Below are 1,153,433 nucleotides of genomic sequence, written 5' to 3' on the forward strand. Positions count from 1 at the left end.
AACTCGTTCAGTGGAAACATGCTGCCAGTTTGGAGATGGCGACATCAGCGGCGTGCCCAGTGCGGACTACTGGAATTCCAGGGAGTCACCTTGCGCGCTGGAGGCCGGCCGGCGGCTTCTGCTGTAATTACGGCCGTCTGGTTGGCAGCCGAAGCCGCGCCGCTGCATTTGGAGCAACCGGAGCGGCGCTTGCGAAACAACCGGAACGCCGCTCCTCAGCTGCCCTTTAGGCGGTGCTCTTGAGTTGATGTACACCTGTCCTTCCTTCAAAAACTTCCTGTCGTAAATGCTGCCAAAGGACGATTTCTCACCTGTGACCATAATCTGACTGTTGGTGACGTCAAGTTTATGTCTCCAGCAGCTCATCAGTCTGCAGATTATTTTTTAGGGAACAAAGAACGTTGCTGAAAATAAATATGGGATTTGAATCAATCGCTTTGTTTATATTTCTCAAACTACAAAATGGAAACCATGAAAACGAAAAATCTGAATTCGGCAACTCGTCTTACATCATCCGCATCCGAGCTAAGTGATGTGAATTATGCTAACTCCTCACCATCAATGGGTTTGCCAAATTCCAGAACACATGAAATGTCTTTTGATATTATTTTGATGTCTATATTAAACAGAAAACATTAACTTTTTACATTCCTTACACACCACTACTCTGATATGCTAGTGTTCTATCCTCTATGCAAAACATATGACATGAGCGTCTGTTGTTAATGAAGTATGCTTCTGTCATTACATAACGTCTAAACTTCGAATGGTTCAAGTGGCTCTGAGAACAATGGAAATTAACATCTGAGGTCATCAGTCCCCTAGAACTTAGAACTACCTGAACCTAACTAACCTAAGGACATCACATACACCCACGCCCGAGGCGGGATTCGAACTGCGACCGTAGCGGTCGCTCGGTTCTAGACTGAAGCGCCTAGAACCGCACGGCCACAGTGGCCGGCGTCTATACTTCGAAATCTTCAAATTACGACTGTAGCGTCACGATAAACTAATTTCTTTTTAACTGATTATTAGTCTTTATGAATGTTTCTAACATGCCCGAGCAGTAATTCTTATGTTCAACATTAAAAAGAAAAGCTTCAGTTGTAGGAAGTGAGTCTTCTAAGAAACGCTGTATACTACAGTATTGTTGGACATACCATAATTAGAAAATAAAAAAAAATAGGCCCAGATCTGGAATCGAGCTGTCTATCTTGAGTGTTCTAACGCAGAACTCTACCTACGCTCTAACTACACAGCACAGCTACGCAGTACTGAATGACGGTCACAGTCGTAACGTGCTGGATTGCAATGGTCCCTAGATGCCTTTCTTAGACCATTTCCCACCGCACATATGTATGGCATGAAGAGCACGTAATATGTGTTACGTATTGGCGTCAAATTTCCAGTCCAATATCGAATCCCGTATTGTTTTTCTGCAGTGTATAAGGATCGCTGTAAGGAAGTAGATCACTTGAGTGCAAATAAATGGAAGCTTTTCAATGTCGTGTTATCAACCACGAATTAAATGCGAAAAAAATAATGACCGCAAATCAAGGAGCCATGACTTCCTTCTTGAAATGTAATAGAGGACAGTTCTCATAGTGACGTACGTTAATAACTTCTAATTTGTTTTATATTTGCAGCTTGACAGGGATTCCCAATATCTCCCCCCCTGCCCCGCTCGAAATTATGTTGCTTCGTGACAGTAAACCAGTACGATGGACGAACTAATGGTAATACTGGGCTGGCCGGTGTGGCCGTGCGGTTCTAGTCGCTTCAGTCTGGAACCGCGCGACTGCTACGGTCGCAGGTTCGAATCCAGCCTCGGGCATGGATATGTGTGATGTCCTTAGGTTAGATAGGGTTAAGTAGTCCTACGTTCTATGGGAGTGATGACCTCAGAAGTTAAGTCTCATAGTGCTCAGAGCCATTTGAACCTTTTTTTTTTTGGGTACTACTGGTTGTCCAAAAAAGGGGAAAAAAACGGAAGTGAAGAAGTATAACGCATCTTAGCTGGGGAGCCTAAGAGACGCTGCACTCGATCAGTTAAGGAGGACTGGGGAAATGGAATGGCCATGAATTTATGTATAAGGCATACTGGCGTTCGCCAACAATGAATGACATACACAACAGAAAACTGTGATCGGACGGACTGGCAGAGTTTTGAAAGCACTGCGTCATCTCGTTCAAAGGTAGAGACCTATATAATGGCAGATCATGCAAAATTTGTAATTTTTTCGCTCTTGCTTTGGTTTTTGTCTACTCCTCTCACCGAGCGAAACTACTTCTGCTGCCTATGCAGCGTAACAAAACCTTGCTAGACACTCCGTATACACTTGAATAAACTGAATCTCCCAAATAGTCATCAAGATAAAAAATATTAGTAAAAAATAAATTACTTCTGAAAAATATTGCTCGGCATGGTAAAAGTACTTTCCTCCTCATAAATTCTCGTGGCTTTGCTAAAGGAATGCCACACCTTCCCACATGCGCAGCTCATTGTTCCGTGTAAATGTCAAGGACGTGTTGGCACAGGGATGTGGTGCAAGAGTACAAGGAAATGGAGCGTTTCCTCGCGGTTCTCAGTATAGTAAAACATTACCCACTTAAATTCTTTAACGCAAAGCTTATTCTACTTCAACCCGTAATAGCAGGATCATGCCATACACTAACAGGGTGAACCAAACTTGCCACACTGCATTCCTTAAATGCTAACAGTACAAAAATGACTCTATGAAAATTTCGTACTGTGCACAATTTCGGTAAAAAATGTAAGTTAAAGAAAGGCAGTTTGCAACTCTTGCAACAAGTCTCTTCAGTCAATATTTGGTCACAACTGTGCAGTTTTTGTAATGGGTAGAATTCTCCGTTAGAATACTCGAATTTCTAGAATCAGATTACGATTCTACATTCAATTTCTTCATTTTCTAGATTTAGACCGCCTGATTGTTTATCAGACTTCTTAATCGATATACCGCAATTACAGGATTCATTATAAAAAACACATATAATTATTTAATACAAACTCAGAAATTACAGCATAATTGATTTCATATTTCGCTTTTAAGACTTATTTTTCTTTTAAATGTATACTCTGTTTTCTTCCACGCAGCACACGCTTACATGTTTCCCAGTTCATTAACGTGCGGTCACTGATAGTGTAATTACGATATTACAACTGCCCACACTTACTCTACGTTTAACATCTCAACATTGTTAAATTTTTTTAGTTATTTCAGTCTTGTGACAGATAATTTCTTTTTATTTCTTTCTAAGCGTTTGTTACTCTCCATGTATATTTCAAACATGCCTGAGCAATAATTCGTATTTTCAACATTTAAAAAAAAACTTTAGCTGTAGGAAATGAGTCATCTTAGAAACAGTGTTACCACAGTATTACTGGACATACCATAACTAGAAAATACAAAAAAGGCAGATCAAGATCTGGAATCGAGTTGTCCAACTCGAATGTTCTAAGGCAAAACCCTACCGACCCACTAATTCCTCAACACAGCTATGCAGTACTGAATGACGATGTTTGAAGTACGCGCAATTGTAGCGCTGGGTAGTTGGCTTTATTGGACCTCCGTTTCCCACCAAAAACATGTACGGCCTGAAACTTTTGCCGAGGTAGTTTTGACTGTCGCTGTACAAGGGTTTGGCCAGTGTCGTCCGACGGCGCAAATTTTGGTTCCCCCATTATAAAAACAGGCTGTCCCGGAAGGGACATTCAGCGATATGACAGGAACGATCATTCGAAGAAAAAATGTGCAATAAACATGGGTTCTAAACTGCATATCTTAAGAGGTGTGAGTTGTGCACCATCTTCAATCTGCGGAACAAATCTGTTCTACTGCAATCTCTTTGCTTTCCATATTCTAATAGATGCTATTATGGATCAAAAGAGGACGAAACTTTCCGGTAAACACGGGTTGTGAAGTGCATACCTTAAGGAAAGTGTGCAGTTATTCATCTTCGCTACTGTGAAAACCGTCTCTTTCCAACAAGTGCTCATAGCTGCTAAGGTATGTATTTTAGAGTCCACTTTTAGTACCCTTTTTTGTTTCGAAGATTGTATCTTGTCATATCACTGAACGTATATCATTGTATTTATAATAGGGGAACCATATTTATAGTAGGGGAACCAAAATTTTCGTACTCGGACGCCGTCATACGCAGGTGTAACAGGGAAAAGTGCATATATATTTTTATATCTGGTATCTTAATACATACACGCACCAGTGTCTTGGTTGTTTTATCTTTGTGACGAACAGTGTTCCCACAAATACGTAAAAACCTTTACGGCCTGATGTTTTCTGCACGGTTGTATTGTACCACTAAGAAGACTGCGCCTGGCAGTATGGACTAACCGTTTCACCGTCACGTGTCGACACTTCAACGTCTGACGTGCTGCCCATGGGAAAATAACCATCAATGGGTTGCTCTTGCCACATGTGCTTGGAGGTATTAGCCAACCTAAACACATTCGACTTATGATGGCTATAATTGTTAGTCTATAAACGATGTAAAATAATTCCAATCCCAAAGAAAGCAGATGTTGAAAGATGTGAAAATTACCGAACAATCAGTTTAATAAGCCATAGGTGCAAAATACTAACACGAATTCTTTACAGACGAATGGAAAAACTAGTAGAAGCCGACCTCGGGGAAGATTAGTTTGGATTCCGTAGAAATGTTCGAACACGTGAGGCAATACTGACCTTACGACTTATCTTAGAAGAAAGATTAAGGAAAGGCAAACCTACGTTTCTAGCATTCGTAGACTTAGAGAAAGCTTTTGACAATGTTGACTGGAATACTCTCTTCCAAATTCTAAAGGTGGCAGGGGGTAAAATACAGGGAGCGAAAGGCTATTTACAATTTGTACAGAAACCAGATGGCAGTTATAATAGTCGAGGGACATGAAAGGGAAGCAGTTGTTGGGAAGGGATTAAGACAGGGTTGTAGCCTCTCCCCGAAGTTATTCAATCTCTATATAGAGCAAGCAGTAAAGGAAACAAAAGAAAAATTAGGGGTAGGAATTAAAATCCATGGAGAAGAAATAAAAACTTTGAGGTTCGCCGATGACATAGTAATTCTGTCAGAGACAGCAAAGGACTTGGAAGAGCAGTTGAACGGAATGGATAGTGTCTTGAAAGGAGGATATAAGATGAACATCAACAAAAGCAAAACGAGGATAATGGAATGTAGTTGAATTAAGTCGGGTGCTGCTGAGGGAATTAGATTAGGAAATGAGACACTTAAAGTAGTAAAGGAGTTTTGCTATTTGGGGAGCAAAATAACTGATGGTGGTCGAAGTAGAGAGGATATAAAATGTAGACTGGCAATGGCAAGGAAATCTTTTCTGAAAAAGAGAAATTTGTTAACATCGAGTATAGATTTAAGTGTCAGGAAGTCATTTCTGAAAGTATTTGTATGGAGTGTAGCCATGTATGGAAGTGAAACAAGGACGATAAATAGTTTGGACAAGAAGAGAATAGAAGATTTCGAAATGTGGTGCTACAGAAGAATGCTGAAGATTAGATGGGTAGATCACATAACTAATGAGGAAGTATTGAATAGGATTGGGGAGAAGAGAAGTTTGTGGCACAACTTGACCAGAAGAAGGGATCGGTTGGTAGGACATGTTCTGAGGCATCAAGGGATCACCAGTTTAGTATTGGAGGGCAGTGTGGAGGGTAAAAATCGTAGAGGGAGACCAAGAGATGAATACACTAAGCAGATTCAGAAGGATGTAGGTTGCACTAGGTACTGGGAGATGAAGAAGCTTGCACAGGATAGAGTAGCATGGAGAGCTGCATCAAACCAGTCTAAGGACTGAAGACCACAACAGCAACAACAAACGATGTAAATACATATGGCAAGGAACTGCTGTTGTCAGTTAAAAGCTAGGCTCTTACAAATGTTCATATAACTACTTCTTATGTCAAGATCGCAAATTACTGCAAACACAAACATTACCGGTTTAAGCACGTTATTGTCTTCAGGTGTGACAAAAATTCACAAAACTTCATGTTACATAAAGCAGTTATAATATAATTTTTTGCTAAAGAATATTACATGCATACTTGCGAGTAGTATGGACAATTCAGGTGACACTTTTTATTCAAAGTTCTAGATGCACTTCTACACGTAAATGAAAAATGTTGGCTGTCACATAAATAGGCCTTTATGGATAAAGACAAATCACTAGCTTTAGAAATCTACATCTACATCTACATGATTACTCTGCAATTCACATTCAAGTGTTTGGCAGAAGGTTCACCGAACCACAATCATACTATCTCTCTACCGTTCCACTCCCGAACAGCGCGCGGGAAAAACGAACACCTAAACCTTTCTGTTCGAGCTCTGATTTCTATTATTTTATTTTGATGATCATTCCTACCTATGTAGCTTGGGCTCAACAAAATATTTTCGTATTCGGAAGAGAAAGTTGGTGACTGAAATTTCGTAAATAGATCTCGCCGCGACGAAAAACGTCTTTGCTTGAATGACTCCCATCGCAACTCGCGTATCGTATCTGCCACACTCTCTCCCCTATTATGTGATAATACAAAACGAGCTGCCCTTTTTTGCAACCTTTCGATGTCTTCCGTCAATCCCAGCTGTTAAGGATCCCACACCGCGCAGCAATATTCTAAGAGGACGAACGAGTGTAATGTAAGCTGTCTCTTTAGTGGACATGTTGCATCTTCTAAGTTTCCTGCCAATGAAACGCAACCTTTGGCTCTCCTTCCCCACAATATTATCTATGTGGTCTTTCCAACTGAAGTTGTTCGTAATTTTAACACCCAGGTACTTTGTTGAATTGACACCCTTGAGAATTGTACTATTTATCATCACGACGCTATTGGATAAAAAAGTTATGTATTTCTTACCTTACGTCTCTTCGACGTCACTCAACGAAAACACTCGTTTGGGCGCTGTATTTGTACAAGGATGACGAAGTTAGGGTTTCCTGATTTATACTTAAGCCTTCTTGCCTTTTTCCTAACCATTTCAAAAATATGTTGGCGTGATTATAGAGCGCCATAGTGTTTTTCTACATCTCTCCCCTCCATCTGTCGTCCAGGTGGACGATAATTTCTTGGTTAATGGCCTTAACGATCATGAGACGTCCTCCCTTCTCACTTTCTCTGAAAACTTTTCCTCGGATCACCCTATCTAAAAATATTGTGTGGAGCAGTACGAATCTTGGAACACTAGAGTAAAACACGTCTTTTTAAACGCAGGAGAAATGGGTAAACCGTGACTTGCCCTAAAAAGTATGTTCACATACCTGTGGGGTTTACTGCTCGAGAAGAAATCTAGAAATTTAAAACGAGAACCTGATACAATCATCTTAAATAGATGGCTTTAATGAAGACATTAAAACTTTACCTTATAATATTACCTTATTATTACGTCACTGGGAACAAATCTCTTTCTCACAAGAGTATTAGGAATGATGATGCTGACAGAACATGCACAAAATAAAAAAAAAAATGTTCCTGCCTCCCCAGCCGACTCAGTTGTCCAGCACAATGTTTTGAAGCCTGTCATATCCAGCTTACATCTACGAGTGATGGTTCGTCCTGAAATCGTCGCCGCTACTGCAGAAAGGCAACATATTTTATGTCTGTTACGTATCGAAGACACAAGTAAGACAGCAGATTATACTTCATCGTTGCTTATAAGGCGTGGTCAACTGCTTCTAGAAAAGAGCGTTGGTCTTTTATCCTGACGGATCTCTTGTCTGTTGTCTGGCGGTGACACAACGGACTACAGTATCAAAAATTTGATGAGTATTTACTGACATTTACACACAGTTTGATGCTCAAAACGGCATCAGATCTCGAAACCATGACAATTACAGAATAGGTTATATCAGTAAATCTGTGATATTTCTTTACGTTCTTTGCATGACTTTGTAACTTTGCACATTGGTAAATAAAAGGTACATGTGTGCGTAAGTCTTTATTCAACGTGCAAGAACACAGACGACTTCTTAAGTCGTTTAAATACTTACATACAAAAATCTTACAGTAAAGTATTTGTACAAATATTGACTTCTCTCAAACAGAGATAACACTGAAATTAAATGGCGTAATGTGTAACACGTATTCCCCTCTAAGTATCTGTGAATGACATTGGGCCTCTGAGAGTTCGAGGAAATTACAGTGTGTGTACAAAACAGAGTGACACTGAGATGTGAAACATTATACAGTATGAATGATATCTCATTCTTAGTTCTTATTATGGGCGTAATAATTAAGCGTAGTTTAGCACCATATACATTAATTCAAGGAAAAGTAGATTTAAAATTTATTACGCGTTCATAACATTGACGTGTGAGAAGTTTATGAAAAGTCGCTTGCGATGACAGGAATACAGGTTGGTTCCTTACCGTGCTGTATTAAGGAACGTAGAAAGGAAATAAAGTGATCTATTTTACATTTTGGTAATGCTTTATTTATAGAAAAACTGTTTGAAAATTCACTTCTAAAATACTGCAAAGACTAGAAAAATAATGAATAGAAAATGTACGGTCCTGTTCAGCGGCGTAACTCTGATAAATATTTTATCAAATTTATAGGTGAAATAACTTTTACTACAATTTAGGTCATTCTGAAGTAATAAAAGAACTAAGCGATGCATGTGCGGCCCGAAGAATCTGTTGAAAAGGCTCACTACAAAGGGTATAGTAAAATACGGGTAGAAAAGGCGCATATCGTATATATGCTTGCAAGAGACATTGGTATCACTTTTAGTAATGGCATAGGTGAAGGAGGAAGATAAAAACATATGTTTCAGCAATCCTTAAAATATTTCAGTTAAAGTTCCCGTTTATATTACATACATAAGTAATATATGTTTGACACTGCGTCAGTTTGCTGCGATCTGGAAGTTATATTATTCTTGAAGAATCCGAGTTAGCCAAGATCTCTAGCAATTTATTTTGACCAGTTTCGAGAGATCTACGGTGTCATAATCGGCTCTTGTAACATTATTAGTTGTACATGCTTGTTACAATACTGAATGTCACGTAGTGATGCTGCGTCAAGTACAGCATGGCAGAAAACATCAGCTAGTCATCAATACAACAACACACAATTAAAACATGTCACTGTTGTGCTGATGTCCCAGCATGCACTCAAGTGCGATAGGACATCAGCACAGAATGCTGTATATTTTAACTGTGTGTTATTTTGTTTGTTGCGTCTTACTTGACGCAACGTGATTATATGACATCCAGTATTGTAAGAAGAATGTACAACTCACAGTGTTATAAGATCCATTGATGACAGCATAGATCTGCGGAAAGCGGTTTTAGCAATAAAAAAATTGCTAGGTGTCTTGCTATCTTGATTCGTCGAGAATAACACGTATGAATACTTCAACCATCAAACTAATGACGTCTGCTCCAAATTTATATAATTTATACAAGAGAGATAAAGCTGTATAATGTTATTAGGGAAGTTGTTAGATAGTGTAAACAATAGGATAGTTCTTGGTTCCTAAAACAGGAATAAGGTATGTTTAATATGTAATTTCTTTACATCATGTATCAACATGTCTGTCGGTCACCAAGTTATTCAACGTTGTCAGAATAACCTTCTTTGACGTTTAATCTGGGTGGTCTCGTGCTATCATTCCAGTAACGAGCTCTCAACTTAAACCAGTGGCGACCTCCATTGACAGGAACAAATATTTTCGTTGGCACGATGCAGTGGCCAGTCTACCTCCTGTTTTAATAACGAGAGAAATATGAGGAGGAAGGACTGAATATATGTGGTGTCACTTGGGGATACAATAAATAAAGCATAGGTTTTATTGGTGGAAACTTCGTTAGGGGACAGAGAAGAGGAGGTCAGCGACCGGAGTAGGTGATGGTGTAGGACCCAGTGTTGACGTCAAAGTTGCTGGCGGGGTGGCCCCGGAAGATGTTGGGATCGACGCTGATGGGCGGCCGGGGGTACGAGGGCTGGTTGAAGTAGCGGTGCTGCTGCGGGGGTGGGTTGTAGTAGTTGTTCTGCGGGGGTGGGTTGTAATAGTTGTGCGCCGGCGCCGGAGCGGGGGCGGGCGCGCTGTACTGTGGGGGCGGTGGGGGCGGCGGGGGCGGCGCCGAGAAGGCGGGCCGGGAGCGGAAGCTGCTGCTAGGGCGGCTGTTGTAGCCCTCCGACTTGTAGTAGACGCTGGGGTCCTCACGGTACTGACCGTCGTCGTAGCCGTCCGGGTTGTCGTAAGACGGCGACGCCGTGTTCTGCAGCGTCGGTGGAGGCACGTTGATGCCCGTACCTGCAACCACGCACACAGCATCGCGCTCAGCGTACAGTGTACGAACAGAGGATACAATATAAGTTGTCACTGACAGAAGGAAATTCTAGGTTATACACAGTACAGGGCAAAGCTTATCCATTATGGACATTGTTGAACCCGTGACTGTTAACTGAATGTAAATACATAAAACTGCGACCACTCACTTTCTTGAATAGTTATTTACCTTCCACGAACCGGCTTTCCAACCTTTTCAGGTTCATCTTGAAAAGGTGTTTGGAAGTTGTCACATCACTATTTCTCGGTGCTGGCCTGTGACAGTATGGGCGGCTTTATACTGTTAGTGTCCATCTGTCTGCTTCCATTTTAGTGGCCAGTTGGTACCTCAAAAGAATGGTTCAAATCGCTCTGAGCACTATGGGCCTTAACATCAGAGGTCATCAGTCCCCTACAACTTAGAACTACTTAAACCCAACTAACCTAAGCATATCACACACATCCATGCCCGAGGCAGGATTCGAACCTGCGACAGTAGCGGTCGCGCGGTTCCAGACTGAAGCGCCTAGAACCGCTCGACCACTGCGGCCGACAGTTGGTACATCACTTCACAAACTTTGACACAATCTTTGAGCATTTACTCTGTAATAGCTAAACTTTGCCAGTATCCAGCATGTGCTATACAACTGTTGCTGAGTATAGCACATGCTGGATGCTAGCAAAGTTTCGCTATTACAGTGTAAATGCACAAAGATTGTGTAAAAGAATGTGAAGTGATGTACCACTTGGCAGCAGACAGGTGGGCACTAACAGAAAAAAGCCGCTTATAATGTCACAAGACATCACCCAGCATTACGCTAGAAATAGTGATTTAATTTCCAGATAACCATCTGAAGATGAACCTGGAAAGGTCCGAAAACCGGTTCAACGAATATTAAATAACTACCTGGCAGATTAAAACTGTGTGCCGGACCGAGACTCGAACTCAGGTCCTTTGCCTTCGGCGGGCAAGTGCTCTACCAACTAAGCTACCCAAGCCCGACTCACGCCCCGTCCTCATAGCTTCACTTCCGCCAGTACCTCGTCACCTACCTTCCAAACTTTACAGAAGCTCTCCTGCGAACCTTGCAGAACTAGCACTCCTGAAAGAAAGGATATTGCGGAGACATGGCTTAGCCACAACCTGGGGGATGTTTCCTGAATGAGATTTTCACTCTGCAGCGGAGTGTGCGCTGATATGAAACTTTTTTAATCTGCCGGGAAGTTTCATATCAGCGTACACTCCGCTGCAGAGTGCAAATCGCTTTCTGGAATAAATAACTATTTAAAAAGTGACTGGATGCAGTTTTATGTATTTACATACATTACAGAGTTATTGACAAGAACCTCCGGGGTTTCAGAGGACAACTACATAGAAATTATGACGTACAGGAAAATGACACATTTCAGTGGATAGAACATAACTACAAGTTTCGATTCGTAATACGTGGTGTGGAATAATTGTAGAGCGCCCTGCCAAGGAGGGGATACAGTTTTAGCCATGTGATTCTCATGGGAAGAGTACGCATGTGCTGTATTGTATGCTAGACAAGTGGACGTACCACTTATTGAATCACATCACATCATCACAGACTGTTTGTGACCGTCGACTGACAAGCTGTCCTATCTAGCCGGTATGACTCCGCTAACGAAATGGCAGCCAAGAAGGAAATAACCTAAAATATTCACTTTTGCAGTGTACGGTTTTTTTATACTAAACATCCTGCCACCGACTTAAATAGCGCAGAAGTTTTCTGCACAGAACAGAAAACCTCACAAAAACAGCAACAGACTAGAGTAGAACTATGACCAAAAAAAATAGCCACTTCCGAGACTGGTCTATGCCAAAGCTACAAATTCTCCAAAGGCTGGCAGGAGATCTTTGGACTGATTACTTTCAGGAATTGCAAGAAGCGAAAATTACATGGGTAGATGGGCATTATCAGGCGAACTGGGTGCTGCACGATTGTTGACAAGAGAAAACTATCGCTCTCCCTCTCTGTCATGCAGTGTCACTGTGCACTGTGCGTTATGCGCTATACACTATTTAGGAGCTCATGAAGGCTAACGCACGTTCACTAAATAAGACCAATTTTTGGTCCAAAATTTCTTAGTGATATAATCTTCTACACAGTTTTTAGTTTAAAATATTTGTCTTCACATATTTCATCCTTTGTTTGTTGTTACGAGGCGTGTTTTTTAAGTCGAGTCCGTTTTGTTGTAGACACTAGTAGGACGAGCTCCTGCCGCAACGAGCGCGCGCGTCGTTTACCGGCAGGCCTCTGGAACAACTGTGCTCAGTTTCAGCTCTGTAGCTTAACTGTGCGGTTCTCTTCTGTGCTTTCAAAATTTTCTAGGTTATCGCCTCGCCCACTGCGTGTGGGGATCGCTCAGTAATACGGTTTTTGTCAGCAAGGAACCTGTCTCCTGCAGAAATTCATCGACAGATTTGCGAAGTGTACGGTGATACTGTTATGAGTGAAAGCAAAGTGCGGAAGTGGATACGAGAATTCTAAGATGGCCATGACATCGTCCATGATGAGGACCGCACCCAGTCGCCCTTCTTTGAGTACAGACGATTTGGTACCTTCAGTTGAAGCGACGATTTGTCAGAACTGGCGCTTCGCAATAACAGGTCTCTGAAACGAATTTCCTGACATGTCGAGAATCTGAACACCTGAAGTTTATGAAATTGTGCTCCCGTTGGGTCCCGAAACTCATAACTAAAACCAAAGATTTGAGTGTGCGACGAAGTTCTTGACTCGTTATCACGAAGAAGGTGACGGCTTCTTGAGTCGGATCGTAACTGGAGACGAAACATGGGTTTAGCCCGCCGGAGTGACCGTGCGGTTCTAGGCGCTGCAGTCTGGAACCGCGTGACCGCTGCGGTCTCAGGTTCGAATCCTGCCTCTGGCATGAATGTGTGTGATGTCCTTAGGTTAGTTAGGTTTAAGTAGTTCTAATTTCTAGGGGACTTATGACCACAGCTGTAAAGTCCCATAGTGCTCAGAGCCATTTGAACCAATTTTTTTGAAACATGGGTTTCGCATATCACGCCCGAATCGAAGCAACAGAGCATGGAATGTAGACACACACACTCGCCTGTAAAGGTGATGGCCAAACAGACTCTGTCCCAGCCAAAATCATGGCGTTGGTGTTTTGGGACAGGCATGGTGCTTTGCTGGTCGACTTCATGCAACGAGGAACCATTATCAATGCAGAAGCATACTGCCAAACCCTGAGAAAGCTACGCGTAGCGATTCAAAACAAAAGACGCGGCATGCTGACAAAGGGAATTGTCCTTCTCCATGACAATGGAAGACCTCACACTGCAGGTCAGACGCCCAGTTTATTGGACAGTTTTGGGTGGGAAGTTTTAGTCCACCCACCCTACAGTCCTGATCTAGCGCCGAGAGATTACCATCTAACGCGTTACAATGATGACGACGACGTGTAAACAGCAGTGATCTCTTGGTTGTCGGAGAAGGGGGAAAGTTTTTATGGGGAGGGTATTTTAAAACTGGTAGAGAGCTATGACACGTAGAATGAAATTTTCACTCTACAGCGGAGTGTGCGCTGATATGAAACTTCCTGGCAGATTAAAACTGTGTGCCGGACCGAGACTCGGACTCGGGACCTTTGCCTTTCGCGGGCCAGTGCTCTACCAACTGAGCTACCCAAGCATGCCTCACGCCCCGTCCTCACAACTTTAATTCCGCCAGTACCACGTCTCCTACCTTCCAAACTTCGCAGAAGCTCTCCTTCGAACCTTGCAGAAGTAGCACTCCTAGAAGCAAGGACACTTGCCGGCGAAAGGCAAAGGTCCCGAGTTCGAGACTCGGTCCGGAACACAGTTTTAAACTGCCAAGAAGTTTCAGGTATGATACGTGTTTGAACAAACTTGGCAACTGTGTCGAAAAATAGAGTAAAGTATGTGTTTACTTTCTGAAAATAAATTTCCTTTTTTGAAATAAACTTCTGTTGTGTACTTATTTTTACACGGACTTCACTTAAAACAAACAAGGCTCGTATAACAAGAGTTTTTTTCCTTCTAGCGCGATCAAAAGGAAAGTGAACCAAATTTTTGCCGTCCCTATTTGGAGTTGCCCGTGACGACTTCGGGTTTTTGAGGTACGGTGGCCTCGCTGGACGACTCGTAACAATCCTGTCAAGGGCAGAGTGAGGTCGCAAGGAGATGAAGGTGAGCGCGGCAGCTGCGCTTACCCGCGGGCTCGAATCCCCGCCTGGAGGCGCCGTACTCGATCTCTCGCAGGTGTCCCGAGTCGTCGACGTAACCGTACTTGCCGTACACCTCGCCCGTCGGGTGCTTCGTCTCGATCTTGAAGGAGCCGTCGGCCGCCTCGTAGCCGTAGCTGTAGGAGCCGTCGTCGTTGTGCCGGTTGATCTGCTTCAGGATCGGTACCGGCGTCGTCTGTGGGCCCTTGTACTGCGCAGCCGCCACGGCGGCCAGACACACCACCTGTCCCAACACACACACACACATACCCGTTACATCACACAACCGAGACTTTGACCACCAGTTTTCTTAGCTGCTAGCGGGTCTTCATCTACATCTACATCTACATACATACTCCGCAATCCACTATACGGTGCGTAACGGAGGGTACCTCGTACCACGACCAGCATCTTCTCTCCCTGTTCCACTCCCAAACAGAACAAGGGAAAAATGACTGCCTATATGCCTCTGTACAAGACCTAATCTCTCTTATCTCATTTTTGTGGTCTTTCCGCGAAATGTAAGTTGGCGGCAGTAAAATTGTACTTTAGTCAGCCTCAAATGCAGGTTCTCTAAATTTCCTCAGTAGCGATTCACGAAAAGAACGCCTCCTTTCCTCTAGAGACTCCCACCCGAATTCCTGAAGCATTTCCGTAACACTCGCGTGATGATCAGACTTACCAGTAACAAATCTAGCAGCACCCCTGAACTGTTTCTACGTCCTCCCTCAACCTGACCTGATAGCGGTCCCAAACGCTCGACCAGTACTCAAGAATAGGCGGTATTAGTGTTTTATAAGCGGTCTCATCACAGATGAACCACATATTCCTAAAATTCTACCAACGAACCGAAGACGACTATCAGCCTTCCCCACAACTGCGATTACATGCTTGTCCCACTTCATATCGCTCTGCAATGTTACGCCCAAATATTTAATCGACGTGACTGTTCAAGCACTATCCTACTAATGGAGTATTCAAAAATTACGAGATTCTTTTTAGAATGAGATTTTCAGTCTGCAGAGGAGTGTGCGCTGATATGAAACTTCCTGGCAGATTAAAACTGTGTGTCGGACCGAGACTCGAACTCGGGACCTTTGCCTTTCGCCGGCAAGTGCTCTACCAACTGAGCTACCCAAGCACGACTCACGCCCCGTCCTCATAGCTTTACTTCTACTAGTACCTCCTCTCCTACCTTCCAAACTTAACAGAAGCTCTTCTGCGAACCTTTCAGAACCAGCACTTGCCCGCGAAGGCAAAGGTCCCGAGTTCGAGTCTCGGTCCGGCACACAGTTTTAATCTGCCAGGAAGTTTCATATCAGCGCACACTACGTTACAGAGTGAAAATCTTATTCTGGAAACATCCCCCAGGCTGTGGCTACAAACCGATGTTAAGGACATGGGTCTGTAATTTTGAGGATCCGTCCTTCTACCCTTCATATATACAGGCGTCACCTGCGCTTTTTTCCAGTCGCTCGAGACTTTACGTTGGGCAAGAGATTCGCGAGAAATACAAACTAAGTAAGGAGCCAATGCAGTAGAGTTCTCTCTGTAAAACCGAATTGGAATCCCATCAGGACCTGGAGATTTATTTTTTTTCAACCCATTCAGCTGCTTCACAAGCCCAGGGATGTATATCACTGTGTCCTCCATACGGGAATCTGTACGAGACTAAAACTGTGGTATGTTTGTACGACCCTCCTGCGTGAAATATTTCTCAAATGCTAAATTTAAAATTTCAGCTTCCGTTTTGCTGTCTTCCGTTGCCAGGCCAGACTGATCAGTGAGTGACTGGATGGAAGCCTTCAACCCGCTTACCGATTTTACATAAGACCAGAATTTCCTTGGGTTTTCAACAAGATCTTTTGCTAAGGTATGACGGCGGTAGTGGTTGAATGCTTCGCGCATCGCTCATTTTACATCAGCACGAATCTCTACTAACTTTTGGCTGTCCTCATTATCCCGATCTTTCTTGTACCGCGAGTGCAACTGTCCTTACTTCCATATTGTGTGGTCGCGATCTATTAAACTTTAACGTGTCCGACGTTTCGTCCTAAACTGCGCTGGATATGTTCAGAGGTGCTCCTGGTTCTACTGTCTCTCCAGCTGACGGGTTGGGCGCTGGTGAGCGACTTAAATACTGTGAAGAAGGGCGCAGTACCAGTTTACAAGTGGCTGGCACATGCATGCGTGTAAGAGATTAAACTTAATTATCGAACTGCATGTCAAAGATAAAGTTTGTATATCGATTTGTAGAGCTGCTTCCCATATATCACTAAATTTCATGTCTTCTTCTCTTCTGTCAAAATTATCACCACGTTTACATATTCCGATTTATTCAAGAATAAATCCAAAATGAACAAGCTTTATACCAATGAAAAGAGGAGGATTCAAAGTTTTATTTCGTAATGTTTGATATCACTTTGATAAATTTAATAATTTGTAATTAATTAGTTATTAATAATTTTTTAATAATTAGAAATGTGATAAATGTTAATGTGACCACCGTTGGCTGCACAGCAAATATCTATGCAGTAGCCAAACTCGTCCCACAAACGCGAAAGCGTATCTATTGTTACTGAGCCATGGCAGCAATGATCCGGTTCGGAAAATCGTCCAGAGTGGTTGTTAGAGGCGGGACGTAAACAGCTTCCTTCACATAACCCCTTAAGAAAGAGTCGCAGGGTTTTAGATCAGGAGGTCTCGGTGGTCGGAAGAATAGAGCCAGGTCCTCAAGTCCCTGCAACCGATCCAGCGCTGAGGAAGCGAGTCATTGAAAAAGTCTTCTACATCACGGTGCCAATGGGGCCGAGTTCCATCCTGTTGTAAAATGAAGTCCTGGGAATCTTCTACAACTTGAGGGAACTGGCATTGTTCTAAGATGTCCAGGTACGCGATGAAATAAGGCCTATACGGTGCCCAAAGCTATACTCAAGTTACCAGCGAAAACTCCTTGAAACTCCTAGTTCATTATGAGATTGGCCTGTTCAGACAGACAGACAGATAAGAATGCAGTCAAACATTAATCTAGGGTATCTTCTTTCTGCCACTCGAATTTGATGAATTGAAGCTTATGCGTTGCCCCGAGCTACACGTAAGTTACTACTGAAAACCGTATAGAAATCCACCTAGTAGTTCTGGAGTTAACGTGTTGAAAGACGGACACAATGGTTTTACAGTTTTATTATTAGAGTAGATTTTATCTGGTAAGATTATGGCCTTCGAACCCTCCCTTACATGTAACAGACATATTCTGGGAGTTAACACTACAATATGCATAGATATGAGCAATATGCAAGGTGATTTAACTAAGCTGTTTCTCTGAGATATTTCCTGAACCTTTTAAGATATCGTAATTCTGTTTTCTCCCAAATGGATCGTGAAAACGTCCTCATTTCAGAGATATCGGTATAAACTTCGCTTTTTCAAATGCAACTATAGTAATTTCTCCTGTTAATATGGGAGCTCTAAAAGCGTTTCACTTCCAAAATTCATTTACGGAGACGTTCAAATGTTCGGAACTGAATATTTGTCTGTTTTGGACGTGAAACCATTTGTTCTCTTACGCGAAGCTCGCGCCAGGCTGACGAGGCTCTCCAGCTTGATGCACCTAAGAGTGTCTACTTACTTAGCGGAATAGTGGGAAAAATTAAATTTAAAATATACTACTCACACGTGCTTACATGAGGCTGAACCGAGAAGCGAACTGGAAGCAGAGAATGGTTCACCAGTTCACTACGGTAACAGTCCTTCTCTGATTTGCCATAGCTTTTAACAAAACGTTTACGTCAAAAGTTGAATTAAAATATAAAAGAGTGAACTGAGCTATAGAGATTGTTGAATAATATCTTCGCATCATGGACATACTTACATTGTAACATAAGGGAAATAACAAAGCTGACATTGACTCTCCTGTACTAGTATACACTGCATTGCCCGTGGAAATGTAAGTATTCCATTTGCTGGAGGCCACAGTAAACAAATGGAAACACAACGATAACGCACACCCATCGTTCACTAAGTAATGAAGCTAAACTAATAACTATACAGTGTTTCGAAAGGATAGGCTAGACACAGTTGGCGGTGGCATGTTTATTGTTGTTACAAGTAGTTTATCTTGTAGCGAAATTGAAGTAGATGATTCCTGTGAGTTAGTATGGGAAGAGGTCATTCTTGGCACCCCGAATGCAATAATATTTGGATCCTTTTACCGACCTCCCAACGCAGATGCTATAATTGCTGAAAGGTTCAAAGAAAATTTGAGTTTAATTTCAAACAGCTACCCGACTCATACAATTATAGTTGGTGGTGACTTCAGTTTACCGGCGATATATTGACGAAAATACATATTTAAATCCGGAGGTACGCATAAAACATCATCCGAAATTGTGCTAAACGCGTTCTCTGAAAATTATTTCGAGCAGTTAGTTGATGAGCACACTCGAATAGCAAACGGTCGTGAAAACACACTTGACCTCTTTGCAACAAAGAATCCTGAGCTAATAACGAGGATCAAAATGGATACAGAGATTGGTGAACACGGGGTTGTTGCAGTGCGACTGAATACTGTAACCCCCATATCCTCCAAAAATAAACGAAAAGTATTTCTGTTCAAAAAAACTCATAAAAATTCGGTTGACACCTTCCTGAGAAACAATCTCCACTCCTTGCAAATTAACAATATAAGTGTAAACCAGATATGGCAAGAACTCAAAGAAATAGTATCGACAGCAATTGAGAGATCTATACTAAATAAATTAGCAAACGACGGAGCTGATCCCTCATGGTAACCAGACCGGGTCAGAACACTGTTGCAGAAACAACGAAAAAAGCATGCCAAATTTAAACGAATGCAAAATCTCTTTTACAGAAACTCGAAATTTAGAGCGGAGACATCAATACGAGGTGGTTATAGTAGTTTCCACAACGAAACTTGGTCTCGAAACATTGCACAAAACCAAAGACATTCTAGTCGTATGTAAAGTATGCTAGCGGCAAGACACAATCAATTCCTTCTGTGTGCGATAGAAAAGGAAATGCTATCGACGACAGTGCTTCCAAAGGAGAGTTACTAAACACAGCCTTCCGAAATTCCTTCACCAATGAAGACGATGTAAATATTCCAGAATTCGTATCAAGAACAGCTGCCAACATGAATAACGTAGAAGTGGATGTCCTCGGAGTAGTGAAGCAACTTAAATCACTTAACAAAAGCAAGTCTTCCGGTCCAGGCTGTATACCAGTTAGGTTCCTTTCAGAGTATGCTGATGCAATAGTTCCATTCCTAACAATATATACAAACGTCCGCTCGATAAAAGATTCGTAGTCAAAGACCAGAAAGTTGCACAAGTTACACCAATATTCAGGAAAGGTAGTAGGAGTAACCCACTAAATTAGAGGCCCATATCACTAACGACGATATGCATCAGGATTTGGGAGCATATATTGTGTTCGAACATAATGAATTACCTCGAAGGGAACGCTCTATTGACACATAGTCAACATGGATTTAGAAAACATCGTTCTTGTGAAACACAACTAGCTCTTTATACGCACGAAATGCTGAGTGCTACTGACAAGAGATTTCAAATTAATTCCGTATTTCTAGAGTTCAGAAGGCTTTTGTACTGTACCACAGTAGCAGCTTGTATTGAAATATCGTCTCAGTGTGTGTGTGTGTGTGTGTGTGTGTGTGTGTGTGTGTGTGTGGATTCGTGGTTTTCTGTCAGAGAGGTCACAGTTCGTAGTAATTGACGGGAAGTCATCGAGTAAAGCAAAAGTGATATCTGGTGTTCCCCAAGGTAGTGTAACAGGCCCTCTGCTTTTTCTTATCTACATAAACGATTTAGGAGACAATTTCAGCAACCGTCCTAGGTTGTTTGTAGATTATGCTGTCGTTTATCGTCTAATAAACTCTTCAGAATATCAAAACAAATAGCAAACCGATTGAGAAAAGGTATCAATGATACGGAAACTGACAATTGATCCTAAATAATGAGAAGTGTGAGATAATCCACACTAGTGCTAAACGGGATCTATTAAACTTCGGTTACACGATAAATCAGTCAAATCTAAAGGCCGTGAATTCAGCTAAATACGTTACGAATTACAATTACGAACAACTTAAACTGAAAAGAACACATAGAAAATGTTAAATGTTTTGGTGAAGGCAAAACAAATACTCCATTTTATTGGCAGAAGACTTAGAAGATGCAATAGATCCAATAAAGAGACTGCCTACACTACGCTTGTCTGTCATCTTTTGGAGTAGTGCTGCGCGGTCTGGGATCCTTATAAGACAGGATTATCGAAGTACATCGAGAGTTAAAAGAAGAGCAGCACGTTTTCTACTATCGGGAAATAGGGAAAAGAGTGTCACGAAACATGATAAAGAATTAGGTTGGACATCATTAAAACAAAGGCGTTTTTCGTTGCGGCGGAAACTTTTCAAGAAATTTCAATCACCAACTTTCTCTTCTGAATGCGAAAATATTTTGTTGACGCCGACCTACATAGGGAGAAAGGATCATCATAATAAAATAAGGGAAATTAGAGGTCGCACGGAAAGATATAGGTGTTCGTTTTCTCCGGGCTCTTCGAGATTGGAATAATAGAGTGTGATTTGCGGAGTATCCATGTAGATGTAGACGTAAGGTGATGAGAAGAGGAAGGACAAACAATTCTCAAACGCGCAGCAGCTGTTGATGTGTCGTTAGTCCATCATTACGAACAACAGAATAACAGCACAGCAGGGTCAGGAAACATCCATGATCGCCTACAGCGAACATTTCAGAAGTCCACTTTCTGTAAGACAGTTGATGACAGTGTTTTGGGACATGAAAGGTCCATGGCTAATTCATTACTGTCCTAAATTTCAAATAGTGAACAGTGATAGCTGACGTGAGCTACTGCGAGCTATAAATGCCAAAATCAAACTAAGAGGATACGACAGAGTAGAAAAGGTGTTATTTCAAATGACAATAATGTTTGCCGTCATATAGCTGCGAAAATGTAGCGCACTGAAAATCCATGTTTTGACCCTCTGGAGCATCCACCATACAGTTCTCACCTAGTCCAGAGTGCTTTTCACCTGCTTGGTCCAATGAAAGATCGCCGGTGTGAATCCAAGTTTTAATCGGATTACAAGTCACAAAGTTAGAAAGACTAACTATGTGACGACATGATGTATAATTCATTGACATGGTTTATACCACACCAGGATGTTCAGAGTACATAAACTGAGCGTATCTAGCAGGACGAAGCTGTCAGTGGATTAATCACATCTGAAGATGACAGCAGAAGGCCGTAATCAGTAATGTGAGAACTGTCATTATGAGTTGATCTTATAGTAATAAATAATCATTATATAAACATTTGTAAGCCTCAATAATGTCCATCCAAAGATATGATGCGCCAGATACCTATAAATATTTTGTGCCTTTGCTTATGTGGGTATCATCTCCCATAGACTGATGACCACAGCAGTTGAGTCCCATAGTGCTCAGAGCCATTTGAACCATTTGAACCATCTCCCATATCGTAAAGTATTTCAGAGATGCTGTACACACTAAATGAAACACAGTCAATCTTCATAAAGCCATATCAGAAACACTGTATGTCCAAGAACAAAGCGCCCCCTCTGCTCAAAAACACGTTTTCTGATTTTGCTGTTTCAATATCGCCTTATTTTCCGAAGACGTGGCATAAGTTGTTAATTGACACAGCTTCTGCTGTTAGTTGTTGCTTGAACCTTCTGTAAGTGTCGCTTAATCGTTCTCTGAGTTAGTCAAGTAAAGTATGTCGTGTTCTGTGATTGAAAAAGTGTTTAAAGTTGAAACTTGCAACAGCGGCTTATTTGAGAAGACTCATGAGAGTTATTATCAACAGTTTGCGTGCTCCATTATTCCTACCAAATTTAGTATTTGGACATTGATAACAAAATGGCAATGTCTCTAACTCTGGAAGTTATTGCCAAGATTTCAAGGGGAAATTACTGCTAGACCGAGAAAAACTCTCAGGTCGGTTTCGCAACTCATGTGTTAAGCGTACATCTTACCATTTTCATATTAAATTTAATAAATTTTACTGAATTCATCGCATTTTTTCTCAGGCATTAAGCCATTTATAAAGAAAAGACCGTTAAGTACTGCGAATGATTGGGTAAAAGAGTGTTGAATTGAACGAACACGGTATTTGAGAACGATGAAGCTTCGTTTCAGCTTTCTATCTGCTCAGTCTAAATAGTCAGACCAGTCGCTAGTGATCTACCGTCAATTTATGCATCAAGTACGTCTTAACGGCGAAAAATGGGAGTTTGGTGCGCGGTCCCTGGCAGGCCGCCATTCATATTTGGAGATTTCGGTTAAGACGAATTTCGCAATGATTCCGGTTCTTGACATAGGCGCAACATCAAGTACCAATAACGTGCCACTCATCAGCTTGTTTAGTTGGCACCAGCTACAGTCGACATAAAAACCGATGTACGAATTACGGATGTATTGTGTAAATGTGTTTTTGAGAGTGTCCATTCGAGTGACGGAAAGCAATTCGAATCCTGATATACTAGCTGTAATTTGTTTGTTGTATTTCGCAGGTGTACGTTGTAGAGAAAAGCGGGTGTAAGAATCAACAGGAGACAATAAGAAGGGAGGACCAAAAACGAAGTTCTCGGATTAAAAACATCACACAGGGGTGCATTGTTTCTCACAGTGTTTCCCTCTTACTGTTCACTCCGAAGCAACGATGGAAATAAAATACAAGTTCAAGAGCGGGGTTAACATTTAGCGTGAAAAAATATCAATCGTAAGAGACGCTGATACCACTGCTATGTTCCGTGAAAGTGAGGTAAAATCACAGAATTACTGTATGGAATGAACAATCTGCTGTATACAGATTACGGATTTAGAGTAAACTGAAGGAGGACGAAAGTAAAGAGCTGTACCACCATCAGAACGGGGGACCACAAAGTGATGTAAAGGAATCCTGCTACCTCGGTAGCAATATCGCATATGACAGTCGAAGAAGGAAGGAGGACATAAAAAGCAATTAGCACAGGAAGAAAGGGCTCTCGTAGCTAAACAAAGTGTACTAGTTTCGACCACAGGTCTAAATTTGACGAAGAGGTTTCTGAGAATCTACATATGGAGCACAGCTGTGGACGGAAATTAATCATGGATTGTAGAAAACCTCAAAAGAAGAGAATTGAAGGGTTTGATATGTGACACTATAGAAGGATTGTGAAAATTAGCTGAAGTAAGAGGAGCCTATGGAAAATATTGACCAAAGAAGGGACTGAATGAGACGAAATTTGTTAACATGTCAGGGAGTAACTCTCATAATACTAGAGTTAATACATGTAGGGGAAAACAGCTATTGGAGTATAACCAAGAAACAACAGAGGATGTTGAGTGTAAGTGCCGCTCTGAGATGGAGAGGCTGGCATCGAAGGGTAAATCGTGACGGGTCGCATCAAACCAGTCAGAGGAATGATGAATAGTTCCTCCACCTCTGAAAAAAAAAAGTGGAAATATTTCAGCCACCAATAGCAATTGTCGAAGAACACGTCTCTTTCATTGCTAATGTGTGAGACATTTCCTGTCCTAACGATCGCTGCTGTAACAGTCGTCCTTTGTCCAGCATGAATAATTTATGCTGATATTAGTGCATTGTTCTGAATGTCAGACAGCGGAGGCCAGGGAGGGTGACATTTCCCGCCGACCTTGCCTGCCGTTCTCACTTGCTGTTACTCTGGAATGCCAATAACGGTAGCAGCGAGCTGTTAGCTGCTCTGACCTGCCACTCACCACGTGACGCTGTTGTGTACTCACTTCCTTCTCTCCGGACGTCTTTCAGAGTAGGCGGTGAACGCGAGAAGCGGACTTGGTCGAAAGAGCATAGCAGTTTGAGCTTTCACAAGGCTGTTCAGTGAGCTACGCAACAATAACTCAAGTTATGAATGAGCACGGTAACAGTGTGCTCACATGGAATAAAACCTTGAAATGTCTGGATAAGTTACCAGATGTGGACTGTACTATTCATGTTTCTTTGGGAAGGAAGGAACGTGTTTTTCGGGCTGTATGGTCTTTGAATTTGATAAAAGCTTTGTCTAAGTTAATAAGGAGGGAATTACTTGTTTTGCAAATCAAACTGCCTTTTCCTGCTGCTAATTATTTTATTTAATCCATAAGCGTTTCGCCTTCTACAGTTTTAAGGCATCATCAGTGGCATCTATAATGATACAGTTTTGTTAGTTATAGATTATCAAAAAGTTCACTTCTATAACTAACAAAACTGTATCATTATAGATCCCACTGATAATGCCTTAAAACTGTAGAAGGCGAAACGCGTATGGATTAAATAACATAATTAGGAGCAGGAAAAGGCAGTTGGCAGTTTGATTTGCAAAACAAGTATTTATATGCTTGCTGCGGAGGATGGCCACACAAACAAACTTGTTAGGAGGGAATTAACTTAGTTTGCTTCTAGAACATACTTTAACTTACCTTTCCATGTAATAACCACCGTTACGTACTACATTTCTGTATAAACATCACTGATACCCGGCATTTTAAAGGTGTGGAATTAAGCTTTGGCAGTCCCACGTATTCCGCCTGATTTGTCACCAAGGTTATAGCTGCGTCTGGAGAATCCAGGTCGCCTACAGAAAAACTGTCATGCAGATATATTTTATAATTTTAAACATGGCTGCGCTTCAACGACTCTGCCTAATGAAATTTCATATGATTGTAAAATAACAGCCAACCAGGTGCAGTTTATTAACGTTTTATCATGGTTTAGACAAATAAAAATTTGTCTCGTTCAGAAGGGAAATGGACTCGTAGAACCACAAATTGTAGCCAAAAGGCTGTTGCCTACTGCAGTGTGCATTTCAACCGCAAATATCAACAGTTAAAATGCGTAACTGAAGACAACAACCCAATGGTGCAGGGCTTTGTCGTAAAACTTTTAAAATAAAACGCATGTGCTAATGGATCCAGTATGGCACATCGTGTCACCAGCCACGTACATGCCATACCAAATGCCAGCTGGATCCAGTGTCACGTCTGTTTTGTTTTAAAAGACTTACGTCAAAGCCAAACTAAATCTCAGCTGGATCCATTGGTGTTTTATTTTAAAAGTTTTACGACAAAACTCTGTAGCCACTGGGCTACTACGGGTCCAGCCTTGACGTGCCAAATTTCACAAATGTACGGCGTGTGGTCTGCGGGCGTGGCAATTTCCTGCCTGTCACTCGGGTTTGCTCGATCCTTCTCGGAAGTAACTGGAATAGAGCACAATTTATTTAGCATTGCGGTCAGTTCAGCAGCGCTATTTACGCTTCGCTGTTTGTTCATTGTATGAAGGAAGTCCACAGGTGCAATGGCTGTTTGCTCAAAAAGAGGCAATCTATCGATCTATCGTCACAATCCATGAAAATGAATGGAAATGACAGAAGAGAGGGTTGAGAATTCTCAGCTCGCATAAGTGTCGAGTACTGCTTATTTGCTACGAAACGACATTACAGTACCGCACAGAGAGAATTTAAACATTTTGATGATAACGAAAGCGCAAAAAAATCACAACGATCGACAGAGGGGATGCATTGCTGCAAACATCAAGACATACTATATGCTAAATTTACAGACAGAGAGTACTTGAAGAAATTGGTGGTAAAATTCGAGAAGTGGCCATCATTATACCGCTGTCAGTTGCGACAGTTTTCAATGGAAATGAAAGAAAAGTACGGAGACTTGATATATTAAGTTGAAGTCAGGGGGCATGCCCGGAAAGATTCTTCGATTTGAAACTAACCGTTGTTGAATTTATGAAGTAAAAAGTGTGGAGGAACGAATATTAGAACATCCGGAATGGATTGCAGACTTTGAATTTTAAATGGACTTGACTACACAGTGCCCACAGTAAAACATTGCAAGATAACTTCTTTCTGATTTGATGGGGATGCGTTTAAAAAGAAAATCGAGTTTTGGAAGGGATACAGTCTGACAAAGACAGTCCAGTTCCCTAAGCTCACCAGAGTTAAAGAAAGCGTGAGGTTTGAAGAATTCATTGTGGCCTTGCAGAAATTAAGAGGATAGTTGTATAAACGTTTTGAGGTCACTGTCAGTCTTACATCTCTGTTCGAGCTCTTTTGGAGATCGTTTGATTTTTAGATGAAATCACCCTGTACATGTGCAAACGTAACTGATTAACCTTCCAGTTTCAATGATAAATATTTTTACGTTAGAACTGTCCAGGACGCCTACATTTCCTTCATCTCCATTGAGAGGTTGCAAAATTGCTGCATTATTTCGATCGACATATTCAGATGAAAAACTTTTTTCTATTACCAAACGAAATAAGTCAGGTGTACTTGGCCACCTGAGTCCGAAACTCTGTAGAATTGTCTGCGTCTGTCCTCTGTCCGTATGCCGACAGTTTGTAACAGATAAAATGTATATTATGTCTTCTGCTCACCAAAAGTAATTAATTAGTACTGAAAACTTGATATGTTTGTGTTCTATGTTGTTGAGAAGCGTGAAATCAACTGCACTGCCATTTAAATGCAGCGCGTTCGTTGATTTCCCCTCTTCCCCCTCCACGCGCTTGGACAGCGTGGAGTGGCGGTCGGGAAAATGTGATGCGAAGCTGAGCACTTGGGCTCTCGGGCCGGGACATAGCCCGCGAGCCGAAATCTGGGGCACCTCTGTGCTGCTGAAGACAAATTTCTATTTATCGAGACCGTGGTAAAGGGTTCATAAACCTTTAACGCTGCTACTGATTGGCTGTTATTTTCCAATCCTGTGAAGTTTCATGCAGGTATTCCTTCACATTTGGATAAAAATAAAAATCAGGCTGTTATCATGATTGTTGTATCAGTCTGAAGCAGAAGAATCCAAATTGTACACCAGAGTGAGAACACAGCTAATGTGGTCAACAAACGTGGTTCATGGATCTTACTCTTTACAGTGACACTATACATAAATTACAGCATCTCTACTATGGTACACGAGCAGCACGATGCATCTGTGCGGAACAAATTTCTTTGTATAGAACTCCAGATTGTCCAATGCTCACGACCGTCTTCCCCGTCTCAGAGAAGAACGGATTTTTACTACGTGTGTCTCCATACCAGATATAACCAAACTCAATGGATTGTGAGACTGACTAGGGTTGTAATTTAGCGGATGCAATGTAAACCTCAGAGCCTGATCGCAATGCTTAACGAGCAGTGTGCTACCTTGCGAGCCAGCGGGGTGAGCTGTACATGGATTCAATCCACATGGAAGATTAACGCTCGCTGGTGGTTTTCATCAGATAGCCTAAGTGTGGGTTTTAGGCGATTTTCCACGCTAATTTTAGCAAATAATGGTAATGGGTTGGTCCTGAATCGCTACCTCAGAAAATACGATACACGAACAAAATATGTTATGCTGACCAAAGCTTACGCGTTTCAGACTTAGTGATACAGTTCGTAACAAGACTGGTGAATATGCGAAAGAATCCTGCTATCTTGGAAGCAAATAAGGCATGATGAATAGAGCAGAGGTTAGCACTGGCAAAGAGAGCATTCCTTAGCGACAAGAATTAGCACTAATTTTAGGAGGATATTTGGGGATTTATGTGAGGAGTATTTATACACTATGAGTTTTCACCATGACATAGATGTAGCGCCTTTGATTACTAAATAAAACGTCCTGGGCCCAGGTTATAACGAAGCTAGTGGTTAAATTTTGAATAAAAGTCATCGGCAATGGCGGCCAAAGACTTTCGGCGTGAGAAATCACCCTCGTTCTCCCAACAGCCATGTCAAAGAGGGCAGAGGAGCGGACAAAGGTTCAGCACATTCTCTTGCCCTCGCGGTGCGAAACTGCCCTTAAAAGACTGAACAATCTGCAATGATTAATGGTATGAAGACGCATAAGCCAACAGAAACCACTGCACTGATGACACATCATACGTAACCACGAGATATGTGATCTACGATTAATAAACTGTCATAAAATTCCTCCCACTGGCTAATGATACAGGATTAGTTCCCCATTAAAACTGCCAGGAGAGTCCGCCAAGAGGTACGTATATTAAATAATTAATGAAAGCGTAATATTCTGTGTGTCGAAGATTCGAATGTAAGAAGTCTTTAAATGAGGTAGGGAAGCTAGAAAGTCAGAAGGAAAATGCTAAGTATCAGTCTAGATACACTGGTGGTCAGCGGTGAAATAAAAAGGAGATGGTCATGTATATATCAAAATGAGGAGAAAAAAAGTGCAACGGGAGTAGGATTCGTCATGTACAGGAAGGAACGACAGAGACTTAGCTACTGTGAACAGATCAGTGATACGTCCATTTCCAAAAGCGACGACAGTAGACCAACGCTAACAACAATAGTTCAGATATATGTGTCAACTTCAGAAGCAGAAGAAAGGTAGAGTGTATGAGAATATTGAACGAGTAACAACCATAGGTTAGTGGAACGCTGTATTAGGGAAAGGAACAGAAGACAGAGTTCGGAAAAATATGGAATCGATAGCAGGAATGAGAGGGGAGAAAGTGTAATTAAGTTCTGCAATAAATTTGAGCTAGTAAATGAGATTCAACTGTTTAAAATGACGAGGGAAAGAAGTGTATTTGGAAAGGGTCTGCTTGGAAAGAGTGATAGGAAACAAACAGCAAAGAATATGAATCGGTAACATCAAATATGAGTCTGTAAGGACGAAGATATGGATCAAACATTGATGAGACTGAAAAACATTGTACGACACGCCATCGACAAATACAGGGTGGTCAGAAACAGTCGGAAAAGCATGTAAAGGGTATTTCAGGGTAGGTTATGCTGAGAAATAATTGTTAAAAAAAGATTTCGATACGTTGTGCTACCAAACTGCTCGGTCGCTCATCTTGGTGTGATGCTCGATAACTTCTTGAAGGCTTTCTATACGGTACCGAACTATCGTTTAGAACACAAAATACGAGCACACCGAGTAACAGACAAGATTTGTAATTGGATACAGGACTTTCAAGGAGATAGCTTTCAATTCATTATTCTTAACGGGAAGAAATCGACATATGAAAAGATAATTTCTGGGTATATCAAGGGAGTGTTGGAGGTCCATTACTGTTTATAAAATGCATATAAATTATGTGGTAGATAACATTGGAAGTTCCATGATGCTTTTTTTTCAGACAATGATCTTGTCTATAGAAAGATTGTAGTGGTAGAAGTAGTAGGAAAATATAAGAGGATTTGAAGAGGATCAAATATTGGTGCAGGGACTCGAAGTTGACCATGAACGTAAGTAAATACCCTAACATATCGCCGATAAATAGGCGAAGAGAGCCATTATTGTCCGACTACATTATTGGCGAAACTGGAAATAGTAATAACAATAAAACAACTGTAAGTGACCTACTGAAATGAAATGGCGTGTGACGAGGGCCTCCCGTCTGGTAGACTGCTCGCCTGATGCAAGTCTTTCGATTTGACGCCACTTCGGCGACTTGCGCGTCGATGGGGATGAAATGATGATGATTAGGACAACACAACAATGGTTCAAATGGCTCTGAGCACTATGGGACTTAACATCTATGGTCATCAGTCCCCTAGAACTTAGAACTACTTAAACCTAACTAACCTAAGGACATCACACAACACCCAGCCATCACGAGGCAGAGAAAATCCCTGACCCCGCCGGGAATCGAACCCGGGAACCCGAGCGTGGGAAGCGAGAACGCTACCGCACGACTACGAGAAGCGGGCGTCAACACAACACCCAGTCCCTGAGCGGAGAAAATCTCCGATCCAGCCGGGAACCGAACCCGGGCCCCTAGGGTTGACAGTCTATCGCGCTGGCCACTCAGATACCGGGGGCGGACAGTGACCTACTGAAAGTGTAGGAAATTTTCAAATGTGTGTCAATTCCTAAGGGATCAAATTGCTGAGGTCATCAGTCCCTAGACTTACACACTACTTAAACTAACTTATGCTAAGAACAACACACACGTCCATGCCCGAGGGAGGGCTCGAAGCTCCGGCGGGAGCGGCCGCTCAATCCGTGACATGGCGCCTTGAACCGTGCGGCCACACCGAGCGGCGAATGTGTAGCTACCACCGAAAACTAATAGTTGGAAAAACAGATGCCCGACTGAGATTCACCGGAATAATGTTAAGTTAATGTAATTCATCCAGGAAGTCTAACAAAACATAAGTTCAGTCGATTCTTGAGTATTATTTATAAGTATGGGTCGCTTACAAAGTCGGATTAATAGAAAAGGTAGATAAGATCCAATGAAGAGTGGCTCGTTTCGTCACAGGAATGTTTACTCGGTGTGAGAACGTCACGAAGATGGGCAGGAAACTCCAAGACATTCGCTACAAGAGAACAGTTCAACTGAGGCTGAATGCTGCATAGTAGATATTGTTGTCACACCCTTCATGAACAGGTTAAGCATTTTCGAGCGGGATAAGGCAAGATCCCACACTGTAACTCACATTAGAAACTCCCAGAGGAATATCCTATGATTGACAGGCCTGACCAGTGGTCCGATTTTCCAACTGTAAAGGATGTCTGGGATGCGGTGGGCACACGTGTACTTTCATACAAGCTTCCAGACAGCAGACTTCACAAACACACCCAGTATGTGTTTCAGGCATGGTGAGTAATTCCTGAAGGTGACATTCCCAGGTTGTTGGCATCCACGTCATGACGCCCGTAAGTCTGCTCATGCTTGTTGGGTTGACACCTTGTGCTGATTTAATGAAAATTTAACATTGAATATTTTGGTTAGGTACATTCCACAGCCTTTAAGTAAATGAAAAACGCATTTTAACCAACAGATGTTTTTATTTGAATCTTGTCATCTACTTGTTTCGATCGTGGAACATCTTCACAGGATATATGAGATCTGTTTTTGCTTTACGTCCTTGAAGATGGTCCACGGCCGAAACCTGCAGTATTTAGGTTCAAATAAAAGCAACTGATGATTAAAATACGTTTTTCCGAAAATTTAATGATTTAATACACTTTCACGACGATCGTCTGCACAAAGCTTGTTAAATGGTTGACTGTTGCTTCATGCTATAGCACGTTCTGTCAGTGCATAAAATTAAGGAAATATTCTATGCTTAATGCAGTTGAACCACCACTGTCGATACGCCACTTTTGGCGTATACAGTGATTTTTTATTGCTACGCATCTTTGGGTGACTTTGTTGTTGACAGGTCTAAAGAGCAGCGAAAGTGGATTCCTGAGGCAGGAGACAGTGGTGCCAGCGCCTACGCTGTTAGGCCGCCAGCAACGCGCGTTTCGCCGGTCGAGCGAGCACGGGACGAAGTGGAGCGGTGAGGTGAGGTGAGGTGGGCTTAGGGCGATGAGGGCAGCGGGAGGCAAGGAAGGCGAGGCGAAGCACACGCCTTTGTGGCTCTCAAGGCCCGCGCTGACCGCTGGCATTCCGCGCTGGGCAGGTCCAACCTTGGGTGTGGCCAGCAGGTCGCGTGTTGCTTGCAAGCTGTTGCCAGGACGCGGCACTACACCTCCTCTGCAGACAAGAAAACGACGACGGCCGGCCGTGGCAGACCAAACGGTGGACTAAAATATTCGCACACAACGAAAGTTGTCGGAAATCAGTTCGGAAGCAAAGAATTCGTATTGAAAGTTCCGTCGACGGCTAGATCATTAGTCACCAAGAGCAAGCCTGTATTGCGGAATGATGGGGAAGGTTGCAAAGGTACCATCCCGACATTTGCCCTAAGTGATACAGCGAAACCACAGAAACCATAAGTCTGGATGACCCGATAGAGAAGAATCGTCCTACCCAATGTGGATCCAGTGGCTTACCACTGCGCCACTCAAGTCCACAGATAATGCAACAAATGAAATGTTCAAGGAAGGAATGGGCGTTCGGTAGAATGTAAAGATCCAAGGGAGCACAGAAGAGGAATGAGGAATGGAAGGGAACATTCAGGGCGTCATTGACAGAGATAACTCACACGTGGAACGATTTTAAAACACGTTGGTCATAATATCTTTGAACGGACAGTCGTGGCAAGTATCTCTGAGTAAAAAATACGAAAAGCTCTTTCCGGAAGTAATTATAGGCCAAACACACACCTGTCAAGGCGTCCGATACCACAGAAATAATAGAAATCGAGAGAAACAGCAACTGTTGTAAATTAGTGTGAGGTTCATTACTAGCTTCACAGTTACGATATAATACTGTTGATTATCAATTTCGGCCGTTAGAAGGCATCTTCAGATCTACAGAAATGAAAGAAAAATAAAAAAAATATATTAAGATGTGAAACTACTGCATTCAACTAAAACGTTGAGCACATTTGGCTCACAGTAGATCTGTGGTGAAGCACATGCCCAGGCTCGTCACTTTCCTCGCCACAGATCCACTGTGAGCCATATGTGCTCACGTTTTTAGTTATGTTAACATGTTAGTTCATGGTATGATCCTAGGTAAAAATCGTGGTTGGGCATCCATCTGAGTATGTCACATTACATCTGAGAGTGGTCTGTTTATGACTGAAACTGGTCGTTTAATACAGTCACAATACAGCTGTGTGCAATTCACGATATTTTAAAAATTTCTAGATTCTGTAAATCATTCTCTCCTCAAAATAATAGTTATTTTATATACCCACACCGCTATTTTAACTCCCAAGAGTACTTTGCAAGAGTAAATATATTAAATATGATCAAGATTGAATAAGTTAATAAAAGAGAACATATTTTAAAATGTATTCCGCTACAGCAACCACATTAATATCCAAAACAACAATGACAGAAATGTAAACCGTTAATTATCGCACTATGTAGCGTTCAGCGACATTAATACAATGCTTTCAGCATGGGTCGTTGAAGTGCGTGAAAGGAATTTGTTTCCAGTGTTCGAATGGCTGCTCGAAATTAATAGTATTAAATGCAGGTTAGTAAGCAGTTAGGAAAGATTTGTATGTTTAATGTTTCATGAAAGGGAAGCAGTGGTTGGGAAGGGAGTGAGACAGGGTTTTAGCCTATCCCCGATGTTATTCAATCTGTGTATTGAATAAGCAGTAAAGGAAACAAAAGAAAAATTCGGAGTAGGAATTAAAATCCATGGAGAATAAATAAAAACTTTGAGGTTCACCGATGAGATTGTAATTCTATCAGAGACAGCAAAGGGCGTGGAAGAGCAGTTGTCGGAATGGACAGTGTCTTGAAAGGAGGATATAAGATGAACATCAACAAAAGCAAAACGGGGATAATGGAATGTAGTCGAATTAGGTCGGGTGATGCTGCGGGAATTAGATTAGGAAATGAGACGCTTAAAGTAGTAAAGGAGTTTTGCTATTTGGGGAGCAAAATAACTCATGATGGCCGAAGTAGAGAGGATGTAAAATGTAGACCGGCAATGGCAAGGAAAGCGTTTCTGAAGAAGAGAAATTTGTTAACATCGAGTATAGATTTAAATGTCAGGAAGTCCTTTATGAAAGTATTTGTATGGAGTGTAGCCATGTATGGAAGTGAAACGTGGACGATAAATAGTTTAGACAAGAAGAGAATAGAAGCTTTCGAAATGTGGTGCTACAGAGGAATGCTGAAGATTAGATGGGTAGATCACATAATTAATGAGGAGGTATTGATTAGAATTGGAGAGAAGAGAAATTTGTGGCACAACTTGAGTAGAATATGGGATTGGTTAGTAGAGCCTATTCTGAGGCATAAAGGGATCACCAATTTAGTATTGGAGGGCAGTGTGGAGGGTAAAAATCGTAGAGGGACACCAAGAGATGAATACACTAAACAGATTCAGAAGGATGTAGGTTGCAGTAGGTACTGAGATATGAAGAAGCTTGCACAGGATAGAGTAGCATGGAGAGCTGCTTCAAACCAGTCTCTGGACTGAAGACAACAATGTTTCATAGTTTAAGCCAAAATTTATCAGTTATTCTCGAAAATAAACACTATAAGAAAATTAAAAAAAATGTGGAGTTAAACAGAATGGGTATTAATTCACTGTAAGTAAGAAGAAGCATTAGTATTCTGTGGATTTCGTATACAACAATACTGTTTCGATATTAATATCAATTGTTGGAGACATGCTGTGCATAATAACTAAGAGTACAAAATAAACATTTCCTGAAGTAAGTACAAAAATTAAATAGCTCTACAGTGTTTCTAACGTTTAAAAATTTTATAGTGCAGTAATTATGATATCTTCTACACACATGTAAACAAATACAAGAACAGCAAGTTGGGGTAACTCTCTGTAAGCGGTTACAAAACATTAATAATGGTCCTAATGGTTCAAAAGTTTGTAACTTTTGTGCAAAAATAAACATATTTGCCTGGAAATAAATAAGTTGAAGTAGAATTTTCGTTGGGGTGATTTTCCAAGGGCAAATGCAGAAGATAAATATTGGCTATAACGCTCCCGAAATTTAGAACTTTTATGCACAGGTAGTCACACAATGTTCCTTAAAGTTATTAAGAAATATTAATAATGGCCTAAATATTTGGGAAGTTTAAAACTGTTATGTACAAATAATCAAAAAAGTTTGAAAATAATGAAACTGAAATAAAGTTGAAAGTTAGTTATGCACCGTTAAAACTTTCATGTAAAAGTAATGACGCAATATTGTTAGTAAGCACACTGAAGTATATGTTGGGATGACTTTCAGGAAGGAATAGAAAAATATGAGTGGTGTGGCTTTAATCCTTGGGAAATTTGAAACTTCCATACACAAATAATCATGCAGGCTTGTCAGTATACATACTGAAGAGAAACTGTCAGTTTGATGATTTTCAGGAAATAGATTAGATAAAAAGTGGCTTTAATGCAGGGAAAGCCTGAAATTTTTATACAGATAAACATCTTAGTGTATAAATAAACAAGGTGACGGATGTTTTTGTGAACTGTTATGAGAAATAAATGGTGACTTTAATGTTGCTGAGGGTTAAAACTTAGAAAACCAAGTAATCATGTAAGATTGCAATCGCACAAATAGAAATAAAACTGATGTAAGTTAGAAAGGGAGGGTAGAGAAAGCGAGGAGGCAAGACAGAAGCGACTTACGATAGCGAGCGTGGCCGACGACATGTCTTGCTGTTAGCGTGCGTCGGGCCGGAGTGCGGCGGCGCGGCCACACGCCCTGTATATATAGCCTCGCCTCGGCCGACGCCAGCCAAGCCAAGCCAAGCCTCGTCGCTGTCCACCAAGGCTGGGGCGCTCCAAGGCTGCGGCTGGGGCTACGACGGCGACAGCAGCGGCACCACTCATCTCCTGCGCCGGGTGGGTGTGCGTGCTGGGTGTTCCTCCCTGCGTGGACCGCGGACAGAGGCCACGCGTCCTGAGGATGTGTTCACAAACGCTTCCTGCTCGCCTCCGTACGGCACCCGGCCCTGACACTCCTTACACGTCCGCCGTTTCTCTCTTTCCGCTGACGCAGCTGTGACCCACAGGCTACGACAAGTGAGCTTTAGGTGCTACCATCGTAATTCCTGTTGAGTTGCTGTCCAGCTTTCGACTGGTGCCTCCGGCTGCAGTATTTGACAATCACAAGTACCAGATTGGCATTCAAATCCTGTGACCGATAACACAAATGAGCAATGGTTTAGGTCAAACAAAATGAGGCAGGCTGCTGCTGAAATATTACGAATTGACGCATGGTGTTGGGAATGACAATTGAATCTCAATGTAGACAAGTGTAATGTGCTGGGAATACATAGAAAGAAAGATCCCTTATCATTTAGCTACAATATAGCAGGTCAGCAACTGGAAGCAGTTAATTCCATAAATTATCTGGGAGTACGCATTAGGAGTGATTTAAAATGGAATGATCATATAAAGTTGATCGTCGGTAAAGCAGATGCCAGACTGAGATTCATTGGAAGAATCCTAAGGAAATGCAGTCCGAAAACAAAGGAAGTAGGTTTCAGTACGCTTGTTCGCCCTCTGCTTGAATACTGCTCAGCAGTGTGGAATCGTTACCGGATAGGGTTGATAGAAAAGATAGAGAAGATCCAACGGAGAGCAGTGCGCTTCGTTACAGGATCATTTAGTAATTGCGAAAGCGTTACGGAGATGATAGATAAACTCCACTGGAAGACTCTGCAGGAGAGACGCTCAGTAGCTCGGTACGGGCTACTGCTGAAGTTTCGAGAACATACCTTCACCGAGGAGTCAAGCAGTATATTGCTCCCTCCTACGTATATCTCGCGAAGAGACCATGAGGATAAAATCAGAGAGATTAGAGCCCACACAGAGGCATACCGACAATCCTACTTTCTACGAACAATACGAGACTGGAATACAAGGGAGAACCGATAGAGGTATTCAAGGTACCCTCCGCCACACACCGTCAGGTGTGTTATGGAGTATGGATGTAGATGTAGATGTAGAACAAGGAAAAAGAAAAATCCAATGAGGGACCGGTGATTTCGAATGATGAAATTAACACATTAATCCTTCATATATTGAATTAAATTATATTATATCATAAAATGTATCTTTGTATGTATATACGTACGTTCCACATTCTCTCTTGCTACACACAGCTTACAGTCTGAGAAGAGTTGTGTAGGTGTAAGAACAATCTACCTACAAAACGGCTGGATGTGCAAATACGCAGACTCCACACAGCCAGAGTTGAAGAATGAGATCAAGCAGTGACTAGCAACAAAACTTTATACACATTAAAATTGCTACACCAAGAAGAAGTGCAGATGATAAGCGGGTATTCATTGGGCAAATATATCATACTAGAACTGACATGTGATTACATTTTCAAGCAGTTTGGGTGCATAGATCCTGAGAAATCAGTACCCAGAACAAAGACATCTGGCCGTAATAACAGCATTGGTACTCCCGGGCATTGAGTCAAACAGATCTTGGATGGCGTGTACATGTACAGCTGTCCATGCAGCTTCACCACGATACCACAGATCATGAAAAGTAGTGACTGGCGTATTGTGACGAGACAGTTGCTCGGCCACCATTGAGATCTGGAGAATGTGCTGGCCAGGGCAGCAGTCGATCATTTTCTTTATCCAGAAATGCCCGTACAGGACCGGCAACATGCGGTCGTGCATTATCAGGCTGAAATGTAGGGTTTCACAGGTACCGAATGAAGGGTAGAGCCACGGGTCGTAACACATCTGAAATGTAACCTCCACTGTTCAAAGTGCCGTCAATGCGAACAAGAGGTGACCGAAACATGTAACCAGTGGCGCCCCATACCATCACGCCGGGTGATACGCCAGTAAGCTTCCAATGTGCGTTCACCGCGATGTCGGCAAACACGATTACGACCATCATGATGCTGTAAACAGAACTTGGATTCACCCAAAAAAAAAAAGACGTTTTGCCATTCGCGCACCCAGGTTCGTCGCGGAGTACACCATCGCAGGGGCTCCTGTCTGTGATGCAGCGTCAAGGGTAACCGCAGCCATGGTCTCCGGGCTGATAGTCCATGCTGCCGCCACCGTCGTCGAACGGTTCGTGCAGATGGTTGTTGTCTTGCAAACGTCCCCATCTGTTGACTGAGGGATCGACACGTGTCTGCACCATCCGTTACAGCGATACAGATAAGATGCCTGTCATCTCGACTGGTAGTGATACGAGGCCGTTGGGATCCAGGACGGCGTTTCGTATTACCCTCCTGAACCCACCGATTCCATATTCTGCTAACCAAAGCGAGCAGCAATGTAGCGATACGGTAAACCGCATTTGCGATAGGCTACAATCCGACCTTTATCAAAGGCGAAAACGTGATGGTACGCATTTCTCCTCCTTAGACGAGGCATCGCAACAAGGTTTCACCAGGCAACGCCGGTCAACTGCTGTTGGTGTATGAGATATCGGTTGGAAACTTTCCTCATGTCAGCACGTTTTAGATGTCGCCACCGGCGCCAACCTTGTGTGAATGCTCTGAAAAGCTAATCATTTGCGTATCACAGCATCTTCTTCCTGTCGGTTAAATTTCGCGTCTGAGGACGTCATCTTCGTGGTGTAGCAATTTTAATGGCCATTAGTGTACATAGTTTGAAACCTTTACGAAACATCTGCTCTCTGACAACCCCAACAAAATGATGACTGGAAAAAATGTTTATCGCTTACTACATTTTCGATGTTCATGGAGTAAAGCTTCCACATGAGGCACGACATTTTAATTAGTTATTTACTTCTTTACTGCTAAACATATTCGCGAGACATTTTATAGTCACATACACCATTGAATGTACCTGCTAAATTATAGCACTGTCAGACACATATTTCGGGAGATGTGGCGTCATAAACATTGAGTTGTGTGAAATTGAAATTGCAGGCTGAAATTCGCTAGACTTACAGATACAAATACATGTGAAATATGTAAAATGTATGTAATATGTCCAGACAAACCCACTGGTGAAAAGGTCCTCCTAAACCCCTGGATTTCAACCAATTTTGAATACATATTACTTACTATCTGGAAAGAAATACCGTAGGAGTAAGAATCTGCAGCCTTCTATTGGGGTGGAGTTATAACGTGGCGAGAGACGGGGAAAAAGAAGACAGACAGAGAGGAGGAAGGAGAATACGGAAACTGATAGTAGGAAGGAGGAGATTTAGAGAGAGAGAGAGAGAGGAGGTGATGGACAGGGAAGAGGAAGAGATGGAGAGAGAAAGAAAAGAATAGGACGTGGACAGACAGAAAAGGAAGGAGGAGAGGAACAGCGAGAAGGGAAGGAGACTGACGAATAGAGGGGGATAAGGGACGTCGTCAGAGAGGGGAGGGGCAGATGGACAGAGGGACAGGCGAAGATGGACAGAAAGTGAAAGGTGGACAGAGACAGGGAGGTGGGGGACATGGACTGAGAGGGGGAAGGGGGATACGGACAGAGAGGAGGAGAAGGAGGCGATGGACAGATAGAAGACTGGAATAAATAGATACCCAGCCAATGCCAGGTAATCACCCAGTAAGGAATAAAAATATTGATATACTAGTAAATTGCAAAATAGATTATTAAAACTCTCCTGAAAACAAGTAAGTGCTCAAAATGAAATGGGAGTGTTTGGACAGCTACTTCAACAATTTAGGGTAAGAATTACATGGAAGTCAAAGTAAATCTGATATACGGTATTCCTCACCATAATGTCAGAAAGAGAGTAGCCAAATTATTTGAAATCCTTGGAAGAAGAAACTGAAACAAGAGGGACATGCTGAATCTTATTTGAATAAAACTACTGAAGTCATTAAGGACGTAAGAGGTAAGAAATCACTAGGCGCTGGCAATATCAGTATCGAACTTCTCAAACAGACATTACACGGTCTGTTACAGAGACTTCTAAGCTTTGTGATCACTGGTCGACAATCAGAATATGTACCAAGAGAGTGGAGCAAAGCTCTGATGTATACATTAGGTAACAATGCAAAATTTTCAGTAATTATACTTCAAAATCATTAATAAAAAATTAGTCCTTATTATCGGTACACGAATTTCAGTTGCACAGCATGGCTTCAGAAACACAAAATCATGTTCAGACTAGATTTTTACTCTCATATAAAGAACAAAAAAATAGAGAATTTAATTTACTCAGTTACAATGTGTTCATACATCATAACAAGGCATCTGATAATGTGAAACGAAATCTGCTATATGGAAAATTAGGAAACATAGGAATCCCAGCGCACTCAAGGTCAGCTCTTGAGGATGTGTAAAACAATATAAAGTTTTACCCTATGAAATGTTAATTATCTCAGAAAACATTAACGACACTGTCAGACGTCATTGTGAACGGTCATCTGCACGTTTCAGTATTTACATTCACTATGTTATAAGACACTGTCATAAAATGAAAAGAATATTTTTGTTATTAACAACATAAATTTTAGAACTTTATTGTTTGCTAACAACCAGGTCAGAACAGGCAATAATGAAAATGACAGACCGCGAGAATTACAAGCACTCATAGCGAAAATCGTAATAAATGTAGAAATAATTGGCCAAATAAGTGAATATGACTATCTAATGTATCATTTTAAGTATACTAAACCAAGTAATTTAAGCTTCTAAGATTTTCGCATTTCTGTGCCACACTGCAACGAACATTAAAACTCCATGTTCTAAACGAAACCGTGCTCAGACAACACAAACTTATTTCTTCCATTATTGTCAGTATGGATGCAAACGTTGGACCCTAATTTCTGGCGGAGTGAGACAAATCGTATCGTAAAGAGATTTCTCTACTTTGAAACGGTACAATCGTTCCTAGATCGTGAGAAGGTTATTGATATTAGCAAGTAATTAAATGTGGAATCAAGTCTTATGAAGGAATACAGAATAGATTTCAGGAATCACGTTCAACATTTGGAAGACAACAGAATCAGTAAGATTGCTTTGTAGTATGGTAGGAGAGGAAAACAAAATATGGGTGTCATTTATAAAAACGGCGTGAACAGCTCTGAGGCGGACATCCATGATGTCGATGATGATGATATATTTCGAAGTTTTTTGGGATATTTCATCAATCGTTTGATGTAGAGGACCTAGTACGTTGATGCTGAAGTATACATCATCAAGAATCTTCATTATCATCATCATCACCAATATCATCATCATTTACTTTAGGGGCCATGTCTACGTGTGGGTTCTGCCCTATTGGCTTCCTTCTCTGGTCATCCCAACATCTTTTGGCAGGGTTCAACAGTTGTCGTTACCCCTTCAATGGCTCTGGTTGAATCATTTTCGCATGTGCAGAGAGTTCCTCTTATGGGGCAACTGCAGCTGTACAAGTCAGTTTTTAAAAATGAAGAAAACCGCAGGGTAGTTCGTTAATCCACATCTTTTATTGGGTACACGACCGGTTTCGGAACCGTTAACAGTTCCATCAACTGGTGTAAACTGCAATACCAAAAATATTTTGTTACGCTCTTGGCGTAGGGGTACGAACAGATCTGTGTCACAAAAATAGTTTAATTAATTAGGTCATTATCGAGGTAAATTAAAATGTCCGTTTAAAATAATATTTTTCCTTTTTTTCTGTGCAGTTATTGGCTTTTAATGTGTGATGGTTCCGTCTCCGTTCTGCTGGTACTTCCAACTGTTCCACATAAAACAAGTCACCAATCTCATGACGGTTTTGTACCGCGCCTGCGCTTGGGTCGTTTGGCTCGTCTGCGGATTCTGTACACACGGCTATTACAACTTTGGGGTGAGAATGACGTCAGATGCTTAAGTGATTTTATTTGTAAGTAATATGCTGTTCTCTCTTTTAATGTTTTTTAATTTTGAAATTTTATCAGAATAGTTCCTTATCTGATATTCCAGATTTGAGGATTCCCTCTCTTGCGAGTGTAACACAATGTTTTTATTATTGCAGCTTACACCTGATGATGGAACTGTAAATGTTCCAAAACTGGTGGTGTACCCAATAAATGATTGTGCCTCAACAGCTGTCCTGCAGTTTCTTCATTTTTCAAAATTTTCGAGTGTATTCCTGGACTTGTTTTTGTTATTCAGAAGATCTGTAACAAATTATGGACGAGGAAGGAGCTCCCTCCCATAATGCAGTTAAAACCCTTCATCTCAAAACGAATACTGAAGTGGATGTGAACCTGACAAGAGAGTCATTTAACAAATGGTTCAAATGGCTCTAAGCACTATGGGACTTAACATCTGAGGTCATCAGTCCCCCAGACGTATAACTACTTAAACCTACCTTACCTAACAACATCACAAATATCCATGCCCGAGGCAGGATTCGAACCTGCGGCCGTAGCAGATGCGCGGTTCCGGACTGAAGCGCCGAGAACTGCTCGGCCGCAACAGCCGGCAGTCATTTAACACCTGCGTTATTTTTATGTACTTTTATACACAGTATGTAACTCGTTTAAGTGCAAATACTTATGTCGATAACGGAGGACGGTTACCGAACAATATTACGTCAGTGTATGTCATTTGCAGAGTAATAATTATGGTTATTGCAAGTTGTAGGTTTTTGGCTGGTTAGTTTCTCCAAATATGTGTGGCAAGAGAAAACCATTAATGCTTATTTCTCCTGGGCAGCAGGTCATATACGGAAGTTTGGACACGTGGACCGAAAACAGTCAATCTATACTGACGAGCATGGTCCACATAATGGTGAATTCACATCGATGCAGAAAACAGCAGATCGATAATTTTGTCATATGTTTGTGGGAAGACTGCTCGACGCAGAGAAAAAACAACCAACACACTTATGATAGTGTACGTATTAATATGCTACATACAAAAATATCTGCACTTATACTCTCTAAACCCCTTTTCCTAACTTAAAAATCATGTTTTGTTCTGCAATACTGCAAGGAGGCACCCAAGATTAAATTAATCTTTGCAGATGTCGTTGTACTAACAGAATGAGAAGATGATTTGTGTCCGTGCTGTCCTAATAGAAATGGTTTCCCGACGCCATACATTCCAATCAGAGGCGATCTGATAAATAGTAGACATCGACTGTACCGTATGGCTTTCGAAAGCCACGAGACGTCCGTACGTCGAACACTTGCGCTCGTCCTAGGGTGCAGGTTTATGCGTGTGGAAACATCGTTTCTGTTATAGTTAATACACACCTTGGACACTGTGGACCTCTGGAATCCAAATCCTTGTCAATTATCCCATATGCGTCCACCCATTCACCATACACTTGTCTGTATGAGATTGCGCAGACATTTTTGCGACATTCGCATCATATGCATCACCTAGCAGCAACACTTGAACATATACACCTCTTATCTTCAAGTGGTACAACCCACCCCTTAGCTATCGACCGGTCACTTCAGTTTCAATTTAGACAGTTCCAGTGACACCGACTACAAATGTTCCGATTAAAAGATCCGAGGATTGCAAAGCCAGTGCTGAGTCAATAGTAAAACTTCGGAGAATCACGGCGGTCCTAGTAGTCACTTATGTAGAAAAGCGCTGGACCCTGACAGAAAAAGATAAATGAAGAACCCGCGCAGGTTTAGAGGCATGACTTCAGAGTGACCAAGAAATGATCACATGTGAAATGAAGATATAAGGCTCAGATAAGGTGTAAACACTGTACTGGAAGAAACTGAAGCACAAAATGACTCACGCATGTTGAAGTAATGGCCGGTGCCCCAGAAATGTCTGACAAGCGTCGAGGGTTTGTAGAGGGTGTCTTGAGGGATAGATCGAGGATAGTAGCCCGTATCTGGAAACATCATCCAACTATGCTAGAGAGAATCGAAGTTATAGACGCCGGCACTTACAACTAGGCCTGCGAACACAACAGCTAGCTCTATCTTCTCCACTCGGGATCGTGGCAACCTGTCGCCACCACTGAATAACAAAGAACATTACGAGTCGTTCCACCTATGGTCCGCCAGTGTACGAAGTCACGTTTGCTGCCAAATGGTTTGCCTAGTGGCAGGCGCCAGTGCCTATAATTTCTTCAGTCGAGAGTTCCAAGCTGCAACCGGACATCCAGCTAGCACACTAACTTTGCGTCAGGGGTCAAAAACAATTGAATACAATGTTCGAGCATCTCCTCATAAGCCACACATTTTATAGTCAATACTAAGCGACGCCTAAGGTCGTCAAACAGTGACGCTGCTGGACAGTATAAAAGATACCCACGTCAAATGGAGTTGGTTAAGCTATTGTCCTACCTGTCAAGACCGGGAAGTGGCTTTCTATCTGTAAATCGCACTGAGTGCAATGTCGTATGAAATCAGGAAGAAAACATAATTATATTTGACCAAATGAGTTATCTGAAAATGCTCAGCTAAATATGACTAAATGCTTCAGTAGGACTAATCAGGAAAATAATTTTATTCAAGATTTAAAGCATTTCTCAAGCAAGAACAGCTATTACCATTATTCACAGAAGGTGAAAAGTACCCGTTGAGCACCTGTTGACGGAAAGACTATCGAATCATACACCATGAAAAGGACGTTTGTGAAATCGAGGTATTCTCTCCCTGAAGTTTAGCAATAATTTAACAAGTAAGGCCCACCTTAACAATATGTCTGATTACCGGGTTAGATTTTTTAATAAGTTCTGTGGACTTGAGTCTGTCAGGAAGAGGTCAGACGTGGTTGCTCTAGCGAACGCATTACAAATTCAAACACTGTCTACAGCAGTGGAGGAAAACGCAAAGACATCACATAAATTCCATGCAGTTGCCATCAAGCCTGGCTTGTGATAATTCATTTTGGTCAAATTCTGTTGAGCACAATCACAAAATCATAATGAGGGTTCCGACCGCTGTGGGCGAGCAGTTCTGGGCGCTTCAGTCTGGAACCACGCGGCTGCTACGGTCGCAGGTTCGAATCCTGCCTCGGGCATGGATGTGTGTGATGTCCTTAGGTTAGTTAGGTTTAAGTAGTTCTAAGTTCTAGGGGACTGATGACCTCAGATGTTAATTCCCATAGTGCTTAGAGCCATTTCAGCCATTTGTTGCATTAGCCCTGTGTGTTCACACACACTTGTACTCTGCCTATAATTAAAGTCTGATGTTAGTTCCGCCACAGTTCGCAGCCTGTCCTGTTTTACTAATCTTCCCAGCCTCCGACGTCCGACATCTATAATGAGGTGTGCCACCCAACTCCACGCCGTTTGGACGTGGTTTCATCTCGGTTTCGCCACGTGTTGAAGACACTCACCACGGTACACCCAGAAAGTCGTGCAGTTCCAGAAAAGCTCTTGTCGAGCCGCCGGGTCATCAAAATCCACCCTTGGTTAAACTCAGATAGATTGCGCGCCATTCCCATTCTCGACACGGACAGCACACTCCCTGATACTACGTGCGTCGTCCGTGTGTCTGAGTAGCAACCATTCCTCGCCAGTCGACGCTGTTGTCTCCTGGATGGGTCTATATCGACAGTGAGTCTTTGGTCATAATTTTCTGGCTGATCTGTGTATGAGACCGAAGAGGGATCAATAAGACTGGCAGACCAAGAACGAAGTGCTCGGTTTAAAAAGTGTGTATGGCAACGACGCAGTCCTTCACCCATATTGTTCAATCTATACGATGACGAAGCAATGACGGAGATAAAAGAAAGATTCAAGAGTGGGATTAAAACTATGAGTGAAAAGACGTCAGTGATAAGATTCGACGTAGCCATCATTAGTGAAAGTGAAGAGTTGAAGGATGTGTTGACTGGAACGAAAAAACTAATGAGTGCAGAGTATGGATTGAGAGTAACCCGGGAAAGACTAAAGCATTGAGAAGTAATAGAAATGAGAATAATGAGCAACTTAACGTTAAATAGGAGGTAACTTAGCAGACGACAGTCTGCTAACCTACAAGCCAAATAATCCATGACGGGTGAAGCAGTGGGAACAGAAAATGCACAGTGGTACAGGCGATGGGGACACTCCTGCCAAAGAGAATTTTAGTAATATGATATATAGGCCTCAATCTGAGGAAGAAATTCTGAGAATGTATTTTCGGAACACAGCGTTCTATAGTAGTGAATTTCGGACTATGGGAAAAACGGAAGAGAATCGAAGCGTTGCGGAGTCGTGGTACAGACAAATGTTGAAAATTACGTTGACTGATAAGCTAAGAATGAGGAGCTTCTCCTCAGATTTGGCGAGAAAAGAGATTTATGGGAAACAATGACAAGAAAAAGGGTCAGGATGATAGGACATGTATTAAAGGACCAGGGAAAGCCTCCACGGTACTAAAGTCATCAGTAGAGGGTAAAAACTCTAGAGGAATACAGAGATTGGAATACATACAGCAAATAATTGAGGATGTAGGATGTAAAGGCTACTCTGCTGCAAAGAGGTTTGCACATGAGAGGAATCCGTGGCGGCCGCATCAAACTAGTCAGAAGACTGTCGATTAAATCATAGTTTTGAATGGTTTCTGATCGTAATCTGTATGTGTATTTTGAAACTGGTAGAGTTAACTTTATGTACCTAGCTCTCTATCCACGTGTCACAGACATGATACGTGAACTGGAGTGGCAATCATTAAAACAAAGGCGTTTTTAGTTGTGACGGGGTCTTCTCATGAAATTTCAATCACCAGTTTTCTTCTCCGATTGCGAAAACATTCTGTTGGCACCCACCTACAGAGGAAGAAATGATCACCACGGTAAATAAGAGAAATAAGGGCCTGCATACAAAAATTTAAGTGATCGTTTTTCCCGCGTGCCGTTGGAGAGTGGAACGGTAGAGAGACAGCTTGAAGGTGGTTCGTTGAACCCTCTGCCGGGCACTTTATTGTGAATAGCAGAGTAACCACTTAGATGTAGATGTAGCACTTTATGCGACGGTATTAGAAGTGAGGATAATTTAGTGGGGTGATCAGCCGCTCTGGAGGTTTACAATTAATATATTAAACTAGTCATTTAATTTTGATATTTAAGCCATAACTTTCCAAAGAGAGGACGGCAGTTGCTCTGTCGCACCCGTTATAGAAACGACCTGCTGCTACGTTATACTTCAGGAGTGATTCAAAGAAGACTCAAAAGTAAATGATACTATGCATCCCTTTTCCTCAGTCATTGAAAGCTATGGAGTTGTTCGTTTTATTACCGCGACCTCAAACTTCGGCCTCTGCCGCTATGCGTAGCTAGTGAGAGGCAAGACACGCGTGGCATAGGCAATGCTGGCACCTTGGGCAAAGGCGGAATTTGTGAAAGCCACTTCTCCGATTGAAGTATCTCAAGGTCGAAGACTGCTGTTACCGCTATTGACGAAATTCTGCTTTGATCTGATACAGATCATAACGGGTAGCTGTGAGCTTGCAATAAATTACTTATTTGTACAGTGTTAGTTTCACGATGATATCTCGATATACAGGTATACTTTAAACGCTTCAGTGGGGGTGGATATTTTATGCCATATGGAGTGCGATGTAGAGAACTTTTCTTCCAGTTTCCACAGCAGCGAAACACTCCCTGACACTACCAAAAACTTTTGCGCTCAGATGTCGATGTATATAAGTTGCCTCCATATCGTCTATATCAAACACCTTGTTACTGAATGGCGTAGTACACTCCCAATACATGAACCCAGATACCAGTCTTCCATCTGAAAAGTTTGTGGCTGATCTATAACTTGTCTTAGTTGAAAATGGTTTTCAGAGACCGTTACCAGTCTGTGAAAAACCTTTCGATATTTTTGAAACAGTCACGTTCGATTAACAAGCAAAATGGCTTTAAACTTTTATAAGTTATTAATGGCTGCCTACCAGCTCCGAAGTTTTATAACTCTACAAACACTACAGTTCAGTACATGCTGAAAGGTAATTCGTGCAAGTATTAATTAATTATGCAGTGCAGTAGTATATCGATTATCCGATACAATTAGGGACGTTAGGGAGTTCGGATAACAGATTTTTTGGGTAAGCGATAATTTTCGAAAGCACATTGTACCAGTTTTCATGGAAATATGAAAGAAATGACGGAACTACAGTATATTAATGTTGTTAGCAGGAGTGGTGGGGTATATGAAGGGCATGAACTGGAGCGTATCTGGAGTGATAACTGCGAAGAACACTAAAATGCCACGCACTCATGTGAGACAGCGTTATCGCAGGTGCCGCAATGTTACACCTGGCGTCTTGGTGTGAGGAGCTATCTGGTATTGCTTCAGGTCATGGCTAGTAATAATTGAGGGGACTCCGAATGCCTAATGGCACGCCACGGGCACCCTGCGTCATCAAATGTTTCGATTCGTGCGACGGTATCGTTGTGCCATTATACAACAGGACAATGCTCGTCCACGGCCATGTATGGTACGTGTCCCTATGAGCTCTCTCCGTGATATTAACGTACTCCTGTGTCAGGCAGTTCCCAGATGCGTCTCCGATAGAATGTGTGTCCGACCAGCTTGGGCGCCAACTAAGTCCCATTGTTAGTATAAAGGATATCAAGGGTCAGTTAAAGACGTTGTCCGGCCAGTTTGCTCTTGCCAATGAAATAACTCATGCATCCAGGCCGGAAAGTATGCAACATTCAGTGATAAGTGCGCTTATACTGCCAAATACTAGTGAACTGAACTCGATTTTGCAGACAGTAAAATAACATCATATACCTTGGACGTTTCATCTCGTTTTTCTTCCACTTATTGCCAGACTGCGTACTTTGTTTCATACATGTTAACAAGTTACACGGAGAATTGACCACGTAGCCTAGTTTGGAAAGTTAAAAATGGTCGTACAATTACGTTATGAGAGGATTAACGGAGTACATCGACAAAGGTCAAAGGAGGGCAGCACGTTTTGTATTATCGCAAAATAGTGGAGTGAGTGTCACTGACATGATACAGGATTTGGCGTTTCTCGTTGCGGCGTAATCGTCTCACGCAATTTCGATCACCAACTTTCTCCTCCGAATGTGAAACTATTTTGTTGACGCCAAGCTACACAGGGAAAAAGGACCATTATAATAAAATAACGGAAATCAGAGGTGCATAGAAAGATACAGGTGTTCGCTTTTTCCTCGAGCTCTTGGAGATTGGAATAATAGATAATTATTGTGAAGGTTGGTCGATGAACCATCTGCCCGGCACTTAAGCGTGATTTTCAGAGTACCCAAGTAGATGTAGATGAAGATGCCATTAAGGAAAAGAAATCCAAAATTTTTTGTTTGGTTAAGAGTCGAAACGTTCATTTACAGCTACATCTCACAGTCCTTTTAAAGACACTAATTGGGCGGTATTTTGTTGTTCTAACCAATTCACAGCCGTGAAAAGCTTCCTCAGTTGTTGGTTCTTTCTGAGAATAGTCGTTGGCGGAAGGCCTTTCTTCATCATCGCAAGGGTCTTGGTCGTCGATGAAACTAATTTGTAGTCCGTCAATTCTTGATAGGCAGTGTCCTCCCAGTGTCATCAGCATCCCATTCGATTCAATGCGGAATATTTTCCTGATCGTATTCTTTAAAAGCCGCAGACCCTTTAATCAGACATACAGTTCGGATACAAATTGACCAAAGCGGCCAGCTAAGTGCTGGCGTAGTTTCGACAGGGTGTGCATAAAAGTTTGAATTTGCCGATTGGTAGCACAAATAAGTGTCTAAATAACAACAGGGTTCCTTATTCTTTATTATTTTATTTCGACATGTAGTGTTATGTTGACTGGGAGTGTGCTTTCTGTGTGCAGACGCAGGAGGCGCTAACCGCAGTTCTCCAACCCCTGAAGACATTGTTGCTCACCTTTAGCCGTCTGCAGGCTGCTGCTTCGGAGCGGCGATGGAGAAATTGGTGCGTCACATTGGGCGCTCCAAGTATCGCTTGGGTCGCTCTTGAGCTCTGCTGCCGACGCACCTCCCAGAGTACGCTATGGGAGAGGAACAGTGCTCACCGCAGCGTGAGTGAGAGCTCGTAAACCGTCCGGGTCCCTCGACGTCGAGAGTGAATTTTGGGGCTGGCCGTCTGGCCTCACCCATTCGCCCGACGAGTCGACAAGTAGCCTAAGGTTCAGGAGAGCTGGTGCAGGCACACATAGGGCGGGTCTACCACACTACTGGCCATTAAAATTGCTACACCAAGAAGGACTGCAGATGATAAACGGGTATTCATTGGAAAAATATATTATACTAGAACTGATATGTTATTACATTTTCACGCAATTTGGGTGCATAGATCCTGGGAAATCAGTACCCAGAACAATCACCTCCGGCTGTAATAACGTCGTTGATACGCCTGGGCATTGAGTCAAACAGAGCTTGGATGGCGTGTACAGGTACAGTTAGCTGCCCATGCAGCCTCAACACGATACCACAGTTCATCAAGAGTAGTGACTGGCGTGTTGTGACGAGCCAGTTGCTCGGCCACCATTGACCAGACGTTTTCAGTTGGTGAGAAATCTGGAGAATGTGCTGGCCAGAGCAGCAGTCGATCTTTTTCTGTATCCAGAAAGTCCCGTACAAGACCTGCAACATGCGGTTGTGCATTATCCTGCTGAAATGTAGGGTTTCACAGGGATCGAATGAAGGGTAAAGCCACGGGTCGTAACATATCTGAAATGTAACGTCCACTGTTCAAAGTGCCGTCAGTGCGAACAAGAGGTGACCGAGACGTTTAACCAATGGCACTCCATACCATTACACCGGGTGATACGCCAGTATGACGATGACGAATACACGCTTTCAATGTGCGTTCACGGCGATGTCGCCAAACACGGATGCGACCATAATGATGCTGTTAACAGAACCTGTATTCATTCGAAAAAATGACGTTTTGCCATTCGTGGACGCAGGTTCGTCGTTGAGTACACCATTGTAGGCGCTCCTGTCTGTGATGCAGCGTCAAGGGTAACCGCAGCCAAGGTCTCCGAGCTGATAGTCCATGCTGCTGCAAACGTCGTCGGACTGTTCGTTGTCTTGCAAACGTTCCCATCTGTTGAGTCAGGGATCGAGACGTGGCTGCACGATCCGTTACAGCCATGCGGATAAGATGCCTGTCGTCTCGACTGCTAGTGGTACAAGGGCATTGGGATCCAGCATGGCGTTCCGTATTACCCTCCTAAACCCATCGATTCCATATTCTGCTAACAGTCGTTGGATGTCGACCAACGCGAGCAGCAATGTCGCGATACGATAAACGGCAATCGCGATAGGCTACAATCCGAACTTTATCAAAGTCGGAAACGTGATGGTACGCATTTCTCCTCCTTACACGAGGCATCACAACAACATTTCACCAGGCAACGCCGGCCAACTGTTGTTTGTGTCTGAGAAATCGGTTGAAAACTTTCCTCATGTCAGCACGTTGTAGGTGTCGCCACCGGTGCCAACCTTGTGTGAATGCTCTGAAAAGATAATCATTTGCATATCAAAGCATCGTATTCCTGTCGGTTAAATTTCGCGTCTGTAGCACGTCATGTTCGTGGTGTAGCAATTTTATTGGCCAGTAGTGTAGTAATCAGGAGCTTCAACTTCCCCTTAGGGAAACAGCATCCAAGGTTGGAAAGAAATCCAATATGTCGGTGGACGCCATGCGAGAAACACAGAGGTCCTGCCAGCGGTTTTCGAGTGTAGAGGGTGAAGGGTGCAGCCATAGTCAAGCTATGGCTCAGGTTGGCAACAATGTTCCCTGTCGCTTAGTTTCTCAGGCTGTAGTCTGTTCCTACAAGCGACTGACAGTAGTAATGTCCGGTACAGGCCATACTCGCGGGGTGCAAGCACAACTTACAATCTGCAGTATCATCTCTAGGGTTTGTAATCTCCGACTTGCCTGCCCGGCTAGCCGCGCGGTCTAACGCACTGCTTGCCGTTTGGGAAGGCGTGCCTGTCCCCGGCACGAATCCGCTTGGCGGATTAATGACGAGGTTTGGTGTGCCGGCCACATTGTGGATGGTTTTGGTCCGATGTGGGGCGGCGGTGGGGTGGATGGACGGTTGTGGCCTGTTGTGGGGTTGTGAACCACTGAGGGCTACGGCGGGACTAAGCCTCTCCTTCCTTTCTAGGTCGCCAGTTTAATACACAATACACCATCTCTGGCTTCCTAACCAGCCTATTCAGTTACGATAGAAATTACAGTGTTCGAGCATGCCTAATGAAACTCCACAGTCAGTAAGGCTATTGTTAGCGAAGGAAAATAATAGCGGTCAGTAGGAGGAATGTGTACCCCCAGGCCCTTCTGAAAGGCCGCGCGAGGTATCCGTCTTGTCACGGCCCGCGCGGCTCCCCCCGGCTGAGGATCAAGTCCTTCCTCCGGCATGGGTGTGTATGTTGTCCTTACCGTAAGTTAGTTTAAGTGAGGTTAAGTAGTGACCTCAAAAGTTTGGCTCATAAAACCTTACCACAAGTTTCGAATTTTTTACCTCCTGAAGGAAAAATCCATTCTAAAGCTAATCTAAATACTGATAATAATTTTGAAATGGGATTAAATTTAGTGCATATGCTCATGAATCACACAGGGGGGAAAAGCATACCACGTAATATTTAAATGGAAAAAAGGGACAACTAAACTGTCGCCAGACCACCAGAGTAATTAATATCCAACCTCCTAAGAAAAGTAATGGCAAGGAACATTAATCAAACAATCAATGACGTATCACACTTTTCCACAACACAACAGTTCACGAGAAAATAAACGAATCAGAAACCACTGAGCCTGCAGATACCCACTCTCCAATAGCAAATTTTGAAAGCAAAGTTAGACGAAGTAGCTGGCTAAACAAATGACCAACTTCAACTGAAGCTTTGTTTCGTGAAAGATTACTTCAAGTAACCTTAGCGTAACGTAATACAAGATTTGGAAAAAAGACAAACAATTTAATTTTAATTATTGAACGATTGGGCTGCTCTTACTTTAAGCAATGAGCAGCCGATTTGCTAGTAACATAAGAACAACAAAATACGTATTAATCCATCAGAAGTCACTAGCTAAGCTAAACAGAGAATAAATGAAATTTCGTACTCTTAATTTGCACTGTATCTCTAGTTATTCGTTGTTGCCAGAGAAATCTTACATTACTTCAAGTGAGTGCAGATAATATTCAAAATTGCAAATTAGGTAAGCCTCTGCTGCGCAGTACAAGAATGAAAAGTTACTGGGCAATAAAATTTAGACTGAAACTGGTCGTTAGCAAAAAAACAAAACTGGCAGTAAATAGTTAATCAGTTTTCATATTTTTACGACACTCTGTGACTGCTTAGAAAGGAAAGAAACTCTGCCTGTTGATAATGTCTGAGGACAATGACTACACAGGTGCCCTACAAGTTTTAACTATTGCAGGTTATTATTCAAGAAAGTTAATCCTTCAAGTTTGTCAAAGAAATGCCACTGGGTAATGCCTGTACACTATTAGCAACAGTTAACAGCTTTACTATTATATAGACGTGCAGACGATGAAGAATTTAGCCATTGACAACGCTGAGCTGCTGCCGCTGGCTGAGAACCACGAGTCGTCTCCAAAGGAACGGATAATTATGGGTCAGTCAATAGTTAGAATTGCAGCTTCCTCCGCCTGTCCACTCCGATCGTGCGTTCAATGTTCGTTGGTTAAAAAAGTAGGTGCGCCTACATTGGCGCCATCGTAACTGCACACTGCGTACGCGGGAGCGCCCAAGAAACACTCCCGCACTCGTTCAAGACTCCAGCTGCTGTCTTTTCAGTGTGCTCGAAGCGTGACACAGACTCTACATACGCAAAGATAAAGATCGGCACAATTACTGCCATTTCGTCATTGCTATCGATACATTCAAACAAAGTTCACTTGCCGATTACCCAGCAATTTACAATATTTACACTATAATTACGGTTGATGATATATATCCACAAATAAATATACTATTACATGCATTACATATACTATCTGATCAAAAGTATCCTCAAAAACATACGTTTTTCATATTAGGTGCATTGTGCTGCCACCTACTGCCAGGTACTCCATACGAGTAGTCACTAGACGTCGTGGGAGAGAAGAATGGGGCGATCCGCGCAACTCATGGACATAGAACGTCGTCAGGTGATTGAGTGTCACTTCTGTCATACGTCTGGACGCGACATTTCCACACTCCTAAACATTCCTAGGTCCACTGTTTCCGATCTTATAGTGAAGTGGAAACTTGAAGGGATACGTAGAGCACAAAAGCGTACAGGCTGACCTCGTCTGTTGACTGACAGTAACCGTTGACAGTTGAAGAGGGTCGTAATGTATAAAAGGCAGACATTTATTCAGACCAAGACACTGCAATTCCACACATCACGCCGATGAATGCTAAACGACGCCTCGCTTGATGTAAGGAGCGTAAACGTTGGACGATTGAACAGTGGGAAAACGTTGTGTGGAGTGACGAATCACGATACATGATGTGGCGGGCCGATGGCAGGGTGTGGGTATGGCGAATTCCCGGTAAACGTCATCTGCCGGCGTGTGTAGTGTCAACAGTAATATACGGAGGCGGTGATGTTACGGTGTGGTCGTGTATTTCATTGAGGGCGCTTGCGTCCCTTGTTGTTTTGCGTGGCACTATCACGGCACAGGCCTGCATTGATGTTTTAAGCACCTTCTTGCTTCCCACTGTTGAAGAGCAATTGGGGGATAGCGATTGCATCTTTCAACACCATCGAGCACCTTTTCATAATGCACGGCCTGTGACGGAGTGGTTACACGATAATAACTACCCTATAATGGACTGGCCTGCACAGAGTCCAGATCTGAATCCTATAGAGCACCTTTGGAATGTCTTGGAACGCCGTCTTCATGCCAGGCATCTCTCATCAGTGCATCACTCCGCGAAGAATGGGCTGCCATTCCCCAAGAAACCTTCCAGCATCTGACTGAACGTACGCCTGCGAGAGTGGAAGTTGTGATCAAGGCTAAGAATGGACCAACACCATACTGAATTCCAGCATTACCGATGGAGGGCGCCACGAACTTGTAAGTTATTTTCAGCCAGGTGTCCGGATACTTTTGATCACATAGTGTATAAAATATAGTTTCTGTAATAAAGTTTACATACTCATAAACAGCAGTATATTACATCAACAGATATAAAACTGCGAAAAGTATATTGGATTGTGCGGATGGTAGTTTATCTGCATTTTCGGTGTTACCAGTTGATTGGGATCTTTGGTTTGGCGCATGGTGGAAGGTCTGAACCAGTGGATCCGTCGATTTCCGACGGTCTTGGCTGCAGATTTTTGGACCTGTTATGAAGTGGAGAACTGTAGGATTCCCCATCTATGGGTAGGCGATGCACTTCTCAGAAGAAGCAACAACTCGACAACTCGGGTAGGAAAGTACTTGCGGAGCGCTTCCTTTGGGCTAGGCCCTAGTTTGAGGTTCGCCATCCAGCATAACAATAAAATGACAAGACATTCGTAACAGGCATCTGTGAACCTACGGATCTAGTTTGAAAATGATGAAATATAAAGGCAGTGTGCCTGCAGTAATTTATCAAAACCGTGAATAAGCTAAGTCAGGATGGTTGGATTACAGCCTCTAAACAATGTGTGTGAAATCTTATGGGACCTAACTGCTAAGCTCATCAGTCCCTAAGCTTACACACCGAGCGGGGTGGCGCAGTGGTTAGCACAATGGACTCGCATTCGGGGGAACGGCGGTTCGATACCGTCTCCGGCCATCCTGATTTAGGTTTTCCGTGAATTCCCTAAATCGCTTCAGGCAAGTGCCGGGATGGTTCCTTTGAAAGGGCACGGCCGATTTCCTTTCTCATCCTTCCCTCACCTGAGCTTGCGCTCCGTCTCTAATGACCTCGTTGTCGACGGGACGTTAAACATTAATCTCCTCCTCCTCCCTAAGCTATCCTAAGGACAAACACGGACACCTATTCCCGAGGGAGGACTCGAACCTCCGCATGGACCAGTCACACAGTACATGACTGCAGCGCCTTATTAGAGCCTCTAACACCGGGAGGTCAGTCTGTACAAACGAGCACAACCATTTGGTTTACCCACACTGTAAATCAGGCTATTGCTTATCCATTTCTGCAAAAGAACTTACTTCATAACACAAAAAGAAAGAAAAGAAAAAAAGAGTTGCTTCTGGTTTCCAGGTGTGTAAAGACAGGTTATTCTGAAGCGGAAAGATCGTTCGCTCCTTTCCCTCAGAGAGCTGCGCGGACCCAAAACAAAAGCATCGTACCGTAGCGAGCGGCCCCCTCGCTCCAGTTATTATATCAGCGGCCGCGGGCGCTTGCATTGTTCACCCGGCGTTTCGTCACGTCAGCGGGCGACTCCAGTGTCAGCGGGGGAAAGTTCTGGAAACGCGAGGCGCTGCGCTGCGTGCCACAGTGACTCAGCTTCCGCGGCTTTGTTGTTGGCGCTGGGCCTTGATCTTTGGAGGCACTTTATCTCCACATCAAGTTCAGCGCGAGTCACTTGTCGCGCAGGCACGCAAGCGTCCAGTGGACGGTCGCAGCAAGACGCCGCGCTGGAACGCAGCCGCGTGAATTATAGCGGCTGGCGGCCTTGTCGGTGTCCACCCCGTATACAAAGACGAGTTGTTACTCTCCGGTCATTGCACACAGCACGACTGCTTCTCAAGAATCTGCGCATATTACTCGTTCTGTTAAAATTTAATCATTATCGGTAACTCAACGAGCACGGCTGAATAGAGGCCTTTTACGGTCTTTAATTCAGGCCTGGATCCATGGTTAGGTTCTGATAGGATCACAGCTTATTATTCCTCCCTCCCCTCCCCCCATCCCCCCTCCCACCCACACAACGCCAATTGCCAATGTGCCGAAGATGCCAACGATTATAACAATAGTAACAATGTATCAATAAAATCAGTACTGACACGAATTATTTTTGGAAGAACAGAAAAAGTGGTGGAATCCGATCTCTAGGAAGATCAGTTTAGGTTCTTGAAAATAATCACCAAATGACTTATTTTGCAAAAGAGGTTAAGGAAAGGAAACACACGTTTACAGCATTTGTATACAATCTAAGACAAAAGTGGATGTACCACGAACGAATTACCAGAATGTAACCAGTAGATGTAATGTACATAAACAGATAAACAAACCATTACAGTTTCAGAAAAGTTGGATAATTTATTCAAGAAAAGAGCTTTACAAACTGAGCAAGTCAGTAACACATTGATTCACCTCTGGCCCTTATGCAAGCAGTTATTCGGCTTGGCACCGATTGCTAGTGTTATTAGGTGTCCTTAGGGATATCGCGCCAAATTATGTGCAACTGACGCGTTAGATCGTCAAAATCTCTGGCTGGTTGTAGGGCGCTGCCTAAAAGGCTAGGCACGTCCTCAGTTGGGGAGTTGTCTGGCAACCTCGCTTGCCAAAGTAGGGATTGGCAACCACGAAGACAACCAGTGGAAGCGCTCGCCGTATGCGGACGGACATTATTTTGCTGAAATGTAAGCCCAGGATAACTTGCCATCAAGGGTAACAAACGGGGTGTAGAATGGCATTGACATATCACTGAGCTGTATTAGTGCCACGGATGACTACCAAAAGGTTCCTGTTATGAAATTAGATGGCGCACCAGACCATCACTCCTAGATGTTGGACGGGTGACAGTCATTTAGTATCCCCCGCTGTCTGGGGCATCTACAGACACGTCTTCGGCCTGGAATCTCATTAACTTGAGTAGAAGCGTTTTCACTGATGAGTCCCGCATCGAATTAAGCCCCTATGACCCATTTCCGACCCATTGGGATAATTCCTCCGTGGTGCACCTTCTTTTTCTTATAGTGTATCTTGGTTGAAATACATTCTTTGAAAATATGAAGGAAGGAAGGATTCAATAAAGGGAGCGAAAGGTTGTTTGCAGTTTGTTGAGAAACCAAAGTGTAGCAAGAGATGCTGGATAAGAAAGGGAACTGTGCTGAAAAGGAAATGAGACAAAGTTGTAATCAGTCACCGGAGTTATTCAGTCTGTACATTGAGCAAGCAGTAAAGGACATCAATGGAAAATTTGGAAAGGGAATTAATTTTCAGGGACACGAAATACATATGTTGGAGACATTTGATGTCACTGTGCTTCTCTCGGAGATAGAAAAGGAGTTGACAGAACAGCTAAACGGAATGAATAGGGTTTTGAAGACATGTTACATGATGAAGACCATCAGAGGTAAAACAAGGGTAATGGAATGCAGTCGAATTATCTCACGTCATGATGAGGGAATTAGATTAGAAAATCAGACATCAAAAGTGGTAGATGGGTTTTGCTGTTTGTACAGCACTGTAACTTATGGTGGAAGAAGTAGAGAGAATGTAAAATGAAGACTGGCTATATCAAGAAAATATTATCTGAAAAAGAGGTATTTGCTAAAATCAGTTGAAGAATTGAGTGTCAAGAAGTCTTTTCTGAAGGTTTTTGCCTTGTATGGAAATGGAACGTAGACGATAGACAGTTCAGGCAAGAAGAGAACAGAATCCTTCGAAATGTGTTACTGCAGAAAAATGCTGAAGGCTACATGGGCTCCGGGCGTTGTGGCCGAGCGGTTGTAGGCGCTGCAGTCTGCAACCGTGCGACCGCTACGGTCGCAGGTTCAAATCCTGCCTCAGGCATGGATGTGTGTGATGTCCTTAGATTGGTTACGTTTAAGTAGTTCTAAGTTTTAGGGGACTGATGACCTCAGATGTTAAGTCCCATAGTGCTCAGAGCCATTATTTCGTTACATGGGCAGAACGTACAACTAATGATGACGCACTGAATCGAATTGGGGAGACGACAGTTTGTGGCAAAACGTGACTAAGAGAAGGAAGGGGTTGATAGGGCACATCCTCAGGCATGAACACACTGAGGTGACAAACGTCATGGGTTAGCGATATGCACATAGTATCGCGTACATGACGTATAAAAGGAGAGTGCACTGGCTTAGATGTCATTTGTACTCAGGTGATTGATGTGAAAAGGAATCAGAAGTGTTTACGACCGCACGAATGGAATTAACAGACTATGATCGCGGAATTGTAGTTGGAGCTAGACAAATGGAATATTACATTTCGGAAATCTTCAGGAAATGCAATACTCCGACATCCACAGTGTCAAGAGTGTGCTGAAAATACTAATTATCGGCCATTACGTCTCCTCACGGACAACACAGTGGCAGATAACCTTCAGTTAACGACCGAGAGCAGCGGCGTTTGCGTACAGCGCTAAGAGACAAGCAACAATGCTTGAGTTAACCACAGAACTCAGTGTGGGACGTACGACGAACGTACCTGTTAGGACAGTGCGGCTAAATTTGGCTTCAATGGGCTATGGCAACAGACGACATGGCCTGCAACTCCTCCCCTGGGGTCGTTGCCATATCGGTTGGACCCCAGACGACTGCAAAACCGTGGTCTGGTCAAATGAGCGTCGATTTCATTTGGTAACAGCTGATGGTAGGGTACAAGTGTAGTGCAGACCCCAAGAAGCCATGGACCAAAGTTATCAACAAGACGCTGTGAAAGTGGTGGCTCCATAATGGTGTAGGCTGCGTTTACATCGAATGAACTGGGTCCTCTGTTCGAACTGAATCGATCATTGACTGGAAATGGTTATGTTCGGCCATTTGTAGACCATTTGCGGCCATTCGTGGACTTCATGGTTCCGGTCAACGGTGGGACTTTTATGGATGACAATGCGCATTGCCACCGGGCCTCAATTGCTCCCAGTTGGTCTGAAGAACATTCTGCACAAATCGAGATCGCCCGCCATGAGACAAAGTTGAGGGGTCATTTCGTGCACAAAATCGCGCACCGGCTATAGAGGCAGCATGGCTCAATATTTCTGCAGGTACCTACAACGACTTGTTGAGTCCATGGCACGTCGAGTTTGCTGCACTACTTCCGACAATAGGAGGACTGACACGAAATTCGGAGGTGTCCCGCGACATTTGTCACCTAAGTGTATAGTAAGCAGTGTGTAATTTACGTAGGTTGCAGTTGTTATACAAAGGTGAAGAGGCTTGCACAGCATAGACTAGCGTGGAAGCAGTCTTCTGACTGAAGACCACATTAACTATAATAAATTGTGTAAAATACTCTTCTAAACATTCATGGTGGTGTCTGATTGTTCTATATCGTGTCTCCCTACCACTTTCGCGCAACGACGCTCTGAGCGTGTTTTTTAGGGAATTAACTAGTTTGAACCTGGGACCTGTTGCTGGTAAGGAGACGCCAGACCACACATGACATGTAGAATTCAGAAGAGTTCAGTCAGACTAGCGATGATATAACCAAATACTAAATGATCTCAGCGTCAGCTCCACTGCACTCCCTGTAAAAGAATCTTAATACTAACTAAATATAGTGGAAAGGGTTCAAGGCTTCCCTATTTTTAGTTAGCTGGTAAAATAACGAAGAAAAAGCAGTTAAGTTTACCATTTGATAATTTTATTCTACTTCACAAAACATCGTTTATAAATTGCAATATAGATAAAAGGAAATGTTTCAATACAGGATGGTAAAAACCAACTGCGTTCAACAAAAATGTGAACGAATATTCCCTGAAATGGTTTCCAAGTTCTACAATGGATCGAAGGATGACCTATGCCATATCACATCTATAATCTATGTTTAAATTAAGTGTCACAAAAGAGAAAACTATTAAAATGGTCTACAGTGACCCTCAATTATCTTCAATTACTTATCTAACTTGTCGTAAATTACAGTGGCTGATGTGGCTTCTCAATAACTATATAAAAGAAAAATCATCGCGTTTCAGATCTTTTCTTCAAGTGGCAAATGTGAACACCATGAGTTTTAATTAACGATCGACACTAGTATTACGCAAAAAAGGGGTGTAACAGATGAGTCTTCTACAGTTCTGAGTGAAGCCTTATGCGCTCAAAAATGCGGCATCGCGTGCGTTCATTACCTTGTCGGTGTTTAGGCAGCGTCAGGGCGACAGCGGCCGGCGCAGCAGCCATCCAGCTCGCCGTCTCGGAACCAACCCTCTCTTAACTTCTCCTTACTACAATTTACCGAAGTTAGTTTAAAAAACTATCTGGCTATGTTTTCATCTGACCAATCAGGGTCTCAATGTTAACCTTAATCTCCGCCTACAAAATTCTGTCTATCCAATGAGAAACGTTATACTTTTCGTGGTGGGGCAATGTTTTTGAAGTTTGCAACGTAACAGAGACACTAAAAAGTCTCACGCTAAAACTTGCGGGTGGTAGTGGCCATTTTTGTGTTATCGTAAGATCATACTGCTTTTCTGGAGGGCTCTATCTTTTAACATGGGCTGGAGGATTGTCCTAATGTAACAGACACGCGAAAAAGTCTCACGCTTAAACTTGCGGGTGATAGTGGCCCTTTTTGGGTTATCGTAAGATCTATACTGCTTTTCTGGAGGGCTCTAGCTTTTAACATGGGCTGGGGGTTGTCCTTGACGTACCTGAGACGCGAAACAGTCTCACGCTAAAACGTGCGGGTGGTGAGCCCTAGTGGTTAGCTGGAGAGGGTTCCGTCCCTTATCGTAGGGCCTTCTAGCTTCACACGGTTCTGCTCTCGGCTTCTGTCCTCGTTTCTCCCCTCGGAACTGCGTCTGCCTCACGGTGGGAAGGTACGACATGCATTTAGGCATTATTGTGTTAGTCTGTGGTATTCCATTTGCTCACTTGTTACTCGTATTCCTTTGCTTAATTTAATGTCACGATTTATTCGAAGCTATATGACATACTAGTAGATTTGCTTATTATGTCAGGGTTTTCATGGAAGGTGTTGGATTTGCCTGACACCTTACACTCTAATATGATAATAATAATCTGCTTACATCAGTGTCTAGTGTATCAGTTTAGCTTCACCAACTGCGACATAATCGCATATACAAACAGTGATTCAATACTGTAAAATGCTTTTTTATTCCAGTCTCTGATCACAATATGAGGTTTTTAGACGATGACCGGTTTCAGTCTGTAGTGACCATCCTCAGATCTTTTTTACACCATGTCCTAAAGTGATACGACCATAATGCCATCGTCAAAACATATAAATATAATCATCATAGCATCGTCACATTGATCTAAAATATGGTGTAGAACAGGCCACATATTCCACATAGTGATTATTGCCAACTAGCTACTCAGATCTGAGGATGACCATTGTAGACTGAAACCGGTCATCGTCTAAAAAATTCATATTGTGATCAGAGACTGGAATAAAAAAGCATGTGTGAAAAGCGTATGTTTCAAAATTTAATTTAAGAACTGTAATAGCAATAATTATCACTGCTTTTATGTCACAATTTACATAACATGAAATTGAAATCTGTACTTACATTCATTAGCATTTCACTTAGCACTTAGACAGTGAATTCAGGTCTGCAGAACATGGCATCCTCACGTGTAAATTGGGAGAATGATATTTTTCCACTCCTTTCCATCACCGTGTGTGAAATCAGTCACTGTTTTGCCTTTCTTAGTGGCGGGTCTTTCCCTTTCTGTCTTCTCTTGCTCATGTTCCTGCGCCTTCCTCGTTCTACCTGTGGACTCAAGAACCGTGTCGGATTTGTTGTTGAGAGCAAGTAGGGTCGTCCTGTGTATGTACCGATTTACCTGGCTTCAGTGGCACCCGTCGCGCCTCAAGCGAATCCACGTGGAGCTCAGCTAAGCAACTGGAAGTATCTTGTAGCACGTTGTCTTCTAAGATTATTTCCCATTTTTGAGACTTTTGTTTTCATTCACTTTATTATCCGAACTTTGAAAAATTTGGTGACTCATATCTGGAAAAAAAGTACGTGGTTAGTTAAACAGTCTTCTTGTGTGTGTGTGTGTGCGTGTGGAGAGGGTGGGGTGTGTCATCATGACCATCAGCACATTCTACCCCCCCCCCCCCCTCCTCCACTCGCCCCCCTCCGCGCCAGCCACCCCCCCTTTCCCCGGCCCCTTTGGAACCAAGCCTGCTTCAGCTGTATGTATCCACATTTCCTCTCACATGTTTTTTAAAGTCATCTACTGACCTACCGTTAGGTAAATGTCAGGATCAATCCGTCTTGTTGTTGTGATGGTGGTGGTGTAGGTGTTGTTCAGTATGAAGTCTGGTTCGATGCAGCTCTCCACGCGAGTCTATCCAGTGCAAGCTTCTTCATCGCTCCATAACAACCAAAGCTTCATCAATTTGAAGCTGCTTATTGTACTCATGCCTTGGTCTCCTTCTAGAATTTTTATCCCCTCCCCGTCTCCTTACAACATACTTGCATCCCTTAGCAAACTGGATATTCCTTGATGCCTCAGGACGTGTCGTATCGACCGAGTGGTTCTTCTAATTGTACCACTAATTCGTTCTTTTTCAAGTACGATTCCGTACTTTCTCGTTGGTTAGTCGATGAACACATCAGATTTTCACCTTTCTTCGACAGCACATTTCAAAAGCTTCTGTTCTCTTCTTATATCAATTTCTGGTCTACTTACCGTCCACGTTTTACTTCCACACAGGGCTTCCCTCCACATAAATACGTTCAGAAGGTCATTTCTTGTTTATTCCAATTCAGCAGATAACTTCCACGTTCAGTCTACCACCCTATGGGCTTGCGACATGTCCTGCTCATTTTCATTATAATCATTGTTAGATCTTCCATATTATTTTCTTATCAGAGCTATCTGTTTACACGTCTCTCCTAAGAATTCAGGAAATGTATTTCTCCACTGCTTGCCCAAAACGAAGTTTAAGAATAGTTTTTCGCATTGAAAACCTCTTTCTCGCTAGCATAAGTTACAATGAAGCGCCAAAGAAACTGGTATAGGCATGCGTATTGAAATACAGAGATATGTAAACAGGTTTCTACCTGTTTACACGGTAACGCCTATATGAGAGAGCAAGTGTCTGTCGCAGTTGTTCGATCAGTTACTGCTGCTGCAATGGCACTTTATAAAGATTTAAGTGAGTTTAAACGTGGTGTTGTAGTCGGCGCACGAGCGATGGGACACAGCATCTCGGAGGTAGCAGACAAGTGGGGCTTTTCCCGTACGACCATTTCAACAGTGTGCCGTGAATAACAGAATTCCGGTAAAACATCAAATCTCAGACATCATTGCGACTGGAAAAAGACCCTGCAAGAACGGGACCGATGATGACTGAAGAGAATCATTCAGCGTGACTGAAGTGTAATCCTTCCGGAAATTGCACCAGATTCAATCCTGGGCCATCAACAAGTGTCAGCAAGCGAACCATTCAACGAAACCATATTTATTTGGGCTTTCAGAGCTGAAGGCCCAGTCACGTACCCTTGATGACACAAAGCTTTACGCCTCACCTGAGCCCATCAACATTGAAGTTGGACTGTTGATGACTGGAAACACGTTGCCTGGTCGGACAGGTCTCGTTTCGAGTTGTGTCGAGCGAATGGACGTGTACGGATATGGAGACACCCACATGAATCCACGGACCGTGCATGCCAGCAGGGGACTGTGCAAGCTGGTGGAGGGTTTGTAATGGTGTGGGGCGTGTGTAGTAGAAGTGATATGGGACCCCTGATACGTATAGATACGACTCTGACAGGGCAATTTATACCATTTGGTCGCTCGCTGCAGTCCTCGCCCTGGGTGACGACTCCAGCGACCGACCGAATGGTGTAAATTGCCCTGAAGATGACCCCACCGCGTGTTAAAACCGGTTGGTGGCAAAATAAAAAAATGCGATTGTGAAGGATATATATTTCCTGTATCAGTTGCGGTCGTTGTGAATATTAACTATCTACGTCGCTTTTAAAAATGTATGTATACTGCTGTTTCGGCTAGTGCTGTCATCTGATATCTGCAGTTAAGATCAGAGGAAACAGAGTGCGACAGGCGTTTGTTATACAACAACAACGTACAAAAGGTCAAAAAGTTTACAAAATGGTTCAAATGGCTCTGAGCACTGTGGGACTTAACATCGGAGGTCATCAGTCTCCTAGAACATAGAACTACTTAAACCTAACTAACCTAAGGACATCACACACACCCATGCCCGAGGCAGGATTCGAACCTGCGACCGTCCACTCACCAAAATACTTATAACTCGCATTGGAGGGTTCAATATCAGTGTTAAAAATGGTTCAAATGGCTCTGAGCACTATGGGACTTAACTGCTATGGTCATCAGCCCCCTAGAACTTAGAACTACTTAAACCTAACTAACCTAAGGACATCACACACATCCATGCCCGAGGCAGGATTCGAACCTGCTACCGTAGCAGTAATATCAGTGTTAAACCTTTGCCAAAAGGTCCTACTGTTCGAGAGTATTTTTGAGCGTGAAATACAGAATGTTACACCGAAATTACCTATTTTTTGAGGTCGTTTCAAAATAGTAAATCTTTCTTTGTGTCATGCCTGACCGATCCGGAGCGTGCAGAGGAACACAAAGTTACTACCTAATTTTTGTCAACGTTTGGCGCGTTTTCGTTATGTCATAGTTGTTCGACCAAGCGAAATTGGAAACAGCTGAGGAGACATTAAATCCATTGCATAGTCATAGATAATTTCGTCCTATTTACAAGGAAGTAGCACAATGCGCCAAGAAGATAAAAGCATGACATAGGCAGTTTGTAGACACCAGCAGCATTCTGAAGCGGTATGGAGGGGATCAGCACGTCACTGAAGATTAAGTCGAGAATGTTCGCCAAGCGGACCAAAAAAGTCAACGCAAATTATTTCGTCAGGCTTCACGAGAACTTGAGATGCCAAGTTTAACGATTCATAAGGTCCTCCAAGTCGGTTGCATTTGTATTCGTACAAGCTGCAGATTCCCCAGGTCATAAAGCCCGATTACAAGTAACGGCGATATGGATTCGTACTGTGGTATACTTAACCAAATCTACCGGAATAGCGCTTTCTTATCAAATGTACTGTCTCTTAGACAATGAATCGGCATAACATTCGCAGTATCAGAGAAGATCTACAAGATAGCCTAAAAGTTAATGTTTTGTGTCGCCTCTCACGCGACAAGATAAGTGGGCCGTTCTTTGCTGAGGAGGCTGTCACAGGAACGACGTACATAGTAATGTTGGGGGTGACTGATTTTCCCCAGGTTGGAGACCTGCAGCCAGACCTTTGGTTTCAAAAAGTTGGTGCTCCGACTCACTGGTCGTTGCATCTAACAATTCCACGGTGCTAGATTGGACGAGAGAGACCCATGAAGCGGCCTCCACGTTCTCCAAATATCGTGATATTGGATTTTTTCCCTGGGGCTACGTAGAGGACGGGGCGTTCACCATTTCTGAGCGGGATCAAATGGTTCTCAGCACTATGGGACTTAACATCTGAGGTCATCAGTCCCGTAGTACTTTAAACTACTTAAACCTAACTAACCTAAGGACATCACACAAATGGCAGGATTCGAACCTGTGACCGTAGCGGTCGCGCGGTTCCAGACTGAAGCGCCTAGAACCGCTCGGCCACACCGTGAGCGGGATCCTCAAGGCCTCCGTACTCGAATTTTGGACGTCGTTGGTATCATACCTTCGGAAATATTGCAATAGACCTGTCTGGAAATTGACTACATACTAGACATTGTTTGCATCACAACAGTATCTCACGTGCAACTGTTTTGATTTGATGAAAATACGTTTATTACATACACTGAAGCGCCAAAGAAACTGGTATACGCATGCGTATTCAAATACAGAGATATGTAAACAGGCGTAATACGGCGCTGCTGTCGGCAACTTCTACTTAATACACCAAGTGTCTGGCGTAGTTGTTAGATCTGTTATCAAGATTTAAGTGAGATTGAACATGGTATTATAGTCGGCATACGAGCGATGGGACACAGTATCTCCGATGTAGCGATGAAGTGAGGATTTTCCCGTACGACCATTTCACGAGTTGACCATGGATATTAGGAATCCAATAAACATGAAATTTTCGACATTGCTGGGGCCGGGACTAACGACGATTGAAGAGAATCAGTCATCTCGACAGAAGTGCAAGCATTCCACAAATTGCTGCAGCTTTCAACGCTGGGCCATCGAAACATCATCGATATGGGTTTCGGAGCCGAAGGCCCACTCCTGTACCCTCGGTAACTCCACGACACAAAGCTTTACGCCTCGCCTGGGCCAGTCAACACCGATATTGGACTGTTGATGACTAGAAACTTGTTGTATCGTCGGACGAGTCTCGTTTCAAATTGTATCGAGTCAGCAGGGAACTGTTGAAGCTGGTGGAGGCTCTGTAACGATGTGGGGCGTGTGCAGTTGGAATGATATGGGACACCTGATACGCCTAGATACGACTTCGATAGGTGACACGTACGTAAGCATCCTGTCTGATCAAGATGATCGATTCATGTCCATTATACATTGCGACGGACTTGGACAGTTCCAGCAGGACCACGCGAAACTCCATACGTACAGAACCGCCACAGACTGGCTCCAGGAACACTCTACTGATTCTGAATTTAAACACTTCCGCCGCGCGGGGCACCCGCGCTTTCTATGGCGGCTTGTCACGGTTTGTGCCGCTCCCCCCGTTGGAGGTTCGAGTCCTCCCTCGGGCATGGGTGTGTGTGTTGTCCATAGCGTTGGTTTAAGTTAGATTAAGTAGTGTGTAGGCTTAGGGACCGATGACCTCAAATTTCCAAAATAAACACTTCCGCTGGTCACTAAAACCCAGATATGAACATTATTGAGCATATATGGGATGCCTTGCAACGTGATGTTGAGAAGAGACCTTCACCCCTTCGTACTATTACGAATTTATGAACAGTCCATTAGTCTTTCGCATATGTCCGGAAGAACCGACACTATTTTGATTTTGCAGCCACTGTGAATCAAGACACACAGGAATAAAGGACATAAGCTGCCAGTGGGCACTGATTATATCAATGGGGAAAGATGATAATTTGTGCGAGACTGGGATTCGAATCCGGATATTCTGCTTACTAGTCAGATACACTGACCATTGTGCCATCCGGACGCGGTGGTCATCGCACGCCTCGTGTCATACATGGATTGTCGGAAAGAACAGACACCACATTCAGCGAGAATACACACCATGCTCTAACTCTTACGGGAATCAGCGAGATGCTGCGAGTAATGAGGATAATGGGCAAGAGACATTACACCAGTAGTAGGTGCGTCAGTTCTCTCTGCTGAAAAAACGTCACACTCGATATTTTTCGATTACAGCGAATGGGAAGCAATAGGTTGAGAAAACCGTACGTATTTTTTAGCGTAGAATCCGAATATGTAAAAGAAAGTTGGGGGGGGGGTTCCATTTGGAAAGACAAAGTGGTGACCAGTTGTAGCACAGACAGATGTCCCGTTTACTAATATTAACTTTTCATCTAGAACTTTTTTTATACGATCCCTAGTTTTCGAGATATTTAAATGTCTCAAGTTAAAACACTCTGTCAGCCAAGGCACAAAAGATGGATTTGTCCAACTGAAATTTTCATTGACGCTATAAACGTTTACAAATTAAGGTCAATTGACATTACCGTGCCAGCCGCGGTGGTCTCGCGGTTCTAGGCGTTCAGTCCGGAGCCGTGCGACTGCTACGGTCGCAGTTTCGAATCCTCCTCGGGCATGGATGTGTGTGATGTCCTTAGGTTAGTTAGGTTTAAGTAGTTCTAAGTTCTAGGGGACTGATAACCACAGCAGTTGAGTCCCATAGTGCTCAGAGCCATTTTTTAACATTACTGTGCAGGAAAATAACATTGGCGTGTGGATATGTTTTACGACATTTGCTTTTGATACCGGTTAGCAAACCTCTCACAAGCAACTTGTAAGTGCAAAAGAATAAATTCAGAATTTTTTCACAGATTTAATATTTGTGTACTTTTGTTTTTCGGATCTCTAACTGATGGACAGGTTTTAAGATGCCCGGCGAAATACGTGAATGTTATTTTCGTGTAGCAAAGGTCCAGGTGTGGCAACCGGCTCCTCTGGCACGCGTTCGGCATATTGAGAGCAAGATCGGCTGGGCTGTAACCGACACGGACAGAGGTCAGCCAATGCCAAGGTTAAGCACCTGCTACCACCTCCACACGGGGCGTGACATTTTCAAAACATAGCGCCACATGTCGTTCTGAGTAGCCGTCGTGAAGTTGTTCTGTCTGCAGAGTAAATCGAAAAGAGAGTAAAATTATGTGTCCTAATCTGTGTAACTGAAACTGCACGCGAAAAAAAATAATTAAAAGGGCTAAATTCAAGTTGAAAATACTTTTTCCCATCAGTACGAGAAAACATGGATGAAAGAGATTACACTACCCTTGAGCGAGTGCAGGCAACGCCTGCAGCGTAGGGGACAGCCACTGTTAGAATAGATTGTAGAGCAACCGCAACTATTACATGTCTCACTTGTCAGACGAGAGCTACTTCAGAGATCTGGGAGCCAACGGCTACATGTTAAATTCGTCTGGCTGTGTACAGTGTCGGCGTCAGACACAAAAATATTTTTTAACGACCATTCAGCCACCAAATACTCGAGCGATATCTGATTGGTTGCTTCTGACTGAAAGCTCTCTGGTGATACTTGTTTTATGGTCATTAGGCAGTGGTACTAGGCATTTCTCTGTATATATCGTTTCTTCTCCTAAAGCTGGAGACGTCATCAGATGCTATACAGACTCAGATAGTGGAGCTGGTTTAAGTTTGAAACTTTTGCATTGCCTTCATAACCTCTGATGATATCTTCAACATTAGGAGACGAAACGTTAGGTAAGGAAATATTCGTTGGACCACTGCCCATTGCACATCAAACAATGTTCTTCAAGACGCAAATACCGGCCGTGTAAGCGTAGACGGTGTGATAAAAGCTCTTTGTTTCTTACGCAAAAATTTTCACATGTTAAAATTTGATAAAGATGTAGTACAACAAACACATTAAGCTGCCATGTGACCTTCTTTTAATTACTTGTCTCTTTTCACACCAGTCATTTTACATACATATATTCTAGGACAAAACAAAACGACGCAACACGATGGAATTATCTGAATGGGACGGAAATCCGTAGATCTGTTGAACATGTGCTGACTAAGAAATTATTAAAATCTCAAAAACTGGATCATTTATATAAGAGAGAGAGCTTCACAAAATGAGCAACTCAGTAACGTGCTGTCCACCTCTGGCCCTTACGTAAGAAGTTATTCGCCTTGGCGCTGATAGATAGAGTTGTACTATGTCCTCCTAAGAGACACTGTGCCAAATTCTGTCCAACTGGCGCGTTAGATCGTCAAAATCCCGAGATGGTTGGAGCGCCCTGTCCTTAATGCTCCAAACATTCTTCACACGGGAGAGATCTGGCGAGCTTGCTGGCCAAAGTAAGATAAGGCAAGCGCGAAGAGAAGCAGTACAAACTCACGCCGTGTGCGGGAAGGCATTTTCTAGCTAATATGTAAGCCCGGGATGGTCTGTCATAAAGACCAACAAAGAGGGGCGTAGAATATCGTCGACGAACCGCTGTGCAGCAAAGGTGCCGCCGAGGACAGACAAAGTAGTCCTATTGTGAAAACAGATGGCACCCCAGACCATGGCTTCTGGTTGTCGGGCCGTATGGCCAGCGACAAGTAAGGTTGGTATCCGGGACCTCTTCGCCCTGGAATCTCATTGACTGAATTGTCTTCCATGATCAGTCCAGCTTCGAACTAAGCCCCTATGACTAGCGAAGTATCTGGAGGTGCCTCCGACCAGTGGTGAGATACCAACCTGACTGTCGCTTGCTGTACAGCCTGTCAACCAAGACTGATGGTCTGGGGTCCCATTTCTTTTCATACCCGGACGACTTTGGTTGTCATCTGCGGCACCCTACAGCACTACGATATGACGGCCATATTCTACTCCCCGTTTCGTTGACCTTCATGGCAAGCCATCCTGGGCATCCTGGCCTTACATTTCAGCAAGATAACTCCCACCCGCATGAAGTGTGATAGTTTCTACTGCTTGTCTTCGTGCTTGCAAAGCCCTGCCTTGGCAGGAAAGGTCACCGGATCTGTCTCCAAATGAGAACATTTGGGGCATTATGGGCAGGGGCCTCTAACCGTCACCGGATTTGACGATAATTGCGCCAATTGGACAGAATTTGGCACGATATCCCTCAGAAGGATATCCAACAACCCTGCCAATCAGTGTCAAGCAGAATAACTTCTTGCATAAGGGCTAGAGGTGAATTCACGCGTTACTGACTTACTTAATTTATAAAGCTCTTCCTACTGAATAAATCGTCCAATTCTTCCGAAATTAAATCATTTGTTTGTCTGTACATGTACATCTCACCTACCGATTTCTGTCGTATTCCGATGACTCCGTCGTGAGGAGCCTCCTATTGTTGTAGAGTGTATTTACCCTATCAATTATCATTACAGTAAAGTTTTATGTAGCTAACACATTTTTTATTCGCAGTGAGATAATAAGTTTCGTCGTGGACAGATTGAATGATCTAATCTCACCAAGATTGACATTTCCTGATTGTTTCCACTAAATGCAACAAACATTTTGAAACAACTGAGATATCCTATTGGATGCGGATGGTGAAAATACTTGTAGTCAAACAGCTAGTCTCCCACACATAATGGTATTTCAGTGGGAGATACGAATTCAAATCACAGTCCAGCATCAAATCTTTCAACGTCTGTAATTCAATCAAGTTCAAATAAAACAAGAGCCCTGTTCCTTTAAATGGCTATCGGTTAATCAAATAAAATAAAATTTTCTAATCTAAGTAAGTTTACTGGCAACAGTATTTCTGTTTACCATGACTCCCGACTATGTCATTTCCCAACGTAAACCGGCTCTGCCCAGTTGGTAATGAAGTAACGTGATGTTTAATGCGGATTCTCAATTATAACGTCTTTCTCTTGAGGTTACCAGAGGTAAAGTAAATCTGTTTGTCCCTCTTAAAAGTAAATGGCTGAACCTACGCATTGCACCTGTGATAGTTCGTTCCACCAGACCATTGTGGCCACATTTTCCAGCACCAGGAGTATTCTGTAGCGGGTCATATGCTTAAAACATTACTAAGAAAATATCCCCTATTTCCCAAACACGTTAGCTCCACAAATTCTGATTCTAGATTCATGCTGATGTATGAGGTACATTCAGCTGAGATGCATTAATGGGACACTTCATCCAAATTTAGTTTTCATAAACGGTGAGTAGAGAGTTGGCGTAGTTGATATACCAGATGAGTGTCAGATGTTACTGCGGATGATTGAAACACGGAGATATTCAATGTAACTGGTCATAGGAGCCATTATTTTAGAAAGTGCTCAATTTGTGAATTATTCCCATGCTGCTGTGATGAACTGTCATTACTTCACGGAAACCAATGTGCTGTCAACAGGACACGATAGTAAATAATTGCATCAATTCGTGTGAGAAACTAAACACAACAGAGTGCCGATATAAACAAACGTATTACCGGGAATGAACATTAAATAAGAGCGTGGAGAACCTATCTACAGCGTTACAGAACGAACTTCATAAACAAAACCATTCAGCAGCAAGCAGTCTTGGTATGGGATTGCGCACAGAACTTGGTACCTTCCCCGCTGACCACTCGCAGAGGCAGAATCAAGCAGCTAATATGCATCTGGTCATCTCGTGAGAAGCTGACACATCTTCAGCGAGAGAAATACTGCCTAAGCTGCTGTAGTCGTCAGCTAGAGATGGCTAAATGAACCTGCTACACTACAAAAGGAATCAGAAATGAAGTTTACTGTTATAAGGTGGCTATACAGAGGGGTCCATTGATCGTGACCGGGGCCAAATATCTCACGAAATAAGCGTCAAGCGAAAAGCTACAAAGAACGAAACTTGCCTAGCTTGAAGGGGGAAACACGATGGCGCTATGGTTGGTCCGCTAGATGGCGCTGCCATAGGTCAAATGGATATCAACTGCGTTTTTAAAATAGAAACCCCCATTTTTTATTACATATTAGTGTAGTACGTAAAGAAATATGAATGTTTTAGTTGGACCACTTTTCGCTTTATGATAGATGGCGCTGTAATAGTCACAAACATATGGCTCACAAGTTCAGACGAACAGTTTGTAACAGGTAGGTTTTTTAAATTAAACTACAGAACTTAGGTACGTCTGAACATTTTATTTCGGTTGTTCCAATGTGATACATGTACCTTTGTGAACTTATCATCTCTGAAAACGCATGCTGTTACAGCCTGATTGCCTGTAAAAACCACATTAAAGCAATAAATGCTCAAAATGATGTCCGTCAACCTCAGTGCATTTGGCTATACGTGTAACGACATTCCTCTCAACAGTGGGTAGTTCGCTTTCCGCAATGTTCGCACATGCATTGACAATGCGTTGACACATGTTGTCAGGCGTTGTCGGTGGATCACGACAGCAAATATCCTTCAACTTTCCCCACAGAAAGAAATCCGGGGACGTCAGATCCGGTGTACGTGCTTCGACGACCAATCCACCTGTCATGAAGTATGATATTCAGTACCGCTTTAACCGGACGCGAACTATGTGCCGGACATCCATCGTGTTGGAAGTACACCGCCATTCTGGCATACAGTGAACTTCTTGTATTAACATCGGTAGAAGATTACGTAGGAAATCAGCATACATTGCACCATTTAGATTGCCATCACTAGATGGGGGCCAATTACTCTTCCTCCCATAATTCCGCACCATACATTAACCCGCCAAGGTCGCTGATCTTCCACTTGTCGCACCCATCGTGGATTTTCCGTTGCCCAATAGTGCATATTATGGCGGTTTACGTTACCGCTGTTGGTGAATAACGCGTCGTCGCTAAATAGAATGCGTGAAAAAAAATCTGTCATCGTCCCGTAATTTCTCTTGTGCCAAGTGGCAGATCTGTATACGACGTTCAAAGTCGTCGACATGCAATTCCTGGCGCATAGAAATATGGTAAGGGTGCAATTGACGTTGATGTAGCATTCTCAACACCGAAGTTTTTGAGATTCCCGATTCTCGCCCAATTTGTCTGCTACTGATGTGCGGATTAGCCGAGACAGCATCTAAAACACCTACTTGGGCTTCATCATTTGTTGCAGGTCGTGGCTGACGTTTCACATGTGGCTGAACACTTCCTGTTTCCTTAAATAACGTAACTACCCGGTGAAGGGTCCGGACACTTGGATGATGTCGTACAGGATACCGAGCAGCATACATAGCACACGCCCGTTGAGCATTTTGATCACAATAGCCATACATAAACACGATATCGATCTTCTCCGAAATTGGTAAACGATCCATTTTAACACGGGTAGTGTATCGCGAAGCAAATACCGTCCGCACTGGCGGAATGTTACGTGATGCCACGTACTTACACGTTTTTGCATATTACAGAGCCATCTATCACAAAGCGTATAGAGTGGTCCAACTAAAACATTCATATTTCTTTGCGTACTACACGAATCTGAAATAAAAATGGTGGTTCCATTTAAAAAAACAACGCAGTTGATATGCGCTTCAACTGTGGCAGCGCCATCTAGCGGGACAACCATAGCGCCATCTGGTTTCCCCCTTCAAGCTAGACGAGTTTCGTTCTTTGTAGATCTTACGTTTTATGCTTATTTCGTGAGATATTTGGCCCGGTCACTATCAATGGACTACCCTGTATGTATATGTGAGACTCACCAGAGCTTGGTAGCGTTGAATCATGGACTTTGTGCTGCCTCTATTACTCCACTTGGGATCGACTAATTATTCACGTCGGTAATCAATCGAGAGGGAACTTCTGACTTACTTTCATGAACGATTTGGCAAAATTCTTCTACATATTCCTCGCCAGTTTGGGCTTACCTCCCATTTTTTATTGAATATTAATGACATTATTGTTTGCTTTTTGTGATAGATTCTTTTGTTCAGGCTGTTTTTTACAGTTTATATTTGCTTACATTTTTGTCTAGTTGAAGAGAGATTTTTGTAACAATAAAACTGTAATGTCCTTGATTATAAACTTAATTTTGTTGTTAGAATTCTCACCTTCTCTTTCCCGTATTTGGGGACTCCAGAAACATGATTGTGTTACTATGGACTAGATTTTGACTGCATTAATTTCTTAGTAGTCGGGGAACTTGCTGGCGTTGCATGACCCTTTTTTGGTATCTGTGTTCATGGAACCAGCCTTTATTACGAGAGTCCAGGCGTGGCAGGCACTTCAATCGAACTTTTCTTCGAAATTCAGATGGCGTGAAATGGTGTACCGTGCCTGCATTTTTATAGATAGAATAGAGAGTTCGTTTGATTAAAAGTCGTAATTAATGTTCATTACTAGTAAAAATTAAGAATATGAAAATAAATAATTTTGAAGGAATCATAAAAGCAATCAGAACAATCATTTCAGGTTATAAACTGTGTGTTTGTGTGTTCTGGTCTACTCTGTTGTGACTTAGGGACCGAATGGTTTGGTACGATGCTCTAGCTTTTGATAAGGGGGAGAGGTGTACCGTTTGGTGAGGATAGAGAACTAATGCCATGGCAATGAACTGAGGATAATTCTATCCCAGCGTGTCGCAAATGGTTAACCATTCAGAAGAAAAGGTTGGTTCATTGGGAGGGGGGGGGGGAGGGGGGGAAGGTCACATATTAACGTTACAGAATTCAGTGGGACTACTTGGGAGATGGATGGTGGTACTTACGGCCGGATCCCAACAGTATGACTTACAGGGACATCAAGCACTGTGCACCCAGTCAGTAATGAGAATAATGGGCAACCGTGCTGAGACTGAGTAACCAGGGTAATTTTGAGTGGCTGCGACGGTGTGGTGACAGTGTGATAAGAGCCACAGTTACATTGCGAGGAGTTGGAGGTAATTTATAACTCATCTCGTACATCCATACTAAAGAAAACAAAAACTTATGCGAGTTTTTCTTTTGGTGAAGATTTGTGAAAGATTCAGTGTATATGGTTTTCGTTCGAAAAAGCATTGTATCAGTAACTCGAGGCACACTCGTAAAAAACTGGGAGGTGTTGTACTATCGTCTGGATGTTTGTCATGTGTATGTTAGAGTGTACAATGAACATCTCTGAAAGATAGATGATAAATTTGATCCCAAGTTTAATTCTAAAAAGGACGTCGAGGCTGTGTGTACATGCTTGTTAATGATGTACTCTCGCAAAATCGGGTGGTTCTTTCGGGAATAAACAAAAGCTGGAGTTGAAGGTTACCTGTGCAACTGGGAATTATGCTTTAAGTGTATTTCACTAAATTTCTGCCTTACAGTCTGAAAACTGTCTGACTACTAAATTACGAATGCAGATTCCGATCTATAATAGGGCTAGCTACCGTGATTTAGAATATGAACTTATTAGTGCTTATTACTTTTTAGAAATGTGATTTTAATTAATCTGAAAATCATCTAACTGTCTATAAAGTAGACTGCATAAAAGAAGAATTTACAAGAATACTCAGAAAGTCAAAGTGTTACGTAATTTAAATGAGCCCTGTTACAAAACACTCATCTGTTGAATTTACATTCTACATCTACATCTACATTTATACTCTGCACGCCACCCAGCGGTGTGTGATGGAGGGCACTTTACGTGCTGCTGCCATTACCTCCCTTTTCTGTTCCAGTCCCGGGAAGAACTATTGTCTGAAAGCCTCCGTGCGCGCTCGAATCTCTCTAATTTTACGTTCGTGATCTCCTCGGGAGATATAAGTAGGGGGAAGTAATATATTCGATACCTCATCCAGAAACGCGCCCTCTCGAAACCTGGCGAGCAAGCTACACCGCGAAGCAGAGCGCCTCTCTTGCATAGTCTGCCACTTGAGTTTGCTAAACATCTCCGTAACGCTATCACGGTTACCAAATAACCCTGTGACGAAAGGCGCCGCTCTTCTTTGGATCTTCTCCGTCAACCAGATCTGGTACGGATCCCACACTGATGAGCAATACTCAAGTATAGGTCGAACGAGTGTTTTGTAAGCCACCTCCTTTGTTGATGGACTACATTTTCTAAGGACTCTCCCAATTAATCTCAACCTGGTACCCGCTTACCAAAAATTAATTTATATGATCATTCCACTTCAAATTGTTCCGCACGCATACTCCCAGGTATTTTACAGAAGTAACTGCTACCAGTGTTTGTTCCGCTATCATATAATCATAAAATAAAAGATCTTTCTTTCTATGTATTCGCAATACATTACATTTGTCAATGTTAAGGGTCAGTTGCCACTCCCTGCACCAAATGCCTATCCGCTGCAGATCTTCCTGCATTTCGCTACAATTTTCTAATGCTGCAACTTCTCTGTATACTACAGCATCATCCTCGAAAAGCCCCATGGAACTTCGGACACTATCTACTAGGTCATTTTATATATTGTGAAAAGCAATGGTCCCATAACACTCCCTTGTGGCACGCCAGAGGTTACTTTATCGTCTGTTGACGTCTCTCCATTGATAACAACATGCTGTGTTCTGTTTGCTAAAAACTCTTCAATCCAGCCACACAGCTGGTCTGATATTCCGTAGGCTCTTACTTCGTTTAATAGGCGACAGTGCGAAACTGTATCGAACGCCTTCCGGAAGTCAAGGAAAATTGCAACTACCTGGGAGCCTGTATGTAATATTTTCTGGGTCTCATAAACAAATAAAGCGAGTTGGGCCTCACACGATCGCTGTTTCCGGAGTCCATGTTGATTCCTACAGAGTAGATTCTGGGTTACCAGAAATGACCTGATACACGAGAAAAAAAAATCTTCTAAAACAGATCGATGTCAGTGATATAGGCTTATAGTTTTGCACAATTGTTCGACGACCCTTCTTAAAAACTCTAATTACCTGTGCTCTTTTCCAATCATTTGGAACTTTCCGTTCCTCTAGAGACGTGCGGTACACGTCTGTTAGAAGGGGGGCAAGTTCTTTCGCGTACTCTGTGTTGAATCGAATTGGTATACCGTCAGGTCCAGTGGACTTTCCTCTGTTAAGTGATTCCAGTTGCTTTTCTATTCCTTGGACACTTATTTCGATGTCAGCCATTTTTTCGTTTGTGCGACGATTAGGGAAGGAACTGCAGTGCGGTCTTCCACTGCGAAACAGATTTTGAAAAAGGTGTTTAGTATTTCAACTTTACGCGTGTCATCCTCTGTTTCAATGCCATCATCATCCCGGAGTGTCTGGATATGCTGTTTCGAGCCACTTACTGATTTAACGTAAGACGAGAACTTCCTAGGATTTTCTGTCAAGTCGGTACATAGAATTTTACTTTCGAATTCACTGAACGCTTCAAGCATAGCCCTGCTTATGCTAACTTTGACATCGTTTAGCTTCTGTTTGTCTGAGAGGTTTTGGCTGCGTTTAAACTTGGAGTGAAGTTCTCTTTGCTTTCGCAGTATTTTCCTAACTTTGTTGTTGAACCACGGTGGGTTTTTACCGTCCCTTACAGTTTTACTCTGCACGTACTTGCCTAAAACCCATTTTACAATTGCCTTGAACTTTTTCCACAAACACTCAACATTGTCAGTGTCGGAACAGAAATTTTCGTTTGGATCTGTTAGGTAGTCTGAAATCTGTCTTCTATTATTCTTGCTAAACAGACAAGCCTTCCTCCCTTTTTTATACTCCTATTAACTTCCATATTCAGGGATGCTGCAACGGCCTTATGATCACTGATTCCCTGTTCTGCACTTACAGAGTCGAAAAATTCGGGTCTGTTTGTTATCAGTGGGTCCAAGATGTTATCTCCAGGAGTCGGTTCTCTGTTTAATTGCTCGAGGTAATTTTCGGATAGTGCACTCAGTATAATGTCACTCGATGCTCTGTCCCTACCACCCGTCCTAAACATCTGAGTGTCCCAGTTTATGTCTGGTAAATTGAAATCTCCACCTAAGACTATAACATGCTGAGAAAATTTATGTGAAATGTAATCCAAATGTTCTCTCAGTTGTTCTGCCACTAATGCTGCTGAGTCGGGAGGCGGTAAAAGGAGCCAAATATTAACCTAGCTCGGTTGTGTAGCCTCCACCCATAATAATTCACAGGAACTATCCACTTCTACATTACTACAGGATAAAGTACTACAAACAGCGACAAACACGCCACTACCGGTTGCGTGCAATCTATCCTTTATAAACACCGTCTGCGCCTTTGTAAAAATTTCGGGAGAATTTATCTCTGGCTTCAGCCAGCTTTTTGTACCTATAACGATTTCATCTTCGGTGCTTTCTATCAGCGCTTGAAGTTCCAGTACTTTACCAATGTAGCTTAGACAGTTTACAATTACAATACCGATTGCTGCTTGGTCCCCGGATGTCCTGACTTTGCCCCGCGCGCTATGAGGCTGTTGCCCTTTCTGTACTTGCCCGAGGCCATCTAACCTAAAAAACCGCCCAGTCTACGCCACACAACCACTGCTACCCGTGTAGCCGCTTGCTGCGTGTAGTGGACTCCTGACCTATCCAGCGGAACCCGAAACCCCACCACCCTATGGCGCAAGTCGAGGAATCTGCAGCCCACACGCTCGCAGAACCGTCTCAGCCTTTGATTCAGACCCTCACTAATGGAAAGCTCTTCGTAGGAGTCTGTCAAAAATATTCTTTTAGGCCCTTCAGCAAATTCTTAGCCCGATACGGATAACGTGACACTGCTCTGAATGCACTCCAAATGATGATCTCAAATAAAACACTGAGCGGCATTTTACCTTGTTTTTATGTTATTTCAGCAAAAGAGTTTATTATTATCTTTTGAAAATTATTAATTACTGTTCACGGGACAGTGCAAGGTGTGGGAGTACACATTTTACCGCACATGTTTCTTTGAAGAGCGGGGTTATGCTTTGCGCAATATTTATAAATGACAAAATCAGAATTTTTGTTAATGACACAAAAGTAAACTCCAACTAATATGAATAATCACCATCTCTCTCTCTCTGCACTGTCATACTCGATAATATCTGCTTATAGAAAATATATCTATTAAATTTCTTGAATTTCTAATACAATATTATTTAACTAATCTAAATGGGGAAGGCTAATTAGAATAATGAACACTTGATTCACGGTTTCCCTTGATTATCGGCACTTAGGTATTATTGGACACAATGAAATCTTTGCATAGCAATAATTTATGAACTGGAACTTGTACCAACAAGCTTAAAACAGTTTAACTTTTTATGATGTACTTAGTAAAATCAAGTAACAAATCATTCTTCGTCCTCTGGTTACACATCATGGAATGTCTCAAATAGAAATTTCAGCGCGGCACATCCTCTGTCCAAGCTGCTCATTCTGCCATGATACAACACCCTCTTCGCACGACTCCACAACTGCTACTGCAGAAGGCTGAGACTGGACTCGACTGTTACCTAATAACTTGCCCGCGCTTCTCTCGTTAATACAACCTCTGGAAACCAGAGACTGTGTATCGCTCATGTGTTCAGCATGTAAATATATCTGAAGTGACAATATTCCGAATAAACAGATAGTTTTAATTACATTTGTATTCAAAGGTGCACCAAATTGGAATATACCAAACTGTCTGCGACTTATAACAAACCAACTGTGATTTAGTAATATTTCATTCAAAGTACAAACCTTTAACAGTCTACGTATAAGTTTACGTTATCTCAAGGTTCTGTCTTCTTTCACGTAGAAATTATTTGCTTGTATTTCTTTCTAAAACAATCTGTATATTAAAGTTGAGATTCGAAGAGATGGAGGACGACATCAAACCATCCTGTATACTACTGACATAAAATAATTTTTTGGGCTTCTTGAACTTTCGGAGCGTGCTCTACCTTTAGGAGTTTCAGTGCATTCTTTTCTTCGCAGTTTTTTCATTTTCTTGTGGAGGAGAATATCTTGAAAACCTCAACATGTCCGCGAAAGTTCTTGAAACAAATCATGTCACAGTATTTATATTTCGTCGTAGATGTCCCTATGAATAAAGCAAGGGTACCTCGTCATTGCTACTCTGGGTCATTTCAAACTCTCGAATGAACTATATTACGTCAGAGGTAGGTACACAGGCGCCTAGGGAAAACGTTAACAGGCCTTAATACGCTACCATGTGGAATTAAGCTCGAATTCGATCGACCAGTGCTAATAACATAAAACCGGTTATTTTTATTTTCTCGTCTGGAGATTCCAGTACGTTGAGAAATAAGGTTGTAAGACCGCCAGCCTTGAACACACCACTAGAGAGCCTCCAATAACCTCCAGAGCTATTGGTTATAAAGCTGCAAATTTGCAAAGACACAATTTTATGTTACTTCCGTCACTCATTAGTAGCTAAATGTATTATTATTATTATTATCTTCCGATTAAGGTTTACCTGTGAGGATAAATAAAGGTACAAATGTAAAGAAAGGGCCACAAAAAATAGGTAGAGCCAAATGTAGTTGAAATCTTAAGAAATTGGTTTAGCAAGCAAGTCAGAAAAAAGCGTCAAATACATGTCATTTACTACAAATCTTCCATCTTTTAGAAGAAAACTGTGGTGCAGTTCAACGTTTAACCAAGAATCTATTATTCGACTACTATCTTTTCTCGGACAGGATCCAAGTTTTCGCAATGTAGCACATGAAAGGGGCAAAGGCGGAAATTTTAAAGCGACTTTGTAAGCAAATAGTTTTAACAGTCGGAAGCGACAATGTTGCTTTAGAAAAAACTTAATCTCATTGAAAACTGAAAAAATATTAAGAAAAGCTGTTTGATGCAGTTCCGAAAGCAACATAGGACCGTTGCTATTCACAATATACATAAATGACCTGGTGGATGACATCGGAAGTTCACTGAGGCTTTTTGCAGATGATGCTGTGGTGTATCGAGAGGTTGCAACAATGGAAAATTGTACTGAAATGCAGGAGGATCTGCAGCGAATTGACGCATGGTGCACGGAATGGCAATTGAATCTCAATGTGGACAAGTGTAATGTGATGCGAATACATAGAAAGTTAGGTCCCTTATCATTTAGCTACAAAATAGCAGGTCAGCAACTGGAAGCAGTTAATTCCATAAATTATCTGGGAGTACGCATTAGGAGTGATTTAAAATGGAATGACCATATAAAGTTGATCGTCGGTAAAGCAGATGCCAGACTGAGGTTCATTGGAACAATCCTAAGGAAATGCAATCCGACAACAAAGGAAGTAGGTTACAGTACGCTTGTTCGCCCACTGCTTGAATACTGCTCAACAGTGTGGGATCCGCACCAGATGGGGTTAATGGAAGAGATAGAGAAGATCCAACGGAGAGCAGCGCGCTTCGTTACAGGATCATTTAGTAATCGCGAAAGCGTTACGGAAATGATAGATAAACTCCAGAGGAAGACTCTGCAGGAGAGACGCTCAGTAGCTCGGTACGGGCTTTTGTTAAAGTTTCGAGAACATACCTTCACCGAAGAGTCAAGCAGTATATTGCTCCCTCCTACGTATATCTCGCGAAGAGACCATGAGGATAAAATCAGAGAGATTAGAGCCCACACAGAAGCATACCGACAATCCTTCTTTCCATGTACAATACGAGACTGGAATAGAAGGGAGAACCGATAGAGGTACTCAGGGTACCCTCCGCCACACACCGTCAGGTGGCTTGCGAAGTATGGATGTAGATGTAGATGTAGATTCTGTCCACAGACAAAAATGTGGAATGTTATCGATCATAATTTGAAGACTAGTCATCTGCCTACTAGTTTTCGTCCTGCTCCTTCTTTTTCCACAATTTTTCACCTACTTAGTGGCGGCTATTGTAGTAACTCTAATCACCACTGTCGCAGCATGGTCTTACATTTTGTATGCTTGTAAATAGTGCTGTAGTGAACGGTTGTCCATAACAACAGATTTAAGTTAGATGTTACTCACATGCCTCGCAGGTTTATTCCATTTACATTGGGTTTATGTTACGTTTCTATATACAAGGTCTCCCAGAACTAGAGGTCAAGATTCAATGAGGCAACGGAAGCAGAAAAGTTGAAGTAGAGATGCTGTATTCCATTTTCTGTGGGAGGTACAGTACATTTATTGCGCATTCATATACGCTGTCAGAAGCTCCCATGGTCGAGGGGCAGTATCTTTGATTAGTAATCAAAACTTCCTTGACCCCGGATTCGAAACCCGGCACCGTTTAGATTTCCTTTAGAAATCAGCATTGGCGGCCGAAGACTTCCGGCGTAAGAAGACACCCTCACACTACAAACGGGCTTGTCAAAGAGGGCGGAGGAGTTCAGGAGACTCTCTTGTGCTTGGGGTGGGAAACTTCTCCTAACGCCGGAAGAATAAGCAATGATCAACCGTATGAGGATGTAGCAGGCAATGCAAAGCACTGGACTAAAGACACATAACGTGTATCCATACGACATGTGGCCTGTATCTGAAAAAGTGTCATGATTACAGGAGAATATGGATTTGGTACAAGGAATGAGAGAGGAGAAAGACTAATCGAGTTCTGTAACAAAATTTCAGCGCGCAATAAGGAATACTCAGTTCAAGAATCACGAGAGGAGGAGGAGTACGTGGAAAAGGCCGGATGATACGGAAAGATTTCAGTTAGCTTTCACCATGGTCACACAGAGATTTCGAAATCAGATACTGGATTGAAAGAATTACCGAGGGGCAGATACAGACTCAGATCACAATGCAGTAGTGACGAAGAGTAGGCTGAAGTTCAAGAGATTAGTCAGGGAGAATTAATACACAAAGAAGCGGGATACGCAAGTACTAAGGAATGATGAGATACACTTGAAATTCTCTAAGGGTATAGATACACCAAAAATAAGGAAAAGCTCAGTAGGCAGTACAGTTGAAGAGCAATGGTAATCACAGAAGTCAGAAAGAAAAACATATCTACAAAGGAGAAATTTGTGAAGAGACTATGGGTAACAGAAGAAATAGCCTACTTCAGTTGATCGATGAAAGAAGGAAGTACAAAAATGTTCAGGGAAATTCAGGATTACAGAAATACAAGTCGGTGAGGAATTAAATAAATAGGAAATGCAGGGGAGCTGAGACGAAATGGCTGTATGAAATACGTGAAGAAGTCGAAAAAGATATCATTGTCGGAAGGACTGACTCAGCATACAGGAAAGTCAAAACAACTTTCGGTGAATTAAAAGCAAGGTTGGTAACATTAAGAGTTCAACGGGAATTCCACTGTCAAATGCAGAGGAGAGAGCAGACAGGTGGAAAGAATTCGCTGAAAGCCTCTATAAAAGGGAAGATTTGTCTAATGTGATACAAGAAGAAACAGCAGTCGATTAGAAGAGATAGTGGATCCAGTTTAGAAAAGAATTTAAAAGAGCTTTGGAGGACTTAAGATCAAATAAGGCAGAAGGGATAGATAACATTCCATCAGAATTTATAAAAACATTGGGGGGAAGTGGCAATTAAACCACTATTTACATTGGTGTGTAGAATGTATGAGTCATGAGACATACCATATGACTTTCGGAAAAATATTACAGAGGGGTCGAGTGGATGACGCCTCTGCACGATATTAGGAATCGTCTGAAAGTGGTCTTGGTGCTAATAAAACATGATTATTCAGTGAATCGTTTATTGTGACAAATTTATAAAGGGTGATACTCTTTTGTCCGTGGTTGCCTCCCGATTGGTTCATGGGCAGACTCTCGGTGTCGAACGGTGCGTCAGTCCTTGCGCCTGCGTCCTAGCGAAACGTTGTTCCTCTTGCGTCGATACAGATGCTTAGAGTCAAGCCTGCTACACCATGGATCGTGGTTGTGCGGTAGCGTTCTCGCTTCCCGCGCCCGGGTTCCCGGGTTCGATTCCCAGCGGGGTCAGGTATTTTCTCTGCCTCGTGATGGGTGGGTGATGTGTGTTGTCCTTAGGTTAGTTAGGTTTAAGTAGTTCTAAGTTCTAGGGGAGTGATGACAATAGATGCTAAGTCCCATAGTGCTCAGAGCCATTATTTTTTTTCACCTCTGCGCCACGCCTGGCTGGTATTGCGCTGGCTGAGCTGAGACAAGACTTACTAAAACAACATGGTAATGGAACGGAATGTCGTCGACACGGACTTCATCGTTTCCATTCACCTGAACCGTTCTCCCCTACTTGGAGCTAGGGCTCTGGTATTTAAAAGAGCTCTCCGTAGTTGTATGGGGCAACGGCCTTGCCGCAGTGTATACAACGGTTCCCGTCAGATCACCAAAGTTAAGCGCTGTCGGGCGTGGCAGGCACTTGGATTAGTGACCATCCGGGCCGGCATGCTCTGTTGCCAATTTTCGGGAAGCATTCAGCCTCGTGGTGCCAACTGAGGAGCTACTCGACCGAATAGTAGCGTTTCCGGTCACAGAAAACCATCATAACGACTGGGAGTGCGGTGTGCTGACCACACACCCCTCCTATCCGCATCCTCATCTAAGGATGACACGGCGGTCGGATGGTCCCGATGGGCCACTTGTGGCCTTACGACAAAGTGCTCCTGCATAGTTCTATGAGGTGCGGTTTGCTAGCGATGACCGCATGTGGCCTTGCGGTTCTGCTAGCCTTGCTTTAATTCTCACTTAGCAGCTAATTAAATTGGTCTATGAGTGTTTTCGCTAGCCGTACTATTGTTTCTTGCGACATTCCGCCGCGCGAACAAACGTCCTTTTCTGTTTTCCCTCTGCGTGTGCTCTCTGTCACTCAGCTACTGCAGAGTTGCAGACTGTGCTGCTCGTCTGTCATGCATCACAGTGATTCCTGGGCCGTCATTAATCGTGGCGTAGCCAGCCTATCTTACGTCAAGGTGGTTGAACTCCGTTAAAAATTTTATAACTTGGAACCTATATTATTCTTTGCCGTAACAATGTCATACACACAATTCCGAAGACTGCAAGAGCTGAAAATTTCCAGAATAATCGTACTATCAGCTTAACGGTTCATGCATCCAAATTGGTGACAAGAATAATATACAAAACAACTGAAAAGAAAGCTGAGGATGTGTTATATGACGATCAATTTGGGTTTAGGAAAGGTAAAGGCACCAGAGAGGCAATTTTGACGTTGCGGTTGCTGATGGAAGCAAGACTAAACAAAAATCAAGACCTGTAGATAGTGTTCGACTATGTAAAATGGTGCAATGTGTTAGAAATTCTGAGAAAAAGAAGGGAAAACTACGGAGGAATATAATATATACAATACATACAATCCTATATAATATTAGAGCGGACGACCAAGAACGAAGCGCTCAGATTAAAAAGGGTCTAAGACAGGGAAGTAGTCTTTCACCCCTACTGTTCAACTTTACATCAAAGAAGCAATAATGGAAACAAAAGAATGGTTCGGGAGTGGAATTAAAATTCAAGGTGAAAGGATATCAATGATACGATTCGCTGATGACATTACTATCCTCAGCGAAAGTGAAGAATAATTACACGATACGCTGAACGGAATGATCAATCTAATGAGTACAGAAAACGGACTGAGAGTAAATCGAAAAACTACTAGAGTAATGAGAACAGCGGGAGAGTAGATGAAGTTAGGAAATCTACTACACAGGCAGCAAAATAACCAATGACGGACGGTCAAAGGAGCACATCAAAAACAGACTAGCACTGGGAAAAGGGGCATTTCTGGCCAAGATTAATTGTGTCAAACATAGGCCTCAATTTGAGGAAGGCAGGGTACTGAAACATGGACTGTGGCAAAATCGGAACGGAAGAGAATCGATTTATTTGATATGTGGTGCTGCAGGTGAATGCTGAAAATTAGGTGGACTGATAAGGTAAGGAATGATGACGTTTTGCACAGAATCGAAGAGGAAAGGAATACGTGCAGAACACTGATAAGGAGAAGGGACACGGTTGTTGGACATCGGGTAATGACTTCCATGGTACTACAGGGAGCCGCAGAGGGCAAAAACTATAGAGGAAGACAGAGATTGGAATACACCCAGCAGATAATTTAAGACGTAGGCTGCGAGTACTACCCTGAGCCGAAGAGGTTGGCACAGTAGAGGAATCTGAGGGGGGGGGGGGGGGGGGCGAGAGGGGGGGAGCGGCAAAGACTGATAACTCAAAGAGGAAAAAGAAAACACCGCAGAGGAATTATCCGATGGGACGGAAATCGACAGATGCGAAGTACATGTACAGGCGAACAAATGATTACAGTTTCAGAAAATTTTGATAATTTTTTTTAAGATCAAGAGCTTCACAAAATGAGCAAGCCAGTGATGAACTGGGCCACTTCTGCGCCTTACGCAGTTATTCGGTTTGGTATTGCTTGTCAGTGTTCTTCGTTGTCCTCCAAAGGGATACCGTGACAAATTCTATCCAATTAGCGCGTTAGATTGTCAAAGTCCTGAGCTGATTGGAGATTTCTACTCACTATGCTCCAGACGGTCTCGATTGTGGAGAGATCCGGCGACCTGGTTTGCCAAGGCAGGGTTTGTCAAGCACGAAGACAAGCACTAGAAAGTCTCGCCAGTGCGTGTGGGCATTATCTTGCTGAAATGTAAGCCCAGGATGGCTTTTCATGAAGGGCAGAAAAACGGGGCCTAGAATATCGTCGACATACCGCTCTCCTGTAAGGCTATCGCGGATGACAACAAAAGGGAGCCTGGTCTAAAAGAAATGGCACCCGAGTTCATAACTCCTGGTAGTCGGTCGGCGAGGCGCGCGGCAGTCAGGTGGTATCCCAACGCTGTCCGGGGCGTCTACAAACGCGTCTTCTCTGATTATCGCTCGATCCTCACATTCTGACGTCTCTCTAGGTCGACCGCTCTCTTCTTGACGCGGTGTTCGGCCGTGCTTCATCCATTCCTCCCAGCATCGTAGAATACTGACATCCTTCATTCTTTAAGTCCAGCTACATATCCTCTCTCAAATGCTGACATCTGCTTATATTGTTGACACGTCTGTCTGCAAGACCCACGGGATGAAATTAGCAAAAGCTTCATAGCCTGATATTGACATGTCCTCTGTTTACTATGCTTACTAGCTGCGCGGTTAAACTGCGTTGCAGCGTCACACAGTCATCCATCGGCTGCCAAAGTTTACAGTTTTGAATTTACCATCGAAATCTCTGTGAATATCAGTTTGTGAGCAATTTGTATAATTCCTTCGTGATGGTAGGTGGTGGTAAATTCCTATGGGATCAAGCCACTAAGGTCATCGGTCCCTAGCCTTACACACTACTTGATCTAACTTAAACTAACTGACGATAAGGGCAACAGACGCACCCATGCCCGAGGGAGAACTCGAACCACCGACGGGAGAAGCCGCACGAACCGTGGCAAGGTGCCCTAGACCACGATCCTTTGTAGTGCATCGCTTTTTTTTAAAAGTGTACTTCGTTAGCAGCGCACTGTTTATCTTGTTCATCTGTTTTCTTTGCTTCTTAGGTCTGCTTTGTTGTGTCTGATAAGATCACGAAAAGCGTGACAACACTCTGACCAAGCTTGGGAACGCTCTCGAGAAATGATGACAATAATGGTGAGTTGCCAAGTATTTTTTGGTCATCATTCTTCTGACTGATTTGATGCGGCCCGCCAAGAATTCCTCTCTTGTGCTAACCTCTTCATCTCATTAGCACTTGCAACCTACGCCCTCAGTTATTTACTGGATGTTATCTAATCTCTGTCTTCCTCTACAGTTTTTGCCCTCTACAGCTCCCTCTAGTACCATGGAAGTCATCCCCCATGTCTTATCAGATGTCCTATCATTCTGTCCCTTCTCCTTATCAGTGTTTTCCACATTCTCCTTTCCTCTACGATTCTGCGCAGAACCTTCTCATTCCTTACCTTATCAGCCCATCTAATTTTCAACATTCATCTGTAGCAACACATCTCAAATGCTTCGATCCTCTTCTGTTCCGGTTTTCCCACAGTCCATGTTTCACTACCTTGCAATGCTATACTCCAGGCGTACATTCTCAGAAAATTTTTCCTAAAATTAAGGCCTATAATTGCTATTAGTAAACTTCTCTTGGCCAGGAATACCCTTTTTGCCAATGATAGTCTGCTTTTGATGTCCTACTTGCTCCGGCCGTCATTTGTTATTTTACTGCCTAGGTACCAGAATTACTTAACTTCATCTACTTCGTGACCATAAATCCTGATGTTTTCTCGCTGTTCTCATTTCTACTACTTCTCATTAGCTTCGTCTATCTTTGATTTACTCTCAGACCATACTCTGTACTCATTAGACTGTTTATTCCGTTCAGCAGATCATTTAATTCTTCACTTTCACTCAATATAGCAATGTATTCAGGAATCGTATCATTAGTATCCTTTCCCTTGAATTTTAATTCCACTCCTCAACCTTTCTTTTATTTCCATCATTGTTTCCTCGATGTACAGATTGAACAGAAGGGGCGAAAGGCTACACCCTTAGGTTTGTTTATAAATAACTCATCTGCTAGCAGTCACGATTTTCTTTATTTTATTTTTCACTCGACGCGGTTCGGGAAGTGATTACCATTTTCAAGTGCGTTTTTTTGTGTTTGTTGTGTCATTCTTACGTGATGTTCTCGATGTGTGCGATTCTGCTTCATTTTGTTTACTATACTGCAATCTAGAAAACACACGCGGTTTTTAGTTGGTTGTCATCTTTTTGAGTAGTTAATGGCGAAATTTAGAAGAATTTGTACCTAGAGATCCCTTATGGTCCATTTGTGCAGAGTCCCACACACACTAAACATCACATAAAACTTTTAAACATCTAAAACATTTTTCATAAACAATACAATGACACAGATGTTCTTACAAGTAGTCAACAGAGATGACATTATAGGTCTTCCACAGAGAATGGTATGTTTTTGTACAGAGGCTATTTACCTTAACAATCTGGATCATAATTTACTTATGTCTCTTTTACAATTGTGCTTATTTCTATGTGTTACTATTTTTATTTAAGTATACTATCGAAACATTTTAAGAAATTCACTGATTCACTTTAACATTTTATCTTCATATTTTCTGTGATGTGAACGTATCTCCATTTCCTCTAGCAAATCCATTTTATGTCCTGTATTTAGTCGGGGGAGTACTTTAACATTTTGCGCTAGTTTTCCAAATGGGTGTCCTTTAGTACGTACATATGTACAAATGGACCATAATGAATCTGTAAGTACAAATTCTTCTACATTTCGCCATTAACTTCTCAAAAAGATCGACAACCAACTAAAAATCGCGTGTGTTGTCTACATTGCAGTAAAGTCAACAAACTGAAGCAGAATCTCACATATCGACATCACATAGGAATGACATAACAAACACAAAAAACAGCTCTTGAAAATGGGAATCATTTCCCGAAACGCGTCGTATGAAATATAAAATAAAGCAAAATTGTGACTGGTAGAAGATGAATTGTTTATAAACAAACCTATTGTTTTCACAGTCGGAGGCTTTTAGAACCATTTATAATGTATCAAATGAGGCTACATCCTTGTCCTACACCTTTTTAATATGAGCACTTCGTTCTTGGTCGTCCACTCTTATTATTCCCTCTTGGCTGTTGTACGTAATGTATATGATCCGTCTTTCTCTATGGCTTACCACTACTTTTCTCAGAATTTCGAACATCTTGCACCATTTTACATTGTCGAACGCTTGTTCCACGCCGACAAGTCCTGTGAACGTGTCTTTATTTTTCTTCATTCTTACTTCCATTTTTAACCGCAGAATTGCCTCTCTCGTGCCTTTACTTTTCCTAAAGCCAAACTGATCGTCATCTAGCACATCCTCAATTTTCTTCTCCAGTATTCTGTATATTACTGTTGTAAGCAACTTGGATACATGAGTTCTGAATGTCAGATGTAAACCGTCTGCAACCGGCGGAGTCTTTACTGTGAACCGGTGGGTACGTGTTAGTCGGCTGTACGGGATCACTCCCAAATTTTATGCGACCTTAACTACACGGACAAGCGTGTACAGAGCCATAAAGAAAGCAAAATACACAGGCAAGTTTCAGATATTTCTCACAGGGCTCCCCAACAGGATACGACTTCCCAAATAGGGAACGGCTCGCTGGACGAGAATTTCCGACGTACGTGTTACTCGCTAGTAGAGAGTGAGTCATTTCGGGACCAGCCGCTGAAGGAGTCCGTAATACACGGGGAACTCTTTTCTTTACGAAGCCGTACGACCTGACCCCTGCAAGTACACGCCCACAGTTGCGTTCCCACGCCGTGCGGCCGCTCTCCGCCAGGGTCGCATAGCGGATTGTCCGCGCAAGCTGCTATCCGTGGAGCGCAGCGCGTCCTTCTGCCGATTCACAGAACTGTAACCCTAACAGACAAAATATTAATCACCCCTTCAAGAAGCACGATGGTCGCCTTGAAGCGCTATACGTTGTTTATTGCTGGTAACAGTTGGTCGTGTGAACCGTCTACAACTGGCGGAGTCTTTGCTGCGAACTGGTGTGTGCATGTCAGTCAGCTGTATGGAGTCATTGCAGTAAGACAGGTCGACGTAGAGACGTGACAGATAGGGGCTGGAGTGATTGCATGTGTTCACGGCCACACTGTGCATGAAGTTGCCCGATTTATCGCCGTGTCAGAGTGGACTATCCAACGAGTCTACTAAGAATGGTTTAGCACTCGGAACATTGTAATACGGCGCTAGAATAGTGGCGGTAAGAATATCCTAACTTACAGGGGCTGGAGACTAGTATCACGCCTTGCAAATGGGAATCTCTGTGAAAAAATGATCATGAAAAATAGTTATAGACAAATATTGTTGATATCTGTGGGCTCTCTGTGGAACGTTGAATATTGTATTAACTAAACCAAACACTTTTTTAGCTTTATTTCACAAACTCTGTCATTACTATACTATCAAGGTCTCTGGTTACAAGCTAATTTTCCAGTACATAACTGATCCGATAGATGAGAATCAACCAAAGATAAACAGGTCAACTTTTTAAAAGATCAGTTCTTGACATACGCTGTAAAAGTTTGCTGACAGTTTTAACGTAATTACATATGGATTTACAAAAGTCGTTAAGACAGGATTTACAATAACTAGGAATGTACATATACTGGAGTAAAGTTACGGATAGGAATTTTGTTATCTGACTGAAGGCACTGAGTTTTTTCTTCTATATATGGGTTGCAATATTCTGCAAAAGTGAAAAAAACTGAAATTGCACATTCAGTAATAAACGTGGGGAAACACACATCTGTTTCTTAATTTCTTAAGTTTCTGACTGAGTGTACTTTATACCCTTCCCACATGCCTGTAGCACTTAGATAACTATGACGTCATTGTAGTTTTCATGTATGCGATGTTCGGTGAAAGATGAATCTGGTTTCTGTAGCGTCCAACAACTATGCCGTTCTCTGATGTTCTCTGAGCCTAGGGCAATCTGCATTGCATGTGTACCCTCGGTTTGACAAGTACTAAATGGTTCAAATGGTTCTGAGCACTACGGACTGAGGTCATCAGTCCCCTAGACCAGGAACTACTTAAACCTAACTAACCTAAGGACATCACATACATCCAAGCCAGAGGCAGGATTCGAACCTGGACCGTAGCGGTCGTGCGGTCCAGACTGAAGCGCCTAGAACTGCTCGGCTACACAGACCGGATGACAAGTACTCTTCATTGATATGTGCGTATATTGCAGTTTTGCAGTTTGTGTTTTTGAGTCCATGGGGCTTTAATACTAGCATTGATGGTGGTCACGCAGTGATTGAAATCAACTTGCACCAGAAATAAAGATTTCTACTTTAACGACCAATGGTGACCCTTCTTTTATTATTAATACTGGGGTGGTGGCGGTGACGCACTCAACTCCTGACAGTGTCCCAACTCTTACGTAATTTTGTCGAAATTGCCAGTAGAGATAACTTTTACAGTGTAAGTGAAAAATCGTTATTTTATAAAATTGACTTGTTTATCTTTGGTTTGTTCTCATCTTTGGGATCAGTTATGTCCTGGAAAATGAGTTTATATAGGTGGTTCAGTGATAATAAAGTTTGCGAAATAAAGTTAAAAACGTGTTTCATTTAGTAAATACAAACTGAGAATCAGTATGTTTGTTCAGTCAGTGGTCGCTGAAAAAATTCACTTAGAAACAAGAATGTACAATGTTAACATGGTTTTGCGCCCTATCACGGAGTACGCCATTTTTTTTCTGTTCAGATGATTTGAGACAGGGTTGTGATAGCTGAAACCGGTCATCAGTTAAATAAAAAGGAACTGAATTTCGCAACTTTGGCTGTTTTCTACACAAAAAATTCAACATTAGTTACTGCTGTAACCGAATGTAGGTGGTACACGTCATCCAGTTTCAGAGTGAATACTGTAAATGGAACTGCATGGCATGGACGTTTAGAGGGAAAATGCCATTGTGCACATACCGTATATCTGCACGTCTTCAATGGGCTAAACAACACAGAAAGTGAACAGTGGGTGACGTGAAACTCGGCGTGGTCGGACGTGTCTCGATTTTGCCTCTTTTTCTAATTGTGCAAGCCGTCGATACCACTGGTGACCCAATGACGCACTTAACACGCAGTGTGTAGAGGATGTAGTTCAGGGTACTCTTGATTCTGTTTTGCGGTTGTTTTCCTTTCCAAAACTTGGGCACATTCATTGAGGTTAACAAGAAGTAGAATCTTAATTTCAACATTCTAGGTGCTTATGTATTACCCTTTCGTCTATATCTTTATGATTGTCGCGCTGTGGACATTTCCGACTTCCAAGATGACGACATCTGTTCTTACAGGACTACACACATACGTTTCTGGTATGACGAACACATAAGCACCCTATCAGGCCTCGACTGACCCTCTAAGTCTTTCCCGTGGAAAAGTCCTGGAACTACGCTGCGCAACAAAATAAAAGGATCACGTTTTCGAAACCCCGTAATTGTCTTCCAATGCAAAGCAGAAGTGTTAACATCGACACATGCGTGAATGAAACGGCAAAGTGTTCCTCTAAGACCTGTCAGTTCGGCAACACCCCATGTGGCTCCCGCCCACCTTCACTGAGCATTTTAAAAATGTACGTTTACTGAGACAACCTACGAAGTGGCCCTAGGCGATTGCTAGCAGACCTCTAGGATTGAAAGGTTGTCGAGGGCTAGCCTGCCTGCAGGCCGTCAGGACTACTTCATGGGATTTCTCAGTAAAGGTACACTTTTAAAATTCTCAATGATGATGGGTGCATGCCACCGAGGGTGTTGCCAAACAGGCGGCTCTTAGAAATACCAAAAATGGCCCTGAGCATTATGGGACTTAACATCTATGGTCATCAGTCCCCGAGAACTTAGAACTGCTTGAACCTAACTAACCTAAAGACATCACACAACACCCAGTCATCACGAGGCAGAGAAAATCCCTAACCCCGCCGGGAATCGAACCCGGGAACCCGGGCGTGTGAAGCGAGAACGCTACCGCACGACCACGAGCTGCGGACTCTTAGAAATAATCTTCAACGTTTTATTCGCACATGTGTCAATGTCTCACCTCGCCTCTCATCCACTCTCATGATCACGCCATAGGAGGGTTGAACACAGGAGGGCTGAAAATGCGTAAGCTGCTTTGGATAGCGCTCAGATTTTTCCTCTCGTGTGAGATGTCCACGGTGGTGTGGGAAGAATTGTGGTGAAATTGGGTCCCAAAGTGAAATTAGTAACCCACCTTACAGCACGCATGAACTTTTGAGATGTGGCATTTTCTTCGCATTTGTGGACACCTTGCTGTTTGAGGCCACGCCCGAGTGACATCTCAGAGCGCAACGCTTCTGTAATGTTACAAGGCGTAGGTTCCGTTGAGCCAAATTTCAAATTTTTGTGTCAGAATGGGAGACAATTACGGAGTTTCGAAAAACTGATCCTTTAAATTTGTTGCGAACTGTATCTGGAATGGTGGGTGACAGTTTGGTAGATCTAGAGGATGTAATCAGCAATGAGTGTCTTCAGTCGAATACGGTATACCAGAAAAAACACTTAAGTACTCTCTTAGTTGGCCCGCCCGGTTAGCCGTGACCGAGCGAGGTGGCGCAGTGGTTAGCACACTGGACTCGCATTCTGGAGGACGACGGTTCAATCCCGTCTCCGGCCATCCTGATTTAGGTTTTCCGTGATTTCCCTAAATCGCTTCAGGCAAATGCCGGGATGGTTCCTTTGAAAGGGTACGGCCGATTTCCTTCCCCATCCTTCCCTCACCCGAGCTTGCGCTCCGTCTCTAATGACCTCGTTGTCGACGGGACGTTAAACACTAAACTCCTTCTCTCTCCTCCTTAGCCGTGGGGTCTAACGCACTGCTTTCCGGTCGGGAAGACGTGCCAGTTCCCGGCACGAATCCGACCGGCGGTGTGCCGGCCAATCTGTGGATGGTTTTTAAGGCGGTTTTTCATCTGCCTCGGCGAATGCGGGCTGGTTCCTCTTATTCCGCCTCAGTTACACTATTCGGCGATTGCTGCGCAAACACTGTCTCCACGTACGCGTACACCAGAATCACTCTACCATGCAAACATTGGGGCTACACTCGTCTGGTGTGAGACGTTCCCGTGGCGGAGGAGGGGAGGAGAGGTCAACCGGGGGCCGAACCGCACAATAACCCTAGGTTCGATGTGGGGCGGTGGAGGAATGAATGGACTGCTGTAGGCTGTTGCAGGGTTGCGTACCACTGAGTGCTTCGGCGGGAACGAAGCCTCTTCGTCGTATCTTGGTCCCCAGTTCCATACAATACAATACAATACTCTCTTAGTTGACGAATAAAGACAATTATAAAAAACTAGGAGCGGTATTAAACGATACTGGTGTGACATCTTCTGTGAATGAATAATTTTTGCCTAGAGTGCTTATTACGTCCCAACATGAAACATAAAGATATTCTTCACAATGTTCCACGTTACTTATGAGGTCCATTGATGCTAGTAATTATGGTGACCACTGGCATTACGTTCCACACATTGTTATTGAGTTACAGTTTTAGATAATAGTGTTTGTGTCCTTGAATATATTCTCCTACGAATCTGACGCCACAGTAATACTTGACATTTAAGAAAAACAACTTCTATAGGAATCAAATTTTTTTGACAACCTGCCACGACACCGGATTGGTCAGGCACCAAAATAGTAATTTAAGAAAATGTAGCAGCTTTCGAGCGCACTTTCACATTTTTCACATGTGTAAAAGTTATTGAGCCTTAGGGTGCATAACTCAAGGGCCCATTTCTTACAGCTTGGTTCCAGTTTTCCTTTGCTTTGCTTCTATCTAGCACTGCTCTGAAGTAACACCCGTTTCTCCCAGGTACCAAATTTCATGAAGTTGGATACTATGTCATTCGTTAACTGTTGTCAAATCACTGGAAAAAGATTCCACGATTGTTCGGTTGAACATAGAAGCTCGTACTTAGCTAGTCGCTTCCGATTTCGTAATGAAAAAATCAGCGAACCTGTCATTTTTGACATAAGAATCATCCTGCCAAGCTTTAGGACATTTAATATAAACTGTCATGCAAAGATAATAAGGCAAAGCTTTGATCTTTTCTGGAGTTAAACTATGATAAACATCGGCTACTTGAAGACTGTCGTCATCAAAAACCGTTTCCTATTTGGGAAATAGCCAACGGTGGTGGAGGACAACTTATCTTATCAGTGCCAATTTCATCTCCTGGAACTTTCTTACAATATTTTACTTAGATAACCAATTTAACCTTCATTTTCAGTTTTACGAGTTAGTAAACTCACATTTCTACCCCCCTAACTGCTGCTCTGGAGCAGCTTCTAACGATTTCTTCTTTTTTTAAAATAATTTCACAATATCTTCAACTGAAAAAATGGAAAACACTACTAAAAATATACCTGGTATGCTCAAAATTTTTACGACAGTCAACACGGAACAGGCCATTGAAACATAATCCAAACTGTAAAAGCAGATTTTGCCCGCACCCTCATAGCTGAAGCAGAATAGCACTGCGCAATGATTGTAGAGTAATAGAAAATAGTTGGGATCTAGACTTCATTGAATACAGAGTGAGTAATGAGAATTAACATACATGAATAAATGAACACTTACAGACACAAAAACTCGATAAAATCCAGAAAACTGTCAGCAGCAACTACAAACTGCTTACACCCTATTCTAAATATTGTCATCGTACTGTGATATGAGTTGAGACCGCTAGGTAGCAGCAGCAGCTTAGAACTAGAGATCAGAAATGAGCTCCGCATACTCGCTTTAAAGTCGCTAGCGAATACTGTGATGTCCTGTGCGAAATCTATTCAGAGGGTGTCTAACAATTTCGTTTACATATACACTCTTTTGAGGCGTTACCGAACCTGTAACGACAGAACCAGAAAACATGATATGAGGATGAATTGCTGTCTCTGAAGGCCAATTAATGATTAAAACAAATTACGGAAATGAATGATAAGCTTCACAACTCACTGTTAACCAACGAACGCAAGTTGCCATGGCTAAACGATTACAAAAAGAGGCACATTTATTTTTTACTTTTTTTTTTCACAGAGATATAACAGTGACGTTGCTCTGTGTCCAGTTTTCGGTTGATGCAACACATATGTTTACTCGTGGTCTACGGGGATAAACAAGAATACAACAATATTGTTTCTGTTGGTCGAAATTTGTATGTTTTTCCGTTTTTCGTCTAAAGCGTGGACGGTCAAAAACTTGTAGCAGATATAACTCTTCCTCTAAGGGAACTCATATACAGTTGTGTACTTTGCATCACTTAATTTTCGTCTTGCACCCACCACAGTCTCACAAAATACAACTTCGTTAGCCGGCCGGTGTGGCCGTGCGGTTATAAGCGCTTTAGTCTGGAACCGCGTGACCGCTACGGTCGCAGGTTCGAATCCTGCCCCGGGCATGGATGTGTGTGATCTCCTTAGGTTAGTTAGGTTTAAGTAGTTCTAAGTTCTAGGGTACTGATGACCACAGATGTTAAGTCCCATAGTACTCATAGCCATTTGAACCATTTGAACAACTTCGTTAAAGGCCGTCTGGTCCTAACAATAGGTTAATTCGCCTTCTCAGTGCTACTTTACAGCGGCCAAATCGTGTTCTCATCTTCTCTACTAACAGCAAATCACGACTAGCTAGCCTTACACTCCCACATGCTTCGTAAGAGAGAACGAGTCGACGAGTTCTCAGACTCGTCATATTTGTGGAACTACAGCGGGGACAAAGGGAGCCTGTTTGCACTAACGTTAACAGCGGTGCTTTGGTTTGTGAAGTATGCAGGTTGTAACACTGGACTCGTGCTCGCTCTGGTTCTGATGTCTACAGAGAACGGAGACTCGTGCCGACCAACCAGCGCGACAACCTCATCCGGTCTCCACTATATCTCTCTGTTGATGTAATACAACATCAGAGTCGCAAAGATTACTTTACATAAGAAACCTTCAGTGTTAGGTGTTGAATCTTCAATGTTGAGTGTAGCCTCTAGCAACAGTTATACGACCATACTGGGCTGTGGCTTCCCTCAACAGGATGCCTAAGAGGTGTTTCTACTCGTCGCTGCCTGGTACTCTCTGGAAGTTGATGCTCTCGTTGGCTATGTCGCATCAACAGACAAGGAGACTAATGGAAGAAGACAACCTCTGCTTCTCTCACTGAGGACTCCAGTTGCATATTTAAGCACAGCAGCAGAGACAGCTGTGATCCCATCCTTGATGTACGATCACGTGTATCTTCTCTGAGTTACTGGTACCAACTACGATGCACAAATTCGGCTGACACCTCAGTCCTCCTGTGTAGGACAACTGATCGGAAAGATTATGTTTTAATTCTTTCAATGGTGTTTGTAACGTGTTCACAGCTTGTCACTGTGTATCACTGCATTTATTACACTCAGCTTCAGTTTCGCCGATGACTTCTTTTTCCACTTGCTATCCATGTTGAATTAATAACTACATTCCTTAGTTTGGAGAGCTTCATCGCCACAGCATTTGTTAATAGATGTATGAAAACAGCTTTTTTCCTTCTCTGTAAATGAACATTCAGCACTTCTGACTATTATGTGCTTTCTAGTAGGTTCAGTTCCCAGTGTATTCTATTCCATATTTTAGAACTTGCTGGTTGGATAATGAATTACAGATTTTGAATTGAAAAGGGCTTTCGACTTTTAACTGCGAAGTCACATGGTTTAAATGGCTCTGAACACTATGGGACTTAACTTCTGAGGTCATCATTTCCCTAGAACTTAGAACTACTTAAACCTAACTATCCTAAGGATATCACACACACTAATGCCCGAGGAAGGATTCGAACCTGCGACCGTAGCGGTCGGGCGGTTCCAGACTGTAGCGCCTAGAAGCGCTCGGCCGCACCTGCCGGCCTCGAAGTCATAATAGGAAGTTAATGAAATACTTTTACAGCTGGCTTACGAACTGACACCATCCAAGAACACTGAAATAAACTTTCTAGCAAATTTACACTACTGGTCATTAAAATTGCTACACCAAGAAGAAATGCAGATGTTAAACGGGTATTCATTGAGCGAATACATTGTACTAGAACTGACATGTGATTACATTTTCACGCAGTTTGGGTGCACAGATCCTGAGAAATCAGTACCCACAACAACCACCTCTGGCCTTTATTACAACGGCCTTGATACGCCTGGGCATTGAGTCAAACACAGCTTGGATGTCGTGTACAGGTACAGCTGCCCATGCAGCTTCAACACGATACCACAATTCATCAAGAGTAGTGACTGGCGTATTGTGACGAGCCAGTTGCTCGACCACCATTGACCAGACGTTTTCAGTTGGTGAGAGAAAGGAGAATGTGCTGGCAGGGGCAGCAGTCGAACATTTTGTGTGTCCAGAAAGGCGCGTACATGACCTGCAACATGCGGTCGTGCAGTATCCTGCTGATATGTAGTTTTTCGCAGGGATCGAATGAAGGGTAGAGCCGCGGGTCGTAACACATCTGAAATGTAACGTCCACTGTTCAAAGTGCCGTCAGAGCGAACAAGAGGTGACCGAGATGTGTAACCAATGGTACACTATACCATCACGCCGGGTGATACATCAGTATGGCGATGAAGAATACACGCTTCCAATGTGCGTTCACCGCGATGTCGCCAAACACGGATGCGACCATCATGTTGCTGTAAACAGAACCTGGATTCATCCGAAACAATGAAGTTTTGCCATTCGTGCACCCACGTTCGTCGTTGAGTACACCATCGCAGGCGCTCCTGTCTGTGAATGAGTGTCAAGGATAGCCACAGCCATGGTCCATGCTGCTGCAAACGTCGAACTGTTCGTGTAGGTGGTTGTTGTCTTGCAAACGTCCCCATTGCTGACTCAGGGTCGAGACGCAGCTGCACGACCCGTTACAGTCATGCGGATAAGATGTCTGTCATCGCGACTGCTAGTGATACGAGGCCGTTGGGATCCTGCACGGCGTTCCGTATTACCCTCCTGAACCCACCGATTCCATATTCTGCTAACAGTCATTGGATCTCGACCAACGCGAGCAGCAATGTCACGATACGATAAACCGCAGTCACGATACTCTACAATCCGACCTTTATCAAAGTCGGAAATGTGATGGTACGCATTTATCCTCCTTACACGAGGTATCACAACAACGTTTCACCAGGCAACGCCGGTTAACTGCTGTTTGTGTATGAGAAATCGGTTGGAAACTTTCCTCATGTCAGCACGTTGTAGGTGTCGCCACCGGCGCGAACCTTCTGTAAGTGCTCTGAAAAGCTAATCGTTTGCTTATCACTGCATCTTCTTCCTGTCGGTTAAATTTCGCGTCTGTAGCACATCTTCGTGGTGTAACAATTTTAATGGTCAGTAGTGTAATAGTGAAAGTTATTAGTTTATTTTCTCCTCAGTGGGACACGGGTAAGACTGGTTGTGGATCACGCTGGAGTTATCGTCCGATGATGTTCCAAGGCAACATGTCGATACTCAGTAGTGTGTGTTGGGCTACAACAGTGGTATATGGAAGAGAGTTATCCAGTTGGAAAACACCCTTTTTAGGCATGCCTGACTAATATCAACTCACGACGTCCAGTCTCCAAGGTAACTGACGCTAACGGTTATTACAGCAGGTATTTAAAGCAATCCTGATGTGAATCTTTGCACCGGTGCTAGTAGCACCACCCCCATGCATCTGGTATGAAATTTGAATAGACACCACCTTTCAGATGTAGAAACATGCCTACCAACTTTCTGTTATGTCGCACAAGTCCTTTTTGGCGTAGTGATGATCTTTTCGTCTGCGTAGTTAAACTGGTGATTCTTGTTCGACACGCGTCTGTTGTTAGATTTACATTTGTAAATGATGTACCTAAATCTTTAAAGCTCCTAAGCTCTATTTTGAAACAGTCTCTTTAGCTCATCATGGACAGAAAACACTTTTTTACTAAAACAACGGTGGCATTTTCCACTTTTTTGTATTTATGTGATTTGGTCATGCCTTGTTTCAGACTTCTAGGCCATTTTAAAGTGATTTTATGGTTCTCAAATAGAAAGCTATCCTTTGCATATTCAAATTTGAGCGTCTTTAAATCTGTGTTTTCTGTTTGTTTTGTTCACATACTTTCTCTCGTTGGTTTGGTGGCTTGAAATTTGTCAAAGATATAACATCTTTGTAAGTATCAAGCCGTCAAACCACCAGCACAGCATTTGTGAACCAAACGAAGGGAAAACACAGATTTAAAGATGCTGACATTTCAATATGGAAGGCATAGTTTTCTACTGCAGAATCACAAAATCACTTGAAAATTGCCTAGAAGGCTGAGACAAATCGTGAACAAATAAAATTAATACAGCAAAAGTTGAAAATGCCACCTCCTTTTAATAAAATCATTGCTGTGGTACCCGGTACGGAAAAAAAAGCTTTCATGCTAAATTTGCTCTTATACTCACTTTTTTTACGATCATCTACAGCAGGGCGACCAGCCTTTGAGTTTATCTGATCCACATTGTAAGATGTCGAGTAATATGCTTAAGACCAACAATACCCTCTGAGAAAAAAAGGAAAACTTCACTAAACTAAACTAAAATATAAGTTACAGGTTATGCAGTAGAGTGAGGTGGTGACTAAAGATAGCGAGGAGTGATTGAAGCCTCCTCTAGACATCGGTAGCTTAATCTGAGTCACGCTAAATCGCGGAAGAATGCATCGCCGAGATCAAAGAGTAAACCTGGTTACACACTGCCCAAAAAAGTATTACCTTTTCGAAACCTCTAATTGTTTCCCACTGCGATGCGTAAGTTTTAAATTTGGCTTGAACATGTCCATAGTCTAACATTGATGGTGGTGTCTGTTTGTTCTATATCGTGTCTCCCTACCACTTTCGCGCAACGACGCTCTGAGCGTGTTTTTTAGGGAATTGACTAGTTTGAACGTGTGACCTGTTGCTGGTAAGGAGACGCTAGACCACACATGACATGTAGAATTCAGAAGAGTTCAGTGAGACTAGCGATGATATAACCAAATACTAAATGATTTCAGCGTCAGCTCCACTGCACTCCCTGTAAAAGAATCTTAATACTCACTAAATGGAAGGGGTTCAATGCTTTCCTATTTTTAATTAGCTGGTAAAATAACGTCGAAAAAGCATTTAAGTTTACCACTGGAAATTTTATTCTAGTCACAAAACTTCATTTTTAAATTGCACTATTGATAAAAGGGAATGTTTCAATACAGGATGGTAAAAACCAACTGCGTTCAACAAAAATGTGAACGAATATTCCCTGAAATGGTTTCCAAGTTCTACAGTGGATCGAAGGATGACCTACGCCGTATCACATCTATAATCTGGTTTAAATTAAGTTTCACAAAAGAGCAAACTATCAAAATGGTCTGCAGTGACCCTCAATTATCTTTAATGACTTATATAACTTGTCGTAAATTCCAGTGGCTGATGTGGCTTCTCAATAACTATATAACAGAAAAATCATTGCGTTTCAGATTTTTACTTCAAGTGGCAAATGTGAACACCATGAGCTTTAATTGACGATCGACACTAGTATTACGCAAAAAGAGGGTGTAACAAGATGAGACTTCTGCAGTTCTGAGTGAAGCCTTATGCGCTCAAAAATGCGGCATCGCGTGCGTTCATTACATTGTCGGTGTTTAGGCAGCGTCAGGGCGGCGGCGGCCATCACAGCTCCGCTCACCTCGCTATCTCGGAAGCAACTTTTCTCCTTACTACCATTTACCGAAGTTGGTTTAAAAACAACTATCTGGCTGTGTTTTCATCTGACCAATCAGGGTCTCAATGTTAACCTTAAGCTCCGCCTACAAAAATTCTGTCTATCCAATGAGAAACGTTATAATTTTCATGGTGGGGCAATGTTTTAAAAGTTTGCAACGTAACAGAGACGCGAAAAAGATTCACGCTAAAATTTGCAGCTGGTGTGGTCCTTTTAGTGTTATCGTAAGATCTATACTGTTCTTCTGTAGGGCTCTATCTTTTAACATGGGCTGTGGGGGTGGTCCTAACGTAACAGAGACGCGAAAAAGTCTCACGCTAAAACTTGTGGGTGGTGTGGCCCTTTTTGTGTTATCGTAAGATCTATAGTGTTTTTCTGGAGGGCTCTAGCTCTTAACATGGGCTGGGGGGTGGTCCTTGACGTAACAAAGACGCGAAAAAGTCTCACGCTAAAACTTGCAGCTGGCGTTGTCCTAGTGGTTAACTAGCGACTTGGGTGTCCAGTCCGTCCCTTATCGTAGGGCCTGCTAGCTTAACACGGTTCTGCTCTCGGCTTCTGTTCTCGTTTCTCCCCTCGGAACTGCGTCTGTCTCTCGGTGGGAAGGTATGACATGCATTTAGGCATTCTTGTGTTAGTCTGTGGTATTCCATTTGCTCACTCGTTACTCGTATTACTTTGGTTAATTTAATGTCACGATTTATTCGGAGCTATGTGACGTACTACTGGATTTGCTTATCGTGTCAGGGTTTTCATGGAAGGTGTTGGATTTGCCTGACACCTTACAATAGATAGCATATCTCTGCAATAGTACAAAAATGTGTCGCCAACAAGGTTACTCTCGGGATCAGCGACGCTTCAAACAGCAAAGAGTCGACTTATGCGAGAAAAGGATCACAGCCCAGAAGCTTATGGGTTGTGAAGTAGGTTAGTGATGCAATATTGGCCCCAGATTTCACTGAAATTCTGCTCAGTGTCATCGTAGAGGTCTCACACGATGGCAATGTCATCATACCCTCTCTTACGTTTCAACCCCTTCTTTTGACGCCTCTGTGATGGAGATCAGAACAGCGACACTCAGCATTGAAGTCACTTCTTCTTATGAGTGGCCGAGGAAATCACAAACCGTCGCTCGGAATTGACAATAAAGTTCCTCAGGAGTGCCATAAAGGGTATCAATGAAACCACCACATCCCTTGCCAAAGTGACCCTTCGAGGTCAAAAGCGGCAGTTCGCAATGCGATGAGCACCAGGACGACGTACTGGACAACGTTCGACACTGCTCGCACACCACAGACGATTCAACCCTACTATAAAGACATCGTGGGACTGATATTCTACTGAACGTTATCTAACAGCTTTGGAGTGTAGTGCAGTCGCTGTTTTTTCCTATCTATACAGTATGAGTCTACCAGGAACCGCACAAATCCGTTCGATGAAATGTGAACATGGTCCGAAGCAGCAAATGATGTTTATGCTTTTTCAGCGTTCCCGTTTGGCGCCTTTTGTGGCATGATCATAGCGGGTAACTTTTGATATGTGCGTGAATAAAACGGTAAATGGTTCCTCTAAGACATTCCACGTTGGCAACACTCTCGATGCCACCCACACACCTTTGTTCAACACGTTAAATTGTAGCTGTGAGAGAGTTCGACACCCATCAGCTGATGGTGTTTCACAGCTGCTCTACGCTCTAGGGTAGGCAATCCGTTCGACACCTCTTTGATGGGGCTACTGTCCTGTTGCTTATGACACTGCGAACTGACGTTTTCGAAGCAAAATATATGGGAGTCAACGCCCAAAGAAAAGGGTGGTTTAATTGACACCCTGAGGGCTTTTAGTATGTGTACTAAGCGGCGATGTATCTGAAATGTTTTCCTCAGCCACCCATAAGAAAACCGCAGGATTTCAGTGCTGGGTGTCGTGCATTGGCGATCGGTTATCATGTGCTACCTTGTGTCAATGTGCTACATTGTGCCATTTCTCTTCCAATGGTAACCAGAAATGGCACTAAAGATACGGCATTTGTCTTGCTGATATACAAAGAAAACGGACAAAAATATATATCGTAACACTCTCTCCGCGATAACTGAAAGTCAGTGTCGGCTGCTCCTGTTTCGAGCCTCCCTACGGCGGGGTCATGGAGGGGTGCTAAGTTGATATGTGCGTGAACAAAATGGCAAACTAGAAACCAGTGCTAGGATCAACTCAGAGAAGAGACGCATTTATCTGTTTGCAATTGTTCATGCTGTGATGTGACGTCATTCCTTCCAACACTAGGAGTCCTACGTTGATCACAGCAACAGATCAAAATTTTTCTTTGCAATTGGGTGAGCAAGCGTGGAGTATGAGGTTTTTATGAGGGCTGGGTAAAGCAACGGCTCTGTGGGTTAGTATTTAGCAATATTGATTCCTAGTTTCAAATGATAGAGCGCAGCAATCAGGTAAATCTGGATATCGGCTAGTGCGTAGCCATGATCAGTGCACTATTTTATGATAACAATGGGTGCGCTAGTACGTCAGTCACCTTTTTTTTCAGGCTTCTGTCACAGTTCATTGAAGACTACACACAGTAGTCCTGAACGAACTGCGACAGTAGCTAGAACAACAGGGGACTGACGTGCTAGAACACACATTGGTACCTTGAAATAGTGCATTGATAATGGTTAGACGCCAGCCGAAATGAAAATTTTCCTAATAAAACATGAAAGAAATGTACGACGGACTGCTGTGCTCTAGCATTTGAAAGTCATATCAAAGTCGTTGAGTGCACTCACATTCCAATTGGAAGGTAACTTGACACGGTATTTGTTGGCTCACGTTTGGTGTCCATTGCTACTAATATGTATTTTTCATCATTTCATTTTCTTCCCCACAATCTTAAAGAATTAATTATAAAATTTAAATATATTGTAGAATTAATATATCCAATTTAGTTATAATCATCACCCTTGTAGGTCAAAAGGGTATGATCAACGATGTCCAACCCGCAGCCCATGGGCTGTATTCAGCTCAGAGCAAGTATCAAAGCGGTCCAAGACGTGAGCACCCACCACGCGATCGGTAAAATAAAATCCCATAAAAGATAAGCTACTAATTCGAAATATTTGCTGATTTGTGGACAAAAAGTTTCCGTCTCACGGTAATTTATTGTATTCGAACTGGGAAAGTGCTCAAGAATTCTGCAGCAAACCAGTGTTTGCGGATTACCGTTAACATTAATCAGGATATTTATTTTAACATTCTCGTGACCCAGGGTTGCTCTTTCATTTTCGTCTTCAATATGAAAATGCTGTGGATACTCCCATGTTCCAAGATGTCGGTATCCGCGTTCACAGACCTGCCACACATGCGTTATTGGTTTGACGAACTCTAGGGGATGTTATAGTCTTTTGGCCGGTCCGCAGAACCACGCAATCGTTATACCATAGCAAACGTCTGGGATTATTACGAACAAAAAGGGAAGGAAGATTACAGTTTAACGTCGCGTCGACAGCGCCGTCTTGAGAGTGGAGCTCAAACTCGAATTTCGGAAGGGTGGGGAAGGAAATCAGCAGTGACCCTTCAAAGGAACTATTCTGACATTTGCCTCGACCGATTTAGGGAAATTGCGGAAAATCACGGATGGTAGGACAGGGATCTGTACCGTCGTTCTCCAGAATGGGAATCCAGTGTGCTGGCCACTGCACCACCTCACTTGGTTTATTTAGAATAATTGTTAAAGGGTAACAATCAACAGCCCCACAGTCTCACTTGAAACTTCCTGGCTAATGGAGCCGTGGTCGGTGTATTAAACTTCCTCCTAACGTTTAATCTACGACTGCGGTAGATCTTTTCATAGGTAAAGCAGCAACCCGCAACCAGAACTCGAGGAAGCGCCGACGATATAGGCAGTGTAGGGGACACCGTAATCCATCACATAACGACGGCTCCAAGATTGCTCTGGTAATGCTAACATTTTTTATTGAAAGTAGTCGACCATCATTCTTATGGTGCAAATATAATATCTGAAGTTTATCTAATTTAACAACTAACCCTTTTCTGTTAAAATTACTTCGGTGGTTTATTAACCTCATTAGCCTTGTCTCATTGAAATTTATTTCATGATCGCGCTCTTGGGGAACATGTTCCGCTATGTCTGATTTGCAGATGCTTGGTTTGTCGGGCGCTCAACTGCGCGGTCATCGGCGCACGTTCCAAGTCCCAGTTGTTACACAGTCCAAATTTTTTCTCAGTACAATCTAGTCACTGTCACGAATAATGATGATGATGATGAAATGATAAGTATAACGCAAACACCCAGTCCCCGGCAGAGAAAATCCATAACCAGGTCGGGAATCGAACTCGGGACCCCGTGATCCAGAGGCAGCAATGCTAGCCACTAGACCACGAGCTGCGGACGCATGTCTGATTTATCCGTATGCTTCAGGTGGCAATTGTGTTGAAACAGTCAGCTGCTACCGCTGCTTTTCGCGGCACCTATATAAACAAGCCTACATGTACAAGGAATTTTATATACACCACTTGTAGCCGAAGGATGCCGTGCGTATTTTTCCTGTCTTAAACATCCTTATATCTTCATGAGTAAGCTGAGTAGACTGTTAAAACAGGAAGGAAGGCGTACTGTGGCGGAACTAACCTCTGACTTTAATGCTGGACAGAGTACACGTATATCTCAAGATACTGTGCACCGAACATTACTAACGATAGGCCCCCACAGCTGGCGATCCATGCATGTGCCAATGTTAACACCACGACATAAGCAACTACGACTGTAATGACCACTAGACATTGGCGCAGTGGCAGAGCATTGCATGGTCTGATGAATCCCGATACCTTGTTCATTCTGCAGATGGACAGGCCGTTGTCCTCCAGGATAGCACCAGGGTCAGCTCCTTGGAACTTGTACTACTGGACGGAGACAAGCTGGAGGCGGCTCCATTATGCCAATTGTAACAATGGGTCCAGTGGAGCTCGCGCAAGGCATCATGACGGTCAAGGAGTACCATGTCACAAGGCCAGGAGTGTGATGGAGTGGTTAGAGGAACGCAGCGGCGAATTCCAATAGATGTGCTGCCCCCCCCCCCCCCCCCCAACTCACCAAATCTGAATGTGGTGTGAGATCTAAACGTGGCGTCATAGCTCTTCGGCCCCTTCCCCAAAATTTACGTTCATTAAGAGACTTGTGTGTGCATATGTGGTGCCGTTTCCCTCCAGCAACCTGCCAAGACCTCAGTGCTTCCATGCCATGACGCGTCGTTGCTGTTATCCTTGTCAAAGGTGGAGACAACAGCTATTGGGTAGGTGGTCTGGTCATAATGTTGTGGTTGATCAGTGTATATACACTATGGTCCAACATCCCGTCCCCTCGCTTGATAACAGTCACATGCAAAAAATTCAGTTGGTCATTATTCTCCGTCTCTATAGTAAATTGGGTTTTCGGATTTATACTGTTGACATGGATGAGTGGTATAGGGTCTCCCATCAGTGCTGTACGGTCTCCCGCCCAAGAAGTAGCGAGACACCTTGCGTCATTGCTGTAACCTTGTTTGCTGGAGTCGACAGTAATATTAAAAATTCGTATCAAGTCATGTTAGTGGGCCCAGGTGATATCCTTATAAGTTTTAACGATTTGCCGTTATTTACCATGATTCCGGGCAACGGAGCTGTCTCATGTATAGCAGCTATTTTTCCAATAGAATAACACGGTATTATCATGTGAGCATGTATAAGAGAGGCTATTGAAATTTATAAACACCATAATAATTTTAATGGGAAAGAGGAAGACACTACATTATACAAAATTTGGATGTCAACATCGGTCCGCCTGCCGGAGTGGCCGTGCGGTTCTAGGCGCTGCAGTCTGGAGCCGAGCGACCGCTACGGTTGCAGGTTCGAATCCTGCCTCGGGCATGGATGTGTGTGATGTCCTTAAGTTAGCTAGGTTTAATTACTTCTAAGTTCTAGGCGACTGGTGGCCTCAGAAGTTAAGTCGCATAGTGCTCAGAACCATTTGAACCATCAACATCGCTCCGTAAGAGCAATCGATAATGGTGACATTACCAAAAGTAGCCTCGAAGGCTACATCATGTGATCGACTGGTCTATATTCAGTACTCTCTTGAATTCTGCTTTTGGTTTTCCGCTTTACCTCTGAAGCTGTCTCCCGCAGATGGAGATGAAACGTTAGAAGAAAGATTTTATAGATCGACTACAGCCTATTAGCCGGGAAGTTTCTAGTTAAATCTGTGCCGTTCGAGAAAGGTTACGTTGTATGAATCCCAGAATTTGGTACCTCGTATCGTGCAGTCATCACTGAATAGTTCAGCATGATACTGTATACCTGAATAAATTTGTGGACACCATTTCTCTCGGAATTAGTAGGATGGAACCGGCGTTACACGATATTAGCGTGATGTCCCTGAGTATAACTAGCTTTTGTGCATTTTGCTTACTTTTTATCATTCTGTGAAATCCGTCTTAGCACTAGTGAAAAAGACGTCGTTTGCAATTTTTTGCTTCAAGACCAAAGATAATGTATTTTTGGAATGAGTTCGCAATTATTATGAATTTTTACATGGTACAGTCACATTAATGTGACCACCGTCTATGTTCAAGGTCACTGTGCATTAAAAACTCACAGCCGGCAGATGGCAGCACTAGCAATGGATGGTACATGAAGCGTGTCGAAAACACGCGGGAAACAATGCAGTCGTTTGTCGTAAAGCGGAAACTGACAGATTTATATGACATTCAAAGTGCATTGTCATTGGCTTTCGGGCCGAATGGAAGCATTTTCGAAACGGTTACGTTTGTTAACTGAGTACGTACTGTGGTTAAAGAATACTGTTCGTGGCAAAATGGTACTATCCAAAACCGACGCCCGGGCAACTTTGTCGCTCCACAAACCACATATAAACTGGTGGGCGATGGCTACAGAGATGTGTACTGGCACATATACCTACAACTGTTCACCAACTGACCGCCAAAATGAACCAACGGGCTACCAACAATGTCTCCTTAAAGACCGCCCAGCGAACGTTGCTGCGTGTAGGTCTCTGAAGAAGGAGCCTTTTTCAGGCACCCATACTGACTGTTGTTCATCGGTGACGATACTAGAATTTGCAGGTCAATTCCGCAATATCTTCAATAAACTACCACAAGAATTCAAAAATCTTAACAGTAATTCACGCGCTTTGAAATCGAAATTACAGAATTTCCTCATGGGCCACTCCTTCTGTTCTGTTGAGGAGTTCCTTTAATAATTAAGCCGATTCCTATGTTATGTTGTTGACTGCATGCACATAAACTTACGGCTTGTCTTTTTTTGGATCCATAATCATTTTGTTTTATCTGGTATTATTTTTATATTGTAATTTCATGCACTGAAACGTTCCATGATCTTTGTGATTTGCTCTTCAATTTGGTCCTACGAAACTAGTCCTGTAAAAAAAGTAAATAAAAATTGAAGAGGGGCATCAGCATTAGGGCTCATGAGACTTGGAGTTATCTCCTACGACTGTTAACGAAAGCTTGGTGAAAGACTTTTTAAACAGAATCATCGAATTTTAATTTATCACTGAATGTGCAACTGTATGGACAAAGACTGGAAGTATCAATATTTATATGTTGAATATTATCCCACGAATCACTGCGAAAAGAGTACTGGTTCAATATATACACCCAACTGAAAGATTTCTGTTGAGCCATGTGAATGAGAGAAGAGAGATTGTAGTGGACTCCATGTTGTAATAACTTTTCATAAATGCAATTATGAAAAACTAATAATGCACTGACACGTTTGTTTTGGTGTTTATTTTCAGGAGTCTATGGTAGTGATTTTAGATACTGTTGTGTCGAAGAAGTTGCAGTTTAGCCTGTGAACGGGAGAAGGTGATCTAACATTACGAGCCCGACTGTTGGAGTGTACGAGCACTTTACAACGCCACTATAAAGTGACTGCAGAAACTTTTATATAAGAGCACACAGTTTAAAGCTGTTGTATGCCTCCGCTCAGAAATAAATAGCAGTATCAGCAACAAATATATGGAGCGGTAGTATTGTGTTTCTTGAACCTAAGTTTTGCATTGTATTTTGTCCTTCAGTGGAATCGCAATACGAACATACTTTTTTGATACAAATAAGGAGGTAAATAACTACATACTGCTCTTAGGTCTAAGATTCTCTTACAGCTCACATACCGCAGGCATCGCGTGAGCAATCCATCGACATTACATCTGCTCGAACACACTAGCAACAAATTCTGTAATCATGGATCTCTTAGAACCTATAATCAATATTATCAAGTAAATGAAAATGAGCTAGAAGAACGAATAAGTTGATGTTAATGGGACATATAATTAAAAAGAACGGGTGTCACAGACACATCACTAAACAGGCTGTATATTGGAATATGTATTTTACTGTAATATCATTAGTGTAGGAATAGTGTTAATTTACATATATGTCAAGCTATTTAAAGAACAGTATAATTCGGTGTGGGGCTGCTCGAGCTGTGATTGACTGATGTATGAAGATTTTTACGGTGAAGGGGGTTTCCTTCAGTGCAGGATGGTGACGGGTGGTGTGGGGGAGGGGGAGGGGAGAGAGTTACGAACATTTATCTATAAGGACAGTTTCTAATCATCTGCAAGCCTTCGTAACAGCAGAATAACACGGTTTTAGTTCAACGATGTTATTCGAGGTGTTATTTCACACACATCATGAAACAGCCAGTAGATTAGAATATGTATTTTACTGTAAAATCATTAGTGTAGGAATAGTGTCAATTTTCATGTATGTCAAACTATTTAAAGAACAGTATAATTCGGTGGGGGGCTGCTCGAGCTGTCATTGAGTGATATATGATGATGTATACGGTGAAGGTGTTTTTCTCGAGAGCAGGATGGCGGGGTTGGATAGCAACTATCATTTATCTTGAAGAGCAATTTCTAAACATCTGCTACCCTCCGTAACAGCAGAATCACATGGTTTTAGTTCAACGATGTTATACGAGTTGTTACATCAAATAATAATCTCACACTTCCCTACATTTTTTTTAAAAAAAAAGTAGAAGTGTGAGATCTTTTTTTAAAAAATAGGAGAAGTGTGAGATTTTTTTTTAAAACACTAGGAGAAGTGTGAGATTATTATTTGATGTAACAACTCGTATAACATCGTTGAACTAAAACCATGTGATTCTGCTGTTACGGAGATGTTTAGAAATTGCTCTTCTAGATAAATGATAGTTGCTATCCAACCCCGCCATTCTGCTCTCAAGAAAAACACCTTCACCGTATACATCATCATATATCACTTAATGACAGCTCGAGCAGCCCCCCACCGAATTATGTTGTTCTTTAAATACCTTGACATACATGTAAATTGACACTATTCCTACACTAATGGTGCCTTCGAGCAGATGTAATTTCGATGGAATGCTCACGCGCTGCCTGCGATATGTGAGCTGTATGAGAATCTCAGGCCAAAGAGCAGTGTTGTATGCAGTACGAACTGTGTAGCAGTAGGAGTAACTAGTTGCTTGCGAGTAGTCTGGTGTATCGTGTTGGCTAGGCCGGTCGTGGTGGAGCGATGGCGGAGCCTGGGCGTTGTAGTATAAGGTAAAAGCAGCGTCGCGTATATGTAGTATTGTTATATCAAGTCCCATGTAAATGTTTTTAAAAAAAATCGCTTAATAATAATCTTTCTCATAAAAAGTAACTTTTGATAATCATTCATTTCAATTTAAAGAATTTACTAATTTCTTCAATCCTTGGTCATCCCGATTTTTGAAAAGAAAAATTAGTTGTTTCCTTTTATAAATAACAAATCTATCGGCCAGCATTGAACTGAGCTGCGCCAGAAAAGTTTCTTATAGGAGCAGATACATACGCGTTATCCGGCGACCTAATTGAGGTAAGATTTTTCGCTTTATTCATAATGAATTTTCAGGGCCATGACGCAGCACTGCTGACGTCCAAAATTCACCACTTTAAATTCAAAGTCAATTATTGAAAGGTTATAAGTGTGTCGCAATTTAATTGAGAGGTTAGTCACATTATATTATTGATAGGTTACGTAATTTATTTATTGGGATTTTACGCTAACTGTCAATGTTATAGTTATATTTTTTGCTGCTGAGAGGTTTAGGAATTTTTCTGTTTTGAGGTTAGACCAAATGTGAATATTACTCATATTATTTTATTGTGGGGAGGTTACACTTATCGACAATCGGCCAGGATCGTATTTTTGTGAATTTCTGAGAAGTAGTCAGTTATATATCTGCTCTTATTTACTTAAAGGTTACATGGAGTTTGTATCTGGCTCAACGCATTTACTAACTTGTCGTTCTTTCACAGATCATCGGCAATTTATTGCTCTTTGTTGTAATTGTATTTGTTCCATTTTTGCTTTGTTTTGTTTGATTTAGTGCTTAGCTTTGATTTGTGAAAATACCGCGAAAAACTGCTAACAGTACATCGGGATGTGCAATGAGTGAAAAAGCCGACTCGCATAATTTGACCGCTAATACTAGCGACACTCAGTGTAATAGTGATAATCCTTTAATTACAGACAATCAGTGCGTGCCGATCACTAGTAATGATTTTAATCCTAATGGTGAACTTTAATAACAGACAAAATCTTAATTATCAGTATCCTCATAATTATCAGCAACAGCAAAGACAGTTTGGCAACAGTAGAGGTTTTTTCCCCCTAACATCAACAAAACCAGTCGGTTAGGATACCCAACCAACAATGTAGTCTGCAAGGTCAACCAAGCTTTAATGTTGCGCCGTCTATACGTATAGCGTCGGCTCCGCCAAATAGTAACGCACAGCAACAAGGAAATCACTACGTACAGAAGACACATCATTTCAATTCCTATCCCAACGCGCCGTATAGCAGTGATTATCATGACAGACGTAAGAGTAATGAACACAGTTTTCAGAGTAACAGTCGGTCTTAGCAGCGGCAGAATCATCCACAACAACAGATTATTATGAAGGAACCAGACAGTCGGTATCATTTCGAACCTAATACGTCAGGAGGAAATTACAGAACAGTACAAATAGTCGAGATGCCACAGCATCCTCCCGCAAACAACAGCACGTCAGAAAGAATTTGACTAGATACAGTACAGGTTGCATTTTCCAACAACGTAAGCACTACTTTTGACACGCAGAATGTTATTTACGAGAATGTTATAACTTTTGACGACATCGGAGATACTCTTTTCCATAAAAACCAGTTATTCAAAAAAAAACATTTCCCACCCTGTCATTGAAGTAAAGATCGGATCATCCACATTTTCAGCAGTAATCGATTCTGGATCACCTATGTCAGTTATAAATGAGGAAACTTTCAACGAATGTAACAAAGAGAATACCTATCCTACGTTACCATTAGGCAAAACTAAAGTAAAAGGAGCAGTATCTGGTAAAGGAGTAGATGTAAAATTACACACACACTTATCATTTTGTATTGCAGGTCATACGTTCCACTCTAATTTTTGGATTGTTCCCTTATTGACAACAGACGTTATTTTAGGTACAAGTTTTTGGTACAACATGACGCAATTATTGACTTTCAAAATTCCTATTTAATGTTAAAGGATGAGAATGTACAACTAGCATTAGAATTTCAGGACGCTTTATCTGCAGATGAACAGGCAATTAATCGAACAGAGGTCTTTTCTACATTGCGTAACACGAACTGTCATTCCACATTCTCCACACATACGTACGTACACAACTATAATACACTAGACGAAGCCGAATATGACGTTATACAAGTGATTTCTAATAAGGTTAAACAGAGCAGTACAAATACAAACGACGAACTTACGCAACTACGCAAAATTCTTTCACAGCAAGCTCCAGTTTTTGACAACATCACTGGTACTATGTCCGGTTTCATGAATGAATTTCAAGTTAAACAGCACAACGCATTTAAAGCCAAACATTACCCTATTCCTTATATTCGCAGAGAACAAGTTAAGAGAGAATTACAAGCTATGCTGGATCAAGGAATTATTGAACCGGCAGTTAGTCCGTACATAAACCCGCTCCATATTGTTAAGAAAAATGATGGCTCACTTCGCCTCGTACTTGATTCGCGTCACGTGAACGACATTATTATTAATGAAACAGATCGCCCACAGACACTAGAACTTCTACAGAATTTTCGTAGTAATGCTGTTTATTCCACATTAGATTTGAAATCGGGATTTTGGCAAATTCAGCTCCATTCGAACTGCAGACGGCTTTTCTCTGTTTTGATGATTGTTATCAACTTTGCAAATTACCTTTCGGTTTAACAATTTCTTCAGCAGCATTTATGCGCGGTTTGAATAGTATACTTCCGACAGAACTTAAAGACAGAATCACAACGTATGTAGACGACATTCTTATTGCAGAAGCTAACTGGTCTGAACATAATTTGATTCTTGAATGACTGTTGAAAACTTTTCGTGCACAAAGACTCACAGTTAAACTTAGCAAATCGCACTTTGGCAAAACTTCTATAAAATTTCTTGGACATGTAATTTTAGCAGCAGGCATTGCGCCTGACCCAGAAAAAATTCAAGCTTTACGTGACATTACTGTTCCAACAACGAAGAAACAACTACGCAGCTTTCTGGGTTTAATTAATTTTTTCCGTAAATTTATTCATTACTCTGCTTTAGACACCCCTAGATTACGCCAGTTGACGGGTAAAAACGCTATTTGGTTGTGGGATAGCCAAGCACAGTCTGAATTTGTCAATCTAAAACAACCTTTGTTGAACGCACCACTTTTATCACGCCCAGATCCTATCAGAAATTTTTCCATTGCCACCGACAGTTCTAACACAGCTTTAGGCGTACACATTTTTCAGAAAATTGAAGAAGATGGTACTACAGTAATTAAAAACATCGCCTTTGCAAGTCGCATTCTGTCACCTGCTGAATGCAATTATTCTGTTACAGAATTTGAAACATTGTGTGTTGTATGGGCATTTAGGAGATTCAGGCATTTTCTTTATGGAAGACATACTACCGTTTACACATATCATAGAGCTATACAGTTTTTACTTTCAGCTAAATTTACATATGACAGGTTAAGCAGATGGAAACTTTATTTACAGGAATTTAATTTGACAATTTTTCACATTCCCGGTACACAAAATGTTGTAGCAGACGCACTATCCCGTTCTCTCAGCAACAATCAGCAAGACATCGCAACCAACTTCTGCCAAGCAAATTTTAGCGTCATGTATATTCAACAAGTTGCATTCGAAAATTTCATTTCGGCGTCATTACAGGATATACACATGAGCAGAGTAAAGACAACGCAAGGAAAGAAATTAAACATCTTTGGCAAGATAGGAATAACGTTACCATTAGAAACCATTACACTGTACGCAATAACATCCTGTTTCGCCGCTCTCACCCTGACAGCAGCAGTTGGTTATTATGCAACCCTGACGAACTTGTTAACAAATTAATTTGGTATACTTATTTAAGTTACGCGCATTACGCAGCCACAAAATGTTTTCTTAAACTGAGACAGAACTGTTATTTTGCCAACATGGAGAAACGTTTTCGACGAGTTTTAGCGTCGTGTAAAATCTGCCAGAAAGCTAAATCAGACACGACTTCACATATTCCTCCGTTACATCCCATTGTACCTGTTGAATTGAGACACTTGGCCGCTGTAGACATTTTTGAACCGATTCCTAGAACTAATAGAGGTTTTTGCTACATCTTTGTCGCTGTTGAACTCACTTCGAAATTTGTTACCTTCATTCCGTTGCGCAAAGCTACTGCTAAATCTATTTCGAATGCATTTGTAAAACATTTTTTATTTCATGTAGGGCATGTATTGAAAGTAATTTCTGACAATGGACCACAATTTCGATCTGCAATGTGGACACGTATGTTACGAGTTAGAAACATTTCTCCGATCTATATATCCAAGTATCACGCTTCTTCGAACCCTTGTGAACGACTAATGAAAGAAATTGGTCAACTATGTAGAATATACTGCCATAAAAAACATATTGATTGGGATACACACATACTCTCATTCCAGGATGTAATTAACTCCATTCCAAATGAATCTACTATGCTATCTCCGACTGTTATATTGAAAAATATTGAACCACCTAACAAAATTAAAGAATTAATATTCTTTCCTACATCTCGTCGACTACGCCACCATGAAATAATTGACATTACACTCAACAACATCAAACGTGCCTCAAAGCGTCGGAGAAGACAGCAAAAACAGGTTTGTACACGCCGTGACTTTCACATAGGACAGAAGATAGTACACACACATTATTTATCCAATAGAGGAAAAAGTAGATGCAGTAAATTTGAGCTTCTATACGCAGGCCCATATAGAATTTGCAGCATTCCTCACCCTAATGTAGTATACGTCGAAACTTTGAGAACCAGAAAAAGCAAGGGCAATCACCATATTTCCAATATTAAACCCTTTATTGAAAGAACATACTTTATGATTTGTCGCAGTGTAATGCCATTTGCAGATATTTATATGAACACTTGCTGATGATTATCATATTTTTTCCTGGCAAGTGCCCGGCAAGGTGAGGTTACCAGGTCGCTTTTCTTGTCGTTATATATCAGACCGTGCACATTTTCCATTTTTTGTGTAAGTATGATTGTTTTCCTGTTGAAAGTAGAATTTTTCTCTTTATGCACTATGAAATCTTTAAGATGTAATAAACACCAGTTGACTTCGACGTTTTTCCTTATGATATCTCAATATCTTGACTATTCTACATTTTTTGCAACTACATTATGATACTGTGTGTACATTTTTTGCACTTGAAAACTGTCCATGTTTTTGACCTAATACGTTTTCTGTCATGCTATGCTGTATGCTTAGTTATATCACTAGAAACAAGTTTTTATTTAATGGGAAAATGAATTAAACGCAAGATATTAATCCATATTCATCATTTTCAGAAAGCAATAGCGTGTAAAAGAAATGAATTAAACAAACCACAGTGGTGTACTATGATATGGAAATTTTACCATCGGAATGAACGAAAGAAAATGCAATACCGTCTCATGAAGAGTAAATGGATCAGAATTAACAAGTATTAACAAGAATATACTATACACACTGTATAATAGCAGTCATAGCTAATTATTTTTCTTTCAGAATACGAGACGATTTATGCAGGCTGTCAGACAGAACTACACATGTTAATTTTAGTGATGAAACATGCTAGAAGTAAGAAACTGTATACTATGAATAGTTGTATGAAGTAAATGGTAATACGAATAATGAATAACGAAGTGTCAATTTTTTGCAGATGATAATAAATGATGATGAATAGTTGTATGAAGAATATGGTAATATGAATAATGAAGTTTTTCTTTGCAGATGATGATAATGATGAAGTTATTATAATATGAATAATGAAGTTTTTCCTTGCAGATGAGAATAATGATGAAGTTTATATATTTACTATTAGTTAAGAGATGCTATGTAGTTATTTAAGTATTTGTTGCAGTTCCTTCTGACAGTATGTCTTATGTCAGACAGCATAATGGCTGAATGTTTTCGGAAAGACAGCTAGAGTACATACATATTGAGTACACGTTTCATTAGCTGTTATTTCAAAGTTTACTACTTTTCACCATAGTATACATTTTTTTCTTTCAGCTCAATAATCCATTTTGTATTTTTTCTAGGATAAGTTTTTCATGATATTAATATGCTATAAGTACTTAATTATTAAATCTGTTCTAGTACTTCCATTTTTACCGAGTTGTGTCTATCATTTATGAATGTGATCACATTAAGGTACTTGTTTCATAATCTTGCTACAGCTGACTCATGACAAATGACGTTATTAATCCTTATTTCCAGCAATAAGTCAAAAGCAAATATTTTCATGTCCCAGCAAATAATTATCGATCCCAACGCAATGCATTGCTAGCAAAAAAAAAAAAAAAAAATCTCCATTTCCAACTATTACCGGTATACAACTAAATAATGCTACCAGTTTAAGATATATTTCTAGTCCTAAATATAATGCAAATTTCTCTGATGTATTGAATCCATTCTCTCTATGCATTATTGGACTACAGATCTTGAGTAATAGTTACAATGTCTTACATTTTAAATATGTCTAATGTCACCTGCATGATATCGTATATAAACACTAGCAGCTTGATGCTACATGCAATAACTCTTGTTTTGAATGATGACTCCTGAATGATGCACAATAAATGCCTTGTCTCTGGCCAATGAATGCCAATAATTACAGTAATGACATGACTTATGATTCCAATGATTGCTGTTGTAAGATGACTTATGCGTAAATGCTATGTCAAAGATTACTGTAATGAGATGACTTATGAATGATGTTTTGTAACACTGCATAAATGTATGCGAATGATTACTGTATTGAAATGACTTATGCATAACTGAATGCCAATGATTACTGTAATGAGATGGCTTATGCATTAATGCAGTGTCAATGATTACTATAATGAGATGACTTATGCATAAATGCAATGACAATGATTACTGTAAACTGTAATGACATGACATGATGCCGATAATTACTGTAATGAGATGAGCCATGAATATGCTAGGCCATTAATTACTGTAATTAGATGACTTAATGAATAATGCTCTGTAATAATTACTGTCATGAGTTTTCTTATGAATGCTAATAATTGCTGTAATGTGATGACTTATGCATAAATGCTGTGCCAATAATTAACTCTTGTTTTGAATGATGACTTCTGAATAATGTATAAAAATGCTTTCTAACTGGCCAATGAGTGCCAATAATTACTGTAATGAATTGTCTTATGAATGCTAATGATTACTGTAATATGATGACATATGCATAAATGCTATGCCAATAATTTCTGTAGTTAGTATTTTGTTATACTCTATAAATGCTATGCCAATGATTACTGTAATTAGATGACTTATGCATAAATGCTATGCCAATAATTACTGTAATTAGATGACTTATGAATAATGTTTTGTAATACTCCATATATACTACATAAATGCTGTGTAAATAGCCAATGAATACCAATAATTATTCAGATTAGTTGATACGCTAGTGTAATTCTGAATGATGACTAGCATAAGACTTAATGTCCTTCACCTTCTGTCCTATTTACCAGCAATTACTGCAATATCAGTATGTCCTGTCCATCCTCATTATCATGGAGCACTTTACATAGTTTTCGCACTACGTTGCTGTAAGAGTATGGATTCTACAAGAATGTGGTGTTGAAATAACAAGCTGTCCACCACCTTGAACGATGGAGATGTTATTATGGTCCTGCTGTTTGGTATACCTAATGTACTACCAAAATGATAACATTGAATATTAATACAACATTTCAGTGTCTTGGCTACACTGATAAATACTTCAGCGAGGAGAAACTCAGATTGTCTCACTTGGTGTTGTGCTTCTGTAGAAAGATATGGACTTTTAATGCAGCTATGTGCAACCTACTGTGCTACAACCATGATGCAATCCTTCCCATTCCTTTCATAGTTCTTGTAAAATGGTAAAGACTTATACAGTGCGTTTAAATTCTTGTAAAATGATAAAGACTTATAGAGTGTGTGTGCACTTTATGTCATTGGTTAATATATTTTGTACTCATTGCGTATATACTTTGTCACTTCTGAATATGTTTTGTACTCAGTGCATGTGCACTCTATTGAATTTCTTAATATGTTCTGCATTTATCAATAATGTATATACTCTGTGCTGTATCCTTAGTAAACTACACTCCTGGAAATGGAAAAAAGAACACATTGACACCGGTGTGTCAGACCCACCATACTTGCTCCGGACACTGCGAGAGGGCTGTACAAGCAATGATCACACGCATGGCACAGCGGACACACCAGGAACAGCGGTGTTGGCCGTCGAATGGCACTAGCTGCGCAGCATTTGTGCACCGCCGCCGTCAGTGTCAGCCAGTTTGCCGTGGCATACGGAGCTCAATCGCAGTCTTTAACACTGGTAGCATGCCGCGACATCGTGGACGTGAACCGTATGTGCAGTTGACGGACTTTGAGCGAGGGCGTATAATGGGCATGCGGGAGGCCGGTTAGATGTACCGCCGAATTGCTCATCACGTGGGGCTTGAGGTCTCCACAGTACATCGATATTGTCGCCAGTGGTCGGCGGAAGGTGCACGTGCCCTTCGACCTGGGACCGGACCGCAGCGATGCACGGATGCACGCCAAGACCGTAGGATCCTACGCAGTGCCGTAGGGGACCGCACCGCCACTTCCCAGCAAATTAGGGACACTGTTGCTCCTGGGGTATCGGCGAGGACCATTCGCAACCGTCTCCATGAAGCTGGGCTACGGTCCCGCACACCGTTAGGCCATCTTCCGCTCACGCCCCAACATCGTGCAGCCCGCCTACAGTGGTGTCGCGACAGGCGTGAATGGAGGGACGAATGGAGACGTGTCGTCTTCAGCGATGAGAGTCGCATCTGCCTTGGTGCCAATGATGGTCGTATGCGTGTTTGGCGCCGTGCAGGTGAGCGCCACAATCAGGACTGCATACGACCGAGGCACACAGGGCCAACACCCGGCATCATGGTGTGGGGAGCGATCTCCTACACTGGCCGTACACCTCTGGAGATCGTCGAGGGGACACTGAATAGTGCACGGTACATCCAAACCGTCATCGAACCGATCGTTCTACCATTCCTAGACTGGCAAGGGAACTTGCTGTTCCAACAGGACAATGCACGTCCGCATGTATCCCGTGCCACCCAACGTGCTCTAGAAGGTGTAAGTCAACTACCCTGGCCAGCAAGATCTCCGGATCTGTCCACCATTGAGCATGTTTGGGACTGGATGAAGCGTCGTCTCACGCGGTCTGCACGTCCAGCACGAACGCTGGTCCAACTAAGGCGCCAGGTGGAAATGGCATGGCAAGCCGTTCCACAGGACTACATCCAGCATCTCTACGATCGTCTCCATGGGAGAATAGCAGCCTGCATTGCTGCGAAAGGTGGATATACACTGTACTAGTGCCGACATTGTGCATGCTCTGTTGCCTGTGCCTATGTGCCTGTGGTTCTGTCAGTGTGATCATGTGATGTATCTGACCTCAGGAATGTGTCAATAAAGTTTCCCCTTCCTGGGACAATGAATTCACGGTGTTCTTATTTCAATTTCCAGGGGTGTAAATAAATTATAGAAAAATTGGTTGCTCATGGCAAGTCCAGTTGACTCACCATCGCTGCCAAATTTTTGCCTCCCCAGTGGAGGGTTATGTAAGAGGTCCATGATTAAAGAATTTGTTGCTAGTGCATTCGAGCAGATGTAATTTCGATGGATTACTCACGCGCTGCCTGCGATATGTGAGCTGTAAGAGAATCTGAGAGCAAAGAGCAGTGTTGACTGCAGTAGGAACTGTGTAGCAGTAGGAGTAAGTAGTTGCTAGCGAGCAGTCTGGTGTATCGTATTGGCTGGGCCGATCCTGGTGGAGCGATAGCGCAGCCTGAGCGTTGTAGTATAAGGTAAAAGCAGCGTCGCGCATATGTAGTATTGTTATATCAAGTCCCATGTAAATGTTTTTAAAAAATCTCTTAATAATAATCTTTCTCATAAAAAGCAACTTTTGATAATCATTCATTTCAATTTAAATAATTTACTAATTTCTCTAATCCTTGGTCATCCCGATTTTTTTAAAGAAAAATCAGTTGTTTCCTTTTATAAATGACAAATCTATCGGCCAGTATTGCACTGAGCTGCGCCAGAGCAGATATATACGCGTTACCCGGCGACCTAATTGAGGTAAGATTTTTCAATTTATTCATAATGAATTTTCAGGGCCATGACGCAACACTGATGACGTCCAAAATTTACCAGTTTAAATTCACAGTCATTATTGAAAGGTTATAAGTGAGTCGCAATTTAATTGAGAGGTTAGTCACATTATATTATTGATAGGTTACGCAATTTATTTATTGGGATCTTAAGCTAAATGTCAATGTTATAGTTATATTTTTTGCTGCTGAGAGGTTTAGGAATTTTTCTGTTTTGAGGTTACACTAAATGTGAATATTATTCGTATTATTTTATTGTGGGGAGGTTACAAGGTTAATAAGCCGATTCACTAATAACTATATCCTGCTTGATTTTATCAGTGTAAGTGTACAGAACGGTCAGTTCGACGCATTTAGATATGTAAACTTTTATTATAGAATATTTAACAACATGATATTCTTTGTTGGTGGCTACTGTGAAATGCCATTAGCGGACACATGGTTAGTTGTGCATCAGAAAATTATTTATCACTCAGTAAGTGTAAGCATTTATGGTATGATGATTGGTTCCATTGTAAATTGCTGTTGTTAATTTTTATACGATGTACTGCATTCCGTTGATTGACGTTCTTGAATTTACTGAGTATGTCTTAGAGGACTCATTTCAAGTTACTAAAAATGTATGCGTCCGCTTGTAAACGCCAAGGCGACAAGACCATGCCGCTCGCTCGCGCTAATTTGCTCATTGTCCGTAAGCACTTTCAGTGCCTACTCAAAGGAAACCATTTCCAACGTTCTAGATTTCTGTTCATATTTACTCGGATTCAAACCCCATTGACCGTGTATTATGTTCCACTGCAGCCTCGGGATTCTCTCAAGACTCGTTAAGTTACTGTTTTCTGTTGTGAGCGCGTCCTGGTCACACTGGCCGAACGGAATCTATACCTCGACTGTCGAACAACTTGTTATGTTTAGATACAGCCAAGGGTTCGGCCCTAGACTTGTTATGTCATAAGTTCATGTTTCGAATATACGCTGTGGGTTCATCAGAAAACGAACTTGTATTATTGGGCTTCCGTTAATGCTAATGTGATAAAATTTACCACAGATTTAGAAAATCTAACAGCTGAAGAAAAAGGCTACCAATGTAACATACAATAATCAAAGACTACATATATCGTTGACAAGACGTAACCGATAATAGAGGGAACTTATAAGGGTGCGTGGCTCTGTTCCATGTCACAGACATTCCTATCGTTAGAATCGAAATCCTGTCGGAATTTAGGCGATTGTAAGTCGTGGTATAAAAACCGCAAACCAAAACAAGAAAGGTACACATAGCAGTAATACACAAACCGCCCATTGTCAGGACCTAACAGCTTATTTACAGATTTTTTAATATATTAGGTTCTTGTATCATCATATATGACCAACCACCGATCAAGCGCTTTTGGGGGATCTCCTATAAACACAAATGCGAAAATAATAGAAAAATTGTTACGGAAATCAAGTTTGCCAAGAATCGACAGCAGACTATCAGCTTTCATTAATCAGAGATAACGGTCAATGTCTGACATATCCCGTGTAGCGCATCTGTTGTAAACATATCACGACTAACTGGATCGGAAACAGCATAAACAGCAACCGTCTTCAAATACATCTTCGACAACGTTGTACAACTCAGATAACTTATAAAGAAAAACTAAAACCATTTACAGTATAAAGTGCGTGGATATAAAAAATATCACCATACTCCATAAGACAGAATCAAACCGGATCTAACAAGAATTCCAACATTTACGCTATGAAGCATTTAACAAAAGCGCAGAAATTATTGCTCACTGAAAAAAACGCAAGGTGATGAGCACGGAATTGCTTAGGACAGACTCAACAATTCATACGAAGAGAGCTAACCGAATTTCTCACTGAAACATGGGAAATCTTGGATCACAGACTATCAATCCCATCTAGGAACGCCTTGAAGCGTATAACCAGCTCTAATGTAAAATGGGAACCTGCACTTCGAAACGAAGGAAACATTGTCATAGACAGTCAAATGAAAGCACGAATGTTCCGAGAAATTATGACAGTGACGTACAAAATACCCGGCGATCCTCTCATACACAAGTAGTATTGACGCCAAATAAAAAGCAACTTAAGCGGCGTTCTAAGAACACCAAAAGTTTTAAACGGATAAAATAGACTTTGTTCCTATATACAACAGAATAGATAGCAATCGTATACGCAAAGGAAGAATTCGGCTTCTGGGATTGATGACTTCTGCAGATACGTGCAGCACAAAACACAAATAAATAATGCGTTGCTCCCTGTGTTCGGCGCAGCGTTGAAATTTAAACGACTACCAACCGAACGCAATATAGCAAAGGTAATTATGTTACTAAAGCATGGCAAACCATTGAAAAACTTAACTCACATACACCAATCACTTTACTACACGCATCAGGTAGTTGGAGACAATATTAAAAACGACTCTACAAAGTTTTTGAAAAACAAAAGATAACTACTGATTTAGAATACAGCATTCTACTACTGATCCTGTACTAAATATCTGTAGCAATATAAAAAAAATTAATGAACTTTACAGACTGCGTATCGGCTTCATATTTAAACATAGAAAAGGCATTTAACAGAGTGTGGCGCCCCGGACTGTACCATAAACTAATCACTTTCGGTATTCAGAAGCCGTACAACTACTCACCTTAATCCTAGACACCGGGTCCATAGCCGCCATAGTGGGTGACAAACATTCTGAGCTTTTCATCCCAGAAGCGGAGTACCACAGGCAGCCATCGTATGGCCATTGCTATACAGTACATACAATGTCGGCGTGACTCGCCCTACTCACTGCGCTATACGCGTATGACTCTATAGAGTGACGTGGCGAAAGTCATGGGATAGCGATATGCACGTGTACAGACGGTGGTAGCATCGCTTACACAAGGTATAAAAGGACAGCGCATAGGCGGAGCTATCATTTCTACTCAGGTGATTCGCGTGGAAAGGTCCCCGACATGATTATAGCCTCCGCACGCGAATTAAAAGATTTTGGACGCGGAGTGGTAGTTGGAGCTAGGCGTATGGACAATCCATTTGTGAAGTCAATATTCCGAGATCCACAGTGTCAAGAGCCTTCCAAGAACACTAAATTTCAGGCGTTACCTCTCACCACGAACAACAGAGTAGTACACGGCCTTTACTTAACGACCGAGAGCAGCGGCGTTTGCGTAGAGTTGTCATTGTTAACAGACAAGCAACACCGCTTGAAATATCCGCAGAAACCAATGTAGGACGTACGACGAAGTATCCTTTATGTGAGGGAGGCGACATTTGACGTTAACGGACCATGGCAGCAGACGACTGACGCGAGTGTCTTTGCTAACAGCACATCAACTGCAGCGCATGGTCTGTTCTGGTGACCGTATCGGTTATACCCTACACATCTGGAAGACTGTGTCCTTGTCAGATGAGTGCCGATTTCAGTTGGTAAGAGCTGATCGTAGGGTATGAGTGTAGCGCAGACCCCACAAATCCATGGACCCAAATTGTCAACAAGCCACCATAATGGTGTGGATTTTGTATACGTGCAATGGACTGGGTCGTCAAACAAACATTGACCGGATATGGTTATGTTCAGCTTCTTTGAATTCATTTGCAGACATTCACAAACAACGATGGAATTTATAAGAATGACAGTGCGTCTTGTCACCAGGTCACAGTTGTTCGCGATTGGTTAGAAGAACATTCTGGACAATTCGAGACAATTATTTGGCCATCCAGATCACCCAACGTGATTAACATCTACATTTATGGAACACTTTTGCAATTACGGATTGGCAGCAAGGCTCAGTATTTCTGCAAGGGACTTCCAACGACTTGTTCAGTCCAAGCCATGTCGAGTTTCTGCACTACGCCGGGAGAAAGGACGTCCGATTTGATGGAAATGGAAATGTATGACTAGGGCCTCCCATCGGGTAGACCGTTCGTCGGGTGCAAGTCTTTCGATTTGGCGCCACTTCGGCTACTTGCGCGTAGGTGGAGAAGAAATGATGATGATTAGGACAACAAAGCCCAGTTTCGAAACTCTCCGGCACAGCCTAGAATCGAACCCGGGCCCTTAAGATTGACATTTTGTCGCGCTGACCACTCAGCTACCGGGGGCGGACGTCCGATATGATATTAGGAGGTATCCCATGCCTTTTCTACCTCGTTGTATGTTAGTGCTACGAAAAGACAGTAGAAAGCCCAAAATAAATGAATACACATTACATGAAGTAGTTAGAAAAATGACTCGGCCTGTTGCTCATAAGAATGCCATTTGTCATCTTGAGACAAAAGTTTTCCTATACAGACATAAAAATCAAACAGAAACGCCATAAAATAAAAATTACGGGGAAGAGAAACAACGTTAATATCGAAAGATAGGTCTCTTGGGCTCTGGGTACTGCTTTGACCTGAAAGCCTCACTTTGACAAAACCGCAGCGACAGACGGAGTAGATTGTTAAAACTGATTAAAGGATGCATATACTGCACTTCAAACCAAACATGAGTTTGTGAATACAAATCATTCATTAGAGTAGTTTCCAAATACTGTCTGCAAAGCTAACCTAAACTATACAATAGTATTATTCAGCACCGAGAAAAGAATCCAAAAAATTGCTATAATATGTAGCACAGATATTCCAAATAACGTCACAAACGAAACAGCTTGTATGAAACCTTGAAAATATCAATTCAACGAAACAACTATTAAAATCAGATCGAACATGCTAAGTACCAATAAAGTGACTACGACACTAGTTAAAGATAAAATGTTAATTTTCTGTTTTCCATTTTTTTTCAGTACAGTTACCCACCACTGACAATAGCCTCACATCCGCGACAGACGTTGCAGGAGAAGCGTTTTATGTCATGGAGAGATTTACTACGGACATTCCGAGAGAGCACTTTCTGTGAAGAGTCGAGCAACATGTTACTTCGTCCTACACACGTCACAAAGGGAAAAGCAAATTAGAGCTAATACGGAAATTTACCGATAACTATTTTACTCGTGTGCGGTTTGCGAATGGCAAAGAAAGGGGGCAGACAGATGGAGGTACCTGCATCACACACCATAAAGTGGCCTTCGGAGTATTGATGTAGATATTAGTGGAACTATCACGCAAAGGCAGTCTAACAGTGGTGCTTAAATGGTCGCCATAGTAGTTAGTTAGACAAGCGGTGGCCAACTTTTTCGGCAGGCGGGCAAAATTTTAGAAAGGGGATTTCCCCATTGGTCGCACTACCAATTTTCATTTTGTCAACCTAAACGAGCAAGAATTATTTATTTATTTTTGAAAAAAATAAAACAAAGATGAGCGAGAAGTATATTTATTAGATAATTTAATGAACACAATTATAATGGAACGTCTGGTTTTTTTTACTGGATTTTTGACAACTGAAGTTGTGCTACACGCAAAGAGTTTTGCGGATGAACATCAGTAATTCGTCTTCTCATCTGTGATACGATGTAATTCATCCCACTACAAAACTGTTCACATACGTAAGTGTTTCCAAATAATAAAATCATGAATAAAGAATGTATGTAAAACGCCAGATACTTCTTCTCGTCCCCATATGCTTTATAAAATATTTCCAAAGCAACCTACTTAAATTTCTTCTTAAGTGTACAAAACAATGTATTTCGCAGCATTTCTTTTATGAATGTGCCAGTAGTGAATTCTTATCTGCGGATAATTGCGAGCAAATGCAAAAAATGAAAAAAAAAAAAACAGACGATGTTTCTTACAATCTTGTAATCTGTTTTCGAATTCGAATTTCAAGTCAAAGAAGCATATTAAATCGCTGCCACCTGCGTGATATCCGAATTATTTAACGGTGCTGGGAAAACAGTGAAGTTTTTCGTTTTTAACTGTTTCTCCCAAAAACAAATTTCTTTTGACATTCGGGAATGTCATGTATGACATTAATCAACTGATCTTTTGAAACTTCCTGGCAAATCAAAACTGTGTGCTGGACCGAGACTCGAACTCGGGACCTTTGCCTTTCGCGGGAAAGGGCTCTACCAACTGAGCTACCCAAGCACTACTCATGCCCTGTCCTCACAGCTGTACTGCTGCCAGTACCTCGTCTCCTACCTTCCAAACTTTACATAAGCTCTCCTGCGAACGTTACACACAGTTTTGATCTGCCAGGAAGTTTCATATCAGCGAACACTCCGCTGTAGAGTGAAAATTTCATTCTAGGTGCTGATCTTTTCCTTGTAGCTGAGTGTTAATGTAATTTGGGTGGATAATTATATTGACTAAGAATGCAAAGTCGGAAAACCTTTTCAAGTAATGATTGTATATCATGCTTCAAATCACTCTTTTCAAATTATTGGCATGAGTCAGCCACTTGCATTAAATATAACGTTGTCATGATCAGAATCCAAAGACTTCAGAACTTCTTGGGTATGACGGCAATACAATCTTTTCGACTTAATAAAGTTGACTATTTCACAACAACCTTTCTGACGCCGTCCATTTTGGGGGACTCGGCACATAAATTCTCTTGACGGATAATGCAACGAAACTTTAGCATCGACGTATTGCCATATTTTCAATAAATAGATACAATGTCGCTGATTCTTTTTCTATTACTAAATTGGCATCAATACCCCTGAAATAAACAGTCACAACGGCGGTATCTGCCATATCTGTGCAGTCACCCAATGCTAGAGATTACATATGAACTCTGATGCAGAATTTAAAAAAAAATTATTTTCAGTTTTGTTTCCCAATGTCGCTCAACCGTCTGGCAAAGGTTTGAGGAAACAGGCTCATTTTTGAGAAATCCCTTTCCTTTTCTGGTCACATAATTTAGCAACGCCATCCAAGCATCCCTTAATCATTCCGCTTTCCGAATATGGCTTTGATTTTTTTATTAGTGTCATAGCTACTGCATAAGCCACTTTTACATAGCATGTTGAGCCGGCCGCTGTGGCCGAGCGGTTCTAGGCGCTTCAGTCCAGAACCGCGCTGCTGCTACGGTCGCAGGTTCGAATCCTGCCTCTGGCATGGATGGGTGTGATGTCCTAAGGTCAGTTAGGTTTACGTTTTCTAAGTCTAGGAGACTGATGACCTCAGATGTTAAGTCCCATAGTGCCTAGAGCCATTTGAACTATTTTTGAACCATAGCATGTTGACTATGAATGTTTTGTAAACAGCAGTTGTTGTTCAGAAAGTTTTATTTCTATGTCGTTTCCTTGTCTTGTCGAAATAGTCATTGGTAGATATCTTCCATGCTTCTATATGAAGACGAGATGTCAAGATGTGGTGTAACGCTGTTACCGAAGATCTCGAAACGTTCTTGAGAGATTTACTTCACATTATTATGGATTACCCTAATAAATATTCGTATGGACATGGGCTATATGCACTAATCAGACAGAAAACTATGACCACCTAACTAATAGCCGGGAAGTCCATCTTTGGCACAGTTAACAGCGGCGACGCATCGCAGCAGGGAAGCAGTGGGGCCTTGGTAGGTCGCTGGAGGGAATTGGTACCACATCTGAGCGCCCGTAAACTCCGGGGACAGGGTGATGAGCTCTGACACCACATTCTCTCACATCCCAGATTTGTTCAATCGAGTTCAGATCTGACCAAATGGGGGGCCAGCACATCAACTTAAACTGTGCACTGTGTTCCTCGAACCACTCCATCACATTCCTGGCTTTATGACATGGCGCATTATCTTGTTGAAAAACCCCCCGCCCATTGCCGCTCCTCTGTCACTGTAACCCTCCGTCTCTCCACTTCCACACCATCTTCTCCATCAGGGCAATTTCCAGGACCTCCGCCCCCCCCCCCCCCCAGATTTTGAACTTCACTGTGACATCTACCCTTCCTTCCAACTGTAACCTGGCCTTGTTTCCCCCGAGCCCCCTCCCCAGAGCACAGTTTTTCCTCTCCCCTCCTTCTCCCAAGGCGGATTTCCCTCCGTCCGCCTGGGTCCCTGCACCCTCTCCTCAACTGTTTCCCTCCCACGCCCTTCTCTCCCCAGCCTTCTCTGCCCCTCCCTCCCTCCTCCTTTGTCGCCATGCCCCGGCAGATCCTCTCAGTTTTCTCATCGTAATCAGTTTGCTACGTCAGTGTTGTGTTTGGTGCTGTTCTCCTGTGCGTGAAGAGCTGTGATTATAATTGTGTGCCGGTCGGGGTGGCCGGGCGGTTCTAGGCGCTACAGTCTGGAACCGCGCGACTGCTACGGCCGCAGGTTCGAAACGTGCCTCGGGCATGGATGGGTGTGATGTCCTAAGGTCAGTTAGGTTTACGTTTTCTAAGTCTAGGAGACTGATGACCTCAGATGTTAAGTCCCATAGTGCTCAGAGCCATTTGAACCATTTTAATTGTGTGCTGGACTTGTGCATAGTGTTATTGTTATGTGCTACGCCGCCCGTCGAGACACTTATGCTCTGGTGTTCTTTAATTGTCCCAGTGTGGTTTTTTGCGTGTGCTTCTTTTTTACGGTTTTTATATCCATTTTACAGTCGCACCCTTTTTGTCTGTTCTCTTCTGTAGTTTTCCCCATTTTTATATCCATGTACGCTATATTTTCTTCTTCCTGTTATTTTTAATGTCTTCTTTGTAGAATTGCTGTCTTTCGGCTGAAGAGCAGCGCATAGGCTGCTGCCAGCCCGCGCCAGATGGGGCATTGAAACACAACAAAGGAAAAAAGAAAACTCTTTGAAAAATGGCACTACGGTCGGAAACATGATCGTCATGAAGAGATGTACGTTTTCAGTAACCAATGTATGATACTCCTTGGCCGCCTAATTTTCCCCAAAGCATAATGGAGCCGCTAACGTCTTGTCTCAGTCTCTCAGTGCAGCTATCAAGCAGCTGTTCCTCTGGAAGATGACGGATTCGAACCCTCCCATCAGCACGATGAAGAAGGTCTCGGGATTCACTCTGCCGCTGTGCCAACATCCAGTGCCGATGGTCATGTACTTGTCTGAGTCATAGTTGCCGATATTGTGATGACATTGGCACATGCATGGGTCGTCATCTGCCGAGACCCATCATTAGGAGTGTTTGGTCACTGTGTGTTCAGAGACACTTGCACTCTCCCCAGCACAAAAGTCTGATGTCACAGTTTGCCACCTGTCCTGTTTTACCTGTCTTCCCAGCCTACGACGCCCGATTACCTGTAGTAAGGGGTGACCGCCCAACCCCATGTCGTGCGGACGTGGTTTCACTACGTGTTGAAGACGCTCACAACAGCGCTGTTCGAACACCCGACAAGTCGCGCAGTTTTCCAAATGCTCGTGCCGAGCCTCTGGGCCATCACAATCTGCCCTCAGTCAAACTCAGATAGATCGAGCGCCTTCGACATTCTACCCGCGGACAGCACACTCACTAATATGGGGTGTTCAAAAAGTCTGTCCGCAGTACCGTATGATTGTTAGCCGCGCGTGCCGCATGTCGTAGTGAATATACAGGAATGAAACTCAGTGAATTACAAGTTATTACTTTACTGAATATTCATTTTCACTTACACGTTTTCACATTAAATGTTGAAAGTGTCCTTCCTGTTGTTGAATGCACAGTTCAGTTCGTCTAGTCGTGTTTCCGAACACAATCTGTAACATTTCTTCTGTAACAGAAGCAGTGAAAGTGTATATTGCAGTTTTCAATTCATCAATTGATTTTGGACGGATTTTATAGACAGTTGCTTTCTCTGCACCTCAGAAGAAATATTCAGGTGGTGTTAGGTCAGGCGATCGTGGAGGCCAAAGTCCCTGTGAAATTGTGCGATCACCAAAAACATCAGCAAGCAGTGACATTGAAACGAGAGCTGTATGCGCGGTTGCACCATCCTGTAGAAACTAACCGTTCGGTATTTCACTTAACACAAGTTCTCCTATTAATGGGTACAGAATATCGCTGCAGTATCGGTATGCGTTTATTAATTCGTTGAAACACCCAGGCAGGCAAACAATCATACGGTACGCGCGGCTAACAATCGTACGGCACTGCGGAGAGACTTTTTGAACATCCCGTACTACATGAACCAAGAGCGTGTCTGACGGTCAGTATTTCAAAAATGGTTCAAATGGGTCTAAGCACTATGGGACTTCACATTGGAGGTCATCAGTCGCCTAGACTTAGATCTGCTTAAACCAAACAAACCTAAGGTCATCACACACATCCATGCCCGAGGCAGGATTCGAACCTGCGACCGTAGCGCTCGGCCACAGCGGCTGGCTGTCAGTTACTCCTGCCAGGCGACGCTTATATCGCCTACACGGGTTCATGTCGATAGCAGGTCTGTGGTCATAATGTTCTGGCTGATCAGTGTATTCTAATACATTGATACAAACAGATGAACCCCAAAAATCTTGCACAGCAAACATTGCGGAAGTGGAATGTGCTGCTGATGTGCGGTTTCACAGAATGGGTTGGTAGCCAGGGTCTCGCAATAATAGCCAAAAAAGAGATTGTAGCAATACCTGGAAAGAGTGTTTTTATGTGTTGTTGTTGCCTTCAGTTCTGAGACTGGTTTGATGCAGCTCTCTCCATGATACTCTATCCTGTGCAATCTTCTTCATCTCCCAGTACTTACTGCAACCTACATCCTTCTGAATCTGCTTAGTGTATTCATCTCTTGGTCTCCCTCTACGATTTTGACCCTCCACGCTTCCCTCCAATGCTAAATTTGTTATTCCTTGATGCCTCACAACATGTCCTACCAACCGGTCCCTTCTTCTAGTCAAGTTGTGCCACAAACTCCTCTTCTCCCCAATTCTATTCAGTACCTCCTCATTAGTTATGTGATCTACCCATCTAATCTTCACCATTCTTCTGTAGCACCACGTTTCGAAAGCTTCAATTCTCTTCTTGTCTAAACTATTTATCGTCCATGTTTCACTTCCATACATGGCTACACTCCATAAAAATACTTTCAGAAACGACTTCCTGACCCTTTAATCTATACTCGATGTTAACAAATTTCTCTTCTTCAGAAACGCATTTTCTTGCCATTGCCAATCTACATTTTATATCCTCTCTACATCAGTTATTTTGCTCCCAAAATAGCAAAACTCCTTTACTACTTTAAGTGTCTCATTTCCTAATCTAATTCCCTCAGCATCACCCGACTTGATTCGACTACACTCCATTATCCTCGTTTAGCTTTTGTTGATGTTCATCTTATATCCTCCTTTCAAGACACTGTCCATTCCGTTCAATTGCTCTTCCAAGTCTTTTGCTGTCTCTGACAGAATTACAATGTCATCGGCGAACTTCAAGGTTTTTATTTCTTCTCCATGGGTTTTAATACTTATTCCGAACTTTTCTTTTGTTTCCTTTATTGCTTGCTCGATATACAGATTGAATTACATCGGGGATAGGCTACAACCCTGTCTCACTCCCTTTCCAACCACTGCTTCCCTTTCATGTCCCTCGACTCTTATAACTGCCATCTGGTTTCTGTACAAATTGTAAATAGCCTTTGGCTCCCTGTATTTTACCCCTGCCTTTAGAATTTGAAAGAGAGTATTCCAATCAACATTGTCAAAAGCTTTCTCTAGGTCTACAAATGCTAGAAACGTAGGTTTGCCTTTCCTTAATCTTTATTCTAAGATAAGTCATAGGGTCAGTATTGCCTCGCGTGTTCCAACATTTCTACGGAATCCAAATTGATCTTCCCGGAGGTCGGTTTCTATCAGTTTTTCCTTTCGTCTGTAAAGAATTCGCGTTAGTATTTTGCATCTGTGACTTATTAAACTGATAGTTCGGTAATTTTCACATCTGTCAACACCTGCTTTCTTTGGGAGTGGAATTATTATATTCTTCTTGAAGTCCGAGGGAATTTCGCCTGTCTCATACATCTTGCTCACCAGATGGTAGACTTTTGTCAGGACTGGCTCTCCCAAGGCAATCAGTAGTTCTAATGGGGGGCCTTGTTTCGACTCAGGTCTTCCAGTGCTCTGTCAAACTCTTCACGCAGTATCGTATCTCCTATTTCATCTTCATCTACATACTCTTCCATTTCGATAATATTGTCCTCAAGTACATCGCCCTTGTACAGACTCTCTATATACTCCTTCCACCTTTCTGCTTTCCCTTCTTTGCTTAGAACTGAGTTTCCATCAAAGCTCTTGTTGTTCATGCAAGTGGTTCTCCTTTCTCCTAAGGTCTCTTTAATTTTCCTGTAGGCAGCATCTATCTTACCCCTAGTGAGATAAGTCTCTACATCCTTACATTTTTCCTCTAGCCATCCTTGCTTAGCCATTTTGCACTTCCTGTCGATATCATTCTTGAGACGTTTGTATTCCTTTTTGCCTGCTTCATTTTCTGCATTTTTATATTTTCTCCTTTCATCAATTAAATTCAATATTTCTTCTGTTACACCTAGGGTTTCTACTAGCCCTCCACTTTTTACTTATTTGATCCTCTGCTGACTTCACTATTTCATCCCTCAAAGCATCCCCATTCTTTTTCTACTGTATTTCTTTCCCCCATTCCTATCAATTGTTCCCTTATTCTCTCCCTGAAACTCTGTACAACCTCTGATTCTTTCAGTTTATCCAGATCCCATCTCCTTAAATTCCCATCTTCTTGCAGTTTCTTCAGTTTTAATCTACAGTTCATAAACAATAGATTGCCCCTGGAAATGTCTTACAATTCAAAACCTAGTTCCTAAATCTCTCTCTTACTACTATATAATCTATTTGATACCATTTAGTATCTCCAGGTTTCTTCCATGTATACAACCTGCTTTCATCATTCTTGAACCAAGTGTTAGCTATGATTAAGTTATGATCTGTGCAAAATTCTACCAGGTGGCTTCCTCTTTCATTTCTTAGCCGCAATCCATATTCACCTACTATGTTTCCTTCTCTCGCTTTTCCTACTCTCGAATTCCAGTCACCCAAGACCATTAAATTTTCGTCTCCCTTCACTACCTGAATAATTTATTTTATCTCATCATACATTTCATCAATTTCTTCGTCATCTGCAGAGCTAGTTGGCATATAAACATGTACCACTGTAGTAGGTGTGGGCTTCGTGTCTATCTTGACCACAAAAATGCTTTCACTATGCTGTTTGTAGTAGCTTACCCGTACTCCTATTTTTTTTATTCGTTATTAAACGTACTCCTTCAATACCCCTATTTGATTTTGTATTTATAAACCTGTATTCAACTGACCAAAAGTCTTGTTCCTCCTGCCACCGAACTTCACTAATTCCCACTATATCTAACTTTAACCTATCCATTTCCCTTTTTAAATTTTCTAACCTACCTGCCCGATTAAGGAATCTGACATTCCAAGCTCCTGATAACGACGTCATCTTGAGTAGTCCCTGCCTGGAGATCCGAATGGGGGACTATTTTACCTCCGGAATATTTTACCAAAGAGGACACCATCAGCATTTAATCATACAGTAAAGCTGCATGCTCCCGGGAAAATTTACGGCTGTAGTTTCCCCTTGCTTTCAGCCGTTCGCAGTACCACAACACCAAGGCCATTTTGGTTATTGTGGTTGCGCCTACGGTACGGTTATCTGTGTCGTTGAGGCACGGAAGCCTCCCCACCAACGGCAAGGTCTATGGTTCATGGGGGGAGGTATTTTTATGCACACTTTTTTAAATGCAGGCTTCTAGTTTACATCGTTTACGAGGTGTCGTATTCTGAAAAGTTTCTGCACCGATCCTTGTTTGTGTCATTCAACCTACATTGTTGCTAGGTACGAAGTTGCTTTGTTTGCTTAGAGTGTGGTTGTGTGTCCCTTCAGTGCACTGCGAGTTGCTAGTCAGTTTGGGTGAGACAGTCCAAGAAAAAGGCAGTGAGTGGAGTATGAGATTTAAGAACCGTGAAAAAGCCAACATTCCCATTGCGTAAGGAGAGTGTTGGTAGAAATCAGGGCGTTCTTGAACGGTGTATGCGGCAGGATATCCCAACAGACGTCAACCATCTCAGCAGTTATTTATTAGCTTCTTGAAACAGTTATGTGAAAGTGATAGCCCAACATCTAGATAATGTAACAGAAGGAAAGAAGTGACGACAAAGAGGCGAAATTAATGTTATTGCTGCTGTTGCAGTTATCCGCACGTTAACTCCCACGCAGTCGCACGAGGAAGTGGCATGAGTCAAGAAAGTGTCCAACGCATTCTCCATTGACCTAGGTTCTATCCCTATCACATCTCTTTCCATCAAGAACTGGATGAAAATTTTGGGAATCATGTTACATCTGTACATCGGCATTAAGGCAGTGTGCTCCAGATGTACCGCGTATCTTGCTTAATGATGAAGCCACGTTTACGTATCGTGGCCAGGTAAACCTCCGAAACATTCATTACTGGTCTGTTGACAACCTACGTTTGCTTCGTGAGGTGGACCGTCAGCGTCCATGGAATGTAAACGTTTGGTGTGGGATAGTGCATCAGTCACTCATAGCCCCGTTTCTCTGGATGGAACACTGAACGTGCAGGAGTATCGCAGCCGCCTTGCACACCAGCTTCCACGGCTTCTAGAAGACGTTTCTCTGCAGAGTAGGAGAAACCTGTGGTACCGCAGTGCACGAAGTACTACAGCGTGTTTTCACGAATTGTTTCCGAATTGTTGGGTTGGACGCAAAGGACCTTAACCTTGGTCGGCGCATTGCCCAGATTAGGGGTCTGTAGACTTGTGGGGAAATCTGAAAGACGCCGTCTACAAGGAGACACCAATTACACCCGATGATATCGAACTACGTAATATTGCAGCCTCCTCGAACATCTCCGCTGAAATGTTAGCACGTTTGCAGCAGCCGTTCCACACCAGATTGGAGGCATTTATTGTCGCTGCCGGCGGTCACTTGAACACATTCTTCGATGATTAATTGACTTGTTACTGGTCAGAATCCTCATAACTAGTATATGAATTCGTTTTATTATTGCTTTGTTATTTATCACAGATGTTGCACAAGTGTCGGTGTCTTTTTTCAAAATAAGGTATCTCGTAAGCGACTCGAACTGGAATCCTACAACAAACACCACTGATATTCTAATGGCTCAAATGGCTCTGAGCACTATGGGACTTAACTTCTGAGGTTATCAGTCCCCTAGAACTTAGAACTACTTAAACCTAACTAACCTAAGGACATCACACACATCCATGCCCGAGGGAGGATTCGAACCTGCGCCCGTACCGCCTAGAACCGCTCGGCCAGATATTCTAATCAACCGTACATTCTGTCGGTTAATGTCAATGGGCTTTGTCTCATTTCAAATATATGTTTGTACAAAAAGTACAATCTCTAAATATTATTGCAATATGTTGAATGGGTAACAATACGAGCCGCTCACTGCCAGTCCATTCTGTGAAAACTACACGTCAATAGCACTTTCCATTTCCGCAATATCTGCGTTGCAAGTGTTAGGTGATTCGCCCTGGCCGGCCGCGGTGGTCTCGCTGTTCTAGGCGCTCAGTCCGGAACCGCGCTACTGCTACGGTCGCAGGTTCGAATCGTGCTTCCTTAGGTTAGTTAGGTTTAAGTAGTTCAAAGTTCTAGGGGACTGATGACCTAAGATGTTAAGCCCGATAGTGCTCAGAGCCATTTTTTTGATTCGCCCTGTATGTAATATATAACGGGGAACCGTTGGCAGAAAAAAATTCGAAAATTGCTTGCCGGTGCACCTAACAATTTTACGTGACCCTCTAAAAATATTCAACTGTATGTAATGCATATAAGCGTACATATGTGGTAAATAAATTTATATAACAACGTTTCTCCTTGTATTTTGCCGACGGAAAAGAAACACACCAACATTGCTGGTAAACCTTTCAGGATGTGAGGTCGTGGCCCAAGAAACTCTTGTGTTCCTGACGTTTCGTCGAGAACTGCACTGGACGCTGAGTCTCAGCGGAGGTGCGCCTCTAAAAGATGTCCAGCGCAGTTCTGGACGAAACGTCACAAACAGAAGAGTTTCTTCGACCGCGACCTCACATACCGAAAGGTTTACCAGCAACTACGTCATCCAGTCGTGAAAGCCTTCATTCTCTGAACAACACCAACGTAAAGAAAAGCTGTTATCATGTTTCTAGATCTGAAACTTGATGTTAGTTTAGCTTTCTCGACAGTCGTGTAAGAATGGGGGTTTTAACGCCATTATGAGGATACGAATCATGTTTACGTTAAAGACACTTTGAAAGGCCTTTAGTGTCAGTTATCTTTGAGGTTCGACCGTGATGAGCTGATATTAGTCAAGAATGTCTTTAACACCTTAAGACAATTACGTTATTTTCAACACCTCGGTGAGTTTGAACGAGGTCGTACAATAGAGCTGTAAGAAGCTGAATGTTCCTCCTGCGATAGTACAGAAAGAGTTGACAGGAATGTAGCCACTACGGGAGTGCATGACTCCTGACGGCGGCGGCGGTTGTAAAAGGACCGGGCTGTGAAGAGCCACGTGTCACTACTGAGAAGACGACTATCGTGTTCGGTGCGTGGCTCTGGCGCATCATACTGCAACTGTAGCAGCAATCTGTGCAACATTTAGCACCGCAGTGATACAAAGAACTGTTGCAAATCGGTTACCTCAAGGAGAGCTCCGGGTAAGACGCATTGCATTCCACTGACCCCAAACAACCGTCATTTGCGACTTCAGTGGTGTCAAGTGACAGCTCGTTGGAGTGCAGATTAGAGGTCTATTCTGTTTTCTGATGGAAGCTGGTCGTGGTCGTGCGGTAGCGTTCCCGCGCCCCGGTTCCCGGGTTCGATTCCCCGCGGGGACAAGGATTTTCTCTGCCTCGTGATGACTGGGTGTTGTGTGCTGTCCTTAGGTTAGTTAGGTTCAAGTGGTGAAACGTCCCCTTAGAAAAATTATACAAGACTGGTCTATGTGAAACGTCCTCTTTGAACAACTATACACGAATGTGCTTAAACTGACACCCAATATTTTTAGCGCAACGCAATCTGACTTTCAATAATCCCTACAAAAGAATGGCTCTGACTAACATTAACCTATACGTTTCACAAATCACTTACCTCACAATAATCTTCGTTATTCAAGCTACTGCAATACAGCGAGCGCCACTACCGCCAGCTAACTAAAAGATTCAAACTACGGAAGTCACTAACTACTGAGGCACAGTTAGCAAATGAAAGATTTTAATAGAGAACAAACAATGTATTTACCTTAATAGTCATAATATATATATATATATCAGTTCATGACACCAATCCTTACAAATTTCAAAACTCCGCCATCTCTCTCCCCACGTCCACCACTGCTGGCGGCTCACCTCCAACTGCGCAACGCTACGCCCTGTTCACATCCATCTGCCGCTGCCCAACACTAGAATGGCAGACAACAATGCAAACCAGCCACAGACTGCACACGGCACAGCCATGATTTTCATACAGAGCGCTACGTGGCGGCGGCGTTACCAATAAAAGAAACCTAAACAGCCTACTTACAGTAGTTCTAAGTTCTAGGGTACTGATGACCATAGATGTTAAGTCCCATAGTGCTCAGAGCCATTTGAACCATTTTTTGGAAGCTGGTTTTGCTTCGGTGCCAGTGATGGCCGTGTGATGTTTAGAAGCAGGCCAGTTGACGGCCTGCAACCAACCTGTCTCCGTGCTAGACACTCTTGACCTAAGCCTCGAGCTATGATCTGGGATGTGGTTTGGTACAAATGGCTCTGAGCACTATGGGACTTAACATCTGAGGTCATCAGCCCGCTAGAACTTAGAACTACTTAAACCTAACTAACCTAAGGACATCACACACATCAATGTCCGAGGCAGGATTCGAACCTGTGGCCGTAGCTGTCACGCGGTTCCAGACTGAAGCGCCTAGAACCTCAGGCCACACCGGCCGGCATGTGGTTTGGTATCATAGCAGGATTCTCTCGTGGTTGTCCCACGTACTCTGACTGCAAATTTGTACGTCAGTCCGGTGATTCAACTTGTTATGCTATCATTCATGAACAACATTCCAAGGAGTGTTTTCCAACAGGGTAACGCTCGCCCACATACCGCTGTTGGAACCCAACATGCTGTAAAGAGTGTCGACATGTTGCCTTGTCCTGCTCGGTCACCAGCACTCCAATCGATCACAACGAAGACATTGGACGACATCTCCAGCGTCATCCACAGCCAGCATTAATAGTGCCCCTATTGACCAACCAAGTGCAACAGGCATGGAACTCCATCATACAAACGACATCCGGCACCTGTATAACGCAATACATGCACGTTTGCATGCTTGCCTGGCGGCTACATAGGTTATCATTGTTAAAATATATCTACATTTGCAATGGCATTCTTCGCGCTTACATTAACTTCTGAATTTGCAATGGTGATCGCTTAGATATGTTACCTACGGACATGTAACCCCGAAATTTTATTACTCTTCACTAATTGCTTTTTGGTGTTACGATTTTTTTTCCCTTCAGTGTATGTAAATCAACATGGTTTCCACAAACAGAGATCTTGCGAAACTCAGTTTGCTCTGTTCCTCCATGAGATCCATAGGGTTGTAGACAATGGCTCTCAGGTTGACGCCGTATTTCTTGAATTCAGGAAGGCATTTGGCAACGTCCCGCACTGCCATGTAGTGAAAAATATATAATCTTATCCAGCGAGGGAGCAGGTTTGCCACTGTGTTCGGGACTTCCTTGTAGACAGAACCCAACATGTCGCTCTTCGCTGTTAACGGAACAAAATCTACAGATGTAGAGGAGTAGCCCCAAGGAAGAGTGACAGGACCGTTTCTGTATACAATGACTGAACTAGTGGAAAGCTTCGGAAGCTCGTTAAGTCTACGTAACTGCATTGACGACGTTGGGAAGAAGTACGAAATTCCAGTGCCGGTGCTGTACAAAAGTAGAATCGCACTTGTTCACATTACATTACATTACATTAGAATTTCGGATTTATCGGTAGACAACAGACCTACGAATTACAAATTAAATGTCTCCCCTGTACTGGAATAGCATCTATGGGACGTAAGAGCACAGGTGTTACATATGGACGACGACAAATGGAAGTTTCGGTCTAGCCGAGGGTTGTGCTCGAATAACCGAAGTAGTTAAGGAGACCATTCGCCTAAACCGCGAAATCTGGGTTCGAGTCCCTGTTCGGATCAAGTTTTCACTGTCGTCATTACATTATACAGCCTGAGGTGGTTCATTTTGGAAACTGCATATACATTTAGTCTCTTTAAGAATGTTTGCGGATTGTGCGGTTCTCTATAAGAAATTAGTAACGCCAGAAGACAGTACCGATTTGCAAAATGACTTTCACAGGACTGATGAATGGTGCAAGCTGTGGCACCTGACCCTAAAGTTACGAGGATGTTACAAATGAAAACCTTAAATCTGTAATAACAAATCGAAATTTCGCGCCGTTATCCTGTAAGTTAATAAGCGTGCTACAAACAGCGTGCAGAATGACCTGTAGGTGGCAGCATAGTGCAGGTGCACACATACCGTCGCAGTGTCAATATAAAGATGGCCGCCCCACTTGCGACTTGCACAAGGGAAGAACAGCGTTCTGTTATTCGATTTTTGCGTAGTGAAGGTGTGAAACCTATTGAAATTCATTGACGAATGAAGGTTCAGTACGGTGATGTATGTTTGTCACAGCTGCAAGTCTACGAATGGAGTAGGAAGTTGGCAAATGGTATGACTTCAGCGGAAGATGCTCCTCGTCCAGGTCAGGCACAGCGAGTTGTGACTCCACAGAACATTGCAGCAGTTGAAGCCACAGTGAAGGAAAACCGCCGAGTGACATTGTATAACATTTCAGCATATTTACAGATTAGTCATGGGTCAGCACACCACATTGTGCATGATGTGCCCCAGTTTCACAAAGTGTCTGCAAGATGGGTGCCACGGCAGATGACTCCTGACATGAGAGAACGACGTGTTGATGCTTGTGAAGAACTTCTTCGGCGCTTTGAACGAGAAGGCGATGGCTTCTTTGTAAGAATCGTTACTGGGGACGACACCTGGGTTCACTTCCACCAACCAGAAACGAAGAGAGCGAGCAAGGAATGGCGCCAATCCTCATCACCAAAGTGATTTCCCTATGTTTGGACCACTCAAAGACGCAATGGGAGGAAAGAAGTTCCGTTCTACTAAAGAGGTACGCCACGCAGTGCATGAGTGGTTGTGCGGACTACCAAAAGAATTTTTTCTAAACGAATTTATGCACTTTGAAAACACTGGAGGACTTGCATTGAGCGAGGGGGAGATTGTGTTGAAAAGTGACACAGCTTTGTACCACTTCTGCACAATAAATAATAATTTAAAAAATATTTAAGGTTTTCATTTGACTCACCCTCGTAAATAAATGTAACATATTGCACATACTACTGATGACAAATTGCTGGAAGCAGGATCTACCTTTAAATGTCTACGACTAACTACCCAGAGTGCCCTTAAGTGGAATGAGCACATAAAACAAACAGCAGAAATAGCAGGGGTCACATTGAGATTCATAGGTAAAATCTTAAGAAAATGTATGTCACCCATGAAGAAAGCGGCTTATTTGACGTTCGTTTAATTGACTCTGGAGTATTGTTGGTTAACCTGGGATCCTTAATAGGTCGGACTGATTTTTTTATTTTTCGAGTCCAGGAGATAAAATAATTACAAAAAATTATAAGTATTTATTCACGTAACAAAAATTTGCAAAATTAAATATGTACAGTAGTATTTATGACACAGTTTCAATAATATATACAGACAAGCAGCAGATAAAGAAGCAGCAAGATGATTATACTTTTTGACGGGCCCAGTATTCGGCGGTTATCACAGCAGTTTCGATGGCTGCAAGAAGATCACAGACAGTGCATGCAGCCGGTAGCTTCCTGCAGACTAGCACATGTCGTTCGTCCTGCACGTCACCACACTGACAAGTTTCCTCCTCATTACTGAAGCCTCATTTCATGAGGTTGGCTTTACACCTTGACGCCCCAACTCGCAGTCTGTTCAAAGTCTTCCAGGTCACGTATGACAGGCGTGAACCTTCGGCTGTTTCCTCCTTGACCGTTATGTGATTGTCTTCAGCTAGGGAGTCTCGCCAAAGCTCCTCTCTGCGAGTTCTGGGAGATGAACGAATTGTCATAGTTTTGTGTAGGAAGCTTTTTCTTCTGTTGAGGGTCTTGTCCGAACAAAGGATGTCTGATATACGAGACTGACGAGATCCTACGAATAGCGGCACGCTTCGTCAAGGGGTCGTTTAGTCGGCGCAGAGCTTTACAGAGATGCACAACAAACTCGAGTGGCAGACGCTACTAGGGAGGCATTGCGATATTTGCTATTGAAATTTGGAGAGAGTACTCTCCGGAGAGTGTCAGACAACATATTACTTCGTTTCACATACATCTCGCGAAATGACCAAAATGAAAAAATTCGATAAATTAGAGCTAATACAGAAGCTCGCCGACTCTCGTTCCCCACACGCACCATTCGCTAGTGGAACAGGGACGGGTGGGATCTGTTAGTGGTACCAGAAGAACACTTCGCCACACACCGGGAGGTGGCTTGCAGAGTATTGTTGTAAATGTAGGTGTACACTCAATGCATGCACTTGAATTGCAAGAGTTGCGGGGAATACACGTGGACAGTGCGATTGTTGCGGCGTGTGCGTTGCGCCCAGGTGAACACGCGCGTCTAAGCGGTACCAGCACCTTCTGACAAGAGCCGTAGTCGTGCGATGCGCTGATTTAGCGGCGGCTCCGTGCAGCACGTCCTCGGTGCAGTAGGCGACGAGGGCGTGGAGGCGGAGGCGGCGGTGTAGGCGTGGCGGATACCTGCCGGCGAGCGGGGGCGGTAACGGCGCCTGCGCTGATTCACGCCTCTTCGCGTCGTTGCCCGCCTGCCCGCCGCGGCCTTCGCTGCTGCTGACGCCTCTCTGAGGACAGCGGCAGCCGTAGCCGCGTGCTTCCCCACGGACCATCCAGATCACTTCCCCACACGCTTACGGACGTGGCCAGAGCTCCCGGAACCTGCTGGATGCCGAACGTCACTCATTTCCTGCAGAACACAGCTTACAAGGAGACGGCACGACCGTGGGGTCCGGAATTTGTCCGAAATTTTGTGTGGTGGAAGAGGACCCCAAACACCTCACGTGGTTAAAATATTAGGACGCGCTACTAGGAAAATCACGAGAAAAATCGATGCAAAGTTTCTTAGGTGCCTTATGAGTATAAAATGTTAGTCGAAAGCTGAGCCGCCGTCTGGCCTACACGGTTAGCGGACGGACCATTCCGCTAGAAGTCTCGAGTCCGATTCCTCTTCCGACACTTTTTTTTCCTTCTGTTGCTTGCAGAATTGCAGCGCATTGTTACAGGAGAATCGTGAAATTAATTCCTGGGGAGACTGTATAAAAATTCATTCTATAACTCATCATCAGTTATCGTCACCAATATTCCTAGACATGATTCAATGTACCTTGTTTGCCTCAAAATTATCAGAAACTCAAAACATTTTCGTAAATGTTAATGGGGCATATTTTTGTACAGATTTATTGCAAAAGCCCTCTCGTAAAAAAATCCGCTTTTATATACTGCGCAAGATGTCGCAAAAATTATTGCATTGTTTGTTTTTACGATAATTACCACTGCAGTTCTAATTTATAATTATTATATGTATAAAAATTGAATGTTTCTCAGTCGAATTTATTATTCTGATTAAAAACCCAATGATTCTCCTTTTATACTTTACAATGAAAAATGGAAAACCCACCGCCATGAATTATGTTGTTGGGCAAAAAGAAAATAATTTTTATTCGAAAGTGTAACTAATTTGTTAAAGATAATGTAGGTCTGGGAAACTTTCTGAATAATTGGTGGAATAACAAAAGAAAGTGAAACAGTAGAAAAAAGTGCCAGAGAAGGAATTGAACCCGAGACCACTGGTGTAAGAGACCGACCCATAAACATCTACGCCAGACGGCGCTTCGGCAACTGATTAACATTTTATAGTCATAAGGCAACTAAGAAACTTTGGATCGATTTTTCCCAGGATTTTCCGGGCAGTGCGTCCTAATATTTTAACCACGTGAGGTGTTAGGGGTCCTCTTTCATCACACAAAATTTCAGACAAACCCCCGACCCCACGCTCGTGCCGTGTCCTTGTTAGACCATAGATGATATACTGAAAGCAGCATCTCGACCACTGACGGGCGGCGGCATCCCTTTGCAGGCAGCTTATTGAGACTCCATGCTATACTCGCAGGACAGGACAAGTATTAGGAACTGTGGAAGGGGTCCAGAATGAGCGGCTGTCAGCTACATTCCAAACATAACACTTTATTTAGTTGTCCAAACATTACAGCGCAACTTCTAAGTAAGCTTGACTATCGACAGAAAACGTCTTTAATTCTAAAACGGCTGAAAGCCCATGAATTATATATATATATATATATATATATATATATATATATATATATATATATATATATATATATATATATATAATTTTTTTAGACAGAAGGCTCTAGGCTTTAACCTTAAAAAGTCTTTAAGGACAACCGATTCAAGACTTGACTAGTCACATAGATTATTAAAAGCTCTGAAAGCTGATAAATTTAAAACAACGTAACTACAATAACCTTCCAATAGACAGAAGGCCCGAGCTTTATGATCAATAAGAAACCTTACTCCAGAACGGCTGAAGGCCTTTGATTTTAAAGACACAATTACAAATATATAAATTCAAACCATCGGCTATTAGCCATTAAAAATACACAATTAAACGCCAACAAGAAAGGCAGTGTAGGCAACGGCGCTCAGAAGTTTCCAGATATCTTAACGTTCGCTCAGGTGAGACAAGTAGTCGGCAAAACTATACTCGATCCGCTGGCAACACAACCAAGAGACGGTCAGGGGCCCACCGACAAGACGACTTGCTAACCACCGACCAGTATAGGAGAAATCCAAAACTAAAACGTTACAGATGTAGCCGCCCACAACCAAAAATACATTAAGCTGTCATAAACTACACGCCATGTTGGACAGCGACAACAGGTGAGGAAAGGACACTGGCCGAATTTACGTCAGCGACCAGGGCAGGTAACCGGAACACTAACAGCAACAAGGCAGAAAATTCCGCTGGTGCACTTGAATTTCAAACCGACAAATATAGTTAATTCCACCACACGGGCCGGCCGAAATGGCCGAGTGGTTATAGGTGCTACAGTCTGGAACCGCGCGACCGCTACGGTCGCAGGTTCGAATCCTGCCTCGGGCATGGATGTGTGTTATGTCCTTAGGTTAGTTAGGTTTAAGTAGTTCTAAGTTCTAGGGGACTGATGACCTCGGCAGTCACAACAAGATGACGCAAACCTGTCCGACAACCCTCATGCCGCCCCGCCGAACTCGTGCAATGGTGCAATGTGCGAACATTCTCATTAGATATGCATGAAATGTTTTGACAACCGTGAGCTCTATGACGTAATGACGACAGTGAAAATTTGTGCCGGACGGGACTCGAAACCAGATTTCGTCCTTTGGCTATCTGAGCACGGCTCATGGCCAGACCAAAACTTCCGTATGTCGTCGTTGCTGCGTCACAACCTGTTCTCGTACACACATTATGTAATTCCCACAGAGGGGAAGGACATCATAATTGAAACTCGCTGCCCGGTATCGGCGGATAAACACAACATTGCAGTGCCTGTGCTGTTAAGTGGGACATTGCATCGCTCTTCTTAACAACACAGGTCTACAATATCTCATGCATTCTCAATCGAGGTGAACGACGAATCACAGTGTCAACAGCATCTCTGCACAACTGTGTTGGTAGTGCTGACACATTCGCCCACCAGTTGGTCTCCTCAAAGGTGTGTGCCCGCTGGGGTAGTCGCCGCCTAATAGAAGACCACAAAGAGCAACCAAGGTCCATCCGGAAGGAAAGGCTTGCGCGTTGCGAAGCTGATGATGACAATTTTTCTATCGAACATCGTTACAGGCGATGAAACACGGGTTCATCACTTACAAACGGAAACAAAACGGCAATCCATGGAGTGGCGTCACATCAGCTCTCTCACAAAGGAAAAGTTCAAAGCGGCAGCCTTAGCCAGTAAAGTCTTGGCGAAGGCCTTCTGAAACTCTTAAGAGGTCTTTCTGTTTGACGTCCATCCTAGCGGTGAAACGATCAACTCTGAAGTGTGCTCTGCTAACCTCTGCAAAGTGAACAAACGACTTCAGAGAGCTCGTCGTCACAAAAATGCAGACGAACTTCTTCTTCTCCATGACAACTCAAGGCCTCACACAAGTCTGTTCATCCGAGAGGAGCTCATAAAACTTTATTGGACTGTTCTTCCTCAGCCACCCTGCACCCCGGGTCTAGGACCTTCCAGTTTCCATCTCTTTGGCCCATTGAAGGTTGCACACTGCGTGAAGTAGTATTTGGATGATGCGAGGCTATTGATGCAGCAAGATGTTGGCTCGAACGTCGACCAGTAGTGTGGTACCATGTGGGCCTACAGGCGTAATGCGTACGGTACAATGCCGTCAAAATGGCTCAAATGGCTCTAAGCACTATGTGACTTGACATCTGAGGTCATCAGTCCCCTAGACCTACAATTACTTAAACCTAACTAACCTAAGGACATCACACACATCTACGCCCGAGGCAGGGTTCGAACCTGCGACTGGAGCAGCAGCGCGGTTCCGGGCTGAAGCGCCCAGAACAGCTCGGCAACAACGGCCAGCCAAGGCCATCACACTGAACAGAGATTGTTGAAAAATAGAGTTTAAAAAGTGGGAATAATACAGAGCATTGGAATGTGAATAAAACCAACTTGCTTACAGAACGAAACTCCCCATGTCGTACACTAAGGTGACAAAAGTCATGGGATACTTCCTAATACCGTGTCGGGCCTTCTTTTGGCTGGCGTACTGCAGCAACTCGACGCAGCATGGACTCAGCAAGTCTCTGGAAGCGCCTTGCAGAAACATTGAGCCATGCTAGCTCTATAGCCGCCCATAACTGCGGAAGTGTTAAGTGTAAAGAAGCAAGATTTTGTGCATCAACTGACCTCTCGATATGTCCCACAAATGTTCGATAACATTCGTGCAAGGCGACCTAGGTGGCCAAACCATTCGCTGAAATTGTCCGGAATGTTCTTCAAACCAGTCGCAAACAACTGTGACACGGTACATTGTTATCCATAAAGTTACATCGTTGTTTGGGAAAATGACGTCCAATAATGACAGCAAATGGTCTCCAAGCTGCCGAACATCCAGAGCACTCAGTACATTCAGGGTAAAGCAAACACCGTTATGGGGCCACCACCAGCTCCTGCAGTGATTTTTTCACGACTTGAGTCCATGACTCCGCGTGGTGTCCGCCACACTCGAATTCTAACATCAGCTCTCACCAACTGAAATTGGCTCTAGTCTGACCAGTCCACTGTTTTCCATTCGTCTAGGGTCTAAGCGAAATGGTCACGAGCCCAGGAGAGGCACTGCAGGCAGTGTCATCTGCTGTCATTGCCCATTAACACCAAATTATGCCGCACTATAGTAACGGATACGATCGTCGCACGTCCCTTACTGATTTCTGGGGCTATTTCTAGCAGGGCTGCTTGTCTGTTAGCACTAACAACATTACCCAAACGCCACTGCTGTCGATCGTTAAGTGAAGGCCGTCGGCCACTGTGTTGTCCGTGGCGAGAGGTAATGCCTGAACTATGGTATTGTAGGCATACTTTCAACATTGTGGATGGTGGAGTATTGAATTTCCTGATTTTCGTAGTGGAATACCCCATGTGTCTAGCTCCAACTAGCACTTGCGTTCGAAGTCTGTTAATTCCCGTCTTTATAGTCATAATCACGTCGGAAACGTTTCCACATGTATCACCTAAGTACAGCTGAGAGCTCTGTTTATGCACTTGGCTTTTATTACTTGTGTACGCGACATTACCTCCATCTGAATATGTGCATTTCGCTATCCCAAGACTTTTGTCGCCTCATTGTATAACGGGCAGTCATTGAAAATCGGATACCGCCACAACGGGTCCATAGAGTGTTTCCATTCAAAAATAATCACCATCCGACTCGGAAACAGGCCTATCAATTCATGTTTCATAAAGCTCATCAGCCGCTGATGCATCAACAACTGTACCCTCTCTTCCACTTCCTCGTCCGACTGTAACCGGCATCTGCACATGTATCTCTTATTTTTTCGGGTTAAGTTAGGGTATTTAAAGCGTGAAGTTAACGAGCGATGTCGTTTCCAAGCAGATGCGAATGGACTTCTATTTGAGAGTATTTATTTTGCGATTAACTAGGATAACGGGAAGGGGCACTACGTAAAGTGTCTCTGGATACGTTGGGAACTTGAGACGTTCACGGACGGTGTCCGAATAGCCGAGGCGATCAAGACGACCGTTAGTAAGAAAGAGGAGAATCCGGGTTCGAGTCCCGGCCCGACACTAATTTTCATCTGCCCCCACTGACGTATTTCAGTGACCACTAGCACCTATGTTTACATTTCCTTTGGATCACATACAATGTGTGTTTAAGAACTCATATTTACTGGAGTTTAAACTACTTCATATTACCGATAAAATGTCCATGAGTCCGAACAAGAAAGAAAACTCGCCCAGGAAATCGATGTTAGTGTCGGAACGACCCAGAGAACTGTACAAAGTGATAGTCGTACAAGAACTGAAAAATACTGATCATGGCAACAGACTTCCACTTCCCACAATTTTGCTCAGGACATACAGGGCGGTTATAATTAAACTGACGGTCTTCTGAGTGCTGCAATACGAGCTGCACAAATTGCAGAACACTGAAACATGGTAGATGTCGTTCACTGAAGCGCCAAAGAATCTGGAATAGGCATGCCTGTTCAAATACACAGATATGGAAACAGGCAGAATACGACGCTGCAGTTCGCAACGTCTATATATCTGGCGCAGTTGGTAGATCGGTTACTGCTCCTACGATGACAGGCTGTTAAGATTTAAGTGGGTTTAAACATGGTGTTATAGTCGGGGCATGAGCAAAGGGACACACAGCATCTCCGATGTAGCGATGAAGTGAGGATTCTTCCGTACGACCATTTCACGAGTGTAAAACATCAAATGTGCGACATCTCTACGGCCCGAAAAAGATACAACGGGACCAATGATGACTGAAGAGAATCATTCAACGTGATAGAAGTGCAACCTTTCCGCAGATTGCTGCAGATTTCAATGCTGGGCCATCAGTCAGTGTCAACGTGCGAACCATTCAACGAAACAACATCGATATAGGCATTAGGAGCCGAAGGTCCACTTGCATACCCTTGATGACTGCACAACACAAAGCCTTATAACTGTTGATGACTGGAAACGTGTTGGTTCAAATGGTTCAAATGGCTCTGAGCACTATGGGACTCAACTGCTGTGGTCATTAGTCCCCTAGAACTTAGAACTACTTAAACCTAACTAACCTAAGGACATCACACACATCCATGCCCGAGGCAGGATACGAACCTGCGACCGTAGCAATCGCACGGTTCCGGACTGCGCGCCTAGAACCGCGAGACCACTGCGGCCGGCGGAAAAGTTTTGCTTGGTCGGGCGAGTCTCGTTTCAACTTGTATTGAGCGGATTGACGTGTACGGGTATGGAGACAACCTCATGAATCCATGGACTCTGCATGTCAGCAGGGAACTGTTCAACCTGGTGGAGGCTTTGTAATGGTGTGGGGCGTATGCAGTTGGAGTGATGTGGGACCCCTATACGTCGAGATAGTATTCTGACAGGTGACACGTATGTAAGCATTATGTCTCATCACAGCATCCATTCATGACCATTGTGCATTCCGACAGACTTTGGCAGTTCCAGCGGGAAAATGGGACACCCCACACGTCCAGAATTGCTACAGAGAGACTCCAGGAACACTCTTCTGAGTTTAAACACTTCCACTGGCCACCAAACTTCCCATACATGAACATTATTGAGCATATCTGGGATGCCTTGCAGCGTGCTGTTCTCTACCCCTTCATACTTTTACAGATTTGTGGACAGTCCTGCAGGATTCATGATGTCGGTTCCTTCCAGTACTACTTCAAACATTAGTCGAGTGCATGCCACGTCGTGTTGCGACACTTCTGCGTGGTCGCGGGAGCCCTACACGATATTAGGCAGGCATAACAGTTTCATCGGCTCTTCAGTGTATTATTGACATGTGAACACGAAAATTGAAGTATACATTTTTAGTATTAATTATACAACGAGGCCACTGGAACTTACATAATTCGAAAGGTTCTTTGTCATATTTGTGCACAACGAAAAACATGATGCGTTTACGTTGTCGTTAAGAGTGGTAAAAGGAAGTAGATGCTTTCATATTCATAACTCTGATGGTACCTTCTCTATCACGCACTGATATCTCCACTTTGCGAACACTGAAAACTGAAGTGCTACCTGAGTACCGATCAGGTGCTACGGAAGAAAAGACACACGACAGTAAGAACGTTTCGTTATACCACACTGTAGAGACGTTAATGCTTATATGGTTCATTGACAGTAACACACGCAAACCGGCAGCTACAATGCGACAACTGCTAGGTCGATGATGATATCAACAGTGGAAATCAAAATATCTTATTAACGTTGTTTGTTGGCTGCGTTATTCCGCTTATTTTTCTGCGCTAACGGGTCGGACTAGAAGACAAAGGGCTGGATAAATTTAATTTTTGAGTAGACAAAGTAATAATTAAAATGTAGACTTTGATGAAAGTAGTTATATTGTTATTTTGAAAGATAGATGTAAATGTGCACTGAACGTGATACCAAATAATTTTGATAGTTATCACTTCGATGTGATGAATCTACAGTACAGATTCTTTGATGCAAATCATTTCGCATCTGAGATTTCTTTATGCAATACAATGGTTCAAAATGGCTCTGAGCACTATGCGACTTAACTTCTGAAGTCATCAGTCGCCTAGAACTTAGAACTAATTAAACCGAACTAACCTAAGGACATCACACACATCTATTCCCGAGGCAGGATTCGAACCTGCGACCGTAGTGGTCGCTCGGTTCCAGACTGTAGCGCCTAGAACCGGACAGCCACTCCGGCCGGCGCAATACAATGGCATTCACATTGTATTGTCAAATTTTTTTTAACGGTCTGTATCAAGGACACACTTTAAATAATCCAACAACTAAAGAGAAATACAACAGTCGACTCAAGAATACTCATACCTACAATGCAGCATTTTCTATTGGTCAGTTCCATGGCTAAAATTTCAAACAGAGTTTTACATGTAGAGTATCACTCACAGATCAGATCCACTGACTCACCTGGTCGAATTTCGACCACAGGCGACACTGGCTGAAAAAATAATAGTTCCACTTTTTGCCATCAGATGAAAATATAACGCTGCAAGCATTCAGAATGTGAAATGTTTCTTGTTTTCTTTTTTTGTGCTTGGTGATGTTTGTTATTCTTTGTGAAGTGACTGTTGGTGTAAAAGGTTAAGGAGGTTAGGGTTTTCCGTAAGAAATGCAATGGATATTGAGAAAAAAGGTCGTGCACTGCTGATAAAGTTACCAGAACGGCAGCAGTAGCAGCGCCCGAAGATAGGCTTCAATGCCATAACTTTTTGAACTTCGTTTTTGCCACGTATGGAAATTAATGACATGTGGACGCGAAATGTTCTTCGAACGGACGAGGCACATTTTAGTGTGTACGGTGCCGTGAATGAAGAGAGCTGTCAGATATTGGGCTCTAATCCGCCGTATGTTGTGCACTGGCCCCAGTTTATGCGACTGTGTCGTGTGGTTCCATATACTCCTTCATTCTAGGTTCGTTCTTCTTCGAGGAGATGACACCACACAGGCCTGTAGGTGTACAGTGACATCTGCACATCATAAGGACCTCCCTGAGCAACACGCAATTTCAGTTTTGCAAAAGCACAACTGTGTCAAGATCACTATTTTCATGCAAGATGGGGCGACACCACATGTCACTTGCCAGGTGAAAAATTTGCTTCGAGAAACCTTCGGTAACTACTGCATCATATGTAGGCAGTTTCAAGATATGTGCCCTTCCCAGATCTCCCGATGTAAATGGAGGTGGCTGCTAGTCATGGGGATATCAAAAAGATCGTGTCTGCCAGGGATGTATGTGAAATCATCCTCATCTAAACTGTAGCACTCGACGACATATCGTGCTGCGAGAAACTATCATCCATGGCGTGTTACTGTTGCAGCATATTCCTGAGTCATCAGACTGCATTGAAGACGTGTTGTAGTTCCTAGCCATGTAATAATAAACGTGCCATAACCACCGTTATCATGTGTTCGTTCCTTATTCTCCTTTTCTCATACCATATTATGACAGTTTACAGCGCTCGTCATGTACAGTACGATGGGCACAGCAGTTTGGAACATGCAGATTTAAAAAGAAATTGAACCTCCATGAAACAATCTATGCGTGTTCCAGTTTCCTGAAATATGTAGTGCATGGAATTCGCATCAGGCTGTGATTAGTGCTCAACGATGTCCAGGTAAGTGTTTGTTAATTGACTTGGTTCAATGAAGAAAAACTGGTCTTACAATTTTTTTGCTGACACATTAACTTCCGGTGAATCACACTGAAGTTCAACCGCACACGAAGGATTTTCTATGCTCATATTAGAACATTGTGCCGGTTAACCGTGCACTGGTGACAGAACAAGAACAGTAAACTACACTCATGCTCATAAATGAAGGATAATACTGATACATGGTGAAACAAGGCTCTGTTTGGCGGTTTGCGGGTTTAAATTACCTTGGGGTAGGACCATGCGGTGCATTTGACCTGCATTCGACGCACGGTGGCGCTGGTAGCAGTCCACATAGGCAGAGGTGTGTTGGTGCATGCCAGAGTACGGTGCGGGGAGAAAGTGTGCAGACGTTTGCAGACGTGCTAATGATGACTGTGTGTTGAAATGACTCAAAGAACAAATATTGATGACGTTATGAGGGGTAGAATACTAGGGCGACTGGAGGCTGATCAAACACAGCAGGTCGTAGCACGGGTCCTCCGTCTGCCACAAAGTGTGATCTCAAGATTATGGCAACGATTCCAGCCGACAGGAAACGTGTCCAGGCGCTACATTACAGGACATCCACAGTGTACAACACCACAAGAAGACCGATATCTCACCATCAGTGCCCGCAGACGGCCACGGAGTACTGCAGGTAGCCTTGCTCAGGACCTTACAGCAACCACTGGAACAGTTGTCTCCAGACGACTGAACAGACGTGGTTTATTCGCCTGGAGACCTGCAAGATGCATTACACTGACCCCTGGTCACAGGAGAACCCGTAAAGCCTGGTGTCAAGAACAAAGTACATGGGCATTGGAACAGTGGTTCCAGGTTATGTTCACGGACGGATGTTCACGAACAGTGATTCTCGCCGGGTTTTCATCTGGGCAGAACCAGGAACCTGATACCAACCCCTTAATGTCCTCGAAAGGGACCTGTTGAGGTCGTGGTTTGATGGTGTGGGGTGGGACTATGTTTGGTGCACGTACATCGCTGCATGTCTTTGACAGAGGAACTGTAACAGGTCAGGTGTATCGGGACGTCATTTTGCACCAGTATATCCACCTTTTGAGGGGTGCAGTGGGTCCCACCTTCCTCCTGCTGGATGATAACGCACAGCCCCACCGCGCTGCCATCGTGGAAGAGTACCTTGAAACGGAAGATACCAGGCGAATCATTTGTCCTGCCTATTCTCCAGACCAAAGCCCCATCGAGCACGTCTGGGATGCTCTCGGTCGACGTATCGCTGCACGTCTTCAAACCCTTACGACACTTCAGAAGCTCCGACATGCACTGGTGCAAGAATGGGTGGCTATACCGCAGCAGCTCCTCGACCACCTGATCCAGAGTATGCCAACCCGTTGTGCGGCCTTTGTACGTGTGCGTGGTGATCATATCCCATACTGATGACGGGGTACATACGCCGGAAACAGTATCGTTTTGCAGTACATGTGTTTCGGGACGGTTTTCTCAACTTACCACCAATACCGTGGACTTACAGATCTGTGTCGTGTGTGTTCCCTATGTGCCTATGCTATTAGCGACATTTTTGTGTAGTGCCACGTTCTGTGGCACCACATTCTGCAGTTATCCGCAATTTATGAGCATGAGTGTAGTAACACGCATTTGTCGGCTTACGATTCACTGCGCTAGCGTAACGATGGACATTTTGCAGTTTATTTTGCATTTCTTAGTATTTTTGTTGATGTATCGCAGTGTACCTCAATAGTTGCTGCCGTTTGTAATGGCTGTGTTCATTTTTAATTGCTTTGTGCAGCATTCTTAGTTTATCGGCCAGTGGGTGCATAATGCAAACAATAATAATAAGTATAATCGAAAAGAAAGATTAAAATAGGTAATTCTAGAAGTAGAGAACATTTCGATCGATCACCCGTTCGCCGCGGAATTCTCTCCGCACCAACCTTCCCGTAGTTCGCTCCAGCATGATGCTAACACCGAGCAGGAACGGTTGTTTACTGATTGTTTGTCCCATTTTAAAATGTTAGATAATATTGACAATCTCGGCAAGTGTGAGATTCGAGTGTAATACGTTTTCTGAATGCATAAACGTCCACCCATCGAAATTTAGGTACACGAAACCCACGTTTGTGGTTATATGATGAATGTTTGATATCATATGAACGAATACTCATGATGAACACGGATCAGGGCACCATTTAGTTTCTCAGGAAGTGAGAAAAAAATTCATTTGGATGAACTGTGTCCGCTGGTGGACTCAGTGCGTGCTTCCCTGAAATTTTGCTGTCAGCTCTTTATCATGTTTCTAGTGATATTTTGGCCTATAGAAAAGTTCGTGACACGTAATTTCCTCGAATTTTTACAGATGAACGCAAAAAAACAATGAACGGGAGATGCACTGTGTAATCTTACCCTCCCACACATCGCTATTAAAATTCTTTGTTTCTGCACAAGTTTTGAAAGCTTCGTGAAGCGTAAGACATACAAAAGAAAAACTTTTTACTTATCTTCATTTTCTCTTCTTTTTGTTGGCTGCAGTTATTGCGTCTAGGGGTACATTCTTGCAACTGAAATTTTGGTTTATAACGTTGTGGGTTCCTGATGACTAAATAACTGGTGAAGACTTGCCTGTATGGTTCTTGAATTTTATTCTTTGTCACATTTTTCAGTATCGCACCGTCTTTACAATTTCCACTTCTGTCACATAACAGATTTTGCTATCAGTGACACAATCAAAACCACGTGTGATTCCATCTGAGGCATGCCCACTACTACTCACATTCTGTGGTAATGAAATGAAGTCCTATGCTTCTTGAGAGAGCGTAGGAGAACGATGAGGGAGACCCGCACTGCCGTGCTAGGCGGTCTTCTAGTGTAGGTGGTCCTCCAACCATAAAGGGGAAGAATGGTGATGACGAAGACGACACAACAGCACCCAGTCATCTCGTGGCAGGTGAAAATTCCTGACCCGGCCGGGAATCAAACCCGGGCCCCCGTGCTCGGGAAGCGAAAACGCTGCCGTGAGACCATGAGCGGTGGACACATTCTATGGTACTCACAATATTCCAAACAATTTACAAAACAGAAGAGTTTACAAACTTTATTGACAAAAGAAGAATGATCACCAAGATATAACATTATTTTATATATGAATCCGGAACTAAATTTAATAATTATCATTAGAGTGTGAAACGAATAATATGAATTTATACCAGAAATTTCATAATTTCAAATATTTCTAAAAGAACAATAATTTTTACTGTACATACAGATTGTAACAAATTCATTTACTACTTACCATTAAAATTGCTACACCAAGAAGAAATGTAGATGATAAACGGGTATTCATTGGACAAATATATTATACTAGAACTGACATGTGATTACATTTTAACGCAATTTGGGTGCATAGATCCTGAGAAATCAGTACCCAGAACAACCACCTCTGGCCCTAATAACGGCACTGATAAGCATGGGCATTGAGTCAAACACAGTGTGGATGGCGTGTAGAGGTACAGCTGCCCATGCAGCTTCAACACGATACCACAGTTCATCAAAATCATTGGCTGGCATATGGTGAGGAGCCAGTTGCTTGGCCACCCCTGACCAGATGTAGGGAAGCAGCCTACTCACGCCTTATAAAATTCGCATCAGTCTTTCCATTGTGTGCCAGCCAGTCCAATGTAACTAGCTCTGACATCATAAATGTTGTGCAACATTTTAAACATCATGTAAATAACCTGAAACGTTTCTAGCATGTCAGGAGTAATACTACATCAATAAGTGTTGAATATCAGTTCAATAACTTTCATCATTACCGAAATTTGGACGTTTTTCTGTAAAAATCATTGGCACAACAGAAAAGAGCTAGAAACTTAGTAGAAACAGTATTCTGGATCTCACAAATTAAAATTTTAGTTGAAATTCATGATTTTCTGGTTTTTGTCTTAGAAATTAAGGAAGCAAGATAGATTAAGTAGGCGAATAAATAAAGCTAGGATGTTTAAAGTTAAGTAGAAGGGAGATCCGCGACAGTCATAAAAATGTGAGAAGTTTCAACAGAATAACTATAAAACTATAGCTATAGCGTAACTCCTAAGAGCAAGTTCAGATCTCGTCTACTGCATGTAGTGTAATTAAATTAATTCTCTCGCCCAAAATATTTGACTTACCCACATCAGACTGTTATTATGATTACTTACTTGTGTGCTGATTGCACAATTAAATTGAAAGCTTCATCGGCCATCAGCAAAGGAAGCAATGATTTATTCGATAAAGTGGTGCATTACTAGCCCAGCGGCTAGTCGGGAGAGCGGATTTCATCAGGCGTTCCCTTAGCCTTCCGCACCGCGGCTTTATATGTAGGATCACTGCGCGAGGAAGAAGGACCCCAGTTCTCTCCAGACGCTGATTAGCGCACCGCCTGTGCCGGGAGTCGCGTCGCGTCGGTATCGTTGATATAAACAGCCTCGGATGCAGTAATAAGTTACTCGGGATACACATAACCATGAAATCGTTTTCGAGTGAAGTGTTAATTTTGGGATGACGTTAATGATCTATCTTTAGTTTGCGTATGTCGTATTTTCACGTGCCGCCGCAGGACAGACATTCTAGCATTATTAGCGTGACGTTTGATGAACAATATCATCTAATTATGGCGAGCATTCACTTAAACATTTAATTTGAACAGTTATAGTTGCTTCAGCGCATTAGCCTCTGAACTGCTCTGGTAGCTGGATTGTGTGGATTCTTTTTGGTCTGTGACTTTCAGAATATAGTGAACATTCTGTAGAGAGAATGGTTGTTGATTATGAATCCAGACAATCTCCTAATTCCTCAGAGCTGTAAGCTGTAGCTACACTCCTGGAAATGGAAAAAAGAACACATTGACACCCGTGTGTCAGGCCCACCATACTTGCTCCGGACACTTCGAGAGGGCTGTACAAGCAATGATCACACGCACGGCACAGCGGACACACCAGGAACCGCGGTGTTGGCCGTCGAATGGCGCTAGCTGCGCAGCATTTGTGCACCGCCGCCGTCAGTGTCAGCCAGTTTGCCGTGGCATACGGAGCTCCATCGCAGTCTTTTACCTTGGTAGCATGCCGCGACAGCGTGGACGTGAACCGTATGTGCAGTTGACGGACTTTGAGCGAGGGCGTATAGTGGGCATGCGGGAGGCTGGGTGGACGTACCGCCGAATTGCTCAACACGTGGGGCGTGAGGTCTCCACAGTACATCGATGTTGTCGCCAGTGGTCGGCGGAAGGTGCACGTGCCCGTCGACCTGGGACCGGACCGCAGCGACGCACGGATGCACGCCAAGACCGTAGGATCCTACGCAGTGCCGTAGGGGACCGCACCGCCACTTCCCAGCAAATTAGAGACACTGTTGCTCCTGGGGTATGGGCGAGGACAATTCGCAACCGTCTCCATGAAGCTGGGCTACGGTCCCGCACACCGTTAGGCCGTCTTCCGCTCACGCCCCAACATCGTGCAGCCCGCCTCCAGTGGTGTCGCGACAGGCGTGAATGGAGGGACGAATTGAGACGTGTCGTCTTCAGTGATGAGAGTCGCTTCTACCTTGGTGCCAATGATGGTCGTATGCGTGTTTGGCGCCGTGCAGGTGAGCGCCACAATCAGGACTGCATACGACCGAGGCACACAGGGCCAACACCCGGCATCATGGTGTGGGGAGCGATCTCCTACACTGGCCGTATACCTCAGGTGATCGTCGAGGGGACACTGAATAGTGCACGGTACATCCAAACCGTCATCGAACCCATCGTTCTACCATTCCTAGAGCGGCAAGGGAACTTGCTGTTCCAACAGGACAATGCACGTCCTCATGTATCCCGTGCCACCCAACGTGCTCTAGATGGTGTAAGTCAACTACCCTGGCCAGCAAGATCTCCGGATCTGTCCCCCATTGAGCATGTTTGGGACTGGATGAAGTGTCGTCTCACGCGGTCTGCACATCCAGCACGAACGCTGGTCCAAGTGAGGCGCCAGGTGGAAATGGCATGGCAAGCCGTTCCACAGGACTACATCCAGCATCTCTACGATCGTCTCCATGGGAGAATAGCAGCCTGCATTGCTGCGAAAGGTGGATATACACTGTACTAGTGCCGACATTGTGCATGCTCTGTTGCCTGTGTCTATGTGCCTGTGGTTCTGTCAGTGTGATCATGTGATTTATCTGACCCCAGGAATGTGTCTATAAAGTTTCCCCTTCCTGGGACAATGAATTCACGGTGTTCTTATTTCAATTTCCAGGAGTGTATAAATGTATTTCTCAGATGAAGTGGGCACTAGGAATTCTAATTACAGGCTTCACATTTTGCTAATCACTTTCTGGTTGCCAATATTGTAGCTAAGCAAACAACAGCATTAAATAAATAATAGGAACATTTATTCTATTATACCACCCACCTCCCACACAGATGTTTTTAGTTGGTGAGAGATCTGGAGAATGTAGGGTTTTGCAGGGATCGAATTAAGGGTAGAGCCACGGGTCGTAACACATCTGAAATGTAACGTTGACTGTTCAGAGTGCCATCAATGCGAACAAGAGGTGACCGAGATGTGTAACCAATGGCACCCCATACCATCACTCCAGGTGATACGCCAGTATTGCGATGACTAATACACGCTTCCAATGTGCGTTCACCGCGATGTCGCCAAACACGGATGAGACCATCATGATGCTGTAAACAGAACCTGGATTCATTCCGAAAAAATGACGTTTTGCCATTCGTGCACCCAGGTTCGTCATTGAGTACACCATCGCAGGCACTCCTGTCTGTGATGGAGCGTCAAGGGTAACTGCAGCTAAGGTCTCTGAGCTGACAGCCCATGCTGTTGCAAACATGTCGAACTGTTCGTGCAGATGGTTGTTGTCTTGCAATCGTCGCCATCTGTTGATTCAGGGATCTGAAACACAAGAAAAATTCAGCTTATAGCTGTCTTTTAAATTTACCCAGAAAGATTATGAAGTTATCTAAAAAACATTAACAACATACAAATGTTCACATTATTATCAGCTCATTGCCATCCATTGATAAAAGAAATTACAGCATTACATAAATTGTATTAAAATAGAGACACCTTCTCGGCTCATTGCCATCTTGTTCAAAATAAATGACTGAAAATCACTCTTGTACGTACACTTTCACTATTACAGGAACAAACAATGGTGACTCACAATACCAACAGGGGCTTCCGTTGTCCATTAAGTGGTCTTGCTTGCTTAGTTCATCTCAATTGGTGCTGAGTTTGACAAGTGTCTGTCCATTCTCAGTCTCCAACCCTAGCCTACAGGACCAGTACATTTCACGTAACAATAGAAAATACCTTATATTAGATTTCTAATAAAAGTTAACTAATCCCTGAAATAAACTTTTGATTATACAACACAATGAATATGTACATGAATAGACCTAAAAAGTAAACTTCATTCTGTTTGAATGCAGTGCCACTGTTTATAATCATATGGCTAGGGCGTTGCCCGCAGCGTATGATGGGTCGATGTCCATTCACAACATGTGACGTCCAGTACTAGCGCCGTGACTCATTTATACAGATGCCAGCTCTTGCCATACTCTTTAACTCTGACAGACATCTCTGCACCATATAACTGTTTCATTACACAGACTTATATGACTGCACCTCCAACTCATTCTCATACGTTATTTCTAGATTTTTCAATACAGTATCATTTTAGATATTATGTAAAACAGTTTTCTTAATCATTAATAGGCACACAGTTGCGAGTCACAGGTATTGAGAATAAATCTCTCAATGAAAAATTTGGCTGTCAGAAACGTTGTGTCACTCAACAGTTAAAGTTAACATACCTTTCTCTTCTCGTGTAAGCGTTGTTACTACTTCTATAACCAGTGGAACTGTATTAATGTGTTCATATGTGTACACTTCTGTAATCATTCCTGTGTCAAAAGTCGTATGTAAGTATTATGTGACTCCATGCAGGGCTGTCTGAACTATTCATTGCCAGCATTGTAGTTTTCTTACTTCTTATTATAAACCAGTGAGCTATTCTCCAAATTTTATATAATGTGGCCTTATCTTTAAATCGTAATTTTATTGTGTCTGTGTCCCTTGAGATGCTGGTGTTGTGTCTTGCTCACGTCAATAACAATACGTCTATTCTCTCGTACTTCATAACCAGTTGGCGGAACCACTTCGCCAATAAATACCTCCTTAATAATGGGCCGACTCACGCATCGCCTTGTACCTCAACTTCCTCATACTTCATAAATAATGGGAAGACTTACACGTCGCCGAATAATTCTCATCTCCTAACTTCTTCATTTACGATTGGCCGACTTACCTGTCGCCTAATAATATTTCTCCACAACATAAACCTCTTTGGCAGGACCATCCCTTGCCTATAAATACATACTCTCTTGCCTCAGCGGAAATTGCGTCGCTGGCAATTCATACTTAAGAATATAATATATTTATTTCCACAGAACGTAACACAACTTTTGCACTAATAATCTCCTGGCATCGTTTTCTGCCAACAAATCTCATTCTTTCGTCATGTTCATTAACCTAGTTTAGCGTCGTCCTCTTCTTCAGCAACTACTAGCTTGGGTCTGTAATAAGAGCCCATATTTCTCTTATTTGCTACTTTTTCCATATTTTTCAAACATAATGCGTGATATGTAGTACTTACTAGTTCTAAAAATTCAAAAATAAATCGTTCCAGTGTATACTTTCTGATAGATGTAATACCATTAAAAGCTTTTACTGATGTTTCTTAAGGCAACATAATACTGTGTTCTCTAGCTTCTGTATCTGTGACGCTATACTTTGGTGTTATAAAACTCGCTGTTCACATATTTTCCGTCAATTCCTGTTTTTCACCCATGCAATGCAGATGTTTATACTGTTGGGTTACTATGCTGTCCCTAGTTATGTTTGTTGTCACAAATCTGGTAAAAAATTGTAATAGCCACGGATAGAGAAGAATGTAAAGACAGAATATAGCTCAGAATGAAAGAAGAGGAAAAACGAACAGCATGAAAGAAAATGAAGTAATGCTGTCAGTTAATTCGGGTACCTGGTAGTCGTCATCTACCCAGCAATGCAAAGAATGCTATTGCCCCCTGAGGGTTACTAATGTTTATAGTATTTTTTTATGTCTAGGATATTGTAGAGTCCTTTGCTTACTCCCGTTTTTATGTTAGCTACTTCCACACCATTGAGGTGTGGTATCCTAATTATTTTGTATGGCCCTTCATACAATTCATGAAACTTCTTAATTTCAGAATTTATCTTAGAAGATCTGTTTCTTGCCTTGATCAATACCAATTCGTCAATTTGATACTTCCTTCTCTTAACCTGCTTGTTGTATTTACTCTTTTATCAGCTTTCTCTTTAATTCTGCTTAAAGCTAAGTCCCTTTCTTCACTAACTGGGAGATCACCTCTCGGTGGAAAACTTACTGTTGCTCAATAATACTAGGTACTTTCTCACCTGTCAATAGTTCTTGTGGAGGTATTTCTGTGGTAGAGTGAGGCAACTCATTTATAACTCTCTCGAACTCTTCCACATAATCTACCCACATGTGATTCTTTTTGGAACAGTAAGCTCTAAACAGTCTGTTTATTTCCCTCATCATCCACTCATGACTGGGGATGGTATTTGGATATGTACATAGGCTTTATGTCAAGATCCGGCAATGTATTTTTCCAACACTCTGATGTAAATTGTGAGCCATTATCACTAATTACCCCTCTGGTTTTCCCACCTTCATTACATAATCGTTCCTGATTTTGTCTGAGACTGACTTACCTGTTGCTCTTCTTATTGCACATAGTTTTACGTGTTTTGACACCATATTCAACACAACAAACAAATATTTATAACCTCGTTTTAAAGTGGGGAGGGGACCATGCAGATCGACACATATTTTTTCTAACCCCTTGGTAGGGATCATACTATGCATCTCTGCTTTGTTATTAGAATTTGGTGCTTTAGTTTTCTGACACACACTGCAGGATCTAAGAATTTTGTACACCCTCTTTCCTAAGTTATTAAAGTAACAACTCTCCTTAATTTTGTCTGCACATTTCGTAGCACGAAAATGAGCATACGTAAAATGCAAAAACGAAACAAGCCTCTCAATCTCATGCTCTGGCCAATAGATTTTCCACTGTTATTTCTGTGGATCAGCCCTACGGTATAATATTCCCTTATGTATGATATAGTATTTCCTCACTTTGTCACTAGTTTTTCCACTCCATTCAGCTTTGATCATTTTTATTATGTCATCTCTATTCTGTTCCCTTCTCAAATTTTTCACTATATCCTTTATTTTTTCTTCGTACTTTACTTTGGTTAGGTACAGTATGGAAACCTCTTTCTGTCCTGAATCATTGAAATCTGCATTATCCATACCCAATGGCAATCTGGATAATGCATCTGCTACAGTGTTATTTTCCCCCGGTAGATATTCTATTGAGAAATCATACTCTTGCAGCGCTAAAGCCCATCGTGTTAGCTGATTATGACTTAGCCCACAATCCATCAGAAATGACAATGCCTTATGGTCAGTGAACACTTTAACCTCCCTTCCCATGACATAATATACGAATTTCTTAAATGCCCATACCACAGCGAGCGCCTCTTTTTCCGTTACAGAATACCTTCTTTCCCATTTATTCAGTACACGACTAGCAAATCCAATAGACCTTCTTTTTGTTGTGTCCCCGTTTTCTACAAACTGACAAAGATGAGCTCCGAGTCCATATTCTGAGCTGTCAGTGAAAATACAAAAAGGTAAATTTAAATCAGGATGTGACAAAACAATAGCATTACATAACTCATCTTTGATAGCTTGAAATTCTTGCTCACACTCCATTGTCCAAATCCATGTGGCATGTTTCTTAGTTAATTCTAGCAGAGCATTCGCATTAAGTGCTTGATTCTTCGCAAATTTGCGATAGAATCCGGTGAGACCGAAAAAGGCTTTGATTTGCTTCTTGTTCTTGGGTCTTGGAAAATTTCTGATGGCTTCTATTTTTTCTGGGTCTGGTTTGATGCCTTCAGCAAATATTAAATGCCCTAAAAATTTGATCTCTCTCTTTCTGAATTCGGACTTATCAAGGTTTGCACTTATATTGTTCCTCTAAAATTTCGATAGAACATGTTTAAAAATGTCATTGTGTTCCTTCCAACTTTCTGCAGCAATCAAAATGTCATCAATGTACACTGTAATTTTGTGCAGCAATTGGTCACCAAGAACTTTGTCTGACATACATATAAAAGCAGAAGTAGATATCTTCATATGAAAAGGTAACACTCTAAATTGGTAGCTTCGTCCACCATAAACAAATGCAGTATATTTTCTACAATCTTCTACTAGAGGCATCCACCAAAAGCTGGCGGTCAAGTTCATGCTTGTTAATATCTTGATGCCACAAAACTTCTGTACAAGCTCCTCTAGTACCTCAGGCCTATCCATCTGTGGTAAAATAACTTTATTTAGTGCTGTGGCATCTAATGTTATCCGCACCGATTTATCTTCCTTGGGGACAATGACGAGAGGGCTACAATAGTAGCTTTGAGAGCGCTCAATAATCTTCCACTCTAACATTTTCTTCATTTCTGTACCTACTGCTTCCCTTTTTGCGAGTGGAATGGAATAAAGCTTAAATCTAAACGGATCATGTGGCTTCATCTTGAAACCTTATTAGTAATCCTTCTTGCACCCTGGTTTCTTTGAAAAGGCTTTTCTATTTTGCAACAATACATCTTCCAGCTCATTTGCCTCTATTTCATTTAACCCCTCAATAATTGCCAGCCTTTAGCGGATTCTGACCTCAGTACCCACCTTGTCATTTGATGTTACTCCCACAAACAAACATATGCTCTCTTCTGGTTCTACATTCCAATACATCTGTCCTTTTATAATTTGCAGTCTATCATCATTACAGTTACTTTGTGTGGCCTTATTTCCCTGGAACTTAAATTCTTGTTCCTCCTCTTCTTCTTTTATCTCCATCACACCTTTTGCAAAATCTAACACTACTCTATTAGCAATTAACCAATCTATTCCCAAAATTAAATTGACACAGAGCCCGGAAACAACCATTGCACTCACTGAAAACTTCCTGTCATGCATGGTAAACTCTAATAAAATTTGCTTCTTTATAACTTTACTTCTAGACCCACACGCTGTAACTACTTTGACCCCTTGAACTGATAACTCTGGGACATCAGTATTTTTCTTTATCCTTTCATACAAATTATTTGAGACAGCACTGATCCGACTACCAGAATCTAAAATCGCAACTGCTTTCATGCTCTGAATTTCAATTTCTATAGCTGGTTGGTAAACCTCCTTTATTTCCTGCCTATCTCCGTCCATGAGTGCATTTTTTATCTCATCCCTTTCGTCACAGCCCAAGAACCTTACCAGTGGTCCGTTACATTCTGCCGTTCGCGACTGGACCAGGTCCGAACCACCCACTAGTTTTCCGGCTCCTCCTGATTCCTGTCTCTTTCAGGAGCATGATCCCTTCCATTGTTATGATATTCTCTATTTCTACCATAATATCCTCCTCCATTCTTAGCCCTCTGAAAAGCACCTCTCCCTCTTCTTGAAGGACTGCGACTGTAACGAGGCGGCCTAGTTTCCTTTCGGACGTGACGCTCGTCGCTTCTGTTTGTGCCTCTGCTTCGGCTTGACTCACGGTCATTACGGCGATCTGCACGCCACCTGTTCCTTCTCCAGCCTTCCTGCACTTGCTTGTTGCCTGACCACTCATCTAACTGCTCGAGGACGTGCACTAAGTTATTAACATCGCTTTTGTTTGCGTTGATTAACTTCTCTTCTACAGGCACTGGAAATTTAAGTATGATTATTTCTATGAGGTCTGATTATCTTAAAGGTTCAGTTAAGTGTTGATTCTTTTCCCAATAGTGTTGAAAAAACTCTTTGTAACTGTTAGAACCACTACTAGCAAACTCCTTCCCTCAAAAATTTCACTCGGACGCTATTTTGTGTGCTAGTAGACCAGTATTGATTTAAAAATGCTTGTACAAATTCCTTGTATGTGATACATGTGTTACTGACCCCGGTTCCCCATGATATTACGTCTCCCTGAAATCTACTTGCCACAGCTTTTATTTTTTGTTGTTCTGTTATATTTTCAGGAAGTGTACCCTCGAACTGTTTAATAAAATCAACTGGATGTATGTTACCTCTACTAGAGAAAGGATGGTAAACAATAGTGGGATTTGTTACATCACTAGCATGTACCCACACTCTGTCCTTACGTTTGCCAGGAAATTGCTTAATTGCTTGCTCCAATTGCTTCAATTTATCTTGAATCGCATCTGTGGTACAATTACAAAGAGCAGTTATTTGAGAAACCTTACGACTAAGTTCCTGCTGCTCATGTTTGATGTTTTCTAACTCACTTAACTGCTGTTCATGTTTATCATTACATTCTTTAGCAGCCTTGTTTTGCTCGTTTATTACTAGGCTAACATTACTACTTATTGTTGATATTACACAATCCTGAGCCCCCATATCATCATACAGCTTTTTAATTTTACAATCAAACTTCTGATTTATCTCAAATTACATAATTCTAATTTATTGCCCCATTCTTTTGTTTCTCGATCTATTTTACTGGAACAAGCCTCAGTTTTAGCTTCAAGTTTTGATACCTTTTATTCTAAAGTCTTAAAATTGCTATTGATTTGAGTCAGTACTGCATATGCTTTCCTGACATCACCTTTTGTTTCTCTTAACTCAGCTTTTATCTCTGATTTAGTGTCATTTTGCCCTTTAGCTGTTTTATCTATTTTTTCGTTAGTTTCTCTTAAAAGTAATAATAACACAGATAACGTATTTTGTTCCTTGCTGATTTCTATTTCCCCATTATCTACTGTTGGCAATGTTTCAATTGAAGCAGTGCCATCACTTAATCTGTGTGACTCCACTGGTGGCTCATTTGCAATGTTGGCGTCAGATTCAGTGTGTCTGACATCATCATCCAAATCTACTACGTCCTTGTGGTCAGGAGCGACAGTGTCTACATTTTCAGTATGATCATTTAACACAGAATCAGCATTTTCCGAAACATTTTCAGTTTCATTATCTAAACTTTGCAAATTATCTGATAGATCATCAACAATGTTATCTATTTGCAAGTTTTGTGGCTGATCGCCATCAATATCTACCTGATCCCTTTCCCTACTTCTAAGAGGATATCTTTTTTTTTTTAAATTTTCTCAGACATTTTACACTTAATATAATTTACAAATTTTAGCCAAATATGTTTAAAGAGATCAATTTTAGACTTTGAAGTTAAAATATTATTCTACTGTCCGTTACAGAGATTAGCTATTTGCGCCAGAATAACACTTACTCTTCGATGCTAATCTGCGTGCTGCCGTCGAGAAGCTCCTTCTCTGCTCTGGCTGCTGAAGCTGAAGTGTCGTACTGCTACTGATCTCGCCCGCTGCTAGCTGCCGAACCTCGCACCTGACGCGGAGAACTGCGGCCGCTGGCTCTGCCTCCCCGCGCTGCGTTGGGACGCCTCGTAGCACGTCGAAATCTCGATGAAAATGAAACGTAATCCCATAGACCGCGCACACGTATTTGATTTTCTGTCACTTACACTTTAACACTTTCAGCATCTACTACACACGTACTTATGTTCTCATGAATAAAAAAAAAAAAACTTGTCTGTGGCATCAAAAATCAAAGTTCAACTTAAGTTCAAAATAGTTCAAACACAGTTCAAAAATTATTTGAAACAGTTCCCACACATTCCTATTGTCCTGTAGTAGCAGAACAGTCACTTTAGGTGTTATAAATTTTTCCAAGAATTTTTCACAGTTCTTGTACACCTTACTAACCTGCTGTCTTCATGATGATGATGTCCCCAGCGCTGAAAACAGCACGCAGGTCGTGGATTCTTTTTCTTGAAGCTGAAGTTAATTGCACAAGGAACTGCTGCTACGAATAAACTATAACTCATTTGGCATTCCACTCGCGTTTTTATTGATATAGACACCAGAAACTATTCTTGATCATAACGTATTGAACATATCTTTTCACATTCATTATATCTGGCTAAAATAACATGAAATACATCCTGCCACAGACAACATGTCTGTCTACTGGAACGGTCAGAACTGGAGAATAAAATTACATGAATCAAATACTGCTATTACAGACAACACGTATGTACCTAGCGACGGTCGGAACTGTAGTAAATAAAGCTGCATGAAACAAATACTGCTATAACAGACAACATGTATGTCTACTGGAACGGTCAGAACTGGAAAGCCGGACTGCCCGAGACACTTCGCGCTCCAAGCCAGAAAGAGATAACGTTCACCTATACGAGATTCAAGATTAATCGTGGTATCGGCCACTTCTATACAAAAAAGGTTATGGACGAAAAGTGTGTCCCATTACAACTGTCTCATCGCACTCGGTACAAGAATGTTGGTGAAGAGCTTTTGAACCACATTGTTACTACTACGAAAAGAATCGTTCACGATCCCCAAGAAAACCAAAAAACACCAAATAGATTCGAGTACCAAAACTGTCATCGCCACAGTGTTCTGGGATCGAAAGGGCGTCCTTCTCTTCGGCATTACGGCCAGAGGAGACCGTGTGAATGCTGCTGCCTACTGGCAGACGTTCCACCGACTGTGCAGTTCCATTCAAAACAAAAGACGACGACTGTTTTGTACAGTGGCTTTGTGCTTCTTCACTACCACGCTCTCCCGCGTTCTTCTGCGTTGACGCAGGATTTGCATCGGTAGTTTAAGTGGGTGCTTTTGGAATATCCACCTAAGGTGAGACCAGAGTGATTATTATCTTTCTCCCAACATGAATTATTTTTTGGTCGAAATGCACTATGAAACTAACAACGAATTGAAAGAGGACGTTAGTGACTGGTTCAACAACTTGATGACAAGTGGGTATGCAAAACGCATAGGATAGGTCATAAAGTGCTACGATAGATGTTTAAATTGGAAAGTCTATCACATAAAAAAATAGTTTTTTCTTCTTCGTCTTCTACTTCTTCTTCTACTCTTACGTCCTTTCCTGCCATACACAGGATGATGTTTCTGACAAGTTTCCTCCACTCTTCTCCAGCCTCCATGAGATCCTCTGTCAGTTATTTTTCCCTAGTACTCTCGAATTCAGTCTGCCCACCTCGTTTTAGGTGTTTCTCTTTCCCCGGAACGCTCCAACTCTCCTTGGTAAATGACTTTGTTCTTTTCTCACGATATGTCCACAGCACTGGAGTTTTCCCCCCTTGTGCTTTCTTGGTGACCTCAACAACTTTATCGGTTCTTCAGCTACATGTACCCTATTGCACTGGTTCTTTGTTGTTATCCATGTCTCTGCTCCACACAACAATGCTGGCCATACCGCCTGAGTTACTTTCCTTCTCCTTAACTCTGAAGATTATGTTTTGACTACAGAGGACTCCAGACCTCTTTCTTCGATACCACAAACCAGCTAGCACAGTGTAATCTATCTCGCAACCGGGCTATTTGAAGGATTCCGTCCTCTAGGCTCTCCCTATTGATCATCATTGTCACCTCCCTACTTTCAGAGGCATAAATACAACGTTTTGCTTGTGTTGATCCTAATCCCTCTCTCCTCCAGTGCTCGCCTTCAATCTTCAGTGTGCGCTCCGCACCGTCTTTTCTGATGCTATACATAACAATAACGTCTGCAAAGAACATAAATCATGGTGCTCGATCTCGAATACCTTCTGACAGGACGTCCATAACAAGATTAAAGACGTAGCGGCTGGGCGCAGAACCCTGGTGCAAGCCGACACGAACTGCTATCCAATCTGTCGTGCTCACACTGCTTCTTACCTTTGTTCTTGCATCTTCGAGGATATTTTGCACAAGGCGTACCAAATGCTTCTGTACTAGCTTCTTCTTCATACATCTTCGCGTTTCCTGTCGTGGCCCTCTGTCATATGCTTTCTCTAGATGTATAAAGGCCACATGTAATTCCTGAGTCTTTTCTGGATAATTTTCCATACTCTGGCTCCTATTGCTCATATTCCTGAAAATTAACTGAGATATAAGACATGTTGTGAGATGAGTTTTCTTTAGTTATCTGTATAAACAAAAATGTGAATGATTGATTGTTCAAAATCCTAGATCTCCGAAAGCTCTTCACCAATTGCTTTAAAATTTTGGTACAACGTTGCATTCGAACAGACGCTTATCTTTATATAGTTATTGGAGCGCCACCTAATTATATAGAAATATATATTCAACATAAAAGTACTTAACCGATGTACCAGAGTTTTATTCGTTACTCTAATCAACATTCATATGGACATAGGCTGTAAATCCTTTAATATATATGATGTATACAACATATGAATATTTTATAAAGGGGAAGCGTTGTTGCCAATAATGTCAAAAAGTTCTTGACCAATTTACTTCTTATTTTTACATGGTAGTCTAATGACCATTCTGACAGACGTAGGCTACTTACTTTTTAATATATATATAACATGTGATTTCGAAATTGGTTTGATAAGTCTGGTAAAAAAGCAATAAAAATGTTCGTTTTATAAGCATCTCACCTTACCTCTCGACAGTCTGCTTTGAAGGATGTACACATGGTCCAGTGATCCTCCAGCTTTTTCTTCCCATTGGAAAAATAGGATCTTTCAGATTCTGCAAAATACCCTTTGACTGCAACTACCGCTTCCTTATTTGACGAAAGTGATGGGATGGAGGAGATAGAAAGGGAGGGAGGAGAAGGAGATGGACAGAGAGAGGGGGCGTGATGGGCAGAGAGAAGGGGGAGGATGAGGATATGAGTAAAGAGAGGCGAAGAAGGAGATGGATGACAGCGGGAAAAAAACACGATGCACTAGAAAGGAATTATCGCAGTCGAATGGGACGGAAATTGGTAGATATGATGGACATTCACAGTCAAAAAAGTGATTACAATTTTCAGAAAAAGGGATGATTTATTGAAGAGAACTAGCTTCACAAACTGAGCAAGCCAATAACTCATTGTTCCACTTCTGTCTCTTACGCAACCAGTCATTCGGCTTGGGATTGATTGACAGATATGTTGGATGTCGTCCTGAGAGGTGTCGTTTCGAATTCTGTCCAACTGGTGTTTTAGATCGTCAAAATTCCAAGCTGGTTGGAGGGCCCTGCCCATAATGGTCTTAACATTCTCAACTGGAAAGAGATCTGGGGACCATTCTGGCCAATTTAGGATGTGGAAAAAAAGAAGAGAACCAATAGAAACCCTTGCCGTCTGTGGGCGGCACTGACTGGAGTACAACTGTCTTCAGTGATAAATACCGCTTCGAACTGAGCCCCGATGACCAGTGAAGACACGTTTGGATACTCCCTGAACAGCAATGGGATGTCAACCTGGCAGTCGACTGCCATCTGGCCTGACAAGCAGGAATGACGGTCTGGGGTTCTATTTCATAGCAGGATTCCTTTGGTTGCGTTCTGCGGCACCCTTACAGGATAGCGGTACGTCGACGATATTCTACGCCCCATTTTGTTGCTCTTAGTGCAAGCCATCCTGGGTTTACATTTCAGCAAGGTAACACCTGCCCATATATGGCGAGAGTTTCTCCTACTTGTCTTACGTCGGCTTGCAAAGTCGTCAGATCTTTCCCCAATTGAGGATGTTTGGAGCATTATGGGCAGGGTTCTTCTACCAGTTTCGGATTTTGGGGATCTAACGCGCCAGTTGCTCAGAATTTGGCACTATATCCCCCACGAGGACTTCCAACAACTCTATTAATAAATGCTAAGCCGAGTAACTGCTTGTATGAACGTCGGAGGTGGATCAGTATGTTACTGACTTGCTCAGTTTGTGAAGCTCTTGAATAAAACATCTAATGTTCCTGGAATTATAATAATTTGTTTGCCAGCACACGTACATCACGTCCACCGCCCCTTAGAGGCATTCAGTAGTTGCGAAGCATTGCCGGGTTCGGTCGTCTTGAATAAAAGTGAGTGGAGTAAGAAACGTTATTTACTTGTAGAAAGAGCCTTGTAGCGGCGACGTGTGAGGATGCAGGACCCCTCTAACTGGAGCCCTGGGTCCTGTGACGACCTCGCTCTTCGTCGCCTCCCATATTTCAGCCTAACCCACGGCCGCGCTCGGCATTTGTGACCTGCTCCGACGCTTCCCACGGCCGGCGTTGAGTGCCCATCCCAATGGTCGGGTGGGCACTCCTAATATATGCGACGCGCTGTCACTTTAACCGGTCGACGAGTTTCGTAAGCGGCTGCGCTCACGGGCACTGCGTTCGCCAAGTTCCCTGCCTCCCCGTTACGGGCAGCTCTTCTTGGCGCCGGTCCAAGTTCGCCTCACCACGGATGGGCGTGCCCTTGGTTGTAGGACAGTGTGTAGGTCATAACGAGAAAGTATGAAGCCTTACTTCTGATTGAGACAATCGCATACAACACACAGTGGCAAGGCTAAAGATAATTTGTATTGTGTCGCTCACCATGGTTCGGATTTTAATGACAAGTCATAATTTTTTTCCTGAAGTTCAGGGTATATTTTACAACAATTCATAGACGAACCCATGTATTGTAGTGTAGAAAAATGTATTTTATTTGCATATGAAATTTTTTTAGTAGTAAGTCATATTTCGGTGGCCGGAGTGGCCGATTGGTTCTAGACGCTGCAGTCTGGAACCGCGCGACCGCTACGGTCGCAGGTTCGAATCCTGCCTCGGGCATGCATGTGTGTGACGTCCTTAGATTAGTTAGGCTTAAGTAGCTCTACGTTCTAGGGGACTGATGACCTCAGAAGTTAAGTCCCATAGTGCCCAAAACCATTTGAACGATTTTTAACCATAGTTCGGCCAACGTCTGCCATTATAGGTCATACACTCCTGGAAATGGAAAAAAGAACACATTGACACCGGTGTGTCAGACCCACCATACATGCTCCGGACACTGCGAGAGGGCTGTACAAGCAATGATCACACGCACGGCACAGCGGACACACCAGGAACCGCGGTGTTGGCCGTCGAATGGCGCTAGCTGCGCAGCATTTGTGCACCGCCGCCGTCAGTGTCAGCCAGTTTGCCGTGGCATACGGAGCTCCATCGCAGTCTTTAACCCTGGTAGCATGCCGCGACAGCGTGGACGTGAACCGTATGTGCAGTTGACGGACTTTGAGCGAGGGCGTATAGTGGGCATGCGGGAGGCCGGGTGGACGTACCGCCGAATTGCTCAACACGTGGGGCGTGAGGTCTCCACAGTACATCGATGTTGTCGCCAGTGGTCGGCGGAAGGTGCACGTGCCCGTCGACCTGGGACCGGACCGCAGCGACGCACGGATGCACGCCAAGACAGTAGGATCCTACGCAGTGCCGTAGGGGACCGCACCGCCACTTCCCAGCAAATTAGAGACACTGTTGCTCCTGGGGTATCGGCAAGGATCATTTGCAACCGTCTCCATGAAGCTGGGCTACGGTCCCGCACACCGTTAGGCCGTCTTCCGCTCACGCCCCAACATCGTGCAGCCCGCCTCCAGTGATGTCGCGACAGGCGTGAATGGAGGGACGAATAGAGACGTGTCGTCTTCAGCGATGAGTGTCGCTTCTACCTTGGTGCCAATGATGGTCGTATGCGTGTTTGGCGCTGTGCAGGTGAGCGCCACAATCAGGACTGCATACGACCAAGGCACACAGGGCCAACACCCGGCATCATGGTGTGGGGAGCGATCTCCTACACTGGCCGTAACCTCTGGTGATCGTCGAGGGGACACTGAATAGTGCACGGTACATCCAAACCGTCATCGAACCCATCGTTCTACCATTCCTAGACCGGCAAGGGAACTCGCTGTTCCAAAAGGACAATGCACGTCCGCATGTATCCCGTGCCACCCAACGTGCTCTAGAAGGTGTAAGTCAACTACCCTGGCCAGCAAGATCTCCGGATCTGTCCCACATTGAGCATGTTTGGGACTGGATGAAGCGTCGTCTCACGTGGTCTGCACGTCCAGGACGAACGCTGGTCCAAGTGAGGCGCCAGGTGGAAATGGCATGGCAAGCCATTCCACAGGACTACATCCAGAATCTCTATGATCGTCTCCATGGGAGAATAGCAGCCTGCATTGCTGCGAAAGGTGGATATACACTGTACTAGTGCCGACATTGTGCATGCTCTGTTGCCTGTGCCTATGTGCCTGTGGTTCTGTCAGTGTGATCATGTGATGTATCTTACCCCAGGAATGTGTCAATAAAGTTTCCCTTTCTGGGACAATGAATTCACGGTGTTCTTATTTCAATTTCCAGGAGTGTATTTCAGCCAGATGTTCCTCAAAACGTGTGAAGCTATCGAGAGAATAAAAAACTTGACAACTGCTTCTTTGTTTGACAACTCTATGAAGCTACGGAGGCTGGATGGTCTGAATAGAGATAAAATCATATGGTGCTTATTACATGGCTAACGCTGCCAAGGCACTTAAAATTGTCTGACATAGTACGGTGTACGTTACTTGCCTGGCACATGCGTTACACAGAGTTCTACATCTACATCTACATCTACATACATACTCCGCAATCTACCATACGGTACGTGGCGGAGGGAACGTCGTACCACAACTGGCATCTTCTCTCCCTGTTCCACTCCCAAGCATAACGAGAGAAAAATGACTGCTTATATGGCCCTGTACGAGCCTTAACCTCTCTTATCTTAACTTTGTGGTCTTTCCGCGAAATATAAGTTGGCGGTAGTAAAATTGTACCGCAGTCAGCCTCAAATGCTGGTTCTCTACATTTCCTCAGTGGATATTCACGAAAAGAACGCCTCCTTTTCTCCAGAGACTCCCACCCGAGTTCCTGAAGCTTTTCCGTAACACTCGCTTGATGATCAAACCTACCAGGAACAAATTTAGCAGCCCACCTCTGAATTGCTTCTATGTCCTCCCTCAATCCGACATGATAGGGATGCCAGTTGCAGAAGAAGTGCCCAGTTAGCCCGATGAAGACAAATTAATATCCTATGGCAAGAAAATCTGTGTGATAGTTTCGCTATAGGTATAGGAATCCACCACTCCTCCCTCTTCAGCCTGGTCTTACACGGTGGGGTCTCGGTTCATTGCTGCTGCGTATTACTGCAACAACTAAACCAAAGCAAAGAGAGTCTTTCGTGAGCTTGATAGCGATGAATCAAGTGCCATCAAAAGTGCGAAAGAGGTTTTTACAGAAACTTTGACTGGAAGCTTGGCATACATCAACACCAGCTTTTACGTGGTATCAAAAGCCTTCATGTGACTGAAATCTCCTGGTACTCAACTGTGTGACGGCCTGGATATTGCACAACTTGCGCAGAGTGAGCTGGGTCGAGCTCCTGGTCATGTGGCTGATAAAGTGAACAACGAATTGCAGATTCTTCTCCAGCGGAGTCCTGAATATTCTGCAGTGCGCAGAATTAGTGACAGTCTTTCCGGGTTGCCACAACGCTTGAAGACAATGAACCAAAGCTGTCCTGTAGTGACCTCGCCGCCTTCCAGTATGCTCCTGTGACGTTCTGTGATGTGAAGAGGAGCTTCTCCCCGGTCCTAAACTATCCTGAAAGACAACCATTGGTTTTTGAAAATGGAAAACGTGAAAATGCGCCTTGTTAAACAGTGTAAAGGCATGGTTTTGTTGTTTCGTTAGATGTAATTATTTTCATTTTGCTCCATGTTTTTTCAGAAGCATGCAGACATTTCAAAAATAAGTGATAGTCACACTGGAAAGAGGAAGTCTGTACTCACAATTGGTTCAGAAATGAATTTTGTGTTACATGGTGTACAAAATAATCAACAAAAATGGTTCGAAATAAACATATGCAGTCATATTTTATATTTAAGGTGATTTCGGATCTGTGTGCAGCGTTTGCTGCAAGTATTGTCTTCAAGCAAGTATAACCCCAATTCCAGTGTTATAACCATCTGCCACTGGCTACTGCAAAGACCCAGCGTAATTTTAAATTTAGTGCAGTACAGAAGGAACTGCGCTCTTGCTTCTGTTTTTAATGCTATATGTTCTAACATTTTATATGTGCATCAGCCCTACGTAGCAGTCTTTACGGATGGGTCTATGCAGATGTACTCCATTGGTTGCTGTGTCGGTTATCCTAATCGTGTCCTCAAGGTTCGACTGCCTCAAGAATTCGCTGCCTTCGACGCAGAATTATGTGCGACCTTGCGGCCACTGGAGCAGATGAGACGTTCTTCCAGTGCTAAATTTCTTGTATGTCCAAATTCCCTGAGCGCCCTTCACTCTCTCCAACGTTTGTACCCAGCAAATAAAGTCAGCCAGAATACCCAGGATGTCCCCTTCCAAATACGACGACTGGGGAAGGAGTTGTCATTCTGCTGGGTACCGGGGCACATGGGTATTGTGGGGAACGAAAGGGCGGGTCTAGCAGCCAAGGAGGCGTGTCGTGATCCTCAGGTATTTCACCGTGCTATCCCCCCAGCATGCTGTCACCTCGGTGTTGAGGTACAAAGCCATGCGCCGATGGAAAGACGAATGGCTGGAAGTGACTGACAGTAAGCTCCGTGTAGTAACGCCCACAACTCGGCCGTGGTGTACTTCCCTCCAAACACATAGAAGGGACGAGGTCGTCCTTACTCGTCTTCGCATAGGCCACAGTCCGCAGATGCATGGATCTTGCTACATAGGGAGGACCCTTCAATGTGTGGCGGTTGAGATGCAGAGATAAACGTACGCCACATTTTCTTGGATTGTGTTTTATTTTCGAACCAGCGGTCCGCGGCAGATTTGCCGCAGGATCTGCTATCTACTTTAAGTAACATTCAAACGAATATGGTTAGAGGTTTTAAAGTTTTGTGAACTGTCCAACAGTTCAAAAAGATTTTAGGGAGAAGTTTTTAATGTGTCTATAGAGCGAGTGGTTCACCCTAGCTTTTTGAAAGTGGTGTGTGTGTGTGTGAAATCTTATGGGACTTAACTGCTAAGGTCATCAGTCCCTAAGCTTACACACTACTTAACCTAAATTATCCTAAGGACAAACACACACACCCATGCCCGAGGGAGGGCTCGAACCTCCGCGCGGCTGTAAGTGGTCGGCCAATCACATTTCCCTGTACTTTTCTTTTAATTCTTGTGTGTTTTGTTTTCTCTGTGTTTTAATTTCACATATACTCCTTTCCCTTTTCCTAATCTGTTTTGGCGCATGAGAGATAGAGTGAGTGTTTAGTGAGTCATTTCGAGTGCATGTGTGTGCAACAGTTTTAGAGTTTATCTACACATTCGTTTGTTTTGATAACTGCAAGGGTGTTGATGATATCGATGTTGAGCGCCCATAAGATCCAAACAGTACAACAACAACAATGTATGGGTTTTAGGTCACAATTTATTCCATATTTCGCTGCTTTTTAGGCCAATTTAAATCCGAGCCCTATTTGCCACGTGGTCCAGACTGCTGACTGTTATTACTGCTACGGCAGAAGCAACGTGAGTCGTTGCTCTAAAACTTTCTCTGAATTGCAGGTTTTATATTAAACATACTTCGTGGAGGTTCCGACGTACCTTCATGTTTGTGTTGCGACTTCCACAGATCTTCACTATTTTGCCGGAGCTCTCTGCACAGTTCACAGACAATATTTCCTTTTCCTTTCATAACCAACTGCTAAACAACCGTAAAAACTATCTCGAAGATAAGATCTATGGAATTTTCAGGCTCCGATGTCACATTTCCAAACTCCTTAGCTCAACAACCTGTGCGTTTTTGAGAGGTATTTAATACTTGTAGTGCATTTAAAATTAGTTGTGACGTTTGCTAGCTCTGTATGGAGCGACTGGAGGGTAACGTAGGCGCCAGTGTGAGCTGACGACGAGCAGATGACGATAATGCCAGACCTACTCCACTGCGTTAACAGCAGTTGGCCGATCTGCATTTTTCTGAAACAATTGTAAAGAAATTATTAGCTAAAAACGTCTGATTCTCGCAAATGTAATAGGTTAATTTGTCAGCTTCATGATGAACTGTCTAGCATTTCGGTAATACTCATAGTTATATTGATATTTCGATTTTAGGTAATCTACTGCAAGAAATTCTTTCAGCTTGAAGTGAAAAATAAGAGTTGCTACCAAATTGTGTGTTAGGTCATATATTGCTTTATATGAAGTGTAAATAATATGTTGAATTATTATTTAAACTTTGAGAGATACCGCTATCTGTCTCCACTTGTGAGAAAATGGAACTTACGTAAACCACTCCGTTACGAACGCACTTGCGAAAAAGCCAGATAGAAATATTCATAAATCCCTCGTAATTTATAAACAGTTCGAAGTGTCGAAACAATATTTTAGAAAATGATAGCACACAAAGAGCCGAATATTTTTCCACGTCATTAGAATGCGAAACTTCCATATCCATCGCGATATTAAAGGAACCACAGATTTTCTTCTATGAATAATGCAATTTTTAAGTACCACCGATAGCTGACGAAACGAAACTTGCTGGGTGTTTTGCAACACTGTAAGTGAAGAAGTTAGGCGGTTTTATTGTGAGAATGGGCTTTTTCATAGACTGTTGATCTGACTTGCTCTCAGTTACTAGTTTAATAACATACTCTTTGAGGATTCTGTCGCAATTACAAATGCAATAGATTGCCAGTGAGATGCATATGTGTGAACTATGCTGTATTTTGGTAAAAGAAGCAGATTTTAACATGGTAACAAGAGAAGAATTATTCAAAATTCATCATAGTACTCTCCTCACGTACCTTCTAGGTATGGCTGATAACTCGAGATGCGTCCTCTGGGTAACATTTGCAAAGGCTTCTGTTTTCACCACTTTAACCTCAATCGGAATGAAATGAGCGTGATAGTGAGGAAGCCTGATTAAACTATGTGCATTTGCGTTTGACAGTTTGTCGATCTGGTACTGTGCGATTTTTGAATTGTACAGCACTAAAAGTTCCATTAACTTCGCCTCATACGGGCTACATTCAACTTTATACAGTGTAGCATTCCTTTTTACCAAGAGCAAAATATTCGCTTTCCTTCACTGTATTGTTGTCGCTTTAGCCATCACAACAGAATGATACGGAGCATTGTCCATTGTTATTATCGAATTCGGGGAAAGATTTTGCAGCAGAACATTATCTCCACCGCCAGTGAATGTATTCCTGAACTTCCACTTTTATTGAGGATGTTGTATGTTCAAACGCTGTGCACTGGTGTTATTAATGCAACGCTAACACAAAAAAACATTTGTTCACAACACATGACGACGGCAGAACAAACACCACTCTACAACGAGGGACGACGTACGCAGACACAACTATTGAGCGCAACTACATTGTAATGTTTATTCACAACATGGCTACAGTCATGGTGCCATCTAACCGCGTGGTATTAGGCGTCTTGCCACTGTTCACGCGGTTACCCCTGTTGAAGGTTCGAGTCCTCCCTCGGGCATGGGTGTGTGTGTGTTGTCCTTAGGGTAAGTTTGTTTAAGTTAGATTAAGTAGTATGTAAACTAGGGACCGATGATCTCAGCATTTTGGTCCCATAGGAACTTACCACCGCCATGGCTACAGGGGCTCTTTACCAATCATACCGCTGGTGGCATGGTAAGAATAGCCGGTTTGCTATTGCTGTTACCTGGACAACTGCGTCACGTCCCCTCCGGTGACCCAACCGTCTAAAGTCGCAACTGATTTTAAACGCACTTCATACGCAAGTATAAATGCAAAAACTACCAAATATGAAACGTTATCTTCAGCACACGCTTAATAATTTTCATTTTTTCCAGTTCCGAACTTGATAATTTAATGTTTATTGTGAGTGTTCAGTCCATGGCGTTTATGAGTTTACCTGACGGAACAGTGATGTTGCAGTGACGTAACGGGTTCTGTGCTGTGATTGGCTGACAGAAACCAACCGAGCAGCATCCCTATTTATCATGTGCGTGTCTGAAGCTAACATGCCATATCAGGTGCTTTCCGTATTTACACTTTCCCATTACGAAAATATGTAATTAAGTGCTACCCCACAGTAACGATCTCTTTATTTTTAGTACGATTTATTTTGCTGAAATGTCGCAAAATGTGACGTTGTTTGCTACATATGTTACCAGTCCACATTGAGCTGCTTTCGGTCTCATGACATACTGCAAGTGTTCACAAGAAAATAAAAATTAACAAGAATTCAAACACAACACACTAAAAAAACATGCCAACAAACGACTTCATCCCGTGAAGCAATTTTAGAGGAATAATTTCAGTAAATCTCTTGCACTATTCCACTGTTTTCTCCACTGGCTCTTCTATGAACCATCCAGCATTTTTTAAGTTGTTGAAAACAAGGAATTTATTAGCGACTGAAAGTAAATGGTAAGTATTTCACGCCCTTATTCGCTTCAATCACACCTGAAACTGCTGCAAAATGGTAAAGTATGTTACCCTATACTACTGCACTCCACTGACGCATTTACTGACTTTGCGTAACTTTTCTACGGAGGATAAAACTGTCAATGCCAGAAACATAAATATATCTTAAACACTTTCAAAACATTGATATTCAACATCGATTGTGAAGCATGATCGCATAATAGAAACAAACAGGAAGAGGGGTTCGAGAGTGAATATTTAGTTAGGACGTAACCTAACCACTGTTGATTCCCCTTCATTGTAAGCAACACAACCTAAAATAGTACTGACATTGGTAGGACACCCATAGGACGAATAAACTGAGCTAACCGAAATTTCAAGGCGCAGCCGTGGGTAACACTAGGTACTAACCATTCGAACAACGGTAGGAGCTAGAAAAAGATTAAAAGTTACTATTTCAAACAGGGGAGTAAACTTTCGAAACGTACCATAATAATTGGAATCCTGTAATTTATGTTCAAGGCTAGTTCGAGATTTTTTTCCACACACATCATTTTTCGCCCCCTTTCCCCTCAGACATAAGTTACATTTCATTCCGCCTTTTCTCATATTTTTATCAACACCAACTCCGTAGCTTAAAGGCCACGATTATCGCATGGTCGATCTGCGTTTGATGTTTTAGTCACTGCAAAGGTTTCAAATGAAAAGTTGCAGCAAGATGTGAATAACATGACATTTATTATTTATTTATCAGTATTTATTATAATAAAAGTTGTGTTACCCGTGACCACCGCCTCTGTCCGAAGTCAACTTAGAATAACCGCTCACAGATGGTAGGTGCTGGCTCTAGCGGTGGAGGGTATATAAAGCGTGCCGTGGGGGAGGGCGAAGGGCGGAGGAAAACCTATGCACTTGCTGTCGTTATGTGGAAACGGAGCGGTTTATCTGATGTCCAATAGGGTTTGATCGTTGGCTTTCGGCTTCGTGTGCCGCTATGGATAAATTATACCGTGCATGGCAAAATGGCGCTATGCAAAACCGGTGCCGACGAAGCTGTTGTGCACCACGGGCGACAGATGACAAGGGTGAACGACGACTTCGGAGATGTGCAACTATTGAGCAACTGACCACCCAAATGAACCAAAGAGCTAGCAAAAGTGTCTCCTCAGCGACCGCCCAGCGAAGCTGTTGGGTGTCGGCCTCTGCAGCAGGAGCCTGGTTCATGCATCCTGGCTGACTGCTGCTCAACGACGCTGAAGGCTGGAATCTACACGCCAGTACTGGAGCTGGACGTCCACTGAGTGGCGACAGGCGGCCTTTTCCGATGAATAACGTTTAATGCTACATCTGGCAGATGGACGCTGGCGTGTACGTCGTGAAATGTCTGAAAGCAAACGCCCTGCAACAATCGTCGGAAGCATTCAAGCCAGACGGCATTCCCAGGGTGATCTTGTCATTCTGGAAGGCACAATGGATCATCAAATGTACTGTATACATCTATCTTTGGGTACCATATCCATCCCTAGATGCAATTTGTTTTTCCACGCCACGATGGCATCTACCAGCAGAACAACGCAACGTGTCACACAGCTCGCAGTGTACGTGCATGATTCGCAGAGCACCAGGATGGGTTTCCCGTAATCCTCTGGCCACCAAACTCCGCCACACACCGTTGGGTGGCTTGCGGAGTATAACTGTAGATGCAGATTAAGATGAAACAACACATGCTGTTACGTACACTGAGATGACAAAAGTCATTGGATAGTGACATGCACATACATAGATGACGGTAGTATCGCTACACAAGGGGCGTTGGCGGAGCCGTCATTTGTACTCCGGTGATTTACATGAAACGGTTTTCGAAGTGATTGTGATCACATGACGGGAATCAACAAACTTTGATCGCTGAATGGTAGCTGGAGCTAGACGCATGGCACATTCCATTTCGGAAATCGTTAGGGAATTCAGTATTTCGAAATCCACAGTCTCAACAGTGTACCGAGAATACCACATTATCTCTCACCACCAACAATGCAGTGGCCGACGGCTTTCACTTAACGACCGAGAGCAGAAGCGTTGTGTAAAGCAGTCTGCGCTAACAGACAACAATACATTAAATAACCGTAGAAGTCAATGTGGGACGTGCAACGAACGTACCCCGTAGGACAGTGCGGCGATGGCCGCAATGGCCGCAGTGCCTTTCTGTAATACCTCGATTTCGCCTGCAGCACATCTGCTGGTCTCGTGACCATATCGGTTGAGCACTAGACGACTGGAAAACCGTGCCCTGGTCGGACGGGTCGCGACTTGTATTGGTAAGAGTTGATGACAGGATTCCAGTGTTGAGTATACTCCACTATGGCCGTGAGCACAATTTGTCAACAAAGCACTGTGCAGGTTTGTGGTGACCCCATAATGGTGTGGGATGTGTTTACGTGGAATCGACTGGGTCCTCTGCTCCAACTCAGACGATCATTGATAGTTATGTTCGGCTACTTATAAACCATTTGCAGCCATTCATACACATGATGTTCACATGGAAATACGCCTTGTCGCCGAGTCACAATTGCTCGTGATTGGTTAAAAAACATTCTGGACAATTCGACCGAATCATTTGGCATACCAGATCACTCCCTTTCCTGTTCCAGTCGCGTATGGTTCGCGGGAAGAACGACTGCCGGAAGCCTCCGTGCGCCCTAGAATCTCTCTCATTTTACATTCGTGATCTCCTCGGGAGGTATAAGTAGGGGGCAGCAATATATTCGATACATCATCCAGAAATGCACCCTCCTGAAACCTGGACAGCAAGCTACACCGAGATGCAGAGCGCCTCTTTTGCAGAGTCTGCCACTTGAGTTTGCTAAACATCTCCGTAACGCTATCACGCTTACCAAATAACCCTGTGACGAAACGCGCCGCTCTTCTTTGGATCTTCTCTATTTCCTCTGTCAACCCGACCTGGTACGGATCCCACACTGATAAGCAGTACTCAAGTATAGGTCGAACGAGTGTTTTGTAAGCCACCTCTTTTGTTGATCGACTACATTTTCTAAGGACTCTCCCAATGAATCTCAACCTGGCTACCCGCCTTACCAACAATTAATTTTATATGATCATTCCACTTCAAATCGTTCCGTACGCGTACCAGTGTTTGTTCCGCTATCATATAATCATACAATAAAGGATCCTTCTTTCTATGTAATCGCAATACATTACATTTGTGTATGTAAGGGTCAGTTGCCACTCCCTGCACCAAGTGCCTCTCCTCTGCAGATCTTCCTGCATTTCGCTGTAATTTTCTAATGGTGCAACTTCTCTGTATACTACAGCATCATCCGCGAAAAGCCGCATGGAACTTCCGACACTATCTGCTAGGTCATATATATACTGAAAAGCAGTGGTCCCATAACAAATGGCTCTGAGCACTATGGGACTTAATATCTGAAGTCATCAGTCCCCTAGAACTTAAATGTACTTAAACCTAACTAACCTAAGGACATCACACACATCCATGCCCGAGGCAGGATTCGAACCTGCGACCGCAGCGGTCGCAAAGTTCCAGAACCGCTCGGCCACACCGGCCGGCTCCCATAACACTCCCCTGTGGCACGACAAAGGGTACTTTAATGTCTGTAGACGTCAACATGCTGTGTTCTGTTTGCTAAAAACTCTTCAATCCAGCCACACAGCTGGTCTGATATTCCGGAGGCTCTTACTTTGTTTATCAGGCGACAGTGCGGAACTGTATCGAACACCTTTCGGAAGTCAAGGAAAATGGCATCTACCTGGAAGCCTGTATCTAATATTTTCTGGGTCTCATGAACAAATAAAGTGAGTTGGGTTTCACACGATCGCTGTTTCCGGAATCCATGTTGATTCCTACAGAGTAGATTCTGGGTTTCCAGAAATGACATGATACGCGAGCAAAAAACATCTTCTAAAATTCTACAACAGATCGATGTCAGCGATATAGGCCTATAGTTTGTTCAAGAAATGATCTTTACTAACTTTAACTAATACTATTCATTGTTTCCATGGAGTAACCAATAAGAAAATGCTCTTTACTCGTAGAAAAGCAACTTATATTTCACTAATGCTGGTGTAACGGCATAAACAGATCTTGAAAACAATAACTTAACTGTTCTAGTCCTCGTCTTCTACATCTGAGTGCAAAATATCAGTCATTATAGGTACCGGTTGGCTAATCAAACATTTTCTACTGGAATGATTCATAGTCTTGAATGTACACTTCAACTTTCTTCAGATCCTCTACTTTATTGTCTTCCTTATGAATAACTCTTCTTCTGAGGAGAGAAGTGGATTTGGCTGTTTTTGCATAACTGAAGGTATTCATAACCGATACAGTGGTGAATGAGCTGGCGTCTACCCTCCCCTTCGTCTGATTGCTGTATCGAAATATCTTGAATGTTTCCCTTTCTTTCTTAGGGCTTACTCGACCAGAACGTTAATTGGACATTGTGATCTTCTTATAGAAAGAGAGCCACCAACCTGTGATTGAAGGCATATCATCACTCACCATTTGCTGAGTCTTGAATCACGATTACAGGGTAGAAAATTACGTCTGTGAACAGGGAAAAAGTGCTTGACTGTTTCAAATCCATCACTGTCACACCAGCTTAACAAAAACTTCACTGCATGTTGTTTGTGTTTTGGCCTATGGTACCATCACTGAAAAGTATTCATTAGGAATTCTGCCTCAACCAATTCTCTCTCCTTGGCGTTGAAGAACGAGGGCTTACCAGCCATGGAAGAGAGAGAGGGGGGAGACAGAGGTGACGATGGAAGAGGTGTCTGGCTTTCCGTCCTCCGCTGACGTAACCATCTAATCTCCGATTAACTCGGAATGTCCTGCTTGTCTTGTCTTTACTGAAAAATAGAATAATTATTTCGAAGAACTTAATGAGGTTGCAACACACTGCCTACACACGTACACAGGTCGATGAACTACTGTGAGAGTGATTCATTTCATATAAAGCTCTTCTTAGTACTACTGTCGTGCTAGTTTCCTAAAAAATTTCACAGAAACGGACTTTTTCATCCGAAAGAGTGACCGTTAAGTTGTCTCCACGGAAGATATCGCCGAGAGGTGCAGGGAGAGAGAGAGAGAGAGAGAGAGAGAGAGAGAGAGAGAGAGAGAGAGAGAGAGAGATACTGCACGTCCAACTGTGCTTTTCGAAAAGTAGGGTCTCTGCTATGAGTCTATGTAAGTCATTCATTCATTCACATGTCGTGTTTCTTAAATCTCATCCGCGTTTATTGATATTCCAGCATTTGACAAAGATCGTACTTATAGGTAATTTATGTACTCCAAATTATCTTCCACATTAAATTTCTCTCGCAGTCATGCTTACTGCATTATATTATATATAACTGATGTTTTCTTCATTAGTGATTGTTAAGTATTACTTATTCCCATTTTGCAATACATGTGTTCCTGTGTGATGATTCGTTAAGCACCAATTAGTATAATTGTCAAACACGAGTGCACGAAGCGTTGTTATAGAGCATTCTACAATTTTGTGCCAAATTGTAATATAACGGGTGCTCTGTACCAGCACACTGTAACTTTAGCTTAGAATATAACGGCTCCTGTGTGTCCATCGATTTGAAAATACTGCCAAATACATATGCCCGCAGCATCACCCAAATTATTCAGAGGGGCAGAGTTAGTTGAATGAGCCGCTCATGCAGCATGTTGTAATTTTGGCTCAGAATATACTGGCTACTTGACCCAAAATGTAACGCATGCCGTGTATCATTGTAATTTTCGCCCAGAATAAAACAAGTCCTGTGTGGTGATTCGTTTGCCACCACCTTCAAAATGCTGCCATGGCTACACTCCATACAAATACTTTTAGAAACGATTTCCTGACACTTAAATCTGTACTCGATGTTAACAAATTTCACTTCTTCACAAACGCTTTCCTTGCCGTTGCCAGTCTACATTTTGTATCCTCTCTACTTCGTGCATGGATGTAGGACGGATAGAAGAGGCCCAGGAGAAAGAACGTTAGCTGTTGCTCGGTACCGACTCGAACGCAAAGAAGAAAGCCTACCAAGGTTACGAACCCTGGAAGTAACAATAGTCGACGTCAATACAACGTACGGACAAATAACAATGATTGTCGCACACTTCAGACCCAACGCCCTTGAAGCAGTTTTCGTATGTGACAGCATTGGTGCAATGTGCAATTCGAGGAACATCAACCTAACGCGAATAAAACTATCCGAACTCGAAGAGAGTTTGAGTACGATAGTGTGGAGCCCTACTGCAGCGACACACCTGCTGTGGCCGGAAAACCATCGCCCGGATGTCTTGGACAAAATTTATGGACCTCCCGCTGGAACCAAATATGCTCCACAATATGACGTCCGACCATAACCAAGTATTCCAAGTCCCTAAACGCTCCACGTACATTACTAAGATCAACGGAAACCAACTGGATACAATTCTCCCGCTATTTCAGCAACAATATCCATCTTGTTTGCCATCGTGCATCGGTAGAAAAAATGGATGAAGCAGCCACTTACCTGGCAAAGAAAATCTCCAGGGCGCAAAACTGGCGACCAACATCACAACCGTACAAGTTTTTCATCAGGTGTGATAATCGCGTCTTCTTGATTAACTGTCAGAATAGAAGGGCGTGTGTACGGTGGCAGAACCTAAGAGACCTGAGACTGAAACGTAAGACGAAACTAATCGGACCAGAATTTACGCAAAGACTTCGCGAATGGCGCACCGAGATGTGGGAAGACCAAGTGAATAAGTTTATACTCCAAACCTGGGACGAGTAGCAGCTAGTCAAGTGACTCCGCACGCTGAAAACATACAAACAGCCATTAGTAGGACGCGAGCATTAATCTATGATACACTTGCGAAAGCGGAGGGTGTTGTTGGTATTTACCAGGAGCAAACCAGCTCAACAAAACGATTGTGATGACATTGAAGAGCGCTGAGTTGACCATCTATCAAGGAGAATCTTAACAGGCGCACACACTACAGAACACGAACATCAACGAAGTAACGGCCATCTTAAGAATATTGGAATTACACAAAACACCAGGCGTAGATAATGTGGCCAACTAAAAGTGAAACGCCTGCCCATAAACCACTGGTTCTGTTGATGCAATAACAATGACGGAAAAATCACAGTACCAAAAAATAATTCATGGAGAGTAATGAAATTCCAGGAATATATTTGTTTACGTAATATATTTAAGTGATTAATATTGCAGGACCATAGGTTAATGTAAGCGTGAGATAAACCACTGTAAATGTGAAATGCTGGTACATTAATAACACCGGCCGCTGTGGCCGAGCGGTTCTAGGCGCTTCAGTCCGGAACAGCGCGACTGTTACGGTCGCAGGTTCGAATCCTGCTTCGGACATGGATGTGTGTGATGTCCTTAGGTTAGTTAGGTTTTTAATAGTTCTAAGTTCTAGGGGACTGATGACCTCAGATTTTAAGTCCCATTACCATTTCTGACGATTTTTATTCAGAAGTTTAGCAGTGGCCGGAATCGAACCCAAGACAGAGGACGTTTTGATTACTAGTTAAAGATGCTACCTCTAGACCACGAAAGTAGCAGAAACTGACACTGGTGGTAATACTTCATAATAAAAGGAAAACGATGGGCAAGGACTTTGCGAAATATCTGCGAATGTGTTGTTACGACGTGATCTGCCTTCAATATCAAATATTGTCCTAGTTAATGTAAATGTATTAAGTTTTTTAACTAAATCGTCATCTAAATGGAATCAAAGTTCTCACAAGGCCTACTTTAACAAGGGATACAATAATAAATTTCCACGTCACATATTGTAGTCTATTATACACAGGTGTCTCTTAAAGCAAACGAGTCATCATCGCCCTGGCAACGGCCTTCCTACAGAGGACGCAGAAGTGAACAAGTATTCATGGAAATCCCTTGCCTGTTTGATGAGAAAATGTCTCTGAAGATGACCGAATCAACAATGATCAATGGCTTGAGAATGCTGAAGGCAACGGAAACCACTGTGTGAAAGATGCGCTATGTGCATGAACAGGCCTGTAACTGAAAAAATGTCTTGCTGGTCTCCCCAGTCACAAAAGATTCCAGACTAGTCCCCCATTCGGTTTTCCGGGAATGGAATGCCAATGGGAGGTAACAATGAGATACGGACGGAACAACTAACTGAAACGTAACATTCTACGAGTCGAAGCGTGGAATGTCAGGAGTTTAAAAGTGGTAGAGGTAGATAGAAAACCTGAAGGGAAATTCAGGTGCTCAGTCTATATATATGCTGGTTAGTAAGGAGAAATGTAAAGATAAGGACTTCAGACCAGACGACTACAGGGTAAAAGCAACAGCAACAGAAAATCGTATGAACACGCGATCTAGTGTTACGAATAGGAAGGGAGGGCAAAGTGAGGTTTTGTGGATAGTTCAGTGATGGGGTTGTCCTCATCAGAATCGACAGCAAGCCAACGCCAACAACAATAGTTCAGATACGCCTGCTGACGTCGCAAGCAGCATATGAACATTTATAACCTATTAAGATATTGAGCAGGTGATTCAGCACTTAAAGGGAGAAGAAAATCAGGTAGTCATGGAGGAGTGGAAGACGATAGTACGAGAACGAAAGGAAAAAACGGGGTTTCAAGAGAATATGGACGTGGTAGATGGAACTAGACAGGAGAAAGATTGAATTCTGCAATAAATTTCAACTATAATAGCGAATACACTGTTCAAAAATTATAAAAGGTAGTATACTTGGAAAAGGCTGCGAGACATGGTAGATTCATGCTAGGTTATATCATGATACGTCATAGTCTCTAGAATAAGATGTCGGATAGTAAGGCATACTCTGAAGCAGACATAGACTAAAATCACAGTTTCGTAATGAATAAGAGTAGACAAAATCGTAAAAGAATTGTCTAGAAAAATCAATGCGCAAAAAATGATGACAGTCGTTTCAAATTTTCTAAGGACATAATGAATTCTAAAGTAGGCAGTTCAGTTGAAGGGCACTGAGCGTCTCTATAAAGGGCAGTCACAGATGTTGCAGAGAGAAACATAAGTGCATGGAATGTATTGGCTAAGAAACCATGGGTAACAGAAGAAACACGTTAATTGATCGACGAAAGAAGGAACTACAGAAATGTTCTGGAAGAGAAAGGCATACAGCGTTACAAGTAACATAGGAATGAAATACATGGAAGCTGCCAGGAAGGTATGACGATATTGATGCAGGAAGAATGTGAGGAAATCTAAAAAGAAGTACTCGTCGAGACGACTAATTCAGCATATGGTAAAGTAAGAACAACTATTGATGAAATTTAAAAGCGAAGGCGTCACCAGTATAAACTGAAGGCCTCTACGACGGGGAGAAACTACCTAAATACATGGCAGAAGACGAAATAGAAGTCGATACGGAAGGCGTATGGGATCCAGAGTCAGAGTCAGAGTTTGTTAGATTTTTAGAAAATTGCGATGAAATAAGACAGTAAGGACAGGAAACATTTTTGGAATTCGTATAATCCTTAGGGAAGTGGAGACCCAAAACTATTGCTATGTATAATGTATAAGATTGGAGACATATCATCCACTCAACCTCAAAGATACCAAGGGCAGATAAGTGGGAGAACTATCGCACTATTAGCTTGACATCTCACGCATCCAAGCTGCTGACAAGAGTAATATACAAAAAATGGAAAAGAAAATTGCTTATTGATGACGATCAGTTTGTCTTTATGAATTGTAAAGCATCCAAACAAGCAGTTTTTATTTATTTGCCTCCAGAGAGTGTACCTTATTTAGCCATCTAAAACACATGATTAAATGTGTACTGAACTGTGTGACAATTATACATAAATTCATATTTACAGACGTAAGAGGTCAAACTGTCACAATTTTTTCCACCATCAATTGATAACAAAGAGACTGAGAGGTTAAATGAGACAGTTGTGATTTATCAATTCACCCCATTATGAAAACTGCGTCACAAACAAGACATAAAAATTAAAAATGCATACCGTTAAAACGTACAGATATTTCCCAATACTATTGAGGAAATTATTAACCACTTAATAATGTAGAGTGTCTTTGATAAACGCAAGAGAAGAAACTAACTGAGGTAAGTGATATCCCATACTCAGCAGTGTCTTCGAAAATTTCAACCTTTCTCAGTGAAATTTGGGATAAAAAAGGAATGTGTACTTCACATCAGCTTACAATTCAGAATGACACTCACACGCAACAGAACTGTAAATGTTTCTTCAGTGTAGATGGAGAGGAAAAACGACATGGTTGAAATGGAGTCGAATGGTGATGGATGTCGTTGATCAGTCGAGATGTGTCCCCACAAACTACAGTTTTGCAGGAGCCCAAAGTCATAACACCGCACAATAGCCACCTTTCGTTTCTTGAGGCAGGTTCCACTTATCTTGGTATTGATGCTTTCCATGGCTCCTGATCTCACGTAAGTTGTAGGCATATAGCAATTTCAGGTCAAGGAGAGTGCCTATAGAGCCGGTTTACTTCACTAATACGTCAGTTTCCTTACTATAGCAGATGACAGTGTTGGAACGCACACACAGTAAAGGGATGGTTTGCCCCCTACACATTCTGTGAATGTATTGTAAAACGACATACAGTATATAACAGTTTGTTGTTTCTTAACATCTCCAGTAATGAATATTTTTAAGAACGCTATGGAGGTCAGACACGATTAATGTTTATGAGAAGGGAATGGAAGACACAAACTTCAGTGCTTTTAAACGTGTCACTATCTTGGCTGTAAATATAGAAATGCCTATAGGAAGATGACCTCAGCAGTTTGGTCCCTTAGGAATTCACATACATTTGAACAGTATCGGCCTGCCAAATCAACCTACATCTCTTGTGGGGAAAAAACGGTTTTCTGGGCCCCTTCTAAAGGGCCCTCAGTTTTCTTTCCCATTCTTCCCTATATTATTCTTGTCAGCAGCTTGGATGCCTGAGCTGTTAACCTAATTCTGTGATAGTTTTCGCAAATATCTGCCCTTACTGTCTTCGGAACTGAGTGGATGATATTTTACCGGAAGATTGGTTTTTCGTCGCCAGCCTCATAGATTCTAAACATCAACTTGAATTCTCATTTGGTTGCCAATTCCCCCCAATAATTTGTTTGATCTCAAGTCTTTCAGAACTCCTTTAAATTCTAACTCCAGTACTGTCTTCTTTATCGACTCCAGTTTCTTCTTCTACCACGTTACCTCATAGAGGCCTTCAATGTTCTCTTTCCATCTATCCGCTCTCTCCCCTGTATTTAACAGTGCACTCTTAATGTTACCACCCATGCTACTAATTTCACCAAGCGTTGTTTTGACTTTTCCATATTCTGAGTCAGTCCTTCCAACGATCATTTGTTTTTCGAATTCTTCACATTTTTCATCTACTCATTTCGCCTTGGCTGTCCTACACTGTCTACTTAATTCAATTCTAAGTGATTTATATTCAGTAGTCCTGTCTTCCCCTGAAGATTTTTGTACCTCCTCCTCTGGTCGGTTGGTTGAAGTATTTCTTGCTTGCATCTATGTCGGACTGTACAAAATCTGTGATAGTCGTTTTAGAGGTGTCAACATCTGTTCAACCAACAACCTGCTGTGGTACTCGTAATCGCAGTATCCACGTATTAGTAAACTTCAAATCCGCCTCATCAATCCTCAGTACTTCTGTACCCAACTTCCTTCCACACTGATTCTTCTGGAAGGTTCTCTTACACTTCAGTGTATTTTTTATAATTATGAAATTTTGATCTGAGTTTGCATCTGGTCTTTGGTACTCCATAAAATGAAATGCCTGAATTCTGAGTCTATGTCTGACCATAATTTGATGTGCCTGGAATGTTCCCGTGTCTCCAGGTCTTTTGTAAATACACTCCCTCTTCTTGTGATTCTTGAATAGAGTGTTTGCTATTACCAGCTGAAATTTGTTACAGAACTGAAGTGTTCTATCTCCTCTTGCATTCCTAAGTCCTAGAATATTATTCCCTAACTCTTTCATCTGTTCCTTCCTCTACAAAACCGTTCCAGTCCCCCATAATTATTAGATTTTCGTTTCCCTTCACACACTAAATTATCCTTTTAGTATTGGTTCAAATGGCTCTGAGCACTATGGGACTTAACATCTATGGTCATCAGTCCCCTAGGACTTAGAACTACTTAAACCTAACTAACCTCAGGACATCACAGACATCCATGCCCGAGGCTGGATTCGAACCTGCGACCTTAGCGGTCACGCGGTTCCTGACTGAAGCGCCTAGAACCGCACGGCCACACCGGCCGGCTATCCTTTTAGTATTCTCATATGCTTTCTCTATCTCTTCATCTTCAGCTTGCGACGTCGGCATGTACACTTGGACTATCGTTGTCGGCAGGATTTGCTGTCGACTCTGATGAGAACGGCGCTATCACTGAACTGTTAATAACAACTCACTCTCTGTCCTACCTTGCTCTTCATAATGAATCCTACTCCCATTATACCATTTTCTGTTCCTATCTCATAATCACCTTACCAAAGGTCGTTGTCTTCTTTCCATTTCACTTCACTGAGCCCCACAATATGTAGACTCAGCCTTTCTGTTTCCTTTTTCAGATTTTGTAGCTTTCCTACTACGTTCAAACTTCTATTGCTCCATGCTCCGACTCGTAATTGTTATCCCTCCGGTGGCTATTGTATATTTTTCTCAAGGTCACCTCCCCCTTAGCAGTCTCCTTCCGCAGATTGGAACTGGGGGACTAACCTGAAATATTATGCCAATGGAGAGTTCATCATGACACTTTTTCAACCATGCCATATTTCCTGTGCCTAAACAAGGTGTAACGTTAATGCAGAATTTTCCATTACCTTCTGCATTCTAATGCTGTTGACCATTGTTGATTATCCCGCCTTGTAGAAACAGTTTCCACTCCAAGGGCAAGAGAGTGCCCTGAACCTCTGTCCACTTCTCCGCCCTCTTTGACAAAACTATTGCCAGAACAAGGGTAATTTTTTATGCTGGAAATCTTTATCCGGCATTGCTGATGATTATTATTCGAATTTAAATAGTGACTGGATTCGAAGCCGAGGGCCGTAAAGTGTTTATTATTACTGAAAGACACTACATCTAGACCATGAGTTCACTCTCCTGTCACATTGATGCAAAACTTTTGTTGCACATATCTGACGACTGTATAGGTTTGTGATAGCATTTTACCAAACGTTGCTTCACCCTTGAAAAGGACTGATAACGGAGATCGGATAATTATGGTGTTGCGCAAAAAAATGTGAATATCTATAGAAGACATACGATTGTGTCATTTTCCCCAACGACTCTCATGACATGACATTGTATAAGCTTTCTAGTAATTCGTTGTAATAAAGATATAACGTATAACATAGTTCTCTTTCAGCAGTCATTGTGTAGTGAATAGTTTTTTGTGTTAACTTACATAATTCATGGTATGTTACTTAAGGACACATTACTCTACGGCACTGATATAAAACTAATGAGACGTATGTTCCTGTCACATGGCCTCACATTTTACCTACATCTACTTTTACATCTACATGGATACTCTTCAAATCACATTTAAATGCCAGACAGAGGGTTCATCGAACCACCTTCACAATTCTCCATTATTCCAGTCTCGTATAGCGCTCGGAAAGAACGAACACCTATGTATTTTCGTACGATCTCTGATGTCCCTTATTTTATCGTGGTCATAGTTTCTCCCTATGTAGGTCGGTGCCAACAAAATATTTTCGCATTCGGAGGAGAAAACTGTTGATTTAAATTTCGTGATTCCGTCGCAACGAAACACGCCTTTCTTTTATGATGTCCAGCCCAAATCCTGTATCATTTCTGTGACACTCTCTCCCATATTTCACGATAATACAAAACTTGCTGCCCTTCTTTGAACTTTTTCGATGTACTCCGTCAGTCCTATCTGGTAAGGATCCCACACCGGGCATCAGTATTCTAAAAGAGGACGGACAAGCGTAGTGTAGGCATTTTCTTAATAGATCTATTATATTTTCTAAAAGTCCTGCCAATAAAACGCAGTCTTTTGTTAGCCTTCCACTCTACATTTTCTCTGTGTTCCTTCCAATTTAAGTTGTTCGTAATTGTAATACCTAGGAATTTAGTTGAATTTACAGCTTTTAGATTAGACTGATTTATCGTGTAACCGAAGTTAACTAGTTCCTTTTACCGCTCGTATGGCTGACCTCACACTTTTTTTTTTTTTTTTTTTTTTGTTTAGGGTCAACTGCCAATTTTCGCACCATTCAGATATCTTTTATAAATCGCTTTACAATTTGTTTTGATCTTCTGATGACTTCATTAGTCGATAAACGGCAGCGTCATCTGCAAACAACCTAGTCGTTTATATAGATAAGGAACAGCAAAGGGCCTTTAACACTACCTTGTGGAACGCCAGAAACCACTTATGTTTTACTCGATGACTTTCCGTCAATTGCTACGAACTGTGAGCTCTCTGACAGGAAATCACAAATCCAGTCATATAACTGAGACGATATTTCATAAGCACGCAATTTCACTACAAGCCGCTTGTGTGGTACGGTGTATGTTCTTATAAACATGCTATTGAGGGTTTAGAAAAATTATATATGGTAATTAACATGTACAGAATTTGCGTTATGTCTAGACAATTGAATTGGAGAATGTTGGCCTAGAATATAGTTTCAGCCTGTGTTAACTGCTGGCCAGAGTACGAGGAAATTACTGAATCTCTGTGAGAGAAGGTGATAATACTTTTGCTCCTTTTTAAGCTTAGAACAGATGAAGCTCTTGCAAAAAGTCATCAAAATAAAACGTATTTGATCTAGTAACGACTCAATACTGATCTAGTAAAGAATCAAGAAGGCCAAGAACAGAAATTCCTCCCGACTAGAAAATCGAAAACATCTTACTGGACATGTTTCTGAGAACAATGAACAAAAAGGAGTTTCAAGGCGTAAAATGTCTTGTTATAAGCATAAAATAGTTGTATTGTGTAAAAAATACGATGTCACTGTGTGATGCGAAGACAGAAACTGTTTCAAAAGTTTCATAATGCAGGAAGCAACCACCTTTGATACTGTTTGTCCTTTGCAATGGACACTGTGTAAGAAAATAATAGATCTGTTTTCAGTTAATGTATTGGATTCACTATGTTTCTACCACTCACATTACCGACCTCAGTGAGCAGATGTTTTTTTTCATGTCTGCTATTAAACTGTCTTTTAAAGGATGAATTGATTAATAAATTAATGCCAAGTTATTTTTTATGTTATGCTACTAGCACTAACTGCTTTATCGCAGACTCAGCATCCATCGCCGGGCGTACACCGATGCGCCCAGTCTGGTCGGTACGTCCAGCCATTAATACGACATTCGAATGCATCCTAGATGGGGCAACCTCTGCGTGTCGGAAGCGAGCGGCTGACGCGTTGCTCTTTCCAGATACGGCGAGGCCGGACGCGGAAGAATTCCGCGTAACTGGAGCTGCCACAGCCGCAGCCACGCCGCCGGCGAGGTTGCGACTCGCCCAGAGCGATGACGCAAGCACCGCGTCACAGGCGAAAGCTACACACCTCGCGTTCCACGCTGACCGCAGACGCGGCCGTGAAAAGCTTTCCGTGTCCCGGGGGAGTGTAGCAGCTTTTAACACTTCCTTTATCCCGCAAAAGAGCAGCCAATTCATCAAGAAGGACGTAAGTGCTTTCGCCGGCCACGGTGGTCTAGCGGTTCTAGGCGCTCAGTCCGGAACCGCGCGACTGCTACGGTCGCCGGTTCCAATCCTGCCTCGGGCGTGGATGTGTGTGAAGTCCTTAGGTTAGTTAGGTTTAAGTAGTTCTAAGTTCTAGGGGACTGATGACCACAAATGTTAAGTCCCATAGTGCTCAGAGCCATTGGAACGTAAGTCCTTTCCCTCTCTCGCCCCGACTGGAATCTGGAATACACTGTTTTTATTGTTTATAGAATTCTCATGCATTGTAGAAGTGATTACCTGAGATTTCTCTAAAGCTGTTGTATAACCAGTTGTAACATTGTGTAGGTGACTGCAGTGAGTCAAAATGGTTCAAATGGCTCTGAGCACTATGGGACTTAACATCTGAGGTCATGTCCCCTAGAACTTAGAACTACTTAAACCTAAGGACATCACACACATCCATGCCCGAGGCACGATTCGAACCTGCGACCGTAGCTGTACGCGGTTCCAGACTGAAGCGCCTAGAACCGCTCGGCCACCAGAGGCCGGCGCAGTGAGTCAATACTGAAACTTTGGCGATTCCTGTATAAGCTGACATTCCATAGTAGTCTTAGTTTCTTTGTCCCCTTGCCCGCCTCCCTTGTCTGCCCCTCTTGCTCATCCCCCACCTTTTGCCTGTCCTCCTTGCCCACTGCTCTTGCCCGCCCCCCTTGTCTGACCCAATTGCTAGTTGGTTCTGGTTTATATGTGCTATCGTGTGCATTAGCCAGATCCAAAGTATGTCTGGCAGATAGTATTGGCAGCTCTTTACCCTGAGTCCACCCCGAGGAGGCAGTCTGATGTTACACTCCATGGCAGAAGCATGGAATCTCTTCATTGATGGAGTAAGGCTCCACCCCCAAATTGCGATTGCAGAGCAGCCAGGCAAACCATTCGTCACAATGTTATAGAACGTCCCAACAGGATCTATCGTGGTACTTCCGATGATTCGCTGATGACAGCGAATCACACAGCTGATTACATTAAAAATCTAGATGCCCGTTTGTACATTATGTGTGTTATTGTCTGCATTACATTCTCACGTGGAAGAAGGTGTATTTAGATAGATGACGAACACTGACTTAACGAAGGTTTATTCACCACTTGCACATTCAAGAGCGTGGAGCGAACTGCCTCCACCCAGAACACATACGTTATATTTACAGCCACAGAACATTCCAGTACAATGATTATTCACATTTGTGGATACATTTACAATGCACTCGAACCAAATATAGAAATTAAAGTTTTACAGCTTAGGTGAGTTTTGAACTCACGATCCTCCATGCAACAGTCTACTATCATAACCACTACACCACTTCAACTGTGCTACTGAGCTTTTTCTGCGACAATATTTAATACTGTGGTTAAAAAAAAAAACATGCAATAAATAAATAGATATTTTCACGTCTGTATCAATTTCGGTTTAAATTGCTACAGGCATTCAAGACCACTGATGGCACATGCACACACACACACACACACACACACACACACACACACACACACACACACAAACACACACACACACACACACTCATTCATGTGGTGGAATAATATTCATGTAATTTAACAAGATTTCTGTAATATTGAAAATGAAACCTTAAGCTACAATTTCACTCATACGTACGATTATAGGGTTTTGTTTCCAAAAGAACCATCTGGATTTACGAGTATGTATTTCTGAAAATATCATAAACTTAGAAGTTGATATCCTCGATGTGGCGAAGCAAATGAAAGCACTGCATAAGGCCAGCCTTTCCGGGCTGATTGTATACCAGTCAGGTTCCTTTAAGAGTATACTGATATAATTGCTCCACATTTAGCAACTGTATACAACCGCTCGCTCGACTAAAATAGGTATCTACAGACTGGAAAGTTGCACAGTTCACACCAATATTCAAGAAAGGAAATAGAAGTAATGCACTTAATTTCAGACGCATACCATTGAATACAATTTGCAGTATGACTTTGGAACGTATACTACGTTGGCACATTATGAATTACTTAGAAGGAAACGGTAGAAAACCTTGTAGACAGGGTAACCATAGCTGTGACTAATCATCTTGAGGACTTGAAGAAATGGCTTCTTAACCCCCAAGATAATCAAGAAAACGTTCTATTATCACATAGTACGGATTCAGAAAGTGTTAGTCTTCTGAAACATAATACTCACAAGAAGTAATGAGTGTTGTCTACAGTGTGTCTCAAATTGATTCCATATTTCTAGATTTCCAGAAGGCTTTCGACAGCGATCCTTATAAACAACTTCTAATCAAATCGCGTACCTATCGTCTATCGCGTCAGTTCTGTGAATGGGTTCGTACATTCCTGCCATAAATGTCACAGTTCGTTGTAACTGACGCAAAGTTATCGAGACAAACAGAAGTAGTACCTAGCGTTTCCCAAGGAAGTTTTGTAGGTTCTGTGCTGTTGTCTACCGTCCAGTAAAGTCATTAGAAGATTAAGACCATTTGTCAAATGATTTAGACAAGATACTTGTACGGTGCTAAAAGTGACAATTGACTCTTATGTAGTGAAATGTGTGAGGTCATACGCATCAGTACTGAAAGAAATCTGGTAAATTTCGGATACACACGTTGCAGGGATGGAAAAACCTCAGATGATTAAAAGTAGTGTTTAGTTTTAAATGAACTGCGTTACGAGTAAATATTATACGTGTATACCACACAAGTGCAACAGAGCCTTATGAATGTAAAAACTATTTTCTGGGCATATAACGTTTCAGGGGTGGCGGGGCGGCAGGGGGGGGGGGGGGGGGGGAATTCGAACACTTGAAGGACAGCACGTCGCGGATTGTGATCCTGCTCTTCTCTTATTCGTAGGTCTGCAAACTGAAAAGCAAACAGACGAATCCCAACTCTATCTACCCCAACAAGTCACAAGAAACAACTATAGAGTGTTTCACAAAGTTATACCGACCATTCTGCAGTGCACCATATGAATCGCAGCAGAGGCAGTGCGCAGAGGTTTCTGAGGGCTGTTAGTTATCCACAGTGCGTTAACACTACATGGGATAGAAATACAATTTACTAATAATGCATCGCAAGCAAAGCACGTCGAAATGATGTATGGAAATCTCTTACACTGCTAGATATCTCAATTAACGTTTACCACAGCTGTTATGTACGTCCGAGAAGGGCAACCACCTCCACCACAAAGTCTGCTCTCTTTTCGGTTTACAGACTATACCTTTCCAGCATTTCCTGTCCATTTCTCTTACGTAAGTAGACGAAATCACAAGCCAGTGTTCATACAAGTGGAACTATTTTCACTTCATTACGTAAGAGTTAATGTGACGTTGTTGGGCTGTTATGTACACAAGCTCAGCAGTTGGAGCTGTCAACTGGCCACCACACTGAAGAGCTTGTCCCATGTGTGACATGTCGTCAGTATGTTGTCGACAACGTCTATTTCACTGCCTCCAGTATCTACGGAAGGAATGCTTAGCCCTCCTGACATTTGGAGAGGCCCTGAAGCTTAAATTGGCTCCTTCTGTAACAAAAGCAGGTCGCCTAGGTGTTATGGAACTTCAAATATTTCAACGTAAGTTAATTAAACCACTGCGAAAGATCACTCCCCTAGACCTTAACACGGTGAGTCCCATTGCGTAAGACATGTTCACACCCACCTTGGAAGATATACTGTGGATCGATGGCAAGAGGCTCCACTCGGTGCGGTCCACTCTATAAGTGCCAGTACTTCCTGAATGGAAGGGATCATTCATTGGCTCAACAGCGAGTGTTCACAACATGGTTACATGTCTTCACAGTACTCTTTCAGTACTCTCAAGTTACCTCATTTACCAAGGTAATCCCTTTCCCACCAGCATAACATAGGTCATTGACATCACACCTGCAAATTAAAGACTTCGTCGCCATTCACACTTCACTGTCATTCTTTACAAGAACGTTTATTACATAAAAGCTCACTTAAAAACTGCAAATAAGTACTCAATAAACGTCAATAATTAAACAAATTCTCAGTGAAGTTATTTTGTCTACTCACATAACAGAATTGGACTGGAAATGCCGTGCAGGTATAGTCTGGCTGTAAACACGTGTTGGGGTTAAATCACATCTCACGGATGAACGCTAAAACTGCGGTACAGGATACCTAAGAACGAATTTCATCTTTAGAGCGTAGAGCAGTATAGAGCCTGTCCTTATGCGCCTCTTGCGTTTGTATTATTAGTAATTCGTATCTGTATTCCATGTAGTTTAACGCACTTTGTCGAAGATTAATACCCCAGAAATTTCTATGCAGTGTGTCGCTCGTGATTTATTAGGCGCACTGTCGGCGGGACGGCACACCCCGTAGTTGCTTCTTGTGACGTGGTGTGGGGTCTCGCTTGATTTTTCTTCGGTTTGTAGACCTACGAACAAGGGAAGTGCATGGCCACAATCCGACGACCTGCCTTGCTCCTCTCTTTTAACGTCATCTCACAATCTGTCACCTTGTTACATCCAGGACTCAATTTTTGGTTCACGTGAAATTGTTTGCAAGAAGTCCAATAAATGAAAGCACTGTCACAGGTTTTTTCTATGATTAAGAATCGAAAGATGTGGAGCTCCAATTAATACCTGGTACGCCACTTAGTAATAGCTCTGTCCCAAAATCCATCAGACGATGACAGGACATGCAAGAGACTGCCAGTCGTATACGAGTCGCCAGCATGTCTTTGAACGGGTGCAAAGTTTTTCTAGAGACCTGTAGTGTGTCCATAACAGTTCTCAGGGAAGTAATAATAAATACTGTACATTTGGTAAATATTTTTTATATGATACGTAAACACTACAAAAAATGGAAATTTCGAGATTCAACCATTTTTCCCCATATACTTCTCTATCTCACTCATGTTTACGCCGTTCCAGTCCGCGTCGTAGAGTTTTCGTGAAAACTTCGTGGTGAAGTCATAAGTGTTACTTATTAATACGTAATTTAGTTATCAACTGAATTCAACTAAATACCTTGGTCTTACAATTACGAACACTTAAATTGGAAAGAGCACATAGAAAATGTTGTGGGAAAGGCGAACCACAGACTGCGTTTTATTGGCAGAATCCTTAGACGATGTGACAGATCTACTAAGGAGACTGACTACACTACGTATGCCCGTCCTCTTTTGGAGTACTGCTGCGCGGTGTTGGACCGTCACCAGACAGGGCCGGCCGGAGTGGCCGTGCGGTTCTATGCGCTACAGTCTGGAACCGAGCGACCGCTACTGCCGCAGGTTCGATTCCTGTCTCGGGCATGGATGTGTGTGATGTCCTTAGGTTAGTTAGGTTTAAGTAGTTCCACGTTCTAGGCGACTGATGACCTCACAAGTTAAGTCGCATAGTTCTCAGAGCCATTTGAACCATTTTTGCAGGCCTCTTGCAGCCAGCATGCCGACTCGATGTAGAAGGAAATTATGGGGCTCTCTATCGAAGGCCTGATTGAAATCTGTGGGGACGAAGGCCGCTCGCAGGCGGCATGTCGAGTCGATCGCTATTCTCTGCAGCCGCCGGTGGCTATTTATATGTTGGCACCTCTCCGTTGCGACTTCTGTACCGAGACGACGAGTATATCTTCTTCATAGGGCCTGGCGATGATCTTGTAGTAGGCGTTCAACATTGTAAGTGGTCGATAGCCTTGTTTACTTGTATGAGGACTCATTCGACGCAGGTACGCGGTATTGTGCAATCCAGGGACATGAGTTCTCGGAACATTGTAACCCAGAGGAGCATCATAATGTCACGGAAGGTCTGGTTAAACTCGTCTTGTAATCCACCAGGCTCTGGTGAGGTATGGACAGCACCTTTGTCCAAGATATACCTTACCTCCTCAGACGAGACCTTCTCCATTAATGTCGTGTCGATAGTGTGCGTAACCTGTCGTAGCGTTTCGACAGTGTCCTCGTCGTCTACAGCTCTTTCCTGATAACGATGTCGAAACTGATCCTCCATGACTTTCACTGTTGTTACTTGGGTCGTACAGTAGCGACCTTGTTGCGTTGTAAGGCGTTTGATTGACTGTCTTCTCGGCGCACGCCCGCCACGATAAGGTGCACGGTCGTGTCGTCGCGAATGAACTACGGAGCCTTCTAACCGGCGCGACGTCAACGATAATGTGTGATCCTTCATTGGTTGACATTCTCGTTGTCTGTCCAGTGATTGGGGTAGAGTGTTGAGGCCCCTGAGCGCCGCATTGTAAAAGTTAAGGTTTGCCGGTGCCACGTAGTCGTGTCCTTACCAAACTGTATAAATGGCAGATTGCCGGTTTGGCATAGAGGAGCCGTCACGACAAAGTCGATTGGTATTGGCAGCCACGTCGTTCATATCTGGCTCAAGATGCGGCGACTTGCCGACGGCAAGCCGTGCCGAATCCCAATCCGGGGAGTTTAGTGGCCAGAGGAGAACGGTGAACTCACACTGGTGCTCTTCGAACCAGACACGTACTTTGCGAGCTGTGTGACATATTGCATTGACCTGCTGGGAGATGCCATCATGCCGAGGAAACACCAATGTGCATGCAGGAGTGGACTTCGTTCCGAAAGATATATGCATTCATGTGCTGATTCATTGTACCTTCCAGAATGACGGAATAGCCCAGGAAATAATGTGGACCCTTCCGACGATTGTTCGAGAGTGTTTGCTTTCAGACGATTCACGCCATACACGTCAACGGCAATCTTTCCAATGGAGCATAAACATGATTCATCAGAGACAGCCACCTGTCGAGGTGCACTATGGGCGAGCAAGTTCCATCCTTCGTCGCCGATGAACAGCAGATGGCATAGGTGCTGTGAATGCCCACATGCAGCAACGTTTGCTGAACGGTTGTTGACGAGACACTGTTGGTAGTACCTTGGTTCATCTGGGCAGTCAGTTGGCCAACAATTACACGTCTGCTTCCCCGTACACATCTCCTCAACCCTGTTTCACATCTCTTATCTATGGCCCACAGTGTACCACAGCTGCCTCGACTTCGGTTTTGGATAGCTCCACGTATGCATTCTCCTCTAGTCATACCTGCTTCGCCACTTTCCACTTTATATTGATTTCGTTTTTTTTTTTTGTTATCTGTATTTTATTTTAGCTGTACTCTATTTTTAGCTGATTCATTTGCTTCTTTCCGTAAATAAATCTAACGAGCGCATAAAGGCATGTTACTGTTTAATTAAAAGACATTGAAAAGTGCGCTACCAACTGTCTCATTCTACCTTCCTCACCACCTTTAAAAAATTCTCCAAAAAATTTGGTATGCAAACATATACGGACCCTTTTTAACATGCAACTCGCCTCTCAATCCCACAACCTTTCCTAATTGCAGCTCGCTCACGCTCACTAGTCCTTCGCTGTCTCTCTCATTACCATTTACTCCCACTTGACCTCTCTCAACCACTCATTCATCCCAAATCATGGTCATCATCTCTTTGTGTCTCTATGTCATCGCCTCCTGTCTCACAGCCACACTAGCCTTCGTTCTGTACTACTAATAGTGGGTGCTGTCACTGACATTGTCTCACTCTTACTCTCTATTATTGCTGCTATCTCATTCATTCCTTCCACCTGCTGCTATCTCTTCTCAATATCATTATCTCTCTCTTCCCCGATGTCATTGCCATACACACTGTCCCTCATTATCTCTGGCTCTCACCAACTTCCACTTCCTTCTTCTCTCTATTCCTGTCCATTCGTAGTGTCCCCTTGTCTCCTTCCCTGTGACTGTTGTGTCACAGTCTACTATGTTCCAGTGCCACTGTGCTGGCATGAGTGGCCGAGCGGTTCTAGGCGCTGTAGTCTGCAACCGCGCAACCGCTACGGTTGCAGATTCTAATCCTGCCTCGGGCATGGATGTCTGTGATGTTGTAATTTTTCCTCCTATCCATTTAGTTCTCAATTCGTCCGAGCAATCAATCATTCAAGATTGGAAACACAGTCATAGCTCAGTCATTCAAAATGATTCAGAAATTTTACTTGTTAGAATGAAATCAGGCGATGATTCTTCTTCTCTGCAGGATCGTGCTTTGCGGCAGGGTGCTAATCTGTACAAATAAAATGCCTCGTAATTTTGGGAGCGTTGTATAATCAGTCGGGAAACCTCAGATCAAGCGGATATTCGGCTTTGGTGAAGTTTAACCTTCCGAAGAAGTAATGGAGCTCTTGGATTATTAAATGCAGGTTCGTATCCAGTTTTCGGAAGTTCCCTTCTGATTAAGAACTACGCAATACATCGATGAATATCATTAATTATCAATTGTCAAATACACACCTTTTGTTTGAAGGAACAATATATATATTTCCCTTTTAATTGTACAATTACGTACCAGTTATCTTCGGTCATAAATCTCAATAATCAGATTACAATTCTTCAAAGAAAGCTGAGGCTAATCGGCACGAAGACAATCTCGGAAGCTTTTTTCTAACAACAAAGAATAATTCTAACTACAAAGAATAATTATGCGCTCATGGCATAGCTATTGTATGAAACTATTTTGCGCTTGGATTCTGCGGGTATGAAGATAGAAATTTTGTAAACGTCATTCAAGGGTAGAATTGTATCAGAATAATTCATCGAATATAAAGAGATATTACAATGTCCTTAGGTTAGTTAGGTTTAAGTAGTTCTAAGTTCTAGGGGACTGATGATCTCAGAAGTTAAGTCCCATAGTGCTCAGAGCCATTTGAACCAGTGCCACTGTGTCCCTCTGTTTCGCTTCCACTGCCATTTTCTCCTTCGCTCTTTCTACACCCCAATCACTGTCTAATGTCAATGTTTATTATTTTTCCGTCCCACTGCCACTGACTCTTTCTCTCTCAGGATAGAAAAGGACGAATATGTTCGTACATCAAAATTTTTAAATGTGCTGAGCAAGGTAGAACGAGGCAGTTGGTACCCCATTTTTCATTCCGAGTCTTAAGTTAAACAGGAGCATATTCTCCTTTTTGTGCTACAATAAGAGTATTTTTCCGCCGACTCCTCTAGTACAGCAGGTTATGTCAGTCTTATCAAAAGAACTCTCTGGGGCAGTAAATTTTTGATAGTTTACCTACGTGAAATTGAACTAACGATAAACTAAATTTTACACCGCAGAGCGGATTTTACGTGCACAAAAATTTGGCATGTGCTTCAGAACTGCAACATGAGGCTTCCAGAACGTTTCTGATGATGCCGGTGACACTTAACAGCTTATTTACCCACGCTACGTCATTTTATCAACTACGTTTTCGCCTCACGCCGGATTTTAGGTGTACAAGTAGGGTAAATTTGAACCTCTCTATCTCGAAAAAGGGAAACATATCAAGAAAATTTTCAAGATTGTTCGAGATTGGAATCTTAGAAATACATTGTAAAAATTTTTGCCATTTGCTGCTTATAGTCGTCTTGGAATCCGTGGCTCGGTGTTGGTACCCATAAATGATGTGTTTGGGGTGTTTCTCAATAAGGGATAAACATTTATGAAAATCGGAAGATGCCGGTTCTAGATAAATGCCTAGAGAATATACCATTAAAATTTGAGCAATTTGATGCTGGTAGTTATGTAGATATCCTATGATTACTGCGAAACAATGATGAAAAGCGCTTTTTTCGGATTTTCTCAGAAACCGCTCATGAACTAAATGGTACCCCCATAAGCCTCTTAAGGCGTGTCGTAGATGACATGTAATGCAAAGAAGAACCATGATTATTGCTTCAAGAGAAGGAAAGATTAACCCGTGGTCTAGCGATAACGTCTTTCATTCATATTCAGAACATCTTCGGTCCCGGGTTCGTTCCCCGCCACTGCCTAAATTTTGATAAATAATAAGCATTGGCGGCCGAAGACTTCCGGCATAGAAAGTCAGCCTCATTCTGCCAATGGCCTTGTCAAAGAGGGCGGAGGAGCGGATAGAGGTTCAGGGCACTCTCTTGTCCTAGGGGTGAGAAATTGCCCCTAAAGGCGGAAGAATCGGCAATGATCAACTACATTAGGATGCAGAAGACAATGGAAACCACTGCATTAAAGACACGTAACATGTATCTACAGGACATGTGGCCTGTAGTTGAAGAAGTGTCGTGATGATCTCCTCCGGGAGGGGACTGCCAAGGGGGACGTTACCATGAGAAAAAGATTGAATAATCAACGAATGGATAATGTTCTACGAATCGGGGCGTGGAATGTCAGAAGCTTGAACGTCGTATGGAAACTAGAAAATCTGAAAAGGGAAATGCAAAGGCTCAATCTAGATATAGTAGGGTCAGTGAAGTGAAGTGGAAGAAAGACAAGGATTTCTGGTCAGATGAGTATCGGGTAATATCAACAGCAGCAGATAATGGTATAACAGGTGTAGGATTCGTTATGAATAGGAAGGTAGGGCAGAGGGTGTGTTACTGTGAACAGTACAGTGACCGGGTTGTGCTAATCAGAATCGACAGCAGACCATCACCGACAACGATAGTTCAGGTATCCATGCCGACGTCGCAAGCTGAAGATGCACAGATAGAGAAAGTGTATGAGGATATTGAAAGGGTAATGCAGTATGTAAAGGGGGACGAAAATCTAATAGTCACGGGCGACTGGAATGCAGTTGTAGGGGAAGGAGTAGAAGAAAAGGATACACGAGAATATGGGCTTGGGACAAGGATTGAAAGAGGAGAAAGACAAATTGAGTTCTGTAACAAGTTTCAGCTAGTAATAGCGAATACCATGTTCAAGAATCACAAGGGGAGGAGGTGTACTTGGAAAAGGCCGGGAAGTACGGGAAGATTTCAATTAGATTACATCATGGTCAGACAGAGATTCCGAAATCAGATACTGGATTGTAAGGCGTACCCAGGAGCAGATATAGACTCAGATCACCATATAGTAGTGATGAAGAGTAGGCTGAAGTTCAAGACATTAGTCATGAAGAGTCAATACGCTAAGCAGTGGGATACGGAAGTTCTAAGGAATGACGAGATACGTTTGAAGTTCTCTAACGCTATAGATACAGCAATGAGGAATAGCGCAGTAGGCAACACAGTTGAAGAGGAATGGACGTCTCTAAAAAGGGCCATCACAGAAGTTGGGAAGGAAAACATAGGTACAAAGAAGGTAGCTGCGAAGAAACCATGGGTAACAGAAGAAACACTTCAGCTGATTGATGAAAGGAGGAAGCACAAACATGTCCCGGGAAAATCAGGAATACAGAAATACAAGTCGCTGAGGAATGAAATAAATAGGAAGTGCAGGGAAGCTAAGACGAAATGGCTGCAGGAAAAATGTGAAGACATCGAAAAAGATACGATTGTCGGAAGGACAGACTCAGCATACAGGAAAGTCAAAACAACCTTTGGTAACATTAAAAGCAACGGTGATAACATTAAGAGTGCAACGGGAATTTCACTGTTAAATGCAGAGGAGAGAGTAGATAGGTGGAAAGAATACATTTAAAGCCTCTATGAGAGAGAAGATTTGTCTGATGTGATAGACGAAGAAACAGGAGTCGAATTAGAAGAGACTGGGGATTCAGTATTATAATCGGAATTTAAAAGAGCTTTGGAGGACTTACGGTCAAATAAGGCAGAAGGGATAGATAGCATTCCAACAGAATTTCTAAAATCATTAGGGGAAGTGGCAACAAAACGACTATTCACTTTGGTGTGCAGAATATGTGAGTCTGGTGACATACCATCTGACTTTAGGAAAAGCGTCATCCACCAATTCCGAAGACGGCAAGAGCTGACAAGTGCGAGAATTATCGCACAATCAGCTTAACATCTCATGCATCGAAGCTGCTTACATGAATAATATACAGAAGAATGGAAAAGAAAATTGAGAATGCGCTAGGTGACGATCAGTTTGGCTTTAGGAAAAGTAAAGGAACGAGAAAGGCAATTCTGACGTTACGGCTAATAATGGAAGCAACGTTACAGAAAAATCAAGACACGTTCATAGGATTTGTCGACCTGGAAAAAGCGTTAGACAATATAAAATGGTGCAAGCTGTTCAAGATTCTGAAAAAAATTAGGGGTAAGCTATAGGGAGAGACGGGTCATATACAATATGTACAACAACCAAGAGGGAATAATAAGAGTGGACGATCAAGAACGAAGTGCTCGTATTAAGAAGGGAGTAAGACAAGGCTGTAGCCTTTCGCCCCTCCTCTTCAATCTGTACACTGAGGAAGCAATGATGGAAGTAAAAGAAAGGTTCAGGTGTGGAATTAAAATACAAGGTGAAAGGATATCAATGATACGATTCGCTGATGACATTGCCATCCTGAGTGAAAGTGAAGAAGAATTAAATGATCTGCTGAACGGAATGAACAGTCTAATGAGTACACAGTATGGTTTGAGAGTAAATCGGAGAAAGACAAAGGTAATGAGAAGTAGTAGAAATGAGAACAGCGAAAAACTTAACATCAGGATTGATGGTAACGATGTCAATGAAGTTAAGAAATTTTGCTACCCAGGCAGTAAAATAACCAATGACGGACGGAGCAAGGAGGACATCAAAAGCAGACTCGCTGTGGCAAAAAAGGCATTTCTGGCCAAGAGAAGTCTACCAATATCAAATACCGGCCTTAATTTGAGGAAGAAATTTCTGAGGATGTACGTCTGGAGTACAGCATTGTATGGTAGTGAAACATGGCCTGTGGGAATACCGGAACAGAAGAGAATCGAAGCATTTGAGATGTGGTGCTATGGACGAATGTTGAAAATTAGGTAGACTGATAATGTAAGGAATGAGGAGGTTCTACGCAGAATCGGAGAGGAAAGGAATATGTGGAAAACACTGATAAGGAGAAGGAACAGGATGATAGGACATCTGCTAAGACATGAGGGAATGACTTCCACGGTACTAGAGGGAGGGAGCTGTAGAGGGCAAAAACTGTAGAGGAAGACAGAGATTGGAATACGTCAAGCAAATAATTGAGGACGTAGGTTGCAAGTGCTACTCTGAGATGAAGAGGTTAGCACAGGAAAGGAATTCGTGGCGGGCAGCATCAAACCAGTCAGGAAAAAAAAGGAAAGAAGGTAATTCTCCGCAATATTGAGAGTGGTAGTGATGTTCAGTCCCAATCGGGCACTGTTAAGTGGGGCGTTCCCCAAGGCTCGGTACTGAGGCCCGTGCTGTTTCTTATTTATATAAATGATATGCCTTCTAGTATTACAGGTGATTCAAAAATATTTCTGTTTGCGGATGATACCAGCTTAGTAGTGAAGGATCTTGTGTGTAATATTGAAACAGTATCAAATAATGTAGTTCATGAAATAAGTTCGTGGCTTGTGGAAAATAATTTGATGTTAAATCACAATAAGACGCAGTTTTTACAGTTTCTAACTCACAATTCAACAAGAACCTATATTTTGATCAGACAGAATGGGCATATTATAAGCGAGACAGAACAGTTCAAGCTCCTAGGCGTTCGGATAGATAGTAAGCTGTTGTGTAAAGCCCATGTCCAGGATCTTGTTCAGAAACTAAATGCTGCTTTATTTACCATTAGAACAGTATCTAAAATAAGTGACACTTAACACGAAAAGTAGTCTACTTCGCATATTTTCATACGCTTATGTCGTATGGTATTATTTTTTGGGGTAATTCTTCTGATTCAAAAAGGGTATTTTTGGCTAAAAAACGGGCTGTTCCAGCTATATGTGGCGTAAGTTCGAGAACCTCTTGTCGACCCCTATTCAATAGTCTGGGAATTCTGACATTGCTCTCACAGTATATATTTTCTTTAATGTCGTTTGTTGTTTGCAATATTAGCCTATTCCTAAGAGTTAGCAGCTTCCACTCAGTTAATACTAGGCAGAAATTCAGTCTGCATGTGGAATGTACTTCCTTAACTCTTGTGCAGAAAACAGTGCAGTATTCTGCTGCATCCATTTTCAATAAGCTATCACAAGAACTCAAAAATCTTAGCAGTAGCCCAAACTCTTTTAAGTCTAAACTGAAGAGGTTCCTCATGGCTCACTCCTATTCTGTCGAGGAGCTCCTGGAAGAGCTGAAAAATTAAGAAAATTCCTGTGTTACATTGTTGATTTTCTTTATTTAAACTTACTTGTCACCTGAATATGTTTTTTATATTTCATTTTATCTGTTTCTAATATCGTGTCATAATTTCATGTATTGACTTGTTTCATGACCATGGAGACTTTTCCTTAATTTGGTCCCATGGAACAATAAATAAATAAGTAAATAAATAATAAATAAACTAAGCGCAAATGTGGAAACTAGAACTGTGTTGCTACGTAAGTGACTGTTTTCGCGGCAACAGTGTTATCGTGAACCATGGATATTAACAGCAAATGGACTGTCTGACTTCGCTATTAGCAAATTTTAGCAAAGAGAATGTTAATTTAAACTAATCACAATGTATGGACTGTGCCAAATTATCATGAGTGAAAGTTGCAGCTGAACTAATACGATCTTCAAGTGCTGCATAAATAGTTTACTTTTTTCCGGCCAACGAGAAATGGATGCTATGCAACTTATTACCACCGACAGCCGAAACAGGACGTAAGGAAAGAGGATATATTAATGCCAAGGACACGACTGGATGCACCTATAGGATTCATATCAGCAACTTCAAACATCCTGTGCCGCCATCGACATATCACGCCGACCCAGAACAGATAAGACTCAAACAGTTCCTCCATTCTAGAAATTCACAATTGTAACTTTTAATTTCTTTCTGCTTTGTAACACACTATCTCTTCATGTTTCTCTCCGCAAATAACAGTAGTGTATTGTGAAGACTGCTCAACTTCAGTGATTGTTGACTCCACAACTAAGAGTAGTTATTGCCATCATTTATTTGTTATGCTTTTCAGTGTATGTTTACTAGTCGTTGTATGCGTTGTGTGTGTCCTTTGGAGAGGTGTGCTTCGACGTGTATATATACAGTCGTTTAGGCAGGAGAATTTATGTGTTGTACTGTGAAATGTCGCCGGATGTGTAAGTTGAGGCACCCGGCATTAAAATTATTGACACCAACCAATTAGAAAGAAGTAGCTTACTCGCCATTCGTTCAAGCTACTGTATTAGAGCCTATCTTTGTTTACATGCCACTTAACATCAGAGATCCATTCGTTCATGTTTAGATGCATATTTATCTGGGTTTAACTGTTACTGGCAAGCAAAATTACAGTTTAATGTGTCTTTATTTATCAGATTAGCTTCAGAGTGTTTTATTGGTCTCACTATCAAGGGATTTTACTATCAGAATTTTAACAGGATTGAGGAACTTCTCATATAGATGTTTGCTTTTGATATTTCCGGAAGTAAAACGGGTTCTTGAGGTTTATACTATATTAATTTACCTCATGCAGTTATTCTTCAAACATTTTCTGATTATAAATTCACGGTCATAGTAAATCTCCAGGAACCGTTTTCTACACACGTTCCTATCCTGAATGAAAGTGAAAAAGTATTACATGACCTGTTGAATGGAAGAAGTGTAATGAGTACAGAATATGGATTTAGAATAAAAGTAATGACAAGAAGCAGAAATGAGAGCAACTAGAAACTTAACCTCAGGATTGATGTTCACGAAGTGGTTGAAGTTAAGGTATTCAAATACCTAGGCAGCAAAATAACCAACGACGGACGGAGCAAGAAGGACATCAAAAGCAGACTAGCACTGACAAAAAGGACATTCTACTAGTATCAAATGTATACTTTAGTCTGAGGAAAATATTTGGGTGCCGGCCGCAGTGGCCGAGCGGTTCGAGGTGCTTCAGTCCACAACCGCGCTACTGCTACGGTCGCAGGTTCCAATCCTGCCTCGGACATGGATGTGTGTGCTGTTCTTAGGTTAGTTAGGTTTAAGTAGTTCTAAGTCTAGGGGACTGATGACTTCAGATGGTAAGTCCCATAGTGCTCAGAGCCATTTGAACCATATGAAGAAATTTGGAGCACATCGTTGTGTGGTTGTGAAACATAGACTGTGGGAAAACGGTAACAGAAGAGAATCGAAGCATTTGAGATGTAGAGCTACAGTCAAATTTTGAAAATTGGGTGGACTGACAACGTAAGGAATGAGGATGTTCTGCGCAGAATCAGAGAGGAAAGGAATGTGTGGAAAACTCTGACAAGGAGAAGGGGCAGGATTATCGGACGTCTGTTAAGACATGAGGGAATGATTTCTATGGTACTAGAGGTAGTTGTTGAGGGCACAAACTGAAGAGGAAACCAGAGATTGTAATACATCCAGCAAAAAATTGATGACGTAGGCTACCAGAGCTGCTGTGAGATGAAGAGGTTGGCGCAAGAGAGGAATTCGTGTTGGGCCGCATCAAACCAGTCAGAGGAATGAAGACGCAAAAAAAAATAATAATAATAATAATGTCTGTATTTCACCGTAGTTCACCAATGTTCAGCTCGCTTTTATATAAAAATCGCAAATGAAGTACAAAAAATTCTTCTGAACGAAACATTCACATGTGCCAGCCTCTACACTTGATACAAAGCACCTAGTCTTTTTCAAATAATTCCAGACACATAACGTACTTTTTAGTCTCCTCTATTATCTCATTGTTTCCAGTAAATTATAGTTTTCTCCCGCGCTTTGTAATTGGTTTTATATGGCCACCTTTAGTGTGTTTATTTGATTTGGAACACCCGACATGAGTTCAGCTTCCTCTTTCAGACTTTTTTTCTGACTTCAATTTCTTGTCTTCGGTGGCGATCTTCTTCTGTTTAATTGTTGAAAACGCTTCATCTACCACCCTCGCGTCATGTTGTTAGACATAACCTTGCCCACTCTCATTTTCATGCACTCGTTATTGGATTTTCCTGTAACCTTTTTCTGATTTTCTGTCTTTTCAAAAGAAGTACGATGGAAATATAATTTAAAATTTGAAATTACTTCTGGCGTATAGCGAAAGACAGTCGGTGACCGGTGCAGCACAACAAATGTGCAGTAAGATCTAGTCGTATTGTTCGTTCTTTTACAGGAATTATCATGAAACGCCTGTCACATGTCATTCCGTTACATAGCATAGATAACCGACATACAACAGCAAAATTATGACCATCCCCTGTAACAGAAATCTCTTCTGCCGGACTGATGCCTACCCTGAAGTTAGATTGATCAGCAGGGACAGTCGGACAACATATTTCTCTAAAAACGACATATCTTGGGGGCCCAGCCACTACCTCGCATCCCTCAAACACGAGTGTTCAGTAAGTAATTCAGTCTTCTTTTCACGGCCAATTTCGGTTCAAAAAATTGTTGTGGACATAGAGGAATCTTTCCGCTTCGTTTCCTGTAGTTTCATGAAGTTCCGCTTGGTGCCAGCGCTATACGGAGCTTTCAAAATTGCGTCTGCAACGAAGATGTCTTTCAAGCAGAGAGCAGTCATTTAGTTTCTTTTGGAAGAAAATCAGAGCATCACAGGCGTTCATAGGCGGTTGTGGAGTGTCTAGGGATGCCTGACAGTGAACAACAGCACGGTGAGTCATTGGCCGAGACGTCTGACATCATCGCAACAAAGTTGCTCAAACCTGTTCGATCTACAGCGTGTCGGCCGTCCGCACACAGTTGTGACTCCTGCAATGTTGGAACGTGCGGACACTCTCATTAGAGGTGATCGACGGATCACAGTCAGACACACGCACGCTATTGCGCATCTTTGTTGATTGTGCTGAATCACTTGTCCACCATTTGGGGTACTCAAAAGTGTGTTCCCACTCGGTTCGTCGTCACTATACAGAAGGCCATAAAAAGCAACGAAGGACCATCTGCGCGGATTTGCTTGTGCGTTACGAGGCTGATTGTGGCATTTGTTTTGTCCAACATCGTCAGTTCGAATCGGAAACTTTTGGCAATCAATGAAATGGCGCCACACCATCTCTCTTCCGATGAAAAAGTTCAAAGCCGCACCCTCAGCCTGTAAGATCATGGCGACGATTTTCAGAGACTCTGAGGGGTTATTCTGCTTTATGTATTCCCTCATGGTGCAATGATCAACTGAAATGTACTGTGTTACGCCCAGGAAACTGAAGAAACGACTTCAGCGTGTTCGTCACCACAAAAGTGAAAACGAACTTCTCGTTCTCCATGACCACACAAGGCCTCGTTAACTCTCATCACCCGAGAGGTGGACTGTTCTTCCTTATCCACCCTACACCCCGAATCTCGCACCTTGAGACTTCCATATTTTTGGCCCAACGAAGGATGCACTTGGTGGGAAGCAGTACGTGGACGATGGGGAGGTTATTCATGTAGTATGACGCCGGGTCCGATGTCGACCAGTAGAGTGCTTCTACGGGCATACAGGCCATCCAAGTGTGGCAGCATAAGGTACTCACCTTGAAAGGTGATTACGTTGAAAAATAGTGTTTTGTAGCCAAAAAAGCTAAGAGTAATAAAGTGTATGTTTCAACCTGTTTTGCGAAAAGTGTTTCATTGCTTATTGAACGCCTCTCCTAAATAAGCTGACTTTCCTTGGGACCTTGAAAAGACCTTTAGAAACAAATCAAAGTCGATTTATCGTAGAGTGGGTTGTTGTAGGCTTTATAGGTTTTCCCCTGCGACAAAGGTATGCCTCCAAACCTGAGGCTGACATGTGGAACACCTGCTTTAACAGGCACGAGTGTACAGTCACTTGTTTCAAGGAGTGTAGTAGTTCTTATTAAGGTAGTCCTTGGGTGAAATTTACGCCCGACTATATGGGGACTTAAATGAAAAATTTACAATTAAAATACATTTGCACTATCTAAGACAATGTTTGAAAACGTCGGCTAGTAGCTACACGAACGTCATTATATCATAAGCGGCTCGTTTGCGGCCCAATGTTTACTGAAACAGTTCATCTGCAGTATTATCTCGTACTTTCACTAGCGTGAGTTTTCTGCTCATTATTTTTCACTCTATAATCATGAAAATGTTTTAACTTGGGCGCCTCTGGCACACCATTCAGCTTAGAGCACCAAGAGGCCTAGAGATATCCTTGCGCCTTAAACACATCCTGTGCACGAGTTATACCATTTCCTTCGCCTTCAAAACTGTGGGCAAACGTTTCTATATTCATACGACGGTAACCCTTGAATTTATCTGGATAATTTCGTAAAGGTTATCCGGCTTCAAAACATTCCCCTGAACATCTACTTTCGTTAAACTGGTGCACCCATCACTGTTTCATAACTCTCCTACCAAGGGAACGCTCTTCTTCTGAAGAAACCAACATCAAAAAGATCACAAGGCACATCGAATCAGAAGACATAAGAGTCCAGTGCAGGTGTGGTCTAAACTGCTAAAAGTAATAAATATTCCAGAATTCGAATCAGAAACAACTGCCACATGAGTAACTTAGAATTACATATCCTACACGTAGCGAAGTAGCTGAAATCACTCAGATTGTCTAGATTGTATACTACTATACTAGTCAGGTTCCTTTCAGAGTATGCTGATGCAATAGCTCGATACTTTTTAACAATCTCATACAACCGATCGCTCGTCGAACAGTTCATACCTACAGACTGGAAAGTTGCACCAGTCATACCAATACCCTAGAATGAAATTATGAGTAGTCCGCTGAATTTCATATCCCTATCACTAATGTCGATTTGCGGTAGGAGTTTGGAATATAATCTGTGCTCGAAGATAATGAATTACCTAGAAGAAAACTATTTATTCACAAATACCCAACACAGATACAGAAAAAACATTGTTAAGAAACACAACCAGCTCTTTATTCTCACGAAGCCATGAGTGCTATTGACAGAGATGTTGAATTGATTCCGTATTTTTAGATTTCCAGAAGACTTTTGACACAGTTTCTTACAAACGACTTCTGATAAAATTGGGTACCTATCGAGTATCGTCTCAGTTATGATACGGGTTTCGCGATTTCCTGTCAGAAAGCTCACAGTTCGTAGTAATTGACAGAAAGTCATCGAGTAAAACAAAAGTAATATCTAATGTTCTCCAAGGAAGTGTTACAGGCCCTCTGCTATTCTTGATCTATATAAACGACATAGGAGACCGTCTGAGCAGTCCCCTTAGGCTGTTTGCAGGGGATGCTGTCATTCAGTATCCTGCGAAGTTCTCTGATGATCAAAACCATTTATAAAATGATTATGGCTAGGAAAGTGGAAACTGACACTAAATAAGTAAATTTGTGAAGTTATCCACTTATCCACATGACTAAAAGAGGAATCCGCTCAATTTGAGTTACACGATAAATCGCGAATTCTACCAAATGCTTGGGGATTACAATTTCGAATAACTCAATTTGGAACGATCAGACAGGTAATGTTGTGGGCAAATCAAATAAAAGACAACAGTTTATCGGCAGAACACTTAGAAAATTCGTCTTGCCTACCAAACCGAGTGCTTACACTACGTTCGTCCGGCCTTATCTGTAGTACTGTTGCGCGGTGTAGGATCCGCATCGCATAGGACTGACGGAGGACATTCATAACATTCAAAGAATGTAGCTCACTTTATGCTATAGCAAAATAGGGGAGAGAGTGCTACGAATATGACACGCGGATTGAGGTGCCAAACTTTAAATCCACGGCGATTTTTGTTACGGCAGTATATTCCTATGAAATCCCTATCACAGACTTTCTCCTCAGAATGTGAAAAATATTTTGTTGGTGACCACTTACATAGGGAGAAATTATCATTATAATAAAATAAGAGAAATCAGAGTTCGCACCAAAAGATTTAAGTTTTTGTTTTTCCCGTGGGCTGCTCGAAAGTGGAGCGGTAGGGAAATAGCTTGAAGGTGGATCGATGAAAGCTCTGCCGGGCGCTTAATTGTAAACCTCAGAATAATCATGTAGATGCAGTTATAGAAGCATTGGTAACCCGGACACTGGTTCTCAGTTGCAAGTTGCCTATCTAATGGCTTCCAGATGCAAAAAAGTTTGAGTTTCAGTATTTTACACAATTATTGAGAAAATTTTAAAAAATTAAAATGCCCTCGTAATGTGCTCATTAAGCGTTATAATCGCACATTAAAGATTTACCACAATGATATAAGTATTAAAGTTAGATACAGTTCATATGTCTTCGGACAGCATCAATCATGCCGCACAAATTATCCAGACTATATCCATCCAGTATTTGAGAATGTGATCACTTAGAAACTTCCATCACACTTTACACATAATTTTAACTTTACTGAAACTTTCTCTTGCTGACTACCCGTACTAAATAATGAATGGAAAAAAGTTATTGGTTACTACACTTTTTTCTGTTCGTGCAGTAAAACCTTGTCATCAAATTTTATTACTTATTCTAGCCGCAACACGTTTTGCAGACAGTATCTACATATACGACTGAATGCATTACCAAATTATATGGTTACACAACATACAGTGAAGTAGATATGATATCATAAACATTGTTATCATAAATATTGCGACACGTGAAAACTAACTTTTCTAAAAATGGAGAAAATTAAACAATAACTGATTACAACATGCTTGGTATCACGTGGTTTGCATAACAGGCTTCAATAGAACTACACGATACACCACCCCATTTGCCAACTTCGGCCATTCCGAAGTCAGTCAATATTGCTACAGCCACCTGACAATAAATCAATTTCATAAGAAAATCGACAACAATTACGATCAATTTTCTCTAATTCGTTATTGCTTCACGTTCTCAAATTTAATCACAAGATGCAGTGTGCAAAATTTTAAATTGTGTTTCAATTCCCTGCCCTCAAACAACTTCACTTTTTCCTATTTGTCCCTCTCTATAGTCCAACGAGTCGCTTTCGACAGCATAATAGTTACCAGTGAATCGCTTTATTTCGTCGCTCCATGCAATTACCCAGTGACGAAAACAGGAGTCATTCCAGTGCGACTTGAAGTGCCGGCCGCTGTGGCTGAACGGTTCTAGGAGCTCCAGTCTGGAACCGCGCTGCCGCTACGGTCGCAGGTTCGAATCCTGCCTCGGGCATGGGTGTGTGTGATGTCCTTAGGTTAGTTAGGTTTAAGTAGTTCTAAGTCTAGGGGACTGATGACGTCAGATGTTAAGTCCCTTGGTACTTGGAGCCACTTGAACCATTTTGAACTTATGAAGTCTTATTCCATTTCGCACTCATTCGTAATAAGACGTTTGAAGTTTTTTTCTTCATGGGAGTACGATTCTTTGAAGAATAAGTGGGAGGGAAGGCGGATATTGTACTACGAACTTTGAGTTGCTGTACTCAACCATGGATTTTTGTTGTAATAGCCATTTAATACGTAAATGTCCATTTGATACGTAAATGTGAATAAGGAGAGAAGTTTGTTGCGAATGATTGGTGAGCCGGTGAAAATAAAAGAATAGAGTAAGGAACATACAGTGATGGAAGACTTAATTATAACTGTAATTAAAACATAGGTGGTCGGGACACGTGCCCAGGAAAACAAACCGAAGATAAAATAAGAAAGTTCTTTGTTGGATTCGAGGATATAAGAAAAGATCTGGATGTTGACGTAATGGAAGGTGAGAAGGTGACGTTAGAAATGCTTATTGCTGAAGACTGTAATGAGTGATGGAAAAGACTATAGGAGGTCTTTCACGCACGCGTGAAGATGACGACGATGATAATGATTATGACGATGACGGATGAATATTCAGTGAAGTGTGTTGATACCCACATATTTATTGTTTTGTCAGGTAGCATGTTCCTGTTGACACTACTTGATCCAGTCCAATAAAAATCTAAATAAGAAGTAACGAAATTACGAAATATATTCTGGTGTCAGCCAGTAACTGTTTCCTGGCTGGAATGCCAGTACTTTAAAATTAATTATATTATAATCACACAGAAGTAAAACGGATATATCCTTCACGTTTTTGCGCAAGCTCTTTTTCCTTTTTCGCTTGAATTATTTATGTACATTAAGACTGCTTCGAATAGAAGTGGTGCTTAAATAGGTGTATAAAGCTCACAGCCTTACAATGAGGCAAAATGAAAGGGTTTTCTTTGATGTGTAGCGTTAATTCCCTGTTATATCATTTGGTAATCTTATCTTTTTCACTTCGGTTCAAAAGCATTTCCGTTGTAATTCATTAGCTTACGATTTGTTGCAGAACTACGACGATGCCAACGATACAATCAGTGACACAGACTATTTCATGTTTCAGAAAGGAACGGAAAAATTACTCGCATCAAGTATTAAAATCAACCACGAAACACGAAAATGTGGAAACGTGATGTAACATGTAATTACAGATGCATGTGATAAATTCATAAATACGAAACATTAAAAAGGAAATATCAACGTAACCAACACAGAAAAACATTACTAATCGCTTAGGGACAGTTTGTTTTACTGCGGCACAAAAGCCGAATATGCCGCTGAGAAATGTGCAAATATTTGAGTAGTAAGAGGTACGGGATAAGAAATAGCGTGAATTTTGTCAAAGCTACAGTATTTTGCAGTTAATGTTTTACATAAGCCTTTTAGCTCTACCAGGATTCGCATCAGAATGCGGCAACTTTTTTGCGTCCCTGGCCTGCGCGAGAGAAATCTAGCTCAGTGCCACCTGGCGGTTTCTTGTCGAACTGGGAGGTTCTGTTGCGCCGGTACAGGTGGCGCTCGGCTTCAGTCGTTCCTTAAATGCGTGAACATAGCAACCACAAATAATTCACAGGAAGAGTGACACAAAGTGTCTGGGTGTGACCAAAATCAGTTTCATCTGGTTCACGAAACATTTTTAAGGTACTAATCTCCTCGGAACTAGCCTGTGAATGACTTGAAACCTGTTCTTCCATTTACGGTTGAATAAGAATTTTTCAACGTCGTAGTCTAGAGGGAAGATTACTCGTTTGACAGGTTTCGTGCATCAAAAGACGTGCCGCCTTTGAAGACATCACTTTTTGTATGAAATATAAGAGTATTAAACAACTTTTGTGCAAGCATCTGTGAGATCTGCATATCAACACGTTGAGGTTAATACCTGAAGTTCGTTGTCTTCTTTGTAAGGGCGTTAACCCCAAACTACAGTTCCTTTGGCAGCATTTGTAACAAAAAATCTCAGATTCCAGTCGTAGCATGTCAAGCTGTAAAGTGTAAGTAAAAAAAAATACCGCGTCTATAGTGACTGTTAATACAATACAAAACTCCTATTGGATGTTGTTAAGATGATCAAACTGCAGTACCACGGAAAAATATATAATATATGAAGCAGACGAAGTAAAGATTCAAACTTAATATCCTTCTTCGAAGAGAACTTGACATGATAAGGTAGAAAGAAATGAAGGGAGGAAGTTGCTGCATACTAAGTACTTGTATTATAAAGGAAAATGAGAAGCACAAATATTGCCTAGATTAAAGAGACTTCACATGAGCTCTACCTCACCTGTATCTCCAGTTTTCTTGAACAGGCGTTTTTCCTAATAAATTATTATAACTGCAGTATGCTGATACACACTAATGTCATTTGTAGCCAGTAAAGTACTTGAAATGTTGAGGAACAAGTAATTATTATAACTGCAGTATGCTGATACACACTAAGGTCATTTGTAGCCAGTAAAGTACTTGAAATGTTAAGGAACAAGTAGCCTGTGCCTTACGAGCGTTTATTCTTGCGTTTGCTACCAAAGGCACTCGCAATACCGCTTTTGACGCAGACACATCTAAGCAGATGTGGTTTTTTGGTGCATCTTTGATTTTACTTCAGCTAACAGCTCCCTATGACGAAGTCCCACTATTGACACATTTTCTTCGAAAGGAATCGGCGAGGTAGGCAATGATTAAGGCAGTGCATTCCCATTCGAAACGAGCAAGGTTCAGCATCCACTGCAGCCATCAATACTTACGATTTCAGTGTTTTTAGTAAATCTCTTAAAAGGGTGGCTTTCCCTGTCGGAGGTTCGAATCCCCCCTCGGGCATGGGTGTATGTGTTGTCCTTAGAATAAGTTAGTTTAAGTTAGATTAAATAGTGCATAAGCTTAGGGACTGATGACCTAAGAAGTTTGGTCCCATAAGAAATTACCACAAATTTCCAAATTTTCCAAATCCCTTAAAATGAATGCAATGATGGTCCCTTCAGAAAGACAACAGATAGTCTCAGGGCTGCCCACGACCACTCTGAACTTCGTCTGTAACGATTTCGTTGTCGACCTTAGATTAAATCGTAATGCGGCAGTATACAGTTACTCGGGGTCCATCACTTAAGTTTATTCTGTGAGTAATATTTTATTGGCAAATTTACATCGTAAGTTATTATAAATTACAACAGGTGTAGGAAATGTTGCCCATCCATTTGGACGCATTTGTCGACACGTTTGACCATGTTTCTGTCACCACACTGAAAGGAGTCTGGATTACTAAGGCCAGAGGATCGTGGTAGCCATAATCCTGTCGAAATGATTCTTTCACCAAAAAAGATCCGATAGCATATCCATAGTAGAACAAGCTGTATGGCAAATGGCGCCATGCTGTTGAAACCAGCAATAACGCTCATCCGCCTGCAATAAGGATATGAACTGTTGGATAATGTGTTGTTAGACGGCAACATCCACAGTCGTTTCCTGAAAGACGTGGCTCGTTAAAACTGACCTTTGTCTGACACGTATGTTATCTAAACACTGAGCCTGATTCACAATTTTTTTAACTAAATCCTGAGAAACGTTTTTCACTGGCGTTTCCTTTTCAAATTCCTTCGCGAACTTTCCTCGACACACGTGATGAGATTTCATCACAAAGTAAGTTTCTATAACGAATACACGTTCTCCAACAGTTAAGCTCATTTTTACAACCAATAAGGCACGATTACGTAACTTTGTTCAAAAGCCAATGCTCAACAGTGAGTGGCACACCTTAAGTGTGCAGCAGCAAACAGCCTCCTGTTCCAGCCCCGGTCGCACCAACAATATAAATATTATTTCACCCATTTCACACCTATAGCTGTGTATGCATTTCAGCAACAATTTTCATGTACCTACTAACTACTGAAAGATGGGGTCTCTTTTAAGCTGAACACTGCACGTGCCAGCGGCATGTTACGTCTCTGCTATCATAGAAACACTTATTTTAAAGTCTGGCCACCCCCTGCATGTTAACGATGTATGACTAACCCAAGTGCCGCTGCTTCGGTCGCAGGTTCGAATCCTGCCTCGGGCAAGGTTGTGTGTGATGTCCTTAGGTTAATTAGGTTTAAGTAGTTCTAAGTTCTAGGGGACTGATGACCTCAGGTGCTAAGTCCCATAATGCCCAGAGCCATTTGAACCATTTTTGAACCAACGCAAGTTTTGACTTAACGTAATTATATCCGTTTAACAGTTTACACCACATAGCAGAAAATGGCTCTGCAGTGTAGACTGTACAGCAGTAAAAATACAAAAGAAAAGGATATTCTAATCCAGAGTACGACTTGTTCAGATAAATGCCATTCTGTACGTAATCGTCTAGCCAAGACACACCTGTCTGACTTCTGCTTCTTGCCCTGTAATTTCGAGAGGGGACGTGTTTGAAACGCACATACTCACGTTGTCAGTGTGCCTAAAATAATGCAGACGAACATGTCAAATTTTATGCGGTTGTTAGGAGCAGTATAACGCAACTTTGAGTTAAGTTGCTGTAATTTTCTTCTAATTAGAAATTACTATAGAAATACGTGCTGCACTACATCAGTAATTATTAATGTTTCTTTTCCTCAAAACATATTAAACAAATTATCGTCAAAGATGAAAAGTGTTATGTCTACATCCACATAAACAATAATGCATAACCAGTTCTGAATATCTTCGATAAAAATTATAACCCTTTTTTTGGGTGCAGGAATCGGTACAGGAATTTGATTAGTTTTATCCGCACATCTCTTCTTAAATAAAACATTTGAAAATTTAGCTCTGTGGATTTGTCTGATGCAGTGTGAAAAATGTATGGTGCAAATATCAAAGCATTATATCACAGATATCTGAGAAAAAGGTACATAAATGTCAATTATGCCTTCTCATACAATAATAGGAATCAGAGACCGAGCGGAAAGATTTAAGAGTCCGTTTTTTACACGCGTTCTTCGAGAGCGAAACGGTAGAGAACTAGTTTGAAAGAGATTCAAGGGATCCTCCTCTAGTCATTAATTGCAAGTAATCGTGTAGATGTAGATAATGCTACAGAATTGTACTTAGGATCTTATTTGTCCTCAAGACTTGTCTCCTAACTTCTTTTCTTTTGCCTTGTTTCTACTCCTCGGCCCTGAATACATATTTCAGTTTTAGAAACACGACGATGGCCAAATTTCTCAAGAATTGTTAGAGTGACTGCACCAACCCTGAAACTCAAACGCTGTAACATTTTCACTCTCCCTACTTTTTCCATGGTTAAAAACAACTACAGCATCAAATGATGCATGCTTTACAACAAGAGATGCTGAAAATGTTTCCTTGGAACAGCAATTCCAGATTAGCCCATTCAGAGACTCATTTAGATATTGAGTTTTGAGATTTTCCATTAACAAACATCCTCAGTAGGTCAGGAACTTGAATGTGCGCTTTATAGCATTTATTACACATTCAGGAATTATTAGATTACATTAGATTAAGTTTTTGTTCCACAGACCCAAAAATGACTTGATTCTCGCGGATGTGGCATATGTCAGAAAGTATAACATAAAACATATAAAACATCTGAATATAATACTCAATTCCCTGATCATTGGTCAGAAGAGTGTCAAAATAAGCGAATACATTACAGTAAACTGGAATAAACTGGAACTGCTAAACAAACTGCTTGACAAACGAAAAAATGGCTGACATTGAAATAAGTGTCCAAGGAATAGAAAAGCAACTGAAATCACTCTACAGAGGAAAGTCCACTGGACATGACGGGATACCAATTCGATTCTATACAGAGTACGCGAAAGAACTTGCCCCCCTTCTAACAGCCGTGTACCTCAAGTCTCTAGAGGAACGGAAGGTTCCGATTGGAAAAGAGCACAGGTAGTCCCAGTCTTCAAGAAGGGTCGTCGAGCAGATGCGCGAAACTCTAGACCTATATCTCTGACGTATATCTGTTGTAGAATATTAGAACATGTTTTTTGCTCACGTATCATGTCGTTTTTGGAAACAGAGAATCTACTCTGTAGGAATCAACATGGATTCCGGAAACAGCGATCGTGTGAGACCAAACTCGCTTTATTTGTTCATGAGACCCAAAAAATATTAGATACATATGTATTATATACCTCCCGAGGAGATCACGAATGTAAAATTAGAGAGTTTCGAGCGCGCACGGAGGCTTTCAGACAGTCGTTCTTCCCGCGAACCATACGCGACTAGAACAGAAACGGGAGGTAATGACAGTGGCACGTAAAGTGCCCTCCGCCACACACCGTTGGGTGGCTTGCGGAATAGAAATGTATATGTAGATGTAGATTTACAGAAGTAATACACTGTCTGAATGAATAATAATTACGCACTTTTAATAGACTTATCATACATAAAATACCTAATCTTGTCTATTGTGACCAAGTGCTGTCGAAACTGAAATTAACAGACATTTTTACTTCTGCCAGTCTCACAGTCTCTGCTAAGATATTCATTTATAAAGTAGACTGTTTAAACTGTGCTTTATCTGAAACCAAGTTTTTAATGGATGCTTGCAATTTATTGAAAATTTGTGTTCCTGAATATTGGACGCTTTTTGGACCAAGGTCAGTGACACAGATCTTCATGTAGATCGTTGTTATTCCTAGTATCGAGACTATGTATTGGGATATTGGTTGGAAACACAGACATATTATTTGTAACAAATTTCATCAATAAATAAATATACCGAGAAGCGATGGTTAGAATACCTATTTGTTTGAGCAGGATTCTACATGAAGTTCTTGAATGTACACCACAACTGAGTCTTATTAGACGCTTTTGCAGTCTAAAAACTTTTTATCAGTTTGACGTGATACCCCAGAGTATGATCTCATATGACATAAAGAATAAAGTATACAAGTTTTTTTTATATTTGTATCCCCTACTTCTGATGTCATTCGCATTGCAAATACATACTTGTTTAGGTTCTTCAGCAGTTCTGAATTTACTATCGACTTGTAATCCCAGAAATTTAACAATGTCAACCTCTTCTATTTGCATATGTTATACACATGCTGGAAGGAAATATCTTACAGGTTGTGAATTGCATATAGTGGGTCTTTTCAAAATTTAATGACAGTAAATTGATGGCAGTGAAAATTTTATTAGCAGTCATTTCTATACCTGGACCTGACTTTCTTTTTATTGTAATGTTTGTATCATCGGCAAACAAAACAAACTTAGCACCTGGCAATTTAACAGATGAGACATCGTTAATGTACACTAGAAAAAGCAATAGGCCCAAGATGAACCTTAAGGAAAACTACATGTCATAATTCTCAATCAGATGAAGGTTCGTTGCTTACTCCACAGGTATTTCACAGCGACACTCTTTGTTTCTTGTTGGTCAGGTAAGACTCGAACCATTTTGTAATACTATCAGCGACACCATAATATTCTAATTTACTTAAGAGAATGATGTAATTCGTGCAGTTAAAGGCATTTGACAAGTCACAGAAAACACCAGCAACGTCTGATTTGTCATCTAATGAAAAAGTACATTTTCACTGCACATCTAAACAGCCTTTTCTATGACTGAGCCCTCAAGGAACCCCAACTGTGACTTGGACAATACATTATTGGCAGTCAGAGGCTCAAGATGATGCCTGAACACAACCTATTCAAATATTTTTCAAAAAGGGTGCAAAAGTGAAATTGGCCCCTGTTCTTGTAAAGATGCTTAAATTCAGCATATTTTAGTTAGTATGGAAAAGTTTCATTCAAAGAGAGAGATTTCACCAATAACCTAAGATGGCACACTCTTTCATAAACTTCGTTGATATATTATCATAAACACTAGAATACTTAGATTTTAAGGGTTTCATGATGGATGCTACTTCTTTGGAGGAGTGAGTGTCATTTCCACTTCACTGAATTTATAAGTAGAGACTGACATCAAGCTACCTATCAAAAATTTATGCAAGCGTTGAAGAAAACAAGCTGCAACTAAGGGCGAAGTAATGTCAGTTTGTTAAAAGTTTGTTTAGTCGTATCTAGTAGGATATTACAATAGACTGATTATTCTCAGACGATATATGTTTCTACCACATGCCTTTGTTTAGCAAATATGCGATCTCCAATTGTAGCGTGAGCCAACTTTTGAGCTTGCCCAGACACACGTGTCTAACAAGTGTCTTTTCGTAGAAGGAAAAGAACCGTAAACTTTAAATCGTGACACTGCACAGAACACATAAACTTTTGTGAATGTCTAATATGCTTTACGGTAGCACGGGGATTCTCTGTCCTCCAGACTCGCGCACTGTATAAGCGATCGAGGGGTGCCGACACGGTAGCTTAGCGGGTTCGTTCAGAGGAGGAAAAACCCCCTATGTGATATATTCGACGGTGAACCTGTCTTGCGACGTCCACCCATACCAAATGACGAGAAAAATGACGAAAAAAGTCAAAAAAGGTAGTAGTGTCTTTGACTAGTAATCATAAAGTCCTCGATCAGGGTTCGAACCTCTCCATTTCTTAAATTTTGGATGAAAATCATCAACAATGAAGGCAGAAGACTTCATGTATAAGAAGTCACCCTCGTTCTGTCAACGGACTTGTGAAAGAGGGTGAAGGAGCTGACAGAAGTCCAGGACGCTCTCTCACCCTTGGGGTAGGAAACCGCCCCTAAAAGGCGGAAGAATCAGCAATGGAAAACGCTATGAGGACGGAGAGGGCGATAGCACCACTGCCTTAAAGACACATTATCAGAAAAGGGAAGTGTTAAGGCTTAATCTAGACGTAGTGAAGGTCATCGAAATGAAATGGAAAAATGACGAAGATTTCTACTCAGATGTGTGTAGGGTAATATCAACAGCAGCAAAAAAGAGTATAACGGGAGTAGGATTCTTTATGAATAGGAAGGCAGGTCAGAGAGTGAGTTACTGTCAATTGTTTAGTGACAGAGTTGTTCTCATCAGACATCATAGACAGCAAACCAAAGCCCACAACGATAGTTCATCTATACATGCCGATGTCAAAAAGTAGAGAAAGGTAGAGAAAGTATACGAGGTTACTGAAAGGGTAATTCGGTACTTAAAAGGGATACGAAAATTAATAGTCATGGGGGGAATTGAATGCGGCTGTAGGGGAAGGAGTAGAAGAAAGGGTTACAGGAGAATATGGGCTTAGCACGAGGAAAGAGAGGAGAAAAACTAACTGAGTTTTGCAATAAATTTCATCTAGTAATACCTAACAATCTGCTCAAGAATAATAAGTGAAGTAGGTATACTTGGGGGTGATAAGGGTAAATTTCCGCGAGATTACATAACAGTCAGGCAGAGATTCCCAAATCAGATACTCGATTGTAAGGCGTATCCAGGAGCAGATATACAGGGTGTTATAAAAAGGTTCCGCCAAACTTTCAGGAAACATTCCTCACACACAAATAAAGAAAGGATGTTATGTGGACATGTGTCCGGAAACGCATAATTTCCATGTTAGAGCTCATTTTAGTTTCGTCAGTGTGTACTGTACTTCCTCGATTCACCGCCAGTTGGCCCAATTGAAGGACGGTAATGTTGATTTCGGTGCTTGTGTTGACATGCGACTCATTGCTGTACAGTACTAGCATCAAGCACCAACAGGTTAGTGTTCATCACGAACGTGGTTTTGGAGTCAGTGCAATGTTTACAAATGCAGAGTTGGCAGACGCCCATTTGATGTATGGATTAGCACGGGCCAATAGCCGTGGCGCGGTACGTTTGTATCGAGACAGATTTCCAGAACGAAGGTGTCCCGATAGGAAGACGTTCGAAGCAATTGATCGGCGTCTTAGGGAGCACGGAACATTGCAGCCTATGACTCGCGACTGGGGAAGACCTAGAACGCGAGGACACCTGCAATGGACGAGCAATTCTTCGTACAGTTGACGATAACCCTAATGTCAGCGTCAGAGAAGTTGCTGCTCCACAAGGTAACGTTGACCACGTCACTGTATGGAGAGTGGGAGAACCAGTGGTTTCCATACCATGTACAACGTGTGCAGGCACTATCAGCAACTGATTGGCCTCTACGGGTACACTTCTGCGAATGGTTCATCCAACAATGTGTCAGTCCTCATTTCAGTGAAAATGTTCTCTTTACGGATGAGGCTTCATTCCAATGTGATCAAATTGTAAATTTTCACAATCTTCATGTGTGGGCTGACGAGAATCCGCACGCAATTGTGCAATCACGTCATCAACACAGATTCTCTGTGAACGTTTGGACAGGCATTGTTGGTGATGTCTTGATTGGGCCCCATGTTCTTCCACCTACGCTCAGTGGAGCACATTATCATGATTTCATACTCTACCTGTGCTGCTAGAACATGTGCCGTTACAAGTACGACACAACATGTACTTCATGCACGATGGAGATCCTGCACATTTCAGTAGAAGTGTTCGTACGCTTCTCAACAACAGATTCGGTGACCGATGGATTGGTAGAGGCGGACCAATTCCATGGCCTCCACGCTCTCCTGACCTCAACCCTCTTGAGTTTCATTTATGGGGGCATTTGAAAGCTCTTGTCTACGCAACCCTGGTACCATATGTAGAGACTCTTCGTGCTAGTATTGTGGACGGCTGTGATAGAATACGCCATTCTCCAGGGCTGCATCAGCGCATCAGGGATTTCATGCGACGGATTATGGATACATGTATCCTCGCTAACGGAGGACATTTTGAACATTTCCTGCAACAAAGTGTTTGATGTCACGCTGGTAAGTTCTGTTGCTGTGTGTTTCCATTCGATGATTAATGTGATTTGAAGAGAGGTAATAAAATGAGCTCTAACATGGAAAGTAAGCGTTTCCGGATACATGTCCACATAACATATTTTCTTTCTTTGTGTGTGAGGAATGTTTCCTGAAAATTTGGCCGTACCTTTTTGTAACACTCAGATCACAATGTAGTAATGATGAAGAGTAGGCTGCAGATAAGAGACTAGTCAGGGAGAGGCGCAAAGAAGTGGAATATAGATTTACTAAAGAATGAAGAGATACGCTTGAAGTTCTCTGAGCCTGTAGATACTGCAATAAGGAATAGCTTCTTAGGCACTTCAGTTGAAGAGGAGTGGGCATCTCTGAAAAGAGCAATCACAGAAGCTGGGACGAAAAACGTTGATAAAGGGAAGGTAACTGCGAAGAAACCATGGGCAAAAGAAGAAATACTTTAGCTGATCGATGAAAGAAGGATCTACAAAAGGTCTGGTAAAATTCAGGGATACAGAAATACAAGTCGCCGAGAATGAAATAAACAGGAATTTCAGGGACGCTAAGGTGAAATGGCTGCAGGAAAATGTGAAGGAATCGAAAAAGAAATGATTGTCGGAACGATTATCTCAGATGTTTAACAGTCAAAACCACCTTCGTTGAAATTAAAAGAAATGGTGAATTAAGAGTGTAATGGGATTTGCAATGTTAAATGCAGAGGAGAGAGCGGGTAAGTGGAAAGAGTACATTGAAGTCCTCTTTGATGGGAAAGACCTTATGAGGACGTGGCAGAAGATGAAACAAGAGTCACTACAGAAGAGATAGGGTATGCAGTATTTGAATGAAAAATTAAAAGAGCTTTGGAAGATTTAAAAACGAATAATGCAGAAGGGAAATATAACGTTCCGTCAGAATTTCTAAAATCACTGGGCAAGTGGCAACAAAACTACTACTCACATTGGTGCGCAGAATGTATGAGTTTGGTGATATACCATCTGACTTTCGGAAAAACACTATCCACGCAATTATGAAGACAGCACGAGCCGATAAGGGCGAGAATCATAACATAATCAACTTAACAGCTCATGGATCCAAGTTGCTGACAAGCATAATATCCAGACGAATGGAAAGGAAAATTGAGAATATGTTAGATGACAATCAGTTTGACTTTAGGAAAGGTAAAGGCACCAGAGCGGCGATTCAGTGGTCGACGTGGATGACGGAAGCAAGACTAATGAAAAATGAAGACACGTTCATAGGATTTTTCGATCTGTAAAAAGCGTTCGACCATGTCAAATCGTGCAATATGTTCGAAATTCCGAGAAAAATAGGAGTAAGCTATAGGGACACACAGGTGATGTACAATATGTACAAGAGCCAAGAGGGATCAATAAGAGTGGAAGACAAAGAATGAAATGTTCAACATCTACATCGAAGAAGCAATGACCGAAATAAAAGAAAGGTTCTAGAATGGATTTAAAATTCAAGATGAAATGACGTCAGTGATAAGATTCATTGCTATTTTCATTGAAAGTGAAGGAGAATTACAGGATCTGCTGAGTGGAGTGAATAATCTGATGAGTATAGAATGTGGATTTAGAGTAAATTGAAGAAAGACGAAAGTAATGAGAAGAAGCAGCAACGAGAAGGGCGAGAAACTTAACATCACAACTGGTGATCACAAAACAGATGAAGTTAAGAAATTCTGCAGCCTAGACGACAAAATAATCCATTTCTGACGGATCAAGGAGGACATAAAAATCAGACTAGCACAGGCAGAAAGGGGATTCCAGGTCAAGAGAAATCTATTAGTATCAAGTATAGTCCTTAATTTGCAGAAGAATTTTCTGAGGACGCACGTCTGGAGCATGGTAGTGAAGCATGGATTGTGGGAAAACCGGAAGTTAAGAGCATCGACGCATTTAGGATGTGATGCTACGGAATAACGATAAAAATTAGATGCACTAATAACGTAAGGAATGGGAAGATCCTCCGAAGAATCGACGAGGAAAGGAATACTGTACATGAGGAACACCGATCTACTGACAATAAGAAAGGACAGGATGATAGCTTATATGTAAGGACATCATGGAATAACTTCCATCCTACCAGACGGGCTATAGAACGTAAAAACTATAGAGGAAGACAGATACTAGAGTACATACAGCAAATAATTGAGTCATAGTTTCGAGGTAAGAAAACTGGCACAGGAGAGGAATTCGTGACGTGCCGCACCAAACGAGACACAAGAGTAATGACTCAAAGAAATACCTTTTCACTACGCCATTCACAAAAATGTTGCTTCAGTACTGAAGATGAGTTTTTCACAAAACCTATCCACTTTCATAAGGCGTTGCAACTGTGCCGGAAATCCAAAACATCTCACTTTCTCATCGAGCGTCAGTGCTGTTCGCAATTGCAAGTAATATGGCTTCAGCTTCAGTCGTTCCTTTAACATTTTCCAAACGGACGGTTGTGGTATGTTAGGTCTCTGCGTACTTTGTCCGTCGACGTCTATGGGCAACGTGCGAAAGTCGTCCGCACGCGGTCACCTGTTTATTTCACTCACTGCAAGCCGACCCATTTATTTCCCCTTGCAGAAGTATCCTGAAACTTTAAACTGCGTGTACCACCGTCGAATGGATTTGGCAAGTGATGGATGTTTGTTGAACTTCGTTCCGAAGTGTCGTTGCACTTTTGTGGTAGACATGTGAATGATTTCAAACAGAACAATACGCTTTCTCAAATCCTTTCGCCATCTTGCCTAGCCCCTCATTGCTGCACTCTCGTGGCAGAAATTTAAAGTGCGGCTGCAACGATATTACACTTTCTGAGCTTTTCTATATGGGTTTTGAATTTTGTCAATGTGCCTACAGTGAAATTATGAAATAGCTTCATTCATTTATAATAACTTTGTATTAATTGCCTTCCCTAAACAGCTGCCTGCTGCATCTAATTGGTTCTAATGCTTTCCCAAGAAAACTCCGAGGTATTCTGAACTTGCGTCTTCCCGACGCCCACCAACGTCTCGTGTCTCGTTCATCAATCGCTGTCGAGAAAAAACTACCGTAAAATTCCTCAGTTCACTGGATAGTGATAAATGCAGCTTGATTCCTATCAACACCATGCAATAAAGTTGTAATCTGTTCTTCTCTTTCCTGGTATGCTAGGAAAATTCTCATGACATTGCAAAAAAAATTGGTTCTCTGTACTGACTGAATGCAATACGAAGGTCAGCAAGTCGACACATATGATTTAGAGTCTGTGGCATTAGTCTACCTCGAGACAGATCAATATGTCAAATGGGTTCACTACAGACTCCATATCATTTTTAGAATCCCCATTCTGCACTCTGCACTCACATACCCTCAGGGGTAGTAGCCTACCAATTACTAGAGCGACTCCGGTGGGATCCTGATAGGTTTCTGAGGACGTAATTATAGGACCTAAGAAATAAATGTATTGGTGTATGGGGGGCATAAATTTCGTAAGTGCACGTTTGTTTTTTGGAGGGGGGAGTGTGAGGAGATGAATGCACAATCAACTGTTTTGAAATGTATACTAGAAGTGTTACATATGTATTTAAAGGAATTATAATGTTTGTCTTTCTTCTTTTAAATTCAGGAATGTCAATAATATATAACGAAATGATGGCCATCCTTAATGTTTTACAACTCGTCGTGTACCTGGACCAAGTGAGTCGCTGCAATCGTTATACAGTGAAGTCGGATGCTTCGAAGATGGTGTTCAAATTCTAGGAAATCAAATTCATATTATCTCTGTTTCCTCTAAATCGCGTAAAACAAGAGACATGATGGTTTCTCTGAAGATGTTCCATCTCTAAAATACACTTTACAAGGGGACTTTAAACCTTAATCTATCGTTTTTTGTAGTGGGTTTCTGTCTCAGTGCTTCCTGTTTTTTGTTATTATTATTATTCATAAAGACTTAATATGCACATCCTTTTTTGTCCAGGTGGACTCACATGTTAAGTCGATGAGCAAAAGTGTGTGGCGAAGCACCAAGACGCCGTAAATATTTCCAGTTTTCTATGTAACACACCTACTTACACATGACAAGCAATTATGGATTAAAATGCATTTAATATTTGGATTTCCACTTGTTTTGCAGCGGACTGAATGGCTTACCATGCAGAAGAATATGCAGTTATGTACTATAAAATGCTTCTCCATGACAGGTTTGTATTACTTTTCGGAAGATAACAGCTATTATAAATTCATGAATTATTTGTAGACTGGTGCTTCTTCCACCCTTCTTGTGAACATGAAAGACTCTTCCACTGCCGACAAACTGTATTCTACACTTAATTTTTTCATCTTCACAGCATCCGTGTGCCACCCTTACAGGAATATGGCGTCGAGGCGATGTGACTCTTGAATCGTATATTTTTTAAGGGGCATCAGTCTGTAATTTGAAAATTTTGAGTTTATTACTTCTTCATGTACTACACTGCACAAACTGACATTAAAGGGGTAATTGTCCATCAGTTAGTGCACATCGGTAATGCTTCTGAGAAACCAATGTTAGTTTCACAGGAGTACGAGTCAATGGCTCATGGCCTTTTCAAAGCAAATAGGCATCTGTTGAGACTCATATTCATTTGGAAACAAAGCTTACGTAGCTGCATTGACGACGGCGCATATCACCTAACACTTTCTACTAGCAACCCTAGATAACGTTACCAGTAGTGTTGACAAGAAAACAATACGCTGTAACTGCTTTAACTATTGTACATTGTTTCTCTGTTACCCACGTAACTGAAGTAGAAATACACTATGTTTATCTGTTTATTTAACCTGATGAGATTAGGTCCACCAGGCTCTCTGTTGCACCGGACCAAGCTTTAACACAAAGAGTATCACTTTTTACATCGTAGTTACCTAAAAATGACAATTTTAATATGAAAAATGGCATTAAAATTATTTGAGTGTCTATGGTGATAATGTGTGTAAATAATGCTGAATATGAATTAATGTAGGCAATAGTGCCAGTACTTGCACAGCTGTTGATGCTGAAACTAACATTGATGATAGTACTACTGCTACTAATAACAATGACAATATTGATAGTAATGATACTGACAGATATGAGAGGAAGTCTAGAAGTAAAGGGACTTCTGCAATTTCTCGCCTTAGGGGTTGATAACACTGTTTGTATCCAGTGCTGAATGTTATCGAGGGCAGTGATTCGCTTTTCGTTTTCGGAAGGTGTTAAACCTACGGAGATTATTATGGAGAGTATGGAGACAGCTCTTTATCATGGAGCAAGATCTACGAATGGATAGAGCACTTCAAGCAGAGAAGAACTTCTGTATGTGACGAGGGAAGACCAGGCAGACCATCGACGTCAACGACTGAGGACAATTTGGAAGTCGTTGAGGATATGGTGATGGAAAACAGACGAATCACAGTTGCCGAAATAGGCTATGTTTTACATATATATATATCATGTTTCAGATTATTCCATCTTAGACGACAGACTAAATTTTCGGAAAATGTGTGCAAGCTGGGTACCGAAAGAATTTTCCGTGCAGCATATGGCGCAAAGGATGCTTCTCTCTCGTAAAACACCTGGCCTGTTATCATCGCGAGGGACATGGATTTTTACAGTAAAGCGTTATTGCAGACGAAGCGTGGGTTCATCATCAAGAACTGGAAAGTGAGGCTGCGAGCATAGTTTGGAAATACCCATCATCACCAGGACTTCAGAAATTTAAGCGTCAACCATCAGTTCATAAGATTACGTTAACTCCACTCTGGGAAACGGAGGGTGTGATATCCGTTCATTTCACCCAAACAGGCGAAACTGCGAACGTTGATAATTATTGTGATTTGTTACGAACTAAATTTAAACACGTAATTAGATTCAAACGTCGCGAGAAACTGCAAAAAGGTAAATCAAGACTCTCGGTCACATTCTGCCAAATGGTCGGCCGAAACAGTAAAGAATTTGTGATTCGAATTGCTGGAACATTCGGCATACAGTCTAGACCTGGCTCCAAACCATTTCAATATGTTTGGACCATTGTAGAATCTCTCAGGGATAGAAGATTTTCAGTCGATGCATTGGTTACAGGTGCAGCCCAAAACCTTTTCTTCCGACGGAGTTAAAGAAAATGTGAAACGATGGACAAAATGCGTTGAAGTGCACGGAGGTTACGTAGAAATATTATGCATGTTTCAGTTTTCTGTCATTGGAATAAATATTCCTTTTCTAAAAAATTCCTTTACTTTTTGACTTCCCCTCGTATATAAAAATATTATATGTACAAAATAGATGCTTTCTCATAAAGGAGTTCTCGGGCAAGGAATTAAAGAAGCTTGCTCCAGCTTAGAAGACTGGGAAATGAAAATCTGGTTTGAAGGTAGGACGTACAAGGGTAACTAGAGCGTACAGAGCAATGATAGTTTCTATTGTTGTTTTAATGTGTGTGTACTGTCTTATGAAGCTGGAGATGTTATTTAGTTCTGTAACATAATGTGAGAAACTATTCCAGAGTCGTGTTCCTGTTAGTGAGAAGGACTTCAGAAAGTGGTTGAAAAATGGATTCGGACAGAAAGGATTTTTCTCACATGGGAACGGGTGTTTCTGCCATGTTGTTCAGAAAACAGCCTGAAGTTCAGGGAGAGATACGAGGGACAGTTTACGTTGATAAAACGTACAGAAGATAGAGGGAATGGAAATATCTGCGCTTTTCAGCATGCAGGCGGTATAGCTGTGCATATTTGTGAAATACGATCGAAGAGCCGAACATCACAGATGTAATGATCACAGGCGTTCCTAGCTAGTACCAGCCGGAGTAACGTTTCCTGAGAAGACCTTGCAGGATAACATCGGTGTGATCAATAATTGCAAGTACACTCACGTTCAGAAAAAACAGAACACCTTGACCGACTAGGAAAGTACGTTCATATCGCAGGACACGTACATTAGTATGTTCCGCAGAAATAATTAGCATCTGAACCATGTCTGTCCGCGGGTTCAATGTCAACATCGATACCGCGGCGCAACACCACCAACCCGTAAAATGTGCCTGGGACTCTCATTGTCGCTATAAACCAAGATAATGAATCAGTGTGACTTGATCAGGTGTGTAAGATACCTCGCAGACGTTTGCTCAATCCGTGCCACAAGTCATGACTTTGGAAGAGGGCGCATTATTGATATGAGAGAATGTGACGCATGTGGGACTACATGTTGCTGGTTTAGCCCTATATCCTACACCATTTGTGATAGTCCACACAGGTCGATTTTGAGATTGTCGATAGCTGTTTTAAGGTTTATCGGTTTTGCACTTAGATACCACTTTAAGTCACCAGTGCACATGTGGTATTTGCAGTAGGACAAAAGTGATGAAAATCATTGACATAAATCAAGAGTGTAGGACTTAACACTTAACCCTGGGGGACGCCCGACACTGTTAACAAGAATGGCATCAGATAGTGTTTTCGGACGAATCCAGGTCTGTTTGCTTGACAATGATGGCCGCATTTTGGTTCGCTGCTGGCGCGGGGAGCGGAATCACAGTGAATGCAATCCTACAAGGCATAAAGTGCCTACTGAAGGCCTTATGGCGTGGTGTGCTATTAGGTACAACCACAAATCACAGTTGCTGCATGTCCAGGGCACTGTGAACAGTGGAGTTACATGAATAACATCCTGTGACCTGTAGCCATATCGTTTCTGCACAACACCCCAGACACCCTTTTTCGCCAAGCCAATACACGACCACATGTTGCTGCACGAACACGAGCCTTCATGGTGTTACAGGATGTCAGCCTTTGGCCCTGGCCCAGCAGATTACCAGACTTGTCGCCGATCGAAAATGTGTGCGATATGATGGAATGACAGGTGCAGCGCTGTGACCCAATTCCAATCAACAAAGATGAACTTTGGAACCAGGAGAATGCAACATGGATGGCTGTACCACAGGTCGCTATTCGCGCCTTATACGCGTCGTGTGCCTGCTGGGCGATACATGCTGAACCGAAGTGACTGAAATGCTAATCATTTCTGCAGAACATGTTAATGCACATGTCGTGTGAATATGAATTTCTAACTGTAGTCGTTCAAGGTATTCTGTTTTTTTTTTTTTCCTGAAAATGACTGTGTAGGTGTACAAGTGTCTTGTTCAGGTAAAGACAGAAGAGCATTTTATATTTTTGTAGCTCTTACAGACCTTCTTGCACATTGCAGTTATGTGTTCAGTCCTACCTAGGTTTCCATCTACTATTGCTCCTAGACTCTTTTCTTAAGGAGAAACATTGATATTTGTCTCATTTAGGATTAAAGGTTACAAAGATTCTCAATATTTCAGGCTAATGAGCCTAGAATGTCCAACCCAGTACAGCTTGAGTTTTGGATAGGTGAGCTTTAGCCCTATATCCTGCACCCATTGTGACAGTCCATACAAGTCAACTTAAGGTTGTCGGTACCTGTTTTAAGGCTTATCGGTTTTGCAATTAGATACCAGTTTAAGTCATCAGCGTACATGTTGTATTTGCAGTAGGACAAAACTGTAAAACATCATTGACATAATCCAAAAGAGTGTAGGACCAAACACCGAACCCTGGGGGACGCCCGATGCCACCGCCTAAATTGTGACTTTATGGTGACAGAAGTGACGCAGTGCTGTCAAGGCGGCAGAGATGAGTGAAACCACTGCAGTGCACTTCGTAATTAATTTAGCGTGACAAGTTTGGCTATTAAAATGTCAAATTCTACAGTTTTAAAGGCTTTGCTGAAGTCTATGAAGCACACGACACTTGCTTCTTCTGCTTCCATGGCAAACTGCAGGTCATCTGATATCTTCATTAAGGCAGATCATGAGCCGCGATATTTGTCGACACTCGATTGATATTCATCTAGTAGGTTGTTTGTAGTCAGGTAGTTTCGTAGCTGCTCATGGACTGTATATTCTAAGGCTTCGGGTGGTGCAGGAAGAATGAAAACAGGTCGGTAATCAGAGAGTGCTGTGGCAACTTTTTTTTTAGTTGCTATATAATCCCTGTTTCCAGACGTCAGGGAAAATACTTGGGGATAAGGAGTGGTGGCAGACAGTTTTTATAATGGGCAGTTGTGGGTTAATAATAGTCTTCATCATTTGGGATGTGTTGCCATAGTTGCTAGTAGATGCTTATATGATGCACATGACGTTATTGCAACTAAAATGCGTTATATTGAAATTTTCGTGGTACTGTAGCCATACGAAATAATCAGTGCGTGTTACGTTTGTGCTTCTCTTGTCGCTGGAAGTAATGCTAACTACCGGTTCAGTTCTTCTCTTGGCGCAATGTAATTAGCTTCAGCTACCACTCTGCTTATACCAAGAACACAAAGGTTTTCCATAGGACAGCTAGTCTGTTTCTGTTGTCAGTTAATGTATGCGGATTCCTGAGTTCTGCTTTTTCACAGCTTGATTGACTCTGTTCCGTTTCTCTTTGTAAGCGGTATGGTTTTCATACATGCTGCGGAGATTTTATGGCCAATATGCAACGGCTCTGAGATTCATGAACTGTTTCAGTTCTTCATTTAGCCAAGGTGCAGTTCTCTTTATTACCTTTCTTGTCTTTATGGGAGCATATTTATGATACAGTTGAGTAAGTTTGTTTGTTAATCGATGAAGTTCTTCGTTTATGTCCAAGAAGGGAATAGAAGACATCCCCCAAACTATTTATTGTACCTCAGGTGCAAGTTCAGATAAATTAATGTGTTTAATTTCTAGGTGTGTAGTCAGTTGTAGTTTTCTTCTGGGATATTCTACGAATGCGTTATGAAAGTTATGTCATAGGGAGACACGCCTAGTGCAGATGATTGAGACGTCTGAATCACTCTGTTCGGGGATTTAGTTGCAAGTATGTCTGTGAGAGTGTGACTATTGTTTGTGTGATAAAGCAGGAGAAAGTTGAAGTAGTGACACGTTTGAAGAAGGAAGCATCCGCTTAAATTTCACACTTGGAGAACTACTGCATAGAAAATTGATGTTAGTGTCAACAGCTATAATTATATACTCATATATCGTTTAGAGACATGAAATGAATTTTCGAAGCAGACAAAGTTGACTAGTGAAGGGGTTTGTCTACTCCACCAACTCATCTGTTGCATTTATCATGTCTTAGATGTGGCCATCTAGATCTACTGAATTTTCATGAACACCTGGTTTGAGCCAGGTCTCTAACTGAAGTATTACATGGAGGTCTTTATCTTGAAATGTATAATATAACTCGCTGAGATGAGCTGGCAAAGATTGGATATTTACATGTAAAACAACGAACTTGCAAAATACGCGAAAGTGTCACTGCTGGACAGTGGCAGCTTTGGGTCAGTGCTGGCAACGGAAAAATGGACAGGGGTAGGTAATGAAGTGGAGGAACAAGGATTCCTGGAAGTGAAAGCGACAGGTATCTTTCGACAGGAGGGAGGTTTTGCGGTCAAGGACCACCGGTTTGTAGCGGCCATTAATCAGTCAATTGGTGACATGAAAAGAAACTCGCTAAATCGAGCTAGAAGAACCTGTGCACAACAATAATGAAAGTAAGATAAAGAGGAGAAAAACAGAGTGTACATTAAGGGTGCTAATGATGAGTAACGGCAATAATGTGATGATAAATATCTAGATAAAATACCAGGAAGTAAGAGGAAGTTGGTACTGTAATTGACAAAATAAATAACAAACAATAAAAACAGTAATTAGTAATGACGTAAAGCAAAACAGTTAACACTTTTGTTATGTTATGGTGATAAAGAAAATTTTCTTGGTATTTTTATTTTATTTGACAATGACGGGTTTTGACAGAATCTTACTGTTATAATTAGATCTACAATGTACCAAAAATAAAGCCATTACAAAGGGAATTTATTACTGTGTACAAGCGCATGTATCGCTTATAAGAAGACCACAAGCATTTCTTAACAGATCTTTAAAAAATTCTTATTAACATTCATACATGTCACCAATACAGTGAGAACACTTTCCATTCACCAATACAGTGAGAACACTTTCCATTCACAGGAAATGAGATGACGTTGTCTTGTCAACACATAAAAAAAGAACACAAAATATCGTGATCAGCAGCTGTGTGCCCAGGAGTGGAGGTGAACAAATAGAACGTATAGACGTGGCCCAAGGAACAGCATACGTTACAGCATCGCGAATTTGATATCCGCATAAGTACTAACATAAGGCAAATATTTTCAGCTCTAGGGTGAATAGGTAGATACATACCATATTGTAATACAGTAAACCACAATTTGCAGTCCATAGCATGAGCTCACAGACCGGAAATCCACGAGTACATCAAGAATATTCTTTGCCGGCAAAACAACCAAGTCACCAGAGAACAGTCTGGCTCATAAAACAAGCATGCTGGGTACATAAATACGTGCCCTTACACGTCACATTCATTAAAACTGACTGTTACAAAAAAATTAGAAAAACGTTTTTGGTACAATTACAAAAGTATTTTACAATTTTTACAAACTTTTTTCTTTTGCTTTTCTAAAGAAAACTACTTCAGATATGTTGCTAAAAACTTTAAAAATAACAAAAATTTAAAAACAAACTTATTTGGAAATAAAATGTAATAAACCTTAAATAATTAGGTTGAATGCATACGATACATCATCAAGCCATAGGTACCCAAGAGTGGCAAGTATGAGAACGTGACACCAGTAAACTGTCACAAGCTTGCAGGCTGTAATAACTTCTAACCTTTGCGATGGGAATGACAACAAAAACTACTGCATTTACAAATACATCAGCGAGCAGTAGCACCTAATTACCACCAACAACTTGCCATACTTACATCCCAGGATATTCAGTCACTTGTATACACTGTATGTAAACATTTGTAGATAAAAATAGTCAGATACATGAATAAAGACCGGAATACATTAGATTCACAGGAACATAAATCAGCTGCAACATGTCTTCTTGGTCATACATATTAGCCAAAGTACCTACAGCACAAATACTTGTAATGCACTTAGGCTAAAAACCTATTTCATTGTGTCACTGATGTCGTTGTGAAATAAAATAAAAATACCAAACGATCATGGCTGCAGAAGATGTTCCTATTCACCAATGACACATCTCTCCAAATGCACATGTGTAACTTCTGTTGAGTTACACAGTATACAGAAAAACTGTAAACAAACAGTAGCAACAGCAAGAGTCGACATACTCTCAGCTCCTAAAGCACAGGCTTTCAAATTCATTTGCACTGCAAACTGGTCCTTTTTCCAGTTTTGGTCTTTTCAATTGTTCTTGCACCATTTATCAATGTATTTTGTAGCGCCAGTTTCAAAATCACTTTGTTCAAAATGTTTAATCTTTCAGAGGTGAGATCCTCTCGTACTGTGAGACCTGACTGTTTCAGTTACTTCTTTGCTTCGAAGATCTCAGATCTTTTCCTGTGTGACATGAACTTCACTATTACTGGTCTAGGTTTTGTAGATCCTGGCGTCGTACATCCCCCAGTACGACCTGTTTCAATGCCATTCAGTGTCACCTTCTGGCCTAGCTTCTCGCAGACAAGTTTCATCACTAAATCGTCTGTGTTGTCTCAGCTGTTCTTTGGAATTGCCAACAGTGTGAGATAATTGCGTCTCTGATATTGTTCAAGTTCGTCAGACTTCTCGACCAGTTTGCGTTCGAGCAGTTGTGCTCTATCCTCGATTTGTATTGATGATTTGACGGATCTCGGTTGAGAGATAGCTGCTACTGAAATATTAGACTTCGAGCCAGAGGGGCAACTGTACCACAGGAAGACCAGAATTACTGAACGCAAAGAAAGGCGACATTGTCTGTCAGCACTTTTCACATTCTGTTTTTGATACCACAGAAGTTTTAAACAATCCTCATTAACTCTTCAGTCCAAGCAGCACACCATCTGTCCCCAATTTTTTTCTTTCTTTTCCAGCATACTGCCCTAACAACAGGTCAGCGTATCACTTCTACAATTTATGGTTTTACATTTTTCATGGTTTCATACTTTCACTATTTTGCTTTCTATTTTGATGATGCTTTAATTCACGATATTTTATGTAATACCATTTCTATTATTTTACTGTTTTATGTCTTTTACTATTTCATTTTAAACAAATTATTTCATGCAATTTTGCCTTATATAATTTTAGAGTAAAGCCATAATAGTTTTATGTTTTCAGTTTCTCACACTTTGAATATTTTAAGTGACTAACTCAGTTTTAGTTAGTATATATTCCATTTTCGTAATTTACTACAGTTTGCGTTTTACAGTTATTCACATCCATTGATCTACACATTTAATACTTAGAAAATTTGTGCATAATATTACTTTTTCCATTTTTATTCTAAGACTTCCTTTTTAAACTCATAACATCACACTATTAGCCTCCACCCCCTCCCTCCTACTTGCCTTCTTTCCCATTTCCAAATTCTCCTCATTCCATATCATAATTTTACAATTTTATGCCTTTTGCAATTTACACTCCCACTTTTCTACACTTTTATTATTTTAATGAGGAATTTCTACGTAATGGTAAAATTTCATAACTTTAGCACAGTACCTAATTTGCTACACTCAAGCCATCTCTCCCTCTACCCATCTCTGTTTCCTATCGTCCCACTCAGTGTCTCTCCAATTCCTCCTAACATCCTCCCCTCCCCCACCAGTCAAGCAGCCCCTTCTCTCTACCTCCGCCAGATACCAGTTTAAACCGTTGACCACAGCTGCAAAACACAGTACTCTGATACGAAGTTCTGGCATATGTACCAATTATTGCTGAAGGAACTACATAGGGAATTTTACATTTACGTGCAATATTTTTCTGTTGTTGTTGTGGTCTTCAGTCCTGAAACTGGTTTGATGCAGCTCTCCATGCTACTCTATCCTGTGCAAGCTTCTTCATCTCCCAGTACCTACTGCAACCTACATCCTTCTGAATCTGTTTAGTGTAGTCATCTCTTGGTCTCCCTCTTCGATTTTTACCCTCCACGCTGCCCTCCAATACTAAATTGGTGATCCCGTGATGCCTCAGAACATGTCCTACCAACCGATCCCTTCTTCTGGTCAAGTTGTGCCACAAGCATCTCTTCTCCCTAATCCGATTCAATACTTCCTCATTAGTTATGTGATCGACCCATCTAATCTTCAGCATTCTTCTGTAGCACCACATTTCGAAAGCTTCTATTCTCTTCTTGTCCTAACTATTTATCGTCCATGATTCACTTCCATACATGGCTACACTCCATACAAATACTTTCAGAAATGACTTCCTGACACTTAAATCTATACTCGATGTTAACAAATTTCTCTTCTTCAGAAATGCTTTTCTTGCCATTGCCAGTCTACATTTTATATCCTCTCTATTTCGACCATCATCAGTTATTTTGCTCCCCAAATAGCAAAACTCCTTTACTGCTTTAAGTGTCTCACTTCCGAATCTAATTCCCTGAGCATCACACGACTTAATTCGACTACATTCCATTATCCTCGTTTCGCTTTTGTTGATGGTCATCTTATATCCTCCTTTCAAGACACTATCCATTCCGTTCAACAGCTCTTCCAAGTCCTTTGCTGTCTCTGACAGAATTACGATGTCATCGGCGAACCTCAAAGTTTTATTTCTTCTCCATGGACTCTAATACCTACTCCGGATTTTTCTTTTGTTTCCTTCACTGCTTGCTCAATATACAGATTGAATAACATCGAGGATAGACTACAGCCCTGTCTCACTCCCTTCCCCACCACTGCTTCCATTTCATGTCCCTCGACTCTTATAACTGCCATCTGGTTTCTGTACAAATTGTAAATGCCTTTCGCTCCCTGTATTTTACCCCTGCCACCTGCAGAATTTTAAAGAGAGTATTCCAGTCAACATTGTCAAAAGCTTTCTCTAAGTCAACAAAAGCTAGAAACGTAGGTTTGCCCTTCCTTAATCTAGCTTCTAAGATAAGTCGTAGGGTCAGTATTGCCTCACGTGTTCCAACATTTCTACGGAATCCAAACTGATCTTCCCCGAGGTCGGCTTCTACTAGTTTTTCCATTCGTCTGTAAAGAACTCGCGTTAGTATTTTGCAGCTGTGACTTATTAAACTGATTGTTTGGTAATTTTCACATCTGTCAACACCTGCTTTTTTGGGATTGGAATTATTATATTCTTCTTGAAGTCTGAGGGTATTTCGCCTGTCTCATACATCTTGCTCACCAGATGGTAGAGTTTTGTCAGGACTGGCTCTCCCAAGGCTGTCAGTAGTTCCAATGGAATGTTGTCTACTCCAGGGGCTTTGTTTCGACTCAGGTCTTTCAGTGCTCTGTCAAACTCTTCACGCAGTATCGTATCTCCCATTTCATCTTCATCTACATCCTCTTCCATTTCCATAATATTGTCCTCAAGTACATCGCCCTTGTATAGACCCTCTATATACTCCTTCCACCTTTCTGCTTTCGCTTCTTTGCTTAGAACTGGGTTTCCATCTGAGCTCTTAATATTCATACAAGTGGTCCTCTTTTCTCCAAAGGTCTCTTTAATTTTCCTGTAGGCAGTATCTATCTTCCCCCTAGTGAGATAAGCCTCTACATCCTTACATTTGTCCTCTAGCCATCCCTGCTTAGCCATTTTGCTCTTCCTGTCGATGTCATTTTTGAGACGTTTGTATTCCTTTTTGCCTGCTTCATTTACTGCATTTTATATTTTCTCCTTTCATCAATTAAATTCAATATTTCTTCTGTTACCCAAGGATTTCTACTAGCCCTCGTCTTTTTAGCTACTTGATCCTGTGCTGCCTTCACTACTTCATCCCTCAAAGCTAGCCATTCTTCTTCTATTGTATTTCTTTCCCCCATTCCTGTCAATTGCTCCCCTGTGCTCTCCTTGAAACTCTGTACAACCTCTGGTTCTTTTAGTTTATCCAGATCCCATCTCCTTAAATTCCCACCTTTTTGCAGTTTCTTCAGTTTTAATCTACAGGTCATAACTAACAGATTGTGGTCAGAGTCCACATCTGCCCCTGGAAATGTCTTACAATTTAAAACCTGATTCCTAAATCTCTGTCTTACCATTATATAATCTATCTGATACCTGTTAGTATCTCCAGGGTTCTTCCATGTATACAACCTTTTTGAACCAAGTGTTAGCTATGATTAAGTTGTGCTCTGTGCAAAATTCTACCAGGCAGCTCTTTCATTTCTTTGCCCCAGTCCATATTCACCTACTGCGTTTCCTTCTCTCCCTTTTCCTACTACCGAATTCCAGTCATCCATGACTATTAAATTTTCGTCACCCTTCACTATCTGAATAATTTCTTTTATTTGATCATACATTTCTTCATCATCTGCAGAGCTAGTTGGTATATAAACTTGTGCTACTGTAGTAGGTGTGGGCTTCGTATCTATCTTGGTCACAATAATGCGTTCACTATGTTGTTTGTAGTAGCTTACCCGCATTCCTATTTTCCTATTCATTATTAAACCTACTTCTGCATTACCTCTATTTGATTTTGTGTTTATAACCCAGTAGTCACCTGACCAGAAGTCTTGTTCTTCCTGCCACCGAACTTCACTAATTCCCACTATATCTAACTTTAACCTATCCATTTCCCTTTTTAAATTTTTTAACCTACCTGCCCGATTAAAGGATCTGACATTCCACGCTCCGACCCGTAGAACGCCAGTTTTTTTCCCTCCTGATAACGACATCCTCTTGCGTAGTCCCCCCGGAGATCCGAATGGGGGACTATTTTACCTCCGGAATATTTTACCCAAGAGGATGTCATCATCATTTAACCATACAGTAAAGCTGCATGCCCTCGGGAAAAATTACGGCTGTAGTTTCCCCTTGCTTTCAGCCGTTCGCAGTACCAGCACAGCAAGGCTGTTTTGGTTATTGTTACAAGGCCAGATCAGTCAATCATCCAGACTGTTGCCCCTGCAACTACTGAAAAGGCTGCTGCCCCTCTTCAGGAACCACACGTTTGTCTGGCCTCTCAACAGATACCCCTCCGTTGTGGTTGCACCTACGGTACGGCCATCTGTATCGCTGAGGCACGCAAGCCTCCCCACCAGCGGCAAGGTCCATGGTTCATGGGGGGGGAATATTTTTCTACCATTTAAAAAATAATAGATAATTCATATTTATTTTTCTTTGTTTCAGATCTGAAGATGATCCGGAGTGATCGAATATGATATGCATTTAAAATATGTGCAACTGAGACTGAATAATAAAATGGGAATTGTTTTAAATACAGTTGCTGTTCTCTCTTGACGACCCTCTCGGCTGTAGTCATACGAAACAGTTGTATTGTTGTTCCTAGAATGAGCAGTGATCTGAGTAGTCACACTTTTGTTCTGGACCTGAAACGTGATCCGTTGAGTGCGCCAGAAAAACTAGCTAATCCATTAGGGAATTGTAATTAATTCAAACATAATGAAGGACTTGGCAAAACATTACTTTCCTAAGGAAAACTTATCGTTCTATGATGAAATTTTAATGTGGCGTGTAATGAACGACAGCTAAGACTACTAGTTGAATGAACTGTCAGACACTGACTATTGTTGTAGAATGATGAATCAGATTGTGAAATGTAGAATTATGCTTGTTTTATTGTATGCAGTGAAGATAATGTTGATATTAATAAAACGGGTGTGTTACTTCACTATCCTTTAAACGTATTTTCTTAAGTCACCAGTTTCCTGTTTTTAATGATTAAGTGCATTACCGAAATATAACATTAGGAATTCAATCTCTTGTCTGACACCTTCGTTTGCATCACATAACATGACAATGTCAACAAAGATTCCCACATAAAATTATTTCACAAATTAAGCAGTTTTTCCCAATTTCTCATGAATGTTTATCTGCTGACTTATGTGTCTTTAAAAATATACGATTCGATTGCGTATCTCGTTGTGGCCTGTGTAGGGAATGTTACGAACGGTTGCAATATCACCTGCTGCATTTCGCCTCACCTTAGATGTAGGCGAAAGGCACACCATGATATGAAGACTCTTAGTACCTTAATAACGATCACGGGTGATCAAACTTCATACGCTTGAGGTATTGTAAAACTGTAATCTGTATATTTTAGCAATGGATTTTGTTCTTCTGTGTGAAAATGAGTGAGTGTGAAAGTGCAGCACTATGGCTTAGACTAATATTTCCTATAATACATTTACGGTCCATTTTTTTTTAATGTAATGTAATTGATCTCCAGTTAGTTCAGTAAGGGCGCTGATGACCTCACTGTTACGCACGCTATACATGCTACCAACCAACCCTAACAGTAGAAGTATGGCTCCAAAGGTCCGATATCGTGGTTTGTTGGAAACGCTAGATAATGAGTAAGGTTCCACAGCGGATTGTCGTGTAGTTGGGAACTGAGAGATAAATATAGGAAGAGCTAGTGGAAAAATCCTCTAGCGCGGGTTACTATAGTTTGGCAACTGCTAGTAGTAAGGTACATATTATAGTCTAATATTTCGTGCATAAATAAAAGCTGCGCTAGGCGGCGATCGCACATAAGGATGGACGAAAAATCTATTACCGCTTTTCCAATATTACGAGTAGTCTAAATTGCCATGAAACTGATTTTTTTTCTGCTGAACTGAGAAACACAAAAGACGCCACAATGGCTTCCGAAGGTACAGTGAGAGATGTCGAGAAAGCTGATGATATTACCTTTTAACCGTTGTTAATAAATTCATTTTTGGCGAGAGTATGATTTTCTTTGGGTGTCTTAATAGAACTCGCTTTTATCGAATTGTATCTAGTTGTATGAATTTTTATTTTAATGTTATCACTTTTATTTGGCTTGTTTTAAAAGCTGATAGCAAAGTGTTAACTTGAGAGAAGTAGGGGCAATATCACAATAGTAATAAAAGTTGAATACTTTATTTTTCATAGAAAGTATAAGATAGTTGAGTGATTAAGTAAATAGTGTTATGTATTTCATATTTAATAGTATTTAATGAAATGATTATAGTCTTGAAAATTAGTATAGGAGTAGGCATTCTTCATTAATAAAAATTTACCTCCTTTGAGTACTCCTAAAGCAAACATTTCTGCATTCGCTACACGTTATACAGTCTTCTGGGACGGGCTGACCATAGATCTTATGATGGACACTGCTATACACTTCCTTTGGAATTGTTTCTTTATTGTTTAAATGTTCTTGTTCTGTTTTGTGTGTTACTTACGTAGTTTTACGTTTATCTAATTACCGAAAGTGAATTCGTGTTTTGGATTCAGAGTATTTTGTATGTAAACCACATAAAAATTCAGATAGCAAAGAATGTCAATCAGAGCTCTACGTTCTCTTCTGCGCATCAAAATCCTTAGTCGGCTAATAATATTAACTTTCATTTTTAGACTGCGGTTTGGGCTTTGTGCAGGTCTAACATTCTGCGTGGTGTCTGTTTGTTCTAAGTCGTGTCTCCCTACCACTTTCGCGCAACGACGCTCTGAGCGTGTTTTTTAGGGAATTGACTGTGACCTGTTGCTGGTAAGGAGACGCCAGACCACACATGACATGTAGAGTTCAGAAGAGTTCAGTGAGACTAGCGACGATATAATCAAATACTTAATGATTTCAGCGTCGGCTCCACTGGACTCCCTGTAAAAGAATCTTAATACTAACTAAATTTAGTGGGAGGGGTTCAAGGCTTTCCTATTTTTAGTTAGCTGGTAAAATAACGTCGGAAAAATAGTTAAGTTTACCATTGGAAATTTTATTCTACTCACAAATCATTGTTTATAAATTGCACTATTGATAAAAGGAAATGTTTTAACACAGGATGATAAAAACCAACTGCGTTCAACAAAAATGTGAACGAATATTCCCTGAATGGGTGGAAGGATGACCTATGCCATATCATATCCATGATCTAGGTTTAAATTAAGTTTCACAAAAGAGAAAACTATCAAAATGGTCTACAGTGACCCTCAATTATCTTTAATTACTTATCTGACTTGTCGTAAATTACAGTGGCTGATGTGTCTTCTCAATAATTACACAACAGAAAAATCATCGCTTTCCAGATTTTTACTTCAAGTACCAAATGTCAACACCATAAGGTTTAACTGACGATCGACAGTAGTATTACGTAAAAAGGGGGTGTAACAAAAAAAAAATGGTTCAAATGGTTCTGCTCACTATGGGACTTAAGATCTGAGGTCATCAGTCCCCTACAACTTAGAACTACTTAAACCTAACTAACCTAAGGACATCACACACATCCATGCCCGAGGCAGGATTCGAACATGGGATCATAGCAGTCGCGCGGTTGCAGACTGACGCGCCTAGAACCGCTCGGCCGGCGGGGGTGTAACAGATAAGACTTCTGCAGTTCTGAGTGAAGCTTTATGCGCTGTTATGGGGCATCGTGTGCGTTCATTACAATTGTCGGTGTTTAGGCAGCGTCAGGGGACGGCAGGCGGCACAGCTCCACGCACCTCGCCTTCTCTGAGCAACTCTCTCCTAACTTCTCCTTACTACAATTGACCGAAATTGGTTTAAAAAAAGCTATCTGGCTGTGTTTTCAATTGATCAATCAGGGTCTCAGTGTTAACCTTAAGCTCCGCCTGCAAAATTCTGTCTATCCAATGAGAAACTTTATACTTTTCGTGGTAGGGCAATGTTTTTATCGTTTGCAACGTAACGGAGACGCAAAAAAGTCTCACGCTAAACCTTTCAGCTGGTGTGGTCCTTTTAGTGTTATCGTAAAACCTATACTGTTCTTCTGGAGGGCTCTATCTTTTAACATGGCCTGGGGGGGGGGGGGTTTGGCGGTAAGGTGGCGACCTGTGTGTCCGTCCCTTATCGTAGGGCCTCCTAACCTATACGATTCTGCTCTCGGCTTCTGTTCTCGTTTCTCCCCTCCGACTGCGTCTGTTTCACGGCGGGAAGGTATGACATGCATTTAGGCGTTCTTATATTAGTCTGTGGTATTCCATTTGCTCATTCGTTGATCGTTGGTTAATTTAATGTCAGGATTTATTCGGAGCTATGTGACATACTGCCGGAGTTGCTATCATGTCAGGGTTTTCATGGAAGTTTTTGGATTTTCCTGACACCTTACACAGGGAAAAACACAACAGGGTCCATAGAGCATGGATGACGACTATGATAAAATTCGTACCTGTCTGCCGTCAGTAGTACTGATGAAATCGTTGCTCAGAGGCACATAAATTCTATAAACGGTTCAAAACCTCATCGAATTCTTCTCTCTTTAAGTAGTTTTCATGTGCCTACATACGAGAGGCGTTCAATAATTAACGCAAGACATTCTTTGTGTCGCCAAATTGTTGCTAGAAAAAATGTGGAATTTGTTGTGAGACGTCGCGAAGTATTCCCACTTCAGCGCCTGTAGTTTCATGAAGTTCCGATAGTTGGTGACGCTGTACGTAGCCTTCAAAATGACGTCTGTGAAGGAGATGCGTGGCAAGCAGAGATGTGCCACCAGAGCGTCGTTGATATTCAGAGGCGCTTGCAAAATGTCTACGGAGACCTGGAAGGCAACAAAAGCACGTTGAGTCGTTGGGCGAGACGTCTGTAATCATCGTATCAAGCTCGCTGCCGCGTCCCTGAGCGCCACACACGCCTGAGACTCCTGCAATGTTGGAACGCGCAGACACTCTCATTCGAGGTGATCGACAAATCACAAACACATCGCTACTCAACAGAACGTCTCCGTTGCTCGAGCTGACACACTTGCGCACCACTTGGGGTACCCAAAGGCATGTCCGCTTTAGGTACCTCACCGCCTAACAGAAGACCGTAGAAACCAACAACGGACGGTTTGTGCGGAACTGCTTGCACGTTACGAGTCTGATAGCGACAGTACCGTCACAGACGATCGAACACGGCTTTATTACTGCGAACTGGAAACAAAACCGCAATCCATACAGTGGCCCCACAGCTGCCGCTTCTCCTAAGAAAAGTTTCAAAGCCGTTCCCTCAGCCTTCATGGCGACGGTCTTCTGAGACTTTGAGCAGGTTGTCCTGTTTGATGTCTTCCCTCACGGTGCAACTCTGAAACGTATGTGCTACCCTCAGGAAACTGAAGAAACGATTTCAGCGTAGTAACGAACTTCTCCTTCTGATGTTAAGGCCTCACAAAAGTTCATTCACCAGAGAGGAAACTCACAAAACCACACTGGACTGTTCTTCGACATCCAGCCTACAGCACAGGTCTCGCACCTTCCTACTTCCAGCTGTTTGATCCAATGAAGTTTACACTTTGTGGGAAGCAGACGTGGATAATGGGGAGATTATTGACGCTCCAAGACCTGGCTCGGACGTCGACCAGTAGAGCCGTCTCAGTAAGACGGAGTTATGCCGTCGCATTGAACGCAGAGAGAATGTTCAAAAATAGCAGTTTCTAGCCGATAGAACAGAGAATAATATGATGTATTGGAACGCTTAATAAAAGCAACCCGCTTCAAAACAAAAGTTGCATTACTTATTGAACGCCCTTCGTAGTTCACCAAATTTTTCTTGCCCGTTCCATGAACTCCTCTCCGGGTTCACCGTATAATAAAAATTAAAATACATTCCATCGGTGAAATTAATATCCCTCTCCTCCATAAAAGACGATATATTTAAACCCAGAGCAACTATTTCTTCAGCTTACAACTTTCAATAAACGCTTACTGACGTCGAAATCTTTAAACATTAAAAAACTCCACTGCATCCAGTTTAATTATCATGAAGGTAAGAACATCGATAAAAACCTAACGGAGAAGACCGGAAGGACGTTGCTCTGAAGGACGTTCGACAGCGCGGCACGTACAGGGTGTTTCAAAAATGACTGGTATATTTGGAACGGCAATAAAACTAAACGAGCAGCGATAGAAACACACCGTTTGTTGGAATATGCTTGGGACAACAGTACATTTTCAGGCGGACAAACTTTCGAAATTAGAGTAGTTACAATTTTCAACAACAGATGGCACTGCAAGTGATGTGAAAGATATAGAAGACAACGCAGTCTGTGGGAGCGGCATTCTGTACGTCGTCTTTCTGCTGTAAGCGTGTACTGTTCACAATGTGCAAGTGTGCTGTGGACAACATGGTTTATTCCTTAGAACAGAGGATTTTTCTGGTGTTGGAATTCCACCACCTAGAACACAGTGTTGTTGCAACAAGACGAAGTTTTCAACGGAGGTTTAATGTAACCAAAGGACCGAAAAGCGATACAATAAACGATCTGTTTGAAAAATTTCAACGGACTGGGAACGTGACGGATGAACGTGCTGGAAAGGTAGGGCGACCGCGAACGGCAACCACAGAGGGCAACGCGGAGTTAGTGCAGCAGGTGCTCCAACAGCGGCCTCGGGTTTCCGTTCGCCGTGTTGCAGCTGCGGTCCAAATGACGCCAACGTCCACGTATCGTCTCATGCGCCAGAGTTTACACCTCTATCCATACAAAATTCAAACGCGGCAACCCCTCAGCGCCACTACCATTGCTGCACGAGAGACATTCGCTAACGATATAGTGCACAGGATTGATGACGGCGATTTGCATGTGGGCAGCATTTGGTTTACTGACGAAGCTTATTTTTACCTGGACGGCTTCGTCAATAAACAGAACTGGCGCATATGGGGAACCGAAAAGCCCCATGTTGCAGTCCCATCGTCCCTGCATCCTCAAAAAGTACTGGTATGGGCCGCCATTTCTTCCAAAGGAATCATTGGCCCATTTTTCACATCCGAAACGATTACTGCATCACGCTGTCTGGACGTTCTTCGTGAATTTGTGGCGGTACAAACTGCCTTAGACGACACTGCGAACACCTCGTGGTTTATGCAAGATGGTGCCCGGCCACATCGCACGGCCGACGTCTTTAATTTCCTGAATGAATATTTGGATGATCGTGTGATTGCTTTGGGCTATCCGAAACATACAGGAGGCGGCGTGTATTGCCTCCCTATTCGCCAGACATGAACCCCTGTGACTTCTTTCTGTGGGGACACTTGAAAGACCAGGTGTACCGCCAGAATCCAGAAACAATTGAACAGCTGAAGCTGTACATCTCATCTGCATGTGAAGCAATTCCGCCAGACACGTTGTCAAAGGTTTCGGGTAATTTCATTCAGAGACTACGCCATATTATTGCTACGCATGGTGGATATGTGGAAAATATCGTACTGTAGAGTTTCCCAGACCACAGCGCCATCTGTTGTTGACAATTGTAACTACTGTAATTTCGAAAGTTTGTCTGCCTGAAAATGTACTGTTGTCCCAAGCATATTGCAACAAACGCTGCTCGTTTAGTTTTTATTGCTGTTTCAAATATACTGGTCATTTTAGAAACATCCTGTATGTATAGAAGCCACGAATTGTCCCCCGCTGCAGTCATGGACTGTGCGGCTGTTCCCGGCTGAGGTTCGAGTCCTCCCTCCGGCATGGGTGTGTGTGTTTGTCCGTAGGATAATTTAGGTTAAGTAGTGTGTAAGCTTAGGGACTGATGACCTTACCGGTTAAGTCTCATTAGATTTCACACACATTTGAACAATTGTCCCCGTGATCAGCCGTTACCGGAAAAGAGAGAAATTCAGTATGTGTAGTCATAAAAGAAATACATATTTTAACATACACGGTCCAATCACATTAACGAGAGCACCGCCTATGTTCTACGTCGACGCGCAATAACCGCTCACTGACGGCAGGTGGTGGTATTACCAGTGGAGGGTATTCAAAGTGGTCGTTGTAATGCGGAAAGGGAGCGATTTATCTGACGTCCAAAAAGGCATGATATAGACTTTTGGGCCAAGAATGGAAGCAATTACGAAACGGCCTGATTTGTAAACAGTTTGCGTGCCATCGTGATTAAAGCATACCGTGCATGGCAAAACGACGCTATCGAAATCAGGAGCCGAGGCAACAGTGCTGCACCAGGGGCCATAGCTGAACGCGGTGAATAACGGCCGCAGAGATGTACATTGGAGAATAGACGTGCAACCACTGAGCGGGTGACCGACCAGATCAATCAAGGCGCTACTAACAGGGCTACTCAACGACCGCTCAGGGAATATTGCTGCGTATGGGACTCCTTAGTAGGCGCCTGGATTATACCCGGCTGTTTACTGTTAATCGTCGACGAAGGCTGGATTCTGCAAGTCATTGCCGCAACTGGACATCGACTGACTGGCGACAGGTGGCCCTTTCAGAAGAATCACGCTTTATGCTCCGTCAGACAGATGTCCGTTGGCAGTGTGAAACGTCTGAAAGCAAACACGCTGCAACAACCGTCGGAACGGTCTAGGCCGGAGTAAGGAGCATTATGGTCTGGGGAATGTTTTCGCGGCATTCCGTGGATGATCTAGTCATTCTGGAAGGAACAGTCGATCAGTAGAAGTATGCATCTATTCTTGCGGTTGATGTTCACCCCTACACGTAGTCTCCTTTTTCCTCGGCGCGATGGTATCTACCTACAGGACATGCCTTTTCGTGCGTAGTTCAGAGAGTACCAGAATGCGTTACCTAACTTCCCTGCCCACGAAACTCCCCGGATCTAAATCCAATCAAGAATATGTGTGAGGACCTAGATAGGACTGATTGAGTCATTTAACCTTAACAGAGAAACGTAGCGAAGCTGGCCACAGCAATGGTGTCTGCATGTCTCGGCATCCCTGTCGATATCTTCAAGTGTAACTGACTCCTTTCCCGCACGTCCCGCGGCGGTCCGTGCTCCAAAAGGTGGCTATTCCGGTTTTTGACAAGTGGCCACATTAATGTGACTGGACAGGGTATATACATAACTTGCAAAACGGCTCACTTGTACGTTCCGTCTGAGGCAGCAAACGCCTCCGACAATTTCACTTGGTAACAGCATGGATTCGTCCCCTCAAACTTGAACTGAAACGTGGGAATATGAGCAGAAGGAATTAGTGGTTTGGGCATTAGAGGCTCGAACACTAGACGAGACGATAGAGGAGTGTTAGAGGAGCCGGTAGCTGACTGCCATTTGTGGCCCTTTTTCGTATTTTACTGATTTTGGGCAGATGTAAGTGTTCGCAATGCGCAGTTGAAGTGGTTCAAAAGGCTCTTAGCACTATGGGACTTAACATCTGAGGGCATCAGTCCTCTACACTTAGAACTACTTAAACCTGACTAACCTAAGGAGATCACACATATCCATCCACGAGGCAGGATTCGAACCTGCGACCGTAGCAGCATCGCGGTTCCGGACTGAAGCGCCTAGAACCACGTGGCCACGACATCCGGCACAATGCACAGTAACTCGATCTCTACTCTGAGCAGCTGGCTCGTAATATGCTTCAGGTATGCAACCTGGATTTTCTGAGTTAATTCCCATTTGTAAATAGCTCCGTTAATCTTGAAACGGAGAGCTGCACAGATAGCCTGGTGCTTCAGTCGCCAAGAAGTGTTCCTTACATTTAGCAGTGTTAGCGTGACTTTTCGTTGAGGTAATTCGTGATTGATTTAATCTTGTTCCTTGATACCTTTTGACTAACTTATTGATACATAACCAACACTGATTCAGAAAATATCGTTCTTGTGCAACACAACTAGCTCTTGATTCCCATGAAGCAATGACTGTTGTCGACAAGGGATCTCAGATCGATTCCATACTCCTACATTTACAGAAGGCTTTTGATACCGTTCCTCACAAGTCACTATTATTCGAATTGCGTGCATATGGAGTGTCGTCTCAGTTGTGCGACTGGATTAGTGATTACCTCTCAAAGAGCTCACAGTTCGTAGTGATAGACGGTAAATCATCGAGTAGAACAGAAGTGATATTTTGCGTTTCGCAAGGTCGTATCATAAGTCCTCTGCTGTTCCTGATTTACATAAATGATCTAGGTGATAATCTGAGGAGCCCCCTTAGATTGTTAGCAGATACTGTAATTTACCGTCTAGTGAAATCATCAGACGATCAATTCCAATTACAAAATGATCTAGAGAGAATTTCTGTTTGGCGCGAAAAGTGACAATTGGCACTAAACAGAGAAAAGTGCAAGGTCATCGACATGGGTTCTAAAAAAAAATCCGATAAATTTTGCGTATACGATAAATCACACAAATCTAAGGACTGTCAATTCGACTAAATACCTAGAAATTAGAATTACGAGGAACTTAAACTGGAAAGACCACATAGATAATATTGTGGAGGAGGCAAAACAAAGACTGCGCTTTGTTGGCAGAACACTTGTGAAAAAAACCACTGAAGAGACAGCCTACATTACGTTTGCCAGTCCTCAGCTGGAATATTGCTGCGCGGTGTGGAATCTTTACGATAGGATTGACGGAGGACATCGAATAATTGCACAGAAGGGCAGCTCGTTTCGTGTTATCGCGCAATACGGGTGAGAGTGTCAGTGACATGATACGCGAGTTGGGGTGGCAGTCTCTGGAACAAAGGCATTTTTCTTTGCGGCGAGATCTATTTACGAAATTTTAATCACCAAGTTTCTCTTCCGAATGTGAAAATATTTTGTTGACATCCACCTACGTAGGGAGAAACGATCATCAAATGAGAGCTCGAACGGAAAGATTTAGGTGTTCCTTTTTCCCACGCGCCATTCGAGATTGGGATGGTAGAGAAGTAGTATGCAAATGGTTCGATGAAGCCTCTGCCAGACACTTAAGTGTGAATTGTAGAGTAACCGTTTAGATGTGGATGTGGATATAACTTTTGTGAAACTTAAGACTAAATACCATTATGTTATAGGCAGACTTCACTATTGCAAGATCGTTAACTTGTCTTGTGACTTTGCACGGATCGGTCACCAGTAAAAAATAAATATATCCCAGTCAGTTACAAAGTGCTGCTCTGCTGTGTCAACGTTTGTTCTTTGCGTACAGTGGCCGGATTAGACGTTATGACACTGAAGTTTTACGGAATGATACAGTGAGAAGATATGAGCACACATGTTCCCTTTTGTCGGTAAGTGAAGCGTTCTCATAGAGGTCCTGGTGCAGAATCTACTTTTATTTCATCCGAGACTGTTTCAAAGTAAACTATAATCGTAAAACTGCCTCGTTCACAACACAGTTTGTGACTGCAGCTATATTTCACCAGCAATCCATTCCCGATCCACGAATCTTTAAAGAATCGCACGCCCATCCCTAAAACAGCTTTACTTTGGAAGCCGCTAAATAAACTCAGTATCGTATAGTGTGGAAAATTTGCACTCCATTTTAAGACTAGTTTTTCTCGCCTCTCACTATCAGGTAGTATTTCCTGAACTATACGTTCAGTCGCATTAATGTGACCACAGGCTATGTTCGACGTGAACGTGCGGTAACCACTCCCATCTGTCAGGTGGCAGCACTAGCAGCGGAAATGGTTCAAGTGGCTCTGAGCACTATGGGACTCAACATCTATGGTCATCAGTCCCCTAGAACTTAGAACTACTTAAACCTAACTAACCTAAGGACATAACACACATCCATTCCCGAGGCAGGATTCGAACCTGCGACCGTAGCAGTCGCACGGTTCCGGACTGCGCGCCTAGAACCGCGAGACCACCGCGGCCGTCACATTCGTGATCTCCTCTAGAGGTATAAGTAGGGGGAAGCAATTTATTCGATACCTCATCGAGAAACGCACCCTCTCGAAACCTGGCGAGCAAGTTACACCGCGATGCAGAGCGCCTCTCTTGCAGAGTCTGCCACATGAGTTTGCTAAATATCTCCCTAAAGCTATCACGCTTACCAAATAACCATGTGACGAAACGCACTGCTCTTCTTTGGATCATCTCTATCTCCTCTGTCAACCTGACCTGGTATGGATCCCACACTGATGAGCAATACTCAAGAATAGGTCGAACGAGTGTTTTGTAAGCCACCTCCTTTGTTGATGGACTACATTTTCTAAGGACTCTCCCAATGAATCTCAACCTGGCACCCGCCTTACCAAGAATTAATTTTATATGATCATTTAACTTCAAATCGTTCCGTACGCATACTCCCGGATATTTTACAGAAGTAACTGCTATCAGTGTTTGTTCCGCTACCATATAATCATACAATAAAGGATCCTTCTTTCTATGTATTTGCTATACATTACATTTGTGCATGTTAAGGGTCAGTTGCTACTCCCTTCACCAAGTGCCTATCCGCTGCATATCTTCCTGCATTTCGCTACAATTTTCTAATGCTGCAACTTCTTTGTATACTACAGCATCATCCGCGAAAAGCCGCATGGAATTTCCGTCACTATCTACTAGGTCATTTATATACATTGTGAAAAGCAATGGTCCCATAACACTCCCATGTGTCACGCCAGAGGTTACTTTAATGTCTGTAGACGTCTCTCCATTGAGAACAACATGCTGTGTTCTGTTTGTTAAAAACTCTTCAATCCAGCCGCACAGCTGGTCTGCTATTCCGTACGTTCTTACTTTGTTTATCAGGCGACAGTGCGGAACTGTATAGAACGTCTTCCGGAAGTCAAGGAAAATGGCACCTACCTGGGAGCGTGTATCTAATATTTTCTGGGTCTCAGGAACAAATAAAGCGAGTTTGGTCTCACACGATCGCTGTTTTCGGAATCCATATTGATTCCTACTGAGTAAATTCTGGGTTTCCAGAAATGACATGATACACGAGAAAAAAAAAATCTTCTAAAATTTTACAACAGATCGATGTCAGAGATATAGGCCCTTAGTTTTGCGCATCTGCTCGGCAAATAGACTTGTGCGAATAGACGTGCAGCTGATCGGCAACTGATCGGCCAGATGAGCCAACGGGCTAACAAACACTGACTCGTGAACGACCGTTCAACGAACGTTGCTGCTTACAGGCCTCCGCAACAGGCGCCTGTTTCATGCAGTCATACTGACTGCTGTCTATCGGTGACGACGTCTGGAATATACACGCCAGTGCAGTAACTGAGCGTCCAATGAGTGGAGAAAGGTGGTGTTTTGAGATGAATCACCTTTTGTGGTCCATCGTACAGTTGGCCGTTGGCTTGTACAGCGTATAACAGCCGAAAGCAAACAGCATGCCTGACGATGGGGTGTTATTGGTGTTAATGTTTTCATAGCATTGGCTGGCTAATCTCTTCATTCTGGGGAGCACAATGGATCAACACCAGAATGCTTGTATTCTTGAGGAGCATGTCCATCCCCACATGCCGGTTATTTTTCCTCGCTACGTTGGCATCTACCAGTAGGATAATGCAACGTGTCACACAGCTTATAGTGTACGGTGTGGTTCAAAGAGCATATGATGTACCTCTTGCATTTCTTGCTTTTATGTTTTCGTTTTCTTCAAAGGCAAGTATAAAATATGAAGGTGCAGCCCAGTATAGAACCTCCGCCTACCGTCATATTTTTCGTTTTCAAATGTTAAAAAAAGATGTTTTTCCTGTTTTTCGGTAAGAGGAGGGACTCGCTTTCTGTTAATGAACGAAGGTAGACGCACGTTCGCCGGCCATTGTGACCGAGGGGTTCTAGGTGCTTCAGTCCGGAACCGCGCTGCTTCTACGGTCGCAGGTTGGAATCCTGCCTCCGGCATGGATGTGTGTGATGTCCTTAGATTAGTTAGGTTTAAGAAGTTCTAAGCGAAAGGGACTGCGGACATCAGATGTTAAGGCCCATAATGCTTAGAGCCATTTGGATCAAGACGCACGTTATTTTACAGCGTAATGGACGATAGCCATTTTGATTACGAAAATAAGTAAAAAGTCTGTTTTTATGATGTGCCTCTAAGGAGGAATATAATATTATTTTACAAGTGAAAAGTTGTAAGAGTCGTTATTCCAAGTAGTACTGTAATGTGTAAAAACCCAAGGAGCCCACCTGTGTACTTCGGAGTTAGTAGTAGTAGTAGTAGTAGTAGTAGTTTTATTCATCTGTAGATCTCTTTTTACAAGGATATAGGACATGTCAAAGTATTTACAAGCTTAGATCAATTTACAATAAGCTAATTCGTATACACATATATTTACAGACTTCTAGTTAGAGACAATCATTAGATTTTACTCCTGGTATACAATAATTTATTTACAAATAACTCATTAAATAATGTAATGCCACACTATTCACTCATATTTCACTATCAATCACTGCACACACTATACACACATTGTTTCATAACACTTCACTCACTACATACACACACACACACACACACACACACACACACACACACACACAGGTGATCCTTGGGCCATTTTCTGTACTGCAAGTTCCCATTTGCTATCCTGAAAAACTGAGTCAGCATCCCTTCATAATGAGTGAGATGTTGAGCTCAGAAAGAGGAAGAGGTGTTAGTATTGTGCTATGCATAGCTTGAGGGGAGAGTGTCTCTAGAAAGGAAAAAAGAAGAAAAATAATAAAGTGAAGGTGTTATGTGGAATATTGGATGTTTTATAATCATCATTATTATTATTATTTGTTTGTATAACATTTTTTTATCAAACCCCTACTCTGCTTTATCTAAGTAATCCTTCAATGTATAAAATGTATTGCATAACAGGTACTTTTTAGCTGCCTTCTTAAATAAGTGTATTTTTGAAATTTCTTTAAACTCTTTTGGTAATTTATTGTACAGTTTTATTCCTTGGTAGAAAATGCTGTTTTGAGTTTTATGTTTATTTTTTCTTGGTAAATGTAAGTTGAGTCTATCTCTTGTTGCATGGTCATGGACAGAGCTGTTTGTGCAGTAATTGCCAATGTTACTTTTGATGTGTACAACTGACTGGTAAATGTGTTCACATGGAGCAGTTAAAATTCCCAGTGTTTTGAACAGATCTTTACAATGAGCTCGACTACTATTTCTGGTTATTATTCTTATGGCTCTTTTCTGGAGTTTGAAAATTGTGTTCATATTTTGTGGATTTGTTCCCCAAAAAAGAATGCCATAGCTAAGAATTGAGTGTACATATGAATAATATGTAACTAAAAGACACTGCATGTTACACACAGATGATAGAATTCTAAGGGCATAACATGCTGATGACATTCTGTTTGCAAGTACCTTTGTGTGTTCGCACCACTTCAGCTGAGAGTCAATATTCATTCCTAGAAATTTTGCATTTGTTACACAGTCTATAGAGGTGCCATCTACATTTAATTTAACATTGTCATTTTTCCTCTTCAAACTGAAGTTCATGGCATTAGTTTTCTTTATGTTTAATGTCAATTTGTTGCTTATTGACCAATCGTAAACTTCCTTGAGAGTTTCATTTGCTTTCTCGGTAAGGAGTTCTCTTGTTCTCTCAGTGGCTATAATATTGCTGTCATCAGCGAAGAGAATTTTCTCACCATGAGTAACACTACTGGGAAAGTCATTGATGTATATCAGGAATAGTATCGGTCCTAATATGCTACCTTGTGGAACCCCTATATTAATATGTTTTGGTTCTGATAAGTATTTTACTAAATGTTTAGATCTATTTGAAGCATGTGTTATCTCTACTCTTTGTACCCTATCTGTTAGGTATGATCGAAACCAGTCATTAGCTACCCCTCTTATTCCTAATGCTTCTAATTTATTTAATAGAATCTTGTGGTCGACTGTATCAAAAGCCTTAGAAAGATCCAAAAATATGCCTGTGACACACTCATCTTTATTAAGAGCATTAAGTACAACTTTTGTGAATTCTACTATGGCTGACTCCGTATTTTTGCCACTTCGAAAATCAAACTGTGATTTGCTTAAAAGATTGTATTTATTCAGATAATTCATTAATCAGTCTTTCATAATTGCTTCTATTATTTTTGAGAATGCTGACAGCAGGGAAATGGGCCGGTAATTTTCTATGTCTTCTGCATTACCTTTCTTAAGCAAAGGTACAACTCTTGCCTGTTTTAGCTGCTCTGGAAATGTCCCTGATGTGAAGGATTCATTTATTATATTTGTTAATGGGCCTTGTATAATCCCTATGCATTGTTTCAGTACACACATTGGTACATCATCTAAGCCTTCTGACTTTTTATTTTTTAGCTTTTGAACAGTTTTATTGACTTCATTCTCTGTGGTTGGAAGTAACATCATTGTATCTAGTGCAACAATTTTGGCAGGTGTTATGTTTGTTTTGGGGAATTTTTGCTGTAACTTCTCTGCAATACTTGAAAAATGCTCGTTTACATAGTTTGCTAAGTGTTGTGGATCATTTATTACCTTATCCCCCTCCCTTAGCAGTATGTTATTCTGCGTTTGTTTGCCTCTCCCCGTTTCCTTTTTTATAACATCCCAGACTGCTTTGCTTTTATTCTCTGCGTTATATATTATTTTGTCATTAAATGACTTTTTTGCAGCAATCAGCACCTTCCTATAAATCTTTTTGTATCTATGATAGAAATTTAAGAATTGTGGATCATTGTGAATCTTTTTCATGGAACTGAGGTGTTTAAGTGTTTGGGAGGACTTCTTAATACCTGCTGTTATCCATCTGTTTTTGTGAGATGTTGATACAGTCATGCATACTTTTGGAAATGCTGTTTCAAAGTTCAATTTAAACAATGTGGAGAATTTGGAGAATTTCATATTCACATTGGTTTCCTTATACACTTCATCCCAGCTTTGTTTTTCTAGTTCTTTTGAAAAATCTTTTATTTTGATTTCTGATAGATGTCGTTTATAGGCTTGTAGTTATCACGAGGATCCGATTACAACAGTGTGAAGAACACGATCAAGATTTTGTATGTGGATACGGCGATCGGACGTAGTATTATTAATTGGTAAGCAGAAATCTACAACAAGAGAAAGATTATTTCATTTATGTGGAACTAATATGAAAAGATTTCTTACCCATTCACAGGCTTATAGTGTTCGTCTGACAGGTCGGATAATTTCATAGGAGGCAGTACTCAAAATTCCAATTTCGGACCACCTCTTTGTTATTTTCGTATAAGCCATTAATTAATTTCATTATTTCCATATATTTTTTATTATACTAACCAGCATGAGTTTCCCACACTCCTCTGGCACCAAACTCCCCGGATTTAAACCCAGTCGAGATTCTGTGGGACCACCTTGATCATGCTGTTTGCGTCATGGGTACTCAACCGATAAATCTGGTGCAAGTGACCACGGCAGTGGAGCCAGCATGGGTTTACATCCCTGTCCGTACCTTCCATAACCCCACCGACGCTCTTGCTACAGATCTGCGCTCCAAAAGGTGGTTATTCAGGCTTTTGACACGTGGCCACATCACGATTTATGGACCGTGTATATGTTCTACAATCATATAATTTTTCAGTGATATAATTATGTGGAAACTGTCTGCTAAATGTGTTGCAAATAAAGTTAATAAAGAAACCATAAATTAAAACGTCATACCTGATGCTTAGTGGTACTTGCCGGGACAGCGAAAATGCAGTACCGAGGGGCTTTTTTCCTTTCATTAATTTGCAGTGAGTGTCAGCGAAAGTTTCGAAAAGTTTGAAAGTATGTGTAAAGTTTGTAAGAAATCGCTAAGTGCTCTCATCCTCAGATAATAATCAACTGTAGTCTGAATAATACGCGCGCCGTGACTTACGCTCCCTCAAGACAAGAACACAATATCTGAAACACGTACTTGTCTTTCTGCGTTAAACCTGTAACTTAACATGATACCTCTTAATGAGAATTTATTCAGTCCTTACGTACAAAAATGAAGCCGGTGTATGTTTGTGCTCGCGAAACTCTGAACTCCGTCAGTTTATTGACTTGAAGGTTTGACTCAGCCTTACATACGAATACGTTCATGGTTTTACGTATCTATTTTTAAATGTGTAAAATAAGCAATAAATCAATGGAAAACATCGTTGCCAAAAATAGAAAAAAGCTCTTGGCCAATTTACATCAAATTTTTACGCGATACTCTAATGAACTTTGGGACGGGCATAGGGTACATATTTTAATATAGGCTGTATTTGAAGTAGATCAGTCAAGTACTTTTTGAGATTTTTGGTATATATATATATATATATATATATATATATATATATATATATATATATATATATATATATATATATATTGAAGCAATGTATTATTTTGTTTTCTTGTCACAGATGGTTTTCACTTGAAACAGGAAAGATGCCTTCGCGGCTCATCGCCTTATGATTGGAATATTACTATAAAATCTGAACTTGCAGTAACAATAAACAAATCTCAAGGTCGGAACGATAGGGAGAGATGGGGAGGGGGAGGGAGGGGTGCGAAGAGTAGAAATGGACAGAGGGGTGGGAGGAAATGAACATAGGGGGAGGAAAGAAGGAGATGGGCAGAGAGAGGGGGCAAGAGGAGAACGAGAGAGAGGAGGGGGAGAAGATGGACGGAGACAAGCGGGAGGAGATGACGGATAGAGAGAGGGGAAGGAGGAAGAGAGGAAGAGTGGGAGAGAGGAGATACACATAGGGGAGAAGGAGACTAGTAAGAAATCCAGTTCCCATACGCATTGTGCATTTCTTTCTTTTCAATATAACCACTACAACGCGGGAGCAGGTACAGTTAGTAATTGTATAAAATACTGGAAATCAAATTTTTGTAGTTCCTGTAGGCGTTAAAAACGCAATCTGCAATATGGCTTGGATGATTAGGTGACATTTATTAATATGGATTGAATATGCATATAATTAAATTAATCCAAATAATGCAAATAATTAAAATAATACAAACTAGGTCATATTGTGAGTATACAGGCCTCCTGCACTGGAACTGAGATGCACCTGTGTATGTAAGTAGTAATGAAACTTTAACGTTCTTCGATGGTTTCCCACGTTACCAGTTTGTATTCGTTTAAGACTAGAACTGCATGATTCCCACAGTCGAAAACAAAGATACCTTTACGTTCAGAAGCGTGAGAAAAGAAAATGTGATTCAGTTGAAAGTGCGCTGCAGAACCGCTTAGTTAATGGTTGCCAACACATTTCTACGCAGTATTGTCCACATGTTACAGAATTCCTGGAGATTCGCGACGGAGACCTGCTGCACCGCTAGCCTGATCACAATAGCCGAGCGAACGGCTGTTTTTATTGGCGTCTGAGTAACAAGAAGTGCTTCGGGCTGAGTGCGGCATTCGACACGTAGCTGCACCTAACAGCTGGACTGTGACTGTAATAGGCGAGAAGAAACGGCGCTACGGCCGTGGCACATGCGGGGGTCATTAGGTCGTGCTGCCTCGCTATTAGAAGGTGCTAACGACATTCTTAACGGTGCAACACCCTGCCCCCAGTCATTGTACGACCGTTCTACGTCGATCAGTCGTGAGCTGATGCCGGGCCATTTGTCACGCCATCCTGCCTCATGAGGGAGCAGTTACAGTCAACGTGTCACGTTTTAAAGAGAAGGAAACTTCTCGGAACGTGCTTAATCCACCATTCAACTAAATACACGTCTGTTTTCTCTTTTGTTTTTGCTGTTTGAGCAAGAGTAGTCTGGGAAAATAAATGGTATTCGCTGAGCCCACGGCATAGAAAGTCGGAAAGTACCGGGTGATCAAAAAGTCAGTATCAGTTTGAAAATAAACCACGGAATAATGTAGATAGAGAGGTAAAAATTGACACACATACTTGGAGAGACATGGTGTTTTAGTAGAACAAAAAAAATTAAGTTCATAAAATGTCCGATAGATGGCGCTGGACAGCAAAACGGCAGTAACTGTGCATGACAATCGCGTATAAAAGGAGCTATAATGAGAGAGAGAATCAGACGCGCCATCAGTCGCAGCATGTTGACGTTACCAGAAAAGGCGCTTTTAGTGAAGCTGTATTATCAGAATGGGGAATGTGCTAGTTCAGCGTCACGATCCTATCGCCATAGGAAGGGGATTCGAAAGGGTAAAGGTCCGTTGACAAACGCAGCTGTAGCGAGAATCATTTCGAAGTTCGAAGCCACGGGTTGTTTAGACGACAGACCCCGTAGTGACCGACCGAGCACAAGGCGTAATGCTGCTGACACAGTTCAGGAAGAAATGGAGACTGTAGCGGGTTCGTCTATGCACGGGGAAGTCAGCGCTCGTGCAGTCGTACGTTGCACCGACATTCAATACACTACTGTTTGGTTGGCACTGAGGCGTACCCTCCGATGCTATCCGTACAAAATCCATTGGCATCATGAACTGTTACCAGGAGATTTAGTGAAGCGGAGGGCATTGGCGGTGTGGGCGTTTCAAAAGATGGCGCAAAATGCCGATTGGCTGAGTAACGTGTTGTGGACCGACGAAGCTCATTTCACGCTTCGAGGGTCTGTCAACGCCCACAACTGCAGAATTTGGGCTAACGAATATCCTAGAACTGTCGTGGAAACTTCATTGGACGACCAGAAAGTCACGGTATGGGTTGGATTTACCACTCTACCGTTGTCGGGCCTATTTTCTTCCAGGAAATGCGTGATTCTGGTTTTGTAACTGCTACCGTGACGGGTGAGAGGTACGCCGATATGTTACAGAATCGCATCATCCCCAGCCTGGCTCAGAAACACCAGCTGGAACGTACGATGTTTATGCAGGACGGCGCTCTACCCCATATTGCTAGACGCCTGAAAGATCTTTTGCACACGTCGTTTTGTGATGATCGTGTGCTCAGACGGCACATTCGTCCAGCTTGGCCTCCCAGGTCCCCAGACCTCAGTCCGTGCGATTATTGACTTTGGGGTTACCCGAAGTCGCAAGTGTATCGTGATCGACCGACATCTCTAAGTATGCTGAAAGACAACATCCGACGCCAATGCCTCAAAATAACTTCGGACATGGTTTACAGTGCTGTTTACAACATTATTCCTCGACTACAGCTATTGTTGAGGAATGATGGCGGACATGTAAAGAACATCATCTTTGCTTTGTCTTACTCTGTTATGCTAATTATTGCTATTCTGATCAGATAAAGTGCCATTTTTCGGACATTTTTTGAACTTTTGTATTTTTTTGGTTCTAATAAAACCCCATGTCACTGAAAGCATGTGTGTCAGTTTGTACCTCTCTATCTACATTATTCCGTGATTTATTCAGTTTTCGGGCCTTTATACTGACTTTTTGATCACCCGGGATTTAAGCCACAGTGTCGTTAATAATTTGCTAGGTTAGCAGATAAACGTGAGGCAACACCTAAATGGAAAAGAAAACCAATTCAGTCCTTCTACTTATCTACGAGCTGAAAGGAAAGTCTACGAATTTTTTGGCTGAAAATTCTTAAAGCAGACATTAATAACATTCTGCATCTTTATTCCTCAAGTCTGTAATTTATTTCTCAGCGTAGTCATCCCCGCGACGAAGACATATCTCCCAATGGGAGACCAGTTTGTCGACATCATCACTGCAGAATGTTTGACCGTTTTGTTGGAGCCACAGCCTCACCGCTGCTTGCACTGCTTCATCACTATCAAAGCGTAGTCCTCGGAGCTGTTCTTTAAGTTTTGGAAACAGATGAAAATTAGGTTGAGACAAGTCGGGAGATGGGGTCAAGTCGGGACTGTAAGGAAGACGGTCAATGACAGCGAACCCAACGCGTTCGATTGTCGAAGAAGTCGAAGTACTCGTGTTTGGTCTGGCGTTACCATGCTGAAGCAGAAGGTGCTCCATAAGTGGACGAACTCTGTGAGCTCTAAACTCTATTACAGCTCAATGTTTCATGTAGTTACGTTACGTACCCCCATGTTACACGCTGCAATTCCTCAAGTGACAGAGCGCTTCAAATACATGAAGAACAAAGATGTAGAATGAAACTTCCTGGCAGATTAAAACTGTGTGCCGGACCGAGTCTCGAACTCGGGACCTTTGCCTTTCGCGGGCAAGTGCTCTACCAACTGAGCTACCCAAGCACGACTCTCGGCCCGTCCTCACAGCTTTACTTCTGCCAGTACCTCGTCTCCTACCTTCCAAACTTAACAGAAGCTCTTCTGCGAACTTTGCAGAACTAGCACTCCTGAAGGAAAGGATATTGCAGAGACATGGCTTAGCCACAGCCTGGGGGATGTTTCCAGAATGAGATTTTCACTCTGCCAGGAAGTTTCATATCAGCGCACACTCCGCTTCCTCTTAATTCGCCTCTTCTTCTTCTTCTTCATCGTCCTCCTCCTCCTCCCCCCCCCCCTCCTCGTAGTACATCTCCTTCGAATCCTCCTCCTCTTACTTCTCCTCCTCTGCTTCAATTCCTTTCTTCTTCCACCTCCTTCAGTCTCTTCTTCTTTTTCGTTATCTTCCTGTCGCTTTTTCCATTTTTTTGTCCTCCTTTGGTCTGTTACTGTAATGAGTTTATTTTTAAAATCTCTGAATACTATAGCAGTCAGTTACTCCCTTCTCATATCAGTGTCTCAGAGGCATCTCAGCGAGGAAGTTGACACGTTGATACGATGGAGAAGAAGAGGAATACGAAGAAAAAGAAGAAAAGAAGTAGAAAAATAAAAAAAACAAGAAGAAGAAAATGACGGGTAACTGACAGATTTGTATCTTACCGCTGTCTGGGTAATCTCCAAACAAGTCTTCAACCTGGAATGTCATTGACTGCAGTATAACTGGCTTCAGTGATGAGTTCCGCTTCGAACTGAGCCTAAATGATCAGCGAAGACTTGTCTGGAGACGCTCCAGACAGTGGTGGGATACCAACCTGTGGTCTGGCGTACAACAGATAACCGTGACTGGTGGTCTGCCGTGACATTTCTTTTCATAGGATGACTCATTTGGTTGTCATTCACGGCACCCTTACAGCACAGCGGCACATTGACGATATCCTACTCCCCGTTTTGTTACCCGTCATGCCAAGTCATCCCTAACGTGCATTTCAGCAAAATATTGCCCACCCGCACTTTACAAGGGTTTCTACTGGTTGTCTTCGTGCTTGCAAAACCCTACCTTGACCAGCAATGACTCTGTATCTCTCCCAAACTGAGGACATTTGGAGCTTTATTAGGAAAGCACTCCAACCGGCTCAGGAGTTCGACAATTAAAGCGCACATAGGATAGAATTTGGCATGATATCGCTCAGGAGAACAACGAAATACCTCTACAGTCAATACCAAACCGAATAATTGACTGCATACGGACAAGAGGTGGACCAACCCATTACTGACTCAATTTGTGAAGCTTTTTCCCTTGAATAAATCACCCAGTTTAACTGAAATTGTAATAACTAGTTAGTCTGTACATTCTACAACACATATAACGATTTCTGTCCCGTTCTGATAATTCCTTCGTCATGAGTCTTTTTTTGTGTCGCATGGTGTATATACACTCCTGGAAATGGAAAAAAGAACACATTGACACCGGTGTGTCAGACCCACCATACTTGCTCCGGACACTGCGAGAGGGCTGTACAAGCAATGATCACACGCACGGCACAGTGGACACACCAGGAAGCGCGGTGTTGGCCGTCGAATGGCGCTAGCTGCGCAGCATTTGTGCACCGCCGCCGTCAGTGTCAGCCAGTTTGCCGTGGCATACGGAGCTCCATCGCAGTCTTTAACACTGGTAGCATGCCGCGACAGCGTGGACGTGAACCGTATGTGCAGTTGACGGACTTTCAGCGAGGGCGTATAGTAGGCATGCGGGAGGCCGGGTGGACGTACCGCCGAATTGCTCAAAACTTGGCCGTGAGGTCTCCACAGTACATCGATGTTGTCGCCAGTGGTCGGCGGAAGGTGCACGTGCCCGTCGACCTGGGACCGGACCGCAGTGACGCATGGATGCACGCCAAGACCGTAGGATCCTACGCAGTGCCGTAGGAGACCGCACCGCCACTTCCCAGCAAATTAGGGACACTGTTGCTCCTGGGGTATCTGCGAGGACCATTCGCAACCGTCTCCATGAAGCTGGGCTACGGTCCCGCACACCGGTAGGCCGTCTTCCGCTCACGCCCCAACATCGTGCAGCCCGCCTCCAGTGGTGTCGCGACAGGGCTGAATGGAGGGACGAATGGAGACGTGTCGGCTTCAGTGATGAGAGTCGCTTCTGCCTTGGTGCCAATGATGGTCGTATGCGTTTGGCGCCGTGCAGGTGAGCGCCACAATCAGGACTGCATACGACCGAGGCACACAGGGCCAACACCCGGCATCATGGTGTGGGGAGCGATCTCCTACACTGGCCGTACACCTCTGGTGATCGTCGAGGGGACACTGAATAGTGCGCGGTACATCCAAACCGTCATCGAACCCATCGTTCTACCATTCCTAGACCGGCAAGGGAACTTGCTGTTCCAACAGGACAATGCACGTCCGCATGTATTCCGTGCCACCCAACGTGCTCTAGAAGGTGTAAGTCAACTACCCTGGCCAGGAAGATCTCCGGATCTGTCCCCCATTGAGCATGTTTGGGACTGGATGAAGCGGCGTTTCACGCGGTGTGCACGTCCAGCACGAACGCTGGTCCAACTGAGGCGCCAGGTGGAAATGGCATGGCAAGCCGTTCCACAGGACTACATCCAGCATCTCTACGATCGTCTCCATGGGAGAATAGCAGCCTGCATTGCTGCGAAAGGTGGATATACACTGTACTAGTGCCGACATTGTGCATGATCTGTTGCCTGTGTCTATGTGCCTGTGGTTCTGTCAGTGTGATCATGTGATGTATGTGACCCCAGGAATGTGTCAATAAAGTTTCCCCTTCCTGGGACAATGAATTCACGGTGATCTTATTTCAATTACCAGGAGTGTATATAAATATACAGGTGAATCGAATGTCATGTCCCATAGAACAAATTACGTGAAACAGAACTCCACCGAGAAACCTTCACAGGCGGTAGTGTAAATCGAAACTAGACAAAATTTTCTAGTAAACATGTACTCTAAATGCATACCTGAACACCTATGAGCATTTGTTCATCTTCTCTACCATGAAATATATTCCAGCTAATGAATAAGAATTCATAGTTCTTAAAGTAAGACCTTCCTGTTTCTCCTAAGGGACATGACTTTTGAATTACCCTGCGTATGCTAGCATTTTCTATGCAGTTTTATCTGCATTGATATTTGACACATATATAGCACCATTTTCTCCTCCCCTTATCTCTGTTCATCCCATCCTTCTCGCTTCTCTCTCTGTCCATCTGTTTCTGCCCCAGTCCCATTTACCCTCATGCTCTCTTTTCTGTCGATCCACTTCTGTACCCATCTCCACCTCCCCCCACTGTGCACAGTGTGTAGGTGGAGCCCATGCAAAGGAGGTCAGTGGAGCAGGCCAATACTAGACCCATAACATAACTGTCATGTAGGGTGGCCTGTAAGTCAGAGCCTTCAAAACCCTTCATGGTCACTGAAAAATTGGCTGATCTGAAAAGCTGGCAGCCCAAAACTAATCCCACATAACATGCCTGTAGTGCAGGGCAGCTTACTTGTCAGGGGCTGGAAATAAAATTTCTTGCCTGTGTCTCCACTCTTGTGTGCATATAGCACATAAGTACGTTACATACATCTCCTCCATCGTCTCTGTCTGTTAGTTTCCTCCACCTCCATCTCTTTTTCACTTGTTTCTTCTGCCATCTCTCTGGCAATATTCTCCTCCTCTTTTTCATTTCATCTCCCCATCCCTTCCGTCTGTGGTCACCACCACCCCTTCTGTCTGTCAATCTCTTCCTCCTCCTCTTCCTTTTTCTGCTGCCCACTGACCCTCTCCATCTTCCAGTTGCCTCTTATACCTCTTATTCCAGCTGACCAATCTCTATCGATCATCTCCTCCCTCTCTCTCTATCCATGTTTACGTCTGCCTCTCACAGTTCTTCTTCTCCTCCTTCTCTTCATGAACATATCCTCCTAACTCTCTGTTTGTATGTTTATCTTGTGCTCCCTGTCTCTCTTTCTTCCTTCCCTCCATCCCCCCAAGGTTGACAACATTAACTGGAGCCAAAACTAGACAATTCAAAAATGTATTATTATTATTATTATTATTATTATTACTGTATTACTGTTATTTTTATTATTATTGTAATTCACAACACATTCCACAAAACATACATTATAGCTGCTACAACAGGAAGTATGCATTTATTTAACGTGATACTTACTATTAATATTGCGAATCCAACCATTTCTGGGAGGCCCTATTTCTTATGCTAATTATAATTTGAAGTTACGTACCATAGCTACAACCACAACGGGGGGGAGGGGGGTATCTGTTGAGAGGGCAGACAAACGTGTGGTTCCTGAAGAGGGGATGCAGCCTTTTCAGTAGTTGCAAGGGCAACAGTCTGGATGATTGACTGATCTGGCCTTGTAACAATAACCAAAACGGCCTTGCTGTGCTGGTACTGCGAACGGCTGAAAGCAAGGGGAAACTACAGCCGTAATTCTTCCCAAGGGCATGCAGCTGTACTGTATGATTAAAAAATGATGTGGCGTCCTCTTGGGTAAAATATTCCGGAGGTAAAATAGTCCCCCATTCGGATCTCCGGGCGGGGACTACTCAAGAGGATGTCGTTATCAGGAGGAAAAAAACTGTCGTTCTACGGATCGGAGCATGAAATGTCAGATCCCTTAATCGGGCAGGTAGGTTAGAAAATTTAAAAAGGGAAATGGATAGGTTAAAGTTAGATATAGTGGGAATTAGTGAAGTTCGGTGGTAGGAAGAACAAGACTTCTGGTCAGGTGACTACAGGATTATAAACACAAAATCAAATAGGGGTAATGCAGGAGTAGGTTTAATAATGAAAATGGAAATAGGAATGCGGGTAAGCTAGTACAAACAGCATAGTGAACGCATTGTTGTGGCCAAGATAGATACGAAGCCCACACCTACTACAGTAGTACAAGTTTATATGCCAACAAGCTCTGCAGATGACGAAGAAATTGAAGAAACGTATGATGAAATAAAAGAAATTATTCAGATAGTGAAGGGAGATGAAAATTTAATAGTCATGGGTGACTTGATGTAGGAAAAGGGAGAGAAGGAAATGTAGTAGGTGGGTATGGATTGGGGCTAAGAAATAAAAGAGGAAGCCGCCTGGTAGAATTTTGCACGGAGCACAACTTGATCATAGCTAACACTTGGTTTAAGAATCATGAAAGAAGGTTGTATACATGGAAGAACCCTGGAGATACTAAAAGGTATCAGATAGATTATGTAATGGTGAGACAGAGATTTAGGAACCAGGTTTTAAATTGTAAGACATTTCCAGGGGCAGATGTGGACTCTGACCACAATCTATTGGTTATGACGTGTAGATTAAAATTGAAGAAACTGCAAAAAGGTGGGAATTTAAGGAGATGGGATCTGGATAAACTGAAAGAACCAGAGGTTGTACAGCGTTTCAGTGAGAGCATAAGGGAACACTTGACAGGAATGGGGGAAAGAAATACAGTAGAAGAAGAATGGGTAGCTTTGAAAGGTGAAGTAGTGAAGGCAGCAGAGGATCAAGTAGGTAAAAAGACGAGGGCTAGTAGAAATCCTTGGGTGACAGAAGAAATATTGAATTTAATTGATGAAAGGAGAAAATATAAAAATGCAATAAATGAAGCAGGCAAAAAGAACACAAACGTCTCAAAAATGAGATCGACAGGAAGTGCAAAATGGCTAAGCAGGGATGGCTAGAGGACAAATGTAAGGATGTAGAGGCTTATCTCACTAGGGGTAAGATAGATACTGCCTACGGGAAAATTAAAGAGACCTTTATAGATAAGAGTACCACTGGCATGAACATTAAGTGCTCAGATGGAAACCCAGGTCTAAGCTAAGAAGGGAAAGCAGAAAGGTGGAAGGAGTATATAGAGGGTCTATACAAGGGCGATTTACTTGCGGACAATATTATGCAAATGGAAGAGGATGTAGATGAATATGAAATGAGAGATACTATACTGCGTGAAGAGTTTGACAGAGCACTGAAAGACCTGAGTCGAAACAAGGCCCCCGGAGTAGACAACATTCCATTGGAACTACTGACGGCCTTGGGAGAGCCAGTCCTGACAAAACTCTACGATCTGGTGAGCAAGATGTATGAAACAGGCGAAATATTCTCAGACGCCAAGAAGAATATAATAATTCCAATCCCAAAGAACGCAGGTGTTGATAGATGTGAAAATTACGGAAGAATCAGTTTAATAAGCCACAGCTGCAAAATACTAACACGAATTCTTTACAGACGAATGGAAAAACTGGTAGAAGCCGACCTCGGAGAAGATCAGTTTGGATTTCGTAGAAATACTGGAAGACGTGAGGCAATATTGACCTTACGACTTATCTTAGAAGAAAGACTAAGGAAAGGCAAACCTTCGTTTCTAGCATTTTTAGACTTAGAGAAAGCTTTTGACAATGTTGACTGGAATACTCTCTTTCAAATTCTGAAGGTGGTAGGGGTAAAATACAGAGAGCGAAAGGCAATTTACAATTTGTACAGAAACCAGATGGCAGATATAAGAGTCGAGGGACATGAAAGGGGAGCAGTGATTGGGAAGGGAGTGAGACAGCGTTGTAGCCTCTCCCCGATGTTATTCAATCTGTATATTGAGCAAGCAGTAAAGGAAACAATAGAAAAATTCGGAGGTAGTATTAAAATCCATGGAGAAGAAATAAAAACTTTGAGGATCGCCGATGACATCGTAATTCTGTCAGAGACAGCAAAGGACTTGGAAGAGCAGTTGAATGGAATGGACAGTGTCTTGAGAAGAGTATATAAGATGAACATCAACAAAAGTAAAACGAGGATAATGGAATGTAGTAGAATGAAGTCGGGTGATGCGGATGGAATTAGATTAGGAAATGAGACCTTTAAAGTAGTAAAGGAGTTTTGCTATTTGGGGAGCAAAGCAACTGATGATGGTCAAAGTAGAGAGGATATAAAATGTAGACTGGCAATGGCAAGGAAAGCGTTTCTGGAGAAGAGAAATTTGTTAAATCGAGTATAGATTTAAATGTCAGGAAGTCTTTTCTGAAAGTATTTGTATGGAGTGTAGCCATGTATCGAAGTGAAACATGGACAATAAATAGTTTGGACAAGAAGAGAATAGAAGCTTTCGAAATGTGGTGCTACAGAAGAATGCTGAAGATTGGATCACATAACTAATGAGGAAGTATTGAATAGGATTGGGGAGAAGAGGACATTGTGGCACAACTTGACCAGAAGAAGGGATCCGTTGGTAGGACATGTTCTCAGGCATCAAGGGATCACCAATTTGGTATTAGAGGGCAGTGTGGAGGGTAAAAATCGTATACGGAGACCAAGAGATGAATACACTATGCAGATTCAGAAGGATGTAGGTTGCAGTAGCTACTGGAAGATGAAGAAGCTTGCACAGGATAGAGTAGCATGGAGAGCTGCATCAAACCAGTCTCAGGACTGAAGACCACAACAACAAGAACATTTCTTTTCTGACTTCACAGTTTTAACAAGCTCATTCCGATTGTCTTATTTGAAAAATTTAGCAAATTCAGAACATTTAATACGGTAGTTAATTCACAATTGGTTCAGCTTTCACCATTTGCACTCTCACTCTGTTCCTTTCACTTCTCCATATATTTAGCATTCCACTAAAAATCTGCTCTACTAACGCATTAGAAGGGGTAGTGTTCGCACATGTTGAACAACTTTCAGTGTTTGCATGTATTAAAGAATGTGATCCTTTTGTTTGAAATGCTTGAGCCTGGTAAGTCCTTTTGAATGATAAGACGTCATTCAGTACACATATTTCAAAAAGTAGATCTTCACGGTTTATACTTCCGTTGAAATAATCTGTAAGTTTTATTATAGTTTCCATTTTAAGGGGCTTTTCGTGATTTAAATGAGAGCTAAGCTACAATATTGACTTCTCACAGAAATTAAACCATTTTTCTAGATATTCTAGAATCCTCATATAGACTTACTGAACTTCTGTGACAAATTTTGCTTGTCCATATTGTGGACATTTTTTTAGCTCGTGTAATGCATTGAATCTGAAGAAATTACTTCTTTGCCTATTAATAATTTCTGTACGTAACTTCAGGAATACAGAATATATTTTAGTTATTTGTATATATTCATTTTCAACATTTCTTATGATTGTATTAAATAAATGCATAACATTGGTGCCAAAATAAATGTAAATCTCTGGGAGTGCTACTTCATTATCTACTTCACTGTCGTTTTCATAGGCTACAAATGCGCAAATAAGTTTGGTAGTATTGTCTTCAACCTGGCGTATAAAATAGTACTTCAATATTGGTCAGTTATGAAGTAATCTATCTACAGCAAAAAAATAGTCAAAAAGCGTGTAGGGACATGCCGAAGAAGTGTGGAGTATTCTGACTGCGGGAACTCAAAAGAGTTCTTCGGCACACTAACCAGCTTCGCGTTTGAAGAGATTTCAAATTACCTTAACCACAAACGATTCAACATCGTATGGCAGTAGTTTTAGTCTATATTTCGTAGTATTGTGCACTATGTGCTTGTGACAATATGGTGCAATACGATGTGATGCCTTAAACATTTTTTTCAACTCCATAAAAACAGATTGGTTTTACCTGTTGTTGACGGAACAATTGTCGGCAACTTAAGCAACTGGCTGCGATCCTAAAAGACCAACCTTAATGATTCTCTCTTTAAGGTTATTGGCTATAGAAGTTTATGTTTCGTCAGCATCTTCATAAAAATCTATAACGTCTGAAGTCATTCCCATCTCTTGGTCGAAGTACCAGTTAGAAACTGGAAATAGTGTCATACATCCTTTGTTTGAAGCAACACAGGCAATCGAGAATGGAGTTGAACTAACTTTCTTTAGAATTTGTTGCAAAGAAGGTGGAGCCAATACGCTCTCTATTACAGCCTCAGCTTTAGTCCGTCCACAGTGAATTTTGCATGATAGTTTTGAATCTTGAAACAGAAAGTGAGATAAGAGAGCATTTCCACGGTCTTGTGAAAGGTAACTGTGAAAATGTTTCACTCCATCATAAGGTAATATGAGTTCCATTGGTGACACTTCCTCTTCCTGACTAGTTTCCACTGGTACGAAATACCTGTTTCTTGTAGCCTTTTGTCAATGAAATGACACTTACGGTGCTGTTTTTTTTTTTTACCTACTGCATTGATAAGCTCAATATAATACGATGTTATACACATACTCGTATGAGTGAGTCACTACAATGTCGTTCTTAGACACTTTAGTTCTAAACTAAACGCATGCATTGTGCGCTTCATCTAATACAGCTAAGATAAAATACTTCACTACATCAATCAGCCGCGAGCAACAATGGGTGTACTTTACGCTCCCATTTGTTCAATAGCAGCATTCCTTTTAAAATTAGTAGGTCTGTATTGGGTCAAATGGCTCTGAGCACTATGGGACTTAACATCTGAGGTCATCAGTCAGGTAGAACTCAGAACTGCGTAAACCTAAGTAACCTAAGGACAATACACACATCCATTATCGTGGCAGGAGTCGAACCTGCGACCGTATAGGTCGCGCGGTTCCAGACTGAAGCGCCTAGAACCGCTCGGCCACTCTTGCCGGCCAGTAGGTCTTTATTGCAAGAGCTAATAATAAAATGAAAACAAGACGTTTTCAATGCTTGTTTGGTTATTTTTTGCCGCTATATGTAATATAACTATGCATAAGAATAAACAGACGTAAACTGATATTGTAACTCTGCTGTACTGCCCAAGTGGAAGAGACATGCAGCTGTCATGAGAAAATACCAGCTATTATTGGGCTGTCTTTCCTCGTTCATTGTTATTGGAGCGGTCTTCAAATGACTTGAAGACAACGGACAAGATGGATGAAGTTTAGGAGGAGATCCTGTACATACGTGCATCCCGCTTTATATGTATGTTTGTGTGTGTGTGTGTGTGTGTGTGTGTGTACAAATATTTTAGAGGTATAAATGCAGCTATTTTTGTTTTTGGCTAAGGATAGTGTACTGAATGTCAGTACTTACTTCATTTGCGGAAACAAGTCCACTCTTCTTATTTGACAGTACTGATAAATTCAATTCTGTAAAAAATTTAAATGATAAATTTACGTATTCCCTTTGTACCGTAACCATTAAAAATAAAATTTGCAGATAATGTCACTGTTGCAGTTAAGTAATTAAAATAAATATAAAGTGCGATAACACTATGTCATTTTTTAAATGAAGATCCTTCTAGTTTATAAGTGGTCGTTGTGAATCACACCATATCAGCCTCGACAAATGTTGTCCTCAGCGTAATTAATATATCTACCTCTGGTATAGGGACAGTAAATATATCTGATGTTAATACCCACTATTACTACACCAAAGCATTTGATTCCTACTTGCAAACAAATCGCCTCTGTGCAATGTAGCATACATGGTGCCATATATAGCCCACTACTAACACACGTTGTTCCTTTCACAGACAATAAGTGACAAAAAATCTCCCACCATGCATGACCATAACTTAATACTCTATTTCAAATATTTTATCACCTTCACACTCTTATCGCAATAATAATCGTAACTGGTGTATACCTCAGTATGCCCAATAGTATTTAAATACTCGTTTCATTCACTATTCTTAAGGATTATATTCTTTCCTCACGTGCCAGTATAGCTAATAATTTTTCAATTACAGAAATGTGAAAACACAAATCAGTTCAAAACTTTCTAGGTTTAATCATGTTTCTCGAACATCTAACAAGACCATTACACTACAATAACAAATATAATCAACATTCAGTTTCCTGTGTATTTCTCCCTCAAGAAGAACATTTTACATGCCTTGATTTAATTGTCCTTTTTACACACGATACAAACTTCACCTTCTGGGTCAACACAACAGATAGATTTCAATTCCTTCCTCTCAGGTTCCTTCAAGGTTTAACCTACCATAGTCAACTATGTCTTGTATAATCACCCCACAATATTTCTCAGCCAAGGGTAGCGACAACCTGTTGACCACTCTCAGTTTTCTGGCAGCCTACTGTAGTCTAACACATTTCCTATTCTATTTACATAATCAGCAAAACCAATGTTACCCTGATTCTCTGAACAGATGTTCCTGAAGTTTGGTTTGCCATCACATTTACGAGGCGCACATTCCAGGCGGTTGAAAAACCCATTGCCCTGTATAGTTTTGTCTATACTATTATGTTCGGCCTCCTGTCAGTATCCAGCTACTATGCATTCTTATTTGCCTTACTTCCATAGCACTCTCCCATAGATCTACGTCTCTCAAGACCGTCTAATGGATCCAGATAATTGAGCAATCCTTGTAAATTGGTAAGGCCCTTATCTATTACCTGTTCTCTTAAAATATGGGGTAATGTACTAACCAGTATAAGTACAAGTTGCTCTGAACTTAGCAGTTCATCCAAATATTAGGCTGGATTCATATATCTTTCAAAATATGGCCTGAGTTTCTCGTATCTGTATATTTCCCTGGACCCAGAATTTCTTTTGACTAAAAACGGATTTTAAAGGCTGCTTGGAACTCATAGGCGAAGTACTGATGCTAAGCTGTGATCGCATCGACCCTCTGTCCATAATCATGTTGTATAAATGGAGACGATGTTTTAACTACTGACGACGCCAGAATGAGATTTTCACTCTGCAGCGGAGTGTGCGATGATATGAAACTTCCTGGCAGATTAAAACTGAGTGCCGGACCGAGACTCGAACTCGGAACTTTTGCCTTTCGCGGGCAAGTGCTCTACCAACTGAGCTACCCAAGCATGACTCACGCCCCGTGCAGAACTAGCACTCCTGAAAGAAAGGATATTGCGGAGACATGGCTTGGCCACAGCCTTGGGGATATTTTTACTGGCGACGCCTTTGGCAGAATTGCTTTATGAATCTCCATTGCAGGATGTGTATTTTAGTGTATTTTACTTCTGATGAAGGTATATTTAGATATACCGAAACCGTGGTCAAGAGTTTTAATAAATCTTTATCCTGCAACTGTTTTGGCTGTCATCATGTACCATGAAGAATTTCTACAGTTGCTGTTTCAGCCATGTTTAAAATCTTTAGGTGAACTTGGCACTGTTTTCCGGGAAGAATGGAAACCATCAGGAAATGTATTGGTCCATTCCGAGACTACTGAAAGCTGTATTGAATGGGAATGGTGTTTCGCATGAGGCATGGTAATATGTTGTGTTTGTGACGTTTCCATATTTTAGTTCATCCCCTGAATGTCGACTAACCTTTGAGAGTAGTCTTAAGACTATGACATCTAGCCACATTGATTTTCGATCTGTTCTTTGGGCTGAGAACTGTTTCACTCCTTACGTCAAACAAAACAATCTTACTTTATTGTCAATTGCTGCTTATCAGGTACTGATATTCATTGTAAATGTTTTCAGCCTTTTTTAATGAAATCATCTCAGTCTGAAAGGAACTTCGTTACTGAATACAATTTCTGTCAAAGGCGACCTCGCGTCAGTAAATTTGATTTCCCTCTTTGTGAACCCTCAAGTACGACTTCCACCAAATGAAGTACATTTAAGCGGTGTATTTAATCTAGAAGTACTTTCTTGTTCGAAATGTCCCAACGTACGAGGGTCACTCCAAAAGAAATGCACACTATTTTTGTAAAAATACAGTTTTCATTCCGCATGTGTGAATGTTTGACAGTGTGTAGATACATCCTTCCCGCTTGTTTTCAAACTTAGTTCAAACTGTTCCTGTTAGTGGCGCCGTCACAGCATGTCTTCAGGAAGGCTGCTACAGTTGACGTTCGACAGAAGCAACGTGCTGTCATAGAATTCCTATGCTGTGAAAACGAGAGAGTGGGAAACATCCACAAGAGGTTGAAAAAGGTGTATGGAGATGCCGCTATCGATCGCAGCACAGTTAGCCGGTGGGCAAGCAGATTACGTGATGGGAGCGGGCACGAAATATTGAGGATTGTCCTCGCAGCGGCAGGCCTCGTACTGCACACACTACAGACAATGTGCAGAGAGTTGACTAATTGGCGACTGCTGGCAGACGCATCACAGTGAACGAATTGTCACGCTACGTTGGGATGGGGGAAGGAAGTGTTTGCAGAATACTGAAAGTGTTGGCGTTAAGAAAGGTTTGTGCCAGGTGGGTTCCCAGGATACTGACAGCGGCTCACAAAGAAACAAGAAAAACGGTACGCATCCAACTTCTGGAACAGTACGAGAATAGTGGAGATGAATTTCTTGGAAGAATTGTGACAGGTGATGAAACATGGCGCCATCATTTTTCAGCAGAGACAAAGAGGCAATCAATGGAGTGGCATCATGCAAATTCACCCAAGAAAAAAAATATTCTAAACCACAACTTCTGCTGGAAAAGTTAGGGCTACGGTGTTTTTCGATTCCGAAGGACTCTTGCTTGTAGACATCATGCCAAGTGGAAACACCATAAATTCTGATGCATATGTGACGACACTGAAGAAACTTCAACCTCTACTGAGTCGTGTTCAAGCACATCGGCAAAAGCAGGATGTTTTGCTGTAGCACAACACTGCACGGCCACATGTCAGTCAAGAAGCAAAGGAAACGATCACAAATCTTGGATGGACAACAGTGAAACACCCGCCTTACAGTCCTGACCTGGTTCCATGTGACTATCATCCCTTTGGGAAACTGAAAGACACTCTTCGTAGAACAAGGTTTGAAGATGATGACTCCCTTGTGCACGCTGCCAAACAGTGGCTCTAACAGGTTGGTCCTGCATTTTACCGTGCGGGTATACAGGCGCTGGTTCCAAGATGGCGTAGCGCAGTTGAGAGGGATGGCAATTATGTGGATAAATGAAAATATTGTTCCTAAAGGATATATCTACACATTGTAAAACTTTCAAACGTGTAGAATAAGAGATGAATTTAAAAAAAAAAAACTATGCATTTCTTTTGGAGTGACCCTATAGTTACCGTATCATAGTAATACAAGATTATGCTTCTATCCCTGGGCCATGATACAAGAACTTTGTTTCGATACTTTTCAATTACCATCAGCACTGAAAGAACAAGGACTCGTGTGAGCTGGCGACCCACACTACGTCAGCGAGAAGTATGCACGCCTGTTAACGAGCCCACCGGTTCTTCATCGGAAGCCAGCACACAAGTCAAAATGATGTAAGCGATACATAGTCGTCGTTAGGCTTTAAGTGCTTTCTACTTTCTCTCTGTGCTACGTGTTGAACAATAATTTTCAAGTGAAATTTACAGTGTGCCTGTGGTAGGTGGCAAGAAAAATAGTACAGTATCGCGTCGTTAACGTAGCGTACGGTTGTTGACAATCATTAAAGCCGTGCACTGTGCAGCTAATTTTTCCCTCATGTACGTCTCCGTACTACCTTATTGTTCAAGCAAATATATTTAATGCGGACAAGTCTAGATCCGGAAGTGCTGAGTGAGTTAGTGAGATAAATAATTGTTACGAGTGAGCAGCTTTCTTTGTGTTAGCCTATTTCCTAAAACAATGGCACACGCCATTCGCTCTACACGTCAGCCATATTTATGAAGCTACGCCACTGGCTACAAAAACTCGATGGAGACGATAATAAGCGTAAGGCCGATAAAATTTTCAGTGAAAGTATCATTAATAATGTCCGAGTCTCGTATCTGACGTGCCTAATAAACGAATTAGTAAGCTCGGATAAAAGCTCATAGTGATTCTAGATACGAACTGCAGTTTGCGTCGTAAATCGCAACAAACAAATGAGTCAGACACTTTCTTTCTTGTTTATACAGAAGCTAAGCTCATAGAAGAAAATGTTAATCTCATTCCTAAAATATCACGCAGGTCGCTACGAAGTATGTAAAGTTAATACTGTAAAACCATAATTTTTTCGTATTTTTTCCGCCGTTGTGCAGTTATTTGACTGGTGTTGCGGTAGTGTTATTTACGGCCCACTGCGTAGACGTACGATTAAAAATCACAGAACAACATTAAGTAACTGATTATTAACTCGAAATTCCAATGGTGATAACATTCGTGTAGAAAGCCGAACAAAAGTTGTTGCATTTAGCTTGTAGATCAAGCCTTTGACAGATTATTATTTATGTTTTAACTGTGGCCCAGTGGATATTTTCTATGTATTTGAAATATTTGTTTGTATACTGCACTGATAACTTCTTCAGGGTTAGGTGTACGGACACGTAAAGCTATGCGAAAAACACTGCATACTTAGTTCAGTTCAGCAGCGTTCAGTGTCTGGACCATTGCTTTAGCTGTCATACCAATCTCAAGTTTATGGGGAAATTGAGCCGTTTGAACTGAAAAGGTAAGTCTGTGTGTATTATTGGTATCCTTGGTATCAAAACAGTTTGTCCAGTTCCACAGATAGCTATTATTATGCAAGCGATAAAAATATTTTTGACATCAATTACTCACTGTCTTGTTTTGTTGTCAAGTCAGGGTGTCTTCAAATTTCTCAATAAAAATAGGTGATTCAATTTTCAGTATTAATTTATGCCTTGGAGCTCCAGGCGGCGCAAAGAAGTAGGGTAATGCACTGTTTTTTATGTTTCCAAGACCGTTTCCGCCAGATCCGACATTCGCGAGCAGATTAATTAAAAATGCCTTTACAGTACACCTAGGCCCATTTAAAAAAGGCATTTTCTCCTTGTTGTTGTTGGTTGATGACTTTATCAAGTTGTAAACATTTATTGCTCATGATTCAAATAGCAGTAACTTTGATCGATCTGTAAAAGTCGGCAATGATACTCCATATTGGTTGATGTTCTTATTTTAGAATGTAGCGGTAAAGAATATCCAAAATGTGTTACAGATTTGCCTGATAAGGATTTAGTCTCTTTATTCAAGTCAAGTAAAGTTTCATCAAATATATTTTGGTCGCAATTTACATCATCCGATGACAGTTCCTGACGAGTGGAATGCTGTATGTCTTGAGCCATGCTGCGACGATGATTTTGCCAAAGGAGCATGGGGTTGGTAACAGCACAAAACGGAATAATCATAACCAGTAAGTGCCTCTGTGATTTTACTGTACAAAATATCACAGGTTCGGATAGCGTTTTCTGCCATCTTCTTGAGACTCATCATCAAGCAGACCCATGGCTTCGCAAGCCCCTCACCGCTAGATGGCAAGGACATCGCTTTCACGGATTATGGCGCTAGTAACTTCGTGAAGGTCAATTTTCTGGCGCATGTCCTTCATTTGGGCATCACCTCGGTGATTTTTGTCTCCCTAGCCAGTTATCCAACCGGGAAAAGATGACCTACAGTTTAACGCCAATCTGAAACTCATTCCATTTCTTGCGAATGTCTACATCATTGAGAGATAACTGATAGGCTGTAGGTTACAAAAACAGAAATAAGAAACCGTGGTTCGACCTTAATTTGATACCACGACTTTTTATTACAAGTGACGCGCTTTACCACGTGAGTATCACTCCTGAACCAGATTTGCCTCCCAGTAAATCAGACCCACAGTTCATCATGGAATCCGAACCACGTCTCGCTTCTGGCGAATTTCAGCATCACGGAGAGGTCACTGCTAGCTTAAGATACTGAGTGAGAAATCAGTGTTCCGACATTCGATTCCGCAGCTTTTCAGTTTTCAGACACGTCCTTTACCGCTCACCACCAGGCTCGACTCGACTCAAGCTTCGTTGGTCACTGGCGTTGTGGCGGCTGTACCACTAAATAACAATGTCATCATTTCCACAGTTCTACCGATATCCACGAAATACTTATATAAATTATATACACGACCTTGTTCATGAATCTGATAGTCAGAGCTCGTTCAAAATCAGTACAGTGGTGCCTGATGTTATCCTGAACGTACAGACAGAAGGTAGCAGGAAACGTACATTTATGTATTATATAGAGAAGAAAATATGAGAAGAAATAAACAGCTTATTAGAGGTTAAGTGCAGATATTTTTATTGGTCACTAGAACAGTGTACTGAATAACACTACTTCAGTATTTACATCATTTGCCGAGTAGTAATTATAGCTACTAGGAATAGCATTGTTTTAAGTTGGTTAGTACCTCCAAGTGCATGTTGCAAGAGCAAGCCATTAATGCTTATTCTGCCCTGGACAGCAGGTCACCTGCGAAGTTTGCACGCATACTCTCAAAACTATCAGTCTGTACTACGTGTAGTCCACTACATCAGTAAGTTATGCGACTTGGGTTGCGGGAAGAGTGTTAGACTGAGAAAAAAAACACCTAAAACACTGAAGTGGGTACATATTAAGTTACCAATTGTCGCAGTATTTACACAGAAGTGTGGGCTCTGTCGTAGGTTCGTGAGTAGTGGGTTACGATGTGGGATTGTTTCAAAGTATTTTCATTGGGGGGGAATAAAGTGGGAAAGCCAGTGGGCATTCTAGTGAGATCCTCTCCTGGGAATGCAGAATATGTAGTAGAAATAAGTTGATAGAGGAGCAGGAGCGTAAGATTTGTGCCCTTCAGGTGCGGTTACAACGCGCAAAAGAGGAACTAGATAGGTTGTGGAGGGTGGGGGGTGGTGGGGAATGGGAGCTGGCAGTTGGCAAGAAGGCAGCTAGGGGGGGGGGGGGGTATTCAGACAGTTACACTTTGCGTATGTGCAATAGATTTGAGAGGAGCCTCGTGTAGCTGTCGATGTAGGGAACAAGCAGCAGTCCTCAGCAGTTAGGAGGCTTAGGTCAGCTGCAAAGTCTAATAGAAAGAAGATGGTTCTGCTGCTGGGTAGTTCGCATGATAGAGGTGTGAGCCAGCAGTTACAGGAAGTGTTGGGGAGTGAGTACCAGGTCACCAGCATTGTGAAGCCTAGTGCAGGGTTGGCTCAAGTGACTGACAGCGTAGGGGAGCTATGTAGGAATTTTATGAAGGATGATCAGGTACTGATGGTGGGTGGAGCAGGGAACAGTCTTGATAGAGACGGGGAATGTGATGTAGGTAATGACCCGGTAAAGATAGCTACTCAAAGTGGTGGCACTAATGTGCATTTCGTGCAACTGTTTCATTATTGGCTTCATCTTAATGTGGCTTTTAGGCGTGGCCGGCCGTTGTGCCAGAGCGGTTCTAGGTACTTCAGTCCGGAATCGCGCTGCTGCTACGGTTCGAATCCTGCCTCGGGCATGGATGTGTGTGATGTCCTTAGGTTAGTTAGGTTTACGTACTTCTAAATCTAGGGGACTGATGACAGATGTTGGGTCCCATAGTGCTTAGAGCCATTAAAACCATTTTTGTTAGGCGCTTTAACATGGGGCTCGAGAGGGCACTGATGGCAGAGGACATGGGTCACATCTTAGTGGCAGTAGATAGGGATTCACTAGGCATGGCCTGCACCGCACTAGGTACGGGAAGGGGAGGCTGGCAAAGTTTATAATTGACAGTGTAGTGGGTGGTGGTGACAGTGGGATCACTCATGGAAAAATTCCTGTAGTAGTTGGTGTTAGAGCTGCACCTTTTTTAGATTGAAGCCAGCCGATAGGTATACCTGCTTAAAGGAAGTCCCTCTAAGGGCTCACCTTCAAAGGATGTACTGTTTCCAAGTAGAGAAGGAATTAGCATATTTCATTAAAATACAGGAGGATTGAGAGATAAAGTTAGTGAACTACTTATAGATGTTGACTCTGAAATTATACCTATATCGGAGAACAACTTAAATAATTCGATAATTCAGAGGCTTCCTTTACCAGCATACAGGTTAGCTGGCTGTTTTTCAAGGAGTTCCTTGCGGGATGGGGTAGTGGCTATGTACCTAAAAAACAGTACTCCATTTGAGTCCATAGTTGTGTCACGGCGCTGCACTAAACAGACATTTGAATACTACGCAGGGGCAGTTGAATTTAGTGAAAGTATACTTCCAGTTGTTGTTGTTTATAGACTTCAGAACATTTCTGCTCAAGCTAGACAGGGTTCTTGATTCAATTTGTAGAAAGAACCAGAAATTAGTCATATGTGGCGACTTCAGTGTAAATTTTGTACATGATGGTGCAAGAAAAACGATGTTGGTATATCTCATAAATTCATACGATCTGATGCACATTGTGTTTTACTATTCGAACGGTATATGAAGTGATGATCGTTCGACACGAAAATTAGTCTCCTTCATTCGCTTATGTCGTATGGAGTTATATTTTGCGGTAACTCTTCCCACTTTAAAATAATAAGTGGTGTAAGTTGACGAACCTCTTGTAGACCCCTGTTAACGAGTATGGGTATTTTGACACTGGCCTCATAATACATATATATTCCTTACTGTCATTTCTTGTTAACAATGTTATCTTATTTCCAAGAATAAGCAGCTTTCACTTATTTAAGATCGGCAGAAATCAAACCTGCATTTGGATCGGACTGCCTTAAGTCTAGGGCATAAAGGTGTGCAGTATACTTTTGCATCCACTTTTAATAACCTACCACTCGAATTCAAGAATCTTAGCAGAGATCCGCGCGCTTCCAAGTCGAAACTTAAGAATTTCCTCGTGGGTCACTCCTTTATTCTGTCGAGGAGTTCCTTGAAAAATGAGGCTGATTCTTGTTGTATTGTTGATTGCGTTTACTTAAACTTATGGACAGACTTTTTTCGGGTTCATAAGTATTTACTTTTATCTGTTATTACTTTTATGTTGTGATTTGACCTTGGAGATTTTCTCCTCAAATTGGTCCTACGGTGCTTCACGTGTAAATAAATAAGAAAAAAACGTATACCCCTAACACCCTGTAGAATCTGTCGTTCCAGACTCGCGAGAGAAAGGAGGGGGGAGAGGATGTGGCAGAACTTCCGCCCGTTTCAGCCAAACATCCCAACAGGCAAGGAGTGGGGCAGAGGGGATACAGAATGAAAATATTTGACAGGATATCTTCAGTTTCGGCATTAGTATGATGATCAAGAGAAGCTTCCTGACGACCTTAGTCAGAGTATGGGGTCAGGAACTATTTTAATTTATTTTTGTGACACACAGTCCATGGTTTCAGTCAAAAATTAAATTCTTGTATATACACTCCTGGAAATGGAAAAAAGAACACATTGACACCGCTGTGTCAGACCCACCATACTTGCTCCGGACACTGCGAGAGGGCTGTACAAGCAATGATCACACGCACGGCACAGCGGACACACCAGGAACCGCGGTGTTGGCCGTCGAATGGCGCTAGCTGCGCAGCATTTGTGCACCGCCGCCGTCAGTGTCAGCCAGTTTGCCGTGGCATACGGAGCTCCATCGCAATCTTTAACACTGGTAGCATGCCGCGACAGCGTGGACGTGAACCGTATGTGCAGTTGACGGACTTTGAGCGAGGGCGTATAGTGGGCATGCGGGAGGCCGGGTGGACGTACCGCCCAATTGCTCAACACGTGGGGCGTGAGGTCTCCACAGTACATCGATGTTGTCGCCAGTGGTCGGCGGAAGGTGCACGTGCCCGTCGACCTGGGACCGGACCGCAGTGACGCACAGATTCTCGCCAAGACCGTAGGATCCTACGCAGTGCCGTAGGGGACCGCACCGCCACTTCCCAGCAAATTAGGGACACTGTTGCTCCTGGGGTATCGGCGAGGACCATTCGCAACCGTCTCCATGAAGCTGGGCTACGGTCCCGCACACCGTTAGGCCGTCTTCCGCTCACGCCCCAACATCGTGCAGCCCGCCTCCAGTGGTGTCGCGACAGGGGTGAATGGAGGGACGAATGGAGACGTGTCGTCTTCAGCGATGAGGGTCGCTTCTGCCTTGGTGCCAGTTATGGTCGTATGCGTGTTTGGCGCCGTGCAGGTGAGCGCCACAATCAGGACTGCATACGACCGAGGCACACAGGGCCAACACCCGGCATCATGGTGTGGGGAGCGATCTCCTACACTGGCCGTACACCTCTGGTGATCGTCGAGGGGACACTGAATAGTGCATGGTACATTCAAACCGTCATCCAAACTATCGATCTACCATTCCTAGACCGGCAAGGGAACTTGCTGTTATAACAGGACAATGCACGTCCGCATGTATCCCGTGCCACCCAACGTGCTCTAGAAGGTGTAAGTCAACTACCCTGGCCAGCAAGATCTCCGGATCTGTCCCCCATTGAGCATGTTTGGGACTGGATGAAGCGTCGTCTCACGCGGTCTGCACGTCCAGCACGAACGCTGGTCCAACTGAGGCGCCAGGTGGAAATGGTATGGCAAGCCGTTCCACAGGACTACATCCAGCATCTCTACGATCGTCTCCATGGGAGAATAGCAGCCTGCATTGCTACGAAAGGTGGATATACACTGTACTAGTGCCGAAATTGTGAATGCTCTGTTGCCTGTGTCTATGTGCCTGTGGTTCTGTCAGTGTGATCATGTGATGTATCTGACCCCAGGAATGTGTCAATAAAGTTTCCCCTTCCTGGGACAATGAATTCACGGTGTTCTTATTTCAATTTCCAGGAGTGTATAAGGACGACCAAGAACTTCCTGTTCGAGGGCGTTGTTGCGCGATATATGCAAAGTTCCGGGTCTCCGATGAGCGTATATGAGCACCGACGTGCGGGCAAGAGATTAGCCTGGGATTCGTGCCTTTCCGACGTGCGTCTGATAAATCTGGAAACGTAAACTATGGTAACGGTATTACCAGCTCGTCAAAATAGGACCAGCGTGCTGTTATTATTACCACGACTGCCAAAGGACAAACTCTGGTAGACATTCGTCGAAGAATGAAGAATATGTATGGAGCAGTTTTGTCGCAAACCACCGTTCTCGAATGAAATCTGCGCCTAGAGGTGCTGATGCTTCTTAATAACGCACGTGCAGGTATCGCTAATGCCGTAACGCAGAAGTTAGGCCAACTCAAGTGGGAGGTACTCGAGCACCCGCCCTATAGTCAACATCTCCCCCTGCAGTTATCACACCTTCAGTCCCTTAAAAAGCGCCTTGAATGGTAGACGATTCCTGTCGGACGCGGATTTACAGCACGCAGTTACGGACTCACTCACGCAACAGGGCACAATGTTTTACCAAATGCATGATACGCCAGTGGGATGACTGCCTCGACGCTCAAAGCGATTTTGTCTTATTGGCATAACGATTCTGGACTGTACGGCCTTCTAACAGACACTTTTTGATCAAAGCTATTGTATTAGTGTCTAGGGGTGATACAACATGTGAACTCTGAGAGTCTAGTAACCAGGTGTGGTGCATCTGCGTACTACCTACCAATGTAATCAGATAGAGTGATTTCCAACAAGAAATGAGTGTCTCTCAGCGGAGAAAGACATTTTAGAATCTAGGTCTAATTATGCACCGAGCAGTTGACGGGATTGTAGTCAACACACATTGCGTACAAATGCCACACAGTGGCTATCAGCTTCCGGCTGTCAGCGAAATAAACAACATTATAAAAGGCTCCTAGCGTCACAGGCCAGCGTCAGCGAATATTTTGTCTCTTGGTGTGATCTATCACCCATAGACGTTTGATGCAAAGATCTTCAAACGTCCTTTATTATATTTCATGTGACTATGAAAAGTTTCAACAGAGATTGTTGAATGCTAAGTCAGGAAGTGGTGTGTGTGTTTAACAGCACTTGTAGACTGTTCCAAATCCACGGTGTGAATTGTTAACGAATGTATATTTGTAGCAAAGATCTTCTTCTCTAAAACACCTATCTCAGGATATAATCTGAAACATACTACGTTTGGATAGCGTAATCAAAGTTTTAGTAAATAGAGTGATTTCTACACTGGCACTTGCTGTGAATTACATGTGTAAAAGTGTTGAAGTGCTTCTGTTCACAAAATGAAATCTGGGAAGATCATTTAAATGCTACAACTATCGAACAATGATGAGTAATATTTCTAAGGGCGATGAGACTGGGGGAGTTACTTCTACTACAGTAACTTCAGACAAAACGGACAAACAACGCAATTGGACCATGGCCTTTGGTCGCCAACGTGGGATGGCGATACAACAAGACTGACAGCTGAGCTGTTTCACTGGACACTGATTGTTAAAAAGTTTTCCTCTAATTAGTTTATTCTCGTGAGTTCCCTCTCGTAATTTTTTTGCAAATAATAATAATAATAATAACAATAATAAATCTGTAATTCTTCCTCTGAATTTACGTGCAAGAGTTCTTACGGTTCTCATGTGTCTCACGTAGCTTTGTCTGTGAATCTTTCCGAACTCTTTTAGTAATTTCAAACATTAAATTGAATTAAATTTGACACTAAATGATTTTAATAGTAACTGTAAGATCTATAAGTGTACGCTTCTTTTTGACATGGGTTCCGTTATAGTGTCATTTACCTTTCTGGGGTGATTCTTCTTGTCAGTATTTTCCATATATTCCTTTCGTTTCCGATTCTGCGGAGAATGTCTACACTCCTTACCTTATCAGTCCACCTCATTTTCAACATTCGTCTGGAACACCACATCTCAAATATTTCCACTCTGTTCCCGTTTTCACACAGTCCATATCTCACTGCTCCAACAAATGCACATTCTCAGAAATTTCTTCCTCAAATTAAGACCTATGTTTGCTACTAGTGCACTTCTTTTGGCCAGGAATTCCATTTTTTGTCAGTACTAGTTTGCTTTTCATGTCCACCTCGCCCTGTCCGTCATGGATTATTTTGCTGCCTAGGTAGCAGAATTCCTTAACTTCTACTACCTCGTAATCAAAATTTTGCTATTGAATGTCTTGGAATTCTCATTTGTGCTACCAATCAATACTTTCGTCGTTCTCCGGTTTGCTTTCAACGCATATTCTGTACTCATTAGACTTCATTCCATTCAACAGATCCTGTAATGCTACTTCACTTCCACTGAGGACAGAAACGTCATCTACGAATATTATCATTGATACCACCTTGAATTTTAATCCCACTCTTGAATCTTTCTTTTATTTTCGTCATTGCTTCTTGGATGTGCAGATTGTACCGTAGGGGTGACAGACTGCATCTTTGTCATACACTCCTTTTTTCTGCATATAAATGTCTGTTTGCAGTGTTTTTGAACGTTATTCCTTTATTTGTGTATTTATACAAAGTTCATATCGATGTTAGTGGTATTTTGTGCAATGCTTATGTAAAACACTCGTGTCGTATAGATCCTCCAGTAAACCAGTTGGCTTGAACGAATCAGCAAAGAGCGTACTTTCTTTGGCAGAGAGCTTAGATACGAGAAAACTCTAAGTCATACAGATAAATGTTGAACAGATTTTACCTACGTCTCAAAAATTATCATATTGCAATATTCTAAAGGCACTATGGGAAATTATTAACCTTCAACGTTGAACAGCAATCAAAGTTTTAGTCCAAGTCTGTGATTTGTTATTAGTGATATTTTTCATTTTATAATTCTTGCTCGCTTATTTATTCCAATGCAGTACTGACAAGGCGTCAGATTTTCATTCTATGTTGTCTATGTTGTCATTTTTGTCAGTTTCTGCTCAAATTGAAACATCATTTATTAATTAATATTTATTAGTTAAAATTTTACGTGAACACGGTCGTTTCTGGTAGAAATAATAACGGAAAGGATCTTGTTTCGTCACAAGCGCTGTATAAGATTCAGAACTGCCAACAGGCTGTCATGTGACTCTCTACCTCTGGCGTATCCAGGGCGGTGAAGTGGTGTGCATATATCATTCAGTTATATGGAATCAATACAGCAAGGTGGGTGGACGTTGATAAGCGACTGAGAGGCAGATATGAACCGCTGTGTACGGACGCGCCTGTCTCCTCACCGTAAATGAAGTAGCACAGTTTGATTGACGTGTAAGTGTAGAATGTCTGTCGTGTCTACAAGGAATGGTATATCACTTGCAGCCAAGTAACACGGCGTAATAAAACGTTGGTGCCCAAAAATAATCCTAACCGACAGCAATCGGAGACGAGAGATATACCTTGTTTCAGGCGCGACAAGAATTGCTGCTGTCAGTGAGTGTACGCCCATATCAAACAAACCTGTATGCAACTGACATTTGGAGTCGGGTACTTCGCTCGAATAATACGTGTCGAGTAAACAGCACCGAGAGTCGGCTCGCCGACAGCGTCTACCACTGTATGGCAAGATCTCAGATAGTCAAAAAAATGGTTCAAATGGCTCTGAGCACTATGGGACTTAACATCTGTGGTCATCAGTCCCCTAGAACTTAGAACTACTTAATCCTAACTAACCTAAGGACATGACACACATCCAAGCCCGAGGCAGGATTCGAACCTGTGACCGTAGCGGTCGCGCGGTTCCAGACTGAAGCGCCTAGAACCGCACGGCCACAACGGCCGGCCTCAGATAGTCGCTCTCTGGCAGGTAAGACGTTCTGTGTAGATGACAACCTCTATCTCTAGAGAGACGCTCACCATAGCTCTCAGATAAAAACAACTTTACCGGCTTTTTTGGTAGAGGTGTGATTACTCTCTGCTGAGAAGCCATATTGAGTCCCAGATCTGTGCAGTATTTCGCAGTTTGTACCCTACTACATCTTGCTAATACATTGTACAGTACTCACGCACATTTTAAACTAGACTACCTACGAAACTTCGTGTTCTTGGCTATAAATTTGTGATCGTGGCATGTTTCTGTGTGAAGCAGTCACCCAGTTTACCTACACTCCTGGAAATTGAAATAATAACACCGTGAATTCATTGTCCCAGGAAGGGGAAACTTTATTGACACATTCCTGGGGTCAGATACATCACACGAGCACACTGACAGAACCACAGGCACATAGACACAGGCAACAGAACATGCACAATGTCGGAACTAGTACAGTGTATATCCACCTTTCGCAGCAATGCAGGCTGCTATTCTCCCATGGAGACGACCGTAGAGATGCTGGATGTAGTCCTGTGGAACGGCTTGCCATACCATTTCCACCTGGCGCCTCAGTTGGACCAGCGATCGTCCTGGACATGCAGACCGCGTGAGACGACGCTTCATCCAGTCCCAAACATGCTCAATGGGGGACAGATCCGGAGGTCTTGCTGGCCAGGGTAGTTGAATTACACCTTCTAGAGCACGTTGGGTGGCACGGGATACATGCGGACGTGCATTGTCTTGTTGGAACAGCAAGTTCCCTTGAAGGTCTAGGAATGGTAGAACGATGGGTTCGATGACGGTTTGGATGTACCGTGCACTATTCAGTGTCCCCTCGACGATCACCAGAGGTGTACGGCCAGTGTAGGAGATTGCTCCCCACACCATGATGCCGGGTGTTGGCCCTGTGTGCCTCGGTCGTATGCAGTCCTGATTGTGGCGCTCACCTGCACGGCGCCAAACACGCATACGACCATCATTGGCACCAAGGCAGAAGCGACTCTCATCGCTGAAGACGACACGTCTCCATTCGTCCCTCCATTCACGCCTGTCGCGACACCACTGGAGGCGAGCTGCACGATGTTGGGGCGTGAGCGGAAGACGGCATAACGGTGTGCGGGACCGTGGCCCAGCTTCATGGAGACGGTTGCGAATGGTCCTCGCCGATACCCCAGGAGCAACAGTGTCCCTAATTTGCTGGGAAGTGGCGGTACGGTCCCCTACGGCACTGTGTAGGATCCTACGGTCTTGGCGTGCATCCGTGCGTCGCTGCGGTCCGGTCCCAGGTCGACGGGCACGTGCACCTTCCGCCGACCACTGGCGACAACTTCGATGTACTGTGGAGACGTCACGCCCCACGTGTTGAGCAATTCGGCGGTACGTCCACCCGGCCTCCCGCATGCCCACTATACGCCCTCGCTCAAAGTTCGTCAACTGCACATACGGTTCACGTCCACGCTGTCGCGGCATGCTACCAGTGTTAAAGACTGCGATGGAGCTCCGTATGCCACGGCAAACTGGCTGACACTGACGGCGGCGGTGCACAAATGCTGCGCAGCTAGCGCCATTCGGCGGCCAACACCGCGGTTCCTGGTGTGTCCGCTGTGCCGTGCGTGTGATCATTGCTTGTACAGCCCTCTCACAGTGTCCGGAGCAAGTACGGTGGGTCTGACACACCGGTGTCAATGTGTTCTTTTTTCCATTTCCAGGAGTGTATTATACGAAGAGGACGAACATCAATCAGCCTATTTCGAAAGTTCTAGATTTAAACAATGCAATGCAGCAAATAGTACACTAAACACTTGCTAACAGGTCCATTCCTTCCAAATTTGAGTGCCGGATTAATGGAAGTGCCGAATTATTGGGAGTGTTCTAAATTTAGTGAAAACACTTAGGGATTACACTTTGGATTTAATAAAGACACATTCATTTTCATATAGAAGTTTGTCCCGGAGTGTATACTTATACAGTAGTATCACTCGCTATGAGGCATTTATAACTGTTGCAGTGACGATACGCGACAGCAGTACGCTTTGTCACGCAACGGTTTTACAAGCATTACATCGGTACTGCACGTATTTGGTTGTTGCATTATGTACTTCACGAAGACGTCTGCAGCTACAGCAGCAGCCGTGTGAGGCATTTTCATGTTCTCTCATTCTATGTCCTCTTCTTTATCGCTTTCATCATAACTTTCCGCCGGCCAGAGTGGCCGAGCGGCTCTAGGCGCTACAGTCTGAAACGACGCGACCACTACGGTCGCAGGTTCGAAGCCTGCATCGGGGCATGGATGTGCGTGATGTCCTTTGGCCGAGCGGCTCTAGGCGCTACAGTCTGAAACCGCGCGACGACTACGGTCGCAGGTTCGAATCCTGCGTCGGGCATGGATGTGCGTGATGTCCTTAGGTTAGTTAGGTTTAAGTAGTTCTAAGTTCCAGGGGACTGATAAACTCGGAAGTTAAGTCCCATAGTGCTCAGAGTCATTTGAACTATAAATTTCCTGTACGCTTTTATCTCTTCGTCCGTTAAAGTTTGCTCATAAACAGTTGCTCGTCCTACATTGAACTCAGCAGTAATGCCTTTCTGCGATGAACCCCAATTCAGCTCGTCTCTAATTTCGAGTTTCTACTTGAGGTTTACCATAGTATTTTTCCTTTTATGAGTCATGATACGGAACAGTAAAGAATGCCACAATTTCAAACATGTGTAGCATTCTTTCACGTTGTAATTACATAACAACCCTTTTCACACGAGAGTTCGTTATTGTATGCGACTTTTCTGCCTGAGTGACTAGAAACTGGATGTGGGAAGGATTACAGTGAGGCTGGATTATTGATGGGCGGATTGGCGAGAATTTAATATATATAAAAACATCATAGACATATTAAACAGAACTAACAACAACAAAAATTGTCACAGGTCATACTCGATTTCACGTTAATATGAATAAACGTCTACCGTCATTAGTTGGCTGATTGAAATGGGCAAAGGGACCAAACAGCGAGGTCATCGGTCCCATCGGATTGGGAAAGAATGGGGAAGGAAGTTGGCCGCACCCTTTCAAAGGAACCATCCCGGAATTTGCCTGAAGCGGTTTAGGGAAATCACGGAAAACCTAAATCAGGATGTCCGGTAGCGGGTTTGAACCGTCTTCCTCCAGAATGCACGTCCAGTGTGCTAACCAGTGCGTCACCTCGCTCGGTCTACCGGTATTGTCGGGACAGTTGAAACTACTATCGCGGCGGATACTCATGGCGGAGTGAATCTCAGCTACATGTAGGCAAAAATGTAATGAAGAAGGCTGCCAGGAAGTGGATTCAGGAAGAATGTCTGTATTTAATTAGTTTGTACGAGGAAAGGCAAGCGTTACGGAATGCACTGTTACCGGACCACAGGAACTGAGATAAAAAGCAAACTTTGTTGGCTGAAACGGCTGCAGTTTTTAGTACTTCAATAAAAGAAATTTCGCACCATAATATCCAAAATTAAGGATTAGGCAAGCATTTTTATAACTTACACTACTTAACATAAAGCAACGAGCGAATTTATGTTTGAAAGTCATGACTTTGGAACTCGGAAATTGTCATTTCATTTCAAGTAGTACACCTGTATCTATAATTTTATATGAGTGATATTTATTGATTATATTTCATTGGGTGTTTAAGAACTGACCTGTAGGAAGTGGTTCCTTAAGTCAATACAAGTAAAAACGCTCAAATAAATCTGTGTCTGGAAATACTTCATTTCTCAGATATTCACCCCATTTGGCCTTTGAAGGAGTAGGGGTATCAAGCTGAAATCAAGTGTAATGTAGTTTCATTGTAATTGTGACTTTACCAAATGTTAAAGAGAATAAACGTACTTAATGCTACAAATCGTCGTGTCAAAAAATGGTTCAAATGGCTGTAAGCACTATGAGACGTAACATCTGAGGTCATCAGTCTCCTAGACTTAGAACTACTTAAACCTAACTAACCTAAGGACGTCACACACATCCATGCCCGAGGCAGGATTCGAACCTGCAATGGCCACAATGGCTGGCAATCTTCGTGTCACAAGAAGTCTGTCTTTAACACTAATACTAATAGATTTACGTATAATGACGTCTAGTTTGTCAATTATGGGTCCATTTATAAGGAGTAATATTTCCAGATTCATCGCTGACATTATCCTAACATTTCGATATTGTTGGAGCTCTACAGCGAGATACTTGCATGTTTCACAATCATACCGCCACGTAATCCATTCTCTCATCCAGCACGAACGCGCTCGTTTGTGGTTTTTCCTTGCCACTAAAAGAATGAAAAGTGCAGCTGTAGCCTGACGCTCTTCCATCGCTCTTTCACGCCGGAACAATCTCGCGGAAAGTGATCTCTCAGCTCCTCCAGACCTTGTGGTGTGCAAACGCTTCCGACATTTGCTCTCACAAGACTCTCAGGCACTTCAGAAAGTACTCACAAGTAACTGTCCACAGTAACTATCAGTGAAAATTAGCCCTTAGTGTAGACAAGTGTGCGAGTACTGTCTGAGAAAACCAAACTGTCTGAGAGAACAGAGCTTTTATATGATTCCCTGCCCTAAGGGTCACTGCTTACAGCAGCAGTTAAAACTGTACTTTTTCAATGGCCGAGTCAACACAGGTACTGGGCAGTAGCTGACTGTAGGCATGGAGTGTGGACCCACGAACAGCGATTTTTCCATTTTTCGTATGATGCAAGGCGGCGAGTGTCCTGACAGTTCAGTGATGCATTTAATCCGCGATGTGTGGAGCATGAAGTTCATGTCGGAGGAGACTCGATGACGTTTCAGTCGTGTCCTTCATCTCATACATTCTGTCTGCTCTTTCCCGTTACTGTGAACATTCATCACTTCATTTATTATAACATCCACAGTGAACAAGCGCTGACGTTTCTTCTGCATCTTCAAAATTAGTACATTGTGGACACTTCCGTCACCCAAGGTTACGACTGCCGTTTTCAAGCAGCTATACAAGTACATTCCTGGTGTAACGAACACCCAGTCATCCTATAGCAACTCGATTTGCATTGTATTTCACCCCTTCTAAATACAACAGTAACTGTATGAGGCTGTTGGGGGCGGCAGGTGAAGCGTAGCAGCCATAATTCTCAAAATGTTTTAGCTATGGCTCAAATGGCTCTAAGCACTATGGGACTCAACTGCTGTGGTCATTAGTCCCCTAGAACTTAGAACTACTTAAACCTAACTAACCTAAGGACATCACACACATCCATGCCCGAGGCAGGATTCGAACCTGCGACCGTAGCAGTCGCACGGTTCCGGACTGCACCTAGAACCGCGAGACCACCGCGGCCGGCGGTTTTAGCTATGCAGAATCTAAAGATGGTACGGCTGAAGAAACTTGTGCTGTCTCTTCCTTGTCAAATTGTGGCCATTGTCTAGGTTAGAAGCGTTGGTACACGGTATTAATGAGACGTCATCTAAGGGTGACTAATTATTTGTCCGTTATGCTTATCATGCAGGAATAGAGAACTATTTTAATGTAGGAACCATACAGTTTTGTATACAGATGTCATGATTATTGACAGAAAATGCGAACAAGATCAGAAATTGTTTAATTTCACTTTACCGTTTCCGGGTGATCGATCTACCGACTCCAGAAGTTTCATACAGGATTAAATAATTGGCAAATCGGCGTCAAATAAGGATCAGAGGATAAGGACGTCATACAAGGAATAAGTAAAATATACAAAAGGTTAACTCAGCACAAATGTACAATGGCTGGGCTCCAAACGCGTATAACAGATTCCTTAGGAATGAAGTTCAACATATGAGTATCAGAAAAACCACATATCGCCACCTGGTTCCGCTCTCTCCCTTCTCTCATCATCATCGTCACCATTATCATCATCATCATCATCATCATCACTATCATCATCGTCATCATAGAACACAAACATTACACTACACACGCTTCACTACTCACACACTCACCGCATACATGTAGTATTACAAATATTGTAATGGAGCAAGTTGCAAATAAATAAATAAAAAGCAAGTGACAGACTGATGACTTGAAATGATTTTTTTGTATGTCCATCCTTTGACTGAAGGTCTTGGGGACCATGGCCGTTTGCTATTTTAAGAAAATGAAACCCCTGTAGCCGTCCTTATGATCTTATATATTGTGTAGTTACCAGTTTCAGCGCTTCAATGCGCCGTCGTCAGGCAGTAGCCGATGCTGAAGGGGTTAACACGATCCATCTACGCCGCGCATTAGCCACCAACAGAACTGGTTTATGCAGACTATCTGTAAACATTCGTGTCAGCACTCCAACCATTAACTGCTAACTGGCTAGAGAAACATTGTCACGCCTCTATGCCTAATAGGACCACTAGCATCCAAAAATCTTATAAAACCATATAAAATGCTTAACCGAAAATTTAGAAAGACACTCATATATTGTGTCAGATGTTTCACAGCTAAACAAGTAGTAATACAAAAATAAAATCACTTGTAAAGGGAGTTAATTAAAAGCCAGGTAAATAAGCCTGTTTTATTACCTGCTGATGTTGACGCCATGGGTCGATGGAGTAGTGGCAAGTCACTGAACGTTTGAAGTATCCTGGAGGCGAGGCTGCAGGCGGACCATAGATAGCGGAAACGCAAGTTAAATCCACCGACCCGGAAGCGTGCGAGGGTCCCCGATGCATGTTTACGAGTTGACTTCGTATGCAGAACCCGTATCCATAGCTTATGTAAATGCTGGTTAAAGTCTATCAAACAATTACTTGAAAGCTAGCACAGCGTGATAACAGTCGCTTAATGTAGGTATTTTAACAACTGTGATAGTTAACTACTTCACTAACCTGTAGCCTGAGGCTATGAACTGAAATTACAGTTAGTAGAACGCCAGAAGTTAGGTTATTATGATAGATGTAGTGAAAAGGGACTGTCCTATTTGCTATATCGATTTTCAAGAAATTTTGGCCAAAAGTGCGTATGAAGTAGTGAATTTGATAAATGTACTCAACCTGTGTAGTATTGATATAACCAAATTCTTCGTAAGTCTATTCTTGAGACCACAGATGTTGCTCAGAGAGGTTTCTTCTTTTGAAGAGAGTACTATACAGTGTGTGTTAAACAGTGTGGCAATATACTTGGTTGGAAAAGGATGGCAGCTGGCCTGTCGTGCAGTGGAGGCACCATTATTTAGAAAGGATCTTGCAACAACTTGTTTGATGAAAAATACCGAGTAAGTTGGAGTTTAGTAATGGTGGAATTAGTAAGCCAACGTATTAGGTAATCAATTTTTTTTTTGTATTTGTGTAGTTTCTTATTGTTAGAAAATTGCGTATGATTGTAATTTGGTGAAGAAAATTTTGTAATGCGATATATGGTTTTGTCTTATAACTGAAACAAGTATCAAGAAAGTAATTGTGCACACGAAAATTACAAAGGAATATTTTGCTAACTTGTCTAGTTGTCAGAACTTTATGAAAATATGTATTGTTATTCCGGCTTAGTGAAGTATAATTTAACTTGGGTCTTGGTCTCATTTATCAGTTGTTAGGTTTACTTTCTCTTTTCTCATTCCTTACCTATACGAATACATTTTGCATACTCGCATTGCACATCACGAGTTGTGTGCTGTACAGGCATTTTTGCGAAGATTGGTAAGATATCTTTTCCGGCCGGTGTGGCCGTGCGGTTCTAGGCTCTTTAGTCTGGAACCACGTGACCGCTACGGTCACAGGTTCGAATCCTGCCTCGGGCGTGGATGGATGAGATGTCCTTAGGTTAGTTAGGTTTAAGTAGTTCTAAGTTCTAGGGGACTGATGACCACAGATGTGGCCCACTCGTGTACCCTTGATGATTGCACGACACAAAACTTTACGCCTCACCTGGGCCCGTCAACAGTGACACTGGGGTGTTGATGATTGGAAACATGTTGTCTGCGCGGACAAGTCTCGTTTCAAATTGTATGGAGAGGATGGACGTGAACGGGTATGGACACAAACTCATTTATCCATGGCCGTAGCATGTTAGCAGGGGACTGTTCAAGGTGATGGAGGCTGTGTAATGATGTAGGACGTGTGCAGTTGGAGTTATATGGAACCCCTGACATGTCTAGATACGACTCTGGCAGGTGACGCTTACGTAAACATCCTGTCTGATCACTTGCATCCATTCATGTCCGTTGTGCATTCCGACGGACTTGGGCAATTCCAGCTGGACAATGAAACACCCCCCTACACGTCCAGAATTTGCTAAAGAGTGGCTCCAAGAATATTTTTCTGAGTTTAAACACTTCTGCTGGCCACCAAACTCCCCAGACATGAACGTTATTGAGCACATCTTGGTTGCCTTCCAACATGCTGTTCACTCCCTCGTACTCTTACTAATTTAATGACAGCCCTGCAGCATTCATAGTGTCAACTCCGTTCAGCACTGCTTCAGTCATCAGTCGAGTCTATGCCACGTCGTGTTGCGGCACTTCTGAGTGCTCGTGGCGGCGCTACACGATGTATGAAATGAAATGTCGTGTGACGAGGGCCTCCCGTCGGGTAGACCGTTCGCCTGGTGCAAGTCTTTTCGATTTGACGCCACTTCGGCGACTTGCGCGTCGATGGGGATGAAATGATGATGATTAGGACACCACAACACCCAGTCCCTGAGCGGAGAAAATCTCCGACCCAGCCGGGAATCGAACCCGGGCCCTTTGGATTGACAGTCTGTCGCGCTGACCACTCAGCTACCGGGGGCGGACTACACGATGTATGTACACCTGTCACTCCAATCATTGCTCTGCGCATTATGTCAACCCCCATCTCCAGCACTGGCACCCGGCCTGCCTGCGATCGAGCAGATACCGGGAATGATGGGCAGACTGCTGGCCCAGTCTTCATTTTTGACACATCCAAAAAGTATTTGTGACAAGTGGTGAATCTACTGTAGAAGGCCTGTTTCCCGAGAAGCCGTCCGACACTCCCAATGTTGTCTTAACTTCGGACAGGGTGATGTTCAACTCTGCCAGCCCTGTACACATAGCTCATCGTGACATTTTTGTTACTACTATGGAACTACCACATTCACGTTTGAACGAAAGCAGTTTACCATTGGATAATACTTCTGTAATTTACAGTACTTACATAAAATATTAGGATCGTTGTAAAAATATGTATAATGAATTGTAGATTCTAACTACAGCAGCTGTGTACTCATAGATTCGGACATCAAAGAAAATATTAGCCACTAGCTGTACCGGCTACACTTTACTGTGGCTCAATCTGCTTAAATGGAAAGGAAGGTAAGAGGAAGTATACGTTTCTAACATGTATGGGAACTGGATATACTTCCTGATATCCCTCTCTCCCCTGTCTTTGCCCCTTTCTTTGTCCATCTCCTCCTTCCTCCTTCCTCTAACCACGAGCGTTGTTCATTGTCACTGCCAATTTGGATTATGTAGTAGTATTCTAATGATAAACCACACAACTTTCCTGTTTACTATCAGAATTTCACTATATATATATATATATATATATATATATATATATATATATATATATATATATATATATATATGATAGTAAACAGGAGAGTTGTATTTATGGCTTGTTGGTTTATGATTAGAATAGTACTACAGAATCCAAATTTGCAATGACAATGAACAACGCTCGTGGTTAGAGGAAGGAGGAAAGAGTAAATGGACAAAGAAAGGGACAAAGACAGGGGAGAGAGGGATATCAGGAAGTATATCCAGTTCAAATACATGTTAGAAACGTATGCTTCCTCTTATCTTTCTTTCCATTTAAGCAGACTGAGCCACAGTGAAGTGTAGCTGGTACAGCTGGTAGCTAAACATCCTGCCTCGGGCATGGACGTGTGTGGGATGTCCTTAGGTTAGTTAGGTTTAAGTAGTTCTAAGTTCGAGGGGACTGATGACCTCAGATGTTAAGTCCCATAGTGCACATAGCCATTTGAACCATTTTTGACACCTGTGGTCTATGAAGCAAAAAAAAAAAAACTTACATTGGTCTATAAATCCATGAAAGCCACAGTGCATGCGCGCCGCACCAGAGTTTCAGTATACTCTCCCTCTTTTACACCACGGGCTTAGTCGGCTACTCAATTGACATTACTAGTTCAAACTGTTCAATGTGGGTAATGAGAGAAGAAAGGCTTAAGTGTAGAATACAATCTAAATTCAGTCTTTACAAGTACGCTAATTTCGTAGTACGAATGGCAGTTAAACAAACGATATAATTGTTAATTTTATGCTCTTGAAGTACAGAATATCTTGAGGTAGCAATTACACAAATGTCAGTTTTACATTTTCTACCTGCAGGAACAAGGGGTTACTCATATTTTTGTGAGCAGACGAAACTATGTTCGTCCTGCCGTAACTACGTGGTTGTGTAACGGAATGTAAAGCCGTGCAACAGCAGGATTGAGTCCCGTAAATACAACGTTACGCTTTCGGTGGAGCAAGCCTTCCAAGAAGCCTGCAAACATAAGATCAGTACTGTGTAATAGACAAAATAAATGTGAATATCCCTCTGAAAACGAACCAGTAAGTTTGAAACCAGTAAAGACAATATTTTGTGTTAAACAAAGTACCAGTAAATAAAAGTGTTCGGATACTGTTTGTGCTTTTTGTATGATAAGCAGATACATCAATTTGGCATACTTTATACATGTTCTTATTTCGAACAGTAAAATAACGGCCCGTATATCTTATGTTTAATTTATCCCATCTGAAGCATCCTACATTTGACAGTTTTATCACATTCAACACATTAGATCTAGTGTTGTCAATATTTTTATAAGCTTTCATTGATTTTTTATAAACTAGTGTGGTCCTTAACTGTACGAGTTTAGGATGCATGTGAATGCTAGAATTCTGACTGTGTCCTCAACAAATTTATTCGTGTCGTTGTGATGCATGGGCATGATAGAGGTCATTTTCTCGCCTCAAGTGCTAACCTTGCTGACAGTGATTTCTCCTGTTAGGTTTAGAAGCACGGAATTAGTTAAGTTTTATACTCTGCAGCCTAGTCGGGCGCTTGGAACATAATAATTCTGCAGGTTTCATGCGGAAGACCCTTTATTGATGGCCTGGCGCTGGAATGGATGTTCGCTTGACAATGAAAGATTTTATCTGTAAAGACAGCAAGATAAAAGATAGTGTTACACGAAGAAAGAATAGGCGCACGGTTACAGTAGGTTTGCTGTCCTGCTATGGCATTGACTGTCGTACATTTGTTTGTGTGCAGTCTTTTTAATTCGATGCGACGCATGTAAAGTGGTTGAATGTCATTGTGACAGTATGAGTGATTGTAGTTCGTTTAAGTTTTGACTGGGTTAGTGTTAACTTACAGATTATATAAACTAAAACGTTGACAATATAATTTCTGTCTTTCGGATGTTAACTTAGCTAGTAATTTTATGTAAAATTCAAAGTTATGTCAAAGCTGGTGCCGACCGATGTCATTTCACCACATCCTGGAGAAAGTGCACCAGATGGCACTTCCTGTTATTGTTTTCTGGGTATATATTACTACAGTGACAAACTGTGGTTGACTTTTTTAGTGTCAGAGTACCACAAACGAAGTTCATTTATAGAAGCCACATTACAATTTCTATGTATCAGATTTTAAATAAGAATAAAAAAATTGAAGTCGTACACCGCATAGAAGATGCATGGATGCAGTTTACAGATAACGTGAAAGCGGGTGGCTTTCCCAACAAGAACTCAGTTATTACAGTACCATACGCCAACCACCGTTACTAATTCTGCCTCTCGTGAGCATGTTAGAGCCACAACTCGTGCAGCTGTTACGGGAGTTATGCATTCCCTGCGTACTGTTATAAGCGAATTAACTAGAAGGTTAATTATAGCTTACCACAGACCACTATTTGCTTCACCTGACTTGACTTTACAATCTACTAAGCAATTACAGACGAACTCATAGAAACTCCTCGAGATATGTTGTAATGTGAAGTAGAATGATCACGAAGGCTCAACCGTATGTAAAGCAGGCGGCATATCCCAGCTGACTGGTAGGAGACTGCAAAAATACAACCAGTCTACATAGGTGGTTTTAAACTGGAGAAGAAATGCAACAAATGTCAAATTGGCAAGTGTAGCACCTACTTGGATATGCAGATGATAAACATTTCAGCACAGCCGCACAAATTAAGCTAATTATCATCTGTATATATAAAAAGAAACGTCCTGACTGACTCATAATAGCCCAGCCCAAACCGCAAAGGAAAGAAACTTGAAATTTCGAGATGCTGTTTATCTTGAACTGTAGGCATCTTTTAAGAAGTGATTGTTTGAAATTGACCCGTGAAAGTCTGAAATGATTTTTTGAAAATATATCGCTATTAAGACAACTTTGAAGCTAGAAATACAACAACTCGTATATGGTTTCCCGCTCAGTAATAAATAAATACCTAAATCTTATAAAACACTGAACAGCCAAGATTGCATAAAGTATTTTCTATTTAATTCAACCGGTTTCAAGGAATGAAAGAAGAAGCTGCCTGGTAGAATTTTGCAAAGAGCATGAGTTAATCATAGCTAACACTTGGCTTAAGAACCACGAAAGGAGGTTGTATCTGTGAAAGAGGCCTGGAGACACTGGAAGGTTACAGATTAATTATTTAGGAACCATCTTTTAAGCTGTAAGACAATTCTAGGGGAAGATGTGGACTCTGAGCACAATTTATTGATAATGGGCGCTAGATTAAAACTGAAGAAACGGCAGAAAGGTAGGAATTTAAGGAGATCGGACATGGATAGACTGAAGAACCAGAGGTTGTAGAGAGTTTCAGAAAGAGCATAAGGGGAAGGTTGACAAGTGCAGGGGAAAGAGATGCAGTAGAAGAACGGGTAGCTTTGAGAGATGGAATTGTGAGGGCAGCAGAAAACCAAAAAGTAATATGACGGCAGCTAGCAGTAGTCCTTGGGTAAGAGAAGAGATATTGAAATTAATTAATGAAAGGGAATATATATAAATGCAATAAATCAAGCAGGCGAAAAAGAATGCAAACGTCTCAAAAATGAGATCGACAGGAAGTGCAAAATGGCTAAGCGGGCATGGCTAGAGGCCAAAATTTAAGGATGTAGAAACATATTTCACTAGGGGTAAGATAGATTCTGCCTACAGGAAAATCAAAGAGACCTTTGGAGAAAAAAGAATCGCCTATATGAATATCAAGAGCTCAGGTGGGGAACCAGTCCTATGCAAAGAAGGGAAAGCAGGAAGGTGGAAGGAGTATTTACAGAGTCTATACAAGGGCAATATTACGGAAATGGAAGAGGACGTAGATGGAGATATAAAGGGGCATGCGTGAAGAACGGAAAGACCTAAGTCGCGGGAGAGAATAACATTCCGTTAGAACTTCTGATAGCCTTGGGAGAGCAAGCCATGACAAAACTCTTGCATCTGGTGAGCAAGATGTATGAGACAGATGAAATACCCTCAGACTTCAAGAACAAAATAATAATTCAAATCCAAAAGAAAGGTGTCGACAGGTGTGAAAATGACCCAACTATCAATGTAGTAAGTCACATTTCAAAATTCTAACACAAAATCTTTACTGACGATTGGAAAAAGTGGTAGAAGCCGACCTCGGGGAAGATCAGTTTGGATTCCGTAGACATGTAGGAATACGCGAGGCAATACTGACACTACAACTTATTTGAGAAGATAGGTAAAGGAAAGGCAAACCTACTTTTCTAGCATTTGTAGAGTTAGAGAAAACTTTTGATAATGTTGACTCGAATTCTGTCTTTGAAATTCTAAATGTGGCCGGGTTAAAATACAGGGAGCGAAAAGCTATTTCCAATTTGCACAGAAACCAGATGGCAGTTATAAGAGTCGAGGGGCCCGAAAGGGAAGCAATGGTTGAGAAGGGAGTGAACACAGTTTGTAGCCTATCCCAGATGTTATTAAATGGGTACGTTGAACATGCAGTAAAGGTAACCAAAGAAAAATTTGGAGAAGGAATTAAAATCCACGGAGAAAAAATAAAAACTTTGAGATTTGACGACGACATTGTAATTCTGTCAGGGACTGCAAAGAACCTGGAAGAGCAGTTGAACGGAATGGATAGGTCTTGAAAGGAGAATATAAAATGAACATCAATAAAAGCAAAACGAGGATAATGGAACGTATTCGAATTAAATAAGGTGATGCTGATGGAATTACATTAGGAAATGAGATACTTAAAGTACTAGATAAGTTTTGCTATTTGGGAAGCAAAATAACTGATGATGGTCGAAGTAGAGAGGATATAAAATGTCGACTGGCTATGGAAAGAAAAGCATTTCTGAAGAAGAGGAATTTGTTAACTTCGAGTATAGATTTAAGTGTCAGGTAGCGTTTCCTGGAAGTATTCATAACGAGTGTAGCCAGGTATGGAAGTGAAACATGGAGTATTATAGTTTAGACAAGAAGGGACTAGAAGATTTCGAAATGTGATGCTACAGAAGAATGCTGAAGATTAGATGGGTAAATTACGTAACTAATGAGAGGTACCGAATAGAATTGGGAATAAAAGGAATTTGTGCTAGAACTTGACTATAAGAAGGTATCGGTTGGTAGGACACATTCTGAGGGATCAGTGTATCACCAGTTTAGTATTGGAGGGAAGCGCCGATGGAAAAGATCGTAGAGTGAGACCAAGAGATGAATGCGCTAAGTAAATTCAGAAGGATGTAGGTTGCTGTAGTTGCTTGGAGATGGCAAGGCTTGCACAGGTTAGAGTAGCATGGAGAGCTGCATCAAACCAGCCTCATCAACAGCATGCTGTCATCTTCAGGTCTTAAAATATTCTGTCGTAAAAAGTGTTCTTTTTACGCTGACCTCACGCACAAGATGTCAAATGTATGAAAATAGCACATTAGAATAGGTTCATCATCAGTAAAATGTCTAAAAACATAAAACACTTGCGCAATATGCCGGACATATTCTAAACAATGCGAATCCACTTTAAGTGGCGTATAAGATAGTACCTCGTACGCTTCGGATGACACGGCGGTCGGTCAGTACTGCATGCCTTTCCGAGGTCTGTCCATGCGCCGTTTACTTCATTCCTGCGTAGCGCTCCGTAAACAGATTACTCCACTACATTACCAAATGGACTAATTATTGATGCCTCAGGATGTGTCTTATGAACCTCTACCTTGTTTTAATTCCATTTAGCCATAAACTTGTTTTTCCTCCCACCGAACTCAGCAGGCTTGCCCCTCATTAGTTGTTTCGTTTTCCCATCCAACATTCGGCAGTATTCTGTAACACAATATTTCTAGCTGCTGCCAGTCTGCGTTTCGCTCTTCTCTAATTCGACAGTCATATGTCTGTTTGCTGCCCAAATAGCAAAACTAATCTACTCCTTATCGTGTCTCATTTTCTAATATAATTATCTCAGAATTACCTGATTTATTTGGATTACATTCCATTAGCCTTGTTTTGACTTGGTTGACGTTCGTTTCATAGCCGCTTTTCAAGACACTATCCATTCCATTCAATTGCTTTTCTAAGTCCTTTTCCGTTTCTTACAGAATGAAAATGTCTTCGACAAACTGCAGAAGTTTTATTTTATCCCCCGAAACTTTAATATACTTTCCAAATTTAACCTTGGTATCCTTCACTACTTGGTCAGTCTAAGACCGAATAACATCGAGGAGAGATTACACTGCTGTCGGGCTTTCTTCTCAACCCCTACTTTCCATTCATGCACTTTAACTCTCTTAACTGAAGTCTGATTTCTGTACTATTTATAAATAATCTTTGACAGCAGTGTTTTATTCCTGCTGCCTTCAAGATTTTATGTAGTGTAATTCAGTCAACGCTGTCAAACCTACATTTATCCAGAACCCAAATTACTGTTCCCCGAGGTCTGATACTAACAGTTACTTCATTGGTGTCAGTATTTTGGAATCCTGCGTTGTTTAACTAACGGTTCTGTAGTAATCAGAAGACTCTCATGTTAGTAAATGAAATTAATACGTTTTTCATGTCCGTGAGTATTTGCGCACCAGGGTGAATAGTTTGCTGGTGCCTGGCTCTCCTAAAGATCTCTATAATATTCTCAAAGGCCATATTTCCATTTGTTTCTTCCAGAGCTCTGTCGCATTCTTCTCGCATCCCCCATCTGATTTTCATTTACTTCCTCTTTTCTACAGCATTATATACTAGTTCATTTCTCTTATATAGGTCTTCGGTACATTTCTTCTTCCTTACAGCTTTTCCTTCTTTGCTTAGTACTGACATATCATCTAAGTACTTAATGTTTATACAGCTGATTCCCTTTTCTCCGAAGTTCTCTTGAATTTCCCACTCCGTACGTGCTTGTGCAGGCTTTCATTTCTCCTAGAGTCATTACTGCTTAGCCAGTTTGTATTTTCTGTCAGTCTCTTATTTTGGACACCTGTATGTACTTTCGCTCCTTTCATTTGCTGCAATACATATTTTCTCCTTTTTCGAAGAATTCAATGTCTCCTGTGTTATCCAAAGATTTCTACTAGACCTGGTCATTTTACCTCTTTGATATTTTGCTACCTGCGTTATTTCACCTCTCAAAGCTCCCCATTCGTCTTCTACTGCAGTCCTATCTCCGTAATTTCTTACATTTTTGTCAAATCTTAAATTTTATCTGCTGCTTACAATCACTTAATATTTTCAGAGCCCATATGTCTTATGACTTAAAATCTGGTTTAGAAATCTCTGTTTACCATTTCATTGTCTCGAGGACTCTTCACGTACTATCCGCTTATACAAGGTTCTTAGATCAATTGTTACTTATGATCAAACTGTGCTCTGTGCAGAATTCTACAAGGCAGCTTTCTCTTTCATTCATTTACACCAGTCTGTGTTCTGCTACTACACACATCAAAAAACGTTTTGCATCACCTCGGTTCCGAGAGTTCCGGAACCTGTACAGCAAACTGGAATAGAGATCAACATGAACGTCATTTCCGCCCTTTTTATTGTTCATAAAAACCAGACATTGCATGTTGTACCACCATACAGAGAGATCTTCAGAGGTCATAGTCCAGATTGCTGTATACACCATTATTTCTAATACCCAGTGCACGTCCTCTTGCATTGATGCATGCCTGTATTCGCAGTGGCATACTATCGACAAATTCATCTACAAGGCAGGTCCAGATTTTCCCACTCCTCAATGACGATTCAGCGTAGATCCTTCAGAGTGGTGGGTGGGATACGTCGTCCATATACAGCCCTTTGCAATCTATCCCAGGCTTGTGTCGATAGAGTTCATGTCTGGAGAACATGTTGGCCACTTTAATCGAGCAATGTCGTTATCCTGGAAGAAGTCATTCACAAGATGTGCGCGATGGAAGCGCGAATTGTCGTCCATGAAGACGAATGCCTCGCCAATACGCTGCCGATATGGTTGCACTATCGGTCGGACGATGGCATTCATGTATCGTTCACCCGTTACTGCGCCTTCCATGAACACCAGCAGCGTACGTCAGCCCCACATAATGCCACCCCAATGCAGCAGGGAAACTCCACGTTGCTGCACTTGCTGGAGAATGATTCTAAGGCATTCAGTCTGACCGGGTTGCCTCCAAACACGTCTCCGATAATTTTCTGGTTGAAGGAATATGCGACACTCATCAGTGAAGAGAACGTGATGCCAATCCGTAGGTTGCCCACTGCAGTAGTTGCCCTTGGGCGGCCTGAGCGAGGCATCTCATGGACAGTTCCTGTCTCTCTGTATCTCCTCCATGTCCGAACAACATCGCTTTGGTCACTCCGAGACGCCTGGGAACTTCCCTAATCGAGAATCCTTCCTGGCACAATGTAACAATGCAGACGCGATCGAATCGTGGTATTGACCGTCGAGGCATTGTTGAACTACAGACAAGACGAGCCGTGTACCTCTTTCCTGGTGGAATGACGAACTGATCGGCTGTTAGACCCTCTCCGTCCAACAGGCTCTGCTGATGTATGGTTGTTTACATCTTTGGGTCGGTTTAGTGACATCTCTGTACAGTCAAAGGGACTGTGTCTGTGGTACAATATCCACAGTCAACGTCTGTCTTTAGGAGTTGTAGGAACCTGGGTAATACAAAAATATTTTTCATGTGTGTATGTGGATTAGTGTCTGTCTTGCATACAATAATACATTCGCTATTCTGCTGATATTAGTTTACCAGCAGTCCAGTTTTGTTATTGTTAGACCTATTCCTTCATAACCAATAACCAATACTTGATTTTGTGTTTATTACCCCGTACTGACCTGATCAGAAGATCTTCTTGACATGCGACCTCTTTCCCTAAATGCCACTGTATGTGACTTCAAGCTATTCATTTCCCTTTCTAATTTCTGTAACTTACCCACTTGATTAAGAGTTGTAACCGTTCTCAGATGCTAAAGTCAGTTTCTCGGAGAGGTCAAAGCACCTCTCTCATGAGAGTACATGTCGAACACTTTGTCATTTGGTGGATGAGGAATGCGTTGCTGAGTCTACCGAGATGTGAAACTACCTAACAGCCAGCTAGGGCCTCTATCACATGGTTTGTTGTTTAATCATTATTGCAGACCATTATTATAATATACAAATACACTGTTGCTACAAAGTGGAAATGGTCCACATTAAAATCCTTGTTCTAAATGAAAAAAAAAGGCCGAACTATTGCAGCAGGCGTATGAGTGTTGATATAACGTAAGATTGCTTGGATTTTTAACAAAATGGAGTTGTATGACTACCTAACGTTAACGCACGACTTCAGTGTGCTGAGGGCTGTTGTTAGGGAAGTGCTGATGTTATAGTAACCAACAATATGTCCGTTCTATCTTCCTCGACAAGTTTGCTTTTCGCGCCAAAGATGACACAACACAAGTGATTGTAACAAGTGCAAAAGACTACTGCTGTCGGCAGTTCGTCATTGTTTTGGGACGTCGTGGTGTGGTGGAGGGAGGGAAGAAGGTGGAGCAGGTGGCGACATGCGGAAGCGAGTGACAGTACGGTTAAAGTGTCCTTCGGCTGACCGACGTTCAGGTAACTGTACCATAAAGTATATGCAGATATTATCGAATTAGAATTGGTTCCTACAAATAATATTAACCCACAGCTCTTCAACGATTCCTTCTGAAAGTTTTGGAGTATAAAATACAGGGTGGTCCATATGAAGTTTCGTATGACATTATCTCGAAAACTATACATCGGGTATAAGTAGTGGGTAAGGCAAGTTCGTAAGGGGGATATCAAATGATACAACACATGACCCCTAGCCCACAACCCATTGTGTGGGACGGGGGCAACTTTTAGATCTTAAATGGAAACCCCTCTTTCTTATTGCACATTCAGATTCTCCATAAAAAAAGTAATCAAGTTTTATCTGAAACATTTTTTTCAACCATGACAGATGGCGCCGAGATCGAGAAAACTTAAAATTGTGGAAGAACTCTGATTTATTTAGAATGATCCGAGAACGTCGCATCAAATCGATACAAAATATGCACCAATTCTTTCATTACGCCAAATTAAGCTATGTCCGTACAAAATGTACTGTATCCTACTTTTAGCGTTACCCAGGAACAACGGCCTGGACGTAGTAGAATGATGTTCCCTTGGGGCGCTTCTTTAATGTGAATCCTCTTGCTACTCATATGTTGGGGTACTTAATTAACGAAATTAGTCACGCATAAATTGTTCAAAGTTATCCCCATTTGCTTCAACGCATAAAGTCAATCGTCTGCGAAAGTTGTCCATAGTTTTGAGCAGCACATTCCGTGGTACGGCTAAACACACTCTTCGCATGTGTTGTTTCATATCGTTTCGGGTTGTGGGCTATCTTTCATAAACAATATTTTCTAAATAACCCCACAAGAAGATGTTAGGTCTGGTGAACGTGGAGGCCACTGAATTGGTCCGCCGCGTCCTATCCACCGACCACAGTACCGTAAATTTAAAACGTTCCGCACATTTTTAGCATAATGGGGAGCTGCTCCGTCATGTTGGAACCACATCCGTTGCCTAGTTTCTAAACCAACATCTTCTATTAGCTCCAGCAAATCATCGCGGAGAAGTTGTAAATAAGATTCCCCAATAACATTTCTGTCAAAAATATACGCTCCTATGAAGTAACCATTTGAAATTACACAGCAGACAATTAATGACCATTTGTGTTGATCGTCAACGGTTCTGTGTCAGTGTGGATTGTCAGGGGACCAATAACGACAATAATGACCATTTAATTCACCAATGTTTTTGAATGTGGCTTCATCGGTGAATATAATGTACCTAAAAAAATCAGTGTCACCTCTTATCATTTCCAAGGCCCATTGGCAGAAATGCACGCTTATTTACATACAGGCGTTAATGCCTGTGTCAGTGTGATATTATACGCATGATATTTATGTGCCTCCAAAATCCTCAAAACAGCTGATTTCGGTATTCCAGTTTGTCTCTGAATCGCACGACTACTAATTTCGAGATCCAGTTGAACAGAGGCGAGAACGGTAAGGGTACGAGCGTCATTTTCATTGTATTCGTGATGACAAGATGGACGGTGCATGTATCCATTTTGAGCTAGTTGAGTGCAATTTCGAATAATGTTTTCGCTTGAATGTCGTCTGTTTGGCAAACGATCCGCATGCAGTTGCGCAGCTGCAGCGTAATTGATATGGCATTCACTTAAAATTAACATCTTATCAACAATCTCTGTAAGAGGGCAGTTAGTCATGTTTCGCTAAAGAATAATTTACTTTCTTCAGTTGATGTTTACGGTTCACAACCTGAAAGTGAAGTGTCGTCTAATCGCATTGCACCGACCTTAATACTGAGCCATAGTTCGCAGTCTGACCACAGTAGCGCCAGAGTCGGGTGATTAATGCAATTGTAAAGAGTTCCCTAACTAGATTTTAGTACCATTCCGCATTTTGTAACGAAATAGCTTAATTTCGAGTAATGAAATAATTGGTGCGCATTTTGTATCGATTTAATGCGTCCTTCTCGGATCATTTTAAACAAATCGGAGTTCTTCCCCCCATTTTAATTTTCTCGCTTTCAGCGGCATCTGTCAATGGTTTAAAAAAATGTTTCACACAAAACTTGATTACTTTTTTTATGGAGAATCCGAATCTGCAATAAAAGTGGGGGTTTCCATTTAAGGTTTAAAAGTTGTCCCCCGCCCCACCCAAAGGGACGGGGGCTGGGGCCATGTGTAGTGCCATTTGCCGTCCCTCTTTGAGCTTACGAACATGTCTTACCCACTATTTTTACCCGATGTATAGTTTTCGAGATAATCTCATCAGAAACCTAAGATGAACCAGCTTGTATATTTGCAGCAGCACTGCTGATTTGCACTTTGTCTACTAGAGGTAGACGTACAGGGCCTTCAAAGGGCTATAACCTATGCTATGTCTGATTATAGTTTTAATTAGTTGCCTGTAAACTATGTGGATATGTATGTTGAGCATGTGATTCTTTTGCTCTGCTCGAGTACTGCCTATTTGTCGTGAGAAAATGGCATTTGAAAACAGGAGGACGGATGTCGGGGTAGACACATCGTAGACGACGTTTGTTGCTGGTGGTTGGCAGTGCAACACAGCAATTCTGTACTAAAAACGGGGAATGGCAGCTTTGTACAGGAATTTTCACGGTTCAGGTTAGATACTGCTAAAGGTTACAGAGGGGATGCAGTAGATCATGTTTTACATAGGAGCCCATGTCAGGAAACGGCGTCCATCGACGCTACAGAGAGTGAAGTTATACATATAAATATATAAATATATGTACATACATGTACGTACGGGGGGAATCCGTGATGATGTACAAGGATGGTGGAGAAGGATAAATGTATCTGAGGTAAGCATCCCGCTAAGTGTGACCGTTCTGATACCTCAGACGTGGTACTAAGTACCAAAACTAGGAAAAAAGTCCATTAAACATGGGCTGTAAAATGCACACCTGAGAAACTATGAGCACTTGTTTGTCTTCGCTGCTGTGAAACACATCTGTTCTGCTAAACAAGTGGTCTCTTTTGTTAGCTCACTGCCCGCCCACGTCACAATCCTGCTAGTATTATCTCATCTGTGCGGAAAGATTGTGGCCATTGAATCCAAGGCGCAAATCACGGCTTGCTGGCTGTTACGTATTTTTTTTCTTTTTCTACGATTGGTGAGAGCACCGTTATGCATGTCATTTACACTCCAGTACCATGACTAGCATTGTGGCAAGAGGAGGACACCGACCCTGGCATTATGGTGAGGACGCACAGTATAGAGACTACACGCTACTGTGGATCATATAACAGAAGAAATATTGTTGATCTAGGCGCTACAGTCTGGAACCGCGTGACCGCCTCGGACATGGATGTGTGTGTGATGTCCTTAGGTTATTTAGGTTTAAGTCGTTCTGAGTTCTAGGGGACTGATGACCTCATATGTTAAGTCCTATAGTGCTCCGAGCCATTCTGAGCCATTTTGTTGTTCGTTATAAATGCAGTGAATACCTCTACCGCTCCTGCCCAATGTCAATAGTGGCGGTATCAACACAGGTGGGGGAAACTATTTGCTGCCCACTTTGAATATTTCTTGTGTGTTTCTTTTAATAAAAAGTACTTGTCTTTAGAAACGACATTATTCGGCTTCCTGCCCTTGTTTACAAGCATATTGTAATGGAAATTTGTGGTGAAGCCTTATGGGACAAAACAGCAGCGGTCATCGGTCCCTAAGCCTGCACACTACTTAATCTAACTTGAACTAACACTATGGACAACACACAAACCCATGCCCGAGGGAGACTCGAACCTCCGACGCTCGGAATACTATAATCTTATTGTATCTCTTCTACGGTATCCATATAGCGACATAATCCTTTTTAACCGACAAGGAAGTCTTTTTATGTCGGTGTTGGTAGTTAGCAGCCCAGTTCTATTGAGCGTAATTGTTTACATTGTAAATTAATGATATATAAATTTAATGTGTGTGTGTGTGTGTGTGTGTGTGTGTGTGTGTGTGTGTGTGTGTGTGTGTGTGTACATACTTGGACTTTTCGCCGTTATTTCCAAAACTACTATAATCTTACACTGTCAGACTCGTCTAAAGCAGTTTTACAGCGATGTCATTGTTCTTAACAGACTAATAATGCAAGAATAATTTCCTCATATATTTGATACGTATCAAGAGTATATTTGTTGCTAATTGTTTAATATGGTAAGCGATGTGTTTGTTGAAATATCACACTCTGTTTACTGTGCTAACATTTAAAGTCTCGTATTTATGTGTGCGTAGTGGATGATCTTGAAAAGTGGGAGAAAATCTGTCAAGAGATGTTACGACCTATAAACGGCAACGACTGGGGCTCATGCCTTGGAGTGCTTAGAGAAAATGTCATTGTTTTTAACAAACTAGAACACAGGAACAAGACTTGGTACATAGCAATAAATTACTTGTTTAAATAATGTGTATGGTAATTGTTAAATTGTAAAAGTCTCACATTTATGTCCCTTTGTTTGATGATCTTGGTAATTGGGACAAAATCGGTCAAAAATGCAACAAATTACATTAAAATAGTAAACTGCAATGGAAAGTGGTCAACAGCTCGGTGTAACTCTTTGAATAGCCCCCAATTTTAAAGTCACACACTATAGTGTCACAGTGCATTACGTAATTTTGGATAAAAAATTAAGATAATACTTACCGCCATTTTTCAAGTGGGATGAATCTGCACCTGATCCCTCTGATGACCCTTTCATGATGGTGCATAGACATCGAATGACGAATCTCAGCGATTGGACTAGAAATAAAAGGGGCAGGAGGACCGCCACTTTTATTGGCCTAGATCATTGGGGGGGGGGGGAGGGGGGTGCTTTTGATTCAGGTACTTGCATGCCCAGAAAGAATGGGTGACCTTCATTTCCCCACCATTTTATACAAATGCCCTAGAAGTATGAGCTGCAGAGTGGTAAGAAGGCTATTGAAGAAAATGACTGGTATCAGAGTACATCCTGACTTGAATGTAGCCTAGGTTACACTGCCACCTTGAAAAAAGTTACCGAGTTGAACTATTGCGCTCCTGTTACATCGTTATTGAGATGTGTGTGTGTGTGTGTGTGTGTGTGTGTGTGTGTGTGTGAATTCCTAAGGGACCAAACTGCTGAGATCATCGGTCCCTAGACTTATGCACCACTTAAACTAACTTATGCTAAAAAAAAAAAAAAACACACACACACCCATGCCCGAGGGAGGACTCGAACTTTCGGCGGGAGGGGGTGCACAATCCGTGACATGGCGCCCCAAACCGCAGGGCCACTCCGCGCGGCTTGTTCAGATGTATTGAAAGAAGAGCAGTAGAAGAAAATCTATGATGATGAAAGTAATGTATAATTTCACTCTCGTTATTAGTAGGAAGACATCGTATGTGCTACTTGGTCGTAATAAGTAGTAATATTCATTCCCTGTGAATGTATTTTTCTGTCAATGCCTTTATTCTTTACACTGAACTTCAGTTTTGTAATTTAATCCTAACTGAAGCTCAATAGTGTCGTCACCAAACGTGACGTTACATCTTGCATAGTTGCTACTTCTTGACAGAGGTATTATACAGAAACACCAGCATGTGGTAAATATGATCATATTTAATAAATTGAGTCTGTACTATAGATTATCTTACAGACAGTTGATATACGCACAAAGCATCTAAGTTAACAAAGTGACGATCACCACATTCTTCAAATAAGCTTGAGTTTTCCTTTCAACAACTTTCACTCCCTGTCCCTGTTAGGCGGGCTATTGTTGAACTAACTGTATTTTCACCCGAATATCCCAGTAAACTTGGGATGGGGCGGATGGCATTCTCATGTGTATGCTATGCCTGGGATATCGGGCGGTGATATATCGAAACCTCGGAGTGAGTTAAGCTATATTTTTCATCGAAGGTTGTTCAACGCATATAACGGGAGCGTCGCTATTTTGTGTACATATAATCAGATATTATTATTATGATTATGATTATTATTATCTAACTCATAATAGAGAGAACTATGCCTTACTTTATTTTTCAAGCTTTAAAATTTACAACATAAGATCAGCACCTACCATTTTTTACTATGAATTTGTTAAAGAAATTTTAACTTTGTGAGTTATGTATTTCCGTAATCTCCTCTCACTCTATAGTAATGTCGGTAGAAAAATAATTCTGGAACATTCTCCTGTTCGTACTTTTCGTTGCTTGTTTTGTGTTTGTATGAGAGATTTTTAAGTGCGGAAATAGAAAGCAGAAACAAAAGAAAATGCATCTCAAAAGCTATGAGTGTAAACATTTAAACCAAACAATAGTAAAAGTGTGAATGGCAGTTATTGTGGGAACATCCCTGAACCACTGGTACCACTACAAATTTAAAAGCCTAAATAACGTGGCAACAGTGACATTAACCTCTGATGTATGGACCGAAAAATGTCAAACTAAAAGTTTTATGGGTGTTACTGTCCATTATGTGCTTAGTGATAGGGATGAAATAAGTTCAGTTTCTTTAGAACTTTTTGAGCTCTCAGAATGGCATATCCCAGACTGTACTTCTAATGTCCTGAAGAAAACTTTATGATTAGGTCAAAGCTGTATTTACCAACAGTAGAGCAAATACGATCAAGGCAAGAGTATCAAGTTTTGTCAGTAAAAGTATATCCACTGTTCTGCTCGTATGTTACATCTTGTACGTACAAAAGCATTATCTTCCGCAAAAGGACTCGAAGATATATTAAATGTAACTCCATCTTTGGCTAAGAACTGAGGAACAGGGGATGGTCGATGAATTAAAATAACACAGTACCAACAGCCATTATCTTATTTGGCAACGACTTTCTACTTTCCATTCGCGTCAACTTCAGGACCATACAACAAAATTACAAGACAGCAGATAAATCAGGATGTTATACTTAGTGTTACATAATTGAAACAATTGTTACATATTTAAGTGTAGAAGAAACCACTAAGAAGTAAATTATTCAGGTTATAACGAAAGTTACATCATGAATTACATCATGGTATGCATACATAAAACAAGAACATCAATCACCTAAGAGAAATAACTAGAAAACAGCAGTGTCGGTGTAATGCAAACAGTATTCCTATACATTCATACGTCCAGTACGATAAACGAGTCTGTCGATCGACCTGCACCAGTGGCAAGTGAAGTTACTATTTGCATTGTGGTTGACCCTCACCAGTGGTCCAGTGGGAGGTTGCCTCTGAGCGTTTTAGGTGGGTCGAAGTTAAGGCCTTGTCGGTTAGTCTCACAAGCAGTTTCCAGGTGTTGTCTGCGGCCGACACTGTCTATCAACCAGATGCAGTCGCGTTTCCTGTTTCAGACGAAACCTCGCAGCCTGCAAGATCTTCGCAGTCACCGTAGGTGGGCTGACTGGTAGTTGGGAGCTCCAGTGTCAGGCGCGTTATGGGGGTCCTTAGGGACATGGCTGCTAAGGAGAGGACGAAATCCAGTATGCATACCGGGTGGAGTCATTCCAGACGTGGAATGGGACCTTCCAGATGCCAGAAGAGCACAGGTTGCAGCCAACTGCAAGTGGTGACTCACACCGGCATCAATGATGTGTGGCCGCTTTGGATAGGAAGGAATGCTACCTGGTTTCTATAAGCTATCAGAAGTGGTAAAGGCTTGCTTGTGAGATGAAAGCAGAGCTCAGCATTTGCAGCATAGTCGACAGGACCGATCGAGGACTTCTCGTACGGAGCCGAGTGGAGAGTGTGAATCAGAGGCTCTGGCGATTCTGAGATTATGTAGAGTGCATATTCTTCGTCTTGTGCCGTAGGGTGGTGGGGTTTCGGGTTCCGCTATTAGGTCAGGTGTCCGTTACACGCAAGAGGCGACTACTCAGCTAGCAGGGGCTGCGTGGACTGGGTGTTTTTTTAGGTCAGAGGGTCTCAGTGAAACACAAAAAGGGCCCTCAGGCTCAAAGGGTGCACGTTCAACTCGGGAAAAACGTAGATCTAGGGACTGTTGGTAAAACAGTCGTAAATTGTCATACCTGTGTTGGGAAAGTACCAGACTAACAGAAAGCACTGATGCTCCAGCCGTTATAGGCACTGATAGCTGACTGAGGCCAGAAATAAGCTGAGCCGCAATTTTTGCATAGAACCTAACGGTGTTCAGAAAGGACAGACAAAATACAGTTGGCGGTTGCGTGTTTGTTACTGTTAGTAATAGTTTCTCTTGGAGCGTAATTGAAGTAGGCAGTTTGTGTGAATTAGTATGGACAGAGGTCAATCCTGACAACCGGAATAAAACAGTAACTGGATCCTTTCACCGACCTACCAACTCAGATGATGCAAATGCTGAAAGGTTCCAAGAAAACTTAAGTTTAATTTCAAACATGTACCCGACTCATACAATTTTAGCTGATAGTGACTTAAATTTATCCATCATATATATGTTTCAATCCGGAAATTCACATTAAACGTCACCGGAAATCATGCTGAATGTATTGCCTGAAAGTTACTTCGAGTAGTTAGTTCATGAGCTCACTTGAATATTAAACGGTTGTGAAAAGATACTTGACCTCTCAGCAAAAAATAATCCTGAGCTAATAAAGAGCATCAGAACGGATACAGAGATTAACGAACACCGAGTTTGTTCTAGCGAGACTGAATACCTTAACTCCCATATCCTCCAAAATAAGCAAAAATATATTTATTCAAAAAAGCAGATGAAAATTTGCATGTCTCCTTCCTAAGGGACAAATTCACACTGTAAGTATCGACAATTTGGTTTGAATTCAAAGAAATAATATCGACAGCAGCCGAGAGATTTATACCAAATAATTTAACGAACAGCGGAGTTTTAACTAAGCTCGAAACTTAGCGCGGACTTCAGTGCGAGATGCTTATAATAGCTTCTACAACGAAATCTTATCTCGGAACCAGAAAATCTAAACGATGCTAGCAGCATGACACAATCAATGCATTCCCTAGGTGATAGCAATTAAAATACCATCGATAACAGTGTTACTAATTCAGAGTTATTAGCACATCCTCCCGAAAGACGAAGTAAATATTCCAGAATTCGAATCAAGAACAGCTGGCAACATAAGTTAGACGTAGAAATCCTCGGAGTAGCGAGGCAACTCAAAACACTTGATAAAAGCAAGTATTGCTGTTCAGACTTTGTATTAATTCGGTTCCTTTTTTAGTATACTGATCCAACAGCTCCATCAGCACAATCATACACAATCGCTCGTACGACGAAAGATTTCTATCCAAAGACTGGAAAGTAGCACATGGCACACCAATATTCAAGAAAGACAATAGGAGTAATCCGCTATATTACAAGCCTATATCATTAACATCGATATACAGCAGGATTTTGGAACATACATTGTGTTCGATCATTTGAATTGTCTTGAAGAGAACGGCCTATTGACATGTAGTAAGCGTTAAAGACGTATTTAGAAAACATCGTTTTGTGGAGAAGCTCTTTACTCACACGAAGTTTGATTGTGTCGAGAAGGGATTTCAAATTGATTCAGTATTTGTAGATTTCCAGAAGGTTTTCGACATCGTACCTCACAAGTAGCTTCTAATCAAATTGCTTGCTTCTAGAATATCGTGTCAGTTATGCGACTGGATTCAAGATTTCATTTCAGTGAGGTCACAGTTCGTACTAACTGACGAAAAATCGTCGAGTAAAACAGGAGCGATTTCTGGTGTCCCTCTCCAGCTCCTTATCTCCATAATTTATTTAGGAGACAATAGGAGCAACAGTCGTAGGTTTTTTTCTGACCGCGGTGTCGTTTACCTTCTAGGAAAGTCATCAGAAGATCAAAACGGATTGCAAAACGATTTAGAAAACATTTCTTTATGGTACGACAACTGGCAATTGACCCTAAATAATGAAAAGTGCCAAAAGGAGCCCCTTGATCTTCGTTTAAATGATACGTCTGAAGGCCCTAAATTCAAGTAAATACCTAGGAATTATAATTATGAATGACTTAAGCTGGAGGAAAGCTAATCCAAGACTGCGTTTTATTGGCAGATGCAACAGATCTACTGAAGATTTGCCTGAACTACGCTGTCCGCTTCTTTTGGAGTACTGATGCGCAGTCTGGGATTCTTGCCAGATAGTCTTAACGGAGTACATCGAGAAAGTTCAAAGAAGGGCAGCACGTTTTGTATAGTCGAAAAATAGAGGCGAGAGTATCACAGATACGATAGAAGATTTGGGCTGGACATCATTAAAACAAAGGTGATTCTCGTTGCGGCGTGTTCTTCTCACGAAACTTCAATCACAAACTTTCTCCTGCGAATACGAAAATACTTTGTAGAGGCCGATCTACGGAGGTAGAAACGATCATCATTATAAAATAAGGGAAATAAGAGCTCGCATGGGAAGATATAGGTGTTCATTTCTTCGGCGCACTGTTTGAGAGTGGAATGACAGAGAATTATTTGCGAAGATATTTCGATGGACCCTTGCCAGACACTTCAGTGTGTTTTACGTCCAGTTTAAGTTATTCATAATTGTAATTCCTAGGTATTTAGTTGAATTTAGAGCCTTCACACGTATCATTTAAACGAAGTTCAAGGGGCTCCTTTTTGCACTTTTCATTATGTAGGGTCAATTGCCAGTTGCCGTACCGTAAAGAAATGTTTTCTAAATCGTTTTGCAATCTGTTTCGATGTACTAGGAGGTTCCGTAGATATCCGATGCAAAGAGAGAAGTGAAAAGCGAGCCGTGCTGCAGCTCGCTCTGGTGCCGTTTCTAGGTTTAGTTGGTGTAGTTACGGTTATGGTCTTATTTTTGTGTTGATTGACGCCACTCCATTTGCAAGCATAGTCTGTCAGCTAGTGGCAGCAGTGGCGGTTATCGATATCTATTAGCGGTGGTTCTATCTTTGTGGCGACGTTGTTGTGTTTCCGGGAAGTGTGAGTCGGAGGTCGGTTAGGGACGCACGAGCAGCCAGGTCCGCGCAGCGCAAGAACACGCCGGGACCACTGGCGGCATCCATGCACTGCCGGATGGAAGGGCTGTCAACCGGACCCAGGACGTTTAAGCTGAGTGAACCTTAATTGAAGTAGTGAAGCCTCCACCATTGTGAGATCTCGCCATTTGCTTGCGCGCTCCTACTCGCAGTGTCGCCTTGACGAAGAGGAGCGAGTCGAGCGTTTGGGGAAGGCAAACCTAATTAGCCTTCCGCCACTGCTTATTATTATTTCTTGCATTCTATATGTTCTTATTTGTGAAATTCAATCCGTGGTGTTTTTCCTGCCTAGTGGCCGCTAACGCCCCAGTTACCTGCCCTGGAACTTAGTGTATGTTACGGAAGTGTAGTTTTCCTCGCCTTACCGCTGCTGTCCGGTAAGGCGTGTCGCTCGACAGGTTCCTTGATTTGGGGGTCAGGTGGTGTTTTTTTTTTTCCCCTACGCTGGTAGTAGTGGTTCCTTTCTGTTCTAAACACCGGAGTCTGAAGACGTAGTGCTCACTACCGTTTACAGCTTGTGTTTGTTTTTCCATCGCTACATTGGTCGTCGGACATTAGGTAGATTTGGCTAATGATTATTGGTCATGAGTTTAAACTGCCACTAGTCTGAGTTACCATCTCGTGAAGTGGATGCAACTCTTTGCTGCCTATCTCATCGCCTGCGAAGTTTTGGGGAACTTTCCCAGGTCGATCCTTCGAGCAACGTCTGTGCCGCCCTCCCCCCCCCCCCACCCCCCCCTCCCATGGTTTGGTCAGATATTATGATCTTTTTTTAATAACTGCAATTTTACGTTTGAAGATGTTTAACTGGTACTTGAAGGATTGCTAGTCAGGCCTTCAGGCGTGAAACAGTTTTTAACTTGTTACTATTGGAGCCTTCAGACGAGGAATAGTTGAATCTGTTGTCATTAAGGCCTTCAACCGTGAGTGTCACTTATCTTAAAATTTTAATTAGACAATTGTATTCTACCAGTGAGATTTTGATGACTGTTCAACCGTAACTATACCAACTAAACGGTGCCAACCTAGCAATGGCACCAACGTGAGCTGCAGCACGGCTCACTGTTCACTTCTCTCTTTGGATCGGATATCTACGGAACCTTCTACGAATACTGGTGCCTTGCCTACTACACACACGAGTTGTACTTGCTATCATTCATGCGAGTGGTGAGGGTACTCTAACGTGTTGATTTATCAGTTTTTGAGTATCTGAAACCTAATGAATGTTCTCTCGTATAACCCACTAGTTTGGTTTTCTGCCTAGTCTATCACATGTGGTTTGCCTTACGAAGTTCATTGGTAAAAGGTACAGCCTGCGTTATTTCGTTTCTGTTACTTTTCCTTAAAATTTCAGTCCATACTGTTTTTTCTTTACATCTTGCCTTGATATGAACTGTTATATTTATACAGTTCCTCGTCAACACCAACAGGTTTAACGATTGTCTGGAATTTGAATTTAATCATTCTGCCTATTTTACCACAGTTAATTTAAAGGACAACTGTTCATACATATTCTAGATTTTAAATTACGGAGATTTTTTAACTATGACAATATTTGGGACGCAGGGGATGCATTCAGCAGGACTTATTTACTTTTTATTTTTTATTTGTGGTTTCACCTGTGGTATACGAAGAACAATTTGTATCATGGCTTTGGTGGGACATTATTACTAGTTACGGTTTTCTATAAACGATATTCTCCAGCAATTTGTTGTTAGGACATCCTGTTTGAAATCAATGTTTGTCCCCACCTTCCGAATAGGGTTGTTACACAAAGGTGATAGTACAGCCTTGCTGTTACACTGATACCAGGAGTTGAGACACATAGAGGCTAAGCTACCTCACTCTCCTATCCTTCTTTCTGCATTTTTTGTTTTCAATGATCTTATAATATGTGCTTCGTTCTTTCTCGGTAGGACACATGTTGTTTACAAATGTGGTTTGCATGATAAATTCATACATTTTACCAATCTTGTGTTTGACTATGTTCTTTCGGCCCATTTGGTGATCACGGAGAGGCGATCCCAGGTACGATACAGATTTTTATTAATTATGTGTTGATCAGGCTTTAGCAGTAGTATTTCCCACATTCCGTTGATTCATACTCCCGTAATCCGCTACTACATTTGTTGATTTGTTATTTCGACCACTGGTTCCTTCTGATTCTTTGGCTTATTTTCTTACACTGAGCTCTTCGTGTTAGTTGTACTTAAACGGCGACAGCTTCGCATTAGACTATCCACTTGATCTCATGACGTGTCTTATCATGCATCTCTGGCATTTTTAACTTAATTATTATGCAGAGTGCATACAGGAGTTTAAGATTTTGCTGCTGGACGCTCATAACTGCTCACTGTTTTATTCCGTTGTTGTCAGTTCCAGACTGTGAGCATGAACTACATCTTACACATTTATACATTTATTTTTGGGTGTCATAATAATATATGGATTTTAATATCGGTTTTAATCTCTTTTAGTTACTTCCTTGCAGAGTACCATGTAAAAGGTACATCTTGCGTCATTTCATTTGGTTAATTTTCGTAAATATTTCAACCCACACTGTTTTCGCTATACCCTGTTGACTAAGCATGCACAGTTGTATTTATGCAGTGCCTCAACGCTAACAAGGTAACGATTGTCTTTAGGTTGGAGTTAGTCCTTTTGTAGATTTTACTGTGGTTAGTTGTTACTTCTCTTGATTATTGAATGCACACATTTAGGTGAATTCAGAGAATGTCGCAGCAGTGGCGGCCAACAATTGACGTACATCTGCTACACTGAAAATGGAAATAACTCGGAGGAAGGCTGCTCTGCACACATATGAACATTAAATAAAATCAGTTATTAATTATATTCTTAGATAACTAACACGCATTATCACATCGGAGACTGTTCCATACATGTAGAAAAATGTTGGCGTACCAGTATGCGTGTTATTCTTCCAAGAACTCGAATAGAAATAAGTTTTAATAGTATCACAGTATTTAAGCTACAGTGAACATAGTATTGTCTTTTATCTTGTTGAATCACAGATACGACTATTATCTTAGTTTATTGGATTATGTGCTTTTGTCACTTAGTGTCTTTCATAGGCAAGAAAATATTTATTTATCACTTCTTCCCTTTCCATGCGACAATACAATTTGTAGACAATGAATATGTCTTATCAATACCTGAATTTCATTGACACTACTGTTCTGTAGTTATTTCTGTTAGGTAACTGATGTTCTTGTTTCATGAATGCATATCATATTGTATGTTCATAGTATATCTTTCACTGTAACCTGAATATTTTACTTATTGCTGGTTTCTTTTGCTTATATGCATTAATATGTATCATTAGTTTCATTTATGTAATGCTATGTGTGACAATCTATTATGTATTTATCCGATTTCTTGTATCTTTATTGTCTTTATTTATAGGCCTGAAGATCATGTCAGTCAAAGCTAGTTGCCCAATAAAACAGTATCAAAATAACGGCTGTTGGTACACTATTGTTAGATTTCAAAGACATATGCATCAGATTCATAGCTCTAATTACTTGGTTAAGGCACAATGTAGCCACGAGCTACCATTTGAGGAAGTTGACAGAACGAAGACAAAGCTAATTTCTGACCTTCCAATAAGATAGTGTAGCAGACATCATATGACATTATCATTACTCATCGTTCAAATCTGGATGTGGTTTCAACAGAGGAGTTAGAGAACCTCATGGAAGTCTTGGATATATATATATATATATATATATATATATATAATGAGTAGTACAGTGATTCCCACAGAGAAAAAATATGTGGTCTACAATGGAAGCTTTGTAGCCTGAGGGGTCTGTAGCAACAAAACTTAAATAAGGTATGTGTGTAAGTTTTTTTCCTTGAAATTAGTAATTAATGTGGTTAAGTAAGTAATGATGGAATTATTTCTAAGGGCTAATTGGAGAAATGGCCAAGCGCTTTCAAAAAATGGAGAGCATGCCAATCCTTGACCTTAGCTCATTATTGGATCAAAGAATCAAAAGATGCCTATTTTTCAAATCCAGCTGATGTTAAATTTGTGAGAAAAGTGAATAATACGCTGACTGAAGTGTAGAGCGAAAAATGTGGCTCTGAGACAGGTGCTAGCACTTCAGCAGATAAGGTTTTAGTAATATACGGCAAAATCTAATAATGGAAAAAGTAGTTATTATGTATTTAGATATGGAATTCTCCTTGTGAAGTGGCTTCCAAAACATTGCCCAAGAACCGTGTAAGCTAAAATGAAAGTGACACTGTGAAGGCACTTCGCTAGAACTATCAATATATTTATGAATGCCAGCCCCTGGTCACGAAACAACCCCTTAACAATCTAGACGGAAATATCTCAATGTAGTTATAGCCTGTATTAGAGAGTTAGGGTATATTGATCGGTTGTATGGACTTCATTCCCAGCGGGAAGATTATTTTCAAAATCTAGTGAAGTGGTTTCTTCTCAGGGAAGTAGATTAAAAGGAGAACATGGCAACATACAAACATTTTTATATTTTTAGAACATAGATTTTCAAAGTGATAATTTTGTAATTTACATCACCCATATTTTGAGTGATTTTCTTTTTATATCTCGTTTTTCTAACTGCTTTTTCATATACTTTAGTGCCACTTTTTGATTATTTGTATGTAAAATAATGTATATATACTAATACATCTCTAAATTTATCGAGTATCCATGTCTTTGAAAACGCTAACCTCCAAATCTACACGATGAATTTTCGTAGGGTGTGGGGCACTGTGGTCTTTACTTCATCAAAATCGGATCAATGAAAAAAGACGCTATCTTGAGTTAAATTTTATCTGCCTGCATGTCTGTTTGAATAAGATAATCTCCAAACCTACCAGACTAATTTTTTCACCTGTAGCTTTAGTGTGGCTAGGGGCTCACTATAGTCTATACTTCATCAAAATCGGGTCACTGAAGAAAGAGAAATTCATACATGTTACAAAAATGTACAGTGTACTCGTATATGTATGTATGTATGTATGTATGTATGTATGTATGTCCCATATCTTTTCCGAAACCACTGGACCAACTTCAACCAAACTTGATACACATACCACTTACCGTTTGGAAAAGACCACTTCCTACCAAAGGGGTAAGAGTGCGGATGAAAAAGAATTATACCAGACGACTAGCAAATGCCCAAATTTTTTTCATCCAGTATTTGAGAACGAGAGCACTTAGTGACTTACAATAAATTTCGCACATAATTTCAAACCTTTAAGAGCTTTTTTTGCTGACTCCCCACATAACGACGAAAGGAAACAGTTTTTGAATTTCGGCTTTTCATTTTCGCAAAAGGTACGAGGCTTAAATTTATTAAGTCTTTACTACTCACTGTAGATGCGTCAAATTTCGCAGACACTGCTCACATATACCGCTGAATGTACATGTAAAATTATGTAATTGTACGACACATAGTTCAGGATATATGACGTCTTAACTACTGTGATGCGTGAAAAACCACCGCACCCTGCATTACTTTTAAATATGTTATTACTAACCCGCTGAACCGATTTCGATAAAATTTGTAAGGAGTTAGCGGGAACCCTTACGAAGAACATTTGCCACCTGAGAAAGTATATAGTAAAATATACTTATTGCTTTGAAAAATATTATGCGAATTAGGGACAAATATTTACTCTTTCAAAAAACTATTTTAATGTATCTGCAAAATTCTATCATCGTGTGGCACAGGAAAGGTGCAGGAGGAGACAGACGGAAAAAGGAAAGAGGACGAGATGGACAAGGGAGAGGTAAAATTGGTAATCGAGCATGTTTTAGAAACCTCTTGAGGGACCTAGGTATTTTACACTTACATGCCAGTATATACACACCCTAATCATGTTTGCGGTTACTAACAGGAATGAACTGCTCAAATCACTAAACTAGGTCCACTATCAATCACTCCGCAAAATTATTTCACTTGCCAAAACAGGTTTTCGTGTTTATAATCCATCATGAGCGGCATTTGATGCAGAGAGACAAACAACTGTTTCTGCTTCGATTTCTACTGCACACATAAAACAGTAATATAATTCCACTTATATATATCTGTGGCATACATTCATTCATATAATTTCGTAAATTGCAATTTTTGTTAGTTGGCATGTGGAGGCAGAATATACAAAACGTATGAGATTGAAAATTAATACATCATATCACATCGAATCAGACAATTTTTACGTGCTTGACACAGTCTCCAAACCGTAATTATTCTTGAAATTTTGTACATACTTCCTACTCTGTAACTAATTTTGTTCATTAAGTATGCTGCCTGTTTTTTTCATATGTGAGTATATTTGCATTTCATCTACATTGTTCAAATTATTCAATAATCTGCCTTTTTCTGCTTTATGGAGAATAACTGTAAAGCTGAAAACTAGTTTTGGCAAATAAAACATGATGTGTTGAATATGTATCTTAATAGAAAGCGTTAATCCACGGTCGCTCGCGTATAGTCTTGTCACGCGATAACTCTCATGTTAGATTTTTCTAACAATGAGATGTTGCACCTTTTTTATGTCTTTATGCCAGACAAAGAAACGTTTATACAAAAAAATCATTTCTTTATTATGAGCAAAGAATTATAAATTAGTATGAACATGGTATGGAACATTTAATTTGCTAAAGTTAAAAATGTTTTAACATGCAAAGATTTCAAAAACTTTTTTAAATATAATTACAACACCTGTGTGAACAGCAGTTCGTAATTTTAAAGCAAGTGATGAATTAAGGTTAACCACACTCCTTTTTACTCGTCAGTTTCAGATATGGCTTCTTGTGACATACGCTTCTGCGAAACAAGAATACTTAATGCTGTATATTCTTTACAGATAGGACTGGAACAATTATGGCAGCGATGCTGTGTGAATCTGTTTTTCCTTTTAGGGCAGTAGTGACATCTTGTTTTTTTCCTTCATTCATTTTCTTCTTTAGCTGTCGGTAGTTTGCAAATGTTTACAGTACCTTTTATTTTCTCCTTCAATCGGAGTGATATCCTCGGTGTCGACATGCGTTTGATCATGTTGGCTTTACTAAGCATCATACTCAGTTCTGTGATGAATCTTCTCCATGGAATTAAGTCATTTGTGTTTACCTTAGATATTATTTGAGCATTTATTGCTCCGATGTTCAACACGCTGAAAAACAGTGTAAGAGGCGAGCGGTTGCTTATTCTTGAAACAAAATATTCTGATTTCAAATGGTCTGCAACATCTACACTTCCTTTCGTGAGACTGTGAAATGTAATGACTTCAGGTTTGTTCGCTTCGCCACTGTCAGCGTCTATAGCATCGATGCTGTGCACGGTGGATAACATTAGAACATCCTTTTTCTTATTTCTTTTTTGGGACCTATGAGAAAATCAAGCCGTTGTTGCTTGGTTTTTCCAAATGCGAATATGCTGCTGTTTAGTTGCCTACACTTTACGTCCAGAAGTTGCGGTGGAATTTCTCTTTTATTCTTCCGTAGAGTACCTACTACTGTGTGTCGATGATTGGCGTAAATTTTCTTAGCAAGTGATATAGATGTAAAATAATTGTGCATCGTCACGTTTCTGCCTGTTTTGTCAATCGGTCGAATCAATCGTATCACCACGTTCTCTGCATCTTTGGGTACTTCATATGGCCCAGTAGGGTGCTTTCCAGCATATACTTCCATATTTAACGTATAAAACGTTCTATCATCTCAGAACTCATACACCCTGATGCCATATTTTGGCACGCTTGTTTTCTATACACTGCCTGAATTTGCAACGTCCACGGAATGGTTCTAACATCTCGTCTATCGTTGTCAATGCACCGGTACTATAGCTCTTTTTGCAGACGTCCACAAATTCGTCAAATATTTCTTTAATAGGTGCCAGATTATGTTTTCTCTCTCTGAGCTCTCTTAGATCTGTCGTGAAAACCTACAGCTTGGAGAAGGGTGTGGAACCTTCTTTTGCTCATCGATGCAATAAAGAAAATCTGGTGCAGTCCCATCAGCGGCCAATAGCTCATCAGTATTGAGATGCTGTGCGTTTTTCACTCCTGCGGGATATAATACACCAAAGAAAGCATATAACTCTCCAAAATCTGTTCGTGGGCAGTCTCCAGCACTCCGTGAATAAGATGCTGCCATTCTGACAAGATATTGGTTTGTGTATTCCACAATGCGACCACCTACACTATCTGGAAAAAATAATTTCCAGCATTCCAAAATTTTCGAACTTTTTGGAACACCCTTCACACCTGGGAGCTTTGTTACAGTATTCTGACGGGAAATTTTTGCTGGAGGAGCGTGTTTCTTCAACCTTTCTGTTATTCCATCCTTACCAAGAAAGGTTTTACGATCTGTATATCGAGAAACAGCTGCAGCAGAAGAATCAGATTCGCTGTGTGACTGATCTGTTGCGGTATTGATCTCTTCATGCTCAGGCGGTGCGTCAGTATCTTATGACTGATTCTCTATGTAAATATCCTCGTCCAGTGGTTCATCTAGCCACTTCAATATCTGTTCGTCTGACATGATTTCTTCCCTGAAAAGTTTTATATATGTTCATATACGACAGAGAATGTCATGTATTCTGTATAAACAACAGCTTCATTCAATTCGTAAAACCTAATAAGGATACTTACTTTTCTTATAGAAGACGTAACATACGCTAAACGCTTTCAGGAGGAAACAAAAGAACACAGCTGCATGTTACAGGTACAAGTAACAGACTAAAAGTGAAGCAAGGCGGTATTCCACGGAAGGAGAAGTAATTGTTACGTAAAGACTCCCGTGTTAGAAAAAATCTAACGCTGCGCCTCACTTCAAATAATGGCATAGCTACCAAACTATTGTTAAAATTTGACTGTCGAGTCACAGATTAATTGAAGCACGGGATATGAAGGAAAGCATTTCTACATCGTCAGTTCGTTAGCTTTGAAATGTGCTGGAGTATTTCAGTAAAATCATAAATGTAGGATTTTTTTATAACAACGTGAGTGATCGTGTGTTACGCTAAGGTTCACTTTGAGATTCACTTTCACACACTAAACCAAACTGACGTAGATAACCTTCATGTTTACGCCGGTTTCAGCCGAATGACGAGGTGCAAGAGATGGCGCTGTTGTGGATCCGACAGCGGGCGCCCACGTTCTACGAAACAGGCATCGATCGCTTCGTCTCCCAGTGGGACAAGTGTCTTAACGTGTGTGGTGATAATTTTTGAATGGAACCATTCCATGCTCCCGCTGTTTCCAATTTGACTGCCACTCATACATTTCCCCTCCTATACACTTCCATAACAAATACGAACTTAACCGTGTATTCTTTCTTCTGTACCATATACTCACAAAAAGTGAATTTTCGTTATTTGTTATCTTACTTGACTCTAGAATTTTAATAACTAGCAGTGTAGTTAAGGCAGACGAGACGAGCAGATAAGGACTAGTCAGCAGCTCCTGCCGATGAAATAACTCTTGGGTGCGGTCCAGACACGCCTCCACTAACGCTCCACTTTGATCTACCAACAAATCCTAAACGCCTCGAGGAAACAGTGTCTAAGGGGTAAAGTGCTCGTGACACGTCTGGAAGTCTTTTCTGAGCTGTCACCTGGCCTTTTCCAACTGTTGGAATTATGTACCCCTATGCAGACATACATCTGCCAAGGGAAACGGCACTAACAAATCCGTCTTCTGAACTATACAGGGTGTCTCTCCTAAGAAACGTCAGGCGCATTTGTTCTGGCGTATCGGCAGATATTTGCAATTTAATGTGTAGCTGGAGTCAGCCAAAAGAAACAATGTTCATGTACTGGTAGATAGGACAGCTTGGCTGTGGAAGTGGAAGGGTAGTCCATTTTTTTGTAGCCCACAACATAGACAACAGTATTCACAATTACAAGCACCCAAGCTTTAATGATCTTCCAGCAATAAAGGCTCTTAACAAATCTCAATTAAGCAAGGACATAAACTTGATTACAAACATGTGTTAACCTTCAACCAGTGAATAACCCCAATAAAGAGTTACCAATCAATAAAACGTAGATAAGGACTGCTTTACAAGAATGCTTAAATTAAGTAAAATCATGAAAGCTAAGTTACAAATTTTACGTTAAGCTTCAACAGGTGAATAACTCCAATAAAGAATTCTCATTTAAATAAAACATAGATGGGAAAATCCCTTACCAAAATGCTTGAATTGTATAAAATCATAAAAAGCTGAGTTACAACTTTTCTCACAAACTACTTAGGAATTTACAGCAGATAAACAAGTTTGATCTGTTTAAGAAGAAGGTAACTGCCAAGTGCAAGTGACCGAAGCCACTCTGAGCGGACGACCGCCCCAACGCTGGTCATCAACCATCATCGTCACGGCCCAGTGGCCACCGTGCTAAAACAGACTGACGTTTCGGTAAGCGACCGACAGCAGCACAGGAGTAACAGTGACTGAAAGTCGGCGTACGCCTTACGAAACACAGCACACCCTGAAGCGGGAGCAGGCACAGCTGACTAGCGGCCATACAACCGCGAGCAAACAAATCTCACGCGGCCCGTACTAACGCGGGAAAAGATAGCGAGCGACAAGACGCCACGCGCAAAGCAGCGACCGTGCTCCTACCCCTCGACCACAGAATGTGCCCTGCCTCCTTATCTATACAATTTATAGCACACAAGAAACGATTTAATAATGGCATTAGTTCAACGCAAGATCAGTTAACAGTTAGGTCCAGTAAAGATTTACCAACGGATTTACCTTCAAACCAACTTTCGGACCACAGGCGGAAATTAGTAAACTTGGCATAAGTTTTCACCAGACCGATAAACAAGAAATCAAATTAAACAGTTGCCTAAAATAGAATCACGATACACAAGCCCTTCAAGACCTTCCTATCTTACTCACAGTTATCATTAACGGCGAAACATACACAAATGAATGAGAAGAAATTCACCACTGAAAGCAAAAAAAAAAAAAAAACACAAAGGTTAAATTAATTAATTTGCAGACGAGCCAGTCACTGAAAGCTCAGTTCCACAAGATTAGGACTAACCTCACTCGGCAGCAATACATTTGTGACACTTGTGTGCGTGATAACTAGGTTGCCCAAACAGGAGTCCAAAACACAAAACAACAGGTCACACGTTAGCTGTCTTGTTCTCGGGTACTAGGCACCACCGGGCTAAAGCAATCGCGACGAAAAACAAACCTCTGAAATTACAGCTGCCTGCACCGAAACAATGCGTCAGGGTGCATGAACGTAAAGCACAGGCCACTGTTCCAGCCGGAGCGTAACCTTTTCAATGCACTTACGGACAGAACAACACACGTGGGCATAAAGGGAGCAGCAGATGCGTACCAAGCAAACTATACTGCGCCAAAATACGACCCACGTCACGTCCACAAACCGGAGCACTGCTCCCGGAGATGGTGTCTGCTCTCGCTGGACTGCCGCAACTCTCTGTCCCCCGGAAAGCGATGCTGACTGCCGCCTTGCTCAACGCTCCCTTCTCGGCCATGCACAACTCTTCTCTTGTCGCCTCAGAGTGCGGCCGCAACGTCCTTTCTCCCCTGCTGTCCGCCCCGACTCCCGTACTCGCACTCACTCCCTCGTTAGGACCCGCTCCGACAGGAGGCGCTCGAGATCGCATATAGTGCCAACCTCAACCAGAGGAGTAATCGATAGCGTCTTGAGCCCGAGAGTTCATCACATCTTTCATAACACACCTAGTATCAACAGAAAGCGTCGGTTTGTTACCAGTGACAGAACAAATTTTATAGCAGAATTTTACCTGGTCATTCTACAGAGTGGTCCCGCGCTAGTCCAGTGCGATATTGGTTTTATCGATATGCATTAAGAGGGACCGTAAGGCACGAAGAGCAACCAGTAACCAGCAGCAACGGAGTAGCGCTGTTGCATGGCATCAGCAGTCAGTGCAGGCCACGGGGTTGCTGGTTACTGGCTATTCTTCGCGTTGTTACTGTCCCTCTTAAAGCATATAGATAAAACCAGTATAACATTTGAAACAATGGCTCTGAGCACTAAGGGACTCAACAGCTGAGGTCATCAGTCTCCTAGAACTTAGAACTACTTAAACCTAACTAACCTAAGGACATCACACACATCCATGCCCGATGCAGGATTCGAACCTGCGACCGTAGCAGTCACGCGATTCCGGACTGAAGCGCCTAGAACCGCACGGCCACCGCGGCCGGCATAACACTTGACTAATACGGAACCACTCTATGGTTTGGAATGGCCAGGGAAAATTCCGTTTTATTTATTTATTATTTTTTTAACGGGTAACAAACCGACGCTTTCCGCCAACACCGAGAGAGTTCTGAAAGACGTGAAGAGCAGTATTTATTTGGGATGATCCTAGCTACACAATGCAAAAACGAAATTACAGATATCTGCCAAAACACCAGAGAAAATGCGTCTTATTAAATTTAGGACTGACAGCCTGTACGTCTACCATTCCGGCCACAAATTGACGATGGTAACCACTCTTCACTTGAATAGAGAGCACAATGAATCGTTAACATAAGATCTACATGGCATGAAAAACACAGAACTAAAGGGTGACAAAATAATCTGGATCGTGAAATAATTACAATAAGATTGCGACAATACTGCCTTTTGTTAGAGAAGATGCTGGGAACGGCCACCATTAACGCCGAAGCAGCGCTGTGCTCGATTTATCAAAGTGCGACACACACGTAGCAGCCCTGTCTGAGGGAGAACAGTAGCAGAGATTTTTTTTTGTTCTGATATACGTCTTACAATGTATGAATATCATTTGAGTACACCTTACCCTTCGATTTACTCCCACAGTTAAAAATTGGAAGGAGCGAGATCGGACGATCGAGGTGGCCAGGAGATTGCACTGCCTCTAGTGATTCACCTCTCCTAAACAAACACCTCATGCACTCGTAGCAACGTCTTCCAGGCGATGTGTGCTACTGCTCAGAATTGGTAAAACTATCCATACAGGCGTTAGGCCGCCCTAAGTTGATCCACACATGGATCAAAGAGTTTCTGGTCATACTGCTTACCGTTACCAGTTCGATTAAAGAAACGTGTTACGATACGGGCACAAAACGTTGTGCATCGTACACAAATCTTGAGACTATGAAACTCGCTCTTCAAAGTACTGATAGGGATTTTCTGATGTATACTAGCGTATATTCTGTGATTTCATATACCCAGAGGGATTTAACAAGGCCTCATCTGAAGAAACGAAAAACTGAGAATCGAAAAGTCCCGATTCCACTTTATTCAGAAACGTCTGGTAGAACTCAATACGCTTTAAATCATGCACAACAGCAAATTTATAAGGATAAAAATGCGTCTCCTTTTTGATAATATTTCGACACGACGATCCGTTGATTCTCCTTTGCACACATAAACAGCTTTCAGATTTCGTCGGACTTGGTGTCACGCTTTCCTTTACTCGACATCTTTTACGATGGTTACGGTTTTTATTCGCTAAAGAGCCCGTTTCGACCCAATTTTGCCACTACATTTTAGATGGCTGACTTTTATGGAGGTTTTGCCAAAACATTTTCAGAGTTGTGCAAACAGTTCTTCACACGTTGTTCACAAACTGTGCTTTACATAACAATCGACAATGAACAAACGCTGTATTGCTGTGAGCACCACTTTGTGTTCCATTCAGCTGGTCACTATTGTCTGACCCATGACCGATGGCGGTTCCCGCAGCTCGAAACACGGGCGGTAATTCCATTGTTGCTTGTTCCAGGCGAAGGTTGCGGTAAGCGCATACACGTGCTCTGCGGTCGAAGAAAGCGTGTATACTGCAAATTATGTCTTTCGCTTGCTTGTGCGGAATTTGTCGCTAACCACTACCATTATCCGCAACAACTCGCAACAAATAGAACAAAAATTCACTAAATAACTCGCTACGATCAAGTTTAATGCTCGCATTGGCTAAGACATTCACAACAGTCCACTGAGAACACTTCTGAATGCTCATTACCCTTGTCGGGTAATGGGTGACGTAGATGTGCAGAGCAAACATAAACTCGACGGCCACTGCAACTAATCATGTCTGATCCTCTCACTCCAACGTAATGTCACGGCAAAGTCCTCGGGACAGGGCATGGAAAAGACGTGCATGCGCAGGCATGTAACGGCAACAGGTTGATGTAAAAAAAAAAAATCACGGTTCCCAGCATTTTCTATCTTGGGCAGTTCTGCTCCTATTTAACAATGTTTAATTCCGAAACAGCCTACTAAATACTTTCCTGGGCATTTTTATTTTGCCAGCATGTTCAAATACGTTCATTTCTGGATCTCCCGATTATGAATAACGTACGTGATGACAAGTCAGTCGAGAGTTTAGTTTCATACGGTTCATTCTTTCCGCTTCTTATAAGTTTTGTTTCAGAGAGAAGTGTATTTTATTACCTGTCGCATTTAGAGTCGTTCCTAAATTGGGAACTTGCCAGTACGGGCACTGAGTAACGGTGTAGTTTTTAGAAAAGTCAGGGATATTTCGACTGCTGACATTACTTTGCGTTTTTCCGTCCAGTATGGCTGGTAGTCTATACGGGAAACTTAAGGCGCCCACCATGTAACACAGCAGCTGAGATAAGAAAAGAGATTTCAAACCAGGACTTTCAGTTACCAATTGTTGTAACAAATCCATGACGTCATTACGAAATGTCTTCTACAAACATATGTACCTCGCGATTTGGTTCATTAGAACCATGTGTTATTCGACCGACGGAACAAATTATATTTATTTTCGAAATGCATATTGAGAAATTATAACGACACTTGTTTAATTTTGACGAAGTAAAATATGAAAATACGAGGAAATGTCAATAAAAATGTATGAACTGCTTGAACTGGTTCCATTCCGTACATTGAGTTGTTTTGCATTCATGAATTTGTAAGCAAAGGCCAACTTGCAAATTCGAAACATATCAGGTTATAAATCTAGAGTTAAGGTCATTCTCAAAACTAACTGCTTTTCTCGTTAATAACGTTAATCAGTGTGCGGTAACCGTTGTGTAATTCCAATATGTTAAGTAATTTGTACAATTACATGTTCTAAAGAGCATATACCTCGTATGTAAGTGTATAGATACTCCTGTGTTTCGTCTCGGCCGCCAATGGCTGTGAACAATCCTGTCCAACCATGTGTCTCTTCCTTAGCATTTGTCAAGCAGTGTAATTATGAACACAAAGAAAAGGATAACGCTTATACTCAGAGAATATTGAAATAAATATTTTGGTTTATGTTCACAATAATAGGAATGAGTGGGTCCAAGTCATGGTTAGAAAACACCCCGAAAAGAACAGAGAGCCTCTTCTATTCTACCTCCCCCCTCCCCCTCCCCCCCCCCCCCACTGTAGGCTCATCCCTGCTTTTAACATGGCTAAATCTCTACGATTTTGATAATAATAACAGTAAAATATGCAGTTGTTGGTATATCACAATAATTCGTTGTTTAATAACAATGAAGTATATAAAATATATTATAATACTTTGTTATATCAATGCTTAGTACATCATTTTAGCATAACGTCCAATGTACTGAAATTCAGAGATCTAATCTTTCAAAAAGCATACTTCCAAATATTCGAGAAGTACATGTGTCATGCATTTAATATAAGAGCTATAACAGCAACAAACTCTTATAACTTTTCCAACGTCATATCTTACACGATATAAAATAGAAGTGTCTACACAACTACATCGTATTTCACTTGGCACTGCGATTGTGAACCCAGGTTTGTAGACTGTCTACGCGAGCGCCTGAGTAGGGGGGGGGGGGGGTGAGGTGATTTTTTTTTTTCTGTTGTTTTCTTCAACGTTCGGAAAGTCCATGTCTGAAATAAAGGACTATTGCGAGTAGTACTCATACCCTGAGGGTTCTCTAAAAGCCTAATTACATGTACACATATTTCATCTACAGCTTTTGATTAGCGATTTTGCTAGTGTCAGAATACGTGATATAAGTGCCTGTATCTTTTGATTGTAATGACTTAGTAGCTTACATTTTTACACGTCAAGCAACCATACATCGCTGTATTAGACATAAATTTCAAACTGATGTCTGTACCTATTCCTACGATAGAGGCGTCTTAACAGATGGATAGACAGACGGACAGCAAAGTTCGGGGATGTTACCCAATAGTCTCGTATAGGGTACCTAAAGGATGCAACGTTCTTGAAATGCTGTACAACACTTCAAGCAAATGACATCAATAGTTTTATTTCAATAAAGCAGATTGACAATACTTAACTCTGGAATCCCAATGGTGTCGCAAGCGATGGGCGACATGCAAACGAGAAATGATCTTCGCTGTAGACAATTCCATGTATGATGGACATACAGTTTGTGGATCACAACTAAATGATATCGTAGCACTCTCTGCTAGGACGTGTTAATACCCTGCGAATACTGCCCACTAATGTCCAGCCGAGGCTGGCAGGAGTGGCGCTTCTAATCACTTTGGCAAGGTGCCGCTCCTGTTGTGGTGACGTCCTGCTTAGGGCACTGTTGGCTCAAGTCGCCTCACCACCTTCTCTGGTCTTGCGTTCCTCATCTTTGTTCCGGCGCTTTCGGTTACGCCAGAACAAAAGTGATCCTTTAGGTGTTCCGTTTTGTACCGATCGACGTACGGAACCCTAAGAAGCTCTCGGTTGTGATGGTACTTTTATCACTGAAAGTTAGCTGCGAACTCTGGAAATGACGAAAAAACAGAAAGACGTCTGGCTAAAGAATTTACTGCTTTTATACTAACGAAGCGAAGATGCAATAAAATGGAGGTATTCACTATTTAATGAATTAGCGTCCCATCGGTTTACTCTCCGTTATTTACAACCTTTCCGTTATAGTGTTGAAGTCTCATTCTCTCTGTTGTAGATAACGCATAAACCAAAGAACAAGGAGGTTTAAACAGTGGTTATAGTGCAACTGACCACATACACACCCTGTGTGAGGTACACTACTGGCCATTAAAATTGCTACACCAAGAAGAAATGCAGATGATAAACGGTTATTCATTGGACAGATATATTATACTAGAACTGACTTGTGATTACATTTTCACGCAATTTGGGTGCATAGATCCTGAGTAATCAGTGCCCAGAACAACCACCCCTGGCCGTAATTACGGCCTTGGTACGTCTGGGCATTGCGTGAAACAGAGCTTGGATGGCGTGTACAGGTACAGCTGTCCATGTAGCTTCAACACTATACCACAGTTCATCAAGAGTAGTGATTGGCGTATTGTGACGAGCCAGTTGCTCGCCCACAATTGACCAGACGTTTTCAATATGAGAGAGATCTGGAGAATGTGCTGGCCAAGGCACATATCCTGAAAGGCCCGTACAGGATCTGCAACATACGGTCGTGCTTTATCCTGCTGAAATGTAGGGTTTCGCAGGAATCGAATGAAGGTAGAACTACGGTCGTAACACATCTGAAATGTAACGTCCACTGTTCTAAGTGCCGTCAGTGCGAACAAGAGGTGACCGAGACGTGTAACCAATGGCACCCCATACCATCTCACCGGATGATACGCCAATATGGCGATGACAAATACACGCTTCCAATGTGCGTTCATCGCGATGACGTCAAACACGGATGTGACCATCGTGATGCTGTAAACAGAACAGGGATTCATTCGAAAAAATGACGGTCTGCCATTCGTGCACCCAGGTGCACTCAGGTGTTCCTGTCCGAGCTGATAGTCCATCCTGCTGCAAACGTCGTCAAACTATTCGTCCCCATCTGTTGACTCAGGTATCGAGACGTGGCTTTACGATCCGTTAAAGCCATTCGGATAAGGTGCCTGTCATCTCGATTGCTAGTAATACGAGGCCGTTGGGAGCTAGCACGGCGTTCCGTATTACCCTCCCTAACCCACCGTTTCCATATTCTGCTAGCAGTCATGGGATCTTGACAAGCGCGAGCAGCAATGTCGCGATACGATAAGCCGCAATCGCGATAGGATACAATACGACCTTTATCATAGTCGGAAAAGTGATGGTACCCATTTCTCCTCTTTACACGAGGCATCACAACAACGTTTCACCATGCAATCAACTGCTGTTTGTGTTTGAGAAATCGGTTGGAAACTTTCCTCATGTCAGCACGTTGTAGGTGTCCCCACCGGCGCCGACCTTGTGTGAATGTCACAGCATCTTCTTCCTGTCGGTTAAATTTAGAGTCTGTAGCACGTCATCTTAGTGCTGTAGCAATTTTAATGGTTAGTAGTGTAATTAGTCGAGCCAATGAAAATGAAATGCCACTACGCCTAACTTTTATAGACTGTGAAAATGCTTTCAGCCTGTCAGTTACAGAGCTTTTATACAGGCACTGACAGAAAAATTTGTGGAAACAAAATACATGCACATACACCTCGATGGTTTCTCTCGGAATATGGATACAAAAGAGGGAACTTTCGCTTTTAAGAGGAGTAAAGCAAGGTGACCCTATATCCCCGAAACTATTTATAGTGATCCTTGACATGGTAATGTCCAAAAATAAATTGTAAAGAGAAGGGAATCCTAATAAATGGTAAAAAGACTCACTAAGTAGATATATGAAGTTGATACAGCAGTCCTAGCCAACAGATAGAATTGTAATCGTCTACAAAGGATTTATCAGACAGCTGTGGAGAAGTGGGACTTAAGATGATCATGTGCCGGCAGGGATGTGGAGCCATGCCGTCACCTTTGTGGTGGTCAAGCTGCGCTGCGTTTCTTGGTAGACGATCCACGGCACGTACAGTCCGATAGAGGTGGCCCACAGCTTATCGATTGGGTTTTAGTCTGGGGAGTCGACAAACTCAGCCTGCTGCTCTTCGAACCATACACATATACTGCGTGCCTTTTCACACACTGCATTGTCCTGTAGGTTAATGCCATTGTTCCTAGGCAAAACACTAAGGATATATCCATTGTGTCTTCCAGAATGACCAGATCACCCAGGGAATGCCACGAAAAAATTCCCCAGGCCATAACGCTCCCTGGGGTAGCAGCGTGTTGGCTTTCAGACGTTTCATGCTGTACACGCCAAGGACCATCTGTCTGATGGGGCATAACATGCGATTCATCTGAAAAGGCGACCTGTCGCCCCTGAGTGGTCCTCCAGTTACAGTATTCGCGTGCAGATTCCAGCCGTGGTCACCGATTAACGGCAGTCAGCATGGGTGCATGAAGCACGCTGCTGCTGCGGAAGCTTATACACAATAACTTTTGTATCAGGGTTTTTAAGGAGACATTGTTAGCCCCTTTGTTCATCTGGGCGTCAGCTGCTCAACACTTGCACACCTGTTCGCCCACAGACATCTGCGAAGCTGTCGTTCACACCTGTCATCTATGGCCCTTGCTGCAACACAGTTGCCTCGGTGCCCGTTTTGTATAGCGCCATTGTGCCACACACTGTGTACTTTCACCAGGGCGACACGCAAGCCGTTTAAAAATTTAATGGTTTCGGAAATGCTTCCATCTTTGGCCCCGAAAGGCAATGATCATGGCCTTTTGGACATCAGATAAAGTATTCCGTTTCCGTTTTACGTCAACGACTGCACCTTTCTCGCGTTCACCGACGGGCCTTATGTACCGTCCATTTAGTGTTGCCATCTGCAGTCTGTGCATGTGGACATCGAACACAGGCGGAAGTCCCTTTAATTCGACTGCACCGTGTATAGACAAATGCTTTCATTATTTTTATTAAAGGGGATGTCTGACCCTCACTATTCCGTCTCCTCCACTGTTGGATCCACGCCTGGAAGCGCTGTAACAAATGTCTGAAGAGGCCGCGTACAGAATCACGGTTGGAGGGGTGGGGGAAAAAGGGAGGGTCTTAGTGTTCTGTTCCTATTTGAGCTAGGAAAATGGGGTGAAACGTATTTCGGTTGGCCGGACCAGCGGCCTTCTGTGTAGCCTTTCGAACTCGAACATTAGTCATACAGTAGGTTCAACATGGCTCTGAGCACTGTGGAACTTAATATCTATGGTCATCAGTCCCCTAGAACTTAGAACTACTTAAATCTAACTAACCTAAGGACAGCACACAACACCCAGTCATCACGAGGCAGAGAAAATCCCTGACCCCGCCAGGCATACAGTAGGTATGTTACAGTATATTAAGCAACGTTTGAACGACGAACCGTAGCTGGAACCCAGGCAAATTGTGCGAATCGATTAATTCCCGTTTAAAAGATTTTAATTGGGCTGAAATTAGTGGTCAGTTGATGACACCATTTGTTGTGCAAAGAACACATTTTACGCGCAAAAACAGTCACCCTCATTCGGATTTTACTTGAATCAACAAGTCACCCTTAAATAACACCGGACTGGAGCGAGACTGATGGCCAAATCTGGTCCACTGGTGTGTCGGATCTTGGTCTAAGGTAAGTTTTACTCTTTTGAAAAAGTCTTGCTTCAGTTTTTCTGGGAGATTTTCTAAGCTCGCTGCTTCCACACTTTAAACTTGTACGAGTCTGTTCAGACTTTGCACGAAGGTAGACAAATGGATGAATGAAAATGAATTTCTTTTACAATTACTAATGTGTTGTCTGTTCTTTCGGACGTGCTTCTTTAGTTACTTTAATTATGAAAACTTTTTATTCAGTAATCTTTATCCGTTGTCGAGATATCTGGGTTTAATGTTCTTCTGGGAGCTTTTTACACGCGCAGATTCTATGCATGAAAATTGTACGAATATATTCAAACTTTGAGCGAAGATAGTAAATGGATAAAGTCAAATCAATTATTTCTATCCAATAATCTTAATTAGCTTTCTAGATACGATGGTTTAAATTAGATTTACATGAAGCGCGTAAATTTATTTCTCGTGCGAATTGAATCTGTGGAAACTATTTAAATTAAATCAAATAAATAAAAAATGCATTATTTCTATAGAATTGAAAACTCACTTTCAGAAATCTAGCTTCATTCGGATTCTACGTGCAAAAAACATGTTTCTGTGAGTTTTCCACGCACGCCACTTCTTTGTTTCAGACTTATGCGAAACGGTTCAAATTTTGTAAGAAGACATATAATTAGAGATCGGCCTTTTGTTTTGTGAAAGCTGTATCCATTGCTGCAATGTGGTTCGAAAGACAAAGAGTCATCCATCGGAACAGACGTCGTCGGAGTCAACAAAAATCTACATCGGTTGCCAAGCTATGGAGGAGTAATGTCAGAATTATGTTAGAGTAAAAGTCGGGAACCAGAAGTAAAAATGCCCCTTCGTAGCAAAGGTGAATAGGCCCTGGTTAGAGTTAGGGACGTGGAAGAAGGGAACTAGCTTTTCGATTTGTCTAGCAGCTTCGAAGACCTTTAAATCGAAACATCTTGACATATTCGCACTTTTTTACGAGTTAATCCCTCTTCCCCAGCACAGTGTGCTCACTTAGACACACCCATTACTATATGTAAGAGGTTATTAAGTTTGAACGAGCAACACAAACCTGGCTGCACTTCTTGTTTCTGTTATTTTTTATTTGTTTGCCTATTTGGTAACGCTAATCAGAAGTCCTTCTCAAGCAAAGAGACAGAAATTTGTGTGCTCTTAGAAAGTGGCTACTTCGGCAAGAGCCGAGAGAGGGGGTACATCTGTAACAGACAGTATCCTAGAGTGAGATGAACGAATCCTAATTTTAATGACGCGTTGTGTCATATTGCACTACAAATGCCATATTGCTTAGCGTGATGGCATGTGTCGTGGTATACGACAAGACTTCATGTATCGTGCTGCTTCACTTGTCTGTTGGTATAATCCTAACAAGTAGAAAAACCCGAATAAGTCAAGATGTTTTTATTTAAATGTCTTTGAAACTGCGAGATAAGTCGAAAAGCTAGCTGTCTTCCTTTGCATCCCTAATTCCGCCTAGGACATATTCTCCTTTTCTCGTGCTACGATAGAGGCGTTTTTCATTTTGGTTGGTTGGTTGTTTGGGGAAGACCAGACAGCGAGGTCAACGGTCTCATCGGATTAGGGAAGGACGGGGAAGGAAGTCGGCCGTGCCCTTTCGAAGGAACCATCCCGGCATTTGCCTGGAGCGATTTAGGGAAATCACGGAAAACCTAAATCAGGATGGCCGGACGCGGGATTGAACCGTCGTCCTCCCGAATGCGAGTCCAGTGTGCTAAGTTTTTCATTTTGGCTGTAAATGTTGTTGACTGAGACTCTTCGGAAGCCAGTACAGGGTAACCAAGCACGTAACAGGACTTGGCAATACGATTCCGCCCTGACTCTCAGAACTGTATATTCCCATTCAGCAGACTCCATAAGAGGCTATTAAGTTTGAACGAGCAACACAAACCGGGTTGCACTTCTTGCTTCTGTTACTTTTTATTCCTGTCCCTATTTAGTAACGCTAATCAGAATTCGTTTTGAGGCAGACAGCTTTCCATTTCGGCTTATCTTCCGAGTTGCAAATGGAGTAACAGGAAGCCCTTGACGGGCACCGTATATTTGACAGCCAGCCTGTTATTATTACGACCGTTCTCGCCGCGCGAGTATGGGAAGCAGCAGTTACATGTCGCAGTTAAAAGTGGCCATCGATTAGCAAGGCGGCAGTTAAAGGCCACAGGCACGGGCAGGCACGGGCATAGGCCTGTTAGGGCCTAGAGATCTCCGCTGCTCCACCAGTAGTTGCGGGCGCGGCAAAGATCAAGGCCGCCGTGTTCTCGCGCTCCCACGCATACCTCCGAAGCTTATTAACGTCTTGCAGAAGCGGCGCTAACAGATTTCGGATAATATCCCAACAGTCATTGTCTTCCTCCGATGATTCTCAGATTGTAGGTCCCTCAGTGTTCTGACTGCACTTTCATGTCCCAGCCTTGGCCTCAGAGGTTACAGTATAGCGAGAAGCACACCTAACAAAGGGTTTGTTTATTTATATTTTACACGCCGCGTCTCGGGAAGTTATTCCCAATATCAAGTGCGTTTTTCTCTGTGTACTTTGCCATTTTTACGTACTCTTTTTGACGCGTGGGGTTTTCTTTGTTCAGTTGACTTTAAAAGTTCTTTTATGGTCCATTTGTGCACAGTCTCAAACATGTTAAACATCACACACTGTTTTCTGTACACAGTAGACATCGAGAATAACTTTCATAAACATATGCGACTTATTCTCGATATATAATTGATCAAATTATACAATCTTCAAAGCGTCTTCGTTCAGGATTTAACGAATGTTGTACCGTGGTTAGCTTACAAACACTTTTTATTCATCGATGTTCAGAATGGTTGGAAGCGATCTACATCGAATTCCTCTTTTGTGGCAAGCAATTCATCTCGGACTAGCACTTCCATCCTACGACATCAATTATTTGTTTGATATACAGAGTGGTCCATTGATCATTACCGGGCCAAATATCTCACGAAAGAAGCGTCAAACGAAGAAAAGTACAAAGGACGAAACTTGTCTAGTTTGAACGGGGAAACCAGATGGCGCTATGGTTGGCCCGCTAGATGGCGCTGCCATAGGTCAAACGGATATCAACTGCCTTTTAAAAAAAATAGGAACCCCCATTTTTATTACATATTCGTGTAGTACGTAAAGAAATATTAATATTTTAGTTGGACCACTTTTTTCGCTTTGTGATTGATGGCGCTGTAATAGTCACAAACATATGGCTCACAATTTTAGACGAACCGTTGGTAACAGGTAGTTTTTTTAAATCAAAATACAGAACGTAGGTACGTTTGAACATTTTTATTTCGCTTGTTCCATTGTGATACATGTAGCTTTGTCAACTTATCATTTCTGAGAACGCATGCTATTACAGCGTGATTACCTGTAAATACCACATTAATGCAATAAATGTTCAAAATGATGTCCGTCAACCCCATTGCATTTGGCAATACGTATGAAGACATACCTCTCACCAGCGAGTAGTTCGCCTTCCGTAATGTTTGGACATGCATTGGCAATGAGCTGACGCATGTTGTTGGGCGTTGTCGGCAGATCACGATAGCAAATATCCTTCAACTTACCCTACAGAAAGAATCCGGGGACGTCAGATCCGGTGAACGGGCGGACATGTTATGGTGGTTCGACGACCAATCCACCCGTCATGAAATATGTTATTCAGTTCATCCGCACGCAAGCTATGTGCCGGACTTCTATCATGTTGGAAGTACATCGCCATTCTGTCATACAGTGAAACATCTTGTAGTAACACCGGTAGAATATTACGTAGATGATCAGCATACATTGCACCATTTAGACTGCCGTCGATAAAATGGGGGCCAATTAGCCTTCCTCCCATAATGCCGCACCATACATTAACCCGCCAAGGTCGCTCATGTTCCACTTGTCGCAGCCATCGTGGATTTTCCGTTGCCCAATAGTGCATATTATGCCGGTTTACGTTACCGCTGTTGGTGAATGACGCTTCGTCGATAAATAGAACGCGTGCAAAAAATCTGTCAACGTCCCGTAATTTCTCTTGTGCCCAGTAGCAGAACTGTACACGGCGTTCAGATTCGTCGCCATGCAATTCCTGGTGCATAGAAATATGGTACGGGTGCAATAGACGTTGAAATAGCATTCTCAACACCGACGTTTTTTGAGATTCTTGATTCTCGTGCAGTTTGTCTGCTACTGATGTGCGGAATAGCCGCGACAGCAGCTAAAACACCTACTTGGGCATCATCATTTGTTGCAGGTCGTGGTTGACGTTTCACATGTGGCTGAACACTTTCTGTTTCTTTAAATAACGTAACTATCCGGCGAACGGTCCGCACACTTGGACGATGTCGTCCAGGATACCGAGCAGCATACATAGCACACGCCCGTTGGGCATTTTGATCAGAATAGCCATATATCAACACGATATCGACCTTTTCCGCAATTGGTAAACGGTCCATTTTAACACGGGTAATGTATCACGAAGCAAATACCGTCCGCACTGACGGAAGGTTACGTGATACCACGTACTTTTACGATTTGGCTACTACAGCGCCATTTATGGCAAAGCGAAAAAAGTGGTCCGACTAAAACATACATATTTCATTACGTACTACACAAATATGTAATAAAAAAATGGGGGTTCCTATTTTGAAAAAAGCACTTGATATCCGTTTGACCTATGGCAGCGCCATCTAGCGGGTCAACCATAGCGCCATCTGGTTTCCCCCTTCAAGCTAGACGAGTTTCGTCCTTTGTAGTTTTTTCGTTTCATGCTTATTTCGTGAGATATTTGGCCCGGTCACTATCAATGGACCATCCTGTATTAGAGCCACTGCGTGATCTGCAGGTTTTACCCTCTGCAGCTCCCTCTTCTCTCTAGTGGCATGTAAGCCATTCTCTGATGTCTTAACAAATGTCTTATCGTCCTGTTCCTTCTTCTTGCCAGTGTTTCCCGTATATTGATTTCTTCGCCGATTTCTGCGGAGAAGCATCTCATTACGTATCAGTCAACTTGTTTTCAATATCTTTCTACAGCACCACATGTTACACGCTTCCATCTTCTTATTTCCCGATTTTTCAGTAGACCATGATTCGATATCATACAACGGTGTGTTACAAACTTACGTTATCATAAATTTCTTCCTCAGATTAGAGTCGACAGTGATACTAGCAGAGTCCAGTTGGCCAGGAATACGCTCCTTGTCTGTGCTAGTCCGCTTTCTATGTCCTTGTTTTGTTTGTCATAAGTTATTTTTGTAGCAGTATTCCTTCTCCTTGTTTAACTGGTGGTTCCCTATTTTGATGTTAACTTTATCGTTAATCTCATTTCCAAAATTCATGACTAATTTTGTCTTTCTTCAGTTTACTGTCAACTCACATTCTGCACCCATTAGGCTGTCACCACTGACAGCCTTTCACCCTGAATTGTTATCGTGCTCTTGAACCACTTCTTGCTAAATGAAAGATGCAACAGACATCACAACCTAGGACCTTATTTCTCTGATTCATATATTTCATTTCCACTGTTTCCATCATCTAAGTTATGTGATTCCTCATTAAGAAATTATCGATTTATTCTTTTCTACATATTTCGCTAATCATATTGGCGACAATTTGTCATCTAGCGGAACGTCTTAGTAGGTTCACAAATGTAATACATTTTCTCTGTGAATACCACTTACAAAGCTATAGATTTTTTTGAAATCTTAATGTAGAGCAAAATTTGGTAAATGTAACCCCATCGCATACAGTTTATCCAGTAAGATATTCTTCTGTGGAGTGCTGTTCAGTTTCTTCTTTATTGTGAGAGCGGTTTCGGTGAAGTCAAATACCCAATGAGATATACTTGCGCACCGAAAAAGACCGTGTTAAAAAGTTAATATTTACAGGCAACATTTAGTCATCTAGCTTTGATGGACTAAGCATTATACTCACATATATTATATTTTTGACTGTTTGGTTTCTTTATGTATGTATATAACTTCTACTATTAAATGTCGCGGCATAAAATCAACAAAAATTATTTTAGACTACCAAGAGTTGACACGTAGGAAAGATTTCAATTTTTTTTAAACCTTTGTTAATCGACAGTACCATTAATTCACTTGATAGATGGTCGACCGAGCGAGGTGGCGCAATGGCTAGCACACTGGACTCGCATTCGGGAGGACGACGGTTCCATCCCGCGTCCAGCCATCTTAATTTAGGTTTTCCGTGATTTCCCTAAATCGCTCCAGGCAAATGCAGGGATGGTTCCTTTGAAAGAGCACGGCCGACTTCCTTCCCCGTCCCTCCCTAATCCGATGAGACCGATGACATTGCTGTCTGGTCTCTTCCCCCAAACAACCCAAGCCATAGATGGTCGAACATTTTTGTCGCCTAATCGATCATCTTCTGGCAGAACACCTAAAATTTTTATTTGGATTACAGATACGTGTCTTTATCTATTTATTTATTTATTTATTTTTTGCAGTTGTGCCATAAGAAGACTGGCTCCGTCGTAACTAGTTTCTGAGTAATAAGAATAAAATAAAGATCTTTTACAGCTTTGTGTGTTTATTTTAAAGGAAATATCTTTTACGCAGGCTGTGACGCAAAATTCTAGAAGACTTGTGGGTACACCCTTTGCTCATTATAATGAAGAGCACGCTTAAGTCGTCGATAGTCAGTCTATTTCTAATCCTAGTGTTGTATTTGTGAACGCTTCTATTACTTTCAAATAACGCACTATTCTTCACGAGAAACTTTGTAGGAGGGTAAATATATTGTATTGTTGTCGACACAACTAAATCACGTTTCTGTGCTTTGAATACTTGTGTCTGTATGCAGATTTAGACAAACAAATTATTATACTCCATAAACCTAAGAGTAACGTAGAGCAGCTTCCTGAGATAATTCTGCCGACAGTATCATAAGGTCAAATTCCGCTTCTCTCTCCTGTGAACTATCTCTCCAGAATGCTACAATTCACGACAAATGCAAAGAACTAGAGCATATTTCAAGAAAATTCTTTTGGGTATGTGAGCTCGTGGTGATGTGGTAGAGGTACCGACTTTTCGACTACTATAGCAGGCAGCGTTCATCAGAATCAAGCCTTGTGATTAGTGGTTAGTATTTTCATCTGTTATTGAGTCCCTGCCCTTGCAACCGTAAGATAACTGACCGTTCACTTACAGGATCAAACTCATTGCTATGAATAATTGATGTTTATATCTATTAGTGGTCATTCACGAATTCTTGACCGTTGTTGTGATAGCTTTCGTAATGGGCGCTGTGGGAACGTAAACATCTCGACGTGGCCACATTTTCACCCTAACACCCTCTGACCTCGCTCTGTCAGTGCCAATGCACCAGCAATTGCCTATTGCATTTCACTTCCGTTTCAAGAAGTTTGCAGCTAGGTGTGTTAATAATCACCCATTACACAATGGAACGTAAAATTTGTCGTCAGATTCTGAAATTTTGCTGCATTGTAAGAGAAATTTTAAGACAAGACACTATAATCGAAAACATGGAGCCTGCTGCTGTGGCCCAGCGGTCCTATGCGCTCCAGTCCCAACGGCGCTGCTGCCTCGGGAATGGATGTGTGTGATGTCCTTAGGTTAGTCAGGTTTAAGTAGTTCTAAGTCTAGGGGACTGATGACCTCAGATGTTAAGTCACATAGTGCTTAGAGCCCGTTTGAAAACATGGAAATAAACCGGTAACTCTTTTAGATATTTCAACGACGTCCTTAGGTAAAGCGAAAAGAAAACAACAGCTTGTAGAAACAGGTAATCTTCGACCGTGATCAGGCGTTTACATGTTTCCCTTTCCTCCTCACTTTCCACATTTATTCGTCACTCTTCTACCACCAATAAACTCAACGCATGTCATAAAATTAAAATCCGTTTGTCTTGGGACCAATATATCAAACTTCTCTTTTTTTCGAGTATTAGTAAACAGTAAATATGGATAGAAAGCTTACGTCACCTACATTTCACATTCGGTGGGTGAACTCAGTCTAATCCTTTCTTGAACGACGTTATGAAGTGCGAAGTGCTTAAGTGTTTTGACTGACAGAGCAGATCGAATAGATCGGTGAAATTTACGAATAACTGACAGACAGTTTTATTCAGGCAATATCAGAACATCACACACAAGATCGTAATTTTTAACTCAAGGGTCTGGAAGGATTAGAGACTTCTTCTAACAGGCATGGTTCGGCAAATGCGAGTAGATTTTGAAACTCGTTAGGCATATGTATACCAGCTGCCAAGTCACAAGCCTTTGAAACATTTTACTGGAAAATTAGTAATGCAGTGGATGATGAAAGATTGGCAGAAGTCCATAGCAGTAATTTTATGTTAAGTAGCATACAGATGAAGCATTTCAGATAGCGTTCGGTGGTTGGAAATTACTGTTTGTGCACGAATGACACGTGGTGGTGACCGCTAATAGTTTTGTCAGGCTTAAGACACGAAACAGAAAAGAGTTGTCCCAGCCGACGACGCAAGCTGCCACAGATAGTCCCAAACCAGGATACACAGATAGAGAACAACATATAAGACTTTCTAGCTGACGGACCTTGTGGCAGAGTGGTACTAGGCGCTTCAGTCTGGAGCCGCGCGACAGCTACGATAGCAGGTTCGGATCCTGCCTCGGGTATGGATTTGGGTGATGTCCTTAGGCTAATTAGGTTTAAGTAGTTCTAATTCCTAGGGGGCTGATGACCTCAGATATTAAGTCCCATAGTGCACAGGGCCATTTGAACTATTTGAACATTCTGCAGCATTACTGTATGGTTAAATGATGATAGCGTCCTCTTGGGTAAAATATTCCGGAGGGAAAATAGTCCCCCATTCGGATCTCCGGGCTGGGACTACTCAGGAGGGCGTCGTTATCAGGAGAAAGAAAACTGGCGTTCTACGGATCGGAGCGTGGAATGTCAGATCCCTAAATCAGGCAGTTAGATTAGAAAAATTAAAAAGGGAAATGGATAGCTCAAAGTTAGATATAGTGGGAATTAGTGAAGTTCGGTGGCTGGAGGGGAAAGACTTATGGTCAGGTGAATGCAGGGTTATATATACAAAATCAAATAGGGGTAATGCAGGAGTAGGTTTAATAATGAATTAAAAAAAAAAACAGGAATGCGGGTAAGTTACTACAATCAGCATAGTGAACGCATTATCGTGGCCAAGATAGACACGAAGCCCACGCCTACTACAGTAGTACAAATTTATATGCCAACTAGCTCTGCAGATGACGAAGAAATTGATGAAATGTATGACGAAATAAAAGAAATTATACATGTAGTGAAGGGAGGCGAAAATGTAATAGTCATTGGTGACTGGAATTCCAGAGTAGAAGAAGGGAGAGAAGGAAAAATACTAGTTGAATATGGATTGGGGGTAAGAAATGAAAGAGGAAGCCGTCTGGTAGAATTTTGCACAGAGCATAACTTAATCATAGCTAACATTTGGTTCAAGAATCATAAAAGACGTTTGTATACATGGAAGACTACTAGAAGGTATCAGATTATTATATAATGGTAAGACAGAGATTTAGGAACCAGGTTTTAAATTGTAAGACATTTCCAGGGGCAGATGTTGACTGTAACCACAATCTATTGGTTATGAACTTTAGATTAAAACTGAAGAAATTGCAAAAAGATTGGTATTTAAGGAGATGGGACCTGGATAACCTGACTAAACCAGCGATTGTAGAGAGTTTCAGGGAGAGCATAAGGGACGGATTGATATGAATGGGGGAAGGAAGTACAGTAGAAGAAGAATGGGTAGCTCTGAGGGATGAAGTAGTGAAGGCAGCAGAGGATCAAGTAGGTAAAAAGACTAATAAATATTATAAGAAAGAAATATTGAATTTAATTGATGAAAGGAGAAAATATAAAAATGCGGTAAGTGAAGCAGGCAAAAAGGAATACAAACGGTTCAAAAACGAGATTGACAGGAAGTGCAAAATGGATAAGCAGGGATGGCTAGAGCACAATGGTAAGGATGTATAGGCTTATCTCACCAGGGGTAAGATAGATACTGCTCGCAGGAAAATTAAAGAGACCTTTTGAGAGAAGAGAAAAACTTGTATGAACATCAAGAGCTCAGATGGAAAACCAGTTGAAAGCAAAGAAGGGAAAGCAAAAAGGTGGAAGGAGTATATAGAGGGTCTATACAAGGGCGATGTACTTGAGTAAAATATTACGGAAATGGAAGAGGATGTTGATGAAGATGAAATGGGAGATACGATACTGCGTGAAGAGTCTGACAGAGCACTGAAACACCTGAATCGAAACAAGGCCCCGGGAGTAGACAACATTCCATTGGAACTACTGACGGCCTTGGGAGAGCCAGTCCTGACAAAACTCTACCATCTGGTGAGCAAGATGTATGAAACAGGCGAAATAGCCTGAGACGTCAAGAAGAATATAATAATTCCAATCCCAAAGAACGCAGGTGTTGACAGATGTGAAAATTACCAAACAATCAGTTTAATAAGCCACAGCTGCAAAATACTAACACGAATTCTTTACAGACGAATGGAAAAACTAGTAGAAGCCGATCTCGGGGAACATCAGTTTGGATTCCGTAGAAATACTTGAACACGTGAGGCAATACTGACCTTACGACTTATCTTAGAAGAAAGACTAAGGAAAGGCGAACCTACGCTTCTAGCAATTGTATACTTAGAGAAAGGTTTGGCAATGTTGACTGGAACACTCTCTTTCAAATTCTAAAGGTGGCAGGGGTAAAATACAGGGAGTGGAAGGCTATTTACAATCTGTACGGAAACCAGATGGCAATTTTAAGAGTCGAGGGACATGAAAGGGAAGCAGTGGTTGGGAAGGGAGTGAGACAGGGTTGTAGCCTCTCCGCGATGTTATTCAATTTGTATATTGAGCAAGCACTAAACGAAACAAAAGAAAAATTTAGAGTAGGAATTAAAATCCACGGAGAAGAAATAAAAACGTTGAGGTTCACCGATGACATTGTAATTCTGTCACAGACAGCAAAGGACTTGCAAGAGCAGTTGAACAGAAAGGACAGTGTCTTGAAAGGAGGCTATAAGATGAACATCAACAAAAGCAAAACGAGGATAGTGGAATGTAGTCGAATTAAGTCGGATGATGCAGAGGTAATTAGATTAGGAAATGAGACACTTAAAGTAGTAAAGGAGTTTTTCTATTTGGGGAGCAAAATAACTGATGATGGTCGAAGTAGAGAAGATATAAAATGTAGACTGGCAATGGCAAGGAAAGCGATTCTGAAGAAGATAAATTTGTTAACATCGAGTATAGATTTAAGTGTCAGGAAGTCGCTTCTGAAAGTATTTTTATGGGGTGTAGCCATGTATGGAAGTGAAACGTGGACGATAAATAGTTTGGACAAGAAGAGAATAGAAGCTTTCGAAATGTGGTGCTACAGAAGAATGCTGAAGATTAGATGGGTAGATCACATAACTAATGAGGAGGTATTGAATAAAACTAGGGAGAAGAGTAGTTTGTGGCACAAATTGACTAGAAGAAGGGACCGGTTGGTAGGACATGTTCTCAGGAACAAATTTAGCATTGGAGGGCAGCCTGGAGGATAAAAATCGTAGAGGGAGACCAAGAGATGAATGAATACACTAAGCAGATTCAGAAGGATGTAGGTTGCAATAAGTACTGGGAGATGAAGAAGCTTGCACAGGATAGGGTAGAATGGAGAGCTGCATCAAACCAATCACAGGACTGAAGACCACAACAACAACAATTTACAAAATCATGTCAAAGATGGTAAACTTAGAGATGATCGACTGATCGACTTCGTTGTATAAGATGCATTTTGTAGCCTTCTTCCGTGGCCTAGTTATAGTCTTGTTGAACCATACCAGCTTCACACATTGCTAAAGGAATCTCGAGCAGCAGGAACTCGGTACTCGGATTCGGACAATGTTACGACTGACACGTGTGGCTGCAAACGTAGATATCTATGTACACGCCAAGCAGCCTTCGGACTGCTGACTGCAGCCGCTAGGAACCTTCAACACAGATCCGAATCACGTGTTAATTTGCTCTTACTCTCCTGTTGCTAAATAACTGGTTCTGCAGCTGCACTTGCCATACTCTGCACGTTGTCACAGCGACTGCGCGAAAGACTTGATCAGCTACAACGTATCACTTTGCTTCCAGTAATTTTTACGCGATTACCATACCTTTGATTGCCATTCGAGTTATATTCCAGAGACGCTTGCGAGCTTAGTTCGAACGTCACTGTAGCCGTTTTTGTTCTACTTGCTGACAATTAGAAAGCATAAAAGCGTAACCGTCGTTTGATGTTCTCAACACCCGTAAAATCTCCTTCTGCGATAGCCAGTTTCTGAGATGGATTTTGCGTAGACTTCATTAGAGCGTTAGCGCTTATGTAGCCCATTAATTAGACTAAAGATTGAGAATGAAGAGCCAAAGAAACTGGTACACCTGCCTAATACCATGTAGGGCCTCCCGAGCACGCAGACGTGACGCGACACGAAGTGGCCTGGAATCGACTAATGTCTGAAGTAGTGTTGGAGGAAATTGACCTGCAGGGCTGTCCATAAATCCGTAAGAGTACGAAGGCGTGGAGGTCTCTTCTGAACAACACGTTGCAAGGCGTCACAGATATGCTCAATAACGCTGATGTCTGGGGAGTTTGAAGTTCAAACTCATAAGAATGTTCCTTGAGCCACTCTGTTGCAATTCTGTCGCATTGTCCTGCTGGAAATCCCCAGGTTCGTCGGAATGTACAATGGACATGAATGGAAGTAGGTGATCACACAGGATGCTTACGTACGTGTCACATGGCAGAGTCATGTCTAGACGTACACCATTGCACTCCAATTGCACACGACCCACACCATTACAGAGCCTCCACCATCTTGAACAGTCCCCTACTCATATGCAGGTTCTATGCGTTTATGAGGTTTTCTCTATACCCGTACACGTCCATCCGCTCGATACAATTTGGAACAAGACTAGTCCGACCAGGCAATACATCATTTCCAGTCATCAACAGTCCAATGTCGGTGCTAACGGACCCAGGCGAGGCGTAAAGCTCTGTGTCATGCAGTCATCAAGGGTACACGAGTCGGACTTCGTCTCCGAAAGCCCACGGTAATGATGTTCCGTTTCATGATTCGGAAGCTGACACTTGTTGATAGCCGAGCATTGAAATCGACAGCAATTTGCGGAAGGGCTGCTTTTCTGTCACATTGATCGATTCTATTCAATCGTCGTTGGTCCCGTTCTTGCAGGATCTTTTTCCGGCCGCAGCGACGTCGGAGATTTAATTTTTTACCGGATTCCTGATATTCACGGTACACTTGTGAAATGGTCGTATGAGAAAACCCCATTTCTTCGCTACCTCGGAGACCCTGTTTCTTATCGCTTGTGCGCCGACTATAACACCACGTTTAAACTCACTTAAATATTGATAAGCTGCCATTATGGCAGCAGTAACCGATCTAACAACTGCACCGAACTCTTCTTGTCGACCGCAGCGCCGTGTTCTGTCTGTTTACATGTCTCTGTATTTGAATACGCACGCGTATACCAGTTTCTTGGCCGCTTGAGTGTATTTCACGATAGGGCTTCAGCCTCTCATTGTAAATGGAATTACGCGGAAGAGATTCAAAGGTAATGTAACAGCGAATTGGTGAAAGAATCCGTAGCGTGAGGTTACTTACAACTATGGATTATTTGTCGATCCGTATCAGTGAAGTACTTAAGAAATACCATTATCATTTAAACCGAGGTTAACTCCAAATAGATGCACAAGTTTCGTGATTTTATCCGGAAAGCTAGAATTTCATAGTCGTTATTCAGAGTAGTTCTATTTTGATAAGCGATGAACCTGCTTATCGTGTCAAATATAAACGTTCAGAATATTCAAATTAAAGCCTATAATAATTAGATACATTTTTCAGTTCGAATTGCCGCCAGATAAGAGTGGTATTATCGTCGTACTGAATACTAGAACCAAGAAAGAAAGCACAGTTTTAGTTACTGGAATTCAACACCAACCGCACTTTATCTCCTCCTAATATTTCTGTTATAAACTGTTTAGCCATATTCTGAACGAGCCGTAAAGATTGACCGTCCTTCCATCCACTTTCATATATACCCGTAGGATTAGTCAATAACTCATTGATACACGGGAAAATCATTATGTAAGAACTGCCACACTACTGCTGCTCCTTCTGTAAAGAAAGTTGTGCAACAAATTCTGGTCGGCACGGCAAAAGGACCGTTGGCTGTGAGAGCAAACTATTGCGAGTGTCGGGTTACACATTTCATCAGGATTGAAGCCACTAGCAACTGGCATCCCAGAAACCTTAATCCCAGATGGAGGCTGAAGATTATGAGACACAGCGACCCGGATTTTCTGGTTAGTTTTGATGTTGTGTCGTTATTTACCGAAGTTCCACTTGCAGAATCGTTAACCCTGATTACAGAACATATTCACAAAAATTTCATAACCTTGTTTCAGGGTGTGATGCCCTCACATTTTATTTAATTAGCACTTTTATCAATAAACTGAATTGGTTGCAATGGAATGTCATTTGTCACCCTTCGTTGGTATTTTTGTGTAAGTAGCAAGGGTAGAACGAGACTCCGAAACAACGTAGACCTATTCAAGAAGGGGTCATGATGTCATATTTCATTTTATGATACTGTGCACGTCATATTCATATAGTTAAGAAATGAGTGTCACCGCGCTTTCAGCTATCTAGTTTCAGCTGCATGTTAAGGTCCCCCACCAAAAAGACACATGTAGGTCAATGCGAACAGAAGGATTTTTAAGGTTCTTGGTAGGGTATAAGATGAGAAACAAATAAATTGTACTGAAACGTTATTAATTTTTGTATACACTGTTCATTTACACACAGCACTTTCTTTGTGTTTGCTTGGCATAGTTTTAGCGCTATCCAATTTCGTTTTTGACTTATAATTTAAATCTAAATTAGAAACATGTATTTTGGTATCCAGCCAGTAATTTAATAAGTAAGAAGATAAGTTCTCAAGTTTTGGCATGTATCTAATTCTTTTACTGTAAAATATCTGTTTCATGACTTTGGGAACTATTTCTGTTCCTTCCTGCAGTTCTTTTAGCTGAGAACGTTTGGGAATTTAATTTTGCGTCTTATTTCCTTCGGTACAGTTGTTAAAACGTTCCACACCTTCCTCTGTGCGCGCTAACAGCTCTTTGCTTATATACTCTAGTGTAATTCCTGTATGAATTTACAACTTTTGCAAAATAATATGCATTAAATGTACTTTTTGCATCAGTTTTAATCTCTGCAGATTAAACTGTTGCTAGATGCACAACGTCGAGTCCACCACATTTAGATGCGGTGTAATCATCCTTGTTAAGCTGGTCGAAATGGGAGTGAAGCTTTATAAACCGAGAGAATCCCCAATTTTTGGCCAGTACTCTAGGACAGGGCCTCTTAGCAATGTTATTAACAGTAAATGTAGATATCTCACACTCTGCACTTGTACCCAGATTTCTCCATGTATTTTGTTAAAGTAATATATAAAGCTTGACTGCACATCTGCAATAGATTCTTCTTTTTCCACTGGCAGTTTATATTCATCTGTTGTGACATTTTTTTTCGCCATATATTCCAGTTTTAGTTTTTGCAATTCGACATCTTCCATTTCCAGTTTTATGTTTGCAACACCTAACTCATTAACTGCACTTAAAGGAGTAATTTCTTTAATGGGAAATGGCTTAAGTCTGTTTTACACTTTGGGTCTTTTTCTTAAGACTTGTGGAATAACATGGTTTGTGGGTATCAGTCCTAATTTGGCCATATCTGTGTTGGATGGTTGTGCCAAACTTAAGTCACCAGTACTGATGAAACGCTACCTGAAGCGTGTTATTAGGCCATCCAAATCCCTTTACTCCTCTCCTATCTTTGCGGTGCCCAAGCCATGTGAGAGGGGAGGATTCATGTTGTTGATTATCGGCACTTAGTGAATAGGAAATCCTTTACTCGATACACTTTTTTGATTTGCACTGTTTCTCGTAATTCCAAACATCTTTTCGTTATTTGACCTAAATCAGGCTCTTACCAAAACCCTCTCGCGGAGGAGTGAGTCTTTCATGGTCTTTGCTAGTGACTGAACACTTGAAGAGTATGATAAAGTTCTGTTTGGACTGTCAACGGGGGCAGGCAGCAGTGCTGTCCAGTATCTTGGATATGGTGTAGTCTGATTATAAGTTTGAGTGATGATTTAATAATTTTTAGTCAAAATTTTCCTTTAGCTTGTAGGCCCCATTAGAGGGATCACGGATGGAACGAGTCACTAGATGGGTCGTATGTATTTCAGCATTTTAGTTTAAAGTCAGACGTAGCCGTGTCTCGGAACATGTCATGGCAGATGGACTGAGCCGAATATTTTATCAGGAGTTGTAGGAACAGTTGGATGATGATGAACCTCCTGGAGAGGTCACTCTGGAGTCATTAGATAGTTAAAGTTGTACCATTCTCAGTGGTTTCCCACTTATCTTTAAGGCTGTTGCCATACAAAAGGACGGGGACCCTCAGCTGATGAGCATTAAGGAAAGGGTGGGGAATGAAGAAAGCCGTCAGTCCCTATTGTTTGAAGGGAACTTTAATGTGTTGCACTCTATGGGAGAAACAATGTGAGAAAATCGTGCTGCAGGACACTTATCATGAAACCCCGGTCACAGATCATTTGTGAGTGCTCCTAACGCAGATGTAAGTTAGATAAATACTTGTTTGGAAAGGCGTGGATAACGGATCAAGGAGTTGGTGCTAGGGTGCAGTATTTGAGGAATCAGCAAACAAGCGTTGAATACTCGACAAGGGTTTCTGTCTTGTAATGTTGCTATTGAAATACGCAAAAATTATATGTTCATAACGTGGGACCACTCCCATATTCCACAGAGTTGGCAACTGGTAATTCTTCGTTTGTCTTAGACGCGTTTGAGCACTTCTGCTGGTTGCTTCCCACTAGTTATATTACCACACTAACGCCTGTAAGGTGACGTGTATTTGGTACCCTTGGGCGTGCTGCGTTTCGTAATTTTCGCGTCTAAGTAGGGGTAGCTTATAGTACAGCCATGTCCTATTATCAAAACTCTTCCCTGGTGAAATGGATGAATTATAATTTGAGGGCAGCCATGATCATTCTCCATCACAAATCTGCCCTATTTTGGAGTGCACCCGTAATAGCTTGAGTGCACCCCATGCGAAAAAAAAAGTCAGTACAGTGCTGTAGACGGCTGATCTCGCTGAAACCAGAGGATCAGGTTTGGGTGAAAACTTCTGACACGACAAATGGTGGAGCATATCAAATTAATGCAAAGCTTTTGCTCAGGTTGTGGGATATACCTGGATGTTGTTTCGTCACCCTCACACCCTGTTGGTGAGGAATCCCCAAAATAGAAGGATTTTTAGGAAGCATATATCTTTAGTTGAACCTCATGTGAGAGAAGATGCACCTAAATAAGAATGTAGACCTATGCTGGTTGATCTAGTGCTATGAAATGCGCGGTGGTCACCTCGGCTTTGTGCAATAACTAGGTGAACTTGTGTTACCCCACGTAATCAGATTATGAATTTTCTTTGTCTCTCCGTGAGTATGATAGTTTCTCAACCAAAGACTAATCTATGAAGCTGTTTTCTCACTACTTTGTATTGTAAGGTGAAACTGAGAATTTGAGGTTAATGTACAAGTGCGAAGTTTCAGCCATTGTTCGCTCCCCACGTACTTGAGACTGTGGGGCAGGATGTGCCAACCTGAAGTCGTCACAAGTTGCGAATACTTGAATTCCTGCGTGCGCTTCTCCCGTGCTTGCTGCAACGCGATACCGCGAGTAGCAGCTGCTTCTTACCGGGTAAGTCGGTAAGTCAGAGGAGTGGTCTTCTTAACTGAGCCTTCAGCCGGGAAATATCGACTATTCGACACGCTCTTCCTGCAGGACGCCACTCGCCGTACTGCTAAAGTCATCTACATGGTCCGTAGCGGCGAGAGTGGCGGTTACCATCAAAGATTAGTGTCATTTGTGTACTAGTTTGCGTGCTGCTGTCCAAATTTGTTGGTCGCCACTGAATGGCTTGGCTGATGCTTTTGTGCGGCTGCTGTGCCTGGGTACTGACAATATCTTAATTCAAGCAATGTTAACTGCGTAGTAGCTGCTTGAAATTACTGGGGAGTAACTCATTTGAAAACTGAAAACTCTTTCCAATTGTAATATTCAGTCAAATTTTGTTATCTGTGTTGCTAGCAGAAGCAGTTATTCTAGGAATGGATAATGGCATGTTCTACATTATATGGGTGTATCGCAACACACTGTTCACTTAAAATATTTCATGGTTAAAAGCGTGCGTTCTCTAAAATCTTTTATGTTGTGATTCTAACTTGGATAATGAAGTTATAACGTTATACAAGTCATCAATTGCAGTTAAATATTTTAAAATTCTGTATTATTATAATTGTGTGAGAAACAGTTGTAAGAAACATTTACTAGAGGTTTTGGATCTGAAAATTTTAATAAATAAATCGTTAGTGGGGGCTCTTAAAATTATTTTAAAAAAATGTGTTTGTTGGAGGTCGAAACTGAAATAAACTGCTTTAAAGGAATGCGTCACGCCCACTTCAACCTGGCCTTTCTTCTTACTAGAAATTTTACAATGGTATTAATGAAAACAATGCCCTAGATTGATAAAAAATATTTCTCGTGCTTTAATATAATACTTTTGTGATATCATCTTCGATGGAATTTTTAAGTAATTTACAGGCAAATAATAAAAACGGTTTTCAGTCTTTTCTCTGTTTTGATTGTTTGGAAGGTTGACCTGCGCACCTGTCAATTTTCAGATATACTAATTACCCCAGTAAACATACTGCGCCCGCACCTCGTGGTCGTGCGGTAGCGTTCTCGCTTCCCACGCCCGGGTTCCGAGGTTCGATTCCCTGCGGGGTCAGGGATTTGCTCTTCCTCGTGATGGCTGGCTGTTGTGTGGTGTCCTTAGGTTAGTTAGGTTTAAGTAGTTCTAAGTTCTAGGGGACTGATGACCATAGATGTTAAGTCCCATAGTGCTCAGAGCCATTTGCACCATTTTTGAAACATACTGCAGAGCACTGTAAACACGACGCAGCATCTATTCTGTGAGCTACGTTCGTTGACTCCATGTGGAAGTGGTGGGAACAGAGCACAGAGGCACACATTGTAAATACCGTTTGTTAGCGTTTAAAACATTTGCACAGATTTGCACAAAGTCAAATACACAATGTATACTGTAGTTCTATATTTTAGTCTCCAGCCTGGCAGTGCTATGTTCTTTTGACAAGGAAGACGTTAAAATTTCTCTTGGATGCATATCCCGACACTTGATAATATCAATAAGGTAGTTTCCGATGTCTTTTTTCACTCCAGAACTCGTGATTTGACACATGAATTTGTTACATATCTTTAGAACTGCAAGTCATTCACCGTAAGCACTCTGTTCCACTTGTGGTATCGTTATTTAGAATCACATAGCTATTTACCATTTAGTCTGCTTGCATAAAGAAGTTGTAGTTTGGTATTAGGCAGTCGCACATCACCATTTTAGCGTCAGCCAATTCTGCTTCGTATGGTTTAGCCCTAGGTTTTTTATATTCTATCGAAATGGTTTCCAATACTTATTTGATGAGTTTTCCAATATTCCGTTTGCTGTAACGCTTCATTCCCATGCAGGACAGATTGTAGCTTTGCCTTGACGCCATTTCTCGCAGACGTGTACTTGGAGGAGAATTTGCTATGCAGATAATAGTTTATTGACCCATACATCTCCTTCTTTAACCTTACAGAACTGCCCTTCTCTAACTCGTCAGATATTCTGGTCACCGTAATGTTGCCATAAGACGTTCTCTAATGGGTGAAAGCGTATTTACATTCTGCTTGCTAAGGACTGTGCAATTTCTGGTGTAGTATATGTTATCAGTATCAATAAGAAGACTGTCCAGGTTCTCCAATAATAGCCACAAATCAAAGCGTACGCCAGCTGATCTGCACTTCTTCCACAGTAGTTGCCAGATGATTAGCACTTTGGAGGAATCAATGTTGATGTTTTACATTGTCACAGACGACTGATCAGATGCAGCTATCACGCTTCCTTTTATACTCCTTTTATACTCAAAAGCTGAAAGGTGGCAGTCACGTGATCTTTCAATCACACCTTCTAGATCTTGTTGCACCTGCAATCCCTCTCACAGATGTCTTGCACAGAAAATTGATCAATTGGGCTGTGAGTTTCCAGTACGACTGCAAGTACAACCAAATTAGAATTGTCTGACTCTAAAATGGATGTACTGAGGGAAAAACTGCGTGGAATATTGGAGCAGTTTCGTGTAGGTGGCTATTACCAAACGGCGTTGGATATAACGCAAGATTTGCTGGCATTTTGAACAAATTGGAAGTGTGCAGCTGCCTAGTATGAAACCAAGGAGATAAAATATGAACAGTACTGTGATTGTAAATAACTATAAGACATTTGGAACGGACTCTTAAATGTAGGTGACCTCTACAGTCAAGTGATATAACAAATATATGTGTTAAATCACAAGTCCAGTACTGAACAATGACATTGGTAACCATCTTGTTGATTTTATAAAATGTCCAGACTTGCATCTGCAAGAAATTTTTACGTCTTCCTCGGCTAAGAAATATGTACTACCAGGCAGAAGCCTACAATTTGCAACTACAGAATAGATCATATGTTTGACCCTGTGCAAGTCTGTATTAGTCTTTTAAAGATATTTGCAACGTTTTCTACAGAACTCTGTTCCCATCATTTGGTGTCAAGTAACGTAGCTTACAGAACAGAAAATGTGTGGTGTTTATAGCTTTCTACAGTTTGTGCACTGAGGTAGTTAGAATATTGACTGGTGATCAGGCCAACCTTCCAAACAGTCGAGATCAAGAAAATATTATAAAATATCCGCACGCAGTTTTAGTTATTTACCTGTGAACAATGTGGAGATTCTTAACCCAGACTCCAACAAAGACAATGTAAATATTACACAAAGTGTTACATAGAGAAGGAGAAATGTTTTCCTCTATGTAGGGCACTGATCTCCGCAACTCCATCAAATATAGATACTGCCAAATCAGGACTGGTACTCACAGACAATGTCATTCCATAAGAACTAATGTATTGACCTGACATAAACCATTCAACATGTAAACGCGGTGAACTGGACGGTGTGCATCTAAAACCGAACCTCCGTTTCCGGGGTGTAAAACTGTTGCACTAACTACGTATACTGGACACACTTTTGGAAAAGTTGTAAATTTTAAGTTCGAAAGAGAAATTGCACAAGATGGTGTAGGAGATGTTAGCGTACACATAGGTTGATACGGGAGACATTAACAGTAGTGTCATGCAGGATATAAGAGGTAAAACTCAGTTCCGAAACGCTATCTGCTGGAAGAATTGCTGGAAGGAACAGACCTGTTGTTGAAGCCATAAAAACAGATATTTTACAGGAAAAGTATTAAGCACATATTAGATTTGAGAAATTACCTTTTTGTACTTGACAGATTACTGGCTGCAGAACGAAATACATAATTCTATTGTAGATTAAAATTATAAGTTAAACACTACTGCGGATGTTGTTAAAACTACACAAAAAATATAAATAAAGCTTTCCTGCGTGTGAACATACACTCCTGGAAGTTGAAATAAGAACACCGTGAATTCATTGTCCCAAGAAGGGGAAACTTTATTGACTCATTCCTGGGGTCAGATACATCATATGATCACACTGACAGAACCACAGGCACATACACACAGGCAACAGAGCATGCACAATGTCGGCACTAGTACAGTGTATATCCACCTTTCGCAGCAATGCAGGCTGCTGTTCTCCCATGGAGACGATCGTAGAGATCCTGGATGTAGTCCTGTGGAACGGCTTGCCATGCCATTTCCACCTGGCGCCTCAGTTGGACCAGCGTTCGTGCTGGACGTGCAGACCGCGTGAGACGACGCTTCATCCAGTCCATAACATGCTCAATGGGGGACAGATCCGGAGATCTGGCTGGCCAGAATAGTTGACTTACACCTTCTAGAGCACGTTGGGTGGCACGGGATACATGCGGACGTGCATTGTCCTGTTGGAACAGCAAGTTCCCTTGCAGGTCTAGGAATGGTAGAACGATGGGTTCGATGACGGTTTGGATGTACCGTGCACTATTCAGTGTCCCCTAGACGATCACCAGAGGTGTACGGCCAGTGTAGGAGATCGCTCCCCACACCATGATGCCGGGTGTTGGCCCTGTGTGCCTCGGTCGTATGCAGTCCTGATTGTGGCGCTCACCTGCACGGCGCCAAACACGCATACGACCATCATTGGCACCAAGGCAGAAGCGACTCTCATCGCTTTAGACGACACGTCTCCATTCGTCCCTCCATTCACGCCTGTCGCGACACCACTGGAGGCGGGCTGCACGATGTTGGAGCGGAAGACGGCCTAACGGTGTGCGGGACCGTAGCCCAGCTTCATGGAGACGGTTGCGAATGGTCCTCGCCGATACCCCAGGAGCAACAGTGTCCCTAATTTGCTGGGAAGTGGCGATGCGGTCCCCTACGGCACTGCGTACGATCCTACGGTCTTGGCGTGCATCCGTGCGTCGCTGCGGTCCGGTCCCAGGTCGACGGGCACGTGCACCTTCCGCCGACCACTGGCGACAACATCGATGTACTGTGGAGACCTCACGCCCCACGTGTTGAGCAATTCGGCGGTACGTCCACCCGGCCTCCCGCATGCCCACTATACGCCCTCGCTCAAAGTCCTTCAACTGCACATACGGTTCACGTCCACGCTGTCGCGGCATGCTACCAGTGTTAAAGACTGCGATGGAGCTCCGTATGCCACGGCAAACTGGCTGACACTGACGGTGGCGGTGCACAAATGCTGCGCAGCTAGCGCCATTCGACGGCCAACACCGCGGTTCCTGGTGTGTCCGCTGTGCCGTGCGTGTGATCATTGCTTGTACAGCCCTCTCGCAGTGTCCGGAGCAAGTATGGTGGGTCTGACACACCGGTGTTAATGTGTTCTTTTTTCCATTTCCAGGAGTGTATATGCAAAAAGCAATAAAGTTTCTGTACATCTTTATCTGTTTCTTAGTCGCTCCCCTACTGAAATCCTAACAAGCCTCCGATTTACTTTGAGTTTCACCTGTCTTTCGGATGGTGCGAGTAAGTGGTGGGTGTCCTGGAAAAGTAGCTGGAACTAGGAAGCTAAGAGCAAGGCGATCCCTATTCACTTAATGACCAGTAGAGGCGGCGTTTTCGTAGTGCTAACAGATAAGCAACACTGCGTGAAATAACCGCTGGAATCAATGTGGGACGTACGTACGACGGACGTATGCGTGAGGACAGTGGGGCGAAAATTGTCATTAATGAGCTATGATAGCAGACGACTGACGTGAGTGCCTCTAAGCACGACATCGCCAGCAGCGCCTCTCCCGGGCTCGTGACCGTAACGGCTGCACCCTCGACGACTGACAACCTGTCGCCTGGTCAGATGCGTTCCGATTTCAGTTGGTATTAGCTGATGGAAGGGTTCGAATGTGGCGCAGACACCAGGAAACCATGGACTCAAGTCGTCAATAAATCACTTTGCAAGCTGGTGGCGGCCCCATAATTGTGTGGGTTGTGTTTACATGGAATGGACTGGGTCCTCTGGTCCAATTAAATAGATCATTGTCTTTATACGGTTCTGTTCATCTACATGGCCAGGGGCCTTGCCGCAGTGGTAACACCATTGGAGACCACCTGTAGCCATTCAGGGACTTCATTTTCCCAAACAATGCGCCATTTAATGGCCACAATTGGTCGAGATTGGTTTGAAAAATATTCTCGACTATTCGCTTGAAGGATTTAGCCACCCAGATCGCTCGACATGAATCCCATCAAACATTTAGGGGGCGTATTTGAAAGGACAGTTCGTGCACAAAATCCAGCAGTTAAGGACGGCTATAGAGGCAGCATGGCTAAGTATTTCTGCAGGGCCTTCCAACGACGTGTTGAGTCCGTGCCACACTGAGCTGCTGCACTACACGGGACAAAATGAGGTGGTATACTATGACTTTTCTCAGCACTGTGTGAAGGCATCTCTGCCCAATAATTAGTTGCCGTAAGTAAAACTAAATTGAAAACATAGAGCAGCTCTTCCAGAACGCACTGATGCCGGTTCAGTATTTTTAAGGTGAACAGTTTGCCCCTTTGAACGAGTTGAATCAAATGTAAAATTAGGCGAGCGTTCCGTTCAACGACGTGGCATCTCCGCCATGTGCCTCCTTGTGGATTCTACCCAAGTGTCAGCCACAAAGTAATTTTGAATTGACTGTAGTGTCTTCTTGCCCAGGTTTATTGAAAAAAAATTGTAGCAGTGGGGAGTTTCCTTAGCTGCTACGATAATGCAGAGCCAGCTCTTCGTTAAGTGCCTAGCAGAGAACACCTGTTCGATGTTGTAAATTGCGAAACTGTGCAGGGTGCTTCCGGTGTACCGTGCCGGTTATTTTTGTCTATAACGCTACGTTCCATCTTTAGTGGATAAGCTGCGTCTCGGGCGGACCGATAAGACCGAATTGTATCGTGAGTTTAACATCTCTTGACACCAATGGAAAACGTATGAAACAATTTCAACTTCAAATGTTCAAATGAGAATATGTGACAAAACTGTTAGCCTACTTTTGGAGATGTGGAATGTAATCATTTTTATATATTTTTCGATATTGAAAAATCTCTTCCGAGGAACACGCAATGCTGACCCATTGATATGTTAACGCTGAATAAGATAAGAGACATTTCCTTTTACTTTATCATGTTTGCAATGTACATTTTTCACTAGTTATTAAGTTGATGCATAAGGTTGTAATGTTTTTGTTTTGCATTTTGATGTTCCGGCTGCTGTGGGTCTATTTATCGATTGTCATTTTTATTTGCAGTTCAGTGTCGCTGTCTAAGTTTACATACAGCAATTATGTCATATGGGGATAGTGAGTGGAGCTGTGGACGCTAGAAAATGGAGTGTCAAGTGGAGAGATCGGAACATTTCCGGCATATTCTTCTGCTTGAGCTCAATAAAGAGATGACAGCAGGGGAGGCTGTCAGAAACATTTGCGCCTTGTATGGAAATAATGTCACGGGACAAAGCACCGCGAGAAAACAGTTTTCTAGTTTTAAAGGAGAATCGTTTTGAAATTAGTGACTCTCGACGTTCAGGCAGACCTTGGGGATTTCACGAAGATCGGTTAAACGCACTAATCCACAATGATCCACGTGTGTATTAGAGAACTAGCAAACGTGATGAACTGCAATCATTTCACCGTCGTGAGACATTTGCATGCAACGGGGAGCGTTTAAAAGTCGGGTGCATAGGTACCTCATGCTCTAAAACAAAATCACAGAGATCAGTAGGTGGTCATATACGTATCTGTTCGTGCTCGTCATCAATTGGCTTGTGAACAGCACCGACCATTCCTATCCCGCATCGCTACTGGTGACCAGAAATGGCGTCAAGGGCTGGTCGAGCCAAGCAAAGCAGCAGCTCCCCGTACAAAGACCTGCGCGTAGATAATATTATGCATCTGGTGGAACAGTGATGGCGTGTGGTCCTATGAATTGCTACCCGAAGGCGTACCTATCACTGCTGACATTTCTTATCAAAGACTGAGACGTCTTGAAGACGCAATCAAAGAACAATGACTAGGGAGACTGCATGAAGTGATGCTACTCCACAATAATGCCCGCGTTCTGCCCGGCTGACACCGATCGGTTCTAGGCGATTCAGTCTGGAACCGCGTGACCGCAACGGTCGCAGGTTAAAATCCTGCCTCGGTCATGGATGTGTGTGATGTCCTTAGGTGTCCTTAGGTTAGTTAGGTTTCAGTAGTTCTAAGTTCTAGGGGACTGATGACGTCAGATGTTAAGTCCCATAGCGCTCAGAGCCATTTGAACCATTTTGCTAGACTGACAAAACAGACTATACATGAGCTGTGTCGGAAAGTAATTCCAACCCACGTTATTCATCTGATATTGCGATTTTCACCTATTCCGCCCTGTATCGTTAATCTTCAAGGAACGTCCTTTCCAGATGAAAATGCGCTGCGACCATGGCTCAACAAGTTCTTCTCCTCAAAATTATGTGATTTCCACAGTCGTGGAACAGAAAAGTTACCGTACCTCATCGTTGGCAAACTGTTGTAAATAGTGCAGCAGAATCTACAGTATTATAAATGAGCGAAGTCTCTGTTACACTATGTGATCAAAACCATCCGGACACCCCCAAACACATACGTTTTTCATATTATGTGCAATGTGCTGCCACCTATTCACAGGTACTCAATATCAGCGACCTCAGTAGTCATTAGACATCTTGGTTCAAATGGTTCAAATGGTTCAAATGGCTCTGAGCACTATGGGACTCAACTGCTGTGGTCATTAGTCCCCTAGAACTTAGAACTACTTAAACCTAACTAACCTAAGGACACCACACACATCCATGCCCGAGGCAGGATTCGAACCTGCGACCGCAGCAGTCGCACGGTTCCGGACTGCGCGCCTAGAACCGCGAGACCACCGCGGCCGGCATTAGACATCTTGAGAGAGCAGAATGGCGCGCTCTGCGGAACTCTCGGACTTCGAAAGCGGTCAGCTGATTGTGTGTCACTTGTATCATACGTCTGTCCACACTCCTAAACATCCATAGGTCCACAGTTTTCGATGTGATAGTGAAGTGGAAACGTGAAGGGACGCGTACAGTACAATAGCGTACAGGCGGACCTCGTCTGTTGACTGACTGAGACCGTCGACAGTTATAGAGGGTCTTAATGTGTAATAGGCCGACATCTGTCCGGCCCATCACACAGGAATTCCAAACTACATCAGGGTCAACCACAAGTACCATGACAGTTACGCAGGAAGTGAGGGAACTCGGGTTTCATCGTCGAGCGGCTGCTCATAAGCCACACATCACTTCGAAGAACGTCAAACGGCGCCTTGCTTGGTGTAGGGAGCGTAAACATTGGACGATTGAACAGTGGAAAAACGTAGTGTGGAGTGACGAATCACGGTACGCGATGTGGCAATCCGATGGCAGGGTGTGGGTATGGCGAATGCCCGGTGAATGTCATCTAACAGTGAGTGTAGTGCCAACAGTAAAATACGGAGGCGATGGTGTTATGGTGTGGTCATGTTTTTCATTTGAGGGGCTTGCACCCCTTGTTGTTTTGTACTATCGCAGCACAGTCCTACATTCATGTTTTAGTACCTTCTTGCTTCCTACTGTTGAAAAGCTATTCGGGGATGGCGACTGCATCTTTCGGCACGATGGAGCACCTTTTCGTAATGCACGGCTTGTGGCGGATTGGTTACACGACAATAACATCCCTGTAATGGACTGGCCTGCACAGAGTCCTGACCTGAATCATATAGAAGACCTTTGGGATGTCTTGGAAGGCCGAGTTCGTGCCAGGCCTCACCGACCAGCATTGATACCTCTCCTCAATGCAGCACTCCACGAAGAATGGGCGCCGGCCTCTGTGACCGAGCGGTTCTAGGCGCTTCAGTCTGCTGTTGCTACGGTCGTAGGTTCGAATCCTGCCTCAGGCATGGATATGTGTGATGTCCTTAGGTTAGGTTTAAGTAGTCCTAAGTCTAGGAGAATGATGACCTCAGATGTTAAGTCCCATAGTCCTTAGAACCATTTGAACCATTTTTTGAAGAATTGTCTGCCATTCCCCAAGAAACTTTCCAGCACTTGACTGAACGTATGCCTGCGAGAGTGGAAGCTGTCATTAAGGCTAAGGGTGGGCCAGAACCATAGAAAGCACCATACTGAATTCCAGCATCACCAATGCAGAGCTCCACGAACTTGTAAGTCAACCAGGTATCCGGATACTTTTGATCACATAGTGTATGTGTAGCCGTTGTGTTTATTAAACTTATGGAATAACGCTACGAACTTATGCACCAACGCAATATTAAACTGCAACTGTTCTCGTCAATGATCGACAACTTATAACACAGTTTCCTTTTTTTTTTTTTTAATAATCCGTTACTATTAGTTAACGCGTACCTGCAGTTGTAACACCGGCAAAGTCTCCCCGCCTAAGGATTCGTAGATTTAATACCAGATTTTCAGCATTCACTCTCGAGGTTGTGCAGTGGGGCAATTGTTTCAGTATGTGTCTCGATTGCAAACACCTACCTTCAAACAAACCAAAAGTTAATATAAATTCATTTTTTTCGAGATTGTGTCTCTATTATTGTTTTTTTTTCGTTAGTACTTCTTGACTCAAAACTTCCCTGTAAAGTAAGTTTTCACTCTGCTACATTTTATCAAACTGCTCTCATTGCTCTTGACGAAACTACCTGCGGAATTACAGGAAGTTCTGGGTAGCAGAGAGTGACGGAAAGGATGTTCTTCCTTCACCTCGTTATCCCTTTCCTTAAATATATATGAGATCTGTGTCGTATTTGTATTTACAGTGTAGACGAATGTAATGGGTGCGAGTGTAGTATTATGTTTGTGTTGTGTGGTGATAATAAGAGAAGGAAGATGATGAAACCCGATATTGGCACAAAGCCTACTCCTCTCCAATAGCACGAAGGTGTCTGCTGAGCTTAACGTCCCCATACAATGGCGGGCTAACCATCAACATTATCACGTACCCTCACTTCATGAGACATGGCGGATAGGTTTGGAATTTAATCCAGACCATTGGCGCAATACTGGTGGTCAGGAACTTTATGCTATGAACCTTTCCTTCCGTTGCCAGCCAGATAATGACAGCGAAAATGTCATCCACCACCCCAGGTTGGAACCGGTTTAGCTCAGTGTCCAGTACCGACGCCCGGTAATGCAGGCACGCTAGTGATAATCAGTTCTATCTCTCTCTCTCTCTCTCTCTCTCTCTCTCTCTCTCTCTCTCTGTCTGTGCGTGTGCGTGTGCGTGTGCGTGTGTGTGTGTGTGTGTGTGTGTGTGTGTGTAATTGTGTTTGTGTGCGTGTGTGCTTCTGAGTGTATGTGTTTGTGTGTGTCTGAAATGAAGTATAATCCCTACTGTCGTCGTAAACTGTTCCGGTAATCCTGCTTTGCTTGAACTGCGCACCAAATTTATGTCGTGCAATGGCAAAGCAAACTTGAAGCACGATGGCGAAATGTTATTGATGTCAGTAGAGGCATTTGCGGTGGTTAATGCAACAATACGGAATATCATCACAGAAATATTTTCATTGTCCGACCTTGGAGTGCGAGATCTAAATTTAATACCCTCTGACTCGACACGCTCGTCAGTAAACGCTAACATTGCGAGACGTATCTCAACGCCCTCACAGCTGAATATTCATCGCGAGCCATTCGCATTCAAGCAGCGCCCGCGTCTCCACCATTTACAGCCTGATAGTTTGTTTAACGCTCTGCCTCACACCCCAGGCCTGTAATTTTAGTTTCTGCCGACTTTGCACTTTCACGAAGTTGCAAGTAATTTTTACTCTTCATTCAAGCACGACTGGCGCAATTTCTCGGGTCATCTGCATCCGCTTCTAGACCAGAGACGCACTACATTCAAGTACACTGCTAGACAATTACTAAGGAATAGTGTTCCGCTCTACCAAAATTACAGTTTGGTAGTATACGGCATAAATGATGCGCTAAATCGTAGGATTACTGGTAGTATTGATAGGGAAAGAAACTAAATGAACGTGTAAGAGAGAAAATGTGAGCCGACGACTTCTCTTCGTTTTTTGTCTGTTTGGTTATCTGTTTTCCACATAATTAGAACCGCATATCACTGTGTTAATACGGTGTCTGTGTTATAACCGTAGAGAATATAAATTGCATTTATAAGTAATAAGAATTTGTTGATCGCATAACTTCTGCACTTTTATGTAACCAAAGCAGTTACTATTGATGCAAGTACCGTATACATGCACGAACATAAGAAATATATATAATATTTGTGATTTCGTACTCAGTATAACGTTCTTCTTCATGATCAGAGGCAAGAGTTTCCTTGAAGATGTTCATGAATAACAGGTTTTTCTTTAAGTTCGAGGAAATATTGAAGCAATATCTGATATATTTGTATTTCACTTTTTTATTTTACCGTTTTTTGAGGAAATTGCATTTTCTAATGCTTTATGATAAACCTGTATTGCGTTCTTAATTTTTACTAAAACTTCCCTTTTTTCCACTATAAAATCAACAATTTTAATAAAACCTGAACTAAACATGGACAGTTTCGGTATTGATATAAATACGGTTTATGTTTAAGTAACAGATATGAGGCTAACTATGTAGAAGAAAAATGCCCCGTAGGTTACCCAGCTCATTACATGTCCTCGCTCAGTTTCTAGACGGTTCACTGCTTCCTGTTTTTAGGGGAATCGAGTAAGATTCTCTCCGCTTATATGGAGAAAGCGATCGATATTAGGTAACGCCCAATAGGTATGCAACACACCCGTTGTACAGGTAACGGGGCTACGACCTTAACTCACCAAAGCTACCAGCAAAACTACGGTAGTCAACGTTTGCTTTTGGTAGTTTTGGTAGCATGCAGTAGTTTTACAATGTCACATAGAATGGCTGGACTTGCTTTATTCTACGAAATTACTAGAACGTGAACTGTTATGCAGTCGAAGTAATATGAATGCCACTAAATAATAAAAATTCGAAGAATATTCACTGAAACTCCAGAAATATACCGTGTACTGCAATGAAAAGACCTCAGACGTAAGCAATAGAATGGGAACAGTTGGTTGTTTCGAGAAATTGCGCAGTAAGGTTTCAATCCCCCCATGAACCATGAACCTTGCCATTGGTGGGGAGGCTTGCGTGCCTCAACGATCCAGATAGCAGTACCGTAGGTGCAACCACAACGGAGGTGTATCTGTTGAGGCCAGACAAACGTGGAGTTCCTGAAGAGGGGCATCAGCCTTTTCAGTAGTTGCAGGGGCAACAGTCTGGATGATTGACTGATCTGGCCTTGTAACACTAACTAAATAGGCTTTGCTGTTGTGGTACTGCGAACGGCTGAAAGCAAGGGGAAACTGCAGCCGTAATTTTTCCCGACGGCATGGAGCTTTACTGTAGGATTAAATGATGATGGCATCCTCTTAGGTAAAATATTCCGGAGGTAAAATAGTCCCCCATTCGGATCTCCGGGCGGGAACTGCTCAGGAGGACGTCGTTATCAGGAGAAAGAAAACTGGTGTTCTACGGATAGGAGCATGGAATGTCACATCCCTTAATCGGGCAGGTAAATTAGAAAATTTAAAAAGGGAAATGGGTAGGTTAAACTTAGATATAGTGGGAATTAGAGAAATTCGGTGGCAGGAGAAACAAGACTTTTGGTCAGATGAATACAGGTTTATAAATATAAAATAAAATAAGGGCAATACAGGAGTAGGTTTAATAATGAATAAAAAAAGTAGGAGTGCGGGTAAGCTACCACAAACAGCATAGTGAACGCATTATTGTGGCCAAGATAGATACGAAGCCAACGCCTACTACAGTAGTACAAGTTTATATGCCAACTAGCGAAGCAGATGATGAAGAAATTGATGAAATGTGTGATGAGATAAAAGAAATTATTCAGTTAGTAAAGAGAGACGAAAATTTAATAGTCATGGGTGACTGGAATTCTACAGTAGGAAAAGGAAGAGAAGGAAACGTAGTAGGTGAATATGGATTAGAGCTACGAAATGAAACAGAAAGCCGCCTGGTAGAACTTTGCACAGAGCATAACTTAATCATAGCTACTTCGATGCGAGATGCCTTTAATAGGTTCCACAACGAAACATTGTCTCGAAATTTGGTAGAAAATCCGAAGAAATTCTGGTCGTATGTAAAGTACACAAGCGGCAAGATGCAGTCAATACCTTCGCTGCGCAGTGCCGATGGTACTGTTATCGACGACTGTGCCGCTAAAGCGGAGTTATTGAACGCAGTTTTCCGAAATTCCTTCACCAGGGAAGACGAATGGATTATTCCAGAATTTTAAACACGAACATCTGCTAGCATGAGTTTCTTAGAAGTAGATACCTTAGGGGTTGCGAAGCAACTCAAATCGCTTGATACGGGCAAGTCTTCAGGTCCAGATTGTATACCGATTAGGCTCCTTTCAGATTACGCTGATACTATAGCTCCCTGCTTAGCACTCATATACAACCGCTCGCTCACCGATAGATCTGTACCTACAGATTGGAAAATTGCGCAGGTCGCACCAGTGTTCAAGAAGGGTAGTAGGAGTAATCCATTTAACTACAGACCTATATCATTGACGTCGGTTTGCAGTAGGGTCTTGGAGCATATACTGTATTCAAACATTATGAATCACCTCGAAGGGAACGATCTATTGACACGTAATCAGCATGGCTTCAGAAACATCGCTCTTGTGCAACGCAGCTAGCTCTATATTCGCACGAAGTAATGGCCGCTATCGACAGGGGATCTCAAGTTGATTCCGTATTTCTAGATTTCCGGAAAGCTTTTGACACCGTTCCTCACAAGCGACTTCTAATCAAGCTGCGGAGCTATGGGGTATCGTCTCAGTTGTGCGACTGGATTCGTGATTTCCTGTCAGGAAGGTCGCAGTTCGTAGTAATAGACGGCAAATCATCGAGTAAAACTGAAGTGATATCAGGTGTTCCCCAGGGAAGCGTCCTGGGACCTCTACTGTTCCTGATCTATATAAATGACCTGGGTAACAATCTGAGCAGTTCTCTTAGACTGTTCGCAGATGACGCTGTAATTTACCGTCTAGTAAGGTCATCCGAAGACCAGTATCAGCTGCAAAGCGATTTAGAAAAGATTGCTGTATGGTGTGTCAGGTGGCAGTTGACGCTAAATAACGAAAAGTGTGAGACGATCCACATGAGTTCCAAAAGAAATCCGTTGGAATTCGATTACTCGATAAATAGTACAAATCTCAAGGCTGTCAATTCAACTAAGTACCTGGGTGTTAAAATTACGAACAACTTCAGTTGGAAGGACCACATAGATAATAATGTCGGGAAGGCGAGCCAAAGGCTGCGTTTCATTGGCAGGACACTTAGAAGATGCAACAAGTCCACTAAAGAGACAGCTTACACTACACTCGTTCGTCCTCTGTTAGAATATTGCTGCGCGGTGTGGGATCCTTACCAGGTGGGATTGACGGAGGACATCGAGAGGGTGCAAAGAAGGGCAGCTCGTTTTGTATTATCGCGTTATAGGGGAGAGAGTGTGGCAGATATGATACACGAGTTGGGATGGAAGTCATTACAGCATAGACGTTTTTCGTCGCGGCGAGAGCTTTTTACGAAATTTCAGTCACCAACTTTCTCTTCCGAATGCGAAAATATTTTGTTGGGCCCAACCTAGATAAATAGGAATGATCATCAAAATAAAATAAGAGAAATCAGAGCTCGAACAGAAAGGTTTAGGTGTTCGTTTTTCCCCCGCTCGCTGTTCGGGAGTGGAATAGTAGAGAGATAGTATGATTGTGGTTCGATGAACCCTCTGCCAAGCACTTAAATGTGAATTGCAGAGTAGTCATGTAGATGTAGATAGAACACATGGTTCAAGAATCATGAAAGAAAGTTGTATACATGTAAGAAACCTGGAGATACTAGAAGGTTTCAGATAGAGTATATAATGGTAAGACAGAGTTTTAGGAACCAGGTTTTAAATTGTACGACATTTCCAGGGGCAGATGTGGACTCTGACCACAGTCTATTGGTTATGAACTGTAGATTAAAACTGAAGAAACTGCAAAAATGTGGGAATTTAAGGATATGGGACCTGGATAAACTGAGTAAATGAGCGGTTGTACAGAGTTTCAGGGAGAGCATAAGGGAACACTTGACAGGAATGGGGGAAAGAAATACAGTAGAAGAAGAATGGATAGCTTTGAGGGATGAAACAGTGAAGGCAGCAGAGGATCAAGTAGGTAAAAAGACGAGGGCTAGTAGAAACCCTTGGGTAACAGAAGAGATACTGCATTTAATTGATGAAAGGAGAAATTACAAAAATTGAATAAATGAAGCAGGGAAAAAGGAATACAAACGTCTCAAAAATGAGATCGGCAGGAAGTGCACAATGGCTAAGCAGGGATGGCTAGAGGGCAACTGTAAGGATGTAGAAGCTTATCTCACTAGGGTAAGATAGATACTGCCTACAGGAAAATAAAGAGACCTTTGGAGGAAAGATAACAATTTGCATGAATATCAAGAGCTCAGATGGAAACCCAGTTCTAAGCAAAGAAGGGAAAGCAGAAAGGCGGAAGAGGTGTACAGAGGGTCTATACAGGGGCGATGTTCTTGAGGACAATATTATGAAAATGGAAGAGGATGTAGATGAAGATGAAATGGGAGATAAGATACTGCGCGAAGTGTTTGACAGAGCACTGAAAGACCTAAGTCCAAACAAGGCCCCGGGAGCAGACAACATTCTATTAGAACCACTGACAGCCTTAGGAGAGCCAGTCCTAACAAAACTCTACATTCTGGTTAGCAAGATGTACGAGACAGGCGAAATTCCCTCAGACTTCAAGAAGAATATAATAATTCCAGTCCCAAAGAAAGCAATTGTTGACAGATCTACATCTACATTTGCATCAATACTCCGCAAGCCACCTGTGTGGCGGAGGGATCTTGAGTATCTCTATCGGTTCTCCCTTCTATTGCAGTGTCGTATTGTTCGTGGAAAGAAGGATTGTCGGTGTGCTTCTGTGTGGGCTCTAATCTCTCTCATTTTATCCACATGGGAGCAATATACTGTTTGACTCTTCGGTGAAGGTATGTTCTCGAAATTTTAACAAAAGCCCTTACCGAGCTATTGAGCGTCTCACCTGCAGAGTCTTCCACTGGAGTTTATCTGTCATCTGCGTAACGCTTTCGCTATTACTAAATGATCCTGTAACGAAGCACGCTTCTCTCCGTTGGATCTTCTCCATCTCTTCTATCAACACTATCTGGTACGGATCCCACACTGCTGAGCAGTGTTCAAGCAGTGGGCGAACAAGCGTACTGTAACCTACTTCCTTTGTTTTCGGATTGCATTTCCTTAGGATTCTTCCAATGAATCTCAGTCTGGCATCTGCTTTACCGACGATCAACTTTATATGATCATTCCATTTTAAATCATTCCTAATGCGTACACTTAGATAATTTATGGAATTAACTGCTTCCAGTTGCTGACCTCCTATTTTGTAGTTAAATGATGAGGGATCTTTCTTTCTACGTATTCGCAGCACATTACTACATTGAGAGTCAGTTGCCAATCACTGCGCCATGCGTCAATTCGCTGCAGATCCTCCTGCATTTCAGTACAGTTTTCCATTGTTACAACCTCTCGATGCACCACAGAAACATCTGCAAAAAGCCTCAGTGAAGTTACGATGTCATTCACAAGGTCATATATGTATATTGTGAATAGCAACGGTCTTATGACACTCCCCTGCGGCACACATGAAATCACTCTTACTTCGGAAGACTTCTCTGCATTGAGAATGACAGTGCTGCGTTCTGTGATCTAGGAACTCTTCAACCCAGTCACACAATTGGTCTGATAGTTCATATGCTCTTACTTTGTTCATTAAACGATTGAGGGGAACGGTATCGAACGCCTTGCGGAAGTCAAGAAACACGTTCACGTTATCTACCTGTGAACCCGTGTCTATGGCCCTCTGAGTCTCGTGGACGAATAGCGCGAGCTGGGTTTCACACGACCGTCTTTTTCGAAACCCATGCTGATTCCTACAGAGTTGATTTCTAGCCTCCAGAAAAGTCATTATACTCTATAGTTCTGCACATCTGTTCGACGTCCCTTCTTGAAAACGGGGATTATCTGTGCCCTTTTCCAATCCTTTGGAACGCTACGCTCTTCTAGAGACCTATGGTACACTGCTGCAAGAAGGGGGGCAAGTTCCTTCGCGTACTCTGTGTAAATTCGAACTAGTATCCCATCAGATCCAGTGGCCTTAGAAGAAAGATTAAGGAAAGGCGAACCTACGTTTCTAGCATTTGTAGACTTAGAGAAAGCTTTTGACAATATTGACTGGAATCGTCTCTTTCAAATTCGGAATGTGGCAGGGGTAAAATACAGGAAGTGAAAGGCTATTTACATCTACATCTACATCTACATGACTACTCTGCAATTCACATTTAAGTGCTTGGCAGAGGGTTCATCGAACCACAATCATACTATCTCTCTACTATTCCACTCCCGAACAGCGAGCGGGAAAAACGAACACCTAAACCTTTCTGTTCGAGCTCTGATTTCTCTTATTTTATTTTGATGATCATTCCTACCTATGTAGGTTGGGCTCAACAAAATATTTTCGCATTCGGAAGAGAAAGTTGGTGACTGAAATTTCGTAAAAAGGTCTCGCCGCGACGAAAAACGTCTATGCTGTAATGACTTCCATCCCAACTCGTGTATCATATCTGCCACACTCTCTCCCCTATAACGCGATAATACAAAACGAGCTGCCCTTCTTTGCACCCTCTCGATGTCCTCCGTCAATCCCACCTGGTAAGGATCCCACACCGCGCAGCAATATTCTAACAGAGGACGAACGAGTGTAGTGTAAGCTGTCTCTTTAGTGGACTTGTTGCATCTTCTAAGTGTCCTGCCAATGAAACGCAACCTTTGGCTCGCCTTCCCGACAATATTATCTATGTGGTCCTTCCAACTGAAGTTGTTCGTAATTTTAACACCCAGGTACTTAGTTGAATTGACAGCCTTGAGAATTGTACTATTTATCGAGTAATCGAATTCCAACGGATTTCTTTTGGAACTCATGTGGATCATCTCACACTTTTCGTTATTTAGCGTCAACTGCCACCTGACACACCATACAGCAATCTTTTCTAAATCGCTTTGCAGCTGATACTGGTCTTCGGATGACCTTACTAGACGGTAAATTACAGCATCATCTGCGAACAACCTAAGAGAACTGCTCAGATTGTCACCCAGGTCATTTATATAGATCAGGAACAGTAGAGGTCCCAGGACGCTTCCCTGGGGAACACCTGATATCACTTCAGTTTTACTCGATGATTTGCCGTCTATTACTACGAACTGCGACCTTCCTGACAGGAAATCACGAATCCAGTCGCACAACTGAGACGATACCCCATAGCTCCGCAGCTTGATTAGAAGTCGCTTGTGAGGAACGGTGTCAAAAGCTTTCCGGAAATCTAGAAATACGGAATCAACTTGAGATCCCCTGTCGATAGCGGCCATTACTTCGTGCGAATAAAGAGCTAGCTGCGTTGCACAAGAGCGATGTTTTCTGAAGCCATGCTGATTACGTGTCAATAGATCGTTCCCTTCGAGGTGATTCATAATGTTTGAATACAGTATATGCTCCAAAACCCTACTGCAAACCGACGTCAATGATATAGGTCTGTAGTTAAATGGATTACTCCTACTACCCTTCTTGAACACTGGTGCGACCTGCGCAATTTTCCAATCTGTAGGTACAGATCTATCGGTGAGCGAGCGGTTGTATATGAGTGCTAAGTAGGGAGCTATAGTATCAGCGTAATCTGAAAGGAACCTAATCGGTATACAATCTGGACCTGAAGACTTGCCCGTATCAAGCGATTTGAGTTGCTTCGCAACCCCTAAGGTATCTACTTCTAAGAAACTCATGCTAGCAGATGTTCGTGTTTCAAATTCTGGAATATTCCATTCGTCTTCCCTGGTGAAGGAATTTCGGAAAACTGCGTTCAATAACTCCGCTTTAGCGGCGCAGTCGTCGATAACAGTACCATCGGCACTGCGCAGCGAAGGTATTGACTGCGTCTTGCCGCTTGTGTACTTTACATACGACCAGAATTTCTTCGGATTTTCTACCAAATTTCGAGACAATGTTTCGTTGTGGAACCTATTAAAGGCATCTCGCATCGAAGTACGTGCCAAATTTCGCGCGTCTGTAAATTTTAGCCCATCTTCAGGATTTCGCGTTCTTCTGAACTTCGCATGCTTTTTCCGTTGCCTCTGCAACAGCGTTCGGACCTTTTTTGTGTACCACGGGGGATCCCTTCCATCTCTTACCAATTTATGAGGTATGAATATCTCAATTGCTGTTGCTACTATATCTTTGAATTTGAGCCACATCTCGTCGACATTCGCATAGTCAGTTCGGAAGGAATGGAAATTGTCTTTTAGGAAGGCTTCTAGTGGTACTTTATCCGCTTTTTTAAATAAAATTATTTTGCGTTTGTTTCTGATGGATTTGGAAGAAATGGTATTGAGCCTAGCTACAATGACCTTGTGATCACTAATCCCTGTATCAGTCATGATGCTCTCTATCAGCTCTGGATTGTTTGTGGCCAAGAGGTCAAGTGTGTTTTCGCAACCATTTACAATTCGCGTGGGTTCGTGGACTAACTGCTCTAAATAATTTTCGGAGAATGCATTTAGGACAATCTCGGAAGACGTTTTGTGTCTACCACCGGTTTTGAACAAGTATTTTTGCCAACATACCGAGGGTAGGTTGAAGTCCCCACCAACTATAACCGTATGAGTGGGGTATTTATTTGTTACGAGACTCAAACTTTCTCTGAACTGTTCCGCAACTGTATCATCGGAGTCTGGGGGTCGGTAGAAGGAGCCAATTATTAACTTTATTCGGCTGTTAAGTATAACCTCCACCCACACCAATTCGCACAGAGTATCTACTTCGACTTCACTACAAGATAAACCACTACTGACAGACACCAACACTCCACCACCAATTCTGCCTAATCTATCTTTCCTGAACACCGTCTGAGACTTCGTAAAAATTTCTGCAGAACTTATTTCAGGCTTTAGCCAGCTTTCTGTACCTATAACGATATCCGCTTCTGTGCTTTCTATTAGCGCTTGAAGCTCAGGGACTTTTCCAGCGCAACTACAACAGTTTACAACTATAATTCCGACTGTTCCTTGATCCAAGCACGTCCTGTAATTGCCAAGCACCCTTTGACATTGCAGCCCATCCCGCACTTTCCCGAGGCCTTCTAACCTAAAAAACCGCCCAGTCCACGCCACACAGCCTCCGCTACCCGTGTAGCCGCCAGCTGAGTGTAGTGAACTCCTGACCTATTCAGCGGAACCCGAAACCCCACCACCCTATGGCGCAAGTCAAGGAATCTGCAGCCAATACGGTCGCAAAACCGTCTGAGCCTCTGATTCAGACCCTCCACCCGGCTCTGCACCAAAGGTCCGCAGTCGGTTCTGTCAACGATGCTGCAGATGGTGAGCTCTGCCTTCATCTCATAAGCAAGACCGGCAGCCTTCACCAAATCAGATAGCCGCTGGAATCCAGAGAGAATTTCCTCAGATCCAAAGCGACACAGGTCATTAGTGCCGACATGTGCCACCACCTGCAGCTGGCTGCACCCTGTGCTCTTCATGGCATCCGGAAGGACCCTTTCCACATCAGGAATGACTCCTCCCGGAATGCACACGGAGTGCACACTGGATTTCTTCCCCTCCTTAGCCGCCATATCCCTAAGGGGCCCCATTACGCGCCTAACATTGGAGCTCCCAACGACCAGTAAGCCCAACCTCTGCGATTGCCCGGACCTTGAAGGCTGAGAATGATCCTCTGAAACAGGGCAGGCAGCTGCATCTGGCTCAGCCAGAGACAGTGCCTGAAACCGGTTTGTCAGACGCACCGGGGAGGCTTTTTGGTCAGCTTCCGGGGACGCCTTTCGCTGCCTGCCACGCCTTGGAACGACCTCCCAATCAACCACAGGCGAGGGCTCAGCTCCACTGCGGGCAGCAACCGGGGCAACCACAGCGGCAGACCGATCTGGGGACAGACGGGATGAGGTTGACATCCCCGTGATTTACAATTTGTACAGAAAGCAGATGGCAGTTATAAGAGTCGAGGGACATGAAAGGGAAGCAGTGGTTGGGAAGGGAGTGAGACAGGGTTGTAGCCTCTCCCCGATGTTATTCAATCTGTATATTAAGCAAGCACTAAAGGAAACAAAAGAAAAATTCGGAGTAGGTATTAAAATCCATGGAGAAGAAATAAAAAGTTTGAGGTTCACCGATAACATTGTAATTCTGTCAGAGACAGCAAAGGACTTGGAAGAGCAGTTGAACGGAATGGACAGTGTCTAGAAAGGTGGGTTTAAGATGAACAACAACAAAAGCAAAACGAGGATAATGGAATGTAGTAGTGTGAAGTCGGGTGATGCTGAGGGAGTTAGATTAGGAAAGGAGGCACTTAAAGTAGTAAAGGAGTTTTGCTATCTTGGGAGCAAAATAACTGATGATGGTCGAAGTAGAGAGGATATAAGATGTAGACTGGCAATGGCAAGGAAAGCGTTTCTGAAGAGTATTGATTTAAGTGTCAGGCAGTCGTTTCTGAAAGTATCTGTATGGAAGTGAAACATGGACGATAAATAGTTTAGACAAGAAGAGAATAGAAGCTTTCGAAATGTGGTGCCAAAGAAGAATGCTAAACATTAAATGGGTAGATCAAATAACTAATTATGAGGTACTGATTAGAGCCGGGGAGAAGGGGAGTTTGTGGCACAACTTGACTAGAAGAAGGGTTCGGTTGGTAGGACATGTTCTGAGGCATCAAGGGATCACCAATTTAGTAATGGAGGGCAGCGTGGAGGGTAAAAATAGTAGAGGGAGACCAAGAGATCAATACACTAAGCAGATTCAGAAGGATGTAAGCTGCAGTAGAGAAGAAGCTTGCATATCTTAGAGTAGCATGGAGAGCTGCATCAAACCAGGCTCAGGACTAAAGACCACAAGAACAACAAGGTTTCAATAAATTCTCATAAATAAGATACTTCTAGAACAAGTACTTCCAGAGTAGCGACATATTTTTAAAGTCGTAAATTGTATCCAAAATTTTATTCCTCATTATACGTCAGTTTCTTACTTGCAAACTGAGTGAACCTGACATCAGTTTCCATTGACTTCCCATTGTCTACACGCTATGCTAGTTAATGAAACGTTACAGTAAAACCTCCACAGAAAACTTAAAAAGTCCACATTGTTTCCATTTATGTTACTGTGTGTTACCAATACGAGGTGCATTCAAGTTCTAAGGCTCCCGATTTTTTTTCTCCGGACTGGAAAGAGAAACATGCGCATTGTTTTAGAATGAGACCGCGTTCATTGTCAATACGTCCAAGAGATGGCCGCACAGTACGGCAGATGGAATTTTACGGCCAGCAGCGAGAATGAGAACTGTTTTAAATACTTAAAATAGCGACGTTTCCCTTACTTGAACAACGTGCAATCATTCGTTTTCTGAATTTGCGTGGCGTGAAACCAATTGAAATTCATCGACAGTTGAAGGAGACATGTGGTGATGGAGTTATGGATGTGTCGAAAGTGCTTTCGTGGGTGCGACAGTTTAATGAAGGCAGAACATCGTGTGACAACAAACAGAAACAATCTCGGGCTCGCACAAGCCGGTCTGACGACATGATCGAGAAAGTGGAGAGAATTGTTTTGGAGCATCGCCGAATGACCTGAACAGATCGCCTCCAGAGTTGGCATTTCTGTGAGTTCTGTGCACGCAATCCTGCATGACGACCTGAAAATGCGAAAAGTGTCATCCAGGTGTGTGCCACGAATGCTGACGGACAACCACATGGCTGCCCGTGTGGCATGTTGCCAAGCAATGTTGATGCGCAAAGACAGCATGAATGGGACTTTCTTTTCGTCAGTTGTGACAATGGATGAGACGTGGATGCCATTTTTCAATCCAGAAACAAAGCCCCAATCAGCTCAAGGGAAGCACACAGATTTACCGCCACCAAAAAAATTTCGGGTAACCGCCAGTGCTGAAAAAATGATGGTGTCCATGTTCTGGGACAGCGAGGGCGCAATCCTTACCCATTGCATTTCAAAGAGCACTACGGTAACAGGTGCATCCTACGAAAATGTTTTCAAGAACAAATTCCTTCCTGCACTGCAACAAAAACGTCCGGGAAGGGCTGCGCGTGTGCTGTTTCACCAAGACAACGCACCCGCACATCGAACTAATGTTACGCAACAGTTTCTTCGTGATAACAACTTCCACGTGATTCCTCATGCTCCCTACTCACCTGACCTGGCTCCTAGTGACTGTTGGCTTTTTCCAACAATGAAAGACACTCTCCGTGGCCGCACATTCACCAGCCGTGCTGTTATTGCCTCAGCGATTTTCCAGTGGTCAAAACAGACTCCTAAAGAAGCCTTCGCCGGTGCCATGGAATCATGGAGTCAGCGATGTGAAAAATGTGTACGTCTGCAGGGCGATTACGTCGAGAAGTAACGCCAGTTTCATCGATTTCGGGTGAGTAGTTAATTAGAAAAAAGATCGGAGGCCTTAGAACTTGAATGCACCTCGTATGTGAAAGAAAAGAAGTGTAATAACCTCAAAAATTAACCTAGGGCTCAGCACAAAATAAAATGAATTTTGCTGTCATTTTATTACCGCAATTAAACCATGCAATGCCCATAACATTTCGGCTATCACAGTGTCATGGAAATTCTTGTAAAATATGGTGAGGGGCACAAATTAACATTTTTAACTTTCTCAAGGAATTATTCCCATGTTCCTGATTAGCAACAACATTTGAAGCGCATTGGAGTTCAGGACCAGACTCAGAACGTTTATCCGAGTTGTAGTTACCGACATAATCGTCAGACTTGTACAAATTTCCCCTAATAAGCTTACGATTCTACTACTGGCAGCCATGCTTTTGACTTGCGACTGTTTACACGCAAACGTCTTTACAGAATTGCCATTACTGAGAAATTAGAGACAGTGCTAGTATTTCTCGTTTTATCGTGGAGCTGTCAGCTATTAGGAATAAAGCACACCACGTACCATGTTTTACATGGAATAACTCATTTTCTCACTGAGTGTCCCTTACCACTGTTCACAGATGAGGTCTTCATATGAGAAACATCTGCAGTGTAGGTTATTTGATTTGCGTCTCTTTAAGCCAGTGCTGTGGAAACATGTCACCCGTGGCAACTTCTGCCCTCTCAGCCAGTCAGCTACCCGTAGTTGCGCAACGCGCGCGTATAGCTTGAAACACACTTGGCTCCTAGAGTAACGCATGTGATACATGCAGGCCTCGGTTCTAGGCGCTTCAGTCTGGAACCGCGTGACCGCTACGGTCACAGGTTCGAATCCTGCCTCGGGCATGATTTCCTGTCAGGAAGGTCACAGTTCGTAGTAATAGACGGCAAATCATCGAGTAAAACTGAAGTGATATCAGGTGTTCCCCAAGGAAGCGTCCTGGGACCTCTACTGTTCCTGATCTATATAAATGACCTGGGTGACAATCTGAGCAGTTCTCTTAGGTTGTTCGCAGATGATGCTGTAATTTACCGTCTAGTAAAGTCATCCGAAGACCAGTATCAGCTGCAAAGCGATTTAGAAAAGATTGCTGTATGGTGTGTCAGGTGGCAGTTGACGCTAAATAACGAAAAGTGTGAGATGATCCACATGAGTTCCAAAAGAAATCCGTTGGAATTCGATTACTCGATAAATAGTACAATTCTCAATGCTGTCAATTCAACTAAGTACCTGGGTGTTAAAATTACAAACAACTTCAGTTGGAAGGACCACATAGATAATATTGTCGGGAAGGCGAGCCAAAGGTTGCGTTTCATTGGCAGGACACTTAGAAGATGCAACAAGTCCACTAAAGAGACAGCTTACACTACACTCGTTCGTCCTCTGTTAGAATATTGCTGCGCGGTGTGGGATCCTTACCAGGTGGGATTGACGGAGGACATCGAGAGGGTGCAAAGAAGGGCAGCTCGTTTTGTATTATCGCGTTATAGGGGAGAGAGTGTGGCAGATATGATACACGAGTTGGGATGGAAGTCATTACAGCATAGACGTTTTTCGTCGCGGCGAGACCTTTTTACGAAATTTCAGTCACCAACTTTCTCTTCCGAATGCGAAAATATTTTGTTGAGCCCAACCTACATAGGTAGGAATGATCATCAAAATAAAATAAGAGAAATCAGAGCTCGAACAGAAAGGTTTAGGTGTTCGTTTTTCCCGCTCGCTGTTCGGGAGTGGAATAGTAGAGAGATAGTATGATTGTGGTTCGATGAACCCTCTGCCAAGCACTTAAATGTGAATTGCAGAGTAGTCATGTAGATGTAGATGTAGATGGATGTGTGTGATGCCCTTAGGTTAGTTAGGTTTAAGGAGTTCTAAGTTCTAGGGGACTGATGACCACAGATGTTAGGTCCGATAGTGCTCAGAGCCATTTGAACCATGCAGGCCTCTGGCAGCATCAGCAGTGGTTGCTAATAGGCAAGATGCTGCAACCAATTCATCTGTGATACTTCTACAACACGATTATTTTACATTAATTTCACATGGTAAACTTATGACGATTTTATATTTTCTTAGACTACTTCCAACGGCTGTAATAAATAACTTGGAAGGTAGGAGGTGGGCTACTGGCGAAAGTAAATCTGTGGGAATGGTTCGTGAGTTGTGCCCGGGTGATTCACTTGATAGGACACTTCCCTGTGAATGGCAAAGTTCCCAAGTCCGATTCCTGGTCTGACACACAGTTTTAATCTGACAAGATGTTTCATATCAACACAAGCTGCCACACAGACTTAACATTCATTCCGCAACCTATAACACATTGTAAAAATTCATGACAATCAGCTGAATTTATCAGTTTCTGTAATATGCCATATTCTCGCTACCTGTGCGAACAAAACGAAAAAAAACTACAGAAAAGTATGCACAAACATCGTTACGTTAATGATTAAATACTAAATAATATTTCCAAAGAAAGACTAACATGTCATTACAAATATCGACATGGAAATCCACATTTCAAATATAAAGTTATCATAAATGTGCTATTTTAGCAATGCAGTAAACATTCTAACACAGAATAAGAAATGACCTATTAGACAGCAATTGATGACTGACAGTGATTTTGTTAGCATACAGACAACTCAGAGACCAGAGATCATACTTCCATGAAGGACCCATTTCTTTCCATGCAAGAAGTTAAAAGTAAGTTTTGTCGTAGGTTTCTGAATTTAGTATTGCTGTTCCAAATTTTCTGCGATGTATATCCCTGTTTCACAAATTAAAGTCGCAACGCATTGCATTGCGGTGTTCAGTATTCTGTAGTCATTCAGCAGTTTCCACCAGTGCTGAGCTTCCTTTTGGTACCCAATTCATTTCCACTGTTTTGTTTCACTACAAAATGTACTTCACCACGCACTATTCTACTGTCTTTATTAGCATTTACACCTATTAGTTTACTTATGCATGCACTCTGGACCAATGACATCGACATATCGGACTTTGCAAACAAGAATTTCACCACTTTTTGTTACGATTTGAAACTGATTAGTGTGAATGCTTAATTTCGTAATGTGCAAATGGCACTTGCATTGTCTTGGACATGTTGTGTCCACAATATGACACTGATTACACAACCATCTTTAATGCAACAGCATTTATGATCAGAACTTAACAACACGTTTCATTCAGAGACTTTTAAATGAGACTCCCCTTGTGTTTGCGAAAGCACTGACGTTGTCATCAGGATTTCCAAGACAGATTGAGCTGTCAGAGAACCGTGCCTAAAAATTGCCTAGAAATCAAGGTAAAACTTGTTTGAAAGTATGAACTGAATATATAACAACATTTTTTAAGACGACGCTAGTCTTTCAACCTCAGTAGCCACGTTTTCTGTTTATTGTGTGATTACCTAGATTCAGGGATTGAGAAGTCCTGTGGCAAGTAACGGTGTTCGTTCTAAAGGTACTTAACATGTAGTGATGTACTGTATATAGCGGCTTTGTATTCACATATTAGGTAAATGTTTTCTTTGAAAAACAGCAGTGTATTCAAGTAAGTATTAAACTACTAAAATGACATGAACAGCAATCGTTTATTCTAACTGAAGAGACAGCTGGTATTTTTTGAAGTAACGCCTTTCCTTCTGATTTACAAGATGGTTTCAGGTGCATATGTTATATCTGGTTGTGTAACTGTTTTGCAGCTGTATACATACTTTTTTGTTGTATGTGGTTTTGGTTGTGTAATTTGCTTTGTTCGGCTATTTTATTTTATTTTTCCACTCTGTTTTCTCATTTAGACTGTGTGTTATGATTTCACCTAAATATTTAAATTTATCGACAGTTTTGATTTCCTGCTCTTCTATTGTAATTTTGTTTGCAAGTGATGGATCAGTTAGTACAATCTCTGTTTTTTCAGATGATGTTCTACGGCCGTATTTCTGTGATATTTCTTGTAATAATTTATCTTGTAGTCAGGTCTCTTGAAAATACTTGGCTATGAGAGCAAGATCATTACCAACTCCCAAGCAGTTTAAACTTACATCATTTTTCTCACTTCCAGTTCTTATTTTCTTATAGATATCCTCGTACCATTCTCTCATTTCACAGAGTGATCAGAAATAGTCTGGAAAGTTCTTGTTGCAGGGTAGGCTAAACTGAGAAATATTTGTTACGAAAAAAAAACTCGATACGTTGTGCTGTTTCCGAGTTAATCAGCACTGAAGTTAGGCAGGCAGGCAGTTGCGAGCCCATATTCAAGTGGCCCTCTAGAGACAGTGTCGTCAAATACGAAATCTTCACGGGTTATCAGCCAAATGGCGTCGTCTTCTAGTCGCAACGTTTCAATGGGTTGCGTGTCCATCATCTTCAGACGAAAATGACGGAGACGCAATCCATTGAAACGTTGCGACTAGAAGACGACGCCACTGGGCTGATAACCCGTGAAGATTTCATAGCTGAAATACGCCGAGAAAGCCTTCAATCGTAGTGCCGTCAAATGTGTGCTTCGTTTGGTTTCCTAAAACCGAACAAGAGAGCGATACAAAAGGTGGGCATCGGACGGTAGTAAGGATCGAATACGAGCGAAAGCCTGAACAATCACGGATGCTATCATCTAAGCTATGAGAACAATTGGTGGTAATTTTTTCTGGCGGACCATCAGAATTTGCGAGCCAACAGCCAGACTGGCTAACTTCGATGCTAATTAGCTCAAGAATGGTGTAACTTATCAAATTTTTTTTCCTAACAGTTATTTCTTACCATAACCTATCCTGCAACACCCTGACAGGCTTTTCGTCCTGTTTAGGCCACACTGTATATTCCAGTGCGCAGCTGAATAATAATGGTGACAGGCAGTCATCTTGTCTTCATGTTGTTTTTATGAGGAATGCTTCAGAAATGTGTGCACTAAATTTGACTTTTGATTTGGTGTTGGTTAAAAATCAAATTCTATTAGTTTAATTAGTTTTGCATAGAGCCCTAGCGTTCTGTAACAATTTTAACAATGTAGGTTACGGAGACAGTCATTTGCCTTATTTAAGTCTAAAAAGGTGATTGCCAGAGATTTGCTCCGTTTCCTGCAGTATGCTACAATCAATTTTAAACTAATGATCTGCTCTGCACAGTTCCTCAAAATGTTCAAATGTGTGTGAATTTCTAAGGGACGAAACTGCTGAGGTTATCGGTACTAGACTAGCACACTAATTAAACTAATTTACGCTAAGAGCAACACACACACTAATACCCTAGGGTGGACTCGAACCTCCGGCATAGTTTCTCCTTGGTTAGAACTCTCCCTGGTCTTTCCCTAATTCCTGTTCCACTTGTGCTTTCATTCTTTGATATAGCATCTTCAATCTTGTATGCACAGTCTAGATCATAAATTTCCACAATTTGCTCGTATCTTCTAAGTATGTCTCTCAAGTCGTTCCACATCCTGGAAAGTTCTGCATCTTCGTTGGATCTGCGGCACACGATGACAGTGAATGAATGAATAATAACGTGGATTATTTCAGACGGGAAGTTTTGTAGTGATTAATCGTGGATCAAGGAGATGATCCCCAGGGACTCCTTCATCATTCTTGAAAAAAAGTATCTTCGAATGCTTTGCTGCGTCAGGTTTAAGAGATATCTCAAGATTTCGTCACTTCTGCCACCGTCTTCTTTAGGAGGCGACAGTGTAACGTCGGGATGGCGTCATGGAAACGACTAGGAATTTACGTATACTGCCACAAATTATGCCGATATCTGCCGTAGAGGAATGCCAGTTGACCCACTGATCTCGCTGGAAAGTAAACAAGTGTCGTCTTTTGGCATGGAGCGCCCTCATTCATGTAACACTAGGACTACAGCCAGCGTCCCCGTTAAAGCTGATGTTGCATCACCCGAAATCAACTGTTCCCTCGATGACAGAATCTCAGTGGATCGGCACAGACGGCATTTTTCTTATCGTATGAAACATAGCTCTATGCTTGTTTGAGAGGCACCCACCGCTGATTTTTTAAATTTTGTCTGTAATGGATGAGGTCGTGGTTGTTACAGCCAATGTTAAAATGTCCAGTCAGAGTTTCGAAATACTATAGCAAGAGATAAACTGGAACAGTAAGGTGCCATTTCACAAATAAACGTGACACGTCAACCGGAAAAGGGAAGTTCATTTTAAAACGTACTTCATATAATATATATTTCTTTAACAGGTGAGGTCTGACTTTAAGAAAATAAAAAATACAGATCTCGACTAATAATAAATCGAGTAAATGTTTAGTTACCGGAACAGGCAATGAGCTACTACAAAAAAACAGAGCGAAATACATGGGCAACTGTAAAGAGCGTGCTCAGATGAATACATCAAATTACCAATAAATAGACTGATGCAAAAAAGGCCGCTACACCAAGAAGCAGTTGAGCGACGTAAACGGAAGTTTTTAGACGTCTTTCTACATCTGAAAGATGATGTCTGTTCAAAGTTCTCGTCACCCGCGTTGGCGTGGCGCTAATAGCGCCACTATGAGAACGCAAATCAAGCTTGCTTTAAATACGCGTTGTAACGGTCGTGAGCATTAGTTATCTTTGAGACTGGACGTGGTGAGTTGATGTTAGTCCAGAACACCTTTAAGGCGACAAAGACGCCGTTATCAACAACTCATCAACTTTGAATTAGGGTCGTGTAATATGGCTACGAGAAGCTGGATGATGCTCCTGTGATACTGCAGAAAGACTTGATAGTAGCAAGAAGACCAGGCAGTCACATGGCACTATCGATAGGGAAGACCATCGTGTTCGATGTATAGCTCTGTCGCATCGTACTGTATCTATACCAGCAATGAGAGCAGCAGTTGGCACCACTGTGACACAACGAACTATAACTATTCGGTTACTTTAAGGGAAGCACCAAGCCAGCGTGCATTCCACTGACTCTAAAACACCGCCATTTGCAACATCAGTGATATCAAACGAGAGCTCTTTGGCGGGCGTGGTAGAGGTTTGTTGTGTTTTCTGGTGAAAGCTGGCACCAGTGATGGCGTGTGTTGTTTAGGAGGCGGCCGGCTGAGGACCTCCTAAACAACGTATCTGCGTACTAGACACACTCGCCATAAGCCTGGAGTTATGGTCTGCTGTACGATTTCGTATAACAGCAAGAGCTCTCTCGTGGTTATACCGCGCACTCTGACTGCAAAATAGTACGTCAGTTTGGTGATTCGACCTGTTGTGCTGCCATTCAAGAACAGAGTTCCAGCGGACATCTTCCAACAGGATAGCGCTCGTCCACTTACCACTGCTGTAATTCAACGTGTTCTATAGAGTGTCGTCATGCAACCTTGTCCTGCTCTGTCAACAGACCTGTCTCCAGTCGAGCACATTTGCAACATCATCGGACGGCAGCTCTAAAGTCATCCAAAAGCAACATTAGCTGTCCTTTTACTGATCAACCAAGTGCAATAGACAGGTAACTCCACCCCACAAAACGACATTCGGCACCTGTACATCACAATTCAAGCATGTTCGGTTGCTTGAATTCAACATTCTGTCAGTTACACCGATTTTTAAGGTACCAGAAATTCACATTTGCAATTGCTTACCCAGCGCTTACATTAATCTTGCAATGTTAAACTGTTAAATGTATTACCTAGATAAATGTATTCTTACCTAGACGAATGTATTCCAGAAATTTCATTGTTTTACATTAATTACTGTTTGGTGCTGCGATTTTTGTTTCCTTCAGTCTATTTAACATACCAATTTTATGTGAAAAATAAAAACAGGGAAATTATGTAAACGCTGATGTCAGGTGGTTCTGGCACTAAATAAATCCAATAAAACACAACATGACTTCAGTTACTACTTGGACAGAGGAAAATATTTCCTCAAAATATGCACACATCAAAGAAAGCTTTGCATCACCTCGGTTCAGAGAGTTCCGGAATAGAGATCAACATAAACATCATATTAGCCATTTTTATTTCTCATGAAAACCATACATTGTATGTTTTACAACCAAACAGCGAGACATTCAGAGGTGGTGGTTCAAATTGCTGTACACACCGGTACATCTAATATCGAGTAGCACGTCCTCTTGGATTGATGCATGCCTGTATCCGTTGTGGCATACTATCCACAAGTTCATCAAGGCACTGTTCTTCCAGATTGTCCCTCTCCTCAACGGCGATTCGGCGTAGATCCAGCAGAATGGCTGGTGGGTCACGTCGTCCATAAACAACCCTTTTCAATCTATTCCAGGGATGTTCGATAGGGTTCATGTCTGAAGAATATGGTGGCCACTCTAGTCGAGCGATGTCGTTATCCTGAAGGCAGTCATTCACAAGATGTGCTCTATGGGGGCAAGAATTGTCGTCCATGATGACGAATGACTCGCCAATATGCTGCCGATGTGGTTGCACTGTCGGTCGGAGGAGGGCATTCACGTATCGCACAGCCGTTACAGCGTCTTCCATGACCACCAGAGGCGTACGTCAGCCCCACATAATGTCACCCCAAAACTTCAGGGAACCTCCACCTTGCTGCACTCACTGGACAGTGTGTCTGAGGCGTTCAGCCTGACCGGGTTGCCTCCAAACACGTCTCCGACGATTGTCTGGTTGAAAGTTTGGCATGCCATCGACATTTCCTGTCTCCCTGTATCTCCTCCATGTCCGAAAAACATCGCTTTGGTCCACTGCAAGACGCGAGACGTTTCCTTTGTTGAGAGCTCTTTCTGACACAATGTAACAATGCGGACGCGATCGAACCGCGGTATTCACCGTTTAGGCAAGGTTGAACTACAGGCAACACGATCGGTGTACCTCCTTCCTGGTGGAATGGCTGGAACTAATCGGCTGTCGGATCCCAACTGTCTAATAGGCGCTGCTCATGCACGGTTGTTTACGTCTTTGGGCGGTTTTAGTGACATGTCTGAACAGTCAAAGGGACATTGTCTGTGATACAATATCCACAGTCAACGTCTATCTTCAAAACTTCCGCCACACACCGACAGGTGGCTTGCGTAGTATGGATGTAGATGTAGACTTCTGGGAACCGGGGTGATGCAGAAAAATTTTTGTTGGGTGTATGCAAATTATCAAAAGACTTAAGTCTCCTGCGTTAGCTGCTGGATACGAAAATTAAGACGATTCCATATTTCGGCGATCCGTCTCTCCGCCATATTCAGAAGAAAGTTGCTGCTGCTGCTGAGACCCGCTGAGATCTGATGCCAAGGCTGCAAATCTTCGTACCGTACACTGCGCATGCGTCGCCCACCGTAGTTTCTGTCTTCCGAGACTGGGCTGCCAGCGCCGCCATTAATAAAACACCGACGGCAACGATGTGTCGCACTCAAAGACTGTTTCCAAACACTGGAGCTGGCTGCACCAAAGAGCATTTTGTTTTGCGGGGTGGTAGAGGGTACCACGTCCTGCTAAGAGGAAAAATATTGTATCTATTAATCAAATTGTCTGCCAGCCTAATTTCATCTGCCTCTTAATAAACACTGTGGTGGTGCTGCACAAAGCTTTAAATTTTGGTCCCACGCAAAGAGACTTCCTGTTGCAGAATTTATCTGCTCTGTATAACAAGACCTACACAGCCTCCGCGAGAACCAACGGAAGCAATGAGGCAATAACTGTCCAACATATTGTGTCAGACTCGACCGTAGTGCGATAACATCTGCAGAAAGAGCAGTTATTCTTTCCTTTAGGGATGATAATGTAGTAACAGTTTTACCAGGCGACAAGAGAAATGTCACGGTTGTTTTGACATGGGATTATTACATACATAAAAATGCATTCATGCTACTTAACAATCTGGCTTACAGGAGACTATCTTCTGACCACAAAGAAACGATTAAGCGCAAGAATCTTTCAGTACTGAAAAAAAGATCACTTTGTCCGAAGATTTACGTAAGAAACTTCATCCATCTGTTGTCGTGTCGCCTATTTTATATGGTCTGCCGAAGTTACATAAGGAAGGAAAAAAGGAAGGACGGAAGATGGGCTTTAACGTCCCGTCTACATCGAGGTCATTAGAGACGGAGCACTAGCTCGCAATGTGCCAAGGAAGACAATCAGCCATGCCACTATGGCTCTGAGCACTATGGGACTAAACTTCTGAGGCCATCAGTCCCCTAGAACTTAGAACTACTTAAACCTAAGTAACCTAAGGACATCACACACACCCATGCCCAAGGCAGGATTCGAACCTGCGACACTAGCGGTCGCGCGGTTCCAGACTGTAGCGCCTAGAACCGCTCCGCCACTCCGGCCTCAGCCGTGCCGTTTCTAAGGAACCATCCCCTGATTTTCCTGGAGCGATTTTGGGAAATCATGGAAAACTTATATCTAGATGGCCAGACGCGGGATTAAACCGTCGTCCTCCCAAATGCGAGTGCAGTGTGCTAACCACTGCGCCACCTCATTCGGCAGTTAGATACGAAACATGTTCTCTTACGCCCAGTTGCTAGTAATTTGTGTAACCCACTCATAACTGGAAGAAATACACTCTCAGAAACAAAAACGACGGACCAAGGAGTTATTACCACAAGTCACAAATTAATATTCTTGCAAGGATCCACGGTAAATGCAAAATTGTTAGCTTTGGCGGTCGATGGATGAATGTCTGACGCTGCAACGCTATTTCAGCGCAAAGCTTACAACTATAATGAAGAAAGAACGTGTCAGTACCATCGCATAAACTCTTTCATTCCGAGTACTCAATTGCGCAGTAACTATGTCTGGCGGACAGGTGCGTAACAAGATAAGCAGACGTCAGCACTTGAGAAAGGATTTGTAGTTGGCTCAAAGAAGCCAGTGGGAGTAATCGGCGAATCGCTAGACATTTGAATAGGAGCAGTGTCACTATTCGACGAACTTGGGTGAACCCTGCATCAAGAAGGGAAGCGGTCGCCCAAGAGAGATGAAAGAACATGAGGACCAAGCAATCGTCAGAGAGGCGCTTAGAGCCCACGATTCTTCATTATCAACTATCGGACTTGCAACTGGTGCATCTATGTCCACAAGGACTATTGACAGGCGGCTCACTGAAAGGCTCCTTACGCTGGCTATCACTGACTTCCGTACACCAAGAAGCCCGTTTGCAGTGCTGTTGAGCACACCCAGCCTATAATAATAGAATAGAATAGAATAGAACTGACTTCAGTGATTTTTCCCGCTTTGAAACGAGCCCCGATGACTACCGAACGAGTAAATCTGTAGACAACATAGTTGTGTGCAGATAACAGCGATTGGTTTACTTATAATCAATTATTCAAAATGACAGTCACACTCGCATTCTTTACTTTGTCGCTAACCGGTTTCAACCCGCGATGGGGTCATCTTCAGGGCAATTTAGACCTTTGGTCGCTCGCTGAAGTCTTCACCCTGCCTGTGCACGGTTGGTAACTGTGCCTCGACGATGTTGGATGGAAACAGGTTGGCGACAAAATAAATAATGCGATTGTGACTTTCATTTTGAATAATTGACCCTCGGCAGCGTTGGGATACTAAACCCTACGCCGCCCGTCAGACGGCCGGCCCGACAACCAGTGGTGATGGTCGGGGGTGCCATTTCTTTTAATAGCACGACCACGCTGGTTGGCACAGCGGAACGTTGGCGATATTCTACATCCCGTCTTGATGCACTTCATAGCATGCCATTCCGGTCTTAACATTTCAGCAAGATAATGCCCGCCCGCACATGGCGAAAGTTTCAACTGCTTATCTTCGAGCTGTGAAATAAAAGTGGCATTCTACAGATCGGAGCGTGGAATGTCAGGTCCCTTAATCGGACAGGTAGGTTAGAAAATTTAAAAAGCGAAATGGATAGGTTAAAGTTAGATATAGTGGGAATTAGTGAAGTTCGATGGCGGGAAGAACAAGACTTGTGGTCAAGTGAATAGAGGGTTATAAATACAAAATCAAATAGGGGTAATGCAGGAGTATGTTTAATAATGAATAACAAAAATAGGAGTTCGGGTAAGCCAGTACAAAAAGCATAGTGAATGTATCATAGTGCCCAAGATAGACACTGAGCCTACTACAGTAGTACAAGTCTATATATGCCAACTAGCTCTGCAGATGACGAAGAAATTGAAGAAATGTATGATGAGATAAAAGAAATTATTCAGGTAGTGAAGGAAGAGAAATATTTAATAGCCATGGGTGACTGGAATTCGACAGTACGAAAAGGGAGAGAAGGAAACATAGTAGGTGAATATGGATTGGGGCTAAGAAATGAAAGAGGAAGCTGTCTGGTAGAATTTTGCACAGAGCTTGGTTCAAGAATCATAAAAGAAGGTTGTATACATGGAAGAATCCTGGAGATACTAAAAGGTATCAGATAGATTATATAATAGTAAGACAGAGATTTAGGAACCAGATTTTAAACTGTAGGACATTTCCAGGGGCAGACGTGGACTCTGACAACAATGTTTTGGCTATGAACTGTAGATTAAAACTAAAGAAATTGCAAAAAGGTGGGAATTTAAGGAGATGGGACATGGATAAAATGAGTAAACCAGAGGTTGTACAGAGTTTCAGGGACAGCATAAAGGAACAATTGACAGGAATGGGGGCAAGAAATACAGTAGAAGAGGAATGGGTAGCTCTGAAGGATGAAGTAGTGAAGGCAGCAGAGGATCAAGTATGTAAAAAGACGAGGGCTAGTTGATATCCTTGGGTAACAGAAGAAATATGGAATTTAACTGATGAAAGGAGAAAATATAAAAATGCAGTAAATGAAGCAGGCAAAAAGGAATACAAACGTCTCAAAAATGAGATCGACAGGAAGTGCAAAATGGCTAAGCAGGCATGGCTAAAGGACAAATGTAAGGATGTAGAGGCTTATCTCACTAGGAGCAAAATAACTGATGATGGTCGAAGTAGAGTGGATATAAAATGTAGACTGGCAATGGCAAGGAAAGCGTTTCTGAAGAAGGGAAATTTGTTAACATCGAGTATAGATTTAGGTGTAAGGAAGTCGTTTCTGAAAGTATTTTTATGGAGTGTATCCATGTATGGAAGTGAAACATGGACAGTAAATAGTTTGGACAAGAAGAGAATAGAAGCTTACGAAATGTGGTACTGCAGAATAATGTTGAAGATTAGGTGGGTAGATCATGTAACTATTGAGGACGTATTGAATAGGATTGGGGAGAAGAGATGTTTGTGGCAAAACTAGATTAGAAGAAGGGATCGGTTGGTAGGATATGTCCTGAGGCATCAAGGGATCACAAATTTAGCATTAGAGGGCAGCATGGAGGGTAAAAATCGTAGAGGGAGACCAAGAGATGAATACACTAAACAGATTCAGAAGGATGTAGGTTGCAGAAGGTACTGGGAGATGAAGGAGCTTGCACAGGATAGATTTGCATGGAGGGCTGCATGAAACCAGTCTCAGGACTGAAGACCACAACAACAACATTAACATTTTCGTAATTGTCAGACCCTACCTTGGCTAGTAAGGGCGCCGTACCTCTCCCCAGTTGAGAATGTTTAACAATGTTGTTTTGACAACCTGACGAGTGAGTTGGACTGAATTTAGCACGATATCCCTGAGGAGGCCATCCAACAACTCTATCAGTCAATTTCAAACCGAATAACTGCATGCATATGGGCCGGAGGAGTACCAGCCCATAACTGATTTGGCAATTTGTGAAGCTCTCTCTTTCTCTTGAATTAATCATCCAGTTTTTCTGAAATTGTAATAATTTATTTGTCGGTACATGTACATCATATATACTGGTTTCCGTCCTATTCAGATGATTCCTTCTTGGAACGTCGCATTTTTTTCTGAGTGTATAAAATTTCTTGTTAGTATGGAAAGGCTTACATCGGCCGTTCGATTGACACAGTTCAGGTGAGCTACGTCCCACATCGCCATCACACGAGGCTACAGCATCTGAAAAATAGGCGGTAGCAGAACCTAGATTAAACGAAGTATGCGGGATTACCTTTGACGAGAATGTGGTAGTGGTCTGTACATCCTGGTTTTTTAACGGCATAAAGAGGCAATGGAAATTAGCTTGGCAGACAATATGCATAATCGAGACAATGGTTTTCCTCTATGCAGGATTTGGAACCTTGTACTATCCCGCTTCAAAAACAACGTTCTTCAGTGTGGCCAACATGAGTGCTCGAAATATTCTTTTAGTTGCTGCCAGTGTTCTACTATGGGCGGCACCTCAAGCCCAGTCTTGGAGGGCAGAAACTGTGGTTAGCGGAGCAAGCGTCGTGTGCGGTACGGAGGCCTACAAAGGATGACAATTTGCAGCCTTGGCATTAGTTTTCTGCGGGACTCATCAGCAGCAGCGCTCTACTTATGAATGCGAACAGATGGATCGTCGAAATATCGAAACATGTTGATTATATCATCCAGCAGCAAACCCGAGGGGCTATTAAGACTTATTACGCCAGTAAATCCTACGAAGCACATAAAAAAGACTTAACTCACGGTTCAGTGAATCACTGTGATCGCAGCAAATCAGAAGTGACAAGGAACGCCTATAATACAATTTGAAATGGATTATTTTGACTCTGGTAAATAATCAACTAAGGCCAAAGCAAAAGTAGCAACATATATAGACTGATACTTAAATAGAGACTACCAAGGCTAATACTCTAAAGGAATCTATAAATATAGTTCATATAATAAACTCCTCAAGGCTTCAGTTAAAACAACAAGCAGTTCTCGCCCTTATCTGCTCTTAGTATCTACGGAATTGTGTGGATGCTATTTTTCAGAAAGTCTGACGGTAAATCACACTTCTCACACATACTAAAAGCTAGCATTGCCACTTCCCTCAATGATTTTAGAAATTCCGAAATAAGTTATCTATCCTTTCTGCCTTATTTGATTTCAAGTATTCCAAAGCTCTTTTAAATTCTAACAAATACTGAATGCCCTACGTATTCAATAGGGATTTCAATTTCTTCTTCTATCACGTGATCAGAGAACTCATTCCCCTCATAGAGGCCTTCAGTCTGCTCTTTCCACCTGTCCACTGTCTCCTGTGTGGAGAGTAGTTTAAATGAGAATGTCCAGACTGTATACCAGTTAGGCTCCTGTCAGACTATGCTGATACAGTAGCTCCATACCTAATAATAATATACAACCATTCGCTGGACGAAAGATCTGTACCCAAGACTGGAAAGTTGGACAAGTCACACCAATATTGCACAAGTCACACCAACACTAAAGAAAGGTAATCTACTAAATTAGAGGCCCGTATCATTAACGTCAACATGCAGCACAGATTTTGGAACATATACTGTGTTCTAACATTATGAATTACCTCAAAGTCAACATGGATTTAGAAAACATCGTTCTTGTAAAAAATATCTAACTCTTTATTCACATGAAGTGTTGAATGTTACTGATAAGGGATTTCGAATTGATTCCGTATTTCTAGATTTCCAGAAGGCTTTTGACCTGTACCACACAAGCGGGTTGTAGTGAAATTGCGTGCTTGTGGAATGTCGTCTCAGTTATATGACTGGATTCGAAATTTCCTGTCAGAGAGGTCACAGTTAGGAGTAACTGACGGAAGGCACTGAGTAAAACAGAAGTGATTTCTGGCGTTCTTCAAGCTAGTGTTATAGGTCCTCTGCTATTCCTACTCTACACAAACGATTTATGAGCCAATCTGTGCAGACATCTAAGGTTGTTTGCAGATAGCTGGCCCTGAGCACTATGGGACTCAACTGCTGTGGTCATCAGTCCCCTAGAACTTAGAACTACTTAAACCTAACTAACCTAAGAACATCACACACATCCATGCCCGAGGCAGGATTCGAACCTGCGAGCGTAGCAGTCGCACGGTTCCGCACTGCGCGCATAGAACCGCGAAACCACGGCGGCCGCCGTTTGCAGATGATGTTGTTTATTGACCAGTGAAGTCATCATAAGGTCAAAACAAATTTCAAAATGATTTAGAAGAAATATCTGTATGGAGCAAAAATTGGCAATTGACCCTAAATAACGAAAAGTTGTCACCCGCGTGAGTGCTAAAACGAATCCCTTAAATTTCGATTACATGATAAATTAGCCAAATATAAGAGCCGTAAATTCAACTAAATATCTAGGTATTAGATCAAGAACAACTTAATTTTGGAAGTTTGTTGTTGCCTTCAGTCCTGAGACTGGTTTGATGCAGCTCTCCATGCTACTCTATCCTGTGCAACCTTCTTCATCTCCCAGTACTTACTGAAACCTACATCCTTCTGAATCTGCTTAGTGTATTCATCTCTTGGTCTCCCTCTTCGATTTTTACCCTGCACGCTGCCCTCCAATGCTAAATTTGTGATCCCTTGATGCCTCAGAACATGTCCTGCCAAACGGTCCCTTCTTCTTCTCAAATTGTTCCACAAACTCCTCTTCTCCCCAATTCTATTCAATACCTCCTTATTAGTTATGTGATCTACCCATCTAATCTTCAGCATTCTTCTGTACCACCACATTTCGAAAATTTCTATTCTCTTCTTGTCCAAACTAGTTATCGTCCATGTTTCACTTCCATACATGGATACACTCCATACAAATACTTTCAGAAGCGACTTCCCGACACTTTAATCTATACTCGATGTTAACAAATTTCTCTTCTTCAGAAACGCTTTCCTTGCCATTGCCAGTCTACATTTTATATCCTCTCTACACCGACCATCATCAGTTATTTTGCTCCTCAAATAGCAAAACACCTTTACCACTTTAAGTGTCTCATTTCTTAATCTAATTCCCTCAGCATCACCCGACTTAATTCGACTACATTCCATTATCCTCGTTTTGCTTTTGTTGATGTTCATCTTATACCCTCCTTTCATGACACTGTCCATTCCGTTCAACTGCTCTTCCAAGTCCATTGCTGTCGCTGACAGAATTACAATGTCATCGGCGAACCTCAAATTTTTTATTTCTTCTCCCTGGATTTTAATACCTACTCCGAATTTTTCTTTTGTTTCCTTTACTGCTTGCTCAACATACAGATTGAATAACATCGGGGAGAGGCTACAACCCTGTCTCACTCCCTTCCCAACCACTGCTTCCCTTTCATGCCACTCGACTCTTATAACTGCCATCTGGTTTCCGTACAAATTGTAAATAGCCTTCCACTCCCTGTATTTTACCCCTGCCACCTTTAGAATTTGAAAGAGAGTATTCCAGTCAACATTGTCAAAATCTTTCTCTAAGTCTACAAATGCCAGAAACGTAGGTTTGCCTTTCCTTAATCTTTCATATAGGATAAGTCGTAAGGTCAGTATTGCCTCACGTGTTCCAACATTCCTACGGAATCCAAACTGATCTTCCCCGGTGTCGGCTTCTACCAGTTTTCCCATTCGTCTGTAAATAATTCTCGTTAGTATTTTGCAGCAGTGACTTATTAAACTGATAGTTCGGTAATTCTTACACCTGTCAACACCTGCTTTCTTTGGGATTGGAATTATTTTATTCTTCTTGAAATCTGAGGGTATTTCGCCTGTCTCGTACATCTTGCTCACCCGATAGTAGAGTTTTGTGATGACTGGCTCTCCCAAGGCCGTCAGTAGTTCTTATGGAATGTTGTCTACTCCGGGGCCTTGTTTCGACTCACGTCTTTCAGTGCTCTGTCAAACTCTTCACGCAGTATGGTATCTCCCATTTCATCTTCATCTACATCCTCTTCCATTTCCATAATATTTTACTCAAGTACATCGCCCTTGTATAGACCCTCTATATACTCCTTCCACTTTCTGCTTTCCCTTCTTTGCTTAGAACTGGGTTTCCATCTGAGCTCTTGATATTCATATAAGTGACTCTCTTTTCTCCAAAGATCTCATTTAATTTTCCTGTAGGCAGTATCTATCTTACCCCTGGTGAGATAAGCCTCTACATCCTTACATTTGCCCTCTAGCCATGCCTGCTTAGCCATTTTTCACTTCCTGTCGATCTGATTTTTGAGACGTTTGTATTCCCTTTTCTTGCTTCATTTACCGCGTTTTTATATTTTCTCCTTTCATCAATTAAATTCCATATTTCTTCTGATACCCCAGAATTTCAACTATCCCTCGTCTTTTTACCTACTTGATCCTCTGCTGCCTTCACTACTTCATCCCTCAGAGCTACCCATTCTTCTTCTACTATATTTCTTTCCCCCATTCCTATCAATTGTTCCTTTATGCTGTCCCTGAAACTCTGTACAACCTCTGGTTTACTCATTTTATCCATGTCCCATCTCCGTAAATTCCCACCTTTTTGCAGTTTCTTTGGTTTTAATCTACAGTTCATAACCAATAGATTGTGGTCAGAGTCCACATCTGCCCCTGGAAATGTCTTACAATTTGAAACCTGGTTCCTAAATCTCTGTCTTACCATTATATAATCTAACTGATACCTTCTAGCATCTCCAGGATTCTTTCATGTATACAATCTTCTTTTATGATTCTTGAACCAAGTGTTAACTATGATATCGTTATGCTCTGTGCAAAATTCTACCAGACGGCTTCCTCTTTCATTTCTCTCCCCCAATCCATATTCACCCACTATGTTTCCTTCTCTCCCTTTTCCTACTGTCGAATTACAATCACCCATGACTATTAAATTTTCGTCTCCCTTCACTACCTGGATAATTTCTTTTACCTCATCATACATTTCTTCAATTTCTTCGTCATCTGCAGAGCTTGTTGGCATATAAACTTGTACTACAGTAGTAGGCATGGGCTTCGTGTCTATCTTGGCGACAATAATGCGTTCACTATGCTGTTTGTAGTATCCTATCCGCACTCCTATTTTTTTATTCATTATTAAATATACTCCTGCATTACCCCTATTTGATTCTGTATTTATAACCCTGTATTCACCTGACCAAAAGTCTTGTTCCTCCTGCCACCGAACTTCACTAATTCTCACTATATCTAACTTCAACCTATCCATTTTCCTTTTTAAATTTTCTAACCTATCTGCCCTATTAAGGGATCCGACAATCCACTCTCCGATCCGTAGAACGCCAGTTTTCTTTCTGCTGATGACGACGTCCTCTTGAGTAATCCCCGCCCGGAGATCCGAATGGGGGACTATTTTACCTCCGGAATATTTTACCCAATAGGACGCCATGATCCTTTAACCATACAGTAAAGCTGCATGCCCTCGGGAAAAATTACGGCTGTTGTTTCCCCTTGCTTTCAACCGTTCGCATTACCAGCACAGCGTTGGTTAGCGTTGCAAGGCCAGATCAGTCAATCATCCAGACTGTTGCCCGAGCAACTACTGAAAAGGCTGCTGCCCCTTTTCAGGAACCCCACGTTTGTCTGGCCTCTCAACAGATACCCCTCCGTTGTGGTTGCACCTACGATACGGCCATCTGTATCGCTGAGGCACGCAAGCCTTCCCACCAACGGCGAGGTCCATGATTCATGGGGGTAGGAATTTGGAAGTAACACATACAAAATGTTGTGGGGAAGGCTAACCAGAGACTACGTTTTATTGCCAGAACACGCAGAAAGTCTAACAGATCTATTAAAGAGACTGACTACACTATGGTTGTCCATCCTCTATTAGATTAGTGCTGGGCGATGTGGGATCCTCATCAGATAGGATTGACGGAGTACAAAAAAATGGTTCAAATGGCTCTGAGCACCATGGGAATTAACATCTGTGGTCATCAGTCCCCTAGAACTTAGAACTACGTAAACCTAACTAACCTAAGGACATCACACACATCCATGCCCGAGGCAGGATTCGAACCTGCGACCGTAGCAGTCACGCGGTTCCGGACTGAACGCCTTAACCGCGAGACCACCGCGGCCGTCGACGGAGTACATCGAAAAAGTTCAAATAAGGGCAGCACGTTTTGTATTATCGCGAAATAGGGAAAGGGCGTTATTGAAATTGTACATGATTCGGGGTGGACATCATTAAAACAAAGGCGTTTTCCGTTGCGGAGGAATCTTCTCACGAAATTTCGATCACCATTTTTCCGCCCCGAATGCAAAAAGGTTTCGTAGAAGCCACCTAAATAGGGAGAAACGATCATCATAATAAAATAAGAAAAAGCAGAGTTCACAGGGAAAGATTTACATGTTTTTTCCGTACACTATTCGAGATTGGAATAATAGAGAATTATTGTGAAGGTGGTTCAATGAATCCTCTGCCACGCACATAAATGTGATTTGCGGAGTATCCATGTAGATACAAATCACATTGCCTTCTTAATGCTACTGCCCTTAATTTTAATTTAGTGCAAGAACTATGCAAATACCAGTACCGTAGTTGCAATGACAACGGGAGGCCTGGCAAACTTGTAGTTCTTGAAGAGGGACAGGAGCCTTTTAGTGGTTGCACTGGCAACAGTCTGGATGATTGAAAGATCTAGCCTTCTAACATCAGCCAACACAGCGTTAATATGCTGGTGCTGCGAACGGCTGAGACCAAGTGGAAACTACAGCCATTATTTTTCCCGAGGACAGGTGGTGTAGTGTATGGTAAATGATGAAGGCATCCTCCTTAATATAATATTCCGGAGAAGCAATAGACCCCCATTCGGATCTCCAGGTGGTACTGTTCAAGAGGGTGTCATCCGGAAACACAAAACTGTTATGGACTATAGAATGTTAGATCCCTTAATCGGGTAGGTAGCCTAGAGAATCTGAAAGGAAAATCGATAAATTGTGGAAATTAGTGAGTTGGAATGGCAGGAGACACAGCAGGGCTATAAATATAAAAACAAATGGAGGTTATTCAGGAGTAGGTGTAACAGTTAATAAGAGTATATAACTGCGGGTGTGCTGCTATTAACAGCACAGTGAACACATTAGCCAAAACATGCATGAAGACAACACTCGCCGCAATAGTACAACTTTATATGACGACAAGTTTTTGCAGATGATGAAGAGATTCAAAGAATGTATGATGAGTTAAAATAATTTATTGAGATAGTTAAGGGAGATGGAAAGTTAATTTCCATGTGAGACTAGAAATCGGGAGTAAGAAAAGGAAGAGACGAAAAAATGGTAAAAGAACATGGATTGGGGGAAAGGAGTGAAAGAGCAAGTCGACTGGTAGAATTTTGCACACAGTGTAATTATAGTCTTTCCATAATTAGTTTAGGACTGTCAGTGTGGACGGAAGTGTAAGGGAGGGGGGGAGAGGGGGGGGGGGCGTAGGTAGCCCACGCTGCAGGCTCAGGCCATTCTCCGCCAATACCGTGCTGCCTGCAGCCGCAGCAAACCCGCAAAGTTACCGAACCTTCATCCCACGTCACATTATTTATTGCTTGTAATGAGCTTCAGTAGCTGTCGGCGTGCTGTCGATGGTGATCGTTGCGCCCTGTCACATTCGGTGTGTTCGCTTTTACGGTTGTTGCAGTTATTCATTTATTTGTTATTACTGTTATTTATTATTCGTTGTGACTGTTATTCGTCGTTACCATCATCAAGGATGACTGAGAAGGAAATGTTAGACATTCAAATGGAAAACCGGACAACCATCGAAACTTAATCCCTGTGGAAAAACACCATATGGAAAAGCGGGTTACCAATATCGATTCGTTTGCTGAGGATGTGATTCGTCGCCATGTTTAGATTAGTACCGCAGGAACGAACATCTGACACTCAGGAGATTACTGGTCATACTCCTGGACATTTTTAAGGCAGTAGAACATCTTTGTTCACAGTTTTGCATTGCCTGGCTTTCACTATGGACATTTCTGTGTGTGTAAGCTGTTGATGGAGAGGGCGGACATAGCTGCACGGCGATGACGATTTTTAAGGGACATCTGCAGCATAAATATCGACGAAGTGATTTGGGTTGGTGAAAGGTGGACACGTTCTTGTCACGCAGTGAAGGAGAACTGGGCACACCTAAAGGAACAATGGAAATGCGTTCTGGAAAAAGGGCAGGCTTATTTTTCGTCATGCAGGCAGCTCGTAACGTTTTCTCCCAACAGTCTCCTGTTTCTTAAGTCGGAGTAAACAGAAGGTTATCACGAGGAAATATACCATGTTACATTCACAGTAGGTGCATTACCTCTTGGTGAAGATAGTTTTAAAACTGTCTAAATCATGGTCAAGATTAAATAAACCTGCGTTTTGGAACTGGCTGGCTGTTATTTCCAGTCCACTGAAGCTGTTGTAGGGTTAACTTCGTGACGGCACACATACTTGCAGGAACAAGTATGGCAAATGAAATTGTAGACACCAAGTCTCATTAATGAAACTAGGGATATTTATGAATGATTTAGTAAAACAGACAATGTTTTATTTCACATTAGAACTTAGTCTCTAAATATAGCACAAAGTAGTTCAGAATATTGAACTGAATGTGTCGTGACTTCTTTCGTTCACATACCACTAAACTTGCAAGTAAATGTTGGAACTAGTACATTTAATACAGAATCCTCAAAGAAAAGTAATAAGTCGTGACCTGTTTCTTCTCAAAGGGTTCCACCGAACAGGTGCGTAAATAACTGTTGAAAAGATTTGTTGTACTGCCTTGCTATTACAGTTTACTTTTTTTCAGTATCACTTTGTTTCAGTAAGCATAGGCCTATAATTAACTCGATTTTGAGGAAATTAGAAAAGTAAATTTCACCAAATTGTTCGAGCTTTGTGACAAATGTTTTGCTGTATATAGAGGAAGGTTGTTTTAACTTCGGACAACTACATATCTCGAAAACGACACATCCTGTGAAAAAAACGTTGCAGGTGAAACGTAAATATTAGCAAATAAGACATCTATCTGTGCAACAATCGGCCACCTCCGAACCACCCCTGCTGCTTGGGAAAGTCATTTTTGTTTTGGGGGACGAAGTGAACGTTATGCATCACATGTAACTCAGAGTATCTTGTGTCAGACACAACTCCGCTTTGGAGTCTTCCACATCTCGAAAATTCGATACCATCGTCAAGAAATTCATTTTCGTTAATTGTTTATGCCGTATAAATAATCTGCTGACTAAAATTAAACTGAGATAAAACATAGTGTAACTCTTTCAATTACCTTTTCATCCTGGTACATTGAATAGCTCTGGAGATTGAGCATGTGGCTTACATGAGAAGTGGCAACACTGTTGCAAGCATCAACGTGTTACTGCCGAAATGTCAATCATAAACTAATTCAGAACAGAGTGTAGTCACATTTATCATGTACAGTCGTACATGCTGGTACATTAATAACTAGTGTAGCAGCTAGAATGTTGAATGCAAGCATGCAGACGCGCATGCGTTGTGTTTTACAGGTGCCGGATGTCAGTTTGTGGAACAGAGTTAAATCGCTGTTGCATTTGGACGGTCAATAGATGGACGCGTAACGGTGTTTGCGGATGAAGCCGGGGTTGTCGTCCGATGATGTCCCCCATCTGCTCGTTGGAGACAGAGCTGGTGATCGAGCAGGCAAGGACAACATGTCGACGCTTTGTAGAGCATGTTGCGTTAAAACAACGCTATATGGGTCAGCGTTATTAAGCTGGAAAACACTTCCTGGAATGCTGTGCACGAATGGCAGCACAACAGGTCGAGTCACTAGACTGAGGTAGAATTCTGCAGTGTGGATTCGTGATATAATCACGAGAGCGCTCCTGCTGTCATACGAAATCGCACCCCAGACGATAATTCCAGCTGTATATCCAATGTTTCTGGCACGCAGGCAGGCTGGCTGCAGGCCTTCAATTGCCCTCCTTGTAACTAACTGGCAACGATGGGGAGCCACCTATCAGGAAACGCAACAAACGTCCTCCGTGCCTTCCAATAAGCTCTCGCTTGACATAAATGAAGGCGCAAATGGCGGTCGTCTGGGGTCAGTGGAACGTACGCTACAGTGCGTCTGGCTCTGAGCTGTCCTTGAAAGAACCGATTGGTAACAGTTCGTTGTGTAACTGTTGTGGCGACTGCTGCAGAGATTGCTGTGGCAGATGCAGAACGGTGCGCCAGAGCCATACACCGAACACGATTGTCTTTCATCTCGGCAGAGCCACGTGACAGTCCGGAGATTGTTCTTTCTGCAAAATCTCAGAAGGAACATTCTGCTTCTCGTAGCTCTATTGCACGACCTCTTTCGAAGTCAATGAGGTGTTGTTAATGGCATCGTAGTGGCCTAAAGGTCGTTCTTGACTAACATCAACTCGCAACGTCCAATCTCAATGGTAACTGACGCTCACGACCATTACAGTGTGTGTCTAAAGTAAACTTGATCTGCATCCTCATAGTGGCGCTACTACATAGTGGCGTAGTCTTATGCGACTAGTGCGAAATATGGACAGATTTTAGCTTTCAGATGTAGAAACATGTTTACCAATTTTTTTAATGTCTTACAAGTCCTTCTTGATGTTGTGATTCTTTTCCATCAACATAGTTTTTACAAAAGCGAGCGTGTGTAGTGCAATAAATGACGAGACAACAAAAAGAGTACACCACATTTGTCTTACTTAAGTTTCACAAGATCCGTACTATGTAAGAAACAGTTCACAAGACAATTTATTTACGGTGATCTTGAAACCTACAAACATATAGTAAAGAATGTTGTGTCTTTCTAAGGACTAAAATTGCTAGCAAAAAGCTGACGACATGATCAGCTTCAGGAAAACGGCATATATCGACACAATGACGTGAATTTTTCTTCTATATACTTCAAGCCAAATTAGTCATTGAGTGTACAAAAAAGTAAACTGGTATGGAATGCACTACCTACACTGTTTAACGTACCAAATAAGCCACGTCAAATACAGCTCCCGAGAAATACTCACAAACATGATATAAAATGTCTAAAGAACTTAAAACTGTTTCTAATCAAATAACAAACCAGTACTACAATTCTTGCTCCATTTGTGCGACAGACGCTAGAGCGACCAACGGAGGATTCTTCAACAGTATTCTTTTGAAGAAAAAGTAATTATATTTACGAGGATATTCGTGTATTGGAAAGTCCAGTGTCGTATAAGACAGTGCGAATCATTACACTCGCTGCAAATGGGATGCATGTCAAACAAAGAATCTGTGATAATGAGAAAAGACTGCAACAGAAATTCAGTATGTTTGTTTTAACTTGTGAAAACTAAATATCTCGAAAACGACACGTCGCACGAAAATGAAATGTGACAGGTGAAAAATTAATATTAATAACGGGGACAATGTGGATGGCGATCAACATTTAATTTTCCAATGGAAACCCCCTATTTTTATTTTTGGGCTGCTATGCTAAATTAAACGTGCTCAAAACATTGTCTTACATTCGTGGTAGATTGGGCTGTAATCGACAGATATCTAATGTGAATGTTTTTGCAATTAAAAATCGACGCATATGATTCTACATTGATATGAAAATCTATTGCGGCTGGTCTCGGCGGAGGTTCGAGTCCTCCCTCGGGTATGGGTGTGTGTCTGTTTGTCCTTAGAGTAATTTAGGTTAAGTTGTGTGTAAGCTTAGGGACTGATGACCTTAGCTGTTAGGTCCCATAAGATTTCACACACTTTTCATTTTTTTTTTTCGTAAATCTATAACATTGCATTCTAACGGTTGACATTTACGTTCAGAATTTAATTTAGTGTGCTAAATTTGATTATACAATACAATTTGTTTGTCGTTTAGATGCCTGGTTAGAAACTACGACGGTGAAGTAACAGTTTTCTGTTCCCATCGGGATGCATGATTTCGGTGAGTCCGCTTTCCTCTCACCACTAGTTTGCCTGATTTCGGTGAGTATCTATGGCAGGTGTGCCTGTTACTTATTACAATGGCTGTGGTTTGCATTCCTACAGTAGCAGCATAGCGATCACCGGATAGTTACGACGGTTGGATGGAAACACACACCGAAATCGTTTACGCAGATGGCGTGGTTCGAGGGCGGCGACCGAAATCAAACATTCCGATGGTTTGGGCACTCACGTCATTCAGCCTCTTAGGGAATCGAAAACTACTTTACCATACAAGTAGCTTATTTGTCGGAAATGTCAATGTCTAGCCATGTTGTTTGTACAGTTCAAATGGTTCATATGGCTCTGAGCACTATGGGACTTGACTGCTCTGGTCGTCAGTCCCTTAGAACTTAGAACTACTTAAACCTAACTATCCTAAGGACATCACACACATCCATGTCCGAGGCAGAATTCGAACCTGCGACCGTAGCAGTCGCGCGGTGCCAGACTGTAGCGCCTAGAACCGCTCGGCCACATCGGCCGGCGTTTGTACAGTACAATCACGTTTGCGGCACTCGGGTGGCGTTAGAGTATCAGTATCGACCATAAGAAGACAAAGGCTTGCATTTACATCGCAAATGAAATGAAGCATCAGATGTGTTGGTTCTTAATTGCAAGAACAGGCACACTTGGTATCTGTCGGTTACATCACCATCTACCACGAATGACAGTCAGTAGGTTTGGTAAATCGTACGTATTTTTGCAAAGAATCCGAATATGCATTCTCTATTTTAAAATACGAAACTAACCCCGCCCATGCAGGAGGGATGGTTAGAAATGGTTCAAATGGCTCTGAGCACTATGCGACTTAACTTCTGAGGTCATTAGTCGCCTAGAACGTAGAACTACTTAAACCTAACTAACCTAAGGACATCACACACATCCATTCCCGAGGCAGGATTCGAACCCGCGACCGTTGTGGTCGCTCGGTTCCAGACTGTAGCGCCTAGAATCGCACGGCCACTCCAGCCGGCGATGACTAGAAGATGAGTGGTTGTTGCATAGACAGATGTCCCCTTTGTCAATATCAATTTTTCATCTAGAACATTTTTTTTCGTACGTTGCGTCGTTTTAGAGACATTTAATCGTCTCAAGTTAAAACTAACACGCTACATATGTTCCTGTTTTTATATTGTCTTGCTTTCACTGGAATAAACTGCAGTTTTACACAACTTGGGGAGTATTTCCTCATGAACACTTTGAAGCTTCAGATAGTCAAATTTCGAATTTTTTACATTTATTCAACGATCATTCATGTCTCTCGTTAACTTGCTATTTCTTGGGACGCAAAATGTTGTAACTGAAGGGTTATTCGTTAGTACCTATGGAGTTTCAAAAGTCGACTATGCGAAAACTGCGAGACACACAGAAAATGCATACATATCAGTGGATAGAGCTTATCTCCAAGTTGTAAATCATTTTACAGATGCTCGGTATGGACGCCATTTGTGGAGATGCGAACGTCCGTACGTTTGCGTTGAGGTCACTGATTCGAATTGCCGGGTAATGATTCTTCTTTGGAGATTGTTCATTAGATCGCCTTTCTGCAGGCAGAACTAGTTCGATGTGTAATGCGAATTAGATTATTTGTCCACATGTTCTGACACACTTGCCCCCAAATCAACTACTCCACGTCGCATATTAAGAAGCGAATCCTGGACAGCCGCTCTAAATCACATAAAACTTGCATTGAAAATATTGTGGAAATGGAAAGTGCTATTGATGTGCTGTTTTCACAGAATGAACTGATAACCGGGGGCTCGAATTATTAGCGAATAAACAGATTGTAATAACAGTTAGAAAGTATATTTTATGCAAATATATTTTTTCAAGTTTAACAGTGCCTATTAACGTCAGTAAACTGAAAGTTGGGTAAATTAGAATGTCCGTTGTATTTGTTATAGATTCTGGTGCAAGCCATTTACAAGATATCGTATTTCAAAAAGTGCAAGACTGTGCTGTATTGTGGTAGCGCACATGAAAGAACACCATAAGTGTATACATAAGGTATGTAGATTCTGACCAGTGACGAGACAACTGACCGCTACAGGTTGTGTTCAAAATGACCACAGGCAGCGGCAATGTACGCTTCCAGTCTGGTATGGAACTACCGCTGCACATGTGGTGGCATTTGAGCGTGGATTTCCGAGTAGGCTGCAGTAATACGTCGTTGCGTATCACTAGACGTAGTTGGTATGACCTTGCAGACACCGTCTTTTCAGCTCTTCCCGGAGAAAAGAGGCTACAGGCGTCAAATCCGGGGAACAGGTCAGCCAAGTTACTGGTGGTCTGCATCCAGTCCAATAACTGGGAAACATTTCGCGAAGATACGCTGCAGTACTTCGTGCGCTGTGGACTGAACGGCTAGCACGTTGGCACCACAGGTTCCTCATTGTCTGTAGAGAAGCGTCTTCTAGCATCCGTGGAAGATGGACTGGTAGGACTCTGCGATACTTGTGCGCGTTCAGTGTTCCCTCTGCGAAAAACGGGCCTCCGAGCTGATAGTTCAGTATCACACACCACACATTTACACTCCCTGGAAGGTGATGTTCCACTTCACGAAGCCAACGGGGATTGTCAGCAGACCAATAGCGCATTTTTTGGTGGTTTATCTGGCCGTGATCGGTAAATGTAGTTTCATCACTAAACAAGATTTATGATACATCCTGAATGTTGTTGTTGTGGTCTTCAGTCCAGATACTGGTTTGATGCAACTCTTCATTCTACTCCATCCTGTGCAAGCTTCTTCATCTCCCAGTACCTACTGCAACCTACATCCATCTGAATCTGCTTACTGTATTCATCTCTTGGCCTCCCTCTATGATTTTTACCCTCCACAGGGCCATCCTATACTAAAGTGATGATCCCTTGATGCCTCAGAACATGTCCTACCAACCGATCCCTTCTTCTAGGGAATTTGTGCCACAGATTCCTCTTCTCCCCAATACTATTCAGTACCTCCTCATTACTTATGTGATGTACCCATCTGATCTTCAGCATTCTTCTGTAGCACAACATTTCGAAAGCTCCTATTCTCTTCTTGTCTAAACAATTTATCGTCCACGTTTCACTTCCATACATGGCTACACTCCATACAAATACGTTCAGAAACGACTTCCTGACACTCTATACTCGATGATAACAATTTTTTTCTTTAGAAACTCTTACCTTGCCATTGCCAGTCTACATATTATATCCTCTCTACTTCGACCATCATCAGTTATTTTGCTCCTCAAACAGCAAAACTCATCTACTACTTTCAGTGTCTCATTTCCTAATCTAATTCCCTCAGCATCACCCGATTGAATTCGACTACATTCCATACATCCGGAATAGCCCGGGCATTAAGACAGGCAGGATAAGACATCCGGAATAGCCTGTTTTAATGCCCATATACGTAAGTTAAAACGATTCTCATTATCGTTTCTACACATTGGACAGAGATGTGATAGGGATGGAACCTATGTCGACGGGGATTACGTAGGACACTGCCTGGTTCATATCACTTCCTCGTGCGACTGCGCGGGAGGAACGTGCGGATCAACTGCAACAGCGGCAACAACATTAATTTCCCCCTCTTCTGTCATCACTTGTTTCCTTCTGTTAGTTGCTAGGTATTACACTACCATCTTTATGTAACTGATTCGAGAGATTGATAAATGAATGCCGAAATGGTTGACGTCTATTGGGATATTTCGCCGCATACATACACCGTACAAGAACGGACTGCATTCTTCCTACACACTCCATACATCAACCAGCATGTAAGCTTCTTCTGCAGTGGAGAATCCCATCGTCCACTCACGACTCAGTGCTTGAACTGTCACATTAACTGACTAGAAAGTCGCAGTGCACTCAAGGAACCCGCAAGCACACTGCAAGTAAACACAACGACATCGTTTCTAGCAACTATGCAGGTTGTATGACACAGGTACGTGTCGTTATGGACACTTTTCAGAATACGATATCTCGTAAACGACTCGCACTAGAATCCTCCAACAAACATCACTGACACTTTAATTTACCCTACTTTTAATTTGTTTATGTCAATAGGCATTGTTCCTACTTCTAATTTGTTAATGTCAATAGGCGTTGCGCCATTCGTTTGCACAAAAATACACTTTCTAAGTATTATTACAATCTAAGCGTTCTGTGAAATGCACACATCAATAGCACTTTCCATTTCGCAATATTTGTGGTGCAATTTTCAGGTGATTCGCCCCGAATGTTACAATATGGCTTCTCCTCGATTTAAGGCGATATTGTCGCTGCAATTATCATAAAATAAACACTATCGCAGGGGAGTGTCGCGAAAGTGTAATTTATTCTGTGTTGCTGTCTCGTGATCTTCTTCTTTCACGGACAGAACTCAGAACCCCTATTTTTTATTTTTTTAAGAGTCATCAGCCTCTTGACGTACGGTGCCGTCCGTGACGAGTTTTTCTCTTGTGCCAGTCTCTTCATCTCTGAGTAGCACATGCAGCCTAAATCGATAATCATTTGTTGTTTTTCTGTACAGCTCCCTGTAGCAGAATGGAAGTCAATTCCTAATGTCTTAACAGGCGGCCTACCATCCTGTCCTTTCTTCTGATCAGTGCTCCCCGTGTATTCATTTCCACTCCGATTATCTGGAGAATCTCCCCAATCCTTACGTTGTTAGTCCACACCGCGATTGCTTAGATTCTCCTCTTTTCAGGTTTTCCTACAGTCCGTGTCTCACGGTCACACAACGCTGTGCTCCAAACGCACATTCACAGTAATTTCTTCCGCAAATTAAGGTTTATGTTAGTACTAGCAGACTTCTCTTGACCAGGAATGCCCTTTTCCCCAGTGCTATTCCGCTTTTTATGTCCTCTTTGCTCCGTTAGTCATGGATTGTTTTGCTGTGTAGGTGGCAAAAAAATGGTCCAAAAGACTCTGAGCACTGTGGGACTTACCATCAATAATCATCAGTCCCCTAAAACTTAGAACTACTTAAACATAACTAATTTTAGGACACCACACAACAACCAATCATCACGAGGCAGAGAAAATCCCTGACCCCCCGGGAATCGAACCCAGGAACCCGGGTGCGGGAATCGAGAACGCTACCGCACGACCACGAGCCGCGGACTGTAGGTAGCATAACTCCTTAACTTCATCTAATTTGTTATCAACATGTACAATGTCAAGTTTCCCGCTGTTCTCGTTTCTGCTACTTATCATTACTTTCAATTTTCTTCGATTTAATCGCAGTCCATACTCTGTACTCATTAGACTGTTCATTCCATACAGCAGTTCCTGTAATTCTTCTTCACTTCCACTGGCGATAGCAATGTTGTCACCGAATCTTATCAATGATATCCTTTCACCTTGAATTTTAATCCCACTCTTGAACCTTTCATTTATTTCCGTCATTGCGTCATCGATGTGTAGACTGAACAGTACGGGTGAAAGACTATATCCCTGTCTTCCACCCTTTTTAATAGTCTTATTGTTCTCTCTTGGTTCTTGTACATTGTATACTATCCTCTTTTCCCTATAGCTCACCCATTTCTCAGAATTTCAAACATCTTGCACCATCTGAAACTGTCGAACTCTTTTTTCCAGGTAACGTCTTGAATTTTCTTCAGTCTTGCTTCCATTATAACCCACAACGACAGAACTGCCAGTCTGGGGCCCCAACCCTTCCCAAAGCCAAACAGATCGTCATGTAACACATCCTTAATTCGTCGGAGTCCTCCCCCGGGCATGGGTGAGTGTGTTGTCGTTAGCGTAAGTTAGTTTAAGTTAGATTAAGTAGTGTGTAAGCCTAGGGACAGATGACCTTAGCAGCTTGGTCCCATAGTAACTTACCACAAATTTTCAATTGTTTTTACATCCTTAATGTTCTTTTTCATTCTGCTGTATATTATTCTGGTCTGATTGTGCGATAATTCTCGCACTTGTCGGCTCTTGGAATCTTCGGAATTGTGTGGATGAAGTTTTTCCGAAAGTCGAATCGTATATCGTCAGACTGATACAGTCTACACACCAACCTGAATAGGTTTTTTTTGCCACTTCTCCAGTTATAGATTGTTTCATGATCTCTAAACACATGTCATGCCATTCTTCCTCCAGTCAAGATTTTCCACATGTTTGTTTCTAAGCCAATTCCGCGGAGAATCTCTTCATTTCTTATCTTATCAGTCCACTTAATTCTCAACTTAATTTTATAGCACCACGTCTCAGACGCTTCCAATTTGTTATTTTCTGGTGGTAGCATATTTTCGATTTACTGAAGCAATTGGAGGCTTTTCATGTGAAGAAGAGTTTCTATTGATGTTCCAATAAGACTTACTTTATTTTTTTGCCAAGAAGGTTGAAGGGGTAGGGAGCTGGTTGGGGTGTGGTAACGTGCTGGGGCCACAAAATAACGCATACTTTAACAGCAGTTTATTATTAGAAGCAATTAAATCTGCACAATGATAAAATACTGGAATACTGGGAGCACTGATGACTAATGAATAAGGCGAAGAATACGGGACTTAAGGTCAAGGTTATCACATCAGTTTCAGAAATGCTTGGCTGCAAGATGATAATTTGAAAATGAAATGACACAGTTTCAAAAACTTTACAGGTTATTCATGCAGATATGATTTCATGTATATAGGCTGAAGCGGCAAATGAGAATTGGTACCAAGGCGGCGTCTCCCGCTTATTACGCTCGTGCTTCAGCCACCACGCCATGGTGACGCAGCGGTTCACACAAGAATATGGATTACCCTGGTACACCTCCATCCTTGATCCAAATTCTCACTGCCGACCCAGTCTACTTTAAATTCCCCCTTACCCACGAACAGAGTTCCCGAGGCTCTCCATTTTCTGGAATAGCACCTCAGCATCGAAAGTAAATTGGGTATCTAGCCTGAATATTAGGAGCAGGTACTTACATATCTCAAATGACACAGTTTCAAAGACTTAACTGGCTGTCATCTTATTTGTACAAGTACCTGCGCTTAGGTTTCAGTCTGGATCCCCGATTTATGTACGATGCTGAGGTGCCAATCCAGAACTTGGACAGCCTCGGCAATTCTGTTCGTGTGCAAGGAGTAATATAAAGCAGATTGGGGCGGCAGTGAAAATTTAAACTGAGGAGGGATGAGAACCAGGGTAACCCGTACAGTTTTGTGTTGCCTTAGTGGCTAAAGCATCTGCCTCACAAGCAGGAGACTCCGGTTCTATTCACGGCGTTGGTACAAATATTAACTCAGCGCTTCAGTTCATAGAAATAAACTGATTTAAAAAGGTTACAAATGTTGTCCCTACGTTGGCGGACCAAAATACGTAATCACAGATCAAGAACATCAGTTACACTTGGAAACCGTACAAACGGCTTTAGCCCCAATGAAAATGCCTACCACGGTAAACAATTATAGTACTAAAATTTTACATACAAATTTCATTAAGGAATGCGATACCTCCACCATAAAGACCAGTTTATGGCCGCAATGACTAATCTTAAGTGAACAGTATTTCACTACAGAGAACTATAATAACATTTAAGACAGATACAGGACAGCTGAATTAATGGCCGGAGGTAACTCAAACAAGTTTTAAAATTTGTGCAGATGCTTTAGGATTTACGAGAAATTTTGTTAAAATAACTATTTTGAGGGATCTTAAAATTACATTTGAACACGCCTCCATGGATAGGCAGGTTATCAGACTTATGAACATAGTGAGCCTTACGGAACAACGGCACCCACACGCTAGATCGAAGTTACAACAAAGGCCGCCTCTAGACTGTATTGCTTATAGTTACGTAAGCGAGATTTAGAATAAATCATTTGCGTTCAGTCAAAAGTGAAATTAATTACAAATATAAAGATTTCCTTGTGTATACCGTACATAACAGGAATGCAGAACACCGAAGCAAGGTGAACGCTTAATCTCAAGGGATTTAGGTAAGCAAAGAACTGCAGTAGCAGACCAAATATAAAAAAAGAAATCACTTAAGCTCGGCCTGTAGAAACAGGAATCAAACAACCCACAAGATAATTACCAAACAGACGAGTAGTTCGAGAAACAGCCCACAACAAGTAATGCCAAAGATGTAGCATATATTCCTGAATTCCAATCAAGAACAACTGCCAAGATGAGAAACATAGAAGTAGATGTCCTCGGTGTAGCTAAGCAGCCTAAAACACTTAATAAAGGCAAGGCCTCCGGTCCAGACTGTAGACCAATCAGGTTCCTTTCATATGGTGATACAATAGCTCCATGTATAGCAATTATATACAACCGCTCGCTCACAGAGAGTTCCGTACCTAAAGAGTGGAAAATTGCTAAAGCCACACCAATACCCAAAAAGGAAAGTAGGAGTAATCCTTCGAATTACAGGCCCATTTCACTAACGTCGATTTGCAGTGGGGTTTTGGAACATATACTGTGTTCGACCATTATAAATTATCTCAAAGAAAACGATTTATTGACACATTGTCAGCGCAGATTCAGAAAACATCGTTCTTTTGAAACACAACTAGCTCTTTGTACTCGTGAACTAATGAGTGCCATCGACAGGGGATGTCAAACTGATTCCATATTTTTAGATTTCCAGAAGGCTTTCGAGATCGTTCCTCACAAGAGTCTTCTTACGAAACTGCGTGCCTATGGAACATCGCCTCAGTTGTGCAACTGGATTCGTGATTACCTGTCAGAAAGGTCACAGTTCGTAGTAATAGACGGGAAGTCATCGAGTGAAACAGATGTGATATCCGGCTTTCCCCAAGGAAGTGTTATAGGCCCTCTATTGTTCCTGATCTATATTAACGAAAGACAATCTGAGTAGTCCTGTTAGATTGTTTGCAGATGATGCTGTCATTTACCGTCTTGTAAAGACCAAAATGAATTGAAAAATGATTTAGATGAGAAATCTGTACCGTGAGAAAAGTGGCAATTGACCCTGAATAAAGAAAAGTGTGAAGTTATTCACATGAGTACTAAAAGAAATCCGCTAAATTTCGTTTACGCGATAAGTCACAAAAATTTCAAAGCGGTAAATGCAATTAAATACTTACGGATTACAATTACAAATAACCTAAATTGGAACGATCACATGGATAACGTTGTGGGTAGAGCAAACCGAAGACTACGATTCATTGGCAGAACACTTAGAAGGTGCAACAGGCCTACTAAAGAGACTGCTTACACCACGCTTGTCCGCCCTATTCTGGAGTATTGCTGTGCGATTTGCGATCCGCATCAGGTGGGACTGACGGATGACATCGCAAAAGTTCAAAGAAGGGCGGCTTGTTTTGTACTATCGCGAAATAGGGGAGATAGTGCCACAGACAATCATTAAAATAAAGGCGTTTTTCTTTGCGACGGGATGTTCCCATGAAATTTCAATCACCAGTTTTCTCCTCCGATTGAGAAAACATTCTTTTGGCGCCAACCTACATTGGGAGATCATCACGATAAAATAAGAGAAATTAGGGCTCACACAGAAAAATTTAAGTGCTCGTTTTTCAGGCGCGATGTTCGAGAGTGAAACTGTAGAGAGACCGCTTGAAGGTGGTTCATTGAACCGTCTGCCAGACACTTTATTGTGAAAAACAGAGTAATCACGCAGATGTAGATGTGGTATTGGACTTTAGCAGACTCAGCTGTACAGCTTTGTTACTAAAATAGACAACTTTTACGTAGGTGTATGAGGAATTTACTTGACAAAATGATTTCGTGAATGAAGTAAGACCAACCAAAGCATACAGTGTGGTCCCTTTCCGGATTTTCCTGAATTCAGGAATAGTTAACTCTCCTGTAAAACACACACACACACACAAGCTGAATTAAACACTATTCTAATAAAATGCAACCGCCAATGAATACAAATCTGGCAAGCACTGCAAACGTTAAACGATATCATGACAAAATACAAAACACCAATTAATAAAGCAAGGTTGGTAAACACTGAATAGGCAATTTGTCGGGCAAGTGATGTACAGTTAATTTTACAGAAAAACTTTGCTGTAAGCGGGGGTTTGCGTAGACAACCAACCCATGCTGTCCAGTAACCTGTTGAGTAGGCAATAAAAATCAAACTGGATGCATGTTCGCCACCAATCGTGAATATATGCCCAGAAAATCAGCCAAACACAACCTGGTAGAAAAATACAAACAAGCACCTTCCCTCCCAACAGAATATTTGAGGAACGACAGTAAATACACCTGCTAGACCCTAAAGGAATGAGAATGCAGTGGCTCACACATTAGTTACAAGCAAATCACTGCCCGTTACAAAAGACCTCGCCATATACTCCACTTTACGGTGTTGGAAATCGGTGTAAAGGGAGGATTCCTACGAAGGTAATAGTACAATATCTGTAGCATACTGTATCGAATCTATAGTAATAAGATAATAAAGACCTAAACAATCATGACGGAATTACATAGCTTCTTTCATAACACGAGCACTAAAATAATGCCTTTGCCTTTCCTGGATGGAAATGGTTTAAAGGCATTCACTATCCTGTTGTGTTATTGTATTCTTAATACTTTGTCTAACCTCCGTTCTTCCTGATTACCTCAAAAATTCTCTTCGGCTTTAATTTTGCTAGGATTACCAGATTCTCGCAGTGAAATTGAAGCTCACTCTTCTCGTACCACGCTTTTCAGCTCACATAAGACCTCAAATTGCATCACACTGTGATAAATGTGCCTTGAAAGTATTCTCCAAAGGTTTTCCATGGGGGCTACGCGCACGTCAAGGCAAGTCATCTACATGTTTGTCTTCAAACCACTTTTTGTTTTTAGCAAAACATGCATGCATGAATTATCTTGTCGCCTACGTACTAACACACAGAAATCAATTATGTCTTTAATGCCTCAGCGTAAATGTTAAAGCTCATTTTAGTGTTCAGCCAAGCAATGGGTCATTTAGTTTTAGGGCTGAAGGCTGCCCAATTCATAACACTTCCATCAACATTATTTCTGCTCATTCATACCTGCTACCCTGTTGTTAGATCACAGGAATAATACTGATATCCAGCAGGCCCACATAAATTAAAATTCTTTTCATCACTGAAGATCACCTTACCACATTCTGAAATCCGTGGAATATGTTTTTCAGCAAACTCCAATCTAGCAGGCAGGCGGCCTCTGGTATCCCAGCAACGGGGCAGGGACATACACAGGCCAGATACAATGGGTTACCGAGCGCCAAGACTGCCGTACGCTCACATTACGAAGAGTTGACTTGATTCGCTTCCACGAAGTGGTTACTTTCTTTGTTTTCCGTGCAGTTCATTTCCTTCCATGAAGAATAGTTTCCAGAAGGCGTAATAAGGACGAGAAAAACTTTAGTACATGCCATAAACTTCAGACGATGGACGTGTTTTTAAGTGTAAGGCAAAAATCAATAAATGGAAAGGTTAAATTAAATGTCAGATTACACGTGCATTCCACACAGGGTGTGACAACTAAATTAAGTGTATCCATATACTCCTGGTGAGTTGTCACCTCTGAAATAATCTTGAAGAGAATGAAGGCACATGACCATCAACGTAATTTCGGGTAAAGCTGGGTCTATAGCTCACTTGATCATGCAATACCTGGTGACATGTTTTTGGAAATTTAGCTTCCATATTCCTAGACTTCTGGAAAGCATTTTACACATTGTCCAACTGCTGACTGTTAACTAAGGCTCGAGCATACGGTTTAGGTTCACAGATATGAAAGTGGCTCGAATATTTCGTAAGTAATAGAACCCAGCACGTTGTCCTGGTCGGTGAGTGTTCATCAGAGACAAGGATATCGTGAGAAGTACCGTACGGAAGTGTGTGTGTGTGTGATAGGACCGTTCTTGTTATAATAATAATAATAATAATAATAATAATAATAGTTTATTTCTCCATAATAACTTCTATAGTTGTGGACATAGTCAGTCAGTACATACATGAACAATAATAATAGTTTAGTAGTAGAAATAAAGTACATACAACATTAAAAATCCTTGATGGAGTACAAACATTTAGCAATTAACAGCTGCTTTAATTATATTGTAAATATGTTTCCTTTTAACATTTTCATGGTATTTGGCAGTCTGTTGTAAAAAAATCTTCCAGCAGAAAATGGATTATGATCGGTTACTTTATTTCTGAATTTTATGTGGTAATCCTCTTTCTTCCTTCTATTATAACTATGGATATCACTATTTATTATACTGTGCTCCATATTTTCTTTTACAAACAGTACAGTCCTTAGAAGATATCATGAATACACTGTTAGTATATTATACTTAATGAAGTATTCTCTACAGGATTGACGTTCACTAATATTTGCTATTATCCTAATTGCTATCTTCTGGGCTCTAAAAGCCCTATCCATGTATACCGTTGGTGCCCCGCCCCAAATCTCAATACCGTATTGTAGGTGGGAGTGTATAGTACCAAAATTTGTCTTAAGACTGGTGACGCTATTATGCTAGAAAGGCGTTTTAGCAGGTAGGTATTACATGAGATTTTTTACACATGTAGCTGATGTGCTCCTTCCATGTAAGATGTTCATCAACTATAATACCCAGGAATTTACATTTATCAATAGTTTCAATTGATAACTCTGGCTCAGTATCCACGTTTTTGTAATTTAGCATAAACTCCTTTAGAATTGTCTTTTGCTTATTTAATGCCAATTTATTTTTAGTCATATATTCTGTGATGAGGCTAGTGTTCTTCATATCATTTTGCACTGCTAGCTGTTTTGTATGGCCCCAGCTTATGAAGGAGGTGTCGTCGGCATAATTCACAAGGTCTGCATTTTTTGGAATTATTATATCATTGATGTACACAATGAACAGAAAAGGTTCAATAATACTTCCCTGAGGGACTCCAGAGTTAAGAATTTTATAAGATGATTTTACTGTTTTTGTAAGTCCCCCGGGTGTATGATACAACTTAACACATTGTCTTCTGTCAGCAAGGTACGATCTTAACAAATCTAATGCCACTCCTCTGACCCCATAAGTTTCTAACTTTTGTTGAAGAATGGAGTGATTTACAGTATCAAAAGCCTTAGATAGGTCTAGAAAGGTGCCAATAACTTTGTTTTCATCATCAAGTTTATTCGATACTGCTTGAATAAATGTGGCTATGGCTGTTATTGTAGACTTGCCCTTCCTGAAACCGTGTTGAGAACTTTTTAATATATTGTACTTAGAGAAAAATTATTCAATTTGATTAAGAACTTACTAAGTTCTGATGTCAACTGCATACGCCTATAATTTTGTACAACAGTAGTTTTTTCCTTTTTATGCACTATTTCAGTGACTTTTAACAAGTCAGGAAAAGACCCCTGTCTGAAAGAGCTGTTTATTAAATGTTGCAGTGGCTTTATTAACTCATTACTGCATTCTTTCAGAAATTTGGCTGAGATGTCATCCCAGCCACTGGATGTACTTGCTCTTTTAAGTTGGAAATGGTTCTCAGGATTTCCTGTTCTGCAGCACACCTCAGGAAGAACAAATTACTGACATTACTGGGATTTAGCACCTGCGTTGGATTGATCACATCCTCCTTACTCATCTTACTAAATTGATCTATGAATCTCTCGCACACTTCTTTTGGGTCACTAACCAATTTTTCTTTGCCCCTTATTATTACGTTGTTACACAATGCCTTGTCATTCCCCTCACTTTCCTTCTTTACTATATACCACGCTGTTTTGCTAACATTACGGGATTGACTCATCTTTTCTGCATACTTCTGTGTCTTTAATGTCTTAAGTGCTTCCCTATAGGTTTTTCTACAGGCTTTGTATTTAGACTGAAAGTACTGCAGTTTGGTGTCTTTGAAAAGAATATATAGATCATTCATGTCATTCTTTAATTTCATCACGTTAGGGGGGAGTTTAAGATTCCTGGAACTCTCAGTTTTCTTTAGTATTTTGACCCTTGGGCATACTTGATTTAGAGAATGGGTTAATGTTGTATAAAATATTTCCCACTTCTCATTAATGTCTTTTGTTGCATTTAGACCTACCTGATACCAGTTTATGTGTGCCAGTTTTTCCTTTAATGCATGATAGTCAAGCTTTCTTTTATAAGTAAATTGTTCCTTATGAGATACTATTTCTTTGTCAGTGTGAAGCTCTAAGACTAATGCACTATGATCCGAAATGTGGTTCTCAACAGTTCAAACTACAAGGTCCTCCTTACTTAAGTGTGTAATAACATGGTCAATATATGTCTGAGAGTCACCTTAAATTCTTGTTGGTGTTGAATTCACGTGGTTGTAATTATAGGACTGTAATGTATCAATACATCTAAGGTAAGTTACACTATTAGTTAACAAAATCACGTATTGTAATTCTCACCTGAAAAATGAAGTACTGGCAGAAGCAGTAACATAGCAAGACTCCGTAACAGCTAAAAAATACTGCTAAAAACTAACTACAGTTAGTCCAAAGAATCTGGGTTCATACTCTCAACACAAAATGCCAAGGAAACACATAACTCAATCCTTAAGTTCTACAATTTCAGTTAGGGAGAAACTTATCAAAGAAAACTATTATAGACTATAATATGAAAATTCATTTAATCTCTTAAATTCCATGGTACAGAAGATCAGTCAATAGAATAATTATTAAAAACTCGACTCTAAGAGGGTGAAGTCGACCAACAATGCGACACAGAATTAAAAATAAACTTTTTACCTCATCAAATAATAGCTTGCTCTTCATTTCAAAACCTTTTTATGTCCGGATGTTATCTAACTGTTGGTCTAAGTCATCTTTCCTCCTCGTAATAAATCTGCAACTCACATATTTCCAAAAATGTGTCCATGCATCACGCAGTACACTCAACGAAAAATGCGCCTGCTGCTCACCGCAGCCATGCACTACTGACTGTCAAAGATCCTTCGACTTCACAGTCCTGCCATCGCAGTCACAGATACTGTTGCCTGACAACTGTTTCTCTGATCACAGTTCTTCAAATATATCATTTTCCTTCACAAATATTAACTCATCCATAACAAATTCGAAAAGTAGCCGTCTTACATACCTGTTATGAGAACGGAATACTACATTTACTTATTTTTCAACGCAATGGGCGTCAAGTTCAATGTTCTTATGCCACGTGCAAGGGATTCTTGAGGGCGTGTTCATAACCAGTGCTTCCTCATCCTCAGCGAACTTTGAGCCCATAAGAGCTTGTTTTAATGTGTGAAAAATGAGATATTTTCAAGATGCGACATCCTGGGAGTACAGGAGGTGGCAGACAAACTTCAGCTCTCCCTAAACACATCCATGCGCCTTTCTTTGATTTCTGATATTAAATGTTTTGGAATTCACCTTGTATACACTTTCTTGAAGATCAGTACGTCGTGAACATGACGATGGGCTGATCCAACACTAATGTTTATCGATGTTACATTATTACTCACCGTAATATAGCCTTCCTGTTTTGCCGTATCAGTTCATCCATCTCGCAGTGTTGTTCTCCGTGACTGCACAAACGGAGCGTCGTGAGCGTGGCGAATCTTCGACACTTCTTACACCGTGTTTGAACTTATCTGCCCACTCGGACACTTGCGTTCGACTCAACTTTCGGCGTACTGCACTGTCATCCGACGTTGACTTTAGGTTGGCTTCAACCCTTCAGCTAACAAAATTTCTGCGCCTTATTTCACTGAGTCCCTGTAGGCGAAGCAGGCTTGCCAGTCCCATCTGATAACAGTTCCAGGACACCACCAAAAAATAAAAAAGAAGCACTAGCTTTGTTGAAGTTTTGTATTTTCCATATTACTTTTCCTGTTATTCATGAATGGACCTTGTATGTCCTTAAATCTCGCCACTAAATATACAGGTGAAGTAGCGGCTAAATGACTGGTGAAAGACTAAGTACAAAAAGCTATGGGAACTCTGCACTGAACAAATCTCTTCGCGCAAAACTGCGCCCTCTGTGTAAAATTAAATTACTGAAACCAAAAATGTAATCACGAATCAGTTTGTATAACACAACTCTTCTGAGAGAAACAAATGAAGCATCATCACATGTTGAAATTACTCTGTCAAATACCAGACTCCAAAATCTAACACAAAAGTTGAACAGAACAATTCCCTATGGCGGCCGGTAGTGCAGTGAGTTGCCACTGGCCTTTTTCACCCGTGGCCCCCAAAAGGGGGTGGAGGAGTGGGCAAGGGGAGCATAGGAACGGACCTGTTACCGGCAGTCAGCCCTGTTCAGTGGCGTTCGGTGGCAACGGTACACCTTTGACACTGATTTCTCTTTTCTGTTTTACTGGTCAGCAAGATTAAGGTTACGTTGGCACTACTCACACACATTACTTTTAACTCAGGTTCCCCTCACGTAACTTCCAAAATCAACTAATTATGCATTCAGAATTGTTCAGAGGAAAGGGCAGGGAACATATGAGCACACCCATGTACACTATAATACACTGAAGTGACAGAAGTCATGGGATAGCGATGTGCACATACTCAGATGGCAGCTGTAACGCGTATACAGGGTTTCAAAGGGCAGTGCACTGGCGCAGCTGTAATTTTTACTCAGGTGATTCATGTGAAAATGTTCCGGATGTGATTGTGGCCGTACGACGGGAATTAACAGACTTTGAGCGTGGGATGGTAGTTGGAGCTAGACGCCTGGGACATTCCATTTTGGAAATCCTTAGGGATTCAGTGCTCCGAGCTCCACAGCGTCACAAGAATGCCGAGAACACCGAATTTCAGGCATTGGTTGTTAACACGGACAAAGTAGTAGCCGACGACCTTCACTTAACGACCGACAACAGTGGCGTTTGCGTAGAGTTGTTAGTGCTAATAGAAAAGCAATACTGCGTGATATGACCGCAAAAATCTGTGTACAAAGAACGACGAACGTAGCAATTAGGACAGTGCGGCAAAATGTGGCTTAACGGGCTATGGCAGCAGACGACCGATGAGAGTACCTTTGCTAACAGGACGATATCGGGCGCAGCGCGTTTCCTGACCTCGTGGCCATACCGGTTGGACCCTACACGACTGGGAAACACCGATTTCAGTTGGTAAGAGCTGATCATAGGGCAAGAGTGTGGAGCGGACTCCACGAAGTCGTGGACCCTAATTGTCAACAAGGCACTTTGCAAGCTGGTGGTGGCTCCATAATGGTGTAGGCAGTGTTTATATGCAATGGAATGGGTCCTCTGGTCCAACTGAACCTATCATTGACTGGAAATGATTATGTTCTATTACTCTGAGACCATTTGCAGCCATTCATGGACTTCATGTTTCCAGACAACGATGGAAGTTTTATAGATTGCAATGCGCCACGAGTAACGTTCTAAACAATTCGAGGACTCCACGAAGTCGTGGACCCAAATTGTCAACAAGGCACTTTGCAAGCTGGTGGTGGCTCCATAATGGTGTAGGCAGTGTTTATATGCAATGGAATGGGTCCTCTGGTCCAACTGAACCTATCATTGACTGGAAATGATTATGTTCTATTACTCTGAGACCATTTGCAGCCATTCATGGACTTCATGTTTCCAGACAACGATGGAAGTTTTATAGATTGCAATGCGCCACGAGTAACGTTCTAAACAATTCGAGGTAATGATTTGCCCACCCACATTTGGGCCGACATGACTCCCATCGAACATTTATGGGACGTAATCGAGAGGTTAGTTCCTGCAGAGAATGCTGCTCCGGCATCACTTTCGCAATTATGGACGGCTATAGAGCCAGCATCACTCAATATTTCAATGATTTGTCCAGTCCATAGCACGTCGAGTTGCTGCACCAAGCCCAGCAGAAGGAGGTCCGACATTATACTAGGAGGATTCCGTGACTTGAGTCACCTCAGTGTAAATAAACACATATTCCAATTCAGTCTTCCTCCGGAGATCTTTTATTAAGGCAAAATAGTAATAACGGTGCAGATTGTATATTGTGAACACGCTCTGAAATTCAGAAATGATGTTTATGAAACTACGCTTACAGTATCGTTTCAATAAAATTTCAGTATCATAGATTACAGAAATATGACAAGAACTAGAAAGAAGCAACATGAACGAATTGGGAATAAAAAAAAACTTTTAAGAACATAATACTAAATGCTGAAGACATCCGTGAGAGAAGAAGAAAGGAATCGGCACCAACATTGACGAGAGAAAGGAAAATGCGACATTGGGATGAAGTGGAGCCGTACGGAAAAGATAAGAGACAGTTAAGGAAGAAGAGAAAGTTGTTACTTGATCCTAGTTGGTCAATACGAAGTTAAGAAGATTCTGTGTGCACAGTTTGAGTCTGCACAGTAGATATTTTGTGGAAACGTCTGCATAAAATCATAACAACTGTTTCGTATTAATATGTAATTTAATTATCACTCTCTTTAATACAGTGGTTACACAAGGCAGTCTAACGGTTACATAATAGATACATTACAATTTTGGACTGTTACTGGCCGCTATACATCGGATGTCCTAGGTACGTAATCACTTTGCGTCGTTACATCATATTTATTACGACGCTGCTGTTGCTTTCTCATTCGTCCTGCAATGTACTTTTTACGCCCTCTGGATTCCTTTCGAAGCGAACTTCCCTATGACTTGCCTTTTCAACAACTCCGAGCATATTTGCAAGTCATTTGAGACCAAATCTTTGATTATTTTGTAATTTTCCATTTAATGTGGATTTTGTCTTGTATTCTGGCAAATACTTTTATTGTGCTGATTAAGACTTTCTCCACGTAGTAACTGCTTCATCGGTTCACGGGCGCCCACAGTATTATCCGAAGCGACGCCCGTGAAGCGATGAAGCAATACCTTTATTGTCTCACTTTCCCGACGCAGGAAATACAGTATTTGTACCTGATCTGCTGTCTTTGTCTACGTAATATGCCTTCAGCTGCTTGCAGCCCATGAAAGCGGGCCAATTAAACCGAAAAATAGATTTCTTCAACCTTAGTTTCCAAGATTTAGCTCTTAACATCCGTAATGCCCAAATAATGGTATAATCCCCGATTATAACATGATTTTTAGGATAGTTTCAGAAAATTAGTATAAATAGGAGAATACTGGTGATTTTTTGTAGTATTCAACTACTTAGTACTTCTAGAGAAAAGCAGCGAACGGTGGGCGGACTAAGTTTTCTTTTATTTGACTGTTTAATTTATAATTTTGATGCTACATATCTTGAAACTGAATGATTCAAAATTTTTCAATCTTTGTTCAATTTCTACGTTTACTACATAAAATAACCGATTTTCGGTCTTTTGTTCCTGTTATTTCAGAAACTGTTTATTTCGAGCGGTTTTAACTGTCAGCGATATCCGCCATTCCTACTGACCACTGACTACTGTTGGGATTTGGAGTCGAGTGTGTGTGTGTGTGTTTGTGTGTGTATGTGTGTGTGTGTGTGTGTGTGAGCAAACGTTACGGCGGCTGTACTATTCGGTGTAGGCAATGCAGCGCTCACAGTATCTTATTTCCTCACCGAACGTGAAATTATTAATGTACCGTGACTCTAAGTGCAATGCAGATCAGAATGTGTAAATAAGAAGATATTTTGTTAAGTTGTTTATGTAAAGTGTTTTATAAACAAAGATCATTATTAACCATTTGAAACGTGTAACTAGTGACATTATAGTCGAACATTTATTTAAGCATTTGATAGCAGTTTGTGGCTTCGTCTGCTGTATTGTTTTCGTTTATTAAAAGTCGCTGGCATCCCTGAATATTAAACTGGACTTTATTCGGTAGTTAGAGAACCTTAGCCTACTCAGTAGTAACTTTTGGTACAGTCTCACACTGAGAGAGACGAACTCCATGACCTACGAGCTACTTCTGCGCAGGGACATCGGTAGACGATACCTGGTGGACATTTAGAACGTTTATGTTCTTTGTTGATGTGACAGATCAAAGCTATATTCCCACGCACCACTCACACCCTGCATTCAAAGTACTAATTTGGACACGTGCGCGTAATCTGTGGTAATAAGGAGGAAGGAATACTGCAAGATGCTAGGACGCTGATTGCATCGAACATTGATTTATGTTGCAAAGGTTAAACAACAGTTAGCTCCCACAACCACAATACCATCACCAATCGTATTATTTCCGCCGTAAGGGGCTCAGGCATAACATGTGTAAGTGGAGTGTACTGTAATTGACGTCGAAAACTGACATGGATATAGTATACGACAGTAGAAGCACAAACATTCTAGTACACATGGGACCGCAAACAAGCCGTTTACGAAACACGTGCGAGTGTGTCACAGTGACTTCTGAGACGCCCGGCTTAACCCACCGGATAGGACAGGTAGTTGAAACTGTGGAAAGAGGCCAAAATAAGGGGCTGTCAATTACACTCCAACATACAATATTACAAGAGCCTAAAAGAAATTAAACACACAAATTTAATCCTTGGGACATAATTACCGGCTGAAAGCCATTTTAATTGAAAAACGACTGAAGGCCAATAACATAAAACGCCGCATAATCAGAAATTTAAAAGGCAAACCTTATCTTACAACAGTTCTTTATTTAGGCTGAAGACCCAAAGAATCTGAGAGTTTCAGAGCGAAGAATTTGAGTTCAAATGGCTCTGAGCACTATGGGGCTTAACATCTGTGGTCATCAGTCCCCTAGAACTTAGAACTACTTAAAACTAACTTAAGAACATCACACAAATCCATGCCCGAGGCAGGATTCGAACCTGCGACCGTAGCGGTCACGCGGTTCCAGACTGAAGCGCCTAGAACCGCACGGCCACACCGGCCTGCCAATTTGAGTTCAAAATCGGCTGGAAGCCCAACTCTTGAGGTTAGAATACATCAATTTGAAAAAAAATAAAACAAGCCCTTACGTAAAACAGTTTTTAATAAACCAAAACTCAACCCAAAACAGAAATTTAGAAGGCAAATCGGCTGAAGGCCTAACACTTAAAAATCCATGTTGTTGTTGTTGTCTTCAGTCCTGAGACTGGTTTGATGCAGCTCTCCATACTACTCTATCCTGTGCAAGCTGCTTCATCTTCCAGTACCTACTGCAACCTACATTCTTCTGAATCTGCTTAGTGTACTCATCTCTCGGTCTCCCTCTACGATTTTTACCCTCCACGCTGCCCTCCAATGCTAAATTTGTGATCTCTTGATTCCTCAAAACATGTCCTACCAACCGATCCCTTCTTCTAGTCAAGTTGTGCCACAAACTTCTCTTCTCCCCAATCCTATTCAATACCTCCTCATTAGTTACGTGCTCTATCCATCTTATCTTCAGTATTCTTCTGTAGCACCACATTTCGAAAGCTTCTATTCTCTTCTTGTACAAACTAGTTATCGTCCATGTTTCACTTCCATACATGACTACACTCCAAACAAATACTTTCAGAAACGACTTCCTGATACATAAATCTATATTCGATATTAACAAATTTCTCTTGTTCAGAAACGCTTTCCTTGCCATTGGCAGTCTACATTTTATATCCTCTCTACTTCGACCATCATCAGTTATTTTACTTCCTAAATAGCAAAACGCCTTTACTACTTTAAGTGTCTCATTTCCTAATCTAATTCCCTCAGCATCACCCGATTTAATTTGACTACATTCCATTATCCTCGTTTTGCTTTTGTTAATGTTCATCTTATATCCTCCTTTCAAGACACTGTCCATTCCGTTCAACTGCTCTTCCAAGTCCTTTGCCGTCTCTGACAGAATTACAATGTCATCGGCGAACCTCAAAGTTTTTACTTCGTCTCCATGAATTTTAATACCTACTCCAAATTTTTCTTTTGTTTCCTTTACTGCTTGCTCAATATACAGATTGAATAACATCGGGGAGAGGCTACAACCCTGTCTCACTCCTTTCCCAACCACTGCTTCCCTTTCATGCCCCTCGACTCTTATGACTGCCATCTGGTTTCTGTACAAATTATAAATAGCCTTTCGCTCCCCTGCCACCTTTAGAATTTGAAAAAGAGTATTCCAGTCAACATTGTCAAAAGCTTTCTCTAAGTCTACAAATGCTAGAAACGTAGGTTTGCCTTTTCTTAATCTTTCTTCTAAGATAAGTCGTAAGGTCAGTATTGCCTCACGTGTTCCAACATTTCGACGGAATCCAAACTGATCCTCCCCGTGGTCTGCATCTACCAGTTTTTCCATTCGTCTGTAAAGAATTCGCGTTAGTATGTTGCAGCCGTGGCTTATTAAACTGATAGTTCGGTAATTTTCACATCTGTCAGCACCTGCTTTCTTTGGGATTGGAATTATTATATTCTTCTTGAAGTCTGAGGGTATTTCGCCTGTCTCATACATCTTGCTCACCAGCTGGTAGAGTTTTGTCAGGACTGGTTCTCCCAAGGCCGTCAGTAGTTCTAATGGAATGTTGTCTACTCCGGGGGCCTTGTTTCGACTCAGGTCTTTCAGTGCTCTGTCAAACTCTTCACGCAGTATCGTATCTCCCATTTCGTCTTCATCTACATCCTCTTCCATTTCCATAATATTGTCCTCAAGTACATCGCCCTTGTATAAACCTTCTATATACTCCTTCCACCTTTCTGCCTTCCCTTCTTTGCTTAGAACTGGGCTGCCATCTGAGCTCTTGATATTCATACACGTGGTTCTCTTCTCTCCAAAGGTCTCTTTAATTTTCCTTTAGGCAGTATCTATCTTACCCCTAGTGAGATAAGCTTCTACATCCTTACATTTGTCCTCTAGCCATCCCTGTTTAGCCATTGTGCACTTCCTGTCGATCTCATTTTTGAGACGTTTGTATTCCTTTTTGCCTGCTTCATTTACTGCGTTTTTATATTTTCTCCTTTCATCAATTAAATTCAGTATTTCTTCTTTTACCCAAGGATTTCTAGCAGCCCTCGTCTTTGTACCTACTTTATCCTCTGCTGCCTTCACTACTACATCCCTCAGAGCTACCCATTCTTCTTCTACTGTATTTTTTCCCCTATTCCTGTCAATTGTTCCCTTATGCTCTCCCTGAAACTCTGTACAACCTCTGGTTCTTTCAGTTTATCCAGGTCCCATCTCCTTAATTTCCCACATTTTTTGTAGTTTCTTAAGTTTTAATCTACAGGTCATAACCAATAGATTGTGGTCAGAGTCCACATCTGCCCCTGGAAATGTCTTACAACTTAAAACCTGGTTCCTAAATCTCTGTCTTACCATTATATAATCTATCTGATACCTTTTAGTATCTCCAGGGTTCTTCCACGTATACAACCTTCTTTCATGATTCTTAAACCAAGTGTTAGCTATGATTAAGTTGTGCTCTGTGCAAAATTCTACTAGGCGGCTTCCTCTTTCATTTCTTAGCCCCAATCCATATTCACCTACTATGTTTCCTTCTCTCCCTTTTCCTACACTCGAATTCCAGTCACCCATTACTATTAAATTTTCGTCTCCCTTCACTACCTGAATAATTTCTTTTATTTCATCGTACATTTCTTCAATTTCTTCATCACCTGCAGAGCTAGTTGGCATATAAACTTGTACTACTGTAGTAGGTGTGGGCTTCGTATCTATCTTGGCCACAATAATGCGTTCACTATGCTGTTTGTAGTAGCTTACCCGCATTCCTATTTTCCTATTCATTATTAAACCTACTCCTGCATTACCCCTATTTGATTTTGTGTTTATAACCCTGTAGTCACCTGACCAGAAGTCTTGTTCCTCCTGCCACCGAACTTCACTAATTCCCACTATATCTAACTTTAACCTATCCATTTCCCTTTTTAAATTTTCTAACCTACCTGCCCGATTAAGGGATCTGACATTCCATGCTCCGATCCGTAGAACGCCAGTTTTCTTTCTCCTGATAACGACATCCTCCTAAGTAGTCCCCGCCCGGAGATCCGAATGGGGGACTATTTTACCTCCGGAATATTTTACCCAAGAGGATGCCATCATCATTTAATCATACAGTAAAGCTACATGTCCTCGGGAAAAATTACGGCTGTAGTTTCCCCTTGCTTTCAGCCGTTCGCAGTACCAGCACAGCAAGGCCGTTTTGGTTAATGTTGCAAGGCCAGATCAGTCAATCATCCAGACTGTTGCCCCTGCAACTACTGAAAAGGCTGCTGCCCCTCTTCAGGAACCACACGTTTGTCTGGCCTCTCAACAGATACCCTTCCGTTGTGGTTGCACCTACGGTACGGCCATCTGTATCGCTGTGGCACGCAAGCCTCCCCACCAACGGCAAGGTCCATGGTTCATGGGGGTAAAAATCCATAACAATATTTTTTTAAAAAAACCAAAGGCCGTACGTGATACAGTTCTTTGAACTAGGCTGAAGGCCTTAAGAGCAAAACAACTCAAACTCAAAATCGGCTGAAGGCACAACACTTAAAATTCAACAACAATGAAACCTTTAAAATGCCAAAGGTCTTACAGGAAACATTTCTTTAAATTAGGCTGAAGGCCTAAAGAACCTTACGCCATAAGGACAAAACAATCTTAGTTTTTTTTAAATGTAGCTACAAGTCATACCAGTACAAACAGTAGGAACAAAAAAAGAAGGAAAGTATACCCAAGGGCGCTCAGGTGTTCGAGGTTCGGCGTGGAATTCAGACACTAACACTCGCTTCGGTGAGACAGGCAGTCGGCCCAACGATTCTCAATCCGACGGCAACCCAACAGACAGACATTCAACGGACCAAGCCACAGGATAACTTAACTTTCGCGTCCGATATCGGTGAGTCACGGACCTCGTAACAATGGGAACAGTCCCTCTCACTCCGGCCGCGCGTGGACGCCTCTGGAGTTCTACCCGGAGACAAGTTGCCGGGGCCCAGTCGGCTGTCTCTGGAGTTCTACGAGGCGATACAGATGGGAATGACTCCTAAGTTGCCGGGACTCGATGGCCACCCTCTCGAGATGTACCGGGCGATGCAGACGGGAGCTGCTTAGGGACGCGAAGACCTCCCTCTGGAGTTTTATCGGCATTTGCTGACGTCAGCCTTGATGGAGATCTGTTGCGTTTTATTGTGTCCCATGGTGCAGTTCCCTGGGGCCTTTCTTGAAAACTGATTGTACCCATTCATAAACGACGAGGCAGATCATGATCTCCGATTTTCGCCTGTTGACCATACTCAACAGTGACACGAAGAATTTCACTCGACAGCTGGTGGCACATCTCAAGCGGACGGTTCGTTATGTCACTTCACAAGACTACACATCGTTAAGAGGCTATAATAACATGTGCACTGTACTTTATCGGAATTGGGACATGATTGCGCCCACAAAATACTTCGGGTCTTGAACTCCCTCGACTTAGCTAGCCCTTTTACAGGGTTGACCACACGTTCACCTGTTCGTGATGGCGGTACTACGACATATGGCGTACCCGGATTCCATCACAGAGATAGTGAAGCGTCTTCGTTGTGGCGCGACGTCCAGGATGTTATGCAACGGTCGTCTAACGCCGGTGATCATGATGTAGCGCTCGGTGAGACAGGGCTGTCCTCTCTCAGCGACATGGATCGTCTTCACTTTGGAACCGCTGTTCTGTGGCCTCTGACAACGCCTGATGGGGATGACACTCAGCGGACACACTTTTTGCCGCGCTGCCTTTGCTGACTATCTGGTACTCCTTTTGTGGCGGCGAGCCCCCCCCCCCCCCCCCCCCTCCATGGGCACAATCCGTTGCTTGGGCAATGACTGCACAGTTAACCTGGGCACTCGACAGTTCTCAACAGCAGGCGTCTATTAAAACAGATCAAGGGACTCTTACAATGGACGCGATATTCAAACGTCTACTTGGCGTCGCGCGTTCAGTGTGTTGCACAGATGCTTCTGATCCTGCTATCTCTAGCCCGGGACATGCTGGCGTCTTTGGGATCCTTTGTCATTATGGGCATGCTGTTTAATATTCACTATCAGTCCCTTATCCTCAAGAGGGACATAGGAGGCTTGAGCGTTTTTCATGTTCAGGACAGAGCGAAGGCCTTATTTTTAAGTTCCCACATGAAGATGTGGCGACATTGTGTGATATGTCTTACAACTTTCCTGCTGGAGGCCTTAGTGCCGATCTCTCTCTATCCCCTGGCGCTGATGTTGGACACCGCAGCGCCTTTCTCCTACAATGACCAGTTCTTCCTTCAAATAGGATACATCTGTACAGCACTATTGCCCACACGCTTGACATCAGCGAGGGCCATATACACCAACCTGCAACTGAGTGGGCCGGCCGCTGAGACCGAGCGGTTCTAGGCGTTTCAGTCTGGAACCGCGCGACCGAATCCTGCCTCGAGCATGGATGTGTGTGATGTCCTTAGGTTGGTTAGGTTTAAGTAGTTCTAAATTCTAGGGGACTGATGACCTCAGGTGTTGTAAAGTCCCATAGTGCTCAGAGCCATTTGAACCATTTGAGCAACTGAGTGGGGCATCGAAGCATCGAACGCGAGTGAACGGAAATGTCCCCATGCACAGTGACGTGTTGTGTGGCAGGTGGTGAACGCCGCCACTCTTGATACAGATGTTCAGTCAGCTAGGTACATGACGGTTAATGTGAAGCAGGTGTGCCAACCCCGCCTACATCAAATTCACAGCGTGGACTTTCCATCTAGGGTCATCTGTGGAGTGATGGATGCGAATGACCATCACCTTGTCTGTGGATTGGCGAAGGGTGTTTGGCATTTGGTGCACCAGATACTGGTCTTTCTAACACGTCTGAGTCTCGACCGGATAACTGCACAAACGCTCGTCTTCCCTGATGAGACTATTATCCGAGAAAAAACACGAATTGTATGGCATGAAGACTTCGTCACGCCTTACACTGTATGTTTGGTGACGGTGAGAAGACAATCCTTGATATTTGGCGATACTTAAACAAACTGTTCGATCCAACGTAATTCCTAGTACCAGCCACACTTCTCAAATTTTCTCTAGATCGCTCTCGATAAGCCACCTCGCAGCTGGATTATCCATGACAGGAGAAGTTTCCTTGATGCAATTTGGTCATCTTGGATACTATGCCATCCACCCTTCTTAGTTATGAGGGGGAAAATGGGACTTCGTGACAAGACATATACAGGGTTGTCCTTCTGAAAGTTTCGGATGAGATTATCACGAAAACTATACATCGGTTAAAAATAGTAGCTAAGAAAAGTTCGTAAGCTCAAAGGAAGACATCAAATGATACTACACGTGACCTCCAGCGAACTATGGCTCAGTATACTGAGCCATAGTTCGGTGTTTGGCCACGGTAGGGCCACAGTCGGGTGAGTAATGCAATTGTGAAGAGTTCCCTAACGATATTTTAATACCGTTCTGCCTCCCTCCATCAAAAACTGTGGCGGGTAGTACGCATTTTGTAAAAAAAAATAGCTTAATTTGGTGCACATTTTGTATCGATTTGATGCGTCTTTCTCGGGTAATTCTAAATAAATCGGAGTTCCTCCAGAATTTTAATTTTTCTCGATTTCAGCGCCATCTGTCAACGGTTTAAAAACATGTTCTGACAAAACTTGATAACTTTTTTTTTAGGGAGAATCCGAATCTGCAATAAGACATGGGGGTTCCATTTAAGATTTAAAGTTCCCCCCAACCCACCCAAGGGGGCGGGGGCTGGGGGTCACGTGTAGTATCATCTGATGTCCCCCTTTGAGCTTACGAACTTGACTTACCCACTGTTTTAACGCGATGTGTAGTTTTCGAGATAATCTCATCCGAAACTTCAGATAGACCACCCTGTATATCGTTCTGGGTCAGAGGCAGGAAACTTGTTTTCGATTTCCCGTTATATTCTGCAGCTGTCTTTTGTCTCATTTCTATAAAAAAATTGGTTGATAGCGAAAGGTACCAGGTTCGCGTCCATCTACTTCCAAGGTTCTTTGTTATACTTTTCGTGTTCTAAAAGTTCTGGGTTCTTCTTAATAGTTTAATAGAATTATTACCTACGGTAGTCAATGTGTCTCAATATAAATAATTATTTGCTGCAATTCTTATTGCAAAGTCCAATGACTGCAAGGTTTCTCCACAGACCAGGAATATCAAGGTAAGTGCCAATCTATGTCAAAAGGTAAACACAAGTTACACACTGGAAGTTTTTGCTATTATGAAACTTTGGTGCAAAATATGTATTCCTATCTCTTGCTTACAATAACCGTCTCTTGTTTTTATCTTGTAGGTAATTATATTTTTCAATGATGGTGAGCAGATTAGAAAAAATCTCGTCTTCCATTAAAATGAAATTACGAAACTAATTTTTATCTTAAAATGTACGTGATGAAGTACGTTACTTCAGAGTGATCGTAGCTAATGCAGCATCGGGAATATGGATAGTGTAGATCAGGTAACTGAGATTAGATAGTGTACTTTAACTGTATTAGATCTCAAACAGAAAATGGCATGAAGATCCAATTGAGTTAACAAATAACTTTTAGTAGTATGTGTGTTAGATCGTTGTACAGCATCATTAGTTATTGAAGCCGTCGAAGAGTCCCGAATCTTTGTCGTGATTTCCTCCAGTTTCCTTCGACAATGGCTGACAATATTAATGCACCTATTTTAGGATTGTCTATTTTCGTAAAAACCCTGATTTACCCGCCAGATACCGCAGACTGACGCTGGAGAGCGCTGAGGTCGCAAATCACGATGAGGAGCACGTAATTTTCCGTAAGATGTATCAGGCTGTTTCAGAACGTGCAGCGGACACTACGCCTGGCGTGCTTCGTTTGAGGACGTCATACTAAATGATAAAAAATGTACCAAATACGAAGTTTAATCTCACACAATATGGCGGCTCCTAAGATTTGTTTGTGAGTTGAAAACGATGTCCCTCTTCATGTTCCACACTACGAGACGAAAATCTGACATGCTGCATTCTTCATTACAAGGTCCGTGTAGTAGAAAGTGGAATTCCACGCTGTTAGACGTCGCCAGATCCTCGTCCACGTACATTTTAATGTCCAATGAGAGGACATCTTAAAGTCGTCGTCACGCGGAGCGTGGATTCGAGCGTTGAGCGTGCCGAGTATCTGACGCCGTAGCTTGGAAAAAGCACGTAGTGGTCTTTTAGAACGCGTAGAGCAATATCTAGCACGTCAGATATTCTGAACGTGCGTTAGAACGTCGACCAATGAGAGGGAAGAACGCCACCTATTCCACAGGACGCCATATCTCTTCAGTATAGGTGTACGAGAAGCCATACTGGTTTTCAGTTGAAGCCGTTTCGAATATAAGCCATTTTTAAGCACCAGAAAATTAAGGGTTCCTCTAAAGCCCGTTGTCAGTTGTGCGGAAACGTTATGTTGGTGGTTAAAGAATTATATTAATTTGCGTTTTATGGAAGTATGCAATTTCGAGGCAACGGCACACTGATGATCCATCTAAAGCCATTGTTCTTGGTTCAGTTAGTTGCAGTTAAATGTCAGTTAATAACATAAGTTAATAACAAATCTACGATTATATGTTTCAGGAGACGATAAGAAGCAAAATATGGTCGTACCTGACCCATAGGCGGAGTAGCCTAATGAATAGAGACAGAATTGTAAGGCTGCTGGTTCGTGTCTCACCGGAACGAAGAATCATTTTTTACTAACCTTCGCGTTTTCGAATATGCTCTGATACTTACTTGTTAGTTTAACAGAATTGTACGTAAATATAAGCGTCCACTTTCTGAGGAGTGAGTTTCTTCGATTGGCTTTATCTACAAGACAGCTTGTACTACTTGCACTAAGATGTTTTGCACTTTCTGGTTCCAAGCTTCGTTATTCACATATTATAAAGATTCTGGTACTGACCGAGAGGGGTAGCCGCGCGGTCTTGGGCGTCTTGTCACGGTCCGCACGGCTCCCCCGGCGGAGGTTCGAGTCCTCTTTCGCGCAGGGGTGTGTGTGTCGTCCTTAGCGTAAGTTAAGTAAGATTAAGTAGTGTGTAAGCTTAGGGACCGATGACCTCTGCAGTTTGGTCCCATAAGACCTTACCACAATTTTCAAAAAAAATTTTCTGCTGCTGTGAAGGTACGGTGATGAAGTATGAATGATCTTAGGGTTTTATTATAAAAAAAATGAGAGTAATGAAATAGTTTTTATCTGATGCGGAGAACTGTTGTAAATTTGTACAAAACTATTGCAATGGACCTTTTGTAAGCCCTTATTGACTGAACGTGGTACATTCCTTTTTGTCTTACACTGAAACGGCAAAAGCCACCTCCTAATACTGTGCTGGACCTAGTTTTGCCCGGCTTAATGCAGCAACTCGACGTGAGATGGACTCAACAGGTCACTGGAAGTCTCCTGCAGGAATATCGAGCCACGCTGCCTCTATAGCCGTCCACAATTGCGAAGGTGTTGCCGACGCTGGATTTGATGCACGAACTTCCTCCACAGAACTTCGATGGGATTCATGACGGGGGACATGGGTGGGCAAATCATTCTCTAGAATTGTTTACAACGTTCTTCAGATCAATAGCAAAGAACTGTGGTCCGGTGACATGAAGCATTGGCGTCCATAACATGAAGTCCACGGATGATTGCAAATGGTATCCCAGTAACTGAAAATAACCAATTCCAATCAATGATCGGTTGAGTTGGACAAGAGGATCCGAACCCTACCATCAGCTCTTACCAACTGAAATCGGACCTAATCTGACCTGAGCCGGCCGTTGTGGCCGAGCGGTTCTAGGCGCTTCAGTATAGAACCGCGCGACCGCTACGGCCGCAGGTTCGAATCCTGTCTCGGGCATGCATGTGTGTGATGTCCTTAGGTTAGTTAGGTTTGAATAATTCTAAGTTCTAGGGGACTGATGATCCCACATGTTACGTCCCATAGTGCTCAGAGTCATTTGAACTAATCTGAACTCGATATGGTCTTCCACGTCTAGGGCCCAACCCCGATGTGGTCACGAGTCCAGGACAGGCGCTGCAGGTGATATCTTGCCGTTAGCAAAGACACCCACATCGTTCCTCTGCTGCCATAGGCCAAATTCCGCCTCAGTGTCCTAACGGATACGTTCGTCGTGCCTACCACATTGATTTCTGCTGTTAGCACTGACAACTCTACGCAAACGCCGCTAGTCTCGGTCGTAAAGCGAAGGCCTTCGGCCAATGCGTTGTCCATGGTGAGAAATAACGTGTGATATTCGGTATTCTTGGCACGAGCGCGCTAACGCGCTGCTTCCTGGACTCGGGGAGGCCGCCGGCCCCGGAACGAATCCGCCTGGCGGATTAACGACGACGGCCGGTGTGCCGGCCAGCTGGATGTGGTTTTTAGGTTGTTTTCCACATCCCCCTAGGTGAATACCGGGCTGGTCCCCCCGTCCCGCCTCAGTTACACGGATCGCAAACATCTGAACACTTCCGCACTATTCCAGGAATTAAACTAGTCGCAGACAGTTGGGGTACACTGATTCCTTTCCGGGGGGGGGGGGGGGGGGGGGGGTACAGGGTGGCAGCAGGATGGGCATTCGGCCACCCCTTCAACAAATATTGCCGCATCCGATTAAGCATGCCGACCCTGCATATCCGCGGGAAAAACGGCACAAGCAAAAGAAAGAAAGAAAAGAATTAAAGGTTTGGTATTCTTGGCACATTCTTGACACTGTGAATCTCAGTACACTGAATGCCCTAACAGTTTCCGAAATGGAATATCCCATGCGTCTAGCTGTAACTGCCAGCCGCGGTGGTATAACGGTTCTAGGCGCTCAGTCCGGAGCCATGCGACTACTACGGTCGCAGGTTCGAATCCTGCCTCGGGCATGGATGTGTATGATGCCCTTAGGTTAGTTAGGTTTAAGTAGTTCTAAGTTCTAGAGGACTGATGACCATAGATGTTAAGTCCCATAGTGCTCAGATCCATTTGAATCTAGCTGTAACTACCATTCCGTGTTCAAAGTTTGTTAATTCCTGTCGTGCGGCCATAATCACCTCGGAAAACTTTTCACACGAATCATCTGAGTGCAAATGACATTTCCGCCAATGCTCTGCCCTTTTATACCTTGTGTATGCGATACTACCGCCATCTCTAAATGTGCTTATCGTTATTCAGCGATATTTGTCACCTCAGTATATAAGATATTCATGGATATTAAAGTTTTCATTTATGTGTACTATAGACAGAACAACACGACTAGCATTTGCATAAGCAAGGAAATGTTCGTTGTAATGGAATCAATGTAGGAGTTTTACGCCTGCCCATTTCGTAAACAGTATGATGTGAGCCAGATGAAGCCGATTTTGAAACTGATACGTCTCTGCGAAACTGGAGCAATGTGTAAGCTAAAGGAAAGGGCAGAACTGTTTATAAAACAGAAAGTTCTAAATGAACTACATGACATTCATTACGTGACAACGTTCTTGCATCTATGTTTCAAGGAACAATTAGTTTTCCCCGAAGGGAGAAGAGAAAAAATGTGTGAAAAATATCAAATAACGTTGTTGATACGAACGTAACTAAAGATATCATGCCTTCTCCCACAAAAAAAATTGAAAATTGGCGAACATCCACCTCAAAATCGAAAGATGAGGTTGAGAAATATATGAACATGGCTAGTCCAAACGAAGAGTTCACAGACCTTCTTTCATGGTGGAAAACAAATTCGTGTGTTCTGTCCAAACTCAGCAAAGGGGTTTTCTGCATACCTGCTAGTAGTGCCTCGAGTGAAAGAAATTTTAGTAAGACAGGGATGGTACTGACTCAGAAAAGAAGTTGTCTAGACTCCGATCGCGTTAATGATACTCTCATCATCTGTAACAGTAAGAGAACCAAATCAGCAAAATTTGAAGCAAAGAAGCAAAGGCATCGACAACTGGTTTTCTGAGGTGTGTACGTAATCAAATATAATATTGAGAAGTGATAAGTAATGACTGCACAATTATGCAGTGAAGATTAAATACTTCATACTAAGTAATGTAAACTGTTGTATAACTATGGTACTAACAGGAGAACAGACTCAACTTCAGTGCAATTATCTTCAGAAATGGGACTGCTGAATTAAGTTTTCAGATCAATTTGCGAGACTATATTGTACAATATTTGTTTTGAATACGTACACTTTCTTTCAATTAATAATTCAAGAACAGTCATAATCGCATTTATTATTGTTACAATAGCGCCAACCGGTTTCAATCCGACGTAGGGGTCATCTTCTGGGCGTTTACACCATTGGCCGATTGCTGGTGGTGTCACTCCTGTCTACATAACGGCAAAAATTTCTTTAAATTAAATGAATTTATTATTGTGTACTACGGTCGTTTACATCGCTTGAGTAGCAGAAAATTAGTTGTGTATAAAATGCTACTTCTTCACTAAATAACAGATTTATTTCAACGTAATGTTTAGCACGTGGATCACATCTTCAGCTGCTGCTTCAAATCGTTTTTCCTTTGAATGCTAGTGTACGACTGCCAGTACAACAGTCTTTGGTTGATCAGTCAGTTAGTTAAATGTTCGATAGGTCATCTGAATGATTCTTTTATGGAAATGATGTGGAAAGAGTGTCTTTTTTTCTTTGGCTACCACCTTTTCAATACACATTCATCAATGGAACAGAAGGAGTTATCCAGGGGAAGTGATTTTTAAGTGCGATTTAAAACTCACTTTGCTACCTGCCAGACATTTTAATTTTTAAGTTCGATTTAAACTTACTTTGCTACCTGCCAGACATTTTATGTTATTGGGCAAGTAATCAGAGATATTTGTTGCTGCATATTGAACTCCTTTCTGAGCCACTGACATCTTTAATAATGGGTAAGATCTTTTTCCCCTCTAGTGTCCTCCCTATGGACATCACTGTTCTTCTCAAACTGTAATGGGCTGTTTATGACAAATGTCATTAGGAAACATATGTATTTTGACGGCGCAGTTAAAATGCCAACCTCCTTGAAGATTGTTGTGCCTACATGATTTCCGTGAGTGAAGATCGCATGTTATTTGTACTGCTCTCTTTTGTGCAATCAGTACTTTCTTTCTAAGTGATGAGTTATCTCAGACCATTTTTCCAGAAGGCATTTCTCTTTGTTGAGTTCAAGCATCATAATCTTAAGGTTTTTTCAGCTTTAGCAACAGGTGGATCCGGCTTTTGCACTTTTTCTTGTGTCTCTTGCTGTGATTTGTATATTTTCAGTCAGAAAACACGGCATATAAAAATAAAATTGCAAGGCAGTTATGGTTAACAGAAGGGTATCAAACGATACCAAACGGTAACTACGTACAGTGATTAATACATTAAGCACCTATGACCTGAAAAGTGGTCGTTTCCTTCAAGCGTTCCAAGTATGTAGCTACAAAGCCTGCGAAAGACTGTTTGTAAGTCCAAAGCACCTGCCTTCTCGAACATTCTACCTGTACAGCGTTGTTGCAAAAGTGAAATATCTCTTATAGAACAAGGGCCTACAACAAAATAAAAATAAAACACAAAAGTTACACAATTACCTTTGATAGCAAACGTTACAAAATCAACCCTGAAACAGATAATATGTTAAAAACCTTGCCCTTGTTGACGGCAATCTTTAATGCTGACGGAGGTCGTAGTAAATACAATGAACCGTATTAAGACGTCAAAGAGTGAAGAAACAGTTGGACAATAGCTAAATAAAGAGGAAGAAATAGACACAAGCATGAAGGCAATAAACGTCAAAACATTTCTAAAATGAGACGTCACTTTAAAAACAACCGTAAGTACAAAACGCACACACACAAAATTCAATATTAATATCTATGGTAGGCAGGAAAGTGGGTGGCTAGTTTTCCTTGTTACTGCTAGAAATGACTTCGTGTTAATGCTTAGCTTAGACCCCACAATAATCGTATTTTCATGTAGAAAATAATTTACAGTGGTCATCTCTTGCTTTATCATAACGTTTCACGATTTCCCTTGTCCCCGTTACATGACAGTTTCTGAGTAACCTGAATGCCACCACTGACAGCAGTTTTACAGGAAACTTTGGCAGCTTTACTTTTATAATTACTTGGACTTATTTGTTCGAATGTCTCAGTTTTGATTCATTCGACCGAAATTTGTCTTAAATCTCCTAAAATGCATTCATACATACCAGCACAACTGTGAGATATCACACGTGCACGTCCTCAATAGTACACTTGTAACTCGGACAGCCGCACGCAGTACGAGCCGCGTTCGGAACGGCCCCCTGCGACCGACGGCGCTGAAGGTGGCAGCCGAAATTGTCGCGTCGCCTCGTTATCGAGACCGCCGCGCTCTCGGAACACGGCAATGTCGCAGGCAGCATTCTCTTTGCTCAGTCCCGCTTACGAGAACGAGTGGGAATACGGCGACAGCTGAAGGCCTCTAACACACACACACACACACACACACACACACACACACACACACATATATATATATATATATATATATATATATATATATATATATATATATATTATGTATCGCTATGTGTTAAGTGTGTTTAGTCAAATAGCTTACTGCATTACCTAAGAAAAATTCTTCAAATACGACACGTGCACTTGAAAAACTCCGTGTTTGTCTGCTAATGTAAAATAATCTATAAAAATGCTAATGTTCGTTTCCATTCTTAAATCTTCGGAATTAGTTCACCAATTGCTTTCATATTACAGAATGTTGCCATCGATTTCGCGCATGTGTTTATACGCAGCAATGACGATACGACTGCGAAAAGTTATAATAGGGCATTTGACTGTGTTCAGGAAATCATCTTACATTGTTAATTACGTCAGTATCTGTTTGAATCTGCTGACCGTAACATTTATATTCTTACTGTATGAGAGAATGGATTGTGAATGAATCCACAGACGTTATTTTCGTGTCCATTATTAAATTTGGCTAATTAATGTTTATTCACATTCCGCATCAAAGTGAGAAGAAAGCCAAAATGGGGGAGAAGCGTTCATCCAGATCGAAAACGTGCAATTGCAGAATAAAAGGGACTGGCGTAAGGTACTCACTATTTGCAACTAATGAGAATATTTTCAAGTATTCCTTCGGTGTTCATCACTTAATTATCAACACCATCTCTTTGCAAATTGCCACTAGAAACAAAATCTTACATACGCACTGCAGGGAAAGTGCTAAAAAACGGACACAGATCGCTCATGCCTCAGGGAATGTTATTATTTTATAGTTGTTTCTTCTGCAGTTTATTCACTAAAGGGAAGAGGCTTCAAGGTCTCTTTTTGAATTGTTACATCAAACTGCGTGCCATTGTTTACATCTTCGGCTTCAACATACTAGATAGGCCGACGTATGACGTAATAAGCCCATAAAGCAGTCGGAAAAAGAAGATCGGTGGCGCACCAGGGGGGGGGGGGGGGGGGGGCGAGCCTCAAAGTTTTTATACCTACTAAGAGTTTTTCTTTTGTTTCCTTTACTGCTTGCTCAATATACAGATTGAAGAAAATTGGGGAGAGGCTACAACCCTGTCTCACTCCTTCCCAACCACTGCTTCTCTTTCATGCCCCTCGACTCTTATAACTGCCATCTGGTTTCTGTACAAATTGTAAATAGCCTTTCGCTCCCTGTATTTTACCCCTGCCACCTTTAGAATTTGAAAGAGAGTATTCCAGTCAACATTGTCAAAAGCTTTCTCTAAGTCTACAAACGCTAGATAGGTAGGTTTGCCGTTCCTTAACCTATTTTCTAAGATAAGTCGTAGGGTCAGTATTGCCTCACGTGTTCCAACATTTCTACGGAATCCAAACTGATCTTCCCCGATGTCGGCTTCTACCAGTTTTTCCATCCGTCTGTAAAGAATTCGTGTTAGTACTTTGGAGCTGTGACTTAGTAAACTGATAGTTCGCTAATTTTCACATCTGTCAGCACTTGCTTTCTTTGGGAATGGAATTATTATATTCTCCTTGAAGTCTGAGGGTATTTCGCCTGTCTCATACATCTTGCTCACCAGATGGTAGAGTTTTGTCAGGACTGGCTCTTCTAACGTCGTCAGTAGTTCTAATGGAATGTTGTCAACTCCCAGGCACCTGTTTCGACTCAGGTCTTTCAGTGCTCTGTCAAACTCTTCACGCATTGTTGTATCTCCCATTTCATCTTCATCCTCTTGCATTTCCACAATATTGTCGTCAAGCACATCGCCCTTGTATAGACCCTCTATATGCTCCTTCCACCTTTCTTCTTTCCCTTCTTTGCTTAGAACTGGGTTTCCATCTGAGCTCTTGATATTCATACAAGTGGTTCTCTTTTCTCCAAAGGTCTCTTTAATTTTCCTGTAGGCAGTATCTATATTACCCCTAGTGAGATAAGCCTCTACATCCTTACATTTGTCCTCTAGCCAACCTTGCTTAGCGATTTTGCACTTTCTGACGATCTCATTTTTGAGACGTTTGTATTCCTTTTTGCCTGCTTCATTTACTGCATTCTTATATTTTCTCCTTTTATCCATTAAATTCAATATTTGTTTCGGCAATTCATTTTGTCATCTTCAGGCCTCATAGTCATCTAAAAAATTATCGATATTGCCATATAGGGGCCATATGTTTCTGGATGTCGACAAGTGCTCCCTTCGAAGGAAGCACTTGGGAATTCACGACATCCAGAAAAATATGGCCCCACTACGACAGCATCGATTATTTTTTAGAGCTGAATATGAGACGTGTAGATGGAATAATGAACTGCCGAAACTGGTGGTGAAAACAAAATGAAATAGCTTCTCCATTGCACGGCTGTTCGACGAATTTCATTCTTAAATGAAAAGTTCCTCTCGGCTCACTGGAAGGAATCCTGATTACGATGATGATGATGGTGCAGAAGTAACTCGAATGCAGTAGTAAGACGTCGGCCGCTCAGGTGCTACTTCCTGGACTCGGTTAGGCGCGCTGGCCCGGGATCGAATCCGCCCGTCGGATTAACGACGCGGGCCTGTGTGCCGACCAGCCTGGATGTCGTTTATAGGCGGTTTTCCACATCCCTCTAGGTGAATACTGGGCTGGTCCCCACGTCCTGCCTCAGTTACACGACTCACAGACATTTGAAACACATCCGCAATTTTCCATAATTTACACTATACGCAGACAGATGGGGTACTCTGATTCCGTCCCGGGGGGTACAGGGTGGAGGCAGGAAGGGAATCAGGCCACCCCTTCAATTTAACATGCCAAATCCGATTTAACCACGCCAACCCCGCGCGGGACAAAGGCGCAGGAATCGATGCACACGACGACTGAAATGTGCCGGCCCCTCTGAACTACCACTGACCCAGTGGAGGCGGCGGAATAATACTCTTTGGCGCAATCTCTGGCGCTGTGACTCACAAGGGAACCTCCCCATCGCTACCCCCTCATATTTAGTTATAAGTTGGCACAGTGGATAGGCCTTGAAAAACTGAACACAGATCAATCGAGAAAACAGGAAGAAGTTGCGTGGAAATATGAAAAAATAAGCAAAATATACAAACTGAGTAGTCCATGCGCAAGATAGGCAACATCAAGGTCAATCTGAGAATAGGAGCGTCGTGGTCCCGTGGGTAGCGTGAGCAGCTGCGGAACGAGAGGTCCTTGGTTCAAGAAAAATTTGGGGTAGGTATTAAGATCTATGGAGAAGAAATAAAAAGTCTGAGGTTCGCCGATCACATTGCAATTCTGTTAGAGACAGCAAAGGACTTGGAGGAGCAGTTGAACGGAATGGATAGTGTCTTGAAAGGAGGATATAAGATGAACATCAACAAAAACAAAACGAGGATAATGGAATGTAGTCGAATTAAGTCGGGTAATGCTGAGGGAATTGGATTAGGAAATGAGACACTTAAAGTAGTAAATGAGTTTTGCTATTTGGGGAGCAAAATAGCTGATGATGGTCGAAGTAGAGAGGATATAAAATGTAGACTGGCAATGGCAAGGAAAGCGTTTCTGAAGAAGAGAAATTTGTTAACATCGAGTATAGATTTAAGTGTCAGGAAGTCATTTTTGAAAGTATTTGTATGGAGTGTAGCCACGTATGGAAGTGAAACATGGACGATAAATAGTTTGGACAGGAAGAGAATAGAAGCTTTCGAAATGTGGTGCTACAGAAGAATGCTGAAGATTAGAAGGGTAGATCACATAACTAATGAGGAGGTATTGGATAGTATTGGGGAGAAGAGGATTTTGTGGCAGAACTTGACTAGAAGAAGGGATCGGTTGGTAGGATATGTTCTGAGGCATCAAGGGATCTCCAGTTTAGTACTGGAGGGCAGCGTGGAGGGCAAAAATCGTAGAGGGAGACCAACAACAACAGCAACAACTGAAGATCGTAATACGGCCTCTGACAACTGAAGAACGTAATACGGCCTCCACCGGTTTCAATAATCCTCATAGGAAAAAATAACCTTAGGGAAACATGTTTGTTTTGATATTCCGTACAACCTCCCAAAGTTTGTCGGTTTAAATACTTTTCACCCTGTACACCTCGACAACATCAGGGGAACGGCGTGGTGGGAGGCGTATGCAGGTTAGCGAAATGGTTAAGGGTGGCTGGGGCTCCGACACGCCGCGAAAAGGCCCGTCAGCGGCCGGTAGTTGACAGGGCTGGAGGCTGGGGGCGACCTTGCGGCTGCCCCTCCCTGCGCCGAGCGGCCGGTCCGCTGCCGTGGCCAGCTGGTGGCCTGGGCCGCTGGTGGGCAGCGGCGCGGCGGCAGGCGCGCGCCGGCGAGCGCTCGGCAGTCAGTGTGAGCCCGCCGCGGCCGTGCCATGCTCTGGTGCTGCTCCCCGTAGAGCGAGCAGGCGACGCGAGGCGAGGAGCACCAGCAGCGCCGGACAGCGCACGCCACGACGACATGAGGCCAACCCTCGTCGCAGCCGCCCTGCCTCTCCTGCTGGTGAGTCACCGTCTCTCGTCTCCTTATACTCGACACCGCTTGTCTCTGACGTTCCTCCACCACCAGCCAGTAGCACTGTCAAAATACCACCCTACACCAAGCGGAGTCCGCCACCAACAACGCAGGGTAAACCTTCGTCTTAAATTTATACGGACGTTATTTGAGGGCCGCTACAGTATTAAAAGGTTGTAATGAAACAATACAGAGTATTCTGCAACAGTCACCTACTACCCATATCTCATTAGCGCGACGCGTTTCGGCAGCATGGTGCCATCATCAGGAATATTCGCTATTACTTTTATATTGTAATTAACATGAAGTGAGATTCGTTTCCCTTGCTGCGCGTGCCAGTGAGGTTGTGTTTCGGGATTGATACCTGTTCGGGAAGATTAATGTGATGTAGTGTGTACATTACATAATAAGCATTTGCTTACAATTTCGTTGTAATTTCATTTTCTGGCACACAGAGCGCAGTAACACGTACACTGCAGCTTAATATTTTCACAATCATTTGTTTACGCCAATCCAAAGAGTCGTAAAAACTAAGATAAACTAGTTTCTATTACTTAAATAGAAGTATGCGGTGAAGATGAAACATTTAGATCTGTTTATGTGATGACAAATATTAGATGACTAGCTGATAAAGACATTTTTTTTTTTCAATGAAGTAGGCATTCAGCATTGGAGAAGCTTTTACGAAATTCAATATAATTAGTTTCAAGTTCATCTTTGACAATGCCACTCTTCCTGGCGAAAATTCAGAAAATTTGCTAAACGGCTATTATTTTCTGTTTTCTGCTGACTCGTGTCCAGAGTCCTGCGCTTTTAAAAATCATAGAATAGATATATATTCACCATGATTGAGGATTCGCCTTATTGTGACATTTTCAAGCGATAGCTTACTATGAAATGTGTCAATGCATGTCATTCCTTTTAAAGAGGACACTATCCTCATGTTAAACGATATTAACATATTCGTTGTACATGCCACGGCAGAACTCTTCGTCATTTACGTGAAGTAAAGTGCTAAACGGCTATTATTTTCTGTTTTCTTCTTACTCGTGTCCAGAGTCCTGCATATATATATATATATATATTCGTGTTATTGTGTCATTTTCAAGCGATAGCTTACTATGAAATGTGCCAATGCATGTCGTTCCTTTTAAAAAGGACACGATCCTCATGTCAAAAGATGTTAACATATTCCTTGTGTGTGCCACGGCAGAACTCTTCGTCGTTTATGTCAAGTAAAGTAACACTACATGTAATTATTGCTACCGAGTCCACGCCATCTGTGCACGTAATTTCTACGGCGCTCCCACCAGGTGCTGCACTTGACAACTACGTCAACAAGTACGTCAGCGTCTTTTGTCAAAACTACCAGTGACCATACCATTATTCTGTCGGCCAGAACGACATAAACTGGATGACGGGGAGGGGGGAAAAATATTCACACATGAATTTTGGACTAAACGTAACCGAGAATGCTTTGAACGTCAGTTGTAAACACGAGTAACTCTAACTAGTCACATTTACTGACCTTCCCACTAATCCTTTCAAAGAGTTATACTTTTATCATCAAGAGGACGAGAGAAATTCTTACTTATTAGTTTTCTGAGCAACTTGTTATAGTTTCATTTAAGTTTTTACGTATATCGTGGACCACATTCACGACAGCTAGACGCGACATGGAAGGTGTCAGCAGACTTACAAACATAGTCATTTATATACCTGGATTTCTTTGTTGAAATCGTATCACAAATTTTGATAAAGATAACGCAGACCACAAACTGATACCGGTGGTTCTTCGTATTGACGGAGGTACCATGATTCAGTCGGCCATGGTGATACTGTGTCTTGCGATAACCGGAGTAGCGCGGAAAATTTTTAACTGTAAATAAGAACAGCTTACGTTAGGCTTAACCTTCATTGCTTTCAATTTTAAATGTAGGTAAAAGTGTCCGTAACGAGTCACATTTATTAATATTAACACTTGGCGTTTCGGAAAGTGACAAATAAATCGTCAGATGGATGTATTTTAATTAATAAGTCAAGTTAATTTGTACATACAACTTTTCTCGGCAGCCTTTGGTACAGACTGGGCACTCACCATAAAGGAAACAGCATGACCGTCTTGCATCGAAACTCTTTCGTTGCGTTTTCAGCCTTGGATCACATACGTACTTATCATAACCGGTCTCGACTTGTTTGTAAGTCATTATCAGATGGTGTGCTTAAAAGAAAGAAACTGTATAGCGAAACAATAGGAAACTCAATTTCAAATCAAACTATCGTCAAGACCAACAAAAATTACAAATCTAGCTTCTTCAGGTTAGTTTGATTTGCAGTTTCGTGTTCTAGTATTATGGTATCCTATTTTATCTTCCTATTTAAACACAGCAACTGATGATAACTTACTAAGGGCTCTAAACCGGTTACACTGCTATGTGTGCGACAATAAAAGAATGTGGCAGTATAGTTTAAATTTTTTTCCATTTCTCGTGGACCATATTCGAGGCATCTCGCTAAGATGTGCATCGTCTCATAAAGTTTACAAATAAGTCACAATTTCTGTCATATCATAACTATATTTATGTAACTACATGTCTTATAGTTCTTCGCCTACAGCAAAGTTTGATAAGTGTAACAACCGTATACAGAAAACATCTATTCAGAAATCCATTTGTGAAGCAGGATGAGCTTCCAAGCTTGAAATCAATGTCTTTTTAAAAATTTCATTGTCTACCAGCATATTTAATTCACAAGAGAGGTGGTCTTTCAGTGGTTGTACAGAAAATATTCGTAGTGAGGTGTAAATACGACTCGAAAAGCAGCCTGTGACATCTGGAAGACAGGGTCATAGATCATCCAGAACAGTCCTACGTACAAACCACCTTTGACTTTTTACTTTAAATAAATACACCTGAAGATTGAGGTGCAATCCTTCGAAACACCCAGGGAGAAAGTTAGCTATTTTCAACTCAAAAACACCTAGTACAATGCGAAACACTTATGTAGGATCCTGAAGATTGCAGAGTGTACGCGAAACGCATTTTATCAATTCCACTGCGTTACAATGTTTAAAAATTGCATGAAGCATTAAGTATTACGCTAGTTTCGGGAAATTCTTATTCACTTATTTCAATGAAATCGACAACAGTGACTGGCTGTGTAACTTCAGTAGCGATACTTTTCTTTTTTCGCTAACATACCGGAGTTCAGTTGCATAATTCCGCACTTAACACTGATTAATAACAGATATCGTACCTCTATTGCCTGCTCCTCTGTGTAACATCTGTAGCTCAAGGAAGGCTTCTTCCATTCATGCATAGGTCGACCCTCCCTATTCCATCCTTCCCAGCGATCCTGACGTATTGATCGCCCCAGAATTTTTCCTTTTTCTATATGATGCGGAGATTTACGAGTTTTTGTTCACAGACATAATTCATTTAATTGTTTCTTTGAAACAACTTACCATGAACTGCTCAAGGCGTGTTAACATTCAGTAATGCGAAAAGAAACGTGTAGTATTCCTTTCTTTGTTTTTACTCCTTTTCTTCTGCTTCATTTTATTTTCAAACGTGCAATAACTCAGGAGTACGGCCTTACCAATGGATACATATTCCAGATTTACATGACGGTTATGTTTCAAGGCATTACTCTCACTTTGTATCCGTATTGGCTTCTGATGTACTACTTTTCCTTTCAATGTAATACCTGAACTACTAAGAATTGCACCTCTACTGCTGGCCACATCGTTTTAGTTAAATGACTACTAAGAATTTTTAGATGTTGCACAACGTAAAAGGATATGGCGAAATCCACGTCTAGTGAAAAAACTCTTGACAAATGAGACGCGCAAGATTGCTCAGATATTATACGTGTCAGCGGCATAATATGCCACGACGACTGCCACACGCGTAACTGTTCAACATTTCAGAGCAACTGGATGAGACTTGCTCGAGGCGCGACATGGACGAGCATACCAGAGAAGGAATATGCCCTTGAACTTGTTGCGCCGAAATGCTGATGTAACTCCAGCAGTACAGCGAATGTGAAATTACCAAATGTTTGGCGATAGTCTGTTATTGTCTATTAATTTATTAAACAGACTTCACCATGCTCAGTTTATGTGTCAGTGCGAGTAGACGAAATTTCCATGAAATTGGTTTTCGAAATGGTAGTTTAAGTCTATCAAAGTGAAACGGATGTCCAAACCGTAGAATATTACTCTGTCACCCATTGAAGTGTTTCGTAGTAAAAGTGTCAGCGCTTTTTTATTTGTAATTTAGGAAATATGTTTGATAAGGAAGAATATAAACAGCATAATTTAAACCTCACTGAATTTTCTTCACTGTTCTAATTTGACTTCGAGGAAGATTTCGAATCAACTTAGAGGTACCAACTCGGCTGACTTGTTTGTTCAGCTTTAATATTTCAATGACAGTAGTCTGTGAACCTAGTTTCGGAAAATCACTATTTTATTTAGCTTTCTGGTTTCATGATGACATGAATTTCTTCGTATTCTATGCTATTAGTTTAAGGGTTTCGGATGTATTCACACTCACTCTTATTAATCTAATTCACAAATTTATTACCTGTTTTCTTATATCTAGTCTTGGTGGGCGGTTGGTATAACTCTTTTGGGATCTGCGGAATGCGGTATTATCCTCAACAGCATGAGTAGAAATCTCAGTTTTTTTGTTTACTGGTTATTATATTTCATTGGACTGTAATACATAAAGTTTCATTGTGCCAAAAGCTATGATTATTTTTCGTACATTAAGCTATCAATAAGGGAACTCGTCAGGTTGGACTGAAAAGTAAGTGATTTCTATCATTTCGTAAGCATTTGCTGTGGATACCATATAGTTAACACATATTGAAGCATTAGTATATATCAGTATAACACATTAACGTTAGTACATACAGAAAAGATAGCAGGGCGTTACAACATTGCATGTTAAAAAGCAATGAAAACGCTTTTAGATTATTGAGAAAAAACGCAAAAAACAGTATGAATAAGCTGATTAGTTCTGGAACAATATGGCGAGAAAAAGGTAATGTTTAAACAACACTTTGTTATACCACTACTGCCTGATAGACAGTCCGAGCTATAATAATGATCCTCGAAGAAATAGCTACTCAATTATATGTGCAAGTAAATGTCATCAAGATTATGAACTATTGGATATTTTTAGTTGGCATGGCATGGCACTGTTCGTGTACAATGACGCTTATTAGTCGCACTGTCGCGATGTGTTCTATTCACCGTTGTTGCTGAGTAACCTTTATCAATCCAAAAGCAACCAATTAAAATAGCATAGTGTGTAGAACAATCAATTGTGTAGTATTTTGTTTGGAGTACCTTTCCAGTAAGGATCAGTCAGAGCAACACGTTGGCTTAGGGGAAGAACAGATGAGATAAAAATCAGTTAGAAGGGAACGTTGTCTTTATTCCGCCATTTTTAACATTTGTGTTGACGACACTCTATGGAAATTGGATATATATCCAGGAACTAAACTAGGTAAGAACATACTAACCTAAGAGCATTACCATTTTCTGATGATAAAGCTATATTGTTAGAAAGCGAAGATGACCTCCAAATGTGGGGTGAACCAAATATGTGAGGAACAGGCTACAATCCTGACACTTCGTTTTGTAAGAAGAAAATTATGGCCAGGTAAATATTCACTATGACCGAACATAGTAAACAGCTTCGAAATAATTGGGTAATCGTTACATTTTAAACATCTTAGATGTGACACAAGTTTTCATAATGATAATAACATGCATAAAAAGCTGCACAAACTTCTAGCAACATTTAGAACAATAAATAAAAAACCTACGAAACTCGAAAAGATTCAAGAATTGTTCTTCTCTTCCCTCGAGTACATCCCATGTTGAATGCCATCCACTTCGTCAGGATTTAAGAATTATATTTTAAAATTTAGTCTTGTGGCCGGATGCTCTTCCCGACACCACAGACGACAAGTTAACCTAAGGGAGGGGGAGGGGGGACAATCTTTCTGTCAATCGTGTACACTTTATTCTGTGTGTTATCGTATGTTAACTGTTCGTGTATCGTATAATCTGAGCTGGAATTCGGGGATCAGCCTCGCATTTGTCTAAACGAGCGTGGAAAACTGCCTAAAAACCATAGGCTGGAGGGCGGTACCAGGACACTGTCATTAATCCGCCGCGCGTGTTGAATCTGCGTATGGATCACCTCCCTGTCTCGAAAACTAGGGCGTTGCGCGTTACACTATAGGTGCAGATCGGAAAAGACTTAAGAATTAGAGCACATAAAGGCGTGGTGAGTAGAAAATCGCGAGTTGGGTAAAAAAGAAGCAGAGATGAGATTCTTGAGGAGATTAAAGCGTTATACAAAAAACTGTGAAGTGGGGTACCTGCTTCTAATGAGGATGCAGCTCGAATGCAGAGATAGGCGGAAATACTATGTGAAGAGAACGAATTACTGAAGACTACAGGTGAAGATCATGAACTACAATTCGAAAGAAGAGACACAGGCAGAGCAAGGGAAACACGTACATAAAATTCGTAAAGATGGAGCAGACAGATCTAAGACAACGAGGACGTCGACCTACAGTTTGCAGATTCAGTTCGAAAAACCATGTAGTCCCCAGAATGATTCACTAATAAGTGCCCTTAACACGTGCCACACCGCCGCGGACAAAATGAAAGCCATTCGTTTGAGACTGAAAAGATATCGCAGAGCGCATCGTTCCCGCAGACGGGAAAGCTAGCAGGAAACAGAAAGTTCGTTTGGCGTTTGACGGACGAAAGATAAAGGCAAACTCCAGAGGTCAGAGTTGTCAATAAGAGGCGCGTGCTAGGAAATTACACGCAATTGCCGACATAATCGCTCTTTCACTTGTAACGAAAGAGGTTATGAAACGCGGTGTCGCCGGTTTGGAGGACCTGGACTACGCTGCGCTACTTTCCACAGCCGCAGTTGTCCGGCCGGCAGAAATACCAGCTGCGACAACGCCCTTGCAGCAGCCTCCAACGCAGCGTAGAGTGACTGCTGAAATGTGCTGAACTGTTTTCGCACTTATACTTACGAGGATCCCTACAACAAATTCTCTAAGCAAGGGACACGGCTTTTTACTCATGAGTAGTACCATAAGAAACCCATCGTACTCATAAAAGAGTGAAAGAAAAATGTCGATACCTTCAGATTTAAAGAGACATTTTTGATTTCAATCCTCCTTCCATCCACGTCCTCACGTGTTTATGTCTGACCAAAAAAATGAGGCAAGTAGGAGGAGGAAACGAAATGAAACCTCGTGGGGAGAAGTTTCGTAGTGTTATATCACTGATTACAAAATCGACTCAAATTAACAAGGCATTTGGCAGTATGAAACCACTTTATGACGTGGCACCACCATTGGCCTCATTCAGTTGGGAAGAGTGTCATAAAGCCGTTGTGTTCTCTCCTGAGGCCAGATGGCCCAACACTGATGTAACTGGTCCTTACACTAAGACTTCGTTGACGTCCGAACTGGTCCAACACATGTTCTATTGGGAACATACCAGGATTTCCTGCTTCTCTTTGGAGTACCTCAACATAACGCAGATAGTTCATAGAGACGGGTGGCCAAAGTAGACGAGCAATCTTCTTTTAAAAAATGGCACCAAGATACCGTCACATGAGAGATAACACGTGAGGACGCAAGACGTCCGTGCTTCCGTGATGTACGTTGTGCAGTCAAGAGTTCCCTCATACACCGTGACCTGAAGTTATAGAGATGGCAACCCACAACAAGACATCTGTGCCTCTCGTAAACGAGAATGAGACCTCTCCCCAGATCGCCACCATAGTTGACTTCCACCGGAGGTTGGAGCCCTCCCTCGGGCATGGGTGTGTATGTGTTGTTCTTACCATAAGTTAGTTTAAGAAGTGTGTACGTCTAGGGTCGGATAACCTCAGCAGTTTGGTCCCCTATAGATTCTTACACATTTAAACATTTTGAGCTTAGCAGCAGACCAAGTTTACCATAGTAGTGCCGAGTCTCTTCTCATCTCTGAACACACTGGTACCCCATTAATCACCAGTCCTTGCCTTCCGGTCACGGCACCAGTTGAAACGAAACCATTTTTTTTTTGTGGTGTTGTCAGCAGCCTTAGCATGTGGCGGTAGCACCCTAGTCTAGCTGCCGCTAGCCTCTGAACAATGGTGCTGGATGACACAGAAAGTTTCCGGGAGTCCGCTGCTTGTTCTGACTTGGCAGGCGCAGATTTGAAGTGCTTGAAAGATGCTTCGTGCGTAATATGACGAAGCTTCCTTGTGGTCGGCTCACATGGTCTGTCGGAACCTCGACAATGAATAAACCTGCTCGACATGGAGCCCTTCATCAGGGTACTGTCGTATCCGAATGCCCTACAGAACTGCATGATTCGACCAACGGTCAAACGAAGATTCACAGTGAGAACCCTTTCAAACCCTGTCTTGTGCTGATGACGCTGTCTCTGACTACTACACGACATCCCAGTATCCTTCCCAATCATCGCTCCACAACTGATGCTTTCCTCGCCCTACACAAGGTGTCTCAAACCTTTTGGGTCAAACTGAAACGGGTGACAGTGGGTCCACAACCGACTATTTTGACATAGGTTAGTTGGTTGAATAGGGGTAGCGGACAAAACAGCGATCGGGGTAGCGGACCAGCGAGGTCAACGGTCCCATCGGATTAGGGGAGGATGGCGAAGGAAGTCTGCCGTGCCCTTTCAAAGCAACCATCCCGGCATTTTTCTGAAGCGATTTAGGGCTCAAATGCCTGCAAGCACTATGAGACTCAACATCTGAGATCATCAGTCCCCTAGACTTAGAACTACTTAAACCTAACTAACCTAAGGACATCACACACATCCATGCCCGAAGCAGGATTCGAACCTGCGACCGTAGTAGCAGCGCGGTTCCAGACTGAAGCGTCTAGAACCTCTCAGCCACAGCGGCCGGCGAAGCGATTTAGGGAAATCGTGGAAAACGTAAATCTGATTGGCCGGAGGCGGGATTTAACCGTTGTCCCCCCAGATGCGAGTTCAGTGTGATAACCACTGCGCCACCTCGCTCGGTTTGAGATAGGGAACCAATGTTCGAAAATGCATATTTATTGTGTTATGGACGTGCACAGCGTACACCGCATGAAAAGAACGTAACTCAAAGTGACTGTTCAAACTAATTACCGCCAGTCTCAATGCCTTCATGGCACATGGCCAACGGCACATGAAGTTCCGCCGCATTCTCTCAAAGGTCCTTGTTGTCTGTTGTACCGAGAAACATGCAGCCTGGACCGTAACAAGCAGTACTTTATCAGTTTGCACGGGGGATTAATATACGAAAGCCTTGATGTGACCCTAGAAGAAAAAAGTCCAGAGATGTGAGATCCGGCGATCGCACTGGCCATGGTCGTAGGACCTCCCCCTTCAATCCAACAATGGGGTTATGTGCTGTTCATGTGCACGTGAACATTAACATCGTCTTGACACCACGTCCTTTCACAGACAACAGAGGTTACAGTCTCTAAGAAGTACGCAGCACGCTTAGCAGGAATAACAGGTAACGTGGACCAGTCAACAAAGTCCTGTTAAGTGATATTCGCTCAGATGTAGCGAGAAGTCGTTTAATCACCAATCTTCTACCTCGGTTCATAAGGCCAGTGAATCAACCTCTACAGCCGAGGTTGCTAAGACAGGCCTCGAATCGGTGGTATTTGGCTATAAACTCGGTGATAGAAGAAACTTTCAGCATAGTTATCTGGCCAACAAGGAGTGCACAGGCAATGGCGCTATGTACCTGATCACCAGACTTGGTGCATACGTCCGTGATTAAATTGCAAGGCACTCCGCAGCGCCTCAGTAAGTGAAGTCATTGTCCGTCGGATGGGGAAGTCAATCCCGGCGGCTCCTTTGGTGCTACTAGGGAAGAATAGGCTATGTGGAGGCTTCCTTTCTCTCGTCATCACCATACAGCACAATATATACTCACAAATTACAGTCACCTACACTCATCAAGTACACTTAACTCAAAACTCTAATTTCAGAGTGGAAAGAGACAAATGTGTGCACGTACGAATGCAAGCTCATGGGTGTCATCAGCTCCAACACACTCCAGCGTACATTTTGCTTAAGACATTTATGTGTTTACACTCATCAATTTCTAAATATCTCGGCTGATTTCCGGAGAACGAAGTGAAAGACTAAAAATATAGTAAATAGCAAAAATTTTTGTAGAATTACAAGTTGCGTTTAATACATAATACTTTTCTGTTTCTTGTCCGAGGGCCTGCACTTGTGGGTGGCCTTACCGCCTGAACGCTTGCATTCCAGCCAGGAAAATGATGACATGCACAGGTTGGCAGTGCTTGCTGCCAACAACAAAGCCGACATGGTTCACGAATCCACTGATAGAACGTGCAAACCACAGGAAGTTGAGTGTGACGAGAGAAAAAGTGAATGACCGTGCACTAAGACTGACTTTCCCAAATGTACGTGGGAACTGAAGATACAGACAGCATTCCACCATTATATGCTCCTGTAGCCACAGTCTGCAGAACTGTCAGACGTGTGATCATAGAAGTAGAGCTAAATGTAACACTGACAACGATGAGCACGATTCCTACGAGTAAAACAGGCTGCGGCGCGTACGTCACGAACGTAGTCCTGCGATCTGGTTCAAATGGTTCAAATGGCTCTGGCAACTATGGGACTTAACATCTGTGGTCATCAGTACCCTAGAACTTAGAACTACTTAAACCGAACTAACCAAAGGACATCACACACATCCATGCCCGAGGCAGGATTCGAACCTGCGACCCTAGCAGTCGCGCAGTTCCAGACTGAGCGCCTGGAACCGCTAGACCACCGCGGCCGGCAGTCCTGCCATCTCTCGCTCGCTCAAATCACTAGGCAAACTACGTTTCTACATCTGTTAACTCATAACTAGGCGTGTCCGTACAAACGAAAACTGAATCTTCTACTGAATTCCGTCATTATGGACTCTTACTGTTATTAGTCCTATAATGATGGGAAGTCCATGGGCTTACGTATAATTTGTTACGGCTGTACTGGCGTACAATAAAATAAAATCGTGCTAAAATGATTATCAGTTGAGGCACCACTTCCAGCATGTAATGAGTACTGCTTAGCAGAAGAGACTAAATGCTATAAACAAGCCGTTATACCACTTATATCGAGTACTGATCTTCAATTAAATTTTGCTGTAGTACTGTTAAACAGTAAGACTTCATAACTGCAGATTCCAGTGGATGATGCAATTTTCGTTAGTACTTACACGCCCTGATGGGAGTTAACAGGTTTAGAAACGCATTTTGTGTGCTGAGCTGAGCGAGCGAGCGATTTCAGGACTGCCATCGTGACGTACGCGCCGCGGTCTGTCTTTCTCGTGGGCCTCGCTACCATTTTATCTACGTCTACATAATTACTCCTCAAGCCACCGTGCTGTGCATGGCACTATTAGTCATTCCCTCTCGTGTTCCACTCACAAATGGAGTAAGGGATAAAGGAATGTCTGTATGCCTCCGTAAGAGCCCTAATTTCTCTTAGCTTATCTTTGGCCCCTTGTGCGAAATGTGCTTTGTCGGCAGTAGAATCGTTCTGCAGTCAGCTGGAAATGCCGGTTGTCAATTTTTTCTCAATATTATTTCGCTCAGTAGAGTTTCCCGGAATGAACGTCGTTCCTTCTAGGGATTCTCATTTGAGTTGAGGAAACATCTCCGCAATTCTTGCTTGTTATTCGTACCTACCGGTAAAAAAATCTAGCGGTCATTCCTTTGAATTGCTTCGACGTCTTCCCTTAATCCAACCAGGTGGTGATCCTAAGAACTCGAGCAGTAGTCAAAAATGGGTGGTACTAGCATTCCACATGCGGTCTCCTTGTGGATGAGGTACACTTCTCTAAAATTCGTGAAAAGTCGACAGTTCACCCTCCCTGCTGCCGTCCTTGCACTCTATTTTTATTCTGTATCGCTCTGCAGACTTATGGCTAGATATTTAATCGACATGACTGTGTGAAGCGAGGCAGCACAGTACTAACGATGTGATTGAACGTGACGGGATTCTTTTTCCTCTTCATCTACGTTAACTTAGCTGCCGTTCATCACACCAACTAGAAACCGTGTCTAAGTAATCTTGTATCCTCGTACAGTTACTCAACGAAGACAGCTTCCCGTACTCCACAGCATCATCAGCAAAATGGCTCCTAGCACTGTGGGACTTAACCTCTGAGGTCATCAGTCCCATAGAACTTAGAACTACTTAAACCTAACTAACCTAAGGACATCACACACATCAATACCCGAGGCAAGATTCGAACCTGCGACCGTAGCGGCCGTGCGGTTCCAGACTGTAGCGCCTAGAACCGCTCGGCCACTCCGGCCGGCGCATCATCAGCAAACAGTAAACAGACGCAGATTGCTGGTCACGCTACACATCAGATCATTTATGTATACAGAGAATAACAGCGATTCTATCGACTTCATCACACACTTTCCTGTGGCACACCCAACGATACGGACACCGATGAACACTCGCCATCGAGGACAAATGACTGACTTCTATTACTTAAGAAATGTCCGAGGTAATCACATATCTGGGAACCTATTCCATATGTTCGTACCTTCATTAACAGGCTTCAGTGGGGCACCAGTTATCTATCACTACGGAACATACCCGTTTCCCACCATCCATTGTTTGCAGGATGTCATGGGAGATAAGGACAAGCTGAGTTTCGCGAGAGCGATGCCTTTTAACTCCGTGCTGATTTGCGGACAGAATCTTTTTCGTCTCACGGAACTTTATTATACACTCATGCTCATAAATTAAGGATAACTGCAGAATGTGGTGCCACACAACGTGGCACTACACAAAACTGGCGCTAATAGCATAAGCACATAGGGAATATACGCGACACAGACCACGGTATTGGTGATGAGTTGAGAAAACCGTCCCGAAACACATGTGCTGCAAAACGCCACTGTTTCCTGCGCATGTACCGCGATATCAATATGGGATATGATCACCATGCACACGTACACAGGCCGCACAACGGGTTGGCATACTCTGGATCAGGTGGTCGAGCAGCTACTGGGGTATAGCCTCCCATTCTTGCACCAGTGCCTGTCGGAGCTCATGAAGTGTTGTAGGGGTTTGAAGACGTGTAGCGACACGAGTGCGTCGACCGAGAGCATCCCAGACGTACTCGATGGGGTTTAGGTCTGGGGAACAGGCAGGCCACTCCATTCTCCTGATAGCTTCTGTTTCAAGGTACTCCTCCAAGATGGTATCTCGATGGGGCCTTGCGTTATCGTCCATCAGGAGGAAGGTGGGACCCACTGCAACCCCTGAAAAGGCGGACATACTGGTGCAAACTGACGTCCCGATACACCTGACCTGTTACAGTTCCTCTGTCAAAGACATGCAGGGGTGTATGTGCACCAATCATAAACCCACCACACACCATCAAACCACGACCTCCATACAGGTCCCTTTCAAGGACATAAAGGGGTTGGTATCTGGTTCCTGGTTCACGCCAGATGAAAACCCGACGAGAATAACTCTTCAGACTATACCTGGACGTCCGTGAACATAACATGGGACCACTGTTCCAATGACCATGTACCGGTACTGTGTTCTTGACATCAGGCCTTACGGGCTCTCCTGTGACCAGGGGTCAGTACAATGCACCTTGCAGGTCTTGGGGAGAATAAACCATGTCTGTTCAGTCGTCTGTAGACTGTGTGTCTGGAGACAACTGTTTCAGTGGCTGCGGTAAGGTCCCGAGCAAGGTTACGTGCAGTACGCTGTGACTGTATGCGAGCACTGATGGTGAGATATCGGTCTTCTCGTGGTGTTGTACACTGTGGACGTCCCCTACTATAGCGCCTCGACACGTTTCCTGTCTGCTGGAATCGTTACCATAATCTTGAGATCACACTTTGTCGCACACGGAGGGCCCGTGCTACGACCTGAAGTGTTTGACTATCCTCCAGTCGCCCTAGTATTCTACCACTCATAACGTCATCAATATGTGTTGTTTGAGTCATTTTCAACACACAGTCACCATTAGCACGTTTGAAAAGGTCTGCACACTTACTCGCTGCGCAGTACTCTGACCGCACCAACACATCTCTGCGTATGTGGACTGCTGCCAGCACCACTGTGCGACGACCGAGGGCAAATGCACCGCATGGTCATACCCCAAGGTGATTTAAGCCCGCAAACCGCCCACCAGAGCGTTGTTTCATCATGTATCAGCATTATCCTTAATTTATGAGCATTATTGTATTTATTATATTCAGAATATGTTCAAACACCCTACAGCTATCAGTAAACTATCCATATTACGGCCACGCTGACCTTCCTTCTAATTTTAACTCTACAGCAAACTGATGTAAGGATATTGATATGTAATTTATAGGTTCGGTTTCTTTAACCTTCTAATAAACAGAAGTTACCATCGTTTTTTTCCAGTGGCTTGATCTTCACGGTTAACGGAAGGTTGACGATAAATGCAAGCTAAGTATGAGGCCAGTGCAGTAGAGGTTCTAAAACCGAACTGTGATTCCATTCAGACCTGAGGACTTATTTCCATTCAGTTCTTTCAGATGCTTGTTAAGCTTTAGGTTATGCCAGTTAGGTTGTCCTCGTTGTGGGACTCTGTGCCACAATCAAATGACGGTGTATTTGTACTTCTCCCGCGTGATTGATTTCTTAAACAGGGAGTGTGCTACACTGTTTTGATCGAGACTGGTCGTAATTAGTAGAATCCAAGATTCCACGACTGATGACCTCAAATGTTCAGAATCCACGGCTGATGACCTCAGTCTTGGCTCTAATGGCTCTAAGCCATTAGAGCCAAGAATCCACCTCAAAATGATGTTTCGAAACCCATAGATTGTAAAACTATCGTTAATAAATACATCTGAAGTAAAAGAGCAGAAATTATTTTCGTCAGTATTGAAAAGCTGACATAACAAGGCAATTGGTTTGAACGTAACGTAGGTATACAGTAGGATTCAGGTGGAATAGTAAGTATTTCAGTAGATGGGATTATAGACAGTTCGAATAACACATTCGACGAGCGTCTTATTATCACTGGTTACCCAGAGAAGTTTTCATTTCACGTGTTGGAACTCAAATCGCTGTGGTTTAAATTATCGATTGTTGTTCTTGATCTACACTCCTGGAAACTGAAATAAGAACACCGTGAATTCATTGTCCCAGGAAGGGGAAACTTTATTGACACATTCCTGGGATCAGATACATCACATGATCACACTGACAGAACCACAGGCACATAGACACAGGCAACAGAGCATGCACAATGTCGGCACTAGTACAGTGTATATCCACCTTTCGCAGCAATGCAGGCTGCTATTCTCCCATGGAGACGATCGTAGAGATGCTGGATGTAGTCCTGTGGAACGGCTTGCCATGCCATTTCCACCTGGCGCCTCAGTTGGACCAGCGTTCGTGCTGGACGTGCAGACCGCGTGAGACGACGCCTCATCCAGTCCCAAACATGCTCAATGGGGGACAGATCCGGAGATGTTGCTGGCCAGGGTAGTTGACTTACACCTTCTAGAGCACGTTGGGTGGCACGGGATACATGCGGACGTGCATTGTCCTGTTGGAACAGCAAGTTCCCTTGCCAGTCTAGGAATGGTAGAACGATGGGTTCGATGACGGTTTGGATGTACCGTGCACTATTCAGTGTCCCCTCGACGATCACCAGAGGTGTAAGGCCAGTGTAGGAGATCGCTCCCCACACTATGATGCCGGGTGTTGGCCCTGTGTGCCTCGGTCGTATGCAGTCCTGATTGTGGCACTCACCTGCACGGCGCCAAACACGCATACGACCATCATTGGCACCAAGGCAGAAGCGACTCTCATCGCTGAAGACGACACGTCTCCATTCGTCCCTCCATTCACGCCTGTCGCGACACCACTGGAGGCGGGCTGCACGATGTTGGGGCGTGAGCGGAAGACGGCCTAACGGTGTGCGGGACCGTAGCCCAGCTTCATGGAGACGGTTGCGAATGGTCCTCGCCGATACCCCAGGAGCAACAGTGTCCCTAATTTGCTGGGAAGTGGCGGTGCGGTCCCCTACGGCACTGCGTAGAATCCTACGGTCTTGGCGTGCATCCGTGCGTCGCTGCGGTCCGGTCCCAGGTCGACGGGCACGTGCACCTTCCGCCGACCACTGGCGACAACATTGATGTACTGTGGAGACCTCACGCCCCACGTGTTGAGCAATTCGGCGGTACGTCCACCCGACCTCCCGCATGCCCACTATACGCCCTCGCTCAAAGTCCGTCAACTGCACATACGGTTCACGTCCACGCTGTCGCGGCATGCTACCAGTGTTAAAGACTGCGATGGAGCTCCGTATGCCACGGCAAACTGGCTGACACTGACGGCGGCGGTGCACAAATGCTGCACAGCTAGCGCCATTCGACGGCCAACACCGCGGTTCCTGGTGTGTCCACTGTGCCGTGCGTGTGATCATTGCTTGTACAACACTCTCGCAGTGTCCGGAGCAAGTATGCTGGGTCTGACACACCGGTGTCAATGTGTTCTTTTTTCCATTTCCAGGAGTGTAGTTTTGGAGCTGTGCTTGTGATCACGTATTTGAATTTTTCAGTTGTGGCTGTGGTTCAAAAGGTAATCAGTCGACTGGTTCTGTTCTGTTACCGCATCATCTTATAGGACTCCGTCTTGTAGACTTTCTTGAAAATGAGCTTCCAGCATTTTGAAAGGGGTAGCAGTAGCTACAGGAATGGAAATGTTCTTACAGCGTGACGGGGCCTCTACACATTAGAGTCATCAGATGACAGACGTGTCATCTAAACCTAACATACCCCGGAAGATGAATCGGCAGAAATGATCACGTTTCTTGGCCCGCATGGATCCTGGACCTTTCACCTTTACATTTTAGCCTGTGGGGATGGTTGAAATGCGAAGTTTACGATGGAAACTTAAACACAAGAGACAAACTTCAAAAAAATGTGTGTGAAATCTTATGGGATGTAACTGCTAAGGTCATCAGTCCCTAAGCTTTCGCACTACCTAACCTAAATTATCCTAAGGACAAACAGACACACTCATGCCTGAAGGAGGACTCTAACCTCCGCCGGGACCAGCCGCACAGTCTATGATTGTAGCGGCCCTGACCACTCGGCTAATCCCGCGAGGCACAAGAGACAAACTGATTGTTAGGATTACAAATAGTGCTGCTTTCATAAAAGTTCATCAAGAGAACCTCGGAAGATCTACACTTTGTGTTGTCAAGTGAATTTGAAAGTGCATTGAAGTCGGAGTAGGAATTTATGTAAACCAACTTCTAACTAAATCATCTGCTTATTGCTTAACGCCTTGTGTGAATATTTGTTTGGGTTACGTTCTAACAAGCGTATGTCTGCAACCAATAGAAAAATCTGACGTATGAAATGTTTCATTCAAATTAGTCTTTACTGCCACTTCCTAAAATATTTAATATTGCTCACCTAATGTGTTGTATACGCCTGCACCGTTTCGTGGGCATATCATGGAAGCTCAAAATTTGTCGATTGCACGGTCACTTCACGCTCCTCTTCAGATTTCTTCTTCAGTAGTCGATGTTACGAAGCTTCTACTGGTATCTTCCCCTGACTATTCTGGTGCCCGTGGCTGGCTGAATCGTGAGTCAAGTGGAGACACTGGGAGTATCCTCAAGAAGATCTCAGCAGGGTAGGAGTAAAAGGGTGGGCTATTGGAGAGGAAATTTGAAGAGGACATGACACAACCTTGGAGCCCACAAGGTCTTGCAGGCACAGAGGTAAGGATGCAACTGGTGCCCTGATGTAGCTACTGGTATCTGCTTTGGACTATTCTGGTACTCGTGGCTGGCTGAATCGTGAGTCAAGTGGAAACACTGGGAGTGTCCTCAAGAAGATCTCAGCAGGGTAGACCTAAAAGGGTGGGCTATTGGAGAAGAAATTTGAAGAGGACATGACACTGCCTTGGAGCCCACAAGATCTTGCAGGCACGGAGGTAAGGTTGCGACTGGTGACCTGATGTAGCTACTATTATCTTCTTTGGACTATTCTGGTGCCCATAGCTGGCTGAATCGTAAGTCAAGTGGAGACACTGGGATCGTCCTCAAGAAGATCTCAGCAGGGTAGGCCTAAAAGGGTCCGCTATTGGAGAAGAAATTTGGACACGACACGGCCTTGGAGCCCACAAGATCTTGCAGGCACTGCGGTAAGGATGCGACTGGTGCACTGATACAGCTATTGGCGTTGTTAGTCACTTGTCGTTGGCTCTAGTGATGTGACAGGGCATCCCTCGTCGACACGTCCTCTTACGTGGCCTCCAGGTTAACGTGTCACCTCGGCTCAAGGTCAGGGCAGGGTTGGCCGTCGTGGACATGAGGCCAGGTGCAGCGGAGGGTCAGACGGAGTCGGTGCAGTGGGCGCCCGTCGCCGGCGAACCTTTGCGCCTAGCAGTCCGCCCGCTGCGGCTGGTGGCTGGTGGCTGGTGGCTGGCCCACTGCGAAAGTTGTTCCAGTTCTGGGCCGCAGTTGCGCACTACCTGGGCGCGCGGCGTCACGTGACCGCCGCTGCAGCCCGACCCGACCCGCTCCGCTATAAGGACGCCGAAGTCGCCGCCTGCTCGTTCACGGCTCATTCAAAGTAGCCAGCTGGATAGCGGTGGAGTTGGGTGTGGACTGTGTCATAGCTCTGCTGACGGCCTGCTCTTTACTTACATAACTTGGAAAAACGCTGTTAGGAGAGGTAAACCGATGCACCATACGTTATATTAACAATTTGTTACGAGCAGCTCATGAAAGCGGTTCTACACAGTGTTGTTCTTGACCCCATTTATTTTGCACGCTGCAATTAATCGATTAATCGTAATTATACTGTAATGTATCACAGATATACCGATATTTCTTTCACGTCAATCAACTTTACATAATCGATTATCTGTTCAATTAATTATTTCATATTTTCCTTCGTTGTTTTGCTATTCTTTCCATTTCTACAAGATGAATATTAAAAAAAATTGACAAACTACAGGGTTGAATTCCTGACTGGAAATGGAAGAAAATAGGTCCAATGATCATGTGTCCAGAAATAGACGGTGTGTGTGCAGCGACGACAAACACAGTTCATAGCTGCAACGCATCTACGTCACAACAGACGTTCAAAGCAGCCTCCATGGAATTGAAGGTGACAGGGATAGTCACGGTTGTCATGCAGGTTAGACTGTAAACCTATTTGTCCATCGCTGACATAGAAGACCGCAACCCTTCTTTCCTTCCTGTCTGGGGAAGCTGTGCAGTGACTAGGGTACATGCAAAGCTTACTGGGACAGAGTAAATACTAGCTACAATTAAGTCGATAATTCGATAGTAATACTCGCATTTTAATTTGATACCCCCCACAACTGACAAAATTTACAAAAAAATGTGAATTTCTTTGTCCACCCACACACTCCTCAGAATGGCACGTTAACAATTTGCAAATATATGATGAATGCTCCAAAAATCATCTTACGCAATAGCCGGTAATTGTGATTCTTTGACTTGTCAATGTTGATACCGTAAGAAACCGTTAGATCACAGCGACTTTGTATTATCGTAAGGAAGGTAAGAAAAACATCTATCAGTTGCAATCCCATCGGTTTTTCTTATTTTTTCTATTATCCTTGCATATCCAGATTTCAGATGTTGTTGTTGTTGTGGTCTTCAGTCCTGAGACTGGTTTGATGCAGATCTCCATGCTAATCTATCCTGTGCAACCTCCTTCATCTCCCAGTACCTACTGCAACCTACATCCTTCTGAATCTGCATAGTGTATTCATCTCTTGTTCTCCCTCTACGATTTTTACTTTCCACGCTACCCTCCAATGCTAAATTTGTGATCCCTTGATGCCTCAGGACATGTCCTACCAACCGATCCCTTCTTCTAGTCAAGTTGTGCCCCAAACTTCTCTTCTCCCCAATCCTATTTAATACCTCCTCATTAGTTGCGTGATCTACCCACCTAATCTTCAACATTCTTCTGTAGCACCACATTTCAAAAGTTTCTATTCTCTTCTTGTCCAAATTATTTATTGTCCATGTTTCACTTTCATACATGACTACACTCTATACAAATACATTCAGAAACGACTTCCTGACACTTAAATCAAACAAATTTCTCTTCTTCAGAAACGATTTCCTTGCCATTGCCAGTCTACATTTTATATCCTCTCTACTTCGCCCATCATCAGTTATTTTGCTCCCCAAATAGCAAAACTCTTTTACTACTTTAAGTGTCTCATTTCCTAATCTAATTCCCTCAGCATCACCCGAATTAATTCGACTACATTCCATTAATCTCGTTTTGCTTTTGTTGATGTTCGTCTTATATCCTCCTTTCAAGACACTGTCAATTCCGTTCAACAGCTCTTCCAAGTCCTTTGCTGTCTCTGACAGATTTCAAAAATAATTAGCCATCTTCGGTGAATCTGAGTGAGTTATAATACAACAATCTCCGAGCAGTACAAGGCACAGTATGACTTTACTGGTGTACAGGCAGAAGGAGCCTGTCAAGAATGTTGTCTTGATGCTCATCTTACTGCGAACTGTCGTTTTGGACCGCGAAATATCTGGGAATCAACACCCAGAAGGGGGTGATTTACTTGACGGCCTTTATGCCACCGTATGGGCGGCGGTGTGTCTGTAATGTTGTCCTCGGCCACCTATAAGAATGCTCCATGATTTCAATGCTGGACGTAGCGATTCTGATTTCAGTTGCAGAAGGGTCAAAAGAAGGGTTGAAATATGGCCAAGACCCTCCCATCACGTGGCATTGGGCAGAATTGTGGTTATATTTGGTGCGAATGTGTCATCATTTACCTGTCTTACACTTCACATGAACTCTTGAGCTCTGACCTTCCGCATGTGTCGACACTTGGTTGTTTGAACCGTCGCCGAGCCCGAGGAGATGTCGGAGGGTGCTGCGCTTTTGCTCCATTACAGAGGAAGGTTGTAGGTTTGAGACAAATTTCAAACTTCTTGCTCCCCGTGAGGTTTCGAAAAAGTGATACTCTAAGTGTTTATAAGTGTTTATAACTGATGATTGTCTCTAACTGGAAGTGATCATATAATGAAGAAATTTTTATCTTGCGGGAGAACGATGAAATTTTTCAGACTACCAGTCGCTTATTGAAAACTTTATCATATTTCGTCTGCCTAAAAATAAATTCTGTATCTTAAACGGTTCCTGAAGTATTTGAGGTGAACAGCTTAGCTGAATCACTCTATTTGTGATATACATACGTGATACACACGTGATGAATAACAATCATATTCATACTTTCACTCTGTGTAGTAGAGTTTTGAGGCATGCAGATCAGCACTTGTGAGAGAGGAAGAAAGTTATGAGTCTGGCGTGAATGCTTACAATGTCTTCAAGAGCGGTTGAGGTAGCAACGGCTTTTAGCCATTTACACGGAACCTGTTTGACTTGGAGGCCACGAACGTCTGTGGTGTCTACAGAGATTGAATCCCCGCCACACGCCGACTCGCCAGAGTGCACGACACCCGTCGCTAATGGCAGCGAAGGGCAGAACGATAGGTAGTACCGAGCAGGTGGAACGCTTTGCTGGAAAATGCAGTCGGAGAATATTCCCCGAGTGCACTATTGTTACAGTGCTAATGACATCAAAATGTATCTTACGATATCGTTACACAAAGCACCTAGAAGACCAGTTACCCAACCTGACGCTTCGCCACAAAGGAATGCTACAAATTTCACACGATTAGAAACAAGTGACAGGTAACGTATCAAGTTTCATCCAGAATAATCAACTGGATACAGAGTTAGTGCTCTATTATTGGGAAAGTAGTACAGAAAACGTTCTCCGCATACGATGCTATACGTAACGTCTAGAGCTAAGAGCTACATCTTACAGTTTTCAAGGTCTATAGCGACACTAGGTACCTAACATTTCACAAGCGTGGCGGAGGTTAAATGGCTCTGATCACCATGGGACTTAACATCTATGGTCATCAGTCCCCTAGAACTTAGAACTACTTAAACCTAACTAACCTAACAAAGTCACACAACACCCAGTTATCACGAGGCAGAGAAAATCCCTGAACCCCGTCGGGAATCGAACCCCGGAACCCGGGCGCGGGCAGCGAGAACGCTACCGCACGACCACGAGCTGCGGACACACCTCCCGCACATTCCATGGAAGTTATTTCTTGAAGTCTTAATACATAACCTCTCTTCCTGTTCCTTCTCCTAGTCAAAGTTTTTCTCGTGCTCGTCTACACACCGATCCTGCTAAGAATCTCATCTATTAAAAGGCCACCTAATTTTTAATATCCTACACTAGCACCACATCTCAAACGCTTCGATTCTCTTTTTTTCCGTTTTTCCACAGTCCATGATTCACCTCCGTACAGCGCTGTACTCTAAACGAACATTGTTATAAATTTCTTCCTCATGATATAGTATATGATTGATATAGTAAACTCCCTCTCTGTATTATTCTGTATGTCCCACCATGAACGAGTGGTTAAGTATAGGGGGAAAAAAAAGCGAACGCATATTGATTTAGTCCACTCGTGCGGATTTGTTTGTTATTATTAAACTTGTTTATGTTGCGGTGATCTTTCTTTTCCGGGGAAGTGTTATATTTACGCCGAGCCCTTGTTGACAGAAAAATTTCTGCCAAGTATAGCGATACTTCCGCGTTGTCGAATTGCCTCAGCTTTGTCTACGATGTCTTAAGAGGTGGAAGGATCTTTAATACTCCGGTTCATCCAATTGTTTGTAGAAGAGAGGTAAACAGAGCGTGATCAAAGCACTCTGGAACGACATGTTACACAGAACAGGGCAGTGGATAAGTCGCAGAACTTGCCAGCATTATGGCATACAACATTGCACTGAGTGATCCTACTGAATAACTTGATCAGTTTACTTCAATGTGTGCCGTAGGAGATGGGTGGCTTGTGGTTCGGGCTGGACAGTTGTGAGGCGTGGGTTCGGTTTTACAAATATTTTATTAATCACATTCTTATTGGCAACAGAGAAATGACGACAAATAGGACCTGATTTGCAGAAAAGTAGAGTTCTTGAAGACAAAGCTCAGTAAGAGAATAACAACATGAAATATCTTCAAATAATGAAAACAAATCCAAATTGACTTCGACTCAGCAAATAGAATAGGGACAATAATCGCTTACAATAATAGTTTACAATATCTGGCCCCTAGCCAAAGGCCATAAAAACTACACTAAAATTAACTCCTGCAATAAACTGCATGATAAGAAACTAAAACACAACTCTCTGAATTAATTAAGGTTACAAACATTAGAACTCAACTAAATAGGGATCTACGACCACTCCCATCACCAACTAGTCAGTAAAGCAAAGTTGCCTGCAACTACCTGCCGAAATACCGGCGCAAATATCTCAACACAGTTTATTGTACAATTTGACAAACAAAATACATTACTCACAGGGTAAAATCACAAAAAAACGGTAAAATGGCATAATCAGTATCAGTGACATTCATAGCGTAATGATAACGGGATCATCTTCTGTTCAATGGCGCACAAAAACTCAAACAGTGTCTAAATAACACAATCAATATTACATTTGCTGGTAGAGCAAAATACTCAAGCACAGCGTGCCACCGACAGCCTCAATATGTTACACCTGGGCACCTTCCGTGTGTTCAATCCACAGTACACTATGCTGCATCACTAGACCGATCATGTACTGTTGTCGGACACTAAAGCATCCAGTTAGTCCTCCTCTTGTAATCTGGAAGCCATTATCTCCGCAGGAAACGCCGATCTCTCGCCGAGGGAAAGGACAACAACCGCCCAACTGCGTTTCTTTTATTTTCGTTTTTCGTACACAATGGCCACGCTCCGCTCTCACCGTTGGTGAGGTGCTTTGGCCTATCCACTTGAAGACTAGCTCTTGACTCTCCAACAACCCACTCTCCAAGTACTTTACGGGCAGACACCGGAACGCATGGAGAGCACCGATTACAGCACGCGTGGCATCACGAGTAGCCCCTACTGCCCTGCAGACAACTCCGGACGGCTGTTCCTTGCCGCCACCGGAATCAAGTCCAAATGACTCTGAGCACCATGGGACTTAACATCTGAGGTCATCAGTCCCCCAGAACTTAGAACTACTTAAGCCTGATTAACCTAAGGACGTCACACACATCCATGCCCATGGCAGGATTTGAACCTGCGACCGTAGCAGTCCCACGGTTCCGGACTGAAGCGCCTAGAACCGCTCGGCCACACCGGCCTGCGGCATCAAGTCCACAGCGCGCCAAGGCTCTACTGCTCTGTCCGGCTGTCTGCTGGTCAGTCCATGACTGTGGCCTGAGAGCTGGTCAGACCAAGACTCCCTGCTCGCCTTGCCCTATCCAGGCGCCACAAACACTGCCGACCACGTACCCTACACAAGCGCTTGAGCGAGAGAACCGCTAACGTAGCCGGCTGGGCGGGGCAAAAATTCAAAACATACAATACATTAAAGAGCCAAACAAACTGGCACACTTGCGTAATATCGTGTACGGACACCGCGAGCAAGTACAAGTGCGGGGAAATGATGTGGCACCGAATCGACTTAATGTCTGAGGCAGTGCTGGAGGGAATTGACAGCATGAATCCTGCAGGTCTGACCTTAAATAAATAAGACTACGAGAGGGTGGAGATCTCTTCTGAACAGCACGTTGCAAAGCATCCCAGATGTCCTCAATAATGTTGATATCTGAGGAGTTTGGTGGTTAGCGGTAGTGTTTAAACTCTGTAGAGTGCTCCTGGACCAACTCTGTAACAATTGTGGGTGTGTGGGCTGTCGCATTGTCCTGATGAAATTGGCCATGTATGTCGGAATGCACAATGGCCATGAATGGATGCAGCTGATCAGACAGAATGTTTACGTAAGTGTCTCAGAGCCGTCCCATATCACTCCAACTGCACACGCCCCACACCATTACAGAACCTCCACCAGCTTGAACAGTCCCCTGCTGTAATGGAAAATCCATTGACTCAAGAGGTTGTCTCCATACTCGCACGCGTGCATCCGTTCCATACAATTTCAAACGAGACTCGTCACACCACACAACATGTTTCTAGTCATCAACAGTCCAATGTCGGTGCTGAGGGGGCCAGGAGAGGCGTAAAGCTTTGTGTCATGCAGTTATCAAGGGTACACGAGTGGACCTTCGGCTCCGAAAGCCGATATCGATGATGTTTCGTTGAATACTTCGCAAGCTGTCACTTGTTGATAGCCGAGCATGTAAATCTACAACAAAATGCGGAAGGATTGCACTTCTGTCATGCTGAAAGATTCTCATTAGTCGTCGTTGGTCCAGTTCTAGCAGCATCTCTTTTCGGTCGCAGAGATGTCTGAGATTTGATGTTTTACCGGATTCCTGATATTCACGGTACACTCTTGAAATGGTCGTACGTGAAAATCCCCACTTCATCACCACCTCGGAGATACTGTGTCACGTCGATCGTGCGCCAAATATAGCGCCACGTTCAAACTCACCTAAATCTTGATAACCTGCCATTGTAGCAGCAGTAACGGATCTAACAACTCCGTCAGACACTCGTTGTCTTTATAGGCGTATTCTGCCTGTTTACATATCTCTGTATTTGAGTACGCATGCCTATATCAGTTTCTTTGGTGCTTCAGTGTATAAAAATCTTCCAAATGTTTCGCTTATACAGGTTGTTCCATTTATTTGATGACCGCACGCGAGGCGTTGTCTTTGCCGGCCACCGGCCCTGCGCAAGCCGACCGAAGGCCTCCCACGTCTCCCTGTTAATGCCGCACTACGCACTTTTCCGGCCAGTGTCATTCCGACAGTGAAACAAACATCTCGAGTGTAACAGCGAAGTCAGCGTACACAACAATGAAGGGACTGAATTATTTCACTCAGCATATTCGTTGCATATGAAAGTTTTGTTTCCTTGACGTAAGATTATCAGAACGACTGTAAATTTTTATACCACCTGAAGCCAAAATGGAAAATTTACTTTAGCAGAGCTTTGCGTCTTTGCTACGATAACGTTGGTTTCTACTCATAGATGAAGACAGCGCCTCGCTCTTACTTCACTCTTGTTTCTTAATGTAGTCATGTCTCCATAGTGGTAAGGGTTCATAGAACACGTAGCTGAGCCGTCATTGTATCTGACTGCCATGCGGAGGATCCGGGTTCGATTCCTGCTCCTGCCAGCGATATCTTGCTGTCGTACAGACTGGTGCCGTGTGAACTTTTCCTCTTAAGGAAGAAATGGTTCAAATGGCTCTGAGCACTATGGGACTCAACTGCTGTGGTCATTAGTCCCCTAGAACTTAGAACTACTTACACCTAACTAACCTAAGGACATCACACACATCCATGCCCCATGCAGGATTCGAACCTGCGACAGTAGCAGTCGCACGGTTCCGGACTGCGCGCCTAGAACCGCGAGACCACCGCGGCCGGCTCTTAAGGAAAACTGAGGAACGAGGCGAATCGGAAGTAGCACCTCCAAGTTCGGAAAGCTGACAGCGGTTGCAACCGATGTGTGATCACATAACTCTCGACATCGAGTCTAAATGACACCGATAGTCAGAGAACGACGCAGTGGCCAGCCAACATCACGTCGCCGTCAAGGTATGATCGCGAAATAAGTTTGTATTTAGTTTTATCATTTGCAAATTTTGGCCCAAGATACCTGTCACCACCTGTACAAAGCACACTATAGGATCGCATTCCATTCTATAAAGGACAACTACCGTACTTCTGAAGCAGTATCTCAGGGCATCGTTTGAATTCATTTGCACAGCATTTTTTTTTTTCATTTCTTAAGAATTTACCATACTAATTACAGGAAGACTCCTGACACGCAAAAACTATATAAAGTTATTTTGATCCCTTGCCTTTGTCGTCAGCATTCTGTAAAGATCACTGGGACAGTTTTACGGAGAGCTTTTCGTGAAATGCGTAAAATATCCTTAACACTTCATTCTATACTTATTATTCGCTTATGAATATGACAAATTATAGCCAGCTAAAATTCTAATGTGCTTATTCGAATCACAATTAACTATACTTAAATTTACACTGTTTTAATCGTCATATCCCCAGTCTGTAATGGGCTGCATTCGGATTACTGACACTCTTGTGTAAATATCACACGTTCTAAGCACTATTCATGATATAATGTCTTCAGTGGAGGCAGCATTGTTTTCTTCCCTAGTTTCAACGCAAACTAGAAAACTGGTAAATCTTTGTTACTCACTAAACTGGCCGGTTCTCAAATCTCGATCGTAATATCGATTATTCTGTTTGAACACAGCTTTTAACTTTAAATATTACGAAACTGTATAACGGGAGGATCACCATCAATAGTTTGTTATGCCTTCAATTCATCCGACAACTGAAAGAGATACCTAATTGTTAAAAACACAGACAACTTAGACACGACTCATGTTCGTGGTATGGATCCTCTCCTTCCCATTCCGCCCCAATCCTACGGGAGGAAAATATTTAGATAAGCACCATCAAGTGAAGATATCTGGCTGACCATGTTACCATTATCTAATGAACCCAAACGTCGGTATACGCATTTTGAAATTGAGATGCATACATTACAGAACAACGTCGAAATCAATCAAAACAAGCATTAATGTCGTTAGAATAAATATTTTTATAGACACCTCAAACCACTGCATTTTCTATTGCACGAACATTAAGAAGGTACCAATAATACGGTTCTACTCGTCTACCTAACTATGGTCCATATGAACGACGTTAAATTCGTTGTCGATCCAGATCACTTCGAATCTCTGTTATGAGAAGGACTAGTGATGGTATAGAAGTTTGCAATGCGCTGATCTTATGGGTTGAATCCCAAATCTCTGTCTAATGGAATAAATATATATCATCTTACTTATGTTGGTTCATCAACAGGATAGTTGCATTAAGCTTGCTCAGTCCCTTAGTGCTAGACGGAGAGAGGTGGGCTGAACTGAAAGCGAATTTGTTCATTTCATTCCCATAGTTATCCATAATATCACAAACACAAGGCTACAATTCATAACCGTTTATCATGTCGTTCACACAACGCCTATCCACCTCTGCATAACTGATCTACAATTCAAAAGTAATTGTTTTACAGAAGGTTAGCAGCACCAGTTTGAGAATATTTATCGGCCGTAGCACTTCGGAAAAATGAACTCCTAAATCTTTCCGTGCGAGCTCTGGTTTCTCTTATTCTATTATTATCGTTGCTTGTCCCTGTGTAGGTGGAAGTGAAAAGAATATTTCGGCATTCAGAGCAAAAAATTAACGACTGGAATTTCCTGAAAAAGTCTCGGCGCTAAGAAAAAGACCTTTTTTTTTTAAATGTTTCCCACCGCAAATTTCTTTTCGTATCTGTAACACTCTCTCCACTTTCCGTCACTATTTTGTATGAATCAAGAGCCAGTTGAGTTTGACAAGAAACGATGTTTTCTGAATCTTTGCTTATTATGGGCCAGGTATTTCATAACTTTCTATTACAAACCGATGTTAGTTATATAGTACTATAATCCAGCAAATTACTTCTTCTTTCTTAGCCGGCCGAAGCGGCCGAGCGGTTCTAGGGGCTACAGTCTGGAACCGCGCGCCGCTACGGTAGCAGGTTCGAATCCTACCTCGGGCGTGGATATGTGTGATGTCCTTAGGTTAGTTTGGTATAATTAGTTCTAAGTTCTAGGGGACTGATGACCTCCGAAATTAAGTCGCATAGTGCTCAGAGCCATTTGAACCAGCCACTTCTTTCTTTTCTGTACTGGTTTCTCCAAGGCAGCATTTCAGTATTCAGATGGAAATCTTTCGTCTGAAAGTGATTTTATATGACTGTTAAGAATCGCTATTTCATGAGCGTTCTCTGAAAGCAGCATACTTTGTGTACATTGTGGACCGGAAGACTTGCCTTCATCAAGTGACTTAAGTTGCTTTGCTACACACACAGAATCTACTTCCAAATTACTCAGCTTGGCAGTTGTTCTTGATTAGTCTTTCAGAGTATTCAGTAGATCTCCTCTGGCGAAAGAACCTCGAAAAACCGTGTTCAGTAACTCTGTTTTAACAGCACTGTCGTCGGTGACATTACCATTAACGTTGTGCAGTGAAAGTCTTTGGACCTTCTGCTAGATTTCGATGATGATGACGGTGATGTTTATGATGAATAATGATATGTTTGTATGTGCGCGCGACGTCATGATCATTAGCGCCAGTACTAAAATAAAACTACAAAGAAGGACAGAAATGACGGTCTAAGAACGTGCACACACACACACACACACACACACACACACACAATGACGAAAATCACGTACTTTGGCACATTTCGATACAGAGTTTCGTTGAGCAGACTATTAAAAGCATGTGGCTTGGAATTCCTCAATAAACATCGGAAAACTATAGCCAGTCTTGCTTGCATTTCTTGCGTTCTTTTAAATGTGGCAAGCTTTGTTCATCATTGCTTCTGCCATAGTATCGTGATCATTTTTTTGTATCATCGGGGTCTGTTCCGTCTCTTCTTAATTTACTTTGTATAAAATTCTTACCCGCCAGCAGCACCGTTTCTTTGAATGCGAATGTATGCGAATGTCTTTTGGAAGGATGGAGACTTAGTAATTTTATCGGCTTTTTAAACAAATGTTTATTGTGTTTACTGTTGGCATTTGTATGGTACAGATATCTATTCTGAGAAAATATGGGGGTTTTTACTTCCATATTTCAGTGCCTTGCACAAACACTCACGAAAATGGTCGAAACTTTCGTTTCCAAACTAAAGAATAGGCGCAATGCGTTTCTGGGTGGTGAGGCGTCATACGCATACAGGTTCATTGACCCAGGTTACTTGCCGTAGCTGGATAGTGTTTGGCCGTTAAGTCATTTCTCCGTAGAAACACGGCAGCTGCAGCCGCGAAGTACCTATTGAGAGTGTCCAACGACGCGTGTCTGCTCAGACCGCTGGACCGGTGAGCAGTACCGTTACCAAACGCCGACTCACAAGGCCTCCGTCCGCCGGTGTGCGGTTTGCCCGCAGACTCGAGGTACCAATTGCTCCAGTGCCGTATGGCGAACTCTCGAGCTCTTACCGAATGTCGCAAACGTTTCTTTGACTGGAAATCCTAAGCACAGTGTCACGATGAAGAAAAAAGTGGGTCTGTTACGGCACCGCGGCCGCAACAGGATCGCCGCGCAGAGGGAAATGCGTTCCTCGCGACCAGCGGTGTGCATCGTGCACGTGCGGGTAGTGGGGGAAGTGCTGGAGGGGAAGGGGGGAGGGAGGAGGGGAGGGGCTAGAGGGGAAACTGGAAGCAACAGCGCCGGCCGCTAATTGGCTTCTCGTTCACACGTCCGCCAAACTCGTGATTAACAGCGAAATGAGCAGGAACCATACTGCAACGTCAGTTTGTTTAGATTGGCTCGGAGGCGTCGTGTTGAGTTTTCTTACATTTGAAGCTATGGTTTTCTAATCGTAATAATTGTCACACCTGCCCAAGTGCGTGTGATGAGAGTACCTACGGGGTGGAGTAGAAACTGATAATAAAATCAGAACAGTTTGGGGACGTAAAATCCAGCAATATTTTCCAAGGATCTGTAAGTCGGAAATACATAGTTGTGGAGCTACGACCACAAAACAACTGCAAATCAACGAGGAGAGAAAGGACTTGGTTACATATAAATCTGCTCACCCCTGCTGGAAACTGTTATGTTGAATAGTGCAGTTAGTAGTGAAGTCAGCTGAAGATAATGATTTCTGCTGAACGGTCAGAAATAGACAAACTTTACATTTCTGTCAATGTCTGGTTAGGTTAGACGCTGTAGTTTTTTATTATAATAAGCTGTAGTGCACTACGGTTCAGTGTTTTAAGTTCTGCTGGCATTCCAGAGCGCAAATGAACTTCTATTCGCACTACGTGCGGCCTATAAAAATGGTGAAAGATAAAATCTAAAATCTTTCTTTTCTCAAGTCAATTTTTTTACGGCAGGTTTTCGAAATTCCAGTCTTAAACATCGCTACAGTCTTTATTTTTGTCATTTATTGGCCTTAGGGGCGTGCCCATGTACCCAACTCACTCAAAATATTATACAATAGTTTGTTTTTCACAGTTCAGTGTATACATTACTTTAAGTCGTAGCTTGGTACGAAGTTACATAGACTTAAGAAATCGCTACAGAGTTGACGTCATCGAAGAAATTATTGGATGGGCAAAAACGCCATTGCAGGCATTCCGAAACACGGGACAAACACCAGTCAAACTTCCTCATGTTCTCCTCTAACTTTATAAGCTTCCTCACGTTCTCCTCTGACTTTATGCGATTATCTGCTCTGACTTTATGCGATTGTCAGCTAGCTCGCCTCCATTCTGTATAGTGTCATGTACTGATGTACAAACCTCATTGAGTTAGCCGGCTGGAGTGGCCGAGCGGTTCTAGGCGCTTCAGTCTGCAACCGCGCGACCGCTACGGTCGCAGGTTCGAATCCTGCCTCGGGCATGGAAGTGTGTGATGTCCTTAGGTTAGTTACGTTTAAGTAGTTCTAAGTTCTAGGGGAGTGTTGACGTCAGATGTTTACTTAAGGGAAAAGAACCGGACAAGAGTGACTAGGACGCGAGCGCCTAGGGTTCCGAGCAAAATTTTTTTTGTGTGTCAGCAGTGATGAGTGATTATCAAAATATGTAACATAAATTTTCGTATCATTTGAACGCGTTGACTTATAACCTTAAATTTATTACACCACCAAGAGACCTTGGACCTTAGTATTTGACGTAAATTGGTATCTCTGCTCGTTCTTGAGAAGAAAGTTTTTAAGAGATGGAGCAACAAAGTGATCCTAAAAGTGTTACGTTTTTACTGACTGAGGTACGAAACCCTAAACAACATATTTTTATTCTATTTTGGACGATATAACTGACTTCAGATAGCCACTCGCAGCTTCGTATCGCATGCAATGGCAAGAAAGCCATTCCTGAGCGTTAAATAAGCATGTTCTTATCGTACGCACGTAGATATCTTGTTTTTCATGGGACCACCTTGTAATCCTCACATACCTCATACGTGCTAGCTGACTTGAATGTAACAATGACTTTAAAAATCCTAGATGATTATGAGGAGAGCTTGAGGAAAACATGTTTGTCAACTGACAACAAAATATTTACCAGTGGGTAGCAAGAGATTCCGTGATTTTCCTCATTAAAAATGTAAGTTGTGAAATTCTCATCCAGTTTTTCCGAACTGTTGCTACATCAACATTGGCATAAACAATACTCGAGTCAAAAAACTGTACTACAATTTGTTACTGAGGAGTCGCACGTTCTACATCAGGGGAAATCAAATAGTAAAATCACGAAAACATTTATTCGTTAACCGTATTGTATTTTATTTTAGTAAGTACGTCACTTCTAACGAATCTCCCGGGATGAACGAGGTTTATTGACCATAATATAATATGTTAGGAATATTGTACAGTTTTGTAAATACCTTAAGGGTGAAGCTGTATCCGTAACAAAGAGCGTACCACTGTTTCTCAGTATCGTTTGTGATGCCATAGATAACATAAATATCGCCATGAACAACTTTTGGAAGTGAACAAACAGTCCATGAGGAAGCCAAGGACCAAATTTTGCTTCCTGGTGCAGCCTCAAGGAAGTGGCAGCCCACGCGTCTGGAAACGGCGAGGACCCCTCTGTTGTGGTGCGTACGCTGGCCCATTCGTGAGAGCTGCAATTAACGTTTGGTCACACACCGAAAGAGCCCGCCGGTCCAATGACACACGGCCGTATTTAAAAGAACTCGCCCTGTGTAAAGATCACGGCCGTGTGACGTATGGACCAACTTGATCTTCGTGCCATTTAAGTTGCGATCTGACTTGTTGATTGCGTAAGCGCTATAAAGTAAGACTTGAATTTCATGTAACAGGATATACATGTTGCAAAGTATAAGTTAAGAGGACATGCGAGATACCTGTTATTGATCCTTTATCTCCAAGTTAGCCTCGTTCGCTCGTTTGACCGTGATAAAGCTAAGATCATTTTTTGTGGCCATCTACCACAATGGAGGAACAGATAAGTGGTCAACGGCTCGTCGACAGCTGTATCATTAGAGACGGAGAGCAAGCTCGGATTGTGTCAAGGATGGGAAAGTAAATTGGCTGCGCCCTTTCAAAGAAACCATTCAGGCATTTTCCTGAAGTGATTTGGTGAAATCACCGAAAATCTAAATCAGGACGGCCGCACGCGCATTTGAGCCGTCGTCCTCTTGAATGCAAGCCCAGTGTGCGAACCACTGCGCCACCTCGCTCGGTGCTCGTTTTGTCTGTAATACGAGGTAATAACAGCCACAGATTACAAGGAAAGCGAGTAAAAAGTGATTATAAGTATGTTCATTAGAGGCGGCTTTCGTAATGTGAGCTAGTGTCATGTACTGGGGAAATACAAATGATGAGTTCCTAGTGAAGATTGCCAGCTAACGCTAAATAGAAATAAATTTAAGGCTGATGTTGTGCTCATTCAGGAAGGCATTTGATACAGTTTAGAGTTGTCGTTTACGGAAAAGAATTGAGAGCTAATCTATTACCTGGGCAGATTTGTCACTAGATTTCGGAGTTTCTTGCAGGTAGAACTCAACTCTTGGCTCTTAATGGAACAAAATGGAGATATCTCAAGGTAATTTCAGTATTAGTCGAAGAAATCAGTATGGGACCATTACTATTTTCAATATACAGTGTGGCCGCAAGTACCCCAAAAGAGGATGACAATATTGATCATGTGACGTCACCCGGTGACGTACCTCGCCGCACATGCAGCGGTTGGTCTTGTCGATCCTAGACTCGCTTTCAGGGGGCTGTGATACACATTGCTGCACAACGTTGCAAATTTCGATTTTTTTTTAAATTGGGATCTGTCGTAAATGTAGAAGTTAAAAAATACTATCCTCGCTCCAAACAAGCGAAGTGTTCTTATTTCATGATTCTTCCCCTTTTTTCTTTTCTTTTTTTGTTTACAGACATTATTCAGTAACGAAAACGTGGGTCATTTATTGGTAGCTACAGAATTCGGAAGTTTATACTCATTTACTTGTGACTCAGTAGGTAAGTATTTGTTGTACTGTAATTTGGAATATACCAGTGGAGACAACGGGACCCATAAATAAAATGATAAATCTTATCTCACTATACACACATAATCGTCTCACGCACATACGCTCGGAGCCACACCGACAGGAATACTTACTTGCCTTGAATTGGGATGGTCATGTGCAAACAAACTGATAGGCTCAACACGCTGCATGTACAGCGACGTACATCACCTGTCATCCTCTTTTGGGGTATTTCCCGACATCTGCGGTCCCACGAGTCTCAACATTATATTACCTGTCTCAGCGTCATCTACGTCGCTTCGGGAGGTGTTTATTAACGTTAATAAGAATCATTCAAAGCAAAACGAGGATAATGGAGTGAAGTCGAATTAAATCGGGTGATGCTAAGGGAATTAGTTTAGGAAATGAGACGCTTAAAGTAGTAAAGGAGTATTGCTATTTGGGGACCACAAGAACTGATGATGGTCGAAGTAGAGAGGATATAAAATGTAGACTGGCAATGGCAAGGAAAGCGTTTCTGAAGAAGAGAAATTCGTTAACATCGAGTATAGATTAAAGTGTCAGGAAGTCGTTTCTGAAAGTATTTGTATGGTGTGTAGCCATGTAAGGAAGTGAACGATAAATAGTTTAAACAAGAAGAGAATAGAAGCTTTCGAAATGTGGTGCTACAAAAGAATGCTAAAGGTTAGATGAGTAGATCGCATAACTAATGAGGAGATACTGAATAGAATTGGGGAGAAGAGAAATTTGTGGCACAACTTGACTAGAAGAAGGGATCGGTTGGTGGGGCATATTCTGAGGCATCAAGGGATCACCAATTTAGTATTGGAGGGCAGCGTGGCGGGTAAAAATCGTAGAGGGAGACCAGCAACACTAAGAAGATCCAGAAGGATGTAGGTTGCAATAAGTATTGGGAGATGAAGGAGCTTTCACAGGATAGAGTAGCATGGAGAACTGCATGAAACCAGTCTCTGGATTGAAGACCGCAACAACAACAAGAGTCATCTCTTCATGCTAATGACACGATGGATAACTTCGGAAGCTCCATGAGGCTGTTCGGAGATAATGTGGTTGCCTCTAAAAAGAAAAGGCAGCAAAGCCAGAAGATTGCACTGAACTGCAGAAGGACCTGTGGAGGATTGAAGATAGGTGCAGACATCTGCAGTTGACCCTGAATGTGAATAAATCTAGTGTATTGCGTGACTTAAGAGAATCTTAGATCTCAGCCGCAATCCGGTTTTGAAATAAATCCAGTGGCGACAGTGACATTTTGTGTCAGACTGGGACTCGAACTCTTACTTTCGTGTGTGTGTGTGTGTGTGTGTGTGTGTGTGTGTGTTTGTGTGTGTGTGTGTGTGTGTGTGTGTGTGTGTGTTTGTGTTTGTGTGGACATGTCCGAAAGAACAGGCATCAGGCATACACTGTAAGACAAAAGAGAGATACACTACGAAGGAATTACTGAATGGGACGGAAATGGGCCGCACATGACGTGCAAACAAGTGATTACAATTTCAGGAAAAATGGATGATTTGTTCAAAAGGAAGAGCTTCATTAATTGAGCAAATGTGACGCTTTGGACAATCACTCCTGCTTATCGGACAATACTGTGGGCGACAGTCAGTTTGGAATCCAACCACTGTCCGGCTGTCTGTTCTTCCACGGTCATCGGGGATAAGTTCGAAGCGGGAACTCATCCCTGAGGACATACTCCAGTCAATGAGATTCCAGACCGAAACATGTCTGGAGACACCCCAAGCAGAGGTGGGATGTCAACATTACTGTCACTCGTCATACAGCCCGACATCCACGAGTAGTGATCTAGGGTGCCATTTCTTTTCATGGCAGGGCCCGTTTGGTTGTCCTGCGCAGCACCCTTAGAGCACAGCGCTAAGTCGGAGATATTCTACGCCCCTGGGCTTACGTATAAGCCAGATAATGATCGGTCGCACGCGACGAGACTTTATACTGTTGGCTCTATGCTTGCAAACCGGCCCTCGGCCAACAACGTCACCGGATCTCCCTCCAGGTGACAACGTTTGGAGCATTATGGGCAAAGCCTTCCAACCATCTCGCGGTTTTGACAATTTAATGCGTCAGCTGGACAGAATCTGGCACGATATTCCTCTAGAGGACATCCAACAACTCTGTCAGTGAATACCAAGCCGAAACCACTTGCATAAGGACCAGAGATGGACCAACGCATTATTCGGATCCTGCTGTGTCTGGGTTGTTACTATGGATTATTGGCAATGTGAGTTTCAGAGGCTGGCCAGATGCCCTTGCTGTCGGCACCCCGTACCGTGAGCAAGGCTGAGGGCAGACTCGGATAAATGGTGAGTTCCTTGAAGAAGCACAGTTCACGCACGAAAGACGTCGCCATCTCTGTTGGACCTAATTCTTGTTTATCAATAGACCCCGGATGGCGATTCTAAACTCCCATGTATAAACACTTTCAAAATTCTGATTTTTTTACAAACGAACATTTATGGATGAAGACGGAATACTTTAATTATGTTGGTTTTACTAGTTGTAGAAAATTCCTGTAACGTTAATGGCGCAATATCTCCTTTGTGTGTGTTATAGTGATATGATTTTGCTGATATATTCATTGGTACAAAGTAGATACTGTCTACAAAATTCTCTACGAACAGAGATAGTACTAAAGCAGTAAAAAGTTAAAACGTCGTGCCTGATACATAATTTTTACTGAAGTAACAAAAAAAAAAGTAGTAAGCGATAAAATTTCTTCGTTTCATTATTTTCTGATGCGTACCAGCGAGAAAAAAGGTTTCGAAAAGGTTTGAAATGTGTGAATGTTTGTTGGAGGTAACTAAGTGGTCTCATTCTCAAATACTGGATGAATAAAATGTGGGTAATTTTCGCACCTTGAGTTACGCTACCCCAAGACACATACACAGTTTCTGGCTATAATACTCGACTTATTGTATTAAACTTTTAAGGGCAGATTACACCACTTAATGAGCAGATTATGGCTGCATTTTAAATGTGAAAACTTGCTCAATAATGTCATGAAATACTGAAAATCTAATTATTATCGTTCTTCGAAGTCGTTAGATAGGGTTCCTGCAACTGGTGGTTTGTGGCTGTTTTACCCATTTAGTGACATAGACTGTCTATGAGCTGGATCACTTACCATGTTGATTCAGTCGAAGAGGTAGCAAACATTCAAGGAAGAGTTGCTATAATAGGTATGAGTTTGTTTACTTGGCGACAGAGTGTCACAGAAATGCTGAGCTAACTCCAGTGGGAGTAACAAAAAAAATATTGTACATCGAGGAGAGACTTACGTAATTCTGAGAGCTTGCATTGTGAAATGGGTAAGAAAACGTATTACTTAACCCAGTATATATCTCACGTAACGAACACTACACCAAAGTTTTTCTCGCTGAAACTCCTCACCAAATAGTGAGGGGTAATGCTTACAACTTTTCACTGTTCATGCTGTTAAGCTGCACCTTTCTTCTTTATTTCCGTATTCGCCACACTTCTTGCGGTCACATAACCCGAATGTACCTGCAAAATTGTATCACTGCATGACTCATAGTTTCGATTATGTGACGTCATAAACATTGAAAACAGTGCAAAATTAGCCTTTCTTGAAGTTGAGCGCAAACTGTCCAGATGTTTGAAGCTGTTTTAAAATTGGGATTCATTTCTTTAAATAAGCAAGTGTGGAGTTACTGGCGAGGCTGCGTTCACAGTCAACAGACGCCGCCCAAGAGGGTGCTCAATGATATTAACTGTCAGCTTGGTCACAATACGAGCCTTCTCCTTCGTCAGTTTTCGGCAAAATGAAGGGTATTCGTGGCAATTCCATAAATGAGGTTAAAATCTAGTCTAAGCTATACCTAATCTTTGTTTGTCCACCCTGGTAATAGGTGGTTACAAGGACTTCGGTTGTCCAGTACGAAATGAAAATTAAAACGCAGATAGAGTCGTCGGTTGCTGAACGAAGGATAGTGTCGTGGAAACCAGAGATTACGGACACCGGTTATTTAATATTGGCTGCTGTTATGACTGCACACAAGATTGGATTCCTCCCAACCGAAACAGGTTCCCTAAATAAATTAAGTATAAAAGAGACGTCTGCAGTTGTCTTAATTTTCATTTCATAAAAAATTGTTCAAATGGTTCTGAGCACTATGGGACTCAACTTCTGAGGTCATCAGTCGCCTAGAACTACTTAAACCTGGCGACATCACGTTCGGGCTGTGAGAACGAGCACGTGCTGGCGTACTGATTTGAAAAGTTCGGCCGTCTGCGGCCGATGTCGTTAGTCAGGGGAATTCCCAAATGTTGGTGCCACTGACCGCAGACTAAGTGGAGAACTACTTTCCTTGAGTCTGCTCTATGACTAAAGCCGCTGGTTTGCTGTGTGTAACTCTGCAGAGGCTTCAATAGCTACAGCTACGACTAAAGCCTCCGTCTCTTACCCCGACACAGCACCTGACTCATCCGGAGCGCAGAGACGGATTTTCGCGACCTCGGCAGGCTAACCGCTGTCGAAAGCCGCACACTCACCTCCATGCCGGAGAGGTCGCCACATGCCCGAGCGGATACGGCGATGAGTGTCACGCTGGCTCTGCTGACTTCTGACCTCCCATACCTCCTCCTCTCTGCCCTACCGGCTCACCGTTGCTTATCTGTGTGGCGCAGTGCTCGTACCGACAGTGAGATCTGTGTCAGCGGACTGCAGTGTAATTCTATTGGACTTGTCGATCTGCGAGCAGTGAATCTGTTACTGTTGTCTGGCTACAGTAAGTTGACCTTTCGCACTGTGACTGTCTGGAATGGAAGAAGGCGTGTGTTTATTCTGCATTAGACTGCCATCGTGAGAGGAGAGGTGAGGGGAAGGCAACACCTACGGCCTCCCACTGTACTGGCAACTCTACCCGTATTTTCTGCTGGTACTAAATCAGATTTAACACATGCGGAAATACTGACAGTACTCGAAGACAAATGTGTATCTTGCAACTACTACCGATTTGCTCCACTACTGGCAGCACAGTCAAAAGGATCAACTTATCGTGGCAAAATTGCAATCGACTGATTCAGATGAGAACTCCATTGTAAACTATTATCTAACATTATACGCAGGATGTAACATGACAGGTGCTATCGGTCAGTAGACACAATTGGTTGACACTGTCCGTCCCAATCCATTTCGATCTTTTTACTCTACTAGTTTTCTTCGTGTGGTTCACGTTTTCGTATTAGGTTCGTCTTTCAGAAATTTTCCACAGCCTTACTACACTACTGGCCATTAAAATTGCTACACCACGAACATGACGTACGACAGACGCGAATTTTAACCGACAGGAATGATTAGCTTTTCAGAGCATTCACTCAAGGTTGGCGCCGGTGGCGACACCTACAAAGTGCTGACATGAGGAAAGTTTCCAACCGATTTCTCATGCACAAACAGCAGCTGACCGGCGTTGCCTGGTGAAACGTTGTTGTGATGCCTCGTGAAAGGAGAAGAAATGCGTACCATCACGTTTTCGACTTTGATAAAGGTCGGATTGTAGACTATCGCGATTGCGGTTTAACGTATCGCGACATTGCTGCTCGCGTTGGTCGAGATCCACTGACTGTTACCAGAATATGGAATCGATGGGTTCAGGAGGGTAATACGGAACGCCGTGCTGGATCCCAACGGCCGCGTATCACTAGCAGTCGAGATGACAGGCATCTTACCCGTATGGCTGTAACGGATCGTGCAGCCCCCAGATGGGGATGTATGCAAGACAACAACAATCTGCACGACCAGTTAGACGACGTTCGCAACAGCATGGACTATCAGCTCGGAGACCATGGCTGCGGTTACCCTTGACGCTGCATCACAGGCCTGCGATGGTGTACTCAACGACGAACCTGCGCCCACGAATGTCAAAAGGTCATTTTTTTCGGATGAATCCATGTTCTGTTTACAGCATCATGATGATCGCATTCCTTGTTTGGCAACATCGCCGTGAACGCCCATTGGAAGCGCGTATTCGTCATCGCCATACTGGCGTTTCACCCGGCGTGATGGTATGGGGTGTGATTGTGTATGCGTCTCGGTCACCTCTTGTTCGCATTGACTGCACTTTGAACAGTGGACCTTACATTTCAGATGTGTTACGACCCGTGGCTCTACCCTTTATTCGATTTCTGCGAAACCCTACATTTCGGCAGGATAATGCACGACCGCATGTTGCAGGTCCTGTACGGGCCTTTCTGGATACAGAAAATGTTAGATTGCTGCCTTGGCCAGCATATTCTCCAGATCTCTCACCAATTGAAAACGTCTGGTCAATGGGGGCCGAGCAACTTGCTCGTCACAATATGCCAGTCACTACTCTTGATGAACTGTGGTATCGTGTTGAAGCTGCAGGGGCAGCTGTACCTGTACACCCCATCCAAGCTCTGTTTGACTCAATGCCCAGGCGTATCAAGGTCGTTATTACGGCCAGAGGTGGTTGTTCTGGGTACTGATTTCTCATGATCTATGCACCCAAATTGCCTGAAAATGTAATCACATGTCAGTTCTAGTATAACATATTTGTCCAATGAGTACCCGTTTATCATCTGCATTTCTTCTTGGTGTAGCAATTTTAATGGCCAGTAGTGTAGTACGTATTGGGAGTCAGAACCACCTCCAGAGGGCAGTGACGCTCCGCTGCAGCACCTCAAAACACTCTAGTTACGAGAAGACGTTGATAGACTCTGGTCTACACACATTAGCTGCAATTTAAGTATTTATTTACAATATTCATTTGAATAGTGTTGAACAGATAATGTCTCTGCTACAAAGAACTAGAACAGCGGAATTTTAGTGAATAGAAGGAACAGTTTTTGGTACTTGTCTCTTGTACGACAGGCAAAGTGGCCTGCGAGTACTGACAAAGTAGTTCAGAATGTTGATGTCTGATTAGGTAGGCCAAGTGGCCAGTGGCTAGCGGACCGAGTGACACTGAAGCACTCACCTCTTACAGGGATTTTTTCTAGTGATTATTGAAAGCATCTGACGTTCTGATCAGGAGTTTTGGTCTGACATCTCACTAGTAAATGTGTTGTTGGTTGACAAGTCGCATGAATCACTTCTTGCCCAATCATATCCTACACGATCTCTATAGGAGACAAGTCTCGAGATCTTCCTGCCCAGGGAAGTTGCTGCACACCTTGCAGGGCACGATGAATTTCACTGCAAATGTGTGGGCAATCATTAGCCTGTTGGAGAAACACATCGCCTTCCTGTTGCGAGAACAGCAAAATAGAGTCCAACAACATTCCACTCCAGAAGCAACAAAGGTGGACGATGGTAGTAGCTTATCGCAGCTCAGACCATAAGGCCAGGGATGAAACCAGTGTGTCTTGGATGAATGCACTCTACGAGACAACGCTCACCAGGTCTTCGTCGTACGCGCAAACGAGCAACACATCCATGCGGACTGAATCCGCTTTCATTGCTGAAGATCTCTGCGCGCCATTCCATCTTCCAAGTGATCCTCTGACGACACCAGTCGAGACGTGCATATCGATGATGTGGGTTAAATGAAAGATGGACTAGAGGTGTACGTGTCCATAGTTCCGCTGCTAATAACGTGGCCGCAATAGAGCGTGTCGATACCCTGGGCTCACAAGCCCTCTTATCCATGCTGTGATAGCTGTACCATCTACCACTGCTGTCCTTACAATACGACGATCGTGGCGGTCGTCTGTGCTACGCAGACGTCCAGAACCTCGTCAACTAATGCGAGAATGTTCACGTAACCACTGATATTAGCACCGATGCACAACTGATGGAGCACGTCCAAATGTGTGGCAATTCTCCGAAAGGATCATCCCGCGGAAGGCCACCATTCGACTCCTTTCCAATTCGTTCACTTGGCTATAGGAAGCATGAGTGCTTCTCCGTGACACGTTGCCTACTTGCTTCGCACGATGCACCACAGTGAGCCTTCTAGATGCAAGCAATCCCTATTAAACGGTAGACACAGAAGGCGCTCTGGAAGCTATGTTGCTACGCTATCTCTTGGCGGGCGACGTTGAAACCATTATCAGTACATTATTATCCCCCAGGTGACATACGCCCTTATCGGATCAAAATCGACGTCGTCTTTCCAGATATATTAATTTTTTCCTGTATTGTTAAGGCGTAGCGCCGTATACCGATCCTGCCTTCGAGGCGGTTAAGTGGGAGATGTGTCCGAGAGCCGGATAGTGACAGATGGTGACGCGAGACTGGACGCACACGTAGTTTATTTATCAGCCGATAGAGGACAACATTGGACAGGGGACTGATTTAGTTTCGATTGTGCCCACTAGAGTGCACTAAAGTAAGTTTTTCATAAACTGTTCTAATATTTTCATAGAGTGTCTTTTTGTGTAGGTAAATTGTCGTAAATGTGTTTTAGCAGTATGAATGATGCGTGAGTGTGGTTTAAGGTTAATATGAACATAATTGTTTAGCGATTTATGTAGTGGGATTTAGGGTGGGAACATTTCGAAGAAGTATGGATGTGGACAAAGAGGATTTTCGTAGAACAGATTTGTAAAGTAAGTTTAGGGTAAAGGGAAAGTTAATTCAGGTATAAATAACAATAGTAAATAACTTTATGCATGAACAATACTTCAGCATATTATATAATTACGTCGGTAAAAGGTGCAGTCGTTAGGTTTACTTCTTTGGTTATTGATGAAAAGCGCGGATTGACGCGGGAGAATGTTGTTTTGCTATTGGCTGTTGAGTAAACTGACCAATGGTAAAACAATATTCTTCGCGCGCCTTTTTGTGGTGGTAGAGAAGACTTGGAGTATTCTAGGGAGGAGTCGGAGCCTAGCCATGAAAGAGTTCGGACGTGTGTAGTAGTAGTTCCGATGGAAATGATACGTTGCCGGATCTAGCAGTGTTTCATACATCAAAAGTGTGGTAAACTGACGGCATAATTATTCCGATGGGAGAGTACAAATTTCGGAATTTTTAAGTGAATTTTGTGACGAGAAAAGACATAAATTCCGCGTGGCGTATTGAGCAGGTAGGTGGCTAAAAACGGTGACTGCATTAGGTACCGACAGACTTAATATTTGGCGAGCATTCTCAATGAAAACCAATCAGTATTTTTGTAGCTATTACGTTTTCGGGAAATGCAATAGCATAAACTTGCTAACGTGACTGAAAAGGATTGTGAGTGACTCTGTTAAGACTAGCACGGGCTTGGCAGTCATACTTGTTCACATAAATTTCCGAATATATTAATGAAGGACAAAATTTCCGACCTTTCATTTCGTGTGAAAACTTTCTCCCGAAACGTAGATTAGTGGCTTTAATTGGAGCCTGGTTCACGTCGAAGTACAGTAGGTTTCGCTCGGCTTCCCTACTGATGATATTCTGAGACAATGTTCACAGGTAGCTGCAGGTATGTCGTAAAGGCAAGCCGAAATACGTTCAAATGGCTCTGAGCACTATGGGACTTAACATCTCAGGTCATCAGTCCCCTAGAACTTAGCACTACTTAAACCTAACTAATCTAAGGACATCACACACATCAATGCCCGAGGCAGGATTAGAAACTACGACAGTAGCAGTCGCGCGGTTCCAGACTGAAGCGCCTAGAACCGCTCGACCACCTCGGCCGGCTCCGAAATACGTGAAATTGTTCAGTTTGAAGAGTCGAAAAGCGATGTAAAAGGAGTATTTCACTAAGAAAGTGAAAGACAACTCGCCTGCAGTAGTTGTGACAGGAGAGGTTTCTCCGCCGCCTCACAGCTGTGGTAGCGGCCGCCGGGCGCGGCCAGTGCTCTTGTATACTCCCACGCCGCGGCTGAGGCTGCGGTTGCGGCTGCCCCCAGTACTTTCGGTACTTTCCAGCGCTCCACGCGCCGCCGAAGGCCGCATTCCCTGTTCGAGCGTCCTTCCTTTGGCGGGGGCCTTCTTCTTCTTCTCCTCCTTCTCTTGTCACGCCGTGACATCCGTATTAACGCCCGCGCTCCGGACGTACCGCCTGACCAATCGCTGTTAATGCAGTCTCATCGCTTCTTTCTTTGACTTCTGGCCGATTCACGCTTGCGCACTTCCGAAACTTGCAGAGCCCCGTTAGGGAGCGAGATCAATTACTTGCCGAAATCGACCACGGTATCTTCTTAGGGATGCATTACATAAAGTTCTCCGTTCCCCGTAGCTGAATTGTCAGCGTGACGGATTTCCATCCTCTGGGCCCGAGTTCGATTCCCGGCTGGGTCGAGGAATTTTCTCCCACCAAGGACTGGGTGCTGTGCTGTTTTCATCATCATCCTATATTCCTCATCGACTGCAGGTCGCCGAAGTGGCGTCAAATTGAAAGACCGGCACCCGGCGAACGGTCTGCCCGATGGGGGCCATTGCCATACGATTAAATAAATAAATTACATAAAGTAAAGTAAAATAATTCAATGTTAGCATCTCAAATCCAAATGTAGAGTGCCTTCAGTGAATACTTTTTCGAAAACTTTCATTTCTACGAGACCTCTAAAGCAGAAGAGAAGACGCGTTTCCTTAGTATCTAACCACAATTACCTGGGAACCTACTACTGTTATACGCGGTGTGTCCACCATTCGCTTTTATGACGGCTTCATCACTGCTACGGTTACTTCCAGTATGGAATCACAATGTCTGTAGAGGCATGACTACCCATTTTTCCTCAAGAGTCGAAACTAGATAAGGTAGTGTTGTTGGACTGTCGTGCTTGCAGCGAAGTCAACCTTGTAACTTCTCCCGAAGGTGTTCCATTGCCTCAGTTTGGGACTCTGGGCCAGGCCAGTCCATTCTAGGAATATTACTTTCCACAGATCATTGCCTCACATCTGCTTATTTATGACACGATGCATTGACATGCTGCTAAAAGCAATCATCGTCTCCGAACTGTTCCCCAGATGTACGTAGTGTACAGTGGGTTCACATACTTACACATTTAGCATTTTCCTAATTGGAATGAGCAAAACTCACTCTAACTACGAAAATCTCCGCCGTACCGTAACACCATCGACTCTTGTACTTCACTGTTGGCACTACACGATCTACAGGCATTCGCTAAACCCTAACCAATCCATCGGAATGCGGCAGCGTATGGCGTGATTCGTCACTCCAAATCACTTGTTTACAGTACCCAGTGGCGTAGTTCTTTACTCTACTCCAAACATCACTTAGCAGTGACAACAGAAATGTGTGGTCTATGAGCTGCTGGACCATTGTACCACATTCCTTTCAAGTCACTACACACGGTCATGGTGTGGTAACTGGACTGGTAGCATTCTAGAACTCACAGTTGATACCTTCCCACTGATTTCATGCGAGTTTTTACAGCAAGTCTGTGCAATGGTCCATCAGTATGTGTAGTCTGCCTGTCTTGATTTAGCTGTGGTTATTCTTTCGCGTTTCCATTTCACAAATGCATCACTAATAGTCGAAATGCAGGGAACAGTTATATATATATATATATATATATATATATATATATATATATATATATATATATATATATAGTGTGTGTGTGTGTGTGTGTGTGTGTGTGTGTGTGTGTGTGAAGAAGGTATCTCTTCTTTCGGACATGATACCCTCTTCATATTTATAATTCTTGTCTATATTTATATATACCGGGTGATCAAAAGTCAGTATAATTTTGAAAATTGAATAAATCACGGAATAGTGTAGATAGAGAGATAAAAATTGACACACGTGCTTGGAATGACAAAGGGTTTTATTATAACAAAACAAATTACAAAGGTTCAAAAAATGTGAGACAGATGGCGCTTCATCTGATCAGAATAGCAATAATTAGCATAACAAAGTAAGACAAAGGAAAGATGATGTTCTTTACAGGAAATGCTCAATATGTCCACCATCATTCCTCAAAAATAGCTGTAGTCGAGGAATAATGTTGTGAACAGCACTGTAAAGCATGTCCAGAGTTATGGTGAGGCATCGGCGTCGGATGTTGTCTTTCAGCATCTCTAGAGTTGTCGGTCGATCACGATACACTTGCGACTTCAGGTAACCCCAAAGCCAATAATCGCACGGACTGAGGTCTGGGGACCTGGGAGGCCAAGCATGGCGAAAGTGGCGGCTGAGTACACGATTATAACCAAACGACGTGCTCAAGAGGTCTTTCACGCGTCCAGCAATATGGGGTGGAGTGCCATCCTGCATGAACATCGTACGTTCCAGCAGGTGTTTATCAGCCAGGTTGGGGATGACGCGATTCTGTAATATATTGGCGTACCTCTCGCCCGTCTGACGTTTTGCTGTCCAGTGCCATCTGTCTGACATTTTGTGAACTTTTTTTTTCTTTTGTTGTTGGTTGAAATAAAACCCCATGTCATTCCAAGCATGTGTGAATTTTTACCTCTCTATCTACATTATTCCGTGGTCTTACGGGAATCGGCAGTACGGCGACGAGTAATGAGTATAATGGTCAGGGACGCTATGAATATAGTGCGGGACAATAAGTTGCGAATGTGGGTCTCACAGGAAGCGTGCCAGAAATAAGTCCCTGCAGTCGCACTATCCTCTGTGTCCTTGATGGCTGTGATGGATAGAGCGTCTGTCACCTAAGAAGGAGATCCCGGGTCGGGGCACACAATTTCAACTGTCCCCGTTGACTTAAATAAACGCCTGTGTGTAATTTCAAGAGTGTTTATTTAAAAACATAATATAAAATGTATCTGGTACGAGCCATGTTCTATTCAGTTGTTTTTCTCTTCAAGTTGGTAACAAATTCTGGAATAATCTTATTAACGTCGTAGAAGTATAAATTTTGCTCAGTTAAAAAAAATCACTTGTTGTGACCGTGCAGAACCAACCAACACTGGGCCATCGCAGGACTTACTTCGTGGTCCGTACAGTGCTGGCACCAGGCGCTGTTCTGATATGAAATGTGAGAAGCGTCGTCGTGTGGCTCACCATAAGCAGAGCTGATACGAACTCCAGTCGCGCCACTGAAACCGTAGTCTTCCTTCAATAATACATTTGAAACACGCATATTTCAAATACTGTACGGGGGAAGAAATTGACTGTTTGATGGAGACCTTTGTAATCAAAACAGGGCCTTCATTCTTCACATCGGTTGGTAGAGTATTCCAATTCATGGCTGTATCTCCAGTGACTTTCGTTTCCAACATAACATTGAAAGTTAATAAGGTAGTTGCTTTGTAATGACCTTTGTTCTCAGTGTTTACGTTCCGACTGATTTCTAATTTGTGTGTTTCTAATTGTGTTCTTAAGCAGCACTTAACGTAATGGTCCGAATCTGATCAACAAGTGCGGCGATACGCTTGGTTTTGCACTGTGAGAAAAACCCACTGGCGGAACGAAACGTCCTGTTCGGCACGCCACCTGAGCCGCGACTAATTCGAAGGATTCGTCAGCGTGAAGTCTTCGGCGATCATGCAGCAATGGGCGGACTCCGGTAGCTCTCCACGCAGCCAGGGAACAATGGCAGTACGCTGTTGGCTCGTCGCAGCGACTGACACCGGGTGAACCTCGTCCTGTTCCCGAAGTGCAGTGATTCTCGAATCTGCGACATCGATCAATATCCATCAGAGGACATCCAGTCATGACATAAGACGATGTGGATCTGTCTTTTAGGACGCAATTATAACAAGCCACTCCAAATAACTGAAGGTGTAGTTTTCGCTAAGGTCGAGTGGACTTTGTCACCCATTTTCTGACTATTAAAATAATTTTAAATTTTAACGCTGCCGGTTTATACGGTTTATACAGTCAACATTTTCTTAAAGCGATTAACAAGATAACAACGCCACAATCCACTGTCCCGGCGTCAAGAGAAGAGGTCTCACAACAAACGTGAACACTACTATACTGTATGTAACAAAACACTTAAATGCAGCTCGTATGTTCATCGCTATGACGGTCATAGCAAGAGCTCAAAATTTTAACCTTAAAGACTTGTACACACTACAAACCGATTTAGGAAAGACAATACTACTCTTTTAATTTCATCTGGCCTTATTGCAGCGAGAGAGGTTTCGTGGTGGTTAGTACAGCGCACTCGCATTCGGCCATCCAGATATGTTTTCAGTGATTTCCCTAAATAATTCCAGGCAAATTTCAAGATGCTTCCTTTAAAAATGGCACAGCCGTTTTCTTTCCCCATCCCCATCCTAGCTTGTGCTCCGTCTGTAATATCTCGACGTCGACTGTGCGTTGAACCTAATCTTTCTTTGGGCTTACTGCAATAAACGCATGTGCAATAGAGCATTTCTTGTTTTCGGGAAACGTGGACATATCCTTGGTAATTTCATTTTAAGTATATAAGGATGTAAAGGCTTGTGAACGTACGGCCTATCTTTTCTCGAACGACTAATCAAACGAATCCTGTTTATTCGGTTAACCCTGTAAGCGACAATATTTTATCCAGTCTGACAGTGAAATACGTAGCAGCATATGCTCTTTGGGAATAGTAATCAATAAAAAGTCTGCCCTGAGTTGTGGGGTGGCAAATATTCACATCGATCAATAACGATCTCCTCCACCTATGCTGCACGATGCGACCGCGCATTGTTATCCACAAAACTGCAGTCAGCTCCGAATGCACACGGAGAAGGGGTTCAGTGTCAGAATGGCGTTAATCGTTGAGGGTACCGTGTTCAAAGATCTGGAAATTAACGTCCAGGACTACTATGCAAACTGACTCTGCTTTCATCTGAGAAAAGCAGCCGACTCCACTCCTTATTGGTCTTAACTTTTAACAATGTACAATCACCGGTCAACGTTATTGTGACACTGTAGTCCCTCCGCATTTGGGGGAGGGAGGGAGAGAGAGGAGCATTTGGCTCCAACTTCATTTTTATAGATGACAATGCGAGACGCGTCATCCAGTGCACACTCGGTGTAACTGTTTAACGAGAGGATATGCGGCGAACGGACTGACCCTCCTCCCCCCCCCCCCCCCCCCCCTCCGCGCCCTTCCCCGTACCACCGACTTCAGCCCCATCCAACCAACACGTGCGTGGATTTATTGCAGAATGTCGATATACATTAGCAACCATCCAGTTAATCGTCAGCCGAGCTCTTGGATGAATGGGACACTGTACCACATCTCCTTACCAGCCTTGTAGGGAACACTTTGCAGAGCATGCATTGTCGTCCGTGGTGATCACAAGACTTAAGAAGAACCACGTACTGCCATTTTTAATGTCCAGGGAATGTCATAAATCGTGGTGACTTCAGTGCAATTATGGTCTTTTAATAAACGTTTCATTTATGTTCGTCTCATTGCGTATTTCTTTCAGTTACTTTCTGCGCTGTGCTGTTGCAGTATTTTCTGTGTATGGTCCAAGTTTCATGGAGCTGTATTACTTGGCAGTGAAACATCATTAGAAAGTTACTTTCGTCCTTTAGCTTTTCACATCAGTATACATTCTGAAACGACGTATAAAAACTGCGATCACTCATGTTTGGATAGTTATAAAAGACGTACTGATACTGCCACTCGTAATCAATCGTAAAACTTGTTTTTGTCAGAACAAGATTCTTCTGACTAATTTTTGTGGTATTTCTCAGCCCTGCTATTGCTTGCATTTCTGGTGATTTAATGATGAATACGCCAAAGGGCGAGTGTCTAGTTGTGAACACATTATTCATCATGCTATTTTTCTAGATATGTTGTTCAGTCTGACACGGTGTGTATACAAGACTAAGTGGAACAGTTAAACTAACTTTCTGACCATCTCTGGTTTTCTGAAGAGAAATGCCGACGATTCTCCTCTCTGAGACAGGAAACCTACGGCGTAGCACCCTTGAATACGAGTGCCAACTTTTACAAGAGCAACGTTGCCAAGCGGTCCGTTAGTTATCGGTGCATTTAGTCTGATCAGGGAGCAGCACTCACAGGAAAGCTGTACGCAGTATAAATTAACAAACAATAGAATGCGTCATATACGTGTGTGTATAGAGGGCGTAGTACCCGCTACAAAAACACAGTCTGCCTGGGTTCGGTATATCTCCCATATTCTACCTCTCTTTCCGTCTAGCGTTAATTCGCTTCTACCGAGATTTTTTTAACAATTTGACAGATTTATTTCACTTACTTTCGTACTCGGATTCTATTTATGTTGCCACAGTCTTCAGTTTACCTAAGGGAGGTAAACTGTATGCAGCGCATATGGACTGTGCTATTTTTGTTCAGTGTGTCGTCACATCTCCTCTGTATATCGAATTTTCTGAGGCGGAGATGCGGCACTAGCTCAGAAGTTGCTTAAACGAGCGTGGAAAAACCGCCTGATAATGCCACACGGTGTTGTCTCTATACCAGGCTAACCGCTGTCAATATGCTGCGAGGGTTCGATCTGCTCTGGATCAATTATCCCTCTCGCAGACTACCGCACTGTGATCTTTTTTTGTGTCTGTATCACTCAGTTTTGTTTTTGTTTTTTTTTCATTTTAGAGAGTGGCCAGTCCCTTGACTGAATACGCTGTGCTACTACGTCTGTTAACTGCCGGAGCAGGGAAACGCGGGAAACGCTTTATATGCGTTAAGCTACACAAGGAAATCGACAGCAGTTTCACAGTATTGCTCAGAAAAATTCCCAATAAATCGTTTGTGTATTAAATACTTAGGAAACGTTAGAAATCTTTTAAAAGTTATCCTTTGTTTCATCGTCCCAGATGAATTTTCATTTATATGATGTCTAGTATCGATTAATATTTAGTGGTCTGTATGTCTATGTAGTTGTTAAACAACTCATCATATTCGTACAGAACTTCTCACACGCAGCTACGTGGATCTGGAGATGATTAAATACTAATCGAAATCAGTCTTCATACAAATATACGTGAAAGTGAGGCGGTAAAACGAAGAATAAATTTTGAATTTCAATACTGTTGCGGAAGCACCACGACGGACGTGTCAGCAATTGTGCCAGAAGACACACCGACCATCTACGCTCTACGTGTCATTATCGTCAGAATCTTCATTTATTTGACATGTTGTTGTTGTTGTTGTTGTTGTTGTTGTGGTCTTCAGTCCAAAGACTGGTTTGATGCAGCTCTCCATGCTACTCTATCCTGTGCAAGTTTCTTCATCTCCCAGTACCTACTGCAACCTACGTCCTTCTGAATCTCCTTAGTGTATTCATCTCTTGGTCTCCCTCAACGATCTTTAGCCTCCACGCTGCCCTCCAATACTAAATTGGTGCCGGACAGAATGGCCGAGCCGTTCTAGGCGCTTCAGTCTGGAACCGAGCGACCGCTACCGTCGCAGGTTCGAATCCTGCTTTAGGCATGGATGTTTGTGATGTCCTTAGGTTAGTTAGGTTTAAGTAGCTCTTTTAGGGGACTGATGACCTCAGGTGTTAAGTCCCATAGTGCTTAGAGGCATTTGAACCATTTTTGAACTAAATTGGTGATCCCTTCCTGCCTCAGAACATGTCCTACCAACCGATCCCTTCTTCTAGTCAAGTTGTGCCACAAATTTCTCTTCTCTCAAATTCTATTCAATGCCTCCTCATTAGTTATGTGATTTACCCATCTAATCTTCAGCATTCTTCTGTAGCACCATATTTCGAAAGCTTCTTCTTGTCCAAACTATTCATCGTCCATGTTTCACTTCCAGTCATGGCTACACTCCATACAAGTACTTTCAGGAACGACTTTATGACACTTAAATCTGTACTCGATGTTAACAAATTTCCCTCCCTCAGAAATGCTTTCGTTGCGATTGCCAGTCTACATTTTATATCCTCTCTACCTCGACCATCGTCAGTTATTTTGTTCCCCAAACGTCAAAACTCATTTACTACTTCAAGTGTCTCATTTCCTAATCTGATTGCCTCAGCGTCACCCGACTTATTTCGACTACATTCCATTATCTTGGGAGAACAACTAAAATATTATGTATCTGTTTTTTGATTACATCATACGTCGCCAGTAACTATGATCCAGTGTCATGCGTAAAAAATACTGATCTAACCGTTCTCAGCAACTCAAGCCGAAGAAACCCTATAATTACTCTTTACGAAAAAAAAGAGAAAAAGACTTTAAGTACTTCCATCACTCACATTGTTATCGACGCATGCGAGGTATGCAGGCTATATCAGCCCCTGGCTCTAAATTTAAAAAGTGAAGTGTCGTACGACACCAGAAGCACTGACTGAACGAATGTATTCTCGGAAGTAGTCGTGCTGGCACGTCAACGGGGGAAGACTTTTTCTGTGGTGCAGCCAGTCGTCGGCGTGCGTCGGCCTTGACCGAAGACATTCTCCTGGCGGTCGTGTCACAAGAGCTCCGGAGCACGTTGCGTTGCGTTACGTCTAATCGCCGCTGCCTCTCACTTGAGGAAACCCGCTGCGCGAGAGTCGCTCGTCTTCCCGCTTGCTGCACGGGTACTGAGCGTGCACGACTGACGCCTGCCGACAGTTTCCCAAGAATCTCTACCTTTTGCAGTCAAAACCAACGGTAACAGCTAACGAGTATACAGCTACGCGATTTGACATATTTTGTTTTCATTTAGAAAATTACACCGACTGGCTTTCGAACGCTTTAAGTACTTACCTTGCTCGATAGATGGACTATCCGATCACATTACCTCTCGAGCATGTAATTGTATGTGTGCATCCCCGAGCGCCTAGATACCGCTCACTATCAAAGGACTGATATGAGCCTCTGTCTCGCTATGGGCAAGGAAAATAGTAACAAGCTGTCATAACGGCAGTATGGAGCGTTACCACCGCTACAGCAATTCAGGTAAACACAGTTCGTCAGACATTCGTCAGTTCTAGACAAGCCCTTCAGTGATTCCCCATCCCCAAATTATTTGCAACACTGTAAATAATTTAAGTAATTCATTCTGCTGATTGACAGCTTCCGGGTAACAGCGCTGCCAAGCAACACTCGACTCTGCCAACTGTCGATGGAACCGCAGAGCCAGAGTTACCGTAGTTGACAAAAAATGGTTCAAATGGCCCTGAGCACTATGGGAATTAACGGCTGAGGTCATCAGTCCCCTAGAACTTAGAACAACTTAAACCTAACTAACCAAAGGACATCACACACATCCATGCCCGAGGCTGGAATCGAACCTGTGACCGTAGCGGTCACGCGGTTCCAGACTGAAGCGCCTAGAACCGCACGGCCACACCCGCCGGCCCGTAGTTGACAATCTTGGGAACAAAATAATTCTTGCCACGATACACGGTGTCGTGGGGTTTCCTACTGTGGGGTTTCCTACCGTGAGGTTTCCTACGAGCAGTGGCACACTAAACCTGTGAGAGATGAGGGAAGAGGGGATGGACTGACATAAAACTGGGATGAATAAATTTCCGGGCAACGCCGGGTTTACAGTTGGTAATTAGATAAAGATTTACGCGACAATGGGCGTGTTCATCTGAAAGAAATTACAGAATATTTCCCTACGGTTAGATGCTCCGTATAAAGTCTCGATAACTAGAGTGTTGTTCTTGATGTCTGCAGATGATAAAATTCGTTGCTTAATGTAGATGACTCCATCAAAGTTCAACTAGTTGGAATTTCCTCGTTATAAAATGAGCTACATAATAATCAGCTGAAAAATACTCCTGTTGGAGAACCATTAAGGCAAATATGATAGTGTTTAAAAGTCTCTGACAGAAAAGTGGGCAACCAGTTGTATGATTCCTCATTACGCTCTCCTCACCAAAAATTCTGGAAGCTTCACATGACAAGTGACTATGTTATGTAAGAAATTTACCAAGTAAAATTTCAGTTTTGTTGAGATAAAAATTCAATAAATAGCAGATTGTGTATTGTTGTTGTTGTTGTGATCTTCAGTCCTGAGACTGGTTTGATGCACTACTCCATGCTACTCTATCCTGTGCAACTTTCTTCATCTCCCAGTACATACTGCATCCTACATCCTTCTGAATCAGTGTAGTGTGTTCATCTCTTGGTCTCCCTCTACGATTTGTACCCTCCACGCTGCCCTCCAATACTAAATTGGTGATCCCTCGATGCCTCAGAATATGCCCTACCAGCCGATCCCTTCTTCTAGTCAAGTTGTGCCACAAATTTTCCTTCTATCCATTTTTATTCAATACCTCCTCATTAGTTATGTGATCTACCCATCTAATATTCGGCATTTTTCTGTAGCACCACATTTCGTAACCTTCTATTCTCTTCTTGTCTAAACTGTTTATCATCTACGCTTCACTTCCATACATATCTACACTCCATACAAATACTTTCAGAAACCACTTCCTGACACTTAAATCTATACTCGGTGTTAACGAATTCCTCTTCTCCAGAAACGCTTTCCTTGCCATTGCCAGTCTACATTTTATATCCTCTCTACTTCGACCATCATCAATTATTTTGCCCCCAAATAGCAAAACTCCTTTACTACTTTAAGTGTCTCATTTCCTAATCTAATTCCCTCAGCATCACCCGACTTAATTCGAGTACCTTCCATTATCCTCGTTTTGCGTTTGTTGATGTTCATCTTATAGCCTCCTTTCAAGACACTATCTATTCCGTTCAACTGCTCTTCCAAGTCCTTTGCTGTCTCTGACAGAATTACGATGGCATCGGCGAACCTCAAAGTTTTTATTTCTTCTCCATGGATTTTAATACCTACCGGGAATTTTTCTTTTGTTTCCTTCACTACTTGCTCAATATACAGATTGGATAACGTCGGGGAAAGACTACAACCATGTGTCACTCCCTTCCCGACCACTGCTTCCCTTTCATGTCCCTCGACTCTTATAACTGACATCTGGTTTCTGTACAAATTGTAAATAGCCTTTCGCTCCCTGTATTTTACCCTTGCCACCTTCAGAATTCGAAAGAGAGTATTCCAGTCAACATTGCCAAAAGCTTTCTCTAAGTCTACAAATGCTAGAAACGTAGGTTTGCCTTTCCTTAATCTAGCTTCTAAGATAAGCCGTAGGGTTAGTATTGCCTCACGTGTTCCAATATTTCTACTTAATCCAAACTGATCTTCCCCGAGGTCGGCTTCTACTAGCTTTTCCATTCGTCTGTAAAGAATTCGCGTTAGGATTTTGCAGCTGTGACTTATTAAACTGATAGTTCGGTAATTTTCACATCTGTCAACACCTGCTTTCTTTGGGATTGAAATTATTATATTCTTCTTGACGTCTGAGGGTATTTCGCATGTCTCATACATCTTGCTCACCAGATGGTAGAGTTTTGTCAGGACTGGCTCTGCCAAGGCCGTCAGCAGTTCCAATGGAATGTTGTCTATTTCGGAAGCCTTGTTTCGACTCAGATAGTATATTATTACCTTAGAAATACCGTTGAGAGCGTACTTCTGTGAATGAGATGCGCCAGATACAAATAATTAGTTTCGTATGACATATATGACGAAACTCCAGAATCGGCAAGTTAATTTTGCGAAATTATGGATGCTCATCGATGACGACGCCGTCTGAGAAACTGTGACAACACCTGCACTGAGGGTGAGCGACTGGGGTAGACAAACATTGGGGGAGACTCAGTTCGCAAACGTCTCGTTAGGGAACCGGTTGCTCTGGACAGCTTCGCTACCTGCTGCACCCTTGTAGGAAACCCCACGGTAATAAACCCAACGTAGCCAATAATACAGCCTTCAACGATGACCTTCCCCCACCCTTCATCGTCTTTATGAGGAGCAACTGATTGACGTTATCCAGTCGGGCATTGGCGTCCATTTTTGCGATACAGGCAGCTCTCACTGGAAAATAAACTTTTCGGTGAATATCGGTGTGGAAGCAACTGTATCAGTCAATTCGTAGAGTTACGATAGTCGTGCAGAATACTAACAGAACATTTAAATTCGATGTTTACAAAAGTCAGCTGTTGCTTAAAACAGGCTCCCAAATAAACATAACATTGACTTCGACGAAACAGAAATATCTCCTTTTACAAGTTTTAAGTATTGGGTACACGTCAATTTGCAGTACAGTTAAAACTCCATTCTTTTCAGCAACTGACTGGCATTGCACCAGTCTTACATGTACGTAAGGCTTGCCAGATGTTTAACATCTTAGTGTAAAATCGAATTTTTTTGAGTGTGTGTATTTCTGTCTCACTTTTACCGATGGAAAGTGAAGTGGTGGAAAGGGATCTCTTAGTTTTATAGATAGCACATATTTACAGAATATGTTACAATAGAACCAGTTCTTTCTACTTTTACTACAAGCTTTTAAAGATGGAGGAGTAAGTTAATGGTTAACGTCCCGTCGACAACGAGGTCATTAGTGACGGAACACAAACTGGTATTACGGAAGGATGGGTAGGCAAATCGGCCGTGCCCTTTCAAAGAATCACCCCGGAACTTGCCTAAAGCGATTTAGCGAAATCACGGAAACCCTGAATCAGAGTGGTGGGACGCGGGGGTTGAACAGTCGTCCTTCCGAATGGGGATCCATTGTGCTAACCATAGTACCATGTCGCTCGGTAGCTTTTAAACAGCTCAGGAATTAGCTTAAAAGCTGTGAATTGTTTCTTCTTTTTAGCAGTGGAATAAGATTCACAGTCTTATTTCCGTTAGAGGTTAATGTCTATCTAGTACTCATTTTAAAAGAGGAAAACCGGACAAGTGCAAAATAGGTGTCGCACCCCGAGATTTTCGTAGAAAAGTAAATACCTACAGACATATTTCATCTACAGATTCCGATGAGTGTGTTTGGGAGCATCAAAATATGACATGAATGCCGTATCTTTTGACTGCACTGACCTGTAGCTTCAATTTTTTACACACGGGACCGTTGACCTTATAATGTGCATACGTATTTAACAGCGGAAATAGCAAATTTTGTCTTCGCCTGCCGTGTCTGGTGACACACGGCAATCAACGTAAATATTTCTTTTCTAAATTTTTGCAAAATAAAGAAAAAGGATAACCTGTGAGCTGAATGATACGGCTGCAATTTCGTCTTTCTACTATGATTCACCAGGGCACACATCGTTCCAAGCAGCAGACACAATACATGACACACCATAAATTGTGAAACGTCCCCTTAGAAAAATTATACAAGACTGTGCTTAAACTGACACACAACATTTTTTTTTTTCGCAACGCAATCAGGCCTTCAGTAATCCCTACAAGAGAATGGCACTGACTAACATTAACTTATACGTTTCGCAAATCACTTACCTCACAGAAATCTTGTTTACTCGAACTGCTGCAAAACAGTGAGCGCCACTACTGCCAGCGAAATAAAAGATTAAACTACGGAAGGCACTAACTACTGATAGGCATAGTTAGTAAATGAAAGATTTTGATAGAGAACAAACAATGTATTTACCTCAATAGTGTTCAAAAGTCATAATGTATATAGCAGTTCATGACATCCAGTCTTACAAATTTCAAAACTCCGCCATCTCTCTCTCCACATCCACCACTGCTGGCGGCTCACCTCCAACTACGCAACGCTACGCGCTGTTCACATCCAGCTACCGCTGCCCAACACTACAGTGGCAGACAACAATGCAAACTAGCCACAGACTGGACACAGCACAGCCAGTGATTTTCATACAGAGCGCTACGTGGCGGCGGCATTACCAATATAAGAACCTAAACAGCCTACTTACAATTGTTTAAAAGTTTTTCCAATAACTTAATACTCAAACTCTTTTACTTTGTTTCATAAATATTACTAGGCTTTAAGGAACGTAATGAGAATGCAGTACTCATTTAAGTTTTAAGACAAATACGATTTAGCACTTTAAACGTACATATAGCTTTTTCATGACGAAGAACCGTGAACTACCAAGATCGGAAGCGAAGCGGGAATTTAAAATAGCCATAATTAGTTTTATAACATTTTTCTGTGACCGGGGAGCTATGTCCGGATGTGATAGACATGCATAATTGGTGCCTCAAGCTACTATGCACCGTTACATTATCTCTGACCAAAACGAGGGGTAATTCAAAAAAGTAACATTTCGTAATATACGAATATATTACAACTTAGCTTTCTGAAATAAATTTCAACCTGGTACCTCTCCCCACTCCTAACAAATCCGGGTCTTAAATGTGGACAGAGGGACAGAAAAACGAAAAATGGCCAAAAAATATTTTTTTGTGATACAGCTACCAATTAACAATTTTGTGAGTTTTTCCTTACTTCTACGGTGCGGTCTTTCTTCTCGTCAAATTTCATGATTGTAGGTCGTTGGGAAGTACCCCATAGGTTTCAATGAGCGAGTTTGTATCAAAATATGCGACACAGATGACCATCTCTTCAGATTGCATTGACTTAGAAGCTTAAACGTTTTACGCTATCGAGGGACCGTAGGCCTTAGCATTTGACGTAAATTTCAACTTGATAGCTGTATCCGTTCCTTAGAAAGAAAGTGATGTTAACAAATGGACACACAGACGGACAACGAAGATCTCTTATGAAGAGTCCCGTTTCTACCGTTTGAGGTACGGAACCCTACAACAAGCTATTTCCACGTGCACGAAGTGTAGATTTATTTGTAGAAGCTTTACCAATAGCGGAAGGTGTAAGGCAACGTCTGATGAACAGTGCGACGGGGCGGTATAAATAAAGTGCTGTTGCAGAGAGTTCACACGAATGTGGATACACAAATGTTGATTAAAAAAATGTTATTGCAAATTTTGGCTCTTATGTAAGTCTCAGGGGACGATTTGCACACTTGGTGAATTAGTACACTTCCACACCCGCGCATTTGTGATAGTTTTTGAATTCATTATTCACACAGACATAAGTACAGTTTATGCTAGGGTACAAGAATTAGGATATTGTTATGCTAAAATCAGTTTTTCGCGGCACAGTTCAATCTCTATTTATTGGCGTTGTCCTTTTCTTTCACACAATGAAATTAGCACAGGTGAGACGGTTTCCAGTTTTACTTTAATAATAATTTGACTCCGAGCCCCTCAGTAGCAGTAATGTAGGCTGCTATAAACGAAAATTATTCAAACAATTCGAACAGAACCACAAATCCCACTGTCTTCCATGTTCTAACAGTTTTGGCGCGAAATCACAGTTCGCCACATGTTCACTTACGCCGATGTACACCTCGTAAATCGTACTCACACAAATAATCCAGTTCACCAAATATGTGCTTGCACACTTGCACTGTTAAACAATGCTCTATGTCGAAATACATCGGCGCGAAAATAATTCTCAAACGACCACATAGACCATCCTCAAGTGGGTCTTGCTCGCTTATACAGGCTCGGACGTCAACCCCCCTGGTTATTTGAGTACCAGTCTCACGAGCTAATATCACAAATTTTGATACATACATCCCTTGACATAAATAAGTACACCATGGGAACCGCGGTAAAAGTACGTCTTATTTACTATGTTACATTAATTTCTCGGATTATACTATCGCCCGTAAATCAAGTTTTAGTTTTTGCAAAATTTCTCCACTTAGCGCAGATTTGTTAGTTTATATCTGTGCTGCAAACTTTTAACATGGAACTGCATATAGCACTGTTTTTAGACGTGATCTATAGCGATGTACACATTGCGCTGCTCAAAATCTTCATATCTATAATAATTAATCAATTACGGGCGATAAATGTTAATAAGTTGCAAACAATGAAAACTATTGCAAGTTAAGTGTATAGTATAACTTAACTAGTTTAAAATACGTGTGATGCCACCCAAAATATTATATAGTGCAGTTCTTTACGTCACGAATTTTCTATTGAGTTTTATAAACAATTTTCCCTCAAACTTTGTTGATTGCTCTTTTCGGGCTTCATCATTTTTGGAATCTTAACATATGACTAAGGCACTCGATCCGTTATGTCGAAACGTTTTTAATGAGTGGTCGCTCATCCCTGTAAGTTGTTATTTACTATTTTTATTAATCTTTGAGTATTCGTGATATAAACCGATTTTGAGGTTACTATAACCTTTGCCTCTCGTGGCTTGAAATAAAGACCGATCTTTCAGAAGGCGCATATTGCTGACCACAATCCACTGCCGCATCGCCCTTCACCGTAAGTTGTATAGTTTTCGCGTAATGCGCGAAAAACCAAACAATGCCCCAAGCCGCAGACCACGTGGCGACGGACTCATCCCGTTGCACGCGCTTCCGCGAATCACGCACCATGTAGCGCTCTCGCTCTCCACAAAACAATCCTTGCATGCTAGAAATATCCAACTAGTAACGGGGGTTTGTACCGTCACAACAGGAAGGGGGGAGGGGGAGAGGGCAGAGGAGGAGGGCGCCCAGTCACACGTCGCTTGTGTGGAACTATGTTCATGAAACGGCCCTGACAGCGGCTATAATCCTAGTAGTGCATCGAAGCGGGTCCTAGTTGTTAAGAAAACTACGAAGAAATTCGCAGAATTGTTTACGTCGCAACGGGCGCTACTTAAACACCTTCTCGGCGTTGCAGGTTTTATCGGTATTTCTGTTAACCTCTCTTGTACGAGGACAAATGCCCGAGGCGCCATACGCCAGTGATTTGTGCCGAGCAGTTTCCGGTGGGTAGGCGAGTACTCACAGCTCTGCAGGCGGGCAGCCGAGGTCGGCGACTCTAGCGCCAGCGCCGGCGCCTGCAGTATCTGCCGCTGCAGAGGTCTGCAGAAGATAAGGCACGCGCCGGCGCTCTCGCTCTCCCACGCGGCCAGCCAGCCAGTGACCGCCGAGCCACGACACGACACGGAGACCTTTTGACTGCCTTCTGACTCTGCCGGCCACACCCCGCTGCGATATTACTCAGCCGCTCCTCCAGGAAACACCGTCCGTGCTTGCGCTCTCCCGCTGTTTATCTTTAGGCCTTTCTTCTCTCCTCGTAAACGTCACAAACAAGGCACTCACGACCCTCCAGTTTTCCCTGCGACGCCTTCCAGCTGGTTCTGTTGTGTTTCCTTTGTTGTTATATTCTTCAGACCGAAGACTGGTCTGACGCACCTCCCTTCATACCGATCCGAATAACTACTGCAATCTACATTCTTTTCAACGTGTTTACCGTATTCATCTCTTGGTCTCCCTCTACAGTTATTACACCGAGGACACCTCCCTCCAATACTAAACTGATGACATCTTGACATCTCAGACCGTGTCCTATCAACCAAGTCCTTCCATTAATGAAGCTGTGCCACAAATATCTTTTCTCCTCAGTTCTTCTCACTAGTTACAGCGTATGTTCAGCATTGTTCTGTAGAATCACATTTAAAATGTTTCTTTTCTCTTCTTCTCTAAACTGTTTATCGTCTACGTTTCGCTTACGTCCAAGGATACTCACCAGACAAATAAGTTTACAAAAGACTTACTAAGACCTCAATCTATAGTCGATTTTAACAAATTTCTCTTCTTCAGAAAATCTTTTCTTGCGATTACGTCTATATTTTGTATCCCGTGTCCTTCGGCCACCATCACTTATTTTACTGCCAAAACACACTACTGGCCATTAAAATTGCTACACCACGAAGATGACGTGCTACAGACGCGAAATTTAACCGACAGGTGGAAGATGCTGTGATATGCAAATGATTAGCTTTTCAGAGCATTCACACAAGGTTGGCGCCAGTAGCGACACCTACAACGTGCTGACATGAGGAAAGTTTCCAACCGATTTCTCATACACAAGCAGCAGTTGACAGGCGTTGCCGGGTGAGAGGTTGTTGTGGTGCCTAAGGTAACGAGGAGAAATGCGTACCATCACGTTTCCGACATTGATAAAGGTCGGATTGTAGCCTATCGCGATTGCGGTTTATCATATCGCGACATTGCTGCTCGCATTGGTCGAGATCCAATGACTGTTAGCAGAATATGGAGTCGGTGAGTTCACGAGGGTAATACGGAACGCCGTGCTGGATCCCAACGGCCTCGTATCACTAGCAGTCGAGATGACAGGCATCTTATCCGCTTGGCTGTGACGGATAGTGTAGCCACGTCTAGATCCCTGAGTCGACAGATGGGGATGTTTGCAAGACAACAACCATCTGCACGAACAGTTCAACGACGTTTGCAGCAGGATGGACTATCAGCTCGGAGACCATGTCTGCGGTTACCCTTGACGCTGCATCTCAGAAAGTGATGGTGTACTCAATGACGAACCTGGGTGCACGAATGGCAAATTGTCTTTTTTGCGGAAGAATCAAGGTTCTGTTTACAGCATCATGAGGTCGCATTCGTGTTTGGCGACATCGCCGTGAACGCACATTGGAAGCGTGTATTCGTCATCTCTTGTTCGCATTGACGGCACTTTAAACAGTAGACGTTACATTTTACATGTGTTACGACCTGTGGCTCTACCCTTCTTTCGATCCCTGCGAAACCCTACATTTCAGCAGGATAATGCACGATTGCATGTTGCAGGTTCTGTACGGGCCTTTCTGGATACCGAAAATGTTCGACTGCTGCCCTGGTCAACACATTGTCCAAATATCTCACCAATTGAAAACGTCTGGTCAATGGTGGCCGAGCAACTGCCTCGTCACAAAACGCCAGTCTAGATGAACTGTGGTATCGTGTTGAAGCTGCATGGGCAGCCATCCAAGCTCTGTTTGACTCAATGCCCAGACGTATCAAGGCCGTTATTACGGCCAGAGGTGGTTGGTCTGGGTATTGATTTCTCAGGATCTATGCACCCAAATTGCGTGAAAATGTAATCACATGTCAGTTCTATTATAATATATTTTTCCAATGAATACCCGTTTATCATCTGCATTTCTTCTTGGTATAGCAATTATAACGGCCAGTAGTGTAGCATAACTCATCTACCACTTTATGTGTCTCGTTACTTAATCTGATCCCTCGTCATCGGCTGAGGTTTTCGGCTACATTCCATTACCTTCCCTAGTTGTTGTTCATCTTACATCCTCCTTTACATAATTACCATGTCATCGCCAAACCTAAAAATTTTACCTCTTCTCACTGAACTTTAATTCCTTCTCCAGATTATTCTTTTCATACTTTACAACTTGCTTACTCTACTTACTCAGTAACAGCGGGGCTAGGCTACAACGATGTCTCTTTGCCATCTCAACCAGTGCTCCCATTTCATGCCCCTCGACACTTATAACTCCTGTCTGTTCTCTGTATAAGTTGTAAAAATCCTTTCGCTGTCTGTATTTTATCTCTGCTGCCTTCAAAATTTCAAGTTAACATTGCCAAAAGTTTTCTCGAAGTCTATAATGCTATAAATGTAGGTTTGCCTTCCCTTAACCTATTTTCTAAGATAAGTCGTAGGCTCAATTTTGCCTCGCAAGTTTACCGACGTCGCCTTCTACCAGTTTTTCGGTTCTCCTGTGTACAATTCGAGTCGGTATTTTGCAACAATGACTTGTAAAACTGATAGTTCAGTACTATTGACACACATTCAGCACTTGCTTTCTTTGGAATTTCAGTTACTATACGCTTCTTGAAGTCTAACGGTATTTCGCCTGTCTCATAGCTACATCCTGCACACCAGACGGAATAGTTTTCGTGTAAGGACCGCGACAACAAGAGAAATCACGAGGCTCGTGTGGAAATATACAGTGTGTTTGACTATACAAGGTACAAACGAAGGAGGCAAAAGAAAGACGATGAAAGAAATAAACTACCTTAATAAATAATTAAGAGGATCTACGGCAAACGTAAATCTGGATACTCCGAGTGTGATCTGAACCCTCATCTCCCTGAATACGTTTTAAACCCTGCGACACCTCAGTCGTACGAAACGTCGATGGCCCCCTCTCCCCCCGCCCCCTCCCCACTGTCCTCCCCCCCCCCCCCATAAGACATGTGCGCCAATTCAGGCATGCCACTGTTATTTAGATGATAATCCTTATGGTGACAGAAGGGGTACATGCTTTATGCATGATGGTGCACCGGCGCATTTTCATGTGGCTGTTCAGGAGTACGTATCACAACTGTATCGATCTTGGTTCGCCCGTACCATGACCTACCAGGACCCCCGACTTGAGCCCTGTTGACAGTGCCGAATGCCTAGTCATTCAATGCGGAACAGGTCTGGAATTTTGAACGGACGTCACTGAGATTTGCTGAAGCTTGCCTTAACATGAGTCTTAGACACATGGAACAGTTGATGTAATGCGTTAGTTGGATCTTCGGGCATTCTGTTGTAAGGTTACTTGCTCAGTCGTCTTGTAACGGTCCGGGCGGCTCCCCCCGTCGGAGGTTCGAGTCCTCCCTCGGGCATGGGTGTGTGTGTAGTCGTTAGCCCTCAGCGTAAGTCTAACTTCGATGTTCGATTGAGGAGTGCGTAAGCTTAGGGACCGATGACCTCAGCAGTTTGGTCCCATAAGACCTTACCACAAATTTCCAAATTTTTGGTTGCTCAGTAATGAAACGTCATAAACAGGGAAACCATTTTTATTGGGGTTATTTTCTTCTTTCAATTCCCTCCATTCGCCCCTTTCGTTCCTCGCCCTGTGCAGACAGTAAGTTTCCCTTCTCTCCATACGCCAGAGTAACAGGTTCAAATTGTTCAAATGGCTCTGAGCACTATGCGACTTAACATCTGAGGTCATCAGTACCCTAGAACCTAGAACTACTTAAACCTAAATAACCAAAGGACATCACAATCCACGACCGAGGCAGGATTCGAAACTGCGACCGTAGCGGTCGCGCGGTTCCAGACTGAAGCGCCTAGAGCCGCTCGGCCACACCGGCCGGCGGAAAGGGAGGAAGTGACAGAGGTACACGAAGTATCCGCAGAAACACACCGTCAAGTGTCTTTCGGAATAAAAATTTAGATTAACACTTCGTTGGAGAAGTCGATGAATTAAACAGCTGATTTTCGCAATATGCATTATCTCTTCCGTTGATTCCACTTTGAGAATTAATAACGTGTCACTAGCAACACTAGGTTATATCTTTGCTTTGTGCTGCTACGACTCAGAAATAATATTTCTATTTAGCAGTTTTCGAAATGTTTTGAACATATTTTGCTCATCACCAAGAGTATTTTTTTAATACGTATCACGACAAAGTTGCTGAATTAATCTAAAATTGACTGTGCGATAATCTATAAGCAGTGATCACTGTTATTTTTATGCAGTCGTTCCTTGTTTGCCAGCCGTTGTGGCCAATCGGTTCTAGGCGCTTCAGTCCGGAACCGCGCGACTGCTACGGTCGCAGGTTCGAATCCTGCCTCGGGCATGGATGTGTGTGATGTCCTTAGGTTAGTTAGGTTTAAGTAGTGCTAAGTTTTCACAGTGAGAGCAGACGTCGATGAGAAAGTGACCTCCAATGCAATCTTGGCTATAAAGAGTTTTTTCAAGTTAAGGGGGGATGGAACGATCCATCTCCTCCATGTTAATTTTAGCAAATAGAAGGAACATTTTTCTAAAACAATTAAACATATTGCTCTGAAATTTGGACTACATATTCAGTGAATATTTCTCTGCAAAGTTATAAGGCCATATTAAGAAATATTAATTGGTTTCTGTTGTACAATTTATTTAAACAGGCTTATTTTTTCTCTAAAATTTTGCACTTTCTCTTCTACAGCTCTTGAATTATACAATTTTTTTACAATTTGTTGTAAAAACGAAGGAAAAGAAGTAAACAATATTGTGTGTAAATTTAATTGATATACTGTTAGCAGTTTTTGAGAAAATGTTCCTCAAAGATGGAAATTAGGAAGTTATGGGAAATGGCTTCCAAAGTCTTTAATACATTCCTGCCCCATATGATGGATTATCAGCATTTTCTTCTTTTTTTAGTGTTAGTCTCCTTTTCACTGGTCTTTTCTTCCCTTTTGCTGCATGTTGTAGGCTTTTGTCTCTTCCTCCTGCGCCTCTTAGTCTTCCTTCATCATTTAGGCCCATTGTGAAAATTGTGTTGTGTCCTGGTTGGAAACCTAAGCGTTTCAGCATATCACATTTGATAATGTTTCGTTCATTGTATGTTGCCATTGCATCATACACTCCGAAATGCAATGGTGGTAGCTGCTTTTGTTATTGCGATGTAGGGTTAAAATTAGGAAGAGTTTTAGAAAATACTTTCTAGAGGGTCGGGTCGTGGATGTAAGTCTTCTTCTCATCCGCCTACCCCTTAATTTCGGAATAGCGTTTATTCCAACATCCTCAGTTACTTGTTAGGTGCAATCAAATATCTGTCTACCCCTACAGTTTATGCCCTCTCCGGCTCCCTCTGATGTAACTTATGTTATTTGCCGCTGTCTTAGTACACATCCCATTAGCCTGTTTCTTCCTCGTATCATTGTTTCCGTATGTTTCTGTCTTCGCTGATTCTACAGAGAAGGAAATTTTGGCGTTGCACTTGACAATTCAAGTAAGACTTAAGAAAAAAATGCGTTCGAAAACATAAAATCGTTTGAAATTTTCAAGAAGGTAGGTGTAAGATACAGAGAATGACAGGAAGTAAACAATCTATGTAAAAACAAAGTATAGCCGGCCGGAGTGGCAGTGCGGTTCTAGGCGCTACAGTCTGGAACTGAGCGACCGCTCCGGTCCCAGTTTCGAATCCTGTCTCGGTCATGGATGTGTGTGATGTCCTTAGATTAGTTAGGTTTAATTAGTTCTAAGTTCTAGGCGACTGATGACCTCATAAGTTAAGTCGCATAGTGCTCAGAGCCATTTGAACCATTTTTGAACGAAAAACAAAGTATGAAACATAAGAAAGGAAGACGAAGAACAAATTCTTGGAGTAAAAAGGTTGCAGGATAAGGATGCAACATTTCTGTACTACTGTTGTTTCTGTACATTGTGATGCGATGATAGAAAGAAAATATAGGTTGAAAATTGGGATTAAAATTCTGGATGAAAGTATGTCAACGACAAGATCGTTGATGAGATTGATATTATTACTGAGAGTGAGAAAGAATTACAGGACACACAGAGTGAAAAACCACCTAATGAGCAGAGAAAATGGGTTGACAGTAAAGCGAAGAAAAATGAAAGCAATGAGGAGTAGCAGATACAATATAAGTGATAAATTTAAGATCAAACTTGATCACTACGAAGATCATGAAGTGAAGTAATTCTGCTACCTGGGAAGTAACATATGACGGACGAAGCAAGAAAGATGTAAAAAGCAGACTAGTACAAGCAAAGATGACATTCCTAAGAAAAATAAATGCACTAGTATCAAACATACGTCTTAATATTGAGGAAGAAATTTCTGTGGAGATAAGTTTGGGGTACAGTACTGTATGGTAGTGAGTCATGGACTTTATTAAAACCCCAAAAGCAGTGAATCAGATTAGGTGCACTGATACGATAAGACATGAGAAAAATCAACGTAAAGACGAAAATATGGTGCAGGATGTCCTAAGACAACCGCAAATAACTAACAGTATTCGATCAAAAGCGTGGTGTCAATGCAAGACACTACACTTGCTAGGTTGTAGACTTCAAATCGGCCGCTGCCCGTCAGTACACGTCGGACCCGCGAGTCGCCACTGTCGATGCTAGGAGACCGAGCGCCACCACTCGGCTGGTCTTATGAGACAAGCTAGCTCACCGGCCAGTTCTACAGCCGACTTTAATAGGAATGATTCACTGATAGCTTCAGAGATCTGATTTGCAGAGATGCTAGTTAGCATAGCCTTCAGCTAAGTCAGTAGCTACGACCTAGCCAGGCGCCTCTTACAGTTCACGCACTGACAATTGATCTATATGTGTGAAGAAATCAGAATTTTAAAGAAGTATTCGCAGTTCAGTCTATAATTGCACTTGTAAATACGTTTATTGTAACCTCTCCAAAACCCAGGCAATCATCCTCGTCTCCATGATTTCTACCTCACCCCACCCTGAGATACCTTGGCCTAAGCCTCGACTGACACCTCACCTGCTCACCTCCAGACCATCGAGCAGAAAGCCCATTCCCGCCTCTGCCTCCTGAAACTCCTGTCTGGCTGGACATGGGGATAGCATCCTTCCACCATCCTCCACACTTACAGATCCCTCATCTGTTATATCCTCTGTTATGCCTGGATCCTTCCACCATCCTCCACACTTACAGATCCCTCATCTGTTATATCCTCTGTATTGCCTGGATCTCCTCACCCACCCACTTTTACAAAGCCCTCCAAATCCTCAAACGCCATGTGCTCCACCTTGCCTTCCGTATCTGCCTTCCTTCCCCCCCCCCCCCACCCCCCAGGCACCATATGAACTCATCCCCTTCCCCCACCTCCTCCTGTTACTCCAACATCTCCGCATCGTTTACATTGTCCGCAGGCTTGATCCCTCCACCCTCTGGTTTCCTCCTTTCTCTCCACACAGGTCCATTGCCACGCCTCTGTCACTGTATCCCTCACTCTCTCCACCGCCCCACCCTCCATCTCCTCCATCAGGGCAATTTTCAGCACCCTCCCGGATGATGAACTTCGCTGTGACATATACCCTTTCTTCCAACTATAACCTGGCCTTGTCCACCCCCCCCCCCCCAGGGCCCCCTTTTCCCTCTCCCCTCCTTCTCCCAGAGCGGATTTTCCTCCTTCCCCCCCCCCCCCCCTGAGACCCTGCACCCCATCCTTGCCTCTTTCCTTCCCACATCCTTCCCTGCCTGGCCCTCTTCAGTGGGCCCTCCTCTCTTCCCCTCCCTCCCTCCCTTCTTCTGGTCTCCCTCATCTCCTTGCGCATGTCAGATCCTCCGTTTCGATCATCGTCAGTGTGCCACGTCAGTGTTGTGTTTAGTGCTGTTTCTCCTGTATGTCAAGAGGTGTGATTTTAATTGTGTGCTGGCCTTGTACTTAGTGTCACTGTCAGTGTTTGTTATGTGCTACGCCATCCGTCGATACTTTCATGCTCTGGTCATACTGTGCCTTGTGTTCTTTTAATTGACCCAGTGTGTGGTTTTCTGCGTGTACCACTTTTTTACAGTTTTTATCTCCATTGTACAGTCGCCCCTTTTTTTGTCTATTGCCTTCCATGATGTTCCCCTTTTTTTATATCTTTGTTCACCGTGTTTTCTCCTTTGTATATTTTTAAATGTCTTCTATTGTTAGTTCTATGTCTTTCAGCTAAAGAGCAGCACATATGCTGCTGCCAGACCACCGCGATGGGGAATTGAAATACATTAAAGGGAAAAAAAAACGCTTATTGTACAAAGTCAAGATCGATGTTCACTGCTGATAATGAATTAATGCTAAGTATTTAATTGTATTCCAGTCTATTAACTTTCTAATCACCTAAGATGTCCCAGATACATCCCGTCAAGTATAGTTCATTGATCCTCAAGTCAGCCTACGTGATCAACGCGTGCAATTAATGGCCACACCTCGTGATCAGACTAAGAAATTGCGTGACTCAGCTGGGTCACCCTTTTTCCATGAGCCCCATAGTTCTGCCTCATACATAACAAAAAGAATATGAATACCTACTAGTGAACGTTATTATGGGGATCGCAAAAAGTCAATAATAATTTCTTCTACAAGGGATGCAGCAATGTGGTCTGTGGGAACCGTAATTATGATCCTGCTAACTCATGATTACTAGTAGAAGCAGAATTCCACAAAATTGATTCTTCTCTTCCGCAAGGCTGGCTGATTACGAGAGGCTGAAAACGTCAGCGCACGATATCCGCGTCTACAAACGCCCCTGCTGTGTTTCCCCTTGTTCGGATTTCGTGAGTCATAAGTGTGTGGCACGACTGGGCCCCGTTTATGAGCCATGAAATTCAGCGCAGCGTCGTTACTGGGCGCGTAGCGAAGCGATTTACCATCGCCAGGCTAAGGCGTTCCGCGAGCGGTGCTGTACGCTCTCTTTCTTTTCTGGCATCGCGTATTGCAGACGAAATGTGCGAACACGCTACGTCTCCAGAATCTAACTATCTCACGAGCTGATTCCAAGACCTGATAATGCATATAGTGACAATCGTCGTAAAATACACTCCTGGAAATTGAAATAAGAACACTGTGAATTCATTGTCCCCGGAAGGGGAAACTTTATTGACACATTCCTGGGGTCAGATACATCACATGATCACACTGACAGAACCACAGGCACATAGACACAGGCAACAGAGCATGCACAATGTCGGCACTAGTACAGTGAATATCCACCTTTCGCAGCAATGCAGGCTGCTATTCTCCCATGGAGACGATCGTAGAGATGCTGGATGTAGTCCTGTGGAACGGCTTGCCATGCCATTTCCACCTGGCGCCTCAGTTGGACCAGCGTTCGTGCTGGACGTGCAGACCGCGTGAGACGACGCTTCATCCAGTCCCATACATGCTCAATGGGGGACAGATCCGGAGATCTTGCTGGCCAGGGTAGTTGACTCACACCTTCTAGAGCACGTTGGGTGGCACGGGATACATGCGGACGTGCATTGTCCTGTTGGAACAGCAAGTTCCCTTGCCGGTCTAGGAATGGTAGTACGATGGGTTCGATGATGGTTTGAATGTACCGTGCACTATTCAGTGTCCCCTCGACGATCACCAGAGGTGTCGGCCAGTGTAGGAGATCGCTCCCCACACCATGATGCCGGGTATTGGCCCTGTGTGCCTCGGTCGTATGCAGTCCTGATTGTGGCGCTCACCTGCACGGCGCCAAACACGCATACGACCATCATTGGCACCAAGCCAGAAGCGACTCTCATCGCAGAAGACGACACGTCTCCATTCGTCCCTCCATTCACGCCTGTCGCGACACCACTGGAGGCGGGCTGCACGATGTTGGGGCGTCAGCGGAAGACGGCCTATCGGTGTGCGGGACCGTAGCCCAGCTTCATGGAGACGGTTGCGAATGGTCCTCGCCGATACCCCAGGAGCAACAGTGTCCCTAATTTGCTGGGAAGTGGCGGTGCGGTCCCCTACGGCACTGCGTAGGATCCTACGGTCTTGGCGTGCATCCGTGCGTCGCTGCGGTCCGGTCCCAGGTCGACGGGCACGTGCGCCTTCCGCCAACCACTGGCGACAACATCGATGTACTGTGGAGACCTCACGCCCCACGTGTTGAGCAATTCGGCGGTACGTCCACCCGGCCTCCCGCATGCCCACTATACGCCCTCGCTCAAAGTCCGTCGACTGCACATACGGTTCACGTCCACGCTGTCGCGGCATGGTACCAGTGTTAAAGACTGCGATGGAGCTCCGTATGCCACGGCAAACTGGCTGACACTGACGGCGGCGGTGCACAAATGCTGCGCAGCTAGCGCCATTCGACGGCCAACACCGCGGTTCCTGGTGTGTCCGCTGTGTCGTGCGTGTGATCATTGCTTGTACAGCCCTCTCGCAGTGTCCGGAGCAAGTATGGTGGGTCTGACACACCGGTGTCAATGTGTTCTTTTTTCCATTTCCAGGAGTGTATTTCGTGCCAGTGATAGCTGAAGCAAGAAACTGATGTTTATACAGAGATAATATTGTTTTGAGGGTCTGGTTGCGGACGCCAGCCCTCTCCCCATCTGCGTGTCCCTTCGTTTGCCTGTAGTTCATTAGTTGATGTAGAAAATATTTTATCTTAGTTAAATAATCTTACGTCGCATTTACACCAAAAAATTTCCATTTGTTTTATAATCAAATCTAGCATTAACATCGCTAGAAATGGAGATACTCTGAACATGCACTAGTTTAAAATCTTTTATCCAACATAATTTCACTGCACCACATACTTATATTCGTACCTGTTGACGGCGTAACAGACAGAAACCGGTTCGAGTGACAAATAATTGTAGATTGTAGAACATTACATAGGTGTTGTGTGTGTTCTGTTTATAATGTATAAAATATTCTACCAAGAACCGACGGAACAGTCAATAAAAGCAAATAAAAAAAATCATATTGACCGTTTCTCAGATTCCAACTGTAAGAAATTCTGTAATGTAAAGTGGTATTTGCGACACAGTCAGAGGCGCTTTATGGGTCAGGTGTGGCTATCAGTGACATATGCTACTTCAAGTGTGTTGCTTCAAGTACAAACAAAGCCTTTACCTTTGCAAAGCGATTTTCGATGTGCAACACACTCCATTGTAATTTCTATAGTTAGAAGCGCTGTAGTCTGACATTATAGCATTCATGGAAGTCACGTTTGGCGGTCTTTTTCTTTTAGTTTTTTATGTTATATAAACAATACTGTATGTTTGTGTAATGTTATAGAATGTATCTCACATCGAGGGTGTTACCAAATTCGGGGATCTTAGTGGGATTCTTTGCCGTTTTACTCACACACGAGTTAAAGTTGCACCCTCATATGATCACGCCACACTAGGGAAGATCGCGTTCAAATGTCGTCGAATGGTTTTGAACGAACGAGAACAAACATTGTGGTCGTGCTGAACTGTAAAGGGGTGCGATAACGTTCAATGGGAGTGCATAATATCCTTAGGGAAGGGTTGAAACTTCCGAGCGTGTCAGCAGTATAACAGATTTTCTATAACATCCTCCAGTTGCTCATCGCACTGTGGTCTGTGATTTTCGACATCGAAATGCGTGGGACTCAACGCCCCAAGGTAAGCAGTGGTTTCATTGACACCGTACATGCCACCCCCTGAGGAGTTAACGCTTCGATACTAAGCGGCGGTAGGTTTGAAATGTTTTCCCTGGCAGCCCGTAAGAGATTTCAACACAGGGTGTCGCCGATCTGACCATCATTACAGAGACGTCAAAGGAAGTGGTGAGAGGGGATATGAAGACCTTCTCATCGTGTTATACGTTCACTGTGGCCTTGGTAAGAATTGTGGAGAAATTTGGTGCCAATCTGACATCATTAGCCGACCACACGCCTCATGTAATTATTAGCTGGGGCTTTTTTTCTTTCGCATGTGTCGACACCATGCTGTCTGGAACGTCACCGAGCCGGAGGGTGACGTGGCATGGCTCCCGCTTTTGCACCATTAAAGAGGAAGACTGAAGGCACCTTTGAGTCAAATTTCAAACTTATGCGTCGTAACTGAAGCCAGTTATGAGTTTTCGAAAAAGTAATCATTTAATTTGGTACGCAGAGTATTTCGCCCACTATGCAGTTACCTAGAGACTGCAAAGATTTTCACACGTTATGAACACCGGAAAGATTGCAAAACAGTCCGTAGATTAGTAAGTTAAGAAAATAAAGCAATGTCGTTAGGGGCGTGTTGTGTTTGCACATTGGCAACTTGTAGGTTAAAGGAATACGACGACTTTTCTTTCACCCTGACTCATTCTAATGCCTAATGTTGCTAAACAAGTTTTACAAGGAGACGGCACCACCGTGGGGGCGGGGATTTGTCCACAATTTTGTGTGGTGAAAGAGGACCCCAAACACCTCACGTGGTTAAAATATTAGGACGCACTACCCGGAAAATCCCGAGAAAAATCGATCCAAAGTTTGTTAGGTGCATTATGAGTATATAATGTTAATACACTGCCGAGCCGCCGTCTGGCTTAGGCGTTTAGGGCTTGAATTCTTACGCCACAGGTTTCGTGTTTGATTCCTCCTGTGGTAATTTTTTTTCTTCTGTTTCATTTTCTTTCGTTTTTGCACCAATTATTCAGAAAGTTTCCCAAACCTGCACTATCTTTAACAAATTCGTTTCGTTATTGAATAAAAATTTTCTTTTTGTCCAACAACACAATTCATGGCGGTGGGTTTTCCATTTTTCATTGTAAAGTATATGAGGAGAAACATTACCTTTTTAATCAGAATTGGTCGATTGGAAAACATTTGATTTTTGTACATATAATAATTATAAACAAGAACCGCAGTGGTAATTATCGTAAAAACAAAAAAAGCAATAATTTTTGCGACATCTTGCGCAACATATAAAAGCGGATTTTTTACAATCATAGGGTGTGTAAGTAGGATGTTTAGGTTTTTTTATTGGTAACGCCGCCGCCACGTAGCGCTCTGTATGAAAATCACTGGCTGTGACGTGTGCAGTCTGTGGCTGGTTTGCATTGTTGTCTCCCATTGTAGTGTCGGGCAGCGGCAGCTGGATGCTAACAGCGCGTAGCGTTGCGCAGTTGGAGGTGAGCAGCCAGCAGTGGTGGACGTGGGGAGAGAGATGGCGGAGTTTTGAAATTTGTAAGAATTGGTGTCATGAACTGATATATATATTATGACTATTAAGGTAAATACATTGTTTGTTCTCTATTAAAATCTTTCATTCGCTAACTATACCTATCAGTAGTTAGTGCCTTCAGTAGTTTGAATCTTTTATTTAGCTGGCAGTAGTGGCGTTCGCTGTATTGCAGTAGTTCGAGTAACGAAGATTTTTGCGAGGTAAGTGATTTGTGAAACATATAGGTTAATCTTAGTCAGGGCCATTCTTTCGTAGGGATTTTTGGAAGTCAGATTGCGTTGCGCTAAAAATATTGTGTGTCAGCTTAAGCACAGTCGTGTACAATTTTTCTAAGGGGACGTTTCAGGTGTTTGCAATAAATCTGTACAAAAGCTTGCCCCATTAACATTTACGAAAATGTTTCGAGTTTCTGACAATTTTGAGGCAAACCAGGGATATTGAATCATGTCTCGGAATATTGGTGACGATAATTGACGGTGAATTATAGAATAAATTTTTATACAGTCTTCCCGGGAATTAATTTCACGATTCTCCTGTAACAATGCTCTGCAGTTTGGTAAGCAACAGAAGGAAAAAAAGTGACGGAGGAACCGAACCCGAGACCTTTGGCGTGAAGATCAGAGCTCTAACCGTGTAGGCCAGATAGCGGCTCGGCAGTGGACTAACATTTTATACTCATAAGGCACCTAAGAAAATTTTGATCGATTTTTCTCGGGATTTTCCGACTAGTGCGTCCCAATATTTTAACCACGTGAGGTGTTAGGGGTCCTCTTTCACCACACAAAACTGCGGACACATCCCCGACCCTGTGGTCGTGCCGTCTCCTTGTTAGTCGTTTGGCCTGACGTGCGCTTAGCTTCGTCGCCAGACGTTGACACTTTGCGGAACGGAGGACACGCTGTTCGTTTTTTCTTCTTTTTTTTCTCCTCGAGGTCGACCCAAGTAAGGTATTAAGCGGGGTCTCATTTCTAGACCTTGACAGCGAAGGAGCCTAGAGGCAAAAAAACCCGTTGTCACGTTGTGAATAAAGAACTGGGGGACCCGCTCGACCTGCAATGCTTAGCGCGACTGATTGGGCTTGAAGGAAGCAACTAAAACTACTTTTATCATAGGCCACAAATCTCCGTTCGTCAGGGGGAAGCCCCGGACTTTCCTGGCCGGTGCGAACCAATTTCACAGTTGGTACCGCGAGGTGCGGGCCTCATCTGCAGCGTGAGGCGGCCTCGCCGGTAATCCCACGCCACTTACGTAAGGAGTGTATAACGGGACGGCTGCAGCTTCTGAAGCGTCTTCTCGGCTAGGCTGACCTGGAGCCAGACTGCGATTAAAGCGAGTCAGTGTGTCAGCGAAGCGCTAGTGTGTGTTGCATCATCGAGTCCCTCTAGGCGGTTTCCAGCACTCCTAGGAAGTTAAACCGTCGGCGCACAGCACGAGGGAACTAACGTTAATGTGCACGCAAACGGCATATCCAGTGTCACGAGAGAGCGAGAGAGGTTAATGTTATTCTGCATTCTCAGCTCTGTCCAGTGGCAGTTGTCGGTTTTATTTGGCTCGCAAACCATACAGTTTGTTCACGAACATGGACGCGCGTAGGATACCTATATTAGCTCGATTGAAACTCATATTTCCTTTCTTGACCATATGATGGTTATGTTGTTCTGTTTGTGGTACATAAAAATGAAAAATTCGATGTCGATGAATACGTAATAAGACAATAAGAAAATAAAGGTGTCCAGCCAGTAGGGATATCTGCTTGTAAAAATCATCCAAATCAAACAAACTCACTCCTGACAGAGAGCGTACTGTATTGGTTAAAAACAGTCTTGGTTGCAATTTTAGTTTTTTATTTTTCAACGACGCGTTTCGCCTTATTTAGGCATCTTCAGGTTATCTACATAGAAAACATAGAACAAATACTGCACAACGCGATCGCGATTCTTAAATAGATATATTTGATCTCTGTTTTCTATGTAGATAACCTGAAGATGCCTAAATAAGGCGAAACGCGTCGTTGAAAAATAAAAAAAAACTAAAATTGCAACCAAGACTGTTTTTAACCAGTACTGTTAAGCACTGATTTGCTGTATGCCACATATGGATTGGAAGAATTTCTAGAGAGCGTACTTGTATTTATGTAACATCAAATATTACAGGGATTATTTCTATTAATTTCATAGCAAAATTTCACAACATTTTAGAAAACGCAAAGGGGAAAAAGGAAAACGTTGTATATGGTAGGGCGCGAACTCGCTACTCTATGACCCTCAGTTCTATTACGTCTCGCCAGAACCAACTACGCAATGTTCTAACTCTCGTTTTATTTATTGACATTTATCTGTAACAAATCCTAACAAGAGCGACACGTTTCTATAAATCTTCAGTGGGTCGTTGCCTTAAAATAACTTACTTTCATAATAACGTGAAAATAACTAAATACGAAAATTCTTTAACCATCAATATTACGTTTTCCGTAACAAATCGTACCAATTAACGACTCGTTCTCGAGACATTCCACGTGCTGGAGCTTACAGAAACAGCGTATACTCATGGGGTATAGCGTATAACGTAAAACCCACCGAATATGGGTTTCTACTGAATACGGCAAATATGGCTTCTTGTTTTCTTCTTGCGGCTTAGGGAGAGCTCTTGCATCCTATTGGTTCTATTTTACGTAGCACTTTGCCAAAACATCGCAGGCTTTCTTTAGTGTTCCGCGCAATGAAATGGCCCTTGGACGTGGAATAGGAGGAAGTGACATCAAAAGACTCGAGAGAGCTATATACGTCAAGTTAACTAATTCGGCCCCCGTGTCGACGGCCTTAGCATGAGAAGGTCTCTACAGCCTAGCCACGACAGCGTTGAAGCCGCTCAGGTAGAATACATAGTTGAAGCTGTCATCATACTGAGGGCGACTTGAGCACTGCAGTGTTTTGGATAGAGCAAAGAATATGTAGAATCAATGAGACTGGAGGCGTAACATCAGACTTTAGGAAAAACATGACCCACAGAATCCCGAATATACCAAGAACAGATAAGTGCGTGAACTATTGTACAATCAACTTCGTCAAAATTGTTAACAGGATTAATATTCAGAAGAATGGAAAAGGACATTCAGGGTGTGTTAGACGGCTATCAGTTTGGCTTTAGGAAGAGAAAAGGGACCAGAGCGGCTGTTCTGACGCCATACTTGATAATGGAACCAAGACGTAAATGATTCATTCGTTTTCAGTGCTCTATGTTTTTCAAATTATGCCGCACGTAATTATTATTAATGCATAAATAGATCAAGCAAGAATGACCTTAGAGTTTCACTAAAAAGTGAGAATGATGAAATAATCTATATCTTAGGTGCAGACCTGCTGTAATTTTATAGCATTGTTGATTTAGTACATTCCCTTATAACATCTTTATGGATACTGAAGTTTATTCATATCTATTCCACAGACAGAACAACATCACTAGATTATTAGCAAGGGAGGAAATGTGCGTTTTAGCAGAGCTAGCGTAGAAATTTTATGCCCATTCGTTTCGTTAAGAAACTTGTAATTTGTGAACTAGGTGCAACCGACAACTGCCGCTGGAGTGCGCTGCAGTCGCGTAGGGAATACCGTGCTCAGCCACACGTACCGCATAGTTTCTCACAAGGGAACCTCCCCGTCGCACCCCCCTCAGATTTAGTCATAAGTTGGCACAGTGGATAGGCCTTGAAAAACTGAACACAGATCAATCGAGAAAACAGAAATAAGTTGTGTGGGTGTATGAAAAAAATAAGCAAAATATACAAACTGAGTAGTCCATGTGCAAGATAGGCAACATCAAGGATAGTGTGAGCTCAGAAGCGCCGTGATACCGTGGTTAGCATGAGCAGCTACGGAACGAGAGATCCTTGGTTCAAGTATTCCTTCGAGTAAAAAGTTTACCTTCCTTATTTTCGCAAAGTTATGATCTGTCCGTTCGTTCATTGACGTCTCTGTTCACTGTAATAAGTTTAGTGTCTGTGTTTTGCGACCGCAAAGGACGTGACTCTCCAATGGGAACCGAAAACATTTGATCGCAAGGTCATAGGTCAGCCGATTCCTCCACAGGAAAACACGTCTGATATATTCTATACGACACTGGTGATGGCATGTGCGTCGCATGACAGGAATATGTTGTCGACCCACATAACTTGTACACTTGGCGAATGGGTAAAAAGATTCTTCTACCTTGCCCGATTAAGGTTTTCTTGTGGATGTGGTAATCACTCCCAAAAAAAAGTGATGAAAACATACGAGTTTGTCACTTGAACTGCAACAAATGAATGCAACAGTTTCACAGTCGCACAGTTTTGTCTGTGCTCTGTCAAAATGTAAGTTTTTAATGTTTTTGCGCTGTGGTCTGTTGACGTCGTGTGTTTCGATGTTTGTTTAGATGTAGCGTCCCGATACTACGGCGCAGTTACCTCGCATCGGACGGACGGACGGACAGATAATAAATGTCTGAAAATAAAAAAATTAAACTTTTCACTCGAGGGAAGACTTGAACCAAGGACCTCTCGTTCCGGAGCTGCTCATGCTAACCACGGGATCACGGCGCTTCTGAGCTCACACTATCCTTGATGTTGCCTATCTTAAGCATGGACGACACAGTTTGTATATTTTGCTTATTTTTTCATAGTTCCACACAACTTCTTCGTGTTTTCTCGATTCATCTGTGTTCAGTTTTTCAAGGCCTATCCACTGTGCCAACATATAACTAAATGTGAGGGGGGGGGGGGGGGGGGGTGCGACGGGGAGGTTCCCTTGTCAGTTGACGTCCGAAGGCACGGTCCCGTGTGCCATCGGCTTCAGCAACCTCTCAGCTCCAGAGGAGTCAATAAAGCCATTCTTGACGAACGTATGTACGGGCTGGGAAAGAGCACTAGAGAGTGCGGAGATGCACCGCCATCTCCATATATTACCACAGGCAGCGAGGCACGCGACGCGACTACCGGAAGGCCGTTAAAAGAACTGCGTGACTGTACGAGCCGGGCTGAAGCGCCGGACAGCGCGCCACAGCGGGGGAGATTTCGCGCTGATAAAGCCGCGCGGCCGTTGTTTACGAGCGGTAAGGAGCGCCGTACGTCACGCTGGCCCCACACGCGGCCATTGTGGGCGCGTATGGGAACAGCCTCATTACGCAGGCACACGCCCACCCGCGGCACGGAATTGCGATGGGCGTCACCTTCGCAAGGGGGCGGGGAGCGCGCATGCGCGCCATAAACATCGCGTAACCCGTGTCCACTTCCAAAATAAACAGCACATGCTATGTTTCACCACGGATGGGTGAGGAAGCGCGTAACCTTTCACCCTAACATTTCACCCGATGATGACACTTGTTGTCTCTTTTTCACTTCGTGCCTGAACTCTTAACGTTCCCGCACGCCTGAAATTGTTAAGGCTGGTGACACTGCTATCAGAATCAAGGACAGGGAAAACTGCAGGATCTGTTGAAGACAGACCCTATAGATTAAGGCTGAACAGAATAAAAACGAAAGTAATGAGCAGTAGCGAAAATGAGAACAGCGATAAACTTAGCAACAAAAAGCGTGATAACGTAGAAGTCGAAGTTGAGGAATTCTCCCAGGGTGTGACAGACGATGTAAGGACTGCATGCGAGCACACGCGGAAGACCATTCCTGAACCAGAGAACTCACGTTAATGTGGCCACCTGTCAAAGCCGGCCGCGGTGGTCTCGCGGTTCTCGGCGCGCAGGCCGGAACCGTGCGACTGCTACGGTCGCAGGTTCGAATCGTGCCTCGGGCATGGATGTGTGTGTTGTCCTTAGGTTAGTTAGGTTTAAGTAGTTCTAAATTCTAGGGGACTGATGACCACAGCAGTTGAGTCTCATAGTGCTCAGAGCCATTTGAACCACCTGTCAAAACCTGAATAGGGAATAACCACCTTTAGCAACGTGCAGTGTTGCTGTATGCTGAAGAAGCGGCTCAGTTAGGTTCTCGAAGGTACTGACGGCGTGTGCGGAGCCATGCTGACTACAATACCATGGCGAGCTGCGCTAGGATTCCCAGCTGAGTATACGCGGTCTAACAACCCTACCACAACAAAGGTCAAAAATTAATTATGATTGTAGAGTTGGTCACGGTGCTAAATATTGCATTGCAAAAACAGACATAATGTCTTATGGGATAACAGCAATCAGTGATTTTATAATGTCACTTAAAATCCGTCTTGATTGCAATTTTTTTTTCTATTCATATGACCGGTTTCGGTTCATTCAGGACCATCTTCAGATCTGATATTTCAGTTACAAGGGTAACCCGTCTAAATCCAGCTATGTAGCATGTGAAAATTTTCTGGATTTGAACGGGTTACTCCTGTAACTGAAATATCAGATCTTAAGATGGTTCTGAATGTACCGAAACCGGTCATATGAATAGAAAAAAAAATTGCAGTCAAGACGGATTTTAAGTGACAAATATTGCATTTTCTGGAAACAACAATGTTATATTATGTGGTAGGTGTCATTAGAACACAGTTATTAAAGTAATTCCTTGAAATAATGGATAAACTAGGCACTCATCTTTTCGTGTTTCCCACGCTGGTCTCGTTGTGAACTCATGGCTCAATCGTCGAAAATCTAGGTAGTGATGATTTCAAGCTCGGATGCAAAGAGGCCTAGGTGTTATTCTGCGATATTCAAAAGTTTTATAGATGTGTTTCATAAACCATTCTTGAAGATTAGACTTTTGCAAGTTAAGACAATGGAGACGCAAAAAAGTAATCAGCACTCCGAATTTTTTATTGCTTTTGTTGCAACATCACTTCACAATATAAAACATACTTGAAAGTATCTTCCTCACTATTAAAGTTCGCATTTCATAATCTGACTACAATTTGCGTCTTTTCAACATGACGACCAAGACTTGACTCTCTAATAACCGCTTACGCGCCCAAAAATCAGAGTTACAACTACGTCAAAGATCATAGTGACAAAAGAAAGAATACACATAAGAATAATATCATTGCAATATAAACATATCGATGTATCAAAGTACCTCTACATTAATGAAACAAAATCTGAATATTGTCACAAAAATATGTTAACTATTTTACAGAAACACAGTAGAATATTGCTTGTATCGAGAGGTTGAGGTGAGGTGCCGTAATTGTTACGCAATTCAAGTACCATTACAACGGCTCGGACGGCCCAGTAGAGCTGGCCCCACACATTCTCGACTGGGTTTTAATCTGGAGAATTTGGTGGCGAGGAGAGTACGGTAAACTATTCCCCGTGCTCCTCGAACCTCGCACGTACACTGCGAGTTGCGTGTCAGGTTGCATTGTCCTGTTGGTAGATTTAATCGTGCCGAGCCGCGAGAGGTAGACGCACGTTCTAGGACCTCCTGCCAGGGTTCGTGTGGCACCTTTAGTCGAAAGTTCGAGTGCTCCCTCGGGTATGGGTGAGTATGTTGTCCTTAGCGTAGGTTAGTTTAAGTTAGATCAAGTAAGCCTATAGACCGATTGTCTCAGCAGTTTGATCCCATAGAAACTTACTACCACCAACCGTGCCGAAGAAAAAGAAACTGCCATGCAGGGGTGAACGTGGTCCCCAAGAACAGTTCCATACCTATATTGACCGATAGCGCCTTTCAGAATGAGTAGATCAGCCATGGAATCCCACGAAAACATTCTCAAGAGCATACCCCCCCTCCTCCGGCCTGGAGCCTTCCGACGATCCAACGGCCATCTGTCCGATGGAGCATAAAATTTTTCATCAGAAAAGGCCGCCCGTCGCCACTCAGTGGCTGTCCACTCGCAGTATTGGCGCGCAAATACCAGCACTCGAGGCAGATGAACAGCAGTCAGCATGGGTGCATGGACCAGCCGCTTCCTGTGGAGGCACATACGTAGCGACGTACACTTAACCTTCGTTGAGCTCGCACTGTTGGAAGCCCCTTGGGTCCTCTGACCGATCAGTTGCTCAACAGTAGCAGGTCTATTCGCCCATACAGCTCTCCACAGCCGGCGTTCACCCCTACCATCTGTTGCTTGTGGCGCACCACAGTTGGCTCGCAGCAGGTTTCAGATAGCTCCATTTTACCATGCTAAGTGTATTTAAGCACAGCAGCACGCGAACAGTTTACAAATTTAGTCGTATCGGAAATGCTTCTACACTTCCCCCCGAAAGCAAAAGAGAGTCCAATAAATCGCCCCTTTTTCGTGTTACGGAAACGACAGCACTGTTCTCCGCATCTACCCGACGCCCTTTACCTATCCTCCACTGCTAATGCTGACGCCTGCCGTCTGTGAATGGTTATTGCACGTTGACGACGAACATAGGTGGTGGTCACATTAATATGACTAGACCATCTGGTATCAAATGTAGACCTTGTTTGAGGAATGCCTTGCTCAGAATGTACACTACCGGCCATTAAAATTGCTACACCACGAAGATGACGTGCTACAGACGCGAAATTTAACCGACAGGAAGACGATGCTATGATACGAAAATGATTAGCTTTTCAGAGAATTCACACAAGGTTGCCGCCTGTGGTGACAACTACAACGTGCTGACATGAGGAAAGTTTCCAACCGATTTCTCATACACAAACAGCAGTTGACAGGCGTTGCCTGGTGAAACGTTGTTGTGTTGCCTCGTGTAAGGAGGAGAAATGCGTACCATCACGTTTCCGACTTTGATAAAGGTCGGATTGTAACCTATCGCGATTGCAGTTTATCGTATCGCGGCATCGCTGCTTGCATTGGTCGACATCCAATGACTGTTAACAGAATATGGAATCGATGGGTTCAGGAGGGTAATACGGAACGCCGTGCTGGACCCCAACGGCCTCGTATCACAAGCAGTCGAGATGACAGGCATCTTATTGGCATGGCTGTAACGGATCGTGCAGTCACGTCTCGATCCCTGAGTCAACAGATGGGGACGTTTGCAAGACAACAACCAGCTGCACGAACAGTTCGACGACGTTTGCAGCAGCATGGACTATCAGCTCGGAGACCATGGCTGCAGTCATCCTCGACGCTGCATCACAGACAGGACCGCCTGCAATGGTGTACTCAACGACGAACGTGGGTGCACGAATGGCAAAACGTATTTTTTTCGGATGAATCCAGGTTCTGTTTACAGCATCATGATGGTCGCATCCGTGTTTGGCGACATAGCGGTGAACGCACATTGGAATCGTGTATTCGTCATTGACATACTGGCGTATCACCCGACGTGATGATATGGGGTGCCATTGGTTACACGTCTCGGACACCTCTTGTTCACAATGAAGGCACTTTGAACAGTGGACGTTACATTTCAGACATGTTACGACTCGTGGCTCTACCCTTCATTCGATCCCTGCGAAACCCTACATTTCTGCAGGATAAAGCACGACCGTATGTTGCAGATCCTGTACCGGCCTTTCTGTATGCAGAAAATTATTGACTGCTGCCCTGGCCAGCACATTCTCCAGATCTCTCACCAACTGAAAACGTCTGGTCAATGGTGGCCGAGCAACAGGCTCGTCACAATACGCCAGTCGCTACGCTCTATGAACTGTGGTATCGTGTTGAAGCTGCATGGGCAGCTGTACCTGCACACGCCATCCAAGCTTTGTTTGACTCAATGCCCAGGCGAATGAAGGCCGTTATTACGGTCAGAGGTGGTTGTTCTGGGTACTGATTTTTCAGGATGTATGCACCCAAATTGCGTGAAAATGTAACCACATGTCAGTTCTAGTATAATATATTTGTCCAATGAATACTCTTTTATCACGTGCATTTCTTCTTGGTGTAGCAATTTTATTGGCCAGTAGTGTGCATGGTATACGGAAAACGGGAATAGAGGAGAATCGAAGCGGTGATTTGAAAGGAAGATGAAAATCAGCAGCACTAACAAGCACTGTTCTGTGGTCCCCGATCGCCGCGTGTACCAGGCGCGTTAAGTGTCGTGATATCATTTGTGTATATTCCCTACACAGGCAGTCGTCGTTAGTACCGTCTGGTGCCACTTGCGCATTGACATAGGCTTCACAGCACCTAGCCCGACAGGCGGTTTCGAAATGTTTTTTTTTTAAAGTTTTTAAAACTTTTTGTAAAAAATTGTTTTTTTTTATGTGTGTCCTGGCGTGTGAAAATTATCTCCCATCTTTTACTATTTCCAGTACGACACCTGAGGTTGGTCTTATAACAGTCCGAAACCGGTCGTGTGAAAATAAAGTAATTCACAAGTGAAGCGGTATTTTCAACCTCTGCTAGATCATAAATAGTTCTCCTGTTTGAAATTATTTATTTATTACAAACGTTTCTGGCTTCCACATCATTTCCGTGCGATCTTCCAAACGCAGGTTTGGTTTTTAACACACTCTGCTGCACTGCCAAATTTTTTTTTCTTTGTGTCACTCGAGTACAGTGAAAAACCGAACGCTTGCGTCTAGAAGAGTTCATGGAATAATGCAGAAGACGGAAAACGTTAGTAATAAAAAGAGCTGTTCATGACCGCTGAGTCTACTTGTAAACTAAACCACAGTTGTTAACAGTTAATTCTAACATACAGCTCCTTCGGATGATGTAGTAATCTACTCTCCAAGTTTAATAAATTACGCTTCACGAAGGAATTATCCTGATGAGATAGAAATCGGTAGCTGTGACGCACACGTACGAAGAAGGAAGTGAAGTTAAAATCTTCGTGGGTTATTAGGCCGCGTCATGTTTCTTCTAAAATGTTCGACGTTTCGACCCTCTGCTGGGATCTTCCTCACTATCTTTTGGTGTCCACTACTGCTAGAACACTGTCAGAGACGAGTGTCGCGTCCACTTATAAAGGGGGAATTTTCTGGTGTTCGAGCTGGAGAAGTGATAGTACTGGTTAAAATTCATATGGTTACCATTGGTGAGCCATAGTCATAGGCTAATGCAAACGAAGGGGCGTTGGTAGTTCATCTCCTGTGGATACCATTGGCGGTCATCGTCATTGGATAGAAAGGCACAACTCCACACTTTTGCTGGAGAAGGGAATTTTAACCAATACTATCACTTCTCCAGCATGAACGCCAGAAAATTCCCCCTTTATGAGTGGACGCGACACCCGTCTCTGACAGTTTTCTAGCAGTGGTGGACACCAAAAGATCCTCAGGAAGATCCCAGCAGAGGGGTCGAAACGTCGATCAGTTTAGAAGAAACATGACGCGGCCTAATAACCCAGAAGATTTTAACTTCAGTGACAACGACTACGAAAGCCCGCAGACTTATATAAAGAAGCAAGTGATTACAATTTTAGAAAAATTGTATGATTTATGCAAGAGAAAGTGCTTCACAAATTAAGTAAAGAAGTAATTCGTTGATCCACCTCTGACGCATATACAAGCAGTGATCCGGTTTCGCATTGATTGACAGAGTTGTTGGATTCCACCTGAGGGATAGCGTGCCGTTTTCTGTCCAATTGGTGCGTTATTCAAAATGCCGAACTGGTTAGGGGCCTCTTCCCATCATGTTCCAAAAGTTCTCCATTGGAGAGAGCTCCGGCAATCTTGCTGGTCACGCTAGGTTTTAGCAAGCACAAAGACACGCAGCAGAAACTCTCACCGCACGGTTATTATCTTGATGAAATTTAAGCCTATAACGGTTTGCCGTGAATGGCAGCAAAAAGTGGCATGGAATATCGTCAACGTACCGCTGTGCTATAAGGGCGTCGCGGATGGCAATCAAAGGGGTCCTGCTATGAAAAGACACGGCAGCCTAGACCATCACTCTCGACATCACTTCTCCAGACATGCTTTTGCTAGTCATAGGGCTCAGTTCGAAGCGAGACGCGTCACTGAATTCAACTGCGTTCAGTGAGATTCCAGGTCGAAGGCAAAATTATATAATTGTACAGCACACAGTTCCGGAGATATGGCGTCATAAACAGTGAGATGCGTGGAAAACTGGCTTTTCGTAATAAGACGTTTGAAGCTGTTGAATGTTTGATTCTTTGAAGACTCGGGTGTGGAAGGGGGGGGGGGGGGAGTGAGATGCTGACATTCTTAACTTGAGGTGACTGTTAGAAACATATTGAGAGACTGAACAGTTCCGCACGAATGATAGAGCAGTTCTGCTTTCAATCTTCAAGCGCCAGCCCGCAGCCTCCGGAACGACAGCGGCACCCGCTGCAGCTGAGCGTCACCGCGGGCAGCGGACGGACACGTCTGAGCGCTGCGCAGCGCAGCGCGCGTAGCGGGCAGAAGGTTAGTGCAGGATCAAGGCCGTGTCTGCGGCACAGCGTGTTGTGGCCCGCTAGGCCGCTCTCCGTTGCGTCACCGCCACGCAACGCCACAGTACACGCTCCTCTTCCCGACTCTCTCACGCTCTAGACCCGTGCGTGCAGATTAAAAGCTAGCGACATTACATTACGATAGTGTGGCCAGATGTACTGTATTTTACGGGATCGTCACTTATTTAGCTGAAGTGTTCCGTTACCCCGACAAAATACTTACGGGACGTATATTGTCCCGTTTTTCATTAACTATCAAAATACACTGCTGGAAATGGAAAAAAGAACACATTGACACCGGTGTGTCAGACCCACCATACTTGCTCCGGACACTGCAAGAGGGCTGTACAAGCAATGATCACACGCACGGCACAGCGGACACACCTAGAACCGCAGTGTTGGCCGTCTAATGGCGCTAGCTGCCCAGCATTTGTGCACCGCCGCCGTCAGTGTCAGCCAGTTTGCCGTGGCATACGGAGCTCCATCACAGTCTTTAACACTGGTAGCATGCCGCGACAGCGTGGACGTGAACCGTATGTGCAGTTGACGGACTTTGAGCGAGGGCGTATAGTGGGCATGCGGGAGGCCGGGTGGACGTACCGCCGAATTGCTCAACACGTGGGGCGTGAGGTCTCCACAGTACATCGATGTTGTCGCCAGTGGTCGGCGGAAGGTGCACGTGCCCGTCGACCTGGGACCGGACCGCAGTGACGCACGGATGCACGCCAAGACCGTAGGATCCTACGCAGTGCCGTAGGGGACCGCACCGCCACTTCCCAGCAAATTAGGGACACTGTTGCTCCTGGGGTTTCGGCGAGGACCATTCGCAACCGTTTCCATGAAGCTGGGCTACGGTACCGCACACCGTCAGGCCGTCTTCCGCTCACGCCCCAACATCGTGCAGCCCGCCTCCAGTGGTGTCGCGACAGGCGTGAATGGAGGGACGAATGGAGACGTGTCGTCTTCAGCGATGAGAGTCGCTTCTGCCTTGGTGCCAATGATGGTCGTATGCGTGTTTGGCGCCGTGCAGGTGAGCGCCACAATCAGGACAGCATACGACCGAGGCACACAGGGCCAACACCCGGCATCATGGTGTGGGGAGCGATCTCCTACACTGGCCGCACACCTCTGGTGATCGTCGAGGGGACACTGAATACTGCACGGTACATCCAAACCGTCATCGAACCCATCGTTCTACCATTCCTAGACCGGCAAGGGAACTTGCTGTTCCAAGAGGACAATGCACGTCAGCATGTATCCCGTGCCACCCAACGTGCTGTAGAAGGTGTAAGTCAACTACCCTTGCCAGCAAGATCTCCGGATCTGTCCCCCATTGAGCATGTTTGGGACTGGATGAAGCGTCGTCTCACGCGGTCTGCACGTCTAGCACGAACGCTGGTCCAACTGAGGCGCCAGGTGGAAATGGCATGGAATGCCGTTCCACAGGACTACATCCAGCATCTCTACGATCGTCTCCATGGGAGAATAGCAGCCTGCATTGCTGCGAAAGGTGGATATACACTGTACTAGTGCCGACATTGCGCATGCTCTGTTGCCTGTGTCTATGTGCCTGTGGTTCTGTCAGTGTGATCATGTGATGTATCTGACCCCAGGAATGTGTCAATAAAGTTTCCCCTTCCTGGGACAATGAATTCACGGTGTTCTTATTTCAATTTCCAGGAGTGTATTTTTAAACAGCGTGTTCCTAACAAGGGAAACTCCCCATCGCACCCTCCTCAGAGTTAGTGGTAAGATTGGATAGCGCGTCAAGAACTGTGGAAGAAAAGAAGCAAAATAGATGGTCCCAGCGGAGGTTCGAGTCCTCCCTCGGGCATGGGTGTGTGTGTGTGTTCGTCCTTAGAACAATTTAGGTTAAGTAATGTGTAAGCTTAGGGACTGAAGACCTTAGCAGTTAAGTCCGATAAGATTTCACAAATATTTGAACATTTTTTGAAGCAAAATAGAAATAGTTTAAAATGAGCAACATCGAGCTGCTTGTAGCACTAACGGCGTCGTGGTTGCGTGGTCATGGACATGGGCTTCAAAACGGGGGAAATATATTCAAATCTCCGAGTTCATGATGACGATGATGTCGTGTGACTAGGGCCTCCCGTCGGGTAGACCGTTCGACGGGTGCAAGTCTTTCGATATGACGCCACTTCGGCGACTTGCGCGCGTCGATGGGGATGAAATGATGATGATTAGGGCAACACAACACCCAGGCCCTAAACGGAGAAAATCTCAGACCCAGCTGGGAATCGAACCCAGGCCCTTATGATTGACATTCTGTCACGCTGATCACTCACCTATCATGGGCGGACTCTGAGTTCAGAAATTTGAATATATATAACACGAGAGAGATTTGAACATGGATCTCCCGCTTTGCACTCCAAGACAGTGACCACACAGTCATGACGCCATTGTTCTTGCAAGATGGTCGATGTTGGACGTCTTGAACTTGGACCTTCACTTCTTCTATTTCACTTCTTTTTTCATAGTACTACGGTCGCAGGTTCGAATCTTGCCTCTGGCATGGATGTGTGTGATGTCCTTTGTTTGGTTAGGTTTAAGTAGTTCTAAGTTCTAGGGGACTGATGACCTCATAAGTTGAGTGCCATAGTGCTCAGAGCCATATGAACCATTTTTTTTCACAGTTGAATAAAACTACTACTTGTTTTCATGTTTCATCTCACTTTTTGACGACTATCCACTGAGCCACTTTACTATAACATTCGGCGGGGTGCGATGAGGGGTTTCCCTTGAAAGTAACATGTAGCGTAGTCAAATGAAGAACAAATCTGGTCGTGGCCAAAGGATAAAGAAAACACTGGACACTCGTTTGTTAAACCGAAATGGCAATTTTAGAGGTTTTTTTTTTGTTTATACTGTAAGTTCCCCACTATGTATTTCTAAATGAAATTTAGGAAAAACCTACCTCCCAGTCCATAATAAGTCTACGTATTACCAAAACTATGTACGCACAGACTGTTATACAACTCAAACTCGTATGATAACGAGTGACTAAACAGAACCTAATTTAAACTGAACTGTAACTTGTCTCAATGGAGCTTGTCTTTGTATTAAAGACGCAACTGAAGTAAAACAATTATCTGGCCCTAATCCAGATTTCCGTACTTATTTCGCATCTTGGCAGTATTGTTGCAGATTCCTCGAAAGCACAACAGCAAACAGCAAGAAAGCAGCGGCTAAGCTAGATTTCTATTTCTAAATATAATTCCTAAACAATATTCAAACGGTTGCATACCATATGGTGCAATGTGGTAACACGTAATGACAACAGTGGGACGGGCCGAATGACTATTCTTATGAAATGATATTTCAAGATAAAGATTTTAGAATGAAGTATGAATTCAAGAAGACAGGGTAAAACATCGAGTGATCTTTACACATACCATTGTCTGAACGATACTATGCTTAACCAAGTGAACAATGATTCAAAAATGGTACAGTGCCTGTTGTGGTTAACGTACGCCACACAGGGCCGATTCGAGAAAATCATTTAGGGCTCTCTCTCCTCCCCATCCCCCATCAACCTTCCAACACTTCCTCCCGTTTTACTTTTCGTTAAGAATTGTGATACGCACTGTATACACAGCTTACATTTGGACACACTGGGGCCGCGCGGAATTAGCCGAGCGGTCTGCAGGCTCTGCAAAAATGTGACTCAAATGGCTCTGAGCACTATGGGACATAACTTCAGAAGTCATCAGTCCCCTAGAACTTAGAACTACTTAAACCTAACTAACCTAAGGACACCACACACGTCCATGTCCGAGGCAGGATTCGACCCTGCGACCGCAGCGGTCTCGCGGTTCCAGACTGTAGAGCCTAGAACCGCACGGCCACTCCGGCCGGCAAGGCGCTGCGTCATGGACTGTGCGGCTGGTCCCGGCGGAGGCTCGAGACCTCCCTCGGGCATGGGTGTGTGTGTTTGTCCTTAGGATAATTCAGGTTAAGTAGTGTCTAAGCTTAGGGACTGATAACCTTAGCAGTTAAGTGCCATAAGATTTCACACACATTTGAACCCTTGTTTTTTTTTTTTTTTTTTTTTTTTTTTTTTTTTTTTTTTTTTTTTTTTTTTTTTTTTGAGGCACACTGGTACCCCTCTCAGATTCGCACCTGAAGCGGCTGCTAATAATCGTGATGAGTCCTGTATAGAAATCTTGCAGCTTGGAGCCCTGTCGCCATATATTCTCGAAATTTCCGTCCGAATATCATGTTTAACTCGTTGATCTTTCTTTCCAAGGAACGACATCCCATTGTGCCTCAGTCCAGTGTCCTCATTCTTACTCCATAGCATGTAACACCTAGTAAATGCCACTAACACAGGCGATTATGGGGAGCTGAATACCCATAGCAACCAAATTTACTCCCTCTTTCTCTTTTTCTTTCTTAGCGTTTATCTCGTCGTAACGGGGAGCACTATTTTTTTTTTGTCTTTGCTTAGCAAATTTATTTCGTTTCGAACTTCATGTCGCCAAAGTAGTCAGTGAACCTAAGGCAGCGAAGTCACGTGTTGTACCGTGTGATACTGTGTTTTAACTGTTTGGGTATCGTATTGTCTAAGATGGGACCAGACCAGCATTTTTCTAAACGAGTGCGTAAAAGCCACTTAAACACCACATCCGAGCTGGCCGATGTAGCAGACCAACTGTCTTTACTCTACCGCACTCATTCGACTCTGATCAACCTCACCTCCCTGCTGTGCAAGCTTGGGCGCTGCTCTTCGAGCTCGAATCTCGAATGTCATGACGATAGGAGTAGATTTTAATGCAGAGCTGAATTTCTTTATGTTGGCGGAAGGTAGCCGGTTTGTGAAAGACTCGATTCTGTGGTGTCCCTGAAGGCCTATTACTGACACTGTCGTCGTCACGTTTCCCCCTGCAACCACGTGGGAAACATTTAACGTAAGTTCGGTAGAGCCGTAGGCTGAACGGCTAATCGTTATATGTGTGGCAACCAATCACCTGACCTTGGTACGAGTCCTTGATCTACACAGAACGCTGTGCTCCTGTCTGTCACGATGTCTTGTTGCAGCTACGTGCTGTATCCGTTCGATCCGCGTGATAACGTAAGTCACTGTCAAGCATATTTGCTCAACTTAGAGTGCCAATACCTCCAAATAAACATATATCCATTTTTTCTGTGGATTATTGAGATAGTGGAGAGTGAGATGCCCCTGCATTATCGCTTTTCTTCATAATATTATTATTATCTGAAGCAATATAAAGCAATCCCAAAAAAACCGGAATAATCCCCTTTCAAGATTAGAATATTACCGAGTGCTGTTAATAGAAAATATTTTTCATTTGTTTCTGTATTCGCTGGAAGAACTAAACATAATTTATGTTGACTAAATAATACATTCCCTTGGATACAAAAGGTTCATTGTTAAAACAAAGAAAAAGACTATCTGAATATGTAGCGGAATAGTATTGTGACCGTAAAGCCATCAGCTACAATATCGTTAGTAGCAAACTTCTTTTACCTTTTACTTAAATTGACGATCTTTTACTAATAGAAAAATTACTTATTAATAATCATAACTTTAAAAAAATCTTTTATTTTAATAGTCATTGGCTTGAAAATGCAAGTAAAGCAACAAACAAACTTTCGATTTCTGGTCTTAGACCAAATCGGCGTCGACCGACCGCCGTGTCATCCTCTGCCAATAGCCTCATCGGATGCGATATGGAGGGGCGTGTGGTCAGCGCTCGCCTAGTCATTGTCCGGTTCTTGACGTTGGAACCGCTACTAATCAGTCCAGCAACTCCACATTTGACGTCACGAGACTGACTGCATCCCGGACTAGTCCTCCCATGAAGGAAAAAATCCCTGGCAGTACCGGGATTCGAAACCGTGTCCCTCGCATGGCAGTCAGCCACGCTCACCACTCCGCAACGGAGACTGACGAAAATGCAAGTATTCAATATGTATTAAAATTTGGCAGTAAATGCGTGAAACATGAAATAGAAATTAAAATACCTTTTTATTTCCAGATATTCAACAGTGTTATTGATTTGAATGAAATCATTCTGGGTATTACGCCGCGTCACTATGAAACATTAAAACAAGTAAAATACTGACGTTCCGGCCGACTTTACAGCAGTGCTCTTCAGGCCGATAACGAACTTATAGTGTTCTTTAAGTGTACAATTTTTTCATTTACCAAAGAGATATTTTGCATGGCTCTATCAAATATTGAAATATTTTCATACGATGAGAACAGAAAATAAAATTGTTATTTTCATGAAAAACTCGGCGTTGCCCTGGTACATGTTTTTATAGCTATGCGTCCACGTCCGCACAAAGCGAATACTATCTGTAAAATGTAGTTAGTAGCAAATAAGTTGTGAATTATAACGTCGTGTCTCATGCGGTACTTGTACTGCATGAACGGCGGAAAAATGGTAAGTGATAAACATTTTTTCCTTTCATCATTTTGTATGGGTTATCCGCGAGAAAAAATTTCGTGAGGGTTTGAAATTAGGTACAAGGTTTGTTACAAGTCGCTAAGTACTCTCATTCACGAATACTGAATGGGTGAAGTCTGGAAATGGACGCTTCGCGGGTTTGGCTTCGTTTTCATCCCCACCGTAACCTCTTTGGTAGGTACGTGGTTATTACCCCCAAGTTGGGTTGAAAGCGGTCCGGTGGTTTACGAGAAGGTGTAGAACACAGACACAGACACACACAGACACACACACACACACACACACACACACACACACACACACATTCATACATTTTTATAATATAGATTAGGATTCAGTATTTGAGACCTAAAATTTCCATTTTTTAGTAACTGTGAAATTGAAATATATCTAATAAAATCTTGTTACTAGCGATTTTCAAATAGGCACTTAGTTGCTGATAAATACGTTAATGAGCTAGAAATGTTTTCTACTTAACAGTTCTCGGAAAACTTCTACCCAACAAAGGCGAGAACTACGGTACTGGTATCTGGGCACTGACCTTCAAGTCCTGTAAGAATGGAGAAAGAGGAAGGGTTTTCTTTGTTAGCAAAAGTCGTGAAAAACATAGGTAAAATTTTAGCAAATTACAAATATTTACAATAATTACAGCGAAATGAAATATTAAGTAAATTTAAAGCAACATGTATTGTACTGGCGGTTGAACTATCTTTATTCATACATTTTTAATAACATGTAATTTCCGGCCGCTGTGACAGAGCGGCAGGCCGGAGTGGCTGTGCGATTCTAGGCGCTACAGTCTGGAACCGATGGACCGCTACGCTCGCAGGTTCGAATCCTGCCTCGTGCATGGATGTGTGTGACGTCCTTAGGTTAGTTAGGTTTAATTAGTTCTAAGTTCTTGGCAACTGATGACCTTAGAAGTTAAGTCGCATAGTGCTCAGAGCTATTTGAACCACTTTATGTGGCCGAGCGGTTCTAGGCGCTTCAGTCTGGAATCGCGCGACCGTTACGGTCGCAGGTTCGAATCCTGCCTCTGGTATGGATGTGTATGATGTCCTTACGTTAGTTAGGTTTAAGTAGTTCTAAGTTCTAGGGAACTGATGACCTCAGATGTTAAGTGCCATAGTGCTCAGAGCCAATGTTATTCTCTATCCTGTTCACACTTATCTCCTTTCCCTCGTACTTCTAGGGCGTCTGAATGCTGCGATTTTACTCGTTTACGTTAACATCTCTACTAACGTACATTTCTACTGTGGCAGCCGACTCGGAGGTAGCTGGTTCGAATCCTGGTTATCATTGTTATCGTCATCGACTTTTCGCTCCAGACTCCCGGGTTTGGTTTACGAGCGATCTCCACTTGTGTCTGTCGACGTACTTTTTTTTTTTTTTTTTTTTGTCAGGGCTGTATCCCAGCTGACTCCTCTTGTTCCCATACGCTTCTGCACTTGCTTCAGCCGTCTCTTCCTTCCCCCTGTCTTCCTACCACTTTTTTTTATTAATCTCATCTGCGTGTAGCCATTGTTTTCCTCTCTCCTGAAATATTGGTGATGGAAGATATTTCACCGCCAGCTTTTGGCCGGATAGGTGCTGTAAGGTTCCCGATCACCAGACGGGTTTCACCCTTTCCCTCCTGAATCACACAACACACGTCCATTACTAGCACTGAACAGTGCACTTAAGACACAACTCTCATACATCGCGAGACAAGGCAGCTTCGGGAAGGAAGAGAACCCTTTTCCATAAGGTGACTGGGCAACTTCTCTAGGTGTGCGAGCCATTCATTGAAGCTATTTGTGACTTCCCAGTACCATACAAAACCATTCCTCACACTAAAAACTTCATAAACATTCTTCTTAGCCAATTATGCAGTTACTCACCGAACGTAACCTTTTTTTCCATAAAAACTCTCCATAGTGGCGTTGCTGAACTTGCTTTAACTTTCTCTCCGCAACTCATAATGCTGGTTATTCAACATCTCTAATACTTAAAATTGTTTTTCTGCGTTCTAAGTATTACACTGACAAGAGGAAGGGACAAGATGATAGGACATGTGTTGAGACGTCAGGGAATAATTTCCATGGTACTAGAGGGAACTGTAGTGGGTAAGAAGCGTAGGTAAGACAGAAATTGGAATACGTCCAACAAATAATAGATGACATAAGGTGCAACCGCTGCTCTGATGCTACTTGAGGTTGGCACAAGAAGGGCATTCCCATCTACCGGGCGATCAAAAAGTCGGTATAAATTTGAAAACATAACAAACCACGGAATAATGTAGATAGAGAGGTAAAAATTGATACACATGCTTGGAATGACATGGGGTTTCATTAGGAAAAAAAAAAGGTATTGCTAGACAAGTGAAAGATCTTTTTCGCGCGTCGTTTGGTGATCGTGTGCTCAGCCACCACTTTCGTCATGCTTGGCCTCCCAGGTCCTCAGACCTCAGTCCGTGCGATTATTGGCATTGGGGTTACCTGAAGTCGTAAGTGTATCGTGATCGACCGACATTTCTAGGGATGCTGAAAGACAACATCCGACGCCAATGCCTCACCATAATTCCGGACATGCTTTGCAGTGCTGTTCACAACATTATTCCTCGACTACAGCTGTTGTTGAGCAATGATGGTAGACATATTGAGCATTCCCTGTAAAGAACATCATCTTTGCTTTGTCCTACTCTGTTATGCTAATTATTGCTATTCTCACCAGATGAAACGCCATCCATCGGACATTTTTTGAACTTTGTATTTTTTTAGTTCTAAGAAAACCCCATGTCATTCCAAGCATGTGTGTCAATTTGTACCTCTCTATCCACATTATTCTGTGATGTACTCAGTTTTCAAATTTATACTGACTTTTTGATCATCCGGTACTTATATTTCTCATTCTTACTGAGGAAAATTATGTACTTTTACTTCCGAATAATACTGAGAAGATTTGTTGATAAATGATGTACTTCCCTGACACTCGTTCTGATTTTAATACCTTGTGTGATAAAAACTGCCGAAAAACCATATTTGTTTCTAGTCCACCCGATTCTTCTGCAACTTTTCCTTCAGCTTATGTTTTCCTGTAATATGTGCAAATACAGCGTACAGAGTTTGGCATTCTCATGCTATGGTTGCCTATTATTCTTAATTTCAAGTTACATCCCTCGTCTCTATTCCTTTCCTAAATCCGTTCTTCCTTCACTTCGCTTTCGACTGTAGGTTGAGTATTCTTAGTCAAATTGTAGAACCGAGGCACAACCACCAAAGAAAGACGCTAACCATAGACAAAATAATGCAAACTATATTTAAGCACTGGAACTAATGAAAATGCGAGACAGGAAAAAAGAGGAAGAAAGAAAGAAAAGGAAGACAAAGAACTAAGAATCCTGACGGTACCATTTTTCTGTGGTTGGCTGCAGCTGGAAGCTTTCTTAAATAATTTGGTGTTCGTGCCCTTGCTAACGGACAGAAAATATACCAAGACATTGCTAAAAAAAAAAAAAAAAAAATAAAAAAAAACTAATGAAGCATCTGAGGTGGGCGGCATACGTGTACCTGGTCATTGTCCTAATTTAATGTATTTTATCGCATACTTAGTGGCATTGATAGTTTTGAGCTCGGGTCATTGAAAATGCGAATAGGGTAAATAAGGATATCCTTAAAAGTTACCTTCTGAAATCAAAAGAGGTTGCTGAGGAAGAAAGCAGACCACACTAACACAGCAGTGTAGTAAAGCAGCCAAGGTGATGTCAGTGAAGATGCTGCAGAAGGTGAAGAAAATGAAGCATAAGAAGAAGAAGAGGAAGAGGAAGATGATGATCAAACTGCTGGTAGTGTTGAAAGAAAGAAATAGTAATTACTGGGATAACAAAAAGTGTAACTTATATAATGTGTCGATAACCTATTACATTTTTTGTACTGCATAATATGAACTGTATTATTTTCAAACAATGTACATTTACCGTTAACAAATTAAATTTGAAAAAATGGACAAGTACTGTACTTGCAGCGTTTTTAGCATTTCCATATTGGGGTAACGAACAAATTGACAAAGAAACCAGAACTTCCACTTCTACACTCGTAGAACCAAAATTCTATTAAGAATCCACCACACATATGTTTAAATTTACCGGGTGATCAATAAGTCAGTATAAATTTGAAAACTGAATAAATCACGGAATAATGTAGACAGAGAGGTACAAATTGACATACATGGTTGGAATGACATGGGGTTTATTAGAACCAAAAACATACAAACGTTCAAAAAATGTCCTACAGATGGCGCTTCATCTGCCCAGAATAGCAATAATTAGCATAACAAAGTAAGACAAAGCAAAGACGATGTTCTTCACAGGAAATGCTCAATATGTCCACCATCATTCCTCAGCAATAGCGTAGTCGAGGAATAACGTTATGACTAGCTGTGTAAAGCATGTCTGGAGTTATGGTGAGGCATTAGCGTCGGATGTTGTCTTTCGGTATCTCTAGAGACGTCGGTCAATCACGATACACTTGCGACTTCAGGTAGCCCCAAAGCCAATGATCACACGGACTCAGGTCTGGGGACCTGGGAGGCCAAGCAAGACGAAAGTGGCGGCTGACCAGACGATCATCACCAAACGACGCGCGCAAGAGATCTTTCACGCGTCTAGCAATATGGGGTAGAGCGCCATTCTGTATAAAGATCGTACGTTACAGCTGGTGTTATCAGCCAGGCTGGGGATGATGCGATTCTGTAACATATCGGTGTACCTCTCACCCGTCACGGTAGCAGTTACAAAACCATAATGACGTATTTCCTTGAAGAAAAAAGGCCGGATAACGGTAGATGTGCTAAATCCAACCCACACCGTGACTTTCTAGTCGTGCAATGGAGTTTCCACGACAGTTCTAGGATTTTTGGTGGCCCAAATTCTGCAGCTGTGTGCGTTGACAGACCCTCGGAGCGTGAAATGAGCTTCATCGGTCCACAACACGTTACTCAAACAATCGTCCGCTTCCACCATCTTTTGAAACGCCCACACCACAAATGCCCTCTGCTTCGCTAAATCGCCAAGTAACAGTTCATGATGCCGATGGATTTTGTAGGGATAGCATCGAAAGGTACGCCTAAGTGCCAACCAAACAGCAGTGTATGGAATGCCGGTGCGACGAGCGACTGCACGAGCACTGACTTCCCCGTGCATAGTCGGCCACTATGGGGTGTATTGTCTAAACAACCCGTGGCTTCGAACTTCGAAATCATTCTCACCACAGCTGCATTTGTCAACGGACCTTTACCCGTTCGAATCCCCTTCCTATGGCGATAGGATCGTAATGCTGAACTAGCACATTTCCCATTCTGATGATTCAGCTTCACTAAAAGCTCCTTTTCAGGTAACGTCAACACGCTGCGATTGCTGGCGCATCTGATTCTCTCTTCCATTACAGCTTCTTTTATAACCGATTGTCTTGCGCAGTCACTGACGTTTTGCTGTCCAACGCCGTCTGTTGGACATTTTGTGAACTTTGTTTTCTTATATTCCAATAAAAAAAATGGTTCAAATGGCTCTGAGCACTATGAGACTTAACTTCTGAGGTCATCAGTCGCCTAGAACTTAGAACTACTTAAACCTAACTAACCTAAGGACATCACACACACCCATGCCCGAGGCAGGATTCGAACCTGCGTCCGTAGCAGTCGCTCGGTTGCAGACTGTAGCGCCTACAATCGCTCGGTCACACCGGTCGGCATATAAGATAATAACAAACAGTTACACAACCAGTTATTATTTACGTGCATGAACATTATGAGCACGCATGTCTGTGACAGGTTAGGTCTACTTGCAGTAAGGTTTTTAGAGCACTGTGACACACGAAAAGCGAAAACTGCAAGTGAAGTAGCGTGATACAAGACTTTCAGCTTTGAAAATCACTCCAACGGCCGACCATGTTATTCGGCAGACCCAGAAACAGCTCATCGGTGTTGCTCCTCGGCAAAGGTTGACCGCAAAGCCCAGATTCCAGACCGCGCCTCGATGAGGCCCCTGTGACCGCAGAGGCCTGCCTTGATCTTTGCGAAGAAATTCTGACAGACGGGCGATCGCAGCCTCTCGCGCCGATAGCATCGGCACCTGGGCTGACGAATATTAATAACACACATAGTTACCGGCCAGGGCAGCGCCGGCTCGGGGACGTGGTATGCGACCAGTCCATGCGGAAGTCCACAACCCGACACCCGAGGCCAAGGCTGCGTGCCGTCGGCAAGGACAGCTCTAACGTCCGGCACGGCGTATCTCAGCATTAAGGGTAAGCTCAGGTTATGTAAACACTCCAATATCGGGGACTGCGTATTGTCCTTACGTTCGTATCGCCGTAATTGACACTCACATGTTGCGCTATGTGTATAGGCATACAGGGTGTTACAAAAAGGTACGGCCAAACTTTCAGGATGCGTTCCTCACACACAAATAAAGATAAGATGTTGTGTGGACATGTGTCCGGAAACGCTTAATTTCCATGTTAGAACTCATTTTAGTTTCGTCAGTACGTACTGTACTTCCTCGATTCACCGCCAGTTGGCCCAATTGAAGGAAGGTAATGTTGACTTCGGTGCTTGTGTTGACATGCGACTCATTGCTCTAAAGTACTAGCATCAAGCACATCAGTATGTAGCATCAACAGGTTAGTGTTCATCACGAACGTGGTTTAGCAGTCAGTGCAATGTTTACAAATGCGGAGTTGGCAGATGCCCATTTGATGTATGGATTAGCACGGCGCAATAGCCGTGGCGCGGTACGTTTGTATCGAGACAGTTTTACAGAACGAAGGTGTCCCGACAGGAAGACGTTCGAAGTAATTGATCGGCGTCTTAGGGAGCACAGAACATTCCAGTGGGGAAGACCTAGAACGACGAGGAAACCTACAGTGGACGAGGCAATTCTTCGTGCAGTTGACGATAACCCTAATGTCAGCGTCAGAGAAGTTGCTGCTGTACAAGGTAACGTTGACCACGTCACTGTATGGAGAGTGCTACGGGAGAACCAGTTGTTTCCGTACCCTGTACAGCGTGTGCACGCACTAGCAGCAGCTGATTGGCCTCCACGGGTACACTTCTGCGAATGGTTCATCCAACAATGTGTCAATCTTCATTTCAGTGCAAATGTTCTCTTTACGGATGAGGATTCATTCCAACGTGATCAAATTGTAAATTTTCACAATCAACACGTGTGGGCTGACGAGAATCCGCACGCAATTGTGCAATCACGTCATCAACACAGATTTTCTGTGAATATTTGGGCAGTCATTATTGGTGATGTCTTGACTGGGCCCCATGTTCTTACACCTATCCTCATTGGAGCACGTTATCATGATTTCATACGGGATACTCTACTCGTGCTGCTAGAACATGCGCCTTTACAAGTGCGACACAACATGTGGTTCATGCACGATGGAGCTCCTGCACATTTCAGTCGAAGTTCTCGTACACTTCTCAACAACAGATTCGATGACCGATGGATTGGTAGAGGCGGACCAATTCCATGGCCTCCACGCTCTCCTGACCTCAACCCTCTTGACTTTCATTTGTGGGGGCATTTGAAAGCTCTTGTCTATGCAACCCCGGTACCAAATGTAGAGACTCTTCGTGCTCGTATTGTGGACGGCTGTGATACACTACGCCATTCTCCAGGGCTGCATCAGCGCAACAGGCATTCCATGCCACGGAGGGTGGATGCGTGTATCCTCGCTAACGGAGGACATTTTGCACATTTCCTGTAACAAAGTGTTTGAAGTCACGCTGTTACGTTTTGTTGCTGTGTGTCTCCATTCTATGTGATTTGAAGAGAAGTAATAAAATGAGCTCTAACATGGAAAGTAAGCGTTTTCCGACACGTGTCCACATAACATATTTTCTTTATTTGTGTATGAGGAATGTTTCCTGAAAATTTGGCTGTACCTCTTTGTAACACCCTCTATACCAAAATAAAAGTGATTAAAAATAAAATGAAATAAACACTCCACTCGCTAAGGACTCAGCGAACCGACCTGCAAACCAGACTGTTGCGTTGCCAAAGAAACTGGTACACCTGCCTAAAATGGTGCAGGGCCTCCGCGAGTAAGTGGAAGTGCCGCTGTGCCACTTGGCGTGGACTCAACTAACGTCTGAAGGACTGCTGGACGGAAATGAAGCCATGAATCCTGCAGGGCTGTCCATAAATCCGCAAGAGTACGAGGGAGTGGAGATCTCTTCTGAATAGCATGCTGCAAGGCATCCCAGTAATGCTCAATAATGTTCATTTCTGGGTTTCATGGCCAGCGGAAGTGTTTAAACTCAGAAGAGCGTTCCCTGAGCAACTCTGTAGCAATTCGGATGTGTGGGGTGTCGGATTGTCCTGCTGCAATTGCTCAAGTCCGTCGGAATTCATAATGGATATGAATGGATACAGGTGGTCAGAGAGGATGCTTACGTATGTGTCACCTGACAGAGTCGTATCTAGACGTATCAGGTGGCCCATATCACTCCAACTACACACGACCCGCACCGTTACAGAGCCTCCACCAGCTTGAACAGACCCCTGCACACAAACTGGGTCCGTGGATTCATGAGGTTGTCTCAAACCTGTACACGTCCATTCGTTCGATATAATTTGAAACGAGACTCATCCGACCAGGAAACATGTTTCCAATCATCAACAGCCCAATGTCGGTGTTGATGGGCCTAGGCAAGGCGTAAAGCCTTGTGTTGTGCAGTCATCAAGGGTACAGGAGTGGACCTTCGGCCCCAAAAGCCCACATCGGTAATGTTTCGTAGAATGGTTCGCACTCTGACGCTTGTTGATAGCACAGCATTGAAAGCTGCTGCAATATGTGGAAAGGTTGCACTTCTGCCACGTGGAACAATTCTCTTCAGTCGTCGTTGGTCCGGTTCTTGCACGATCGTTTTTCGGCTGCAGTGATATTTTACCTGATTTCCGGTTTTCACGGTTCACTTGTGAAATAGTCGTACGGGAAAATGCGCACTTCATCGCTACCTCGAAGAAGCTGTGTTCCATCGCTCGTGCGCCAGCTATAACACCACGTTCAATTTCACTTAAATCTTGACAACCAGCCATATCAACAGCAGGCAACTTGGTGCCTTATACAGGTGTTCCCAACCGCGACGCAATGTTCCGCCTGTTTACATGTCTCTGTATTTGAATACGCATTCCTATACCAGTTTCTTTGGCGCTTCACTGTATAACTCGATGACGCTTCAGTCCAAACATCGATATAGGGAGGTTATCGATGTTCTAACATTGATACTGAGGTCATTCAGTCGTTTTTTTCGAGTCATTAGTCTTCTGACTTGTTTGATGCGTCCCCCCACGAATTCGCCTCCAGTGCCAACCTCCTCATCTCAGAGTAGCACTTTCAACCTGTGACGTCAATATTTAAGAATGAAATTCGTCAAATAGTGGTGGAATTGAGAAGTTGTCTTATTTGTTTCGGCAATTCGTGATGCCATCTTCAGGCCCGTACATAATAAAAAGAGTATACATGTATTGTACATCAAGGTGTACCACACCTCGCCTATTCTTCGGAGAGTCTCCGCTATTCTTATCATTTCACCTAACTTTCAACATTTTTTTGTGTAGTACCAAATCTCAAATGCTTCGATTCTCTTCTGTCACGGTTTTTCCACGGTCTGTGTTTCACTAATGTACAGTGCTGTGTTCCAAACTACAGAATCAGAAATTTCCTTCTCAAATTAAGGCCTATGTTTCATACTAGTAGATTTTTCTTGTTCAGGAATGCCCTTTTTTCCAGTACTAGTCTGCCTTTGATGCCCTTACTCCGTTCGCCATGAGTTATTTTGCAGTCTACGTAACGGGATTCCTTAACGTCTTCATGATCACCAATCATGATGTTAAGATTCTCGCTGTTCTCATTTCTGCTACTTTTCATTACTTTTGTCTTTCCTACATTCACTCTCACTGTACCTACTAGAATGTTCACTCAGTTCAATAGATCCTGAAATTCTTCTTCAACGATAGCATCAGCGAATCATATCACTGATATACTTTCATCTTGAATTTTTATTCCACTCTTCAACCTTTCTTTTATTTCCGTATCGCTTCCTCGATGTATGGATTGAACAATAGGGGTGAAAGACTGCACCCCTGTTTTACACCCCTTTTTAATCCGAACTCTTCTTCCTTGGTCCTTTGCTCTTACTGTTCCCCCTGGCTCTTGCACATATTGTTTACTACCCTTCTTTCCCTATAGCTTTGTCCTGTTTTTCTCAGAATTTCGAACATCTTGCACCACTTGAGATTGTCGAACGCTTTTTCCTGGTCGACAAACCATGTGAAGAAGTCGTCATTTTTCTTTAGTCTTACTTCCATTACCAACCGTGACGTCAAAAGTGCCTCTCCGGTACTTTTACCTTTCCTAAAGCCAAACTGAGCGGGTAATAGCAGTGGTTATCACACTGGACTCGTCGTACGGGAGAACGACGGCGGTTTAAACCCGTGCCTGCCATCCTGATTTAAGTTTTCGTGATTTTCTGAAATCGCATAGGGCAAATGCTGGGATGGTTCCTTCGAAAGAGCACGGTCGATTTCCTTCTCCACCCTTCCCTACCCCGAGCTTGTGCTCCGTCTCTAATGACCTCGTGGTCGGCAGGACGTTAAATACTAATCTCCTCCTCCTCGCCCCCTTCTGAAGCCAAACTGATAGTCATCTAACAAATCCTCAGTTTTCTTTTCCATTCTTCTGTATATTATTCTCATCAGCAGCTTTGATGCTGAGCTGTTAAGCTGATTATGAGATAATTCCTCGCACTTGTCATTTCTTGCAATCTTCGGAATTCTGTTCATGATGTTTCTCCGGAAGTCAGATGGTATAACGCCAATCTCATATATTCTACACATCATATGGATAATTGATTTGGTGCCTCTTCCCCCAATTATTCTAGAAATTGTGGTGGGGTGTTGCCTATCCCTTCTATCTTTGATCTTAAGTCTGCCGTAGTACATTTAAATTCTGATTCTAATACTGGATCCTCAACCACATCCCTGTCGACTCCTTTTTGTTCTTCTATCACGTCATCAGACGAGTCTTCATCTCCATAGAGGTTTCGAATGTACTTCCGTCTCCTTTAGAAATAACGTTATTGCTTTAAAGTGCACCCAAAATTTTACTGACTTACAAGTAACTGAAACCTAAATAATTGCTCATTATATCAAAATGGTTGCCTTAAAATTTTAAAAAGAAATGGGAAAAAATACATTTAATGACCGCACAATAATGATGCGTTACTTTTTTTAAAAAAAATATGTTGCTTCTCGCTGTACTCTGGCTTATATATTACTTAACGGCCACCTAAGGGTAAGAGATCGATAACCTATGCACTGAGTCCTAGAACACAAACTTTGTCGATGTCCTCCGTTAGTCCTATCCGATATGAATATTGCGCATCAGTGCTCCAAAAGAGGACAGATAAGCATAGCGTAGGCAGTCTCTTTAGTAGATCTGGTGCATATTCTAAGTGTTCTGCACAATAAAAAAAATAAGTTGTTTGGTTCACCATCCCCACAACTCTACCTATATGATCGATCGAATAATAGTTCTTAGTACACTACTGGCCATTAAAATTGCTACACCAAGAGGAAAAGCAGATGATAAACGGGTATTCATTGGACAAATATATTATACTAGAACTGACATGTGATGACATTTTCACGCAATTTGGGTGCATAGATCCAGTGAAATCACTACCCAGAACAACCACCTGGACATAGAGTCAAACAGAGCTTAGATGGCGTGTGCAGGTACAGCTGCCAATGAAGCTTCAACACGATACCACAGTTCCTCAAGAGTAGTGACTGGCGTATTGTGACGAGCCAGTTGCAGAGTTGGTGAGAGATCTGGAGAACGTGCTGGCCAGGGCAGCAGTCGAACATTTTCTGTATCCAGAAAGATCCGTACAGGACCTGCAACATGCGGTCGTGCATTATCCTGCTGAAGTGTAAGGTTTCACATTGATCGAATGAAGGGTAGAGCCTCCGGTCGTAACACATCTGAAATGTAACTTCCACCTTTCAAAGTGCCGTCAATGCGAACAAGAGGCGACCGAGACGTGTAACCAATTGCACCCCCACACCATCACGCCGGGGGATACGCCAGAACGGCGATGACGAATACACGCTTCCAATGTACGTTCGCCGCGATGTTGGCACACACGGATGCGACCATCATGATGCTGTAAACAGAACCTGGTTTCATCCGAAAAAATTACGTTTTGCCATTCGTGCACCCAGGTTCTTCGTTGAGTACACCATCGCAGGCGCTCCCGTCTGTGATGCAGCGTCAAGGATAACCGCAGCCTTGGTATCCGAGCTGATAGACACGCTGCTGAAAATGTCGTCGAACTGTTCGTGCAGACGGTTGTTGTCTTGCAAACGTCCCCATCTGTTGACTAAAGGATCAAGACGTGGCTTCACGATGCGGATAAGATGCCTGTCATCTCGACAGCTAGTGATACGGGGCCGCTGGGATCCAGCACGGCATTCCGTATTACCCTCCTGAACCCATCGATTCCATATTCTGCTAACAGTCATTGGATCTCGACCAACGAGAGCGGCGATACCGCGATACGATAAACCGCAATCACGATAGGCCACAATCTGATCTTTATCAAAGTTGGAAACGTGATGGTACGCATTTCTCATTCTTACATGAGACATCACAACAACGTTTCACCAGGCAACGCCGGTCAACTGCTGTTTGTGTATGAGAAATCGGTTGGAAGCGTTCCTCATGTCAGCACGTTGTAGGTGTCGCCACCGGCGCCAACCTAGTGAATACTCTGAAAAGCTAATCATTTGCATCTCATAGCATCTTCTTCCTGTCGGGTAAATTTCGCATCTTTAGCACGGCATCTTCGTGATGTAGCATTTTTAATGGCCAGTAGTGCATTTGTTATCGCTAGGTATTGAACTTAATTAAAAGCCTTGCATTTGTGTGTTTATCGTGCAGCCGAAATATAACGAATTCCTTTTAGTACTCACTTAACTCCGTCCGAAGAAGTCTCGGGAGGCCAAGTCTCGGAAGGCCACATCCGAAAGAACAGACACCCTGTCCATATAAGTATATAGTTCTGGCAATACCGGCCATGACCTTCTTCTTCTGTGCGGATGCACACATATTACCCGAACTCTTACGGGACTTGGTAAGAATGTCTTCCACGAGTAATGAGTGTGTTGGGGTGGGAAACTACGGATGTCGTGTGTGGACATACAAGGTGAGAATGTGAGTCTCACGGGAGGCGTGCGCGAGATAGTCCCTGCAGTCACACTATCCTGTGTGCCCACGGTGGCTCAGATGGATAGAGCGTCTGCCATGTAAGCTGCAGATCGCGGGTTCGAGTCAGAGTCGGGGCACACATTTCCACCTGTCCCCGTTGATAAAAAAACAACGCCTGTCAGCAGCTGATGGTATTAATGTATAATTCTAATTTTGCTCTAGACGGCTGCAGGTCAACAAGAACAGACACCATATCCATATAAGTATAAAGTCATAGGAAGTCCCCATGCTGCCTCTGTTGGTTGGTTGGTTGGTTTTAGGGAAGGAGACCAGACAGCGAGGTCATCGGTCTCATCGGATTAGGGAAGGACGGGGAGAGAATTCGGCCGTGCCCTTTGAAAGGAACCATCCCGGCATTTGCCTGGAGCCATTTAGGGAAATCACGGAAATCGTAAATCAGGATGGCCGGACGCGGGATTGAACAGTCGTCCTCCCGAATGCGAGTCCAGTGTCTAACCACTGCGCCACCTCGCTCGGTTGCTGCCTCTGTAGCCGGCCATAGTTGCGAAAGTGTTGCAGGTGCAAGATTTTGTCCACGAACTGACCTCACTTATATTCCATAAATGTTCGATGGGATTCATGTCGGGCAATCTGGGTGACCAACTTATTGGCTCGATTTGTCCGTAGTGTTCTCCAGACCGGCCGTGAGCAATTGTGGCCCGCTGACATGTATTGGAACATCAAGTCCATGAATGACTGCAGATGGTCTTCAAGTACTCGGACATAACCATTTCCAGTCAATGATCGGTTCAGTTGGGCCAGGGGACCCAGTCGATTCCATGTAAACAGAGCCACCACCAGCTTGCATAGTTATTTGCTGACAACTCGAACCCTACCATCAGTTCTTACCAACTGAAATCGCGACTCATCTGACCAGGCCGTGGTCTAGGATGCAACCGATATGGTCACGAGCCCAGGAGAGGCGCTGCAGGTGATGTTGTGCTGTTAGCAATGGCTCTCGGGCTGTTCGTCTGCTCCTGTAGCCCATTAACGCCACATTTCGGCTCACTGTCCTAATGGACACGTTCGCCATACGTCCCGCACTCATTTCTGAGGTTATTTTACACAGGATTGCTTGTCTGTTAGCACTGACAACTCTACGCGAACGCCGCTGCACTTGATCGTCAAGTGAGGGCCCTCGCACAGTGCGTTGTCCGTGGTGAGAGGTAATGCCTGAAATGCGGTATTCTCGGCACACTTTACACTGTCATTGTCGGCGATCTGAATTCCCTAATGATTTCCGAAATGGAATGTCCCATTCGTCTAGCTCCAACTACCAATTCTGTTATTTCCCGTTGTGCGGCCACAATCACGTCGCGAACCGTTCCACGTGAGTCACCTGAATACAAATGACAGCTCTGCCCATGGATACCTTGAATACGCCATCGGTACATGTGCATGTCGTTATCCCTTTTACTTTTGTCATCTCACAGCAATCATTCATCTTACGCTGCATTTGTGGCCGGAATCGAATCATATCTATTGTACTGCCTCCAAACACAGCTTCCACATCACACATGAACTGCATTCGTAGTCCACGAAACACATTAGGACCACCCATCAGTTGTTTCTTATTAAATTGTCCAGCGAGGTCAATCTCAATAGCTCTCAATGTCATGTAAATCGGGGCACTGCGCCGGCAGCGACGACTACTGAAAGTATGTTTTAAGCCACGTAACCGTTATTTGCAAAGTATACACTTAGATTTACGTGCAAAAAATATTTATCATCCTTTACAATGGTAGACGATAACAACACGCTGATGTTCGAATGTGTTGGGTATTGGCACTGCATCATTATTTCCAGAATTTTCCGTCGCGGCTCTTCGGCCTTTTTGCTGAGGCTTTTTACCGGGAACTGTCCAGGCAGTGTGCAGTCGGTTCCCGGAAGATGGCCTCAGAAACATGGCTGAAGCGTTGCATTGCCAGATTCTGGCAAGAGTGACGCGCTACCGCTACGGAAGAACTTTTAAAATTGTCGACAACAGCCGGGAAAGCCTACGTTCTTAAGCAACAGGGGAGCTGTCGTTAACTTATTTCTATTACGTGTACTTGGAGGTTTACAAAACTAGTTTGTCACTGGGCGCTCCAATCAAATGCCAAGGCTGCTACTAATATGTTTATTGAGGCGCTTGCCTCCATAGCTGTAACAGGTAGCCGCAATACCGGCTCTACAGAACAGACATGTAGAAGATAACTGTTTGTTGTCACCTTCATTTTATCTTTTAAAAGGGTTGTAAATTTATAGGAGCCTTACTGAATTTTTTTCTTTTTTCTATACTTTGAAGTAAAACAGGGTGAAGTTCCGCGTTCAGGCGTTATACAGTCCTAACGAGACCGACCGACCGCCGCGTCAACCTTTGCCAATGGCGTCACTGGATGTAGTATGAGGAGCATGTGGTCAGCACACCGCTCTCCCGGACTTTGGAGTCGCTACTGCTCGGTCAAATAACTCCTCAGCTTGCCATCCCAGTTTGATGCACACAGTTCCAGAAAAAAAGAAAAATCGCTGACAGTATCGGAATCGAACTCGGGTCCCCTGTATGGCAGCCAATCGCACTGACCACTCAGTACTGGAGCGTACTAAACTTTGAAGTTAAATGTGATAATTATCTACAAGACTATTCAGCGTATCTCTTTTGGAACCGACCATGAGTTCATTTCTCGCCGCGCGTAGAGTTACAGTTCTTGATACTAAAACAGTTACCTGATGCAAAATCTAATGGTTGAAAGCGAGTTATCAGTAAAACGATGTTTCCGAATTCCACTAATAATAACTGATAAAGTTGTTAGTTACTGAAACACACTGGGTTTCGCGGCCTAAAGCCTCATCATCAGGTGCAACAACGTTAAAAGGCCATAGGCAGACACATCGCTCCTTGTCAAAATTTACTATACCGTGAATATTGTCAATACTGCGGCCAACGAAGTACTGACAATACTCACTATATAGTAAATTTTGACTAGGACCAATGGGTGTGCCTCTGACCTTTTAACATTGTTGCACATTCCGGCGGGGCGGCTTGGTCTCTCACTATCCTTTAAATAATCAGTCCACCTTCCTGGATAGGTTTCAGGTTGTCTGCCCCATCACTCAGCAATGGTTTAGCCGACAAAAGCAGCGTTGACGAAAATTCAGCTTAATACCTACCACGCAATGGCCATATAACTCCAGTCCTTGGGCAGTAGCTGGAAGTTAGTTAAACTACCGAGCGTTCGGTATTCTTGCATGACTCGTCTGAAAAAAAAAGTCTAAAATTTCCTTTAAGTTGGTTCACCGTTTTTAAAAGGAGAATGGCTGTCGAGTCCGTATTTAATATCCCGACATCAATTATACAATGTTACTGACAGTCTCTGTTGCAAGTCACACCAAAAATCAGCCAGCAGGTATTTAGTCCGAAAGTTCTAAACAGCCACTGACTCACTACTACTTGCGAATTATGACATTGTGTCGTTTCGTAGCCTTTTTGTAAGAAAAGTGCTCTCCATAATGTCTCGTATCCTGCACGGTTCACGCCTCGCGAAGTTTATGTACGACACTAAATGTTTATACACGAATATCTCCTAAAATAAACCATTTACAAAGCTCAAACTTTCACAAAATACACATTTCGTCAATTATACGTGAACCAATCCAACTCGCATATTTCTTCATTTTGGTACAAAATTGATCAGCGCGGTTTAACATTGACGTACACCGGAAGACTGCTCCGGAGCGACTTTCTCGACTCATAGAGCCGAGCAGAAAGTCCTACTCAAATGCGCGGTAAAGGCTGAATTCCTATTGACTACTGTGTTAAGCTGCCGATCGGATCACCTCCAACCCTTCTATACTCGCGGTATTTCTGGCCCGAGCCCCGATCTGAACTCATCCCAGCCTTGTCACAAATTTCGTTCCTGAAATGCACTTGCCTACCCACAGTCACGATCTGAACCAATGGAACACCTGTGGGATGAGTTAGAACGTGGACTTCGTTCCAGATCCCAGTATCTGATACCTGTAATTTCTCTGGTTTTGGTTCTTGAGGAAAAATGAGCTGCCAGTCCATAAAACACATAAAGACATTCAGACATCTTATTGAAAGTGTTGCCAGCAAAGTCACTACAAATGCGAAGGATGGACACTCCCAATATTAATGACCACTACTAGATGTGTGGATGATTTTGATCAGATTGCATTTGTGCAACTAGGACAGTCTGTCAGGGGATTGTAGAAACTCTACGCGTAACACTAGAGAGTCCCTTCCTCGCAGACCTAATTCTCAGGCCGACGAATTCGATGTACGTGCGACACGGATCTCGGTCCGAAGCGCGCGTGATATTCTGGTCTCGCCCCGTCGGACACAGGCGGCCGCCGTCGGCTGGACAAACGGCCGGCAGTTTCGCTGACAGCACTTTGGCAAGCACGGGACTCCGTTTGGCTGCTGGACCGTTCAGCGCCGCCACACGTCCGCCCACGCCGCTCCCAGCCGGTGGCGACACCGGCACTCCGTCAGCGCAGCGGGCCGGATCGCCCAGCTTGCCGCCTCGCTCTGAGGAAACGGAGCCGGCGACATTCCCACGGCGTTTCCGATAATTGCCCCATCGCGTTGCGGTTATTGTAACGGCAGAGCCCCTCGCCGCCGCCGCCTGCAGCCTCCGGGCCAGGCTCGTCTGGTAAAAGGGGGCCGCCCGACTGGCTTCAGACCTCTCCGGCTGACCCTGGCATGGCGAAATCTGCCCCGATGGCCTGCTCTAGAGCTGCCGGCACACTTCCTTCAGTCTGCAACGCTATTCTCTTTCTTCATCTGGATCTACCCACCAAGAGGGGCCTGCTGTAGCGACGCACAGCCGACCTCAGCGGCGTCAGACGAACGGCTGATTTGCTCGACGAGCTGTCAACAGTTCCATGCGCTGGCTACCAGGAGCACTGTGAACCGCTTCTCCTTTCCGCAGTGCGAATTTCTTTGACTACTAATTTCTTAGCTGAGTAATAGCCGGCACTGTAGCTCAGCGTGTTCGGTCAGAGGGTTAGCTACCCTCTGTAATAAGAGAAACTGAGTAAATGGATCACGGATGAACAAGCGTCATGGGACGTCTGCATCAACCGAACAATAACGAACAAAATGATGTAAAGAAAAATGATTACTTGCTTGACTGCCATGCAGCGGGCCCGGGTTCGATTCCCGGCCGGTTTGGAGATTTTCGCCGCTCGTGGAAAGGAGTTGTGTTGTCCTAATTATCATTTCATCCTAATCACCCGCACACGAGTCGCCCAATGTGGCTTCGACTGCAATAAGCCTCGCACTCGGCGGCCGAACTGCGTGATTGTATTGAGTGAAAGGCTGTCTCAGGATACTGCATCACGTTCCATATTAGTTTTCGCTGTATTAGAACTCAGCACACGTATTAAAATCGTAACTGTAACTACAGACTGCGGCAGTGGTGACCCCGACGTGATTTGAACAAGCAAGGGAGGGATAGAAGTCCCCGTACTCCCTAGTTGTTGTTTTTGTTGCGGCCTTTGGTCCGATGACTTGCTCGGTACAGCTGTCCATGCTATTCTATCCTGTGCAAGCCTGCCCATTTCCAAATAACTATTGCAACCTACATGCTTCTGACTGTGCTTACTTTGGTCACCCTCAACGATTTTTACCTCCCAGACTTCCTTCTAGCACTAAATTTGTGATCTGTTGATGTCTCAGAATGTGCCCTATCAACAAATTCCGTATTCTAGTCAGGTTGTACCACAAATTTCTTTCGTCATCTGTAGTATTCAGTACCTCCTTATTAGTTACGTGAACTCTCCATCTAAACTTCAGCATTCTTCTATATCACCATATTTCAAAAGCTGCTATTCGCTCCTTTATAAACTCCACCTTGCACTTCCAGACAATGCCACACTCCAGACAAATACCTTCAGAAAAGACTTCCTAACAATTAAATCTATATTCGATGTTAACAAATTTCTCTTCTCCAGAAACACTTTTCTTGCCATTGCCGGTCTACATTTTATATTCTCTCTAATTCGGCCAAATAGCGTAACTCATCTAGTACTTTAAGTGTCTCATTTCCTAATGTAATTATCTCAGCATCACCTAGTTTAATTCCATTATCTTTGTTTTGCTTTTGTTGATGTTCATCATATGTGCTTCTTTCAAGACGCTGCATATACCGCTTTACTGCTGTTCCAAGTCCTTTGCTGCCTCTCACAGAATTACAATGTCATCGGCAAACACTGAAGTTTTTATTTCTTCTGCCTAAACTTTAATTCCAACTCCATTTTGTTCTTTGATTTCCTTTATTGCTTGACCAATATACAGATTGAATAACATCTAGGATAGGTTACAAACCTATCTCACTCCCTTCTCAACCATTGCTTCTCTTTCATGCCCCTCGACTCTTATTACCGCCGTCTGGTTTCTGTACACGTTGTAAATAGACTTTCGCTCCCTGTATTTTACCCTTGCTACCTTCAGAATTTCAAAGAGAGTATTGCAGTTAACATTGTCAAAAGCTTTCTCTATGTCTACAAATACTATAACGTAACATTGCCTTTTCTAGTCGTAGGGTCAGCACCTGAGAAAATTAGGGGTAAGCTATAGGGAGAGACGGGTAATATACAATACGTACAAGAACCAAGAGGGAAAAGTGGACAACCAAGAACGAAATGCACGGGTTAAAATGAGTGTAAGACAGGGATGTATTCTCGCCCCCTCCCTCCTACTGTTCAATCTGTACATCGAAGAAGAAATGATGGAAATAAAAGAACGACTCAGTAGTGGAATTAAAATTCAAGGTGAAAGGGTATCAGTGATACGAACTGCTGTTCTGAGTGAAAGCGAAGAAGAATTACAATACCTGCTGAATGGAATGGACAGTCTAATAAATGAAGTATATGAGTTGAGAGTAAATCGAAGAAAGGCGGAAGTAATGAGAAAATGTTCAAATGTGTGGGAAATCTTATGGGACTTAACTGCTAAGGTCATCAGTCCCCAAGCCTACACACTACTTAACCTAAATTATCCTAAGGACAAACACACACACCCATGCCCGAGGGAGGAGTCGAACCTCCGCCGGGACAAGCCGCACAGGTCATGACTGCAGCGCCCTAGACCGCTCGACTAATCCCGCGCAGCGAATTAATGAGAAATGGCAGAAATGAGAATAGCGACAACAAGATTGATGATTACGAAGAAGATGAAGGTAAGGAATTCTGCTACCTAGGCAGCAAAATAGCCAATGACGGACGGAGCAAGGAGGAATCAAAAGCAGACTAGCACTGGGAGAAAGGGCATTCCTGACCAAGATAAGTCTACTAATAACAAACAAAGGCCTTAATTTCATGAAGAGATTTCTGAGAATATACGTTTGGAACACAGGATTGTATGGTAGTGAAACATGGACTGTGGGAAAACCGTAAGAGAAGAGAATCGAAGCACTTGAGATCTGGTGCTGCAGACGAATGTTGAAAATTAGGTGGAATGATAAGGTAAGGAATGAGGTCCTGCGCAGAATCGGAGTTGAAAGGAGTATTTGAAAAACGCTGACAAAGAGAAGGGACAGGATGATAGGACATCTGTTAAGAATTAGAGATTGACTCCCATGGTATTAGAGGAGCTGTAGAGGGCAAAAACTGTAGAGGAAGACAGAGATTGGAATACATCCAGCAGATAATTGAGGATGTAGGTTCCTATCTTTCTCCGAAGTCCACCTGATCTTCCCCGATGTCGGCTTCTACCAGGTTTTCCATTCTTGTGTATGGAATTAATGTTAATGTTTCGCAATCAAGACTTATTAAACTGATAGTTAGATAATATTCACGCATGTTAGTACCCGATTACATTCTTCTTGAAGTTCTGTCTAATTGATTACATTTGTGTTATCACACGTACTTATTAACGTATTACGTGCCCAGTATAACGGTATATCCCCCATCATGCTGCAAACACATTTCGATATGTTCCCATGTTATCTTGACATATTTCTAAGCATGATCGGTGTTTTAGTGCGAAATGCATCCTGAACTGCATTGTGCATTTCTTCCTTTGGTAGCGTTACGGCATGCAGGCACATGCGCCTTATTGACTCCCTATAACAATTTATCAGGTATGGTGAGGTCAGGACTTCTTGGTGGCCGTTTAAAGCCAACAGGTGTTGTTGGTGAGTCACGATCCATCCACCTTCCTGGCAAGTGTTCATTTAGGAGCTCGCGCACTGAAAGAGTAATGTGGGATTCTCCTCCTTCCTGCAACCATATGCATCCTGTGAGGCTCCTTTCCTCAAGCTGAGGTATTAACCATGTTTGCAACATATGTGAATTATTTGCCCATTCACATCCCTTAAAAAAAGTACCGTCCAAGCAGTTTTTGTAATGCCATCGCTTCCCATATCACTGCGAGAGGCGGGTTCCTTTCTGACTTGCCTGTGTAATGAGGATTCTCTTTCGCCGAAACGACAATATTTCTGCCACGTGAGCTGCGATAAATGCCACAGTGAACCTAACCTTGGCACGGTTCGCTGCATTTGGAAATTGAGGCAGCAAAGCACGGCATTGTAAAACGCGCTTATTTCGGTCTGTGTCCGGTAACACGTTTGACAGCGCCTGTCGAAAAGGTCTGACCTTTAAGTCTTTTTTCACGTGATCTCGCGCTGGCGTCCGCGGTATATCGAGTTCCGAAGCACATTTACGTTTCGATTTCGTAGGAGAAACGCCTGCACTTGCAGCTTCTCGTGTCGGCCTCCTTCCTTTACGCGGCCTGTCTTTTACCACTGTCAAAAGCAGTGGAGGATTATTAAACCTTTCCTGGAACGCTCTCATAATCTGTATGTTGTTGTTCGTGCACCCACACACTTGTCACTAAGTGCTCCTCAATAACATAATTAGGATTGCTTGCATTTACCGTGGCTGAAAATTAAAGCTCGATTGCGACTGTGAAGACAAGTAAACATGAAATCCAACAATTGATTTCAACAACTGATAGGAAGTAACACAGCAACCAACGTGCATAACAAAATTTTCACGGAACAGGGGCTACGGGGGTAGAGGAACTTCTCGCCCACCCCGTACATACTCCGCAAGCGGCGTTACAGTGTACCATGGAGAGTACTTTGTACCATTGTCAGACAGCCCCTTACTTCACTCGCATGTGGAGTGATGCATATCTCAGTAAGTGACCCAAATCTCACATATTCTTCTAGAAGTTCGTAGGCTTCTTTCGGTTGAAAGCCGCCACTACGTCGTAAGTCTCCGCTGTGTGCGCATAGCAAGTTATGACTCTGGTAATAATGCACTGAAAATATTTGTACGAAATCTGACACATGAAGAAACAAACACGCAATCTGAATACTGTTAATGAAATTTGAAGTGCTGAGCAAACTTTCATAGTGCAATAGAAATCAAAGTAGGGCCTCAACAGGATTTAATGGAAATAAATTGGTACCAAGATCTTCCACTGTCCTGACACAACCTATCAGTGTAACTTTGTCCCTTCTTATGGGAGAGGTATGTGCCTTGTAGGTGTAACTGTACGGTGTACGTTCTAACATCTATCATAAGTAAAATGAAACATTTCAAAGTAAAATCTCGAAACAGTTATTCAGAAAACAGACACGAAAGCAAATAAATAATTCTCATAATCGTCCTCGAACGGAACAAAACATTTACAAAGACAGGAAAATAACCCCATATGTTTTCTGATCCACGTAATACTATTTAGAGAGTGGGAATGCAATATAAAAGCCGATCGATATTCTCTGATGATTCGGTGAAGAATAAATATTGCTCATGACATTTTCAAACAAAGACACGAACCGAACAGACAGCTAACCTTGCTTGCACGAATACACAGTTGAAAATTTCGCCTCGGATATTAATCTGAAACCACATGTAATATAGAATCGCCCCAACGCAGTGCAAGCATGCAGCCATCTGACCAATAATCCTGACGTAGCTCCTAAACACTCATCTCGATAACACACAAGACACATTCTACACTTTGCAACTCTTCAGCAAGCAGCACATATGTTCACAGCATCAGGCGGAGAGGAAGAGAGGAAGCAGAATGACCATGTGTCGCGCTGCCCAGTCGAACTCGAAATTCGGCTCTAAGCAACCTGATTGGCTGGCTAGATTCCACACTCAGAGTACTCAATTCAGATATGCTTTTCACTATCAGACAAAAGAAAATGCTACTCTAGCAGAGGAAAACATGGACTACAGAGTCTGAATCACGCAAACGCTTCCCATCTCGCGTGCTGATCCATAACGTGACGGTCGTTTATAAAAGACGGCTTTCAGGGTGTTAGGCCGCATCATTTTGAAACACCAAAACAACTATAATCCCGGCGTTTCGAAGGTTTTTGCTGTGTTTTGGGGATGGTCTTCCCTGCATACAGTGTGGTGATTGCCACTCCGAGACTGAAAGCCGTCTGGTGGCGTTGCAAGCTCAGGCACAGTCAGGAAAGTGTCCCAGCGGAGCAGGGACGAATGGGAAATCACTCTAGCGAAGGTAATGGCCACAAATGGGGAACTCCACTGACAAAAGCAACTTTAACGAAGGATCGATTGTTATGGTCCAGAGCTTAGAAACGAGCAGCTCGAAAAGGCGAAGCTCAAAAATGGCTCTGAGCACTATGGGACTTAAATTCTGAGGTCATCAGTCCACTGGAACTTAGAACTACTTAAACCTAACTAACCTAAGGGCACCACACACATCCACGCCCGAGGCAGAATTGGAATCTGCGACCGTAGCGGTCGCTCAGTTCCAGACTGTAGTGTCTAGAACCGCTTGGCCACTTCCGTCGGCAAAAGGCAAAGCTGGTCGGTTGTTCTCGAGCTGATGTCGTGCGCACGTATGGATAGTGAATGGCTGAAGAACGGTCAAACTACGAGTAGGCGACAAGGTATTTGACGTCCAGGTCTCACCACGGAATGTGGAGGCCGGAGACTTGCCCCCTCTGTAGAGAAGAACAGGCGGAGATCTGTGGAAGATCTGGCGACGGAGTATGATGTAGGATCAGGCACAAGTGTTTCGGAGCATACTGTTCAGCACATATTGAACATGAGGCTTCCCAGCCAACGAACCCTACGTCTTCCTATTTTGGCCGAACGACATCGTCTATCAAATTCTCGGATTCATCACGTTTCTAGGTACATCAACTCCATGGTCATGTCCAGAAACGCCGTCATCCAAAGGAACTGCTGCTTGAAACATTCATCGTGCCACGGACGCCGGTCTGTGGCGGCAGTACCACCAATTGGGAGGGAGGGGGGGGGGGGGTGAGAAGTCAGTCACATGGCCTTCCATAGGATCTGCGGTGGTAACAGAAGGTGAAGGAATCGTGACAGCTGCCGACTAGTCCACATTATTGCGAACCACCTGCATCCAACCGTGACTGATATCTCCCTCGACGACGATGGCCATTTCGAGTAGGAGAACCATAACTGTCACAAAGGCCGAATCGCGGTGGAGTTGCTTGAGGATCGTCATGGTAACCCCACGTTGATGACTTGGTCGCCAAATTAACCTGATCCGAACTCGATGGAACACATCTGAGATGAGATCGGGTCATAATTTACGGGGACTTCGTGACCTGTGAGTCATCTGGCGCCACATACAAAAACAAACTTACCAAAGACTTGTGGATCGATACCACGCAGAGGCGCTGCGGTATTGTGCTCTAAAAGCGGACCAATACGTTGTTAAGTAGGTGGTCATAATGCTTTCAGTCACTAGTGTATGTGTGTAATCCTTGGATTCTGCAAGCCATAACAGATACAAGAGGCGTTCAATTAGTAATGCAGCACTTTTTTCGTCGGCCGATTTAGGTTGAAAAAAAAAGCGGAATTTGTTGTGGGACGTCGTGGAATTGTTCCCTATAGTTTCATGGACTTCCGATAGGTTGTGGCGCTGTATGTAGCCTTCAGAGTGACATCTTCAGTGGAGGTGTGTTCCAAGCAGAGATCTGCCATTTAATTGTTTTTTTTTTTTGGGGGGGGGGGGGTGTAACCAGAACATCGCAGATATTTATAGCCACTTGCAGAATGTCTAAGGAGTCCAGGCAGTAACCAAAAGCACGATGGGCGAAGCGTCTGTCATCATCGCAACGAGCTCGAGCAAAACTTTACGCTCACCCGGATGCCGACCTGCAGCATACAGCTGTGACTCCCGCAACGTTAAAATATGCGACATTATTACTCGAGGTGATCAACGGGTCACAATCAAACACCTCTCTGCTCAACTAGAGGTCTCTGTTGCTATTCTTAACGCACTCGTCCTCCAATTAGGGTACTCAGAAGATGTGTACCCGCAGAGTTCCTCGCCGCCTAACTGAAGACCATAATGAGCAACGAAGGACAATCTGCAAGGAACTGCTTGCACGTTACGAGGCTTTTCGCGACATTTTCTTCTCGAACATTGTCACAGGCGATGAGACATGGGTTCATCACAACGAACCGGAAACAAAACGACAACCCATCTCTTCTCTGAAGAAAAAATTCAAAGCCACGTTCTCACTCCGTAAAGTAATGGCTAGTCTTGCGGGACTCTGAAGGGGTTATTCTGTTTGATGCCCCCTCCCCCCCCCCCCCCCCCCAATCCCCTCATGGTTCAGCGATCAGCTCAGAAGTGTATTGTGCTATCTTCAGGAAATTGAAGACGGTTTCAACGCGTTCGTCGCCACAAAAATGAAAACGTACTTTTCCTTCTCCGTGACAGCGGAGGCCTCACGAAAGTCTGCGCACCCGAGAGGAACTTACAAAATTTCATTGGACTGTTCCTCCTCATCCAACATAATACTCGGATCTCGCACGTTCTGACTTCCATCTGTTTGGCCCAGTGAAGGATTCATTCCGCGGGAAGCAATACGTGGATGATGGGGAGGTTACTGATGCTGCAAGACCAGTATAGTGGTATCATACGGGTATACAGGCCTCCCAGTAAGATGGCGTAAGGCCGTCGCATTGAGTGGAGCTTATGTTGAAAAATACGGTTTTTTAGTTTGAAGAGTGGGGAATAATATGGTGTATTGGAATCCTGAAAGAAAGCAATCTGGTTTCAGAAAAATAAATATGATGCTCTACTTATTGAACACCCCTCGTGATTCGACAACTGTTACACACAAAAACAGCACATCAGTTATGACTTGTAGTTTCTGACGATGACAACACAATAAGTCGTCTGAAGCTCAAACCACAATTTAAACATAGTGCGGAATTTCATCCAAGACAGTCATGACGGCAAACTACGTTGATCTATCACCGGACGTCCTAAGGCTTCTTCGACAGTGTCATGACCATTGTTCTTCCCCATATTATCTTTATTTCTTCATTTCAAGATCTATGGCTTTACTACACTGATGTGTGATGGACATCAGAAACTAATACTACTGAATGGTATTAAACCGTCATTCGTGTCTATGCATAAGGTGATCCAAAGTAACCTAGGAACGCGTGGACGTGTCTTCAAACCACTAGTCGGAAAAACAAGCCTTTCCTTATGAATCCACGCTGTTGGTAACATTTTGCTGGACAGCTACAACATTTTCTGCAGACAACGGGAAACAGAAAAGAGCCCTCGTGAACATCTGTCTGCCCGCACATCGTGGGATTGTGCAAATAATCCGCAACAGCCATCTGTGCGCTTTCACTTCAGCGTGGCCGGATTTGGCGTGCGCATGCCCGCCCCCTCTAGCGGATTCCTAGAACAAAGTTCGCAGTCCGGGACGCGAGACTTATCTGCGGGTTTCTTCGTTGTAGTCACAAGACTAATTTGCTGAACAGAGCCAGGACAAATGACACCTTCGATGTATATATGAAAACGTAATGGAATCCTGTCGACAGTATAGATTCATTTTTTGCGTGTGTATTTGCAGTCTTCTTCTCTTCCTTGAATGTATTTCAGTTTCAGTTCAGTTGCCAGCAAACGTAGTCTTTATCTATTCAGAGGGAAAGAGCCACATTTCCTAGACTTAAAAGGTCTCAACGAACATTAATACTAGCACAAAGGATGGAAAACAATGAATGAAACACAAATATTTCTCTCACTGAGCAACCTGCACCTTTGATAACTATTTAAATGACTGACAGATTAACATTTATTGGCTTTGTCGAAAGTATTCGAGGTTTTCCAAGGCCGTACCAGTTGTAACTCTATCTGTAGATCTATCGCTGTTATACCATTCTTTACGGTCAACGCCAGTTGTGGCATACCTCGGCAGCTTTCGAGTCTACGCATACCCGTATTTGTAGCCAGTTCTATTAAGTATAACAAGTCTACAGGTTTTGCGAGCGTACCAGATGGACCTAAAACTGGTAAAATTTAATCATACAATGTAAGCTTACACGGCCGGTATTGTCTTCACTTAAAACTTCCGGGCTGATAGGCCGTGGTCGAAGTATAAAATTCTATCCTGACGTTTCGTCTCCGACTGCGGGAGACATCCTCAGAGGTAAAGCGGCGAACTGCGAAGAGAACCCGAGGAAGCGCTGATTATGTAGGCAGTACAGAGGGCGCCACTGTTGATCACGTGGCGTCGGCTATGACATTGTCACTCTTGCGATTACTTCCAATCGAGAATGTTGGCGTTACCAGAGACAATCTCATAGCCGACGCCACGTGATCAACAGTGGCGCCCTCTGTACTGCCTATATAATCAGAGCTTCCTCGGGTTCTCTTCGCAGTTCGCCGCTTTACCTCCAAGGATGTCTCCCGTAGTCGGAGACGAAACGTCAGGAGAGAGTTTTATACTTCGACCACGGCCTATCAGCCCGGAAGTTTTAAGTGGTCAAATTTAATTCTTAACAGACTACATCTACATCTACATGTGCATGATTACTCAGCAATTCACACTTAAGTGCCTGGCAGAGGGTTCATCGAACCGTTTACATACTACTTTTCTACGATTCCACTCTCGAATGGCGCTTGGGAAAAAGGCACACTTAAATCTTTCCGTTAGAGCTCTGATTTTTCTTATTTTATAATGCTGATCATTTCTCCCTAGGTAGGTGGGTGTCAACAAAATATTTACGCCTTCGGAAGAGAAATTTGATGATAGAAATTTCGTAAATAGATCTCGCCGCAAAGAAAACCGCCTTTGTTTCAGTGACTGCCACCCCATCTCGCGTATCATAGCAGTGACACTCTCATCCCTATTGGGCGATAACACGAAACAAGCTCCCCTTCTTTTCACTTATTCGATGTCCTCCGTCAATCCTACCTGGTAAGAATCCCACACCGAGCAGCAATATTCCAGCAGAGAGGCGCACAAGTCTAATATAGAATGTCTCTTTAGTAACTCAGTCGCATCTTCTAAGTGTTCTGCCAACAAACCGCAGTCTTTGTTTCGCCTTCCCCACAATATGATCTACGTGATCGTTCCGATTTAAGTTACCCTTAATTGTAATTTTCTGGTATTTAGTCTAATTGACAGCACTTAGATTTGTGCGATTTATCGTATACCCAAAATTTATTGGATTTCTTTTAGTATCCATGTGGATGACCTCGCACTTTTCTTGTTTAGTACCAATTGCCACTTTTAGCACCATACAGAAATTCTCTCTAGATCATTTTGTACTTGGAATTTATTTAGTAGACGGTAAATTACAGCGTCTGGAAACAATCTAAGGGGGCTGCTCAGATAGATCATTTATGTAAATCAGGAACAGCAGACGGCCTATGACACTACCTTGCGGAACGCCAGATATCACTTCTGTTCTACGAGGGGCATTCAACATGTACTGAAACATTGTTTCCTGCAATCATTCAGGATTCCAGTTCACTACATTATTCCCGCTCTTTTGGTTACAAAACCTTATTTTTCAATATAACCTCCGTTCAGTGCCACGGTCTTACTTCTTGTTACTCGGAGGCCCGTATGCCCACATAGTACCACTCTACTGTTCGACATTGGAGTCAACGTCTTGCTGCATAAGTAACCTTCCCGTCATCCAGAAGAGACTTCCAGTTGAGGAGAGAGGTGTTTGATTGTGATCCTTCTATCACCTCGAATGAGACTTTCCACTCGTTCCAACACTAGAGGAGTTAACAGCTGTGTGCGGCGCGCCGGCATGGCGGACACCGGAAAGCTTTACGCGACCTCGTCGCGATGATGGCAAACGCCTCACCCAACGACTCGCCGTGCATTTGTTCAGTGACAGCTCTCCGTAGACATTCTGCAAGTGCTTCTGAATATCAGCGATGCTCTGGCTTTCAGCAAAAAAAAAAAAAAAAAAAAAAAAAAAAAAAAAAAAAAAAAAAAACTCAGTGAAAACTCTGTGCCTGAAACACACCTCCGCTGCCGATGTCATTTTGAAGGCTAAGTACAGCGCAGCCACCTGTCAGAACTTCAGGAAACTGTAGGGTCTGTAACGGGAATAATACAAGATGTCCCACAACAAATTCCTCATTTTTTGAATCGAAATGAAATTGGCGGAGAAAAAATTATTTTTCATTACTTATTGAAAGTCCATCGTAGGTTATATTCAGAGGTCCAATCGCAGTCACTATATTATAAATTCATTATAATTTTCCTGCGGCGTCACCTGCTCATTTTCCAGTGTGATACAGGCTATTTACGTCTCATTGTCATCTGAACCTGATGCATTGCTATCTCAATACAAAACTTTATCACTCACATGATTAAATGATACCCATTAGCAAGTCCATGGGTTTCTTGTAATGGGAATTACAGGGCTCTTACGTTGCTCTGAGTCTACAGTTTCCTCGATTTGTTTCTTCTGCCCTATTTATACGAGTATTCGTTCTTTATTTGGTGTATCTACTTGTTCTTAAGAACTGAAGCCGTTGCTGTCGCTTGTTTTATGTATGATCTGTAGTAACATCAATTTCACTTCGTAAATCGTGATATTATGCAAGAGCCTGCAAATAGCAAAACTTTATATATTTTCTCTCCTCCATACTACGGGAGCTCCGATGACCAGCGAAGATGTGCCTGGAGACGTTCCAGACAATGGTGGGATACCAGGGTGACTGTCGCCCACCATATCCCCCTGCCCCCACCAACATTTCATTTTATGGCAGGAGCCTTTTGATTGTCACCTCGACAGCACAGCAGTGTGTAAGTAGGCTGATTAGGTTTTTTTATTTGTAACACCACCTCTGTACGAAAATCACTGGCAGTGCTGTGTGCAGTCTGTGACTGGTTGGAATTGTTGTAATACTCGCCATTGTAGTGTTGGGCAGCTGGACGTTAACAGCGCGTAGCACTGCTCAGTTGGAGGTGAGCAGCCAGCAGTGGTGGATGTGGGGAAAGAGAGATGGCGGAGTTTTGAAATTTGTAAGAATGGATGTCATGAACTGATATATATATATATATATATATATATATATATATATATATATATATATATATATATATATATATATAATGACTATTAAGGTAAATACATTGTTTGTTCTCTATTAAAATCTTTCATTTGCTAACTATACCTATCAGTAGTTAGCGCCTTCCGTAGTTTGAATCTTTTATTTAGCTGGCAGTAGTGGCGCGCGCTGTATTGCAGTAGTTCGAGTAACCAAGATTTTTGTGAGGTAAGTGATATGTGAAACGTATAGGCGAATGTTAGTCAGGGCCATTCTTTTGTGGGGATTTTTGAAACTCAGATTGCGTTGTGCAAAAATATTGTGTGTCAGTTTAAGCACAGTCTTGTACAATTTTCCTAAGGGGACGTTTCATATATCACTTACCTCACAAAAATCTTGGCTACTCGAACAACTGCAATACAGCGAGCACCACTACTGCCAGCTAAATAAAAGATTCAAACTACGGGAGGCACTGACTACTGATAGGTATAGTTAGCAAATGAAAGATTTTAATAGAGAACAAACAATGTATTTACCTTAATAGTCATAATATGTATATATCAGTTCATGACATCCATTCTTACTAATTTCAACACTCCGCCATCTCTCCTCCCACATCCACCTCTGATGGCGGCTCACCTCCAACTGCGCAACGCTACGCGCTGTTAGCATCCAGCTGCCCAGCACTACAATGGCGAGTATTACAACAATGCCAACGAGCCACAGACTGCACACAGAACAGCCAGTGATTTTCATACAGAGGTGGTGTTACACATTAAAAAAACCTAAACAGCCTATTTACAACTGTATCGAAGGTATTCTCTGTCCCACGTTGTTGCCATTCATGACAAGCCATTCTGGATTTACATTTCGCCAAGATAATGTCTGCCCGCACACAGCAAGAGTTTCAACTGCTTGTCTTCGTGGTTAACGAACCCTACCTTCGCCAGCAAGGTCGCCGGATCTTCTCCCAACTGAGAACGTTTGGTGAATTGCGAGCAGCGTCCTCCAACAAACTCGGTTCAAATGTCTCTGAGCACAAGGGGCCTAACATCTATGGTCATCAGTCGCCTCGGACTTATAACTACTTAAACCTAACTAACCTAAGGACATCACACAACACCCAGTCATCACGAGGCAGAGAAAATCCCTGACCCCGCCGGGAATCGAACCCGGGAACCCTCGCGCGGGAAGCGAGAATGCTATCGCGCGACCACGAGCTGCGGACAACAAACTCGGGATTTTGACGATCAGACGCTCCAGTTGAACATAATTTGGCACGATATCCTCCAGGATAACATCCAAAAACTCTGTCAATCTGTGCCAAGCAGAATACCGGCTTGCATAAGGGTCGGAGGTGGACAACTCTGTTACTGACTTTCTCAACTTGTGAAGCTCTTTCTCTTGAATAAATCATCCAATTTTTATGAAATTGTAATAGTTGATTTCTGTGCTCCACTCGGATAATTCCTTCTTGGTGCGTCTGTTTTTTACTCCTAGAATATGGATAGGTTTCTTCTACGAGACGTTAAACGCTAACCGTGGCTAAACGTCCAGTGTGAACCTACCTCTAGTGACCTCCGCAGCTTAGCTTTGTCCTGGAAGCTAAGCTGCCAGCAGCCGTCCAGCTGCTGAGCGCAGAGCCTGTTTCTTTTTGCCCCGTGTCTTACTGAGCAAGGCCACTGCTGCGACACTGTGTCTGCCACACATACACACACACACCAGCGGAAGTGAAACCTGTTCCATGTGTCCGCTTGTACGTCGCCCAAGGCACTGTCTCCTGATCTCTCTTCAATCACCTCCCAGGCTGCTGGAGTAGCCGGAAGAAACGCGGATAACTGTCCGCTAATGTCGGACGTCCGGGAAACGTCAATGACATGTCTGCACTCTTTACAGAGTCGTGCTCCCTTTCGCCTCGTGATGATGTGCGAGGCATCCACAGCTTTTTGGATTTATTTTCCGCTTCAGCTCGGCTGCAGTCTTGACGCTACTTTTGCCTTAGTAACTTCAGTTATTCCAGTCTTCATGCTTTCACGCAAGTGGTAGGCAATGTGTCCCAGCGCTTGGCGGTACACATCAGTACAGAGTTCACACTACGTAACCTGCAAACATGTGACCCTATTCCTGAGTACAGGTACTGGCTTTATACTTGGGCGCAATTTTTACTGTTTCAGCATCTGTTTGCTTGGAGTATATTATGTGGATATACGTCGGTGTGGGTCGCGTTCCTGAATACAGGAATTGTACTGGAAGTCAGTACTTCATGGGATTATGTTCCTTCTGCCTCATAACCGCTTGAAAATATAGTTGCCAAGACACATTGTAAAAAATTTGTAAATTTGTGGTAAGATCTTATAGGACCAAACTGCTTAGGTCATCGGTCCGTAAGCTTACCCACTACTTAATCTAACTTAACAATAGCTTCTCTTCAAATATAGCAGGTGTTCCCAAACTTTTCTCTGATGGAAGACTTTGAGAATCCTGGTAATTTGTGAAGCACCTTGTTTGTTTCGAAGGTTAATAATGTATTAAAAATATAAGAACCTGACTTATTCAGTGAAGTAATTTAAATCGTAACTAATAACTCAAAAATCACAATAAAATTATAGAGAAATAATTAGTATCTTCAAAATGTTAAAAGAAAAAAAGCCGTGTTACAATAACAGTTTTTAGCGGCACACTTATTCGCTTCCTGCAGAACACAGTTTGGTAAACTCTGAGATAGGATATCAGTAAAGTTTCAAATGGCTCTGAGCACTATGGGACTTAACTTCTGAGGACATCAGTCCCCTATAACATAGAACTACTTAAACCTAACTAACCAAAGGACATCACACATGCCCGAGGCAGGATTCGAACCTGCGACTGTGGCGGTCGCGCGGTTCCACGCTGTAGCGCCTAGAACCGCTCGGCCACCTCGGCCGGCAGTGAAGTTTCAAATGGCTGTCATTAACAGTCACGTTTCTATTAGACAGGTCCCTATCCTCAAATACACTGCACATGAAAGTTAACAACACAATGATTTACCTGAAGCAGTTGAGAATTGGCCACAGAACACAGCAATCATCTCTCAACATTAATAACATAAATTATCCAATCATGCACAATGGCCAGTCTCTTTCACACACTGAGTTATAACCGCTCGGGGTAGACGCGCCGTCTGGGGCGCCTTGTAACGGTTCGCGCCACTTCCCCCGTCGGAGGTTCGAGTCCCCCCTCGGGCATGGGTGTGTCTGTTGTCCTTAGTGTAAGTTTGTTTAAGCTAGATTAAGTAGTGTGTAATCCTAAGGACAGAGACCTCAGCAGTTTGGTCCGTCAGGAACTTATCACCACCACTGAGTTAAAACAGTCTGAATTTAAGAATTTGCTAAGCAATCACTGCAGCCAATCACTTTATCCGTTGCAAAGTCTGTATCCAAAAAAACTAGTCATTCGCTGTGGCCAATCACATGAACACAACAGGATGTGTAGGTCTGTAATCACATCGTGTCGCTGACCATTGGTAAACATCAGCTATAATATCTGCTGGGTGGACTGTCTTTCTTAGCGTAGATAGACCTATTCTTATACTGTCCACGCCTCACAATGGCAGGAAACACAAACACAACGTACGTTCTACCGTTATAAGTGGACACTGCCCACTAGGCCACGAGACAGCTCCGCTGGGTCTGATACGTCCCGTCCCACCTTGGAGTTGCACCAGCGCAGCGGGAAGAATAATTACAAGTACGCAGACATAGAGAAAAGGCCGTATCGTACCACACACAATGCTCAATTGCACTTGCTATCCTAGCTGCCCCTACTGCTCAGTTTTATAAAACGCACAACTCCTTCAAATACCGCACCCAAGATTTTCACATTCTCTCACTCGCTACGTGTGAATAATTAGTACTACAGGTAAAATGGACAGGAAATTTAATGTAGTTAAATTTTTTACTTGGATATGTTTGTACTAGAGCCGTAATTTTCTAATTAATCAAGAAAAACTTACAAAGTGACCTTCAAATGCATTTTCTTGAATAATTTTAAAAAAACCTTGGCCCCCAGCGGAAACGTACCGCAGTTCAAAATTTAACTATTGTAAATTTCCTACATAAAGTTCCCGTTCTTTTTTTTAGTAGGACTAATTGTTTACACGTAGCGAGCGAGAGGATTTAGAAATCTCTCGACTCGTGTTGGTAGGAGTTGCGGGTTGTATAAAACCCATTGGCAGGGGCAGCTGAATCACCTTCTTATGACGGAACTCAAGTCAGGCTCTTACGTGACAGTGTATTAAAGAGTTATACCTTCATTACTTCCCCATTTTATCTTTCTAGTTTTTACTACCTCCATATCGCTTTTACTTTTTACGTGGTAATAAGTGAAAATCTGCAATGACGTTCTTTGAGTGAACTGAGTCTGAGATATACAACAATAAATTGCAGTAATATTCTAGTAGGCTTATATTACATCCAGAGTGGATGATGAACTTCAGTTCTGATTTAAATTGGCTGTTCATTTAGATATGATGGACATATACTTCTGCAGTCTCATACGATGTGTATCATTAAGTAGTACCATTAACCAGTTTTCGAGCCACTGTTCGCTCAACATCAGATGGAGGTGTTGCAGGAATACTGTTTTCTGGGCCACGCGCAGCTAGATGCTAGACTCATACTGCAGGCGAAAATAATGGAAATGTATACATAAGTTAACTAGACGTGCAGAAAAGGAAAGGAATGGTTCAAATGGCTCTGAGCACTATGGGATTTAACTTCTGAGGTCATCAGTCGCCTAGAACTTAGAACTACTTAAACCTAACTAACCTTAAGGACATCACACACATCCACGCCCGAGGCAGGATTCGAAACTGCGACCGTAGCGGCCGCGCGGTTCCAGACTGTAGCGCCTAGAACCGCTCGGCCACAACGGCCGGCAACAGCGAGCTGCTTGTAGCGTGAGTTGTATGTAGGCGCCATTTTGACGCTGTATTATGCCTCTGTTATCTGCCAAAACGGTTCGAAAGGAATGTTATATTTTATGATACACTGCCTTAAATATTGATAATCTACGACTTTTCCATTCCAGTGACACTGGGAGATATTGGGATTACCAATTTAATGTAAGTTTTGTGTCTGTAATTTTATAGGTGTCATCATAAAGTCAGTTATTTCCGTCTGTTTCTCAGAATTGTAAGTGGGCGTCCTTGTAGGCCACCGGTTACTGACAAACCACGGTGGTTGCAGGTGAGAGCATCGATTAGTTTTCTGCTGGTTAAATATGTCAACAATCAGGCTCTGATGCAAACATTCGAATACTGACACGTTACGCATTGTGACTATGTTCTGGTGTTTAACACTGTATTTTGGTACCAATTATAGAGTAAGTGTGGTAAATTTTTGCTGTTTCTAATCTTTTATTACTTTTTTAAAAATCTTACGTTTTTTTGAATATTGGTAGCGGATTTTCACATTAAATGAAAATCCATTATTTGTGTGTGTTCCTGCAAATATGAGAATAGCTGCAGGTCTATTAAAACTGATTATCATCTAGTTACAATATATTGCGATCAATATGTTTCACAAATCGAAGTGCACGAGGTGGGATTGGAAGTGCAGTTCGTGACGTCACTGCCGGCCTGCCGTTTCATTCGCACGCTAGCTCGCCGCAGCCACGGGCTCATACGACCACAGCCCACGGCCGAGAGACCGCGCCCCGCGGGCAAGTTACTGCTGTCCAGCTCACAGGAAAGACCAGCCCATCAGCTCCAGGCTGAGGAAAAACCTTCTTCTCTCTGTAGCCAGGTACTGGCCCAGGCGTCTACACTAGCGGATAGGACTAGCACAGCAAATGGTTATTAGATCTGTAAAACTACCTTAGGCTACAGGAGACTATCATAAGTAAGTGTAGACAATAATAGCTCTCCTAAGATAAAGGCGTTACCTGCACGTTAGATGCTTTGCATTGCTATTGGGCGCTACCTCCATTAGGCCACTTTCTTTGCGTATCCGAACAGTGTTTTACTAGATAACCCTAGAAATCGGAAGCACTGAACCGTCTAGAAATTGAGTGAGGACCGTGTAACCTAGGGAACAGTTTTTGTCCTCTGAGTTCGCCTTATCTCTGTTAAATAACAATAAACAGTATTTATAGGAAAATGGAAACCATCGATGTTTAATTAAAGTTTCGTTCGGAAACTGATTTGTAACTTGACACAGAAAGGGATGTTGAAATAAAAAAAAGAAAATCGAGCATATAGCGTTAGAAAAAGCAATGCTCTGAAGAAAGGTAAAATGAGAATAAACACGAAGCAAAAAAGAAAAAAGAAAAAAGAAACGGTGCGTCAATACTTCGTCGAGCTTATATGAAACATGTTTCTGTCATTGTTAAACAACTTTTGCACTTACCAGTAATAACGACAAACATCTGCCTTCGATCGTGATGCACAAAGGTCTATTGGGTACAAAATGACAAAAAATAATTATATAGATTATTTGTGTTTGCACATTTAATCTGCACATATATCAAAAGTAACTGTTTTGATTACACAGAAGCGCAGAACTTACGCGACTAGCTGATTTTTATTACTTATAAAATGCGAGTTATATTTTGTAACTTTATAAAATACGCTATGGACTAACACTGAACGATGTACAGTTGTAATTATATGGAAGAAAAAAAGCGAAGATCAAATGGCTATAAGGACTATGGGACTTAACAGCTGAGGCCATCAGTCCCCTAGAACATAACTAACCTAAGAACATCACACACATCGAGGCCCGACGCAGGATTCGAACCTGCGACCGTGGCAGCAGCTCGGTTCCAGACTGAAGTGCCTAGAGCCGCTCGGCCACCCCGGCCGGCAAAAGCGAAGTCGCCAGCTCGCCGTTTCTCTGTCACACAATCACTTACGTCTCTTTCCCTGCCAATGCTGCCGGCCGCTCTGGCCGAGCGGTTCCAGGCGCTTCAGTCCGGAACCGCGCGACTGCTACGGTCGCAGGTTCGAATCCTGCCTCGGGCATAGTTGTGTGTGATGTCCTTAGGTTAGTTAAGTAGTTCTAAGTTCTAGAGGACTGATGTCCCATAGTGCTCAGAGCCATTTGAACAAATTTTGAACCTGCCAATGCTACCAGTACTAATCTATGTGTTACAGTACATCTTACAATCTTACAAAAAAGACCATCAAGATAAAATTAAGGAAATTCGAGCTCATGTGGGGGCGGGGAGTGGAGTGACAGTACCCTCCTCCACACACCGTAAGGTGGGTTGGGTTGTTTTGGGGGAAGAGACCTAACGGCGAGGTCATCGGTCTCATCGGTTTAGGGATGGACGGGGAAGGAGGTCGGCCGTGCTCTTTCAAAGGAACCACCCCAGCATTTGCCTGGAGGGATTTAGGGAAATCACGGAAAACCTAAATCGAGATGGCCGGACGCGGGATTGAACCGTCGTCCTCCCGAATGCCGTAGATGTAGATGCCACGCATGTGGGTTTCTGTAACCATCCCGGCCACCGCACGTCCGCGAAATTAGCGACTGCGGCTGTTGTACGGTCCTGATTTGTATTCGGCGCGGACAGTGGGAGGAGCCCCGATTTCCGCCCGATAGCGGCCAGGTGCGGGCCTCGCCGCCACGCATGCGCAGGCGGCAGGTGAATGGAGATGGCCCACCGCGGCGATTTCTCGCCGCGTCTGCTGGCGGCCGTCCATCTGTTAATCCACTGGTCGGCCGCGTGAGGGGTCGCCGCTGCGGCGACGGCGGTCTGCGCGTGCGCGGAATCGCCCTCTGCGCCTCGGCCACGCCCCGGGAGGCGCACCGAGGCTACGAGCCGACAAGCGCGGCGATCCCCAGCTGCGGATTCCAGGCACGGCAATAGGGCCGAGGTTTTTCTCCGCCGGCCTTGGGGAACGCCAGGCGCTGAGGAATGGAGGCAGCTGTGGGAATGGTGCAGCGTGGTACGCAACACGGTACGCACAGCAATGGAATAAAGTGACGATCGCAGTTTCCACTGGCCATTAAAATTACTACTCCACCAAGATGTGCTGCAGAGGCGAAATTTAACCGACAGCAAGAAGAAGCTGTGATATGCAAATGATTAGCTTTTCAGAGCATTCACACAAGGTGGCGACACCTACAACGTGCTGACATGAGCGAAGTTTCTCATACACAAACGGCAGTTGACCGGCGTTGCTTGGTGAAACGTTGTTGTGACGCCTCGTGTGAGGATCAGAAATGCATACCACCACGTTTCCGACTTTGATAAAGGTCGGATTGTAGCCCTTTCGCGATTGCTGTTTATCGGATCGAGGCGTTGCTGCTCGCGTTGGTCGAAATCCAATGATTGTTAGCAGAATATGGAATCGATGGGTTCAGGAGGGTAATACGGAACGCCGTGTTGGATCCCAACTGCCTCGTATCACTAGCAGTCGAGATGCCAGGCGTCTTATCCGCATGGCTGTAAGGGATCGTGCAGCCACGTCTCGATACCTGAGTCAACAGATGGGGACGTTTGCAAGACAACAACCATCTGCAGAAACAGTTCGGCGACGTTTGCAGCAGCATGGACTATCAGCTCGGAGACTATGGCTGCGGTTACCCTTGACGCTGCATCTCAGACAGGAGCGTCTGCGATGGTGTACTCAACGACGAACGTGGGTGCACGAATGGCAAAACCTCATATTTTCGGATGACTCCAGGTTCTGTTTACAGCATCATGATGGTCGTATCCGTGTTTGGCGACATCGAGGTGAACGCACATTGGAAGCGTGTATTCGTCATCGCCATATTGGCGTGTCACCCGGCGTGATGGTGTGGGGTGCCACTGGTTACACGTCTCGGTCACCTCTTGTCCTCACTGACGGCACTTTGAACAGTGGACGTTACATTTCATATGTATTAAGACCCGTGGGTTTACCCTTCATTCCATCCCTGCGAAACCCTACATTTCAGCAAGATAATGCACGACCGCATGTTGCAGGTCCTGTACGGGCCTTTCTGGATACAGAAAATTTTCTTCGACTGCTGTCCTGGCCAGCACATTCTCGATATCTCTCACCAACTGAAAACGTCTGGTTATTGGTGGCCGAGCAACTGGCTCGTCACAATACGCCAGTCAGTACTCTTGATGAACTGTGGTATCGCGATGAAGCTGCATGGGCGGCTGTACCTGTACACGCCATCCAAACTGTGTTTGACTCAATGCTCAGGCGTATCAAGGCCGTTATTACGGAGAGAGGTGGTTGTCGTGGGTACTGATTTCTCAGGATGTATGCACCCATACTGCGTGAAAATGTAACCACGTGTCAGCTCTAGTATAATATATTTGTCCAATGAATACCCGTTTATCATTTACCTTTTTTCTTGGTGTATCAATTTTAATGGCCAACAGTGTATTACAAATCAATGAATGGCTTCCAGTATTTTATCGTCGTGAGATTTATTACAGAATTTTAATAGTAATGAATATTGAGGCTGAGGATGCCAATAAATCAATTATAGTCATGAAAGAGACATTAACAAATTCAAAATGCAAAATTAAATTTATAAGTGAAACCTACAATTTATGATATCAAGGCTTCTGTAAGAGAAAGAGATCAATTGTTGTCATCTGTGTAGTGAAAAACATAATCATGGAATGGAAGAAGAAAGAATTAAAAGAACCGTAATTGAAAGAAAAGGATATAATCTGAGAACTAACTGTTTGGCTTTTGTAAACTATATTGCTAGATCAGCTGAATCTACAAAAGACATAACAATCCCTATAATCTCCCAAATTTTGAAAACAAGGTGTATATATAGGGTGTTTTAGCAGTGATAGCTAATGTTCATGTTTATGGCAGGAATGATCATTCGAAACAAAAAAGTCAAGTAAACGTGGGCTGTAAGACGCATACCTTAAGAGTTACAAGCAATTCTTGATCATTGATACTGTGAAACAAATCTCTTCTACTGCAAGCTCTTTGCTTCCCATATTTTCTCAAGTGGTAGTATGGACCAAAACAAGAAAAAGAGTACAGTAAACACGTGCTCTGAAATGCATACCTTAAAAGCGTTATTGCGTTATTGGCAAAAGTGTATTTACAAAATGGATAATAACAAACTGATAAAGAGGACCTACTGCGATTAGTTCACAGAAGGTAAAAATTAAGTGAGCACAACACACTTAGGAAGACCTGCAATTGCTCAGAAAACATTGAAGGAAACAGTACAGCCTTTACCATCCAGATTCAGGAAGAAAAGTAAACTAGATAAAAACTGAAAAACTGACAGAAGAATGCAAAAAAGCGATACAGTGAACTGACGAACGAATTTTTAGTTTCAGTAACTGAAACGTGCTTTTAAATTGACGAAACTAAAAAAAAAAAAACGCACACAGACAAACGAACACACATACACAGTATATGCTGAAAAAGAGTGAAGTGAGGATGGGGAGAGGTGGGGGAGGAAGCATTTAAGAAAGGTGTGCATCACTGTTTACCCTAACAACTAGTCATCGCACAGATACTTTTCTGAGATGACGCAGAAACGTTGGAAATAGCGTAGGTGCGTTCGTTGGAAACACTCCTTGAGATGCAGACACTTTTAACATGGCCTTACTAGACCACTCTGTTTGGAGTCTTAGGCAGTGAGTACGCATAACAACACATTTCGCAGTAGCTGAAGATGACGACTTGGCCGGTAGCCGAAATACTGTGCAGAAATGGAATCGATAACTCAACTGTACACTCGAAAGGACACCATTGACGAATCGCGCGGAGAAAATCTGGGAAATCGCATTTACGCCTTTTATTGTACGACAGACTTCATGTGCTAAACTTCACTAGATGCATAGAGAGAAACTAGATTACGAATTCACTAAATAATTTCGGACAGAAAGCCCACAATGTGTTTGTGTGTGTGTGTGTGTGTGTGTGTGTGTGTGTGTGTGTGTGTGTTCGTAAATGTAGGTGCTCGTGCTCTACGCGCACGTAGATTTTTGACATTACTGTAATCTTGATTGGGAAACAGGACACTTGATCTTTTGTAATAGCCTAGTCAGTGAACGATAAAGAAAAAAACTTAGATACGGACTACGCACAAGGCAAATAATCGTTGCCCATATCAAATAATCACATAACAATGAAACAGTTTGGTATAGCTCCTTTAATGCTGGTGAGAAGTTACCCCAGCGCACTTGGGGCACTGGTATTAGGAGCCCATCACATTTTCAGAGTTGCTCCACGTGGTCTGACCATTGTGGTTAACGAGGCTCTAGTTTCTCCGCTGGGGAGTGACGCTAATTGGCGTGACCAAACGCCTCGGACTAGTCACGTAACATCCGCCGAAGACACTACACAATGAAACAGTTTGCATTTCCATAACAAGCGGGATAACATTTTTGCAGTGAGAGTTTTCGGCCGTCAGTCTAGCACGCAGGGCAGAACTGCGCTGTTGAATCTCTCCTGATCTCATTACGCTTCTCGCGAAAGCACAAGTAACATAGGTACCGCGCTAGGGAGAGCTGCTGATCTACCGGGGTCAAGAGACTTAACAGCCCTCTTCTTCCCTTCTCCAGCATCCACCCAACATGTTTTCTCTCACCTTCTGTACTATACCACCGTATAATCCTTCCTTTACATTCATACTTCACTTCCAACACATTTCATATAAGATTAATTATTAGTAAGGATACGAGAAAAAGCGAGTTTCATTTTTTATTTGTAGCAACAACCTCTTTTCGCTTCGTAACGTTTCTAACGAAGTAGCGTGGTAACTCGTTATCTTGAGTGAAGTTTAATAAATTCTGAAAGTCCTTTGTTGATTTTTTCCAGCACAGACTGTAATATCTCTTTATATTCTACTAATTATCCCTGCACAATTCTATGAGTGAATTACGTACCCTACTTGACCATCTATATACTCGCAAAATCGATGGGCCAAGTAGTACAATACTATTACGATTCCATTAGCGCATAATTACTCTTTGTAATATTATCTCTCGTGTGTCTTGAGGGGACTTCTCCGTGCCGTATAGCCGCATTGAATAATTATAATTTTGCTATCGAGATTACTGGAAGAAAGGGATTGAAAATATATTGTCTGCTACTCAAGAAAATATATACTGAGCATTTACATGAAATGTGTGTAAAGAATTTCATTAGATATGTATTCTATAATTGGAAATTTGCACGGAAGTGTCGTTTCGTTGGTAATCAGAAGGGAACTTCCGATGAATTGGAAACGAACCTGCAATTATTAGATCCAAGAGCTCCATTATTTCATCAGATAATTAAACTCTATCAGAGCAAACTTTCCGCGTGACCCGAGGTTTCCCGACTGACTACGCAACACAAGAAAACCAAGGCATTTTATTTACACAGGATTGCAGATCGCTTCGAATCATCGAGACTGCGGACAAGGAGAGTCATCATCCGATTCTGATTAAACAAGTAAAGCTTAATTAGAACTTTCTTGAGCTACTGTGATAATTGTGGTATGGCTGCTTATGAATGACATCATTAATGAAATACTAATAACTAACTTTCCTCCTCACCAGCAACCAGTATAAACACAATATTAATTAAAATTATAAAACAAACCCAAACAAAAATGAGAACAACAATAACAATTACTCTTCTTTTGAAAATGAGTTGGACGACGATCTAAAATTACGTTCTCTGTTGGTAATTACACTGATGGCCAGAACATCGTATGACCACCTACCCAATAGCCGGTATGTCTGCCTCTGTCACTTGTAACAGCGGCGACGCGTCGTGGCATGGAAGCAGTGAGATCTTGGGTCGCTGAGGGAGTTGATACAATATCTGCATACTGAAGCCAATCAATTCCAGTGAATTTCGGGGACAGGACGATGAGCCCTGACGCCACGTTCAGTCACATCCCACATGTGTTCGGTCATGTTAGGATCTGGCTATTTGGGGGGGGGGGGGGGCAGCACACATTAACTGGAACTTTCCATTGTGTTACTCGCACCACTTCATCACACTACTGGCCTTGTGACTTGGAGCATTATCTTGTCGAAAAATGCCACTGCCATCGGTAATATGATTGCCATGAATGGGTGTACGTGGCCTGCAAGCAGTGTACGATACTCCTTGGCCGTCATGGTGCCTCGCACGAGTTCCAGAGGGCCATGAATGCACACGTGAATGTTCCCCAGAGCATAGCGGAGCCTCTGCCAGCTTGTCTCCGTCCTGCAGTACAGGTGTTACCGAGCTGTTCCCCTGGAAGACGACGGATTCGCGCCCAACCTTCGGCATGATGAGGATGGTATCAGGATTCATCCGATCATGCAACTCTCAGCCACTGCGCTAACGTCCATTGCCGATGGTCAGGTGTCCGTTTCAGTCTTAGCTGTCAATGTCGTGGCGTTAACATTGGCACATGCGTGGGCCGTCGGCTAAGGAGGCCCATCGTTAGGAGTGTTCGGTGCACTGTGTGTTCAGACACACTTGCACTCTGCCTAGCATTAAAGTGTGATGTTAGTTCCGCCATATTAAGCCGCCTGTCCTGTTTTACCAGTCTGCCCAGCCTACGACGTCCGGAATCTGTAATGAGGAGTGGCCACCCAACCCCACGACGTCTGGGCGTGGTTTCACCTTGGTTTCGCGACATTTTGATAACGCTCCCCACAGCTGTCCTCGAACACCCGGCAAGTCGTGCAGTTCCCGAAATGCTCGCGCCGAGCCTCCGGGCCATCACAATCTGATCTCGGTCAGACTCAGACAGATGGCGCGCCTTCCTCATTCTACACACGAACAGCATGCTCACGTATACTACATGCGCCGAGCGCCTGTGTGACTAGCAGTCATTCCTCGTCAGGCGACGCTGATATCTAGCTAGCTAGCTTCAGCCTGACAGAGACAGATTGGTCTCTGTTGTTCGGTGGAGTCTAAGCTGGTTGGCTATTCCTCCAAGCTGGCGGTGTGTGTGGGTTGTCCTTTCGTTGTGTTTATGTCCTTTCAGTCTGCTGGGACGGCGTTCCTGGCGTGCTTGCAACTTATTGGTCGCGAAGCAGGTGTGGCCATCTGGTGGCATTGAGACGCTGCACACGGTGGCCTAGTGCTCGGAGGAACGGATTTGTTGACTGCATGGTCTTCTCGTAGAAGAGTCGTGCAGCCTGGCGAAACCTCTCTCTAACAGTTGGAATGTTCGAGACTCGGTTAAGGTCGTCCGACGGGAAGTCCCGAGGGAGGTGCAACGCCAGCCGTAGGATCCGGTTTTGGAGTCGTTGTAGTCTTCCGACGTGGCTCGCTGCGGCGTTGCCCCACACCACAGCGGCGTAGTCGATGAGTGGACGGATTAGAGTCAGATACATCGCAACACCCAGTTCAGGTGGGAGTGCAGTTGATGGATTGAGGAAGGGGTAGAGTTGTGTCATTCTACCCCTGACCTTTTTGACTATATCGTCGATGTGTTGTCTCCAAGTGAGCCCTCTATCCAGCGTCACACCCAGGTACTTTGCTATAGTGCCCCAAGGTACGGCGGTTCCCCTAATGGTGATCTGCGGTAGAGCAGCTGGAATATGTTTCTTCGTGATGAGGAGGGCTTGCGTCTTAGCCCCATTGAAGCTGAGGCGCCACCTCCTGGCCCACTGGCTAAGTGTGTCAGCTGCTGCTTGCATGCGTCGTTGGAGTAGAGCTGCATTCATGCTCCTTGCGTACATCGCCGTATCATCTGCGTAGAGGGCAAGGTGGACCCTGTCCGTCAGCGGCATGTCTGCAGTATACAGGATGTAGAGTATGGGGCCGAGGACGGAGCCTTGGGGAACTCCAGCGCTGACCAGACGGCGCGTCGACAAGTCCTCTGTGCGGACATGGAAGCTTCTGTCGGCGAGGTAAGATTGTAGGAGGCGGACATGCGGCAGGGGCACACCGAGGTCCAGAAGCTTGAAAAGGAGCCCCTCATGCTATACAGAATCGAACGCCTGTGAGACATCCAGGAAGATGGCCCCGAAAAACTCCCGTCGTTCGATGGCATCAAGGGCCTCTTCGACTAGTCAAAGCAGTTGGTGCGTTGTTGCATGACCAGGGCGAAAACCACATTGTTCGTCCGGCAGTAGACGTTCTTCCTGAATGTGACGTTGTAAGCGTCTGAGATAAAGTCTTTCAAAGACCTTGCTGACCGCTGGTAGTAAGCTGATGGGCCTGTAACTACTTGGTAAACGAGGGTCCTTCCCAGGCTTCTGGATGGGCACTACCTCCGCATGTTTCCATGCTTGAGGATAGTGTCCAGTGCGGAGAATGTTGTTGAAAAGTCGAGCCAGGTGTTCTGTGGCTGCTGGTGGCATCTGTCGCAGCATTTCATTTGTGAGCTGGTCAGGGCCTCCCGCCTTGCGCTTGTTGAGTCGCCGGAGTTCTACGGAGACTTCATCAGCATCCACCTCTTCGATGTGATCGTCTCCCACAGGTGCATTGAGGAATACCGGAAGACGTTGTGTAACCAGTCGAATGTGATCCGGATCCATGGGGTCCATGATGGGCTGGAAATTTCGTTCAAAAACATCAGCGATGGCGTTGGCTTTGTCCGCTGGGCTGCTGGCGATGTTTTGACCGACTTGTAGCGGCGGTATCCTCTGTCGTCGGCGGAGGAAGAACTGCGTGGCTTTCCAAGCAGTACCATCATCAACCCGAAGAGTGGCCAGGCGGTTGGACCATTCCTGATGGCGGTGATTTGCAACGGCAACCTTTATCTCTCTCCTCATCCGGTTTAGTGCCCTCTTCGTTGCTGCGTTTCGTGTCAGCTGCCATTCACGGAATAGGCGATTTTTGGTGGTTATCGCCTCCATTAGATGTGGTGGCAGTTGCCGAGATCAGTCAGGTGGTTCAGATCGCGGCCGCGGTGTGGCCCGGTGCACCGCCTGTATAGCACAGTCTTGAAGGAATCGGGCATAGCCATCAACTCCAACCTCAGCAGCATCTGGTGCATCTCGGAGGCCCTCAGCGATCAGCTCCTGGTATCGGATCCAGTTGGTGTTCCTGGTCTGGGTTCCTCTCCGCGACACTGGCTGAGCATCGACATCGATGTCAAAGATAACTGGAACATGGTCCGAGGATAAGGCGTTGCGAGTGCTGGCAGATATAACATAGGGCACCCCCTTGGCCACCGCAATGTCGAGCACGTCTGGAAGTGCACCATTGTTAGGAAAGTGGGTGGGATCATGAGGTCCGAGGATGATGGCGTTCCACCGCTGTGCGACTCGGAGAAGTTTTCGTCCGTAGTTGTTGGTAAGACGAGAATGCCATTCAGTATGTCTTGCATTAAAATCACCGCCGGCAAAGACCTTTCCAGGTAATGTCAGCAGCGCTTCAACGTCCTGTTGGAGTAACTGCCTGCCAGGTGGACGGTAGACAGCCACAAACGTGATGCGCCCATGTGAGGTGTCAACAGCTACAGCAGTTGCCTCCATCGCTTGTAGTGGCGGAAGCTGAATCTGATGGTGCGCCAGTGAAGTCCGGACGTAGACCGCAGTACCACCGCCATGAGTTGGTCTGTCAGTCCGATAGCACACGTAGTTCGCTGCTCGGACGTGAACTCCAGGCTTGAGAAAAGTCTCCGAGACGAGGCAAATGTCAACGGCTTCATCTCGCAGCAGCTGACGAAATTCGCCATCTTGGGTGCGGATGCCCTGGGCATTCCACACACATACAGTGACTCCTCGTTGACTACGGGCCATGCTGGGTCTTCAGTGGTCCGGTGGTGATTGCCTGAACGGCTGCACTAACAGCGGCGATGAGTTGCCGCGGGATATCCCTGAGAAGCTCCCGAAGTTCTTGCAGGAGGAGCTTCATTTCTTCCATGCTGGAATCGGCAGCCTGGGAGGGTGCAGATGCAGCGTGTGGGTGTTGAGCTGGGGTTTCCACGACGACAGCCTGGCGTCCCTGTTGGGAGCGGTCGTGTTGTCCCTGGTCTTCACTCTGTTGCTGATCAGGACGCAGTGCTGGTGGTCGCGCTGTGTCTCGTGGACGGCGGGCCTTCTTGTTGTCTGCAGCTGTTGCAACAGTGGCTGGCGCCGTCGCAGGTACGGGGGCCTGCGGAGAGGAGCCAGGGGAAACAGCAGCAGCAAAACTGACTCCAGGTCTGACTGGTGCAGGCCGCTTTATTGAGCCAGGGTGCTGGCCACGGCTCCGTGCCGCAGCCCGTTGGAAGCTGGAACAGCCGCGGTAAGAGGCAACATGTTCTCCCCCACATCCAGCGCATTTGGGCTGTCCATCTGTCCGCTGCCGTGTGCAGTCGCGACTAGCGTGCTCCCCTGCACACTTAAAACAGCGTGGGGGTAGCGTGCAGAACCGTGCTACATGCCCAACCATTTGGCAGTTGTAGCACTGAGGTTCTCCCCTCTTTGAGCGGAGTTTTTCTGTAGTGACTGGTGTCGCCGCTATCTTCGTGACCTGCCACAGCCCACGGTTGTGTGGGATATCACAAGTGACCACTAGGACCAGCGGTGTCTCCTTTCTGGTTCGGCGAGACGGTAGGCGGGTTATCGACCTGAGTCCAAATCCATAGCCCATATCCTCCAGTTGCTGCCGGATGTGATCCAGGCTGTAGTTTCGAGGGAGCCCTCGAAAGACGATCTTTAGCGTCTTGTCCGTTGCCGACGGATAAGTGTAGAACGGCTTTTCCTGTTCTCCGAACGCAGCCGTAACCTTTCTGTAGTCATCAGCTGTTTTCAGTGTGACCTTGTACAGGTTGGTGCCAGCAGGCTTGATGACAACGTTGTCTTGGCCAACAAGACGAAGCAGCATCCTGTAGAGGCCGTCGTAGTCTTCAGTATGTTGGACCACAATAGGCGGCGGCCTTGGTTCACTCTTCTGAGTAGGTAACTCCACACCCTCAGCGAGCTCATCATAACTGTTTGTCGTCGGAACCGGCGGTGCAGATGACAGTTGAGCCTTCCTGGCCGGCCGTTTGACAAGTTGAAAACCTTCCTCATTGACGACGACATCCGCCGGTTTTGCCTTCTTTCCCTTAGGAGGGGCTCGAGTAGTTCCTGTGGTGGTGGTCGCCCTTCTGTTCGTCGTCCTGGTGGAGGTGGACGCTTCATGTCGTGCCGCCGTCTCGTCGTCTGATTCGGGCAGCGATACTTGCAGTGCAGCCGATTCGAAATCCATAGTCGTGTCCATTGACGATGCCTGGGTCGTCTTAGGTGGGGGGCCGGATGGGGCCGCCGGCAAAGCAAGCTCTGCCGGACGGCGATCCGCCACACCCTTCGCTGTACGGACATCCTCTCGCTCCGACATCTCAGCGCAGACTCTGACGCTGATATCTCTACATCTACATCTACATTTATACTCCGCAAGCCACCCAACGGTGTGTGGCGGAGGGCACTTTACGTGCCACTGTCATTACCTCCCTTTCCTGGCCCACTCGCGTATAGTTCGCGGGAAGAACGACTGCCGGAAAGCCTCTGTGCGTGCTCCTGGCTAGGGTTGGGAGCCGTATCAACATAGACAATTGAGCACCAAAAGGCAACGATGCATATAATTAATCTTCGACTGGTGTTATTTCAACGAGTTATCAGATGAAACTTCCTGGCAGATAAAAACTGTGTGCCCGACCGAGGCCAGAACTCAGGACCTTTGCCCTTCGCGGGCAAGTGCTCTACCGTCTGAGCTACCGAAGCACGACTCACGCCCGAAACTCACAGCTTCACTTCTGCTAGTACCTCGTCTCCTACCTTCCAAACTTTACAGAAGCTCTCCTGCACAGTTTTAATCTGCCAGGAAGTTACATATCAGCGCACACTGCGCTGCAGAGTGAAAATCTCATTCAAGTTATCAGATATTTATGAGGTTACCTTCTTCAAGTTCCCCCCTTGACAAAATTAACGTCGATAGTTGTTCATTACGCCAACATGGTTTTCATCATCACCAGTATAAGATTCCTGATGATGGACTAGTTCCGAGCACCGATCTAATAACAAGTAGTTCATAAGCAACTTAACCCTACATTACGATTGAAGTTGGTCCCAATTCACTGTTTACGCCAATCTGGTATTGTATGTAAAGGCCGTAGAACAGGGCATTTTAAACTTATTTTATATGTGACGTACAATTGCAGACCTTGTAAATGTAATTAACAAGTGCATAAACTATAAATTATGACTTCCTATGAATATTGTTCAACCGCGCGGGATTAGCCGAGCGGTCTGAGGTGCTGCAGTCATGGACTATGCGGCTGATACCGACGGAGGTATGTGTGTATGTAGTAAGGATAATCCTAAGGACAAACACACACACACATGCCAGAGGGAGGACTCGAACCTCCGCCGGGACCAGCCGCACAGTCCACGACTGCGTCGCCTTAGACCGGTCGGCTAAAACCTCGCGGCCTTCTCTGAATAAAATATGGAACAGTAAAATTGACAATGTTACAGTACCGAAGTAATATTTTCCACCGTTAGTGTTGTAGGGTTGAAGGTGTTGTTTGTGAAATGGTTATTTATCGGGGCTATGTAGGCATCTGAGACAGTAATATTTCATTAAACGATAAGACGAAACAAAGACGTATATGTGTTTGTTAGGTATAATTTATTTCGGACAGCAGATACGGCCTTCCGCGGTATCTCTCAGCAACTTAATTGCAATAATTGTAAAATGAAGGACTGATGCATCAGCTGCCATCAACGAATTATGTTAAAATTTTCAAACCCGTTGCACTTAATTAATCAAACCTCATAAGAACCGATGTGTTCGCAATACGCCGCCATCAGTTTCTATTAATGCAACGCCAACTATGTTTCATAATCAGACTTGTGACGACTAAAGCAGTTTATCACTCACGTAAGAGCCGTGAAATCGTCATGTACTTCTCGCTATTCTCTTAACAATGCCAGCGTTAACCGGGATTGTAAGGACAAATGCCAGTGAAAGGCGTGGGTAATTAGCACCAATCAGAAATACGTGCATTGAATCAAGTATCTCGGAACGATGGCTGTGTCCCAATAGAACGACCACCTGTGTCGAAATCGAACGTGTCTTTCTGCTTTAAGCGGCGGTACATTGCACACCCTCGCTGCGGAATAGCGTGCATAAGAAACTTTAACTGGCTCGTATATCTTCTAAGGTTACACATAAACGAGGTGAAGTACTCCTTTTGCATGAAATGTTATGGCATTTGTTCCATCACGGGATTAAGAAAAAGTGCATCCACGATCTTACACGAGAGCTGCAGCCATAAAAAGTAGAAAAAAGTTCCGCTCTTCTCTGCATAACTACTGCAACGTGTACCCATTGGAAACTGCTTACTGTATTAAAGCCTTGGTTATTAAAATTTTTTCCTCCTAACACATTCGTGCTTTACCGAACTGACGTTTCTTTGATGTGTCAGGGTGTTCTGTTAGCCGATCCCTTCTTTTAGCCAAGTTGACTTTTCTCTCCTACTATATTCAGTATCTCTTCATTAGTTAGGTTCAGTGTTTCTTTGTATTTGTAAAGATAAAATTGCAGTACTTGCTTTAGTCACTGTCGTAGACTGAGAAAATACGCCTGTCACTGAATTTAAGAAACAAACATCGCCATCTATTGGTTCTTTCGTGCACTAAGAAACTAACTGCGCCTTCTGCAGGTTTTTCTATTGTACTGGCCCGTAATGATTAAACATCCGAAGTACAAAGCTGAAAAGACGATTCTAGATAAAACTTTAAATTAAGATATTTTTATCATGTTCCCCATATGTTGCCCCAAGCTACGCTCAAGTTACCTGTAAAAACCCTATGAAAATTTGTCTAGTAGTTTCGAAAATTAGCGCAAACAAACAGACAAATACGACGGTTTTACATAAAACTTTACTTTACTTTCTTCCGTGACCCGATTTTGATGAAATAAAACCTATCTGTTGACTCAAGCTATGCTCAAGTTACCTATTAAAACCCTATGAAAACTTGTCTAGTGATTTTGGAAATTCTTGTTTTTAAACAGACACGACGCTTTTACAGTTTTATTACTAGTTTAGTTACAAAATATACGTATTGATTTATGTCTTCCAGCCATTCTAGCAGCAAAATGTACAAATTTCCAAGGTTCATTGACTTACAGCACTTCTTATAAAAGCTGCTTCCTGACATGCTTCATTGTAACTTGTATCAGTGGAAATATTAGCCAATCTAAACATTCATGGTGGTGTCTGTTTGTTCTATATCGTGTCTCCCTACCACTTTCGCGCAACGACGCTCTGAGCGTGTTTTTTAGGGAATTGACTAGTTTGAACCTGGGACCTGTTGCTGGTAACGAGACGCCAGACCACACATGACATTGAAACGTCCCCTTTGAAAATTATTACAAGACTGTGCTTAAACTGACACACAATAGTTTTTAGCGCAACGCAATCTGACTATCAAAAATCCCTACAAAAGAATGGCCCTGACTAACATTAACCTATACCTTTCACAATCACTTACCTCACAAAAATCTTCGTTACTCGAACTACTGCAATACAGTGAGCGCCACTACTGCCAGCTAAATAAAAGATTCAAACTACGGAAGGCACTAACTACTGATAGGTTTAGTTAGCAAATGAAAGATTTTAATAGAGAACAAACAGTGTATTTACCTTAATAGTCAAAATATATATGGTAGTTCATGACATCCAGTCTTACAAATTACAAAACTCCGCCATCTCTCTCCCCACGTCCACCACTGCTGGCGGCTCACCTCCAGCTGCGCAACGCTACGCGCTGTTAGCATCCAGCCGCCCAACACTACAATGGCGAGTATTACAACAATGCCAACCAGCCACAGACTGCACACGGCACAGCCAGTGATTTTCATACAGAGCGCTACGTGGCGGTGGCGTTACCAATAAAAAAACCTAAACAGCCTACTTACAACATGTAGAATTCAGAAGAGTTCAGTGAGACTAGCGATGATATAACCCAATACTAAATGATCTCAGCGTCAGCTCCACTGCACTCCCTGTAAAAGAATCTTAATACTACCTAAATAGAGTGGAAAGGGTTCAAGGCTTTCCTATTTTTAGTTAGCTGGTAAAATAACGTCGAAAAAGCAGTTAAGTTTACCATTGGAAATTTTATTCTACTCACAAAACATCGTTTATAAATTGCACTATTGATAAAAGGAAATGTTTTAATACAGAATGGTAAAAACCAACTACGTTCAACAAAAATGTGAACGAATATTCCCTGAATGGGTTTCCAAGTTCTACAATCGATCGAAGGATGACCTATGCCATATCACATCTATAATCTAGGTTAAATTTAAGTTTCACAAAAGAGAAAACTATCAAAATGGTCTACAGTGACCCTCAATTATCTTTAATTACTTATCTAACTTGTCGTAAATTACAGTGGCTGATGTGGCTTCTCAATAACTATATAAAAGAAAAATCATCGCGTTTAATATATCTTCTTCAAGTGGCAATTGTGAACACTATGAGTTTTAATTAACGATCGACACTAGTATTACGCAAAAAAAGGGGGTGTAACAGATGAGACTTCTGCAGTTCTGAGTGAAGCCTTATGCGCACAAAAATGCGGCATCGCGTGCGTTCATTACCCTGTCGGTGTTTAGGCAGCGTCAGGGCAGCGGCGGGCAGCACAGCTCCGCTCACCTCGCCATTTCGGAAGCAACTCTCTTACCTTCTCCTTACTACATTTACCGAAGTTGGTTTAAAAAAAAAACTATCTGGCTGTGTTTTCATCTGACCAATCAGGGTCTCAATGTTAACCTTAAGCTCCGCCTACAAAAATTCTGTCTATCCAATGAGAAACGTTATACTTTTCGTGGTGGGGCAATGTTTTTAAAGTTTGCAACGTAACAGAGACGCAAAAAAGTCTCACGCTAAAACGTGCGGTTGGTAGTCTTAGAGGTAGGCTGGCTACATGGGTGTCCTGTCCGTCCCTTATCGCAGGGTCTTCTAGCTTAACACGGTTCTGCTCTCGGCTTCTGTTCTCGTTTCTCCCCTCGGAACTGCTTCGGTCTCACAGTGGGGAGGTACGACATGCATTTAGACATTCTTGTGTTAGTCTGTGGTATTCCATTTGCTCACTCGTTACTCGTATTACTTTGGTTAATTTAATGTCACGATTTATGCGGAGCTATGTGACATACTACTCGATTTGCTTATCATGGTTAGGGTTTTCATGGAAGGTGTTGGATTTGCCTGACACCTTACACCATCATGAGGGAATATCTCGACCTGGAGCTGGCCTAGTATGCTTCGATCAATGTCGATTTAGGGGGAATTATGAAAATACGAACTCATTATCTTTAGGCTGAAAAAAAATAATGGGGAAAACAGTAGCCACCGAAAGGTGCAAACAGGCGCAATGCAGTAATACACTGAAGAGCCAAAGAAACTGGTATACCTGTCTAATATCATGTAGGACCCCGCTAGCACGCAGAAGCGCCAACACGACATGGCATGAACTCGACCAATGTCTGAAGTAGTGCTGGAGGGAATTGACTCCATCAATCCTGCAATGCACTCCATAAATCCGTAAGAGTACGACAGGGTGGAGATCTCTTCTGAACACCATGTTGCAAGGCATCTCACATATTCATGTCAGGGGAGTCTGACGGCCAGTTGAAGCGTTTAAACTCAGAAGAGTGTTCCTGGAGCCATTCTGTAGCAATTCTGGACGTGTGGAGTGTCGCATTGTCCTGCTGAAATTGCGTAAGTCCGTCAGAACGCACAATGGACATGAACGGAAGCAGGTGATCAGGCAAGATGCTTACAAACATGCCACCTATCAGAGTAGTATCTAGATGTATCAGGTGTTCCATATCACTACAGCTGCACACGACTCATACCATTACAGAGCCTCTACCAGTCCCTGGCTAACATGCAGGGTCCACGTATTCATGAGCTTGTCTCCATACCCGTATAGGTCTATCTGCTCGATACAATTTGAAACGAGTCTCGTACGACCAGGAAACAGGTTTCCAGTAGTCATCAGTTCAGTGTCGGTGATGACAAGACAAGGCGAGCCGTAAAGCTTTGTGTCTTGCAGTCATCAAGGATACATGATTGTGCCTTCGGCTCCGAACGCCCATATGGATGGTGTTCCGTTGAATGGTTTGCACACTGACACTTGTTGATGGCCCTGCGTTGAAACCTGCAATAATTTACGGTAGGGTTGCACTTCTGTCACATCGAACGATTCTCTTCAGTCTTCTTTGGTCCCGTTCTTGTAGGATCTTTTTCCGTCCGCAGCAATGTCGGAGATTTGATGTTTTACCGAATTCCTGACATTCACGGCACACTCGTGAAATGATCGTACGGAAAAATCCCCTCTTCATCGCTACCTCGGAGATGCTGTGTCCCATCGCTCGTGGGCCGACTATAATACCATGTTCACTCCAAGTTTGATAACCTGACATGGTAGCAGTAGTAACCGATCTAACAACTGCGCTAGATATTTGTTGTATTATATAGGCACTGTCGACCGCAGCGCCGTGTTCTGCCTGTTTAGATAGCTCAGTATTTGAATACGCGTGTCTATAAGTTTCTTTGGGGCTTCATTGTAGTACACTACTGGCCATTAAAATTGCAACAACATGAAGATGACGTGCTACAGATGCGAAATTTAACCGACAGGAAGAAGAAGCTGTGATACGCAAATGATCACCTTTTCAGAGCATTCACACAAGGTTGGCGCCGTTGGCGATACAAACAACGTGCTGAGATGAGGAAAGTATTTCTCATACACAAACAGCAGTTGACCGGCGTTGCCTGGTGAAACGTTGTTGTGACGCCTCGTGTAAGGAGGAGAAATGCATACCACCACGTTTCCGACTTTGATAAAGGTCGGATTGCAGCCTATCGCGATTGCGGTTTATCGTATCGCGACATTGTGCTCGCGTTCGTCGAGGTCCAATTACTGTTCGCAGAATATGGAGTCGGTGGGTTCAGGAAGGTAATACGGAACGCCGTGCTAGATCCCAACGGCCTCGTATCACTAGCAGTCGAAATGACAGGCATCTTATCCAGATGGCTGTAACGGATCGTGCAGTCACGTCTCGATCTCTGAGTCAACAGATGGGGACGTTTTCAAGGCAACAACCATCTGCAGCATTGACTATCAGCTCGGAGACCATGGTTGCGGCTACCCTTGACGCTGCATCACAGACAGGAGCGCCTACCATGGTGTACTCAACGACGAACGTGGGTGCACGAATGGCAAAACGTAATTATTTCGGATGAATCAAGGTTCTGCTTACTGCATCATGATGGCCGCATCCGTGTTTGGCGACATCGCGGTGAACGCACATTGCAAGCGTGTGTTCCTCATCACCATACTGGCCGGCGTGATGGTATGAGGTCCCATTGGTTACACGTGTCGGTCACCTCTTGTTCGCATTGACGGCACTTTGAACAGTGGTCGTTACATTTCAGATGTGTTACGGTGCGTGGCTCTACCCTTCATTCGATCCCTCCGAAACCCTATATTTCAGCAGGATAATGCACGACTGCATGTTGCAGGTCCTGTACGCGCCTTTCTGGATACAGAAAATGTTCGACTGCCCTGGCCAGCACATTCTCCAGATCTCTCACCAATTGGAAACGTCTGGTCAATGGTGTGTGAGCAACTGGCTCGTCACAATACGCCAGTCACTAATCTGGATGTACTGTGGTATCGCGTTGAAGCTGCATGGGCAGCTGTACCTGCACACGCCATCCAAGCTCTGTTTGACTGAATGCCCAGGCGTATCAAGGCCGTTATTACGACCAGAGGTGGTTGTTCTGGGTACTGATTTCTCAGGATGTATGCACCCAAACTCCGTGAAAATGTAATCACATGGCAGTTCTAGTATAATATATTTGTCCAATGAATACCCGTTTATCATGTGCATTTCTCCTTAGTGTAGCAATTTTAATGGCCAGTAGTTTATGCTATAGCCTGCAGCTTCAGAAAGTACTTGCTAACACTCGTATTTAAGTTCGGCTACGCAACTTTAATTACGTGAATGCTAGCGCTAATGACCGTGCTGTCGCGTGTCCTTATAAACAACAATAACAATGACAATACCTCATCGCCTACAGTAGTATATATCACGCGTATGAATGTCTCCGCCGTAAAGATTGGTCTTGGAATGCGGCCGGCAGGCCGGAAGTACGGTAAGGAGACTTTCTTCAGGACAGGCCAGTTGTCTCCTAGTTGTTTTGCTTTCAAAGGTGTGGGCGCCGCACTGCGGCCGACATTGGTGAGTTCGCCGTGGGCGAGTACCGCAACACGGTGGGCGGCAGCGGCTGCGACTGCCTCTGCCTGGCCGACGACGGGGGACTCGTTGGCGCTGCGCATTCCGTTCCCTGCTGCAAGGCAGATGTATGGAAATGCGAGCACCAGCAGCGGCCGACGCGGAGGTTAAGCGCCGCAGAACGAGTGGGCGCAGTCGTCTACTGGCGAAGACGACTTTGAGGCATTGTTCTCTGCTCGCGTTCCCAAGGTAGCCTCGCGCGTCCTTTCCTGGCCATCGCGAACCCAGTTGAGTGCGGCTGGCTTCCGGAGCGACAGTGTTCTGCAACAGGCGAGTGGTTTCATAGAGGACAGCTTGTTGCACACCACGAGTTGCACTTCAAAAGCGTTTATTTGCCAGAGCAGTTCTCGGGCACGCACCTAGCGTCATTTGGCATCTGATACAGAGGATAAACAATCAAACGTATGGATACCTATGTCGATAACACGAGAACACTTTGTATGCACTACAGCAGAAACATAGAAATACTAATATTCTGTGCACGTCTACATCCACGAAGGGTCAAATTATATCGATCTAGGAAACATCAAAACACCATGAAGCACTCCGTCTTCAGGCCACGAGGGGCCTACCGGGACCATCCGACCGCCGTGTCATCCTCAGTGGAGGATGCGGTTAGGAGGGGCGTAGGGTCAGCACACCGCTCTCCCGGTCGTTATGATGGTATTCTTGACCGAAGCCGCTACTGTTCGGTCGAGTAGCTCCTCAATGGGCATCACGAGGCTGAGTGCACCTCGAAAAATGGCAACAGCGTATGGCGGCCTGAATGGTCACCCATCCAAGTTCCGACCACGCCCGACAGCGCTTAACTTCGGTGATCGCACGAGAACCGGTGTACCCAATGCGACAAGACCGGTGCCATATATACAACTGAAATGCTACACATAAGTACAGCTTTATAACTTGTGCCTCGGACAGTCTCTGCACCGCAGAGGTAAGAGACTGTTTTTGCCATGAGACAGTGGATCTTACCGTGGTCGCCGAAGAATGATTGCGTCTTCTTCTTTTTTTGCACTTTCATTTGTAGGCCTATCGTTGCCTGTTACGATTCCTATCATTTTCTCGGTCCGCCAGCATGTCTGCTCCCTTTTCGTTTAAAGTTCTTTTCTGTCCACCCAATCACTGTATTATATGACGGTGCATTGTTACGAAAATATGGTGATGTTACCAAACGCTTTCATCGACTCAGTGTGGATTATACGTATGCGTGGTGCCTGTACTTCCTGACATGTCCGAAAGAACAGACACCAAGCAAAATCCGCAGCAGTTATAGTTTACATGTAAAGTGAAGGTAGAGAGGAGGAGATAAGAAAGGAAAGGGAGTGGACCACCGAGTTATTGTGATCGCTACTCAGTTTTGGTTATTGATAACTTGATACCAGTGTCTGAGTTTAATGTGTAGAGCACCGAAGATGTTCACTATGTGATCGAAAATCGATTCTGCTACCAATAAAACATCAATATTACGACCAACGCTGACCTTCATTTTAATATAACATATACGGTCGTGGTGCACACAGCACTCCATAGAGTCGCCAATCAAGACAATAAGTGTCTAGCGCAGTTGTTAGATCCGTTACTGTTGCTACAATGCCAGGTTATCCAGATTTAATTGAATTTGAACGTGGTGTTACAGTCACTGCACGAGCGGTGGGACACAGCATCACTGATTTAGCGACGCAGAGGGGATTTTCCTTTACGACCATTTCACGAGTGTACCGTGATTATCAGTAACCCGGTAAAACATCAAATCTCCCACATCGCTGCGGCCGGAGTGAGATCCTTCAAGAACGGGAACAGCGACAACTAAAGAGAATTTTTCATCGTGGCAGAAGTGCAACCCATCCGCAAACTGCTGCAGATTTCAGTGCTGGGCCATCAACAAGTGTCAGCGTGCCAACCACTCAACGAAACATCACCGATACGGACGTTCGGATCCGAAGACCCACTCGTGAACCCTTGATGACTGCACGACACAAAGCTTTACTCCTCGTCTGGACCCTTCAAAACCGACATCGGACTGTCGATGACTGGAACCATGTTGCGTGGTCGGACTAGTCTCGTTTCAAATTGTATCGAGCGCATGGACGTTTACGTGTATGGAGACTGCCTTACGACTCCATGGACCCTGCATGTTAGCACGGGACTTTTCAACCTAGGGAGGCTCTTTAATGGTGTGGGGCTTGTGCAGTTAGAGTGATATGTGACCCCTAATACGTCTAGATACGACTCTGATAGGTGACACTTTAGTAAGCATAGTGTCTGATGACCTGCATACATTAAAGCTCATAGTGCTTTCTGACGGAGTTGGGCAATTCCGGCAGGACAATGCGACTCCCCCCCACACGTCCACAATTATTACAGAGTGGTTCCAGGAACACTGTAATGAGTTTCAATACTTCCGCTGTCCACAACTCCCCAGACATGAACATTACCTGGGATGCTTTGCAACGCACTGATTAGAAGAGATCCCCACCCACTTGTAGTCTTACGGATGTATGGGCTGCCCTGCAGGATGCATGGTTTCATTTCCATCCACCACTACTTCAGATATTAGTCGAGTCCACGCCACGTCGTGTTGCAGCACTTGTGCGTGCTCGCTGGGGCCCTACACGATGTTAGGCAGGTGAACCAGTTTCTTTGGTTCTTCAGTGCAAAAGGTTTCGTAATTTACAGGCCAAGCAAGTACCGCAATGGAGAGGAGTAATGCAAGGGAAGTATGTTTTGTGACTAGTACCTACCCTCACGCCGGCCGCGGTGGTCTAGCGGTTCTAGGCGCTCAGTCCGGAACCGCGCGACTGCTATGGTCGCAGGTTCGAATCCTGCTTCGGGCGTGGATGTGGGTGATGTCCTTAGACTAGTTAGGTTTAAGTAGTTCTAAGTTCTAGGGGACTGATGACCACAGATGTTAGGTCCCATAGTGCTCAAAGCCATTTGAACCTACCCTCACTGTAGATGTCAGCTTTGTTTTCTCAGAATTTGTGGGTTGGACTTGCAATGCACCACAAATTCCTTTGTGATTCATTTTAACACACACACACACACACACACACACACACAGACAAACTAAATATTGTTCACATTTAATCATTTTAAAACTAATGGAGTTCCGATAAAAACCTTTCATTCTACAGTTTAGTTTGGTGCTGAAGTTGGTGATAATGTTGGGGAAGGGGAGGGGGCCAACAGACAGTACTGAGACGCTGGGCGAGGGTAGTAGCTCAAAGGGCTCTGAGCACTATGCGAGTTAACTTCTGACGTCATCAGTCGCCTACAACTTAGAACTAATTAAACCTAACTAATCTAAGGACATCACACACATCCATGCCAGAGGCAGGATTCGAACCTGCTACCGTAGCGGTCGCTTGGTTCCAGACTGTAACGCCTAGAACCGCACGGCCACTCCGACCGGCCGGTAGTAGCTCGTGTCTGATTGCGCTTCTCAGGGGTAATAGTCTAAGGAAGGTTAGGAACTACTGCCCTACAGCTTTATTCGCTGACTGACAAGATTTCACTTTATGTGTGAAAGACGGGGCACCGCGTGCAGTGAAGCTTAAGGGAGATGACTTGTTGCTCTCTGGTTGGCTCGGTCGGCAGCAGCGACGGATGCTTTGGAGCCGGTGAATGACATCTGGACGGTCAGCGCGCGACGCGGCGTCTGCTTGCCGCATACCGGTAGAGGCGGCCAGCCTGCCCTGTCCTGCCCTGCCGTGCTCCTAATACAGCGGGCGAGGCGAGGTCAGCAGCGCCGGGCAGCGCCCACCTCACGGGAAGCTGTGGAACCCGCTCTCCGCGGCTACGCGCTCACGGCGGCTCACCCGGCTGCGATGCTCACTCCATTACTACCGCACACCAACTACGTACTTACTTCGTAGTACGCCTACGAGCCAAACATTACTGCCACTGCCTACTAGCGTGTTGGTTCACCTTCGCAGTGCAGTGCAGCAGCGATTCTGTCCGCCATGGATTTCGCAAGTACTTGGTAGGTTTCTGGAGGAATGTGGCATCAGATATCTCATAAAAGGTCAGACAATTCCCGCAAATTACGAGCCGGTGGTTTATGGGAGCGGAGCTAGCGACCGATAGCGGACCAGATGTGTTATATCGAGTTCAGAGAAGGCGACTTCGGTGGGCGTGACATCAATGTGATTTCATCACCATGCTCCTCAAACTACTGGAGCACTGTTCTGGCCTTTTGACGTAGACGGTTATCCTGCTGGAAAATATCATCGTCGTTGGAGAAGACATCAAGCGTCAAAGTATGGAGGTAATCCGTAATAATGTTCACGTAGCTGTGATGCTACGTGAAGTCCAGAAGTCTCCTTGGGTAGAGTCCCTAAGGCGGGAACTTCTGTTCAGTTTTTACGTCACGCTGCAACTAAACCGAAATAATGCTCAATATACTGTATTTACTAATATAATAAAATGCATGAAGAGGAAATGCACCGTAACATTTGGGATTGCAAATCAATTTCCAGGAAGGTATTGTAAGGGATGTACGACAACTTCTTGCGTAAAATAAGATATTTTATTATTTTATAGTTGATGATTTACACGTGCTGGGGTGTGATTCATCGTAGCAGTAATTTTCTCGGCATCTTTCTCAAGTTATGAACGCCAGATTTTTACAATTACTTCGTTATTTTAAAGCTTCTACAGAAAAACAAGCTTGGTTTACGTCCTCGCTCATCGCACAGTTTGACAGCAAATACGTATTGGGGAGGATATTCGATGATGTACAACGGGCTGTATTTTGATAAATTCTTCTCGGGGTATGACTTCTTTTTTTCTCCCTGTGAGTTAAGAACAGATTTGAAACTTTTTAATCAAATTCTTTACTTGATGGTAAAAACAGACTACGCGGGGATGCACTAGCTGAGTGCATTTGTGGGCAGTAACTTTGAAGTGCACGATGGTAATCCTTCATCTTGATAAATCTCACCATATACCTGTAGATTTGTTGGTTATTCACACGAGTCAGTTAAGAGAATAAATTTGTTGTCCTGCGCAGAGGGGATCGTCATGTTCAAAAAATTGCTCCCAGGACTATGGGACTTAACATCTGAGGTCATCAGTCCCCTAGAACTTAGAACTACTTAAACCTAACTAACCTAAGAAGAGCACACGATCGTCATGTCAGCGAAAACATTTTTGTAGAGACAATTGTCAGTTCACAAAGATTTTGATGAAGTGATGCTGACATTTGTATATTTTACCACGTACTCGTCCACCGTATTTTGAATCTCAGTCCAAAATTTCCTTTGCTTTTTAACCTTTTAATGAAAATATTAATAAACATAACTGTTGTGCACTATTTTGGTTTTGTAATGTACCGTGAACAAATAAAAATAGTTCTCGCTTAGAGACCCGACACAACTACTCTCTCCTCTTTTTTAAAAAAATCTCATTTTGCTCTATATTGGTCTATGAATTTGTTCGTGGCGGAAGTCCGATGACAGTCGTTAAGGGTCTTTGTTGATCCGTTTACTCAGTTTTTTATTACTAGGGGTAGCTAACCCTTTGATCCAGCACGCTCAGCTACCGTGCCGGCAAAATGATGATGAAGGACACAAACACCCAATCCCCTGCCGGGAGCCCTCGGATTACCGTTGACTACTCTTTCCCCCGCGCCAACCGCTGCCTGGAGTCTACGCTAACATAAATGGAACATGCAGTGGCACAACACCGCCAAAAACACTATTTTTTCTAAGCGCTTGGTCATGTGCTGCCCCACTTCTGTTACTTTCATTTCTGGCCAAGTACAGCATGTACCACAAATTTAGCTGAAACCGGTGATGACGAATAGTTGCAGTCCCCTTGTAAGACAGAGAGGTAGGAAGGTTTGCGATTAACCGTCCTGTGGAAGAGGTTATAATTAGAGATGAAGCACAAGGACGCAATTAAGAATGAGGAAGTACATCGGCCGCATCTGCTTCAAACGGACCATCCCAGCACTGTTATTAATTTGTCTAGAAAAATCTGGTTTGCCGGACAGGGACTTAAATCCCATTGCTCCAAAAATCCAGACTACTCATCATTGCACTAGCTCTTATGGTGCGTGAGGAAGATAACTGTTGAATTACTAGACCACCGCGAGAATCAGCACGGTGTACGAGTTGTTACGTAATGTTGTGGACAAGTCTACCTGTTTTTATTTGTACCGTCACTACATATGCCGACAGATCAATTAGGAGTTATCAAGCGAGGCCCGGGCGATGTTGTCTGTCCTTGTTTTGACCATACGAGTCGAGCTGTAGGCGGGCGGGCCTGCTGACCGCCTCGTCACGTGTTCAACTACAGTCTGGCCTGACCTTCGTTCACTCACCGTCGGTGACACACCTGAATTTTATATAATTTTCTCCCTTTATTAGTATGCAATACATTTCAATTTTTCTTGCTCATTTGTTACCTCTGTTACACGAAACCCATTACCTGCAACCTGAAAGGGTTTGTAACAACATATCAAGCTGCCAATAATACGGGTGTGGGTTTTGCGCGCGTAGCTGGGAGCTTTTTAAAACAACAAAATAGAAAATGAAGTCTATGAAGTCCCATGTTACAATTAAAACGAATATTTTTGTTTGAATATACTTACGCACGTGAATCACGTATTGCCACCGGAGGATGACGCAGGCTACAATTCCAGCGACTACACTCCCTGAAATCGACGCAGTCTTTGTGATGTACGTACTACTTCACAGATTGATTTGGTAATGTTTCTTGGCGAATTCTGATTAATTCTCTGCATTGTTCCACCAGGGAGGTGGTTTGATCGGTACTGAACCCCTGTGTTCACAGGATCGGATCTGATGTGATCTCTGCCTTCTGTCTGTTGATGATGGTATCGAAATGATGGGATGAGGATGTCGTGATTATGCGTATATAGTTAATGTTGGTGTGTTAGTGTTATGGTGCTAGTATTCAACTTGTAATATTTATCACGGTATGTTCAAGTTTCTGGTATGGATTACAACTGTCAGTTCACATATATAGACTGCCAGCCTCTCTTTGACCTGCGGGACAGGTTTAGTCTACTCACTGCTCGAAAGCCATTAATTAAATGTAGCCCCCCCCCCCCAGTAGCTGAGTGGTCAGCGCGACAGAATGTCAATCCTAAAGGACCGGGTTCGATTCCCGGCTGGGTCGAAGATTTCCTCCGCTCAGGGACTGGGTGTTGGGTAGTTCTAATCATCATCATCGCATCCCCATAGACGCGCAAGTCGCCGAAGTGGCGTCACATCGAAAGACTTGCACCAGGCGAACGATCTACCTGACGAGAGGCCCTAGCCACACGACATTTTCATTAATTAAATACCGTGTAGTTACTTAACTAGAATGGTGTGCGGAACTTAAGGGCAAAGGTAACTTTCACATGATGTGTGTCACTGTCAAGTAACATAGTTCGTTAGAACTTGGATCACACAAACAAATATTGCTGCAGTATACGCTCAGGTGACAAAAGTCACGGGGTAGTGAATGCACATACACAGATGGCGACAATATCGCGTACACAAGGTATTCAAGGGAAGCGCTTTAGTGGAACTGTCATTCGCACTCAGGTGATTCGTGTGAAACGGTTTCCGACATGATTATGACCACACCGGCCGCTGTGGCCGAACGGTTCTAGGCCCTTCAGTCCGGAACCGAGATACTGCTACGGTAGCAGGTTCGAATCCTGCCTCGGGCATGGATGTATTTGATGACTTAGGTTAGATAGGTTTAAGTAGTTCTTAGTCTAGGGGACTGATGACCTCAGATGTTAAGTCTCATAGTGCTCAGAGCCAATTGATTATGGCCGCACGACGGGAATTAACATACTGTGAACGGGGAGTGGTAGTTGAAGCGAGACGCATGGCACATTACATTTCGGAAATTGTTAGGGAATTCTGTGTTCAGAGGTCTACAGTGTCAAGAGTGTGCCGAGAATACCTGATTTCAGGCATTAACTCTCACCACAGACAACGCAGAGGTCGTCGGCCTTCACTTAGCGACCGAGAGCAGCGGCGTTTGCGTAAGGTCGTCAGTGTTAACAGACAAGCAACATTCCATGAAATAACCGGAGAAATCAATATGGGATGTGATTCGAGTGAATCATTTGGCCATCTAGATCGCCTGAGATGAATTCCATCAAACATTTATCGGAGATGATTGAGAGGTTACTTCGTGCACAAAATTCTCCACTGGCAACACTGTCGCAATTATGGACGGCTTTAGAGGCATCATGGCTCATTATTTCTGCAGAGGACTTCCAGTGACTTGTTGAGTCCGTGCCACGTTGAGTTGCTGCACTATGCAAGGTCTGCAGAATCTCCGTTTCCGCGAGCGCCCAACAAACACTTCTTTTACCTTCAGACCTTCCAGCTAATCACAACACGGAGAAGAAAGAAGGCATTTTCATTGGCCATTTCCTGCTCCCGCCTATGCCGTTTCTGTAACGTGTTACTTCCCGACAGGACCTTCAGAACTTTCCTGCAGTGGCTTTCGGTAAACACCGGCCAGCCTCGTATGCCCAGAGTAGTACCCATATAGTGGCATTAAGGAAAGACCGGCTCATTACCTCCTCTTTTCATGGCGTACACAATCTAACAATCTACCGGGTGATCAAAAAGTAAGTATAAATTTGAAAACTTAATAACCCACGGAATAACGTAGATAGAGAGGTAAAAATTGACACACATGCTTGGAATAACATGGGGTTTTATTAGAACAAAAATAAAAACCACCCCATATTGCTAGACGGGTGAAATACCTCTTGCGCGCGTCGTTTGGTGATGATCGTGTGCTTAGCCACCACTTTCATCATGCTTGGCCTCCCGGGTCCTTAGATCTCAGTTCGTGCAATTATTGGCTTTGGAGTTACCTGAAGTCGCAAGTGTATAGTGATCTCTAGGGATGCTGAAAGATGACATCTGACGCCAATGCCTCACCATAGCACCGGACATGATTTACAGTGCTGTTCACGACAGCTATTGTTGAGGAATGATGGTGGACTTATTGAGCATTTCCTGTGAAGAACATCATTTTTGCTTTGTCTTACTTTGTTATGCTAATTATTGCTATTCGGATCAGATGAAGCGCCATCTGTCAGACATTTTTTGAACAACCTCATGTCATTCCAAGCATGTGTGTCAATTTGAATCTCTCTGTCTACATTATTCGGTGATTTATTCAGTTTTCAAATTTATACTGAATTTTTGATCACCCGGTATATTATTAAGCGGCTAAAATGATGCACATTCCCACTTGCTGGATGCCTATCTTAAGGCTTCCAGTATGCCTATCTAACGGCAACAATAATTCGCTATCCAGTCTTTCATATAATGTAATTATAACCTACTCAATAAGAAGCGTAATATTACATTATTTAACATAATGAAACAGTAAGGGCAAGGGCTATTCCTTCAGTATGGTTCAATCTGTCGGGAAATGGAAACCACTGTGAAAATGAAAATTATTTTATCTGTAACATGTTTTATTTAGTCACATCTAGCTACTTCTCTACATAGTCACCGCTCCGACTTAAGACATTTGTCAAAGCGTCGCACCAGCTCCTCGTCATTTGAGACAGCCGCCTGTTTTTTCCGCCAATTCTCTATGCTGGTCTGCAGCTCGCTGCACTGTGACAAAATGTTGCCTTCATAGCCAGTGGTTTATGTGGGCAGAGATGAAACTCTGAGACAGTCAATTCCAGGCTGTATGGCGGGCGACCAAACATTTTCCACCGAAAACGCTGCAGCGGCGTCTTCATTGACCTCCTAGTTTGCTGCCGAGAACTGACGTAAAGAAGAAAATGCATGGCAGTTACGTTATGTGGGCTGCATGAAATCAGGCAAACAATCTCAACAGACACTCATACTTGGCGGGAGACTTTAATTTCTAGGCATCTTTACGTGCTCGGTGTGCTTTCAGAACTAAAAAGAGTGAAGTGACGCTATCGATGAGCGTACTAGAGCAACTGGCCAACACGTTAGTGCAAAGTTTCATCGCAATTCAGAGTGGTTTCCATTTAGCGACCTGTCTGTCTTTAATAAACGTATAGCCCTCGAATTAAAGTTGGAAACTGTGTGCACGTCTTGAGATGCATAACCTACGACATCCAAATTATCTAAACAATATTAAGCCAGTATCCGAGAATGAGTGCACTTAGTGACTTCCAACAAAAACATTACACATAATTTCAAACCATTACAAATCATCGTCTCACTGACACTCCGCACAATATAATGAATTTTTCGCTGTTCGTGGAGTAAAACTGCGGCATCGGACATCACTTTTTAATTTTTATTTCATTACTGCTAAGTCTATCAGTAAAAAATTTAGCAGACTTTGAGGTGTACTACTGAATATAACCGCAAAATTATGCCACTGTACGATACTTAGTTCTGGCGGTATTACCTCACATACATCAGAAAAATGTAAATAGTTCTCATCGAGTTCTGACTTGACTTTTTCATTAGTCTACGTGCAAATAAACCAAAAATAATTAAGTCAACGTAATTAGTGCTTGCGTTTTCAACCATAAAATTTTTACATGCCTAACGTCAAATATTCAACACATCAACTCATCTATAAAGTATTCAGACTATGCAGATAGATGTAATTCTATTCTTTAAACAACTGCAAGTGGGGAAGAAGGGGTAAACTGGTAGCAACAGAACCGAGCAAACAAATGTTATACTACTAGTGAATCACCTTCTGCAATTTCCGACACGCTCAAGTGTGGACAAGGTAATTCCATGATGATGTTACAAACCGTGAGAGGATGATGGAGACCTGTAAACTTATCAGATTCAGATAAGGGTGCCTGATGTGGAAATGGCAGGGTGGAAAGTCATTTGCGAGAATCGTTCTGATACCCCTGACAGTGTGAAACCTGTACCGGTAGTGTTATTGCTGAGGTTGTAGGGTAGGCGACTTCTAAGAGGTGGTAGTATCGAAAGGAGAAAAAGAAATATGTCTAGCAAACATTAGATATAAAACTATGAGCACTTGTTCATCTTTGATACTGCGATACAAATCTCTCCTACATCAAATTTTTTGGATTCCATATTGGAGCAGGTAGTGTGAACTAAAACAAGAAAATAAGACCGGAAATATGGTCTCTAAAATAGGTACTTGAAGAGCTATGAGTACTTGTTCAGTAGAAGAAATGTCTTTCACACTAACGAAGAGGTTGTTGTTGTTGTTGTTGTTGTGGTCTTCAGTCCTGAGACTGGTTTGATGCAGCTCTCCATGCTAATCTATCCTGTGCAAGCCTCTTCATCTCCCAGTACCTACTGCAACCTACATCCATCTTAATCTGCGTAGTGTATTCATCTCTTGGTCTCCCTCTATGATTTTTACCCTCCACGCTGCCCTCCAATACTATATTGGTGATCCCTTGATGCCTCAGATCATGTCCTACCAACAGATCCCTTCTTCTGGCCAAGTTTTGCCACAAACTTCTCTTCTCCCCAATCCTATTCAATACTTCCTCATAAGTAATGCGATCTACCCATCTAATCTTCAGCATTCTTCTGTAGCACCACATTTCGAAAGCTTATATTCTCTTCTTGTCCAAACTATTTATCGTCCATGTTTCACTTCCATACATGGCTACACTGCATACAAATACTTTCAGGAAAGACTTCCTGACACGAAGAGGAACAACAGCTAATATCTCATAGGTATTTGAGAGCCCATGTTTTGTTCCATATCACGAGGGTTGGCCAGAAAGTAATGCACCGCATTTTTGTCTTCAACAATTTTTTACTGAACATAACGAGAATTCCACACACGAGAGAATGGTGTTTTATCTACACAACCTAATTCCTGTGTCGTTCTACGGCCTTCGTCCAGAGAGAAAAAAGGGCGTGTGTGCCATGTTGGTACCAATCCATTTCCAGATGGCGGAGCCAGTGCTTCAGCGTTTGAACTTCCTTTGATGATTGACTGTGCAGCGCCAAATGCCGAGTCGTAATGCATTTCTCCTCGCGAATGACGTAATCATTTCACTGCAACATGTCAGGTGTGATAGCCGTGGACGATCTCCACCACCGCTGCAAATCGTAGAGCTCCGACGAACCGCCTTCTGATGACTACACCCTCAGTGGCCAGCGACTACCTGTACTTTTGCGCGACAGCAGATTCTCCATAAACTCTACACAAGCTTGTGAATATTACCAACAGTTTCTTTCTCAGCAGTGAGAAATTCGGTGACGGCACGTTGCTTGTAATGTACCTCTCCTGGAGACGCCATTTTCAAACTGTCATGCAGGAACGCCACCTGTGAAGGAAATTTGGCGCGCTCACTCGGGAGACTTCAGATAATACACTACTGGCCATTAAAACTGCTACACCAAGAAGAAATACAGATGATAAACGGGTATTCATTAGACAAATATATTATACTAGAACTGACATGTGATTATATTTGGGTGCTTAGATCGTGAGAAATCAGTACCCAGAACAACCACCTCTGTCCTTAATAACGGTCTTGATACGCCTGGGCATTGAGTCAAACAGAGCTTGGATGGCGTGTACAGGTACAGCTGCCCATGCAGCTTCAACACGATACCACAGTTCATCAACAGTAATGACTTGCGTATTGTGACGAGCCAGTTACTCGGCCACCAATGACCACGTTTCAGTTGGTGAGAGATCTGGAGAATGTTCTGGCCAGGGCAGCAGTCGAACATTTTTTTGTATCCAAAAAGGCCCGTACAGATCTGCAACATACGTTCTTGCATTATCCTGCTGAAATGTAGGGTTTCGCAGGGATCGAATGGAGGGTAGAGCCACGGGTCGTAACACATCTGAAATGTAACGTCCCCTGTTCAAAGTGACGTCAATGCGAACAAGAGGGATCCGAGACGTATAACCAATGGCACCCCATACCACCACGCCGGGTAATACGCCAGTATGGCGATGACGAATACACACTTCCAATATGCATTCATAGAGATGTCGCCAAACACGGATGCGACCATCATGAAGTTGTAAACAGAACCTGATTCATTCGAAGAAATGACGTTTTGCCATTCGTGCACCCAGGTTCGTCGTTGAGTACAGCACCACAGGTGCTCCTGTCTGTGATGTAGCGTCAAGGGTAACCGCAGCCATGGTCTCCGAGCTGATAGCAATGCTGCTGCAAACGTCGTCGAACTGTTCGTGCAGATGGTTGTTGTCTGGCAAACGTTCCCATCTGTTGACTCATGGATCGAGACGTGGCTGCGCGATCCGTTACAGCCACGCGGATTAGATGCCTGTCATCTCGACTGCTAGTAATACGAGATCGTTGTGATCCAGCACGGCGTTCCGTATTTCCCTCCTGAACTCACCGATTCAATATTCTGCTAACAGCCATTGGATCTCGACCAACGCGAGCAGCAATGTCGCGATACGATAAACCGCAATCGCGATAAGCTACAATGCAACCTTTATCAAAGTCGGAAACGTGATGGTAAGCATTTCTCCTCCTTACACGAGGCATCACAGGCGTTTCACCAGGCAACGTAGGTCAACTGCTGTATGTGTGTGAGAAATCGTTTGGAAACTTCCCTGATGTCAGCACGTTGTAGGTGTTGCCACCGGAGCCAACCTTGTGTGAATGCTCTGAAAAGCTAATCGTTTGCATATCACAGCATCTTCTTCCTGTCGGTTAAATTTCGCGTCTGTAGCACGTCATCTTTTTGGTGTAGCAATTTTAATGGCCTACCCTGCAGTCTAAGCAACTATAGTACCGGTAATGTATTCCACTGTCAAAGCTACCACAACGATTTTCGCTTATAATTTTCGACCGGTCGCTTCCGGACTAGAATTCCGTACCTCAATTTGACACATTTAACTTTAACATCGCTGCTGAAGACAGTCCTCTTTGGGGGATCAGTCTTACCCGTAAACTACTTTGTAGAGCATTAAACACCGTGTTTTCTACATGTCATTCACTCTGAATGAGAAGGTTAAAACGTGTACAACACAAAATTAACATTCCGTTGTGTTCCTGCGGCAGCACAGGCTGAGCTGCTGAGGAGCTGCGACAAGTGTCAAGGTCCCGAGCGTCGCAGCTTCCTAACTGGAAGCCATAAATTCGCCGGCTGCCGCTTATTAACATAGTGGTACGACTTAATGGGGACCGCTAGCAGGGTGACGCAAGCGCCCAGGAGCCGAACCTGTGAGGTGCGGACGCTCTGGCAGGGGTTCAAGGTTGCTGTCGTTCGGTGGACGGAAATTGCGATTTACAAGATCTCTCCTGGCACCGCCGCCCGCTTCGATTCGCTACGGAGCCCGCAGACGGCGCGGCACCGCTCGATAACGTGATGTATGGAACACCTGTTGTCTCCGTAGCGGTGGATAAGGAAGTGGCGGACGAGGCAGCCACCTAAATTCATTCAGGAAGGTATGCGACACGACTGCGCTGGCCGTGGTGTCACGCCAGCCGTCCGGTTATGCGAGCGAATATGGTCGCCGACCTCACTGACGCTCGAACGGCTCTTTCGCGACACACGTGGCAATCCCGCAAGAAATATCTGCCGTAACAGACTTCCTCAGCAACAGTAACGACGTGTTAAAGTCTCATGAGAGAGAATAGTTTCTTTTATTAGAGTTGTAACATTTTTCTTTTTTTTTCCTGTAGTAGAATACTCAGCAGAAACTTAGTGCTACATGATGTTCTGTTCTTATGACAACCCGCACGTTCACCATCATTTCTTTTCGTTTTTCTCCACAGTTTAACGTCCTAGCGCTTGCAAGATTCATTGTAAATAGGGGGAATACCTCAGCAGGACATGAATCGTGGCAGGAAATGGTCTTAGAATTGCTGAATGAAATTTTATGGTACGCATGTAAAACTGCGTTTGGCTACATTGACCGAGTGCAAGTCTTTCCATTCGACGCCACTTCGGCGACTTACGTGTTCCTTTCCTACCCTAGGTATGCAACCGAGCAAAGGAGAGTCAGAAATAACGGGTGATCAAAAAGTCAGCATAAATTTGAAAACTGAATAAATCACGAAATAATGTAGATACAGAGGTACAAATTGACACACCTGTTGTTAACAATATTACTTATTAGGAGGAAGTAGTTCCGTTACTAGTTTCGAACCGACAAGTTGCCCTTCATACGGTTGTTAAAATTTAAAATGGCGTTCTACCCTACATATACTCTTCGCTGTTTGCGGTGAAGATTTCTTGGAGTGTTGGTGCACTAGAGCAAATAACGGCGTAAGGTATTATTGTGCGGCTCCTGTTTTGAAATTATACACTGTAAACATCTTCCTAAGATAAGACGTGAGAGCTTATGTTACCTGTATCGTAACTCTGCGTCTTTTTATTGTAGGGTTGATTGTTTTCGAAGAAATGCATATTTAGTCAAACGGAAGACAACATTTAACAATTCCCTATACTTTGCACCATCAAATAGTGTAGAGCTAAGTATTTCAGTGGCATGGATGTTTATACAGAAAGATAATGATTTACAAAATCCAAATTGTGCCCAGGACTGTGCGTGTATTAGACAAGCTACCGTTTGTAAATGTATATTGCGATAGAAAATTCTCAGGCTATAGTTATTACAGTCTGTGCAATATACGTTTTATGAGCATTGTTACACTGAAGAGTCAAAGAAACTGGTACACCTGCTTAATATCGTGTAGGGTCCCCGCAAGCACGCAGAAGTACCGCAACACGACGTGGCATGGACACGACTAATATCTGAAGTAGTGCTGGAGGAAATTAACACTATGAATCCTGCAGGGCTGTCCACAAATATGTAAGAGAACGAGGGTATGGATATCTCTTCTGAGGAGCACGTTGCAAGGGATGCCAGATATGCTCAATAATGTTCATGTCTGGGACATTTGGTAGCCGGGAAAGTGTTTAAACTCAGAAGAGAGTTAAGAGCGTTCCTGGAGCCACTCCGTAACAGTTCTGGACGCGTGGGGTGTCGCATTGTCCAGCTGATAGTGCTCAAGTCCATCGGAATGCACAAAGGACATGAATGGATGCAGGTGATCAGACATGATTCTTACGTACGTGTCACCTGTCAGAGTCGTATCTAGGCGTATCAGGGGTCCCATATCACTCCAACTGCACATGCCCCACACTATTAAAGAGTCTCCACCAGCTTGAACAGTCGTCTGCAGACATGCAGAGTCCATGGATTTATGAGATTGTCTCCATAATTCCATCCGCTCGATACAATTTTAAAAAAGACTCATCCGACCAGGCAACATGTTTCCAGTCATCAACAGTCCAATGTTGGTATTGACGGGCCCAGGCAAGGCGTAAAGCTTTGTGTCGTGCAGACATCAAGGGTACACGAGTGGGCCTTCGGCTCCGAAAATCCATATCGAGGATGTTTTGTTGAATGGTTTGCACGCTGACAGTTCAAATGGCTCTGAGCACATGGGACTTAACATCTACGGTGATCAGTTCCCTATAACTTAGAACTACTTAAACCTAACTAACCCAAGGATATCACACAACACCCAGCCATCACGAGGCAGAGAAAATCCCTGACCCCGCCGGGAATCGAACCCGGGAACCTGGGCGTGGGAAGCGAGAACTCTACCGCACGACCACGAGATGCAGGCGCACGCTGACATTTATTGCCCAGGACTGAAATCTGGAGCAATTTACGGAAGGGCTGCACTTCTGTCACGTCGAACGATTCTCCTCAGTCGCCGTTGGTTCCGTTCCTGTAGGCTGTTTTTTTTTGTCCGCGGCGATGTCGGAGATTTGATGTTTTACCGGATTCCTGATATTCACTGTATACTCGTGAAATGGTCGTACGAGAAAATCCTCACTTCACCGCCACCTCGGAGATGCTGTGTCCCATTGCTCGTGCGCCGATTACAATACCACGTTCAAACTTAGTTAAATCTTGACAGCCAGCCATGGTAGCAGCAGTAACTGATCTAACAACTGTGCCAGACACTTGTTGTCTTCATAGCGTTGCCGACCGCAACGTCGTATTCTGCCTGTTTACATGTCTCTGTATTATACACATGCCTATATCAGCTTCTTTGGTGCTTCAGTATAAATAAATATAGAAAGCCAGTTCACCATAAAAAAATTATAGAAATTTGAGTTCTGTTAAATTTTGTGAAAAACTAAAAATGTGTATGTGTAAATGTTAAGGAGATAATTATTATGAGCATTTTCTACCAAATCGCATTGCGATAATTGTTACATATTGGGAATATATGTTTACAAATACAGTTATTGTACTAACAATCAGAAATATTGCGGAGAATCTAACGTGAATCTCGTATTAATTAACGATAATTATAGCTAATACAGAGGCTTACCGACACTCATTGTCCCCACGCTCCATTTGCAAAAAGAGCAGGGTAGGGAGGATGAGTAGGTGGTACCATAAGTACCCTCCTCCACACATCGTATGTGGGTTGTAGAGCAAGATGTAGATGTAGATAAATTACATTAACTGCCAGGCTGTCACACCATCTCTTACTATTCAGAAAACATTTGATATATCATGCTAACGACTGTCTGTAAGTAAGGTGTAGCGACAACTTGCTTATGTGACGCTTAACTCTCATTTCGGGCCATTTTTCAATAAGATTTGTGCATTGGCAGAAGAGACAACACGTTTCGGCTTCCTATACACACAGTTCTGATGCGGTATGGATGACACGTGCTTCACAGCGTGCGATTGAAACCCAGGAGCAGCTGAAAACGTATTCCAAAGTTGAAGAGTGTTGGGCAGTACGATTCTCATCGGTAATACCTCTAAATTGGATACAGACTCACCATGAAATTCTGGCGGTGTTCGGAACAAATGCAGTGTCACGTCCATTCTTATCGAAATAGCGCCAAGAATTTGACCAACGCTGCAAAGACTGGGAAGCCCAGATGTTGCAGGCGGCCGCGGTGGTCTCGCGGTTCTAGGCGCGCAGTCCGGAACCGTGCGACTGCTCCGGTCGCAGGTTCGAATCCTGGCTCGCGCATGGATGTGTGTGATGTCCTTTGGTTAGTTAGGTTTAAGTAATTCTAAGTTTTAGGGGACTGATGACCACAGCAGTTGAGTCCCATAGTGCTCAGAGCCATTTGAACCAAATGTTGCAGCTTGCGAGTTCAGTCTTTTCAGCAAGCGTAAAGACTATCTGGAGGAGGGCGGATGGGGAGAAGATGTTTTACAACTATGAAGATGTTCACACAGCGGTCCACGAATGGCTCCGAAATCTAAGAGAGGATTTCTATCGTTAGGGAACTGAACGATTTAAAATTGAACATAAACGTGAAATATTTACTTACAACAGAATTCTGTTGTATGTAAATATTTCAGTGCGGATCTGAAGATGGTCTAAAACAGACCGTAACCGGTAGCCTTAAATAAAAAAGTGTATTGCGATTGTGACTGTTTATATTTAATTTTAAATAATAAACAAACCGCTGTACTTCAGAGAGACGTGTTCTCAAAACTAAATGAACGATTGGTTAGAGAGACTTCGTGACTATGTTGAAAAATGATGTCACGCGTCCATGACAATGTCATTTTGAAGTCTAGAGCAGCATTCAATAAAATTTACTTGGCCTGTCGTAATAAAGTGTAACTTCCATTTTTAAGCCCCCCCCCCCCCCCCGTCGCCCCCATTTATTGAGATAATAAGATTGATATCCCGACTGGCTATAATTGAAGTACAGTTACTCACAGAGGTCGAGTGTGGGCTGTAATTATAGTATCAAAGTGAAACATGATTGATATTCTAATACGTTGAGGAGAAACCTATTTACGCTGGAAAACAATTAGTTCCAATTTTGACTACCAGGTGCAAACATGGCACTGTAAATGCAAGAAAGACGTACAGAAATGTTTCCATGTGTAATGAATTAGGAAAGGGACGTGGGGAGTAACAGACAAACAAGTGAGAAGGCATGTCGTTAATTTCATTCCTAACTGCCATTTACACAGTTTGTTCAGTATGAGCACCGGAGACGTCAACGAGATGTCGTACAGCGTCAGATTTGCACCTAGTGGCTAATATTGGAACTAAGTTTTTCCGGCGTAAATCGTTTCCGCATTAGCTTATTTACCAAATTACAATGCCATACGAAAATTATAGCCCACAATAAACCTCCGTGAGTGCAGCATTTCAGTTATAATCGCCGGGTACTTCGGAAATGAAATTCAGATGGCTCTGAGCACTGTGGGACTTACCAATGGAGATCATCAGTCCCCTAGAGCTTAGAACCACTTAAACCTAACTAACCGAAGGACTTCACACACATCCATGCCCGAGGCAGGATTCGAACCTACGACAGTAGCGGTCGTGCGCTTACAGACTGAAGCGCCTAGAACCGCTCGGCCACTCTGGCCGGCCTTTGGAACTGACCAGAAGGGTTTACTAGTCTGAATTAACGAATTCAACCAATTGACTAGTACAGAATATAACAATCGATTACAATTTGGATTTCAAAAATCACACCAGGTGAATGCTGGGATAGTTCCGTGAATGAACAGCCATTTTTTTTCACGCCCTTTCCCAAAAAGACTAATGCTCCCTCTCATCTGACCTTTGCGTTGACGATACGTTCATTTGTATGGCTCCCTGCCACTCTCACCGGTGCACTGGTTCCTCGTAGACAGGTATTTCCCGGAACAGAAATGGCAAGTGTGTGTCAGCAGCGTCCGTGTGAGGTTAGGGGGCGTTGGGCCCGTGGCCAGGCTGCACGGATGAATCACAGCAAGCGGTAGGGCGGAGCGCCCTGGAGCCGCGCTGGCTGACCGCGCTGGAATGCGCTCTCGCCGCGGGCCTCCAGGATCTTCCAGTTGACTTACTCTGCCAAAACACCTCCTCCCGTTCCTACCAGTGTCCACGTTAAGCCTGTGATAATACCGCCCCATACTTGCCTCCTCCCCCACGAGGAACGCAACACACTGTTGTGATGTGCAGTTCGAACCCAAACTCCATTGTCCAAATTTCGGACGTTCTTCACAGATATGTTCTGGGTATTTGGTACAAAGTAACCTGTTGTTTTCGGTGGCTCGTTACGTAGTAACTCCATTTAGATTTTTTACCCCCATTCCTCTTTGTATGAGCATTGGATTGAAAATGTCTGCGCAACGATGCAAATATCGATAGTATATGCTACGTCTCCTCTTTGGAAACAAACTTGTTCCATTTACTCATCGTACGGTAAGGCAAACTTTACTCTGTGGCCACAAACTTGTACTATTCAAATGTTTTCCAAGACAGTGGCTGCATGTGGCCATTGAAATGAATCAATGGCAACAGGTGAAACTTTGTGCTGCAGCGGAACTCGAATCCTGATCACCCTCTTTAGACGAGCCTTAACAGCCACCACCGTCCGAGCACGTTTTCCACCTGACCAAATACTCAGCCTGTTGCTCTTTCAGTGCGGATGCACGCCAAGCTCGATCCCCTTCGGGAACGCGAAACGGCCAGTGAGGGGTACGTGGGTAAGTGACGCACGCTTGTGATGTGCAATAGACTGCGAATTTTAACGCATAATTATGTTCTATGTTTTGGTGATTACATATTACAGGATTTTACAGTTTTGTTGTGGTATTTTCACAGCAAAAATGTGACTAGGTTAACAACCCGAGTAAGAGGCACAAAAATAAACGTATTACATGATCCTGACGAAGAGCGTGGAGGCCGATGCCGGCCCGGCAAAAATAAAAATACAGCAGCAGTCTCGGCAGTTGAACAGTGAGATTCAGCTGCCCCTGCCTATGGGTTTCATACAACCCGCAACGCCTTTAAATATACACTACGGGCCATTAAAATTGCTACACCAAGAAGAAATGCGGATGATAAACGGGTATTCATTCGACAAATATACTAGAACTGACATGTGATTACATTTTCAGGCAATTTGGGTGCATAGACCATGAGAAATCACTACCCACAACAACCACCTCTGGCCGTAGTAACGGCCTTCATACGCCAGGGCATTGAGTCAAACACAGCTTGGATGGCGTGTACAGGTACAGCTGCTCATGCAGCTTCAACACGATAACACAGTTCATCAACAGTAGTGACTGGCGTGTTGTGACGAACCAGTTGATCACACACCGTTGACCAGACGATTTCAATCGGTGAGAGATCTGGAGAATATGCTGGGCAGGGCAGCAGTCGAACATTTTCTGTATCCAGGAAGGCCCGTAAAGGACCTGCCATATGCATTCATGCATTATCCTGCTGAAATGTAGGGTTTCGCAGGGATGGAATGAAGGGTAGAGCCACGGGTCTTAACACATCTGAAATGTAACGTTCACTGTTGAATGTGGCGTCAATGCGAACAAGGGGTCACCGAGACGTGTAACCAATGGCACCCCATACCATCACACCGGGTGATACGCCAGTATGGCGATGACGAATACACGCTTACACTGTGCGTTCACTGCGATGTCTCCAAAAACGGAACCTCGATTCATCCGAAAATATGAGGTTTTGCCATTCGTGCACCCAGGTTCGTCGTTGAGTACACCATCGCAGGCGCTTCTGTCTGTGATGCAGTGTCAAGGGTAACAGCAGCCGTGGTCTCCAAGCTGATAGTCCATGCTGCAGCAAACGTCGTCGAACCGTTCCTGCAGATGGTTGTTGTCTTGCAAACGGCTCCATCTGTTGACTCAGGGATCTAGACGTGGCTGCACGATCCGTTACAGCCACGCGGATAAGATGCCCGTCATCTCGACTGCTAGTGGTACGAGGCCGTTGGGATCCAGCACGGCGTTTCGTATTACCCTCCTGAACCCATCGATTCCATATTCTGCTAACAGTCATTGGATCTCGACCAACGCGAGCAGCAATGTCGCGATAGGCTACAATCCGACCCTTATCAATGTCGGAAAAGTGATGGTAATCATCTCTCCTCTTTACACGACACGTCACAACAACATTTCACTAGGCAACGCCCGTCAACTGCTGTTTGTGTATAAGAAATCAGTTGGAAACTTTCCTCATGTCAGCACGTTTTAGGTGTCGCCACCAGCGCCAACCTTGTGTGAATGCTCTGAGAAGCTCATCATTTGCATATCACAGCATCTTCTTCCTGTCGGTTACATTTCGTGTCTGAAGCACGTCATATTCATGGTGCAGCTATTTTAATGGCCATTAGTGTACTAGCAAAATTTTCATATACTCTCTCCCCAATGCACGAATTATCAGTCCTACACAATACGTTTTCGCTAGAGGCACAAAAATCTCCTTCAGACACGCTTTTACTGAACAATTCGAAAACTGGCTTCCAACGAAAACGTATGCCAGTAAAAAACTTAACTGCATTAAATTTTCTACAAAAAAGTCCATGTCATTTTCTTGTGTGGGGCTTAGTCACCCAATAGCGAGCGAGAGAATATGAAAATCTCGCTCATCTGTTTTGAAGGTGTTGTGGCTTGCATAAAATTCAGTGGTAGGGACAGCTGAATCACTCTGTACAGTTACCAACTTCATGAAGTCTGTAGGACATTGTGAATACAGAATAAACAAAACTTTATTAGTTTTTTACGAGCCAACGATGACCGCCAGTCTCTTATACCACAATACTCAGGATATACCCCAGAAGAACCTCCAATATTTTAATGGTAAAAATCGGGTTCACTCTGTATAGGGTAAAAGACCCTTATAGAGGTCGGCGAGTATTCTTAGCACTTACATGCAGAATTTCTCTTGATATCAGCCGATGGCGTCATGGCATATAAGTGATGTGTATGTGACAGTCAGTTGAATGGAATCGCGATAGTAAGAAGGAGCAACGACGGGATAACAGAAAGAAGCTATTCGATTTGTTCGCCTTCATGACTACACGTTGAATGAAGTTTCCGGTTTTCTTTGTGTGTCAACACGGACTGTGCGACGTGATACAATGAACTGTCTTCTTACTCACATTCGTGTAACGCCTCGTAAAATGGTCCTAACAGACAGAGGCCAGAGACGAGTCAGATCTTGTCAGTGACTATTTATTTCCAAGCCATCAAAAATTTGATGCTGACGGTGAATGCAGGTCCAATCGAACGATTATCCTAGCGAATATTTTAAAGGGAGCTACATGCAATGGACATTTGGAGCAGTTTATCTAGGGAAAGACCATTTCTCACTGCGACACGTAAAGATGTACGTCTTCAATGGGCCAAATAATCGGGAAATTGGAGGCTAGGTGGCGTCGTCGTTGTCCGACGAGTTTCGATTTTGCCCCATTCCAAATGATACCAGGTGTGAAGCGACTGACAGATCAAAGAGACGAACGTGTGTATAAGAGTGAACCAGTCTGTTGTTTCCTTCAACGTATATCTCGCGAAAAGATCATGAACGTTAAATTAAAGAGATTTGAACTCACACAAACTGTACTTCTTCCCAGTCGGCCGGGGTGGCATAGCGGTTCTAGGCGCTACAGTCTGGATCCGCGCGACAGCTACGGTAGCAGGTTCGAATCCTGCCTCGGGCATGGATGTGTGTCATGTCCTTAGGTTAGCTAGGTTTAAGTAGTTCTAAGTTCTAGGGGACTGATGACCTCATAAGTTAAGTCCCATAGTGCTCAGAGCCATATGAAATTCTTCCCACGAACTGTCCACAAGTGGAATAGGAGAAGGTGGCTTGTGGAGTAAAGATGTAGATATAGATAGAGATGTAGACCTGCAAGGTATCGAAGGTGTAGTTCAACCCGAAGATGGTTCTATAGTGTTTTTGGGATGTTTATCGCATCACGACGTTGACTCACTCTTCCTTGTCACCGTGGACACTAAAGTGGCTGTTTATTTCAACATTGTCCTTTGTTCTAAATCCTCACGCTGCATGTGGTGTCGATAAGACAACAGCCATTTTCAGAGTACCCACACATACACTCTTAGGCGTACGAACTCACAGGTATCTTGTCGCACCTTAATTCAACGCAGGTTAGAGAATGTCGAGACTGTTTCGAGCAGAACACGCGAAAATATTTTGTACTAAAACTGTATTTTTACTGATTTTATTCACTCTATACGGCCGCTGGCTATCACTGACGTAATACTAGAGACGATCTCTGCTCTCGCTATGTATGCGACAACTGCGCGCCATGCAACGTTTGCTTTTCACATCGGGATAGAGCAGTTAGTGCTCCATGGCACCAGCTCCAGCAATAAGAAAGTGTGTCTCTTTTTTTTCCCTTATACTGTATTTACAATTGTTTTTACTGGTGTACGTGGGCCATTAAATAAGTAATGGCCGACATTTTTTTAAAAAAAAGTCCATTAATATGCATAGACAAACATGCTTCACATTTGATCCTTTTTCTGTGTTCAGGTGAAGTTTCGAACCGTTTTGGCAGATAACAAAGGCATAATACAGGGTCAAAATGGCGCGTACATACAACTCACGCTTCAAGCAGCTCGCTGTTGCCGGCCGTTGTGGCCGAGCGTTTCTAGGCGCTTCTGTCGGGAACCGCGCGACCACTACGATCGCAGGTTCGAAACCTGCCTCGGGCATGCATGTGTGTGATGTCCTTAGGTTAGTTAGTTAGGTGTAAGCAGTTCTAAGTTCTATGGGACTGATGACCTTAGATATTAAGTCCCGTAGTGCTCAGAGCCATTTGAGCTTGCTGTTATTGAATTCTTGTGTGCAGAAAAAGAAAACCTTCTTAAAGGTTTGTGTGCAGTGTATGGCGATGCTTCAGTTAATAGGAAAACAGTTGGTCTATGGGTAAAGAACGTTATAGCGTCAGGTAATGCAGAAATAGAGCTCCATGGTCTGCCACGCTCGGGACGTCCTGTCACAGCGACTGCTCCAGATATGCTGAATCGTGCGGATGCCATTATTCATGCCGAGCGGCGCATCACAACTCGACAATTGGCTCTACAGTCGTCGGTCAGCATTGGAAGTGAGTCTGCAATGATCGAAACTCTCGGATATTCAAAGCGATGCTCGCTATGGGTTCCACGAATGCTCACAGCGGACCACAAGATTCAAAGAAAGGCAATTTCATCTGAATTGTTGGGGCGTTTTGAGACCGACGGAGAGGCGTCGGCGAACACACTTTGAAGATGACGAGAGTGTCAGTCATGCAGTGAAAACATGGCTACGCCTACAAGACAAGAGCATTTGCCACAGGGATTACATGCTCTTCCATAACATTGGCGTACAGCCATATAACGTGATAGTTACTACACAGAAAAATGGGACATTGACAAGACATGTTAATGTATATTGCCACCAAATTCTAACAATAAATATGTTCTGAGAAAAAGATGTGAGGTATTACATATCGAACGACCCTCTTACTTGTCTTCATGTGTCCTGTAATGATTTCAATGTTAGTCGGTTTATGGTTTGGAACGTCCCCTTAGAAAAATTATGAATGACAGTACTGGAAAACCTCTTACGTTATTTGATTTTCAAACAACTGAGCAAAACTTAACGTACAAGACAGTTATCTCTTTACTTATTCTGATCATCACTAAAGTGACACACAATATTTTTATAGCGCAACGCAATCTGACTTTCAATAATCCCTACAAAAGAATAACCCTGACCAACAATAACCTATACCTTTCATGAATCTCTTACCTCACAAAACCCATCGTCACTCGAACTACTGCAACACAGCGAGCGCCAATACCGCCAGCTAAATAAAATATTGTAACTACTGAAAGCACTAACTACTGACAGGCATAGTTATCAAATGAAAGATTTTGATAGAGAACAAACAATGTGTTTACCTTAATAATGTTCAAAAGTCATCATATATATCTATCAATTCATGACATCCAATTTTACAAATTTCCTTTTTCTGGCGGACACACGTCCAGATGGTTCGCTTATAGTAACCCTCAAAAGTCTAGCATCTCTCTCTCCGCAACCACCATAGCTGGCCGCTCACCTCCAACTGCACAACTCTACGCACTGTCCACATCCAACTGCCCAACACTACACAAGCGAATATTCCAACAATGAGTCCAACCAGCCACAGACTACACACAGCACAGTCAGTGATTTTCATACAGAGAGCTACGTGACCTTATCAACCTAAATACCTAAACAGTCTTCTTACAATTTTATGTAGCGGCCTCAGGATGATCAGTCATTGATCTAAACTGGCGACCATTTGAAAACAAACAGTATTTTTCGAGGTTTGGACAGTTTTTATTCTACCGGGTGATCAAAAAGTCAGTTGTTGTTGTTGTTGTGGTCTTCAATCCTGAGACTGGTTTGATGCAGCTCACCATGCTACTCTATCCTGTGCAAGCTTCTTCATCTCCCAGTACCTACTGCAACCTACATGCTTCTGAATCTGCTTAGTGTATTCATCTCTTGGCCTCCCTCTACGATTTTTACCCTCCACACTGCCCTCCAGTGCTAAATTGGTGATCCCTTGATGCCTCAAAACATGTCCTACCAACCGATCCCTTCTTCTGGTCAAGTTGTGCCACAAACGTCTCTTCTCCCCAATCCTATTCAATACTTCCTCATTAGTTATCTGATCTACCCATCTAATCTTCAGCATTCTTCTGTAGCACCACATTTCGAAAGCTTCTATTCTCTTCTTGCCCAAACTATTTATCGTCCATGTTTCACTTCCATACATGGCTACACTCCATACAAATACTTTCATAAATGACTTCCTGACACTCAGTATAAATTTTAAAACTGAATAAATCACGGAATAATGTAGATAGAAAGGTACAAATTGACACACATGCTTGAAATGACATGGGTTTTCATTAGAACCAAAACAAATACAAAAGTTCAAAAATGTCCGACGGATGGCGCTTCATCTGATCAGAATAGCAATAATTTGCATAAAAAAATAAGACAAAGCAAAGATGATGTTCTTTACAGGAAATGCTCAATATGTCCACCATCATTCCTCAACAATAGCTGTAGTCGAGGAATAATGTTGTGAACAGCACTGTAAAGCATGTCCGGAGTTATGGTGAGGCATTGGCGTCGGATGTTGTCTTTCAGCAACCCTAGAGATGTCGGTCGATCACGATACACTTGTAACTTCATGTAACCCCAAAGCCAATAATCGCACGGACTGAGGTCTGGGGACCTGGAAGGCCAAGCATGACGAAAGTGGCAGCTGAGCACACGATCATCACCAAACGACGCGCGCAAGAGATCTTTCACGCGTCTAGTAATATGGGATGTAGCGCCATCCTGCATAAACGTCGTACGTACGAGCAGGTGTTTTTAGCCAGGCTGCGGATGATGCGATTCTGTAACATATCGGCGTACCTCTCACCCGTCACGGTAGCAGTCACTTACGTTTCGCTATACAGCGCCATCTGTCGGACATTTTGTGAACTTTTCTTTTTTTTGTTCTAATAAAACCCTATGTTATTCCAAGCATGTGTGTCAGTTTTTACCTCTCTATCTACATTATTCCGTGGTTTATTAAGTTTTCAAATTTATACTGACTGCAGAGCTAGTTGGCACATAAACTTGTACTACTGCAGTACGCGTGGGCTTCGTGTCTATCTTGGCCACAATAAAGGAATAAGGATAATGGAATGTAGTCGAATTAAGTCGGGTGATGCTGAGGGAATTAGATTAGGAAATGATACAAAGTAGTAAAGGAGCTTTGAAATTTGGGGAGTACAATAACTGATGATGGTCGAAGTAGAGAGGATATCAAATGTAGACTGGCAATGGCAAGGAAAGCGTTTCTGAAGAAGAGAAATTTGTTAGCATCGAGTATAGATTTAAGTGTCAGGAAGTCGTTTCTGAAAGTATTTGTATGGAGCGTAGCCACGTATGGAAATAAAACATGGACGATAACTAGTTTGGACAAGAAGCGAATAGAAGCTTCCGAAATGCGGTGCTACAGAAGAATGCTGAAGATTAGATGGGTAGATCGTATAACTATTGAGGAGGTATTGAATAGGATTGGGGAGAAGAGGAATTTGTGGCACAACTTGACTGGAAGAAGGGGATAGGTTGGTAGGACATGTTCTGCGGCATCAAGGGATCACCAATTTAGTAATGGAGGGCAGCGTGGAGGGTAAAAATCGTAGAGGGAGAATACACTAAAGAGATTCAAAAGGATGTAGGTTTCAGTAGGTACTGGGGGATGAAGAAGCTTGCACAGGTTAGAGTAGCATGGAGAGCTGCATCAAACCAGTCTTAGGACTGAAGACCACAACAACAACAACTGACTTTTTGATCACCCGTTATTTTTAATAGTATTTTATGACCGCTGACATTTCCTAAAATTATGAACCAAAAAATGTTAGCTGTTTAATCTCTTTACTCGCAGTTCTGCTGTCAGTATGAGCATGTGGGTAACTGTAGAAGTGTAGTGGCTGGTAGTAAGCATGGCACGACCAGGGGGCGGCTGTCTCTCTCTTTGCGGAGTCCGGCTGCGTCCGACGCGTCACCAGTGGCTCCGCTCCAGGGCGCTGTCTCTGCCGCCCGCGCCGGTTTCCACGAAGCTGTGTCGAGCGCGCATCTGCCGGGGCGCCGGCGGCGTGACTGCGGGAAATAATGCAGACGTGCGGCAGAGTGCGGCGTCACGACTTGCTGTGCTCCCTGTGCCAGCGCAGCTTTCGCCGCCGGCAATTGCTGTTCTTAGTCGCGGCGGGTGGGCGAACACAGGGCACCACCCGCTACTGCTAGATTCTGGACGCTGCCAACTGTCGGCCACTGTCTCGTAACACACTAAGACCTGTAGCTTTACTGTCCGTACCTGTTGTGGCTTTCACTATTTCTTCGCAGAAGGTTTCGAGCAATACACCGTGTTCCAAATAGATACATCCGACTTTACGAGACTACACTGTCTGCGCAAAAGTATCTGGACATCTGTTAGTGGACATTAGTATGGGGCGTGTTCACCTTTCGTTGTTATGACGGCTCGAATTCTGTTGGAGATACTTTCATTGTCGTGTCTCTAGTATGATACTAGAAAAAAATAAGTTAAATATAATTCAATTCTTTCAATTTTAATCTGATAATTATACAGGGTGTAACAAAAAGGTACGGCCAAACCTTCAGGAAACATTCCTCACACACAAATAAAGAAAATATGTTATGTGGACATGTGTCCGGAAACGCTTAATTTCCATGTTAGAGCTCATTTTAGTTTCGTCAGTATGTACTGTACTCCATCGATTCACCGCCAGTTGGCCCAATTGAAGGAAGGTAATGTTGACTTCGGTGCTTGTGTTGACATGCATCTCATTGCTCTACAGTACGTAGCATCAATGGGTTAGTGTTCATCACCAACGTGGTTTTGCAGTCAGTGCAATGTTTACAAATGCGGAGTTGGCAGAAGCCCATTTGATGTATGGATTAGCACGGGCCAATAGCCGTGGCGCGGTACGTTTGTATCGAGACAGATTACCAGAACGAAGGTGTCCCGACAGGAAGACGTTCGAAGCAAATGATCGGCGTCTTAGGGAGCACGGAACATTCCAGCCTATGATTCGAGACTGGGGAAGACCTAGAACGACGAGGACACCTGCAATGGACGAAGCAATTCTTCGTGCAGTTAACGATAACCCTAATGTCAGCGTCAGAGAAGTTGCTGCCGCACAAGGTGACGTTGACCACGTCACTGTATGGAGAGTGGGAGAACCAGTTGTTTCCGTACCATGTACAGCGTGTGCAGGCACTATCAGCAACTGATTGGCCTCCACGGGTACACTTCTGCGAATGGTTCATCCAACAATGTGTCAATCCTCATTTCAGTGCAAATGTTCTCTTTACGGATGAGGCTTCCAACGCGATCAACTTGTAAATTTTCACAATCAACAAGTGTGGGCTGACGAGAATCCGAACGCAATTGTGCAATCACGTCATTATCACAGATTTTCTGTGAATGTTTGGACAGGCGTTGTTGGTGATGTCTTGAATGGGCCCCATGTTCTTCCACCTACGCTCAAAGGAGCACGTTATCACGACTTCATACGGGATACTCTACCTGTGCTGCTAGAACATGTGCCTTTACAAGTACGACACACCATGTGGTTCATGCACGATGGAGTTCCTGCGCATTTCAGTCGAAGTGTTCGTACGCTTCTCAACAACAGATTCGGTGACCGATGAATTGGTAGAAGCGGACCAATTCCATGGCCTCCACGCTCTCCTGACCTCAACCCTCTTGACTCTCATTTATGGGGGCACTTCAAAGCTATTGTCTACGCAACCCCGGTACCAAATGTAGAGACTCTTCGTGCTCGTATTGTGGACGGCTGTGATACAATACGCCATTCTCCAGGGCTGCATCAGCGCATCAAGGATTCCATGCGACCGAGGGTGGATGCATGTATCCTCGCTAAAGGAGGACATTTTGAACATTTCCTGCAACAAAGTGTTTGAAGTCACGCTGGCACGCTCTGTTGCTGTGTGTTTCCATTCCATGATTAATGTGATTTGAAGAGAAGTAAGAAAATGAGCTCTAACATGGAAAGTTAGCGTTTCCAGACACATGTCCACATAACATATTTTCTTTCTTTGTGTGTGAGGAATGTTTCCTGAAAATTTGGCCGTACCTTTTTGTAACACCATATATACACGGTATATTGTGTTTCATACTAGAATGTCGTGTTCCCAGTTTGGAACAGCTTTGCCACAGGGAACACGAAAGCGGTCGAAGACGTCCGTCTTCTGGTCGGCTCCTGATGGTTGTCAGAAGGAGGCTGTTTTTCGATTACCCAAAGACTTCTATTATTCGTAAAAGTACAACCCGGATTTCTTTACGTAATCAGTATGAATTTTATAATCACCTAAGGGATCTTTAACAATGAACAATAAAAAATGCATTTGCAAATGAAATCATTAATAAATTGGGCTTCTATGGGTTGTACAGAAGACAAGGAGCGGCCTTCTGTCTACGACCAGGATGCCGCAGTATTCTCTGCTTTAGTGAAGGCTGTTTGACATTTATAAAAATAATATGAAATGGACGTAAAAAAATGAAGGAAAAGAATATAATAATAAATCTGGTAAACAGTAAATATATTCAAATAATTCTCACAAGCGCCGGCCGGACTCTCCGTACGGTTCTATGCGCTACAATCTGGAACCGCAAGACCGCTATGGTCGCAGGTTCGAATCCTGCCTCGGGCAGGTCGATCGTGTAATGTCCTTAGGTTAGTTTAGTCGGCTGGTGTGGCCGAGCGGATCTAGGCACTTCAGTCTGGAACCGCGCGACCGCTACGGTCGCAGGTTCGAATCCTGCCTCGGGCATGGAAGTGTGTGATGTCCTTAGGTTAGTTAGGTTTAAGTAGTTCTAAGTTCTAGGGGACTGATGACCACAGATGTTAGGTCCCATAGTGCTCAAAGCCATTTGAACCTACCCTCACTGTAGATGTCAGCTTTGTTTTCTCAGAATTTGTGGGTTGGACTTGCAATGCACCACAAATTCCTTTGTGATTCATTTTAACACACACACACACACACACACACACACACACACACACACACACACACACACACAGACAAACTAAATATTGTTCACATTTCATCATTTTAAAACTAATGGAGTTCCGATCAAAGCCTTTCATTCTACAGTTTAGTTTGGTGCTGAAGTTGGTGATAATGTTGGGGAAGGGGGGCAACAGACAGCACTGAGACGCTGGGCGAGGGTAGTAGCTCAAAGGGCTCTGAGCACTATGCGACTTAACTTCTGACGTCATCAGTCGCCTACAACTTAGAACTAATTAAACCTAACTAACCTAAGGACATCAGACACATCCATGCCAGAGGCAGGATTCGAACCTGCTACCGTAGTTCTAGGAGACTGATGACCTTAGATCTTAAGTCCCACAGTGCTCAGAACCTTTTGAACCATTTTGAACCTTAGGTTAGTTAGGTTTAAGTAGTTCTAAGTTCTAGGGGACTGATGACCTCAGAAGTTGAGTTCCATAGTGCTCAGAGCCATTTGAGCCAATTCTCACAAGCATTTAGGGCTTATTTATAAACAGCATAACTTACATAAGTAATTTTGTAACTGGATGGGTGCGATCAGTTTTCAGCCTGTGCTGTGCTAGCTTCTTGGTTCACGTTTTTGTCACAAATTACAGTCATTACTTTTCTCCTTTCTTCGATACAATTCTTGCACCGTTCAATACCTTCATAACAGTAACTTGCCTGTTTACAGTATCGAACTTAAATTACTTGAATTTTATTAATTAATAACTGTTGTCTGCATGCTGGCAAGATCGCTCACTTTTATGGCTTAAAGACGACCTTCTTTACGCTTTCACATTACAAGTAGAAGTACGAGAAAATCTGAAGATCTACAAAGGTTTTTACTGTCATCTTTTATTTAGATCGAAGCGGAACGTTCAGTTCAGCTTCTGTTAAAATATTTCTTTGACTGCGCAATCGATGTATTAGCGTCCACGGTAGATGCGCATCTTTACAATTACGTAAATTATATAAAATAATTGTCTTTCAAGGAATAAGTCTCATCTCATAAGTTGATCAGTTAATATAGGTGAATGCCTTTCCAAGGGTACTCACAGTTTTCATACGACGGAAATCCCAATGATATTACATGTCCGAGTGTCTGTGGAAGAATAGCAGAGAGGACAGTGATGTTGAATGCTGGGGGTGGGAACGAAGCTCTAAATCTTCCCAACGGACTTTGTTTCCGTTCAGGTCGGGTCTGTAGGCAGGCCAGTCCAGTCCATCGTCTCGCAGTTGCTGCATTATGATAAGTTGGAATGTCACGCTGATACAATCATTCTCTTTGAGCTTTTACTCTACTATACCTAATACAGAATGCTGTAAAACTTGTTCACACCCTTCGGCGTTAAGCTTTTTCTTAAAGTAAGGTCCTAACCATGAAACACAACTTACAGCAAAACACCACCTCTTCCATACTTCAGTGTTTGAACTACACATGTGGACAGCTAAGAATCCGCAGGCATACGCCGAATCCATTGCATTGCCACAAGGTACACCGTAATTCATGACTCCAAATCATCGGATCAATCTTTAGACCACCGCAAACATCACTTAGCAGTGAGTTACAGAAATGTGTGGCTCCCGCAGCTCTTGGTATAGTGGCTAGCGTTGCTGCGTCTAGCTCACAGAGTCGCAGGATCGATTACCGCCCGGGTTGGAGATTTTATCCACCCGGAGATTGATTCTTTATGTTGTTCTTATCATTTTATCATACATCCGGATAGCGGAGTGACTGAATAGCGAAAAGATTGGGAACTTTTACGGGCGCTGATAACCACCCGGTGGTATGCCCCACAAACCAAATATCGGTAACATCGTCAGAAATGTGTGGCGTACGAGGAACTGCTCGGCCCTTATACCCAATTCGTTTTAACTCTCTACGCAAACAATTAAAAAAATATTCCGGACTGTTATGCCGTGGTCGAATGGATTTCACATTAAAACCCAATGTTTCATCCCCATCTGCGGAGAACATTTTCAAGGGGGATCGTAATTTCCTTCAACGTCCGATTCACACTCTGCAGCAAAATTCTGTTTACGCGTGTTCCCACCCAGTGTCATGACGTCATATCTTCTTCTGCTCCGGGGTTCAATTGTTATTCAGTTTCGCACTCTTCTTCTCCCTACTGAAATTCCTAGGGTGTTTAACAATGTATTGTTAACTAGTTTTTCATCGTGGAGTGATAGCAACAGCGGATTTCGGTAGCCGACAACGGCCATTTGCGCTCGGGTATTGAAAGTAAGTGACGTGACGCCACTGCGCGAGATACTGCGTAGACGGAATTTTGCTGCAGTCGGCAGGTAAATAGGGCGTGAATCGGACACTCGAAGAAGCTACGATCCCCCTTGAAACTGTCCGCAGATGGTGACGAAACGTTGGGTTTTAATGTGAATCCATTCGACCTCGGCTTAATAGCCCGAAATATTTTATTATCTGTGAAATTCCCGACAGTGCAAATTTACATTTTATCATATCCGCTGATTCCATCCGATTTTCTACATCCACGCTCGGCCATTCTCAACAGGCCCTATCATTCAGTAGGTGAGACTTCCTGGTACTAATGTAGCAGTGGTTGTTCCTCAGCGTTTCCACACAGTCACGTCACCAACAGCGAACTTGGACAGATTTGAAAATGAATAAAATGTCCCTGATGGAATTGTTATTCGGGTGATATCCAGTGACACGTTCTAAGTCACCGATCTCTGCTGACCGTTCCACTCTGCTGCTACTGCGTCTCTGTGGACTACTCCCAGACTCGCTTCACACTGGCGGGTCCACCACTCGTAACATCAAGTGTTCAGTTCCGCGTTACATACAGATGCCTGGAGACTTTTGATCACTCTGTATCTTGTATGTGATTGAAGAGATAAACATTGGGTGGATAATAACTCACACATAAAAGCTAGAAATTTGGCGTGGCGCCAGTTGTAAGTTACCTACTTATGTGTTTGCCAGTAAAGGTGACCCTACTGCAGCTACCTCATTCACTAGCTCCTTCGTCTCCCAGTGTGTTGGTGTCGAGATGGTGATAACACAGTAACAATAGGCGAGAGCAAGCCAAAAGTTTCACATTGCAACAGGATGAATCACCACCACAGTGACACCAGCAAGTTAGAGTTTTCTTGACACAACCTGCCTTAACAGTGGGATATTTCGATCTCGGATTGAAGCACTAGTTTCCAGGGTCGCCTGCGCCTTCAAACAACTGCAGTGCTGCAAGGCAATAACAGGGACTGCAGTAAGTCTATACTCCGAGAAGAATGGGGTGATCTTGACTGTCGTATTTGATTGAATTGACTTGGTGGAAGAGACCAAACAGCGAGGTCATTGTCTCGTCGGATTGGGGAAGGATGGAAAAGGAAGTCGTAGGTGCCGTTTAAAATGAACTATCCCGCTATTGGCCTGAAGTGATTTAGGGAAATCACGGAAAACCTAAATCAGGATGGCCGGACGCGGGATGGAACCGTCGTTCTCCCGAATGCAAATCTAGTGTGCTAACCACTGCGCCACCTCACTCGGTTCGACTGTCGTCTGGGTGTTTATCGTGCCCTCAGTAGAGGGCACAATGAATATTTGTGGAAATTAAATGGAAACTTCTTGAATGACAGACGAGATGTCATAGTTCAGTAATCCATTGCACTTAACTACGCTGTGTAATTACTATTTTCATAACCTCAGGTGCTATACATACAGGGTATAACGGGTATAAGTGCAAATATTTCTATTGGTGACTGAGGACGGTGTACTGAACAACATTACATCAGTATTTACGTCATTTGCAGACTAATAATTGTAGTTATATTATTGTATTTTTTAGACTGGTTAGCACCTCCAAGACAAGTGGCAAGATCAAGCCGTTAACGCTTATTTTCTCCTCGGCAGCAGGTGAGGTGCTGAAGTGTGGCTGTTGGACGCAGAGAACAACTGTGCATTAGAGGTACCGGCGTGTACAGCAATCTGGACCACCACCTGTGGAGATCTCGCTGTATGGTGGTACAACATGCAACGTGTGGTTTTCATGAGTAATAAAAAGAGCGAAAATGATGTTTATGTTGATCTCAATTCCAATTTTCTGTACAGGTTTCGGAACTCTCGGAACCGAGGTGACGCAAAACTTTTTTGTTGTGTTTATTTATAAGGCTGGTACATAACTAAGCCCCGTTAAAGAACAGTAGAATTGCACTTCACAGAAATGATGGAAACCGTGTTTTCGATGCGCTAATTGTTTGCTCTCGCATGTGTGAGCACGTGTACGAGTATTTCGCGCATGTGCCGTCCCAAGTACTTCACTATGCCATCACGTGTGAGTGAGTGATAAGAACAGAGAAGCAGGCGTGTTTAGTGACCAGCTAAATGCAGTCCCAAATGGGGCACATAATAAAACAACCTGTGTTGATTTTCCATTGTTATGAAATTTTTTAGCAGAAGTGCTTGTTCAAGAGTTGTGAAAGGGAGTGTATTGGTAAAAGGGGGGGGGGGGGGGGTTGTGTAGGGGAAGAGACCAAACAGCGAGGTCATCGGTCTCGGGAAGGATGGGGAAGGACGTCGGCCGTGCCCTTTCGAAGGAACCATCCCGGCATTTACCTGGAGAGATTTAGGGAAATCACGGAAAACCTAAATCAGGATGGCCGGACGCGGGATTGAACCGTCGTCCTCCCGAATGCGAGTCCAGTGTGCTAACCACTGCGCCACCTCGCTCGGTTTGGTATAAGGCTCCAGCAATGTATGCAGCTCGAAACTTAGTGGCAAAATGGCGCGAAATGGGCTCTGCAACGAATAAAAACTGTAACTATAGGAAAAGAGTTCGAATAGCAGTAAACATGGTTGTAAGTATTTTATGGGCCACTTTTATTTTGCCCACCCTGGAAGTGAGGTTGTAAAAAATAATTAGAAATTCTTCGCCCGTCTTAAATCAGCGACATAAGGTCTCTGTGACTCCATCTTCTGTCACCGTCTATTAAAACTGCTCACACAGTACGCCTGAACATTCACAGCGACAGACCTTCGTACTGGTTGGTTGTGCGCAGGTCGTATTTCTTTGGCAGCAACGCCCGCCTGTCCCGAGCGAAGACTTGGCGACTCCTCTGGACCGTTTGTTTACAGCATCGTTCCGAACAAAAGAGTATTCTAAGGCGGTGAGTCAAGCGGAACTTATAAATGCGATAAACATCGCGACTGTGCCACGCGATGGCGCCAGCCACACAGGCCGTCAGGCTGCCGCATCTCAGGGCACTCTGCTCAAGTCTCGAGTGCGAGAGCGGAGCAGTGCAACATCCACACGTCCATTGTAGTAACTGAAGGAGTATGCGTTTCATAAACTGAAGTACTAATCTGCTGGGAAAGGTACCATATTCCTATTCTGTGGCTCAATAATCTGCATCTGATGATGATGAGGTTCCATACTCCGAGGAGCATAGGGGACGATGCGGCAGACCCGCACTGACGACTAGGGAAGGTCCTAGCGGAGTTGGTTTGCCATTGCCTTCCTCTGGCCGTAATGCGAATGAATGATGATGATGAAGACGACATAACAACACCCAGTCATCTCGAGGCAGGGAAAATCCCTGACCCCGCCGGGAATCGAACCAGGGACCCCGTGCGCGGGAAGCGAGAACGCTACCACAAGACAACGAGCTGCGGACAATCTGCATCTATATCAACACAATACTCCATGAGACACCAAATGGTGTATGGCGGAGGGTACCTTGTCGACTACTACTTATTTCGTATCTACTCCACTTGTCTTCGCCGTCCTTAAGCGAACTGTAGGTTAGTGGTAGCAGAATCGCTCTGTAGTCAGCTGCAAATGTGGGTTTTCTAAATTTTTTCAATAGTGTTTCGCGGGAAGAACGTGCAATGTTCATACAAAATTAATTGTTGGTAAGGTGGGTGCCAAGTTGAGACTCATTGGGAGAGTCCTTAGAAAATGTAGTCCATCAACCAAACACTCTTTCGGCCTATACTTGGGTAATGCTCATCAGTGTGGAATCCGTACCAGGTCTGGTTGACTGAGGAGATAGAGAAGATCCAAAGAAAAGCGACGCGTTTCGTCACAGGGTTATTTGGTAAGCGCGATAGCGTTACGGAGATGTTTAGCAAACTCAAGTGGCAGACTCTGCAAGAGAGGTGCTCTGCATCGCGGTGTAGCTTACTGTCCAGGTTTCGAGAGGGTGCGTTTCTGGATGAGACATCGAATATATTGCTTCCACTACTTATACCTCCTGAGGAGATCGTGAATCTAAAATTAGAGAGATTCAAGCCGGCACGGAGGCTTTCCGGCAGTCGTTCTTCCCGCGAACCATACGCGACTGGAACAGGAAAGGGAGGAAATGACCGCGGCACGTAAAGTGCCCTCCGCCACACACCGTTTGGGTGACTTGCGGAGTATTAATGTAAATGTAGATGAAGATGTAGATCGAACCTACCTGTAGCAAACGTAGCGGCACATCTCTGAATTCCTTCGACATCTTCCTGTAATACGACCTGGTGGAGATTGCAAACACTTCAATAGTTCTGAAGAATGGATTACACAAGCGTTCTCTGCGCAGTCTCCTTTGTAGGCAGGCTACACATTCCTAAAATTCTCACAATGAACCGAAGTTGAGAATTCGCCTTCCCTGCATCGTTCCATTTCATATACAAAGTAGCTACGCTACATGACTGTGTCAAGTAGCACACCATTACTACTGTATTCCAACCTTACAGGATTGTTTTTCCTGCTCACGTGCATTAACTTACATTTTTCCGTACTTACAGCAAGCTGCCATTCATCACAACAGAGATTCTGTCCAAGTCATTCTGTACTGTCCTACAGTCACTCAACGACGACAGGTTTTGATTTGGCTTCGCAAACTATTAGTAATAAACGGGTTAGTGTTTCCCGTGTACTATCTGGACATCGACCGTTTCGGGAGGAGATGTGTAAGGAAGAAAGGAAGGAAGATTAGCGTTTCGGGAGGAGATGTGTAAGGAAGAAAGGAAGGAAGATTAGCGTGTAAAGACCCGTTGACGACGAAGTCAAACCTGGCAAACGCGGGAAAATTGTGGTTAAAGCTGGCAAGGCGTTTTGAACTGCAGTCTACATAGGTATATTCCACGTAAAGTTGTAAAACAGACACGGCAGAGACCCAACCTGATTTAATAGCACTGTTCGTAGAGTGTTGCGAAAACAGAGACTACTACAATCCCGCTAAAAGAGAGATTGCAGGATGCTGATGAAGAGAAGTTAATAGCAACTCGTGAGTCTGTAAGGATGGCCATGCGTGAAGCCTACAAAAAAACGTTACACTGCAATCCCGAAGAAAAATTTATCAGAAAATACTAGCACGTTCTAGTCATATGTAAAGCTAATGAATGGGTCCAAACCTTCTACTGAGTCTCGAATGGATCCGTTTAGTGTCGAAACCGAAGACAGTAGACGAAAGCAGAAGTTTTAAAATCCACATCATCAGCAAACAGTGGTTGATTGCTGCTCACCCTATCAGTCACCTTGGAATACATGTTATCTAAATTTGTCCAACAGGGGTTACACGAGAACTGCGCCGTCTTTCTTTCTAGCATTCCCATCACTCAATAGTATTCGATATGTCGAACTGTTGCGGAGATAGCAGCACGTCTTTGATTTCGTTCATACCTACTTGATAAGGACTCCAAACACTGAAACAATATTCTAGAATTGGTCGCACTATCGTCTTGTATGCGATTTCCTTCACAGATACACTATACTTTACTGGAATCCTTCCAACAAATCTTGCTCATTCATGCCCCTTCCTTTATAATGATCTTAAGTTCTATTTCATATCACTTCTTAACATTACCCATGAACACTCACATGATGTGACACGCCCAAGGTGTTCAAAAAATGGTTCAAACGGCTCTGTGGGACTTAACATCTGAGGTCATCAGTCCCCTAGACTTAGAACTACTTAAACCTAACTAACCTAAGGACATCACACACATCCATGCCCGAGGCAGGATTCGAACTTGCGACCGTAGCGGTCGCCCGGTTCCAGACTGAAGTGCCTAGAACCGCTCGGCCACTCCGGCCGGCGCACAAGATGTTCAACACTATTCTTGAACCAGGTGCTATAGGGTTCTTTCTCTTTGTTGTAGGCATAATGTTACATATCCACATTCAAATTCACTACAGCAAGTGTAAATTTTGTCCAGGTCCTTCCGCAATTCCTTACAATCCTCCAACGACGGTATTTTCCTAGTTGCCTACACATCACCATCGCTAGCGAACAATATTACAGTACTTCTGACAGTTTGTGATAAACCGTTAATGTATACTCTAAGGGAAAAAAAAGAAACTACACACCATAAAGGAATTATCCGAATGGGATGGAAATCTGTAGATCTACATGTACGGACAAACAGATCATTACACTATCGGAAAAATTGAAAGATTTATTCAAGAGAAAGAGCTTCATAAATTGAGTAAGTCACTAATGAGCTGGTCCATTTGTGGCCCTTATGCAAGGAGTTATTCAGCACGGCATTGATTGACAGAGTGGTGGGATTTCTTCCTGAAGAATATCGTTGCATCTAATTCTGTCCAAATGGCGCATTAGGTCATCAAAATACCGAGCTGGTTGTAGGGCCCTGTCCATAATGCTGCGTTGGGGAGAGACCCAGGGACCTCGTTCGCCAAGGTAAGCTCTAGTAAGCACGAAGACAAACAGTGTAAACTCTTGCCGTGAGCGGGCGGGCATTGCCTTGCTAAAATGCATGCTCAGGATGGCTTGAATGAAGGGCAACAAAAGGGGGCACAGACTATCGTCGACGTACCGCTGTGCTGTAACGAAGCCGCGGATGACAACCAAAGGGGTCCTACCACAAAAAGGAATGGCACCCACGCCATCACTCCTGGTTGACTGATGCTATGGCAGGCGACAATCACGTTAATATTCCACCGCTGTCCGGGGATCTCCAGACACGTCTTCGTTGGTCATCGGGGCTCAGTTCCAATCGGGATTCATCAGTGACGACAATTGTAATGGTTCAAATGGCTCTGAGCACTGTGGGACTTAACATCTGAGGTCATCAGTCCCCTAGACTTAGAACTACTTAAACCTAACTAACCTAAGGACACCACACACATCCATGCCTGAGGCAGGATTCGAACCTGCTACCGTAGCGGTCGCGCTGTTCCAGACTGAAGCGCCTAGAACCGCTCGGCCAGACAGTTGTACTCCAGGCAATGTGATGTAGCCTATTTATGAGTCGGTGCAGAGGTGAGACATTGCCACCGCAGTATTCTCTTGCGCTACTGGATTTTTAAATGAGGATTTCAAAATTTATGTTTTCTGTCTGCTGCCTTCGGTTTCGACACTAGACGGACCCACGAGAGACTGAATGTCAGTTTTAACCTATTCATTGACTTTACGTGTGACCAGAACGTACTAGTGTTTTATGATAAATTTTCCACCGGGACTGGACTGTAAACATTTTTGCAGGCTTCAAAGATAGCCCTCCTTACAGACTGCTGAGATGCAATTAACTTCTACCTAGTAGCGGCGATGCAATCTCTCTTGAAGCGGGATTATAGTAGTTTCTCTTTCCATAACATTCTACAAATGGTTCCACTAACCAGACTATCTTTATCGTGTTTTAGTACTTTACCCGGAACGTACTTTTCCAGATCACCGTTTATGACATATTTCATCTTTACACCCAATTTTCCGCGTTTTCCAGATGTGACTTCGTCGTCGACGGCACGTTACTTCCCAGTCTTCATTCGTTTCTTGCTTACACATCTCCTCGCGAAACAGTTGTTGCGAAGATAGAAGTTAACGTACTGGGAACACTGGAACGATTATTACTGGTACTTTGTGGAGCGAACTCCAACTTGTCATACACTTAGAATACTTCTCAGAATCACGAACTGTTTGCAGGGAAATTACGTACCATCTATCATGGGAGTTCCGTCGCAAATGACAGGAATGAAGGACTGCATAGAATTCGCTGGTCTGTAACCGACTGCTGATTGTCGATAGCGTTCAGGGCGTGTAAATTGATGGTCGTCAAACCACGCTTGACTACAGCTACGTGTGTGAATTGGTAAGTTCGCAGCTTGGAAGCCGCGATTGCTTGTAAATGAACGGCTTTTGTATGATAACTACCTAAAACAGCTACATAATCAGCTGTAATTCGTCTTTGTAACAATAGGGACAACAGATTTAGACCAAGCTGAAACGTATGATCTTGTGGTACATTATTACTATTAATGAAAAACGACGAGAATACAAACTGGAGTCTAACACCACATAGATTATGGAAAGGCTTTCGATACAGTGATCTGACGTGATCTTTGAAATCATGGAAAAACGAGGGTATCAGAGACATTTAATGCAAGAGTTTGTACCACTTTGTATCAGTACGCAGAAATCATAACAAATATAGGGAAAGAGAAGGGAGCACCAATTAGGATCAACAGAGGACTATGACAAGGATCTTCAATATGTATTTAGACAATTTACAACTATCAGTTGTGAGCCTATCTGGACAGAAAATTATACGATGCTAATTTTAATTCAGGAACTCTTTTGGTGTACGTCAAGTTTAGTTCGAGGCCGTTGTAGCATCGCTGGGATATTTCCTGTTATTGAGATGAGCATAGTAAGTTTGATATATTTCTCTGCAACATGAGTATGTTGGCCCACGGTCAGAGATACTTTGCGTTGTCACCGTACTTTATGGTAAGAATGTAAATTTCGTAATCTGATGACAACTAGCTTTCCAGAGCCTCTCTGAGCGCTCTTTCCAGAACTTCAGTGTTGGCCCATGTGTCAGAGCGTTTGCCATGACGTCATTCTAACATTTCACGACTTGGTGGCGCACAGGTCCAGCAAGGATACGACACAGTATGGTTACACGTAATCAGAAAAAGAGAGAGAAGAATCACTGAGTATCACCATTTCGAAGGCAACAGCCAATTATTATTTAATCCCAACGTTGACTGGCCCACCGTCCAAATCTAAATGTAAACATCCGGACAAAAGGCGGTTATTAAACTTTCATTGTAATCTGTTTACATACAAAGATCCTACGTATTAATAACTGTAAATGTAAATTCGTTTTTACTCTTAAGACAGACGCAACAACAGAGAGAGCGCAAAATTTTATTTTTAACCGCGCACTGCTACCACTACAGACTAGTAAGAGTAATCTTTCAGTCTGACACGAGTTCACAAGTGAAATTCATAGAAGATCTTGTTTCTGGTTTCTCTCTTCCCTTCAGTATTATTTCTCTTCTTCTGGTCAAGAGTATTCTTCAGCGGTGAGGAGAGGGTTTCCGATTTTTTTGGTCTTCTGCTTCCTTCTGTAAACCAGCGGCAATTTGTGCTGTCTTTCCTGCTTTTACTGCCGGGTAATATGTTATTCTGAAGAAATTGCCGCAGTTGTGAATGCACTTACAAGGAAGTTCACAAGTTGACAAATGTATAGCAAGACTCCGAACGACAGGTTCAAATGGCTCTGAGCAATATGGGACTTAACCTCTGAGGTCATCAGTCCCCTAGAACTTAGAACTGCTTAAACCTAACTAACCTAAGGACATCACACAACACCCAACCATCACGAGGAAGAGAAATTCCCTGACTCCGCCGGGAATCGAACCCGGGCGTGGGAAGCGAGAACGCTACCGCACGACCACGAGATGCGGGCCGAACGACAGTTATCTGCCTCCAAGTGGACGTGGCGGATGTGACATATAAACTTAATATCTAAAGCAAAGCATTACACTACAGTGACTGTTCAAAAACGCTTAAATTTTGAGGTTCGTACGTTACGTCAGAGCCTAACAAATACGCTTTCTCGCCTGAGTACCAACAAAGAATTGAGAACCAACAGCGAAAGTCTGATCTTTATGTGACTATGCACTGCTACAATGGACAGGTTTCCAAGCGCATAGAAACTTCACGTGCATACTCTTAACTGAACTTCCCTTTCATGAAGTGGAGACGAAGGTTATTCGAAATAAATATTCCAGTAATTAAAAAAAAATCATTTCAGATTTACTTCCTTTGTTGTATGGTAGTTTTATTAATCAGAAAGCCAAGAGCTCGCCAGAGATACACGTAGTATGATGGTCTAGAATTTGGCTCAAAAAGTACTGTCATCTCGTGAATACCGCTAGTTAAATAAGCTGTCTCTGAATACGTGTGCCTCAGTTTCTTATAATTACGTAAAGTATTTTATCGTTGATTCAGCGATACAGTTGATATCGATAGTCGTATGTGTTAGGAGTTCACTCTTCATTTTCTTCATTACTATTATCATCATCATTAACATCATCATCACCACCATATTTTCACTAGATAACTCTCGCTACACAGAATGTTACTGAATTGATGACTCTACTATATTCTGACACATTCGAGTGCTGTTTGCTACTAAAGCGATGGGCATGGGATACAATGAGTACAATCTGAATGTAAGATATCGCATCGACAAAGTATATTAAAACTGAAACACACCCTGTGGAACCGGAAATCGGAGACATTTAATCCACTGTGTTACACTTTTTACATTAGTTTGAGGACTTATTTTAGGAGGATTAGTAAATATTTAAGGAAGTTATAGTAACATTAATTCGCGTAAAACATTCCAATCTTTTTTGTGGTTGGTTTTAGAGACACAGATGTTAGAATGTAAACCATAGAAATTCAAAACATGTTAAACAAAGGGAGATGGCTAAGTTGAAAGCTGATTTTCATAAATTCCATCTCTGACATCAATAGATTTTCGAATTCGGAGCACCTCTTCTTCGGTCTTCTTGGCATTCGTTTTTGATGGCAGCACTGTTCGTAATTCGATTGATCAGTTCGTCTCTTGTGTTTTGTTTCTCTTTGTGGGTCTAACCATCCAACCAGCCCCACAGGCGGAAACTCAAAGGGCATGTTGCAACGTAGTTCCGGAGCTCACAGGGAATTTTCTTTTTTATGTCGGCAGAACACGCCGGCATCGGAGATTTGAAAGGGTGTTGTGATCAGACGAAGCTACTTTAGTCTGGTCATAATTGTGGGTTCTTTGATTGTTAGTGAGAAGGCTCATGAAACTAGAACATATGAAATACTTTATTATATAAATCAACATAAGGTTTACTTAACGTAAACAAATTACTTGCCACAGCAGTAATGGATAATTTGCAACTGTCACTACCTAGCAGAACATCACTTGATGCTCTCATTAATAAACTGTAATAGAACTTCATCTGAAAGCTTAAGCACTCGTTGGTCCTAGACGATGATGCTGACTGCTGTAGCTGAAGTCTCAAAGTCGGCAGAACTCTTTTTTGCTCGACACTAGATTGACATCAGTGCGAGGGCGCTGTTGTTACTGCAGAGTCTACCACTGGTTGTTGCGGATTGCAGCAAGCCCTCCTGCTAATGTCTGTTGTGTCGATTCACGCTGCCGACGTTGGTGTGGAACCGCTGTCTCTGGACGATACCACAGATAGCATACGTATATTAAATAGCAATGTAACATAAGATTATGAAAGTTATGAACGATAAAATCTGACTGAAGAGTATTACGAACGAGCCTTCCCACATCAGTCTCGCAGGAGGTGGGGAGGAGATGAGAAGGTTTCCTCTTGGGTTTTCACGATTCCCAGTTTTCGCTAGATGAGAAGATTTGGACGGTCGGCCAGTCCGCGTTGACATTAAAGAATAATTGGCTGTTTCCTTCGTGACATCATTCTGAATGGTTCTTCTCTCTCTTTCTCTGATTACGTTCCGGCTGCAGGTTGAGGAGGAGAGAGAGGGGGAAATGATTCTCTGTCTTGCAAATACAAGCTTAAGTACCAAGCACCAGTACAAATGGCTCACGGAATTATAGATTCCCGAACAAGTAGTAAAGCGGCTTTCGTAATCGAATGTGGTGCTTATTTGAAAAACCAATATGAACTTACAGCAACTCAGTTGTAATATAACTCAATGAGTACAAGAAAAATGACATTTAAAGCATCTGCTAGATATCCTCCGTGTCTCATGTGACATCGTGTTCTGTTTTTCCTAACTCTTTCGGAAGTCGGAATTGTACAAGACTCCGGTGGGCCAATAACATCTTCCGCGTCATGCTTTATGATTCACACAGCTGGACACAAGTTCACCGAGCAGCTACAATGCAACTGTTTAAACGTTGCGGCTGGCAGCAGTCGAAACCATGACACCATAGTCACGAAGATTGATGACTTGTGCCGATACGTATCGAGCAGAACTAGGAAGCAGCTATGGAGACAGACAGTAGCACTCGTTGTTCGTATTAAATCTTGTGTTATTGTTTCGATTTTAAGAATTTACGTTTTAAAAACCCGAATTTCAGAATGGTGTTTTCTAAGAAAATGATTCTTCATTCTAAGTTTTATCACACGCTCCCAAAAATCGAAACATGTGATTCTTATGCTTGGGGTAGGCGGTCAGTGTGTGGTGCGGTGGGGAGGGGGGGGGGGGGGGGGGGGACAGGGGGTGTAGTTGAGGGAGTTCTTTGGTTGAAGAGGTGCGTTCCGCCACCTAAAATTGTAAGTAGGCTGTTTAGGTTTTTATGTTGGTAACGCCACGTGGCGCTCTGTGTGAAAATCACTGACTGTGCTGTGTGCAGTTTGTGGCTGGTTTGCATTGTTGGAATATTTGCTATTGTAGTGTTGGGCGCTTGGATGTCAAGAGCGAGTAGCGTTGCGCAGTTGGAGGTGTGCCGCCAGTAATGGTGGATGTGGGAAAGGAGATGGCAGAATTTTGAGAGTGGACGATCTCTGGACGTGTGTCATACCTTTGAGCATTATGAAGGTAAATACTTTGTTTGTTCTCTGTCAAAATCTTTTATTTGCTAACTATGCCTATCAGTAGTTAGTGCCTTCAGTAGCTAGAAGCTTTCATTTAGCTGGCGGTATTGGCGCTCGCTGTATTGCAGTAGTTCGAGTAACGAATATTATTGTTAGTCAGGGCTATTCTTTTGTAGGGATTATTGAAAGTCAGATTGCCTTGCGCAAAAAATATTGTGTGTCAGTTTAGTGTAGATCAGAATAAGCAACGAGCGAAATGTCTGAGTACGTTCAGTTCTGCTCAGCTGTTTAAAAATCAAATAATATAAGGGGTTTATCAGCACAGTCATTCATAAGCTTTTCTAAGGGGACGTTTCAAAACGTTGCGGCTGACAGCAGTCGAAACCATGACACCATAGTCACGCAGATTAAGGACTTGTGCCGATACGTATCGAGCAGAATTAAGAAGCAAAGTGACGCAGCCACGAAGACAGACAGTAGCACTCGTTTTTCCTATTAAATCTTGTGTTATTGTTTCGATTATAAGAATTTAAGTTTTATAAACCCGAATTTCAGAATGGTATTTTCTAAGAAAATGATTCTTCGGTAAGGTCTTATGGGACCAAACTGCTGAGGTCATCGGGCTCTAAGCTTACACATTACTTAATCTAACTTAAACTATGGACGACATACACATCCATGCCCGAGGTAGGACTCGAACCTCCGACGGGGGCAGCCGCCTGGGCCGTGGCAAAACGCGTGAGATCGCTTGGCTATTCCGAACGGCACAGTTGAAGAATTCATTTAAACTAACTCAAGCACAACTTAACAACTTGAACTTCAAAACAAACGTGACAGTAGATAAATAATCCCACAGCAGCTGGAGCAGCAACATGCAGAATGAAAACTTATCTTCGTAAGTAGCTGTAACTGTGTAAGCGATAAATATTGGAGGCAAGTTATATGGAATGTTTTATTCGAATTAGTCTGTCTGCAATACTTACTAATCCTCGTGAAACACCCTGTAGACAGATGGTAAAGAACGATTCTGCGAGCGTTTCTTTTGTAATGAGAACATTCGTCCAGTTGATTCGTGTATAGCTGAGGATGCAAGGCACCCCGTAAGCTACGCAACTCGTCGTATCTCATCTGGCCGTTCTCTGATGCAAAACAAACGGCCGGAGAGGAAATTCGTCCCGGTTCCTTGGCGAGTCACGCCGGACAGGCACTTAGACTTACGTTGGCCGCCTGGGGCGGCGAGGGTGGGGATGGAGTGGGAAGGAGGGGGGGGGGGGGGGTGGAAGGCGGTCTGCTGGAGGGGCCAGTTGTGAGGCGGAATACATTATTCGACATTGCGACAGCAGAACCGCCTCGATCGTGTAGTAGGCCGTAACCCATGTTCTGCAGACGTCGCGGCAGAGAACTGCACGATACTTCACACATAGTTCTACTCAAATAACAAGTTCACTGACTAAACACACCGGATGAAAAAGAAAGGTCAACTCCAGCAGACATAGCGCTAGCGGAGATTAAGAAATGTCGCTAAGTTCTTCAGGTACACCATATCCAGTTGCAGGCATCCACGGATGGTTAGATACCATGGAGCTTGCGGAGATGCTGATTGCTACGTCTGACCCCCCGTTCCAGATATTCCATCCCATTTTTTATGGGATTAAGGTCGGTCGACTTATCCACCCAGTCCACTTAGCAGAATTTTGGAACTGATTCATGTTCGTGTATTATGATAATGGATGCCGAAAATACCCTCTGTAGGGATCATCACGGGTCCCGAAAGCAACGGTCGCCCAAAACCCAAATAACTCTGCTTGTGCATGAGGTCTAGAAAGCATAGATACCGGCGCACAGTATGCCAACTCTCTTCGCACATAGGACATAATAGAAAGTGGATATAAAAACCTTTAAAAGATGTGTTCTATTTAGATTTTTGGGGTCGCTGATTACTAATCTGATGTGGAAATTACAAAATCAAAATGGAGCAACTAATTTGTCGTAAAAAGTTATAAATTTTGTGGATACGAGTAAAATACTTCGTATAAGGTATTATGAAGCCGCTGATAAAAAATTAGAAGTTGGAATCGACGTATAGAAATGTTTTATTCGATATTTTACTTTTTTCAAATGAAATTTTGGCTACATTTGCCATTTTCGTTATTATCGTTGCCAGTAAACTCGCTGTCAGGTTGTCCACTGGGAGATGAATCGGAAAGCAAGTCTTTTACCTCATGTAACATTTGTTTATATTCTTCAGTTGTCACTTTCTGGAAGCTCGAGAAGAGTAGATCCGAAGATGCTGAAAGCCAATAGAATGCTTCATTCATTGCTTTCTCTCGGGAATATTTGCGTTTAATATCTTCTCCGTAAAGCCGGATATCCTTATTACCAGCCATTCCACAACGCAAAATTAATATCATCACGCTAATATAAAGCACAAGTTGTTGAAGCGAATGACAATACGAAAGCGGACGGAAGTCAACGCAAATGTAAATGACCCGTCCAACCACTGTTCACTTGTAACATCATCCACAATTTCGACAAATTAATCGCAACTGCTTTTCTTTAGCAGCTGATAGCTGTCCCAGGAAATTTTCACTGTCCTATGTGTAGGTTTTTGAACGAGTAGATGCTGAACAACTTCTCTTCAAGATGTTCATCACAGAAATATCCAAAATACATTACTCTTCATTAATTTTCAATTAATTGTTTAATTGATGGTGGATTAAATTATTATAGCTCATTATTGCACAATAATTTCTACAATATTGTGCATTATTGCAGAATACTGTCCACTATAGCACAATAATTGGTTACTGTGTGGCATGGCCGCACGGCAGACAAATGACAAAGACTAAACACGAGCAAATATGGGAAGTACACTATTAATGTTGGTTGGTGGTTGACTATTTCGGGGGAGAGGACCAAACAGTGAGGTCATCGGTCCCGTCGGATTAGGGAAGGATGGAGAGGGAAGTCGGCCGTGTCCTTTCAAAGGAACCATCCCGACATTTGCCTGAAGTGATTTAGGGAAATCACGGGAAACCGAAATCAGGATGGCCGCACGTGGGTTTGAACTGTCGTCATCCGAAATGCGTGTGCAGCGTGCTAACAATATGAGTCACCTCGCCCGGTATCAGTGTTGCAGGACAACCATTTACAACAGTGGAGTCACGCACAGGAAATTTTGTAGCCAATTATTTCTGAAAACATCGCCTGTAGTTTAGTTTTAAGTCGATGTACGTGATCAAACTGATTAAAATGTCATGAACATACCTTCTTGAGTGCTACCTAACGTATCTTACCCTAACAACATCGCAGTATTGCTGTTATATCTTAAATATGTCAAATATGTCATACGAACAATATCTGAAATATGTGTCGTTGTACGATTTACTGTTTATCGGAAACTTTCAAGGCACATACCTTATTGACTTGCATCATTTGAAAACAGACGAAATCGTGAGTGCTGTTTGGCCCAATGAAGATGTTTATCACAGAACCCTTCACCGAGAGGACCAACTAAATGTTCGCACGTTCCGCAAGTTCAAAAAGAGAAAAGACTCGTGTGCTGACATGATGATCAAGATGTAAGCAATAAGCTCACCAGACAAAAAGATAGTCACCCTTTTGTGTCTTCTCGTCATCACTTTAGACATGCACCATAGGAAGCAAGGAGAGGATCTTGTTTGGTGGCAAGTATCATTTGCAAAAACAGACAATGTCTTATGGGATAACAGCAATCAGTGATTTTATAATGTTACTTAAAATCCGTATTGATTGCAAACTTTTTTTATTCATTTGACCGGTTTCGGTTCATTCAGAACCATCTTCAGATCTGATATTTCAGTTGCAGGAGTAACCCGTCCCAATCCAGCAATTTTCACATGCTACGTCACATGTATCCTCTTTCAATAACACAAGCTGCATGCATGTATTAACAGGGTTCTTCAGTCATAAGAACAAGAAGTTACTTAAGATAATCCAGGTGTTGTGGTACAAGCTCTTCTGTAATATCCATGTTAGCCTCAGTGCTGGTGAAGTACATGTCCACTACGAACACTACTCTGGTCGCTAGGTACTGACTGACTCTGAGCTAGAGACTGAGCTAACTGCAACTGGAAATTCCACTGGGCTGTGACTGGCGATACGTTAACTGAATGGATGGCTGACTGGGCCCTCCGGTTTGCAGCGTCGATCTGAATAATGGCCGTCGAAAGAGTGTTGGCGGCGCACTTCTTGTAAGTTTGTCTTTCGCCTCTCTCCTTACAGGCTCGGATGCTCCGGTGTCTCTCATCGATCTTCTCGCAACCTCTTTGCCGCCTCGTGTGCTAGCAACAGCTTACACCAGCACACACCCCAGTGCACATGCACAGATGAATCGTTAAGCCTTGAACAATGATGGAGTTGTGTGCTAATCAATGCACGGAATGCCTGTGTGAGAATAAAGCAATAGCGAGCAGTGAGACGCTCGTGTTTCAAGGGGACATTGTACGTAAACATGGGTAAATGTATGTGAGAGAGTGGAAGAAATGGGCCATCATGATTAGCTTTACCCATGGCAATATTGTGAGTGAACAACTGGATTTGCTGGAGTTTCGTGCCGAACTGTTTAACGTGTCTACCAGCAGTAGTGTAACACACGTGGTCATGAAACAGGAAGTTAGAATTGCGATCAGGAAAAGGTCTTGACTGAGAGGGACTGGAGAAGTGTTGCAGGGCTTGTGATTCAGAACCACCTGCAGACCCAACAGGAATTGCTGCAGGCAGCGGATGAAGATGCATCTCTACCCATTAGCGAGAGAACATTGCGATGGGAGCTACACGCAATGAACTCTTTGAATCGGCCACCACGTAAGAGGCCATTGCTCACCTTAAGCACATAATGATGACTGTAGCAAGTTTCATCTACCTGGGAGAGTATGTGACTAATTTTCTGAACGTTTCCCCACTCTCTAACATCTCGATTCCTTTGCCAAATCATCTGACTTCAACCCCATAGGAAATCTGTGGAACGTGTTGGAACAATGGGCAAAAGTCCTACATCAGCATCCCAACGATTTGGTGGAACTGCGCGATCAAATCCTCAGCCAGCTGCTTAACCTAGATGCAGCGTACCTACACAAGCTTGTGGACTCACTTCCTAATCGAATCCAGGCGGTTATCAAGTCCAGGGGCCGAATTACACGATATTAAATGATTCTTTTAATGATTTCTCTAGGGGTGACTACTACAGTGGACTTATTTCAATAATGTTTATCGCTCTGAGAACACAAACAGTAAAACATTTAAAGAATAAATGTTCATTTCACATAGCGAGACAGGCTTCATAAAATGTTGTTTAGTAGTACAGTAGTAATGAAACGACTGTTACCACAGCATGTCGCAAAAATAACCTTGACGCATAACTCACGACAGCTAACGTAAAAGCTCATCTGTTCATTTCTAAAATGCGGTTAATTTGAGGATTAATGTAGTAATCAAAAAACTGTCGGTTTCTGCAAGTCAGATAACGGTAAACATAAAGTGAATATTACAGATCCGGTTGCACTTCCATTTCGTGGAAAATGATAAGTGACAACAAGCCACAAGTTCCTAAGAAATTTCGTACGGTGGTTTATAACTGCTAAATGAGAGGGTAGCTACAGACTAATACGGAAATCGAGTCATTATTAAAATAACCATTGCCTGTGGTAAGGAGAGAGAATGCCATTGTAGTTTACAAGGTTAGTGTGGTCGCATGCCTATGTTGGAATGGAAATAATTAGAGGATATGTGTACAAAAGAAAGGACAAGGTTTTGGAAAGGAGATGCGTGAGCCCTGCGGTTGAACGTGATACATTCAATTCAGCGCAGTAAAAGAGAGAATAGTAAGGAACAGATTCCACTTCATGAAGTTTTCAGTATTCAGTGTCTGCGATCAGAGATGACGCCATGTACTCACCTCTGTTTGACTAAACATTATCTATTGATATTATACTTTTTATATTGTGTTGTTTGCTCTATGTGTGTAGCTCTTCCTCTTTGTTGGATAACAGTCTTTCATGGAAACCAGTGGCACTGTAAAGAATAAATGGAAAATCAGCGTAAGTTTATTACGTGATGTCATTTCTACTGATGATATCGCCTCATAATTTAGGTAGAAATTATTATCTTTTTTGAGCTTAGTGTCGTTGACGCTCTGATTTCCTCATCATGGTCTTAAAATCACGTTATCTTTTTATGTTTTAACCTCTTAAGTACATTATATTTTTCAGTTTTCATGCCCAATACTTCCCACATACATATAAACTTTCTGGACGTGTAGGGAACCTTTTTTTGTTTAGGATTAGGCGCTTCAGTCGGTAGAAACGGATCCATTAAAGAATAACTTAATTCTTCGTCCGTATGTCTGTCTGTCTGTTAAATTTTTTTCAGGAACAGTTAGACACATCAAGTCGAAATTTATATGACTGTTGGATACATAGTTCTGCGCAGTCGGCACATACACAACTTTCCCACTAGAGGGCGCCCTGCTAAGCACAACTGCGCAGGCGCAGCGCTCGTCAGTCTCCGCACTACGAGATGGCGCTGCCTTAGAGACGGACCAAATTTTGCTTCCGCCGATCCGCGTATTAATATGTAATGCAGCCAATGAGATTGCTGCTAACGTAGAACCTTTTCTCCTCGCGGATCACACTCGCTCAGTGATACCTGAACGCACGAGGTATTATAACGAGTGTACAGACCTCCGATTAGTCAGTCTGCATTAGTCTGCATCAGTCTGCATCAGTCTGCATTTGTCTGTACCAGTCTATAGTCAAGTTTAAGTCTGCACCTAATAAGGTTACCATATTTCTGTACATAGCCATGAATAGAAATGTATAGACACCTTGTCAAGTATAAGAGATATGTGAGAATAAGATTAATGTACCAAGACCAAAGGAACTTCAGATTGTCAATTGTAAATAGCATCCAGAACCAAGTTAAGTAATTTTTATGCTTGTTATTATTTAAATAAATATGTGTGAAAATTAATCAAGTTCTGTTTAAAGTTGGTCACCGTCAGTCTGCTACTCTAAGCGTGCAAGTGGCATTTCTATCGTCTGACCTAACGGCAGAAGATAAACACGCCACGATAAGACCACGAGACATATTGCTGACAGTTGCCTACTTCGTTAGAGCGACAAGTCAAATAATCTGATGGTGTGCGTACCGAAGGTCTTTCAGTACGCACACCACAATCACATATTATGGTCTACGGTACATTGGCGTTGTTAAGAATTTAATCTTCTAAGTCAATGCAGTCAAAATAAATAGCCATTTCTGTCACATATTTTGTCACTCGCAGACTCACACATGAAAACCTGTAAGATACTTCCCTTTGACGTAGTACCATGCAATTTGGCTAAAAGCAACATTTTGCGGTACGAGTAAAGGGAAAAAAACCTTAACTCTTAATTTGCAGTTTGCCTTGTGTGCAAATGACTATGACTAATACATTCTCACTCTTTCGTTTTTTCAAAGAAAAGTGTAACATGGCTACGTTGATACGGTAAGCAAAGATCGATGGATGTCAGAGACATAAACATAAAAGCATCTTCATTGTTAATGTCTTGTCGTTGGTATTCATTTTTTGTGCCGCTAGGGTTGTCGGTACTTGAGAGGGAGAGAGGGAGAGAGAGAGAGAGGGAGGGAGGAGGGAGAGAGTGAGACAGAGAGAGAAAGGCAGGGCAGGGAATTGTTGAATTTGCCTCTTTTGCCTCGTCACAAGTGATTTGTTGTATAATATATGTAGCTGCAGTGCTGATAAGCGTAGGCGAATTAATGATAGTTTTATACTTCACTGCACGATACTACATTTCGCTACTTTAAATAAATAACAGATAACAGCACCTTTTTTTGTATCGAGATACATGGAACGTTGACAGTAAACGCTACATTTTTAAGCAGTTACGAGAGACCAGAACGACAGTAGCTGGAGGTTCAGTAGAAGTACGTACTTTATCCAAACAGCCGCCCTCTGCGTGACATACAGTTCAGCTGTATCATCCGCGAAACCTATGGGTAATGTGGCAGGGCGGGTTACAGCTGTAGCTCGCAGGTTAGAATCACTGAACATCTGTTTGGATGCTCAAGTTCTTAACGCTGCGTCATCCCGTTCGAGACGAGTAATAATAATAGCCAAAAGCGCTCTGCCCTATAACGAAGTGAAGCTACTTTTACCCTACGAAACCTCTACAGCACCAGAGATTTATGACCAAGTCGTTCAGCCGTACATGAGTTTCCAAATCAGTGTTTGTGTATGCGCCCGTTCTGCTCACCGTTATGATGGTCACGCATCGACCATGTATCCTTTGTTGCTCTTGCCCCGCTGTCGGCTGGTTCGTGATTTGGGTTGTTCTTATGCAACGTTAGGAGCAGCATCTTCGTCTGACGCGTGCCGCAACGTACATGCACGAATTACGCAGTCTGGGGTTCTGTACATGTGCTTCCCGCTGTGCTTTCCGGAGCCATAAACAATCCCGAGCCAACGGGGACTTCTCAGCTCAGACAACAAAGGAGCCTGTAATCGAGATAGTGGGGCGCTTCTTCTCGTTCTACTTATACACTCGACAAACAATTGTACAGTGAATGCACAGGGTATCAAATACTGATGTTCGCCTGTTCCATTCACATATGGTGCGAGGGAGAAATTACTGTCTTCGGTATCATCCTTGTCTTATTTTCATGATCCTTACACGAGTTGTAGTCAGAAGCAGTTTAACTTATTTAGATTTATTGGACTTGAAGACTCCACAAACTTCAGCACTGATGTTATAGCAGCGCACTGTCGGGTTCTCTCTTTTTGTTACGGATATTGCCTCACATTTATTCACTCAGTAAGCCATGTATAAGGCGATCTAAATTTAATTTAAATAGCCCTGCGTAGATGCTTTCCAGTATACGACAGCATCATCATCGATATATCGGAGAGTCATGATCTTCTCCATTATTTTAGAGCGAGAATGCTAAGTGTGGCTCCGTAGATGACAAAGCATTTTTCTGCACATAGGAATTCCGGAGCTAACCTTCATTTATTTTTTGTTAGCATTCGTTTCTTTGCTACTAGTTTCAGGGTCGCAGCCGCATTCTCAAGCACACCCGTATAACAATGATACACGAAGAGTAAGTTATACTGGTGTCTATGATGATGATTTGTTCTGCCCATTAGGCAAGTCTATCACTACAAGTTCTGCATTCTCCAGTCCTCTAAGCTTCCCGACATCCATCTAGTAGCTGCTTATGATGCCTTTATCATGATTTTATCAATTAACTGGTATCTTATTCCACACCTAGTTCCTTTTCCAGTCACCGTTCCTTCTAGTGCGTCTTTTATTATGCAGTCTCTTTTCATTTAGTGTCTTAGCCAATTTCTTCCCCTTCTTCCCAATATTTGTTTTCTGTCATTCCCCCTGTATTATAGAACCATTGTCCTTTTATCTGTCCGTTTCATATCATCCGTCATCCTCCAAATGCGCATCTGAAAAAACCTCAAAACATTTTTCCTCTCTCTGTCGCTGTGTCCATTTCTCTGCACTGTACAGGTAAATGCTCCATACAAAACACTTCACTAATCTTTTTTATTTAATGTAACACAGAAAGAACTTCCTCTGCTATGAAACACATCTCTTGCAGCAACAATCCTGGTCTTTATTTCTTCATTTTATGTAACCTTATTGTTTATTTTCATCCTAGTTACCTCAAGTTATAAACTTACACACTAACTCATCACAAATTTCTACTTTTATCTTTCTTGCTTTACCTGCCTTTCTCGCATTATAATTAATTCCATACTCTTCGCAGCAGCTATTCAGTTGTTTTACCATATTCGTAACCGATTTTTCACGATTTCCATTGACTATGTCCTTATAAAAAACATTGCCCTAGACTTCTTCACATTTATCTTCATTTTGTGTTCCTCACAGCTGGTGTTCAATTCTTTCGACTGATTTTGATTGTCTTTTCATTATAATAACATTGTAATACCATAAATTTGTGTAGTATACAATAGTAAATTAATCCATACAAAACATAAAATTTAGTTTGGGTTACAGATAGCGGTGTCATCTATTAAACAAGTAGTTATACTTCGTCATATCTGTCGTATACCTTTCATCAAGTGTAGCTAATTCCTTAACGAATAACATATCTAGCCCCAACATTAAATTACATTTTATAATTTGTAAGTGTTGATGTCCCACTGAGTATTGCATAATTTAATGGCAGTAGAAAGGGTTATGGAATAATTTTTCTGGGCAAACACAACTTACAGGTACAGTATTTCCGGAATACAGAAGAGTGTTATTTTCACAGATGTTCTTTGTCATTACGAGTATTTCTCCTTTATCAAGAAATTTTGAATAGCATGGGTTCAACACTCGGATCAACAACAACCACTACAAAAACGTCAAAAAGTTAAAATTAGTACAAGGTTACAGAAACTTTAAACTTAAGGTTTTAGTTCGTAAAGTTTAATTACAATAAGTGTAACAGTTGATAATTAGCATTTATTATGGTATTTAGCACTTAAATACTGAACCTAAACATTTCACTGCTGAGCACTTAAATAGAATGTACGTCTTTGACTTATTTTAACAACCCACTCTCTCTAGCAATCGGAAATACAACTAATGCAGTGTAATACTGCTATAATGCAATTGATCAAAGTTTGTATCTTCATATGTGTAAATATTATTTTCATAAATGTCTTCTCGAGAATGCTGCTGTGACCTCGGTACCAGAAACAAGGAAAGAAACGTCATTGAAAGATAAAGTGTAACTGTTCAGTCCGCTAATTTTAGAAAAATAATGTGAGAGTTTGTGCTTTCAATCCGGCAAGATGAATCGTTTTTCTGTATTGAGAAAATAAGTGGGTATTATTATGCTTCCTTGTGACGAACGAGATGTTACTTTGTTTCTGTTGAACATTAGCCATCTAATATTTACTACGTGGTTTCGTTAGTAAAACGTTCACTGAAACACTCGTGTGTGGGTGTGTGTGTGTGTGTGAAGGTTCTGTGTCAGATAATTTCTTGATTATTGCCGGCAGGGTGGCCAAGCGGTTCTAGGCGCTACATTCTGGAACCGCACGACCGGCAGGTTCGAATCCTGCCTCGGGCATGGATGTGTGTGATGTCTTAAGTTAGTTAGCTTTAAGTAGTTCTAAGTTCTAGGGGACTGATGACCTCAGCAGTTAAGTCCCATAGTGCTCAGATCCATTTGAACCATTTGATTATTTCTTGTGGTTGCCTCGGAAAACATGCCGGTGGTTTCCACGATCTTGGTCATTATGGACAGGATATATAAGGTACACTCTAGTGTTGATATCTGAAACACTGTGGTGCACGCTCGTGTGGGATTCTTGGATCGGATTCGGTGCAATCGTTGGTTTTTTAACATCGCAAGACGACAAACATAGCGAACACGAGATGTCATATCTGCAAATTATATGGGGCAGTATCCGTGGGTGTGATCGAAAATTAGCCCAGTCTACTTCGTGAATGCTAATGTGGATATACGACGCATCTTGCTCTCGTGTCTGGCCGTCGCATTTCACAGCGGGCGTCTCATTTGCATGTTTTGGTGTCTGGCTGCCGTTCAAATTTTCACGCATCGCGCGTCGGGCTAATTCGTTGTTTGTCACTACTATTTTGTTCACCTGTCAAGGTCAAATACATCTTTACGTAGCAACACGTGCCAATATAAAAAGTTCTGTCACAAAATCTTAAGTGCGCAGGATCTATAAATTTACCACTGGTCTTATAATTAGATATCGATCCTAGACAATTGAGTGTTCAAGGAACCTCAGAAGATGTTTAACGAATGTTTGATTGATCAGAGACCAGTAGTGAAAAAAATAAAAGAATAATTAACGGTAAAGACTCCAAAATTACGTTAAAATGTTACTCTGCATTCAAGAAAATCCCGAATCATGAACTTCAGTTTTGCTCGGCATATCGATTTTCACACAAAGCAAATGACTCGATGAAGGCAACACACATTGAATACAAACCCCACAGAGCGCCTATGCCCTGCAGCCTTTCAGGGGCATCGAAAACATTGTCGAATACTTCGACAGGTGGAAACACGCATCAAAACAAGAAAAATAAGTCCAGTAAACATGGGTCCGGAAATGTATTTTTTCTGCGATAAACACGTGTTTACAGGACGTGTTTAACGTGGCGTCCATTCATGATAATGCACCCCTCCGCACTCCGGTGAAAGAAAAGACGCACCCTCTGAAGTACACCGTGTTGTTATATCTGTTGGCATGAACTGAAGACGCGATACTGTATTGTCCACACATAGTTGATTGGCGTGGCGTAGACCAATTCCTTCAAGTGTCTCCATAACCAAACGTCTAAGGGATTGAGTTATGGAGAATGAGCAGGCAGTGAACAACTTGATGACGTACCAGCCCTTCCCTTATACGCCCATAATCGGACAAGGTGTTGTTTGGGGACTGAAGTGGTATGGTGATAACAGATTACGGTCATAAGACGCCAAACCGTCACATGAGCATACCATCGAATACGGCATCCAGGGTTTTCTTCCTCTTCTCTCAGATGATGAAACAGTGCATGCAGACACTTCCAGAAGGACAAAGAGGTGTATTTCGAGATGAAACGCTATCTGAACATCCAAAATCGTGACTTCTACAACGAATATGTCGCCCAATTGGTCCATTGCTGGGAAAAATATGTTGCATTGACCGTTCAGTACTATAACAGCTTTGTTTTATTTTGTTTTTGTTTGCTGTAGTGTACGTAAACTGGTGCCCTACTCTTAAATATTTGTATACCTCTGCGTCGCAATCTTAAACGGAACAATGCGAGTAATTGTACTTACTTAAACGCTGCTTGATGAAACAGTGTAGCTGTGCTGTAATTAAATTTTACCAAAAATAATAAGAAAACGTAAAACTGTATCCTAAAGAAGCTGCCCTGCGAAATTATGCATTGCACAGTGAATGAACAGTGCTACAATCCGTGACGTCACAGTATGTATCTTGAAATCCAACAAACAAAAAGTAACAGAGTAAAAATTGCATATAAAATTACAAACCTAACTTTGAAAAAATAACTGTTCAAAATGCTTCTGCAAAAATTACCCTGCATATTTACGTACGAAAACTGACTAAGTAAAATTCCGGACTCTAAATGTCACACACGCAAACATCTAATACTGCACTGTGAGAATTAGAATGTCTGACAAAGAAATGAAATCTGAACTGAACTGTACCTAAGTTAAACTTGATAATAATTTTGTAATGCAGTGCTTAACTGTGAATGATTTTGCTGGGTCCTGATTGCGACGTTAAACTGACCCTAATATACTTTCGTGAGTGAGACTGCGGCAACGGATACTCGGTACTGTTAGAAAGCGATGAATGTTAACATGCAGCGGAGCAGGAAACCAGCTAAACAAAGTAAACCTTATGCAAGCGCAATGCAAGCGAATGCAACTGTACTGAGTACACCAGGCTTTAATAAGAATGACTGTTTCGGTAAGTGCAATGCGGCGACACATCATTACAAAACAAATTTTCGTGACGAGATGGTGGAAGTAACTGAACGTACTGAATGATTTAGAAGAGAGTAGCATCCAAAAACTGTATTGTGAAACTCTGATTCCTTAACAGTTACAACTATCTTTACAACACTCGTTTCTTATAAAAAATACAATTCTGCCATGGAATTAGTTACTGAAATGTTAAAGGGGTGGTGAATCTATAACTCTGGGTCAAACTATGTGAGTAAATGATTTTGCTTCATCTCGTCTCGACAAACAGACCTACTTACGAGAACCAATAAAGAAAAATGAAGCTACAAATCTTTCATCACAAATTACACACGAGCAAGCAATGCAGCGTCAACATTACCTGAATATCTTCACACTTCTCAAATTAATTTTTACAAAATCATATTACCATAAAGTTACGTCATATGCCTTTAGATCGTTGTGTTCTGCTAGTAATATACAAACTGCTCAGCAGTGTGACCAAGATTGCTACACTGGCAACGACAATGCTACCGACAACTAAAGACCACATTGCTTGTACTCGAAACCTCTATTGCGTAACACATTCACTCAATAGTGTTACTGTGTTCGAAAATATCCAGTGAACTACACTCATGCTAAAAAATTAACGACAATTGCAGAATGTAGTGCCACATAACGTGGAACTACACAAAACTGGCGCTAATAGCATAGGCACATAGGGAACACAAACGACACAGATCTGTAAGTCCACGGTATTGGTGATAAGTTGAGAAAACCGTCTCGAAACACACGTTCTACAAATGCCACTGTTTTCTGCGCATGTAGCCCTACCTCAGTAAGGGATATGGTCACCACGCAGACGTACACAGGCTGTACAACGGGTCGGCATACTCTGGATCAGGTGGTCTAGCAGCTGCTAGGTATAGCCTCCCATTCTTGCACCAGTGCCTGTCGGAGTTCCTGAAGTGTCGTAGGGGTTTGAAGAGGTGCAGCGATACGTCGACTGAGAGCATCCCAGACGTTCTCGATGGGGTTTGGGTCTGGAGAACAGGCAGGCCACTCCATTCGCCTGATATCTTCTGTTTCAAGGTACTCCTCCACGATGGCAGCTCCGTGGGGCCGTGCGTTATTATCCATCAGGACGAAGGTGGGATCCACTGCACCCCTGAAAAGGCGGACATACGGGTGCAAAATGGCGTCCCGATACACCTGACCTGCTCCGGTTTCTGTGTCAAAGACATGCAGGGGTTTACGTGCACCAATCATAATCCCACCCCATACCATCAAACCACCTGCTAGATACAGGCCCCTTTCAAGAACATTAAGGGGTTGATATCTGGTTCCTGGTCCACGCCAGATGAAAACCAGGCGAGGATCACTGTTCAGACTAAACCTGGACTCGTCCGTGAACATAACCTGGGACCACTGTTCCAACGACCGTGTACTGCGTTCTTGACACCAGTCTTTGCGGGCTCTCCTGTGACCAGGGTTCAGTGGAATGCACCTTACAGGTCCCTGGGCGAATAAACCATGTCTGTTCAATCGTCTGTAGACTGTGTGTCTGGAGACAACTGTTCCAGTGGCTGCGGTAATGTCCCAAGCAAGGCTACCTGCAGTACTCCGTAGCCGTCTGCGGGCACTGATGGTGAGATATCGGTCTTCTTGTGGTGTTGTACATTGCGGACGTCCCGTACTGTAGTGCCTGGACACGTTTCCTGTCTGCTGGAATTGTTGCTCTAATCTTGAGATCACTCCAGAGCGTTGTTCCGCCATGTATCAGCATTATCATTAATTTATGAGCATGAGTGAAGAATGAAGTATAACATATCCAATGAAAAAGGAGCTCACGTGACATCTCTGAATACCGACAATAAGCTAGAAACTGCCTGGCAAATTAAAACTGTATGCCAGACCGAGACTCGAACTCGGGGCCTTTGCCTTTCGCGGGCAAGTGCTCTACCATTTTTTTTTTCGGTATAGTTCGTTGCGTTTGGTCTGGGCGGACGTCACAAGGCATCTGTTCAAGTTGATAGTTGATTCCTTGACTCAGCCTTTTTATTACAGAGAGCAAGCAGCCCTCTGACCGAACACGCCTTTTTTTTAACCTCATTTTGTTCTTTATTGTTCGTTCTATATGTTCGGAGCGGGCGTCCCATGACATCCCTTCAAGTTCGTCGTTGATCTATTTACTCAGTTTTTCGTTACAGAGGGCGTCAAACCCTCTGACCGAACACGCTGAGCTACCGTGCGGCTACTGAGCTACCGTGCCGTCACTATCTGAGCTACGCAAGCATGACTCACGCCCTGTCTTCCCAGCTCTACTTCCGCTAGTACCTCGTCTCCTACTTTCCAAACTTCACAGAACCTCTGCTGCGAACCTTGCAGGAGACGAGGTACTGGCGGAAGTAGAGCTGTGAGGACAGGTCGCGAGTCGTACTTGGGTAGCTAAGTTGAGCCGACACGGTAGCTCAGCGTGTTCGGTCAGAGGGTAATGTGCCCTCTGTAATAATAAAAAAAAACTGAGTTAACAGTTCAACAACTAACTTAAATGGATGTCTTACGACGTCCGCCCCGAGCAGATTAAACGAACTAAAGCGAACAAAAATGAAAATTAAAGATAGAAGAAAAAAAGTTGGTAGAGCACTTGCCCGCGATAGGCAAAGGTCCCGAGTTCGAGTCTCGGTCCGGCACAAAGTTTTAATCTGGCAGGAAGTTTCATATCAGCACACACTCCGCTGCAGAGTGAAAATCTTATTCTCGAATAAGTTAGAAACACCAGAATGTGTAAAAAATGGAAGTTTGATGGTCGCAGCATGAGATTTTCGAGGAGATGATGAGAAATTTATGGTGCAAAATGGTTCAAATGGCTCTGAGCACTTCTGAGGTCATCAGTCCCCTTAAACTTAGAACTACTTAAACCTAAGGACATCACACACATGCAGGCCGGAGGCAGGATTCGAATCTGCGACCGTAGCGGCCGCGCGGTCCAAGACTGTGGCGCCTAGAACCGCTCGACCACTCCGGCCGGCAAGAAATTTATGGCTTAGTGTCGTAGATGTAGAAACAGTGGGATCGTAAGCGTCTCTTGGAGCGTCCTGAGGCATCATCTCCTCTTCACCAATTTCCCAACTTGGGATATCCGCCTACATCAATCTGACGATAGCGCCATGTTCGGCGTGTACATCAGAGGGAGATAAGACGCCTGCAGGCGAGGCGATCACTATCGCGTGGACGCGGGCGGCATCCGCGGTGAGGTGCGTTTCGGAAGGGGGTCCGTCCAGCGCCAACCTCGTCCCTGTGGCGCCTCCCATGTATCAGGCGGCAGTCCACGGCCGGTTGCGCCAATCCTGGCGAAACGGGCGTCTATTTTCCTCGCCGCTCTGGTGTCCGTCCCCATTCACCGTAGCGCAGTTGGCCGCGGGGGCGGCGTCGGCGGCGGCGGGGACCTTGGGAGTTGCGTCACGGCAGCTGCTACCGCCTGCGCGCGGCGTCCAAGCTGCCCGGCGGCCGGCGGCCACGCCTGAGCCGCCTCGCAAAACAGCCGCCGGCTTGGGCGAGGCCGGCCTGCTCGCCGCTGGGGCTTCGGTCTCGCAACCACCACACCATACACGAGCTGCACTAATTACTCTTTACTTACACACCTCTCTCCCTCTCTGCTTTTCTGTCTCTCTCTCACTCTCTCACTTACACTCTCTCTCTCTCTCTCTCTCTCTCTCTCTCTCTCTCTCTCACACACACACACACACACACACACACACACACACACACACACACTATAAACTGACGGAAAAAAAAAATCGAACCTCAAGAAGGAGCTGTGCGACGTAAACGAAAGTTTGTAGGCTTGTTTACAAATCACATGTGTCTTCAAACTTCGCGCCAGTCGCATACTAGTAGGTCCACTATTAAGATGCAGTCAGGTTTGCTTTAAATACTCGCTCTGATGGTCGTGAGTATTACTTACCTTTGAGACTGGGCGTGGTGAGTTTATGTTAGCCAAGAATGCCTTTAAGGCGACGAAGACGTCATTAGCAACACCTACACGAGGTCGTGTAAAAGGGCTACGAGAAGCTGGATTGTCGCGTTCCGGCACAGCCTCACTATATGAGAATGAAGTAAGTGCGTACTGCGTAGCGCAATCGGGACGTTAACGGCAATGGGTTCGTTATAAATTGCTGTCAACCTTTATATCGGAGATGAGAGGGAGAGAACCTCCTTGGTTTGAAGCAAATAAGTATCCTGAAAATAGGTTACAGAATTGCAATGGGCAGAAAAGATTCGTTACTTTCTATCAAGTTTATTCTCACATATACTTATGTGACGTGTTGGACCATAAACCCCTTAGTAAGATTCAGTCTATTTATGCGGACTTGCTACTTCAAAGCTAATTGCCGGTACATAAACTACTGGAAATTGAAATAAGAAAACCGTGAATTCATTGTCCCACGAAGGGGAAACTTTATTGGCACATTCCCGGGGTCAGATACATCACATGATCACACTGACAGAACCACAGGCTCATAGACACAGGCAACAGAGCATGCACAATGTCGGCACTAGTACAGTGTATATCCACCTTTCGCAGCAATGCAGGCTGCTATTCTCCCATGGAGACGATCTTAGAGATGCTGGATGTAGTCCTGTGGAACGGCTTGCCATGCCATTTCCACCTGGCGCCTCAGTTGGACCAGCGTTCGTGCTGGACGTGCAGACAGCGTGAGACGACGCTTCATCCAGTCCCAAACATGCTCAATGGGGGACAGATCCGGAGATCTTGCTGGCCAGGATAGCTGACTTACACCTTCTAGAGCACGTTGGGTGGCACGGGATACATGCGGACGTGCATTGTCCTGTTGGAACAGCAAGTTCCCTTGCCGGTCTAGGAATGGTAGAACGATGGGTTCGATGACGGTTTGGATGTACCGTGCACTATTCAGTGTCCCCTCGACGATCACCAGAGGTGTACGGCCAGTGTAGGAGATCGCTCCCCACACCATGATGCCGGGTGTTGGCCCTGTGTGCCTCGGCCGTATGCAGTCCTGATTGTGGCGCTCACCTGCACGGCGCCAAACACGCATACGACCATCATCGGCACCAAGGCAGAAGTGACTCTCATCGCTGAAGACGACACGTCTCCATTCGTCCCTCCATTCACGCCTGTCGCGACACCACTGGAGGCGGGCTGCACGATGCGGAAGACGGCCTAACGGTGTGCGGGACCGTAGCCCAACTTCATGGAGACTGTTGCGAATGGTCCTCGCCGATACCCCTGGAGCAACAGTGTCCCTAATTTGCTGGGAAGTGTCGGTGCGGTCGCCTACGGCACTGCGTAGGATCCTACGGTCCTGGCGTGCATCCGTGCGTCACTGCGGTCCGGTCCCAGGTCAACGGGCACGTGAACCTTCCGCCGACCACTGGCGACAACATCGATGTACTGTGGAGACCTCACGCCCCACGTGTTGAGCAATTCGGCGGTACGTCCACCCGGCCTCCCGCATGCCCACTATACGCCCTCGCTCGAAGTCCGTCAACTGCACATACGGTTCACGTCCACGCTGTCGTGGCATACTACCAGTGTTAAAGACTGCGATGGAGCTCCGTATGCCACGGCAAACTGGCTGACACTGACGGCGGCGGTGCACAAATGCTGCGCAGATGGCGCCATTCGACGGCCAACACCGCGGTTCCTGGTGTGTCCGCTGTGCCGTGCGTGTGATCATTGCTTGTACAGCCCTCTCGCAGTGTCCGGAGCAAGTATGGTGGGTCTGCACACCGGTGTCAATGTGTTCTTTTTTCCACTTCCAGGAGTGTATAAGAAACAAGTACAAAGCAATCACTATATATACCAAGACAGTAACTTGTTCTCGAAAGACCAGTTACTGTTGATGACCGTGCAGCTTTTCCCTGGAATAAATGATGACTTATCATCATTTATTCCAGGGAAAAGCTGTACGGTCATCAACAGTAACTGTTCTTTCGAGAATAGTCAAGAATGCCTTTAAGGTGACAAAGATTGATTAGCACTACAAGATTAAAAGTTAATCTAAGTGCGAGATAAGCCATTTCAAATTTGAAATGCTGCTATAACAATAACCAATGTAACCTCCAGAATGCTGAATGCAAGCATGCAGACGTGCATGCACTGGGTTGTACAGGTGTCGGATGTCACATCCCTGTAGCACTTGGTCAGTTAGTGCACAGACGGTGAATGCTGTTTGTGGATGACACTGGACTTGTCGACCGATGATGTCCCATATGTGCTCGATTGGAGACAGATCTGGTGATTGAGAAGTGCAAGGCCAAATGTCGACACTCTGCAGAGCATGTTCGGTTACAACAGCAGTATGTGGGCGAGAGTTATCCTGTTGGCAAAATCGATCTGTACTGGTTTTCATGAGTGGCAGCACAAGAGGTCAAATCATTAGGTTGATGTACAAATCTGCAGTCAGAGAGCGTGGGTTAACCACGAGAGTGCTCCTGTTGTCATATGAAATAATAGCCGAGACCATAACTCCAGGTGTAGGCCCAGTGTATCTAACAGGTAGATTAGTTTGTAAAGTAGCTGACGAGGTACTGGCGGAAGTAAAGCTGTGAGGACGGGGAGTGAGTCGTGCTTGGGTAGCTCAGTTGGGAGAGCACTTGCCCTCGAAACGCAAAGGTCCCGAGCTCGAGTCTCGGTCCGGCACACAGTTTTAATCTGCCAGGAAGTTTCATATCAGCGCACACTCCGCTGCAGAGTGAAAATATCATTCTGGAAACATCCCCTAGGCTGTGGCTAAGCCATGTCTCCGCAGTATCCTTTCTTTCAGGAGTGCTAGTTCTGCAAGGATCGCAGGAGAGCTTCTGTAAAGTTTGGAAGGTAGGAGACGAGGTAGTGGCAGAAGTAAAGCTGTGAGGACGGGTAGTGAGTCGTGTTTGGGTAGTTCAGTTGGTAGAGCACTTCCCCGCGAAAGGCAAAGGTCCCGAGTTCGAGTCTCGGTCCGGCAAACAGTTTTAATCTCCCAGGGAGTTTCAGGTAAGACATATTGGTTACAGGCCGTCAACTGAACTCCCTCTTAACAACGCATAGCCATCACTGCTACTGAAGCAAAACCAGCTTTCATCAAAAAACAAAGCAGACGTCCATCCTACCCTCCAATGATGTCTTACTTGACACTATTTAAGTCGGACATGGTGATGGTTTGGGGACAGTGGGATGCGCTCTACGGAGCATCTGGCTCTGAACTGTCCTTGAAGTAAGCGATCTGAAACAGTTCGTTGTATCACTGAAGTGTCAACTGCTGCTCAGATTGCTTCTGCAGATACAGTACGATGCGACAGACCCATACGCCGAACACGATGGTCTTCCCTCTCAGTAGACCCAAGTATCGTCTGAAGCCTGGTCTGATGACTTATCATCATTTATTCCAGGGAAAAGCTGCACGGTCATCAACAGTAACTGTTCTTTCGAGAATAAGTTACTGTCTTCGTATATATTGTTAAAGGCTACCCAGCCATTGACCTTCGTCTGTGCGAATGCGCACAGGTTCCCAAACTCTTACGGGAATTGCCAAAGCGTGCGCGAGTAATGAGTGGGTGGGCAAATGTCTATAAGGTAAAATACATATGTATGAATTGTGGACCGTTGGTAATGTGAGTCGCACGGTAGGCGTGCAAGGGATGAGTCCCTGCAGTCGCGCTATTCATCTGTGTCCTCGGTGGCTCAGATGGATAGAGCGTCTGCCTTGTAAGCAGGTGATCCCGGATTCGAGTTACGGTCGAGGCACACATTTTCAACTGTCCACATCGAGGTATAACAACAACACCTGTCGGCAGCTGAGGTTGTCAGTTAGTCATCATTTAAAGTAATCACTTGTTCTTGGTTAGCACTGAAGTCTCTCTAAGTAATTGAGACAAAGACTGACAGCCTCTGTTCAACACTATTTCAATGAAACTAAAAATCCTACTTGACCTGCAGTTCCTGAGTCTCCACCAGAGTCTATCACCGTCTTCTCGTAGTTGAAGTCTTTATCAGCTGCATCGGCTGCTATGGGCCTACTCGGCCCCGCTGGCGTCTCGCTGGGGAATCTCCAGACCACCGACTCTGGCTCTGAATCTGCATCTGAATCTCTGCCTGTAGCTACTCCGCTACCTGGCCTTTTATTTCGTTTCTCATGTACTTGGGTGCTCACGAGTTAATTTGTTTCACACGACCCTTTCATTTCTAAGTGATCGGATTGCACATGAATGCCTATGGTTCCACACGACACTCTCGTTTCTAATTGGTCGGCTCGCGCAAGAGTGCCTTCGGTTCCACACGACACTTTCGTTTCTAACTGCACACAACTTAATCTGGTTCCACACGAGTCTTTTCCGCACGTGACTGACACGCTCTCTTGCTGTATTATCGCCCTGGTGTTCGCGTCTTCCATTGCACAAATTTGATTCATGCTGCGTCCTCTGGCAGGAAGTCAAACACTAAGTTATTTGATCAACAAGCCATACTTGTCAGCCTCCGCCACGTATCTTGTCCCTACGTCCTGGTGGACTATTTCTTAATGTCGGCTGGCTGTTTGCCTATGGAGCCTCGTCTCTTATTATGGCCACAAAAGCAAGAATAAAAATTAAAATTTTCTACGGTCACAACAGGATGTACCTTCTGCAGCACTGAAGAAATACTTGGCAGGAATGCACCCACTGCTGGCAGCTGTGGTCACGAGAATGTACGGCTGCAAGAAGACCAGGCTTCAGACGATACTTGGGTCTACTGAGAGGGAAGACCATCGTGTTCGGCGTATGGGTCTGTCGCATCGTACTGTATCTGCAGAAGCAATCTGAACAGCAGTTGACACTTCAATGATACAACAAACTGTTTCAGATCGCTTACTTCAAGGACAGCTCAGAGCCAGATGCTCCGTAGAGCGCATCCCACTGTCCCCAAACCATCACCATGTCCGACTTAAATAGTGTCAAGTAAGACATCATTGGAGGGTAGGATGGACGTCTGCTTTGTTTTTTGATGAAAGCTGGTTTTGCTTCAGTAGCAGTGATGGCTATGCGTTGCTAAGAGGGAGTTCAGTTGACGGCCTGTAACCAATATGTCTTACCTGAAACTCCCTGGGAGATTAAAACTGTTTGCCGGACCGAGACTCGAACTCGGGACCTTTGCCTTTCGCGGGGAAGTGCTCTACCAACTGAGCTACCCAAGCACGACTCACTCCCCGTCCTCACAGCTTTACTTCCGCCAGTACCTCGTCAGCTACTTTACAAACTAATCTACCTGCTAGATACACTGGGCCTACACCTGGAGTTATGGTCTCGGCTATTATTTCATATGACAGCAGGAGCACTCTCGTGGTTAACCCACGCTCTCTGACTGCAGATTTGTACATCAACCTGATGATTTGACCTCTTGTGCTGCCACTCATGAAAAGCAGTACAGATCGATTTTGCCAACAGGATAACTCTCGCCCACATACTGCTGTTGTAACCGAACATGCTCTGCAGAGTGTCGACATTTGGCCTTGCACTTCTCAATCACCAGATCTGTCTCCAATCGAGCACATATGGGACATCATCGGTCGACAAGTCCAGTGTCATCCACAAACAGCATTCACCGTCTGTGCACTGACTGACCAAGTGCAACAGGGATGTGACATCCGACACCTGTACAACCCAGTGCATGCACGTCTGCATGCTTGCATTCAGCATTCTGGAGGTTACATTGGTTATTGATATAGCAGCATTTCAAATTTGAAATGGTTTATCTCGCACTTAGATTAACTTTTAATCTTGTAGTGCTAATCAATCTTTGTCACCTTAAAGGCGTTCTTGACTAACATCAACTCAAGACGCCCAATTTCAAAGGCTCACAACCGTTACAGAATCACAGCGGTGCTACTAGAGCTACTCCCATGTGGCTGGCGCGAAATTCGAACTGAGATCACCTTTAAAACGTAGAAAGGCACCTACCAACTTGTGTTTATGTCGCAGTACTCTTTCCGCTTGATGTTGCGATGTTTCCCATCAGTATGCATGTATTTGACTAGCTACTCTGGAAAAATCTGTTCTCCTGTAGACCCCTTCTAATGAAATTATAGACTGCATTAATATTTTGTAACATCATCAAAGCTTCTCTCAAGCATCCGTCAACAATTCCTGCTTTCAAAAGTGGTTCAAATGGCTCTGAGCACTATGGTACTCAACTGCTGTGGTCATCAGTCCCCTAGAACTTATAACTACTTAAACCTAACTAACCTAAGGACATCACACACATCCATGCCCGAGGCAGGATTCGAACCTGCCACCGTTGCAGTCGCACGGGTCCGGACTGCGCGCCTAGAACCGCGAGACCACCGCGGCCGGACCAGCTTTCATGTAATCCAGATTAGTTGCAGTAAAAACCAATATCAGTTACTGATGCAAACCACCACAGCTGTGTTACTAAACAAGATATTGTGTCATGGTCTGGTTCGTTCACTGAACATCGCCGGCCGGGGAGGCCGAGCGGTTCTAGGCGCTACAGTCTGGAACCACGAGACCGCTACGGCCGCAGGTTCGAATACTGCTTCGGGCATGGATGTGTGTGATCCCCTTAGGTTAGTTAGGTTTAAGTAGTTCTAAGTTCTAGGGGACTCATGACCTCAGACGTTAAGTCCCATAGTGCTCAGAACCATTTGAACCATTTTTTGAACATCATCAGGATGCCGATTTGCGCTAGCGATGTTCTAAGAATGAAACCAGTCATGACACAGTGGTAACATTTTTATATTTTTTGTAAATTTTTCATATGTACGTAGACGATAATACTACGCAGTGTGCTTAGTGTAATGGCTGTAGATGCCAATTGTGAACATTGTTATTATTAAGTTTATCACTAAAAGCACGTTACAGTGACCAACTAAATCTAGTATTTACACTTAAAATATTTTCACAGAGGAAAATGTCTGAAGAGCAAGTCATTTCTCCCCAGTATCTTTTATTCCAGGAGCTCTAGTCCAGGAAGGTATGCATGGGATCGTCTGTGAAGCATGAAAGGTTCGAGATGAGAGGCACGTGGAAGTAAAGCTGTGAGGGTGGGTCGTGAGACGTGTATGTGTAGTTCAGCCTGTAAGAGGTGCGAGCACTGGTACAGCACAACATTTTTCAGTATGTTTCAAGAGATTAAACACTCCTCAGCAGAGTGCAAGATTCATAAATACAGCTATTCGGCTACAGAAGCAAAAATGAGAATAAGGAACATCCATTTTCAGCTGTGAAAATGTTTGACGCTGACACTTCTACCGCTTCCAACATTGTGACACCTACAGGATTATAAATAGGATATTATACATGATTAAAACTAGACATTTGTGCGTCGTTGTGTACGTGAAAGAAGATCGATCATTTACTTCTTGGGATAACGCTCGTGTACGCTCACCTGGATCATATTTCCCGTCATGCTACATCCTCAGAGTAAGTACGGGTACTGCATCAAAACTATTGGTAGTCACTTCTGTATCTTCAGCAGCCAATTTCATCAGAAAGCCTCCAGCTTCTGACTGGTGCTCCCCAGAGGTATGTCAGTGAAACAAACCCTATGGCTAACATCTGCCCAAAAAGTAAACAGCGATGGACGCATTTACGACTCAAGGTCCGACTGCCAACGACAGCCTGATTTATGGCTAACGTTTATGAAGAGACGGGTTCATGAGAAATAGGCTTGGTGGTTCCAAAACTGGCAACGGTGTTCAGCAGAGGACAGCTGGGAAATAAGAAGGATAAGTACACATAATTCGCCAATCTTAAAGTCCCTCAAGGCGTCACTGCCATATTTCAAAGAACACAAACCGCATGTGAGGAAGAATGGAACAATCTGCCTAGTATAATGACAGGTGTGAACGCCAATAAACCGCAATAATCCACTACCAAATACGGAAGAGGTATGACGGTGATAAATATGTTGGTAGTAATTCTGAAAACGAATGGCATACGTACTCCATAGACTATATGCATCTTGGTGTCTCATTTCTCATTCTTGCTACCTTGCCTGAATGCTTGAATCCGCCGCAAAAGGCCTTAGGTTCTTTTACGTACTGGTCATTTCTCAGGATGTTATACATTAAATACTAGCAATTTTCTCGGTGATAAAGAGGAGGGATAGTCAATAAACCTGAAATGATGAAGCGTAGTATTATGCGAATATTAGAAAAAAATGCATAACATTCAATTCCTGTAGGTAATTCCTTACTTGTATAGTGGAATCAAAAAATCTACAGACAAGGAACAGGCTCTTCGATTCATATTTAATGTCTTATATATAATACAATCAATAGTTCCGAAAGCAGACTACATACTACATAAGAAACCACGGTATGGTGTTGACTCTTCCAATCAATTGCATTCAGATGCTGTTAATCTATTGGACGATAGTGTTTTTGAAACCAACTTAGCGTAAGGTATCGACAATCTCTGCTTTACAAATCACAGTAACAATCTGTCAAATTTCTCTCGGCAAGTCGAAGAAACTCCCAGTTTCCCTTAAAGAATATTGTACAAATATTCCTGAATAAAGATCATTTTCCCCAGTATAAGAAGAAGGTGAAAGTTTTCCATAAAGTTTATTTTAACTATGTATTTTTATTTTTCCTGGTATTAAGCACATTTGACAAAATACTAGTCATCCCATGATTCATCACGGAAACACTTTGTACACTACCTCTATCACTGGCAATGGCCTCACTCCGGCGAGTAAGGATGTGCAGAAAATTGTGGAGATCTTGATTGCTAATTTCCTTGCATTGTTTGAATGTATTCCAGACGTTTTCTATGGGATTAAGGTCACTTGACTTAGAGTACTGGCTGAGGTCCGATGAGTACACTTGTTCGCCCACTGCTTGAATATTGCTCACCAGTGTGGGATCCGTACCAGATAGGGTTGACAGAAGAGATAGAGAATATCCAACGGAGAGCAGAGCGCTTCGTTACAGGATCATTTAATAATCGCGAAAGCGTTACGGAGATGATAAACTCCAGTGAAAGACTCGGCAGGAGTGACGCTCAGTAGCTCGTTAGGGCTTTTGTTGAAGTTTCGAGAACATACCTTCACCGAGGAGTCAAAAAAATGGTTCAAATGGCTCTGAGCACTATGGGACTCAACTGCTGTGGTCATCAGTCCCCTAGAACTTAGAACTACTTAAACCTAACTAACCTAAGGACATCATACACATCCATGCCCGAGGCAGGATTCGAACCTGCGACCGTAGCAGTCGCACGGTTCCGGACTGCGCGCCTAGAACCGCAAGACCACCGCGGCCGGCTCACCGAGGAGTCAAGCAGTATAATGCTCCCTCCTACGTATATCTCGCGAAGAGACCATGAGAATAAAATCAGAGAAATTAGAGCCCATACAGAGGCATACCGATAATCTTTCTTTCCACGAACAATACGCGACTGTAATAGAAGGGAGAACCGATAGACGTACTCAGAGTGCCCTCCGCCACACACCGTCGGGTGGCTTGCGTAGTATGGATGTAGATGTAGATGTGTCTGAGAGTTCGTCACACCAAGAACGTGTTCATGTATCTCTATGAACCCGGCTGCCGTCATTTTGGAAAACGGAAGTATAGAAAGCATCTCTTCACGAAGAAGAAAGGTCAGTACCTAGTGACTGATAGTGTTGAAAGTACCAACCTGATTCGCATTCATGGCGCCCTGAATGAATGGGCCTAAATTGTGTTACGAAAAACACTCCCAAATACCACAGAACCGCCTCCGATCCGAGCTACACACTATATACACAGCGGATTGAATGCCACGTTGGACTGTCAGTGAGCTCGATACCTTACACCATGTTAAAAGAGACAAAATAACGGTTCGTGGGGACACATTACACGCCTGATGTGAGTTACTGTCGAGTTTCTGCTCTGTCTGGCCCATTGAAAGCAGGCAGCTTTACGTGCCACTGTGAGCAGTGGCCTTTTGCGAGGTACCCGTGTGCAGATGTCCGTGGCACTCAGCCCGTTTTTTAATTTTCGCCCAGTGCTTCCAGCTGGGTTTTAAGCCACCTGTCACTGACGTGGTGTAACACTCGTCACCGATTCCCGTAGGATAGGCTCTATTTACAACCGCCCTGTTACATGAGTACGAGTAGTATATCATTCCTTGTAGATGCGTTAGACATTACGTCTTGATACAGGAACAAATGCCGGCCAGAGTGACCGAGCGGTTCTAGGAGTTGCAGTCTGGAACCGCGAGACCGCTACGGCCGCAGGTTCGAATCCTGCCTCCGGCATGGATGTGTGTGATGTACTTAGGTTTTACTAGTTCTAAGTTCTAGGTGACTGATGACCTAATAAGTGAAGTCCCATAGTGCTCAGAGCCATTTGAACAGCGACAGATCGGGAAACCGTTCATGGTATAGTCATGGGAAGTGCAAATCCGATAGCTCCTTTCTTCTGATCTGCACGTCGCCTCATCATAATGCACTGATTCTATACACCCGACTGGCACATACCATACCACGTCACTATCTATCTACCCATCTATCGTTTGAGCCATGTCCCACAGTTACGCAGGGTCAGCTATCGTTAATCGGTTTTGGCATGTTAATGTTTAAGGGGTGACCGGATGCCCTTCCTGCCGCCACCTTGTACCCCCCGAGACGGAATTAGTGTACCCCAACTGTCTGAGTAAAGTGTAATCCATCGAATAGTGCGAATCTCTTCAGATGTCTGCGAGCCGTGTAACTGAGGCGGAACATGGGGACCAGCCCGGTATTCACCTAGTGGGATGTGGTAAACCGCCTAAAAACCACAACCAGGCTGGCCGGCACATCAGTCCTCGTCGTTAATCCGCCGGGCGGATTCGATCCGGAGCCGGCGCGCCTACCCGAGTCCAGGAAGCAGCGCTTTAGCGCTCTCGGCTACCCTGGCGGGTATACCATACCACGTCACTACCATGACTTAATTTAGCAGTGGAGTGTGACGTTACCGATGGCTCCCAATTACATACCATCATCCCATCATTAGCGTCCGAAAGCGACCGGTGTGATCTTTTATGCGGGTGCCTCAGATTTTGTGCGCTGAGCTGTCTTTTTTTCAGGTTTGTGCTGTTTCTTGAAGTGTCTACTATCCCTGTAGGGGTTTCTTTGCGACACTCGATTCGTTTTGTTTCCGATAAATATTGGCCCTATTAAAATGAGACTGAGTATAGTAGTTCCGACTCGAAATACGTCTTTTCCTCGCGTAGTAAATTCTCGTAATCAGAATTGGCCATTTCGGATATGCTTGGCTTATAGCCATCGATATGTCGTTACACTTATCATGTTATTTACTTCAACTGACGCAAGTTCACTTCGTCACTACTGAAATCTAACTTCTAGTATTGCTGTTTCCACTTTCTCCTTTATACACTGACGTGTCCGGCGCAGTTGTTAGATCGGTCACTGCTGCTACAATGGCAGGTTATCAAATTCAGGTGAGTTTGAAGGTGGTGTCATAGTCGCGCACGAACGATGGGACAGAGCATCTCCGAGGTAATGATGAATCGGGGATTTTCCTGTACGACCATTTTACGAGTGTACCGTAATATCAGGAATCCGGTAAAACATCAAATCTCCTACATGGATGCGGCCGAAAAAGATCCTGCAAGAACGGGAACAACGATGACTGAAGAGAATCGTTCAACGCGACAGAAGTTCAGCCCTTCAGCAAATTGCTGCAGCTTTCAATGATGGGCCATCAACAAGTGTTAGCGTCCGCACCATTCAACAAAACATCATCGATATGAACTTTCAGAGCCGAAGGCCCACTTATGTACCCTTGATGACTGCACGACACAAACCTTTACGCCTTACCTGGGCCCGCAAGTACGACATTGGACTGTTGAAGGCTGGAATCGTTGCTTGGTCGGACTTTGTGCCAGGAAGGGGAGGTAGACGCCTGGTGGTGTCTGTAGTTCAACCATGCCTAGACGGTCAGTACCAAGGTACGATAGGGTCCGCATTGTTACTTTGTGCCAGGAAGGGCTCTCAAGAAGGGAAGTGTGCAGGAACCACGTAGTGAACCAAAGCGTTGTTGTTCTGACATGGAAGAGATACAGAGAGCCAGGAACTGTCGATGACATGCCTCGCTCAGGCCGCCTAAGGGTTACTACTGCAGTGGATTACCGCTACCTACGGATTACGGCTCGGAGGAATCCTTAAAGCAACGCCACCACGTTGAATAATACTTTTCGTGCAGCCACAGGACGTTGTGTTGCGACTCAAAGTGTGCGCAATACGCTGCGTGATGCACAACTTCACTCCCGACGTCCATGACGAGGCCCAGCTTTGTATCCACGACATTATGCGACTCGATACAGATGGGCCCATCAACATGCCGAATGGACCGCTCAGGATTGGCATCAGGTTCACTTCACCGATGAGTGTTACATATGCCTTCAACCAGACAATTGTCGGAGACATGTTTGGAACGCCTTAGACACACTGCCCAGCGAGTGCAGCAAGGTGGAGGTTTCCTGCTGTTTTGGGGTGGCATTATGTGGGGCCGACGTACGCAGCTGGTGGTCATGGAAGGCGTCTTAACGACTGTGCGATACGTGAATGTCTTCATCCAACCATGTCGGCAGCATACTGGCGAGGCATTCGCCTTCACGGACGACAATTCACGCCCCCATCGAGCACATTTGTGAATTACTTCCTTGTTGATGGGACCAAACTGCTCAGGTCATCGGTCCCTAAGCTTACACACTACTTACTCTAGCTTAAACTAACTTACGCTAAGGACAATACACAACCATGCGCGAGAGAGGACTCGAACCTCCGACGGGGGAAGCCGTGCGGACCGTGACAAGGCTCCTCGTACCGCGCGGGTACCCCCCGCGGCTCTTCCTTCAGGATAACGACATCGCTCGACCAGAGAGGCCAGCATATTCTCCAGGCATGAACCCTATCGAACATGCCTTGGATAGATTGAAAAGGGCTGTTTATGGACGACGTGACCCACCAACCTCTCTGAGGGATCTACGCCGAATCGCCGTTAAGGTGTGGGACAATCTAGACCAACAGTTCCTAGATGAACTTGTGGATAGTATGCCACGACGAATACAGACATGCATCAATGCAAGAGGACGCGATACTGGGTTCAGAGGTACCGGTGTGTACGGAATTCTGGACCAACACCTCTACAACATGAAATGTGTGGTTTTCATGCGTAATAAAAAGGACTAAAATGATGTTTATGTTGATCTCTATTCCAATTTTATGTACAGGTTCCGGAACTCTCGGAACGGAGGTGATGCAAAACTTTTTCTGATGTCTATAAATGAATTACGAAAGCATCCCTTTCACATCACATCCTTCTCTTCCTGGTTATTAGGATTATGCAAACAATGAACAAGTTACATTAACATGCCCAAATACATCGTATTACTAGAGGAAATACCCATTTAGAAACAGAAAATTTTTCGAAATTGCCTTCCTTACACAATGGGTGACCATCCGGGCCGCCGTGCACTGTTGCCATTTTTCGGGGTGCACTCAGCCTCGTGATGCCAATTGAGGAGCTACTCGACCGAATAGTAGCGACTTCGGTCAAGAATACCATCACAATGGCCGGGAGAGCGGAGTACTGACTACACGCCCCTCCTACCCGCATCCTCCTCTGAGGATCACAAGGAGGTCGGATGGTCCCGGTAGGCCACTCGTGGCCTGAAGACGGAGTGCTTCCTTACACAATGTTATTTATGTAATCACTGTTAGTTTTGGTATTCAAAACAACTGTGGGGAGCACACGACAAAATAATGAACCAGAACCAATTGTAAATAGTAGTCTGCTAATGATCTGGGCTATTTAAGATGGCATCAGGCCACGCCCACACTGGCTTCAAAAGAAAGCACAGCGTAAGTCGATAGAGCCATCTCCCTTCCTTTTTTACCTCCACGAGGTCAACGAAAGATAATGAACGACGGCATCCACCCTTCAGTCATACGTCAAAGCCCCTTCAGAAGAGAGAGTGAAACAAAAAGATAGTTAGCTCACAGCCCCTCACAGTGTGCTGAAAGCGCTACGTGCCAGCGGCCACATTGGCGGCTGTCCATCAGCTGGTCCGTTCTCACGCCCGCACTGCGCTACTGTGACGTGACTCTGACAGCGATTCACGGCGGCGTGCCGGCCTGGCCGTGGTGGGGTTGCCACGCAACGCCACTTGTGCATGAGGACGCCGGCTGCTGGAGCGGCCACGCCACGCTGTACCGAATATAGGCCGGCGCGCTGGCGAGGCCAGCTGTCCCAAAGTTAGGAAACTCGGCCTTCCGGCGTACAGCGCCGGCTGATTTCCTCGCGAAGCAGACTCCAGCCTGCAGTTTGCTAATGTCTGCGCGGAATTCTTGCACCCGCGCCAGCCGAGAGCAAGCGAAAGGGAGGTCGTCAGGGTGATGAGAAACACAGCAGCAAGAGGCGCGCAACTTCTGCATCTTCATCCGTACTGCAAACCATTTCATGGTGTGTGGCGGAGGGTTTAACACCACCGTCACTTCTCCTCTTCTCCTCATGAATAGTGCTTTCCCCTTGCGACAGACTACTTTCAGGTGCAGTGAATTTAAGCAATATTCTAACTGTTACTGTCCTAATTTCATCAGCGTACCGTTGTGATAACAGACGAATCCCTGCCTCAGTATTTAGGGACTCAGTATTAAACTTAATGTCGTCCGTAGGAACCTTTAGTGGTGTCGCGAAAAAGTCACCTCCCTTAGATGCTCCTGCTCTGATTTTGCGCCAGTTAATGGCGATCGATTACTCTTAATAGAAAGCGATGATGTCAGGCAGAGCACGCTGCATCACGTGAAGTATAGTGCTCTCCTCTATATGGTTCTGCAATTTCATAAACTCTTCAAGCCTTTGACGCAGTAGGCGTTTTACCTGTCTGCCGCAGTTGGATATGAAACGTCTGGGAATAGTTTTATCTATCGATCTCGGCTTCTCAGCTGGGTGGTACTTAGATACAATTCAGTCTTGGTAGTACTGCTCAACGTTCTTCTCATTTACGTGGTTCATTTGAATGCGGATGCGAGACCTCCAGTATCATCGTCTCTTCTGAATCATTTGCGATTTCCTTACATTCGACCTCTTCCTTCGAGCTACTTATTATTTTTTTTTTTAAAAAAGGTGTGAGTTAATTCTTGTGTATTTGTGACAGTGTTTTACCCAGTTGGTTTGTTTATTACTTGCACACAACGCCGCCAATTACTTGACATATACGTAAGGTGCGATCGGTCGCGAAATGAAAACCGCAGGCCGGCCGCTGTGGCCGAACGGATCTAGGCGCTTCAGCCCGGAACCGCGCAGCAGCTACGGTCCCAGGTTCGAGTCCTGTCTCGAGTATGGATTTGTGTGATGTCCTTCAGTTAGTTAGGTTTAAGTAGTTCTAAGTCTAGGGGACTGATGACCTCAGATGTTAAGTTACATAGTGCTTGGAGCCAGTTTTGAAAACCACAGTGAAAATAAAAAAAAAATATTCTCAACAGTTAGCCGCACCTCCCAGCTACCTCTCTAAACAGTCGCTTCAGATGAAATCTCTCACCAGATCCACATACATGGCGGGAGACACAGTTGTTTTAGGCATTTGTACCTTGCTCTCCGAACTGAAAAGAGCAACGTGGAGCGCTGACAGTCACGCTAAAGACACTGCCCAACACATCTGTGCAAAGTTCCATCGGATTTTCACAGTGGTTTCCATTTCGTACCTAATCGGACTTTCTTTCCGAGTACGCTTTGTATCACTTTTTCACCAATTAAAATATGGGCGGCCGCGGTGGTCACTAGGTTCTAGGCGTGCAGTCCGGAACCGTGTGACTGCTAAGGTCGCAGGTTCGAATCCTGACTCGGGCATGGATGTGTGTGATGTCCTTAGGTTAGTTAGGTTTAAGTAGTTCTAAGTTCTAGGGGACTAATGACCACAGCAGTTGAGTCCCATAGTGCTCAGAGCCATTAAAATATGCTATAAACATTCAGTATACTAGTTTAATAGAGATTCAACATCTTTTACCAGAGATGAAGAAGGAATGGGGATCGAAAGCGTAACAACAGCGTAACGGTGTCCCCTAATTCCTCTTTGGCTAAGGTCACCATTTCTACGATGATACAAGTTTTCGTTGTTATAATTGTTACTTTCAGGAAAGCTTTTGATTGCAATTTCATGGTTATCATGTCTACATATTTAGCACACGTCTTCTGGGAAAGTCCGAAAGACATCCGAGAGAGCAAAAATAGATCCAGTGAACATTATTCCAACGGATTAGAGAAAATGATATGTCGGGAAATGAATTGTTGTGTGCATAATTTCGTAACTGCAAAATTTCTGACCGTCAACGACCTTGCATTACTTAATGAAATTTGAGCACTCTGCACATAAATTGAAGATAGTAATAGAATTAATAAAAATGATTATTTTTCGCTCTTGATATACAGTTTGTGAGTGATTCGTCGAATATTTGAGAGACTCTGAGATATCTTAAATTGTGCTATTTCTAAACTATGCTTGGAATCGATAAAAGTGGCTTACAATATTTTAGAATTCATGTATTTTCTGTAATGTTGGCTACAGTTCAGCTTTTTCTTTTTTTTAACGTTAAATTAGATGACAAGCAGTTTCAGCAAAGAAGTTTTTTTTTAATGAAGTGAACACAATGTAAGAGAGACAATGATTATAGCTTGCTAAAAGTTATTCGGTCGTTTACAAATAGCACATACAAAATACCTCTTACTACAGTTAAACTACTATATTCACTGATACTTCGAACTGCGCAGCGTATTAGCAGCTCATACATACACGAGTATGAAAAAACTGAATCACTTTACAGTTTCTCTGTTCAGGTCTTTGACACTAGGCATTGTGCTGTTATCGGAGTCGTATATCATTAAAAAGAATGGCTTCGAAATATTTAGGAAGTAAACCACTCACAGAACTACGCACTGACGACGAGACGACGGTACATAACAGTGGGAAATGCGAAAACGGACACCATAGCATTTATTTTGGATGAAATCTCGCATCATACATGGAAGAGTAAATACGATGTGACCACTGCAGACCGTGAATTTGAACTCCGCGTGAGGGCGTTGCAGTGCATGACGCGGTGAGAAAAAGCATATAAGCGGACCAGAGCCGAATGAAGAATCGTTCAAGTTACAATGTGGGGCATAAATGGGGAAATCCATCCACTTCAGTAAATCAGGCAAAGGGCAGGATTCGACGCCTGGGAACGAGCGCCACTAAAATTGTGAAGCTGGTCCGATGCCCGTGTACTGCTGTCTTTAGAAACAGTGGAAAGTGAAAGGCGGCAAAACCATGAGCTGACAGACGGAATCGTCCTCCCCCTGTAAAACCGGATAGGCGATGTGGCAGATCAAAAAGCAGAGTTCAGTTATAGTGCAGTCACAATTGTTTCAGAGCACCGTTCAGTGAACACTGTTGAACACGGGCTTCCTTAGCAGGCGCACCCGACGTGATCCGATGTTGACCCAGCGTCATTGTCAACTATGACTACACTGGGCATCGGATCATCGAGACTTCACCAGGGATCAATGGGAACGTGTCACATGCTCGGATTAATCGCGTTTCTTACCATATCATCCAGGCGAACGTCAACTCGGACCACGGTCGACCCCCGACGTGTATCGGTGGGGACAGTATTACGCTATGGAGGATATTCACCTGGTCTTCCATGGCACAAATACTAGTAGTCTAAAGCACTATGACAGCTGTGGAAAATATGAACGTTATCGGGAAACAGCTGGATCCGTTAATGCTTTATGTCTTCCCGGACGGCAGTGGCATCTTCCACCAGGACAATTCTCATAATACCAGCATCGTGCTACAGTGGTTTTAAGAGCACGTTACTGAACTCACATTAACCTGTGGAACACTTACGGGACGCTGAAGAGCTCCAGTTTCTCTCCCACAAACCATGGGTCCGTATTTAGGGGAAATACGTGACTTGTGCGTCGATAGGAAATTTCTTTTTGAAAATTTGTGGTAATGTCTTATGGGACCAAACTGCTGAGGTCATCTGACCCTAAGCTTACGCACTACTTAATCTAATTTAAACTAACTAATGCTAAGGACAACACACACACACACACACACACACACACACACACACACACACACACACACACATGCTCGAGGGGGGACTTGAACTTCCGACGGAGGGAGCCGGCCCGGACCGTGACAAGGCGCCCTAGAACACGCGTCTACCTCGCGCGGCCTGTGCGTAGATGTGTGATGCCATACACTTCTGGAAGCCTAGCAAGAACATGTCGATTCCATGCCATGAAGATATGTTACTGTAATTCGCACCAAACGTACGTCTAGGCGCGCAGTCCGGAACCGCGCGACTGCTACGGTCGCATGTTCGAATCCTTCCCCGGGCATGGATGTGTGTGATGTCCTTAGGTTAGTTAGGTTTAAGTAGTTCTACGTTCTAGGGGACTGATGACCACAGCTGTTAAGTCCCATAGTGCTCAGAGCCATTTGAACCATTTGAACCAAACGTACGCTCATCAGTAACGTGCCTGTGTGTGTTTTCCTGTTGTGGAGAACGAGATGCTGCATTCACTGGTTATTGATTTTTTAAAACTCCTCTACTGTACTTCGACGACACGTCAGCATTCCAGTGAGTCTCATGCAAGGGAATTATGGGTGCGAGACTGTACCATTCTTATGAGCCACGTGGAGAGTCATAACACATTCCTAGTGGCCGCTCCAATTTTCTGCAGTCACGAGATAGAAGGATCACAAGGACACGCAATTGGTGCGTGTCTTCAGAGTTCGCTAAGTTGTTACTCACGGACTCTGCACGTGAGAGGTCAGAAGAGAAACAAAGGGAACGGACACGTAGAGGTTAAGGTGCTGCGCCTTCTACTTATGGCGTTAACTTCTGTCAGGGGTTAGTTTTGCAACACCAGACTCATCTTTCATGTCACCTACTATTTAGGGACTCGGCACGGAACAAAGCTAATAAGCAATCTATGTATGACTCAATAAGTGAAAGTAAAGATAATATATGAGGTGTCAGAAGGAATTAAAGTAGGGAGAGGGGTTAGACAGGGCTGTTGTTTTTCGCCTACTCCGTGTTATGTCTGTTTATATAGTTTAGTTAAAAACTGTTACCTACAAAAGAGTAGTGTGACAGTAGAAGAAAGGATATAATATCACACTGGCAGCGTATTTCCAAGGGAAAATGGAAAAATCATTTAAGAAAAAACAACAAATAGAATTAATTTACATTTGAAAAGACAGGACGAGCGTAGACGATGAATGGAAGTATTTGTAAAAAGTTAGGGGAGCAAACTGATAACTTCAGCCACCTATGGCGTAAAATAACCAGTAATCTGACATTCAATGAAAAAATGAAAACAATGGTAGCTACAGCAACAGAAATGTTATTTAGAAGAAATATTATTTCCTGTGGCTCGTTAAAAAGTGTTACGTGCGGAGTGTTGCCTTGCACAGTGCCGCGACAAAGAGAGGAAAAACACTTAGAGGCTTTCGAGATGTGGATTTGGAGAGAATAACGGAAGGTGCGAAACAGCCAGATAAAAGGACTGAGACTGAGTGGATAACGAACACTGAAAACCGAATAAAAAACGGAAATTGTACAGGATACTGGATGAGGAGAGACTGCATCGTAAAGGACCCACTAGTAGGAGAGATGACAGGGAATAGAACCAGAGGAAGGAGAACATAATTGAGGACATTCAGCTAAATGCGTCATACATTGCCATGGTAGGTATGGCGCAAAATCTGAAAAACTCTAGAATGAAGAATTTCCAGTGATGGACGCGCCTTATTGGGAGAACCCGACATCACCATCATCGCCACCATCACCCAGGGTCTAATTATCAGTCTTACGTCTTAGGAGTTAAACGTGTAATTCTGTGTTTGCAGGCAAGAATGTACCAGCTGAGCTGAGGAGGGGAAGGGGTGAGGGAAACCACAATTTCTGACAAAACTATTGAAAAACCATGTTTATTGATGTCGAAATATGCCGGCCAGAATGGCCGAGCGATTCTAGGAGCTACATTCTGGAACTGTGCGACCGCTACGGTCGCAGGTTCGAATCCTGCCTCTGGCATGGATGTGTGTGATGTCCTTAGGTTAGTTAGGTTTAAGTGGTTCTAAGTTCTAGGGGACTGATAACCACAGCAGTTAAGTCCCATAGTGCTCAGAGCCATTTGAACCATTTTTTGATGCCGAAATATGCTACCAGTTTGTAACAAATGCCTGCTATCATAACTGAAATAGTTTAGTTTGTGCGAGACTTTTACAGATTATGTAAGTCTGCAGGCTATCGTGGCCATTGTCACTCAAGCTAAAATCTAGTGCTCTAGCAGCAGTGCACACCAGACGATCCTGAGGATGATCCCACCAGAGGCGTCGAAACGCGGCCTAATAACCCAGAAGATTTTAACTTGACTTTTACATATTATTGTACTGTTAGCTAAGTGACGTTGAGTTGAATGCGAATGTTCTCTCTATACACATTTTCGTAGTTTTGATATTGACTGCTAAAATGCGTAACTGAAGGTACAATGTTATTGGTAGTGTTTTGAACCTAGGGCCACCTGGCGTCTTCATTTGCAAGGAGAATAGCGGTTCAAATTGCTATGGGACTTAACATCTGAGGTCATCAGTCCCCTAGAACTTAGAACTACTTAAACCTAACTAACCTAAGGACATCACACACATCCATGCCCGAGGCAGTATTCGAACCTGCAACCGTAGCGGTGGCACGATTCCAGACTGAAGCCTCTAGAACCACTCGGCCACTGCGGCTGGTGAGAATAGCGGCTATCGGAGAAATAGTTTCGTGATTTTGCGATAAATGATTCTGGGCACCCTTGCTGCTGGTCAGTGTCCAATAAACTTTCTGAATTTCTTCAGACTGAAAGTGAATTAATAAATCTGCATGTGCGTCAGGGTAGAATGTTTTACACCTAGAAGGTCAAGGTGGGTGGGATTGCGGCTACTGCGCCTTTGTCCTAACTGGGTGCGTACTTGCTAGCTGGTCCTTCCTAGGGCATACTGGATACTGCGAAATGGAAATGGCACAAGACGCCCTACCTCCCTCTAAAAATCGCAGAAATAGTACTTGCGTATTTCAAGTAAGCTCAAAAAGAAATAAGGCACAATTGTGAACAATATAACGTTGCAGGAGGAAAAAAATAAATTAGTGCTGGTGTGCTTAAAAACCGTGTTAACTAAACGACAAACTTGTATATATCTTTTCTTTTTTTACAAAATTTCATCCTGCTGATAAACCTGTGCCACTTGTCATCTGCAGTGACCTCGTTATTATTCAAGTTTTTTCTGCTTTCCTGTTCATACATTACATGATGAGGAAATAATTGATTTTGGGAACGAATGCACCTTTATCCTTCCCTAATAAATGTCGATGGTTCCGTAGTAGAATTGGTTGTCTTACTTTGGCCCTCGAAACTCATATAGTAATTGTTTAGAGAAATCATACGTGACAAGGACAAATCGTATTCTCTGTGTTGTGTGATTACAGATCCATTTGGTAATTGTATGTAAATCATTTAGTTTGATCGAATTCCCCACTTCATCTGTCTATTTTTTTCTGATTAGAATGTACACCACGAGTTCTATTCACACTATTCCACCCATTCCTTCTTAGGAAAAACATTTCTGTCTCTCAGGCGGGTGACTGTATGTGGACTAAAAATCATACTGCTATCGGCTACTGCCTCAGTAGTAGCAAGACAGTTACTCATCATTGAAATAATCGGCTTTCAATAGACTGTCTGCAGGATCATAATTGTGGTCATGAGGCCCTCCGGAGTGGCCGAGCGGTTCTAGGTGCTACAGTCTGGAACCGTGCGACCGCTACCGTCGCAGGTTCGAATCCTGCCTCGGGCATTAATGTGTGTGATGTCCTTAGATTAGTTAGGTTTAAGTAATTCGACGTTCTAGGGGACTGATGACCTTAAATGTTAAATCCCATAGTGCTCAGAGCCATTTGGAGGTCATGATGTGAAAGTCGATAGCATGGAAGGGATATGGAAGATATTAGAATTTTCGGTTGCTATGATGGTTGAATACTAATTAAATGGAATCATACAGACGATAGTAAAGACTGCGACGGCAAAGATTTGTCCTCTATGTTCTATAATACAATAAGTGCATAACCAATTTCCTTATCATTTGTATCTGTGGTCTGTTCAAAGGAATCAGCCCAGAGATCACTTGAAGTAATTTAATGGCAACAGCAAACAATATAAATCTGATGGTAGACTTCTCCAGTGGTAACTACATCCACGTGCCTTACAGGAGTCCTCTGGAATTAAATAACTCTACTTACTGGCTCCCGCAGTGCTAGGAACTACTAATAAGAAATGTACCATGTGATGAGTCACTGGGCGACCTGAAGTCGGAAATCGGAAAATAAAAATTCTACCAACATGAAAGGCGACTGGTTGCAGTTTCTGAAAACCTTTAGAGAAGTGTCAGCCGAACACAGGGTTCGGTGATGGATTAGTTGATTCGCTGCAAGGTTGCTTGTTAGGCTACCGGCATTACTGCTACGCTTGAGATATTCGCATGCGCTTTCAAGCACCAGCAGCTTTGACATTAAGCGTCTGCGGGAAAGGGCGCTCGGGAAATGACGCAGCCGATTCACTGGTGGAGCTTAACTGTAGTGTCCCTCGGTCACGGGGCTACTGAAGACGACCCATGTTCACAGTTACGCAACAGAAGGAGAATCGTGTAGGTGTCTTCAGTTCCATTCGGCATATTAGCTCACACAAGTAACAACAGTCAAAGTGTATTCGTGAAATGTCACATTCAGTGGCAACGTAACTACTAGACGATGGTCGAGGAGGCAACTCTGTAGGTATTGCACTTAATCTCTGAAATTTTGTTACTTTTTCCGGTTAGAGTAAGTAATTCAGTATTCATCTAAATTACTATTGATTATCAGTGATACAGACACATTGGTTTCACGAATATTGGGCAATAATCGGATCTGCTTTGTGGACGCTTTAAACCTGATATCAGAAGACAAAATAGGCAACTGTCGGTTAATGATCGCAAGTAATGCGCCATAGAGTCTAAATCCATTCGAATTAGTTGATTGAGCCAACGCTGTCTTGGCCGGAAACTGAGCATTTGGGTGAGACAGGAGGCACAAAGTTGAGGTACTGGAGTCTTATTCGGGGGTACGACGGTTGACATCCAGATATAAGTTTTCTGCGGTTGCTCTTATCATTTAAAGCAAATGCTGGGAACGGTCATTTTCCTACCAGGTTCTTCTCCAATCCTAAATCGTGCTCCTTCTGTAACGAGATCGTTGTCGATGTGGACGTAAACCCTAATATGTTTTCCAAAACCAATTTCAGAACAATTTTTAGAACTAATTTCAATACCTTCAGCTGCTGACGGGCGTTCATATATACCAACGGGGACAGGTGAAAGCGTGTGCCCCGACCGGGAGTCGAACCCGCGATCTCCTGCTTACATGGCAGGCGCTCTACCCATCTGAGCCACCGAGGACACAGATGAATATCGCGACTGCAGGGAGTTGGTCTATATCAACGCCCGTCAGCAGCTCAAGGTATTAAAATTAATTCTAAATTCGTTCTAGACGGCTGCAGGTCATAAATGGTGTCTGTTCATTCGGACATCTCCGAAACAACAGAGCCATATCCATATAAGTATATTTTCAGAACAGTCTTGTTACGTTATTACATTTATTCTATATCTCCCACATTAGACACATACGTGTTACTGTTAATAACTATTTTCCATTACGATATTATCTTCAGACTTGCTACACATGCACAGCGGCTTACGAAAGGACTTACGAAACACTGCAACTCGGTATTTTTCTTAAAAATAAAGTTCTTTTTAGCTTTCAGTGAATCAAATTCCTCAGAAATTCTCAACACAGTTACCTTAATCTCTACTGGCGTTATGTATATAGGAAATGTCTTCCACAAGGTGGTAAATTGCGTCAGCTGAAGCCACCACCATGTGATGTAACAAGGCCCACTTGTTCTGAAGCAGATATTTTTAGAAATATGGAAACCTAGGTCAAGGGCTAAATGATTTTTTCGTTTGCAACTGGATGGCTGATTTTTTCAGTATATTCAGTTGCAGTTGTAATCATTTACATACCCGCCAACGATATGTAGGTATTTACGTGTACGAAGTTACACTGACATCCGAACGTGTCCTCTGGACATTTTTTCTTCAGCAATGTATATCCCGCCTCTGTTTAATGTAGCCCAGCCTGTATAATCACTCCGTATTCTCTTTTTTCTCCTTCAAATTCACTTCTCTAGCGGCTAGTTACAGGCCACAGAAGAGTACACTACTGGCCATTAAAATTGCTACACCACGAAGATGACGTACTACAGACGCGAAATTTAACCAACAGGCAGAAGATGCTGTGTTATGAAAATTATTAGCTTTTCAGAGCATTCACACAAGGTCGGCGCCGCTGGCGACACCTACAACCTACTGACATAAGGAAAGTTTCCAACCGATTTCTCATACACAAACAGCAGTTGACTGGCGTTGCCTGGTGAATCGTTGTTGTGGTGCCTCATGTAAGGAGGAGAAATGGGAATCATCACGTTTCTGACTTGGATAAAGGTCGGATTGTAGCCTATCGCGATTCCGGTTTATCGTATCGTGACATTGCTGCTCGCGTTGGTCGAGATATAATGATTGTTAACAGAATAAGGAATCGCTAGGTTCAGGAGGGTAATACGGAACGCCGCGCTGGATCCCAACGGCCTCGTATCACTAGCAGTCGAGATGACAGGCATCATATCCGCATGGATGTAACGGATCGTGCAGTCACGTCTCGATCCCTGAGTCAACAGATGGGGACGTTTGCAGGACAAAAACCATCCTCACGAACAGTTCGACGACGTTTGCAGCAGCATGGACTATCAGCTCGGAGACAATGGCTGCGGTTACCCTTGACGCTGCATCACAGACAAGAGCGCCTGCGATGGTGAACTCAACGACAAACCTGGGTGCACGAATAGCAAGACGTCATTTCTTTTTATGAATCCAGGTTCTGTTTACAACATCACGATGGTCGCATCCGTGTTTGGCGACATCTCGGCGAACGCACAATGGAAGCGTGTATTCGTCATCGACATACTGGCGTATCACCCGGCGTGATGGTATGGGGTGCCATTGGTTACACGTCTCGGTCACCTCTTGTTCGCATTGACGGCACTTTGAACAGTGGAAGATACATTTCAGATGTGTTACGACCCGTGGCTCTACCCTTCATTCGATCCCTGCGAAGCCCTGCATTTCAGCAGGACAATGCAGGACCGCATGTTGCAGGTCCTGTACGGGCTTTTCTGGATGCAGAAAATGTTCGACTGCTCCCCCGGCCAGAACATGCTCCAGATCTCTGACCAATTGAAAACGTCTGGTCAATGGTGGCCGAGCAACTGGCTCGTCACCATACGCCAGTCACTACTCTTGATGAACTGTAGTGCCGTGTTGAAGCTGCATGGGCAGCTGTACCATTACACGCCATCCAAGCTTGTCTCAATGCGCAGGTGTATGAGGGCCGTTATTATGGCAAGAGGTCGTTGTTTTAGGTACTGATTTCGCAGTATCTATACACACAAATTGCTTGCAAATATAATCACATGTCAGTCCTAGTGTAATATATTTGTCCAATGAATACCCGTTTATCATCTGCAGTTCTTCTTGGTGTAACAAATTTTAATGGCCAATAGTGTAGATACGATGGATGACGCAGATACACTAGGTGCCGGCCTTGGATATAAACGAGAAAAGAATGCGAGAAGTGGAAAGAGCCGGTAGGCGCAGCGCCTACAGAGGTTCGAACGCGCGGAACTGGTTCTCGCTGAACAGATCGGGGACGTTACGCAAGAGTGCTCGCAAAATAAACGGCCACGCAAATAAATTAGCGGCGAAGAGGTGCGCCAGTAAGTAAGTAACCGCGGTTACGTTGCAGGCTGGCGGGCGCGTCAGATATGGGGCAGCCAGCGTGAGGAAGCGGGTCAAAGCCAGCGCGGCGGCGGCGGCCAGCGCCTAGCGCACAGTGCGGTGAGCGGGTGGCCGGCCGGCCACCTGGCCTCGCCGGAGAAAGTGGCGCCCGCCGGCGGGCAGGCGCGGCCATGTACGCCCTCACGTAACGCTAGCGGTCAGCTGCCATCGGCGCCCACCGCGGCCGCTGGCGCTCCAGTAACGCACTACTGGCCATTAAAATTGCTTCACCAAGAAAAATGCACATGATAAAAGGATATTCTTTGGACAAATATATTATACTAGAACTCACATGTGATTACATTTTCACGCGATTTGGGTGCATAGATCCTGAGAAATCAGTACGCAGAACAAACACCTCTAGCCGCAATAACGGCCTTGATGCGCCTGGGCATTGGATGGCGTGTACAGGTACACCTGCTCATGCAGCTTCCACACGATACCACAGTTCATCAAGAGTAGTGACTGGCGTATTGTGACGAGCCAGTTGCTCGGCCACCATTGACCAGACGTTTTCAATTGGTGAGACATCTGGAGAATGTGCTGGCCAGGGCAGAAGTCGAACATTTTCTGTATTCAGAAAGGTCTCTACAGGACCTGCAACATGTGGTCGTGCATTATCCTCCTGAAATGTAGAGTTTCGCAGGCATCGAATGAAGGATAGACCCACGGGTCGCACTTCATATAAAATGTAACGTCCACTGTTCAGAATGCGGTCAATGCGAACAAGAGGTGACGAGGCGTATAACCAATAGCACCCCTTACCATCACACTGGGTGATACGCCAGTATCGTGGTGACGAATACACGCTTCGAATATGCGTTCACCGCGACGTCGCCAAACACGGATGCGACCATAACGATGCTGTAAACAGAACCTGCGTTTATCCGAAAAAAATGACGTTTCGCCATTCGTGCACCCAGGTTCGTCGTTGAGTTCACCATTGCACGCGCTCTTGTCTGTGATGCAGCGTCAAGGGTAACCGCAGCCATGGTCTCCGAGCTGATAGTCCATGCTGCTGCAAACGTCGTCGAAATGTTCGTGCAGATGGTTGTTGTCTTGCAAACGTCCCCATCTGGTGCCTCAGGGATCGTGACGTGGCTGCACGATCCGTTACAGCCATGCGGATAAGATGCCTGTCATCTCAACTTCTAGTGATACGAGGCCGTTGGGATCCAGCACGGCGTTCCTTATTACCCTCCTGAACCCACCGATTCCATATTCTGCTAACAGTAATTGGATCTCGACCAACGCGAGCACCAATGTCGCGATACGATGAACCGCAATCGCGATAGGCTACAATCCGACCTTTATCAAAGTCGGAAACGTGATGGTACACATTTCTCCTCTTTACATGAGGCATGACAACAACGATTCACCAGGCAACGCCGGTCAACTGCTGTTTGTTTATGAGAAATCGGTTGGAAACTTCCTCATGTTAGCACGTTCTAGGTGTCGCCACCAGCCCCAACCTTGTGTGAATGCTCTGAAAAGCTAATCATTTGCATACCACAGCATCTTCTTCCTGTCTCTTAAATTGCGCGTCTGTACCACGTCATCTTCCTGGTGTAGCAATTTTGATGGCGAGTAGTGTAATTGTTGCTACGTAGTCCATGGTTTCCCCCGAAGCGTGCAGAGCTCTGGTCAGTGCACGAGCCTCGAATTTCAGAACAGACCAGCACCTTACGAAAGAACTGCGAAGAAATTGGGTGTAGCTTTGTATGGGCCAGAAAATAGGTCGCCACGTGCAGGAAGACGTCCGCCCGCCTCTGTGCCTTTAAAAAGTTTCGGGACATGTGTCCACGGAGTGTGAAAAGTAAACCTGCGCAATCACTCGTTGTAATGATTTCGGCCTATTACCTTCTGCTGTGTTCTCCAGAAGTTACCTGATGATTGCTGACAATCAGCCAACAAGGATTAGAAAATACCATTCTTGTGAAATACAACTAGTTCTTTGTTCTCATGAAGTAATGAGAGCTATCGACAGAGGTCGTTAAATTGATTCCATATTTGTAGATTTAAGGAGATGGGACCTGGATAAATTAAAAGAACCAGAGGTTGTAGAGCGTTTCAGGGAGAGCATAAGGGAGCAATTGACAGGAATGATGGAAAGAAATACGGTGGAAGAAGAATGGGTATGTTTGAGGGATGAAGCAGTGAAGGCAGCAGAGGATCAAGTAGGTAAAAAGACGAGGGCTAGTAGAAATCCTTGGGTAACACAAGAAATATTGAATTTAATTGATGAAAGGAGAAAATATAAAAATGCAGTAAATGAAGCAGGCAAAAAGGAATACAGACGTCTCAAAAATGAGATCGACAGGAAGTGCAAAATGGCTAAGCAGGGATGGCTAGAGGACAAATGTAAGGATGTAGAGGCTTATCTCACTAGGGGTAAGGTAGATACTGCCTACAGGAAAATTAGAGAGACCTTTGGAGATAAGAGAACCACATGTATGAACATCAAGGGCTCAGATGGAAATCCAGTTCTAAGCAAAGAAGGGAAAGCAGAAAGGTGGAAAGAGTATATAGAGGGCCTATACAAGGGCGATGTACTTGAGGACAATATTATGGAAATGGAAGAGGATGTAAATGAAGATGAAATGGGAAATACGATACTGCGTGAAGAGTTTGACAGAGCACTGAAAGACCTGAGTCGAAACAAGGCCCCCGGAGTAGACAACATTCCATTGGAACTACTGACGGCCTTGGGAGAGCCATTCCTGACAAAACTCTACCATCTGGTGAGCAAGATGTATGAGACAGGTGAAATACTCTCAGACTTCAAGAAGAATATAATAATTCCAACCCAAAGGAAGCAGGTGTTGACAGATGTGAAAATTATCGAACTATCAGTTTAATAAGTCACAGCTGCAAAATACTAACGCGAATTCTTTACAGACGAATGGAAAAACTAGTCGAAGCCGACCTCGGGGAAGATCAGTTTCGATTTCGTAGAAATGTTGGAACACGTGAGGCAATACTGACCCTACGACTTATCTTAGAAGCTAGGTTAAGGAAGGGCAAACCTACGTTTCTAGCATTTGTAGACTTAGAGAAAGCTTTTGACAATGTTGATTGGAATACTCTCTTTCAAATTCTGAAGGTAGCAGGGGTAAAATACAGGGAGCGAAAGGCTATTTACAATTTGTACAGAAACCAGATGGCAGTTATAAGAGTCGAGGGACATGAAAGGGAAGCAGTGGTTGGGAAGGTAGTGAGACAGGTTTGTAGTCTCTCCCCGATGTTATTTAATCTGTATATTGAGCAAGCAGTGAAGGAAACAAAAGAAAAATTCGGAGTAAGTATTAAAATCCATGGAGAAGAAATTAAAATGTTGAGGTTCGCCGATGACATTGTAATTCTGTCAAAGACAGCAAAGGACTTGGAAGAGCAGTAGAACGGAATGGATAGTGTCTTGAAAGGAGGATATAAGATGAACATCAACAAAAGCAAAACGAGGATAATGGAATGTAGTCGAATTAAGTTGGGTGATGCTGAGGGAATTAGATTAGGAAATGAGACACTTAAAGTCGTAAAGGAGCTTTGATATTTGGGGAGGAAAATAACAGATGATGGTCGAAGTAGAGAGGATATAAAATGTAGACTGGCAATGGCAAGGAAAGCGTTTCTGAAGAGAAGAAATTTGTTAACATTGAGTATAGATTTAAGTGTCAGGAAGTCACTTCTGAACCATGTATGGAAGTGAAACATGGACGATAAATAGTTTGGACAAGAAGAGAATAGAAGCTTTCGAAATGTGGTGCTACAGAAGAATGCTGAAGATTAAATGGGTAGATCACATAACTAATGAGGAAGTATTGAACAGGATTGGGGAGAGTTGAATTTTGTGGCACTACTTGACCAGAAGAAGGGATCGGTTGGTAGGACATGTTCTGAGGCATCAAGGGATCACCAATTTAGTATTGGAGGGCAGCATGGAGGGTAAAAATCGTAGAGGGACACCAAGAGATGACTACACTAAGCAGATTCAGAAGGATGTAGATTGCAGTAGGTACTGGGAGATGAGGAAGCTTGCACAAGATAGAGTAGCATGGAGAGCTGCATCAAACCAGTCTCAGGACTGAAGACAACAACAACAACAACATTTGTAGATTTACAGAAGGCTATTGACAAAGGTCCTCAAAAACTACTTCTAATTTAATTGTATGCGTATGGAGAATCGTCTCTGTTGTGTGACTGGATTCGTGATTTCCTGTCAGAAAGGTCACAGTTCGCAGTGACTGACGGAAAGTCATCGCCTAAAACAGTTGTGATATCTGGCGTTCCCCAAGGAAGTGCTATAGGCCTTTTGTTGGCTGATCTACGTAAACGATTTAGGAAGCAATCTGAACAGTTCTCTTAGATAGTTTGGAGATGATGCTGGCATTTATCGTCTTGTAAAGTCGTCAGATGGTCAAAACGAACGTCAAAATGATTTATACAAGTTAGCTGCATGGTGCATCAACTGGTAATTATCTCTAAGTCCTCAAAAGTGTGAAGTCGTCCACATCGGCGCTGAAAAGAATCCGCCAAATTTGAGTTACACGATATATCACACAAATCCAAAGGCTGTAAACTCAATTAAATATTTAGGGATTACGAATACCTTAAATAGGAACGATCATATAGATAATGCTGTGGAGAAAGAAAACCAAAGACTATCATTCAGTGGCAGAACGTTTAGAAAGTGTAACAAGGTTACTAAAAAGGCTGAGAAGTCTGCGACTGTCCGCCCTTTTCTGGAGTACTACTGTGGCGTGAGGCATCCGCGTCAGATAGGATTAATGGAGGAAATCGAAAAAGTTGGCAGCGTCTTTTAGCTTTATCTTGAAATAGTGGCGAGAGTGCCACGGCTACGATACACGAGTTGCGGTGTCTGTCATTAACATAAAGTCGTTTTTGATGAAGCAGGACACTCTTACGAAAATTTAATCACCAACTTTCTCCTCCACTTGCTAAAATGTGCTATTGGTGCCCACCTTAAAGGGATATACGATCATAATGATATTAAAAAAAAAAGTGTTCGTTTTTCTCTCGCTGTTCAAGAGTGAAACGGCAGAGAAGTAACTTAGAAGCACTGAATTTTGAACTGCAGAGTAATCATGTAGATGTAGATATAATTAAAGTCTGCGTTGGGCGTGACTTTGTAAAGTCCAGACTGCTAGAGAGGGCGTACATGACACGGATGTCCGAAAGAACGGGCGCCACGGCCTGACGGTGCTAATCTCGCCAGTTTAAATCAGTAAATAACATAATGTAATACTAAGCTGAATATTACAGTTTTAATAAAAAATAGTAACTTCTTTTGTTATGGAGAATAAAGGCTATTCTACTCATCTTTCGACTTAGCTGTCGGTTTAGAAGCAACAGCAAATTCTTCTTCAGGCACTATGCTACAATGTTCGACATGGTATACCACCCACGTGAGGACAGACCACCCGGTCTGAGGCGTCATGTAGTGTATTGCGTGGGGCCTCCCTTCGGAGGTTCGAGTCCTCCCTCGGGCATGGGTGTGTGTCTTGTTCTTAGGATAAGTTACTTTAAGTAGGGTGTAAGACTAGGGGTCGATGACCTCTGCAGTTTGGTCCCTTAAGATCTCACACACATTTGAACATTTCTTGAACATAAGAAAATACCACCATTAGTATATCAAGCTAATGTTGCCCCGCATCCTGTAGTGTGGTAAGACTATAAGTCTACGAATAATTACTCTACACGATGCTGGTGTACATAATAGTATTTACTTACTTTTGTAATTTGGCTTGATAGTAACTGCATCTAAGTGAGAGGAGATGTGTGTCTCCACGTTGTGCCCTGTAACTAGGAAATTTAATTGTGATTTCAGTTCTCAGTCTTGACCATGTAAGGCAACAGAACTCACCCCTACTTGTAAACGGTTCTAAATTGATTCATTAACAACTGAGGAGGTTCACGGAGCTACAACAGAAAATTGGAAAGATGATCATCAAAATATTCACATATTAAAACAAAAAACTTTCACACTATTAGGAACACTCTTCACAAAAGTACTGCTGCGGCAAAAAATTCATTGCAGTCAACCAGAGGCAAACCACTGACACTTAAAGACAAACAGGTATTGACAGTAAATTACTAACATTCTTTCAACAAAGTTAAAAAATTAGTCGTTAGCAGCACTAAAATTTTATTAGACTCTCATTACAGGTTTCAGCAATTTAAACTGTCGTCTTCAAAAGTTTGAAAAAGGTTCAAATCAGGAATAAACGGACGTCAAATATGGATCGGTCGATAGTGTCCTACAAAGAGTCAGCAAAAAATTCATGTACAAAAAAAAATAAGTTAAAAATATGCAAATGCTGAACAGCAGAGAAATATAGCACGATTGTTAAAATAAATGTAAAAGAATTAAGCATGGGTACCATAACGTGCCTTTATTACAGAGTCAACAAATGGAATCACCTCGCGAAAGAGTTTATATAGTATATGCAAGCATCAGCATATCAAATCGCTAGTCATACGTAATATATGCGACGAATGTCAAGCAACATATTGATGACTTGAGGAGAATTTATCACTCGTATATACAAAGTAAGAGTGCTACTGTTCATACAACATTAACAGAATTATGCGCAGTGGGACACTACTCTCCATTGAAACTTATGGACGCATATAAAATGTTTGGCATAAACAGGTAAACAACCAATCAAACCTTGGATCACGTGCTAAACAAACAAATATAAAATTAACATTACACATAAAGGTAGCTAAACCAAGACTAAGGTTAAAGCGTGCTATTATACTATCAACTAATGGTTGCGCCAAGAGACAATGGAGAAGCGGGGATTCGTTGAACTTTTCAGGATACTTTCTAACATATTCATTTATGTTTGTATTTTCTGCCGATTCTTTGTAAGACGATTTCGACTTGATAGTGAGCCTACTTCAAACTTCTGAAGACGACAGTTGAAACTACTGGGATCACTACAGCGAATCTAATAAAATTTTTGTGCATTCGACGATCGATTTTTATCTTTGTCGAAAGAATGTGCATTGCAGCCGCTGAACTTCAGCTGTGAACAAAATCATAAATTACTAACAAGTAGAAGTTGCAGTGTGGCGGACAATGTGTCGTTACTCTAATGGCTAAATTTAGCTGCAGGTACCGTTGGAGAAGAGCCCTGGTCGTAAACATGTGACGCTCCTGTTTGAAACAGTTGATCGCGCCACAATAAAACTGTGGCTCTTTATCGTAGGCGTCATCGTGAGTCTTTGACCAAGATAATGAACCTCAAGTTTGTAACGAGACTTTATACGGCAAGTGCCTAGTATTCCGAGCGTGCAATCGCTTATATCCGAACAGTAAAATTGGAGGCTGAGACGATCGCGACCCGGAGTTTTACGACCTTGAGTGACCGATGCTCAGAAAGCTCCCGACCTCAAAAAAAAGGTCTCCTGCCAGCCACTAAGAAAGGCAGCAGTAAAGTTCTACTTACCTGATACTGGTTAACTTCCTCTGAAAGGTGTTGCGTTCAAATATCGCTTTTGAACAAAGTCTGACTCACCAGATGCAAATAATGTAACAACGAAACATAAACAAACCACGAATCTGCCTTCATAGATACGTAATATAACTCGTACCAAGTGTTCAGTACTAATCGGAAAATATTAATTCTGATTTCAACTCTTCCATTAAAACATTTTTCTGGCTTCGTGCTTCTGAGTATGTTTATTCATTCCAGTAATATTTACCCTTAAAGTATACATAGATCCGTCGCTAAAATTGACTACGTATTTCATGTTGATAGCTGATCTCTTTCTTTTGCCCATGGGGTGCACACGTGAACTAGTGAAAGACAGACAGCAACAAAACTCTGTCAAGGGCTTCCACAAGGGACCTTGACCAGATCTAGCTGCAGACCGTAACCTTGGCCGTTGCATCAGTTCCATAACGTATGATACCACGTTACCCTCTCCACATGTTACAGCCGGCTTCGAATTTTAAGGTACTTCGGATATAGATATGCAAGAAGGGTCACAATCCGAATACGTCGTGACTAATGAAAATTAGTGCTAGATGGGGACTTAGTTCTGAGTTTCTAATGTCATCTCTACTTTTTCCTCCACTATTATTCCTCATTTATACAGCAAACTCAAATAAAAAACACTATTGGCGATACAGTACAGGATTTCACGGTCTGTATTTATATTTATACTTCACAAACCATGACACTGTGTTTGCGGGAAGGTACCTTGTACCACTGCTGGTCACTCAGTTTCCTGTTCCAGTGGCAAATGGAGAGAGGGAAAAATTTGTCTCTATGTGCTTCCAGATGTTCCCTGATATCTTTTGCCTAGTTTTTGCTGTTGTTATGCGAGACGTAGTTTGACTATGTTAGAATTGTTCTGCAGTCCGTCGCAAATGCTGGCTCTCTAAAGTGTTTCGTGAACTGGAGGTCTTTTTCCCTCCGGGGTTTCGCAGCCTCCACGAAGCTTTTCAGTAATACTTGCGTGCTGATGGATCCTACCGGTAACAAATCTCGCCATCACGCCTCTGATTGCTTCTATGTCTTCTTTTAATCTACCGTTCTGGTGATCTCAATGCAGTCAGGCAGTAACGAATGGGTGCACACGTATTCTCCTTAATAGATAGCTACACTTTTCTAGGATTGTCCCGATAAACATAAGCCTTCCGTACAACCGTCCTTGCTTGGTCGTTCTGTTTCACGTAGCTTTGCGACGTTTTGCCTATATACTTAACTGACAAGACTATGTCTGGCAGCACACGACTTGTACTTGTATTTTCCCATATTTGGAGAAAGCAGCCATTCATCGCACAGAATAGAAGTTCTTTTCATTTCCTCTCTCCTCCTACAGTCACTCAAAGACGACATTTTCTCAAAGACTACATCAAACGGCCATCCCTTTCGTTAGATCATTTATGTGTACAGAGAACAAAAGCGGTTCTTTCTCACTTACAGGGGGTACTCCTGACCATACGTCCTTGGTAGTATCAGTTTTATAAGCATTAAAACGTGGTCTAATGCATATTTTTGTCTGCTAGTGCAGAAGATAACCGCACCTATTTACGCACATTAAAATACAGACATTTATGTTTCAAGTAGGGCGACAATTTTTTCACTGAACACCTGCCACGTCTCACTGCATTTAGAAACAAGGTTCTATGTTATCATTCTACACATAAAGTCTTCGTTTACAAATACCTCGTAGGGCCAAAGATATCTGCCAGATAATTAGTATATGTAGGTCGGAACTTAAATAATAGCAACTATTTATTCACAACCGATACAAAGGAGTTACATGTTTGCACCTGTTAATGCCCTTCAAAGTAGTCACCAGCGTTGTGTAGAACTCGTTGCCAGCGATGTCGAAGGCTTAGTATACCGTTAGCAGAGCCTGTTCAGTTGATGGTGCGAATGGAGCGGTCTACTGCCTGTCAAATCTCTGGAACAATTCCGAAGCGAATGACACGAAGTGGTTCGTTCACCTTCGGAATCAAAGCCACAAGGACTTAAGTCCGGCAGTTAAATCCCATAGTGCTCAGAGCCATTTGAACCATTTTTTAACTTAATTCCGGGGAGTATGGTGGATGGTGCAGTACTTTCCAGTCCAGTCGACCAAACAGAGCAGCCACAGCTTGCACTGTATGCGCCCGCGCATTGTCGTGCAAAATGATTGCGCAGAAAGTGTCGCCGCTTCTTTTGCAAAGCTGGTCGCAGGTAATGCTTCATAAACGGCCAGCGCGGGTGCATACAGCGCAAGCTGTAGCTTCTCTGTTCGGTCGATGGGACTAGGAAGTACTGAATCATCCACCATACTCCCCGGAGTCCTTGTGACTTTGATTTGATCCCGAAGATGAAGGAACCACTTCGTGGCATTCGCTTCAGAACTGTCCCAGAGATTCGACAGGCATTAGATCGCTCCATTCGCACCATCAACAGAACAGGCTCTGCGAACGGTATACTACGCCTTCCACATCGCTGGCAACGGGATCTACACAACGCTGGTGACTACTTTGAAGGACAGTAACATGTGCAAACATGTAACACTTTTGTATCGGTTGTGAATAAATAGTTGGCTCTATTTAAGTTACAATCATCGTACATAGTGAGTGATACCATTCCTACCACACTACCTTGAGGTATGCAGATAGCGATATTCGCTTCTGACGTTATCGCCTCGGGAGAAAACTGATACAACCGTGAGGGGACTGAAATATTTCTGCGAACCGCGTAGACAACGCACGTACTTTATGATCGTAAAAATGCAGTAGCTGAAGGTATGCCCTGTTTGCTGCTAGAATTATAGGGCAGTAGAGTTACCTGTCGTGTGTTGCCAGAGTAAACAGCCTGTAGCTGACCACGGCCACGTGACGAAAGCGCCTGACCTGGTTTAGTCGAACTTGTTTGCAGCCCATATACAAGTACTCGAAATGTTTATGATTCGTAACGGAATCGCCTTCCCAGGCTCCATGAAGTCAGAACTGATTTCCACACCGGCGATGCTGCTGTTATTAATCATTTCAAGGACTCCCCACCTACATGCCAGTAAGTGGTTTTGAAGTTATGGTGCAGCCCCATGACTGACAGGTCGATACAAATTTTCGTCTGATTTCTGAGTCACAACTGTGCAATTTCAAAACTGCCCCTTTATTGTCGCTCCACACTGTACTCGCATAGTACACGAGTAAGTACGGCAAATGACGGCGACATTTTCTCATTTGTTTTCTCTACAAAGTTTTTCTCTTACGTCGTACGACAAAACGCATTCATATCTTTCGTGTAGCTCGTAAAATGTTCTATAATTTGAGCTGGTCAAACGTATTTTTACACCACATACTTACCACAGGACAGAGCTTCAAAGGTACGCAGACATATTTTAAAGAAAGTCGTATTCGCCGTTGACTGCAGAAGTCACTTATTTCACAATTGCAGTTTCGGCCTTTGGGCTATTTTCAAGAGGTGCTTCGGCACATTCCAGACTTTAAAATTCTCGGACATATGTACACGTCGTCGTCAAAAATAAGCATAAATACAGTAATTTCAAATGAGTGCGAAGCTCTGGGCATCCTGAAATGAGGTAAATTACGTGAAATATTATTAACGTTAACATCGTTTACATAAAGCGGTACCAAACCAAATCAACGTTAGAACATTTCACATAATTTACATCACTGCACGATACACAGAGCTTCGCTGTCGTCTGATGTTACTGTATTTCTACAGTGAAAGTGCTTATTTTTGACGATGACATGCGTAACGCATCGAAGGATTTTAAAGTCTGACATGTGCTGAAGAAAGAACTTCTGCAGTACGGCCTGAAAATGGCCCACGTATCTGAATTGCAATTGTGAAATAAATAACTTGTACAGTCAACGGCAAATATGATGGCTTTAAAAGATTCTACATATCTGTGGACTCCGGCCATGAGCAAATAATGAACTGCAGAAAGTAGGGGTTTTCTCCGTAACAATTTTAATTATGAATTTTCTTAAAAGGATAATGGTAGGTACCTCTAGCATACAGAACATGATGCCTACTTTCAAAGGCGCTCTCATTTCTAATAAAGCTGGACAAAAAAAAGACAACACAGGTTTTTCATGGTGATGGCTTCTAATTGTCAGTGTTTAACAACCCCAACGACACCCTCCTCCATCCTTGCCTTGAATGGGATCTTCGTTTTTTTACAGGTATATCTACATAGGAAAGTAATTTTTGATCTATACAAGTACATTTTATAAAAATTTCCCTTGCATCTAATACTATGCCATTTCTTATCAGCTAAATGTTTTTTTTTTTTTAAACCGAACATTACTACAAATAAAAAACACGTAACAGAACACATAATTACAAAATAGTTAACACCCTGACCACTTTGATCCATATTGCAAATCAAGCCGGACATCATATTCCTCCTCAGCGATTATGACATTGGTTAGCGTTTCCCCTTCAACGTAATCACTCTCATCATCGCCCAACTCGAGGTATGGCTATGGCGAATTCTCGTATTCGTGGCCACAGCGGTGCTCACTATTGGCTGAGTACGAGAACCTTACTTTTATAAAGCTGCGGACCCCTATGCTACACTCTCCCCTACATTTGCAAAAAAGGTTTTCACTAAGAAGTCCGGAGCTGCATTTTTCGTTATCTCGGGAATCACCCTTCCCCTTACTAGCGTAGCGTCCAGCTCCAACACCAAACTGATGAAACCTTTTCTTTATCCAGCCATGTCTGTTATTGAAGGTAGAATGCTACTGCGCAGCGTCTCGAGAAGGCGACAGTATCGCAAGGAGCATCTTTCTTTTTGTTTATTTATTTATTTCATTCTTTATTCATTTGCAGATTTAGAGTATTTTCGTTAGCGAAGATCGTGCAGCTTTTCTCTGTTCATAGATCCACCATATAATGTCATAATGAAACTTCTTGCTACAAACACAACGGAAAGAATTCTCAGCGGCACTCTAGACTAAGTCGCTCCTGAATTCAGGTGCATAGGAGGGAGGATGTAGGCTAAAGCAATGTGACTGTTGTTAACCCGAATGAAATGCAGAATGTGAAGATATGGAACTTTTAACCTTATATCCTCAATTGAAAATTAATAAGGTCAGAGGGTAATTTTATTACTCTTTGTCGGTGTCACAATAAAGAAAAATAGTTTAAACTAGCTGTAGCAAGGAGAGAGAGAGAGAGAGAGAGAGAGAGAGAGACTGCAGTTACGCATCAGCTCTGAGTCTGCCCCGTAGCTCACAAAGACAATGGGATGAAAGCGAGAACGTACTCTGTACATCATATTTCGCTACATAGCACCTATAGAATTACCCTTTCACTGGTGTGTTACGCGTACTTGAAATTGTCGAAAACGATCCATAACAGATTGGTAACTGCAAGTTGCTGTCGAGAATTACTGCGCGTATTTCCATGGCATAGTAATAGTCTCTATTTAAACGCCACAACGGCCATAATTATTCATGCATTTAGAACCTTTGCACAGTTTTTCATTGTCATATGCTGCTTAACTGATTGTCCTTAATACAAAGTACAATTAGGCTTCTGCGTTTCTTAACGGAGTCTGAATTTTAAACTTCAAAATTCTTTACCCCTCACTGATTTATCCTATAATTCGAGAAAAACAAATGCGTAGTGCAGAAGCTTTTGTTCAGAATTAGTTTTTTTTTTTTTTTTTTTTTTTTTTTTTTTGTGAAACTACCACGTGTAATGGCATGGATGGTTAGTCCATGAGCAAGCGCTCCGTAAAGCAAATGTACCTTTGCAATGTACATTTGAGCAGAGCACTGTATGACAGTAAGACACTGACTGTGGCAAAACCGGAACAGAAGAGAATCGAAGCCTTTGAGTTGTGATGCTACAAAATAATAGGGAAAACTAAGTGGACCTATAAGGTAAGGAATGAGGAGGTTCTCCGCAGGGTAGCTGAGAAAAGGAATATGTGGGGAACACTGACAAAAAGAAGGCACGGGACGATAGAACATCTCTTGAGACATCAGGGAATAAATACTTTGGTACTGTAGAGGGTTAAAAAAAGCTGAAGAAGGTAAAAACTATAGAGGAGGCAGAGATTGGAACACATGCAGCAAGTAACTGAGGATGTAGGTAGCAAGTGCTGGCCAGCCACAGTGGCCGAGCGGTTCTAGGCGCTACAGTCTGGAACCGCGCGACCGCTACGGTCGCAGGTTCGAATCCTGCCTCGGGCATGGATGTGTGTCATGTCCTTAGGTTAGTTAGATTTAAGTAGTTCTAAGTTCTAGGGGACTGATGACCTAAGATGTTAAGTCCCATGGTGCTCGGAGCCATTTGGACCATTTTTTGAGCAAGTGCTACACCGAGAAAATAGTTGGAGAGGAATTCGTGTTGGGTTGCATCAAATTAGTCAGGAGAGTTATAACTAAAAAAATGAATGTTTGCGTAACCTTCGTAATATCCAATTACGCTCACAATTAATAGTAAGACATACAATGTGATCAGGAATTACAATACACTTGTGCCATATGGAAAGAAATTCACAGAGAAAATTCTCAGCATTAAATTAATTTAACAACAGCAGACTAGTAAATTTTAATATGTCACAATGTAAAAGGAAGTTAATAGTGTTGTTATATCAGCTGTAATGAAGCGAAAAACAGTAATGTAAAGAGGAGATTGACGGGATCAGTTGAACACAACCTATGATACTCTGACAGTGCAATTTCCTATGTCATGCCTCACCTATTGATATATGGTTCGATAAAATAGATAAAAGAAAATCTAAAAATCATCAGTCTCTCCAGTTAAGAAACAGTTTATGTTGTTTAGAGTATAATAGATCAGTTTCGACGTTGTTATGGCATTAAAACAGATTATGACATCAGCGTACTCCTGCCGTGCTGGTCAGAACAAAGCGTACGTACTTCAGCGTGTCCCCTTTATACAAAATATAGCTATGCAAATGTAGTATTAAAAAACTAATTATTTCCGTTAAAAGTCTACGAAAATAAACGGTAATTCAGGTTAATAAGTGACAAATTATTTGTGGTTGAAGGGGAATGATATAAATTTCGTTGCAGCCTCGCCACACTGAAGCAATGTACCAGCAAAATCTTTGATAGTAGACTCAATATTGTGCAGGATCTGCAGGAAAGACATTTGATTTCACACATTAAAAAAATTGTTTTGTAGGATTACTCGGAGGGGAAGAGAAAATAAAAAGTAGTGCACATTTCTATTTCTCGCGCAGTATCGAAAGCGGTGAACAAGAAGAGTCGCCTCGCACGACGATTGTGGGTCTGCACTCTATATCATCCTGCTTGTAGCTATGCTTTTGCAACGTCGTAAGTGTTTCACTGATCTCTGCATATAAAAGGCAGTGTGCCGACTGACTAACTGACTGACTGACTAAGGATAGAAACTTAAAATTTGGATAACGTTTGGGCTCATAATGTAGGTGTCATTTAAGAAAAGAGTTTCCGAAATTCCAACCCTACGTTGGTGGAATAGGGGATGAAGAGTTTTTTGATAAATGTCGCTGTTAAGGCAATTTCGAAGTTACAAATAAGAAAATACGTGTTTCAGTGTTTTTGGAAATTGAACCTCTAACGGGATGAAACAGAGTCAGACTGATTCACTGACTGGGCATTGACCAGCCCAAACCTCTAAGAACAGAATAATGAAATTTGGAGAGAACGTGGATGTTGTACTGTACGCGTCGTTTAAGAAGAGATTGTCCGAAATTTCACTCCTGAGACGGTGAAATAGGGGATCAAAGGCTTTTCAAACGTATGTCCTTATTAAGGGAATTTTGAAGCTAGAACTACGAAAACTGGTATTTAGTTTCTCGGTCAGAAAATAAAAAATCGCATGCTTCAGCATTTTTGGAAACTCAAACATTAAGGCTGTAAAATAGAGCGTTGAATTTTTTGAAAGTAAATAATTGCTTAAGAACTACTAAAGCACTTTTAAGCCTACATCTATGACAATTGATGTTTCACTTGTCGCTTAGAAATTAGAAAAAAAAATACATGTTTAAGTATTATTGGAAATTGAACGCCTAATGGAGTGCAAAAGGGAATGGAAATTTTTAAGAAAATATTTTGTTACATTAAAAAGTTTTTAAACCTAAATTTATGAAAATTGTTATTTCACTTCTCGGTCAGATATAAGGAAAAATTAGTTAGGTAATAAATGTTGCTATGGAAATATCTCCTAAAGAACACAAAAGGCATGATTAACAAAACCTTCGGACTTCAGCTACCAGAGTCGTTTTCCAATCAGAACTACATGCTTGTACGGCCTTAATTAGCGAGAAAAGCTTAGAAGGTGTTGCAATTTGTGAACAACATAAAAAATTCGATTAGATAAAAAAGAGAAGAATCTCTGCAGGCCATACAATGTACGAGAGCGAAGTAGCGGACGCTAAGCTGGTATTCATTATTTTCTACTTTTTCTGCATCATATTTTTGCCTGTGCCATGTTACGTTAATGATGGGCTACCAGCCATATTCGATTTGACAATTACTGGAATTAACTTATTTTTTAAATGTTTCCTCTTTGTCGCCAGCCAGTGCCATAATTAATAGATGACGCTAACATTTAGGAGGGTAGAGGTCCTAATTTCCTCTTGACCGTCCAGTTTTAGACTTTCCGCAGTTTCCGTAAGCTGTTTAAACTGGTTTCTTTGATAAGTACACTTGAAATTTTGTTCTCCAAGCTCCCCTGATTCGAGATTGTACTGTCTCTAAATGACCGACGAGACATGAAGTCCTAATATTCTTTGTTTTCTTCTCTCTTGCAGCAGTCATTTGTTACCCTGAGATTGGAGGAGCATGTGTGCCATCCGTCAGTAAACCGCATAACATTTGTTCGAATCCTGCCTCGGGCATGGATGTGTGTGATGTCCTTAGGTTAGTTAGGTTTAAGTAGTTCTAAGTTCTAGGGGACTGATGACCACAGCAGTTTAGTCCCATAGTGCTCAGAGCCATTTTTGGACAATTGTTCAGTGTGTGATGGTTTTTGAACTATGTATGTAGTGTGTTTCTGAAGTGAAGTAGAGGACAATGCACGGTGATTGCCTGGAAAAGTGTGGAAAACCGCTTGAATGACACGCTTAGTCTGGACAGTGCATAGCAAATGGAGTTTATTCAACACGTGCACGCTCTTTACGTAACATAACAATGTATCTTCTGTGCATTAAGGGATGTAGCTTACTTTAAGGTACCCGTGTCGATAAATATCAGATCTCAAATTCGAATATTCGCGGTTCGATGCGTCGTTGATATAAAAATTTTCCCTTTGTTTGTCTTGTTCTGAAAATGTCAAAAATTCACAGTAATGTCGTGTTTCCTTTTATGCAACAGAATTAGCATGTACGTACCATGTGACCGTCCGAAGTTGTTAGTGCAGTTGGCAACGAAGACACACACAACTTCTATTAACAGATAATTAGACGTGTGTCATTAGCTGATTTAGCACCACTAACTCTCAATAAAACAACTCATCAGTACAATTCTTTCCAATTTTGTTAGTCGAAGTCTTCTGCAAATCAGTTTGTGTGATTTTCAGGCTAGTTCTTTTTAAAACTACTAAGACTAAAAGCTAGAAAAGAAGAATAAAGTCTAACGTACCGTCGATAACGTCGTCACCAGAGGTGGAGCAGTGGAAGAGCACGGAGAAGAGGATTTGTCATCGCCTTTTCAAATAAATCGTTTTGCTTTTCTCCTTTTATCACGTGTGGTTTCTTTCTCCTTCTTTCTTACGGCTAAATACTTCGTCTCAAATAACCTTGACCTTGGTTCAAATGGCTCTGAGCACTATGGAACTTAACTTCCGTGGTCATCAGTCCCCCAGAACTTAGAACTAGTTAAACCTAACTTACCTAAGGACATCACACTCATCCATGCCTGAGGCAGGTCGCGCGGTTCCAGACTGTAGCGCCTAGAACCGCTCGGCCACTCCGTCCGGCGGACTTCGACATCAACGGGACGTTAACTCCAAACCATTTTCCGTTCAAAATCTGTAGGAAAAGTCATGCAAAATGGACTGTTGACCATGATAAGAAATAATGCAGCCGCCAAAATGCGGGTTCATTAGGAAACTACTTTTTAAAATTTTTTCTACAAAACTTTCACCTAATCGCAATAAATGCAGTGCTCTGACAATAACACTTCATTGGTATCAACACCCGTCTATTTAATGCTGTTGTTGGGAAAAAAATAAACGTAGCTGGAAGAGAGCACTGTTTTGATCGCTGGGCAGAGCTCCTGAAAAGACTGGTTCCTGTTGTGTACTGTGCACCGTATTCTAACAATGCAGCGATTACAGTAAACAATAATAGTTGATATATTCTCTTTCTCTACCATTATGAGCTAAAATCATCAGATAACGTAACAAGAACTTAAAAGGAAAAAAGTAGGATCGACAGCACTGATAGTGACGAGTGAAGTTTTAGAATGCCGCATAGCAATCTCGAGACTGAGAAGGGCACTAGGTATACGAACACAATCAATCTCATATTCGTAACCCACTGACGCAGCTTGCTTCGCAATTGTGTGGTTACTTAATCTCAGTCGTAGCAATTTAAAAAGTCTTTGTTGACATAAGCTGTTGAGAAATAACTGCTTGATACTAGTACGACGCGTCCTTCACCTTGCTTGTTGACTAATCCGGCAGACGTAATCGCCACGTCACGAACAGCGACTGAAATGCAAACATTTCGACGCCGCCTGTGACCGCGCTCCATTGGTGAACATCGCCGAGCACGAAGCTGAGGCGGCACGTGCGGCTGTACGGGCTTAGCGCTGGAATGTTCTCGCGACCTCTGGAGGACACTGAGACCACGCAGCGATGGCCCTTGTTCTTCGAGTATTGAAATCACCCAGATTTACATTCAATGGACAGGCGTCGATACCGACGAAATGTTCTTGTCAGAGGATTACAGAGCTCAATCGATTGTTCCTCTTCGGAAAGAAATAACTCTCGGAGCTGCAAGGGAAAAGACATTGCTTTGGTCGTATTTCAGAGCTGACGAATATAATAGTCCTCACCCTCTACTGTGCACCATCTTCTTTAAATGCTGCCACATCCCTAACTTGCAATTATTTGATGGGTTCCGCTTCGTTGCATGTTTTCATGGCCTACGTTTATTGGATAAATTCCTTACTTAATCAGCAGAAAAGTTCTGATATACCAAATTTCTTTCTATCGAGCATATTAGACAAGTAGCAGATATGTATTTAAGTAATCTATGAAACAAAGATTCAAGATCCTCTTGAGAAATTTCTAGTTTTTATTATTTATTATATTATTAATTTTATTAGACTGCATGCATTTTTATGCTTTGGATAACCCGCAATCAGTGGTTACACATTGTTGTCATAGCCTGTTTCGATTTTATCGAACAATCCTCAAACATAGATGCAGCATCTCACTTACAAGAGCAGCCCGTCAGTGTGCAAGGAAATATGAATGCTATATAGTAGAATATAGTCCTATTGTTCTATGACGCAGCATGCATATTTGCTTATAGAATAAGACGGATTACTCTTACAGCCGACATACTCAGATCTGAAGACGGTTTCATTGAACCGAAAAAGGACTTAAATTTAGAAAGTCTGTTTATGCAGTCTTAATGGAAGTTACTTCGGCGATCCTTAGCAGTACCTCGGACCCATTAGGGATTCCTCTTTACAACTTTCAACTGAAGCATTTTTTGGTACAGTGATCAAAATAGGAGACTGACTTTGTTCTGCCAGGTACAGTCATAAAAAACAAAAATAAAGACGGTAAACACATTTCCACTTGATAAAAACAAAAGCAAAAAGTTACAAAAGATTCCACTGCAAACACTACAGTTTCTTTTCACTGCCATCTTGCGTAACACATCGTTTATGAACCAGCTGTCCCTCGTCACAACTGGAGACACTTATGAATGCCTTTGGGCTTAATCGTTTCCAGATTGTCTAGATAAGCCTGTGGATAATTGAACACATGCGCGGAAAAACGGGCTTAACCCTCAAGTGTAAAACCTTAATACGTATTGCCAACTGTTGCTGCCAGCCATCCTGATTTAGGTTTTCCGTGATTTCCCTAAATCGCTCCAGGCAAATGCCGGGACGGTTCCTTTGAAAGGGCACTGCCGCCTTCCATCCCCGTCCTTCCCTAATCCAGAGAGACCGCTGACCTCGCTGTCTGGTCTCCTTACCCAAAAAACCCAAACCCAACTGTTGCTGGGTACAGGAAATATCAAAATCGTCATTGGTCTCACCCCTAAATATCACTTAGGGCTGAGACCAATGCCGGCCGGAGTGGCCGAGCGGCTCTAGGCGTTTCATTCTGGATCCGCGCGACCGCTACGGTCGCGTGTTCGAACCCTACCTCTGGCATGTATGTGTGTGATGTCCTGAGGTTAGTTAGAATTAAGTAGTTCTAAGTTGTAGGGGACTGATGACGTCAGATGTTAAGTCCCTTAGTGCTCATAGCCGTTTGAACCATCTGAGACCAATGTCAGTTTTGATAGTTCCCGCACACACCAACAGATGACAGTATTTATCTCTAAGCGTTTACGTTCGAGGGTTAGCTCGTTTTTCCGTGCATGTCCCATTCCTCCACAGCGGGCTCTACGATGCCCGTAAGGTCTCAGTTAAGACAGGACGATAGCAAACCATTCGCTTTCCCGCGCGGGCTGGCTGCGTGGTTTGAGACGTCTTGTCACGGTCCGCGGGGCTCTACCCGTCGGAGGTTCGAGTCCTCCCTCGGGCATGGGTGTGTGCCGTCCTTAGCGTAAGTTAGTTTAAGTTAGATTAAATAATGTGTAAGCTCAGGAGCCGATGACCTCAGCAGTTTGGTCCCATAAGTCCTTACCACAATTTTCCAAATTTTCCGCTCGTTTTAGTATGACCTCCTCATTCCCAATGCAGCTGAGGTCTGAAGAATATGGGGGCCATTAAATTGGACTGTTTTTATGCTCCACTAGGAAGGTGTTCACAAGCTGGGGACGATGGGGGCGTGCATTGTCGTCCATTGGCGTGAATCCCGCTCCAATACGTCCACGCCATGGGTGCAAAGGTGTCGTCCCGATACTTCACACCGGTCGTCCTTCCATGTATTGGCACAAGGGGCGTCTTGCGGCCATGCGTGATGTTATCCAAAACATAACTGAACCGCCTTGATAACGATGGCGATCTTCGATACAGTTAGGATGAAGTGTTGTCTTCCCTACCTCCACAGACGAATATCAATACTCTCATGGTGGAGACTGATACAAGTCTCATCGGAAAAATGTGTGCCACGGCTGCACGGTCCACAACGAGTGTCTCCTCGCCCATGCGACATGAGCCCCTCTCCGAACCCGATTTACAGGAAGAGCTTTGAGAGAACTTCTGGAACGTAACCGCTTCTCAAGGAGTCTATTTTGTTTCTTTTGTGCTGACACCTGCACTCCTGTAGCTGTTTGGGATTGCCGCCGCAGACTCGTAGCATTATGTTCTGGGTTTCTGCTTGCTTTTATATGTAGATACCCGTCCGTGGCCAAGTCTGCAACGAGCCTCAACTGCTTCTGTCGCTAGAAAGTTCTTCCAGATTCTATAGACAACACTTTGAGTCACAAAATTTGCTGTGACGCCCACCAGTCTCATTCCTTGCCCCATTTGGGTGGCCGGCCGCTGTGGCAGAGCGGCTCTATGCGCTTCAGTATGGAACCGCGAGGCCGCTATGAACGCAGGTTCGAATCCTGCCTCGGACATGGATGTATGTGATGTCCTTAGGTTAGTTAGGTTTAAGCAGTTCTAAGTTCTAGGGGACTGATGATCTCAGCTGCCATAGCGCTAAGAGCCCATTATGGTGACTATACGGAGTCTCTGGTCATACGTTATTGTTGTCCGAACCACGCTAAAGCTACACATGTCTTCTAATGGAACACCGCACAAGTATTGCAATGTTCACAGATGACACTGTATTCACAGATTGCACATACTAAAAAACATGTAAATGTCGTGTGACTAGGGCCTCCCATCGGGTAGGTCGTTCGCCGGGTGCAGGTCTTTCGATTTGACGCCATTTCGGCGACTTGCACGTCGATGGGGATGAAATAGTGATGATGAGGACGACATAACACTCAGTCCATGAGTGGAGAAAAGCTCCGACCCAGCCGGGAGTCGAGCCCGGGCCCTTAGGATTGACATTCCGTCGCGGTGACAACTTTTTTTTCCTTCTTCTTCATTTTGTTCGATATAGTTCATTGCGTTGTTTTATTACTTGGAGACCACTCAGCTACCGGGGACGGACATTGCACATACCGTTCCCTTACGGTATAAACGTGGATTGCTTCAGCTATAATTACATTACAAACTAACCAGTGTTTTTATATCATAACGTACATCTGGATCGCAACGTTCAATATTAAAGCCTGGGCAATATGCAAGGTTTGTTTTGACCACCATGTTTCAATAATCACATATGATTATCATCTGTATGCTGAGTGCCATCAAAGACCTAACAAATTCTTTTATGGCTTCCATCTCTTGTAATTAAAATGAAATTGCCGTATAGTTCTACCACAAACATATGATTTCCTTCACTCAAATTACGACACCCTGTGACATTTTTGTTATTTTCCGAGAGCCCGCAGGAAAAATCTATGTGGAACATGGCCAAGTAATACTAATGCAAACGAAAATGAGCAATAAGATCACAAAGAATATCTTCGGGTACATTACTGCAGTGCCACAACATCAGTAATGGTCGTATCTGTAGCACTTCCCATAACACGCTCAAAAACATAACCCGGTAAGTTACGAGAGTATAGTGTTATGTAACTACGATCTCTTACCTCCTTTTACATGGCACCAAAATCACAGTCAAAAGAAAATGAATGGAATCTAGAGTTCCTCTATTTTTGTATTTTGTAAGAGTGGAAGTTAGGCTATACGGGATACACTTTACACAAATTTTTCTCTTCTTCAAAATATTCAGGAGCATGTCTTGAAGAAATTTAGAAATGTTACTCCTTTGCGATTTGTGATACAACAGCCGACCGGTGTGGCCGTGCGGTTCTAGACGCTTCAGTTTGGAACCGCGTGACCGCTACGGTCGCAGATTCAAATCCTGCCTCGGGCATGGATGTGTGTGATGTTCTTAGGTCAGCTAGGTTCTAAGTCTAGGGGACTGATGACCTCCGATGTTAACTCCCATAGTCCCTAGAGCCATTTGAACCATTTTTGTTAGGTGTGCTGTTAACAAACGCTTATTTTTTCACCAGTGTTTCTCTATAGTAACCGTTGTTTCTACGAAATTTTATTAAAAGTACGTCAGTCTCTTTGGAGATTACTCTAATATTTTATGCGCTAGTAAATAAACTTAAATAATCCTTAGTCAACAGAGGACAGAATATTTGTGAAGGAGAGAGACGTTACGAGACCGTATCTTATTCCTGCTCCGTGCGAAATAATGAACCACTGTAAAAGTCAGGCTGTCGTCACGACTTCATAAATCAGCCGAAAGTGTTCTTGCAATAAATCTGAGAGGTATATTTGAATACACTTACGACTGTTATTTGACACAGCTTTTCGCAGCCTCCATTGCATTTTCGCTCGCAGGGAAAGACAGACAGTGGCAAACTTAACGATGTACGATGCTTCACTGAGTGTTACGGCAGCTGTACGAAGCCCATGTCCGAGACACTCTGCATCGCTTGCCTCCGAGCCCGAGAGTACCGTATAGGTTGTTCTTGGTTGGCACATGTCGTTATACACATTCTGCCATCCGTGTGTCCTTTCCATCGCTCTCTGCAATTCAAATCTGCGATGCTGCGCTAAAGTGGCATGTGGAGGGCAGACCTCAACAGGTTGAGTCAAGGACTTCATCTCTCTGTCTCACGTACTGCGTAGTATTTCTGCACGGACTGCACGTCCTCGAATTATCAGCCCAGCTATTGTCTTTCTTCCGTAATCGAGTGGGAGTTAGACAACGAAGCGATTTTGTTTTGATCTGTTCGAGGTCATTGTATGAATAATGAAATGCGCATGGGAAGACGTACGATTATATTGTTTCGTAGCATGCAACACTGGACAGTTAATGTAACTTCGTATTTTTCAGTAACGTTGAACGTATGTTAATAATTTACTCCCGTTTCGAAGATGGAGAATAATATTTTGTGTGACTTTATTTCAGTGCAAACGAAATCCAGAGAAAAACACATGTGCAGTTTATTTTTATGTCTTCATGGCTGTTAAGCAGTGATCGGTAACAGGTGAAGATTGAATATACTCATCGAGAAATATTTATTGCATTTCGACGGATATTTAGAAGCAATGAGGACATTATATGCTCCTGCGACATCAGCTCAAAGGTAGTACGAACATCTTGGCGGCACAGAAAGCATTCGTCATCGAGGTGAGAGCCGTAGCAGGTCGCCAAATGTAAGCGAAAACAAAGTCGATTACAGTGGAGGCAGTAGAGATGCAACTAGCAACCGCATCTACCAAGCCTATTTAGATTACACGTGATACACGTATTGGCACCTACAATGTTGTGTTTTGTGAGATATTTACAGCCACTGCCGAGCAGGAGAATGGTTTGCCATATATTCTGGCTGATAAATACATTTCTTTTTGGTGTAAAAATTAATGTCCGGGAATGGGGTTCTAAAAGTTCCGAATGTTTCATAGATATCGATAATAATAAACAGGTTTGGTACCATTTCTAGGCGATGTGTTTGTCCTAATTTTCTTCATCAGAGAGTTATCGTAGGACACACGAACTTGTGAATTTTTCTATGTTGGCTATTGACAACTCACAGCGAACAAGAAGGGGAAGATCGTGTTCTTCATAGAAACCTTTTATGCACTGCCTTCTAGGTTATAGCATCTCACAATGTGTGGTTTTCTTCTGTGAGGTTTAGACAAGGATCAGATTTGTTGTTTATACCCTGGTGAGGCTACTTTCTCCTGGTTGCACCCAAATGTTCTTGCATGGCGCTTCAAATCAGTATTGTTGCACTGGGAAGAAGAAGCAATGGGTGTACTTATAGAGACTGTCTGCACTAACCCTGTCCGTCCTCTGCTAGAGTATTACTGTGCGGTATGCACTGATTGCCAGATAGGACTGACGGGGACATCAAAAAGTTCAAAGAATGGCAGATCGTTTTGTAGTATCGCAAAATAGGGGACAGAGAGTCACGGATATTATACGCGAGTTAGGGTGGCAATCTTTGAAACAAAGACTTTTTCACTGCGGGGAGGCCTTTCCACAAAATTTGAGTCTCCAACGTTCTGCTCCGAATGCCAAACTATTTCGTTGACGCCCACCCCTGTAGGGAGAAATGATCACTGCAATAAAATGAGACAAGTCAGAGCTCGCACATAATGATTCATGTTCCATTTCGCCGCGTGTTGTCCGGGGGTGGGACGATAGAGAAAAAATCCGACGGTTGTTCGACGAACCTTCTGCCAAACACTTAATTGTGTATTGTAGATATAGATGTAGATTGTAACTGGAGCTGCCTTTCGGTTATTATATAGTAAAATTACGATCTCTTCATATCCTGAACAAATATTCAATGTTTGGGAATGTGGTTCCATAGATGTTATCAAAATTAAGAAAGCGTACTGGCACAGCCATCTTGAACAAAACGTGAAATTTTCCTGAGACGACCTGCTGAGATAAGAACCAGGTCATGGTCTACTACACACATCAAGTACGTTTAATAATATCGATGCAAAGAGCCGGGATCTGATATCAGCGTATAATCCTGTGTTCATGATCGAGTTAGGTAAAAATATATGTGTCAAAATATGTATCAAATAGTATAATAACTCTGAATCACTACATACACAACATAGTGTTGTTACGGTACCTATTTCGTTGTCAAGGCGAGTTCCAGTTTGTGTTTCGTTTCTAAACATGCGTTCAAATCACCAACTCTCCATGTACCGTACGAAATACCTAAAATGTGAATGACATTCCTCTTTTCATGCACAGGACGACATGTGTCACAACAGTGTCTTACGTACCCTAGAATGCATAGCGGACTCTTTCTCCTAAAAAATATATTGTTTTTATGCTGGATAATTTCGTTTCTTTTTGTTACTCTCCTGACAATAAAATTACTAATTTCTTGCTGGTGTATTTTCATAACGTTCATATGTCTCTTTCTGTTTCAGGTGAGTTGATGCCGATAAAGACTGTCCATCATTGACGAGTAAGTCTAGTTCCGTATTTTGCACACATAAAACTGGTTCAGTTCTATATGTTTCTCAGTGACTTACTGAAATATATTTCAAGAACACAATGAGGGATGTCTGGTTTATTTAAATCTGATCCAATGAATGTTGCTGGGGAAGGTAACTACACTCCTGGAAATGGAAAAAAGAACACATTGACACCGGTGTGTCAGACCCACCATACTTGCTCCGGACACTGCGAGAGGGCTGTACAAGCAATGATCACACGCACGGCACAGCGGACACACCAGGAACCGCGGTGTTGGCCGTCGAATGGCGCTAGCTGCGCAGCATTTGTGCACCGCCGCCGTCAGTGTCAGCCAGTTTGCCGTGGCATACGGAGCTCCATCGCAGTCTTTAACACTGGTAGCATGCCGCGAAAGCGTGGACGTGAATCGTATGTGCAGTTGACGGACTTTGAGCGAGGGCGTATAGTGGGCATGCGGGAGGCCGGGTGGACGTACCGCCGAATTGCTCAACACGTGGGGCGTGAGGTCTCCACAGTACATCGATGTTGTCGCCAGTGGTCGGCGGAAGGTGCACGTGCCCGTCGACCTGGGACCGGACCGCAGCGACGCACGGATGCACGCCAAGACCGTAGGATCCTACGCAGTGCCGTAGGGGACCGCACCGCCACTTCCCAGCAAATTAGGGACACTGTTGCTCCTGGGGTATCGGCGAGGACCATTCGCAACCGTCTCCATGAAGCTGGGCTACGGTCCCGGCAAGGGAACTTGCTGTTCCAACAGGACAATGCATGTCCGCATGTATCCCGTGCCACCCAACGTGCTCTAGAAGGTCTAAGTCAACTACCCTGGCCAGCAAGATCTCCGGATCTGTCCCCCATTGAGCATGTTTGGGACTGGATGAAGCGTCGTCTCACGCGGTCTGCACGTCCAGCACGAACGCTGGTCCAACTGAGGCGCCAGGTGGAAATGGCGTGGCAAGCCGTTCCACAGGACTACATCCAGCATCTCTACGATCGTCTCGATGGGAGAATAGCAGCCTGCATTGCTGCGAAAGGTGGATATACACTGTACTAGTGCCGACATTGTGCATGCTCTGTTGCCTGTGTCTATGTGGCTGTGGTTCTGTCAGTGTGATCATGTGATGTATCTGACCCCAGGAATGTGTCAATAAAGTTTCCCCTTCCTGGGACAATGAATTCACGGTGTTCTTATTCCAATTTCCAGGAGTGTATATTCAGATATCCAGAAAATAAGTGAATATGCTGTGATAAAACTTATCGTAATGAGTCCAAGCAACGCCGAGTTGCTGCACTACGCTCGTCACTTCTAAAATCCACTTTCAAAGAATGCGTTATGGATCGTATTGGTTTAACTGATGGAGTGTGATGTCACGCAACCGATTGCGAAACAGCCTGTCTTGGAGCCCATCGTGATACTGGGTATCATTTAAGGAGTAGTGTCATAATATGTTTCCTATGCAATGAAGAAAACAAACCTCCAGAGTCTGAATTTGGCCATTAGTTCCAGGTGGTACGGACTGCAATTCACACACTCTTCAGGAGTGATGGTTTGGTCTAAGGGAGTATGATTTTTATACATGGGCCAGTAATCAAGCTAAAACACGTTGTTTTGACCACCTATTGTCCAAAAGCAGTGCTACCAAAGTTCTAGTTGTTTTACGCCCTTTTTCCCACTCTTGCTTGCTGTGACGTAAATATTCCCTACTGTCCTTCCAAGGTCACGCAAACGAGAAAGAATCGTTTGGGAAAATGCACCTCCAACTTCTTGCAACACAATAAATAACTTTCCAGCCATTTTAACATCCAGATTAACAGTGGGCATAATTATATACGAACTCACTAAAGCATTGACGATAGTTTTCTTGATACATATCTCTTGGTACCTCTAATTGCTACGGTTCCTTTCATATGCATTTCCTCTTGAGATCCGATTGGTCGGAGATGAATACAGATTCATTACTGGACAATGGTGTAAGTTTTGTTGTATCATTTCAAATTTTCGAGTCGATTCAACAGTTTGCTGTGCATCGTCGAGTTGAAGCTTTATTTGAAATTTCTTTATCTTGCCACTCCCGGTATTGTAGCACTGTTTGAAGTTAAGCGACCACACACTGCTTCCCTTGAAATCACTGTGGTCTATCTCAAGCGCAGTTTGCTGTGGTAGGTCACTATCATGCATATCCTGTAAATTGTATCGAGCATCGTTGAAACGCGCCAACTTCATTTTGTGTAAAAAGTGCACCTTATCCTTCTTCGAATATCTGTAGATTTTCTTAGGCACTACACGGTCATTTTGCTGCGAATTTATTAGAAATCTATTCGTTCTTGCTTGTTTACTACCCTGCGGATGATCTCTTTACTGTGTTTCACTGGAACCGTGATATGCGGCTCTCTGTCCGACAAGGATGATTAAGTACATGGATCGGCCACTCTTTCAATACCACTTTCTCTTTTTAAGTAGGTATCATCATCATTTATTCCACACGTACATTGTCCGCAAAGTCGAGCGTATACGACACCACACATTCCACAGACTCATCTTACAGAAATGAGAATATTTCATCTGTCACTTCTTTCTCACTCTGCGAAGTTTCTTGGCTTCCTTTTTGATGAAATTTCAGCTTCGGCAACTGTTGTAGATATAATGAAATGTTTGCTTTGTTTATCGTTGCCATTGCTCTGCTTTAATGTCAACACCGCTCGCTAGCACTGTAGCACTGTTGTGAGTTACTCGTCGAGTAAGCGGTTCAACTATGTCCTGTAGCCTCATGCTGTGCTCACCACTGGATACCTCCAGTTCCGCCCCCTATTGCCTTCAGCAGTCAATATGTGGGGCGTCGAATGATGTAAATGTCATTGGCATTTTGCGCCCTGTGTGTGTGTGTCTACTTACACTTCAGATATCTTCCACCAATGTAAACTGACGAAGGTGAGGTGGGATACAGTTATGTAATTACCATGAGGGAGATGAAGATAGGAGCGAGATGACGATGATTAGTAACTAGAGAATTAAAAATAAAACTGTAATTTATAGTAATTTATAAGTGCGTGATTTTCAGTTGTATAGCTCATTTCAATGCGACATCTGTTGTGGATCTAACAAAATACCTTACAGTGACATCTGAAGTATTTCTACGGCTCTTATGCTGGTTGCCTAGTAGGTACCTTGAGACAGCAATTTGCGGGTGCATTTTGTCCTTCATGAACCGATGTTCCCAGTTCCGTTTACTTTCCTAACGGAGTCCGCAGTTAGTGTTGCCCTCGTCCCGCGTTATGCCTGCTTCAGTCGACCTTCGTCTCGTGTAGCAACTGAACGATAACGCTACTACACTACACAGCGTTCGCTGTTTAATTCATTTAATTACCCGGTGCGTGACTTGGCACGTCATTAAGCGTTGTCTCTCTGTACCGAAACATTGACACCAAGTCGCACGGACCAATAACCGTACACTGATCGATATAGGCATTAGATGAAGGTTTTACAAGGCTCCATACGTCGAGTCTGAGATTACTAATGGAACGGAATGACGTGCGTCGTCGAAACACAGGGAGTGTCACTTCAATAGAAAACGTCTTGTTAATGCAGTTTTGCAGTCGCATCAGTGATATTAACAAGAGTTCGTTTGCACTTAAGAACATCGAAGGTTAGGTTTCATTTACAGAGAACAAAACCAGCAAATTGTTAATGAAGAAGGTCTTGTGAAGTACATCCGAGCTTCTCTTTTCATCAGTATCTGCTGTATTTAATTGAAAGGCCGGCCGACGTGGCAGAGCGCTTCTCGGCTCTTCCTTCCGGAACCGAGCTGCTGCTACGGTCGCAGGTTCGAATCCTGCCTCGGCCATGGATGTGTGTGATGTCCTTAGGTTAGTTAGGTTTAAGCAGCTCTAAGTCTAGGGGACTGATGACCTCACATGTTAAGTCCCGTATTGCTTTGAAACAAATAAAAATTTAAAAAAATTTAATTGCACAGAAAAGTCTCTATATGGAAAAACACGGGGTTAAAAAGCCCCGAATAAGTTAGGATGAAAGCTGACTGAGATCTATTAGTTCTGGAAAGGGTATTTCATTTCCCATGTACATTTTGACACTCCAGCATCTCACTCTCGTAAATGAAGTCGTATCTGCTTTACAATATCTCAGATTTTCTTTGATACCAGGGCCAATAAATCGGGATACAACCGTTTGCTGACGCTCTTATATCTACGGTAACGTAAAACATTAACGCGATGAGGACCGAGCGCTTGTAACTGGTCACCGTGTGATTCTCTGCCAATTGCGTCATTTGTATGCGGCATGGTACGACATGCGGTCAGGATACTGCTCTCCGAACCGCGATCGGCTTTCCGAACTTTGGTGCCGCTATTTCTCAATCGAGCAGCCGTACAAGGCAAAATGCACCCCGTTTCAACATTGTCACTTGTAGAAGCTCATGGCAGTGCCGCCTGGGTCCTCCAAAGCGAAGTCTCACGCTCTGACGTCTCAGCTACATCTTCCAGCTTTTTTCGACCTTCTTTCGATCGTTCACATCCTTTGCACCATTTATTTAGAATGGGTAATCTCGCACCGAATACAACTGCATTTCAGCGTAAAATGGTTCAAATGGCTCTGAGCACTATGTGACTCAACATCTTAAGTCATCAGCCCCCTAGAACTTAGAACTACTTAAACCTAACTAACCTAAGGACATCACACACATCCATGCCCGAGGCAGGATTCGAACCTGCGACCGTAGCAGTCGCGCGGTTCCGGACTGCGCGCCTAGAACCGCTAGACCACCGCGGCCGGCTATTTCAGCGTAATCTGATGAAAAATGTATTAGCACCGTCGAATACAGGGTCGGGAGAAAACATGGAAACCAAGCAAGAAATGCATACTCGAATATAAATACAGATGTCAACCAAGCCTGCAGATTGCACCGTTGTATTTGATCACGAACGGTACCTGAGCAGTGTCCTCAACACGTTGCAAGTGCCAGACGTGGCCAGAACAGAGTTCTGTGCAGTTGTGAGTGCGTTGTGTCGGAGCTCGTACAGTGGGTGCTTCCATAACCCAAGCTAGCCGACGTATCTGGAATTTCAAGAGGCATTGTTTTTAATATATGTACCAGATACAAGGAAAGCGGGAAAACATCATCCGCTAACTCACAAGGAGGAAGAAGCTGTGTACTGAGTGATGTAGCAGTCGGTTATTGAAGAGAATTGGGCCGAAAAATATGAGGACGGCTGGTGCAAAAGTCACTGCAGAAGTGAATTTTGCACTTATGAACCCTGGCAGCATCAAAACATGAAGGGAGCTGCATTAGGAGGAAATTGCAGAGCAAGCTGAAATTGGTTCAAATGGCTCCCAGCACTATGGGACTTAACATCTGAGGTCATCAGTCCCCTAGAACTTAGAGCTACTTAAACCTGACTAACCTAATGACATCACACACATCCATGCCCGAGGCAGGATCCCAACCTGCGACCGTAGCGGTCACGCAGTTCCAGACTGAAGCTGGATTCGGTGGCTGCTTACACACGTTTAAAAACACCGTCCAACCGAAGTAGGACAAGACATTTATGACATCATTTACAGCATGCCCCATCGTTGTCAGGCTTGTACTGATGCCAGAGGTGATCTCATCCTATACCGAGCACACTGATCAATTGTGGGAGTGTGTGTCAATTCGTTAAGTTGGAAAAAACCGACGAACAAATTTGTCTACCGCTACGCATGTTGCAGTTGTTTACGTTCCGTATCCTTTACATTGTTTCTACTTTACTGTTTACTATTCGTGTTTATTGCTTTAACTTTGGACACCAGTGCATTTTATTAGTGGAAAATATACTAGTAAGTCACGAGATTAAAAATGTTTGCTATTTGTGCTATTACGTCTATATCTTATTTCGTCGCGTTATCGAAGTTCCTGTTTTTGGGACGAGCACATTTTTGCGCAGTTCTGACCCTTCGACGTCACGCACTTTCCTTGAACTCGGTCTACGTTGATTTTAATTGCGTATTAATCCACTTTCGGAGCGCAATATATCAGCGAACCTGTGTGACATGGGTTCTAAAAGTCATTAGCAGGTTTCCTAAAGATCCGTCATCAGATGTCTACTCACAACTCATGCGATGCCCACTCATTATGGCCCGTTAATTGTGGACGCTCCGATAGCGTCCTAGATGTGCTCCACTGGTTTCATATCAGGCAAATTGAGTGGTCAAACCTGAACGTACGTTCACTGTGATGCTCCTCAGGCTACTGTAGCATGATTGTGCATTTATGAGACGGAGAGTTATCCTGCTGAAACGTGCCACCGCCGTCGGGGAATACATCAAGAATGAAGGGATACAGGTGATAGGTTAAGTCCACAGCTGTCATGATGTCACCAGTTACTGCAGGTGCCATGCATGATGTGGTGATACCCTCCTCAGGGCAGTGAATGTACCGAGTACTCATTCTCCCGCATGACGTTGTTTCGGGAAATGACTATCAGCGAATAAGGGGGAACACGACCTTGCGACACGTTTTCATTGACACATTGGCAGTTGTCGATGATCCTGTGCCTACGGCAACCATAACTGACGATCTCGTTTGGTTAGCTTGTGAACATGTAGAGGTCGTCTGCTGCAGAACCCTTTGTTCGGCAATGTGCGCTAATCGGTGTGCTCCGAAATCCTTGTGCCTACACCATCATTGTAGTCAGTCATCATATCTACCACAGATCGGTATCTGTTCTGCTTTATAGAGCGGATAAGGCTCCTATTTTTACGTTCTGTGATGAGGCGTGCACGTCCAACATGTTATCGGCTGCTCAGGGATCACCTCTCTTCAACCACATTGCATAGATGCACACAGCAGTCGACCAACTTTGCTGTTTCCGAGATAACAATCCATGCTTCGTCAAAATCACTTGTGTCCATGCATTTTCGCATTTGCGGCTCATGTGGTTGCTTGAATGGTCATCTATTCGCCTCTGCTCCGCATTTACTTACGTGTTCAGGATGCCACTCTGCAGTATTTAGTGGACTGTGAACATAATGCGAGTGTGCACAGCTAAAAAGTGGGAAATAAAACTAGAAAAGTCTATGATGTGGCATACACGGGAATACGACAGTTATTACTAACATTTTGTTTCAATAATAGGTTACGAATAAGACAGTACCTTGATATATAACTAGTAAACTAAATTCAAATACAGGGTGTATAAAAAAGAATCATCCGATTTAAAAAATCGTAACTATTATATTATTTGAGATATGTGCGTGAACAACGTACTGTTTGAAAGAGCAAACTCTCGAGTTTATATGGTTCCCGTTAGTTAGCACACCGGCATCGGGAAGTGTGGGAATTTTTAAATCAAATAACTACTGAACGATGCATCGGTCGCACTGGACCAAATGATTCAGCCTTACATTACTGGTCTCCATGGTCACCGGACCTAACTGTATGTGATTATTTGTGTGGGTTTATAAAAGACTGTGTTTATGTGCCTCCGTTACCAACAACAATGAATGAACTGAGACATCACATAACAGAAGCTGTAACTCAAGACATTCTTGTTGCAGTGTGGGAACGAATTGAGTACCGCATTGACATATGACGTTGATCTTAAGGGCGGCATATTAAACACCTATGAAAAGGTATAAGAAAAAACGTTTTGAGTTTACCATTCATCATAAAACAAAATCCATTACATATGTTTATTAGTTTCAGAAATATAGACGTGCTGAATAGGATGATTCTTTTTCATACTCCTCTTTTCGAATACAAAGAAGAATAAAATATCAAAACCTCATCTTCGTTTGAAATGAAAGGAAACAGTATTAAAAATGATAGAAAGCTCTTCATATTGTTAGGCTTGTAAATCCTAATTGCTTTGCCACCTATCTTTGTCGTAGTTCCCTATTTGAGAGCACTTAACAGATAGTCTCAGATCAGTCGCGCCACACCAGAATGGATCACTTAATGTGTTCAGCCTGTGTCATCAGCCTCAAAATCGGTTCATAAATTTTTCCACTTAAAAGCGATCGTTAATTTTCATTACTCTTAAATTCAGTGAATTCTCCCTTCTCTACCTACGCAGAATATTTATTCTCACGTGTACATAAATTAACGCGGTATCTCCCTTGGTAAATGTGAAAACAATGTACTCCTTTTAATTGAACTCCTGGCCTTAACTTAATTTGAATGTCACCGAAAAGAGGATGCCATGTTAGAAGCGTGGCTTATTAGTTGCTCTCCTTTGAAAACCATGGAAATGTCACTTGTTACTGACCCAGGGTCGCTTAGTATTATATTGGCCCAAGTTTCTCTTTGTGTTCCCTAAGCGTTTCTCACTGCAACAATTTTTTCCACGTCATTACTGAAACAACAGAGTAAAGAGAAACTACGAGAAGACGACCATGGACATTTTTCAGGGGTCAGGGCTCCGTCCGACAAAGAATACAGGCCATTCGTGTCTCCCATCGAAGGCTGGCACGCGGAAATTGAGCGTGAAATTGTAGAGAATACTGACGAATACAAATTGCAGGCACTTTATCATTGGGCCACCCAGAGCTTACGGCGGCTATTCGCCTCTTGCCGCCGCCAGCTGTAGTGTGACAACGAGCCCGTTCTCCTTGTAAGCAACGGAGCGTTTGTTGTAACTAGCCGCGGTCCGTGTGTCCAGTTTCCCGCCTGCTCTAAGTTACGAAACACCAACCACACCCTGTTTGCTCGTTTTTGATGCGATTAAGAGACAGATTATAATCTGGCGCGCAGTTATGTTGCAGAACAATGCCACCCGTCCGTGACATTCAGCGACAAAAGGATATACCCTTATTAATGTTGCGAGGCATGAAGCATGAACACCTACCAACACGTTAGTTACTGTACGTAGACTAACGGTGGCCCGTTGCCAGAGTTCAAGTAACAGCTAATATAAGTATCGACGGTTTATTTTAAAATTTCAGTGGAACGTTTCCCGTGCCAGGAGTAAATAAAATCATATTCGCTGGGAGATACCGTATACTTATGCTAAGACAGAACCGATATGTGCTAAATACAGAATTGAGGGTGAGGAACAAAAGGAACATTAGTGTTTTCAGCAGCAACTGCGACGAGTGAATTAAAACAAGTTTGTTTATAAACAAAACGCGCACCCTGTATCGTCAACGTCTGCATTTTGTGCCCAAACGTTTAGTGCAACGCTGATAACTCGAGAAACGGAAGTAACAAATGAAGTGAAATACAACTCCTCTGTAACAATCCACCGGAGACCACTTATCTCTCGTATCAGAATATTCATAAAATATCACTGAAAAACCTCCGAAATTTTGTTGGAGATTGTAAGGTACACTCCGTATTTTTCGGTATAAATGACTTTTGCTCTCGATGGCACAACAACAGTAAAGACGATCAGAATTATTTTTCATATACACTGATATGATTTATAAAATTATACTGTGACCTTTACGTATAGTGATAAATTATACCAGAACGTTAATAGAGAAATATTGAGGATATTCAGCCCAGCTGTCAAGGGTGTGATTATTGCCACAAGTTATTTTGGTACAACCTTATCCCATTGTCAAGTGCTTAAAAAATTTTGCAGTAGCTTGGGAACGATGGTTCAAATGGCTCTAAGCACTGTTGAACTTAACATCTGAGGCCATCAGTCCGCTAGACTTAGAACTACTTAAACCTAACTAACTTAACGACATCACACACATCCATGCCCGAAGCAGGATTCGAACCTGCGACCGTAGCAGCAGCGCGGTTCCGGACTGAAGAGCCTAGAACCGCTCGGCCATAATGGCCGGCGGGAACGATGAATGCAGCGGCTAGTGATGTTTTATATTTTATAGTATGAGTTTACAATGCACGTGTGCATCTTTTTTTTAAGTTGTGAAGAGGCCTATGGCATAAAAAAGTTTTAATCCCTTGAAAATGCTTGAATTGCAGTGGTATGATGCCTATACATCAGTTGTTAATAGAGGAACATGGGCTTCTTTATTTTTTAACTACAAAGACTATCAAGAAAAATGAAGCACCCAGGAGGAAACTAAATGAAACTTCGCGTGTTGACAGGATATGTGGTTTCATTTTGGTGATTGTAAAATCGATTCGGAGTTACAAACAGCAAGGCAGTATGTGACTACTTTTTAGTATGACGTTGCGCACCATCTAGTCTGGACGCATGCACTGATTAGGTTCGGAAGAGTCTCATACAGCCACTGCGTCGTCTCGTGAGACAGACTGGACCACAACTTTGTAATTAGATATGACTGTCCTAAAAGTAACATCTAACCACTACACCTCTGTCATAGGAAACAATACTGTGAAATTATCATACTAAATTAAACCTCATTATGCAGTAATGGCAAAGAAGCAACACCATTACAATTAATCACTGTGAAGCCTTTATGTATACATAATATTAAATTTTGAACGTCGTGTATGTTGGATTAGGATCGGCGTTGTCCAGCTACCTGCATAACGAACCTGACATCTTGTCTTATTGATCTTACCAATTCGCTGTTGTGACTGGTCTCTGATATCGTCGATACTGACACTGGGACGGAGCTGATGCTAGAACTGCACCAACAGTTGTTCTTTCGGGTCACGGGAGCCCCTCAACATCACGCAGACAGTTCAGAGCGACAACGTTGTACAATGGCGCCACAATGCTGTCGCATGAGAGGTAACACACGAAGGCGCAGGATGTCCGTCACGTACCGTAGTGCCGTAAGATTTCCCAGAGTCACTACCAACAGTGACCTGAACTCAAAACTTGTGGCTTCCCACAGCATTATGCCAGGAGTAACATCAATGCGTCTGTCCAAAACATTGGAAGAAAGGGACCTCTCCTCATGTCAGCGACGTACTCGTCTACGATGGTCATCTGGTGTAGTGCGGAACCGCAATTCATCGCTGACCACAGTTATCAGCAGTCCATGGTTTTCGGTCACGTGACCATCCACCACTCCAAACGCAGCCGTTTTTGTTGTGCTGTTCACAGCAGCCTACGCATGGGGTGATTGTTTCCTAGACCTGCTGCTGCTAGTCTCCGACCGATAGTGCGATTTGGTACAGAATGTTGCAGGGAATGCATTGTTCTCCGATGGCAGGCGCAGACGTGAAGCGGTTTTAATGTGCTTAGTATACAATTCTACGACGCTCCCTCGTCGTGATCAGACGTGGTCGAACGGAAGCTTAGCGATGAGTATGCCTTCTTTCATGTTCTCATGCTTTCCAACATCTGGTTACCCCGACCAATGGAAACCCACAAGGGCGCCATTTCAAACTTTTCGAGGTGCTGTGCTTCACAATGATCACTCAATATTCGACACCGTTAACGCCCTTTATATGCTCTACAGACCTGGTAACAACACTAAATGGGAATAACATTGATACAGTGTGGCGGCCGTGCTACCAGTCACAGAACATTGTAGCTTTAATCCATCACATACCTGCCGATGATGTGTTTGTTGACTGAGGCTGACTGGTTGGTTGATTCGGGGGAGGGGGCCAAAAAACGAGGTCATCAGTCCCTTCGTATTAGAGAAGGATGGGGAAGGAAGTCGGTCGTGCCCTTTCAGAGGAACCATCCCAGCATTTACCTGAAGCGATTCAGGGAAAAGCGCGGAAACATAAATCAGGGTGGCCGCAGGCGGGTATGAACAGTTGTGCTCCCGAACGTTTGTCAGGGTGCTAACCACTTCGCCACCTTGCGCCGATGACGTGTGTGTGTACGTAGTTACGCTGCCATCCGAATATGTCCTCCGAATGCTTCACTGTTTTTGTGAGGAAGTGTAAGTACATAGCTTACAACACAAATATTTATGAGATTTTACAATTTTTTTCACGAAATAATGTTAATAAATCTTGAAAGTGGAAGTGAGTAGCCCCGTACTTATTTACTATACGCGTTACAATTATTAACAGCTTCTTGTTGGTAGCATAACATACAGTTTGTGGAAGTCTGTGTTAAACGCAAGGTGGATATAGTTAAAGTTCCGCTGCTTGGCAGGGCCCCCATGAAAGACGAAAGATCGTAGGACAATGCAGCTTTGTTTAAACGTTTATAAGCATATGCGGAAACGAAATAACTAATAACCCATTGAAATAAACATATTTTAATTTCCACATGGCAGTGTAAAATTTGTTAATTGCGTGCCATGTTTACGCTGCAGATCACAAACATTGCTCAATGTAACGACCCCCTGCATCCACAACAGTCTGAAACCACACTACACATTTCTCTACTATTGCCTGAAACATCTCAGCTGTGATGCTGGCTCGTGCACTGCTTGAAGACTGCACACTGCGTCCAGCATCTTCAACCATGGTAACTATAACTTCTCCAACAATTTCTAACGTGGTTCGTATATGGCCTCTACCTCAAATAATTCCCAAATCGCTAGTTAGATCAAACTTCCGCATCATGTTCTTCAACCCCGGCGCCAAAGAGAACCTCCCCGTATTCCCTTAATGCATAGATATTCACGAAAGGCAACAGCCATATTCCTGTCGTTTTGATGAAACAGCTTTATGAGGAACGCCCTGCTCACCTCGTCCAGATCCATGTTGACTGCCTGCAACTGTAATGCACACTGAAGCTTGTGTTTCAACCCTACGTCACCGTACCAGCACCGGCGCCTGACGGCAAGTCATAGCACCAACACTAGTAACAACGCAAATCCTGCAACGCACAGTCTGAACATCGTTCGTATAAAGGTGCTTGCCCATACAGTAAACAGGTTCCGTCTACAGTGGCTTAAGTAGCGGAGGTATAATTAATAACTACATTGCACAGTGGGGAAAGACAGCAAAATATCGTCGTTGCACAACAGTTTTCGACTTTCCTCTCTGTAGCTGTCCCTCACAGGATGGTAAGTATGTGTGTGTGTGTGTGTGTGTTCTAAATCTGGCGGTGTGCTCGCGGTGTGCTGGTGGTGTGGGCGGGGCACACCAGGTGGCCCCTCCCTGGTTAGCATTGAACTCCGTCCTCCGCCGGCGGTACCGAGCAGGCACGCTTGTGTGTCTGCAGAGCACTTCAGTTCCTCTTGCCTCAGTTCGAACACTTCTATTTCTGCCTTTATGGCCTCCTACAATTCCCTGAATTTATTACGTAACACTTTCCCTACAGGAGTTTGGAACGACTACACCACCATCAATTCCGCACATCTTGCTCTTCTTTTTTAACGCCAGATCATATTTGAACGGATTTAGAAACTAGTTACAGCTTGATAGGGATAAAAACGTGGAAAAATAGATCCTCATTTTATCACTTTAATACTGCGTACTGGACTGGGACCAGAAGCCAGTTATAGCACACTGACCAGGAGACCACGAATGGATGGATCCTAGTTCGGTTACCGGCCCGACACACAGAAAATGATTATCGCGCCTCATATTCCACCGAAGCATTTCGTGCTGTTGAACCCATTACGAACTTGAATATATATATATATATATATATATATATATATATATATATATATATATATATATATATATATATATAACCGGAACAGTTAACGTTCCGATAAAGCGCTGCGAAAGTTTTCGAACATTGATGGCGATATGATACCACACCGAATGCTCATGACGTGATAAATCGGTAGTAGAGGATACAGTAAGGAATGAAACTGTGTTATCGATGATTACTGTATAACGCTGGTAATTGACTTTATGACATGTACTAATTACTCATAAGCATCGTAAAAGACGCGGTAGATGAAAGGAATCGTATTTCAGAAAAGCTAAGAGTTGATGGGGAGATAATTCGCCTGAAACGAAATCTATAGAATACATCTCTGCTATTATTGGATGCGAATTCTGCGTCCACAATTCATTGCCCCGTAATTAACGGGAATCGTGTGGCCGGTGAGTAGACGTCTAGTGCGACCAACTTTAGGAAAACAACTAATGACTTTTCGAATCCATGACATACGGGTTCGCTGATACTCTGCGGTCTGAATTTGGATTAACAAGCAATTAAAATCAATGTTGACCAAGTTCAGTAGTTACTACTCACAGTGTAAGTGCATGACGCCGAAGGCTTAGAACTACATGAAAATGTGCTCATACCTAAAACAGCAACTTCAATAACGCGAAGAAGTAAAATATCGATATAATAGCTCAAGAAACACGGGCAGATGCGGACTATTGCTGCACCAACGGAGATGGAAGTGGTCTCCGAAATGTGACTGGGGCGAAGCGAACCTAATTATAAATAATATAAAAGCTGCTCGTCGGAGCAATAGAAGACCTTCACAGTTTATATGCAGAAGTTTCTGATTGTATTTAAAATCTGTATTTCGGGCTGTTGAACCTGTTATGAACTTCATATTAAGACGAGACGGCCAAAAATCTTTTGAGCGCGGATGCACACCATTCTCGAACTCTTTCGGGAATCGGATGAATGTCACGAGTAATGAGGATAATGGGCAAGGGGCACTGCATTGGTAATGTGTTCATTAGTTGAGAATTTGAGTCTGATGAGAGGCGTGCTAGGGTAGTCTTTGCAGTTGCAATGATCACTGTGTCCGAATGGTTCTTTGCTCAGAGACTCTGCCTTGTAAGCAGGACACCTGCGTTCGAATTTTCACCTTTATCCATTGATTTCAATCAATGGCCACTTGCAGCCGATGTCTATACTCCCTTTGTATCTTAACTGATATATTTGTTGTAAATATTTGTCTAGTATTTTCTCCTGCTACCATAAGATAAATAAATTACCAAAGCTTCTACCTTAGACCTTTAGTAAGTGATCATTCCAGTATCGCACGTGGTAAGAGGCGCAATTTTGTATGCGAATGTCTCATACCACTGTTTTTGAGATGAGCGGTTTACGAGGGCTATTGGGAAAGCAAAAATGTACGGTCGCGAAGTGGAAACCTGTCTTTAGTATGCCCCTAGATAGCGTCACGACACTCTTCTCAGTTCTGAAGCACAGTGAGCGCGTGAAGATTCTCAGTTCTGAGAGCGCGTAAAGATGCCTACAAAATAGTGTCTCCCACCGAGTATGGGTGCCCGCCGAGAGATTTCGCCTTATTTCAGGCAGTCCCACAAAACGTAACGGCCACGCATTTCGTTCTTCATGACAGTTCTCTGCCACACATTGCAGGGGTAATGCGAACGCACCTACAGCGTTTTCGATGGGAATTATTTGATCACCCAACTAACAGTGCGGCCTTGGCTCCCTCTGATTTTCATCTCTGCTCAGATGAACTGCTGGCTATGAATACAACTTTTTGTCACGGACAAGGAGCTGCAGCCCTAGGTAGAAAACTATTGGAAATCTCAGGAGGCTGCTTACCATCAAGAGGGTAATGCAAAGTTGGTACGATGCTACAACATATGTCAAAGTCGGTTCTGCGACTATGTAGAGAAGTACGTGGAAAGTGCGGCTAACTGCTGCAAATAAATCAGTTACGATTTTCACAGTGGTTTCCACTTCGCGTCCGATCGCTCCTTGCTTTCCAAATAGCCTAGTATATTCGAAGCACATTTTCATGCGTTTCTGTTCTTTAGGAAAGAAATGGCTCTGAGCACTATGGGACTTGACATCTGTGGCCATCAGTCCCCTAGAACTTAGAACTACTTAAACCTAACTAACCTACGGACATCACACACATCCATGCCCGAGGCAGAATTCGAACTTCGGACCGGAGCGGTCACGCGGTTCCAGACTGAAGCGCCTAGACCGCACGGCCACACCGGCCGGCTTGTTCTTTAGAGGTCACGGAATTCCTTTGTCAGAAGTTCCAGAGGTATATTGCAAAATGGATCAAGTTTTTTATGTAAATAATTTCTGTGATTTGATGTTGACGTCTGTGTCGTACCTGTATAAAAATCTGTGGGGTGAGCCTGCATTAAAATAAGTGTTCGCCTTCATTGAGCCTTGCCGCAGTGGCTACACCGGCTCCCGTGAGATCACCGAACTTAAGCGCTGTCGGGCGTGGTCGGCATTTGGATGGGTGACCTTCCAGGCCGCCATGCGCTGTTGCCATTTTTCAGAGTGCACTCAGCCTCGTGATTCCAATTGAGGAGCTACTCGACCGAATAGCAGCGGCTTCGGTCAAGAATTCCATCATAAGGCCCGCGGCGTGCTGATCCCTCGCCCCTCCTACCCTTATCCTCCTCTGAGGATGACACGGCGGTCGGATGGTCACGGTATGCCACTCGTGGCCTGAAGACTGAGTTCGCCTTCCTTGCGCCACACAGTTGTTGCTCCTTCTCCACCTCCACCTCCTCTCTGTCAGGCCAGCAACGCCTTGATCGGAAGTGAGCGCTGTCAATCGTGAACTTTGCTCCGAGTGACGAACAGAGTACTGTGGGAGAATATCTCACGGTGCTGAAACTATGCGGCTGCCCGAGACGGCGTTCTCCACACGGTGCCGCTGCCGCGGCTTCTCAGAAGCGTGGGTGTCCGTGACCCTTGCTTGCCTGGAGCCTGCTGGCGGCCTGGTGCACACTCTAACGCTGACGCCGGGAGCGCCACGCCCCCGCCGCCTGAGCCAGCCTTGGGACGTCCGCAGGAACGCGGATGCGACGCCGGCGTCAGCTATCTCGAGGTGCCACTCCGTAACGGAATTGTCGGTCCCTGTCTCCACGATTGCAGACAACGGAGTGCAGCGTAAATGAGCTTAAGCCAATCTCCATTTAGCTGCCGTCTAGGGGTGCCGGCAGGCTAGCTCAGCGCGTTCGGTCAGATGGCTGACTGCCTCTGTAATAAAAAGACTAAGTGACGCATTCATCGATCAACTTGAACAGGTGTCATATGACGTCCGCCCAGGCCATATGCCGAGAACAGTAACGATCAAATGAAGTAAAAACTGGGGGATGGTAATAGCTTTGACTATAATCAGCTTTCGGAGACCTCGCCTGCTTAAATTTTGAATAAAAATCGTCAGCATTGGTGGTCGAAGACTTACGGCATAGTCACCACCATTCGACCAATGGCCTTTTGAATGAGGGCGTTGGGGTGGACATAGGTTCAGTGCACTCTCTTGCCATTGGGGTGGGAAATTGTCCCTAAAGGCGGTAGAATCAGCAATGACCAACGGCATGAAGATGCAGAAGCTAATGGAAACCAATGCATTGAAGACGCATAATGTGTATCCACAGGACATGTGTCCTGTGACTGCCAAAGTGTCATGATGATCTCACCACTGATAAAAAGTTCCGGCTTAGTCCCCCACTCGGATCTCCAGGAGGGGACTGTTAATGAGAAGCGACCATCAGAAAAAGGCTGAATAACCAACAAAAGCATAACGCTCTACGAGTCGGGGAGCGAAATAGCAAAACTTTGAAGTTGGTGAGAAAGCTAGAAAACCTGAAAAGAAATGCTAATGCTCAGTCTGATAAAAGTATGGGTAAGCTATAGTGAAGCTATGCACAAGTACCAAGAGGGAACAATAAGAATGGAAATCCAAGAACGAAGACCTCGGGTAAAAAAAGGGATGTAAAACGGGGCTGCAGTCTCTCACCTCTACTGTTCACTCTATTCAGCTACGATGCAATGACGGAAATAAAAGAAAGGTTCAAGAGTCTACTTGAAATTCAGGTTGAACGGAGGTGAATTATAAGGTTTGCTGATGACATTGTGGTTCTCAGTGTTAGTGAAGTACTATTACAGGATCTGTTCACTGGAATGAATAGTCTAATGAATATAGACTATGGACAGAGGGTAAATCCCGCGGAGCGTCCCATTCTGCTCTCTCACAATGTCTAATGACTACTGATGTCGCTGATATGTTGTACCTGGCAGGAAGGTGGCAGCACAATGCACCTTATATGAAAAACAGGAATAGACTTACAAGACTTATAAAGAATATGGGGTTATATCGATACTACTGATATATAGTCGATTTATCAAATATAATTCATGTTTACGGCCAAAACCACCTGAAAATTATCGTGGCAAATTAGAACAGCCGCCTAACCGATTTTCACGACGTAATAAACGACAGTCCCCCACCCCCCCTCCCTCCTCATTCCTCCTTCATCCCTGAGGGGTCTCTCTCCTGTAGAGGCCAGAAATATAAAGTTTAATTCATAGTAATTCCCACAGAAGCGAGTAAACAAACATTTCTCTCATGTTCCATCCTTTCACTGAGTAGAAAGACATTAGTATTATCTGCAGTAAAAGTAAGTATTTGCTAAATACTTTATGACAGCCTGAAGAGAAGTAATTATATAATATTTAGGTATTTACCGGTTTCTGAAGTACCAGTGAGTACTCCATGTTACAATGCTACGTCCTTGTGTACAGATGTTTCCTGGCTCATAATGTTTTAGAAGTGAAAGCATCCATTTAACACACACCCGCGCACTAGTGAAACAGGGAGCTTCAGGGCAGAAAACGAAGTTTCAGCGATGACATTTTACACGACACTGCCTACAAGAGGATACATAAGACAAACGTTACCATTGTGAGAGATAGGACCACAATGAGAGGTTTTACGTTCCGTGAACAGCCTACCAAATGCGGTCGACTTAAAGTTTTGATTTGTCAGATTCCACAGCGACACAGAACTTTCTATGTATTGTTATTGTTCAAGAGATTAAGTGGATGGTTCACGAGCAACTTGGAAATTATCATCTGAGTGATTTTGCCCAACTATCTTGTGCGCTAAGCTATTCTGGATCCCACACTCGGTGCCAAATTCCATAATCTTTACTTTACCGGCCCGGCCATATCAGGTGTTTTAATTACTGATATGTCGTGCAGGTGTTTTGCTGTTGTGCCTGTTCCTACAGCGCTCGAAAGGTCACACCTGACGTTGTTTGTAAACATATACACAGTAACCATGAGCGCTACCTACCTGGAGAACGCCGCACTCAAATGGTTTACTGCACTGTATTTGAAATTAAAGCAACGGTATCAGGTGTTTTAATTACTGATATGTCGTGCAGGTGTTTTGCTGTTGTGCCTGTTCCTACAGCGCTCGAAAGGTCACACCTGACGTTGTTTGTAAACATATACACAGTAACCATGAGCGCTACCTACCTGGAGAACGCCGCACTCAAATGGTTTACTGCACTGTATTTGAAATTAAAGCAACGGTAGGGCACATTAGAGACGTCTGTGGAGCGGTTGAGCAAACATCCACCGTGCTACGAAGGACAGCTGCGGCCAGTGATCGGCTCCAAATATTCATGTTACCTGCAGAAGTCTTGCGAACCACGGAAGTTCCTTGAGGAGTGAACTGGAAAAAAAATGATGTGGCAGACATGGAGTCGATTCCAGTCGACTATTAGTATTAAGGACTTACACCACAAATGCTGTCCATGTGCAGTAGATGCACAGGATGATCTATATCTGTGACTTGAGACAGAGGAACTGTGGGCTCACTGGAACGGAAGTGAATGCGGCGTTCGAGGAGGTTACAGGACGTCACGCATCGCATCAAACTAGTAGGAGACTATTGCTTGACGCGAATTTCCGTTCCCGACGACCATAACGAGCAGGAAGTCGTAAACCATACCACCACTGGCTCCATTACAGATCGGCAAGAAATAAAGCAGAATGGACGTAGCAGGATTCGCGTCGCGTGTTCTTCACGGACGAATGTCGGATGCGCTTGTGCCCTCTTAATCGCCGACGACGCCATTGGAAACAACGCAATAATACCGAACGCTTCTAACACTAAATCCAATATGCGCAACAAGCTGGTGATGGAGTGATGTTCTGGGGTAGTATTACGTGGGCCCAGCGTACACATCTTGGTACCAACTTTGCATTACCCTCTTGATGGTAAGCAGCCTCCTGAGGTTCCCAATAGTTTTCTACGCAGGGCTGCAGCTCCTTGTCCGTGACAAAAAGTTGTATTCATAGCCAGCAGTTCATCTGAGCAGAGATGAAAATCAAATCTCACGGTTCCGCTGTACGGTGTCGACATTCTGCAACCAGTGGTGGGACCATATCGCCAGCAGTTTGGTGGCAATTTCATCTTGATGGTTTATGCCTCGCTTGCTCATCGTGCTGTTCTCACAAAAACGTTCCTTCAGCATGCTAGAATCACCAGAAACTAGTGGCGTGACTATTCCCTGGGCAGGAAACTCGTCAAGTAAGTGTAGTATAGATTGAAGAAACGAGCTGCTTTTGGACGTCAGCAACGGCCACGTGCTCTGCCAGACTAATCTAGAATCGCTATTGAAGAGTGGGACAATTTGAACTATGGCTGGCTTGGTGATCGTATCGATGGTATGCCACGGCGGATTCAAGCCTGTATCGAAGCAAGCGACGTTCCACCCCGTACTGACATTGCTCAGCATTGATGAGAAAAGGTCCTCACGGGTCACAGACGATTTTGTCGTTACACAATTTTTTTCTTAATAATCTGGACACATTGCAAATGAATATACAGAGCGAATCAGCTGCTCCTACCGTTATCGTCTTAGGCAGTTCGCAGTGTTGTAGTTGGTCTTCATAAACCACACTCGAGATTGTCACATCATCTCGCTTACTACGCGCGAGCTATTTGTCCTACAGATGAAATGAACAGGATATTTTGTAGGAATTTCAAAGTTTGTACTGGGATACGTTTTCCCTACCGGCCGTAGTTTTCAGGTTATTCAAGAAGAACTTACAAGAAGTGACCTACAAACGCACCTCCCCTCCCACTCTCAGTAACCGCCGGTCAGTATTTCTAGTATATTGTTCATTTACAAAAAAATGCGACTGTACAAATTATTTCTGACATTCGACCTTTTTTGGTCTTCATTGACTGGCCTTATTACGTCACTGGCTCATCCGGAGGACTTAAAAATTGTAAGATTGATATTTGTATAAATTTTCCATAACAATTTTGGGAATTTTAACAGCAAAAAATAAACAATCACATCTTTGTATTGGTCAGGCCTTCTGATTACAAAAATGCTGTGCTTGTAAGGGTTACGTTTGAATGCAACTGTCAGCATAGTTAGCTACAGCGTACCGTTTACAGAAGTCGTTACTCGTTCATTACCCTCCCGGGTACGTGTAAATTAATAATGTTTAGAAAGTAGCCGACTATGCTGGTGGTGTAACAGGCCAATGAATACAGGCCAAAAAATGCCGAATATCGGGAACAGACATAAACGTGTGCTCCGTTCTAAGAGGGAGTGCCACGAACAACATACTAGAAATCCTGACTGATACGGGGTGAATCCTGTCTCGGGCATGGATGTGTGTGATGTCCTTAGGTTAGTTAGGTTTAAGTAGTTCTAAGTTGCAGGGAACTTATGAGTCCCATAGCGCTCACAGCATTTTTTTAAATATTTTTTTACGGGGTGAGTCTGGAGTGAAGGTGCGTTTGAAGGTAACTTTTGTACGTTTTTGTTGAATAACTCGAAAATTTCGGCTTCCAGTGAAAACTCAGCACAAAATGTAACAACAATGAATTTCCTACAAAAAAAGTCCTAGACGTTTTTTACTGTAGGACTAACAGTTTGGGCCTAGCGAAGGAGAGGATATCAAAAACCTTTTGCGTAGCTTTTGAAAGCTTGTGTAACAGTGCGGGTTGCATGGAACACCGGCGGTAGGGGCAATTTAATCAAAAATGGTTCAAATGGCTGTGAGCACTATGGGACCTAACATCGGAGGTCATCAGTCCCCTAGAACTTAGAACTACCTAATCCTAACTAAGGACATCACACATACATTCCCGAGACAGGATTCGAACCTGGGACCGTAGCAGTCGCGCGGTTCTGGACTGAAGCGCCCCTAACCACTCGGCCACCGCGGCCGGCGCAATTTAATCACCTTGCATACACGTGCCTCAGAGCCAACTTTTGTTTCGTCTGCCAAGAATTCCGGAATAAAGTGGCTAGAGAAAACGTCTGCTTATGTGTGGAGTTTTATAGTAGCCCATCGTTCTCTCCCCTCCCTATTGGCGTATTTCGATGACTCAAACTATTAGAGACACCCACAGTCAGGCCCGGAAGAGCTCTCCCGTACACTGTATTGTAAGAATATAGTTAAAAGTTTACTTGTGTCTTTCCTTTCAAACCGGCTCCCTTCATTCTTGACAGAGGTCGCCTCCACATCCAGTAAGTCCTATACACCTCATTCAAGGTTTTTTCTGTCTCCAGTAATTTATCACCAGCAGCATAATCGAGCAGTAACGACCTTGAAACTTCCTGGCAGATTAAAACTGTGTGCCAGACCAAGACTCGATCTCAGGAGACCGAGTTCGAGCCTCGGTCTGGCATACAGTTTTAATCTTCGAGGAAGTTTCGCATCAGCGCACATTCCGCTGCAGAGTGAAAATTTCATTCTGGAGTAATGAACTTCTTCGGCTATTTGTACGTAGTACGTGGCTACATTGCTGACAATCCTCCAGTCACCGATCCTGGGCAGGTCTTCCAGCAGGACAGCCAGCGAGACGCGCTGAGCTCCGGCGATGGTGGTGCGGCGAGCGCGGCTGGGTCGCGTCTTGGCCGGCGCCGCGGGTGAGGCGTGAATGCCAGACGAAAGGAGAGGAGAGGCGGCGATAGCATCTGCTGACTCACAGCGCGGCCACAGCCGCCGCCGCCGTCGCTGCACGCTGCCAGCCACGGCCCGCGCTGGGATCCACCACACGGCCGCTGCGGCACGTCCGCACCGCTGGCGCCGGACGCCGGCTGATGCACTCGCATTCGCAGCCCGCAGCTCCTCGGACGGAGGCGGCCTGCATTTACATTTCAGACCTGTTTAGTATCCAGAGCACCCGCGGCAGAGTCAGGTCACAGCCAATTCCACAGCGGTCAATGAGTGGAGGATACTGTATATGGATCACACGTCGCTCTCCGAGCCAACGACCTGCTGTGTGTGTGTGTGTGTGTGTGTGTGTGTGTGTGTGTGTGTGTAGAGGGTTTCCTCTGCCTCATTCCGGCCCTCTTGATAGATATGGATATGAAATGAAAGGTAGAGAGAGGTTAAAATCCGGTATCAGATCACTGCATTCTCACTTCTGAGCCTGCTGACGAATAGAACCGGCCTCGAAAATATTTCATGTACATTAAGAGAGAAACCAGCTTACATCATCCGCACCCAATCCAGATGATATGAATGCTGTTGCCCATATTAACTGGTATAAAATACTTTTCTTGCCAACTTTTTTTTCGTTCAAAATCGTTCAAATGGCTCTGAGCACTGTGGGACTTCACTTCTGAGGTCATCAGTCCCCTAGAACTTAGAACTACTTAAACCTAACTAACCTAAGGATATCACACACATCGATGACCGAGGCAGGATTCGAACCTGCGACTGTAGCGGTCGCACGGTTCCAGACTGAAGCACCCAGAACCGCATCACTTAGCTACCAGGGCAGTGGTCTTTGCGTGGAGTTGTCACTGCTAACAGACAAAACAACACTGCTTGAAGTAACAACAGAAATCAATGTGGCACATACGACTAACATAACTGTTATGACAGTGCAACAAAATATGGCGTTACTGGGCTATGGCAGCAGAGGACTGATGTCTTTACTAACAACAAGACATCGCCTGCAGCACGTGTCCTGGGCTTGTTACCACATCGGTTGGACCCTAGACAACAAGAAAACCGTGCTTTGGTCAGATGAGGGCGGATTTGAGATGGTAAGAGCTGATGGAGGGTTTGTGTAATGCACATACTCCACGATATCTGTGCAAGCTGATGGTGTCTCCACTATAGTGTAGGCTGTGTTAACATGGAATGTACTGGGTCCTCTGGTCCAGCTGAACCGCTCATTGATGGTTACTTTCGGCTACTTGTAGACCGCTCGCAGCCATTCATGGACTTCATCTTCCCAAACAATGATGCGCCATGCCACTGGACCACAACTGATCGCGACTGGTTTTAAGAACAGTTTTGACAGTTCGAGCGAGTCATTTGTCCACCCATATCGACAGATAAGAATCCCACTGAATATCTGTAGGACATAACTGAGAGGTCAGTTCGTGCGCAAAACCCTGCTCCGGCAATACGTTTGCAATTATGGACGACTATAGTAGCACTATGCCTCAATATTTCTTCAGGGGACTTGCAACGGTTTGTTGAGTCCATACCGCGTCGAATTGCCAAACTACGCGAGGAAAAAGGAGGTCCGACGCGATATTAGGAGGTATTCCATGACTTTTTTTGCCTCAGTGTACATGTGTGCAACATGGGCACCGTTTGTCATGAGGTTGGCGTCAATGCGTTAGTGAAGTCGCTGACTGGGCCCAGGGACGTCAGAACAGCCCACTTTAGCAGTCTGTTCACTGGGTTACCTGCATTCAGGCGCGGGTGATTCAGTGTTAAAGCACGGAGCGGATGATCTGACCAAGTGTTTTTACACGTCTGCTTTCCTAATGGCCGGTCGATGTGGCCGTGCGGTTCTAGGCGCTTCACTCTGGAACCACGTGCCCGCTACCGTCGCAGGTTCGAATCCTGCCTTGAGCATGGATGTGTGTGATGTCCTTAGGTTAGTTAGGTTTAATTAGTTCTAAGTTCTAGGCGACTGATGACCTCAGAAGTCGCATAGTGCTCAGAGCCATTTGAACCAACCTTCCTAATGCATCTAAGCCAAGACGATTATTGCGAATCGAAACTTGGAGTGGCGCTCTATCCACTGATACATGTCAGTCCCCTGTATAGCTTCAAATTTTCATACAGTTGATTCTGAATCTCTCTCGAGGAACTTATGAATAATCCTGCATAACTGATTGTTTTTAACATATATTAATTAAAGTAATGTAATATCAACATGGAAACTTTTATAACATTCAATTAACAACTGCAAACGTGTAAACCCCCGCACCCCCCGAATAACTGAGCAGTAAACCGTTTGTGACGCAGCGGACTATGTCAGTGAAGTCTATGGCACGAACTGTCTGGGAAGGTATGACAGCAGCCCGCAGTAGAAATATGTTCATTCATTTTCTTCTCCGTAGGCTCGAACCAATTCGATGCGACAATACGGAGCGGTTGATTTGACTACACTCTACAAGTTCTGACACACTTGCCCCACGGGGCGCAATCGATACTTGGGAAGATGCTCTATCTACATCTACATCTATACTCTGCAAGCCACCTTACGGTGTGTGGCGCAGGATATCTTGTGCATCACTGTCACTTAGTTTGTTCCCGTTCCAGGCGAGAACGGTTCTCGGGAAGAACGATCGCCGGTAAGCCTACGAGTAGCCACAAATCTCTGATATTACCTCCATTCTCTTTACGGGAGATATGTATAGGAGGAAATCCGATATTTGTTGACTCTTCTAGGCATGAACTCTCTCAGAACTTCAACGGAAAATCACACCGTAATGGTGTCTGCCACCGGGGTTGTTTGATCCTCACCGTGATGCTTCGTGCTTACTAAATCAACCTGTAACGAAACACACTGCTCTTTTTTGCATCTTCTATTCTCTCTGTGAATCCTATCTGGTACGGATCCACATTGAAGAACAATATTCAAGTACTGTTTTGTTCACGGACTACGTCTCCTAAGAATTTTTCCAATAAATCTCGGGCAGCGATCTGCCCTTCCTGCGATTAGTTTTATACTGTCCTCCCACTTTAAATAACTCCATACGCATACTGCTAGATTTTTCTGGGAGAAACTGCCTCCAGTGATTGTTCTGCAGTCACCTAATCATTCAATAATGGGTGTTTTTATCAATGTAACCGCCATAAGCGACATCTGTTTATGTCGAGGGTCAGTTACCACTCGCTGCACCTAGACACGATAATCTGCAGGTCTCCCTGCACATCGTTACAATTTTCTAGCTTTGCGGCTTCTCTGTATAAAGCAGCATTGTCCGCGAGAAGCCTCATGGACTGTCAGAAGTTGTGTACGACGTCGTCTATATAAATAGAAATGTAAACGTTTGTTTGTTAAAAACCATTATCTGCAAAAGTTATTCACCGATTACTTTGAAATATTGACACAACGTTGAATTTGAATATGCGTGTGTTTTGTGTACGTATCTTACTGTATATAATATATAAATAAATAAATAGTAGTATATAACGTATAAATAAATATATATATATGTAGTATAAAGGAGGAAACTTTACTATATGTCTCAGTTATCAGTACTCTAATGAACATTCAGACAGACATCGTATATATATATATATATATATATATATATATATATATATATATATATATATATATATATATATAACAGTAATGGTATTAGTTTATGAGTAGAATACTACTACAGAATCTGAAATCTGAATCTATAATAACAATAAATAAGATACAAGAGGGGGGAAGAGGAGATGGAAATAGGATCGGAAGAAACAGATATAGAAAGCGGCCAGAAGGAGACAGACCCAGAGCAAGGACAGGAGAACATGGAGAGGGAGGGAGGGAGAAGATGGATATAAAAAGGTAGATAAGGCGATGAGCGGTGAGAGGGAAGATTGACGGGCAGGAAGGTATGGAGAGGGACTGGGAAGGAGAAGATGGACGGATGAATGAGGAGGTAATGGACAGAAAGATGGAAGAGAAGGAGATTAAAATGGTTCAAATGGCTCTGAGCACTATGGGACTTAGGGACCGATGACCGTAGCAGTCTGGTCCCTTCAATCCCACAAACCAACCAACGACTATGGGACTTAACATCTGAGGTCATCACTCCCCTAGAACATGGAACTACTTAAACCAAACTAACCTAAGGATATCACACACATCCATGCCCGAGGGAGGATTCGAACCTGCAACCAGAGCGGTTCGCGCGGTTCCAAACTGAAGCGCCTAGAACCGATCGGCCACACCTGCTGGCCGAAAGAGTTTAGCACTATACACAGATCCCACACATATTAGGAACGTGTGTCTTCACTTTTCTTTCTTTTTCATTTAATCAGTCTGATCCACAGCAATACGTGGGCGGGAATAGCTAGTTTGTGTAAACTGCGGAAGGTTATGACTCTGTAACTGTCGCTTGGAATACGCTCGCAGTTACTTTTACGTCTGTAGACTTCTCTCCATTGAGAATGATACGCTGTGTTCTTTTTGCTGGCACTGATATTTGTTATACTTCTGTACATCTTGTCGTTCTCTCGCAGACGTCTCTTGAAACTCCAAAAGCAATTTTGAATACAGCTGTATAATGGCATAAGAAGGACGGGGCGTGAGTCGTGCTTGGGTCGCTCAGTTGGTCGCAGTCTGCGTTCGGCAGGGCAGCAGTGCGCACCGCGCTCGGCCGTCCACGCCGCTGCGCGCGCAGATTGTTTTGTTTACATCGTCGTCACAGCGCTTCTCAGTCGAACAAGCTCTAATGGCCAACTCTTACGGGAAGAACACTCTTAAGTTCACCTTCTCAAATGAATACGCAAGACCCAAAGCACTGGCCGTCGAACGCTTCCTACGCGAAGACGTGAAGATCCCCCGTGACGAACTCATCGGCATACACCTATCGACCATTACCAGCGTCGTTTATGTTAAGATGACTTCCGACGCTTCCTGCAACGCGATTATTCAAAGGGCGCCATATGGACTAAAATTTCGGCACTCCGACGGAAACGTCGGGCCTGTGGATGTCGACCATGCAGGACTTGGCCTTTGGACGATCCGTGTATTCGAACTGCCTTTCGAGGTGCACGGCTGCCGTGCAGTGGTCATTTACGACGGACAACCTCGAACACTTTCCGGTTGTGGCAAAGAAGGCCACGTCCGTAATGAATGTCTGCAACGCCGCATCACACAACTAAGGCCCGACGATACGAACACCGACAGAACTACGACCTCCCTTCCAGTCACTTATGCGGCGACACTGCACGTCCAGCCCACACAAGACACCGTCCATGAGCGTCTCTCTGGTCCGATACACCCGGAGGCGTCCCAGCACCTTGACACCGACGATGACACCCGTGAACATGTCCAACAGCCGGACACACCCACGCTAGAAGATCACAAGGATACCAATGAGAGTGTTCTGGAGAATGACGACCGCTTCATAGCACCCGCGGCTTTTGTACCGGAACGTGAATCTCTTCCTTCCTCAGACACCGAAACTCATTGCCGAAAGCAGAAGTCGCCCAAACGACGAAAAAAACGCCGCAAGACATCAGATTCTACCACTGAGCCCCCTCCGCAGGACGAAGAGATGGCACATCACTCTGACGGAGAACACGATAACACTTTCACCTCTGCCACGGAGACGCGTCATCTACAAGACGGTGAACCGTGCAACAGAGATCGTGCGCAATACCCGCGCCCAGAAGCCATGGAACATAGCATACCTGTTGTCACCGGCGCAATTGAGCCGACTCGGCCGGCGCTGCCACCTCTCGCCGATGCCAGACCTGTCGGACATTTTTCATGGGCGGATGACACGGATTTCCCACCTCCATCTGATGCGGGAATGAGATCTGTTCCTTCGTTAAACCAACACTAAAATGGGGGAAGTTTCTACGGCGACTCCTGCGACTTCTATGGACTTCCAGCATCCATCACAACAATCTTCACCAGCTACGAAACTATCGGCAGCACGGATCTCCCATCAGGCGTACCGAATAGCTACTATCAATACTAATAATATCGGCTCCCACGCTAAACTTCATCTGCTCCGTGACACGCTAAGAGCAGTGGACATCGACGTCGCCCTGTTACAAGAACTGAGGACAGCAACTTGGGCTGGGTGTTATGGATATGAGACGTACGCCGCCCCTGCAGCTATGGAACACACAGGCGCAGCCATCCTCCTCCGAGGAGGAGTTGCAGTTTCCGATGTCGCATACCTCCCAACAGCACGAGGGGTGGCCATTACAGTTGAAGGACTCAAAATCATAAATCTGTACACCCCATCGGGCACTGATAAACGGAGGGATCGCTCCCAGTTCTACGCAGAAGATATCACACCTTTATTCCTCGGCCGAGACGATCATCTCATCGTAGGTGGAGATTTCAACTGTGTTCTCGAGCGCACAGACCAATACCCCCATTTCACCACATGTCCGGAACTTCGCTTCCTCATCCGCCGCCTTCGTCTCCTCGACACTTGGCGAGTGGTACACGGTGACCGCCCGGGGTATACACACATCACGAGCCATTCCGCCAGCAGACTTGATAGAATATATACATATCTAATGCTCTAAAATTAGTTCTCCTCGACGCTGAACGTTGGCCGTCTGCCTTTTCGGATCATGACATCTACATCTGTACCATGAACCTACGTCGACAATCTATATGGCGCAGTGCAGGACCTTGGAAACTCAATGTCGCGCTACTGCGGGACCCTGAATTCCACAACAGGTCACCGACACGTGGCGCACCTGTGTTCAACGAATTCAACGAGACCACACTGCATTGGTGGTTGCTGTGCGCCAAACCGGCCATCCGACGCACATTGACACACTATGGCAGAGCCAAAGCCAGGTGGAATCACCATACAACTGATTTCTGCTATAGCGCTCTACGTGAACTCATGGATCAACCTCCATCCCCGGATCGTCTAAAAGAAGCTCAACGCATCAAGGCAAAGATTTTAACCTTGACCAGATGCCGTCTAGATGGAGCTATTGTACGAGCACGCAGCCAAGATAGGATTAACAGTGAAGAACCTTCTATGCATCATATTATTCAAAATGTTCGTCGACGCCGACAGGCTTTATTGACAACTTTAGACTTACCTGATGGACGACGGCTGACTTCGCAAGCTACCATTGCGGATGCATTCACAAAGCACTATAGACTTTTCTATCAAGAAGTACCTGCCGGTGCAGAGGCCATTGCTGAGGTTGCCCAGGAGACACTTGGTGCTCTAAACTCAGAGCTGAAACCCTCCTGACTTCTGAAGTGACCACCGACGACGTCCAAGGCGCTGTGGCCAAAGGGTCTCTGAATCGATCTACCGGCCCGGATGGTTCACCTCTCGAATTTTACAGAACCTTCCAAGATTTGATGATGCCACGATGGAGGGACATGTACTGGGAACTTTTGTCCGGCGCGGCGAACCCGCCACCAATGTTCATGGAAGGCTTACTTGTACCAGACCCGAAACCCGCAGGAGGAACACGACTCGACAGTTATCGGCCGATCACGTTACTCAATTCCGATTTCAAGATTTTCACACACCTTCTCGCAGTGCGACTCACACATGTCTTACGAGACATTTTTTTCCCACGAACAAACATCTTTAGGCGGCGATCGTAATATACAGACAGCCCTCAGTGCATATCGAGATGTGATCGCTGTGGCAACACTACTCGCGACTGCCACGCGCTTTAATCTCCATCGACTTCAAACAAGCGTTTGACTGCGTCAATCATGCATTCCTCAACGCAGTGATGAACCGAATGGCAATTCCCCCGACGTTCACGCACATGATTATGTGGCTCCTTCGTGGAGCAACGTCCAGACTTCTCGTCAACGGCAGACTTACAGAACCTATACGGATTGAACGCTCAGTACGGCAGGGTTGCCCCTTGTCGACGGTGCTTTACGCCATTGCGATGGAACCACTCATTTGCGGATTACGGCGACGTTTGACAGGTATTCCACTCCGGGATCATATGTTCCGCTGCCGAGCTTACGCGGACGACTTGGCCCTCGTCGTACGTTCAGCGGCCGACGTACAAGCAGCGATGCAGTGGATTACCTGTTACAGTGCAGGGGCAGGGAGCGCTATGAGCGTGGCAAAATCATGCGCCGAAGATCGGCCGCGGCCTTCCCGCAGAAAGCGTAGTCCCATTTCAACTGGTGCACACCCTTCGCTGTCTCGGGTTGGTGTACACGCGAGACATTCGCCTCACCTCGGCGATCAATTATCGGGCGCTGCTGCAACGCATCTTAGCCAACATACAAAATCACATACTACGCCCGCTGAATATGTGCCAGAGAGTCACCTTCGTCAATACCCATCTGGCAGATTCTGTCCATCACTGCGACAATGGCGACCAGATTACAGGCGGCTTTCGGCTATTTCATTTGTTCTGGACACATCTTCAAAGTCCAGTATGATGCTCTCACCTTACCGAAGCGGGATGGTGGCCTCGATCTGGTTAATGTAAGAGCCAGGACTACGGCTCTTTACACCAATACTATGCTCCGGTTATGGAAAAGCCAAAATGCTAGTTTTACTGGAATGTTGACCACCGAGCTCACACCTGTTTCGAGACGCCCAACGACGCCTTTGGCACTCAACCCACCTCCGATGTCACATATCGGCCGTTTCTTTTTGGAGTAGAGCTATATATGCACCGAGCTCCCCAGGACCAGGGAGACGACCACCCGCGACATCTACTGCCTTCTCCGAAAGTCTCCACCCCGCAACCCCGTTGAAACATGTCACCCCCAGGTTTCATGGCCTACAGTTTGGAAAAGGATCCACCAACCATATCACACCACTGACACCATCCCTATGTGGTACCTTCTCGTCAACGGCAAGTATACTACAAGACAGAAACTGCATCGCATCGCACTGGTGGACTCACCCCTGTGCCTCAAATGCAATGTCGAAGATACAGATTTACATCGTTTTGAGTGTGGGCCAGCAGCAGCTGTCTGGACCCTTGTACAGAAGATTGTAGCTTTCTACCTCCGAGTACCACCACATCACGTTTCTCCTACCATGATGATATATCCCGACACGAGCTACTTTCGATCGGCTAAGTGGCACGCCATCACATGGATCAGTGGCATGGCTGTCAACATCCTCTTCCGGGACGACATCGTCAATCCGGCGGAGTTTTGGACACGCCTCCAAGTACATCACCACACCCTTCGCCGACATCGACACTATCGGGCCACTTTCGAGAACTATTTACAGAGTATTTTCACCAACCCGCCTCAAAGCTGGAATCTCAACGAACAGTGCGAGCCAAGACTGGACGATCCCGCTTTCCCCTTCAATGGTCAATGATAGAATGCATTTTGTTCTGATGGCGTGCCAAAGTGGAGCATGGCGCGGAAAGTGTTGCTATTTTATTTCACTTCTCTTTTCTCCTCCTCTTCTAAATTTTTTTCTCCTTATACATGTTTATCCTTTTCACACATGGCTCTCTATCTGCAGGCTATTTGTTTTCTTTCTCCTGTGCTCCCAAAAAAAAAAAAAAAAAAAGAAATAGGTTGATGCTGATGGTGAGACTGTATACTCATTTATGTTAACAAAAAAAATAATAGAAATAAAAAAGAATAAAAAAGAAGGCCGTTGCGGAAATATAGCTACATTTTATGTTTTCCGTTTTCAAAGGATATTGTGTTATTTTATGAAGAACGTCGTCTTTTGTTTTCATACACAAGAGGTTTTTATTTGTTTTCTTATAAGCTGCTAAATAAAAAAAAGACGGTAGAAAAAAGAAAAAAAAGTCGGTAGAGCACTTGCCCGTGAATGGCAAAGTTAAAACAAAAGAAAAAAAAAGAAAAGAAGAAGAAAAAAAGTTGATAGAGCACTTGCCCGCGAAAGGCAAAGGTCCCGAGTTCGAGTCCCGGTCTTGGGCATAGTTTTAATCTTCCAGGAAGTTTGATATAATGGCATATTTTGATGTATCTGTACATTGATTTAGAATTGTAGTATGATCATAAACAGTGTTATTCGCTTAAGAACTACAAAAGAGAGTTGTGCCCATAGCATGGGCCGTATGGATAAACAGTCATGATCAGCGGGCGTGCTTGCACACACACACACACACAGGCGCGGGCGCGAGTAGTATGTTCCCTGGAGCATAAGAAGAGGGAGTAGCGACACAGACATTAATGGGGTCATTGCATGTATTTGATTGGAGCCCCCGCATAACGAGACGAGGCGCACACAGAATCAGCAACGTGTGAGCGTCGTCGCCCGTGGTCGTGCAGCGCGTGCTGGGCGCCTGGGCAGCAGGTGCTAATCGCAGGCATTAACATACAATGAGGGCGCCGGCCGTCGCGGCTGAGCCAGGGCACCCACGCAGTCGGGTGTGGCCCGTGCATCCGTGCCGATGAAGACATTACCGAACATTACGGCAGCTCAGCCGGCGAGCATTACCTCAACATTCCCGTGCCACATGTGGGATGCAGTGTGTGTACCTAATAGGTTCTTACGCGCCCATGTTTGAAGAAGTAAACAGATTGGAGACTGCCCGCTTACCTTCGAGCAGCGTGCTGAAATCCCAGCTGTTTAATACTACTTGCTGTGCCTTAACCTCTTCGGTTCCAGGTCACTAGCGGCAAGTTTATCCGTGTAATATTTCCATCATTTATAACTGGTGACACAGAATGCTGCAACTTGTTGCAGTAGGTAATGACGCCTCCCAGAAGGTAAGGAAAGTTCTGAGGCGTTATTTTTGGCGTCACATGGTTTATGTATTCAGATGAAAGTCGCCAGGTCATTGTCGTATACGACACTCAGGGAGCGAAGACGTTAAGATTTACAGTGAAAAGAGAAATTAATAGTCACAGAAACGCCGTGTTTGGAGGGAGCCTGTAATATCGGGCTGATAAGACCGTAGAAACGATTCCCTTTCTTTTCTTTGCACCCTGTCCGCCATCACCTCTGATGGCCAAGCAGGTTCGTCATGATCCTTCGGGACAATGGAAAACACAGATTCTCTGCTCGTCTCTGAATTTTTCTACTTTGTTAGAACCACTTGTATGAATATCAAGAGCTCAGATGGAAACCCAGTTCTAAGCAAAGGAGGGAAAGCACAAGATGGAAGGAGTATATAGAGGGCCTATACAAGGGCGATGTACTTGAGGACAATATTATGGAAATGGAAGAGGATATAGATGAAGATGAAGTGGGAGATACGCTACTGCGTGAAGAGTTTGACAGAGCACTGAAAGACCTGAGTCGAAACGAGGCGCCCGGAGTAGACAACATTCCATTGGAAATACTGATGGCCTTGGGAGAGCCAGTCCTGACAAAACTCTACCATCTGGTGAGCAAGATGTATGAGACAGGCGAAATACCGTCAGACTTCAAGAAGAATATAATAATTCCAATCCCAAAGAAAGCTGGTGTTGACAGATGTGAAAATTACCGAACTATCAGTTTAATAAGTCACAGCTGCAAAATACTAACGCGTATTCTTTACAGACGAATGGAAAAACTAGTAGAAGCCGACCTCGGGGAAGATCAGTTTGGATTCCGTAGAAATGTTGAAACACGTGAGGCAATACTGTCCCTACGACGTACCTTAGAAGCTAGATTAAGGAAGGGAAAACCTACGTTTCTAGCATTTGTAGACTTAGAGAAAGCTTTTGACAATGCTGACTGGAATACTCTCTTTCAAATTCTGAAGGTGAAAGGGGTAAAATACAGGGAGCGAAAGGCTATTTACAATTTGTACAGAAACCAGATGGCAGTTATAAGAGTCGAGGGACATGAAAGGGTAGCAGTGGTTGAGAAAGGATTGAGACAGGGTTGAAGCCTCTCCCCGATGTTATTCAATCTGTATATTGAGCAAGCAGTGAAGGAAACAAAAGAAAAATTTGGGCTAGGTATTTATTAAAATCCATGGAGAAGAAATAAAAACTTTGAGGTTCGCCGGTGACATTGTAATTCTGTCAGAAACAGCAAAGGACTTGGAATAGCAGCTGAACGGAATGGACAGTGTCTTGTAAGAAGGATATAAGATGAACATCAACAAAAGCAGAACGAGGATAATGGAATGTAGTCGAATTAAGTCGGGTGATGCTGAAGGAATTAGATTAGGAAATGAGACACTTAAAGTAGTAAAGGAGTTCTGCTATTTGGGGAGCAAAATCACAGATGATGGTCGAAGTAGAGAGGATATAAAATGTAGACTGGCAATGGCAAGGAAAGCGTTTCTGAAGAAGAGAAATTTGTTGACATCGAGTATTGATTTAAGTGTCAGGAAGCCGTTTCTGAAAGTATTTGTATGGAGTGTGGCCATGTATGGAAGTGAAACATGGACGATAAATAATTTGGACAAGAAGAGAATAGAAGCTTTCAAAATGTGGCGCTACAGAAGAATGCTGAAGATTGGATGGGTTGATCATATAACTAATAAGGAGGTATTGAATAGGATTGGGGAGAAGAGAAGTTTGTGGCACAACTTGACTAGAAGAAGGGGTCGGTTTTTAGAACATGTTCTGAGACATCAAGGGCTCACCAATTTAGTAATGGAGGGCAGCGTGGAGGGTAGAGGGTAGAGGGAGACCAAGAGATGAATACACTAAACAGATACAGAAGGATGTGGGTTGCACTAGGTACTCGGAGATGAAAAAGCTTGCACAGCACAGAGGAGCATTGAGAGCTGCATCAAACCAGTCTTAGGATTGAAAACCACAAGAACAACAACAACAACATTTGAATTCCAACATCACCGAACTCCTACTTTGAATTTGATGCAGATTGCGGAGATAAAAGTATAATTTTCAGCTTTGTATCATTAAATGTAATTATAATAAGTTTTTTTTTCATATCGAACACCACACCCACAATTTTACTGAAGGACTTCTTGCATCCCGCCTGGAAGGCGGCACGTGGGTCTGCTCTTATGACCTGCAAAATACGCCGAATGAAGGAAGCGAGTAGGAACAGGACAGGTACTGCGTGTAAAATTAAAGACGTTTACTATATGCAAAAACAAGATAATAAATGCGAATGCAGGCTTTGTCGGCGAATTTCATATATGAAGTCACCACCGGCTGTCAACCCAGTAGCATCGTCTTCGCCTGAAAATGATGGAGACGCATTCCATTGAAACGTTGCTACGACACGACGATGCTATTCGGCTGACAACGCGTGAAGACATCATGTAAGTTAATAAATGGTTACATAACTTTGCGATGATGAGCACGTAGGTGCCAATACGTATTCCCGTCGTAGGTAGTACATAGTCTCAACAGCGAGCCAACACACTCTGAAGTTGAAGCGATGTTTCCAGGCCGTCTGCTCTCGATGAAATGGGCAGAAAGCAGAGTGGCGATCGTTGAGCTCCACAGCGTCGGCTAGAGGGCGCTGTGGTCAGCGTAGTTCGTCCGCTCTCGTAGTGCCAACCTACGAGCCTGCATCTAATCTGTGGCATCAAAAATAGTTCAAATAGCTCTGAGCACTATGGGACTCAACTACTCAGGTCATCAGTCCCCTAGAACTTAGAACTACTTAAACCTAACTAAGGACGTCACACATATCCACGCCCGAGGCAGGATTTGAACCTGCGACCGTAGCAGCGGATGTAGCGTTACTGCTGTGTGATAAGGTTTTGGAGAGACTGATATCTGCCAATAAATTTAGTGACTGTTGAAGTTATCTAATGAAGCAGGATATTTGAGGTACGAATCACATTTTCAGACTACAATGGCAATCAGAAAACACTTGACCGAAGCACACATAGATATTACATTTGTTCTGTACAGATTTGATATGTGTTGTGGTCTTCCTATTTAGAAAGAGAAGCATTACATAATTTGAGGAACTATTCATTTTGTATGTTGGTCTGGTGCCCACGTAGGGAAATTTTAAGTATTCACTCACTTTGTTCACATGAAGTGGCTGTCTTCTTGTGGTGTGTTCAGTTACCTCCATTGCTTAGATTTCGTGGATCATCTTAAAAACTGTCGTTAAACTTCCAAAGGATACTTCAAACACGATATCACAAGATGGTGAATAAAGCAAAGCTGGTTTCCGTTTAACTATCAAGAAGTCGCTCCTGACATGTTTTCGTGGCTTTGTGGCAGTTCCGCTTACGACGCTGTACGGGTAGGGCGTTGTTTACTTCGCTCACAGTGCTGCGAGTACTGGAAGTCTGCTATTTACGTGATGTTTTGCGCTTTGTGCCCGACGTCGAATTCGTCTTTTTGTTCGTTTAAGTGTGCCCTTGGTAACGGCGTTGGCCACTTTTTTTGTTTCCGTAGCGTCCAGGTCTATTCCAGGTAAAGGTACAGTTAGTTTTTCTTTCGATAAGTCGAGTCATCACGTGCATTTCTCTGGACGTCAACGATTGGTTGGCAGATACTTTCGATTTGACTTCCAATCGGGTGCAAACAGCGAATTTTGACACCGAACTCTATCCTTTCTTTGTTAAATTTGCGAATCCCCTACAAGTAGAAAAATTACTGCTTACATATTGTTCCTAGACATTTGGTACAGTCGTCTTTGCGAAAACAGGTAATGTTTATCTTAAGGACGTATTGCCAAAAGTAGGTAATAGGTGAAGTGCCCAGTTGTAAATCAAAAGATCTTGGTACCAGGTCCTTCCAGCGTTTTTTTACCAATCGCCAATCATTTCTTTCACATCTGACAGTGTTTCTTGATGTTAAAAATACTGAGACGCACCATAGTTCAGAATCCGCGTTAAACTGTAAACTGGCTTGTTAAGTCAATTCTCAAAGGTCGGACGTAGCCAACGGGGTACCACCTCCGACATGTCTAGTAAAGCAATGTGATGCTCAAAAAGGTCTTAGGTGTGATTATTGCTCTACATATGTTCAGTTACTTGCAACGTCATCAGCCCATTTTGCTGTCGCATCTTGTTCCTACCGAACACAGAGTTGATTGTGATATAGTGTTTCTATAGTATGCTAGTTTATGGACAGTGGTTAACATGATCCACAGAACCACAGCAATGGAAATAACTGAATACACCATAAGAAACAGGAAACATTCTACAGAACAACTCTGGTATTTTAGTGTATTTCAGTTGGATATTTTTGTGTTGCCATTGTAAACGCAATTGTGGTTCATACCTCGAAAAATGTTGTTTCACTAAATAACTTGAATACTTTTTTGTGGCTGGTAGTGGCCTCTGAAAAGCATTTTCATATTTTTGAAACAGTCGCATTCAATTTATAGTCATAATGGCTTTAAATTGCTACATGAACTTAGTGCTGGAGCACCAAAGCACGGGACTGATTGAGAAATCGCTCGTCTATTGGAGGCAGTATAGCGGATCTCGCATTTCGCCGAGAAAAAACGGTAGAGGTTACGGGAAGGACGCTCGAGGACGTCACAGTCACAAATTAATGGGACGCGCCAGAGCAAAGCAGAACGGCTGTTTCTTCTGCTGAGCGTGCCGGCGTCGGCAAAGTGATCTGAGGAACCGAATTTCACGCCCCGCGGCCGAGTTTCGAGGTCGCCCTGGGTGGCCTTCCGAGGCCACGGGTGAGAGGTCCGCTGCGCAGGCAGAGTGAGTCGGCATTCGACACAGACCAACTTACCGCCCGGCAGCAATTATGCAGCTGCAGCTCGCAGAGCAACAGTTTCTTATTATTGATACTCTGTGACACGGTGAACTTGAATGCTCTTCTGCAATTCGCGCATTCCTTGAAAACAGGGTCAGGTGGCTGATGATGGTTATCTGAAACGTCACAAATAGAGCGTAGGGTGCGCACGAAGTATCTTGGCCTGTAGCTGTGCAGACGATGCGATAGTGGCGGTGGGAGAGGGCGGGGGGCAGTCTTCGTGTTGTGAAAACCCACCGCGTGGTAGGGGGAAGGGGTTGTAATTCGACAACTGAAGCCTGTACACGAAGTCATATCTCGGGTAACTTGTAAGCTACAGCTTGCGAGTCTGCAATCGATCGTACTGACAGGCTATGCGAGCACGACCAATAATATGACACATACAGCGGGCGGCGCGGGCTAGCCGCGCCGTCTACGGCGTCTTGTCCCGATTCGCGCGGCTCCTTCTGTCTGAGGTTCGATTCCTCCCTCGGGTACGGGTGTGTGTGTTGTCCTTAGTGTAAGTTAGTTTAAGTTAGATTAATTAGCGTGTAAACTTATAGACCGATGACCTCAGCAGTTTGATCCCATAAGGCCTTACTACAAATTTCCATTTCCAACATACAGCCATTCAGAGTCATTAGTTTCACACTAGACCATCGAAAAGGAAATAACACAGGATAAATCGAAAGAGAAACAAGATCGACCATGTACAGCCAGAAGGAAATCACACAAAACAGAAAATAGGTAAAAATGTAGTTTGTCAGACAACGTCATTTACTAGCATACTGACAATCTAAAATAAAGGAGCAATCAAGAAATGAAGCCTTGGCAAGTACTTGTAGCGTCTTGAATAGGCCCTGTGTTCAATTTTTGGCATTCCCATTAGGTTGATATACACTGGAACAGAATCGTAGCAGTAATCCTCTCATATTCAAGTCTAAACTAAAGGATTTCCCCATCGACTACTCCTTCCATTCTATCGGAGATGTCCTGGGAAAATAAAGCTAAATCCTGTGTTATATTGTTGATTATGATAATATATCTCCACAGCTTAGCATAGCATTCCTGTACATCTTAATTTATTTCAATATCTTAAAGATGGATGCGAAACAGCAACTGTGTAAATCGGAAGAGGTTGAAAAGTCAGCCAACCAGCTGCAAACAAAGGTTTATTATTTATTAGAACTTCACCAGGATTTTGATATTTGAAAAATAAACTATTTCAGCATTTGGCCTAAGTCTCTGGCATGATGTACACGCAACTTACGCAAATATTTTATCCTATGACACCTATTCCAATTTTATGTTGACGGGAGCCTCTACCTGTGGGCATCTACTAGTGAGCATTCATTCTGAAGTACGACATATATAATTTAGTTCCCATCTAAAGGCATGGCTTAGGATACTTCTGGTTTTGTCAATTTTATATATGCCAAAAGCCACTCGGCTTCATAAAATCTAATGTACCATCATATGATGTAACAAAGCCCACTCCTATCTGAAAATGATATTTTTACAAATATCACAACCTAGGTCAAGGGCTAATAGACCTTTGTTTGCCACTGATTGACTAATTTTTCAACTGCTTCTTACTTTATTTATGTTAATTTCATGTACTGACTATCCCCATGCGCATGGAGATTTGCTTCCCAATTTGGTCCTACGCGTAAATTAAAAAGAAAAGTAGACGTGCTGCTAATAGGTTACCAGTAAGTTTTAGGAACACTCTAGAATTATGGAAATGCTAGGAGGCTGTCTTTTTGCAAAACACAACTGAGAAAGTTTAGAAATCCAGGATTTGCGACAGGACACTCTTACTACCACGTAATGACCACAAAGACAAGAAATCGGGACTCGCCCGGAAGCATAGAGACACCCACTTTTCTCTCACTTCATTTGCGAGTAGGAAGGGAAAACGAGCTGTGTTATAACTTATACTCTGCCATGCCCCATACTTTGGCATGTAGTGTGTGTGTGTGTGTGTGTGTGTGTGTGTGTGTGTGTGCAGATGTAGTTATAAATGTAGATGTAGATGTAGATCTACCCAGAGAAGAGCAGGGGAGGTTAATACCTGACCCACCACTCTCCCAGAAAAAGAAAACAGCCTTGGACCGTCCATCCCGCCCCTCCAAGCAGACATATATCTATTTAAATCAGTTTGGAGATGTAATGGACGCTGACCAGGAGCAAGTGCACCCATAGAAATTAGAACTATTTAGTTGTTCGTCGTTCAAAACGATTGTGATTTGATCCTCCTCCATCCACTCCCTCACATCATGAGTACGTTCTTGACTGTCACACTTTAATTCCTTTTAGAATTCAGACTCATTAAAATTTTGTGAATTGTTTACATATCTGCAGAAATATGTTGTAGGCAATGCGAGGTTCAGTCACCAGAAACAACGACGTACAAACAAAATTGTGTTAGTTACAACTCCCCGAAGATTACTGTATGGATAAATACTCTATTGGCACTTAACGCAGCTTTATAGTTACGGGCATTACTTTCATGAAAGACAGTAAATTATGGGGAAAAATTTTGTAAGTAGTAACAGTACGATGTAAATAAAATGACACTTGTTACCTGGATTATAGTGTAGTACATAGCATTGCGTATCAAGTGAAGTACTTGGATTAGCAAGTCCAGTAGTCGATTCGGAAGGCAGTAACTAATTACGAGGAAGGTAACTCAGCGATGCAGAGTAGTAGAACTCTAGATTGCACGGCAGTACGTTTTATACCGAAACAGTGACCGGCGTAACGGCCGCAACTGTTAGTTGCTCCCACGTCATGGTAGCATTTGTGCGCATACCTCCTTAAGCATTAAGATTACATAAGCACGTCGGAACACGTACATCATATGACCTTCACAGCGCCATCCGTTACAATTTTCGTTAGTAACTGAACTTAAATTGTTGTGGCAAACCACATGCCGCAGTTCAAATTGTTCACACCAAGCATTTACGGCAAATATCTGTGAGAAATAAGGATCGCATAGACAATTGAGGCATCTAGAGCCGTAAGGGCCCACAGCAGAGACACAGAGTTTTGAGAAAAATAGAAGTTCGTTCAAATCAAGTTTGTAGGCAAACTACTAGTCTCATTGGTTTGATTTTCTGTTTAACCACGTCTCAACACAATAAATTTCCTATAAAAATCAAGTACCCATTTTATACTATGAAATTTTAGTTAATATTTAGGATTGTCATTATTCATGTTAATCCACAAAATTTTCATATACAGGCTAGTGGCGATGCTGTCTTCTTGACTGTTGTGTAGTGTGTAATTAAGGGGAAACCAGATTCAGAACATAAATAACAGATAGTAAATGTATCACACGCGCAATTACGACCTGGTTTTCTGACTGGTTTGAAGCGGCCCGTCACGAATTCCTCTCCTGTGCCAACTTCTTCATCTCAGAGTGGCACTTGCTACCTAACTCCTCAATTATTTGCATGATATATTCAAATCTCTGTCTTCCTCCACAGTTTTTGCCTTTTACAGCTCCCTCTAGCATCATGGAAGTCATTTCCTGATGTCTTAAAAGATGTCCTATCATCCTGTCCGTTCTACTCGTCAGTATATACCAAATATTCCTTTCGTCTCTGATTCTGTGCAGAACCTCCTCATTCCTTACCTTTACAGTCCATCTAATTTTCGACATTCATCTGTAGCACCACATCTCAAATGCTTCGATTCTCCTTTGTTCCCGTTTTCCCACAGTCCATGTTTCACCATCGTGCAATGCGGTGCTCCAAACGTACATTCTCATAAATTTCTTACTCTATGTTTGATGCTACACTCCTGGAAATGGAAAAAAGAACACATTGACACCGGTGTGTCAGACCCACCATACTTGCTCCGGACACTGCGAGAGGGCTGTACAAGCAATGATCACACGCACGGCACAGCGGACACACCAGGAACCGCGGTGTTGGCCGTCGAATGGCGCTAGCTGCGCAGCATTTGTGCACCGCCGCCGTCAGTGTCAGCCAGTTTGCCGTGGCATACGGAGCTCCATCGCAGTCTTTAACTCTGGTAGCATGCCGCTACGGCGTGGACGTGAACCGTATGTGCAGTTGACGGACATTGAGCGAGGGCGTATAGTGGACATGCGGGAGGCCGGGTGGACGTACCGCCGAATTGCTCAACACGTGGGGCGTGAGGTCGCCACAGTACATCGATGTTATCGCCAGTGGTCGGCGGAAGGTGCACGTGCCCGTCGACCTGGGACCGGACCGCAGCGACGCACGGATGCACTCCAAGACCGTAGGATCCTACGCAGTGCCGTAGGGGACCGCACCGCCACTTCCCAGCAAATTAGGGACACTGTTGCTCCTGGGGTATCGGCGAGGACCATTCGCAACCGTCTCCATGAAGCTGGGCTACGGTCCCGCACACCGTTAGGCCGTCTTCCGCTCACGCCCCAACATCGTGCAGCCCGCCTCCAGTGGTGTCGCGACAGGCGTTAATGGAGGGACGAATGGAGACGTGTCGTCTTCAGCGATGAGAGTCGCTTCTGCCTTGGTGCCAATGATGGTCGCATGCGTGTTTGGCGCCGTGCAGGTGAGCGCCACAATCAGGACTGCATACGACCGAGGCACACAGGGCCAACACCCGGCATCATGGTGTGGGGAGCGATATCCTACACTGGCCGTACACCTCTGGTGATCGTCGAGGGGACACTGAATAGTGCACGGTACATCCAAACCGTCATCGAACCCATCGTTCTACCATTCCTAGACCGGCAAGGGAACTTACTGTTCCAACAGGACAATGCACGTCCGCATGTATCCCGTGCCACCCAACGTGCTCTAGAAGGTGTAAGTCAGCTACCCTAGCCAGCAAGATCTCCGGATCTGTCCCCCATTGAGCATGTTTGGAACTGGATGAAGCGTCGTCTCACGCGGTCTGCACGTCCAGCACGAACGCTGGTCCAACTGAGGCGCCAGGTGGAAATGGCATGGCAAGCCGTTCCACAGGACTACATCCAGCATCTCTACGATCGTCTCCATGGGAGAATAGCAGCCTGCATTGCTGCGAAAGGTGGATATACACTGTACTAGTGCCGACATTGTGCATGCTCTGTTGCCTGTGTCTATGTGCCTGTGGTTCTGGCAGTGTGATCATGTGATGTATCTGACCCCAGGAATGTGTCAATAAAGTTTCCCCTTCCTGGGACAATGAATTCACGGTGTTCTTATTTCAATTTCCAGGAGTGTATTAGACTTCTCTTGGCCAAGAATGCCCTTTTCGCGAGTGCTAGTCTGCTTTTCATGTCCTCCTTGCTCCGTCCGTCATTGGTTATTTTGCTGCCTATGTAGCAGAATTCCTTAACTTCATATACTTCGTGACCATCAATCCTTATGTTAAGTTTCTCACTGTTCTCATTTCTGCTTCTTCTTATTACTTTCGTCTTTCTTCGCTTTACTCTCAAGTCATACTCTGTACTCACTAGACTGTTCATTCCTTCACTTTCACTCAGGATAGCAATGCCATCAACGAATCTTATCATTGATATCCTTTCACCTTGAATTTCAATCCCACTTTTGAAGTTTTTTTTTTATTTACATCATAGCTTCTTCGATGTACCGATTGAACAGTAGGGGCGAAAGACTTTATCCCTGTCTTACACCCTTTTTATTTATATTAAACATTATATTGTATATTATCTGTCTACCTCTGTAGCTTACCCCTAATTTTCTCAGAATTTCGAACATCTTGCACCATTTTACATCGCCGACGATTTTCTCAGGTCGACAAATCCTATGAATGCGTCTCGATTTTTCTTTAGTCTTGCTTCCATTATGAGCTGCTACGTCAGGACTGCCTCTCTGGTGCCTTTATCTTCCCTAAAGCCAAACTGATTGTCATCTAACACATCTTCAATTTTCTTTTCCACTCTTCTGTATACTACTCTTGTCAGCAACTTGGATTCATGAGCTGTTAAGCTGATTGTGCGATAGTTCTCTTACTTATCAGCTCTTGTAGTCATCGGAATTAAGTTCTAGCGGACTGATGACCTGAAATGTTAAGTCCCATACTGCTCGGAGCCATTTGAACTATTTTTCGTTTCACTCTTAACGTTATCACCCTTCCTTTTAATTTCACCGAGGTTTGTTTTGACCTTCCTATATGCTGAGTCAGTCCTTCCGACAATAATTATTTTTGATTTCTTCACATGTTTCATGCAACCACTTCATCCTAGTTTCCCTGCACTTCCTATTTATTGCATTGCTCAGCGACTTGTGTTTCTGTATTCCTGAATTTCACTCATCATTTTTGTACTTGTTTCTTTCACCGATCAACTAAAGTATTTCTTCTTTACCCTCATGGTTTCTTCGCAGTTACCTTCTTTGTACCTATGATATTCTTTCCATTTTCTGTGAATGCACCTTTCAGAGATGTCCATTCCTCTTCAACTGTACTGCCTACTGAGCTAGTCCTTATTGCCGTATCTATTGCCTCTGAGAATTCAAGCGTATTTTTTCATTCCTTAGTAATTCCGTATCCCACTTCTTTGCGTACTGATTCTTCCTGACTAATCGCTTTAACTTCAGCCCACTCTTCATCACTACTACATCGTCAACTGAGTCTGTATCTTCTCCTGGGTATGACTTACAATCCAGTACCTGATTCCGGAATCTCTGTCTGGCAATGATGTGATCTATCTGAAATATTCTCGTATCACCAGGCCTTTTCCAAGCATACCTCCTCGTCTTGTGATTCTTAAACAGAGTCTTCGCTGTTAGCAGCTGACATTTATTACAGAACTTAATTAATCTTTCTCCTCTGTCACTCCTTGTCCCAAGCCCATATTCTCCTGTAACGATTTCTTCTGCTCCTTTCCCTACAACTGCAGTCCAGTCTCCCATTAGTATTAGATTTTCATCTCCCTTTACGTACTATATTACCTTTTCAATATCCTCATATCCTTTGTCTGTCTCTTCATCTTCAGCTTGGGAAATCGTCCCTGGACTAACGTTGTCGGTGTTGATTTGCTGTCGATTCTAATAAGATCAACCCTATCACTGAACTGTTCACTGTAAAGCACTCTCTGCCCTACCTGCGTATTCAAAACGAATCCTTCTCCAGTTATATCATTTTATGTTTCTGTTGATATTACCATCTGTCCAAAAACGCTTGTTTTCTCACCATTTCAATTCACTGAGCCCTACTTCTGCGTATCTAGACTGAGCGTTGCTGCCGCAATGAAAATTTGTGCTTTGGGCAAATCGGCGAGACAGCTTCTTGCAAATTTCATATATAGGGTGTATGGATACAGCACTCATGAAGCTGGTTCACCTTAAGATCAACAGATGTCACGAGCAGGCATACACGCTGCAATCTCAAAATCTACGAAGTGTGCTTTCGGCCATTGTGGTTCTCAGCGCCTCACTTGTAAAAGTCGTTTTTGGGTGGATTGTTCAGAACTTTTTTAAAAGTTGCACTGAGTTTTTAGGATACCTGCAATATTTTCTTCCTTCTCTAACTAGATTTGCAGGATGGAACGAGATACGTTTGCGTATCGTATTCTGGTTTTGTATCTGGTACTATCCCATAGCAGGAGAAGGCATTTTCAATTTGTTTCCGTATTACGAGTCTCATAATTTCCTTTCTGCGCTAAATAAGTGTGGCTCAAGGATTCGCCATCATATGGTAATAACAGAAAGGAAAAATTAAATGAGTTGTATTTTGGTAACGGCCTCTGACAAATACATATTCAAAATTTGTGCACGGACTCCGACACTGATTTAAAAATAAATTTATTTGCCGAAACAGAAAGAGTATAATAGCAAATTATGAGATATTTTATTTTGGTGATCACAGAACCCTCAGATAATCCTACATTTCTACACACATTTTCTTATTGTTTTACATGAAACATATTTTCACTAAGGCAGTTATTACAAAGGTGGCGAATATAATTTTAAGTTTCTTTTAATTTACGTCTATGATCACAAACTTTTTGTTAACAGATTACCGGTTTCGGTCTTTAATGACCATCTTCAGATCTGTTTCATAAAAACAAAGTCCTAACGTACTGCAGCCATAGTGGTATCGTCAAATGTTAAATGCGGAATCAGCAGCAGCATCGTCAAATACATATAAATAACATCACATCCACGAGTCATGTTGTCAGTATTACTACTGTTTAAAACAAGCTGCCGAATATAATTTTTTTGACACGGGTTACATGTTGCGTTGCTACACAACTAGTTAAACCTAACATGGCACAAAACTATCAAACAGTTATTCACAGTTGAAAACTTTCATATGTCATTGTGCACTCTTTCTCTGAATGTAGATACAATAATTACATGCATAAAGGTACAGAAAACAGCTCTTGATTGTTATTCTGTTAATAACAGTTGACGTCGCTAGTAGTTTGACGGTTACCAGGTTCGCATAAGCTCTGCAAATCTCGCTGGTTGCACCCGCCGACATTGTGAAACTCACTCCAATTTGAAACCGGTCCGTCGAAGTATCGTGTTCAGTCAAGGACCTGACGTATACATGATTATTATGGTCGACATAAAGGTATTAATCTAGCCACGGAATTTCCGGCTGTAAAATTACATTGCTTCTCCTCCCACCCAGGGCCCATCTTTCTGTGCTTGTAGGCTATTAAGACCATTCGCTGATGCAGTACAAGAAATTGCAGTGAAAAAAGTTGCAGCTCCTCAATGGTAACGACCTACGGCAGTTAGACAAGGTCGCTTGCGTAATGTAGATCAAAGCATTTCATCTAGAAGAGATGTCTGTCTAACCAGGGCCGACCTGTAAGAAGTGCGACAGTTTCGTGTTTAAAGCACGCAGTACTATTGTCGGATGAAAGTCTTTCTCTGTCATACCGTTTCCACAAAAATATATGTCGCTAAAATTTATGGCTGAATGTTGATAGCAATATTCCTATTAAGTATAATAAACGATGTGAAACGTTATTAACAGTATAATAAGATACTTACAACCATGTTGTTAATATTTATCAATCATTCGGTCATTACTTAAGAAATCTGTTATGATTATTGAATCTATCGTTTGCTGTGGTGAGAAACGTCAATGAAGGATATGAACTAGAAGTGGCAACAGATAACGTAACTGGAATAGCAACCCATTACTGAATATTTGCTGTTATGCTCGTGGTAGATTATCTAATTTGTTGTTATTCTGCATAACTGCCATACTCCGCAACATTTGTTACCTATAGTGCGTACTTAGGCCTGATCACTGATGGCACACTGTTCGTACTTCCATGTATATAAACGATTATTATCGTAGAGATATAAACACTTGATTCTAGTGTTATCACCTACGTTGGAATATCCTATTTTGATGCGAGGATTAATGCTAGACCATATCGTTCACGAATAATTGTAATGTAGATAAATTTAATAAAATGGTTCAAATGGCTCTGAGCACTGTGGGACTTAACATCGGTGGTCATCAGGTCCCTGGAACTTAGAACTACTTAAACCTAACTAACCTAAGGACATCACACACATCCATGCCCGAGGCAGGATTCGAACCTGCGACCGTAGCAGTCGCTCGGTTACGGACTGAGCGCCTAGAACCGCTTGACCACCGCGGCCGGCACATAAATTTAACCTACAATGCCATGGAGACATAACAAAAAATCATATGATTTCGTAAGCTTCCATGGCCAACGCAATTGTGAATAAAATGACCACACCATTGGGAAACGCTAAGGAACTCAATTTCTGACGGTTATCCGCCCTGATGAGAACCACTGCTAAATCTGTCGAAACTTCTGTAATTTATTTGCCTTAGTGTTTCATAATGACGCGCCCATTTACCCAAAATTGCTTTATTAAAAAAATCATTTGACTGTTAATGTGTAGCACTATAGATTTTACTAAACTCATGATACTTGGTTGCATTAGAACTACTTATTTATTTGCCACCGATTTCGGTCAACGACCATCATCTGGCACCTGAACCAACGTTAAGAACCGAAAATGAAAACAAATCTTAAAATACAGAACTTTATAAATATAAAAAATACCAAACTTAACTTACGAAAAATTGGATAATACAAGTCACACGTCGATCACGTTGACCCATAAAATTGAACTAGCTGACAAACTCACGAATAATAACGCAGAAGAATAGTATTTCTCCCATACCTACTCATTACCTACGTGATACACTCACCTTCTCTTTAGAATCGTTCTGTAGCACCACGTTTCAATAGCTTCTATTCTCTTTTCTGTCTGTCGTCTTTGTTTCACTTCCATTGATAGCTACATTTCATACAAATTGTTTCAGAGAAGATTTCCTAACATTTAAATCTTTATTCGATCTCAACAAATTTCTTTTATTCATAAACGCATTCTTGGCATTGCCAGTCGACATTTTATATCCTCGGCCATCTTCTAATTTCCTCAGCATCGCTTTGTTTAATTCCACTAAATTATATTATTCTTGGATGTTTTTCTTATATCCTCGTTTCAAGAAACTGTCCGCTCCTCCAAGTCCTTTGCTGTCTCTCACAGAATTACAGTGTCATCGACAAACCTTAAAGTATTTGTTTCTTCTACCTGAACTTTAATTCTTATGCCATATTTTTCTTTTGTTCCCTTTACTACTTGCTCGTTGTATAGACTGAGCAGCATCGGGGATACGTTACAACTCTGTTGCACTCCATTCTCAAGCACTGCTTCCCTTTCATACCCCTAGACTCTTGTAACTATCATCTGGTTTTTATGCAAGATGTACGGAGATTTTCGCTTCTTGTATTTGACACCGCCTACCTTCAGAATTTTAAAGAGAATATTGCAGTCGAAAACTTTCTGCAAGTCCACATATACTAAAAACAGCAAGTTTGCTTTTCCTTAACCTATCTTCTTGCTTTTCCTCAACCTGTCTTCCAAAGGAGATATTGCATCGCGTATTCATACATTTCACTGGAATCCAACCTGATCGTCCCCGAGGTCGGCTTCTAGCAGTTTACTTATTAAACTGATAGTTCGGTAATATTCACACTTGTCTGCCTCTGAAACGTATTCTGTGTCTAACGTAGATTGTAATTAATGAAATTCTATGCCATATCCGAGACTCTTATTTTTCATGCTAGGCATCTCTGAAAGCTGTGAAATTCGGAAATTGACATACACAAACTTTCTGTGGAGGAAGGGTAAAGATTCCCCGACAGCTTCTGGGTCCGCACCAGAGACCAACACGGAGTTAACTTCCAGTGACGCGAGGCTGGTTTAACGACGACCTCAGGCGATGAGGTGCCAAGCAATGCGGATCGGAATGTCAGAGGCCCTCCTACGTGGTCAGCCAGCTGTGAGGAATGTGAGCCGCTTGCCATGCGGGCGAGGCTTCAGGGAAGTGCAGTGCGGTAAGCCGAGTTTGAGCCGAGGTGTGGGCCCGTTGCGGCTCGCGCGCGCCTGGCGAAAGCTAGCAGGCACGGCCCGTGGCGTCGCACTCGGCCGACCCCCGGGAATTTGCTCATTTGCGTAAGCAGCGTGGCGGCGAGCCGCCCGGCCGAGCGGGCAGCTCGCCACGCCGCGTTAATTGCTCTCATCGCGGCACGGCCAGACGGTACCGATTCATTCATGAGCGCCTCTGCGTCTGGCTCTCTTTGTTAGTGTCTCACTGAGCTCCGACAGGTCGGGGCGTACGTTGCTGAACTGAGAGCTTCATACTTACCAAGACGCTAGCCAAATTTCCTTCTTCTCTACATCTGCATTCATATTCCGCAAGCCACCGTACAGTAACAGCGTAGTGTACGCTACCTTGTCCCACTGCTGGTCATTCCCTTTCCATTTCCACTGTAAAACAGAGCGATGGAAAAAACAACTGTGTGTGCAGGGTGTTCCGATACCAATGGTTCGAATTAGTACAGCAGGTAGAGAGCATTAGCTGTTCATAGATTACCCAGAACATTATGACCACCGACCTACACTAATGGCCATTAAAATTGCTACACCACGAAGATGACATGCTACAGACGCGTGGTTTAACCGACAGGAAGAAGATGCTGTGATATGCAAACGGTTAGCTTCTCAGAGCATTGACACAAGGTTGGCGCCGGTGGCGACACCTACAACGTGCTCACATTAGGAAAGTTTCCAGCCATTTCTCATACACAAACAGAAGTTGACCGGCGTTGCCTGGTAAAACTTTGTTCTGATGCCTCGTGTAAGGAGGAGAAATGCGTACCATCAACTTTCCGACTTTTATAAAGGTCGGATTGTAGCCTGTCGAGATTGCGATTTATCGTATCACAACACTGCTGCTCGCGTTGGTCGACATCCAATGACTGTTAGCAGAATATGGAGTCGATGGGTTCAGGAGGGTAATACGGAACGCCGTAATGGGTCCCAACGGCCTCGTATCACTAGCAGTCAAGATTACAGGCATCCTATCCGCATGGTAGTAACGGATCGTGCAGCCACGTATCGATCCCTGAGTTAACAGATGGCGACGTTTGCAAGTCAACAACCATCTGCACGAACAGTTCGACGACGTTTGCAGCAGCATGGACTATCAGCTCGGAGACCGTGGCTGCGGTTCCCCTGACGCTGCATCCCGGACAGAAGTGCCTGCGATTGTGTACTCAACGACGAACCTGGGTGCACGAATGGCAAAACGTCATTTTTTCGGATTGATCCAGGTTCTGTTTACAGCATCAGGACGGTCGCATCCGTGTTTGGTGACATCGCGGTGAACGCACACTGGAAGCGTGTAATCATCGCCATACTGGCGTATCAGCCGGCGTGATGGTATGGGGTGCCATTGGTTACACGTCTGGGTCACCTCTTGTTCGCACTGACGACACTCTGAACAATGGACGTTAAATTTCAGATGTGTTACGACCCGTCGCTCTATCCTTCATTCGATCCCTGCGAACCCTACATTTCAGCAGGATAATGCACGACCGTATGTTGCAGGTCCTGTGCGGGCCTTTCTGGATACAGAAAATGTTCGACTGCTGCCCTGGCCTGCACATTCTCCAGATCTCTCACCAACTGAAAACGTCTGGTCAATGACGGCCGAGCGAGTGGCTCGTCACAATACGCCAGTCACTACTCTTCATGAACTGTGGTATCGTGCCGAAGTTGCATGGGCAGCTGTACCTGTACACCCCATCCAATCTCTGTTTGACTCAATGCCCAGGCTTATCAAGGTCGTTATTACGGCCAGAGGTGGTTGTTCCGGGTACTGATTTCTCAGGATCTATACACCCAAATTGCGTGAAAATATAATAACATGTCAGTTCTAGTATAAAATATTTGTCCAAAGAGTACTCTTTTATGATCTGCATTTCTTCTTGGTGTAGCAATTTTAATGGCCAGTAGTGTATTATCGACGTAAACCCGTCCAGGCGACAGCAGCGTCACCTGTCGTGGAATGACTGCTAGTCAGCACACTCGCGGTGCATGAAGAGCTAAAGAAACTGGTAGACATCCCTAATATCGTGTAGGGCACCAGCGAGCACGTAAAAGAGCCGCAACACGACGTGACATGGACTTGAATTGGGTCTGAAGTGGTGCTTTAGGGAACTGACACCATGAATCCTACAGGCCTGGCCATAAATCCGTAAGACTATGAGGGGTTGGAGATCTCTTCTGGACAGCATGTTGCAAGTCATCCCTGATATGCTCAGTAATGAGTGTGTCTGGGGAGACTGGTGGCCAACGGAAGTGTTTAAACTCAGAGAGGTGTTCCTGGAACCACTCTGTAACAATTATGGAGTTGTAGGGGGTCGAATTGTCCTGCTCGAATTGCCAAAGTACATCTGAATGCACAATGGACATAAATGGATGCAGGTGATCAGGCAGGATGCTTACGCACGTGACACCTATCAGAGTCGTATCTAGACGTATCGTGGGTCTCATATCACTCCAACTGCACTATTCCTACACCATTACGAAGCCTCCACCACCCTGAACAGTCCCCTGTTGACATGCAGGGTCCATGGATTCGTGAGATTACCTCGATACCAGTACACGTCCATCCGCTCTATACAATTTGAAATGAGACTCGTCCGATAAGGCAACATGTTTACAGTCATCAACAGTCCAACGTCGGTGTTGACGGGCTCCGGCGAGGCGTAAAACTTTGTGTGCTGCAGTCATCAAGGTTACACGAGTGGGCCTTCCTCTCCGAAAGCCTGTATCGATGATGTTTCGTTGAATGGTTCACATGCTGACTCTTGCTTATAGCCCAGCCATTGAAATCTGGAGCAATTTGCGGAAGGGTTGCACTTCTGTCATGTTGAACGATTCTCTTCAGTCGTCGTTGGTCCCGTTGTTGCATTATCTTTTTCCGGATGCATCGATGTTGCAGATTTGATGTTTTACCGAATTCCCGATATTCACCCAACACCAATGAAATGGTCGTATGGGGAAATGCACACTTCATTGTTATCTCGGAGATGCTGTGTACCATCGCTCGTGTGGCGACTAATAACACCACGTTCAAACTCACTTAAATCTTGATAACCTGCCATTGCAGCAGCTGTAACCGATCTAACAACTGGCCCGACACTTGTTGTCTTATAAAGGCGTTGCTGACCGCAGCGCCGTAGTGTCTCTGAGCACTATGGGACTTAACATCTGAGGTCATCAGTCCCCTAGACTCAGAACTGCTTAAACCTAACTAACCTAAGGAGATCACACACATCCATGCCCGAGGCAGGATTCGAACCTGCGACCGTAGCAGCAGCTTCGTTCCGGACTGAAACTCCTAGAACCACTCGGCCACAGCGGCCGGCACAGTGCCGTATTCTGCCTGTTTACATATCTCTGTATTTGAATATGCAAGCATGTACCAGTTTCTTAGGCGCTTCAGTATATTATCAGTGAGAGAGCTGTCCGTGTGAAGAATAGGGTAGGCACGTGTTATATCTGAGTTTGACCGAGGACAGTATGCAATGGCCCCGAGGCTCGACAGAGCATTTCGAGAACTGCATGACTTGTTCTAGGAGTGTTGTGATGAGTGTTTTCAACACGTGGCGAAATCAAGGTGAAACCACATCCAAGCGTCGTAGGTTGTGCACACTGGTAAAACAGAACAAGTGGCGAACAATGGTGGAACTAAGATCAGACGCTAATGCCGGGCAGAGCACAAGTGTGTCTGAACACACAATGCGCCGAACAGCCCTAACGATGGGCCTCTGCAGTCGACGACCCATGCATGTGCCAATGTTAACACCACGATATCGGCAACTACGACTAAAATGGGCACGTGACCTTTGCCACTGGACGTTGGTGTAATGACAGAGCGTTGCATGGTCTGATGAGTCGAAATACCTTCTTCATCATGCAGATGGAAGGCCGGACGTTCATTGTCTTCAAGGGTATCATCTCCTTGACATTGCGGACAGAGACAAGCTAGCGGCGACTCCATTATACTCTGTGGAACATTAAGGTGTGCATCCATGCGTCCAGTGGAGCTCGAGCAACGCACCTTGACAGCCAAAGTGTGATTGCAGACCACCTACATCCCTGGACGACGATCGTGTTTCCCAATGGCAGTGGCATTTTTCAACAAGATTATGCTCCATGTGCTGGCCCGCACAACTCGCCAGTCCTGAACCCGATCGAACACATCTGGGATGTGATTCAATGGGGCGTCAGAGCTCATTGCCCCCTTCCCCGGAATCTATAGGAATTAGGTGGCTTGTGTGTGCAGGTGTGGTGTCAATTCTGTCCAGCGACCTACCAAGGCCTCACAGCTTCCATGCCAAGACGAGTCGCTGCCGTTATGCAAGACCTCTGACCTGTATGCAAGAAGCACATCGTCGTACCATTGATTGTTGTGTCCGTTAGAAGAGTCCTAGTATGTCCACAATGGTGCCAGCAGCGACGGAAATTCTAGCGACGAAGTCTCCTTCCGTTTCCACAGCGCTCTCGTATGCCAGCTGCTTCATATGCCCCCAGAGGAAACAGGTGCTTCCTCAAATCATTGCTAAAATGGGCTGGTGTCGCAACGTCCTGAAAGTACATCCTTTGTCTCACTTTCAGAGGTACTCCAACAAGTACAGACAACCATCTATACACAGAGCAGTTCTGAAAGTCAGTACACATTCACAACGAGCGGCACCATCATAACAGCCTATGTCAGCACCACTACCAAAATGTTCCCTAATATTAGATGATGACTTCAGATATGTTCGTTATCGATAAATACTTGTGTTGATATTTTCTACCTCCTGTATTAATTTCAACGAATGTTTTCGGAACATACTGTAACTTCCGTACAAGCCCTGATCCATTTGTGTTCGCGATCCTTACGTGAGATTTACGTTGGTTGGAATAGAATCGTTCTGTTTTGCCGCAAAAGCCTCTCCTCTAAACTTTCTCCACAATGCCTCACTGAAAGCACATAGGCTTCCCTCCAGGAATTCCCTTTGGAGTTCAGGGATTGTTTTTGTAATACTCGCTTTCTAATTGCACATACAGGTAACGTTCGTAGGAGCACGCGGCTGAATTGTATCGATATCTTCCTATAAATCGACCTGATGTGGAGCCCAACACTCGATCAGAACTCAAGAACGGGTCGCACAAGTGTTGTGTACGCGTTCTTCTTTGTAGATGAGCCACACTTTCACCAGGATTCTCCCAGTAAAACGACGTCGAACAATCGCCTCCCTTACAGTCGGCCGTACGTGCTCGTTACATTTCATATCGCTCTGCAGCGTTACTGCTAAATACTTAATCGACTCTTCTGTGCCATTGTATTCGAAACTTACAGGATTGTTGTTCCTATTCATCAGCATTTACCTACTGTTTTCCACATTTAGAGCAAGCTGCTATTCATCACACCGCAATGAGGTTGTGTGGAGATATTACTCAACGATAACACTTCCTCATACACTATAGCGTCATCAACAAACATCACAATTTGATAGCCTATCCGACAAATCATTTACGTGTGTACAGAACATGAGCGGACCTGATTCATTTAAAGAATGAATGCTGCACCAGTTACTTATTTTTCCATAATCAACTTAACGCGATTCGAGAATTTATACTTATTTTCAAGTACATTTGCCTTCATGAATATATTTGGTGAAGCCTGTGATTTTCTGTCTCTCTCGCGTCTTTTTGAAGTTATAAGGTATTGTGCTTCCTGCATTATGCACAATATCACACACACGCAAGTCATCACTTACACTGTTTGGTTTGGTAATAAAAAGAGGCAAGAGAGGCAGAAAATCACACATGCCAACATCACCACAAATATTAATTTAAACAAATGCACGAATGCAGTTGAAAATGAGAGTAAATTCTCGAAACGCGTTGTATTAAGCATGAAAAAATAACTAGCTGGTGAAATTTTCATTATATAAATCATGAACGACATAGTTTCAGGTTTTCCTGAAATAGAGAATAAGATGAACGAAATTAAGAGCGGGCCTGACACACTTCCTTAGGGAACTGACGACTTTCTTGTCGCTGATAAACACTCGCCGTGTAGGACAACGTATTGTCGGCCGGAGTGGCCGAGCGGTTCTAGGCGCTTCAGTCTGGAACCGTGCGACCGCTACGGTCGCAGGTTCGAATCCTGCCTCGGGCATGGATGTGTGTGATGTCCTTAGGTTAGTTAGGTTTAAGTAGTTCTAAGTTCTAGGGGACTGATGACCTCAGATGTTAAGTCTCATGGGGCTCAGAGCCATTTGAACCATTCTTGACAACCTATTGCGTTTTATAACTGAAGACGTCTTCTGGCTACTAGCATATCTTAGAACGTTCTATATATGGAGATTTCTTGATTTACGACACAGAGGCTTCTTTCAGAAATGCAAACGTTTCTGTAACTCATTTTAGAACTGTATAGAAATACAGGAGAATATGGGCTTGGGAAAAGGACTGAAAGAGGAGAAAGACTAATTGAGTTCTGTAACAAGTTTCCGCTAGTAATAGCGAATACCCTGTTCAAGAATCACAAGAGGAGGAGGTATACTTGGAACAAGCCGGGAGATACGGGAAAATTTCAATTAGATTACATCATGGTCAGACAGAGGTTCCGAAATCAGATACTGGATTGTAAGGCGTACCCAGGAGCGGACATTGACTCAGATCACAATATAGTAGTGATGAAGAGTAGGCTGAAGTTCAAGACATTAGTCAGGAAGAATCAATACGCTAAGAAGCGGGATACGGAAGTTCTAAGGACTTACGAGATACGTTTGAAGTTCTCTAACGCTATAGATACAGCAATTAGGAATAGCGCAGAAGGCAACACAGTTGAAGAGGAATTGACGTCTCTAAAAAGGGCCATCACAGAAGTTGGGAAAGAAAACATAGGTACAAAGAAAGTAGCTGCGAAGAAACCATGGGTAACAGAAGAAATACTTCAGTTGATTGATGAAAGGAGGAAGTACAAACATGTTCCGGGAAAATCAGGAATACAGAAATACAAGTCGCTGAGGAATGAAATAAATAGGAAGTGCAGGGAAGCTAAGACGAAATGGCTGCAGGAAAAATGTGAAGACATCGAAAAAAAAAATGATTGTCGGAAGGACAGACTCAGCATACAGGAAAGTCAAGACAACCTTTGGTGACATTAAAAGCAACGGTGGTAACATTAAGAGTGCAACGGGAATTCCACTGTTAAATGCAGAGGAGAGACCACATAGGTGGAAAGAATACATTGAAAGCCTCTATGAGGGTGAAGATTTGTGTGATGTGATAGAAGAAGAAACAGGAGTCGATTTAGAAGAGATAGGGGATCCAGTATTAGAATCGAAATTTAAAAGAGCTTTGAAGGACTTACGGTCAAATAAGGCAGAAGGGATAGATAACATTCCATCAGAATTACTAAAATCATTAGGGTAAGTGGCAACAAAACGACTATTCACGTTGGTGGGTAGAATATATCAGTCTGGCGACATACCATCTGACTTTCGGAAAAGCATCATCCACACAATTCCGAAGACGGCAAGAGCTGACAAGTGCGAGAATTATCGCACAATGAGTTTAAAAGTTCATGCATCGAAGCTGCTTACAAGAATAATATACAGAAGAATGGAAAAGAAAATTGAGAATGCGCTAGGTGACGATCAGTTTGGCTTTAGGAAAAGTAAAGGCACGAGAGAGGCAATTCTGACGTTACGGCTAATAATGGAAGCAAGGCTAAAGAAAAATCAAGACACGTTCATAGGATTTGTCGACCTGGAAAAAGCGTTCGACAATATAACATGGTGCAAGCTGTTCAATATTCTGAAAAAAGTAGGGGTAAGCTATAGGGAGAGACGGGTCATGTACAATATGTACAACAACCAAGAGGGAATAATAAGAGTGGACGATCAAGAACGAAGTGCTCGTATTAAGAAGGGATTAAGACAAGGCTGTAGCGTTTCGCCCCTACTCTTCAATCTGTACATCGAAGAAGCAATGATGGAAATAAAAGAAAGGTTCAGGAGTGGAATTAAAATACAAGGTGAAAGGATATCAATGATACGATTCGCTGATGACATTGCTATCCTGAGTGAAAGTGAAGAATAATTAAATGATCTGCTGAATGGAATGAACAGTCTAATGAGTACACAGTATGGTTTGAGAGTAAATCGGAGAAAGACGAAGGTAATGAAAAGTAGTAGAAATGAGAACAGCGAAAAACTTAACATCAGGATTGATGGTCACGAAGTCAGTGAAGTTAAGGAATTCTGCTACCTAGGCAGTAAAATAACCAATGATGGACGGAGCAAGGACGACAACAAAAGCAGACTCGCTATGGCAAAAAAGGCATTTCTGGCCAAGAGAAGTCTACTAATATCAAATACCGGCATTAATTTGAGGAAGAAATTTCTGAGGATGTACGTCTGGAGTACAGCATTGTATGGTAGTGAAACATGGATTGTGCCGAAAACCGTAACAGAAGAGAATCGAAGCATTTGAGATGTGGTGCTGTAGAAGAATTTTGAAAATTATGTGGACTGATAAGGTAAGGAATGAGGAGGTTCTACGCAGAATCGGAGAGGAAAGGAATATGTGGAAAACACTGATAAGGAGAAGGGACAGGATGATAGGACATCTGCTAAGACATGAGGGAATGTCTTCCATGGTACTAGAGGGAGATATAGAGGGCAAAAACTGTAGAGGAAGACAGAGATTGGAATACGTCAAGCAAATAATTGAGGACGTAGGTTGCAAGTGGTACTCTGAGATGAAGAGGTTAGCACAGGAAAGGAATTCGTGGCGGGCCGCATCAAACCAGTCAGTAGACTGATGACCAAAGAAAAGAAATACATACTTATCTCTAGTATAGCTCCGTTTTACCGAAAAGTGCTTTTTTCTTTTACATGACAACGTCTCGCAGTATGGCGCGCATTTTCGAAAAGTTTTTGTTTCGAAAATTGTGTTATTTCTGTCACACTATGTGTGATACTTGCAGGATACTTATATCGTCTGTTCACGGATGAAATACATGTCTTCTTTCTATTTTTTTAAAGACACACTGGTGAAAACAGTGACGTACAAAGGTGAAATTCCGGCACGAAAACCAAGAAAAGGCTGTCGTGAAGTTTTCAGGACAACTCAACATCCGAAGGTTGTACCACTGCGACACATACTTGAAAACACCGCTCGAAATCGCTGACGAAGAGGTTTCCCAATTAAAGAAAAGTATCGTGCGGGGCAAACAAACAAAACAGCCTACCATTTAATCGCAGAAACGGAAAGTCTAAGAAGATACCAGTTGTTTAGCGACTAAGAAACGACACAAGGCAGATAAAGTAATTGTGGTGGGAACAGACAGCTTCGATCTAAGTTCGTTAAGACTTACGAGCGTGTGGAGATTAAAAAATTGCATTTACAGTGTCTACATGTTTTCCGTAGCGTGTTGTTGTTGGCAATAGTAATGATTAAAAGTGAACTCGATGTATCATGAGTCGGATGTGGGCAGTTAGTGGCGTTGCTCGTTCTTAATATCCTATGTTTCCTAAATGAGGTAGGATGGTATTGTGCACTGCTTAAGCAAAAGAGCCGTTAAATGGGACAAAGAGTCATTAAGAAGCCAGTACTGGCCGCGAATAAGCGAAGCCACGTGGTTTTAGTATGACATGGTTTTATGATCACCCAAAGGGAAATTTCAGTATACTAAAAAATCCAATATAAAATTCTTTGGTGAAGGCGATGTAATATTCAAATGCTTTGGTTAAAAGATATGTAGCTCTGAATGAACTATAACAATTTGTCTCAAATGATACGCAAAAACCATTAAATTCGGACGTTTACTACTTACTTGACTTGATTCATTTGACTCCTACGGGGTCATAAAGCATTCGGGAGAGCTGGCCATCCATCTCTGTGTTTGGCTATTTCCTTTAATTCCTCCCGGATATTGACAACTCTCCTCCCTTCCCCTTCCACCGTCTTGTTACATGTATCTCTAGGCGTGTCCTTTCCTTTGTTCTTTGGGAATTCAATTTTAATGCCTTCCTTTCGACTGCACTATCCGGCTTACTCAATGTGTGCTCCAGTATCTGTTCTTCTATAGGTGTCTGATTTGTTTTTCTCGGAAGATCCTTAGTTCTTATTTTTTTCTGGTGACCAGATACTCATTATGCGCCGGAGTAACCTACTTTTAATACACAAGTAAAGAAGTATTGCAGTGAACATAACCTGCTTAGTAATAGTTGTCAGGGAGAGGGACTCATGTGGACGAGGACACACGAACCTAACACAAAGGAATTATGTGTTCCCTTGCAATTTAGTTCGCGACATGAGGAATGAGCATGTAGCAATGTCATCTAAGTAAGTGCTGGGGCATGAAGAAAAGGCATATCTCCATCCTTACGACACCAGAGCTTTGCCCAGAGTGTGGTCACTTCCGGTGGACCACGCACCCCCTAACTGAAATCCGCTCTAAGCCTCTGATTGACTCACTCAAGGCAAATATGTTGAGGTGCGTGAGACATACCACGCACAGCTGCACAGAGACAACGGGGCATAGAGCTAGGCGATGCAAATGCACCGTATTCGGTGCGGAGCGGCATCCGACGCCGACAATATTTGATCCTCTGACACGAGGGCGTGACGTCTGCCCGTATCCATGACAACGTCCTTGGACACGGACCTGCAAGGACAGCTTGCGGCCGCGGCGAATTCTGCGAGTACCATCCAGTTCTCGCCGAAGCAGCGGGCGGCGCCAGTCCCGATGCAATCCCACTGCTGGCGCGACTCCAGAGCTTCCACCTTCTCCTTCCTCCCACTTCGCCGCTGAAGACGGATGGAAAGCGCCAGCGGAGATGCTATCTCCGCATTTTGTCCGGGGAGCGATGCGTATTTGTCAGACGGATCAGATAGCGGTCACAAAGTAATTTGGTGCTGCTGAACCAGTATTAGAAAGAGAAAAATGTACCGTAAATAAAAGTCATGTATGAAATGTGAGTTAAACAATAAGCAGCCTCTTCGTGTAGCTTAACGTGCTGTACGATAGCTAGCGAGACAGGAAGGTGAACGGAAATCTGATCGAATTATCTAATTCTGATCTGGTACACCGGCCAGCCTGTGTTTTTTGCAGATATTGCAGGCTGGTCTAGGAAAATATAGCGTTGTTGTCCAAACTCCGTCTCAGAAAATAAGATACACACAAACAATAAAATAACGAACAGAACAAGTTTTACACTAGTTGGGGCAAGATGGCACATGCGAGTCCCTCCTTCGAGTCGCCCTCACGAGAACTGACAAGGCGTTCGTAGACAAGGGACTGGTGGAATTTTGTGTCCTCTCACTGCAAACACGTCGCAGCGTGAAGCCAGATCAGATTTTTGTTTCGTGGGGAGGAACTGGGCCAGTGGGGTGCAGGATCACATGCTACGTGACAGGTAAAACTTTGCAGTTGCCATAATACCTTAAGTCATTTTCCGTTTGATCTCAAATACGGAGGAATCATTTTAGAGCTATGCTATCTCCATTTCTTCAATGTGTTGGGAAGACCTGTTCCGTGCCCGAAGAATGGAACACTATTGAATTTATTTATTTATATAAATATGCTTTAGAAAGACACATGAAATATAGAGGAATAAGTTTACAAGTGCAGGATATAAAATTTACTGGAAAATTCTTAAACAAAAATTACGAAGGTTAATCTAAGAAGAACTAGTAGGCTTCAGAAAAAGATCTTCAAGTAACGATAATGTATTTGTAATAAGACAAATTACTCAAAAACGTCCAGAATTTGGCTTAGAAACACATTTAGCGTCTAGTGATTACGAAAAAGCCTTCGATAAGGTAAACATGCCCCATTGTGAAAAATACTGAAAATAAAAACTGTTCTTAAACACCTCATTGGTACCATAAAGAGTCCTTATTTAAATACGGCCGGCCACTGTGGCCGATCGGTTCTAGGCGCTTCAGTCCGGAGCCACGCTGCTGCTACGGTCGCAGGTTCGAATCCTGCATCGGGCATTGATGTGTGTGCTGTCCGTAGGTTAGTTAGCTTTACGTAGTTCTAGGTCTAGGGGACTGATGACCTCAGATGTTAAGAGCCATAGTGCTTGGAGCCATCTGAACCACTTAAATACGAAAAGAGCTATAAGTCGGATGAAATTTTAATGAATGAAGGTATTCGATCAGGGGTGTAGTCTGTCACACACTTTATTTAATTTATGGCCGGCCGGTGTGGCACGGCAGTTCTAGGGGCTTCAGTATGGAACCGCGTGACCGCTACGGTCGCAGGTTTGAATCCTGCTTCGGGCATGGATGTGTGTGATGTCCTTTGGTTAGTTAGGTTTAAGTAGTGGTAAGTTCTAGGGGACTGATGACCACAGATGTTGAGTCCTATAGTGCTCAGAGCCATTTGAACCATTTAATTCATGTATTGACGATCAGGCTTTGAAGTGGAAAAATGAAAGTTGGATCCAGCATAACATTAAATGCTCTGTTATTCACTGATGACCAGGTAATTATACAGGAAAGAAAGATAATTTACAAAGAGCCGTATAGATTGAGCGAAAAAGCGATATACTGCAACAAACTACAACTGAAAACGAGACAAAAATAATGGCTTTCAAAGAGAAGAATTCAGTCAGATCAAAAATAACAATAAATAAGAAAATTTTACAATAAGTATCCCCCTTCAGTTAGCAAGAAGGTGATATTAGTTTTAACTATGACAAAGACATTGAACAGAAGGTTAATAAATATCGAGGCATCACCGAAAAAATTGGTACAATGTTGGGAAGGAAAACAAGAAAGAAAACACAAATGAAATTCTATAAAGATATTGTTGTACCTACTTCTGTGTATGGTACTAGAACACGTAAAAAAAAGAAAAAAGGGGAAACGTGTATACAGGCAGCAGAAATAAAGTTGATAAGATATATAAGGGGCTGTAGTAAAATGAATGAAATAACGAATGAAACAATAAGATATAAAAATCTTTTCAGTTAATGAGAAGGAAGAACAGAATAGAATAAAATCGGAGGATCATTTTGACATAATGATAGAATATGGATTGCTAAGAAGATTATGAATTATCGGCAAACTGGAAAGAGAGAACTAGGTACGTCTCGTAAGAGATGGGTGGATGGATGACAGGTACCAGTACACGTGACTATAAAATCTAATCCTTGGAAAGAGACCATGATCTCAAATTTGGCGGGGATTATATTAGAACTTGCGTCCTATGAACATACGCTGTTTCAAAGTACCAGACCATCGAGTAATTCTCGAAAACTCGTCGTTATTAGCTGTAATAAAATGACGGAAATTATCATGTTGTCCGGTTACAGAATTTTCGTTTTATAACTTGAGTGCTATGAAAGTAGGACGTTTCACGGCAATGGCCCACTGAAGCCTCAGTAAGCTGCTGTTCGAAGTGGTCAGTACGACGAAAGACGTAGAAAATTAAGAAAAACGAGTACCGAACTATGATTAAACACTTTCAATTTCTCGAGTATAAGTCATTCTATACGGTTCTGATACGTTAGTATATAGAATCATAAATGACAAAGCGAGACCATTCTAATGTCACAGTTTGGAACTGGATCTCATGAAGAAGCAAGAAGGCGGTCAGTATTGATATACAAGAAAGTGGCTACTCCACCATAGCACACTCCAGCTAGCAGAGAAACAGTCACGACGTCGGTGCGAGACTCTATCTGGTTCATTTGGTTGCCTTGATCCAACCTTATTCTGCAGTCTGAAAAACTGATTTGGTAGGAAGAAATTTTCAACAAACTAAAATATTATCACCTTCATAACTGAGTATGCTGCAAAGTTTGATGGTAAAGTCTCCTTGGGTCAAGTGTGTTTTTATCTAAGGAGGCTATGTTGAAACGCAAATTATATATTAAAAAAATTTGTTATTGAAGTATCCAGCCAACGCATAAGGTGCTTAGAGTTGTGATTTTTCTGTAGCTATATTTTTACCACAATCCTACTAGAGGAAAACAAAGAGGACTGCGACTGGTTCAAATGGCTCTAAGCACCTTGGGACTTAACATCCGAGGTCATCAGTCCCCTAGACTTAGAACTACTTAAACCTAACTAACCTAAGGACTTATCACACATCCATGCCCGAGGCAGGATTTGAACGTGCGACCGTAGCAGCAGCGCAGTTGCGGACTGAAGCGCCTAGAACCGCTTGGCCACAACGGTCGGCAAAGTGGACACCGATTCTGGGTTGGGGTACGCCATCGTATTTAACAGCACGTTAATGCAGTGAACAGCAAAGATCGCAATTTGTTGCAGAACAGTCACAAATTACTATTTTCTGCCAGTAAGTATCAACAGTCTTCGGTGTTTTCGTCAATAAACATGATCTCGGCGCTTGTGCGGTACAGGTAGCATACCAAAATCTCCTAACGATACTTGACAATGTTAGCTAAATGGTACGTGTGACGAGATACCTTATATCGAGGATAATACCGAAAACTAACTATGGCTACTGGCCGAGACTAGCGGTATGGGTAACGTTTGTCATATAACTGCGATCTTCACTGAGAAATGTGACAAAGTTCAAAGTAAGAAATGTCTAAACTACCAATTCACGACTCATGTCGCTTCAGTTTCATAGAAAAGATGAGCCACAAAAGACAACATGTAGTGTGTGAAAGCTTTTTAATAAAAGCAGGGTAGGATTCATATCTGCCACCGACACCTTTTTATCATTCACTTTGTCACAAAGAAGCTAAATATCGATCCATTGTTGCTCCATTCGATTAGACTGCACTGAGCAGACGACTGTAACCAGCAAGATGTCAGTATCACTTAATACACTGCAGAATATAAAATAGTGTTTCCTGTCGAGCTTAAAAAGAAACTCGTAGAATCACTAACACTCTCCATATCACTCTTGCCTACGAACAGTAATATCCGGTACGTGCTGGTAACCTTAGAGTCTATCATTATTTGTGTTCTCTCTATAGTCTTCCCGATCATTGCACTCCCTCTTAATCTTCAACTCACACTACCATCCGAACAGCAGTGCAATACAAACTAACCAGTGCACAACCATCCAATCAAGAAAGTAAAATCCTCTCTATATCACTACATAAAACAGCCGTCTTCTTAAAATCATTTTTGCAACGATCTTCTTCAAAATGTTAGTGAAATTAAATTCGTACCGAACGCCTAACGGTTCACTTTCTAGTACAATAGCTATCTTCCAGATACCAGCCCGCAAATCACTTGTCAGCCCCAGCATTTCTCCTTCCTCAATTCCTACAGAGTTCTTTATTGAAAGTCTGTTCATAAAAATCACAGTCACTGTCGTTTCGATCTTCTCTATCTTCATCCTTTCCATTGCTCATGATACTGAATACAACATCAAATGTACTTGTATACTGAATGTCATATTATACTTAATGTCCTTTATCATAATTATTATTATTATATTATTATTATTATTATTAGCCGTAAAGCTCCCATGTGGAAGACGCTAAGTAAAGCTGGTTCACTTTCCGTTCTTCTTGGTCTTCTAGTTCTTTTTATTTGCCCACCAGTTTTTCATTGTTTGCTAAAATTTAGTTCTTCTTTCTTCGCTCCATTTTGTTCCAGTTCTCGGTGCTTTTGACTCTGGTTTAACCTCCCACTTTTCAACTTTTATTCTAAAATTGTTCCTTGCAGCTATTTCTTCTTTAGTAATTTTTGCTAATTCCAAATCTTTTTTAACTTTTTGGATCCATTCTCCTCCATTAACAAGAGAATCTACGTATTTTACAATTCTTTTTGTTAATCTGTGTTCAGGAAGTCTCATTATGTGGCCATAGAATTTAAGGCGTCTTTTCCTCATGTCTATCTCTATGTTAGAATATTCTTCAATTTTTGATGTTTTCTGTAATCTATATCCATTCTCGGTCCATCTTGGTTCCAAAATTTTTCTTGTTATTTTTCTTTCTTCTTTCTTTAGATTTTCTAGATCACTTTTCCTGTTTAGTGCCGAGGTTTCGCTGGCATATAACATTGATGGTTTAATGACTGTATTGCAATGCCTAATTTTTGCATTTAAAGATAAACATTTTTTATTATAGAGGTTTTGCACTAATCCTAAACCTTTACGAGCTTTTTGTATTCTTTCTTGTTGTGCAAATTTTTCCGAGATAATTTCTCCAAGATATTTGAAGTATGGTACTCTGTTGATTTCTCCGTATTTTGTTTGTAATTTGGAAATTTCTAAATTTGTTGTTATTATTATTATATTATTGTTATTATTATTATTATTGACAATTATTGTTATTACTCACTACTACTATTTGTGTTGCAATATATTTTGATGTAAACTGTCCCTGTTCCGATGCAGGAGATAAAAGGCTAAATAAACTATAAATAATTAAATAAATGATGTATCATTTAAACGAATTCCGCTCACCGTTTAGAAATACGGCGCTGTCATCTCGATGAAAAGAGTGAGCAGGTGGCTAATAACGACGCATAAACGTATCTGGCTGGATTACTGATTCGCTACACTATCGTTGTTGTCACGTCGTAAGAGCAAATGGCAGCGTTACAGAAGCCAGCGGGCCATTACGAGCGCAGTTCCCAGCCTTCTCCGACATTAAGTATGCAACCCGCCTTGCTGGCGTGCCTTTTTGGTCATCCACCTCCCGGCGGCACCTTTTCATGGTCGGCAGCTAGCTTGTCGCGGCGAAGAATTCTGTCAGCCGCATGTTTGAAACGCGATGATTTCAAGAGCTCTGCGTGCTGTGTAGCGAATTAAAAATGACATTCTACTGGACATCAAAGAAACTCTGCGTGGCCTTGTCAGCTCTTCGTCGGAAACCAGTTCAACAGGTTTGCCCACTAGGCTTACGAACTGATGATGCGAGAGACATCTGATCTTCACTGTGCAACCGACCAGATGTGCAGCTCTTAACAGAATTAATGATAAAAACATCGTCTGGACATTCATAAGGTAGATGACAGTATGGAGTGAACGTTCTGTACCTTCAGTACGTGACGGAATGTGCAGTGCTGCGACTGTAAATCATTCACTCTCGGGCAAATAACGCCCAGCTGCGCGAACGTATTTCTTTGCTTCGTTAGCAAACATTTGAAGGTCGGGTGCATGGCACAGCGGATTGTATTGGGCGAGACTCGTTTATAAACTCTGCCGCTAGTGGCAGCACCTGTCACACAACTGCAATGTAAGCAATGAACGAACAAGACCAGTCAGGCAATTTTTAGTCAAAACAACATTGTGTTTCGGAGTGGCAACAAATTATCGGTTACTAATGAGTTTTTCGGCGCTCAATTTAACTTTAATCTGTGACAGTGAAAAATTCAAGTAATATAAATGCTAAACAATCACAGTAGTAAGTTCGGGTTATATCGAACAAGGCAGTGTACCAGACAAAGTAGATAGCGTAAAAATTTAAATTTTTACTTTTTTTAACAGGCACATATAGTGCATTCAGGAAGTAAATGATACGAAAAAAGCATGGTGAAAGCTGCAGAAAAAGATAGACTTTTTGGAATTACAATCAGGAAAGTGGGTGACAAAAATAGTTCCAAGAAGTACGTGAAACGATATACGTAAAGTTTTAAGGGAAAACCGAGAGGTGGCCGTGAAACCTATTTTAGGAAATTATTTTTTCCCATCAGTACTCACTGATGAAAGGGAAACAGCTTTGTATGATGATGTAAGTAATTTACGTAGCTGTCTGATAACTTTAAATCTAGTGCACAAGTACGCACAGCAACTGAAAATGAAATATAGGTTAAAAAAGGTAATAATGAAAATGAATAAAGACTTTTACTATGATGTTATGAGAAACCACTAAAACTTTAGCTGATGACAGCTGAACCCATGAGGTTACAGCGATCAGTTGCAAAGAACATGTTGACAGTTTCTTTGCCAGATTAGTTGAGCTAATAGACAAGTTCAAGTTTATAACCATTTAAGATCTAACTGAAACTTTTTTGTAACAAAAATGGATTTTTTTACATACTAAAATTTTGTGTCCGATACAACATTTCAAAAATTTAGATGTCCAAAATGCAAAGGAGACAAAAAGTGTTTTAAAAAGTCAAGGAAAATATATTCGTATGACATTGCGTTTTATAATTATATCAAGTAAAGTATCGTAATACCGTATAGTGCGAAAACTGTTCCAATACAACCCTCCCGACTGTTATACGAGGATCAGGCACGAAATGGAAACCAAGTGTAAATCCGAAGAAGATTTACACAGATGAGCTGGACAGTGTCTCTAGTATACCCCTCAACAAATTCAAGTTGCTCTTTCCAGTTCTGAGAGGATAGTGAGCACGCAATGATGCCTAGAAAACAGTGTCTCCTGCCATGTATGAGGGCCAGGTGAGAGATTTCGCTTTATGTCATGCAGTCTACATATCATAACTGTCACGCGTTTCCTTCTTCGTAACAATTCTCGGTCGCAGTCTGCAAGGACAATGAAGATGCTCCTGTAGCGTTTTCGATGGAAAGTTTTTGATCACTCACAATATAGTTCCTAATTGGCTACCCTTAGTTTCATCTCTGCTCACATGAACCTCTGGCTTGAAGACATTTTGATAAAGACAACGAGCTGTAGACCAGCATAAAGTGGGTGCCTTCTATGTCGAGTCTGTTGGAAAGTTGCTACAACCCTATGACGAATGTCGAAGTCTGACCGAAAAGTTGGTACAACGCTTTAACGATTGGGGAAGTTGGAGCGGTGACTATATAGAGAAGTAGCTGGAAGGTTTAGCTACCTGTTTCAAATAAAACACTATTGATTTTGACAATGGTTCCAATTACGCGATTGATCGGTCTTTACTTTCTGAATAGCACTCGTAATTCCGAAGCAGCCTATGTGTTATACTACCCAAACTTCCTCTATACTGTTCCAGTACCCCTTATCAACCAGGCAAAAGACGCCTTACAAGAGATATTGTATTTTCTTGAAATCTGGTTGTTGGTTTTTATATTTTAAACTTAGGCTAATGTAAATACTGATTACATTGTCTAAATCAAATTATAACATTATGCACTTAATCTCATTTACTCGAAAGAAGTTCTGAGAGGATGAAGCGAAATTATTACGTCGAACTCGACTATTGTGTCTATGAGGAACTGCTACGACAACTGAAATCCAAACCACTTTCTATGACACAGTTTTGACGGAATGATGCAATTTACTGACAGCTCCTTAAAGAAGATGATTACGTGTTATAAGATCTGTATACGTGTCATTAGGACTATGAGCAATCTTTCAGAGGACGGGAAGTGAATGCAGAAAATAATTCGAAACAAATTTTTTATCTGTGTGACGTCGGACTAGCTTGCTAACAACCGCCTTTTGTACATGGTGGCGAAACCACGAAGTAGGACAGAAGTAGCTTCGTCAGCGATATTCGACGTGTACGTGGTTGTCAACAGAGGCAAATTAACATGTTACAGCTATGAACAGCGTGGTAATGGTACACCTGGTCTACTTTATAATGTTAAACTTCCTCTCGATTTGTATCATTTGTCATATAAACTTCGTACTGCAGCACTACAGTGCAACAGGGCACCACTAGTATTTTTAGTTTGTAATTAAACGGATTTGAAGATAAGTTAATGAGAGACAGAAGTGGTTACTAAATAAAAATATCCACTGGACCGGAGGTTTTATTCTACGTAACACATTCAGTTCGGCAAGAAATCACTGCTTCCTCCCAACAGCACACCTACTTTCATGCCCGATGTATCAAAGAAATTGTGTTGCAACTGGACCATATATGAAGTAAAGGTTAAATCGTGTTTTACTTCAAACCATTTATCCGTTTTAAGCGGTTAGTATGCACACGTTTGACAGTTCATAAAAATAAATTAAAGAGAACTTTAATATAATACGAAAAATAACCCTGGGTTTGTTGCGGGTCGGCGGTGGGGTGAGTAGACTGCTGTGGTCTATTGTGGGGTTGTGAACAACAGAGGAATACGGCGGGACGAAGCGTCTCCATCGTTTCTAGGTCCCCGGTGTAATACAATACGAAAATTGTTCCACTCTTGTTCTACTTCTACATTCCGAAAAAAGACAAAAATTTTAAAAACTCATGAAATAATTTTGGAAGGAGACGAATGCTCTTTGTAGGTCTCATAATCATCACCTACTTGTTTAATGAGATGAAATTATTTTTAATAGTGTTAGTAATCATATTACTGATTTTAAGCAGACATTTCTTTATAATCGAGAAATTAATTACGCATTAGGAAAACCTGTTTCGACAACGTATGTTCGTGAATAGCTTACTGGTTTGTTTGTGTACTTTCCTCAATCAAAATTAATGTTCAAGATGAATTAAAATACTGAACGTAGATACACGACGGCAACGATATTTCCATTATCTTCCAACCAAAAAGAAAGCAAGAAAGTTAAGAAATTGAATGTTTCATTAAGCAAAGTAATAAGCGTATAGACATGAACCTCTCTGCGTTTCAACTTCATTTCGTTTCTAACCGGTGCCTTGGTTTCAAGCTGATCGATTAACGCTGGCCTGCAGCCGGATACTGACTCCCGGCACAACACAACATATCGCGCTGATAAAACCAGACAGCCTTGGCCTTTAGCAAGGGCGGTCAGCACTCGAGACGAAAAAGAAAAACCGCGCCAAGATTTGTTTACCACCCTCAGACTCCTGTTCGATCAAGCAGCTAGCCGGTAGGCTCCGATCTCCATCCAGAGATTGGACTGGCTATTTGCGTTTATGTCCTGTAATAGTTTCCGAGAAGACCTCGCCGCTACTGGATGTCCTCTAACCCACACCAAACTTCTTGCGGGAACTGGGAACAATCCGTAACGATGCCTCTCGCATGGTCGCAGGAAATCTTGAAACGTCATACATCAAACTTTTTTCTCTGGGGGCAATTAAAATCGAAACTCCAAGATAACGATGGCAATAAATTAGCGCTATTTTCAAGAGATTTATGGCCAATTCAAGAGCCTGTGCCTTGTTAAAAATGAAATAAATGTTTATTACTTTCTGCATATATTGCTAAAAAGGAAAAAATCATTTCTGAAAGAGTACAATCAAACAATAATATTACAACAAATAAAGCAAATTGCATTCACAAGTTTGGGACAAAGAACTGATTTGTCTTTTCTTTTCTGTTTCTTTCTCCTTTCCCTTTCATTCACTGTCTTTGTTTTCGTTTGGGTTTATGGGACACGGGACATAAAAGTAATGAAGCTTCACCCCTTCACGTACGATCAAATTTTTGGTCGTAAAAAAAAAATCAAACTTAAATTGTAGCTAAGGAACTGCCTGTCAGAATGCGCCATATAAACCGATCCGCACTTTCCATAAAATACCTAGTTGCAATAAATTCATTAGATTCAGAGTTATATTTGCACAAGGAAATCTTAACAAGTAGTTTATGTGCACGCAATACAATAACTGTTCCCAGTTCATAGACTTTCCTTTGTTATGATTACAGAATCATTAGCTAAGTTTAATGACAATTGATCGTGGAAAGAAGCCTGTTGAAGAATAGCACACGAAAGGCTGTCAAAAAATGTTCAAATGTGTGTGAAAGCTTATGGGACTTAACTGCTAAGGTCATCAGTCCCTAAGCTTACACATTACTTAACCTAAATTACCCTAAGAACAAACACATACACCCATGCCCGAGGGAGGACTCGAACCTCCGCCGGGACCAGCCGCACAGTCTGCAGCGAAAGGCCTTCAGTCAAGGTATATCGGTAAATGTTGTTCATCGGTAAATGAAAGTCGTGGTTGCAAAGTGCATTAGCTGGCTGTGGAGTTACATCTCCGATTCGCCTATACTTAGTTTGAGAAACGTGCAAGTAGTTTTTCAGCAACTAATCTATGCAAGCACGACTCTCGACCAGCCTAACGGAAGCAGTAGAAGAGGAAAATAGGCCGGTCGTTGTGACCGAACGGTTCTAGGCGCTTCACTCCGGAACCGCGCTGCTGCTACGGTCGCAGGTTCGAATCCTGCCTTGGGTATGGATGTATGTGATGTCCTTAGGTTGGTTAGGTTTAAGTAGTTCTAAGTCTAGGGAACTGATGACCTCAGATGTTAAGTCCCATAGTACTCAGTGCCGTTTGAACCTTTTGAGGAAAATGGTGAAGACAGAAAAAGACTTGCGTATGCAAAACAAGATGATGTGTGTAGGACTTAAACACGGAAATGAAATTAGGAACAGTAATAACTTTAGGAAGAACTGCATCTCAATAGAAGTGTATGGTGTAGAGATTCTTGGGTGATTTCTTTCTTTTTTTCCGTCAGTCTTCTGACTGGTTTGATGCGCCCCACCACGGATTCACCTCTCGTGCAAACCCTTTCCAGTCTCTGTCTTCCTTTACTGTTTTTACCTTCTACAGCTTCCACACCTGGTCCTACCATGGAAGTTATTCCTAGATCTCTTAACACATTTTCTATCACCTTATGATTTTCCCTTGTACGTGTATTCAGCATGTTCCTTTCCTTCGCGATTTTGCGTGTGACCTCCCTCGTGTCGCTTCACGTCGTTTTCAGAATCCTTCTTTAGCACCACACCTCGAAAACTTCGAGTCTCTTCTTTTCCGGTTTTCCCTCAGACCATGATTACCACACAATATTATGCTCCAAACGTGTAATATCAGAAATTACTTCTTCAAGTTAAGGACGCTCTTTGATTCTAGTGAATTTTTTTTCTAGGAATGCCCTCATTGCTTTCTACGTCTACGTTGCTTCGTCCGACATACGTTATCTTGCTTCCAAGATATCTGAACTTCCGCATTTCGTTTACTTCGTGGTCCCCAGTTTTGATGTTGAGGTCATATCTAATTTCATTTCTAAAACTACACTACTCCCAAACAGGTCGCCCTGTCATCCTCAGCTCACAGGCGTCACTGGTTGAGGATATGGAGAGGCATGTGGGCAGCACACCGCTCTCCTGGCCGTATGTCAGTTTACGAGAACGGAGCAGCTACTTCCCAATCAAGTAGCTCCTCAGTTTTCCTCACGAGGGCTGAGTGCACCCCACTTGCCAACAGCACTCGGCAGACCGGATGGTCACTCGTCCAAGTGCTAGCCAAGCCCGACAGCGCTTAACTTCGGTGATCTGACGGAAGCCGGTGATACCACTGCGGCAAGGCTGTTGGCGGGATTTCCTTTCTGCTACTCCCCGTTATACACTTCACGGATAGTTCTGCTGAAGACATTAGGCAACCTTACCAGTATCTTAGAACACTATGTGATCAAAAGTATCCGTACACCTCCCAAAATATACGTTTTTCACATTAGGTGCAGTGTGCTGCAACCTACTGCCAGGTACTCCATGTCAGCGACGTCAGTAGTCATTAGACATTGTGAGTCACCAGAATGGGGTGCTCCGCGGAACTCACGGACTTCGGACGTCGTCAGATGGTTGGGTGTGACTTGTGTCTGTACGCAAGATTTCCACACTCCTAAACAACCCTCGGTCCACTGTTTCTGATGTGATAGTGAAGTGGAAACGTGAAGGGACACGTACAGCACGAAAGCGTACAGGCCGACCTCGTCTGTAGACTGACTGAAACAGCCGACAGTTGAAGAAGATCGTAACGTGTAATATGCAGACATCTATCCAGGCCATCACACAGGAATTCCAAATTACATCAGGAACCACTACAAGTACTATGACAGTCAGGCTAGAGGTGAGAAAACTTAGATTTCATGTTCGAGCGACTGCTCGTTAACCGCGCATCGCGCTGGTAAATGCCAATCGACGCCTCACTTGGTGTAAGGAGAGTAAACATTGATTCACTGATAAGTGGAAAAACGTTTGTCGAATGACGAATCACGGTACACAATGTGGTGATTCTATGGCAGGGTGTGGTTATGGTGAGTGCCCGGTGACCGTCATATGGCAGCGTTTGTAGCGCCAACAGTAAAATTCGGAGGCGGTGGTGTTATGGTGTGGTCGTGTTTTTCATAGAGGGGGCTTGCACCCCTAGGTGGTTTGCTTGGCACTATCACATCACAGGCCTACAATGATGTCTTAAGCACCTTCTTGCTTCCCACTGTTGAAGAGCAATTCGGGGATGGCGATTGCCTTTTTCAACACGATCGAGCACCTGTTCATAATGCAAGGCCTGTGGCGGAGTGGTTACACAACAATAACACCCTTGTAATCGTCTGGCCTGCTCAGAGTCTTGACGCGAATCCTATAGAACACTTATGGGATGTTCTGGAACGCGAATTCGTGCCACGCCTCACCGACCGACAGACATCCTCAGTGCAGCACTTTGTGAATCATGGGCTGCCATTCCCCAAGAAACCTTCCAGCACTTGATTGACCGTTTGGCTGCGAGAGTGGAGGCTGTCATCAAGGCTAAGGGTGGCCCAACACCACATTGAATTCCAGTGGAGGGGGCCACGAACTTTTAAGTCATTTACAGCCAGGTGTCCGGATACTTTTTATCACATAGTGTAAATGATTGTGGTTTACAAACCAACAATCGACTTTACGAGAGCTCAAATTTCAACCACCTAACAGAGAGTAAACAGCACTTGTTTTGAAACTTCCTGGCACATTCAGACAATGTACCGTAGCAGGAGTCGAAACCTTGGCTGTGGAGAGCAAATTTTCTTAACCGCTGAGCTACCCAGGCACGTCTCGTCACTACCCTCACTGCTTCAGTACTACCAGTGCCTCCCTTCTACATCCAAACTTCGTATACAAAACTGAAGGTGTGACTGGTGCCACGAGTCCTGGCTGTGTAGCTCATTCGGTCTGACAACTGTAATTCTGAAGGCGGGAGAGAACTACCACCAGACTGACACTGGCAGTTTCGCTCGAGCCCGTTGCTCTGTCCCGCTATGTAACGTTAATGCCGACGAAGGGCCAAGACACTAGATTCGAGTCCCGGTCCAACACACAGCAAGTTTCTGAGGAGCAGACACTGTCTTGGAGAGCTACCTGCGTTCTCTCGCCTTACGAGCTGCCCCGCAGCGGTCACCGGCCGGTGTTTCTGCAGCGCGGGGCCGTCCTAGGTCGGAGTCCATGTCCCCAACTGCAGTGGGCCCGCCGCGCTGCACCTGCCACTTTCTCTGTCGGCTGCCAAGGCCCCCGGCCGCCTCCGTCATCGCTATGCAGCGCGGGCCGCGCTTTACGAGGAGAAATCCATTTGCGGGAGCGGCTATTATACTCCCGGCTCTGCACTCCGTAGTACGTCTTCTCAAGGAAATCTTGTGTATGGCTTTGAGCACTATGGGATTTACCTTCTGAGGTCATCAGTCCCCTAGAACTTAGAACTACTTAAACCTAACTAACCTAAGGACATCACACACACCCATACCCGAGGGAGGATTCGAAACTGCGACCGTAGCGGTCGCGCGGTTCCAGACTGTAGTGCCTAGAACCGCTCGTCCACACAGGCCGGCGAAATTTTGTGTATCTCTCAGTGAAGCCGGATTCACTAGGAGCAGGAATTCAGCACCACGCGAGCAGGACAGTACACTCCTGTTTTCCCAGAAAATGAAACCGCAAGCGCAATAAGTATTAAGTCCACACATGGTGTGCAGGAAGCGTGTTGAAACAAAGTGTTATTACTTTAACCACAGTGCTAATATACCGTGCAGTATGGATCGCGTGCGAGAAAACAAAAGAAACCTCCTTTGTTTGCTGGTAGCTCAACATAATGGACGACGAAGAAGAACATTAATTGATCCAGACTTATGCTGCATCCTTTTATTTAGAAAGTTAACATGGGGCCGCATTTAAGGTGATTGGCGTAATTGTTAACTTGATTATTAAAATGTATGAGAGCGTTACAACTGTTATTATTTAAAGCTATTTCTTTAATTTGGCGCTTGTCTTGATCTTATTTAATAAATTTTGAAAGATTTGGGTAAATTCGTAAGTAATAATATTTTGTATTTTTTAAATTATTGTACATTTTGGGTGCCATTACCCATGGTGCACGCCTCACGTACTGGTTAATCATCTCTTGTCGAATTGCTAGGGAACACTGTTTCGAAAGGCAGCTGCACTGCATTTTATCGGAAAGTTAAGTGCATTTGAGTAGTCGAACGTCAGTTTTTATGAGAAGCTCGTATTGTTCAGTTGTTACAGAAATGGGGCAATTTGCAATACAGCAGCGAATTGATATTGTGGAACATTACATAAAGATAGGCTTTACAAAGGAATGTAAAGAAATGTTCCGGCGAACTATGCTGGTAGGAAACTCCCCACGATAAGTACTATTCAAGATCTGATCAAGAATCTAGAGTTGCAGGATCCGTTCAGAATGTGTAGACCGATAGGTGACCAACAGTGAGGAGTCCTGAAATTTGAGGCGGAATTTGCATGGACATTACGAATAGTCCCCGCAAGACGGCAAGGAAATTATCGTAGGAGGTTGGTGTATCTCGTATATCTTGTTATCGTGTACTGAAAGATGTGAAATTAAAAGCCTATTGTGCGAGTGTAGTGCAAGAGTTGAAATTTTTAGGAGTTCATTATGAAAACTGGCTGTTAACATCAACTGCTAACGGTTCTCTGGACGTCTTGCTTTACTTCATATCAGATGAGGCCCGGTTTCAATCGTCAGGTTGTGCAAACTCCCACAAAAGCAGATGCTGGTCGCATTGACAGCCAACATATTCTGCATTAAGAATCTCTCCACTCAGAGGAGGTAGGCGTTTGGTGTGCATAAGCATTATTGGCCCCATATTTCCAATTACACTTAGAACAGTGCCAGAAATCTAGAAATTCTTGATTCTTTCTATGCACAGTTAACAGCTGCATAGAAGATGTATCCAGTATTCCAGCGAGATGAACAGCCGCTCACACTTCCAACAAAGCATGTGCTACATCACCGACGTGTTCCGTGAAGAAAGGCTTGCCCTTAGAGGTCTCAGACCTCCGAGGTTCCCGGTCTTAACATCGCGTGATTTTTATTTATGGGCACACTAAAAAGCAAGGCCCACACAGAAAATCCTCGCGTAATAGACGATCTTAAACGGAACATGACTTGAGAAATCAACAACATTAGCCTGCAGAATTACAGCGTGTTGCTGGTAATGCCATCACACGAAGTTAGTGATGACTGGGTGCCTATGGAGACCACTTTCAACATCTCTTACAACAGTTAACTACGTTAGCTGTTATTTATTCTTTTTTAGTTAGTTCATTGTTACTTGAATTTTGGGCGTGAGAAGTACAGGTTTTATGTGGGACACACTCTACTAGGTCATCATTAGATTCCTAAGGGATACTATTTGTGATATTCTAAACAACTGTATGTTTTGAGATTCGTTGTATATACTCATTGTAAAATTGTAATTCTGTAGCTCAACTCTTAGTTGAGTATTCAGATTAATGCTTCGATTTTTGTGCTCTTTAATAAAAAAAAAATGGTTGTTTGTGTAATGTTGGTACGCGCACGGCAGAAGAATTTCGCAGTCAAATGGTCGTCACGACTTCCGTTTGCACATGACTCATCTAGGAAGTAGCTGTCAGCGTTTCACTTGGAATGCACATACCACTAACGGTAGGATTCGCACCTGCTGGCTCCACTCGTCACGCACAGTGAAGTCTTGCGTAAAAGTGGATGCGACGGGTCGAGTTTTCCTAAACAAACACTGGGGCCACCTCAGTGATGGATCGGGAGGCGTGCTACAGCGGAGTGCGGAATGCGCGGTGGTGCACTTCCGGCGCGGCGGTCGGTGACGGATGGAGTGGCGGATAGTGCGATAGGCATCGGGTTGTGCTTTCGCCGCGGCCCACGGCGGGAGAAACCGCGGCAGGGGGTGCGTGGGTGGAGTTCTGTACCGCAGCTGCGGCCACCGGCTTCCCACCTGGCGGCCAATTAGAGGCTTTCGCCCTGAGGTCACTCCGCCACCCCCTACCGGAACACTCGACACTAGATGCTAGACCGGGTTTCACCTCGCCTCGCGGAAGCCACTGACTCATGGGCGTTCCCCCAAGTTGCATTCCTTCCTACATGGTCCCTGCTCCCATAATAGACGACAAATGACGGTGCTCTTACATATACACTGAAGAATTAAAGATCCTTGTACACCTGCCTGGCGTCCCAGATATTCTCAAGAATAATCATCTTGAGGTCGAAGCCCCCTTTGTCCGTGTTTGCTGCAACAATACGTATGTTTTTGTATGGGTTCCGCCTTTAACAAAACACAGTTTTCCTTTTTACCCCAAAGATGTACTGCTACGGTCGCAGGTTCGAATCCTGCCTCGGGCATGGGTGTGTGTGATGTCCTTAGGTTAGTTAGGTTTAAGTAGTTCTAAGTTCTAGGGGACTGATGACCACAGCAGTTGAGTCCCATAGTGCTCAGAGCCATTTGAATCATTTAAACCCAAAGATGTTTCACTGCAGTTGCAGCATCATCAGTGGAATTTCATTTTATGGCTGTTAAACATAAAAGAATATTCTTTACTGTTTCTACACGAGTAAATATTAATTTTTAAAGTCATAATTACATTTTTTTTCAAAAACACTTAAAATTATGTACTCGTACCTTATTACCACATGGTGTGGTTTTCCTGAGGCAAGCGGGTTCTACATCTACATCTACATCCATACTCCGCAAGCCACCTGACAGTGTGTGGCGCAGGGTACCCTGAGTACCTCTATCGGTTCTCCCTTCTATTCCAGTCTCGTATTGTACGTGGAAAGAAGGATTGTCGGTATGCTTCTGTGTGGGCTCTAATCTCTCTGATTTTATCCTCATGGTCTCTTCGCGAGATATACGTAGGAGGGAGCAATATACTGCTTGATTCTTCGGTGAAGGTATGTTCTCGAAACTTTAACAAAAGCCCGTACCGAGCTACTGAGCGTCTCTCCTGCAGAGTCTTCCACTGGAGTTTATCTATCATCTCCGTAACGCTTTCGCGATTACTAAATGATCCTGTAACGAAGCGCGCTGCTCTCCGTTGGATCTTCTATATCTCTTCTATCAACCCTATCTGGCGCGGATCCCACGCTGCTGAGCAGTATTCAAGCAGTGGGCGCACAAGCGTAGTGTAACCTACTTCCTTTGTTGTCGGATTGCATTTCCTTAGGATTCTTCCAATGAATCTCAGTCTGGCATCTGCTTTACCGACGATCAACTTTATATATAGAATTGTGAGGGAACCAAGGTGTGAGTACGTACCATGAAAGTGACTACGTTCCGAGACAATGTATTCAATTATGCGAAAACTTTGAAAACGTTTTCAGTAAAAACGCTCCAACCCAACGATCACAAGCAAATCTAATGTGCAGCTCCTCATATACCGTAGCACGTTGCATGCTAGCGTGGCATGTCAGAGTCGTAACGCATCCGTGCGGCGAATTAACGGCCGTGGGATGGTACACTAACCAGACTGAATGTGGTTTCTTTCCCACGGTCTTTAGGCAAATGCTAGTATGCCCAAAATTTGGCCTCAGAGAGTTCGATAGACAAACAGTTAAAACACCATAACAAACACAACCTGCGCGATTCAGAGATTCACCTCCCTTCCTTAGATCATCCTCCCTTCCTTGCTCATCAGTGTGGGATCCGTACCAGATCGGGTTGGCGGAAGAGATAGAGAAGATCCAAAGAAGAGCGGCGCGTTTCGTCACAGGGTCATTTGGTAACCGTGATAGCGTTACGGAGATGTTTAACAAACTCAAGTGGCAAACTCTGCAAGAGAGGCGCTCTGCATCGCGGTGTAGCTTGCTCGCCAGGTTTCGAGAGGGTGCGTTTCTGGATGAGGTATCGAATATATTGCTTCCCCCTACTTATACCTCCCGAGGAGATCACGAATGTAAAATTAGAGAGATTAGAGCGCGCACGGAGGCTTTAAGACAGTCGTTCTTCCCGCGAACCGCACGAGACTGGAACAGGAAAGAGAGGTAATGACAGTGGCACGTAAAGTGCCCTCCGCCACACACCGTTGGGTGGCTTGCGGAGTATAAATGTAGATGTAGATGTAGATCACTATGACGACTGTGGCGCCAGAAAGAATATCCGGCCACAAAGTTAAGTAATTCAATACATTTTCCAGATCCTGTAAAGTGGACCTCTATTATGTTGCAAGAACGCTTGGGAGAAGAGAAAAGAATAAGAAATGTGTCACGTATTTCTCTATTATAAATTTTTATTCATTTCGTTCAAATTATTTTAGTGTGTTTTGTGTTCATCTTTACTTGGTGTTTATTTAAAATATCAACTTTTTTAACTGTTCAAATTTTTAAATAGTGTTGATTGTAATAAACATGAAACTAAATTTGGCTGATAATCAGTTTCAGTTGACAACCATCTTGGGAATTAGTTTACTAAGAACATAGTGTCTGCGTACTATACTGTGGTGGCAAAATTCATGAGTTAGATTCATATACAGATGGCGGTAGTATTGCGAACATAAGGCGTAAAAGGGCAGTGAATTGGCGTAGCTGTCATTTGTACTCAGATGATCCATCTGAAAAGGTTTCCGCCGTGATAATGGCTGCACGACGGAGTGAATATACTATGCACACGGGATGGCAGTTAGAGCTAGAACCATGAGTCATTCCATTTTGGAATTCGTTAGGGAATTCAATATTCCGCTGACTACAGTGAGATCATCAAATTTCAGGCGTTATTTCTCACCACGTACAAGGGAGTGGCTAACTTAACGGCCGACAGCAGCGGAATTTTGGCAGATTTGTCAGTGCTAACAGACAAGAAACACCGTGCAAAAAAGCCGTAGAAATCAATGTGGGACGTAGGACGGTTGCACCAGTTAGGACAGTGTCGTGAAATTTGGCGTGAATGGTTTATGCAGCAGACAATCGACGCGATCGCCTTTGCTGAGAGCACGTCGTCTGCAGCACCTCTCATGGACTCGTGACCGTATCGGTTGAACACTAGGCGACCAGAAAACCGTAGCCTGGTCAGATGAGTCTGGATTTCAGTTGTTTAGAGCTAATGGTATGGTTCGAGAGTAGCGCAGATCTAACGAAACAATGGACCTAGGCTGTCGACAAGGCACTGTGCAAGATGGTGGTGGCTCCAAGATGGTGTGAGCTGCGTTTACATGGAACGGACTGGGTCCTCTGGCCTAATTGAATGTTCGACTACATGGAGACCATTTGCAGTCATTCATGGATTTCCAAACAAAGACGGAATTTTTATGTATGACAATGCCCCATACGACTGGTTTGAAGAACATTCTCGACAGTTCGACAGAATGACTTTCCCACCCACTTCACCCGACATGAATCCCATCGAACATGCATGGGTCAAAATCGAGACGTCATTTCGTGCACAAAATCCTGCGCAGACAACACTTTCGCAATTATGGACGGCTGCAGAGCCAGTGTGGTTCAGTACTTGTGTAGGGGCTTCCAGTGACTTGTTGAATCCATGCCACGTCGAGATGCTGAAATACGGCGAGGAAAAGGAGGTCAGGTATGATATTAGGAGATATCCCATGACTTCTGTCATCTCAGCGCATGCTGGTCACAGCACCATAGTTGTGTAACGCATAACATGTTTACTAAGGAATCTGTGAAAAAATGCGTTGTTGACCGTATCATCTCTACGAATTGCAACCCTTCAGAATAAAAAACTTCAAGTTTTTTGACTTATACGTCAAGTTCTCTTCAGAATCTGCTAGCATATCATCAGCAAATCTAATGCAATGTATTTGTTTGGCGTCAGATGCCATCTCTTTGATGCCGCCTTTTGACACAAAAAATATAAATATTAAGACAGAAAATACAATACTAAAGCAAGTAAACAAATTTTGGTAGTTGCAAAGTACAGCATCAGATATTAAACGAAGAATGGCCATGACCAAACAATCCTTTAGACGTAAATGGCATTTATTAACGAACAACCACCTTAGTAGAGAAAAAAGAAAGAAATTAATGAAGATATTTTTCTGGAGAGTTTTATCATATAGATATGAAGCGTAAGCCATGCGGAATCAGGACAAGAAAAAAACAGAGATGTGGATGCGAAGAGGGGACTCAAAAGCACCGTTGTCTGAAAGATATTTCAGTCTAAAAACACTGAAAGGAATCAAAGAAAGAGGGACGTTACCGTGAAAGAGAGAAGAAAAGCTAAGTTAATTGAACAATTCATTCGACGTAACGGCTCATAAAAATCTGATAGAAGGAGACATCTTGGGAAAAGAAAATCAAGAGGCATGGCTACAACATCTGTATTAAAGTGTTGCCAGTAGAGTAAACGGCAGAAACTACGGCAAAATGGTAAAAATGATGAGATAGAAAGGATGGCTTCAGCAACAAGGCGTTGCCTTTCTGTTGAAATTTAATTGGTAAGCAAAAAAAAAGTTCTTAAGGCTATTGCTATTTACATACGCTATTGCATACATAGATTGAGAATCAACCGCTCTCCACTGATTAAAATTGTGTTCAATCTTCAAACAGTCCGTTCGATAAAAAACAATTTCCTATGTCAATAAATTTTCCATTATGCTTTGCCTGCTAAATTAATTCATAGTAGCGCAGCTGAAATTAATAGGGCAGTATTACTGTATTTAACTGTCTCAGTCCCTACTTTAATGGTTTCGTGTATGTGTCATGTGGATTAAAAAAAATGGTTCAAATGGCTCTGAGCGCTATGGGACTCAACTTCTAAGGTCATCAGTCCCCTAGAACTTAAAACTACTTAAACCTAGCTAATCCAAGGACGTCACATACATCCATGCCCGAGGCAGGATTCGAACCTGCGGCCGTAGCGGTCACGCGGTTCCAGACTGTAGCGCCTAGAACCGTACGGTCACCCCGGCCGGCATGTAGATTCCTCAAGTGAGTTACACGCTTCTGCGACCTCACGTACGTATGCTTTCCGCACGTCCCTCGATTTCTTCATGTTCCCTCACACTTGCTCCCATAAATTTTCGGTTGCGACAGGGCTCGAAGCAGGCTCTGCAGCAGATTTCCTGTAGCTGACCTTTGCGCAAACGGCTGAGCACGTGTGCACACGCCACGTCTCGCGATTGGAGGCTGCTAATTAGTGACAGCTCTCGTTAACTGCGTGCGGAACATTGTAAGCCTATACGAAATTACTGCCTGCTTTTCATTTAAGATTTATCGCCGTTCTTACACTCGCCCCGAGAGAGTGGTAGTATTGGCACCTTGTTTTGTGTTCTCTGATTTCGAGCACGTAGGACGTGGCGGGACCTCCTTTGGATACCACGACTGCTGCTCAGTTTTTGTAATTGTGCTCTCCTTAGCTGCGCCCACGCGGAGCTTTAGAGCCAACGAGCAGGTGGACACTCTACATGCAAGCTTCGAGAAGTCGGTCGGGTTGTGTGCAAACGAAAGAAGACATGCTGCTCCTGGGGCAGTTAATCGGCAGGAAAGTCCCAGAGCGGCCGAGGACGTCTGTCTGGATACGACACTCAATGTAGTTTCCTTACCGCTCTATTGTCTCGATCGATCGACTCGACTGCTTAGGAAAATCCCCCTGCGTCATGTTCCACGTAACTGAATAACGACGAGCTAATTTTTTTCTATGTTTTAGCAGAAAGAGTAAAACGATACGGGCTGAACCTAAAGCGTTTCACTGAACACAAAACTTTTTAAAGATCTATGCTAGGCACGGCTATACAGTTATTCGCAAATGGTTTTTATGGATATACTTCCACACGTGCTCTTTACCAATAGAATATCACGGCGATATTAAGTCTCTCTCAATTTCTGCCATAAAATTCATTCCTTCACCGCCTCTACAGCGTCTCATATTCGTGCAATAAAAGTTTGCAAATTAGAAGATAATGAACTGAACACTAAATCCTTAACATAGCTACACGCTTGGACTACCTATACCGAGCCGCGTATCCGGAAAAATTTCATCCAAGAATTGTCAAAATAAATAAATAAATTAATTAATTAATAAAAAGAAAATATAGCCCCCTGTATAACAGTACAGCATCTTGTTGAAACATTACTAGTGATCGGAATACCGGTAACTCAGGTGCAACGTAAAATCCAGCAATCCCACGTAAACTGTTGTGTTGATGGCAGCCTCACTTTCGGGCAGTACATGACATGGGGGTGCTGGATCCGTACAACATTCCTGCTCAAAATATTGATATGACCATAAATTCCAGTGAAGTTCAGTCGTTCCAAATTATTAATTTGCATATGCTAAAGGTAAGAGAGTTAGCTTATTTCGAAGTCTATTATTCTTACGAACAAGAAATGTCATATCATAATCAACAGCACTTAGATCTGTACGTTCCATCGTTGAGAAATGCTGTCATTCACGTCTGCTCACTACAGAAAGTCCGCAGTTATTCCTATTGGAGTACTACGGCATCCAATTTCTGATAAGTGTCTGGAAATTCTTTAAATAAAACCTGAACAGCACGTAAAAGTTCACTTGCACATTTATCAAATCTATCTTCTTAAATACATTTTCACAAAATTAACTTCCAAAGATTGTGACAGTTCTCAGCCAAATCAAAGCTAATCAACAACTCCTGTGCTGACGTAACTGCTGAAGAATATACGCTGTGTTCTTTTAACAATGTCAACAGGTACAAAGGTCGTTGAAGATAACTTTTCAATTCCCTTACAATTGCAAATAGTGTTTGCGAAATTTTACATGCACACCAAACGCACAACAGAAAATACAACTGCAGTCCTCGTGGCAATATTTAAAAACTTAACATATTTTCTAAGCCAAAAGCCGCATCTCGAGCGTTTTAACGGTCAATATTAAAAACTGCTAATTTTAGACTTCATCAATTGAGATTCTTCTTGCCTGGGTTTGTGTCATTTCCGTTTAGACTTTTACATTCTTTTATAAGCAGATTTTTACTGCCGTTTTACCCCCCCCCCCCCCCCCTCCCTACAGTGTTATCCAATGTTAAACAGTTGTTTACAAAAAGAATGGCCTCATATGTATTTATTTCAATCTTCTGTTAGTACATACTCTCCTTCCGGCTCTATCTGCCCATCTCCTCCACCCCCTTCACTCTCTCTCTCTCTTTCTCTCTCTTATTATCCCCATATTATTTATGTAACTAATGCGTGTACCAAATTTCACTGAAATTGTCCCAGTGGTATAGGATGAGGTTTTTACCCACAACTATTCTCGTGTATACACATGTCAAATATATACAGTATTTCACATGCATTTAACATACGTCACATATATTTTTACACTTATTTCACCTGTATTTTCACATAGCTCTCTGTCCATGACGTCGTATTTCCTAAAAAATTCGTAGTGCAATGATATAATTTTTCAGGTACATCCGGTGGTATATGTGGCTACTGCCTGTGAAATGTGTTGCAAAAAGGTTTAGTGTCAAATAAGTTACAAATTCAGGAACCGTGCATGATGCGGTCACGTTTATAACGTCACATTTCCTGAACTGTTTGTCATTCAATGACATACTGTTTCTAGTAGTAAGAGATAAACTTCTTTTCGTTCATCATTTGTGGAGATTTTCTGATGGGAAATGTTTCATACAGGTTTGAAATTATGGGTAAAGTTTGTTGCATATCTTTAAGTGTTCTCGTTCTCAAATACTGACTGATTAGTCTTCAGAATTCGCACTTCGTGAGTTACAGTACCTTCACACCCCCACCCCTACCTCTGGGGTAGCTTACGGCCACAGCACTTTTCTTTCGACAAGGATATGTGTACCAAACTTGCTTGAAAACAGTCCAGTGTTTTAGAAGGATATATATATTTCGACAATTCGTGGTTCTTGATCTGTTACATTACAAAAGGAACACAAAAGCTGACAAGTGTCTCTAGTCTGGTGGTGATTGTGTCGACATATGGGTCAAGCATTGCTGTATGTGTTGTTAATAAAGCTTTCTGTATGACTGTGTTTTCTTTTTTAGAAAAAGTAGGGAGACTTAGTTCCTGAATGGTGTAGGTATCATAAGAACGGGGAAACACTGTTAGGCTTAAGTCATCCCGAGTGAAATAATGCTCAACACCTACACGTTCGTCACGGAGTTTCTCACGCTCGTTGGCAGCTCCCCACCAGCAACGAGCCCAGACACTTGAAGCTCGCAACAGCCGATTAGCGACGAGCTAGACGGCTTGCGCAACCGCGGCATCGTGACCGGCGTCGGGCATTAAACCGTTGCCTAAGAGCACCCGCTCGCTTATAGCTGTGAAGGCCAGTGGAGGACGTTCACACGCCGGCCGCGGATGGCCGCTCGGTGGCGCCAGGGCAGGAGCCGAGGCCCCCGCCTACCGCAAAGGCGATCCCATTCCGCGCGCGAGTGCGTGCGTGCGTGCGTGCGTGCATGCGTGCGGGCTTGCCCCCGCGCGCTCGGCGGCGTCCTTGGTGCGCGTCACGTGACCAGCGGCTCGCCGTTTCCGGCGGCCACGCCCTGCGCTGCCGGACCAGCCTTGGTGCCCCACGCCACTCCACAGTCCGGCGCGCTGTGGCGGCCTTCACCTCGGAAGCTCCGGCCGGCCTGCCTGCTGTAAACTGCGCACTTGTTGCTCCTAATAACCACCATTGTCCCCAGGCACGAGCACCGCGCTGCAACTGTTGTAAAATAGGTGTCTCACGCCTTTCAGTTCGTAGTTCCACTAGAGTTGTAAAACTACCGGTGGCTACGTAGACTTCCATAAATAATCGTAGGCTGCTGTAGTTTTCCTAGAAGCTCTTTCAAATTCTAAAGGTGGCAGGGGTAAAATACAGGCAGCGAAAGGCTATTTACAATTTGTACAGAAACCAGATGGTAGTTATAAGAGTCGAGGGGCATGAAAGGGAAGCAGTGGTTGGGAAGGGAGTGAGACAGGGTTGTAGCCAATCTCCGATGTTATTCATTCTGTATATTGAGCAAGCAATAAAAGATATAAAAGAAAAGTTCGGATTAGGTATTAAAATCCATGGAGACAGCAAAGGACTAGGAACAGCAGTTGATCGGAATGGACAGTGTCTTGTAAGAAGGATATAAGATGAACATCAACAAAAGCAAAGCGAGAATAATGGAATGTAGTCGAATTAGGTCGGGTGATGCTGAGGGAATTATATTAAAAATGAGACACTTAAAGTAGGAAAGGAGTTTTGCTATTTGGGAAGCAAAATAACTGATGATAGTCGAAGTAGAGAGGATATAAAATGTGTACTGGCAATAACAAGGAAAGCGTTTCTGACGAAGAGAAAGTATCAGGAAGTCGTTTCTGACAGTATTTGTATGGAATGTAGCCACGTATGGAAGTGAAACATGGACGATAAATAGTTCAGACAAGAAGACAATAGAAGCTTTCGAAATGTAGTGCTACAGAAGAATGCTGAAGATTGGATGGGTAGATCATACAACTAATGAGGAGGTATTGAATAGGATTGGGGAGAAGAGAAATTTGTGGCACAACTTGACTAGAAGAAGGGATCGGTTGGTAGAACATGACCTGAGGCATCAAGGGATCACCAATTTAGTAACGGAGGGCAGCGTGGAGGGTAAAAATCGTAGAGGGAGACCAAGAGATGAATACACTAAGCAGATTCAGAAGGATGTGGGTTGCAGTAGGTACTGGGAGATGAAGAAGCTTGCACAGGATAGAGTAGCATTGAGAGCTGCTTCAAACCAGTCTTAGGATTGACGACCACAACAACAACAACAACAACATTTGAATTCCAATATCACCCAACTCCTACTTTGAATTTGATGCAGATTGCGGAGATAAAAGTATAATTTTCAGCTCTGTATCATTAGATGTAATTATAATAAGTTTTTTTTCATATCGAACACCACACCCACAATTTTACTGAAGGACTTCTTGCATCCCGCCTGAAAGGCGGCACGTGGGTCTGCTCTTATGACCTGCAAAATACGCCGAATGAAGGAAGCGAGTAGAAGCAGGAGAGGTACTGCCTGTGAAATTAAAGACGTTTACTATATGCAAAAACAAGACAATAAATGCGAATGCAGGCTTTGTCGGCGAATTTCATATATGAAGTCATCACGGGTTGTCAACCAAGTAGCATCGTCTTCGCCTGAAGATGATGGAGACGCATTCCATCGAAACGTTGCTACGAGACGATGATGCTATTCGGCTGACAACCCGTGAAGACATCATGTAAGTTAATAAATGGTTACATAACTTTGCGATGATGAGCACGTAGGTGCCAATACGTATTCCCGTCGTAGGTAGTACATAGTCTCAACAGCGAGCCAACACACTCTGAAGTTGAAGCGATGTTTCCAGGCCGTCTGCTCTCGATGAAATGGGCAGAAAGCAGAGTGGCGCTCGTTGAGCTCCACAGCGTCGGCTAGAGGGCGCTGTGGTCAGCGTAGTTCGTCCGCTCTCGTAGTGCCAACCTACGAGCCTGCATCTAATCTGTGGCATCAAAAATAGTTCAATGAGGAGGTATTGAACAGAATTGGGGAGAAGAGGAGTTTGTGGCACAACTTGACAAGAAGAAGGGACCGGTTGGTAGGACATGTTCTGAAGCATCAAGAGATCACAAATTTAGCATTAGAGGGCAGCGTGAAGGGTAAAAATCGTAGAGGGAGACCAAGAGATGAATACAATAAGCAGATTCAGAAGGATGTTGCTTGCAGTAACTACTGGGAGATGAAGAAGCTTGCCCAGGATAGTGTAGCATGGAGAGCTGCATCCAACCAGTCTCAGGACTGAAGACCACAACAACAACAACTGATCGGTTAAGAGGAGGTTTACTATCTTTGGCCCGAAAAAAGCATGTTCTTTGAGGATTTTTTTCTCGGGATGTGTTACAGATACCAATGCCAAATTTGTTCAAAGTATCTATTGATATTTCCTCTAAAAACTGGATTTTTTTCGACCGGAAATGTCGAAGAGCAAAGGTGGAAGTGCGGTCGGAACTAAACAAAAGTTCGATGTAGACCTCCACGAGTGGTATGTCACAGGTTAGCCGGTTCGTCTGAAATCAAAAGTCAGTTGACGTTATCGAAGTATATAAGATTCTTTAGGAGTTGTACCTCGCTTATTTGTACCGAAGGAAACAAAATGGCCGCCATTTGAAAAAAAAAAACAACATAGGGTTTTTTCATCGGTTTTTCGTCGGCCAATTAAAAATATTTAAAGTTGATGGATCGGAATAAAAGTGCTACAACTCCTAGACAATTTTGTTAGCTTCGTCGGAGACAAAGAATCATGTAAATCGGATAAGTAGATTTGAAGTTACCATACCGCGCGATAAAAGAAACGTCATTTTGAGAAAAACGCGTTTGAAGTTTTGACTACATATAAATGCAATATTACGCAACATAGATTCAGTCGAATATTCTGGGTCCATAAACTAGATCTTCCTATTCCTCACAGAGGGCGTTCTGCTCGATCTGGGCCATCCTGCGCTGCTGCAGAGCCGCTCGTACGGCCGGTGACAAGCGGTTTTCGGCCGCTTAAACCCTGTGGTCGTCCGAATGCTTGGCGAACTGCGTAGAATAGAGTCTCAGGGTGACGTACATCATTGTCATGGTCTTCAGAATTGCTCAATACCCTTCGTTGAAGCTGCCTACTGCTAGGAAATTCGCAATCTCCACAGTCTTCGCACCAGAATGCAAATGCTTGGGCGCTAACTTCCAAAAACACGCGTTCAAACTTTCATTTGAATTTTGTCTGTTTCCTTCCAAGCACCAGTACAATAACTCATCCTCCGAAAGAAAAAAAGAAACTGGTGCGTGAAAAAGGACGATTTCAGGCAGGTGCATTTTTTTGTTCAACTGCGAATAACAAACATTTCCGTTCCGTATTTGGAAAAACCGTTTGAGGGGTGCATTATAAACACTTTTATGGATCAAAAAATGCAATTTTAAAAAAATCAATTTTTTTGAACCAATAGATAGTAAACCTCCCCTTAATATCACGCCCGCATTACCTGCACGTTGGGTGTGTTGCATACCTATTGGGCGTTACCTCACAACACTCGCTTTCCTTACGTATGCGATCAGTTTCTTACTAGATTTCCCCAAAATCCTTAAACGGTGGACCGTCTAACTGAGCGAGGATATAGTTGTCGTTTGCATTTGCAGCTCTCGTATCTTTTTCCACATTTGCATTTAAAATTATTGGCTATAGCTTCCATCATTTACGCAAAACACAGTTTTTTCTTGGTACCCAAACATATTTCAGCACCTCTGTGTCATCATAAGTGGGTTCTGTCAATTGAACAACTTGATTTTACACTTTATGGTTTTTCAGGACAATCTGTATGGTGTCCTGTACTGATAGCTTGTCACGTTTTGTTGTGACTGATCTTTCTTTCGCAGTCCGAGAGCACTGCACTGAGCACACACGTTATATGTACTTCACGTAATTTCGGTTTTCCAATCGCCTTTTCACTTCGCGTTTTGCGAAATTATGTGAACAACATTTAATATGTGTGCAGGACCAGAAACTTGTCAGTTATTCATCTAAATTTCTAGCATAGCTGCGTGTAATTTATAATAGTGATTAGTTTCGAAGATAGACGTCCATTTTCACACTGAAAGTGCGTATCAAAGCAAAATTCCTCTTACACACTTTGGTAATGTCCACAGAACACATATTTAAACAACGCATATAGATGTCTTATTACACGCTTGATACATTCGATGGATGAAACTGTACAGAGCCATTTTTCTTGCGGTATTATGTACTTTAAACTATATGCGTCTACACCATTAATTATGATACACCCTCTACAACAGCATCATAAATGAACAGCCTCATTCCGCTGCTGACGTTATCCATTACATCTGTCTCGAAACAGTAATGGTGGTATAAAACGACCGTAGAATGGTTGCCCTAGCATCCAGGAGTTTCTCTCCTTTAAGTCGAACACATCCAATTGGAAATAATTCTTCAGTCCAACAGCAGAGCTAGTTAGATGGTCTGTATGGTCAGACTGAGGCAGATGCTTGGCTTTTATAGATCCCTCCCTCCCATCCACCTTTCACTCTCTCTCTCTCTCTCTCTCTCTCTCTCTCTCTCTCTCTCTCTCTCTCTCTCTCTCTCTCTCATTCTCTACCTCTACCCCTCTCTCCTTTTAATTATCTGATAGAACAGGGTGTGCTCTTTTCATGATTTGTCATTCGATAGATCGTCAGTTAATGTAAGGCGTATCGTGTAAATTTTGTTCTGAGTATTACAGTCCTTTAATTGGTTATGTCCTGTATTTTCTGAGGCACAGCATTCACCTAAACGAGCGCGGAAAACCACTTGACTTTGTAGTAACACCCCACTCGGATACAGTCGGGGTCTGGCTCATCTTCTCGTCCACGCTTTAGCGCACTGCGAAATTAGTTATATGAACAGGTCGTTCGGTTGATAGCTCTCAGCGTATATATTGCACCACGATGTTACCGTTACCAGTCCAGTGCTGTCTAATGGCATCAGTTTCTTTCCTGTGGTGATGGAAATATGCAGAGTGCCCCATAAATGTGACGACAAACTTTGAGGGTATGTAGAGCGTGTGTTGACGCAGAAATCGGGGATACGAACCCATATCCGGAAACGTCATCTAACGGTGCTACACAACGTCGAAGTTACAGGCTATAAAACCTGGCATTAAGCCACACCTTCGGCAGTAAACGTGCCTTTGTATGCCGACGGATCGTAGGTGGAACGTCTCGAAGTGTTGTTTGTTATTCAGTGATCGCAACTGATTGCCACCATTTTCAGTGGAGAAGATGGGGATAACTGCCACGTAGAAAGGCCCTGGTCTCCAATCAATACGATGCTCTGTTGCCTCGGTGGATGATGATTCGGATACGGGTTTCCAATCGCAGTTTATTTTTCTCCTGGAACCCTCTAAAATCTCCAATGTTTTTTGATAAACAGGAGAAAAATTTATTGCAGATATAAAACCGTTTACGCAACCATCATGCACCGAGGCAACACAGCATCAGATTCATAGGAGACAGGGCCTGTGCACGCAGCAGCTAGCTCTATCTTCTCCACTGGCGATCGTGGCAACCAATAGCCATCAGTGAACAACAAGCAACATTGTGAGACTTGCGCCTACAGTTTGTCAACTTACGAAGTCACGTTTGCTGCTGAAGGAGTGCCCTAGTGGAAGACGCCGGCACCTTAAGTCCGACGTTGTGTAGTGTCGTTGGATGACGTTTCTGGATACGTTTTCCTACCGTCAATTTGTTCCTCAAGATACCCTTTACAAAGCCTCGAAGTCTCGAAGTTTGCGGCAATATAAAAGAAATAGTGCATTTTAAAGTTTAACCATAGCTTTCTTCGTCCGTAGCGAACTGAGAAGACACTGAATATTCATATAGAGTTAAGGGCCCATCCTGTGTTAACAGTAACAATCTCGCTATTACTAATCTCTAAACAGCATTATAGCCATCGTCTTCATCGAGAGCGTGGATGATGGACGGAAAAAAAATTCCGGTGCACAAACACGAGCGTAAATAACAGCTGCAATATTAGCAAAATGTTAGTTTCATATACTCACCGCTCTGAAGAGAGTTTTATCATGCAAGACATATTCTTGTTGGAAATTAGTTTTTAATCCTGCTAGATGCCTCCAAAAGTGCCGTTGCTGACTTTGAACCCCTGAAATACAACCGTCTCATATTAATACGGCGCTAAGAGAGAGAGAGAAAAAAAGCATCTACAAATGGAGAGAGATTACTGCTTTGCACCTCACCATTCGCTGAACGTACTTCGTAAACATCTTGTCCGCGCGTTTGAATGACGCAACAGGAACAGCTAATTGCGTTCGCACCCAAACCGCGTCGTAGCTTTAATGTTGGGCGTGGTCAGTGGGATATGAATGGCCTAATTTAGATGTAGCACTGTGAATATAATTCAAACTACGGTGTCGTCTTTTCGTCTCCATATGCTCATCTTTAGTAGTATCATAGTCGTACATGTCTGTAATTACTCAAAGTCATTATTTGTTTTAATTGTTTATATTTCTCCACAGTAGAATCATCTTTTTCATAGTTCATAGTACATCACATACATATTGGTTGGTATCCGCTATTGCCTCCCGGATTTTCTTCTTAGACCACGTACCTAGTAGTATGAAAGTGTTGGTAGTTATAATAAAAGCTACATGAAGTGCAGTGGAATTTCTTCTTGCAAATGAGTCTTGCTGTGCCACGAAATAAGTTGTGAACAGAAAGTAGTGTACACCAATTAGAAAGAATTAACTGGTCGTTTCCTCGGACTGTGATATCGTCGATGGTTATGAGAAGCTCATCATACGTGTACGTACTTTTTAAAATGTTGCAAGGGAAAATCACCAATTACATACATATCCAGAGCAAGTGAAACAGTATCTTGCATCTGTGTGAGCCGAAGAAAAATACAATGGAATAAAATCGCTTATTATTTTAATGTATCCTTCCGTCGTTTCATGATGGAATTATTTTACATATTAGAGTGAAAATTTGCGTTGTTTGTTATGACCGGATATGAAGTTATTAGATGGTGAGGTAGCAGCCAAAGTTCAAATTTAACAAACATTATTGCTCTTCTTTTCGTCCTTTCGACAGACGTACACTGTTTCAGAGGCTTTCACTCCCCTAGTTTGAAGAAAAAAAAAATGAATTTGTTCAAATGGCTTAACATCTGAGATCATCAGTCCCCCAGAACTTAGAACTACCTAAACCTAACTAACCTAAGGGCATCACACACATCCATTCCATAGGCAGGATTCGAATCTGCGTCCGTAGCGATCGCGCGGTTCCAGACTCAAGCGCCTAGAACCGCTCGGCCACACAAGCCGGACAAAGAATTTGTGTTTCACGAAAACTAATACGCGTCTTACATCGGATCCTCTTACATTCTTAGTCATATGTAAAACACCTCACCAACCCTTTTCATGAAATATTTAAATTTATGATACCGGTTGCATCCATTGAACTCTTTCCTAAGACACGTTCCTAGGCTGTAACTTTGCCGAGAGTTTCGGTACAGAACCAAACAATTGTAGTACGACGTGGTTTCAGTGAAGTGAAGCACTTCAAAAACTCATAGACACCTCTCTCTATAGAGTGTTTAACGGACGGAACTGTTAGTGAAAATACAACAGCTGATGGAGTGTACTACATATGACTTAAAGTATTAAGTTCTTTGGTACCACAGTGCAGAACGTATACAATTAATGATCCTATACACATTTGTTATAAACCATCTTCTGAGTCCAACTGACAATGAGACTTGGCAATGCCCGATGTGAAGTAGTGTTGGACACCAGCTTCATTGCTGCGATCCTGCAACCGTGTCGTGTCCACTGTTGACAGCGTTGGGAATCGGGGCTGAACATTCATTATTGATAAAAGAAGGAAACCAAATTAATAGCCTATGGATCTTAATAATAACCGTAAAGCTCAGCCTGAGTTGTGTTCTAGAGGGCTGCTCATGTGAATTCAGTAGTAATGATAAATGCATCGATAATAATTATTGGATTACTTTGAAGGAAAAGACGCCAGAAATTTTTGGGCGTATAACAGTACTGGAAGACTCTCGATTAAATAACTAAATTTGCGACATCATAAAGAGACCCGAAAAACCAAAGTACAGTGGCTAGCCGACACCTAAAACGATCTACAGGAATCCGCTGTTGACCCTTTGGCAACAACATGTACGACATACTGTTTGAAGATCGACTGTCGTAAGTTCATTCCCAACCAATTAATAGAAGGAAATCTGTTCCTGTAGAAAACGCACAGATACAAGAAGGATGACCGACCCTTAGTGACAAAATGAAGAAGTTTAGGGAAGATAAGAAGAACAAGAAGACTAAAGCTAGTTGTTCTACCTTCTCCTTAAAGAGCCAAACGAAATAATGATAATAATAATGATGATGAAAATTTGTTGTTATTTACTAAACTCAGTACCACGTAGCGAAGATGAAACTGAAAATAAATAAATCAATAAATATCACCATTTTATCAGAGTTCTATACTAGTAAATAGCTAAACGATCACTCGTTCACGCCGATCACCTAGATCCATTTGTAGGTCGCCTGTCTACCGATTTCCAGGAACAACAAAAATTTCATTTTGAAGCTTTCATGTAATTGTTGATAGAATTTAAAAATTAAAGTAGGTGTCATCTGAAACGCATTAAGTGGCATAATGTTAAAAAGGTTTAACACGATAGTATAAGTATCAAAGTTAGAAACTGTGCATCTGTGTTGAGGCAGAATAGATCAAGGCTGGCAAATTACCCGGACTAAATTCATCCAGTATTTGAGAATAAAAATACTTAGTGGCTTCCAAGTCTTACTCATTATTCCAAACCTTTCCGAAACTTTTCCTCGCTGTACCCCTCAACCCCGACCCCTCACCCTCCACCCTGCCCCTGGCTCGCCTACGCAAAGTATTGAAATCAAAAATGTCGAACGCTTACTACATTTTCACTATTCAGCTTTACTTGTAATTTATTACTTCTTTACTACTAACTCTATTCGTAACACCCGTACGCTTCCAAATTGTTATCACTGTACGACGCATAGTTCAGTAGTTATGACGTCATAAACATGGAGTTGTGTGGAAAACTACAACCTCTTCAGCCATGTTTTACATGCTTACGATAAAATATTTAACGAATTTACTTTTTTCTTAAATAATAAGGCTTTCTATACATGGGAGTCCGATTTTTTAAGGAAATAGGTGGTGGGGTTTCTGGTGTTACTAAATGAGCAACGGCATGGGCTCATGAAAGCCTATTACCCCTTAATTTTAAAAATTTTCACTTAATTGGCTTTCATCGTCATAGTAAGCAACGGATACAAGATGAAATTGGGAAAAAGTAAAAAAAATAGTTATTTTAAGGAAATGGTTTTACTTTGGATTATAATTTTAAAATTTTTCACAAAATAAGCTATATTGTCATATTAAGCAACGAATACACGAAGAAATTGAGAAAAAGTAAACAATTAATTATTTTAAAGTTATGACTTCACTTTCGAACCACTGGGAAATATAATTTTCAGCCATTCATTATTTGATAAGACACACTTAAAAGCAATTTCGAATTTTTACTAGACACAATTCCTCATCTCGAAACTTCCATGGACTCATAATACCTAAAACAAATTACAGTCGTAAATAACAGGCAAAAATTTTATAGCAAAAGTACGTATTGCTCTAATGGATTCATTTCGAGACCAGTAATAACAGCAGTAGCACACAGTCAAAACTACGCCATAATAACTTTAGATATGATTGCTTGTTGCAGTGAACTCCTCAGTATGATCGCTATAGGAAATAAATAAAACATAAAGCATGACACAATTTGCAACAAACACAGTCCGCGATATCCGCGCCGACTGTTGCTTTGAACTCTGTGAAGTGACTGCTACAATGCACTTCATGTGGTGTCACCGCCAGACACCACACTTGCTAGGTGGTAGGCTTTAAATCGGCCGCGGTCCGGTAGTATACGTCTGACCCGCGTGTCGCCACTATCAGTGATTGCAGACGGAGCGCCGCCACACGGCAGGTCTAGAGAGACTTCCTAGCACTCGCCCCAGTTGTACAGCCGACTTCACTAGCGATGGTTCACTGACAAAATACGCTCTCATTTGCCGAGACGATAGTTTATCATAGCCTTCAGCTACGTCATTTGCTACGACCCAGCAAGGCGCCATATTCCGTTACTATTGATATTGTCAATCATGTACCGTCCAGAGCGACGTTCATCATTAATGGATTAAAGTTAAGCATTCCACCAGCTAAGTCAGTTGTTTCTAAATTCTAATTTCCTTGTCCTGTTCCAGACCTCACGCCAGCCTGCGTGAGCTAATTCGCGTGCCTTTCGGCCTCCTCTAGTAACACGGTGTTGGCTCTGCTGCCAACCACAACACTTCATTAGTAGAAGTATCTCAGTATACCACTGGATACATTTGTGTTGCAGTAACCTCGGTGGTTTGACGCGAAGGGCACTGGTACATTTTTCGAAAAGAAAGAGGTTTAACAAACGAAACGATCGTGTTGCACGTACGACAGAGGTTTGCCTCGCGAGTCGTGAAACGCATGTGTTCTCTTCCTCCACTACGACCAGCGTCTCGTATGGATTGTAATGCATTTGCAGTGTGCCGGCGATCGTAATTGTCTTCGGGCGTATCCTGTCATCCTTCTAGCTGTTAACCAGACGGGAGCGGCTCCGTCGACGCCGGGCATGTACAGAGTACACACAGGGTACGCCTGCCAGCTTCCACGACGCAGTCCTGCGAGCCACACGACAGAACGCTTCGCTCCATCCAACGCATTGTATTCTAATGGCAAGCAGAGCTCTTGTTGCGTGGCGTGATGCATCGCCTTGCTTTCCTCCCCCTCCTGCCGGCTGCACTGAAGTCACACGCAGCTAGCAGGCGGGGTGCGGTTCTTACCCATGTACCGACTCCTGGCGCAGTGCCTACGAGAAATGTCTACCCGCGGAAAAAAAAGAAAAAAAAACATTTCTTGGAGAACGCTTGTTGAAACCAAATGACACTGGATGTGTCATGTCACATCGAGAAATTCTAATCTAATGCAGATGATGGCGTATGCTCTAGCAGTCAACACCAGCGAATGGGAAATCAAAGATCCAAGCTTATGGTTTTTAACGTAAGATATTTGTATTTTTGAGCTTCTTATGCTTTGTGATAAAACCTGAAGACACCGTAATAGAAAGGGAACAGGAAGTAGATGGAGATGAGACCGGAGACATGATGCCACGGGCTGAATTTCTCTCGACACTGACCTAAGAGCAAGTAGACCATGTTCCCTCTGGATTACGGAGCTGCTTGAGTGAGACCGTCGTGACAGAACTTTTCCATTTAGTATACAAGATAAATAAGACAGGCGAAATATCGTCAGACTTCAAGAAGTATACTATAATTTCTATTCCTTTGAAGTCAGTTCTGACAAAACTCCTCCCGCAGAGGCCATGAAGGCGCAGAGGCACCGACCGGCCGCCGTGTCATCCTCAGCCCTCAGGCCTCACTGAATGCGGATATGGAGGAGCATGTGGTCAGCGCACAGGTCTCCCGGCCGTATGTCAGTGTCCGAGACCGGAGCCGCTACTTCTCCAGCAAGTAGCTCCTCTGTTTGCCTCACAAGGGCTGAGCGCAGCCCCGCTTGTCAACAGCGCTCGGCAGACTGTGTGGTCACCCATCCAAGTGCTTGCCCATCCCGACAGCGCTTAACTTCGGTGATCTGACGGGAACCGGTGTTACCACTGCGGCAAGGCCGTTTTGTCCTGACAAGTGAGAATATTTTCAAACTATCAATTTAATAAGTCATGGCTGCAAAATAGTGACACCGCTTATGTAGAGAAGAATGGAGAAACTTTTAGAAACCGATTATGAGGAATGTCAGTTTGGATCCTGGAGAAATTTAGGAATACTCGATGCAATACTGACCCTACGATGTATCTCAGAAAATAGATTGAAGAAAGACGGACCTACTTTTATTGCCTTTGTTCTTTAGAGAAAGCTTTTAACAACGTTGAACAGACTACATGCTCGGAAAATCTGAAGGTATCAGGGCAGTGAAGGGTTGTTTACAACTGGTGCAGAAAACAGACTGCAGCTGTAATAGTAGAAGAAAATTAAAGGGAAGCTAGTGGTTGAGAAGGAAGTGAGACAGGGTGTAGTCTAACCGTAAATCTATTCAAGTTGTACATCAAACATGCAGCAAAAATAAACAAATAAAAAGGAAACGTTAGTGTGTTCAGTGGAGGTTATAAAACTAACATTAACAAAAGTAAAACAAGGGTAACAGAATGAAGTCGAATTTAATCTGATGTCGACAGAGTCATATTAGATAACAGGACATTAAAAGTAGTAGATGAGATTAGCTATTTACGCAGAAAAATTATTGACAATGTCTGAAGCAGAGAGGATATAAAATGAAAATTGCCAATAGGAAGAAAGTCAATTCAAATAACACGGAATATAAATTTAAATGATAACTCTTTCCAGAGCGTATTTGTCTGGACTGTAGCTTCGTACGAAAGTGAAACGTGGAGATTAAACACTTGAGACAAGAAAGAATGGAAACTACAGAATACTGGTGAAGATAGATGTGATAGATAGACTAACTAATGATGAGACACTGAATCGAATTGGGGAGAAGAGAAATTTAAGGCGCTGACTGACTAAAAGAAGGTGTCGGTTAATAGGACACATCCTGAGGCATGCAGCAAGTGTCGATTTTATAATGGAAGGAAGTGTGACAAAGCAAGGCCCAACTATAGTAAGAAAAAATCGTTTCAGAGTGCTTAGGTTACGGTATTACGGTAGTTATGCAGAGATTAAGAAGCGTGTTCAGATGAGACTGGCTTGGGGAGGGGAATCAAACCAGTTATAATGTGGATAATATTTTGTCTTTGGCCGTTTTGCCCCGAAAGAGACGGAGAATGTGACAGTATCAACAGGGCAGAACTCAATGCTGTGCGCAGACTGAAACGTGACGTTCTGTATCATCAGTGACTTTTTTTCTCGAAGTTGAGAGAGGGGCGGCTATCTGTATAATTTTGCAGGGGCGATAAGACCCGTAGGTCAACTCAAAAGATCAGCGTGATGCTTCTTGTACATATTCTTTTTCTCTTACTTATTGAATTTTTGAAGTCTTATAATGCTGGAACGATGCTTTTCTATCTCCTTGGTGTATAGGGTTTGCTATAAAAAGTTTATTATGGAAGCAGCTGAAAGCATCACATTCCATGGCCTTAATCCATTTGGCAATCCAGTGTGATTCTTAAGAATGGTGCAAAGATGTTTTGAGGCCCGTCCTTCCAAAATACGTGTTCTGTTAGCTAACCATTGCGCCACAGTGCTTGCTTTTTTTTCGAATTTCATTCTGTACACTGTTACATGGTACATCTGAAAGCTATTAGTTTCCTGGTCGACGTCGCAGCAACAAATTACCATTACAGGTTAAGTCAAGGCACGATCTCTTTAGTCTACTTCGTTCACATCCTGGTCTTCACTATCGGGCTGCATGGTGTGAAATGTGATAAGAACCCCACTAAGAGAGAAATCATTATGCAACACACAGCCACCAGCGAAAGATTTGCAGTGACCCTAAGTATCACTCTAAATACAATATTGTTCCTAAGCTGTACTGTGGACGCAAACGTGGGTTCGTGTGACGTAGTGGTCCAGGGGCTGAAAGAATTTAAAAAATATATTCAAGCGAGAGCTGTATGATTCGTCACGTGTTTGTTCAGCCAGTTGAGGGTGAACGGCAGTATTTACGCTTTTTCGCTCAATGAAGTGTACGTCAATTTCTTAACATTTAAAGACAGAAGAATAGATTGTCCATGCTGCCACACGTCCACTTCGTTGAAACGCCATTAACTCCAGCAATACTCTCATCGGCACCCTAGTAGCATTAGAATCCCGGGACGGCTCTCGAAATAAAAAGAAAGTGCCTTTCAGAATCTCAGATATTTTTCTTACTGCCATAGGTCGTACAATTTTCTCCAACTGATTAGGCCTACTAGTTTCGGGCTATTATGCCCAGCTTACCATCCGCTGTAAAAAGAAAAATAACCATTAAGTGGCAGTAGCCTAAGAGGCGCGTTCAGTAAGTAACCCATCGCTTTTTTTCTCAGCAAATTTCGGTTAAAAAGTTCGGACTTTGTTGTGGGACATTGTGGAATACTCCCGCTTCAACGTCTACAGTTTCATGAATCTCCAGGCTGGTAGCGCGACACATAGCCTTCAAAACAGCGTCTGTAACGGAGGTGCGTTCCAAGCAGAGAGCTGTCATTGCGTTGCTTTTGGTGCACAACCAGAGTATTACTGATATTCGCAGGCTTTTCAGAATTTCTATGGAGAACTGCAAGCAAACAGAATCACTGCGAATCGTTGAGCGAGGCGTCTGTCGTCATCGGAAGAAGGTCGCGCAAAAATCTGCCTAATCTCCCGCGTGTCAGTCGGCCGCACACAGCTGTAATTCCTGCAGTGTTGGAACGTGCGGACACTCTCATTCGAGGAGATCGGCGGATCACAACCTCGCTGCTCAAATGGACGTCTCTGTTGGTAGTACTGACACACACGCCCAGCTGTCGGGGTACTCAACGGCGTGTGCCCGCTGGCTTCCTCGCCACCTAACAGAAGACCATAAAGAGCAAGGAAGGACCATCTGTGCGGAACTGGTTGCATGTTATGAGGCTGATCGTGGAGGTTATTTATGCAGTAATATGTTGACTCCGACGTCGACTAGTATAGTGGTACCATGCGCGAATACATGTCCTCCCTCTAAGGTGGCTTAAGGTCGTCGTATTGGACAGAGATTGTCTATCCAAAACCGTGGGGAATAATATCGTGTATTGGAATGCTGAATAACACCAACTCGCTCTGAAAAAAAAGAAGAAAAACAGATTTACTACAAAAAAAGGTGTTGCATTACTTATTGAACGCTCTTCGTATGTAATTTCCAGATACAAATGTATACTACCCTTCGTGTTCATCTTGCCTTCCATGTACACTACTGCCCATTAAAATTGCTACACCACGAAGATGGCGTATTACAGGCACGAAATTTAACCGAAAGGGGGAATATGCTGTGATATGCAAATGATCAGCTTTTCAGAGCATTCACACAAGGTTGGCGCCGATGGCCACTCCTACAACGAGCTGAGATGAGGAAAGTTTCCAACCGATTTCTCATACACAAACAGCAGTTGACCGGCGTTACCTGGTGAATCGCTCTTGTGATGCCCCTTGTAAGGCGGAGAGATGCGTACCATAACGTTTCCGACTTTGATAAAGGTCGGATTGTAGCCTATCGCGATTGCGGTTTATCTTATCGCGTTGGTTGAGATCCAATGACTGTTAGCAGAATATGGAATCGGTGGGTTCAGGAGGGTAATACGGAACGCCGTGTTGGATCGCAACGGCCTCGTATCACTAGCAGTCGAGATGACAGGCATCTTATCGGCAGCCACGTCTCGATCCCTGAGTCAACAGATGGGGACGTTTGCAAGACAACAACCAGCTGCACGAACAGTTCGACGACGTTTGGAGCAGCATGGACTATCAGCTCGGAGACCATGGCTGCGGTTACCCTTGCCGCTGCATCACAGACAGGAGCGCCTGTCCTGGGTGCACGAATGGCAAAACGTCGTTTTTTCGGATGAATCCAGGTTCTGTTTACACCATCATGATGGTCGCTTCCGTGTTTGGCGCTACTCCATGGCGCACATTGGAAGCATGTATTCGTCATTACGATACTGTCGTATCACCCTGTGTGATGGTATGGGGTGCCATTGGTTACACGTCTCGGTCACCTCTTATTCCTATTGACGGCACTTTGAACAATGGACGTTACATTTCTGATGTGTTACGACCCTTCATTCGATCCCCTCAAAACCCTACATTTCAGCAGGATAATGCACGACCGCATGTTCCAGGTCCTGTACGGGCTTTTCTGGATACAGAAAATGTTCGACTGCTGCTCTGGCCAGCACATTCTCCAGATCTCTCACCAACTGAAAACGTCTGGTCGATGGTGGCCGAGCAACTGGCTCGTCACAATATGCCAGTCACTGCTCTTGATGAACTGTGGTATCGTGTTGAAGCTGCATGGGCAGCTGTACCTGTACACACCATCCAAGCTCTGTCTGACTCAATGCCGAGGCGTATCAAGGCCGTTATTACGGCCAGATGTGGTTGTTCTGGGTACTGATTTCTCAGGATCTATGCACCTAAATTGCGTAAAAATGTAATCACATGTCAGTTCTAGATAATATATTTATCCAATGAATACCCTTTTATCATCTGCTTTTCTTCTTAATGTAGCAATTTTAGTGGCCAGTAGTGTATTATTGAATATAATAGTCAAAAATCACGCTGCTCGGAACAATTCGACAACGGTACGCTGGTGATGATCACGTGGCACTAAATTCCTTTCTATATGGGCTAAAGATGTGTTGCTCGGTAACGAAATTTTTCAGTGGAATGGAAGATGGCCACATTGCTACAAGTATAGCAATCATTTGTAGAAAAAAAATGTTCATTTTGTAACGGTAAGTTACTTAGCTTCTGAAATAGTTTCGTGCAGTAGCTGCCTCTATCATATAAAATTTTGTCACGTTCCCTTCAAACAGAGTTTTTTGTGCAAATCCTTTTTGTGGTTGCTATTCTGACCATAGCTCTCTATTCCCCTCATAAGTGCCTCCTTGCAATTATATTTTTTGTGTTACTTAAAGACATCCTTTTTGGCCCATTACTGCATTATGCACCCTCTCTCGAACACATTGTAATAAGATTTACAAATTATCTCAATTTCCTATTAACTTCCGCGGATTATGTGTCCATTTTGTCCAGTCAAAGAACCGCTTTGATGTAACTGCCTACCACCGACACAATTGCTAACCCTGAGAGCAAACGCGAACCCATAATTTAGCGACCTCACCTAAGGTGGCGTATCCGTCTGCAGCCGTGTATCACAAAAACTCTCACCGTGGAGAATGCGAGCACCGGCCGATGTTTGTAGATCGCGGGCACGTTCCGGTAGGAAAGACTTGGGCCGCCGGGCTCGACCAGTGTTTTGCTCGGCGCTACGACCCGCCCCTGCTGATGAGGGCCCAGAAGCTGGGCGGCACCCCGCCTTACGTAAAGACCGCCGCTGGCCATCCTGCAGGACAAAGGAGGCCGGCCTTGGAAGGCCACGCGGCATCGGGTTGCGAACCCGCCGCCTCGCTGCTCGCTGACCGGTCCGGCCCGGACCGACGCGGTGCGCCGCAACCAGCCACTGAGCCGCTTCTTGTCGGAGAGCTGCGTTACACGTCGACCAGCGTGTCGCCTGCCGCATTTACAGCGCACTACAAGTGTTCACGGGCTACCCAGAAGATTAAAAAAAGGTATTCAAGTCGCCCCTGTAAGGCTACTGCACCACATGGACAGAAATTCTGTTTGGTACAATGAATGACATCTTGAAACTTCCTGGAGGATTAAAACTTTGTGCCAAACCGAAACTCGGACTCGGGACCTTTCATTCTGGCCCGTGGCTACACTATGTCTCCGCAATATCTTTTCTGCTACTTCTGCAAGGTTCGCAGGAGAGCTTCTGTGAAGTTTGGAAAGTAGGAGACAAGGTACTGCTGGAAATGAAGCCGTCAAAAGGGGTCGTGAAGTCGTGCTTGGGTAGCTTAGTCGGGGAGCGCCTGACGGCGAAAGGCAAAGGTCCCGAAGTCGAGTCTCGGTTCGGCACACAGTTTTCATCAGCCAGGAAGTTTCTTATCAGCACCCACTCCGCTGCAAAGAGAAAATTTGATGCCGGCCGTTGTGGCCGAGCGGTTCTAGGCGCTTCAGTCCGGAACCGCGCTGCTGCTATGGTCGCAGGTTCGAATCCTGCCTTGTCCATGGATGTGTGTGATGTCCTTAGGTTAGTCAGGTTTAAATAGCTCTAAGTCTAGGGGACTGATGACCTCAGATGTTAAGTCCCATAGTGCTTAGAGCCATTTGAACTATTTTGAAAATCTGACAATGGCCACTTACTTCAAATGTGGATAAATATAAATTAATGTGAACGGGTAGGAAAAACAATCTGGTAAAGTTCGAAGAAAATACAGATGGTATGCTGTTTGACAGTTACAACATCAATTCCCTTGTATGAGGTAATTTTTCGAGAAAATGAAATTTCTCTCTATGTGTAAATTCAGTTTTTATTTTGCTCTAAGCTGTTAAGATTGGTCATTGTAAACGAGTCTCAGCATACAACGAATACTTTTACTGCACTGCATCCACTCGATCGGGTCGAAATGTTTGTATGCAAACATAATCTGTTGAAATTTTTCACTTCGATCAAAATTTTACTTATCTTTCCTTTTCGTTTCGTGGCTTCGTCGTCTAGGTTGGGTTCAGATGCAATTCGATCAAAACTATTAATGCACGTTTTAAACTTTTTTGTTGTAGCTGTCATACAGTGGTACCAGCGGTCTTGCCTCAGTGGTAGCACCGGTTCACATCAGATCACCGAAGTTAAGCGCTGTCGGGCTGAGCTAGCACTTGGATGGGTGATCAGCCAGTCTGCCGAGCGCTGTTCGCAAGTGGGGTGCACTCAGCCGTTTTGAGGGAAACTGAGGAACTACTTGATTGGGAAGTAGCGGCACCGGTCTCGTAAACTGACGTATGGCAGGAGGAGCGGTGTGCTGAACACAAGTCCGCAGCTCGTGGTCGTGCGGTAGCGTTGTCGCTTCCCACGCCCGGGTTCCCGGGTTCGATTTCCGGCGAGGTCAGGGATTTTCTCTGCCTCGTGATGACTGGGTGTCGTGTGCTGTCCTTATGTTAGTTAGGTTTAAATAGTTATGAGTTCTAGGGGACTGATGATCATAGATGTTAAGTCCCATAATGCTCAGAGACATTTGAACCATTCTTGCTGAACACATGCTCCTCCATATCCTCATCCAGTGACGCCTGTGGAATGAGGATGACACGGCGGCCGGTCGGTACCATTGGGCTTTCATGACCCGTTCCGGTGGAGTTTAGTTACAGATTTTATTTTACAATGGTGGAGGAAGTTTGGTAGCCTCCTTGGTAGTACCCGCAATGAGTAGGCTATGTGGCAGCAAAGGGTTCACCCTCTTCCTTCTCTCATCATCATTGTACAACACGAACATTACCCTACGTTCCACATGCCCACACAATACATACATGCACTATTGCAAATATTGTAATGGAGTATGTTGTAAACAAAGAAACAAAAATGGATACAAAAACAAGAATAAATTACATAATGACTGTTCTGTAGGTGCTCAATGCTGAAGGAATCTTGTTTTCTGTGCAACTCCTATTAAAAGACGAGCGTAGAACTATTTTTATAAAATTTCAAGTTGCATAGCTACTGTATTTTACGTATCATCGAAAACCACAGAAAAAGTGTGAATAATGATTTTCAGTGGGAAAAAAAATTATTTCTATTCCCAGTTTGTCCGATTTCCTTAAACTGGTAAAAATAATAGCTCTGTTCCATGTAGCGAAAGTTTCGGCCGTGCACTAAAAGTTACTAAGACCATAAGATTATTTTAGTTAATTAAATAATAAAACTAAGATGTTTTATTTACTAACACGTTATTTCAGTAGAAGAATACATTTTTCGAGTCAGGACATTTAAGGCTATTAGACAATAATAATGAAACATTAAAGGATTACATTTTAAACTTGGAAATTTACATAAAGGGCAGTCAAATGAAAACGAGACAGATTCGAAAATAATAATTGAAACCTTTATTATTTTAAAGATAATCGCCACAACTGTTAACATATTTTCCACACTATGTGACAAGTCGGTCAATTAACAATGAAAACATGTTCCAAGTAGGTTGCATTCTTTTTATTTTTAGTGTAATTGGTCATTTTCAGCAGTGGTTCATTTTCAAGCACAGTGTCTTAAGCTTCTAGCTTTATATCACATCTAATATATCGCTAGTACATGTGGACAGGTATACATCTTATTTCTGTGTGTATATGGCACAACAACAATACAATAAAATACAATACATGATTACGTCCATTGGCTAATGGACGTCACCACGTATATGCCGTACCTGTTTCTGAAACGAATCATAAGACATGTACCTAGATGTACAGACTCACGAGTATATCGTTGCCGACATTTTGTTACAGACTTACGGAATCTTTTGGTGCCGTCAAATGTGAAGATGATACGGAGATCGAACAACTATTGTAGTTACATTCCCCAAGCTTTTCTTTTCTTTCATGAAAAACGGGAGGGTGTTGATAGATGACGACATTGATTTTCGGAAAACGTTAGATACAGTGCCTTAGTGTCATCTTCTAAACAAAGTAACAGGTTTATGGAACGTCAGATGACCTTTGCGCTTGAAGTGGAAAGCGTCTTTGCAAAAAAGGAAAATTTCTGAGTTATCGCCCCATTATCACGTTATTATGAGTGAGGTGGAGCTCTGAAAGACAATATAACATGAGGAACACTTATTCCACTGTCAGTAGAGATATGTTGTTACCCGCCTACCAAATGCTTTAAGTAGCTATGTTACGAGAGCGGAGTAAAGCAACAGCACTCGTCGATTTACGGGTCCACGCCTAATTCCTTTTAATGAGGCAGTGCGGACCGTGGAGGATGATAACGATCGCGTAAACCGTAATTTCAGTCTGGCCAACTGTGCGAAAACACATACCTTTCTTACGATTACGGAGTACACAAGAAAAAAAAAAGAAAGAAGCTGACCGTTTGTTTTATCTCGTAGCCATCAATAAGATATAACTGTCCTTTGTTCGGGCAAGGTAACTCCTTTTTTCTTAAATCAAGGTCGTTAGTTGTGTGGGCGTGGTATCAGCTCCGGAAAGGAAAATAACGCAGCACGTCTGGAGTGCAGTATAAGGAGAGACCCTCTTAATTGGACACCGATAAAGCATCTCTGCAGTTCTCTGCATTTCTTTTTCGACGAAATTTTCTTGTTTCTTGCTCCTTTTGATTGCACGTAGTGAAGAAAAAAGAATTTCAAACCCAGTATCCCCAGGTGCTCGCTAGAAGAAAGATGTGTATCCCCTATTTCAGTTGACACCCTGCTTACACTTAGATTTCGTTGATAGTGACACTGAACATTGTATTACAGTCTCAGAATTTTGATCGGATGATGTTAGTAGATGAAACAACGATATAAATAAAGAAATATACACATCAATCTACACTGTTTCACAAACAAAGTTAGCTGTATCGAATCGAAACTCGCGTTTTTCAGTTACCTTCTTCATTACCGACCTTATTTTCCTGCAGCTAGATTAGACAGTGTTTTAAATTACTGAGGTGTGTGACATGCAGTTTCATGCATTTTTCTTAGTGTCTCTTCGGGATTATTTTGACAAAGTGCAGCTCACCTGCAAGTAAAAATGCGTTCTAGGTTCTCATGTTGAGTACTGCAATAGAGTTTTGAATGTTCATACCAAATCGACCTGAATAAAGAGAAATGAAAATGTTAAGAGACGATCAGCGAATTTGAATCGGAATCATTGGAAGGAAAACGTGCTTCTCCAAGTTGGGGTAAATTTAGGTAATTTATTTCCAAGAGTAAATAAAGTAGTTAAGTGCCCCATTTTTAATTTTCCGCTGCCCGCCCGCCACGAATTCCTCTCTTATCCCAACCACTTCTTCTCAGGACAGCACGTGTACTCTACGTTCATCAATTATTTGTTGGATGTGTTCCAATCTCTGTCACCCCCTTCGACTTTTAACCTCTATAGCTCCCTGTGGTATCATGGAAGTTATTCCCTGATGTCTTTAAACATGCGCTATTATCCATCCCCTCTTCTTGAGTTTTTAATATTTTCCTATCCTTGCTGTTTTCTCAACCTTCTCATTTTGTGGTTCCCTATTTTGATGTTAAGTTTCTCGCTAATCTCATTTCTGCCACTCCTCATTACTTTCGCTTGTCTTCGGTTTACTATTAATCCGTATTCTGTACTCATTAGACTATTCATTTCTTTCAACATGTCCTGCAATTCTTCTTCACTTTTACTTAAGATAGAAATATCGACTGCGAATGTTGCAACTGACATCCTTTCAGCCTGCGTTTCAATTCCGTTCTTGAACCTTTATGTTATTCCGTCGCCGAACAGAAAGGGCAATAGACTACATCCATTTCTTATATTCTTTCTAATCTGTCACTGAACAGTAGGAGCGAAAGACAACATCCCTTTCTCACACCCATTTAAATCCGCCCTCTTCATCCTTCGTCTTCGCGTTCCTTCTTGGTTATTGTACGCATTGTATAGTATTCGTCTTTTCCTACAGCTTATCCCCATTGTCCACGGAATTTAGAACATTTGAGCCTTTTTACCCTGTCTAGCGCTGTTTTCAGGTCACCAAACCCTTCGAAAGTGCCTTGGATTTTCCTGAGTTCTAAATTTTATAGTCATCCGTTAGGTAGTACAGCAGATAGCACACTGTACCTCAAATTCAGCAAAACCACTATTAAAGCAGAGTCCAGTCAGCTGGATTTAGGTTTTCCCTAGTTTCCCTAAGTTGCTTAAAGGACCAGTCCTCTTTCAATGTATAAAAAAATAGGTGACCTGGAAACAGCCCATTTTCGTGATCTTTTTTCAAATAAATTAAAAAGTAACGTTAAATCTGATGATACAATTTAACTGCTTACCCTTTTGTCTTGAAGAAGTAAATTTTGTGTCCACATCGGACTCTCCCTGAAACCACTACATCAAGTTGGAGACCCCTTGCAGCCGAAAAGAGGTCATTGTTGGGAATTCCTGAAATCCTGCTGCTAAATCCGTAACACGATAATTTTACAAATGTTATTTTAATATATTTTCCACCAGTTTGGGTGGAATAATTGAAAAATATTCTATAACAAAATAGTGACGTGTTGACAAAAAATGTCATCTATTTCGCCCAAAAAATCGAGACAAAAGCCTGCAATGAAAATACACTTTTGAAGATATTACAAAACGCCTACGTAATATAATAGAGAAATCAGTTTAGAATAGTGACATAAAATTCCGATCAAAAACATATGTACCGCTCTCAAGGTACGTTTCCAGCCATGTTGAAAACACGGTTTCGAGAAAAACAATTTTAAAGTTTTGGTTTACTGTTTTTTAGTCTACATTAAATACATTAAATGTATCTCTAACCAGCGATCCCTGGTCCACATAGCGGTCCAAAAGAAAGGCCCCCTCCATCTTCTTCGTGGCCTGGCCATGCTGGTCCTGGGAGCCTCTTTGACAGCTTCTGTCATCCGCTGTTCTGCTCGCTCGATACGCTTTTCGTGTGCTTACTTACAGAAGATGTGAGAGGCCGGATCGATCTCATGTTCGAATACATTCATAATTTCCATAACGCCTGTTCCATCGTTTTTGAAATTACATGCTGCCACATTCGCCGCGATGTCAGTTATCTTTTTACTGCTCTCAATGAATTTCGGAGTCAGTTTTCACGTATCGCCTAGTAACTCGCTAACGGAGTTTCTGGTGAACTTGAAATGACTACTGTGATAAATTAGACATGCCAAAAGAACTTTTTAAGGCAAAAAATACATTTTTTGAAATTTTCAAAGAGAACAGCGCATCATCTCTAGGTGTTTTCAAGATGTGTGACCTTCCAGATCTTCCGACCTAAATCCATGTGTGTTCTGGCTGTGGAGATATCTGAATGATCGTTTCTATTATGAACGTACCCGGACTCTTCCTCGTCTGAAGGACTGCATGTGACGACATATAGCTGAGATTACACTGGATATTTTCCGATCAACTGTCGATCATGCCATGTTACGGATGAAGCATTTTGCTGAGTCGGGAGGCCATATTGAACACTTATTGTAACTTGTGACCATATACTAATGAACGTGCCAAAACAACCGTTATCATGTGTTTGATCGTTCTTTTCTTTTTCCTGCACCCACACCATATTATGACTGCTTACAGCACTAAATTTTCACTTAGTGGCGGAAACTGGAAGTGTTATTACTCCGCGAACGCACCGTTTAATAAACGTTCTTACGATGTTTCAGCTCCCTGCAATGTATACATCCCGCACTACAGCACTCGTTGCGCATGCCATTAGTTTAACCATCCAGTAAAGTGAAGATATTACAAGAATTCTGGTTTCTGAGATGAGTGGTGGGTGTTTAGTGTAGGGAAGACAGTCTACTACATGCATAGATCGTTGCTCAGGACGTCACCTCCGCACAGCCGTCGATGTAAAAGTGGAGCGTCAGGAAACCATTCCTACCGCGACTGTACGGAGACAAACGCACCGCACAGACTTCAGCGGCACAGACTTCAGGAAGTCGGCCGTGCCCTTTCAAAGGAACCATCCCGGCATTTGCCTGGAGCGATTTAGAGAAATCACGGAAAACCTAAATCAGGTTGGCCGGACGCGGGATTGAGCCGTCGTCCTCCTACACATAGGTTTTCAATACATGTAATGCAATATATTGAACATTTCGGATTGTCTGCGGTGTAAGCAAAGTAAAAATTGAAAAAAAGCTATTCGCATAGGGATTCCATAAACCCTCGGATTATTACACTTTTCCTTTTCCGCTGCCGGAAAACTGTGCTGCCGGCAGTGGCTCAAACCTTACCCGACCCGCGGCAAAAAAACTATATTTTTTCTAAACGTTTAGCTTTCTGGAGCTCCCACTTTCCTCACTTTCATTTATGGGTGAGCCCTGTACGTGTCACAAATTTGGACAAAACTGGTGATGACGAGCAGGTGCGGTCTCCTTGTTAGATGATAATTCTTCAGTGTTAAATTATCCGGGTGTAATATACGGTGTTTACACCATGTCTAGAACAAGCTCATTCAGTTTTATAGCTGTCAGAAACAAGCGTCACACTTCGAAGACAGAGAACTGATCTTACGCAAGGATGAAAACTATTAAACCATCCAGCGCGCCTTTTGTAATGTATAATCTCAAAACTGGATGATAAATGTTGGAAACGGTGCTCTCCATACAGCAGGTTGTCACTGCGCTTAACGAACGTTGTGCAACTCTTTGCTATTCGCTCGAAACAAATATACCATATTATCTCCTATTCTTGAACAGAATGATTTAGCATTTTCGGTCACATGGACGTATTCGGCTAGGAAATAAATCGATTTCTGGCGAACGACCTTTAATATGTATTGTTAGAACGGCATTCAAGGTAGTTTTCTCGTGGTTACCTTTCGCTAATACACCACTTTCAAAATAAATCGCTTGACTGCCTCTGTCTCGGAGTACAATGTTTTCCTTAATGGTTCACTGAACCGTATAATAGAGCCTCCATTGAGCCAATCTGACACACTTACGTGCTTTAATATTATGTATTACGCCACACACTGTTATTTACAGCTGACGGAAGTGCTATTTTATTTGTTTCCTCTTCCACAGTTTGGATGAATGGACTGTTCAAGGAACAATGGGCTTGGGGATTTCATATCGCTGAAAGATTATGAGGAGCATCTGTCGACATAAAATATCAAATTGTAGGTTCTGATACGAATAAAACAATTAAACAGCGTCGCACTCATTTGCAGTATCGATGCACACTTAATATGCACTGTTGCATTACAACATTGGAAATAAGTGTATGACGTTACATCTCCTTCACTTCAAAAGACTACAGCACCATGCATCTACAACTAATCTCTCTGAATGTATGGAGATCTAACAATGTTTGTACTGCCGGAATCAAATTAACTAAACTGAGTTTAGAAACCGGTGTTTCTCTTGCCCTCCTTCGCAGCAACACTAACAATTGTTACCTATATTACTATAGACTTCCACTTTGGGAGACAGAGATAAAGTTACTTCTTTTCTGTGTATGTCTGGCGGGCCTTTGAACCACGTTATTCCAGATACAAATCCTCTTTAATGATAAGAGTGCCATCCTCTCTGTTATTAATTCGGGTAAGTCCGGGGCAAAAACAATTATTAAAATACGTCTACATTGCACTTACTTGGTTCTAATCTGACATTTAACTTCAGTGCTCTTTATTTAAATATCGTGAACTTTGAGTGGAAATTTGCCTAGTGACAATCGTTATCGAATATTATATTAATAATTAGATAATTAATCGTAATGACCGCTATTACTGATTAATTGCACTGTGAGTGATATGGAACATCAAACCACCGAGTGTATTGGGCAATTAGCACCCCACGACAGCACGCAATTCCTCTTTTATTACTATAATACATTGCTGAGAAATATGCCGAAACATCTATTATTGTTCAATTATACGATTGACTATTACTCACCAGGAAGAATAACGACTGTAAAATTTTCTAGGAGTGCCAGTACGGGGCAGCTTAAAGTAAAATGCTTATGTAAAGCTAATTGTGGGATAAATAGATATCAGATAGACGCTTTGGAAGAATTTTAAGGAAACTTTATTACCCTTTCAAGAGGTTGCTTCAAAAAGCTTCCTTTGACAGATTCAACAATACTGCGTGTTCAGCTGGGCAGCTACCAGCTAGTATTAACATGGGAGACAGGTGGCATTACGCCAACAGCGGAGCGTTTCGTCACACGTCCTTTTGGTATGTGCGAGAGAACGTCCTGAAGATGCTCGTCAAACTCCGATTGTTCCCGATACAAGGACAGCTTTGCGCCTCACGGAGTAGTTTACAGTTTAACACTCGGTGGGGAAATCATAGATAGGACAGCTCATACCAGAGCTCATCAACAGTCGTGTTGCTCATGCACCTTTCGCGAATGGAGCAGGAAGGTGTGTAAATAACAGTGATACCTCAAGTTCTATCCGCCTCACTCCGTAATACCGCTGGTGATTATAGATGTCGATGTTATTCACAGCTACTCTCATATTACCGCTGCAAATTACGACACAGACAGTAACTAAGTTATAGGTGCAATACTTCTCGCAGGGCTAGGAGTGACGGATACGAGACAGTACTGCTGAAGAGAGGTCAAGGAATTAATATTGCGCAAGTCAATAAAACGACCCGACGCGCTCAGTGCGGCTGAGTCGCTATCATTAGTGATTCTGAGTGTATTCATATTTATGGCACTTTCTGACTTGTTACGTTTTTTGCGTCTGGAGAGTCTGAGGCTATGAACGATGACGCCTTCGTTTTTAAATGTTTATTTTTAATTCTATTGTTCTTCGGTGTTGAAACAGGAGGCCGACTGGATCATTATAAGATTTTCAGCCGTTAGTGTACAAGGTGAATCACATACAGCTTATAGTCTTTTTACTGCGTCAACTTTTTAAGTTACCGAAAAGAGGCTTTTGGGAAAACTTGGTACATGAAGGACCACGTAAGTCTGAAAGATGTTTTAACTGCGAATTTATGCCTGTGTGTTTGAGTTGCATTATTTCTCTTCAGTAAGGGCTGTTTCAAAGTGTTAGCACCAAACCTCCTGGGTGATAGATCACGTTCAAGGGGAACAACTTTTGTTAGAGAAAAAATGTTCGCTGACCCTGGCGCTTTGGTATTCGTTATGTCCCTGAGGGGTGGCAGGGTTTTCCGGAACCGCGCGACTGCTACGGTCGCAGGTTCGAATCCTGCCTCTGGCATGGATGTGTGTGATGTCCTTAGGTTAGTTAGGTTCAAGTAGTTCTAAGTTCTAGGGGACTGATGACCACAGATGTTAAGTCCCATAGTGCTCAGAGCCATTCGAACCATTTTTTGGGTGGCAGGGTTTAGGCACTCTGCACCACGCATATGCCTTGCTTGTTGCCTATAATCCAATCATCTGCTCCGTATGGAACGGGGTAAGACCAGCGATATTAAAGTTCCTGATTCGCTTCCAAAATATATTTCTCTGCTTTGTGACACCCATTCTTAACGTTTCCTTGTTGAAAATTACTTTATCAATTTGCTGGGGTAGCATCCCAGGGCCAGTGAATTAATAGAAGATACCCAGCGTCCACAGGAAGCGTCAGCGAACGTTTTGTCTCTTACAGAAGTTGTTCCCCATTACATGATCTTTCACCACTGGAGGTTTGTTGCACACGCTCTGTGCATGTGTGCTACAAGCAAATGGGAGCCACCAAAAGTCTGATATGCCAGCGACGTTCGTTGCTCGATTTAATAAAAAAATGTAGGGTCACACACACTGTCGTTATCAGTATTTACAATTTAACGTTTCTATCGCACAGAAAGGGGCAAAGCATGGAGTGACAGAAGTATTTAGCCACCTCCCTTGTGAATTATAGGTACAATGAAGGATAATGGTAACAGTTCAGTTCGCTCGACTTCTATGTTTTTGACTAAAACTTGGCCGTCTTGAAGAACTATCGTTCGTGGTAAATATATTTGGTTCGGAAGATGTCCAGATGTGCTCTAGCAAGAGACGAAAAACCGGAAACCCCTCAACCCCCCCCCCCCAAGAAAAAGGAGAAAAAGAATAGGCGAGAGTAGGAATTATGTTCTGAGGATTGCCTACAAACTTAATTATGTGTATGGACAGTTCATACATCCCGGGAATGGAGAATCTCTACGATTTTTGCCTGTTTTCGACACTGATACTGGCAAGGTATCGGTCCTGTTAATTCCAAGGCTTTCGAGAATGTTTTAATTTTTTAGTCTGAAGTCGGGTAACAAGTGACAAAAACATTTCTTGTGAGACAATTAACAGTTTAACACAGTTTAACACTTTTCTGATTTTTACCTCTACTTGCATTGTGAAACCTTACTTTCTGACAAATTTCGTGGTTCTAATTCAACCGAAAGTACCCTATAAGTTTTAATGCGTAAATTTGCGGGTATCAAAATATGTGACATAAATGGCCCTATCTTTTCAGTATAGTGACATGGAAGCTACACCAACCAGAGAGCACAGATTTTAGTATTTCACATAAATTTCAATTTCGTACATGTACGTGTTCCTGAGGTAAAGGGTTTTGACAGACGTGTACACATATACTGGGTCAGATAACAAGTAACAATTTTTTTCGTGTGTTATAATTACATATTAACAACTTTCGGATTTTTTTCTTTTGGTTGTACTGGAAAACCTTGCTTCTTGCCGAAGTTCCTGATTCTAGGTCAATGGAAAGTACCTTAAAGGTTTTGGTAAGAGAGTTTGCAGATATCAAAATACATGACTCAAATAGCCCTACATTTTGACTGCATTGACTTAAAAAGCACTCCGTCTTCAGGCCACATGCGGCCCATAGGGATCATCCGACCGTCGTGTCATCCTCAGCTGAGGATGTGGTCAGCATACCGCTCTCCCGGTCGTTATGATAGTTTTCCGTGAACGGAGCCGCTACTATTCGGTCGAGTAGCTCCTCAATTGGCATCACGAGGCTCAGTGCACCCCCAAAAATAGCAACAACGCATGGCGGCCCGGATGGTCATCCATCCAAGTACCACACACGCCCTACAGTGCTTAACTTCGGTGACCTGACGTGAACCGGTGTGTCCACTACGACAAGGCCGTTGCCGCATTGACTTAGAAGTCTCGATATTGCACACCACCCAGGGACCGTAGACCTTAGTTGCTGGTATGAATTTCAACCTGATATGTCTGCCTTTACTGAGAAAAACGGTTTTTAACAGTTACACAGGTAGACGGACAACAATCCCATAAGGGTTTCGTTTTTACCGACTGAGGTAGGGAACCCTAGTAAAAAAAGAAGCCAAGCGATGTTTGTCTTACTATATTATGGTTGTTAGTGGGAAGAAAGGATTGTGGAAAGAGAGAAGTGAATTTAATCTTCATTCCTTGCGAAACAAAACACTCCATCCTGCTTTCACATGTTACGACTTCCGTTGCGTCAGAGCTCTAGTCAGAACCAGTCCTTCTAAATGCTACGTGGCCGTGACCTCCACTGCGTGATTTACGTGTCTGTAAACATCACGAGTGGATGGAGTTCCTGTTCGGGGCGTAGCCGAGTGCCAGAGGCAACGTGTGGTGACCATCGTGTTGCTAGCGGGGACAGGGGCAACGGACACCCTGTGGCGGTTACGTAAGACTTGGTGCGGGCGACGCGAGGAACAGCACACAACAGCGTTATGGGGCGGAACCGCGAGGGCACGCCGCCATAATAGAGTCAGAGGCGCGGCCGGCTGGGCCACGTCGCGGTTCACTGCGCATCTCGGCCAGCAGTACTCTCTCTCTAAGAGGGAGGAGACACTGCTCTGTCTCCAGCCACGAGGCGCGGAAACAACGCCACACCTCTCTCCGACTGGCCTTGCTGTATCCTGCACACGCGGCGCTTCGCGACGTTTCCTTTCAACGCATTGAAATGATCCCTTGCGTGTCGTGACCTAGTCTGTCGCTACCCAATTACCCACGATCTGTGCTCACTACTCTTGTAGGTAATACTACCGGTACGATCCTGACCCTTTTTATTGGATATCACACCTAAAGCTACCATCGGCTAACAAGATTACATGCTGCTTCTATCATTTCTTTATATACTGTGCATTGGTAACACTGATTTACTTATTCTCTATCGACCGAGGTACGGAATAATAGGGCAGTCTGTATTATTTCACACACCTATTGATACTTCCCACGGAAGTAATCATGTACTACTTGTTGCTGCTAAATTTTTACACGTCTACGGGCTGTACACCCTACAGACCGGCAACCGTTCTAACACCAGTAGTGTACCAGTGGCCAAAAGGAGAAGGGATTACATCGGCAGACAACAGAGCTCAAATCATGCACGCTGCCTACGTACCAGAACGGGCGCCGCCAGAGGTTCCTGGCCCCGCGAACGTGTGTACTTCCATGGACCACGTCGGTGCCAATAGTTCTTCAAGTTATGTAAACTGAAGGTGCATGGGGGCGGGGGGGGGGGGGGGGGGGGAGGGGGCAGATAGGAAAGGAAAGGAACTAATGATGCCCCGGAACTTAGTGCGGAATCAGAGGCGCCACCCGGACATAGTTGTTGTTGTTGTGGTCTTCAGTCCTGAGACTAGTTTGATGCAGCTCTCCATGCTACTCTATCCTGTGCAAGCTTCTTCATCTCCCAGAACCCACTGCAACCTACATCCTTCTGAATCTGCTTAGTGTAGTCATCTCTTGGTCTCCCTCTACGATTTTTACCCTCTACGCTGCCCTCCAATACTAAATTGGTGATCCCTTGATGCCTTAGAACATGTCCTACCAACCGATCCCTTCTTCTGGTCAAGTTGTGCCACAAACTTCTCTTCTCCCCAATTCTATTCAATACCTCCTCATTAGTTATGTGATCTACCCATCTAATCTTCAGCATTCTTCTGTAGCACCACATTTCGAAAGCTTCTATTCTCTTCCTGTCCAAACTGTTTATCGTCCATGTTTCACTTCCATACATGGCTACACTCCATACAAATATTTTCAGAAATGACTTCCTGACCCTTAAATCTAGACTCGATGTTAACAAATTTCTCTTCTTCAGAAACGCTTTCCTTGCCATTGAAAGTCTACATTTTATATCCTCTCTACTTCGACCATCATCAGTTATTTTGCTCCCCAAATAGCAAAACTCCTTTACTACTTTAAGTGTCTCATTTCCTAATCTAATTCCCTCAGCATCACCCGACTTAATTCGACTACATTCCATTATCCTCGTTTTGCTCTTGTTGATGTTCATCCTATATCCTACTTTCAAGACACTATCCATTCCGTTCAACTGCTCTTCCAAGTCGTTTGCTGTCTCTGACAGAATTTCAATGTCATCGGTGAACCTCAAGGTTTTTATTTCTTCTCCGTGGATTTTAATACCTACTCCAAACTTTTCTTTTGTTTCCTTTACATTGTGTTTATCTCAAATTCACGCTGCCCACCTGACTCGCAGTCCCACCTAGCGCCAATTATCTGCAGTCGCTGTGCATGCCCTCTATGCTCGCTAATTTTAGATTCTCTCTGGGGATCTAACGTAAATGTGCACGTGCAATGAAGGGTGTGGATTCACTGCCCCTCGAGATGAATCATATGAATGCATGGTATTTGCTCCTTCGGGCTGAATTGGATGCACGTACCCTAAAGCAGCTCAATACGCCGTTGAGCGGTAGGGCTGCATCAGTAGGAAGAAAGCACCGTTCACTATTGAAAACATGCATAATCTTTTATTTAAATAAAAGTCAACAACCTTATGAGTCAGTAAAATAGCTTTTTAAAAAAGTAAAAAATTAAACAGCTTGTCGAAGATCAGTGAGGGAATGAGATTAGGAATTGGCATCAGCCAAAGATCCTTTAAACAATTAGGAAACGAAGCAATTTGACAAACATTAACATGTCTCTGAAGTCAGTCAAACTGCTTATTAATAATCAGAACCTTAACATTTACAAAAAATTTCAATTGGCTTCTAAATATATTATAAATTGTTGCAACCAATTTGGTAACAACAGTAACACAAACACTGCGTCACGTCTGCTGGTGATATAAGATCAGAACCAGAAGTTATACAGATCCGATTCAGTTCCGTGACAGGCGGGATGAGCCGACGGACAGGGGGGGGGGGGGGGGGGGGGGGTGCATGTGAACTCACCATCCATAGGTTTGCTGGTGGATGGGGCAGGTCCAGTGTGACGTGAACTGCAACACACGAGGAACTAAACATAGAAAGCTAGTAACAGTGCACTGATTTACAAAGCACTCTGCACTTCGTCCTCAGGTTGCAAGTGGCCCATCGTGACCATCCGACCGCCGGGTCATCCTCAGATGAGGATACGGATAGGAGGGGCATTTGGTCAGCACACCGCTCTTCCGGTCGTTATGATGGCGTTCTTTGACTGGAGCCGCTACTATTCGGTTGAGTAGCTCCTCAATTGGTATCACGAGGCTGAGTGCACCCAGAAGAAGGGCAACAGCGCATGGCGGCCAGGATGGTCACCCATCCAAGTGCCGGCTAGGCCCGACAGAGCTTAACTTGGATGATTTAACGGGAACCGGTGTATCCACTGCATCAAAGCCGTTGCCTACTGGTTTACAAAGGGCGGCACATATTTCGTTCTCTTACCATTTAAGAGCCAAACATAAATAAATAGAAAACAAGCATCCACCCAATCAGAGAATATGGTGATAAGCAACAAAACACTTAACAACCGGGTAGCAGTCTGATTACAGAAATGAGGAAAGCAATAAGGCTTTCGTGGCCCTAAAATTAATTGGCGAGCAGTTACTTATACTAATTATGCAGCAGGAATGGTCATGACACACTATTTTAGAACGGAAGAAAGTTCAAAGTCGCTGGCTTCTAACATGTTTTGCTGCAAGACAGTAGCCATAGATGACGAATCGGGTAGCTCTTACCAGTGTAGCTAAACTATATCAAATAGATAGGCTGACAGTAACACCTACAGTGGAAAAGTACATTCTTATGCTATTCCACATACTTATACTAGCAGAGTTTATCACAGAAAATCTCATAGTGGGTCAACTAACAAACCCACAAAAATGTTGTACAAATACTTAAATGATTACAGTGAAAAGGCACTGGTCAAATTACACTAGGCCCACTAAAATTTCTTGCAAACGCGTAACTACAATGATTACAGTGAAAAGGCACTTTGATTAAGTTAGACTACACTTACTTAAAAAGGAAGAACAACACACAGTTCAGCTCTCAACGTAGTCCACAGCGTGCCACTCGAAATCTGACCAGTAAAACCAGGCAGATCTGATTAACGTAACTACTCTAGCTCCGTAATGCAGCCCACGCAACTTTCACACTGTCCACAAACAGTTCAGACAAACGGCTGCAATGAAACAGAGTTTCTTAGTTTAAGGTAAACTTCAGTTCTTTCCGAGTGAAACCCAATAAACATAAAATACAGTAGGCCTTCCGGGAAGGAGAAGATAGTCGGAGCAATATGACTTTAACAAACAAGTCACAGGAGTCTCATGAAACTATTTCACGAATCGGTAGCGAAATGGCACTCAAAATCTCCACACGCTGAGCACTGCAAATTTCCAGAGTCCCTTCGCCACCACAGCCTGCAAAAACACCGTTTTCGCGGGATGATATCTATGCTCTGCAAAAAGTCGTTTACTGTCAGCTCCAAACAGCTGAGGTAAACTGCCTCACGTCCCTCAAGTGGTCCTTCCAATTCGACCCACTTGTTCTGTCAATGTTCGTGCCGGTCAAAGCTCTTTACGCGGAGAACAACCAAAGATCATGCCCCGCTACTGCGATCTATAGATCGATTGATCGATGCTAGGCGGCACGGCTGACGGACATGTCCTCTAGTATATCTACGTGGCCTGGGTACTTACGGCGGCACAAAGCCTCTCTCAGACATGATCCGTCGAGCTCTGGGCCAGGCCACAACTGCGACCGCAGTTCTTCAGAATCTCGATCGGAACCTTCTCCACGTATGATGCAGTGCTGCACCAGCCACCGCCGACCGAAGGAGGTGCCAGTGTCTGCCTTCACCATTACCAGAACGTGGTCTCTGCATCAGAGACGACCAGGAACTTGGTATCAGCTCTCGTCACGTTCTACACTGAAGCGCCAAAGAAACTGGTATAGGCTTGCACATTCAAATACAGATATATGTAAACAAGCAGAATACGGCGCTGCGGTCCACAACGCCTAAATAAGACAAAATGTTTCTGGTGCAGTTGTTGATCGATTAGAGCTGCTAGAATGGAAGGATATCAAGATTTAAGTTAGTTTGAATGTGGTGTTATAATTGGCGCACGAACAATGACACACATCATATTCGAGAGTGCGATGAAGTGGGGACTTACGCGTACGACCATTTCACGAGTGTACCGCGAATATCATGAATCAGGTAAAACATCAAACCTCCGACATCTCTGCTGCCAGAAAAAAATCCTACAATAACGGGACCAACGACGACTGAAGAGAATCGTTCAACGCGAGAAAGGCGCAACGCATCCGTAACCGTTGCAGACTTCAGTGCTGGGCAATCAACAAGTATCAGCATGAGAACCATTCAACGAAACATCATCGATGTGGGCTTTTGGAGCCGAAGTCACACTCGTGTACCCTTGATGACTACACGACAAAAAGCTACACGTTTCAGAGGTGCACATCAACACCGAGTTTGGAATACTGATGACTGAAAATATGTTACCTGGTCGGACGAGTCTCGTTTCAAATTGTATCGAGCGGATGGACGTGTCCGGGTATGGAGACAACCTCATGAATCCATGGTCTCTTCATGTCAGCTGGGGACTGTTCAAACTGGTATAGGCTCTGTAATGGTGTAGGGAGTGTGCAGTTTGAGTGACGTGGGACCCCTGATACATCTAGATACGTGTAGGTGACACGTACGTAAGCATCCTGTCTCATCACCTGCATCCATCGTTGTCCATTGTGCATTCCGAGGGACTTGGAGAATTTCAGCAGGACAATGCGACACCCAACACGTCCAGAATTGCTACAGAGTGGCTCAAAGAGCACTGTTCTGTGTTTAAAACACTTCCGCTGGCCACCAAATTCTCCAGACATGAACGTTATTGAGCATTTCTGGGTTGCCTTGAAGCGTGCTGTTCATAAGAGATGTACCCTTACGGATTTATGGACAGCCCTGCAAGATTCGTGGTGTCAGTTCCCTCCAGCGCTACTCCAGACGTTAGTCGGGTCCATGCGAATCGTGTTGCGCCACTTCTGCGTGCTCGCTGAGACCCTGCACGATATTAGGCAGGTGTACTAGCTTTTGGCTCTTCAGTGTATCTCCAAGTGTCTAAACTTTGACTGTTTCGTCATTACAGCCATCAGCCAAAGTTTAGACTTGTGTAAATTCGTACAAATTACTGTAGTGACTAATATTTTCTCAAAGAATGTGTATTTTGGTTCATGTATTTGCCAACAAAACTGCTCTGCATTGTTTACCTGGGCTGTTATCACCGTCTGTCGCTGCAGAGCTGAAACTGATAATCAATTGTAATAGGATATTATGTGATCATGACTCTGACTTTTATAATCTAATTGTCCTGCCGAATGTGAATCTATAACCGAAAAACCAGTGCGTCTGGTCATGAAAATTGCTTGCTGTAAGCTAGCTTCCCAGGCATCTGTAGAAGACAAAGCAGGGGACCGAGCAGGCCAGTCACAAACACCTCGTTCGTCGCTGCTTCCTGTCACATTTGACCAGACCGTCTTCGGATACATTTGGCATCAATGTCATCGGCACAGAGGGAAACGAGACTCATCGCAGAGCACCAAAAAGCCCCCATCAGTGTCGTAGTTAACTCTGGTTCTACACGAAGCCAGTTTCTGTTGTCGCTGGTACGTCGTCAGCGTTAAATGAAACATAGTAACTCGAGATTCGAACAAGCTTCCACCAGTCTGCTCCAGAAGGTTCATTGTGAAACTTTGCCAGCAACCACTGGCCGGTTCAGGCAGAGGACGAGTTTAATTATGCACGGTGATACTGTTCGAACTGTACAGCGTACAGTGCCTTCTGCTACTAGCTTTTCGAACGACACTGATGCGATGAAACGCAACACCAGAGAAATGATTAACATATAGTAATGGAATTACAGTTATACATTTGTCTAGGTAACACATTTAAGTGATTAACAAAGCAAGATCAGAGGTTAATGTAAGCGCGTGATAAGCCATTCCAAATATATTAATAACCGGGTAATCGCCTGAATGTTAAATGTTAGCTTGCAAACGTGTATACATTGGTTTTTCAAGTGCCTGATGTCATTTTGTGGGATGGAAGCCCATGCCTGTTGCATTCTGACGGTCATGTGCTGTTTGTGGATGACGGTGGAGTCGTCGTGCAGTGATGATCCATATGAGCTCGATTGCAGACACATCTGGATAGAGCAGGCCAAGGCGACATATCGACTCCCTGTTGAGCATTTTGGGCTATAACAGCGGTATGTGGGCGAGCGTTATCCTGTTGGAAGGCACCCACTGGAATGGTGTTCATGAATGGCAACACAAAAGGTCGATTCAACAGATTGACGTACAACCGTGGGAAAACCACGGCAGGGCTCGTGCTATCATACCATAACTCCAGGTGTATGTCCAGTGTGTCTAGCCTTCAGACAGGTCGAATGCAGGCCCTCAACTGGCCTCCTTCTAACCGATACACGGCCATCACTGTCACCGAAGCAGAAGTAGCTTTCTTCAGCAGACACAATAGACCTCCACTTAGCCCTAAAATGAGCCTTCCCACGACACCACAGAAGCCGAAAATGGAGGTGGTTCGGAGTCAGAGGAATGCACACCACAGGTTGTGTGGCCTGGTGCTATCTTTGAAGTAAACGATTTGTAACACAATACTGGCCATTAAAATTGCTACACCACGAAGATGACGTACTACAGACGCGAAATTTAACCGACAGAAAGAAGATGCTGTGATATGCAAATGGTTAGCTTTTGAGAGCATTCACACAAGGTTGGCGCCGGTGGCGACACCTACAACATATACACAAACACATACACAAACAGCAGTTGACCACCGTTGCCTGGTGAAACGTTGTTGTGATGCCTCGTGTAAGGAGGAGAAGTGCGTCCCATCTCGTTTATGACTTTGATAGAGGTCGGATTGTAGCCTATCGCGATTGCGGTTTATTGTATCGCGACAGTGCTGCATGCGTTGGTCGAGATACAATGACTGTTAGCAGAATATGGAGTCGGTGGGTTCAGGAGGGCATTACGGAACGCCGTGCTGGATCCCAACGGCCTCGTGTCACTAGCAGTCGAGATGAATGACATCTTATCCGCATGCCTGTAACGGATCTTGCAGCCGCGTCTCGATCCCTGAGTCAACAAATGGGGACGGTTGCAAGACAACAACCTTCTGCACGAACAGTTCGACGACGTTTGCAGCAGCCTGGACTATCAGCTCGGAGACCATGGCTGCCGTTACCCTTGACGCTGCATCACAGAGAAGAGCGCCTGCGATGGTGTACTCAACGACGAACCTGGCTGCACGAATGGCAAAACGTCATTTTTTCGGATGGATCCAGGTTCTGTTTACAGCATCAGGACGGTCGCATCCGTGTTTGGTGACATCGCGGTGAACGCACACTGGAAGCGTGTATTCGTCATCGCCATACTGGCGTATCACCCGGCGTGATGATATGGGGTGCCATTGGTTACACGAGTCGGTCACAGCGGACGTTACATTTGAGATGTGTTACGACCCGTAGCTCTACTCTTCGTTCGATCCTTATGAAACCCTACATTTCAGAAGGATAATGCACGATCGAATGTTGCAGTTCCGGTACGGGCCTTTCTGGATACAGAAAACTTTCGACTGCTGCCCTGGCCAGCACATTCTCCAGATCTCCCACCAATTGAAAACGTCTGGTCAATGGTGGCCGAGTAAATGGCTCGTCACAATACGCCAGTCACTACTCTTGATGAATTGTGGTATGGTGTTGAAGCTGCATGGGCAGCTGTAACTATACAAGCTATCGAAGCTCTGTTTGACTCAATGCCCAGGCGTATCAAGGCCGTCATTATTGCCAGAGGGCCGCGCTGAATTAGCCGAGCGGTCGAGGGCGTTGTAGTCCTGGACTGTGCGGCTGGTCCCCGCGGAGGTTCGAGTCCTCCCTCGGGCATGGGTGTGCGTTTCTGTCCTTAGGGTAATTTAGGTTAAGTAGTGTGTAAGCTTAGGCACTGATGGCCATAGCAGTTAAGTCCCATAGGATTTCACACACATTTGAACATTTTTGAACGGCCAGAGTTAGTTGTTCCGGGTACTGATTTCTCATGATCTATGCCCCCAGTTGCGTGAAAATGTAATCGCGTGTCAGTTCTAGTATAACATATTTGACCAATGAGTATCCGTTTATCATCTTCATTTCTGCTTGGTGTAGCAATTTTAATGACTAGTAGTGTAGTTGGTTGTGTCACTGAGGTGCCAATTGTAGGTGAAATTTCTGCTGCAGATGCAGTACGCTGGACCGTAGCCATACGCTGAACACGATGGTGTTCCTTCTCAGTAGTACCACGTGGCCGTCCAGGGTCTCCTTGCGACCATACATTTTCTTGATAACCTCTGATAGCAGCCACGAGGAGTGGCTACATTTCTGCAAAAACCTTCCTGCAATGTCGCAGAAGGAACATCCAGCTTCTCGTAGCCTCGTTATATGACCTCTTACAAACTCACTGAGGTGTTGATTATGGAGTCTTTGTCGCCTTAAAAGCATTCTTGACTGACACCAACTCATCATGTCGTATGTCAAAGATAAATAATGTTCACGACCGATGCAACAAATATTCAAATAAACCTTATTTCCATCATGATGGTGCGCTACCAGCGTCACTGTCATGACACAGGCGCAAAGCTTGAACACACATCATCTTTCAGATGTAGAAACATGCGTACCAACTTTAGTTTATGTGGCACAAATCCTTCTTGGTACAGCGATTTTTTCCGTCAGTGTGTTTCAAAATTTATGTTCAACCTACGTCTAAAATTTTGTAGCTTTCATAATAAATGTGCCTTTTGTTGCACTTGTCTATCCACCTTAGCTATCGAGACGTTTAATTTTGAAACCAGGGAGTCCTTCGCTGGACACCAAGCAATATACCCTCGTGATGGTATGGGACGTTACATTAGCTGTAATGCATTAATTCTGAGGTGAACTGAGACCACGATGCATGTTTCGTAGAGTGCACGACTTCGCATCGCCGCAGATGGTAGTGTGTGGCGGCGGGTGGGGCACGGCGTTGGCGGCTTGAGGCAGGGAAGGCCACCTGGTCGCCTTCAGCCCCACGGGGTCGAACAACCCGGGCGCTGGCAGTGGCTGCGGCGGCGGCGGCGGCGGCGGCGGCGGCGGTGCGGTGGCGGTGAGGCCGGTCTGGTTTTGTTTCCACGTAAGGCGTGGCCGCCGGGTTCAAGGCTGTTCGAGCGGCCGCCCCGGCGCCTCCGCAGTCGCGGGGCTGTGCTGCCGCTGGCTACCGTCGCTTACGTGCGGTCCGTGGCACTCCGATGATAGCCCTGCTGTGTACCGGAGGTTTCGGCATTGAAACGGTAACAAGGTGCATTCGCTACGAAAACAAATAGGCACGCCTATGAACTGCACTACACGCCTTCGCATGAGAAAGATAAGCATTTCAGAGCAACTGCACAAAGTAAGTGGGAATAATGCCATCTACATGAGGGTACGAAAGTCACGGGATACCTCCCAATGTCGTGTCACAGCCTTTTCGCCTGGCGTAGTGCAGCAACTAGACGTGGCAAGGACGCAACAAGTCGTTGGAAGTCCCCCGCAGAAATATTGGAGTCGTTCCGGCTCTGTAACAGTCCATGGCTCTGAACACTATGGGACTTAACATCTGAGGTCATCAGTCCCTTAGGCTTAGACCTACTTAAACCTAACTAACCTAAGGACATCACACACATCCATGCCCGAGGCAGGATTTGAACCTGCGACCGTAACGTTCGCCCGGTTCCAGACTGAAGCCCCTAGAACCGCTCGACCACACAAGCCGGCTATGTAACAGTCCATAATTGTGAAGTCGTTGCCGGTGCAGGATTTTGTACACGAACTGACCTCGAGATGCTGGCCCATAAATGTAAGATAGGATTCATGTCGGCCTATCTGAGTGGCCAAACCATTCGCTCGAATTGTCCAGTATGTTCTTCAAACTAATTTCTGCCCCAGGTGACATGGAGAATTGTCATCCATGAGCATTCCATCGTTGTTTGGCAACATTAAGTCCATTAATTACTGTAAATGGCCTTCAGGTAGCCCATCATACCCATTTCCACTCAATGATCGGTTCAAATGGACCAGAGGACTCAATGCCTTCCATGTAAAAACAGCCAACTCGATTATGGAGCCACCATCAGTTTGCACAGTGCATATGAGTCCTGATTTCAGTTGGTAGGATCTAATGGTAACTTTCTGGGGTCTGCGCTACACTCGAACGCTACCATTAGATCCTACCAACTGAAATCAGGACTCATCTGATCAGGGCACGGTTTTCCACTCGGCTAAGATCCGGTTGTTATGGTCACAAGTCCAAGAGAGGGGCTCCCATCGATCGTCTACTGCCATAGCCCATTAACGCCAAGTTTCGCCGCAAAAATTGTAGCAGATACGTTCGTCGTACGTCCCAGATTGATTTCTGCGGATTTCACCCAGTATTGCTTGTTTGGTAACTCCGACAACTGTATGCATACGGCGCTGCTCTCGGTCGTTAAGTGAATGTCGTCGGCCACTGCGTTGTCCGTGGTGAGAGGAAATGTCTGAAATTTGGCATTCTCTGCTCACTCTTGGCAGTGTGGATCGCAGAATACTGAATGCCCTATCGATTACAGAAATGGAATGTCCCATCCATCCAGCCCCAACTACCATTCCGGGCTCAAAGTCTGTTAATCCCCTTTGTGTGGCCTTATTCACATTGGAAACCTTTTCACATTAATCAGATGAGTACAAATGGCCGCTCCACCAACGCTCTTCCCTTCTATAACTTGTATACGGTATAATACCGTCATCTGTATCCGTGTATATCACTACCTCATGAGCTTTTTTTAAAAAAGAAGTCTAGCGTACGTTATCTGGCCATACAGAGAGTATTTTGGCGACGAGTCGTAAATATTTTCGACTGATTCTGAAAAACCAGCAGGCTCCACCTGTGCGTCAATGGAGACACGGCTTTCAGGCCGTTACCCACAGTTCATGGAACCGGAGATCCCGCCTGTTCAATTGCGCACTTGCGAGTAGATATCTGGGAGGGGACTTCAGTTTGCTTTGAATTTCAACTGACAGCAAATTTTAGTTTTTCCAGATATGGTGAAGGAGTGGACCCAAGATGCCATGGAAAACTTATACAATTTTACCACGAAACAATTTATTTGGGGAACTTCATCCACGGACATTAGGTGGCCTGAAATCCAAACATCGTGTATCCGAAGAGGTGCTTGAAATATTTCTAGATATTATTCAAGGTGTGGATCAAATTGTCATAAAAACTAAGCTACCAAAGTTGAGCACAATTTTCAGAATAGAGGGTGGCCTCCGAAAGAAGCAGGAGACAGAAATGTGTAAGTCAACACTATGATGTGTGTCAACAAAAACCATTTGTGCGACTTTTTTCGAGAAATATAGTGGTTGAACAAATACACGGAAAAACCGCAGAACATAAATGAAGATTCTAGTCAAGCCTGCAGTGTGCGCTCTTGTATTTTACCCCGACCGGCACCTCTGTAATGTTATGTGTCACTTGTGGTCAGAGACATGTACTGTGCAATTGTGAGTGCGCTATATCGGAGATCAGTAAATCCTAACGTTGCTAAATCGTTGGTGCCCGTATGGTGGGTTCTTCTGTAACCATGCAACCAAGGTTGCCTAAGTATTTGGTGTTTCAAGAAGCACCATATTGAAAATTTATAGCGCTTACAGGGAAAGCGGAAAACCATCATCTCCCAAGTCACAACGCGGACGAAAGTGCGTGTTGAGTGATCGTGACATATGGCCATTGAAGAGAACTGTGACGAAAAGTCACGTTAGAACTGAATGTCAAGTTCGCGAAGCATGCCAGTGCCGACACAATACGAAGGAAGCGGAGCTCCAGAAGCAGCGAACTGCAGGGCGAACTGGAATTGGAAACTGGAAGTTTGTCGTAAGGACTATGGGACCAAACCGCTGAGATCATCGGTCCCTAGGCTTACACACTACTTAATCTAACTTAAACTAACTTACGCTAAGGACAACACGCACACCCTTGCCCGAGAACTGGAATTCCAGTGATACAAGTGCCAGTAACAGGGCAACGTGGTGTCGAAACCATATAGTGCAGCAGTGGAAGAAACTCATTTGGTCAAGCGAGTCTTGTTTTGCACATTTTACATCCCAAGAATGAAACGTGGCGTGGGTTCAGTGACGATTTGGGTAGGCATATCGTTTTATTTCATTGAGCACCGTGATTAGTCTGCAAGGTGTTATGTGACTATTTACGCCGATCGGATCCGTCCCATGGTACAACATTTGTTTCCTATTGGCGGTATTGTGTTCCAAGATGACAGAGTCTTCAAGTGGTTCAAATGGCTCTGAGCACTATGCGACTTAACTTCTGAGGTCACCAGTCTCCTAGAACTTAGAACTAATTAAACCCAACTAACCTAAGGACATCACACACATCCATGCCCGTAGCGGTCGCTCGGTTCCAGACTGTAACGCCTAGAACCGCACGGCCACACCGGCCGGCGATGACAGGGTATCTGCTCACACTCGCACCCGTCAGGACTGTTTTTGTGAGCACTAGGATGTATTGTCGAATCTCCCCTGGCAACCACAGTCACGATATCTAGGTGTTATTTCGCCTTTGTGATCTCCTATGGATAGAAGTGTGCGTAAATGCTACCCACCTCTTGATCGTAACCTGAACTCGGAACAGTTTTAGAGGAAAAATGCTGTAAGATTCCTCGGGATTATCTGTGATTATCTTTGGGAGACGACTGGAAGCTGATTTGAAAGCCAGTTTTCCTACAACGTACAAGTTATGGTAATGTGTTGTGTTTTTGTTGTTTCGGTGTTTCCAACCATCCCCTGTACATGAGTACACAACATTCAAACCGCAGGCCACTGCAGTAATTTTCTGCCTACTGTCCCGGATACTCACTACCACTCGATGATGTAAAATAATTTCAAAATCTCCTACGAACATAATACCTGAAAAGTTTCCCACACAATTTCGGTGAGATATCGTCTCGCGGCAACTGATGTCCGTCGCTTATAGTTTTAGTCCTATAGAGCATTCACCGCAGTCTTGTATCTGTTGATGTCGATTTATGTAACGCACGAAAGCCCACGGCCTCCGAGCAAATCTGGGAGACTAGATCCGACTGACAGGGCGTGCAAGTTAGTCGGATAATACCTGAAAAGTTTCCCACACAATTTCGGTGAGATATCGTCTCGCGGCAACTGATGTCCGTCGCTTATAGTTTTAGTCCTATAGAACATTCACCGCAGTCTTGTATCTGTTGATGTCGATTTATGTAACGCACGAAAGCCCACGGCCTCCGAGCAAATCTGGGAGACTAGATCCGACTGACAGGGCGTGCAAGTTAGTCGGATTTGGGCCCACGAGAAATACGAGCCCCTCAAAGAACTTGTGACGTCACACTTGTCGCCTTTCGCGCCATGCATCGCGAACGCTCGGGTCCGTGTGGGGCTCAGGGGTAACAGCGTCTCCGTGAACAGGTAAACACTAATTAACTTTGTCATGTGCTATTGAGAGCTTGCATGTAATTAAACGTGTAGTTAAGCATTATTAAACTCGTTTGAAATCGTAACTAGCTCTCCTCCGGAGACGGCCATTGCCGCTCGTGACAACTGTAGTGTCACGTGCTGTGACCCACGCCGCGGGTCCGTTGGACCCGGTCGGATACGACGGTCCTAACACCAGCAGGACGCACTGGTCAAAATTATCCGCGGAATTGGCCTGCGACTCTGGCTCGTCGTATAAATCCGCTCGTGTGTAGCTAGCTATTCCCGGAATGAGGAAAGATTACACAGAACGTTTCTCATTCAGAAATCACTCCTGAATACTGTGAGAAGTGAGTTTTATGTCCGTCGTAAAAAGCTGAAACCACTACCAGCACTGCAGTCGACAGTGGCGTATCGAAACTGTGCTTTATCTTTCCGCCATATTGCTGCCTTCGTCGGTCCTTATCCCTTGGCTGTAATGCGAATACGGAATCTATCGGAATCTATACATTCAGGAGATTCATTCTGATCGCCATACAGGATTTCAGGGGCCCCACGCGACTAGTGCACAAAAGATCAGAAATATTGTTTGCTCGACAACGCAGGTTGGTACACCAAGCTTCACGTTGGGCCAGGAAATGGGTTTCTTGCTGCAAGATACCCACACGGGCGTGCGACGACTTCTGGAACAGCACCTACTATTGCAAGGTTACTATTGTTGCGTCTTCCCTTAATGCAGCAGCACAGTTGTGGCCGCAAAGAAAACATTGGACATTGGAGCGGAATCTCGTTGTCTTTTCAGATGAGTGACAGTTAAAGCATCACGATGGGCGTATCCAAGGAAGAAGGCTCTGTGCAGAAAGAATGTTGGCAGACTGCTTTCGTCATCGTTAATCGAGCAGGGCATTGGGAATTATGGCATGTGATGGCATTAGGCACACAACACGATCACCTTGAAAACAGGAGGAACTTGAGATTTTTAAACATTTACCTCATCGAGATGGTTTTATATTGACTGAACAAAAAAAAAATGGCTCTGAGAACTATGGGACTTAACTTCTGAGGTCATCAGTCCCCTTCTTAAACCTATCTAACCTAAGGACATAACACACATACATGCCCGAGGCAAGATTCGAACCTGCGACAGTAAGCGGTCGCGCGGTTCCAGACTGTAGCGCATAGAACCGCTCGGTCACTCCGTCCGGCTTGACTGTACAGCTGCAGCTTATTAATAAGAATTTCTCGCGGCCACTCAATGGCTGTTTACCAGCTGCGCGTACTGTCTCTAGGATGTTATTTTCCTCAAACGCACTTCCTTATGTCAGTTATTCAGCACTAGAAATACTGGAACACGTGAGGCAATACTGACCTTACGACTTATCCTAGAAGTTAGATTAAGGAAAGGCAAACCTACATTTCTAGCATTTGTAGACTTAGAGAAAGCTTTTCACAATGTTGACTGGAATACTCTCTTTCAAACTCTAAAGGTGGCAGGGGTAAAATACAGGGAGCGAAAGGCTATTTACAATTTGTACAGAAACCAGATGGTAGTTATAAGAATCGAGGGACATGCAAGGGAAGCAGTGGTTCTGAAGGGAGTAAGACAGGGTTGCAGCCTCTCCCCGATGTTATTCAATCTGTATATTGATCAAGCAGTAAAGGAAACAAAAGAAAAATTCGGAGTAGGTATTAAAATCCATGGAGAAGAAATAAAATCTTTGAGGTTCGCCGATGACATTTTAATTCTGTCAGAGACAGCAAAGGACTTGGAAGAGCAGTTGAACGGAATGGACAGTGTCTTGAAAGGAGGATATAAGATGAACATCAACAAAAGCAAAACGAGGATAATGGAAGGTACTCGAATTAAGTCGGGTGATGCTGAGGGAATTAGATTAGGAAATGAGACACTTAAAGTAGTAAAGGAGTTTTGCTATTTGGGGAGCAAAATAACTGATGATGGTCGAAGTAGAGAGGATATAAAATGTAGACTGGCAATGGCAAGGAAAGCGTTTCTGAAGAAGAGAAATTTGTTAACATCGAGTTTAGATTTAAGTGTTAGGAAGTCATTTCTGAAAGTATTTGTATGGAGTGTAGCCATGTATGGAAGTGAAACATGGACGATAAATAGTTTGGACAAGAAGAGAATAGAAGCTTTCGAAATGTGGTGCTACAGAAGAATACCGAAGATTAGATGGGTAGATCACATAACTAATGAGGAAGTATTGAATAGGATTGGGGAGAAGAGAAGTTTGTGGCACAACTTGACCAGAAGAAGGGATCGGTTGGTAGGACATGTTCTGAGGCATCAAGGGATCACCAATTTAGTATTGGAGGGCAGCGTGGAGGGTAAAAATCGTAGAGGGAGACCAAGAGATGAATACACTAAGCAGATTCAGAAGGATGTGGGTTGCAGTAGGTACTGGGAGATGAAGAAGCTTGCACAGGTTAGAGTAGCATGGAGAGCTGCATCAAACCAGTCTCAGGACTGAAGACGACAACAACAACAGATAATTTATATTACAGTCCAGTTGTCATTCGGCAGCAAAAGAATCCTATAATCACAAAAATGTGAAGAACAGACAGCTTAATGATTTATTTCTCCCTAGTTTAATACAATAACTTTTCATTAGTGATTTATTCGATCTACCCATGTTACCCTCAGAATCCTTCTGTAACAGCCAATGCCTTGAGTGTGTGGCGCTTCAATCCGTACAATGAACACGAACACTTTCAGAGAAGACTTTCTAAACTTCGTTTCATATTACAGTGTAACACACTACTTTATTCCAGAAAAGTTTTTCTAGATATTGGCAGTTTTCAGCCTCAACATTTCTGCATTTGCCAGTTATTTTTCTGTTCAAATGGCAGAATCTAATTTCCTAATCAAATTACTTCGACACCTCCTCTATTAACAGCAATCTATTACCCTCGCTTTACCTTCGGTACTGTTCCTCTTACAAAGTCTTTTCAGTACGCTATTCATCCAAATGGCGGAAACGATAATTCACACATTGCGGGAGATAAACGGAGTTGTCCAGACGCTGCGCGATGAATGAATCAGCTCGGGCGAACAACACGAGGCGTGGAAAGGGAAACTGCGTTCTCGCTTATCCGCTCTCTGTTACGGGGCATGAAAGGAATCCGGTCACGAGCTGTGTTGTCCTTCAAGCATTACCGGTTCCTGCGTCACTTCCCCGAAATCTTATACCTCTATATAGGGAACTATAACAGGCCGCTCGATTTTCAATCGACTGTGAAAATACGACGGGCCTGGGAGAAACAAAGGATTATGCTACCAAAAATAGCCCATACATACTGTAGATATATCTTCATCTGTAAAGGAGGTTGAGAGTGCGGGTAGCATTCAGATCTCTCTGTACAGATAAGAATCTATAGATTAGGCGTTTGTTTCTTGCTTCTGTGTTAACAGAAGCTTTGATCTTAGTGTTTCTTTGACCGCTACAGATTATGTAACAGCCACACGTACAAGATTTTTCATTACAATAGCACTGCAAAGACGTTGCGAGGCTGTGCGGCGTTAACTGCTAGCAGCGTAAATAGGAAGAGTCATCCAAATCAATACCGAGGAAACATGCGTTAGCCGGGTTTAGCACTCATAACCAGTAAAAGTGTAAATGACGATCTCTCTCTAGGCGGCGGAAAACAATTTATATCCAGTTATGTTTTATGGAGGCGGTGTTGCACAGCTTTAATGAATGTTAAGAACTGTCTTATGCAATACAGAGGTATACCAATATATTTTATTGGAGACGATAGATTAGGTCATCGACTCCAGAAGCCATCTCAATTTACTTAATTAGGTGAATGAGTATACCACACACCAATGTCTATGAGGTTAAATGGACATATATGTTACAAATATATACCTATTATTAGTGGTGTAACGATGTTACTTCCGTTACGTAAATGCATAGCTGAGGCAGTTTCTGGATCTGACGATGGTCTGTTCCCATACCAAAGAAATCGTCCGTCTCTATTAAAATGTAGTGTTGCATAATGCAGTTCTTAACGTTAATATCTAGAGAGAAAATGTAGACTCAAAGGCGTACTCTTTAAGCATCTGTTGAGCTATTTCATCACTAAAAAGTGACAAATTATTCAGCTGACACATTTTCCAACATTTGAATAAAGTGCAACAATGTAATACACTTCGACGTACGTACAAAAAATGGTTCAAATGGCTCTGAGCACTATGGGACTCAACTGCTTTGGTCATCAGTCCCCTAGAACTTAGAACTACTTAAACCTAACTAACCTAAGGACGTCACACACATCCATGCCCGAGGCAGGATTCGAACCTGCGACCGTAGCAGTCGCACGGTTCCGGACTGCGCGCCTAGAACCGCGAGACCACCGCGGCCGGCGACGACGTACGTACAACACAACACTTTAGTACTAATGTAAGAGACCAAGCTATAATTAGAAAATGGAGTGTTAAAAGAAACAAAAAAACCTTACCTTCCACACAAAGGGTCACGTCGTACGATTTGTAGCTTAACAGTAACTTAAAAGCACGCGCCTAGAGTTGTGTGTAGAAGCAAGTGAACCTAGAGTAAATAGCACAGCGTATACTGTTGATATATTTGTAGAGTACGGATAATTCTCAGCCAAACTGAAACTTTACGGTAAAATTTTAGTAAATAATTACTGATGCAATAGATTTTTCAAATATAATTTTTAAAAGTGTGTATGCAGACTGTAGCGAGGAATGAATATTTATACGAAGGCTGAGTTCCCAAGATGGGTCTCTTACTCAATGGGCAGATGCACTAATCTCTCCACGACCCTGGCAACAATGGTTTTGCACTACTGCACCGACTATTCTAACACAAACCCTCCTCAATCCAAATTCCCACTCAACCCTCAGCCCACTTGGTATTCGCCCATCTGCCCCCAACGAACAGCGTTGCGGAAGGTCTTCAGATGCATTTGGAATAGCACCTCAGCATCGAGTGAGACGGAGGATCTTTCCTGAAATCAACGCGTAGGTGCTTAAATCAAAGGAAACTGTATGATTCCAGATACCTTTTCACGTCTCTAACATTTGTGATGAATATATGGAGACTGAAGCGATGAATGAAAATTTGTACCATCGTAACATTTTTGGTTAAAGCACCTCTGCCTGGGTTTCAGGAAGGGACTCTTGCTTCGTTCGAGGCTGAGGTGCTTTTCCAATACAGTTGAAGAGCCTCTGTGACACAGTTTGAGCTTACGGTCAGTACCAAGTGGATTGAGCTGTGAATGGGAATTTGGATTGAGGTGGGAGATGTGCTAAGGTAGTCCGTGCAGTTGTGCAAATCCGCTGTGCCATTGTGTCATGGTAATCATTGCATCCGCCTAGTGAGCAGCAGATTGTAGTTCGAATCCCGGCCTTGGTGCAAATTTTCATTCATTGTTTCAGTCTGCATGTAGATGTTTGAGATTTGAAAAGGTTTATAATTGTACTTCTCTTACTGGTATCAGTGATTAACTGTCCGCTCCATTCGCCTATTGAGTGAATAATATGTTTCTTATATACTTGACTACTTTCTGTAGCTTCTTCTAACGACAGATTTTTTGTATAAATTATAGAGTGCAGCAATCAGTCATCCTTTTTTTTCGCAGGCTTTATTTTGCAAATCAGAATTTTGGCTAGTGCCTAGCTATTATCAATGCACTATCTTCGAAACATATCAGCGTGTCCAGGGCTTTCGTGTAAGAGCTATTATTTTGTTTTGCCGGAAAATAGTGTAATAACAGACAAACGAAGTGCCATGAAATTCCGCATGAAACGTGGAAAAACTGCTACAGAACCTTATCTTCTACTAAAATCAGTGTATGGTTTTTAGATTGCAAGGTTACAAAGTAGCTACTATGTAACCTTACAGTCTAAAAACATCCGATGGAGGACACAGAAAAACGGACTTGCACAGGGTACTGGCTTTGCTCAAATATTATTTAACATCTATACGAATGACCTTCACATTAGCCACCAGACACGAAGGCTCATTTATGCCGATGATGCAGCAGTGGCCACACAGGATAAAACCTTTGAACAAGTGGAGGAGAATCTCACAGGAGCCTTAACAGAACTTGCTACCTATTACGAAGGCAATAATCTCAAACTAAACCCTAGTAAATCTCAAGTATCCGCCTTCCATCTTAGGAACAAACAAGCCAAACGGAAACTTCGAGTCATGTGGCAAGGGGAAGAGCTGAAGCATACTAACAGCCCAAAATACCTGGGAGTAACATTGGACAGAGCGCTTACTTTTAAGCACCACTGTCACAACACTAAAAACAAAAGTCTGTGCCAGGAACAACATACTGCGGAAGCTAACAGGTTCATCGTGGGGAGCTCAACCACACGTTTTGCGCACCACGGGTCTGGCGCTGAGTATCTCAGCAGCGGAATCTGCGGCGCCAGTTTGGAGTAACTCTGCTTACACTAAGCAAGTTGACGTCGCCGTAAACGAAACTGTACGTATTGCCACAGGATGCCTCAAACCAACTCCCACAGACATCATTTATCCCATCATAGGCATAGCACCACCCACTATCCGCAGACAAGTAGCCGCCGAGATCGAAAGATCAAAACAAAAGAATGATCCTCGACACCCGATGCATATGCACCGAAAACAACGTGTCCGGCTGAAATCCCGCAGGAGTTTCATTGAAACTACTGAAGAGCTCGCCACCAAGCCCGTCGCAAGGCGGCTATCTCTTTGGGAAGAAATGGCGCCACACTCCACAATGGAATTACTTGACGAGGGATCTGCAGAATTTCAACTACCCTTTACAACTTGGAGGTCATTAAACCGGCTGCGCACTGGAGTAACTGGGTGCAAATCAAACCTATTTAAATGAGGCTACAGTGATAGCGATAGGTGTGAATGCGGAGCAATACAGGACTTGGACTACCTATTGGTTTGCCCAGATATGTCACTACACTCAGCTGGCGGCTACATGGGTAGCGGAGGCTGTGTGGCGTGGACTGGGCGGTTTTTTAGGTTAGAAGGCCTCGGGAAAGTGCGGGATGGGCTGCAATGTCAAAGGGTGCTTGGCAATTACAGGACGTGCTTGGATCAAGGAACAGTCGGAATTTTAGTTGTAAATTGTTGTAGTTGCGCTGGAAAAGTCCCTGAGCTTCAAGCGCTAATAGAAAGCACAGAAGCTGATATCGTTATAGGTACAGAAAGCTGGTTAAAGCCTGAAATAAGTTCTGCAGAAATTTTTACGAAGTCTCAGACGGTGTTCAGGAAAGATAGATTAGGCAGAATTGGTGGTGGAGTGTTTGTGTCTGTCAGTAGTGGTCTATCTTGTAGTGAAGTCGAAGTAGATACTCTTTGCGAATTGGTGTGGGTGGAGGTTATACTTAACAGCCGAATTAAGTTAATAACTGGCTCCTTCTACCGACCCCCAGACTCCGATGATACGGTTGCGGAACAGTTCAGAGAAAGTTTGAGTCTCGTAACAAATAAATACCCCACTCATACGGTTATAGTTGGTGGGGACTTCACCCTACCCTCGGTATGTTGGCAAAAATACTTGTTCAAAACCGGTGGTAGGCAGAAAACGTCTTCCGAGATTGTCCTAAATGCATTCTCCGAAAATTATTTCGAGCAGTTAGTCCACGAACCCACGCGAATTGTAAATGGTTGCGAAAACACACTTGACCTCTTGGCCACAAACAATCCAGAGCTGATAGAGAGCATCATGACTGATACAGGGATTAGTGATCACAAGGTCATTGTAGCTAGGCTCAATACCATTTCTTCCAAATCCATCAGAAACAAATGCAAAATAATTTTATTTAAAAAAGCGGATAAAGTGCCACTAGAAGCCTTCCTAAAAGACAATTTCCATTCCTTCCGAACTGACTATGCGAATGTAGACGAGATGTGGCTCAAATTCAAAGATATAGTAGCAACAGCAATGGAGAGATTCATACCTCATAAATTGGTAAGAGATGGAACGGATCCCCCGTGGTACACAAAAAAGGTCCGAACGCTGTTGCAGAGGCAACGGAAAAAGCATGCGATGTTCAGAAGAACGCGAAATCCCGAAGATGGGCTAAAATTTACCGACGCGCGAAATTTGGCACGTACTTCGATGCGAGATGCCTTTAATAGGTTCCACAACGAAACATTGTCTCGAAATTTGGTAGAAAATCCGAAGAAATTCTGGTCGTATGTAAAGTACACAAGCGGCAAGACGCAGTCAATACCTTTGCTGCGCATTGCCGATGGTACTGTTATCGACGACTGTGCCGCTAAAGCGGAGTTATTGAACGCAGTTTTCCGAAATTCCTTCACCAGGGAAGACGAATGGAATATTCCAGAATTTGAAACACGAACATCTGCTAGCATGAGTTTCTTAGAAGTAGATACCTTAGGGGTTGCGAAGCAACTCAAATCGCTTGATACGGGCAAGTCTTCAGGTCCAGATTGTATACCGACTAGGTTCCTTTCAGATTACGCTGATACTATAGCTCCCTACTTAGCACTCATATACAACCGCTCGCTCACCGATAGATCTGTACCTACAGATTGGAAAATTGCGCAGGTCGCACCAGTGTTCAAGAAGGGTAGTCGGAGTAATCCATTTAACTACAGACCTATATCATTAACGTCGGTTTGCAGTAGGGTTTTGGAGCATATACTGTATTCAAACATTATGAATCACCTCGAAGGGAACGATCTATCGACACGTAATCAGCATGGCTTCAGAAAACATCGCTCTTGTGCAACGCAGCTAGCTCTTTATTCGCACGAAGTAATGGCCGATATCGACAGGGGATCTCAAGTTGATTCCGTATTTCTAGATTTCCGGAAAGCTTTTGACACCGTTCCTCACAAGCGACTTCTAATCAAGCTGCGGAGCTATGGGGTATCGTCTCAGTTGTGCGACTGGATTCGTGATTTCCTGTCAGGAAGGTCGCAGTTCGTAGTAATAGACGGCAAATCATCGAGTAAAACTGAAGTGATATCAGGTGTTCCCCAGGGAAGCGTCCTGGGACCTCTACTGTTCCTGATCTATATAAATGACCTGGGTGACAATCTGAGCAGTTCTCTTAGACTGTTCGCAGATGATGCTGTAATTTACCGTCTAGTAAGGTCATCCGAAGACCAGTATCAGCTGCAAAGCGATTTAGAAAAGATTACTGTATGGTGTGTCAGGTGGCAGTTGACGCTAAATAACGAAAAGTGTGAGATGATCCACATGAGTTCCAAAAGAAATCCGTTGGAATTCGATTACTCGATAAATAGTACAATTCTCAAGGCTGTCAAGTCAACTATGTACCTGGGTGTTAAAATTACGAACAACTTCAGTTGGAAGGACCACATAGATAATATTGTCGGGAAGGCGAGCCAAAGGTTGCGTTTCATTGGCAGGACACTTAGAAGATGCAACAAGTCCACTAAAGAGACGGCTTACACTACACTCGTTCGTCCTCTGTTAGAATATTGCTGCGCGGTGTGGGATCCTTACCAGGTGGGATTGACGGAGGACATCGAAAGGGTGCAAAAAAAGGGCAGCTCGTTTTGTATTATCGCGTTATAGGGGAGAGAGTGTGTCAGATATGATACACGAGTTGGGATGGAAGTCATTACAGCATAGACGTTTTTCGTCGCGGCGAGACCTTTTTACGAAATTTCAGTCACCAACTTTCTCTTCCGAATGCGAAAATATTTTGTTGAGCCCAACCTACATAGGTAGGAATGATCATCAAAATAAAATAAGAGAAATCAGAGCTCGAACAGAAAGGTTTAGGTGTTCGTTTTTCCTGCTCGCTGTTCGGGAGTGGAATAGTAGAGAGATAGTATGATTGTGGTTCGATGAACCCTCTGCCAAGCACTTAAATGTGAATTGCAGAGTAGTCATGTAGATGTAGATGTAACATGTACTAAAGACGATATTTTGAAAGTCAATGACAAAGCAACCTACGTTGCTAATTACTGGAAAGGGAAGATATAATTGGTGCATCCGGATACGGAAGAAGAAGAAAATTTATGGTGAACGCTGTTTATTTCCTACGCCAGTTTTTGAGTGGCTCAAGAGTGCCCAAGAAGGCTGAGCAAACGTTGAAGATGACTCAAGCCCGGGACGTCGTTCAACATCAAAGTCGGATAATGTGATTCGATCTACCATCTGTTGAATATTAGATCGATTACGGAAACTGTAGGAATTAACAAAGAATGCGTAGCTATTTTAACTTGAGAAAAGTGTGTGCGAAACCAGTGCCGAAAATTTTCACGATCGAACAGAAAGAAGCATGTGAAAATTTTGTACTGACACTTTGAATACCACTGAAAATTATTCCAATTTCTTGTAAAGAGGGATATCCTGTGACGAAATTTGGTTCATCACTTATGATCCAGAAACTAACTGCCATTCCATTCACTGGCAGGATCAAACATCACCGAGAGAGGAAAAAACTTCGTTGAACAAATCAAGATTCAAAGCGCAGTTGCCTGCCTTTTCCTTGATATTCATGCAATTGTGCATAATCACAGGGTACCTGAAAGTCAAAAATTAATCACCATTGCTATCTTAAGGATCTTGCTCAACTCAGTGAGAAAATAACAAAAAAGGCTCGAATTGTGGAAGAACAAGTCAAGCGTTCTGCATCAGGACAACGCACCAGCTCATACCACATTGTCTGTTAAGAGGTTTCTCCTGAATTCCATTGTTGGAGCATCCACCTCATTCACATAACCTAATACGATGTGACTTTTATTATACCCGAAGGTCAATACTGCATTAAAACGAAACAAGATTTCATTTTTCGAAGCAGTGAAACAAAAAGCATTTGTCATCAAGGAGCTCACGGAGGAGGGTTTTAACATTGTTTCCACCAATGCAAAATCCGCATGGAGCACTGTAGAGATGTAGAAAGGTAGTGTAATGACGGTAACAATAATTACTTGTGTATATTTTTAAAATAAAAAATTTTACAGCGGTAGTCCCATAATTTCACAGCCCCACCTCTGATATCATTGGATTTTAACCCTCTGCGGACCATGTCGTTGATGGAATGATTACTCATTCCTCTTCTTCACTTACATCATTCCGTTACCGCGTCACGTTCCCACTATGCCAACAAGCGGCACTCATACTCGCGGTGAGTTGTGTTGATCATGTTGTGCTTCCTGTGTAGTAATTAGTTATCACTAAACATTATTTAGTAAATCAGTATTTTTTTTTAAATTGTGGTAAGGTCTTATGGGACCAAACCGCTGAGATCATCGGCCCCTAAGCTTACGCACTACTTAACCTAACTTAAACTAACTTACGCTAAGGGCAACACACACACCCATGCCGGAGGGACAACTCCAACATCCGACGGGGGGAGCCGCGCGGGCCGTGACAAGACGCCTCAGACCGAACGACTAACCTGCGCGGCAAAATAAGTAAAAATGTTACAAAAACAAAAGTAGGTCGGATGATTTCCTAGTGAAATTACGCCATTCCTTACGAAAGGTGATAGTTTGTAATGAGCCACATACACCGAGATGACAAAAGTCATACGCTAGAGATGAGCACATATGCAGGTGGCGGTAGTATCTTATACACAAGGTATAAAAGCGCAGTACGTTTGTACGCTGGTGGAGCTGTAGTTTTTACTCAGGTGATTTGTGTGAAATTGTTTCCGATGTGATTATGGCAACACAAGGCAATTAACAAACTTTGAACGAAGAGTGCCAGTTAGAGGTAGAAGCATGGGACATTCCATTTCGGAAAACATTAGAAAATTCAACATTCTGGCATCCACAATGTCAATAGTGCTTTGAGAGTAATAAATGTCAGACATTAACTCTCACCACGCACAACACAGCGGCCGATAGCCTTCACTTAACGACTGATAGTGGCGGCGTATGCGTAGAGTTGTCAGTGCTAACAGACAAGTAACACTGGTTGAAATGACGGCAGAAATCAATGTGGGACGTACGACGAAACTACTTGCTAGGACAGTGCGGCTAAATCGCGAAGTCTGGCGTTAATGGGGTATCGCAGCAGACGACCGAGGCGAGTGCTTTCCTAGAAAGCACGACATCACCTGCAGCGCCTCCTCTGGGCTCATAACTATATCAGTTGGACCCCAGACGACTCGAAAGCATTGGTCTGGTTATATGAGTCCCGATTTCAATTAGTAAGAGCTGATGGTAGTGTTCGAGTGTGTCACAGACCTCACGAAGCCATGGACCCAAGTTGTCAACAACGCACTGTGCAAGCTGGCGGTGGCTCCGTAATGGTATGAGCTGTGTTTACAAGGAACTGACTGGCTCCTCTGGTACAATTGAACCGATCATTGACTAAAATTGGTTATGTCTTGCTACTTGGAGACCGTTTGCAGCCATTAATGGTCTTCACATCCAAAGAAAGCAGGTGCTGACAGATGTGAAAATTACCGAACTATCAGTTTAATAAGTCACAGCTGCAAAATACTAACGCGAATTCTTTACAGACGAATGGAAAAACTGGTAGATGCAGACCTCGGGGAGGATCAGTTTGGATTCCGTCGAAATGTTGGAACATGTGAGGCAATACTGACCTTACGACTTATCTTAGAAGAAAGACTAAGAAAAGGCAAACCTACGTTTCTAGCATTTGTAGACTTAGAGAAAGCTTTTGACAATGTTAACTGGAATACTCTTTTTCAAATTCTAAAGGTGGCAGGGGTAAAATACAGGGAGCGAAAGGCTATTTATAATTTGTACAGAAACCAGATGGCAGTAATAAGAGTCGAGGGGCATGAAAGGGAAGCAGTGGTTGGGAAAGGAGTGAGACAGGGTTGTAGCCTCTCCCCGATGTTATTCAATCTGTATATTGAGCAAGCAGTAAAGGAAACAAAAGAAAAATTTGGAGTAGGTATTAAAATTCATGGAGACGAAGTAAAAACTTTGAGGTTCGCCGATGACATTGTAATTCTGTCAGAGACGGCAAAGGACTTGGAAGAGCAGTTGAACGGAATGGACAGTGTCTTGAAAGGAGGATATAAGATGAACATTAACAAAAGCAAAACGAGGATAATGGAATGTAGTCAAATTAAATCGGGTGATGCTGAGGGAATTAGATTAGGAAATGAGACACTTAAAGTAGTAAAGGAGTTTTGCTATTTAGGAAGTAAAATAACTGATGATGGTCGAAGTAGAGAGGATATAAAATGTAGACTGGCAATGGCAAGGAAAGCGTTTCTGAAGAAGAGAAACTTGTTAGCATCGAATATAGATTTATGTATCAGGAAGTCGTTTCTGAAAGTATTTGTTTGGAGTGTAGCCATGTATGGAAGTGAAACATGGACGATAACTAGTTTGGACAAGAAGAGAATAGAAGCTTTCGAAATGTGGTGCTACAGAAGAATACTGAAGATAAGGTGGATAGATCACGTAACTAATGAGGAGGTATTGAATAGGATTGGGGAGAAGAGAAGTTTGTGGCACAACTTCACTAGAAGAAGGGATCGGTTGGTAGGACATGTTTTGAGGCATCAAGGGATCACAAATTTAGCATTGGAGGGCAGCGTGGTGGGTAAAAATCGTAGAGGGAGACCGAGAGATGAGTACACTAAGCAGATTCAGAAGGATGTAGGTTGCAGTAGGTACTGGGAGATGAAGAAGCTTGCACAGGATAGAGTAGCATGGAGAGCTGCATCAAACCAGTCTCAGGACTGAAGACAACAACAACAACAACAACATCCCCATACAAGGAATGAATTTTTATTGTCGACGATGCGCCATGTCACGGGACCGCAACTGTTCGCGATAGGTTTGAAGAAAATTATGGACAATTCGAACGAATAATTTGGTCACCCAGACGGCCTAACGTGAATCCCATCGAGCACTTATGGGACATAATCGAGAGGTCAGCTCGTGCACAAAATCCTATAGCGTCCACGACTTCCCTATTACGGACGGCTATAGAGACGGCAAGGCTCAGTATTTCTGGATTTCCAACGACTTGTTGAGTCCATGCCACGTCAAATTATTGCACTACGCCGGGAAATAGGAGGTCCGATACGATTATGGCAGGTATCCCGTGACTTTTGTCGCCTCTGTGTAAAGTAAGGGCTGTGCATCATGCGCCCACGTGTAATGTCGACAAGATAAAACTGCTCTGGCTGCACGTTTGCACAGTAGTATTTCGCTAGTAATCTCGTCCATTGCGCCCGACGGACAGGTATTAGTGTGCATATACGGTACCGCCTTATAAACAGGCGTGCTTTAGTAGGCACTGCTCGCATGGCCGTCCAAGCCGACTACACAGGATGCTCTGGCGCACTCCAACTTAACTTCGCATATTACGGCACACGAGACACTTCTCTCTCGTAGATTGCTCTTTCCTATCTGCCTTATTTTAGACTTGTCTCCCGAAATTAGACGCCACTTTCTGCACGCCAGCAAACACACAGCCAGCTCTGGGGTTCCCGGTATAGTCTATTTGCATATATATGAAAGTCATAAAATAAACAGGCTCTTCAGAACTTCCAAAAAGAAGAAGCGCAAGATTTGCAAACGTAAGAAGCGAAATAACTACGAATGCAAAACTCTTTATTGATCGAGTAGAGTCCCAAGCGTATGCTACTCTACAACTTTGTAGCCAGGACGTTGGCTAATTTTGCTCTTAACTTAGCTGTATCCGGTTCGACTGCAGACGTGAATGAAGTTATCATACAAGAAATAGAGCGCAAGTAAAGGAAGCGATTTGACATTTAGGTCCACATCTACTCTTCGCAAGCGACGGAGAGAATTTCTAATATACATGAGGAAGAAAGTCTGTACAGCTATAATGTAGCTGAAATCTAGATCTCCAATTGAGCAATCACTGTTGACTTCCTTCGTTTCTGAAATGCCTAACAAACGCTGCGCACAATGATTCCATTGCAATCCAGCCAGATTTCTGTTATAGCTCGGATAACATTTGTGACTCTGTGACTGAAAGATTGCATTGGGGGGGGGGGGGGGAGGGGTGAAAGGGGTGCGGGCAGATTTGCGGAGTGCAGTTAGCCACTGTGGACAAGGCTCCTATAAAACAGGAAACACGGTGAGGATATGGCGCTCGAGGAGGCACGATTGCCTGGCTGCTTGCCCCAACCGCTCGAGTCGCCGAAACGTCAGTGACGAAGAAATCTTAATCGGAATACGCCATAATGATTTCCACCATATCCTGTTCCTTTCGCGAATGGAACGTAAGGACGGACGCTACGTCACTGTATGGAAGTTAATTCCTCTCATTTCCCTACCGTGGCCGTTCCGCGAGATATACGCGACAGGAAATAACATAGTCTTGATTCTTCTCTACACGCTAGCTCTCGCGATTGTAGTAGCAACAAGTATTGAGTTTAACGTGTCGGCCACAACTAAGTCATTGGAAACGGAGCACTAGGATAGCTTAGTAAGGATGGGGAAGAAAATCAGCTCTTCAACGGGAGCACACTGGTGGTCGCCTTAACTTGTTGATGGCAAACATGCAAATCCTAAATCTGGAAGACAGGACGGGGATTTGAACCGCTGTCCTCTAGAATGCAAGTCCATTTGTACTAACCACTGCACTGGCTGACATTTAACAGTGAATCTCTCTGTTATGGACAACAGACACAAGTACATCTGCCACTGGAGTCTGATGAACATCGTAACACTCCCGTTCTTACTGAACGAAATCGTGGCGAAATGCATTGTTCTCCTTTGCCACTTCTCTCATCCTTCTATTAATACCTCAAGATAAGACTTCCAGATAGTAAAACAAAACTCAAAGAGACAGCCGAATGAGAGTTCTCTAACACTCTTTCTTCGTCACTGTTTTTATAAACAAAGTATTTTATGCGAGCTAGACAGTTTTTGTTATATTTTTAATAGTATTTTATGACCGCTCACATTTCCTAAAAATATGTTTAAAAATTTGTTTAGATTATTTACATGAAAGCTTGACATCTGATATTCCTTCGACTATTTCAGTGCACTCATACCAATTTATGCCGCTCCATGTGATTACTCCTGTATTCATTACGAGTGTTGATACCCCTCTGGATAGGCAATCGAATCCGCCTGGCAGATTAACGACGATGGTCGGTGTGCTGGGCAGCCTGGTTGTGGCTTTTAGGCGGTTTCCCGCTGACAGCTAGGTGAATACCGTGCTGGAACCCAAGTCCTGCCTCAGTTACGCGATTCGCAAACATTTCAAAAACTTTCGCTTACTTTCACATGGATAACATTACACATAGACATTTGGGGTACACATACTCCGTTCCGGAGGGAAGGAGGGCGTGGACATAGGAAGAACATCCGCCCATCCCTTAAACTAACAACACCAAATCCTTTAATAACCGTACTGACGCTGCACTGATGCGGAACAGAGGAACAAGAAAATGATGATAATGATTACGACTGTAGTCGTTTTCAGTCATTTGTCACCATCAGTGTAATTAAACAGTAGTGAATATTTACATTAATGTATGTGCAGCACCTAAATAACCTAAGGACATCACACACATCCATGCCCGAGGCAGGATTCGAACCTGCGACCGTAGCAGCAGCGAGGTAAAGATATCGATATATCGATATTTTGTCAACAGCCCTATTGTTGGCCCAAGGCGAGTGGTTATGTCCGTAATATACAGGCTGTCAAGCAATGTCGATCTCAAATGTCACCTCAGTTGTCGTGTCATGGCAGCCATTTTTACTTTACGAAACAGCCACACATCAACGTAATAAAAGAGGAAGCAAGGGATAGGGGGTGCTGAGATCAGCAGTCCCATTGGTACCAGTGAAAATATTAGGCTATCTGCTATCAACTACGTTCAGTCTCTCCTTTGTTTTGTAAGTAGGCTGTTTACGTTTTCTTATTGGTAACGCCACATAGCGCTCTGTATGAAAAATCACTGGCTGTGCCGTGCGCAGTCTGTGGCTGGTTTGCATTGTTGTCTGCCATTGTAGTGTCGGGCATCGGCAGCTGGATGCTAACAGCGCGTAGCGTTGCGCAGTTGGAGGTGAGCCGCCAGCAGTGGTGGACGAGGGGAGAGAGATGGCGGAGTTTTGAAATTTGTAAGAATTGGTGTCACGAACTGATTTATATATTATGACTATTAAGGTAAATACATTGTCTGTTCTGTATTAAAATCTTTCATTTGCTAACTATGCCTGTCAGTAGTTCGTGCCTTCAGTAGTTTGAATATTTTATTTAGCTGGCAGTAGTGGTGCTCGCTGTATTGCAGTAGCTTGAGTAACGAAGATTTTTGTGAGGTAAGTGATTCGTGAAACGTACAGGTTAATGTTAGTCAGGGCCATTCTTTCGTAGGGATTTTTGAAAGTCAGATTGCGTTGCGCTAAAAATATTGTGTGTCAGTTTAAGCACAGTCGTGTATAAATTTTTCCAAGGGGACGTTTCAGTTTTCGTTACACAGGTACCCGTAACAAAAACGTGTTTCTGCGAAACATGTTGAACAAACTGGATCGAGTTATCGTCAAAACTTGTTTTTGAGAATAAAGCCCGAAATTTCATTTATCCAGATGAATCCACGTATTTCACAGTGACGTTTACTGAAATACAGTTGTAGTAAGTGTTGTTGCGGAAGAGATCATTTGTATACATAAATCTCACCTAAAGAAAATCTGAACAGTTCATGTATATATTACTACACGCACCTCTGGTTCAATCCTTCGTAGATGAGCGTAATAAGCATTAAAAAAGACCTCCATCTGGAAAACCGAAAGAGTAATATGCTGAACCAGTAATGCGTGATAAGTCCTGTACCTCTCACGTGCTAGTCTCTCCATATCCGGTAGGACTTGCATCCTACGTACTATGTTGAATGTATGCCGTCTTCCTTTACAGATTCAAGCTTCTGCATTTCCTTCAACTACCATGGCAGTTGTTCCGAGATATTTTAACATATGTTCTGTAATCCCGTCACTTCTTCTTACAAGAGCTTTCAGTGCGTTCCTTTCTTCACCGATTCTGCGGCGAATCTTTTCATTGTCTTATCACAGGCATAATTTTCAATATCCTTATATAGCACCACACCTCAAATGCTTCGATTCCCAAAATCCATCTTTCACTACCATATAATCCTAGTCATCAAACGTACATTCACGTTACTGTCTTCCAGAAAATAAGGCCGATGTTTGATACTAGTAATGCCTTCTTTAGCTGTGTTAGTCTTTTTTACGTCCTCCATGCTTCTTGCGTAATATGTTATTTTACTTTCATGCTAACAGATTCCTTAAAACCGTGGCATCCTGTTTTGATGAGTTTATCGCAAATATAATTTCTGCTGCTGGTCATAACTATCGCCTTTCTTCAGTTTACTCTCAATTCATATGTGGTACGTACTTGTTAAAATACTCAACCTTTCAACGTGTCCCGTAATTGCTGTTCTCTTCAACTAAGGAGAGTAATAATAATCTGTAAATCTTGTGATTATTATCCTTTCATCCTGAATTTTAATCCCACTCTAGAACGTTTCTGTTATTTCCATCATTGCTTCTTCAGCATATAGAACGGACGGTAGGCAGTAAAAAACATACCCCTCTTGAGCACTTTTTAATCCGAGCACTTCATTCTTGGTCTTCCATTCTTATTCTTCCCTCTTGGTTTTTGTACACATTGCGTATTATACGTGTTTCCCACTAGCTTACTCCAGTTTTCATGTCAGAATTTCGAAAACCTTTTTACAATATCGAACGCTTTTTCCCGCTCGACAGATCCTATGAACATTGGGTACTACGACATTATGATTCATCTTAGCCTGAATAAAACCAAAGAAATCGACTTTAATTAGTTCGCAAGGAAGTCTTGAAATATTTGTTGAGTTTCCAGTAATATACTACGGTATTTTATCCATTAAATATCTTTTACTTGGAATACACGTGAAGTTAAATTCCTTTCGTATCCCCTCAGCCTAAACTAAGTTATGACATCATTATAACTGCAATTTGCTTTCAGCAGAAGTATTCTTTACTAACTAGCATGCAATAAAATCTTAAGCTCCTTAAATATATCCACACAGAGTGATGATGGAACTTCGTGACGTAAAATAAACACCATTTAATACCTAAGAGTAATTTATAGTAATTCTTAAGAAATAATTTCTTATTTAATATTCATTTGACACCCAATCCCCAAAACTGCCAAAAACACATTTAAATTTTGATTAAATAACTACGTTAATGTACAGTGTATTTGACGTAATTACATTTTTTGCTTGCTGTTATTTCTTACTGCAAATCCCTACAGATATTATTATGCGAATCAGTTACAGTCACTTAGCGTCTGCACAAAAATATAATGATGGAATTGTTTTAACCCGATAGATATTAAATGTAGCGGAAAATCCGCTTGCCTTAAAGCTACCGTACAGAGATCATTATCCATAAATGAATGCTTCAGGAAACTAATCACGGCATCTTGCAATAAGCCAACTGCTGTATTATTAACCAAATTACCTACGCTCTTCATATCAGATGGCCAATTTCAAGTAACGTTCGCCCACTTAAACCATGTAATTGCAAGACTAAAGCAGCGAAATAATGGGTATGCTAAGTTACAGGCAGATGAAAACACTATGATGTACGGCGATTCGAACCTCCTCATTATGTACAATGCTCTTACAGATTCTTTTTTAGCCTGGCACTTTACCACCTTTTAGTTTCTGTTTTTTATGCCTGCAATTTTTCCTTATAACCTATGTTCCAGACCGGGACTCGAACCTGGAACATCGTATACCGACTGACCTACGCAGGCACAAATCCTAAGGCAGACCAATGATCGATGTCTCCTGTCACTTCACCACTGCGTCACCAAACCAATAGTTCGAACTGAGCTCTCCACACACGCTTCACGACGTGGTCTCATTGCGACAATTGTGTCAGTACCTCTTAACCAGTTTCTAAACTTCATTGTATTTCTCCTTCATAGCTTACTAGACTAGAATTCTGAGAAGAAAAAAATTCCAGGGAAATTGCTTAGTAACAGCATTACGGTTGTTTCTACAGTCGCAGAAGAAATGGCAAAAGAAATATTCCTTCCGTGTGATATAATTACAAATTACCAATTTACTGATTGCACTGTGATATCTTACTTCTTACCATATTTCATGATTCTACGTCAACGGGAAGTCCCTTGCAGGTAGTGATGAGTGAGTATTCGAGTATCAAATTACGATACATAAATGTTCGTATTTTTTGGCTGCATTGACTTAGAAGCTTACATTTATTACACCGCCAAGGGACTGTAGATCTTTGCATTCTTCATATGCGACATGAATTACAACCTGATACGTCTGCCCGTGCCTGAGAAACAGTGTTAACGGACGGACTGGTGGACAGACAGACAGAAAACAAATAACAATTTTCCTTAATTTGATGTAGCGAGGAATTCATAGTCTTCGGATTTTTTCCTTTACTTGTGCAGTGATACTCTATTTTCTTGCCAAGCTTCATGATTCAAGGCCAACGGACAGCAGTACCCTTTAGGTTTTGATGAGTGAGTCTGCATCAAATTATGTGATATATATGCCCGCATCTCTTGACTGCATTGACTTTCAAGCCTAAATGTTTTTCAGCGCCAAGGTACCTTAAAAGTTAGTGTGTGACATAAAATACAACTTGATACATAAGTTCGATCCTGAGAGAAAGGAGTCTTAACATGTGTACGGACAGGCACATAACCTGATAAAAAAAGTAAAAAAAATGTTTTTCGTGTGATATAATTGCATATTTACAGGTTTAGGATTTTTCCTTTTCCTTGTACTGTGAAGACTTGCTTCCAGCGAAATTTCATGAGTGTAGCCCAACGTTAAGTACACTACACGTTTTGATGAGGGAGTTTCCGAGTATCAATATATGTGACATAAATAGCCGTACCATTTGATTGCATTTAATTAAAAAACCTCAGTTTTGTACACCACCAAGAAACCGTAGTATTTAGTAACTGAGATAATTTCAACTTGATACGTCTACCCTGTCCTGAGAAAAGTAGTTTTTTAATGTAGGGCGAACAGACAGACAGACGGACTGACAAAAAAGAGACTCTATAAGAGGTCGTTTGTATCGAACGAGGTATGGCAGAACCCTAAAAAAAAATGGTTCAAATGGCTCTGAGCACTATGGGACTTAACATCTGTGGTCATCAGTCCCCTAGAACTTAGAACTAATTAACCTAACTAACCTAAGGACATCACACACATCCATGCCCGACGCAGGATTCGAACCTGCGACCGTAGCAGTCGCGCGGCTCCGGACTGCGCGCCTAGAACCGCGAGACCACCGCGGCCGGCGGTAGAACCCTAAAAACACAGTCAGGGCATCGCACGGGGTAGTGGAAGCTAATGCATTACTTGACGCATGACATACTGGCGTGTTACATCGGTACCAACAGAGCAATGTCAGCACACTGAGTTGGCGCCTTTACTAGGTGAATGCCAGCACAATGTGTGTGTGCGAGAGTTTTAGCGGTAATGGGCGGCAGCTGCGGCCCACAATGGCCGACCGCGGGGCGGCGGTGGCGGCCGACCGCCGCCTGCGGCGTGGGAGGTGCCGCCCGCCGCTAAGGACACTGCAGTGTCGCCGCAACCAGCGGGCCCCAAGGCGCGCGCCCGGCGCGTGCCGTACACAGTGAGCTACCAGGGCGCTGCAACCATCTTTATTCATTTCTTTGTTGCATTTTTTAGGTAGCCGAAGATAAAAAAATACGAGGATAATTGTGAGGCCACAATATTCTAGACTTCCTTAAAACTTGTGATACCCTCAATATCGACGAACTGCTCAGGAAAATGCAAAAGTTAAAATTTTCAGATAGTATGGTGAAGTGCTTTGAAAGATAGTTGAAAAAACAGACAGCAACGTTTTGTCTGTGGAAATAAACAGTCATCCTGAAAGCACGTTCTCTCATGAGTGCCACAGGGATCATTCCTAGGCCCACTTATGTTTTCCTTATATGTCAATGTGAAGTGAACCGTTTTCCCAAACTAAGTAAGAAACAACTCTTGCAGTGACATCTTCATCTTTTGTAGTCCTGTCTTCCTCAGTTGCGTGTAATATTACGGTATATTGATAATTTTTACTTATCAACCGTCTGACAGCAACTGAATAAAACACAATTTTAGTGTCATACGCGTTTCGCCTTTATTTTATTCAAGACATCATCAGTGGCCTGGAATATGTACATATGCTAGCTATTTTATTTACATTTTTGTCACTGTGCCTATAGGTTATAAACAGTTCTGGTGCTTGGTATTTTCTATTAAGTGGTAACGTTTTGAACTGTGCTTACAGGTTGCGTGGACAATTTCTTACATATTACGCTCCTGTTGCATTTTTGGTGTTGTTCTTCTTCTTATGAACGCCAATTTGCGTTTTTTTCCACATTCCACAGCACTATGCACTGAACGCTTGTTTTAATGCAATGTTTTGGTTTCTATTGCCAACTGTCAAATGTTTTTGTCAAAGATCGAATGTTATTGCCATACTTATGAGTGTAACTATTGAAGTATCTGTGGTCTGTTCGTGTATGCATTTGTGTGTGCGTTTGTGTATGTGTGTATGTGTGTGTGTATGAGTGTGTGTGAGTGTGTGTGTGTGTGTGTGTGTGTGTGTCTAGATGCTGTGGGGAGGAGCTTTTTTGTTTTATGTTATCATTTCTTTTATTAAGTGTAGTAGGGAGCCTGTGCTGATGTGTGTTTGTTCATTTATCACATGTTTGTTTTCTGCTATGGGTTTCTGGATGTGGAAGTTTTCTTACATTTGTATAAGATGTTTGTCATGGTTGCTTATTCTCATTAATTTCATTTCTTGTTCCATGTTTTGTATGATGATGCTTGTAGTGTTTTAAATGCTCTGCAAATGTGGAATAATTTGTTTCATAATTTTGAAACAAGATACAAAGAACATATCAGATGTTGAAAGTATGAAACAAATTATTCCACATTTGCAGAGCATTTAAAACACTACAACCATCATCATACAAAACATGGAACAAGAAATGAAATTAATGAGAATAAGCAACCATGACAAAGATCTTATACAAATGCAAGAAAACTTCCACATCCAGAAAGCCATAGCAGAAAACAAACATGTGATAAATGAACAAACACACATCGGCACAGGCTCCCTACTACACTTAATAAAGTAAATGATAACATAAAACAAAAAAGCTCCTCCCCACAGCATCTAGACACACACACACACACACACACACACACACACACACACACACATACACACATACACAAACGCACACACAAATGCATACACGAACAGACCACAGATACTTTAATAGTTACACTCATAAGTTTGGCAATAACATTCGATCTTTGACAAAAACATTTGACAGTCGGCAACAGAAACCAAAACATTGCATTAAAACAAGCGTTCAGTGCATAGTGCTGTAGAATGTGAGAAAAACCGCAAATTGGCGTTCATAAGAAGAAGATCACCAAAAATGCAACAGGAGCGTAATATGTAAGAAATTGTCCACGCCACTTGTAAGTACAGTTCAAACATTACTACTTAATAGAAAATACCAATCACCAGAACTGTTTATAATCTATAGGCACAGTGACAAAAATGTAAATAAAATAGCTAGCATATGTACATATTCCAGGCCATTGATGATGCCTTGAATAAAATAAAGGCGAAACGCGTATGACACTAAAATTGTGTTTTATTCAGTTGCTGTCAGATGGTTGATAAGTAAAAATTATCAATATACCTTAACTCTTGTAGTTTTGTACGCAACTTGTGTAGCCTTCTAGCGTCACAAATTACTAATTTAGCACATTTTTAAACATCAAGGAAGGGGGTTCAAATGGTTCAAATGGCTCTAAGCACTATGGGACTTACCATCTGAGGTCATCAGTGCCCTAGACTTAGAACTACTTAAACCTAACTAACCTAACGACATCACACACATTAATGCCCGAGGCAGGATTCGAACCTGTGACCGTCGCAGTCGCCCGGTTCCGGACCGAAACGCCCAGAACCTCTCGGCCACAGCGGCCGGCTTAACAGTTTCTCTGTAACGTTATACAGATATATTAATTTCCTTAACGGGTCGAAGCTCCTACAGTTGCAACGACATTTTATACGCTCATGGAAATAATGTTTCGCAATAAAAAGAACACTAATTTGACTTTAGATATTATGTTGCATCTGTACACACAATGTCATTACAAGGTAAGCTCTATTAACAGAAAGAAAATACGTAATGAAAAAAATACATACAGACTTCATTAATGCTTTTACAGAGCCCTAATCGATTAGTAGAAGTAGACAGACATGGAATATCTAGGTAAAATAAGCCTTTTATACTAGCTTCCTTTGATTTGTATTTATGATCGAAGAATGTAAACTGTGTGTTTCTATCTGAGCTACTGTCATTTTCTGAATGTAGTATGCTATACTAGGTGTAAGTTATAACACGATTATCGTAATATGTGTAATGTAAAATACGTAGAATTCTTGATTAAAAGTAAGTAGCGGCTTGATAGCCTTAATCTTCTCAGGTTAAATAATTAAAATACTACAAAAATTTCCGCGACGTGAGCAAACTGTAATCCCCTTGGCTATAAGGAAATGAAATGTCAGTATACCATCCCCCTCTGCCCCCCCACCCCCCACCCCCATCCTCCACCCCTTACCACAAGTCATTTTACGTGTTCGTGCTGCTTTGAACTGCTGCGCAAAGATATAACACTACAGTATGATTTCGGCAACTCACACGTATTCGTATTACACGTATGTACATTCGTAGTACACTGCCAATGTGTCTTTCACACACTCAGTGACGAAAGACGGGAGCTGTCACCAGTGAAACCCATTCCTGTGTTCGAGAAAGACGATTTTGGGGAAACCATGGGATAATGAAGCATATAAATGAAGCAAGCAATTCAGTTCATCTAATCCTGAATATTACTCCTGTGTATTAACCCCTGTGTCACATCTTTCAGTGATTTTTTGCCACTGACGCGAAGATAGTAGTGTTAAAAGTCACCGCACAAAATGAACAGATATCACTATTGTAAGAGGTCATAAAAAATGTTAAATGTTTGATAAATTTTCTTCCAGTTTAAAGAGAAAAGAACGAAGGGAGGAATAAGTTTTTCCATCATTGACTATTACTGTAGACGCTGTGTCATACACATTAGACAAATAAATCCTTAATGTAAGATTCTTGGAACTACTAGCATGAAATGATATTTAATGTAAATACATGCCCTGCTTTCTTTAAATAGCGCCAGAAAAAGAGGAGGAAGTACACTTACGTATTGTGCAAAGAAGAAGCAAAAGACGAAATCAACCTTCAGTTACGCAATACACTAGCTTTAAAGTACGCCAGGTATGACTTGCAACTTGATCGACACAGAACAAAAGCCAGGGTGGAGAATTGCAAGAAAATGAACAACGAAAGTGTTCTGTCAGGTGCAACAACGGAACTCAGCGCCCACTGAAAGAGTGTGGCACGATTCCAAGAGACAGAACCACTTTCAAGCCGTGCCTTCTTCCGTAATTGGAACGGAGAATGCCATCATCGAAATCACTTGTGGATTAGATCTTCGATTCATTTCACTACTTGTAACCACTGTCTTCAGGCTTTATAATCAAATGGCTGCGACTATAATGATCAGTTACGATTTGCCGTTGCTGTTCGTAACAGCGTTATGTTTTTTCTTCTTTTTGTTATTCAGTGTCGTGAGACTAGACTAATTAGGGATCACTCTAGCGATTGAGTACCTGAAATTACACTTAAAAAATAGTTTGTAACGAGAACAAACCGAAATTTTCCATTAAACCTAGGAACCGCATGAAAAAATTGCATAGCATAACTTTATATTAATTCCATCGATATATTGCTATTACCTTCCGATTCCGAAACGTGATGACTCCTAGGTGTTATTTTGTCGTTAAAAGGTCGTCAGACCATGTGGACATCAGCTTCCATCATCATCCTCTTCATCATAAACCTTGTATTAGTTCAGACGCCACGCATCGTTGTCGAACAACATTTTACTATCTGACCTTACTGTCTTCGGCATATACAAATAACAGCCTGATAATAACTTGTAATTGGGTCAGAATTCGTTTCTGACCAAAGATGGAATATAAATGCTAACCGGAGTGTTTGATTTAAGTAAATATGAAATCAACAGCTGCGAAACAACTCCAGGAATTTCTCAAGTGGTATCTCAACCATTTTCCCACCCACGAAAAACATATGATTCCGGTAAGTTCAACAAGTAATCTTTGATCTTCATCCGAAAATGCCTTAAATAATAAATTATGAACACGTTAATTGATGAAGACGTTCAGGTGCTTGTGAAGTGTCGGAAATCATCAGAGATGAGTTTAACGATTTGAGGAAAGACGTTGACAAAATTTAGAGAATCATTTGGTAACAAAGAAGTCTCGAACAGAACCTGACGAGGGCTGTTCGGAAAGTAATGTTAGATCGGTCGCGAAACGAAAACCACAGTGAAAATAAAAAAAAAAAAATTATTATCAACAGCTTCCACTAACCTCTCTAAATAGTCGCCGCTCCGACTTAGACATTTGTCGTGGTGTTGTACAAACATTCCAGCACCCTCGTCACAAAAAGCAGCCGCTTGTGCTTTCCGCCAATTCTCTACACTGATCTGCCTTCCGTTGTTTGTGCCAGAATGTTGTTTTCGTAGCCAGCGGTCCATGTAAGCAGAGACGAACAATGCAGGAAGCCAATTAAAACTGTGTTGTGGGTGATCAAACACTTCCCATTGAAAACGCAGCAGGAGCATCCTCAATGTCCCTGCAGACCGCGGCTGAAAATTGTCCTGAAGAATTAAATGCATAACATTTATGTTATGTGGGCTGCATAGCTTCAGGCGAATCTCTGACCACATCCACATACTTGGCGGGAGACACTTGTTTTACGCTTTTTTATGTGATCACTTTGCACTCTGAATTTAAAAAAAAAGACGTGAAGGGATCGACAGGTACACTAAAGACACTGCCCAACACATTTGTGCAAAGGTCCATCGTATTTTCACAATGGTTTCTACTCCGCACCTGACAGGACCTTACTTTCTGAATATGCCTCGTATATACAATTATTCAGCTGCTTAAATATCCAATGTTACAGTCGTGCTTCAGGTGTATTATTTTTTATTTGTAACAAATGTGGCAAAAAATATTTATTTATGTTGTTATTGATGCATATGGAGTAAAAACAAAGGAGAATTAAATGCGATAGTGGCAACTAGCCTACTTCACTTGAATCGTACCGATGGCCCCGCTGACATTAGTGTTCCCTTATAATGCCCATAGTAGCCTGACAGCCTGATAAAATAACACTCACAGCTTCCAGTTCCATCGTGGAGGTGGTTGTCAGATATAAATCTTCCATCACTGTGTTTGTCTTGTTCATGGAGGTTGACGTGCCGGCCGCGGTGGTCTAGCGCTTCTAGGCGCTCAGTCCGGAACCGCGCGACTGCTACGGTCGCAGGTTCGAATCCTGCCTCGGGCATGGATGTGTATGATGTCCTTAGGTTAGTTAGGTTTAAGTAGTTCTAAGTACTAGGGGACTGATGACCACAAATGTTAAGTCCCATAGTGCTCAGAGCCATTTGAACCATTTGCGGTTGACGTGGGTAGAGAAACCCAAACTTTAAAAACAAATATTACACAGAATTTAGACGATCAGAAACTGCAGACTACTGGTCGCAAATTAATATATGTAGAATTACGAAGTGAACATTGCGTACAAGGCAGGTGTTTGTCTGCTGCTTACGTTTCTGTAAGTGTTTCTACGTCTTTACTTATTGCGAAGCTCTCGTATTTCTTCACCTAACACTTCTACAACTAGATATTTGCTCCGCAAGCCAACATAACGGTGCATGACCGACGCTGCCTTGTACTACCGTTGGTCATTACCTTTTCTGTTCCATTCGCAAATGGAGCAAGGGAGAAAGGAATTCCTTTATGTCTTCGTGTAAGTCCCGATTTCTCCTACCTTGTGTTTGCAGTCCTCACGCGCAATCTCGGTGACAGTAGAATGGTTCTGCAGTGTGTCGCAAATACTGTTTCTCTGAACCTTCTCAAAAGTGTTTTTTTTAAAAAAAACTTTCGTCCAGGGACTCTGATTTGCGATCAGGTACTATTTCGTTAATGCTCACCTGCTGATTGAATCTGCCGCTAACAAACCTAGCAGTACGCCTCTGAAGTGCTTCGATTTCATCCTTTAATTCGACCTGATGGGGACCAGAATCATTCGATCATTACTAAAGACTGAGTCACAAAAGTTGTCTGTACGCGGCATCCTTAATAGATAAGCTACACTGTCCCAGAATTCCCCCAATAAACCGAAGTCAAGCAGCCCCATTCTCTAAAACCGATATTACGTGCGTGTCTCATTTCACGTCGCTTTACAACGTTACGAGCCAAGCAGGGCACCTCTAAAGCCGTATATTAACATTGCAGGACTGTTTCTCTCAATACAGTTCCGCACTGTCGCCTGATAAACAAAGCAAGAGCCTACGTAATATCAGACAAGATGTGTGGCTGGATTGAAGAGTTTTCACCAAACAGAACACAGCATGTTGTTCTCAATGGATAGACGTCTACAGACGTTAAAGTAACCTCTGGTGTGCCACAGGGGAGTGTTATGGGACAGTTGCTTTTCACAATATATATAAATGACCGAGTAGATAGTGTCCGAAGTTCTATGCGGCTTTTCGCGGATGATGCTGTAGTATACAGAGAAGTTGGAGCATTAGAAAATTTTACCGAAATGCAGGAAGATCTACAGCGGATAGACACTTGGTGCAGGGAATGCAACTGACCTTTAACATAGACAAATGTAATGTATTGCGAATACATAGAAAGAAGGATCCTTTATTGTATGATTATGAGAGTGGAACAAACACTGGTAGCAGTTACTCCTGTAAAATATCTGGGAGTATGCGTGCGGAAGGATTTGAAGTGGAATGATCATATAAAATTAATTGTTGGTAAGGCGGATACCAAGTTGAGATTCATTGGGAGAATCCTTAGAAAATGCAGTCCGTCAACAAAGGAGGTGGCTTACAAAACACTCGTTCGACCTACACTTGAGTATTGCTCATCAGTGTGGGATCCGTACCACATAGGGTTGACGGAGGAGATAGAGAAGATCCAAATAAGAGTGGCGCGTTTCGTCACAGGATTGTTTGGTAAGCGTGATAGCGTTACGGAGATGTTTAGCAAACTCAAGTGGCAGACTCTGCAAGAGAGGCGCTGTGCATCGCGGTGTAGCTTGCGGTCCAGGTTTCGAGAGGGTGCGTTTCTGGATGAGGTACCGAATATATTGCTTCCCCCTACTTATACCTCCCGAGGAGACCACGAATGTAAAATTAGAGAGATTGGAGCGCGTACGGAGGTTTTCCGGCAGTCGTTCTTCCCGCGAACCATACGCGACTGAAACAGAAAAGGGAGGTAATGACAGTGGCACGTAAAGTGCCCTCCGCCACACACCGGTGGATGGCTTGCTGAGTATAAATGTAGATGTAGATCTGCATTAAATTGCATTTTCCTCATTTACAGCAAGCTGCCATACATTACAAAAATAGGAAATCCCTCCAAGTCAACTTGCATCCTCCTACAGTCAATTAAAAACGACCCTGTCCTGCATGCTACAGTGTCTTCAGCGAACTGTCATGGATTCCTGCTCACCCTATCTATCAAATCGTTTATGTGTGTAGAGTATAAGAGTAGTCCTACCACACTAAAAATCAAATAAAAATAGTCTCGATCACGTTTTCAGATTTTTGTTTGCTAGCAACCGGTTTCCGCCCTTTCCTTCGACCATATTCAGGCTATCTACCGTCATTATAGTTGCTGATGGAGCGAGATCCGTAGACGGTTGTCACTGTCACACTCCCCGGGGTCTCTTTTGACAATCCCTTTCTCTCAGGCGATGACTCGCCACTCACGTACCAGTGTCTTGGAGAGTCTTTAATTGGAACGCAAGAGAAGATTCTCTTCTTGCCAAGTAGCACGTGATTCCATCAGGTAAGAAGTGAGCGGAATTTCGTTTCTTTCTCATCTGAATGGTGCTCAGTCCAAGTTATTCGAGTCATGCGGCACTGCAAGTATTTCTTCATTCCTCAGGACCCCGGGAGGAGAACATTTTTGATACAATGAAATCGTGTGGAGTCTGTGCCACTCCTAACAGACGAGGGGAAAGTCTTGAACTTTTTTAGGTGAGGGGCACAAAACGCGGTTTGGGAGCGTTGACCCTGCAGCAGTGCACGGTGTGCCGTGCCGCGCAGTGGCGCTACGGCAAAACCTGCGGCTGCGGGCTCCTGTTTCACACGCTCTCCACGTAACAGAAGGTACGGACGGCGGGCCCCGTACAATGCGGCAGGAAGCTGCCGCGCCGACAATGCGCCTTGCTGCAGCTCCCGATGTTTCCTTTGTGCGCGCCCGATCTGTCAGATTCCTTCCTTTACACTCAGTTTCTCAAATTACGCGCCGCTGCCGTTTTGCAACGTCGGTGGGAGTCAAGCAGTATCCGAGCAAGAATCACTGCTCGTTTACGTGCGCATTTTCCTGTCGAAAACCGAAAGGCGCAGAGTATTGAATCCGTATTCCGCTCGAAATTACCTCATGATTGAAAGCTACGAGCGAAGCACTAGGGTGGGGCTCAATGATGACACTGGACGCGTCCTGACAATCTCCACCGCAGTTGGCAAACTTTCGGAGGTATTCTTGGTGGCAATAGTTAGTGACTCAGCCTGTATATCTCCCAATTGCCCAGTCGTGAAGCGGATTTTTGTCTGCTTTTTTTTAGATATATGTATTTTGCGTTTATTTTTGGTGGATATGGAAGTTAAGGTATTCAGTCTCGCAACAACTACCTTGTTGTCACTAATCCCAGTACCCATCAGGACGCTCTCTGTTGTAAGACGTCAAGTATGCTTTCGCAGCCACTTACACCACTAATGAGTTCCTGAACTGATTGTTCAATATAATTATCTCAGAACGCTTTCTATACGGTTTCGGACGATGTTTTATACCTACCACCTACTTTTAAAAAGTGTTATTCTGTGCGACAGGTCCCGGCGGAGGTTCGAGTCCTCCCTCGGGCATGGGTGTGTGTGTTTGTCCTTAGGATAATTTAGGTTAAGTAATGTGTAAGCTTAGGGACTGATGACCTTAGCAGTTAAGTCCCATAAGATTTCACACACATTTGAACATTTGAACGTGCTATTATGTAAACATTTAGATGGTAGATTGAAGTCACCACCAAGTATAATTGTATGAGCGACGTACGTATGTGAAATGAAACTTAAGCTATCTTTGAACATTTCAAGACCTGTATCAGCTGAGTCGGAGGGTCGGTAAAAGGAAACAATTATTAATTTTTTCTAGTTGTGAAGTATAACTTCTTTCCATGTTAACTCACAGAAAAAATCTACTTTAGTTTCACCATAGAGCAAACTACCTCTGTCAGCAGAAAACACCCCACCACCAACTGCTTTAATCTATGCTTTCTGAACACAGTTAGGTCCTTTGTTTAAACTTCGACTTAACTTATTTCCTGTTAATAAAAACCGAACACTGCATTGATAATCTTAAAGACACGGTCGATACAAATTACATGTTTTTACTAGAAACTGCTATTTGTATACGTTGCATTCACCAAATCCATTTGGCGTCAAACATGGGCAGAAAGCAAACCCCTTACCACCAGAGTAGTTGCTGTTAAGAGATGGTTTCCTTCCAAACTACTATGCTGATTTGTGACCGGGCCAAGTAGGGATAGACAGACAACAGCTGTGACAAAAATAGATGGCAACACGTATTAGGAATGACTTGCAATGATTTATTGATGGTAGTTTTTCAGTACTTGTATGAAGACTGTGCGTGGCAATATAGTTCATAGTTCACATACCCTAACCTATCTTTGGATATCGTTATAATCCTAAATCTAGCGAATGATGAGTAACAAAACGTTTATAATTTCCATTTTGGCATTACATGGTGATCACTGTAAACGAGTCCTGAGACGTTCACTGAGACAGTGCCTTGGTGCTGTCAGACTATTCCCCGACGATTGTCTTGAGGTACTGCCCGCTGACTGCAGCCTTATATCTCCTTATACTTAAGTCTGTCGACTAAATTTTCACTTCGGAACTATTTGTGCGACGTACGGTGCTAACTTGTGTATACGCTGCAGCAACGTCCCGAAACGGAAAAACTTTTATGGCTCCTTGAATACATTTGAAAACAAACACGGACAGAAAGTGAGCTTCAAGCACAATATACACTAGTATTATATCAGTATTAGATGTGGCACAGGCTCTGAGTGGAGAAAGGGTTGGAAATGAATCGGGAAATACTTTTCTAAAAAACGTTCCAGCATTAACTTCGCTCGATTTAGGGACACAAAGCGAAATCTAAAAATGGATGACTAGGCAGCGATTTGAACACTGCTCATCGTCCGTGTGAATCCACTGACTGAATCTGAGTAGCTCAGAAACCGTTTGTTGGCATTCTTCTGAGTGATAGCAGACGTTAAGTATCAGTTGATGGATGTTTCTCCTTCCGCATTTGACGTTTTGGAAGGCAGCGGATCGAGCTGAGAAATCGCTTCCTAATGTTGAAGTGAAGTTCTGTCCTTGAGCTTGGCACTGCTCTGTATGTGTGCCACGGAAAACCACAGGAAAAGCCATCCTAAGGTCACAGCCATTACTGTGTACAAGGTCTGTATTAATGGATACCTTTCCCGGATACTCGGAGAAGAAAGCATAGCCTGTGGTTACCGCTCGTAGACTACCGCTCGTAGAATTTCTGGAAGCGCATACGAGCAGTATTCTCTCAGCGTTAGTAACAAAAACAATGAATTACAAAGGGGTCTATACATTGTCTCAGATAAGAAACTACCAATTTTCTGTAAGTAGCTTCACTAAGTAACACAGTCCTGAAAGTCTCTCTGCACATATTCAGTCAAAATATTACGAGATATTACCAGGGTAGTTTCTGATTATACACCTTGGCTATTTTGTGCTAAAAACATGACTGCCTGCCTTAACGAGAGAGGCTATCATACTACATTAACTCTACCCACATTTCCTTAGAAATTAGGTGATACCGGTTAAAATGAATTTGGCCTTGCATGGCCTTCTACAAATTGCGGTAGAAGACTCGACACAATTACGGGAACTTGTTAAGTTTGCATCGTATAGAAGAAGTAAGATTTCCTTCAGTTTCTTCCCCTTGTAACTTTCACGTCATTTTGTAAAAAAATTACTTCACTCTGTTCCAGTCGCCTACGTTTACTTAGTACACAATTTGCACAATTGTATTTGATTTGCGATTTAAGTGTTTGAATTTTTTGAGTGACTTCATATTCGCCAATGACTGAGGTTTTTGTTGTCATTTCTACAATTTCAGGTTCGACTTTTCAGTCATTTTCAAGTGTTTAAGGTGCCTAAAACACGGTAGCAGTTAACATTCGTAAAGTAAGGGAATTGCACGTGATCCTATATATGATTCATGTCAGTATTCGTGACGTACACCATCGGTATACAACAGAAGGGAATAAATCTTCTGAAACAGGATTCCTGATATCTACACTTACAGTCGGTTTCCGCCTATTTTTAACAAATACGGTATACGTTAGTAACATGTGGAGAAACTGTGAATCCATTTCCACGAGGTTTATTTACATTGTTACACATTGATCACATATATGACGAATACTGATTTGAACCATATACGATGACAGCACCTTTACTTATTTTACTAACACTGACAAATATTGTGTTTTCAGCTACTTTGCCAGGTGAAAACGACTTAAAAGTGGAAATGGCGATTGCGAAAATTACAATAAGTAGTTCACTTGGCTTTGGTACTCTGTCACTTCTCAGTTACCTTATGATTTGTTTCACTCACAATTCAAAGATCTCGGAGACTTACATTTTTCATAGTACACAACTGCCAAACATAGTAGCTGCTAAAGGAGTAAACAGCACTAAAAAAATAGCTCATTTGAACTTTAGACAATTAAAGAAACCTTAAATAGATTTCGAAGTTGCTTCAAAGCATGATATAAGTCAAATTACAACAACTTTGCCCTGACTCGGAGTTACCACTGTTTTCAAACTCAGAAAGTAAACCAATAATATACTCCAGAAAATTCCTTAAAGCAAGTGTTCGTCGCTGAAAACAGTTCTACCTCACAACGTACACTCATTTTTGTTAATGTGGCGAAATGAGTTGTAGTATGTTATTTTAAAATACCAGCAGCCTTAATTATCTTTTAAATGTCATAATTCTTAACCAAAAGTTCAATTTTGAAATAAAAACTTCTTTTCTGTACTACGTCTACTCATAATCGTCAGCTCAGTTTTTATTCTCAGACTCACGCACAAATTCTTTCCGAATGACACGCGAGAAAACTCGCGTGATTAAAGAAAATGAATCTTTCTCATAAATATAGTGTCAAATAGCTTGGGTTCTTATCTGCTCAGGAGTTGCACATCTCTTCACCCACATCTGCGCGCTCTTCGTTCACCCTTATTATTTGTGTCCCGTCGTGCATCACAATTGCCCCGATTTTGGATAGCGCGGTACGATAACAGTTTACAAACTTAGCCGCTTCGGAAATGATTCCACACTTTGGCACAAAAGCCAATGATCATACCGTTTTGGATATCAGAGAAATCGTTTTGTTTCCGTATTATGCCAATTGCTGCACTGTTTCCCGCAGTCTCTCTCCGCCCCCCCCCCCCCTCCCACACACTCTATATACACTCCACTGCTAGTATTGCCTCTGCCCTGTGTGACTGGGTATTGCACGTTCACGTCAAACATAGGTGGTGGTCATTAATGTGACTGGACTGTGTATAATCTAGTAATCTAGCAGGCGTTGTAATAGCACTAAGTGTGAACAGCACTAATGCTCTCCAGCCGATCTACATTCGCTTCGATGGTTTCTACTTGTAAGAAGTTACATTCACATCGGACCGTGTCTTCGTAGTGCTTCACTTTTATTTTCATGGAGTGTAAGATATACGAGGGCTGTTCAGAAAGTAATTTATGATTGATCGCGAAATGAAAATCACAGTGAAAATCAGAAATGTTTCATTTGTAACAGTTAGCTACACCTTTCAGCTACTTTTTCTACGTAGTCGCCGTTCTGAGTCAGACATTCGTTGTAGCGTTGTACCAACTTTCCAATACCCTCATCATAGAAGGCAGCCGCCAGTGCTTTCCGCCAATTCTCTACGCTGGCCTAAAGCTTGTTGTCTGTGCCAAAATGTTGCCTTCATAGCCAGCGGTTCGTTTGAGCAGAGATGAAACTCAGTGGGAGACAATTACGGGCTGTATTGTGGGTAACCAAACATTTCCAATTAAAACGAAACAGGAACATCTTCATTGCCCCTGCAGAATGAGGCTGAGAATTGTCTTGAAGAAGAAACCGCACGACAGTTATGTAATGTTGGTTGCATAGCTTCAGGGGGAAATTCTCACCAGGCCCTCGTACTTGGCGGGAGACACTATTTTCTATAGCATCTTTACGCGCTAAGAGCTCAGGAATGAAAAGAGCGACATAATTCTACCTAGAGTCATACTAGAGACACTGCCCAACGCATCTTTGCAAAGCTTTATCGGATTTTCATAGTCGTTTCCATTTCACGACCGATCGTAACATGCTTTCTGGACAGCCCTCGTACATCGATGAGTCAAATGAAAACCTTAAATTTGAAATGACAAATCGAAATTTCGCGCCGTTATCCTGTTAGTTGGTATGAGTGCTACAGACAGCGTGCACAATGGCCTGTAGGTGGCAGCATAGTGCAGATGCACACGTTCCTCCGCAGTATCAGTATAAAGATGGCCGCCTCACTTGCGACTTGCAGCAGGGAAGAACAGAATTCTGTTATTCGGTTTTTGCGTAGTGAAGGTGTGAAACCTATTGAAATTCTTCGGCGAATGAAGGTTCAGTACGATGATGCATGTTTGTCACAGCAGAAAGTCTAAGAATGGAGAAGGAAGTTCACAAATGGTGTCACTTCAGTGGACTATGCTTCTCGTCCAGGTCAGGCACAACGAGTTGTGACTCCACAGAACATTGCAGCAGTTGAAGCCTTAGTGAAGGAAAACCGCCGAGTGACACTGAGTGACACTGCAGCATGTTTACAGACTAGTCATGGGTCAAAACACCACATTGTGCATGATGTCCTCCAGTTTCACAAAGTGTCTGCAAGTGGGTGCCACGGCAGCTGACTCCTGAAATGAGAGAACGACGTGTTGATGTTTGTGAAGAACTTCTTCGATGCTTTGAACGAGAAGGTGGTGGCTTTCTCGCAAGAATGGTTACTGGGGACGAGACCTGCGTTCACTACCACCAACCGGAAACGAAGAGAGCGAGCAAGGAATGGCGCCATTCCTCATCACCAAAACCAAAGAAGTTTCGAACAGGACCATCAGCAGGGAACGTTATGCTGATACTCTTTTGGGACGAAAAAGGCGTCATTTTGCATCATTATACGCCTAGAGAGACCACTGTCACCAGTTCATCATACACAGATCTCCTAAAAAATCATCTGCGGCCTGCAATAAAACCAAAGCGACGTGGATTGCTGTCAGCAGGTGTCCTTTTGCAACATGACAATGCAAGGCCCCACACTGCCCGTACAAAAAATGGTTCAAATGGCTCTGAACACTATGGGACTTAACTTCTGAGGTCATCAGTCCCTCAGAACTTAGAACTACTTAAACCTAACTAACCTAAGGATATCACACACATCCATGCCACAGGCAGGATTCGAACCTGCAACCGTAGCGGCCAGACGGTTCCAGAGTGTAGTGCCTAGAACCGCTCGGCCGCTTCGTTACAGTAATCGCGAAAGCTTTACGGAGATGGCAGATAAACTCCAGTGGGAGACTCTGCAAGAGAGACGCTCAGTAGTTCGGTACGGGCTTTTGTTGAAGTTTCTAGAACATAACTGATGATAGTCGAAGTAGAGAGGATATAAAATGTAGACTGGCAGTGGCAAGGAAAGCGTTTCTGAAGAAGAGAAATTTGTTAACATCGAGTATACATTTAAGTGTCACGAAGTCGTTTCTGAAAGTATTTGTATGGAGTGTAGCCATGTATGGATGTGAAACATGAACGAAAACTAGTTTGGAGAAGAAGAGAATGGAAACTTTCGAAATGTGGTGCTACAGAAGAGTGCTGAAGATTAGATGGGTAGATCATATAACTAATGAGGAGTGAGGAGGTATTGAATAGGATTGGGGAGAAGTTTTGGAACAACTTGCCTAGAAGAAGGGATCGATTGGTAGGTCATGTTCTGAGGCATCAAGGGATCACCAATTTAGTATTGGAGGGCAGCGTGGAGGGTAAAAATCGTAGAGGGAGACCAAGAGATGAATACACTAAACAGATTCAGAAGGATGTAGGTTGCAGTAGGTACTGGGAGATGAAGAAACTAGCACAGGATAGAGTAGCATGGAGAGCTGCATCAAACCAGTCTCAGGGCTGAAGACCAGAACAACAACAAAAACAACCTTCGCCGAGGAGTCAAGCAGTATATTCCTCTCTTGTATACCTCACGAAGATACCACGAGAATAAAATCAGAGAGATTAGAGCCCACACAGAGGCATACCGACAATCTTTCTTTCCACGTAGCGGTCGCGCGGTTCCACACTGTAGCGCCTAGAACCGATCGGCTACCCTGGCCGGCCCCGGTACAAGAGTTGCAACAATCATTGACCTGCACTTTTAAGTGTCTTCCTCATCCACCATACTCACCAGACCTCGCCCTATGTGATTGCCATAGGTTTGGACCACTCAAAGACGCAACAGGAGGAAAGATATTCCGTTTTGATGAAGAGGTACGCCATGCGATGCATGAGTGGTTGTGCGGAATACCAAAAGAATTTTTTTCTAATGGAATTCATGCACTTTACAGGGTGTTACAAAAAGGTACGGCCAAACTATCAGGAAACATTCCTCACACACAAATAAAGAAAATATGTTATGTGGACATGTGTCCGGAAACGCTTAATTTCCATGTTAGAGTTCGTTTTAGTTTCGTCAGTCTGTACTCCACTGTACATGTGTGGGCTGAAGAGAATCCGCACGCAATTGTGCAGTCACGTCATCAACACAAATTTTCTGTGAACGTTTCGGCAGGCATTGTTGGTGATGTTTTGATTGGGCCCCATGTTCTTCCACCTACGCTCAATGGAGCACGTTATCATGATTTCATACGGGATACTCTACCTGTGCTGCTAGAACATGTGCCTTTACAAGTACGACACAACATGTGGTTCATGCACGATGGAGCTACAGCACATTTCAGTCGAAGTGTTCGTACGCTTCTCAACAACAGATTCGGTGACCGACATTTTGAACATTTCCTGTAACAAAGTGTTTGAAGTCACGCTGGTACGTTCTGTTGCTGTGTGTTTCCATTCCATGATTAATGTGATTTGAAGAGAAGTAATAAAATGAGCTCTAACATGGAAAGTAAGCGTTTTCGGACACATGTCCACATAACATATATTATTTATTTGTGTGTGAAGAATGTTTTCTGAAAGTTTGGTCGTACCTTTTTGTAACACCCTGTACAAGTGCTGGAGGACTTGAGAGTGGGGGAGATAATGTTGAAAAGTGATACATAATATTTAAAAAAATATTTAAGGTTTTCATTTGACTCACCCTCGTACATATGTGGTCAGTTACTGAAAATCATAGTAGTAAAAGTGTCATCATGATCGTGGACTCTCACTGCTACATTATGTCCGACTTTGAAAGCAATTGTTGAAGCATTGTTTACTTCATCGTCCAACCAACACCAAGTGAGGAGACACAAATATAAGCGGCAGAAGTATTGTCGGTTCGAATCGCCTGCTTGAGGTGGCGAGTATCAGGAGAAAGAACCGCTGGCTTCACTCCAAGAGTGACTAAATATCTCCCGCTAATGGATAGTGTTTCTGCACACGTATCCGAGCAGGGAGAGTGTTCCGCTAGACCTCTCCCTCTGGCCGCCGCCTCAGCGCCAGAATTAACGCTGATGCTGGCCGATGTGCGAGCTGCGTGACGAACCAGCTGGGAGCGGAGCCGACTGGCCGCAAATGCAGAGCCGCGTCTCGTGCGTGTCGGCGAGTCCGCCATTGTCCGCCCTCCTTCCTCCAGTAGTCCAGGTGCGCTGGAGCGCTGGAGCGGCCTTGGCGTACGCCGCGCCCAAGGAAAACACCGCCGGCAGTTCTGGAGTCCGGCTGTTTGTCACTGCCTCTCTTACCCCAGAAACATGTCTGCACAACGGATACCGCATCTGCATGTATAGCTGACACGCCGGGTCTGCGAGTAACAACGGCTCGTTAGCGGCTGCCACAGCAGATGTTATGTTTCTTGGCTCCTGAAGATTCTCCCACATAACTCGTCCCTGACAGTATCTTTAGATATAATTTACTTTCCATTACAACTACACAGATATGTATCTTCCTGGGAATAATACTGTGTGCTGAATCGGGACTTGAGCCCAGGAAATACGCTGAGAACGTGCTTAGGTAGCTCGCAAAAGGTGAAGGTCTAGGGTTCGAGACCCGATCTGGCGCACATTTTTAATCTCCTAGGGCCGGCCGGTGTGGCCGAGCGGTTCTAGGCTCTTCAGTCTCGAAACCCCGCGACCGCTACGGTCCCAGGTTAGAATCCTGCCTCGAGCATGGATTTGTGTGACGTTCTTAGGTTAGTCAGGTTTAAGTAGTTGTAAGTTCTAGGGGACTGATGACCTCAGTAGTTAAGTCCCATAGTTCTCAGAGCAATTTAAACCATTTAATGTCCTATGAAGTTTAAAATCAGCGGACATCACGCAGCAGAGTGAAAAATTCATTCTAGATTCATAGGAATGGAAGAAAATATTGCTGCAGACAACGAAAATCCACACACACCTTTACCTCTACTGTGTAATATAGGAATAATGATGATGAGGTCCCCTACTCCTAGGAGTGTAGAGGAACACACGGGAGACCCCCACCGCTGTACTAGGCAAGGTCCTAGTTGAGGTGGTTTGCCATTGCCTTCTTCCGACCGTACTGGGGATGAATGTTGATGATGAAGACGACACATCACCCAGTCATCTCGAGACAGGAAAAATCCCTGACCCCGCTGGGTATCGAACCGGGGACCCCGCGCGCGGGAATCGAGAACGATACCGCAAGACCACGAGCTGCGGAGGGACAGGAATAAAAAACTACTTTAAATACGAACATTTTGTATTAGACTTTATTGTGACTAGTACTGAATGAAATTAAATGAAACAAGTAGTTTAGGTTTTGCACTCATGGCAGGGGTGCTACAGCAACCAGTAATATACGATGAACCAACAAACAGCCTTATTTGAAAGTCTGTAATTGTCTTTTATTTACCAACGTCGCATTCCACCTGAATCAGGCATCTTCGGATTGTCCTACACAAAAAATTACATTTCCTTAGAAATGTGATGAGTCCTGTTTGCAAAACTGGAGTTACTAGAAATAAACTGTAACACGACTATGAACCGAACATAGCATGACTGAACATAAGATTACCTAATACCAACTAATAGCAATAAGTCGTGTTACAGTTTCTTGTTGGTAACTTTTGTTTCGCAAAATGGGGTCATACCACTTCTAACAAAATATTTTTTTTTTTTTTGTGTAGTCCCATCTGAAGATGTTCGAATCAGGCGAATCGCGTCATTGGTAAATAAAATATAATAATTACAGCCCTGAAACCAAGACTGTTTGTTTTTCATCATGAAATTTACTGTTATTATGCATTACTTCTTTATTTTTATGACGACGTATCAGGCCTTCAAACCTCCATCGCCAGTTGGATTTATGTGGATTAAGGCGAGATGTATGTTGTGTTACAACTTTGGTAATCTATGTCTCGTAGAAGAGGACAAAAGAAGTTCATAGTTCATAGTTATGTGGAGGGTGTTTTTGCAAGTGCCAATAAAAATATAAATGTAAAACTGAAAATATCTTGGGTAGTCACAGACATTTCGCTGTCGCGTTACATCACATACACTTGTTAGTTTGTAGTGTCCACCTTTGCTACATTTTCTGTCGCATAATACGACACAAAAGTGAGTCTGGAACCACATTTTACTTTTACATTTATTGTTTTGTTCATGCTTTTGTCGTCTTCCACTAGACAGTGCCACAGTCAACACCAAAATCATTTTAATCCACAGAAATACACGTGATGATGAAGGTTTGAAGCTCGGAAACACGTCTTGAAAATAAATAAATTGTGACTAGTTAAAGTTAACGTGTTGTTTCATTCAGTATATCTTGTCCATTCAGGACGTTATATCTACGATCGTAATTAAAATTGCAACGAGTCTGTTTATTATGTTTTTCAAACTTTTTCCTGGCCCATTAGATTGATTCAAGCCATTTCAGGTTGATTAGCAGATGGTGAATAAGTACAGGAAATTTGTAATGTGCACCATATGAAATAGTTGCTAGGACTATGCTGACGTCACAGGACATACTGATATAGGGTTACATGGAAGCCAATACTAAGCGAAGAAGGAGTAACTAAAACGTTGAATGCATATACAGAATGGCTAGATATGAGAAATGCACTTGATGAATTATGCTAAGGTAGTAGGAACTAAATGAAAATTATATAGGAGATACGATACTACGAGCTGAATTTGACAGATCACTGAGAGAGCGAAACAAGTCCCCTGGAGAAACGGCACTTCCGCAGAATTATTGAAGGTCTGTGAGAGAGCGGTCCCTGACAAAACCACCCCAAGTGGTAAGCAAGATACAGGAGACAGATTAAACAGCCCTAGACTTCAAGAAAATTATAAAAACTCTCATTCGAGATAGGCAGGTGTTTACAACCGTGGATATGACTGAACAAGAAGTTTAATACCCCGTGTTGTGAAATACTGACACAAATTAGTTACAGAGGAATGAAAAAAGTGGTAAAAGCCGATCTCGAGGAAGATCTGTTTGGTTTTCAGAGAAATGTAGGAACACGTGAGGCAGTAATGGCCCAAAGGCTTAACTTAGAAGATAGGATGAAGGAAGACTAACATACATTTATAGCATTTATAGATTTAGACAAAGCATTTAACAGTTTTGACTGAAGTAAGACTTTTGAAATTGTGAAGGTTTCAGGGATAAAATACAGGGAGTGAAATCAGACTGCAGTTCTAAGGCGCGAATGGCATGAAAGGAAAGCAGTAGATGAGAAACAAGAGAGACAGGGACGTTTCCTATTCACGATGTTACTCAATCTGCTTGTTGAGCAAGCAGTAAGGGAAACAAAAGGAAAATTTGGACCGGAATTAAAGTCCATGGATAAGGAATAAATCTTCAATTTTCTGATGACAAAGTAATTTTGTGATTGACGGAAAGGGACGTGAAGAAGGGACTGCATAGTGTGTCGAAGAGAAGTTACATGACGAAGATCAACAAAAATAAAACAAGGGTATCAGAATGTAGTCGAATTAAATCAGGTAATTCTGAGGGAAGTAGATTAGGAAAAGAGACGTTAAGATCAGTCGATGATATTTGTAATGTGGAAAGGAGATCGGCAAACGATCACTGAAGTTGAGAGGGTGTAAAATGCACATTGCCGATAGCAAAAAACAGTAATTTTTTAACAATTTATATACATTCAAATGTTTGGAAGTCTTTTGCGAAGCTGTAGCTGGTAAGAGATACTGAACCGAATGTGGAAGAAAAAAAGAAACTTATGACGCAATCTCAATAAAGGAAGGGCTCGGTTCATAGGATGCATCCTTTTTAAAGCATCAAATATCTTAAGATTAGTAATAGAAGTGCTTGTGTGTGTGTGTGTGTGTGTGTGCGGGGTGTGGGTGGGTGGGGGGGGGGGGAAGTTATAGAAGAGACCCATGCTCGGATGCAGCAGCCTCATTCAAATGGATGTTGGCTGCAGTAGTTATGCACAGCTGAAGCGATTTACGCAGGTCAGACGCTATATCAAACCAGTCTTCGGACTGAGACAAAATGGTCTCTTCCTCAATTACCAAAAACTCGATCTAGCGTTGGCCTGTAAAGCTCTTCATCGGAATTTCTTCTTTTCATTTCTTGAATAGCTCGGTCAAGTCCTTTTTCACATGACGTCTTTGCATAGCATTTCTTTTCACACATTTGTCTTTATATCTCAGACTAATCTGCACGACATGTTAGTTCAATGGTTCAAATGGTTCTGAGCACTATGGGACTTAACATCTGAGGTCATCAGTCTCCTAGAACTCAGAACTACCTAAACCGAACTAACCTAAGGACATCACACACATCTATGCCCGAGGCAGGATTCGAACCTGCGACCGTAGCGGTCGCGTGGTTCCAGACGGAAGCGCCTAGAACTGCTCGGCCACAGCGGTCGGCCGACAAATTAGTCTGACCCACATTAGCCACAAGGAAATGAACTGTCGTTAATAGCGTTTGAAATTAACTATTCCTCCCTGAGTACAGAGTTTTAGATTCTACCCTCGAATTCATAACTTTCTTTCATTTTCTCTCCCCTTTACAATAATTTACGTCCACACCTACACAATTTGCATGATCAATTGTCTTCACAGTTACAGTTACTGCTTTCATTTAGTCACTATTTTTAACTCTATTTAACTCTATTTAACACTATTTTTAACTCAAATCTTTCATTAGGTCTTTCTCTTAAAATCAAAGTCATCTGTCCATCTTTCACTACTGTAAATTAATAATATTGTGGAGGCATCACTTGCGTGAACTAGAGAAGGTTCTGTTTTATTTAGTTATTTTCCAAGGTTTCATCTGTCCTTGAACTTGTCAAAGAAATTAAGGCAGGTTGTTAACCTCTGGAATTTGGACGCACAGCATCTGATTCCACACCTCTGCCCATTCGCACTGTTACCGTGTTCGATGCCGTGGTTCTTCACTCACGAACACCGAGGACTGCAGGATGGAGGTACAGTACGTGTGTGTATTTGGTCAGTCCTCTCTGCTAGGTAGTTTTTGCTGTGTGGCAGTACCTGTCAGGCACGTTAATACCAACCATCATTTACTTTGCCACGAGCATAATAGGCAGGGTCATGGCCTTCCAGAGTAAGATGTATTTCTTGATAATTGGTCATCAAGGACACGAGGAAGTGGATACAAACCAATGTCTCGTAGATCATCGTGCGATGTCTGCTGGCAAGTATTTCTTTCTTTGTTTTAACCTTTATTACTCCTGTCGGCTATGATCGACAGCTTTTTAGCGCTGATTTCAATTTGGAGAATGGCAATAACGTCTTCTGGGGCTTTACGGCCCTGTAATTTATAGTGACGCGAGTAACAAATGCTTGTTGACACGGCCAGACGTAGTAAGATGACTAAGCAGTCACTGCGAGTCAAAAGCGGCACCCGCTCCCAGGCGCGGCCACCAGGCTGCAGTACGAGGCGTTGTAAGCTGCTAGTTCTGTTATGCAACATCAGCTAAATAAGTGTACTTTAGTAAGCCCTTCATTTTTTAGAGTAATTGGAGCACTTACCAGTCAGTAGTGCAATTCAATTGCTGCCTTGGCCAGCCACTTATCAACAGATTATGTAATGATCTATTTCCAGAATGTATTTTCACTCTGCAGCGTAGTGGGCGCTGGGCTTCCTGGAAGATCATAAATGAACCGGACCAGACTGAAACTTGGGATCTTCGCCTTTCACAGACAAGTGCTCTACCGACAGAGTTATTCAAGCACTTTTTACTACCTGCGTTCACCTCTCCACGCCGGCCGGAGTGGCCGAGCGGTTCTAGGCCCTACAGTCTGGAACTGCGCGATCGCTACGGTCGCAGGTTCGAATCTTGCATCGGGCATGGATGTGTGTGATGTCCTTAGGTTAGTTAGGTTCAAGTAGTTCTACCGTACAAAGTTCACACAGGTTCGTGAGTCATGCTTGCATAACTTAATAAATACAGCATTTGTTTCCGAAAGGCAAAGGTCCCGGGTTCGAGTTCCGGTACAGCACACAGTTTCAATCTGCCAGCTAGTACGCAGTTTACCTTTAATTAACATATGCACTCAATTCGTTTCTGAAACTAAAATCAGTAACATATCTTGAATAACTGGTTGCTTTCGCTACTTGCTATAGTTATGAGTACGTGAAGACTTTGACAGCAACTTGAACAGATGGGGATAATTCTGTGTGATCACATAGCCTTGAATGAAAACACAAAAGCGATTTGCAAAAAAAAAAGAGTTAGCGTCTCTCTATGCGGCACAAATATTTCGTCTGGAACTTACAAGTCTACTTACAGAATATCTACGACTCTGAATCCTTTGCTATGATGACGCAGTTCTTGAAAGATTTTTGTATGACTACTCATGCCGAACGGAATGCTTCTGCTTGATTTATTAGTGATGTTCGTTTTTACAGCCACAGCACTCCAGCTCAAGAACAATTATCATGGAGAGGGGTAGTTAAGCATAGATACTATCAATCCTCTTTTTGCTATACCGTCTGCTCAAATACTGCAGTCCCTCTTATTTACTTTCAAGTCTAAGACTTCTGTCTGATAGGTAAAAGCTGAAACACTTGACGTCAGGAAAGCAACATTTTCTCTATATCACTTCAGAAGTCAGACATCTCCTCAAGATCGTTTTCTGTTTCAAAAATTAAGCTCGTTTCCAACTTTGAAAGAGAATTATCTCTATTCTGTCACTGTAGCTCTCTCTTCCACATACTTGATTCGAAGCTCACTTTAGTAAATACTCCCCCCCTCCTCCACTCTCCTTATCTACAGAGTGCTCTTCTGAAACAGTCTGGTCTTTCTTAAGAATGATCGTTACTACCATTCCAGTCTTCTTCTGTGTCATTATGTTTTCTGTTTCCGAAATTCGGCATGAAAACTGCTAAACTAATAAGTATGAATGTTATTTTATTGTTTATTATTATTATTATTGCGCACCGTTTTTGTGTTGGTAGTTGTAATTATCTTCATAGTAATATCTCAGATGGGCCACAAGTAATGTTTCAAATGGCTCTGAGGACTATGGGACTTAACATCTGAGGTCCTCAGTCCCCTAGAACTTAGAACTCCTTAAACCTAACTAACCTAATAACATCACACATATCCATGCTCGAGGTAGGATTCGAACCTACGACCGTCGAGGTTACGCGGTTCCAGACTGAAGCGCCTAGAACCGCTCGCCCACAAGCAAGGCACCAGTCTGCCCAAGCTAGGTAAAACAGAGTTTGCATTCATTAATACAGAATCTACATTTCTAAACAGTGCCTATTGGTAGCTATCAAAACGTGAAATTAGATTCGCAAACTGTTAACTGTTAATAACTGATCCGATGGGAAAATTTAGTCTGGAACTCGTGTCGTCCTCTGCACCAAAGGAATATGAAGGACTGTCATGAAATACTGAAAATACATTCTACTAGAAGCATGGAATGAATGCGTAGCAATAATGAAAGTACAAATCAACTAAATCAAAGGCCATCGCTTGGGAGCGTGAGAGGTCATAGGTCCCTAACCTTACACACTACTTAATCTAACTTAAAGTAATTTATGGTAAGGACGACACACACACACACACACAGACACACACACACACACACACACACACACACACACACACACGCACACATGCCCAGCTACCCCGCGCGGCAGCGGTATTAAAAAACGATCGGTTGTAGTGGCAAGTGACCCGTATGCTAGCCTATCGGGTAATGTATACCTGAAAGTGACAATTCTTCACCACTTACCTACAGATGGTTGGTTGATTTGGGAGAGGGGGCCAGCGAGGTGACCGGTCCCATCAGTTTAGGGAAGGATGGAGATGGAAGTCGGCCGTGCCCTTTCAAAGGAACCATCCCGGCATTTGCCTGTAGTGATTTAGGGAGACCACGTGGAGAACCTAAATTAAGATGGCCGGACGCGGGTTCGAACCGTCGTCCTCGCGTTTACGACTCCAATTGCGCCACCTCGCTCGGTGCTACAGATGGTATACTAAGTTTTTAATTAATTAAAAAATGAGCACACCGAAACTGGATCCTACAAGTACTAATTTTAGTATCAGATACTTCTAAAGAACACTGGAGGTGGCTTACAAAACACTTGTTCGACCTATACTTGAGTATTGCTCATCAGTGTGGGATCCGTACCAGACCGGGTTGACGGAGGAGATAGAGAAGATCCAAAGAAGAGCGGCGCGTTTCGTCACAGGGTTATTTGGTAACCGTGATAGCGTTACGGAGATGTTTAGCAAACTCAAGTGGCAGACTCTGCAAGAGAGGCGCTCTGCATCGCGGTGTAGCTTGCTCGCCAGGTATCGAGAGGCTGCATTTCTGGATGAGGTATCGAATATACAGCTTCCCCCTACTTATACCTCCCGTGGAGATCACAAATGTAAAATTAGAGAGATTCGAACGCGCACGGAGGCTTTCAGACAGTCGTTCTTCCCGCGAACCATACGCGACTGGAACAGAAAAGGGAGGTAATGACAGTGGCACGTAAAGTGCCCTCCGCCAGACAACGCTGGGTGGCTTGCGGAGTATGAATGTAGATGTAGATGTAGATGTAGATGTAGGATCTGCATTGTTGACCATTAAAAAAATGTTCAAATGTGTGTGAATACCAAAGGGACCAAACTGCTGAGGTCATCCGTCCTTAGACTTACACACTACTTAAACTAACTTGCGCTAAGAACAACACACAAACCCATGCGCGACGGAGGACTCGAACCTCCGGCGGGAGGGGCCGCGCTGCCCGTGACATGGTGCCTCAAACATCGCGTAGCAAATTGGAAATTAGTTGTAAGGATTATAGGACCAAACTGCTAAGGTCATCGGTCGCTAGGCTTACGCACTACTTAACCTAACTTGTAACTGAAACTAACTTTACTTGTAACTGAGACTAACTTACGCTAAGGACAACACACACAGCCATGCCCGAGGGAGGATTTGAACCTCCGACGGGGGAAGCCGAGCGAACCGTAACAAGACGCCTTCAGACCGCATGGCTACTCGGCTCGGCGGAGCGTATCAGATAACGAAATTTTTACTTATTTTATATATACAGTATACTGAAAGTGACAATTCATCCGCCAATCAAATCGTTTCTGTAGCGCCACAATTGTCAGTGTAGTAGCCTATGATATTGTCAGTTTGCGTAAGCGGCCTGCCACAGTGATAGCGACCTAGTGTCGATATACTAACAATGAAGAACATGTTCTTGTCAGTCTGTTGTGTTACGAAGTCCTGAGTGTCCTGCCCATGTGGTCAGTAACGGTGGCGGACATGGCCAACTTTCGCACAAGAGCGGGGCCCGACACATTATATATACTCCTAAGAACCGTCAGGCACGTTTTCACTGGTTTTTCGGTGGACATTTTTGGCACCAACAAAAAAACAATCGATTATTTTTAAGTGAATGATGACACCATCTAGAAATAGTCACACACTCGGTATCACGTGACGGTTGGTGTGGGTTCCCTCTATGCGCTCTAAAAAGGCGAGAACCCCTCAACCCGTAGTGACAGCACTCGTTTTACGTCGGAAGATTTCTCCCGCTACTGGAGACGTAACGTAAGGGAGCAGTTTTATACATCCATCACGGCCTCTCAATCCAGAATTTTTAACTCAAGAATAATGACATCGTTTGCGCTCAAGAATAACATAATGCTCAGCAGTTAACATAAATGGATGAATGATTCTGAATATTTACCAGCGTAACAAAATATCGCTCGGGTAGTTCACTTTGCGTGGTATGGCGTACGTCACCATATTTTTGTCTGTTGTGTTACGAAGTCCTGAGCATTCGGCCCGTGTGGTCGGTAACGGTGCCGGACATGGCCAACTTTCGCAGCAGAGCAGGGCCAGAAACCGTTAGCAGGTCTGTGTGACGGCTCAAGGCCGTACTGTGCACTCCCGGTGGCTGGCTATGCACCCCGGCCTCGTGCAGAACGCGGCGGCGACCTTGCCTACGGTAATGCCAACAGCTGCCGCCCAAGCCACGGCTGCTGCTGAAGCGCCCTGCAGCCCCCAGAGACAATACTGCAATGCTTGTCCGCCCACGTGGCCGCAGCCATCAGCGGTCGTCCTTCAATCAAATCGTTTCTGTAGTGCCACAAGGGTCAGTGTCGGAGCCTATGATATTCTCAATTTGCGTAAGCAGCCTGTCACAGAGATAGCGGCCCATTCTCGAAATACTAACAATGAAGAAAAAAACTGTAGAGGACATGATGCGAAAGCGAAACTATTTTACTGATGCCGACATACAAAGGGAGAAATAATCATCATAATAAAATAATGGAAATCATAGCTTTCATGGAAAGATATAGGTGTTCGTTTTTATCCGCGCTCTGTACGAGGTTGGAATAATAGAGAATTATTGTGAAGGTTGTTCGATGATCCTTCTGTCAGGCACTTAAATGTGAAATGCAGAGTGTCCATGTAGAAGTATATGTACATTTCTCTTTAAAAAAACTAGTCTAATTGGCACACTGTACGAGAAGTCGTATTTAACATTATTTCGTGCGTAAGGGACGTCATCGTGATGACTATGTATCATAATAATATACATATAAAACAGTCGATACATATTACATTTTTATAGTCTTAAAATCTTCTTGTGTCAGTAATGGTATAAAGAAGATGTGTATAGCAACAGAAAAGTTTCATAATAGAATGTCAATGCGAACAGAAAATAGGAATTACAGCTCACATTACGCGCATACATATACTTTAACGTACTGAGCTGTGATATAATAACAGCACAGACGACTGGTATATATGGCCAAATATGATTTGTAATATTTCGACCATGACATGTCACTAAGATATAACTGGCCACAATGAATAATGCTCACATCATGTCACAAAAATGCTAATATGTTTGGGCTGATTTAGGGATGTAAAAGAAGGGAATTAGCTTTCCGACTTGTGTGACATCTTCAAAGACATTACAAGCAAAAAATCTTGATATTTTTGCACTTTTTTACTTGTTAGTATTAGTACCTATGTCATATAATGTAATACTCAGTGTCAAGTAAAATGACATGATACATGATGTCATTTCATATAAGATGACACATGCCATCATGTCATCTAATATGGTATCTGTCATGTCGTGCAATATGACATATCGTGTCATTAAAGTTTAGGATGCATGCATCCCCTCTCTGAGATCCACGTCCTCTCGGATACCTCCTATTGTAGACGCACCCCACCCTATAGATGGACTCCACTTTCTAGAAAAACATATATTTGTGACTATTTGTTCTTAATTCCTCACTATACATGTAATAGTGGGTGGATTTGGAGGATAAATGGTCCCCTCGGGGAAAAAGTCACCCACTGAAATTTTATTCCCCCAGAAAAACTTTTTACCCATTACATGTATGCTTTTCAGGCCTAAGACATCGTAAGTTGTCTACTATAGCTGGCGAATCTTCTGGCTTTGGAACACAGGACCAGGAACTTTAGCCTATAAATTGCAAGATGAAGGTGTCCCAATACCTTGTAGGTAAAAGAAGTCACTGTGCTGGAAAGTAGGGTTAACTCTTAAAAATAGTGTGTGTATGTCAAGGTGTTTTGATTCAAGTTTCTTCGAAGCTGCCAGATAAGCCGGAAAGCTTTTTCCCTTCTTCTACATTCCTAACTCTGCCAGGGTCATATTCGCCTTTTTTGTGCTTTGATAGGGGCGTTTTTCATTCTGCTTCCCAACTTTTCCTCTACAATAATTTTCACATTAGACAGCCGTAGTTTGGCAACAAATGTAGTTTTTTGTTGACTCGGGCGACGACTGATCCGGTATACGGTTTTTCTTGCAGTCTTTCCAGCCATGTTGCCTCATTTGGGCATCGTTATCTGTCTCCTCTGCGGTTACCTACCAGGTATGGTTGAACCTATCCAGTGTAGCCTACTGTGTCCTCAGAGCACTCAAGCCTCACCATCACGTCAAGATTCCATGCCCATCTGGGATTTTTGTTTTATTTTTTTAATTTTTTTATATTATCATTTTTTATTATTTACTATTTTGTTTTATGTACTTAACGTTTCTATATTGTTTGATTTGTTGTATTCATATACGCATGAGTCTATATGCAAACATATGAAAAACAACGATACATACTTAATACAGTGCACAGAATAACAGCAAACACAAATACGAAGCAGAACGAAATACTAAATTTTGTGCGAGATTCACAATAATACTGTGTGTAAATACATAGAACAAAAACTTACGATACGACCATATTACACTGACATAGATAAACTTACTTAAAAGGTTAGTACGTCACAAACTGAACGATTCGTACCACACATAATAAACTATCAGAAAGCATATGTCTTGTTAATATCTCTTATATGTCTTAAAAATCTTCTCACTTTTTATTTAACGTAGGCAATAATAAAATTTAAAATTAAGATACCGCCGCTAGAAAAGGTCACGTGAATAATTTTGGAGTGAAATATTGCAACAACTAATCCGAACTGAAACATTATGATTAGCTGAAATAATCTACAACACAACGTACGCACAACAAAATACTATCATCTTTTCAATCCTGTAAGAAAATTGACAAACTTAAGCTCGTTTTGCCTGTACATAAACTTTCTACAGGGCAGCAAAGCAGTTTTTGAGAAAAAAACGCAGTACATTTTATATTGGTTAGAAAGAAGGTAAGATTTCTTCTGACAATTATTTTACAGCAATTTTCGTGTTAGTTTAATTTTCTGCGTGGTCATCCGTAAAGCATTTTGTACAAGGATGGGAATAATTCTGGTTTGTTACACGCATTGTTTTGCAAGCCCAAAAATTTTTCGATGATTTTAAGCCACTGGTGAGTAAACCTCTAGCTTATAAACAACGAAACGATAATCATCTGTAGTAAACAGCTGCTTTCATTATATCCAGACGCAGCGGTCAAAATGAAACGCATTTCTACGAAACACAGTTTCATGTGCAAACGAGTGACTTTTCACACGTAAAACACGAGGGATGAAAGATTTTTGCAAACACTTCCTGTAATTCCCGTGACAATATACACTGGTGTCCAAAATTAAAGCAACAAACCCGAAAGTTTGTAAGGTTGCGTTTATTTTTCCACAAAACAGTACAGTCAGGTGACAATAAAGTAGAAACAATATAAAGAATTCAGAACGTAAACAACTGCAACATGCACAACGGCAGACTAAAATGGTCTTCGTTTTTTTTTCAACTTAACTGATTTTCACACACAGCATGCTGTGAATGATGTCATCAATTTAGTGTTGAGGCTATGACCCCCATTCTTCCAGCAGAGTTGCTCGCAAGTCGTGTGGGTGGTTGGTGGATGCTGACGCGATGCAGCCCGTCTCCCACTGCTTCCCAGACATGCTGTATGGGATTCATATAGACCACGCCATACTTGCAATATCTTCTGTTTCCAAGAAAATGTCAACCACCCATGCTCTGTGTGGCCAAATATTATTGTCATTCAATACGAAGTATAAGCCCACAGCATCTCGCAAAAACTGCTATTGAGGTCTCAATATCTCGTCACGATACCTGACAGCACTTAAACGTTGCCGAATCACCCGTACAATTTCATAACGAGCTGTTCAAAATTCCTGCCCAAACCATTAGGAATCCTTCACGATATCGGTCTCTTTCCACAATGTGTGGGCTCCGAAATCGAGTTCCACGGCCCCTCCAGATGCGAATCCATCGAGAATCATTCTCCAGACCAAATCGGGTCTCATCTGTCAAAATAACATTGGCCCATTGTTCGGCCGTTCAGGTGGCATGCTGACGACTCCACTCTAGACGTTCTCTTCTGTGAAGGCGATTCAGAGGTAGACATACAGCAGGTCTCCGACAGCAAAGGCCTCTCTGCCGAAGCCTTTTGTACACATTTTACCTCACTACAACACGTCCAGTGGATACTGAGAAGTCAGATGCCAGTCGCCGTGCATTACTAAGGCGGTACCGTCGTGCACTTACAGCCAAACAACGGTTCTCTCTTTCTGATGTTACATGTTGTCGGCCCCGCTCTGGTCTTCGGGGTAGTATCGACCTCTTCAACTGTCGCCACATCCGAAAAACAACAAAACGATTTACATTAAACCATCGGGCCACATCTGTTTGCGACTGTCCTGTTTCCATTCTTCCCATGGCCTTCACCGCAGAGAGCATGGTAGGCGTCTTCTCTGTGCCATACTGCACCGTCGGTGCCTGTGTATACAGATATCGTGAATGTGGATCCACTCAGCAAACACCATCCCGTTTGATAAGTGCTCCGACGTCGTCGTTGGCGTGGCTGTCCGTTGACCAGAATGCCACCTTCCGTGCAGGACACGTTCCTACTCACATCTGTTGATGGTTTGAATGATTATCTCGTGAATTAGACACAGGACGGGGAAATAGTGGTTTTGTACTTTAATTTTGGGCGCTTTAATTTTCAAAAACAGTGAATTTTTCGTTATCATCTGTAACACTTTAAACCATCTCAGCACTTGCGATTGTCGTAAAACGTGATTTTAGTGCATTTTTGTGGAAATTTAGACCCTTATACCATGACAACGAATAAATCTTGCACAAAACAACAGGACGACCGTTAATAGCATGTATGTGGTGTAGGAAAAAGGTTCCTTAAATTTCATGTGGCAAGTATACTCCTAAGACCTAAGACCTAAGTTCCCTGTATGATCTGTAATAGAAGGGTATTGAACTGTGATGGTAATTTTTATACGAGCCTTCAGGTTGATGACCTCTGTAAGACATGAAACGAAACTTTGAACCATTTATCAATCTGCAATCGATTATACCCATAATCGATTTTGGTGTACCAAGTAAACGAGGCCTTACACAGGTCTTCCTTATCTGAAACGTACTACGTACATTACGTATGAAAATACGTGTCTGTTTACCCTTCACCCCCTTGTGTTACATGAATAGTAGGCTAACGTCCAGTGAGAAACATTACGTGCAGTTTATCGCTCCGACACTTACTGTCGTGAACACGCCACAGCAACGTGCTGAAAGTATAATTCTCTCGTTCAAAGGTATCACTGTCATTTTCGCCAACACTAGTCGTTTCATCGTCATGCAAGATCGACATTACCTGTGCGAAATGTAAGCGGTCACATAACAGTATCTGTCGAACGCTGGTCTTGCATAACCGGTAAATTTTGCATACATTACTCCTGCAACGAGCTGCTCACAAGGTGATCCAAGTCCACGCGTCCATGCTCTGCGCATGCTTTTGTCCGAATGGCCTTTCTGGAGACACCTGGGCAACAAGTCACTTCTCGCTTGTAGACCTCGCTGCAACTTTCGTAAGGTTTCATTGGAGTTGGACACAGCATCTAATATTATACCGAATGTAGAAAATTCTGAAATTGAAATTGCTTTCCTTACGCTTATGAAACCTTTGCTATTCGGAACAGTATTGAATTTATCTCAGTGCAGGTGTTTAGTAAGATAGCTGGTCTCGTTCTGAAGCCCTATGGTTGTTTAATTCTCGACTTTTCAGGTATGATTATTATTCATCTTTTTTCTGTCACCTTAAATGAAATCGGAGTGCAACGTCGCCCCTCAGAGTAACCACTCTCTACATACGCAAACACTTAAAAATATTGGACACAAGACGGCAAAATAGCTAGATGATCCCATTTAATAAACATCTAACGATAAACTCGCAGTTAACTAAACCCAACACTAAGGTGACAAAAATCATGGCATACCTGTGTCCACCAACGGAGCAGAGCATTGTGTGCGTGGGAGTCAAGTCCTTTCTATGCAGCAGCCAGCTCTATCTTCTACAATGACTATCGTGGCAGTCAGTCATGATCACTGAATAACAATAATTATTGCGAGACATTCTGCCTATGACCCATCAGCGGACATAGTCACATTATCTGCCGAAGGGGTGGCCTAGTGACAGACGTTGGAACAAATAACTTCGACGTTCTATAGTGTCGTTGGATGAAGCTCCCAGACGGGGACTCCTGTCCTCGATTTGTCCCTCAACCCGTTGAAGTTTGTGACAGCATTTCTGGGAAATCTTTATACCCCTGGAACCGCGTGACCGCTACGGTCGCAGGTTTCGAATCCTGCCTCGGGCATGGATGTGTGTGATGTCCTTAGGTTAGTTAAGTTTGAGTAGTTCTAAGTTCTAGGGGACTGATGACCTCAGATGTTAAGTCCCATAGTGCTCAGAGCCATTTGAACCATTTTTTCTTTCTTATTCAAATAGCTCTGAGCACTATGGGACTTAACATCTGAGGTCATCAGTCCCCTAGAACTTAGAGCTACTTAAAACCTAACTAACCTAAGGACATCACACACATCCAAGTCCAAGGCAGGATTCGAACCTGCGACCGTAGTAGCCGCGCGGTTCCGGACTGAAGCGCCTAGAACCGCTCGGCCACCACGGCCGGCTCTTTGTTATTATTATTCTAAGGTGTGTACTTTGCTTTTAGTGATTCTTCCGGTCCCCGACTGCATTCTGTGCTGATAACTTCAGGTAGATTCACTCTTGGACCGACAGGTAGGTTTTTGTGCCAAGAAGTGGCTTCTCATTTACGGCGCAGCAGCCTCACCGCAGGCCCCTGTGAACTCTGGTACCTGCTATATCAAGGCGCTCCTCAGGTAGAGCGAAATTTTGGGACGTGTGCTTGCTGGACACCGAAAATGACCGTGAGTCAAATTTCGTGCCAGCGAATTGTAATGTAGTCATCAAAGCGGTGGTGGTGGTGGTTAGTGTTTAGCGTCCCGTCGACAACTAGGCCATTAGAGATGGAGCGCAAGCTCGGGTTAGGGAAGGATTGGGAAGGAAATCGGCCGTGCTCTTTCAAAGGAACCATCCAGTCATTTGCCTAAGACGATTAGGGAAATCACGGAAAACCTAAATCAGGATGGCTGGAGACGGGGTTGAACCGTCGTCCTCCCGAATGCGAGTCCAGTGTGCTAACCACTGCGCCACCTCGCTCGGTAGTCATGAAAGCGATTTAAGTACGGAAACATCTATTTCTTATTTGATCGTCAATTTTTTTTCCGTCTTTGTTTTAGAAAATTTCCTTTACTATTCGAAAAACATTACCTGTCTGAAGTGCCTGACGCTGCACGCTAATCCGTTAACCAAAAAATTTCTTTAGTTAATGAGGTACCATGAAAAAATTCCATAGGCCATACGCAAAATTTCTGCTGAAATAACGTGGATCGGGTCTGTAATGTTTAAGATCTTTCCTTATTTTTCATAATGGAATACTTCGTGATGTAAAACAGAAATCGCGATAATACCTCCATAACACTCTTGAACTTACGTTGCATTAGTTGCCATAATTTCAAAAATTATTTAAAATGTGCTCAAATTATTAGCATCAATCACATTCGGAGGAAACTTGCTGCAATTTCAAATATTTTCTTACTGCGTACACATCTCTTTACGAGAAAATCATTGGAAAGTTTAAGCATGACCATGTTCCATTAGAGAGTGGACCACAGACAGATCGATTGCTTCACTGTCACTGTCCGAACTTTTATCAGTCTCATTTTACTTCCCCTTTTCTTTTTGGGCCGATATGTAAGGGCCCGAAGAACATTATTATTTCTGCTCTGGAACACAATGTCAAAGTATATTTTACGGGAAATTCACACTTTTTAGGAAGTGTGTAGTAGTCTCCCGCACGTTAAACAATCTATTACTCGTCGCTACTCCAACGCCCCTCCTTAGTTTAACTTCAGTTTCACTCCTAGTCAAACCTTTATACTGATCTCACTTATCATGTTGCGGTATACCGTTACGTACAAAAACTTAAGTTTACTAATAATTGACCAGTAAATCGAATCATGTCATTCGGTTTACTACCGGTTAAGCCTTTATGATCCGTGACTTCATATCCCAATGCTTTGCTACTCCTGGAAATTTGAGTGTCAGCTTAACTGTTATTCATTATTGACGTGCTCAAAGAGTGGTTAATAATACATTCCTTGGGAGTCTTGAATTAGAAATTCTCCATACTAGGTGACAATTGGGGTTTTCACGCATGGCATTTTGTCTACATTTACAGTAACGCCCATAATCCCCAAACCACTATGAAGAACTTAGCATTTGTCGACACGAAAAAACCGGTAAACAATATCAAAATGGTGCAAGGTGCTCGAAATTCTGAGAAAAATAGGGGTAAGTTATATGGAAAGATAGTTAATAAACAATATGTACAACGACCAAGAGGGATCAATAAGAGTGGAAGACCAAGAACGAAGTGCTCGGATTAAAAATGGTATAAGACTGGGATGTTGTCTTTCACCACCTACTGTTCAATCTATACATCGAAGAAGAAATCACGGTAATTCAAGAGTGAATTTAAAATTCAGGGCGATGTCAATGATAGGATTCGCTGATAACACTGCTGTCCTCAGTGGAAGTGAAGAAGAAATACAGTATCTGTTGAATGAAATGAACTGGCTAATGAGTACGGAACATGAATAGTGAATAATTCGAAGAAAGGAGAAAGTAACGAGAAGTAGCAGAAATGAGAACAGCAAGAAATTTAACATCATAACTGGGGATCACTAAGTGAACGAAATAAAGGAATTCTGCTATCTAAGCAGCAAAATAACCCATGACGAACGGAATAAGGGAGACGCCAAAAGCAGACTAGCCCTGGCAAAAAGGGCATTTCTGACCAAGAGAAATCTACTAGTTTCGAGCGTAAGCCTTAATTTGAGGAAGAAATTCTAAGCAGGTACGTTTAGAGCACAGAATTTTACGGTAATAAAACTAGAACAAAAGAGAATCGAAGCGTTTGAGATGTAGTGCTACAGAAGAATGTTGCAAGTTAGGTAGACTGATAAGCTAAGGAATGACGAGGCTCTTCAGGAAAATGGCGAGGAAAAGAATTTGTCGAAAACGCTGACCAGAAGAAGGGACAGGATGATAGGACACCTGTTAAGACATCACGGAAAAACTTCCATAGTACTAGAGAGAGTGATAGAGGGTAGAAACAGTAGGGGAAAACAGAGACTGGAATACATACAGCAAATAACTGTGGACGTAATTTGTTAGTTCTACTCTGAAGTGAAAAGGGTGGCACAGGTGAGGAAGTCGTGGCAGGGTGCATCAAACCAGTCAGAAGACTGTTGATTCACAAAAAAAAAAGAGCAAGGCATTGCCCTAGTTATTAGGACCTCTTCCCTTTTCATCCTTCCATGTAGCACGGGAAGAATGTTTAATTGCTTCTGCGCTCGCTGTATTTAATCTAACCTTGCCTTTGCTACTGCTATGGGTGCGATACGTAGGGGACTGTAGTATCCTCCAAGAATCGTCACTTAAAGGCGTCCCTTAAAGCTTTGTAAGTACGTCTTGCCGAAATAGTTTGCGTCTGTCTTCAGGTGTCTGCCAGTTGAGTTTCGTCAGAATCTCCATGACACACCCCCACGGGTCAAACAAAATTGGTCTTCTCTGTACACATTCAATATAAACTATTAGCAGATATTGTAGTCACACGATACTACGTCTTTTCGTTTCGTAAACCGTACAGTTATACTTTTCTCAACATGTTGCCAATTTTTCACCAATTTGAAATCTTGTTAATTCGACTGGGCATCTGTGCAGGTTTTTCAGACCATGCTTCGTTATAGATACAGGGGCTAGACAATAACATGGAAACACAATTACGGTGTAGGAAACCCGTTGGTATTACAAACAGCTTCCAATCGTCTTGGAATACAGAAATACAGGTTCTGCGTGGTTTTTAAGGGAACGTTATAACAGCGACAACATTTAAACTGAATATATTTCGGTTTATAGTCGTATAATCCTGTCGTATTTTTTATATACTGTATACCCAGATCACCCCTAAGTAAAAAATGCTGGGAATTTTTAAGAAACAGTGCAGCGCAACGCTTCATCTATGTCAGGCCATTAAAACATGGGACGCCAACACTTTTTGAAAAAAAAATTGTAGAAGGAAATGATCTGTTTATGTAAGAATCCCGATTTAGGAAACCAACTATGTTGGGACCTTCGGGTGGCCAGAGGTTTGTTTGAATTCGGCACTTCTCATTAATGGTGCGGTGTCCGCCCCCTTATTTATTCTTAGATTACATTTCTTTATTTTATTACTTCCCTGAGACCTCGTGTCTCTTTTTATATAATAGGTAGAGTTTTTAAATTGTTTGGGGTTGTTGCAGCATAGTAATAACAATAATAATAATAACTAAATGGTTAACTAATGTTAAAAAATAAACTGTGTGTAATATTTATATAAAAGCAACAATATTAGTGGAAAGGTTAGACGCACATGTATTAGCTAAAAGCAGAGCGAATAGCAAATGATTCAAATGGCTCTGAGCACTATGGGACTTAACATCTGCGGTCATCAGTCCCCTAGAACTTAGAACTACTTAAACCTAACTGACCTAAGGACAGCACACACATCCGTGCCCGAAGCAGGATTAGAACCTGCGACCGTAGCGGTCGCGCGGTTCCATACTAAAGCACCTAGAACCGCTCGGCCACACAGGCCGGCGCAGAACGAATGAAAATTTAAAAGTTTAGGAGAAGATGTGGAACATATTGGGTGACAATTATTGAACAGAATGAAACAAAACCGTCATAACTTCTGAGAGGTTTGCGTTAGGACGTTCAAACTGCACGGTTGGCCGTGGGATGTGATGGGAATTAGTATGTGCATGCATGGTTTGGTTTACCGACAAAGCCCAATTTCATTTGGTTGCGTTCGTCAGTAAGCAAAATCGGAGGATTTGGGAGACTGAGAATCCGTATTTCATGATCAGGAAGTCTCTTCACTTTCAACAGGTGACTGTGTGCTGTGCAGTGTCCAATCACGAAATGATCGGTGCGATATTCCTTGATGGCAAGCTGACTACCGAACGGTAAATGAAGATTTTGGAAGATGATTTCATCCCAGTTATTCAGAGCTACCCTGATTTCGACAAGATGTCGCTCCAGTAAGACGGAGCTCGACTCCATCGAAGTAAGAGAGTGATCCTGGAGAAGCACTTTGGGGTACCCAGAGACCACTGGCATGGGCCTGGATTGGCCGCCATATTCTCCGGATCAGATACCATGTCATTCTCCAATTTCTCCAGCGCACTTGATGATGGCAACGTGGTCGATTGCCGAAATATTGTGTCCTATGCACACTCATACCAGGGCGTTCACCCGAAATTTATTTCGTCAGAACTCAGGTCATCCTCTCTGTGGGGCTGTATTAAAGACGAGGTGTACATCAACCATCTCAAAACCATTCCTGAGTTGAAAACAGACATTCAGGATGTCATCGACAACATCGATGACCCGACACATCAGCGGGTCATGCAGAATTTCGCTATTCGTCTGCGCCACATCAATTGCCAATGATGGCAGACATATCGAACATGTCATAACCTAGATCCGAATATTTTTATTGACATTTACATATTGAATAAAGAATGTGCACGATGTAGTTTGTAACTAATTTACGTATTTTTCATACAGTTCAGTAATTGTCACCCTGTACATACATACATGCATACTTGTACCTATGTACACATGTACATACGGGAAAGTGTACGTAGACTTTTTTAATACGTATGGATGTGTATATGTTCTGTAATGGCGTCAAAGCACGTTACCGTTCTCTCTCTGCGTAAAAATCACTTTTTTATAGGTCTGGAAATCGTCCGAGGGGAGCATAGGGACTGAGTACGGCACTGTATCACACTTCATGTTTTGTGGACCTCACTCCGATGAGGATCTCCGAATCAGATCGACGTGGTGAGAGTGGATGCTACGTCGACGTGGGGCTGATGTGGTTCTGCGGGCTCTGCTTCGTGTGTCGCTGCGATTTTGTTTGCCTATGCCCGTTCTATAGCAGAACACTCGCATTCGTATCTTCCACAACACTCATAATCCACTCGCTTTTGTGGTGACGCTTTGTCGGATGGGAGACATATTGTAACTGTCGTAGCATGGCAAATTTGTCTTTTTAATGCTGGCGAGTGGTCAGTCATATTGACTGTTATTGTCCACCATTCGCAGTTTATTAAAAGTTCTTGTAGTTGTTTTTAAGTCTGTATTGGTTTTCTAATTTCACTATAGGCGTCACAGCTAAGGATTGTGTCGTGGGAATTTCCGTATGACCGCAGTGATACATCTTATTGTCTTTTAAGTTGAAACTGTACAGCTAAGCTGGATATGGGCAGTGTTCCGTTAGGTAGTGTACCATGTTCTAACGGGGGTTAACATGGTCGAGAGCTAAGTGTTGAGGAACGCTGCACCTTGAATAGACATTGAGTGGCATTTAACTAATCTGATATTGAATATCACTTTGATCATACTGCCACGAAAGAACGGAGTGGTTGCGCCAGAGTGTTGATGGGTGCAGCAGCATCGCTGCTACACAGTGCTCTGCATGGCAGCTCCCAGACATAGAGTGATCGTCGTCAGACGGCGCGGCGCGGCTGTTGCGCGCTGACGAGTGCGGCCGTGGCATTTGCGCTGGAATGTCCGCACGGGGGATCGAAAGCGCGCTCGCGCAGCTGCAGGTGCTGTGTCGACTCCCTGCCCTCTGCTCTTCGTGCACCGCGTTTGCCAGTCCCCTACCTAGCGCGTACAAGCACCAGGGTGACAATGAAAGACAGGGAGAAAAGTGAGACGTCCTGACAGACCAAAACTGTGTATCGGACCGCGACTCGAGCCCGCAACCTTTCCAAAAAAATGGCTCTGAGCACTAGGGGACTTAACATCTGTGGTCATCAGTTACCTAGAACTTAGAACTACTTAAACCTAACTAACCTAAGGACATCACGCACATCCATGCCCGAGGCAGGAATCGAACCTGCGATCGTAGCGGTCACGCGGTTCCAGACTGAAGCGCCTAGAACCGCAACCTTTCCCTTCGCGGGCAGTGGTCCTGCAGGTTGACCTACTGTGACGTTTTCTATGCTTGTGGTAGAATGGTAATAAATTTTGATCTCTCATTCAGTAGTTTCCATAAATCGAACCTGTAGATTTCATCAATACATGTGATGAATTCCAATGTCTTCAGTCAAAGACCAGTTTCCTGATCCCAGAAATCACTTGTGCTATCAGATTTTTATATCAAACAAAACGACCGAATGAACTTCTCCTCACACGCTGACAACATGTGTAGGGTAAGACTAGGACTCCAACATATGTAAAAAGGAGGACCCAACTCTCAACCGTTTTCTAAAAAATCTAGTTTGAAAAGCTTAGACGCAGTTACACACTTTATTGGTCCTGTAATCTCGAAGTAGTACACAGCCGAGCGTTTCGTTTCGTAAGTGTGAGGTCTCTACATCAAAGAGTGCTGCTAGTATAACTGTTTTTGTGAGCTATATTTGGTGATATGGTTCGATATGCATCGTACGCAGCGAAAATGTGTGACCAACTCTAACCGTTATTAAAGAAAACCAAGTTTGTTTTGCAACAGACGCATTTCAAAAACCATGCACATGGAAAAACTCGGTGTTTTGTATTTTGTACTAATTATTGTTTCCCATGTTTCTAAGATCAGAATCATACCGGTTCGGGCAGTGCTTTATAAGTTACATAGCACACTTGTCACAAATCTAGATGCAATAATATAAATAAAAAGACTAAACTGATATGTTTGTATTTTCTCGTGTGTCCTTTTCTTATTTACAACCTTCTTAAGAAGAAACATTTTTCTCTGTTTTCGGAATAAACTTCAACAAAATAAAAAATGATTAATTACATTTCGACAATTAGTGCTGTCATAGTAAATATGTTGTTAGAGTTTCGTCTGAATAACAAAAACAGGGTACCAACAGCGATATTCAAGTTTATCAGATTTTTATACCAAACAAGACGACCGAATGAACTTCTCCTCACACGCTGACAACATGTGTAGGGACTGGAACAGGAAAGGGAGGTCATGACAGTGGCACGTAAAGTGCCCTCCGCCACAAACAGTTAGGTGTCTCGCGGAGTTTAAATGTAGATGTAGATGTAGGACAAACTGAAAAAAAGCTTCAAATGGCTCAGCGCTATGGGACTTAACTTCTGAGGTCATCAGTTACCTAGATGTCCTAACTAACCTTAGGACATCACACACACGCATGCCTGAGGCAGGATTCGAACCTGCGATCGTAGCGGTCGCGTGGTTCCAGATTGAAGCACCTAGAACCGCTCGGCCACACCGGCCAGCACAAAATTGAAATAGAAATATAAAAATGAACGTAACAGTAGAATTTCACAACCTGAAACCAAGCGCTATTGTGATTAATTTTAGCATTAAAATAGTTATCCTTCTGCATCTTAAATTTGTTTTAATGTATACGTATTAATGTGGCAGTAATCATACTTGAGTCCCCTATTACTTCCAAGAACTAGTCTGCCATCTTAGAATTGTAAAGTACTGTATAGAAGACGTTAAGGACAGGTGCTACCCACACTGGTTTCCTAAATTAAGTCCCAAACCTCTCTTTAGAGCTTCTTAGGTGAGGTCATTTGATACTGGTAACTGGGAAGTTTAGCTCGGCGCCCCTCATCGAGTCATTAGAATAGTTTTTGTTTATGTCGCAGCCATCAATCAGATGAAGCAGAAATATGTGGTAAGGGAAACCATCTCGTCTGTTTCAATTCATGTGTATCATAAGCGCAACCAGCCAGTTTTGGACCACAAGATCATTTTCAGGCAGCTTCGTGTAGAGAAGAGAACATTGTAATTTTTAATGTTATCCGGTTAAACGTAGCAAAATAAATGTTCATAACCGTTAACTGAGTTTTGGAAAATGCATAAAGCAAGAAAACTTCCGAGCAAACCATTACATGTAACCACGTACATAACACAACGCGAGTGCAAAGATATAACTTAAAATATAACGCTGTCTGAAGTAATATCTTCATTCCCTGACCGCGTTTAAAAAAAATGTGCTCTAATCCAAATGGTAAAAGATTTGATGCCGCTTATAAGAAAAGTATAAGTGACCATGGTAAGCACAATGAAATTCATAAAATTCGTAACAGGACTGCTTGTTGGAGCCAATGTACATAGTTGACGTTTGTTTTCTGCGGGTTGCTTCACTCAGCCACATAAAGTTCCGGAACCTTCTTGGTTATAACTACTTTATACAATCATCTCAATATATTTTTAAAGAATTATATTTATTCAGTTGTATTTCATCATAACAAAACACAATTGATCACTTGTCACGTTTTTCTGCGCTTATGTCTGCTCTTAAACGCTGTCCAACTGTTCATATTCTTAGATTTCTAGGAGGCTTTTCACACCGTCCCTTACAAGCGACTTGTAATTATATGGTGTGCCTGTTGAGTATCGTGCCAATTGTGTGACTGGATTCATGATTTCCTATCAGAAAGTTCGTAACAGCTGACGGAAAGCCATCGAGTAAAACAGAAGTAATATCTGGCGTTCCCGAAGAAAGTGTTACAGCCCCTCTGTTGCAACTGATCTACATAAACGAATTAGGAGACAATCGGAGCAGCCCTCTTAGATTATTTGCACACAACGCTGTCATTTACCATCATTTAAAGTCGTAACATGATCAAAATCAAATGAAAAATCAATTAGACAAGGTATCAGCATGGTTATAAAAAGTGACAATTGGCTCTAAGCCATGAAAGGTGTGAAGGCTTACTCATGATCATTAAAAGGAATCCGCTATTTTTTAGTTATTCGGTAAATAACACAAGTCTAAAGTCTGTAAACTCAATTAAATACTTAGGAATTTCATTTATGAATAACTTAAATTGGAACGGGCACATAGATAATGTTGTGAGGAAAGTAAATCGAAGGCTGCGTTTTATCGGTAGAACACTTAGAAAATGTAACAGGTCCACCGAAGTCTCTGGTAGCACTACGCATACCCACCCAAGTCTGGAGTATTGCTATGCTGTGTGGGATCCGCATCAGATAGGACTGACGGAGGAAATAGAAAAAGTTCAAATGAGGGCAGCATTTGTGTTATCGTGGGACAGGAAAGAGAGTGTCACGGATATGATAAGAGAGTTAGTATGTCAATCATTATTCGTTGCACTTGGATCTTTTCACGAAATTTCGATCACCAGTTTTCTCCTCAGAAAATGAAAATATTTTGTTGGCATGTACCTACTATTCGTTTACATGAGAAGTACACGTTCACTTTGCAATTACTGTGTATTAATTACAACTGAACAAAGACAAATAACCACATTTAAAATTTTGCATACAGGCCAACATTGCACCACTTATAAGTTGGTTACACAAGTTTTCTAAACATCGTGAATTTATAGTAACCAACCCGATCCACAGTGACGTGCTACAATAAATAATTATATATTCTTGATATAAGCGTAATATAATACGTACAAATCATAATGTACACCCTGAATTACTGTGGTCACAGCACAGAAAAATTATAGTGTACTTAAGGTAGATTTTTTTTTATTGTCACTATTCTCTGATGATGAGCGTTTACACCTCGAAATGAATGAAAGGGACCTCGTCGATCAGATCCTGAAGGCCACGTGAAGCAGTGCGGCCGTCGCATCATCGTGTGCCATATGACGTCATTGGGATGCGTTGTGGAGGGGCCTTGGGTCGTCACACCAAACTACCAACTGTTGTCGGCTTTCGGAACCTCGGAGCCGTTGCTTCTCACCCTATCAGCGCCTAAACTACCTTCAGGAGGTCAAGTCATCCGCGTTCCACTCCTACCACGAATCAAAAGTCGCCGACAGCGCTGAATGTCGAAACCAGGTTCACCGCATAGCCTCACACCCTCTAACCGCCCAGTTACGGAGGCGAACACTGAAATATGTAGTGCTACCAGTAGCCTTTGTCAGTTAAGATTGTAATCACTTTACATGAACATTAGGTGTCTTGCATACCTGTCGGGCTCTTTCGGTCACTTTGCTTACATATGCGATCAGTACCTGCTAAATTCCCCCTAGACACCGAAAATTGCGAACCGTCTCGAAACTGAGTGACGATATATAAAAAAATTTTACACTTATCATTATTAATAGAAAACTCTTGTATTTGAAGGTGATGAAGAACGTTCTAATGAGCACAAAATAACAAAAATAATTATATAGATTTTTTTATGTTTGTGTATGTAAACAGTACTTGTATCAGAAATAATTGTTTTAGTTACATGAGAACGCAGAAGTTACGCGAGCAACTAATTTTTAATAGTTTTAAACTGCAGTATTTTAAAGACATAAAATAAAAAATGAATTAACGCTGAGCGATTTGAGGTACTAATTACGTGAAAACAAACGAACGAAAAATGAAGGGAAGTCGCCGGCTCCCATTTTTTTCTCTCACGCATCCATTTATGATTCTTTTCCTACCAATTCTACCAATACTGTCGGTAGTCCTACCGTTTACGACGTTGTTTATATACTGTACCAAAAGTATCGAATCGAAGTTTTGCTAGAGCTCAACTACGCTGGTGACAAATTTTGAATCATTTGAAAATGTGTGACAAAGTGAAAGAAGTGGAGCTTGTTTGAAGTGGCGATTAAAACACAAATGGAAATCCAGAAAAAACCTGCTTTAAGTCTCCTTCACATTTCGATGTTCGCTACAATTTACATCGTGTTACCAATCCTGTGGCGTCCTTGTTTCGCGTGTTTACAAGTGTCAAAAACGAAATGTGTTCGGTGCCTACTTTACGACCTGGAATCTAGGTTTCCAGTCATCTGATGGTCATTTGTTAGAAATTTTAATTTCCTGTCTCCAGATTCCCCTACAGAAGTTTTGTAGCTACGGAGGCCGTAAAAAAATTTATCGAGGCAACTGAGATACGGAAGCCGCCGTTGAACACTCGCGACACGACTCCTGAAGGAGTGGGAAGTCGTTACGCGCTGTTCGTTATCTCCAAAGCCCTGTTAAGAAAAGGTCAAAGTTGTTTACACGAATATACAGGGCCAAAACTTCCAGTAGACAGGTCTGTTGCATCAGCAATCGAATATATTGATTTGGTTGACGGCACAGACCAAAATCCTTTACACGTGCTCTGTTGAAACAATTTGTCCTCTCCTGTGAATTGCGTAAATGACACAGAAGCGAAAATTTAAAGTACTATCTTCCTCTGCATAATCAGTCTTTTTCATTCTAGTGATTTATCTTTAGTTTAGGTAACGATGGAGTGATGTAGTCCTACAGCTATACAAAACGTAGCTTTGTGCTGAACACTATTTTCTACCCAAGCTACAATTATAGTCTCGTCTGCTAGAACACTACCGATTTCAGAAAGTGTACTCCCATCTGGAAATGACTACCATCCGATCTAACGTAGTCAAAAGAAACTATTAGGACATTTGTCATAGGTGAACCCCAGATAATGTCATATTTGATTTTAAGTTAAAAATAATTAAACAAATAATAATTGAACTCAGTTTCTTATTTGTAAGGACACTATTTTTCAATTAATGTTACAGAACGCTACCATTACTGATCTGTAGCTCTGGCAGTCAGTCTTCAGATGTCTTCCAGTGCATATTTAAAAATAAACATTTATACCCATTGCCTACACTTGATCGACGAAGTCAAACGGTTTCAGTTCTAGCAACTCATATGATTCGCTCAACGCTACACACTAACCAAAATTACCACGGTATCAGCCGTTATCTGACTTGAAAAATTTATGGATTGCAAACATTCTCGAAATAAAACGTGAAGATGCGAAACAAGTGACGCAATTACCAAATCAAATAGAAAAGAATGAATCAGATTTGTTGCTTTGACTTTTTGAAACAAACACTACCTGTATTTGCGATACAACCATATTCTCACGGCGTCAGTCTTTGGTGAGTGAATGGTAAAACAGTATGTAAGAGTTCCTTTTTTTTGCATAGTGTGCGACGCTGAAGCAGCATATAAGCCTATTCTGTCTTCTTTCCTGAATCACGTGAGGCGGTGACGAGAGTTTCAGAAATTTCCAGGTGTCACGTAATTTAGCCTACTACAGAAGATACATAAAACTGCCAACTCTGAACGCATTTCCAATTTTTTTGCCACTTCGTTTAAAAGGATGTGCTTCTAGATGTGTCTGTCCCATTGGGAACTATAACTTCTTAATCTAAAAGCAACGTACTTGCGTTTTAACTTACAAATACTATATTTTTATATCCTCCCACACACGTCTCGAGAAATGATCGTGGCGGAAGTTTAGATGCCGCATGGAGATTTAGTGACAAAAACGGAACAGAAAGACGGGGTAGGGGGAGGGGGGGGCAGTGGGAAATATAGTGATACGACGAATATCCACAGTCACACACCATAATGTGATTCGCGGTGTTTAGAAGTGACTTTAGACATTGATTTTTATCTCGTTGCTTAATACATGTTTGTAAATGCTAAGTAACAGCATGTGACCATTCGTCTGGGTGAATATCTACAACCAACGTCTTTTAATGGCAGGCAGTTTTCAAGCATCAGTAAGATACTTTTCTTTTTTGATTAAGTGTTCCCTCCTTATTCAATTGAACTGTATGCCGCAATGGCTTTTGTTACTCTCGGAAAAAATTCGATAACTGTTCTTCAGAGCAAAGAGAAGGGCTTTTAACTAAGTAATGGCTGCAGAAGCCGATTTACTGAAAGCAGGATGGGCTAGGAATGTTACCTTTTGAAGAAACGGTAATTGGGTCATTAAGGTTTAGCAAGAGCTATTTACATGGCGAGTTGGAGTAATCGCTGTCAGCAAGATTTCTCTGCAGATGGACGATGACTCAGTTACTCCGTCAGCGCCGACGCCTTCGTTGCGTGTAGGTTCGGCCTTCACTCCGCTTCATTCTGCTTCCTGCCGCGGTAAAGAGATCAGCTCTTCTCTGTTGCAAACAGGCCTCCACCTGTTCGTTGCCCGAGACGTATCTTGTTTACAACTCAGCCACATTCCAGCTGGTAATGAGTTCACTGCTACTTTACGAGGAGCCTAACGAGCGGCTAGATGCTTACGTAGATTACGTACTGTGCTGCCGTACACACCGAACTCCTTTTGTCTCATAAGTGTTGTACTGCCTCGGGTGTCAGTTGTACAAAGGTGTACTGCTTCTCATACTTCTAAATGAGTAATAAAATGTGAACGCTGACGTAAAACTGGTAAAGCTGTGGCAGATTGTACGAGTGTGTGCCAAAAATTTTATCGCTTTTAGGCGTTCTAAAGACAACAAAATTTCACCAAGGAAATTTGCCTTAGGTATTGACCAGTGCACACTCTGAGGTCCTGTAGGATGTCATAAGCTCTACGTCTGTCCACAGCATTATAACCCTTCTCAAGATCTTCGAAGATGACAGTACGTCGACAGATCCTCAGCAACTTCATCACGTACCCTGCCTGTCGTACACAAATTCTACATTTCCCACTTGTAATCCAACCTTTTTTTTTCGTCTTTTCGATTATAATCCTACAGAGGACCACGATTAAGCAACTAAACTGCGCAGTCCTTGAAATACGCCTATTCATTTCTTTCTTTCATCATGTCTTCTAACTGTTTCCTTCTTTGTGTTCTCGTTTTTGATTTAGGTTGGAAACACAATTTTTGTTTTTTATTCTGGTCTTGTCACTTGTTCTGTCTGTAAATTAACACTTACTTACACCAAATTACTCCAAGACAAGTTACGTTTTCTAATCCAATTTGTGTGGAAGTAATCTATAAAAGTGCAGGTAAAATACAACTCTATAGTTAATATCTGTGACCCTGTTGCACTTATTTTTCTAATGTATTACCCCTAATTTAAACATTGTGCCCATCAATTGAAATAGTTTCACAGACACTCAGTGAGTAGATTGTGAGGGTGAATTCATCAGAGAAAACTAATCACAAACGGTGAATCGACAAGGTACCATAAAATTCATTTCAGCGAATCTAATTCAGATCACATACAACAACAACTACGTACACTACATTTCAGTATGTTTAAAAGTGGTAAACATGAACACCGTTTTAAGTGACAAAAAGTCACAGGTGCACCGTTTTTCCACTCTGTGTCTTTCAACCATTAGCGCTAGCGATGTTCAAGGACGTTCTTCAAACTACTGTATGATGACTGTTGTCTTAGGGATACTAAATGCCATTTAGCATTCCGCACCTACGACATCGGATCGGATGGGTCAGGCATCAGGACTGTATCTTTGCATAACACCAAATCTTTCTCCATTTACTTTGTCGCTTTAGCCATACGACTATGGAACAAACTACCCTGCAACATGCGTTTTATCCGAAACGACTCTGCGTTCATGAGGAGGTTAATGTTTCAACTTTTGCTATCGGTGTATCTCAGCTGTCAGGATACTGCAGCTGTTTGCTTTCTATCCAAAATGGGACCAGTATGTAGCATTATAAAATGTATATAGTTTTCTCCTGACTCTATATTTCTTTCTTCTTTCCACCTCATTTGATGAACTTACTCAATTACTTCTCGCGCGTCCTCGGACCAATCAACTTATTTTTCACAATGATTCCTTCTGTTATGTGGTCATACGTTTCTGTTAGAAGTCACTTCTCATATTCGACAAGACAGTAATAAGGTAATTTCTTCACATTAAAAAGGCTAAAACGATCTATAGCTTTTTTTCTCTTTCTATTGACCAACAGGGATCACGTATATCTTCACTTCAATTTCTTTCTTTGTTGTTTCGCATTTCCCCATTGCTCTTCGATCTTCTCCCCATGCCCTCTTTCCGTTCGTTCTGTTCATCCTATGCCCGATGTTGTTCCCGATTTCTTTCTTCTTTTGTTTGAAAGCTTTCCAAACTTCGTGTTTTATTCTTAAGAAGTTTTTTATGCCATTTCCGATTCTTTGTTATTGTTTTTGTAGATATTTTCCTATTTCTGAGTTCCACAGTATTGTTGTTTCTCTACCCTCCTCTCTCTCAGTTGGTAGAAGTGTCCAAAGAAAATTAACTTTCGCTTTACCATCATTTCTGATATTTTCTGCATAATTTGGGAGATCTGCTCATTACTTCTCATTTTCAAACTCCGTTTAAATTATACTGTAGCCATCATTTTTCTAAGTATCCGTCTTTCAGATGTCCCTATTCTGTTCGCTTTAGTTCACCATTAAGATGTCACATGCATGTAAATATTCTGATCTTACCACCATGGCACAGGATTTCAGTTCTGTATTTCTAGATATGCATTATTTATTGAGATGTTCTTGTCAAAAAAAAATGCTCTTTTAGTATTATTTATCATAAAAGGTACCGCAAATTTTTCTATTTCATTCTGGTGTATAGTTTCTTCAGGATATATAAATATCTCTTTACTTTTTTCACATTTGTAATAAGTTTTTTTTTCTGCTGAAATCCTGAGACCCGTTCTACTCGCTATACTTTCCGGAAGATATGTTTGAGCAACTGTTCTGTCAGATTTTCTGAAAATACATCTGCAAAAGCATGACAGTCTGTCTCATTCGATTTGATTTCCTTCCCAAAATTATTACTTCAGTTTTGCGACTTGTTAGGTGCAGTACCGGAATCTTAGAATTTGTTCTAAAACGCAGTTAAACAATAAAAGTGGTAAACCGTCACCTTGTCTTACGGCAGTTTGTATTTTAAATGGTTCAGATGCGTATCACTTTAGCTATTGTATTCGTTAAGGTTCACGAATTATGTTCGCTAAATTTGATATAACACTAAATTCTCTAATGATTTTGATCTATTGTCTTTCTGGCTACAAAATCAAATGCTTTCTCGAAATCAATAAACGATGCTTTTATCAGTTTCTGGTTAACATCCTGTGGCAAATTATTGGTTTTAAGTTAAAAATCTGTTCTGGCAGGATCTTACCTTTCGCAAAGAACGCTGATATTCTCTACTACGATTTTAAGTTCGAATTGTAGAGAGTAGGAAATCCGAGGTCATCCCTGAAATTGAAAAATAAATTAGGTTGTCAGTCTGTAATTTTACTGATCTAACATTATACTTATTATCATTACTCAAGGTAGGGCCTTTCCGGACCACACGATATACAACATGGCGCATATTCCGCGTTAAATTTAGCTGTCCTTTGGGCACAAATTACTTTCATTTTCACAGATTTGGCTCTTGCACACTCGTCAGACCAAACTGTTCCGGCTGTAGGTTTACCCAACAAGTCAATTGTGAGGTCGTGCATTTTCTGCCTAAATATTTTCCTTTCACACGTTGTGTAATTACTGTTTCTTTCAGGTGATTTGTTAGTGCACTGATCAATTTCACTCTTTCAGTTTTCGCTTTATTGCGAGTTTCGTGAAATTCCGCAGTGGTTGGTTTCGCTCTTTTAAAACACAGAATTTTAGCCTTCGTTTTTCAGTATCCGAATACATGTTGATGTACTTTTCAGTTTCTGTATTTGCACTTTGTCTTTACGTTACTAGTTTAATATAATTTAAACTTAGAAATATTATTGATTTCTTTTCGTTGTTTCTTTTATATTACTTCGATGTCTCTTTTTTCTGTTTATAGCGAGTGTCTCAACCCCAAAAAGACACTCAGGCTTGATAACTGTGTGGTACTGTCTTTTTTGTATTTTGAGATCCACTGTCTATTATATGTAGCTACCTCTTGTAAATATGAAAGCTGTTCCGATTTTGGGACAACAGATTTCGTAACCAATCTTGCCTAGGCCAGTTCCCTGAATTTTATTAATACAATTACTATTATTGTACAGGGTGTAGGTAATTGATTACAACTTACCACAGTGCTGTAGAGAAAGTCGTGATGAACAATTTGCTATGGGACAGATAATTGTAGCTCATCAGTTCAGGGTACTGAACTGACTTACAAAAATGACTTAAGCTTAAGCGCATCTGCGGCGTGTGAGATTTTCAGTACTCTCCCGGTCTCTGGGAGAAAATTATTGGTCCTAGAGAAAAATTGAATACGATCTTTTATGTCGGACATTTGAAGCAGTTTAATTTTGTACTAGGATACGTTTTCGCTAGGGGCCGTGGTGTCGGAACTATGCAACAGGGACCTGCAAAAGTGGACCGAAACGCCCCCGGATCCTCTCACTCACGCCCCGGCTGTCATGACTTTTAGTATGTTGCTAATTGCTGTTCCTCCAACCACTCTGCAATAACAGTCGACTGCACAAACTATTTTTAGTATTGGACATCTTTTGTTGTGTTAACTTCCATTGGCTTTGTCAGCTATTTCGTAAACATTTTTATGTACACTTTCCTGTGAAGGTATTCAAAGAAAAAAGACTTTTTCAAACGTTATGCATAAACTAATTACGCTTAGAAATCGATCTCGACTTAACACCGGCGAATGCATTAGTTTCGCAGTAACAAGGCCACACATAAAAAACTAATTAACTGTTTAATTTCTGCTGTTCTAATTCACAAAATTTGAAGTAAAAACCACGCAAACATCAGGTTTACGATTTATAAGTTGGTGATTAAGCAGATGACCTCCCAACAGCCCATAAAACGGTGAGAAATAAATGTCGCCGATGCGAAACGATTCGTGTAGTGACAAATTTAAATACATTGATGAACATACTAAAAATCATGAGTTGAGCAGTGTAAGTGCGTGTGCAAAGGGGGGAGGGGGATTGCGTTTGAAGGACATTTTTATACGTTTCTCTAGAATCAGTCAAAAATCTCGGTCTCTAGCGGAAACGAATACCCGTACAAAATTAAACTACATTAAATTTGCTACAAAAAGTGTTCATTTTTTCTCGAGAACTAATACTTTGCACGCAATACTGAAAGTCTTTGACATACATTGTAGCTTTGATGGTTGTTGTATGGAAATTTGAGGTAGTTTTCCTACTTCATGGGCCACAAGTATTTTATATCAATTTGGTAGACCTCCTCTACACCAGTGTGGTATGCGGTAAACGATTTTTGTTTGCTGTGCACTGTAAAAACTATAATGTTTACTCGTTGAGGAGCCGGCAGCGGTGGCCGAGCGGTTCTAGGAACTTCAGTACGGAGCCGCGCCACCAGTACGGTCGCAGGTTCGAATCCTGGCTCGGGCATGGATGTGTGTGATGTCCTTAGGTTAGTTAGGTTTAAGTAGTTCTAAGTTCTAGGAGACTGATGACCTCATAAGTCTTATAGTGCTCAGAGCCATTTGAACTCGTTGAGGAAGTCTGGTAATGGTTAAAATGGCTCTGAGCACTATGGGACTTATCTTCTGAGGTAATCAGTCACCTAGAACTTAGAACTACTTAAACCTAACTAACCGAAGGACGTCACACACATCCATGAGCGAGGCAGGATTCGAACCTGCGACCGTAGCGGTCGCGCAGTTCCAGACTGAAGTGCCTAGAACCGCTCGGCCACTCTGGCCGGCGAAGCCTGGTAAGATAGGTGAAATACACGCATAAGTAAATAAACAAAAAGCCTAGCTGACTGACGCACAGTGTTTGAGTCCAGGGCAATGACCGCTCGCGGCGCTCTGTTGCAGATCACGTGCGTGGCACTAGTGGGGCCGAGCGCGGGCCTACCCGCCCGCGCTTCCTCGGGGCGGCCCCGCCCACGAGCAGACGACCTGATCGCGGGGACCGACTTCCTGTCGGTGTTCATCGGGTCGTCACTGCCGCGGACTCCCCAGAAGGTGGCCAAACCCAGGTTGCGGGACTCCACCACGGCGCCGGAGGACATCGGCTTCGGTGCCCGCCTGGCGCCCAAGAGCTCCAGCACAACTTTGACCTCTTCCCGCGCCACCCCGACGCCCTTTAGCGCTACCACCGAGAGCCCACTCTCTGGCCCGTCCACCCGCCACCAAGATTACAGCAGCACGTACGACAAACCACCGGCAGAAAGCGACGGCGAGACGTTCCAGTCTTCTACAGAACCCACCCAGCGGATCGAGGATTCCGCTTCCGAACTCCACTACAGGACTTACCCGCCACAGAACTCTCCCACGACGTCCGACGTCACCCTTCCTCCCGACAGCAGTATATCGGTAGTCACAGATATCGTCACATCGAAACAGGAACTGATATCACTTACCGCCGGAGACCCTAATGATGGCGACCAACACGCCAGTGACGGCGTACTCTCTGCGTCGAGGATCACCAGCTTCTATGTGCAGCATCAGGATGAAAACACACGTGGCACTCAGCATCGTAGCCCTCACCAAACCTCAACGAATGGTGCATACCACAGCAGTAGTCCGCACAATTCTGTGCCAGACCCTAATGTCCACTATCAGTCGTCAACAGGTCGAGGTGCCGAGACAGGAAGCCTGTTTCACAGCAGTGTTGGTCCCAGTCCCAGCTATCACACTGTAACGCTCCACGAGCAGCGTCAAGACCACAGTTACCAGGGACACAGTACTGCCTTTCCCCAGTCCACCTCCAATTCGTGGTTCTCCTCCCATCCCACTCAAGCTACTCAAATAGTTGTTAACCACCCTGGACAGCCGACTTCTCGGCCCGAAAGTTCGACAGTACAACAAGTAATCTCCGTCCGGGTCTCTTCGTCGGTTGTGCAGGGTCCCTCATCACCGCCCAACACTGCACGAAGTAAACCGTTCGGTACAGCTCAACCGAGCGATTCTCCATTTCACCACAGCAGTGAATCTTCCAGTCACGACAATTTTGTCTCTAGTCGGACGGAAGATGATGGTGCGAGGCAGTACTCGCAGACGTCGTTGCCCGATTCTGCACAGGCGTCTCAAGAACGAGCCGTGGAGGACCAGCAGCAGGTGGTTCCCACGTCACTCGTGACCGAGGACCAGCCGGCGGCGACGGCTGTACAGCGCAGCCAGTTCAGCGTCGAGGAGTCCTCCCCATCGGATATCTCGGCGTTGCACGCGCAGCGAGACCACCACAACAGGCAGCACAACTACCACGACGATGGCAGCGACCAGACGATCGCCACAGTGGTAGAGGTGCCAGCGCCCGCCGTGGTCAACTACGAGTCACGCGTGTCGTCGCCCACATCCAACAGCCGCGTCCAGTTCTACAGCGGGCCGCCGCCGAGCCAACCCGAGCCGGTGAGGCGCCACGGTTGGACTCCTCAGCGCGGTCGCAAGAGTTTCGGTCACCAAGGCCAACAGCAGCAGCAGCAGCAGCAGCAGCACCATCAACAACAGCAGTCGCAGCAGCAGCAAGACCAGCAGTCGCCAGCTCACCACCATCAGAGCCACTCTGAACCCTCAGAGCACAACTACGAGCAACCCGAACAGAACTATGAGGTGGACGAGCAGCTGAGTGTAGTCACCAATGGCCGTGCACACGGCATCCAGCCCCAAGACGCGTCGCAAACCACTCAGCCCTCGACGGCCCCTGTGTCTGCGCCAGAAAATCCGCAGGTATGATTATCGCTTATTTTTTACCTAAATTATTTATTCTGTCTTCACAATTGCAGGCTCATTATCTAGATAGACAACATAGGCTCACGACAAACATTTTTGTGTATAATCTAATGTGTACAGCATATTATACTACTGTCATTAAACCAGAATGCCTTTCTGCATTAAAATGCCTTTCCTTAAATCTAGCCGGCCGGAGTGACCGTGCGGTTCTAGGCGCTACAGTCTGGAACCGAGCGACTGCTACGGTCGCAGGTTCGAATTCTGCCTCGGGTATGGATTTGTGTGATGTCCTTAGGTTAGTTAGATTTAATTAGTTCTGAGTTCTAGGCGACTGATGACCTCAGACGTTAAGTCGCATAGTGCTCAGAGCCATTTTTTGAGCCTTAAATCTAGCCAAACAATCAGGTGGAATAGAAAAGAACGACAGGAAAGTAATCAGGAAAACATTGGAACCAAAATATGAGAATGGGAAATGGAAATAAATTTATGAAGAAACAGTGCAATAGAGCAAACATTAGACACGACGATTAACAGGAGAGTTCCACTGTATCAGTACCTAAAAACGCTCGATGAAAGCAAAATAACAGAAACAGCTTTTAAGTTCTTTAAAAGAAACCCAAAAACATCAATGACGTGGATAAAAGAAGTTAAAGCAGACCTGAGGGAAATGTAAACAATGGATGCAGAAACTGGAGAAAGATAAAGGTTCAGAGTAAAAGTAAGAGATTTCAAAGGCCTCCAGGAGAAAACAAAAATAAAACAGATGCAAAATGGCAGAAAAAAAGATGAGAAAAATGTAGGGAAAAAATGAAACATTACTGGACAGAAATGAAGAAGGGAAGAAAGAATACCTAAGTTAATTCATGTGGCCCTTAGTAGGCCAAACCAATAAAAAAAGTTTATTCGTGCAACAAACATTACGGAAAAATTCTGATTTCAACAAGAAAGGAACGCTCCGACAAAAGCAAAAAAGAAAGAAAAGAAAACACTTTCTACGTCTGCAAAACTATTGCAAACATATTAGCAGGCTACAAATACTATGGCGCTTCGTATCCAGTCCTGTTTCAAATTACCACAATCTCCCCAACTATTTTAGTACCTAACATGGTCTTAACTCTATATTAGTACTTATCAACACCATTATCTGATATTTGTGTTCTTGGTACAAATTTTTTTTTCATAAATAATTTTTTCTCCTATCTACTCGTAAATAACCAGTGGCATCTAACTCCAAAGTCTCTGACAATCAACCGGGTGCCGCGCAGGTTGTCACAAAATTTTCTCGGACAGAACTTTTTCTCTGAGAAGTTGATGCCATGGTTAAAATGCAGAAGTATAGTCAAGCATACATATTACGAGATATACTAATGATAGGAACGGAAACTGTGAACAATGCTGTTTCAAAATTTAAAAAATCATTCATTGTGACAAATTATAGCAATGTGCACTAGTGTACGATTGTCATTTCATGAATAACGCACATAAATTTTTATTTATTTCCATCATCATTTTTGGAAGTCATCTCATTCCATACCTTCAATATAGTGTCCCTGCGCTTTCAATGACCGCTTTTTATAACACTTTGCACAAATATAAGGATTAGATGCCTTTACGTTAAGAAGGTAAACATGTATGAGTGAAATCACAGTTTAATCTCAGTTTAATTAAACAACGATTATATGAGATAACCAATGTTTAATTAAACAATAACAAAATAAACATTCATTATATCACTCTGATGACGCGTACAAATATTACCCAACAATAATGACATTCTCTAAGCATGTGATCACAGCCAACCACTTATTCTATTGCTAATTATACCTCGAAGACAACTGTCTCGTTGTGGAACTGTGCCACTAGCTCGGAATTTTCTTGCACGCATCGTACATTGTTTTTCGCCTAGCTTGCTTTTTATTCTGTACTACTGCTGCTCACTTGCCAGTGTGTTAGATGATGCAATAAAGAAGGAATAGGTACGGGCTCGCAGTTTTTGAGCAAATTTGTAACGATACAAGACAACGTTATTTGTGGTTGGCGCACTTTATACATAGGCGTGCACGCTCGTGAGTTAACCACTTACTTGACTGCTAATACTACTGTTAGCACTATCGATTCCATGAATAAAATCAGCACACTTGTGATTTTGTTCATTTATTGCAGTACATCTAAACTGAGAAAGTTGTTTCCGCTATTTCCTCAAACTACCCCGGTCAACAGCCATTGTAACGTCCAGATTTCAGTAATCACTTGCACCAACACGGTCTGAAGTCTTGAAAATCGTCCGTTCAGTGGTCGCCGACCCCAGCGTCTTTTTTCCATCGGCACTAATGCTATTTTGCTGGGATGGCAGCATGCTGAAGCTTGGTTGAATTCCTCGTGAAGACCTCCTTCGTCTTTCTGGCTGCAACGGCTGCAGTATCGACCAAAATTCGCAAATCGACTCTTTCCTCAGCGCTGTTTTGGGATCGAGCTTTCTTAATGTCTGACTACCATTACCTCCTGTATTTTCATTGAGCGCACAGTCCCGCAGCGTTTGTTCACGACTGACCACATTGCCCCCTGTGCGACTGTTATTCATGCATATTATGTAACAAGCGAGTCATGACCGGTCAGGTTAACACCATTCCGCACGGCAATCTCGATTTCAGTCTGTCGCGGACGTTGGGATGTTGGGAAGAAATGAGTTGATATGTTGTCGTGCCTGTGCCTACAATGTCCCATTTATTTTGCTACAGGCGTAACAGGCTATCTTGTACCAATCTTTGTGTCTTGACTTCAGTTCCAAGTCGTTTTTAAAGCAATACAGCGCTCCTCTCTTCCTGATTTCTTGGTCCGATGGGCACATTCCCAGCATTACTGATAGGACCTCGTTAACCTCAATAGCACTCCTCTTTGAGCTTTTCTAATGGTTTGACAAGCTGGAATCTATATGTGTCCAAACACTCGCGTCATATCGTACAACTGATTTTAAGGTATCTAAATTAGTAGTAACTCTGTTTTCAAGGCAAGTTGAAATTTTCAGTGGTTATAATTCGGTGCATCATATTCAAAGCATTCTGCATGCGTGATCTCTATCATGTATGAAATTATGTCGTCCAGGAGTGTCTTTAGATATCTCTTTAGTATGATTCTTCTAATCGTTGCACCATATAATTTTAATGCTAAAGGCTCCGAACCGGTAGACAAGTACGGTGTTCTAATAACAATGCAATTTTCTTTCACAATGATAATGTGACCAACTGTGATCACCAAATAGATTTCAAGCTTCCTAACAGACGAAGATATAAACCTGATGGGAAGTCAATCTTAGCACCTTAGCTTCATCTAGTGTCCCTGTTACCAAATGAACCATCTATGCATGCTTGACGACCCTATTCGTATCGAATTTCTCAGTTGATCTCTGCTATTATATTATATTCTTGGGGAACTCTTGTCTCGTCTGTTGGATTAATAAGCCAGTAAGGAAGCTTATGGTGAAGAATGACATAGCTACAGCTTTTAGCTTGTTCACCAAACGACATACTCTTTCTGTATTGCGGTGTAATGAAATATACCAGAAATATTAAAATGGTTTGTCAGACCTAGACGTGCATCCATCCCCTTCTTTGTCACTAGCAGTGATCTAATCAAGGTTCTAGTTAGTCTCACGATCCGAGTTAACGTCCCAACATGTGCCAGTACTCCTATCTTAGCTGGAGCTACAACGTAGAATATTGTAAACAGTTCTTTGGATGTAGGAAAGCCAATCTTGTCATCCTCAGATGTAGTGGTCCATCAATATAAGTAAGGAACGTTACGGAACTATTTCAAAGACCAGATAGCCTAACGTTCTTGATGGAAAATAATTAGATTTGTTTGGAAAACAAGAATACATGTAAGAACCCCGAAAGGTAAAGCTCGTTTAGGGTGAGCTAAAGCCAGGCAATGCGCTGTCTTCAGTTTTGCTCCACACTGAATATTTGTCTTGTGGCATAGAAATATTTTACGACAAAAGAATCCTATTTTTAAATCACATTTCGAATCACAACTTTCTTCCTCTTAAACCACTCTATGTTGTATCTAGAAACTGTCACCTGTCGGCCGAAACAGGTAATTAAGTGTTTGTGCCGAACAATAAACCATCTTGATAAGATATTTCGTAAATGTACATTGCATCACTATTCAATCTCTTCTCGTAGCGCGATGAGATCTCTTCATATTTTACCTTTACATCTTGGCGCAAGGTACTTGCCATTGAACCACTTAAAGTTTTAGGCACAAGAGCCCGGACACGAATCCTTAAGTTTCTCATGTATTCAGGAGAATCATGATGTGATAGTATACTGTACGAGAAATTCAAGATACCACGTCATAATTTATTTAACTACATTCTAGGACGCCAGTGTATTCCTCTTCGCATCGGTAAGGATGCGAGTCGAAGAAGTGAGTGAAGTAAGTGATGTCGAAATAGAAAGGGAAAAGTACTCTCATTTCAGAAGTTACAGTGGTTTCACGGTAAAGGTTGCAGCTGTAAAAATGGGTCAACAGCAATTTATACATTCATAAAAAAGGTTAAATAAAGATTTTCTTTGTTACACGTAGAGGAAAGAAATTTTATTTTGGTGCTAGAAGTTCCACTACAATATACTCGAAATCCTTCACATTTTAGAATATCGAGCGTAAAAACATGAAAACAGAAGAATTTCGCGCCTTTAGCTTCACTTCTAACTACCAGGCAAAACCAGCATTGCCGGGTGTTCATTTTGACAATTTTCTATTAGAAACGAAAACAAAAGTTATCTATGTTTTTGTAGCGAACTATAGAAAAAAATTTCATTTCCACGGATTTATGAAAATACCTTTGATGTTATGAGACAGTTGTTGAAAGAAATATGCACAACATACAAATATATAAGTAGAGCATTGCCTTAGCATCACATTTCAAAAGCTTCTATTATCTTGTTGGCTGAACTACATATCGGCCACGTTTCACTTCCGCGCAAGGCTACATTGCACACAAACAGTTTCAGGAAAGGCTTTCTAATATTTAAATTCAAATTCCATGTTAAGAAATTCCTCTTTTTCAGAGAATCTTTTCTTGCTGCTGCCACCGTGATTTTGATTATCTCTCTAAATCGGCCACGGTCAGTTATTTTGCTGCCCAGACAGAAAAACTATTCAACCACTTATCGTGTTCACTTTTCCTGACCTAATTTTCTTAGAATCATCTGATTTCATTCGACTAGATTCCGTCTCCTTTGTTTTACTTTTGTTGATGTTCACCTTATAACCTCTTTTCGAGACGAACTGCTATAGACAAACCAGAGCTAAATTATATACTGCGATGAATTATGCAATGAAAGAATACGGATGCCGTAATCTAAAATTTACTTCAGATTATTACGAAATTGCCCAAAAAGGTGGTTTAATAAGTGAAAACTATTATCTTCTTCTTCTTCCTCTCAAGGATTACGCTGTTGCCTGTTTCCATTTTTTCAGGGTATTCTAATGCCTGTTTAGCCATTCAGCTTGTTGTTCAGCATCTTCTCAGAAGTTCTGTGACCTGACATTCTCATGAGGCGTTGTCTAATCTTCACGATATATTTGAATTTTTTCATTCATGTTGAAAGTATTTAATTCTGTTCTACTATCTTCATTTCTAATCATGTCTATTCTCATGAAGCCCTTCGTCTTCTCTGCGAAGTAGACTCCCTGTACTGATATTTTGTATTAAACGACTGGTCACCCTGTTTCTTGAGTCGTATTTATAATAATTACCTAAAATTAATTCAGTAACTCAATCTATAAATGTTCTCTCGGTGAAATATATCCGTGTTTTTTTATCATAGGTCTTCGTTTAGCTACAAATTTACGGGCAGGTATTTCAGCGCCTGTCCATAACGACCTCCGCATTGACAGAAAGTTAAAATCTCGACAGAGAGAGACCTCGACATCAATTGGATATTAAACTCACCCATCGCAGACCAACCTTCGTTGATGAAAAGATAAACGACTGAAGGGAACCCATTCCCGTTAACAAGTGTTCTAAATTGTGAAGCTTAAGCTGCAGTCTTCCGAATCTTATTAGCGCCCGCTCGTGGCAGTAATGATCCCTAGAGGGCTAATCTGCCACTTTGCATGCATGATACCTCTTTTTTACGGGCGCTGCGCTGTCCTCTAAATCAACACAGCCGAACAGCGCGCCGGTGGCTAATGCGAGACTAACTCTGCAGGAAACTAATTATCAGAAGTCACTCCATCCCGTGGAAGGTCGGCCGCAGAGTTACAAGCGTGACGATGTGGATTCACGGCTCCGTCTGTGAAGCTGCTATCGACACCCTAAGGACAGAGCCGACTCGCTAATGGAATACGCTCTTGCTCTGGTGCTTCCGTAAGCGGGACGGCGGCAATGGAATGTCGTTCTTACACAATACTCCTGACACTTCACTTCTGGGTATTTCCTGCGGAGTGATGTTTAACTGCACACCGCATAAATCTTCCTTAAGATTCCGTATGTCAAGAGGCTAGGGAGGTACAAGGTCTCCTTGTCACGACGTAGCGATATCTAGCGTCATCACACATACAAATCCTTACCCAGCCGTTCTCGTATTGACGGAAAATTGAATGTGAGGCCCAAAGCATCGGTTCGAGACCCTCTAATGATTCCGCTAATATTTTGCATACCACCAACGGTATGTAAAGGTTGAAACAAAAAGGTCAGAATGCAAAGATGTAGTACCACATGTGCCACAAGGATCAGTGTTGAGTCCATTGCTTTTCTCATTATCCGCTGATGTGCCGATTTTTATCTCCAAACGAAAATATCAGTTCTACGCTCACGATCTTTAGCTACTCCAATCTGTAAGTCCAACAAAACTGTGCATAGCCATCCAGGATGTAAGTGCTGATTTATTTGCCTTATTAGAGTACACACAAAACACGGGTTTGAAATTGAACCCACCTAAAAAGAAAGGTGTCTTATTCACTCATAAAAGACTTACTTTCCCTCAGTCCAGAGAAACTCTTCCACCATTAATCCGAGACGGCACAGAAATAACCTTTCCTTCTTTTGCAAACGACTTGGGGTTAATTCTGGACCATTAATTAGACTGGACTGAACGCACAACTGTGCTCAGTAAGAAAGTGCCTGCGTCACTTAATTCACTATGCAAATATAAGAAAATAGTTTCTCTCGAGCTTGAAAAGAAACGCGTGGAATCACTAACACTCCTCTTACCTGTTTATGACAAACTTATTCTGCAAGTACTTTCGAGAGAGAGCTCACACATGCTGGAACTGGCGATGAATTCTTGTGTGTGATACATTTCTTGCGTTCGCTATTACGACCATATCACTCATGCTTACCAACAATTATCATACCTAAGTGCTGATAAGCCTAGATACTGTCATAACCTAAATTTGTACTATTGTATTTACAATCATTGCACTTTTCTTCAATCCCTACACACTACGAATACTGCTACTACTGTTACCTGAAGAGCAGAATAGATATGCTGGTTATCAACCATGTAAAACCCTCTCTGTGGCATTAGGTAACATGGACATCTTCTAAGAATCATCGAAACCTTTCTTTGAAATGATAAGCTTCAAAATATGAGACAAATTAAATTCATTTCAAACTTCAAGAGACAGTTACTGGTCCACCTTATACCTAAATAGCTATCTATTCCATATGCTTGTCTGGAGCTCACTTTTATCAATACCGCCCCCTCAACACTTTTCTCTCGCCCTTGTCTCAAGAGTTGTCTATTGATGTTCTGCTCCCTCTCACAGCTAATATCACTGTCGTTTCAGTCTCCTTCTATTTCACTATTACTTCCCTTTCTGATGATTCTAAACATAGTTTCAGATATGTTAATCAATATTATTGCTGTTTTTAACTCCCTTTATTATTATTATTATTATTATTATTATTATTATTATTATTACACTGTTGTTATCTGTATTTGTAACTATAATTGTTCCCACATTAATTTCTGAGATGTACTCAATTGAACCAAAGTTATGTATAGAAATTGAGAGTTAATATATTAAGTATTTACGGCAATGAGGCGAAAGTGTGCTGTACCACCAGCTTTGCTCCTCCCGTAAAGTACATCTTCGTCGTTTGACACACAGGATTAGGCGCCTAGTTGTTCAGTTTTCATTAAGTTTGCACCTACCGTTTCCTTGGTCGACCTATGTCTATCCTTCCGTTCAGATTGCAGTCCAGAGTTAGTTTTTCATTTCCCATTCAGTCTCATGATGTTTCCACCTGCATCTGTATCAACTGATTCCTTCTTAAAAACATATACATTTTGGCCATTGCGATTTTTCATCGTTGTGAAGATCTTTGGGCCAAAATTGAATAAATCACAACTGTAATTTTACTCTGTAACGAGCCACCGGAGACTTAGATAATATCCTTGAATAACCTCCCATTGATTTCGGTTCTGTATCATCCTTTATATCATTACAACTCGTATCGCAGCCCACACATTTAAAATATTACATCTATTCAGTTATTTCTTTGTTAACTACCTGATCTTAACCTTATCGAGAATTTACCTTGAAGAGCCATAACATTCATCTTTTGTGATAAATTTTTGAGATTGTATGCTGCAAATTTGCCATTTGGAGAGGAAACATACCTTAGTAATTGTTTCATTCTATAGTATCTTTATCTTATATCGTATACAGGGTGTCCTAAGAGGAATGGCCAGTATTCAGGGATATGAAAAGAACGACAACTTGAACGTTGTTACCGATCATGCCACACAAAACATTAATCGCAAAACCTGTCTGCAAATTGGTTTCCAATGTAGCGCGTGATTTTCCTGCGACCATCGATGTTTAAAATGTTTCAAATTGCTCTGAGCACTACGGGTCTTAATACCTCAGGTCATCAGTCCCCTAGAACTTAGAACTACTTAAACCTAACTAACTTAAGGACCTCACAAACATCCATGCCCGAGGCAGGATTCGAACCTGCGACCGTAGCAGTCGCGCGGTTCGAGACTGAAGCGCCTAGAACCGCTTAGCCACACGGCCGGCCATCGATGTTTATTATGCGTCTTGACCCCATGCAGTATATACGTGGCGTCGTCTGTGAATAGTAATAGCGAAAAGAAAGGACAATTATCACTCTCATAACAAAATTCTTGTGGCATTGTCGTCAACGAGACAGTGATACGTGCTGAAAGCCACCGTGTGCTGGAAGTAGGACATCGCTGCAACCTCCAACAATGTGTTGCTATTCTTCCACAGGTTGTTTGACCACACGTTAAGAAGAAAAATGGGAACTTGGAAACATGTCTCTTTCACGCAATGTGCTCAAAACTCTGGTAAATATTCTATGATCATGAATTCGATGTGTCGGAAAACGCCGACGGTATCCTTTGATTGCAGCAGAAGCACTAGAATCGCAGAAGCCGTGAATAAACACTATATCTGTACATTCCTCAGTACTGTAGATGCATGGCATTTTAGACAGCGTGGGACAAACACAGTTAACAGATGATTTTCTCTGATCCATTCTCAATCCCTCGCACAACTTCACTCATGACACACAAAAGACAAACGCGCGTATATCATACTACATTAATGACAGCCCGAACACAGAAATTGCAAGCAGTGAGGTAGGTTGGGCCACAATAAAACCTCAAAGGAATTGTGTGGGTAAGAAACATGCGTGCGAGCGACTAGCTCGGAAACTAATGTACCTTAAAATATCTCGGAACCATTCGGAATACGGCATACGTCTATATGAAGTTTACTGTTCAAATAAGCGTTTCTGTCACATCCCTGAGTATTGTCCTCCTGTATAGCCACGCGGGATTAGCCAAGAGGTCTGAGGCGCTGCAGTCATGGACTGAGCGGCTGGTCCAGGCGGTGGTACGAGTCCTCCCTCGGGCATGGGTGTGTGTCTTTCTCCTTAGGATAATTTAGGTTAAGTAGTGTGTAACCTTATGGACTGATGACCTTACCAGTTAAGTCCCATAAGATTTCACACACATTTGAACATTTTGTTTGTTTGAATCCTGTATATGCGCTGAAATCGGTGTATTTTGCTTTCTGAAGTTTAGTTTTTGCCTTAGCATACGTCATATTCTCCGCAGTTGATCTTACACAAATTGCATTGGGTGCTCTTCTATGTAAAATCATTCTTATACTCGTTTTATGTTTAGTTTGATTTTTTTTCTGCTGTATGTCTTATACTCTAAATCCAGTTGCTGTAATACGCTATTGACCTTAATTTACATAAATAATAATTTAAAAAATCAGAAAATACCATCCATTCTGATTGTGTTTAGTTCCGTGTGTTGGGCGGAGAAACGAAAATCAGAGAGACGTTTATGCGACCCACGATCGTTGCCTATCAGGGTAATAATTTCTTTGTGCTTAAGTGGCGAGCTGTCAGAAAACACTGGCGCGTGCAATTATAAAAGGATCCTCACTCGGTGTTTTCTCAAAGATGTCAAATATCCCGTACTTCTTGAACGTGAAATCGGTTTTTCACAGTGTTCAGCTACCCTGAGATCCTGGAAGACTCATGAGAAAGATCGCAGGAAAGAGGTTCAAAATATCGAAGAAGTTATGAAAGGAATATGACGCAACCTAATTGACCATAACATGTTACTTCCAATGACAATAACTTCGAGGCACCAAAGACTACATCAGATTGTGAGATGGTTAAGAGAATCTGAATGTGGAATGTTGGTAAGTCTAAATAGCTTCAGGAGACATAGTGGCTAAATCAGCCTCGTCTTTGGGATGATTTTCGACTTTAAAGCAGAGTCTGTGCTATATGGTGAGCTGCTGAGCGAATCCGGATGTGGAATGTTGGTAAGTCTGGATGGCTCGAAGACTTACTGATCCACCCAGCCTCATACTTGAAATGTTTTGGCGTTCTTCAGGTAGCAAACGCTACACCAGATGGTTAAATAGTTGAACTAGATCAGAATGTGGAGTCGTAAGAAGTGTGGATGGTTTGTTGGACTGATCCACCCTTGTATTTGGGTCTTTTAGGGTGATGTAATGTACCAAAGGCTATACCAGCGGCTGAAGATGAACAAGTGGATCTGAATGTGGAGTCTTTCGAAGTCTGGATGGCTTTGGGTGGCTCGCTGATTGATTAGCCTCGTATTTGGGATTTTTGGATGGCCTTATGGTACCAAAGGTTACACCAGATGGTGAATTTGCAGAGACAGATCTTCATGTGAGTATTGTGATGTAGAGACGGCTTGAGGAGGTTTAATTATTGATCCAGCCAGTTAGCTGGGACATTTAGGTGGTCTAAAGGTTCCAAAGACTACACCAAATACTGAAATTGTTGAAGTGGACCTGGATGTGCAATATCTGGTAGCCTTGATGGCTTTGGTGAGGGGTAGGGGCAGAATTTAATGATTTATTCTGTCTAGTATTTAAGATGGTTTTGTTTTCTTAAGTTACCGAAGCCTAACCATATTGTGATGTCGCTGACATGTATCTGGCTCTGGAATTTTGGGAAATTTGGATGGTTTGGGAGATTGACTCATTTACTCGCCTTCTTATTTGTGATATTACATAGGTATGTTGGTTTTGCAGGTGGACAGCGCAGGCAACAAGGCCGGCTATGTGGTGGAGGGTCGCGGCTTCCGCAAGTACCGCGTCGAGGAACGAACCCCGGACGGCTTCATCGTGGGCGAGTACGGCGTCGTCAACAGCGAGGGCGACCCCCTGAGGGCGGTGCGCTACACGGCCGACGGCACCGCCCCTACCAAGCTCATCGACCAGGCGCTTAGCCACTTCCTCTCCCTCTGACGTCACTGCCCGCTCGACGCCTCACCCACCGCTACCTACCGACTCTGCGACTGATCCACGATGCGCATGTGCCAGCAGTCAGCTCCCCGGACCTGCTGGTTGTGATCTGTGTTTTTAGGTTCGATAAGAAAGCCACTGTAAAATTGTTGTCAATACACGTTGCTATTCTCAAAAGGAGTTTCAATACAGAGATTAAAAGACCAGTAGTCCTATTTAAGTCATATGCATGCTAAAGCATAAAGGGCTGGAAATACATTCACAAGTGGGGAAAATGACATACACTAATATCTTTGTTACTAGGCTTACGTCACAACAATATACTGCATGTAGCAGTCACAGTGTGCTACGAAACAGAAGCTCTGCAATTCAGCTCACGCCGAAACAAGACGTCTCCTTTCCCCACTGCAGCTGATCTCTTCACAATAGATATAAAATCATCTTTAAGACGCAACATAATTTAGCCTAAGAGGCTATGTCCCCAGGTAACGAATTACCGTACCACAAAATTTGAAACTAAATATATATCCCTCCGTTTTGTATTCAAAACACGGACGCAGCAGTCGAAAGGAAAGATAAGGCAATGTGTCGTGGGATGATCAGAATTCGATATAACATTATGCACGTCGCTCAACGGTCAAGAAAAGCAAATGAAACAGCTGGGACGCTACGCTGCCGTTAACCTAGAAGGACTAACTGCCGGATTTGTAGAGATCACGCTGGATTTGCGTTTTGCATGTCATATAGCCTTCGTGTCGTTTACGTACGAGACGAGATTCTAGTTCCTCCCCTCGGAGATGCCATACCGCCTTTGCAGCATCGCTGCGGTTTCGATGAAACATTAACTACCTGGTTTAAAGATTTCGTGCTTCCGTCACAATTCTGAAGCGCATATTTTATAAATATGCACTCGGTATACTAAATAACGTTTCAGACATTTCCGATGTTGAATCTGTACGTAGTGTCGCCAAAGATCTTAAGCGGCAACCGCTTGTATCCGCTGCTTGTATAAAATGCGCTTTGCATGTGCTACCTCTAGTAGAGTGACAGGAAACGCGGATCCAGTGGTCATCTCATTTACTAGTGAGGCTGACGCAGTTGGGTCTGGGTCTTCGCAGAACTTGCAAAGTTTGTCTAAGCTGGCTCTCTTTGTCATAGTGGCTAAAGAGCGAGGCTTCAGCTACAGTGCTGAGAATTTGTTCGAAGAGGTTACTTTTTACTAACGCAAGTATAAATTTAATTTATCTTTCTTCGCTTTGATACCGAAGATAAACTTCCTATTGCTTCCATGTTACAGGACGGGCACATAAACTGCCCTCAAAAAGTGTTTCATGTACCTTAAGACAGCCAACCCACCTGGGGCGGATGATGTAAGGTTAGTTGCCTAGCTTAAGGTGCTTGAAATATTTTCCAGGTCACTTTTATTTTGCCCACCTGTAGTTACATCTTAATGCAATATCTTTGCTGAGAATCGTCATTACGAGATTCCATGGTATATGCGTTAGTCTTGCTTGCTTTCTATGTTTTTTGTCTTGCAGTCTTGTGTCAATCTTTTGATCTCCCAGTGCTTCTTACCCAGCGCCCTCAAAAATATTCCCATTTCTGCGATTTAGGTTCTAGTAGATAATGACAGATTGTGAGTTACTTCTTATTTCCGAGCCAAGAGCATGCTTGATGCAGTTCACACTCATTTATGACAAAAACTTCTTTGGTTTAAACAAACGCTCACAGTATTCTAGTCACAACTTCTGAACAGAACTTTTGGCAGCTGCTCAACAATAAGTACGTTCTTTCAAGTATCAAACTCGCTTACTCTAAGTACACTAGGAAAAACCCTGGGAGGTTTCCCCAGTACAGTCAACCCTAACTGTTCCTCCGATTATTTCATTTCAACTAGGTTCCCTTTTTATAACGTCACTAAGTTAATATTAAAAATAGTCCACAATTTTTTTTTCGTTCAGGCACAATTTTTTGCCAATAACTTCTAAAGAATATGTGCAGTGCAGCACAGTCATCCCAACGTCAGTTTTTCATCACTATGTATCACTTAACAGTGTTTATTCCGTCGCTATTGACCTCAATCTCTATTATCATTATTACTACAAATCAGTTACAAGCCGTATGCTTTCTTTGCTGCTGATTTAACAACTTGTCTCTTTTTGCAATAGCCAGTCCTACTAGCAATTTTAAAAAATTTCAGGTCTTTTCAACATTTTCTGAAATCTGATTCTAGGCTATTCTGGTAGTCTAATTCTTCTGCTACAATCTATGAATTTGTCTTCTTTCCAATACAATTAACAGTATTACCTTTTATCTTTGCTGCCGTGGCAAGTCCTTCAAATAGCTAATACAACTGTAAATTTTTCGAGATTCGCCCTCCTCTACGTTCACTGCTGCAAAACTATTGTATTTTCCTTTCAAGATCCCAATCATTTATTCGTTTTTTTTGTTAGAGTCAAGGCTTCAATTGCATAATTTAAAATGATAATTAAAAAATAGTTGCAGATTAATATTTCTATTATTTCTAGAGATTTTTCTACTCTTTAGGACATTTTTCAAGCTAGAACAAGCGTTATTTGTGCTTAGTAATCCAATTTCAATTTCATCTTTGATGTTACTTGTTCTATTGAAGAAGGCTTCTAGATATTTAAATTCGTTAACTTTTTCAATAATTTCAATTTCGACTTTGAAATTACTGTTATCTTTGGGAGTACTTGTGAGCACAATTTTTTTTCTGCTGACATATCACGATGTTAATGATACACTACTAAATCAAAATTCCTATTCTTCCTTCCAGTTTAGAATTATTTTCTCGGCATCTCGTCTTTAACGTTGTACTTACGCAACAGGTTATAAATAAATTCTGCTCGAAACATACAACAGTCGATATCGCGGAATGCTATATACCATTTACTTGTTTTTCAAAATAATTTATTGTGCTGTATCTATACATTTTCCTACGCTGTTTCATCATTGTATGATCTTAGACGGTTATACGTGTGGCGAGTTCGAGAGCCTGGCCGCGGATTCGATCCTAAGCAGCGTGGCGTCCCAGGTAGGCTAGCACAGCCTGCGCGATGACTGCCCGTCCAGGATCTGGGCACACCTGGACGGCTGGGCCGAATTTGGGCCCTGGCAGCACTTGTCGCGTCGGCAAGGTGTGCACTGGTTTAGCTTTCCCCTCTAACTCTGACATGGCACTAATCTACGGAACATGAAATACCGCCGAACTCACCTCATAGGCAGATGTTATTCTTCCACCTAAGATACAGTTAACAGTTCTTGCATACCATTTGGCAGGTTGCACATATAAACAGTCAAACGCCTCAAGGTCGATCAATGTGTTTAACAAATGTCGCTATTCAATTCACAGTGATTCTATGACTCTGTGGTGTAGATATCGTCTAATCTACATCAAAGGTGCTTGAAAGAGCGAACTAACGGTCGTATACAATAAAACCACATTTCAACAATATCGCAACAATGTGCCTATAATATTAATGACAATACAAAAGCAAGATTGCTAACAAACATTGATGTCTGTGATATATAAACTCTGTAATATGAAATGGACTTTGAACTGTGCTCATAAGCTAGTCTGAGACCAGTGATAATACTTTTTCCTTTGTTTTTTGTTTCTTCAGACTTTTTTTGTAATTTAGTTATGAAAGTATCGTTATTCTTTATTTCAGTTCCAATACTAGTGCTTACAGATCTTCTGGACAGTTATCTCCGCTTTTATTCTATGGAAACTTGTTCCAAGTGACCAAAAACTGGATCGGTGAGAAAGTGGAGGTCTTAACAAACGATTTTGTATCATTGTTCGTCGACTAATGCATTGTGATCGCCGATGTCAGTACACCGTTCATAGCTTCTTGCCAATGTAATTAAAAATGTACCATTAAAACTTATACTGCAAATAAACGTCTCGCTGTTTTTTATAATTATTCTCTGTGATTTCAATTGTGTTCATTAATGCTCCTTTTAATCACCATGGAAATGTTACGATATATTTTCGAAACAAAAAGATTCACTCAATGTAAATTACTGATCGTACTTATAACCAAAACACAAATACTTTATAGTTTTTGTTCTGTAAAAAAAGGAATATGGCTACAGAAAATTTTGCTGTTCTCGACAGTGCAAGAAAAACTAACAAACTGTAGAGAGTATGTGAATTAAGAAAGACTTCAGGATTTACCAACGCCTATGCTAAAAGCGACATTATTCGGAATGCTGTGTCAACCAGCAGTGTAAGGCTAAGTGGTGCAACGTCTTAAAATGAGCTAAGCCTTCTTCTTGAAGTTTTGGCTTTGCTATCGTTGAGACTGTCGGTGCAATACTATCTATTTCATACACAGTTGTATAAAAAAGAGCAGAATTGTAAGCGAATTTAATTAACACTGGACAAAGAACGTTGAAATTGAAAAACACAGAAGTCCAAGTAAATGTAGACATACTTTAAGGTAGCCATTACACATTTTTCAAAGTTGGGTGGAATTGTTGGTATAATATGCAGAGCAGTATAATAAAAACTAACGCTGATTCTTACAATGATGAAAGAATGAATGCAGTTTTTCTTTTGTTGTAATGTGTAATCACTTCCCTTCCGTGCAACCATTTTCTCTATATTTTTGGGGTATTGTAATAAGAACGTTAAGTATAATTGTAGTACTAAATTCTGCTTTAGTCGCAGTTCTCATACAAGGATGTTTGCCATCCTTAATTTGCCAAATATAATGAAATGCGTAAATTACTGAATATTTCCAACTGGAATGTCGTAATACATAATTCGTACATTTCACTGTAATATTACAAAATTTATTAAATTAAACTATAAAATTATGGGGCTAGTTGTGTGTGTAACTCATAGCAAGCAAATGCTAGTATTGTTCTCTGTATAAGGAATTATTTTACACATGGATACGAAACACTATAGGCATGCCACTGGATTTGATACTGGATACATATATTTCTTTTGATGTGTAAATGGTCCCAAATCGTCTGCTGATAAACGGAAAACAATAATTTTGGTTCACAATTAATTTTACCTTAGAGGAACTGAAAGGCATGATCATTAAAATTATATCTTCATCTCTATAAACACAATGTCACTTGATATTGACTCATCACAAAGTGTGCAACTGCAGAAATAGCACGAAAGTGCAGAAAAAATAAACAGAATTAGAGAATGTCATTCTGAGTTGCTTTTGCGCTTGTATTGAGTTTAGTTTTTAGTAATTAATGTGTCTGGATGTTAACTTACTGTGTAAACTTTTATTCATTAATGGTGTGCTGAATATTAGCCAGTAGTCAACTCCCTAGAGAGACATAAAGTATATACTACACAAGAAAATTTACTTTAAACAACTGTTCGAAAAACACTGTCTCACAATAGATTTATTTCCTCAAGTAGTGTTACTTTAACAACAAGTCATATCATTAAAACATTAGCTTTCATAAACAGATCTCTAGAAAAAGATATGACCAGCTTTGTTAATGGTCTGTCTCTATAGCTAAGTGGTTATTGCATGCTGGTACTGACAGTAGTTCTTCCATGGTGGAAGAACTATAACTAGATTGATGGAGCCTTGGGAGGACGAGTGATGACCGCTTTAGCAAGAAGGAGATAATAGACAATAATGATAATTTTAAAAATAAAGCAAAATTACTTGACAGATATATTTATTTTGTAAACGAATTTTTAAACATAAAATGTTAATGAATGGTAGTGTTTGCATGTTTTAATGTATGAACTTATACTTCTGAAAAGAGTAATGCAAATATCAGTAAAATCAAACACAGTTGCGTCATCAACTTCACTGCATGGTATTCAAAACATGATTGAAAAAAATTGTACACAGTTAAAAAATATGTAAGTCATCATCCCAAACAACAAACCCAAAAGTCTGTTATCTAATAACACTTATTAGCAAATTATACAGATCAATGGCAATAAACAGCCTAAAATAATAATCAGTCATCAGTGGGTAACTAATGAACAGAAGATGACAAAAGTAATACAGAAAATTTGAAGTAGTTGTTATATTCAGCAAAAAAGGGTGTGAACAGAGAAAAAGTAAACCATTCATTTTTAAAATTCTTTGCCATATTGAGACAGATAGGCTTTGTCTGGATTTTAGAAAAGTGACTTTTAGTTTCATAGTGCAAAGAGTATTATGCCAACAATAATTAAAACATGCCAACAGAAACCAAAAAACAGCAGCCATGTATTAACAAGAACACAAACTGCAACCATTACATCTTCAATTGTTAGCTTACCAACCTGTTTTGGGGCTTGTGAGTCTTGTAGACTTTCTTATTAGTGATACCACTGCTGTTGATATTACATGCCTTACGCAGTTTTTAAATGATTGTATTGGCACAATTGAGTTCAGTTTTCACTTCATTCATATTTATTATTCATGAACAGTATCGATGGTCAGTTTATTTTAAATAAATAATGTATTTTTTTATAACAAAGGTCAGTAACCTATAGGGGTTGTAAGGAGAATACCAACAGTTCACAAGTGCCCATTCATAGCTACACAGATGGCTAACTAACAAGAAGGGAACAAGGCCCTAACTCGATAAAAACTTCACTAAATTACTCTTATTGGCTGACATAGCGACTTTACATGATGACAACAGTAGTAGCTTTGTTCTTTGAGTACCAGCTGCTGACTGACTGTAGTTTTGTGGCTCTGCCTATTTAAACATGTGATTAGGACAGATTGTACAAAATGTATATATATATATATATATATATATATATATATATATATATATATATATATATATATATATATATACATAGAAAGCTATTATATGTTAGAAAATAAAATTTAGATAAAATATTTAGTTCTACTGTTGTATAGATGTCCTTAAATTGGTTCAGTTAATTGGTCTCTCATGGGGCAAAAGTTTTAGTGACCACTGGGAACTACGAAAGTCTACCAAGAATTCATGAAAACTTTAATTTTCTAGCTGACATATTTTACAAACTAACGCTTTATTCTATGAAAGCTATGTATGGAATCAGAAAATTAATGGTTGCGAGACAACAACACTGAAATTTTGAAAGGATTACATTCTATAATTCTGACATTCTATTGTAGGTACTGACACTTTTGAATTAAGATAACTTTTGAATTATACAGCCTTCATAAAAGACAAGACATTTCTTAGAAAGACTTGAGCTAAGGATTTCATATAAGATATATATTAATCCTATCACAAAATGTCATCATCACTACGGAAATTTGAAATAAAGACAGTTTTATTGTATCATAAATTTAGAATACTTCTACCTGAAATACCTACATTGTTGGTAGCAGCAGAAACAAATCATATACTAAATGATAAAGGTTTAAAAGAATAAATGTTTTGTAACAATTTTGAGACTTCATATTTTCAAACTTTATATTCAATGGATGGAATACAAAATAAGAAAAAAATGGGTAGTGAGATTACAACAAGTGTAAGTATTCCACCTTGCTGAAATTTCAACCTCAACTCAGACTCTAGTGGTAGTGAAGTGGAAGATATGAATGAAGTTGATGTAAAACTAAAAACTCTCATCTTAGATAAAGGCAAGGTATCTTAGTAAAGTGTAGCTCCTGAAAGTGATTTCAAATCCTTAAGAGTACATTAAAGACTATTGGGCACTGAAATGTCCTTCAGAGGTGTAATATTTCAGTCAGCTTCTAAACTGCCTACAAACAAACAATGGTTTGGAATGTTCAGCATGAATGAAAGGTATTGGAGATGATGAAAGAAGGAGCGTCTTTTTTTAAAATAGTTATTTGTCGTTTTGATTAAACTTTGTTTGGGAACTACTCTAGGATTGCAGTTATTGGGGGGGTGATAATTGACCTCTTGGGTCACTTAGAGTTGTATTCATGGCTGCTTCAGTTAGATTTGTAGGCCAAAGCGCCCATTACAAATTAATAAGAATTCAGTCAACAGAGTGGACACATTCATCTGCAGTTGATTTTTATTACACACTGGGGCTACAAAGATGAAAACAATCTACTTCAAGATAAGCATGTGAGCGACTGGAAGGCTGATGTACATGTGATTAAGAAATGTATTACATTTCTCCATAGTCATTTACTCTCTCTCTGTCTCTCTCTCTCTCTCTCTCTCTCTCTGTCTCTCGCTCTCTTGCTCTCTCAGTTTCAGTATGCTTCCAGTTTGAGGTATTCTCAAATAAATTCTGACAGCTACAAATAAATCCAACATACATGTTGGTATTCAATCAACTCATCACGTGCTAAGCATTATGTCTGCCTCTAATGGCAGGGAGTCTCAAATTTCTGTCTCCAAGAAATTTCAGAAATGGAAAACTAACAAGAATTTTTACCATGTACAGATATTTATTTTATTTTGCACATTATAACTATCCATGTGAAAAATGCAGAGTTATTCTGGCAATCAATATAGGAAAACATGTTGAAGTTAACAGTCAAATGATAGTATGCTGTGCTCAAAGAAAAACTCGCCAAGATATCTGAACATTACAGTTCACAAATTTACATACACTCATTATCACACTTGTAATGCGTTGTAGATACTTCAACGTTCTATAGCAAAACAAATGTACTGGCAGAGGTAGTATCAAGAAAAGGGCATTATCCTGAGTTCACACAACCATCCAAAATTAAATTAAGATGTCAGTATTTCTTTACACATATGTATATTTCTTTCTAAAGGGGTTGGGACCTAGTTCCTCATAAACCATATGCTGTAGCACCAAATATACAAACAGATCGTAGAAACCTTGAAAGAAAACAGCAGAAATATGGAAAAATGAATTCCTATGACTAATTGAAAGCATGAAAGGCATTTTACGTTTACATGAAACCAAGAAAATGAAAGACTACTACATGTGGTAGTGAATGTGGTTGAAATCCATATGCCACCATATTACAAATACAAGTAGTAAAATTTAAATTGTGTTCTTGCAGAAAATATATGACAAAATGCCACTGTTCATATTCACTTGACGAAGTTTGTTTGTCATCAGATCAATACAAAAAGGAGAAGGAATAAACTCCACAATTAAATCATTTAAGAACTAGGATAGCATAATATTGATGCCACAAACGGTTTTATAGTTTCCTGTTAAGATCCCAAATTTGCAACACACACTTCAACTCATGAGATATGGAGAAAAATCACAATTAGCACAAGAATACTTGCATCAAGAAAAAGTCCAGTAATTCCTATCGCTGATTACAAACAGCAGGAAACCTAGCCGATCTGACACTAAGTAAATAGGTACAGGAATCACATTACATTTAAATGAAATCAGACACACAGAAGTAAAAATTATTATGGTGGAATGTAAAAATGAATATCAGTACACAGTCATAAATTAACAAGCAACGGTGTAAGATGCACCTTGAAGGCCAGAGGCTGAATATGCACATCTCATGAGAATGACTCGATGAATATAGGTTTGTGTTTCACACAAAAAGACTTGTTACATAGTAATAAGATATAGCATTGGTTCAATTACAGAAGAAAATAGGATGATATTAGGTTTCATGTGCACCCCCAAGTCTTGATAATACACTTCACTAAAGACAAAGCAAAAAGACGCCTGGATAAATGAGAGAAAGAAAAATCATTCACATGTTTGACCACTAATCACATAACATTGGTGGCATTCTCATATTTGATGTCTTTACCTATGCTGAAGTGAGCCGTCCTGAGAATATATAACAACACACACACACACACACACACACACACACACACACATATATATATATATATATATATATATATATATATATATATATATATATGTGTGTGTGTGTGTGTGTGTGTGTGTGTGTGTGTGTGTGTGTGTGTGCGTGTGTGTGTGTGTGTGTGTGTGTGTGTGTGTGTGTGTGAGGGAGAGAGAAGTTGTATGTGTGTGTACGGTAGTGATAATTGTTGAGGTTTTTATGGTGTTGCCTAGGACGATGGTAGATGAGCTTGTGGACCTCACAGCACCTGGAAAACGTCTGAGGCTAGAAAAGCTAAATAACAGTCATTCTTATGGCTTGGATTGCCATTGGGTGGATTACCAGTAGGTGGGCAGTCCCTCTTTTTATGATTTGGATTACCGCCAAACAATCCTAGTGCGTACTAAGACCTAATGCTCATGTTCTGCATGCGACAGTATATGCAGTGCTGTGGTGCAATGTGTTGGTTTTCAAACACTCTGCATTCAGAAGGGGTGCGTCTCTGCCGCTGTCAAGCCACCAGGACGTCGACCCTCATGAATCGTGATATCACACGAGTTGGAGTGGTTGCTCATCTGGGTAACATTAAGTTCAGCAAGCCTGACAATCAGCATACTTTCAGCACACTCACTTCAGAGCACAGTGGTACAGCATTCACTGCACTCTGTATGTAGTGGCGCTCGACTATGCACACAGTGTAGAACTGTTCAGGCTGCAAAGACTGTATTCTCTATTCCTACCTGTTATCTCCTCATGGCCAGGACTGAGGGAGGCTTGCTCATTGCCTTATTCCAAACGGGGTTTTCTTTCCCCATCATGTATGAACAAATATCTCCAGCTGACGCATACAAACATATATTTCAAACAGAGAATTCACATAACATTAACAGTTTACAAATAACTGAACACATACTTATCTATTTCACTAGATTGTAAAACGTTACAATCCGGAAATGCCTGTAACCCCATTAGGTTGGAAAATGTGCAATACTTACAGTATTCTACACACAGGTGCATCATACATTTCCACATTAGTACTGACTAAAGAGTAAAATTTTAAAATCCTTAAACCATCATACAAATGTATTTTACTCATTAACAATACGTATAATAACTATCTGACATTTAATGCTTTTCCATGTGGTACATTCTGGTGCTGATAAGTGATAACACAAAGAGATTTCAATGATTACTTCGCTATATGACACTGATGAAATGTACTGGGGCACATATGAGGAAATGGAACAGGTACTGTTTTCATCTCATCAGCTTTTCCCCCCTAGCTACTTAATTATTCCAACTCTGCTTTTCGATATACATCTCCAGCTACATTCTGTTGAAATACTGTCATATAGAAGGACTATCAAGACACATTCTATCGTTAAATGGTTAGTTTCTACGCTGTACTACTCCTTACAACTTGAATAATTAGTCAATTTCTGCAATTCCACATTTCCACTTACCTGTAACTATATTAACTCTCTCCTCAGGATCGATGGGAATCATTTTCATCGAGTATCTCATAATAAATGGACCTATAACATGGAAAAGAGACATTGGCATGTGGGAACACTACATAATTTTTCACATGGATATGGAAAATCTCGCACAAAGTGGTTACATTACTTTGAATAACCGCTTGCCTCTTATCAGCCACATGAGTTACACATCTTCTCACCATTTGTTACCCTTCACCATTTACCAATTTAAGAACTTCACCTTGCTCCACACTCATCTGGAGCACACTGTCCACAGTGAGAATTGTCATTGCCATTAACACACAATCCCTCTTTGTCATCATAAGTCAGTAGTCGACTGAGATCTGGGATTTCATGGAAAGAAAATAAACACAAAACATACTACTGTTCTTAACACTGCTATTCTATTCACTGAGATTTAAGGGTAAGCTTGCACTACTTACTTTGCCTCATCTCTTACTTTGACAATGCAACTTCCTCAGAGTAAGCAGATGTAAGATAAGCGTAGCGCTACCCCTGTAACTGGTAAAACAATAGATAAAACTGTCATCTACCTCAATACTACTACATGGGCACAGCGTTTCCTGCAGCAGACAATTTCTCAGCGTCTCAATCACATTGTACCTTTAAGTGGGTATCTCAAATTCTCATCTTTTTCCTATTTCCCCTCAATGTCTCCTGTACTGACCAAGAATTCTAAACATTTAGGAAACACTACACCTCACAGACGTAGTTATAACGCTCAGTAGCTTTGTGAAGTTCCAATTTTAAGACAGGCAATTCTCACTATACCTTGAGTTCAGTGTTTTCACACAACATTTGTGATAACTTAAATCTAAAAGCGATATCATAATAAGTCACAAATTGAAGATTGATTAAGAACATGTGAAACAACAACACTCACTTACTAGTAGAGAAAAACAAGTAATCGTAACTACACTCCTGGAAATGGAAAAAAGAACACATTGACACCGGTATGTCAGACCCACCATACTTGCTGCGGACACTTCGAGAGGGCTGCACAAGCAATGATCACACGCACGGCACAGCGGACACACCAGGAACCGCGGTGTTGGCCGTCGAATGGCGCTAGCTGCGCAGCATTTGTGCACCGCCGCCGTCAGTGTCAGCCAGTTTGCCGTGGCATACGGTGCTCCATCGCAGTCTTTAACACTGGTAGCATGCCGCGACAGCGTGGACGTGAACCGTATATGCGGTTGACGGACTTTGAGCGAGGGCGTATAGTGGGCATGCGGGAGGCCGGGTGGACGTACCGCCGAATTGCTCAACACGTGGGGCGTGAGGTCTCCACAGTACATCGATGTTGTCGCCAGTGGTCGGCGGAAGGTGCACGTGCCCGTCGACCTGGGACCGGACCGCAGCGACGCACAGATGCACGCCAAGACCGTAGGATCCTACTCAGTGCCGTAGGGGACCGCACCGCCACTTCCCAGCAAATTAGGGACACTGTTGCTCCTGGAGTATCGGCGAGGACCATTCGGAACCGTCTCCATGAAGCTGGGCTACGGTCCCGCACACCGTTAGGCCGTCTTCCGCTCACGCCCCAACATCGTGCAGCCCGCCTCCAGTGGTGTCGCGACAGGCGTGAATGGAGGGACGAATGGAGACGTGTCGTCTTCAGCGATGAGAGTCGCTTCTGCCTTGGTGCCAATGATGGTCGTATGCTTGTTTGGCGCCGTGCAGGTGAGCGCCACAATCAGGACTGCATACGACCGAGGCACACAGGGCCAACACCCGGCATCATGGTGTGGGGAGCGATCTCCTACACTGGCCGTACACCTCTGGTGATCATCGAGGGGACACTGAATAGTGCACGGTACATCCAAACCGTCATTGAACCCATCGTTCTACCATTCCTAGACCGGCAAGGGAACTTCCTGTTCCAACAGGACAATGCACGTCCGCATGTATCCCGTGCCACCCAACGTGCTCTAGAAGGTGTAAGTCAACTACCCTGGCCAGCAAGATCTCCGGATCTGTCCCCCATTGAGCATGTTTGGGACTGGATGAAGCGTCGTCTCACGCGGTCTGTACGTACAGCACGAACGCTGGTCCAACTGAGGCGCCAGGTGGAAATGGCATGGCAAGCCGTTCCACAGGACTACATCCAGCATCTCTACGATCGTCTCCATGGGAGAATAGCAGCCTGCATTGCTGCGAAAGGTGGATATACACTATACTAGTGCCGACATTGTGCATGCTCTGTAACCTGTGTCTATGTGCCTGTGGTTCTGTCAGTGTGATCATGTGATGTATCTGACCCCAGGAATGTGTCAATAAAGTTTCCCCTTCCTGGGACAATGAATTCACGGTGTTCTTATTTCAATTTCCAGGAGTGTATGTACCAACCATTTGTAGTCAAACGTCTCATCAGCCTCATTCCAATGGTGGAGGTCAACATAGAAATCATACCTAATGTACATTTTCTATTTATTCTACAAAGACTTTTGTATCCTAAATGTTGTGCATGGTGTAAGGTCTTTTTAATCGGATGGTCTCTAGGTCATTCATACTTTAGAGGATACGTTTTCTTGGACCGCAGGTGTGCTCGCTTTTTGTCAAGTCTTCGAAGAAAGCAGATGGAAATTCACTTGACACCTTCCTAAGAGAGAGTCTCCATTCCTTCCAAGCTAATTATGTGAGTGTAGATCAGATGTGGCTCAAATTCAAAGATACAGTATCGGCAGCCATAAATAGATTCATAGCGCATAAGTTAATAAGAGACGGGACTGATCCGCCATGGTACACAAAACGCGTCACAATACTGTTGCAGAAGCAACGAATAAAGCATGCCCAATTCAGAAGAACACAAAGTCCCCAAGACTGGCTAACTATCACGGAAGTTCGAAATTCAGTGTGGACGTCAACGCGAGATGCTCTCACCAGTTTCCACAAGAAACATTGTCTCAAAATATGGTAGATAACCCAAAGAGATTCTGGTCGAATGTAAAGAACTCCAGTGGCAAAAAACAGTCGATACCGTCACTGCACGATACTGATGGAAATGTTACCGATGATGGTGCCTCTAAAGCAGAGTTACTAAATACAGTTTTCCGTAAATCCTTCACGAAAGAAGACGAAGTAAATATTCCAGAATTCGAAAGTAGAAGAGCTGTTAGCATGAGTGACATAAAACTAGGCATCTTAGGTGTTGCGAAACAACTCAAATCACTTAAGAAAGGCAAGTCTTCCAGTCCAAACAGGTTCCTTTCAGAGTATGCAGACAAAATAGCGCCTTTCTTAGCAATTTTATGACTGGAAAGTAGTATAGGTCACACCAATATTCAAGAAAGGAAATAGGAGTAACCCACTGAATTACAGACCCATATCACTGACCTCAATTTTCAGTACGATTTTGGAATATATACTATAATCGAATATTGTGAATCACCTTGAAGAAAATGACTTATTGATACATAACTAATATGGACTCAGAAAATATCGTTCTTGTGCAACACAGCTATCTCTTTAACCCCATTAAGTAATGAGTGCTGTCGACAAGGGATCTCAGATCGATTCCACATTCATAGATTTCCAGAAGGAGGCTTTTGATAGCGTTCCTCACAAGCGACTATTAACCAAATTGCGTGCATATGGAGTATCGTCTCAGTTGTGTGACTGGATTCGTGATTTCCTGTCATAGAGGTCACAGTTTGTAGTGATAGACGGTAAATCATCGAGTAGAACAGAAGTGATATCTGGCATTGCGCAAGGTACTGTCATAGGCCCCCTGCTGTACCAGATTTACATAAATGATCTACGTGATAATCTGAGCAGCCCCCTTAGATTGTTTGCAGATAAGGCAGTAATTTACCGTCTTGTAAAATCATCAGACGATCAATTCCACTTACAAAATGATCTAGAGAGAATTCCTGAATGCGCGAGAAGTGGCAATTGGCACTAAACAAAGAAAAGTGCGAGGTCATCCACATGGATACTTAAAGAAGTCCGATAAATTTTGGGTATACGATAAATCGCACAAATCTAAGGGCTGTCAACTCGACGAAATACCTAGGAATTACAATTACGAGCAACTTAAATTGAAAAGACCACCTAGATAATATTGTGGGGAAGGAGAAACAAAGACTGTGCTTTGCTGGCAGAACACTTAGAAGGTGCGACAAACCCACTAAAGAGACAGACTATATTACACTTGTCCGTCCTCTGCTGGAATATTGCTGCGCGGTATGGGGTCCTTACCAGGTAAGATTTAGGGAGGACATCGAAAAAGTGCAAAGAAGGACAGCTCGTTTCGTGTTATCGCGCAATAGGGGTGAGAGTGTTGCTGATATGATACGCGAGTTGGGATGGCAGTCACTGAAACAAAGGAGGTATTCTTTGCTGCGACATCTATTTACGGAATTTCAATTACCAACTTTCTCTTCCGAATGCAAAAATATTTTGTTGACACCCACCTACGTAGAGAAAAACGATCATCATAATAAAACAAGAGACATCAGAACTTGAACGGAAAGATTTAGGTGTTCCTTTTTTCCACTCGCCATTCGAGAGTGGAATGGTAGATAAGTAGTATGAAAATGGTTCGATGAACCCTCTACCAGGAACTTAAGTGTGAATATGACTTTTCTCGAGACTAGAAATTTACTCTGTAGAAATCAGCATGGGTTTCGAAAAAGACGATCGTGTGAAAGAAACCAAGCTCGCGCTATTCGTCCAGGAGACTCAGAGGGCCATAGATACGGGTTCTCAGGTAGATTCCGTGTTTCTTGACTTCCGCAAGGTGTTTGATACAGTTCCCCACAGTAGTTTAATGAACAAAGTAAGAGCATATGGACTATCAGACCAATTGTGTGATTGGATTGAGGAGTTCCTAGTTAACAGAACGCAGCATGTCATTCTCAATGGAGAGAAGCCTTCCGAAGTAAGAGCGATTTCAGGTGTGCCGCACGGGAGTGTCGTAGGACCGTTGCTATTCACAATATCCATAAATGACCTTGTGGGTGACATCGGAAGTTCACTGAGGCTTTTTGCGGATGATGCTGTGGTATATCGAGAGGTTGTAACAATGTAAAATTGTACTGAAATGCAGGATGATCTGCAGCGAATTGTCGCATGGTGCAGGGAATGGCAATTGAATATCAATGTAGAAAAGTGTAATGTGCTGCGAATACATAGAAAGAAAGATCCCATATAATTTAGATTCAATATAGCAGGTCAGCAAATGGAAGCAGTAAATTCCATAAATTGTCTGGGAGTACGCATTAGGAGTGATTTAAAATGGAATGACCATACAAAGTTGATCGTCGGTAAAGCAGATGCCAGACTGAGATTCGTAGGAAGAATCCTAAGCAAATGCAATCCGAAAACAAAGGAAGTAGGTTACAGTACACTTGTTCGCCCACTGCGTGAACACTGCTCACCGGTGTTGAATCGGTACCAGATAGGTTTGCTCGAAGAGATAAAGAAGATTCAACGGAGAGCAGCACGCTTCGTTACAAAAAAAAGGATCAAATGGCTCTGAGCACTATGAGACTTAACTGCTGAGGTCATCAGTCCCCTAGAACTTAGAACTACTTAAACCTAACTAAACTTAGGACATCACGCACATCCATGAACGAGGCACGATTCGAACCTGCAACCGTAGCGGTCGCGCGGTTCCAGACTGTAGTGCCTAGAACTGCTCGGCTGCTTAGTTACAGGATCATTTAGTAATTGCGAAAGCGTTAAGGAGATGATACATAAACTCCAGTGGAAGAAACTGCAAGAGAGACGCTCAGTAGCTCGGTACGGGCTTTTGTTGAAGTTTCGAGAACATACCTTCGCGGAGGAGTCAAGCCGTATATTCCTCCCTCGTATATCTCCAGGGAGATTAGAGCCCACACAGAGGCATACAGGACAATCTTTCTTTCCAAGACCAATACGAGACTGGAATAGAAGGGAGAACCGATAGAGGTACCCAAGGTACCCTCCGCCACAAACCGTCAGGTGGCTTGCGAAGTATGGATGTAGATGTAGATGTAGAATTGCAGAGTAACCATGTAGATGTAGATTCGAATAACGAATTCAGTGTATCCAGATACTGATGGTTCCAGTATGCGAACATCGAAACATCTGATTGTCTATAAATGAAGTTCTTGTGGAGGCTGAAGATGGCATACTGAAGTTGCGAAATTGATCGTCAGATTAAAATAACTTTTCAAACTGTGCGGGTGCTAGGCGATTTTCCTCGGGAAATATTTCACCAGCCACTGTGGCGGACACACAATAAATCAACAGAGATATTTGGAAGCGCCTGCAATAAATGTTAAAGAATTTGCTATACAAAAGTTTCTACTTCGCGGAAAATCAGTGTGCTTTCACCAAGACCTTCTGTCCTGTATGCAGTACATTACTGCACAAGATCCCTTCCTGCTAGCATCTCCTACCTCTTCACAGTCAGCTTTTGTATGTTCCTCAGTACAAACTCGATAGTCTACTGGTGTCCCTTCGTTTCATCATGGGAAAGGTTTACCAAATCGCGATTTCTATTGGGAGATAATTTATGTGTTAATACACTGCTGTACAATTATGGGGTAGGCCATTCATAAAGTTCTGAAACTTATGCCGAAACGCATCCCATTTCCTTTGTTGCTTGGAGCAATAGATCTTACAAGTATCCCCTTCCTCTTTCATGGTCTCTTCAGATGGGCTGGAAGCTGAGTGTTAAAATGAAAATTATATCTGTGTTATCTTCCATTTCGAGAACCATCGCCGGAAGTAGAATTGTGGCCTCTTGTCTGAGATGACCTTCTCGACTTGGCCTACCTCTCGCTAGAAACTATTGCGGAAAGTATTCACCACTGTCCGAGTGATCGAGCTTCACACTGGCGTAAAGATTCCAAACTTTCATATTATGTCAACAGCCACAAAAGCATGTAGAAACGCTTCGTATCGTTTGGGGAAGGAGACTGTATGGGTCGATAGCAATGAACGCTCTCATTCCCACTGGAATAATCGAAATAAGAGAGTTGGTTGCTAAGAGTGGATGGGTTTGCCATCTGGCAAACCTTGCCGGTTCCTAGAACTTTCTACAGATCCGTCTTTGTGTTGTTAAAGAATACAGTATCCCTAAATTTCTTGAAATATTTCATCATCAAAAATTTGCATAACTATGTCTTATACAGGGTGGTTCAGCTGATACCCCTATGGATTTATGCATCACGCAATGCTGTCAAAACCCAAGAGCGAGTGGATTTTTGTAATCTCTTGCTCACTACGTGCAAGCTTTCCGTCCAACATAAAAATGACCAGGATTTTTGTAGGAAATTTAATGCAGTTAAATTATGTGCTGGAAAAAGTTTCTCTGGAGGCCACGGTTCTCGATTTATTAAAATAAAAAAAACCTCGTTTAAAGGTCACTTTTGTACGTCGTCCTTGAATACACTACTCGCCATTAAAATTGATACACCATGAAGATAATGTGCTACAGATGATATGCAAATGATTAGCTTTTCATATCATTCACACAAGGTTGGCGCCGATGGCGACACCTACAACGTGCTGAAATGAGGAAAGTTGTTTTCTCATACACAAACAGCAGTTGACCGGCGTTGTCTGGTGAAACGTTGTTGTGATGCCTCGTGTAAGGAAGAGAAATGCGTACCATCACGTTTCCGACTTTGATAAAGGGCGGACTGTAGCCTATCGCAATTGGGGTTTATCGTATCGCGACATTGCTGCTCGCGTTGGTCGAGATCCAATGACTGTTAGCAGAATATGGAATCGGTGGGTTCAAGAGGGTAACACGGAACGCCATGCTGGATCGCAACGGACTCGTATCACTAGCAATCGAGATGACAGGCTACCTATCCGCATGGCTGTAACGGATCGTGCAGCTACGTCTCGATCCATGAGTCAACAGATGGGAACGTTTGCAAGACAACAACCATCTGCACGAACAATGCGACGATGTTTCCAGTAGCATGGACTATGAGCTCGAAGACCATGGCTGCGGTTACCCTTGACGCTGCACAACAGACAGGAGCGACTGCGATGGTGCACTCAGCGACGAAAATGGGTGCACAAATGGCAGAACGTCACCTAATCTGATGAATCCAGGTTCTATTTACAGCATCATGATGTCGCATCTGTGTTTGGCGACATCGTGGTGAACGCACATTGGAAGCGTGTATTCGTCATCTCCATACTGGCGTATCACCCGTATCACATGGCATGGTGGTATGGGGTGCCATTGGTTACACGTCTCGGTCTCGGTCTTGTTTGCATTGACGGCACTTTGAACAGTGGACGTTACATTTCAGACCCGTGGCTCTACCCTTCATTCGATCGCTGCGAAAGCGTACATTTCAGCAGGATAATGCACGACCGCATGTTGCAGGTCCTGTACGGGCCTTTCTGGATACACAAAATGTTCGACTGCTGCCCTGGCCAGCACATTCTCCAGATCTCTCACCAATTGAAAACGTCTGGTCAATGGTGGCCGATCAACTGGCCCCTCACAATACGCCAGTCACTACTTTTTATGAACTGTGGTATCGTGTTGAAGCTGCATGGGCAGCTGTGCCTGTACACGACATCCTATCTCTGTTTGACTCAATGCCCTGGCGTATCAAGGTCGTTGTTACGGCCAGAGGTGGTTGTTCTGGGTACTGGTTTCTCAGGATCTATGCACCCAAATTGCGTGAAAATGTAATCACATGTCAGTTCTAGTTTATTTGTCCAATGAATACCCGTTTATCATCTGCATTTCTTCTTGGTGTAGCAATTTTAATGGCCTGTAGTGTAATTAGAGAATTGCAACTTATAGTGAAAACTCTAAGTCTGTGTCGCCTTGCCACCAAGAACTGTTGCAGGACGATTGATTCACGGATCCAGTTCAATGGCCCTATTTGATGACTATGACGAGTGGGGCCTGAAGATGGCATCAATGTAATGCCGAAACTGGTAGCACATAGAAGTTCATAAAATAAAATAAACTTCTACAAATGTTATTGCATCAAGAATTTCTCTTTCCCTGTCTTTAAGTCAGGAGAATCAGACTGACTTTCATCAAAACTTACCGACTGAGATACTCAAGCACGACTCACGCCCTTTCCCCACAACTTTATTTTCGCCACATTAAACTGTGTGCCGGACCGTAATATCCATTCTTCCACAAGCGCCACTCCCGCAAGTTTTGCAGCGAAACGTCTGTGAAGTTTGTAAGGTAGGAGACGAGGTACTGGAGGAAATGAAGCCGTGAGGACGACACCTTAGTTGTGCTGGGGTAGCTCAGTGGGTAGATCACTTGCCCGCGAAATGCGAATGTCCCGCGTTCGAGTCCCAGTCCCACACACAGTTTCAATCCGCCAGGAAGTTTCAGGTTTGAGGAACTCTGCAGAAAAGCTTAATTCGTCATTAGTATAAACATTTTTCGCAGCTGTAGTTACAAATAGTAGTCACACAGAGAAATTAACAAAGTTATTTGAGAGAAATAATTCTAGATAAAGGAATATAACTATGTGCTATGAAGTAAAAGATGCACAAGAGCAAAAATTCATTGTTCTCATGGGAAATGTTCGCAACACAAATGCGTATCGAGCGACCTCAGCACGAAGCATTAAAAGACGGTGGTGAAATCCAGATGTCTATGTGTGAGTGAATTATAAAGTAAGTAGGCTGTTAAGGATTTTATATTGGTAACGCCACGTAGCGCTCTGTATGAAAATCACTGGCTGTGCTGTGTGCAGTCTGTGGCTGGTTGGCATTGCTGTAATATTCGCTATTATAGTGTTGGGCAGTTGGCTGTTAACAGCGCTTAGCGTTGCGCAGTTGGAGGTGAATATGAAACGTCCCCTTAGAAGAATTAGTCAATTACTGTGCTGGTAAACCTCTTATATTATTTGCTTTTCAAACAACTGAGCAAAACTGAACGTACTCAGACATTACTCTCTTTACCTATTCTGACCAACACTAAACTGGCACACAATATTTTTAGCGCAACGCAATCTGACTTTCAATAATCCCTACAAGAGATTGGCCCTGACTAACATTAACCTATACGTTTCACAAATCACTTACCTCACAAAATTCTTCATTACTCGAACTACTGCAATACAGCGAGCGCCACTACTGGAGCTAAATAAAAGATTCAAACTACTGAAGGCACTAACTACTGATAGGCATAGTTAGCAAATGAAAGATTTTGATACAGAACAAACAATGTATTTACTTTAATAGTGTTCAAAAGTCATTATATATATATATATATATATATATATATATATATATATATATAAATATATATCAGTCCATGATATCCAATATTACAAATTTAATCTTTCTGATGGACACACGTCCAGATCGTCCGCTCTCAAAATTCCGCCATCTCTCTCCCCACATCCACCACTGCTGGCGGCTCACCTCCAAATGCGCAACGCTACGCGCTGTTAACACCCAGTTGCCCAACACTACAATGGCGACTATTCCAACAATGCAAACCAACCACAGCCTTCACACAGCACAGTCAGTGAGTTTCATATAGAGTGCTACGTGGCGTTACCAACATAAAAACCTAAACAGCCTACTTACATAGCGCCCATGATCCCCACAAAAAAATTATACAAATTGTTTTGGGCAGTGGTAAATACAGATTCGAAAAAAAAATTTCACAGCTACAATAACAAAGAAATCAAATGCACACACTTATTGATAGAGTGTTGGTCAAAAGCTAAAATTTTCTCACAGTCCATAAAGACAGTCCTGATCATTCATCACAGTAAAATTGCAGTGTTCTTCTCAAAGTCTGAGAAGTAAAAGAAAATGCACATGGAAGTATTGCAGTAAACAAGAAATATTAGAAAGAAGAAGAAGAATAATAAGGAAAATTCCAGAATCGCTGGGTAAGTGAGAATAACGACGACGGACCTCATCTGAAGAAAGAGGCAAAAGAAGACCTCTGATTTCAGACTCATGAGGACCTGTCTATTTATGTTTATAACCCGAGTGAGTGAAGAAATCAGATTATTTTAAAATGTTCTGTCGTCCATATTTTCTTAAATAACTTTATTGGTTATGCAGCAGGCATTTTTCCCTCTACAAAGTGGGCAGATTTTATGTCGTGTTTCGGCATGCATCCCTATACATCTGAACTAGATGGGATTTCTTCACCTGGAGAACAACGTCTTAGGAAACTAAACGGTATCCGACTTCTACGACCCAACACTTATCCTTCTTGCGCGTGCTCATTACTTTATGCAAACCTCACACAACCAGACACCAGCTACACGCGAGTGTGGGTCGAATACATTAGAAAACTGTGCACATTAATTTATCTGTTTACTAGTCTTTCTGCACTTGCAAGTTTATGATCTGATATCAAGTATCTTTATGTCACTCATGACAATAGTCGGTGGTCAGTATGCATGTAACTTGGAATGCACTACAAGTTTAATCGTCATGTAGATCCAATCACCTACCTATGTGTGGGCGTTATTTTTCTCTGAGTACGTCGTAACTCCTGTTTGAGTACAGCAATACGTAATGCTTATACTAATGCATAAGGAAGGCCTGTCAATATGTTAGTTAATTTGGAAGTTACTTTATTTTTTGACGGTCCACCTACAGTTCCGCAAAGTCTTCCAGTGGTTTCTGAGACCTCCATATCATTGCAGGCCTCTTCATTCTGATAAGCAACCAGCGAATTGCGTGCTGGAAGATAATGTGCAATGATTAAGAACTTATTCTGTATGGGGCCTTCAAATTGAATTCTTGTTGGTAATAATGATTGCATTCTTGTGGGCAATACCACTTCGTCAGAAAGGAAACGACTCTGCTCGCGTTACTAAGGAACTGTTCTTCGTCGCGTAATAGGGCAGGACTGCTTTCTGACCTAGAACTATATTCTCACGCTTGAACAACTTTAGTCGCAACCGATGAAATCGGCGGCCGTGGAAGAGCGCTTGACTACAGATGAGTTCTGTCGCTCCTCTGAAAGGCATAAACGACGTACTGCTAAGCAACTCACTGTAAACCTATAGAAAGAACATTTTGAGTACCTGTTGTGCAGAGAACGAATACAGATATCTGTGGACCAAAAATAACCGAAATAATTTAGGTGGTATATTCGATTCATATGTAAATATGAAAATTCAGTATCGTCGGATTTGTGACAGACCTCATAAAATGCCTAAAACGTTTTGCATTTTCTGCATATGTTGGTAAATGTGTGGGGTGTAGATTAAATGTGAGCAGAGAATGAAAAATCAAGCCTTATTAAACTAAAAAACACAAATTTACTGCAAAAGAAACCACGAAGCAAAATAAAGGCGGTCTATGCAAAAGTAGACATTTTTGAACGCCGATGAAATCAAAACCAGCTGCTGTGTAATATTTAAACGAAGACATTTCTGCAACAGTAAAAATAATTTTGGGCGTATCTTATCGCAGTGTTATGGGCCATTCATTTTTATATTTACAATTTTATAAAGGATACCATGCATTGCGTCGGAATTTGGTATGAGGCCTTTCGTACAAGATGTTGTTCTACAAAGAGAATCTGCAACGCTAGAAAACTGTAGCGAAATATAGGTAGAGTTACAGAAGATAAACGCTTGGTGCATGGATCGGAAAAGTACTGTGCACGAATAGCTAGAAGACCCATGACACGACTGCTGAATAATCATGTATTAAATTACTGGGAGTATGCATACAGAGCTATTGAATGTTGAACGACATTACAAAACTAACTGCAGATAAGACAGGTCCAGGCTGAAATTCATCGGAAGAACGCTCAGGAAAGGCACTCCGTCTATGAGGAAGGTAGCTTAGGAAAACACTCTGTCGACTAATGCTCGAATACTGCTCGTTAGTCTGGAATACATATCATATATGATTGGTATCTGAAATTGGGAACATCTAAAGCAGGGAAGGCTGTTTTGTCACAGAGCAATTCAAAAAAATGGGTCAAATGGCTCTGAGCACTATGCGACTTAACTTCTGAGGTCATCAGTCGCCTAGAACTTAGAACTAATTAAATCTAACTAACCTAAGGACATCACACACATCCATGCCCGAGGCAGGCTTCGAACCGGCGACCGTAGCGGTCGCTCGGTTCCAGACTGTAGCGCCAAAACCGCACGGCAATTCAGTAAGAATGAAAGCTTCATAGAGACGCTCATACAGCTACAGTGGCAGACGCTACAAGAGAGGCGTTGTGCTTAACGGCGAGGTTTACAGTTACATTTCCGAGTGTACACGCATTAATTCCTCCCACACACATATCGCGAAGTAACCACCTCTGGAAAACGTGAGAAATTCAGGCTCACGCGAAGGTTTACGGACAGTTCTTCCTGCCACACTCTGTAAAGTGGCTGGTAAAATGTCAGTGTAGTTGCACATGTAATATGACGCTCGCAATAAATGTTTAACTCTTATTTAATTTGGTCTGTATCAGCTAAAACGATATGAGATTTGTAAGACGGCTTGATGCAAAATGGTTCCAGACTTCCAAACGTAATATACGAGGAACTTTCAATAAGTAATGCAAATCATTCTTTCCTGAAAGCACGTTAGTTTTTTTCACGATACCGGTAACCAAATTACATACTATTTTCCACTCTTTTGGCTACAAAACCGAATTATTCAACTTGATCTCCTTCCAATGCGACGGCCATGCACAACCTTACTGGGGGAGCCTGTATGCATGTGTGGCACCACTCTACTGGTCTCATCCAGTTGAGGAGTGAGATGTCTGACTGTGATCCATCGATCACCTCTAATGAGAGTGTCCGCACGTTCCAACACTGCAGGAGTGACAGCTATGTGGGGCCGGCCGGCACACGGAATATCAGACAGGTTTGCCCGACTTTGTTGCACCGATGACCGACGCCTCGCCAGCCGCTGTGGCCGAGCGGTTCTAGGCGCTTCAGTCCGAAACCGCGCTGCTGGTACGGTCGCAGGTTCGAATCCTGCCTCGGGCGGGGCGTGGATGTGCGTGATGTCCTTAGGTTAGTTAGGTTAAGTAGTTCAGAGTCTAGGGGACTGATGAACCCAGAAGTTAAGCCTCATAGTGCTTGGAGCCAATTGAACCATTTTGAACCGATGCCTCTCCCAACGACTCACTGTGCTTTCGTTGACTGCCAGGTGTCCGTAGACATTCTGCAAACGCCTATGAATATCTGTAATGCTTTGGTTTGCCACCAAAAGAAAAGCAATGATAGATCTCTGCTTGTTACGCACCTTCGTACGAATAGCACCGCCACCTGTCTGAACTTCAATGAACTATAAGGGCTGAAGCCGGAATATTCCACAATTTGCCATAATAAACTCCATAGTTTTTTCAACCGAATGTTGCCAACAAAAAAGAAAAAAATGGTTCAAATGGCTCTGAACACAGAACTACTTGAACATAAGGAGCCTAAAGACATCACACACATCCATGCCCGAGGCAGGATTCGAACCTGCGACCGTAGCAGTATCGTGGTTCCGGACTGAAGCGCCTAGAACCACTCAGCCACCGAGGCCGGCACCAAAAAAAAAAAAAAAATGTTGCATTACTTAATGAGCGTCACTCATAAAAATGGATGTAGTTGTATGTAGAGTATCGATAATTGAAGTTCCAATAGCAAACTCGGTAGAAAGAGAATCACTGCTTAGAATGATGTCGTTCATGAACAGCATGTTATTGACGCAGGAAGACTCGTCATGAAACAAATGTAAAGAAAACTTTACCATCAGATGGCGATAGAAGCCTTTAACTGAAATGGTGTCAGCTCCATATGACAGATGAATTGCATTACAACGGCTACGGTTTGAGCTGCACGTTACACCAAATGTACTGTTCAATGTGCATGACTGCACGAGTTCGGCAACCAATAGTTGTGGCACTATTAGTCGGGTAAAGCCATCCATCACTCCGAGTTCGTACCACATCAGATGAGAAAAATCGGTTATCGATTTTTATTTGTTCTGAGGTCAAAAACCACATAAAAAGCAAAATGACATCGGTTTTTAATTGTACTGGAGACAAAAACCGCATAAAAAGGAAAATGATATCACTACTTAATGGTTATGGGACCAGAGACGCATAAAAATTCTCGTGAGTCTGGCGCAAGACGCGTTCAATATGCTATCCACTGTTTTTTGCCACAAGTTGATGTCGAGAAACAGCATTTCAGAATAGATCGGAGTGTCTCGGGGGTCATGTTCAGAATGCGTTTCTTAATGCGTGCCTTTATTTAGCTACGATGGTAACTGGAGCACCGAACACAACATCTTTCAAATAACCTCACAGACAGAGTCACACGTATTAAGAGCAGGTTACCTGGACTGCTGGGCTACTGGGACATTATGATTCTATCGTTTCCGAAATAATCTTTACAGCAGAGCCTCATTGACTTTACAATGTCCGAAGAGCGCCATCCTGAATAAAAATTGTCCTACCCACACATCCACGTTGTTGAAAGGTTGGACTGATAATGATGTGCAAAAGTCTCTCATAGCGTTTACCACTAACAGTACATGTAACAGGACACGCAGGACTCATCTCCTATAAAAAATATGATGATACGATCAAAGACGCCGTCAACCCACACTACACAGTCACCTTTTCAGAATTAAGTAGTACCCGTTGATGTGCTGGCGGATTTTCCGTTGCCAATATTCTGCAGATCTATGTACTGTCCTTGGAAATGGGCTTTGTCTGACCACAAAATGTTCCATGGCCATTCATTGTCCACTTCAACCCAAGCAAGAAATTCCAGAGCGAACATTTGTCTTGCTGGCAGTTCAACAGGAAGCAACTCTTCAAAATGCATCATTTTGTATGGACAGCAATGGAAGATGTTTCAAAGTATTTTATACACCTTGGTTGCAAGCATGTCCAACTTTCGGGCAATTCCCCGCGCAATGCGTGTTTGCACACCACGCCATAGTGTGGTCCATCTTCGACGCATATTGGATCAACTGCTCTCCTTTCTCTGCCACACTGCACTTCAAAAGAACATGTCTTTTCTAATTCTGTATTCATTTTCTTAGCAGACATATGACCAATGCCTTTTTCCCACTCCTGAGTGTCTGGAACGTCTGCAGGACGAACAATGACGAACAACCGTGTGCCGCACCTGGGCCCCTTCGAGCACGCAGAAGTGCAGCAACACGACGTGGCATGAATTTAGGTAATATCTGAAATAGTGCTGGATGGAATTGGCACCATGAATCCTGCATGGGTGTGCCCTAAGAGTAGGAGGGGATGGAGATCTCTTCTGAACAGCACATTGCAAGGCATCCCAGATATGCTGAATAATGTTCATTTCTGGAGAGTTTGGTAGCCAGGGATGCATTTAAACTCAGAAGAGTGTTCCTGGAGCCACTCTGTGTGGGGTGTCATATTGTCCTGCTGTAATTTCCCAAGTCCGTCAAAATGCACAATGGACAGGAATGAATGTACGTAAGTGATCAGACAGGATGCTTACGTACATTTCGCTTGCCAGAGTCGTATCTAGACTGTCAGAGATCCCATATCACTCCAATTGCACACGCATCACATCATTACAGTCTCCACCAGCTTTAACAGTCCGCTGCTGACATGCAGGGCCCATGGATTCACGAGGTTGTCTCCATACCTGTATACGTCCATCCGCTCGATACAAGTTGAAACGACACTCGTCCGACCAGGCAACATGTCTCCAGTTATCAACAGTCCAATGTCGGTGTGGACGGACCCAGGCGAGGAGTAAAGCTTTGTGTCGTGCAGTCAAGGTTACAAGAGTGGGCCTTCGGCTCCGAAAGCTCATATCAATGATATTTCGTTGAATGGTTTGCACCCTGACACCTATTGATGGCACAGCATTGAAATCTGCAGCAATTTGCGGAAGGGTAGCACTTCTGTCACGTAGTTGACACGGACATGCATTCATTCACAACAGCAATTGCTTTTGGGGTTAAAAGCGATTGTCATTGCAAAGCCTGGCAACGGTTTCCGAGCCCTGTTGGTTGTATCTGCTCTTAAGCCGTGTTAAATGCTCTGTGTGGTACTCCATCCGTTGTAGATACATTGGACAGCTCACGTTGACACAAATAGTCAAACAATTTCACTCACCGCGTGGTCATCTACATGTACAAACAGGACAACTACTTGTTACCATTTTGTCACGTTATAACTTCGACTCATCTTACTCACTGGTTACATGTAACAAACTGACAGATACGCACCGCTTCCCTGCCGTAAGTTACGTCAGTGGTGGAGGGCTACACCACTGCCCAATGTTAGACAATCTACGGGCTCCAAAAAGATCAATCTGTTCTGTTCAGGGGCAGACTAATACTTTATCCACACAACTTATATACTAAGCTGAATACCCTTTTAACTCAGTTGTACCGTATCATAACTGAGTGTCGTTACAGTTGCAATACTTATTCTATTGATACGGCAGCAAAGGAAATACGAGTAGTACGTAGTAGTACGTGAATCCACTAGCTAGAAGCGACGTGAAGCTATTCGGATAACTCGAAAATATGTTACAAGAAGTACATGAAAGAATATCAGTACTGAAGAAGTGAGTGGGACGGGTTTGAAGTCGATACCCGACTTTATTCGATCAATACACTCAGCAAGCAATAAAGAAAAGTAAAAGAGAATTTGGAAAGACAGTTTAAGATCGGAGAGAAGAAATAAAAACCCATCGGTTTGCCGATGACGTTGTAATTGTCTCAGAGACAGTAATGGATTTAGAACAGCACAATTTAAACTGAGGTTGACAGATGAAAGTCAACGAAAATGGAACAAGGGTAATACTATATAGTCGAATTAAATCAGGAGATGGTGAGAGTTGGAACGTAGAGGCTAAAAGCAGTCGATGAGTATTGTTAAATCACATTGGAAGAGTGCAGTAGAGAGGCTGTAAATTTAAGATTTGCAATAGTAAGAAGAGCGTTTTTGTAAAAATAGAAAAATAGAAATTTATTGAAGGAGTCTGTCAAATATTAGGAACTATTTTCTGAAAATATTTATCTGGAACGTAGCATTCGGTGTAAAGGAAGTGTACTCAATAAAGAGATCACACAAGAAGAGAATAAAATCTTTTGAAATGCGGTGCCACAGAACAATATTGAACACTGTATGGGTAGGAGGAATAACTGACTCAGAGACACTGAACCAAATTCGGGAGAAAATAAATTTTTGCATAGCTCGACTGAAAAAAAGGAGCAGTTGTTAGGATACTTCTTGAGGCATGAAAGACTGGTCAGTATGGCTACAGAACGCAGTCAAAGGGGTAGAGGGCGAAACTGTGGAGAGAAATTGAGACCTGAATATAGTAAGGAGGTTCAGATGGATTTAGTTTGCAGTAAGTATACAAACATGAAAAGTCTTCCAAACAGTAGATTAGCATGGAGAGGTGCATCAAACCAGTCTCCAGATTGAAGACCATGGCAACAGCAACGTACGTTTGTATTCGATGGCATCACTTTTGGGCCAAATCATGTAAGTCTTATTGATACACATGGTCAAGTCACATTAATGTCAACACCGCGAATTTCAGAAGTCAACGTACAATAATCACTCAAACGGCAAGTGCCAGCACTTGGAATGGAGGGTATATAAAACATGTCCGGGGGAAGCGGAAAAACAGAGCAGTCCTTGTCATAATGCAGAAATGGAGGAATTTATCTGATGTGCAAAAGAGTTTGGCTTTCAGGCCAAGGATGGAAACATTGCTGAAATGGGTCTGTTTGTAAACTGCTGGCGTGCCTCTATGGTTAAAGTACACCGTGCGTGGTGAATTGGCGCTATCCAAAACACACGCTAGGCAACTGTGGTTCATCACGGACTATAAATGAGATGGGTGAACGACAGCTGCAGAAATGTGGACGGGCGAATAGACATGCGACTGTTGAGCAACTGACCACCTGGGGTTACCACCAGTGTCTGCCCAACGACCATTCAGCGAACGCTGCTGCGTTTGGACCTCTGCAGCATGCACCTGGTTGATGTACCTATGCTGACTGCTGTTGATCGGCGCAGAATGCTGGTATCTGCACGCCAGCACTATTATTGGCCATCCACTGAGTTTTATGCTCCATCGAACAAATGATAACACCCTGCAACAGTCGTCCGAAGGTTCCTGGCCGGAGGGAGGGAGCGTTGTGGTCTGGGGAATGTTTTAGTGGCACTTCCTGGGTCATCTTATCATTCTAAAGGCATAGTGGGTCAACAAATTATGCCTCTGTCTGTGAGTACCACGTCCACCAATACATGGCTCTGAGCACTATGGGACTTAACATCTGTAGTCATCAGTCCCCTAGAACTTAGAACTACTTTAACTTAACTAACCTAAGGGCATCACACACATCCATGCCCGAGACAGGATTCGAACCTGCGACCGTAGCGGTCACGCGGTTCCAGACTGAAGCGCCTATAACCGCGCGGCCACACCGACCGGAATGTCGGAATGTACAATGGCCATGAATGGAAGGAGGTCAGCAGACAGGATGCTTACGTACGTATTACCTGTCAGAGTAGCATCTAGACGTATCACGGATTCATACCACTCCAACTGCACACGCCCCACACCATTAAAGTGCCTCCATCATCAGTCATAAAGGCTACACGAGTGAGCCTTCGGCTCCGAAAGCCCATATCGATGATGTTTCGTAGAATGATTCAAACGCTGACACTTGTTGATGGCCCAGCAATGAAATCTGCAGCAATTTGCGGAAGGGTTGCCCTTCTGTCACGTTGAACGATTCTCTTCAGTCACCGTTGGTCCTGTTCCTGAAGCATCTTTTTCCTGCCCCAGCGATGTCGGAGATTTGATGTTTTAGAGGATTCCTGGTATTCACGGTACACATGGGAAGTGGTCGTACGGGAAAATCCCCACTTCATCGCTACCTCGGAGATGTTGTGTCCCATCGCTCGTGCAAGGACTATAGCACCACGTTCAAACTCTTTTAAATCTCGATAATCAGCCATTGTATCAGAAGTAACCTATGTAACAACTGCGCCAGGCACTTGTTGTGTCATGTAGGCGTTGGCGACCGCAGCGCCGTAGTCTGACTGTTCGCATACCTCTGTATACAGTGCTGGCCATTAAAATTGCTACACCATGAAGAAATGCAGATGATAAACGGGTATTCATTGGACAAATATATTATACTAGAACTGACACGTGATTACATTTTCATGCAATTTACGTGCAAAGATCCTGAGAAATCAGTACCCAGAACAACCACCTCTGACCGTAATAACGGCCTTGATACTCCTGGGCATTGAGTCAAACAGAGCTTGGAAAGCGTGTACAGGTGCAGTTGTATTTGCAGCTTCAACACGATACCACAGTTCATCAAGAGTAGTGACTGGCGTATTGTGACGAGCGAGTTGTTTGGCTACCATTGACGTTTTCAGAGATCTGGAGAATGTGCTGGTTAGGGCAACACTCGAACATTTTCTGTATCCAGAAAGGCCCGTACAGGACCTGCAACATGAGGTCGTGCATTATCCTGCTCAAATGTAGGGTTTCGCAAGGACCAAATGAAGGGTAGAGCCACGGGTCGTAACACATCTGAAATGTAACGTCCACTGTTCAAAGTACCGTGAATGCAAACAAGACCGAGACCGAGACATGTAAACACTGTCACCCCATACCACCATGCCAAGTGATACGCCAGTATGGCGATGACGAATACACGCTTCCAATGTGCCTCCACCGCGATGTCACCAAACACGGATGCGACCATCATGACGCTGTAAACAGAACCTGATTCATCCGAAAAAATGGCGTTTTGCCATTCGTCCACCAAGGTTCGTCGTTGAGTACACCATCGCAGGCGCTCCTGTCTGTGATGCAGCGTCAAGTGTAACCGCAGCCATGTTCTCCGAGTTGATAGTCTATGCTGCTGCAAACGTCGTCGAACCGTTATTGTTGTTTTCTTGCAAACGTTCACATCTGTTGGCTCAGGGGTCGAGACGTGGCTGCACGATCCGTTACAGCCATGCGGATAAGATGCCTGTCATCTCTACTCCTAGTGATACGAGGCCGTTAGGATCCAACACGGCGTTCCGTATTGCTCTCCTGAACTCACCGATTCCATATGCTGCTGACAGTCATTGGATCTCGACCAACGCGAGCAGCAATGTCGCGATACGATAACCCGCAATCGCGATAGGCTACAATCCCACCTTTATCAAAATCGGAAACGTGATGGTAAGGATTTCTCCTCATAACACGAGGCATCACAACAACGTTTCACCAGGCAACGCCGGTCAACTGCTGTTTGTGGATGAGAAATCGGTTGGAGACTTCCCTCATGTCAGCACGTTGTAGGTGTCGCCACCGGCGCCAACGTTGTGTGTATGCTCTGAAAAGCTAATCATTTGCACATCACAGCATCTTCCTCCTGTTGGTTAAATTTCGTGTCTGTAGCACGTTGCCGGCAGAAGTGGCCGAGTGGTTCTTAGCGCTGCAGTCTGGAGCCGCGCGACCGCTACGGTCGCAGGTTCGAATCCTGCCTTGGGCATGGATGTGTGTGATGTCCTTAGGTTAGTTAGTTTTAAGTAGTTCCAAGTTCTAGGGGACTGATGACCTCGGCAGTTAAGTCCCATAGTGCTCAGAGCCATTTGAACCATTTTTTGTAGCACGTCATCTTTGTGGTATAGCAATTTTAATGGGGCAGTAGTGTATGAGTTCGCAGTTTCTTTGGCACTTCAGTGTAGGCTTTTGTTTTTTCCTGTGTGCTGTTCTAGATTGGAGTAACGGAGAATCTTTGTGCCCTCTATCCGGCACGTAAGGGTGATTTGCATGATATCTGTGTAAATGTAGATGTAGACGAAAAGCGGTAAAGAAGGAACTTTCCACACCCTGTGCCTTGATGCCGTGGCCGACTCAGCTGGCTCTTGTAGCTCCCTTGTGATCAGTGTGGGGCCAGCGTGTTGGTTCCGGAGCACGTGGCGCCCCGCCCCACCGTGCAGAGCTCCGTGGGCCGAGGGCTGGCCAGAAAGGTCACGACCGCGCGTCGGCGGCCGCGGCAATGAATCGTCCGCGGGAACAATGGCGTGTCCGACCACTCCCCGGGCCGGCTGCTGGATGTTGGCTCCTGACTCACTCGCGCCGTCTGGGTGGGCTGGCGCCTTCCCAAACCCAGTCCGCTGTCCGCTATCCGCTGTCCGACAACCACCCCTCGCCGACCCCAAAGGAATCCGCGCCCATTTTATTTGAACGCCGGAATCCCGGGCAGTGTCGATGCCCGCTCGCTGTAAAGCCGCCCACAGGCCGACCGTAAATTAGCATCACGGCGCAGGCCGCTGCAAGTCTCATCCTCTGCCCTCAGAGATAACACCAGGATTTGCAAATTAGGTACTCCGAGCACATCGCGCCTCGGCCACGGGTAAAATACTGTTGTCGCGGTGGGCGGACCGGGACGTAGGCACCGCGCTGTGGAATACTGGAGCACTAAAGCTGAAGGGGGCCTAACGATCTCCTCGAATAACCGCACGTAGGCGCTTTATGAGCTGACACCCGTGGTGTAGCCGTATAAATGGCGATAACAACCGTAGTTTACGGTCTGTTGGAATCACAACACAGCCTCGTTCTTTTATTGTACTTCTTTTCTATCTCTGTCTAGTTCGAGATCTGCCTGATAGGTAGGGGCAACAACTACAGCACCTCTGTAACTCACTATCGATGCCGTGTCGTTCCTTTTCATGCTTTACTGACACTCCACTACTTCTGTCTACTCTAAAAAGCTCACGCGGTGGACAGGGATACAGTTTCACAATGAGCGCCGTCGTAGACAGTGAGAAGACATATACAACAATTCTCGGGACATTATGCCTTTCGCTTCATTGGGTGAATGTCCGGAACATCGCACGTTGGATCAAAGCTCTTAATTTCGACTATTTTACGTGTCAGTGACACATACGACAGTGGTGGAGAAGGAAATGTTCGTCATTGGTTGGTTGATTTGGGGAGGGGACAAAACAGCTAGGTCTTTGGTCCCATCGGATTAAGGAAGGATGTGGGAGGAAGCTCCTTTCAAAGAAACCATCCAGGAATTTGCCTTATGCGGTTTAGGGAAATCACGGTAAATATTAATCAGGATGGGCGGACGCAGGATTGAACAGCCGTCCTCCCGAATGTCCAGTGTGCTAACCACTGCGCCACCTCGCTCGATGTGTTCGTCATTATCTTGACCACCATTCCCACTGGAGAACAGTTAAGCAAGTGCGCTTTCTTGGAGTAGCTTCCGAATACAGTAACACTTTAACCTATTTCTTTGACCAGTCATTTATAAGTAGTGCGTTTACCGATTTGTTGAAATTTGCTGATGCAGCAAGAAGTAGAGTGGCACCAAGCAGCCATACAGTCCCTCCCAGTAGCATGGTGTAAGGTCGTCGAGTTGAATGGAGGTAATGTTGAAACGTATGGTTTTGCAGTCAAAAGAATAGGCAATGACATGGTGTAATAGAATCCCGAATAAAATCGACAGGCTTCCAGAAAAAAAGTGTTGCGTTACTTATAAAAGCCTGTTGTAATCTGAATACGATGTGATGCTAATAGTGCGCAATTGTAGTATCATCAAACCAACCAGTTACAGCCAATTTAACAGACTGAAAAATACATTCATATGTACCAGTTGTAGTTAAATATAAGATTACGTTTCCCCCTGAAGAATACTGTGGAACTGGAATTCGACAAGGAGAAGGAGCGGCCAACAGCTCACGAAATCCAGAGTTGGGTAATTACCAACAGGGGCGGTTCTAGAAGTCGGTCAAGGAGGTGGACGGTGAATGGCAGAGGTGGGATGGAGGATGGGTTTGGGGGAATGGAATATCGCTTAACAAAAGGAAAATTGGGGTCGTCCACTACAAAATTGGTAAAATTTGGTGTTGCTTAAAGTAGTTTTTGGTAATATTTTAGGCTTTCACGGTAAAAACGTGTCTACATAATGTGTGTGCTTGGGAAAATAATACGATTTGACCCAGATGTCCGGCGATTTCGAACTTTTTGTCTGGGGTCAGCGTTTTAAGTGTTGGTAGTCATATACGGGATTTTTAGCTTTGTTGATTATTGTAAGTGGTACTCGTAATTAATGCACGTCCAGTCAATATTAATAAAAATAAGAAGCCCATTTTAAGTTAAATGATAATTATTGCTTTTGGTTGTAAGCTATACATCGCAACCTATATTGCTACATAATTATAAAATAACGATTGAATCTCTTGAAGTAACATTTTCGCTGATTTCTGAAGTCATTTTATCCAGTGTAATATGATGTTCCATTGGGTGGGGGGGGGGGGGTATAGCCCCCATAGCCCCCACCCCTCCCCTTCCTTGCCACCGCCCCTGACTACATACATAAAACTAATAATAGATCAAGTAGCTAGTATGCAAACGAACCTACTATTTCAAAATTTGCACTAATTTAGCGATGCAAGTAATCGATGAGTGTGCAGTTCACTTTGAGTTAGCATTAGCAACAGGCTCTGTCGTCAAGCTTATCGTTACTCCAGTCGAAGCCAACCTGACAAATGCACATGTCTGTAACATGTACATGGAGGTTGCCAACAAGTACTAAACTCAAATTCCTGCCTTATGGAAATGTTCGTGCAATTTGAAAAGATTTATGGGTTGATTTTTACCTGTTCCCCTCCCAAATGGAATAAGGTCAACCAAAATCGAACTTAGAAAACCGGTTCTATCTGTAAAGAGTATTGACGAATGTCAAACATACAGAGTGGAGAAAAACTGTGTCTCGAAATTTTAACACTGTATAGCTGATGCCAGTAGGAACCAAAATTACTAATGTTGTGTAGGTCGATAACGCACCATTTTTAAATTACAGAAACTTGGCGCCACGCGCTTCGATTGAGCGTGGGATCGCCCTGTTGGCGTTCGTCGGCTGACGGCCCGTGCTATGGTTGTAGGTTCACACATACAAACGTCCCCCGCCCCGTCGCTGACGCAAAGTGATACATTGTCCAGAGCATCCGGCAACAGGGCAATCTTGCGGCCAATCGGAGCGCGTGGCTCCAAGTTTCCGTAGTTTAAAAACTGAGCGTTGTCGACTTACACAACATTAGTAACTTTGGTTCCTACTGGCATCAGCTGTCCAGTGTTAAAATTTCGTGACTCATTTTTTTCTCCGCCCTGTACGAGGTGCGACAATAAAGTAATGAGACTGATTTTCTTTGCAAGATGTGGCAACCCTACAGGCTTGCGTAGACACAGTATCTTTGACCTTGGACTATAACCTGCTTCTAGTCCAAACGGCACATCAATGCAACTGCTCAGTCGTGAGTTGTGCTGTAATAAGTTAACACGTGTTTGTGTCTCTCGTCATAGAAATGGAACCGCATAATATTGCGCAACGGTATGCCATATCTTTTTGCGTAAAATTGGGTGAAAACGCGCCGACAACTTACGGTAAGCTTCCGAAGGCTTTTGGAGAGGAGGTTATGTCAAGGTTTAAGGTTCTTCGTTGGCATAAAATGTTTAGTGAATGCAGAACGAACGTTGAAGATGAAGACCGCAGTGAACGGCCATGCGTGCTTGTGTTTTCCTTCTTTGATTCCAATGGAACTGTTCGTAAAGAGTGGACGCCTCCTTGACAAACAGATAACCAAAATTACTACAAATAAATTTCAGAAAAACTTCGTAAAAGCGTTCCTCATGTCCGTGGCAACATTGCTAATAGTTGGATTGTGCATCACGATAATGCGCCATCCCATACTGCTCTGTCACTACAGCAATTTTTAACCTCAAAACAAAATTCAGTACTACCACAGCCACCTTATTCACAAGATATCGCTCAGTGCGATTTTCTATTTCCAAGAGTCAAATGGCGGTGAAGGGACAACATTTTCAAAAAACACAAGATGTCCAAAAAGCTATGACGTTGGTCTTGGAGGATATTACAGAAGATGAGTTCCAGAAATGTTACCATCAATGGCAAAAGCGCTGGAAAAATTGTGTGCAATCAGAAGGGAACTACTTTGAAATGGCTCTGAGCACTATGGGACTTACCTTCTGAGTTCCTTAGTCCCCTAGAACTTAGAACTACTTAAACCAACTAATCTAAGGACATCACACAAATCCATGCCCGCGGCAGGATTCGAACCTGCAACCGTAGCGGTCGCGTGGTTCCAGACTGAAGCGCCTATAACCGTTCGGCTACAACGGCCGGCGGAACTATTTTGAAGGAGACAACACTAAGTTTCACTAAAACGGTAAGCAACATTTTTTTTTTCACATCAGTCTCATTACTTTATTGTCGCACCTCGTATATTACATATACGGGGCAACTACCATCATGGTTCAGATATAATGAAACAGATCATGTAAAACAAGACTATCTCAAACGAAAATTATTTATTCACTAACTCAGTTGGTGTTAATGGTCACAAGACTGTAAACAATAAGTCTTAACACAGTAGTGATGTTCCCAATGAAAGCGTACCTCGACCTTCAGACGTACATGGAAAAAGTCAGATCGGGGAATACTGATCCATTATCTAGCAGTGACGTTCAAAAAAATGTTCAAATGTGTGTGAAATCTTATGGGACTTCACTGCTAAGGTCATCAGTCCCTAAGCTTACACACTACTTAACCTAAATTATCCTAAGGACAAACACACACAACCATGCCCGAGGGAGTACTCGAACCCCCGCCGGGACCAGCCGCTATCTTGCAGTGATGTCCATGTCAGTAGGGTAGCTGTAAATGAATAGTACAGACAAACACTACATGACGGGGCAGATAAAAATGGCCCGGATGAGTGTATACGATAGGATGTGAATGTATGACGTGTGCCCCACGTGTATGCCCGCCACGTGATCCACACCGGTGTCAGTATCAGTGGAGGAGGGAAAATGGGACGATGGTACTCAACAGTGGAGCAGCGGGTGTTCGTCGTGGGAAGTAACGCGAGAGCAAAGTCGTGGAAATGGTGTGATCAGTTGTTTGCTGAGATGGTTAATGGTGTCAAAGTGCTAGCAAAGAGTGCCACGCAACGCTTAGTCCGAAAACGGCTTCAGAGAGGATCTGTTTTCAACAAGTCTAAAAACATTCCTAGCCAGGGTCCAAAAGTACCAAGAGATGAATGGCGGACACTTTCTACATCTGCTGTAGTCAGGTTAGTACAGTATTTCCTTTCTTCTGCTGTGTTTCTTTGTGCCATGGAACTCCGTTCTCCTGACCACTTTTTTTGCCACACCGAGTAGATATGTCTAGACAACAAACGGTAAACATTGGGACCAACAGGCAGACATTGCAATCTCAATCGGGCAGTTTAAAATAAACGACTCAGACATGTCCTCGATAGAGGTCGTTCATGGTGAAGCGATGGGTGGTGCTCCAAAATCAAATCTTATCATTAAATCGATGATACGTTCAGCGGAAGCATGTGCGGATTCACTATCATAAACAATAGAACAATCACTGATGGATACAACTGAGTTTACTGTTACAGAAAAACTGAGTCACATTTCGGCTGAAGAGTGTCAAAGGGAAATTTCTAGCGAAGGGAGAAGAAATGATGGAAACAAAGGGACCACAATGACTTTCATTAGCGACCTAGGGAAAATAGTGGCTGAAGACATGACAGTGTGACTCAGAAGCGACATCCCATACCGAACAATGTTTCTCTGACAACAGTTGCAGGGACGAAACAAAGTGCAGAATCTGGGGATTGTAGGGTCAAGTAGAACCAGTGGAAATATCGGAAAAGAGAGGTAAAGCCTTATCCTAATCTCCAACCAGACCAATTACAAGATCAAGAACAACAAGTATAGACACGAGAAATAAGAAACAGGAATTCACAACCGTATTTATGGCATGTCAAAAGTATAAGATTTCTACTTTAAATACTAATAAAGTATCAACTAAGTTCAAACAGACCTGTATCCAACGGTTCTTATACGCGGCTCAAGTCGGTATGACAATGCTCCAGGAATCGAAACTAACAATACATCCGAAATTATAGGATGAAACATAATTTTCAGCAAATCTGAGTCCAGGTACGGTGAAATTAAGAAAAGACGGTATTCAAATGGCAGATATTAGGAGGCTTTTAAGGCGGGAGAGCAATATCTGCACAAACAGAAGATTCAACCTCTATAAATGTCAGTGCTCCGTCTGATAACAGCCATGTCTCCGCAATATCCTTTCTTCCACGAGTGCTAGTTCTGCAAGGTTCGCAGGAGCGCTTCCGTGAAATTTGGAAAGTAGGAGACGGGGTACTGGTGGAATTAAAGCTGTTAGGACGGTGCGTGAGTCGTGCTTGGATAGCTCAGCAGTTAGAGCAATTGCCCACGAAAGGCAAAAGGCAAAGGTCCCGAGTTCGAGTCTTGGTCCGGCACACAGCTTTAATCGGCCAGGAAGTTTCACACAAAAAGTAACCTCCGTATTACAGTACTGAAAGAGCTGAATATCTTGTGAATACACTACTGTTAAACAATAGGTGAACGTTAGGTAGTGAATTCCCAATGCATATACTGAAATTTACGTACATTATACGTATACAGTGCGCCTCAAAATACTCATGGGAACCTTGTCCATTACTGATACACATTTTCTGAATTTACCTTGCACTTTTAGTTGTTTTTGTTGTTGTTGTTGTCGTCTTCAGTCCTGAGACTGGTTTGATGCAGCTCTCCATGCTAATCTAAGCTGTGCAAGCTTCTTCATCTCCCAGCACTTACTGCAGCCTACATCCTTCTGAATCTGCTTAGTGTATTCATCTCTTGGTCTCTCTCTACGGTTTTTACCCTCCACACTGCCCTCCAGTGCTAAATTTGTGATCCCTTGATGCCTCAGAACATGTCCAACCAACCGGTCCCTTCTTCGTGTCAAATTGTGCCACAAACTTCTCTTCTCCCCAGTTCTATTCAATATCTCCTCGTTAGTTATGTGATCTACCCATCTAATCTTCAGCATTCTTCTGTAGCACCACATTTCAAAAGCTTCTATGCTCTTCTGTCCAAACAATTTATCGTCCACGTTTCATTTCCATACATGGCTACACTCCATACAAATACTTTCAGAAACGATTTCCTCACACTTAAATCTATACTCGATGTTAACAAATTTCTCTTCTTCAGAAACGGTTTCCTTGCCATTGACAGTCTACATTTTATATCCTCTCTACTTCGACCATCATCAGTTATTTTGCTATCCAAATAGTAAAACTCCTTTACTACTTTAAGTGTCTCATTTTCTAATCTAATTCCCTCAGCATCACCCGACTTAATTCGACTACATTCCATTATCCTCGTTTTGCTTTTGTTGATGTTCATCGTATACCCTCATTTCAAGACACTGTACAATCCGTTCAACTCCTCTTCCAAGTCCTTTGCTGTCTCTGACAGAATTACAATGTCATCGGCGAACCTCAAAATTTTTATTTCTTCTCCATGGATTTTAATACCTACTTCGAATTTTTCTTTTGTTTCCTTTCCTGCTTGCTCAATGTACAGATTGAATAACACCGGGAACAGGCTACAACCATGTCTCACCCCCTTTCCAACCACTGCTTCCCTTTCATGTCCCTCAACTCCTATAACTGCCATCTGGTTTCTGTACAAATTGTAAATAGCCTTTCGCTCCCTGTATTTTACCGCTGCATCTTTAGAATTTGAAAGAGAGTATTCCAGTCAACATTGTCGTAAGCTTTCTGTAAGTCTATAAATGCTAGAAACTTACGTTTGCCTTTCTTTAACCTACTTTCTAAGATAAATCGTGGGATCATTATTGCCTCACGTGTTCCAACATTTCTGCGGCATCCAAACTGATCTTCCCTGAGGTCGGCTTCTACCAGTTTCTCCATTCGTCTGTAAAGAATTCGCGTTAGTATTTTGCTGCAGTGACTTATTAAACTGACTGTTCGGTAATTTTCACATCTGTCAACACCTGCTTTCTTTGGGATTGGAAATGTTATATTCTTTTTGAAGTCTGAGGGTATTTCACCTGTCTCATACATCTTGCTCACCAGATCGTAGAGTTTTGTCAGGACTGGCTCTCCCAAGGCTGTCAGTAGTTCCAATTGAATGTTGTCTACTCCCGGGGCCTTGTTTCGACACAGGTCTTTCAGTACTCTGTCAAACTCTTCACGCAGTATCGTGTCTCCCATTTCATCTTCATCAACATCCTCATCAATTTCCATAATATTGTCCTCAAGTACATCGCCCTTGTATAGACCCTCTGTATACTCCTTCCACCTTTCTGCTTTCCCTTCTTTGCTTAGAACTGGGTTTCCATCTGAGCTCTTGATATTCATACAAGTGGCTCTCTTTTCTCCAAAGGTCTCTTTAATTTTCCTGTAGGCAGTATCTGTCTTACCCCTAGTGAGATAAGCCTCTACATCCTTACATTTGTCCTCTAGCCATCCCTGCTTAGCCATTTGGACCTCCTGTCAATCTCATTTTTGAGACGTTTGTATTCCTTTTTGCCTACTTCATTTACTGCATTTTTATATTTTCTCCTTTCATCAATGAAATTAAATATTTCTTATGTTACCCAAGGATTTCTACTAGCCCTTGTCTTTTTACCTACTTGATCCTCTGCTGCCTTCACTACTTCATCCCTCAGAATTACCCATTCGTCTTCTACTGTATTTCTTTCCCCCATTCCTGTCAATTGTTCCCTTAAGCTCTCCCTGAAACTCTGTACAACCTCTGGTTTAGTCAGTTTATACAGGTCCCATCTCCTTAAATTCCCACCTTTTTGCAGTTTCTTCAGTTTTAATCTACAGATCATAACCAATAGATTGTGGCCAGAGTCCACATCTGCCCCTGGAAATGTCTTACAATTTCAAACCTGGCTCCTAAATCTCTGTCTTACCATTATATAATCTATCTGAAACCTGTCAGTATCTCCAGGCTTCTTCCATGTATACAGCCTTCTTTTATGATTCTTGAACCAAGTGTTAGCTATGATTAAGTTGTGCTCCGTGCAAAATTGTATCAGGCGGCTTCCTCTTTCATTTCTTAGCCCCAATCCATATTCACCTACTACGTTTCCTTCTCTCCCTGTTCCTGCTCTCGAATTCCAGTCATCCATGATTATTAAATTTTTGTCTCTCTTCACTACTTGAATAATTTCTTTTATCTCATCATACATTTCATCAATTTCTTCATCATCTGCAGAGCTAGTTGGTATATAAACTTGTACTACTGTAGTAGGCATGGGCTTCGTGTATATCTTGGCCACAATAATGCGTTCACTATGCTGTTTGTAGTAGCTTACCAGCACTCCTATTTTCCTATTCATTATTAAACCTACTCCTGCATTACCCCTATTTGATTTTGTATTTATAACCCTGTATTCACCTGACCAAAAGTCTTGTTCCTCTTGCCTCCGAACTTCACTAATTCCCACTATATCCAACTTTAACCTATCCATTTCCCTTTTTAAATTTTCTAACCTACCTGCTCGATTAAGGGATCTGACATTCCACGCTCCGATCCGTAGAACGCCAGTTTTCTTTCTCCTGATAACGACGTTCTCCTGAGTAGTCCCCGCCCGGAGATCCGAATTGGGGACTATTTTACCTCCGGAATATTTTACCCAAGAGGACGCCATCATCATTTAACCATACAGTAAAGCTGCATGCCCTCGGGAAAAATTACGGCTGTGTTTTCCCCTTGCTTTCAGTCGTTCGCAGTACCAGCACAGCAAGGTCGTTTTGGTTAGTGTTACAAGGCCAGATCAATCAATCATCTAGACTGTTGCTCCTACAACTACTGAAAAGGCTGCTGCCCCTCTTCAGGAACCACACGTTTGTCTGTGCTCTCAACCGATACCCCTCCGTTGTGGTTGCACCTACGGTGCGGCCATCTGTATCGCTGAGGCACGCAAGCCTCCCCACCAACGGCAAGGTCCATGGTTCATGGGGGTAGGCACTTTTAGTTTTTAAAATAAAAAGTGTGCCAACTGTGTTTAAATATGGCGCGTACGTAAACATTAGGCTACGCTATAGGTCAGTCAGTCATCATAACCTTATTTGGCGATCAGAGTCGTTGGCTTCACCAACCCACCAATCTAACTTAGACCTCGGACTACGCTACATAACGTATATTTCAGTGAGGGCAGAGGCCCAACATTACACGTAGCAGTGCTGCTGCCAGGTAAAATCCCAAGTACAAAATTTTTCTCAGAGTAAATTAGCTTCTTGGTTCATTTCTTCGACCGTATGTAGTTTATACATGGTCCAATAACGTTAATGTGACCGCAGCATATGTTCGACGTCAGAGTGCAAGGGCCAATGACTGATGACAGATGGCAGCACTAGCAGTCGAGGGGATTATAAAGCGTGTTGGGGAGACGTGGGAAACAGTCCAGCTGTTGTCCTAATGCAGAAGCGGAGCGATATATCTGACATGCAAAAGGCCATGACCATCGTATTTGTAGCCAAGGGTGGAAGCATTTCCGAAATAGCTAAGTTTTTAAACTGATTGCGTGCCACCGTGGTTAAAGTATACAGTGCATGGCAAAATGGGGCCATCCAAATCCGGCAAGGAGGCAACTGTGTTGCATCACGGGCCATGGATGACGGGAGTGAAAACGACGACGGAGATCTACACGAGCGAATAGACGCGCAGCTGTTCAGCAACTGACCGCCCAGACAAACCAAGGGGCTACCTACCGCGTCTCCTCAACAACACTTCAGCCAACGTTACTGCGTGTAGGGCACCGCAGCAGGCGCGTGGTCCACGCAGCCGTACTGACTGCTGTTCAGCGGTGACGAAGGTTCGAATCAGCCCGCTAAGACGGAAATTGGACGTTCACTGAGTGGCGACAGGTGTCCTTTTCATATGAATCACGTTTTATGCTCCCTCGGCATGAAACTCTGAAAGCAAACACACTTCAGCAATTCTCGGAAGGCTCCATGAAAGAGGTGTTTCCTGGTTGATCTCACCAATCTGGAACGCACAATGGATCAACACAAGTTCGCATCTATCATTGGGGACCATATCCACCCCTTCATGACCTTTCCTCGGCACGATGGCATCTACCAGCAGGACAATGTAACGTCTCACACAGCTCGCAGTGTACGTGCGTGGTTAGAAGAGCACTAGGATGGGTTTACCATTCTCCAAAATGGTTCAAATGGCTCTGAGCACTATGGGACTTAACTGCTGAAGACATAACTACTTAAACCTAACTAACCTAAGGACATCACACACATCCATGCCCGAGGCAGGACTCGAACCTGCGACTGTAGTGGTCGCGCGGTTCCAGACTATAGCACCTAGAACCGCTCGGTCACTACGGCCGGCTACCATTCTCCCCTAGACACCAAACTCCCTGGATTAAAACCCATTGAAAAATCCGTGGGATCACCTTGATCGGGCTGTTAGCGTCATGGATACTCAACTGGGAAACGTAGTGCAGCAGGCCACGACACCGGAGTCGAAATGGTTCTACATTCCTGTTGGTAGCTTCCAGAATATCAGTGAATCTACTCCTGAATGTTTCGCAGCGGTCCGCGATGCAAACGGTGCTTATTCAGGCTTTTGACAGACGGTCACGTTAATGAGACTGGACAGTGTCAACACATAGCGCGGGACAGAATGGTCTAAGACACAAGTACGAACTTCGGTCAACAGATGGCAAACAGCACAACAGCAAGCTTTTTGCGACTTCTAGCTGTGACATAAATCGCGGCTAGACACTGTAAAGATGTTACTGTTAAAACTGCAGCATCTCAATTACTGTAATTTGTAACAGATATCTGACTTCCTGCCTGCGCTTCGGCGCGCTTACTACTTCATCCCTACGTGTATTCCAGTAATCGCGAGGGAGACTATAGCGTGGTGGAGCTTACTAACAGGACATGCAGGAGAGGCAAAGGTATTCTACGTGTTTGAGGAGGTCTGTCAACTTTAGGAACCCGTATAGGATACGGGTCGGAGAAGGTATTCGCACACGAGAAGAAAGGATTTTCCTCTTTTTTTATGTGATACGATACAATAGAGCATGACCGGTCTTTCGCGGTCTAACTGTGTTTGTGCGGTAGTAAATTTGACCACAGTGCTGTGACGCTGCCTCACTGCAATGCACTTTGAGGGTGTGGCGGTGGGCCTTGGAGTCCCGTACCACCCTCCAACGGTGACTGTACTCATTTCCTCATGTGCCGCCTCGGTCGTTTTTAAGTATGTGAAGTAAACTGCGCGAGCCAGTCAATATGTGTGAAATTCTCTCCTCTAGTATTCAAGTGTAATGCGCCAACCGCAGTATAATCTTGCTCAGTTACTCGTGATAATTCTTGATTTTAGGGGAAACGTGATGAAGCAGTTAGCGAGCTGTCGTCAATCACCATTAATACTTAATCCGAGTCACGAAAGCTACCGCAGCATCTAACACGCGCTCTGAACGCCAGAAGGCAGGAGCTTCTCCGTACTGCCTCCCTGGCACTCACAGGGAACAGTGCGCGCTGTGAACGTTAAGTGCATTCCTCGCCAATCGCGAGTGGTAAAACAAAACAACAGTTGCGCTCAACTGTAGAGTTATCATCCCCACGTCTGACTAAAATGCTTCAGTCACTTAGAACATACACTATAAATCCACTGTGTTGCAATGATTTTTTTTTCAGAGATTTGCACATACGCATAACTGACAAAATTAAGCTACCACCAGGAGACATCGAGTGACTAACACAGCATAATGGCCTCCAATCGCGGAGGGCCAAAGTTTCGTTAAGTATGCAACATCCAGCTGAAGTTACTCATTAATGCTTAGACCCCTGAGCTGCTGAATAAAACCTACTCGTCCCTGAACTAACACAACCTATCCGGATGATCGGACTTAAACTTAGTGCTCATTTGCACTGAGCAAGTCCCAGTCAACTGAGTTGATGAGTTGGTTAGTAGTAATAAAATCTCATTGTACTGACTCACTGGGATATTTTCTCTCTGACAAGCATTTGTTCAAATTCAGAGTAAAACTTTTGTATTACCGCCAAATAAAACATTAACAGACCAAACAGTCTGATCAGGTATCCCTGAGGAAGGCAGACGAATGGTTCGACGGGTTGCAAAAGTAACGTTAAGAGGACAATTTAATACTAATTCACGAATAAAATCACAAATAACTTCAATTACTAAACAATAATAATAACCATAGGAATGCATATATCCTTTATACAGGATAGTGGTTATTTTATAAAGTCTATCTTAAAACGTGGGAAAAGCCTCGATTTGGTATAAGAAACGATTCGTCTCTTCCTCCCGCAGTACGCACACAGAAAGAAGAGAGCATGAGGATAAACCTAAACAGAAGAGAAACGTTAGTTATAATGATCATCCACTTGGTTGATAGCTCGGAGGTAAGAAAAAAACTCGGAAACATATAAGATGAAACAAATTCCCACTCGATTCGAAATTGAACAGCCCGTTTGAAACCATAACAACGTTCAGTTAAGGGTTCTCCACACGGCGGAAAGACACGTGGTCTGGTTTAGCTAACCGACAAAAGGCACACCGAACTCACAAAATGAATTCAAAATTGAAAAAGAATTATATCATGATAAAACGCACACACACACACACGCGCGCGCGAGCGTGTGCGCCTGTAAGCACAATACGCATACAAAAATAAAAGATTAACGTTAACTAAAGAGAGACATAGGTTGCACAAAGCACTCTCCCATCGCCAAGTAACGATAGGACAAACAAAAGCATGAAATACCCAAACTATTAATAAGATTAGTCGCAGTCCCCAACTGAAATAGATTCTCCAGTACCATCTACCATGGCTCTACTGCTAAGAAAGGTATTGACGTATCAAACTCGGCCATAGCCTTACACATTCCAACTACCTGAACTTACATAACAAGAGCTGACCAAAGCAGACATTCTCACTTCCGATGACCCAGCGAAAAGTGCTGTTCCGCGCTGCAGTAGCGGAAACGGGCACAGAAAAAACGTTCTGCCTACCTGTACCAACTTATACAATAACTGCCGACCAATCTTTCCTAATGTCTCTTTGGCACAGCGGAAGCTACTTAGTCTCCACACAAAAGTTGGCTACACTGCCACTACCACTCAAAGAATACCTGCCCAAGAACCAAATATGTGGAAGCACCATAAAGCAACCTATGCACACTCTCTGTAACAGATCAGACAAGGCATGGAACAGGGAAACCCAGAAATATAACATGGAACGTAATAAACAAATGGGAAGAAAAACACAGGACTATATCTACAATTAGTATGCCTATCGATACATGAAATGTAAAGCATAAATTGAGAAATAACATTATTTGTCCATTAAAATGCCACTGTGGCTGTCTCATGAAAAACTCTGATGTTTATCCAAAGAAAGCACCATCTGTTTCAAATAGTACCAGACGGTTGCTCTTGGATTATGATTGGCTGATTTAGTAGGCTAGTCAAAGTGGGATGGAGCGTCTCAGAGTCTTCAAACACGGAAGGCGTGGCTACAGCCCTATGAACGCGGTTGTTATCTTGGAAGGCAGGAGTTTCTACAGCATACTAATCATATATACATAAAATAAATGGCAACACTTGGTCACCGAGAATGTTGAAAGAAATAACATGGATCATGTTAATGGTAACATGAAACAGCGGGCTCAAGTCAAGGTACGAAAATCACGCATACAACCGCATCAAGCCCTTCACACACTGCCAGTCAAATAGACGCCTTACGTCATTTCAAAAGAGGACAAATTGAAATTTGTGGATCTACACCACACATCTCCAGTAAGCTACTGTCCACTTTGTGGCTAGTTTGACATACTGAAGACTTACGGCCTTAAGTGCCTTTTGTGAGGCACCCGACTCCAAATGTCTTCTGCGTGGAGTTTCCTTAGCAACGGACACTCGGGAGCTGGTTGAGGTGGGTTTGTATTCACTGGCAGAAACAATTGCCAAAAAAATGTTCAAATGTGTGTGAAATCTTGTGGGACTTAACTGCTAAGGTCATCAGTCCCTAAGCTTACACACTACTTAACCTAAATTATCCTAAGGACAAACACAGACACCCATGCCCGAGGGAGGACTCGAACCTCCGCCGGGACAGGCCGCACAGTCCATGACTGCAAAACAATTGCCGAAAAACTCAAGTGTGCGATTCCACCCGTCGAAACTGACCAATGACGTCATACCTAAGTCAAAGATCTACAGAGGCACTATATCAAAACAACCTTGGATGTACAGTATAACAAGGGGATTTCGTGCTACACACTTACGCTGTACACTGCTCTGTATCCGATACCGTCTTGTTAGTAACCCCGAAACATTAGCAAACTACTGTTTGCAATTGCTTCTTGTTCTTAATTTCTGTCGTGTCCACGCAGCAGTTGTTTTAAAAAGTAAATATTATAGTGCCTTCATGAACATGTCAGTGCTCAGGAATGGATTTTCAGGCTTTTTCTCGTCTTAAAGATCCATTTGGTCCAGTAGTTCGACGGATTTGGCCACGTTCATGTAACTTTCCTTTTGTTACATACTTCAAATAACCAAGAAGCAAAGTATGTAACGTGAAAAAATAGTTTTTGTAATGCAGCATTTTTCTTAATACGAAAGACGACACTGATGTTCCGTCTATGCCCTCTTCCAGAAAATACTGAGAAACTATTTAGCTATGTCCGGACGGTTGGCAGGATTTCCTGCACAGTTGCACAGAAAAAAGGTAACACCCATACGTTCAATAAATTACAATCAGAGTTCACTCGATTAATTACTTAGCCAAAAAACATATCACAAACAAACTGGGGTAATGAAAAAAACAACAATAGAAAAACGAAAATGTACACAACTAAAGTAAATTAGTGTAATAGTTTTCGTGAGCACTTAAAAGAAGCACAGAAGACGTTTAACATCCATTTCAATATCCCGCATTGTAAGCTCATAAAACTATAGCTAGTGGTAGTTCTTAATAATAAATATTGGATCGGACTAATCTGGGACGAACTACAGCCTAACACTACTACCGCAATATCAAATAAGTAGCAACACACACACAGTACAAAAACAATAGCAACGGGAAATGGTGGGAAATGAAAACAGAAGTCTTAAAGGAAAATGCACTACACACTCAACGAAACTTCATGAAATATGACGACACCAGAATTTTGCGGTAGATATATACCTTGTTTTCATTGTTGGTTTCGCTCTAATTATTAATTAATTCCACGTTACGGTGGAGATTGCTGTTTAGTTAAGAATTTACGTTTTTGGTATCGTTCTATGCACTGTTGCAAAAACGTGAAATATAATGTGTACCTTGCAATTGGACAACAGAAATGACCCAACATATCCATGAAATCAATTCCTATCCCAGCTGAAACCCTCCTTTATCCATAGAACCACAAAAAACATTCCACACCCACCAAAGCAACAACCCTACACAAGCTACCACAACCAACAAACCCTCGCCCTCGCTCCTTCCCTCCTCCCCCTCCCCCTCCTCCTCCCCTCCCCTCTCCACACAACCTAATCGTCCCACCCACACTTAACAACCAACTTGCGGCCTAACATTTAGCTAGCAATTTCATGAAAGTTTGAAATGCACAAAGCCCCATAGGAAATCTTTTGCGCCAACAATAATCATTTAAACGCACCTGCAGTACAGAATACCTCCTCTTACCCGTCCCAATTTAAACCCCTTACGACCAAACCCTCTGTAAAAAGGAAACTCATTAGACACGGTATATGAACCCTAATTGACGAACATTTCTATCAAAGATGCGAGGACTTGTTTAGCATTGTTGTGTATCACCCTGAAAATAACATCGGCACAAATCTCTCCTTCCCTCTCTCTCTCTCTGTCCATCTCTTCAACCCCCTCCATGCTCTATCCATTTCCTCCTGCCACTCTCTCTCTCTCTCTCTCTCTCTCTCTCTCTCTCTCTCCATCTGCTCTTCGATCCCTCTATCTCTACATTTACTCCTCCCCCAGACTCTGTCTATCTGCTCCTTCCTCCGCTTTCTCTCTCCTCCATCCCTCTCTCTGTCCACCATCTCCTCTTCTTCCCTTTGCCTATTTCCTCCTCCTCTCTCTTCATATTCTCCTCTCCCATCTCTCTACATATCTCCTCCTCCCTCTCTGTCCATATGTTACTCTTTCCTTTCTCTGCCTATCTCCTCCTCTCCCCTCTCCATTTCCGTATCTCCCTTCCTCTTTATCTGTTCACTTCTTCCTCCCCTTCCCTCTGTGCATATCCTTCTTCTTCCTCACTGTCTGTCTATCTCTTCCTCCCCTCTTCTCTCTCCGCATATCACCTAGTTGAAATTGTTCCAAGGGTTTAGGATGAGCTTATTTCTGGGGGTTTGCCCGTGTAAGCATATGTGAAGTATATTTCGCTTGTATTTAACATACTTCTCACGTCATTGTACATATGTTTCATTCATACGTCTAGCGAATTTCGGTCTGCAGTTTCATTTTCAAGCAGCTTAATCTGTATGTGGTAGTGTCTGCTGCACTATGTACTGTGCAATAGTAGAACCTTGCAGGTACATCCACTGGTATATGTGCTTACTACCTCCAAAAAGTGTTGTAAATAGAGTTAGTATAATGAAGTAATAAATTTAATTGTCATGCATTATGTAGCAGTATCTCGCAGCATGTCAGTGTTAATGACGTAAAATCTCCTGAAATATGAGTCGTACGCCGATATATTTTTGTAGGTACATTCAGCATCATATGTGGATACTGTATGTGAAATATGTTGTGAGTAGAGAAATACAGTAGGGTGCGATTCCACGTGTCTGGTTTGACCAATGACGTCATATTACGCGTAAACGCGACTGTTTATTGTAGTTACTAAGACAGTCACATAACAACACGCCGATTACATTCCTCATTATGATGCCGACAAAATAGAGCATTATGGTCATAAACAAATGTAAAAAACACGTAAGGTATGTCAGTCAGCAAACGAAATAAAATTAATGAGTCACCCGCGAGATCGAGGGATTTTGAGTGGGGATAAACTTAAAAAAGGTTTATAAAGATCATTCCAGAGTAATCAAAACATTGAAAAATGGGACAAGCAAAATCATCTGGAGAAAACTGAAAGAAATTTCAAAATATATGATATTGGACTCGAGTAATTCGTTGTAATAGAACAATCTATTTCGTATATGCAAAGCCTCAACGACTTCACATTTGAAAAGAGAGGAAAGTAGTGGGAAAAAAAGGCAAATTATAAGTAGCGCTACAATTCATTTCACTCACGGCTATATGAACCACGCCCTGAAGCAACTTGCCTCAATAAAAAACAGCCAAATAACTGCCAGAAAGAGCGTTATATTTATAATGAAAAATCGTTTCACTAGCAGCAGTTTAACTTCAGCTCTAAAGTTCCTACCGGACCTTACCATCAGAAATCGTACCCAGTTTAGAAATAAACAGCCAATTAATTGTGTTAAAAAAAACAAAAACGCTACTTGTGCCTGCATCAACAATTTAATCTATGTGTGCTATTTACAAACATCATAGATTAGTCGAGAAACTAAAACAATCACAGATGTCATTTAATAACATGTTGCTTACACCCTTCGCAACGTAAAATAATTTCATAGAGGACGTTATGGGTTAAAGCGGACGGGTGGGATCAGATGTAGCCGTTGACCCGTGAATGGAGTCAGCATTAAAGAAGTAATACATGAAAACATAACTCACGCCGCAATTTTTCACGCTTCTCAGAGTTTACAACGCCATGCTACCGGAACTGTGTGTTTTATAGTGATATATTTTTGTAGCTACATACGATGGAATACGTGAATAATGTCTGAAGTATGTGTCGCGAATACAGCTAGTAGTAAACAAGTAATAAATTAAAACCTTATGCTGCATGAACAGCGAAAATGTAATAATCGAGAAACTTCTTTCCTTTTGTCATATTGTGGGGGTTGCTAGAGAGAAAAGTTTTATAAAGGTTCCAAATTATGCGCAAAGTTTGCTGCAAGTCACTAAGTGCTCTGAGTTTCAAACACTGTATGACTAATGTACGACTATTTGTGCATCGTGAACTACACTGCTTTTTCACCTCCATCCCCATCCCTTTGATAGGTAAATAATTTTTACCTCACAGCGATGATTTTCAGGCAGTAAGTAATATGCTTACCAAGTTTGGTTGAAATCGATTCAGTGGTTCAAGAGGAGATTTGGTACATACATAAATGCATATGAATGTATGTGTACATCAATTTTGGTAATTTCCAAGAATGATTGCCTATCGAAGTTGGAAGGCTCCAAACGATACGTATCGAGGATGCGATAGTGAATCAATTATGGAAGTCTCGTGGCACGCGTTACGAGTATGTTTGAAGGTGGCACTACAGAACGGCAAAAGAAAAGCGTTAGAGCAGCACTTGTAAAATGAAAGGAGACGGCTTACCTTACTCGTCGTTGGTGTTATCGTCTTGTGACAGTCCGCGTGATGTATAAGCTGCAGGGGCAATTCCTTTTTTCCCGTACTCAGGGTAAACTCTGCCTATGTCGCGCAGGAATATCGGCAGAGTGTCGCATGCGTCGACTTTCCCCTGCAAACGCAAGTTGTGAAAGTATAGGTGCTGGAACAAATACAGTTCGTCCCTCTGTCCTGGACGCCATTCTCTTTTTATGGTAGACTTGACAGACTTCCACAGCCGTTCTCTATTGTGGGTATGGACACTGGCTTCATCTGAAGAGACAAACTCCACAGAGTGGTTCACGAATTCGTGGTCGAACCTTTCAGCTTGGAGAGTCTGGTACGACTGAAACCCGTCTGTGATGACTTTTGTTCCAGTGAGTATAAAATGTTTTATGATACCCACTAGACTCACCTTGTCTCGGGACAATACCCTCACAACAAAACACTTGCGTGACTCCCTTTCTATGCCACCAAAAATCCATATATGGTCTACTTCACTTTCATAAGATCGTCCTCTCTGATACTTTCGTCTAGCAATGTGAGACTCGTCTACTTCAACTATTTTATTGAGTCCACCAATTGGCACACTGTCATTTGTCACTATGACGTAGCACACTTCTCGGCAAAACTCGAAGTAGTCACAGACAGTATTCGCCGATAGCTCAGTTTCTGATGATGTGGCTTGCAAAGTACAGGGTGATTCAAAAAGAATACCACAACTTTAGGAATTTAAAACTCTGCAACGACAAAAGGCAGAGCTAAGCACTATCTGTCGGCGAATTAAGGGAGCTATAAAGTTTCATTTAGTTGTACATTTGTTCGCTTCAGGCGCTGTTGACTAGGCGTCAGCGTCAGTTGATGCTAAGATGGCGACCGCTCAACAGAAAGCTTTTTGTCTTATTGAGTACGGCAGAAGTGAATCGACGACAGTTGTTCAGCGTGCATTTCGAACGAAGTATGGTGTTAAACCTCCTGATAGGTGGTGTATTAAACGTTGGTATAAACAGTTTACAGAGAATGGGTGTTTGTGCAAAGGGAAAAGTTCTGGACGGCCGAGAACGAGTGATGAAAATGTAGCACGCATCCAGCAAGCATTTGTTCGCAGCCCAGGAAAATCGACTCGCAGAGCTAGCAGAGAGCTGCAAATTCCACAATCAACTGTATGAAGAGTCCTACGAAAAAGGTTAGTTATGAAACCTTATCGTCTGAAATTGGTTCAAGCACTGTCTGCAGCTGATAAGATTAAAAGAATCGATTTCTGTGATTTTATCCTTGCTCAAATGGAAACAGATGAATCTTTCGTTTCAAAGATTGTGTTTAGTGATGAAGCAACTTTCCACACTAACGGGAAAGTCAACCGTCACAATGTCTGTATATGGGGCACTGAGAATCCGCGGGAAACAACTCAGTATGAACGTGACTCGCCTAAGGTGAACGTTTTCTGTGCCATTTCAGCCAATAAAGTTTTTGGTCCCTTTTTCTTCGAAGGTGCTACTGTAACTGGACTACAGTATCTGGAGATGTTAGAGAATTGGCTGTTCCCTCAGCTCGAACAAGAAGCACAACAATTCATATTTCAGCAGGATGGTGTGCCACCACATTGGCACTTATCTGTCCGTAACTACCTGAACGTCAACTACCCGAGGCGATGGATCGGCCACCAGGCAGCCCGTGACAGAGCACTTCATCACTGGCCTCCAAGAAGCCCTGATCTTACCCCCTGCGATTTTTTCTTATGGGGGTATGTTAAGGATATGGTGTTTCGGGTCACCTCTCCCAGCCACCATTGATGATTTGAAACGAGAAATAACAGCAGCTATCCAAATTGTTACGCCTGATATGCTACAGAGAGTGTGGAACGAGTTGGAGTATCGGGTTGATATTGCTCGAGTGTCTGGAGGGGGCCATATTGAACATCTCTGAACTTGTTTTTGAGTGAAAAAAACCTTTTTAAATACTCTTTGTAATGATGTATAACAGAAGGTTATATTATGTTTCTTTCATTAAATACACATTTTTAAAGTTGTGGTATTCTTTTTGAATCACCCTGTATAATCTCAAATCCAGCACGACACAAGAATTACGCTCGTCTGAGTCGATAATTTAGAGGACTCGTATTTTTCCTGATGCTGGTTCGGTTTCCGCAAAGTGCGCAATGAAATGTTAACGGAATCTGAGTGTCCACACTCCTCTTACGCAGTTTCACAGACTTCTCAGCACCACTGTCAACACAGTCTCTCCTTTCGTCGTCCAGCAGAAGTCAATATTTCCGGCAGAAAGTCTAACATTTTTCTATGCTGGATATGCATGGAATTAGAGTTTTCCGTGTGAGGCAATCCGAAGAAGAAATTTGAGACGCAGCTCACATTACACTCGCTATGAAGAGAAACTGTGTCGATTTCCCAATGGAATCACAATTACGGCAGGAACGTAATGTACTCGAACTGAAGAAACAACGCAAAACTGATAAAAATGACGATCAGAATTAATTTATCGTAAGGCGCGCCACGAGACTTCCATAATCGTTTTACTATCGCATCTTCGATATGTATCGTTTGGAGCTCTCCAACTTCGATAGGCAAACATTCTTGGAAATTACCTCCACTTTTATAATGTGTGTGGATTATGCATACCAGCAGGACAAATTTTAATACACACACTATACTCCGTTCGGCCAGAGAAGCTGGGTGCTCCATAGGTTACGGTGAGATGGTATGGCTGCTTCGCGTGTCTACCATGAACAATCGAATATCGCTTTTAGGTTCACGTTTCTACGGTAACGCCTGAATCACCTCTAGGCGCCTGTGGTTTCGAGTCGGTGATGCGGTGCGTACGGTTCTAAAAGTTTGCGTGTTTGTAAGGCACTTATAGTGAAGGTGAGTTTCTAGACATTTGTCTTTATAGTAGCTTCTTGTAGTGTATTAAAGACAACGTCTGGAAAAGGAACTCCTCTGAAAGGTGAAGACAGTCTATGTGTTTCTCTGAAAAGGAATTGGCGGTGGCGATCGTTTGATGCATACCGTTTTGTAAAGTAGTGGACCGAGTGGCATAAGCGTTGTATATCTGTACAGTTACAAAGAATGAGTGGCTAATCGGAAGGAGGTTGCACATTCACCGCTGGAAACTCTATTCTTGTGACGGTGAGAAAGACAAGGATGAGGACATGATGTGCGGCGATATTTTGTGAATAGCGTGGCACGTACTGTCCAAAAGTCCTCCATTATCACTATCCGTTTCGGTTAATAACCAGTGCACTTTACATGTAAAGCAAGAAAAGTATTAAAAACCATGGAGTACAGTCAGTTGTACAGGAACCGAGTCGACTTTAGCGTCCGAGTAACGCGTGAAAAGATTGATTACAATTCACATGAACTTGAAAGAATTTGTGGATACTTTTTCTCTTCTAATACAAACTTCTTGCCTTGCTTTGAGAGATCGAGGCTCAATTTGCGTGTTACAATGATTTTAATTTAATATCAATGTTTTGTGATAATACGACGACGCAAGTCGGTAGTCTTCGCAAGTTTTTATCATGCGTATTTCGGTATCACCTTATGGCTTTATTTGTACTGCTGTTTGTATTGGTACACAGCTCAAGTAATGTCTTCCTTACCGCACTTCGTTAAGTGTCGTGAGTCTTGACTATGTGTGTTGTATTTGTATCGGTATCATCTTTAGCTTTTTATACTTCTGTCTGTTTTCGGATCTTTGCATTGATATCGGCGTTTAAGTTGCGCTATGCAGGTCAAGTGGTGTTTTCGACTCTACGTATCGTCAGTTCACCCGATTTTTTGCGTTGTGTATTGTGTTGGTATTGACTCTTGGCTTACTGTTTCCATCCCCCTTTGTTTATCTTCGTGCGTTGCTGTCAGACTTTTCAGTTGATGATATACATCAAATGCTGATTTCGATATCGCATTCTGTTAGCTTTGGCTGTTTGTACTGGTGTCCTCTCTGGACTTTTGTATCCGTTTTTCGTGTGAGCTATGAAATTCAGTTGATGTTTTCTATAACGAATTTCGTTAGTTCTCGCAACTTCTTGTCCTGTGTATTGGTAATGGATTTTGAGTTTCCGCTTTCGTACTCGTTTTTAGCGTTCTGTTTTGCTAACATTCCTTTCAGTTGAGTAATACAGATCAAATGATTATTTCCGTATCGCATTTCGTTATTTTGGATAAGTGTGGTGCTATCACAGTTTTTTGTTACCAGTTTTTGACTTCTTGTCATGGTACCGGTCTTTTGGGTTGAATTATACGTGTCAAGTGATGTTTTTGTATCCAATTTTGGTTAGCGCAAATTTGATGTTTTTTGCTGTCATCGTGATTTTGTGGTTGTTATTTTAGTTTCACCGCGCCCTGAAACCTCCAAATCTCGTGGCTGTCATGTGACATTCAATATTTCTTACTAGGAATTTATACGATTCTGTATTTTATTTTTAAATTTGAGTGCCATGGGAACGGATAATGTCATTGGTTGCCATTTGGAAATCATATCTTTGTGGAATTCTACTGTTTGTTATGAAGTCATCGGATGAAGGTAATGAAAGGTATTGAAGGCTTTGGTTTATGTCACGAGGTGGTATAACCTTAGCACTTATAAAAGCTCAAATATTATTTGAAGACATCTATTGTAAACAATCCTAAGAGATAGTGATGAGAAACGGAGTTATTGCATGTAAAATATGGTACGTTATATGCTTTACTCATATTGGTTGACAGTTCCACGATAAACAGAGAAATGGCAACTCTGTCTCTTATTTCGGATTCTCACTAATGGCAGCTTTATCAGGACGTGTGGATGTTAACAGTTGTACATACTAATAACATGGCTGGCAGTATTAATAAAATTTGCGGTGTTCCCAACAGAAAAATGCTTTTCAGGGACGTTATGTAAGAATCCGAGGACGATGTGGATAACTACGCCTGAAATAAAGATCCTTAATATATTCCGGACTGCAAACCGACTTCTGAAGTCGTTACTGATCGGGTATATGCCAATAATTATTTTAGCAAGTGAAGAATTTGTGATTTTAAAAATATATCGTTACTATAGAAGTATTTTAAGAAAAATACTTATCTGAATTAAGAAATCACTATGATTTACATGAAATATCACTGCACAATTTCTCAAAGCAACGAACTTTTCCCTTAGCATTGTTTACAGCCGCGGTCTTCATTCATGTATCACTTTATGTCTTATTCATATGTTAGTGGTATTAACAAAGCCCAGTCACACCTGCTAAACAAACAGTTATCCCTACTGAGGAGGTCATATGTCAGATGTAAATTATAAATAAATCAAAGTGTAACTGACGTGTACAAATGTGTTATGAGAAACGAATGAAAGTAAAGATGCACCTTGCTTTGCCTGTTACCAACATACGAGTACATTACAAAACATACAAAAAATATATATGAACTTTTGTAACTTTAAGATGTAGGCCCTACAACTGGACATGTACTCTACGCATTTTTGTTGTTGTTTTTGTTTTTTGCAATGTACGGGGACTGTGATGACGGTTTTTAACTTAACCGTTAGTAATAGTAAAGAGTAAAGGACAAATAGACAGCTGTCTGTCATACGTTACATTAAATATGCAATAGCTGGTAGCAATCACCTTAAAAAATTGTTGGATATTAACAGATCTCACGAGAATGTAGTTAGACAGCAATGTCCACGTGTATTACATTAGGAAAGAGTATCTGGTCCCTAGAAAGTTCATTATTTGACCATCACATATCGGGTAAACCTCTCGCAGTTCGGTAAGCCGTCCATTTGTTTTAAGGAGTGAAAAGCGTTAATAAAACGCGGAGACTTTTTGATGTGGAGTTGTCGTTTCTCTCCTATTGTACTAGAAATAAAAATGATGTGCTCCTCTATAGCTCGGTGGTCAGCCTATCTGACTGCAGAATTCGACTCCCAGTAGCGCCAGGGATTTGTAGCTGGTGGAAGGAACATAACTGGATGCACTCAGCCTCGTCATGCCGACTGAGGAAGTGGCAAGAAGTGGTGTTTACGAGGTCTGGGAAACTAGCAACAATCCGTAGGTCGGAGTGTTGATCCCATGCCCATCTACACCTCATCTGAAAGACGTCATTGGCAGATGATGGCGTGGTGAGTGGTTGGAACTGAATGGTCTGACAGGACCAACAGACTAAGCTTCAGCTTTAGTACGTCGAGAGAATATAACATGGATTCATGAAACGTGAACTGACGGGGGTCACACAGGACCGTCGCTTGAAAGCGAGGAGAGGAGAATAGGATCTCACTCCCCATCGACGACGAGTTCGTTAGAGTGTTACAGATAACTGGGCCACTGTGGAAAAGGAGGGAGCGATTGATTGAGTAGGGACAACATTAACACTTTAAGCATCTATTTAAAAATTACGAAGTCGCATCTGCTTTTTCATTGACAACCCAACAACATTACTCAATACAGCGTAAACATTCCACATGAAATTAGTTCCTTAAGAAAACTAATATTACAAAAAAGACATTACAACCATAACAATAAAATTTATAATTTAACATCATAGAAACTGAGCCCTTTATGCGGTCTTTCAATTATTGCTCTACCTGAGTAACTTCAGCATCTTAATCTTACTAAAACCAGTAGTCAGCTGCCTCCTTTCCACACGTACTCACGAGGCGCAATAAGCATAACCAGATAAAGTTTCAAATCCTCTAAACTTACCAGAGTGAACAAGTGAATAAACAAATTTTGTTTAGGACTTAATAGAGGACTCAATGGTAAGCAAATGATATTAAAGTGCGCTAATATTACGTCTGATACAATTACAAATGGGAAGTCTGGTTATGTCAACAACCGCTGTTCCACCACACACATTGTTTAAATATATGTTCCATCCCTCTACCTCAGTCCACATAAATACAAGACAATGTCAGCTCTTGCACCTGAAACAGTTTAGTGTCAGACACCAGAAATAACAATAATTTTTAGAAGGCAAATAGCTTCAGCTACTGCCACTTGGCACCACAGTCCACGCAAGCGATCTTAACTAGCGTGATAAATGAACAAGTAGACACTAGTGAACATCAACTAATCCCATAATTAGTAACAACTTCTTATGAATCTCTTTAACATAATAAACTCACACAACCATTTAGGCTCTGCATCAAAGGCTGCACAGTCCACAGAAGACAAAGCTTTAACCACAGACTGAGCAATGTGATACCGGCAAACCATAAGTTAGCTTTCGGCCATGATGATGAGCCTATAATATTGGCGAATGTACGAGTATTTCGCGAACTTTCCATTAAGGCCTTTTTAATACTCCACGTATATGGCCACTTGAATTGGTTCAGATGAATATGAGCGCTATGGGACTCAAAATCTGAGGTCATCAGTCCCCTACAACTTAAAACTACTTAAACCTAACTAACCTAAGGACATCACACACATCCATGCCCAAGGCAGGATTCGAACCTGCGACCGTAGCGGTTGCGCGGTTCCACACTGTAGCGCCTAGAACCGCTCGACCACCCCGGCCGGCTACTTGACACAGTCACGTTGTTTAAATATCTGGACGTAAGGTTACAAAGCGATATGATAGGGAACGAGAATGTAAGGATTGGAAAAGGTAAGGGTAATGGGTGACTTCGGTTTCCTGGGAGAATTGTAGGAAAGTGTGGCTCATTTCTAAAGGAGACAGCACATACTACGCTAGTGCGACCTGTTCTTCGGTACTACTCCGGTGTTTAGGATCCGCACCAGATCAGATTAAAGGAAGACATCGAAGCAATTCAGAGACGGGCTGCTAGTTTTGTTTCCGATAAGTTCTAACAACACGGAAGTATTACCAAGATACTTCGGGAACTCAGATGGGAATCCCTGGAGAGAAGGCGGTGTTCTTTTTTAGGATCGCTATTGAGAAAATTTAAAGGAAAGGCATTTGAATCTGACGGCAGAGCGGTTCTGCTGGCGCCAAGATACATTACACGTAAGGACCACGAGGATAAGATAGGAAAAATTAAGGCTCATAAGGAGCCACATAGATAGACATTTTTTCGCGATTTATTTTCGAATGTAACTGGAAATGAAATGTCCAATTACTATTCAGGGTACCCTTCGCTACCCACCATACAGTGCCTAACGGCGTATGTGTGTAGATGTATGTGTAGATGTAGACACACTCATTGTATTCTTGTTGAAAATCATTCTGTCAGTTTACTGGAGTAGCTAGTATGGTGCACAGCTGGTTAGAAGAGCTTGCTAGATCAATGAAATATCGTCGTCCCAGAATTTGCGGCCCGAAGACTTCCGGCAATAAGAAATCACCCTCATTCTGCCAACGGCTTTGTCAAAGATGTCGGAGGAGCGAACAAAGGTTCAGGGCACTTTCTTGTCGTACGCGTGGGAAACTGCTCCTAAAGGCGGAAGAATCAGCAATGATCAACGGCATGAGGATTCAGAAGGCAATGAAAACCACTGCATTAAAGACACGTAATGTGTATCCAGAGGACATGTGGCCTGTAATTGAAGAAGTGTCAAGATGAAGATTCCGGAATAGTCCCCCACTCGGATCTCCGGGAGGAGACTGCCAAGGGGGAGGTTACCATGAGAAAAAGATTGAAAAATCAACGAAAGAATAGCGTTCTACGAGTCGGAGCGTGGAATGTCAGAAGCTTGAACGTGGTAGGGAAACTAGAAAATCTGAAAAGGGAAAAGCAAAGGATCAATCTAGATATAGTAGTTGTCGTGAAGTGGAAACAAGACAAGGAAAATGGTTTAACAGGAGCAGGTTTCGTTATGAATAGGAAGGTAGGGCAGAGAGTGTGTTACTGTGAACAGGTCAGTGACAGGGTTGTTCTTATCAGAATCGACAGCAAACTAACATCGGCCCGATAGTTCAGGTATACACGCCGACGTCAAAATCTGAAGATGAAGAGATAGAGAAAGTGTAAGAGGATATTGAAAGGGCAATACAGTATATAAATCGATATGAAAATATAATTGTCATGGGAGACTGGAATGCAGTTGGAGGGGAAGGAGTAGAAGAAAATGTTACAGGAGAATATGGGGTTATGACAAGGATTGAGAGAGGAGAAAGAATAATTGAGTTCTGCAACAAATTTCAACTAGTAATAGCGAATACTCTGTTCAAGAATCACAAGAGGTGGAGGTATACTTGGAAAAGGCCGGGTGATACGGGAAGATTTCAGTTAGATTGCATCATGGTCGGTCAGAGATTCCGAAATCAGATACTGAATTGTAAGGCGTACCCAGGAGTAGATATAGACTCAGATCACAATATAGTGATGATGAAGAATATGCTGAAGTTTAAGTCATTAGTCAGGAAGAATCAATACGCAAAGAAGTGGGATACGAAAGTACTAAAGAATGACGAGATATGGTTGAAGTTCTCTAAGGATATAGATACAGCAATACAGCAATAGGGAACAGCTCAATAGGCAATAGAGTTAAAGAGGAATGGACATCTCTAAAAAGGGCCATCACAGAAGTTGGAAAAGAAAACATACGTACAAAGAGGGTAATTGAGAAGAAACTTCAATTGATCGATGAAAGCAGGAAGTACAAGAATGTTCCGGGAAACTCAGGAGTACATAAATACAAACCGCAGAGGAATCAAATAAATGGGAAGTGCAGGGAAGCTAAGACGAAATGCCTGCAGAAAAAATGTGAAGACATCGAAAAACAAATGATTGTCGGAGGACAGACTCAGTAGACAGGAAAGTCAAAACAATCAAATGGTTCAAATGGGTCTGAGCACTATGGGAGTTAACAGCAGTGGTCATCAGTCCCCTAGAACTTAGAACTACTTAAACCTAACTAACCTAAGGACATCACACACTTCCATGCCCGAGGCAGGATTCGAACCAGCGACCGTAGCAGTCGCGCGGTTCCGGACTGCGCGCCTAGTACCGCGAGACCACCGCGGCCGACTCAAAACAATCTTCGGCGACATTACAACCAAGGGTGATAACATTAACAGTGCAACAGTAATTCCCCTGTTAAATGCAGAGGAGAGAGCGGATAGGTGGAAAAAATACATTGAAAGCCTCGGTGGGGGGGAAGATTTTTCTGATGTGATAGAAGAAGAAACAGGAGTCGATTTAAAAGACATAGGGGATCCACTATTAGAATCAGAATTTAAAAGAGATTTGGAGGACTTAAGACCAAAAAAGGCAGAAGAGATAGATAACATTCCATCACCAATTTCTAAAATCATTCGCGGAAATTGCAACGAAACGACTTTTCACGTTGGTGCGTAGAATGCATGAGTCTGGCGACATACCATCTGACTCTCGGAAAAGCATCATCCATACAGTTCCGAAGACGGCAAGAGCTGACAAGTGCGAGAATTGTCGCACAATTAGCTTAACAGCTCATGCATCCAAGTTGCATATAAGAATAATATACAGAAGAATGGAAAGGAAAATTGAGGATGCGTTAAATGACGACCAGTTTGGCTTTAGGAATGGTAAAGGCATGAGAGGGGCAATTCTGACGTTGGGGTTAATAATGGAGGCAAGACTAAAGAAAAATCAAGACACGTTCTTAGGATTTGCCAATCTGGAATAAACGTTCGACAATGTAAAATGGTGCAAAATGTTCAAAATTTTGAATGAAGTAGTGGTAAACTATAGAGAGAGACGGGTATATACAATATGTACAACAGCAAAGAGGGAATAATAAGAGTGGGCGACCAAGAACGAAGTGCTCGTATTAAAAAGAGTGTACGGCAAGAATGTAGCCTTTCTCCCCTACTGTTCATGAAGGAAGCAGTGATGAAAATAAAAGAAAGGTTCAGGAGTGGAATTAAAATTCAGGGTGAAGGATGTCAATGATACGATTTGCTGATGAGGTTGCTATCCTGAGGCTGTCTGCTGAATTGAATGAGCAGCCTAATAAGTACATACTATTGATTGAGAGTAAATCGTAGAAAGATGAATATAATGAGAAGTAGAAGAAATGAGAACAGCGCGAAACTTAACATCAGAAGGACAGTCACAAAGTAAATGAATTTAAGGAATTCTGATACCTAGTAACCAATAACGGAGCAAGGACGACGTCAAAAGCAGACTAGCAATGGCATGAAGGACATTCCTGGCCAAGAGAGGTCTACTAATATGAAACATCGGCCTCAATTCGAGGTTGAAATTTCTTGGAATTTACGTCTGGAGTAGTATGGTAGTGAAATATGGACTGTGGGAAAACCAGAACAGAAGAGAATCGAAGAATTTGAGATGTGGTGCTACAGACGAATGTTGAAAATTAGGTGGACTGATAAGGTAAGGAATGAAGAGGTTCTGCGCAGAATCGGAGAGGAAAGGAACATGTGGAAAACACTGACAAGGAGAAGGGACAGGGTGATAGGACATCTGTTAAGACATGAGGGAATGACTTCCGTGGTACCAGAGGGAGCCGTAGAGGGCAAAAACTGTAGGGGACGACAGAGATTGAAATACATCCAGGAAATAGGTTGCAAGTGCTACTCTGAGATGAAGAGGTTGGCACAGGAAAGGAATTCGTGGCGGGCCGCATTAAACCAGTCAAAAGACTGATGAAAAACAAAAAGTACACTGTTGTTGCTAGAGCCAGTGTAGATGAATAGCTATTTGCCCTATGGGTACCCAACTTTACAGGACTTGCTTTGTAATTACTGTCATTGTGATGGCTTGCCTTTAGGCACTGGTGTTAGTGCGGCGACGTTGGGTTGAAACACAAGCATCAGTGTGTAATACAGTTACAGACAGCCAAAATGGGTCTGGACAAGATGAGCAGAGTTTCATTCGTAAAGCTGCTTTAGCATAACAACAACAACCGCGCCGGAGTTGAATAACATGATTCATAAGTTCGAAGTAACTGGTGATTGGGAATTTCTCCTGGGAGAAACCGACGGCGAGCCGCGCCACTGATTGTTGATGGAGCTACTTTTCCCATAGCAGGGAATGCTGGATGTAGTGTGCGATCTTCAAGCAGTGGACGAGCTGTGTCACGCAACTGAACATTCCGTGATCCACCGTTCGGAAAGTGAAGCCAACAGTTGCGAAATGGTATTTCTAGTGCGGTTCCACGCTGTCGTTGACACAGATGGTTGCCACACTGGGCAACGTGTTGAACACGGAACGTAAACATGGTACATAGTTAACAAATATTACACTCTCATGTGGAAATTAAATCGGGTTTATTTCAGTGGTTCATTCGTTATTTCTCTTGCGCATGTACTTACATATGTTTCTACAGTTTCAATGTCCTATGATAAGTCGTTTGTCATGGGGGACCTCTGAAGTAGCGACAGTTAAAGTATAATCAACCTTCAATAAAGGGCACCTAGTATCACTGGCAAGCGTCAGCGATCTTTTCGTATCTAACTGAAGCTGTTCATCACGACGTGTTCTACCACCTCCAGATGTTTGTTGTAATGACCTTGAAACTTAATGTATGACCTTGCCATTAATTTTCTGATCTTTACTCTTATTTCAGGCAAGTATATTCTGTGGGTGAGTTAGTGTAATAACATGTTTCTTATATTGTATGTAAATTGAAGATGGAGAGTGGAAGAAACGAAATGAAAGGGAGAGGATCACTGTGTGCTGCCTATTCTTTCGGACATGTCCGAAAGATAAGACACCACGCATTTATACAACGTTTCTTGTGTTTTACTTCAAGCCGTGATCGCTTTACAAAAAATTAGCTATTCATGGCGCTTCTAGAAGTAGCGTAGCAACCGATCCTTTCTTTCAGACACGTTACGCTACAAATTTATTTTCTCCCCAGTTAGATTTGGTGCCTCCTCATTAGTCATCCGATCTACTCAACCGATCTTCAGCGTTCTCGTGTTGCATCACATTTCAATAGCTTCCATTCTCCTTTTGTTTGGTTTACCGTCCATGCTTCAACACTAGCCCTGCTACCAAGGGGAAAAGAAACATTAATGGCTTGCTCTTGCCACATGTACCTGAGGTACTAACCAAACTAAAATCATATGACTTGTAACAGATATAATTATTAGTCAGCAAATGACGTAAATACTGATGCAACATTGTTCCGTAGGCTGTCCTCAGTGACCTGTAGAAGTATCTATACTTATACCCGTTACAGGCTGTATATGTTACATACGTTAACAAACTCCTTTTTTCAGACACAGTTTTCTCGCTATCGCCAATCTGCATTTTGTACTCAATCTACCTTGGCCACTTTCTATCCTTCTGCTTCTCAAATTTGCAAATCCAGTACTCTCAGCGCCGCCTGAATAATCCAACTATTTTCTATTGGTATTGTTTTAATTTTGTTGCAGTTCGTTTTGTAACCTCTTTTCAAGACAGTATCCAGTCCGTTCAACTGGTCTTCAGGGAGGTTTATAAGATTAGAATCTCATAAGTAAATCTCAAAATTTTCATTTATATTACCTGAATTTAACTTGCCTTTCCAATTTTACCCTCGGTTTCCTTTACCGTTTGCTCAATGTACGGGTTGAATGACATGACCCTGTCTTACTTCCTACGCAACTATGGCTTCCCTTTCATGTCCTTCGACTATTATCACTGCTGTCTGATTGAAGCACAAATAGTAGATAATTTCCCTCTCCGGTATTATCACTGATAACTTCATAAATTCAAAGAGTTTATTCCCGTCAACACGGTCGAAAATTTTTTAAATATGCAAACATACCTTCGACGATCACTCTCCCCTCTCTCACACCATAGACCTTGCAGCAGTAGGGTGACTGGAGTGTGTTGCAGGAACAGACAGCTGTACTGTAGATTCGACCACATCAAAGAGTATCTATGGAAATGTCAGACTCCAATATGGTTGCTGAAGAGGGGGAGCAGCGTTTCCAGTAATTTCCGGGGCAGCAGGCTGGATGTTTGACTAATCTGGCTGGCTTTGTAGCTTCAGCCAACATGGCCTTACCATAGTGATACTGCGAACTGTTGAGGATAGGGTGAAAGTACAGCCGTTACTTTCCCTGGGGAGATGAGTCCCTACTATAAGACCTAACGATGACTGCATCAGCCTGAGTAAAATATTCCGAATGTAAAATAGTCTCCTGTTTGCGTTTGCGAGTGTCGATTACATTTGAAGATGACGTCGTTTGGAATATATGCTGTTCCTTGTATGTGTTGAAAGACTACTCTGTGTGTGTGTGTGTGTGTGTGTGTGTGTGTGTGTGTGTGTGTGTGTGTGTGTGTGCGCGCGCGCGTGTGTGTGAAGCGGCAAACACTGGCATCACGTAACAAGTTCAGCAGTAAACATTTGTAATCGGTACTGACCTTCTTCCCTAGACTTGGCAGCTGTGGAAGTTAACTCGTTAAAAGTATTTCACTGCCTGAATTACTAATGAAAGTGATCTGTTTAAATTTATGGTTTAATCTAAAATCCCTGCAGGTGCTGTCAAATGAAATACTTTACTAACAGCCGCTCACATACTTGCAGATGACATGATGTTCGCTAAGTAAAAAGACGGCAACAGAAAAAAAGAGTACAGAAAATATGTCGCAAACAGCGCCAATAATTGCTTAAAACATGCTGTAACATACACTAAAATAAGGTAGTATGAAAGTGTCAATAGGAAACTATATCTCAAAAGACCAATCGTAAAAATCTAATAATGTGTTACTGTGTTTCTACAACCATGCCATTTTTTGCATGTTTTAGATTAAAAAAACCCACTGATGATGGTGATGTTTGTCGCCGAAACTAGTTTTGCATAATAAAGAAATAAACGAATAACAAGGTGTTATGCATCAAGGGGGGACTCAATTTCTGATATTACTAAAATGCATTTGGTTGTTATGTGGTTTAACAATTTAAATGGCTTCGTGGTAGACAGAGTGAATATTGGAATAATTAATTAATTTAAAAGGTTGTGCCTTGGAAGTGTACATATAACACATGATTAAACTTTAATGCAAAAAGGGGGACAACCCGTCAAAAGTAGGTGTTTGTGCTGTCTGTTGTACGTAAATGAATAAATGAAAACATATAAATGCAGCTGCCAACAGCCTTCCACAGTGCTAACACCGGTTCCCGTCAGATCACCGAATCATCGAAGTTAAGCGCTGTCGTGCTTGGCTGACACTTGGATAGGTAGCCGTCAGGGTCTGCCGAGCGCTGTTGGTAAGCGGGGTGTAGACAATCCTTGTGAGGCCAACTGAGGCGCTACTGGACTTAGAAGCAGCTGGTTCCGGTCATGAAAACTGACAACGGTCGGGAGACAGGTGTGCTGACCACATGCCCCTCTGTATCAGTATCCAGTGACGCCTATTGGCTGAGGATGACACGGCGGTCGGACGGTACCGTCGGGCCTTCCAAGGCCTTCCAGGTATATATGCAGCTGACTACGACAGTAATGTCTCCACTAATATACCTGCATACCCAAAGGAAACTTGAAGCATTGATGCATTATAGGCTGCTCTCATAGGCGTCGACTGAATCCTACGCCTGAGACACATAAAGATTTGTGTATCACATAGTCTCACTCGGCCAGTCTCACTTCGGAGAAGTTGAAAATTACAAAAAAATAAATGCCACTCTACTGTTGGTGGGATTACTAGTAGAGACAAAGTCGCATAACAAATTAAAGTTCTTAGAATACATAGAAATGACAAAAGCCGGAAAGAAAAATCACCTCAGCAATATACTTTTAAACAAATACATAGTGCGGTGCACAAAAAGAAGGATATTTCAAATTACTTGGCCTCCGACCACCCTAACAAAGTATCTTAATGATAGTCCTGGCACTATATCACAGACAAATCATCATTTTCTGGCGCACGTTTAGACTTATTTCCGTTAGAAAAAAACTACCTCGACTACATATATCTGCAGACGCGCGAATACCGGGTGGATACACTGTTCCTAGAGGAAGACCACCAGACAGATGGGACAAAAACATCAAGAAGGTCGCTGGTAACACCTGGCAGAGAACTGCCCAAGACCGTTCCACTTGGAGAAGACTGCTGAAAGCCTACCTGAATCCACGACTCGAAGAGGCCACATCATTTAATGATTGAATTGGCTGCTGATGATGATGATGATGATGAGACTGTTCCATGTGGGTGGCTCGATTAAAAGCATTCAGGGGATCTTCAGGTCCCTATCCCCCATAAGACTGCAGTCTCTGGAAAAAAAAACGACATAAACAGAACTTCTAAGACTTTAGAATACAAAAGCCACTTAGGAATCACATAAAAATATTAACTGTTGCAACGCATTTCACACATGAAGCATAACTGGATCTCAATGAAGAAAACTGCCTATGAGGCTATCAAGGTTTTCGTCTTCACTCCACAGACAACGGAACGGAACGGAACTCTCATACTCAATATGTTTGCTTTCCACGCTTACCTTGCAGGTCTAAAAGAAAACGCGAAGATACTGTAGTTACCAACCCGTGTGTCATCTGAATCACTTGTGTCTAGCCTCTGATGTATAGCTGCGGCTAGGTCCTTACGAAGAGAACCGAGGCTAGGAAGAGATACGAATTTCAGCGCATGGCGCGCAAGACGAAGCCAGTTTTATCTTTGCAGACGATTTTATTATCACTGAAATAATACAGAAACACACTGAAATTAAACGAATTTGCAAAAGAGAAGTGTTTTATTATACATATCATATTGCATACTCGTTTTCTGTGGGGGACAAAGCTCATTCCAAAATCGTTTTACACAAAGTCACTTGTTCTTGGTCATCACCGGCGTCCAAACAGTCCAAGATTATATTTTGCCCTTTTAATTAAGAGAGATACAGAAAATAGAACTTTTCGGAAACAGAAAAATCACATACTGTGCTGCAGGCACCAAACCATGGATTTAGTTTCTTCGAAAGAAATAAATTACGTCACACTTCTGACTATTTTATTCAGTTCAGCTTCTCTTTTTCCGGATTTAATTTTGGTACTTATAAGTAATTTTTCTCTACAATATGACACTGTGCCACGTGTGATAAACAAGCATTTCGAAACAATTTAGCTAAGTCTGACGTAAGCATCTGAGACCATGCTTTACTTACTCGAGTCATTATTTCATTAAAAAAAGATCTGAGCTCTTGGTCTGATCTGTCTGAAATGAGGGAAGCGCATGGGAAACAGTCCCTCTTGTCATCAGGCACGATAAGCGTAATTAATTCGAAACTTAAACGTTGGCCCCATTTATGAAAATTCGGCCACCGTGACACTTTTTTATCATTTCACCTTGAGCTCTATATCTAGTAATGAGAACAAAGATTTCTCTTCTCAGGAGTAAATCCGTGAGGCTGCTTACATCTTGTGGCTTGTACAACAACACACCAGGGCTGTCGCTAGTTTTGGTCTTGTTAACCCATGTCTCGTGAAATCTAAATACATATTACTGTTTGACCAGTGTTATGTAAATGTCTCTTATCACCAGACGGGTTCGCACTAACTTGGATGAAGACGAATTGCCTTTTATTTCCTCATATTTTTCATGGAACTTAATTTTTCTGGCGATAACGATATCTAGCGTGTTTCTTTCAGTCTGTCAGACCTAAACGACTCAACATTCTCAGGGTCCACATGAGGAGTCGGATACTTGATTTGTAGTTTCTCTTCATTCCTGCTTACTTCAACGCTGGTAAGAAAGTTACTTGTATTTTGCTTCTCCCTTACATTTTCATGACGAATTTCCCTTACACTCCATTACATGACACTCTTAACGATGGCATACATGATCTGAAACGTAGTAAAATCCACGCTTTTATACTTTAGTAACATGTTTCTTTCAGTCTGCTGCTTTCAGTCACTGAATTTCTACAGCAGACCGTTTCAACATTCTCAAAGTGGAACAAACTCACTCTTCAACACAGAGCGCTCTTGTTTAAATGTGACATTGAATATTACAGAACCTATAGTATACTTCTGTAAATTAATAAGGAAACCTAGATTTTTTTGAAAACATGAAAGAGAAAAAAGATACTTGCAAAAAGCAAGATGTGAACTGGAAATATTTTATTTTTATCTTTTTAGCTCCACCTGCCCATCGACAGAGTCTGTGTATTTGATTGTATTCTGTAATAAATGCTTTAATCATCGATAGAAAACCATCCAACATTTGTAACAAATCATCTCTAAAATGATGTTTATATTGGTAACTCCTCAATACACCAATGTTTTTAAATGTCGTATAGTCATACCACGTAAGCTATGACGTAGCAGACCACCAAGTACAGGCTTCTACCCAGTATGACCTCTCCCAGTCTTCACATGTGTCGTATAAAGCGATTTTGTATCCCTTTTGCCACATTCCCCTCTATGGAGCAAATATATGACATTTCAGATTTCGCTGTCGCGCTTGAGAATGCTCTGCAACACGGAATTCCACATTGTGACCAGCTGCACGAACGCGTCCCGTTGCACGTCCCAGATCAGAACAGCTTAGCGCTGCAGCAGCATCACGATGGATTACAAGGGGTAACCATAAAATTTCAGCTAAAATCTATAACTATTTACTCGTTACATGTCTGCTGTACTGGTAAATAATGAAATCCCCGCGCCACAGCACTATAGCACACTGCTAAAGCAGCTGAAGCCAATTGTAATTGTGCATACCATAAGGTAATTCGTTGGCTAAAGATGTCACATGGTTCTGCCTGACACAGCTGCTACATTTGCGGAGCATACTTGCGCAGTTTGAGTCTATTTATCAGCATGACGTTGTAGCCCCTCCATCTGCTACATTGATTCGATTGAAAAGGATATCGCAAGGCCACTATCCTCTCCTGAGGTAGTCTGCAGCACAGCTACTGTAACTAGTCCTTGATATCCAGGATACTAACACTGAGATGGAATCGATTCTGCGTTACTCATATACATGTTCTATTGAGGACAGACGTTTGGAGCACCTGAAAATCATGCAGATCTCTGCCCAGCTGGCCGTTAAACTCACCCGCGACTGTCACCCTTGGTAGTTCAGAACTGGGATTCAGAGTTGAAAACAATGAATGATGTGAATAAAACATAGAGTCTACTTAATAGTACGTAGGATCTAAATTTAGGGCCGACTGTTTCTGAAGCGAGTAATTTGATGCTAAGTGTAGGTAGATTATTCTGTTCAGTCGGAAAGCGCAAGCAGATTCTCCAGGAGTAGATACAACCCAAGGGCAAGATACGTCTTGTTTTCACTGTGAGTCAACGATCGCCTGTCCGTGAGAGCTCACAGCTATTCTGTCTCTGTATCGCCCCCCCCCCCCCCCACCCTTTTTCCCTCTCGACCCATTGTACTCATACCAAATGTTAATTGCATGTAGAGGATCGTGACGCGCAGGTCATGCTAGGTTAAGAGCCAATTATCGACAAGCCTTCCAGTGAAAGTGAAAACGCCGACAAGACCACAGTCAGCAAAGCACAGCTCGTCAGTTCGATATCACAGTATATGATTCTGTTACAAAAATCTAGCATACCGAAGGCAAAGTCAAGAAAGAAGAATGTGTGCAATACTATTGTATATAAATACTCCCATAGAATAGACAAACAGTACAGTGTTGCAGAGATTAATAATCTGTTCGCTAATATGAAGAGTCAAAAGAGGAGACAGATCCAAAGGAAACAAGAAATAAACCAATTAAACTTAAAGACTGGGAAAAGGATTTACTGATGTTGCTCCGCCACGAGGATAATCCTGTTCTCAGAAAGGTTCCTGGTGTCATTTGAGTTGGTATCAAGCACGTATCAGATGATGCTAAGAATTGCGATAGAAATGAAGATTAGAGGGAAACGTCAAACTCAGGTACGTGCCCACTTGTTGCTCCTGCGACACCAACATCGACATCATCGACGTATATTTGACCTGGAGTGAAAATCGTTGCGGTATATGAAACTGAAGAAACAAAAGACTCTTCTTTACCGCATCTTCAGAGAGTTGTATTGTTGAAACAATTGAAATTACAGAACCTTCAAATAGAAAACCAAAAGAGAAACCTAGAAAAAATTGTAGAGGACAAACCTACTCAAACGTACTATCAGTGTGAAAAATAAATACTGTACTGTTATAAGTTTCATATTACCATATCCTTCTCATTTCTTTCTTTATTGTCCAAACAAAATAAATGTCATTTTATTGCTCTCTTATAATTACGTGAATTTCAATCATAATTATATTGCTTACTTGTTGCTTAATGTCAGGAGTGTAAACACTGGATGATTGAACGATGGGAAAATGTTGTGTGGAGTGACGAATCACGTTACACAATGTGGTTAACCGATGGCAGGGTGTGGGTATAGCGAATGCCCGGTTAACGTCTTCCGACAGCGTGTGTAGTGCCAACAGTAAATTTCGGAGGGTCTAAGGCGCTGCAGTCATGGACTATGCGGTTGGTCCCGGCGGAGGTTCGAGTCTTCCATCGGTCATGGGTGTGTGTGTTTGTCATTAGGATAATTTAGGTTAAGTAGTGTGTAAGCTTAGGGACTGATGACCTTAGCAGTTAAGTCCCATAAGATTTCACACACATTAACATTAAAATTCGGAGGCGGTGGTGTTATGGTGTGATCGTGTTTTTCATGAAGGGGGCTTCCACACCTTGTTGTTTTGCGTGGTACTGTCACAGCACAGGCCTACACTGTTGTTTTAAGCACCTTCTTGCTTCCCACTGTTGAAGATCAATTTCGGTATATCAACTGCATCTTTCTACACGCTCGGGAACCTGTTCATATTGCACGGTCTGTGGCAGAGTGACTACACAACAATAACATCCCTGTGATGGACTGGTCTGCACATAGTCCTGACTTGAATCCTATAGAACACCTTCGGGATATTTTGGAACGCCGACTTCGGGACAGGCCTCACCGACCGACATCGATATCTCTCCTCAGTGCAGCACTCCGTGAAGAATGGTCTACCATTCCCCAGGAAACCGTCGAACACTTGATTGAACGTGTGCCTGCGAGAGTGGAAGCTGTCATGAAGGCTAACGCTGGTCCAACAATTCCGGCATTACCGATGGAGGCGCCACCAATTTTGTAAGTCATTTTCAGCCAGATGACCGGATACTTTTGATCCCATTGTGTACATCTTCTAATAGTGAAAGACTTAGCTACAACTCGGTTTTGTTCACATCAGCCACTGCGAAGCTATTCGTCACCAGTCCATTATTTCCGGTGCCGGCACCACTCCATACACAGCCCTTTGTGTTGTGGTGCTAATGGCAGCCTAGGCATGTCATGGGCTTTACCTAGCGCGGCCACTGCTAGTCTCCGACCAAAGGGCGTGAGATGAGACAGAACGTCGCAGGGAGTCCATTACTTGTGCTCTGAAGGCAGGCGCAGATGCGAAAGGGCTACGATGTGCTTGGTGCACAATGCGGCGATCCTCCCTCGTAGTGTTTAGAGGTCGACGACAAGTACGCCTGCCCTCACTTTGCTATGCGGTACAAAATCGAGCCACTGTCACATCCGAACGCACGAAGAATACAAGGGCTAAAACCTGTACGGAAGGAGGCGTAGACAAGGACAGGCAACACAAAAATTCACGTGGGAGGACATAACCACAACCAAAGACTCCGAAACCGAGAAATGAACCACCACACTAAGTGAACATGACTCAGAAGGAATCAACACGTAACGGACCCAAACCAATACATGGCACTGCATGCCCTAACACAGTCATAAAAAGCACAACAGGCAGTAACACTCATAAAACAAGCACAAACACCACATACTAAGACTCCAGTAATAATGTAACGTTACTTGGGAGGAGAAAGCTCGAAGAACCTTTATTCCGAGGCTCCTGAGTCCCAACGACACATTGCATATTGTTTAAAGTATATTGTACACATGCAGTAAAGAATTATTCGTCTTATTACATGTAGACAGAAGTACATTATCTTCTTTATGTAAAGCAACAATCAATGAATTTTATATAGCAAATGTATTTTCTGTATAAACTATGTGTGAAACTGAAAATGTTTTGTATTAAGTTATTTAAGGAATAAGGCGCCCAAGTAGCAACGAACTACATTCTTTTTCTGCCAACAAATTTACAAGCATAAGTGTATTCTTCATGCAAAGCTAAAATTCATAATTCCATGTTTCAAGTGCTCAATCAGCAATTAATCTAAATCAGTATCTATATCTATATATATCTAAAGTATCAAAAAGAATATACCGCAAGTACCAACAATTAGACGAACAAACAACTACTGAATATCATGCTCTAAGTAATATATGAATACAAGCAAACACAGTAAATATACATAAACACAAACTGTTGGAGATGAGACTAGCTCGAGGATCTACCGAGACCTTATAACTTGAAATAGGTAGGAATAGGCTACTATCAACAAAAGAGGTACGTAGACTATATTACATGTCCATTTACAGTATATCACTTCTCTCTTTCCGCCCCCGGTAGCTGAGTGGCCAGCGCGACAGAATGTCAGTCCTACGGGTCCGGGTTCGATTCCTGGATGGGTCGGAGATTTTCTGCGCTCAGGAACTGGGTGTCATATTGTCCTAATCATTATTTCATCCACATCGACGCGCAATTCGCCGAGGTGGCGTAAAATCGAAAGAGTTGCACCCGGCGAACGGTCTACCTGACGGGAGGCCCTAGTCATACGAAATTTCATTTCACTTCGCTATATAAAATCCAACTTATTTTCGCTACACTTATGGTTTTTTTTCTACATTTGCCTTTTATAAACCATATTCTCCTCAAGTAGGCAGAAACAAATTATATAGAACGACTTTAACAACTGTTAAGCATTCTATTCGCTGTAACCTTGGAATTTTTTTTATGTATTATGTTCTTTGTATTATTTAAAAAAGCATTAGCAACTGTATACCAATAAGAAGTCTTAGCTGTTCGATTTAGAATCATCCTACCCACCTTACATTTCAAGCCGGTGGGTTACTCTGTACTGTTAATGAAATAAATTAATAAATAATCCAAGCACACCACAAATCTGAATAACGCACTATTCTTCCAGCGAGCCAAATGAAGACCATAGTAAGGCTTCTTTGAAACTCTGTCAGGTGCTGATAACACTGCCTCACATGAGTACGCTGTATCTCAGTGACCTTCACAGTGATCAATACTGATGTTACAGTACGCAATGTTTGTTCAACATCAAAATTTTGCACTGGATTTTTGTTAACAGTAAAACACCAATAAGTACCACGACTAATACAAGGACATGAGACCATTATCGGAGAAAAAGAAGTTTTTACTATAAGGTTTGCAAGACCAGAACTACGCACGGCAAGATTTCTTTTATGTTATGGAGGTAAATTATCTTTTTGCACTGTTAACAATAGAACATCATCCGCAGCCCGCGTCCACCTGTAAAACACACCATAAAATCTGCTGCTCTGCCCTGCAGTCCCAAAAGCTGAAAGAAATAATTTTAGTTCACTATTACCTGTCCGCTCTTTGCGATATGATTGGTTTCATTTAATGAAGTTTGAATGCGCCACGGCAGCGGCTTGTTCGTTCGAAGCGCAGCTCTGCACAACGAATAATATTTAAATAGCTGAAAATGTCTTAAAAGGATGGGATAAAATACCAGGCAAGCTTATTACAAATCATAATGCAAGTTTTCACTAAGTAACTGTATATTCGAAACATTTAGACAGATTAAATTATTACACACCTTTACAAATCAGTACCTAATGGAGTACGTCTCTCAATCTTCACAAAAGAATGCTACACAAGCGTACAATATAACGTCACAGGTCTTTCCTACAAATTAATGTTCGGTCACTACTATTCATACGCGTTGTGACATATTCTCATGTTTGTTTGATATTTAATAATTATCGTCTGTGGCGGTTTCAGTACTCGCCGACGCAGATATTATCTTTTAAAATAAATCGGTACATAAATTCTATACAAGTATAAAACATGACACATAATGGTTTCTCTATATTACATAAAGTTCACACAATCATTGTCCACGCAATTACAATCATCCAGTTCAATTATTGTTTTCTCCTTTTTTTACCACATATAATGTGTGTTTAGCCAGGAGACGTTACAGATAGCAGTGATCTTGTTGGTCGACTCTGATAAAGCGCGTGACACAGCAAAACTTGGATCTTTTCAAGGAGCATATTCTACATCTACATCCATACTCCGCAAGCCACCAGACGGTGTGTGGCGGAGGGTACCCTGAGTACCTCTATCGGTTCTCCCTTCTATTCCAGGCTCGTATTGTTCGTGGAAAGAAGGATTTTCGGTATGCTTCTATGTGGGCTCTAATCTCTCTGATTTTATCCTCCTGGTCTCTTCGCGAGATATACGTAGGAGGGAGCTATATACTGCTTGACTCTTCGGTGAAGGTATGTTCTCGAAACTTTAACAAAAGCCCGTACCGAGCTACTGAGTGTCTCTGCCGCAGAGTCTTCAAGTGGAGTTTATCTATCATCTTCGTAACGCTTTCGCAATTACTAAATGATCCTATAACGAAGCGCGCTGCTCTCCATTGGATCTTCTCTATCTCTTCTATCAAACCTATCTGGTACGGATCCCACACTACTGAGGAGTATTCAAGCAGTGGGCGAACAAGCGTACTGTAACCTACTTCCTTTGTTTTCGGATTGCATTTCCTTATGATTCTTCCAATGAATCTCAGTCTGGCATCTGCTTTACCGACGATCAAATTTATATAATCACTCCATTTTAAATCACTCCTAATGCGTACTCCCAGGTAATTTATGGAATTAACTGCTTCCAGTTGCTGACCTGCTATTTTGTAGATAAATTATAAGGGAACTATCTTTCTATGTATTCGCAGCACGCTACACTTGTCTACATTGAGATTCAATTGCCATTCCCTGCACCATGCGTCAATTCAGTTGAGATCCTCCTGCATTTCAGTACAATTTTCCATTGTTACAACCTCTCGATACACCACAGCACCATCCGCAAAAAGCCTCAGTGAACTTTCGATGTCGCCCACAAGGTCATTTATGTATATTGTGAATAGCAACGGTCCTATGACACTCCCCTGCGGCACACCTGAAATCACTCCTACTTCGGAAGACATCTCTCCATTGAGAATGACATGCTGCGTTCTGTTATCTAGGAACTCTTCAATCCAATCACACAATTGGTCTGATAGTCCATATGCTCTTAGTTTGTTCATTAAACGACTGTGGGGCACTGTATCGAACGCCTTGCGGAAGTCAAAAACACGGCATCTACCTGTGAAACCGTGTCTATGGCCCTCTGAGTCTCGTGGACGAATAGCGCGAGCTGGGTTTCACACGACCGTCCTTTTCGAAACCCATGCTGATTCCTACAGAGTAGATTTCTAGTCTCCAGAAAAGTCATTATACACGAACATAAGACGTGTTCCAAAATTCTACAACTGATCGACGTTAGAGATATAGGTCTATAGTTCTGCACATCTGTTCCACGTCAGTTCTTGAAAACGGGGATGACCTGTGCCCTTTTCCAATCCTTTGGAACGCTGCGCTCTTGTAGAGATCTACGGTACACCGCTGCAAGAAGGGGGGCAAGTTCCTTCGCGTACTCTGTGCAAAATCGAACTGGTATCCCATCAGGTCAGCGGCCTTTCCTCTTTTGAATGATTTTAATTGTTTCTCTATCCCTCTGTCGTCTATTTCGAAATCTACTATTTTGTCATCTGTGAGACAGTCTAGAGAAGGAACTACAGTGCAGCGTGAGTAGCGTGAGTGAGCATCGTTAGCAGCCTTTGGGTGTATTTACGACTCGGGCGCGAGCAGCGAAGCGGCACAGCTCGTACTGTACTACGCGGTCCGCCCACGCACGCCGAGACCGGGCCGGACCACTATGAATCTCGCGGACAGCTTGGGCCGCCCGTGTTGGATCCGCCCTTGGCCTCTGCTCGCATTACAGGACGTCATAACGGCGCGTGGGTCCGCGCTGCAAGCGACAGCTGACCGAGATTTAACGTCTCACTCCCCGCTGAGTTATTTTATTGCCGCGGAAGAAAAACAGCTTATTGTGCAGTAGTGACGGAACTACAGTGTCGTGGCGTGCAGGTCAGTTCTCCCTGCCACACCCTACTGACTGTACATTCACAAAGACTACAGGTAACATCAGCGGTGTGGACAAAACTATACAAACGGCCAAAAACGCAACACGCTAACCTGCCTAATACGGTGTAAGACATACGTTCGCATTCGAAGCAGCTTTTAGTCGTCCCGAAATATACAATACTGGCCATTAAAATTGCTACACCACGAAGATGACGTGCTGCAGACGCGAAATTTAACCGACAGGAAGAAGATGCTGTGATACGCAAATGATAAGCTTTTCAGAGCATTCACACACGGTTGCCAGCCGGCTGAAGTGGCCGTGCGGTTCTAGGCGCTGCAGTCTGGAACCGTGAGACCGTTACGGTCGCACGTTCGAATCCTGCCACGGGCATGGATATATGTGACGTCCTTAGGTTAGTTAGGTTTAACTAGTTATAAGTTCTAGGGGACTAATGACTTCAGAAGTTGAGTCCCATAGTGCTCATGGCCATTTGAACACAAGGTTGCCGCCGGTGGCGACACCTACCACGTGCTGACGTGAGGAAAGTTTCCAACCTATTTCTCATGCACAAACAGCTGTTGACCGGCGTTGCCTGGTAAAACGTCGTTGTGATACCTCGTGTAAGCAGGAAAAATGCGTACCATCACGTTTCCGACATTGATAAAGGGCGGACTGTAGCCTATCGCGATTGCGGTTTACCGTTTCGCGACATTGCTCCTCGCCTTGGTCGAGATCCAATAACTATTAGCAGAATATGGATTCGGTGGGTTCAGGAGAGTAATACGGAACGCCGTGTTGGAACCCAACGGCCTCGTATCAGTAGCAGTTGAGATGACAGGCATCTTATCCACATAGCTGTAACGGATAGGGCAGCCACGTCTCGATCGCTAAGTCAACAGATGGGGACGTTTGCAAGACAACAACCATCTGCAGGAACAGTTCGACGACGTTTGCAGCAGTTTGGACTATCAGCTCGTACACCATGGCGCGGTTACCCTTACGCTGCTTCACAGACAGGAGCGCCTCCGCTGGTGTACTCAACCACGAACCTGGGTGCACGAATGGCAAAACGTCATTTTTTCGGATGAATCCAGGTTCTGTTTACAGGATCATGATGGTCGCATCCGTCTTTGGCGACATCGCGATGAACAGACATTGGAAGCGTGTATTCGTCATCGCCATACTGGCGTATCACTGGGCGTGATGGTAAGGGGTTCCATTGGTTACACATCTCGGTCACCTCTTGTTCGCATTGACGGCACTTTGAACAGTGGACGTTACATTTCAGATGTGTTACGACCCGTGGCTCTACCCTTCATTCGAACCCTGCGAAACTCTACATTTCAGCAGGATAGTGTACGACCGCATGTTGCAGGTCCTGTTCTACTGCTGCCCTGGCCAACATATTCTGCAGATCTCTCACCATTTGAAAACGTCTGGTCAATGGTGGCCGAGCAACTGGCTCGTCACCATACGCCGGTCACTACTCTTGATGAACTGTGGTATCGTGTTGAAGCTGCCTGGGCAGCTGTACCTGTACACGGCATCCAAGCTCTGTTTGACTCAATGCTCACGCCTATCAAGGCCGTCATTACGGCCAGAGGTGGTTGTTCTGGGTACTGATTTCTCAGGATGTATGCACCCAAATTGCGTGAAAATGTAATCACGTGTCAGTTATAGTATAATATATTTGCCCAATGAATACCCGTTTATCGTCTGCATTTCTTTTTGGTGTAGCAATTTTAATCGCCAGTAGTTATACAAATAGGTTGTGTGGGGTTTTACAGGGAATCTTATATCGTTCTATGCACACATGGTGTCTGTTCTTTCGAACATGTCCGAATGTACAGACACCACGCATTCAACTTTTAGCTTGGATGCACATTTATTTTTGGCCTCCAGCGGGTTTCACAATCTGACGTGCATGAAGGATATGGACATGGATGGCGGATAGGTGGCCTTAGGTGGGAGTGTTGGTCAGCCGGGCAGCGTACCGATATAGCCTGAACATTTACGATAAAATTGTGTCCAGGTGGAGCAGTGCTTAACGTAACTGCCTAGTAAGTAGGATATCCCAGGTTCGAGTCCTGGTCCAGCACGCATTTCCGCTCGTCGCCGCTAATTCCGCATAAATTTCCAATACATCTGACACACTATTAGACATTAAAATTACTGTACCAAGAAGAAATGCAGATCATAAACGAGTATTCATTGGGCAAATATATTATACTGGAACTGACATGTGATAACATTTTCACGTAGTTTGGGTGCACAGATTCTGAGAAATCAGTACCCACAATAACCACCTCTGGCTGTAATAACGGCCTTGATACGCCTGGGCATTGAGTCAAACAGAGCTTGGATGGCGTGCACAGGTATAGTTGCCCATGCAGCTTCAACGCGCTACCACAGTTCATTAAGAGTAGTTACTGACGTATTGTGACGAGCCAGTTGCTCACCCACCATTGACCAGACGTTTCAGTTGGTGAGAGATCTGGAGAATGTGCTGGCCAGGGCAGCACCCGAACATTTTCTGCATCCAGAAACGCCCGTACAGGACCTGCAACATGCAGTCGTGCATTATCCTGATGAAATGTAGGGTTTCGCAGAAACCGAATGACGGGTAGAGAAACGGGACGTAACACATCTGAAATGTAATGTCCACTGTTCAAAGTGCCGTCAACCAATGGCACCCCATACCAGTACGCCGGATGATACGCCAGTATCGCGATGACGAATATACGCTTTCGATGTGCGTTCACCGCGATGTCGCCAAACACGGTTGCAACCATTATGATGCTATAATCAGAACCTGGATTCGTCCGAAGAAATGACGTTTTGCCATTCCTGCACCCAGGTTCGTTTTTGAGTACACTATCGCAGGCGCTCCTGTCTATGATGCAGTGTGAAGGGTAACCGCAGCCATGGTCTCCGAGCTGATAGTCCATGCTGACGCAAACGTCGTCGAACTGTTCGTGCAGATTGTTGTCTTGCCGACGTCCCCATCGGTTGACTCAGGGATCGAGATGTCGCTGCACGATCCATTACAGCCATGCGGATAAGATGCCTGTCGTCTCGACTGCTAGTGATACGAGGCCGTTGGGATGCACCACGGCGTTCCGTATTACCCTCCTGAAACCACCGATTCCATATTCTGCTAACAGTCATTGGATCTCGACCAACGCGAGCACCAATGTCGCGATACTACAAACCGCAGTCGCGATAGGCTACAATCCGACCTTTATCAAAGTCGGAAACGTGATGGTGGGCATTTCTCCTCCTTACACGAGGCATCACAACAACGTTTTACCAGGCAACGCCGGTCAACTGCTGTTTGTGTATGAGAAATCGGTTGGAAACTTTCCTCATGTCAGCACTTTGTAGGTGTCGCCACCGGCGCCAACCCCTTGTGTGAATGCTCTGAATAGCTAATCACTTGCATAGCACAGCATCTTCTTCCTGTCGGTTAAATTTTGCGTCTGTAGCACGTCATCTTCTTGGTGTACCAATTTTAATGGCCAGTAGTGTATCATCAGTTCTTCCCTTCCCTTTCCTTTCCCCTCCCTCCACCTTCAGTTACATTATATCATTCTCCCTCCAAGATAGTGGCAAGTTCAGGGAACGATGATTCACGTGGATAGAGATCACACACCCATCTCTCGGAAGAAGATCTTAAAGACTCAGCAATACTGAGACCTGGTTACTGTGCTGGCCAGGGTATATGCGACACTTCAGTCTCCTTTCCTACGGAACCAGTCCTGGAAATTGAGGAACAAACAGTGTATCGCAGGATGGACCTGTTATGACAAAGTGGTCACGTAATCCTTGACAGTAATGCGATCTTGCAGACTAATCATGGGGCCCGTTGAATACGACAATATGGCTGCCCAACAAAGCCCGCCATGTTTCACTCTTAGGGCGTAAACTCGCTCAAAAGTGGGAAACTGAAACAAGATTCATTCGAGCAAGTCACACTTTTGCATCGCTCCACAGTGCAGGTTTTATAGCTTTGGACCACACTGTCCTCTTACGAGCATTTCCGTCACTGATAAGTGGCTTGGTATTCCTGTTCGCGCTACAGTTACCTGCTTATGGAGCTCCCTTTGTGTTGTTTTGGTGCTGATAGTGTTCGAGAGTACGATATTTAGTTCTGCAGCGACTTTCGTAGCCGCCGTTCTCTTATGGTCCGTCAGAAAATCATAATTTGGATAGTGATTTGTTGTAAAACTTATAGGCGTACTCAAGTACACTCCTGGAAATTGAAATAAGAACACCGTGAATTCATTGTCCCAGGAAGGGGAAACTTTATTGACACATTCCTGGGGTCAGATACATCACATGATCACACTGACAGAACCACAGGCACATAGACACAGGCAACAGAGCATGCACAATGTCGGCACTAGTACAGTGTATATCCACCTTTCACAGCAATGCAGGCTGCTATTCTCCCACGGAGACGATCGTAGAGATGCTGGAATGTAGTCCTGTGGAACGGCTTGCCATGCCATTTCCACCTGGCGCCTCAGTTGGACCAGCGTTCGTGTTGGACGTACAGACCGCGTGAGACGACGCTTCATCCAGTCCCAAACATGCTCAATGGGGGACAGATCCGGAGATCTTGCTGGCCAGGGTAGTTGACTTATACCTTCTAGAGCACGTTGGGTGGCACGGGATACATGCGGACGTGCATTGTCCTGTTGGAACAGCAAGTTCCCTTGCCGGTCTAGGAATGGTAGAACGATGAGTTCGATGACGGTTTGGATGTACCGTGCACTATTCAGTGTCCCCTCGACGATCACCAGAGGTGTACGGCCAGTGTAGGAGATCGCTCCCCACACCATGATGCCGGGTATTGGCCCTGTGTGCCTCGGTCGTATGCAGTCCTGATTGAGGCGCTCACCTGCACGGCATTGCGTAGGATCCTACGGTCTTGGCGTGCATCCGTGCGTCGCTGCGGTCCGGTCCCAGGTCGACGGGCACGTGCACCTTCCGCCGACCACTGGCGACAACATCGATGTACTGTGGAGACCTCACGCCCCACGTGTTGAGCAATTCGGCGGTACGTCCACCCGTCCTCCCGCATGCCCACTGTACGCCCTCGCTCAAAATCCGTCAACTGCACATACGGTTCACGTCCACGCTGTCGCGGCATGCTACCAGTGTTAAAGACTGCGATGGAGCTCTGTATGCCACGGCAAACTGGCTGACACTGACGGCGGCGGTGCACAAATGCTGCGCAGCTAGCGCCATTCGACGGCCAACACCGCGGTTCCTGGTGTGTCCGCTGTGCCGTGCGTGTGATCATTGCTTGTACAGCCCTCTCGCAGTGTCCGGAGCAAGTATGGTAGGTGTTACACACCGGTGTCAATGTGTTCTTTTTTCCATGTCCAGGAGTGTATTTTTGTTGTTGTCCTTTGTTGCAGATTTGACTTGAGCTGCACCAAAAAGCGATACACCAGGAGAAGGTATAATGTTTGATCTGGTATGCAGAATCCAACCTACTACAACTGCATTGCGAATTTATCGACACAAGTATGAGACGCCACCAAAGGCAAAAACAAGAATAATGAAGTGGCTCCAAAAAGCTTAAAGCGACAGGCCGTGTCGTAGACCTCCCGCAAGCGGGCGTTCGCCTGTTTCTCAAACAAGTGTTGACTGAGTGCAAGCTGCAGTTAAGCGCAGCCCCCAGAAGTCAGTTCATCGTGTATCCGTCTGTCTGTTTCTGTGTGTCAATTCCCAAGGGACCAAACTGATGAAGTCATCTTTTCCTAGACTTACACATTTTTTAAGCCAACTTTAACTTATTCTAAGAGCAACACCCACACTCATGCCCGAGGGAGGACTCGAACCTCCCGTGGGAGGGGACACGCAGTCCGTGACATGGCGCCTCAAACCGCGCGGCCCCCCGTACAGTGTTACACAAGCAGTGTCCTCCTGAAAAGTGCAGTGTTCCACATTTCTTGACATGTGAATCCACACAACACACGTGAACACATCCATCACTACCTAGAGCTTAATCTTTATGTGGCCTAATGCGCAATAGTGTGTTAGACCCATCTTTCTTCACAGAGGAAACCATAACGGGAAATTTTTACCTGGACATATTCGAACAGTTTCCGTTATCACAGATCGAAAAACTGCAGCCGACCGTCATCATCCACCGTGGTGTTGATCCTCACTGTAGTTTAAACGTGCAGGGTGTGCTGAATGACATTAACTGACAGGTGGATGGATCGTCAAGGTCCCATCGCATGGCCGTTGCAATGTCGCAGTGGCCCCGTTTCTCTTCTTTTTGTGAGGTTTCGTCAAGGATCACGTGTACACAACACCAACAATGACATTAATACCCTCTGTGCAAGAATAAATGAAGCATTCAAAACTCTTGATGCCGCAATGCTGACCCATCAATGGACAAAACTCGAATATTTGCTTCATCTTCTACGGGCGAGGGGGCTACATATTGAAATTCTGACTTCAGAAAAATTGACAGCTGCTATACGTTTCACAACAAAGTATCACTTTTCCATTAGTTTTCAAGTTACGATTTCTTGAAATGATAGCCCCACTTTGTTAACACACTGTGTTATCTCAGCTATGTTTCAACGTTGTTGCCGGTCAGGTTCAGTCAACACTTGTCGTAGCCTTCCTCAAGCTCAGTTGCCATTAAGGTGTTGAACGAGTCACTAACGTCCTCTTTCAGTTCGTTCCGTTTCCGTAGTGTTTTCCGCCCCAAAAACCTTACAGTTTGAGATAAGGATGGTGACCATTGGCATCCAAGTACGAGCTACAGAGCGGATGTTCATAATCTCCCCATTTGCACTGCCATGGCGAGTCCTTCATCAAAGCTGCAAAACTGGAGCGAACGTTATTGTGAAGAAGCAGAATGTTGCAGAACTATCCACGTCGTCTGTTTTGAGCGGCGCAGCATAGCCGGTGAAGGGTTATGACTGCAGGAGGAAGAGCTTACGGTCTACTCTCTGGGCATAAAGTCGATGAGTAGGACGCCATTTCAATCTCAGTAAACTGTGACGATAACTTCTTTGTTGCTCAGATTTTTTTATAGGAAGGGGATGGATCGCAAGCAATGCCATTCCGCTGATAAGCTTTCTTTCTGTTCTTTTATCTGAAGCCCAGGTCTCGTGATCATTAACAATGTGATTCAGAAACTCATCGACATCTTTGTCGTAATGAGTGACAAAAGTCAGTGCAGCTCCCATTCGTTGTTTTTTATGTTCATCTGTCAAAGCCGAAAAACACCTGGCACACACACTTATATAGCTCAAACCACCATTAACAATTTGATAAATAACTAATCATGAAATATCAGGTTAACATCAGCTCAGCCTATCAATAGTGAAACGTCTACACTGGTAAATTGTGTCCTCAAGCCTTGGTTCATAAGTCACAACCCAAAGTCTGCCTGATTGTTATTCATGATGATTATCGTTCGTCCGTTGTCATACATGATCCGACATTTTCGATCTGAAACTTAATTCATCACTTTTCCATAAACTTCGGTTATCTCTCTCTAAATTTACCTAGGGCGGCCTTTTTTTTGTCATTCGGAAAACACAGTACGTGTACACGCCACTTGGCTGCATAGCTAGTTTAGTCATAATTTTAAAATCGCACAAATAAACTATTCTTTCTCGCTGTCAGTGTCATACTCCCAGAATCTATATTCGCTCCCATGTATACTATCAATCATTTTTGGAAACCTACTTGGGCTATCATGTTCCTATTTGTTTTAATAATATCGGCTAATGCAGACTGTGAGGCCTTTTGTAAGCAGCGAAAAAGAAGAAATAGTAGACTGAGTAAGAAGTTACCCATCAGTATTTAACTGAGGAGACACAGTCATAGTGTTCACTAAATCGTAAACTGAACTGTTGATTGCCTGACGCCATTTGTGTTAAACAGTTGGCGATCGGTACACATAATTTAGACCGAGCTAGAAAAATCGAATGGGGCTTTAACATGCAAACTCGTCTGAGAAATCGATTTTGGTCTTCCGAAAATTGCATTGCATGTAGACGCTACAATTTAACGCAATCACCACTTGATCAGTATCTGAAGATTGCTTCTGACTAGGAGCACTTTATTTTTTGAAACTAAATTTTCGCGTAGCATTTAGCTTCAATTACAGATTACAATTGCTTGAAGCGTCATGTCTATTTTTTTACCAGTAATTTTAGACTTTTATTTCATCAGTTGTACCGTATGTCTCAAATTCTAGCTTTTGGTTCCTCAGTAGAACATTTATCGGCGGTTTCAACTACTTCATATCTGAAGTGTGATTTTCGTTTCGTGGGTGTTGGATTCAATAAGTTAATCTCAACAAACCTAACATCAAAGCACTGAGTCACCAGCTTTCAGACACTTTTTAGAAACAACCTGGGATAAAATGAGGTGGAACTCCATATTGCATCTCCTAGAACCAGTGCCGAACTAACTGTGGCGTTTTAATCCGACACTTACACACCAGTACAGAAGAATAAAGACGCTGAAAGAACGAGACGAAACCAGTGTTCATCATAAACCATGAGGACGTCGAGTATGGGATGAGACAGTGTACTGAATAGTTCCCAGCACGGAAAAGTGACTGTGTAGTAGTTTCCGTATTTGGAGAATTTGGGCTCTGGCCAGGGTGTCTGACTGTTAAATAAGCTATTGTCAGGACCAAAGTCAGTATGTCATTTTCAAGTGAAATTCTAATTAAGTGATTCATGTTACGCAAATGCATAGTTATGTGGGCGTTTGTTGTTGTTTATAAAACAGTGATCGTATCTCAGCCCCAGCACATCCTACTCCCCCCACCGTTTTCAAACAGTCCTGGTCGTTTTCTGAGTGAGAGTTCTATCACAGGCTGGCACGTCGGATCGGCAAAAGGAATTATATAGGATTTTTTAATTAATTCTGTCATTCGTATCCACCATCTTGTCTTTTCCAGAGATGCCGAACATATGCTACGCAATGAGTTCAGTAGCTGTCAGCTACAATGGCATCGTTCTATGTGAGCTAAGGACAATTGCAGAGATTTACCTCTGACGCCGAAGATCAAGCCTGCATCCTTGTAAATATCTATTCCCAGTACACTTTCCACGTGAATATTAAGTAAAGTTAGACGAACGTAAAGCTCACTCAAGATTAGAAACTGTTATACAAAGTAATAATAGTTAGACTAATTATGGTTTATACCCATGACATATATTCTCTCGCAGTTAAATATAGATGTCACACTATTTAATGTGACAGTGTACCTCTGCTTACTTGACTGAAATATTAAATCGAACAACAATCATTAACGGTAGCTACAAACATTGAAGTTTCAAACAATTCGTGAATAAATCCACTTACAGTTGTAGTTCAAGTTCACGTATATGGTTGACGAAAGAGGGCCTCAACGGGAATGGCTACAAAGACTTCGGTAGACACTCCCTTTTACAAGAGTGTAATTTAAATCTCGGTAAAGCATACACTGCTCCATAAATGTTTACGGTTCACACTGTTTTTATGTTAATACACAACGATACAGTAGACACTGCAAAAAGGTGGGAATTTAAGGAGATGGGACTTGGATAAACTGACTAAACCAGAGGTTGTATAGAGTTAAAGGGAGAGCATAAGGGAACAATTGACTGGAATGGGGGAAATAATTACAGGAGAAGAAGAATGCGTAGTTTTGAGGGATAAAGTAGTGAAGGCTGCATAGGATCAAGCAGGTAACAAGACGAGGGCTAGTAGAAATCCTTGGGTAACAGACGAAATATTGAATTTAATTGATGAAAGGAGAAAATATGAAAATGCAGTAAATGAAGCAAACGTCTCAAAAATGAGTTCGAAAGGAAGTGCAAAATGGCTAAGCAGGGATGGCTAGAGGACAAATGTAAGGAGGTAGAGGCTTATCTCGCTAGGGGTAAGATAGACACTGCCTACAGGAAAATTAAAGAGATCTCTGGAGAAAAGAGAACCACTTGTATGAATATCAAGAGCTCAGATCGAAACCCAGTTCTAAGCAAAGAAGGGAAAGCAGAAAGGTAGATGGATGTATAGAGGGTCTATACAAGGGCGATGTACTTGAGGACGATATTATGGAAATGGAAGAGGATGTAGATGAAGATGAAATGGGAGATATGATACTGCGTGAAGAGTTTGACGGAACACTGAAAGACCTGAGTCGAAACAAGAACCCGGGAGTAGACAACATTGCAATAGAACTACTGACAGCCTTGGAAGAGACAGTCCTGACAAAACTCTACCATCTGGTGAGCAAGATGTGTGAGACAGGCGAAATACCCTCAGGCTTCAAGAAGAATATAATTATTCCAATCCCAAAGAAAGCAGGTGTTCACAAATGTGAAAATTACCGAACTATCAGTTTAATAAGTCACAGCTGCAAAATACCAACGCCAATTCTTTACAGACGAATGGAAAAACTGGTAGAAGCCGACCTCGGGGGAGATCAGATTGGATTCCGTTGAAATATTGGAACACGTGAGACAAAACTGATCCTACCACTTATATTAGAAGCTAGATTAAGGAAAGACAAACCTACGTTTCTAGCATTCGTAAAATTAGAGAAAGTTTTTGACAATGTTGACTGGAACACTCTCTATCAAGTTCTGAAGGTGGCAGGGGTAAAATACAGGGAGCAAAAGGCTATTTACAATTTTTGCAGAAACCAGATGGCAGTCATAAGAGTTGAGGGACATGAAAGGGAAGCAGTGGTTAGGGAGGGCGTGAGACAGGGTTGTAGCCTCTCCCCGATGTTATTCAATCTGTATATTGAACAAGCAGTGAAGGAAAAAAAAGAATAAATCGGAGTAGGTATTAAAATCCATGGAGAAGAAATAAAAACTTTGAGGTTTGCCAATGATATTGTAATTCTGTCAGAGACAGCAAAGGACTTGGAAGAGCAGTTGAACAGAATGGATAGTGTCTTGAAAGGAGGGTATGAGATGAACATCAACAGAAGCAAAACGAAGATAATGGAATGTAGTCGAATTAAGTCAGGTCATGCTGAGAGAATTAGATTAGGAAATGAGATACTTAAAGTAGTAAAGGAGTTTTGCTATTTGAGGAGCAAAATAACTGATGATGGTCAAAGTAGAGAGGATATAAAATGTAGACTGGAAATGGCAAAGAAAGCGTTTCTGAACAAGAGAAATTTGTTAACATCGAGTATAGTCATTTGTGAAAGTATTTGTATGGAGTGTAGCCATGTATGAAAGTGAAACATGGACGATAAATAGTTTGGACAAGGAGAGAATAGAAGCTTTCGAAATGTGGTGCTACGGAAGAATGCTGAAGATTATGTGGGTAGATCACATAACTAATGAGGAGGTATTGAATAAGATTGGGGAGAAGAGAAGTTTGTGGCACAACTTAACTAGAAGAAGGTATCGGTTGGAAGGATATGTTCTGAGCATCAAGGGATCACCAGTTTAGTATTGGTGGGCAGCGTGGAGGGTAAAAATCGTAGAGGGAGACCAAGAGATGAATATATTAAGCAGATTCAGAAGGATGTAGGTTGCAGTAGGTACTGGGAGATGAAGAAGCTTGTACAGGATAGAGTAGCATGGAGAGCTGCATCAAATCATCTGCATGACATCTACATGAGTACTCTGCAATTCACATTTAAGTGCTTGGCAGAGGGTTCCTCTACCATTCCACTCCCGAACAGCGCGCGGAAAAAACGAACACCTAAACCTCTCTGTTCGAGCTCTTATTTCTCTTATTTTATTTTGATGATCATTCCTATTTATCTAGGTTGGGCCCAACAAAATATTTTCGCATTTGGAAGAGAAAGTTGGTGACTGAAATTTCGTAAATAGATCTCGCCGCGACGAAAAAGTCTTTGCTTTAATGACTTCAATCCCAATTCGCTTATCATATCTGCCACACTCTCTCCCCTATTACGTGATAATACAACACGAGCTGCCCTGTTTTGCACCCTTTCGATGTCCTCCGTCGGTCCCACCTGGTAAGGATCCCACACCGCGCAGCAATATTCTAACAGAGGACGAACGAGTGTAGTGTAAGCCGTCTCTTTAGTGGACTTGTTGCATCTTCAAAGTGTCCTGCTAATGAAACGCAACCTTTGGCTCGCCTTCCCCACAATATTATCTATGTGGCCTTTCCAACTGAAGATGTTCGTACTTAGTTGAATTGACAGCCTTGAGAATTGTACTATTTATCGAGTAATCGAATTCCAATGGATTTCTTTTGGAACTCATGTGGATCACCTCACACTTTTCGTTATTTAGCGTCAACTGCCACCTGTCACACCACACAGCAACTGATACTGGACTTCGGATGACCTTACTAGACGGTAAATTACAGCATCATCTGCGAACAACCTAAGAGAACAGCTCAGATTGTCACCCAGGTCATTCATATAGGAACAGCAGAGGTCCCAGTACGCTTCACTGGGGAACACCTGATATCACTTCAGTTTTACTCGATGAGTTGCCGTCTATTACTACGAACTGCGACCTTCCTGACAGGAAATCACGAATCCAGTCGAGCAACTGAGACGATACCCCATAGGCCCGCAGCTTGATTAGAAGTCGCTTGTGAGGAACGGTGTCAAAAGCTTTCCGGAAATCTAAAAATACGAAATCAACTTGAGATCCCCTGTCGATAGCGGCCATTACTTCGTGCGAATAAAGAGCTAGCTGCGTTGCACAAGAACGATGTTTTCTGAAACCATGCTGATTACGTATCAATAGATCGTTCCCTTCGTGGTGATTCATAATGTTCGAATACAGTATATGCTCCAATCCCGTACTGCAAACCAACGTCAATGATATAGGTCTGTAGTTCGATGGATTACTCCTAATACCCTTCTTAAACACTGGTGCGACCTGCGCAATTTTCCAATCTGTAGGTACAGATCTATCGGTGAGCGAGCGGTTGTATATGATTGCTAAGTAGGGAACTAATCTGAAAGGAACCTAATCGGTATACAATCTGGACCTGAAGACTTGCCCGAATGAAGCGATTTGAGTTGCTTCGCAACCCCTAAGGTATCTACTTCTAAGAAACTCATGCTAGCAGCTATCCGTGTTTCAAATTCTGGAATATTCCATTTCTTCCCTGGTGAAGGCATTTCGGAAAACTGCGTTCAATAACTCCGCTTTAGAGGCACAGTCGTCGGTAACAGTACCATCGGCACTGCGCAGCGAAGTTATTGATACGATCAGAATTTCTTCGGATTTTCTACCAAATTTTGAGACAATGTTTCGTTGTGGAACCTATTAAAGGCATCTCGCATTGAAGTCCGTGCCAAATTTCGCGCGTCTATAAATTTTAGCCAATCTTCGGGACTTCGCGTTCTTCTCAGGACTGAAGACCACAACAACAACAACAGTAGACAGCAGAGAAAGAGTTTATTTATCTAAGTAGTTATACACGGCCCAGTCACATTAATATGGAAATTGGCTGTGTTCGACGACAACGTACAATAACCACCTTCGGACGGCTGGTGTCAGGCCCAGCAGGAGGGAGGGGGGGGGGGGGGGGGGGGGGAATACATGAATATATAACAATGCTTTGGATGGAACGCGGAAAACAGTGCAGTCGTTCGTCGTAATGCGGAAACGCGACGAATTATGTGACATCCAAAACAACATATTCATTGGTTTTCAGGGCAAAGGTGGAAGCATTTACGAAACGGCCAAGTCTGTAAATTGTTCGCGTGCTGCAGTCGTTGAAGTGTACCGTACGTACCAAATGGTTCTATCTAAAATTAGCGATGAGGCAACTGTGGTGCACCGCCGCCCACAGGTGACAGGGGTGATGGACACCTGTGGAGATGTGTGCGGGCGAATAGAGGTTGAATTGTTCAGCAACTGACCACCCAGAAGAACCAAGGAGCTAGCAACAGTCTCTCCTGAACGACAGTTCAGCGAACGTTGCTGTGTATGGGCCTGTGCAGCAGGCATGTGGTTCATGCAACCGTGCCGACAGCAGTCCATCCGCAATGGAGGTTGTAATCTGGATTCCAGTGCCACAGCTCAACGTCCACTGAGAGATTACAAGTCTGCCAGTCAGACAGATGGCCATTGGTGTGTATGGTGTGAAACGTCTGAAACCAGACACCCTACAACAACCATGCGGGGGGCCCCGGCTGGGAGAGAGAACTTTTGGTTTTATCATGGCATTTCCCAGGTGATCACGTCATTCTGGGAGGCACAATCGATGAACGTCAGTATCCGTCTACCCTTGGGGGACCATGTCCATACCTGCATGAACTTTGTTTTTCGTTGGCTCGATGAAATCTACCAGTAAGACAATGCAATATGTGACACTGCTTGCTGTGCACGTGAATAGTTTGAAGAGCACGAGGATAAGTCTAACGTACTCTCCTGATCACCAAACACGCAGGATCTAAACCCAATCGAGTATCCGTGGGACCACCTCCATCGTGCTCTTCGCGCTACGGATTCCCAACTTGGCGCAGATGGCCCACAGCACCTCATCGTTACCTTGCACAACCCTAATGACTACCTTACGGCACATCTGTGCTGCAAAAAGTTTTGGATTTTTGTCAGGTAGTCACATTAACAAGACTGTTCAGTATCCTTGCCACTATATACCAGTTGCCTCTCCTAAGAGCTGTCAGACGTATTTACTGCGGTGTTTCAGCAGAACTTTGTATCTTCATTTTTTGCGATATGTACCTGGAGCACCCTAGCGGGAAGGGTGTTAGTCTATTGCCTCATCGCACCGTCGCGCGCCGCTGGACAGCTTTTCCTCCGTCTTGTTTGTGTTTTCGTGCATGTTGCATCGTTATTTGGTTCGTAGCGTTAATTGTGGGTGTGTCTGTGAGCAGAACGCAGTCCGCTCATAATGTCTGCTGTGAGTTCCAAGCGTGTTCCAAGAAAAGTCACCTTCAGTTTTTATGACTCACGCGTTCCGTGCAGCCCAATCTTTGGAGATTCATGATTGGTTCGTTGATAAAAATCATATAACATCTGATCAGGCTCCTACGTAGATAGGTTGCTTTTGCATCATGGTTTACAAGTTCACTGTGGTTATTGTGATGTTTCCATAAGTATGGTGCTTCTTGTTAACTTGGAACTGGCTTATAGACACATAAAAAGAAGTTTTGCATCACCTCGTTTCCGAGAGTTCCGTGACCTGTACAGATAATTGGAACAGACATCAACATAAACATCATTTCCGCCTTTTTTATAGTTCATGAAAACCACACATACCATGTTGTACCACCGTGCAGCGAAACCTTCAGAGGTGGTGGTCCAGATTGCTGTACACATCGGTACCTCTAAAGCCCAGTAGCACGTCCTCTTGATGCATACTATCCACAAGTTCATCTAGGCACTGTTGGTCCAGATTTTCCCACTCCTCAAAGGCGATTCGGCGTAGGTCCCTCAGAGTGGTTGGTGGGTCACGTGGTGCATCAACAGCCCTTTTCAATCTTTCAAGCACGTTCGATAGGGTTCGTGTCTGGAGAACATGCTGGGCGCTCTAGTCGTGTGATGTCGTTAGCGTGAACGAAGTTATTCACAAGATGTGCAAATTTTCGTGCATGAAGACGAATGCCTCGCCAATATGCTGCCGATATGGTTTCACTATTGGTCGGAGGATGGCATTCACGTTTCGTACAGCCGTTACGGCGCCTTCCATGACCACCATCTGTCGGCCACACATAATGCCACCCCAAAACAGCAGGGAACTTCCACCTTGCTGCGCTCGCTGGACGGTGTGTCTAAGGCGTTCAGCCTGACCGGGTTGCCTCCAAACACGTCTCCGACGATTGTCTGGTTGAAGGCATATGCGACACTCAGCGGTGAAGAGAACGTGATGTCGATCCTGAGCGGTCCAATCGGCATGTTGTTGGGCCCATCTGTACTGCGCTGCATGGCGTCGTCGTTGCATAGATGGACGTCGCACTGGACGTTGGGCGTGAAGCTGCGCTTCATGCAGCCTATTGCGCGCAGTGTGAGTCGTAACACGACGCCCTGTGGCTGCAAGAAAAGCATTATTCAACATGGTGTCGTTGTTGTCAGGGTTCCTCCGAGCCATAATCCGTAGGTAGCGGTCATCCACTGCAATAGTAACGCTTGGTCGGCCTGAGCGAGGCATGTCATCGACAGTGCCTGTCTCTCTGTATCTCCTCCATGTCCGAACAACATCGCTCTGGTTCACTCCGAGACTCTTGGATACTTCCCTTTTTGAGAGCCCTTCCTCGCACAAAGTAACAATGCTGACGCCATCGAACCGCGGTATTGACCGTGTAGGCATGGTTGAGCTACAGGCAACACAAGCCGTGTACCTCCTTCCTGGTGGAATGACTGGAACTGATCGGCTGTCGGACCCCCTCAGTCTAATAGGCGCTACTCATGCATGGTTTTGTACATCTTTGGGCGGGCTTAGTAACAACTCTGAACAGCCAAAGGGACAGTGTCTCTGATACAATATCCACAGTCAACGTCTATCTTCAGGACTTCTGGGAACCGGGGAGATGCAAAACTTACTTGATGAGTGCATTAATGTCCGAGTTTTCGGTCTTTCGCCGGACGTAGACGACAGCTTACTTACGGTAGTGTCTCTTCCTTACGGTGATCTGATGTGATGTGAGGGGTATACGAACGCTGGTCCATTCAACTCTGGTTGCAATATTATAGCGGAATCCGTTCATTGGAGATGGTAGTTAAATGTGACATTCCTACCCATCTGCAGGTCTGTGGCTACCGCATTCGTACTACTTACGACGGGAAACTGGGGACATGCTTTCTCTGAAATCAAAGTGGCCACCTTATATCTAATTGCCTGGGGCGGATTTTTGTATTGATACCCTCATTCAAACAGCCTAGAAAATTGACTTTAGCTCATCTTGTTTCTACTGCTCACGAAGTTGGTGCCGTATCTTCCCAGGGTAAAGTGAAACAACAGGACGCGCAGTTTACTACTTGCGACTTTCCGCCTTTACCATCCCAGCACGGTCCTGCAATTGTTGCCAAGCAGGCAGTGACCGCAGTACAATATTGTAAAAGGCGCCGCAGGCAGGATAGCGAGGAATCGGAGGCGTCCACTCCTCACCTACCCCTCCCTGAAGTAACTTTGTCACTTGATGGATCTCTTAGTCCTAATTCCTGATGGGTTCGACAGTGCGGAAACAGCTGCTGAGTTTTCTGGTGTTTCTCCTAGAATCCCTCCCTCTGTTGCGGAAACTCGTCCTGAACCACCAAAGGGTGGCGAAGTTGTTGAGTCCTGTGATGTTATAGTGATTTAACAGTAGCAAATTGAGACGTCCCCAAAATCACCTCATCCCTTGATTTCACCCATTCAGATGACGCCGGGAACGACCAACTGTTGTTACGATCCTGCACTGATAGAGCACGGAGGACGCAAGAATTTTGCTACTCTCTCTCACGTCACCTTTTTGAAAGTATGCATCAGGCTCCGTTACGGATTTCAGATGACAGGCTTGCAAAAGTGCAATTGTTAAGACTGAGGTAGCATCAAAAGAGGGGATTAAGGATGCGATCTAAACAATGTTCCGTAACAGCGAATGAATTTCATTTTTTATATTATGTCATTTGATAGCAGACTCGTCGTCGACGAAAGTCTATCATGTCGTTCAAGACAGGGAATGGCACTGTTGTGACAGCACAAAATGGCATATTGTATGCTCTACATCAATTCTGTTTTGGGCTATATGAGATACCCTTTCCTGTCGAAACGTCACCCGATTTGTTTATTCAGGCTCTGGATCGTAGACTGCTGCGTGTCTAGAGGCTTTTACATGTCACGCTGTCTTTTTTTCGGACCGCCTTCTCGCAAGTCGCCGAGTTTGGATGGTCTACCTAAGGAGTTTTATGTGGGAAAAAAATGTTTGTGAATTACTAAGGAACCAACTCGAACCTCCGGCGGGGGGGGGGGGGGGGGGGGGACATAATCCGTGACTTGGTGCCCCAGACAGCGCGGCCCCTCCGCGCGGCATTTATGTGCGTTTTTGGCCTTTGTTTTGTACTACTTTTACACTGATTTTGAACGAAATGTTTAGAAGAGGGTTTGTGCCCTATTCGTTTAAAGTTAGCAAAATTGTGTTAATTCCTGAAAGTTCTGGTCAGGCAAGCAACTAACAAATAGACTACGGCGAGGGTAGTGAATAGCCGGATGTCTGTGTTGCTGAGTCAATTTGTTGCTCACCATAAAAGTTGTTTCCCTGGTCGTGCTACTCTGAACCCGGTAGAATGTCGTGTTATCGTATCAGCGGCCACTGTTACTTCTGTTCGTAGTGCTCTGGCGTTTTTGGATTTTGACACGCTGTTGGACCCGGTCGACCATGGCTTCCTGTTTCAGGTACTGCAAGCCGTTGGATTCACAGTTGAACCACGCAGTCTTGTATAATTTTTTTACGACCAACCAAGCTTCGGCGGCTGCCAACATCCAACTGACACCCTCTTATTAGGGATTTCCCTCAGGGAAGTCCGCTTTCAGTGTCAGTATTTTTTCTGTCAAGTAAGCCTCTTCTTCGAAGGATCGTCGCTCAGTGATAATAGTAGACTCTCTTGGGTGAGACAATCTACGTGGGTGATGTCATGGTATTACTTCGTTCTCTGGCTGGTACTCCATCTCTCAAGGCAAAGCTGGAGACGCCTTATATCTGGTGCCTTCATCAACGAAGGCAAATTCTATTAATGAAATTACTGGGTTTTGATCATACTATCATTTCGTGGACGACTGTGGCTCCTTTCCAGATGTCTACATGTAATTGGAAGTCGGTTACGGAGAATACATATGGAACAATCTTGGAACATGAACAGCGTTCCCTTGACTTGTTTCAAAAAGTTCGGATTCTGTATACCTATGTCTTTTGCAAAGCAAGTTACATAGCTCAGATCTTCCTCCAGCCCGCGATGATGGCTAAGAAACTAAAACAGGTGTCTGTAGTGCGTTTAAATTTAGTTGCGGCTTTTGACAGCTTGTGCTGAGCGCATCAGCAGACGATAATGCCAGACCTACCTGGAAGGCTAGCTTGACTGCGTGAGATGGAAGTCGCGCAAGCCGGCTGATCTGCAGTCTTTCTCAAATGATTTTAAAGAAACTACTCACTAACATATAATTAACTTTTTATACCTGGGATTCACAGTCATGTAGTACTTTATAAAAGACATCATATTTACGCCAGTGACTGTAACATTCTTTATTTCACGATTGCAATTTCGGCCTTAGGCCATAATCAATTGCATTTTTGTGGCTTTATGCAATATCAGCTTAAAATGAGCTAACACATTTATATGTCGTTGTCACTGCTGTTAAATACATTTTAAGTTGACGTGGCTTAAAGCCACAAAAATCTGCACTTGATAATGGCCTAAGGCCGAAACTGAAATCGTGAAATAAAGGAAGTGTTACAGTCACTGGCGTAAATATGACGTCTTTTTATAAAATACTCACTAACAAGTTCTGATTCTTGCACATCTTACAGCGTCGTTCGTCAGCCTAATGGTGAGCTGGCTATCATTTCGTTAATGGTCATAGTTATTGTGATATTTCTATATTAGGTAAACTGCTACAAGAATTCTTAGAGTTTTCAGTTAAAAATATGGGTCGCTATGAATTTGTGTTTGGTGTACGTTAAGTCATATGTTGCTGCGTATAAAAGTAGACAAAGTGTAAAATTATTCTTATACTTGGGGGGGGGGGGGATACCGCTATCTCTCTCCATTCTCGAGAAAATCGAATGTGTCTAAAGCGCTCCGTGATGAACTCGTGCGTCAATGAAAAATCCGAAAAAAAAATGTTCGTAATTGCCTTGTATCTCATAAACGGTATGAGATAGCAAAACAAGATTTTGGCAAGTAATATCCTACATAGAGAAGAGAATTTTTCCTTACGATTAATATATGGAACTTCCATATCTACCGCGATATTCAAGCAACTACAGATTTCTTTCAGTGAAGTAATGTAGTTCTTAAGGTCCAGCGATAGCTGGTGAAACGAGAATTGGTGAAGAAGTCTCACGTTTAATTTTTAAACTGAGAAGGAACTTTTCCATAAACTATTCACCTGTCTTTCCCTCTGTTGCTAATTTAATAATATGCAGTTCCAGAATTCTTTCGCAATGTCAACTGCATTAGAATGTTAGTGAGATCATCATTTTTAAACTTTGCTGTGGTTTGGCAAAAGAAACATATTTTAACAACAGGAACTATGTATTCCTCAAAAATCGTCACAGTCCTTCATGAATCCCTGTCTATCGCGCGGGATTAGCCGAGCGGTCTCAGGCGCTGCAGTCGTGGACTGTGCGGCTGGTCCCGACGGAGGTTCGAGTCCTCCCTCGGGCATGGGTGTGTGTGTTTGTCAATCATCACTAATAAATACGCGCATTACATTATTAACAAAACAACTTTCTTTACATTAATTATTTCCAACTTCTCTTCAAAATGGTTGGAATGGCTCTGAGCACTATGGGACTTAACCTCTGAGGTCATCACTCCCATGGAACTTAGAACTACTTAAACCTAACTAACCTAAGGACATTTGCCGGCCGTGGTGGCCAAGCGGTTCTAGACGCTTCAGTCCGGAACCGCGCGACTGCTACGGTCGCAAGTTCGAATCCTGCCTCGGGCATGGATGTGTGTGATGTCCTTAGGCTAGTTAGGTTTAAGTAGTTCTACGTTCTAGGGGACTGATGATCTCAGATGTGTATTCCCATAATGCTCAGAGCCATTTGTACCATTTGAACCATGTGGTTCTGTTAATCCGCGGCGTGGCAACAAGGGCGCTTTGCCAACCAAACCTCTGGCGGCGCGGAAGGTAAAGCCGCCTTGCCATTGGTGTTACCTGGGCAATGGAGTTGCGCCCCCTTCGGTGAGCCAAACGTCAAAAGTCGCAACTAATTTTAAACGCACTATACTTGTTTCTTATATCGAAGTATCACATTTATATGATACGAGGCGGTAGTATGTACGGATTCTCTCGTTGCTTTGGGACTTTCCGATATTCAAGGAAACTGCCTGTATTATTTTTTCGGCGCACCGTGCGGACAAGGCAACGAGACATTCGCATCGCGGTTATTTTACAGTCTGAGGCCGAGCAGTCTTTACCCTCCTATCGATGTTGCTCGAATGCCTTTCCATGTCCGTGAAATATATATTGCTGTCTGTTATTTGGGGGCTGATTCTCACTACCACATTTTTGTTAATGCGCGGGAGAGGGATTGACTGTAGTGTGACGGTTGAACGGGCAGCACCGCAAACATCTTGGAATACGGTGTGCCTTCATCTGAGCCTTCCTGTTTTACCTATGGCGGTGGCGTCGTCGTGGTATCACGTAGTGCACAATCTGTTATCCAACAATGGGCGCCCATTTGGTATTCGACCTAGTGTTACGGATTAATGTAGTCGCTTTCCCGCCACAGTCACGGTACAGTATAGATTTAGCTGTCGTGCCGGTCGCAGTGGCCCAGCGATTCTAGGCACTACAGTCTGGAACCACGCTTCCGCTGAAGTCGCAGGTTCGACCCTGTCTCGGGCATGGATGTGTGTGATGTCCTTAGGTTGGTTAGGTTTAAGTAGTGCTAAGTTCTAGGGGACTGATGACCTCAGATGTTAAGTCCCATAGTGCTCAGAGCCATTCCTACCATTTACCTGTCGGGGTCACGAACCGCATAGGCATTTGCTTAAAAAACAATTAGCCTTCATAGCTCGATCCGTTGACATTGCCTTTTCAGCTGATATCCTATTGCGTCCAGACTCTTCCTACTTTTAGAGAGCAACGTCAAAGCCATTTTATGGTTGGTAGGCCAGTATATTCATTACAGTGAAGATGGAGGGGGCGATAGGGACCCACTCGCCTACCACCAATGTGTGGCCGCTGCATACTGGAAGTGCTTGCGCTTGCCACGGTACTGCGACTAATTCGTCAGTATGTTGAATCTTGTATTTCGTCGTTAACGTGTCGGCAGAGTTAACCGGTCCTTGTGATACTCTCGTCATGGTCCCGTTCAGACGTTTTTTACACAGTTTATTACATTTCAATGGCCCTGCTTGTCTTGTTCTTTTTTAAAAAAATTAATTGAAAGAAAATAAACAAAATTGTTGCAGGCAACGACTGGATTTTTTTTTCTTTTTTAAGTGGCTAAAGCTATGTAGGATGAACTCTGATTTTGTTTCCTTTTTTCTTTTTGCTTAGCAAATTGTAAGGATACAACAAAATTAAAAAAGAAATAGTGGCAGTACCATGTGGAGGACCAGCACAGAGGGAGGGGGGGAGGGGGAGTCATCATGGCCACGCCTCGCGACTCGACCCCTGCCCGCCTCGTCTCCATCCAGCCTGAAAATGACTCTGTCTGTTCTTTTCTGCCAGTACAAGCATTTTCTTCACCTTGAAAAAAAGTGCGTGTCTGCAAAGTGCAGAAGAAAGGGGTAGCGTCTTTGACCAGCAGTCGAAACGTACTGGGTCCCGGGTTCGAATCTTGCCCCTGATTAAATCTGAGCCTTAAAAAATGGTGGCCGAATATTCCGCCGTAGAAAGCCATCCTCATTCTCCCAACGGTCATGTCAAAGAGTGCAGAAAGGAAGACAGAGGTTCAGGGCACTCTCTCGCCCTTGGAGTGAGAAGATAGCCATCAAAGGCGGGAGAATCAGCGATGACAAACGGCATGTGGATGTGGAAGGCAATGAAAACCATTGTACTGAAGACACACAGTGCGTATTCACCAGGACGTGTGGCCTGTAATTGAAAAAGTGCCATCATTCACCTCTCCACTCGTTAACTATTTCAGATTAATCATCCATTCGGATCTTTGGGAGATGATCATGAGAATAAAATGCAGTAACCAACTAAGGGACAACATTCTATAGGTCGAATCATGGAATGTCAGAAGTTTTACCGTAGTAGATTTGTGGCCTCACGAACATTCGTAATATCAACAGCAGCAGGATTACGTGCAATGGGATTAGGACTCGTTATGGATTTGGATTGGACTGTTTAGGGAAGGAGACCAGACAGCGAGGTCATCGGACTCATCGGATTAGGAAAGGACGGGGAAAGAAGTCGGCCGTGCCCTTTCAAAGGAACCATCCCGGCATTTGCCTGAAGTGATTTAGTGAATTCACGGAAAACCTAAATCAGGATGGCTGGACGCGGGATTGAACCCTCGTCCTCCCGAATGCGAGACTCGTTATGAATGGAAAAGTAGGGCACAGACTGAACTGCTGTGAACAGCTCAGTGATAGGGTTGCTCACATCAGATTCGACAGTTTGGCTCCAGCGGCCATGCAAGTAGGAGATTGGTATTTCCGCTTGCGAGGCATGTGAATGAACTTTGTTTATCTTGCGGACTTAAAGCTGAGCGCGCGCTAGTGTACATCGATTATGGCGAATAAATATGGGAAGTGTACATTGCGATTCAACTTCTGTAAAGAATATGCAAGACCTAAATCTTTGGACATGTAACGCTTTCTCCGTGAATATCTCGAGATCCCTGAAACAGAATTTCTAGGAATACTTATTTCCATGCTTCGTCCCACTTTATACATTAAGGTGGTTAACGGCGCCAAATAACAGACAGAAGATTCTGTAGACGGCCAAACCCGGCCTTCTACTCTTGTCATGCAGACGGGAACGTCTGTGTTGTCATGGTGGAACATCCGAGTCTGGGAATCCGGACCAGTTTAGGTGTTCGTGTTCCCTTTTCAGTGGCCTTCCAGCTGTACAGAACGATGCATGGGCACAGGGAGGAGCGGTGGCCACAGTTCAGCACGGGTTATGTCAGATCACCATTGATCTCAAGAGCCATGTATCATCATATCTGAAAACCAGCAGATGTCAGGCAGTACTGACTTATGATGGTTAACCTCGGACCTGTTCTGGACGTGGACAAGAAGGTCATCTCCGGGCGAGCTGTACGAAGTGACGGCGATGGCAATGCTACAAGTCACTTATGAGATGGCCCACTCCGTAACGCATGAAATCGTAGAGACACGGACACGTTAGTGAGTCGAGGCGGTCTTACCAAGGATAGCCGGACGCTGTGGCCGAGCGGTTCTAGGCGCTTCACTCCGCAACCGCGTTACTGCTACGGTCGCAGGTTCGAATTCTGTCTCGGGAATGGATGTATGTGATGTCCTTAGGTTAGTTAGGTTTAAGTATTTCTACGTCTAGGGGACCGATGACCTCAGATGTTACGTCCTACAGTGCTTAGAGCCATTTGAACCATTTACCAAGGATAACTCTGAGGAAGGGGTGGAGGGGACGTTGCATACCTTATTTGTTCGTTTCTACAGCATCAACTTTGTCACTGGGCGATCATACTACAGGTATTGCAACAGGGATCGACACCCTTATCGTTAAGACGAATGCTTTCTCGCTGGAAGGGCTCAAGTACCTTCCAGCCTCTGACAAGGAGGGATGGTCATCTAAACAACGTTTCCCAAAACAGCGCAAGAGGCAGCTCCGTACGACATCTGCACAGGATGTTTCCCTGTGCCCTGACGACGATATGTCTGCACACCTGGATGATGCCCCGAGATCTTCGAAGCCGAATGAGGCCATGGAAAGCACAACATTGGAATACTAGATGTCGGTGCCTCCACCATTGCAAGGAAGTGATTCTAGCCTCGAAGACTCAAATTTCATCGCCATAACGGACAAGGCTGCTGGTTTGGTGCCAACAGAGACTGACAACATGAAAACTGTTGCTTCAGCGGTTGCTCCAGCATGGGGTGACTACAAGGAGGGTCTGGACCTCGTCGAGGAGTCGCCATTGCCTGAGACGACGAACTAATACTTGAGGACGGCGAAGGGCACGGGACAGACGGACACTTCCAACAGCTTGCCTCCGCACCGATGTCGACTAATCCTGGTACACACTGCTGGGATGGGAATCAGGCCCATGCCTGCCAAATTGCAACGATTAACACTAACAATGTATGCTCACCAATCAATGTATGTCTTCGGAGGGAGATGACTTGGGCACCTCCTATAGATATTTGCGTTGATGCAGGAAGTTCACCTCGCTGCGCAGCCACAGATCGCTGGATAGTAGTATTATGCACCGCATGCGGATCGTAAGGGGCACAGGGTATCCATTTACGTACGTGATGTCTCCCACACTGCTGGCATCCAGCATCTTCCATCTGTCAGAAGAATGACCTCCATGATGTTGAAACACGTACAATTAACATTCATGGGCCGTCGGGTTCTGGATGACAGCAAAACAGGGCGTGCTTTTGTGTGGAAGGAATTACCCCCGTGTTCCTTGGACGTCATGAACATGTCCTCCTTGGCGGGGATTTGAAGTTTGTTCTTAGCCAGAAGGATTAGTGAGCACAACCCAACATTTGATGGGACCTGCACTTTGTCGTTTGAGATCTTGCCCTTCGTGACACGAGGGAATTGCGTCAAGGAGATGACCAATTTGACAAGTCATTCGACGAGCAGATTCGATCGCATTTATACCTCCATGAACCTTGATAAAGCTGTACAAAACGCGAGACGCTTACCACTGGTGTTATCCGATCACAGCGCCTATATCTGTATGGTTCTTCTCCAACGCTGGCTAGTGTGGAGGAGTCGGACCTCATGGAAGCTCAATGTTCAACATCTTCATGATCCTGTCTGTCACCAACGAATGGTTGAAACGTAGTAGGCATGTGAAAAGCTAGTTGGATTGTATATGACGATGCTTGCCTGGCATCTCGAATGTGCCAAACCGATGATTCGAAGTACATTTATCACCCACAGGAGGGAGATTACAGCATGGAACCGCCATACGTCCAAATCAAATTCTACTTTGCAGCACTTCGCGACCTGGGCATGAAGCTTACTTTGCCCAGAGAAGGATATAGACGAAATTCGTGGCACTTGCTCGATGAGAGTCTCAGGGAGCGATGATGTACACAAGACACCAGGATGTGATTTGAAACAAGACTCGATCGACGCACCACGTTGTGCAAGAATTGAAACGACGACTTCGAAGCTTGGTCACGGAGCTATCACCCGCCGGCCACAAAGGGTGGTATGTCACGTAGGGACTGTCAACGCATTTGTGGAGCAGTACCAACACCTCTATTGGGAGGATGATAGTTCCGGGGAGGACTCGATCCTACAGCCACACGTGCGAGTGGAAGCGGGCGCTAAGATGGAATATTTTACATGCGAGGACGTCTGTGGTACACTCCCCAAGATTGCCATGATTGATAGGTTTCCTGTTGAATTCTATTAAGACTTTCGAATCGAAATGGCACCGCCATGGCAAATGGTCAAAATGGCTCTGAGCACTATGCGACTTAACTTCTGAGGTCATCAGTCTCCAAAACTTTACTTAAACCTAACTAACTTAAGGTCATCACACACATCCATGCCCGAGGCAGGATTCGAACCTGCGACCGTAGCGGTCGCGCGGTTCTAGTCTGTAGCGCCTAGAACCGCTCGGCCACTCAGGCCGGCCAGGTACATCGAGCTGTTGCAGTTCAATATGCCCACTCCACCAGCATTTGTGAGAGGCATATTGATGCCAATACTTAAGCTGTTTCACACTACCACCCCATCACTCTATTTAACACCGACTATAAGATTCTTTGGTTGTCGCTTGCTACTCAGTAGAATCATTTCCTGGAAAAAAGACACCTGTTGGTGTGGTGAACTTCCAAACGGCCACTGGAGAGTACTGTGATGTGATGACCAAGGAGTGTCAGCGGAAAGCGAAAGCGGCAATTGTGGTGGTTGCTTTTGACAGAATTTTTGTCACGGTTTGTCATGAGTACCTATACAAGATTATGACAAGTATGGGATTTCCTGTCTTCTTCATTGGAGTCGTTTGGCGGATTTACGGAGGAGCACGGTCTTCGGTTCAGGTTCATGGATGGTTTGCAGGATCAGTTCCGATTCGCCGCTCGACCTCCTGATAATCCGTCCAAGAGAGGAGGCCGCACGAGTCCTCTTACTGCTGGCGGAAAATGTCGAGGTGACAGATAGTGCTGTAAATATGGACAAATTGGTTGCAATGTCGGCAGGCGAGACCTCACCCCAGAAGAACCAGCACCACTTCCTCGGGTCTAACAATTTCGTTACCTTGGCACCGAAATCACACCATCTGTGTACCAAACTGCTGCGGTCAACGATCACTGTAAGCTAACGGCTCACCTGTACGATGGTCCTTCAACAGCTACGCCAGCTCGACCTATTACATCGTGTCATATCTGAACACCTATGTGATGACCCATGTTGCACAGATGTTTCCCCTGGCGATAAAGATCTACCGGCGTTTACAGGCGGCTCTGGGATACTTTCTGATGGCTGGATCGCTAATGAAAGCACGAACGAAACTCTCACCCTCCCTCCAAAAGTGAGAGTGCTCGGACTCATGAATATTCGCTTATTGCGTGAAGGGACTCTTCACGCCTACGATATACAAGCAGTGGCGCGGCGAGAATGACCCTTTTTACGCACCACTGACTGCTTCCAAATCTCTTACTTCGCCGGTGGCGGTAGGTAACATTCTGCTGTCATTTACCCACGCTTCTTTATAGAGGCAGTTAGTTACGTCTGAGATGGTCTCCCTCGCACAAGAGTGCCTTGCGAGAAAGACTTTTATAGGTTGGTGATGCAAAGTGTAGATCGTAATGTTGTTCAACTCAAAAGTCTTGCCTCCACTAAACATTTGCACCAACCGCTCTGTCCGTATCGCCCCAGCTTCTAACATGAGAATGCACGCAATTTGATGATGTTCCCACTGTTTGCACAAAGGCTCAGTTGACAGTAGTCTCTCTTAAATGGATTCCTCCATCTATTTTCCGCCAATTGGCTACCTTTGGGACGGACTGCTGCCTGGCCCAGGTAAAATGCTTTGTGAACCAGCGCCCATCCGTCTGACCCTAAGCAGAAGCAGGACAGTGCTACAGCCAGACGTTCCTCTGCAGGTACGATCCACTGAGTGCTCCTTCCCAGAACAACTGGCACAGCCTGATCGCTGCACTCAGAATTTATGACCTCCAATCCATTTCACTCCCTGTTCTCCCTCACCTACACTATGTCCCCTCGTTTACAATTTCTCTACGGGTTACACATGCAGTTATAAGAACATTCTACCCACAATTTACTCATGTAAAAAATCATGAACCAAATATACCAAATGTAATGCTGGGGTACACTGAGACCATGACCTAAAATATGAACGTTAATCTGACTGACCATGTTGTTAAAGTGAGAGCTTGGCATGCCATTTCTCAAGTGGTACACGGAAAGAACTTCACTCATCGCGAACTCTGCATTTCAGGAGAGAGAAGTCGGTAAAAATTTGGTGCAGAGTGATCTTGCAACAACCCTTTCTTACACCTTCCGTCCCGTTACATCGGCAAGTGGTTATGTGTTCTGAAAAATGCTGGTAACTTACTAGGAACTTTTAGGTCAATTAGGAATGAGAGGTGCGAGTAATGTAACACATGCCAAAATTTGCAAAATCTGATTCAAGTTGCCACAAAGTCTGGCCTGATAACGAAACAAATCCTGATGCAGTTCTTTCAAGATGCCTACTTGCCGCATTCACCGAAAAAGTTTCTTCTTCTGGTTGATTCGCTCGTGTGGCAGGACTCATATCGATGCTATCTGACCGCAAAACATGCTGTATGCCATCAAGACCATCCCTCATGGGTGCGTGCCTTACATTCACCCCTTTGATGTGCTGTTCTTTCGATAGTTAAGGGCAATGTTGAAGGGGACTGAAAATCATAGTATCCTGAAAGTCTATCCGTTCGCGCCATCGTCGAGGGATTCAGTTTCGTTGCTGATGTGTGTTCTGCACAGTCAGTTGTGTTCATCAGTCCTCGCAGACTTTGTTCGGTACTCCTGGACTGAAGCTGGATTGATGACTTCAGACCAGAGAGCCTTCAAAAGCCCCCCAAATGTGTTTCTGGTGTTCCAACGCAATGTAACCCGGGGGACTGCTTGCGTAACCGTCATCTGCAGTGTAGCTGTCGACGGCAAATATTCTCCGCATCCCAGAATGAGATTTTCACTCTGCAGCTGTGTGTGCGCTAATATAACACTTCCTGGCAGATTAAAACTGTGTGCCGGGCCGAGAATCGAATTCGGGACATTTGTCTTTCGCGGGGAAGTGCTCTACCACTGAACTACCCAAGCACGACTCACGCCCGGTACTCACAGCTTTACTTCTGCCAGTACCTCGTCTCCTACCTTCCAAACTTTACAGAAGCTCTCCTGCGAACCTTGCAGAACTAGCACTCCTGAAAGAGTAAAACTTTTGCATACAAATCAAAACTTTCTTGCAATTGCGATTGCCACTTACGCAAGCTCCCTTGTGAGACAAGATATGTTCGTCGAGTAAAAATTGGCAGTTGACCCTTAATAATGAAAAGTATGTAGTCATCTACTTGAGTACTGAAAGGAATCCGGTTGATTAGACCGTCAGCGAGAGCTACTAATAATGCATACACCGTTCGCTTGTTACATATTTCTACGAGCTTCAAACAGGAGCGACTTATTTTCAGTTATCTGGGTAGTTACTAGTTTATTTTTGTAATTTATTGCGCGTTTGAGTGCTTACTAAGCACAAACTTTTACTTCAATAACACTGTAGTGCAAAGTACCGCCATTGCTATCGACCGTTGTATCGACCCTCGTATCGTACGGGCTTTTGTTAGTTTGGTTAGAACAGCTCAGTGTCGGTTACACCGTCAGCGAGAGCGCACCGCTAGTTGTTGCTACTACACTACTGGCCATTAAAAATACTACACCACCAAGATGACGTGCTACAGACGAGAAATTCAAACGACAGGAAGAAGATGCTGTGATATGAAAATGATTAGCTTTAAAGAGCATTCACACAGGTATGGCGCCAGTGGCGACACCTACAACGTGCTGACATGAGGAAAGTTTCCAACCGATTTCTCATACACAAACAGCAGTTGGCCGACATTGCCTGGTGAAACGTTGCTGTGATGCCTCGTGTAAGGAGGAGAAATGCGTAACATCACGTTTCCAACTATGATAAAGGTCGGATTGTAGCCTATCGCGATTGCGGTTTATCGTATCGCGACATTGCTGCTCGCGTTGGTCGAGATCCAATGACTGTTAGCACAATATCGAATTGGTGGGTTCAGGAGGGTAATACGGAACGCCGTGCTGGATCCCAACGGTCTCGTATCACTAGCAGTAGAGATGACAGGCATCTTATCCGCATGGCTGTAACGGATCGTGCAGCCACGTCTCCATGCCTGAGTCAACAGATGCGGACGTTCGCAAGACAACAACCATCTGCATGAACAGTTCGACGACGTTTTCACCAGCATGGACTATCAGCTCGGAGACCATGGCTGCGGTTACCTTTGACGCTGCATGACAGACAGGAGCACCAGCGATGGTGTACTCAACGACGAGCCTGGGTGCACGAATGGCAAAACGTCATTTTTTTGGATGAATCCGGTTTTTTTTTACAACATGATGATGGTCGCATCCGTGTTTGGCGACATCGCGGTGAACGCACACTGGAAGCGTGTATTCGTCACCTCCATACCCGGCGTGATGGTATGGGGTGCCATTGGTTACACGTCTCAGTCACCTCTTGTTCGCACTGACGGCACTTTGAACAGTGGACGTTACATTTCAGATGTGTTACGACCCGTGACTCTACCCTTCATTCGATCCCTGCGAAACCCTACATTTCAGCAGGACAATGCACGGCCGCATGTTGCAGGTCCTGTACGGGCCTTTCTGGATACAGAAAATGTTCGAGTGCTGCCCTGGCCAGCACATGCTTCAGATCTCTCACCAAATGAAAACATCTGGTCAATTGTGGCCGAGCAAATGGCCCGTCACAATACGCCAGTCACTACTCTTGATGAACGGTGGTATCGTGTTGAAGCTGCATGGGCAGCTGTACCTGTGCGCGCCAACCAAGCTCTGTGACTCAATGCCCAGGCGTATCAAGGCCGTTATTACGGCCAGAGGAGGTTGTTCTGGGTACTGATTTCTCTTCATCTATGCACCCAAATTGCTTTAAAATGTAATCACATGTCAGTTCTAGTATAATATATTTGTCCAATGATTACCCATTTATCATCTACATTTCTCCTTGGTGTAGCAATTTTAATGGCCAGTAGTGTAATACGGCGAGTACACCGTTCATTTGTTACATATTTTTACATAGTTTTACGAGTTTAAAACATGAGCGAGAGGAACTGTGATTGTTGTGTACAGGTGCGAGCTGAGTTCTTGACCCTTCGCTCACAGGTCCTGCCCGCTTTGGCTTCTGTCTCACAGTTTGCGGCTGCTGCCATGGGGAGGGGGGGGGGGGGGGCGTGTGGGGGATCGAACGCGGGGATACGAGTGACGTCGAGCACGACCCACGTGTCCTCCGATCGGTCCCTGTGGACGCCCCGGGTACTGCCTGACTGAGATTGACCCCTCATCCGTTGTCGAGTGGGAGATCAGTCCAAAGTCTGGCAGGCACAGAAAAACTTTCTGGAGGGCCAATCGTAGGGCCTCCCTGGTTCGTTTGACGAACAGTTTTCGGGTGTTATCTGTGGCTGACGATGTCTCTGTGCTGGATGCAGTCGTCCACCCTGTTCCAGAGGAAGCTTCTCGGCCCGCAAGGTCTGGGCATTCACAGAGGGTGGGTTTGCTGGTAGTTGGGAGCTCCAACGTTAGGCACCGAATCGGCTGCCTTAGGAACATGGCTGCCAAGGAGGGGAAGAAAGACAGTGTGCACTCCGTGTGCATTCCTAGGGGAGTCATTCGGGATGTGGAAAGGCTGCTTCCCGATGCCATGAAGAGTACAGGGTGCAGCCAGCTGCAGGTGGTAGCTCATGTCGGTACCAATGACGTCTGTCGCTTTGGAGCGGAGCAGATTCTGTCTGGTTTCGGGCGGCTAGCGGAAATGGCAAAGACTGCCATTGTTGCTTCCGAGATTAAGGCGGAGCTCACCATCTGCAGCATCGTCCATAGAACCGACTGTGGTCCTTTGGTGGAGGGTCTGAATCAGAGGCTCAGGCTGTTCTAAGACCGTATAGGATGCAGATTCCTTGACTCGTGCCATCTGGTGGTGGGTTTCCGGGTTCCGCTTAATAGGTCATAAGTCCACTACATACAGGAGGCGGCTACACGGGTAGCGGGAGCTGTGTGGAAGGGACTAGGCGGTTTTTTTTTTACCTAGAGGGTCTCAAGGAACCACAGAAGGGACGTCCGTCTAGAAGTGGGCAGGTAAAATACAGTAAGATTAGTTGTAGAAACGATTGGTATTCCAGTTGTAAATTGTTGTAGCTGTGTTGGGAAAGAACCAGAGCTCAAGCCCTAATAGACAGCACTGAAGCTCAAGAAGTTAAGCTCAGTGTTAAGAAACGATAGATTAAATACAATTGTTGGTGGAGTATTTATTGCTGTCACAGTTATTTTACCTTGTAGCGAAATTGAAGTACAGCCGGCCGCGGTGGTCTAGCGGTTCTAGGCAGTCCGGAACCGCGCGACTGCTACGGTCGCAGGTTCGAATCCTGCCTCGGGCATGGATGTGTGTGATGTCCTTAGGTTAGCTAGTTTTAATTAGTTCTAAGTTCTAGGCGACTGATGACCTGAGAAGTTAAGTCGCATAGTGCTCAGAGCCATTTTTTTGAAATTGAAGTAGATAGTTCGTGTGAAATAGTATGGGTAGAGGTTATACCTGACAATCGGACTAAACTATTAATTGGATCGTTTTACCGACCCCCGACTCAGAAGAAATAGTTGTTGAACAGTTCAAAGAAAACTTGAGTCTCATTTCAAATAGGAACCCCGCTCATACAGTTATCCTCATACCCGCTCATACATATCACTCCTTCCGATCTGATCATGTAAGTGTAGAAAAGTTGTGGAATGTTTTCAGAGAGAGAGTATCGACAGCAGTTGAGAGATATGTAACACACCATGGTACACAAAACAGGTCAGATTGTTGTTGCAGAAGAAACGAAAAAAGCATGCCAAATTTAAAAGAACGCAAAATCCCCAAGATTGGCAAAGTTTTACAGAAGTTCGAAATATGGTGAATACTTCAATGCGAGATGTTTTAATAGTCATCACAACGACATTCTCTCGCAAAATGTGGCAGAAAACCCAAACAGATTCTGGTCATACATACAGCACACCAGTGGAAAGACGCAATCAATACTTTCACTGCGCGATAAAACTGGTGAAGTCACTGATGACAGTGCCACTAAAGCAGAGTTATTAAACACGGTTCTCCTAAACTCCTTCAGCAAAGAAGACGAAGCAAATATTCCTGAATTCCAATCAAGAACAACTGCCAAGATGAGAAAGATAGAACATATCCTTGGTGTAACGAAGCAGCTTAAATCACTTAATAAAGGCAAGGCCTCCGGTCCAGATTGTATACCAGTCATGTTCCTATCAGAGTATAAAATAGCTCCATATTAGGCAATTATATACAACCACTCGCTCACAGAAAGATCCGTACCAAAAGACTGGAAAATTGCTCAAGAAACACCAAAGCCCAAAAAGGGAAGTAGGAGTAATCCGCTGAACTGCAGGCCTATATCACTAACGAAGATTTGCAGTAGGGTTTTGTAACATGTACTGTATTCGAACATTATGAAGTACCTCGAAGAAAACGATTTATTGACACTCAGTCAGCACTCATTCAGGAAATATCGTTCTTGTGAAACACAACTAGCTCTTTATTCTCATGGAGTAATTAGTGCTATCCGCAGGGGATGTCAAATTGATTCCATATTTTTAGATTTCCAGAAGGATTTCGACACCGTTCCTCACAAGAGCCTTCTAATCAAAGTGCGTGCCTACGGAATATCGCCTCAGTTATGCGACTAGATTCGTGATTTCCTGTCAGAGAGGTCACAGTTCGTACTAATAGACGGAAAGTCATCGAGTAAAACAAAAGTAATATCCGGCGTTTCCCAAGGAAGTATTATAGGCCCTCTATTGTTCCTGATCTATATTAACGACATAGGAGACAAACTGAGTAGCCGTCTTAGATTGTTTGCAGCTGATGCTGTCATTTAGCGTCTTGTAAAGTCATCATGATCAAAACGACTTGCAAAATGATTTAAATAAGATATCGGTATGGTGCAAAAAGTGGCAATTGGTTTGGGTTGGGTTGTTTGGGGAAGGAGTCCAGACAGCGAGGTTATCGGTTTCATCGGATTAGGGAAGGATGGGGAAGGAAGTCGGCCGTGCCCTTTCAAAGGAACCATCCCGGCATTTGCCTGGAGCGATGTAGGGAAATTACGGAAAACCTAAATCAGGATGGCCGGACTCGGGATTGAACCGTCGTCCTCCCGAATGCGAGTCCAGTGTCTAAACACTGCGCCACCTCGCTCGGTAAAAGTGGCAATTGACCCTGAACAAGGAAAAGTGTTAAGTTACTCACGTGAGTACCAACAAAAGAAAATACAGCCAAATTTCGATTACGCGAAACGTCACATTAATATGAAGGCTGTAACTTCAACTAGATGCTTAGGGATTACAATTACGAATAACCTAAATTGGAACGATCACATAGATAATATTGTGGATAGAGGAAACCAAAGACTGTGATTCATTGGCAGAACACTTAGAAGGTGCAGCAGGTCTACTAAAGAGACTGCTTACACCACGCTTGTCCATCCTATTCTGGAGTATTGCTGTGCGGTGTGGGACCCGCATCAGGTGGGACTGACGGATGACATCGAAAAAGTACGAAAAAGGGCAGCTCGTTTTGTATTATCGCGAAATAGGAGAGATATTGTCACAGACAAGATACGTGAATTGGAGTGGCAATCATTAAAACAAAGGCGTTTTTCGTTGCGATGGAATATTCTCGTGAAATTTCAATCACCAGTTTTCTCCTCCGATTGTGAAATCATTCTGTTGGCACCCACCTACAGAGGGAGAAATGATCATCACGATAAAGAGCAATCAGGGCTCGCACAGAAAAATTTAAGTGCTCTTTTTTCCCGCGTGTCGTTCGAGAGTGAAACGGTAGAGAGACAGCTTGAAGGTGGTTCATTGAACCCTCTGCCAGGCACTTTATTGTGAATAGCAGAGTAATCACGTAGATGTAGAAGTTCCGGTTACATGATAAATCACTCAAATCTAAGGGCTGACAGTCCAGCTAAATACTTAGGAATTATAATTGCGAATTATTTAAATCGGAACCGTCACATACATAATATTATGGGAAAAGCAAACAAAATACTGCATTTTATTGGCAGAATACTTGGAAGATGCATCAGCTCTGCTAAAGAATCTGTCTGCACTACACTTGTTCGTCCTCATCTGGACTATTTTTGCACGTATGCCTCTGTAATTATGTAATAGGCGTATTTAAACTGTTTTAGCATGTAATTATCTGAACTGTGTCTTATTTAAATTGTTTTGTTAATTAAATTGCATTGTGTATTATTGAGAAAGAGCGGGAAACCGCGCATAGATACATTTTGAGAAAGAGCGGGAAACAGCGCGTAGTAATACATCTGTAATGGTAGCAGGGATTGTCTGCACCAAAAACCATTGTTGGCGGCGAGACCGCACTTTTGTAGCATTGAGCGTTGGAAGCGAGCAGTTGCGAGTAAGATGTGAGACGAGGCAGTCGTAGCTAGCGAGACATGAGAGGAGGTCGCTGTAAGCGAGGTATGAATTAACACTTTGAAAGAAGCGGTGTGCTCGCCAGCCACTCGCTATATGTAGCGCAATGCTAGTTTTTAAGAATTTTTGTAAAGAACTATGCCCCTTGTAATTGTTTGTCAAGATCGTTCTCAGAATATAGTTATGTAATTTTGATGGAAAATTAGGTATGTAGCGCAACGCTACTTTTTAAGAATTTTTGTAAAGAACTATACCCCTTGTAATTGTTTGTCAAGATCGTTCTCAGAATATAGTTAACTTCTACCAGATTAAATGCATTAAGAATTTTCTATCCCAAAATCATTCACGTAAATGCTTTACGGAATTTATTGTTATCTTAAAAGAAAAGTCTAAACTGAGCTTCAGCTTTTATCAAATCTAAATTAACTTCAACTTAAAGAATTCCAGTCACAAAGTATTATGAAACTCCACCAGCAGCTTATAATTATGTTAAAGAGAAGTAAGTATATTCATTCCACAGTTTGCTGTAGCAGTCAGATGGCGATCCAGTATAAATAATTAAAGGTAAGAATCAGTCTTAATAATTTCAGGTAACGACTGAGGGCCACGGCGACAACACATTTTATGTTTCGTCGTAATAATCAGCAGGTAGTCTTTACAGAGCAGCAGTTAAAAGATTTTAAGAGACGCAGCGTTCAGTCAGCAAGCAAACGTTCATCCAATATTAGACGGGAAGGTTTCACCTCTGTACCAGATAGGGTTGAAGGATGAAAACCAAAAAGTTCAAATGAGGACAGCTCGTTTTATGTTATCGCGAAATATAGAGGAAAGTGTCAAGGAGATGGTGTTGAAACCATTGGAAAGAAGACGTTTCCCTTTGTGGCGGGAACTTCCCACGAAATTTCAGTCGCCAACTTTCTCGTCCGAATGCGAATAAATGTTGATGGCGCCCATCGACGGGAGAGGTGATCATCGCAGTAAAAGAAGAGAAATTATAGCTCGCATGGAAAGAGTGTAGTGTTCGTTCTTCCGGTGCGCTGTTCGAGTGTTGAACGGTAGAGAATAGATTGAAGGTGGTTCGGTGAACCCTCTGCCACGCACTTATTTGTGAATCGCAGGGTAGTTATGTAGACTTAGATGCAGTTGACATAGATACCTAGTGACTGTGAAGGGAGATTTTCTATACAGCTCGGGAACGCGCAAGCTAAACCTCTGAGGTGTCTTTAGAAGACGTGTTGTACGCTCGTAAGACGCGCCTCTCTCTCAGTGTGGGACGAACGCCACACGCTTTGAGACGCGCAGGGCCGTTCGCATTGCGCAACTTTCCTTCAGTTCTTCCCGCGAAACGAGACGACGCACGCGAATCGTGGAAGCAGCAGCCGGCGCAGAAGTCACCGGTAACCGCCCCGCTGTGGACCCTTTTTGCCAGTCCATCGGCAACCAGTTGGCATTGCTGGATGCGACAGGGCGGCTGAAAAACTGGCCCGAGCGAGCCGCGCTGATGGAGCTGGACTGCCCGGCGCAGAGCTGCTCATCTGCGAAATGTCACGGCCGACTGTGGCGGAACAGGTTCACAGTCGCATCGCCCCGCCTCGCGATACACATTCGATCTTTGTTTCTCCCCTCCTCCCTACCTCAGTTTCGTTCTTCTACACTGTATCACCTGACTCGGCGGGTAGGTGGGAAGGGGTGGGGGAGAGTGAAGACACCTCTGGCACGGTGATAGCCTTTTATAGGGCGTCCAGGGCTGAGCGCCGGAGCACATGAGCTGACCTCGTGGCTGCGCCCATTTCTTTTTTTTTTTTCTCCCCGTTGCTTTTTGGCTCTCATTCCTGCGAGCCCTGCGCTTACGTAACGTTCGTGAGAATCCGCGCTGAGGAATGCCAGGGCTGTTCTCCGAGCTCGGAAGAAATTATTCGCGCATTCCTACCGCCTGGGGTACGCCATCGCCCGCACCTGCTCCGGTGACGGACAGTACAATGTAGCAGTCCATTACCGCGAATGTTGCGACGCCGATCAGCTGGGAGAGGAGCAGCAACTGACAGAGCTGCGTCATTGTGTTGTGACTGACAGGTGGCCGCTCTCCCACGGCGTCAGCATTCTGACATTTCAGTTTCAGCCTCGTTCAGAGATGATTACGACCTTCCTCCTTGATCGGTTAAGTCTTTTCCTGATCTGTTAAATATTTGCCCTGGAAGGTATGAAATATTAGTATCTTTTTACCGAAGTCTGGGAATATCAGTTGAAATACACAATTATAAGTGACCATTCACTTACAGTCAGCTTTCCACTACGCATTTATAACGACTATACGTCAATTTTCTGTGGATTTGTTTCAACTGAGACGATATTAATGATGAGAACATTCGATTTTTCTGAGTGGTCTGAGACATTGTCTGGTAACATATGACATAAACAAACTACTTTGCTGCATGACTGATGACTTGATTGCATAGATATTGAAATCATCAATCTATAGAAAGTTTATATAGTAGAAATACGATTTAAAATCTGTCTATGACCACTGAAAGGTGTTTGTATTGTTGCTTATCTATATAATCAAATAATCCATATGACTATGGACCCTAGATGATAATGAAGTAGAAGAAGAAGATCAAGACAGTGATGATGATAATGAAATAGAACAGGAAATTGGAAATGATAAAGAAGAATAAGGAGAAGAAGAAGAAGGAGATGAAGATAATGGTGGGGTGGTGTTCGTGGTGATGATGGTAATGATGCAGACGATGATGCCAAAGACAAATATTATGAAGATGATGGAGTAGAAGAATAAGATTATGATGATGGACATAGTGATAATAATATGGACATAGTGATAATAATACCAATGATTATGATTGTAAGAAGGCAATAAATCGCAAAAACAAGAAGAAAAGGATAATGGCGATGGTGCTGCTAATGGTGGAGATGGTGATAAAAAGGAAATAATGATGATGGGAATGATAACGATGTAGAAGAAAAAAAGAAGAAGGAGGGGCAGAAGGCAAAGAAGGATAATGAGATGAAGATGAAGATTGATGATACTGATAATGATGATGAGGACAACAATGAAGGCATGAGATATGCAGACAAGAATAATCAACCAATCTATCCAACTCCCTGATACTGCGGTAAACTTGTTTTTAAGGAGATATCAGAATATACAAAATATGGTGGTGGACGGCAAAGCTGTAACTTTCGTTGTATTTTACAAAGAGTCAGGACTGAAAAAGAGTACGATATCTGCAGCCTGGGGAAGAACTCACCACATGTTAATGTCCCATGTTAATGTCAAATATAAGATTGAGGAAGAACAAATACTAATTACGAATTTGCAAATCGTTTTTTCTCAGCAATACAAGCGGGACAAGAGCCTGTCCGAGAGGTGCCCTGTTGGCTCACCTTCTCAATGAACTTAACCTCCTCTGCCTTAACACGGGAGCACCCACGTTCCTTTTAGACTCCACACACATCTATTCCCATTTGGACCAATCCTTCTGCACTGCCCAACTTGCCCATCGTCTCGAGTGGTCCGTCCTCTCTGAGACGTACTCGAGCGACCATTTTCCGTGTGCTAACCGACTACTAACTTCTGCCCCACCTTCGTACACAGCCAAATGGCAGCTCTGTAAGACCGACTGAAGGCCTTACTTCTCCCTGACTACTTTCGACGAACAACATTTCCCCAGTTTCGACGAACAGGTAGAATATCTTACAAACATTATCCTTGGTGCCGGCGCAGAACGTTCCATTCCTCGCACTTCCTTTTTACGGCGCCATGTCGCACTCCCTTGGTGAACAGAGGCGTGCCGCGACGTAATTAGAGCGCGGAGACGTGCTCTCCGCGTTTTTAACCGTCGTCCTACGACGGCAAAGTGTATTCATTATAAACAATAGCGTGCACAGTGTCGTCTAGTTCCCCGGGATAGCAAAGAAGCTGGCTGAGTTTCATTCACCCAATAGTGCCACTCCCCCTTCCGTCGTGTGGGCCAACCTCCGACAGCTCTTTGGGACTAAGGTCCATCCCCAATTTCTGACCTAACAGTAGCAGACAATGTCATAGTGGACCCTATTGCTATCTCCACCTTAGGCCACCATTCTGCGGGGATTTCGAACTCCTCCCACTATCACCCTGCCTTCCTCCGTTGGGAACCAGTGACGGCGATACCCTTCTCTTCTCAGAATAGTGAGTGCTACAATGCTGCCTTTACTATGAGGAAGCTAGATCATGCTCTCACTTCATCCCAATCCTCCACCCCACGACCGGACAAAAAAGGAGGGGGAGCAGAAGGCAAAAAAGGATAATGAGCAGAAGATAAAGAATGATGATACTGATAATGATGATGAGGACGACAGTGAAGGCATAGGATATGCAGACAAGTTTAATCAACCAATCTCTCCAACTCCCTGCTTCTTCAGTGGCATCTTCAGCGATGCCTGATCGTCTTTAGTCATGGAGCATCGACAGTTGTTTTCATTTTTCCACTGACTAAACCGATTGTATGAATTTCTAGCAGCGCGGTTAGTTTCATCCATCGTCTTTATATCTTGGGCCTGTTGCTCTTCCGTTCGTTGAAACTATGAAATTCCAGGAGCTCCTGGCCGATAGGAAACTTTCTTGGTCCTCCCACGTGTGCTACCTGGCAGCCCGCAGTACGCGGTCCCTCAATGTCTTAGTGCCCTCAGTGGTACTTCCTGGGGAGCAATTCGATCCACCCTCCTCCTTTTGTACGGGTCCCTTGTCCACTCAAAACTAGATTATGTGTTTAAGCGTCTGCACGTCCGTCCCTCTTACGCCGTCTCAAGACTATCCACCGTTGTAGCGCCCGTTTGGCCACTGGCGCCTTTTGCACTAGCCCGGTTGAGAGTCTGTGTGCAGGACCTGCCCAACTACCGCTGTCGTATCGCCGTGACTTTCACCTCAGCAGATATGCATGTTGTTCGTCTGCCGTGCCTGGCCAACCATCCTATGCCTACTTCTTTCGATTACTGCTTTGATCGCCAGTATGGGGCGCGTCCCTCTTCTCTGTTACCTGTTGGAGTTGGCTTTCGGCGCATTCCGGCTGATTAACTTCACGCTACCTGCCGCTTTCCCGATGGGTATGAACCCCTCACCGCCTTGGCTTCGTGCGGCGGCCGGTGTTCACCTTGGCCTTCATTCGCTTCCTAAGGACACTACTCCACCATCGCTCTATCACCTTAAGTTCACGACCTTCGCACGGAACTTCGCGATAGTATCTCTGTGTACATTGATGGCTCTCGGAATGACCGCGGTGTCGGGTGTGCCTTCGGCATTGGTACCGACGTTCTTCGTTATCGGGTTCCGGCACACTGCTCAGTATTTACAGCAGAACTGTTCGCTCTGTATCAGGCCATGCAGTCATCTGGTGACAGAGGCTTTTCAGTTGCGTCATCTGCTCTGTTTAGTGCAACGGGTCCAGGTAAGCTGTCACTTGCTCACTCTTCATGGAGCCACTGTGATGTTTATGTGTGTTCCCAGTCATGTCGGTTTGACAGGAGATGTGACCGCTGACGCTGCTACCAAGACAATCTTCGTACCTCAGCTCGCTCGTTCTTACATTCACTCCGAAGATCTCTGTGTTGCCGTCGGTCAACAGATGGTGTCACTTTGCCATCACCACTGGTCCTCCTTTCATGGGAACAAACTCTGGGGAATTAAGCCTCTCCCAGCGGCCTGGATGACCTCCTCTCGAACCGCTCGCCGTGAGGAGAGAGCTAGGTTGCATATCGGACACTGTCTTTTTAGCCATCGCCATTTGCTAAGCGGTGCTCCCCCATCACTTTGTGCTCGTTGCCCTCAACCTTTTACGGACCGCCATTTCCTGGTGGAACGCCTTCTCCTAACCACTTACGTTTTCAATTGTTTTTTCCGTCTGAGTTATCGGCCGTTTTAGCGAACGACGCGCGTGATGTTGACCGCGTTTTACTTTTCATCCGTCGTAGCAATATGGCGAGGGACATTTAACCTTTAGTGCAGTATCTCCGTTTCTCTAGGGCGTATTTTATAGACTATTCTCCATTTCTCTGTTTTTAGCTGTCTTTTTTTTTGTCGATTGGGCTTAACGTGTAATCGTTTTTAACTGCTCTCTTTGTCTCCGTGTTCCACGCTTCTCACATGGGCCTAATTATTTTTGCGCCCTTAAACAAATCAAACTCAAGCCCTCCGCTCTTTCGACGGCTTGAACTCTGCCGGGAAAACTGTAACGTCCTCTTAGAAAAATTTATACACAATATTTTTAGCGCAACGCAATCTGACTTTCAGAAATCCCTGCAAAAGAATGGCCCTGACTAACATTAACCTATACGTTTCACAAATCACTTACCTCACAAAAATCTTCGTTACTCGAACTACTGCAATACAGCGAGCGTCACTACTGTCAGCTAAATAAAAGATTCAAACTACTGAAGGCACTAACTACTGACAGGCACAGTTAGCAAAAGAAAGATTTTGATAGAGAACAAACAATGTACACTCCTGGAAATGGAAAAAAGAACACACTGCCACCAGTGTGTCAGACCCACCATACTTGCTCCGGACACTGCGAGAGGGCTGTACAAGCAATGATCACACGCACGGCACAGCGGACACACCAGGAACCGCGGTGTTGGCCGTCGAATGGCGCTAGCTACGCAGCATTTGTGCACCGCCGCCGTCAGTGTCAGCCAGTTTGCCATGGCATACGGAGCTCCATCGCAGTCTTTAACACTGGTAGCATGCCGCGACAGCGTGGACGTGAACCGTATGTGCACTTGACGGACTTTGAGCGAGGGCGTATAGTGGGCATGCGGGAGGCCGGGTGGACGTACCGCCGAATTGCTCAACACGTGGGGCGTGAGGTCTCCACAGTACATCGATGTTGTCGCCAGTGGTCGGCAGAAGGTGCACGTGCCCGTCGACCTGGGACCGGACCGCAGCGACGCACGGATGCACGCCAAGACCGTAGGATCCTACGCAGTGCCGTAGGGGACCGCACCGCCACTTCCCAGCAAATTAGGGACACAGTTGCTCCTGGGGTATCGGCGAGGACCATTCGCAACCGTCTCCATGAAGCTGGGCTACGGTCCCGCACACCGTTAGGCCATCTTCCGCTCACGCCCCAATATCGTGCAGCCCGCCTCCAGTGGTGTCGCGACAGGCGTGAATGGAGGGACGAATGGAGACGTGTCGTCTTCAGCGATGAGAGTCGCTTCTGCCTTGGTGCCAATGATGGTTGTATGCGTGTTTGGCGCCGTGCAGGTGAGCGCCACAATCAGGACTGCATACGACCGAGGCACACAGGGCCAACACCCGGCATCATGGTGTGGGGAGCGATCTCCTACACGGCCGTACACCTCTGGTGATCGTCGAGGGGACACTGAATAGTGCACGGTACATCCTAACCGTCATCGAACCCATCGTTCTACCATTCCTAGACCGAAAAGGGAACTTGCTGTTCCAACAGGACAATGCACGTCCGCATGTATCCCGTGCCACCCAACGTGCTCTAGAAGGTGTAAGTCAACTACCCTGGCCAGCAAGATCTCCGGATCTGTCCCCCATTGAGCATGTTTGGGACTGGGTGAAGTGTCGTCTCACGCGGTCTGCACGTCCAGCACGAACGCTGGTCCAACTGAGGCGCCAGGTGGAAATGGCATGGCAAGCCGTTCCACAGGACTACATACAGCATCTCTACGATCGTCTCCATGGGAGAATAGCAGCCTGCATTGCTACGAAAGGTGGATATACACTGTACTAGTGCCGACATTGTACATGCTCTGTTGCCTGTGTCTATGTGCCTGTGGTTCTGTCAGTGTGATTATGTGGTGTATCTGACCCCAGGAATGTGTCAATAAAGTTTCCCCTTCCTGGGACAATGAATTCACTGTGTTCTTATTTCAATTTCCAGGAGTGTATTTACCTTAATAGTCATAATATATATAGCAGTTCATGACATCCATTCTTACAAATGTACTGTTTCTGATGGACACACCTCCAGATTATCCATTCTCAAGAATCCGCCATCTCATTTCCCCATATCCACCACTGCTGGCGGCTCACCTCCAACTGCGCAACGCTACGCGCTGTTAACATGCAGCTGCCCAACACTACAATGGCAGACAACAATGCAAACTAGCCACAGACTGCACACAGCACAGCCAGTGATTTTCATACAGAGCGCTACGTGGAGTTACCAATAAGGAAACGTAAACAGCCTACTTACAAAACTTTCAACGAGCTGTCTGAATGTTTGTGGACGGGTCGTAGTCAATTCTTCCTCAAAAGCCGAAACCAAAGATGGTACTGATGTAGGATGTTGGAGTCTGGAGCGAAGTCGACGTTATAGCTCACCCCATAGGTGTTCCTTTGTGTACATAGGGGTTTTTGGCAGGTCATTCCATTTCAGGAATGTTATTGTCCATAAACCACTACCTCAAAAACACTAATTTATGATATGTAGCATTGTCTTCGCCTCCGAACTGGTCCTCTACTGTCTTCAGTACACAATGACTTAAAATGCGTTCATAAAACTCGGCATCTAGCATTTTCTTACGCACAATATGGGGACGACATGCTGACCCCGAAAAACATCCACATTCCATACATTCCATAATACCATCTCCTCTGTACTTCACTGTTGCCATTACAAATTATGGTTGGTAACAACTCCAGGCATTCATCAACCTCAAACGCTACTATCGGTTTGCCACTGTGTATAGCATGATTCATCACTCAAAATTACTCCGTTCCAGTCATCAGCACTTTACTCTGTTTCAAGCGTCGCTTAGCATTGACTACAGAAACGTGTGCTCGTCTATTAGACCCCTTCATTTTAACTCCTTACACATAGACATTATCCTAGCTGAACTACTGGTGGTGCTTTGGAAATCACGAGTGATTCCTTCCGCAGACTTCATGCGATTTTTTACAGCCACCTTCCGTAATGCGAGATGATCCTTGTCCGTCGACGTATAAGGTCTGCCGTCTCTTGGTTTAGTTGTGGCTGTTTCTTTGCGTTTCCACTTCACAGTCACCTTACCAACAGTTGACTTGGACCTCTTTAGAGGATCTGAAACGTCCCTGATAGGTTTGTTACGCAGATGATATCTGATGACTAGTACACGTTGGAAGTCACTGTACTCTCCTAATCAACCCATTCTGCTGTTACTATTCCTCCACTGACAACCCAGTAGTCCCCGCCTCCTTTTATACTGGCGTGTCCGTTTTTCGTGGCATCCAGTGGTCAATTCCGCATTACAAAGGGGTGTCCAGATACTCTTGATCAGATACTTAGCACATCATTCGAAGTGTATCATGAGACGTAAGTGTGTGACACTGTAGATAGTGATTCATGAGTCGGCTGTGGACATTAAGCTCGTCGGTCTCCTTGCTGCTCTTCGACAGAAATAGGCTATATATGCTGGCACCAGTTTCATCCTCTCCCTTCTCCCAGCATCATCACAAAACACAAATATAACACTACACTGTACACATATCCATTAGACTCACATGCAGTCCGTAAATACACATATCAAAAGATCTTCCCCGTCTGCCCAGCACGTATAAAATGTAGAAAAAGATGCTCAGAGAATGCAAGTGGACGTCTATGACCTCTTGAAAACATTTTGAGTGATTTCAGGTGATCAGAAAGACAGTGCGACAATTGAAGCTCCCATTATCGAACAAGTACCATAGGGAGAAATCTAGCAAGCTGTGAGAGTTTACGACTTGTGCAGAGGCATTAGACGATAATATCTTACATTACTCAATTTGTGAAAGGAACTGCACAACAAATTAAGTGAGCCTGGAGAAAAATGATGTAATAACTTAATGGATATGAAAGTCCGTCGTAAGTATATGGCTAGTGGTCTGTTTAAGTAATGAATGAGACTGGGCAGATTTGCTCTGTGCAGGCCCCTTGTTTCCACATAGTTCCAGAAATATTATAAAAGCAGTGGTTGCTATTTCACTGAAAAAAAGGAACAACGTATTAATAGCTGGAATCTACCCCGTCTAATTCAGTATCTAGGAGCTCTACTAACTGTGTACTTCGAAGCGTCCAGTTATTCATTAACGTAATAAATCAGTCTCCCGCAGTCAGATAATGGTACCAGAATCTTTAAGTACATTCAGGAAGAGCAACCATGACGATTAACGCATTAAATTATCTTGATAACGATAAGTGGCGCTATGAGATAGAACGTAGTTGTGCGTAGAGGTAGTGTACAGCTATTGTGGAATGGAAGCAGCAGATTAGCAACTCATAGTTATCTGGTAAGGTCATCATTCCCAAAGCCTACACACTACTTAACCTAAAAGGACAAACACACACACTCATGACCGAGGGAGGACTCGAACTTCCCCCAGGACCAGCCGCACAGTCCATGGCTGCAGTGCCTTAGATCTAAACAATACAGTTCAAGAATAAAGTTACCGTTATTCGATTTTGCTGTCCTTACATAAAAATGCACCTGAAAGGCATTCAAAGTGAAAAACTAAAAACAAGTTATACGGACACGAAGTTCTTGTCTTACTTTAAAAACGCGAGTACCAGATTCTCGGCCCACTAATCCGTGTTAATGTCCATCCACTTAAAGATAAACTGATCACTGAATCCTCCTGGACATTAAAAACTTGTACGCCAACGTTCAGGTATTATTCAAAATAACTTTCTCACACATAAGAAGCTCTGAAGACAGAAAACTTTCCAGGCTATAGAGCTACTGAGGCTTGACACTGATTTGAATTATTTCCCACTTAACAACAAATTTCACTATTCTGAATATGGCTGCATTTCAGCAACGGTTACACAATAACAGCTCGAACAAGACAGCCAACCAGTTGAATTAAAGGTAAATTGAATACCACGGCTTAATGCAGCTGGTTGGCTGTCTTAATCATCTGATAACAAAATTTACGTACAGGAAACTGGCCTTCCTATGAGATCAAGCATATGAGGCACAATGACAGATATTTTTACTAGCAGTCTGGAAGAGAATGTTTTGAAATCTGACAATCCTTAATGGAAGAATATAATGTGTCCTTTGCTGGGCAGCAGTGGGGAAGTATGACAATGACTAAGTTAAAAATGAATCTGCTCAGTGCGTGAATTAAAGGTTTGCCGTCGGAACGACACATCGCAGAAGCGATAGCATAACGTATTGGATTTAAATCCAAACATCTGAAAATATTAGTTGTCTCATTGAGTATTATGTGAAATCCTGTATGAAAAATTAAATAACCATCGCTTACTGTTTGTTGAATGTTTCAGGCCGTGTGGTGATGATGAACGTACCCTTGTTCGATAAACAGATTGACCGTGAAAAATCTTACTTTCATTTGCATCTTAAATAGCGTTAGTCTGTGTTCAGAATACAATGCTGAAACAGCAAGATGATATTACTGTTTGAGCATTGTAATATCACTTATTGCTGTATGAGTATTGTATTCTGTATATTATTCAGAACAATAACAAGTACAAGATTTGCCAGTTACTCATACCTGCATCTACAGCACAAGATGGGCCAAACCAAAGTGAATGACGCGAAGAAGCTTTTCTCCGCAACAAATTTCTAATGTTTAACAGCTGAAAGTTTTTTCCGTATATCGATACCTTACCTTTTCACTCTCACTGAAGCATCTATTCTCTTTTATCTTACGCTTGCATATATGTAAATTTTTTTACAACATGCTGGATAAATAAGAAAAGAATGTCACATTTATTTCCTTTACTTGAAGAGTCAGCGTCTTATAAACACCTGTATCAATGAAACTTGGTTGCTCGTGGATGGAGCTGAGGAGTTCATTCATAAAACAGTTGGTAAATTTAATGGTTTTCACGAGGAAATTGACTTTATTGTAGAGCTCTAAAGTACTTGTTGTATTTCGTTTTTGTACCTTATGGCGATGAGACAAGGCAAACTGCATACCTTCAAGATTGTCAGAAAGCCAACAGCAACGGATGTTGTGACTTTTAACAAGTCTTGCCATCCGCCAATATTTAAATAAATGCAAGCACACTGACAGACCTATGTAGTTCTTACAAAAGAATAACAGAGTTAATTGGGGCTGCTTGGAGGATAGCTGTCGCGAAACGCTGTGAGTGATTCATCATTTGAATATGGTTCAAGTACAACTCCAGTACCCCATTTCAACTAATAAGACAGCAACAGCTGCCAGAAGCTAATTGTCAATCACTTAGTCACAACTAGTTTTGTGACCACAAAAGATTATCTACAGGTGAAAAACAATTGAACTTAAAGAAGTTACAACCAAAATTAACCTTAACGTGATTGTATCAAAGTGCTGCAGTGTCAAGTACGCACCTTAAAGTGTGCTTAGATCTCTGTGAGGGCAAATAACACACATTGCCCATTTTCCTCCTTGAAAGTGGCATATAAAAAATGCAATCGTCATCTATAAAATGCAGAGGACACGAGATAAGACGATACCCTGAAAAGAAATTGAGGTTAAGAACCGAATCGTATGAGATGTAAAAGAATCCTCCCAATAGATCCACATTATCAGCAAGTGGAGTGAGCAAACCGCTGGTACAGCGGCCAGGACACCGATACAGTACATACTTCGTGCATGGGTCATGCCCATTGAAGAACGCCCTGGCGCGTATCCGTGGAACCGGAGCACCAACGTAGGAGGCCGATGTATGCAACCGAGAAATTAATTACATGACAGCACAAGAAGATAGGGGAACGTTTTTAAAAAACCAACATCCGGAATCACCCGTGTGAAAAACAGAATAACTTACAAACAACGTAAAGTACCTCGATACTTTGACAGTATCATATGCAATTGTGTTTAAGTGTGCTGTAATACGTCCATTTATTTGTAATTTAGTAAATCATTTCGTAGTAGTAAATCTATTATCATGTATGAAAATCTGAAATGCTGTTACACTCTCCAACAATTAATTCAGTTTTTAATTATACCTCTTATATCCTACTTCTATCACTGCTATCAAAACATTTCACATCGCACTGGATATGCGCACGGAGCCCTCCTACTCCACGTACGTTGTGGCATGGTGACAGCTTGACCACTATGTTGTAATCATTAAATATGCATTTTGTTTATGTGTACATAGGTAAACAACGATCGCTATATCACGTATCATCCTGCAAGACGTGTTAACACCTTGACTCCTACGATGTAGTCTGCAATTTGGCACTTACAAAGAAAAACGAAGACCAAAAAAATTAAGAAGTATTATGGTCAAGCTATTACAAAAAAAAACTTAAAAAGATAAATCAGCATTTTACGTAGTCATTCGATACAGCAGTGTCAACATACACTCCTGGAAATGGAAAAAAGAACACATTTACACCGGTGTGTCAGACCCACCATACTTGCTCCGGACACTGCGAGAGGGTTGTACAAGCAATGATCACACGCACGGCACAGCGGACACACCAGGAACCGCGGTGTTGGCCGTCGAATGGCGCTAGCTGTGCAGCATTTGTGCACCGCCGCCGTCAGTGTCACCCAGTTTGCCGTGGCATACGGAGCTCCATCGCAGTCTTTAACACTGGTAGCATGCCGCGACAGCGTGGACGTGAACCGTATGTGCACTTGACGGACTTTGAGCGAGGGCGTATAGTGGGCATGCGGGAGGCCGGGTGGACGTACCGCCGAATTGCTCAACACGTGGGGCGTGAGGTCTCCACAGTACAACGATGTTGTCGCCAGTGGTCGGCGGAAGGTGCACGTGCCCGTCGACCTGGGACCGGACCGCAGCGACGCACGAATGCACGCCAAGACCGTAGGATCCTACGCAGAGCCGTAGGGGACCGCACCGCCACTTCCCAGCAAATTAGGGACACTGTTGCCCCTGGGGTATCGGCGAGGACCATTCGCAACCGTCTCCATGAAGCTGAGCTACGGTCCCGCACACCGTTAGGCCGTCTTCCACTCACGCCCCAACATCGTGCAGCCCGCCTCCAGTGGTGTCGCGACAGGCGTGAATGGAGGGACGAATGGAGACGTGTCGTCTTCAGCGATGAGAGTCGCTTCTGCCTTGGTGCCAATGATGGTTGTATGCGTGTTTGGCGCCGTGCAGGTGAGCGCCACAATCAGGACTGCATACGACCGAGGCACACAGGGCCAACACCCGGCATCATGGTGTGGGGAGCGATCTCCTACACGGCCGTACACCTCTGGTGATCGTCGAGGGGACACTGAATAGTGCACGGTACATCCTAACCGTCATCGAACCCATCGTTCTACCATTCCTAGACCGAAAAGGGAACTTGCTGTTCCAACAGGACAATGCACGTCCGCATGTATCCCGTGCCACCCAACGTGCTCTAGAAGGTGTAAGTCAACTACCCTGGCCAGCAAGATCTCCGGATCTGTCCCCCATTGAGCATGTTTGGGACTGGATGAAGCGTCGTCTCACGCGGTCTGCACGTCCGGCACGAACGCTGGTCCAACTGAGGCGCCAGGTGGAAATGGCATGGCAAGCCGTTCCACAGGACTACATCCAGCATCTCTACGATCGTCTCCATGGGAGAATAGCAGCCTGCATTGCTGCGAAAGATGGATATACACTGTACTAGTGCCGACATTGTGCATGCTCTGTTGCCTGTGTCTATGTGCCTGTGGTTCTGTCAGTGTGATCATGTGATGTATCTGACCCCAGGAATGTGTCAATAAAGTTTCCCCTTCCTGGGACAATGAATTCACTGTGTTCTTATTTCAATTTCCAGGAGTGTATATAAAATGTCACTTACCCACTTAGAAAGGAAAGTTGGCGGTATTAAGGTGACGCATAGAGTCATCGGTTGAGAGGTGTAGTGAATCCTTGCTCAGCAAAACAAAACATACCACAAAACTCAAATATATCTTTAATGTCTTTTTGACGATTCTGACCCCACGTAGGAAAAAATCAAGTAATAGACAAAAAGTTCTGATGATTGTGAGAAATAGGATCAGGATGTTTACCACCAGCAAATGCTCTTTTTGTTGATGACAGTCTTCCATTCCAATAGCAAAAATCTCTGGGAACGTCAACCATATGCTAGTCATAGTTGCCAGTGCTCACTGCAAATAAACATGTTTCCCTGCCTTGGGTCATTCGACTACATAGCAAGGTTCAAATGGCTCTGAGCACACTGGGACTAAACATCTGAAGTCATCAGTCACATAGCAAGTATCTGACCCACTAAATTAGCAGGCTACAGAATCTATTTCCACAATAGTTAACCTCTCAACCAAAACAAATGCTCAAACATAATAATTGCACAGGCTTAGAAAAATAAGCAATGGACCTAAAGAGTAATTGTAGGAAAACATATACAGGGTGTTTCAAAAATGACCGGTATATTTGAAACGGCAATACAAACTAAACGAGCAGCGATAGAAATACACCGTTTGTTACAATATGCTTGGAACAACACTACATTTTCAGGCAGACAAACTTTCGAAATTACAGTAGCTACAATTGTCAACAACAGATGGCGCTGCGGTCTGGGAAACTCTACAGTACGATATTTTCCACATATCCACCATGCGTAGCAATAATATGGCGTTGTCTCTGAATGAAATTACCCGAAACCTTTGACAACGTGTCTGGCGGAATGGCTTCACATGCAGATGAGATGTACTGCTTCAGCTGTTCAATTGTTTCTGGATTCTGGCGGTACACCTGGTCTTTCAAGTGTCCCCACAGAAAGAAGTCACAGGGGTTCATGTCTGGCGAATAGGGAGGCCAATCCAAGCCGCCTCCTGTATGTTTCGGATAGCCCAAAGCAATCACACGATCATCAAAATATTCATTCAGGAAATTAAACACGTCGGCCTTGCGATGTGACCGGGCACCATCTTGTATAAACCACGAGGTGTTCGCAGTGTCGTCTAAGGCAGTTTGTACCGCCACAAATTCACGAAGAATGTCCAGATAGCGTGATGCAGTAATCGTTTCGGATCTGAAAAATGAGCCAAAGAAATGGCGGCCCAGAGCAGTACTTTTTGAGGATGCAGGGACGATGGGACTGCAACATGGGGCTTTTCGGTTCCCCATATGCGCCAGTTCTGTTTATTGACGATGCCGTCCAGGTAAAAATAAGCTTCGTCAGTAAACCAAATGCTGCCCACATGCATATCGCCGTCATCAATCCTGTGCACTATATCGTTAGCGAATGTCTCTCGTGCAGCAATGGTAGCGGCGCTGAGGGGTTGCCGCGTTTGAATTTTGTATGGATAGAGGTGTAAACTCTGGCGCATGAGACGATACGTGGACGTTGGCGTCATTTGGACCGCAGCTGCAACACGGCGAACGGAAACCCGAGGCCGTTGTTGGATCACCTGTTGCACTAGCTGCGTGTTGCCCTCTGTGGTTGCCTTACGTGGTCGCCCTACCTTTCCAGCACGTTCATCCGTCACGTTCCCAGTCCGCTGAAATTTTTCAAACAGATCCTTTATTGTATCGATTTTCGGTCCTTTGGTTACATTAAACCTCCGTTGAAAACTTCGTCTTGTTGCAACATCACTGTGTTCTAGGCGGTGGAATTCCAACACCAGAAAAATCCTCTGCACGTTGTGAACAGCACACGCTTACAGCAGAAAGACGACGTACAGAATGGCGCACCCACAGACTGAGTTGTCTTCTATATCTTTCACATCACTTGCAGCGCCATCTGTGGTTGAAAATTGTAACTACTGTAATTTCGAAAGTTTGTCCGCCTGAAAATGTACTGTTGTCCCAAGCATATTGCAACAAACGGTGTATTTCTATCGGTGCTCGTTTAGTTTTTATTGCCGTTTCAAATATACCGGTCGTTTTGAAACACCCTGTACAAGGTGATTTTCTCCGCCATGTACAAACTACAGTTGTCTGTAGCGAACTCTGACATCAAACAGTGATATATACAGTCCTTATCTGTATGCTTACAGGTAATACACTTGTTAGACTGCTCTCTGTCGAACACCAGCATCACATCAGTTGTGCACAATTCCCACCAAAAAAATAAAGATAGTACGTTCCACTCCAGGCTTTTTCCCAGCGTGTTAGTGAAGGGTAGGGTTTGAATATGTCTCCCACTAGTTTTGAGTGGTATTGTGAATTTTTTTCCCACCAGGATAACACCAGTTGTATGGCAACGTCAATTTTTGAGCTGTATTGCGATTTTAGGTGCTCCTTGTGTAGCGCTATGCATATAGTTGTGTAATTAGGACCGATCTTTATGATTACGTAATTAGGATCGATATTAACTTCAGTTTCCAACAATAATAAATAAAGTACACTAATCTAACATTCCTCTCCTGCAACTGGGCAGTTTCCATGTGTTTGGAGGGAGGCATGCACTTTGGCTTTCCAGCCAGAAGGACCAGTGTCCCAAGTCTCGAAAAAGACGCTGCTATTTGTAATTCCCTGGTGGGGTGGGACGTTATCGCGCCCTGGGGCAAAGAAATTCCCACCAAAATTCGAAATTCCCACCAAAACTCGAAATTCTCTCCAATAGGGTAGGTGGGGAAGGGGCAGGGTAGGTGGGGAAGGGGCCGGGGAGGTGTGGGAAGGGGAAGGTGGCGGGAACCACGTTATAGCTGGGGAATACACATGAGGTCATCTGGTGTGGGGGTGGGCAGGGGTGGCGGTAATTAATTCGTCAATTTAATTAATTTGCATTTCAGCTTGACATCAAGAGTGATCTCGGAGCTCCGATACCCTACTAGTAACGCCTCGCTCAACGACTCACTGTGCTTTTGTTCACTGTGTAAAGGAACTGAAAATATTGTGATTTAATCGCAGAGGTGCTGAAAAATTGTTCCAGTGACACACCAGAGAAATATCTGGTAAACTTTTTATCTTTGAGAGACATAGGAACTATTTCGCCCTTCGTTTTTTATTTCTTGTATGAACGACTACCTTTTTGTTCTGATGGGCTGGTGGGATGTCGTACTGTCTAATTACTAGTGTGTGTGTGTGTGGTAAATGAATGAGTTAAAAGACGCAAGATGTGTTTTATATTATTTTCATCGCACAACAAGCCTTATTCCCATGCCTATGGAGTATTTATATTAAGCAGAGAAGGCGAGTTTTAGATGGAACCGAAGATCTTCAAAACGGCGCTGCTCAACAATAGAGGTATGTGATTGTGCTCTCTACTTTCCTTTCGTGGCCGCTAAAATTACTTCCGATTCGTTTTGCCGAGACATTCAGAACCTGCAATCTTCTTTTTCTTATAAAAATACTAGTCCGATGCTAAAGAAATACTCTTAGATTTCAATAATTGCCATTCTTTTACCCAGGCCACGGGGAATGATAGAACGTACGTGCCTCTACTCTGAATGTAAGTTCGCAATCTCCGAGTGTGTTACGACGAAATTATTTCACAATGAAAATTTCTCATCAGACCGCAACCACTCGCACGCGAATGTACGTACCCTCTGAATGTATCTAGTCAGTTACGCGCGTTGTTCAAAAGCTTTACTTTTAATATTCAGTGGATTACATATCCGAAATTAATTTTTGTTTATGCTGCAAATCGTACTTCACGCGAAGTATTTATTACGTAAGTTTCAGGCTCAATTTAATAATAAAAAAAAGATTCCGAATAATAGAAATAAAGAATAACAATCAAACAAATCAAACCTAAATAAACAGAAAGAGGGAACGTTACAACTGCCAAGTCTCCGTAGACATTCTGCAAGCGCTTATGACTATGTGCTGTGCTCTGGGTTTCGACAAAAGAAACTCAATGAGAATTCTCTGCTTGCAACGCATCTCCGTTACAGACGCCATTTCGAAGTCAATGTTTAGCGTCGTCATCGATAGGAGCTTCATGAGACTATAGGGGCTGAAGCGGGAATATTTCACGATGTCTCATAACAAATCTCGCATATTTTCAACCGAAACTGGCCGAGAGAAAAATGTGTTGCATTACTTACTTAACGCGCCTCGTAGATAGCACAGCAATCGTAAACATGTAATTTGCTGACCTCCCAGAATCTTTCTGCATGTGCGGAATCTTCTCCCCTGAAAAATGCTTCACAAATTGAATTGATCTAAAAGGGAGCTACGTAAAAAAGTAAATCCTTTTTGAACTTAGGAACACTCCTCCACAGTGAGACCATGACTTTATGTATTTCTCTTCGCATAATTACAAGCGTATCATTAGTGGGAGATTTTCCATCCACTTACATCTTAAATTCAATACTGATAAAATTATGTAAAGAAGGCTGGTGTTTTCTATCGCACCTGTGCATTCTCCTTCGGGAGCGGAAGATGGAGTAGAAAATACTGATATTGTACGAGTAATTGTCGACCCTGGAAACCGAAAGATTGCGTGATCGAATCCAGGTTGAACAATGGACTTTTTTCTGCTGTTAACCCAGCTTTCGCTTCTCCATGATGAAATTTCTTGCTCCGGTTGGATAAGTGACATAGATTGGTGACACGCAAGTCGCCGAAGTGGCGTCCAATAGAAAGCCATCGAGCTTCACGGAATTATTGTTGTACTTTAATTAGCTGAAAATTTTTTTCTGTTCACTCTAGTCTGCCATAAAACTACTGAGTGTGATTTGTGACAACTTTTATCGTCATACAGAGGTATGGTTGGTTGTTATGTGAACCTCAATCAGTTAATTTCCATACGGATAGCACGCATTGCATTCTGCTGTTAAGGAATTTAGTGTTGATTTAGGACTAAGCAGACAGTATTTCTGAACGGATAACAGAAGAGCAACTAAAAAAAGCAAATAAATGAGTGCGTCGAAATCACGAATTGTAATCGCAAAGGAAATAAAGGTGTAGAAAGCTACTCAATTTTCAGTCTCTTACATTTTGAGATTTATAACACATAATACATACGTTCTGCCTTCCGGAACTACATAATTTACTAAACAGCAAGAAAAAATTAGAAAGACCTGTTCCCTTCTTGTACGGTATCTGTGTAAATGAGACCAGATAACCACGGAGCTTACAAACATTTCGTAGAAAACGACGTTTGTATTCACTACAGCCATCTGTGACAGTTACCACAAGAACATTTCCATTAGCTGTGCTGTTGTGCCTGTTAATCTGAGCGATCCGACTCGCTAAACCATATACTGAAACGAAATATTATTAATCCCCGTCATATCTCTAAAGGAGCCGGAGAAGCAAAATATCTGCTGAAAACTGGTTTTACAGTTACAGCGGATAGCTGGTTCTGGATAGAAAGCTAAATTTAACATGTAACCGGTTACCGCTTCGAAATGGAATTCACCTTTTAGTGAGATAACGTAGCAACGTCCTAAGAGAACTATAATTTAACAGTTCCAGAGATATAAACGCTTCAGACGGTTGTGTACTTACTAGAGGATGCCAAGATTTTCAGGGAAGTATACTTTCTGGAAGCTGTGTAGTCGCTGCTTCCAAACGGTGTGCAAGTAAGGTACATATTGATAGCTGCCCTTAAAAAGACTCCACAATGTTCGTATGTACTTCTCATTGTTTTGGTTTACAAATGCAGTGAGATAGCAGAGGCCATGGGAGAGCAATACCCACATATAGATGACGTCAGTATCGTGAACACAATTTATAAAAGGGCATGTAAAAAGGTTTCCGACGTGATTATGGCCGCACGACATGAATTAACGGACACTGAAAGTAAAATGGTAGTTGTAGCTAGACGCATGAGACATTCGGTTTCGGAAATCGTTAGGGTAATCAATATTCCGCGAGGCGCAGTGTCAAGAGTGTGCCGAGAATACTAAATTTTAGGCGCTACTTCTCACCGGGTCCACAGCTCGTGGTCTGGCGGTAGCGTTCTCGCTTCCGGAGCACGGGGTCCCGGATTCAGTTCCCGGCGGATTGAGGGATTTTCACCTGCCTCGAGATGACTGGGTGTTGTTGTGTCGTCTTCATCATCTCCATTACGGTCGGAGGAAGGCAATGGCAAATCTCCTCCAATACGAGGTTGCCTCGTATGGCGGTGCGGGTCTCCCGCATAGTTCACCTACGCTCTGTCAAGGATTATGAGACTTCATCAATCATTCATCACCTCTGACCGGACAACGCAATGGGCAACGACCGAGACATGCGGCGTTTGTGTACAAGTGTCAGTGCTAACTGACAAGCAACATTGCGTAACATAACAGCAGAAATCCATGTGGAAAGTACGATAAGCATATTCGTTGTCATTTATTTTTTTATTTATTTTTTATTCATTTTTTTTGTCATCAGTCTGACTGGTTTGATGCGGCCCGCCACGAATTCCTCCCCTGTGCTAACCTCTTCATCTCAGAGTAGCACTTGCAACCTACGTCCTCAATTATTTGCTGGATGTATTCCAATCTCTGTCTTCCTCTACAGTTTTTGCCCTCTACAGCTCTCTCTAGTACCACGGAAGTCATTCCCTCATGTCTTAGCAGATGTCCTATCATCCTGTCCCTTCTCCTTATCAGTGTTTTCCACATATTCCTTTCCTCTCCGATTCTGCGTAGAATCTCCTCATTCCTTACCTTATCAGTCCACCTAATTTTCAACATTCGTTTATAGCACCACATCTCAAATGCTTCGATTCTCTTCTGTTCCGGTTTTCCCACAGTCCATGTTTCACTACCATACAATGCTGTACTCCAGACGTACATCCTCAGAAATTTCTTCCTCAAATTAAGGCCGGTATTTGATATTAGTAGACTTCTCTTGGCCAGAAATGCCTTTTTTGCCATACCGAGTCTGCTTTTCATGTCCTCCTTGCTCCGTCCGTCATTGGTTATTTTACTGCCTAGGTAGCAGAATTTCTTAACTTCATTGACTTCGTGACCATCAATCCTGATGTTAAGTTTCTTGCTGTTCTCATTTCTACTACCTCTCATTACCTTCTTCTTTCTCCGATTTACTCTCAAACCATACTGTGTACTCATTAGACTGTTGATTCCGTTCAGCAGATCATTTAATTCTTCTTCACTTTCACTCAGGATAGCAATGTCATCAGCGAATCGTATCATTTATATCCTTTCACCTTGTATTTTGATTCCACTCCCGAACCTTTCTTTTATTTCCATCATTGTTTCCTCGATGAACAGATTGAAGAGTAGGGGCGAAAGGCTACAGCCTTGTCTTACACCCTTCTTAATACGAGCACTTCGTTCTTGATCGTCCACTCTTATTATTCCCTCTTGGTTGTTGTACATATTGTATATGACCCGTCTCTCCCTATAGCTTACCCCTACTTTTTTCAGAATCTCGAACAGCTTGCACCATTTGATATTGTCGAACGCTTTTTCCAGGTCGACAAATCCTATGAACATGTCTTGATTTTTCATTAGCCTTGCTTCCATTATTAGCCGTAACGTCAGAATTGCCTCTCTCGTGCCTTTACTTTTTCTGAAGCCAAACTGATCGTCACCTAGCGCATTCTCAATTTTCTTTTCCATTCTTCTGTATATTATTCTTGTAAGCAGCTTCGATGCATGAGCTGTTAAGCTGATTGTGCGATAATTCTCGCACTTGTCAGCTCTTGCCGTCTTCGGAATTGTGTGGATGATGCTTTTCCGAAAGTCAGATGGTATGTCGCCAGACTCATATATTCTACACACCAACGTGAATAGTCGTTTTTTTGCCACTTCCCCTAATGATTTTAGAAATTCTGATGGAATGTTATCTATCCCTTCTGCCTTATTTAACCGTAAGTCCTCCAAAGCCCTTTTAAATTCCGATTCTAATACTGGATCCCCTATCTCTTCTAAATCGACTCCTGTTTCTTCTTCTATCACATCAGACAAGTCTTCACCCTCATAGAGGCTTCCAATGTATTCTTTCCACCTATCTGCTTTCTCATCTGCATTCAACAGTGGAATTCCAGTTGCACTCTTAATGTTACCACCATTGCTTTTAATGTCACCAAAGGTTGTTTTGACTTTCCTGTATGCTGAGTCTGTCCTTCCGACAATCATATCTTTTTCGATGTCTTCACATTTTTCCTGCAGCCATTTCGTCTTAGCTTCCCTGCACTTCCTATTTATTTCATTCCTCAGCGACTTGTATTTCTGTATTCCTGATTTTCCCGGAACATGTTTGTGCTTCCTCCTTTCATCAATCAACTGAAGTATTTCTTCTGTTACCCATGGTTTCTTCGCAGCTACCTTCTTTGTACCTATGTTTTCCTTCCCAACTTCTGTGATGGCCCTTTTTAGAGACGTCCATTCCTCTTCGACTGTGTTGCCTACTGCGCTATTCCTTATTGCTGTATCAATAGAGTTAGAGAACTTCAAACGTATCTCGTCATTCCTCAGAACTTCCGTATCCCACTTCTTTGCGTATTGATTCTTCCTGACTAATGTCTTGAACTTTAGCCTACTGTTCATCACTACTATATTGTGATCTGAGTCTATATCTGCTCCTGGGGTACGCCTTACAATCCAGTATCTGATTTCGGAATCTCTGTCTGACCATGATGTAATCTAATTAAAATCTTCCCGTATCTACCGGCCTTTTCCAAGTATACCTCTTTCTCTTGTGATTCTTGAACAGGGTATTCGCTATTACTAGCTCAAACTTGTTACAGAACTCAATTAGTCTTTCTCCTCTTTCATTCCTTGTCCCAAGCCCATATTCTCCTGTAGCCTTTTCTTCTACTCCTTCCCCTACAACTGCATTCCAGTCGCCGATGACTATTAGATTTTCGTCCCCCTTTACATACCGCATTACCCTTTCAATAGCCTCATACACTTTCTCTATCTGTTCATCTTCAGCTTGCGACGTCTGCATGTTTACCTGAACAATCGTTGTCGGTGTTGGTCTGCTGTCGATTCTGATTAGAATAACCCGGTCACTGAACTGTTCACAGTAACACACCCTCTGTCCTACCTTCCTATTCATAACGAATCCTACACCTGTTATACCATTTTCTGCTGCTGTTGATATTACCCGATACTCATCTGACGAGAAATCCTTGTCTTCCTTCCACTTCACTTCACTGATCCCTACTATATCCAGATTGAGCCTTTGCATTTTCCCTTTTCAGATTTTCTAGTTTCCCTGCCACGCTCAAGCTTCTGACATTCCACGCCCCAACTCGTAGAACATTATCCTTTCGTTGATTATTCAATCTTTTTCTCATGGTATCCTCCCCCTTGGCAGTCCCCTCCTGGAGATCCGAATGGGGGACTATTCCGGAATCTTTTGCCAATGGAGAGATCATCATGACACTTCTTCAACTACAGGCCACATGTCCTGTGGATACACGTTACGTGTCTTTAATGCAGTAGTTTCCATTGCCTTCTGAATCCTCATGTCGTTGATCATTGCTGATTCTACCGCCTTTAGGGGCAATTTCCCACCCCTAGGACAAGAGAGTGCTCTGAACCTCTACCCGCTCCTCCGCCCTCTTTGACAAGGCCGTTGGCAGAATGAGGCTGACTTCTTATGCCGGAAGTCTTCGGCCGCCAATGCCATAGTGCAGCAAAATTTGGCGTTGATGGGCTATGGCAGCAGATGACCGGCGTGAGTGCCTTTTGCTAACAGCACATCATCACCTGCACCGCCTCTCCTGGGCTCGCGACCATATCGATTGAATCCTAGAGGACTGGAGAACCGTGGCCTGGTCAGATGACTCCCGATGTCAGTAGGTAACAGCTGATGGTAGGGTTCGGGTGCGGCGCAGACCCCACGGATCCAAGTTTGCCGACAAGACACTGTGCAAGCTGGTGGTGTGTGGGCTATTTTCACATGGAATGGACTTAGTCCTCTGGATGTTTCGCTGTTTTGAGACCATTTGCAGCTGTTCATGGACGTCATGCTACGAAACAACGATGGATTTTTTTGTGCAATGTCACCGGCCATCAATTGTTCGTGGCTGGTTTGTAGTACTGGGTGATCAAAAAGTCAGTATAAATTTGAAAACTGAATAAATCATGGAATAATATAGATACAGAGGTACAAATTGACACACATGCTTGGAATGACATGGGGTTTTATTAGAAACAAAAAAAAAATACAAAAGTTCAAAAAATGTCCGACGGATGGCGCTTCATCTGGTCATAATAGCAATAATTACCATCACAAAGTAGGACAAAGCAAAGGTGATGTTCTTTACAGGAAATGCTCAATATGTCCACCATCATTCCTCAACAGTAGCTGTAGTCGAGGAATATTGTTGTGAACAGCACTGTAAAGCATGTCTGTAGTTATGGTGAGGCATTGGCGTCGGTTGTCGTCTTTCAGCATCCCTAGAGATGTCGGTCGATCACAATACACTTGCGACTTCAGGTAACCCCAAAGCCAATAATCGCACGGACTGAGGTCTGGGTACATGGGAGGCAAAGCATGACGAAAGTAACGACTGAGCACACGATCAACACCAAACGACGCGCGCAAAAGATCTTTCACGAGTCTAGCAATATGGGGTGGAGAGCCATTCTACATATACATCGTACTTTCCAGCAGGGGTTTATCAGCCTGGCTGGGGACGATGTGATTCTGTAACATATCAGCGTACCTCTCACCCGTCACGGTAGCAGTAAAAAACCAGATTCAGGCATTTCCTCGAAGAAAAAATGGCCCAATAACGGTAGATGTGGTAAATCCAACCCATACCTTGACTTTCTCGTCGTGCAATGGAGTTTCCACTACAGTTCTAGGATTTTCGCTAGCCCAAATTCTGCAGTTGTGGGCGTTGACAGTCCCGCGGAGCGTGAAATGAATTTCGTCAGTCCACAACACGTTAGTCAACCAATCGTCATCTTCCGCCATCACTAAATCGCCAGGTAACAGTTCATGATGCCAATGGGTTTTGAACGGATAGCATCGGAGGGTACGCCAACCAAACAGTAGCGTATGGAATGCCGATGCGACATGCGACTGCACGAGCGCTGACTTTCCCGTGCATAGACGAACCCGCTACAGTCTCCATTTCTTCCTGAACTGCCTCAGCATCATTACGCCTTGTGCTCGGTCGGCCACTACGGGGTCTATCGTCTAAACAACCCGTGGCTTCGAACTTCGAAATCATTCTCGCCACAGCTGCATTTCTCAACGGAGCTTTACCCGTTCGAATCCCCTTCCTATGGCGATAGGATCGTAACGCTGAACTAGCACATTCCCCATTCTGATAATACAGCATCACTAAAAGCGCCTTTTCAGGTAACGTCAACATGCTGCGACTGCTGGCGCATCTGATTCTCTCTCTCATTACAGCTCCTTTTATACACGATTGTCATGCGCAATCACAGACGTTTTACTGTCCAGCGCCATCTGTCGGACATTTTGTGAACTTTTTTTGTTCTAATAAAACCCCATGTCACTCCAAGCATATGTGTAAATTTTTACCTCTCTATCTACATTATTCCTTGGTTTATTAAGTTTTGAAATTCATACTGACTTTTTGATCACCCGGTAATTTTTGAACCTTTCGAGCGAATGATTTGGTCTCTTAGATCGCCCAACATGAACCCTCTGGAACATTATGGCATTAAGCGAAAGGTTATTTCATGCACAAAGTGCTGCACCAGCAACACTTTCGCAATTATGGAGGGTTATAGAGGGAACATGGCTCAGTATTTCTGCAAGGCATTTTCCAAAACTTGCTGAGTCCACGCCACGTCGAGTTGCTGCACTGTGCCGGGCAAAAGGAGGCCCGATACAATTTTAAAAGTTCTCATGATTTTGTCACTGCAGTATACAGCCGTACTTATAGATGCTTGGTGCCCATATGTCGGGAAATATGCCATGATCAAAGCATACAACTGAGGGTGGTCTAACAGTTTCAGATATATGCCGGGTGTCCCTCCTAAGAGTCGGCAGGGGCGCTTCTCTGATGTTTAGGAAGGTGTCTGTATTCTGAGTTTTTCTGTGTGTAGCTGTGAAAGATATATACATAGGGTAAATTAATTCAAGTTTTGCAAGAAAATGTTATATTGAACTAGAGATGGTTAAATGTAGTATCGGTTGTGTAGTAGCATCGCTGCTCAATAGCGATCGCTGATTCAAGGTGTTATGGGTAAAGTGTAAGAGTAAATCGAGAGATGTATGGAGGACTCTCAAGTGTCAAGATGTGTTTTATCTGATGTGTGTTGGATATATATATTTACTCCCTACGAGGAGTAATGGCTTTTATTTGCAAGATACTATGATGTCTGCTAACTGTAAACGGAATCTCAACAGAAGTTCGAAATAATTAAGGTAAAGAAAGTTGTTTTGTTACTAATGTAATGCGCGTATTTATAAGTGATGATTGAGACACTTTATAGCACTCACATCCAATGATTTTGTAAAGGTAATTGTCAATGTATAAGCAGTTTATTGGCTGTGTTAATTGAAAGCATTATTACTTTTTAGAGAGTCGAAATAGATCCATGTCATTGTTGATTAACTACTTTTCTCAAGGAGTTATTGTCCCAGCCATATTCGATTTAATTAAAATTTCTGCTAATCAACAACTGTACACAATAGCTTTTGACAACTATACGGTTTAAAGTACTAACAGGGAGCAGTGTGAAGAACGTTACCACTGCGCAGAGAAAGGTAAGAAATTTTATTATTTCAGAGATAGCATTCATTAGGCACGGGCACCATTATTTTCAAACTGATCAATTTTTTTTTATTACCAGGGCTAATTTTAAATCAACAGTGTTGGATCAGATTCAGTTTTTGTGTTATGTAAATTCAAGCAGTTATGGTTTGGTTTAAAGTTAACAACAGTTTACGTTCCCGCAGCTAAATTAAATTTAGATTCTCGCAGCCAGAAAACGTCACTACAGGTTCAAAATGGTTCAAATGGTTCTAAGCACAATGAGGTTGGTAGTCCCTCATACTTATCCAAGGATATATTACCAAACCATCCATGGGTGAGGCAGGACCATTCTTATAGTTGCGCATCACATGCCATCCCCACTCGAATAGCTGCGCCTCAGACTACTGCCAGTGCCGAAATTTCAATTGTACGAGGCGTGTTTTTTAAGTTGAGAGATAACAGCCGCTTTGTGATTTTATGGTTCTCGTAGTGTTTTATATGACATTGTGACCGAGCACTTGAATTACCGCAAATTGTGCACACGTTGGGCACCGAAAATGTTGATGGATGTGCACAAAACCAGACGTTTAGACAGTGCATTGACTTTCCTTGAGCGGTACCACAAGGACGGTGATGATTTCTTAAGCCAAATTAACTATAAAGCATGGGTGGCCTACGTCACACCAGAATCAAAGCAACAGTCCATGAAGCAGCGGCATTCAGCTTCACCAAGAAAGTGAAGTTTAAGCAAACAATTTCTGCCCGGAAAATCATTTGCACAGTTTTTTGGGACAGAAAAGGAGTATTGATTGTGGATTTTCTGCCTCATAATGAGACAATCAATGCAGCAGCTTACTGTAAGACATTGCGCAATCATTTCAGAACAAAAGATGTGGCAAGTTGAGCAAGGGTATCGTTTTGCTGCAAGACAATACCCGTCCGCAGTTGGCGAATCGACCAAAGATATCATCACACCTTTTCGATGGGAAACTCTAGATCATCATCCGTACAGGCCCCCGATCCTCCGCCCAGTGACTACTATCTGTTCCTGCACTTGAAGAAACACCTGGGCGATCAGTGTCTTCACGACGATGACGAAGTCAAAACAGTGGTGATGCAGTGGTTAAAAAGTTAGGCGGCAGACTCCTATGAGGAGGGTATTCAAAAACTGGTACGTTATGGCTAGTGCCTCAATGTTGACGGAAATTATGTAGAAAAGTAGATTAAGTACAGGCTTTCATGTAAAAATAAAATTATTGAGATATATTAGCACGTCTTTTTTAATTTCAAAACGGTACTTACTTAAAAAAACACGCCTTGTATTTCAAACGCACATGCTTCAGTTGTAGTAAGCCTAAACAAATACTACTCACTACGTTTATCGTGCGATGACCAGTGTCGACGGAAAGCTTCGGTTTGTTTTCCTTTACAAACAAAATGATTTTTATAGCAGAATTTAGTGCGATGTTTGCTTTAACGATGTGTAGTTGAAAAAATGGTTGAAATGGCTCTGAGCACTATGGGACTTAACATCTGAGGTCATCAGTCCCATAGAACCTAGAACTACTTAAACCTAACTAACCTAAGGACATCACACACATACATGCCCGAAGCAGGATTCGAACCTGCGACCGTAGTGGTCGCGCATTTCCAGACTGAAGTACCTAGAACCGCTCAGCCACACCGACCGACAATGTGTAGTTGAGAGAGAGAAAGAGAGAGTAATGCATAACGAACAACCAGTATCGCAGCAGCAACAGCACCTCGTTGACCGCTACCGCATTGCAGCTGTGCCCTGGCCGGACAACGCAACGCTTAACGCCGGCTCTGCCTACCTGAAATGCAGATGCTTTCCGCCGGAGCTCTGGAGGAAACCGTGAGAACGGCCAAGGTCAGAGGTCAGGTTCTGCGTCGCAGATGCATTTCGGATCGCAGAGGACACGTAGGGAGCAACGTTTATGGAATCACAAGGACTCGCCCGCACGCTGCCGGCGACAAATTACAACACGTGAGCGCGAATACAATGGTTGCTTTCGTCTGGCCGCGGCGGCACACACTCCGTGGGTTGATGCATTGTTGTGTAGCCTGACGAACTGTATCCTCCAGTGCTTCTGTCACAAACGTTAAAGCAGTCTCCTCGTCGAAATGGTTGTTGTGGTTAGCAGGAGAGCCAACACCGTTTTATTAAAGGAGGCCGAAATGCACGCGTTTAGCTCACGCAGGCTGGCGTGAGGTCTGGAACATGACAAGGGAATTAGAATTGAGAAAAACGGACGTAGCTGGTGGAAAACTTAACTTTAATCCATTAATAACGAACGACGCTCTTGACGGTACATGATTTACAATATCAATAGAAACTGATCATGGCGCCTTGCTAGGTCGTAGCAAATAACGTAGCTGAAGGCTATGCTAGCTATCGTTTCGGCAAATGAGAGCGTAGAAGTCAGTGAACCATCGGTAGCAAAGTCGGCTGTACAACTGGGGCGAGTGCTAGGAAGTCTCTCTAGACTAGACCTGCCGTGTGGCGGCGCTCGGTCTGCAAACATTGATAGTGGCGACACGCGGGTCCGACGTATACTACCGAACCGCGGTCGATTTAAAGGCTACCACCTAGCAAGTGTGGTGTCTGGCGGTGACACCACAATGGTAACCATTAGCAAACGGCCTGGCTAGCTGATCACGCGTTGTTATTCCCTTCAACACATAGTGTTGGAAGTTCCATGCGTCTTTTCGCGGATGATGCTGTAATATACAGAGAAGTTGCAGCATTAGAAAATTGCAGCGAAATGCAAGAAGATCTGCAGCGGATAGGCATTTGGTGAAGGGAGTGGCAACTGACCGTTAACATTGACAAATGTAATGTATTGCGAATACATAGAAATAAGGATCCTTTGTTGTATGATCATATGATAGCGGAACAAACACTGGTAGCAGTTACTTTTGTAAAATATCTGGGAGTATGCGTACGGAACGTTTTGAAGTTGAATGATCATATAAAATTAATAGTTGGTAAGGTGGGTGCCAGGTTGAGATTGATTGGGAGAGTCCTTAGAAAATGTAGTCCATCAACAAAGGAGGTGGCTTACAAAACACTCCTTCGACCTTTACTTGAGTATTGCTCGTCAATCTGGGACCTGTACCAGGTCGGGTTGACAGAGGAGATAGAGAAGATCCCAAGAAGAGCGGCGCGTTTCGTCACAGGGTTATTTGGTAAGCGTGATAGCGTTGCGGAGATGTTTAGCAAACCCTGCAAGAGAGGCGCTCTGCATCGCGGTGTAGCTTGCTGTCCAGGTTTCAAGAGGGTGCGTTTGTGGATGAGGTATCGAATATATCGCTTCCCCTACTTATACCTCCCGAGGAAATCACGAATGTAAAATTAGAGAGGTTCGAGCGCGCACGGAGGCTTTCCAGCAGTCGTTCATCCCGCGAACCATACGCGACTGAAACAGGAAAGGGAGGTAATGACAGTGGCACGTAAAGTGCCCTTTCGCCACACGCCGTTGGGTGGTTTGCAGAGTATAAATGTAGATGTAAATATAGATGGCAGTACTTTTGCCACTCTGGTTTATCAGTTTGCTTCCTCCCTCGTGCACGGTACTCCGTGCTTTGCACTCGATGGTAGTCCTATGCTCTCCATAGCGCTTGGGGTCCAGCATAAAATGTAGGTGTCCAGGTGTTCATTCCATACTTCTCTAACCAGACAGTCGTCCGTAGTACTGTCTTGTATCGCTCTGGCATTGAATTATGACTTGCCGCACTTAGCCTGACCGCTGTTTTCCTAAATTGTTACTTAGTACTTCCTTTCAGTTTTCTCATGTGTACGAATCATTATTAACTTCGGTCTCTCTCTTATTTTCAGTATCATACCTGATGATAGGCATGTAATATCCCGAAACCAATCATGGCTTGAGCACAGAAAAATTACAGAAGCTTACGACTGAAGCACTATTTTCAATCTCTACCATAATGCTTTGTTGCGGATGTTCCTCCGGCAGCCTTGTTTGCATTTACAAACAATGTCAGGATAGAGTTGTTTCACCGACCACCAACACAAAGTGAAAGGCTACCAAGCACCGCGGTATAGTTGTTAAGGCAGCAGCAGACTCTTACTCGCGAATGAGATTCAGATATCACGATGAGAACACGGCATATGCAGAAATCCGATTTCCCAGAGACTTTCCTCAGTGGAAGAGGGGCAACATAATCGAACACGTGTTTCGGCTTGTACGTAGACTTCTGAAAAAAACGATGATCAAAATTTTCCAGGTAGTTTATGTACCTTTTAGCGAGTAAATTGTTTGCAGAAGCGCTGGCACAGTGATTAGCCTAACGGCTTCACGTGTTTGCTCCCCATGTTCGAAACCCAGTTATTAGTTTTACTTTCGTTTCTCATTAATTTGACCATGTCCGCACAGGATTAATACACAATTTTTTTTCAGTGTATTTTAAAATAGCGTTGTCCTTATCCATCTACGAATTGAATGTCCGGTAAAATAGTTAAGAAAACAGTAAATGTATCCGAAAATTATTTGACACTGTTTTCGGTGCAATTTCTGTAGTGTATCCTGAATCATAATCGTAAGGGTCGGTTTTCGGAAAAATGATCTGTTACCCACGATTTGTCGCAAAATTATTACCAACGTGTGAAATCGTCAGCAACGTTAACGACGTTTCTTTCTCTGAATGAGACTAACAACAGGCAGAGATGTCACTTTTGCAAACTTCCCTTCTTGTGATGCACGTGATGTTCGGAATTTCTGCGTTTCGAATATTTATACGTTCGGTATCAAACAAGGAAATACAACAGATCTTCCTGAAGAATAGACATAAGAATAAAATATCACAATTGGTAAAAGAATTAAATATAGAAATATGAGGATTTAAATTAAAGGATTTAAATACCATATACACATACAGGGTGACAATTATTGAACTACATGAAAAACTTAAATTAGTTAGAAACTACGGCGTTCACAAAGTTTGTTCAACATGTAAACATCACTATAGATATTCGGGTTCAGGTTATGACATGTTCGATATGTCTGCCACCATTGGCGATGGTGTGGCACAGACGAATAGTGAAATTCTGCATGACCCGGTGAAGTGTCGGAACATAGATGCTGTCGATGACCTGAATGGCTGTTTTCAGCTCAGCAATGGGTTGGGTTGTTTGGGGGAAGAGACCAAACTGTGAGGTTATCGGTCTCAGCAGATTAGGGAAGGATGGGGGGGGGGGGGGGGGAAGCCAGCCGTGACCTTTCAGAGGAACCATGCCGGCATTTGCCTGGAGCGATTTAGGGAAATCACGGAAAATCTAAATCAGGATGGCCGGACGTGGGATTCAACCGTCGTCCTCCAGAATGCGAGTTCAGTTGAAACGTCCCCTTAGACGAATTATACATGATTTTGCTTAAACTGACACACAATATTTTTAGCGCAACGCAATCTGACTTTCAAAAATCCCTACAAAAAATGGCCCTGACTAACATTAACCTATACGTTTCACAAATCGCTTACCTCACAAAAATCTTGGTCACTCGAACTACTGCAATACAGCGAGCGCCACTACTGCCAGCTAAATAAAAGATTCAAACTACTGAAGACACTAACTACTGACAGGCATAGTTAGCAAATGAAAGATTTTGATAGAGAACAAACAATGTATTTACCTTAATAGTCATAATATACATAGCAGTTCATGACATCCAGTCTTACAAATTACAAAACTCCGCCATCTCTCTCCCCACGTCCACCAATGCTGGCGGCTCATCTCCAACTGCGCAACGCTACGCGCCGCTAAGAGCCAACTGCCCAACGATACAATGGCAAGTATTACAACAATGCCAACCAGCCACTGACTGCACACAGCACAGCCAGTGATTTTCAGAGCGCTACGTGGCGTTACCATTATAAAAACCTAAACAATCTACTTACATAGCCCCCATGCTCCCCACAAAAAAATTTACAAATTGTTTTGGGCAGTGGCCAATACTGATTTGAAAATTTTTTTCATAATTACAATAACAAAGAAATGAAATGCACACACTTATCGATACAATGTTGGTCAAAAGCAAAAATTTTCTCACACTCCATAAAGACAGTCCTGATTGTTCATCACAGTAAAATAGCAGTGTTTTTGCTCAATGTCTGTGCAGTAAAAGAGAATGCACACGGAAGTAGTGGAATTCCATGCAGTCTTGAAGAAATAGTGTTGTCCTTCCAACGGAAAGACAGTGCTGACTCTTGACTTGCAGACAGGTAATGGGCCACAACAGAGCAAACCCACAGCAGTCAGTCGAAGTTTGGAAGACTATTGGTAGGTAGGTCATCACAGAACAGACTCATTGTAGTCCCAGTAGATATTACGGTATTGGTGGGCCACCAGAGATGCAGACCCACTGTAGACCTTGTAGAAATAATGGTATTGGTGGGCCATCAAAGATGCAGACCCACTGTAGTCCTTGTAGAGATGGCCAGCAGCCATCTGTTGCGACTGTGGAGGTGCACGATCACCATCAAAGAGTCTTGCAGAGAATACAGCAAGTCCATAAACCACCACTTGTACACTCACAATTTTTTTTTTTTGGAAATGTCCTTAGAATGAGCAATGCTGTTATCCAGTCCCTTGCTGAATTATTAACACACGTGCAAACACTATCAGTCCCTACTTGTCACATTTTGTCCATATACTATGACCAACAGAAATGTGTGCAATGAAATGTAAGTTACAAGTTACTTAATTTGATGAACTGGTGTCAATTACTATTTTATAACATAAGAATACAATAACAAAGGTACAAAATACATCATTAAAGAACATAACATTACAGATAACATTTGTAATAACACAGACTTTACAAAAGAATAGAAATAAACATATACATCAGTGTTACAGGAATTATGACGTAAGTACATACATAAAAGATCCAAATAACTTTTGAAACATCAACTTCACACATGAGCATTACAACAAAATAGAATAAATAATGTGTAAACATCTTTACAAAGCAAATAACATGTTATTAATGCAAATTATATTTGAGGATAACAGTATTCCTCATCATGGTGAATGTAGCTTAGTATTAGAAGAGAAAAAATTCTATGAAACAGTACACAGAGACAGGAAGAAAACAAATACACAAGGGTGCACAAACACATAGTGGGATAACACAAGAGGAAAGGGCAGGGTTTGTTTTCAGTGTAACATTTGGTACTGCAGTCCAACCCAAAACTTCTTTCCATAGATCTTTCGTCTTATTTCAACATTTGTTTCCACCAAAAAAATCCTATCCAAGCATGCTTTCTGTATTTATATGTTCACATATTTCTTACCTCATCATTCATTTTCCAGTATCCTACCTATACCTGCTTTCTGTACATTTTTCGTATAACCTCTCAGTGCATTTCTTCCAATTCATCGCAACTCATTCTTTTATATAATCTACCCCCTCTTAAGCTAACTTAAATCTACTGAGCTCAGATGCTAAACTAAGGGACGAGGCAATGCAGCGGCACGAAACAAATTAACACAAACAGCAATGACCAAAAAAATTGAAATTGGTAAGGCAATTGCAATATTACAACTAATATAAGGCACTGTGCAGCAAACAAGAAAAATAAATCCCTAGTAAAACTGGCTTAACAGAGTAATACAAAGTCAAATTCAGTAACACTATGCGTGGGAAACAGCAGCAGCCAATGCAATAACTTATATCTAAACATGACATAGCTCAAGCAGAAAAATATTGCAGTAAAAACAACAATGCAGATAAGGGGAATGTCTATTCACATCTTAATGTCTATATAATTAAAGTGGTGTGCCACAACTTATTCTACGAAATAAATTAGCAAGTACATGAAAAGAAAATTATGTATGCAGTTCCTGTGAAAGGAAATGTCTTTTTGTGCTCCCTCATTTTCTTGGAAGTATATTACATTATTATTATATACTGGATCTGTAGACAGAAAATATTTATATTAGTGCATCTATAAAAATTTATTTTAACCAATGGTGCAGTGCAGCTAGAAACTAGATATTAAACAAAATATACAAAGCAAGGCGTGAAACGTCATTCACTAGCCATATGGCGTTTCATAGTGCAGTAAACAAGCTTTCAACTAGCAAGACAATAGACGTGAAATGTTTCTCATCATTTCATTTCAGTAAATATCATAAATTAAGAGCTTCACAGTGTAATAATATGTTTGCAAGTTTGGGCGTGTCGTATTTGCGATGCTTTCTACAAAGGAATGCCAATAGCAAGGTTAATGGCCTCCTTTTTTCTTCACCTGTGCCTCTGAAAGGCACACACTAATGGCTTTTTTCGAGGCGATTGTCGCGCAGCTGGGTGCCCACGACGCATTACGTGCAGGTGGTCACTTAACTTTCTTACCGAAATATTTACGACCGCAGTTTCCGCTACAGTGACAGTCTCATATAAAAATATTTCACAGGTCAAGAATTTGCGTTACAAATCTGTAGAAACAAAATCCTTTAAATATAACAGTGTCCAAAAAATATAGCATAGTGATACATTCACGCATATACAGACATTTCATAATTCTTAAAGTACGATTCTCAGTTTCCAACATCCTTTTTCACAAACCAGAGTCCCTAACCACTACTCATTTTTCCTTACCTTATTACACATATACATATTCGTCGACACTTCTTCAATATTTCATCATAACAGATATCTAGCATAACCAAATAACTCATATAGCATCAGCTTAAACATATCTCAGCAGCATAATTCACATCGTCGTCGTAATAATAACATCATAACACCTCAGTCAAATCTCAAAAACGTCATAGCTTTCTACAGTAATTTCAAAACCTAAAAGAAATTCTCTGCTCATGTCAAAAGTGTCATCTACCTCAAACGTACTTTAAAAATCATGATCTCATAACAAATATGTCATTCAAAACTCTCATAGTATCACAATGGTTCCGAAAAAATATGAACAGTTCACAAAGTACAGACAAAATACTATTTCGTAAGTGTGAAGTTATCCAACTGTGTAATTATGAATGTTTGTCTCTCCCAGTTAAACGATCAGATAGCTGTGTAATTAATGTGTTAGAGAAATATGGTGCCAATGTGTAAAGTTGTATAAGCAAATACCATATTAGCTAGGGCTCCTTGTGCTTGCCATACACATGGTACACAAAGTAAGCGTGTACCCCCTGAAGAGTAATGTAATTATATCCTCAGGTGTTACAGATCACAGCAATGGAATGAAATGTATCACGGAAAACCTTTGTATCATTTTACTTCAAATATCTTTAAAAATAAATGTTTTAAGTACAAAATTAATCACTCAAATACGTGTACTGTAGCGCTGAACTGTGCGTTTTGCTGTAAGATAATTCTGTGGAAGTGTCGTAGTTATCGTCTTCTGTAAGGAAAGTTCTGCTGAAGTCAATGTACTTACCTCATCATAAACGAAAGTGAAATGCTTTCCGTATATATATCGTAGTTATTACGTACCTTACCATGATCAAGAAAGTACTATACTGTAACGTATTGTTGTGCTACAGAAAAGGCTGTCTCATTGTAGCTATACCAGAAAAGTTACTACTAAAACATGTTTTACTTTCCAGAATAATTCAGAAAAACTGTGCAGATATAAAAAACAGATAAACCGCCTAAGCACAATGTAAATTGTGTCACACATTAGTAAAGTCGTGATATAATCGTGTAGCTATCAAAGAAACCAAATGCTAAGTCATCTTTAATCTCACAAAAAGTACTTCAAATAAAGAATGTCTTTTCAACTAAACCAAAATGTTGCATTAAAATGTCATTAACAGTAAATGTTCAAAGTATGTAAGCCTTATAGTCGTTACGTAATCGTGCAACTAGCAAGCAAGAATGTACAAATAACAACAATGTGTCGTCTGTTCACTATAACAATGCATTCGTAATTTCTGTTTAAAAATGTTCCCTAGGTTCTAGACTGGATAGTTAACTTCAATACATTGTTGCATGTTAACAGTTTCTCAGTCTGACAAAGCATACTAGAAATGTGAAGTGAAATGTTTTGTGGCAAAGACAAAGTTAAAAAGCAGATTATATTTCAATAAACGGTTTTACATGTGAAACGTAGTACAATCCTTTACTCTTCCTAGTGCTCAGAGTTAACTTGAACGCAGTTATCATGCGGTATACGTCGGTAAAGAATACTGGAATTTTTCTCAAGGTTAGCGTCTATGTTATTTTTCTCAGAGCCAGCCGGCGCACGTGGCTGCCTGCGGTGCGTGTCATTGTCTGTCTCTTTGTTGGCGCGCGCCGTTATTGGGATTAGGAGACCTAACTTCCACAAATTCACCTTGAAGAGAAGGCCCTGCCTTGTTTGAAGCTCGCCAGTTCTGATGGAATTCAGGTCTGTCGTTTTGCCGGTAGTTTACATAGTTTCTTGTTTGTATGTCATGTGGTGGAGAATTTCTTTCGTAATCGTAACTGCGTGGTGGACCGTTGCGTCTAAAGTTATTATGTCTCCCTTGATAATAATTATTTTGGTTCCCGTATTCTCTGTTTCTCTGATTGTCTCTGTGATAGTCATTACCGCGGAAATGCGATCTTTCCCTGTAATTATTGCTACTCTGCCAATGGTTGTCATATGGGTGGTGTCTGTTTTCGTCACGATTTACGTTGTAAGAATAGCCTTGTCGTGTCTAGTTGTGTCTAGTTGTTTCACTCGGTCTTGTGTAACTTGAGACCAATATGCTGAGAGGAAGGCATGATAAAATTCTCCTTGACTGTGACAATCGTGAATGACCGATCGCATTCTCTAAGTAGCCACACATAAACTCTAATCTGTGCTCTAATGACCAGTTAGGAGGAAAACAATGAGAGAATTGATGGAGCCACGCTTGTGGTTGAATGTCGTTGCCAGAATTCTTAAATGTTTTGAATTTACGTGTAGTAATGAATAGCTTATAGTCAAAATCATCGTGTCGGCGGGTAGCACATCGGTCATTGTTTCGTCGTTTCGGCGGTTCCATCTCAAAATTCGGTGCACCTTGCCAATTTCTTTCATAACTTCCGAAGTGCCCTGTGTTATTATTTTGTGGCTTACCGGTATTTCTAAGTCCCTCTTTCCGTGGTGGAGCGCGAGTGTCCTCTGAAATACGTAATTGTTGTATTACCTGTGTCAGCTGATCTTGTACTTCCCGGATTTCTCTTTGGTGCTGCGTATTTGATTCTGATTTTGTTTGAATTTCCTTAATAGTCTGCACTCTTCTGTGTCATTCAGATCATCATCGACCTTTGCAGATAAGTTAATGAACTGATCCGAAAGTTCGGCTACTTTCTCCGATAGTGTACTTATTTCCTCAGTGTGTTTTTCTGAACCAAATTTCAGAGTGTCCATTTGTGTTGAAATCGTATCTACTGTGTCCTTTAAGTTTTTCTGAGTTTTTGCAAGTTGCGTAACCGAATCGGTAGATGCAACTGAGTCAATTTCGGCTTGCAAGGTCTCATGATTTTCATGAACAATAGTTCGCAGTTCTTTTATGGCTGATTCGTGATTCTGTAATGCATTTTCATGCCGTGAAAAAATAGGATGAAAATGCTCACAAATTTGTGTTTTTACGTCATTACAGACTTGTTGACATTTCGATTCGATTTTATGAAACTCAGTAGTTAAATCTTCAAAGGGTTTGTTCAAGCGTATGTTTCACTGAGTCTAACTTTTGAAGCTTTTGTTCCATTGTGTCTAACTTTTGAAGATTTTGTTCCATTGTGTCTAACTTTTGAAGCTTTTGTTCCATTGTGTCTAACTTTTGAAGATTTTGTTCCATTGTGTCTAACTTTTGAAGCTTTTGTCCCATTTGTTGCATTAATTGTAATAACAATGCACTGGTGTCTGAAACATGTTCCTCAGTGCTATTTGGCAATGCATTTGAACCGGCAATATTCGCAGTTTGAAAAACAGAAAATGTGTCTTGACTTATTTGAGAAAACGGTGAGGACGCAAAACCTGAATCTAAAGTATTTGCAAGATTGTGTCCTGTCATTTCGGAATCCTGAGGCGAGCTGTTGCCGACCGATCGATCGATAATGCTTCCCTGTTCACTAATTGTTTTACTGCCTACACCATTATTTGCAGCCCACTCCATTTCCCTATGCACTAATACCAAATTACTACTTTGAACATTAGTTAATTCATTACATGGTGGCGCTAACACACTGCTTTCGTCTTCACTGTCATTTCTCAGTTTACTTTACACACGCCATTATTGTCACAATATTTCACACGACAACACAGAAAAATGCTGTTTGAAGAGTAAAAATAAGAGAACACATTAACATAGCAAATAATATCTAGTTAATTGCAAGCGCAGCTGCGAAATACTTGGTGCAAATCTACATGCATGCTACAACTGTTTTACTGTACAACACTGAAAAACTACAACTATAGAGGAAATTCTCTCTACAATTACGCGCTAGCAATAAACAAAGGCTACACTATCTACACAAACTACAAACAAAAATCAGAAGATTCCAGTGAAGTATCCTCGGCTGAGGGTCGACGTATGAAACGTCCCCTTAGAACAATTATACATGATTGTGCTTAAACTGACACACAATATTTTTAGTGCAACGCAATCTGACTTTCAAAAATCCCTACAAAAAAATGGCCTGACTAACATTAACCTAGTTACTCGAACTATTGCAATACAGCGAGCGTCACTACTGCCAGCTAAATAAAAGATTCAAACTACTGAAGACACTAACTACTGACAGGCATAGTTAGCAAATGAAAGATTTTGATAGAGAACAAACAATGTATTTACCTTAATAGTCATAATATATATAACAGTTCATGACATCCAGTCTTAAAAATTACAAAACTCCGCCATCTCTCTCCCCACGTCCACCACTGCTGGCGGCTCATCTCCAACTGCGCAACGCTACGCGCCGCTAAGAGCCAACTGCCCAACACTACAATGGCAAGTATTACAACAATGCCAACCAGCCACTGACTGCACACAGCACAGCCAGTGATTTTCAGAGCGCTACGTGGCGTTACCAATATAAAAACCTAAACAGCCTACTTACACAGTGTGCTAACCACTGCGCCACATCGCTCGGTAGTTGAGCAATTGTTTTGAGGTTATTGATGTACACTTTGTCTTTAACATAGCCCCAAAAAAGGGAGTCGTCGCATGTGTTCAGATTCGGAGAACATGGCGGTCAATCGAGGCCCACTCAAGTGGCCTCTGGGTATCGCAGAGCCAGAATGCGGTCCCCAATGTAATCCTCCACACATCAAATACTCTGCTGCTTCAATGGGGTCGAGCTCCGTCTTGCATGAACCACATCTTCCAAAAGCTTCAGTACAGTTCGATAGTCACCATGCCATCAAGGAATATCGCACAGATTGTTCTGTGATTGGTCATTGCACACTACTCAGTTACCTGCTAAAGGTGAAGAGACACCTCGATCGCGAAATGCAGATTTCTCAGTCCCTCAGATGCTTCAATTTTGCTTATTGACGAACCCATCCAAATGAAAGTGGGCTCTGCCGCTAAACCAAACCATATTGACATCAAGTCCTGTTCGTTAGTTCTGTAGGCAATAGAATTGGCGAAACCCAACCTCTGTTCCATGGCCCTGGGGCTTAATGGTTCAAAATGGTTCAAATGGCTCTGAGCACTATGGGACTTAACATCTATGGTCATCAGTCCCCTAGAACTTAGAACTACTTAAACCTAACTAACCTAAGGACATCACACACATCCATGCCCGAGGCAGGATTCGAGCCTGCGACCGTAGCAGTCGCGCGGCTCCGGACTGAGCGCCTAGAACCGCTAGACCACCGCGGCCGGCGGGGCTTAATGGCTGATGAGTTTGAATTTTGTATAGGAAGAGATGCAGGTCTTCAACAATAATTTGTCACAGTGTCTCCCGCTTGACTGCCACCTGTTGTGCAGCTCGTCTCATCGATTTCCTGGGGCTGGTTTGATACACAGCGCTTGTCTTCCTGATGTTTTCAGGCGTTTTCTCCCCTTTTAGACGATCAACATTGCCAACACTTTCATCACGAACACTACCTGTCGTCTCATATTTGCGAATCAAACTTTGATCCTATCTCTCTCTGAAATAGTATAATCTCGAATAAGCGGAGACACGTGTTCGCTTCTTTTTAACGCCTCTTCCACAGAGGGAAGTTTCCGGGATATGTGGGATATAGGGCTATGGCAGTTGTCGTCTTCTCCTCGCCAGTGCGACCATTTCGGAAGTAAACACTCTCACGATAATAGCGGAGTTTGGTTATCGCTAAAGGTTGTGGGACACTTAACATCGCCGTGTTTCTAAAGCCCCGTACACATTTAAGTTTGCTACAAGTTTCTAGCAACGTGTGTGATGCTACTACCAGGTGGTCGGTGTTCGCAACCTGTTACAAACATGTTTTGAAACTCACATCTACATCTAAACCTCTCAAGCCACCTTGCGGTGTGTGGTGGACCGTTTTTCTGGTACCACCATCTGTTGCCCCTTCTTACGCTTCCAGTCATGAAAGGCACGTGGAATGACTGACTCTCGATGAATCTCCGCATGACTTCTAATTTCTCTCATTTTGTCGCCGTGATCATTTCGTGACATGTAAAAGGGGAGTGGTAACATGTTTCTCGAGTCTTGCTGGGACATACTCTCTCACAGTTTCAGTGGAAAGCCTCTCCGCGATGCACTACACTTCTCCTGTAGCGTCTGCCACTGCAGTTTGTTGAGCATTACGTAACGCTCTCGCGCCGATTAAGTAACTCCGTGAGGAAGCGCACCGATCTTCGTTGGATCATTCTGTCTCTTCTGTCAGTTCTATTAATGAGCAATGTTTGAGAATCGCTCCAACTGGCGTATTTTAAGCCTCTTCCTTCGTGGATAAATCACGTTATCTTAAGATTCTGCCAACGAATCTCAGACTGGCATCTGCATTTACTACTGTCCACTTTCGTTCGCTACTGATGGCTACTCCTAGGTATTTTACGGTGTTCACTGTTTCCAGTGTTTTGCCACCTGTATTGTAATCAAATAGCAGTGGACCTATTAGTCTATGTATGCGCAAAACATTACATTAATTTATATGCTGGGTCAACTGCCAGTCCCTGCTCCGGTCATCGATCCTCCAGAGATATTTCTGTCTTATGTTGCAGTATTATGACGTCACATCGTACCAATAGAAAGCAGCATTGTCTGTAAAAAGCCTCATGGAGTTTCCGTCGTTATATGCTACAATGCTACATCATGTACAGGGTGATTCACGAAGATTTACAAATCTTTTAATATGTTATTCTACAAGTAAAACTAAAGAAAAAAGTTCATATAAACGTAAGTCCGCAAATTTTTAGTTACGGTTAGTAAAAGATTTTGTCTGAAATTTAGCCACTTCACTAATATGGAGCCATCGCAAAGCTGTATGAGGTTAAAGCAAAGCAGAATTTTCGTTTATTTTGTTGTTATTGAGAAGCAAAGAAGTAATTTCGTAAAATTTTTAATTTATTAAATACTTGGCCCAATTTGTTTTTTTAAATTCCAGACAATTGCACAAAGTTTTCAACAGAATTTGTAAACGTAATAACGTTAACTGAAACTGGGTGAATGTGTCAGATAATCTGCTTTTATTAATACCATAGCACACGTGAATTCATGTTAAACCGGAAAAAACCATGCTCAGTGTTAAGGGAGTTGTACGGTGTACACGCAGTTTCACAATACATTCACAGTAAATGTTCAAAAACGTCTCCACCGAGTTCAATGCATTTAGCTGAACGTGTATGAACAGATTTTGTTGCTCGTTTCAGTCTCACAGTATTGTTCTTAATTTCGTCTATTGCATTCATAATGCGAGCAAGCAATGCCTCTCCTGTATTGACTTTATCCTCATAAACTATATTAGGAAACGACTGAAACAACTCACCAACAGTTGCCAACAATGACAGGAACCTTTCTACATTCTCAATGGAAAGTAAACAAATTTTCTTGTATAATAATCTTTGCTTCTCTGGATGTTCTGGAAATCTACTGCAGATACACGTCTGAGACATGTCTTTTAGATTCACCGGACCAATAACAAAAAATAAATGAAAATCGTGCTTTACTTTAAACTCGTACAGTTTTGCAATGGTTTCATATGAGCGAAGTTGCTAAATTTCAGGCAAAATCTTTTATTAGACGTAACTCCGTAACTAAGCATTTGCCGACTTACGTTTACATAAACTTTTTTCTTTAGTTTAACTTGTAGAATAACATATTAAAATATTTTGCATACATTCACACTGTACATATGATGTAGCATTGTAGAATATCACGTCGGAAACTCAACTCTCTCTCTCTCTCTCTCTCTCTCTCTCTCTCTCTCTCTCTCTCTCTCTCTCTCTCTCTTTCTTTCTCTCTCTCTCTCGTAATAGACATTCAATACTCACCTGGTGTACTCCAGATATTACCTTTACAGACGTCGATTTTGTTTCGACAAGAACGAAGTGTTGATTTCTATCTGAAGGTAATCCTGAATCCAGTTACAAATTCGGCCTGATACCCGGCAAGCTGACATTTCGCTTTCTAAAAGGCAAAGCAGAACCGTATCGAATGCCTTCGCGAAATCAAGGAATAAACATCAACCCGGGCGCATTTGTCAACGGCGTCCTCGATTTCATGGACGATCTGAGCCAGAGTAGTTTCGCAACTTATCCAATGAGGTAATCCTTATTTGTATTCATATAGGAGGATTTTTCCAGAAACGTCATCATGCGTGAACATGAAACATGTTCCGTAAGTCGACACTAGACTGTTAGCGATATAGACCTACAGTAATGCGCATGTGCAGCGCCTTTTCCCGAAAACTGTAATGTCATACGCTACTTTCCCTTTCGTTACTATAGCGACTTAAAAGAAACAAGGTTCTTGATCAACTACCACATACCACTGTCTCATGCCGCCAGCTTCTATTTGTAGCGTTTTGAGTCCTTATATCTTCTGAGGCAATGTGATTCTTCTGTAAACGGTGCGATAATAAAGTTAAAGAAGCAAATGGTAAAAATAAGAACGTTATATGAGTAAGAAAACTGATTTAAATAACGCAGTACCAATTACATTTTTTCATTGATAGTATTTATTTCCAATTTCCAGTGCTGCTATATATTAAGACTATATGTGATAGCTTGTCCCTTATTCTGCTTCACCTGCATTGCAGTAGTATTTTTAGGGTTGTACTGCAGTCGAGAAATTGCAACATATAAATCATGCAATTTTTAGATGCTTCCGTTAGAAAATACAGGATTATTCAAAATGTAGGCACTTTCAAGCGATTGTAAAACGTGTTTGTACTGACGTAAGGTATTATACACTCTAGGACAAAAAATGACACACCACAAAGGAGTTGTCCGAATGGGACGAAAATCGGTTTGGTATAGTTTTGTTTCACTTTACAGCACAAAAAACAACTGGGGTCATACGCGCCCAAGTCAAAACTATGGAACACGAACACATAGAGGAGTTAAACGACTATACCTAAGTCCCAATGGAGAGAATAGGAGACAGCTAAAAACACGTGGAAAAGGGGCTCAAAAAGCACCTTACAGAAATGGAGGTCCAAAACTAAAAATTAAACGGCCTTCGCCTTATTGCGTCTGCCGATAAAAAGTAAAACGTGGTCCACAGCCCGCGCATCATTCCCTAAAACGGCTGATAAATCAGAAGGCAAACCCAAGCTGGAACGTAAATTGTTAAAAAAATGGCAATCCAATTGGAAGTGGCGGACAGTTAAAATTTGAGCGCAAAGTGTAGAAAGTGGTGGGGAATCATGTCGGACTTCCTTTTGCCCGGCGTAGTGCAGCAATTCGACGTGCCATGGACTCAACAACTTGTTGGAAATCCTCGGCAGAAAAATTGACTGAGTCATCAGTCTTCTGACTGGTTTGGTGCGGCCCACCGCGAACTTCTCTCCAGTGCCAACCTCTTCACCTCAGAGTAGCACTGACAACCTACGTCCTCAATTGTCTGCTGGACGTATTCCATCTCTGTCTTCCTCTACAGTTTCTGTCCTCTATACTCGTCCATAATTGCGAAAATGTTGCCGGTGCAGGAGTTCGTCTACCACTGACCTCTCGATTATGTTCCGTAAATGTTAGATCTGAGTAGCCAACCCCGGTCATGGTGGCCGAGCGGTTCTAGGCGCTATAGTCTGGAACCGCGCGACCGCTACGGTCGCAGGTTCGAATCCTGCCTCGGGCATGGATGTGTGTAATGTCCTGAGGTTAGTTACGTTTAAGTAGTTCTAAGTTCTAGGGAACTGATGAGCTTAGAAGTTAAGTCCCATTGTGCTCAGAGCCATTTGAACATTCTTTTGACTAGCCAAATAAATCGCTCGAACTGTCCAGAATGTTCCTCATGCCAGTCGCGTAGAATTGTAGCCTTATAACATGGCGCATTGTTACCCATAAGAATTCCATTGTTGTTTGAAATCGTGAAGTCTGTGAATGGTTGCAAATGGTCTCCAAGAAGCCGAATATAAACGGGACCTAGTTCATTCCACGTAAACACAGCTCACACTATTATGGAGCTCCCACCAGCTTGCACAGTGCCTTGTTGACAACTTCGGTCCATGGCTTCGTGGGGTGTGCGCCACACTCGAACCCTACCATGAGCCTTTACCAACTGAAAGCGGAACTAATCTGACCACGCCAAGGTTTCCTGGTCGTCTAGAGTCCAATCAGTATCCTGCTGAGCCCAGGAAAAGCGCTGCGGGCCTTGTCGTGCTGTTAACGAAGGCTCTCGCGTCGGTCGTCTGGTGCCACAGCCCTTGAACGAGGAATTTTGCCGCATTGTCCTAACGGATACGTTCGTCGTACGTCCCACATTGATTTCTGTGGATATTTCACGCTGTTTTGCTTGTCTGCTAGCACTGACGACTCCGCGCAAACGCCGCTGCTCTGGGTCTTTAAGTGAAGGCCGTAGGCCACTGCATTGTCCGTGATGAGAGGTAATGCCTGGAAGCTGATGTGCTCGGCGCAGTCTGGATACTGTGAATCTCTGAATATTGAATTCCCTAATGATTTCCGAAACGGAGTGCCCCATGCATGTAGCTCCAACCATCATACCGCATTTAAAGTGTATTAAACCCGTCCTGAGGCCCTAATCACGTCGGAAACCTCTCCACATGAATCACCTGAGTACAAATAACAGTTGCGAAAATGTAGTGTTCTCTTATACCTTGTGTACGCAATACTACACCATGTGTATACGTGCATATCGCTATCCTTATGATTTTTGTCACCCCAGTTGGAATAATATGTGATGAAATCAGTTGTTCAACAACAGCACAGACAGTAATGGAGGGTGGTGTTGGGGGGGGGGGGGGAGGCGATCGTTTTGGTCCCTATTATTGTCCTTTTAAGAAAGACCAATTAGAAATGTAATGCTAAACCACAACCTATTTCCAGAGTTCTTGGATACGTCGAGACTTTTGCCATTTGCTTCAAGCTCAGTATTTTAGTAAGAATGTTGTGCAAAAATTGGTTTAAGCAGTAAATTCTAGGACATTTAACGCGTGACAAGTAATGTATATGTAATTTACATTGTAGATTGCAAGGAAAAAAATATAGAGATGCTGCTTTCACCACATGCACAAGGCTAGCTTTCTTCATTCAAACAGCCAGAAGCTTGTAAGAAACGCAGAAAGCTTCCAAATCCAGGTGACAAACGTCATTTGACCCATCATGAGTCACGATTTGAAGCCATTGTGCTCAACTTCTGTCAGCAGAGCCTCGTCCATACTTGAACGTGTCGGAAACAGACACTGGCATTGTTTCCGGCATACCTGCTACTGGCCTAGCAATCTTCATCGGCTACCTAACTTGGGAGCTCCCAAAGACAAGCAGACCAACCCTCTGAACTCGCCCTGACATTTCGGGAAGATTGACGCCAGTTCCATCATACGAGGTGCCTCTTGCTGACTGAGACGTACTTTCAGCAGTGGGCAATGCTTCAAAGGTTGTGAGGGTACAGCCTTATGGCCAGTAACCAATTTCGTCTCCCACCCAGAGATTATTGACCACACCACTGTTCACCTTTCACCTTCAGGTAAATGTCGACCAACCTGTACAAGCTCTACGTGTTGTGACATCAGGGCTCCCACCAACGTTAAAGGCTCCAGAGATACCAACGCCACTGTAGCCCGGGACAGCAGCCTCATGCGTGTTGACAATAGCTGAAAATCCTTCTAGCTGTTTATAGACCTTTTAGATAATGTGTCACCTGCTGACTAGAATGTGCAGGGGCGACTTCATACTGGAAAAACATAACCGTCCCATTAGCCACATGGCCTAAATTTTGTGACTTTTTGGTTCCCCCCAAATTAGCATGGAGTATTAGAGGTCGAAAGCCAAAACTGAGATTCTATTCAGGAGACTACCTGCAACCAGCGCACATAAAGCTCATAAAATTCGGATCTTTCGTTAGGTACAGCCCGCTATCCCCTGTCCCTTTGAATAGCAGCACACTGGACTATAAGGGAGCAGGTGATGCAAATACTCTATGAGAAACACCTTTCTGACGAAGAAAATACATGGTGAGAGATGTTTGTCGTCCGTGTGTTCAAAGAGCTTGGAAGGAAACAAAGTTGCAGACTTACCTCAAACAGTGCAGAAAACATGTTTGCAACAAAAAGCAGTCAATTGGAAATTTGTGGTAAGTTCCTGTGGGACCAAAGTCTGAGGTCATCGGTCCCTAAGCTTACATACTACTTAATCTGACTTAAACTATCTTACGCCAAGGACAACACACAATACCCATGCCCGAGGGAGGACTCGAATCTCCGACGAGGGGAGCCGCACGAACCGTGGCAAGGCGCCCAAGACCGAGTGGCTATCCCCGTGTCCACAGTCATCAGCTCCCGCCCACCTAGCAGCAAATCAGAGCACAGTGTTCCATTTGTGAGTTCAGTGTTTCAGATCATAGTTTACTGTATAGTCACTCCGAATTTAGTATGGACAAGAACGGCGATTGCTGTGTTCAGATGCAATATTTGGTGGCCCTCCTCTTGCTGCTCCAGGCAGTGCTGACTTTGGTCACTCAGCTAGAAGCTGGATGTTGGGATTCAATGGTCCGCTACTGTGACCACCCTGGGTACTGCTCACAGTCAGGATGAGCCCTCACCTGTGGTCGAGTGGGAGGTTGTTTCAGGGTGTGGCAGGCAGCAAAACGCTTTCAGGGGTCTGAACGAAAGGCCTACCCAGTTCATCTGATGCACACGTTCTGTGGCTGACAAAGACCCTGAGCTAGATGCAGTTGTTCTCCTGTTCCAGATGAAGCCTCTTGGCCTGCAAGACCTGGGCATTCATGAAGGGTCGCTTCTTGTAGTCGGAAGCTCCAGTGTCAGGCGCTTAATGAGAACCCTTACAGATATGGCTGCCAGAGAGGGGAGATAAGCCAGTGTGCACTCTCTGTAGATACCACAACCAGTCATTCCAGATGTGGAAAGAGTGCTTCAGAATGCCATGAAGAGTACAGAGTGCAGTCATTTGCAGGTGGTACCTCATATTGCTACTACCGACGTCTGTCGCTTTGGATCAGAAGAGATTCTCTTTCGTTTCGAGCGGCTAGTTGAAGTGGTAAAGACTGTCTGTGTTGCTTGTGAGATGAAGGCCGAGTTCACCATCTGTTGCATCGTCCTTACATGCAGACCCGAGTGGAAGGTCTACATCACAGGCTCAGACGGTCGGCGTCCGTGGAAGTTGCAGATTTCTCGACTTGCACAATAGGGTGATGGGTTTTAGGGTTCCACTTGAAACGTCAACTATCTACTACACGCAGTAGGTGGCTACACGGGTAGCAGAACCTGTGTGAGTGGAACGTATGGCCTTTTAGGTTACCGGGTCTCATTAAAGTGCAGAAAGCACTTCAGATTCGAAAAGTGTGGGACAAATACAGGAGGAGGGTAGATACAGCAGCAGTCAGTATTGTAGCTCTAAACTGTCGTAGCTGTGTTGGGAAAGAACCATAGCTCCAAGCGGTAATAGAAAGAACTGAAGCTCAAATCGTTATAGGTCCCGAAAGTAGGCTAAAACTGGAAATAAGATAAGCATACATTTTTACGAAGGAAATAAACTGTGTTTGGAAAGAGTGTATTAAAAACACTTGGTGGTGGCGTCTTTGATGCTGTAAGAACTGGTTTGTCTTGTAGCGAAATTGAAGTGGATAGTTCCTGTGAATTAGTATGAATAGAGGTTATATTTGGCAACTGGAATAAATTAATAATTGGTTTCTTTCACCGACCAGCCGACTCAGAAGATACAGTTGCTGAACAGTTCACAAACACTTGAGTTTCATCGCAAGTAGGTACCCCAATCACACAGTTACTGTGACGATTACAATCTGCCGTCGATTTGTTGGCGAAAATACGTATTCAAAGCGGATGGCAGGTATAAAGCATCGTCAAAAATTGTTCTAAATACTTTCTCCGCAAATTGTTTCCGGAGCACACTCTACGTGTAAACAGTTGCAAAAACATAATTGGTCCCTTAGTAATAAATAATCCTGAGCAAATGGGGCGCATCATGACGGATGCAGGGATTAGTAACAGTAGCGAGACTGACCACCGCAATATCCAAGTTCACCAAAAGTAAACACAAAATATATCCCTTTAAAAAAAGCAGATAAAAATTCGTTTGACAACTTCCTAAGAGAAAGCCTTCTCTGCTTTTCAACTAATTATGTAAGTGTAGACGAGACATGGCTTACATTCAATAAAACAGTATCAGAAGCAGTTGAAATATTTATTCGAAATAAACAATAAAAAGTGGTGCTGATCCCCCCATGATACAAAAAACACTTTTGAAGAAGCAACGAATAGAACATGCCAAATTTAAAAAAAATACAAAATCTTCGAGATTTTTTACTGAATCTCGATACGTAGCGCAGCCTTCAGTGTCCGAAACTCCGTCTCGAAATCCGACAGAAAATCCAAAGACATTCTGATCATATGTAAAGTACTCCAGAGCAAAACACAATCAATACCTTCACTGCACGATTCCAGTGGCAATATAACAGACGACAGCACCACTAAAGAGGAGTTATTAAACACAGTTTCCCTAAATTCCACCACTAAAGAAGACAAAGTAAACATTCCAGGTTTCGAAAAGAGAACAACTGCCAACACGAGTAACTTAGAAGCAAATATCTTTGGTGTAGAAAAGCTGCGAAAAGTACTTCATAAACGCAAATCTCCTCGTCCATATAGCATACCAATAAGGTTCCTTTCACCATATGCTGGTACAATAGTCCCGTACTTGGCAATCATTTTTAACCGCTCGCTTGACGAAAGACCCCGCACCTAAAGACTGGAAACTTGCACAGGTAATACCAGTACTCAAGAAAGTGAATACAAAAATTCCGGTGGATTAGGCATCCATATCACTAGTGTCGATTTGCAGTAGGGTTTTGGAACATCTACTGTGTTCGAACATTATGAATTCCCTCGTAAGGATTCAGAAAAAATCTTTCTTGTGAATAGCTGTTTACTTGCACAAAGTAATGAGTGCTATCGACAGGGGAGCTCAAATCGATTGCATATTTCTAGGTTTGTGGAAGGCGTTTGACACTGTTCCTCACAAGAGACTTCTAATCAAATGTGTGGCTATGAGAGTATCCCTTCAGTTGTGCGACTAGTTCCAAGATTTCCTCTCAGAATGCTCAGAGTACATAGTAATCGACGGAAAATCGCAGAGTGCAGCAGAAGTAATATCTTTTATTTTAAGTACACTTTTTTGCTGTACTATTTCTTTATTTACTCCTAATGATAAAAGTTACACGACGGGCTTATTTCGGAAATTTACTATTGTCAAAGGCACCTATTAGCTATTATGATGTGGTCCATATGGCAACTGGGAGCGCAAACGTCTCTTGTCTTTTGGTTGTGATATGATCACGTTACTTATATGTTTGCATTTTATTTGTGTGATCTAGTGTTGTTATTTTTGACAGCTCCTCTGACAGCCTTAGCTCCACCGATGCTGTATGTTCATATGTGATATCAGGCATTCTCCAAGGAAGTGTTGTAGGCCCTCTATGTTCATCATCTAAGTACAGGATGTAGGAGATAAACTGAGCAGGTCTCTGAGACTGTTTGCAGATATATTTGTCATTTACCGTCAAGTAAAGTCATCGTAAGATCAAAATCAATTGGAGAATGACTTCGACACCATATCTGAATGGCGAGAAAGTGGCAATTGTCTCACAAAAAGGAAACGTTTGAGGTCATGCACGTGCGTACGAAAAGAATTATGTAATTTCGATTACACGATAAATGACACAAATTTCAAGGCTGTCAAATCGACTAAATACCTAGAATTACAATTGCGGGCAACTGAAGTTGGAATGATCGCACAGAAAATGCTGTGGTGCAGGCAAACCAAAGGCTAGGCTTTATTTGCAGAACACTTAGAAGAGGCAACAGTTCTACGAATAAACAGTCTGTACTACGCTTATTCGTCTCCTGCTAGAGTATTGCTGTGCTGCATGGAATTCTTACCAGATAGGACTGACGGAGAGCATCGAAAATGTTCAGATGTCACAGATACGATAAGTGAGTTGAGATGAAAATCATTAAAACAAAGGCACTTTTCACTGCGGTGTGATCTTCTCAAGATATTGCTTCTCTTAATGCGAAAATATTGTATTGTAGCCAGTCTACATAGGGAGAAATGATCATCACAATAAAATAAGAGAAATCAGAGCAGGTACAGAAAGATTTAAGTGTTTATTTGTTCTGTACTTTGTTAGAGAGTGAAACGGTAGAGAAATAATGTGGTTCAAATGGCTCTGAGCACTATGGGAATTAACGGCTGAGGTCATCAGTCCCCTAGAACTTAGAACTATTTAAACATAACTAACCTAAGGACATCACACACATCCATGCTCGAGGCAGGAGTCGAACCTGCGACCGTAGCAGCAGCGCGGTTTCAGACTGTGGCGCCTAGAACCGCTCGGCCAACTCGGGCGGCAAGGAAATTATAGTGATTTCTTAATTCAGATAAGTCTTTTTCTTAAAATACTTCTATAGTAACGACATATTTTTAAAATCGCAAATTCTTTACTCGCTAAAATAACCGCTCGGCCACAGAAATAGTGTGAAGGCGGTTCGAAGAACCCTCTGCCGGCTACTTAAGTGCGAATTGTAGAGTACTGACGTAAATGTAGATGCAGAGCGCCATTATACACCTAGTTTTCTGAACGTTGTTGCCGTCACTGCATTTAACTTCTGAAAATGGTTCAAATGTCTCTGACCTCTATGGGACTTAACATCTGAGGTCATCAGTCCCCTAGAACTTAGAACTACTTAAACCTAACTAACCCAAGGACATCACACACATCCATGTCCGAGGCAGGATTCGAACCTACGACCGTAGCAGTCGCGTGGTTCCAGACTGAAGAGCCTAGAACCTCTCGGCCACAGCTGTCGGCATTTTACTTTCAAGCTGGTCCTGCTCAGACTAGTTTGGCTTCTTGGCAAGGGTACCAACATTTGTAGAGCGGTAGAAGAAAAAAAAAAGGATGAAAGATTAAACTTGAACGTCACGACGTGACAACGAGAGAAGAGAAATAGCAGACCGTGAGGTACATACCCTGTACTTTCTACTCGACAATCAACATCACGGTTTCATATAGCATTCCAATTGTATCGAAAGAAACGAGTACCTTAATGTCATACATTACGTGAAGATACATCAAACGTATTCACTGAATAAAAGACACTCAAACATCAAGGCTAAATTGAACACTTCCGCATTATTCACTCTTCTAATGATAACGTGTGGTTTCGAAATTTGGTCCTTACCAACAAACTCAGATTTAGAGAAAGTACAAGTCATCTAGCAAAAATTCCTAGCCATTGTTGTTGATATCCTTCGTTACTAACCAAACGTAATAAGACGGGCTGTTTCGGGAGGAATAGTAAATGTTTTAGGAGGAGGTAGCATAGATTGATTCGAAGAAAGCATTTTATGTAACATGTGTCAAATATTTAGTGGTTAAGAGGTTCCTTAGAAAGGTAAGTTTTCATTTCTCTTGTTGGTACTGTTGTAGCACGGATTTATTTATCGACTGTCATTATTTTGCTCTGAATTGTGATAGGTGGTAAGTGAGGTGAGTGTGATACTTTCCTTCGAAACTCATTACACTTCTGTTTCAGAAAATAATATCCAAAACTGTTATTCAATGAATTTAATGCAACATAATTTTAAACAGTAAAATGGTTGTACCTCCCCCCATGAACCATGGACCTTGCCGTTGGTGGGGAGGCTTGCGTGCCTCAGCGATACAGATGGCCGTACCGTAGGTGCAACCACAACGCAGGGGTATCTGTTGAGAGGCCAGACAAACGTGTGGTTCCTGAAGAGGGGCAGCAGCCTTTTCAGTAGTTGCAGGGGCAACAGTCTGGATGATTGACTGATCTGGCCCTGTAACCATTACCAAAATGGCCTTGCTGTGCTGGTACTGCGAGCGGCTGAAAGCAAGGGGAAACTACGGCCGTAATCTTTCCCGAGGGCATGCAACTTTACTGTATGATTAAATGATGATGGCGTCCTCTTGGGTAAAATATTCCGGAGGTAAAATAGTCCCCCATTCGATCTCCGGGCGGGGACTACTCAAGAGGAGAAAGAAAACTGGCATTCTACGGATCGGAGCGTGGAATGTCAGATTCCTTAATCGGGCAGTAGGTTAGAAAATTTAAAAACGGAAGTGGATAGGTTAAAGTTAGATATAGTGGGAATTAGTGAAGTTCGGTGGCAGGAGGAACAAGACTTCTGGTCAGGTGACTACAGGGTTATAAACACAAAATCAAATAGGGGTAATGCAGGAGTAGGTTTAATAATGAATAGGAAAATAGGAATGCGGGTAAGCTACTACAAACAGCAAAGTGAACGCATTATTGTGGCCAAGATAGATAGGAAGCCCACACCTACTACAGTAGTACAAGTTTATATGCCAAATAGCTCTGCAGATGACGAAGAAATTGAAGAAATGTATGATCAAATAAAAGAAATTATTCAGATAGTGAAGGGAGTTGAAAATTTAATAGTCATGGGTGACTGGAATTCGGTAGTAGGGAAAGGGAGAGAAGGAAACGTAGTAGGTGAATATGGACTGGGGCAAAGAAATGAAAGAGGAAGCCGCCTGGTAGAATTTTGCACAAAAGCACAACTTAATCATAGGTAACACTTGGTTCAAGAATCATAAAAGAAGGCTGTATACATGGAAGAAGCCTGGAGATACTGACAGGTTTCAGATAGATTATATAATGGTAAGACAGAGATTTAGGAGCCAGGTTTGAAATTGTAAGACATTTCCAGGGGCAGATGTGGACTCTGACCACAATCTATTGGTTATGACCTGTAGATTAAAACTGAAGAAACTGCAAAAAGGTGGGAATTTAAGGAGATGGGACCTGGATAAACTGAAAGAACCAGAGGTTGTACAGAGTTTCAGGGAGAGCATAAGGGAGCAATTGACAAGAATGGGGGAAAGAAATACAGTAGATGAAGAATGGATAGCTTTGAGGGATGAAGTAGTGAAGGCAGCCGAGGATCAAGTAGGTAAAAAGATGAGGTCTTGGGTGACAAAAGAAATATTGAATTTAATTGATGAAAGGAGAAAATATAAAAATGCAGTAAATGAAGCAGGTAAAAAGGAATACAGACATCTCAAAAATGAGATCGACAGGAAGTGCAAAATGGCTAAGCAGGGATGGCAAGAGGACAAATGTAAGGATGTAGAGGCTTATCTCACTAGGGGTAAGATAGATACTGCCTACAGGAAAATTAAAGAGACCTTTGGAGATAAGAGAACCACTTGTATGAACATCAAGAGCTTAGATGGAAACCCAGTTCTAAGCAAAGAAGGGAAGGCAGAAAGGTGGACGGAGTATAAAGAGGGTCTATACAAGGGCGATGTACTTGAGGACAATATTATGGAAATAGAAGAGGATGTAGATGAAGACGAAATGGGAGATACGATACTGCGTGAAGAGTTTGACAGAGCACTGAAAGACCTGAGTAGAAACAAGGCCCCCGGAGTAGACAACATTCCATTGGAACTACTGACGGCCTTCGGAGAGCCAGTCCTTACAAAACTCTACCATCTGGTGAGCAAGATGTACGAGACAGGCGAAATACCCTCAGACTTCAAGAAGAATATAATAATTCCAATCCCGAAGAAAGCAGGTGTTGACATATGAGAAAATTACCGAACTATCAGTTTAATTAGTCACAGCTGCAAAATACTAACACGAATTCTTTACAGACGAATGGAAAAACTAGTAGAAGCCGACCTCGGGGAAGATCAGTTTGGCTTCCGTAGAAATGTTAGAACACATGAGGCAATACTGACCCTACGACTTATCGTCGAAGAAAGATTAAGGAAAGGTAAACCTACGTTTCTAGCATTTGTAGACTTAGAGAAAGCATTTGACAATGTTGACTGGAATACTCTCTTTCAGATTCTGAAGGTGACAGGGGTAAAATACATGGAGCGAAAAGCTATTTACAATTTGTACAGAAACCAGATGGCAGTTATAAGAGTCGAGGGGCATGAAAGGGAAGCAGTGGTTGGGAAGGGAGTGAGACAGGGTTGTAGTGTCTCCCCGATGTTATTCAATCTGTATATTGAGCAAGCAGTAAAGGAAACAAAAGAAACATTTGGAGTAGGTATTAAAAACCATGGAGAAGAAATGAAAACTTTGAGGTTCGCCGATGACATCGTAATTCTGTCAGAGACAGCAAAGGACTTGGAAGAGCAGTTGAACGGAATGGATAGTGTCTTGAAAGGTGGATATAAAATGGACATCAACAAAAGCAAAACGAGGATAATGGAATGTAGTCGAATTAAGTCGGGTGATGCTGAAGGAATTAGATTAGGAAATGAGACACTTAAAGTAGTAAAGGAGTTTTGCTCTTTGGGGAGCAAAATAACTGATGATGGCCGAAGTAGAGAGGATATAAAATGTAGGCTGGCAATGGCAAGGAAAGCGTTTCTGAAAAAGAGAAATTTGTTAACATCGAGTATAGATTTAAGTGTCAGGAAGCCATTTCTGAAAGTATTTGTATGGAGTGTAGCCATGTATGGAAGTGAAACATGGACGATAAATAGTTTGGACAAGAAGAGAATAGAAGATTTCTAAATGTGGTGCTACAGAAGAATGCTGAAGATTAAATGGGTAGATCACATAACTAATGAGGAAGTATTGAATAGGATTGGGGAGAAGAAAAGTTTGTGGCACAACTTGACCAGAAGAAGGGATCGGTTGGTAGGACATGTTCTGAGGCATCAAGGGATCACCAATTTAGTATTGGAGGGCAGCGTGGAGGGTAAAAATCGTAGAGGGAGACCAAGAGATGAATACAGTAAGCAGATTCAGAAGGACGTAGGTTCCAGTAGGTACTGGGAGATGAAGAAGCTTGCACAGGATAGAGTAGCATGGAGAGTTGCATCAAACCAGTCTCAGGACTGAAAACCACAACAATAACAACAACAACAACAACAAATGCTTGTACCTCCATAGCTTCCTCAGCAGTCACAAAATTTAGCTACATAATTCATGAAAGGCTAACATAATGAAACTAATTTATAAATTCCCGTTTTCCATGCATGTCAAATACTGCCATGACATGAATGACATTAATCCTCAATAAAGTAAAAGTACTTTTACATAGCTAACACACATCGACAGTTCTCAACACAGTCAAGAAATTGTACTTGTGGTTTGTAACATCGCTGAGCTCTGATTAAATACGGCAAACTGCCAAGATAGAAACTGCATTCACGTACTTAATACAGCCAACTTGCCTTATTCCGCGTCCTCTATATGCGTCAGAAGCGAAGGACAGCAAGTGACGTCTGGATACTCGACACTCTAGCAACCAGCGGCAGCATCCAGAGGTACACTGCGTGCGAGCGACCATCTCCCGCTACAAGATGCCATCTAGAGCCGACTATCTGTTTCTGTAAACGGCGCCCCTAAATCGTAGAATACTGTAGCTCGAGAGTACAGAAACAAAATCAACTTTCCTTAGGAAAATAAGGCGATAAAGTAGCGCTGTGCATGAAATTTTCTGAGGGAGGGAACTTCATGGAGAATTTCATAAGTTATCTCACCAACACGTGAGGCAATACTGCCCCTATGACCTATCTTACAAAATACTAGAGCTATCAACAAAGTACATTACGTTTTGGAATTAAAAATAAATAAAGCATTGGAATTTTTTTATTATATACAGATGAAAGCCACAATTAAATACTACTTTTCTACGTAGTTGCCATTTAAATTAAGGCACTTATCGTAGCGGTGGACGAGCTTGGAAATTCCTTCGTCATAAAATTCGGCCTCCTGCGCCTTCAACCACGTAATGACTGTCTTTTGGGACAGAAAAGGTGTGATTTTTGTGGATTTCCTGGAAATAAGCCCTACAATAATCTCTCAAAGGTATTGCCGAACTCTGTACAACCTCAGAAGAGCAATACAAAACAAGCGCAGGGAAAAGTTGGGCTCAAAGATCATGCTGATTCACGACAACGCCCCGGCCCACATGGCAAATGCCACTCGTGAAGTTCTCGAATCTTTTAAGAGGGAGTTGTTTCCTCATCCGCCGTACAGTCCCGACCTGGCACTGAGCGACTTCCACTTATTCCCAGCAATGAAGAAGTGGTTGACTATGGAGCGTTTTGATGACGACGCACAGCTTCAAGAAGAGGTAACCACGTGATTGAAGGCGCAGGCGGCCGAATTTTATTACGAAGGAATTTCCAAGCTCATCCATCGCTACAATAAGTGCCTTAATTGAAATGGCAACTATGTAGAATAGTAGTATGTAAGTGTGGCTTTCACCTGAATACAATAAAAAAAATTGAATACTTTATTTATTTTTAATTCCAAAACGTAATGTACTTTGTGGATAGCCCTTGTAGATTAAGGAAAGGCAAACCTACCATTCTAGCATTTCTAGACTTATAGAAAACTTTTGACAATGTTTACTGCAATACTCTCTTTCAAATTCTGAAGGTTCCAGGGTTAAAATACAGTGAGCGAAAGGCTATTTACAGCTTGTGCAGAAAACAGATGGCACTTATAAGAGTAGAGAGACATGAAAGGCAGAATTTGAAAGAGTATTCCAGTCAACATTGTCAAAAGCTTTCTCTAAGTCTACAAATGCTAGAAACGTAGGTTTGCCCTTCCTTAATCTAGCTTCTAAGATAAGTCGTAGGGTCAGTATTGCCTCATGTGTTCCAACATTTCAACGGAATCCAAACTGATCTTCCCCGCGGTCGGATTCTACTAATTTTTCCATACGTCTGTAAAGAATTCGTGTTAGTATTTTGCAGTTGTGACTTATTAAACTGATAGTTCGGTAATTTTCACATCTGTCAACACCTAGTTTTCTTTGGGATTGGAATTATTATATTCTTCTTGAAGTCTGAGGGTATTTCGCCTGTCTCGTACATCTTACTCACCAGATGGTAGAGTTTTGTAAGGACTGGCTCTCCGAAGGCCGTCAGTAGTTCCAATGGAATGTTGTCTACTCTGGGGGCCTTGTTTCGACTCAGGACTTTCAGTGCTCTGTCAAACTCTTCACGCAGTATCGTATCTCCCATTTCATCTTCATCTACATCCTCTTCCATGTCCATAATATTGTCCTCAAGTACATCGCCCTTGTATAGACCCTCTATATACTCCGTCCACATTTCTGCCATCCCTTCTTTGGTTAGAACTGGGTTTCCATCTGAGGTCTTGATGTTCATACAAGTGGTTCTCTTATCTCCAAAGGTCTCTTTAATTTTCCTGTAGGCAGTATCTATCTTACTCCTAGTGAGATAAGCCTCTACATCCTTACATTCCACAAAGGTTTCAGCAGAAGTTGTAGAGAGTTTAATTTTGGAAAAATGATGGTAATAGCTTTAACTAAAACTGTATGAATGTGGGATATACAGGGTGTTTCAAAAATGACCGGTATATTTGAAACGGCAATAAAAACTAAACGAGCAGCGATAGAAATACACCGTTTGTTGCAATATGCTTGGGACAACAGTACATTTTCAGGCGGACAAACTTTCGAAATTACAGTAGTTGCCATTTTCAACAACAGATGGCGCTGCAAGTGATGTGAAAGATATAGAAGACAACGCAGTCTGTGGGTGCGCCATTCTGTACGTCGTCTTTCTGCTGTAAGCGTGTGCTGTTCACAACGTGCAAGTGTGCTGTGGTCAACATGGTTTTTTCCTTAGAACAGAGGATTTTTCTGGTGTTGGAATTCCACCGCCTAGAACACAGTGTGGTTGCAACAAGACGAAGTTTTCAACGGAGGTTTAATGTAACCAAAGGACCTAAAAGCGATACAATAAAGGATCTGTTTGAAAAATTTCAACGGACTGGGAACGTGACGGATGAACGTGCTGGAAAGGTGGGGCAACCGCATACGGCAACCACAGAGGGCAACGCGCAGCTAGTGCAGCAGGTGACCCAACAGCGGCCTCGGGTTTCCGTTCGCCGTGTTGCAGCTCAAGTACAAATGACGCCAACGTCCACGTATCGTCTCATGCGCCAGAGTTTACACATCTATCCATACAAAATTCAAGCACAGCAACCCCTCAGTGCCGCTACCGTTGCTGCACGAGAGACATTCGCTAACAATATAGTGCACAGGATTGATGATGGCGATATGCATGTGAGCAGCATTTGGTTTTCCGACGAAGCTTATTTTTACCTGGACGGCTTCGTCAATAAACAGAACTGGCGCATATGGGGAACCGAAAAGCCCCATGTTGGAGTCCCATCGTCCCTGCATCCTCAAAAAGTACTGGTCTGGGCCGCCATTTCTTCCAAATGAATCATTGGCCCATTTTTCAGATCCGAAACGATTACTGCATCACGCTATCTGGACGTTCTTCGTGAATTTGTAGCGGTACAAACTGCCTTAGACGACACTGCGAACACCTCGAGGTTTATGCAAGATGGTGCCCGGCCACATCGCAGGGCCGACGCCTTTAATTTCCTGAATGAATATTTCGATGATCGTGTGATTGCTTTGGGCTATCCGAAACATACAGGAGGCGGCGTGGATTGGCCTCCCTATTCGCCAGACATGAACCCCTGTGACTTCTTTCTGTGGGGACGCTTGAAAGACCAGGTGTACCGCCAGAATCCAGAAACAATTGAACAGCTGAAGCAGTACATCTCATCTGCATGTGAAGCCATTCCGCCAGACACGTTGTCAAAGGTCTCGGGTAATTTCATTCAGAGACGACGCCATATTATTGCTACGCATGGTGGATATGTGGAAAATATCGTACTATAGAGTTTCCCAGACCATCTGTTGTTGACAATTGTAACTACTGTAATTTCGAAAGTTTGTCTGCCTGAAAATGTACTGTTGTCCCAAGCATATTGCAACAAACGATGTATTTCTATCGCTGCTCGTTTAGTTTGTATTGCCGTTTCAAATATACCGGTCATTTTTGAAACACCCTGTATCTTACCCCTAGTTTGATAAGCCTCTACATCCTTACATTTGTCCTCTAGCCATCCCTGCTTAGCCATTTTGCACTTCCTGTCGATCTCATTTTTGAGATGTCTGTATTCCTTTTTACCTGCTTCATTTACTGCATTTTTATATTTTCTCCTTTCATCAATTAAATTCAACATTTCTTCTGTTACCCAAGGGTTTCTAGCAGCCCTCGTCCTTTTACCTACTTGATCCTCGGCTGCCTTCACTACTTCATCCCTCAAAGCTATCCATTCTTCATCTACTGTATTTCTTTCCCCCATTCTTGTCAATTGCTCCCTTATGCTCTCCCTGAAACTCTGTACAACCTCTGGTTCTTTCAGTTTATCCAGGTCCCATCTCCTTAAATTCCCACCTTTTTGCAGTTTCTTCAGTTTTAATCTACAGGTCATAACCAATAGATTGTGGTCAGAATCCACATCTGCCCCTGGAAATGTCTTACAATTTCAAACCTGGTTCCTAAATCTCTGCCTTACCATTATATAGTCTATCTGATACCTTTTAGTATCTCCAGGGTTCTTCCATGTATACAGCCTTCTTTTATGATACTTGAACCAATTGTTACCTATGATTAAGTTGTGCTCTGTGCAAAATTCTACCAGGCGGCTTCCTCTTTCATTCCTTTGCCCCAGTCCATATTCACCTACTATGTTTCCTTCTCTCCCTTTTCCTGCTACCGAATTCCAGTCACCCATGACTATTAAATTTTCCTCTCCCTTCACTATCTGAATAAATTCTTGGATTTGATCATAAATTTCTTCAATTTCTTCATCATCTGCAGAGCTAGTTGGCATATAAACTTGTACTTCTGTAGTAGGCATGGGCTTCGTGTCTATCTTGACCACTATAATACGTTCACTATGCTTTTTGTAGTAGCTTACCCGCACTCCTATTTTTGTAATCATTATTAAACCTACGCCTGCATTACCCCTATTAGATTTTGTATTTATAACCCTGTATTCACCTGACCAAAAGACGTCTCCCTTCTGCCACCGAACTTCACTAATTCCCACTATATCTAATTTTAACCTATCCATTTCCCTTTTTAAATTGTCTAACCTACCTGCCCGATTAAGGGATCTGACATTCCACGCTCCGATCCATAGAATGCCAGTTTTCTTCCTCCTGATAACGACATCCTCTTGAGTAGTCCCCGCCCGGAGATCCGAATGGGGGACTATTTTACCTCTGGAATATTTTACCCAAGAGGACGCCATCATCATTTAATCATACAGTAAAGCTGCATTCCCTCGGGAAAGATTACGGCTGTTGTTTCCCCTTGCTTTCAGCCGTTCGCAGTACCAGCACAGCAAGGCCGTTTTGGTTATTATTACAAGGTCAGATCAGTCAGTCAACCAGACTGTTGCCCCTGCAACTACTGAAAAGGCTGCTGCCCCTCTTCAGGAACCACACGTTTGTCTGGCCTCTCAACAGATACCCCTCGTTGTGGTTGAAGCTACGGTACGGCTATCTGTATCGCTGAGGCACGCTAGCCTCCCCACCAACGGCAAGGTCCATGGTTCATGGGGGGAGGTGTAGCCATGTATGGAAGTGAACTGAGGACGATAAATAGTTTAGACAAGAAGAGAATATAAGCTTTCGAAATGTGGTGCTACAGAAGAATGCTGAAGATTAGATGGGTAGGTCACATAACCAATGAGGAGGTATTGAACAGAATTGGAGAGAAGAGAAATTTGTGGCACAACTTGACTAGAAGAAGGGATCGGTTGGTAGGACATGTTCTGAGGCATCAAGGAGGACAGCGTAGAAGGTAAAATCGTAGAGGGAGACCAAGAGATAAATACACTAAACAGATTCAGAGGGATGTAGTTTGCAGTAGGTACTGGGAGATGAAGGAGCTTGCACAGGATAGAGTAGCATGGAGAGCTGCATCAAACCAGTCTCTGGACTGAAGACCACAACAACAACATCTCATCAACTACAAAGATCACTAGACAAATGTTTCGAATATACGTGGCTGAGCAGAGAGAAATTCGATTATCTCATCAACAAATTAAAGACGAATGTTTCTCACATAACCAAGAACATTGAACAGCCGGTAAGTACGAAGGAATGACTGACTAGCGTAAAAACGACAGAATGAAAGATGTTACGTATTAGGTATCCGTGGTGTAGCGTCGTAGATACGGAGTACGATCCTGCGCATTTCTTTAATTTTTTCTGTCTTGCCTACATTCCTATCACTAATGCTGTTTACTAAGTCTTATCTGTATTATTTACATTACAAATAGCTTGAATTCGCTCTGAGCACTATGGGACTTAACATCTGAAGTCATCAGTCCCCTAGAACTTAGAACTACTTAAACCTAACTTACCTAAGGACATCACACACATCCATGCCCGAGGCAGGATTCGAACGTGCGACCGTAGCAGCAGCGCGGCTCCGGACTTGTGCGACTAGAACCGCACGGCCACCGGGGCGGCACTTACATTGCATCTCAAAGTATATTTTTAAGGTCTTGCCACAGTAATTGATCTTTAAGTGTATAACCAACTATCCAAAAATATCATCCACACTGAATTCCTAATAAAACACCACGAAAAACAGTGAAATATCGCTGATCTTTGATTGTCGGGAACGTAATTCATCAGAAGTCAATGTTAAGGCCAAACGTTTCATTAATCTAAGCAGACTGCAGAAGTAAAGCATACAAAATTTTTGGAAAGGAAATCAAACGTTTTGTGATATGATTTGTCTACAAATAATCAATAAAATGTTTTAGAGAAGCGTTTGTTACACCTCATTTTCGGTATATTATTTCGTGCATCATTCAAACGCACGCAAAATGTTTCTTTTAGACAAATCATTTCACAAAATATTAGACCGTTTTCGATATGTTGGCTACATTTAATACTCAATAATGTGTAGCCTAAAATGAAATATACGCAGAGTCCACACAATGTCATTTTACCTCTGCAAAATTTCGTGCAGTCATTTACTCAGTTTCGTGCTGCGCAGTAAGTATGAGGAATAACGAAAATAAATTCAATCCTTCATTAAGCAAAGATATCAAGTTGCAAGATGCGGAAGAATAAAATGTTTTCGCTGAACAGCTTTCTTAAAATCGGATAATGGATATTTCATAGCAGCCGGCACATCCGCTCCAGTGCTTTGTGGGGAAGAATCGTAGCTGTCGCTCTCACTGTCACGCGTGCTGCAACGACAATGTTCAAACACGTTAGAATTCAAAGTAGTAGCAAAGGATGGGTGGTGCAATGGACCTCGCTCATCTAGCACACTTCCGAAACCACGCCTGAAGCTGCGTTTTGTCGTCTGAAGCTTTCGCGCGCTTTCGGTCGCTTCTGACGCTTACGTAGGTCGTGGCCTTAGGACAGCGAAACCAAGAGTTTTCCGGTAGGCCACTATTCATGGCTCTACCATACCCATCAATCCTATTTCATCTGAACGTGCAAGTGAACAGAGCGTAGATAAAGTTCAAGAAATTACTCATCTGGTAGAAGGTAGTCTTTCAACGAGCACTGGCAGCGTTTGTATGTGTATCGGAGTTCCATATACAAGAATATGGCTAACGTCATGTACGCAAAGGCTTTATCCTTAGCATCTGCAGCGGATCCAACGCCTTCGAGAAGAAGACGAAGATAGACCATTGGAATTTTTTCTCTGTTTAATAGTAAATTGCCTAATAATCCCACTAATATTGTTTCTAGATGCAGCCACTTTCATTTGTGTCGGTATCAAGATCATCAATACCAAACATCGTAGGTTAAGGAAAATTCAGAAGCCGTCACTGAGACATATTTTCAACAACGCTTCTTTGTACGTTTTTATTTTAATTTTATCCATATTTTGCAGCGTCAGACGTGACTGTACTCAATACACTCGAGGTACGGATTAAAAAACGCCTTCAGTCACAATTTTTCTCATTTTAATCAGTACAAGATGCATTTTGGACCGTGTGGGTCAATCTTCAGGTGTAATTCGTCTTAATACATGATTTATTCGTTCTCTTGAATGAAATAAAATTCATATTCCTGTCACGAAGAAGTTTGATGTTAGGTTACGAACTTCGTAAGTCAGACGCGAAAAATATGCGTGAAATAGTGGAAAAGATGAATAGTGTAAACTTACCAAATAATCAAAGAAAAGTGTTTTTAACGTTTTAGTAACAGTATAATTTTTTTCCTCCATAGTTTTCAAAAGGCCTCTTGAATGAAGTGAAATGCTTGAAAACGATGGAGAAGAAAAAACTTATGCAGTTACTAAAATGTTGAAAACGCTTTCCTTACATTATTTGGTAAGTTTACACTATTCATCTTTTCCACTATATCACACATATTTTCCGCGTCTGACTTACGAAGTTCGTAACCTAACATCAAACCTTTTCGTGACAGGAATATGCATTTCATCTCATTCAAGAGAACAAATGAATCATTCGTTAATACGAATTACAACTGAAGATGGACCTACGGGGTCCGAAATGCATCGTGTACTGAACAAAACACGAAAAATTGTGACTGAAGGCTTTTTTTTTTTTAAATTCATACCTCGAATGTTCTTTGTAAATATATGGCGTCGTATGATGGCCAGTGTTAATTAGACTTCCTGTGTTACTTCATCGACTTAGAGAAGTTCGTTTCCTAGTGTTTTTTGAAATCGAGCTTCCAACATTATGAGAAGAGTTTTCTTTGGCTGCATGAGTGCGTATATTCTTGCAGCATGACGAGACCCTACACACTCTAGTCGTCAGGTGACACATCATCTACTGTAAATCCAACATTCCCTGATCGATGGATCGATGGACATCAACATGTCTCCCGGGCACCACGATTAACGTTTTGGCTCTATTTTAACAGCTATATCTCGTTAACCAACAAAATTTGACACATATGGAAAGCTTATTCGAATTAATCTATGTTACTAATTCCTAGAATACTTACGCTTCCTTCTTTATATGAATTTTAATTGCACACATCAATTAATTTAATTGATCACATTACTGACAGAGACCAGATGGAGTTTAATAAAAATGGCTAATAATGTTGTACTTTACAAGTTTACATAGAAATTTCGCGTTAAATTTCATATCCTATACATGAAGCTTCCTGTAAAAAATATTAGTCTAAATGTGTGAATAACGAATATTTTATTTTCAAAAACTTTTTCCTCGAGTAATATGTACCTTAGGTGTCGTGTTCAGCTGCTGAGAAACACTGACTACTGGCTGTCCCTTTGTTGCGCATGTGAACAGTGTCGTGAAGGAAAACTTAAACTCCATGAAATGCAGAACTTGAAATAAATGAAAAGGAATCTAATTAAATGCCAACAGAAACTACGTGTTTGTACAACGAAAACTAAAGAAGTGAACCGAAGTACCGAAGTACAGAGGTGTCCAAATTGTTATTGTAGAGCTGCTTTAAGCTCAGTTTTTATTGAAACTTTAGCTAACTACATAACAGTGAAAGTTTACGAGTGTTTTAATACTTTGTTGGCATTCCTTTAGCCTTTATTAACTTCTGTATTCTTTTAGGCATACTTTTTAATAGTTTTTTTAAAACTGTTTTGAATATCTGGGCCATAGAGTCATGGTTGTGTCAGAAATTCTATCAGTGCATTCTTTGTTGTCACCTTCTGTATTCTTATTTTCTTTTAAATATAGTCCGCACATTGTCGATTGGGTGCTCCACAGTATGGCATACACAGTATTTATGAAAACCCCCGATTCCTTCCACACTAGCTGCTATTTTCAGTGACAGAAAACATTGGTTTGTAAGGTGTCAGGCAAATCCAACACCTTACATGAAAACCCTGACATGATAAGCAAATCCAGTAGTATGTCACATAGCTCCGAATAAATCGTGACATTAAATTAACCAAAGTAATACGAGTAACGAGTGAGCAAATGGAATACCACAGACTAACACAAGAATGCCTAAATGCATGTCGTACCTTCCCACCGTGAGGCAGACGCAGTTCCGAGGGGAGAAACGAGGACAGAAGCCGAGAGCAGAACCGTGTTAAGCTAGGAAAGAGAGGGGCTGGGCATCCACGCTGCGAGCTTACCTGTACAACTATACAACCCGCACGTTTTAGCGTCAGGCTTTTTCGCGTCTCAGGTATGTCAAGGACAACCCCCAGCCCATGTTAAAAGCTAGAGCCCTCCAGAAAAGCAGTATAGATCTTACGATAACACAAAAAGGGCCACTACCACCCGCAAGTTTTAGCGTGAGACTTTTTCGCGTGTCTGTTACATTAGGATCACTCCCCAGCCCATGTTAAAAGATAGAGCCCTCCAGAAGAGCCGTGTAGATCTCACGATAACGCTAAAAGGACCACACTAGCTGCAGGTTTTAGCGTGAGACTTTTTAGCGTCTCTGTTACGTTGCAAACTTTAAAAACATTGCCCCACCACGAAAAGTATAACGTTTCCCGTTGGATAGACAGATTTTTGTAGGCGGAGCGTAAGGTTAACATTGAGACCCTGATTGGTCAGATGAAAACACAGCCAGATAGCTTTTTTAAACTAACTTCGGTAAATTGGAGTAACGAGAAGTTAGTGGAGAGTTGGTTCCGAGACGGCGAGCTGGATGGCTGCTGCGCCGGCCGCTGCCGCCCTGACGCTGCTTAAACACCGACAAGGTAATGAACACACGCGATGCCGCATTTTTGAGCGCATGAGGCTTCACTCAGAACTGCAGAAGTCTCATCTGTTACATCCCGTTTTTGCGTAATACTAGTGACGATCGTTAATTAAAACTCATGGTGTTCACATTTGCCACTTGAAGTAAAGATCTGAAACGCGATGATTTTTCTATTTTATAGTTATTGAGAAGCCACATCTGCCACTGTAATTTACGACAAGTTAGATAAGTAATTGAAGATAACTGAGGGTCACTGTAGACCATTTTGATAGTTTTCTCTTTTGTGAAACTTAAATTAAACCTAGATTATAGATGTGATATGGCATAGGTCATCCTTCGATCGACTGTAGAACTTGGAAACCCATTTAGGGAATTTCCGTTCACATTTTTGTTGAACGCTGTTGGTTTTTACCATCCTGTATTAAAACATTTCCTTTTATCAATAGTGCAGTTTATAAACGATGTTTTGTGATTAGAATAAATTTCCAATGGTAAACTTAACTGCTTTTTCGACGTTATTTTACCAGCTAACTAAAAATAGGAAAGCCTTGAACCCTTTCCACTATATTTAGTTAGAATTAAGATTCTTTTACAGGGAGTGCAGTGGAGCTGACGCTGAGATCATTTAGTTTTTTATTTATATCATCGCTAGTCTCACTGAACTCTTCTGAATTCTACATGTCATGTGTGGTCTGGCGTCTCCTTACCAGCAACAGGTCCCAGGTTCAAACTAGTTCCCTAAAAAACACGCTCAGAGCGTCGTTGCGCGAAAGTGGTTGGGAGACACGATATAGTACAATCAGACTCCACCATGAATGTTTAGAGGTTCGTCATTGAAACACACCTGTAAGTAAATATTAAGCCTTTCATTACCACCACACATTGCATTACTAAAAAGTTTTAGTGATATTTATAGGCAAATTTTGATAGCCACGTTGACCATATACACAAATTTTTCAAGAGCAACATTTTGGAATGAGTTCATTTAATGAAATTTGTACTAATGTACAATTTTTTTTGGTAACTACTCACTGTCTGTTGTTAGATCCCGAGTCTGGAGGAAATTTGATGCTGTGTGTAGCTCCCTTCTGCCAAAAGTGTTGTAACAATGGCAGCTATAGTTGGTGAAATGTCTTTCTTCCTACACACAACCCAACATTGCGTGACTCCAAAAGAACTGAAATAAGCCTCTCACTTGGCCTCTGATCTGTTACTTGGAATTAATTCCAAATAGTTTACTTAAATCGTTATTAACTGTTTAAACAACAGATAATTACTAATGTTCTCAACAACCAACACAACACTCAAAAAATTCTCATTACATAATGAATGCAGGACTGTGTACACATACCCGATTTTTAACTGTCCGTTTCTTGCAATCATTCTAGCCAACCTATGCAATTCAGAATTCTCTACAGATTCCCATACTTACCTCTGAACACCCCACATTCACCCGATTCCGCAAAATGCATATTAAATACAAATTTTCAAAGCAAATGTTGTCGTTACAGCTTTACCATAATAATTAGGCAATCTCTGTATATAATGTCAGATGTATGTTATGAAGTGCAATGTTTGATTTCGTAGAACCACAAAAACAAATTACTGCTCTACTTAGAAAAAATAACTCTATGAAATTACCAACACACTTCAATGAAAATTAATTTGCTGGATTAGCACAACATCTGATTATTCTGACTACTTTCAGTTTCCTCATAAGAGCGCAAGGTGAGATCTACCCTGAAATTTTAGCGACTTACCTACTGGTCAGGAGGCTATTTTATATTTCATCATGTTGCCCTCCATAGTATGGGTGCATGCAACGACTGTGGTTATACGACTGATTGCTGCTCTATCGAACCCAATATTTTATATTTCATGTACTGACATTCTCAAAAGCAATATACTAATCAGCATATGCAGCAGCCAAAGAAAAATAATGCAACTTTTTAAAAAAATATATTAAAAACTTTACTAAGAACGATGGAGGTGGGTTTTACTTTAATGACAATCGCTCTTGAAAAATTAAACTCTGATTATTGGCGAAAAAGGCTGTACAATATAAGAAGACTAACAACTGCGAAAATCACTCAACGTAATAAATTACAGACATCTCAACCAACTGCATAATTTGTGATATAATGGATACAAAGAGATCAAGTCAAAAATATTATTTGTTATCTTAAGGACGAATAATTACTTGAATTAATATTCTGACAAATATCTTATTCTTGTTTGTGCAAGGATTTGTTTAAAAATTCCTCCATAAATCTTCTCCATGAATGCACGAATGAAACAGCTTTACTAACAAGTTTTCAACTCCATAATAAAGTATTCCAGATAGTTTCTTCCAGATTCACAAAAAAAAACAGATCTCATTTGCTGATAAACTCAAATGCTAGCTACTATGTCTCAAATAAGAATGTCCAAGTGCTGCACAACTGACTGACTAGCAAGTGAACCACAGATAAAACTAAACGTGGAGTCAAGGATTTTATTCACCACTTGTGCAGTGCTCTCATTCATCTTTGTCCCAGTACAGTGAACGAGCGAGGTGGCGCAGTGGTTTAGCACACTGGACTCTCTTTCCGGAGGACAACGATTCAAACCCGCGTCCGGCGATCCAGATATAGATTTTCCGTGATTTCCCTAAATCGCTCCAGGCAAATGCCAGGATGGTTTCTTTGAAAAGGCACCGCCGATTTCCTTATACCCCCTTGACGCCACTCGAACTTGTGCTCTGTCGCTAATGACCTAGATGTCGACGGACGGTTAAATCCATTCTTCTGAGTACAGTAAAGATGGATTATTTGCAATAAACGAAAACATATGAAAACCTTACACATGGAATGGCTGTCAGAGATATTAATACCTGTAGACGTTTAGTATCCAAACCTAATTTTATTGCCATTCTGCATTGATTAAAACGACAATTTAACTTCACACAATGTATCTAGCCATCACTGAAAAGCATTTCGAGATTACATAGCTATCATGAAGTCCATAACATGTAATTCTTAATTAACACTTATGAGAAGAACTGATTGGTAATGTAATGTCATTAATAACTTATTACAAACTGTCTAACTGTCTCATGGATGTTCAATGTGACGACTTATTCCAGTCTCCTCTATTGCTCAACCCCATAATTCATAGTTTAATTATAGCCTTTGATTTAACTTTACGATCAAAAGCTCACGACCTTCACTTTCGAATAAACAGTTTATAGCTACAGCCTTCTATCAAGCATGTCACATAATTTACTGCTTGATGTTTTCTGCCTGGTCGTAACTACACCACTAAATGTAATACGCCTGTCGATAAAGATTAACCCTTTTGCGTCTACGTTTCCACACTGCAACACCTGACCTGCTGCATGGGGGAAAATGAACATAACCACTCTTTTCCGTTTTTATATCAGTGACACGTTATTATTTTTTTCTGAAACTCTAATTACCTTCCAAAGTTGAATTAACTATCAGTCAGTTTGAAGGATTAATCTCTCCTGAATATCCGTTCTTAAAAAATTGAAGTTTCCAGTTTAGACCCGTTAACTTCGGAATATTCTGCCGAAACCATTTGAAAATTGGTAATTTGTGGTAATGTCTTATGCGACCAAACTGCTGAGGTCAGTGACTGAGCGGTTCTAGGCGCTACAGCCTGGGACCGCGCACCACTGCGGTAGCAGGTTCGATTCCTGGCATGGATGTGTGTGATGTCCTTAGGTTAGTTAGGTTTAAGAAGTTCTAAGTTCTAGGAGACTGATGACCTCAGAAGTTAAATCCCATAGTGCTCAGAGCCATTTTTGCTGAGGTCATCGGTCGCTAAGCTTACGCTCTATTTAATGTAATTTAAACTACACATACACACCCATGCCCTAGGGAGGACTCGAACCTCCGACGGGGGCTGTCGCCGGGACTATACCGCGCGGCAAAATCATTTGAAGTGCTTTAATTTAAGCAATGGCATAAAGGGACACAGATTGAATGAAACACACACATTTTAATATTCTCAGCCTGAGCTTCTGTACAGAAATGGTTAAAAAATTATATTTAATCATTTATTTCAACATTTTATCAATGTGATAAGATTATCGGCAAATCTCACAAGGCGTCCTCCTATCGAATGGGCTTCAACATCGACCGACTCCAGACAGGGTCGCTACGGCAGCGCACCTCTGGAGCAGCTTGCCGACTTTTTTTTTTTTTTTTTTTTTTGTATGTACCATTACATTAATAACCTACTTAACATCACACGGTGGAAATAATCGCGTAGGGTATCACAGATCTTTTGGGAACAATACATGACGAAAAGGTCTATTAGACTAGTCAACAGCCATTTTGCATCTGGGATGCGATACTTCAACTAGTATTTATTTTGGTGTGTAGAATCCGAATACACCTTTCAAAATGTTCTAGCACGTACAATTTTTGACTTTTTAAAGTTTTTTTCTGTATTTCGCTTTTTCCTGTTCTTCTGTTTTGATGTTTAATTGTTTGTTTTTGATTTGCAGTGAAGAGCTACAAGATCTACAAATCGTCAGTAGATGGTTGGTGTGGCAATCCAGTGGTGTGAAAGAGATCCTCAGTGAGTGTTTCCTGTGCAAGATAGTGTAAAATTTTTGCGTTTGAAACTTACACTAAGAAAAATGGCAACTATCACACCTCGTTGCTATCTAAGCCACGCCGAAAACTTTTGTTATGTGTGTGGGAAATTCACTCCAAAAACCGAAAGAAAACCAATCACTGATTTGGTTAAGAAGACATATAAATTGTATTTTGATTGTCTTGTTAGTGATCGATATAAAAATTTTGCACCTCATATTTCCTGCATAATCTGTACTACAACCTTAACCGAGTGGTTGAAAGGAAAACGGAAAGCGCCGAGCCATGTCATTCGCTGTTATGATGGTTTGATGTGAGCATAAAGACCATTATTCAGACTGTTACTTCTGTCTTACAAATATTTCGGGACTTTCAAGCCCGAAAACTAGACATAAAATGAAGTGTCAAAATGTATCTTGAATGCATTTGCCTGTGCGCCATGATGAGGGTTTGCTTGTTCCTGTCTGTAACTTTAAAGCCATGGAACCAGACACCATGCCAAGTGAATCACAAAGTATTAAACATACAAAAGAGTATTGCCCTCAACAGTATGACACTTTGCCTCAGCTCTTTAATCAAAAGGAACTGAACGATTTGGTTCGCGATCTAAAACTTTCGAAACAGCAAGTTGAACTCTAGGGGTCGAGACTACGACAACGGAACCTTCTAGCTCCAATGATAAAAATTTCCTGTTTCAAATCAAGAGGTGCTTCCTTCGATCAATATTTCGATATGCAGAATTCAGTGTGTGTGTATGTAGAGATGTCAATGGTCTGATGATGCAGCTAGGTGTACGACATAATCCACAGGAGTGTTGACTATTTATTGACTCCAGTAAAACCAGCTGGAAAGCAGTACTACTGCATAATGGCAATAGATTTCTATCGGTACCTTTGGCTTACGCAGTAGACATGAAAGAAACTTATGAAACCATGGCTTTGCTGCTAGAGGCAATCAAATATAAGGATCATGAATGGCAACTTTGCTGTGATTTAAAAGTTGTTGAACTCCTTACAGGATTACAGGATGGATTCACGAAATACTGTTGCTTTTTGCACCCTTGTGACACCAAGAACAACTATGCACTAGAGGAATGGCCTATAAGGAAGCCATACGTTCCTGTAAACGTAAATATGAACAATACCCCATTGGTTGAGCCCGATAAAATAATTTTGCCTCCCCTTCATATCACGTTGGGCCTTATCAAGAACGTTGTAAAAGCTCTGGGTAAAGAAGGTGAGACCTTCAATCACATAAAAGAAAGGATTACCAAATTAAGTGAGGCAAAACTGAACGAGGTTATATTCGTTGGACCACAAATAAGAAAACTGCTGAAAGGTTCAACCTTTGATACCAAACTCACTGATAGCCAATTAGCTGCTTGGTCTTCTTTTAAGGCAACTGTGAAGAGTTTTTTGGGTAACAGAAAAGACAAAAGCTATGTAACCATTGTGAATTATCTGTTGGACAACTATAAGAACATGGGGTATAGAATGTCGCTTAAAATTCACTTGTTACATTCTCATCTTGATTTCTTCCCGGAAAATTATGGAGCCGTAAGCGATGAGCATGGTGAACGCTTTCACCAAGACATTCTTACCATGGAACACCGTTACCAAGGCCATTGGAATCCTTCGAGACGGGTTACTACTGCTGGCGTCTTGTTAGGGAGAGTGATGAAATGGAAAACAAAAGAAGAGCTTCGGCGTCGCATTTTTCAAAATCAAAGATGATTAAAGGTGAAAATATCTTCTGAACTAATTTGGACCTTTTATTATCATCATACCCAAATATATATACAAAATAGTATTGATTTCAAACGTTCTGAATGTGTATTTTTGTTTGACTTATTTGTGTCAATTTTCAATATTACCATTTTTTATTCTGCTGTTTATCTACGAAATGTGACGTCATAGAAAAAACTGATTTCACCAGCGTATTCAGCACCCCAAAATTAGGTAAATCCACCCATTTACAAACCAGATGCAGAAAAAAAAGTTTAAATTTGTTAACTGGTGTTGTTAGAACAGAATGATACTAACCCTCAAATACACTCCTGGAAATGGAAAAAAGAACACATTGACACCGGTGTGTCAGACCCACCATACTTGCTCCGGACACTGCGAGAGGGCTGTACAAGCAATGATCACACACACGACACAGCGGACACACCAGGAACCGCGGTGTTGGCCGTCGAATGGCGCTAGCTGCGCAGCATTTGTGCACCGCCGCCGTCAGTGTCAGCAAGTTTGCCGTGGCGTACGGAGCTCGATCGCAGTCTTTAACACTGGTAGCATGCCGCGACAGCGTGGACGTGAACCGTATGTGCAGTTGACGGACTTTGAGCGAGGGCGTATAGTGGGCATGCGGGAGGCCGGGTGGATGTACCGCCGAATTGCTCAACACGTGGGGCGTGAGGTCTCCACAGTACATCGATGTTGTCGCCAGTGGTCGGCGGAAGGTGCACGTGCCCGTCGACCTGGGACCGGACCGCAGCGACGCACGGATGCACGCCAAGACCGTAGGATCCTACGCAGTGCCGTAGGGGACCGCACCGCCACTTCCCAGCAAATTAGGGACACTGTTGCTCCTGGGGTATCGGCGAGGACCATTCGCAACCGTCTCCATGAAGCTGGGCTACGGTCCCGCACACCGTTAGGCCGTCTTCCGCTCACGCCCCAACATCGTGCAGCCCGCCTCCAGAGGTGTCGCGACAGGCGTGAATGGAGGGACGAATGGAGACGTGTCGTCTTCAGCGATGAGAGTCGCTTCTGCCTTGGTGCCTATGATGGTCGTATGAGTGTTTGGCGCCGTGCAGGTGAGCGCCACAATCAGGACTGCATACGACCGAGCCACACAGGGCCAACACCCGGCATCATGGTGTGGGGAGCGATCTACTACACTGGCCGTTCACCTCTGGTGATCGTCGAGGGGACACTGAATAGTGCACGGTACATCCAAACCGTCATCGAACCCATCGTTCTACCATTCCTAGACCGGAAAGGGAACTTGCTGTTCCAACAGGACAATGCACGTCCGCATGTATCCCGTGCCACCCAACGTGCTCTAGAAGGTGTAAGTCAACTACCCTGGCCAGCAAGATCTCCGGATCTGTCCCCCATTGAGCATGTTTGGGACTGGATGAAGCGTCGTCTCACGCGGTCTGCACGTCCAGTACGAACGCTGGTCCAACTGAGGCGCCTGGTGGAAATGGCATGGCAAGCCGTTCCACAGGACTACATCCAGCATCTCTACGATCGTCTCCATGGGAGAATAGCAGCCTGTATTGCTGCGAAAGGTGGATATACACTGTACTAGTGCCGACATTGTGCATACTCTGTTGCCTGTGTCTATGTGCCTGTGGTTCTGTCAGTGTGATCATGTGATGTATCTGACCGCAGGAATGTGTCAATAAAGTTTCCCCTTCCTGGGACAATGAATTCACGGTGTTCTTATTTCAATTTTCAGGAGTGTATTTTATTTTCTTTTTCTTAGCAAGAGTTGGCTAATTTCAATGATTACCTCTAGACACATAGCTCTGATATCTCTGGGTAAAACTGTTGCCTGGTCACTTACTCAAACTCGTGACAGTTTTAGTGAGGATATTTCGCTGACTTAGGGTGCTTTGGATCGCGTTGGATTAATTGTTGGTAGACTATTTCTGAGAAACGCTTCAGTGCGTTCTCTGCAAGGCAGCTTGTTTCTAGACGCAGATGTAGAAATATATGTATATTTTACATTCTTGATCGACACAAATCGGCGGCCTTAAATCAGGCCGTACTGTTACACGGCACTGATGGCAAGTACCTGTCAGAGTAGTGATTACAATGCTGTCAGATTACCTTTCTTTGATGTCCATTTTCTACCTCAATTATTGAAGGGGCTAAAATTTGTAAGAGACATTCTTGTACTCGTATGCAAGGATTCACGCTGCGACTTCACAGTGAATATTTGTTCACCCTGTTATACTGAGAACATTAGTAGTACAGTGACAAAAGTAATGGGATATCTCCTAACATCTTGTTCTTTTACTCGGCATAGTACAGTAACTCGACGTAGCAGAACTGAACAAGATGTTGGAAGTCCCCTGCAGAAATACTGAACCGTGCTTCCTCTATACTTATCCATGATTGTGATACTGTTGTCAGTGCAGAATTTTGTGCACGAACTAACCTCTCGATTATGTCCCAAAAATGTTCGATTGGATTCATGTCGAGCTATGTGGGTGGCCAGATGATTCGCTCGAAATGTCCAGAATGTTCTAACCAATAGCTAACAATTGTGGCTCTGTGACATGGTTCTCTGGGAACATAAAGTGCATGACTGCAGATGGTGTCCAAGCAGCCGAACATAACAATTTACAGTCAATGATCGGATCAGATGACCCAGAGAATCCAGTCCATTCCACATAAACACAGCGTACAACATTATGAAGCCACCACCAGTTTGCACAGTGTTTTGTTGACAACTTGGGTCCATGGCTTCGTGGAGTCTGCGCCACACTCGAAACCTACCCTCAGCCCTTACGAACGGAAATCGGGGCTTATCTGACCAGGCCACGGATCTCTGGTCGTCTAGGGTCCAGCCGATACGGTCACGAACTCGCGCTGCAGACGATGTCGTGCTGTTAGCAAAGGCAGTCGCATCGGTCGTGTGCAGTCACAGCCCAATAACGCCAAATTTCACCGCACTGTCCAAGCGATACAAAGGCCACCTGTTTATGTAAGTATCGCTATCCCATCAGATTTGCCAGCTTAGTGTAAGTTGGCGGCCTTCAGCGGTCTTAAATCAGGCAGTAGTGCTACACAGTAGTGATGACAGGTACTTGTCGGAGACGTGATTATTGTGTTACAAGACTGCCTTTCTTTTACATCGATTTTCTACATCTTTGTACTCTTTGTATGCAAGGATGCACGCTGTGACGTCAGAATGCTTATATTTTTGTTCCCTTGTATACTGAAAACATTAATAGCATAGTACTGTAATGAGCAGCTGGAGCCCATCGGGTCCAACTTGTGTGTCTGTGGAACATTCGCCGACCTTTGTTACGTACTCGGTTCTATTACAAAAACTGTTTCGATCCAGCAACGTAACAGTGAGGATACACCGTAGCAACGTATCTTGGTTCTCAGCCGTCAGCTGAATGTTCGAGTGTGGACACCGCTGCTACGAAGAATGGATGCCTGGTGGTTCCCAGCCGCCATGTGAAGAGCAATGACTGCCGGTCCCCCGCCAAGTGCAGAGTACTCCATCTTGGCAGGCGAGTATTATTTACGAGGGCAGCCACTGACCACCAGACAGCAGAAGTTCTCCTTTTTCCTCCTTCCTCGACCTTCCTCCTGCGAAATCCCCCGTCGCCATCAAGGACCGCATCCGAGGGTCCATAATGAGAAAGTGGAACGCCCGATGCATTCTGCGTTATTTACATTCCGGGGCTTCCACAGCTGCCATCTGCCGTCGGAGGACGATGTATTCACACAGTTCCTTATACGGCATCTCACATGCCACCATCACTAGCCTTTTATTTGCCCCTCGGTGTCTCAGACGGCGGGAGCACCCATGTGAGCCAGAAAGATGCCTTCTCGCGGAGGGCAGCCAACAGTTCAGGATGACATCGGAAAAGGTAAAAATGCGTGAGTTACGCGACACGCAACCTTGCTCTCGAGTGCCGCCGCTGGCGTAACTGTCTGGCTGCCGGCCTCTGAACTTGAAGGGCGGGTGTTCGACCTCTGTCTGCGTCCAAGGCCGATCGCCTCGCTGGTTGACAGACAGCTGTGGGTCTCAAGACGGATGAACGAACGCACAGTCGACACGAGCAATTCAAGGCAGCACTATTACTGCAAACAGTTGCACACAAACCCGAAGTTATCACAAGTACATCTTCACCGAACAGCCACACATTCCAACAATTCCTTCCACTTAATTGTCCTCCCACATTATACTCTGAATTTAGACAGTAAATTTTAGTCCCCTCTGCTTCATTTGGCAATGCAAGTTGAGCTTTGCAAATTTTTATTTGAGGTGTTATTATATTCTTCACTAATTTAAGATGATTGATGTATATGTTTATATATATTAATAATTTCCACAACCAAATTCTGTCTTGAAATCTGGCATAACACCAAAGAGATTCTAGATTCTGGTGATTCATAAATCACACCAGTTGCTAGATGGAAGCAATACCTTCACTGAGCGATAACAGCAGTGAAGTCACTTAGGAGAGTGCCACTAAAGCAGAGTTATTAAACACGGTTTTCCGAAAGACGCAGTAAATATTCCTGAATTCCAATCAAGAACAACTGCCAAGATGAGAAACATATAAGTAGATTCCTCGGTGTAACAAACCAGCTTCAATCACTTAATAAAGGCAAGGCCTCCGGTCCAGGTTGTATACCAGTCAGGTTCCCCTCAGAGTATGCTGATAAAATAGCTTCATATTCAGCAGTTATATACAACCACTCGCTCACAGAGAGATCCGTAACTAAAGACTGGAAAATTGCTCGCGTCACACCAATACCCAAAAAGAGAAGTAGGAGTAATCCGCTGAATTACAGGCCTATATCACTAACGTCGATTTACAGTAGGGTTTTGGAACATACACTGTGTTCGAACATTATGAAGTACCTCGAAGAAAACGATTTATTGACACATAGTTAGCACTTATTCAGAAAATATCGTTCTTGTGGAACACAGCTAGCTCTTTTTACTCATGAAGTAGTAAGCGCTATTGACAGGGGATATCAAATTCATTCCATATTTTTAGATTTCCTGAAGACTTTCGACACCGTTCCTCACAAGCGTCTCCTAATCAAACTGCGTGCCTACGGAGTATCGCCTCAGTTGTGCGACTGGATTCGTGATTTCTTGTCAGAAAGGTAACAGTTCGTAGTAACAGACGGAAAGTCATCGAATAAAACAGAAGTAATATCCGGCGTTCCCCAAGGAAGTGATATAGGCCCTCAGTTGTTCCTTATCTATATTAACGACATAGGAGGAAATCTGAGTATACGTCTTAGATTATTTGCAGATGGTTCTGTCATTTACCGTCTTGTAAAGTCATCAGATGATCAAAACTACTTACAAAATGATTTAGATAAGATATCTGTATGGTACGAAAAGTGTAAATTGATCCTGAATAAAGAAAAGTGTGAAGTTATTCACATGAGTACTAAAAGAAATCAGCAAAATTTCGATTACGCGATAAGTCATACAAACTTGAAGGCTTTAAATTCAGCTAAATACTTAATCAAAGACAGCGATTCATTGGCAGAACACTTAGAAGGTGCAACAGGTCTACTAAAGAGACTGCTTACACCACGCTTGTCCGCCCTGTTCTCGAGTATTGCTGTGCGGTGTGGGACCCGCATCAGGTGGGACTGACGGATGACATCGAAAAGTACGAAGAAGGGCAACTCGTTTTGTATTATCGCGAAATAGGGGAGATAGTGTCACAGACACGATACGTGAATTGGAGTGGTAATCATTTAAACAAAGGCGTTTTTCGTTGCGACGGGATCTTCTCATGAAATTTCAGTCACTAGTTTTGTCCTCCGATTGCGAAAACATGCTGTTGGCACCCACCTACATAGGGAGAAATGATTATCACTATAAAATAAGAGGAATCAGGGCTCGTACAGAATAATTTAAGTACCCGTTTTTCCCGCGTGCCGTTCGAGAGTGGAACAGTGGAGAGACAGCATGAAGGTGGTTCATTGAACCCTCTGCCAGGCACTTTATTGTGAATAGCGCAGTAATCACATAGATGTAGGTGTGTGTGTGTGTGTGTGTGTGTGTGTGTGTGTGTGTGTGTGTATGTTTGTTTGTTTGTTTCCGGAAATCGAGTATACTGACAATTTTTGCCTGTTGTCAACATTGATATTGGCAAGATATGATTCCATGATTTTGAACATGTTTTAATTTCAAATTTTTTCATGTGATATAATCACGAATTAGCAGTCTTCTAATTTTTTCTTTACTTGTACTACGAAACCATGTTTCTTGCCTAATTTCATGATTTAAGTCAACGGGAAATACTGCTTTTCATGAGACAGAGAGACAAGTCCATTTATCACTGCGCAACCTCGTTCACTGAAATGTATCTTGAATTTGTAACAAACCAGCACACATAGGTTTCGATGAGTCAGTTTCCAAGTATCAAAATAAGTGACATAAATGGCCATACCTTTTGACTGAACTGACTTAGAAGCTTGAAATTTTATATCGCCAAGGAACCACAAGCCTCAATATGTGACACAAATATGAACTTGATACGTTCGTTCGTTCCTGAGAAAAAGGGTCGGACACACACACAGCCAGACAGCGTAACAACAAACAAATCTTATGAGGTTTACGTTTTTACAGACTGAGGCACGGAACCCTCGGAAAACTCGAAGGAAAGATAACTATGTTTTAAGGTCCTATCTGCGGCAAAGGTCTACACAGATAGGACACAAGTTCAGCTTGCAGAAGCTTGACGCACAATATCGACCAAAGCCTTTCCAATTCTTGTTGACTTTATGAATCAGACATAAATTACATTTCGATTGGGTTAAACACTGCTTTTCATGAGAAAGAGAGACGAGTGCATGTATCACTGCGCAACCTCGTTCACTGAAATGTATTTTGAATTTGTAACAAACTAGCACACATTTCACGTAACATGCACCCTATTAAAATATTTGTGTCCCACTGCCAAATAGAATGAACAACACTTAAATAATACGAGATAATCAGTTTCGGAGACATCGGATGGTATCCAGATACCCAGAAATTTGAGTTTTTATGGATGCACCGACATCTTCCTTGAACCATGGACCTTTGTGTTGGGTAGCACAGAAGATACTGAATTTAAGTGATGAAAGGAGAGAACATAAAAATGAAGCAAAAGAAGCAGACGAAGGGGAATACAAATATCTAAAAAATGGGACTAACAGGACGTGTAAAATGGCTAAACAGGAATGGCTACATGAGAAAAATGATTATTTAGAAGCATATTTCACTAGGTGTAAGATAAATAGTGTCCGACAGGGTGATTAAAAATAGCTTCGGAGATAGGAGAAGCAGCCATATGAATATCAAGGGTTCAGATGGAAAACAAGTTCCATTCAAAGAAGGGCAATCAGAAAGGTGGAGGGAATATGTAGAGTCTACACAAGGGAGATGAACTTAAAGGGAAGGCGATCGCTATGGTTCAAATGGCTCTGAGCACTACGGGACTCAACTGCTGTGGTCATTAGTCCCCTAGAACTTAGAACTACTTAAACCTAACTAACCTAAGGACATCACACACATCCATGCCAAAGGCAGGATTCGAACCTGCGACCGTAGCAGTCGCACGGTTTCGGACTGCGCGCCTAGAACCGCGAGATCACCGCGGCCGGCTGATCGTTATGAGGTAACGCCCGATAGATATGCAGCACACGTAACGTACAGCGTGTAACACCTATTTTTGACCTATTTTGTATCTGTATCGATATTCCTATGCCAATTTGTAGTACTGCTTATGTATAATATTGTATCTGCCACTGAAATTCATTGACTATGTATACATGTTTCAGTTATGTGAAATTTTGAACGATGTTGTTTAAATAACTACTGAAGTAATTGTTATGTAATGTACTAGAAATGACTTGGTCCATAAGTGGGGAAGGCAGGAGTGATGTAAAAAACGTAGGGAAGCCCCGCAGCTACGGAAGTAGCCTGCAGAGTGGAAAAAGTATGGTTGGTGCACAAGTGGCAACTCGTCCTTTGTGACGAGTAAGCAGTCTGTGAAGAGCAGTGCGGTAGTTAACATCTCGCTAGCAGCAGCGGATCATAGTGGCTCATATTCCTAGCGTTTTGATGCCAGGAGAACTTAAGGGCAGTATTTATGGGCCTCGGATGCTGAATTTGGTAATACCATTATCACGGGATGGTTTTTGGCACTAGAAAAATATTATTTCGACACCAAGAAGATCAGCAATAGGGCGAGGCCAACTGTACTGCCATGACTGCATCGCCGCCAGGTTAATAGACGTTGCAAATTGTGCCACCAGTGCCACCAGCCTTCCACTAAATTGTTTTGTATTTGGCACTCTGTAAATAGGCCAGTTATTTGTGAAAAGACGGCCGCGGGGGTCTCGCGGTTCTAAGCGCGCAGTCCGGAACCGTGCGACTGCTCCGGTCGCAGGTTCGAATCCTGCCTCGGGCATGGATGTGTGTGATGTCCTTAGGTTAGTTAGGTTTAAGTAGTTCTAAGTTCTAGGGGGCTGATGACCACAGCAGTTGAGTCCCATAGTGCTCAGAGCCATTTGAACCATTTGTGAAAATCGCTTGATTTTAATACTAAACGTGGTGTTACTAAAAACTCTACCTTACACCTGTGATTTTCCCAATTCACAAATCTGGACAGGATTCCTATCCTAGTAGATTTAATTCCGAGTGTCTCGTTTTTCCATCACTTTAGTGTCCTGGTGAAAACGCTCTCTTTGCTCCTCACTAACATCTCCCATATTGTCCAGGAAGTAATCAAAGTGACTGCTCAAAACGTGAGCTTTCAGGCACATTAAGCATCCTGAAGTTTCAAATTTCTTTAACATTGTAGCTCTAATAGAAACATATTCTGGTTCATTTTCATGTCCTAAGAACTTTGCAACGACTTGCTCGAATAATACCCATGCTTCTTTCTCATTTAAGGTCATTGTGGATTCAATGTTATCATCAAACAACAATTTTCTAATGTCATGTCCGACAAAGACGCCTTCCTTTACTTTAGGTTCTGAAAGGTGTGGAAACTTTTGACAGAGATACTTTAAACATGATCCATCTATAGGCAAAGCCTTTACAAACTTTCATTAGGCCTAACTTTATATGTAGAGGTAGTAGGAGTACGTGTTTTGGATCTACGAGGTTTGTGCCTAGAATGTTCTAGCGACCAGTTTCAATATGTAATGTTACAACTTGCTTTGGTGCTGGGAGATCGTCTTTTCCAGACCCACCGTTTGCTATTGTTTGTACTCTGCTGGAATCTTTCGGAAACGAACCCCAGTTTGATTGCTCTGTTTTCATCAGATTAGGGTCACATCTCAAAAATTCTTAGCTGATGTATAACGCTAGCATCGATTGCCGTTTAAGGTAGTCGGTGGGAGTGTTACAAGCGAACGCGGGTGCAGCCTCAACTGACCTCAGCTACTAGGAAACGGCCGTAGCGTACGTTTACTTATGATAGTGTGGTTTTACAACTCTAGGATCAACTTTGGTTATTTATTCGCGTTTCCATTCCACAAACTCGTCACCACCAGTCAACTCCACTAGCTTTAGAACTTCTGAAATGTCCCAGATGGACATGTAACTCAGGTGACATCTGGTGACCACACCACGTTCTAAGTCACCTAGCTCTCCTGAGCGAACCATTCCGCTGTTATTGTTGTACCGACGTCGCAGTACTCCTCGCCCCCTTTTGTGCCGGCGGGCCTGCCCCTCTTGACATCCAGTGGTCATTCCCACATTATACAGTGGGATACTTTTGATCAGACAGTGTTTAAAAGATGTCAAAGTGAGCCGTGGTGGCTTGTCGTGCTGTATCAATATCTACATGCTCTTATCTTTGGCTCCAAGCTGCTTCCCAGCGAGCGCAAATCTATCTGGCGTAGCATGAAGGGCCGACATGCTGGGCCCGCAATGGCAGTATGGCAGTTACTAGGATGAGTGGAGAATCAGCGAAACAACCAAGGGGAAAGGAGACCTTTTGCTGCCACCCACCTGTCTCAGTTTTGGCGTAAACTGAGAAGAATATACAGGGGTCACGTTGGCCTGTGTTTGTCCTGCAGTGGCAAGAAATCTCAGTAGTCGAATATTAAAAACCAGCCGAGCTCTCAGAGGCGTGTTTACTAGCATTTCTGGATGCTCCGGTTCTGTTTGCTGATATTGAAGTCCATGGAATTTTCGGGCTGAATTACATGAGCAAGATAAGTGTGATAAGATGTCTGTTAAATATTTTAATTAGATCTTTGTACATTACATCTTATTGGAGGTCCGAAGTGGCCTTCAGTCCTGAGACTGGTTTGATGCAGTTCTCCATGCTAATCTATCCTGTGCAAGCTCCTTCATCTCCCAGTTCCTACAGCAACCTACATCCTTCAGAATCTGCTTAGTGTATTCATCTCTTGGTCTTCCTCTACGATTTTTACCCTCCACACTGCTCTCCAATACTAAATTGCTGATCCCTTGATGCCTCAGGACATGTCCTACCAAGCGATTCCTTCTTCACAAACTTCTCCCCAATCCCATTCAATACCTCCTCGTTACCTATTGGCTTCTCTCTCGGGTTCTTCGGCCGACGTTCATCTAATGATTTTTTTCTGACGTTTCGCCAGCACCAGTGGCTGGCATTGTCAAAGCTTCACCCTCCATTGCCGGTGGTGAACTGGAGCTGAGCTCGCGGCCGCAGACTATATGTACCTGGCGCGCCAACGTCCGAGGGCTTCTCCGCGGTTATTTCCGGTGCGGTTCTCCTCTTGCTACCTGCGACGGTCTTTCGCTGCAGTACGGGAAGCCAGGATCCGTTTACCTTAAGGCTTTCCTCTTTCTTGTTGAAACTGTTCGCGTGTTTTTGTATTTCTACAGCTTCTCTGAACAAGCGCGTGTGATAGTGCTTCTCTACAGCCAGAACTTTCAGTGTCTACATCTAGACATATATCCATACTCCGCAAGCCACCTGACGGTGTGTGGCGGAGGGTACTCTGAGTACCTCTATCGGTTCTCCCTTCTATTCCAGTCTCGTATTGCTCGTGGAAAGAAGGATTGTCGGTATACTTCTGTGTGGGCTCTAATCCCTCTGATTTTATCCTCATGGTATCTTCGCGAGATATACGTAGGAGGGAGCAATATACTGTTTGACTCTTCGGTGAAGGTATGTTCTCGAAACTTTAACAAAAGCCCGTACCTTTTGTGGTCGGTCTCATTAAGTGCGTGCTCTACCACGGCCCATTTCTCCACCTGCCCCAACCTGCAATGTCGCTTATGCTCTTTGATCCTGGTGTTAATTGATCGTCCAGTCATTCCAACATAAACTTTTCCGCTTGTGCGTGGTATACGGTATATTCCCGACATTGCATGTGGGTCTCTTTTCTCCTTCGCCGATCTAAGACACTCTTTGATCTTCCTTGTCGGTTTGAAAATCGTCTTTACGCCACGTTTGCGCAATATACGGCCAATTCTGTCCGTCACTCTGGGAATGCATGGCAGAAACGCCGTACCCGACATTTCTTTTTCTGGTTCCTTACTTCCCCGAGTGTTTGGCTCTGTTACACTTCTAATGTAATTTGTAGGGTACCCATTGCTCCTCAGAACAGTTTCCAGGTGTTGCATTTCTCGTTTGTGGTGTTGCGGTTCCAACAAGACATCAAAAAGCTCTTCCATGCATGTCTCACCACGAGCTATTTCACGTGGAATGGCGATTTCTACGAACAGCTGGAAGGCGTCGCCATGGGTAGTCCTCTCAGTCCTGTGGTGGCCAAATTCTTCATGGAACAATTCGAATCTCAGGCACTGGACGCGGCGACTTGCAAACCTAAGGCGTGGTACAGGTACGTCGATGATAATTTCGTGGTGTGGAGCCATGGTGAAGAACAGCTCGGTGACTTCCTAAGACACTTGAACAGCCTCCATGCCAACATAACATTTACCATGGAAGTAGAAAAGGACAGGAAACTGCCATTTCCAGATGTGCTGGTCACAATGGACGGCGAAAACGTGGGACACAGCGTGTATCGAAAACCGACACACACGGACAAACCAGCACGCGACCCAGAAAAGAGGCATGATTAGTACGCTCGTAACGAGAGCAGGACGAAAATGTGAGCCGCAACACCACAAACGAGAAATGCAACACCTGCAAACTGTTCTGAGGAGCAAAGGGTACCCTACAAATTACATTAGAAGTGTAACAGAGCCAAACACTCGGCGAAGTAAGGAACCAGAAAAAGAAATGTCGGGTATGGCGTTTCTGCCATACATTCCCAGAGTGGCGGACAGAATTGGCCGTATGTTGCGCAAACATGGCGTAAAGACGATTTTCAAACCGACAAGGAAGATCAAAGAGTGTCTTAGATCGGCGAAGGAGAAAAGAGACCCCCATGCAATGTCGGGAATATACCGTATACCATGCACAAGCGGAAAAGTTTACGTTGGAATGACTGGACGATCAATTAACACCAGGATCAAAGAGCATAAGCGACATTGCAGGTTGGGGCAGGTGGAGAAATCGGCCGTGGCAGAGCACGCACTGAATGACACCGACCACGTAATAAAATTCGCCGACATGGAAGTTCTGGCTGTAGAGAAGCACTATCACACGCGCTTGTTCAGAGAAGCTGTAGAAATACAAAAACACACGAACAGTTTCAAGAAGAAAGAGGAAAGCCTTAAGGTAAACGAATCCTGGCTTCCTGTACTGGAGCGAACGACCGTCGAAGGTAGGAACAGGAGAACCGTACCGGAAACGATCTTGGAGAAGCCCTCGGACGTTGGCGCGCCAGGTACATATAGTCTGCGGCCGCGAGCTCAGCTCCAGTTCACCATCGGCAATGGAGGGTGAAGCTTTGACAATGCCAGCCACTGGTGCTGGCGAAACGTCAGAAAAAAATCATTAGATGAACGTCGGGAGAAGACCCCCAGGCAGAAGCCAATAGGCAGTTTGTCAACAAGTGGCCACGAAAGTCTTAACAATTTTGAACCTTCTCATTATTTACGTGATGTATCCACCTAATCTTCAACATTCTTCTGAAGCACCACATTTCGAAATCGTCTATTCTCTTCTTCGCCAAAACTATTTTTGTCCATGTTTCACTCCCATACATGGCTACACTCCATACAAATACTTTCAGAAACGACTTCCTGACGACTTTCCTTGCCATTGCCAGTCTGCATTTTATATCCTGTCTACTTCCACCATCATCAGTTATTTTGCTCCCTAAATAGCAAAACTCCTTTACTACTTTACGTGTCTCATTTCCTAATCTAATTCCCTCAGCATCACCCGACTTAATTCGACTACATTCCATTATCCTCGTTTTGCTTTTGTTGATGTTCATCTTATATCCTCCTTTCAAGACACTGTCCATTCCATTCAACTGCTCTTCCAAGTTCTTTGCTGTCTCTGACAGAATTACAATGTCATCGGCGAACCTCAAATTTTTTATTTCTTCTCCGCGGATTTTAATACCTACTCCAAATTTTTCATTTGTTTCCTTTACTGGTTGCTCAATATATAGATTGAATGACATCGGGGAGAGGCTAAAACCCTGTCTCACTGTCTTCCCAACCACTGCTTCCCTTTCATGTCCCTCGACTCTTATAACTGCCATCTGGTTTCTGTAAAAATTGTAAATAGTCTTTCGCTCCCTGTATTTTACCCCTGCCACCTAGGGTCCACATGATATGGTCAAGAGCCCAGGAGAGACACTGCAGGTGCTATTACCAAAGACACTCACATAGTCATACATCCCACATTGATTTCTATGGTTACTTGATACAGTGTTGCTTATCTCTTAGCACTGACAACTCTACACAAATGCTACTGCCCTCTGTTGAAAGAGAGTATTCCAGTTGACATTGTCAAAAGCTTTCTGTAAGTGTACAAATGCTAGACACGTAGGTTTGCCTTTCCTTAATCTTTCTTCTAAGATAAGTCGTAAGGTCAGTATTGCCTCACGTGTTCTAACATTTCTACGGAATCCAAACTGATCTTCCCCGAGGTCGGCTTCTTCCAGTTTTTCCATTCGTCTGTAAATAATTCGTGTTAGTGTTTTGCAGCAGTGACTTATTAAATTGTTAGTTCGGTAATATTCACATCTGTCAACACCTGCTTTCTTTGGGAATGGAATTATTATATTCTTCTTGAAGTTGGAGGGTATTTCGCCTGTCTCGTACATCTTGCTCACCAGATGGTAGAGTTTTGTCAGGACTGGCTCTCCCAAGGCCGTCAGTAGTTCTAATGGAATGCTGTCTACTCCGGGGGCCTTGTTTCGACTCAGGTCTTTCAGTGCTCTGTCAAACTCTTCACGCAGTATCTTATCTCATCTACATCCTCTTCCATTTCCATAATATTGTCCTCAAGTACATCGCCCTTGTATAGACCCTCTATATACTTCCTTCACCTTTCTGCTTTCCCCTCTTTGCTTAGAACTGGGTTTCCATCTGAGCCTTTTCTCCAAAGGTCTCTTTAATTTTCCTGTAGGCAGTATCTATCTTACCGCTAGTGAGATAAGCCTCCACATCCTTACATTTGTCCTCTGGTCATTGCTGCTTAGCCATTTTGCACTTCCTGTCGATCTCATTTGTGAGATTATTGCCTGTGTCATGTACTGCATTTTTATATTTTCTCCTTTCATCAATTAAATTCCGTATTTCTTCTGTTACCCACAGATTTCTACTAGCCCTCGTCTTTTTACCTACTTGATCCTCTGCTGCCATCACTACTTCATCCATCAGAGCTACCCATTCGTTTTCTATCATATTTCTTTCCCCCATTCCTGTGAATGGTTCCCTTATGTTCTCCTTGAAGCTCTGTACAACCTCTGGTTTAGTCAGTTTATCCAGGTCCCATTTCCTTAAATTCCCACTTTTTTGCAATTTCTTCAGTTTTAATCTACAGATCATAACCAGTAGATTGTGGTCAGAGTCCACATCTGCCCCTGGAAAAGCCTTACAGTTTAAAAACTGGTTCCTAAGTCTCTGTCTTACCATTATATAATCTGAAACCTTTTAGTATCTCTAGGCTTCTTCCATGTACACAACCTTCCTTGAACCACGTGTTAGCTACGATTAAGTTATGCTCTGTGCAAAATTCTACCAGACGGCTTCCTCTTTCATTTGTTAGCCCCAATCCATATTCACCTAATGTTCCCTTCTCTCCATTTTCCTACTGTCGAATTCCAGTCACCTATGACTATTAAATTTTCGTCTCCCTTCAGTACCTAAATAATTTCTTTTACCTCATCATACATTTCTTCAATTTCTTCATCATCTGCAGAGCTAGTTGGCATATAAACTTGTACTACTGTAGTAGGCATGGGCTTCGTGTCTATCTTGACCACTATAATACGTTCACTATGCTTTTTATAGTAGCTTACCCGCACTCCTATTTTTTTTATTCATTATTAAACCTACTCCTGCATTACCCCTATTTGATTTTGTATTTATAACCCTGTATTCACCTGACCAGAAGTCTTGTTCCTCCTGCCACCAAACTTCACTAATTCCCACTATATCTGACTTTAACCTATCCATTTCCCTTTTCAAATTTTCTAACCTACCTGCCCAATTACGGGATCTGACATTCCATGCTCCGATCCATAGTATGCCAGTTTTCTTTCTCCTGCTAACGACGTCCTCTTGAGTAGTCCCCGCCCAGAGATACGAATGGGGGCCATTTTACCTCTGGAATATTTTACCCAAGAGGACGCCATCATCATTTACCCATACAGTAATGCTGCATGCCCTCGGGAAAAATTACGGCCGTTGTTTTCCCTTGCTTTCAGCCGTTCGCAGTACCAGCACAGCAAGACCGTTTATGTTAATTATACAAGGCCAGATCAGTCAACCATCCACACTGTTGCCCCTACAACTACTGAAAAAGTTGCTGCCCCTCTTCAGGAACCACACGTTTGTCTGGCCTCTCAACAGGTTCCCCTCCGTTGTGGTTGCACCTACGGTACGGCTATCTGTATTGTTGAGGCACGCAAGCCTCCCCACCAACGGCAAGGTGCATGGTTCATGGGGGGAGGAACTTCTTAAAAGACTGTTAAATATTTTTCTTTAACAAATTATAATAACTATTGGGAGTGTAATCATTATTTGTTTAGGCTTAGCTATGACCTGACCTTTCATTTATTACAATTTATTTGTGCTGCAGAGAATTTTGTTAAGACTGCTTGTGTTCTGGTGTCAGTGCCATTTACCGATCCCTATCAGGCCCACTCATTCTGAGCCTAGTTGGCTTACACAGCTGCCTGTTTATACAATTCTGCGCACAAGTCTTGAGCAGTGAATGCTTGAGCTGTCTGTCTTCCCCAATATTATTTCTTCCATGCTCAGATGACAAAAGGAATTACTACAGGTACTAATTATAAAACAAATAATTCTTAAACATGTACGTTAAGTCATACTGATGAAATGTGGATGACTTGTTCAACTAAATCTTTTGTAGTTCGTTTTAAAGACCTTTGTTTTGATTGTAATGCAATGTGTAGTACTGATGTAATACCTTAATCTTCTGTACGTATCTGTATTTCTGATAATTTAAATGTACCTAATCCAAAAAAAAGAAAAATGTGAAAACCATGATTGTAGTAGATCACCTATTACAGGCACTAAGGATGTTGATGATTTAAGATAAAACAATTTGTATTATTTTTGTAAAAGTTTATATTCAATAAAATTGTACAAAGAAAATGAATTTGTTTTTCTACTTTTATATCCCATGTACTCAAATAATACTTACAAATCCTTTGTTCCCTTACATCTCCTTTCAAATATCCAATATTAGATCATTCAAATACAGGAGTTTTATCAAGGGTAAAGTCTCTTTTAAACTACATTTGAGTATTAGCAGGATCACCACTAAAAATTCATTTTAATTGTTCAAATGATCTTGGATCAAAATTAGGATCATCCATACATATTAAACATTTATTAGCACTTTACATCAGTCTAAGTGTAGAATGTTTATCGTTTTTATTATACCATCCAGTATTAACCATAGCACTTGCTATTAAACTAGCAAATGTAGATTTGAAACTACTAGGTGACCTATTAACTGAATACAACTTTGTTTCCCATTCGTTTTGTCTGATACATTACACAATGTACATATAATATCACAAATGATATCCCAGTTACCTCCAAACTGATATTCTGAAAATGTTTAATTATATCTAAAGATTCTTTTTCATTGTAATAATATGAATCAAATTGTGCATATGCTTGAAAATACACTTCCTTTTCATTCAAAATATAATTATATAATTGCCATACAGAAAAATCACTTAACATAATTTAACTATGTTTGATAACATTTGAAAAAATATTGTCATTTAAAGTTCCTAAAAAATATTATTCCTCCAAAATAGTGTATTTTATATCTTGTTAAATGGAAAGGTAATATTTTCCATGATATTAACTAGTACTTTTTTGTAATTTGGCCTGGATTTAATTTGTCCAGAAAAACTTGTGTGCTGGTTTTCAAATTCTGAACAGTTTGAGTCACTTACAAATTGTGATTCTTCAAATTCACATTTGTATTTCCGTTAATTGGCTTTGTACCAAATGTTGTGTGGTAGTGTTCTGATTTTCTGTCCATTGTAAAGCTAAAAAACTATAAATACATTTTTTGGTTTGTCCAGCCATGACAAAGAAACATATTCATCTAGGTTTCACAATGAAATACTTTAAGAGATTGAGTTTTCCTTCAGTGTCACAAGGTCCAATGACCCTAGTAAATTCAGCCTACCCAAAGATAAAAGTGATGCTGTTGTGGAACATACGTCTGCATGACATGCTTTGTCTTTTGCAATTGTGAATGAAGTGGATGTGTTCTCTATTAGTTTCAGCTTTCTTGAAGGAGAGGAAGACAAATTTTTCATATTTTGTATTTCATACGAAATTTCTATAAATATCTGCAATGATTCTATAATGATTTGTGTATTGGTTTTGTCAGAAAATGTTGTGTGTCCAATTGCTTTGGAACTGTAACATACTGTATAAATTAACAAAATGTTCTCATTTTTGGAATGGTTCCATTTGTCCTATATACAATTAATTATTTTGAATAATGATGCTCATATATTTTTTGATAGAGTTGTTATATGGCCACACAGAGAGTCTATACATTCTTGCTCTGACTCATATAACTTAACAATTACAATTAGTAGTGTTATAATTTCTAGATATAGTGCTGATTCAGTCCTGTCGTTACTTTCAAGTTTTCTTTTAATATCCCTTTATTTACATGTTGAATGCTACCTAGTGTCTTCCTCATCTATGAGAACTTATAGATCTTTACCTGGGGTTTTAGGTGGTTCTTAAACAGTGACCTCCTCAGTATCAGAATAGTCTTAAGATGAAACAGTACCACTGATTTTATTATTGGACATTGCTTTCGATCCAGATAATTCGTTAATGTCCTTTTGGAATGGGCGAAAATAATATATGTCTTCTTTTCCTTCTTTCAGTAACCTAAAACATTTCAAAATCACCCTTTAGTTTGTATTCATGTGTCATTATGGTAAACATATTTATCAACAAACTTTGTATGTATTCTTTCTCCAAATGTTGCTTTTAAACATACATTGCAAGAAATAATTGAACTCATTTGTGATATTGTTTCAAACATACTATTAATATCTTTACATCTAATTCCCATTGTCTGAAAAGCATAATAATCTTGACTCAGAGAAAAAGTTGAATAAATGTGAGGCCTGCTACCGACATATGCCTGTAGATTAGTTATTTTCCTCAATGCATCATTATCTTTCTTACTGACATTTATGTGACATTCAGGACACAGTGCTGATAACAATTGTGGTTTTTAAATATTACTCTTATGTAAAATATAAAACAAATGTAATTTTTCAATATTAAATACACATTATACACAATTGACCAAAATAATCTCTGTAACTGGGAACTTATATTCATTTGCTATGACCTTTTTATACAACATATATGAGGGTTGACTGAAAAGTAATGCTTCCACCTAAGCAACTCTTCTATAGTTGGCAGCATTGGTATAGACAGAACTGGCTTGTTCTGTAACCTTTTCTCTACAGATCCAGTTGGCAGGAAGCCTTAGCATCGAACAGTTGTGTTGTTACAGTGTGAAGTATGGAACCCTACACAGACGATCGGTCAATGTGATTTAAGCAACTTGCAGTCATTGAATTCTAGACAGTAGAAGGCGTAACCCCATAGGAGATTCATCAGAGAATGGAATCAGTTTATGGTGATCGTGTTGATGTGGAAGGAAAAGAGAACTTTTTCCTGCAGCATGACAATGCAAAACCATACACTTCATGTGGCACCACAGCAGAGCTTCAGAGACTGAATCCCACCACCGTATGGCACCTCCATACAGTCCAGATTTATTAGCACCGCCTGACTTCCATCTGTTCATGTTAACTAAAAACGATCAGCAGATATATCATTTTGCTTCTGATGAAGACGATGAGAGAATTGTGAGACTGTGGTTGTGGAAACAGATTGTCGACTTTTTCCGTGACGGCTTCAGAAAACTTGTTCATCGTTGGCAGAAATGTATGCAATTCGCTGGTGATTATGTGGAAAAGTGAATATTGGTAATTAAAGATCACATTCTAAGGATTGTTTCTGCGTTTGAGTTATTAAAATATTTTCATCCAAACCTAATTAATGAACCCTCGTAACAGGTGTTATAGCCAAACATCGCATAAAATGATCGCATCTTCCAAATTCTTTTAATTTCCAGTCAAAAGACCACTGGAAATTATCATCACTAGGAATTATATCAAAGCTGTTTGTTCAATAACATTATGAACACGCGAATTACATGTACATTTAGACCATGTTAATGTAGTTCTATATTTCTGTGCATTTATACTTCTTATGTCTTTTGTGCACTTTATGGAAATACGTTACATACATTCTTTTGTTTGTGAATCAGGTATCTATTTGACTCATCATCAGGATAAGACATGATATTATGAGGTTTGTCTGAATCCCATTCTAACATTGCACGTGCATTTGATACAGATGGATGTGAATCATTATAACTGAGGTCCAAGGTTTCTACAGCTTTAAAAGACGGTTCGTCTGACATTTTCAAAAACAAAATTTAAAAATAAGTCAGTTATGTTAATAAATACTTGCCAGTGCTTTTATATATAATATAGTTAACTTGCCAGAGCACATGGACGATAACTCACTCATGCACTCAATTTACTCGAATGTGAAAGATAGATATCCAAACATTTACGAGTTGTCGAGGTATATCAACCTGTCGGCATCTAAGGGTTTCAATTAACTATCATTTATTTTAGAGAAGATGCACGGTCATCAATGATACCTGTTCCTTCGGGAACAGTTACTATCTTCATATACCTGGTGGTTACATTTCATAGCCCTCCTAATTGTTACATACAGTTACTACACCGTCCAGTCACATCGATATGACCACCGCCTATGTTCGACGTCTCCGTGCAATAACACCTCACAGAGAGCAGGTGGCGCTACTAGGAGTGGAGGACACACAAAAGGTGCAGCGAAGGGGGGAAGGGGGGAGAGGGGGGGGGGGAGAGAGCGGGAAGTTGGGAAACACTAAAGTCGTTCGCGTAATGCGGAAACGGACTGATTTATCTGAGGGTAAAAAGGGCAAGCTGGAAGCATGTCCAAAATAACTAATTTGCAAACTGTTCCCGTGCCACCGTGATTAAAGTATGCCGTGCATGACAAAATGACGCCATGTAAAACTGTGGTGTACCATGGGCCATAGATGACAGGGATGAACGGCGGCAGCGGAGATGTGTACGGGCGAATAGATGTGCAACTGTTGAGCATCTAGCCGCTCAGTTGAACCAACGGGCTATCAACAATGTTTGCTGAACGACCGTTCAGCGATCATTGCTGTGTATGGTCCTCCGGTGCAGGCGCCTGTTTCATGCACCCATGTTCATTGTTGTTCTTCGCCGACAAACGCTGGAATTGGCACGCAAATATGGAAACTGGACTTCCACTGAGTGGCGAAAGGAGGTCTTTATAGATAAATCGCGTTTTATGCTCAATCGGCGTCAGATGTCTGAATGTAAACACCCTGCGACAGTTATCGAGAGTCCAGGCTGGGGGACGGAGCGTTATAGTCTGGAGAATGTTTTCATGGCATTCGCTGGTTAGTGTCATCATCTGGAAGGCACAGTGGATCATGACAAGTAAGCATCTGTCCTTCGGGACCACGTGCACCCTTGCATGCACTTTGTTTTTCCTCCGCACGACCGAGCGAGGTGGCGCAGTGGTTAGCACACTCGACTCGCATTCGGGAGGACGACGGTTCAATCTGGCGTCCGGCCATCCTGATTTAGGTTTGCCGTGATTTCCCTAAATCGCTCCTGGCAAATGCCTCTGAAAGGACACAGGCGACGTCCTTCCCCGTCCTTCCCTGATCCGACGAGACCGATGATCTCTTCTCACAAACAACCCAACCCAATCCTCGGCACGACTGCATCTACCATCAGCACAATGCAACGGGTGGCGCAGCTCACACTGTACGTCCGCAGTTCGAAAAGCTCTAGGATGATTGTGCTGTACTACTATGGCCACGAAACTTCCCGGATTTAAGCCCTATCGAAATCTACGGACCACCTATATCTGGCTGTTCGCTCCATGGATCCTCTACCGAGGAAACCTAGCGCAGCTCGCCATGGAACTGTAGTCGCCATAATTTCACATCTCTGTCGGGACCATCGAGAACCTCACTGTCTTTCTTCCTGGATGTCTCGCGGCGGCCCGCGCTGCAAAAGGGGGTTATTCATGATTCTGACAAGTGGTCACGTTAATGTGACTGCACACTGTAGTATGAGCTGACTCTCTGAACTGACATTCAGTACTGACAAATGTGAGCTACATTATTATTAAACGTCACTCACGAAACATTCAACCTTAACTAACACTTCGAGTATTTTATTGAAGGAGGGAGATGGTCTCCATCACATATGTCCTGAAGTTCTTCCTCTGAATTATCTTCCGCTAGCAGAACTGATCAGTGGTTATTGTAAAATCCACGTCGTTTTCGTCTATTTCTTGATCTGTATCACTGACATCTTCCTCCATCCACCGACTAACAATTTGTTTAAACTTCGGATCGTTAAAACTGACAGATTCCTGCGAACACATTTTGTACTATATTGAGTAAAACAGGTACGTAGTTCACGAGGTGCAGTCTAGGAGACCCCAACAGGTGTCAATAACACATGTCAACAAAATACAAAGAAGGCTATCACGCAACCTACAGCAAAATATTTAGGGTTGGTGATATAACGAGGGCAGGATGGGTACAGGAGAATTCTGCCAGAGATGACCTTGGATAGAGAGTTCGAAAATTTTCGCATGGTGTGAGAGACCACACCTTGTGAGTTAAGTGTTAAACTACGTGGCGTGATTTACACTGACTTAAAACGTAAAACAATTTTCTAACTTTAATAACTGGCTTACTGTGTGTAACTTTATACCTCTTAATGAGCCTTAACGCACAGATAACGGCAGCATCATAAATCTTTAAATACCGGGAAAGTTCGCTCATCATATCGTGTTGGTATGACCCCTCACGTCCATATATAAAATGAATGGTACTGAGGCACGCTCTTTCAGATCAGTTCTTCCTCTGAATTATCTTCCATTAGCAGAACTGTGATCAGTGGTTACTGTAAAATCCACGTCGTTTTCGTTCGAAGCCGAATTAGATGATACAGAGACGTCAACTCATCCTGGCGAATCGAACATGGCTAGAATCGCAAACGAAGGCCATCTAATTATAATCTTTTCACACTGTGGACGTCCCGTACTGTAATCGCCTGGACACGTTTCCTGTCTGCTGGAATCGTTGCCATAATCTTGAGATCACACTTTGTGGCACACGAAGGGCCCATGTTACGACCTGCTGTGGACACATTTTAGGTTGTAACTGGTCTAACAAAGTGAGGCCTAAAAAAAATTTTTTTCGTTTTGCTTGTTACCGTGATTTTATATTATATATCTGTGCAGGACCAACTGTATGCTGTCCCAATGACTACATCCAAGACACAGCAGTACAACAACACACACAAGCACACACACTCACAACACACACATACAACGTAACATACTCACCTCCAACAACAAAACTGTCCACAGAACAGGAAACATATTGAAGAAACAGTGGCTTCAAATAGGATAGAGGACAGACAACACTACACAGAAAAAGCTCAGGACGCAGGAGACACCACAGATGATTTCAACAGATAAGGAATACATGAACTCACATGCAACACTTGTCAACCAGTATACGTGGGACAAACATGCAGGAACTTTAAAACGAGATACTCAAAACACCTCAGAGCCCTAAAAAGTAACAGCACCCTTAGCACATACGCTGACTACCGAATAGCCCATAACCATAACCCAATTACAATAGCAACAGATTTAAAAATTCTGTACCACAAACTGACAGCAGAAGAGAACTTCCACATACAGAAGGCAGTAGCAGAAGGCAAACAACTTTTAGCTAAAAATACCACACCCACCCACACACACACACACACACACACACACACACACACAAAGAGAGAAAAAAGTAAACAAAATTCAAATTCGATGCCGAACTCTCTAGGGAACAAATGAACCCGACGAGGTTAGGAAACACAACAACGTAGTGCTTACCGCGTTTAGTGAAGTAAGAAGGCGTTTATAAGAAATGAAATTAGACAAAGTACATTAATGTGTGTGTGCAGAAAAAGAAGGAGCACTCATAACAAAAATTGAGTAGTAGCAAGTATACAAGTATACGGAAACATTTTTACACGGCGGAATCACGTTTTTTAAGAACCAAGGGGTGTGCAGGTGAAATTCACATTTACGTCATCTCGTTTTCAGGTGACAAGCTATCAGTGCAGGATACCATACAGAAGGCCCTGGAAAACTATATAAAGCAAAATCACGATAAAAAGCAAAACGAACAAAAACTTTCCTTAGGCCTCACTTTGTTAAACCAGTTACAACCTAAAATATGCTCACTTTCTACAGTTTTCAATAAGCAAAAACCCACTGATGATGGCACAGTGTTGCTGAAACATGTTTGGGTAAAAAGGAAAAATAGTATGTTTGCAAAAAGGCGGAACCTATATCTTATAAAATAACAATACATGCTGAATACTATACAGGGTGATTCAAAAAGAATACCACAACTTTAGGAATTTAAAACTCTGCAACGACAAAAGGCAGACTACGCACTATCTGTCGGCGAATTAAGGGAGCTATAAAGTTTCATTTAGTTGTACATTTGTTCGCTTGAGGCGCTGTTGACTAGGCGTCAGCGTCAGTTGATGCTAAGATGGCGACCGCTCAACATAAAGTGTTTAGTAATGAAGCAACTTTTCACACTAACGAGAAAGTCAACCGTCACAATGTCTGTATATGGGGCACTGAGAATCCGCGGGTAACAACTCAGTATGAACGTGACTCGTCTAAGGTGAACGTTTTCTGTGCCATTTCAGCCAATAAAGTTTTTGGTCCCTTTTTCTTCGAAAGTGCTACTGTAACTGGACTACAGTATCTGGAGATGTTAGAGAATTGGCTGTTCCCTCAGCTCGAACAAGAAGCACTACAATTCATATTTCAGCAGGATGGAGCGCCACCACATTGGCACTTATCTGTCCGTAACTACCTGAACGTCAACTACCGGAGGCGATGGATCGGCAGCCAGGCAGCCCGTGACAGAGCACTTCATCACTGGCCTCCAAGAAGCCCTGATCTTACCCCCTGCGATTTTTTCTTATGGGGGTATGTTACAGATATGGTGTTTCGGCCACCATTGATGATTTGAAACAAGAAATAACAGCAGCTATCCAAACTGTTATGCCTGATGTGCTACAGAGTGTGTGGAACGAGTTGGAGTATCTGGTTGATATTGCTCGAGTGTCTGGAGGGGGCCATATTGAACATCTCTGAACTTGTTTTTGAGTGAAAAAAACCTTTTTAAATACTCTTTGTAATGATGTATAACAGAAGGTTATATTATGTTTCTTTCATTAAATACACATTTTTAAAGTTTTGGTATTCTTTTTGAATCACCCTGTACTTTGATTCTATTAGGCTTGCTCATCAATTGAAGACATTCCAGTGAAGTCAGGTATTCTTCTTGCGGCATTAATAGTGGAATAACAGTGTGGGAAGTCACATTAAGAATCAGCACTTACGAGACAAGCCCTCTTAGGGGCAATATGAGAATGGCCGAGGAGAAGGCCTGCGTTTGTGTCTGAACTAAATGACAAACACGCAAGCGTGCACGTATTACATGGGTGCACATGTACACGACAACTGTCAAAACAGTAAAATAAGAATTCAAACAGTCTAGTTCATCGACATCTATTTACACAGTAATTTCTGAGTCACTTATAACGTAAATTTGTGAACATCAGGATGTATTACTTTTATGTGTTGTACTTTAAAATAACTTACTGCACTAGAAAAATACGTTATGTGTATATTTTAGCCTGGATGTAGGTATACAACCGACTGATATACGGTTCTCAGACACAAAATCCTTGCGAATTAAGTTGTAAATGCATGTATCTCTCAGCCGAAGCCTAAACATCGATACCTCGTTCTTTGAACGAACGAAAGTAAAAAATGCCTATATGTTGTCATTCATAACATCATAGCTTCAGAAAACAATCCTGCTTTTTAATTTTATCTATATTTTGGAGCTTCAAACGTGACTGTTCAATATAGTGGAGGTATGAATTAGAAAACGTCTTCAGTCACAACTTTTCTTGTTTTATTCAGTACAAGACGCATTTCGGACCCTGTGGGTCCATCATCTGGTGTTATTCGTTATTCTCATTAAGACGAATTACACCTGATGATGGACCCGGAGGGTCCGAAAAGGGTCGTGTACGCCTTCAGTCACACGAAAAGTTATGAATGAAGGCGTTTTTCAATTCATACCTTCAATCAGCTGCTTACTTGGATATGTATATTGTGCTACTACACCCCGATTTGTGATGTCATAGCGGCTGTACTTCTGCAAGGTTGTTTGCAGAAAGCGCATTTGTGTATGGCCAGGTGAGATCATTAAGAAATGGATTCAAAATGGGCAACATTTGCAGGTAATCAAAGACTGCTACAAAATCTGATAATTGATCCTCAGCGTAAATAAATGGGAGGCACGTTGTGATAGTCCGCCCCCGGTAGCTGAGTGGTCAGCGCGACAGAGTGTCAGTCCTAAGGGCCCGGCTTCGATTCTCGGCTGGGTCGGAGAATTTCTCCACTCAAGGACCGGGTGTTGTGTTGTGTTAATCATAATCATTTCCATCAGACGTTGACTGCATTCGCGCGGAATCCGACTGATTCAACTGTGCGCTTCGGCTATGCCAAATCTTCAGTGGCTCTTGTCTACAAGCACCCTCTGCCGAAGCTATACATGGTGAAGCGAAATTCGCGCACTCGGGCTACGAATGGCGACTCCTCACATGCAGGCGATAAAAAAAAGGTCTCACACAAAATTTCGACCACAGAGTGCATCAGTGGATAGTTTTGCATTAGCTTGCATGAGGCCGAGGATTCGACCCTGGGTTGGGGAGCATTTTTATTTTATTTGCTAATTTCATTCTGACCTTTCATACTGTAATATACACCGTTTATTAGGTCACATGTATCCTGAATTTAGAACATTTTGTAACGCTGAACATAACAAATACTTGGTTAGACAAATAAGAAACAGACAGTTTAGCCGGCCAGAGTGGCCGATCGGTTCTAGGCGCTACAGTCTGGAAACACGCGACCGCTAATGTCGCAGGTTCGAATCCAGCCTCGGGCATGGAAGTGTTTGATGTCCTTAGGTTAGTTAGGATTCTAAGTTCTAGGGGACTGATGACCTCAGAACTTAAGTCCCATAGTGCTCAGAGCCATTTTGAATAGACAGTTTAAACAAATGACCTGTCATATGACAAAATAACTGTAAAAACAATATCAATTTCGAGATGCTAAAGATGACAATGCTGTACAACAATACAACATCTACTTGTCATTTATCCTACATGTAAAATGAGCTCTCAGATGTTGCACAATCGCAACCAGGGAGAATAAGAGTGTCCATATTAATAACTGCATGACCCTCACAACAGAATACATTGTCCTCAGAAGAACAGATTCTCAAAGCGACCTCACTGCACGTAAAAACATTGTGCAACCCGATGGATCATACAGCTCTGGACCCTTCACAGCAAAGCTGCATCCACAGTACCAAGAGCAGCATGAACATGCGCTACCAATTCTTCAACATTCGTCGGCGGAGTAGAGTACACGTGTACCTTCACGTGTCCCCACAGGAAGAAATCCAGGGGATTTAGATCAGGTGAACGCAGAGGCCATAAAAACTGGACTTCCACTCCTAGCCCTTTCCCTGGAAATGTCCTGCCCAAATACTGCCGCACATTAACTCCACAATGTGGTGGCGCACCATCGTGTTAGAACCATATCCTCTGCCGAACATGTAGTGGAACATCTTCCAGCGCATCAGGCAGATAGTTTGAGTGGAATGCATGATATCGTCGTCCAGTCAACTGGTCAAGCATCATGTAGGGGCCCCAAACACCTGTCGTCCAATATTCTGGCCCAATAGTTGATATCCACGGTCGGGGAGGACGTGATGGTTTTCACACCAATGGCGGGCATTGTGCATGTTGAAGACACCATCACGAGTGAATGCTGCTTCATCTGACCGTATTGCGGTGTTCATGAAGTCACTGTTGGCTTCCTGTTGTTGGAACCATTAACAGTATTGCGTCCGCTGATGGCGATTCTCAGGATGCAAGTCTTGCGTGAATGCATGATGATAGGGGTGCAGCCCATGCTGATGCAGCACCTTAACGACCGTGCATTGCGATACACGCAGCTACCTTGCTACGCTACGTGTACTTCTCTGATGTTCTTGGTGTATGCCCTCCAGAATAGCTCCGTCAGTAGCAGGAGTATGGCAAGTCCGTGGACGACCACTGTCACAAGATGGTGAAAGGAGAGAACCTGACTCCCGAAGCCGCAGTTCCAGACGACGAAACACATTGTTATCTAGATGGCGTCGACGAGGATATCTAGCAGCATACTCAAGAGCGGCAGCACCAGCACGGGTATCAGATGCACAAAGGACCAGAAGCGTACCCACATATTCATCGTTTGTGCATGCCATGCGTCTGCCCCACTTGTTTCGATGTTTACAATGAGAAAATGTACGCAAGTACATTGGAGTCTGTCACGGGCGCATCTACATTTATACTCTGCAAGCCACCCAACTCTGTGGGGCGGAGGGTACTTTACGTGCCACTGTCATTACCTCCCTTTCCTGTTCCACTCGCGTATGGTTCGCGGGAAGAACGACTGCCGGAAAGCCTCCGTGCGCACTCGAATCTCTCCAATTTTACATCCGTGATCTCCTCGGGAGGTATAAGTAGGGGGAACCAATATACTCGATACCTCACGTAGAAACGCACCCTCTCGAAACCTGGACAGCTAGCTACACCGCGATGCAGAGCACCTCACTTGCAGAGTCTGCCACTTGAGTTTGTTAAACATCTCCGTAACGCTATTACGCTTACCAGATAACCCTGTGACGAAACGCGCCGCTCTTCTTTGGATCTTCTCTATCTCCTCTGTCAACCCGACCTGGTACGGATCCCACACTGATGAGCAGTACTCAATTATAGGTCGAACAAGAGTATTGTAAGCCACCTCCTTTGTTGATGGACTACATTTTCTAAGGACTCTCCCAACGAATCTAAACCTGGCACCCGACTTACCAACAATTAATTTTATATGATCATTCCACTTTAAATCGTTCCGTACGCATACACCCAGATATTTTACAGAAGTAACTGCTACCAGTGTTTGTTCCGCTATCATATAATCATACAATAAAGGATCCTTCTTTCTATGCATTACATTTGTCTATGTTAAGCGTCAGTTGCCACTCCCTGCACCAAGTGCCTATCCGCTGCAGATCTTCCTGCATTTCGCTGCAATTTTCTAATGCTGCGACTTCTCTGTATACTACAGCATCATCCGCAAAAAGCCACATGGGACTTCCGACACTATCTACTAGGTCATTTACATATATTGTGAAAATCAATGGTCCCATAACACTCTCCTGTAGCACGCCAGAGGTTACTTTAACGTCTGTAGATGTCTCTCCATTGAGAACAACATGCTGTGTTCTGTCTGCTGAAAACTCCGTTCTCAACTAGTCCCTGTGTGGTGGACAGCGCATACTGTATAAACATGCCGTCAGTCCTGCGCGCTGTGCCACCTAACGCGCATTATCCCTCTGACAGGTATTTTTCTGCATGATTCATCCCGACACCGCTAATTGTAAAATATTCGGTTTCGAATTACACTGCTTTCCTAACGGCAACAGACGTGATGTTTCGACAATCACATAGACAGAATAATAATAATAATGCATTGAGATAAGTACTAAACAGCTTTCGGTTACCAGTCTCAATGTTGAAAGGCATAGTTAGTGGGACCATGATGATAACACATACAAATAGTAACCGAATTTGAACATTACTCGCAAAGCACATTGCTAGTCCTGCTGGTAACGTAAAGCCCTAAGAAAATGTAATGGACCTGAACGAGACAAGAATAATAGTTGGTACCAATCTATGGGACCATTGGAGGAGGGTACAACAGGCTTCGCATCTAGTAGATGAAGTGGTGAGAATAAATTCATGCCCACCACGTGGAAAGGGCTTCTTTCAAAGCTGACCAATCTTCGATTTCTACGACTGCAGTATGTACGTGACAATGTTTGCTAGAGGACTCGCTGAAAACGCTGTTGACGATTAAGAGGCCATATACCGTACCACCTAGACTACATTTACGAAATAAAAAAAACGCAATTAAAAACGCAGAGAAATAAAAAATGTAGGAAGTCATACAAGAGGTGGAGTAGCGGAGCGTATTGTGCCTTGGAAAATTTATTAGACTTTCGCCTCTAGCCGGCCTTGCAACAGATGTTTAATGTATTTTCTTATTCCACTTTTAAGTGATAGGATACACTTTATGTATGCTGCAGTCTTCTTCTCAAATTACAAACATTTCTCCCGAAAAGTAAGTTATTTTCGGATGTGAAAAACTGTTCCCAGGTACAAGAGAATGTAGTTAATCAAATTTACGAGTGTTACAATCGATAAAATCTCGTCAGTACTGTATTTAACAGTCTATTTGTTGCATTACTACTCTACTCCACACCAATAATCAATAAGTGGAATCACATGTAGAAGAAGCATCATCAAAAAGTAGTTAAGGCTAAAAAAAAAAATTGGAAAGGAAGCTACTGGCAAATATCGAAAATTTCTATTTTCGAGACAGAGAAACTGAATAAACTGAATAAACTGAAGAAACTGAATAACCTGAAGAAACGCAGGTCGTATGCAAATTTCACGTGTTCTGTGGTGGAA

The 1,153,433-nt window shown here is 43.0% G+C and overlaps 2 protein-coding genes across 2 annotated transcripts; one reads left to right on the plus strand and one right to left on the minus strand.

The window, feature by feature from the left end:
* Positions 1–7,970: 7,970 nt before the first annotated feature.
* On the minus strand, positions 7,971–35,711 carry LOC126336597 (uncharacterized). Its single transcript, XM_050000462.1, has 3 exons — positions 35,614–35,711; positions 14,545–14,800; positions 7,971–10,305 (listed from the first exon to the last, which is right to left on the minus strand). Exons 1-3 carry the CDS (start codon positions 35,635–35,637, stop codon positions 9,878–9,880), a joined length of 708 nt encoding a protein of 235 aa, XP_049856419.1. The 5' UTR covers positions 35,638–35,711; the 3' UTR covers positions 7,971–9,877.
* A 416,152-nt stretch (positions 35,712–451,863) lies between these two features.
* On the plus strand, positions 451,864–938,853 carry LOC126336598 (putative uncharacterized protein DDB_G0271606). Its single transcript, XM_050000463.1, has 3 exons — positions 451,864–452,129; positions 921,269–923,122; positions 934,694–938,853. Exons 1-3 carry the CDS (start codon positions 452,088–452,090, stop codon positions 934,907–934,909), a joined length of 2,112 nt encoding a protein of 703 aa, XP_049856420.1. The 5' UTR covers positions 451,864–452,087; the 3' UTR covers positions 934,910–938,853.
* The last annotated feature ends 214,580 nt before the right edge of the window (positions 938,854–1,153,433 follow it).

The sequence above is a fragment of the Schistocerca gregaria genome, chromosome 2, assembly GCF_023897955.1.
Source record: "Schistocerca gregaria isolate iqSchGreg1 chromosome 2, iqSchGreg1.2, whole genome shotgun sequence".
NCBI classification, from domain to species: domain Eukaryota; kingdom Metazoa; phylum Arthropoda; class Insecta; order Orthoptera; family Acrididae; genus Schistocerca; species Schistocerca gregaria.

What these genes read in the sequence shown, in the direction of transcription:
- LOC126336597 (XM_050000462.1), bottom strand. Translation starts at nt 35,637, where the DNA reads ATGTCGTCGGCCACGCTCGCTATC. An exon ending in CGTCGGCCACGCTCGCTATC is followed by an intron (nt 14,801 to 35,613) that starts GTAAGTCGCTTC and finishes GTGTTGGGACAG; the next exon opens with GTGGTGTGTCTGGCCGCCGT. An exon ending in GCGGGGATTCGAGCCCGCGG is followed by an intron (nt 10,306 to 14,544) that starts GTAAGCGCAGCT and finishes GCGTGGTTGCAG; the next exon opens with GTACGGGCATCAACGTGCCT.
- LOC126336598 (XM_050000463.1), top strand. Translation starts at nt 452,088, where the DNA reads ATGAGGCCAACCCTCGTCGCAGCCGCCCTGCCTCTCCTGCTG. An exon ending in CCGCCCTGCCTCTCCTGCTG is followed by an intron (nt 452,130 to 921,268) that starts GTGAGTCACCGT and finishes GCTCTGTTGCAG; the next exon opens with ATCACGTGCGTGGCACTAGT. An exon ending in CTGCGCCAGAAAATCCGCAG is followed by an intron (nt 923,123 to 934,693) that starts GTATGATTATCG and finishes TTGGTTTTGCAG; the next exon opens with GTGGACAGCGCAGGCAACAA.